At 40.8% G+C, this 1,027,939-nt stretch overlaps 13 protein-coding genes, 1 long non-coding RNA gene, 5 other non-coding genes and 2 pseudogenes across 51 annotated transcripts; 13 read left to right on the top strand and 8 right to left on the bottom strand.

Moving 5' to 3' along the window:
- Window positions 1-72,614: 72,614 nt before the first annotated feature.
- Window positions 72,615-129,116, top strand: LOC120363648 (uncharacterized). 7 transcript variants are annotated; one of them, XR_012516860.1, is made up of 5 exons: window positions 72,638-72,749; window positions 97,868-97,985; window positions 121,159-121,252; window positions 124,425-124,515; window positions 128,938-129,116. It is a non-coding gene; the product is annotated as an uncharacterized LOC120363648 (long non-coding RNA). The 7 variants fall into 7 exon arrangements; XR_012516858.1 differs by having other exon boundaries at window positions 72,640-72,749; window positions 121,123-121,252; XR_012516857.1 differs by lacking the exon at window positions 97,868-97,985 and having other exon boundaries at window positions 72,615-72,749; window positions 119,721-121,252.
- On the bottom strand, window positions 109,675-489,345 carry SHROOM3 (shroom family member 3). 7 transcript variants are annotated; one of them, XM_074396298.1, is made up of 14 exons: window positions 489,265-489,345; window positions 485,734-485,925; window positions 485,016-485,166; window positions 476,159-477,134; window positions 347,216-347,370; window positions 177,610-177,741; window positions 156,517-156,648; window positions 145,137-148,299; window positions 138,348-138,421; window positions 132,253-133,131; window positions 130,569-131,054; window positions 127,854-128,004; window positions 115,457-115,729; window positions 109,675-110,659 (listed from the first exon to the last, which is right to left on the bottom strand). In XM_074396298.1, exons 4-14 carry the CDS (start codon window positions 476,321-476,323, stop codon window positions 110,291-110,293), a joined length of 5,979 nt encoding a protein of 1,992 aa, XP_074252399.1. In that variant the 5' UTR covers window positions 476,324-477,134; window positions 485,016-485,166; window positions 485,734-485,925; window positions 489,265-489,345; the 3' UTR covers window positions 109,675-110,290. The 7 variants fall into 7 exon arrangements, with proteins under 7 accessions (XP_074252399.1, XP_074252401.1, XP_074252400.1 ...); XM_074396300.1 differs by lacking the exon at window positions 476,159-477,134; XM_074396299.1 differs by lacking the exons at window positions 485,016-485,166; window positions 485,734-485,925; window positions 489,265-489,345 and having other exon boundaries at window positions 476,159-477,785.
- On the top strand, window positions 206,975-207,741 carry LOC101047434 (peptidyl-prolyl cis-trans isomerase A). The gene has a single exon (XM_003923914.4). It carries the CDS (start codon window positions 207,026-207,028, stop codon window positions 207,518-207,520), a length of 495 nt encoding a protein of 164 aa, XP_003923963.1. The 5' UTR covers window positions 206,975-207,025; the 3' UTR covers window positions 207,521-207,741.
- On the bottom strand, window positions 207,531-226,215 carry LOC141584009 (small ubiquitin-related modifier 2 pseudogene; annotated as a pseudogene).
- On the bottom strand, window positions 274,942-305,856 carry LOC141584008 (heterogeneous nuclear ribonucleoproteins C1/C2 pseudogene; annotated as a pseudogene).
- CCDC158 (coiled-coil domain containing 158) lies at window positions 488,746-600,457 on the top strand. 10 transcript variants are annotated; one of them, XM_074396303.1, is made up of 25 exons: window positions 488,746-488,770; window positions 498,364-498,406; window positions 506,574-506,716; window positions 510,453-510,670; window positions 523,459-523,568; window positions 523,680-524,007; window positions 524,351-524,427; window positions 525,345-525,455; window positions 528,389-528,503; window positions 536,591-536,710; window positions 538,806-539,003; window positions 540,686-541,168; window positions 546,501-546,690; window positions 551,439-551,591; window positions 553,492-553,604; window positions 555,653-555,811; window positions 557,104-557,196; window positions 557,783-557,908; window positions 573,429-573,574; window positions 575,102-575,161; window positions 576,196-576,255; window positions 578,291-578,358; window positions 580,317-580,475; window positions 582,615-582,722; window positions 600,250-600,457. In XM_074396303.1, exons 3-25 carry the CDS (start codon window positions 506,647-506,649, stop codon window positions 600,324-600,326), a joined length of 3,342 nt encoding a protein of 1,113 aa, XP_074252404.1. In that variant the 5' UTR covers window positions 488,746-488,770; window positions 498,364-498,406; window positions 506,574-506,646; the 3' UTR covers window positions 600,327-600,457. The 10 variants fall into 10 exon arrangements, with proteins under 10 accessions (XP_074252404.1, XP_074252405.1, XP_074252406.1 ...); XM_074396304.1 differs by lacking the exon at window positions 488,746-488,770 and adding an exon at window positions 489,373-489,530 and having other exon boundaries at window positions 557,116-557,196; XM_074396305.1 differs by lacking the exon at window positions 488,746-488,770 and adding an exon at window positions 489,373-489,530 and having other exon boundaries at window positions 582,636-582,722.
- LOC120363807 (small nucleolar RNA SNORD50) lies at window positions 507,704-507,774 on the bottom strand. The gene has a single exon (XR_005579245.1). It is a non-coding gene; the product is annotated as a small nucleolar RNA SNORD50 (small nucleolar RNA).
- Window positions 552,252-552,357, top strand: LOC120363771 (U6 spliceosomal RNA). Its single transcript, XR_005579216.1, has one exon. It is a non-coding gene; the product is annotated as a U6 spliceosomal RNA (small nuclear RNA).
- Window positions 582,473-582,533, top strand: LOC120363798 (U7 small nuclear RNA). Its single transcript, XR_005579236.1, has one exon. It is a non-coding gene; the product is annotated as a U7 small nuclear RNA (small nuclear RNA).
- Window positions 600,458-602,611: 2,154 nt separating the features above from the next.
- On the bottom strand, window positions 602,612-606,749 carry STBD1 (starch binding domain 1). The gene is made up of 2 exons (XM_003923912.4): window positions 606,407-606,749; window positions 602,612-604,553 (listed from the first exon to the last, which is right to left on the bottom strand). The coding sequence occupies exons 1-2, from the start codon at window positions 606,624-606,626 to the stop codon at window positions 603,706-603,708; spliced, it is 1,068 nt and encodes a 355-aa protein (XP_003923961.1). The 5' UTR covers window positions 606,627-606,749; the 3' UTR covers window positions 602,612-603,705.
- Window positions 606,750-630,008: 23,259 nt separating this feature from the next.
- On the bottom strand, window positions 630,009-656,989 carry FAM47E (family with sequence similarity 47 member E). Its single transcript, XM_074396297.1, has 7 exons — window positions 656,749-656,989; window positions 653,820-654,192; window positions 645,900-646,039; window positions 640,968-641,115; window positions 638,354-638,554; window positions 632,558-632,635; window positions 630,009-630,884 (listed from the first exon to the last, which is right to left on the bottom strand). Exons 1-7 carry the CDS (start codon window positions 656,820-656,822, stop codon window positions 630,819-630,821), a joined length of 1,080 nt encoding a protein of 359 aa, XP_074252398.1. The 5' UTR covers window positions 656,823-656,989; the 3' UTR covers window positions 630,009-630,818.
- A 39,698-nt stretch (window positions 656,990-696,687) lies between these two features.
- On the bottom strand, window positions 696,688-696,794 carry LOC120363738 (U6 spliceosomal RNA). The gene has a single exon (XR_005579191.1). It is a non-coding gene; the product is annotated as a U6 spliceosomal RNA (small nuclear RNA).
- Window positions 696,795-707,580: 10,786 nt separating this feature from the next.
- On the top strand, window positions 707,581-764,105 carry SCARB2 (scavenger receptor class B member 2). Its single transcript, XM_003931998.4, has 12 exons — window positions 707,581-707,987; window positions 725,781-725,938; window positions 745,055-745,202; window positions 746,408-746,596; window positions 749,543-749,634; window positions 750,231-750,350; window positions 752,147-752,316; window positions 755,268-755,386; window positions 756,721-756,794; window positions 758,570-758,621; window positions 762,080-762,238; window positions 763,732-764,105. Exons 1-12 carry the CDS (start codon window positions 707,871-707,873, stop codon window positions 763,768-763,770), a joined length of 1,437 nt encoding a protein of 478 aa, XP_003932047.1. The 5' UTR covers window positions 707,581-707,870; the 3' UTR covers window positions 763,771-764,105.
- An 11,741-nt stretch (window positions 764,106-775,846) lies between these two features.
- NUP54 (nucleoporin 54) lies at window positions 775,847-807,709 on the top strand. Of its 2 annotated transcripts, XM_010342626.3 has the most exons (13): window positions 775,847-776,886; window positions 777,557-777,718; window positions 780,355-780,438; window positions 780,535-780,681; window positions 788,162-788,388; window positions 790,202-790,389; window positions 791,487-791,683; window positions 792,899-792,953; window positions 793,440-793,533; window positions 798,315-798,422; window positions 804,418-804,537; window positions 804,837-804,947; window positions 806,872-807,709. In XM_010342626.3, exons 1-13 carry the CDS (start codon window positions 776,820-776,822, stop codon window positions 806,998-807,000), a joined length of 1,689 nt encoding a protein of 562 aa, XP_010340928.1. In that variant the 5' UTR covers window positions 775,847-776,819; the 3' UTR covers window positions 807,001-807,709. The 2 variants fall into 2 exon arrangements, with proteins under 2 accessions (XP_010340928.1, XP_003932042.1); XM_003931993.4 differs by lacking the exon at window positions 777,557-777,718 and having other exon boundaries at window positions 776,682-776,886.
- LOC120363706 (U6 spliceosomal RNA) lies at window positions 782,769-782,875 on the top strand. Its single transcript, XR_005579160.1, has one exon. It is a non-coding gene; the product is annotated as a U6 spliceosomal RNA (small nuclear RNA).
- A 7,311-nt stretch (window positions 807,710-815,020) lies between the features above and the next one.
- Window positions 815,021-920,718, bottom strand: ART3 (ADP-ribosyltransferase 3 (inactive)). Of its 7 annotated transcripts, none has more exons than XM_074396291.1 (13): window positions 920,616-920,717; window positions 852,924-853,001; window positions 847,318-848,029; window positions 831,154-831,186; window positions 829,865-829,897; window positions 828,818-828,898; window positions 828,553-828,582; window positions 828,353-828,385; window positions 825,025-825,057; window positions 824,367-824,399; window positions 823,132-823,164; window positions 820,707-820,739; window positions 815,021-815,418 (listed from the first exon to the last, which is right to left on the bottom strand). In XM_074396291.1, exons 1-13 carry the CDS (start codon window positions 920,616-920,618, stop codon window positions 815,288-815,290), a joined length of 1,266 nt encoding a protein of 421 aa, XP_074252392.1. In that variant the 5' UTR covers window positions 920,619-920,717; the 3' UTR covers window positions 815,021-815,287. The 7 variants fall into 7 exon arrangements, with proteins under 7 accessions (XP_074252392.1, XP_074252393.1, XP_010340926.2 ...); XM_074396292.1 differs by lacking the exon at window positions 920,616-920,717 and adding an exon at window positions 861,857-862,685; XM_010342624.3 differs by lacking the exon at window positions 920,616-920,717 and adding an exon at window positions 854,199-854,330.
- On the top strand, window positions 895,301-897,474 carry CXCL11 (C-X-C motif chemokine ligand 11). Its single transcript, XM_003931997.4, has 4 exons — window positions 895,301-895,452; window positions 896,032-896,158; window positions 896,255-896,327; window positions 896,546-897,474. The coding sequence occupies exons 1-4, from the start codon at window positions 895,392-895,394 to the stop codon at window positions 896,573-896,575; spliced, it is 291 nt and encodes a 96-aa protein (XP_003932046.1). The 5' UTR covers window positions 895,301-895,391; the 3' UTR covers window positions 896,576-897,474.
- Window positions 908,508-910,964, top strand: CXCL10 (C-X-C motif chemokine ligand 10). Its single transcript, XM_003931996.3, has 4 exons — window positions 908,508-908,641; window positions 909,235-909,358; window positions 909,595-909,684; window positions 910,127-910,964. The coding sequence occupies exons 1-4, from the start codon at window positions 908,581-908,583 to the stop codon at window positions 910,143-910,145; spliced, it is 294 nt and encodes a 97-aa protein (XP_003932045.1). The 5' UTR covers window positions 908,508-908,580; the 3' UTR covers window positions 910,146-910,964.
- Window positions 920,719-925,240: 4,522 nt separating the features above from the next.
- CXCL9 (C-X-C motif chemokine ligand 9) lies at window positions 925,241-931,632 on the top strand. Its single transcript, XM_003931992.4, has 4 exons — window positions 925,241-925,358; window positions 926,458-926,584; window positions 928,154-928,238; window positions 929,310-931,632. The coding sequence occupies exons 1-4, from the start codon at window positions 925,295-925,297 to the stop codon at window positions 929,421-929,423; spliced, it is 390 nt and encodes a 129-aa protein (XP_003932041.1). The 5' UTR covers window positions 925,241-925,294; the 3' UTR covers window positions 929,424-931,632.
- Window positions 931,633-942,008: 10,376 nt separating this feature from the next.
- SDAD1 (SDA1 domain containing 1) lies at window positions 942,009-984,823 on the top strand. 2 transcript variants are annotated; one of them, XM_003931990.4, is made up of 22 exons: window positions 942,009-942,176; window positions 948,523-948,627; window positions 949,063-949,161; window positions 952,688-952,798; window positions 954,453-954,524; window positions 954,604-954,704; window positions 955,506-955,563; window positions 956,194-956,268; window positions 958,652-958,753; window positions 959,747-959,816; window positions 960,648-960,751; window positions 962,221-962,278; window positions 963,744-963,802; window positions 964,318-964,394; window positions 966,028-966,125; window positions 966,230-966,306; window positions 967,128-967,254; window positions 969,342-969,436; window positions 969,575-969,765; window positions 969,872-969,956; window positions 971,099-971,260; window positions 975,510-984,823. In XM_003931990.4, the coding sequence occupies exons 1-22, from the start codon at window positions 942,087-942,089 to the stop codon at window positions 975,555-975,557; spliced, it is 2,064 nt and encodes a 687-aa protein (XP_003932039.1). In that variant the 5' UTR covers window positions 942,009-942,086; the 3' UTR covers window positions 975,558-984,823. The 2 variants fall into 2 exon arrangements, with proteins under 2 accessions (XP_003932039.1, XP_010340921.1); XM_010342619.3 differs by lacking the exon at window positions 942,009-942,176 and having other exon boundaries at window positions 948,538-948,627; window positions 948,988-949,161.
- A 3,366-nt stretch (window positions 984,824-988,189) lies between these two features.
- Window positions 988,190-1,016,414, top strand: NAAA (N-acylethanolamine acid amidase). Of its 4 annotated transcripts, XR_012516852.1 has the most exons (13): window positions 988,190-988,475; window positions 989,028-989,192; window positions 992,767-992,893; window positions 997,096-997,186; window positions 1,003,014-1,003,090; window positions 1,006,942-1,007,114; window positions 1,007,261-1,007,323; window positions 1,008,400-1,008,466; window positions 1,010,053-1,010,081; window positions 1,012,768-1,012,885; window positions 1,013,417-1,013,663; window positions 1,014,618-1,014,847; window positions 1,014,999-1,016,414. XR_012516852.1 is itself a non-coding variant. In XM_074396290.1 (11 exons), the coding sequence occupies exons 1-10, from the start codon at window positions 988,270-988,272 to the stop codon at window positions 1,012,841-1,012,843; spliced, it is 1,074 nt and encodes a 357-aa protein (XP_074252391.1). In that variant the 5' UTR covers window positions 988,190-988,269; the 3' UTR covers window positions 1,012,844-1,012,845; window positions 1,013,417-1,014,097. The 4 variants fall into 4 exon arrangements, 2 of the variants coding, with proteins under 2 accessions (XP_074252391.1, XP_010340919.2); XR_012516851.1 differs by having other exon boundaries at window positions 1,014,618-1,016,414; XM_074396290.1 differs by lacking the exons at window positions 1,014,618-1,014,847; window positions 1,014,999-1,016,414 and having other exon boundaries at window positions 1,012,768-1,012,845; window positions 1,013,417-1,014,097.
- Window positions 1,016,415-1,027,939: the final 11,525 nt, after the last annotated feature.

The following is a 1,027,939-nucleotide window of genomic DNA, read 5'->3' as shown; positions in this document are numbered from 1 at the left end:
TCCCGCTCTTCACTCTTCCTTTCTATAGAACCAGAAAGCTTCATAAACCTATTTCTAACCCCAGAGAAAGGCCTATACTAGAGCACATGATGGAATACGTATGGATCAGCACTGGTCAGGAAAAGACACGAAGGCCATACTGGGAGCTGTTCTCTGATCACCAAGACTCCTGAAAGACGGAGCTCCCGGTGTCCATGGGATGAGGCAGACCACATCCAGTCCTTGTTAGAACAAAAATTTGATGATACCATGGCCTGGTACTGAATCCTGGGCTATACAGGAAACCTGAGGTGCAGGGCTCCCCCATCGCAGTGAAGCCTTTGCCTTCAGCAGATCCCACTCAACAGCTGCTGGCCTTCCCCATCACCTGAAAGAAACTCTTATGCTTTAACATACAAAACTTGTTAAGAACATTGGGAAAAGGTGTACAGTTCTTATGTTCTTCATTTGTTCACCCTTAAGTGTCCAAGTGTCTTGTCATTCAGGCTGGTCTAAATATTTAGGGTTGATATAAAATGTGAGGTATAAGAAGGCCAACAGGTCAGGAAACAAGTATTGTACAACTGAAAAGATAATTTGTTGCCCACAGTTCCCAAGAGGACAGGCACACAACACGCAGGGCCACACAGGGAAGCACCAGGGCAGGGCGGGGGGCAGGGGTCAGTAAGCAGAGGGAGGGGGAGAAAGCTGCGGGCAAGAACCCTTATTGTGCTTCCTTCTCACTTTTGCCCAGGAAGAACTCCTTGGCAACAGCTTAGATGGGTGGAGTGGTACACAGCAGGTGCCAGCACATGGTGAAGGCCACCAGAGGCTGGCGGCAATGTACCTCCCCGGGGTACTGTGGCTGGCTGCTGTGGCCCTGGCTGCTGTGGCCACTACTGCTACTTCCTGCTTAGCACCTCAGTCACATGCATCTGGTGTGTGCCGCCTGATGATGCCCCCCTTTTCTACTTTTAAGACTTGTTGTGTGCTTTGTAAAGGCCTTACTGTATGTAAATTACATCTCAATTTGAAAAGAAAAGGGCAAGACAAGAAGAAAGATTTTTCAAATGCCTGTTGGGACCAAAGCCTGGACTCTGTTGTGAAAGTGTCTACTTCTTCCATGTGCTCTCCTTTCTTTCCTTCCTTCCTGTTTTCCTTTCCTTGCCTCCTCTTCTCTTTAGAACAGTGAGCATTCCCAAATCTAGTAACTATTAACAGGTATTTCCGTACCACCACTTTTTCTAAAACCACAATTGTTAATCTTACAGGATGTAAAGGTTTTTGCTATTTATGTCCCAAAATGCAATTCGCTTCTAGTGAATTCTTATCCTTTGGTGTCAACTAGAGAAGAACTTCAGGGACACAAATACAGTGAACAAAGTGACGTGCCACCGTCCCACAGTGGATCTCAGTGCCTAAGAGAATGGGCCAGCCAAGGTAGGGGTAAAACAAGGATTGCATTATATGACCCTGCGAATGGTCCAGAAATAGTCCGATTTTCTTAGCTATTTGAGGACTGAGAACTTCTCAAGACTTGCTGAATTGCACGAGGGTATTCAGATTGAAGTACAGTATTCAGAGCTTCTGATCAAAACTGACTTTCAAAAGTGAGCAAAATGAGTATTTATTCTGCTCTGACAGCTTTGCCTGCACTAATGGTCCAGGAAAAGTCCCATGGATTTTTCTTCCTGGAAAGGGCCACAGGAATAGCCACGCCTTTACAGAGTTTGTATGTTGGGTGACTGTTCTTAGTATTCCACCTGGTTTGGCCCTAATAGGTTATATGCCAAATATAAAACCTCCATGAACCTTGATTTTTCTGGGGAAAAGAGAGAGGAGGAAAGAGAAAAACATATCAATAGCATCCAATTAGCCTCAGATCTTCAGGACAGACAGCGCTAAAATGCGCAATATTACTAATAAGCAAATGGAGAGTGGGAGAGAACAGAAGGCTGATTTTGCTTTATGTGTAGACCATATATTCTCACAATAATGACTAACTCTGGACTCTTAAGGGGCATATTAACTAAGTAATGTTTCATAGAAATATGTAATTAACCTACCTGTGGAGCCATCTTTCCATGCATTATAGAAAGATCACAAAATATTGCCCTAGATTTCTTGGGCAAGATTCCTGATACCTGTCATAAATTCTTGGGAAAGCTGAATCCTAGAACTACTCTTCAAATTTTGGGTGTACACATATCTTCCAGGAGCAGTGAATCTAACATGTATCATCTTACTCAAGCATTTTCTCTTCTGATCTTTGTTCTTATTACCTAATTGTAAAATTCAATCAGTAACTGACAAAGGGGTTGAAACTCAAGTTTACTTGCTACTTGTTATAATCTGAATTATTTGAGGTTTTAATCATCAGGGTTGTATTAGTCCATTCTCACACTGCTATAAAGAACCACTTGGGCCGGGCGCGGTGGCTCAAGCCTGTAATCCCAGCACTTTGGGAGGCCGAGGCGGGTGGATCAAGAGGTCGAGAGATCGAGACCATCCTGGTCAACATGGTGAAACCCCGTCTCTACTAAAAATACAAAAAATTAGCTGGGCATGGTGGCGCGTGCCTGTAATCCCAGCTACTCAGGAGGCTGAGGCAGGAGAATTGCCTGAACCCAGGAGGCGGAGGTTGCGGTGAGCCGAGATCGCGCCACTGCACTCCAGCCTGGGTAACAAGAGTGAAACTCCGTCTCAAAAAAAAAAAAAAAAAAAAAAAAGAACCACCTGAAGGCCGGGTGCGCTGGCTCAAGCCTGTAATCCCAGCACTTTGGGAGGCTGAGGCGGGCGGATCACGAGCTCAAGAGATCGAGACCATCCTGGTCAACTGGTGAAATCCCGTCTCTACTAAAAATACAAAAAATTAGCTGGGCATGGTGGCACGTGCCTGTAATCCCAGCTACTCAGAAGGCTGAGGTAGGAGAATTGCCTGAACCCAGGAGGCGGAGGTTGCGGTGAGCCGAGATCGCGCCATTGCACTCCAGCCTGGGTAACAAGATCAAAACTCCGTCTCAAAAAAAAAAAAAAAAAAAAAAAAAAGAACCACCTGAGACAGTAACTTATGAAGAAAAGAGGTTTAAGTGACTCACAGTTCTGCAGGCTATACAGGACGCATGGCTGGGAGGCCTCAGGAAACTTACAATCATGGTGGAAGGCAAAGGGGAAGCAAGCACATCTTAACCACGGCAGAGCAGGAGAGAGGGAGAGAGAGAGAAAGGAAATGCCACTTTTAAACCATCAAATCTGGTGAGAACTCATTATCAAGAAAACAGCAACCAGGACGTCCACCCCCATGAACTAGGCCCATCCTCCAACACATGGGGATTACAACTGGAGATGAAATTTGTGTGGGGACACAGAGCCAAACCATATCAAGTGTTATTGATATTTTACATCACTCCGTTCTAATTACACACACCCCACCTCCAAACACACACATATACTGAAGTATAGATAATAAAGAATTGTAGTTATATTCTTATACCATAAGATGTATTTATTTAAGATGTTTCTCAGATTTTTAGTAACGGAAAGCATCTGCATGTGGCTGCTAACTCTGAGATCACTAATATTCCTCATCCCACGAACAGCCTGTGATTCTTTGAGAAGGGAAACAGATTAATTCCCTGGACACGGGGCAAAGACAAACATTTGCATGCAGAAGTTGTATTGTCACCTGACCATTACCCTATATTCTTGTATGTGTCACCTTACACCCTCTTGTGGTCTCTTGGGTCTAGGCATTTTCCTGCTAAAAGCTTCCTCAAGGACACCTGGAGAAGCAGAGTGGCAGAGCAGGTGGAGTCATATCGCCTGGTGATCTCAGCATTCTGAACATGGGCAGGGCTCTTCAGGCTTCCCTGGTTAATGTTTTTCCTGTTATTGTGGTACATTTATGAGTCAAATTCAGTTTTGGAGTCTTTTGTGAGGTACTTTCTCAGTTTCAAAACTCCTTATGTCTTTATTCACTTGAATTGAGTAAAAGAAAATCCTTATTCCTTGTAAACAAAAGCCACAGCATTTAGATACTGGCTTATGATGGAAGCTATGGATTGTTGGTGTTCCTAAAAGGAAATAGAAAGTTAATACGGAGAGAAGCAGATAAATATTTTGTGTTGTAGGAAGGTACCACATAAATACTGCCATTATCTGGTAGGTTTAGGAAATGGATTATTTTGATTAACAAATTATTCAAGTTAAAATGAATTTCTCACGTGTTTTACATGATGAAGAGTTGTAAGAAAATTTAAAAACTACAACAAATATACTCAGCACTAAACACAAGTAATTTACGTGTCTCAAAAAACAATGAAAGATTCTTACATCTTTGTGCTTATTGCATTTTAGAGGCCCAAAACTAAAGTCAGTTGATAAAAGCTTGTGTTTTTATAAATTTTACATCTATTTTTGCATCTGAAAGGAATTTTATAGTTATACAAATAATACATGTTCATTGTAAAGAAAAATAAATAACACAGATAAAAAGAAGAAAAAAACTGTCCCTAATTTTGCTACCTCAAGCAATCACTGATAATATTTTGCTGTATATATACACTATCAAAACTTACAACAAAACCAAAACCATATTGCACATAATTGCTAACCTATTTTATTGTTTAATATATCACTATTTTTTTCCATTTGAACTGGATTTCTAGACTGTGTTCCGGATAAAGTTTAGATGACTGAAAGTGGAGCAGTTGAAAAATTATTTGTAGACCAGACTTTTGCTTCAATGCCATTTCCCTTCTTTGCAGTCTACGGCCCAGGTCCTACATAAGTTTTAAATTATCTAAAAAATCATTATTAGCATTCATTTGACTTGACGCAATAAATTTTGTTTTGTTTTTAACCAGCTTCTTTGCCCAATGTTCCTGGTGCATGACTTTTCAGGCAGGAGGCCCCTCCTCCAGGAAACTGGTTGCCTGTTCCCACCCATAGCAGGAAGACAAGAGGAAACTCCCAGCTGTGACCAACCATCTCTCACCTGTAGCTTTTCTGTTTGCTTGTGGGGCAAAGGCGACACAGACACAGGTGTGGGCCAGTTATGATTTAGGAAAGTTTGCTATGCTTGATTGCAACATAAAAGGGGCTAGATCTACCAGTGCTTTTATTCTTCTTAATAGCTAAGGAGAGACTATATTAGAATTACTTTATTTAACATAAGGCTAGGGAAGGAAACATAAAAGTCTAAAATATACAGTTTTTTTCCTGGTCATATAGATCTTTTAGTTAAAGCATTATCTGAAGATGAAGATTGGTGCTAGTTTTACTTTTTAATAAATTTTTATTTTATTTTATTTTATTTTTTTTGAGACAGAGTTTCACTCTTGTTACCCAGGCTGGAGTGCAATGGCACGGTCTCAGCTCACCGCAGCCTCCGCCTCCTGGGTTCAGGCAATTCTCTTGCCTCAGCCTCCTGAGTAGCTGGGATTACAGGCACGTGCCATCATGCCCAGCTAATTTTTTGTATTTTTAGTAGAGACGGGGTTTCACCATGTTGGCCAGGATGGTCTCGATCTCTTGACCTCGTGATCCACACGCCTCGGCCTCCCAAAGTGCTGGGATTACAGGCTTGAGCCACCGCGCCCGGCATAAATTTTCTTTCAGCAATTCAAACACATTCTCAGAAGATATAACCTAATCAGTAATAGATTTTAATCATTTCCAATCCCAGAAATTCCCTTTTAACTTTTGGGTGCATAAGTCTAATCAGCATGCCTATTTTATTTGACCTTCTATACTATTTTATTTAACAGCATATCCCATATATTAAAATAATTTTCCTTTTTTACATTGTTTATAGCCAGGTCTACCATGATTAATATATGGCGGTTTGTTTAGCTATTTCTTTCCTCTTTGACATTGAGTCATTTCTCACTATTACAAATATTGTAGTACTTACATATCTTTTTTTCCTCAAATTACAATAGCAGCAAGAAGATATAAATATCTTGTAAAAATAATTACAAAGTTCTTTTATTTCTTGGCTATTTTCCCAGCTGCTGTTTTATAGCTTTTGTTACATTTACCAACTTGTACTTCAGAAAAATTGAATCATGTTAAAAAGTGCCATCAGCAAGCATGTCTTCTGAAAGCCGTAGCAAGAGTGAGTTTTATGTTATTTGCTCATTTTAATGGATATGCAGGGTAGCCTTTACATTGAGTTGCATTGCTATTTGTTGCTAGTGAAACTGTCTTGTTAGCTTTTCTTTTAAGCCCTTACTGCCTCACACCATAAATGTAATATTGTAATTACTAGTTATCTAATGCCATGTAACAAATTACCTCAAAGCTTAGCAGTTAAATAAAAAGTGAAACACTTACCATATCACAGTTTCAACATCTTAGCTGAGCAGTTCTGGCTCAGGAACTCTCGTGAGGTTGTAGTCAAGACGCGAGTCATGGCTGCAGTCATCTGAAGGCTTGCCTGGGTCTGGAGGGTGGTTCTCAGATGGCTCACCCACATGGCTCTCGGTAAAGGCCTCAGTCCCTGTCTAGAGGGCTGACTTAATGTCCTCATAATTGAATGTCTTAGCAGATGGCTTCCCTAAGAAATGATCCCAGCAAAAGAGCAAGGAGGAAGCCATGGCATCTTTCTATAATGTAGTTGTGGAAATCACACACAATCACTTCTGTGATACTCTATTTGGAAGAAGAGTTATTAATCCAACCCACACTGAAGTGGAGGAGAAGAACCTCCAGCTCTTGAAAGAAAGAGTATCAAAGACTTGTGAACACATTGCAAAAACCATCTCATATACGAATTAATATAAACAACAGTGAAAAAAACCAGCCTCTCTTGACCTTTCTTTGTTTCTGGTCTGGCTGATGTTCTGTTACTAATGAAGTGTGGGAACACTTGTAGAAGAGCCACTTTTCCTGACAGTCTCACTTGGGTTTGTCTTCTTGGTCTAACGTTAATGATGTATGGAGTCATATTATTAAAAAGAAAGAAACAAATGATGAGTTGTTTGGCATATTTCTTCAAATAATCCTTCATCTGCCTGAAAACAAGATTTCCTTTCATTTGGCAGAGTGAAAAACAAGAGGACGGGTTGTGATTGGATACTTGGAGGTAGGTGATTGAAGGGGTAGGATACAGGTAGCATAGGCAAAGCAGGAGTTCATTAAGAAAAGGAGATCAGGGCCGGGCGCGGTGGCTCAAGCCTGTAATCCCAGCACTTTGGGAGGCCGAGGCGGGTGGATCACGAGGTCCAGAGATCGAGACCATCCTGGTCAACATGGTGAAACCCCGTCTCTACTAAAAATACAAAAAAATTAGCTGGGCATGGTGGCGTGTGCCTGTAATCCCAGCTACTCAGGAGGCTGAGGTAGGAGAATTGCCTGAACCCAGGAGGCGGAGGTTGCGGTGAGCCGAGATCGCGCCATTGCACTCCAGCCTGGGCAAAAAGAGCGAAACTCCGTCTCAAAAAAAAAAAAAAAGAAAAAGAAAAGAAAAGAAAAGAAAAGAAAAGGAGATCAGGAATAGAATGGAGGTGCCAAGGACAAAGCCTCAGAAATACTGGTACAGAAACCAGGTAGAATGGTAGAATCCTTGGGAGTATAATGTCAAGGGCATAGCAATGAATCCACTTTAATCATTCAGACTTATCCAACAGCACATCTCTCTTGCTGCTTTCTTAAGGAACATCTATATATACAAGCAGTCTCTGTTGGCTTTAGGTTACATATAGAAACCAGTCATAAGACATAATACTTCCTCATATCATGTAATGCAAGGTAATACACTGAGTGTTTTAGTCAGGGTTCCCTAGAGGGAAAGAACTAATGAGATAGATGTATATAAGAAGGGGAGTGTATTAAGGAGTACTGGCTCACACAATCACAATGTGAAGTTCCACAGCAGGCCATCTGCAAGCTGAGGGGCAAGGAAGCCAGTCCAAGTCCCAAAACTTGAAAACTAGGGAAGCCAACAGTGCAGTCTTATGTCTGTGACCAAAGGCCCAAGAGCCCCTGGCAAATCACTAGTGTGAGTCCAAGACTCCCAGCGTTGAAGAACTTGGAGTCTGATGTTTGAGGGCGTGAAGCATCCAGCATGGGAGAAAGAAAAAGTTTGGAAGACTCAGCAAGTCTGCTCATTCCACTTTCTTCTGACTGCTTTATTCTAGCCACAATGGCAGCTGATTTGATGATGCTCACCCAGATTGAGGGTGGGTCTGCCTCTTCCAGCCCACTGACTCAAATGTTAATCTCCTTTGGCAACACCCTCACAGACACACATAGGAACAATACTTTCCATTCTTCAGTCCAATCAAGTTGACACTCAATATAACCATCTCACTGAGTATTAAAAATTTTTTGGGGCCTTAATATTTAAAAATCAGAAAGCATTGCTTATTGGATGCTAGTTATATCCATACCAATAATTCAGTTTATAAAGATCCTGAAAAAGATTTTACTTGGTAATAACATCTTATGAATTCTTTATTTGACTAGGCCAAATATGCATCTGGCAATATTGAAATAAGTGAGTAGGCAAGGATTTCATGACCAAAAACCTGAAAGCAAATACAATTTAAAAAAAGATAAATAGCTGGGACCTAATTAAACTAAAGAGCTTTTGCACAGCAAAAGGAACAGTCAGCAGAGTAAACAGACAACCCACAGAATGAGAGAAAATCTTCACAATTTGTACATCTGACAAAGAACTTATATCCAGAATTGACAATAAACTCAAATAAACCAGTAAGAAAAAAAAAAACAAACAATCCCATCAAAAAGTGGACTAAGGACATGAATAGACAGTTCTCAAAACAAGATATACAAATGGCCAACAAACATGTGAAAAAATGCTCAACATCACTAATGATCAGGGAAATGCAAGTAAAAACCACAGTGTGATACCACCTCACTCCTGCAAGAATGGCCATAATCAAAAAATCAAACAGTAATGTTGGTGTGGATGTGGCAGTTAGGGAACACTTCTAAACTGCTGGTGGGAATGTAAACTAGTACAGCTGCTATGGAAAACAGTATGGAGATTCCTTAAAGCACTAAAGGTAGAAGAAATGCCATTTGATCCAGCAATCCCACTACTGAGTACCTACCCAGAGATAAAGAAGGTATTATTCAAATAAAACACTTGCACATGCATGTTTATAGCAGCACAATTCACAATTGCAAAATCATGGAACCAGCCCAAATGCCCATCAATCAGTGAGTGGATAAAGAAACTGTGGTATATATACATACAGTGGAATACTATGCAGCCATAAAAGAGGAATGAATTCACAGTATTTGCCATGACCCAGATGAGACTGGAGCTATTATTCTAAGTGAAGTGACTCAGGAATGGAAAACCAAACATTGTATGTTCTCGCTGATAAGTGGGAGCTAAGCTGTGAGAACGCAAAGGCATAAGAATGATACAATGGATTTTGGGGACTTGGAGGAAGAGTGAGAGCAGGGTGAGGGTTAGAAGACTACAAATATGGTTCAGTGTATACTGCTTGGGTGATGGTTGCACCAGGATTTCACAAATCACCACTAAAGAACTTATTCATGTAACCAAATACTACCTGTACCCCAATCACTTATGGAAAAATAAAATAATATTATTAATAAAAGAAGCCAATAAGGAAGAGAACAGATACCCATTAATTCATCATTTTCCAGTGTTAGAAATGTTAGGGACCATTCACTGAACTCTACCACCCTGCCTTATCCACCCTACTCCTTGATGGGGCTATCTGACCTTCCAAAATGCTATGCCTGGAGTTCCAACCTGCATCATCCTTGAAGCGTTCTGAGTACCCCCTCCTGGCCTAAATAGAGAAAGCCTAATTTCGAGCATCTCAAACTCTTCATTAGGTATACTTTATTTACTTACAAGTCAGGTTATCATAAAACCCTTTCACCAAGAAATTTCTCTTCGGAAAATTTATCCTACAGAGATATGCATAGGTACAAAATTGCATAAGTAGAAGCCTTTTCATTCCAGCGTTGTTTGTAATATTTAAAAAATTGGAAAGGGCATAAATGTTAATGAGAATCAGCAAGAGACCAATACAATAAAATACCTTCTGGCCACAAAGAAGAATGAAGAAGTTCCAAATATTGATATGGAACAATCTCTTAACATATGTTATGGTCAAACAAGCCAGGTTTGGCATGATATGTACACTATTTATATAAAAGTGAGGGGAAGAAAAAAGGGGAAGTATATGTATTTTCTTGTACATGAAAAAAAAATCTCTAAAAAGGAAATACAGTAACATTGCTAACATTGGTATTTCCCAGGGAGAATAACAAGTTGAGAGTGATCGGGATAGGGAGGCAACTTTTCACCATACACCCCTCTACCTCTTCAATTTTGGACCATAGGAATCTTCTACCTATTTTTAAAGATTTGATATAAATAAAATTTCACATAATTACAGATAGATTTTTAAAAACTTGTACACAAAAAGAGAAATGTTTCTATTAATAATTTTCATATCTCAGATTATATATATATTTTAAGACAGAGTGTCACTTTGTTGCCCAGGCTGGAGTGCAATGGCGTGATTATAGCTCACTGTAACTTCAAACTCCTGGGCTCAAGTGATTCTCCTGCCTCAGCCTCCCAAAGCACTAGGATTATAGGTGTGAGCCATGCAACCAGCTTAATACTAATTTTTTAATGGATTAAAAATTATGTTAAATCAATGGGCAAAACTGGAAGAATTTGAGCAACAAAATAAAATAACATTGGATTATAACTTAAAGCATAAAATAAATATCCAGGAGCCCATGTTACTATAAATAACTGATTGACTACATTAATAAATAAAGAGACCAAGCTTCTTTGCAGAATAATTCAAATTAATTATGTAGATGCTCCAACCTTAAGGTGGAGCATAATTCTTTGCTCCTTAATTGTGGGCTGTACAAGGTAACTTCCATTCAAAGAGTACAGTATGGAAAAGGAGGTAAAGAGTAACTTTACAGTAGAGAAACTTGACCAACACTACCTCAGCCAAATGACCACATCAGCAGTGAAAAGTCATCATACATTTATTAAAAATTTTTTCCAAAGGAGTGAAAAGTCATCTTGATAGTATGTATCCTTGATATGATATAATAAGAATGGTACTTTACTGCTGCGATCCAGTCTAATTATGAGAAAAACATCAAATTCCAATGCAGGGGTATTCTACTACATACCTGAATAGCACTCCTAAAAACTCAATAGCCAAGTGTGGTAGCTTGCACCTTTTGTCCCAGCTACTTAGGGAGCTGAGGTGGGAGGACTGTGTGAGCCCAGGAGTTCAAGGATGCAGTGAGTTATGGGCATGCCTGGGAAAATCCACTGTACTCCAGTCTGGGCAACATAGTAAAACCTCATCTCTAAAAAATATATTTAAAAAATTTTTTAAGACTGACAAGGTCATCAAAAGCAAGGAAAGTTTGAGAAACTTGCACAGCCAAAAGGAACCCAAAGAGACATGATAAATGTGATATCTTAAATGGGATTGGGGAAGAGAAAAAGGACATTAGGTAAAACCTAAGGAAACCTGAACAAGCTATGGACTTTAGTTAATAACAATGTATCAGTAATGATTCACCAGTTGTAACAAATGTACTATACTCATGTAAGATGTTACTAATAGGTGAAACTGGCGGGTGGGGGGAGGGCTGTATTTGAACCCTGTGTACTAGCTGCTAATTTTTTTCTGTAAATCTACAGCTGTTCTTAAAGTCTCTCAATAAAAAAAGAAATAGGAAGAGGAATACAGAGCAAAGGTTGTAAAATGTTAACACTTAAAGAACAGAAGCAAAGAGTAAAGAGGGGTTGTTTGTACAGTTCTTCCAACTTTTCTGTTTGAAATTATTTCAAACAATTTTTTTAAATGTAACTATCCCTTTCTTGAACCACGTCTAATCTAAATATCTCCGAATGGTTATTATTTTGTTTTGAGACAGGGTCTCGCTGTGTTGCCCAGGCTGGTGTGCAGCGGCACGATCATGGCTCATTGCAGCCTTGAACTCACAGGCTCCAGCCATCCTCCTACCTCAGACTCCAGAGTAGCTGGGGCCACAGGCATGCACCACCACACCCAGCTCTTTTTATTTTTTATTTTATAGTGACAGGATATCTCTATGTTGCCCAGGCTGGTATAGTTAAGTATTCAATGTAATAAGGAGATATTCTCTTTAATATTAAATATGGTTAGTGCCAGCCAATGGGAACCTCAAATGGCCCGTTACTAGGCAGAAGCTGGCTCCTGGCAACAGGGAAGGTTTCAGAACTGACTGAAGATGGCCATGGGCAGGATGTTTTCCAGTGCAGTAGATAAAGGCCTAAGTGCCATCTAAGAGGTATATCCTGGCAGCCACTGCAGTTTTAAAAGGGAAACTTGAGCCCGGTCCCCTCTGCTGGTGGTATTCCAAAGGCTCCTCCTTCCCGATTGTTGCCCATGGCCTCCTTACCACACTTCTCCCCTTCCCCACCAATTTTGTAGAGGTGCCTCTGGGGCAGGGAAAAGGGGGATACTTATCTTGACACCAAACCCTTAGCCAGTGGCAAAACAGAAAAAGAAAAAAGAATAGAAAGAAAGAAAGAGTAAAAATTTACAGTGTAACAACAGCAGCAACACACAGCAGTTAAAGACAAGTTTATTTAAGCTATTTTATTTTATTTGTGTTTGTACAAACATTTCTTTATGAGTGACTTGAATTCCTGAGGAACTTTTGTGCCTTAGTTAAATGTCTGATGGAGAGGTGGAACTCAGGACTTGCTACAAATGGAATAAAATTCTCTTTAGAATTAGGTAGAAGCTTCCAGCATAGATTTCCTTTGCCTTTCAACAGAGATTCCACAAGCATTTGGATATTTATTTGGCAAACCCTAGGATCGTGAACATATGGAACATGTGGGTATCCTACTTCCTTGTCTCTGGCGCACCTTTGGGAGAGAAATCCCTGCCAGACAGTGAGATTCTCAAAATTTTTAAATGATAAAATTATGTTGATGTGCTGAGGAGACGGTGGTATCATTCCTTATCCAAAATCTATATCCAAACAGTGACTGAATAGCAAAGGTCCTTGGGACTAGGAAAGAAAGTTAAAAATAGTTCTGTAGCTTGTGTTTTATATTGACAGACCTATCAAAGTGGTCGCTTTAGAAATGGTTAAGTGTGACTGCTCATTTTTGTTTTGTTTTTGTTTGTTTTTTTCTTTTTTTGAAACTGAGTCTCACTCTGATGCCCAGGCTGGAGTGCAGTGGCATGATCTCGACTCACTGCAACCTCTGCCTCCTGGGTTCAAGTGATTTGTGCCTCAGCCTCCTGAGTAGCTGGGACCAGAGGCGTGTACCACCATGCCTGGCTTTTTTTTTTTTTTTTTTTTTAATTTTTGTATTTTTGTAGAGATGGTGTTTCACGTTGGCCAAGTTGGTCTTGAACTCCTGGTCTCAAGTGATCCACCCACCTCAGCCTCCCAAAATGCTAAGGCATGAGCCACCATGCCCTGCCTATTTATTAGAATTTAAAGCATAGGCATTCTCTCTCTCTCTCTCTCTCTCTCTTTTTCTCTCCTTATCTCAAATTTTCCCTAAGGGGAATCAAGCTAATGTAAACTACTCTATAAAACTTCCAACTTCAGTTAGCTGTTCCATATGTAAATTGGTGCATTTTGCAGAATTTATCTTTCACAGCAGAGCTCATTATAATGGCCACGTCTGAGTTAGAGACAGGTTATGACCTTGGAAGATTAGGGAAAGCATGTTTTCTCATGTGCGGTCTGGCTCATCGCTATCATTGCTTTATTTGTAAGATAAAAACTTGAATTCCAGCCCAGATTGAGTGAATCTGATTTTCTGGAGCCAGGACTGAGGAATCTCATTTAATCCAGGCCTCTGGTAATTATTCTACTCACTGAAGCTTGAGGATGAACTTCTGCTCACATTCTCCAGGCATTGTATAATAGAGAAATGGAAAGTTTTGATAAGAGTGCCAGTCTGTCTTGAGTCTTAGAAAGAGTTATTTTTTTCTCGGTTTGGACTGAAGTATTTCTGACTTGGCAGTTGCCCTCCACCATCTCATAAGACATTATAATAAGACATTATAAATCTTTGTTCTTATACTCTCAAAATGAATGTCCCAGTCAAAAACTTCATCAGAGACATCCATTTTAGTCTTACTAGCTTTTTTTTTTTTTTTTTTTTTTTTGAGACGGAGTTTCGCTCTTGTTACCCAGGCTGGAGTGCAATGGCGCGATCTCGGCTCACCGCCGAAACCTCCACCTCCTGGGTTCAGGCAATTCTCCTGCCTCAGCCTCCCAAGTAGCTGGGACTACAGGTGTGTGCCACCATGTCCAGCTAATCAGCTTTTTAAAAGTTTTTATGTTGTTTGATTCAATGTTTATTATACCTTTTAAAATTATAAAGGTAATAAAAATCATATCTAAAATTTAGAAAATAGAAAAAGGAGGGAACTTACACATTGACCTGCTGCATACCGTGACGTGGTATCCTATAGGGATACTACAGGCTTATCGTGCTATATTTTTACTGTACTTTTTTCTTATTTACATATATAAATACCATCGTGTTACAACTGTTCACAGTATTCAGTGCAGTTCACATGCCATACAGGTTGCAGCCTAGGAGCAGTAGACTGTACCGTATACCCTAGGTGTGTGGTAGGCTACATTGTCTAGTTTTGTGTAAGTACATTTTATTATGTTTGCACAATGAGGAAATAGCCTAATGATGCATGTCTCTAAACACATTCTGGTCATCAAACAATGCATGACTATATTTCTTACCATGAGATTTCCCCCATAGATTCAGGATTCCCTCCTCCTTTTTAAATCATTGCACAGTCACAGTATATTACAGATTCTATTGCATTGTTCTAACTTATTCTTAAGCGTTTTTATTTATGTCTGTAGAGTTTAGGTAGCCATTCCTCTGTTTTCTGCTGATGGAAATTATTTCTAATTTTTTTATAATTTATAAATATTCAGTCAGTATCTTAATGCATAAAAACATTTTCTGGATTTATGGCTTTTCCTTAGGATTTTCAGAAGTGGAATTACTTGGTCAAATAGTAGCAACTGTTTCTTTTATTTTTATTCTTCAACTTTTATTTTAAGTTCAAAGGTACATGTGCAGGTTGTGCAGGTTCGTTACATAGGTAAGCATGTGCCATGGTAGTTTGCTGCACAGATCATCCTGTCGCCTAGGTATTAAGCTCAGCATCCATTAGCTATTCTTCCTGATGCTCTCTTTCCTGTAACATGCCCCCTCTGACATGCCCCAGTGTGTGTTATTTCTCCCTGTGTGTCCATGTGTTCTCATCATTGGCTTCCACTTATGTGAGAACATGTGCTGTTTGGTTTTTTGTTCCTGCATTAGTTTGCTAAGGATGATGGCTTCCAGCTCCATCCATGTCCCCACAAAGAACAGGATCTCATTCCTTTTTTATGGTTACATAATATTCCACAGTGTATATGTACCACATTTTCTTTATCTGGTCTATCGTTGATGGGAATTGAGGATGATTCCATGTCTTTGCTATTGTGAATAGTGTTGCAATGAGCATATGTATTCATATCTCTTTATAAGAGAATGATTTTTGTTTCTTTGGGTATATACCCAGTAATGGAATTGCTGGGTCAAATGGTATTTCTGCCTCTAGGCCTTTGAGGAATCACCACACTGTCCTCCACAATGGTTGAACTGATTCACACTCCTATCAACAGTGTGAAAACATTCCTTTCTCTCCATAACCTCATCAGCATCTGTTGTTTTTTGATTGTTTAATAATAGACATTCTCACTGGGGTGAGATGGTATCTCATTGCGGTTTTGATTTTCATTTCTCTAATGATCTGATCAGTGATATTGAACTTGTTTTCACATTTTGTTGGCCAAATATATGTCTTCTTTTGAGAAGCATCTGTTCATGTCCTTTTCCTGCTTCTTAATGAGGGTTTTTTCTAGTAAATTTGTTAAAGTTCCTTGTAGACTCTGAATATTAGGCCTTTGTTGGATGGATAGATTGCAAAAATTTTCTCCCATTCTATAGGTTGTCTGTTCTGATGAGAGTTTCTTTTGCTGTGCAGAAGCTTTTTAGTTTAATTTGATATAGCATTCATGGTGCTCTTTGTTGCATGTGTACTTTGTTTTTTTTGCTTTTTAACTTGTATTTTTTTAATAGGTCCTGTGTGATTTATACTTTAAAGAGGTTCTGTTTTAATGTGTTTCCAGGATTTGTTTCAAGATTTAGAGCTCCTTTTATCAGTTAGTGTAGTGGTGGCTTGGTAATGGCAAATTCTCTCAGCATTTGTCTGTCTGAAAAAGACTGTATCTTTTCTTCATATATGACACATAGTTTTGCTGGATACAAAATTTTTGGTGGGTAACTGTTTTGTTTGAGGAGGCTGAAGATAGGGCCCCAATCGCTTCTAGCTTGTAGGGTTTCTGCTGAGAAATCTGTTGTTAATCTGATAGGTTTTTCTTTATAGGTTACCTGGTGCTTCTGTCTCATAGCTCTTAAGATTCTTTCCTTTGTCTTAAGTTTGGATAACCTGATGACAATGTGCCTAGGCAAAAATCATTTTGCAATGAATTCCTGGGCGTTCTTTGTGTTTCTTGTATTTGGATGTCTAGGTCTCTAGCAAGGCCAGGGAAGTTTTCCTTGATTATTCCCCTAAATATATTTTTCAAGCTTTTAGAATTCTCTTCTTCCTCAGGAACACCAATTAGTCTTGGTTAATAACCAATTAGGTTTGGTTATTTAACATAATAATAACCCATTAGGTTTAGTTATTTAACATAATAATAACCAATTAGGTTTGGTTATTTAACATAATCCCAGACTTCTTGGAGGCTTTGTTCATATTTTCTTATTATTTCTTTGTCTTTGTTGGATTGGGTTAATTCAAAGACCTTGTCTTTGAGCTCTGAATTTCTTTCTTCTACTTGTTCAATTCTATTGCTGAGACTTTCTGGAGCATTTTGCATTTCTAAAAGTGTGTCCAAAGTTTCCTGGATTTTTTATTGTTTTTTTCTTTAAGCTATCTATTTTCTTGAATATTTCTCCCTTCACTTCTTGTATCATATTTTGGATTTCCTTGCAATGGCCTTTGCCTTTCTTGGGTCCCTCCATGATTAGCTTAATAACTAACCTCCTGAATTCTTTTTTTCTTTTTGAGAAGGAGTATTGCTCTGTCATCCAGGCTGGAGTGCAGTGGTGCAACTCACTGCAACCTCCGCCTTCTGAGTTCAAGCAATTCTCCTGCCTCAGCCTCCTGAGTAGGTGGGATTACCACAGCTGGCTAATTTTTGTATTTTTAGTAGAGACAGGGGTTTGCCGTATTGGCCAGGCTGGTAACATCTTGAATTTTTTTTTTCAGGTAAATCAGAGATTTCTTCTTGGTTTGGATTCATTGCTGGTGAACTAATGTGATTTTTGGGTGGGGGGAGGGGTTGAAGAGCCTTGTTTTGTCATATTACCAGGGTTGGTTTCTGGTTCCTTCTCATTTGGGTGGGCTCGGTCAGAGGGAAGGTCTAGGGCTGAAGGCTGTTGTTCAGATTCTTTTGTCTCATGGGGTGTTCCGTTGATGTAGTACTCTCTCCCTTTTCCTATGGATGTGGCTTCCTGTGAGCCAAACTGTAGTGATTGTTGTAGATCTAGATCTAGCCACCCAGTGAGTCTGCCCAGCTCCGGGCTGGTAGAAGGAGTTGTCTGCACAGAGTCCTGTGATGTGAACCATCTATAGGTCTCTCAGTCATGGAGACCTGTTCAGTGCCTGTTCTGGTGGAGGTGGTGGAGGTTGCAATGGACTCTGTGAGGGTTCTTGGCTTTGGTGGTTCAGTGCTTCATTTTTGTGCTGGTTGGCCTTCTGGCAGGAGGTGGCGCTTTCCAGAGCGCATCAGCTGCAGTATTATGAGGAGGAGCTGGCGGTGGGCCCTAGAACTCCTAAGATTATATGCCCTTTGTCTTCCCCTACCAGGGTGGGAAGGACCATCAGGTGGGGGAGGGGCCAGGTGTGTGAGCTGAGACTCTCCTTGGGTGGGTCTTTCTGTGGCTGCTATGGGGGATGGGGGGTGAGATTCCCAGATCACTGAAGTTGTGTACCTAGGAGGATTATGGTTGCCTCTTCTGACTCGTGCAGGTTGTCAGGGAAGTGGAGGAAAGCTGGCAGTCACTGGCCTCACCCAGCTCCCACACAAACCAAACTGAAGGGCTAGTATCACACCCACCGTGCCCCCCACCACCCCTCAACAGCCCCCAGACTGTTTCCAGGTGGAGAGCCATATGGGCTTGAAAGTCTGCCCCAAGCTATCCACCTCCAAGCTGTGAAAGAAAGGGCTTAATTCCTCCCCCACCTGTGGAGTCTGCGCACCAGATTTGCTCTCTCCTCAAGTTCTGGCCAGGAGGCTTCTCATCCCTTTTAAATCGTTATAAAGTTCAGCTGGAGATTTGCTTCTGCCCTTGTAGTTTTATCCTATGCTTCTATCCTGTAACCAGCGAGTTCCCAGGGCTTTCCTGCTGCTTCCTCTACTCCTGTATTTCACTTGGGTCTCCAGATTGACTTGGCTCCAGGTAAAGTCAGAAAGTTCTTCTGCAAACAGACCTTCAGCTTCTCCAGTGGAGGTATGTGTTTGGGGGAGGAGGGTCTCCCTTTCCTAATTCCGCAGTTGGGTCGCTCACAACTTACGTTGATTCCTTCTCGTCTTTGTGGGCTTTTCTACCTTTGGCCTTTGAGGCTTCTGACCTTTGAGTGGGGTTTTTGTGGGGTCCTTTTTGTTGATGTTGTTGTTGTCTTCTGTTTGTTTTTCTTTTAAAGGTCAGACCACGCTGCCATAGGGCTGCTGTGGTTTACTGGGGGTCTAAACCAGACACTAGTTGCTTTAGGTTTTCCATATCTGGAGGTATCACTAGTGAAGGCTGGAAAACATCAAAAATGACAGCCAGCTTCTTCCTCAGGAGGCTCCATTCTGGAGGGTTCTGACCTGCTGCCAGCCTGAATGCACCTGTAGGAGGTGGTTGGAGACCCCTGCTTGGAAGTCTCATCCAGTTAGGAGGAATGGGGTCAGAGACCTACTTAAAGAGATGGTCTGGATGCTTTTTGGAAGAGCAGGTGTGCTGCATTGCGGGGGACCCTTCCCTGTATGGACTGTTTGTGGTCTCCAAAGCTGGAAGGCTGGAATGGCTGAGTCTACTGAACCACAGAGATGGCAGCTGCCCCTCCCTTCGGAAACTCAGATCTGTCTCAGGCAGATTCTAACCTGTTGCTGTTGGCTGGCTAGAATTCCAAGCCGGTGAGTCTTACTTGTGAGATGCCATGGAAGTGAGGCCTGCAGAACAATACTGCTTGGCTCTTTGGATCAGCCCCCTTCCTAGGGATATGGATGGATGGATTTCCCAGCTTGCTAGTGATCCTGGGGCCAGAATATGTAAAACCCCTGTGTCTGTGTGTGTATCTAAGCGGCTGCTCTACCGAGGCTCCAGAGATTCTGAGCTCTATGTATCGAACCCAAGACCCTGGTGGCATGGGCTCATGAGGGGATCTCCTGATCCACAGGTTGCAAAGATCTGTGGGAGAAGTGTCATTTCCTGGGCAGAGTCGCACACTCACTCACTGCTTCCTTTGGCTAGGAGTGGGGTTCCTTTGGCTCTGTGCTGCTTCCATGTGGGCCATCACCCACCCTCCTGGTTGACTTCATTCTCTCTAGGTCTACTTGTTTGCCTTGTCAGTCCCAATGCAAGAACATGGATATTTCCTTTGAAGTTGCTGAATTCACTCACCGCTTTTGTTCCTCTTCATGAGTGCCATGGAAAGAAGCTGCTTTTAATTGCTAATTGTTTCAGCAATTGGTTCTTGAAACATTTGTACATGTGAATATAATTTCAATCTCGGCATAATAGGTGGTCCCTAAATTTTATTCTTAAACATGTAAAAAAATCCATCAATAAAATACTTAGTCATGAATATTAGTAATATATGTAAGTATAGATATATACATATTCTCCAATGTCATTCTCCAATAACTCCATAAATTAATTTATGTAGACTTTCATTCACGGAAGAATCATACAGCAGAGAGTTTTGTTGCTTTGAGTAGAATAATGCAGCGACTGTTCAATCTAACATTCCTCACTGCATGCCTCCCAGATGCCAGGATCTGTGCTAGGGAATGACACCCGCATTCCCTCCCAACAGAGCTCACAGACTAGGGAGAGCAAACCAAGCAAGACAAGATAATACGGTAAATGTTGGGATGGTATTCTCTACCTCAGATTTTAAGGACATCTAATTTAGAGATCAGTGGTCAGAGAAAGCTTCTTAGAAAAACTGATGTCTAAGCTGGAAGCTAAGGGGATGAATGCTCCAGACTAAGGAATGGCACATTCCTTAGTTCAGGGACCAATTAAAACATCTGAAAGGGGAAATACTTGAGAAGCTTCTCCAAAAATTAAATAGAAAGTTTCCACAGGACCCAGCAGCTCCACTGTTAGGTATATAGCCAAATAATGGGAAACATCTGTTCATGCAAAAATGTGTGTACAGATGTTCATGTCAGCATTATTCATGATATCCAAAAAAGTGGAAGTAACCCAAATGTCCACCAACTGATGAGTAGATAAACAAAATGTAGTATATCCATGCAGTGGAAAATTATTCAGCCATAAAAAGGAATGCAGTATTGATACATACCACAACATGGATGAACTTGAAAACCTTATGCTAAGTCAAAGTTAGACACAGAAGGCCACATACTGTATGATTCCATTTATATGAAATGTCCAGAACAAGTAAATGCAGAGAGACAGAGAGTAGATTAGTGGTTGCCTAAGGGAATAGGTAAAGGGAGGAATTGGGAGTGACTGCTAACGGGTATAGGGTTTCTTTTTCTTTCTCTTTCTTTTTTTGTTTGTTTTGAGATGGGGTCCAGCTCTGTCACCCAGATGGGAGTGCAGTGGTATAGTCACAGCTCACTGCAGCCTCGAGTGATCTTCCCTCCTCAGCCTCACAAGTAGCTGGGATCACAGGCATACACCGCTACACTTAGCTATTTTTTAAATTTTTCATAGAGATGTGATGTACCTATATTGCCCAGGCTAGTCTCAAACTCCTGAGCACAAGTGATTCCCCCGACTTCAGCCTTTCAAAGTGCTGGGATTATAGCTGCAAGCTGCCATGCCCTGCTGATATAGGGTTTCTTTTTAAGGTGATGGAAATGTTCTGGAATTAAATAGGGATGATGGTTGCACAACATTATAAATTATACATTTAAAATGGTTGAAATGGTGAATTGTATCTAATTTTTTTAATTACAAAAAAAGAAAAAACCTGAAGACTAGCAAAAGCTCGGCACTGAGAAACCGAAAGAAGCTCTGAATCACAGGAAAGCCTGAAACAAAAAATGAAAGGGGGAGTGGTCAGTGATGAACTGAAAAGGTAACTGGGCCAGTTCTCAAAGGGCCATAAACACTACATTAGGGACTTTGGTTTTATCCTGAGGGCAAAGGGAAGCCATTGGAGAAGATTCAGTCAGTCTTTTGAAAATTAATTAATTAATTTACTTTTTGATTCAGTCAGTCTTGACCTGCCTTGAAGATGTATGTTTTCCAGTGATCTTATGATTACTAAGGAAGGGGACAGAAACAGGGAGGTTATTTTATTCAGAGATTATCCATTGGTTCAGGACAATTGCAAACTGACCTGGTCATGCACAGAACTTTGGTTCTTTTTGGAAGATAACAATAACTGCTCAAGAAGGTTAATATAGGGAGACAGCTATGTACTTACTTTCCGCCCAACTCAATCACCATGCATGGATAACGTATTAATAAAGTGAGCCTCAGATCAAATTCGCAACATATTTTTTTTAATTATTTTTTTGAATACAGTTTATACTACTTGTTCTATAACAAATAATGCAGTTCCCAGTTCTCCATTTTTTTTTTGAGTATTCAACCATGCCTTTCAGCAACACCTTGCATAATATGTTCATATGAGTCCCACTCAGTCTCCTTCAGTCTCCTCCAATGGTGATATCTAAGTATGGTATGAAATATTTTAAAGTAACTAAAGAACACACACACACACACACACACACACACACACAAATATATATACATACACACATAAATACACACACACACACACACACACACACACACACACATGTGGTGTTCAGGAGACATACATAATGTCTTTCCTGCCATCATTTATTGCAATTTAAAATTTATTGCTGGTATGTTTTTACAGTTGATATTACAGTAAAATATTCTTCATAGTACCACTATAATTTTAGCTCTTTATGACATTATTATTACATTATAAATTCTAGCAAATAAAATTTACTCCTATATGATATTACAATTTTTATGTGTTTGAAACTTTTCATAAATGAAAAGTGCAAGAGAATATAGAAACATGTCAATGTTGTTCCTGGAATATAATGAACTTTTTGTGTCTGTCACAGAGGAACTCAGATTCTTTACAGGAGTAGTTGGTGATTTGATTTATAAGATGGAAAAAGTTGAGTATCCTTATAATGGAACTCTTTCACTTTGTAGATAAAGAAAAATGCCTTGTCAAAGACCACCCCACTTGAAATTTACCCATCTTCTGATTGCCAAGACATCTCTCTATTCAGTAGCCATGACTGAACTATCCAGCTCATTCTTTCCAATTCACCAATGAGATGCTTGTTTACGCATCTCTCCTTCAACAAAAATATATGCCAACCGCCATTCTAGAACACTAGAACATAGTGGTGAACAAGATATACAGATATGCCTGTCCCCATGTGGCTTATATTCTATTGGAGAAGAAAGATAATAAACTAAAAAGGTAAATAGGTAGAATATACAGTATGTTCTATTTTTCTAAGGAAAAAAAAGTATGGACAAGGTTAGAGAGTGTCAGGGCAGTGTCAAGGTTTAAATTTTTTAATGAGATGGTCAGGGAAGGTCTCGCTGAGAAGATCAAAATTCCTTGATGCTAGGATCTACCTACAGTGTCCTTATCATGTTTATGTTTGTCACACCAGGCTTAGCATAGTGCTTTCAACATAGAAAGCATTCAACATATATATTGAGATGAATCTTTTCATATACCGAAATTTGAAATAAAAACCAAAGCAACCCTTTTTCTTCCCAACAGAATGCAAAAAATCATAGAATTTCCATAAAGCTAGATAGATATTTAATTATGGAACAAACTTTGATCATGAGTTATTGCTTTCCTTATTTTAATTTTTTTCTTAGGTGTTTCATTTTAACAATGTGCTGTATTTGATAAACACATTTGCCAAAATTAACATTAAAAAAGAAAGAAGCATATTTTGATAACCGGCAGAGTAACTCCTCATATAAACATAGTATAGGTTAAGAATTTCTCTTTTGAAGCGGGCACGGTGGCTCAAACCTGTAATCCCAGCACTTTGGGAGGCTGAGGCGGGTGGATCACGAGGTCGAGAGATCGAGACCATCCTGGTCAACAAGGTGAAACCCCGTCTCTACTAAAAATACAAAAAATTAGCTGGGCATGGTGGCGCGTGCCTGTAATCCCAGCTACTCAGGAGGCTGAGGCAGGAGAATTGCTTGAACCCAGGAGGCAGAGGTTGCGGTGAGCCGAGATCACGCCATTGCACTCAAGCCTGGGTAACAAGAGCGAAACTCCGTCTCCAAAAAAAAAGAAAAAAAAAAAAAAGAAAGAAAAGAATTTCTCTTTTGAAACTCCAGAAAATCGGTTTATGTGTCATGCCTGAAAAAAGGGAATAACTTTTGTCAGAGATAAATTTAGAATAAACCAGATAAAACCAGGTGTGGTGGCTCACTTCTATAATCTCAACAGTTTTGGGAGGCCAAGGCAGGAGGATCACTTGAGCCCAGGAGTTCGAGAACAACCTGGGCAATATTGCAAGATGCCATCTCTACAAAAAATAAAAATCAACTGAGTGCAGTGGTACACACCTATAGTCCCAGCTACTTGGGAAGCTGAGGCAGAAGGGTGCCTTGAGCCCAGAAATTTGAGGTTGCAGTGAGTGATGATCGTGTCATACATAATCCATGTATGCACTCCAGCCTGGGTGACAGAGCAAGACCCTGTCTCAAAAGTAAATAAATACATAAATAAACCAGATGAGAAACGTGCATGGGAAGATTTCCAATTCTATAAGACCCACCAGCCTGCTCTGATTCCTATTCCCAAGCATCCCTAGGAAGGAAGGGATGACAATTACCCACAGAAGAGTTTGTTAAGCATATCTTGCCAGCAAGACTTTTCTGTTATAAAACCAAAGACCTTGTTTATTTATACAGCAGATATTTATTAAGAGTTTATTATGTGCAGATTCCAGTGAGGGTTATGACAATATAGGACTATCTGAGAATGATTAACTGTCTTGCAAACTTTCCCTGTCTCCTTTCTTTGCATGTCTACATTAAACAGTAGTTTGTGTTGGCTAACGTATTTCCTTTGGTGTAGTATGGTGGAGAGTCCCCTGATCTCACAGCTGGAATATCTGCTCCTTGGTTTCACCTCTATCTTTAATTTGTTAATGAAAATTTTTTCGAGATATAATCCACATATCGCACAAATTATCCTTTTAAAGTATATGTGTGGGTGGTTTTAGGGCAATCACAAACTTGTGCAACCTCAATTTCAGATGCTTCAATCACTCCAAAAAGAATCCCCTTATCTGTTATTAGTCACTCCCATTTCACTCCATACCCCCCTACACTAGGCAATCACTAATGTACTTTCAATCTCTATGATGATTTTCCTTGTTCTAAAAATTTTATACAAATGAAATAACATGTCTTCTGATCTTTTGCATCTGACTTCTTTGACTTAGAATAATGTTTTTAAGGTGCATTCGTACTGTAGCATGTATCAGCACCTGATTTGTTTTTATTTTCTTTGTTTTCTTAGAGACAGGGTCTTACTCTGTTGCCCATGCTGAGTGTAGTGGCACGATCATGGCTCACTGAAGGCTTAACCTCCCTGATTCAAGCACTCCTCCTACCTCAGCCTCCTGGGTAGCTGGGACTACAAGCATGCTTCATCATGCCAGATAATTTTTGTATTTTTTGTAGAGATGGGTTTCACCGTGTTACCCAGGCTGCTCTCAAACTCCTGAGCTCAAACTATCTACCTACTTGACCTCCCAAAGTGCTGGGATTACAGGTATAAGCCACTCTGCCTGGCCTACTTCATTCTTTTTATGGCTGAATAATTTTCTACTGTATGGATATATCACATATTGTTTAATCTACTTAGAAGTTGGTGGACAGTTGTGTTTTTTCCACTTTTTTGGCTATTATGAATAACATTATTATGAACATTTGTGTACAAGTTTTTGTGTGAACATGTTTTTAATTCTTTTGGGTATATACCTAGGAATAGAACTGTTAAGTCACACAGTAACTCTATTTTTAGCATTTTAGAACTCCAAACTGTTTTCCAAAATGACTGAACCGTCTTTCCATCAGCAGTGCCTAAGGGTTTCAGTTTCTGCATATCCTCTTTACCAACACTTGTTATTTTTCATCTTTTTAATGATAGCTATCTTAGTGGGTATGAAGTGGTATTTCATTGCAGTTTTAATTTTCATTTCCCTAATGATTAATAATGCTGAGCATCTTTTCATGTCCTATTGGCCATTTGTATATATTCGAAAAATATTCAAATACATTGCCTGTTTTAAAATTGTGTTATTGGTCTTTTTACCATGGGGTTGTATGAGTTCTTTATATATTTTGGATATTAGTTTCTTATCAGATATATTATTTGCAGATATTTTCTTTCATTCTTGAGTTGTCTTTCCACTTTCTTAATAATGTCATTTGAGGCTGGGCCTGGTGGCTCATGCTTGTAATCCTAGTACTTTGGGAGGCCAAGGCAGGTGGATCACCTGAGGTCAGGAGTTTGAGACCAGCTTGGCCAACCTGGTGAAACCCCATCTCTACTAAACATACAAAAAACTAGCCAGGCATGGTAGCAGGCACCTGTAATCCCAGTTACTTGGGAGGCTGAGGCAGGAGAATCTCTTGAACCTGGGAGGCAGAGGTTGCAGTGAGCCGAGATCACTCCATTCCACTCCATCCTGGGTGACAGAGTAAGAGTTCATCTCAAAAAAAAAAAAAAAAAAAAAGTCATTTGAAGCACAGAAGTTCTAAGTTTTGATATTTAATGAATTTCTTTCTTTTTTTTTTTTTGGTCACTATGTTTTTGATGTATTTATGAAACCACTGCTCATGAAGGGCTACACCTATGTTTTCTTCCAAGAGTTATATAGTTTTAGATCCCACATTTAGATCTTGGATTGTTTTCATGTTAATTTTTGCATACATTGTGAGGTAGGGTTTGTAGGGAGCTGGAGACCTCCTCCAACCCCTTTTAGCTCTTAGCAGGGTCTTCAGCTGGGAATAGAAACAAAATTGACACCGAGGAGATTAACAAGAGAAAAGTATATACATTTTTATTAGTTTTACATGTACATGGGGATCTTCACAAAAGAGTGAAGTCTGAAGAAGTGGCCAAAGTAAGATGATTGCAAGCTTTTTAGGCAAAAAATGTTAAATTTGAGAAGAAATGACAGTACAAATAAAATCCAGCTTGAGACAGTAAATTCTCTAAAGGAGTCACAAGGAGATACATGGGGTGGGGGCATAAGACTAGTGGAAGATAAGGGTTACTTCAATAAATATGTTTATTCAGGTCCATTGCAGGTCCAGTTCCAAGTCTCTGATGGAACGGCTATTTTCTCACCCTGATAAGGTGAAGGTACCCCTCCCAGAGGAATCTATGGTTGCTGCATGGATGAAGAGATGGTCCAGCTAGCCCTTTCTGAAACTGCAATTTCTCCAATGTTTTCAACTTGAAATAGTCAATATGCCTACCTAGCATATTTTGGGATGGCATGTTCTTCACCCCTTCAGGTTCTAACTTCATTTTTTTCATATAGATATTCAGTTGTCCCACCACCTCTTGTTGAAAAGATGATTTTTTCCCCATTGAATTGTGTCAACATCCTTGTCAAAATCAACTGACCATTAAGTGTAACAATTTATTTCTGGACTAACAATTCAATTCCATTGATCTATATATGTATCTCCACCCCCGCCTTTTTTTTTGAGACAGAGTCTCACTCTGTCACCCAGGCCGGAGTGCAGTGGCGTGATCTCAGCTCACTGCAATTTCCACTTCCCAGGTTCAAGTGATTCTCCTGTCTCAGCCTCCCAAGTAGCTGGGATTACAGGAATGTATCACCACAGTCATCTATTGTTTGTATTTTTAATAGAGACAGGGTTTCACCATATTGGCCAGGCTGGTCTTGAATTCCTGACCTCAAATGATCCAAATGATCCATCTACCTTCGCCTCCCAAAGTGCTAGGATTACAGGCGTGAGCCACTGCACCCAACCTATATATCTCTTGTATACTAGAGCCACATTGAATCGATTACTATACTGTGTAGTAACGTTTGAAATTGAGAAATGTGAATTGACTTTTCCTCTTCTTTTTCAAGAATGCTTTGGCTATTCTGGGTTCTTTGCATTTCCATGTAAGTTTGAAAATTTCTGCAAAAAGCGGGATTTTGATAGGGATTACATTAAATCTGTTGATCAGTTTGGGAGGTATTGCCATCTTGTCCGTATTAAACCTTTCAATCCATAAACACAGGGTGTCTTTCCATTTATTTAAGTCTTTCCTGGGCAATTGCATAGCCCTATCATTTGCATCCTTGTAGAGTTCCAGAAATATGTGGAAGCTTTGCAAAGCCCCTGAGAATATTTCATTCCCAAGTTTTTCCTTTTCAGTGTTTTGTGGTCCACTTCTTGTTTGTCTCAACTGTTATTGCTGCTTCAAGCAGCTGTAATGTTAAACAATGGCTATTGATTGCTTTTGACAAATGGCCCTGGAGAAGAGGCTGTTCTGAGTCAGGTCAAATAAAGACAAAGCTTTCGAACAGAATTTTCCAGGAAACTGACAGATTCATCATAAAATGACAGTTCTCTGAGAAGAGTGTTTTTGGGCGTTCCCAACCCATTCTGCCCCGGCCAGTGGCTGCTAGGCTGCTGGGTTTCACCATGACTGGGGCTGTTTGTCCTCCAGCCTCTGCTGAGCAAAGGAGGAGTAGGAATAGAACAAATTGAACAGCCACTAAGTTCACTGTGCTTATTGAGATCAGCTTTTTTTTTTTCTTTTTTATAAATAAGCATTTCTCTTTGGTTAATTTCCAGTGTTCTAAAAAAGTTGTTTTTGACCATTTTTTCCAGTGTTCCCACTACTGTTATGGAGAAGTTGTATTCAGAGGAGAGGTCTTTACCATTCCCGTTGTCACCTGTCACCCTCTCCATCCACCTCTGTCTTACCATTCGTTTTTGAGCAAATCACTTTGTTTCTCTGAGCTTCTGTTTCTTTTGTTTGTTTTGTTTTTTGAGATGGAGTCTCGCTCTGCCACGCAGGCTGGAGTACAGTGGGTGATCTTAGCTTACTACAACCTCCGCCCTGCTGGTTCAAGCAATTTTCCTGCCTCAGCCTCCTGAGTAGCTGGGACTACAGGCATGCACCACCACACCTAGCTAATTTTTGTATTTTTAGTAGACATGGGATTTTGCCATGTTGGTCAGGCTGGTCTCGAACTCCTGACCTCAAGCTATCTGCGTGCCTTGGCCTTCCAAAGTGCTGGGATTACAGGCATCAACCACTGCTCCTGGCCTTGTTTCTTTATTAGGGAAAAAATGGAGATAATAATCCATTCCTCAGAGAATTGTAAGGATCAGATTATACACACACACACACACACACACACACACACACACACACACGGTTACACTGAAGAAACTATGAAAAATAAAAATAGGATGCAACTGCTATGCCCACTGTTAGAAAGGCTGTAAGTCCCTCTGCATTCTCTCTGATGTGAATCCAGGTATGTGAACCCATCTCATCGTTTTTGAATATACAAGCCGTTTATCACTTTAGATGGTACTGATTATTGAAAATTCTCTTTTACCCTAGAGTCCAAACTATAGAGAATTGGAAAAGCTCCTTTGTCTCCCTTTGCTGTAGAAGGAAGGATAAATCAAAACTTTGAGGCAAAGAGCAGGGAAGTGATTTGTCTAAAGCTGCACAGCTGATAATTTACAGACTCAGTATTGCTTCCCTAGCCAGACTGACTTTCTGTTTCAGTTATTTCATTTGGTCTTCCAGAAGGCCAGAGAGTGGGAATAACAGAATGCTTTTGGTACAATTTGTTCTTCGTCATTTGTATTATTTTCAGAGACAGTGTATAAAGATGGGTACTCTGACCCAAAGCCATAAGATAAAAATAATATTTTGTTTAGAAGTAAAGCATTATTAGTCTCAGCTTAGTAAAAATAAGCTAGGAACTTAATTTATCTTTAAGAAAAGCATCCTATTAGTTTATTGTAGACTACAGTCTAGATTGATGCACATTTACAAAATGGATCAGGATCACATTACTTGCTTCCTTTCAATTTACTATTAAGTTTATTTTATTTCTCAGTTTGCTGAGTATGTCTTAGAGTAAGTTTTTCAGGGATAGAATGAAGGTGGTAGATTTTCTGGGCCCTTACATAGTTGGAATGTGTTTCTGTTGCCTTCACACAGGAAGCAAGTGGACTCACCTGGGCATACACACTTGGGTTACAAACATTTCCCCGTTTAAGATACAGGCATAGTTCCATTTGTTAACATGGAGTTGCGACATTTTACAGGTTACAGTAAAAGGATCTGTATAGATTATAAAAGGACCTCAGCTTCCAGTTTAGGTCTTTTAGATGCTTCTGAGGGCATCCACTGATGTCTTTTAAAAACCTACTGACTAGTGACTCTGCATTGGAGGGTATGGACAGAAAGTTGGAAAAAGGATCAATTTCCATGGCAACTTGATAAAGCCTCTTGAATACATTGCCCTCCTTTTGTCACAATTTCAGGTTCAAAAGTCCCTGAAGTACAAAGAGGTCTAGACTCCTGCCAACAATGGAAAGGCATGCAGGCTGGGGCCCGGTCAGATTCAGGGAAAGATGACAGCCCGAAGTGTATTAACCCTTGCAGTGGACGCTCCAAGGCCAATAAATACCAGAATAATTTAATAAGCCACATCTATTTCTGTGACATAACCAGTACATATTTCTCAGTAGACTGTACTGTAATAATATTAGCTAATGTAAACTGTGATATTGTTCCTATTTTATAGATGAAGGAACTAAGACAAAGAAAGGACAAATCATTTGCCCAGGGTTACACACTTAGCAAGTGGTGGAGCCAACAATAAAACTGATTGAAGCTGAAATCAAACAATTTGCTTTCCCCCCACCTTACACTCACATGACAACATGGTACAGCTTCATCAGTTAAATCCCTTTGTAATTTTGCTATTGTATTGCCTGTGAAAAAGAGAGTTTGCTAAGTCTGGCCATAAGGAATACCATAGAAAATGTTTAGTGGGCACATTCATGAATACACATGTTGATTATTGGGCTTGAAATAACTGGACTATTCTCTTACCTGGGTTCAACTGCGTCTGCACCTGCTCTTACATCACTTTCTTTTTTAACGACTACTTCACATACTGGTAAACACAGTTCTTAACATTGTATGTACTGTGAGACAGTTTAAATGAGATAGTGACTCGGGTTTCATCCAACTCTAAAATTCTATGATCCTGTGAAATTAGTTGTTAAAGAAAGGTGTTATGCCTATTAAAATCATCCAAATAAGCTGAAATGATAAAAAAACATATTGGCTGTCATGAGAGGAAACAGCTGCACTTATATATTATGTAATTCATTTGTTAAGTTTTTTCTTAAGAGCAGTTTGAGTGTGTGTATATGTGTGTGTGCGTGCCCGCATAGCTATAAAAATCTGGCATTTCTGTTTTTAGGGGTTTAGGTCAGTTAGAAATGCTTTTGACCACAAATAACAGAAAGCCTGACTTACTGTGGCTCAAACATATAGAGGTTTCTATTTCTGGCCTACCAGAAGGTCAGAGGCAGGCAGTTGCCAAGGAGGGTGCAGCAGTCTTGCTTAGCTCAGGATGGACCTCTGGATTCTCTTGGCCTTTCTTGTTTGGTCACAAGAAGGCCTACCATAGCAGCTGTATTAGGCCAGTCTTGCACTGCTGTAAAGAGATACCTGAGACTGGGTAATGTATAGAGAAAAGATGTTTAATTGGCTCACAGTTCTACAGGCCAAACAGAAAGCGTAACGCTGGCACCTGCTTCTTTGGAGGCCACAGGAACCATCCAATCACCGCAGAAGGCAAAGAGAGAGCAGATGTCTGACATGATGGGGGCAGGAGCAACAGAGAGAACAAGTGAGGTGCCACGTGCTTAAACAGCCAGATCTCACGAGAAGTTACTTACTATCGAGAGAGGACAGCACCAAGGGAATGGTGCTAAGCCATTCATGAGAAACCCATCCCCATGATCCAGTCACCTCCCACTAGGCCCCACCTCCTACGCTGGGGATTATATTTCAATGTGAGATTTGGGTGGAGCAAATATCCCAACTATTTCAGCAGCTATAGAAACTTGCCACCCAGATCTGTTGCTGTGGGAAGCAGAAATGACTGACAGTCTCAGCTGTTGGGATCCATCACTGCCTTCACTCGGGGTTGCTTACAGCCAGTGACTGAACACAGTAGGGGTTACAACAGAGGCCTGTTCTTGCAGGATTCTCTCAGGACATTAGTGAGACCATTGGCAACATGGAGTAAGGTCTTTAGATTAAGATATAGTAGTGAATCAATGTTAATTTCTTGAATTTGATAATTATTTTGTGGTTATGTAAAAGAATGTCCTTGTGTTTAGGAAATACACATAGGAATGTTTAGGGGTTAATAAGGTTACTCTTCTATGTCAGATTCTAAGAGTCGTATGCTTTTACTTTTCTCATACAGGTCTTTAAACAGTCTGGCTAAAGACTGATATGAATCTAATGTCATGTTTTCCCCAAAGTTAACTATTAGGTTGGTACAAAAGTAATTGCAGTCTTGCCATTAAAAATAATTAAAAGTGGCCGGGCATGGGGGCTCACACCTATAATCCCAACACTTTGGGAGGCCAAGGTGGGCGGATCACCTGAGGTCAGGAGTTCGAGACCAGCCTGGCCAACATGGAGAAACCCCATCTCTAGTAAAAAAAAAAAAAAAAAAAAAAGTTAAAAAATAATAATAATAATGAAAAGTAATGGCAAAAACCGCAGTTACTATCACACCAACCTAATGATTGCCCCAGTACCACACACTGAAAAAAAATCTATTCTTTTCACCTGGAACTAAAATGGCTTCTCTGAAAATCAAGTTTGTATATGTTTAGGTCTATTTCTGGGTTCCCATTGATTGGTTTGTTATACCTTTGTTAATATCACTCTCTCCTGATTACTATTATGTTTATGATAATTTTTGATACTTTGCAAGTCAAGTCCTATCTTTTTCTTCTTCAACAATGCATTTCTCTTTAATAAAGCCTACAAAACATTTTATGAAAAACTTGCCAAGTTCCTGGAAAAAAAATAGGAATTTTATTTTAATTGCATGAAATTTATTTCTCAATTTGAGATTTTGACATTTTTATGGTATTGAATCTTCCAAAAAAGAAATGTTTACAGGTGATGTGATACTATGGCTACACCTCACTCTCAAATGGTTCAGGAAAAAAGTATATAGGAAAGTACTAGTGAGACCCCATCTCTACCAAAACAATTTTAAAGAATAAAAAAAAAAAGAGAAATTAGCTGGCTGTGTTGGCATGTGCCCATAGTCACACTTACTTGGGAGGCTGAGGTGGGAGGATCGCTTGAGCCTGGGAGGTTGAGGCTTCAGTGAGCTGTGATCGTACCACTGCGCTCCAGCCCAGGTGACAGAGTGAGACACTGGCTCAAAAAAACAAACACAAAAAGTATATAGGGAGAGGGAGAACAGTAAGGTAAACATGGGAACTGTCAACATTTGGGGAATTTGATATATGAATATTTTCTTCGGTACATTTTCTGTAAATTTGGAATTGTTTCATAATAAATGAAGTGTATATTTTCAAAAAATACTCCGAGATTCAAATGAGGCCTCACAATGGCTATAAATTTGTCAGTTCCATGGCATAATAAAGAGAATAAATGGTATGTTGTTACTAGCTTATCATATTTTGCATTTTATTTTCTTACCACTTAGAATTTTTTATGCTAAGTCGTCTAATGTCAAGTGCTTGTTATTCTTCAATGTAAATCTAGAAATAGTAGCAGCTCTTATTTATTTTTTATTATTTTTTGAGATGGAGTGTCACTCTGTTGCCCAGGATGGAATGCAGTGGTGCCATCTTGGTTCACTGTAACCTCTGCTTCTGAACTCAAGTGATTCTTCTGTTTCAACCTCCAGAGTAGCTGGGACTATGGGTGTGGGTCACCATATCAGGCTGATTTTTGTGTTTTTAGTAGAGGTGGGGCTTTGCCATGTTGGCCAGACTGATCTCGAATTCCTGGCCTCAAGTGATCTGCCTGCCTCAGCCTCCCAAAGTGTTGGGATTACAGGCATGAGCCACTATGCCCAGTAAGTGATAGCTTTTAATGTCCTATTTTTATCAGGGAAAACCAGCAGGAAGCAGAATTTGGTGGTTGAAGTCTAACTCTGCTGAAATTGGAGCTCCTGCACTCACCTTTCACACACTTTCCTCTGCTGAGCCGCTGACCCTCTGGGTCTGAACTCCAGGCTCTGGGTACCCAACCTTAGTTTTTAATCCATTGGCCACTTTGCTCTAGTGCAGGCGTCCCCAAACTACAGCCCGCTGGCGGCATGCGGCCCCCTGAGGCCATTTATCCGGCCCCCCGCTGCACTTCAGGAAGGGGCACCTCTTTCATTGGTGGTCAGTGAGAGGAGCACAGTATGTGGCAGCCCTCCAACGATCTGAGGGACAGTGAACTGGCCCCCTGTGTAAAAAGTTTGGGGACGCCTGCTCTAGTGCTTTGTGTTAGAGCCAAGAAGCTCCTCTACATTAAACTTTGGTTAAGGTTGTCTCTGCCTGTGGTATCTCGTTTCCTTAAATAGCATTCCTTGCCTAACTCTGAACCTTAGAACCAACCACTCTCCCCTGTTCCTTGACTCAGCCAGCTACAAACCATACCTCCCTCTTCTCCCTCAACCAGTCAGAGAGAAAACCCACTTATTCATCCCTTTGACAAAATATTTATTAAGGGTCTACTAAGTACCAGATACCTTTTTTAGGCCCAGGGAATAAAATAAACAAAACTTTACCCTCATATGGAGCCTACATTCTGCCAGAGGGAGATAGAATATAAAATAAATTGGCCGATATGTAATATAAAACATGGCGATAGATTGTTATGGAAAATAAAGGTTGTCTTATGGCACCTGTGGGTCTAGCCCCAAAAGGCAGAGACTGGGAATAAGAGAATCTACTTAGCCATAATTTCTCTGTGATGGATCCAGGCAACCGGTATGTTCACAAAGTTCAAGAATCACTGCTCTTTTCCATACCTGGGATTTCCCAGTGCTTTTATAAAGAAGCCACCTGTTTACCAAACTTCCCTGATGATAAGAAGCTAGAAGTACATGTTCATTATGAATTCTGAGAGGTGATCAAAGAATGCTTTTCTTAATGGAGAAACAAATGCCTGAGGCACTAAATCAGGCTAGCGCAAATTAATTAAGTTCTTACTAGGAAGGAGAATAAGCAAAGTGTAATTGGATCTTCTTGGAAAACAGTGTGATCTGATAGTAAAGATAAGCTCCCACTGAGAAATAGCATCTTGATTTCAGGCTGATGTGTCACTAATGAGGAAATTTCAGAGACTGGAACCTCCGGGGTGTAATTTCTTGTCTTCACCAAGATTCAGTCCACGCCGCAGTTTACAAAGGCATTTCCAATGTCATGTGGTTGAGAGGGCTGTGGCTTTCACTGGTTCAGGTGTGCAGTCAGTGTTAGAGTTGGGCTGGTAGCACTCGGAAGAGTTTGGACCCACCCTGAAAGTTGACGAGCTGCCCTCATGAGGAGTTGAGGGGAAGCTCCCTTGTCTGTGCCCCTCCTGTCTGACTCTTACCCCAGCCACAGGTCCTAAATATCCCAGAGTTGCCCTTAAGCTTTCTGAAGGCCTGCATTGTGCTCTACCTTCCTCCATAGTAGAGGTAGCAGAGCCTACTTCAAAATTGTTCAAGCCCACTACTTATCTTTCATCTCTTTTTTTCAAAAAAATTATATTCATGGTAGGGAATCTCAGAATCAAAACACTCTGATAGAAAAAAAAGAGAGAGAGAGAAACTGTCTAATAAAACCATATCAGCCTAGTGTGGTGGCTCATGCTTATAACCCCAACACTTTGGAAGGCCAAGGTGGGCGGATCACGTGAGGTCAGGAGTTCAAGACCAGCCTGACCAACATGGTGAAACCCCATCTCTACTAAAAATACAAAAAATTAGCTGGGTGCTATGGCACCTGCCTGTAATCTCAGTTACTTGGGAGGCTGAGGCAGGAGAATTGCTTGAACCTGGGAGGCAGAGGTTGCAGTGAGCCAAGATGGTGCTGCTGCACTCCAGCCCGGGCAACAAGGGAGATCCTGTCTCAAAAAAAAGACCCACAAAACATCTCATCTTGGCTCTTCTCAAAGGTGAGTGTCCATATTAACTTCTGGGGAATAAAATGGTGATTCCTGGGCTTCAGGCCGGATCTACTTAGTCATAATCTCTCTGTGGTATATCCAAGTAACTGGTATGTTCACAAAGTTGGAGAATCACTGCCCCTTTTCGTACCTGGGATTTCCCAATGCCTTTATATAAAAACCACTTGTTTACCAAACTTCCCTGATGATAAGATGCATCTGGGGCCTTGTTAAGCAAACAGATTCAAAGGCTCTTTCAAATACTGAAATCAGTCTCTAAGACAGAAGCCTGGGTATCTGTTCTCTAATCAGCCCCTTGCATGTTTTATTTTTAATCAGAGAAATCTGATCATGCTACCCTGGAGCGCTCTCTATCAGGGTATATTTAACAATAGGAAACCACTGTTAGACTCATAGAAAACATCCCATAGATCAACATAGACTGTCTACCCCTGGATTAAGTATTCTGTTCTAGTTCAATCTTCTGTAGCCAGTTAGGATAGGGTTACACAATATAGAAGATGACCATTCATAGCATTTTTTTTTTTTTTAAAGATGGAGTCTTGGGCCGGGCGCGGTGGCTCACGCCTGTAATCCCAGCACTTTGGGAGGCCGAGGCGGGTGGATCACGAGGTCAAGAGATCGAGACCATCCCGGTCAACGTGGTGAAACCCTGTCTCTAATAAAAATACAAAAAATTAGTTGGGCATGGTGGCACGTGCCTGTAATCCCAGCTACTCAGCAGGCTGAGGCAGGAGAATTGCCTGAACCCTGGAGATAGAGGTTGCGGTGAGCCGAGATCGTGCCATTGCACTCCAGCCTGGGTAACAAGAGCGAAACTCTGTCTCAAAAAAAAAAAAAAAAAAAAAAAAAAAAAGATGGACTCTTGCTCTGTCGCCAGGCTGGAGTGCAATGGCACGATCTTGGCTCATTGCAACCTCTGCCTCCCAGGTTCAAGTGATTTTCCTGCCTCAGCCGCTTGAGTAGCTGGGATTACAGGCACACGCCACCACACCCAGCTAATTTTTGTATTTTTAGTAGAGATAGGGTTTCACTATGCTGACCAGGATGGTCTCCATCTCTTGACCTTGGGAACCACCTGCCTCGGCCTCCAAAAATGCTGGGATTACAGGCATAAGCCACCTCGCCCAGCTGCATGCCATTTTTTTTAATGGGGAGGAAAAAAGGCAGTTCTGGAATTATAACAACAAAAAGCAAAGATGTAACCTAATTTCTAAGTAAAGGCTTGAGTGGTTTTCAATTTATTACAAGGGAAATTGGCAATTCTAATATGAATAAAACAAGAAAGGATGTGAAAGAAGGGGAGAATGAGATGGAAACTTATAGCACAAGCACATGTTACATTCTGAGTTTTTAGTGATTGTGTTTGTGTTCACCTTTCCTTGAGCTATCTTGAGTGGACCTTCGATCTTTGCAAATCATGAAGCTCTGCCTGTCAAACAATTGCTGAGAATTAGTGTCTTAGACTGTTTTAGCTGCTATAACAAAATACCATAAACTAGGTGGCTTATAAACAGAAATATATGTCTTGCAGCTCTGGGGGCTTGGAAGTCTACAATCACATGGGGATCTGGACAATAAAGGGAACGGGAAGGCTGCAAGAACCTTTTCTAAAGCATGGAGCTGGGAGCATCTGAATTTCAATACGTCAGTTTACATTACTCACTAGGTAGTCAGCTTCACAAGCACAGAATTTTTGTCTTTATAGTGCATGGATTTATCCCACAGGTAAGAAAAAATGCCAGGTACATTGCACCAGCAGATTCGAGCCAGAGAGCCTGCTGGCTTTCTGGTTCATAGACGATGACTTCTAGCTTTGTCTTCACATGGAAGGAGTGAACAAGCTTCCTTGGGCCTATTTAGTAAGGGCATTAGTCCCATTCAGGAAAGTGGAGCCTTCATGACCTAAAGATAGCTCCAAAAGTTCCACCTCCTAATACCATCACCATGGGGGTTAGGATTTCAACACAGAAACTTCGAGGGAACATAAACATTCAAACCACAGCACAAAGGAAATGGATATATTCTAGACGCATTCATTTCACATTGCTGTTATGTTTCAGAGGTGTTGCTAGGCATGTCTTGTGCTTCTGTAGACCAGAGATTCTCTTGCTTTTTGGTTTTAGGACCTTTTTTCCTATTAAAAAATATCGAAAATTTCGAAGTGCTTTTGTTAAGTGAGTTATATTTATTGATATTCACTGTATTGGCAACTCAAATAGATAACACCTTTATTCATTCAAAAGTAACAATCGGTTAATATAAATATTTTCCAAAAAAGTTAGCAATAGGGTCATCATCTTACATTTTTGCAAATATCTTGAATGTCTGGCCTAATAAAAGATGGCTAGATTCTTATATCTGCTTCTGTGCTTGTTCATTTGCAACGTTACGTGTCATGTGGCATCTAGAAAACTCCACAGCACTCTCAAGAGAGAATGAGAGTGGAAAAGCCCTTGTTGACTACCTCAAAGGGTTTTGGGGATTCCCTGGTATCCCCAAATCACACTTTGAGAACTGCCACACTAGATACTGCAATTAAATAGGAATATAGCCCAGTCCTTGGAAAACATAAATTATTTTTCCTTCTTGAGTGTAAACATTTCCTCACAATATTCTATTAATGTCCTAACCTTCTCTATCCCCTCAACAAATTCACTGTCCACTTCTATCTGAAAATCAGGAGATAACATTTCTTGAGCAGTTTCTATATGCCAGGCTCTAGACTAAGCATTCTATTGCACTATTACTTTTAGTCTTTATACTGACTCTAGGAGCCAGGCTGCATTGTTATCTCTATTTTATTGATGAGGAAAATGAGATGTGGAGGAAGGAGTAATATGCCCAAATTATAAAGCAAGTAACTTAAGAAACTGGGAATCAAATCTAGGACCATCTGACTCTAGACTTCATGCTTGTAATTATTTGTGTGTTTCAAACTCAAATATAATTTTGAAACAAAATTTCTCCTTTTATACATTCTTTGTGTGTTTTAAATTGTTCTCAGTTTTAAAAATTCAGTCCAGAAGTGATATTGCAGTTTTCTCTTTTCTTTTTTTTTCTTTCTTTTCTTTTTCTTTTTCTTTTTTTCTTTTTTTCTTTTTTTTTTTTTTTTGAGACGGAGTTTCACTCGTTACCCAGGCTGGAGTGCAATGGTGCGATCTTGGCTCATCATGACCTCTGCCTCCCAGGTTCAAGTGATTCTCCTGCCTCAGCCTCCTGAGTAGCTGGGATTACAGGCATGCGCCACGATGCCCGGCTAATTTTGTATTTTTAGTAGAGAAGGGATTTCTCCATGTTGGTGAGGCTGGTCTCGAACTCCTGACCTCAGGTGATCCACCTGCCTTGGCCTCCCAGAGTGCTGGGATTACAGGCGTGAGCCACCACGCCCGGCCTCTTTTCTTTTGTGTTGTCCTGGAATGACTTGAGAAAGCTTTGAGACTTTGGCTGCATAGTGGTTTTGGGGAATCCTGGTCCCTTGAGTTTTTGTTTTTGTCATTGCTGTTCTACCCATTTGTGGTGGGTTGAAAATGTCATCCAAAAATTCATGTCATAGTCTCCTGTCATGGAACCTCAAGTATGACCTTGTTTGGAAACAGGGTCTTTGCAGATGTAATTTAAGATAAGGATCGAAATGGGATCACACCAGATTAGGGTGGGTCCTGAGCCCAGGAAGAGAGACACAGGGAAGAAGGTGGTAGGAAGACAGAGACAGGGACTGGAGTTAGGCTGTCACAAGCCAAGGAATGACAGCAGCCACCAAAATCTGGAAGAGGGAAGAAAGGATTCTCTTCTAAAGACATCGGAGGGAGTGTGGCTCTGTTTGACACTTCCGGCCTCCAGAACTGAGAGAGAAACAAACTACTGTTGTTTTAAGCCACCCAGTTTGTAGTAAATTGTTACTGCAGCACTAGGGAGCACCAGCATTCAAGACCTGGACCCAAATTCACCTTCTTTCCAATACTTTTCCTCATCAACTGAGACAGAGTTCCTGCTGTCTACATAAGCTTTTATTGTGCACCTGTAATCTTCTCCATCAGGAAAGGTTTTGTTTTGTTTTGTTTTGTAAATCATTCCTTGAGCCTGTGCTTAGCTCCTAGTCCAATGATACACAGCAGTGCCCTCTTAACCACAGTTTTCCTTTTTTGTGGTTTCAGTTACCTGTGGTCAACAGTGGTCTAGAAATATTAAATGGAAAAGAACAGAAATAAATAATCCCTATGTTTTAAATTGCTCAGTGTTCTGAGCAGTGTGATGAAAGCTTTGCCGTCCAGCTCCATCCTGTCTAGGATGTACATCAGCCCTTTGTCCAGTGTATTGAGGATGCGGATGCTGCCCACCTGTTAGTCACTAGCCATCTCGGTGATCAGATTGACTGCCAATGTATTACAGTGCTTGTGTTCAAATTACCGTTATTTTACTTAATCATGGCTCCAAAGCATAAGAGTAGTGATGTTGACATATTATTATAATTCTATTCTATTATTAATTATTGTTGGGGATCTTTCTATGCCTAATATATAACTGAAACTTTATTATACATATGTAAGTATAGGAATAAAATAGTATATATAGGGTTTACTACTATCCCTGGTTTTAGGTATCCATGGGGGTCTTGAACGTATCTCTGGTGGATAGGGGGACTACTGGACATATATTAAGTATCTAATACACAATGGCTGAGTATATGGTTTTCCTAATTCTTTCTTTGCATTTAATGAATACATTCCAAAGGTTAATATCCATCTCACACACACACACACACAAAAGAGTATCCAGAAAAAGGACTGCGTAAGTGTTCATAGGAGTCCTCTTGAGTCTTTAGCCAAATACTAGACTGTATATGTGTCAAGTGAGACTCCATAGGTTGGGCACATAAAACAATTATCAGGAAAAGAAAAACTACCAGGGAACTGCAAACTGAATAATAACTGGAGCTTGCAGAAGGTTGAGAGACACTCAGTAAGGCCCAGAAAATGCCACCCCTTATGAGTAAGGCCAGAGTGATCATAAAATAAAGTATACTTTAGGCCCTCCCAAACAAAGCTAAAAGCAAGCCTCAAAAAGACTAAGCTAGGCTGGACATGGTGGGTCATGCCTATAATCCCACCACTTTGGGAGGCTGAGACGGGATGATCACTTGAGCCCAGAAGTTTAAGACCAGTCTGAGCAACATGGTGAGACTCTCATCGCTATAAAAAAATTTAAAAATTAGCCAGGGGTGGTGGCATATGTCTATGGTCTAAGCTACTTGGGAGATTGCTAGAGACCAGGAGGTTGAAGCTGGAGTGAGCTATTACCACAACATTGCACCCTGGCCTGGGTGAGAGAGCTAGACACTGTCTCAAAAAAAGAAACCAAGCTGATTCCCAACCAAGTTAACTGCCTGCAAGATGCCTGCAAGAATCAAAGATCAAGTACGAGGCCAGGCACAGTGGCTTACACCTGTAATCTCAGCACTTTGGGAGGCCAAGGCAGGCAGATCATTTGAGGTCAGGAGTTCAAGACCAGCCTGGCCATGATGCTGAAGCCCCATCTCTACTAAAATACAAAAATCAGCTGTCTGTGATGGTGGGCACCTGTAATCCCAGCTACTTGGGAGGCTGAGGCAGGGAATTGCTTGAGCCTGGGAGGTAGAGTTTGCAGTAAGCCAAAGATGGTGCCATTGTACTCCAGCCTGGGTGACAGAGACTATGTCTCAAAAAACAAAACAAAACAAAACAAAAAAAAACGCATAAATAAAGTGAGCTGGGCGCGGTGGCTCAAGCCTGTAATCCCAGCACTTTGGGAGGCCGAGGTGAGTGGATCACGAGGTCAAGAGACCGAGACCAACCTGGTCAACATGGTGAAACCCCGTCTCTACTAAAAATACAAAAAATTAGCTGGGTATGGTGACGCGTGCCTATAATCCCAGCTACTCAGGAGGCTGAGGCAGGAGAATTGCCTGAACCCAGGAGGCGGAGGTTGCGGTGAGCCGAGATCATGCCATTGCACTCCAGCCTGGGTAACAAGAGCGAATCTCCATCCCCCCAAAATAAATATATAAATAAATAGAGACATTTTTATTTATTTATTTTTAATTTTTTTTAAATTACATTTTAGGTTTGGGGGTACATGTGAAGAACATGCAAGATTGTTGCATAGGTACACACATGGCAGTGTGGTTTGCTGCCTTCCTTCCCCTCACCTGTATCTGTCATTTCTCCCCATGCTATCTCTTCCCACCTCCCCACCCCCCCATCTCTCCCCCATTTCCCCCCAATGGACCCGAGTGTGTAGTGCTCCCCTCCCTGTGTCCATGTGTTCTCACTGTTCAACACCCGCCTATGAGTGAGAACATGCGGTGTTTGATTTTCTGCTCTTGTGTCAGTTTGCTGAGAATGATGGTTTCCAGGTTCATCCATGTCCCTACAAAGGATGCAAACTCATCGTTTTTGATGGCTGTGTAATATTCCATGGTGTATATGTACCACATTTTCCCTATCCAGTTTATCATCGATGGGCATTTGGGTTGGTTCCAGGTCTTTGTTATTGTAAACAGTGCTGCAATGAACATTCGTGTGCATGTGTCCTTATAGTAGAACGATTTATAATCCTTTGGATATATACCCAGTAATGGGATTGCTGGGTCAAATGGGATTTCTATTTTTAGGTCATTGAGGAATTGCCACACTGTCTTCCACAATGGTTGAACTAATTTACACTCCCACCAACAGTGTAAAAGTGTTCCTCTTTCTCCACACCCTCTCCAGCATCTGTTGTTTCTAGATTTTTTAATGAACACCATTCTAACTGGTGTGAGATGGTATCTCAGTGTGGTTTTGATTTGCCTTTCTCTAATGACCAGTGATGATGAGCATTTTTTCATATGTTTGTTGGCCTCCTGTATGTCTTCTTTTGTAAAGTGTCTGTTCATATCCTTCGCCCACTTTTGAATGGGCTTGTTTGTTTTTTTCTTGTAGATCTGTTTTAGTTCTTTGTAAATTCTGGGTATCAGCCCCTTGTCAGATGCAAAATTTTTTTCCCATTCTGTTGGTTGCCGATTCACTCTAATGACTGTTTCTTTTGCCATGCAGAAGCTGTGGAGTTTGATTAGGTCCCATTTGTCTATTTTGGCTTTTGTTGCCATTGCTTTTGGCGTTTTGGTCATGAAGTCCTTGCCTACACCTATGTCCTGAATGGTTTTGCCTAGATTTTCTTCTAGGGTTTTTATGGTGTTAGGTCTGACATTTAAGCCTTTAATCCATCCGGAGTTAATTTTAGTGTAAGGTGTCAGGAAGGGGTCCAGTTTCTGCTTTCTGCACATGGCTAGCCAGTTTTCCCAACACCATTTACTAAACAGGGAATCCTTTCCCCATTGCTTGTTTTTGTCAGATTTGTCAAAGATCGGATGGTTGCAGATATGTTGTGTTTTCTCTGAGGCCTCTATTCTGTTCCACTGGTCTATATCTCTGTTTTGGTACCAGTACCATGCTGTTTTGATTACTGTAGCCTTGTAGTATAGTTTGAAGTCCAGTAGTGTGATGCCTCCTGCTTTGTTCTTTTTGCTTAGAATTGACTTGACTATGCAGGCTCTCTTTTGGTTCCATATGAAGTTTAAGGTGGTTTTTTCCAGTTCTGTGAAGAAGGTCATTGGTAGCTTGATGGGAATAGTGTTGAATTTGTAAATTACTTTGGGCAGTATGGCCATTTTCATGATGTTGATTCTTCCTAACCATGAACATGGAATGTTTCTCCATCTGTTTGTGTCATCTCTTATTTCGTTGAGCAGTGGTTTGTAGTTCTCCTTGAAGAGATCCTTTACGTTCCTTGTTAGTTGTATTCCTAGGTATTTTATTCTCTTTGTAGCAATTGTGAATGGCAGTTCGTTCTTGATTTGGCTCTCTTTAAGTCTGTTACTGGTGTATAGGAATGCTTGTTATTTTTGCACGTTGATTTTGTATCCTGAGACTTTGCTGAAGTTGTTTATCAGTTTCAGGAGATTTTGGGCTGAGATGATGGGGTCTTCTATATAAACAATCATGTCATCTGCAAATAGAGACAATTTGATTTCCTCCTTTCCTATTTGAATACCTTTTATTTCTTTTTCTTGCCTGATTGCTCTGGCTAGAACTTCCACTACTATATTGAATAGGAGTGGTGAGAGAGGGCATCCTTGTCTAGTGCCAGATTTCAAAGGGAATGCTTCCAGTTTTTGCCCATTCAGTATGATATTGGCTGTTGGTTTGTCGTAAATAGCTTTTATTAAAACTCTCAATACCTAGTTTATTGAGAGTTTTTAGCATAAAGGGCTGTTGAATTTTGTCAAAGGCCTTCTTTGCATCAATTGAGGTAATCATGTGGTTTTTGTCTTTGGTTCTGTTTATGTGGTGAACTACGTTTATGGACTTGCGTATGTTGAACCAGCCTTGCATCCCTGGGATGAATCCTACTTGATCATGGTGGATAAGCTTTTTGATGTGCTGTTGCAATTGGCTTGCCAGTATTTTATTGAAGATGTTTGCATCTATGTTCATCATGGATATTGGCCTGAAGTTTTCTTTTCTTGTTGAGTCTTTGCCGGGTTTTGGTATCAGGATGGTGTTTGTCTCATAAAATGATTTGGGAAGGATTCCTTCTTTCTGGATTGTCTGGAATAGTTTCAGAAGAAATGGTACCAGCTCCTCTTTGTATGTCTGGTAGAATTCGGCTCTGAACCCATCTGGACCTGGGCTTTTTTTGGGTGGTAGGCTCTTAATTGCTGCCTCAACTTCAGACTTTGTTATTGGTCTATTCAGGTTTCGACTTCTTCCTGGTTTAGGCTTGGGAGGATGCAGGTGTCCAGGAATTTATCCATTTCTTCCAGGTTTACTAGTTTATGTACATAGAGTTGTTTGTAATAATCTCTGATGATGGTTTGGATTTCTGTGGAATCTGTGGTGATATCCGCTTTATCGTTTTTTATGGCATCAATTTGGTTATTCTCTCTTTTCTTTTTTATTGATCTGGCTAGTGGTCTGTCTATTTTGTTGATCTTTTCGAAAAACCAGCTCCTGGATTTATTGATTTTTTTGAAGATTTTTTGTGTCTCTATTTCCTTCAGTTCTGCTCTGATCTTAGTTATATCCTGTCTTCTGCTAGGTTTTGAGTTTTTTTGATCTTGCTCCTCTAGCTCTTTCAATTTTGATGATAGCATGTCAATTTTAGATCTCTCCTTTCTTCTCATGTGGGCACTCATTGCTATATATTTTCCTCTAGAGACTGCTTTAAATGTGTCCCAGAGATTCTGGTATGTTGTGTCTTCGTTTTCATTGGTTTCGAAGAACATCTTTATTTCTGCCTTCATTTCATTGTTTATCCAGTCAACATTCAAGAGCAAGTTGTTCAGTTTCCATGAAGCTGTGTGGTTTTGAGTTAGTTTCTGCATTCTGAGTTCTAACTCGATTGCACTGTGGTCTGAGAGACTGTTTGTTATGATTTCCGTTCTTTTGCATTTGCTGATGATTGATTTATTGCCAATTATGTGGTCAATTTTAGAGTAGGTGTGATGTGGTGCTGAGAAGAATGTATATTCTGTGGATTTGGGGTGGAGAGTTCTGTAAATGTCTATTAGGTTTGCTTGGTCCAGGTCTGAGTTTAGGTCCTGGATATCCTTTTTAATTTTCTGTCTGGTTGATCTGTCTAATATTGACAATTGGGTGTTAAAGTCTCCCACTATTATTGTGTGGGAGTCCAAGTCTCTTTGTAAGTCATTAAGAACTTGTCTTATGTGTCTGGATGCTCCTGTATTGGGTGCGTATATATTTAGGATCATTAGCTCTTCTTGTTGCAGTGATCCTTTTACCATTATGTAATGTCCTTCTTTGTCTCTTTTGACCTTTGTTGCTTTAAAGTCTACTTTATCAGAGATGAGAATTGCAACTCCTGCTTTTTTTTTGCTCTCCATTTGTTTGGTAGATCTTCCTCCATCCCTTTATATTGGGCCTTTGTGTATCCTTGATTGTGAGATGGGTTTCCTGGATACAGCACACTGATGGGTTTTGGCTTTTTATCCAATTTGCCAGTCTGTGTCTTTTGATTGGGGCATTTAGTCCATTGACATTTAGGGATAGTATTGTTATGTGTGAATTTGATACTGTCATTTTGATGCTACCTGGATGTTTTGTTGGTTAGTTCATGCAGATTCTTGATTGTGTTGATGCTCTTTTACCATTTGGTATGTTTTTGGAGTGCTGGTACTGGTTGTTCCTTTATATGTGTAGAGCCTCTTTCAGGAGTTCTTGTAGAGCAGGTTTGGTGGTGATGAAATCTCTGAGTACTTGCTTGTTCACAAATGATTTTATTTTTCCTTCACTTATGAAGCTTATTTTAGCTGGATAGGAGATCCTGGGTTGAAAGTTCTTTTCTTTAAGGATGTTGAATATTGGCCCCCATCTCTTCTGGCTTGCAGGGTTTCTGCTGAGAGATCTGCTGTGAGTCTAATGGGCATCCCTTTGTGGGTAACCCGACCTTTCTCTCTGGCTGCCCTTAACATTTTCTCTTTCATTTCAACCCTGGTGAATCTGACGATTATGTGCCTTTGGGTTGCTCTTCTTGAGGAATATCTTTGTGGTGTTCTCTGTATTTCCTGGACTTGAATATTGGCCTGCCTTGCTAGGCTGGGGAAGTTTTCCTGGATAATATCCTGAAGAGTATTTTCCAGCTTGGATTCATTCTCTTCATCACATTCAGGTACACCTATCAGATGTAGATTAGGTCTTTTCACATAGTCCCACATTCCTTGAAGATTTTGTTCATTCCTTTTTGCACTTTTTTCTTTGTTTTTGCCTTCTCTTTTTATTTCATTGAGTTGATCTTCGACCTCTGATATCCTTTCTTCTGCTTGGTCAATTTGGCTGTTGAAGCTTGTGCATGCTTCATGAAGTTCTCATGTTGTGTTTTTCAGCTCCATCAATTCACTTATATTCCTCTCTATGCTGTCCATTCTCGTTAGCATTTCGTCCAATCTTTTTTCAAGGTTCTTAGTTTCTTTGCACTGGGTTAGAACATGTTCTTTTAGTTCACTGTAGTTTCTTACTACTCACCTTCTGAAGTCTGATTCTGTCATTTCATCACCCTCCTTCTCCATCCGGTCTGGTTCCCTTGCTGGTGAGGAGTTGTGATCCCTTTTAGGAGGAGAGGTGTTCTGGTTTCAGGAGTTTTCATCCTTTTTGCGCTGGTTTCTTCCCATCTTTGTGGGTTTCTCCACCTGTTGTCTTTGTAGTTACTGTCTTTCCGATTGGGTCTCTGAGTGAGCTTCCAGTACATGGATGCTGAAGTTACTTTTTTTTTTTTTTTAATGCTTTCCTTCTAACAGTCTGGCCCCTCTGCTGTAGGACTGCTGAGGTCCACTCCAGGCCCTGCTTGCCTGGGGATCACCTGCAGTAGCTGCAGAACAGTAAGGGTTGCTACCAGTTTCCTCTTCTGCTATCTTTGTCCCAGAAGGATGCTCGCCAACTGTCAGTCCATTCTCTCCTTTATGAGGTGACTCTTTGGATCTATGGGGGTCAAGGAGCTGCTTGAGGAGACAGTCTGTCTTTTATTGGGGCTCAATTCCTGAGCTGTGAGCTCTGTTGTTCATTCAGAGCTGCTGGGCAGGTACGTTTAGGTCTGCTGCAGCTGAACTCATAAACTGCTTTTTGTTCCCAGGTGCTCTGTCCCGGGGAGTTAGGGCTTTATGAGTTTCCATTGTGCTGCTGCCCTTTTTGTTTTTTCTTTCTTTCAGGGCTGCCCTGTCCAGCTAACAGCCCACCTAGTCACTGTCTGCCTGCAGAGGCTTTGCTGAGTTGCCATGGGCTCCGCCCAGCTGCCCTGTGCTCTTCCCTGCAGTCCTGTTTATATGGGCATAGTTAGAACTGCCTCAGCAATGGTGGCCCCGCCTCTGTTGTGGCGGACTCTCTCTGTTGTGGCAGGTTGCCTCAGCAACGGCGGCCGTAGCGGTGGAGAGTCTCAGTGATGGCGGACGCCCCTCCCCCACAGAGTTGGACCATCCCGGGTTCAGCTGTGCTTGCTGTGAAATGCTCAACCCAGAGCGTTTTCAATTACTGTTTTTGTTGTGTTGTTGTTGTTGTTGTTGTGGGGGGTGGCGGTGGGACAAACCGAGCCTGTTTACCTGGCTCCCTGACTCAGAGTCTTTTATTTATTTACTTATTTATTTATTTTGAGACGGAGTTTCGCTCTTGTTACCCAGGCTGGAGTGCAATGGCGCAATCTCGGCTCACCGCAACCTCCGCCTCCTGGGCTCAGGCAATTCTCCTGCCTCAGCCTCCTAAGTAGCTGGGATTACAGGCACGCGCCACCACGCCCAGCTAGTTTTTTTTGTATTTTTAGTAGAGACAGGGTTTCACCATGTTGACCAGGATGGTCTCGATCTCTTGACCTCATGATCCACCCGCCTCAGCCTCCCAAAGTGCTGGGATTACAGGCTTGAGCCACCGCGCCTGGCTTTTTTTTTTTATTTTTTAAGTTGAACGACCCCGCGTTCCAGTCACTTGTTGAAAAGGCGCCGGGATCTCCCGTGCTGCAACTCACTGAGTCGGCTCAAACAGCGGTGCTGGCTCCTGGCGTTTTTTTTTTTGCCTAGGAATCTCCTGGACTGGCTCGCTATTTCAAATGAATGGGCAACTCTGCCATCTCAGGGCTCCGATCGCCAGCTAAGAGGGCTCCCAGACCAGTGGCTTTTGTACCGCTGCAACAGGGCATGGTCACAGCAGCCGCGTGGGCCAAATCAGCCCTGCGGGGGCCAAAACAGCCACACCGGCTGAATCAGCAGCACTGGCGACCCCTCTGCCTGGGAATTTCCTGGTCTGTGGGCAATAAAAATTCGTCTGGAAATGCGGCATCCACTCACCCTCTGCACTTTCACTGGGAGCTGAAGTCCTGAGCTGTTCTTAGGCGGCCATCTTCCCAGCAGTCTCCTAAAAACTTCTAAGGTTAAATCTCATTGGCCTGGCTTGGGTTATGTGCCCATCCCTAAGCTAAGAATGGAGTCCAGGGAGTTGAAATACATGGTTTGTCTAGACCTTGGTTAAATGGGCAGGTCTGAGATCTGGTTTTGTACATGGATTGAAAGCTAGTGTAAAATAATGATGCTGTTACCAGAAGAAGGTGCTGGAATCCAGGTAGGCAAAACCAGTGGAAATCTCCTGGGGAGACAACCTTATTTTTCTTATCTCCAAGTTCTGGGTGGGGGGATTGGGGCAGGGAGAGTACTTTTCTGTTGTGTCATGTATGTCCAAAACCAGGTAGTCTGGACGATGTAAAGCATGGCCTGTACCATCCAGGAACTCAGTCTAGCAGTTGAATAAATATGTACACAAATGATCACAACGAATGGACAAACGATGGGGGAAAAATGGGACTTATCTAAGTTCAGTGGAAAGAGAAATATGTTGTTGTTCAAAAAGGAAGACTTCATGGAAGAGGTGGCACTTGAAGCTTACAGGACAGGTAGGGTTTTGACAGGCACAGACAGAGGAGTTGACACAACAGGGGGAGGGAACTGCATGGGCACACCCGCTGCAATTGGAAAGAGGATAGTGGGCAAGTCTTTTGGTGTCTCCCAGAGTTGCTTCAGACTGTGTGTGGAGGGTGGTGTAAAGGTGATGTGATTCAGGTTGAATAGCAGGTAGTGGTAGGTTTAGGCAGCTTACCCAGGAGGAGGGCCTTCTGCAGATGATAAAGGTAGGTGAGTTCTAGGAGCTGTGATGGTGTCTCTTACATAGCTTCTGTTTCAACATTTCTGTTTGTTTATTTGTTTTTGAGACAGAGTCTCACTCTATCGCCCAGGCTGCAGTGCAGTGGCATGATGTCAGCTCACTGCAGCCTCCGCCTCCTAGATTTAAGAGCTTCTCGTGCCTCAGGCTCCTGAGTAGTTGGAACTACAGGCGCATGCAAGTAGGCCCAGCTAAGGTTTTTGTATTTTTCTGGAGATTGAGTTTCGCCATGTTCGGCAGGCTGGTCTCAAACTCCTGACTTCAGGTGATCCACCCGCCTTGGCCTCCCAAAGTGCTGGGATTACAGAAGTGAGCTACCATGCTGAGCCCTGATTCAACTTTCCTAAAAGTGTGATCCAAGATGCTTTTCAGTATGCAGTTTCCTGCACTGATCCCAGAACTTACAGAATCAGCATCTCCGAGCAAGGAAGTCCTTACGCTTTTCATCTAGGGCTGAGCCCAAATGATTTCCCAGACATTCCCCAAACCCACATTCAGCTCTGTCTTCCATTTTGACAGGAAATGCCTATTTTCAGTCACACTACTTAGAAAAAAAAAAAGGCGCATAGCCTTTCCAGACTAAGACTCCTCTTCCCCACTCTACCCTACTGGACCCAGTGCCCAGGTGCCACAGCCCTTGGGCTGAGAAAAGCAGAGCTGAGCACGGATCTAGAAAGAGGCAGGCTACAGCCCTCCTTTAACCCTAAGGAAGAAAACAAGAGTCTTATCAGATCTACAGGACAGACCAAGCAGTTCTTCCTGTAACTACTTTTTATGGGTAGACCCGGAGAAGAAGGTTTCAGAGTTTGTGTGGAAAAAGCCAGACTGTATGACGTCCCTCAGCACTTAATCTCCAAAGGCTGTGAGGATTAACAGGCACAAAGTGCAATTCAGTGGCCTCTAGCCCTTTGTGGGAGTGGGTGGGCTTACACTCCAGGTAAATAAACACTTCAATTCAATGTAGCACACATTGTCAATAGCTCACTTTGTTTATCTGGGGGCCTGCCACTGTGCTCTGTACTGAGTTGCCTGCACAGTATTATTCTAAATGAAAGGACACGTCCTCTGAAGCAAACTTGCACAGCTCACAGTATTCTGCACGTCTTGCGTCTTGGGAACTGTCGGCATTTTTGGAAAGGCTAACAGTGGACTATGATGTTTATATCATTTAAGTTGAGAGATCGTCTCACTTAAAATTTCTACAGCTCTGCTGGAAACGGAAGAGATTAAGTAAAGAACAGACAGACCCAGATGAGAGCCTGGCCATTTTCTTCTGTTTCTGATGGGGCGGTCTCCGCTGTCACCCGGTCTGCAGTCCTTCCACCGCTCCACACATCCACTGCCCACTTTGGAGCTGAATTCGCGGGGCTGCCTGGAATCCTCTTCCTAAGAACAGGGGACGAGCACACAGGGGCTGCCCTTGCCCCATGCCCAGCAGGCAAGCCCGGGCCCCCAGCTCAACTCCCTCCCTGAAGGACTGGGGAGAGTTGTCCAGGGAGCCTGCCTTTCTAATCCCCGGCCCTACCTCCTTTGTACCCTGCTGCCCTCCTTGGCCTTAGGCTGAGTTCAGGGTGGGCCAATTCAGGCTTCAGCTCCCAGTCCACAGCATTCTGGGCCCAAAAACTCCCTCTGGAATGAGGCCGGCCTCGCTGGGGCTGGCGTGGCTTGTTTTCCTTCCCTCACTCTGCACCCCTCCCCACCCCCGTTTCATTTTGCTCTCACTTTTCAGTTCCTGCGGAGTAGAAGGTGCGACTCCGATGCCTCCTGTGTGACTCCTAGCATGGTGATGACTTCTTTCTTTCTGCTTCCTGGCTCTGCTGACGTGACCTTTGGAATTTCTTGGCTCACTATCAGAAACTCTAGTTTTTCCCAGCGTCTGTTTAAACACCCTGCTTCCGGTGGCAATGCCCTTTGCCTTTCTAACCTTTTTGTCATCTGGCTCCAAGTTCCAAAGGGGATTTGACTGCCTGCTGGGTCAGTAACAGTGCCGTGCGGCTGGAAGGAGTCTTCATAGTACATTTCCTTTGTGTATGGAGTTGCCAAAGTTTTAAAGACTGGTACTTGGGGAAAACGTTAGGGTGTTTCTTGACCTGTTGAAAGCTGCCCTGTAGCCTACATCTGTGCGCTCCTCGGTGTGGGCGAGCCTGCCTCCCCAGCCTTCCCTTCCACCGCAGCTCCTTTCCTTCAGCTTCTACTTAGACATCATCCAGCACTTTGCTTCAGAAGCTACACCTCTGCCAGCTCCCCTTTCCCTGTCCGCTTTCCTGTGCCTGTATGGCACATATTCTGTGTCCGCGCCCATTCCAAAAAGCTTTCCAGATCCCTTCCTATCTGGCTTAATCTCTCTCCCAGCCCCTGCACTCCCATGATGCTGTTCATATATATATATATATATATATATATATGTTTTTTTTTTTTTTTTTTTTTTTGAGACGGAGTTTCACTCTTGTTGCCCAGGCTGGAGTGCAATGGCGCGATCTCGGCTCACCGCAACCTCCGCCTCCTGGGTTCAGGCAATTCTCCTGCCTCAGCCTCCTGAGTAGCTGGGATTACAGGCACGAGCCACCATGCCCAGCTAATTTTTTGTATTTTTAGTAGAGACGGGGTTTCACCATGTTGACCAGGATGGTCTCGATCTCTTGACCTCGTGATCCACCCGTCTCGGCCTCCCAAAGTGTTCTTATATATTTTTAATTTTGATTTATTTTTATGGGTACCTAGTAGGCGTATTCTCATATTTTCTCGATTCTAAGTGGCATAGTTCATTGATTACAGCTGTACTGTGGTCCCCTTTTATCTGCAGGGGATATGTTTCCACGAGCCCAGTGGATGCACTAAACCTCATATACATTATGTTTTTATCCTATGCATACATATGTATATACCTATGATACAGTTTCATTTATAAACTAGTAAGAGATTAGTAACAAAATAGAATAATTATAACAATGTACTATAATAATAGTTATGTGAATATGGTCTCTCTCAAAATATGTTACTGTACTGTGCTCACCTATTTTCAGACCACATTTGACCATGGGGTAACCGAAGCCTTGGAAAGTGAAATCTTGGAAAGTGAACCATGGTTAAGGGATGACTATTGTATTGAAACATTATTCACATATCATAAAATTCACCTATTTAATGTGCACAATGTACTGGTTTTAAGAAGTCGCAGAGTTGGGCAACCATTCTCACAAACAGTTCCAGAATATTTTCATTACGCTAAAAAGAAATCTGGTCCCCTTTAGCTGTCACCCACTAGTTCCTCCATCTTCCCTAGCCCTGACAACCAGCCACTCTTCTACCTTCTGTGTCTATAGATTTGCCTATGCGGGATACTTCATACAAACAGAATCAGACAACATGTGACCTGTTTTGTCTTGTTTCTTTCATTCAGTATAATGTTTTCAAGATTCATCCATATTGCAGCATGTATTAGTAGTACTTCATTCAAGAAGCATGTTTTTAAAACATTTTAACATCTCAACAATAAATATGCCTCTTCTAGTCCATAGTGAGCATAGTTTAATAAGCAGCAACTTTTATTTCTTAGTAATGCTTAGAATAATGATGTATCTTCTAGTCGATGGCATCTAATTCAATGAAATGGTACATTTAGGTCCCCGAGGTATTACCCCTTATCACAGTCAGCTTTGTGGCCATTTGTTTATGTGTCAGTCTTGTCTCCTAAATAGTAGGCTCCAAATAAACAGAGCTATGTCTTAATTGTCTTTGTGTCTTTTAAAAGACCTAGTACAGGCCAGGCGCGGTGGCTGACAACTAATCCCAGCACTTTGGGAGGCCAAGACGGTGGATCATTTGAGGTGAGGAGTTCGAGAGCAGCCTGACCAATATGGTGAAAATTTGTCTCTACTAAAAATAGAAAAATTATCTGGGTGTGGTGGTTGGCGCCTGTAATCCCAGCTACTCAGGAGGCAGAGACAGGAGAATTGCTTGAACCCAGGAGGCAGAGGCTGCAGTGAGCCGAGATCATACCACTGCACTCCAGGCTGGGCAACAGAGAGAGACTCCATCTCAAAAAAACAAAAACAAAAACCTAGTATTGCTCTTTTGAAATGCTCAGTAAATATGAAGCAGCAGCTACATTTGGGGAATGTTCCATTTGGGGATGTATTCTCCAATAATACGGCCGAGCAGAAGGATGAAAAATCTTCATGCTTCATTGCACACCGATGACTGTGCAGTATGTTTATGACTATGAAGTTTTTGGTGACTGATATGGTTAATTACCTAAACATTTGGGCACCTACGGTGTGCCAGGTCCTATGTTCTAAGCAAAGAATCTTATAAAGATCGTCAAAATATAGTTCTTCTTCCAAGGAACTCATGTTTTGGAAAGACGTTTATGTAAATATTATAGAATAACGAGCATGGGTAAGTGTGGCATGGGGCTAACGATGCTGTGTGAGAGAGAGGTGGAAGAAGCTTTTGAGAGGATAGCACATGAACTAAACACATAGGTGCCAAGAACACAGCTTTACATTCTGATAGATCTGGAGTCTGCCTATTCTTGGGAAACTTTCCGTGTCTTTTCTTGATCTGTAAAATGGACGTAATAAGAGTGTGTATCTCTCACTGTTGTTATAAGAATTAAATGAGACAATGAGTGCCAACTACCCAGCATATTAGTATGTGCTGAAATAAATGATAGTTATTTGTGAATTTCAGATCACTTTAAAAATTATTTAGTCAGCCCTCTCCAGCACACACCTAATTTTATGCAGTAAGACCTTAGTCCTAAGTGGCTTATGTTTCAGCTAGGGCAGGGGAAGGCAGGACTCCTGCAGCAGAGATGTTTGAGGGATAAAACATTAAAATGGCTGAAAATGTTCAGTAAGTGACATGAGCCATTACAGGTGAGTCTGCAGAGGTGTGTTCCTCCAGTTCAACCCACTGACTCTCCTTTTTGCCTCCCCATGGGCAGCTACTTTATTTATTTTAATGGTGCCTTCATATTTATATATATCTTATGTCCAGTGTTTGAACAGCCTTTAACAAGAAAAGTCCCAGTCCAGACAGGATTATAAGCTCTAGTTCCTTCCTGGATATTATTTTTCTGTTCTCAGCAAACTGTATATTTCCTGAACTGCTAGGGGCCGAGGTTTTGGCATTTTTATTCCCTGGCTATCTAGCATGATGGCCAGGGTTCTACTTAACGACTAGAACTTTTTTAAACTGGTGCTAAGTAGAACTCTGCCCATCATGCTACATAACATTTAACGTGCCTGCGTGTGTGTGTTTCAAACATTTTACTTCAAAATACTAATTATTTGTTGAATGTAAGGATAAATCACTGCTTTTTGGTTTTTGTTTATTGCTTTTCTTTGAGACAGGAGCTCGCTATGCTGCCCAGGCTGGAGTGCAGCAGTGTGATCCTGGCACACTGCAACCCATGCCTGTGCAGCTCAAGTGATCCTCCCACCTCAGCCTCCTGAGAAGGTGGGACTATAGGCATGTGCCACCACACTTGACCAATTTTTAAATTTTTTTTATAGATATGAGGTCTCACTATATTGCCGGTCCTGAACTCCTGGGCTCAAGTAATCCTCCTGCCTTGGGCTCCCAAACTGCTGGGATTATAGGCATGAGCCACTGCTGCCGGCCTGAATCACTGTATTTTGAATGAATAAATGAACAAACAAATGGTTATAGGGTTGGTTACAACAATTAACTACTGAAACAAATTATATTTATTTTCCAAGGAAAAAAATCAGGCATAGATTAAAGCTAAAAAATTGTACTCATGTATTAACATTTTTTCAGTTTTAGGAATAATATCTTATTCATATCACCATTTAACCAACAGAGCTACAGTGATTGGGTTTACATAGTTTTACATAGTTTGCTTTCTAAGTAGACAGACTTAGAAGCATTCCGTGGCTACCAGCCTTTTTCTAATAGAAGATGCTGAAAGATATGTAAAGCTAAGAAGCCCTCCTGAGAACTGAGACTGGACTCTTCTCTCCCTCTAGGTAGTAGAGCAAGGGATGGTGCTCTGTTTCAGGTCGCTGGTCTCTACCCTGGGTCACAGCATGGGCAGTGTGCACATATCAAAAGTGGGGTTGTATTAAATGGGGGCATGAGTGTTAATTCAGTTAACAGAAAAGGCAAGATAAAATTTTTTTTTTTGAGATGAAGTTTTGCTCTTGTCACCCAGGCTGGAGTACAATGGCATGATCTTGGCTCACTGCAATCTCTGTCTCCTGGTTGCAGGAATTCAAGGTCCTGGGTTCAAGTGATTCTCCTGCCTCAGCCCCCCAAGTAGCTGGGGTTACAGGCACCTGCCACCATGCCCAGCTAATTTTTGTATTTCTAGTAGAGGCAGGGTTTTGCCATGTTGGCCAGGCTGATCTTGAACTCCTGACCTCAGGTGATCCACCTGCCTCAGCCTCCCAAAGTGCTGGGATTACAGGTGTGAGCCACTGTGCTTGGCCTAAATCTAAATCAATAGTGGCTTAAGCAAGATAAAGTTCATTTCTCTCCCACATAAAAGAGCCCCAGATGTAGATGGCTCGGGGCAGGAAAAGCTCCACAGCGTCAGCTCCTCTCAGCTCTCTGCTCCAACATCCCTAGGCTGTGGTCCTCCAGTTTCCAGGATGGCAGCTGGATCCCCAGCCACACATCTGGAGGGGATAAAGAAATGATAAAGAAGGAGGCCAAAAATCTCACATCGTTTGCTTTTAAGGTTTCTCAGAAGGTGCCACCCAGCATGTTAATAACTCATTGACCAGAATATAATCGTGGAGACACCAGGCTCCAAAGGAGAATGTGGGAAAGGTGGTCTTTATCCTAGGAAGTCATATGCCCTGATGAAGACCAGTTTCATTACTGAGGAAAAAAAAGGGAAGAATGAAGATAGGGGTAGCAACTGTCTGTCTCTACCATGAAGGTGCATGGCCTCAATACCTGCCTCTGAGGTTACAGTACACATGGATGTGGGACATCCATGTCCTCGGGAAAGTTCTCTTGCATAACAGGCCCATGAATAATGTCCCAGGATGAGCAGCTCTCCTTTCCCTCCTTAGGAATGGTTAACAAGGCTTTGCCCCTTCATCTTGAAAGTCCTCAAACCCACACATTAGGGTCTCCTTTGGATGCAATTAGGACATTATGTCCCTCTACCCATTGCCCATTTTCCTTTGAAACTAGGCTTAACGCCTTGGTAAATTTATAATCTTGGGCAAGTAATTAAAAATTTCTGTCCTTATTTTCCGTACCTCTGAAATGTGAATCATCTGTAATAATGATCCTCAAGTCTGACACCAAGTTGGTGCTTTAAAAATGTCAGCTTACTTTCCAAACTAAAAGGACTGTGTGAGAGTGTGGACAGCCCGGTGTCCAACACACTAGTACTTTCTTGAGATGTTTCTCATTAATTCATACTCTAAATCTAATCTTTATCCAATTCTAATTTTGTTAATAGAGTTAGCAATTACTGAGTGCATGCTATGTGTCACGCACTATTCTAAGTGTTTCGCGTGTGTTAACTCTAAATGCTATGAGCTAGGTACTATTTTACAGAGAGAGGTTAAGTAACATGCTGGAGGTCTCACACCCAGGAAAAGAAGAGAACTAAGACATGAATCCTGTAGTCTGGCTGCAGAGCCTGTGAGTTTAACCACAAGCAATAAATCCTCCCTGTGGAGCCCTCTATCTGCACTCTCCTCTGTTTAAGATCTTCGTCAGAGCTTTGTACATTTAGCAGGATCTAAGCCTTTTGAGGGCCCCAAGTTCCTCCTATCTTCCCTATCCTTTATCTTCTTAACTTTCATTCTCTTACGGAATTCTTTTTACTGGGATAAATGATGAGTTATTCAACAAGTATTTGTGTTAAGACAGTCTTTGCGGGTAGGGAGGAGAATGAGCATTACTAGCGACTGGGAAGGGTTTGTGGGTGGGAGGGGAGAATGAAGAGAGGTTGGTTAATAGACACAAACAGGGCCAGGGGCAGTGGCTTGTGCCTGTAATCCCAGCACTTTGGGAGGTTGAGGTGAGAGAATGACTTGAGTCCAGGAGTTTGAGACCAGCTTGTGCAACGTAGTGAAACCCCTGTCTCTACCACCATCACCACCAACAACAAATTAGCTTGGTGTGGTGGCTGTGCACTTAGACTCCCAGCTACTTGGGAGGTGGAGGTGAGAGGATCACTTGGACCAGGAATTTGAGGCTGCAGTGAGCTGTGATTGTTCCAGCCTGGGCAACAGAATGAGATTCTGCCTCAACAAGAGGAAAAAGAAGAAAGAAGAGGAAGGAGGAGGAGGAGGAGGAGGAGGGGGAGGAGGGGGGGATAAGGGGGAGAGGGTAATGCATGTGGACATATACTACTACATTCATAGATGAACCTTGAAGACTTATGTGCAACAACCCAGACTCAAAAGGACAAATACTTTATAATTTCACCGATGTGAGGTACCTAGAGAGTGGTCAAGTTCATACAGACAGAAAGTAGAATGGTGGTAGCCAGTGGCTGAGGAGCGAGGAGAATGGGGAGTCATTATTTAATGGGTATGAACTTGCAGTTTAGGGAGATGAAAAAGTTCTGGAGATGGATGGTGGTGATGGTGGCACAACACTGTGAATGTACTTAATGCCACTGAACTATACACTTAAAAATAATTTAAATGAGAAATCTTACGTATATCTTATCACAATTTAAAGACACAATTACAATGCAGTGAGGCAGGTACTAAGAGGCTGCAGAGTCGAGGCCCATAACCAGGGTGACCTGCCTGCTCACCTCTTGGGTCACTGATATGACCTTTGCTTGACTTTTCCTCGGCTGGGCTCACAGCATTACGGAGGCCTGGGCTGGGGCCAAGTCTAGGCAATCTAGTAGCTGGGAGTTGAGGGCTTTATGGCTAATCCATAGCAATTCAGATCAGCAAAGATGGAATCCTGAACTAGATGGGAGCAGAAAGAGACGGAGAGAAGTGGAGGAATTTGAAAAAGGTTTTGGATACCGACTTGCTAGAACTTAGTGACCTCTGGGAAAAGAAGCATGAAAAAAAGAGCACCCAAGGACGCCCAGGCTTCTGGTTTAGGGGGTGGGTTGGCAGGGAGTGCTATCTCTGAGACGTGGAATAGAGGAGGATAAACATATTTGTCAGGGGCCTTGATGACTTCCATTTTTTTACTTTCGGACATGCTGAGTGTAAGGTGCTTGCAGTATATCCAAGCAAGCAGGCAGCTACCCTAAAGAAAATATCAGTTTTAATTTTCTTCAAAAAAGACTCAGAAGGATCCACTAGGAGAACAGATTGAGATTTAAAGAAAAAAAAAAAAAAAAAAGTGTTGCTCAGAAACCTTCCAAAGAGAATATAGGACCAGATGTGTAGCTTGCATAATCCTGGCATCTTCCTAAGTCTCATTTCTGATTTATGTTTATTTTCAGCAAGTAACCCACACTCAGTTTGCTTCTTTTGTCCTTATTAGCAAAGTCACTGATTGGGATCCAGAACTAGTTATGTGGTCTTCCTGGTTGGAATCCAAGCCATTATTACCGTGCTTGAAAGGAAGGAATAAAACTCTTTAGCTTTGGGGGATTATAAAACACAACCCCCTAATTTTATGTTATTAGGAAAGGTCTCTGTTTCTAAGCTTGACTAACTTCAAAAGGACTGTCATTGGCGAGATATTTCCATCATTTTATTTGCTTTGTTTTTAGATTATATTTACCTCTCATTTGAAATCTACTAAACCCTACAGCTACAATCTTCAGACATTACTTTGGGAAGCACTGAATTGGCCTTACTCTTTCCAGCCTGTTCCCTTCTTCTCATAGCCCTCTGAGGCTTGAGGATACATCCAGATAAACCATCAAGCTCAAACCTAAGGCTTTCTCCCATCTGCCTAAAGTTTGGGAGGGTCTCTCTTCACAGATTAGGCAAGTTTTCCTTCCTCTTTCCTCAGTGGGGAGAACACTGAAGAATTGAGATGCCTGGGGTTTTGGTACTGCCCCCCTTTGCTTATCAGCTTGTGTGGCCACAAACAACCGGAAACACTCTTGTGCACGTTCACATTCATTTTCTTACTATAATGACCCTTAAATTCTTCATCTGTAAAATGGAGAGAAATATCTACTCACCTTTTATACTTCACACCTAATACCAGAGCCCCTGGGAAACTATCATGTCTGATTTTAAACAAAATATTTAAGATGAAGATCACAACACCAAAGTATTCCCTTTGAATACGTTTTCAAATTTTTATTTTATTTTTTGAGACAAGGTCTTGCCCTGTTGCCTAGGCTGGAAGGCAGTGGCACAAACATAGCTCACTGCAGCCTCAAACTGTGGGCTCAAATGATCTTCCCACTTCAGCCTTCCTAGTAGCTGGAAACACAGCCATGTGCTACCATTCCTGGCTAATTAAAAATTTTTTTTTTTTTTTTTTTTTTTTTTACAGACAGGCTTTTGCCATGTTGCCCAGTTTGGTGTCAAACTCCTGAACTCAAGTAATCTTCCCTCCTCAACCTTCCAAAGTGCTAGAATTATAGGCCTGAGCTACCATGCCTGGCCCCTTTGAATATTTGAAAAGCGTTTGCAAGAAGGATGGATACAAACAAGCCCAGACTGTGAAGACTATAGTAAATACCTAACTCTTCAATGCCCAGACATCAACAAACATCCACAAGCATCAAGATTACCTAGGAAAACATGACCTCCCCAAACGAACTAAATAAGGCACCAGTGACCAATCTGGAAGAAACAGAAATATGTGAATTTTGAGACAGAGAATTCAAAATAGCTGCTCTGAGGAAGCTCAATGAAATTCAAGATAATACAAAGAAGAGTTCAGAATCCTATTAGATAAGTTTACAAAGAGGTTGAAATCATTTAAAAAAATTAAGTGGAAACAATGGAGCTGAAAAATTCAATTGACATATGAAAGAATGCATCAGTCTCTCAACAGTAGAATTGATCAAGTAGAAAAAAAATATCTTGAAGATAGGCTATTTGAAAATATAGTCAGAGAAGACAAAAAATAATTTAAAAAAGGAAACATACCTTCAAGATCTAGAAAACAGCCTCAGAAGGGCAAATCTAGGAGTTATTAGCCTTAAAGAGGAGGTAGAGACAGAGATTAGGGCAGAAAGTTTATTGAAAGGGATAATAACAGAGAACTTTTCATATGGAGAGAAAAATACCAATATACAAATAAGTACAAGAAGGTTATAGAACACCAAACATACTTAACCAAAATAAGACTACAACCAGACATTCAATAATCAGATTCCCAAAGGTCAAGACAAAGTAAGGATCCTAAAAGTAGCAAGAGAAAGAAACAAATAACATAAAAGAAGCTCTGACACATCTGGCAGTAGACTCTTCACTGGAAACCTTACAGGCTAGGAGAGAGTGACATGACATATTTAAAACACTGAAGAAAAAAAACTTTCACCCTAGAATAGTATATCCAGTGAAAAGATCCTTCAAATGTAGAGGAGAAATAGAATTTTCCAGACAAACAAAAGCCAAGGGATTTCATCAACATCAGACTTGTCCTACAAGAAATGATAAATGGAGATCTTCAATCTAAAAGAAAAGGACATTAGTGAGCAATATGAAATCATCTGAAGCTACAAAACTCACTGGTAATTGTAAGAATATAGAAAAGCAGAATTTTATAACACTACAACTGTGGTATATAAAGTTCTCATATCTCATATAGAAAGAATTAAAGATGAACCTATAAAAAATAACTACAACAACTTTCAAGACATACAAAGTATAGTAAGATATAAATAGAAACAAAATGCTTAAAAGCTGGAGGATGAAGTTAAAGTGTAGTGTTTTTATTGGTTTTCCCTTTGCTTGTTTGTCAGTTTTTGCAATCACTGTTATCATCAGTTTAAAATAATAAGTTATAAGATGTTACTGGCAAGCCTCATGGTAACCTGGAATCAAAAAATCCACAATAGATACACAAAAAATAAAAAGCAAAAAATTAAAACATACTACCAAAGAAAATCACCTTCACAAAAAAGAAGACAAGAAGGAAGGAAGATCACAAAACAACCAGAAAACAAATTTTAGAATAACAGTAGGTCCTTACTTAGCCACAGTAATATTGAATACAAATGGACTAAATTCTCTAATCAAAAGGCACAGAGTGTCTGAATTGGTAAAAGCAAAAAGCAAGAAAACAAAAACCAAGACTCAGCTGTCTTTTGCTTATAAGACACATGCTTGACCTATAAAGTCACATGTAGACTGAAAATCAAGGGATGGAAAAAGATACTTCATGTCAATGGAAACTAAAAAGGAGTAAGAGTAGCTATACATATGTAAAACAAAATAGGTTTCAAGACAAAAACTATAAAAAGAGACAAGGTCATTATATAATGATAAAGTGGTCAATTCAGCAAGATGATATAACAATTGTAAATCTATATGCACCAACACTGGAGTACCCAGATACATAAAGCAAATATTATTAGAGCTAAAATGAAAGATAGGCCTCAATATAATTATAGCTGAAGACTGCACCACCCCACTTTCACCACTAGACAGATTATCCAGACAGAAAATGAACAAAGAAACATTGGACTTAATCTGCACTACAGATCAAATAGACCTAATAGATGTTTACAGAATATTTCATTCAACAGCTGTGGAATACACATTTTTCTCCTTAGCACAGGAATCATTCTCAAGGATAGACCATATGTTAGGCCACAAAACAAGTCTTAAAAAAATTTTTTTTAACCTGAAATAATATTAAGCATCTTCTCTGACCACAATGGAATAAAACTAAAAATTAAGAACAAGAGGAATTTTGGAAACAGTACAAACACATGGAAATTAAACAATATTCTCCTGAATGACCAGTGGGTCAATGAAGAGAATAAGAAGGAAATTAGAAAACTTCTTGAAACAAATGATAATGGAAATACAACATATCAAAATCTTTGGGATATGGGAAAGTAGTACTAAGAAGTTTATAGCTATAAGTGCTTAAATAAAAAAAATGAAAAACTTCAAATAAATAACATAATGATACATTTTAATATACTAGAAAAGCAAGACCAAACTAAACCCAAAGTTAAAAGAAATGAAAGAATAAAGATCACAGCAGAAATAAATGAAATTGAAACAAATAATACAAAAGATTAATGCAACAAATAGTTATTTTTTTGAAAAGATAAACAAAATTGACAAACCTTTAGCCAGACTACAAGAAAAAAAAAAGAGAACAGTTTGGGAAACATGGTGAGACCCTATCTGTACAAAAAGTAGAAAAAAACTAGCTGGGGTGTGGTAGCATTTTTCTGTAGTCCTAGCTACTCAGGAGGCCAATGTGTGAGGATCACTTGAGCCTGAAAGATGGAGTCTGCAGTGAGCTGTGATCATGTCACTGCATTACAGCCTGGGAGACAGAGTGAGTCCCTGTCTCAAAAAATGTCGTGGACCGTCCGGACAGGTAGAGGGTTCGAGTCCCTTCGTGGTCGCCAAATGTCGTGGACCGTCCGGACGGGTAGGCACGTCTGTCCGGGGGTCTCTCGACCTGCAAGAGGGTCCCAATACCTGGAAGAGGGAGTGCGCCTGAGAAAATAATAAAGACAGAGAGAGAAAGCGAGGCGTCTGGAGGGCTGATAGGCTGTGCCTAAACAGCAAATTTTATTTTTCAAATGCTAGGAATAAATACACTTTCTTGGCTTTGATCTACGTCATAGTAAGAGGAATGTAAATGTATGCCTCCCATGGCCTATACAATAGAGAAGTCAGATATGCGATCAATGGTTGTAAAAAGTAACAAAATTTTCTATAATCACAAAGCTTGTTTATATCTAAAGAGACTTGTTTATATCAAAACATTGTCCAGGAGACTTGTTTATATCAAAACATTGTCCAGGAGACTCGTTTATATCAAAACATTATCCAGGAATCTCTAAGTCAGGAATCCAAGCCATCCCTTATGGTGGCATTTTTCTTTGCAGATATCAACAGTTAAACCATTATCTATGGTACAAGGCAGTTAGGTAAGTAAAGGTTAAAACTTAAAGTCATAGAAAGGTCATAGCAGGAACCGGTTGCTGGTAGGGGGTTACTTGGTCTAGCAGCAACGCATAATTTTAGGCCCAAACGATATTGTGGTTGATATTAGAAACTGATCATTCATCTTTCAGTTCCTATATTCCGGATAGCTCGACTGCCTCCAGTAGGAAACTGTGTTTGGGATCAAACTCACCGTATAGTGAGACTCACGCCTTTTAGGGGTCTCACACGGGAGTGTTCCCCACAAAAAAAGAAAACAAAACAAAAAAACAGAGAGATGATCCAAATAAATGAAATCAGAGATTTTAAAAGGAGAGATTACAACTAGTACTGCAGAAATTCAAAAGCTCATTAGAGGCTACTATGAGCAACTATATGCCAACAAACTGAAAAACATGGAAGAAATGAAAAAATTCCTAGATATATACAACCTACCAAGATTGAACCATGAAGAAACCCAAAACCTAAACAGACCAACAACAAGATCGAAGCTGTAGTAAAAAGTCTTCTAGCAAAAACCAGGACCCAGTGGCTTCACTGCTGAATTTTACCAAACATTTAGAGAAGAACTTATATCAAACCTACTGAAACTATTCCAAAAAATAGAAGAGGAGTACTTCCAAACGCATTCCATGAGGCCAGTAATATCCTGATACCAAAACTAGACAAAGATGCATCAAAAAAAGAAAACTACAGGCCAATATCCCTGATGAACATTGATGTAAAAATCCTCAACAAAATACTAGTGAACTGAATTCAACAACACATTAATAATATCTTCATCATGACCAAGAGGGATTTATCCCAGGGATGCAAGGGTGGTTCAACATATGCAAATCAATCAATGTGATTACATCATATCAACAGAATGAAGAATAAAAATCATATGATCATTTCAATTGATGCTGAAAAAGCATTTAATAAAATTCAATATCCCTTCATGATTAAAAAGAAAAAACCTAAAAAAACTGGATCTAGAAGGAACATACCTCAATCCAATAAAAGCCATATATGACAGACCCACAACTAGTATCACACTGAATAGGAAAAAAACTAAAAGACTTTCCTCTAAACTCTGGAACAAGACAAGGATGCCCACTTTCATTTTTTCTTTTTTTTCTTTTTTTAATTTTTATTTTACTTTAAGTTCCGGGATACACATGCAGAATGTGCAGGTTATATAGGTATACATGTGCCATGGTGGTTTGCTGCACCTATCAACCCATTATCTAGGTTTTAAGCCCTGCATGCATTGGCTATTTGTTCTGGTGCTCTCCCTCCCTACACCCCTCTCTGGACTGCCCCAATGTGTGTTGTTCCTCTCCCTGTGTCCACATGTCCTCATTGTTTGACTCCTACTTATAAGTGAGAATATGTAGTGTTTGGTTTTCTATTCCTGTTTTAGTCTGCAAAGGGCATTCCTTTTTATGGGTGATCTCATTCCTTTTTATGGCTGCATAGTATTCCATGGTGTACATGTACCACATTTTCTTTATCTAGTCTATCATTGCTGGAAGGATGTCCACTTTCACCACTATTATTCAGTATAGTGCTGGAAGTCCTAGCTAGAGCAATCACACAAGAGAAAGAAAGAAACAGCAGCCAAATTGGAAAGAAAGAAGTCAAATTATCTTTGTTTAAAGATGATATTGTATTTGGAAAACCTTAAAGACTCTACCAAAAAACTATTAGACCTGATCATCAAATTCAGTCTAGTTGCAGGATATGAAATATAAAAGTCAGTAGCATTTTTGTGTGCCAATAGTGAACAATTTGAAAAAGAAATAAAGAAAGGAATCTATCTCATTTATAATAGCTACAAATAAAATACCTAGAAATAAACTTAACCAAAGAAGTGAAAGATCTCTACAATGAAAACTTCAAAAGATTAACAGAAAAAAAAATTGAAGCGGACACAGAAAAATTGAAAGATATTCTATGTTAATGGATTGGAAGAATCAATATTGTTAAAATATTCATATCACCCAAAGCAATCTACAGATTCAATGTAATCCTTATCAAAATACCAATGACATTCTTCACAGAAATAGAAAAAATCATCTTAAAATTTATATGGAACCACAGAAGACCCAAAAGAGCCAAAACCATCCTGAGCAAAAAGAATGAAATGGAGAAATCTTATTACCTGATTTCAACTTATATTACAGAGCTATTGTAACCAAAACAGCAGGGTATTGGTGTAAAAACAGACACATATACCAATGGAACAGAACAGAGAACCCAGAAATAAAACCTTACATCCACAGTGAACTCAGTTTTGACAATGATACACTGGGAAGAAAACAGTCTCTTCAATAAATGGTGCTGAGGAAAGTAGATATTCATATGCAGAAGAATGAAACTAGACCCTTATATCTCACCATATATAAAAATCAAAATGGAATAAAGACTTAAATCTAATACCTAAATCTACAAAACTACTAAAGGAAAACATTGAGAAAACTCTGCAGGAAATTGGTCTGAGCGAAGATTTCTTGAGTAATAAAAAGCACAGGCCACCAAGGCAAAAATGAACAAATGGGATTATATCAAGTTAAAAATCTTATGCACAGCAAATGAAATAGTTAACAAAGTGAAGAGACAATCCACACAATGGGAGAAAATATTTGCAGACTATCCCTCTGACAAAGGCTTTTATATAAGAAGCTCAAACAGCTGTATAGGAAAAAAAATCTAATAATCTGATTTTTTAAATGGACAAAAGATATAAATAGATATCTCTTAAAAGAGACATACAAATGACAAACAGATATATAAAAAGTTGTTTAACATCATCAGTCATCAGTGAAATACAAATTGAAAGTACAATGAGACATCATCTCACCCCAGTCAGAATGGCTTATATCCAAAAGACAAGCAATAACAGACGCTGGCGAGGATGTGGAGAAAAGGGAGCCCTCATACGCTGTTGGTGGGAATGTAAATTAGTATAACTGCTGTGGAGAACAAGTCAAGGGTTCCTCAAAAAACTGAAATAGAGCTACCCTATGATCTAGCAATCCCACTGCTAGGTATATATCCAAAATAAAGGAAATCAGGATATCAAAGGGGCTCCCATGTTTACCACCAGCACCATTCACAGTGGCCAAGATGTGGAAGCCACCTAAGTGTCCATCAATGGACAAATGGATAAAGAAATGTGGTACATATTCATGATAGAGTACTATTTAGCCATTGAAAGAACGAGATTCTAACATTTGTAGCAACATGGATGGTCATTATATTAAGTGAAATAAACCAGGCACAAGAAAGACAAACTTTGTATGTTCTTACCTGTTTGTAGGAGCTCAAAATTAAAACAAGTGACCTCAAGGAGATAGAGATTAGAAGGATAGTTACCAGAGGCTGGGATGGGTGGTCAGATGAAAGCGGGAAAGAGGGGATGGTTAATGGTACACAAATACAGTTCAAATGCATAAATAAAATCTAGTATTTGAGAGTACAATAGGGTAATTACAGTAACAATAATTTATTGCATATTTTAAAATAACTATAAGAGTATAATTGGAATGTTTATAGCACAAATGAATGACATATGCTTGAGGTGATGGTTACCCCACTTACCCTGATATGATTATTACACATTGTATGCCTGAATCAAAACATCTCATGTATCCCATAAATATATATGCCAATGTACTCATTAAAAAAATACCTAAAAGACATAAATAGGGTGGCTCATGCTGTAATCCCATCACTTTGGAGAGTTACTTGAGGCCAGGAGGAGTTTGAGACTAGCCTGGGCAACATAGTGAGACCCAGTCAGTAAAAAAAAAAAAAAAAAAAAAAAAAAAAGACATGCAGCATCCAACTGAAAGCTTGTGTTTCCAAAGCTCCTCAACAGCTAGTTTCCTGGTTTTGTTTCTTTGAAAGTATCTACCAGCTATTCCAGTGGTCCCTTTACATGAATAATATTCATTATAAAGAGCTACCATTTATCAAGCACTTACTCGAGTAGATCATTATTGCATTAAGAGTCTTGTTTACACTTTGGGAGGCCAAGGCAGGTGGATTACTTAAGGCCAGGAGTTTGAGGCCAGCCTGGCCAACATGGTAAAACCACATCTCCTCTAAAAATACAAAAATTAACCAAGTGTAATGGTGCACACTTATAGTTCCAGCTACTCAGGAGGCTGGGGCCAGAGAATCACTTGAACTCAGAAGTAGAGGTTGCAGTGAGCCAAGATCACGCCACTGCACTCCAGCCTGGGCAGCAGAGGAAGACTGTCTGGGAAAAGAAAAGAAAGAGAAGACAAGAGAAGGGGAGGGGAGGGGAGGGGAGGAAAGAGGAGGGGAGGGGAGTCCCACTTCGTTTTTAACTTTGCAAGCAGATACAAATATGCCCATTTCACAGATAAGGAAACAGAGCCTCAGAGAGGTTAAAGCAGATAACTTTAATTCATAGGGTCAATAAGCAGCACTTACAGGATTATAAATGAGGTTTGAGTGAATCTGGAGTCCCTGCCCTTAACCATTACAATTTATTGGCTCACTAGCTTCTCCACTTTTCTTCTTCTTCTTCTTCTTTTTCCTTTTCTTCCTTCTTCTTCCTTCTTCTTCCTTCTTCCTCTTCTTCTTTTTTTTTTTTTTTTTTTTTTTTGAGACAGGGTCTAGCTCCGTCACCTAGGCTGAAGTGCAGTGGCACAATCACGGCTCTTGGCTCACTGCAGCCTCCTGGGCTCAAGTGATGTCCCACGGCAGCCTCCTGAGCGGCTGGGACTACAGGCCCGCCACTACGTCCAGCTAATTAAAAAAATTTTTTCCAGTTCTTATGGAACCAAAAGAGAGCCCGCATAGCCAAGTCAATTCTAAGCAAAAAGAACAAAGCGGGAGGCATCACACTACCGGACTTCAAACTATACTACAAGGCTACAGTAATCAAAACAGCATGGTACTGGTACCAAAACAGAGATATAGACCAATGGAACTGAACAGAGGCCTCACAGGAAATACAACATACCCACAACCATCTGATCTTCGACAAACCTGACAAAAACAAGCAATGGGGAAAGGACTCCCTGTTTAATAAATGGTGTTGGGAAAACTGGCTAGCCATGTGCAGAAAGCAGAAACAGGACCCCTTCCTGACACCTTACACCAAAATTAACTCCAGATGGATTAAAGACTTAAACATCAGACCTAACACCATAAAAACCTTAGAAGAAAATCTAGGCAAAACCATTCAGGACATAGGTGTAGGCAAGGACTTCATGACCAAAACGCCAAAAGCAATGGCAACAAAAGCCAAAATAGACAAATGGGACCTAATCAAACTCCACAGCTTCTGCACGGCAAAAGAAACAGTCAGTAGAGTGAATCAGCAACCAACAGAATGGGAAAAAATTTTTGCAGCCTACCCATCTGACAAGGGGCTGATATCCAGAATTTACAAAGAACTAAAGCAGATCTACAAGAAAAAAACAAACAAGCCCATTCAAAAATGGGCGAAGGATATGAACAGATACTTTACAAAAGAAGACATACAGGAGGCCAACAAACATATGAAAAAATGCTCATCATCACTGGTCATCAGAGAAATGCAAATCAAAACCACATTGAGATACCATCTCACACCAGTTAGAATGGCGATCATTAAAAAATCGGGAAACAACAGATGCTGGAGAGGATGTGGAGAAATAGGAACACTTTTACACTGTTGGTGGGAATGTAAATTAATTCAACCATTGTGGAAGACAGTGTGGCGATTCCTCAAGGACCTAAAAATAGAAATCCCATTTGACCCAGCAATCCCATTACTGGGTATATATCCAAAGGATTATAAATCATTCTACTACAAGGACACGTGCACACGAATGTTCATTGCAGCACTGTTTACAATAGCAAAGACCTGGAACCAACCCAAATGCCCAACGATGATAGACTGGATAGGGAAAATGTGGTACATATACACCATGGAATATTACGCAGCCATCAAAAACGATGAGTTCATGTCCTTTATAGGGACATGGATGAACCTGGAAACCATCATTCTCAGCAAACTGACACAAGAGCAGAAAATCAAACACCGTATATTCTCGCTCATAGGCGGGTGTTGAACGATAGGAACACATGGACACAGGGAGGGGAGCACTACACACTGGGGTCCGTTGGGGGGAAATGGGGGAGGGGCGGGGGGTGGGGAGGTGGGAAGAGATAGCATGGGGAGAAATGACAGATACAGGTGAGGGGACGGAAGGCAGCAAAGCACACTGCCATGTGTGTACCTATGCAACAATCTTGCATGTTCACCACATGTACCCCAAAACCTAAAATGCAATTAAAAAAAAAAAATTTTTTTTGTAGAGATGGGGCCTCATCTTGCCCAGGCTGGTCTCAAACTCCTGATCTCAAGGGATCCACCCACCTTGGCCTCCCACTGTGCAGGGATTACAGCTGCGAGCTGCTGTGCCTGGCCTGCTCTGCCTTTCAACACAACCTCTTTCTTTCGTCTTCTTTTCCCTCAATATCCCTTTTCCTACCAGTATCTTTACCCCTAAGCTTCTATTAGATAGCGCCTATTTTGGAAACCACAAAGTAAATAAATCTGTTTGGAAGCTCTCCACAGACTTGGGGCAAGTCATTAGTGTGGGAAGGGGGAAATGGAGAGAGACGGGGCAGAGGGAAGTGAGGGACTAACAGGTCTCAGGAACACACATTTGACTGTGTTTGCTGCATCCCATCATCTTTCCCAGATGAGAGGCGGCGGATCCGTGGAACAGGCTTCCAGACAGGGAGAGCTTCCCCCTCAGCTTTTTGGCTTCTCGTTCCTGGATTCTTCTTTTTTGACAGTGATGTTTTCCACCCGAAATCTTGTCTGGACTGCGAGTTGGCCGAAGGAGGGAGAGAAAGGGGGCCCCACCGGAAAGGGGGGTGGGGAGAGGAAGAAGCAGCAAAAAAGAAAAACAGCTGGAACTCATCTCCTGGGGGCCAGCCAAGGAGGCCCAGGCCCTGGGAAATCTGCTTGTCTCCTGCAAAGCAGTCTCCCTTCCAGCTTCTTTTTCAGTCTATGTGACCGCCGACTCAGACCATGTGTGGCAGCTCCCAGCAGCAGGCACTGCAGATGTCCCAGCAGAGATGGAGACCCCCACTGGGAGGGGAGACTTGCTTCCAAGCTGTGAGCAGCCAGTTGCCAAAACTTACAGATGTCCTTCCAAGTGTCAATGTTGCAAACCAGAAAAAAAAAAAAAAAAAAAAAAAAAAATCCGAGAAATCTAAGGGTATGCGTGACTCCAGCCAGGAAGGCACTATGGCCAGCAGATAAGTGGATTCTTAGTGCTAGAAGGATAATAAAAGTACTGGACTTGATAGAGGAATTTAAAAACTTCAGTACCTTTATTTCTGCAGGATTCTGGTTTCCAGAGAGCTCAGCAGAGGGTAGGAGCCCTTGCGGAGGGAAAGGAACCAGGAAATGAGTTTCATTGTATGAATGTGGGGGAGAGTGAAAGAATTCTCTACGGAGGGTCTTAAAAGTCATTCCAAGCTTGTTTTAAATTTAGAGAAAATTAGGTCATTCTGCAATCATTTTAGGGCTGTGCATGAGGTCAGGAGAAACTATTTTGGAAAATAGATTATATCATGTCACTTCCCTGTTTAAAACCACTGAGAGCTTCCATTAGAACAATGGAAACCAGGCATGGCAGCATACTCCTGATCGGAGCTCCTCAGGATGCTGAAGCAGGAGAACCCCTGCCTTGAGCCTAAGAGTTTAAGACCAGCCTGGGCAACACAGCAAGACTCTAAAAAAAAAAAAAAAAAAAAAAAAATAGAGTAAGTCCTGAATGCCCTGCCACAACCTACAGATCTTCCTGGAAGACCCTTGCCTACATTTCCTGCCTCTTCTCCCACTCGATAGGCTCCCCACATGCTGTTCTTTCGATCCTGCAAGCTCCAAACTCAGGCTCTTTACTGAACCCCTCAAAGAGAACCTGCTGTTCCCTTTGCCTAGAAAAGTGGTGTTCCTGGCCTCAGCTTATGAAAATGCTTTTCAAACTACACACTCTTTTTTTTTTTTTTTTTTTTTTTTTGAGATGGAGTACCACTGTGTTGCCCAGGCTGGAGTGCAGTGGCACGATCTCAGCTCACTGCAGCTTCTGTCTCCTGAGCTCAAGCCATTTGCCTGCCTCAGCCTCCTGAGTAGTGGGATTACAACTGTGCAACACCACGCCCAGCTAATTTTTGTATTTTTACTAGAGATGGGGTTTCATCATGTCAGGCTGGTCTTGAACTCTTGACCTCAAATGATCCGCTGCCTCAGCCTCCCGAAAGTGCTGAGATTACAGGTGTGAGCCACTGCACCTGGCCCATAACTTACTTTTCTAAAAAAAAAAAAAAAAAAAAAGTGTCCATGTATGTTCTGGATGCTATAAAATAAATTTCTTGCTAATGGATCTTAGTTCATAAATTTTGACAGCCACTGGCTTAGGAGTTGGTGGTGGATAATTCAGGCTTTTTTTTTTGTTTTTTAAGACAAGGTCTCATTCTGTTGTGGAGTTCAGTAGTATGCTCCTGGTTTACTGTAACCTTAACCTCCTGAGCTCAAGCAATCCTCCCACCTCAGCCTCCCAAGTAGCTGGGACTATAGGTGTATGCCACCACAGCTAGCTAATTTTTGTATTTTTTTTTTTTTTTGGGAGAAATGGGGTTTTGCCCCATTGCCCAGACTGGTCTTGAACTCCTGAGCTCAAGCAATCTGTCCACCTCAGCCTTCCAAAGTGCTGGGATTAAAGGTGTGAGCCACTACACCTGGCCTTTTATTATTTTTTCCCTAATAGTGCAGAGGCACTATTATGAATGTTTGATAGAGGTGAATTGCACCTGGCCTCAAAGATCATTAACCAGCTTAACAAATGTTTGGTGTCCTATGTAGCGGGAGAAAAGAAGTTTGGGAGTTAACAAAACGAGCACAAATTCTTCCCTTCTCTGCTCTCTTGCTCTTGCAGATTGATTGCAGCTCCACCTATCATGAAATGGACTTTATTTCTCCATCTCTGGAATCTGGGCCAACCTTGTAACTTACTTTGATCAATGGAACAGGTAGCAAATGTAACAAGTAGAAACTTGAAAAGTCCTAGAACATTAGGGCTTGCCCACTTTTCTTACTCTTGAGAATCCTGTAACCATCACCTTGTTTATAAGCCTCAGCAAGCCTGCTTGATAATGAGTGACACATGGCCCTTTTACCCCACTGCCCTAGCTGATAGCCAGCACCAACCACCAAGCATGTGAGTGAGGCCATCCTAGGCCAAGTGCCATCAGCTGACCTGCTGGTGAATTGCAAACACATGAGCAAGCCCAGCTGGGATCAGCCAGTCCTGGCCGGGATCAGGAGAAGCAGCCACTTGATCTGCAGACTTGTGAGTAACAATATATGTTGTTGTTTCAAGCTACAAAGTTTCAGGATGGTTAATTATTGCAGCAAAAGCTAACTGATACAAGGAAAATGGGAATGGAAATGGAAGTAAAAAGAGGAAATAAATGAAGGCCAGGCACAGTGGCTCACTCCTGTAATCCCAGCACTTTGGGAGGTGGGTGGATCACTTGAGTTCAGGAATTCAAGGCTACCCTGGCCAACATGGCAAAACCCCGTCTCTACTAAAAATACAAAAATTAGCTGGATGTGGTTCCACATGCCTATAATCCCAGCTACTTGGGAGGCTGAGGCATGAGAATCGCTTGAACCCAGGAGGCGGAGGTTGCAGTGAGTGGCGATTGTGCCACTGCACCCCAGCCTGGGCAACAGGGCAAGACTCTGTCTTTAAAAAAAAAAAAAAAGACAGAAAAGATGACAATGGAAGTTACAGTAAAATGAGAGGCTGTTGGCCATCTTTATCCCTTTTCTCCAGGCCTATACGGAGGCTGAACTCTTAGTCCTGCGGAACAGTAGGTCCATTCCTGAGTCTCAGAACGGTTGGTATTTCAAAGCCTAGCTCAATGCCTAACTTGTAGAATTAACCTCGATAAATATTTGTTGAATAAATCAATGGCTTGGAGATAATTTCTTTCCTTTGAATTATAAGATAAAGCTTGAAAATTGGCTAGTTGCTTCCAGTCTCTATGTTGTATACATTTGTGGTTGATACAGTTTGGATATTTGTCTCCCCAAATCTCGTGTTGAAATGCAATCCCCAGTGTTAGATGTGGGGCCTGACGGGAGGTGTTCGGGTTATGAAGGTAGATGCCGCATGGCTTGTCTTTGCAAGAGTGAGTTCTCAGGAGCTCTGGTTATTTAAGTGTGTGTGGCACCTCCCCGCCATCTCACTCCCACTCTCCTGCTTCACCTTCTCCCATAAGTAAATGCTCCCTGAGGCCTCCCCTGAAGCTGAGCAGATGCTGGTACCATGATTGTACAGCTACAGAAACTGAGCCAATTAAACTTCCTTTCTTTATAACTTACCCAGCCTCAGGTATTTCTTTCTAGTAATGTAAGAATGGCCTAACACAGTGGTATGAATAGGAGAATGGCTATGTATGGGACATGATTAAAAGTTGCACAGCAGCCGGGCGCAGTGGCTCAAGCCTGTAATCCCAGCACTTTGGGAGGCCGAGGCGGGTGGATCACGAGGTCGAGAGATCGAGACCATCCTGGTCAACGTGGTGAAACCCCGTCTCTACTAAAAATACAAAAAATCAGCTGGGCATGGTGGCGCGTGCCTGTAATCCCAGCTACTCAGGAGGCTGAGGCAGGAGAATTGCCTGAACCCAGGAGGCGGAGGTTGCGGTGAGCCGAGATCACGCCATTGCACTCCAGCCTGGGTAACAAGAGCGAAACTCTGTCTCAAAAAAAAAAAAGAAAAAAAAAAAAGTTGCACAGCAGGCACTGCCATTTAGTCAACCCAATATACTTTCCTAAACTCCTATTTCCTTGTCCTGTTTTACCTCAGAGGCTTAGGAAAGCTAAATATTCCATTTTCCAGACTCCCTTGCAATTAGCAATGGCCAAATGACAAAGATCAATGAAATATAAATGCAAGTCTGCTGGAATGTTGCTGGAAAAAATTTTGCTTTTCTAATAAAAGCAGCTCTGGGGCCAGGCATGGTAGCTCACACCTGTAATCCCAGTGCTTTGGGAGGCAGGAGGAGGACCACTTGAGGCCAGGAGTTTGAGACCAGCTTGGGCAACATAGTGAGATCCCCATCTTTATATATATATATATATATATATATATATATATATATATATATATATATAAATCCAGGTGCAGTGGCACAGACCTATACTTTCAGCTGCTTGGGAGGCTGAGACAGGAGGATCACTGGAGCCCAGGAGTTTGAAATTGCAGCAAGCTATGATTGCTTTGCTGCACTTCAGCCTGGGTGACAGAGTAAAACTCTGTCTCTAAAAAAATTAAAAAATAAAAAATAAAAAAAGATGCTCTAATTGGCATTGCCTACTCTGCTCCTTTTCTTCCTACTTTGAATGAAGATATAATGCCTATAGCTGTTTGGATCAGCAGTAGCCATCTTTTGATAAGGGAAAGTCTGTAAAAATCAGAGAACTTGGCTTTGATCATTGGGAATTTTGCAACGTCTGCCTGTGTCACATTTGCTGATTTCCCAATGGCTCAGAGTTAATATGGCAGAGGACCAAAGAAGGGTGTGGATACCAGGAAATGTGATTCATTGGAGCCATTAATACAACAATCTACCATTACCTTCCTGAAGACACTTTATTTCTATCTTTGAAAAATTGCTGTAGTATACTTTTTATTAGAATTAGACATTGGACTTATCTGCCAAAAATTGTAGCAAATGCACAAATCTATGTCTAAAATGTGAACAGTACCTTCTTAGACATGGCATTGTGGTGCAGTGTACAGCCTACACAACCATACCTAGTGGTTGTGGTAAATCTTATCAGCCTACTTTAATTATGTGTTGAGGACTGGGTTCAAGTTTTATGTTTCTTTGGTGCTTCATGCTTAATACCGTGCCTACCATTTTATAAAAATGTGTCTTCTGTCACTTTCTATAAATTTAATTTACTTATTGCAGAGCCTCTCTGAACAGTGCAGTGAGATCTCCAGAATACCTGCATCAAGATCACCCAAAGAACTTGGTAAATTCAGATTCCTGGGCCCCACCACAGACTTACAGGCCTAAAAGCTTCAACTTCTTAGCATGGTGTCTGATACGGTTTGGCTGTGTTCCCACCCAAATCGAAGCTTGAATCAAAGTGCTGGGGTTATAGGTGTGAGCCACCGCACCCAGCCCAGAACATTCTATTCTTAATGCTCGTTATTTAGAGTAAATATAGATTCAAGAGTATCTTACTTGTATTTTATTTTCGTTATGGAAATATCTAACATACATGAAAGTAGAAAGGCCACCACAATGATTCCTGAGTATCTATCACTCAGCTCCAACAATTGCATTTTCTGTTCTTTCAAATGATGCTATTTCTAAAATTCATTTAAAAACAGAGTTAAAAATCAATTAAGTTAATTTAAAAACACCCTTGTGTGTGGTGTTGGAAAATCAGCTATGGTTTTAAAAGAGTAATGTTAACAATCGCTGTCTGGTCCTCAGTGGACACCTGAAGTCAGAAAGCCGCAGTTTTCAACTCTGAGTGCCCTACTGGAAGAGGAGGTCTCAGACTGTCCAGGCGGGGGAGGGGACTGGCAATAGAGGAATCAATACTCTGCCCTGCTGCTCAAATTCCCCAGCAGCTAGTTGAGCCAAGATAAGAAGAGCAATATGTGGGCCCAAAGGTTCTTCATGGGGAAATGGACATCAGAGGTTTTGACTGAAGTCCCAGATTCACAAGGTGCTTTATATTTAGACTTTACCTAACATCTTTGGTTACATTGTTTTGTGAATGTATGTTAAGGAATAATTTGTTTAGTGTAAACATCTAAGATATTCTACAGTTTGTGTGACTTAAATGCCAAAACATTTATCAAATTTCTTTCTTAAAAAGAGTTTCTGGGAACCTCAGTAAAAGAAAGTGGCCTGGGGTGCTCTTGACCGCTGGAAGGTTCGGATAGAGGTTAGGTTAAAAAAGCAGCAGCACTTTGCAATGTTGTCCGAGATTTTCTTCACTACTAGCTCGTGGCTGAAGCTGACTGAAATCGTGTTAAGGATAGAATTGGGTTCAAGAGTGGCAAAAATGGGGGGGGAAAAGACCCAGAAGCCAGTTGAATAAGATGGTTGGAGAGGCAGGAAAAGAAGCAAAAAGAAAAAAATAAGAAAGGTGGGGTGGGGCACACTGAGAACAGACTTGGCGGAGAGGAGCAGTGTTCTCTTGGGGTCCACAAAAGGAGGTCTGGACTTAATTTTATTTAATTCAAATGCTTTTGCCCTTCTTAGAAAGCAGGAAGCCGAGGCACAAAAAGCCAGGATCTTGATAATTTTTTTTTTTTCAACTGGAAAGCAAATCCCAAGATTTTCCCTAGAGACACACTCACCACAGGACACATCGGCGAGGGAGAGCCTGAATTGCTGTTTCTTACATAAACATTAAAACTCAAGTCTTCCCATCTCTCACCCCCAACCCCCAACTGGCAGCTCTGGGAGCCCTCAGTGACTCCTAGGAGTGCTTCCCACCGTCTGGGGCCACTCTGCTGTTCTATAGGGGGGAAACAATGAGAGGAATGGGTTCCCTGCTAGGCTGGCACCGACCCACGACGGGGAAGCAGCCTTTTGGCGAAGAAAGGAGGAAGAAAGAATTGCTGACTTGATTCCCCTCCCTCCTGAGGAACCCGGGAGGAGGGCACTGAGGAGTTTGTGGCGTCCTGGAAAAAGGGTGGCCTTTGTGAAAGTGCAAGCTTGCTGGATGCTTGGAATGACTGCTCCTGCCACCCTTTCTAAGGTCTCCTCCAGGAGCGGGGAGGAGCGCAGTGAGAGCGGGGTAAGGACTTGCTTCACCACACAAGGAAGGCGGGTGAACCAATGACCGCTGGGTGAAGAAAGAGAACTAGGGTCTGGAGAAGAGCCAATCGAGAAAGCCTGTGGGGTGGTTCGTTAATGAGCTCATCCATCCAGGCGGGTTAAATGGCAGGCAGCTGGGCTGCCCAGGAAGCAGTTCGCGCAGCTGAAGTAGAGAGACTAAACAATGCGCAATCACGAGAATTTCCTCTGCCTGTGACTCTTCTCGGAGGGTGTCCAGGTGATGGTGCAAAGACAGACTGAGAAAGAAGGCCCTTCTTTTCTAGCAGCAAGTGTGGAGAGCAGGAGCAATGATATTAAGGCAGGAATGCATTTCTCAGAAATCTAAAAGAAGTGTCACTTATTTTTGTTTCCATTATCAGTGGTATTGCAAAAAAAGTGTCACTTTATTAATAACATTTCAAAACTATTTGTGACTTGCAATGCCTAATTACTTTGATTTTAGGTAGTGCAAAGCTCTTTGTAATGCATGATCTACACACGGCTCCTCCCGCACCCCACTTAGGGGAAAACAGAATGAGGGCTTTTGCAGCCTTACAAGTTTATGTAACAAGCGGCATACTTTTTGCTATTTATGCATGAAAGGAAGCCACGGGGAAAGTGGATGAAGTGTGGAATTCCAAAATTTTAATAAATATCAAACACAAGAAAAATTCTCTACTTGGTTGGAATGAATCATGTTCTTTGCCAACTGCCTGCTAAAGCATTTCGTTTCCATCTCAGGGAGGAGAGAAGGGAGGCAAGAAGAAGGAAAGAAACATCTTCAGGGTGCTCTAAGCAACGCATTCCCGCTTCCCGGCCCATGGCCTCCTTTCTCCTTGGAACTGGAGAACAAAGCCTCTTTCAACATTCCTCGCTTACGGATGGGTAATGAGGCAAGAAGAACGTGAAGTATCCTAACCGGAACCCAGTATGAATTCAGTTCTCAAGTCCACTTACTTTTTTAAACCCCACTATCTCTGCTGTAGGCTTAGTTCCCGTCCCCTCCCTGTGCACTGGCAGGCACAGAGCTCATCTCAGCCGGGGGAGAGAGGAGCAGAAGAGCCATTCGATCCATGTCCATCAAGGGCCTTGCATTTGGCCTTTGGGCCTTATCTCCAGATGAGCTTCTGCATGCAGGCGGTCATTACAGTTGCATGCGTGCAAAGAAACCGGTAATCAAGGCAGACCTTTCAAATACAGCACAACTACAACTTTTTGTAGCTGTTTGGCATGTCTTCATTTAGTACATTTACGGCTTCAAAAGGAAGTGGCCCAGGCCTCTTTCACCCGAGGACTTGCGGGCGCTGTTAGCAAACTCACACAAGCGAAGGGGGACCTTTCTTTGCTACACAGCGTCCTCCGTGGTGAGCTGGAGGGAAGCGTTCTCAGCGGGGAGGGTCGCCCTCACCAAGAAGCCAAAGGGAAGAGGACGGAATCTGTCTTGTAGGGACGCCCTTGGTCTTCAGAAGGAACACTTTTTATTTTCTGTTTCACAGCGATCGGTGGAATGTCGGGGTTCCCTGAAGAGGTGGGCAGACCCCCAGGGTCGTGCGTTTTCTCAGCCCTGGGCCCCTAGCGGAGATCGACCCTTCCAGCGCCCAGGGTCGGAAATGTTGCGATTCCGGACTCTTTCCCCCTCCTCAGAGTGGAGCCTCCCCGCAGACGCTGGTCATTAGGAGGCAACGTAATTAACAACGAATGTTTCCCCTTGGCGCCAATGCGAACACCCTGGGGAACTGCCAAGTCTGGCGCGGGAATCGCAGCGGGGGGTGTCTCGGGGAGGCCAGCGTGGGCGGATGCGGGGGGCCTGGGATTGCCTGTGGGCGCAGCCAGCAAGGAGGGCGAGGTCGAGAGGGGCAGAGGTCAGAGACCGTGCTGAGCTGCTGGCCTTTTCACGTTTCGGACCCAGAGAGTAAGTGGAGAGAATAGATGGGCTCGAGGCTGGGACAGGCGGTAGGCTGCTGAGGGTGGGAGGGGCTCGGGGGGGCGGGGAGACTGAGGCTGGGCGGAAAGGAGCGAGGCCGACGGTTCCCTCCAGGCGCGGAGGTCCGACACCCGCTGGATCTGTCGGAGCCGCCACCAGCCCTCTTCCTGTTGTCAGCAAGGACAGGCGGGAGGGCCTGCTGAGGACCGGGCAGAGTGCAGGGGCGAGCGCCTTAAGGTAGGGAGCTGCGGCTGGTCTCTGTGCCCAGGGGTTCAAGGCCTGGGAGCAGACGGGCTTTGAAGAGACTTATAAAACAGTGGTGGGTGCCAATTTAGACATATTCGAGACCTAGTCACAGGACGGTCCCGACCAGAGGAGTTTGTCAGTATTGTCACAGTGCTTTATCGAATGCTTGTTACTACTGTAATTTTTGGAAGGCTGTGTGCACCTGGAGGAGGGCACGGACCAACCGTGTCTGTTTGTTAACTGCTCTATCACTCCCACCTGGGTTAACTCTTGACGACTATGATGACGGCATCCATTGACCAGGTGCTTAAGATAGATAAGGTTGGTGCAAAAGTAATTGCCGTTTCTGCAATGAAAAAGTAACAAAAACCGCAATTAGTTTTGCACCATGTAAATACTTTACATTTGGCAGAAATCTGATCCTCAGCATAGCCTCGAGAGAGATTAGTCCCATTTTACAGATTAGCCAACTAAGGTATGGGATGATAGTGAATCTGGGTCTGAATGTACTCTGCCTGGCTACAAAACCTGTGTTTTAAAATCATAGTATGAGGCATAAATTGCCTCAGAAGTTGAAGAATGACTGGGTGCCCCAGGAGGGTTGGGTAGGGGGGAATTTTTGCTTTTATTTTCACAGTTTTGCTTCTCAGGTGTTGAGAGTAGTACATCCTAAAAGTCCCACTCATGTTTTGGTTGCCTATGTTTGAGGCCTGTTACTCAAGACATCTTGGCCAATCCAGTGTCCCGGAGTGTTTTTCCATTGTTTTCTTGTAACAGTTTCATAGTTCGAGGTCTCGGATTTAAGTCATTAATCCATTTTGATTTGATTTTTATATATAGTGAGATGGGAGTCTAGTTTCATTCTTCTGCATATGGATGTTCAGTTTCCCAGCACCATTTACTGGAGGCTGTCCTTTCCCCAATGTATGTTCTTGGCACCTTTGTTGAAAATGAGTTCACTGTAGATGTATGAATTTATTTCTGGGTTCTCCATTCTGTTCCATTAGCTCTATGGGTCGGTTTTCATGCCAGTACCGTACCATGCTGTTTTGGTTACAATAGCAATGTAGCATAATTTGAAGTCAGGTAATGTTCCTCCAGTTTCATTCTTTATGCTCAGGTTGGCGTTGGCTCTTTTGGATCTTTTTGTGGTTGCATATAAATTTTAGAAAATTTTTTTCTATTTCTATGAAGAATGTCGTTGATATTTTGATAGAGATTGCAGTGACTGTAGAGTGCTTTGGGTAGTGTGGACATTTTAACAATATTGATCTAGTCCGTGAACATGGAATGTCTTTCAATTTTTTTGTGTCCTCTTCAGTTTCTTGCGTCAATGTTCTATAGTTTTCATCACAGACATCTTTCAGTTTTTTGGTTAATGCCTAAGTATTTTATTTTAGGTGTACTTATTGTGAGATTACTTTCTTGATCTCTTTTTCAGATTGATCAGTGTTGACATGTTGAAATGCTACTGATTTTTGTAGATTTTTGTATCCTGCAGCTTGACTGAATTTATCAGCTCTAATAGTTTTTCTGTGGAGTCTTTTTTTGTTGTTGTTTTTTTTTTGTGTGTTTTTTTTTTTTTGAGACGGAGTTTCGCTTGTTACCCAGGCTGGAGTGCAATGGCGCGATCTCGGCTCACCGCAACCTCCACCTCCTTAGTTCAGGCAATTCTCCTGCCTCAGCCTCCTGAGTAGCTGGGATTACAGGCACACGCCACCATGCCCAGCTAATGTTTTGTATTTTTAGTAGAGATGAGGTTTCACCATGTTGACCAGGATGGTCTCGATCTCTTGACCTCGTGATCCACCCGCCTCGGCCTCCCAAAGTGCTGGGATTACAGGCTTGAGCCACCGCGCCCGGCTTCTGTGGAGTCTTTAGGTTTTTCCAAATATAAAATTAAATCATCAGCAAATGAGGATAATTGGAATTCTTTCTCTTCTCTCCCACTCATGTTTTATATTCACTGAGGTTCAACAGGTTTTGGCCCAACTGCGTGTCTCGATTCAGAAGCAAGTATCTCAGGTACTGTTGTTCGTGATGCAGAGAGGCAGTGAGTGAACAAAAAGCGGAAAACTTGGTTCTAATATCCCTGGACAAAATTATACACAGTGTGAAAGCAAAGAGGTGGGCAAATGTAAACCAAGTAAAGTTTATTTTTGCTGTCCTGCAGAGCTGTACATTCTCTCATCTAGGTCTTTTTAATTTCTTTGATACCTGGCTGCTTTCCTTTTGTCTAGACCTGTACAGTACTTAGAAAAGGAACTGTAACTCAAGCACAGTAAGGTGCAAAAAGCTGATATTTGTAACTTCAACAAGCATTTAATGAACTTACCCTTGTCAAATCAAACTGAAATCTGGCCTGAAAAAGCCTCTGTGCTCCCATACTTGAGTCCTTATGGACAAACCATAATCTAACTTAGGTAGACAAACTATGAACCTACTTTAGGAGTATGCTTCTGTAACAAGAGCTGAGTCTTGGCCAATCCTGAGGCAGGAGAACAGGGTCCACTCACAGGTGGCCAGCTGTTAAAACTGTGTTCAAATAAGGCAAAGGCTGAGCTGTAGCCAGTCGGGCTGTTTCTGTACCTCACTTCCCTTTTCTGTCCATAAATTTGCTCTGGCCACATCGCGTTGCTCGAGTGTCTCCAAATCTGTAATTCTGAGGGCTGCCCAGTAAGCGCTCAGATTAGAAATGTTTGTGTGCGGTTTAGGAGTGGTGGTCACATAATTTATTGACCAAACCAGAACATATTTGACAGTGAAAGGCAGCACTATTAATAATTATGCTGGGACAGTAAGCGTAAACCAGGACCGGCCCAGGCAAACTGAGATATACAGCAGAATGGAACACAGGCAGCCTCAGAAACGATTCGAATGCTCTAAGCAGGGTGCAGAAGTACCAAACCACTGGGCCTGAAGGGCCAGCACATAAGAGTGATGGGCAGATAGGCCAGTGTAACCTGGGCAATAATTAATTAATACCCCTGGAGCCCTCTCCTTTCTCTCAGGCAATAACGTGATTACTATTTATTCATTAAACATGGAAAGGAAAAAAGAGTGAAGGAGCAACTAGATTGTAATAAACTGTAAGCCTCAAAAAAGCAGGGATTATATCCATTTTGTTCATCTACTTCTAGCAGAGAGATTTCAAAGTAAAATGCAGTAACTATTGAATGAATGAATGAAGTAAATCTGTATCCTGGGAATAATAGTGGTAGTAATAACAGACAGAGAGTTTAGGAGGAAGGAGAGTTTTGGTTTTGAAAATATTGACTTTGACTGGAAGCCATTGATCACACCTGTAATCCCAGCACTTTGGGAGGCCAAGATGGGAGGATCATTTGAGGTCAGGAATTGGAGACCAGCCTGGGCATTACAGCAAGACCCCATCTCTACAAAAAATAAAATAATTAGCCAGGTGTAGTGGCACACACCTGCTGTCCTGGCTACTCAGGAGGCTGGACCAGGAGGATTGCTTGAGCCCAGGGGGTTTGAGGCTGCAGTAAGCTGGAGTGCACCACTGCACTCCAGCCTGGGCAACAGATCCAGACCCTGTCTCAAAAAGGAAAAAAAAAAAAGGAACATTGGCTTTGAGGTGGCAGTGATATAGTTCCAAGGAACTATCTGTGAATCATGTGGACATGTGCAACTGTAGCAAGGGAAGTCAGTGCTTGGGAGTCACATGCATGTTAATAGTGACTGCTGGTCACTTAGGGAGATAAAAGAATGAGACCAAGTTCTAGGGGATTGGAGGAAAATAATCCAAGGGAGGCAATACGAAACGATCAAACTACTGTGTTTGAATTTCAACAAGAGTCAAAGTTTCAGTTAAAGGAATGACTCTTTAAGGGTAGAATTTAACTCACAGAGAAGTTGGGATGGGTGAGAATGGGCCAGTCAGTAAGTAAACATTCACTGGGGCAGGCTCTTAGTCACAGTATCTAATTTTTCTTCCTTCATTTAGTAATAGAGGCCCTATACCCTCACTGAGTTTTTTTTTTCCTCAACAATTTATTTTGAAAATGTTCAACAAAAATACAAGAATTTTACAATAAAAACAAATATTCCCACCACCTAGATTCTACCATGAACATTTTGTGGTTCTTGATTGCATGCTAATCTATCCGTCTATCTATTTTAAATGTTGACATATTTCAAAAAAATTGCAGACACTTTAAAATTCTTCTGTGTGCCTGTCATTACCCAGACTTCAATATTTGTTTAGTTTTTCTTTTGTCATAAAATTTAAATTCAATAAAATGTATAAATCTTAAGAGTGTGTACATTGAATTTCCCCCAAATGATAATATAACATTTTATTATAAATATTATAATACATTGAAATATATCTATAATATATAATTAATATATATCTATTATAATTTATTGTAATTTTTTCAAATATACATCATAATTGACAAAATTTTATAATGAGCTCCTGTATACTCACCACCTAATTTTACCATTAACAGTTTATTATACTTTATCAGTCTATCCACTCATCTGCTTCCTTCTCAAGCAACCTAATTTTTGAGTCATTTCAAATACTTTATTTCTCTCAAATGCTTCAACATGGGTATCATTAATCAGAGATAATATATGTTGACAGTTTGCTTTCATTTGATGCAAAATTTACATGCAGGAAAATACACAAATTTTAAGTGTACATTCACTGAATTTTAACACACATGCACCCATGTAACTTCAGCGTCTATGAATTTCTAGAACATTAACATCACCCCAGAAAGTTCCCTTTTGCTCCTTCTCATTCAATCCCTGCCCCTCTTGCCCCAGAGTTTTAGTGTTTTCTACCACTTTATTTGCTAATGGAATCATACGGTATATGTACACTCTTTTGTGAAAGGCTTTTTTCTTACAGCATCATAATTTTGAGATTCGTTCATGTTGCTTTTATCAGTACTTCATGTCTTTTTATTACTGAGTAGTATTTAATTGTGTGACTATACCAAGTTGTCTGTTCTATTGGTGGATATACTTGGGCTGTTTCCAATTTATAATGAGTAAAGCCACCATGAATGTTCTTATACATGTCTTTTTGTGGATGTATGTTTTCATTTCTCATGAGTAAATATCTGGGAGTGGATTGCTGGGTTATAAGGGTGGGTATATAGGTTAAGGTTTATAAGGAACTGCCAGATATTTTCCCTAAAGTGTTTCTAACTCTTTCACTCCCTTCAACAGGATGTTAGAGTTCTGGTTGCTCTACATTTGCTAACATTTGGAATTGTCAAATTTTTTTTTTTTTTTTTTTTTTTTGAGATGTAGTCTTGCTTTGTCACCAGCTTGCAGTGCGGTGTGATCTTGGCTCACTGCAATCTCTACCTCCTGGGTTCAAGTGATTCTCCTGCCTCAGCCTCCCGAGTACCTGGGACTTCAGGAGCATGCCACCATGCCCAGCTAATTTTTGTATTTTTAGTAGAGATGGGAATTTACCACATTGGCCAGGATATTCTCAATCTCCTGACCTTGTGATACACCCACCTTGGCCTCCCAAAGTGCTGGCCATTACAGGTGTGAGCTACTGCACCCGGCCAGAATTGTCAATCTTTTAAATTTTGGCCACTGTAGTGGGTATGCCGTTATAACCCATTATGTTTTAAATTTGCATTTTCCTGATGATTAATCATGGTGAGCACTTGCCTGTTAATTGCCTATTCACGTGATGACTTGCCTATTATCTTAATAGCTTTTTGATGAATGATCTTAAATTTTGATGACATTTAATAGTTTATGGCGTTCTGTGACCAGTGTCGCAAAACTTTGCCTCACCCTAAGTCACAGAGATATTCTTATGTTTGCCTCTAAAAGCTTTATGATTGTAGCTTTTATGTTTAGATATATGATTTGATGGGGTTCAAGACACATTACCCTAACGACTTGATATTTGAGGAAAGAACAGAAGCAAGAAGGTTACTCTTTGACTTCTCCTGCCCTTCCCTGATCCAGGCCATAAAAGAGTTGACCTTCCCTTGAAGCAGACCATATGACCCTTATATGATCTTTATGCCCAGAAGAATCTGAACAAACAGGCCTTGCTAAATTCCTTCCAGTTTATTACCATTAAATCCTAACCCTTTTATCCAATTTTACTTCTCAACTCTCCACTTTATCAAACTTAGCATAGAAGAAGAGTTTTTCCTGTTTCTTTGGGTCTTCATTTCTGAAGGCTCCTGTGTCACATAAAACTTAAATACATTTGTATGCTTTTCTCTTGTTAGTCTGTCTTTTGTAATAGGTTCCTCAGCTGTGAATCTGGTGATAGGTGAGACAGGCTCATTTACAATTAACTTTTTTGTGTGGTGTGGTGTGAAGAGGTATCTGGTTTATTTTTTTCCAATATGATCATCAGATTATTACAGTTTTATTTGTTGAAAGGACTTTCTTCCCTATTTGTTTTGGTACCACTTTTGAAAAATCAAATGACCATGTAATGCCAGCCTATTTCTGGGCTCTATTCTCCATAAATCTGTATCTTGATCCTTAAGCCAGTTATATACTTTCTTGATTGATCTTTATGGTAAGTCTTGCAGTCAGGTAATATACATACTCCAAATTTGTTATTATTTTTCAGAATGCTTTAGCTATCCTACAGTCTTTGGATTTCCATATAAATTTTATAACAAGCTTGTCAGTTAAAGACTTTGGGATTATTATCACTGGATTACATTGAATCTATGGTAATTTTGGGTAGAATTGACACATTTCCATTTATTTAAAATGCCTTACTTTCTCTCAATAATATTTTGTAGTTATCAGTAGAGTAGTCTTGCATGTCTTTGACTAAATTCATTCCTGAATATTTTATTTTTGAGATGGAGTCTTACTCTGTCACCCAGGTGGGAGTGCAGTGGTGCAATCTTGGCTCACTGCAACCTCCGTCTCCCAGGTTCAAGCGATTCTCCTGCCCCAGCCTCCTGAGTAGCTGGGATAACAGGCATGTGTCACCATATCTGGCTAATTTTTGTATTTTTAGTAGAGATAGGGTTTTGCCGTGTTGGCCAGGCTGGTCTCTAATTCCTATCCTCATCTGATTTGTCTGCTTCAGGCTTCCAAACTGCTGGGATTACAGGCATGAACCACCGTGTCCAGCCTTGAATATTTTATTTTTTCATACAATTACAAATTAAAGTTCTGGTTAGTTTTCAGTTCTTTGCTGCCAGTATACAGGAATACAATTGGTTTTGTATATTCACCTCATATCTTGAAACCCTATTAAATTCACTTATTAGTTCTAACCGTTGTTTATAGATTTAAGACTTTTTTTTGTAAACAATTCTATCATATACAAATAGAGATAATTTTACTTCTTCCTTTGCAAGTTTTTGTCTTTTATTCTTTTTGCCTTATGGCAAAGGCTGGGACCTCCAGTACAACAGAAAAGAGAGGCAGTTGCAATGGATACCTTCCCTTGATCCCAGTTTCAGGGGAAACTTTCTTTTTTTTTTTTTTTTTTTTTTTTGAGACGGAGTTTCGCTCTTGTTACCCAGGCTGGAGTGCAATGGCGCGATCTCGGCTCACCGCAACCTCCGCCTCCTGGGTTCAGGCAATTCTCCTGCCTCAGCCTCCGGAGTAGCTGGGATTACAGGCACGCACCACCATGCCCAGCTATTTTTTTGTATTTTTAGTAGAGACAGGGTTTCACCATGTTGACCAGGATGGTCTCGATCTCTTGACCTTGTGATCCACCCGCCTCGGCCTCCCAAAGTGCTGGGATTACAGGCTTGAGCCACCGCGCCCGGCCTCAGGGGAAACTTTCAATATTTCATTATTAAGTATAACATTAGCTATAGATGTTGGTATAAATTATATTTTTCAAGGAAGTATCCATTTCCTCTACATTGCTGAACCTTTTTGCATAAAGTTTGTAGTATTCTCTTGTTAGATCCTTCCTGATGTAGGTAATTTATATTCTCACCTTTTTTTCCTGGATTAAATTGGGAAATTATCAGTTTTGTTGACCTTTGCTTTTGTTAATTTCCTCAGTTGTTTTTTTCTTTTGTTGAGTTTTGCTCTTGACTTGACTATTTTATTCTTCCTCCTTAGTTTTGGTTTGCATTGCTCTTTCTCTAGCTTTATTTTTTATTTTTATTTTTTTCGAGGCAGGGTTTTACTCTTGTTGCCCAGGCTGGAGTGCAATGGCATGATCTCGGCTCACAGCAACCTCTGCTTCCCGAGTTCACATGATTCTCCTGCCTTAGCCTTCCCAAGTAGCTGGGATTACAGGTGCAGGCCACTACATCTGGCTAATTTTGTATTTCTCCATGTTGGTCAGGCTGGTCTCAAACTCCCGACCTCAGGTGATCCACCCACCTCAGTCTCCCAAAGTGCGGGGATTACAGGTGTGAGCCCCTGCACCTGACTCTCTAGCTTTATTTTTTTTAAAAAAGAAGCAGAGTCAGACTCTTGCTTAGGCTCCCTGGTAGCTAGAACTACAGGTGCACACAACCATGCCTGGCTAATTTTTTAATTTAAACACTTTTTTTTTTTTAGAGATGAGGTCTTGCTGTATTACCCAGGCTGGTCTCAAATTCCTGGGCTCAAGCAATCTTTTCACCTTAGTCTCCCAAAGTGCTAGGATTAGAAGTGTGAGCCACCGTGCTTAGCTAGAGCTTTTAAAGTAGAACCTCAGCTATTGATTTTAGTCCATTTCTCTTTTCCAATACAAGCATTTTCTACCATAGATTTGATTTGCAAATAGAATCATACAGTGTATATAGTATTTCTCCATCTCCTTCTTTCAATGTATACCACAGTTTTTGATATACTTCATTATTACTCAGTTTAAAATATTTTCTAATTTTTCTTATGATCTCCTCTTTGGTTTTGGTATAGTATTAAAGCATTTTCATTTCCAAATATTAGAGATTTCCCTAAATATCTTATTGTTACTTCTAATTTAATTTCAATGTCGGAGATCATGATCTGTACAGTTTAATCCTTTTAATTTTATTGAGACTTGTTTTATGGCCATGTATATGGTCTGTCTAGCTGCATATATCATGTGTAATTGAAAAAAAATTTGTATTCTTCACTTACTCGGTTTAATGTTCTAAAGTATCAGTTAGGCCAAGATAATTGACCTCGTTCCAGTTGCCTATGTAACAAATCTGCACGTTCTGCACATGTATCTTGGAATTTAAAGTAAGATGTTAAAAAAAAAGTAAGACCTTTTGGCCTAGTTTTAATATTTTTTTTGACATCTTACTTTAAGTTCCAAGATTTGTTACATAGGTAAACATGTGCCATGGTGGTTTGCTGCACCTATCAACCTGTCATGTAGGTATTAAGCCCCACATGCTTTAGCTATTTATCCTATTAATTGGTTAGGAAGGGATATTAAGATCATAGATTTACTCCTATTCGATATAGTATTGGAAGTTCTAGCCAGAGCAATTGGGAAAGAAAAATAAATAAAGGGTACTCAGTTAGGAAAGGAGGAAGTCAAATTGCCTCTGTTTGCAGACGACATGATTGTATATTTAGAAGATCCCATTGTCTCAGCCCAAAATCTCCTGAAACTGATAAGCAACTTTAGCAAAGTCTCAGGTTACAAAATCAATGTGCAGAAATCACAAGCATTCCTATACACCAATAACAGACTTAAAGAGAGCCAAATCAAGAACGAACTGCCATTCACAATTGCTACAAACAGAATAAAATACCTGGAATGCAACGAACAAAAGATATAAAGGACCTCTTCAAAGAGAACTGCAAACCACTGCTCAAGGAAATAAGAGAGGACACAAACAGATGGAAAAACATTCCATGCTCTTGGTTAGGAAGAATCAATATTGTGAAAATGGACATACTGCCCAAGGTAATTTATAGATTCCATGCTATCCCCATCAAGCTACCTATGACCCTTTTCACAGAAATAGGAAAAACCACCTCAAACTTCATATGGAACCAAAAGAGAGCCTGCATAGTCAAGACAATTCTAAGCAAAAAGAACAAAGATGGAGGCATCACGCTACCCAACTTTAAACTATACTACAAGGCTACAGTAATCAGAACAGCATGGTACTGGTACCAAAACAGATACAGACCAATGGAACAGAACAAAGGCCTCAGAGGCAATGCCACATATGAACAACCATCTGATCTTTGACAAACCTGACAAAAACAAGCAATGGGGAAAGGATTCCCTGTTTAATAAACAGTGTTGGGAAAATTGGCTAGCCATGTGCAGAAAGCAGAAACTGGACCCCTTCCTGACACCTTACATTAAAATTAACTTGAGATGGATTAAAGACTTAAACATAAGACCTAACACCATAAAAACCCTAGAAGAAAATCTAGGCAAAACCATTCAAGACATAGGCATAGGCAAGGACTTCATGACTAAAACACCAAAAGCATTGGCAACAAAAGCCAAAATAGACAAATGGGATCTAATTAAATTCCAGAGCTTCTGTACAGCAAAAGAAACAATCCTTAGAGTGAACCGGCAACCAACAGAATGGGAAAAAATTTTTGCAATCTACCCATCTGACAAAGGGCTAATATCCAGAATCTACAAAGAACTAAAACAGATTTGCAAGAAAAAAACAAACCCATTGAAAAGTGGGCAAAAGACATGAACAGACACTTTTCAAAAGAAGACATATATGAGGCCAACAAACATGAAAAAATGCTCATCACTGGTCATTAGAGAAAGGCAAATCAAAACCACATTGAGATACTATCTCACGCCAGTTAGAATGGTGATCACTAAGAAATCTGGAGACAACAGATGCTGGAGAGGATGTGGAGAAAGAGGAACACTTTCACACTGTTGGTGGGAGTGTAAATTAGTTCAACCATTGTGGAAGACAGTGTGGCAATTCCTCAAGGATTTAGAAATAGAAATTCCATTTGACCCAGCAATCTCATTACTGGATATATATCCAAAGGATTATAAATCGTTCTATTATAAAGATGCACATACATGTTCATTGTAGCACAGTTAACAACAGCAAAGACCTGGAACCAACCCAAATGCCCATGAATGATAGACTGGACAAAGAAAATATGGCGCATATACACCATGGAATACTATGCAGCCATAAAAAAATGAGTTTGTGTCCTTTGTAAGGACATAGATGAACCTGGAAACCATCATTCTCAGCAAACTGACAGAAGAACAGAAAATCAAACAGTGCATGTTCTCACTCATAGGCGGGTGTTGAACAGTGAGAACACATGGACACAGGGAGGGGAGCATCACACACTGGGGTCTGTTGTGGGGGAACAGGGGAGGAACAGCTGAGGGTAGGGAGTTGGGGAGGGATAACATGGGGAGAAATGCCAGATATAGGTGAAGGGTGGATGGAGACAGCAAACCACATTGCCATGTATGTACCTATGCAACAATCCTGCATGTTCTGCATGTGTACCCCAGAACCTAAGTCCAATAAAATAGGTATATATATAAAATAATTTAAAAAATCATAATTTGTATTCTCTCTTTAATTTTGTCAGTTGTGTTATGTATTTTGAAGCTTTTTAAATAGATAGGTATGATATTTTTTGAGGAATTGACACTTTTATCACTATGAAATTGCCCTCTTTATCTGTGGTAAAACTTTTAGTCTGGTATCTATTTTATCTGATATAGCCACTTCAGTTTTATGGTTACTAATTGAATGGTACTGATTGCATATCATTTTTCATCTTATTACCTTTAATATATTTCTAAATAAGTTTATCTTGAAAACAAAGTAGAGTCTTGGCTTTATGACTTATTTGGACAATTACCATCTTTAAATTGGAATGTTTAGCTCACTAATATGTAGTGCAATTACTGATAATGTTGAGTTTGGGGTTACTGTGTTCATGTTTTCTGTTTGTCTCCTTTGTTCTTTGTCCTCTGTTCTTCCTTTCCTGCTCTCTTTTGGAGTTTTTTTTTTTTTTTTTTTTTTTTCTTTTTAAGATGGAGTCTTGCTCTGTCACCAGGCTGGAGTACAGTGCTACAATCTCAGCTCACTGCAACGTCTGCCTCCCAGGTTCAAGTGATTCTCCTGCCTCAGCCTCCAGAGTAGCTGACATTACAGGGTTGCAAGCATGCCTGGCTAATTTTTGTATTTTTATTTAGTAGAGATGGAGTTTCGCCACATTGGCTAGCCTGATCTCCAGAGTGATCTGCTTGGCCTCAAGTGATCTGCCTGCCTCGGCCTCCCAAATTGCTGGGATGACAGGCTGGAGCCACTACACTCGGCCAAAATTTTATTTTAACTTACTAACTGGCCTTTTAGTTCTAACTTCTTACATTTTAATATTCATAGTCTAGAGATTATAATTACAGACTCCTGGTTCTTTGTAATTTATTAAAATTCTTCATTTTTTTCTGATATTCAAACTGAATTCCTATTGATCTCTTTCAAGTTCACTGACCCTTTCGTCATATCTATTTTGTCTTAAGTATGTTCAGTGTCTTCTTCATTCTAGATACTATATTCTTCAGGTTTATAAATTTCCTTTTTATGATTTTTGTCTTCTTAAATTTACTCTCTTTAATTACAAGCCTTTATTATGAACATTTTCCTTTGCCTCATTAAGCATAGTTATAGTCGCTGCCTTAAGATCTTTTTGCACTAATTCCAGCCTCTGGGTCAACCCAGGGTTGGTCTTTGCTGATTGTCATTTCTTTTGAGATTGGATCACATATTCCTGCTTCCTCTTACATCAAGTAATTCTGGATCATGACCTAGACAATGTGACTATTGTATCCTAGAAACTCTGTGTTCTGTTTCATCTTTCTTCAAAGAGTGTTGAGTTTTTATTTTAATAGGCAATTAATGTGGTTAGAATAAAATTTCAAGCTCTATCTTTTGATGAACAGCTCAAATCTCAGTACGATTATTAAACTTTTAGATTGTCTTCTTGCAGTCTGCCCTGAAAATGCCTAGTTCAGGGTTCATCGAGAGATTTGGGCAGAGTTAAAAACAAGAGTTAGGCCTCCTTTCTTTGGCTTTCTTCTTTCTGTGTTGCCTTGATCCCTTTTTAGCAATTGTGGTTTGTCTGAACTGTCTTCTGCTGCTTTGAGCCAGAAAAATGGCATGTTTGCTATCAGATTTTTAGCTGTTCCACAAGATGCTGACTGTGGCCTGCCCTCAGGTTACCAGCCCTCAAAATGAAAAATATCCTGTTCCTTTTTCAAATTTTGATGAACTTTGAAGACTGTTGTTCATTTTCCAGAGTCTTCAGGTAGATGTGTTTGTATTTTGTCCTTTAAGATTGAGAAATGCAGGAGGATCAGCCTGTTAGGGTGGTCCTTCACCATATTCAGAGTGGAAGTCCTCAAAGAATTTTAACTAAACACAATGTCATCCGTGTAGAGTTGATACTTTCTAGGTCTGCCCGTATGCCTAAATTCTTATCAGTGGAATTTAAGACGAAGACATTTATATAATTTGGTGGGTGGTTATATCCGTAGTAATTTGCTTTCCTTTCCTTTCTTTTTTCTCTTAGTCTTTGACCACACAGATGAGAGTAAAACCTTAGGGGATGGCAAAGTAGTAAGAAGGGATGGTGGACCCCACGCCGTCTCCTGAAACAAAGCCACTGAATGCCCACCTACCTCTTGGCTTTCATGAGAGACAAATTCCTCTTTCGTTTCATTCACTGTATTTTTTTTTTTTTTTTTGAGACAGAGTTTCACTCTTGTTACTCAGGCTGGAGTGCAATGGCACGATCTTGGCTCACTGCAACCTCCGCCTCCCGGGTTCAGGCAATTCTCCTGCCTCAGCCTTCTGAGTAGCTGGGATTACAGGCAGGCGCCACCATGCCCAGCTAATTTTTTGTATTTTTAGTAGAGACGGGGTTTCACCATGTTGACTGGGATAGTCTCGATCTCTTGACCTTGTGATCCACCCGCCTCGGCCTCCCAAAGTGCTGGGATTACAGGCCTGAGCCACCGCGCCCGCAGCCACTGTATTTTTTAAAATCTATTTGTTACAGCAGCTTAGGCTATATCTGAATTATGATGAAAATTCCTGTTTATCTTCAGGATTCCCAGTAATTGGATGCAGGATAAAAACCAGTTACCGACTTGTTTTAGTCAATGTCAAATAACTAGTTTGCCCTAGTTTCTCACTTTCCTTTCCCACTATTTTTTAAATTGAGTATAATTGACAATATAATACACAGATCTTAAATGTTCGGCTTGATTAACGTTGACAATTGCATATACTCACGTGTAAGGGAGAAAAATAGACCTTTTCCTCTATCCATCTTAGGTTCGTGACTGAGGCCCTACAACAAAAGACATATTAACAAAAGGAAAGCATACAAATTTATGTAATATAAGTTTTATGTGACATGGAGCCTTCCTAGGGGAATAAAGACCCAAAGAAATAAATAAACATGAGCATTTTATGATAGGTTTGAAGAAGAGTGGACTGTCATAGAGAAATATAATAGAGCAAAAAGGGTATGATCCAATGGACATAAACTGGGGAGACCTTAGCAGGACCTGTGTGTTCAGATTCTGTTGGTGTGCTGGTGTCTTCCGAGATAAGGATGCTCCCTTCCTTTGGATACTTAGATGGTACTTCTCCTTGAGGATCTTACGACCTGCTTCAGGGGACAATCAGAAAATCCTTCCTAGGTTTTATGACTTGCTTCGGTGGACGGTGGGGAAAGTTCTGAGAGACCGTCCTATACATGCTGCTTCTCAAATTCCTTCAGCTTAAAATATTTAACATGCCAAGGTGCCACATTCTGGGGTAGCATGTTCTGAACCCCATCACACGTAACCATCACTCTAAGCAAGACACAGAATATTTCTAACATCCAGGAAATTCCCTTTTGCCATCCACAACCACTTTCTCATTTCTGTCATTACTTTTGTCTGTCTAGACTAGAACCTTATGTAAACAAAGTATGTACTGTCGTGTGTGTGAATTCTTTGGCTTAACACAATGGTTTTGTAATTTGTTCATGTTGTTACATTATCAATAGTTAATTCTTTTTTATTAATAGTATTCTGTGGCATTCACTTAGAGCAATCTGGTTTACCTGTTTACCTGTTGATGGACATTTGAGTTGTTTTGTGTTTTGACTATTGTGATTCAAGCTGCTATGAACATTTTTGTACAAGTCTTTGTATGGCGATATATTTTCTTTTCTCTGTAGTAATTATCTAAAGTGAAATTGCTAGCACTTTGGGAGGCTGACGTGGGTGGATCATGAGGTCGAGAGATCAAAGACCATCCTGGCCAACATGGTGAAACCCATCTCTACTAAAAATACAAAAATTAGCTAGGCATGGTGGCACGCACCTGTGGTCCCAGCTACTTGGGAGGCTGAAGTGGAAAAATCACTTGAACCCAGGAGGCAGAGGTTGCAGTGAGCCGAGATTGCACCACTGTGCTCCAGCCTGGTGCCAGAGAAAGACTCTGTCTCAAAAAAAAAAAAAAAAAAAAAAAAAAAAAAAAGAAAAAGAAAAAGAAAAAGAAATTGAGAGATGGTACTGTAAATATGTTTAATTTTGTGACTACCAAAGTTTGCTAAAGTGGCTTACATGCTCACCAGCAATGCATGAGGACTCAGTTTCCTGCATTTCCCACCAACACTTGATCTCAGTCATTCTAGTGAAGGTGTAATGAACTCTCACTCTAACTTTCCATTTCCCTGATAATTTAAAGACATTGGGTATTTGTACATCTTCTGTCGAATGGCTATCTAATTCTTTTTCCAGGCTTTCCATTTATATTTTCTGATTTGTATTTATATGTAGCATGTAATACAGGGTTCAGAGCACACTACCCCAAGATATAGCACCTTAGCATTTGAGAAAACAGTAGAAGCAGGAAATTATCTCCATCTTCTCCTGCCATTCTCCCCTAAAGCAGGCCATAAAATAACTCTGACTTTCCTCTAAAGTCGGTCATAAGACCTTCATTCCAAAGGGGTCCTCACTATATCCAGAGAAAGGAAATAAAGACACAGAGAAGAATCTGAACAAGCAGGCTTGCTAAGTTTCACTCCATTTATCACCATTAGATCAGAGTCCTTTGTCTAATCACTCTCCTACATGACTGTCCGCTCTCCATCAAACCTAAGCATAAAAAGATACACTTTTCCCTGTTTCTCTGGGCCTTCATTCTTGAAGGCTCCCATGTTGTATAAAACTTAAATAAATTTGTGGGATTTTTTTTTCTTGTTAATCTATATTTTGTCTCAGCCATGAACCTTGTGATGGGTTAAAAAAAATACTTTTGCTCCCCTACATATAAATAAATATATTTGTATTTATACATTATAGGTACATTTCCTTTTTAAAAAGCTGCGTTTGCAAGATTTATTTAAATTTTATGTGTATTTGGGATGGCTAAAGAGGGAATTGATATAGATCATGAAAGGGGCTAAATCCCCACCTAAGCTACCCCCTGGTGCTTTGAGCCTAGCAGGAGCTGGGGTACAGAGACTGGCTATTCGTAGAGCAAAATTGAAGCTCTTAAAGAAAAGCAGAGGTCAAGAATCAATGCCTCCATCACCTCTGGATTCAGTACTATCAAAGCAAGCATTGCTCCCCTTACACTACCCACCCCTTCCAACCCACTTCGGGGTGAAATTTTCTAGCTCCCCATCTACAGCGCATAGCCCCACCACAGGCATCTCTCCTTGCAACCTGCAGTTGAGATACTTGACTGTGTTCCTCTCTTGTGTCAAAATCTTCATAAGCATGAATTTTGGTGGTTGGATAAATTCTATTGAATGGATATTCTGTTACTTATTCTCCTACTCATTTCCATTTTCCATCAGCAATATATAAAGGTTTTGATTTCTGTAGATCCTTGCCAGTACTTGTTATTATTCATTTTTTAAATTTTATTATTTTTTACTATAGCCATCCTAGTGGGTATGGAGTTGTATGTCATGATTTTGATTTGCATTTCCCTAATGACTGATAATTTTCAGCACCTTTTCATGTGCATTTTGCCCATTTGTATATTTTCATTGAAGAAATGTTTATTCAAATCTTTTACCCTTTTAAAAAATTATTTATCTTTTTATTATTGAGTTGTAAGAGTTCTTACATGCATGTTCTGGACACAAGTCCCTTATTAGGTATACGATTTGCAAAAGATTTTTCCCATCATGTGGTTGTCTTTTTGCTGTTTTTTTTTCCCCTAAATTATTCCTTTTTTGTAGCTTTTGCTTCTTATTTTTAATTGACACATAATGTACATATTTATGGGGTACAGTGTGATATTTTAATACATGCCTATACAATGTGGAATGACAAATCAGGGTAATTACCGTATCTGCTACCTCAAACGCATATTATTTCTTTGTGTTTGGAATGTTCAAAATCTGCTTTTATAATAAATTGTTGTTGCTTATACTCACCCTATAGTGGTGTAGAGCAGTAGAATTGATTCCTGCCATCTAGCTAGCTGTACTTTTGTGTCCATTAACCAACCTTTGGCCATCCCACTCTCCCCTCCACCCTTCGCCACCTCTACTAATCACTGTTCTACTCTCCACTTCTATGAGATCAACTTTTTTAGCCTCCACTATGAGTGAGAGAATACTGTATTTGTCTTTGTATCTGGCTTATTTCACTTAACATAATGTCCTCCTAGCTCATCCAAGTTATCATGAATGAAAGAAATTCATTCTTTTTGTGGCTAAGTAGTACTCCATTGGGTATATATGCCACATTTTATTGATCCATTCATCTGTTAACTAACACTTAGTTTGAGTCCATATTAGCCTATTGTGAATAGTGCTGGAATGAACATGGGGGTGCAGATACCTCTTTGACATACTAACTTCCTTTCTTTTGAATATATACCCAGTAGTGAGATTGCTGGATTAGGTGATAGTTCTGTTTTTTGTTTTTTAAAGAACCTCTGTACAGTTTTCCATAATGGCTGTACTAATTAACATCCCCACCAAGAGTGTGTAAGAATTCCCCCTTTTTCACATCCTTGCTAGCATTTATTTATTGTCTTTTTGATAAGAGCTGTTTTAATTGGAGTGACACGATATCTCACTGTGGTTTTGATTTTCATTTATCCGATGTTGAAAATTTAGTGATGTTGATCATTTTTTCATATGCCTCTTGGCCATTTGTATATCTTCTTTTGAGAAATGTTTATTGAACTCATTAGCCCATTTAAAAATCAGATTATTAGTTTTTTTGGCATTGACTTGTTTGCGATTTTTATGCTGGATACTAGTCTCATGTTAGATAAATAGTTGGCAAGGATTTTTTCTTGTTTTGTAGATTGTCTTTTTACTCTTCATTTTTGCCTTTTGCTATGCAGAAACTTTCTAGTTTGACATTTGCCTATTTTTGCTTTTTAGTTTGTCTATTTTTGCTTTTGTTGACTGTACTTTTGAGATCCTCTTCATAAAATCTTCTCCCAGACCATTGTCCTAAAGTGCTTCCCCTATGATTTTTTTATTGTTTTGAGACAGAATCCAACTCTGTCACCCAGCCTGCAGTGCCGTGATGCAGCCATGACTCACTGCAGCCTTGACCTTCCAGGCTCAAGCAATCCTTCCACCTCGGCCTCCTGAGTAGCTGGGACCACAGGTCTGTACCGCCATACCTGGCTAATTTTTTGTGTTTATTTTTGTAGAGATGGGGTCTCTCTATGTTTCCCAGTCTAGTCTCAAACTCCTGGGATCAAGTGATCCTCTCACCTCAGCCTCCCAAAGTGCTGGGATTACAGGCACAAGCCACCACACCTGGTTTTCCTGTATGTTTTCTTCAGTAGTTTCATAGTTTCAGGTCTGGCATTCAAGCCTTTAATCTATATTTAATTAACAGAGTGAGAGGGGTCTACTTTTATTTTTCTACAACTGGATATCCAGTTTTCCATTACCACTTATTAAAAAGACTGACCCTTCCTCAAAGAATGTTCTTGATGTTGAAAATCTGTTGGGTATAAATATGTGGATTTATTTCTGGATTCTCTGTTCTGTTCCATTGGTCTATGGCTCTGGTTTTATGCCAGTATCATGCCGTTTTGATTACTATAGCTTTGTAGTATTTTTTGAAGCCTGGTAGTATAGTGCCTCCAGCTTTGATGTTTTTGGTTTTTAGTTTAGTTTAGTTTTGCTCTGCTCTGGATTGCTTTGGCTATTTATTTGGAGTCTTCTGTGGTTCAATATGAATTTTAGAATTTTTTTTTCTATTTTTGTGAAAAATATCATTGGTATTTTGATAGGGATTGTATTGAATCTATAGATAGCTTTTGGTAGTCTGGTCATCTTCACAATATTAATTTTTCCAAGCCAAGAACACAGAATATCGTTCCTTTTTTTTTTTTAATCCTCTTATGTTTCTTTTGTTGGTGTTTTATCATTTTTCTTCTAGAAATCTTTCACCTCCTTGGTTCTTTTTATGCTTAGGCTTTTTATTATTATTTTTTGGTAGCTATTGTAAGTGGGATTACTTTGACTTCTTTTTCTGCTACTTTATTGATGGTGTATAGATATGTTACTGATTTTCGTATGTTGATTTTACACACTGCAACTTTACTGAATTTATCAGTTCTAAGAGTTTTCCAGTACAGCTTTTTAGGGCTTTTATATATAACATTATGTTATCAGCACACACAGAAAATTTGACTTCTTCCTTTTCAGTTTGGATGCCTTTTATTTCTTTCTGTTGCCTTATTGTTCTGGCTAGGAATTCCTGTACTACGTTGAATAAAAGTGGGGAAAGTGGGCACTCTTGTGTTGTTGCAGATTTCAGAGGAAAAGATTTCAGCTTTTCCTCATTCAGTATGATGTTAATTGTGGGTCTGTCATATATGGCCTTTATTGTATTGAGCTATATTCTTTCTATACTTAGCTTGTTGAAAGTGAAGGTATGTTGAATTTTATCAAATGCTTCTTATGCGTCTGTTGAGATGATCATATGGTTTTTGCCCTTCATTCTATTAATGTGATATATCATGTTTATTGATTTGCATATGTTAAACTATCCTTATATCCCTGGGATAAATCTCACTTGATTATGTATAGTGGATGATCTTTAATGTGCTAATGGATTCAGTTTGCTATTATTTTGTTGAGCATTTTTGTATCTATGTTCATCAGAAATACTGGCCTATGTGTGTGTGTGTGCGTGTATGTGTGTGTGCGTGTGTGTATGTGTTTGTGTGTGTCTGTCTGTCTTTTGGTTTTGATATTAATACTGGCCTCACAGAATGAGTTTGGAATAATTTCTTCCTCTCCAATTGTCTGAAAGAGTTTGAGAAGAATTAGCATTAGCCCTTCTTTAAATGGTTGGTGGACTGCCACAAAAAAGCCATTGGTTTCTGGGCTTTTCCTTGATGGCAGACTTTTTAATTACAGATTCAATCTTGTTACTTGCGGGTCTGTTTAGACTTCCTATTTCTTCTTGGTTCAATCTTGGTAAGTTGTATGTGTCCAGGAATTTGTCCATTTTTGCCAGATTTTCTAACTTGTTGGCACATAGTTGTTCGTGATGGTTTCTAGTGATCCTTTGTATTTCTGTGATGTGAGTTGTAATGTCTCCTTTTTTGTTTCTGGTTTTTGTGGGGGTTCCTCTTTTTGGTTAGTCTAGCTAGCGGTTTGTCAATTTTTTATCTTTTCAAAAAACCAACTTTTTATTTCATTTTGAAAATTGTATTTGCTTTTAGTCCCAATTTTATTTCTTTCTGCTCTGATCTTTAGTGTTTCTTTCCTTCTGATTTTGGGTTTGGTTTGTTCTTGCTTTTCTAGTTCCTTGAGATACATTGTTACATTGTTTATTTGAAACATTTAAACTTTTTTGATGTATGTGTTTATTGCCATAAATATTCTTCTTACACTGCTTTTGTTGTATTCCATAGGTTTTAGTATGATGTTTCTATTTTCATTTGTTTCAAAAACATTTTAAATTGTTTCCTTTTTTCCTTTATTTTTTTTAGAGACAGGATCTTGCAGCTGTTCCTCAGGCTGGAATGCAGTGATGCAGTCATAGCTCATTGCAGCCTTGAACGCCTCAGCTCAAGGAATCCTCATGTCTTAGCCTCCTGAGTAGCAAGGACTATAGGAGACTGCCACTATGCCTAGCTAATTTTTAAAAAATATTTTGTAGATAGGAAGTCTTGTTATGTTGCTCAGGCTTGCCTTGAACTCCTGGGCTCAAGCAATCATCCTGCCTCAGCCTTCCAAACGGATGGGATTATAAACATGAGCCACCATGCCTAGCTAATTTCCTTCTTAACTTCTTCATTGACCCATTGGTCATTCAGGAACATGTTGTTTAATTTCCATGTTTGTAAAATTCATCTTATTGATTTCTATTTGTATTCCATTGTGATCAGAAAAGATGGTTGACATAATTTTAATTATTTTAAAATTTTAAAGGCTTGTTTTGTGGCTTGACATGGGATTTATCCTGGAGAGTATCCCATGTGCTGATAAAAAGAATATCTATTGTGTAGCTGTTGGATGAAATGTTCTCTAAATGTCTGTCGGATTCATTTGGTCTAAAGGGCAGTTTAAATCCAATGTTTCTTTGTTAATTTTCTGTCTGGATAATTTGTCCAGTGCTGACAGTGGGGTGTTGAAGTCTCCTTCAATTATTGTATGCAGGTCGATGGGGAGACTTAGTTAAAGAGATTCCTCTTGGTGTCAGGTGTGACATGGTCTCCAAGCAGCTACATCAGCACTGGGTTTGAGGTGCAGGTGCTCAGAGTCTCATAAACCCATTGTGACACTTCGGTCTTGGGGTATAGATTTGCTCTCTGTGGCAGGGTTGGATGTAGGTTGCCCACACAGCCAGAATCTGTAACTCTGAGGCACTCCCTTGTAGCTCAGGCAGGGTTGTGGTGGATTCTTCCACAGCGTGCAGGGCACGGCACTGACCCAACTCAGGAAGAACAAGGGTGCTCTGGAGATTTGGGCCTGGGGAGGAGGAGATGCCTGCAATTTGGGAACTTGAGCCAGTAGGGCTCAGTGGCAACTCGGTACCATAAAGTGACCATGTAGTAGTGACTCTACACTAAGCTTGTCCAACCTATGGTGTGTGGGCCACATGTGTCCAGATGACTTTGAATGTGGCCCAACACAAATTCGTAAACTTTCTTAAAACATTTAGTTTAGGTTTTTTTTTTGTTAAGCTTATCAGCTATTGTAATCTATCATTAGTGTTAGTGTATTTTATGTGTGGCCCAAGATAATCCTTCTTCCACTGTGGCCCAGGGAAGCCAAAGATTGGACACCCCTTCTCTAGACCTTGGCAGTGGGACCCAGCAGTCTCCCAGAGTGAGAGGCCAGGGGTGGTGGCAGCAAGTATCCCAGAATGGTGGAGCACATCTGTCATTTGGGCCCTGGGAGAGCAGGGAACAACAAGTGATAGCTTCACTTCCCAGGAAGGGGGTATCTCAGCAGTTCGGACTTGAGGGAGCTATTCCAGCCCCAAGGAAGCGCAGGGTACTGGAGTTGTTTGGCCTGTAGGGCGGGGTGTCTCAGCTCAACCACTGCTCTATTTCCCTGGGAAGTGGGGAACGACATCAGCTCAGCCCTGGGATCGCAGCTGCTCAGCTTGGCCAAGGCACCAATTCCCCAGGGCCTGTGCTGCTTCAGGACTGGGGAGGCATGACTGTTCTGGGTGGCCCAGGGACCATTTCCCTCAGCTGCAGGGCACTGCGTCAGCGTTAAGTCCTGGGGTACGTGGCCACTCTGAGTGGCAGCTAAGGTGTCATTTCTTGGGATTCAGGGTGCTGCTTCAACTTAGGCATAGGGGAAGAGTGACTGCTCTGAATGGCTTAGGTACTGTTGCCAGGAGGCAGGATGCTACTTCAGCGCCGGCCTGAGAGGGCAGGTGGAGTGACTCCACCCATGCTTCACCCCATGGTAAAGCTGTAACAGCTATTTGCAGCTCAGCTTGGGGAGGTCAGACCACTGGGATGGGGTGGTTTAGTGGCAGCTTAGTCTCAGGGATGAAAGGGAGTCATGGCTATGCACCCCTGGAGCAAGACACACTCCAGCTGTAGTTTCAGTTCCGAGATGGTATAGCACAGTAGCCACGTGGGCCGTGGGCACAGCATGGTGTTGGCTCCTTCTCTGGGGAAGCACAGCTATGTGGACTCCAGGAAGCTCTCCCAGCTGGGCTGAGTGCCTGTGGGGACTGCAGGGGACCCCAGTGATGTTTGTAGGTATCCAAGGTGCTGATGGGGATTTCTGGAATCTTCTTACCTCTTCACCAGAGGGAGAAGTTCTTCCTGGTTCCCAGCTAATCTTAGTTGGGGGACAGGGCAGTAGAGGTCCAGGATTTCCTTCCATTCTCTATTTGGCCATCCTGAGTTTTTCTGCTCACTGGGATTTCTGTTACTTGATGCACCGTGGCACTCCCCTCACTTATTTTTATTAAACTGTAGTTGTTTACTCATTGGTCTGGTTGTCATTGTGAGTGGGAGGAGCACCAGGGGCTTCCAGATGGCCATCTTGCTGAATGCCATAAATCTCCTATAGATAGAAGTCTTTATTTGGTACTTTCTTTTTTTTTTTTGGAGACGGAGTTTCGCTCTTGTTACCCAGGCTGGAGTGCAATGGCGCGATCTCAGCTCACCGCAACCTCCGCCTCCTGGGTTCAATGGGTTCAAGCAATTCTCCTGCCTCAGCCTCCTGAGTACCTGGGATTACAGGCACACACCACCATGCCCAGCTAATTTTTTGTATTTTTAGTAGAGACGGGGTTTCACCTTGTTGACCAGGATGGTCTCGATCTCTCGACCTTGTGATCCACTCGCCTTGGCCTCCCAAAGTGCTGGGATTACAGGCTTGAGCCACCGCGCCCGGCTATTTGGTACTTTCTACCGATTTCTGATGAATTTGATCTGAGGAGCTGTGGTTTTACTTTTGTTAGCAGACATATCATGTATCTTCTCAATTAGCTATGTGAACGCACATATTTAATCATCCAGAGTAATGAATGAACACGCAGATTCCCTGCCCTTCCTCCCTCCCTACACATGTGGCTCTCTGAACTACCTGTAGAGGCACATTACTTAACCACACCGTAAACTGATTTTCTTCGTTTCTTCTTCCTAAGCGCATTAAGTACATTACTCCTTAGTTAGCTTTTAACTGACATTTGCAAGAAGGACTTACAATTTGTTTTTCTCTTTTGAGACAGAGTCTCACTCTGTCACCCAGGCTGGAGTGTAGTGGCACATCTCATCTCACGGCAACCTCCGCCTGCTGGGTTCAAGTAATTCTCCTGCCTCAGCCTCTGGAGTAGCTGGGACCACAGGCGTGCACCACCACACCTGGCTAATTTTTGTATTTTTTTTAGTAGAGATGGGGTTTCACCGTGCTGCCAGGCTGGTCTCGATCTCCTGACCTCAAATAATCCACCTGCCTCAGCCTCCCAAAGGGCTGGGATTACAGGCTCAGTCTGTTTCAAAACAAACATTCAGCGATACGTTATCAAACTGAGGTTGACCTTCTGAGTCAACTTGGAAGATGTTGTTTGTTTTTCATGTCCTAAGCCTAAGTTCCTTCTCTGCCTATCTACTTTCACTGGAAGGGACATCAGACTACCTTCCTGCCTTTTAATAAATCTGCTCTAAACCACTGCATACAAGATTAGGTATTCTATTTCTTTTTTTTTTTTTTTCTTTTAATCTTTGAGGGAAGATGGCCTTTTAAAATTCTCATTCCAGTGCCCAGGAGCTGTCTTTTGGTGGTTTCTTTTTATAAAGTCAATGATCATTACTACAAAATAAAGCCATTTTCTATATTCTGTTCTATTAGAGATGAGGACTAGCTCTCATTCACTGTTAAACATATTTAAACAACATTGCACCATCTTCTTTAGATTTTTTTTTTTTAGCTTAAAATGAGGTGAGATTCTTAATTTTTTTTTCAAATGAAAAAAAAAAAAAATACCTGGGCATGGTGGCTCACACCTGTAATCCCAGCACTTTGGGAGGCTGAGGCAGGAGGATCGCTTCATTCCAGCAGTTTGAGACCAGCCTGGGCAACACAGGGAGACCCCCATCTTTACAAAACAAAAAATAAAAATAAATGAGCCAGGTGTGGTGGCTCATGTCTGTGGTCCCATCTACTTGGGAGGCTGAAGCAGGAGGATCGCCTGAGCCTGGGAATTCAAGGCTATGGCAGCTATGATTGTGCCACTGCACTTCATGTATAAATATGAATTATTTTAGGAATAAGAGAACAGGAAGGTATGACAGTTGCAGATGTTGAGACAGAGAAAAACATATTTGGAGACACACCAAGATAGCCATAGACATATACAGAGGTATACAGAGAGAGACCTTAACAGAAACAAACCTTACCCATGCTCTTAAATCAGCCTTAATCCAAATCCGTTGATGTGGATACTTTGAGTAATATAGGTGCATGGAGCACATTTGAGGAAAACATAAATGAGAAACTGCTTTCCTTGTGACACCTTCTCCTTCAGGAGATACGCTGTTCATTTTATAGGCACTATTTTTTTTTTTTTTTTTTTTTATCTGAGAAATGGTTCTTACAGAATCAGCAACTATAAAATTATATATGATATCCGAAGATAATGCCAGGGTATATATGTAGAACAATGTATCTGTGACAGCTATCAACTCATTGCCTCTCAGCTCCAGATTAACCCCTCAATCAAGTGTCTGTGGTCATGGGCAGGGTCCCTTTAAGCATCTCTCCTTTGCAGTCAGCACGATGTTAAGCTGTCTCCATAGGGGGCGCTGTTGGGGCCATTTGTGGCTGCTGCCTCGTGGGTCAGTGGTATGGGTGTCAGGACATCTGATGAGAGTTCTGCTCTAACCACTGCCTACAAGGTGGTGCCTTGGGACCCTGCAGCCTTATTCTGGCCATAACCACCTTCTGGGCCTGTGGATGACAAACTTGAGCCCTGAAAGATTCTTGCTGTATCAGTGCCGGGAAGGCCTACGGCCAACACCGGCGCCTCACTCTCCACAGATCCTGTGTGGATGACCTGCGACCTGGAGGGTTCCCACTGAGCAGCCATGCCTGCTGCAGGCCCCCACGCTCTACACAGCCAGGCCGTTGGTTGCTGGTGGACTGCCCCTGCCTGCATTCCAGAGGTTTGCTTGCTATGTGCTCAGGGACTGCAGACCAGTTCCAGCCTGGGCAAACCAGCTAAGTTCCCTGCTATGTGGATCGAGTTCAGTTCTCCAAGGAGGTCTGAACCTCAGGCTTGGGACTCTTTCCCAGTTTGTCTTTCCTTGAGTACTCTTCCTTAGCTCTAGGGTACCATAGAGAATTTCCTCATGTCCTACAGTCACTCATTAATTAGAATTTAATAACTTTATATCTATTAAATTTCCCCTGTTCAACCCACTGTAGAGCAATAGCAATACTGATGTTTTAGCAAGAAATACAGCTGCCTTTCCACTTAGAGAAGAATTTATAGAATGAAGGAGGAATAAATGAGCCAGCCTAATTTTGATTTTAGAGTTTTGAAATTGGGTGACAGCTGCTTTCATTTCTCAAAGGAAATGAATACAGTCTTGTTTCATTAGCTAGATTGTCAAATCCATGCCACGCTAGGAGAGGTTTTAATTCATGTAGCATAACATTTGTGTTGAAGCAACAAGAATCTGATTCCCACTGAATCAGTAAAGTTCCCACTGAAAAGGCCAGTTGATTAATTTCAGTCAGGGCAGAACTTTAAATTGCTGGCAATGTGTGATGAAACTGATTCCTTTTGAGGAAAAGTAATTAGTGCAATTAAATTAGAATAAGTGCATAATTTGTTTAAAACTGATCTAAGGAAGAATGAACAGGGGAAAAAAACATCTGTATCACAACCTTGGGGATTATATGAAAGTAGACAGTATAAACATAATATTATAGCTAATAGAATAAATATGACAGGACTTTCAACTTGAGGTTATTTTTATTTTTAAATTTAACTTCAATTTCTTTTTTAAATTTTAAAAATTATTCAATTATTAAATTCATGCTAGTCTTATTGTGATCATAAGAGTAGGAACTATACAGATGATTGGCAGTGGCTCTCAAATGTTTAAATACATCAGAATAACACAGGAAACTTGCTGAAATGCAGATTCCGGCAGACTTGGTTCTCTCATAGCAAGTAGTATTTTTAACAAGCATTCCAAGGATTCTGATGCAGATTGTTATCATGACCACACTTTGAGAAATCATGATTTAGTTTCCGAGTGAGCTCCCATTAAGAAATGTGAAATTTTATTTAGAAATAAGACAACTGTTTATATGTCCGTTTCTGATATTAAAATGGTCTTTATCATTTTATCCTATGCATCCCAAAGAGTTAGGGAGCAAGAAATAGCTTGTCCCCAGTAATCTATTCCTGTGTAGAAGAGCCCCTTCACATTCACCTGACTACTTGACACCACGTAGGAAATGCAGTTATTTTTGGCTATAGTTCTTCCTTTTTCTAATAGTAAGGTGAATAAAACTCATGTTGTTCTAAAAGGAAAATAACCATCGTTAACAATGAAGCCAGCACTATCATGGACAATTAAACTGAAGAGAAGTAAATTTGGAACCATATATAAATAAAGAGTCAACATTTCCCTAGGTATCCAGAGACCCAGTATCTTAGTAAGAGATGCCTGAGTAACATACAAGTTTAAAGGCAGAGGCTAAAGCATATATTTGCCATTTAAAGTCATGATTTTAGATGAGATATCAACAGAGGAATTGGAAAACTGGGTTGTCCCAGGCTGTTTCTCCTTATAAAAGCTCCCTCAAAGGACCTCAGTTAAGCCCACACTCCTCACCTCAAAAGACAACCACTGATTCTTAGGCGTGGACCAAAACTTGCTAATCGTCTAGTCTGGAAACCAGCTGTGCAAAACAAACTTAAAATGTTCCCCTAGAGCAAAGGAAAATAGGTTTGGTTTCGACTGTGGATCCTCCCTTCATTGTTTGGGGTTAAGTGGCCACCACAAGAAACAAAACTGCATGAGAAATGGCTGAGTCAACCAACACTTAGTGACATGCCCAGGAACTTCTCAAAGGGCCCAGGAAGTGGAGGCCTCCAGATTTTTTTGCAGGATGTTGTCCTTTCCTGGAATTTTGCAGGTGGCTGGCATATCTGCATTTGGAGTATTGCAAGATTATCTCACCTGACTTCTGACTGGAAGTTTATCTCCAAAATGATCATATCCACAGAGACAATTATTAACTGTGAGCAAACATTCTCAGCGACCTCACATGTATCCCCAAATCCTGACCAACAACATGCTCCTGACTGTATTCGTGGTCTTGACAGAAGATATTGTTGGGAGAAAGGGTGGTTTCTACTGTAAATGAGTTTTTTTAAATAGAGAAGAATACAAAATGGGAAAGGGATAAATACATAGATTTCTAGCTAAAAGCATTTAAAAGGAAACTTTGCAAATTTGGTTAGTGATTTCTTTAAAACACAGAGGTCAAGTCCTATTACAATAAATATCACATCCACCTAAAAATCAGGTTTCAGAGTCTCACTTGGCACCTTAATTCATTTCACATTAACAGAACGATGTTTCCATGTAGTGAAAGAATGGATATAATCCTAGGAGTGTCTCAAGCTTTCAGATGTTTGTGGCATGCCAAGCAGCATCGCTCGTTTCTCTGCTGTGGTAGTCGCTTACTTTTACATCTTTAACTTAGAAAAGTGGCTGAGTGCAGTGGCTTATGCCTGTAATCCCAGCACTTTTGGGGCTGAAGTGGGAGGATCTCTTGAGCCCAGGAGTTTGAAAACAGCCTGGGCAATGTAGCAAGACCCCTATCTCTATAAAAAAATCAAAAAATTAGCCAGGCAGAGTGCTGCACACCTGTGGTCCCAGCCACTCAGGAGGCTGAGATGGGAGGATGGCTTGAGCCTCAGAGGTTGAGACCGCAATGAGCTGTGATCGCACCACAGCGCTCCAGCCTGGGCAACACAGTAAGACCCTTTCTTCGGAAAATAAATAAAAGTTATTGAGAAAGACTGAATATATAAAATGTTCCCAGTCAAATCCTGGAAAATGGTCACCTTAAAGTGTGTTGGGAACTGGGAGCCCCCTGGATTCCTCTGAGGTATTCCATTAAGAGCTGTAGACGTTTGCTGGCTAGCTTCCACCAGGCCTGGTTTGTGAGGGCTCATTCAGTATCAGAGAGACACACAGGTAGTTACTGACGGAGTTAATTTTGGGCTCCCATGTTGGCCTAAGTCTGATGATCATGCAGTGTGGCTAATGAATGCTGTCATCCCTGGGAGATGCGACTTCTGAATGAAAATATGGGACCCTGGAAACCAAGGTCCTGTCTTATTTGTATCAGTGGAGTCATGTAGTATATAAACTCCAAACAATAAAGCAGTAGCTTTGGTTGACTGTGTACAGGAAATTTCTGGATGGCCATTTGGCTCTAAGTTAATCAAAAGACATCTCTATTAGCAACCCAAACTACAATTTTGATATTCTTACCTAGGAGATAAAACTTCATTAAGTAATTAACATGTACTAAGGGGGAGAAGGGATATTTGGTTCTCTTTTTTTTAACTTCAAAATTTTATTCCCCCAGTATTCTATGACCGGCTGCTATGAAACTCATCAGCCAAAATCAACAAAGGCGGCCACCAGCCACAGATCAAACATGTGAAATAACAAACCTACCTGAAGCACAGCCTGGGACGTACCACTTGCTTCAAGTATTAGGCTACTGCCATCTCCAGCAGCTGTAAACGTAGCCTGGCTGCCAGCCCATAACCTCCTTCCTCATCCTTCCAGTTTGTTTTTATAGGCTTACAACTGGGATTACAAAGTAACTTCTGAGATGTTATTACTGAAACACGATAAAGCAAAATCAGTCTTCAGAGGTTAAGGAGGGAGTTTTTAATCAAAGTGTGGTCGACAGGCTTGATATTTTAGGAAGACATTTTTTTTTTAAAAAAGCATCATGAAAAAGCCTCAATAAACAGGCCGTATTTAGTCCAAATTGTGTTCAGAACAGCATGGGTTCCGTTTTGAATTGGCTTGGATTCTGGACTTCCTCTTCCTATTACATAGGTCTGAGAGTTGTTGTCTTTGCTAGTAAAATTTAGCTTTGTTTCCCCACCAGTGATAATGACATGAAGCACTAGGAAACGATGCAGTAACCGCAGTGCACCAGGCCTTCCTCTGGGGAAGGTGTGACATAGGAGAAGAGCCCGGGAGGACTCCCCCATACTAAGTCCAGTGAAGTGCAGAATGCCTGCTCATGTTTGGAAAAATAAGACAAGTCAGGAATGCAAGAAAAAAAAAAGTCTTCACGCTCAATGTGACTGTCTTTGGAATTCATTTCATTAAGGTTTTCACAAAATACAAAGCTCAAACGTAATTATCTATGTCCACCACAAAACAGAATCAAATAAGTGGTTAGCACAACAATGATCGTTTCCATTTTAAAAAATATAAATAACAATGTTCAAGGTTTTACAATTTCTTCTTAGTGTGTGTCTTTTTAAGGCTTTATGTTGCAGACCCTTCATTAATGGTACTTGTACCCTGCCATCAGGATACACTGCCCACCAGCAAGGAAGGCCACTGTGGATACATTCCTGAGGGGGACACACACGGATCCATGTTGCCTCAGCCTGTTAAAAACTAAACAATCAAACACCCTCCAGTCGGTTCTGTTTCATTAACTTACTTTCTACTACAAAGTAATAATAGAAAGGGGGATGTGTCCAGCAGCTTTCGAGCTCTGAGAAGATCAATCAGGAAGGGCAAGAAGGAAAAAACAGGCTTCCTCTTGGAGAGAATTTTTTTCCTTTCGTCCAGAACAAACACCAATAACCCAGATAGTTCAAACAGTGGTTTGTACTGAAACATTTTTCAGATTAAATAGTGTTGATAGAAACAGTCATCTTTTGGTTGGGTATTTTAGAAGAGGTTAAAGTGGAGAGGTTAATGTTGGGAAAATACCACCGAAAGTACAGCCCCCGGTAGGAGTGGGCTCACTCGTGAGGTCTGGGGGCAGAGCCAGGCCCCCGGCCTTGGGAATGAAATCCGAGGGCAGGCTCTCCAGCAGACACTTGACCTGCTCCTGGCCCAGCTTGATCTTGTCGTCCAGCTTCCGCTGCTCGATAAGGAGTGTGGACTTCATTTTCACGAAGTGCTGGTAGTCCTGGAGCTGCTCCTCAGAAAGGTAACTGGCCAGGATGCCCAGCACCACCCGCTCCCTGCGATCCAGGTTCTCCTTCAGCTCCCGGGCGTCCTCGTGCTGCCCAGCCAGGATCTTCCTTTTCTCGTAGAGAGAGCTCTGCCAGGGCAAATTGGACAGGTCAGCAAAGGCCAGGGGAAAGGAGAAAAGAGCCAGACTCGCTGCAAGGATACCTCTGACAGGACTGGGAAGTATCTACGCTCTATTCCTATTGTCACTCTAAGGAGACTTTTTGAAAATCAGCTTATTATCTTTATACTGCATATTACAGCATTCTCGAATTTGTAATGTCATAGGGTAGCTGCGATTTGAGAGGTGTCACTTTAAATTGGCTAGGAATAAAATTGCTTTTGGATTCTAGACTTAAAAAACCAATCATCAGCTGAGCATGGTGACTTTGGGAGGCTAAGACGGGTGGATCACTTGAGGCCAGGAGTTCAAAGTCATCCTGACCAACATGAGGAAACCCCATCTCTACTAACAATACAAAAATTAGCTGAGTGTGGTCATGCATGCCTGTAATACCAGCTCCTCAAGAGACTGAGGCATGAAAATCACTTGAACCCGGGAGGCGGAGGTTGCAGTGAGTGGAGATTGTGCCACTGCACTCCAGCCTGGGTGACAGAGTGAGACTCTGTCTCAAAAATAATCATCAAGGTACCTTGAGTACTACACTAATACAGTGGTTCTCAAGGTGTGGTTGCTGGACCAGCAGCAGTGGCATCACCCAAAATCCAAGGGTTCGGGTCCTCTTCCACCTCCTGAATCAAAAACTCTGGAGCTGAGGCCCAGAAAGCTGTTTTAACAAGCCTTCCAGATGATTCTTTTGTGGCTAAAGTTTGAGAACGTCTCCCTAATCCATAATAACAAGGGGATCATCATATTTCCCATCTCCAGAGAAGTTAGTTTCCATTTTTTCCAGTTACCTTTTGCAAGCCTCTGAATCTAAAATGAAAGAAATTCTGTTCAACAATGATGGCAATGTTATGTTCTAAGAGTTTCTTACACTTTTCTATGATATTGTAGCATATATTTTCTTTAATGTGGTTTTCTATCCAACCTGGTAACACATATCATTTTTACATTAAAAAAAAAGTTTATACTTAACCATTCACACTTTTTAGGCAAAGTAAATTCCCCTAAACTAGCCTGTCACATCTTAGAGAATAATGCCTAGGGGGAAAGTGAAGAGTTACAGGCTTATTGAACTTAAGTTTCCTTTCCCTATACAGAGAAACAGACCTAAAAACAAACCCCTGAGTGACTGAATTTGAAGATGCCTTTCAAAGTACCATAGAGATATTAATTTAAAAATTGAGAATTTTTTCAGCACCTACCTTAAAAAATATATAAAATATTTCAGACATCAGAAATGTATAGAGAATGCCCATCACTCTGTGTACCTATCATTAATGGTGCCAAATCTTAATATGAACACTTTTTCATATTTGCTTCAGATCAGAAATTTTTTTAGAGATTCAGTTGAAGCCTTATAGACACTCCTCCCCAATCCTGGTCTTCACTACTCCTCACCGGGTAACTATTTTTCTTCCATTTTTCATTTCTACTTACAGTTTGTTTCTTAACGAAGACCAATCAGGGTAAAAATCAATACTGCTATAGTATTTTTCAGGTGAGCAAACTTACTTGTATTTAAGAATGCAGACGTGCATTTAAGTGTGGAATTTAATTCAGTTCTAGAACAATTCATCTTGCCCTAACTAGAAATTGCGTCACTCTTTCTTAGCTATCTAGAGCATTCATCCAGGTGGCCCAACAGGAAACCTGGAATTACTGTCTGCTCTGCTCTTCCCTCATCTAACGTGCTCCTTGCTAATAATCCAAATTCATTCTCTAATTTCTTCCCTCTTCTCTATCCCCCGGACAACTGCCTCCATCAGCAGGGTAAACCCTCCTTGTCTAGAGTATTATAACGAGCCTCCCAACTGTTATTTTAACATCAATCTTGCCCTTCCCCAGGCTGAGTAAGTCATGAAGTTAGTTCATGGCCCTTCTCTACCTACAGACTGAAGTCTAAAGTCTTGAGTATGACTTTGGTAAGGTCTTTGTAATGATTTTCTGTGCTGAATATTGTGTCTGGCTCTCCAGGGCCACTCTCCTCTGCCCTGTGCTGAGCAAAGCTGAACTCTAGGGGTTGCATCCACTGGGCTTCCTTGCCGTCTGTGTTTGACCAAGGGGAGTGATGGGAAAGAGATTGGAGAGTGCGAAAAGCAGCTGTGGCAGGTATCCCTGGCTGCCTCTGTGCCAGGCTTCGGGTTGGTGGCGGCTGCATTCCTTTAACCAGGGTCTCAGTGCTTAGACGGCAGCTATAGCTTTGGTTCTGATAAGGGCTCCAATCGCCTTGGCTACTTCAGGAGGCCCATAATGGCTTTCCTGCTGATGCTAGCTCTGGGTGAGGGGTAAGGGGAGAGTCCTCATTACCCCTTCCTGGTTTCCCATACCTTCCCATACCATCTTTGAACTTACTGTCCGTTTCTTATATTCCTATAGCTATTTTTAAAAACCAACCAAGCAATCAGTGTATGGTCTAGACATACCAAACATGCAAATCGACTCGTAAACATGGCGTCTCTTTCTTGACTTTGTCCATGGTATTTCCTCTAAATGGTGAGGCCCTTCCCCTCTCAGTCCTCTTAGAAATTAAGATGTCCTTCTAAACGTCTTCATGTGCCACTGTGTGAAGTCTTTCCTGCCTTACACTCCCCCACCTGAGAAGTGTTTCATGGCTGAGTTTCTCACTATATGTAGCACCTGCACACCAATGTTCCTGCCTACTGCTTTCCTGGAGGGCGGGGCCTGTGTTTTGGTCAGCATTTTTCCCTAGCACACAGTATTTGACAGGCTACTGTTAGCTGTTTGTCAAGTAGAAGAAAGGAGGAAAGGAAACCCTTCTGAGTTAGGCCGTATTAGGTAATTTCTAGATAAGGAAGCTGGCTCAGTACACAAGGTAGATGCTGAGGGTGGCACTGTCGACTTCCTAAACGCTGAGTGACTTTCCTAAATGTTTAGCATCCAGACTTTTTCTAATCCTTCCAAAACCTATCTGAAAAAGGACATCTTTCCTTTTAATGCAATATATACAGTAGGAGAAATTACTGGAAAGTCCATGAGAGCAATGAGAAAGAAAGATGGTAGGCCGCACGTGGTGACTCATGCTTGTCATCCTAGACACTTTGTGGGGCCGAGGTAGGTGGATCACCTAAGGTCAGGAGTTCGAGACCAGCCTGGTTAACATGGCAAAACCCTGTCTCTACTAAAAATACAAAAATTAGCCGGGCATGGTGGCATGTGCCTGTAATCTCAGCTACTCAGGAGGTTGAGGCAGGAGAATCACATGCACCGTTGCACTCAAGCCTGGGTGACAAAGAGACTCCGTCTCAAAAAAAAAAAAAAGAAAAAGAAAAAGAAGGATGGTAGCATAGACAAGAAAAGGAGCCCCTCTTCACGGCTGGAGTACCTTCCATCTTCTAGCATGTATATATACACAGACTGTGTGCACATACATATAAAATAATTGTGTCTACTGTTTGTTGTTCAGTATCAGAAGGGTAGGATCTGTCTGCTTTGCTCACAAATGTATCCCATGTGCCTACACCACCAAGTGACACATACTAGAACCCCAGTGACTATTTGCTGTACAGATGAGTAGATGAAGGATGCTCTGTAGCTCTGGAATTCTGTTCAATGTAGTGATACAAGTTGGGGTCTGCAGGAGGACTCCTCCTGTCCTAGCCTCCTCACTGGGCTGTTGCGAGGATTCCATGAGACGGCGCGTAAGCTCACAGTACCTGACAGGTGCAAGTTCTTGGTGAATTGTCTCCAGCGGTGTCAGCACTGTTACCTGTCCCCTCCCTTCGAGGAGGGGGTCCATCCTCACTATGTGCCTGTGGCCCCTCACGTGAGATGCCCTAGAGCCTTGAGCCTGTGCCCCTGCCCCCTCCCTGTTTTAATGTACTTATCATGCTTTTATCTTTTTGGGAAAGAAAGGAAGGAACACAGCTGGGAGGAAAGAAACTCTGGTGCTTGTGTTTTTTACTTTCCCAAGCATTCCCTGAGCCTTAAGTGTCTAATTACTTTTTTTTTTTTTTTTTTTTTTTTTTTTTTTGGAGATGGAGAGTCACTCTGTCACCCAGGCTGGAATGTAGCAGCACAGTCTCTGCTCACTGCAACCTCCACCTCCCGGGTTCAAGCGATTCTTCTGCTTCAGCCTACCGAGTAGCTGGGACTACAGTCACCTGCCACCACACCTGGCTAATTTTTCTATTTTCAGTAGAGACGGGGTTTCACCATATTGGCCAGGCTGGTCTCAAACTCCTGACCTCGTGATCTGCCCGCCTTGGCCTCCCAAAGTGCTGGGATTATAGGCGTGAGCCACTGTACCTGGCTTTTTTTTTTTTTTTTTTTTTGAGGTGGAGTCTTGCTCTGTCGCCCAGGCTGGACTGCAGTGACACAATCTTGGCTCACTGCAACCTCTTACCTCCTAGGTTCAGGTGATTCTCCTGCCTCAGCCTTCCAAGTACTTGGGATTACAAGCATGCACCATGGTGCCTGGCTAATTTTCTTATTTTTTAGTAGAGATGGGTTTCACCATGTTAGCCAGGCTGGTCTTGAACTCCTGACCTCAGGAGTTCAGGAGGCCTGCCTAAGCCTCCCAAAGTGCTGGAATTACAGGTGTGAGCCACTGCACCCAGCCAGTACTACATCTTGACACAGGAAGTGCCTTCTCTGTTTCTTGGTTATTTATACATGTATTCTCTCCCTGCTCCAAAGAGATTTGCCCCATATATTCCTAGAGAAAGGATGGCATCTAATGGCACCTCTCTGTATGTGGGCTCTAAGGGAGAACTTATTGAACTGTATTGCTAGGCCACCTACCCTTTCTTCATTACTGGCATCTTCACCAAGGCCACTAAGGACGTTCTCAACACGGGCCAGACGCCCCGAGAGGGAGAGTAGCAGGTTGACCACCTTGTCCAAGTCCCCTATGAACATCCTGTACTTGTCAAACTCATTGGGCTTGCAGAGCTCGCTGATCAGAGCCTCCACCTCTTCTCCCAGGGCATTGTTGAGCTTGATGTCCATGAGCAGGCTCCCCTTCGCCTCCTGGAGGGTCTCCAGCTTGTGGGTGAGGCTTCCAATGAGCTCAGCCTGAAATGGCAGATGAGACCGCAAAGATCAGCCAAAAGGAGCTGCCAGTGGAAGCAGGAGTCACTTTCCCCCAGCCACGTTCTGCCATCTTCAAGGCTCAGCTGAATACCCTTCCCCATCTCTAGATGGGACTATCCCTCAACATTATGCCATAATAGACTTCTTTCCCTAAGGGTTTACCATTGCCTTTCTCTGAACCTCACACACCAACACTTGATTACAAGCAGCCTTGTAATGTTTTCCATTGTGTCATGCTGTGTACAGCTTTGCCTTCCAACTGGTTTGTTAACTATTTTTTTTTTTTTTTTGAGACGGAGATTCACTCTTGTCTCCCAGGCTGGAGTGCAATGATGCCATCTTGACTCACTGCAACCTCTGCCTGCTGGGTTGAAGAGATTCTCCTGCCTCAGCCTCCCAAGTAGCTGGGGCTTACAGTCAACTGCCACCACCACACCTGGCTAATTTTATTTATTTATTTATTTTTGAGATGGAGTTTCGCTCTTGTTGTCCAGGCTAGAGTGCAGTGGCACGATCTAGGCTCACTGCAACCTCTGCCTTCTGGTTTCAAGTGCTTCTCCTGCTTTAGCCTCCCGAGTAGCTTACAGGTGCCTGCCACCATGCCTGGCTAATTTTTGTATTTTTAGTAGAGAAGGGGTTTCACCATGTTAGCCAGGCTGGTCTCGAACTCCTGACCTCAAGTGATCCACCTGCCTTGGCTTCTCAAACTGCTGGGATTACAGGCGTGAGCCACTGCGCCGGGCCAACTACTCGTTTTTAAAAGTCCTTTTAAGATATGTTCTCATGACAATACCATGGGTAAGTAGGCAAGTAAACAGTATTCTCATTTTACAGATAGAGAGGCCAAGAGTCAGAGGAATTATTGCTCAGAGCTGAGTTGAATATTAATTGTGGCTATCATTTGTAAAGCAATTGATATGTGCTGTACACTATGGAGAAAACTCTACATTGATTATGTTACTTAGTCTACCCAGCAATCTTATAGTAGATGCTGTTTTACCTACCTATAATAAGGGAGGAAATGAAGACACTGTGAGGTGTAGTGATGGCCTAGACACATGAACCGTGAACTCAAGTCGCCCTCACTTTAGGGGCTACCCTTGTACAATCAGTAGAAATAGTGACATCAAGCTGGGTGCAGTGGCTCACACCTGTAATCCCAGCACCTTGGGAGGCCGAGGCGAGAGGATCATCTGAGGTCAGGAGTTCAAGACCAGCCTGGCCAACATGGTAAAACACTGTCTCTACTAAAAATACAAAAATTAGCCAGGCGTGGTGGCAGGTGCCCGTAATCTCAGCTACTGGGGAGGTTGAAGAAGGGGAATCACTTGAACCCGGGAGGTAGAGGTTGCAGTGAGTCAAGATTGCACCATTGTACTCCAGCCTGCGTGACAAAAGCAAAACTCTGTCTCAAAAAAAAAAAAAAAAAAGGAGTGACACCAAGGCCTTTATCAGAAAGTCAGCCCTTGTTATTCTACCTCACCTATGTCCAGATACCAGAGCTGTGCAATTTGACACCTTAATCACAAATTTCCATACTTATAGTTATGCAAATATCCAATATATTTAACTGAAGGAAGGAAGTAAATGTCTTAGTGGTCTTAGTAGCTTCTAGTTTGAATTCATTTATATTAAGTGTCTACTGCTGCTGTTGCACAACAGAAATTCAGCTCCATGGTTTTTGTAATTATTTCATTTTTCTCTTAGCCTAAAATAGCTAGATGGAAAGAAGGCAATCTTTTTTAGTTAAAACTTTTTTTTTTTTTAACCACTAAAAAGGTCCCAACTCAAAAATTCTCCATATGTACATGCACACACACACTATGTATAAATAAATATATATATATATGTATATGCGCAAACACACACATATAAAATTGGTGTGTGTGTCATGGAATTACTGTGCAGCCATCAAAAACAATGAGTTCGTGTCCTTTGTAGGGACATGGATGAACCTGGAAACCATCATTCTCAGCAAACTGACACAAGAGCAGAAAATCAAACACTGCATGTTCTCACTCATAGACGGGTGTTGAACAATGAGAACACATGGACACAGGGAGAGGGGCACTATACACTGGGGTCTGTTGGGGGGAAACGGGGAGGGACAGTGGGGGGTGGGGAGTTGGGACGAGATAGCATGGGGAGAACTGCCAGATATGGGTGATGGGGAGGAAGGCAGCAAATCACACTGCCACGTGTGTACCTATGCGACAATCTTGCATGTTCTTCACATGTACCCCCAAACCTAAAATGCAATTAAAAAAAAAAAATTGGGGTGTGTGTATATACACACACATGCAAATATGTACACATGCACACCCCAAACTGGCTTCAACTGGAAATGTGATTATTAAACATAAAGGTTACAACTTCTATGTTGGAAGTGCATGTCCATTTTAAAGGGGGAAAAAAAAAAAGGAAACATTTCTGACCAAGAGAATTGAAGGGTACTGACAACTTTTTATACTATTCCTTCAACATCAGCACTAGAGAAGGTTCATTAGGAATGTAATCACAATAGTTAGGGAAATATTTACTTCTCCACAATCTTCCCATCTTGGAGTTGGACCATCAGAGGTACTTCACAAGTGAATGAAGTTCATAATGTCCTTGAAATGTCTAGGTTCTGGCTTTAACGGTGACATCTTATTTTCTCAATCTGCCTAATCCTAGAGGTTGCAGGTGGCGAAAACATTCACATCTGCTGCACCATCTCATCAAAGGTTATAATCTTTGCTTTCACCCAAGCTGTTAAAATTGCTTAATTATTAAGTTTTCTTATCCTCTCCTGGAAAAATTCCATTTTCCAAAAAAGCAATTCTGGTTTGAAGCTATGGAATTTACCTGCAAGATAACATGTTATGTACCTTTAGCAAAATACATAACATGTCCTGTAGCTCCAGCAAAATGGCTGGCAACCGATATCACTGTGATATCGGCTTATATGGAGAAAACAGCAAGGATACTGGAATGCAAAGCAGCAGGAAAAATAAACTGCCTGCTGTTGTATCTCCTAACATTCCTGCTGGACTGGGTTAAGATAAGTCAAATGTCATCATTCCTGTTTTTCAGATAGATAATGAGAGAGAATGTCATCTATGTGAGGTCAGCCCAGGAATTCTTAACTCTTAGGGTACATTTCCTAGGCTTGTCACTCCAGATGTTACTGGAAGATACTTAAAGACAACCAGGTTATACCAAATCCAAAGAGATAGTTACCAGGGCAAAACATTCTTATCACTCCACCCTCAGGAAAAGGCCTTTTGGTTCATTCAGATTTCAGGCATCCATTTCAACCTCATGTCCCGAGAAATAAGAATTTCTAGCATGTCTAGAAAATGCTTTTTTAAAACTAAATAGTGGAAAGAAACAAGGTATTTTTTTTTCAGCCTGTTTTTCATTATTTCTATTAATGACTTTTTTTGAAACTAGTATTGTGTGTTGTCATTTCTGGAAGGAACTAAAACACTTAAACTATTAAGTATTTTATGTGGCCTCATTGTGTTTAAAAATCCTCCTATGGCTCTCAGGTGGTTTTTAAATTTTATTTTGAGATGAAGTTTCACTCTTGTTGCCCAGGCTGGAGTGCAATGGCGTGATCTCGGCTCACTGCAACCGCTGCCTCTCGGGTTCAAGTGATTCTCTTGCCTCAGCCTCCCGAGTAGCTGGGATTACAGGCACCACCACACCCAGTTAATTTTGTATTTTTAGTAGAGACAGGGTTTTACCTGTTGGTCAGGCTGGTCTCAAACTCCTGACCTCAGGTTATCTGCCTGCCTTGGCTCCCAAAGTGCTGGGATTACAGGTGTGAGCCACCATGCCTGGCCAGAGGCTGTATTTTAAAGGACATGTGTTAGGCTTATCAATTTGCAAATGAGCAGAAACCAAGGGTAAGTAGTTTGCTCTCACATGTGTGAGTGAATGATGAGAGGAGAGAACTCACCCTTTCAAATTTTCTTTCTAAACTCAGCTCAACAGCTCTTCCCAGCACCTAAGCAGATCAGCAACACTGCAGGGGTGGCCCTGAGGTGAGCAAGGTTCAGTGGGCTGGAGGGGTCAAAAGAACTTAATCCACCTGAACTGCAATCAGGGTTTAGATACAACCATCCAATCTACCCTATCTTTCCTTCCCAGACCTTGTTTTGGTTTTCAGAGACATCAGTGCTGGGCAGAACCATAAATTAGTCTGTCATAGGCAGTGTGGTGATTCCTCAAGGATCTAGAACTAGAAATACCACTTGACCCAGCAATCCCATTACTGGGTATATACCCAAAGGATTATAAACCATTCTGTTATGAAGACACATGCACATATATGTTTATTGTGGCACTGTTCACAATAGCAAAGACTTCGAACCAACACAAATGCCCATCAATGATAGACTGGATCAAGAAAATGTGGAGAATGCTATGCAGCCATATACACCATAGAATGCTATGCAGCCATAAAGAAGGATGAGTTCATTGTCCTTTGCAGGGACATGGATGAAATTGGAAACCGTCATTCTCAGCAAACTGACACAGAACAGAAAACCAAACACCACATATTCTCACTCATGAGTGGCTATTGAACAATAAGAACACACGGACACAGGGTGGGGAACATCATGCACCAGGGACTGCGGGGTTGGGGGACTGGGGAGGGATAGCATTAGGAGAAATACCTAATGTAGATGGCGGGGCAATGGATGCAGCAAACCACCACCATGGCACGTGTGTGCCTACGTAACAAACCTACACATGTACCCCAGAACTTAAAGTATAATAAATAAATGTTTAAAAAGAATCTGTCATAGGAGCATGTGTGTACCCCAGGCTTCATGGTACAAGAAAGAACAAAATGAGATGAAAATGTGTAAGAGTGATACAGGGAGGCTTTGTGAAAAGAAGCATATACATTTCATGGCATTCTGATTTCAGAAAGCTATTAATATTTGCTGGGCTTTAATGTGCTATCTTGCAGCTTGGCCATAGATGCTAAGGCCAGAATTACTGAGTGGTCACATCAGTCACTCCTGGCTGAATGTTCCTCAGTTAGGTGGCATTTGAATTTTTTGAAAACCCTACCCAAATTGAAAATTTGAATTTAAAAATGCAGTTAAGAGAAATCTGAGAAACCGACAGCAACAAGGGAAAGCTGGCTGTACTAAACAGCCATTTCTTTGCCAGGCAGATCTCTTCCAAAAAACCTACCAATTTCTACCAGAATAACTCACCGGGGGAGGGAGAAGAGGTGTATTTTGTTTTAAATCACGTTAGTCTCTCAAGAGCTACTTAATTTGTAAAATCATGTATCTACTTATCATCTGGCATAAACTGCTGGCTCACCCTGTGTGAGATGTTATTTATAAGGGTTCTTCTTCCAAACATAGCTTTGCAGACCCTCCCTCCCACCTCATCCCCTGCAGAAATGTCCTGCTGGACCCTTCCCCACTTCCTGCCTGCTGCAGGACGAACACTGGACAAGGAGGCAGGAGGTTCTGACACAAAATTCAGCATCAGGTAAGTTACTTGACTTTCTGTGTCCTCAGTTATCCACAGCGAGAAGACAATAATGCCTGCCAAAAACTAGTAATAATGTCTAATTATTCAGCTCTTTCTCTGTGCCAGACACCATTTAAGTGTTTTACAATTGAATTACTACTTGCAACAACCTGATGAAAAAGGTGGTATTATCCCCATTTACTGATGAGTAAAGTGAGGAGGATAGAGGTTACTTAACTTGCCCAAGGCCATACAGCTGAGAAGTGACAGAGCCAGGCTTAAACACAGATGGTCTAGCTTCAGACCTTCATCACTACATTAAAATAGCTCATAAGAATGCTATGAGGTTCAAACGAGGCTGGTGGAAATCACAACACACGATATTAGTTTCAAAAGAAGTCATAACAGAAATAATGAAAACCATGAGGATGAAAAGGAAAACCTTGTTTCTTTCCACTACTGAGTTTTTCAAAAGCCTTTTCTAGAATTTGATTTCTTAAGACATGAATGTTAAGATGGATGCCAGAAGTCTGAAGAGCTGAAGGCTGGTGCAAGCACTCCAGAAACTATGAAAGTATTACACATATTCTAATTATTTTCTTGTGCAGTCGTAAGATTAGACAACAATTTGAAGATGACACACCACTCATTTTAGGCAGATGCCTCCAGGAGGAATACTCAACTCCTTCCCCTGATGACAAGACCATGCTGCCAGTAACATCACTCCACACACAGTTGGCCTCTGTGTGTCTCCATCTTAAGAGTAGTTCAGGGCTACTAGCCAAGCGGCATGGTTTGGGAATAGAGCGGAATTCAGCTTAGCTTGTAAAAACAAGGACTAGATAAAGCCATTTCTACCAAATAGGCTTTCCTGGTGTCTTTCTTTGGTCTTAAAAGGGAGGATGCAGGCTGCAGCAGCTGTGTCTGCTTTCTTTAGCTGAATGTCACCCCATCAGCAAGGCAGTGGCACTTTGTGTCCTACAGACAGCAACTGGATCAAAGCTCCATTCCATGTTATGTAACCTCATTATTAAAGCAGAAGGATCATGGGGACCTGGCTGCCATTTCAGATGTTCTCCAGAACATTCTCTGTCAACGGTTCTTTACCATTTCCTCTCTGGAAGGCTTATGGCCAGAAAGCCACCCTATCTGCTTAGTATGGTCTCTCAGTTGCAGTTAGCAAGGATCTTTGGTAACCTGCTAGAAACAATATTACATCTCTTCAAATTTAACTAAAGTCATCATCTCCGCTCCCCCAAATGACCTTCCCCTTTTCCCCGTTTGAGTTCTGACAGTCATCTAGGGCCGGGGGCTTGGGAGTCATCCTTGACTCTTCTCCCTTCCATCTAGTCTAATCTGTCACTAGGCTCTGCCCATCTTACTACTACTTTTTTTAAATGGCCCTGTTTCTCACTGCTCCTACTGCACTGGCCCTGAGATCCTTATCACTGCTTTCCCAGAAGGCTCTTGAGACCCCACATCCACCCTTGTCCTGTCCTGCTCCACACTCAGCAGCCAAACCACATTGCCATGTATGTACCTATGCAACAATCCTGCATGATCTGCACATGTACTCCAGAACCTAAAGTGCAATAAAACATATATAAAAATAATAATATGTCAGGATTTAGCCAAAAAATTGACAGCTCTGATTTACACTGTCTTATGTATGTTAGAAGTTCAGACAATGAAAGTTTCATATTTTAAGTGATACTTAAACATTTACTTGGAATATTATTCATCATAATCTAGGATATGTAAACAGAAATATCAAAGTAAAACTAAAGTGTTATTCTAATTTATAATAGTTATTAGTAAGCCAAGCTTCTAGTTTCTAGCCTAGATACATATCTTAGTTTATTAGTAACTTTATTAGTAGCAAATTATTACTTTGCAAAAGTGAGTCACAGGCTACATTGTAACTCAAAAGAATACTGGAGAATGGATATTGACCAAGTATCATTTTTTTAAAACCATCACTAGAAAAGCCTGTTGTATTTCAGGAAGAAAACTATATTTTGCTGACTATATTAACAGATGCTTTCAACAATATCATTTACTTAAAACTTTGTGTTTCCAAATCAGATATGTAAATGTGATAGTAATGAAAATTCTATTATACATTTATAAACTTGTAGTTCATTAAAACAAACTAAAATCTCAAAGAGTTCTCTCCACTGTCATATGACAAAATCCCAACTTCAGCATTAGAAAGCCCCATGTGTTATGACCTACTGGCTCTTGTGAACCCTTCTAGCCTCATCTCCCACCATTTGTGGCCTTCCTTTGTTATTTTCTAAATTTGGTAATTTTTTTTGTTTGTTTCTTTTGAGACAGGGTCTCACCCTGTCACCCAGGCTAGAGTGCAGTGGCAAGATCTTGGCTCGCTACAACCTCTGCCTCTTAGGTTCAAGCAATTCTCCTGCCTCAGCCTCCTGAGTAGCTGGAATTACAGGCATGTGCCACCACACTGGGCTAATTTTTTATGTTTTTGGTAGAGACAAGGTTTCACTATATTGCTCAGGCTTGTCTTGAACATCTAAGCTCAAGAGATCCTCCCAGAGTGCTGGGATTACAGGTGTGAATCACTGTGCCTGACCTAAATTAAATTTGGTGATTTTTATTTAATCATCAGCTTTCATTACACTCCAAAATATCCACCTACTTGAAGCACCCTTCTTTACCACACACCATATTCTATGCTTTTTCCTATCTCTAGGTTTTTCCCTATGCTTTCCCTTTTGTCTCAAGTGCCCCTTTTCTCCTGACTCCTGCCGATACATTCTTCAATACCCATCTCAGATTATACTTTGTGGAGGAGGTATAATCTGACTCTACTTTCTTGGGTTAGAAATTGCTTCTCTGGGCTCCCCCAGCACAGTCCATGTGTCTGTCAGAAGATCAGTAATGCAGTACTAAAATAATCCACCTCCCTCACCAGTCCAAAGTTACAGAACAGCAGACACTGTGTCTTACTCATGTTTGTATGACAGTGTCTGAAACAGAGAGGGCGTCTTCTCACTAAGTGTTTATGAGCCTAACATCTTGTACTTACAAAGTGATGTAACCCCCAGGCCACTTGCAGCCCTAGAAAAAAGGAATTAAAGAAGAAGGAACCAAAGGAAATTCTAACTGGACATGGAGGGCCTCATTAACTAAATAGCTTTTTCTCATCTTTTTCTCCCTGAAGAGCCAGATAAAACCCACAGGGCAAATGGGTACCCGCCTCTCCCCCACTGTGATGTGGGCAACGTTTTCCACAGTGAAGAGAGAAAACAAATGTGAGTTGCTTCTCCTCCTAAGAGTCTGACTTAGGAAAACAGAGTAGCCTAGCATTGTTGGTAATAAGGCACTTTCTCACTGAACGTCTTAACATGGAAGATACCAGATGCCACCAGCATTTGCATACTTACATGACATTGCCTTAAACACTTCTCTATTAAGATATGATATGCTCTTACACCCTGAAGCTTAAAAAGCACATTAATATACATCAGTTAATTTGACCCCACAGCTATTCTGTGAGAAATCATTACCACTTCCATTTTATAAAGAAAAAAGGGTCAAGAAAGGTCAAGCTAGTTGCTTAACTTCAATCAAACCCCAATTTTTAAAATTCTGAATTCTAATCCCATGTTATCCCATCCAAGTACTAACCAGGCCTGACCCTGCTCAGCTTCCGAGATAAAATGTGTTCAGGACAGCAAGGCCATAGATTCTAATCCCCACAGCGGCTTTCTTGATATTTTACTCCCAGTTAAACGGTAAAATCCAACTTGGGAGTTTTGTACTTGATAACTTCATGAAACAAATGTTTATTGAGCATGTGCTCAGTGCCAGGCCCTGGTTACATGGCCATGACATTTCCTTTCCCTAGATCCCTTTCACCCTGAGTGGCGTTTTGTCTTCTGAAGCCCATCAAGGCACTCCAAATGACTCGAGGCTCCTCAGTCCTCAAATCACAGACACTGCTGTTCTCATATTTTTGGTTTAAAATGGGTTCTTGGCTGGACACGGTGGTGCTTTCGGAGGCTAAGGCAGGCGGATCACGAGGTCAGGAGACCACGACCGTCCTAGCTAACACTGTGCAACCCCGTCTCTACTAAAAATACAAAAAATTAGTTGGGCGTAGTGGCACTTACAGTACCAACTACTAGGGAGGCTGAGGCGGAAGATTCACTTGAAACTGGGAGTTAGAGGTTGCAGTGAGCCGAGATCGTGCCACTACACTCCAGCCTGGTGACAGAGCAAGACTCCGTCTCTAAATAAATAAATAAAGTGAGTTTTAACTGTCTTTAATCTCAAACTCTAGCTCTGGTTAGTTAACACTGGTTAGTTATACCCAGTCTAGCTCAGTTCCCAGAGCAGCAAGGTTTAAAGGCAGCTGACTTGGCAGCAATTTTTAGCAGGCTTTGGGGTGAGAAAAACAGAAGGTTAAAATTCTGACTTCAGGCCGGGCGCGGTGGCTCAAGCCTGTAATCCCAGCACTTTGGGAGGCCGAGGCGGGTGGATCACGAGGTCGAAAGATAGAGACCATCCTGGTCAACATGGTGAAACCCCGTCTCTACTAAAAATACAAAAAACTAGCTGGGCGTGGTGGTGCGTGCCTGTAATCCCAGCTACTTAGGAGGCTGAGGCAGGAGAATTGCCTGAGCCCAGGAGGCGGAGGTTGCGGTGAGCCGAGAACGCGCCATTGCACTCCAGCCTGGGTAACAAGAGCGAAACTCCGTCTCAAAAAAAAAAAAAAAAAAAAAAAAAAATTCTGACTTCAGCATCTATTAACTGTGTGATCCCAGCCCTTAAGTTCTCTGATTCTGATTACGTTAGCATAAAATGTGGCAGTATAAGTGTCAGAGGAGTTCTGTGCAAATTAAGATGATAATACAGCATTGTGTTGAAAAGAAAACCAAACACATAGCCCACACTTGGAATGAAATACATGGTACCTAATGTTATTTCCCATGAGGATGAATTAATTCTCTATTCATATTCTCAGTCTAAAAATACATTTTGCCACATAATGCTTAGCGTGAGAGGGTGATAATTGAAAGTGAGGGGAAAACAGTTAATTGGGTACACATGGACATAAATATGGACACAATAGACACTGCGGAATAAAAGATGAGGGAGGAAGGGAAGGGGACAAGGGTTAAAAAGTACCTATTGAGTACTATGCTCACTACCTGGGTGACACATACAATCAGACACCAAGCCTGAGGATCATGCACTATACGTTTCACAAATCTGCCTGTGTACCTCCTGATTCTAAAATAAAAGTTAGGAAAAAAAAAACACTTAAAAATTAAGATAGGGAGGAAAAGCAATGAGTATTTGCCACACTGCAACTGTAAAGCAGGTATACTCACAGGCAGAAAACAAAATAACAAAAAATTGCGTAAAAGGTTCAGTTAAAGATGCCATGGCAACCTGGTACATGTAAGGGTGTATATATAGCTCTCTCTTTGGAATAAATATAGGCAAACCAAAAGCAAAGTGGTCTTATTTGTGATCAAAGGACACGTTAAATGAAGTGTTCAGCAGTGCTGGGGTAGGGATATACCGGGGTATACAATGACAGGTATGTAAATAGGAAAACCTTGGGCTAGCAGGGAGCTTGCTACAATGGTTATATCAGCATGTCAGCCATGAGTCAGAGGTGCTGCAAAGATCCCTCCTGTTCCATTACCCTCTGCTCCTAGGGTCTATATCCTGTGGTTTCATTCCAACAGACAAGACAGCTTGGGACACACTGTAGAACAAATGAAATAAAATCACCCGAGAAAGTTTCTCCTGGAATCAGAACCACTGAAAACCACTTACATTCCAGGCTCAGCAAGAAGCAAATAAGCTTTCCTTTGTGGCACGCATGCCTGAGCTGCACAGAGAGCTGGAAGCACGGCAGAAGGCAGCCCCGCTGGTGCTACAGAGGGAGTGGAATGGCGAGAACTTTCTCCCCTGCAGACACAGCCCAGTTTAGATCTCCATGGCATGTGGGAAGACAGCAGCAGCATCACGGTCATTTTTCAAGTGTCTAACATTTGAAATCTCTGTAGGAGTATCAAATGCTAACAACTGGATTCCTGCACTGCACTTTCAAACTATTCACTGATGTCCCACAAAGAGTGCTGGGGAAGATAGAAAGGTTAATATTACCTTTTCTAAGAAGTGTCATTTGACAGCTGGCCTCCTTCCTAAAAAAAAGTTTCTAGATTTTTAAATTTCCCTTTGGACAGTGAAACATGAAAATTACACACACCGCTGGCACTGGCCAACCAGCAGCTGAGAACAGTGTCAGGGTCCTGGTACTGGATTAGGAGTCTAGGGACTTGGGTTCAAGTCCTGGCTATAAGACGTCTAAGAAATAATCCCCTTAAGCTTCACTTTCGTTATTTGTAAAAATGAAAAGGACAGTAGCTTACCTGCCCTGCCTACTCACAGAAGAGCTGAGAGGATATTGGTTAAAGTACCATGTAAATCCTAAGTCTAATGGTTTGGGTGTAGTGTGGTCACACGACAGGTCCTTCCCCTGCCTGCCTCAAGAGGCCCAGTCACCACGCTGATTACATGGACCTTGTCGATTTTTCTGGGGAAAGCAGAACAAGGGCATCTCATTCTTTACCTTCTTTTCATTGACATCCACTTGTTCCTCTTCCTCATTTACTTCTGCTGGCATTTCTTTGATTTTGTTCAGCAGCTCAGCCTTGGGAGCAGACACACTGTAATAGGCAGGGCAGTTGACCAACATGCCCACTGCTTCCTTGTCTTCATTCCTAGACCATAAAGAACACAAAGTACAGTCACACGGAGCACGCCAGAGGCTTCGCTTCACCGCAGATGTCAGTCCATTCAGAAATGCCTAACAATTCTATTTAATTTCTTTCCCTGAAATTAGGATGAACTAGTAACTGTTAACTAATGAGTGATTACTATGTACAGGGCCGTTGAAGCCAGGCAAACCTGGGATGGAAAACCACCAAAGGCAGTATTAGGGATGACAGTGGGGGCCGAGACTGTGGTCTCGCCAGCTGGCTAAGGAGAAAATATTTAACCTCTCTGCTTTTGTGATTCATGTCAGAATGATACTGACTCCTTATTTCAGAGAAAGGCAGTGTGGAGCCATGACTCAGTCAGTGTGACAGTATTTTCAAGGTGCTGCACAAACCTCAGGTTTTAGGTCAATTACTTCCTATATGCCCTTGGTTATGTGTAATTTTCCAGTGCCTACTATGCATTATTGCTTGAATACACAAAAATTTTCCTTCTCAAGTACACCTGCTACCCCACATAAGCCTGGGAAATCTGCAGCTTGCTGGTCCACAGTGAACTAATACAAGCTATAAAATCTACTCATTGATAATATAATAGGCATGTTTCCAGGCTGAAGAAAAAACTCAAAACTGAGAAACCTGATGTCTACTGTTCTGTTTTACCACGTTTGAGTTGCCTTTCAGCCGACAGTTCATATCCTACCCACTGAATAAATGACTATGGAAGTAAGATTCGGAACTTTACTCAATCTTGTGATATCATTTAACATCTAGCCCACCATTTTACTATGGAAAAACGCACACACACACACAAAAACCATCTTTACTAGTTTCCTGCTTGATAACTGTCCCCAAAAGCAACAATGATCACATTTAATCCAGTTAATCAAAAGACAGGGAAGAGATTTTCTGATATATTTTTGTTTTTGTTTTCAGGTATGTATGCTGCATTACAAATGAGCTTCTCCGGCATCTGACCAACGCTCACAATGGCCACTGGCCGTCTCATGCCCAAAAGGACAGTGTTTATTTCCACCAGGAGATGGCGCATGACTTTTTTTTTTTTTTTTTTTTAAATCCCCAGGAAGGTCTCAGTGCTGCCAGAAACTACATGACCATTCCGCTGCTAAACTGACGGATCAAACAGGTATTTTCAGTGGTCATGCTAGGAAATACTTTTCTAAGGATTTTACCTGGGTCCTTCTACAGCCAGTGGTCAGAGAACAGAATGAGCATACTGCAACCACGCACAGTGAACTGACTGGCACACCCACAAAAATCTCATCTCTGGGGTGCCCCTAGTACCTAGTGGATTGCCTTGCACGCTGCAGGTGCTCAGTGTTTGGTAAAGACCCGACCCTGGATAAGTCACTTGACCTCAATTAGTCTGTTTCCCAAATCTGAAAAAAAGAGGAGGGAGATGGACAAGGTGATGGAAGGGCCTCTGACAACAAGACAAATAGCTTATAAGTATCACATCGCTCTTTCCTTTCTCTCTCCCCCCGCAAAATGAAATGTGGTGGTCCTGTTAGTAATTTAGTTAGAATCAGTGGGAAATTTTTTAAATGCAAGCCCAAATTTGGATAAAATGTTCTGTTTTTATTTAGTCTGGAGGCCACTAACTGCTGAGTCCCAGATTGTCCATCCACAAAGATTTCATCGAAAATTAAAGAGAAAATGAAAACCACTCAAACTGTCTCATCGTAGTCCTTTAAGGAAATAAAACATGCAAGAAAGTATTGCAGTAACCCAGGAAAAATGAAAAGCATCAAAAACACGGACTGCTCACTGGGACACAAGTTACATGCCTAGCCTCAAGGAGCTTCAGAAGCAGAGGCTCATGGACTGGGCAAAACCAGAGAGTGGGCCCCTATTCAGACCTTTCCTGATTTTCAGGATTTGCACCAACACCCACCTTAATGTCTCAAAGGTAAGGGTCAGTGTAGTAAATGAATCTATTTCTCTAGGCTCTCCTCCTTACTAAGCCCCTCAGTCTTGGCGAGGCGTTGGCCACGCTCACCACTCCTACTTGTTCCTTTCATGGCACCGAGCTCTGGGGGCCTCTCTGCCAGAGCAACTCTGATGCAGAATGGGCAACTGCATTTTTGCTGAGCTGGCGGCACTGTGTAATTGCTGGAAACAGGCACAGTCATGGGGTTGTGATCAAATCCAGGTACCATCACTCACATGTTCAAAGACCTTGGTCTTAATTCCTCTCTACTTCAGTTTCCTCATTTGTAAATGGAGATAAAATTGGTAGCTACCTCAGAAAGTTCTTGTGAAAATTAAATGAGACAACAGTGATATGAAAAATTTAATATGCTGCTTGACACACGGAACATACACAATGGGTATTAATGGCAATTATTATCAGTTACTATTACTTTGTTGTTGCCTATCTGTCCCACATCCTTACTCCCCAGAACCGTTCCCCAAGACTGAGATGCAATGACACTCTTGGGTCAGGAGCTGTGGAAGTAGGAAAACATGAGGCAACTAGCCCTAGACTTATCGTCATGGAAGGAGTTTGATTATAAGTCTCTCTGAGGATATCACCGGGGACTTACCTTTTGCCTTCACATCCTGAGCAGCTGACAGTTCTCTGTATGGCCTTCCTCTTTACACTGTTTTCCTTCAGCAAGTTCACATCTCGGGGAAATAAACCTTCCATCAGGTCCATCGTTGTCTTCAGCCTGGAGTCTGGATCCAGAATGTCTGCTAGAGATTTGTCTTGGTGGACAATTTCCTTGGCGAGAGCCTCTGTTCTAATGTCTTCTGAGCTCTTCTGAGGATCAGAACTGACTTTCTTTTCTAAACCCTGAGTTCCATTGACTGGATCATGGGTGAGGCTTTGAGTCTGGGTGGGTGCTGGCTGCCCACAAGACCCAGCAAGTTGGGGCTGCACACTCATGATGGAAGGTGGTTTGGATTCAGCCTCTGAACCCTTGATAGAAGTCTGGAGTCTGGAAGCCAGTGTCTGACTACCTACCACATGGGCTGCATCAGGCACATGCCTTTCCCTTGCAATTGTCACCTTAGAAAGTTTGTTGGAGCTGCCAGGGATATTTAAAAAAAAGAGAGAGAGAGAGAGAGATGAGAAGGGTGATGATAAGTGGGTGGAGGAAGACTGAGGGAGAAGCTTTTCTATGTCAGGGCTGCAGCTTTCCACATCTTCCTGACAGAGCTAACATTAAAGAATGTGGTTCCTGATTACAAGTGGGTCTCCCGATACTGAACCCCCACATTAAAAATGTTTACCTGCCTAGGCAGAGGTCATGCTAGACACACAAACACGCATAGATATATACATAGGAGTAGGATGAGATAGTCGCATTTCTGAGTTCAACCCCTTCTCTGGAAAACCATAGCACTCTAAAATAAAGGGCCTTCTCCTGAGCCCAGCAGATGGTCAGGAGGTTGTCATCTCCTGAGGAAGATGGATTCAACAGGAATTCAGTTCTGGTGAATGTTGCTGTTAGATTCCAGAGATTTCGGAAAGGTCTAGGTGAACAGGGGGTGGTAGTAGCAAGTCACTCTTGTGGCGTTTAAAGGAGGCCACTCCAAAGGTGCTATCAGGCAGTATGTTTCTTTGGTGTTTGGAGAGATCACTTGTCCTAGGGACTACGTGTTGGGGAATGCTTCTTATTCTCCTAGCTTCCAGGAAGAGGTTTCCCTAAACGTTACTGACTTTGAGCCCTACTCTTTATTCCTCCCTATGGACATTCACATCCCAGTCTCTTTCAAGAGTGAGGCTGCCTCAAGGCTGTATCTATTAATATCTGTGTGTGTTTGTGTGTCTAGCATGACCTTTGATGAGGCAGGTAAACCTGTTTAACTTGGGGGTTCAGTATTAGGAGACCTACTTACAATCTGAAGCCATACTTTTTAATGCTAGCTCTGTCACTAATAAAAGTCATGTTTTTGTCTTCTATATGCCCTCCTCTTTTGTCTGATTTCCTGATTCAGAATTCAGCCAGGGAGGAGGGATTTACTTGAACCCCCTTGAGACTATCCTGTCCCCAGAAGTGAAATGTACCCCTTGGGTCCCAACTTTCATTTCTGCCACCCTGGCTCCTCCATACCCAATGACACTGGTCAAACTACCTCCTGAGGCAAACAGATGAACAGTGTCCTGAGCTGAGCTGAATAGAAACATCTCCACGCCAGGGCTCTTCTGTCGCCAGCAGGACCAGGGCCACCTGGGGCATGACACTCTCCTATGAGGGAAACCAACCCAGACTGCTCACTCACCTGGGATGTGGCCCCTCGGGGTCCTCACTGTCCAGCTGTGCCTCACACACAGCGTGGGGAGGAGGTGGAGGGAAGTCATCCGTGCTATATATCGGGGTTTCCTGACTCAGTGGAGGAGGTGGGGGTGGGGGAAGAGTTTCAAATGTGGGGCTGGATATGGCCTTGGGGTGCAGATCCCTCATAAACACTTCGTCGTCACAATCCTCACGAGGTGATGGGGAGTCCCACAGGATGGACTCAGATATTCGGAGGGAGATCCTCCCTGGAGTGCTTGGGGCCCCAACAGGCGTGTCTGGGTCGGAAGTGCTGCATGAACTTGGAAGACTTTGCTGTTTTTGATAGTGCTTGAGGTCTGCAAACTCAGGAGCTGAGGATTCCTCAGGAAGGCTGTCTTCTCTGGCTGTGTGGGCCCACTTCACTCGAGAAGGAGCCGGCCGCTGAGGCAACGAGACCCTCTTCCTCATTCCCTCTTCTACCCCATGCTCTGGGCCGTCGCCCTCACAGCCTCTTGGACCTGGAGGCTGGGTCAGGGTATGACCATTGCTTCTGTGGGTCATGGCAGGGGTGAAGGGCAGAAGAAGCTGTCGCTCTGTCTGACCATCCTGTGAGCAGTAGCCAGAGGGAACGGCTGAAGGCACAGGGGTGCCAAGTGGGGTCAGAGGTGTAGCCCTGGTGTCTGTGAGCTGCCCTTGTGTTTCTGCCAGTGGTGACCTGGGGCAGGGTGTCCTGCTGGCTTGCCTCTGATGGTCCGGAGTTCCAGGACATTCACTAGGAACGGAGGAATCACCGATGGCTTTGCAGCCTGAACCACCCCAACGAGGGGTGGGATGGTGGGAGAGCAACGGCTTCTCTTCTTGGCCTCTTTCTGAACAGAGTGACCTGGAAAGGCACACAGACAAAAGGGTTACAGCTCTGAAGAAAGGGGCAAACACGCAGCCCAAGGCACCTTACACAGATGAGAAAAGCATTTAAGAGGAAGGAGGACCTCCTTCCTTCTCCCCAGAAGCTGCACACTGTCTTCCCTGGCTGCTCATAGGAAGACCCAAATTAAACGAGTACTAGACAGGCATAAATTCCTTCAGGAAAATGTCACATGGAATGCCTGGGTTCACAAGGCATTTTCTTTTATTAACCTTCTCACCGCCCCCACATCCTGTACACACCATGCAACATAAGGCAGCTTTTGAGGACATGAAAACAAACAAGTGCTACATTTCTTCAGCCCCATTTAGGACTACTTCAGGAAATAACTCCCAGCTCTGGGGAGAAATAACGCTGCCTTCTTCTCGCCCAGTGTGATCCCCATGGGGGAGGTTGTTTTAAAGCATTTGCATAGGCTGCTGAATTTGAAGGTTTTATTTACAACTTTTGCTTACTCTCCTGGTGTTTTCATTTCATGTGATGAAAAATAAAAAGGAGGGGACAGTCTCACCTAAGGAGCTAATAAGCAGTTACCTCTGGAGAAAGAGGCTGGCGATAATAAGCAAATATGGTGCATGGTGATTTAAACAACTGTACTCTAGGCTCCCAGGAAAAACCCAACAATTCGTAAAACTTTATTATACTGTGTTCTAAGGGAGAAAAACCCTCAAAACAAAACAAAAAAGAGTCTGTGGCACTGCCTGCTGTGCAAGAGTTAATGTGAGGATAAAAAGATCTCCAGCGAACCCACTGTGATTTGTAAATTCCCTGTCTGCAGCTCCCTGAGTATGTGAGTGAATCTGGAGCACAGATGGCACGTTTCATCTCACAGATCTGACTCCTCTGGAGCGGTGACTCAGTCCCACAGCAGAGCAATAATACAGGGCTTGCCACAAGATCATCCAAGTGCCAGGCAAGCAGAATGCAGCATGTGGGGGGAAAAGATGGCAAGGTACCAAATTAGCTCTTCTCATGCCTTGATTTTTTCTTTATTATACATAGATGCAGATGATAGAATAAAGGGCCCACCTCTCTCTCAGATGCAACCTCTCCCTTCCCGTGACCAGTCCTTTTCATTCAGACATGGTTTCTTTAGCAGAAACCTCTCCATAGCAAAGTGTGGCCACTCTGCAGTTCCTAGTGGCTTCCCCAGTGGGCATATCAGAAACCCTGAGGAAGAAGACTCACTGGGAATACTCTTCACTTGTGTCTCATCCATCCTGGCATCCCCAGTACCTGGCACCAAGTACCCCCTCAGCAAGTGTCTGTTGAATAGTGACATCTCCTCGGCCTGACTGCTCTCCAGACTGCAGCATACAAACTGTTTTTAAACTCAGCATCCTCTAAGAGGATGTGGAGTTTGCTGAAATCTGATGTTTTAGTAACTAATTCAGATGCCTTTATTTTATTACATCTTGAGGCTTTTTAAAGGGGGAGACATTACTAAAACATACAACAATATACACTTATCCTTTAAAGATCCAGCCCAATAAACTTTTATATGTTTTCAGTTTGTGTGACCTTAGTTTACACACGCTAACGTGACTTTTTTTTTTAAGACAGAGTCTCACTCTATCGCCCAGGCTGGAATGTAATGGTGTGGCCTTGGCTCAGCTCTCTGCAACTTCTGCCTCCCCAGTTCAAGCAATTCTCCTGCCTCAGCCTCCCAAGTACAGCTGGGATTACAGGAGCCCGCTACCAAGCCCAGTTGATTTTTGTATTTTTAGTAGAGATGGGGTTTCACCATGTTGACCAGGCTGGTCTTGAACTCCTGACCTTGTGATCCACCCACCTCAGCCTCCCAAAGTGCTGGGATTATAGTAGGGTGTAAGAGGCTCACCCAGAGTCTGCCGATACGTATTCAGGAATCCTACTATTCAAGTATGGATTTTGAGAGCAATTAGTCTTACCCTTTTTTGTTTTGTTTAAAAAAAACAGCACTTTTTAAAAATTGTGGTTAAAAAAACCCATAAAATTTCATCTTAACCATTTTTAAGTTCAGTAGTGTTAATATGTTCACGCTGTTGTGAAACAGATCTCCAGAACTTTCACAAGTTGCAAACCTAAAACTATGTACCCACTAAATAATAACTCCCCATTTCCCCTCCTACTAACCCCTGGAAATCACTGTTTTACTTTGTGTTTCTATGAATTTGACTACTTTTAAGTACTTCATACAAGGGAAATTATACAGTATGTCTTTTTGTGACTGGCTTATTTCACTTCGCATAATATGTGGTAGCATGCGGCAGAATTTCCTTTTTAAGGCTGAGTAATATTCCATTGTATGTCTACACCACATTTTGTTTATCCATTCATCTGTCATGAACAGACATTTGGGTTGTTTCCACCTCTTGGCTACTGTGAACAGTAAATACTGCTGCTATGAACATGGATGTACAATTATCTCTTGGAGACCCTGCTTTCAATTCTTTGGGACATATACTCAGAGGTGGCATTGCCAGATCATATGGTAGTTCTATTTTTAATGTTCTGAGACCTCCATGCTGTTTTTCACACGGCTGCACCATTTTACATTCCCACTAAGTGTGCAAGTTTTCCAGTTTCCCCATATCCTCACCGACATTTGTTGTTTTTAATAGTAGCCATCCTAATGTGTGTGAGGTGACATCTCATTGTGGTTTTGAGTTCTCTAATGATTACTGGTGTTGAGCATCTTTTCACATGCTTGTTGGTCATATGTCTACCATCTTTGGAGAAATGTCTATTCAAGTCCTTTGCCCCTTTTTATATAGACAAGTACATTTTTATTTTGGAAATTAACAAGTGAATGTCTCAATTCAGTTGGATTGGTGTCCTCTAGTGTTTGTTTCTTTCACACTGAAGATAAAAAGAATGAAAAATAGTTTGAAAACAGAAAAAAAGATATAATAATGATAACTATTGTCTTTTTGTGACCCATGAAGGCATCAAACTCTTATAAAACTTGAACAGTACAAAATCTCTACTTTTCTATAAATTAGAACATTTAATGTTTTTTAAAAAGCATTAATGTAAAGTCTGAATTTCATGTATTTAGGGAGAATTATGGCAGAGTGGAGGAAAACTGACTGAACCTAATAAGCATCCATGGAGAAGAGAGGGCACATTCCTCCAAATTCTACTTTCCAAATTGTTCTGACGCATTTCACTATTGTCCACAGTTGATGTGACTCTTATCTTCTTACTATGATTAACAGAGTGACTACGGTAAAAGACCATGCAAACCTTTAGGAAAAAAAAAAGAGTGTTATACTGTTTTGTGTCTTCTTGGTTGTAATGGTTAGAAAAACAAACTGCAAGCAGAATTTTTAGTATTCAAAATTCATAGCACGATCTGTGATCAAGTCCTACCCATGTTTTCCTGTTGGCTGCTTCTGTAGTGACACTTTCCATGCGTATGCTTTTCCCCAGGACAGCTAAGAATTACATGTCCTGAAATTATCAATATCCTTTTTAGCAAGCACTATGCATGTAGCTGCACCTATGCTAATGTCAACTGCCAAAGAACAGGACAAGCATTTCAGTTATTCAGTGGTAATGTGGTGCTTGTCATACTTATTCTTTTGGCATTTTTACAGCTCATAACGCTTTTTTTTCTTTGAACACAGAACTAATTTTGTTGAGGAAGGTTTTTTCCCCTGCTAAAATTGCTACCTGTGTTTCTCAGATTGTCAATATTGTCACTGAGCCAACCAGCCTCCTCCCCCTTCCCCTGTCACCTTCAATTATTTTTTTACTTTCCAACTTTTATTTTAGGTTCAAGGAGTACATGTGCAGGTTTGTTACACGAGTAAATTGCATGTTGCCAGGGTTTAGTGTACAGATAATTTTGTCACCCAAATAGGCATAGTACCTGATGGGTAGTTTTTCAATCCTCACCATCCTCCTACCCTCCGCCCTCAAAGAGGCGCAGTGTTTATTGTTCCCTTCTTTGTATCCATGTGTACTCCTCCCACTTGTAAATGAGAACATGCAGTATGTGGTTTTTTGATCCTGTGTTCATTTGCTTAGCATACTGGCCTTCAGCTCCATCCACGTTGCTGCAAAGGACAGATTTTGTTCTTCTTTACCTTTGCCCATTTTTAAATAGGGTTATTTGATTTTCTGTTTAGTCCCACCTTTGATTTCAGACCAATTTTCTTTAGCAGTGCTCTAGTTTATTGAGTTTTCCCTTGTTTCTAGCTTTTAATTAATACATCCAAACTAACCAAAGTCCTCAGCCTCACTTGAATACTTTCTTCCTTGTCAACACAGCTACAGGAGCAAGAGCATATAAACATGGAAGGCTGACGCTGGCTGGAAAGCGGGTCATTAATACCTACTTTCTGAACATGTTGGCTGCTTCTACTTGACAGTGTTAGGTTGAGTTATTAAGAAGATGAACGTAGAAGCAATGATTGAATAAAATATAAGAAATATTAAGGAAACGGCTTAAAAACATGGAAAGGAGTAGGTAGGGTGTAGGTTTATCATTAGTAATAATAGATTATAGTAGATAACTCTGTAATGCTGCATTAAAACTACATACAGGGTACATGGTTCAGAGAAAACCCTTTTTGGAAATTTCTACTTATTAAGTCCCACGTGAACAGTTCAAACTTTTTAAATTTTAAAAAAAGTTTTCATTGCATTTTCTACCTAGGATATGATTTTGATGGCATTAAAAAAAAAAAAAAAAAGACTTTCCTCTGCTTTCTAGCCCCACACGTATAAAATTATGATTTTGAGCTTTATATTTCACCTCCAATGCTTTCAGTTTGTCTTCCTCTGTGAAGCTGTTCATGAAATGCCCATTGTTCCCTAGCACTGTAGTCACCAGATGTGATGCTTTGCACACAGAGCTGGAAGAGATCAGCCCACACAGGAGGCCCTGTTTGTGAGCACCATGGGACATGCCTGAGAAAAGTGCCTCCATTAATTATTCTGTTGTCAAACTGGCTAGAAGTCAACCTTGTCCTCAACAGCACATGTTCAAAACCTATTTTGAACAAGTGTCATTCTTAAAGAAAATCATTTCTAAATGGAAAGTAAAAAGTTCCATGGCCTAGACAAATCAAAAAAGCAGGTGACACTGTAAGACATCATATTTCAATTTCTTGTAGAAAGGAACAAGAGTAGTTTTACACCAGCAGCATTCACACACAGAAGGCATCATAAGTACACATACATACCTAGATCCAGGGCCAGCCAAATAACATTGATCCTTGATAAGATCAAAGCCGTTTTCTTCCCCCAAAAGCACATCCTGGAAACACAAGAAAGGCACAGCATTACTACCAATAAACAGGTGTTTAAATTTGCTAAGGGTGTGGAGGTAAAAAGGAGAAAGAACACTTATTTCCTGGCAACCTACTTCTGTCAGGCCACATGGTGGTACTCTTACATAAGCCCACAGCATTGATGCAGGCGATAAGCCAAGGATTTAAAAAAAAAAAAAAAGTGGCCGAGTCAGAATTTGAGCTTCAGTCTGTCTCACCAGGTTCCTCCTCTAGCAAGGATGTTTCCTAAGTAAGATAAGTCAAACAATTATCTCCAGAGTTAAAAACAACTGCTAAACTTGAAATATGATAAGGAAGACAATGAATTCAATGGGCCAAACTTTCCAAATGGCAATAGGGAAATACGAGAGATGACAGGAAAAGGATAAGCCATTACACTGTGCAAAAATTTCAAATGTTCTTAGTTACAATTAGTGAAGATATGAATTTGGATTGTAATTGGGTTGCAATACATTCTGGGAAAAATTTGACTCACATGTGAGATCAATAACCCTGGAGACTTTTCAGGGGTAGTTTTTGTTTCTGTTTTAATGAGCATATATACTAGTGTCCTGAAAGGGTTGTCAGTTTTTGATAGTATACAATTTGGTCCCTGTAATCAGGTCCATGATGAAGATGATGATGTTGCCATTTATGATAATACATTCAACTCCGACTTATTTACGATGACAGCAAACAGACAAAAACCAGAAAATCCATATATAATCTCCAACTTAATTTCAGTAATTTATTTTGCCACTTAACCCTGCTCAAAGGGTTAACTGCTTTTCACCCCGTTCCTCACTGTTTTCGTCCAGTGGTTGAGAAACTATTAAGCAATAAAAAGGGTCAAAGGTGGCAGCAGGCAGAAGAAACAAACCCCTGAACATTATTCATAATTGCAGCTATCCCTACTGGGTATTTACTGCATGCCAGACACTCTGCTAAGTATTCTGCACCAACAAATTATATGCCTGGAATATTAGGCACTTTACTTTTTTGGGGGGGGAGGGTAACTTAATCTTTACAACAATTGGAAGTGGGGTCTCTAATTGCAGCTCATTGAGGTGACATATCATGCCCACAGTTACGTAAGTGGTGAAACTAGGACTCAAGCCATGATATCTTCAAAGCCCAAGGTCTTGCCATGGAATCTTTACAGGCTGAACAGCAGCTGGGCTGGATGCAATCAGACTTAAACGGCTTGAGAAAAATGAATGCCATGTGTTCTGATTCACTCAAATATCACTGTAGGGAATGAGAATTCCTGTTCTCCATGAAACTTTATGCTCCTTTAAAAGTCTTTTCCCACCACTTTTCCCTCTGTTGACATGAATGTGCCACCTCGTCAACAATTAACTGAAAAAGCCTAGGTCCCATGTGAGCTCCTAACCCAGTAAAGTATAAATATATATTCATATCCTATTATAGCCTTTACATTTCAGTTTGACAATGAATCTAACTTCTGTAGTCATATGATTTGGCCCCTAGAATATCAAGCTTAAAATGGTATTTATGTGGATGTGGATAAAATAAAGGAATTAGACCCAGCAATAAACTATTGAGTGAATTTTCTGAATCTGCTGTCAATCAAAATACCACTTGGACAAAGGAAAATATCTTCCCAACCTCATAGAAGCCCAAAGAAGATAAATTCCTGTTGCATTTTCTTGCTTTAATTTGAGCATATATTCACTGTCAAAGAGGACTATTTACTATAAACTGGTAGAAAATACAAAGTACTTATGGCAATTATGGGAAAAAACAGTGGCTATGGGAAAAACACTAGGCATAGAATTATACCAACTTGTTAAGTGTCTAATTTGTTTTTGCTAATTATCTCAAAATTGACTTAAAAATACACCAGTTCTTAGCATACTTAATAACATAAATCTGAAGTCTACTGAATCTCAATTCTCTTGTTTTGGGTTCCAAATTAGTTAACTCAATATGTCTGTTGCTGATGAAACATGAAGACAACAATATTCACCTGCTTTAGAATATTAGTTTCAAGTAACTACTAAAAATAATTAGAAATCCTTATGAAAAATCTTATGTGAAAGTACAGTTACGTGTCACTTAACAACAGGGATATGTTCTGAGAAATGCATCATTGTGCAAACATCATAGCGTGTGCTTACAGAAACAGACGACACAGACTATTACATCCGTAGGCTATATGGTATAGGCCTATTGCTCGTAGGCTACAAAACCGTACAGCATGTTACTGTACTGAATACTGTAGACAGTTGCAATGCAATAATATGTATTTTTGCATCTAAACATGGAGAAGGTACAATAAAAGTATGGTATTATAATTTTATGGGACCACTGTCGCATATGTGGTCCATCCTTGACTATTATAAGACACATGACTGAAATAGTTATCAATAAACGTTAAAATGAAATAAATTCATTGGCTGATATTTTCAGATATAGGACATTCAATTCTTGCCTCTCTTTCCCCATTCTCAGCCTCTTATTATTCAAGGACAGGTCACGGTATAGTCTTAAAATCAGCCAAGACTTAAAGACTCTGCAGTCAGACAATATGGGGTCAAAATCTCACTCCCTTCTACTTTGGGCAAATTTTGTACCCTCTCTGTGACTTGATTCATTCTTCTGTAACTAAGAGATAATAATAGTATTTACCTCACTGCACAGATGTGAAGACTAATTTTATTTTATTTTTTCAGACAGAGTCTTGCTCTGTTGCCCAGGCTGGAGGGCAGTGGTGTGATCTCAGTTCACTGCAACCTCTACCTCCTGAGTTCAAGCAATTCTCATGCCTCAGCCTCCCAAGTAGCTGCGACTACCGGTGCACACCACTATGCCTTGCTAATTTTTGTATTTTTAGTAGAGACAGAGTTTTGCCATGTTGGCCACGCTGGTCTCAAACTCCTGGCCTCAAGCAATCTACCCACCTTGGCCTCCCAAAGTGCTGGGATTACAGGTGTGAGCCACTGCACCCAGCCAAGACTAATTTTATACTTAAAAAAACACAGTACAATGACCGACACACAGCAAAAATTTGACTACTGTTAGCTATTTTTATCTTTACATTTTGTGGAAAGTTGATTCTATTTTGTATAGTCTTGAATGCGTGCTTGTGAAAGGGTGCTAAAAAAGACAAGTTACATCCCACAGAATCAAGCCTATATCCAATATTGTGGTTCCATGCATTGAGCAATTTCTTCAGCAATTAAATAATGTTTGTCACACATCTCACAGTGTGTATGTTACACATCACACATGAAGGTCCCTGAAAATACTGTGAGAACCAGAGAAATCTCTCACTTAGCATCTGGGGAGAAAAATCCCCACCAGTAATCTGATTTCTCCAAGGGTTTTGCTTTATAGCCTCTATTACATTTTATGTCTACGCATGAACAAGTATACATTTCTGTCTCTAAGGCAGAAATACTGGATATCTTTCTGTAGCTTTGCAGGTCCTACACACTTTCAACAGGTTGAGTTTTCCAAGGTCTCACAGAAAGAAGGTGGAAACAGGCAAGAGTCTGATGTGCACTTAAGCTCCATCGCTAATATCTATTTGTCCTGCAATGAAGAGGAATTAAAGGAGAGGAAAATGGAAGCCTGCATGTTTCAGGGAGGATCTCAAGCTGGCTGAGGAGAGGCCAGACCTGTCAAATACCTGAGAAGATCTCAGGCTACAAGTAGTTCAAAATGGAAGCCTCCTGCAGTCACTATTTCAGGCCAGAGATGGGTCAACTGTCATACGCAGAGGAACTGATTTCCATGATGACTTTGTTTGTGGAGGCAGAAAGTGTCCTCACTAATGAGAATTTTGAAAAAAAGCTAAATCCTTGTCAAAAACTTGTAAAATCCTGCCCTGTCAACATCTGACTGGTAAGAACAAGCAGCATTTGTTGGGGATAGCATCAACTAAGCCAGCAGCAGAAACACACTCCACGTTTTGGTTTTAACTCAGGCGGACAGTCTCTACAAGGTCACTTAACTTGTCAGAATTCTCTAAAGCAAGGATAAGAAAAATTACTGATTAAAGGCCGGGCGCGGTGGCTCAAGCCTGTAATCCCAGCACTTTGGGAGGCCAAGGTGGGTGGATCATGAGGTCAAGAGATCGAGACCATCCTGGTCAACAAGGTGAAACCTCATCTCTACTAAAAATACGAAAAAACATTAGCTGGGCATGGTGGTGCGCGCCTGTAATCCCAGCTACCCAGGAGGCTGAGGCAGGAGAATTGCCTGAACCCAGGGGGTGGAGGTTGCGGTGAGCCAAGATCGCGCCATTGCACTCCAGCCTGGGTAACAAGAGTGAAACTCCATCTCAAAAAAAAAGGAAAGAAAGAAAGAAAATTTACTGATTAAAAACCTTCCCAAAAGCTTACTGATAATGTTCTTGGAATTTATTCAAATAGGAAAAAATATATACAATAACCACAATAGTTACGTGGTGAGAGTAACTTTGTTTTATTTTTAACTAATCATAACTACAAATAAGGCAGATGATGAAAAGGATGCAAGGAGCAGACTGCCTTGCCATGCAATGCTTCTCCAGTCAGCTAGGGTCTGGCTGCTGTTCAGGAGATGGGGAGACGGAGGAAGCTCAAGAACGGGGTTCTGGCACAGTGACAATATAGGAGATGATGCATTGTTCAGAATTTTCAGAATTTGTTGAAGCAAAGCAGTATGAAAGAAGTATTTCATTTGGAAATATTTCCCCCCTGCCTTTATATTCCCCAAATTAATTAATATCTAAATATGGCATTCCCTTTATGAAAAGGGTGCCCCAAGTACTGTTCTGTATTCACTTGTCTTTCTAAAAAGTTTTCCAAATAATACAAAGTATTTAATTGGGATTTGAAGGAATCTCTTCACTTCTCGCAACAGCCATGTTTTAGCTTTATTTCTTTATCGACCAGGCTTAAGAAATATTTTGGGGAAAAGACAAGATAACATTCATAGCTATTCAACCAATTCTCTGAGACAAAATAACTATATCTAATGGGGAATAAATAATAATGATTTGGTTTTCAGCTAAGCGTTTCTATTTTCCTTAAAACACAGGGAGAGAAATGAAGGGAGAGAAGTGAAGAAGACCACTATATAGTTAAGTTGCTAAAGTCTATCAAGCTAGATGAAATTTAGTGTTACATATATGGATTTTAAATGTGTGTTAGTGGTAGGATAGGGAGTGGGAATTAGCTCTGTTCATTCTGAAGGCAGGAAAAGGCTACTGAAGGCTTACGGGAAGTTGCCTCTACATTTCTAGAGGGCTTATACTGGGAGAAAATATTTCTGTACAATTCTAAACAGGAAACACTTGGGAGGGGACTTTCTCTCAGAAGGGTGTGGGTCTGTGTGTGTGTGCATTAGAAAGAGTGCAGCAAACTTCTCAGCCAGTAACTGCTGAATCTTTCTTTGTCTGAACTGGTTTTCAATCAATGCATCTCCTCCCCCCTGATCTCTTGTCATCATGCCCATCTTTTACACCCTGGCCCCAAATCCCACTTCCCTTCAGGAGAAGCAGTTGCTACTCAGATCACCTCAGAATTAATTACTTTCCTCTTCATAGCATATTATTGATCACCATTCCCAAAGCATTCACTAGTCATATTAGAGTTATTTATATATACCGTCCTATTCCTTAATTGTGAACTCCAGAAAAGCAAGAGCCTTATTTTTTTTTCCTTTGTGTATCCTCCGCTGCTATAACACAGCATTTTTCATACGACACATGCTCTACAGATGCTTGCTGAATGGCTGACTTCAGCAAGGGAAAACAGCAGAATCTGACAGGGGCAGTAGAGCAGAGTTCTTCCTCCCCTGTGCTAACAGGTATGGGGTTCCTATTGTTTTCTTTGGTGGGAAGGAAAGCATGAGGCAGGCCACTGATCTCCAGTGGAAGTGAAGCCCGAGGATAGGCTAAGAATTAGGAAAATTAATAGGATCCTAAGAGTCAGAATGCTCAGCTTCTACTCCTAGCACTGCTTGAAATTTTCAGTGAAAAGTATTTTATAATCTTTGCAGCATTTAGTGCCTTTACTAGAAAATCCTTTTATGTGAGATTTTGAATTTCTGATTTTCCCTCCTCACCAGGATAATGCACACAAAGAGCTCAGATAGGAGTCCGAGAGACAGGGGTCTGACATATATAAAATACCCTACTGCACAGGATTATCGTGAGGATTAAACGAAGTAATAAATGTAGATTACACGTAGCTCAGGACCTGCCACACACTTAGCTGAGGGCCAGGAATTCAATAACCAATGACTATCAATGACAATAATTCTAGCTATTTTGTAGATGCAAAGTCCAATAGAAACAGAAAGGGTGCAAAGCTAAAATCTTTAAAATACTCAGACCCAAACTCTAATCCATAAAAAAACCAAAAACAAAAAAAGCAAAAAACAGAAAAGATAATCCCTAATTTTTCCTAGCCTTGTATTTTTGCATTGAGAGGTGTTGACTTCCTAAAACGAAGATATATAAAAACCTATATAACAATATAGTAATCTATATATCTGTATCTTTGTAAGGAAGCCAGGTAGGGACACTGAAAAACTCAACTCATGAAAACAAACGCTACTATTCTGTATTCTCAAGGAAAACTGAACTGGGAGAGGGGCTGAGAGGGTGAGGGGTTTGGGAGCCCCACTAAAGCTTCCAGGGAGGGAGGGAGGGACAGTCCGAGGCCAGGACTTGCTGGTTGCACGTACCTGGCGCTTGTCTGCGGTGGCGGGAGATGACCTGGACCTCACGTGGACAGGGACGGCGAGGACATCCGAGCGTTCCAGCAGGTCCTCTGCCGACATGGACTTCCCGGCCCTAGCCCCCCAGGAGGGTGGCTCCCTGGGGGTCTCATCCACCCTCTGGGTGTCCCTTGTTCCACCGTTTGCTCCACTGAGGAGGTCCCCGCGTCGCCGTTCCCCGAGGCGGCGGCCACCAGCGAAGGAGCTGCTGCGATCTCGGGGAGCCTGCGGGGTTTCTGCAACAGTGGCCGGCAGGAGCGTGGCCTCCCTACGGGGCTGCAGGCTGGGCTCCCGCAGCGAGCTCAGGCTGGAGGCCGAGGCGAGGCCGGGGCCTTCAGGCGCCGCAGGGCCGGGCTGGAGGTATGCGCTCTGGGCGCGCTCGCGCAGTGGCCCAGGCTCGTGGAGGCCACTGCCGGAGGCGGAGCCGGGCCACTTGCCTGTCTTGCGCTGGATGTAGTCGGCCAGGGCGCTCTGCTGGAACTGCTTCAGCTCGGGCCCGGACAGGCTGAGCGTGGAGCAGGCCTTGCCATCACGCTCAAAGAGGCGGCGCCGGTCGGCTACGCTGCTCTCCGGGAAACGCATCCCCTTCCTCTGGGCGCCCAGGGGTGCCGGTTCGGCCTCCTCCGCGACCCCCACCTCGTTCATCTTCTCCGGCTCCGAGTAGGAGCGCTTCTTCTGCTCGGGGGTCAGACGCCGGCGAGCCCCTCTCCGGGCGGCAGGGGGCGCGGGCCTGGCCAGGTCGCCCTCTGCCGGGGTCACGCTGTGCCGCTCCCGGGGCGTGTGCGGGGAGGCGGAGGCCGGCGCCTCGGGGCTCCGCAGCCCCACATGGGCCGAGGAGGGCCGTGGCCGCCAGGGCCTCGACGCCGCGGGCGCCCCTAGCTCCAGGTCCCGGCGTCGAAAGGAAGTGGCCCCCAAAACGCGGGACTGTGCGTCCTTGATGCTGTTCCGGTAGGCGTGGCTGAAGGGGGCATCCAGCAGGGGCGACTCGGGCGAGCCGGGCCTGTCCCGCCACTCGGCCTCCCTCTCGGGCTCGCTGGAGAGCTGGAAGGTGCTCTGGCTGCGGAGGAGGCGAGCGTCCGGCCTCTGGGGGCCGCGGCCGCTGTCCACGGCTCCTCCGCTCGGCTGCTGACCGCAGGGCTGCCGGGAGGCCTCCTCCAGCTTCGGCTCCCTGTTTTTGAAGTGCTGCTCCCCATTGCCTAGGGCTTCCACTGACTCAGAGAAACGCATGCGGGCTTTTGTCTCCTCGAAGTCATTCCCAGAAGTACTGGAAGTTGAGACGGCCCTGCGGGGCCTGTAGTTATGACCAAAACCGGGGCCGCCCACACTCGGTCTCTGGCTCCCTTGCTCTCGCTGCTCGAATTTGGAGACCTTCTCCAGCACCGAGCAGTGGGGCTTCCCGTACTGAAAGCCTTGCAGAGCCGAAGCGCTGCCCGGGCCGGGCCCCCTCCGGCCGAGACTGGATGTGCGCGGGTGCGACGGGGAGGGCGGCTCTTCGGGCCCTGGGTCTGCGCTGTGGAAAGAGGCCGAGGCACCAGCCCTCCCCTCGGGCCGTGGGTAGGAAACATGCCCGTCCACATGGCTCCCGAAGTCAGGAAGAGCTTTCCTCCCAGGGTCTTCCGCCTTGGTGTTGACTGCGCAGGTGGGCCTGCCCCCGGGGTAACTCTCCTGGGCTCCTCGGCCTAGCTCCAGGCTGCTGTGTCTTCTCAGACTCTCAGGAATGTTCTGGAGAGATGAGAAGGCTGACTTGGTCTTGCCGAAGTTGCCTGATAGACCCTGGCCTGGGCCTTCTCTCTCCAGCCGCCTCCAGAGGTTGGCATTGTGGTCTTCCTGGAAATCACCCTCCCAAGGCTCTGAGAGCCTGGAAGATCTGTCTTCACCCGCTTGCCAGGCCTGGGCCTGAGGGCATTTGAGGCTGTGGGGATGAGAAGATGGTCTGTTGCTGTGGGTGCCCTTTCTCTCATTGGGATGTGGGCTGCTGCCTTGGGGAGGTGTGAGATGTCTCTTCAGGGAGGCATCCTCCTCATTTTCAGGCACCGAAGAAAAACGGACTTTGGAGGGGACATACTTGGCTGTAGCTTCTGGCTTCTTCTCTACCGGAGACAGCAAGTCATGTTCTAAGGGCTGGCAGAAGGCAAACGCAGGCCTGCTAGATCCATTCTGGTTCCCATTCTCATCAATGGCAGCCATCTTGTTGCACGCTCCCTGAGCGGCTATGTAGCCACTCTCCTTGGCCAGTGCAGGGTAGAGAGTCCCGTTGCTACTCACAGAAGGCTGGGGCACCTGGGCAAAGTGTGGCTCCAGGGACGGTACCGGGTAGATGCTGGTCGGCAGCAGAGGTTGGCCAGGTTGGGCCTTCTGGGTATAATTATGCTTGGGCTTCACTGGGGGGCTGTTCTCTGGACTCTTCTCCAGCACAGGATGCAGCTGCTCCTCTATGAATGGAGACTTCAGGGAGCCTAAAGAGTTTGCCTGAAGCCGGCAGAGCCGTTTCTGATCAAGGCTAGACCAGGAGCTGGGCCGCTCTCGGTGCCGAAAGGCTGCGTAACTATCACTCCGAGCTGGAGGCAGGGGTGCACCCACTTTAGGAGGAAGGTTGTCAGTGGCAGTCTCCAAGGAACTGGGGCACTGCTGGCTCCAGGATGGGGGTGGCACTCCCTTGCCCCGAGGAATATTAGACCATTTATCATAGCCCTGACCATCTGCTGAGGCTCGGGCCTCCCTACCTTGAAGCAGCAGGGCTGAAGAGTTCACCTCATACTCTGCTGAGACTCCCCTCCGGGTGTCATAGACTGTCTTCACATAGCGAATATCTGCCTGCCTCATCCCTTCGAAGAGACCACCTCGAGCAGAAGTTGTGTCCATGGAGCCTGAACGCTCCCGGCCAGAGATGCCAGGGGGTGGATACTCTAGGATGCTAGAACTGGTGGAGAAAGAGCTGTAAGCCGAGTCTCTCTTGTTATGGAAGTGACTGAGCTGGTCAATGCTGCCGGTGGACTTGGCAGGGGAAAGATGGCAGGGTGGGTATGCCCCACTGGGCTCCAGGCTCTCCATGCTCCCCTGGGAGCTGTACTGGTCAGGGCTCCGCCTTAGATAGGCATGGTCATAGTTGGAGAGATCACTTGTAGAGGAGCTGGAAGAAAGGGAGACAAAGCAGTCAGCATCGCCAAGCTGTTTTCATTTAGTAGGTTTACAGGCACAGGACCCAGCTTATAAATGTTCTCTTGTGCAAGAGGCTTGGTCTTTGGAAGGGTAGGTAAAAAGGGCCATATTTGGGCCTTGCTCGGCCTCCTTGTATGTCGTCGCTAGGAGTAACTGCCCAACACTCTAACCTATGTGCCTCCAATTAATCACCCAGGCTAGCAAGGAGAGGAACAAGGAGCTCAGAGGAAGCCACGTGGCCTTTGGGCGCAGGCAGCATTTTTGATGTGATTTGCTGCATGCTGGAAATGACATTTTGCATGCGCCAAGAAATGACAGAGGTGGAAGAGTGATTGAGACTGACATTGTGTGTCCACTGCAGTTGTTTGTGTAAAGATGAGAAAAGCTTAGTAAGAGAACAGGCATGTGAAGGAGACTTCGTGTGCACATGTATGTTTTTAGTTAATATCTTTCCTTTTTATGGAATTGAAGGATACACCCTGGCAATCTTCCTGGAATCTCAACTGTACTAGAAACAATTTGTTTGTGGTGAGAAAACTAAATACAAAGCTGAATGACAGAAATTAGAGTCAGAAAAAGCTCATGAGAGGCAGAGAGAAGGGAAAGAGAGAAGGAGAGAAAAGCTTTACAAGAAGGCGTAATCACAGGGGCTCTTGGGTGCTGGGATTCCACCACCTGTGGATGACTTCCAAAAGCCTAAGCAAAGCCTCCTCATACATTTAGGAGTGCAAACCTTCTCATTTACAAGCTCCTCCAGATGGTTTTCAGATCCTGTCTGGAGAAGAGGGAAAAGACTATCAATCATGGCATTGTACAGCCCAGAAAGTTGTCTCAAAATAAAATTCCTTATAAACTCAAAATATAAATATTTTTTAAAACCACTTAAAACTCAACAATAAGAAAGCGACCTGATTTTAAAACTGGCCAAAGACATCCTAAGAAGATATACAGATGGCAAATAAGCAAATGAAAATCTGTCATCATAAGTCACGAGGAAATTACAAAGTAAAACAATAAGACAGGCGTCCCCAAACTATGGCCTGCGGCCCGCATGCAGCCCCCGGAGGCCATTTATTCGGCCCCCCGCCGCACTTCAGGAAGGGGCACCTCTTTCATTGGTGGTCCGTGAGAGCACAGTGAGCACAGTATGTGGCGGCCCTCCAACAGTCTGAGGGACAGTGAACTGGCCCTCTGTGTAAAAAGTTTGGGGACGTCTGCAATAAGATACTGAGGAACATGTTCTCAGGACCTCCTGAGGGCTGTGCCATAGGCAAAACCCAAAAGCAAACGGAAAAACAAACAAACAAACAGGATACCACTACACATCTATTAGAATGGCCAAAATCCAGAATACTGACAACACCAAATGCTGGTGAGGATGTGAAGCAAGAGAAACTCTCATTCATTGCAGGTGGTAATGCAAAACGGCATAGCCACTTTTTTAAAAGACAGTTTGGCAGTTTCTTACTAAATTAAACATACTCTTACCATATGAACCAGTGATCACATCCCTTGGCATTTATCCAAAGGAGCTGAAAACTCATGTCCACATAAAAACCCACACATGGATGTTTACAGCAGTTTTATTCATAATTGCCAAAACATGGAAGCAAGAAAGCTGTTCTGCAGTAGGTGAGTAAACTGTGGTATATCTACACAATGGAATATTATTCATTACTAAAAAAAAGAGTTGTCAAGCCATGTAAAAATATGAAGGAAACTAAAATGCATTTTACTAGGTGAAAGAAACCAGTCTGAAAAGGCTACAAACCACGATTACAATTACATGGCTGATGTTCTGGAAAAAGGAAAACAATGGAGACAATAAAAAGATCAATGGTGGCCGGGCGTGGTGGCTCATGCCTGTAATCCCAGCACTTTGGGAGGCCGCGACAAGCAGATCACCTGAAGTCAGGAGTTTGAGACCAGCCTGGCCAACATGGTGAAATCCTGTCTCTACTAAAAATGCAAAAATTAGCCAGGCGTGATGGTGGGCGCCTGTAATCCCAGTTACTCTGGAGGATGAGATAGGAGAATTGCTTGAACCGGCGAGGTGGAGGTTGCAGTCAGCGAAGATCACACCACTGCCTGGACAACAAAGTGCGAAACTCCATCTCAAAAAAAAAAAAAAAGATAGGGGTTGCCAGGCCTTAGGTCTTAGGATGATGCAAGGAGGAACAGGTGGAACACAGAGGATTTTTAGGGCAGTGAAACTATTCTGTACGATACTATAATGGTGAATACATGTCATTAGACATTTTTCCAAACCTACCAAATGCACAATACCAATGGTGAACCCTAATATAAGCTATGGACTTTGGGTGATTATGACGTGTCAACGTAGGTTTATCAGTTGTAGCAAATGTACTACTCTGAGGGGGTTGCTGGTAATGGAGGAGGCTATGCATGTATCGGGGTGGGGACTATATGAGAAATCTCTGGACTTCCTGTTCAATTTCACTGTGAAACTAAAACTCTAAAAAGTAAGTCAGTCTCTCACACACACACATACACACACACACACGATGTACAGGAAGGCATAAGTGGTTCAAATGTTTGTGACTCACTGTTTTCTAAAGGGTACATCACTAGGAGTTCTTGCTCAAGATTTTCCATTTTTAAATACCTAGGCATTTCAGCACTATTAAAATTCATGATGTATTCTTATATTTCTCGATCACATGTAAATAAATGTAGTGTCTTATTGGCCAAGTATGTGATAATACTTTATGGCTGGAATATTTCCAGAGAATATGCTAAGACCAGAAGAACCATATTCGGAGTCAAAACTTGTGCTGGAATTTAAGGAAAAGAAGACTACACCCTCAGCAACTCTCCTCAAGAATGTAATTTTTCTCTAGCAGAGAAAGTCAGCTTACTGAGTGGCGTATCCTACTCTAGGAAGGATAGGTATAAATTCAAGGGAGAAAGGAAGGAAATAGCTCCCATGCCAGCCAGATCAGGGAAACTAGACCCAGCACTCAATGGCATGCCATATGTCAAAGATTTTACCCCCACCCCGAATTTCTTCACTACCCTCTAAATGAAGAGTTCATACTAAAAAAAAAAAAAAAAAAAAAAAAAAAAAGAACACTAGACAGCCTCATTGTGGATAATCCTGTAGGACCCACTCTGCTTCCTTTTTAGAGCTAATACTTCCAGGGAAAATGGAACTCCATAAGGGCCATTTTGTTCACAATTTCTATGAAGGTAGTAAACATTAGGTCATCCTCCTTCCAACTGCTGAGAATTTTAGCAGTGTTTCATTGAAAGGATAATTCAAATCTAACTTAGGAACACACACACAAATCAAAGTAAATAAACTGATGGTTAACTGAAACACTGAGTGGAAAAAATGCCATCACTAACATATCTTAAAATATAGATGGTATCTAGAAATATGAAAGCTCTGTCACACATATCTCTAACCAGACCAGTGCAAGGGTATAGTGGGTTCCTTCCTGTAGCAAACCTAAGGTAGAAAGATCATGGGAGGCCTCTGTCAGGTGCTCTCCCAGAGAGGGTTCTGTCCCTTCGGAATTACCATTCCCAAGCTGCCTGGGGAATATAAGCATTGGTATCACTCTCTAGGACAAGTTCTTCCACTGCTTTCTGGAAGTATTCATTTTTATTACCTTTGCCATTGATGCTTCTAAAATGGCACTTTTAAGAATGGGTAAGAAAACTTGGAATGAAGGTTTTTCAATCCTGCAACAATTCCACCTCACATAAAGACAGCTTTACCATCAAGAGGGGTGCATCTTGAATGGACCAAAGTTCTTACCATAGTCTGGCTACTTCTCCAGCCTCATTTTCTATCGCTCTCCTTCCTGCTCCCTGTGCTTCTGCATACTAGTCTTCCTGCTGAAACTCAAACCCAGGAAATTTATTCCTATTTCAGGGTCTCAGAGTCTTTTTACTCACTGCTCCCTCCCATCGCCCAGAATGCTCTTCACCTGGCTTACTCCCTCCTTTCATTCAGAGGACCTCCTAGACTAACTAAAGAGCATCTCTTCCCTCCTTTGTGCCTGTTGCCCTGCTTTATTTTATTCACAGCATTTACCACTATTTGACATGATAATCATATCCCTTTGGTTATGTGAAAGAGACTTCAACTGTATCCATAATATTTAAAGAACTGAAATGCACATACATGTTTTTTAATTCTGTGGTGGATATGTGTATTCTTATAATACCATTCTATTTTGTGTGTTTATAAACACAGGTATCTACCAGGTATGGTGGCTCACACCTGTAATCCCAACACTTTCGGAGACTGAGGTGGGAGAATCACCTAAGCCCAGAAGGTAAAAAACTATAGTGAGCCTTGACTCCATCACTGCACCCCAGCCTGGGCAACACAGTGAGACCCCTCTCAAAAAAGTAAAAAGTGTTTTTAAAATATTTAAAACATAGAACACAAAATAAGTGTATGAAAATATTTCCTGAAGCGTGCTCACGGAACACCAATTCCTTAAACAATTAAATATGTTTGAAATAGATTGAGCTAAATAAGCTATACAGTTTTTTTTTAATTAATTTATTTATTTTATTGCATTTTAGGTTTGGGGGTACATGTGAAGAACATGCAAGATTGTTGCATAGGTACACACGTGGCAGTGTGATGTGCTGCCTTCCTCCCCTTCACCTATATCTGGCATTTCTCCCCATGCTATCTCTCCCCAACTCCCCACCCCACGCTGTTCCTCCCCTATTTCCCCCCAACGGACCCCAGTGTGTAGTGCTCCCCTCCCTGTGTCCATGTGTTCTCATTGTTCAACACCTGCCTATGAGTGAGAACATGCGGTGTTTGATTTTCTGCTCTTGTGTCAGTTTGCTCAGTTACTATAAGATTTCTGTGTCTTTTAAAAACTATTGTTCTCCCAAGTCATTTTTCGTGTGTTGTTCTAAAAGAGAAATATATAATACTAATAGATGTTTTCTAAACTTACTTGATCCCAGAAACTTTTTTTTCTAAGGAGTATGTAGTGGATTGTTATTCCACGGAACAACTTTGGGAAACAAATATTGTGGGGTAGGGGGCTTTTTAGGTCTTGTTCACCATGTACTCCCAATACATAGAAAGCATCTGAGACACAGCAGGTGCTCATACAGATTTGTTGAATGAATGAATCACTGATTTGATACTGCTATTCCAGCCCCTTGTCAGGGGGTAGACTACATAACTATTCAAGATCTCTTCTAAAGTACGTTAGTACTTCAGAACCATTGGGTGAGATTTCCATAGGGCAGCCAAAATAGAGTGTCAAGGGTCTGATGGAAAGCAGTTGATATACAATTTCAGTGAAATTCCAAATCCAACCTAGCTCACAGTTAAATTACACATCTTCAGTCTCTCCATACTTCTCTTTCTCTCTCTGTCTCCCCTCACTCCTGTCCTTCCCTCATCCTCTCACCCCGTCATACACCTGCTTCTTAACAAGAAACAGATCCATAAATTTAGGACTGAGACTGGTTTCTGGAACTTAAATACTAAGGCTGTTAGAGATACCAGACAACTGATGTGGCACACTGGACCACTAGATGCCACTGTGCTCCTCAGAAATATACCTGGAGCGCCTCTCCACCTGCAGCTGCCAAGATCAAACACCACAGGCGGAACTCAGCATGGGGGTCAAGCCCTCTGCCAGAGCTGCAAGCCTCAGGCATGGAATGAACAGGGCACAGGGTGGTTTGTGCTGCGGCAGAAACGTTTGTACATGTCTGTAACGTTTTGGGTTGTTTGAGCTTTCCTTTCTCCTTTTGTCCCCATGCAGTGCTTTTGTGCATACCTTGGGTCAGGAGGAACTATTTTGAGGCTTGAATCAGAAAGACAGAGTGGTAGATACAGCATAAAGGCAGATCCACCTTCCTAAGCCCCTCTGGAGCCTGGGAAGCAGAGGAGGAAGGAGGAGGTCCGGAAGCACAGCCTTGAAAATACTGTACTTCTGGTGCTGACGGTTCCATTCCCCCGAGGCCCGTTGGAGCTCATCATAGTTACTGTAAGCAGTCATTCTAGGCACTGACTGCAGTACTTACTTCTGCTGAAGGGCCAGCCCTTTTTTTAAGTCACAGTATGGTTATGGATTTAGGGCTTCGTAAGAAGGTTAGGAGTAAGGACGCTCAAAGGACCCCACTGTTAGAGGATAATCCATTAGTACATATACACCTACATTTACAAGTGTGTAATTGTAACATTCACCCTCCAGTTCAGTACCAGGTTTCATGGTGTCCTGAAGTCTTCAGCTTAATTATTATACTCAGTCATCATTCATTGAGTGCTTACTATATACTAAGAATTGCACATATGCTATTTTACATAATCCTCACAACAATCCAATGACATAGGTACTAGTTATTTCACAGAAAAGAAAGCCAAGATCAAAAGTTAAATGATTTGTTCAAGCTTACTCTGTAGGGGGAAGGGGAGATTTAAACATAGGCCTGACTTAAAGGCTCAGTCCCTTACCACTGTGCTATTCTTCCTTCATTGTTAGGCTCTGCATATCTTACCTTCTAAAGGCCCTCAACACCTCCACGCTTGTAAAGCAAAAGCAGTCTGCCTTTGTCAAGGGTCAGGGGACAGTGCTAGGAAACCAGCCCTCTGAGAACAGATGGCTCAGATGGTGAGAATAATTTCTCTCAGGGTGATTGGGAGGGACACAGGCAAGGGAGAGGAGCATCTGCAACCGGGAGGGAACCAGGACATTATCTCTTCCTGTGGCCCGAAGCCTACCCTAATATGCTGAAAGAGGTTTGTCCTGTTCAATTCCATGACTTAGTGTTCATCAGTGAGAGGTCTAGGATTTGGCCCTTCACTTGACCAGACATGAGCATTAAGGGCTGTGACTGAGTTCTGGCCTTGCCAAATGCATAGCCACCATCTGTTCCCCCAACAAACATGGCACACACACCAACTACTTGCATCTCCTTTATACGTAAGGACTAAGTGACCCTCATTTTCCTGACCTTGCTACTATTAGCTCTATCTAAGCATTTCCCAAAAGTGATAAGCTACGGAGTCTGACTCCCTGGGACCAGAAGATAGATTCCAGTTTGTATGGGTTCCAAGTCTGAAGTGGAGGGGAGTCCTGGCTTAATTCTCTGTCTAATGTGTGGTGGTAGTCAGGCTGCACCCCCTCCTTCTCTAATCTTGCTTCTAAACCACTTGTAGGGGATCTCCTTCCTGACCAAACCTTGACCCATACAACAGTGGCTAGAAAAGCAGAGCAAGTATAACCTACTGATCACATGCAGCAGCTTTGAAACCTGGCTTGGATTTGTCTTGACTTGGGTACTGATCAGTTGTTTGAGCTTGGACAAACTAATCTTTCCAAACTTAAATTTCCTTTTTTTTTTTTCGAGATGGAATCTTACTCTGTCACCCATGCTGAAGTGCAGTGGCACGATCTGAGTTCACTGCAATCTCCGCCTCCTGGGTTCAAGCAATTCTCCTGCCTCAGTCTCCCATGTAGCTGGGATTACAGGTGCATGCCACCATGCCAGCTAATTTTTGTATTTTTAGCAGAGATGGGATTTCACTATGTTGGCCAGGCTTGTCTTGAACTCCTGACCTCAGGTGATCCACCCTCCTTGCTGGGGTTACAGGCATGAGCCACTGTGCCCAGCCTCAGGCTTCAATTTCCTATTCTGCAAAATGGAGTTAATACTCCATTCTGTTTTAAAGAATTCTATGAGCCACTACATGAGATAATGTATACATTGAGCAGTCCTCAGTACATTAGTTGTGTCGTTGGAGCTAAGATGGACAAATTACCATAACTGAAAGAGCAAAATGAAGTGGGGAGTTCAAACACATGAGTAAAAATGGATACAGTCTGGACTAAAGCAGAAAGCACACTTAAGCACTGAAGGAAGACAAATATCCATTTTTCTAATATAGTGCTATCAGTGGAGAAGTGTCTGAGAGTTGACGGACCCCATAAATATCTCAAATGGCCATCCGGTGCTTCAAATAATTCTGGTCTTCAAGTTGCTCTAGCCCAGCATATAAAGATAACTCATATACACGTTAGGCACTGTAAGGAGATGAGGAAAGCAGTAAACAGAGATTTAATATTTGGTGTGAGTATAAGAAAAAATTTCTCAAAACAGAAGAAAACGTTCTTTTCTGGGAACATGATATTAGAAAGAAAGAAACCCTTCAGTCTCAGCTATGGCCACTTACCTGGAATGGTAGCTTTGGTGCCAAGGAGGGCCAATCATGCCCTGAGATATCTGCATCATGCTGGCATCAGGTTGGTTCTCCCCAAACTTAGTTGTGTGCCACGAGTGAGGTCGGCCTGCAGGCTCACTGCGCCTGGGGAGACACAGGAGGGACCCCCGCAACGTTAGCCAAATTCTCAGCTGAGTCTCCTCACCGATGTGACTTGTGGATTTGCAAGCAGAGACTGCTATATCTTCAGAGATTGAAAAGCAACCAAGTCAATACGGAGAAGAAGATTTTACTGCTTATTTCTCTGACTAATCATTGTTATTCTCTGCTTAACCTTTTCAAAATTTTACTTATTTTGACATAATTTCAGACTTGCATTAAAATGTTGCGAAATTAGTAAAAAGAATTCTCACATAACCTTCACCTAGACTTCCTACATGTTAACATTTTATTGTAAAACACATGGTCTTTTTTATACTTTATTAATGTAAAGCCTTGGTCTTTCTTGGTCTCTAGCCGTATATAAAAATGGGAGTCCTCAATTTCTTTCCATTTCCCAAGGGGCTTTGGATATATGGTAAAACATTTTCTGGAGATTTTGAGGTCCTCTGTCATATCCGGCTGCTGGATAAATGATACTATTAATATATTGGTAAGAATTGCATAAGCATTAGCAGCAACCTCAGTGTGAACACTGCTCTAAGCTATGGTCTAGAGAACAAAATGCTCTCTAAAATTTTCCATTTTGCAAGTCAATGACTTCAACTTTCAAGCATCCTGCCCTTACCACACAAGAACTGACAAAGACAAAGGGAAAATGTGGGTGTCCTTCAGACTGCAACACTGAGGAATGAATTTCATAAGGAGGCTTACACTACTATAGAAGGTCAGAGTCAGGAGAGAGTTGCTGTGCTTTATTTTTGGCAAAAAAAAATTCAGGTACTCTATCAGGCATTTCATGCTGAAAACTCTTGAACTATAAGACTGTAAGGGGATTTTTCTGCAGTTTAGAACCCCTTTTATGGGATCCAGGAATCCATTTGGATATGGTGAACATAATAGCTGCAAGTTATTCCAACTCATTGTACTTGGCCTTGTAGCTAAAAATGTACCTATACTTTTTCTGTGAAAAAATTAATTAGCTTTTGTAATATACATGAAAAATAATTCCCCTGAAACCAGTAAAATTTAATGCATTAGGGCATCAGAATAATACTAGACCAGGTGTCAGGAGACCTGGGCTCTTGCCTTGACTTTGTTATTAACTTGCTGTCTGACCTTATGTAAGTTACTTCCCCTTCCTAAGCCTTTGCTCATCTAGAAAGTGAGAAGATTAATCAGAGGCTGGATTAACCTCATCTTAATCTAAAATAACTTTCAAAATATAGCAGGCACTGAAGAGCTTCCCAAAACAGATGATTAACACACACACACACACACACACACACACACACACACACACACACACACAATTTTAACTCCCTAAAGAGAGATTAGGGTGATAGGAGAACGTTCTTGTGTGAAGCAAGGGAAACAGATACCCAATTTTTTTTTAACCCACATTCAGTCAAAGATGTATTGAATTGAAGGAGCCTACAGTCAGGTGCACTAAAGATTAAGTTGCCAAATAGGCCAGGAAAAGTGAGAAAAATTCAACTCTCAAGAGGGGGAGAGAGGCTGGAATGTACCTAAAGGTATCAGCTCTGAGATAGACAAACCTGGGTTCTAATCCAGTTTTAAACTGAATATCACTAGTTTTAGCTTTTAGATAGTAGGTAAATTTCTTAGTCACCCTGAGTTTCCTCATCTGTAAAAGGCAGATTTTAATAGAACTTATTTACAGGGGTTTTTTGAGACTAAAAATGAGATAACACACCTGGCCCACAGTAAGAGCTCAATAAATGTTAAGTCTTATTATCATCATTCATTATTAATAAATTGACGAAGAGTAGAGAGAGTAAGGAGACAGCCTTCAGAGATCTCTAAAAGGAAGGATGGTAAATGATGAGGGAGACGGGAATGGACAGGAACTACTTGCTAATGAGGCACCCAGCCCCGAGCTCCCCAGTGAAGTACTGAGTCGATAATTATGGCAGAGCCTGGCCTGAGATTTACCATGGTCACATCCTGTTGAACTCTGGCCAGGGTAGTGAGGAAGGGAGCCATCAGGGCAGTGGCTGTGACCTGAAATCACAGGGGTAAATACAGGCCAAAAAGAAATGGACCTTGCCCACGTGGAAACTATAAAGGAATGAAAGGGAGCAGTCACACAGCTACGACTAAGGAGATGAAGTAGGTGCAAAATCAAGACATCAACAGCAGAAGCCAGTATATGACAATTTGTTTGGGTCCTTGTCCCCATATGCATTGGTTTGTTCTCACACTGCTAATAAAGACATACCTGAGAGTGGGCAATTTATAAAAGAAAAAGGTTTAATGAACTTACAGTTCCACATGGCTGGGGAGGCCTCACAATCATGGCAGAAGGCAAGGAGCAGCAAGTCACTTCTTACATGGATGGCAACAGGTAAAGAGTGAGCTTGTGCAGGGGAACTCCTGCTTTTAAAACCTAGATCTCATGAGACTTATTCACTATCATGAGAACAGCACGGGAAAGACCTGCCCCCATGATTCAATTACCTCCCACCGGGTCCTTCCTACAACATGTGGGAATTCAAGATGAAATTTGGGTGGGGACACAGCCAAACCATATCACCATACCTCTCTAATTCTTATTAATAGGTCCCATGTAACCACTAAACCTTGAAGTTCAGCACTACTCTAAAGTGTTTTAATTTTATTTATTTATTTATTTTGAGATGGAGTCTTGCTCCGTTGCCCAGGCTAAAGTGCAGTGGCAAGATCTTGGCTCACTGCAACCTCCACCTCCCAGGTTCCAGTGATTCTCCTACCTCAACCTCTTGAGTAGGAGGCTGGGACTACGGGCACACACCACCATGACCAACTAATGTTTTTTGTATTTTTTTGGTAGAGACAGGGTTTCACCATGTCAGCCAGGCTGGTCTTGAACTCCTACCCTCAAGTGATCCACCTGCCTTGGCCTTCTAAAGTTGAATCAACCTTTTTCTCAGCACAGGTAAGCAGGGATCCTGACAGTTAATGGCTCAGCATCTTAGTAGTTGAGCATTCTTGCTGCTAGTCTTTCTCTAATTTTGGACACCAAAGTCCCCAGAAACTAGGCTCTTGCATCTTACAAGTTCCTTGAAGGTAGGCTGCCTCACTGACTTGGATTCCTCATTTATCATCTTGTTCCATCCAGTCATTAGAAATCCTTCCTAGTGCTCTAAACCCTTCAGGGGCTGGCCCAAATCACACAGTCACTAAGTCTGGGAGTAAGGGTTTAAACCCAGTTACATATGACTTCAGGTACTCAACAAATGCCACTGCTTAATCATATAGCAAAAGCCCAGTCTTGATTAAAAATAAAGTCTCTTTTGCATGAGATACCAAGAGGCATTTCATGCATGTATCATTTTAGACCCCAATGGGCCCAAAATACATTAGGAGAAAGAAGAGAAGAACAGACGGTCATCTTCCTACTGCTCATTCCCATTACCCAGTGAAGGGAGTTGGCAGAATCCCTCACAGTAGTAGAAATTAGCCTGGGACTAGGTGTTGGCCTTGAGAAGCCAATGGACACCAATGAACTGTGACCTCAGACCAGCACCATGTGACACTAAGAGTGGCTCTTCAGTGGCTTCATCACCCAACAGTATCTGTCCATGCCTCTAAAAACATTGATGCCGAGTGGGCCGGGCGCGGTGGCTCACACCTGTAATCCCAGCACTTTGGGAGGCCGAGGTGGGTGGATCACGAGGTCAAGAGATCGAGACCATCCTGGTCAACATGGTGAAACCCTGTCTCTACTAGAAATACAAAAAATTAGCTGGGCATGGTGGCGCGTGCCTGTAATCCCAGTTACTCAGGAGGCTGAAGCAGGAGAATTGCCTGAACCCAGGACGCGGAGGTTGCGGTGAGCCGAGATCGCGCCATTGCACTCCAGCTTGGATAACAAGACCGATACTCCGTCTCAAAAAAAAAAAAACATTGATGCCAAGAAGCTTTTCCCACTTAAGAGAAATAGAAAGTGATAAATTCCACAGGCTCCACAGAAAAAAGGATGCTTTTTCCTGTCAAGGAGATGAGGTGGTGAGACAATGTTCACTGATAACTTCAAGGGTTCCAGAGAAGCCCTCTAGTTTGCTTCTGCCTATTAGCCAAGCTACTTGGGAGGCTGAGGCAGGAGGCTCAATTTTTTTTTTATTTATTAGCTGGGTGTGGTGGCATCCACCTGTAATCCCTGTTACTCAGAGGCTGAAGCAGGAGACTGTGCAACACTGCACTCCAGCCTCCAGAGAGATGTCTCTTCATTATCATTATTATTATTATTATTTTAGATGGAGGGGATGGAAGAGGAGAGAGGGAAGAGGAAATGAGAAGGATGCTGATGGCTCACTCTGGGGCATGCATAAGTGCCTGTGGGCTTCCCGTGGAGAGGGACTAGAGGACTGAGGGCTGGGCTGCATATAGAAATTTACAAGTCACAAAACACAGGGCCTTGGAGTTACTTGAGGAGAATGAATAGGCAGACAAAGGAAATAATTTAAAGATGAGTTTCTGAGAACGATCAAAATTTAAGGGAGAGGGAGCCTGGGAAAAAAAGCCCAAGAGGAGCTTCCAGAGAAGAAGGAGGAAAGCTAGTTAAGTATGGGCGTCTCACAGATTTCTAGTGGGGAGAGTAAGGAGGAGGAGGAAACTGTAAACCACTGTGATGCTATAAACAGGTTAGTGTGAGGAGGCAGATGCATGGCCACTGGACTTGGCAACCAACCAGCATGTCCTTGCAATGGCATGACTTGGGGTTAAAGGTGAACGAGGGGTAAGGTAGAGGCGGTGCAGGCAGATGATTCCTTCAAAAACTTGTTTCTAAAGAAGAGAAGAAGGTGGTGGCTAGAAGACTGGAGGGAGTGAGGGAGTGAAAAGGTTAGTTCTTGCTGTTTTTGTTTTAAACAATGAGAAGTTTAAGCAAGTATCTATAAGGCAGAGAGTGTGCACATGCCCATCTGAAGATACAGGACACAGGAGGATGACTCTTTAAAGACTCAGGAGGAGGTAGAAAGGGATGGGATTCAAGCGCTCAGGCGAAGGGATGAGCTTATGGAAGAGGAAAGCCAGTGCCATTGAGATGGAAGAAAGGCGGATGCCGGCAAATGTGAAAGCAAGTAGGTAGCATGAAAGCTGAGGGGACCTCGCACCCAATTTCCTCATTTTCATGATGAAGCCTCACCTGGAAGAGGGAGAAGTGAGGGAGGTGATAACACGGGGTCGGGCTCCCAGGATACGGTACAAGAGGACTAGAAGAGTTGAAACTCATATTTAAAAATATTTAATTACCCTTATCTCATCACTATACATTATTTATATTGAAACATCATTATGTACCCCATAAATATGAACAATTCTGTGTCCATTTAAGAAAAGTTAGGCCGGGCGCGGTGGCTCAAGCCTGTAGTCCCAGCACTTTGGGAGGCCGAGGCGGGTGGATCACAAGGTCAAGAGATCGAGACCATCCTGGTCAACATGGTGAAACCCTGTCTCTACTAAAAATAAAAAAAATAGCTGGGCATGGTGGCGTGTGCCTGTAATCCCAGCTACTCAGGAGGCTGAGGCAGGAGAATCGCCTGAACCCTGGAGGCGGAGGTTGCGGTGAGCCGAGATCGCGCCATTGCACTCCAGCCTGGGTAACAAGAGTGAAACTCCGTCTCAAAAAAAAAAAAAAAAAAGAAAAGTTAAAAACTAAACGAATTTTAAAGAGATATTTGAAAGAAATAATGACTAAGATATTGTCTCTGCCTTTAAGGAGCTTACATTCTGCAGGAAAGACCAAATGAAATAATTCCTATAGTATAGATAAAATAAGTGCCTTAGAAAGTAGGCCCAATACTTGCAATACCAAGACAGCAAACTCAACTTGGGGAGCTTTTTCTTTGGAGGAGGTTGGAGAGGTAACTATTTATTTTCCCTGGGTAGAGTATCAGTTTTCATCACAGTTCTAATAGCTTAAGAACAAGATGATTGGGGCGGGGGAAGCAAATCGGACGGCCCTGAAAGAAACAAAAACACGAAACAAACAAACAAAAAAACACTTTCTCTTAGATGCAGAACATACGTTGGGAAGAGGGCGTCAGAGATAAATCTTTGCTTTGTAAGATTCTTCCGTACCATGCAGATAGGAGTTAAGTCATGAAATAAGGGAAGAACTGAAAAGGATGACCAAAAATAGCCCACCAGTGTGTATCAGTACAACCTGAATGAAGGCCAGTTTGGCAACATCTAGCACATGATTTTTAAAATAACATATCCATCAAAAGATTGGAAGACAACCTAAATGCTCATTAGCAGCAGACTAGGTAACTCAGTGTGGTACATCCATATAATGGCTCTTAAAAAGGATGAAGTAGCTCTATACATACTGATATGGAAATATCTCCAAATATATTGTTACACTAGTAAGACACAGAATTACATGTACCGTCTGCTACAGTATGTAGGGGAAAACATAATCACATATATGTATATTAATGTAAAGAGTATTTTGGAAGGACACTTAAGAAACCAGACACAATGACTGCCTCTGGGGAGGAAAATTTATTTTCACTGTGTTTCATTTTGTAACTTTCCAAATTTTATACTATGTGCATGTATTACCTATTGAAAAGCAAAGTATTTTTAAAATAATCTCTCATTCTCTCATTTTGAAAATATAATTCACTATAGCTTGAGATAACCAAAAAAAGTTTTTTTAAAAAACAAGTTTAACAGCTATTTACTGACTTTTTCAATGATGCAAAACATTTAATAAGCATTCCTAAAGAGCACAGCATGCTAATTTTACATTTTGGATCACTTTGATCTTTAAGTTCATAAAGAAATATTTTCCTAAAGTTACATCATATCAGTAAGTCGGAAGATGGTTTAATTTTAAAATTTAGCAAACTAAGTTTTGTGTGTGGGTGTAATTCAAACAAAGCCCTTTTGTTGCATTCCTAACCACAAACAAGGAAGTTGAACTGTGTGGGATGGGTAGGCTGATGAAACTGGAATTTGCAAGTGACTTGATGACCTTCTTAGATGATTTTGCCCCAACACAGAGAGATTCCGGAATGCAAAACAAGTTTCTGAGAAATCTGCAGTAAGTTCAGTATTTTAAAGCAGTATTCACTGATCACCTACTATGTGCCTTTGACCTTGCTAAATTATAGTTGGAGCTCTGCAAGGTCATGGGAGGCCTTCAAGAGTTTTTTATTGGGGAGGCTCAGATGCAAGAAAAACTATTAAACAAAGTCACAGTCACAGCATCATTCATTCGCTCAAAAAATATTTGAGTGCCTACTGAGTGCCAACTACCATTCCAGGCACTTGACAAGTATTTTCTCACTTAGCCTTTATATAATCTTTATGATACAGGACTATTAATGAGGAAAGTGAGGTAAATACAGAATAAACAATGTGTTTACTATCACAAAGGTAGTGAGCAGCACAGCTGATTCTGAACTATCAAACCCAGGCATCTGTCTCCAGAGCCCATGCTCTTAATTTGCAAGTAACGAGCACTATGCAATGAAGTGGAACAGGCAGAGTAGGGAGACAGGCAGTAAGCAAGTAAGCAAATAAAACAAGATATTCTCATATACTTATAGGGGTTCTGAAGGAAATAAAACTGGGTAATGTGAGAATGTGATGGAAAGTCCCTGTTTAAGTCAGAGACAGCCTCTATGAGCAAGTAGCATTCAAACCAAGACCTAAATAAGAAATAGTCAACCATGCAAAGAGCTGGGGGAAGAATATTTAGCTCCAAAGGAAAAAATGAATGCAAAATCCTTGAGGGGAGGAATGAGTTTGGGGTTTTCAAAGAATACAACAGAGCATAGCCAGAGCCTTGTGAGTGAAGAGCAGATGGTTTAAAATTCAGATCATATTGGGGCACCAAGGCTGCAAAGGCATTTTGCATATAAGCACCGAAAGCTCACATGAATGGGGTCCGAAGTCAGCCAGAAAGCTTAGTCGTACAGTGGGACTTCAGATGACCTTGAAGAAGGATTGGTATGCTTTGGACAGACGAAGAAAGTGACAACTATAGATTGGAAAATAAGAAATCTAAGAACCAGAGTTAACTTTTTTGTTGATGCTGTTCTCTGACAGTTACGACAGACGTTGCATGGGCTCTTCTGGGTGCACTGTTATGAAACTCTGCCAGTTACCAACTGGACATGAGTCAAATGTGTAAGAATACAAAATATACTCAGACTACCAGTACCATAAAATAAAAGTTACCATATTTCTTAAATCCCTTACAACCCATCAACCTGTCCACCCATTATTGTTTAGTGCACAATACTGTAAGACAAAGTCCATCATAACAAGGTTCTAATCGAACACCCCCGTGCTCCCCCCAAAAGAAACAAAATACACCAATATATTCTGAAAATTGGTCTATTAAATTAACATTTCAAAGATTTGAATGGTAGCTCCTTATCATATTGAACACTATGCTTAGCTGGGATAAAGCATTTTTTTTTTAACTTTTAGGTTTGGGGTACATGTGCAGGTTTGTTGTATACGTAAACTTGTGACATGGGGTGGGGGGTGTTATATAGATTTTTTTCATCACCCAGGTACTAAGCCTAGTATCCAACAGTTATTTTTTTCTGGTCCTCTCCCTCCTCCCACCCTTCACCCTCAAGGAGGCCCCGGTGTGAGTTGTTCCCTTCTATATGTCCATGTATTCTCACCATTTAGCTCCCACTTATAAGAACAAGCAGTATTTGGTTTTCTGTTACTGTGTTAGTTTGCTAAAAAATAACGTCCTCCAGCTCCATCCATGTTCCTGAAAAAGACATGATCTCATTTTTTTTCATGGCTGCATAGTATTCTGTGGTGTACAGCTGCCACATCCAATCTGTCATTGATGGCTTTTAGGATGATTCCATGCCTTTGCTATTGTGAATAGTAGTAAAGCATTGTTTTTAAAGCTTCTTTTTACATGCCACTGCTGTTTTTCCCTGGTTTTCGTCATCTATTTTTAAATTTATGAAATCTTTTTTTGAGACAGGGTCTCACTCTGTCACCCAAGCTGGAGTGCAGTGGCATGATCATCGCTTACTGCAGCCTTGAACTCCTGGGTTCAAACAGTCCTCCCACCTCAGCCTCCTGAGTAGCCAGGACTATAGCATGTACCCTCATGCCTAGCTTATGAAACATCTTAAACATATATAAATGTATCTGGGTTAATATAAATAACCATATATGCATCATCAAAATGTATAAAATTTATAAAGTCTTCATATTTTCCCCACATTTACATCTGATATTCCTCCTCCACTACCCCCATTTCTCTTGCCCCTACAAGCTAAACACTGTAGTTAATTTCTTAAGTATCCTTTCCAGTGTTCTGCTATGCGAATACAGGCAAACATGAACATATACTCTTATTTCATTCCTTGCCCAAAAGGAACTTCATGTCATGTTCTATCCCTTGCTTTTTGTACGCAACAATACATACTCAGCTGGGCATGGTGGCTCATGCCTGTAGCCCCAGCTACTTGAATGTCTGAGGTGGTAGGACTGCTTGAGCCCAGGAGTTTTGAGATCAGCCTAAGCAAAACTGAGACCCCCTTCTAAAAAAAAAAAACAAACCCAAACACATTGAAGATCATTCTATATCAGTATTTACAGAGCTTCCTCATACCTTTATTTCCTTTTAGCAACCTAGTATTCCACTGCATGCATATATCATATTTGTTTAACCAGACCCCTTTTGTAGACACTTTTGATGTTTAGTCTTTTGCTATTACAAATAATGCTACAACGAATAACCATGTCCATATGATGTTTTCTATGCATGTTGGAATGTCTGCAGAAATTCTTAGAAGTGGAATTGCTGGCTCAAAGGGCAAATGAACTTGCAATTTTGATTATTACTGCTAAATTACTCCCTTTCACATTTTAAAGAGGAAACAAACTCAATATGAACAATTAAATGTCACTGTAGAAATAATTTGGGGAGAAATTATATCTTCTTTAGTAAAGAATAATAGATGATGCATATTTGAAAAATATGCCTTTTTAGGCATTTCCTGTTTATAGAAAAATGATAGGCCCCAAATACTAATGACAAAAATATACAGCAATGGAAAACTGGGACCAAGTCAAACAACACTGAGCTGCACTCATAACATTGTTTCATTCATAGATCCAGATGGTGTTGAGATGTTTATAATATGTTCACAGGACACAAAAAAGCCCTCAAGAAGTTTTAAAAGAGTTGAAGCAAACAAAAGATTTTCAAAACATGAAAAAACGTGGCCATTGTCCTTCAACAACACTTCATTAGCAAAGACACTATTTTTGAGAAACTCCTTAACCCTCGACAGCATCCCTAACCCCTTGTTTCCTATAACTACTTCCAGGCTCCTCAAGGCTATATCCTGCGGACCTTTTGGGTTAAAAAAAAAACCTAAAAAACACTTTCCCAAGGCTTTTCATAATTGCCTCATTAATATCTGTGTCTTTAAAAAGTGGTTCAGTAGGCAGAAAGGTATGCATTAGGTAATAACATTTCAGCCACACACAGTCCCTTCTGGAAAGAAAAGTTCTTTTTAAATGCCACATCCTGATCTTTATGTCCTGGGGACTTTAGGCTTTGACAACTGAATCACAAGTAAATATGAAGTCTGCTGACATGCAGACATAAGACTGTAACACCAAAACTGGCATAAAAGATACAGCCTGTTTTCTTGTATCATACTTTACCCCATTCCTGTCCCAATATCTTCTTCACTACTAGTTATCTCCTCCCCATCCTCCATTCCAAAACAATTTTTGAAGATTAAATTTTATTGATTACTAAATAAAAACACTACTATAAAAGAGAGGGACTAGCAATGGGGGTGGGTGCTTGTCATATAATCGCCGGGGGTAATAAATTGAAATGTTCTTTTCCCCAGTATTCCCCTACATGTCAACATTTGCATAAAAATCAAGCAGAGTTTGATGCAAACATTGTAATATCTATCATGTGTAGCAGCATTAGTCTTTGCCTTTTATTAACTTACAAACTCAATTACAAAACAATAGCACAGCATAAATAATTTCTGTTTCTCAAGTCTCATTTGGAATCAGGCATTTTATTTGGTGGAGGAAGGAAGGATAGTTTCTACCAATTTCTTCAGATATCAGACATTATGATTTTAGAATTTTCTTCCATACGATTTCTCTTTGCCATATTGCTAAAATTTAGGAGAAATCACTTCCATGGTGGTATGTTATTTTGTACAGACGGGCACATGCAAACACCCTCAAGACTGTCATGGATCTCAGAGAGGCTCAGATAGCTGCAGAGAGCTAGAAATATTGTGTGTGCCCCTGAATTACTATTGCTTTTTACGGAGAGGATGTCTGGGGGCTTTCCAGAGGACTCCTGCTGGCAGACAAATGAGGAGCAGGTCAGCAGGGTGCAGTAAAAGGTATAGAGCTTCTCCCCTCTATCCAGCAGATGGTGAGGCTGAGCACTGGAAGAAGGCTATCCCTACAGCAGGAAATCTTCCTCCACAACGAGAACCCAAACAAGATTGCCCTTTGAGAGTTTAAAGGAGTCCAGATACCAACCAACATATTTCAAAATTAAGCTAATTAATTTTCATACAATGCCAGAGAACAAATTAAATTGCACTTGTCAAAACAAATGAAGAAAGGGTTTTGTTTTTTGCATTTGTGTGTGAGGAAGAGGTCTTGCTTTTTGGTGGGGATTTCTTCAAAACACCACTCCATCAAACAAAAACAAATCCCTCCCAAACCTCTAACACCAAACAAACGGAATTCTCTTTTGGAGTAAGTCTGGTGCCTTGTGTTATGTTTTTCATCTCTCTGTTTCACTATTTTCCTCTTCCTTTAAAGGAAAAGGCCACAAGTAATAAAGTCAGTAAGAAGACAAAGGAAAGGGCAGAAGGCATTAATGTTGGTTAAAAATGTTAAATGCTGGTCAAAAGAATCTATATTTTTTCAATCATACTGGAAAAGAAACTTCATTAAAATAAAGTTTCCAAATATTACTGGAACCTAAATAAAACAAATAGTGAAGGTTTTACGGCAGAGCAGCTGAAAATGTAAAAAGACTTTAACACTTGCTCCAGCTCAATTCCTACCTACCAGTATTTCCACAATAGATTTTACAACAGACAAGGGTTTAACTACCACTGCTCACACACTGCCACTTGGGGAGGGTACAAGTCACTTTCAGATGAAAGAATGCCAAATAAAACTAGAAAAACCAGCCCTGTAATCACTCTCTCTATATATGAGCAAATTTTATAATATAAGCAGCTCATACTGTCTTTTTTACCTTTTACATGGTGCAATAATAAAATGAATGCCTATAATAATAACATTAATACTCAAGTCAGCTAGGGAGCTAGAACATTACCATGACTGTTGAATCCACCTGTTTTTTTCCCATGTCCTATTTTAAGTAAAGGCATCTTTAGAAGCAAGTGCTGGCATTTAGTATAATTCTGGAGGAAAATTTCAAATCAAGATTACATATGAATAAAAGCTGAATTTGAATTATAAGAGAAAATATAAAGAAGTATTTAAATCTTCAGTTGTGATGGAGTTACATAACGGGCAACTGGCAATCTCAATCAATACTCTTTTCATATATGACTATAATCTCAAAGTTGAATGAGAACACTGTACCTGTTCTTTGCAATTCAGAATATATGCATAGGTTTCGTATGTCTTTTTTTAAAAAATAGACTTTTTTTTTTTTTTTAGCAGTTTTAGGTTCACATGAAAGCTGAAAGGAAGGTACAGAGATTTCCCATACCCCCGCCCCACACATGCATGCTGCACACGGCCGAGGAAAGACTCTCTGTGCTTGAGGAGATCTCAGTAAAAACCTCCAAAACTGAAAGGCAACGAGAAAAAAAGACCAAGAAAGTTCCAGAACAGAATATCCAGGAACTGAGAGACAACTACAAAAGGTGTAACATACATGTAATAGGAATACCAGAATGAAAACAGAGAAAGGAAGAAAAGAAATTCTTGAAACAATAATGACTGAGAATCTCCCCAAATTCATGTCAGACACCAAACTACAGATCCAGGAAGCTCCAGAACACCAAGCAAGATGAATAACAGAAAAACTACACCTAGATATGTCAGTTTCAAACTACAGAAAACCAAAGATAAAGCCAAAAAGCCTGAAAGAAGCCAGATGGGGAAAACACCTCACCTATAAGGGAGCAAAGATGAGAATTACATCTGACTTCTCAGAAAGCATATAAGCAAGAAGAGAGTGGAGCAAAAGACTGAAAAGTGTTGACAGGAAAAAAGAAAACCATCAACATAGATTCTGGATCCTGTGAAATTATTCTTCAAAAGTAAAAGAAATAAAGACTTTCTCAGGTAAACAAAAATTGAGGGAATTTGCTGCCAACAGACTTGCCTTGCAAGAAATATTAAAAGTTGTTTAGAGAAAAGGAAAACGATACAGATCAGAAACTCAGATCCACGTAAAAAAAGGAAGCGCATCAGAGAAGCAATAAGTGAAGGTCAAATAAGATAAAAACTTCCCTTTATACAAATGTTGGCAGTGAGAACAGAGAACTTGGCTGTTAGTACACAGGCACATAACCATTCCCATAAGAAACAGCAGTGGTTACTCCAAAATTCCCCAGGGAAATGAGGAAGCAAAGGCACGAAGCACACAGCACAAAGCATTTGTTAACCTGAATGGGATAAAAAGCCAGTCCAGATATACACATCATTAAACATAGGGTGACTGTATTTATACATAGGAGAGACAATGAGACTTACTGGTCAGAAATATTAATAGTACACCAAATCATGTGAGACACTCAGATAATGAGAATGTTCATAACAATTTAGAGAAACAGGCTTAAACTTAACAGGCGGTTGATTATTTTTCTTTATAAACAGATACAGCACAACATCAAAAAGACAGACTGTTAAAGGCTCATCAGTGGAGGATCCTGCAATGAACGATTCTGAATCGCATTCTAACATATTAGTGAACATACCTCGTGGCAAATAGAAACATCCCAGATAGCAACCCTCTGGCCAATTGGATGTCATATTCAGGCATGGAATAAAAAGCCATGCTGCCCTGCTACTGCTCTTTCCACTCCTCCCAGCATGGTAAAAGCCTCCCAATAACTACATGTACCTCCAGCTGGACGGCCTGAACCGCCTTGAACTTGCCCAGCTCAGTGCAAGTGGGAGGGACTCTCCATGCCAGTCCCCTCTGTAAACTGGCCAATTGAAATGCAATTCCTGCTCTATAAGAGGGAATAAGAGAAAGTGACCTATAATGACTCCCTGAGAAGAGCTGGCATCTTGGACAATAGCCTATAGCTTAAAAATGCCGGAATTCTCTTTTGTGGGCAAGAGGGGGAGGGAAGCAAGGAAAATTATCTGATGATAGAATGCATCAAACTGAAATCAGGAAGTCTCCTTAAATGATCTTCTCTGCTAAACACATGCCCTCCTCCGCAAGTAAAAATGCCACTCTCTTATAAAAGTACTAATTGCTTTAAGCCTCCCATAGTTAGGGAGTCGACTGAAACTATAACAACATCTTACTGCATCTTTCTAAGGTGTACTGTCCTGAGAACACTAAGTCAGCAGCACAGGGACAGAACTCACTGCCAAGGGACGGCGCCAGCAGAACTAACCTTGGTGTTCAATTGAGAATGAACTAGAGAAGTCAGAGTCTGAGCTTCTATTGTCCATTCATCGTGATTTACTTTACGAAGCACACAGTACGGTGATCTGAGATCCCCATATAAGGGTAAATGCTTAATAATTACATCAGACTACTTTTATAATGACTTGTGGGAGAAGGTAAGGAAGGAATGAGAAGTTCATGGAGAAAAGCATTGGTCTGGAAAATCTTCAATTTCAAGCTAGAACACAAAGTCTTGCTTACTTACCAACTCATTGAGCTACCCTAGCCCAAGGCTTGATTGATTTTACAGAGAAGTTTCTGCCAAGGTAAGTTAGAGCATAAGATTTCCTATCAACAGGTAAGAGAGAATCCAGGGATCTAAGTAGGAAAGGAAGGGTGGGATGGGAGCCATGAGAATATTAAGCCCTGGGCCACTAAAAGTGTCTCTCTCTGTTAACTTGGTTGTTTGGCTGGCTTCTGTATGTACCTTGGGAAAATGAGCTTCTGCCTTTTCTTCTTTCTTTTGTCTTAAAGGTAAGTGAGAAAATCCTTCCTGGCTATTTTCTCCACAATGAAGGAGCTATTAATATACATACACCTGTTACTCACTGGACTTGGAACTAGCTCATGAGATGACCCCAGCACTTTCCAATTCCAAAATCAGTACAGGTCCCTGTGACATGTCACAAATTAGAACTGCTCAATGCCCACCACCAACCTCCCACTTCAACATTCCTAAGACTCCTAAGAAGATGGTAGCACATCACAGTCTGTCGTCTTATGTGTAAGGACAACACATCACTACCTCATCCTTTCCCACATTTCCAAACAGGACTTAGACCACAGCCAGCTCAAAAGAGCTCTCAATGTCCAAAACTAGCTCCATTGGAGCAACAAAATAAATAACAGTAGTACTGAATTATAACCCACAGGATAAAATAAATATTAAAGAGTTCTTACTGACATGAATGAATAATTGAGTAAGTAGAGGAGAAGAACAGCCTTTATTTTTTTTTAAGAATTCTGATTAATAAGCATAGAAAAAATGAAAGAAATAGAATCAAATTTAGAACATTACAATAATAGTTGTCACAGGCAACACTGACAGATTCCGAGATCAGTGAAGAAAGTTTAGGAGAACGAGGACATTTGCATAGCCTGAAAATTATCTTTCCACGGTTACTTATCAATTACTAAGGGACAAATAGTAACTTTAAAGTGGAAAAACCTGGCCGACTTCACCATAACCAAGTAATCAAGGTTAACATCATGAGTAATGAAACATATTGACATCATGTAACCCTGATATGAGACAGTAAGAAGAAAAAAAGTCACTCCTGTGGTATTGTCAAAAGCCATAACCTCAATGTAACCATGAGAAAACATCAGATACACCCAAATAGTAAGAATTCTACAAAATAACTGGCCAGTGCCCTTCAAAAATGTTAAGGTTATAGAAGCCAAGGAAAGACTGAGGAGCTATCGCGATCAGAGAAGACTAAGGGAACACAGTATGGGATCCCAGAACAAAACACAACATTAGTGGGAAAAAATGGTGAGATCTGAGTAAAGTTTATAGTTTATATAAGGTTAAGTCTGTAGCTAATAGTATCACACCAGTGCTGATTTCTTAGTTTTGATATTTGTACTATGGTTATAAAGGGTGTTAACATTGAAGAATGCTGGGTGACAGGTACAGGAAATCTCTGTACTGTTTTTACAACTTTTCTGTGAGTCTACAATGATTTCAAAACAAAAAGTAAAAAGCAAAACAAACAGGATGTAGGATCTAAGTGTAACTGAATGAGAACGACTCCGCGATTTCCTAGGTTAGTCCCATATCAGTAACACGAGCTGCAGAGAGACTTCTGGGGAACAGGAAAATTAGGAGGTACAGTAACACAGGCCTTACAATTTACAGTCATGTGCCACATAATGACATTTCAGCCAACAATGGAGTGCACATTATAAAGGTAGTTCCATAAGATTGTAATGGAGCTGAAAAATTCCTCTGGCCTAGTCATAGCCATCACTCACGTGGTTTTGAAGGTGGTATAAACAAACCTACTGCACTGCCAGTCATCTAAAAGTACAGTACATACAATCATGTACATAATACTTTATCATAAAATGTGTATTACTGGCTTATGTCTTTACTATATTATACTTTTAATCATTATTTTAGTCTGTATTCCCACTTATTAAAAAAAGAAGTTAGCGGCCGGGTGCAGTGGCTCACACCTGTAATCAAAGCACTCTGGGAGGCCGAGGCGCACAGATCATGAGGTCAGGAGTTCAAGACCAGACAGGCCAATATGGTGTAACCCTGTCTCCACTAAAAATATAAAAATTGGCCAGGCATGATGGTGTGCACCTATAGTCGCAGCTACTTGGGAGGCTGGGGCAGGAGAATCCCTTGAACCTGGGAGGCAGAGGTTGCAGTGAGCCGAGATCACGTCACTGCACTCCAGCCTGGGCGACAGAGCAAGACCGTCTCAAAAAAAAAAGATTAACTGTGAAATAGCTTCAGGCAGGTTCTGCAGGAGGTGTTCCTAAAAAAGGTAGTGATATCCCAGGAGAGTTCAGCTCCATGCACTGCCCCTGAAGATCTTTCAGAGGGATAAGACACTGAGGCAAAAGACAGTGGCACTGGTGATCCTGCTCTGTTAGGCATAGGCTAGTGTGTGTTTTTGTGTCTCAGGTTTTAACACAAATGTTTAACAGTTAAAAAAAAACTCAATGAAAAAAAGCTTTTAGAGTAAGGACATAAAAAAAGAAAATATTTGCATAGCCATTTAATGTATTTGTGTTTTAAGCTAAGTGTCAATACAAAAGAGTCAAATATTTTTTAAAATTTAAAAGTTTATGAAGTAAAAATATGACAGTAAGCTAATGTTAGTTACTGAAGAAAAACATTTTAAATAAATTGAGAATAGCCTCGGCGTACAGTAAAGCAGCGCACTAGTAATGGCCTTCACGTTCACTCACCACTTACTCGCTGACTTGCCCAGAAAAACTGCCAGTCCTGCAGGCTCTCTTCATGGTGAGTGCCCTATGTAGGTGTATGTTATCTTTTATACGGTATTTTTGTCTATGTTTAGACACGCAAATCCTTACCATTGTGTTATAATTGCCCAGGGAATTCAGCATAGCAACATGCTGTTCAGGTTCACAGTCTAGGAGCTCCACTACAGTCTAGGCTATACCAAATGGGCCAGGTGTGTAGGTCACACCATCTAGGTTTCTGTAGGAACACTCCAGTACAGGCATCCCCAAACTATGGCCCGCGGGCCGCATGCGGCCCCCTGAGGCCATTTATCCGGCCCCCCGCCGCACTTCAGGAAGGGGCACCTCTTTCATTGGTGGTCAGTGAGAGGAGCACAGTATGTGGCGGCCCTCCAACGGTCTGAGGCACAGTGAACTGGCCCCCTGTGTAAAAAGTTTGGGGACGCCTGCTCTAGTATGTTCAGCAACAGTAAAAAAGCCGAATGACACATTTCGTAGAATATATCCCTGTCATTAGCAATACATGACTGTATTTGTGGAGATATGATACATACATGTAAAATTCTTAATGTATGAAGAGTAAAAATTCCAGCCAAGAGCAAGAGTGATGTCTGCACCATCTAGCTCATGACTTTTTATAAAGGAAATTGCTTCTCACTTATGTTCTCCATACAGACATAGTGCCATCGGTATGAAAACAACCCCAGCTTGTTATCAAGATGATTTATTTATGATTAGGATACCAAGTAGATGTGTATTTGTTTGTTTCATTCAACTTTCAAGGATTGCTTTTTTTTTTTTTTTTTTTTTTTTTTGAGACGGAGTTTTGCTCTTGTTACCCAGGCTGGAGTGCAATGGCGCGATATCAGCTCACCGCAACCTCCGCCTCCTGGGCTCAGGCAATTCTCCTGCCTCAGCCTCCTGAGTAGCTGGGATTACAGGCACACACCACCATGCCCAGCTAACTTTTTGTATTTTTCAGTAGAGACGGGGTTTCACCATGTTGACCAGGATGGTCTCGATCTCTTGACCTTGTGATCCACCCGCCTCGGCCTCCCAAAGTGCTGGGATTACAGGCTTGAGCCACCGTGCCCGGCAAGGATTGCTTTATAAAATATTTTAATTGTTTCTAGCTCGAACCCAGGTCTATGTGATTCTAGTGCTGACGTTCTTAACTCCCAGTCAGTTTCTGAGATTCCTGCCTTCCCTGTCCTGACTAATGGCCCTACAGATATCCTCGAGTGCCTCGTACCAGAAACTCGGCAGTCACTCTTTAGTTTTTCTCTCCCTTATCCCACCCTCATCTGCTATTTATTCTGCCTCCCTAAATTTATCCCAAATCTGTGTCATCTCTTTTCCCACCACCATTGATTTCGTTCTGGTCTTGCTCATTTTCCTTCCAGACTGGAGCAGAAACTCCCTAACTACTACTTTCTGGCCTTGAGGACTTTGGTATTGATATTAGATTAGCCTGCTGGCCTCCATGGACACCTCCTTGTTAAAGAGAAAATTTTGATTCTCTACATTTTAAAGATTCTAGGAGGCTAAAGGAAACAGTGATAGCCTTGGAACTTCTGCTTTTTAGATTTGTCCCTGGGAGCAACCTTGCTGGCTGGATCTCTTGAGCCAAAGGTATTGACAAATCTCACCCTATTCCTGGCCTGACTCTCAGACACTAGCCAGTTGGCCTCCCTATACCTTTAGAATTTCAAACTTCTTTTAAATCTTTTTTTTTTTTCCAAATGAAATCTAACAAAGAACCTTAATGTAAACATCCTAATATAAGTGTTTTTTTGTCATATAAAATTAAGAAATTATTTTATGTACATTTGTATATATCCATGAAGATGGATAATCCAAATATGCAAATCTGGATTTGCGTAAATCCAAATTATAATGTTTGTTTGTTTGAAGCTCTGTCTCCCAGGCTACAGCGCAGTGACTTAATCATGGCTCACTGTAGCCTCGACCTCCCGGGTTCAAGCGATCCTTCCACCTCAGCCTCCAGAGTAGTTGTGACCACATTTGTGTGCCACTATGCCCAGCTAATTTTTATTTTTGTAGGGACAGGATTTTGCCATGTTGTCCAGGCTGGTCTTGAATTTCTGAGCTTAGAGGCATGAGCCACTGAGCTCAGCCTACTTATTTTTAATGCAAGTTGACATGTCTATATAGTTGACATGTCTATATGAATGAACTTCCCAAACTAAAATTGGGATAATTGGTTACTATAACATTTGCTGCACTCATGACATAGTAGGCATAGCCCTAAGTGCTTAACGAGGATCAGCTCTTTCAGTCCTTTCAGCATCCCTAGAAGGCAGATCAGTGAACTTATTTTACAGTTGGAAGTAGAGAGGGCTTCTATAATATACCTGAGGGTCTATAGTAAGTGACAGAATGTAGGCTTGAATTTTAGGTAGTCTGACTGCACAAACCCCTGATACAGGGATACTTACTCCCTGATACAGGGATACTTACTCCCTGTATCATACTGTCTGTCATGAGATCACACAGACTTCTGTGATAATGATGAGAGTGATCAAGATAATGATATCCACAACAGCATTATACCACCACCTAACATCTAATTTTTTGTTCTGAGTGGGCTCTGTGCCGAGTGCTTTAAACACTGTATCTTGTTGAATCCTATAGCTGTCCTATGAAGCAGGCACTGTTGTGCTGATGCTGAGGTAATAAAGTGTAGTGGGTGAATTTGAATACACTGCCTCCTAGCTGAATGCTATTCTACAAGTGCAGACGTCACAGGGCACTGGTGTGAGAATTTAATGAGATAGCCCATGCAAAGCTAGGACACCTAGCACATGGGAAGCACTCAGGTTTATTCACTCTCAAAATCTGACCCACATGGGTAATCTTTGTTAGGCTTATATTGTACTCTTGGGACATTGCTCAGAGAAGTTTTAAATGCAGATCAGTTCATTTAAATTTGTCTTGCTGTACAAGCTGGCACACAGATTGTTTCCAAAGTGTAAAACATCAGCATATCACTTTTAATGTTTTAAACTGTACTTTAAAAAATAATTATAAACGTGTTTTTGAAATGATATCAAACTATTTGTGGGATCCTGGGATGACCTCCCAGGAACTTTACAGTTCTTTAGAACCTTGTGTGGAAACTGCCATTAATAAGATCAACATCCTTCTAAACTCTGAGCTTCTATCTCACCTCCTTGTTCTGTCTCCTGTCTTGTTCTCAACAACCTGTATTCTGACCACCCTTGCCCCCAACTCCTCTCCCAGCAGCTCAGTGGCTGTTCTGACCAAGTTCTTTTTCTGAACTGCTCAGCACCGACCTCCATGCCTCTTACCTGTGCTTCAGCCGAAGTTTAACCCCTCCTGACCACGCTGCTTTCCTGTGCTGGGGGCCAGAGGTGAGGTGTTCCGAGCTGAGGAAGTTAGAGTCACCAGTATCTGCATGGCCTGGGTCTGCACACACATCTCTGTCAAAAATAGAAAAATAAGAAGCTGAGCATGATGGTGTTCATGGACAGAAGCACAAATGAATCCTAACAAACAAACAAACAAAAACACATGAAAATGAACCCTGGAGCCGGAGCAAAGCAGCACAGCTAAGTGCAGAGTTCTAAGCCTGCACCTAACAAGTTCTCTGCCCTACGAAGGTGAATCCACTACCGAGCGTCATCTTCCTTTTTTATCTATGTTCCTGTGAGGCTATAAAGCATATTTCCCAATCTCAGAAAACCCAGATTTTCTAAGCAAAAATGAAGAAAGTTATATTAACTGTTATGAAGACAAACTCCCCTATAATTTGGTTTTGGTAACAAGGGAAAAACTAGATTGACGGAAACAAACTGTCAAACGAGATGGTTTGAAACCAAGCCTCTGCCACCTTGCTTATCAAGTTCACTTTAAGGAGCGTGATCTCCAAGTGTAACAGCCCTTGCTCTCTGTTCAGTGGGTGGCAGCTCAGAAGCACATGCCAAGTCTTGAGCTTGAGCTATTTCAGATTGTTTAGATTCCACTGCACTGGGAGGCAAGCCTTTTGTGTGTCCATTTAAATCCACCCTCCCACACCCAGTCCCTAACACCATTCCCATAACTCTCTTCCTCCATACTCCCAGGGAGTCAGAGAAATATTTTAAGCTCTACACGGCCAATGTGTTCTGCATGGGAACGGGCACATTTCTTCTCCTTAGGACAGTGCCAGGTCATGAATTTCTAAGCACTCTGACAGTACTCTCCATGTCTCATCAGTCTGTCTGTCCCCTGCATCCGGCTTTGAAGTCCTGTCATCATTTCAGTTTGTGGGGTACCAGTGGTTTATTTTCAATTTCTGTCTTCAAGGATTTTTCTAAGCCGCTGAGATCCAACTGGTGGGCCCACAAACAGGAATCTGGAGAAGGTAGAAACAAGGCCGTGCCTCCTCTGCACAGGCCCTGGCTGAGAGTGGATGGGATTACTGAACAGCTGTTAAGAATAAGCCCTGTCCATCTGGCCTTCTATTTCCTGGAACATAGAATGGAAGTGAAAAAGCTTTCTCTCCTAAATCCTATGGCAAATGAAAGGATTTCTTTCTATTCTACAGCATGGGTGAGATAGCCAGGAGGCCAACAGGGAGTTTCTATTTCGAAGTTCAAGTTTTCATGTTTACCTTAGTTATATCTAAGCACCACCACCTCCTTCTGTACATTACTCTTCTCACCGAATTTTGGACTCTAGGCTTTGGAAGTATTCAATACAATGCTGACTTGGAGTTTGAAAATTGGTTGAGGTTATGTCAAAAGTGAATTGAATACACTGGGCAGGTAAATTCTGAGTCTCAGGCTCCTCATCCATTGTAAAGTGAAACCAAGAGGCAGTGTACCATGGTTAGGAGCATGGCTCTGGAGTCTGAATCCTGGCTCTATGCGCTAAGCAGCTCTGTGACTTTGTCTTCTCTGTGCCTCAGTTATGCCATCTATAAAATGGGAGCATAGAAATAATCAGTGACTAGAGAATAGAATCGAAAATATCTCACCATCCAATACCTGACTCTGAAGATTATATGAGTGTAAACAGCACATTCCAAGATGAGCCATTAGTACAACCTGGGGAGAGACTTTTTCTTTCCAGGTCCCCTCTAAATCCTATCTTTGTTTGTTGGGGGAAAACAATCAAGACCAGGCCTGAACTTTCATTAAATCTTTGTAATATTTAATAATGTCCTCATTTTTTGGGTAAACCAAAATTTTTGCCTTTTTTTTTTTTTTTTTTTTTGCACAATGGCTTGGGCACCAGAGACTGAACTCTTCTCTCTTTTCTTTCCACTTCTCCTTTCTGGGAGATCCCTAGAGACAGAGGTATAGGAGTGGTGGTTGTCACAGTGAAGGGCTGGCAGGAAAAGCAGGCAGACCAGAAAGAGGAACAGAAAATCATTCCACTGATTTAAGCATTTTCAATGCATGATTCCTTTCTACCCTAGAAAAGCAGAGACCGGCACCCCAGGACTGCCCCCAAAACCATGTTGCCCTTCTACTTGTCACCCTCTAGAGGATCAGCTGAAGTTAGCAATTGGGTGTGAGAATCTTAAAACCCGTTTTGATTGTTGTTCATTGCAAGGGGCAAAGATTAGCTCCTCCTAACCTTTGCCCTCCTGCCCTGCATGGGTTAGCTCTGGACACCAGAAAGAGCCTGGGCACCTGAGTGGGCTGTCTGGATGCACCACACAAACTAGAAATCAGGCTGAAGAGAGTGCTAGAATCACCAGCACAGCAAACACACCTCTCCTCCCTTCAACTCTTTCTGAAATAACTTAAGACAGCAAACACACAATTTACAAACTCACATATTCAAAGCAAAAACCCATAGTGAACCTAGGAGGAAAATAGTCCTGGCATGAGTGTTGGGAAGCCTGTCATCCCAGAGGCCAGGGCCCTGGAATTGTTTTTTTTTTTTTTTTTTTTTGCCCTTCCCTCCTCCCTTACCTGTATATCGAACACCTTACATTGAATTCATGCTGTCTCCAGAATGCACATTTTCTTACCCACCTCAGGTTACTACATTAACTGCCTCAAAACAGACTGCAGTAGACAAAGTCTGCAATGTGCTTTGACCTCATCAGGAAATGGTGTCCCACTGGTGCTCCAATGGTCATACATGCCTCAGGTAGATTATTCCAAGTCTTTCTTACCAAAAAAAAAAAAAAAGGTGTGCTTTCGTATGTGCCAGATATTATTCCCATAACTTAAGGAGCAAATGATGAGGGTTAAGTTCCATTTTACAGATTTGACAACCTGAAATAAAGAGAAGTTATGTAAATTTGCTCAAACCACATATGGAATCATATTCCCTTGGGACTCTCAACCACTCATTCTCCTTCCTTTCAGTGTAGCAGGTTTCAAAAATGTTTGATTTATGCCACAGATTTTGTAGGCTTTAGAATTACTAACCCAGCTTTGGTAGGGAATGGTGATAGCAGACCCATTAACTAAACATACTACCAAATGAGCTCACTTTTACTTAAAAGACACTAAAAAATACAATGTTTCACTTAAGGATAACCGATGATACATTGCTAAAGCCTGGGAATTAATGAATCCAGTTCAAGTGAAAAATACTGGGATAAACTATACACTCTCCAGGCCTACTGGGCTACTTCCAGATCCCTAAAAGTACTATCCTCTCCTGCCTTATCTGTCCTCATCCTTCAGGTTTCAGTTTTGACATCATTTCTTCAGAGGAACTGTGGGAGTCGGGGTAAGGGAGCCCCTTGTGTGCTCGCAGTGCACATCAAAGTGCACTTCATACCGGCTGCTAGCTGCCTGCTTGCTGGTCCCTCTCTTCCCCGGGTCAACAAAGATAAACCAGCTCAGCTTAGTACCTGGCACAGAGAGTTGCTCAATAAATATTTGTTGAATGAATAAAGTACAGATGACCCTTGAACAACACGAGTTTGAACTACGCAGGTCCTCTTACACGCAGATTTTTTTTTTTTCAAACAAGTGTATCTACCTCACCTGTCTTCCCTTCCATGGAGACAGCAAGACCAAGACATCCTCTTACTCCTCCTCTGCCTACTTAACATGAAGACAATGAGAATGAAGACCTTTGTGATGATTCACTTTTGATTAATTAGTAAATGTATTTTATCTTCCTTATTATTTTCTTGGTATAATAACATTCTTTTCTTTAGCATATTTTGTTGAAAGAATGGAGTACCTAATGCATATAACATACAAAATATGTTAATCAAGTATTTATGTTCTTAGCAAGGCTTCCAGTCAACAAGAGACTATTGGTAGGTTTTAGGGGAGTCAAGAGTTGTAAACGGATTTTTGACTCTAGAGGTCAGCATCCCAACCCCCCTGTGTTGTTCAAGGGTGGACTGTACTGCTAAATGTTCAACAGACCTGCAGCCTTTCTTCCCTATCTCCTTTTAACGCACAACTTGTTGGCAAAACTAACAAGGCATTTCTTGGAGCTGTTTTATGTTTATGTTTCTTGCTGTTCTCCGGTATCCATATCTCATTATTACCACCATGAGTGATGAGCTAGGAATCAAAGGTGACCTGAGAAAGTTTAGCAGAGGCTAAAAACTATATAGTGTAGTATATTGACTTTCTTCTTCCAGACAGTTAACCAGGAAAGCCAGGCCAGCCACCCACGTATTTCTACTTCCCATGATGAGGACATTCATATTTGCTCTGTCTGCCACCCAATATTCATAACTCCAGAATATATACTAACTGCTTTATTATTTGCTTTTTGTTTGTTTCCTTTTGGTTTTGAGACAAGGTCATGCTCTGTCACCCAGGCTGGAGTGCAGTGGCACAATCTTGGCTTACTGCAGCCTTGACCTCCCAGGCTCAAGTGATCATCCCACCTCAGCCTCCCAAGTATCCGGGATCACAGGCATACACCACTATGTCAGGCTAATTTTTAATTTTTTTAATTTTTTTTTGATAGAGATGGAGTCTCTCTACATGAACTGGTCTTAATAACTCCTGAGTTCAAGCAATCCACGCACCTTGGCTACCTAAAGTGTTGAGATTACAGGCATGAGTCACCATGCCCGACCTATTTGGTATTTTAATAGTGTCCATTAACTGCTTGCTTAACTGAGTTTCAGCCAATGAAAGAAGAAAGGGTTCCAGATCATTCCATTCCTTGGGGCTCTCTTGAACAATGTACAAACTAGGGAAGGCTGGGGAAACTGGAGTAAAAGACATGAGGAGCTGAGCCAGCAGGCATGGTCTCTCCAGGTCCCTTTGCTTCCTGGTTTCTATTGAGTTTGCATTTTCCTATTTTAACCTTAAAGGGGAGGGTTGGAGGAATCACGTCTCCTTGGCATAGGCTGTTACAACCTTAGGGAAGTGCTCAGTTTTGTCTGTCAGAATCAGTCATTTCCTCCTTTTTTGTTATGTTTCATCCAGGAGGGAAAGCTTCCTTGCTGGCCTCTCCCTTCCACGTCTGTCCCCTTTAATCTAGTGTCTACCCAGCAGCCAGTACCACCTTTCAAAAAATGCAAATGGATGATGTCATTCCCTGGTGAAATCCTGTAGCTTCTCTATGCATTTTGGATAAAATCCAGGTTCCCCTACTTGGCCTGCGAGGCTTCAGGTGACACGGCTCCTGCCCCTCCTTCAACCTTTCCCCTCACTGCATCCTGTCCTCACTGGCCTTCCTTCGGTCCCCCAAACTTGCCAAGCTCTTTGCTTTTTGCACATGCTGTTCTCTAAGCCTGGAATATTCTTCCCAATTCATTACTTGGCTGACCACGCTTTAGCTTCTGCTCCCAACTGGAACATCACCTCCTCAGAGACGGCCTTATCTAATGCAAATACTCTTTCCTGGCACCAGATCTTTCCCTTTACTGCACTTATCACCACATGAAATTGTTCACTTGCGCACTATCTGCCTCATCGTTAAGGCATAAGCTCAGCCAGGTCAGAGTCCACATCTGGCTTTTCCTCAGCCTTGTGTTTTAAAACTTATACACCCAAGGCCTAGCACAGTGAGTGGCTCATGGTAGGCACACAATGCATATTTGCTGAATAAATCATAGGAAACTATAAAGGAAATAATTGTAATGCACCCAAAACAAAGTTCTATGTCCTTAAACCCTTAAGGATATTAAACTGTTCATAATATCCATTTTGGGAAATGTGGGATCTTCTCTTCTACTTACTTTCTAGATCAGGCTTTCAGTTGATTTCTTCCTGAAAATATAATCTGGCCCTAACTTTTGATCCACCTCGTTTGTGGCAGGCTGTCTCAGGACAGGACCAGTGTTGGGAGATTGTGGCCGAGCCCCTTCGACAAGCAGCTGGCACGGCTCAGCACAATGTTGTTGCCTTATGTTTGGAGGCAATCAGAATGCTTCTTGTGATTAAGTAGACAGGATGCATTTATACAGGGCTAAGTTTGTCCTCACAATTTTTTGGAGAAATTCCTTTTGATTTATGCTGGGTGTGCACACTCATTTGCGTGGTAATTTATCTTATTATAAGCCATGTTCCTGGTTTTCGTGTTTCTTTTTCTTCTACTCTGTGTCCTTCATGCATGAAGTTAGCCTTACTATAGCATCTCTATCCTGTCATCCTCCTTCTCCTGGGTTCTCAGGTGTCTAATGTCATAGTTGTAGGTTTCTCAGCACTTTTTCTCTTGAGTCTTCAGGAGGCTGAAAAGGCCATAGATTAGAGGCTTTTTCAGTGTCTAAAGATTTTAAGAAGTGATGCCGTCAGGTAAAAATTTCCGTTCTTAGCCAAACAGATGTGCTCTTCATTTTCTGAAGACTGACCATTGATCAGCCGTTTCACAGACATTTTCAATGAATTGTCCTTTCTTTTAAAGGTCCCCTTGTTCCTGTTACTGACCTTTTGTAACTTACACATTTAAGTCTTAACCTTTTGGGTCCTGTCCTTTCATTACTCACCTTTTTTGCATTTTAAGTTATTATTTACCATCTAGGAAGCTCCCTCTGCATGCCCTCAGGCCTGTATCCTATCTAGTGTTTCCTTCATCATAGTCAGGCCACTCATTTGTACTTAAAGCCTCCTCCTGTCTTTCTGCTCACCCACCCTGGTCGGCAGCTTGGTTTATTACAGGAGGGCCATTCATAAGCCTTCAGCCCTGAAGAGATGCACTTTTTATGTCTCAGATCTCTGTCCACTTGCACCTCCTGCTCTGGCGGCTGCTTTTTTCCACTTGATTTCCCCCTGAAACTTGCCAAACAAATCCAGGTGTGCAATATATCCCAATAACATTCAGCATATCTGACAGTGAAACTGTAAGCTTAACCATCTCTAGATCTTAGCCAATGACCTCCATGTCAACCCGGCAGAAAGATGAGGAAAAGGGTGATGGGGGAAAAGCCAAATGACCTACCAAATCTTTTAACCTACCTAATAAATACTAATCTGCTTCAGTTTACTGCTGACATCAGACCCTCTACCCACTAAGCCCTCTGACACAGCTAGTAGCCCAGAACAAGTGCATAAGAAAACCGAGGGGTCTCACAAGGGCTTTAGGGTTGAACAGATGATATCTTCATGGAACTGGTATGCCCCTAGCTACAAGCCCTCAGAGCCTAGATCTCAAGAAAACTGTGACAAGCAGCAGGCTGCATAATGTATGTGGACGATGTGGATTCTGGAGCCAGCTGCTTGCGATCCTATTCTGGCTCTGTCACCTAGGAAGGTGTCGGACTTTGAGCAGGTCACTCAACCTCTTGTGCCTGTTTCCTTCTTTATAAAATAAGAATACTAATAGCACCTTCATCAAAGGGTAGATGTGAGGCTTGAATGAATGAGTATGTGTAAAGCAATCAGAACAGTGCCTGGCAGTAAATATTAAATTTTTACCCATAGAACTAAAACTTACGTTTACTGGGCACATGGTATGTGCCAGATATTGTGCTTTAAAAACAGTATTTCAATTAATCTTCTTATCATTTGAGGCAATAATCATCCTTATTTTACAGAAAAAAAGAAAAATTAAATTAAAAAGTAGAAAGAGCTATGGCTAAAGGCCTTGCCCTTTCCACTACCTACCCCATTAGATTCCTTTTAGAATCACTGGGCTTTGTATACTTCGATAGGCATCAACCACATATCAAACCATGTATGCCTGTCATTTTTTCATATCACTCTTGTTATTCATATGAGATAAAATACATGCATAAAAACAAAACACCAGCAAGTATTCCAAAATGTTACTACTGGGTGACAGATTTATGAGTACTTTTTCCTCTCTTTTTTCCTACGTCTTGCAAATTTTTTACAATTAAAGTTTATTATTTTAATTATCAGAAAAAAACTAAAATTAGCCTCGTTTTTTAAATAGAATGAGTCTAAGAGTCTAAATTTTCTACATTTTTAAAGGAAAATCTTCTCTAGGAAATGGAAGTGCCTATCCTGAGAGTATATCTGGGCAGTAGAAAGACTTCACATGAGTGGGTGAAGGGGATTACTTTGTGAGCTCATAACTGCTGAAAATACTCAGTGGAGAAAAAAGCAGGATTTCTGTGAAACTAGTATCAGTAGAGAGAGATAAATATCTCCTGAAAAAATTCAGTCTAGGCCTTTCTTTCTCTATCTATCATCAGCCTATAGTAACAGACTAGTGTTCCCAGAGAACCATGCAAATCTCTGTGGCGAACCATTATTCCTTACTTTAATACCAGATTATAGCTTATAAAGCACTTTCTCAAACGTTATTTCATTTGGCTCGCAATAATACTAAAAGGTAAGTAAAGCAAGTATTATCTATCCCCATTTAACAGATGCAGAGGCAGCCTCATAGAGGGGCAGTTATTCACTCAAGGTCAGGACTTACAAGTTATACAACTGGCACAGGAGGATCCTATACTCTAATTCTTTTTTTTTTTTTTTTTTGAGACGGAGTTTCGCTCTCGTTACCCAGGCTGGAGTGCAATGGCACGATCTCGGCTCACCGCAACCTCCGCCTCCCGGGTTCAGGCAATTCTCCTGCCTCAGCCTCCTGAGTAGCTGGGATTACAGGCACGCGCCACCATGCCCAGCTAATTTTTTGTATTTTTAGTAGAGACAGGGTTTCACCATGTTGACCAGGATGGTCTCGATCTCTTGACCTCGTGATCCACCCGCCTCGGGCTCCCAAAGTGCTGGGATTACAGGCTTCAGCCACTGTGCCCGGCCTCTAATTCTTTATTTTTATTTTTATTTTTATTTTTATTTTAGACAAAGTCTTGCTCTGTCGCCAGGCGCCAGGCTGGAGTGCAGTGGCACGATCTCGGCTCACTGCAACCTCCGCCTCCCAGGTTCAAGCAATTCTCCTGCCTCAGCCTCCCGAGTAGCTGGGACTACAGGCGCATGCCACCATGCCCAGCTAATTTTTGTATTTTTAGTAGAGACGGGGTTTCATTATGTTGGCCGGGATGGTCTCGATTCTCTTGATGTATGCCCGCCTCGGCCTCCCAAAGTGTTGGGATTACAGGTGTGAGCCACCGTGCCCGGCCCCCATACTTTAATTCTTATGCTCTCTTGTTCCATACTGCCTTTGGATTCTGTAATGCTAAAAGCCCATTGACACAGCAGCAAACATTTAATATCAAAAGCTTCTTTAAAGGAAAGCGTCAGAAGAAGAAAGCAGAGTTACTGAAATTCAGTTGGGAACCCCTCTCTCTGAAATCCAACTGCCCCTAGATCTAGAGAAATGATTAAGTCCCCACCCCTGACACTCAGACAGCATTCCTGCCCCTACAAGAACTTCCTAGCACTGGTAACACTGCTGAAGTGAGGCAGGACATATTAAGATAGATATTTCAAGGCCAGGCACAGTAGCTCACGCCTATAATCCCAGCACTTTGGGAGACCAAGGCAGGCAGATCACCTGAGGTCAGGAGTTCGAGACCAGCCTGGCCAACATGGTGAAACACCATCTCTATTAAAAAATGCAAAAACTAGCTGGGTGTTGTGGCTCACACCTGTAATCCCAGCTATTCAGGAGGCTAAGGCATGAGAATTGCTTGAACCCAGGAGGTGGAGGGTAGTTGCAGTGAGTTGAGATCATCGTGCCACTGCACTCCAGACTAGGTGACAGTCAGACTCTTTCTCCACATCTCCCGCCCCCAAAAAAAGATATTTCATGCTGAGACCCAGACCCTGGCCACATCTATATCCAGCCCAATCATCCATTCATTCAATCAGCTATTATTAAAGGCTAACCACAGGCCACACATTGAATTAGGCACCGGACTTGTGGCAAAACAGACATAATCCCTCCCTCTGTGGAATTATAAATTAATGGGAATAAAGGCAAAATGAACTCAGTAAATATATACATACAAACGATAAGTGCTGTGGAAAGACACCACGAGAGAGCCCACACTCAGCATGCCTCCTTTTTCTTATCATTCACTCTTACGCAGTCTGTAGAGACTTGCTTTCCCCAGCTGCATGCCCCAGGGAGGGCAGGTATCCAAGCAGCAGTCCTCAAAGTTACAATTACGTTATGGAGTGTTCTGAGCCAGGCTGGGGGCCAAACTGTTACCTGCACAGCTTCTTACAATCCTTACAGTCAGTCTTGAGGGCAGGTGACTTTCTGCTATTAATCCCTACTCTATACATGAGGAAACAGAATCAAAGTGCAGGAAGTTTGTCCAAATGGTGGTGAAAAAAGAATTTGAATCCAGACCTGGCTGATGACACAGTCTATGCTCTTAACTACAATGTAACAGTCTAAATGTTATTTGGGATTCTCTTTTCTTCCTTGGCCCCATATGGTTCTCTTCCTTGGATGATGCCCAATAAGTATTTGTTTAATAAAAATACGCTGAGTAGACATTAGGCCAGCTTCCTGGTGGGTTCCCTGCAGTTGTCTATCCTGTCTCATTCGAACGAGAATCACTGTCCTCCCAGAGTACAGCTCTGTTGCTGATATTCTGCTTGGACCACATCAATGTGCTGATGGTCTGCATGGACAGGTGGGGACAGGTGCAGAGAATATAACTCAGTCAATCTTCAGACCCTCAGCTGAGGCCGCAAAGGGCAGCATTCTGCATCAGGGGAGTCTCATGAAAGGGTAAAGCTGGGGTTGCATAGAACACATCCCAGGTCAAACTCCTCTGACATGCCTCTCCTAGACTATGATGCATGCTGTAGTACCATTAATCATCTCCAGAAAAGCACTCTGGAAAGGAGCTACTTAGGGAGAGGAGCAAGAAAGAGAACATGCAACAAGCATGGTGGAAGTAAAGCAGGAAGTCGACTTGGTAATCCTTCTTCCCTATTCCCACAAAACATCAGAGAAAGGAGCATGGTCAAGTAGACACTCTAAAAGGTCATACATACATGCACGATTACAGCAGGAAACAGTACTGGACCTGCAGCCAGGACACCTGGCACCAGGCCCTCTCTGTATCACTATGAGCAAGTCATTTTCATGTTCTGGGCTCCTGTTTCCTCACATATAAATTGAGGAGTTCGTACAGATGAGCTTGAGGGTCCCTTTACCTTTAACAGTTGATGACCCAGAGGCAAAAACCAGGAGGAGGGCATACACAGCAAATCCCGAGTGAGAAGATATGATCTTCGTACCTACATCAACAAGGGATGAGGACGGACGTGCTACGGCAGGCTCCGAGGTGGAATCTGCGTAGAATAAAAGACGGCTTCTGACCTCCAGCCTTGTTGGGGACGCACACACAGGATTTACAGCTGGATCAACCTGGGTTCTAATCTAACCTCTGTCAGTTTCTGGCCACTATTCTCTCAGGACCTCAGGACCTCATCTGTAAAAAGGGGACAAAGTTTTATCTACCTTGTGGTGTAATAACCACTACAAGACAGAGCCTATCACCATTCAGTCCAAGTGGTCTACATGAGGGAGATGGATGTGGAGAGGCACCATGGGGAGGGTGGCAGGATGGTGGTTATCAGGATGGGTTTTTTAATTCCTTAAAAAAGGCAACTACAAATTGTCCAACGCATTTGGGGAGGAATATAAATATTTAAATCCATGGTGCGGGGGAGGTTTCAAATAAGAACAAGAGACATAGGACATTATCTGAGCTCCTTGGGAACAGACTAGCATAGAGGACCCAGGGATTGGTGTAAAAGAAAGGGTTCCTCAAGGTCAAGGATGACAGATTAACCTAGCGGAGCAGTCTAGAGGCTGCCTCTCACCGGCAGGAGTCACAGGCACTAGGCAGGGATGGCTGTCGGCAAATGCATCTTCATGGCTGTTTTTAAAACAGAATGAGTTTGGGCCTAATTTTTTTCAGCTCCTGAGTCCTTCCTATCACACGCTCTGCAGTAAGAGACCCCTCCCCTTCTCTAAGTGGGTGAGGTGAAGGAACTCTGGCTCTGGAAGGTATCTGGGGGTGCCAGTGCAGTCTGTAGGAGCCAGGGTCCTGTTTCCCATCTATATGCAAATAAGCTGCTCCAGCCCTAGACCTGCCTAAAGGAGTGGACATTAAAAATGTAAATGGGGATTGTCATTCATTGAGGAAAATGGGTCCCTTGCTAAATTTGGCATCCACTGAGGAATCTCAGCAAAAATGAACTCACCGCCTTGTTTGTGAGGGAGGCCTAATCCTTACTTTGCCCAAGAGGATTATTGGGTCTTAGAAAGAAGCACATGCACTTTTTTTAAGCTCGTGCCAACTGCATTTGTGTCCATAATATCCACGATTCGTTCTGCTTTTTAGAGTATATAATAGACATTCCATGCTGTTTAAATGCCTCCGAATATCAAACCCAAATGTTTCCAACCTTTGCTATCACCCAAAGGGGCACTCGGTGCCTAAGCTTTTCCCAGCTGTTGCTTTATATTCTCTGGGTGCACAATTTAGATGGACATCAAGGTACCAAACTACAGCCCATTTGTGGAAAAGTAATGGCTTACAGCTTACGGCAGACCTTTTCAGGGTGTTTGCGACCATAGTTCCATGGGCTGATTTTCTACATATCCCCTGCATTTTTCCTTTCTCTTCGTTACCACAGGGTAGTGTCGCAAAGGCTCGAATTCTTTTCTTCCTCTTCCTGTATGTTCCTACTCACCCCCAGCACTTTCCTGTGCTCGCCAGGGGAATGCGGGACCCACTGACATATACTGCAAAGCAGGACTGATAAAATTTATGTCCTCAGTTGAGCATGACATTCTCGAAACATTTCCAAACATTACAGTTGGCACCTGTGCTGGCTGTACAACATGCAAAGTATTTTTACATAACAAATTCAGTGTTCACAGCAACCCTATGAAGTGCTGTCCTCATTTCACAGAAAAAGAAACTGAGGCAAAAGTAACTTAAAGATCACAAAGGCAGTGGTAAAGCTTGGACCCAACCTATTACAAGGCTCCCGAGTGTGCCCTTAACTGCCTTCTCCCACAATCGCATCACTTAAGGGTTTAGGTAGATACCTATAGGGCTGCAAGATCTATGAAAACAGATTTGCCTTGTTCCAGGAAAAGCTTAACAATTCTTCCAGTATTGAATTCCTCAGGAGTGATGATTTTTGGTGCTTTCTACTAGGAACTACCTTCCCTCACCCTCACCACCAGGGCTGCTTAATTTCCACCCGTAATTCCAAGTCATGCCTCAACTCTGGGGCCCACCAGACTCTAAATGAGAAGAAATTTAAGAAGCCTCCAAATAGTATATATCAGGAAATAGCTTCAAGACAAATTCTCAGGGGAGGGTATGAAGCCTGTAATCCCAGTGATTTGGGAGGCCAAGGTGGGAGGATCACTTGAGGCCAGGAATTTGAGACCAGCCTGGGCAACACAAGGAGACCTCATCTCTTTAAAAAAAAATTTTTTTTTTTTTGGAGACAGAATCTGACTCTGTCACCCAGGCTGGGGTACAGTGGTGTGATCTCGCCTCATTGCAACCTCCGTCTCCCTGGTCAAGTGATTCTCCTGCCTCAGCCTCCTGAGTAGCTGGGATTACAGGTACCCACTGCCCCACCCAGCTAACTTTTTTATTTTTGGTAGAGACAGGGTTTCACCAGGTTGGTCAGGCTGGTCTCAAACTCCTGACCTTGTTATCCACCCGTCTCAGCCTCCCAAAGTGCTGGGATTACAGGCATGAGCCACCATGCCTGGCCCAAAAAACATTTTTTAAATGGCTGGGTGCGGTGGCATGTGCCTATAGTCCTAGCTACTCAGGAAGCTGAGGTTGGAGGATAGTTTGAGCCCAGCAGTTTTTTTTGGTTTTTTTTTTTGTTTTTTTTTGTTTTTTTGAGACAGAGTTTCACTCTTGTTACCCAGGCTGGAGTGCAATGGCGTGATCTCAGCTCACTGCAACCTCCGCCTCCTGGGTTCAGGCAATTCTCCTGCCTCAGCCTCCTGAGTAGCTGGGATTACAGGCACGTGCCACCATGCCCAGCTAATTTTTTGTATTTTTAGTAGAGACGGGGTTTCACCATGTTGACCAGGATGGTCTCGATCTCTCGACCTCGTGATCCACCCGCCTTGGCCTCCCAAAGTGCTGGGATTACAAGCTTGAGCCACCGTGCCCGGCCGAGCCCAGCAGTTTGAGGCTGCAGTGAGATATGACTGCACCACTACACCCGACTTGGGCAACAGAACCAGACCCTGTCTCTTATAAAAACAACAGTAACAACAACAACGAAAACCTCTCAGCTAGTTTTGTTCTCACCTTGAGCCTCAAATCCCTATGCTATCTCCCAGTTCCCAGAGCCTGCTTGGTCTTCTAGGCTGAATGCGAAAACACACCTTTGATGCCAATTCTTTCCAGACTGGAGCCTGCCCTTGTAATGGTGACTGACTCAAGAATAGATGGTAGTGGGAACAGAATCCGAGCAGAAAGCAGGTAGGGAAGTGAGTGATCATTTTTATCTGCCCAGGCAGAGCAGCCCCTTCCCCCTCACCGGGCATTCACACATGGAACGGTGACCTCAGGGAGGAGTTTGGCAGATCAGGGACAGCCAGTTCAGGGCGGCCTATAGCAGGACATGTCCTGTGAGCGGTCCACCATCCCTTATGTCCCCTCTCATGTCCCCTCCCACTGCAACCCTGATATGTCAAGCCTGGGAAAGGTACAGAATCCATGACAAATAGAAGTTACTGGACTGTGACCCCATTTCACGAATCCAGCTGCAGATCAATGGCCTCCGCCCCAGCCAGACCTGGCTCAGTAGGGGAGGCAGCCTCCTCTCACTATCACATTCCAGCTGCCAGTAGTGAGGAGGTAACCATGGGAACCGACACAAAGGGCTTAATGTTAGAAGGAAGGAGGCTGGAGGCGATGGTGAAGAGGCTGAGAGGGACTTCAAGTGACAGTCCTGCAATTCTCCTAACTTCAACCATGTGCATCTATTGTGAGTCAAACTAAAAGAATGAAGTGGAGCTTTTGCACAGCAAAGCAGCCTGGCACAAGGCCTCGAGAGTGTCAGGGACAACCAGAGAGCTAAGATCCTTTGTAGGTTCTTCTTCTAGATTTCTTTTCTCCCCATCAGAAAGCAGAGTCCTAATAATTTCATTTACCAGTCAATTTTGGCCCAAGATAATACCGCTCATTTGGATGGACAGGATTGATACACAGTGGTAATCCTTCATATACAGGGCTGCAAGCAACACTTTGCATAGGGGATTCTTTCTGTACTATCTAGTTTCAGTCCAGTGTCTCCAAAGGTCTCTACATGCTGAGTGGCTTCTTCAATGGGTCTGGAAATAGACCAGACCACTTGAGTGGCTGAGGAATGGTCCTGAGATTCTGCCTGTCTAGCTAATCCCACACTGCAGTGGAGAGGCTCTGATGCCAGGACCAATAATCCAGAGTATTTTGCATAACATTCAGGACTTTGGGAGGGAAATTAAGTGAAAAGTCTCATATAGGAATAGGTCATAGGATCCATATTTATTTAACTACATTTCCCCCTGGAAATTATTTTAATTTTAGTTTATTTTAATAAACTGGCCAAGGTGACTTCGTCTTCATTAAATCAGTAGGGTTTTCAACCTGCCGCTTGGAACTTATTTTTATTTAAAGTTTTAGCTCAAGGTTCTCCAGAATCCGGGAGCTGAGAAAATACCAATGGAAACATGAAATATCCAGGATCAATGGCAGACTTTTCATCTTACTGTAATAGTGCTCTGAGAGCACGTTTCTTATCTTGTTATTTTTTTTGGAGACCACAAAACTACTGCATCTATGTCAATCCCTACATAGATGGCACAAAGCATAGGTCGAATTCTACTAGGCAGCCATGATTCTCCATGTGTTTGTTCACTTCCTAATTGGAGTCGCTGGGGGTAAGAAGTGAAGGACAATGTCAGGAGTGGGCCACCTGATAGGTGGACTTTTGAGGGGCTGGTAAGAGACAATGACATGTTCATTAGGGCATCTCCAACAAGCATCCCACAAACCCCCAAAGGTGATAGACCCATTAACCATTTAAGAACATATTCAAAGAGTCAACCATCCCCCACCACCACTATTAATCTGCATGCAGCCATAAGCGGGGCACTAGTTCCACTTATCGGTATAAAACAATTTTCTCTAAAAGGGAAAGGTAGTTGACATCTATTATGGACCTCATCCATTAACTGACAGGATGGTACTGGGTACTAACCATGGCACCTCCATGCCCTCAACAAGGTATTTAATCTGTGTTTTTGGTTTCCTCACCTTTAAAAAGGGATAGTAACAGTGCTTGTCTCATAGGAGTGTGAGGAAGATAAAATCAGCCAACACAAAAAGTATTAGACAGTGCTTGACTCCTAGTAAGTATCCAACAAATGTTAGGAATTAACACCTACCAGATGCCAGCCTAGTTATGTTTACATGTATTCTGTCACTTAATCCTTATGACAGCCTTAGCCTAATAAATATTAATAACTCTCTTAGGTATCATTATCGCCATTTTGCAGATGAGGAAACAGCGGCTTAAAGGACTCTCCAAATTACTAGTATAGCAGAGCTCAGATTCAAATGTAGGTCATTCCACTTGCACAGTCTCTGACCTTTCTACTGTACTCAACTGCCTTTATATAGACCATTTTGTTTTTGCTGTTTTTAGTAAAGAATAACAAGGGAAGCTTTAGCAAGAAACGCCAATGTTTAAGAAAATAACATCAATTTACAGGATTTTAAACCTCCACTGTAAGCAGGAGGCTTTTAAAACAAACACGACCACCACCATCACACACACACACACACACACACACACACACACACACAGGAACAGACTAGCCCGACACAGACCTCTCTGCTCTGAGAAAAATTCCAAGAGAAATGTGTACACATTCACAACTTGCAGCTGGAGTGTCTATGAACCCTTGAGTGTACAATGTCTTATTATCCATCATTGAATTCCCAGAGGCTAATGCGTTCTCAGTAAATGTTTGACAAATGTTTACTGAATGAATTATATCAACCCAGCAAACAAAATGCCTCACTTGGAGTTGGCAATACATATAACATCTTTCCCAAATGTTGAACTTAAATCATTGAATCTTAATAAACTATTATCAATTTACCACTCTGTCCAAAGCATTTTGCTGAAAATTTAAGTTATATAATTTGTCCCTTTTTAAAAAAACCATGAATTAATTTTGATAAAGTGATCGAGTTTCTTTTCAACCTACTGTTTTTTTTTTGTTTGTTTTGTTTTGTTTTTTTTTTGAGACAGAGGTTTGCTCTTGCCCCCCAGGCTGAAGTGCAGTGGTTCGATCTTGGCTCACTGCAACCTCCACCTCCCAAGTTCAAGCAATTCTCCAGCCTCAGCCTCCTGTGTAGCTGGAATTACAGGCATGCACCACCATGCCCAGCTAATTCTTTGCACTTTTAGTAGAGAAGGGGTTTCATCATTGTTAGACTGATCTTGAACTCCAGAACTCAGGTGATCCACCCATCTTGGCCTCCCAAAGTGCAGGGATTACAGACGTGAGCCACCGCACCTGGCCTCAACCTACATCTTTGGGAAGATAATATACTATGTTAACCTTTCACCTGGATTCCCAGAAGACGTTGTGAGCTTCACCTGGGAGCTCAGCTTCAGCAATTATCATTAAATCAGTCCTCAGGAAAAAGAAAAAAAAAGTTTGCCTAGTGGGTATTTCCTCTCTTTGGAGTTTACTTCTGCTGGCAAAACCAAACCCCAATAGTATTCTGATCATGTACAGAAGAACTTCACATTTAAAATCCCCACAACCTTAAAAAAGGACTCATCAAAATGAAGATATGCATAGTAATAATGGTAAGGATTCCAGTTAATATGTTATAAGATCCTTGATAATCTTAAATGATACGGCTTTTACCAAAGTGTAAATACATTTTCATCAACTCCAAAATTACATATTATATTTATCACAGTGCATAGGAATAGTAGCTGACGTTTACTCTGTTCTTACTAAGCTAAGTAACTTTAGTCATTAACTCAATTTTTGCAACAATCCTATGAAGATGTTCTATTACTGTCCAATGTCCTGCAGCTCAGAGGCATTTATTTAATAACTTGTCCAAGGTAATATATGCCTAGAGGCAGATGTGGGATGTGTACTCTTGTCTAACTCTAGAACCTAAATTTTTCTTCTAATTCAGGGAATGCTTTGCATACAATAAAATGCACAGGTCTTCGGTGTTCAGTTAGATGGGGGTGGATAATTGTGTATACCTATGCAACCACCAAGAGAAACAAATTATAAAACATTTCCATCATTCCAGAAAATCCCTTATCTCTTTCTAGTCAATCCTTACCCTCTGGCAACCACTGACTTCTGTCATAGATTAGTTCTGCCTGTTCTAGCACTTCATGAATAAAATTGCTTATTCCTATTTTGTATCTGGCTTCTTTCAGTTAACATGATGCTGTTGAGACTCATCCAGGTTTTTGTATCAAGAGCTCATTCCTGTTGATTGCTGAGTAGTATTGCATTGTATGAAAAGTGCCACTGTTTCTTTACCCATTTTCCTGTTGATAGATGTAGGGTTGTTTCCAGGTATTGGTAATAAGGTTGCTATGAACATTCTGTACAAGTCATCTGTGGACATTTGTTTTCACCTATCTTGGGTAAATACCTAGGCGTGGAAATGCTGGGTCATAGGCTGGTGTATGTTTAACTTTACAACAAAATTAATTTCTTAATCCCTGCACCCTACACCTTCCGAATGGCACTAGCTTATTAACATGTTTTATTTTGCCTCTTAGGAGTTCCCTGAGGGCAGGGAACTCATCGCCAGTTCCTGGGATGCCTCCCACACAGTAAATGATTGCTGAGTAAATGAATGACCATTGTTGATGCCCCTATTCCTTGTTTAGGTGTTACAACAGCATAAGAAAACTAGTTTTTCACATGCATGAAGAAATTCCGCAAGCTGAAAGCTGTGAAATGGAGGCACTGCTCATTCAGGCAAGGTGAAGACTGCTCGGCCACGAGGCTCTATCTCCCAATCTTCTTTCTGACATGACCTTCCCTAGAAAGTGAACCCCTCTCAGTGATCCTGCAGGAGAAACAGCTCCTGTTCAAGTGATACTACGGAAGGGGAGGAAGGTGTCAAGGCAATTGAGGTCACACAGTGGTTAGAATTACAGGATACTTCTGTCAAACAGGAGGGCAGAGGAAGCAGCAACCCATGAAATCCTGACCTTCTTGAAGTCACCAGCAAAACCTCAGCACTGCTGGAGTCCAGAGAAACATCCTCGAACAGAACTTACAAGAATACTTGGTTTTGGCCAAAGGACTATATGGGTTCTACATGAAAAGAGAAAGCAAGAATAAACATTGAACAGACAGTAGAATGTTGATGTTTTAAAAATGTAACCAGATTTAACACATAAGACAGGATTCTAAAAATAACACTAGGTTAAAAGTGGAGAAAGCTCAGACACACTCCTCACACATACCCTGCTCACCTTTGAGGCAAAACTTTTAATTCCCATGAATCAGTTCACTTACTTTAAAATCATAGAATTTATACTGTGATTCACCTATACTTTCCTAGAAAACAACTAAATCATTGTTGATTTTTACCTATAATAGAAAAGGATTGGTAAGTCCTAAGAATAATTTAACATACCTGTTACCAAAGGACGACTTTTGTTTCACATAAATCAAAACAGGGCTTCACATCCTACTGGGCTCAGGTACTTTTGGCAATCTTAATTTGCTTTGGTCCCAGGTCAAAATTGAGGAATTCTAAACAAATTTTGGAATTCCTCAATTTTGAAGTTCAGACTGGTGACCTCGTCTTCCTTTATCCAGACAGTACTGCACTGAAGCCATCCTAGGCAGATGGATGTTTATCCTATTCTTAAAATCTCCAGGGAAGTGAATTCTCTACAACATCCCTTGGTAACCTTCTCCAGGGTTTTATCAAATGTATGGTGAAGAAGTTCTGATGTAGAAGCCAATAAACATATTAACCATATGAGCCAAGCTCCAAGCACTGCAAAGGGGAATGTGTTTGGGCACTTCGTCTTAATGGCAGAGAGATGTATTTACAAAATAGGTTGTACAAACAGAAACCATTTGCCAGGAGCAGATGTGGGAAGTTGATTCAAGAGAAACTGCCACAATAAATTCTGTTCCAACTCATGAGCAATGTGAATAAGTTATTGTTGGTTATAACTTTTTTTTAAAGTAAGTTTATTTCCTTGTCAACTCCCAGCTTTAGTTACTAAACCAGAATTGTGAGCAATGGAGAGAAAAAAAAAAAAAGTCCATAGCTGCAAAGTTTTCAAATGACTAGGATTCTGTGAAAACTAAGTCTTAGCAAACAAAACATATATGCTGTTATAACCGTTTATTTCTTTCTCTGTATATTACACCTTTCCTGCAACGATTGCATAATATTTTAAAAAACAGAAAAAAAAGATAACCATCACAATAAATTTAAAATGTAAACCAACTTCTGGTGGAAAGATCTAGCCATATATCTAACTAAGGTGCTTTTAACTGGAAATGGACATTTAACTAGGCTTTAAAACCACTAATTAAAAACAGAAAATGCACGGAACTCTCTCTAGAAGACTCTGTGCTAGGACCTCCTGTTGCACGCCCCCCCTCCCTACCCCCCCTTATCACAGCAATCTCTCCATGGAGACGATCCGCTTGCAGGCACCCATTTGCTCCCAGTACAGAAGCTCCCGTGCACACAGTGCGCCACAACAACGTTACGATTTAAAGGGAGAGGAGAGAAAGGTAATGCCAAAATATACCCGAGAGGAAAAGAAATATATCCCATCCCCACAACGTGCTCCAGGTGTTGAAATTTTGTAACCACTCCCCTGCCTCAGCAAGTTTTATCCCTCTGGAAATTCGGCATAATTTCATTTTCATGATTTAAGTGTTGCTGCACAACAGAGAACACACTATTTAACTGTCTTAAGAGCCGGAGCCAGTGGCGGTTGGGGATAGGCGTGCCCCTCAACGCACTTTAGGAGCCTTTCCTACAGAAACAAATCCAGTAAAATTAAGAAAGGCAAAGCGTTCTCAACTCAGCAGGGGCCCTGGTGTGAAGCAATTTATCAAAATTAAAATATTTCACAGATCATTTCTTCCGAAAAGTTTTCATGCTGTCAATAACCAACAATTCTTTTCCTCTTGGAGTGGCAGCTACTTACTCTCTAATAAAAAGCCGAGGCCTAGGAGCGTCAGGAGACCCGCGGAGCACGCCTCCTGCCCCCATGAGCCCGGGTGCCGGCCGCGAAAGCCAGCCCTGGGGGAGCTACCCTCGAGACAGGGCTTTCCAGAGTCGCCGCAAAGCCCGAAATAGACGCGCTCGGGAAAGCAGCCGGCCGGCCCCCGCCCCCTCTCCGTGCCCCGCCGCCCCCCGCACTCACCATCGCCGCTCGCCTCGCGGCCGCCGCCCCCGCACTGCACGGGGCTCCAGGCCGACGCCAAGTTCAAACTTCGCCGCCGCTCCGAGGAGGCGGCGCGGGGCATCGCCGGCGGGGCCCAACGCGCTCAACAATGGGCAGCCGGGCCGCGCCCCGCGCCACCGCGCCCCGGCTACGGCGGCACGGCGGGCCGGGGGCGCGCGGCTGGAGGACGCCGGTCCCGCGCCGGGCGCCGAAGGTGCGGGGCGTTCGCCCGCCTCGCCTGGCCTCCCGCCCGGGCCCGCGCAGTCCACCCAGCGCCCGCCGCACCCGAGGGGCCGCGCCGGCTCGGCGCTCGCTCGCCACCAGGTAATCCCACAGGAAGCCTCCGGGATTGGCCCGGGCGCTCAGGACCGGATTTGCATTTCAATGGCAAAGAAGGCTCCCTAAGGTTTGAAAGCGGATTCTGGGTGGAAGCGTCGCGCTGCACTCGCCCCTCCGCGGTCCTCGGGTCCTCGCGGTACTGAGGGGACCGAGCACACACTCTCAGTCCCTCTGCTCATTCAATCAGGAAGGTGTCTTAATTACCCTCCCCCATTGTGAAACGCAGAGGAATCCGAAAGCAACATATCAACTTTAAGAAGCCCGCGCTCGCTTTTCAGAGGCTATACAGTTAGTAATTGATCAAATGAAGCATGAATGAAGCAAGGTAAAAAGTTCACAGCTTAAAAAAAAAAAAAAAAAAAAAAAAAAAAGCTCGCATTACAAGGAAAATAACCATCCTTTTTCTCAGCTTCCCGTCTTAGTGTAAGTCACAGCAGAGATGCAGGTGGTGGCGAGTGCCGCTGAAGGCTCCCTTCCTGCCTGGGCTGTTTTTGTTTCCATGAGCGTCGTCTCTGATTAGACCAGAGACGTGATTATTTCGGTCGTCATGACTGTAATTTCGGGAGATTATTCAGCTTTGCAAACTTTGGGATTTTAGAAAATATATCCATTTGCATTTATTTTGCATTGATGATACGGGCATCCAATTAATATTCTAAAGGAAGGGATGGTGCTAGTTTAAGTTTCATGTTTCTTCAAAGGTTCTTCCAGCCTCTTTCAACGGAGGTAGGATTTTTTTTTCCCCCTCAGTCATCTCTTAATTGCTCTCATGGCTCATCTCCAGGGATGAAAGTAACAGTAAGGCTTGAAATTGGCTTTATTCTAATTCAAGCAGAAACCTTGTTGTTAAATGTCCAGGTTCTGTATTTAAGGTAATAAATATGCATATAGACACAGAGAAGACCTCGGTAGGTAGGCAATAGAAACCTCCCTTACCGAACAGCTGATACAACATTTGCCTTTACTTGGCTGTGCTCTTATATCCTAGCAGAATGCAGGAGCATTAGCAGCCACGGCAACCACTGAATAAACCTCTTTACTGAAATCTTCATGGACAGGCTCCTCCTTCCCCCATAAAGTATTATCCTCCCTAAAATTGTATTTTGTTTTACCTATGGGTATCACAAGCAGTTACCAACACATACACACCTGTCACTCAGTCATGGGGAAACCACAAACATTGTTACCAGGCATTGGAAGCAAAGAGGTTAATACGGTTTGTTCTATGTCCTGATGTCCTGTGGGAATCCTGTTTGGGGGAAAGGTAGGTGATGTTCAGAACTTAATCTTTGAAGACGTGGTCAGCGCTTGCAGTTTGTAACACACATTGCTTCTGCTACTGGTGTGGGGTGGAATAAGAAGTATTAGCTGGAGAACACAGCCGGGAGCTCTGTGGGCAGAATAGATAAGGCCTCCTCTCCTGCTGCTGCTTTATCTTGTTTTCTTTTCTTTTTCTTTTTTTTTTTTTTTTTTTTTTGAGACCGAGTTTCACTCTTGTTACCCAGGCTGGAGTGCAATGGCTCGATATCGGATCACCACAACCTCCACCTCCTGGTTCAGGCAATTCTCCTGCCTCAGCCTCCTGAGTAGCTGGGATTACAGGCACACACCACCATGCCCAGCTAATTTTTTGTATTTTTAGTAGAGATGGGGTTTCACTATGTTGACCAGGATGGTCTCGATCTCTTGACCTCGTGATCCACCCGCCTCGGCCTCCCAAAGTGCTGGGATTACAGGCTTATCTTGTTTCCTAAGTGCTCTGGGTCAGGTGAAATCTCTTAAGGGAAGAACAGATCCCTCAACTTCTGTGTGAAACATCACTTTAAATTGGTGATTAAAACCACGATTTGGGCCCAAATCTCACCTCCCACATAGCATGAATGTTATACCAGTGAAATTCATCACTATGACCAGAGGTCCCTGGGCTTCCTTTGTAACATAGATTCTGGAAAAACACGTTTAACTTGTATCTGCAATGTAAAGGCATCATCAGATATTTTTAGACGGAAGCAAGCAACTTGTCTCATGGGATCAAAAGTAAGACACGAAGAAATTTCAGCAACGATACAAAATTATGCTAATGTCTCTCTGTGTGAGCTAGGGGTTAGTTTCCTCACCTGCTGCCTCAGTTCTCCTTTGGCAAAGTGGTCTGTCCCTTCCTTCACAAGACAAAGGAATGACCTAAAATTGTTACACATATCAAGTGTGTGTGTGTGTGTGTGTGTGTGTGTGTATGTGTGTGTGTAAACTCCCAGCCACTGTTAAAGAGAGAGAACTCTGTAAAATCACACTGCCCTTTTGAGACTGCTTTCAGAAATGATGCATCACCTTAGAATCCGAAGCATTTTACTTTTGTTTACGTCAAATATATTAATGAAGAAATAAAGTTTAACAATGCTAAAATATTTTGTGAGAAAGTTACACATAAGAAAAAAGTGCACAGCTTGTCTTAGAAAGGGTTCCAGTCTAGAACTTATAATTTGTACATTTTTTTCTTTTGTTTAAAAGTGATTTTGTGTTAAACATTTTAATGGACAAATGATTCACCTGCCATTAACATTTACCCTTTTGACAAGGCGTGTTTAAATAGGCTATCGTTTTCTGCTCCCTTTCCTTCCCCAAAGCCACCTGTGGTGCTGGAGTGGGTTGTGGGAAGGAAAGACCAGAGAGACTGGAATAAACCCCCAACATGGTAGAGCAGCACAGCACCCACCTGTACAGAGATACACCAGGCCGAGGCATGCAAGCTTCCCCAGGTGATCGTGAGTCAAAAACGGAGTTGGTGACAGAACCCACAACACTGGCAGTCAGAACAGCACTGTGTGCATTTATGCCAAGTCAGTTTCCCCCCTTCTCTCTTAAACATTTCAACCTACAAATCCAAATGTCAGTGTGAGATAAATGTAATGACCTGTAAAATATATTTAAAACCACATCAAATTAGAGTATGCTAACTGAGCATCTATTATAATTCAGAAGGGTCTCAGTCATATTACATACGTACAGATACTTAGAAGTTTGTTTTTTCACCACAGTTGATTAGTTAGGTGAGAATGAGTATCTTTTTCAGATAAAAAGCTCTAGAAATTTACGATTATTGTCATACAGCTCTAAATTCAGATCAAAAGCTCTAGAAATTTAGGATTACTGTCATACAGCTTCTAGATTCAGTACTTATTCTTTGAATATTTCATCTTAAGTCTAATACATTTTCAATTTCAGTCTAATACATTGAATTAATTGCATATTTTTAAAGACTACATCTAGAAATCATTATTTGGGTTCTAAATTTATTTACAAGTTTAGCTTCTTTTATATATTATGACAATTTGGTTTTGTAACATATGTTATACTTTAAAATATTAAACTAAATTTCACTTAGAAATAGTTTATGAGGCTGGGCTCATGCCTATAATCCCAGCACTTTGGGAGGCTGAATTGGGAGGATCGCTAGAGACCAGCCTGGGCAACATAGGGAGACGCCATCTCTACAAAAATAAAAAATAAAAAAATTAGCCAGGCATGATGGCATGCACCTGTGGTCCTAGCTGTTAATAATAGGGAAGCTGAGGCAGGAGGATTATTTGCGCCTAGGAGTTCGAAGCTACAGTGAGCTAGGACCGTGTCACTGCACTCCAGTGTGAACTAATCCTGCCTCTAAAAAAGAAAACTCTGTAATTACTTTCTTCTATACTTTTATTTTATTTTGAGATGGAGTCTCGCTCTGTCTCCCAGGCTGGAGTGCGGTGGTGCAATCTTACCTCACTGCAACCTCTGCCTCCCTGGTTCAAGTGATTCTCCTGCCTTAGCCTCCTGGGTAGCTAGGATTACAGGCATGCACCACCACACCCAGCTAATTTTGTATTTTTAGTAGAGACAGGGTTTCTCCATGTTGGTCAGGCTGGTCTCGAAGTCCTAAGCTCAGGGCTCAGGTGATCCGCCTGCCTCAGCCTCTCAAAGTGCTGGGATTACAAGCATGAGCCACTGGACCCAGCCTATACTTTAAAATATTACTAAATTTTACTTAGAAATAGGCCAACATAATTTCTTACCAATTCAGTTTGTCATTCCTTCTATTATTCCAACTAAATCTTCGATGTGAAAAACAATTATTTGAAACATAAGAATCTTTGCTAAATATTAACTCTTTCTTGCCATAGACATACAGTAAATTCCCTGGTTCATCTATACCAAGCTCGTCCAACCCCCAACTTGCAGGCTGCATGCAGCCCAGAATGGCTTTGAATGTCGTCCAACACAAATTCAAAAACTTTCTTAAAATATTATGAGTTTTTTTTGTGTGATTTTTTTTGGTATGCTTTTTAGCTCATCACCTATCATTAGTGTTAGTGTAGTTTATGTGTGGCCCAAGACAAATCTTCTTCTTCCAGTGTGGCCCAGAGAAGCCAAAAGATTGGACACCCCTACTCTATGCTGCTCTTTTTAATGTTGACATCTTAGAGAAACAATGTCTATGTATATGTTGAAAGTCAGTTTTAAGAATGGTTTAATGACCAGTATAAACCACACCCTACCAAGAAAGAATACACTTGAAATATATGTGGTTTGCTTAAGAGAGAAAGTATTAGGAAGAACAAATGATGTGCTGCTTTCTCAAATGGGTGTTGGGGTTTAGTGTGAACAATATATAACTTCTAGCATAATATTCACTTTAATAAATATTTTGAGTTTTTGGAACCCCTCACAACAAAAAGAAAAACGAGTGAACAACCATCCTAGATGTCTTAGAACAAATAAGATGCTAAAATCAAAATGTTAAGGAAATGCATTCAAGACCACGCCGACCCCTTAGAAATGATTTATTTCATGTAGTGAACATGAAGGAGGAAAACTCTATAATTTCTCTCAGCATCTCAGAGTTACTTTGTCTTTTCAAATACCTTTTAACCTCTCTATCACAGTCTTTTCCTTTAAATAGGCCAGTGAGCCCCCAGATCCTGTGAGCTGACACCTGTCTCACCCTCCCTCTGGACTTTAGGCCTCTTCTGTTGGCAGCTGATTCACAGTGACCAAAGCACCTCCAGGTTTCCTGTTGTTCTTTATAGCCCCAGAACTAGGGGCCCAAGTAAAGGCCTTAATGCATCCTGGCTATTATCCTGAAAGCTATGTAGAATAGTGCACAGGTGAGAACCCCAAAAAAAGTGAGAGGAGGACTAGGTAGGTGTTCATTTAGGAATTCATTTACTATCTGCGCCACTACCAAAGTATGTTGGCACAGCAGTTAACTATAATGCATGTGGTTTGGTGATCAGATTCTGGAGCCTGTATCAAACCTGCATAGGTTTAAACAGAGGCAGAAAGGTTAGGAAAGAACAGAGCAACAATACTAGCAGAATGAGACTTTCAGAGATAGCCTCAGAAAGTGAAGGTAGCCAGCAAATTCTTGTCCTCATGGAGATATGGGACACAAAGGACCCTGTCAATGCTATGGGGGTCACTGGTTAAATAACAGTCACTCAGGTCAGCAGCCCCAAGTCATTAAAGGGACAAGAATTGACAACATTCTCTTTGGGAAGTCTTGGTCGAAAGACTAGAAAGGCATCCTGTAATGGAAGCAACCAAAATGTTCACTAGAAAATGGTTAAATTAATTGCAAAGCATATTATGCAGCATTTATAGTGAAAGAGGGGGGTCCTATATGTGTGACATGGAGAGAGGTCCACATTATCTAGTGAAAAAGCTTCCCATTTGCTGTCTACATCCACCAGTACATATAATACTTATGTGTTTTATAAATATCCATAAAAACTTCGTGGAGGAAATGCTAAATTATTCTTGCAGAGTGGTATTGCAGGGAAAAAATTCTGGGGGATAAATAAAAATGTATCATTTGTTTTAAGTACTTCTGTAGAGTTTGAGGATTTTTTTAAAAACAAGAACTATGATTTACTCTTTGAATTACGTTTGTATATAAACATTTTAATAACTTCAAAAAGCATCCTGGGTTCTGAAGTAGTTCCATCAAATAAGTTAATTTTGATTAACTGAATGTTTTACTTTCTGCCCACCCTTTTCTGTTTCTTATGCTGAGGCATAAGACAACCCAGTAAAAAAGTTGAGAGTCAAAACTTGAACTGAAATGTCGCACCTTGAGGATAAATGCAATTTTTCAAGAGCCTGGGTCCTCCAAGGCTAACTGAGAAAGTAAGAAGAAAAGGTCCAAAATGAAAAATGGAGAAGGGGGAAGAGAGACAGAGAAAAGAGATGGAGGAGGAATGGGGAAGAGAGAGAAAGAATGAGGGAAATACGCTGGAGTGTAAAAGCAGGGAGGGAGGTCAGGAAACACACTGTAAGGAGAAAAAGCAAACTTTATGACAATTTGTGTGAGAAGACAAATGTTACATAACCAAGGAAGAACACACACCAGGCTGTTAATTTAAGTTATCTGGGAAAGGTGGGGCAGGGAAATGATTCACTTTACAGTTTCACTTATGTTGTGTTCTAGTTATCTGTCACAACACCAAATAAAAAGATTTAAAATGCTGGGTGTGGTGGTTCACACCTGTAATCCCAGCACTTTGGGAGGCCGAGGCGGGCGAATCATGAGGTCAGGAGTTCGAGACCAGTCTGACCAACATGGTGAAACCCCATTGCTACTAAAAATACAAAAATTAGCCAGGCGTGGTGGTACATGCTTGTAATCCCAGCTACTCAGGAGGCTAAGGCAGGAGGCTTGAACCCAGGAATTGTGCCACTGCACTCCAGCCTGGTAGACAGAGCAAGACTCCTTGTCCGAAAAAAAAATTAAAAAAAAAATTGAAAATTAAAAAAAATAAAGCACATGCATATAGATGATTATGAATAAGAAAAAAAAAAAAAAAGACTAGTCAGCAAAACGACCTTAATTGTAACTTGGGCATGCAGCCTAAAACGTCTACCCTTCACCTACATTCATGGGCTAATATGATATTTGTTATCAGAAGCTTTTAGGTAATATGGTAAAGCAAGGGCTTTCAGACAAAATTTTAAAAGCTGTGAAGTTCCACAGGTTATCAGATTTATGTGCCACCAGCATCTTGGATGGTACTGTCTAGAAAAATAAATAAAAACTAACGAAGACTGCATTAACTGATAAAAACTGTCCATACTGGTCACTGCTCACATATGCACATTTTCCTCACTTGTCATTGCTGTGTCACCAACCACATTACACCCCTGTCTTTTCTGGAAACAAGGAATTAATTTCTATGCCTAGAATAATTTGATAGCATAATATAAGGAGAGCTCAGTGCTAAACATGATTTAGATAATAAAATCAAATTTTTCATTCCATGTATATTTAGCTGACAGAGTATCTATCATTCAGGAAGTTTCAAAATAGCTTAAGATAAGGGAACTTTTTCATTCTCCTTTTTTTTTTTTCTTCTTATCTTCCTTTCTCTTTCCTTGACCCATTTCAATTCAACTGCCACCTACTGATAACTTGTTATATATCATGGAGAGGGATATCAAGATGGATGAGGTCCAAACCTAACTTCAAGGATGTAGTAAAAACCCCAGGTATCTAAAGAAATGATTTCAGTCCCATGTGCTAAGGGTGGTAGAGTGTGGTGGTCAAAAATGTGGACTGGGCTTTGCAGACGCCGCTGCCGCCTGGAGCCTTCCAGTATCAGCCATGGTCAACCCCATCGTGTTCTTCGACATTGCCGTCGACGGCGAGCCCTTGGGCCGCGTCTCTTTTGAGCTGTTTGCAGACAAGTTTCCAAAGACAGCAGAAAACTTTCGTGCTCTGAGCACTGGAGAGAAAGGATTTGGTTATAAGGGTTCCTGCTTTCACAGAATTATTCCAGGGTTTATGTGTCAGGGCGGTGACTTCACACGCCATAATGGCATTGGTGGCAAGTCCATCTACGGGGAGAAATTTGATGATGAAAACTTCATCCTAAAGCATACAGGTCCCGGCATCTTGTCCATGGCAAATGCTGGACCCAACACAAACGGTTCCCAGTTTTTCATCTGCACTGTCAAGACTGAGTGGTTAGATGGCAAGCACGTGGTCTTTGGCAAAGTGAAAGAAGGCATGAATATTGTGGAGGCCATGGAGCGCTTTGGGTCCAGGAATGGCAAGACCAGCAAGAAGATCACCATTGCTGACTGTGGACAACTTTAATAAGTTTGACTTGTGTTTTATCTTAACCACCAGACCATTCCTTCTGTAGCTCAGGAGAGCACCCCTCCACCCCATTTGCTCGCAGTATCCTAAAATCTGTGCTCTCGCTGCAGTTCCCTTTGGGTTCCATGTTTTCCTTGTTCCCTTCCATGCCTAGCTGGATTGCAGAGTTAAGTTTATGACTATGAAATAAAGACTAAATAACAAAAAAAAAAAAAAAATGTGGACTGAATTCAAGATCTTGCCAGCTGGAGGTGAGGTCAGTTGATCTCATTAAGCCTCAGTTTTTCCCTTGTAAAAATGGTAATTACGTCTTCTACAGAAAGTTTTAATAAAAATTAATATGAGATAATCATTGAGTATGTATGTTTGGGGGCAAGGTAACTGAGATATTAACTGCTTACTCGTAACACTGAATTTCCCAGCAGGCTTCCTCTTTCCTCCCAGTAAGTGTCATTCATTGACCAAAGAAAAACAAGGCAACACAACAGAACTCAGAGAACCAAAGAATCCAGGTGCCGGATTTAAGATGTGGACGAATACTCAATTAGTCAGAGCCAGTTTTTCTTCCCAGCAGACGTTACTGCTTTCTAGGACTGATGAAGAAAGGCAAGGAGAGCCAGAGGGAAAGTGGAGGGGAGTTAGGAGTCTTATGTGGGGCAAGATGGAAGCAGACAGAGTCGAGAGCACAAAGGATGTGGGCCCTGATCCCAGGCAAGACTCCAGAGAGTTGGCTCAGTCCCAGAGTCCCTGCGAGCCCAGCAGGGAGGGGGAATCAAAGAAATGTCTGTGTGTTGCACCTGGGCTGAAGAGAGCGTGCTGCCTTCCACCAGCCTTTCCAGTCCAGAGTGGTTCAGGAGACGCAAACTGTTTCTGGTAAGCCAGCAGGGCATAGATTCCTAACCCATCTGAGAAGGCTGCAGATACCAACATCCTGACACCAGGCACCAACCATACATTAGCATGAGGAAATGGTGACAGGGATACCAAAGTTTTAATCTCAAATCTCACCCACACACACACACACACACACACACACACACACACACTGCCTAAGCCTCTTCCAACTTAGGTGCAACCCCAGGAGCTAGAAGAGATCCTGAATTGGCTGATACTAAGTTTCTGTCTCCCAGCTGAATGAGTCTCAAAATAGAAATTATGGTGTTTTTTATTTCAAGAAACAGTTACATTTCTCCCATAATTTTGTCTGTGGCTCAGTATTTGTACCTAGAAAACATGCTAAGTGTTCAATGCCATGCCTGGCACATGAGATCTGAAAATAGTGGGTCTGATTATTTTGATAAATAGTTCTATGTGCTGGTAGCAAACAGAGGAGAGGATATTTATGTCAGGGAAGGATGCACAGGACATGTTTGGGAGAGGTCCTGAAGGATGTGCATGAACTTGCTGACTAAGAGGAGGGAAGGAATAGTTCAGGGCAGAAAGTTTGAAGCTCTCAAAGCATCAAACAGCACAGGCCAATTGTGGAACTGCAAGTAGCATTAGGACCTGGGCAGGTGGCACTTGATATAGATGGAGAGGCAGATGATGAAAGATAATGGCCCTTTAGGCCATCTTCAGGATCTAGACTTTATATTGTAGGCACAGAGAAATCAGTAAAAGTTTACACCAGTGTCATGATGAGATCTGCGCTGTTCCAGAAGTCATGCTGACAGCATGTGAAAGATACTGAATGGGAGGTGCTGGGGTCACTGATTTTGATCATAATGACTTTGTCACCAAGGTGGAATCCCATTTCAGTGGGGACAGCTTTGCATCATGGTTAAGTGTGTAGTCTCTGAAGCAGAATAGGTAAAATTGAGTCCTGGGTGCAGCACTTACCATGTGACTTGTGCTACCACTTACCTACCCTATGAAGCAGCTTTCTCATCTGTAAAATGAGAGCTGAACATCGAATCTGAATCATAGAATTGCTGAACTTCTAGATGTATACTTTATATGAAGCACTTAGGACAGTGGCTGCCACAAAGGAAGTGCTTACTGAATCGTAGCTCTTATTAATGAAGCAGCACTTAACATGTATGGGGGTGAGTAATGATTACGTGGGAGAAATAGGGTAATGTCTTTCACCTATGGTATTTATTTAAATTTTGGTCTCCAAGCAAAATTTCAGAGAAGAAAATCCACTTTGCAAATTCACTCGTAAAAGGTATAGGTCAAGCTGCAATCCAAACAACAAAACCTCACCAGCTTAAAACGGAGTCTGGTTGTTTGTGCTGGAGAAAGTGTTTTTCCTTTTCAACCTTGAAGCTCTCAACAGGGTTGACGCGAATTACTAAGAGCTGCCACCTCCTATTAGAGGCAACAACCTTCTGGAAGAAGGTGAAGTGTGCTTGGTATGTGAAGGGCATTTGACACTTTGAAAAAGACGTGATCTAGACAATGAGTACTGATGGCCCAGAATCCTGAAAGGTAAAACTCCAGGAGTGACAGGTCCTTAACAGCATGGGTTCAACTGGAGTGCATTCAAATACTGGTATGTCCTTGTCACCGAGGAGAATGTGCCTGAGGAGCATGGGGAGGTGGTGTGTGCAAGGGTGGCCAGGCTGAGCTGGACGGCATTCAGAACCTCACTGTGCCTGAGCAGAGTGAGAATGTTATTTTCTGTTGTGACAAGTGAGTACTTTAATTGATGATGTCCAAAAAGCCCAAGGCTTGAGGACTGAAATCTTTTCTGGGGTATAATCCCATATGTTCAAATGGAAGCTTTTTTTGTTTTTTTTTAGAAAAATACTCATGTTTTTAAGACATGGATGAAGATAAGTAAAGGCTTGGGGGAGGTATGAGGAAGGGGAAGCATAGAAGATTGAGGCATAGAAGTTGATGCAGTTCCTATCCTTGGCTTGCAATTTATAATTGAACAAATACTGCCTCCCTGTCTGAGAAGCTGCCTGATGATCAGGTGGGGAAAAAGAGCCAGGGAAACAGTGTAGGAGATAAAGAGATGAAAAAAGAAGGACTAGGCCAAGAGTAGACCTGGGACGGAAGACAGTAGTGTGCCTGGAGGGCAGTGCGTATCTGAATCTAATCTTATGTGATAAGGAGGCAGCAGAACTAGAAATAGAGAAAGGTGACACTGTCATAAATTGGCATGCAGGTTGAACAAATGACTTACAGAAATGTGTTTTAATGACTGATAGCATCATGTTTTTCCATTGCTACAAACTTACCACTTACTTATTGTTAAGAGCTGCTTTGAAGACCCAGAGAATCATCTAAGACACCAACAACGATTTCTTCATAACAATACAAAACATCAAAAATAAAACTAAAATTACTTTTTTAGAAAATTGAGGTCAAGCATGGTGGCTCATGCCTGTAATCCAAGTACATTGGGAGGCCAAGGCAGGCGGATCACCTGAGGTCAGGAGTTTGAGACCAACATGACCAACATGGAGAAACCCCATCTCTACTAAAAACACAAAATTAGCCGGGCATGCTGGCGCCTGCCGGTAATCCCAGCTACTCGGGAGGCTTAGGCAGGAGAATCCCTTGAACCGGGGAGGCAGAGGTTGCGGTGAGCAGATATCACGCTGCTGCACTCCAGCCTGGGCAACAGAGCAAAAAAACTCTCTCAAAAAAAAAAAAAAAAATTGCTCATTGATTTGGCACTTCTTGTCTTTGCATTGTATCAGAATTTTGGGCCTTTCTTTCTTTTCTTTTTTTTATTTTTATTTATTTATTTTTTTTTTGAGACAGAGTTTTGCCCTTGTTACCCAGGCTGGAGTGCAATGGCGCGATCTCGGCTCACCGTCCGCCTCCTGGGTTCAGGCAATTCTCCTGCCTCAGCCTCCTGAGTAGCTGGGATTACAGGCACGTGCCACCATGCCCAGCTAATTTTTTGTATTTTTAGTAGAGATGGGGTTTCACCATGTTGACCAGGATGGTCTCCATCTCTCGACCTCGTGATCCACCCACCTCGGCCTCCCAAAGTGCTGGGATTACAAGCTTGAGCCACCGCGCCCGGCCTTGGGCCTTTCAAAAAGGACCTGTGATTACTTTCATTCATAGCATCAAAACACTCATCCCACTGACTTAGTTGTCTTCCTAAGACTTTGGTATATGAAGTCTTGACTACATACAAATATTCAAATGTCATCAACATTGCCATACACAGCTTTAAGAAAATCCAAAGTGCTACGAAAATGTAACTTCAAGAGATAAAAGCAAGAAAAGTTGCTAGGGTAAGACTAATTGGTGTTCCTGAAATGCAAATGACTTCCTTGATGATTTACTCCTACTGAGGTCCAGAAAATATGATATCGAATGTCTACAAATTTTCTAAAAGGGGTCAAGTCTTATTTGGTGCCCCAAATTTAAAATAAATAAATAAAAAAAACAACCTTGTATTGTAAACCAGGAGTCCCCAAACTTTTTACACAGGGGGCCAGTTCACTGTCCCTCAGACCGTTGGAGGGCCGCCACATACTGTGCTCCTCTCACTGACCACCAGTGAAAGAGGTGCCCCTTCCTGAAGTGCGGCGGGGGGCCGGATAAATGGCCTCAGGGGGCCACATGCGGCCCACGGGCCGTAGTTTGGGGACGCCTGTTGTAAACCTTAATATTTATGTTTGAATAGCAAAATTTTCCATCAGCTAGTTGGCAGTTTCATTGGACTTGAAGTGCTAGCCTCCTTGGCTCTCAAAAGAAAAACAGAAATTAAATGTAGCTCCTATTTACTTTTTTTGGCAGTCTCACTTTAATTATTGACTTAAAAAAGCTAATTCACCTCGCTTATCCTTTAAAAACCTACAAACAATGTGCTTCTAAAAAGGATTCTAGCCAATAACCACCATGATAACTCTTCAGAGTACTTAATTGTCTAGAATCTCTTTCATTTGCCTCAAATCACACGTTTTATTTTAGACTTTCACAAGTAGATTCAAGCAAGAGGAAAACTTTTCCTGACTTTCCAGTTTATTTGCTTTTAAGCACAACTTTCTCCCAGTAGATGTTCAGGAAACTGTTCTACTCCAAGCCGGATGTGAGTGTTATTCCACATACTTTAGCGCTCTTGCCTAGAAACCAGAAGATAAGATGGGGGAAAATACATATTTTTAAAGTTCTTCTAAGTCAGCACATTTGGGCAGTATCCAAAGTGTGCTTGTATTGGCCAAAGGCAAGAAGATAACAGAGTCCTGAGCAGATTCCAGCAGGCTTTTGGCTGCCATTTCTTGATGGCAGACCAAAAATCATGGCAATACAGACACACTTGTCCACAAACAGCTGTGCCATAGTCTATTGGTAAGAGAAGCAGCCATCACGTACTTTGTTTCTGGTCATTCACCATGCCTGGGCATTTACACACTTTTTTTCTAATTTTTAAATAATACCTCAAGGAAGCCATTATCAGTCCTTTTTTAGAGAAGAGAACATGAAGCTCAGCTTTTAAGTAACTTGCCAAGGTCTAACAGCAAAGAAGGGAGAGAATGAAGAATCAGAGAAGTCTGCCCAACCCAAAGCCCATGCTTTTCTCTCACACCACGCTGGACAACCAAGAGGTGCTGTAGGTGAAACTATTTTAACAAGAGGACAAAATTTGCTATCTCCTAGAGGGCAAAGAAAAGTGGACACACTCATTCCCTGGAGGTAAATACTTTATTCCTATTCAGGGCACTAAGAAAAACTAAACTACTTATAAACCCTTTTTATCTCCTAAGTCTAATGAGGGATGAACGAAGCCCCAGATGTCTCTAGAATGATATTTTTCCTCAGTAAATGGGAACTTACTCAATTTTTCCCTTCAAAATTGTACCTTTTCACATAACTTGCCTGATTTCATCCTAATTGGCTAAGCTATCAGGGTCAGAGTTTTTCTATCGACGTATAATGAGACGAATAATTACCATTTTTACAAACATGCCCTGGTTTCCCTCCTCCGTGCTTGGCTCACATTTTCTTTTGTCTGTATTTCAGTCTTTTCCTTAACCCCAATCTCTGCTATGGAAATTCTAGCCAACCTCCCAGGACCTGCAAAATATATTCCTTTCTCAATGAAATGCCTCTGATCTTCATCCAAGAGCAATTTCTCTCTCTTCTGAGTATTCCAAACTGCATCATTCAATCATCGACTATAGCCTTTATCACATTTTACCTTTAATAAAACTATCGATACCACTAAAATGAAAATCTTCCCTCCTAGATGAAAAGTGTTTTAGGAGCAGAGATTCTGCCTCATTCATCTCTGATGCCACATGGTGAATAGCGCACACAGGTATGGTTGAATTAATGTTCCTAGAACACTAGACACATGCCCATCTCATTTTTATGAGGCCAGGCTGTCCTCCTTGTCCCCCTTTGGTTATGTAAGTCCCATTCTTCCAAGATCTTTTTTCAATTGCTCCAGCCGTTTTTTTCCCTGTTTATGAACCAAATTTTTGGTACTTACCATAAAACTTCTGAGAAGCCTATGTGTTTGCCCTGTATTCCCAATGAGATCTACTCCTGGGGCTAATTTATCTGAATATTATGCTTGCTACTGACAACAACTTTCATTTACTGACCAGTGTCTCAGGCAGTCTGCTGAGTGCTTTATTTACCTTATCCTGTTTAATCCCTTGAGTAACTTTAGGGTCCCCTGACTTTGTTCCTCAGCCTGTATCAGCTCTCAGCCTTCTCTACTATCATCTATTTATCTATTTACTCACCTATCTATCCATCTATCCTCTAACTGCCAATCTAACGATTGATCGATGACTGGGCTCACTCTGTCACCCAGGCTGGAGTACAGTGGCATGATCCAGCTCACTGCAACCTCAATGGGATCTCTAGGCTTAAGGGTTTCTCCTGCCTCAGACTCCTGAGTAAGTGATACTACGGCACGTACCATCATGACCAGCTAATTTGTACATTTTTTATAAAAATGGGCTCTCGGCCAGGCGCAGTGGCTCACACCTGTAATACCAGCACTTTGGGAGGCCGAGGCGGGCAGGTCACAAGGTCAAGAGATGAGACCATTCTGGCCAACATGGTGAAACCCTGTCTCTACTAAAAAATACAAAAATTAGCTGGGCATGGTGGCATGCACCTGTAGTCCCAGCTACTTGGGAGGCTGAGGCAGGAGAATTGCTTAAACCCAAGAGGCGGAGATTGCAGTGAGCCGAGATTGCACCACTGCACTCCAGCCTGGCATCTGGTGACAGAGCAAGACTCTGTCTCAAAAAAAAAAAAAAAAAAAAAAAGAAAAGAAAAATACATAAAAATGGGGCCTCTACGTTGCCTAGGCTGGTCTTGAACTCCTGGCCTCAAGAGTTCCTCCCATCTTGGTCTTCCAAAGTGCTGGGATTATAGGAATCAGCCATCACACCCGGGCTCTACTTATAATATACTCCAGGATTTTGACAACTAGACAGTACGATTCTTGAGGGAGGGGGCCACATCCTTCTTACTTACCTGGGTGCCTACAGTGTCTATACAATGCATGGTAGATAATAGATGTCCAATAAATGTTCCATTGAAGTTTTGAAACTACTGAGATCACAAAACAAATAATGCTTTGAAAACTGTTTTTAGAAATACCAGGGGTACTTCCATATCACTAATCAACAAGTGAGAACCCTACTCCTGTCGGTATGGGAGCTGCCAGATTAAGAATTCTGCTTTTTGTCCTCTTATCCAGCATGAGATCCCTGCTCTTCATAAATGGATGTGTCTTCACCAGTGCTAATAAGCATCTGGACTTTGAGCTTTCCTCCCACTCCCTACCCACACCCCACCTTGTCTATCTCTGGTCTACGTTCATATCTGTGTCTGAAGGGAACATTGGTCTCTTCCTCATGTATAGAAATAAAAACCTGACAGAACCTAAAAGCATACCCAGAAGAAACTGTCTAGGCCCACGATTTACATCCCTGGCTTCCTTATTAACTAACTGCCAGACTTCAGAAAACTAGAGCCAACCCAAGAAGGACCCCTGGCAGCCGGTATGAACTCTAAGACCAGAGACTAATATGCCACAGTTGCTGAAGAGTGGGGGTAATGGGGAGGATGAGTGGGCAGAAGGGAAGAAATGGCTTCTAGAAACTCGACACAGCCAGGTGCGGTGGCTCATGCCTGTAATCCCAGCAGTTTGGGAGGCCAAGGCAGGGTGAATCACTAGAACCCAGAAGTTCAAGACCAGCCTGGACAACATGGGGAAACTCTGTCTCTACAAAAAATGCAAAAATTAGCTGGGTATGGTGGTGCATGCCTGTAATCCCAGCTACTTGAGAGGCTGAGGTGGGAGGATCACTTGAGCCCAGAAGGCAGAGGTTGCAATGAGCTGAGATTGTGCCAGATTGTGCCAGCCTGGGCAACAGAGCAAGATTCTGTGTCGAGAGAGAGGGAAGGAAAGAAGGAATGAAGGAAGGAAGGAAGGAAGGAAGGAAAGAAAGAAAAAAACTTGACATGTGATCTAGAAAAGGAGGATTATTCTGCTTCCTACAATTAGAGGACAACTCAGCCTCGATCCTCACGTTATGGGGAGAGTCAGAGAGGCAGCTAAAGGTTCAAGGATATGAATGATTTCCTCTCTCACCTACCTGAAAATGTGTAGCAGAGAAGAAAAAAAACAATAACCTATAGAAATATAAGATCACTGTTCATGGGAAACAGGTATCTCTTATATTAAACATACTTAAATATTTTGACTTCTTGACATATGAATTGATAAAAACATTATATAGCATCAGAAGAGTCCAACTTTTTAATTCTAATTTAAAAACAACAGTAAGGCTGGGCACAGTGGCTCACACCTGTAATCCTAGCACTTTGGGAAGCGGAGGTGGGCAGATCACTTGAAGCCAGGAGTTCCAGACCAGCCTGGTCAACAAAGCAAGCCCCCTGTCTCTACAAATGAAAAAAAAAAAAAAAAAATCAGGGCCGGGCGCGGTGGCTCAAGCCTGTAATCCCAGCACTTTGGGAGGCCGAGGCGGGTGGATCATGAGGTCAAGAGATCGAGACCATCATGGTCAACATGGTGAAACCCCGTCTCTACTAAAAATACAAAAAAAATTAGCTGGGCATGGTGGCGCGTGCCTGTAATCCCAGCTACTCAGGAGGCTGAGGCAGGAGAATTGCCTGAACCCGGGAGGCGGAGATTGCGGTGAGCCAAGATCGCGCCATTGCACTCCAGCCTGGGTAACAAGAGCGAAACTCCGTCTCAAAAAAAAAAAAAAAAAAAGAAAAAAAAAAAGAAAAGAAAAAAAAAAATCACTGGGTGTGGTGGCACATGCCTGTAGACCCAGCTACTTAGGAGTCTGGGGCAGGAGAATCACATGACCGCAGGAGTCCAACATTACGGTGAGCTATAATTGTGCAACTGCACTCTAGCTTAGGCAACAAAGTGAAACCTTGTCTCAAAGTAAACAAATAAATAAATTTTTTTTAAAAAAATAGTAAAGTGGGGACACAGGAGTTGTTTAGTAGTGGATATAGAGTTTCAGTTTTACAGGAAGAAAAGGTTCCGAAGAGCTATGGTACCACGATGTGAATATACTTAACACTACTGAATTGCATGCTTGGAAGTAATGAAGGTGATAAATTTTATGTATTTTTCATCACAATTAAAAAAATTTTAAACAAAAAACACAGTAAAGAACAAGTATGAAAAAGAAGAAAATAGCCAAATTCATTCCGAAGAGGAAAATACACTATTGCTCAACTTGGCTGCTATTTAAACCCCACTCCACTCCTCCACCCTGCCTTTTTTCTCTCAGCAAGCTGCCTAGCAGTTAACCTTAAATATCCTTTCTCTGTGTGTGGACAAAAAGGTCAAAAAATAGAAAAATATAAGACTTTACAGAAGCAGAGAGGAGAACTGTGGATCTTCTTCAGAAAAAAACACTTTCTTTCTAAACCATTAGCCAATAAGATTATTATTATTTTTTTTTTGGAGACAGAGTTTCGCTCGTTACCCAGGCTGGAGTGCAATGGCGCGATCTCAGCTCACGGCAACCTCCACAAGCAACCTCCTTCAAGCAATTCTCCTGCCTCAGCCTCCTGAGTAGCTGGGATTACAGGCACGCGCCACCATGTCCAGCTGATTTTTTGTATTTTTAGTAGAGACGGGGTTTCACCATGTTGACCAGGATGGTCTCGATCTCTCAACCTCGTGATCCACCCGCCTCGGCCTCCCAAAGTGCTGGGATTATAGGCTTGAGCCACCGCGCCGGGCCAAGATTATTTTTAAAATTACCTTGGTATAATAAATGACAAATATTATTCTGAATACCCAAATAAGACTATATTAAGTCCCTACTGTGTGATTCCAACTCAAGTCTGCTAGAGATTCATAAAGCTGATAGTTAAAGACAGTCATAGCAACAGGCAAAATGAGAAGCTTAAGGAACCCAACTAATTTCTTTTCCCATTACCTGGGCTACATACCCACCCTCACCCTATCACACTTTTTCTTATCCAGTGGGGAGTCTAAGCTGTTTATATTGACTGATTTAATTTGGGAAGGGACTTTAAAAAAATCTGGCCTAGTGTTGAGTTTGTTTTTCAAACGTGGTGTTTCTTGATCAAAGTGACAAACAGCAAATGTTTTGATTTATACTTCCTGAAGTTTGCAAATCTGGGAGGAAGAGAACTTTTTTAAGGGCAATGAGGCAGAATCTTCTTAATGCAAGAGGATTTTCTTAATGCAAGAATATTTTTAATCAAATTAAGACGCATGTATGCTTTATAAAACAGTGAAATAAAAGTAGCTTTTCTTTGGGGAGTAAATAAGTTTCAGGTCAACATGCTACACGGTTTGAGCTTACTGTCTCTTTCAAAAGAAGCTGGTGAGCAGAGTGAAACAGGGGATTCTTTTTTTGGTCCCTAATTTGAAGTAACAGAATAATTTCCAGTAAAAAGAATTTAATTAAAACATTTAAGATATATGCCTGCTGAAGCAATATACTCAATGCCAGCAATAGGGATAGAATTATTTTCTAGTTTTCTTTTTTCTCTGAAAATGTATATTACCTTAGTTTCTTTTAGCCAAGTGACCTTCGCACTTTGTATGCGTATCACTTCATTGTTAATCTCATTTATAGAATTAGACCAGAAAATCTTAATTTTTTTTTTGTTATGTTCATTTTTTTTTTAGAGGGATAAATCATCTTGACTTTCTTTCTCACTGTGTCCTTCATGGCAATTGTATATAAAGCTCCTGTTTCCTGACTCTGAAAAACACCCTTTCCCTTAAATATGGAGGCCGTAAGTAACAAAAGTCAATGCACGTTGAGCTTTTGTTACTTATCCCTATTCCAAAAATCTGAAATCCAAACTCTCCAAAATCTGAAACTTTGAGCACTGATATGATGCTCAAAGGAAATTTCACTGAAGCACTCTGGATTTTGGATTTCTAGGTTAAGGATGCTCAACTGGTAAATATATAATACAAACATATCAAAATTCGCCCCCCCCCAAAAAAAAACTGAAATTCAAAACACTTCCAGTCCCAGGCATGTAAGATATATTGGCTCTACCAGTCCCTCTCTGGATGTTTCTTTCTAGGTGTTCATTCACCTAACATGTTTTATTAATATGTTTTATTGTACATCTATTTTCCATGGACCCTGTGTGATAAAATCTGTCTGGCAGGCTGGGGAACCACAGGAAGGCCCCCTAAACTGGAACTAAGGGATTACAAAAGGATTCCAAACTGAGATACAGAGATTAAATGGGAGTTAGGTTAGCAAAGAGAATGAAGAAGGCTGGCAGACCCAGGAAGATGACGCCGGAATGGAGGGAGGAGAGCTCAAAAGAAAAGGCAGCTACAGTTGGCACACACAGCCTGGGCACAAAGGCCCAGCAGGCTCCAGATACTTAGCTACAGTCAGGTCCTGGTTAGGAGTTTGAAGTTTATCCAAAAGGCAACTGGAAGTCATTGGAAGTTCTTAAGCAGAGGGATGGGATCAGATTCGCCTTCTTGAAAGATCATTATGGTTGTAATGACCACTGATGGAATGGGGCAAAACCAAAGGTAGGGAGACTAGTTAGGGTACAGCCATGGGAGTACAGCCTGGAGGTGATGCCTGGTACATAGGAGGTGGTCAAATGTTTGTTGAACAAACAAACAAATAGGCTGAACTAGGGTAATAGCAGAGGGGATTAAAGGAGAGGTGAAGATAGGGAGAAAAATTAGAAAGTGGAGTGGATAGGTCTTGTTAATCTTTCTTGAAACTCTTTTATTTATTTATTTATTTAGATACAGGGTCTCACTCTGTCACCTAGCCTGGACTACAGTGACATGATCTCAGCAACCTCCCAGGCTCAAGTGATCCTCCGTTCTCAATCTCCCAAGTAGCTGAGACCACAGGCATACACCACCGTGCTCAGCTAATTTTTGTATTTTTAGTAGATAAAGGGTTTTGCACTGTTGCCCAGGCTAATCTCAAGTTCCTGGGCTCAAGATCCACCCACCTCGGTCTTCCAAAGTACTGGGATTACAGGTGTGTGCCACTGCACCTAGCCAAAATCTCTTCCTTGATTTATACAGTTATGCCCTTTGCTTTTCTTTCTATAATAAATCTGTTTAAGCCAGGCGCAGAGGCTCATGCCTGTAATCCCAGCACTTTGGGAGGCTGAGGCAGGCAGATCATCTGAGGTTGGCAGTTCAAGACCAACCTGACCAACACAGAGAAACTCCATCTCTACTAAAAATACAAAAATAGCTGGGCGTGGTGGTGCACACCTGTAATCCCAGCTACTTGGGAGGCTGAGGCAGGAGAATCACTTGAACCCGGGAGGCAGAGGTTGCGGTGAGCCAAGATCATGCCATAGCACTCCAGCCTGGGCAAAAAGAGAGAAACTCTGTCTCAAAAAAAAAAAAAAAAGAAAGAAAAATTCTGTTTGATTCAATATAAAATATCTAAGTTATTTTTCAAATAAAATGCCTTTTTTTAAGAAAAGTATACAATTCAATGATTTTTAGTAAATGTATAGAGTTTTGCAACCATCACCATAATCTAGGATATTTTCATCAGCCCCAAAATTCCCTCAGGCCCAATCCCTGCTCCCACCCCTAACCCAGGCATAACTGATCTCCTTTTGTCTCTGTAGATTTTCCTTTTCTAGATATTCAAATAACTTGAATCATATATGTAATCTTTTGTGTCTGGCTTCCTTTGCTTAGCATAATGTTTTTGAGGTCCGTCCATATTTTAGCATGTTTCAGTAGTTAATTCCTGTTTATTGTAGAATAGTATTCTATTATAAAGAAACACATTTCGCTTATCCATTTACAAGTTGATGAACATTTGGATTATTCCCACATTTGGTCTGTGATGAATAATTCTGCTTTGAACATTTGTGTAAAAGTCTTAGAGTGGACAGACAGAGGCCTTGTTAATTTTTATTAGATGTGGGAGGTTGTGAGAAAAACAAAAGGGGCAAAGAAGATGCCCAGATTTCAAGCTTGGCAACTGATGGGTGATGATACGTAATTCACAGAACTGGGAAAGACTGGAAGGAGAGCAGCTTTGATGAGAAAGGTGACCTTAGTTTGGTGGAAGTGCCTATGAGATACGGTGTGGGTGTGCCCACTTGACAGGTAGGCCCATGGATGTGGAACCTTAGTTTCCTTAAAACGTCTAACAAAGTTAGGCCCATTTTTGAGCAGCGTGTCCCATGTTTAAGATACATTCCTCAGGCATAATAAAAGCAATTCTCTGTGACCTAGGCTCTTCTGTGTATAAATCTGACCAAAGAGAAGTTCATGTAATATCCCACATACTCATTTTGGTTTGCACAGCGATCGTTTTTTTTTTTTTTTTTTTCATTTTAAGCAAAAAAATTATTTAAACAAGAAACTTGAAGGGAAAAGTAGGTAGGATTCTTTTCTCTTTCCCCTTTCCTTTCCCCCTTTCCCCTTTCCTTTCGAGACAGAGTCTTGCTTTGTCACCCAGGCTGGAGTGCAATGGCGTGATCTCGGCTTACTGCAACCTCCACCTCCCAGGTTTAAGCAGTTCTTCTGCTTCAGCCTCCTGAGTAGCTGAGATTACAGGCACGTGCCACCATGCCCAGCTAATTTTCATATTTCTAGTAGAGACGGTTTTACCATGTCAGCCAGGCTGGTCTCAAACTCCTGGCCTCAAGTGATCTGCCTGCCTCAGCCTCCCAATCTGCTAGGATTATAGGCATGCACCACTGAACCCAGACATACGATTCTTTTGTTTTGTTTTAGAGTAATTTATCCCTATTTAAAGACAGATTGCCCTATATGTAACAGCTACATACAAAAAAGTTATAAAATCGTCCTTGGTTTACAGTGATAAATGAAGAACATTAAAATTCTCCAATTGAACAAGGTGTGCAAGGCGCTTTATGTTGTTGTTTTTGTTAAAACAGTGAGAGCAAAATAACTTACTGGAAAATAAAGATAAGAGCTCAATGAGCATGCCACTAATGGAAAAAGGGGGTATTTTCACAGAATCAGTATTTTTCCCTGTCTCGTCTCTAGGTGATGTCAATCAAAACATACCATTGGCTGTTTAGATTTTTTTTTAAATGCAATATGCTTGTGCACATATACCAGTTACTTTATGTACAATAAAGGAATGGGGAAGGGGAAAATGAAATAATAGAGAAAACTATACTGTAGTAGTCAGGATGTAGTAGAACCAAATTGCAGTTTTCTAATCGAAAATGTCATTTTGGTCTGAAAAGAACAGAGTTCTAGAGTAATAAAGCAGATTCCCTTCTTAGTAGACACCTCCCATCTGCTGTTAGAACACATCAATTGTATCTTCAGCCTCCATTTCCAACTGTGCAGGTGTGTCTGTTTCATTGATTGGTTGCCTGTCAAACAGAATCTGATCTGCCTCATTGACAATCCCTGACAATCGCTGTCATTCACAATAGGCTTTCATTCCTTTACTAAGTGATGTATGCCTCTTAATGTTAAACTGCACCACAGAACCATCCTGCCCCATCACCTTCAAATTAATATGATCATTGTTCTCAGTCTTGACTCCTTCCTTGGGCTTTTCATTGGCCATGGTGAGCATCTGAGTCTCCTACCAGGTCCTCACCAGGAGCTGCAGAAGGAGGCAGCAGCGATGGATGAGGGAGAGGGAGCGCGATTGTTTGCTCCCTCCCCCAATCCTATGTGCACCTGCACAATAATTTTAATAACATCTTCTATTTGCTAAGCATTTCCCCTTTTAAAAAAAATTGTAAGGAATACAAAACAGGCTGGGCATGATGGCTCATGCCTGTAATCCTAGTACTTTGGGAGGCTGAGAAGGAAGGATCACTTGAGTCCATGAGTTGAAGATGAGCAACAGAATGAGACCTTGTTTCTCCAAAAAATAATTTAAAAATTAGCTGGGCATGATGGCGCATGCCTGCAGTCCCAGCTACTCAGGGGACTGAGGTGGGAGGATCGCTGGAGCCCTGGAGGTTGAGGCTGCAGTGAGCCATAATCACACCACTGCATCCAGCATGGGTGACAGAGCGAGATCCTGTCTCAAAAACAAACAGATAAACAAACAATCAAAAAAACCCAGCCCACATAACATAAAATGAACCAGCTTAATCACATGTAAGCGTACAGTCTAGGAGTATTAAGTACATTCATGTTGCACCAGCATTCATCCACAGAACTCTTTTTCTCTTGTAAAACTGAAACTTTGAACTCGCTGAACAGTAATTATCCAATCCTCCCACTCCCCATCCCCTGCCAATTACCATTCTACTTTCCGTTTCTATGAATTTGACTATTTTAGGTACCTTGTATAAGTAGAATTACGCTGTAATTGTCCTTTTGTGACTGGCTTATTTCACTTAGCATAATATCCCCAAAGTTCATCTATGCCATATTCTATAACATGATTTCATTCCTTTTTAAGCAGAATAATAGGCCACTGAATATTTCACCACAGTTTGTTTATTTATTCATCCCTCCGGGGACACTTGGGCTGCTTCTCCCTTTTGGCTATCGGGAATGATGCTGCTGTCAACATGGGTATGCAAATATCTCTTTGAGTCCCTGCTTGCTCCGCATTTTCTTCTAAGAAATTAAGATGTAAGAATTGAAAGATCTTTCTCATACTTCATATAATATCATCTCACATTCTCGTTTTGGTTTGCATGACAATTTTAATAACATCTTCTGGTTTGCTTAGCATTTCCTCTTTAAAAAATAATGCTGTAAAGAATACATAACAGGCTGGGCATGATGGCTTATGCCTTTAATCCCAGCACTTTGGGGGGCTGAGGAGGGAGAATTGTTTGAGCCCACGAGTTCAAGAGCAGCTGAGGCAACAGAGTGAGATCTTGTTTCTACAAAAAATAATTTAAAATTTAGTTGGGCATGATGGTGTATGCTTGTAGTCTCACCTACTCAGGGGGCTGGGATAGGAGGATCATTGGAGCACTGGAGGTTGAGGCTGCAGTGAGCTGTGATTACACGGGGAAAGCCATAATCCATTGATGCATCCGAATAACAGGTAATCACATGAACAAGTCCAAGATTAAAATTGCAAAGCTCCGGCTGCAATGAGTGAGGCCAGAACTTTCTGCAGCTTTGACACTGGGGTATCACTGGACTTTAACACTAGAACCTGCAACACAGAAAATTACTCTTTTATTTTTTTTAAAGGACTTTAGAGGTACCACCATAAGTCAACAAATACTTCAGCCCCAAATTTTCCTCATAAAAATTTCTTTTTTCCCAATAAACCATAGGGGTCCCAAAGGTGACCCAGTCTGGTTTGGTTTTGTGATAAAAGTGTTTAGCACTTAAAGATTTCGGTAGTATGCCAGGTCAGGTAGGTCAGTACTGATGCAGTGGAACTTACCAGGGCAGCGCTTATCAGGGAATGAAGGTATGGCATGGGGTCAGGATGTCACGCCTGATGGCAGAGAGAAAGATTAGATGCACTCCAGCAAGAGTAGAGAGAGGTTTTGAATTTCATGCTACAAAAAAAGGATGCAAGCCAGGTCCTAGCTCCATCAAGTTGGATCTGTTTCTCAAAACAACTGTTTTCCACAGATGAACAAAGCAGGCAGCTCATGGAAAATACCAGAACAGGGCAATGTTTCTATTCTATCGGGATCATGAGAGACAGATGAAAGTGCCAGGAATCAAGTTAATAAAATCAGTAAGCTTAAACGCCACAAACATCACAAAACACCATTTTAATTGTTGTAGATGTAGCAGAAAGCAGCCAAATCCACAGAACAGTCCAGCACTCCTGGCAAAGCCTTGAATTTCACCACTGCTGGGGCAGGAAATCCATATGGCTCTGGGCTCTCCTCCAGATGACTGGTTCTTCTGACAGTCCAAGTCTAAGTCCAAAGAACTCCTGGAATGCCACAGCTTCCTGGTACACCTTCCCAGGTGCCCCACCCTCAACTGGTATTGAGGGTGGGTCAAAAAGTTAAACACAGCTATCAGTGGCAGAGAGATAGGAGATCGAAAACCCATGGATCTCAGCCAGGCCACATGGCATGAGTGAGTAGTTCACAGGCAAAGCTGCAGCCAAGTTGTGAGTTGAGGTGGTACCACAATTGGAGGCCTAAGGCAAAGGCTAATTTTACTCAAGGTCATCAGAAGTCCTGGTAATATTGTGTACATAAAAAACCGATCTCACCTATTTGTGGATGGTATTGGCAGCTGTGGAGACCCCGGTAAGAACTGTAAAAGCCTTAGAACCCCTTTGAGGTAGAAATCCTTCCCTCCAAGTCAATGTTTCTCAAGGTCGAAGATACATCTGAAACACCTGGAAGCCTTTATTTTATACACACACACACACACACACACACGCACACACACACACACACGCACACTTGTTTTTGAGATGAGGTCTCACTGTGTTGCCCAGGCTGGTTTCAAACTCCTGGGCTCAAGTGATCCGCCCACCTTGGCCTCCCAAAGTGCTACGATTACAGGCAAAAGCCACCGTGCTGGGCCGCCTGGAAGCCTTTAAAACCAAGGCCCAGCCAGAGGTTATGGAAAAGGGAGATGGGGAGTTTTTAGTGTGTAGAGAGTTTCAGTGTTGCAGGATAAAAAAGTTGTAAGCTCCATTGCACAATAACTTTGATATACTTAACATTATTGAACTATACACTTAAAACTGGTTAAGATGACAAATTTAGTGTATGTGCGCATGTGTGTGTGTGTGTATTTGTGCGTGTTTACCACAATAAAACAATGCAACAGTAACAAGGCCAAAAGACCCAGAGGCCCAGGACCAACCTCAAATCAACTGAATCAAAAATTCTGAGGATGAATCGCAGGCATCATCATCATCATGATTTCTATTTTAATTGTAGCACAGACATCATAATTTTTAAAAGCTCCCAAGATCATCGTCATGTGCAGTTAAGATTGAGAATCACAACTATTAATCAATGAAAGATTCTGGCTGCATAAACTCAAGAATCATTATCAATTAACAACCGCCTGCATTCACTTCATATGACTACACAGATGTTTCTCCAAAGAAGTTAGGTTCAGTGAGTCCTTTAGATGAGAAAGTGGCTTTTCTAAGCAAACTCTTTGACTTCACAATTTTAGATGTTTTATTCACTGAAAGTCGGAACTTTCTGAGGAGTAAGCTAGCACATAAGGAATGGGATACTTTTTGAAATTATATGAATGCTGACAGCCAGGAAGATTCCATGTGCTAACTGACTATGGGCCTACAGAGAAAGTATTCTTTTTTTTTTTTTTTTTGAGACGGAGTTTCGCTCTTGTTACCCAGGCTGGAGTGCAATGGCGCGATCTCGGCTCACCGCAACCTCCGCCTCCTGGGTTCAGGCAATTCTCCTGCCTCAGCCTCCTGAGTAGCTGGGATTACAGGCACGCGCCACCATGCCCAGCTAATTTTTTGTATTTTTAGTAGAGACGGGGTTTCACCATGTTGACCAGGATGGTCTCGATCTCTTGACCTCGTGATCCGCCCGCCTCGGCCTCCCAAAGTGCTGGGATTACAGGCTTGAGCCACCGCGCTCGGCGAAAGTATTCTTTTAATGAAGCCAGACTTACAGCCAGCAAGTAGTTCACCCACTTTGAAAATCTAGTTTATTATTTTCAACTACCAGGAAGTGAGAGCCAAACATACTTGGTATGTATAGGCCAGATAAGAAATTGAACAGTCAGACAAGGTGTCTCAAAACTGCAGCTTGTGGTGAGGCGGGTGTCATGACTCAAGTTCCTACAGAGAGCAAGAGGGTAAGTGGGGAAAGTGAACCAGCTGGAAGTATAGCCACTGAAGGCCTCGTGTCCTGTTTAAAGGACCACTCTAACCCAACTCTTACACTGCAGAAAGTGTGTCTACTGTTACCCGAGCTCCCAACTTTTCAGAAAACTGCTGGACATCTGGATGTTTATGTAAAGTTTTCCAATTTTTAAATATTGGAAATCGATCCAATTAAAAACCAAAGCTTCACACAGCAGTGCACACTTATAATCCCAGCTACTTGGGAGGCTGAGAGAGGAGGAGGATCACTTAGCCCAGGAGTTCAGCCTGAGCATCATAGTGAGACCCCATCTCTAAATCAACAAGAGCAACAACAATCTGTGGGCCAAACGAAGCACCGTTTCAGGAGAGACTGGGCTGCTTTACTGCTGGTTATTACCTGTGGTGTACAACAACAAGGGGACCTGGATTCTAGTCTTGAATTAGCAAGTTGTGTGACTTCACAACCAACTTCTCTGGAATCCGTCTTGAAAAATAAGAGGCTTGGCCGGGCGCGGTGGCTCAAGCCTGTAATCGCAGCACTTTGGGAGGCCGAGGTGGGTGGATCACGAGGTCAAGAGATCGAGACCATCCTGGTCAACATGGTGAAACCCCGTCTCTACTAAAGGTGCAAAAAATTAGCTGGGCATGGTGGCGCGTGCCTGTAATCCCAGCTACTCGGGAGGCTGAGGCATGAGAATTGCCTGAACCCAGGAGGCGGAGGTTGCGGTGAGCCGAGATCGCGCCATTGCACTCCAGCCTGAGTAACAAGAGCGAAACTCCGTCTCAAAAAAAAAAAAAAAAAAAAAAAAGAAAGAAAAATAAGAGGCTTATGAGAGTATCTTGAACGTCAGGCTTATGATTACTTATTATCTATTAGGGAGAAATGCAGGGTGCCCAGGTTGAATGGGATTTCAAGCACACAACCAGGAACTCCTAAGATCTTAGCATCTAAGCATGAACGTGCCAGACCCACTGGCTCCTTCCCTACCCAGATGGTTTCAAGCTGACAAAACACTTTTTGTGGAAAGATTTAGCCACTTTAAAAATTTTAATTTGGAAATACCTATGCATGATTTTCAATAAATTTTTCTAGATTTTCAGAGACTTATATGGTGATTTAAATTACCAACATCAGAGTCCCTTATAGGATCAGACACTCTCTAGAAGCAACAACAGATTAGAGTATAGTGTACAGTTCTAGGCTAGGAGTCTAGAGACATGGCTCTCAGCTCATCGCTGACTTTAACCAACACTGTGAACTTCTTTCTTTTGTTTTCCTTCCTTCCTTCCTTCCTCCTTTCCTCCCTCCCTCCCTCTCTCTCTCCCTCCCTCCTTCCCTTCATCCTTCCCTCCCTTCCTTTCTCTCTCTCTTTCTCTCTTTTTTTAAGATAGGGTCTTGCTCTGTTGCCCAGGATGGAGCACAGTGTCGCAATTACAGCTTACTGCAGTCTCCAACTCCTAGTCTCAAGCAATCACCCTGCCTCAGCCTCCCAAGTAGCTAGAACCACAGGAGTATAATTATTAAACTACAGTTGGTATGGTTCTTTAGAAGAAAAATATATGGATTCTTAAGCAAGTGGATAATGAAAAGTGATGCTGATTTTAGGGCTTCATCATGGACTGCTAGGCAGTCCATTTAGAATTTTGGTAGGCAGAATTCTAAAGACGGCCCAAGATTCCTGTCCCCTAGTTATTCAAACATTGATTGTGAAGGGAAATTGCAGATGCAATTAAAGTCCCAAATCAATGAATCTTAAGATACACAGATTATCCAATTAGGTTTTGCCCGGCCAGGTGAGCCTTTTAAAAACCAGAGATTGAGGCCGGGCGCGGTGGCTCAAGCCTGTAATCCCAGCACTTTGGGAGGCCGAGGTGGGTGGATCATGAGGTCGAAAGATCGAGACCATCCTGGTCAACATGGTGAAACCCCGTCTCTACTAAAAATACAAAAAAACTAGCTGGGCGTGATGGCGCATGCCTGTAATCCCAGCTACTTAGGAGGCTGAGGCAGGAGAATTGCCTGAGCCCAGGAGGCGGAGGTTGCGGTGAGCCAAGATCGCGCCATTGCACTCCAGCCTGGGTAACAAGAGCAAAACTCTGTCTCAAAAAAAAAAAAAAAAAAAAAAAAAAAAAAAAAAAAAAACAAAAAAAACAGAGATTGCCGTGCACGGTGGCTCATGACTGTAATCCCAGCACTTTGGGATGCCAAGGCAGGTGGATCACAAGGTCAGGAGATTGAGACAGTCCTGGCTAACATGGTGAAACTCCATATCTATTAAAAATACAAAAAATTAGCAAGGTGTGGTGGCATACACCTGTAGTCTCAGCTACTGAGGAGGCTGAGGCAGGAGAATCGCTTGAATCCAGGAGGTGGACATTGCAGTGAGCTGAGATTGCGCCACTGCACTCCAGCCGGTACAACAGAGTGAGACTCTGTCTCAAAAAAAGAAAAAAAGAAAAGGCAAAAAAGCAGAGGTTTTACTCTCCTCCTGGCAGTAGAAGAGGAAGGCAGAGAGAGTCAAAGCACAAGGGGGATTAAATGTGTCCCAGGCCTTAAGATGGGTGCGTGGGGTTCCATGTGAGAAGAAATGCAGGGTGCCTCTAGGAGCAGAAAGCAGCTCTGGGTGAGAGCCAGTAAGGAAATGGGGAATTCATCCTACAACCACAAGAAACTGAATTCAACCAACAACCGGAATGAGCTTCAAAGCAGACTCTTCCCTAGAGCCTCCAGATAAGAGCCCAGTTCAGTCTATACCTTGATTTCAGCTTTGTGAGGCCTTAGGTAGAGAACTCAGTGGTGCCATGCACAACTGTGACCTAGAGTATTGTGAACTAATAAATCAATGCTGCTTCAAGACACTACATTTGTGATAATTTGTTATGCAGCAATAGAACACCAATACAATTGCCAGCACCAAATGTTGGGAAGATTATGGAACAAAATGGTGCCACTGTTTGGAAAAAGGTATGGAAAATCAAACACACAGCCACCCTATGATCTAGCATTTTACTCTTAGATATTTACCGAAGAAAAATGAAAATGTGTCTATAAAAAATACTTGTACACTAATATCTATAGCAGCTTTATTCATAGTAGTCCCAAACCAGACATAGTCCAAATGTCCATCAGTACGAGAATAAACAATGAACTTTTTTTCATTGAATTGACAATGAGCGGAGTTTCGCTCTTGTCACCCAGGCTGGAGTGCAATGGCCCGATCTCGGCTCACCACAACCTCCGCCCCCTGGGTTCAGGCAATTCTCCTGCCGCAGCCTCCGGAGTAGCTGGGATTACAGGCACGCGCCACCACGCCCAGCTAATTTTTTGCACCTTTAGTAGAGACGGGGTTTCATTCACCATGTTGACCAGGATGGTCTCGATCTCTTGACCTCATGATCTACCTGCCTCGGCCTCCCAAAGTGCTGGCATTACAGGCTTGAGCCACCGCGCCCGGCCTAACAATGAACTATTAATACAAGCAACAACACAGATAAAGTTCAGAAACTTTGCACAGTGAAAAATACCAACAAAAAAGAGTATCTACTGTGTTATTTCATTTAACAAATCTCTAGGATAGAAAAAACTAATCTATGGTGAAACAAATCAAAACAGTAGGTGACTAGGGGTGCAGAGTGGACTGGAAAGGGGAACGAAGAAACTTTACATAGTGAGGAAAATGGATTATAGTTTGACAGGAATGTGGATTACACAGGTGAATACATTTGTCAGGATTCATGGAACTGGAATACTAAAGATTCACACATTTTATATAAATTATCTCTGAAGAAAAATATCTTTAAAAACAAATTAAGCCAGTTGCTGTGGCTCAAATTTATAATCCCAGCACTTTGGGAGGCTGAGGCAGGAGGATCACTTGAGGCCAGGAATTCAAGACCAGTTTTGGTGACAGTGAGACCCTATCTTTACAAAAATAAAAAATTAAGCAGGCTATGGTGGTACATGCCAGTAGTCCCAGTTACCCAAGAAGCTGAGATGGGAGGATCACTTGACACCAGGAGTTCAGGGCTGTGGTGAGCTATGATCATGCTACTGCACTTCAGCCTGGGTGATGGAGTGAGACTCTGTCTCAAAAAAACAAAACAACCACCCACAAATAAAAAAATAATAATAATTCATCAGGCCAGGTACAGTGGCTCATACCTATAATCCCAGCATTGTAGGAGGCCAAGGTGGGTGAATCACCTGAGGTCAGGAGTTTGAGACCAGCCTGGTTAACATGGTGAAACCCGGTCTCTACTAAAAATACAAAAAGTAGCTGGGTATGGTGGCAGGCATCTGTAATCCCAGCTACTTGGGAGGCTGAGGCAGAAGAATCACTTGAACCTGAGAGGTGGAGTTTGCAGTGAGTTGAGATTCTGCCATTGCACTCCAGCCTGGGCAAGAGAGCAAGACTCCATCTCAAATAAATAATTAATTAAAATAAATTTTAAAATAATAATTCAATCAGTATGTGACAGACTAGTTATCACTGAGGTGTTGATGATTCTCTCCAAGGGGTAGCTATTTAAAAACAGACAAGGGAAGAGTTAACTCAAATGGATGAGCCCTTCATAGACTGATATGGGACCCTAAGCAGTTGGGTGAAAGATTTTTGGGCAGTGAGACCTCTACAGAGGACCTCAAATCCCTCTGTGCATTTAATCAGATAGTCCTGCAAAGGGCTCCTTTTGAGTTTATTCTATACCCAAGTACAAATTGCTAAAAGATGAATGGTGAAGATGCTGATGGTGCTGGAGCTTTGCAAGCAAGATGGGCTCTGGAGGGGACTGGGGTGCACAGAGGCGGGTGGCAGTGCCCTGACATATGTGAGAGGTATGTATGAAATGGGGAGGGGCAGTGAGCTTCACACTCTCGAGTCTGGTGGCCTCTGTGTGATACCCAGCATCTGAGCACAGTCTCTGAAGTACCCCCGCCCAGCTTCATTCTTGGTTTCTTTAGCATATGCATATTTTAGATGGGTTGCTTCAGTCAAAATGAACTAATCTTTTCTTATTTTGTAAAAAAGCCTTCTCAGGTGGGGCGCAGTGGCTCATGCCTGTAATCTCAGCACTTTGGGAGGCTGGGGAGGGTGGATCACCTGAGGTCAAGAGTTCCAGACCAGCCTGGCGAACATGACAAAACCGCATTTCTACTAAAAATACAAAAATTAGCCGGGCATGGTGGCACACACCTGTAGTCCCAGCTACTTTGGAGACGGAAGCAGGAGTATCATTTGAACCTGGGAGGCGGAGGTTGCAGTGAGCCGATATCATGCCATAGCACTTCAGTCTGGGTAACAGAGTGAGACTCCATCTCATAAATAAATAAATAAATAAATAAATAAATGCTTCTCAAAGCCCACAGCAACATCACTAGATTCCTGATTTATACTTTGGTGTTGTTACATATATGTAAGAATTTCAAAGAAAGCCAACAATTATAGGCTAAAATCTCAGTTTGTCTAACATGTGGCTCTAAACCCGAATGACCAATATGAGAAGTGATGTTTTAAACTGTGGGCTCTACTTTTTCCGGAGGGGTACAAATAGCTAGATGGTAGGGGAGTCGGGGAGTAAAGAACTCAGTCACGGGGCCTGCCCTCTTGGCAAGGTACCCGGGGTCTGCTGTTGGCTTCTGTCTTCAGAAAGTTCTGCCTGTAAATGGGGAGTGATCGATCCCCTTTCGCCTCTCCAGCGAGGAAGAGTTAGTTTACATCGGGAAGCTGCTTCGAGGGAGAGGAGAGGTGGCTGAAGGATGGGCCTTGGGTCTTCACAATGAGGGTTCCAGTGAGACCATTTAATCAGAGAGGACACCAGAACCAAGCTTTCCTGCTAGAGGGCCAACCGAGAAGGAAGAATGGGATCTGAACGAGATCCATTTTTAGATTAGCCTTTTTTTTTTTTGGCTTGTTTAATCATAACAGTGATTTGAAAGGCTTTACCAGTGAGTCAGTGGTGGATTTCGCTACATCCACCACAAATCAGTCACAAATTCCCTAATTGTTTCCAAAAAAAGATTTACTATGAAATGATACAAAGTGCAATTGAGTCTTTGGGTTTTCTTTTGTATGTGTTATGTATCTGATGTGTGTTTTGCAATCTACTTGGTTTTGATATTGAAAAATGTTCGCTATTTTGGCTTCCAGTTGAACTGACACTATTCACCTGTTTATCCATCCAAAGGTACCTATGGTAGTCACTACTTGGATCCTACCAAGCACACAAGTGGGCATGTGTGTGTGTGTGTGTGTGTGTGTGCACGCACACACACACACAAACACACACACACACACACACAGGAGGGGCTTTGGAAGGGTAGCATCCTGCAGGAATGCTTGATGTAATACTTAACCACAATATGACATCTGAGTCACTGTTCCTGCTCTGTATCCCTCACTTGACAGTGAGGCTCTGGATGGTATGAAACAGTTTGTCTACTTTATCCTCTGTTCTTAGTCCTTAACAGAGTATCTGACACACAGTAGGCGAAAATAATTATTTTTAGTCTTGCTATTTCCTGTTATGTTCTTTATGGAGATGGCAGCCAGCAATGCAAATCTTTTTCTACTTAAAGATGCTGACTCATTGCTCAATCTCTCACATCCAGCCACATAGACTTTCCTTTGATTTTCCATTTTTAGAACCTCTCCCGGGGGGGTTTCCAGAAAGGAAGCAGGAATTTCTGTAATTACTTAATTAATTCCAACTAGAGCAGCAAACATAAGTCACTAAGGCTTGACGTTTGAAACCCTGGGATTTGGTATACAGCTTCACATCCTCACAGTCAGTGGGATGCTGAGCAGGTCTGATCTGCACTTTCCTAATTTTCACAGTTGTTGTGGGAAGTTATAAGATGTATGGAAAAGCCCTTTGGTAACTACAAAGCTGGTATTGCTATCAACTTCACTTTGTCAGTCTGGAAAAGTCCAGAAGCAAAGTGATTTGCCGTGGCTTATGCATTCAATAGCACATCTAGAGCTCAATCCAATGGTTTCCCAACAGCCTGATGAATGTACTGAACTCCACAGAGAGGACCAGTTCCAGGATTGTCTCTAAATGACCAGAAGGGAACACCCAGCTGGCGCTGATCTTAGAACATGTATCCTTCGGAAGGGTCCTAAAACCAGCTCAGTCTGCAGGGGACCAGCTGTTGATCACTGGCTTGTCTTGCATGGGCCCAGAGACAGTTTGTTCTCTTTGTATCTTTATAGCAGAAAATCGAACAGTCGCAGAGCAAAGAAGCAGGTTTCTTCTATAAATAGCATTAACAGGCAGGCCAATGGATGTCACTGTTGCACCACAGAAACCAAATCTCAACTCCTACTACCACCTCCACGCCCCCCTGCCACCCCACCCCCGTGCCCCCCAACAGCAGCACCCTCACTATTTGGGAACTTTAGGAGAACAAAGCACACTTTGAACCAAAAGAAAACAATGATAAACGAGTGATTGATATTCCACTTAAAATTTTTAGAGCTAGTAATGAGCAGGCATATTCAGGGACGAGTTAAGGCAAATAGCTTTGAGTACAACTGATGGCTATAAATGAGTGTATATGTCACTTACCAGGAGGAAAGGAATGAATGAATGAATCAGACCAGGTCTTTTAACTTTAAATACTGTGTTTCTTTCACCCTGCCTCTCACAATGTTCAAAATTATTTTAGAAAATATGTTGATACTTAGATTAAGAATTCTCACCATCTATCAATGTCTGCGCATAACTGTTTTGGAAAGAACTTTTAATCCTCAAACTAGTATAATGATCAAATGAATATGTATATGTATTGAGCACCGACTTCGTCCCAGAAACTGGGTTTGACTTTTCACAACTCTTGAAGGTAGGATGATTATTTCCATTTTTCATATGGGTTCAGCAAGAGTAAGTGATGGTAAGAGATCAAACATTGGTGCAGATCCAGGTCTCCTGGCCTGCGAAACCCTGTTAGGATACGCTCCCATTCAGTTCAAGCCTTCTTTGACATCCCACTGCATGTGCCTCACTGGAGATACTACAATGAATGCAAACCATCTCCAGTCTCAAAGAAATTTTAAGGTCTTTAACAGACAATTATATTACAATTGAGTGAGAAAGGCTTTTGCCAGGTGCTGTGCAACTCAGTGAGGGTTAAAAAGGGCCTAAAGCAAGTAATCTTGACACTGAGATATGAAGAGTGAATAAAATATGGCAGGCAAAGAAAAATATAGTTCAAGGGCATTTAACCTGGAGGAATATCCAGTGTCTAGGTAAGAAGTGGAGAAACATTATAAATACTTGTAATTTAACTTCAGAGAAGACTTTTTTTAAAGAGCAATCTGATTTTTTTAATTGGGCTGGGTATGAACTATTATTATTAATAACCCTCTACCAAGCAGTAATTCCTATGAAGAACCATAGTACAAGACTCTGCTTATACTATGGGATAGAAAGTTAAAGCCTTGTCTTGGGAATGGTGAGAGGGCCCTGGTAACCCACAAAGGCACTAAAAATACTTTCATGAGCTTCCTAGTAGCCAGAACTGAAGCAGGAGCAAAAGGAACAAGAAATGAGGAACTCCCTGCCGGCTCTCCTGGTGCACTCACCAGGCCTGAGTCCCTGACTCTAGACCAAGCAATCTCCAATACAACAGGGTAAGAGCAGGTCACAGCAGAATGGTCCGCATGAGTCTCTAATTTCATGAAAACAAAATTGTGACTGACTGTCTACTCTCTCGTCTAATATAAAACCTCACATGCACAGATAACAGATGTAAGCAGCTATATAACTGGGGTACTGGGAATCCTATTCTATCCAAGACCAGAGCTCACTCTCCCAGCAGTGAGAAGGAAGGTGATCCTGAGAGATAGGTATCAGTGACATTCCCTGGCAATTCCTACAGTCTTTGGAGCCGTCGCAGGTCACAGGCTATAATCATTCTTGAAATTTCTGACGATGAGAACTGTCACTGCTGTCAGACAGGCTTAACTGGCCTTTTTGGACACTTACTTAAAATATTAGTAAATTGGGCAGCTAATCCTACACTGTTGTATCTTGTTTTTTTCTAGGAGCTTTGAAGTCTGGGCTTGGAGACAGAAAGGTTAAGGGAGCAACCCTAGAGAGAAGTAACACAGGAATTTCTTTGTGTTTATTTTAACAATATCCACAAGTTTTCACCTTTAGCTCAGTGACATTTCTCCCTTTTTTCCTGCCCAACAGTCTTTCTTGGTCTTGGTCACATTTAATATTTCTGGATAGAAATGACAATAGGACTGAAGGTCCTCTTATTGACCCAGAATGTAATGGTGAGGCTAAAAATATATAAATGACTGAATCATTTAACAAGTATTTGCTATATCTGTGTCCTTAGCTCTATGTCTGAAGAGAACATGGTGAGTGATTAAACAGAGGCAGAACAATGGACTGTGGGACCTCAAGACTTCACTTGTGGCTACAGGAAGCTGAGGAGAGACTAAAGCTGCGCTCAGGTAGGGGATATTTGCATGTAATATTGGATAAGCTGTTTATTCTTCCCCTCATGCATTCTAATTTGAAATACATGAAAATGATATGTGAATATATTAGTATAATTTTCATTAAAATAATTCCTTTCTTCAATAAATACTGAGCACCTGCCAAGCATAAAGGCCAACTTGTGAATGAATAAAGGCCTACTTTCTGAATGACTCATTTTCACCACTTTAACCCACACTTAGCCAAAACCACGTGGCTTGACAGACTGGAAGTCAGGTAGTCAAATAGATCTCAAATCCTGGCTTCTCTACTCAACAGCTGTGTGACTTTGGGCTAAGCACTTTCTCCTTTGAGCCTCAATTTTATCATTTGCACAATGGGAATGATAAGTTAACATGATAGGATAATACAGTCATTACCCTCACTCTGTATTTCTTATAGGATAGACAATGACGGTGGCACCCAGTGACAACTGTGAGAGGCAATCATCCTTGAACCTTCCACCTGTTCCTCATCTCCTAGATCAAAAGAGTCACTAAATCATGCTGTTTTATCTCTGAAATATTTCTCAAATCCTCTCCCCTAATTCCCATTGGCCTAGTTCAAGCCCTCATTACCTCTTGGCCTTCTAAATTGTCTCCCTGCTTTCACTCTTGTGCTCCTTGAATACATTCTCCACACAGAAGCCTGGGCAACATGGTGAAACCCCATCTCTACAGAAAATACAAAACTTAGCCAGATGTGGTGGCATGCACCTGCAGTCCCAGCTACTTGGGAGGCTGAGGTGGGAGGATCCCTTGAGTCCAGCAGGTGGAGGTTGCCAAAACAACTGGTTTAGATCACGAGGTCAAGAGATCGAGACCATCCTGGTCAACATGGTGAAACCCTGTCTCTACTAAAAATACAAAAAATTAGCTGGGCATGGTGGTGCATGCCTGTAATCCCAGCTACTCAGGAGGCTGAGGCAGGAGAATTGCCTGAGCCCAGGAGGTGGAGGTTGCGGTGAGCCGAGATCGTGCCATTGCACTCCAGCCTGGGTAACAAGAATGAAACTCTGTCTGCAAAAAAAAAAAAAAAAAAAAAACGGTTTAAACAAAAACATGTCACTTCACTTCCTTACCTGAAGCACCTCAGTGGCTCGCCACCTCTTAGAATAAAGTACAAACTCTCAGAACGCCACACAAGGTCATCTTTCTACCTCTGCAGACTTTCAATGTTTCCCTTCCCAACACTGGACACACACCAGGCCTGTTCACCTGTGTTTCAACAATAACTCTGCAACACTGAATTATGCCTCTGCTTCAGTGTCCTAACCTCTTCCACCCATATAAAGACTTAACTCAGGCCAGACAACTCGGAAAAGCCTCTCTCGACGCCTCCAGCTTCGACTGCCCAGGGTCAGGAGCTCTCTACTCAAGCCTGTTATCATGACTGTTTTGTTACATTTACCACTTGATTGGTAATTTATCTATGTATGAGTTTTCTCCATTACTAGAGTCTTCTACTTAAGGCAAAAACCATGCCTTACTCATCTTTGTATCCGCATCACCCAGCACAGTTCATGGCATGTTGCCAAGGCTCAATAAATCAAATGAATGAGCTGGGCATGGTGATCTAGCTGAGCCATAGGCCCAGCACTTTGGGAGGCTGAGGTGGGCAGATCGCTTGAGTCTGGGAGTCTGAGACCAGCCTGGGCAACATGGAGAAACCCCGTCCCTATTGAAAATACAAAAATTAGCCAGGTGTGGTAGCATGCCCCTGTAGTCCCAGGTAATCGGGAGGCTGAGGTGAGAGGACCCCGTGAGCCCAGGAGGCAGAGGTTGCAGTAAGCTGAGATCATGCCACTGCACTGCAGCCTGGGTGACAAAGTGAGACTCTGTTTCAAAAAAACCTAAGTAGTTAAATAAAATAAATGAAGAAGGGAAGATAAGAATGTGACATTGCAGTTCATGGTTTTTGCATATGCCACATGTCATAAATCTAGAATGCTGGCTCTCAACCAGAGGGAATTTTGCTCCCAGAGGACATTCTGCAGTGTCTGGAGACATCTGAGTTGCCACAATTGGGGGAGGGGGCTATGCTTCTACCTTTAGTAGGTAAAGGCCAGGGATGCTACTAGGCATCCTTCAATACTGAGGACAGCCCCCAACAACAAAGAACTATCCAACCTTGAACAGTAACAGTACCAAGGCTGAAAAATCCTGATCTAGAACAAGATCTGGCACATGGAAGAACTCAATACAGGATTCCTAACCCTGACAGCTTAGTGGTACTAGTGTCAGAAATGATTATCATACTCAGTATAAACCATATAATTGTATGGCATGCTTCTTTAAGTTTATTGAGCAATTCTGCATAAGATGAGCTCATTTCATAGCATCAGACATGAGAGAGCAGTTATAGCTTTGAAGTCAGACTGTAAGTATAGCAAAAGTCCTACTCCCAGAATCAATGGAATATGATGCATGGCCCTCTCCTCCCATCTCCTCTCTCAACATACCATGATACTTCTGCTCCAGGTCAATATCCCTCAACAACCAGCTAGAATGCCTAGATCATAAGGGAAAACATGTATTAGCTCACCAGCTAGTGTTTTCTGAGTCCATATGTATACACACAAACATATATATATATATATATATATATATATATGTTTTATATCTGTGTGTATATATATATATATATATATATACACACACACAAATATATATACACCACGCAAATACACACACACACAAAGAGAGAGAGAGAGACTCAAGTATATCTCTTACATCTCTTGCTTGCATGAACTCATAGTCTGGAATACCCTCTCCAGGAAGGCCTGGCCTCCCTGGGATCGTAAGGAAATATAAAAATTAAACTTTTATGCTGTTGCATGAGTTTTATTGGCCATTTGACATAGCACAGTTAAGTCAGAAGCCTGTGATATGGGACACAGGCTGAGTTACTTCTCAAGGACTTCATAGTCCCATCAACTATGCGTAACCTATAATACATGTTTATACTGGGAATTCTTTTCACACATGCATATTCAACCTGCCAATGTTTGGAGATGGAAGCATGATGAAGGAGGCTGTCTAGAGGCATCAGAATCAGGACACAAGTTCTAAAGCTGCTACCATGACCCCTGCCTATAATTCAACTGCATGACCTCCTGTCTGAACCTTGAGGCAAATTTATGATCAGTTTCTCTTGGTTATCTTTAGCTCCTCACTCAGTTGCCCTCTTATCAGTCCAGATGTCTTTTACTTTTGAGGAGAGCCATCTTTCTTGTCTCAACAACTCCCTTTTTCTTTATCTAGCTCAAATTATTAAACCCCCAAAACCAACTGCCAACATTGGATAAGTTTGCCTCGGCCTAATACATATGAGCCCGGAAATGGGTGTGTCCGTTTTTGGAATTGAATTTAACACTTAAATCATCCTAGAACACATAATTCATTCTAGAATTTCCAAGCTGAGATGAGGCATCCTGGGCCCCTTAAGGTGGCCTTGAGTCCTGGTATAAATAGGAATGACCAGTTTCCTAGAAAAGATTTTCAATGCTAACATAATGATTTTTTTTTTTTTTTTTTTGAGACGGAGTTTCGCTCTTGTTACCCAGGCTGGAGTGCAATGGCGCGATCTCGGCTCACCGCAACCTCCGCCTCCTGGGTTCAGGCAATTCTCCTGCCTCAGCCTCCTGAGTAGCTGGGATTACAGGCACGCACCACCATGCCCAGCTAATTTTTTGTATTTTTGGTAGAGACGGGGTTTCACCTTGTTGACCAGGATGGTCTGGATCTCTTGACCTCGTGATCCACCCACCTCGGCCTTCCAAAGTGCTGGGATTACAGGCTTGAGCCACCGCGCCCGGCTTAACATAATGATTTTTAGCCACCATTAAAACCACAGCACATAATGATTTTTAGCCACCATTAAAACCACAGCAGGTTGAAGGGCAGGGGCAATAAAGCTGGACGCCATGAAGCTTCCTTTGCCAATACTCCGACTTGCTGGATAGATGACTCATGTTCAAAACTGATGGTTTATGACAGAGAATTTCCCTTTGGTTACATTGCCATTAAACATATCTTGAGGGAGTTCAAGCAAATTTGTAAGGAGGAGGCTTCTACTGGTTGTGCTCTTTGGTTTGGACAATTAATTCATTTATAATTCAAACGAATAGAAAATACAGCACTAGTTGGCTTTTAGGTTTCCTGACTGCTTGCCAGCCACCCTCCCAACTATCCTCTAAGTGGCAAAGACATTAGCTCCTGATACGCAAGTGTGGCAGGAAACCCAGCCCCTTGACAAGCCCAGGAATTCCCTGACTTCTTTCTTGCTTATTGTTAGATGGTGGTATGGACTAGATAGTGTTGTTTTTTTGGTTTTGCTTTACTTGTTTGTTTTGAGACAGAGTCTCGCTCTGTCACCCAGGCTGGAGGGCAGTGGCATGATCTTGACCCATTGCAAACTCCACCTCCCAGGTTGAAGCGATTCTCCTGACTTAGCATCCCAAGTAGCTGGAACTACAGGTGTGTGCCACCACACCCGGCTAAATTTTATTTTTTATTTTTATTTTTATTTTTGTATTTTTAGTAGAGACGGGGTTTCACCCTCTTAGCCAGGATGGTCTCGATCTCCTGACCTCGTGATCCACCTGCCTCGGACTCCCAAAGTGCTGGGATTACAGGTTTGAGCCACCATGCCCAGCCTGGCATGGACTAAATGGTTTTTTAAAAATATGTATTTTTATTTTTTGTGAGTATATAGTAGATATATATGTTTATGGGGTACATGAGATGTGTTGATAGGCATGCAATGTGAAACAACCACATCATGGAGAATTGGGTATCCATCCTCTCAAGTATCTTTCCTTTGAGTTACAAATAATCCAATTACACTCTAGATTATTTAAAAATATACAATTAAGTTATTATTGACTATAGTCACCCTGTTGTACTTTCAAATAATAGGTCTTATTCATTCTTTCCATTTTGTTTTTACCCTTTAACCATTTGTTTTCCCCATTGACTATCCTCACCTCCCCACCCAGCCCAGCACGACCCTTCCCAGCCTGTGGCAGCTTCCTTCTGCTCTCTGTGTCCATGAGCTCAATTGTTTTGATTTTTAGATCCCACAAATAAGTGAGAACATACAATGTTTGTCTTTCTGTGCCTGGCTTATTTCACTCAACATAATGATCTCCAGTTCCATTCATGCTGCAAATGACTGGTTCTAATCTTTTTTATGGCTAAATCGTACTCCACTGTGTGTAAGTACATTTTTTTTTTTTTTTGAGACGGAGTTTTGCTCTTGTTACCCAGGCTGGAGTGCAATGGCGCGATCTCGGCTCACCGCAACCTCCGCCTCCTGGGTTCAGCCAATTCTCCTGCCTCAGCCTCCTGAGTAGCTGGGATTACAGGCTTGTGCCACCATGTCCAGCTAATTTTTTTTGTATGTTTAGTAGAGACGGGGTTTCACCATGTTGACCAGGATGGTCTCGATCTCTTGACCTCGTGATCCACCCGCCTCAGCCTCCCAAAGTGCTGGGATTATAGGCGTGAGCCACCGCGCCCGGCCTTAAGTACATTTTCTTTATCCATTCATTTGTTGATGGACACTTAAGTTGCTTCCAGATCTTAGCTATTGTAAAGAACGTTGCAACAAACAGGAGTGCAGATACCTCTTTGATTTACTGATTTCCTTTCTTTGGGGAATATACCCTGCAGTGGGATTGCTGGATCATATGGTAGATCTCTTGTTATTTTGTTGAGAAGGCTCCAAACTGTTCTCCATAGTGGTTGTACTACTTTACATTCCCACCAACAGTGTATGAGGATTCTCTTTTCTCTACATTCTTGCCAGCATTTGTCATTGCCTGTCTTTTGAATATAAGCCGTTTTAACTGGGGTGAGCTATCTCATTATAGTTTTGATTTGCTGGACTAAATGTTTATGTACCCTCCAAATGATCATGTTGAAGCCCTAGCTCTCACTGTGGCTGTATTTGAAGATGAGGTCTTAAAGACAGGGCCCTGTTCAGACAGGATTAGTATCCTTATAAGTCGAGACATTGGAGAGTTCATTTTCTAACTCTCTCCAAGCATATCCACCTAGGAAATGCTATGTGAGAACATAATGAGAAGGAAGCCACCTGCGAGCCAGGAAGAGTGCCCTCACCAGAAACCGAATCATGCAAGAACCTCGATCTTGGACTTTACAGCTGCCAGAACTGTCAAAAATGCATTTCTGTTCTTTAAGCCACGTGGTCTGTGGTATGTTGTTATGGCTGCCTGAGTAGACTAATACAGACTATGATAATAATGTGTAGTAAGGAATGTACAACTTACCAAGGTTGTGCTAATTACAATCACAGCAATCACCTAACAATTGTCCACCACAGGACAACTTTGACAGTGATTTCCTACACATCTATCATCAAAAGCTCGATTTTAACCCAGGAATTATTTTGTGTCAGACGGAATCAATTATAAAACACTCTTATATGTATGATTTTTCATAGTTACCCTTCTGATACTTTTCTTGACTAATTTGGGAGGAAAGCTAGTTTACCTTTTACAACACCATGTTAAATTTATGTAGCATAATTCTTCCAAAAGTTCAAAGAGCTTAAAACTTCTCAGTGGTTTTGATTGAAGCCCCAGGATCCAGGGAAAAGGCTGAGTCCATTGCCCCACTTTTCATTAAAAATCATTTCGCTGTCTTCTGGTATTTGATGAGAGAAGCAGTTCTTTGATTTGGGGGATCTTTTTAAGACTGACTTTGTTCTTTTTTAATCCCAACCGCTCTAGGCATCATTAGCTCCTTTTACTAGAAGTTTCAATTTCCTTTTATCCCTTTGAGTATGGGTTCCAGTATCCTCAAAGCAGCACCTTTTAATTGGCCAAGAAAAGGTCAGCCTTCTAAGAAGAAGCCATATCACACATTCTAACAAAGTCAAGGTGGGTCTCTGAGATCAGAAGGAGATGCTTGCTGGGGGTAGATTCATCCCCCAGCAAAATGGTTAACTAGCTAGCTGGTGGCATGTGCTTACATTTTCAACATAATTACTGTATAATTACATATACCTACTCTTATCCAACACATTCCCTGCTATAATTAGTGGACTTTATTTAACGTTTATTTGTCTTTTTTTGTTTTTGAGATGGTGTCTCGCTCTGTCATCCAGGCTGGAGTGCAATGGCATGATCCCGGCTCACTGCAACCTCCGCCTTCTGGGTTCAACCGATTCTCCTGCCTCAGCCTCCCAAGTAGCTGGGACTACAGGCATGTACCACCATGCCAGGCTAACTTTGTATTTTTAGTAGAGACAAGATTTCTTCATGTTGGTCAGGCTGGTCTCGAACTCCCGACTTCAGATGATCCACCCACCTTGGCCTCCCAAAGTGCTGGGATTACAGGTGTGAGCCACCACGCCCAGCCTTAAAGTTTATTTGTCTTAAAGAATTTTGTCCTCCTTTTTTTATTTAGTCAATGGCTGAGGAGCACTGTTAATTTTGGCAATAGTTTCCTATAGTTGATAATTTTCTGCGATACTCTCCTATACAGTACCCCCAATCATATGTTTTTAGAAAATGATGTAAGGACATCTCATGCATTTTTCCACTTCATATATCCACTGCCACATGTTGCCTTGTATATTCTAGCCGTAATTTCTCCATATAAGTCTAAAGTAATAATCAAGTCTTACATGTACATGGTCACAGTTTCTAATCAAAGAAAGCCTTTTGAGGTAGATCTACTCTATTACTTTTTTTTTTTTGCTAGTGATACAAAAACTAATATGGATCTGAGTAGGTACCTAAATCCTCAGTGGAGGAGGGAAGGAGTGAGCTCTTTCAAGGCAATCTGAACAAATTCATATAAACATGACACTATCAAGGTGGCAGTAAAGAGTGAGGTGAGGAGGTGGCTGCTAAAAAAAAAAAAAAATTCAGGTCTTTAACAGCCTAACCATCCATTTCAAAGAATGACTGGCATAAAGAAATACTCTACAATATTTCATCTCTTACTTTTAAGAGGCCACAATATTTGGTACCACAGGGATTATTACTCAGACACTCATGAAAAGTTAAGCACTGGTGTTTTTTTTTTCCTTTCTTTTTTTTAAAGATAGGGTCTTACTCTGTCAGCAAGGCTAGAGTGCAGTGGTACACTCATAGCTTACTGCAGCCTCAACTTCCTGGGCTCAAGCAATCCTCCCATCTCAGCCTCCTTAGTGGCTGGGACGACAGGCACACACTACAATGCCTGGCTAATTTTTAAATTTTTTGTAGAGACAGGGTCTCACTATGTTGCACAGGGTGGTCTTGAACTCCTGGTCTCAAGTGAGCCACTTGTCTCGGCCTCCCAAAGTGCTGGGACCACAGGTATGAGCCACTGTGCACGGCCTGCATTTTTTTACACAATTCTTATCTTACAAATGAGACCATGGATAAATACTATTACAAAAAATGGTATGTAAGAAAGATACTATCATACGCAAAATGAAATATCTAGGTCCATAGTTTTTTCTGTATTATTATTATTATTATTTGAGACAGAGCCCAGCTGTGTCACCCAGGTTGGAGTGCAGCTGTGCATGATCACAGCTCACCACAGCCTCAACCTCCAGGGCTCAAGCAATCCTTCCACCTCAGCCTCCCAAGTAGCTGGGACTGTAGGTATACATCACCATACTCAGATAATTTTTGTATTTTTCTGTAGAGATGGGATTTCACCATGTTGCCTAGGTTGGTCTTGAACTCCTAGGCTCAAGTGATCTACCTGCTTTGGCCTCTCAAAGTGCTGGGATTATAGGTATGATCCACTGTACCTGGCTTCCTGTATTATTATTTGAAGAAAAATGACAAGTTGATTTCTATTTATTCGTTTTTATTAATACGTAATATTTGTACATAGTTATGGGGTACATGTGATATTTTGTTACATGCATAGAATGTGTAATAATTAAGTTGGAGCCGGGCGCGGTGGCTCAAGCCTGTAATCCCAGCACTTTGGGAGGCCGAGGCGGGTGGATCACGAGGTCGAGAGATCGAGACCATCCTGGTCAACATGGTGAAACCCCGTCTCTACTAAAAGTGCAAAAAATTAGCTGGGCATGGTGGCACGTGCCTGTAATCCCAGCTACTCAGGAGGCTGAGGCAGGAGAATTGCCTGAGCCCAGGAGGCGGAGGTTGCGGTGAGCCGAGATCGCGCCATTGCACTCCAGCCTGGGTAACAAGGGCGAAACTCCGTCTCAAAAAAAAAAAAAAAAATAATAATAATAATTAAGTTGGAGTATTTATGGTATCTATTATCACCTGGAGTATTCATCATTTCTATGTGTTTTGGGAACTTTTCAAGTCTTCTTTTCTAGCTACTTTGAAATATACAATACATTGTTTTGAACTACAGTCACTCTACTCTGCTGTCAAACGTTAGAACTTATTTCTTTAACTGTATGTTTGTACCCATTAACCAACCTCTCTTCATCACCACCACCCACTCAGTTATCCTTCCCAGCCTTTAATATCTAACACTCTACTCTCTACCTCCATGGGATTGACTTTTTTAGCACCCACATATGAGTGAAAACATGTGATGATATTTGTCTTTCTGTACCTGGCTTATTTCACTTAATGTTAAGAACCTCCAGTTCCACCCATGTTGCTGCAAATGAAATGATTTCATTCTTTTTTATGGCCAAATAGTATTCCACTGTGTATAGATACCACATTTTCTTTATCCATTTGTCTACTGATGAACACTTAGGTTGATTCCATATCTTGCTATTGTGAATAGTGCTCAAAATGCAAGTGTAGGTATCCTTTTGATATGCTGATTTCTTTTCCTTTGGATAGATACTGAATAGTGGGATGGCTAGGTCCAAGGGTAGTTCTATTTTCAGTTTTTAGAGAAACTGCCAGACTATTTTCTATATGAGTTGCCTTTGCTCTGCATGCTGGCCAGTATGTGCTATTTTTTGTGTTTTTCACAATAGCCATTCCATGACAGGTTGATTTCTTTACAAACTTTCCAGGATAAAGTTCCTTAATTTCCCCTGCTTTTGAAGAATTGGATGAAATCTTAAGCTTAGCACACCTAATAGAAGAAGACCATGAAGAGCAAGGCAAGTGGTTGTCTTTATCTAGTCTTTCCTGAGGTAATGTTATGTGTTAAATGCCACAGTCTGAAGCAACATGGACAATTTAGGGCATATGAAAGAAGAGGAACCGTAACCATCCAAAATGCTAGATCATGACATGGTAATAATAGGTGAAGATTGAATCAAAGAACTTAACCTGGAAAAGAGACAATTTGGCAAGGAAATTTGGAGTATTTTTAAAGATTGGAAGGTGGTAAAGTGTAAAAACTATTTGATGTTTTCCATTTGGTCCCAGAAGGATGAAAGAATTGAAGTTTTGGGACTGCAGATATGGAGTTACCATAAAGAAGAGCACTGTTGAAATTTAACAAGTTCTGAAAATGAAATAGTCTCTTTCCTACTTAGTGAGTTCACTTTCCTTGACTGTGTTCAGACGGGAGCTAGTTGCCCACTTTGAGGGACTGCTGAAAAATGGTTCAGAGAAGAAATGGAACTTCTTAAATCTTAAATCCCTTCTCACCCTAAAGTTCTATGAAGATGCCTATCCTGGGGAGTGTGAGGCAGGCTAAGTAACTCTTATCTGAAATGCTTGGAAGCAAAGTATTTTGGGTTTGGGATTTTTCCAGATTTTGGAATACTGGCATATTTATAATAAGATATCTTAAGAATGGGATCGAATGTGAATGGTTTTAGGAATCTAGGACTGTGGGATTTTTCTTATGTCTTTGTGTTGGCTTTCCTAGCACACAGCTAAGGAGATAATTACTTTAGTTCATTAAAAGAGGCAGTATAGGCCGGGCACGGCGGCTCAAGCCTGTAATCCCAGCACTTTGGGAGGCCGAGCCGGGTGGACCACAAGGTCCAGAGATTGAGACCATCCTGTTCAACATGGTGAAACCCCGTCTCTACTAAAAATACAAAAAATTAGCTGGGCATGGTGGCATGTGTCTGTAATCCCAGTTACTTGGGAGGCTGAGGCAGGAGAATTGCCTGAACCCAGGAGGCGGAGGTTGCGGTGAGCCGAGATCGCGCCATTGCACTCCAGCCTGGGTAACAAGAGCGAAACTCCATCTCAAAAAAAAAAAAAAAAGAGGCAGTATGTTAAAGCAGTCTAGTTTATTTAGACAAAAATCAAAACAAAGCAAAACAAACAAACAAACACAACACTCCTTTTAAGGATGCTCCCCCAGGATTATTTTTCTATACTCATCTACTTATATAGGCTTTTTGGAAATTTCTGCGTTTGTTGTGCTGGGTGGATAGACATGGCCTTTCTGTGGCCATCGTGTTGCCCAGCTGGGACATGGGGACCACCACGTCACCCAAAGAACCTTCAACAACTCCACTCATGGCGTCCATCAGCAGGAGAGACACTAAATGAGGTTTGAGTCCTAGGAGGCATCCTCTGGGGATGTTGAGGGTCACACTCAAGGCTAATAGTGACCAGTGGAGAGAGGCTGGAGAGGCAGGAGAAAGGAAGCTGCTCCTTTAGACAACTCGAGTCCCCACTTTCTGCTGCTAGATGCACCACAGAGAGAAGTGGTAGGGCTTATCTTTATTGACTAACTTTTACACTATGGTTGACCACATAATGCTATGGAAGACACTTTGTATTAATTAATTTAGGTAAAAGACTTGTAAAAGAGATAAAAAGACAGTGTGGTGCTAAATACACAGGCTTTGGCGTCAAACAGCCAGGGTTCAAGTTTTGACTTTCTAACTGTATGACCCTGAGCAAGTAAATTACTTAATCTCTCTAGGCCTCAGTCTCCTCATCTGTACAATGGAGCTAGGAATAGTTGCTGGCTCATAATAAGTACTAGATAAGTGCTAGCTTCTATTGTTTTCACAGAAAGAGAAAACTGAGCACCATTTGAAACTTGCTTTTCCTTGAGTCCTGTCCGAGACACAAAAGGGACAAAAGGGGCATTGAGGTAAGAATCTAGGTCACATCAAACCTGTTGCTCTGGTGATTGGAAAAGAATGTGAATCCAGATGGAGTGATGCTGAAAGTGAAAGTGAGTTCTAGACAACTTTTAAAGGAAATAATACAAAACTGTATATCCTTGCTAATTACCCTGATTTCATTATTTATTACACAGTGTATACATATATCAAATCATCACATCGTACACCTTAAATATATGTAATTATTATGTTTCAATTAAAAATAAAACTTAAAAAGGAAAACCTATATGTCCTGACATGGACATGTATCCTATTTATTAAATGAAAAAGCATTGTTATAAAACAGTATAATCACCTTTTGAGAAAAAGGATTACTATTGACATAAATGATGGTAATACAGCAGCCTACATAAAAGAAAAAAGGTAACTCAGGCGCAGTGGCTCACACCTGTAATCCCACCACTTTGGGAGGCTGAGGCAGGCGGATCACGTGAGGTCAGGAGTTTGAGACCAGCCTGACCAAAATGGTGAAACCTGTCTCTACTGAAAATACAAAATTAGCCAGGTGTGGTAGTGCTTGCCTGTAATCCCAGCTACTTTGGAGGCTAAGGCAGGAGAATAGCTTGAACCCAGGAGGTGGAGGATGTACTGAGCTGAGACCGTGCCATTGCACTCCAGCCTAGGCAACAAGAGCAAAACTCCATCTCAGAAAATTAAAAAAAAAAAAGGAAAACAGCTGGAGGAATTTCTACCCAATAGTAAATAATGATTTGGGGGTAGGGGGATAATTAGGATTACATGGGATATTCACTCTCTGTATCTGTTATTTCTGTAAGATTTGAATTCTTATAATAAATATTAATTTTTAAATGAGAAAAATCAATGTATAAAAGGCAAAATAAAAAACATATTATCCTATTACAGATTTTTAAATTTACTGTATACTGATCACCTTAAACTAGAGTAGGCAATTAATCATAATGAGAGAAAAATGGATGCAGGAAATGCTTCTCTGGTCTCTTTCCAAAATGATAACACATCACTGTTTAGAACCTCTTTCATCATGTTTTAAATCTTCCCTTGAACCTGCCAAAGCAGGTGTTTGTGGTTAAGACTTGGGCCTGGGCAGCCTTACATCCTGGTCTGAATCCTGGCTCTCTGTTTTATAACTGTATGACGTTGGGCAAGTGCCTTAATCTCTCTGTGCCTCAGTTTATCTGTCAAGTGGGCCAATAATAATACCACAAAGGGGTGTTCTGTGGATGAATTGAGCTACCGTTTGGGAAATGCCTATAATAGTGACTGGCATACAGCAAACACCCAATAAGGAGTTTAGTCATCATTCTTTTAACCTCACAGAGAAAACTCTGGATACAAACGAGACATTAATCTCAGATCTCTCCTCCCCCATAAATACTCCAGAATCCTCACACGTCTTTCCCCAGCCCTTCTGCCCCAGCCAGATCAGCATTTTATTACACACTCATGGGCTATTGCCTTCCATGCCTTCATAGAGCCCTCCTGGCACCTCATGCTCCAACCTATTACCTGGACTCACTTCTTTTGAGTTTTCCTTTTATCTCTGTATAGCTTGGCTTAAATGGCTTCAGTGGTTACTCATTGCCAAAAGTTTAAATTTCAAACAACTTTGTCCTTTCACACAATGGCTTCATCCTGCCACGCTGATCCACTCACTGTTCCCCAAGAACCACGAGGGCATTCCTAATCCTGAGCCTTTGCCTCCAGCGACTAGCCTCCTCCCAACCTGCTTAAACCCATCATCTCAAAATCCCAGTGGCATCAAACTCGCATGTTTAAGAAAGATGTCAACCATTCAAATCCAGTCACCTCTATGTTAAATTTCTTGAACACCTCAAATCCTGGCCCCTGTTCTAATTTGAGACCCAATTGCACTCATCCTTACCCTGTTACATGGCTTTAGGGGTTGGGGTGTCATATGTGTATTCAACAAGCATTGATTGATCAGGCTTTAGACATTCAGAAATGAGGAAGACAAAGTCCTTGCCCTCACTGAGCTCATGATCCAATAGAAGAGATAGACAGTAGACCAACAATTGCTTTGTTACTTTGTAACAAAGTACATTGGCCATGTCCTACTCAGAAGCACAGGTAAGACACAATAGTGGCCCAAAGATAGAAACAATCAGGAAAGAATGAACCAACATTGAGGAAGTAAGTGTTGGGTTCATCTTTTCTCCTGCTCTCAACCAAATTGGCCCTCCTTCCGGCTGATCAAAAACATAGAGCTGGATCTGAAATATTTTGAGATCCTGTCCTACTTAAGCTCTGAAAATGACAGCCTCTGACGGGTTTCTCCTCCCCAGCACCGGCCTCTCCCTGGAGTATATTTCCACCTTCCTTTCTATTTAGTTCACCTCTACCTGCCTATTTATTTGTTTAAAATGTGAACCAACTGGTCAGGGACAGTAATCTAATTCTGCATTTGGTTTGAGGCCAATGCACTGAGGGCATTCAATAAATAATGGTGTTTGGTGTGCCTTTCCCAGATCCTGGCTGCTTATGTCTAACATGCTTATGTCTTTGGACGCCAGCTCGAGATGATGAAGGAAGGAAGGTGGAGCTCCAAAGATTATGGAGGCAAATTTGCTCTGGTTGCCTGGCCTAGAGATTATGCACCTGTGTGTTGACTTGCTGGGGTGAAGCCTGTGACATGCAAATGTTACTTCTGTAAGTCGGCTTCCTGACATGGTTTTCTCTGACTCAATCTGGGTAAAAGTGCATAAACGCTTCCTCCCGACCGGCATCCAGGCCTGTGTTTACTTGCCTTCATTAAGGAAATTCTCCTTCCTGTAGGTGGGTGGTTGTGGGAGGGGTGAAACAGGTGTCTCTGTGGGATTGAATGGGCTGTTCCAAGGGAGGAAGAGCAGGGATAAGATGGAGAGTCCTTAAAATCTCATGAACAGTGTGTTCATCCATTCATCAAGGCATCCTTCCTGTCCAGCCACTGAATGGTAGGCACTCAAGTTACAAAGCTGAATATGATAGGACTTGGCTCATGGGGGAGCCTCAAGAAATAGTTCCTGCATTAATGATTTAAAATAATGCATGGTCTTTAAATCTTTCCTACCAGTGGGACATTGAACTTTCTGTGCAACAGATACTATCCAGTATATTTCAGCCCACAGTTAAAAGAGGGATGGCCTGCATAAAAAGCATATTCCAGCATATTCCCTACATTCCTGGACTTCGATCCCCCATCTCCTCACTTTTAACCTTCTTCCCCTTTATGGACCCGTGCAGCCCTTTTCGTTTGATCCACTGCTTGGTTTCACCTGGCCTCTGAGAGGCAATTCAAATACAGATTGCTTGCAGGCAACTCTAGGTGGTTCCGACTTAGCCTCCAGCTCTCCTCTTTTAAGCTGCAGGTTCACAGGCAGCAAGGAGCTAGAGAGACACCAGGTTGCTGGCTCCCAGTTTCAGCGAGATCATCCGGCTTTCGGGCATTTTGGCTTGCACAGCTGTGTCTCCCATTCTCCATCTGTAGAACGGCAATGATGCCAACCAGCTCAGAGATAGAACAAGGGCTGATGAGCTCACAGCTGGAAAGGACGTAACCCAAGAACAAAACGGTATTATGAGGCAAAATTCTGATTTCTATGGTTCCTCAATACCAAGCCTCATACTGTTTCTGGCTTTTCTGCTTCTGTGATTTTGGCACATTACTTCCAAGGAGGAGGTCTGAATAATTAGTATGACTAGTCTTCTCAAGCACAGACTCCCATATTTAGAATGGATTTGGCACCCAGTTGTGGCTGGCTGCTCATCAAACATGCCAGCAGGTGAGCGTGAAGAGCACCTGGTTTAAAGAAGCACTTCTGACGCAGGAGAGTGTTTTTTAAAGTGTCACTCAAAGCTGGATTCAAATACATGACAAGTTTGAAAAGAAGTCATGTTACAAAGTGAGAAACCGATCTTTATGCTTAAAAATGCAATCTTCGCAGATTACAGCCAACAACACACATAGACACACACACAAAGACACCAATGAATTATTCCCCCCCCCCACCACAGGGTATACAAAACAAATTCTTTGAGCATGAACCATGGAGATCTCTCTAGAAGAAAACTCCCCCTTTATCTGCTTGTGATAATCTGGCAGCTGACAAAAATGTTAGCAACGTAACATAAGAGAGGAGCTACAATCTAAAACAAACACCATTCAGAAAGGAAAATAGCAAAACCAATGAATAAGCAAAATTATGGTTACAACAGTAACCATAATTACTCTTGTATTATAACTTTCTTTTTTTTTTTGAGACAGAGTTTCACTCTTGTTACCCAGGCTGGAGTGCAATGGCACGATCTCGGCTCACCGCAACCTCCGCCTCCTGGGTTCAGGCAATTCTCCTGCCTCAGCCTCCTGAGTAGCTTGGATTACAGGCATATGCCACCATGCCCAGCTACTTCTTTGTATTTTTAGTAGAGACAAGGTTTCACCATGTTGACCAGGATGGTCTCGATCTCTTGACCTTGTGATCCACCCGCCTCGGCCTCCCAAAGTGCTGGGATTAGAGGCTTGAGCCACCGCGCACGGCCTATATTATAACTTTCTAACGTAAGAGTGAACAAGCAGAAATTATTTCGAGTTTTAAAAGAGGTGTTTGCAGAAATAAGGTTCCTTTAGAGAAAAGGTCGTCTAATCTAAAATCAGCCCAGAGGTGACTGGAAGAGGCAGTTAACATCCATTTCACTTTTGTGTGCCAAGTGAGAACTTCCCATTTACTTAATGGGGGAAGTAAGAATAACACTGTAGTGGTGTCTTCACATTTGTCCCTTCTCCCCAGAAAACTTTACGCAGGAATGCCAGCTAATAGGAAACACAGGCCCACGAAGCCCTCACTTACATATTTTGTTGTCTTCTTGAGTTTGGGGTCCCAAGTCTGGGAAGCATCAGAGCCAGGCAGCCACCCTTGCTTACCACCATATCTGCAACAGGCCAGCAATGAGATTGGCATGGGAGAGGAGGGCAGCCCAGAGGGAAGAGGAAGAGGCTCTTACTCACCACACACTCAGAGCTGGCACTGGTTATAAAAACAACAGAACTCCCCCAGGTAGGCGCACCTCCCAGCCACCTTGCCTCATCGCCAGTTTGCAGTGATAGGCCTTGCTGTTGGCATGAAAGGGAAGGGAAGTGCGATGTGGGGATGTGGAAGAGACCCCAAGCACTTTTTGGAGAAATATTCATTTCAGGGTGGGTTTTGTGAATCCAGAGGCTCTTCAGAGGCTATCTATCCAAGAGTAGGTAGGAGGGAGTTATACATGGGTTTATTAGGTACTTAGTAAGTGACTGTGGATTGTTCCGTTGGGGTTATTTAGAACATCCCCTTATAACTAGAGCTAGTCGGCTGAGGGGCACCAGCCAAAGATGTGAGCAGTTGACTTGTGGCTGCCTCAAGGGGACTGCCTTACAATGTCTGGGGGGATGGCAATTCTTTCTCCCAAAAGCTCACTTCCATAGCTACATGGGTAAGGGCTTACAGGTCCATAGGAGTTCTTGGTTGGTCTATATTATTCAAGACTAAATGCCCCTCTGTCCCCAAGAGGTTAGGTCACTTTTAGGGTTAGCAAATGCTTCAGAGTCTTCAGAAGTAGTAAACAAATCATCTCTCTTGATGTGACCCACATAGCACTCATTCCCTAGGGTCAGACTGCAGAAGTATCAGGGGAAGATGCAGATAAGAAGGGATCATTTCATTTCTGTCTTGCTCTCGAATTTGCTTTAAAAATATTAGCTACTGCCAGGCGCAGTGGCTCAAGCCTGTAATCCCAGCACTTTGGGAGGCCGAGGCGGGTGGATCACAAGGTCGAGAGATCAAGACCAACCTGGTCAACATGGTGAAACCCCGTCTCTACTAAAAATACAAAAAATTAGCTGGGCATGGTGGCGCGTGCCTATAATCCCAGCTACTCAGGAGGCTGAGGCAGGAGAATTGCCTGAACCCAGGAGGCGGAGGTTGCGGTGAGCCGAGATTGCGCCATTGCACTCCAGCCTGGGTAACAAGAGCGAAACTCCGTCTCAAAAAAAAAAAAAAGAAAAGAAAAAGAAAAAAAATATTAGCTACCTTGCTTTATTTCTAAGGCCATTTTAGAGCTTTGCAGATAAAGGCACAGGAAAAAATAAAAAGGAATGGTCTTGCCAGATGAATCATGCTATTTAAAGTTTTAAACCCATTTGGTCTGCTCACTTTGTATGCCAGAAAATTAGCCTTTAACTAGCTCCTTTTGAAATAATATTTTAACTTAACAAAAAAGTTGTTTTTAAAGAGATGAGGTCTCACGCTGTCACTCAGGCTGTAGTGCAGTGGTGCAGTCATAGCTCACTGCAGCCTTGAACTTCTAGGCTTAAGCGATCCACCTGCCTCAGCCTCCTGAGTAGCTAGAACTACAGATGTGCACCACCACACCTGGCTAATTTTTTATTTTTTTGTAGAAACAGGGTCTTGCTATGCTGCTTACTAAAAATATTTTATTTTTTATTTTTACTTTTATTTTTAAATTTTTTGGGTACATTATATGTATATATAAAAGTATTTTTGATTTGTTTCATTCAACACTTACGCCAGAGGCAACCCATGCACTGGAAATAACTAACACGAATCAACCAACCATCTAACATCTGCTATAAATACACAACGTCAGATAATTCATTTCTGGACTTTCTATATATTTGGTGCTATTAAAAAATTAGAATGGATGAAAACAGAGATGGAAGTCTCTATCTGTTGACTCATCTAACAGGCTTGGCAAAAGCTTTCTTTAACCTCTCTGAGAATACAACCTCTTAGGTGTCCAGCTCATAGCCACTCCACCCAACAACCTCCAATCCCAGTTTGTGTTGAGTGGTGTTGCCTACTTCCCTTGAGCTACCAAGATGCCACTCACTGCATGAATTGAGTCATTAAACCCTGCCAGACCTGACCTCCAGGAGGGGAACGGTATTTTAGGAGCGGCCCTGAGCCCAGTTCCCTGCCTCCTCCCTTTCAAGGCACTCGCCCTGACTCAGAGGCTGGAATCCTGGTTTTGGTTCATAATCCCCAGGCCTAGTGATGAGGGTGGTTCCCCAGTGCAAGCAATTGAAAAATTTCGACTGAACACATTCCCACAACTTCCAAAACTTGATTCATTCTTACAGCACGCAGAGTGGCCATTCTGGGTAGAATGTTTTACCTTCATAGTCTGTTTCTCCTTTAGCAAGTATCTCATTGCCTAATGGAGCCAGTGAGTGTGAAGTTACCACTAGCTTCTGAAGATCCTAAACATAGCCTTCTTCTCAAAAAAATGATAAAGGAAACTCTGAATTTCACACGGGAAAAAGGAGAAAAGGAGCATGAATTATTCAGAGTAATCTCTCCTTTTTGAGGCCTGTCCTTCCCCGAATGTAAGGATTCTTCTGATGCTCTCATTTTTACTACCACAGTTCCATTTTTGATCATCTTACCAGGGTGAGGCCAAGCCCTCAATCTTTATGTTTTCATTAGACCTAGAAAAACAATGAGAAAACAGCGAGGTAGCACCTATTACATCTGCAAGAGTTTTGCTTCAGCCTCTGTGAGTCCATCTTTTCTTGATACAGTGTGATCATACAGAGAAGCACTGTGATATTTTCTTTCTTTGGAAAACCCGTGGTTTCTTAAATAAGAGTATATATTATAGAAATATCTTTTCTGTCATCCAGGAATGAATTCAAAGGCTACAATTCTTGGGCAATTACAGTAAGTCCTCGGTTGATGTTGTTGATAGGTTCTTAAAAATTATGACTTTAAGCAAAATGATTTCTAGTTAAGCCAATTCTACCACAGGCTAATTGATGGAAACAAGAGTTAAATTCCTATGGTGTATTCCTGGACACAAAAACATCACCAAACTTCTAAATAAAGACCAAAGCACTTCTAATACTAATCATTGAAATAAATGTGAACTATGTATGCATTTAAGAAAGATTAATAAAAGTAAGTAAGATAATTATTTACCCACTTCTTTCAGTTCAGGGCTGTGGGTGGCCACAGCCTACCCCAGCAGCTTCAGGGTGAAAGGTGGTTACCAACCCTAGCCAGGATGCCATTCCATCACAGCGTGCACTCACACATAAACCCATGCTCACTCAGACTGGGACTATGTAGACACTCCAATTCAGCTAGCATGCATGTCCCTGGGATGTGGAAGGAAAACAGAGTCCTGGGGAAAACCCACACAGACATGGGAGGAAAGTGCAGATCCTACACAGAAGTGGCCCCAGCGGGAAATCAATTTTTTTCCTCATCAGTTTACAGTGAAACAACGTTGAACAAGACAGTGTTATTTGAGGACATGTGGTATAGGCAAATGAGATTGCTAGGCACATTAGGAAAAGTAATTTTACGTTACTAATGGTAGTAATTTCAGGGCTGCAGTAAAAGGCTACTTCTGAGTCCCTAGCTATACTTTATGTGAAAGTGACTACCCAGAAAGTTTATTAAATAATTACCAACTTCGGCTGGGCGCGGTGGCTCAAGCCTGTAATCCCAGCACTTTGGGAGGCCGAGGCGGGTGGATCACGAGGTCAAGAGATCGAGACCATCCTGGTCAATATGGTGAAACCCCGTCTCTACTAAAAATACAAAAAATTAGCTGGGCATGGTTGCACGTGCCTGTAATCCCAGCTACTCAGGAGGCTGAGGCAGGAGAATTGCCTGAACCCAGGGGGCAGAGGTTGCGGTGAGCCGAGATCGCGCCATTGCACTCCAGCCTGGGTAACAAGAGCGAAACTCCGTCTCAAAAAAAAAAAAAAATAATAATAATAATAATAATTACCAACTTCTCTATCCTAGAGTTCCTAATGGTTGGAGTATTTATTAAACAAGCAGGATGTATATATGTCTTTCCTTCATGAAGTCTGTCTAAAGATTTTTAAATAGCTGGGTATTTCTTGAAATATTTGTCACATGGCAATTAAAGTAATGAAGAACATCTTGAAGTTTCAGAATTTCTATAGAAAAAAAAACAAGGTTTCAATAAAATAAAACAGCCATCAATCACGCATTCCACCCATTTATGAAACATGCTGAGGGCAAGGTGCTCAGACATGAAGAAGCATTCCCAGGAGCCATCTTGGAGAACTGGATTTGGTAGCATGAGAACTGGGAAGTGCCAATTCTTGGTTGTGAAGAGTCTACCATGAAGAGAATTGGTCTGGATACCAGAAGGCTAACTTTGCATGAAGCACCACGGTAATGCCCTGATTTCACACAGGGCAATAGTGGATATTTCTGATGTTGAAATCCTTGGATTGATCTGACAGCACAAACCAAATGCCAGCAGTTTTCCTGGAGTTCTGCTGTGTGCTTTTGCCAACCCTGATGATCCAGAGGGCCTCACATCTCAAGTTGCTCCTGTAGTGAAGGAGTCACAGAGTTTCTCTGAGCACCTAAGATTACTCTGCTTCAAGGAACTCATGAGTGTGTAGACAGAAAATATCTTTGAGGGATTCCCAGGAGCAACTTCGATGAAAGACCAAGGGTGAGTACACACAGACCGTTGTTCTATTTCTTCAGAGGCCTTTCAGACCTGATTTAGGCAGGACAGAAGTCTTTTGGAAGAATCCCTGAGTTCCACATTTCTAGAACCCCACAACCTGAATGGTAGGTCTGGATGTCTCTGCATCAAACCGTACTTATTTAATAAATACCCCAACCATTAGAAACTCACTGGGAAACAAGTTGGAATTAGAAGCCACTGTTTTTTAGTTCTGGGTTTTTCTCTTATGACCAACTCATGTCAGATCCCAAAATGAAGAAAGCAGATCTCAAACTAGAAGAGACTTGCACTTTCTCTCACAGAAAGGAGGATTGTAATCCCCCAAATATGGTTGATCACTGAGTGATCCCTGAGTTAGCAGAAGCTGGAGCTACTATGTAATGGCCATATGGATGAGAAGACAGAGGCAAGGTAGCCACACGGTTCAGTGAGGGTCCTCTTCTACCTTTAGCTTGGCCCCTTTGAACACATCTAATTGCAGTCTTCCAGGGTAATTTTGAAGACAGAAACTTTAAGATGATAATATCAACTTAATAGAGACAGGGGCTTTTGTTCTTGCCTCCCCACAACCCTCTTCTGACCCCTGCAGTATCCTCAGCATTTAGGATAATGCCTAAACACATAGTAGGTGCTCAATAAATATTTGTGGAGTAAATACAATGATGCTATTGCTGGAATTAATGGATAGTCAAGCCTGCCTCAGGAATGGGTATGGAATTGTCAGAGAAAGATTCTTTTTTTTTTTTTTTTTTTTTTTTGAGACGGAGTTTCGCTCTTGTTACCCAGGCTGGAGTGCAATGGCGCGATCTCGGCTCACCGCAACCTCCGCCTCCTGGGTTCAGGCAATTCTCCTGCCTCTGCCTCCTGAGTAGCTGGGATTACAGGCACGCGCCACCATGCCCAGCTAATTTTTTGTATTTTTAGTAGAGACGGGGTTTCACCACGTTGACCAGGATGGTCTCGATCTCTTGACCTCGTGATCCACCCACCTCGGCCTCCCAAAGTGCTGGGATTACAGGCTTGAGCCACCGCACCTGGCCTTCACAGAAAGATTCTTATAGGAAACACGGTCTATCAATTCTGCTTTTAGAGTGTGTGTGTATGTGCTAACACAGTTCAATATATCTGTTTCCTTCTCCAAGTCACACATTTTTTCCTGCTTATATAATTAAACACAGTTATTTTTAAAAGTTTAAAAAATAAAGTCAGCCTTCAAAGAACAAGTGAATACATATATGAAATATGGTTAGAGATTGTTTTGAATCATTTTGGAATTTGAAGATGCTTTTTCTTTTTGCAACACTTCTGATGAAAAGCTTACAGTTTGATAAATTATAAACCTAATGAAGCTTCTAACTCTTCTAGCTAGTCATTAGCTGCCGGGAAGTGATGATTATTATTTAATTATAAGATGAAACTAAACATTGAGAAATGTTGAAAGTGATCTGATTGGCCAATACACTAAGGACTAATTTCACAGGCATGCCTTCTACATACCAATTAAAGCTGCATCACCATAATAAAATGCTGTATGCTGCTGGCTGTGTTCTATGTTGTCATTTTCAGATTAGAGCAACAAAAATAATTCCAGTCTAGGGCACTTCCTGGCCACCAATGTCTGCTAGGCTTTTCTATACCTTAGAGGATAAGGTCTCCTCCTGGGGGCTTATCACTTCTCAGGAAATGTCCCTAATTCTACACACAAAATAAGAGGCAGTCTTAAAAATAATAAAGGCAACCAATCAATCAACCATCTGTTTTCCTAGCTGTCAGGTAGAAAAATACCAAAATGCTTTCCAAAAGGAAAGTGTATATGTGTGACCCTCTCATTTTGATTTTGAGGGACAGTTTATTAGCAGAGTGAGAATGGGTGTTGGGGAGAATATTGAGGACTAGCATTCCATTAGTGTGGGCTTTACTGGCACACAGATTTAAAAACACCATTAAGAAGGCGTCTCCAGAATAAAATTTTCCATTCTAGCTCAATGCATTATAACATCTATGCCATTCTGTACCAATACCAATTTGATAAAATATCATCTGTTTTTCCCTTCCGCAGTCTCCCTTCCATTTGTCTGGTATTAGAGGATAGCATATTGGTTAAGACTAAGAGCCTGGAGCTTCCAGACTGCCTGGGTTCCAATCCCAATGCTATTATTTAAACATACTATTCGGTATTTAGGTGAGAAGGAGAGAGAGAAAATGAAGATTTTTGCTGAAACAAAGGCACTACCCAACTCAAGTACAATGTGTGTTACAAGATTTCTTTGTGTGTGTGTGTGTGTGTGTGTGTGTGTGTGTGTGTGACAGAGTCTTACTCTGTCCGCCAGGCTGGAATGCAGTGGTGCTTCACTGCAACCTCCACCTCTTAGGTTCAAGTGATTCTCATGCCTCAGTCTCCTGAGTAGCTGGTACTACAGATATGTGCTACCACATAAAGACTCAACCCGGTGAGTCTTTATGTGGAAGCACATATTTGTATGCTGAGGCATGAGAATCATCAAGTTGACCAGGTTGGCCAAGCTGGTCTCAAACTCCTGGCTTCAAGTGATCCTCCTGCCTCAGCCTCCTAAAGTGCTAAGATTACAGACATGAGCCATTACACCTGGCTGCAAGATTGCAATGAACAATTGATCACCTGGAGTTTAGAAGAGTCTTGTGACCTTATCAAAAAAGGGATTGTAACAGCCCCTACCTCCTGAGAAATTATGAAGATAAAATGAGCCAAAACTCCTTTAAACTGCATACTATGTGCCCTATAAATGCTGAGTTTTTCTTATTATTGCTTTTTGTTCCATTTGAGGGGTACAGCTACAGGAAACAGATCCAAGAAATTAGTATTCAAGAATTGTAAGGGCCTCATGGATTCTCATCAAGGTGTCTCCAAGAAAACTTCATCCCCCTCAAGCAAACACAGCCGATCAAATTTTCTAGGAGTATGTATTAGTTTTAATTCACCTTTTTAAAGCCTAAGACTTGGGAGTTTTTTAGCAATACTGCTTATAGTCCTACCTCATTACCATATCACTAGCTAAAATGGTGATAGAAACCCCAAACATAAATTGTTTCTACCTGTTTCCATTTTGTCATTTCCCATTCTCCCTTCAACCCACCGCAGTTCAGCCTTCTTCCCCCTCCATCCTCAGTAACTGCTCTATCAAAGTCACCTCTTGCCAAGTCCGTGATTTGTGTTTCTGTCTCGGACCCCTCAGCAGCATTCATCACGGCTCACTGTTGCCTCCTTAAACACTTTTCTTTTCTTGACTTCCACACCACCACACCTTACTGAGTTTTTCTCTTTGTCCCCAGCTCACAGTTTCTTTTAAGTAGCCTTTGCTAGGTCCATCTCCTCATGAGGTTGATGTGTCCCAGAGCTTGGTCTTCATATCTCTATCTACATTCTTTCCTAGGATGAGAGATTTCAGTCCTATGACCTTAAATATTATTTATATAAAATTGGTAACATTCAACTTTATCTCTCTAGCTCTCTTTCCCTCAAATTCTAAACTCCTGTGTACAATTACTTGCCCAAATGTCAGATTGGTCTATCCAACATAATAAATCTAAAACAGAACCTCAATTCTGCTGTTCCCCACCCCCCAACCTCTACTCTACACATTTGCTGTTCTCCAGTTTTCCCCATCTTGACTCATGATCCCATTATCATTCCAATTATTCAGATAAAACCCAGTGTCTCCACCATTGTTTCTTCCCTTAAGCCTTTTATTCAACCATCCGCAGGTCAGTTGATCCTATTGGTCCCAAATTTCATCACTACTGCTACCACCCTGAGGCAAGCTACCACCATCTCCTTAGATTGGTGTAATAACTTCCTAACTGGTCTTTCTCTCTCTTTTCCCCTTTCCCTCATTGACTCTAGTCCTTGAAAAAGGAATCTCAGTGAGATATCAGGAAATAAAGTGGATAATATTGTTCTTTTGCTTAAAATGCTCCAATAGCCTTGTGCTACACTTAGAATACAATTCTTACTATGGCCTATGAGGCCCTACGTCAGGTGTCCCCAAACTATGGCCCGCGGGCTGCATGCGGCCCCTTGAGGCCATTTATCCGGCCCCCCGCCACACTTCAGGAAGGGGCACCTCTTTCATTGGTGGTCAGTGAGAGGAGCACAGTATGTGGCGGCCCTCCAACAGTCTGAGGGACAGTGAACTGGCCCCCTGTGTAAAAAGTTTGGGGACGCCTGCCCTATGTGATGTGGCCCTAACCCTGTTCACTGCGCTTCTGTCATACTGGCTTCCTTTCATCTCCTTCAACATGCTAAGATTGTTGCCATGTCAAGGCCCTCGCTCTTGGGATTTTTCTCCTTGCCTGGAATGGCCCACATCTCCATGTGACTGGTTCTTTCCTACAATTTAGGCTTCAGTTCAAATGTCACCAGTCATTGTGGCCAGGTGTGGTGGCTCATGCCTGTAATCCCAGCACGTTGGGAGGCTGAGGTGGGTGGATCAACTGAGGCCAGGAGTTTGAGACCAGCCTGGCCAATATGGCGAAACTCTGTCTCTACTAGAAAAACATAAAAAATTAGCCAGGCATGGGCAGGCACCCCTAATCCCAGCTACTTGGGAAACGGAGGTGGGATAATCACTTGAACCAGGAGGCGGAGGTTGCAGTGAACGAGATTGCACCACTGCACTTCAGCCTGAGTGCAACAGAACAAGACTGTCAAAAAAAAAAAAAAAGCCACTATATAAAAAAAAAGCTATCCTCCTTTGAGCCTCCTATTAGCGCAGCTCATCTCTCTATCCCAAGACCCTGTTCCATTTTCTTCATAGCACTTATTACTGTCAGAACTTAACTTCTTTGCTTATGTATTTATTGTCTGTATGCTCCCATGAGAATGTAAATTCTATGAAAACAAATACCTCACCTATCTTATTTACCCTACAATTCCCATGCCTGCACTCCTCGAATATCTGTTGAATGAGTTAATTCTCTCCATGTGTAATAGCAGTTTACAAATTATACATAATGGCCCATTGGAACTCAACAGCCCATTCAAATAATTCACAGTAGCTAAGGAAGTGCTGGAATTAGAGACAAATTCAAGTGGAATATTTGTCTGATTGTAATCACAGTCAAATAAAAAGTATGTTCAATTCTATGTTCCTTTAGCTTTTTCCAGCTTCTCCGATTCATCATCAAGAATCATCAAAAGTTGGTGGCAGAGTCACCCATATTCTCTTTCTTCTCCTTCTTCCTTTAGTTTCTCAGTCTAATAAGAAAAGAATCACTTTATTGCCGGGCACAGTGGCGCGTGCCTGTAGTCCCAGCTACTCAGGAGGCTGAAGTGGGAGGATCTCCTGAGCCCAGGAGTTCTGGGCTGTAGTGCGCTATGCCGATCGGGTGTCTGCACTAAGTTGGGCATCAATATGGTGACCTCCTGGGAGCGGTGACTACCAGGTTGCCTAAGAAGGGGTGAACCGGCCCAGGTTTGAAACGGAGCAGGGCAAAACTCTCATGCTGATCAGTAGTGGGATGATGTCTGTGAATAGCCACTGCACTCCAGCCTAGGCAACATAGCGAGACCCCCTCTCTTAAAAAAGGGAAAAAAAAAAAAAGAATCACTTTATTGTGACTGATTGAATGAAAAAAAAAAATGATTTCCCCATGTCCTAGTTTCCTGTAATCCAATGGACACTCCCTGATTTATCCCTGGCCTGAGCGACTCAGAAGGCTCTCCGACTCTCCCTTCAAGAGCAGGTCTGCTAAACTTTGCCTATGGCTCTTTTACTTTGCAGGATGCAGGTGCCACCAAAGTTCATGCATGAGAGAGTTCCATTACCTTGAGTCCTGCTTAGAAGGAAACGAAGGCCGGGCGCGGTGGCTCAAGCCTGTAATCCCAGCACTTTGGGAGGCCGAGGCAGGTGGATCACGAGGTCGAGAGATCGAGACCAACCTGGTCAACATGGTGAAACCCCGTCTCTACTAAAAATACAAAAAATTAGCTGGGCATGGTGGCGCGTGCCTATAATCCCAGCTACTCAGGAGGCTGAGGCAGGAGAATTGCCTGCACCCAGGAGGCGGAAGTTGCGGTGAGCCGAGATCGCGCCATTGCACTCCAGCCTGGGTAACAAGAGCGAAACTCCGTCTCAAAAAAAAAAAAAAAAAAAAAAAAAGAAGGAAACGAATGGCGGTAGACCTGCCCAAGTCCTTTAACTCTTCTTTATCTGTAAAATGAGAGGCTTTTAGTAGATGACCCCTAGTCCTAGCTGTGCACAGTGTGAAAATATGGTGAACCAGTAAATAGAAAACAATGAAACTAGCGATTGTAGCTGGTTATGACTAGTGCCGTGCTTTTGTAGTTAAAAGACAATAGCTGGCCGGGCGCGGTGGCTCAAGCCTGTAATCCCAGCACTTTGGGAGGCCGAGGCGGGTGGATCACGAGGTCGAGAGATCGAGACCATACTGGTCAACATAGTGAAACCCTGTCTCTACTAAAAATACAAAAAACTAGCTGGGCGTGGTGGCGCGTGCCTGTAATCCCAGCTACTTAGGAGGCTGAGGCAGGAGAATTGCCTGAGCCCAGGAGGCGGAGGTTGCGGTGAGCCGAGATCGCGCCATTGCACTCCAGCCTGGGTAACAAGAGCGAAACTCCGTCTCAAAAAAAAAAAAAAAAAAAAAAAAAGGCAATAGAAGGCACGGTCAACTTGACCAGAGGACGACTAAGTCCTGTGTCATTGGCTGCAACTTCTAGAGATGGGATATCCAGGGATTAGCAACTTTCCATGGAAATTTCATGGTTCATATATATGCTGAGGACTCCAAAATTCACACATCAAGACTAGTTTCCACTTCTAAACACCAGATTCATACACCAACCTGCCTCATTAACATCTTCACCCAATTTTAGTAGTTAACATGCAATTTACAGTGCTAAAAACCTTTCTCACCTGTTTCACTTGCCATCTTTTTCATCCCAGTTGATGGCAGTTCCATCCACCTGGTACTCAAGTCTAAAAAGCTTGACTCCTCTCTTTCTCACATCCCACATTTAATGTTCCAGTAGATACTGTTATTTTGACCTTCAAAATAAATCCAGATGCTGTTGGGAATCCAACAGCATCTCCCATCTCCCCTGCTATGATCCAGGTCCAAGTCACCAGCATCTCTGTCCTGGATCTGTCCCACGGCCTCCTCCCTGGAATCCCTGCCTTGCTCTCACCTCCTCACCTCCAGTCTTCAGAGCCAGAGTGATTATTCTAACATAGAAGCCAAATTATGTCAATTGTCTGCTCAAAACCCTGCAACCTTTTCTCACTTCAACCAGAATAAAAGTGAGTCCTTACAACGAGCTGCAAGTCCCCGTACGACACACTCCTCCCCACACAACACCCATTACCTCTTGGATCTGATCAGGTCCTATCCTCCCCCTCTCACTCTGCTGCTGCCTCAGTGGCCTTCTTGCTCTTTTTCAGACAGACTAGGCAGGGTCCTGGCCTTAGGGCCTTTGCATAGACAATTCCCTTTATTTGGTGTCCATATAGCTACCATCCTCATCTCCTTCAAATGTTGCTTTTGCATTGAGGCTTATCCTTACCTCCTTATTTAAAATTACAACCTGGCTGGGCATGGTGGCTCATTCCTGTAATCCCAGCACTTTGGGAGGCCAAGGTGGGTAGCTCCCTTGAGCTCAGGAGTTAGAGATCAGCCTGGGCAACATGGCAAAACCCCATCTTTACCAAAAATACAAAAAAAAAAAAAAAATTAGCCATGGTGGCACACACCTGTAGTCCCAGCTACACGGGAGGCTGAGATGGGAGAATCACTTGAGCTCACCACTAGAGTACAGTGGTGCAATTTTGGCTCACTTGAGCTGGAGGTCCAGCTGCAGTAACCCAAATCATACCACTGTACTCCAGCCTGGGTGACAAAGTGAGCCCTTGTATCAAAAAATAAATAAAATAAATTCAATTATGTCCTCCTTTTTCCTGTCCTAGAACTCCTGATCCCCTTCTCCATTTTTTCCCATGCACTAATCTTTGAATATTTTTATTTTAATATTTATAATTTTTAAATGCCCTTCAAATATTCTTCATAAAGTAGTTATATATTCATGTAAATTACTTCTTACAAAGTAGTTATGTTTAACACTTATTATCTATATCCAACCCTGAATATAATTTCAATAAAGGCAGAGCTTTTGGCATGTTTTATCCCTGGCACAGATACGGTAAGTATTTGTTGAGTAGAGGACAGGTATCACTGCAGGTTAGGAGTAATCCCAGCATCTGTGCCCTTACTGCATTCACTTCCTGGAGAACTATTCATTTGTTTAAGGTTTGCCAAGCATTGTTCACATTTCCTCTTGGTTGATCCCAGCCTCATATCAAGAATCACATGAGAGAGCCAACCTGCTCACTGAACCACAGTGACATATAATGATGAACCTTGCTCTCTTTGATTTTAAGGCTATTTCCCCGGTGAACCAAGGATTTCAGAAACAGGGAAAAATCTAGTGATCTACATAAATTAATTTGCTAATAGTGAAAGAAGTAGCCGAATATTGTGCTAACATAAGAGCTAAGATCCCTTTCTGGGCTACTTTCCTAATATCAATGTTAACTCTACAATTTTTTTGTATCTCACTTTCTTCTTTTTTTTTCTTTTTTTTTTTGAGATGGAGTTTCGCTCTTGTTACCCAGGCTGGAGTGCAATGGCGCGATCTCGGCTCACCGCAACCTCCGCCTCCTGGGTTCAGGCAATTCTCCTGCCTCAGCTTCCTGAGTAGCTGGGATTACAGGCACGTGCCACCATGCCCAGCTAATTTTTTGTATTTTTAGTAGAGATGGGGTTTCACCATGTTGGCCAGGATGGTCTTGATCTCTCGACCTTGTGATCCACCCGCCTCGGCCTCCCAAAGTGCTGGGATTACAGGCTTGAGCCACCATGCCCGGCTGTATCTCACTTTCTAAAAATTTTTTAAGCCATTCATTTCTAGGTTTCTTTTGGGGAAATCATGCCTATATTTTCATACAGACCTGCTAGTCTGCCCAAACTGTCATAAAGTAGGATTTCTATTTTCAAAAAGCCTACATGGTAATCCAGGATAGAGAAAAGAAGAGGAATCATCTGAAATGACATCTGCATCAAAGGGGAGGTTGCCAGTGTTGAATTATAGTAACTCACTTGGGGCTAATATTTATAGCTTCTATAAGTTGGAGTGAATGCCTCAGCTTTTTAATTACCTTTGTGAATAAAAGTCAAGGCCAGGCATGGTGGCTTACGCCTATAATCCCAGCACTTTGGGAGGCTAAGGTGGGTGGATCATGAGGTCAGGAGATCAAGACCATCCTGGCCAACATGGTGAAACCCCATCTCAACTAAAAATACAAAACTTAGCTGGGCATGGTGGCAGGTGCCTGTAGTCCCAGCTACTCAGGAGGCTGAGGCAGGAGAATCGTTTGAACCCAGGAGGCAGAAGATGCAGTAAGGCAAAGTCGTGCCACTGCACTCCAGCCTGATGACAGAGCAAGACTCTGCCTCAAAAAAAAAAAAAAAAAAAAAAAATCAATAGTAAGACTTTTGTGTTGGACATGGTGGCACACACCTGCAGTCCCAGCTACCTGGAGGGTGAGGCAGGAGGATCATTTGAGACCAGGAGTTCAAGGCTGCAGTGCATGATGATCATGCCTATGAATAGCCACTACCTTCCAGCCTGGGCAACATAGCAAGATCCCATTTCTTAAAAAAAAAAAACCTTTTGCAAAACAGAGGAATATGTATGCCTTTAAACCTATGATAATCATAGGCTTTGTGGATAATTTTGGGAAGGTAAGTTGCTGACTTTCTTCGCAGTTGACTTCCAGAGAGCTTAATATAGGCATTCACCCTAAATCCTTGTCACCTCCATCATGTACAGAATATAAACAATAGAGAACACAATATTGTGTAGAATCACCCAGTGGACATCTCACTAGCATGTCTACGAGACCTGAAACTTAGTTTTCTTACAACATTAGAACTAATTCAGCCACAAATCTCTAAAGACATGGCTGTTGGGTTGTAACTTATTCTAGAAATAAAACCACAGTTCTGAAGGGTCTGAGTCGGGACCCAAGAGATTTAGAGTATTTTGTAAGCTTTACATGAACCCTAGGATCTCCCTCTGCAGGCTGCTCTCCAGAAGTTCATAGGTTTACCTCCTGAGTCTGGAAATTGGGAGAAAATCTGAGAATGATGTTCAGGGGAAAAGCCCATACTAACATCCCCCAAAGTGATATGATCCCAACAGAAGCAAATAATATGACGTGGCCACATGCAATCTACATACTGTAATATGGCTGCAGAATCTGGAAAACACAATTGTAGACTCATCTGTTTGGCAATTCCTAATCAAGTGGGCTTTGTAGGGAGACTTCCAACAGCTTGATTGAAATCCTAAAGTTCTGTCAAGGCTGTCTGAGGGCATGAATTCAAGAAGGCAATGCTGCTGTTGATGGCCCATTAGCTATGATGTCATCATGGTATATACAAAGAAAAGTATTCTAAAATGACGTGTACAAACATTCAATGCCTGAGAAAACAATGATGCTTTCGTTGAGGAAGAGAAATATACTATAAAGAAAGGGGCTTTTGGACCAAGAGACCAAGTTTCAAATCCTAGATTTACCACTTACTAGGTGACCATGGCCAAGGCGTTTCACCTCTGTGAGCCTCAATTCATTCCTCTGTCAAGAGGGACCATACCACCCACCTGTCAGGGTTGATGAGATAATCAGAGATAATGCAAATAAAATGCCTGGCATTGACTCAATAATTGGCAGCTACTTTAGGTAATTCTACCTGTGCATGTTAAACTAAGATTACATTTCATAATCCCAGCAATTTCAGAACTGCAATCACGGTCATGTGAAATTTTTCTTAGTACAACTTGGGGATGAATGATAAGCAGTGTCTGAGACAGATGATGGGCATATATATTTAAGAAGGAATAGTTTAAGAAAGAACAGTTTTGCCGGGCGCGGTGGCTCGAGCCTGTAATCCCAGCACTTTGGGAGGCTGAGGCGGGTGGATCACGAGGTCAAGAGATCGAGACCATCCTGGTCAACATGGTGAAACCCCGTCTCTACTAAAAACACAAAAAAATTAGCTGGGCATGGTGGCGCGTGCCTGTAATCCCAGCTACTCAGGAGGCTGAGGCAGGAGAATTGCCTGAGCCCAGGAGGCGGAGGTTGTGGTGAGCCGAGATCGCGCCATTGCATTCCAGCCTGGGTAACAAGAGCGAAACTCCGTCTGAAAAAAAAAAAAAAAAAAAAGAAAGAACAGTTTTAAGCCACCTTTTTGGTGGAAATGTAGCAGCAAGCAGCATTTGTGAAACAGTTTGTCTGATTTAAATACTCACAATCAATATTCAGACAAATAGAATTAATGTAGCAGACTGGAGGCAGATTTTAAAACAATCTTCACCTAGAGATGAAAAAAAAAATCCTACTATCATTTCTGCCACTTGGAGAGTGATTTTCCTTTCTTTGGATTTCCCAGCATGGAATTTGACATGAATTAGGGTTAGCCTGATGACTCAGCCCTACCTATGTGCTTCCTCATCACACCTCTTTTGTGCTTCCCTTTGAAATCTGTATAATGCTATAAAGAGCTGCCTCCTGCAGAGTCGTAAAACACCACAGGGCTCATTCTGCTCTCTGCTCTATTCCCTCCAACAATAAACTAAAAGGTAAAAAGATTTCTCTATGTACAAAGCAAGCTGAGTGACAACCAGACTCAACTGAGCCTTCAACAAATATGCGCTGAATAGCTACTATATGCCAGGCACTGTGGTAGGCTCTAAGTACAATGGTGAGTGAGATGGAAACAGTCCTTGCTCACAAGTTGCTTAGAGTCTCAGGAGGAAGAGAGAAGTTTAAATACAATATGGTTAGTTATAGGGGTAAACAAAGATAGGATGTTGCGAGAATACTTGCCAGCCTTTAGGGAGGGGAGGATGAGCCTTCTAGTTAGAGAAGTAACACACAGGAAGAGGGAGAAAGTGTGGCATGCTCAGGCACTGAACGTGGTTCTGAGTGACTGGAGTGTGAAGTAGGAAAGGAAGGAGGCTGTGGTCAGGTATGAGGCTGGAGAGAAATGCCTCTATTATGCATCAATTATGCAGTATTATGCATAAATCTTGACTTGGCCAGGCACAGTGGCTCACACTTGTAATCCCAGCACGTTGGGAGGCTGAGGCGGGTGGATCGTGAAGTCAGGAGTTCGAGACCATCCTGACCAACATGGTGAAACTGCGTCTCTACTAAAACTACAAAAATTAGATGGGCCTGGTAGCACACACCTATAATCCCAGCTACTCAAGAGGCTGAGGCAGGAGAATCACTTGAACCTGGGAGGCAGAGGTTGCAGTGAGCCGAGATTGCACCACTGCACTCCAGCCTGGGCAACAAAACAGACTCCATCTCAAAACAAAACAAAACAAAACAAAACAAAAATCTTGACTTTATCTTGATGAGATGTGGAGCAATGAGGGCTTTAGGTAATGCAAGAAAGCACAGGGAGAGGGTGGACAGGAGGAGGGAGTAAAGAGGGGGAAGGAGATGGAGGGAAGCGAGGGGTTGAGGGAGCGGGAGGCAGACAGAGAGACTGGTTATCATTGTTGAAAATGAGAAGATTCGTTTTATATGCCCAGAAGAAGAATGTTCTCTTGTATTTTATTTTGGCATAGCTGTATAAAACCAAGTAGCAAGCTATTTGGGGTTAGGTAAAAAATTTGAAAACAAAAAAATTTAAAGCCTATAGTTTCTCAGCTGGAAATTTTAAACTATGTTTGATATCACCTATTAGAATTTACTTTGGAACTGACGAAGCTGAAACTGTAACTATACTGCCATTGTAGTTTGGAAATTATTTTGGTTCCTGGCAAAGCAAAGATTTGGCTGACCATCTCAATTAACACAGGAACTACAGCCCAAAGTACTGCATAAACAGGAGTCTGGCATTAAAATATCTGTGCTCTCCTTATACAATTCAAGGGTACTTGAATTACCAAGCAAGGCTCACATAGGGAACCTTTTCAATTCCAATAATAATATAATATCACTGTACTGAGGTTAATGAAGAAACAATAGGTCATAAAAGCAAACATTAGAAATCATATGCCATTATTCTTTTTAACGCAGAAAAATATTAAAATCCATTGTAGACCACATCACAAAATTTTGTAAATATGACAAGTCTTATCTGGCTTTCATTCAATCTTTCCAATGTTCAGTATCATTAAATCCTACAAGAATTTGAGGCCGCTCAGGAATATACAACATACACATTCCATATTAGTTCAGATGTTAACACATTGATTCATTTCAGACACCTCTTTATAATTTCTGTTTGGCTTCTGAGGCACAACCCCCACTTTAAAAACACCACGATAACCACTCTCTATAAAAAAGTGAGAGAGTCGCAGGATACCAGTTTTGATGCGTAGTGGTGACTGCCCCTGCTGGGAATTCTCATGCCCCTCACCCACCCTTGGAAACCCGAATAACAAAACAGGACTCAAGGCCTTCTGAAATTACTCAGGCTGGAGCAAATGTTGCTCATGCTTCATCTCCCAGGAAACCTAAAAACTTCCCAAGAATGAAGTCACCACAGGAGCAAAGCAGGCAGCTGAGTGAACTCTGGCGCTCTAATGTACTGTCTTTTGTAGACAACAGCGCTTCGGTGTCAAAGCCACAAGACCAAGAGCAGACAAAGCATCCAAAAGAAAACCTCTCTGAGCAAGCACAAGACAGCGATCACAGACAGGTGGCCCCAGATGACGGAAGGACAGGAGTGCAGCAGGCTGGAACGTCGGAAAACTGTATGCCCGCCATTGCCTTTCCCCACGGAATTTAATGAGAAATAAAGAGCACATGTGAAGGTTTTATGATCATTTTATTGATGTGTTTAAAACTATAGGTAACTGTTTTGGAACATCCTTTTCTCTCCAACGTAAGTGGATATTTGAAAAATATTTGGTTAGAAAAACTAAAATAACCTACATTTAAAATCCATGTTCAAGAATGACCAGTACTAACATGCTAGCGGTTAAAAGCAAACAAAAGTAAGTAAAAATTTCTCTCAGAAATAAACCATCTCCAATGCATGCTTTAGAAAGAAAACGTAGAATCCTCAGTTATGGCACATCTGAGTATGCAAGGAATATATTTGTCCCCTTCCCCGCCAAGACCAGATCTCTCATTTCAAATCCCAGGAATGTTCTTTCAATTCCACACTCTCAGCTCACATTGCTGAAAAATACTTGGGTGTTTTGTGCAAATCGAAAGCTAAATAGGGAAGAGACAGAAAAAGATTTCGAGGCATAATAATCTTGAAAGAAATTAGTTCTGTAACATATTTGTCAGTTAATGGGGAAAAAAGTGCTTTATTTAGGAAGTTTTAATTGAATAAGAACCTTTAAAATGTTATGTTTCTTCAAAGAAATACTTGTGCATATTGGATAAGGAAGATACAGAATGTTCTTGCTGACTGCGTGAAAAGAGCCAGATCACGATTTGGGCTGTGTAGTAAGTGAAGAAGTGGTAGCCCAGTGCTTTCCTTGGAACCTCTGGCAATTAACTTTCTAGTTGGAAGTCAAGTTTTATAAACTGCAAAGTGGCCAGGTAGACAGACTGGCTCTACGAGGTCATGTTTCCGATCTGACTCATGCTTACGGTCTTTCACCTTAAAAGTCATTTGTAGTCCAAGTGACAGCAGACATTCCTAAAGCTGGTGTACTCAGCTTAGACTTTTGGATTTGGGTTGACTTTCTGCATTGTTGTCCACAGACTTGGGGTAGCAGGAGATACTTGTTATAGGGAAGAGGGGAGAGAGGAAGAAGAAAGGAAAGGAAAAGACAAGACCAAAAGACATCTCCTGGAAGCAAAATATCCCAAACTTGAAAGAGGAGTCACAATGTAAGTCAAAAGCATAAAATGTGTTATAAGGAGGTCTTTTCCCTAAAATAAATATATTACTGAAAGGGTAAACAGCGGTGAGCTGTAAATCATAATCTTTTGCCTAATGCATTCCTAGAGTTTCATCCTGACAGCAAACACCAGTGAGAAATGGACACTCAGGAGCCCAGATCACTGAGAGGTTGGAAGGAAGCTGTTCTGCAGTCATTTTCATTAAAGAGATAAGATCACCTGGGCCCTCTTCAGTAGCTTTTACAGTTAGTGTCCCTCCCTCCTGACTCTCAAAACTATAAACTGAGAAGAAAAAAAAGCCAGCTTTGCCTTTAGCCACCACCGTAGCAATTTAAGCAAAGACAGGGTAGGGTATGATAAAAATATTCATGGACATCATGAAGATTTACCATGACATCCATTATGCTTTCTTGGTGGAATTAGCTCCCCATGGTCTCCTTTCTTCAACCAAGGAAAAAATATACCTCCCAAATTCCATCTTTTGTTCCTTCTTGAGCCAAAAATATAATCTGTATTTGCTGAGAGAGTTCTGGAAAGTGAAAGAGCCTTTATCAGTCTGTGAGAAATGGAATGAACTGAAGATCAAATGGAAACTTTGGTAGGAATACTATGGTGAATGGTTAAATATTTACAACATAAGAACCAGTTCGTTTGAAAACAGATTTACAAGTGCCTGGCTTCCTTCCCTGCCACAGGAGTCAAGAATGTTCCCTTGCTGAGAGGGACCATTTTATTTACATTCAAGTAAAAGATCTGGTTCCAGGAAAAGAAGATAAGAGTGAATACAAGAGCTACCGTTCTGCAAACTAGTATTGTACCAGATGAGTCCATTCTGATGAGGCTGTCCTTTAAAGACAAATTCACACACACACAAAAGTGCCTAGGGGAAAATGCATAATTCTGACATCAAGCACAGGAGTGGCCCTAGGATGACTAGGTTTAGTCGTCGAATCTCCCAAAACTAAATGGGATATAAAGAACGGAAGAACATTCAAACTGTCTCAGACTTAAGGAAAACACTGGAACTACGTCCTTTAGGCAACTGGGATCAGTATCACATGCTGAATATGCAGTTCTGAAACATACACTCCATATTAGTTCAGATACTAACACACTGATTCATTTCACACACTTCTTTGTAATTTCTGTTTTGTTTCTGAGGCACAGCCCAATTTTGAAAACACAAGGACAGCTACTCTTTATAAAAATGTGACAGAAAGTCTGTCTGTTCCCTAAGGTGGAAGGAAGAATGATGGTGAGAAAATCAAGCTTCACCCAAACCACAGTGCATGTAAATAAATAACCTCTGAGGCTCAATAGCCCAAGTTCACTTTGGTGCAAAGGTGGTGGTCTGGGAATCAGAAAAATGTGTAAAATAATTTCTATTTGCAATCCTTCTTTGTACTGTTTGTGTTTTCTCTTAATCAGCGTTAGTCCAACCTCTCTGAGGGACATGTTCAGCCTGCTGGTCTAACGTACCAGTTGACTCTTGCGCTCCCAACAGGGTTTCTGGAACAGTCTGATGATCACCTGAGCCTGTCGTTCAGTAACTTCCTGGGACAGGTGTTGGCCCAGTATGAGGCTTTCAGCAGTGCTGAGAATCGGCCCTTGACTGACAGGAGGATTTTTTTTTAATACTCTGCAATAAAAGGCTCTTGGAGATGGAAATTAAAAATCAATGGAGAAAAGCACAAAATCCCACTGAAACCAGTTTCACTTTTCTGGATTCTTTCTGTTCTAAGGGGCTGCCTCAGGTTTCCAGATTTCCCTGGAGGGCAGGATGCTCGAGGGTTTTAACCCTGGTCCCTTCAGAACACATCATGGTGGTGATAAGGTGCTGTTCTCTTGCTGCCCCAGGGAAAAGTGCCCTTCGCCCTTTCATCTGCTCTGGGCAGAAGTGACTGTTGAATGATTTAAAAGAGTCATTAAAGAGTGGAGAGATGCCTCCACAGTATGGTGAAAGACTGACAAGTACACAGGAAGGCAGTCATGGGGTCCCTCAGCCTGGTGACCATATGTCCCCATCTTCTCACTGCCTCTAGAGCTGGACATCGCCACAGAGACCCCTGTCCTTTCGGCCTCTGCCTCCCCATTCTCCACTCACATTTATTAATGTGAGTCAGGATTTTGAGTTTGTCCAAACGGCTCTGCCTCAATTACCAAATTCGCCTGCCTCTTCTCAGCGTCTCCACACTCCCTTGCTGTTGGCATTGCCTACCATTCCCTCTAAAACTTTCTTCCCTTGGCTTCTGAAACAGTGTGTTCTTATTACTCCTCCACCCATCACCTGTGCTAGATTGACTTCTTCCTCTTTTTTTTTTTTTGTTTTTTTGTTTTTTTGGACAGAGTTTCGCTCTTGTTACCCAGGCTGGAGTGCAATGGCGCGATCTCGGCTCACCGCAACCTCCGTCCCCTGGGTTCAAGCAATTCTCCTGCCTCAGCCTCCTGAGTAGCTGGGACTACAGGCGTGCGCCACCATGCCCAGCTATTTTTTTTTATTTTTAGTAGAGACGGGTTTCACCATGTTGACCAGGATGGTCTTGATCTCTTGAACTCGTGATCCACCCGTCTCGGCCTCCCAAAGTGCTGGGATTATAAGCGTGAGCCACGCACCCGGCCGACTTCTTCCTCTAAGTATCAAGGTACCAGCCCTCCTCTCTTGGGCACTTCTGTTCTCATCCCCATGGATCCCATTCCATTCATTCTCATCTTTAATGGTCACCCTCTATGTAGATAAGGCCTGTATCTCTAACATTACTTTGGATGCTCTCCCTGGCTTTGTTCTACGTTTCCAACTGCCTGTTGGACACTTCATCGGCAGAGCCCAAGACCTTTCCAAGACCAAAATCATCACCTTTACCCAGAACAAACAAAAAAATCCCAGACCATCTTCCCAGATTGCCCATTTCTACTAATAATCTCACAATTCCGCAAGTCGATGAGCTTCAAACATCCCTCACAAACAATTAGTGATCAAATTCTGTTGTTTCTTTTTCTTTTCTTTCTTCTGAGACGGAGTCCCACTCTGTCGCCCAGGCTGAAGCGCAGTGATCTTGGCTCACTGCAACTGCCCCTCACATCCCCAGGTTCAAGTGATTCTCCTGCCTCAGCCTCCTGAGTAGGTGGGATTACAGGTGTGTGCCACCACTCCCTAATTTTTGTATTTTTAGTAGAGATGGGTTTTCGCCATGTTGCCCAGGCTGGTCTCGAACTCCTGACCTCAGGTGATCTGCCTACCTCAGCCTCCCAAAGTGCTGAGATTACAGACATGAGCCAATGGCACCAAGCCACGTTTATGTTTATAATGTTCAACTTTTCATGCTTTCCAGCATCTTGTTTCTAAGCTCAGCTCAAATTACACTAATGTGGAGATATATGTACACATACTTTTCAAACCTAACATACAGTAAACAAACACCTATGAGTTTAAAATCTGTCATTCTAACAGTTAATATTTTAGTGTTAAAAATGTCAGCTTTTACAGGAGTAGCCAAGTACCTTAAATTTAGTTTTCGGCCGGGCGCGGTGGCTCAAGCCTGTAATCCCAGCACTTTGGGAGGCCGAGGTGGGTGGATCACAAGGTCAGGAGATCGAGACCATCCTGGTCAACGTGGTGAAACCCCGTCTCTACTAAAAATACAAAAAATTAGCTGGGCATGGTGGCGCATGCCTGTAGTCCCAGCTACTCAGGAAGCTGAGGCAGGAGAATTGCTTGAACCCAGGAGGCGGAGGTTGCGGTGAGCCGAGATCGTGCCATTGCACTCCAGCCTGGGTAACAAGAGTGACACTCTGTCTCAAAAAAAAAAAAAATTTAGTTTTTATATTTTAATTAATATGCTATGTGTTAATTGGTTAAAAAGTACAATAAATGTGGGCCAATTCCCAGAACTCAGAACACACTATTAGCCTCACACTATACCTTAGAGAATTAAGAGTTTAATAACAAACCAAAAACCCTTAAATGATTAAATTACATTTCTGTAATGCAATGAAGTAGTCATACATCTTAGCATAAGTCTACAAAGTTGAAGCCTGAACAATATCTGATTGTGATCAAAAGTAAATTTCTTTAGGTTACACAAACTTCTTTGTATTAATATATCATCGTTCTTAGAATTTTCATAATGTCATCCACTGGGACAGAAAAATATTCAGTTAAAGTATTATATATCATTCAAACACCAACATGGTTATTATTTGAATTAAATATATTATTTAGGGGAAAATGGGTACAATTTAGTACATCAGGTCAACTCTGTAAACATAGTCTCTCATTCTGCCTTATAACAACAACAGCCAGCATTATTAATCTACTACAATCTGCCGTGCTTGGTTTAGACGTTTTATACATACTCTTTACTTGTTCCACAAATAACTCTATTTTTGGAGATAATGAAACTGAGGCACACAGAGATTGAGTCATTTTCCCAACATCTAGTCTAAGACAGAGCCAGGACTTGAACCCAGGATTCTGGCTCTGGAGCCTGTGCTCTTAACCACTGCGGGTAACACTCATTCAGTTAAAACACAGTGCTACTTTACCTTTCAAATCCAAAGTAGGCTGATTTTAAATACACATTCATTTAATTTTGACTTCTCAGATTTTCTCACATTTTGTATCTCTTTTATGACCTGTTTATCTTCACTATCTATTCCATGTTAATTTCTGCAGGAGGGAGGCCCAGCTGGTAGGCCAATTATTTTTATTTCTTTAGGTATTTTTAAATTGTGGTAGAATACACATACAATGTACCATCTGAACCATTTTTTGGTGTACAGTTCATAGTAATTGCTGCACCCCCTCACCACTATCCCTCCACAGAATGCTTCTCATCTTGCAAAACTGAAACTGTCACCATCAAGCAACAGCTCTCTCTTTCCCCTTCCCTAGTCCCTGACAGCCACCATTCTACTTTTTGTCTCAGTGAGTTTGACTACTCTAGGTACCTCATATAATTGGAATCCTACACTATTTGTCTTTTTGTGACTGGCTTATTTCACTTAGCATAACATCCTCAAGTTTCACCCATGGGATAGCATGAGTCAGAATTTCATTTAAGGTTGAAGGATATTCCAGTGTGTGTGTGTGTGTGTGTGTGTGTGTGTGTACACATATGAATGATCCACTATATTTTGTTTATCCATTCATCTGTCAATGGACACTTGGTTGCTTCTATCTTTTGGCTATTGTGAATAATGCTGCTATAAACATGTGTGTGCAAATCAGACTATTATTTGTATACTTTTTTTCAGATGATTGTTTTAAAACATTATTTATAATCCCGGAAGCAGAAATGCCTGAGGGTGGGTCCATTCAAGATTCCAAACCAGATTCGAATCATAGACTCTCAAGGTTAAATAAGAACAGGACATCCTACCTAACCTCCGTATGATGCTATATTCTTTTTTAGAACATCTGCCACCAAGGTGTTGTTCAACCTCAGGCCTTTTGTATTTTCAAAGACTCTAATATCAAACCTAATGTCAAACTGACTTCCTTTTCCCTTTAGCTTTCACCCATTGGTCCTAATTCTGCCCTCTGGAGTCTAATCCTGCTTTCCCATAATGGTCTTTTCAAGTATCAGAAGGCAGACACAACTCCTCTGAGTCTTCTCTCCTCTAAGATAAACATCCTCAGATGTGATGATCAAGAAGCCTGGGAGATTAGCACGGAGTTTCATGAAGCGAAGGCGTTGTCTTCCTCGCTTGATGCACCACTCATGTATCTGAAACTGAGGGACCAGACCATTCTTTAATCCTTTGGTCTCCTGATCAAAACTCCAAATCCCAGTGAATGTGAATGTAAAACACCCCACATTTTATAAGCCATTCAACAGGAACAGGAATGTTCTGAAGAAGAGGTGCTTCCCACTTTCCAGAGCTGACCGTGAGCAACTTTCCTAGATCAAGTATTCTGCATGCCCTGGGCGCCTCCCCCACACGGCTTTCCCTCTGATCCTTCACACGAGTACAGTGATGGGTCCATGCTCGATCACCTCTAAAAGTCTTAGCTATAAAACAGCAGTTAGGCAGCAGGATGATAATTTACTTTCAACTTCTAACAGGATTTGTAAACAGCATGATAAATGGGGAGAGGCACAACGCTGCATTCCTCCAGCAGAACTCTGAACACACCACGTTTCGGCATCAGTTGGCTTAATCGTTCATTTCAAATCAGGACTGAAATTCTCCAGTGTTCCTGTCAGGCACCTTTCCCATCTGATCCCCTGGAGAGGATATGTCAGTCAAAATTGCAGGTAACACGGTGTATTAAGACTTGAGAGCATTCATTTCAAATCCATTAACTAGGCTTTTGGTTGAAGGCAGTACTGGCGATATGAAGTAAGCAAAGGGACGATTTTAGGAAAGGGGGAAATGTTAAAGGTTCTAATGGCAAGAGTTTAGGCGTGTCTTCAAATGTGCCAGAACTCTGTAGTCTCCTGTGTTCATGCTCTGTCCTTGCTGCTTGTGTAGCCACGCCCCACATTCCCATTCTCAGCTAGCTTCCTCCTCTGCACCCCGAGAAGCTCCTTGATCTCAGAGGGCAACAGGCATTTCTTCAGGGATGGCACAGAGCTTAGCTCAGTATTTTTTCTGGAGAAGGGGGAAGGGAATGGCGAAGGCCCATTGCGGAAAACCATCTGGACTCCTTCATAGTCCCATCTTAAATGCCCTTTCTCAGGACACAACTCCTCCATGAGCCTCTGACCCTAGGCCAGCATCTGCAAATGGCATTTGACTCCCAGACTTGTTTTGGTTGGCCTATACCATATTATTCCACATAATGCTTTCAAATTCCAAATTGAGTCATTTGGGATGGTTCACTTAAAAATCCAGATTTCTGGCAACACTGGATCTGCATTCCTTCATTATAAGAACCTATTGGGAAACATCACACACTGGGGCCTGTCAGAGGGTGGGGAGCAAAGGGAGGGAGAGCATTAGGACAAATACCTAATGCATGCGGGACTTAAAACCTAGATGACGGGTTGTTAGGTGCAGCAAACCACCATGGTACATGAATACCTATGTAACAAACCTGCATGTTCAGTACATGTATCCCAGAATTCGAAGTAAAATAAAAAATAAATAGAAATAGAAAGAAAACAAAAAGAACCTATTAGAGTTGAGAAGCAGCATCCTCCTTTAGATGGGGCATGAGTCCTCCGTTTGCCCCAGTCCTCACCACTCCCCATTGTGTTCTTGAACAAAGGGCCACTTAGATTTTGTACGTGGAACATTTCATTCATTTGTGTTTCTTTCCTGATCCTGCAGCCATTTACGTTTACAAAGCTTCTGCCACAGACTATTAAATCTGTTTTACAATGTGTAAAATACTGGGGTTGGCCTTCTAGTGGCTTGCTGAGCAAAAGTGATACTGTGTTGTTCTTGATCCCATTTCCTCAGGAGTGAAGCTGAGGATACAGCACCGCTGATAAAAGCTGTAGCTGAGTGACCAGCTATCCCCCAGCCTTCTTCTCAGATATGCCCTTCACTTGAACCTAGGCATGACCCTCTCTTCCTTCCTATCAACATCATAACAGGAGGAGCCGAGTGGAAGATTCAGGTTTGAATGGTTGACGTCCATCAAAGTCCTATCTGAGTTTTCCAATTTCCATGTCGACCTGTGCATCTGTACTATGTTCCCAAGACCACCTGAGGGCTTTTTATCAAAGGAAAGGAGGCATTAATGCGATGGATGAGACATTTCTCATGTACTGTTGGTACTTGACTCCTTGCAACTCTACTAAAATACAAACAATCCATGGGAAATGCTTTATGTGAGCTCTGCACATGTGTTCTAAAACTTGAAGTATACAATAGCAGCTTGTCTTGGCTGTGAGCATGGCCAGTGATCACTGAAGGCAGAGAATTGAGGTCTCACAGTTTTAACTCTCTAACAATTAGAGCCATGTAGATAAGAAATGAGCTGACTTGTCCAGTCGTGGGAAACCATGCAAGGAGAGGCTGGGTGAGCAGAAATACTGTAGAAGAGTTCTCTGCACCAGACACGGTGGTGAGGTGGGAGTTAGGGACGTCTGAGGAGGAGCACTGGACTACCTACCTATCCTACAGTGCTCCCAGCAGCTCCATATGCTGGGAATTCTCCCTTCTCCCTCAGTTTTGTTTTTGTTTTTGAAACATAGAAGCTGACTGACTTGGTGTTTACCCACCTCACAAGATGCTAGGATGACTGATATTACATGGATTTGACTCTATCTTAGTTGGTTATTCAATAGTGTTCACTTGTTTTTTTGTTTGTTTGTTTGTTTTTTAGAGTCAGGGTCTTGCTCTGTCACCTAGGCTACGTATAGCTCACTGCAAACTCAAACTCCTGGCTTCAAGTGATCCTTCTGCCTCACTGCCTCCCAAGTAGAGGAACTACAGGAGCATGCCACCACATCCAGCTTATTGATCAACTGATTGATTGAGATGGGGTCTTGCTATGTTGCCCAGGCTGTTCTCAAACTCCTGGGCTAAATGGATACTCCTACTTCAGTGTTCCAAAGTGCTGGGATTACAGGCACGAGCCACCCCACCCAGCTTACTTTATAAAGTATTTCTAACATGTAACTAAATCTTGCTTGAAATAATATCATTATTATACTAAATTATTTTTCAGTGTAGAAAGTTTAATAATAGCAACTGATATTTTATATGAAGACCACTAAAGCTCTGGTGAAAGAAAATGCTTTTCAGTCTGACAGTAATCCTTTTAGAAGCTACTTAGCATCTCCTAATGTTGGGCGCTGGGATTCATCAGCAATTTAAAGGGTGTTAAAACTTATTGACTAACACACCAGTTAGGTCTTCAGATTGTCTCTACAAAGTTTTAAATAGTTCTGCATCATGAGCGCTGCTTCTACTTATGTCTTTTTTGGTTAAACGAACTAGTTCTATACCTAATATCATCTTTCAACTAGCCGGAGATTTGACTAGAAAATCCTGCCTTAGGAGAGAAGCAGGATACACGTAGCTGTACCCAGATTAAAATTTGGCTCCTTCCTTCAGATGTATGATACTGCCATATCCGTATGTAGAAGGGAAAAATACCTCCAAATCAACAGGCAGAATTCCCTCTGAGCGGGTTTAGGGTACAGAAATAGAAACACTTGGGTTTTCCAACAATGAGAGGAGAGCAGGGTATCTGGATCAGAAAAAACTGTGTCTGAGCAAGTTTTTCCTTGGGGAAAATGCAAACATTGTTCTAAGAATATTTCAAGAAGGAAAATGTGTTTTATTCAACATGGTACTGATTCAGACTGTGTTGAACAAACAAACTTCTGTGGCCGATGATCCGGATACTGGGTGAAGGTGATAATCCCTTCAGGTATGATTCCCCAGAAACTCCAGAAGCTGGAGCCAGCATGGGGTGTGGCTGACGGGAAGTCTCCCCAAGTCAGGCTGAGCTAGAGGCTGAGCATGTTCCGTGTGTATCTTTTGCAGAGTTCCTGGTGTGCCGTGCACACTAGGTAAATATTAAAGAACATTCCTCTGCCTGGCTTCATTACCCAAGGACACTGTGACCTTAAGAAGTTCTTATCAATGGAGAGCAAATATAAAAACAGTAAGGAGTTTTCCCTAAAGTGCAGGCAGAAGGTTCACTACGTAAAAACTGGGGGTCTCAGTTTCTTCAGGGTGTCAGATGCCCCTTTAGCACGGAGAATATATGTCCAGGAATGATTTCCCATCACCCAACCATTTCCTCACTTTTGCTTAATTGACTCAAAAGGAGGTGGCTCCCTTTTGCCCCTTCACCTCTGCCGTGGCTCTTAGAAAAAAATCCAGCATTCCTGATAAGAAATAACCAAAACAACGTGATCGTTTGAATTCCACTGAGACCAATTCATCATGCGGTGTTAAAAAAAAAAAAATCCTTCTCACTCTCCAAGTTAAATAATCAAAATGAGAACATAGACTTTAAGAGAGAGAGAGAGAGAGAGAGAGAGAGAGAGAGAGAGCACAGTCAACTGGAATTTGGGAACTGAGGCAAGAAGTGACTTTAAACAAATCATCTTCAAGTCACTTACAGATCGGTAGTGGTGACGGTTGGACAAAAATGTGAATGCCCTTAATGCCACCAAATTATACACTTAAAAATGGTTTAAATGGTCAATTTAATGTTATGTATACTTTACTGCAATATTTTTAATGAGAAAAAAAATGACCTTAGAACTCTTTAAGCTAGTCCCTCCCCCTTCCCTATCCACAGTGGAGGACAAACGGGTTGAGATTGTTGTGAAATAGTTTCTCATGTGGGGGAAGGCTACTGAACTTGGATGGTAGCAGCCCCTCTCGTCACCAATTGCCCCAGTCTCAGCCCCCCAGCTGGGTCTGGAGAAAACATGTTTATCAGTGAGAGCCTGCACACCGAGGAATCCCTGACTCACCTGCTTGACTTCGGCTCTCTCATTCAACAGAATAGGGAGATAACCTTGAGATGGAGAGAGGGGTAACAGCAGGATTCCCCCAGGGACTCCAAAAGCATTTTAAAATAAAAGCCAAATTACAGAAGAAAGCATGGAAAAGCTGTGGGTGGATTCCCAAAAAAGTACATTACTGGAAAAAAACACAGATGCAAACAAAATAAGAACCACTACAAGAGTGTATCAAGATTTGTGAATATTTAGGAAATACATAAAAGTGGACAGCATCAAACAAGGAGATGCAGTTATTTCAGCAACAAAGAGGCTTCATCTCTAAATTTCACATTAATACATAAGGTAAAACACAAACCACTCTTTTTTTTTTTTTTTTTTTTTTGGTGTTTCAATATAATCTTCAAATCAGAAAAATTCTCAGTCTGCTAAAGATTACTAAAAATCAAATTCAGAAGCTATGGCCACTTTTTAGGAAATTCAGAATTACCAGAAATGAACAGCTGTGGTTTTGCTAAACAAAGAAAACCTTTCCACAAAATGCCAAGGTCTAACTCATACCTTGATGGCATATCACTCAATGAGAGTGAAAAAGTAAACATTTTCTGAAATGAGGGTGGTTTTCTTTGGCTACACAACGATGGTTATCTTCTGGTCTAGTTTTACAATAAGGAAAGACGGGCATTGGCTTATTTGTTTTAGTTTGACAGATGATGGTCAAGCGTAGCTTTGAGATTATATCCTCATTACCCTTTATGAAGGAAAACAAAGTACAATCCATTTTCCTTGCAGAAAAGGCTTCTTTCTTGCCTAGGAGATTTTTCAAAGCCATTCCCTCCTTGCCCTCCAAAAGATAAATAAAAATAAAATAAAATGGGTACCAGGTAGCAACAGCTGCCTGACACAAGTTTGAACATCTAAACTCAAGGCTGATAACATGTTAACAGTTCGGTAGCATCTAATGAAAAAAAGTAAATTAATGCTATCTTTTATATTATTACTTCCAGACAGAATACATAAGGGTGTAAGCATATGATATTCTAGACTATATATTTAGGTAAATGTTAGGAAGTGGTGGTTAGGCACAAAGAGTTAATTGCCTGCTAGCACTGCCTTTTTTTTTTTTTTTTTTTTTTTTTTTTAGATGGAGTCATGCACTGTCACCCGGATTGTGTGCAGTAGCACGATCTCAGCTTACTGCAACCTCTGCCTCCCAGGTTCCAGCAATTCTCCTACCTCAGCCTCCCAAGTAGCTAGGATTACAGGCGCCAGCCACCATGCCCGGCTAATTTTTTTTTTCCTTGTATTTTTAGGAGAGAGAGTGTTTCACCATGTTGGCCAGGCTGGTCTCAAACCCCTGACCTCGTGCTAACACTGCTCTTAATGTCTCACCTATTTTGATAGAATGGGGTCATTTGAAAGGAAACTAAGGGTCTACAACATAATTTGGTTGTTCACATTATTTTAAAAAAAGACTTATGATCCTGAAGAGAAACATGATCAGATACTGATTCTGATGGTCAGTTGCAGTGGCTCACGCCTGTGATCCCAACAGTTTGGGAGGCTGAGGCAGGAGAATCTTTTGAGCCCAGCCTAGGCAACATAGCAAGACCCCATCTCTGCAAAATAAAAATAAAAATTAGCTGGGCATGGTGTCACAAACCTATAGTCTTAGCCACTCAGAAGGCTGAAGCAAGAGGGTTGCTTGAGCCCAGGAGTTCGTGGTTACAGTGAGCTGTGATCACATCACTGTGTTCCAGCCTGGCTGACAGAGCAAGATCCTGTCTCTAAAAAAATAAACAAACAAAAAAGCCAAAACAGATTGTCTGTATTGACTATGATGTATTTAGAGGCCTGAACAAAGGATTATTTGACTTTGTAAGGCTCAATGTATATTCCAGAAATGAAGTTACTGTCCCTCTCCATTCAGTTACCAGGAAATTAAAAACATATACAAGTTTTCCTAAATGTTGAATGGTTAGAGAAGTGTTAATTGTATATCCCAATTCACTTAGTAAAATTTTCCAAATATGACTAATTTTCAAAATTAGAAAATCAAGAAATGTACTAGAAATTGAACTATATTGAGCACTATTTATATGTCACTGATGATACATAATAATAATAACTACTATTGTAATGGTATCAGCCACCATTTATATAGTTTTTTTATTTTAATTTTTTTTTTTTTTTTTTTTTTTGAGGCGGAGTTTCGCTCTTGTTACCCAGGCTGGAGTGCAATGGCGCGATCTCGGCTCACCGCAACCTCCGCCTCCTGGGCTCAGGCAATTCTCCTGCCTCAGCCTCCTGAGTAGCTGGGATTACAGGCACGCGCCACCACGCCCAGCTAATTTTCTGTATTTTTAGTAGAGACGGGGTTTCACCATGTTGACCAGGATGGTCTCGATCTCTTGACCTCATGATCCACCCGCCTTGGCCTCCCAAAGTGCTGGGATTACAGGCTTGAGCCACCGCGCCCGGCCTTATTTTAATTCTTAATTTTTTTTGAGATGGAGTTTCACTCTTGTCTCTTAGGCTGGTGTGCAATGGTGCAATCTCGGCTCACTGCAACCTCTGCCTCCCATGTTTAAGTGATTCTCCTGCCTCAGCCTCCTGAGTAGCTGGGATTACAGGTGCCTGCCACCACACCCAGCTAATTTTTGTATTTTTAGTAGAGACAGGTTTTAGCCATGTTGGCCCAGCTGGTCTTGAACTCCTGACCTCTAGTGATCTGCCCACCTCGGCCTCCCAAAGTGTTGGGATTACCTGTGTGAGCCACCACACCTGGCTGATATCAGCCACCATTTATTAAACACTTACGCTACATTAGTGTTTCTCAAATTTGAGAAAGTATTAGAACTACCTAGAGGGGTCCAGTCAGTGGCCCCATCTCTACTAAAAAAAATACAAAAAAGTTAGCCAGGCATGGTGGCAGACCCCTGTAATTCCAGCTACTCAGGAGGCTGAGGCAAGAGAATTGCTTGAACCTGGGAGCCAGAGGTTGCAATGAGCCTAGATGATGCCACTGCACTCCAGCCTGGGCAACAGCGTGAGACTTCATCTTAAAAAAAAAAAAAAAAAAAAAAAAGAAAGACCTAGAGGAAGTATTACAACTCAGATTGTCAGATTGCTAGGCCCCACCATTGAGTGTCTGTTTAAAACTGTGGTCAAATACACATAAGGATGATCATCCGAAATATTTTTAAGTGTATAGTTCAGTATTGTTAAGCACATTCACATTGTTATACAATCATTGCAACTATTCATCTGCAGAACTCTTTCCATCTTGCAAGATTGAAACTCTGTACCCACTAAACAATAACTCCCCATTTCTCTAAACCCCTTGACCCTGGCAACCAACATTCTACTTTCTGTCTCTATGAGTTTGATTACTCTAGGTACCTCATGTAAATGGAATCACATAGTTGTATGTGTGTGAGACTGGTTTATTTTGCCTAGTGTAATGTCCTCCAGGTTCGTTTATGAACCTTGTGTCATGTAGCATGTGTCAGAATTTCACTCCTTATTAAGGCTGAGTATATTCCATTGTATATGTGTGCCACATTTTGTTTATCCATTCATCCATTCATCCATTGATGGACACTGCGGCTACTTTCGTCATTTGGCTATTGTGAATAACGTTATGAACATGGGTGGACACATGTCTCTTTGAGACTCTGCTTTCAGTTTTCTTGGGTGTATACCTAGAAATAGAGTCCTGGATCATATGGTAAGCCTACCTTTAATTTTTTGAGTAATATCTATACTGTTTTTCATACCATCACACCATTTTATATTCCTACCAACAGCGTACAAGAGTTCCAATTCCTCCATAACCTTGCCAACACTTGTTATTTTCTGTGTGTTTGACAGTGATTTTGATTTACACTTCCCTGATGATCAGTGATGAGCATCTTTTCATGTGCTTATTGGCCATTTGCATATCTCCTTTGGAAAAATGTCTATTCAAGCCCTTTGCCCATTTTTTAATTGGGTTGCTTGTTTTGTTGTTGTTGAGTTTTGGAGTTCTTTATATATTCTGGATATTAACACCTTGTCAGACATAATATTTGCAAGTGTTTTCTCCTGTACCCCTAAGTTTTATTTGGGACCTAAGATCTGCATTTCTAACAAGTTCCCTGGTAATGCTGCTGGTCCAGTTTGAGAACCACTGCTTTCCACAGCGAGAGTGTTGAACACTTTACATGTACTAACTCACCCAAGCCTCATATTATCATTCTTGTTTTACCAAGGAGGAAATGGATTCTCAAAGAGATGAATTAACTTGCTCAAGGTTATTCCACTAAGCAGAAAAGCAGGAGTTTTCCCCCAGGCCTTCTGACCTGACACTGTGCTATGCTATGCTCTATGCTATGCTATGCTATGCTATGCTATGCTATGCTGCTATGCTATACCATCTCTGTCCAATCAATCAAATCAGTTTTCCAGAGAGTATAATCTAATGACCAGGCCAATGGACTGAGATAACAAAAGGTGATGCTTTGCAAGCTCTGCCTCTTTTTCTTTAAATCAGAACTCAGATACCAGCCCCCTTTCCTTGAATGTTATATTCTGGCTTCATTAAGATGAGTTGATTGATTAAAAGGAATCTGCTCTAAGGTAATGGGGAAAATGGTAGTGAAAGGAGAGAGACCGGAAATGGGGCACTTGCCAAAGGGAAGCTGGACCAGGCTCACTGATAAACGAACTCGCTCCCTTGAGAGTTAAAAACTGAGCTTTGGTAGATTAGGCAAATGTTGTGCCTTCTTCCCAAGGTAGTGTATGTTTGGACCAATAGCAGCAATATTCAGTCTGGTCCACGACCAGCCCATATGGGGCTTTTCTTTGTGTGCAGGAGAAGGATCCCTCAAGCCTATGCAGTCAGCCTCACAGATGCCTGGCCAGGCCACTGAAGTGGGGTGGGTTGCAAGCCAAGCCCCTGATGCTACCCAACTGGGCACTGTTTTGGAGTGAACAGCCTGCACAGCTAGAAGTTAAAGCATGATAAAGTGAAGTATATCATTAGCACTCTTGCTATATTTTAACAACCTTCATAACTATTATTGCCGGTTAAAAGGGCTTAGGAGGGCTGGATACGGAGGTTCACACCTGTAATCCCAGCAGTTTGGGAGGCTGAGGTGGGCTGATCATGAGGTCAGGAGTTCGAGACCAGCCTGGCCAACATGGTGAAACACCATCTCTACTAAAAAACTACAAAAATTAGCCGGGTGTGGTGGCACATGCCTGTAATCCCAGCTACTTGGGAGGCCGAGGCAGAAGAATTGCTTGAACCTGGGAGGCAGAGGTTGCAGTGAGCTGAGATCGCGCTGCTGCACTCCAGCCTGGGCAACAAAAGCAAAGCTCTGTTTCCAAAAAAAAAAAAAAAAAAAAAGGGCGGGAGTGGGGCTTAGGATTATATAAGGTCTCCCAATTACTCATTTCCATGGATTACCAAGGGCTGGTGGTAACTATGCCCTATGGGTAAAAACAATTCATAGTTTCATGATGCCCACGCAGTGACTTATTCTGATGTAAAGACAGCTATTTAAAGCCTGCCTTGAAACTCTGTCCTTTATTAACAAAGAGAAAAAAAAAAAATCCACCCCTCATAGAAACGAGGCCCAACAGCATTATTGCAAAACCTGTTGCTTTTGTGTTAGACTTTACAGCTGCAAACTGAAACCTGGTGGTTTGTGGCCAGTAATAAATAGAAAATGTGGAGGTCCCAGGATGAAGACATGAGTTTTTATTTGTCTTCAGATATTGACATTCCCCAGAGCCACCACAACAAAAACAGAATTAAGATGCAAAAGGAATTCAAGACTTTCCTTTGCTATCCAAAGTCTGGGAATCTTTTCAAATTTAAATGAGTATCTGTCAAACTAATTAAGAGAAGATGCAATGCTCTTGTTCTGTGCTCATTAGAGAGCAACTTACTGGTCATAAATTCCTCAGGGTGTGGGAGTGAATAGTTCTCAACATTCTAGCTTAAGATTCCTGGCTTTTGTTTATTTCCACTTTGGTCTGTTCATCTCCTAGACCCAGAAAGACCATAAGACATGCGTTAAATCAAGCTTTAATTCCATAAAACAGAAATAGATCAGATTTTGAGATGTTGCAACTGATGCTTTTAGTCAATAAAACTGGAGGAAATGACCAGTATTGCATTTGAGTAACATCTTTTTCCCAGAATGCTTTATATTCCTGAGCGCACTGCAAATCTCAAACGTTTCTCTCACACACATAAATATAAATATTACACACACACACACACAGAGTTTTCCTGCCATTTTTGAAGATTTTGAAATTGAGGCTTAGTAAGCTGATTTGGTAAATAATAGGCAAACTGTCAGAGTCAAGAGTTTAGCATACCAAGACCACTACCTGCAAGCTGCTATAGCATTTTCTGGACTCCTGCCAGCTACCCACTACAATACTATGTATGCAATTTAATGTATAATGCATGTAGTTTATACTCCCAGGAACTCTGGAGGTAAAGGTTTTTACTCCCATTTTATTTATTATATAATTTTTGAGAGGGAGTCTCACTCTGTTGCCCAGGCTGGAGTGCAGTGCCTCGATTTTGGCTCACTGCAACCTCCGCCTCCTGGGTTCAAGTGATTGTCCTGCCTCAGCCTCCCAAGTAGCTGAGATTACAGGCACCTGCCACCAGGCCTGGCTAATTTTTGCATTTTAGTAGAGATGGGGGTTTCACCATGTTGGTCAGGCTGGTCTCAAACTCCCGACCTCAAATGATCCGCCTGCCTCCCAAAATGTGATTACAGGTGTCAGCCACCACGTCTAGCCTTTACTCCCATTTTACAGATACGAAAGTTGACATTCAGAGTAGCTAATGTGCATCACACTGGTAAGCAGCAGTCAGTAGTAAGTATGACACTTAAAAATATTTGTTGGCCGGGCGCGGTGGCTCAAGCCTGTAATCCCAGCACTTTGAGAGGCCGAGGCGGGTGGATCACGAGGTCAAGAGATCAAGACCAACCTGGTCAACATGGTGAAACCCGTCTCTACTAAAAATACAAAAAATTAGCTGGGCATGGTGGCATGTATCTGTAATCCCAGCTACTCAGGAGGCTGAGGCAGGAGAATTGCCTGAACCCAGGAGGCGGAGGTTGCGGTGAGCCAAGATCGCGCCATTGCACTCCAGCCTGGGTAACAAGAGCAAAACTCCGTCTCCAAAAAAAAAAAAAAAAAAAAAATACTCTTGGTTTAAGCCGGGCGCAGTGGCTCAAGCCTGTAATCCCAGCACTTTGGGAGGCCGAGGCAGGTGGATCACGAGGTCAAGAGATCGAGACCATCCTGGTCAACATGGTGAAACCCCGTCTCTACTAAAAATACAAAAAAAATTAGCTGGGCATCGTGGCGCATGCCTGTAATCCCAGCTACTCAGGAGGCTGAGGCAGGAGAATTACCTGAACCCAGGAGGCAGAGGTTGCAGTGAGCCAAGATCATGCCATTGCACTCCAGCCTGGGTAAAAAGAGCGAAATTCCGTCTCAAAAAAAAAAAAAAAAAACTTAAAAATTAAAATAATAATAATAATAATAATAATATTTGTTGGTTTAAAATATATAATATTGTATCTTTAATACATTTTTGGAACTATGAAATGATAAAGAATGATTCTGTATCAAAAGTGTTATTATAGAAAGAGATTGAACTGTAACTATTAGAATTTCTACCAAGTATCTTTAAAGTCATGTTTTAGAAAACAAGAATTTTTTCCCGTCTATTTAAAAGCATACGTATTGTCATTTTGTTGTTGTTGTTTGGTTTTGAGATTTAGGCCACTAAAAAAATATTTCCCCCTCTTCAGCAACTTCATTAGGTTTTCTTCCTTTGTTGTCACTTAGCTGAGTTGCACAGTTCTCTCAACAACCAAGCAATTCTATTTGACCATTTCTTTATAGTTTCCTCTTTTTGCTATTTATTTTTTAAATAGGATTATTTTAATTTCTGCTTACCCAAGTTACAGGGATGAGTTATACCTGCTTGCTCTCCAACAGTTTAAGGGACACAGAATGGGATGTGTTGCAGCTACAAGGCATGCCAAATTCAAATCTAATTTATGGTGCTCACTATTTTTCCAACTTTTCTTAGAATTTTTATAAGGAGAACTATTTTCTCCCACTAGAATGCAATAAAATCGTGCCTTGAAATATTTCTTCTGAGCTGTATGTCATTTAGTTATTTCCTGGGTAAATCCTGGCTGTTGATTTCTCCGCTTGTTTTTAATTAAAATTCACTCTGATGATGCCGTCAAGGCCGTGGCTCCGCTGCTGTGCCCACACCACTGAAGTCATCAGGAAATAGGGCTGACTGATCTTCCTACAACAAATCTTTCCACACATACACTCATACTGACGCTTTTACCGCCATGGGGACATTACTTTTCAAGTCTGCATTTGAGCTGTATAAGAGGCATTTAAATCCAAATCAGTTTAATGGTTATTAGTAATGCTTCGTTCAGCACTCTATCAAAGGTGCATGTACCTTGACCCTTGAGGAATTCAATCCAGGGAAACATATTAGATGGATTTTTGACATTTTAGAGACAAAATGTACCCTAGAGATAAGCGAGTTCACATTTTTGGTTTTATAGATGAGAACATTCTTAGCCTTATATAGAGGTAATTGTTTATTTACTACAAATTCAATCTGAAATCAATATAATATAATTCCTAGACCTCTTATTTTGAATGCAAGGTTACTTTTGTCTTATAAAACTTACTGTTTTAGTGTTTCAACATCCTTACTCTTTCTCTTTCCTATACTGCCTTAGATGGTTATGATTTCAAAAGTTTTACATAAATATCTCATAATATTACATAATATCTCAACAACTTGGCATAAATATAGCCAGCCATATTTGATATCAACAGCTTTAAAGCACAATCAACCAGTACCCCCAGTATTACAACAGGCTAAACAAGTTGAAGGCGTCCTCTTCCAAGGCAGCCAGAGGCTCCGGTTCTAACATACGTCCTCCTCTGCTGCCTGAAGACTGAGATGCTCTAGAGGCTTAAGAATACAAGATGCGCCGGGCGCGGTGGCTCACGCCTGTAATCCCAGCACTTTGGGAGGCCGAGGCAGGTGGATCACAAGGTCAAGAGCTCGAGACCATCCTGGTCAACATGGTGAAACCCCGTCTCTAGTAAAATACAAAAAATTAGCTGGGCACAGTGGCGCATGCCTGTAATCCCAGCTACTCGGGAGGCTGAGGCAGGAGAATCGCCTGAACCCAGGAGGCGGAGGTTGCGGTGAGCCGAGATCGCACCATTGCACTCCAGCCTGGGTAACAAGAGCGAAACTCCGGCTCAAAAAAAAAAAAAAAAATACAAGATGCTAGGCCGGGCGCGGTGGCTCAAGCCTGTAATCCCAGCACTTTGGGAGGCCGAGGCGGGTGGATCACGAGGTCAAGAGATCGAGACCATCCTGGTCAACATGGTAAAACCCCGTCTCTACTAAAAATACAAAAAATTAGCTGGGCGTGGTGGCGCGTGCCTGTAATCCCAGCTACTCAGGAGGCTGAGGCAGGAGAATTGCTTGAACCCAGGAGGCGGAGGTTGCGGTGAGCCGAGATCGCGCCATTGTACTCCAGCCTGGGTAACAAGAGCGAAACTCCGTCTCAAAAAAAAAAAAAAAAAAAGAAAACAAAACAAAACAAAACAAAAAGAATACAAGATGCTGGTGTTATTCCATTACTTCAAATGGTCATACTGCACAGAAAGTCAGAGGCTTTGGTCATAAATCAGTCAATAAACGTCTTGTTCCAAAGTATGTTTTGTTTTGTTTTGTCTGGGGTTTTTTTGAGTCTTGCTCTATCACCCAGGCTGGAGTGCAGTGGCATGATCTTAGCTCACTGCAACCTCTGCCTCCTGGGTTCAAGCGATTCTCCTCCCTCAGCCTCCTGAGTAGCTGGGACTACAGGCACCTGCCACCATGCCCAGCTAATTTTTTATATTTTTAGTAGAGACGGGCTTTCACCACGTTAGCCAGAATGGTTTTGATCTCCTGACCTCATGATTCACCCATCTCGGCCTCCCAGAGTTCTGGGATTACAGGTATGTGCCACCGCACCTGGCCAAATAGGTGTTTTTAAAAGACAACTATTTCAAGGAACACGTGGAGTCAAAATAAGGAGCCTTTATACCACATTGGACTTGGGCAAGCTGCAACGGCTCCATCCATCAATGCATCTTTAGTACAAATACAGAAGAATAAAATACAACGCAACAATAATGATGACAATAAAAATAATGTATGCTGAGCATTTACTATGTGCTATTTACATGCATTAGCTCATTCAATTCTTATAATCACTTTCTAAGGAAAATACTATGACCGTTATCCTCAATTTGGAGATAAGGACACTGAGGCACCAGGAGGGAAGTGATCTAAGGTTGCACAGTCACAGAGTATCAGTGGCAGAGCCAGGATTTTAATCCAGGCAGTCTGGCTCCAGCGTCCACCTTCCTAACTCTTCTGTCGTATTTGTACAGTAAGTTCCACTGAAGCATCTGGAGATGGATTCACATGTGTCATAATGAAAAGTAATTTGTTTTCCTATAGGCTGGACCAAGAGAGGTCCAATTTAAAACATTTTTCATATGATGAAGTTTATGTATTGTAATTAAATTTAATTTTGCCTACTATATATCAATGTATCTCCATAGTAAGCCCCAGAAGTGGGTAATCTTTCAAAGATAAAGCAAAAACATTCTAAGGAAAAAAAAAATCAAGAAAATCAACATATGACTGAATCGTGTTACTATAAATTTGTATATTTTTACAGCTTTCAATAGACAATTACATGCATAGAATGTGGATTTAATTTTATACATTGTAAGATACAGATAACATAAAATCTAGGAGAGAAATCCTTTGTCCAACATTTCTTTTTTTCTGAGATAAGGGGATGACCTACAGGACTTTGTAATTTTTTCCCCCCTGGTTTAATAAGGACTTGTTTATTTTGAGGAAAAAAAGGTCACAAACATCAGGTTGTTCACAAAAATAACCCACAGTATCAACTTTAGAAAACAAATCTTAAGACTGTAACACTAGTTATTTTTCTAGAGGATGCATTTGACATGCCAGCTCTCATTCACAAAAATACGTCATTACATTTGTGTTGAACTGCCCCACACAGCACACTAAGGTGGGGTGCAACACACACACACGTCTAACTCAAAGCTGCTTTCAGGAGCTACTCAACTAAATGGGATTGCCTTTGCAGTTAGGGAAGCAACTACTGAACTCATGTATGAATGAAAAGAACTGTATTCCCTGCATAACAAGAGATTATTTTGGAGACAGTTGGTAAAAAGCATACATCATTTTTATTGTTAAGTCATAAAGAGGTATCAAAATTAAAAGCAAAAATTACAGGATAAGACTTAACAAAAAACTACCAGGAGCGTCAAAGGGAGTGAGAATGGGACTAGGCACAGGGAAATATGAATTAATGAACATGGGAAGGACAAGGATGGGGAGGACAGTGAGCAAGTGCTGAAGATACTAGGAGAGAGGATCTGGTGAAAAATTTGATCTTAGACAAGTGCCCAGGTAAAGAAATAATGAGCTAAGATTTCTAAACCCCACTATGTGCCTAAGAGTCATGCTCACCATTGGTGCTGTCTCTGTCAACCTCTCCTTTCTCAGCCTCCTTTTCATCATCCTTGATCAACGCCAGCTGGTCATCCCCCCATCTTCATTACCATCATCATCCCGTGGGTCCCCTCCTCAGCAGAGTCATCTGCACCCCTCTCAGACTCCATCTTCACATGAGTCTCATCTTTCTTCGAGGAGCTGCTGCTCTGCTCCTCTTCTGACTTACCATTCTTCATCTCTGCTTGTTTGCTCTGTTCCTTTTCAATTTTTTCCGGGTTTTCCAGGAGAGAATCCACTTTTTGCTTTATCTGGGACAGCTCCTTCTCAATGGCCTGAAGGTCATCTCCTTTCAACTTTCCAGACTTGGAAGATTCCTGCTGTCCACTCTTAGAATCAAAGCCACTTTTGCCCCTTCGCGAGGTGTTTCCTGATACACGCTGACATTTCGAGGGCACTACAGCCCAAGCAATAGGAGAAGGAGGAGGAGGTACACATCCTGGGTAACTGTACGTCCTATCATAATAATGCCGTTGAAAGTCATAGTCCAAGTCAAAAGAGGAGCCATATATCTCCGCTGCAGATTGCTTCACACCTGCTTTTCCTCAGTTCACTTTTGGCTCTGCAGCCAGGTTAGTATCTAAAACCTGGCCAGCACTCATTCTGCCATCCTCTCCTGCTGCAGCAGGCCGGGCATTTCTCTCATTGATATACTGAACAAAGACAAAGCGCTTATGAACAGAGCAGCCCACAATTTTGCCACACTTGGAAAAGATTGCCTCCACATCAGATTTCTTGACCACGAGAGTGTTGAGATTCCCAATGAACACACAGGAGTTCACGGAGCGAGGATCTGTCTTGTTGGTAACATTGCTGGCCATTGTGTTTGATCATAAGGTTTCCCGCAAAGCCGAAAATGTAGCTGAAGATCAAAAAACTCTCACAGGAGGGAGGAGGGAGCAGAGATTCGATTCTGAGTCTCCTACTCCCAGGTTCTACGCGGAGAAGCCGTCTGCTGCTGGAGGTCAGCAACATGGCCACAACCGCTCAGTCTTCATCCCTTCACAAAATGGCTGTAATTGTTTTTTAGTTAGTCGTAAAATCATTTGAGTTTTCTTTGTATCAGGAGCAGTACTTATCACAGGGATTGGGATGGTAGGTGCTCAATAAATAGTTCATGAACGAAGTCAAGGAAAACAGATTCTGTAATTGCTCCTGGGTGGCTTCACACTTGGCAAGTATTTGAAAAGCGAACTTTCTCTTTCCTTGAAGGGGAGTGTTGAAATGTCAAGGCATTTCCTCAGCCAACTTCTTTCTTCTGCTCTCTTTATCACCACAAAACAGCTGTGTGTCCACAGAGTCTGAACCAACCAGCTGAGAAGTGAACCCTTGAACCAACCTGCTTATTGTTTTGCGCCCACAATCTATCAAGTACCTGGCCTGAAGATTTTGGGGACTGAATTGTCTGATAATTTGAGAGCTATGTATAAAGAAGATATCTAGTCCAGACTAAACCTGTAAGAAGTAGAGGAGTAAAGCCAGGCATGGTGGCTCACGCCTATAATCCCAGCACTTTGGGAGGCCAAGGCGGGTGGATCATCTGAGGAGACCAGCGTGGCCAACACAGTGAAATCCCGTCTCTACTAAAATACGAAAAATTAGCTACTCGAGAGGCTGAGGCAGGAGAAGCAGCTTCCCCTTGAAGCTGGGAGGCGGAGGTTGCAGTGAGTAGAGATTGCACCATTGCACTCCAGCCTGGGTGACAGAGCAAGACTCTGTCTCAAAAATAAATAAATAAATAAATAGTAGAGAAGCACGGGACTCCACCTTAAAAATAAATAAATAAATAAATAAATAGAAAGAAAGTAGAGGAGTATATTTTCCCTACATAACCTGAGGAAAATAATTTCAATTAACAGGATGGCTAATTCCTTGCTAAAAGAGACAGTCCCATGCTGGAAGCTCCCAACAGCTGTTACTTAACTCAGTGTTTCTCAGCCTTGGCACTACTGACAATTAGGACCAGACCAGGTAATTCTCTACTGGTCGGGGGGGCCTTTCCTGTGCATTGCAGGATGTGGGCAGCATCCGTGACATCTACCTACTAGATGCCAATAGCACGACCCCTTTCCCACACCACACACACAGCTGTGACTACCGAAAATCTCTCCAGGTTTTGCTAAATGTCCCCTGGAGGGAGATCGTCTCTAGCTGAAAACCACTGATTTAAATTTTTAAGTGTCACCAAATTTTCTTTCCCTTTCACAACAAACTATGGATGGCTAATTTTAAACACGCTGAAAACTTCTCTTCCTTCTCAAAGGCATGGGTTGATGCAAAAGTAATCATGGTTTTTGCCATTAAAGTAATTGCAAAAATCATGATTACTTTTGCAGCAACCTAACAGATTTTAGGGTAGTATAAAAATACAGACTTTCCACTTTTCCTAGTCCCTGGTTCTGATTGATTCTCATGGATGCTTCATGAGGATTCACTGCCAATCAAAACCAGTAATACTTAAACACGTATTTCTTATCTCAGGTATTTTTACAACATTAACTCCCGAATTCTCACCACTCCCTTTTCTACAGGTGAGATAAGAAGAATACTTGTTCATTTTCAGTTACAATACCGTATTAAAATGTTGTAACTGTAAAAGCATTAAATGGGAGCATTTATAAAAATTTCCATATTGTACCTATGGGCAATGAAAACTGGCAGCACCAACAGAGACATTCCAGAGCAGTGACCAAAAGTTACAGTCACCTGGTGTCTTATCAAGACCGTTTTTTGATAAGAAAGTTGAAGTGCCGGGTGCGGTGGCTCAAGTCTGTAATCCCAGCACTTTGGGGGGCTGAGGCGGGTGGATCACAAGGTCAAGAGATCAAGACCATCCTTGGTCAACATGGTGAAACCCCGACTCTACTAAAAATACAAAAAATTAGCTGGGCATGATGGCGTGTGCCTGTAATCCCAGCTACTCAGGAGGCTGAGGCAGGAGAATCGCCTGAACCCAGGAGGCGGAGGTTGCGGTGAGTTGAGATCGCGCCATTGCACTCCAGCCTGGGTAACAAGAGCGAAACTCCGTCTCAAAAAAAAAAGAAAGTTGAAGTACATTTTCTTTAGGTGCTATTAGCTGCTGAAGTCACGGGCTGTTAGTTAATCGATGTGCTTTGTTGAGTTATTAATGTAATATCATGTAGCTTCAGTGGCCGACTGTATCCTAGGAAAACCACCTTGATCATGTGAAAGCCCAGTTTTCTGCTTTCTTTCCAGTGATTTATATAGTCTAACGGTATGCTTCTCTGTCCCAAGCATCATAAGCACAGCACCTCAAGACACATCAGGAAGGAGCAAGCTATGTATATAACCTGCTCTTTGACTCACGTGGCATGGAACTCTTTGTTCTTAGGTTAAACCATAAAGAAGGCAATATGATATATGGTCAGCATCTAATAGATGCAGGCCCATAAAATAATCAAAGGCTGCAAAAGCAAGTCTTTTTTTTTTTTTAGACCGAATACAGTGGCACGTTCATGGCTCACTGCAGCCTTGACCTCCTGGGCTCAAGCCAGCTTTCCGCTTCAGCCTCCTGAGTAGCTGGAACTACAGGTGTGTGCCACCACACCTGGCTAATTTTTAAAACAATGTTTTTGTAGAGGGTCCACTACGTTGTCCTGGGCTCAAGTGATCCTCCCGCCTCAGCCTCCCAGAGTGCTAGATTCCAGGTGTTATATCTTTTCTTGATATCTAAACACTGGCATTAACAAGTACAACAGCACCACCACTTGTGACCAGCATGTGCCTACAGGTCCTGTGCCAAGCACCCCGCTTCCTTGTCCCTTAACCCGCATAACTGCTCCATGAGGAAACCATATTTCCCTACATTTTACAGATGAGGTTCACAGAGATAAGTATTCTGCCCAAAGTGACAGACGGTGATGAACCAGGAATTCAAACCTAGGACCATTCAACTTCAAAGCCTGTGATAGGACACCATCCCGACAAGCACAGGGAGACGGAAAGAATGCTGCTGACATGTCCACCACCAGAAACAAAACAAAGCCTGCTTTCTCCAAAAGCAATGGGTAAGGGTTTGAGATACCCTAGATTTATATTATTTTCTTTTTTCTTTCTTTTTTTTTTTTTTTTGAGATGGAGTTTCACTCTTGTTACCCAGGCTGGAGTGCAATGGTGCGATCTCGGCTCACTGCAACCTCCGCCTCCTCGATTCAGGCAATTCTCCTGCCTCAGCCTCCTGAGTAGCTGGGATTACGGGCACACACCACCATGCCTAGCTAATTTTTTTTGTATTTTTAGTAGAGACAGGGTTTTACCATGTTGGCCCGGATGGTCTCGATCTCTTGACCTCGTGATCCACCAGCCTCGGCCTCCCAAAGTGCTGGGATTACAGGCGTGAGCCACCGCGCCCAGTCGATTTGTATTATTTTCATCTTGAAACAAAGAATAAAGGAGATGAACTGGTCATTACTCTTCGACCTATCTTGAACGGCCAGTTTATCCACTAAGGGGGATTTTGCTGTACTTGAATGGAATGGCAATGTGAGAGACCCTACAGTTTCCTTTCACATTAATTGCTCATTCTCTGAAGGGACACAACTCAGGATCAAGGTGTTTTTCCTCTGTCTCAAAAGCTACTACTAAAGCCTTCCTTTTAATCTTTAACCACCGTGCTAATATAAAGAACTCTTTTATTGTTATTATTCAACAGGTAACACCTCAGCACACACTGTGGCAAAGTTCTTGGGTTTATTGATCTTTGCTGGAATGTGATAATCTTTCACTGAGCCTGCTGAAGCTGAAGCCCTGGGAGTCATCCTCCTCACCTTGCTCCCCTGCACCCAAGCAGTCAGCCAGTTACCAGGTCTGTACCTTCTGGATATTCAATGCATCACTTCCTTTCCTTCCCCTCCCACAGCTGCCATTCAGGCCCCCATTATTTTTCACATGGACCAGCCTATCCTCACTGGTTTCTTTTGCTTCAGACTTAACATCTTTAAAACTAGCTCCCAAAATGCAGTAAGAATGGTCTTTTGCAACAACAGGTCTGATTTTGTCACTACTCTGCCTTTTAATTATTTTGTAATGCCTCATCACCTTTCTGGGTTCTGTTCAAACTCATGAGCATCCTCACACACACTCTTTAGTCAAAGAATACCAAATATGCTCAGACAGGGCTACCCCCAACGTGGCCCCTTGTCAAACTAGAAAACGCCACCTCTTTCTCCAGGTGGATACAGCTGCACCAGGGGGCAAAGCCCAGGCTGAATTTCAGCCCCTGCTTCGCACTTCCTGACCACCCCTACCACATCCCTACCTGTCTTTTAGCAGGTCACGAGTGTGCCATCAGCCCTGCATCCCTGGCTACGGTTCTCTGAGTACCTCTCTCCCTTTGCGTGAGCTACTTTGTCTAGCTAGAACGCCTTCACTCACTAAATCCATTTACCTAACGCCTGTTCATCCTTCCAAAGATCAGGACAATCATCTGCCTACAAGATGCTTCCATCTTTTCTATGCTACCAGAAAAACTTCATTACAGCATGCCTGCTATAAGCGTAGATTTTTTTTCATCTGTTTTCACCAGTAGGTGCTGCATTCTCTGAAAGCAAGAACCCAGTCCTTCAGATGTGCATGCCCACAAAGCCTAGAGCAGTGCCTGGGAGACTGTAGATAAGAAGTTGCTAAATGCCAAACAAACAAATGCTGCCTCTTGCTGTCTGAGCCTTGTCACCTTGTTAGATGGGGGCCTTTTGGTCCCCCTACAACCAGCAATTTGGAGATTATAGGATGACGGGATCTGCTTCCTGAAACTACACAATCCGTACTCAAATAACCAGAAGCCAGATCTCATTTATCAATTATTTCATTAACCTATGCTTTAGAAGAAGAAACATCTTGGATTTCAGCGTCCTGTTCCTTCTGGACCAGCTCACTCACAGATCTGTCATGGAACATTTTGTTCTTCACTGGGTCCTGCCCCTTTCTTTCATCTTCTCCTCCTTGTCTTGTTCTGCTTAACAAGAGCCATCCAGCTGGATGGTGCGTGCGTGGGAATTTGTGTGACTCTCTAGTTTCACAAATGTTTATACCATCTGCATAACAAAATAGGAAAAATAAACATGAAAAAACCTATCCATACTTCCTGAATGACAGTCTCCATCTCTTCTATTTCCACCTTCCATGGGATTTTTCTCATGAGTCCAGTTGGTCTTCCCCTCATGGCCACACCGATTTTGTTTATGACTTCACTCTGCTCTTCTCGTCACTTCCTCCTTGAATCCTTTCCTAATTTCCCACTGATAGGAATCCACAACTCTCTTTGCCTATTTAAGTCAGGCCAAAAGGAATACAGCCACCGGATTTAAACTCCCTGTCAAACAAAGGCACTTGTATATCTGAAATCGAGTCACTTTATTTATGAAAAATGTACTTGTCGATCGGGTGGTCTCTTTCGCTGAGTCGCTTTAGGAAGGACTGGGCAGATACTACACCTTTTATCAGAGACAGAGGTTACTGTCTCCCGTTCCCATCTATTCTAGGAGGACATGGTCCCCAACAAGGCCCTGTTGAAGTGGTAAGGCTGAACTTGCTCTTTCTCAGCTGTAGGCAGAGCTGTTCGCATTGCTGCTGGTGCAACCTGGTGCTGCGCAAGGCTGAGTTTATCAGGTGGTAAGGCTCTAGAGCTGCGGGGCACCTGGGGTAGAGCCCAGTGATGGCTCTGGGGTGAGCCAGTTCGACACACTAGCAGATGTGGGGGACAGATTCCCAGACGCTTAGAATGGTTCTGATGGGATTTTATTCCTGTTGTTGCAAATGATGAAGTGTGACCAACAGAGAAATTCAACCAAAAATGGGAATTTCTTGAGAAGGCCAGGGATGGAGATGGCCTCAGGGACTGGAAATTCTTGTCAGGTTATCCCTTGAGAGAGACAGCATCCACTGGAGTGTGTGTGTGTGTGTGTGTGTGTGTGTGTGTGTGTCTGTGCCTATCTACCTACCTATACATCTAGACACAGTCATGCATTGCTGAACAATGGGAATACGTGACAAGATTAGGCAATTTCATCGTACAAACATCATAGACAGTATGTACACAAACCTAGGTGTTATATACAATATATTTCGCTTTTCTTCTTAGAGACAGGGTCTTGCTCTGTTGCTCAGGCTGGAGTATAGTGGTGTGATCACAGCTCACTGCAGCCTCCACCTCCCAGGCTCAAGCAATCCTTTTGCCTCTTAACTCCCAAGTAGCTGGGATCATAGGCACAAGCCACCATACCTGGCTATTTTTTATATGACAAAACAAATGTCCCGGCACATTACTCAAGATTAAACGTTTCCCCTACTTGATCTGCAGGGCCAATAGCAGGTGCTGTGTATCACGTTTCTGAATATGCTCCATTATCAGTTTACGGAACCACTGTCATGCATGGGGTCTGTTGTTGACCCAAATGTTATTATGTGGTGCATGACAGTATATATAGAGAGAGAACAAGGTGAGAAAAAGACCTCACTTTCATCTACACCAGCAGGATTCAGTGTGTGTGCATGTGGGGGCAAAGTACATAGAAGACAAGCACAGAGCAGAGAACTTCAGGTTTACCTTATCCCAGCTGAACAACTGCAGAAGAGACTTCTGCTTCCTCTTAAACTCAATGTGCAAAAACATAAAACTCCAAAGAAATCTCTGATTTGCCTGGCTTAGACACTTGCTCATCTAAGACAGGCCCTCATAATTGTTTATTCAGTGGTCACCAACCCCTGTTTTACTCCAGAAGTATAATTTTGATTCTATTACACCATCAGATAATGATATGCTCAGAAAGCAGCTCCTTCATCACCCTAAGGGATTAACCCTGCCTGATTTATAACATTCATGGTAATCTGACTCTCTGCCAGTTACTAGTGTAGGTAAGGATATAGGCCATAAGCCTAGCTAATGAGATCTGACCCCCCAAAAAAGAGAGTTTGCAGGACGATTTTTGAAAAAGTATTTCTCATTCTTGATGAAATACGCAAAACTAGAACTCCTTTCCTTCTTTGGACAAAGATCTGTGAGGATGTGATGCCTGGAGCCACAGCAACCATCTTGCAACTATAAGGAACAAACTTAAGGAAGAAAGTCATCATGCTAAAGGTGGTAGAATGAAAATACAGACAAACTCGGAGCTTTGATGACATCACTATGACAAATTAACCCTGGTACCATGTCTTTCAGGAAGCCAGTCTGCAGATAGAGCAATGGAACTGATGTTTGAAGTCAGCTGAAATGAGCAACTATACAATCCAAAAAGAAAGTGAATAGCTGGCCGGGCATGGTGGCTCACGCCTGTAATCCCAGCACTTTGGGAGGCTGAGGCGGGTGGATCACGAGGTCAAGAGATCGAGACCATCCTGGTCAACATGGTGAAACCCCGTCTCTACTAAAAATACAAAAATTAGCTAGGCGTGGTGGCACCTGCCTGTAATCCCAGCTTGGGAGGCTGAGGCAGGAGAATTGCTTGAACCCAGGAGGCGGAGGTTGTGGTGAGCTGAGATAGCGCCACTGCACTCCAGCCTGGGTAACAAGAGCGAAACTCCATCTCAAAAAAAACAAAAAAAAAACAACAAAAAAGAAAGTGAATAGCTACCTACTTTCTAAATAATAATAAGACTTAATGGTTATTGAGTTCCTATTACATGTCAGGCAGTGTTCCAAGTGCTTTATGTATATTATCACACTTAATCTACACAACGACCCAATAAGGTAGAAACTGATTATTCCCTACTTTTTAGATGAGTAAAAGAGGTCCAGAAACATTAAGTAACTTATCCAAGGTCACAAATTCAGCAGTGCCAAGGTTGGAACTCCCACACAGGCCTTCTGCCTCCAAGATCTTTTAACCACTAGGTTAACGTTGATGTATTCCTGGCTTCCTATAGTTGGATTTCACAAGCTTCCTTCATATCTTTCAAAGAAGCCTCTTTTTATTTGAGTTGGTCTGGGTGGGTTTATGTTCACTATACCCAAATGTTCTCTCAGACACTGGCATTGGCAAGATTCGGGCTTGCTTTCTCTACTCCGTAACAAATCTGTGAATTTCAATGTCTATTTGTTAAATGCAACAAATCCAAATCACACAGTAAAGCCCTGATTAGTAGAATTCATGGCATTCCAAAGGTTCCCTGTTCCTTTCCCGATTGTCACATAGCGGATGTTAGTCTGACATCAGGTCCTGTGGCGTCACACTTCCAATATTATGTGATTTATTAATTAAACTATGAATGAGTACCTAATAAGGGATGAAATTGTTGGCACTGTAATTCAAACACTGTGATTGTCCCATGATGTCCTCACCTCTGATTTTATGTTTTTTAACTTTTCAAAGTTAAAGTTTTTATGTAAGCAGCATCCTGCGATTGCATGGATCGTTGTGACTCTAGAGACTAGGAAGGCATTTCTCTGGCCTTACTATTGTTTTTTCATGTCACACCCTCACTCCCTCATTCATTCAACAAATATTTGAGTATCTGCATGCACCAGGCACTACACTAGGCACTGGCATCAATAGGTTATGTTCTCTGCCCTCACATAGGGCAATAAAGTGTAATTGTATGCCATATCGGTTTTCCCTCTAAATCAACAGGACAGCTACAACAAATAAAAAGGGCACGTAGGATTAGATATTTGTGGATGAGAAATCCAATGTAGCAGCTAAGAGCACAGACTGTTGACAGATGACCTGGTTTCAAGTCCCTGTCACTGTGTGACTTTGGATCAGTTCTCCTGTATCTCAGTTGTTTAACCTTTTAAATGGGGACAAAAACTGTAGCTCTGTCATTGGATTAAGAGAGACAGGATTTTTGCAAATCACTGAAAATGTAGTAAGTACTATAGAAATGTTTTTCCCAAAGAAAAAAGAGCCTCAGTCCACTGTACCCACTGACCTTAACTGAGCAACCTGGCAGCCAGCAGTAGTGATGTGACAGCACCAGAAACTGCACACAGACACAGAGCATCATCAGTGTTGGGGACCAGGGTGACCCTGCAGGAAGATGACTGCCCTGGCTACCGCCTCCAAGTGAAATAGGGCTTCCACAATCGGTTGCTTCTGGCTCTCAGAATTCCCAAACTAAGGTGTCAGTTAAAAAGAACTTAAGGAGATGTTTCCTAAAGATTTGGTTTTTAATAAGCAGATCTTGGAAGGAAGCAGAAACACAAATTTGGAAGGGATTTTAGAAGTCAAGCTCTCCCCCATTTTTTTTTAAAGTTTACATTGTTTAATAATTAGAGGAATGCTGTAAAGATTACTGATTTGACAACTAAAAATACACAACATATGTCATAAAAAATAGTGGAAGTTGTGAAGCCAAAAGATTACAACTTGACCAACTGAATAATAACAGGGCCAGTCATTGTGGGTGGTTTTATCATTCCTTCAGATTTATATTAAATTATATCATCCATTGTGGAGAAATAGGAACACTTTTACACTGTTGGTGGGAGTGTAAATTGGTTCAACCATTGTGGAAGACAGTGCAGCACTTTCTCAAGGATGTAGAACTGAAAATACCATTTGACCCAGCAATCCCATTACTGGGTATATACTCAAAGAATTATAAACCATACTATTATAAAGACACATGCACACCCATGTTTATTGTGGCACTGTTCACAATAGCAAAGACTTGGAACCAACGAAATGTCCATAAATGATAGACTGGATAAAGACAATGTGGCACACATGCACCATGGAATACTATGCAGACATAAAAAAGGATGACTTCATGTCCTTTGCAGGGACATGGATGAAGCTGGAAACCATCATTCTCAGCAAACTAACACAAGAACAGACAATAAAACACCGCATGTTCTCACTCATAAGTGGGAGTTGAACAATGAGAACACATGGACACAGGGAGGGGAGCATCACACACTGGAGCCTGTCAGGGGGTTGGGGGCTAAGGGAGGGATAGCATTAGGAGAAATACTTCATGTAGATGATGGAGTGATGGATTCAGCAAACCACCATGGCACTTGTATACCGAAGTAACAAATCTGCATGTTCTGCACATGTACCCCAGAACTTAAAGTATATTAATAAAAAAATTATATCATCCATGTTCTTTACTGTATTTGGGTTGAAGAGGTAAAAACATAGTACCTTTCTGAGTCACTAAGTACATGATCTCTGCTAGGATCCCAAATCCACTAGGGGTTATTCTTGTTATTAAGAAAGAACCCCTAGTGGATTTGGGATCCTAGCAGAGATCATGTAGATAAAGTATATGTCATGTGGATAAACTCAAACCCCTCTGACTACTGATTGATTAATCAGCCTCTCCTGAAACATTTCTAATAATGAAAGTGTACATTTTTAGACAGATATTTTCATTCATTGAGCATCTCTAGTTATCATCAAGTAATTCCTTTTGTTGCTTCCAAATCACTCATTGTGGTTCTGGAGCAAGGATATCCCTGACTCTTTTTTTTTTTTTTTTTTTTTTTTTTTTTTTTTTTTTTTTTTGAGACGGAGTTTTGCTCTTGTTACCCAGGCTGGAGTGCAATGGCGCGATCTCGGCTCACCGCAACCTCCGCCTCCTGGGTTCAGGCAATTCTCCTGCCTCAGCCTCCTGAGTAGCTGGGATTACAGGCACACGCCACTATGCCCAGCTAATCTTTTGTATTGTTAGTAGAGACGGGGTTTCACCATGTTGACCATGGTTGGTCTCGATCTCTCGACCTCGTGATCCACCCGCCTCGGCCTCCCAAAGTGCTGGGATTACAGGCTTGAGCCACCGCGCCCGGCCATCCCTGACTCTTAATGATGGTCTTCATATGCTTGGAGAAAAGGATTGCTTGTCTTCTTCAAATTTCCTGAGCTAGTCATCACTCAACATGAGTAAAGACCTAAGTCCCTCAGATTCAAAGGAGGAGATCAACAGAATCTAGACATTCAAAGAAGTGTCTGGGATGATCATTTCGAGAAAGGGTCTCTGAAGTGCCCTGAAAGGTAATCTTGCTTCAGGACTCTGGGGAGAAGAAAAGCACATTGATTCCTTATTTTCATTATATCTGCAATATGCTCCTCCCCACCTCAAATCCTGCTGCCTAGCAGAGGAAATCGATATCAAAACTCAAACATGAGTATATTGTGATATCATGCGAATTCAGTGGACTTCAACAAGACTTTTGTAGCTGAAACTGGAACCAAATGTCTCAAAATACACCTGTCCCTAGAGAGCATGGACTTGGAACTTTCAAAATGGAAACAATGATTTGGCTTAATCAAGGTCAGTTTTTTAAAAGCAAGTTTTTTTCTGTGTATATGTGACGATATAGACTTGCAACTTTCTTAGCTGATAGAATTGAATATTTAAGAAGCCAAGTTTGGGAGTTTAATTCTCATAAGGAACTTTGATCAGAACAAAGTTCTGTGCTGTGTGTTCACAAAATCCTAGGTAGTGGTAATAATAAGTGAATGAATGACAGCTAACAAGCACAGAAGATGTTCTGTGTGCTAGGCACTCTATGGAAGGCTTCACACAAATTATTTCATTTAATGCTCATAACTGCTCTGTGAATCACGTTCTCCTAGGATTTATTCAGAGTAAAATCTAACTGTTTTCACTCCCAGTGACCCACTCTGTCTCTGCCCCTGCCACATTCTGCTCCACCCACTGGCCTCCCAGCTCTTTCCCAAACATGTCTGCCCCAGGGCCTTTGCACATGCTCTTCTCTCTGTCTACAGTGCTCCCCAGGTAACATTCAAGGCTCATTTTCTCCCTTCTTTCAAGTTTTCTTTTGAATATCATCTTCTTTTTTTATTTTGAGATGGAGTTTCGCTCTTGTTACCCAGGCTGGAGTGCAATGGCGTGATCTCAGCTCACTGCAACCTCCGCCTCCTGGGTTCAGGCAATTCTCCTGCCTCAGCCTCCTGAGTAGCTGGGATTACAGGCATGCACCATCATGCCCAGCTAATTTTTTGTATTTTTAGTAGAGACGGGGTTTCACCATGTTGACCAGGATGGTCTCGATCTCTCGACCTCATGATCCACCTGCCTCGGCCTCCCAAAGTGCTGGGATTACAGGCATGAGCCACCATGCCCAGCGTCTTCTTCTTCTTCTTTTTTTTTTAATTGCATTGTAGGTTTTGGGATACACGTGAAGAACATGTAAGATTGTTGCATAGGTACACACATGGCAGTGTGATTTGCTGCCTTCCTCCTCAGCACCTATATCTGGCATTTCTCCCCATGCTATCTCTCTCCAACTTCCCACCCCCCGCTGTCCCTCCCCTATTTAGCACATTTGGGATTTTTTTTTTTTAAATATAATCTTCTTAGCCGGTCCTTCCACCATGCCCTAGAAAACTGCAATACCGTCTCTGCCATTATATGATGTACTTCTCGGCTTTATGTGTTTTTCATAGCAGTCATAATTTTCTAGCCCATAATACAATTGATTTATCTTTGTGTTATCTGACTTGTTACCTGTGTCACTTGACTAGAATGTGTGCCAGAACTTTTGTCTACTTTTGTTCACAGCTCCAAACTTGGTACCTAGAAACCCAACTGACACATGGCAGGCACTTCATAAATAGTTGGTGGTTATATTTTATATGGGAGGCAATACGCACAAAAAGGGTAAGAGCCATGCCTTTTAGAGAAAGAAAAACTTCATTAGGAACCTGTGTTTCAGAAACCAGTCTTGAAGTACAGATCCCTTTCCGGGTAGGTTGGTGCCATTTGTAGGGGCAATGTATTAGATCTGAATAATATGTAAGTAGCAATACCTACAACCAATCAAGAATATAAGGAAGTGCCGGGCGCGGTGGCTCAAGCCTGTAATCCCAGCACTTTGGGAGGCTGAGGCGGGTGGATCACGAGGACCAATCAAGAATATAAGGAAGTGCCGGGCGCGGTGGCTCAAGCCTGTAATCCCAGCACTTTGGGAGGCTGAGGCGGGTGGATCACGAGGTCGAGAGATCGAGACCATCCTGGTCAACATGGTGAAACCCTGTCTCTACTAAAAATACAAAAAAAATTAGCTGGGCATGGTGGCATATGTCTGTAATCCCAGCTACTCAGGAGGCTGAGGCAGGAGAATTACTTGAACCCAGGAGGCGGAGGTTGCGGTGAGCCGAGATCGTGCCATTGCACTCCAGCCTGGGTAACAAGAGCGAAACTCCGTCTCAAAAAAAAAAAAAAAAAAAAAAAAAAAAGAATATAAGGAAGTATTCCAAGTGTGTTCCATATTCAGGAATTACGTAATGAGAGCCAAATATCACTTGGAATACTGTGCAACTCTACTGGGAAATTTTATTTCACAAAACTTGAGGGAAATATGCCAAACTAAAAAATGAAGAAGATCTAAAAGTTCTCATGAAAATGTTTTCCCAGGGTTGTGCCACAGCAAGAATGACAGCATATAATACTTCTTTATAGGTGCCATTCAGATTAAAAGATCTTTTCCCAAGCTCCTTTTAGGTGAATATATTTAACCTCCTTAACAATGCAAGAATCCAATTTGCAGATGAAGCACTGTGCTCTGAGAGGTGGTGTGCCTTCCTGAAACAGCCGGGTAAGGGGTGTAACGCGGAACAGAATAGAATTCTTTTGTCTCTGTGTGGCACACCTGCCCAAGCTTCCTGTATTTATCATTTTACAGTGTCTTCTATCCTGAGGAAAAGCCTCAGTTTTTGTAAATCACTAGCTTACTGTCTCATCAATGAAAAAATATAGAACTACAAATATTACTTTCCCTACCTCTTTTTCTGAGGTCTCCTGTTGCACAGATTCAAGAGATTCATACCGGAGGGCATACATCATCATAGTAAAATTAGTGTCTTTGTCTAAAGTTCATTTCACTAACCAAATAGCCAGGCATAGAAAGCTCACATTATTACAGAGGAGGAAAAGGCAGCTGCTGACAGGATCACTAACAGCAAAGGATACCAGGAAAATCGCAAAACTCTGACCATTTTTTTCTTAACCATGTTTTTGCCGATTATTTTCTCCACAGCTGTGGAAACTTGCTTCACTTCCATTCTTTTCCAAAAAAAAAAAAAAAGAATTCTACACTGGGGGAGAAAAAAAAAAATTAAGACCTCAACACCAAGTACAAATTGCTCATTTAAAAGAACAGGAATGAAGGATGCGGGGGCTTTTCTTCCTTAAAAGCTCATCACTCTGTAGAAAGAATCTGAATACTGTCCTGATTCTTCTTGAGCAGTGGAGCAGTTTTTTTGGTTTTGTGTGAGTTAATTTTAATTAAAAAAAAAAAAAAAAAAGCACCATTCTTGAGAAGCTGTTGCTATGAGACTTCCTGGGCCACAACAGATGGCCGCAAGAACAGTTCTCAGGCCTGAGCTCGGAGCTCTGAGGCCTCCACTCAGGCATACCATTAACATTCCTGAAATACCTTCGGAGGCAATGCAGGCCAGCCACCTTCAGATGGCTCACCCGCAGCTGGCCTCCCTGGTCAAGGGGCCAGGGTTGAAATTTGTTATAAATGAAATGATCAGGTCTTTCCAGGAAAAAGCCAGAGGAGAGAAGGTGCTGTCCTTAGTTTAGGCTTCAGGAAAACTTTACCAACAACCCACTGGGGTTTGAGTTGTTCAGGTGAGCACATGTCCAACTAATTTCATTGTTTTACCGCTCTGACTCTCTCCCAGTCACAGAGTGATCCAGTTAAGATAATCAGCATATTTTTGGCCTGAAGCATTTTAGTGCCGAGAGAGAACTGCTCAGGGAAAGGTTTAAGGATCCCTGATTGCCCTTTTGACAGAAAAACAAAAGGGGAAGGAGAACTGCATGGGATTTGAGGTTGTAACTTCTCACCAACTTCCTGGTAGTGTCGGACAAATTCTTCCTTTTAATTCTTTTTCTCTCTCTCTTCCAAACTAGGATAATGATATATGACCTACCTCAGATGGAAGAACTAGTGATCCAACTGAGAAACAATTGGCTAAATATCAGGTCACTAGGACTGGGCCTCCACTCCTGCGGGGGTGAAGATAAGGGAAGAACTTGCAGACTCACTTCAGAGGCTGATTGCTGGGACCCCCACCCCGGGTGGGCTGATGGGCAATGCTGACCACAGGTTTTAGTGGGTGGAGGCTACTGGTAGCCTTACTGCTTACTAGGGAGCTTTGGCACGTGAAAAAAACAAGTGTTTCTGAGCAGCCATAGCTTCTCAGGGTGGGGCTGATTTGCATTCCATCTCCAGAGTTTTCACTTTAAAGCCAGGTGTCCAGGGCAGAAGCAAAGTCCTCCTTAAGTGTCTGATGTCGGGGTCTCTTGACCACTTGTGGAACCTCAGTCATTCTATCAGTGTCGGTTCACACAAGTTTGTTGAGAGCTTTTATCGCAATGGAATCAGATGCTATGCCACCCATACCACTCTGCAGCTACCATTTGGGTTTCATTTTTTAAACCAGTCAGTCCAACTAAGAAGCAAAATGGTATGAGCCGACTTAGGTTCATGCCTTCCAAAATCATCCACTTGTCTGAAAGGTATACCTTCCTGCCTGTCTTAAGGTGATCATTAAGACTGCTGGGGATTTTTAAATTTTTCGTTTTCTTAAAAACATGCCTTTTAGGGGTTTGACCTAACAAGAAGTGCTACCTTTGCCCTATGAACCAGTGACATTTTAATGAAGTCATCTATGGAGGGGTGGAGGTGAGGAAGCTGTTTGTTTTTCCGTGTGTCTAGGGCTACCCAAACTCAACTTGCTTGTCTGCTCCCTCTGGCCAGAGCACATTGAGCTAAGGGAGGTCTTCCCCAAGCTGTTCAGTCTCTGAACTCACAGGCCTCCCAGATCGCAGGAAAAGTCAGAGGCCAAGGCTGGACTCTGTGGGAAGAAGGGGACAGAGAGACAGAAACAGAGAGATGAAGGTGTCTGATGTTTGCAACCTTCCTTTTGCAGAGCTGAACCTTCTAAGCAGAGCCAAGGGGGTGCACAGTGTACCCACTGTGGTGGGTACACACCCGGGGGGGCGTGGTGTGAGGCTTTCTTGTGCCCCATTGTGTGTTGTGCTGTCCACAGCACCAGAAGGGACCCTCACCAAACAGCAGTCAGGGAGCCTGGCAGGCATTCCACAGTTCCCGGATGGAGGCTTTTAAAAATGGTCACTCAGGAAACAATAACCTTAAGATACTTAATCCCCTTGCCCTCCAATCTAACTCTCTAGTGTTCTTGGAATAAAATATTTACCTTAGTTATTAATGATTGTGTTAAATTACATATTTAGGGTACAGACTAGGGCTTTCTACACTCTTTACATGACATGTGGGGTTTGTGACTTTATTTACTTTTGAAGTATTGTTAAGTTTTTCAGCAACCTCTCTCTTCCTTTCAGTGCCTTTTTAGGATACCGGGGTTTTTATGACTAGTAATTATGTTTAAAGACAGTGAGTAGGGCTAAGATTAGGGTATATGATTAGGGTATTGATCCCTCTCCATACAAAAAATGATTTATCTTTAACCCAGGAAATTATCTTTGATTTATATATTCTCTAGGTTGTAATTCATAAGTAAAGGTAGATTTTTGAAATGTAAATCAATGCTAAATATTCAATATCTACTTAGCTTTCCAATATTCATTTCTCTTTAACTCCTTCAACATTTATAAATTCACTTAGTATCTACCTACCTATGGATCTATATTTTAAAATCATTTACATATACATTATATTTTTAAGTGATTGCTTTATACACTTTAAGATTGTGTGACGATCATATTTCACCTGATGGGTAATGCCATTTCTAGTGCTTTTATTCATGAAAGCAGTAATATTAATATTTGTATTAAATGTTACTGTTATATTATTATAGGAAAATGTTTTTATAAAGACACGTTAGCTAACAGCTGAAAAGAATGGAAAACTCCAACTGGCTATAATCATTGGAATAAAAAACCCATTTGAGGATGATTAACACAAATTCTCAATGACCTGTTTGCCCTATTGCTGTTTATCACTTGAACAGAATCATTGAGAACTGGTAAACACCTTCTTTCATCTAAGTGCTTACATCCTTGAAATTAATGAGGTGGGAAAAGTAGTCTCAGAACCTCTTTGGATTTATAAAGGAAACTTTACCCATTTTCAGAATTTTTTCATGAAAAAAATTTAAATCCAAGGGAAAATTACTTTCCTTCCTATCATAACAAAACAGGCAGGGTGAAAACACTAGTCCCAAACCACCAGTCTTTTTTAAATCAATCATCAATTATGAAATCCTCAAGTTAACAAATATGCTGACAGCAGCCCCAGAGAAAAGACAGGACAGTCCCTGAAGCATGTGTCAATTGATTTACAAGTAAAATGAAATCAGGGCAGAGTTTAAGCTTAATCAGAATCACAGCTTAACCAGAATCACAGCTTAACATTCCTAAGCATCTCAACTGTTGCTTAAATCTAGGTGCTTGCATTTATAATCCAACCTTCTCTCTGAAACATAAGGATGAGAAGAGTGAGCCAACCAATCAATATAATCCAGTTTTGCTGTTGAAATGAAATTCATTGATTCACCCACGTTGCACAAACATAAAAAAGAAAAGCTGCCTTCTTATCCCAAATGAGAAGGTTAAATATAGCTTTAAAAATGAGTTATAATTAAAATTAGACTATAAATCCTGAGGTTGCATGATTGGAGGGAGCCAAGATATTCAGACTGACTTGGTATTATTCTACAAGTTAGCATAGATATTTGTTGGTCTTAGTTAAAAGTTACTTTACTCTGTTTCACTTGAGCTTCTCATCAAATAGGAAAAAGTGCCCGTTGCCTGAGAGGACTACAGTCATTTGTCAAGCTCTCTCCTCCCACTGCACATCTTTATTTATTCCTTTATATTATTTTGTCAGCGTATCTGACAGTCCAAAACCTTGGTGATTTCATCAGAAAGGCCTAACTAACTTGAACAACTTCCCTACCTCTCTTCAGTTCACCTTCCCAATACCGGCGTTTCTGCCAAGATCAACGGAGAAATAATGTCAGCGAGAAATAACTGGGTTAAAATGAACTTACCTTACGGAAGTCTATGCCCAGGCACGTCCATTGTCCTCAGCTATCTGTTGGACATTTCTGTCCTGCGTGACACGGGGCCAAGGCAGGTCCACCGAGGGGGCTTGGTGGCTTGGGGAAGGTAGCCCAGAGACGCGGTTCGGGCCCAGAAAGGGTCCACGGGAGCCAGCCCCAGGAAGGCCGAGCTGAGGCACAGGTGTCTGACACCACAGACGCACCTCCGCTGGGAACCTGGGCTGCCCTGATTATCCAAGCACAAAAGGCAGTTTGAATGACTGCCTCCTCCCGGCCAATCGCCGGCCGCCTGCCTGACAGGAGCAGACCCGCTGATGTAAGGGCAAGTCCACTCGGCCAGAACCTGAGAACCGGTTTCCACGGCGCTGGCACTCGGCTCTGGCGTGCACTCCCGCCGCCACTCGCAGGAGCTGCCGGGCGGGCTGTGGTGTCCTGCCCGTCCCCAACAAGTGTCGCTCTAGGGTCCTCTGACTCATAAACACGACCAGCTGCGAAGACCATTAAAGCGGAGGTAAAGAACAACACAGAGTCTGCAGCTTTCTCTGCCCTTCCTCCCAGCCCTGGCAAGTCTGGCTTCTTTGTAGCTAATTAAGTTCAATGTTTAATTAGCTATGGTTTTTGCAAGCAACAGTTTCTTCCAGACACTGGGAGAAGAGGCAGGAACAATAAAGATCTTTCTACAGTCATTGTTCTCAAGAATGAAATTCGGTATTATAAAAATCAACACAGACATAAAAATGGATCATTTATAATAAAAATGGTTCGCATTAAAAAAAAAAAAAAGACAAAACAATAACACAACACTGCATCTTAAAATTCAGCACAGTGGGGTGTGATGCAGCCCGCCTTTGTAGATGAAATCATAACAGGTTTCCTAAACTCCAGTTAGAAACTTCACTTGAATCTATCATCTGAGCCCCTGAAACCGCAATCCTTCACAGCTGTATGGATAAGTAGCGCTTGATTCAAGTTTGGTATTTGCCCCAGACTGTAGGGGTCAGCTTAACAGTAACCATAGACACACACACACACACAGAGGAAAGGAACAGCACACACAGAAGGAAAATGGGGCTCCAAGAGCGTCTGAGTTTCTGGGCATGTAAATGTATTTTCTTCCTTAGTTTAGAGCCGTCATGATGGTGAAAAAAGTGTAGGATGCACAGATAATTTATATATTTCCTTGGAAAAGAATTTGAACAAGATTTGCAGGTTACTTTTTAGGCGTAGAAAGAAAGAAGAGAGAAAGGGTGCATGCCCCACCCCCACCGCCCCCAGAATTCTAAAATCAGTGGGATTATTTTCTACAAGCAGTAGTAATCATTCCAGATGCCAAGAAAGGCTAAGCAGACATCCCCAAACTACGGCCTGCGGGCCGCATGCAGCCCCCTGAGGCCATTTATCCGGCCCCCCCCGCCGCACTTCAGGAAGGGGCACCTCTTTCATTGGTGGTCAGTGAGAGGAGCACAGTATGTGGCGGCCCTCCAATGGTTTGAGGGACAGTGAACTGGCCTCCTGTGTAAAAAGTTTGGGAACGCCTGGTCTAAAGCATCCTGGACAATATCATTGCATTTCAAATGTGATACTAGTTTTATTGAAAGATTGTTCCTGTATTAACTAGAAACTCTGTCTCTCCAGAATGTTCCACTTGAATTCGAGTTATTCATATCTCTATAATGTGAAATCTAAGGAAATGAAATTGAGGTAAATGTGGGATAGGAACAGGGTGGGGCACAGAATCATCTTTTAAAAGAAGAGAAGCTTCCCACTAGATCTTGTATCGTAGATGCATTCATTCAAAAGTAGCCTCCTGGCTGGGTGCGGTGGCTCACGCCTATAATCTTACCACTTTGGGAGGCTGAGGGGAGCAGATCGTGAGGTTAGGAGTTTGGGACCTGCCTGGCCAACATAAAGAAACCCCTGTCTCTACTAAAAATACAAAAATTAGCTGGGCCTGGTGGCATGCAACTGTAGTCCCAGCTACTCGGGAGGCTGAGGCAGGAGAATCATTTGAACCCAGGAGACAGGTTGCAGTGAGCTGAGACCACACCATTGCACTCCAGCCTAGGTGACAGAGCAAGACTCCATCTCAAAAGTAGCCTCTTTTTTCTTCAGAGAGCACAGTTCTTATCCCAGCTTTATGTTTTCCCCTCCCCATCAGGCAACTTCCCCAAAACACCCCAACAGAGTGGCATTTCCTTCCATCATAGACTACTCCCAGCGAGGCTACTCAATAGCAGCCAGGCCATGAAATTCATTTTGAGTATGTCAAATTTAACAACCTCGTGCTGCGGACCAAACCTCATCTCCACTGTGTGGAATGACGAATTGTCATGTTTGACGTTTGTTTATCACAACCACCCGGCTAGTACAGGAACGCCATTCCCCAAAACAGCAGAACATTCACAGTAGTTGAAAGGAGCCAGGAGTGGGCTGCTTCATTTACCGCTTTCTCATAGTCCAGCTCTGTTCAATTTTAAGCTCACTTCACATCCACTCTGCTCCGGATTCTCTGTGACAACATCCTCAGTAGGTTGTTGGTTCTGGGAACCACGTATATTGCATACACAGTCCTCATGGATGCTATGTTACAGTAAAAGAAATCTATGTGACTCTTTAGGAAAACTAAAACAAGTAAAAGTTAAAAAAAATATGTTTTGGGCTGGGCGCAGTGGCTCCCGCCTGTAATCTCAGCACTTTGGGAGGCTGAGGTGTGTGGATCACCTGAAGTCAGGAGTTCGAGAGCAACCTGACCAACATGGAGAAACCTCATCTCCATTAAAAATACAAAAAAATTAGCTGTGCATGGTGGCACATGCCTGTAATCCCAGCTACTTGGGAGGCTGAGGCAGGAGAATTGCTTGAACCTGGATGGTGGAGGTTGCAGTGAACTGAGATTTCACCATTGCACTCCAGCCTGGGCAACAAGAGCCAAACTTTGTCTCAAAAAGAAAAAATAAAGTTATATCGGAGCAATTAAATCACCTGTTGTTTCACAAACTAGGAGATGAATAAGGAAAGCATTAAGATATTTACAAAGAATGGATGCCTATTAGTAGTATTAGATTAAACCATATGAAATTGCCAATATTTGATAGTTTTTGGTTCACTGCAATAGAAATTTTAAGTGGTTCCAACATACAGTTGACCCATAGTTAGTAGTTACTATGTGTCAGTAGTTACTATGTTACATTCTCTAATCATCACCACAATTCTATAAGGTAAATATTATAATTATTACTACAGCTGTACAGATGTGGAAAGTGAGGCTTGGAGAAGTTAAATAACTTGTTGAACGTTTTACAGTCAGCAAGCAGCAGAGCTGGAATGCACACCTAAGCAATCTGATTGCAGAGACCACGCTTTGAACCACCACCCTCTGAGATAAAGGCTTTGCATCCACTAGCTTTCTGATTGCAGGCAAATTATCCCACTTTTCCCAGCTTCAGTTTTCTCTCCTCTGAAATGGGTATCTATCTGATGTGAGGACTGAGGTGATGCTATGAAACAGCACTTAGCATAGTGCTTGGTCTACAGGAAGGCTCCAAAGTTACCCAGTCGTGGTATGGGCTGGATGGTAGCTCTTCCTACCTTCATCATGAGCTGAGGTGAAAGCATGGAGCATGACCTTCAACACTTGGGTGGTTGGGTGGCCACTCACGGACAGAAGGATGGTGAGGTCCAGGGTCCTCAAGTCTGGAGATGATGAGGTCCTGAGTCAGTGCAGTCTACTCTGGAATGTGCACCAGCTCCCCTCATTTAGAAGGAAGACCATCCACACCACACTGCTCCCCCAGCCCAGGTAAGACCTGGCCACAGCCCCATCTTCTGTTTCCTTCTTTCTCTACATCTGAGTTCTAGAGAGCATTCAGACTCAGCCGTAATAAAAAAACAAACACCTCTGTTCCTCACGTGAATGCTTTCACAAACATCTTGACTTCTCACTTTCTATGTGCCCAGATTCTCTGGCAATCAGTTAGGCCATCCTTCTTGAAAGAAATAATGATGATCTAATCTGGAAGTAGTGCTGTGGACCCCGCTGTTCACTGGACCAGAAGGGAGGGGGCTTGGCTTTCCCTTCTGGTTCTGCCACTGATGAGCACGTGACCTTGAACATGTTAGTTATTGTCTAAGGCTGTGTTCCTCATCCTCGGAGGAGGCCCTGGTCCAGAGCATCACTCAGTTTCTTCCTAGTCCTAATTGTGTTGAAGAGAGGATAAAAAGGAATATACTAGATGAGTATATTCTAATGTGGGCTAGAAGAGTGCTTTTATTTTTACTTTTCTCTCAAAGCTAGTAGGTCATTTACTCAAGCACATGCTGTTTTCTCCTGATTGCCATTTTATAAATCCAAGGCAGGTGAGTTTTATGTTAGTCTTTGATGAACTGCAGACCAAGATGAATAGCCTTGATTTCAGAACACCAGATTTCTGCTGGTATTTTTCCTTAATGATTCACACATGTCCTTGTAAGGTGCTTGTTTGGGATTAGAGATGAAGCTCTATGGTGGGAAAGCTGCACAAAATAATGAAGACTGTGGCTTCTTTGCTCATTTTGATTTTTTTTTTCATTTCTGGGTCTGTCCATAATAGTTAAACTATTCTCTAGGTGTTGTAAGGTAGATTGATTTTCTGTGTAAGGTAGGTTTAAGTGCCTGTAGAGCACAGGAATTTAAAGTCCCAGGAGGAACTCAGAAATTGTATGAATGGAGGAGATAAAAAGAGCCTCTTGAACTCTTGGTCTGGTTTTCTTTTCCAAGAGCACTCACTAACTTCTAATATACTATTTTATTTACATATGTATTTTGTTGTTTATTGCTTCTGTTCGTAAGAATGTCAGCTCCATGAGACAGAGGTCTTTGATTTTTATCATGGCTGAGTCTTAAACACATAGAGCAATGGCTGGCATTTCTTAGATGCCTAATAAATTCACAAAATATGCAAAAGATTCAGGTAGAACAGGCATCCTGTGCATCTCACTTTTGGAAGTCACACTGCATCTTTAGAAGGAAGAGGGATTGTAGAATAGATCTCAATGGTGAGGGTAGGGACCAGGTCCAAGGTGACGAGGATGTGTTAGACAGTAAATAAGCTTTCATGGGGTTCTGGATTACCAATCTCATGGGGTTCTGGTTCTAAACTAGCCCAACTCTGCAAATTCCCACATACAGGTTTCAGGCCGAAAGAAAACAGGGCAGTGAGCCTAGATAGAAACTCAGTAAGCTCAGTTTCTCTCTTCCAGCCCATTTTCATTTAATTTCCTGGGAAATTGTGTTTGTTGAATTCCAGGTATGTCTGAAAGAGTCAGATCGTTGAAAACGTTCAGGGAAGCAGATGCACAGCAGCTGAGCCCAAGGCTCATTGTGCACCCAGGAGATCATTTTTTATCCCAGTCTGACGACACCATAACTTTAACAAATTTGATGAGATAATGGCTCTAGGCTTCTTAGTATCATAAAAGACGTCAGTTAAGTCCAAAGTATTATTATACAATACCTGCCCAGTATAATAACTGTAGGATATAAACCACTTATGATGCAGAAATTGAAAGGCACACTAATGAAAACTGGCTGGCATGACTGAAGAGAATCAACACATTTTTTCAATTTATTTCTGATTCTATTCTGCTGGCCTAACGTAATCATATCCCCCTGTTCTTTCTCTCTCTTTCCACATTCTTTAATTTTTTGAGGGAAACCAAGGTATTTCTTCACAAGAATGTTAGTGGCCAGAAGGTAGCAATTAAAGGCATTGAACTCAATCATCTCTTCAAAGTCCCATCATCCCAGACAAGGAAAACCAAGTTACCATTTAGTGCTAAGAATAGCAGGTAAAGGAGTTACATTTGGGTTCACAATTCATTCTCAGGGATGAAAAAAAAACCTTTGGAGAAAAAGAATTGTGTAGCATAAACTATAGCATTATTCATGACTCATTTCGATCTCTGGGAAAATTACATGGCTAATATAAAGAATAAATAAGGAGGAAAGCTAGAAGCACATATCAATTACGTTTATATACTTACATATGTACTTAGTAGAGTGTTTACTCTGCATCAGGCAGGATACATATTTACTTTACAAATACATATGTACTTTACAAATTTTGTTTTAACTCTCTCAACCTCCCTACTAGGGAGGTACTGTTATTACTGCCACTGCCCAGCTGGAGAACCTCCAGCACAGAGAGATTAAAAGCTTGCTCAAGGTCAGCCAGGTGCAGCGGCTCATGCCTGTAAGCCCAGCACTTTGGGAGGCCGAGGCAGGTGGATCACCTGAGGTCAAGAGTTCAAGACCAGCTGACCAACATGGAGAAACCCTGTCTCTACTAAGAATACAAAAAATTAGCTGGGCATGGTGGTGCGTGCCTGTAATCCCAGCTACTCAGTAGGCTGAGGCGGAAGAATTGCTTGAACCCAGGAGGCGGAGGTTGCGGTGAGCCGAGATCACGCCATTGCACTCCAGCCTGGGCAACAAGAGCGAAACTCCGTCTAAAAAAAAAAAAAAGAAGAAGAAAAAGAAAAGAAAACAAAAATGCTTGCCCAAGGTCACAAAACAAGTAATAGTAACAGGATTTGAGGCCAGGTAACCTGATTTCAAATCAGTGTGCTCTTAAACACTACTGCACATATTCGATTTACTGCAACTTCGGAATGGGCCATAGATGGCATGTATGATGCTTAGCAGCCTGCGTATTTTTCGGGGTACCAGAATTCTCCTTAGTGAGGATACACCACGCCTCCCCCAGCCAGATATCAGCAGAAGGGATCAGTTGAATGGCGCCAGCCAGCAGTAACGAGAGAGGTTGTCAAGCAATTAGCCTGATGATAATTTGGTATAATAAAACCTGCTTCAAATCATGATTTAAACTGATAGTGAGAAGAACATTTTTGCTTTCGCTTTCCTAACCCTGCATCTTGTGCTATTGTAGAAAAGGGCAGTTTGAATCACACTGGGGCTCACAAACCCATGTCCCATGAAAAGAAATGTGACAGGAGATACGTAACAAGCAGGCAGTCAGCACATGATGTGGGTTTTTCATTCACTCAACAAGCATCTCATGAGTGCTTGCCATGGACTGGAGAGATCAAAAAGAGTAAGACACAATGATTCCCTTCCCCAGCTTAGGCTTAAAAATCATTAACCAGTGCTCTACTGGAAAAGATAGCTTTGTCAGTTGGCTGGAGTTGAAGAAGATAACTGGTCAACAAGTGTTTGCTCTACCAGGCTGGCGAACTCAAATGCTGACTAGACTAGGCAGGTGGAGTCAATGAGCAAAGCAACAGGTGTAGGATCACAGGAATCAGTTGGGCCCCAAGACAAACTGGAGGGGGAGTGCCTCATTAGACATGGGTGCATGCAGCTCCAGCCCACTGCTGCCAGATCATCTGACTTCTCCACAAGCCAGAAATCCAGATTATGCAAAACTTCCAGATTTTTAATGTGAATTAAATAAACATCTGTAGACCAAGTACTTGTGTAAGCTTATTTACTTATTTATTGAGACAGGGTCTTCCTCTGTCGTCCGGGCTGGATTGCAGTGGCACGACCACGACTCATGCAGCCTTGACCTCCCGGGCTCAAGTGAACCTCCCACCTCAACTTCCTGAGTAGCTGGGACCATAGGCAAGCACCACCACACCCAGCTAATACATACATTTTTAATTTTTTGTAGAGACAGGGTCTCATTATATTTTCAGACTGGTCTCAAACTCCCAAATAGCTAGGATCACTGATGTGAGCCACCATGCCCAGCCAGATGTCATTTTTTAATTCACACAAAAAGTTTACTAAATTTACCGAGTTGGCTTATTAAAAATAAAATCAACTTGCTTTCATAGCAGATTTGGTATGGGTACGTCTTATGATCCTTATTTAATCATTTACAAATTTGTATTAAGTGTAACATACACAGAATGTATAAAGTATACTAATCTATGTAAAGAGTAAAAATGATACAGAACATTTCTAGCACCCACAAAAGGTTTTATCAAGACCTTTCTAGCTTATTCCAGACTTTCCAGCCTGCCTTGGACCTATATTATAAATAAGCTTTGCCTGTTGCTGTCTTGTTCAAATCTTAATCATGAGAAACTGGTAACAGATATAATTGCATCAGGTCTGAAAGAAAGAAAACTGTGTTCAAATAAGCAAGGTACAACCAAAAAGTGATGGTAAAACTAAACTGAGCAACGCGATGCAGTTCACAAAGTTAGCTAAGAGCGTCCTCAGGCTCTGCTGATTACTGCTTTCACACACCTGTTCTTTCTGATAACTACCAACTCCTGTGCAGTTACTATATGCCAAGTACTTGCTTGTCACTCTGCATAGAGGATCTCATTTAAGCATCACAAAAACCCTCTGAGATATAGATATAAATTTAGATAAAGTTTCTTCCAAATGTATAGCTAAAGAAAACTGAGTCTGTAATAGGTTATGCAGCTAGATTCACACAGCCAGTAAGTGAAAAGTCCAGATTCAAAGGCAGGGCTATTCCAAAGTTCAAGTACTTTTTCATTGCACTACATAGCCTCCCCATAAAATTAGGGGCGTGTTTTCTTAGCTCTTCCGCAACACTATGATAAACATCTTTTCTTAACCAGGAGCATAATAAACCTTATTTAATTTAGATCTAAATGGTGAATGATTTACATTATAAAGATTGGTGGTGGTGTGGGGGGTATTAAAAGATGACATTAAAAAAACAGAGAAAATATATCACTATCTTTTATTAACATAGGTATTTTCTACCTTTATTTACCTACACCAATTTCCTGGGGCTTTTAGAAACATTGCCTTATATGAATATAGTTTTGAGACAGATGGCAGAATTTGATGTTTAAAGATTTTTCTCCCTCTCAGAAAATTTATGCAGCATGGAAATGGAATTAGAATAGTGGTAACTGCAGAATTTCTTATGAGGGGGCTAACTGTTGGCAACCAAATTGTGAAGGAGTTACAGGGAACTTGTCTTGAAGCTGTGTTATACAAAATAAGTTCAGATTTTACCTAGACTGAAACATTTTTCTAAAGATTCTTTAATTCATCCTTTAACAATATTGAGAAACATGAATTGTTATATTAAACAATATTATTTTATGGGGTAGGCAAATAATACAGGAGGTGGAGGTATTGGTCTAAAGCCCCACCATCTGTCAATACCAGTCCCTGGCCTTTGTTGCTGCCTCTCAGGAGGCTGAAACCATTCACCTGATGCCAAATGATTGGAAGAACAGAGTGATGAAGGGACTTAGAAGAATTCCTAGTTAACCAATGTACTGTTTACAACAGTAAACAGGCTCTCTCCAGTGCCTGGTGGATGGGGAGAATCTGATTTGTTGATATTTTTAACGTAGAAAGGTATAGACCACGAGGAATTAATTTACACAGAGGGCTTTTTAGACTGCGATATGCAAAAATTTCAAGAATAGATTATCTTTTATCTCAACAAACACACTGACACCAATTACCCTACTGGAATGCTACAGTCAGATCTATTTGACCAGCTCCTTCTTACGGTAGATCAGAAATTCAACTAAGGTTTGGTGGACTACTCATGTTTATCAAGAGCATCTGTTTCAATATTCAGTTCTAAACCCTAACCTCGAGGATTACAGTCAGTGAATAATCAGCTGAGGTGGCCATGTCACCGTTCATCAAATCAATACCTATTGCTTAAGTTGTTGTTAACACAGTTTTAATTTTTGCTTTAATCATCAAATTCCTTTCTTTTTATTTTTAAAAATTTAATTGTGATAAAATATAACAAAATTTACCATCTTACCCATTTTTTTATTTTAACGTTTTTATTTTTAATTTTTGTGGTTATAGAGTAGGTGTATACATTTATGGGGTACATGAGATGTTTTGAAATAAGCATGCAATGTGTAATAATCACATCATAAACAATGGGGTATCCATCTCTTCAAGCATTTATTCTTTGTGTTACAAACTATCCAATTATACGATTTTAGTTATTTTTAAATGTATAATTACATTATGGACTATAGTCACATTGTTGTTCTATCAAACAGTAAGTCTTGGTCATTCTATCTTTTTCTGCGCATTAACCATCCCTACCTTCCCCCAACCTCCCGCTACCCTTCCTAGCCTCTGTAACCCTCCTTCTGCTCTCTGTGTCTATGAGCCCAATTGTTTTGATTTTTAGATCTCACAAACAAGTGAGAACATGCAATGTTTGTCTTTCTGTCCCAGGCTCATTTCACTCAGCATAATGATCTCCAGTTTGATCCATGTTGTTGCAAATAACAGGATCTCATTTTTTTAATGGCTGAATAATATTCCATTGTGTGTAAGTAGCTCATTTTCTTTATCCATTCATCTGTTGACAGACACTTAAGTTGCTTCCAGATCTTAACTACTGTAAAGAATGTTGCAACAAACACAGGAGTGCAGATACCTCTTTGATGTACTGATTTCCTTTCTTTGGGGTATATACCCTACAGTGGGATTGCTGGATCCAATGATAGCTTTCTTTTTAGTTTTCTGAGAAACCTTGAAACTGTTCTCCACAGTGGTTATACTAATTTGCATTCCCACCAACATTGTATGAGGGCATGAGGGCTCCCTTTTCTCCACATACTCACCAGCATTTGTTACTGTCTTTTGGACATAAGCTATTTTAATGGGGGTGAAATGATATAATATCTCATTGTAGTTTATATTTGCATTTCTCTAACGATCAGTGATGTTGGGCACCTTTTCACATATCTGTTTGGACATTAGCCATTTTAATGGGGATGAAATGATATGACATCTCATTGTAGTTTAGATTTGCATTTCTCTAATGATCAATGATGTTAAGCACCTTTGTATATATCCGTTTGCCAGTTATATGTCTTCTTTTGAGAAATGTCTATTCAGATCTTTCACCCATTTTAAAATCTGCTTATTATATTTTTTCCTGTAGAGTTGTTGGAGCTCCTTATATGTTCTGGTTATTAATCCCTTGTCAGATGGGTCATTTGCAAATATTTCCCCCCATTCTGTGGGTTGTTTCTTGATTTTGTTGAGTATTTCCTTTGCCATGCAGAAGCTTTTTTTTTTTTTTTTGAGACGGAGTTTCGCTCTTGTTACCCAGGCTGGAGTGCAATGGCGCGGTCTTGGCTCACCGCAACCTCCGCCTCCCGGGCTCAGGCAATTCTCCTGCCTCAGCCTCCTAAGTATCTGGGATTACAGGCATGTGCCACCACGCCCAGCTAGTTTTTGTATTTTTAGTAGAGACGGGGTTTCACCATGTTGACCAGGATGGTCTCGATCTCTCGACCTCGTGATCCACTTGCCTCGGCCTCCCAAAGTGCTGAGATTACAGGCTTGAGCCACCGCGCCCGGCCGCAGAAGCTTTTTAACTTGGTGAGATCCCGTTTGTCCACTTTTGCTTTGGTTGTCCATACTTGCGGGGTATTACTCAAGAAATCTTTTTCCACACCAGTGTACTGGAGAGTTTTCCTAGTATTTTCCTTTAGTAGTTTCATAGTCTGAAGTCTTAGATTTCAGTCTTTAATCCCTTTTATTTTTAAGATAAAGTCTTAGTCTGTCACCCAGGCTGGAGTGCAGTGGCACAATCTCAGCTCACTGCAACTTCTACCTTGTGGGTTCAATGAATTCTCTTGTCTCAGCCTCCCGAGTAGCTGGGATTACAGGCGTCTACTACTACACCTGGCTAATTTTCATATTTTTAGTAGAGATGGGGTTTCATCATGTTGGCCAGGCTGGTCTTGAACTCCTGATCTCAAGTGATCCCCCTGCATTGGCCTCCCAAAGTGCTGGCATTACAGGCTTGAGCCACTGTGTCCGACCTCTTTAATTAACTTAGATTTGATTTTTGTATACGGTAAGAGACAGCAATCTAGTTTCACTTTTCTGCCTATGGGTATCTAGTTTTCCCAACACCGTTTATTGAGAGACTATTTTTTCCCAGTGTATGTTCTTGGCACCTTGTCAAAAATGCGATCGCCGTAGGTATGTGGATTCGTTTTGGGTTCTCTATTCTGTTCCCTTGGTCTATGTGTTTGTTTTCATGCCAGTACCATGCTCTTTGGTAACTATAGCTCTGCAGAATAATTTGAAGTCAGGTAATGTGATTCCCCCAGTTTTGTTCTTTTTGCTGAGGATAGCTTTGGCTATTCTGGATCTTTTGTGATTACACATGAATTTTAGGATTGTTTTTTCTATTTCTGTGAAGAATATCTTTTTTTTTTTTTTTTTTTTTTTTTTGAGACGGAGTTTCACTCTTGTTACCCAGGCTGGAGTGCAATGGCGCGATCTCGGCTCACCGCAACCTCCGCCTCCTGGGTTCAGGCAATTCTCCTGCCTCAGCCTCCTGAGTAGCTGGGATTACAGGCACGCGCCACCATGCCCAGCTAATTTTTTGTATTTTTAGTAGAGACGGGGTTTCACCATGTTGACCAGGATGGTCTCGATCTCTTGACCTCGTGATCCACCCGCCTTGTCCTCCCAAAGTGCTGGGATTACAGGCTTGAGCCACTGCACCCGGCTGAAGAATATCATTGCTACTTTGATAGGGATTGCTTTGAATCTGTAGATTGCTTTGGGTAGTATGGACAGTTTAACAATATTGATTCTTGCAATCTGTGAAATTGGAATATCTTTCTATTTTTTGTGCCTTCTTCAATTTCTTTCATCAGTGTATTATATTAATAGTTTTTATTACAGAGATCTTTCACTCTATAATAGTTTTTATTATAGAGATCTTTGGTTAATTCCTGGATATTTAATATTATTCGTGGCTATTGTAAATGGGATTACTTTTTAAATTTCTTGTTCAGATTGTTCACTGTTGGCATATATTCGGTTGGTGCAAAAGTAATTGTGTTTTTCACCATTACTTTTATTGGCAAACACTGCCGTCACTTTTGCACCACCCTAATAGAAATGCTACTGATTTTGATATGCTGATTTTGTATCCTGTTACACGACTGAATTTGTTTATCATTTCTAATAGTTTTTTAGTGGAGTCTTCAGGTTTTTCCAAATATAAGATCATATTATCTGCAAATAAGAATAATTGGCCTTCTTCCTTTTCAATTTGAATGCCCCTTATTTCTTTTTCTTGTCTGACTGCTCTAGCTAGGACTTCCAGTACTATGTTGAATACCAGCAGTGAAAGTGGGTAGCCTTGTTATGTTCCGGATCTTAGAGGAAAGGCTTTAAGTTTTTTTCCCCCGTTCAATATGATGCTAGTTGTGGATCTGTCATCTATGGCTTTCATTATGTTGAAACATGTTCCTTCTATACTCAGTTTTTTGAAGGACTTTTATCATGAAGGGATGTTTATCATGAAGGGATCAAATGCTTTTTTCAGCTTCACCTGGAATGATCATATGGATTTTGTTCTTCATTCTATCGAGATGATGTATAGTATTGATTGATTTGCATCCCAGGGATAAATTTTACTTGATTGCCATGAATGATCTCGTTAAGGTATTGTTGAATTTGATTTGCTAGTATACTGGTTTTTTAAGGGTATACTTCAGTGGCATTAAGTACATTTCCCACTGTTGTATATCCAATGTCCAGAACTCTTTTCATCTTGCAAAACTGAAACTCTGTACCTACTAAACAAAACTCCCTAACCCCCACTCCCCTGACCTGTGGCAACTGCCATTTTACATTTTGTGTGTATGAATTTGACTACTCTGGGTACCTTACACAAGTGGAATCATATACAGTATTTGTCTTTTTTTTTTGGCTTATTTCGCTTAGCATAATATCCTCAGGGTTCATCCATGTTGCAGCATATATCAGAATTTCCTTTGCTTTTAAGGCTACATATATATTTTTTTGCGACGGAGTCTCGGTCTTGTCACCCAGGCTGGCGTGATCTCAGCTCATTGTAACTTCTGCCTCCCAGGTTCAAGTGATTCTCTTGCCTCAGCCTCCCGAGTAGCTGGGACTACAGGTGCCTGCCACCACGCCTGGCTAATTTCTGTATTTTTAGTAGAAATAGGGTTTCACCATGTTGCCAGCCTGGTCTCAAACTCTTAATCCCCAGTGATCTGCCCATCTTGGCCTCCCAAAGTGCTGGGATAACAAGCACGAGCCACCATGCTGGGCCACATTTCTTTCTTTTTTTTCTTTTTGAGGCAAAGTCTCGCTCTTGTCCCCCACGCTGGAGTGCAAGGGCATGATCTCGAAACACTGCAACCTCCACCTCCCGGTTTCAAGCAATTCTCCTGTCCCAGCCTCCCAAGTAGCTGGGATTACAAGCACTTGTCACCACACCCAGCTGAATTTTATATTTTTAGTAGAGATGGGGTTTCGCCATGTTGGCCAGGCTGGTCTCGAACTTCCGACCTCGTGATCTGCCTGCCTTGGCCTCCCAAAGTGCTGGGATTACAGGCCTGAGCCACTATGCCCAGCCCAAATTTCTTTTTTTAATCATAAATTGATTTGAGTTTACCTAGCTTTTTAATCAATCAATTAGATTAAGAGTGAGTAACTGGTCTGCCTAACAAGACTGTAGGCATGAAAAATGGTAAGAGAGGAGTTGGTAGAGAGGGAGAGAAAGAATTTGCAGAAATATTTAATGCTGTGGTTCTTTAGGGTGCATCAGAATCATGGGGAAGACTTGGTAAATCAGATTGCGAGGCTCAAACTGCAGAGTTCCTGATTCATAAGGTTTAGAGTAGGGTCTGGAATTTGTATCTTCCAGAAGATCCTGGGCATGATCACACTTTTGACAACCACTGTAACCTATCCAGGGTTAGGCCGAGAGGATGCTAATTGCCAAAATTTTCCCATAGTCCAAAGAAGATACCCTTCCCAACTAAGACGGGAAGCTTGCAGTTATAGAAGTAGGGAAGCACAAGAGGAATGAGAAACAGTGAGAAAGCTCGGCCCTCAAGATCCCAGCAACTTGTGGAAATGAGGGAAAAGATGGAGGCGAGTGAAGCTGTGAGGACCAGGTTCCGATTTCTCCTCCAGACTCAGGGAGGAGAGGACAAGTGTGCAAGGTAAGTGAGGGGAATGCCAAAGGGCTCAGGGAACCCTGGCTCCACTGCACTGGAGACCCTAGGAGAAGGTCACTGAAGCAGGTCTGGCCTGGCTTAATTTTGAGGTCTCTAGAGGTCCAGACAGAAGGAAGAATCTCAGACATCAGATGGCAACCTGCAGACTTGCAAGGAGGCAACTATGGTGGGGTGAGATGACCTAGGATGAGCCCTGGGTCAGGAGTTGCTGGGATGAGAGTTTGGCAGATGCTAAGTTGTCTGAAGCTAAGGGGAGCTGAGCAGAGGCTGAATCTATAAGTGAGGGGTTACCAGCCATCAGGGGCATTGCTCAGGCTTTACCAGCTGCAGGATTCAGTGTTGGAGGCCAGGAGTGACTGGGAAGGCTGTGGACAAAGCCAAAGGACCAGGAGAGATGGTGCTGAAGACCTGCGCTCACCACTGCTCCAAACCCCCAGACACTGTTTAGCAAGACAGCTGGGCAGTGGGGACAAAAGATGACATCTGAGCACGGGAGGATTTTATTTCAGAGACTGAGTCCCTTAAGGGACTATTCAAATGATTAGAACAAGCTAGCTTTTAACTTGGCTAGGAATAAAAATTATTATTATTATTATTGCCAACTAGCAGAAGTGGGTTTGTAAGAAAGACAAAATAATGAACCTACTTTTTTTTATACATCTAAATTGTCACGTGACTGAGTTTGGTAGATAAAATTGGGTACCTACTTTGACTAAAATAAATTCATTGATGATCAGAAATTCATATTTAACTGGACATCTGTATTTTTGTTTTTTGGCTGGAGTGCAATGGCGCGATCTCGGCTCACCGCAACCTCCGCCTCCTGGGTTCAGGCAATTCTCCTGCCTCAGCCTCCTGAGTAGCTGGAATTACAGGCACGCACCACCATGCCTAGCTAATTTTTTGTATTTTTAGTAGAGACGGGGTTTCACCATGTTGACCAGGATGGTCTCGATCTCTCGACCTCGTGATCCACCCGCCTTGACCTCCCAAAGTGCTGGGATTACAGGCTTGAGCCACCGCGCCCGGCAAAATTGCCTTTTAAAACACGAATAGTATGGCCGGGCGCGGTGGCTCAAGCCTGTAATCCCAGCACTTTGGGAGGCCGAGGCGGGTGGATCACGAAGTCAAAAGATCGAGACCGTCCTGGTCAACATGGTGAAACCCCGTCTCTACTAAAAATACAAAAAATTAGCTGGGCATGGTGGCGCGTGCCTGTAATCCCAGCTACTCAGGAGGCTGAGGCAGGAGAATTGCCTGAGCCCAGGAGGCGGAGGTTGCGGTGAGCCGAGATCGCGCCATTGCACTTCAGCCTGGGTAACAAGAGTGAAACTCCGTCTCAAAAAAAAAAAAAAAAAAAAAAAAAAAAACCACGAATAGTAGCTTTATTATTCCCATTGTATGTGAGTGTAAGATTGTATTGTTCTCAAAGGATATTTACTATTCTTAGCCGTATCAAAGATTAGCAAATCATCTCCTAGCAAGGCTCTGAGAGAGTAAGAAATGCAAAGGCGCCGGGCGCGGTGGCTCAAGCCTGTAATCCCAGCACTTTGGGAGGCCGAGGCGGGTGGATCACGAGGTCGAGAGATCGAGACCATACTGGTCAACATGGTGAAACCCCGTCTCTACTAAAGATACAAAAAAAATTAGCTGGGCATGGTGGCACGTGCCTGTAATCCCAGCTACTCAGGAGGCTGAGGCAGGAGAATCGCCTGAACCCAGGAGGCGGAGGTTGCGGTGAGCTGAGATTGCACCATTGCACTCCAGCCTGGGTAACAAGAGCGAAACTCCGTCTCAAAAAAAAAAAAAAAAAAAAAGAAATGCAAAGGCAAGTTTGGATGAGGAACCAGGAAAGAGGCAGATATGGAGGAACAATTCCCAGGGAGGAAAGATTTTAGGGAGATTGGGCTTGGCGGGCAGTATGGAGGAAGCAGAGAGAAGACGGGTGTAGCTTCAGCGCTTCATTAGGGTGCTGTTAATCACAGAGCACAAAGACAAATCTCAGCTTCTTTAGAAGCTACACTTGACCCACATAGAACCCATCCTGCAATGGATACAGAGACTTCTGGATCTGTGAATAAGTACTAGTAAGACTAGTACAGAAACTCAACATCATTTATCAAGCTTCCACTATTTGGGAGAGAAATGATAAAATCTTACTGGAAGTCTCAAGTATTCTCTTACAAAATAATAAATGTTTCAACATTTCAATATTAATCAGGCATTTCACCCACCTATAAAATCACAGAACGAACTGATTGGAATCAAGCTGTGGGGGTTTGCTTTGTTTTGTTTTGAAAGGTGTGTAGAAAATGATGAGGTTGTGTTGATATTTCAGTGCACTCTAAAGCCCTCTGTCACTTCTCTCTTCTTGCAGTATTGTTTCTCCCATTTCTATTTTTATTGGCATGTAAACTTGCTCCTGCCAAATGAGTGAGACAAGACAGGAAGGTTAATTTATTCAGGGAATGTGAATCAACACTGCTGGGGAAACAAAAGGCCCCAGTGTGTGCTTTCTTTAAAGCTAAACAAATAAAAGCATTGGCCAAGCCCAACTCTGTTCTCTAAGAGGCTGAAGAACCCATATTGGTTCAGGGATTTTGGCAATCACTGCAAACCAGCTCATCTGAACTGGTTTTTACTGACGTAAAAGCTTGGGCTATTGTATCAGATAGACTAGACTTTAAATCCACACTTAATACCTGTACCCCCTTGATAAGACTGCCCTCTTGCAAATCTATCTCCTCATCTGTAAAATAGAGTAGTAATAATCCCTATTATCAGGGTTGTGAGAATTAAAGAATGAAAATGCTTCGACACCCAAAGCTAACATTTTGAGAACTTACTAGAATTATTTATTTAAAGACAGCAGGCTAAGTTTGCAAATCAAAATTGATTCCTGTAAACAGGATCCTAAATTGATACCGATTGGTCCACTTCTTCAGAACTTACTAGGAATCCTATGAGCGTGAATGCCCAGTGATCCAGTGCAATCACCTCATATATATTTAATGTCAAGTGCCCCCTTTCTTTTACATCATTTTCTTAATTTTAGAATGTTAATCCCAAGAAATTGTAATTCTAATACCACCCACGTAGTCTGCCCATTTAGGGTTTGGGATGGGAATGTGCACAAATTATTATACAGAAGGAAAAGACCAGATGTGTTAGGTCTGTCCTGAAAATAGCAAAGATAAGTTAGCCTTTTCTGACCATTTTCTTGAAAGGTCCTAAAATTAGATTTGCAGCTAGATGATGTTTTATAAACTCACAAGTTTGCAGAGAAGAGAAATGCAAGATAGATTAAACAAAATGAAAGAAAACACGGTGAGTCTTAAATTCCTGAACATGAGCTCATGTCTCTTTTCATTACTATCTTGTGGAGTGACGTGGAGTTTTTGACCTCTGCCCCTGACTTTGAGACAATGATGGAAAGGTGACGAGGAATCGCGCAGCAAAGGTTAAAAGGGCCTTGAATCCAAACACGGTTGGATTTGGCAGGGATGCCATCAAATGCACACCAGCAGCAGCCCCAGTTTGCATTTTCTCAGGAATTCCCACAGACTGATGTTGGTCCTCATGCCTCATCAAGGCAGCACTGTTGTTATGAAGGTGTCAGATGTGAAACTGTAAACAGAGCAACATAGAGGCAATTCCTGCTTAGTGACCTGTAGCAGAAAGGTCTATTTTTAGAAACTGCTGCAGGTTGCTTTGACCTTGGAAAGATGGCAGGCTTCAAAGTACTAGTGGGTTTGGTTTTTCTAAAAAAACATTTTCGAGCATTTGGGTTGTGTTCTAAATGTTTCTGAAGGAGTTCACAGAAATAAAAACCATCCCCAGCTGTGCGCAGTGGCTCACACCTGAATCCCAATATTTTAGGAGGCCAAGGCAGGTGGATCACAAGGTCAGGAGATCAAGACCATCTTGGCTAACATGGTGAAACCCATCTCTACTAAAAATACAAAAATTAGCTGGGCATGGTGGCACACACCTGTAGTCCCAGCTACTGGGGAGGCCGAGACAGGAGAATTGCTTGAATCTGGGAGGCAGAGGTTGCAGTGAGCCGAGATCGTGTCATTGCACTTCCAGCCTGGTGACAGAGAGACTGTGTCAAAAAACAAAACAAAACAAACCAAAACCCATCCCCAAACTCTAATGAAATGGAAAATTTGAATTTTTAACTTTACCTATATATCAAGGCCAAGAAAAGGCATGATGCTAGAGACTTTCAAACATAACCATGGAGTTGCTCAAATGAACACTGATCTCATCCTTCTGTGTCTTACATGGGCCAATGAGACAGGAAAGATTCATGGGGTTGACCTCATTCAGTCAGAGAAGAGCCAGTCCACTCCCTTAGGGCTAGAGGCTACAAGTTTCAGTGGGTATTAGAATCACTTGGCATGTATGTTAAAAGGCAAGCCTCCCCCAGGAGAGTCTTATGTAGGAAGAGGTACAAAGGATTTCAAGTTAAATAGACACCACAGCCATTTTGATGCAAGTTGTCTGAAGTTCACGCTTTGAGGGAAAAAAAAAAAACGGTTATAGGAAGAAGCTAGGAAAACTGGAAAGATGTATCAGAGAGAGAAGGAGAATCATCCAATAAAACAAGAACATCCCAAATTATCCATTTGCTGCCATCAGTAAGAAAGAAAATGTCATAAGATTAAAGCAAAAAGGAACTCTGGCTTTTATGTATGCCCTGAGACAACCCGCTTGGCTGGTGCTAGAAAACCTGACTTCTCTTCCTCATTCTGTGGTTTATTAGGCCTGTGACCTAAGGCTAAGTCCTTTCATTTCTGGGTGCTTCGACCTTCATAAAGCAGGCAGCAGTTTCTCCAAAATGACCCCTCTGGAGGTCAGGAAAGAAGGCTTGCCAGTGACCTCTCACCCATTCACCCCCTGCTAAAGTTTTATATACATTGTTATGAGCAAGTCACCTTTTCCCATTGCTTTTTTTTCCCTCCCCCGACAAATCTGATTTCAATCTAATTTTAGTTTAACTTTCACTGATGAGAAATGTAAGCCCCAAACCCTCCTTGGTTGGATCTGCTCTTTTACTCATGTTTTGAGCTTTGATGCAGTGAAACAGCTAACAGTATGGAAAAGCCAGTTAGTAGAAAAATAGAAATGCCTCCATTCAGCACGTATTTGCTGAGAACTGGTGCCAGCACCTGCTTGATAACGATGGTTGAAACTATGGATGAAATGATTGATAACAGTGTGCCAAGCCCAGAGCTGAGTTTTTTTCTACACATGTTGTCTTTATAGCTACAACTTCCATACGAAGTATGCATGGTTGTCTTTACTGCCCATATTTTTTAAAAATATCAGGAGAGAGGTGAAGTCATTGCCCATCACAGAAAGGGCAGGGTTGTGAACCAAGTTCTGTCGAATTCAAAGCCAGTGCTCCTAATTACTACACAGCACTGCCTCCTGAGGGGTAAGAGGTGGGAATATTGGAAACAAATCCAAACCTCCAAATAACAAGGTGACTGCCAAGGGTACCTATTCCAGTGAGACTTGAGGAAGTCGAGGACACTGAGAAAGATGGGACCTGCTACCAGAAGCATCCCTGAAGCCCGGCTCCTGGGGACCTCACTCCTGAACAAGGGCTGGGGACAGGCTACCTTACTAAGAGTCACAGGGGATTAAGGCAGGAGGAGATTAGGTCGATCTCATTTCACAGAGAGGAAAATGAACTTCCAACATGATCCATCTTTGGTGGGGGATACAGGAGAAAAGTATGGTCAGTTGAGTGATGAGGTTATGGACCATATTCCATAGGGAACAGAAGGATAGTGAAGGTAAGTGCAGACTGCCTGTCCAGCTGCTCTTCATGTAGGAAAAATAACGACCCCTGTTTGATGATGTAATTAAAAACAGCCAAGATTGATACAGCAATTTATTACACCTTTGAAGGGAACACTGTTACTATCCCCCCTTCGAAAGTGAGGAAACAATAGCAGAGGGCAAGTAACTTGCCCAAGGGCCGTCAACAGTAAATGTTGTAAGGCTGAGAAGCCAAGTCAGGCAGCCTGGTTCAGAGCTGGCTCACAGATATCCAGTGAGCACATATTGTGTGCCAGGAACCCTTCCAAGCACTGGGGATACCACACCGAACAAAGTCCCTGCCATCGAAGAACTTACATTCTAGTGTGCGTGTAAGAGAGACAGGTGAAAAATGAAGATTAGGAGGGTGTGAGGATGCAGGAGGAAGGAGACTGAGATTGAACATGGGCTGTGCAGGGGAGGCTGACATTTGAGCAAATGCCTGAAGGAAGTGAGGAAGCAAGTCAAAGGGGATAATTGAGAAAAATTTTAATTTAGTTTTAAAAAACCCCTTCAGTATCATGTAACCACTAGTGAAAAACTATGGGTCTCTTCCACTGTTTGCTTCTTTAAGTTATGAGGGGGAAGAACATATAAAATGTCTCCTGAGAAAATTCCATAAAAGATTGTTTAAGGTATCCGGGGCTTGTGGGCCCCTACTTATTTACAATCAGTAAGTAACAGTAGCTGATCCCTAAGAGACACCTTTAAAGAAACATTCCAAAGAATTTATTTATTTATTTGTTTGTTTATTTATCTGTTTATCTAGAGATGGTGTCTCCCTCTGTTGCCCAGGCTGGAGTGCAATGGTATCATCTTGGCTCACTGTAGCCTCTGGGGTTCAAGCAATTCTTCTGCCTCAGCCTCCAAAGTAGCTGAGACTACAGGTGCCCACCATCATGCCTGGCTAATTTTTGTATTTTTAGCAGAGACAGGGTTTCACCACGTTGGCCAGGCTGGTCTTGAACTCCTGATCTCAAATGATCCATGCATCTCGGCCTCCCAAAGTGCTGGAATTACAGGCATGAGGTACCATGCCTAGCCCCCAAAGAATCTTTTTAAAATGCTCCTTAGAATCATAGTCTTCATGAAAACAACACAGAAACCTTCCTACATAAACAGTAAACACTCTAACCAGGCCACCATCTCCCCACGTATAATTTTACACATCCCACCCACTAAGCGAACACAGCATCAGACCAGAGTTTGGCAGCAGAATAAGCGGGAAATAGAAAAATTGGATTTTTCAGGCTGGGCGTGGTGGCTCGCTCCTGTAATGCCAGCACTTTGGGAGGCCAAGGCGGGTGGATCACCTGAGGTCAGGAGTTTGAAACCAGCCTGGGCTAACATGGAGAAACCTTGTCTCTACGAAAAACACAAAAAAATTAGCCAGGTGTTATGGTGGTTGCCTATAATCCCAGCTACTCAGGAGGCTGAGGCAAGAGAATTGCTTAAACCTGGAAGTCAGAGTTTGCAGTGAGCCAAGATTGTGCCATTGCACTCCAGCCTGGGTGACAGAGTGGGACTCTGTCTCAAAAAAGAAGAAAAGAAAAATTGCACTTTAAAAAATGCACTGACAAACCGTACTAAGCAATCTGACAGCTAGTCTACAGACAGCGGCACAAGCCTCTAAACTAGGTAATAAAACAAACATTTTAGCTACTGGCAAAGGCACAAAAACACTAGTCTTAGGGATATAATTTTGCTAGAGACTAACTAGGCTCTTCAGAGCTGCCACATGTTAAGAGGCCTGAAGCAACAGAACCATGGGGAGACAGGTGGTAACAAATACATATTTCAGTAGCCATCTTAATAAGCAATGATTAAAGGAAAAAGAACCCACAGTTCATCTCAAGTCAGATGGAACCAGGGGTTTCTCTTTGCCTGATGAAGGCTAAGAGCCTGCTTTCAGCTCTCAGTAACCCACAAACATATATTTTCAGATTCTTCTCCAAGACCTTCCTGGAAGTGGGACATTTGTGATCTTGCAGCAGTTAAATTAAATAAGACAGAAAAACAGAAGGTCCTTGCCAGGACCTTCACAGATCTGATTTTCCATTAAGGATATATGGAGGGGGTGGTATTTAACAATCCTTTATGGAAACCATTTCACTACCCCTCATTCTCAAGAAATGCTGGATTTATGCAAAGGTTATACAAACTGTGATTTTTGAAACATAAGGGGCTGATGATACCATTGTTTATCATACCTAAAACAATGTAAATGCTACATAAATCACTGTTGTATTGTTTAGAGAATAATGACAAGAAAAAAAGTCTATACATTTTCAGTACAGATGCAACCATCTGTTGTTTTTTCTTGATTTTTTTTTTTTTTTTTTTTTTTTTTGGACAGGGTTTTGCTCTGTCGCCCAGGCTGGAGTGCAGTGGCCGCATCATGGCTCACTGCAGCTTCAATCTCCTGGGCTCATGCAATCTCCCTGCCTTAGCTTCTCGAGTGTCTGGAGCTACAGGCACTTACCACAATGACTGGCTAATTTTTGTAGAGACCGGGTCTTGCCATGTTGCCCAGGCTGGTCTCGAACTCCTGAGCTCAAGGGATCCTCTTGCCTCAGCTTCCCAATGTGCTGGGATTACAGGGATGAACCATTGCACCCAGCCTTTTTCTTGAGGAGCTATTAAAGCTTCCAATACCAGGCTCCACCCCACATCAATTAAATTAGATTCTCTGAGGCTGGGCTCACGCTTATAATCCCAACACTTTGGGAGTTCCAACGCGGGAGAATCATTTGAGCCCAGGAATTTGAGACCAGTCTGGGCAACAAAGTAAGACTCTGTCTACAAAAAAATAAAAAAATTAGCTGGACATGGTGGTGTGTACCTGTAGTCCTAGCTACTTCGGAGGCTGAGGTGGGAGGATCACTTGATTACAGAAGTTCAAGGCCATGTTTATGCCACTGCACTCCAGCCTGGGAAACAGAGCAAGATCTTGTCTCAAAAAATAAAGTAAAATAAAATAAATTAGAATTTCTGGAGGTAGGAGCCAGGAATTAGTTTGTTGTTGTTGCTATTGCTGTTTTAAAACTCCTTTGGTAATTCCAATATATAGCCCAATTTAAAGAGTAGCTTTAAGCCATTTTGATTCAGGGATTCGGAGTTCCAAATATTTGGTTTGTCTTCTAAATTGGAATCATCCAAACTTAGTTGTTCTAGCTTATGCATCCAAATTTAAAATTGGGGGGAAATATTCCACTATAACTTTTGTGTGATCTCAGAACTCAGACCTCATATCCTAAAGGCTCAGACAGATATTTGAGTGCCATTCTTTCTTCTCCCTCTTCTTCTCCTCCTCCTCCTCTTCCTCCTCCTCCTCCTTCTGCTCCTCCTCCTCCTCCTCCTTCTTCTTTTTGAGATTGAGTCTTGCTCTGTCGCCCAGGATGCAGTGGAATGGCGTGATCTCGGCTCACCATAACCTCCGCCTCCTGGGTTCCAGTGATTCTCCTGCCTCAGCCTCCTAGGTAGCTGGGATGATAGGTGCGCGTCACCACACTCAGCTAATTTTGTGTATCTTTAGTAGCGACAAGGTTTCACCATGTTGGCCAGGCTCGTCTCAAATTCCTGACCCCATGATCTGCCCACCTTGGTGTCCCAAAGTGCTGGGATTACAGTCATGAGCCACTGTGCCCGGCCTTGAGTGCCATTCTTTAAATGTTGGGTATGGAGGGTTGACTCCTGTCTGGAATACATTTGTCTAAAGTAAAACTGTGTTATTCCAAGAATGAAATATGGTCTTTTATCATCAAACATTCTTCACTGGGAACAATAGAGCATTCCTTTGTATGAAGCTATTGTTTAGTGCATAGCCAGTGAGCATATGTAACCCACTGAATAAAAATAGTGGTTACTATTATGTGCTACTTGGAAAAAAAAGTCCCCTTTCTCATTACAGTAAGGGAGTCTTATTGCATACCTCTCAGGAAACCTAATAATGTGTTACATGAATTTTCCATGGGAAGAAACAACTGGTTAGGAAATAAAATACTATACTTCTATACAGTGACATTCAAGCCTAGAACTCCAAAGAAGCCAAAAACTGCTCTGAGAATGGTCCCAGCAGGATTGAAATACCTCCTCAAAGCATACTGAGCAAATTCCCATGATGCCAGGCCTCTTGGAAAAGGTTCTCGGGGTCAGAGGCCACTGCAGCTGCCTCCTTCCTCTCCTCTCAACCACTTGCTCAAGTGGAAAAAATGTTTAGAAGGGGAAGTTACCACAGTTCTCAGTTATACTGATCTCCTCTCTAGGAAAGTCTAATCCTGGGTGCAAACTGTGCTGCAGTTTGGGATTTGTGCTCATGTCCCAGGTATTTGCCAGCTCTTTGCCCAGACTAAGAATTTCAAAGAGCAGATGAGCAGGATGAGTGAAGTAATACTGTGAGAGCAGAGTGGGGCGTGGGAGGGTGGTCACAGCGCTTCGGAGACGTGGAGGTGACAGCTGTCATTTGAGACATGAGACTCTCCCAGCACAGAACCACAAAGCGCTACTTCCTCCTACTCTGGCTGCCACTTCAGCGCCCGTGCTTTCCTCCTGTGACGTGTGGCATGGACACGCTGCCTTCCTGTCCATTCGTACAGGACTTAACCACAAGCACAACACTGGGCCTCTTCTTAATGTCTTGTAAGTCAGTCCTTGGAACTTACCATGGCACAAAAATATTTCTCATTTGTCTTCTGTGTCCAGGAGAGGTAGAGGAGGCCACACTTTTATGCACAGAGGTGAGCTCCTTGAGCTTCAAGACCAGTTTTGCAATTGCCTATAAAAAGGTCATCGCGCCTTTTCTATTTGTCCTCACCTCCCACTGCCTGCCTGCTTGAGAGTTATCTTTAGATGTCATAACGTTCCCAGAGGCAGCATATTGTGCTGTCGAAAGAACATTATGTCTTCAAATTGCTCAGCCTGGGTCACATATGCCTATATAACCTGACGGGTCCTTGGGACAAAAATACACCAGAAGGTGCAAATACACTTGCCTAGAGATTCCCCTCCTACGATCCCAGCTTCTGCTTCTGGAGCTCAACCTTTCACCAATGGGCTTCAACATGGTTCAGAGTTAGAACTCTTTCAACTGAAGTTCCCCGGAGAATATGGCTTTTTTTCCAAAACCCCATTCTGAACTTGGGCCTAGTTGATACTGTCCTTTTAAAGTCACATTTCCTCTTAGCAAAAAAGATTATAATCAGAAGCTTTAAAACCTATATGTTCTCATTTACAAAAATGAGTCAAATCAGTGCCATTAAATAGAGCAATCATAGGAGAATGTGGTCAGGTAAATTTTCATGAGACTGTTCAATAGAAATTCCTCGTGGAATAAAGATTAATATTTTAATACAATGAAACATTTTTATATAGCCTATCTTATTTCATCCTTATGGAAACTCAGTATGGAATGGTTCTCCTCCATTTTAAGAAGAAATTTAGTCTTAGAGAGATGGAGCAGTGCCGTGGTACCATGGCCGGACCATAGCGGAACTGACACTGGAATCCAGATGATATAATGCCTTCCTCATGCTGTTTGCAATTTCATATCTGAGAATTGGCACCTTTGAGCTACACAATCTGGCTTGCAGATTGTCCTTTATAAGAAAAATATATGCTTTTTATATTCTAGAAAATCTTCAACCCTTTTTAATTTTATTGCTCTAAAAATAGGAAGTTCTGTTCAATTTGCTTTTAAAGCTTTTAATAAATTATTTCTTTAAACTGCTTTAAATAATCAGAAAGAGATATCAGGTGGTTAATCTCAAGCTGCCTTAAGAATGTAGATGATTTTTCAGGAAATAGAGTCAGGCAGGTGAGGGGGTGGAGAGGTGGCAAAACAGTGTGAAGGAAGTGAGGAGGTAGAAGTGAAAATATTCCAAGAAATTATTTTCTTTTATAAACTGTGACTATGAGCTGGAAAAAGAACTGATTTGCACAACGCTTTTTATTAATGGCTAATAAAGTTCAATAGTTAAATGGCTAATAAAGCTAATAAAGTTTATGTCCTTTAAAAGGCCTTAAAAAGTTCATTACAAAATACTTCTTTTAAATCCTGGGTGAGTTACAGTCTTGCAATTCAATCTAGAAATAGAAGGTCACAGAAATCTGACACGGAGGTAGCAAGTGTGTGAGCCAACAGTCCCATTCCATTCTAATAATGTCATCTCACTAGTTTATAAAAAGAAACTATTCTGTTAACCCTAAGAAATGTGGGAGGGTGAATTTGGGGGAGTGTGGGCCCAAGGGTCTTGGTGAATTTAATTTCTTCACCGTTTTTGTTAGGAGGGAGGAAGCAGCCACTGGTGCAACACACAGTTTTATTTACAGAGGCTGCTGCAGAGACTCAAGTCAGCTGGGTTTCAAAGCAGGGGAATGCATTTCCCTTGGACTCCCAAAGGAAGTTCAAGGTCAGTGGGGAATCACCTCTTCATTTAAAATGTTTTCTTAGATGAATCAAACATAAGCTTATTTGTTTTTATTGTTTTGAGGTGTTTTTTTTAGCCTTTTTTTAAAAAAGCATTTCTAAAAGGAGGAGGCCGTGGAATAGAAGGCACTAGTTCGTGATTTCACTGCTTGAGGGGCCAAGAGTCCCCAAGACTTACATCCTCAAAGACCTAGACTCTCATTTTCACCACCAGCATGTGGCCTTGGGCAAGTCCTTACCTATTTTTGGATGCAGTTCCCTTATTTCTACCTCCAGGCAGGGATCCAGGGGCTGAACGTCCTAAGACCTAGATTCTCACTCTAGCACCTCTACATGGACAAGCCATATAGCCTAACGTACACATATGATAGGCAGATGCTTATTGTTGTTTACTTTTTCAATGCTGCTTTCTCCTTAATCTTTCTTTTCCCAGTAAAATGTGATCCACCACTATGACTACTACTAAACAAATATATTCAAATAAAAATAATGTTTCCTTCCAACACATCAACTCATAGAATAAACTAATGAGAAGGGGAAAGGCTATATCAAACTTGCAGAGATGATGGAAAGGTTTGGGAATAAGATTCACTTTGAAAAGGGGCTCAATTTTTCCCTACCCTCTGCTCTCTTGATGCCCAGAAAGATAATTTTCCTACCACAGTCTTCCCGTTAACTAGGACTGCCCACTTCATATGCTATTTCTAGAGATTAAGGTGGAACTTCAAAGAGATAATTTACTTAACAAATATCCAATTTGTTTTCAGTAGATTCATGATTTAATAACTGCAAAATACCGTACCCACATAGTTCTCATTTAATATTCACAACAATTCAAACAAAAATCAGGCAGATTAAGTTACTTGCCCAAGGTCACAAAGCCAGGACCTATGCCACCAGACTTCAAATCCTGGCAGTCTGAAATCTGGTGGTGCTGGACTCCGACATCTCCTATATCCTCTCTGACTTTTGCCTGGCTTGCATAGCCTTATTAAAAAGTACAAAATATTTACAATGAAATATACTCAAGTTTTTCTTTGCCAACTGCAAGTGAAAACACAAAAAATCATTCATAACAAATTTAAGGCCGGGCGCGGTGGCTCAAGCCTGTAATCCCAGCACTTTGGGAGGCCAAGGCGGGTGGATCACGAGGTCAAGAGATCGAGACCATCCTGGTCAACACGGTGAAACCCAGTCGCTACTAAAAATACAAAAAATTAGCTGGGCATAGTGGCACGTGCCTGTAATCCCAGCTACTTAGGAGGCTGAGGCAGGAGAATTGCTTGAACCCAGGAGGCGGAGGTTGTGGTGAGCCGAGATCACGCCATTGCACTCCAGCCTGGGTAACAAGAGCGAAACTCCGTCTCAAAAAAAAAAAAGAAAAAGAAAAAAAGAAAAGAAAAACAAATTTAAGAGTAAGATAGTATTTGGCAAAAAAAAAGCACCTCTAGCTTTCTTTTGATTAATGAAAGATAAATAAATAAATAAATAAAATAAAATAGCACCTTAATGCAGAAGGTTGGAAGGTTAGATTTGCCAAGGAAAATGGAGAAAAGATCAGAATTGGGATTAAGGATTCATTGATTATAATGCTATTCTGATGATCCAATTCAGGATAGGAGTCTGAGTCTGCACTCAGGGGAAAAATATGTGTTTAGACAAATATACAGCAATTAACTCCAACAAGCTGTTCTGGGGGTCAAATGTAGTCTCCTATTTTTTAAATTCAAGTTTTAGATTATCTACAAAAAGCAGTGAGCATTCCTTATACTAACCATATCTTCCATTACCCTCAGGGATGATAAATTAAACATAAAGACCCTTCCTTTTGTCAGTTTCCATTTTAAAGGTTACTTGATCCCTGGACAACTATTTTACACATATCTGCCAGATAAAGTCTCTGTTGATTTCAGAAAGGATTTGGAGTATAGCTGTCATTGGGGCCCATGTCTGCTTTCCTAATTAACAGCCTTTGCACTGTCCTTGCATTCCAGGAGGGTTTTCCTGCAAATGGGAGCTGTTTATTTTCCTTTGGGAATGGTTTTTCTCTGACCCACTTCTTATTTTATCATTTCTTCTCCATTTATCTACTACTAGCTGTTAACCTTCACTCTTTGTGTACCAAGCAGCTCTGTTCTTACATGCTCTGTTCTTACAGCATCCACACCGCCCCCTCCACGCCCTCCTCCCAGAGAGGGCTAAACTCTGCCTTCTTTATGGGTCAGCAGATCTTTGAAAGTCTTTGACCCACAACTTACTTGAGGCCTTGCATTTCTCGTGTCACTGTAGCCTTTTAAGAAGGTGTTTCTACTTTTGATTGTTTTTGGTCACTGGGTAAGACAATCCCAAAACTTATACAAACACTACTACTCTACTCTGGGTTCTTGGCATTTTTATGATGGATGTGAAAGCCTGACATGAGATACTGCCCTCGCCCACCCAAAAAAACTTTTAGAGAAAAAGACACAGGTACAAGGCTGCCAAAATATACATTTTGACTACACAGATGATTTATCCATGAAACAGACCCTCCTTCCTATTAAGTTTCCAGGAAGTCACCCCAATCTATTTTAAAACTATAGAGATCACCTAGAAAAAAAGCTAATAAATGAAATGTCCTTAGTCACTTCGTCATGCATAAATCAAAGGAAATAGAATCTCACGTGTGCCAATGTATAAAGGTAAGACTTCTCATGAAAGTGACAGGCTACAAAATACAAAGCCAGATTCGTCCAGAGCAAAGAGCCTTCTACCTGGATCTCTGCAAGGTACGGGGGGAATGTCCATCTATATCTCCCGAGGGGTGTTGATAATCCCCATCTGTAAGCATGTGTGTGATGTAAAGACAGCCTCCTTTTCCTTTGAAAGTTCAACTATAAAAATCAATACATAATAGATGAGATAAGACATCTTCAAAAGGCATTTTAGGGACAAAATGTTTCCCACACCAGAAGCAGAAAGTGCAAGAACTGCTCGGTAACCTTATCGATTGCATTAGCATACCTAAAGAAAGAATGTGTCAATCAGGAAGGAGATTTGGTGTTGACGAGAATGAAAACTGAGAGAATGTTAGCAGCATGATTCCCTGTGGCCCCGAGGGTAAAGGGCCCTTGCTCGTGGATGTGAATCTCCACTACCTGGCAGCCAAGCCCCAAATGGGAAGATGGACCATCTGGCCATCAGAACGGATCCCAGCATGAACTGGTGCCTATAGAACCACTCTCTTCACTTGGAGTTGGAGATCACCATGCAAACTCCTGACCATCATTAGACTCCCCATTTAGTTTTCTTGTAGGGATAAAGTACTGTGTACGCATTTTTGGTCCATATGGCATACTTTTCCACTTAGAGTTGTCTTTTTCAAAATAGCATTCTGGTTTATATCCTTCAGTTTCTTGTGAGTTTGGATACTCTGGATTAACACTCCTAAATTCCACAAGCTGTGAGACAGTCATGACCAGTTTTAGACCTGTAAGGCTGGGGACTAGCCCTTAAATGGTCATAAACTCACCAAGAGAATGAAAGGGGAGCTTCTAGATAACCAGGCAGCCAGAATGTATGGTAATATGGCAATACTTCTCCATATTACCATATGTCTCTCTCTAGCCTAATCCAGAATAATAATAATCCAATATTGCATATCTACTATGTACTTACACTTACTTCACTAATGCCCTTTCAAGACAAGAATGATTACTTCCATTTCACGAAATTGAGGCTTAGACAGCCCAAAGTCACACAATTTGCAAATAACCAGATCAGATTTCAACCCCCATGACTGTGTTTCCAAAGGTCCTACTAGAAGAAGTAATTCAAATCTTATATTACCATCTTTTAGAAGGCCTACCAAAAGTCACCATGACTACTCTTCAGGGAAGAAACAGAGCAGCCCTTTCCGGAGGCCAATCTATCACCACAGTCACGTTGAAGCACATCAGGAATGTGGATTCTGCCATCAGTACCCAACAGGATGCCAGTATTCCCAAATTGGGCTCCTGGGTTCCAGTGCCAAGGTGAGTTCAAAACCTTCAGCACTCTCTGGACACAAGGAGTGGCCCCATGGTTCTGAGCCTGTCTACCCATCTGTTGGAAACATCAGCGCCATGTTTGAGATGACGGCTTACTTTACTCAAATCTGGAATGAGCCTATGCCTAGAGTTGGCCAATCATAATAGAAAAATAGCAGCAGCATCTCTTGTTGTCTCAGAGTGTTTTATCTAATCTTTCCTATCACTTTATAAGTGATTGGAAATAATATGTTAGATTGTTGAAGTATAATTGCCAAAAATTGCATATATTCAAAGTGTACAATGCGATGATTTTACATATATATATATGCACACACTGTGTCATGATTACCACAATCAAAATCAAATTAATCAACACACAGTTACCCGTGTGTGTGTGGCAGGGGGGTAGGGTGGGGAGGTGAGTATACTTCAGATCTATTCTCATAGTAAATTTTAAGTAAACAATACAGTATTATTAACTATATTCACCACGTTGTACCTTAGGTCCCCAGAACTTATTCATCTTGTAACTGAAAGTTTGTACCCTTTGCGCAATGTCTCCCCATTTCCCCTATGCCCCAGTCCCTGGCAACCACGTTCTACTCTCGGCTTCTATGAGTTTGCCTTTTTTATACACCATGTAAAAGTGAGATGATATAGTTTGTATGGATCTGTGCCTGGCTTATTTCACTTAACAAAATGTCCTCCAGCTTCATCTACATTGTGGCATATGGCAAGATTTCCTTCTTTTTTATGGCTGGATAATATTCGTCATGTGTGTGTGTGAGTGTGTGTGTGTGTGTACATAAATATAAACATATACGTACCACATTTTCTTGATACATTTGTCCCTCCGAGGATACTTAAATTGTTGCCATATTTTGGCATAAATACATATTTAAGTCCTTATTTAAAGATGAGGATATTGGATTTTCAGTGAGGTAAAGTGATTTGGCCAAGCTCACGTAGCTAGCAGGTGATAGCCCTGGAATTTGAACCTGGGTCTGTCTGAGTCCAGGGCCTATGCTTTGAGCCACTCTGCATCACTGACCACCAGAGAAGCAACTGCTGGTTGGTGGCCCTGAAGACGACCAGACATAGCTCAGCACACTGAAGAGAGGCACTAGAGCCTGGAGACAGTGGGCCCGCAGTCATGGCTGCATGTTTGTGGCTGGGAGGAGCTGCTGTTCCCCTAAGCATGGGCTTAGGAAACATTTGAGAAATGAATTAATGTGGGTCTTTAAGAGACCATCTGTGGCATGATGGAAGACCAGCTTACTTTCTACAACCTGAATACGGTGGGGCTTCATTGATGACTCCTAAAGTCTCAGCCAACTGTAACATTCTCAAATACTGTAACATTAGTTGCTATGTGAGGCAGTTGAAATCTAAGAAAGAAATATTCAAATATGCAAAATACTTAGCCCTAAGGCTTAGCAGGTCAAGGTAATAATACTCAAGTGGCAATCTAGATTCTATTCTGGCTTTTCAACTTATCAGCTGGGCTACCTCCAGTAACCTGTTTAACCTCTTTTCTATAAAATGGGGACAGTGATTACCTATCTCATTGGGTTCATATGCAGATTTAATCGGCTAAGATATGTAAAATATCTCAAGCAATGCTTACTAATAGAGATCAAAAACAATTCAATTCCCTTCCCCTTTCCATAAATAATTTCCTCCACCAAGAGTTGGTTCCTGGGAGTACAAAGCTTCTGACATTAAGGCATTAAAATCAAACATAACCCAACACTTTCCCAACTGAGGAACCACCAGTATTGAGCCCACAAAACAAAACAAAACAAAACAAAGCAAAACAAAACAAAACAAAACAACAAAGAGGGAATTTGCCTGTTTTGAAGAACCCTGTGGTGTAGGTGTGGCTCCCAGAATGCCACTGAAAACTCCAAGCCCATTGCTTTCTCTAGTCCCACCAGACCACATCTAGGATCAGTGTCATTTTTCATCAAGCCCAGACATTTAGAAAGTACAGTGAGGTCTATCCCTGACAAACCAATACCTACTGGGAAATAAGTGTTTCAAAAGACAGCAGTGTCTGAAATCCCTTCACCCCACTTCCTCCTTACATCCCACAAGATAGAAAAGGAAAAAAAAAAAAAAAGGCAACAGGATACACACACGAAGGTTTAAAGCCAAGCTACCAACCCCGAGCTCTTTTCCCAGAGATGGGGCAGGGGAGGGAGAAAGGTGGGGTGAGGTGGTAGGAGGGACAGGGAGGGTTCTGCTACCTACCTGCGCACTACGAGCCTGAGGGTCTTGTAGGATCCTTTCACCAGGGAAACGGCCTCCCTTCTGGAGCTGCTCAGAGTGACCTCATTGATGTGCACGACCTCATCCCCGACCTGCAGTTTGGAGCTCAGGGTGTCTGCTTTGCCCCCTTCTTCAACCTGCTCGGAGGGAGAGATGCGACAGCCACAAGTGAGCTTCTCCCTCGCCTGGGGTCCAGCTGGCTGTCCCGAGCCCAGCTCGGACTCCTGCAGAGCCCAGCAGACCGGCTAGGGCCACATCCCAGCGCATGCAGCCACAGGGAAAACTGTGAGAAGAAGGCAGACACTAGCTCTGGGTGTCCATCTCCTCAAGCACCAGCACCCTGCCTGCCCAGGGAGGGTTCTTATAAACATAAGCCGAATGAATGAAGGAACTCAGTTTCCATCGAAAGATATTATTCCATGGTGCTCAGGACATCTCCCCACACATCTTCAAAAAGTCCACTCAGGGAAACTGTTTTATTTCTTTAGAATAGCAGTCCTCAAACTTTTTGGCGCCAGGGATCAGTTTTGGGGAAGATAATTTTTCCACAGATGGGTATGGGGGGATGGTTTCAGTGTGGTTCAAGTGCATTACATTTATTGCGCACTTTATTTCCATTATTTTTGCATTATAATATAGAATGAAATAATTATACAATTCACCAAAATGTAGAATCAGTGGGAGCCCTGAGCTTGTTTCCTGTAACTAGATGGTCCACTGGGGGTGATGAGAGACAGTGACAGATCATCAGCCATTAGATTCTCATAAACAGTGTGCTACTTAGAACCCTTGCATGTGCAATTCACAATAGGGTTTGGGCTCCCATGAGAATCTAATGCTGCCTCTTATCTTACAGGAGGCAGAGCTCAGGTGGTTATGTGGGTGATGGGGAGCAGCTGTAAATACAGATGAAGCTTCACTTACTCGCCTGCCACTCACTTCCTGCTGTGTGGCCTGGATCCTAACAGACCACAGTAATGGTCCATGGCCTGGGGACTGGGGACCCCTGCATTAGAAGTTGAGTTCCTCTTACCTTACATTTTGTTCTAAAATTAAAATTCATTGGATACATAAAGTAGTACATTCAGACAATGGAATATTATTCAGCACTGAAGAGAAATGGGCTTTCAAACCATGAAACAACAAGAAGGACACTGAAATGCATATTACTAAGTGAAAGAAGCCAATCTGAAAAGGCTACATACTGCACGATTTCAAGGGTATGACATTCTAGGAAAGGCAAAACTAGAGAGAAAATAAAAAGATCAGCACTGGCTGAGGTTGGAGGGAAGGGTGGGATGAATACAGTGGCACAGAGGATTTTAGGGCAGTGAAACTATTCTATATGATATTGTAATGGTGGACACATTTCCTTGTACATTTGTCAAAACCCATAGAATGTACAGCACCAAGAGTGAACCTACTATAATGAGATGTCCGTGTAGGTTCATCAGCTGTAATAAATGTACCACTCTGGTGCAGGATTTTGATAGTCGGAAAGGCTGTGTGTATGTGTGGGCAGCAGATTTATGGGAAATATCTGTATCTTCCACTCATTTTTTTGGTGAGCCTAATGTTGCTCTAAAACAACAAGTACACTGGCTGGGCATGGTGGCTCACACCTGCAGTCCTAGCACTTTGGGAGGCCGAGGCAAGTGGATTGCCTGAGCTCAGGATTCCAAGACCACCCCTGGAAACATGGTAAAACTCTGTCTCTACTAAAAATACAAAAATTAGCCAGGTGTGGTGGTGTGCACCTGTAATCCCATCTACTTGGGAGGCTGAAGCAAGAGAATCGCTCCAAACCGGGAGGTGGGCCAGGCACAGTGACTCATGCCTGTAATCCTAACACTTTGGGAGGCCAAGGCTGGTGGATCACCTGAGGTCAGGCATTCGAGACAAGCCTGGCCAACATAGTCAAACCCTATCTCTACTGAAAATACAAAAATTAGTTGAGCATGATGGCACATGCCTATAATCCCAGCTACTCAGGAGGCTGAGGCAGGAGAATCATTTGAACCTGGGAGGCAGAGGTTGCAGTGAGCCAAGATCGTGCCACTGCCCTCCAGCCTGGGCAACAGAGCAAGACTCCATCTCACAAAACAAAACAAAACAAAACAAACAAAACAAAACAAAACAAAACAAAACAAAACAAAACAAAACAAAACCCCTATTATTCAGTCAACAAAGTTATTCAACACTTGCTTTACACCAAAATTTTTCCAAGTGCTTGGGCTATAAAAGTGGACAAAATAGGCCGGGCGCGGTGGCTCAAGCCTGTAATCCCAGCACTTTGGGAGGCCGAGGCGGGTGGATCACGAGGTCAAGAGGTCGAGACCATCCTGGTCAACATGGTGAAACCCCGTCTCTACTAAAAATACAAAAAATTAGCTGGGCATGGTGGCACGTGCCTGTAATCCCAGCTACTCAGGAGGCTGAGGCAGAATGGCCTGAACCCAGGAGGCGGAGGTTGCGGTGAGCCGAGATCGCGCCATTGCACTCCAGCCTGGGTAGCAAGAGCGAAAACTCCGTCTCAAAAAAAAAAAAAAAAAAAGTGGACAAAATAGACAAAAACCTTTTGCTCTTCTGATTCTAAGGTTAACGGGCAGAGGAGGGGAAGCAAACAAGAAACATAATAAACAAGCAAATAATGTAGCATGCTAGAAATTCATCATGTGCTTTGGAAACAGAGGAAAATAAAGCTTGATTTGGGTCACATGTCAAAAGATACTTATAGATGTCAATAACAATGAAAGGGAGGTAAAGGGGAAACAAAAACAAAACTGAGTAAACAAATCCTCACCCAGACTTTCTTTTTAATAATTACTCTCCAGAATTGCCCACATGTTCGAAAACCTTCAGTAGTTCTCAAAATACATAAAATAGACCAAACGATTATATATATACACATATACTATATATATAAATTATATATAGATATATCTACATACATATATAGATATATATGTATAGATATCTATGTACATATATGTATGTGTATATAGCAAACATAATGAGGAAGTATATAGATATACCCACGTGCATATATAATTCTTGGTATATATCTATATACATATATAATTTATATATATATAAATATACATATACATATACATACATATATATATATTTTGGAGACAAACTAACTGTTGCTCTGGCACAGAGGCTGGAGTGCAGTGGCACAATCTCGGCTCACTGCAACTTCAGCCTCCTAGGTTCAAGCAATTCTCCCATCTCAGCCTTTCGAGTAGCTGGGACTATAGGCGTGTCCCAACAGGCCCGGCTAATTTTCATATTTTTTGTAGAGATGGGCTTTTGGTCTTGAACTCCTGGACTCAAGTGATCTTCCCACCTCAACCTCCCAAAGTACTGGGATTACAGGCATGAACCACCATGTCCACCCAATATATTTTATTTTAATATATGTAAAATAGCTTTTATTTTATAAATAACAATTAAAAATTTAAAAGCCTAGATTTAAGTATTAAAAATATATACTAAATCAATATGCACTAATTATTTCTTAATATTTATTAATTTATAATTAAATTATCAATATTAATTCATTATAGAGGATGAAAATAATACAGAAAGTATATAAAGGGAAAAGGAAAAATCTTACCACTCTTCCTCCATGTTACTCTCTAAAGGTAACCACTGTATACTGTTTATGAATTTTATATATATATACATATTTTTCTTTTTGTAAAAATGATATCACACTGTACATATCTCCTCAAATATCTTAAGAGAGAGACTCAAAAGTGAAGTGGTTAAGAGTTTGAGGGTTCAAATAGTAAATTACAGAAGAAGAAGTTATTCTCTCTACACCTCAGACTCATCATCTTTAAAGTTGGATTAATAATATTACCCATCTCGGCCGGGCGCGGTGGCTCACGCTTATAATCCCAGCACTTTGGGAGGCCGAGACGGGTGGATCACGAGGTCGAGAGATCGAGACCATCCTCGTCAACATGGTGAAACCCCGTCTCTACTAAAAATACAAAAAATTAGCTGGGCATGGTGGTGCGTGCCTGTAATCCCAGCTACTCAGGAGGCTAAGGCAGGAGAATCGCCCGAACCCAGGAGGCGGAGGTTGCGGTGAGCCGAGATCGCACCATTGCACTCCAGCCTGGGTAACAAGAGCGAAACTCCGTCTCAAAAAAAAAAAAAAAAAAAATGCCGGACGCGGTGGCTCAAGCCTGTAATCCCAGCACTTTGGGAGGCCGAGGCGGGTGGATCACGAGGTCAAGAGATCGAGACCATCCTGGTCAACATGGTGAAACCCCGTCTCTACTAAAAATACAAAAAATTAGCTGGGCATGGTGGTGTGTGCCTGTAATCCCAGTTACTCAGGAGGCTGAGGCAGGAGAATTGTTTGAACCCAGGAGGCGGAGGTTGTGGTGAGCCAAGATCGTGCCATTGCACTCCAGCCTGGGTAACAAGAGTGAAACTCCGTCTCAAAAAAAAAAAAATAATAATAATAATAATAATATTACCCATCTCATAGAGCAGTAAGGATTAATGAGGTAAACCACAGAAACTGATAAACACATTTCCTGGCTTCTCCTAAGATTTCAAAAATGCTGGCTAGTATTTCCATAAATCATGATGATATTTCCATTCATAAAATACTGTACTATCACATCTTGGTTATTTGTTGTATAATATTCTACAGTGTAAATGTAATATGGTGTATGTAAGCATCTCATATTGATGGTCATTCCCTCCTGCCTTTCTTTTTTTTTTTTTTTTTTTTTTGAGGCGGAGTTTCGCTCCTTACCCAGGCTGGAGTGCAATGGCGCGATCTCGGCTCACCACAACCTCCGCCTCCTGGGTTCAGGCAATTCTCCTGCCTCAGCCTCCTGAGTAGCTGGAATTACAGGCACGCGCCACCGTGCCCAGCTAATTTTTTGTATTTTTAGTAGAGACGGGGTTTCACCATGTTGACCAGGATGGTCTCGATCTCTTGACCTCGTGATCCACCTGCCTCGGCCTCCCAAAGTGCTGGGATTACAGGCTTGAGCCACCGCGCCCGGCCTCCCTCCTGCCTTTTTAACCATTTCATCCTATTAAACTTCTCTGCCAACCTTCTGCAAATGTATCATTTTCCATACATACTGAGTACACTCTTAACCTCAAGGCCTTTACAACAGCTGCTCAGGTTTTCCTTCTACCTGGATTTCTCTCCCAAAAAGGTGACTGCACTCTTGAACCACCCACTGAAACTACAAAATACTATACTCGTCAAGAGTGGGTGCTCTGAAGCCAGATTATATGGCTCTATCCTTTACTAGATGTGTGACTTTGAACAAGTGCTGTGCCTCAGTTTCTTCTTCTGTAAAATGATAGTATTTATCACGTGGAATATTGTGAGGATTAAATGAGTTGATGCAAATAAAATGCTTAAACAGTGGTGGCTCATAATACTTATTCAATAAAGGTTAGCTATGATTACTACCCATCCTTTGAGGCCAAGTTCTTTACAGGATCCTCATCAATACCCACCAGACTCCTTCACCCCTGAAGTCTGCCCTTTAAGAAGTAACCCTTCTTTCCCCCATTTTCAGATAGTCAAATGGATAAAATAATACATAAATGTAAAGTGACATCAAATAGTTTTTTATTTTTATACTACTTGAACGTGCTGCTGTGTTTACACACCCTGACTTTCAGCAAAGCCAATTTATGTCTATGTCTGTTCCCCACTCACAATTCCACCCATCCCCACTTTGCTCTGTGAAGTCTTTGAAGACAGAAATCATGACTCCATCTTTACCTACCCCAGAGTGCCTCTCCAGAGTTTTGCCACAGGACTCACTCACAAAATATTGGTGCGTTTATTCAATAAATATTTATGAACAGCCTCTGCTGTGTTCAGATATGGTGCTAAAATCTGGGAGTACAGTGATGAGCACTGTAGATATGGTCCTACTTCCCTTGCAATTGGTGGAGTTGCATCCCCTCAGTATTATTTGCCAACAATTTCAATGAAATGAGATCTAGGAAGCAATCAATTTCTTATATTAAAAAAGGAAGTCAAGAAAGCTCATTTGTGTGGTTTGTATGATGTCCTCATAACTGATTTGATATGAAAGCAAACGTTATGAGGAAGACTGTCATAAAGAGTTTTATTTTTTTATTTTTATTTTTTGAGACGGAGTTTCGCTCTTGCTACCCAGGCTGGAGTGCAATGGCATGATCTCGGCTCACCACAACCTCCGCCTCCTGGGTTCAAACAATTCTCCTGCCTCAGCCTCCTGAGTAGCTGGGATTACAGGCATGTGCCACCATGCCCAGCTAATTTTTTGTATTTTTAGTAGAGACGGGGTTTCACCATGTTGACCAGGATGGTCTCGATCTCTTGACCTCGTGATCCACCCGCCTCAGCCTCCCAAAGTGCTGGGATTACAGGCTTGAGCCACCGCGCCCGGCCAAAGAGTTTTATTTTTGTTCACTGTTCTTATAAACTATTTCTATAACCTCTTTTATTTACAGAGTTCCTAATAATCTCTTCATTTTGCACTGTACTTTTAGAATTAGCTGGCTGTGGGGCACATGCCTGTGGTCTCAGTCATGCAGGAGCTGAGGTGGGAGGATTGCTTGAGCCTGGGAGGTTGAGGTTGCAGTGAGCCAAGATAGCACCACTGCACTCCAGCCTGGGCAACAGAGGGAGACCGTGTCTTGAAAAAAAATTTATCCCAGCCCCCAAGTGAGGGGTCTCTCTTTGCTGCCCAAGCTGGAGTGCAGTGGTGCAATCTTAGGTCACTAAAGCCTCAAACTCCTAGGCCCAAGCAACCCTCACACCTCACCCTCCTGAGTACCTGGGAGCACAGGCATGTGCCACCGCCTCTAGAGAATTTTTTTTTTTTTTTTTTTTTGTAGGGACAGGTCTCACTAAATTGCCAGGGTTGGTCTTGACCTCCTGAGCTCAAGCAAGACTCACACTTCAGCCTCCCAAAGTTCTGGGATTACAGATGGGAACAACTGCACCTGGCTATGGGAGGATTGTTTTGGAAATGGCACGTATCTATCAAACATTTGATGAGCCTCTACCACATGTTTTGATTCTCACACGTCTCCCTAGTGTCTCTCGGGGATTTATGCTGTTCTGGGGTTTTAATTATTACTAAAGATGATTTTAGAACTTTTCTCCAACAGTGATCTTTTGCAGAAGGCTCAGCCCATATTTCCAGTTTCTTGTTTCCTCTTCTTCCTCTTTTCCTCCCAATACTCCTCCATTATGAAATGTCTCCTTATCAACCCAGACAGAATCTATTTCACCCTCTCCTCTTGAGACAAGCCTCAGTCACAACCTTTGTCATAGGTATTTCTGACCATGCCCTATCTGCTCTTCTAGGCCCTAAACTCTGAGGTCTGAAACGCGGTGAACACATTAATTCTTTGATGCGTCTTACAAATATTTTCTAAACATCTATCATTGCGAGGCATAGTTCTAGGGCTGGGAAAATATCAACGAAGGAAACACTGTATTCTCTCCTTTCCTAGAGTTTATATTCTAGTATATTTTTAATATATTTCATATCATTGTTTTTAAAAAACATGCATATTCACTGGCACATGTCAGAGAGCCTGTATTGGTGGAAAAACAAACAAACAAAAAGGCTGGATTCTTTCTGTGCTTAAATTGATCCATTTAAACAACACTCCCTCGGAAGTCAGGCAATTTCCAGCAAGTCGAAGGAGCCCGGGGAAGTTTGCTTGGTGCTGGGGATCCTCCAGATGATCCACTCCAAAAGGTGGAGTCCCAGTAGGTCCAAGGAAGGCCTTGAACTGAGCCAGCTGGGGGCCAAGTGTAGACTCTTAGTCTAACTCATTTCAGTTAACTGGATTAAGGGATGCTGCATCAGTCTGTGGATTCCTTAGGACCCTCACGTTCCCCTCCTTCCTCTGTGTTGCTGCTGACTCTCTCCTGACCTTTCTATTTGGTAGCATCAGTGTCTGTTTATGCTATTTGTTGGCCACTCCCACAATAAACTTGGTTGCCAAGAAAGTTGAAGCTATTGGCCAGAACACGGTTGTGAATTACCTTAATCTGTAGTGTTGCATCCATTTATAATCACAAATGATAAATCAAGATATTGAGGTGGCTTTGTTGATGCGCTGGTAACAACACATTTGATTTCAATGTGCTCAGGCTAATTAAAGGCATACATCTTAAATGTTTATCAATTATCCACATGTTTTATCTTAAAACCATTATGACTTAAAAAAAAACTTGTTTACAAAAAGTTTAACAATAGTTTTTTTGAACTATTCATCAAAGAGATTTTTTGTTGTTGTTGTTGTTGTTGTTGTTGTTGTTGTTGTTGTTTTGAGATGGAGTCTTGCTCTGTCGCCCAGGCCGGAGTGCAGTGGTACGATCTTGGTTCACTGCAACCTCCACCTCCTGGGTTCAAGCACTTCTCCTGCCTCAGCCTCCCAAGTAGCTGGGATTACAGGCACACGTCACCATGTTCAGCTAATTTTTGTATTTTTTTTTAATTTTAGTAGAGACAGGGTTTCCCCATATTGAACAGGCTGGTCTAGAATTCCTGACCTTGTGATCCACCTGCCTTGGCCTCTCAAAGTGTTGGGATTACAAGCATAAGCCACTGTGCCCAGCCTATCAAAGAGATTTATACTCTTCTAACTCCAAGCCCTGCTGATACTGACTGTCAACAAGATTCAGTGGAAAATGAAGCTTATTGCTTTAAACTTTTGGACCAATTACTGCAGCAGCTAAAAAGATTACTGGCATTGTTTGTTTAATTTCACCTGCATGGAACTTACTTATTCCAGGAATGTGACTGTCAACAGGTTAAATGACTTCAGATAAGGCCGGGCGCGGTGGCTCAAGCCTGTAATCCCAGCACTTTGGGAGGCCGAGGAGGGTGGATCACGAGGTCAAGAGATCGAGACCATCCTGGTCAACATGGTGAAACCCCGTCTCTACTAAAAATACAAAAAAATTACCTGGGCATGGTGGTGCGTGCCTGTAATCCCAGCTACTCAGGAGGCTGAGGCAGGAGAATTGCCTGAACCCAGGAGGCAGAGGTTGCGGTGAGCCGAGATCATGCCATTGCACTCCAGCCTGGGTAACAAGAGCGAAACTCCGTCTCAAAAAAAAAAAAAAAAAAAAAAAAATGACTTCAGATAACACACTGTGTGCAACTGGGTGGGAAATCCCTAAGCTAACAAGCTAAGGAGAGGGTGTGTATCCACACAGTGGAGCCCGGAACCTAAGCACGCTTTTTCCTTTCTCCAATTCTAAATGTACCCACATCTATAAGAGAAGTTGATTTTGCTTTGATGACCCAGTGTTCCTTTTTTGACATGTGAGGGGTTGGTTTTTGAATTGTTTGCACCCTTTCATGTTGCTGTACTATTTAGCACCTAACTTAGTGCCGGCATGTAATGAGTGATCAGTAAACATTTATTGAATAAATACTGGGGAAACTGACTTTGAAAAACAGCACAGTTTTATACAGTGTGATGAGAGTACATTCAAAAATACAGGTGTAGGCACAAAGGGAGTGTGGTGGATGCCTATGTCACAGCTTGACAGGGTGCTTGGAGGCACAGAAAGCCAGGCCCATCTCTTCTCCTCAAGCATAACCGCTCTAGCCAGTCTACATGAGGAAGAGTGGGGCTGCCATTTTGGGGATTGGTCCTGTGTTGGGCTTCTCCAGGGTTTGTGCCCTCCCTGTGACCCACCTCATCACAGTGCAGAGGAGAAACCACAGTCCTCCCTCTGTACCAAAGGCCCTGCTGGATTTCACCTCCCTGCTGCTCACCTCTTGGTGCTCCCCTCTGGATCCCCCAGTACCAGCCCCTGGCCTTCCAGTGGCGCAGCCAGCATGGCAGCCGCTGTCCTCCTTCAGGGCCTTGGACTTGCTGTTTCCTCAGCCTGGAATGCTTTGTCCCCAGGGAATCATTTGACCTCCTCCAGCTCTTTACACAAATTTGGCTTCCAGAGGGGGCCTTTCCTAGCTACCCCTTTAAAATTTCAGTCTCTAGTAATACTACTTATCTTCCTCCCATTATGTATATATATGTTTATATATATATAATATTACTTATGTCTTTTTTTTTTTTTTTTTTTTTTTTTTTGAGACGGAGTTTCGCTCTTGTTACCCAGGCTGGAGTGCAATGGCGTGATCTCGGCTCACCGCAACCTCCGCCTCCTGGGCTCAGGCAATTCTCCTGCCTCAGCCTCCTGAGTAGCTGGGATTACAGGCACGCGCCACCACGCCCAGCTAGTTTTTTGTATTTTTAGTAGAGATGGGGTTTCACCATGTTGACCAGGATGGTCTCGATCTCTCGACCTCGTGATCCACCCCCCTCGGCCTCCCAAAGTGCTGGGATTACAGGCTTGAGCCACCGCGCCCGGCCACATATGTCTTATATATAATATTGTATATAAAATATTTGTATATAATATATAATACATATATATTTTTTGAGACGGGGCCTCGCACTGTCACCTAGGCTGGAGTACAGCGATGCCATCTTGGCTCACTGAGACCTCTGCCTCTGGGTTCAAGCGATTCTCCTGCCTCAGCCTCTTGAGTAGCTAGGATTACAGGCATGTGGCGCCACATCCAGCTAATTTTTGTATTTTTAGTAGAGATAGGGTTTTGCCAGGCTGGTCTTGAACTCCTGATCTCAAGTGATCCACCTGCCTCAGCCTCCCAAAGTGCAGGGATTACAGGCGTGAGCTACCGCACATGTAAGTAAGACTCTCTGTCTTCTACTGGAATGTCAGCCTCATGAGGGCAGGAATTTGTGTCTGTCTTGTTTACTGCTGTATCCCCAATGCCCAGAAAGCATGGGGCACAGAGCAGTGCCCACTATTTATTGCATGGATAAATTAATTCTCATCATAATTGCCACCAGTCGTTGAGGGCTTCTTGTGTTTCAGTGACTTTATTGCACCAAACTAATTGTCGCAACAACACAATAAGGTTATTATAATAGTCATTTTATAGAAACGAGAATACTAAGGCTCAGAAAAAGAAAATGACTTGCTCAAGGTTTCGCAGTCAGTAAAACAACAAAGCTGGGATTAGAATTAAAGACTCACCTCAAAGCCCACATTCTCCAGCCTGCTGCCTCTGAGAATCTCCCAGATATCTGTCCCTAAAGTAACGCTTCACTTGTCTGCCTAATCCTTCAAGTGCCGGAGAAACCTGACACCCAACACTGCAGTGTTCTGACCCTTCTCTTTCAGGGATCCTAAAATCTCTGAACCTATTATAGTGGCTTACAGGCTCAACAGCACTCACAGCTTACACATGAGAAAAAGAGTTGGCACGCACTGCCAGTGGGGCAGGGAGCTGACCTTGATACATAAAACTGAACATGGAATGATTCATTTATATGCACTTCTACTTCGAGTTTTAATTAAAATTAAACTCATCCAGTAGAAGTCTATCAGCTAAATTTCACCTGCATTTTATGCTTAAATTCTTGAATGCTTTCTTTGCCTTTGCCTTTCCTGGCTACTTTCATTCCTGGATGATGATAAGGGCAGGGGTATGGGAGGGAGGGGTACTTCAGTCTTTCACAGTTAATGCAACATAAAGTATAAATCATTTGCTGTTTTGTGAAGTTGGTGATTTGAGGAAAAATATGTTCTCTGTAAGTGTGATCATCGATGGAATCAATGAGCAAAATATAAAAAGCTATAAAGACAAGTGGATAACAAAGGACATCCAGAATCTCTCAAAGCAGGTTGGACATTATTTTTTTTTCTCTGGGAATTGTCATTACTCACAACCCAGTGGGCATTCTTGGTTTTGAATAGAACATAAGTGAGGGCAATGAAATAAAGTCCAATAAATAAAAGTTCCTCCCAGGATCCTTCTCTGGTTCTCAGATTCCATGAAATTAATCAGCATTGTGTTAGAACCTAGAATGAAATGCTGGACTTTAAAGCAGAGAAGCATTTCCATGGGTTACACTGAATGCCACAGGGTACAGATGTGATTCCTCCTGTTCTTCCCACGTACCTCCCATCTAATCCTTAACCATTACATTTATACTGTTGAACATTCCTTTTTGGGGTCAGAAATGGGGATATTGTAGTAGAAGAAAGTAAACTGGGTTAGGAGTCAGGAATCCTGTGCTCTAATCTGAACTCTGGCCCTTTTATCTGTAGGACCCTGGATGGGTCTCTCATCTATAAAATACAGATAATGTTGTTTGCTCTGCAGTACTGTAAGATGACCCTGACAAGTGACAATATGTGTTTCTCATACTTAAGATGACCATCAGGGAAAATTTCATAGTTTTATTTAAATTAAAATACAGATGGAATACTTAGTATTATTTAGAAATTACAGAATGACTTTCTTTTGTTGTTTTTTAGATAGGAGGCATGACATTCTTTTCCAAGTTTTATAACCTGGCTGGGAAGCATAAGGAAAGAAGTGAGGCAGTGGAATGCTATATAAAGATGGGCAGCTCTGGAGTCAGACCAACGTGGGTATAGAGTGGCTGAAGACGCTTCATTGAAGCTTGATGTTTATCTCACCTTTGTGGTCAGTTTCTTCCTCCCAGGGAGCTGTAAATCAAGAACTATGGGTGTTTCTTGGTTTTCTAGGGCTGCAGCTCATTTGCATGGTCCATAGGGTGTCACTGGGTAACTTCCTGTCCTGGGACCTCTCTCTGAAATAGAAACTTCTAATACTGGGTGATCTTGGGTGAAATCTGCATCTTCTTTGAGCATCCATCTCCTTCACCTAAATATGGGAACAGTAAGACTAACCACACAGGGTTAGTGTAAGGATTGCATGAACAAACACATGGAAAGTCCCTTACAAAGAGCAGAGACTCCATAGAGGTGTGTTTCATGAATTGCAGAGTTTTGTGGTTTTATTTTAAAGGTTTAATACTTTTCTACTGTTTCCACCACAAGAATACGTGTGTTAGCAACTGCACGCATGAGACCATGAGGAAGGCATTTGCTGAGAGAAGGAGAGAGGTTATTTTCTTAAAGTCAAAGAACCAGAGTTAACTTGATTTATAGATGAAATAGGAGACAGTCTCTCCTTTGGAGGGAAGTTTCTATTTCAGAGAGAGGTCCCAGGGCAGGAAGTTACCCAGTGACACCCTATGGACCATGCAAATGAGCTGCAGCCCTGGAAAACCAAGAAACACCCACAGTTCTTGATTTACGGCTCCCTGGGAGGAAGGAATCACAAAGGTGGGATAAACATCAAGCTTCACTGAAGCATCTTCAGCCACTCTACTTTGCTCAGTGCCTTGAGAAAAGTTCACAGACCCCATCTTCTCCAACATGGCTGATTTGGAAAAAACAAGTTTGGGGTTAATTAAAAAGATGAGTAGTCAATATTTATGTCCCTTGTTTGTCTATACCCTGTTTTATCTTATAAAAGATCTGAGGCAACTATCCTTAAAAATACAAAAGAATAAAGAAAATAGTTGAGGGAATCTGAGCAAAAAGGAAAAAAGTAATAAAATAAAGCCAAGAACAAGATTAATTCCAAGAAATGCATGCTACACATGAAGATTCTTGTTCTCTAACTAGGTACTTATTATCCAGGTCTGCACAGTTACAGGGTTTCACAGGGAGGCAAAGTCTTCGTAACTCAGAAATACTCGCTAGTGAAGAGACCAGCTACAAAAGTAGGCCCACTCTAACAGCTTCTGCAGTTCAGCTCTGATCTCCTGCTGTTCCATCAGTGTCTGTGCAGTCTAGATGGCTGTGAGATTGAAACAACCAATACAACAAGCAAATAGAATGCAAATCCATCACATAGTTAACTAGACTATCTCTCAAAAGAGGCAACATATAAAGAATAAGTTGGCTGGGTGCAGTGGCTCATGTCTGTAATCCCAGCACTTTGGGAGGCCAAGGTGGGTAAGTCACTTGAGGCCAGAAGTTCAAGACCACTCTGGCCAACATAGTGAAACCCCATCTTTGCTAAAAATACAAAAAAAATAAAAATATGGTGGTGCACTCCTGTAATCCCAGCTACTGAGGAGGCTGAAGGCAGGAGGATTGCTTGAACCTGGGAGGCAGAGGCTGCAGTGAGCTGAGATTGTGCCACTGCACTCCAGCCTAGGCCACAGAGTAAGACTCTGTGTCAAAAAAAAAAAAAAAAAAAGACTAGGACCCCAAAAGTCAACACAGTTAATTTTTCATGCTGAGAATTAGCATGTGGTTGCAATGTAATGTGTTTTAAAAGTAAGGTTAAGTAAACTTATTTTCATACTCATTTTTTTGTTTTTCAACTCTGCATAATCTAACATCATATTTTGCTCCCTGTTTTACAGTGGATTCCTTTAGACAGGCTTTTTCTGTTCCCAACTGTTTGCAGATAATAAGGGCTACCCGGAACGTACTGCAGTGCAAATTTGGCTTTAATTTTGATGGCAAAAGCAAACTGGAAACATGCTTTCTTAGAAACGTCATGGGTGCATAATATAAAACCAGGAAGTCATTGTGGAGCAGTGAGGATAATGGTATTGAAATCCACGATTAGAGAGGACTTAGGGCCCTAGTGGCTAGTAGGAAGTCTAAGAAGGTAGATGCTAGTCTTTCTAAATTGCTTGGTGTTTGGTTGAACAGTGTCACATGCTAAATGGCTAACAAATACAGTGGTGGTCATTAATTCTGTTCAACAAGTATTTCTGCTCTCCACCTTGGCTGCAGAGGAAATGCTCTTTTTCATTGAGTGCTAGGCTGGGCCCCTTGCAGTTGGGTAGAGCCATGAAACAATTTCTAGTCAGCATATTTTGAGCAGAAAAAACGTGCCATCTTGAGGCAGAGACCCTTCAGAGTTTCCCTTCCCTCTGGCGTGGTGACTGGTAATGTTTGAGATAATGACTGCTCTGTCAGCTAGGGTCACTGGGAAACTAAAATGAGCTGCTACCCTGCAGATACACCGTGGACATGTAGAACGAGCAAGACAATAAACCTGTGCTTTAAGCCACTGAGATGTGGGTTGCTTGTTACTGTGGCCTAACTTGGTCTTTTCCGACTAATACAAATTTTGTCTTGCCAGTGATAGGATTGAACAAACAAATAAAAAATAAATTAGTCCTGTCAAATCTATGTGCAGCTTTTGGGTGACCCACACTCTCGTATACCTCCAGGACTTACTGGGTGCAGCTTCCTTCTCTATCACCCTCAGCCTCACAATCCCCAAACTCACCTTTCAAGACTCAGTTCAGTGATCACCTTCCCTACGGAGCCATCCTGAAGCCCCGGAGACTGGTAGCATGCCTCTTGTATGCTTTTCCATTAACTCCATCATAGCACTATCCCATGGAAAGGTACTTAATCTGTTTGCCTTGATTGTGCTCACCACTTGTCTGTTACCTGCTTGCAGGACCAGACAGAATGAATGTGATCAGTGGGAAAGTGCCATGGTCCCAAGGATTCAGTGTTTTGATAAGAACTTGCTCACCCTATCCCACCATTCCCTGGCTGGATGGGGACAGAATGCCTGCCATTCCTGGAGTGTTCATGTTCTGTTGGGTGTCTCTTAGGCCCAGGGCCTCACTGATGAAGCTGTTTGGCAGAGTGGCCAAACAGCTTCTTCTACCAAGGCCTGTACTGTAAGGAGCAAGCACAGCTCTGCACCAGAAGGTCTAGGGCCAGACTTCAGGCCTCAGTTTTACCACTCTATTCGTTTCCTCTGGTTGCTGTAACAAATCACCGCAAACTTAGTGGCTTAAGGCAGCACAGATTTCTTGTTTTACAGTTCTGGAGGTTAGAAGCCCAAAGTGGGACTCACTAGGCTAAAACCAAGGAATCAGCTAGCTGTGTTCTTTTCTGGAGATTCTAGGGAAGAACTGGTTTCCTTTCTTTTTTCAGCTTCCAGAGCCTTCCACAGACCTGGCTCGTGGCTTCTTTCATCTTCAAAGCCAGCAATGGCCATGTCTCTCTCGCTCTGCACAATTTTGACACTGACTCTCCTGCTTCTTTCATTGATGAGGATCTTAGTGATTGTATTTGGCCCAATAAGGTAATCCAGGAGAATCTCCCCATTCTAAAGGTCAGCTGATGAACAGCCTTAATTCCAGCTGCAACCTTTATTTCCCATGGCATGTAACACAATGTAGCCACAGGGACTAGGATGTAGACATCTCTGGGGATTATTCTAGCTACCATAACCACTTACTAGCTGTGTGACCTTAAGCAAGTTAATTCTTTCCTCTAAGCCTCAGTTTATTTTCCTGAGAAACAGGGAAGGTGAGGATAATGGCACCTACTGCTGCGGATTGTTGAGGGAATGAAAGTAGATTATGGTGATGAATGTAAAGCTTAGCATAATGCCCGGCAGAGTCAGGGATCAATAAATGCTGGCCTTTATCATTATCCTCGTCCTCCTCCTCATCATGATTGTTTGTAGGAGGAGGTAGGAAACGAAGTAACACATTCTCAATCCTCCATCCCTTATGGTAGGAGAACGAGCACCATCACAGAGGCCTCCTGCCCTTGTTCCCCGTCCTTCCTCTGCCCCACCTCATTTTAAGACACTGAAGGAGGAGCAGGTTCAGCAAACAGGATCGACAGACAAGAGGTCGCTGTACTCCAAATTGATTCTTTTGTGTTCCTGGTGTTTGAACTGTCCTAAATTGGGCACTGGGCTCTCAGATCTTAGAAAGATGTATCGAGACAGTTCTAGCCCCAAACTAGTTTCTCAAAGTCTCTTGAAATGTGTGGAGAGGCCATGAGAATGACTGTTCTGTGACAAGGGCGAAACTCTACATTTCCTCTGTGTGTGTGTGTGTGTGTGTGTGTGTGTGTCCACATGTGCTTGAATCCTGGCCTTCTCAGAAAGTGCAGTGTGACTTTTTTCCCTCTCATGAATTCCCCGAGCCCCTGCGGTTATGGTGTGCGTCAGCCCAATGAACTCTGCTCAACTTTAAAGAGGGGATGTTCCAAGGCCATTCAGAGAGCAAGAGGCCAAGGCTAGTTAGCCCCCAGCTATGCCTCAATCTCCTTTTTCTGGTGCATTCAGATCAAAGACTAAGGCGTTCATTTATGTTATTTAATTTTTAAAATTTTTCTTTAAAGGGATTTATTTATATTTTATCTTATTCCTTAAGTAATTTCAGCCATCTTAGTTGGCATGTTTGTTTATTCCATGTTCTTAAGAAAGAACTTAAGAACCCTTAAGAACTTAAGAATTTGCTCCAGTTTGTTTATGTTTAAATCATAACCTTTTCAGTCCTTAGACTGAAATTCTGCTGTATTTGTTCGCGGAAACATATATATATACATGCAATATGCATACATGTTTTGAACATCTATTATAACCTAGGGAATGTATATGTAAAACGTTTTACAAATTAAAAAAAGAGAACTTCTGAGATGGGCATGGTGGCTCATGCCTGTAATACCAGTACTTTGGAAGGCTGAGGTGGGTGGATCACCTGAGGTCGGGAGTTTGAGACGAGCCTGACGAACATGGAGAAACCCCATCTCTACTAAAAATACAAAATTAGCCAAGTGTGGTGGCACATGCTTGTAATCCCAGCTACCTGGGAGGCTGAGGCAGGAGAATCGCTTGAATCCAGGAGGCGGAGGTTGTGGTGAGCTGAAATTGTGCCATTGCACTCCAGACTGAGCAACAAGAGCAAAACTCCGTTTCAGAAAAAAAAAAAAAAGAGAAAACTTCTTTTTGATAACTACATCAGTGGAGAGCTTGGGTCTTTAGAAAATAAATAAATCAACAAATTGCATATGTATTTCACAGATTTTCTTTTTTTTTTTTTTTTTTTTTTTTGAGACGGAGTTTCGCTCTTGTTACCCAGGCTGGAGTGCAATGGCGCGATCTCGGCTCACCGCAACCTCCGCCTCCTGGGCTCAGGCAATTCTCCTGCCTCAGCCTCCTAAGTAGCTGGGATTACAGGCACGCACCACCATGCCCAGCTAACTTTTTGTATTTTTAGTAGAGATGGGGTTTCACCATGTTGACCAGGATGGTCTCAAACTCTCGACCTCGTGATCCACCCGCCTCGGCCTCCCAAAGTGCTGGGATTACAGGCTTGAGCCACCGCGCCCGGCCAGATTTTCTAAGTATATAAGGTAAGTCCACTTTTTATTGTCAATTCAAATAGGAATAGGACTCATAGAACAATAGTTAAATAGATACATAGGCACACACATGCCCTATCTCATTTTAGCTAACCATTTTCAACTCTTTCTTCATCAGGTTCTTATCAAAGTTATTGACATATTAAAATAATTAGGCTTGAATTTTATCTTCTCTTTTTTCCCTTATTCCTGGTCTGGGAGAAATTCTAGTGGTTAGAAATTAGTGCCATCAAGAAAAAAAATAACAAATCTCTTGATATTTTAAATATTTGATCATCTACTCCTGATGAAATGCTTTAACTATGAGATTTCCAACACTTAGTAAATAATCCACAATGTGACTGACTAGATAGCTTCACTGTTCTAAGATAGTTTCATGAGTCCTCAATAGTCCGATCTTAGGCCAAATATTCTTCTGCTTCCAAAGAAAAAAATCGACTTGATCATTATGAGATTGCATTTGACCTCTGAATTATTTGTTTCCTAAAGTTTTCCAAAGCTTCCCCTATGTTTTTAGATTTATGATATTGAGAAAGTATGATTTTGTAGTACTGCTTTTAATATTAGAAGTTGGCTTGCAACAAGTAGGACTAAAATAGGACAAGGGTGTCAATGATTGCGACGATTTCAGAGGGACCGTCCTGTTTGTCTCAGCAAAAGAATTTTCATGGGTGGCTGAACTAAAAGGAAACAGGGTACTAAAATGCATGCAGGAGGAATGGAAGGCCTCCCTCCTGTTGAAGATAACAATAGTATTCTATTAGTCACCACAGTGAGCTATCAACAGTTTCCATCTCCATAAGATTCCAGAGGCCAGGCTGGGCGTGGTGGTTCATGCCTGTAATCCCAGCATTTTGGGAGGCCGAAGTGGGTGGATCATCTGAGGTCAGGAGTTTGAGACCAGCCTGGCCAACATGGTGAAACCCTGTCTCTACTAAAAATACAAAAATTAGCTGGGTGTGGTGGTGCATGACTGTAATCCCAGCTACTCGGGAAGCTGAGGCAGGAGAATCACTTGAACTTGGGGGATGAAGGTTGTAGTGACCTGAGATCGTGCCACTGCACTGCAGGCTAGGTGAAAGAGCAAAACTCTATCTCAAAAAAAAAAAAAAAAAAAGATTCCAGAGGCCAGAAAGATATCTGAGAAGTAACTGGTAAACAGATTTTTTCACTCCAGTTCCACACAGTTTGTTTACTTGTCTTATATTAGAGACCATATATTGGTTAAGTTTTGTAACAAAACTGCCTGGGTTCAAATCTGACCCCATGCTTAGAAGTTATGCGCTCTTCAACACATTATTTGACCTCTCTGTGCCTGTTTCCCTTCCTGTGAGATAAAGTTAATAATATCTGTTTCATAAGATTGTTGCGAGGATTAAGTTAAGCAATGTATGTAAAACATTTAGAAAAATGACATTTAATAATGCCCAATAAATATTAGTTACTTTCAGTATCTTATATTCTCTTCCATAAATTAGGAATACCAATACCTCAGAGTATTAAAGAGTGAGATTAGAAACATTTTATAAAACACCTTGAGAAGCATAACACGGCACACTAAAGTAAACAATCAGGGTGACTCTATGCCAATCTGGAAGTTGGCTTGATAATTTCAACCATCCCTAGAGGAAGGCTTCTGATCAGAAGCCAGACCCTGGACATGATAGAAGCTTGAAATAAAATAGCAGAAGCAACATTAACATAAAGGCAAAGGAAGGAAAACAAGGGGAAGGAAAGAGAACTAACATCCCTGGTTGTAGGTTGTGCCTACTCTCTATTAGGAGTTTGACACACAGGTTATTTAATTCTCACCAACGCTTACGAGGTAGGTATTTTGTAGATAAGAAACTAAGACTCAGCAAGATTAACTTTCCCAAACTTATAAAGTTATAAATAGCAGAGCTAAGATTTAAACCTAGATCTGTCCAAAGACAAAGCCATCTAATTCTAAAACAGGCAGCTCCCTACTGCTTAAAAACATAAAGCCATATATTATATTAGTGTAACTGAACAATAATGGCCAATATGATGACAGTGATCAAGGAAAGGTTGCATACTCATTAAAGCAACCCTCCACCGTACTAGCAGGCAATAGGTCCTAGGGTAATTCATTGAAAGGAGATTATTATAACAGAATCTGGGCCAGGCGCGGTGGCTCACACCTGTAATCCCAGCACTTTGGGAGGCTGAGGCGGGTGGATCACAAGGTCAGGAGTTCAAGACCAGTCTGGCTAAGATGGTGAAACCCTGTCTGTACTAAAAATAAAAATATTAGCCGGGTGTAGTGGAGGGCACCTATAATTCCAGCTACTTGGGAGATTGAGGCAGGAGAATTGCTTGAACCTGGGTGGCAGAGATTGCAGCTGAGATTGCATCACTGCACTCCAGCCTGGGCGACAGAGTGGGACTTTGTCTCAAAAAAAAAATAAAAATAAAAATAACAGAATCTGGGACTCTAGCCGTCAGAAGCCAGCTCCACCATGTTTGGATACGTCTGCAGATACGGCCAAATGAGTAGATAATGGTGCCCCCAAAAGAACAAATATATGTTGCATGAATAAATGAATTAATAAAGGAAAAGTATAGTAGGCCCTTAATACCTAAAGATTTTTTGAAGTTCTTCACAAATACTCAAATTCCAGAACATTGTTTCCAGCCACACCCAGTTGGAACACCCTGCTATCAGATTCCCACCTGCCATTCATCCTGCTTGTAGTCATCCACAAACCCTCAGATCACTCTTGACTTGGTGAAGATTTTACCCCCAGCTCACTGTCAGACCTTTTACCAGCATGACATTATTTATTGAACCCATCTTCATAAGCACCAAAAATCTTAAAGAGTTCTCTCTCACATTACTTTTTGAACCTATCAGCAAAGTCTAAATTGCCTTACCTTCTCTAATGACTTCTCATGACCTACACTGCTATTGACCTGCTCTGATCTCCTGCCTGGGTTATTTAGTGGGATCCTAAGTGGTGTCCCTGCTTCTGCCTGTGTACCCCTCTCCTCCTCATTCCACATCCTTGCCCTATAACATATTCTCAACACAGCAGCCAGAGGAATCCTTTTAAAACACGTCACTCCTCAGCTTAGTACCATCTAGCGGCTCTGCAACCCACATAGAGTAAAAGCTCAAGTCCTTTTATTGGCCTTTAAGTTCCTAGGCAATCATACACTCTGCCCTTCTGGAACTCCTAGACCTCTTTTCCTACCACACTTCCTTGGGATTGGTCTACTTCAGCCACCTTGGCTTCTTTGAGATTTTCTGAAATGTCCACATATACATCTACCATGTGGTCTTTGCACTTGATGAGCTCTTTCTTTGGAATACCTTCCTCTCGGTAGCTACATGGCTCACTCCCTTTTCTCCTTCATGTTGCCTAGATTATTATTTTTTCTTTTAAAGAGACAGGGTCTTGCTATATTGTCCAGGCTGGAGTGCAGTGGCCATTCACAGGCGCAATCCCACTACTGATCAGCACGGGAGTTTTGACCTGTTCTGTTTCTGACCTGGGCTGGTTCACCCCTCCTTAGGCAACCTGGTGGTCCCCCGCTCCCGGGTGGTCACCATATTGATGCCGAACTTAGTGCAGACACCCGATCTGCATAGTGCACGACAGCCCAGAACTCCTGGGCTCAAGAGATCCTCCAGCCTCAGCCTCACAAGTAGCTGGGACTATAGGCACGCGCCACTGCGCCCAGTGCCTACATTATTTATAAGTTTAGCAAAAGCATTTCCATCAGATACATAGAAAGTCAGAGAAAATTGCTGAGGCTGGATAGGAAGGAAGTTGAAAGAAGAGAGAGAAGGGGAAAGAAAAGGGACATTTAAACTTTGACGGTCTCCTAGGGCCAGGGCCTAGAACCTTTATAATTTGTTTTAATTCTTTATAACCTTTCAGATGATGACTATTATATTTATTTTACAGATGAGACAACAGGGACATGGAGGGATTAAAGTTATGATCTTGTATAAACCTCTAGTGTTAATTCTCTAATTTAAAAAATCCTACCCTTAAAGGCTAACTTTGGTCCACTGCATCAAAGATTTCCAGCCTCCTATTTAGTTAAGATTACACTGGGAATGAATGCCTATTACAAAATTCAAATATTTGCAAAGAAAAAAAAATCAATACAGCTTAGTTTTGTAAGTTCTTCACCTTGACACCACCTTAAAATGAAGCCTCTGTGTGCTCAACTGAGGGTTAATTAGATTCCGGAGATTCCTGGCAATCTCTCAACCCATCATCTAAGACACTTTTTGCATGACAAAAATTCCGTCAAGTGGCCCTGCACATGGACGCTTGTCAGCAAATTTACTCCTTCCAGTTTTGCATCTAAGGAGGCATAAACAGAAGGTCCTGCCAGTGAAGGAAGTGAAAGAAAAGCAATTTGTCAATGGCTTTGTTCAATAGTGGCATTTGCCCAAATTCCATACTAGGTGGGCCAAATATTTTGAAGTCCATGCTTCATAGACCTTATAAGATGAGTTGTAAGGCTGGGCCTCACTCACGTGCCCGAGGAAGCTCTGGGTGCCTGGATCCCCCTCCTACTGTGTTGCTGTAACCCACCCCACATCCATTATCTTCCAATTACCAGCTCCACATTTTTGCCTCCCCTCCTGGTTTATTCTTCTCTTTTGACCTCCTGATACGCTTATTTGTTTTTCCCTGTCTGGGAATTCTTGCCCAAATTAACTTCAATCAGTCAAAACTGTGCTGTAGGAGAGAGATGGGTGTGGGGATGTGGTGACAGCCAAGTTATTCCAATAAAATGGCTGTGGCATGCCTCCTGGCCAGCCTCCCTGCTTATAACGATGGGTCATTCAAATGATCACTAACCATCAGTGAGGGGCTGATTTCTATTGCTGGCTGGTTTTCTAGAAACATGAAATCACTTCAATAAAATAGCTATTTTAAAATGTTTTGGCACATCTGGCTTCTACTTCCTATAGTGGAAGTTTGGGATAAAATGTTGTCCAGGATATTATGCAGCAGTCCCCTAAGTATTATTGTTGTCATTGAGATCACCGTAACTTCCATTTGGCATTGGTTCCCAGGTGCTAATTAGTTAAAGTTAAAATATTTTATCCTAATAATCCTAAGACAGTATTGTTGCCATTTTCAAAGAAGGAATGGAAATAATTTGCCCAAAGTTAAATATCAAATATGGGGGAAGAATCAGAATTCAGGCTTAACTTCAAAGTCCATTAGGCAACATGCCTCCCAGTAACTGACAACATCCAGTGGGAATGATAATTTTTTCATCGGTACCATTATAAAGGATTGGTATTTTCAGTACCTACTGTGTGCTAGGCCTAGAGGATACAAAACTTCCAGTTAATGAAGTCTACTCTCTTATAGTCTAGTTGAAAATGAAAGGCCTACAAGAAAGGTAAATAGCAATACAACGTAGTAGCTCTCAAGTATCAAACATGACTTAGAAACTGAAAGTGCTATGTGTGTTCAGACCAGAGTAACCACTGAGGCAGGAGTAGAATGGTCTTTTGGAAGGAAGGGGTTATTGAGCTGAACCTGGGAAGCATTTAGTCCATTTGCTATAAGGGCTCTTTAATTATCATAAAAAAACGGATCCAGAGAGTAATTCTTTTCTATGGTCCTTAAGGAAGAAGTCAAAATGAGGACAGCAGAGCATGTGTCATGTTAAGCGTCCATTTCTCTTTTTAGAAGCCAGTTGACTAGGGAGACTGAGAGTGTAGCTGGCAGGGGTTAGCCTTCTGGGAAAGGCACAGGAATGGATTTATGGATAGGTAGGCCCAGAACAGTGGGCAGAGTACCCATCAGAGATTGCATTTCTCTTGTAACCATGATGAGAAACAGTGGACTAAGGATGCTGACCACCCTGAAGGGATGTTTGGCAATGACACGTGCTTGCCCTTATGTGTCCCATTTCAACCAGGACACAACTCTTCTGCTAACTTATTATTTCTTCACATAAGTCTACATAAATTTCAATCATGTTTCAATGGTCAATGTAAACAATAAATGTATATTGAGCAACTGCTTCATAGCAGATGTTGTGCTAGGTCCCGGGGATATAGAGCTCAAAAAGTAGGAGTCCCTGTATGTCAAGAAGTTCTTGGTCAAGGGACATAGACAACTAAATTGACAATTTATCTGCCACACAGTAGTGCTGTGATCATGGTAAACATGTATGTTTGGACTTAGGGGCTTCCGTGAAGGTACTTTTTACCCCCAGTAACTTAGAAATGCAGAAACTGAGGTTGTTGTTGTTTTTTTTTTTTTTTTTTTTTGAGATGGAGTTTTGCTCTTGTTGCCCAGGCTGGAGTGCAATGGCGTGATCTCGGCTCACCGCAACCTCCGCCTCCTGGGTTCAGGCAATTCTCCTGCCTCAGCCTCCTGAGTAGCTGGGATTACAGGCACACGCCACCATGCCCAGCTAATTTTTTGTATTTTTAGTAGAGACGGGGTTTCACCATGTTGACCAGGATGGTCTCGATCTCGACCTCGTGATCCACCCGCCTCGGCCTCCCAAAGTGCTGGGATTACAGGCTTGAGCCACCGCGCCCGGCCGAGGTTGTTTTATGAGAGTTTAATCTTTAAAATCAATGCACAGTGGGTCAGAATGGAAACATGCAAAGACAAATAGAAAATATGGAACAACCCATAAGGCTCCACTCAGCCCTGAAATCTTGGAGCTGTGTGCTTTATACACATACCAAGAGGCTACCTCATTGCATACCTACTGCATACCAGGCACCGGGTCAGGTCTTTTCTCCGTAATCTCTTTATTAGATCTTTGGGTCTTTGAATTTCATGCTACAGACGCTTGAACCTTATAAATAATAATTTTACAGGTGTGGAATGATGCATCCAGATTGTCTTTGTCCTATCCAGGGTCACAGAGCTAAATATTTGCAAAGCAGTTATTGGAAACCCAGTTTTCAGATTCCCATTTCTGTGCTCTCAGACACTATTCCAGACATAGGAGTGTGTTCTGCAGTTGTGAAAACAAAACTCAGTAAGACTTCCTTAATTTCTATGTTGTTAGCTTCCCAGCAAACTCCTTTTAAAAAATTAAGTGCGGCCAGGCATGGTGGCTCATGCCTGTAATCCCAGACCTTTGGGAGGCTGAGGTAGGCAGATCACAAGGTCAAGAGATCAAGACCATCCTGGCCAACATGGTGAAACCCCGTATCTACTAAAAATACAAAAATTAGCTGGATGTGGGGGCACTCGCCTGTGGTCCCAGCTACTCAGGAGGCTGAGGTGGAAGAATTGCTTGAACCCAGGAGGCAGAGGTTGCAGTGAGCCGAGATTGTACCACTGCACTCCAGCCTGGCAACAGAACAAGACTCCACCTAAAAAAAAAAAAAAATTAAGTGCATGTAATATTTGATGTTTATTATTATTGAGACAGAGTCTCACTCTGTCTCCCAGGCTGGCGTGCAATGGCACAATCTTGGCTTACTGCAACCTCTGCCTTCTGGGTTGGACCAATTCTCCTGCCTCAGCCTCCCAAGTAGCTGGGATTACTAGTGTGTGCCAACACTCCCAGCTAATTTTTGCATTTTTAGTAGAGATGGGATTCCGCCATGTTGGCCAGGTTGGTCTTGAACTTCTGACCTCATGTGATCCACCCACCTTGGCCTCCCAAAGTGCTGGGATTACAGGCACGAGCCACTGTTCCCAGCCTGGTTATTATTTTTTACATCCAATCAGCTGATTTGGTTTAGGAAAGAAGGTAGTGTTTTACATGCTTATTACTTTGTTTTTTAAATATGAAACATTTTCATAGTGTGTTGCTTTCAAACATCCTGCAACCATTGTGGGTTCATTCTCTGCTTTCCCACATCAGGGTTCTCTAAGGTGATGTCTAACGAGCCCAGAGATTCTTCACCTCTGTCCTCTTCCCACAGTTGCCAAGATACTGAGCTACTGGAGCAGCTGATCCCTTGGCAGCAAAAGGGAACATTTTGGAAACAGGTTTTCTAGACATGAGAGCAATGGTTCTTGATTCCAGTGACATCTGCCATTGAGTTTCTCTGGGAACTCACTAATCTTTTAGGTTTTTAAATGTCTTTTCAATTTAATTACATATCTGCCTTTTACAGATGGTCTTGCCACCTCTGATCCTCATATACAACTCCTCAAAGTAGGCACAGAATAGGGAACTGTGCCCAGGGTGCCCAGAGGTCAAACAAAATACAATGATAGCTCCTCAAGACCCAGATATATGAAGACAAATAATAATCTGGGCCCTGATTCTCCCTTATTAATGGTTTCACATTCTGTACTTTTAATTATCTCAGTCAGCCATGGTCCAAAAATATTCAATGGAAAATTCCAGAAATGAACAATTCATCACTTTGAAATTGTGCACTATTCTGAGTAGAATTATGAAATTTGGCAGTGTCCAACTCCACTGGGCTGAGGGAAGTGAATCCTCCCTTTGCCCAGCATATCCACACTATAGCTGCCACCTGTCCGCTGGTCAGTAGCTGCTAGTTTTCCAATTGACTGTTGCAGTATCACAGTGCTTATGTTCAAGTACTCCTCATTTACTCAATAATGGTTCTAAAGTGCAGGAGGAGTGATGCTGGCAATCCCCAGAGCACTGGTGATGCTCTCAGATACACCAGAGAGAAGCTGCCCATAAAGTGCTTCCTTTAAGTGAAAAAGTGGAAGTTCTTGACTTAATATGAAAAAAAAAAATGTATGTTGAGGTTGCTAAAATCTACAGTAAGAGCAAATCTATCCATGAAATTGGGAAGACGAGAAAAACAAATTTATGCTAGTTTTGCTATCATAGCTCAAACTGCGAAAGTTATGGCCACAGGGTATGGTAAGTGCTCCGTTAAGATGGAAAAGGCATTAAGTTTGTGGGTGGAAGACACGAACAGAAATGTGTTCCAATTGATGACAATTGGATTCGGTACTGTCCAGGGTTTCTGGCATCCACTAGGGGTCTTGGAATGTTTCTCCTGTGGATACGGGTACTATTGTATATTGGAAACAAACTGTGACAGCTCTCAAATTTGAGGAAATCATTTTATTTTCAGTGGAATAGGGAACTGAAGCATTCATACTTTTCTAGCTAGTTATTGCGAAAGAAGGATGCCTAAAAGAGCAAGTTGGCAGGCAAAGCTAGAATTTGTTCCAATGGCCATCATTATGTTAAATCTAGGATGGCCTGACTTTCCTGGAGAGGAATCACTTGTTTGATGGCCTTGCTCTTGGCTTTCAGGATTCTCTTTGTGCAATAGTTTGGAAGTAATTATCTTCAGACATTTTCCAAATGCTGGCCAAAGTGAATGGTTGGCCGAGGACTGTATAGACCAGACATGCTATGATTTGGTAATCACTTACTAAGTGCTGTACTGAACACCTTGTAGGGTTCCATATTTAATCCTTACAGCAACTCCATGAGAAAAATACAATTATGACTGAGAGATGAAGAAACTGAGAGGATGACGATGTTTCTAGTTTTTTTCACATCACAGCAAGTACCTCCTCAAGAACTGAGGGCTGAGCGTGGTGGTCCATGCCTGTAATCCCAGCACTTTGGGAGGCTGAGGCGGGAAGATCACTTGAGGTAAGGAGCTCAAGACCAGTCTGGACATCACGGAGAAAACCTGTCTCTACTAAAAATAGAAAAATTAGCTGGGCGAGGTGGCAGGCACCTGCAATCCTAGCTACTCGGGAGGCTCAGAGAGAAGAATTGCTTGAACCCGGGAGGCAGAGGCTGCAGTGAGCCAAGATTGCGCCACTGCACTCCAGCCTGGGCAACAAAGAGCAAAACTCTGTCTCAAAAAAAAAAAAAAAAGAAAGAAAGAAAGAAAAAGAACTGAGAGGATTGGTCTCTCAGCACATGTGTAAACCCTTCATGATGCACTGGATGGAAAGCTCGTTTGGATAGGGTTCATCACCTTGCCAGGGTTAGGAAAGTGGCTAACGTGAGGCTTAAACCCAAGGCTGTGCCTACAAAGACTGTGCTTTTTATACTGAGAACCATCAGTTTGTGTAATGTAATATTCTCACACAGCTCCCCAGAATGAATTATATTTGTTTCTATTTGAGGAGCGACTAAAGCTAAGTCTCTTTGTGATGCTAGTGTTGGGACATAGGACAAATGCTCACGTTACTGGGTTATCTTATTGGATTGTGTTTTCAATGTTCAGTGCTTTTAGGGTCACCATTTGACTACTGCATTAATAGAAATCCTATTGGTTATACTGTAAAAAGGTTCTGCTATATTTACACCAAGTGGGAGGGTTTTGAGGGTAGAAATCTCAGAGCCAAGTAAAGAGCACAGCTATTATTATTACACTAGGAGGATAGGGAGTCGCTGCTTTAGGCAAATTGAATGTACCCTACGCAATTTGGGAAAGCAAGTACATTCCTTGGCAATCTTTTCTTTTTATACATCTGAATCCAGTGAGAAGCTGGTTAGGAGGATACTCCTCCAACATCAGCTCCTCAGCACGCAGCCTCCCGTGTGTGATAGTCTCTAGTCACAGGATGGAGGCACAGGGTTATCTCCTTAGTGCTGCTTGTTGATCTGGTCCTCTCTGCTCCACGTTGCATTTGTGGAAGCTTGTACAGGCATAGGAATTAAAGATCTCATGTGATCTGTCTCATGTTTACCTGGAGACAAAACGACCTTTCCCTGGGGTTTCTTCCTCCAAGTTATACTTTTCTTTTCTTTCTTTTTTTTTTTTTTTTTTTTGAGACGGAGTTTCGCTCTTGTTATCCAGGCTGGAGTGCAATGGCGCGATCTCGGCTCACCGCAACCTCCGCCTCCTGGGTTCAGGCAATTCTCCTGCCTCAGCCTCCTGACTAGCTGGGATTACAGGCAAGCGCCACCATGCCCAGCTACTTTTTTGTGTTTTTAGTAGAGACGGGGTTTCACCATGTTGACCAGGATGGTCTCGATCTCTTGACCTCGTGATCCACCCGCCTCGGCCTCCCAAAGTGCTGGGATTACAGGCTTGAGCCACCGCGCCCGGCCCTCCAAGTTATACTTTTCATCTTATGAGTGTTTATTGCTTCTTCACCTAGAACCTTAGATCCAATGTCTGCTCGGAAAAGGGGAAAGGTAATGAAATATACTAAAGATAACAGACTGATACACATAGGAGTTTTAATCCTGAGGGAACTCCCACACATTTTAACAGAATTACTCTTGGTTAAGCACTGAAGGAGATTAACAAAACCCTGGAGGATGAAAAGTCAAGCTGTGGCTGTGACCTGGCCATCACAGCTGCTGATCAAGGCCTTGTTCTGCAAGCTCTGAATTTGTAGGTACCACTTCACGAAGCAGATGCCCCACAGAAAAAGAAAAAATGCCCTAAAAGTATACAGCTGGGCTTTACTAATGTTTATCCAACATGTTAATCTGCGTGTTATCACACTAACCCATTGCTGAAACAGCAGAAGCAGTAGTCATTTATTCCTAAAGCCTTTCCAGATGCTTGGCAAGCAAAAACTTTTCAGACAAGACCATTTTTTCTCCAGTGTTAAAAATGAGAATCTCTGCAGCTGGGCGCGGTGGCTCAAGCCTGTAATCCCAGCACTTTGGGAGGCCAAGGCGGGTGGATCACGAGGTCGAGAGATCGAGACCATCCTGGTCAACATGGTGAAACCCCGTCTCTACTAAAGATACAAAAAATTAGCTGGGCATGGTGGCACGTGCCTGTAATCCCAGCTACTCAGGAGGCTGAGGCAGGAGAATTGCCTGAACCCAGGAGGCGGAGGTTGCGGTGAGCCGAGATCGCGCCATTGCACTCCAGCCTGGGTAACAAGAGCGAAACTCCGTCTCAAAAAAAAAAAAAAAAAAAAAAAAAGAGAATCTCTGAAGAAAAGTGAACATTAGATCTCCACATTTGACTGATCACCTCAAGAGAACTAGACCAGGAGCCCCAGCACAAATTGTGCCCAGAGTATTTCTACAAACAAAATTAATAAGAGGCAAAGCTTGAGTGTACCATACTATTCAATGTCTGTATTGCTAAAGCTGAGAAAAATCACTCCAAATCACATGACCGGAGTCCAGCCCTAGAACAAAACTACTGAATAGTAGGATTTATGCCATAACTAAGAAATTCAAAAGAACACAAAATTATATAAGCTCCTCTCCCCAAACTAGACAAAGAAGATTTTTAAAAAGTCTTTGCTGGACTTGAAGCAAAGCAGGAGAACTGGGAAATACAGCAAGAGAGTAAGTCAGAGTAGCTCTTGGAATGTGTGGTCCTATGGGTAGGGTTAGTAATAAAACCTCAGATGGGTTTGGGGATCTCGGAGCAGGAGGCCCTACGCCTCCACTTTCCACCAGGAGTCCTACAAAGAGATATTCTCATGGAGAGCCCTAAGCCAACATAAGCAACTGCAAGTAGAATATCAATGGCCACAGGGCAGATCCAGCCAGAGAAACTATGTAAGAGAGACCCACCATCTCTACCTCCATGTTTCTGGAAACATTACAGTAGCACAGAAGAGCATCTGAATTTTTCACATGGTTTTCGCCACATGCTTCCCCATGAGCTCCAGCAAGTTTGCCTGAGAGAAATCCAATGGACTGGGAATGCCTTTATGGTTGCATGGACCTGGGAGTCAAAGGGCAACTTTAGACTGTGAAAACCAGCAGTGGATGGTGGTGAGAATAGCCAAAGCCATCTCAGAAGAGGCCTCTTCACAAGGAAGGCATCACAGTTTCTCACTCATTAATATCAAGATCATATGTAAGAACCACAGGAACCAAGATCATTCTTCAGGAGAAGATTTAAAGAATAGGGAGAGGAGGCCGGGCGCAGTGGCTCAAGCCTGTAATCCCAGCACTTTGGGAGGCCAAGGCGGGTGGATCACAAGGTCAAGAGATCGAGACCATCCTGGTCAACATGGTGAAACCCCGTCTCTACTAAAAATACCAAAAAAATTAGCTGGGCATGGTGGCGTGTGCCTGTAATCCCAGCTACTCAGGAGGCTGAGGCAGGAGAATTACCTGAACCCAGGAGGCGGAGGTTGCAGTGAGCCGAGATCGAGCCATTGCACTTCAGCCTGGGTAACAAGAGCGAAACTCCCGCCTCAAAGAAAAAAAAAAAAAAAAAAGAATAGGGAGAGGAGAAAAGTCTTGTATTGACTAAGAATTTACTCAAGAAATACTGAGTTTTGCTGGGCATGGTGGTGCAAGCCTATAGTCCCAAGCTACTTAGGAAGCTGAGGAATGATGATTTGCTTGAGCCTAGGAGTTCAAGTACAGCCTGGGCAACATAGTAAGACCCTGTCTCAAAAAAAAAAAAAAAGGAAAGAAAGACTGAGTTCTAAACAAGTAATTTTATTTATCTTGAATTAGAAAGATATAGTTTTTCTATTACCAAGAAATTGGAGCTTATGAGTTAATTTAATTTAATGATAGAGAAATAAAATTATTTCTTGGTTCACCTGACAAATGTGATTGCAAAAATTTATTCCTGCAACATGTTTTAGGGTAAATTAATTCACTGTTACTATTTTATCTCACGTTTTAGAATGAGAGGCTTGATGCTCTCTTAAAGGATTTTAATCATCAGTGAAGAAATTAGAATAACTTTTTAAAGAAGATGTAGTAGTAAACATTGCAGTTGTTGCCCCAATATCCATTCACCCTCCCTTGTGAAGAACCATGGTATTTAAATCAGCAGGGCCATTCCACCACCAGCTGTGGGGACTGGTTCAGGAGAGCCAAGCCTCAGCCAGTCCGCATGTGACATTTCCCAGGCCAGCAGGGCTGGTCAGAGGCAATCCATCTAGCATTAAGAACAAGTCTCTTCTTCAGGAGTTGTGAAAAGTACTTGCGGGGATTTTGGAAATGAATCCAGAAGCATGGAGCCAGCCTTTGTTTGAAAGCAACACCGTAAAAGGTAAAAAAAAAAAAAAAAAGACAAGTTACTAAATCAAACCAACACTGAAACCACTACTTCTAAACTTTCCAGTGCTGAGTTAATCAATCTCTTTTTCTGTTTTACCCAGTTGGAGTAAGTTTTCTGTTACATGCAACTAAAAGCACTCCTGAAATGTTACAGACTGGAGTGCGGTGACGCAATCTTGGCTCACTGCAACCTCTCCCTCCCAAGTTCAAGCGATTCTCCTGCCTCAGCCTCCCAAGAAGCTGGGATTACAGGCGTGTGCCACCATGCCCAGCTAATTTTTGTATTTTTAGTAGAGACGAGGTTTCACCATGTTGGCCAGGCTGGTCTCAAACTCCTGAACTCAGGTGATCTGGCTGCCTTGGCTTCCCAAAGTGCTGGAATTACAGGCATGAGCCACCACGTCCAGCCAGATGCTTTTTTCTAGACAGTTATTCACTGAGGAAAATCCCAATAAAGAAATAAAAGCAAATTCTATGAAGGGAAAACCAGAGTACCCCTTATTTTCCATATTTCATATTTATCTTCTCTCCAACATGTAATGTCACTCTTCTAGTGACCTCTACATAATGGATCTACCTTTCTTTTCCTTCCCTCCCTGTCTCTTTCATTCTTTCTTCAGAGAGAAGGAGAAGGAGAGAGGAAGAAGGAAGCCAAGTAGGGAAACATCAACAACAGCTCCCTGCCTCCAATCAGGTAGCTGGAACATTCCTTTTTAGCTCTTACATAAAACTAAGAATGTATGATCCCATTGTTCAGGGATACTGGGTGACTCCACGAGAACAATCCATTCCACAAATTCCACTGACAACTCATGACCAGGTGATGCAAGCAGTGGAACACAATGCAAGTGGATTGTTTGATCTGTCATAGACATCAGGGCTGGCAGCTAAACCATTACTATATTTCACTCACCCAGGCTCCTCTCTCTTGCATTCCACTCCTAGGCTCTTCTGGTAAGCTCCCAGACCAGAGTTTAGAACAAGCCAGTGGACAGGACACTTATCAAAGTACAAACATTTACTTGACAATGTGGCAGTTAAAAATAACCTGCCAGAGACTCTGAGTACATTAGGGAAGGCTATTGTCCCATGTGGTGTACAGTGTACCCAAGACTTCCTCCTGTAGACATTCTCTTCCACATTCTTTTATTTCTTTCCTGTGCCTGCAAATTAGTGATGTTCAATGGGGACCCACTGTCTTTAGGGGGTCACATTTTTAAGTTCCTACTCTTTCCCATTTACTCTTTGCCTTTTGGGATAGGAGACAAATTACAAACTGGCTGGTGCACAGGGGACCAAGTGCACAGGAACACACTGACATTTATTTTTTATTTACGTATTTTTTGAGACATAGTCTCACTGTGTTGCCCAGGCTGGAATGCAGTGGCACAATCTCAGCTCACTGCAACTTCTGCCTCCTGGTTCAAGCGACTCTCCTGCCTCAGCCTCCTCAGTAGCTGGGATTACAGGTACCCGCACCACGTCTCGCTTATTTTTGTATTTTTAATAGAGGCAGGGTTTCACCATCTTGGTCAGACTGGTCTCCTGACATCATGATCCACCTGCCTCGGCCTCCAAAAGTGCTGGGATTACAGGCATGAGCCACCAAGCCCGGCCGACATTTATTTTTTTATATCACAGAGCGTGTGGATTCAGGAAAAGATGTGTAATTCCCAAAGCTTGGTTTCAGCTTGGTGGTGTGATAGCAAATTATGAGGTCAGGAGCAACTCTAGAGGCTGAAGTTCAAGCTGCTCTGGAGATTCTAACTCAGAGGTAAGCTTCAGGTAATGGCTGGGAAAGAGAAGAGGGTGTAGCAGGGTATTTTTGAGTGTGACATGTGGGGAAAATGCCCACACTGAATAACAGAGGATTGAATCCTGCATCCATGCTGAGCCAATCATGGGTTTAGAGTTAACACCCTGCTAGTGAGAGCTGAATTGAAATATATTCTGTACTTGGAAGAATTATTTTAAAAGTCTTTAAGAATGCTACTAAAAGACTTTAAAAATCTCTGCATTGGTCGGGCGCGGTGGCTCACACCTGTAATCCCAGCACTTTGGGAGGCTAAGGCAGGCAGATCATGAGGTCAGGAGATAGATACCATGCTGGCCAATATGCTGAAACCCTGTCTCTACCAAAAATACAAAAATTAGCTAGGTGTGGTGGCATGTGCCTGTAATCCCAGCTACTTGGGAGGCTGAGGCACCAGAATTGCTTGAACACAGGGGGCAGAGGTTGCAGTGAGCCGAGATTGTGCCACTGCACTCCAGCCTGGCAAGAGAGCAAGACTCCATCTCAAAAAAAAAAAAAAAATCTAATCTGAAAATGGACAAAAGACGTGAGGCAATATCCAACTACAGAGGTTACATCATGGTAAATAAGTACATCAAAAGATGTTCAACATCACTAGCCATTAGGGAAATGCAAATTAACACCACATTGAGATATCATTACATATCTGTTAGAATAACTAAGATAAAAAAATAGTAATAACACTGATATGGTTTGGCTATGTCCCCACCCAAAATCTCATTTTGAATTGTAATCCCCATAATCCCCACGTGTCAAGGGCAGGACCAGGTAGAGATGACTGGATCGTGGGGGTGGTTCCCCCATGCTCTACTTGTGATAGTGAGTCTCATGAGATCTGATGGTTTTCTAAGTGTCTGGCATTTCCTCTGCTGGCACTCACTCTGTCCTGCCACCCTGTGAAGAAAGTGCCTGCTTCTTCTTTGCCTTCTACCATGATTGTAAGTTTCCTGAGGCCTCCCCAGCCATGTGGAACTGTGAGTCAATTAAACCTCTTTCCTTTATAAATTACCCAGTCTTGGGCAGTCCTTTACAGCAACGTAAGAATGGACTAATACAGATACCAAATGCTAGCAGGATATGGACAATCTTGATCTCTCATACATTGCTGATTGGAATGTAAAATGTTATAGATACTCTGGAAGACAGTTTGGTAGTTTCTTTAAAAACATATAATCTAGCAATTACACTCTTCTGGGCATTTACTCCGGAAAAATGAAAGCTGATGTCCACACAATAACCTGTGCACAACTGTTCACAGCAGCACTACTTGTAATAGCTAAAAACTGGAAACAACCAAAATGCCCCTCGAAAGGTGAGAGGTTAAACAAACTGTTGTACATCTATCCGTACCATGGAACATTACTCTGCAATTAAAAGGAATGCTATTTATGTAACATTCTCAAAAGGACAAAATTCGAAGTAGATAGCAGAATAGTGGTTGCCAGAGGTTAGGGATGGTCGGGTGGAGGAAACAGCATGACTAGACAGGGGTTGCATGAGGGAGATCTTTGTGGTGGTGCAATAGTCCCATATGTTGATTGCACTGCTGGCTACAGAGGCTACATAAGTGACAAAATGGCAATGGAACCCTACACATGCATTGTACCAATGTCAAATTCCTCTCCCTGTACTATTTTTTCCAACTTCCTGTGAATCTCTAATTTTACAAAAGCATTTAAAAGCCCTGCAGAGACTCTCTGGAACTAAGCCAAATGCTGCAAGCTTCTGTGATTCTGCTCATTTCCTGTTAACCATGCCCACACTTCCTTCAGTGGGGACCCCTTTTGCCAGCCCTAGCCCAGGTAGTTCCAATGAAAATATCTGACCTGGCCCAAGCAGTCAGCACATCACCTGCCCCTACACTCATCTAGGCTAGACTTGGCAGAAATGCTGGGACAGAGATGATTGCTCTTTTGTACTGGATTCAACTCTAGAATGAGGGAAGTCTGGGAACTACATGAAGGATTGCAAATGGCACTCTTACCAAGAAAGCAGAAGTGAGAAATGGAGAAAGAAATCCATGTTAGAGGAAATCATTTTAGCCCTAGGTCCTGGCATGCCTACCTTTGGCCTGCCCTGTTTTTGAGCCTACACATCTCATCAGTTCTGGAGCAGGTAGCCCTGTGTGTTACCATAATCCCTGGATAGCTAGCAGTTAAATGGAATAACACGAGGGATGCCCTTTCCTTTTCATAAACAAACTAACAAACAAAGCTCTTGGGGGTGGGGCAGGGGGCTACCCACTAACCCAACTCTGTATCAGCAGCATTCATGGAAACCTGTTTTCTGGGAATCCTGGACACAAATCTATTGAAGAAGCCCTTGTAAGGTTTGATAGTGAAACCTAACACCCCCACATCCAGGTGTGCCTGGAGGATCCTGCAGGGAGAAACCCTGTTTTTTTAATTAAGGCAGGATACTGATCCCCAGCTGATAACATTCCAACCAAGGCTAATCATTTTGCCTCACAATTCCCTCACAGGTAATCCTGTTTTTGCCTCCTTTGGGCTCACTCTCCTCTCTTCTCCTGTCCACCCGTCAGTCTTCCACGGTTCTGCCTCTGCCTGGTCTCTGTTGCCCTCTCCCTTGTTCTTCATGAGGTCCTGAGAAGATCTGAGGCCCACGCCTCTCCTCCCCGCCGCCCCCTGCCTCACCATCCCAGTAGAAATAGGGCTCTTTCTCCCTGTGCTCTGGATCCCATGTCCCAGGACTTGCTTCCTTCATCATCTCTGCTCTCCTAGACCTGCAGCTTGCCCTGTGCTGCTGGCTCTTCCTCCCTGGCATATATACATGCTTACATTTCTCTCCTTATAAAAACATTTGCCCCAACACTCCACCTCCTACTAACTATTGCACTCTCTCTCTACTCTTCTCAGTCGTGTTTCTCATCTGGCTTGTCCCCTTGTCCCACCCGTCTTCCAATTAGTTTGTCTTCAGGCTTCTTCATAGCTCCATAGCCTCAGACAAAATTTTGCTCAGGTTATACCTTGCTTAAAGTTCTGCCACGGCTCCCCTGGTCTTCACAGGACAGAATCCTGGATGACAGGTTTCCTGCCTCTCACCAGCCTCAGCACCATTTTCACACACACGCCCTTTGTTCCAATCATTCTGGCCAATTAGCAGCTCCCCAGTGCACCTTCATCCCTGCTGCTGACTCCAACACCGTCCTTCAAAACTCTGTTCAACCGGCTGCCACTTCTCATGGAAACACTTCCTAATGTTCCCAAGCACAGCTGGTAATGTCTGCTCTTTCCTGTTCCTGCAGGGCTCTGCAGTGCTATCAGCACGAGGCATTCGCGCCGTGTCCTCCATAATATCGACATAGCCTGAAGAACAAAGGCAATGTCTTTTTTTGATATAATGTATTTTCCCCAAATTTTATTTTTATTTTTATTACTTTTTTTAGGTAGAGTCTAGCTCTGTTGCCAGGCTGGAGTGCAGTGGTGTGATCTTGGCTCCCTACAACCTCTGCCTCCTGGGTTCAAGTAATTCTCCTGCCTCAGCCTCCAGAGTAGCTAGGATTATAGGCACAGGCTGCCAAGCCCAGCTAATTTTTGTATTTTTAGTAGACATGGAGTTTCAAAATGTTGGCCAGGATGGTCTCAACCTCCTTACCTTGTGATCTACCCACCTTGGCCTCCCAAACTCCTGGGATTACAGGCATGAGCCACGACACCTGGCCAAATGCTAATTTTATTTGGATGTTTCAAACCTTAGAAAAGTTGAAAGAATGGCAAAATGAATACTCACCTACCTTTCACCAAAATCCATCATCTATTAATATTTTGCTACATTGTACATGCTCCCATCCTATACCTCCTCTCTCTCCTTCTATAATATCTTTATATACTGTAGTGGGTTGAACAGTGTACCTCAAATTCAGGTCTGCCCAGTACCTGGAAATATGGCCTTATTTGGAAATAGGGTCTTTGCAGATACAATCAAGTTAAGATGAGGTCATACAGAACTAGGATGGGCCTTAACCCAATAAGTGATGTCCTTATGAAAAGAAAGAAGTTTAGACAGAGACACACGGAGAGAATTGCCCGTGAAGATGGAGGCAAAGCTTGGAGTGAGTCAAGGAACACCAGCGAGTGCTGGCAACTACCAGAAGCTGGAGGAGTCTGGGGAGGATCCTTCCCTACAGGCTTTGCAGGGAGCATGGCCCTGCCACCACCCTGATGTCAGACTTCAAGTCTACAGAACTGTGAGAGAATAACTTCTTTTGTTTTAAGCTACCCAGTTGGTGAGACTGTGTTCCAGTAGCCCTAGGAAATGAATAGAATAACCATATTTAGTGAGATATAGTAGACATATAATACAGATGTTCATATAGATGTTAATAGAAAATACATGTATAATGTGAAACATAAAATAGATATTAATATAGCTATTACTATAGCTATATATATATATATATATATATATATATAATCTCTTTTTTACTAAACCATTTATTTTTATTTTTGTTTATTTACTTTTTTGAGACAGAGTCTCACTTTGTTGCCCAGGCTGGAGTGCAGTGGCACAATCTTAGCTCACTGTAACCTCTGCCTCCCAGGTTAAAGCGATTCTCCTGTCTCAGCCTTCTGAGTAGCTGGGATTACAGGTGCCCACCACCACACCCGGCTAATTTTTTACATTTTTAGTAAAGACAGGGTTTTGCCATGTTGGCCACGCTGGTCTTGAACTCTTGACTTCAGGTGATTTGCTTGCCTTAGCCTCCCAAAGTACTGAGATTACAGGTGTGAGCCACTGCCCCAAACAAGAATTCTGAGAAGCAAACTGGTCATAGCTTAGACCAGTAGAGCAGAGAACAGTGTCCTGGGCACTGTTCCAGCCAACAGAACCATTTAAAAGTAAAGTAGTAAAGCATGTTTGGCAGGAACCACAGGGTGATACTGTGTCCTTCCTAGTGCATCACATCAGAAGGCACATTATGACACAGATTTGCTTACCAACCCCCATTATTGGTAATACTAAGTTGATCACATGGTGAAAGTAGAGGATTGTGTTTTATTGTATTCTCAGTACTTAGTGGGCCTGTGAACCCTTAAAACTTTATTGAGCCGGGCGCGGTGGCTCAAGCCTGTAATCCCAGCACTTTGGGAGGCCGAGACGGGTGGATCACGAGGTCAAGAGATCGAGACCATCCTGGTCAACATGGTGAAACCCCGTCTCTACTAAAAATACAAAAAATTAGTTGGGCATGGTGGCACGTGCCTGTAATCCCAGCTACTCAGGAGGTTGAGGCAGGAGAACTGCCTGAACCCAGGAGGTGGAGGTTGCGGTAAGCTGAGATCGCGCCATTGCACTCCAGCCTGGGTAACAAGAGAGAAACTCCGTCTCAAAAAAAAAAAAAACAAAAAAAACTTTATTGAATGAGATATTCATAAACTACAGTGACCTATACTGAACGTAGAAGTTGTAAATTTGGCAACATGTACAACTGCTGGTTAATCACCTACATCACCTTTTATTAATCATGGGCATCACTGGGGCACAGTGACTTTGTCACCCTCACTTGTTTTTATTATACTTTAAGTTCTGGGGTACATGTGCAGAACGTGCATGTTTGTCACATAGGTATACATGTACCATGGTGGTTTGCTGCACCTATCAACCCATCATTTGCATTAGGTACTTCTCCTAATGCTATCCCTGCCCCAGTCCGCCACCCCCCAACAGGCCCCGGTATGTGATGTTCCCCTCCCTGTGTCCATGTGTTTTCATTGTCCAACTCCCACTTATGAGTGAGAACATGTAGTGTTTGGTTTTCTGTTCTTGTGTTAGTTTGCTGAAAATGATGGTTTCCAGCTTCATTCATGTCCCTGCAAAGGATAGAAACTCATCCTTTTTTTTATGGCTGCATAGTATTCCATGATATATATATATATATATATATATATATATATATATATATATATATATGCCACATTTTCTTTACCCAGTCTGTCATTGATGGGCACTCGAGTTGGTTCCAAGTCTTTGCTATTGTGAACAGTACCTCAATCAGCATACAAGTGCATGTGTCCTTACAGTAGAATGATTTAAAATCCTTTGGGTTTATACCCAGTAATGGGATTGCTGGGTCAAATGGTATTTCTCATTCTAGATCCTTGAGGAATTGCCATGCTGTCTTCCACAAAGATTGAACTAATTTACACTCCCACCAACAGTGTTCCTATTTCTCTACACCTTCTCCAGCATCTGTTGTTTCCTGACTTTTAATGATTGCCGTTCTAACTGGCATGAGATACTATCTTGTGATTTTGATTTGCATTTCTCTAATGACAGTGATGATGAGCATTTTTTCCAATGTTCTTTGGCTGCGTAAATGTCTTCTTTTGAGAAGTACCTGTTCAAATCCTTCACCCACTTTTTGATAAGGTTTTTTTTTCTTGTAAATTTGTTAAAGTTCTTTGTAGATTCTGGATATTAGCCCTTTGTCAGATGGATAGACTGCAAAAATTTTCTCCCATTCTGTAGGTTGCCTGTTCACTCTCATGATAGTTTCTTTCGCTGTACAGAAGCTCTTTAGTTTAATTACATCCCATTTGTCAATTTTGGCTTTTGTTGCTATTGCTTTTGGTGTTTTAGACATGAAGTCCTTGCCCATGCCTGCGTCCTGAATGGTATTACCTAGGTTTTCTTCTAGGGTTTTTATGGTTTTAGGTCTTTAATCCATCTTAATCCAGATTAAAGTCTTCAATTCCTCTTGAGTTAATTTTTGTATAAGATATAAAAAAGGGATCCAGTTTCAGTTTTCTGCATTTGGCTAGCCAGTTTTCCCAACACAATTTATTAAATAAGGAATCCTTTTCCCATTGCTTGTTTTTGTCAGGTTTGTCAAAGATCAGATTATTGTAGATGTCTGGCACTATTTCTGAGGCCTCTGCTCTGTTCCATTGGTCTATATATCTGTTTTGGTACCAGTATTATGCTGATTTGGTTACAGTAGCCTTGTAGTATAGTTTGAGGTCAGGTATCATGATGCTTCCAGTTTTTGGCTTAGGATTGTCCTGGCTATGCAGGCTCATTTTTGGTTCCACACAAAATTTAAGGTAGTTTTTTCTAGTTCTGTGAAGAAAGTCAATGGTAATTTGATGGGAATAACATTGAATCTATAAATTACTTTGAGCAGTATGTAAGTATGTACATTTTTACAATATTGATTCTTCCTATCCATGAGCATGGAATGTTTTTCCTTTTGTGTCCTCTCTTATTTCCTTGAGCAGTGGTTTGTAGTTCTCCCTGAAGAGGCCCTTCACATCCCTTGTAAGCTGTATTCCTAGGTATTTTATTCTCTTTGCAGCAATTGTGAATGGGAGTTCACTCATGATTTGGCTCTGTTTTGTCTGTTATTGGTGTGTTGGAATGCTTGTGATTTTTGCACATTGATTTTGTATCCTGAAACTTTGCTGAAGTTGCTTACTGGCTTAAGGAGATTTTGAGCTGAGACGATGGGGTTTTAAAAATATACAATCATGCCGGGCGCAGTGGCTCAAGCCTGTAATCCCAGAACTTTGGGAGGCCGAGGCAGGTGGATCACGAGGTCGAGAGATCGAGACCATCCTGGTCAACATGGTGAAACCCCGTCTCTACTAAAAATACAAAACATTAGCTGGGCATGGTGGCACTTGCCTGTAATCCCAGCTACTCAGGAGGCTGAGGCAGGATAATTGCCTGAACCCAGTAGGCAGAGGTTGCTGTGAGCCGAGATCACGCCATTGCACTCCAGCCTGGGTAACAAGAGCGAAACTCCGTCTCAAAAAAATAAAATAAAAAATACAATCATGTCATCTGCAAACAGAGACAATTTGACTTCCTCTCTTTCTATCTAAATACGCTATTTCTTTCTCTTGCCTGATTGTCCTGGCTGGAACTTCCAACGCTATGTTGAATAGGAGTAGTGAGAGAGGGCATCCTTGTCTTGTGTTGGTTTTCAAAGGGAATGCTTCGAGTTTTTGCCCATTCAGTATGATAATGGCTGTAGATTTGTCATAAATAGCTCTTGTCATTTTGAGATACATTCCATCAATACTTAGTTTATTGAGAGTTTTTAGCCTGAAGGGCTGTTGAATATTGTCAAAGGTCTTTTCTGCATCTATTGAGATAATCTTGTGATTTTTGTCTTTGGTTCTGTTTATGCGATGGATTATGTTTATTGATTTGCATATGTTGAAGCAACCTTGCACTGACTTGATCGTGGTGGACAAGCTTTTTTTTTTTTTTTTTGATAAGCTGCTGGATTCGGTTTGCCAGTATTTTATTGAGGATTTTTGCATCAATGTTCATCAGGAATATTGGCCTAAAATTTTTTTTTGTTGTTATGTCTCTGCAAGGTTTTAGAATCAGGATGATGCTGGCTTCAGAAACTGAGTTGGGGAGAAGTTCCTCTTTTTCTATTGTTTCAGATAGTTTTAGAAGGAATGGTACCTGCTCCCCTTTGTATCTCTGGTAGAATTCTGCTGTGAATCTGTCTGGTCCTGGACTCTTTTTGATTGATCGCCTATTAATTGCTGCCTCGATTTCAGAACTTGTTATTGGTCTATTCAGGGATTCAACTTCCACCTGGATTAGTCTTGGGAGGGGGTATGTGTCCAGGAATTTATCCATTTTTTTGGAGACAAAGTCTCCCTCTGCAGCCGAGGATGGAGTGCAGTGGCATGATTTTGGCTCACTGCAACCTCTTCCTTCCAGATTCAAGTGATTCTCCTGCCTCAGCCCTCAGAGTAGTTGTGATTACAAGCATGTGCCACTGCACCTGGCTAATTTTTTTTGTATTTTTAGTAGAGATAGGGTTTTTCCATGTTGGTCGGGCTGGTCTCAAACTTCCAACCTCAGGTTATCTACCTGCCTTGGGCTCCCAATATGCTGGGATTATAGCTATGAGCTACTGTGCCTGGCCTAGATTTTCTAATTTATTTGCATAGAGGTGTTTATAGTATTCTCTGATGGTAGTTTTTATTTCTGTGAGATCGGTGGTGATATCCCCTTTATCATTTTTTATTGTGTCTATTTGATTCTTCTCTCTTTTCATCTTTATTAATCTGGCTAGTTGTCTATCTATTTTATTGATCTTTACAAAAAACCAACTGCTGGATTCACTGACTTTTGCAAAGGGTTTTTCCTGTCTCTATCTCCTTCAGTTCTGCTCTGATCCTAGTTATTTCTTTTCTTCTGCTAGCTTTTGAATTTTTTTGCTCTTGCTTCTCTAGTTCTTTTAATTGTGAGGATGTTAGGATGTCGATTTTAGATCTTTCCTGCTTTCTCTTGTGGGTATTTAGTGCTCTAAATTTCCCTCTACACACTGCTTTAAATGTGTTCCAGAGATTTTGGTACATTGTGTCTTTGTTCTCATTGGTTTCAAAGAACATCTTTATTTCTGCTTTCATTTCATTATTTACCCATTAGTCATTCAGAAGCAGGTTGTTCTGTTTCCATGTAGTTGTATGATTTTGAGTGAGTTTCTTAATCCTGAGTCAATTTGATTGCAGTGTGGTCTGAGAGACTGTTATAATTTCAGTTCTTTTTCATTTGCTGAGGAGTGTTTTACTTCCAATTATGTGGTCAATTTTAGAAAAGTGCAATGTGGTGCTGAGAAGAACGTATATTCTGTTGATTTGGGGTGGAGAGTTCTGCAGATGTCTATTAGGTCCACTTGGTCCAGAGCTGAGTTCAAGTCCTACCTTGTTAATTTTCTGGCTTGTTGATCTGGCTAATACTGACAGTGGGGTGTTAAAATCTCCCACTATTACTGTGTGGGAGTCTAAGTCCCTTTGTAAGTCTTCAGGAAGTTCCTTTATGAATCTAGGTGCTCCTGTATTGGGTGCGTATATATTTAGGATAGTTAGCTCCTCTTATTGCACTGATCCCTTTACCATTATGTAATGCCCTTCTTTGTCGCTTTTGATCTTTATTAAAGTCTGTTTTATCAGAGACTAGGATTGCAGTCTCTGCCTTTTTTTGCTTTCCATTTGCTTGGTAAATCTTCCTCTATCCCTTTATTTTGAGCCTATGTGTGTCTTTGCATGTGAAATGGGTATCCTGAATACAGGACACCAATGGGTCTTGACTCTAGCCTATTTGCCAGTCTGTGTTTTTTAACTGGGGCAGTTAGCCCATTTACATTTAAGGTTAATATAGTTATGTGTGAATTTGATCCTTTCAGTATGATGCTAGCTGGTTATTTTGCCCGTTAGTTGATACAGTTTCTTCATAGCATCAATGGTCTTTACAATTTGGTATGTTATTGCAGTGGCTGGTGCCAGTTGTTCTTTTCCATGTTTAGTGCTTTCTTCAGGAGCTCTTGTAAGGCAGGCCTGGTGATGACAAAATCTCTCAGCATTTGCTTGTCTGTAAAGGATTTTATTTCTCCTTCACTTATGAAGCTTAGTTTGGCTGGATATGCAATTCTGGGTTGAAAATTCTTTTCTTTAAAAATGCTGAATATTGGCCATCACTCTCTTTAGGCTTGTAGGGTTTCTGCAGAGAGATCTGCTGTTAGTCTGATGGGCTTCCTTTTATGGGTAACCTAACTTTTCTCTCTGGCTGCCCTTAACGTATTTTCCTTCATTTGAACCTTGGTGAATGTGAAGATTATGTGTCTTGGGTTGCTCTTCTTGAGGAATATCTTTGTGGTGTTGTCTGTATTTCTTGAATTTGAATGTCAGCCTACCTTGCAAGGTTGAGGAAGTTCTCCTGGATACTATCCTGAAGAGTGTTTTCCAACTTGGTTCCATTCTCCCCATCACTTTCAGGTACACCAATCGAACGTATATTTGGTCTCTTCACATAGTCCCATATTTCTTAGAGGCTTTGTTCGTTTTTTATTTTTTACTCTTTTTCCTTTAATCTTGTCTTCTCATTTTATTTCATTGAGTTGATCTTCAATCTCTGATATCCTTTCTTCCGCTTAATCAATTTGGCTATTGATACTTGTGTATGCTTCACACAATTCTTGTGCCGTGTTTTTCAGCCCCATCAGGTCATTTATGTTCTTTTCTAAGCTGGTTATTCTAGCTAGCAATTCATCTAACCTTTTTTCTAGGTTCTTAGTTTCCTTGTATTGGGTTAGAATATGCTCGTGTAGCTTGGAGGAGTTTGTTATTACCACCTTCTGAAGCCTGCTTTTGTTAATTCATCATAACCATTCTCCATCCAGTTTTGTTCCCTTGCTGGAAAGGAGTTGTGATCCTTTGGTGGAGAAGAGGCATTCTGGTTTTTGGAATTTTTAGCCTTTTTGTGCTGGTTTCTCCCCATTGTCATGGATTTATCTACCTTTGGTTTATGTTGGTGATGTTGTTACTATTCCTTTCTGTTTGTTAGTTTTCCTTCTAACAATCAGGTCCCTTTGCTGCATATCTGCTGGAGTTTGCTGGAGGTCCACTCCAGACCCTGTTTGCCTGGGTATCACCAGGAGAGGCTCAGTTAGAAATGCAGGAATCGCTCACCTTCTGCATTGGTCTTGCTGGAGCTGCACACCAGACTGGAGCTCTTCCTATTTGACTATCTTGCCAGCAAATCTACCTGCCACCTCCACTTCTACAATGTTATTGTTATGTGTGAAAATGTGAAACTATTTTGCAAAGCATGGTATTGGCTTGCATAGAATGCAATGTGAGCTTAACAGCTTTGGAATATAGTTATCAGGATAGCCGTATAGAACACTTAAAAACAAAGCAAATTATGTCTCACTGACTCGAATGCCATCATTGTCTTCTAAGACATTTTATTTAAGTCTTAGCAATTTAGACCAGTTTACAGAGTTAGCTAATATGTTTGTAATAGCGACATCATAAAATAATTCTGAAAATTGTCTTTTTTAAAAAAAATTTACTTTAAGTTCTGGGGTACATGTGCAGATCTTGGAGGATTGTTACATAGGTATACATATGCCATGGTGGTTTGCTGCCTCCATCCCCTCATCACCTACATTAGGTATTTCTCCTGATGTTATCCCTCCCGAATATCCCCACCCCCTTCTATCCCTCCCCTAGCCCTCCACCCCCAACAGACCCCACTGTGTGATGTTCCCCTCTCTGTGTCCATGTGTTCTCATTGTTCAACACTCACTTATGAGTGAGAACATATGTGTTTGCTCTTCTGTTCTTGCATCAGTTTGCTGAGAATGATGGATTCCAGATTCATACATGTCCCTGCAAAGGACATGAACTTATCCTTTTTTATGGCTGTATAGTATTCCATGGTGTATATGTACCACATTTTCTTTATCTAGCCTATCATTGATGGGCATCTGGGTTGGTTCCAGGTCTTCGCTATTGTAAACAGTGCCGCAGTAAATATGTGTGTGCATGTGTCTTTTTAATAGAATGATTTACAATCCTTTGGGTATATACCCAGTAATGGGATTGCTGGGTCAAATGGTACCTACATTTCTAGATCCCTGAGGAATTGCTATACTGTCTTCCACAATGGTTCGACTAATTTACACTCCCACCAGCAGTGTAAAAGCATTCCTATTTCTTCACATCCTCTCCAGCATCTGCTGTCTCTAGATTTTTTAATGATCGCCATTCTAACTGTTGTGAGATGGTATCTCAATGTGGTTTTGATTTGCATTTCTCTAATGACCAGTGATGATGAGCATTGTTTCATGTTTCTTGGCCACAGAAATGTCTTCTTTTGAAAAGTGTTCATATCCTTCGCCCACTTTTTGATGTGATTATTTTTTTTTCTTGTATATTTGTTTTAGTTCTTTGTAGATTCTGGATATTAGCCCTTTGTAAGATGGGTAGATTGCAAAAATTCTTTCCCCTTGTTGGTTGCCAATTCACTCTAATAATTGTTGCTTTTGCTGTGCAGAAGTTCTTTAGTTTAATTAGATCCCATTTGTCTATTTTGGCTTTTGTTGCCATTGCTTTTGGTGCTTTAGTCATGAAGTCCTCGCCTATGCTTATGTCCTGAATGGTACTGCCTAGGTTTTCTTCTATGATTTTTATGGCATTAGGTCTTATGTTTAAATCTTTAATCCATCTGGAGTTAATTTTTATAACACACATGTGCGTGCGCACACACACACACACACACACAAACATACACATACCAACAGGCTTCACAAAATGCCAGGCCTTATTGGCTTATTGACTGTAAATAGATTTTTCCATATTTTTAATCACATGTTTAATCATGTCACTGTTTTTTCAAAGGTATTCGACTTTAATCAAACCCTTAAAGGGAATGAATATTAGAAATTAGATGATGAATAGGCCGGGCACGGTGGCTCAAGCCTGTAATCCCAGCACTTTGGGAGGCCGAGGCGGGTGGATCACGAGGTCAAGAGATCGAGACCATCCTGGTCAACATGGTGAAACCCCGTCTCTACTAAAAATACAAAAAATTAGCTGGGCATGGTGGCGCATGCCTGTAATCCCAGCTACTCAGGAGGCTGAGGCAAGAGAATTGCCTGAACCCAGGAGGCGGAGGTTGCGGTGAGCCGAGATCGCGCCATTGCACTTCAACCTGGGTAACAAGAGCGAAACTCCGTGTTAAAAAAAAAAAAAAAAAGAAAGAAAAATTAGATGATGAATGATTTTTAAAAAGACTCTTGTTATAGATCCAAATAGTAATGAAGGCATATGATTTGCTAACTCATCTGAGCTTAGCAGCGACCACAGAAAACTACTCCATGGCCAAAGATGAAAATTGTAGCCCCTTGTAATCACAACAGAAGTCTATGATTCTCACACACAATGATAATTCTCTGTTGATAATGGTTCCTAGTTTTAGCTGCCCAAGTATTGGAGAAAAAGCTGTGGTGATTAATCTGACTGGCTTGATGGGAGTTAACTCCACACACTGAATACGGCATAGGTATAACCACATTTGTTAAAGAAGTGGATGAGCTCCTCTTTGCTTCAGAAGGAGATATAGTATATGGCTAATGAAAACGTGAATGGCATTAATAGTTCATGGCAGACAGTTCCTGTAGGATTGTATCTACTTCTGGACATTATTCTAAGAGAAATGGGGACCACCTGGATCACCAAAGGTGTTAAGAAGGGAGGCTCAGGAGCCTAATTGCCTGGGCTCGAAGTTAGCCTTTGTTACTCACTTGCTGTATAACTTTGGGCATATTATCTAACCTCTCTGGGCCTCTCTGAACCACATTATGTAACCTCTCTGGGCCTCAGTTTCCTCATCTGTAAAATGGAGATAATACCTTTTAGGATTGTTATGAGATTTGTATTGTATAAGTGTATGTATGTATAAAATGCTTCAAACACCTGACACACAATATGCACCCAATTAATGTTAATTGTTATTACTAGTTATCATCACCATCATCATCATCAACAGTTGATGAAAATGAAGCAAGGGAAGTTAACAGGGAGTCTTGTTGGGACATGACTGGTCTCTTCAAAGTCTTGAAATGCTGCCAAGAGACAGAGGGATTAGATGATTTCTGTTTGACCCCGGAAAGAGATATAATATCAAAGAGTATAAATTATAGGAATTCAAATGTGGGCTCAATATACAGGGGGCATCATTTTAATGGTGAGAGTTATCTGAAGATCAAAGGCTTGCTTTGAATGGGAGGTATCCCTGATTACTGGAGTATTCAGTTCCACTCTCGATAATTCTTTGGGATGTAAGGATTAGCTGAACAATGAAATTAGATGACCCAAAAGAAGCTAGTCTTACGTATCTATAATCAAATACATCCATTAAGGCATCAAGAAGAATTTTAAGAAATGATTAAAATACAAGGAGCTCAACACAAAATCTTCTGTTATAATATTGTCACACCCCATACCACACAAGTCTACTCATAAGTTGTCCTGCTTATTTCCACCCAACTCTCATAAATAGGAAAGACTCAGTCAAGAGATTTCATTTTGAATACTGTACCCAGATGCACATACAGAATGTCTAAGAGGCACCTCATTTTATGGACGTTTAAATTCTAAAATTCATCAGTGTATATGGTGAAAATCACATGTAGTCAAGACTGTCCTGAAAAATCTTCTAGGAAGGCACTATTTTGGCATCTATCTCTCTGTAAGCCCGGCACAGTTTTGCTCCAGCATTGGAACGGCCCTCAGCTTTTCTGGTTCATTGCTAGATAAAAGAAAATATGTTTGTTCTGCGGGGAATTCATAATGTCCCTGCGATTCATGGTGCCCCTGATTCTTGCTTTAGGACTTATACTCAGTGAGTAGAATATCAGACTGAATTGATTGCATCATTTATATTGCTATTTTTCTATTTTGTCTATTTCTTCTCTTTTTTTCTGTTTACCAAAATTTATAGAATTGATTGAAGTCACTGAAGTTAAATGCACCCTCCGAACACTTAGGAGCAAACTGGGGCCTCTTGGTCAGCAAATACTATCTTTCAGTCCGTAGTTTCTATGACTACTCCGTGGCCTCTATAGATGTACTTTGTTTATCCAGCATTCTCCTTTCTGGGAAAAGCATCCCTTCTTTAGGGAAGTAGCCCTCCCCTCTACAGTCAGTGATTCTAAGGTGTTCCCAACCACAGTGTTTCACTGGCCACTCAGGTGGGCTTGTGGCCTAATGCTGGCCAACCAGAAGCCTTCACTGAGATTTCTTCACTTACAACCAGAGAGTAGCTCTTAGTTCTCTTCCCAGGGCAAGGCTATGCTGCATCGTGAGCCTTCATCAGCTGTGCATATAGACTGTAGTGAGAAGGAAGAAAGCAAACAGAGAGAGGCAGTGTCTGGAGAAGGAAACTCCTGGCTCCATTCTTGTTCCACTTCCAGTGATCTCTAGGTTATGTAATCTCTATGCCCCTGCCCTTTTTGTACTGGTTCAATAAATATCTTATTTTTGCTTCATTGAGTTTACATCACTTGCAATAAAAAGAATTTTCATACAGGCCTCAAGAATTGGCTTCCCTGACCTGTATCAGTATTTATGTTTTCTAGGAAAATGAGAAAGTACATAGGAACAGGCTTGGGTGCCTGGCCCCAAATGCGTTACAGCACACATTTAGAAATATGTTCAATTTCAGATCAGCTCCATAGAGCCCTACCAAATGTGAAGAGCCATTTTTGATTCTTTCAAATCATTCAGGTTATTTAACGCAGAAAGGAAAGAAGGGAGGGAGGGAGGGAGGGGGGTGCAAAAAGGAAGGAGGGCAAACAGGAGAGAAAATGAAATAAAACCCTGTCTGTTAATGAGAACTCTTTCTGCTTTTTGCCTCTGTCTTTCAAAGGTATGGGGGAAATGCTCTCATTCAACCACAACAAACATTTATGGAGTGCATATTAGGTGCCAGATGCTGATGTGGAGTGGAGGATACTACAAATGAATAAATGTACTTCCTGCCCTCAGGGGGTTAAATGCCTAAAGAATTATAGAGGTTTGAACCTCCCCCAAACGTCTCTCTTTCCCCCTATTTATCAGAAGTTGAGATCATTTGATATTTTATATGATTCTTAAGAGTCTAGGTCCCACTCTTCACTAGGAATATGCACACACACACACACACACACACACACACAAAACTAAAATAATCATCTCAAAATTTCTGAGGGTTGATAGATATTTCCTTATAACTTAAGTAAATTTCTCATTTTAAAAGCTGTCCCTCTGGACTAAAAGAAAAATCTGAATTAGAAACTTCACTGCAGTCAATTCATATCATTTACTTTGTAAGAGAAAGGCCTTTATGTTCCATTTCTATATGTAGCCCTTGTCTTCGTAGTCACAATATCCCGGTGGGGCTGCAGGTAGGTCATTCAATTCACCCCCTTTCCATAGGGAATGGCTGGGAAGCTTAGGTTAAATGAGCATTCTAAGGTCACATGGTAACAAATTCTGGCCCAGGGTCCTAATCTGAAAACCCTAGTTTTTTCCTCAGTCTGATACTGCAAACCAAGTTTTTTCCTCAGTCTGATAGCATACACAGGCCCTCATTGGTCTGAGAATTAGCAGAAGAGATCCCATGTTGTTGAAGAAATTTTCAAATCAAGAGCCATTGACTACAGCTTTAATAAACAACAACAACAACAAAAACAAACAAACAGAAAAAACCCTAAGCAACGCAATCAGGAGAAATTCTTTAAGTTTTATTTGCATGGAAAGAATGCTAAATATTATCTGTCTAGCACATTACGTCAAAAAATTATAAGTTAGTCAAGCAAGAATTCTGTGAAGCTACCTGATCAGAGCTTAGACCAGCAGAGCTGAGAACAGTGCCCTGGGCATGCAGGGTTAGGAATGTTCCGTACTTGGGATGCAGTGCTACCGCCTGGGATGGGGAGGAAATGAACCTTTTTAGGCACTCTGTCTTTCACAGTCCAGGTGATTCGCCTACACTCATCCAACGCCAATTGTGCGTAAACTGGGGTGACTTGTTAGTTCCTGGATGACAAGAATATGATCCAGGATGGCAGACACATGCACTCTTTCTCACCAGGGCCCCTGGCAGACATTTTCCATTTATCAAAGCTCAGAGCAAAATTCTTTTACAACAGAGAAGACCAAGTAGTTGTCACTGAGAAGAAACTTGATTGCTTTCCTTGCATTGCTCCTTTCAGCACTAAATATCTAATCTCATTGTAAGACTGAGAAAGTCACCAAGTGTGTTGTATTGAAGCAGGAAACCTACTTGAAGACAGTTTTAATAACAAGATAAATAGAAGTTCCAAAGGGTAGGGGAGGATTTCCTTAAGTGAGAACATAAGTAACTCATCATTAAAATCTGGGTATGATGGAAGCTTGGCTGAAAGCAAGACTCTGGATTGGCTGGCTCAGAGGGAGTTCTGAAACCTCACTGTAAAACTTTTTCACAGATTTCCTGTTCATGAGAGTTGGGCTGAGACTGGAGGTAGCAGCTGTAGTTCATGAAACGATGCAGGGTCAGAAACTTAGAAAATCAGATCTGGAGACCCAACTCAAGTGTAGTTTTTGACTGGACTGTCCTCAGGGACTGGACATTTACTGGCAAATGTATACCAGGACTTAGTGTTTCTATAATATGCTTATTGCATAGTATCTATTAGCTGGTGATTTTGGTTCCCCCTTTTTAAAAAAAATCATATTCTGGGCTGGGCGCGGTGGCTCAAGCCTGTAATCCCAGCACTTTGGGAGGCCGAGGCGGGTGGATCACGAGGTCAAGAGATCGAGACCATCCTGGTCAGCATGGTAAAACCCTGTCTCTACTAAAAATACAAAAAATTAGCTGGGCATGGTGGCACGTGCCTGTAATCCCAGCTACTCAGGAGGCTGAGGCAGGAGAATTGCCTGAACCCAGGAGGTGGAGGTTGCAGTGAGCCAAGATCGCACCATTGCACTCCAGCCTGGGTAACAAGAGAGAAACTCCGTCTCAAAAAAAAAAAAAAATCCTATTCCTCATTAATGAGCAGAAGATATGAAATATTTCTTGGTTTGCAGTATCAGTGACCAGAGTTGGATTTTATGTCTGAAAACCATATAAACTCAAGCTGAGATTTGTCTGGGTGTAGACTTCTCATTGCCAACTTCATTTTTATTATTTAAAGTCATGTTGAGAAACCAAGCAGGTGGTCATGAAAATATTATGAAAAATCATAATATTTTCATATATTTTGAGCAAAGTGCTGTTACCTGAGAGTATCAGCTGATTCAGACCACTCAGTGCAGGGATTCCTCCAAGCTCCTGAGCAGGGGTTCAGATAAGGTAAATTCTGATGGCCTTATCTGAGCCTCTTATCTAGGAACCCCAGTCCTGCATGCCATAAGCATCTCTGCCTATAGCTTCATCTGATCTCTACATAGAGAACTAATAGGGTAGGGACATGGCATGATTTGGACTTCAGAAATATTACTTTCCTACTTGGAAGGATGGATAACAGGGGCAATATTACAGTCTAGAAAACATGTTACAAAGATATTGACCAGGCTAGAGTAGAAGAGGAACTGAATAGGAGAAATGATGAAGGGATTTACATTTGAGTAATAGTAGGAGGTGAAGTCAGTATCCTTGGTGACTGACTGACCATAGTGGGTGAAGGAGCGGAAAGACTCGTGGTGACTTCAGAGAAGGACCACAACCCACTTTTCCTCTAAGTCTACTGCTAGTTTCACACTAACCTGCCTCCCAATCTCTCTCATTATCTTTGTTTTATTACAAAGTGTTATTTCTGATTATTAGATGTGGCTTCCCATGTAATAATTTTCCATGCCAGGCCCTGTGTCAACAGTTGAGCTTTCTACCCACCTGGTGTTAAAGAAAAGATCAGGATCAGCTTATGCCTAATATCTCAAATTAATTATTTACCTCATAAAATTGTACCAGGCAAGTGAGATTGATAAGTCTATCCTAGCTTAGAAGAAAGACCACCTGCTTGGCTTCTCAACATGACTTTAAATAATAAAATTAAAGTTGGCAATGGGAAGTCTACACCCAGACAAATCTCAGCTTGAGTTTATATGGTTTTTAGACATAAAATCCAACTCTGGTCACTGACTGATACTGCAAACCCAGAAACATTAACCAAGAAATATTTCATATCTTCTGCTCATTAATCTGTTGGAATAAAACCCAAGACACCGAGGAGTTTAAGGGCAAAGGGCAATTAGAAAACCTGGAAACAACAATTTGTTCATTCAGTTCAAAAGGTGACAACAACAATAACAATAACATTCTGAAGGCCAGAGCTCGAGGGAACCTCAGAGAACAATGGACATTTCTATTATGTTGAAAATCATGGAATCAGCTTCCTTCTCTTGTTGGTTTTCATTTTCTTCCTTCCTTCCTTCTTTCTCTTTTTTTCAGACAAGATCTCATTATGTCATCCAGGCTGGAGTGTAGTGGCACCATATTGCCTCACTGTAGCCTCAATCTCCTGGACTCAACTGATCTTTCTGCCTCAGCCTCCTGAGTAGTTAGGACTACAGGCACATGCCACCACATCCAGCTGAATTTTTTTTGTGTGTGTGAGACAGAGTCTTGCTTTGTCACCCAGGCTGGAGTGCAGAGGCACAATCTTGGCTCACTACAACCTCTACCTCTTGGGTTCAAGTGATTCTCCTGCCTCAGCCTCATGAGTAGCTGGGATTACAGGTATCCATAGGCATCCAGCACCATGCCCAGCTAATTTGTAGTAAAGATTGGGTTTCTCCTTGTTGGCCAGGCTGATCTCAATCTCCTGACCTCAAGCAATCCACCCACCTCAGGCTCCCAAAGTGTTGGAATTATAGGCATGAACCACTGTGTCTGAACTTTTTTAACAAATGGGATCTTACTATGTTTCCCAGGCTGGTCTTGAACTCCTGGGCTTAGGCGATACTCCTGCCTTGGCCTCCCAATGTGCTGGGATTACAGATGTGAGCCACTGCACTCAGCTCATTTTCTTTCTTGAGCCAAATGTTTTCTCTTCCATCTTTCCTCATTGTCTTCTTCTCCTTTTCTATACTTCATTTTTAATTTTAATTAAATTATATTTTAAATGTTTAATATATTTATTGAATAAAGTTTCATGCTTCATATATTATTGTGATATAATTCACATATCATAAAATTACATCCACGTATCATAAAAAATCACCCTTTTTCATTGAACAATTCATTGGCTTGTAGTATATTTACAGAGTTGTGCAATTAGGACTGCTATCTAATTTCAAAACATTTTCTTCATCCCAAAAGAGACCTCATATCCACTAGGAGTCCTACTCCATTCTCCCCTGTACTAAGCAAGGCCTGGCAACCACAGATCTACTTTATATTTCTATGGATTTGCCTATTCTGGACACTTCATATATATGGAATCATGCAATATCTGGCCTTTGGTGTCTGGCTTCTTGCAGTGAGCATAATGTTTTTCAAGGTTTTTCCACATTGCAGCATGTATCAGTACATAGTTCTTTTTTATGGTCAAATAATATTCCATTATATTGATATACCACATTGAATTTATTCATCAACAGTTAACAAAAGTTTGAGTTTCTCCACTTTTTGGCTATCATGAATAATGCTACTATGAACATTTGTTTGGATGTACGTTTTCATTTTTCTTGGGTATTTACCTAGGAGTGGAATTCCTGGCCATATGGTAAGTCCATGTTTAAATTTTTGAGAAACTTCCCAACTGTTTTCCAAAGTGGCTGAAAATTGTTACTATTCTTTATATATATATATATATATTTTTTTTTTTTTTTTTGAGACGGAGTTTCACTCTTGTTACCCAAGCTGGAGTGCAATGGCGCGATCTTGGCTCACCGCAACCTCCACCTCCTGGGTTCAGGCAATTCTCCTGCCTCAGCCTCCTGAGTAGCTGGGATTACAGGCACACGCCACCATGCCCAGCTAATTTTTAGTATTTTTAGTAGAGACGGGGTTTCACCATGTTGACCAGGATGGTCTCTATCTCTTGACCTCGTGATCCACCCACCTCGGCCTCCCAAAGTACTGGGATTACAGGCATGAGCCACTGCGCCCGGCCATGCTTTATATTTTTTACTTAAACCAGTGAGTGACTTAAAGTTGTTTTTTTTTTTTTTTGAGACGGAGTTTCGCTCTTGTTACCCAGGCTGGAGTGCAATGGCGCAATCTCGGCTCACCGCAACCTCTGCCTCCTGGGTTCAGGCAATTCTCCTGCCTCAGCCTCCTGAGTAGCTGGGATTACAGGCACGTGCCACCATGCCCAGCTAATTTTTTGTATTTTTAGTAGAGACGGGGTTTCACCATCTTGACCAGGATGGTCTCGATCTCTCGACCTCATGATCCACCCGCCTCGGCCTCCCAAAGTGCTGGGATTACAGGCTTGAGCCACCGCGCCCGGCCGACTTAAAGTTTTTTTTAAGTCAATTAAGTTGTTTTTTGCTTCCCTCTAGGCCTTGATCGATTTTTAATGTAGGCCATTGGTCTCAATAAACTCAAGGGTTCTACCCCCTACTCCAGGTACTGTAGCAGCAGAACATTTTCAGTGATAAGTTAATGACTATACAACGTATGTCATTTTCTAAAGATCATTGTCTGACCCAGATAAGAAAAATCAAAGTTCCAAGTCCTCCAGACTCCTCCTTTATGCTCAGAATTTTCTCAGTGCCTACCAGCTAAGGTCAGAGCTATTATTTCTGTGAGTGTTTGCTAATGACAATGAAGTCATTTTTCTCTTAAATGCTTTTCTGTCGCAATTAACCAGTTCTTGTTTCCTGCTTAAAGCATACTACCGGCAAATGTGATCCCTGAGATAAAAGTATTATTTTCCTGCCAGGCATGGTGGCTAATGCCTCTAATCCTAGGACTTTGGGAGGCCAAGGCGGGTGGATCACCTGAGGTCAGGAGTTCGAGACCAGCCTGATCAATATGGTGAAACCCTGTCTCTACTAAACATACAATTAGCTGGGTGTGGTGGCAGGTGCCTGTAATCCCAGCTACTCAGGAGGCTGAGGCATGAGAATCACTTGAATCTGGGAGAGGGAGGTTGCAGTGAGCAATATCATGCCACTGCACTCCAGCCTGGGTGACAGAGCGAGACTCTGTCTCAAAAAAAAAAAGGGGGGGAAAAAAGTATTATTTCCCCCTAAACATTAGAATTAGAATCAGCAACCAGCTTCCCCTTCTCCCACAGTCAGCCTGAACAGCTTTCCTTGTGTTTAGCTGGCATTGTCTCACTTTCAGAGTCAAAAGCATAGATGCAAGGCCTCTGTTAGGGAATCATGAAAGTCCTGACAGTAGAACAGTTCCATGGAGGGACCTTTGAAGTCAAAGGAAAGGAAGGATGAATCTTTGACACAAAGTCAACCTGTTGCTCCCACTGCTGGATGGAAGCTGTAAGCCCTGCATCTGTGGAGGGTAACTTAGCACCATGGCAGGCCTGAGCTGGGCGGCCGCCGCAAGCATCAAAGCATTTCACCAAGACTTGTTCATGTAGATGTGGGTGCACTCCACGGTTTGGGTGCTTTTGTGATATTGTCAAGGAAGTTAGTTATGATCCAATCCACCTTGTTTCTTTCCTGTATTTCAGCAAAACATTAACTAACCATTTTCTACCCTAGCTCCTCCTGAAAGCTCACCATAGTTGGTCATGTCTCTGGCCTGTGATAGGGCTTTTACCAAATTTTCTGCTAACTTTCCCTTCGTGGGAGCGCCTCATCAAGTCGAAAGAGAAATGTGTGATTCCATGCTCACTGAAGTACCCGATCCCTACCCCAAGTCCCTTAGGTCCAGGTTAGGGTTTCCTTCTCCTTCCCACCCCAAAACATTTTGGAGGTTATCTAGATAGTAACTACCAAAAAGGCCACCAGTTGAAAGGTTATTTTCCCTTCTTGTCCCTTGATCCCCAAGCACCCTGCAGAGGGTGCAACCCCTAAAGCAGGTAGAATCCTGGGGAAGTGAAGAAGCCCACATTGCCGCGAGAAAATGGCCAACATTCCAGATCTGCCAGTTTCTTCTGCTGCTTTCCTTGATGATTTGCTGCTCTTACCACTTAGCAAGAAGAAAAGAAAGAAGGAAGAGGATCGTCTCTGAAACGAACAAGGCCCTGTTCATAACCTGCCCACCTCCCTCTCCTCTGGAGATCCCGTCTGCTTTGGAATCTTAGGATATGAGCCCAATGCCATTATGGGGGTTGCAAAAGCAATTTCCAGGTGCTCAAGTCACGTGGCATCTGTGAGAAAAATTAAACAACTTCCTGGCATTTGTGTCAATTTCCTTCTAGTCTACATGTCAATCCCTTAGCTTGACCTTTGGCCCTGTCTTTTCAGCCCTTCCATTCTACTCCCACTGCCTCACTTAGGTCAACTTCTGCCTGGAAATCCCCAAAGTCCCTGATGAAAGAGGATCTTTCTATTTAGGCATCATGTCCACTCCCTCTGGTCTCAGGTTGAAAATATGAGGGTCACCTCACCTGTATCTCAACTAGGCCCCTGGCCCCTTCCCTAGGGATCTTCAGAACTACCTTTATCTGAGGACAGGCCCCTCACTCCATTTCTGCAGTGGGGTTTCCCATTTCACTTCATGACTTGTCTCCCACCTTCTCACCACCCTTTTCCAGCCTTGCTGGCCAGGAGTCACCAGCTCCAACCAGGGATCACAGAGACCCAACCCACAGATCATCAAGATTTCCTACCATTGTTTATAACTGGAACATATTTGAATAGACTGGTAACACATGGGTGTTTTATTTGAAATTTATTTCCCTGAGAGAGCACTACCAAGCCCCCATACTGCAAATCCTCCCTGATCCTGGAAGGCAGAAGTTGTTTTTATCTTGTAAAGCTCATAGCTGCCATTTTGCCAGCAAGTCCCCTGCTTATCACAGGTGAAAACTTGAAGGGTATTTTCCCAAGAAGCAGAAGTGATGGAAAAAGTCTTGGAGAAATTTTAGGCAGAGGTGTCGTTGAGTGGTGGCTCAATACCTTCAGGGGACATATTGAAAGAGTAGGGGAATTCCCATTACAGTGATAGAAGCATAATTCTAAGGACATTAAACCTTGGCCTCATAGAAACCACTAAGAGTAGGTAGTGATCTTAAGCCATCTAGATGTTTTACTTTATAACATGGTATAAATTAGAGAATACCATTTTATCCTACTGGTTTTAGCAAATGACAGCCAAGAGCCTTGTCTTTTGCTGCCACCTTGTGTTTAGCAGAAGAAAGTCTAAATTCACAATTGCTGTGGCATTGAGAAATAAACTTTTTTTTTTTTTGAGACAGAGTTTCCCTCTTGTTGCCCTGGCTGGCGTGCAGTAGCGTGATCTCAGCTCACTGCAACCTCCACCTCCTGGGTTCAAGCAATTCTCCTGCCTCAGCCTCCTGAGTAGCTGGGATTACAGGCGACCACTACCACGCCTGGCTAATTTTTTGTATTTTTAGTAGAGACAGGGTTTGACTATGTTGGCCAGGCTGGGTTTGAACACCTGACCTCAGGTGATCTACTTGCCTCGGCCTCCCAAAGTGCTGGGATTATATGTGCGAGCCCCCGCGCCCGGTGAGAAATGAACTTTTTAGAGCCAGAAGAGACCTTAGAAATTCTGTAGTACAGCTCCCTTCACTATACAGATGAGGGAAACCAAGACCCAGATTGGGACCAAAGTCTCCTTGTTCTTTCCCCTGTGCCATCCTACCTCTCTGGTCAATCACACTCACATCACATGCACACATCAAGTCCTCAACAGCTAAGCCCATTGATGCACATGGCAGCAAAAGCCAGTATGTCCAAATCCATATGCAGCTCATTCAGTGGAAACAGTTCCACGGGATTGTGCAGTTGTGTATGACAAGGCCAGGTGACCAATGACAATGAGAGCTAACACTTAGCATTCACTGTGGATCAACTACTGTGCTAAGCACTTTGTGTATATCTCACTCAATTCTTTCAGTCACTCTATAAGGCAACAACTATTACTATTGCCATCTTATATTTAAGGAAATTGAGGCTTAGAGAGGTTAAGTAACTTGCCAGAAGTCATTCAGCTACATCTGGCAGAGAACTAAAACTCAAGTCTGTGTAACTAGTACAATCTGTGCTCTTGCTCCCTTTTCATTACTCATTATACTGACTTTGCCTCATCCCATTCTTCAGAGTTAACATTATTACAATTTGGTATATTCCCTTTCAGCCTTTTTAATGCAGAGATAAATATTTTTAAATTGATTTCAACATTTTTTTTCTTTTTTTCTTTTTTTTTTTTTTGAGACGGAGTTTCACTCTTGTTACCCAGGCTGGAGTGCAATGGCGCGATCTCGGCTCACCCCAACCTCCGCCTCCTGGGTTCAGGCAATTCTCCTGCCTCATTCTCCTGAGTAGCTGGGATTACAGGCACGCGCCACCATGCCCAGCTAATTTTTTGTATTTTTAGTAGAGACGGGGTTTCACCATGTTGACCAGGATGGTCTCGATCTCTTGACCTCGTGATCCACCCGCCTCGGCCTCCCAAAGTGCTGGGATTACAGGCTTGAGCCACCGCGCCCGGCGATTTCAACATTTTTGTACTATAAAACAATGCTGATGAGGTCTTATATACAAATCTTGGTCTGGATATCAGTATTTTCATAATATTTTTATAGAAGGAAAAGTATAGGGTTTAAAATTATAATCTTTACTGAGGATTTTGGTACTGGAACATTTATTTTCAGAGTGGCTGCACCATTTCACAGGCCCACCAATAGTTCATGGAAGTACCCATTTTAACACTTCCTCGCTGACATTGGAAGTGCTCATATTTGCTCAATTCTGCCAAAAATAATCTAAATTTTGGCAAATTTCAAGGATCTAGGAGATGAGAGCAATACACATCTAAGAATTTTAGACCTAAGTTAACCTAAATGATCCATTAAGAAAAGGACTCCTAGCTTACTTCTGAATATGTGTAATTCTATATGGAAAAAATTAGCTAAATGTCCCAAAATTCCAAATAAAGCATTTAAAGAGTCTGAGAGTGCTTGGTTTCTGGACATAGCTGAGCAGGAGCCTCCATCATGGGAGTCCCCACCTGTCACAAGAACCAAATGTTCAGTGCAAGGAGCCCAAGAGCCAAGAAATCGATCCAAAACTATTGGTCAAGCAGTACATGTTTCTGGCCAGAGAACTAACTCCACCTTCAATCAAGTTGTGCTGTAGAGGATGTTCATGAGTGGCACCAATAGGTCAGATGATCAAGAAAATGAAGTGTCCTGGCCAAGAACACAAAATGGCTATGGTTGTGGGGATCATAATCGGAAGGTAAGGTCCTGAGCTGGATGCCCCCAAGTTCTATGCATTGTCCTGCTCTCTAGTCCTCACAAGGACCAAGAAATATATAAGCGTTTCAGTAAGGCTCCAGGTACCTGCACAGCCACTCCAAACCCTACACCAGAAGCCAAGAGGCCATCTATACTACAAAAACTAACCAGATCCTGTCATTATGTAAAAGATTTTGGATGCTGGGTTGGGGGAGGGATCTGTAAACACTGGCAATGAAAAATCTGAAAATGAAATTTTAAGAAATTCAATTTACAATAGCTATAAGAAGAAGAACATACTTAGAAACAAATTTAACAAAAGAAATGCAAAACCTATTGCTATGGTTTGAATGTATGTGTCCCTCCAAAATTCATGTTAGAACCTAATACTCAGTATGAAAGTATTGAAAGTTGGTCTCTGGGGAAGTGATTAAGTCATGAACACTCCAACATCATGAACGGGATTAGTGCTCTCATAAAATAAGTTGAAGGAGGGGCTCTATTCCTTTGCCCTTCTGCCTTCCACCATGTACAGTCACAGCAACAAGGTTCCATTTTGGAAGCAGAAGGTAAGCCTTCACCAGATACTGAATCTGCTGGTGCTCTGATCCTTAACTTCCCAGACTCCATAACTGTGAGCAAACAAGTTTATGCTGTTTATAAATTACTTGGTCTAAGGTATATTGTTACAGCAGCAAAAATGTACTATGACACATATACACTGAAAACCATGAAACATTGATTTTTTTTTTTTTTTTGAGACGAAGTTTCGCTCTTATTACCCAGGCTGGAGTGCAATGGTGCGATCTCAGCTCACCACAACCTCCGTCTCCTGGGTTCAAGCAATTCTCCTGCCTCAGCCTCCTGAGTAGCTGGGACTACAGGTGTGCACCACCATGCCCAGCTAATTTATGTATTTTTAGTAGAGACGGGGTTTCACCATGTTGACCAGGATGGTCTCGATCTCTTGATCTCGTGATCTACCCGTCTCGGCCTCCCAAAGTGCTGGGATTATAGGCGTGAGCCAACATGCCTGGCCGAAACATTGATTGTTGAAAGACCATTTAAAGGACCTAAATAAATGAAGGACATCCCATGTTCATGGATTAGAAGACTTTAGATTGTTAAGATGGCAATATTCCCCAATTTGATCTACAGATTAAATATAATGTCTATTAAAATTTCACTTGGCTTCGTTGCAGCAACTGACAAACTGATTTTAAAATTCATAAGGAAACTCAAGGGACCCAGAATATCTAAACAACAAAGTTGGAAGACATGCTTTCCAATTCAAAACTTACTACAAAGCTACAACCATCAAGACAGCATAGTACTGGCAGAATAACAGACATAAATAGAATAGAATAGAATTGTGAGTGCAGAAATAAACCCTCACATTTATGGTCAACTGATTTTCAACAAGGGAATCAAGACAATTAAATGGGGAAAAGAAAAATCTTTTCAACAAATGATGTTAGAACAGCTGGATATCCACAGACCAAACAAACAAACAAACAAAAAAAAAAACAAAATGTGGACCCTTAACTCATATCATAGACAAAAAGTTAAAATATCAAAAAACCTGAATGTAAGAGCTACAGCTATAAACTTACAGAGGAAAACACTGGCATAAATCTTTATGACCTGGAATTAGACAATGGTTTCTGTGACATGATTACAAAGTACAAGTAATAAAAGAAAAAAATAATAAGTTGGACATCATCAAAATTTAAAACTGTTTCAAATAACAATATCAAGAGAATACAAAGACAACCCTGAGAATGGGAGAAAATTGTAAACCATGTGTCTGAGATGGACTTGCATCTAGAATGCAGGTCTTAGAATTCAATAATAATTCAACAATAAAAAGACAACCCAATTTTTAAAATGAGCAAAGGATTTATATAGACATTTCTGATAAGAAGATATACAAATTACCAAAAGTGCATGAAAAGATAGTATCATTAACTGTTAGGTAAGTGCAAGTCAAAATCACAATAAGATACCATTTTATAGCCACTACGGTAGCTAGATCCTATATATAAAAAAAAAAAAATCACAATATCTAATACAAGGTAAATGTTTTATAAATAGTTGTTATACTGTATTATTTTTAAATTACTTTTTATTATTTTTTCCCAAATATTCTAAATCTGTGGTTGGTTGAATCCACAGATGCAGAACCCACAGATACAGAGGGCCATCCTTTTATGTAAGGATGTATAAAGTTGGGGTACAGCCGTGCCTGGAGAAGGGTTGGAGTGTTGGGTCCCAGAGCTGAGTCAAAACAGAAGTCTATATCTTTAAAAATGCAGAAAAAACATATGATAAAATTCAATATCCTATTCATGGTTTCAAACAAAATCTTAGGAAAGTAGGAATGGAAGGGAATTTCCTTAAACCTTTAATCTTCTCAAGATCCTTAGTAAGGTGGGTACTATTGTTACTGCCATTTATCAGGTAAGGAATCTTAAGTTCATAGGGCTTATAATCGGCAACATTATGCCTGGCTGTGTGACTTGAGATTTTCTACCTACTGGGTTACCTTAGATTAATGTGACATGGGTACACAAAGTAATCCTTAAAATGAAAAGAACTCAGAAGTTATACTCTTTGTGCATTCTCTCCTGTCCACAAGAGGGCACAAGGACTCATCGAATTCAAGCCCAATAGTCAAATGATGAAGTAATTGTAGAGTACCAAACGGCTTAAATATTAGTAAATTTGAAAACCCACAAGTGTGTACTCTCCCAGGTACACCTGCAACTTGGGTCAGAATTGGCCAGCTCTGAGCTTTTCAATGATAAAATCCCATTGTCAGTTAGAGTCTTCATACAATTCTAGTGGCCCCAACCATCCTGGGACACCCAGAAGACAGTAATGATAGATTGCATAACCAGCTTACCTGCCCCTCCGCCATGCAGTGGTGTTGTATGCAGATATTATTTCAATGAGTTTCAATTAGGAGAAAGTGAGGGAGGAGAATACCCTTTCAGGGAGGATATATCGGACTTTAGGGGTGGAGGATTATAGTATGTGTAATTTACTTGTACACATACTATATTATTAATCTATATTAAGGTTAATTTATGTTAAAAAGTTCAAAAAGCTTAATCAATATTAAAATTTATATTTGGAAAATAGCTTATTGCTTCCATAATACATATATTAAACAAAAGTTTGATGTAAATTTTGTATGTTTATCAAAAGAAGGCAGGAGTTTAAAAAATTGAGAAGTTGGCAGGCACACACCTGTAATTCCAGCACTTTGGGAGGCCAAGGCAAGTGGATCACCTGAGGTCAGAAGTTTGCCATTAGCCTGACTAACATGTGTCTCTACTAAATACAAAGAATTAGCTGGGCATGGTGGCACATGCCTATAATCTGAGCTACTTGGGAGGCTGAGACAGGAGAATCGCTTGTACCTGGGAGGCAGAGGTTGCAGTGAGCCGAGATCGTGCCATTGTACTCCAGCCTGGGCAACAAGAGTGAAACTCTGTCTCAAAAAAAGAAAAAAAACTGAGAAGTCTGCTTCTCCCTCGACAAATCTGGGACTGTACAAAACATTTATATTGCAGAGCATCAAAATCTCTTACAGTTGTCTCTTCCTTTCCATGTTTACTGGCACTTTCGTTCAGGTCCTTGTTTGTCCCTTTTTGTTCATGGAGTTTTTGTGAATGTGGGGATAAAGCCAAGCCCAGGGAGAGGGCTGTGGTGTTGGATCTTAGAGCTGAGTCAAAACAGGAATGGACATCTTGACAGATGGAAAAGGCTTTAATAAAAGTCAGCGCACATTCGTGGTTTTAAACAAAAGTGTAGAAAAATAGAAATAGAAGAGAATTTTCCTAAACTAATCAAGGATATCTACAAAACACCTTCCACAGATATACTTTACTGAGTTTACAAGATCACTAGACAAAGGGTGAATACACAAAAATGAATTATACAGCCAGGCACCATGGCTCACGCCTGTAATCCCAGCACTTTGGGAGGCTGAGGTAGGCGAGTCACCTGAGGTCAGAGTTTGAGACCAGCTTGGCTAACATGGCAAAAGTCTGCGTCCACTAAAAATGCAAAAATCAGCTGGGCATGGTGGTGCACATCTGTAATCTCAGCTACTTGGGAAGCTGAGGCACGAGAATCGCTTGAACCTGAGAAGCAGAGGTTGCAGTGAGCCAAGATCACACCACTGCACTTCAGCCTGGGTGACAAAGTGAGACTCTGTCTCAAAAAAAAATCAAATTTATATTCATATAATAGCTACAAACAAAAGACAAAAATTTAAAAAGAATACATTTACTATACCAAATCAGACACATAGGAATAAATCTAATGAAATATATATAAGACCTTTAAACTGATAATCACAAAATATTACTGGGAAAAATTAAAGAAGACCAAAACAAAGGGAGAGATACATTATTCATGAATTGAAATGTTAAGATGTTAATTTTCTATGAATTTATCTATAGATTCATCACAATCTTCCCCAAAATCTAAGCTTTTTTTTTTTTTTTTTTTTTTTTTTTTTTTTTGTGGAAGTTGACAAACTATTTCTAAAATACATATGAAAATGCAAAGGACCAAGAATAGCTGAGGCAATCTTAAAGAACAAAGCTGGAAGACTTCCACTTCCAGTTATCAAGAGTCATTATAAAGCCATAATAATTGCCGGACGCGGTGGCTCATGCCTGTAATCCCAGCACTTTGGGAGGTTGAGGCAGGCAGATCACTAGGTAAAGAGATCGAGACCATCCTGGTCAACATGGTGAAACCTCATCTCTACTAAAAATACAAAAATTAGCTGGGTGTGGTGGTGCGCGCCTGTAGTCCTAGTTACTTGGGAGGTTGAGGCAGGAGAATCGCTTGAACCCGAGAGGCAGAGGTTACAGTGAGCTGAGATTGTGTCACTGCATTCCAGTCTGGTGACAGAATGAGACTCCATCTCAAAAAAAAAAAAAAAAAAAAAAAGCTATAATAATCATGATTGTATAAGGTGACTGGTGCGACAGAACATAGCATACAAAAAAAGAAACATATGTATATAGTCACTTGATTCATGAAAATGACGACACTGCAGATGGAAAAGAGAATCTTTTAAATAAAAGGTTCTAGGTACACTGGATAAGCCATGTGAGACAAAAATGTATCAGGACTCTAATCTCACATCACACACAAAAATCAATTCCGAATAAATGCAGATCCAAATATGAAAGATAAAACCAGAAAGCTTTTAGAATAAAGTACAGGAAAACATTCTTGTGATATTGGAGTAGCAAACATACCTTTAAAAAAAACCATACAGGCCGGGCGCGGTGGCTCAAGCCTGTAATCCCAGCACTTTGGGAGGCCGAGGCGGGTGGATCACGAGGTCAAGAGATCAAGACCATCCTGGTCAACAAGGTGAAACCCCGTCTCTACTAAAAACACAAAAAGTTAGCTGGGCATGGTGGTGCGTGCCTGTAATCCCAGCTACTCAGGAGGTTGAGACAGGAGAATTGCCTGAACCCAGGAGGCGGAGGTTGCGGTGAGCCGAGATAGTGCCATTGCACTCCAGCCTGGGTAACAAGAGCGAAACTCCGTCTCAAAACAAACAAACAAACAAAAAACAAAACAAAACAAAAAAAAACCATACAAAGTCATGTAAGGATATAGAAAAGAACCAATGGTTCTTCCTACTCTCTACTCTCTACTCTCACACAGTCGTTCAAACACTTCTGATGCCAGAGTGTGGGGTTTTTTCCCTACCCACCAAGCAATTCTCTGGCAGAGTCTACAGTGAATACAAACTAAGTGTCCTCCAGTTCAATTGAATTCTGTCACTACCCGGAGATAGTGTCAGGTCCCACAAGTTGAGGGTTCAGTCCCACAAAACTGTCCCCCACCTCAGATGCCAGTCACAAGCACAGGATGTGGTATCTGCTTCTGACTGACCAGCCCCGTAATCTCCATCTTGGGTTTGATTAAATTGCTAGAGTGTCTCACAGAACTCAGGTGTCTTAGTCCTTTTTCTGTTGCTTATAACAGAATATCTGAAACTGCATAATTTATAATGCAAAGGAAATTATTTCTTACAGTTATTGAAGCTAAGGAGCCCATGGTGTAGGGGCTACATCTGGTGAGGGCTTTCTTGCTGGGGTGGACTTTGCAGAGTCCTAAGACGGCACAGGGCATTACATGGCAAGAGTGCTGAGTCTTCCTCTTATAAAGCCACCAGTTCCACTCCCGCAATAACCCATTAATCCACTGACCTATTAATCCATCAATGGATGAATTCATTCATGAGGGTAGAGCCCTCGAGACCTCTTAAAGACCCTCTTCTCAATATTGCCACATTGGGGATTACGTTTTAACATGAGGTTTGGAGGGAATAAACATTCAAACCATAGCATCAGGGAGATACTTTACTTACATTTACTGGATATAATAAAGGATATGGATGACCAGCCAGATGAAAAGATACGTAGGGGGAGATCTGAACGGGCCCCATGTGCAGGAGCTTCTGTTCCCATGAAGTTGGGGTGTACCACCCTCCTGGCATGAAGATGTGTTTGCCAACCCAGAAGCTCTCTGAATCCCATAGTTTAGGAATTTTTATGGAGGCTTTATCATGTAGACATGATCAATGATTAACTTTACTTCTAGCCCCTTTCCCCTCTCTGGAGAACTGTAGTGAGTTGGGGGTTTAGGGCTGAAAGACCCCAGCTTATAATTATGGCTTAGCCTTTATGATGACCAGCTCCCATCCAGGAGTCCACCAAGAGCTACCTCATTACAAGATGCTCCTATTACCCAGAAAGTTCCTAAGGACTTTAAAAGCTCTGTGTCAGGAACCAGAGTCAAAGCTTGAATGTTAGAACAAAAGGTTCTCCTAGCATCCTTATTGCTTAGGAAATTACAAGGGTTTTAGGATCTCTGTATCAGGGACTGTGGGTCAGGAGCAATATGTATATTTCTTATTATTTTACAAATAGTAACATAAAGAAAGAAATTTTATAAACTAGAGGTCATTAAAATTAAGAACATTTCTACATCAAAAGATAGGTGATTAAGAGAATGAAAAGCCTCAGAGTGAAGATATTGATAATACATATCTCTGGCAGAGGACTTTACTCATAATATATAAATAGCTTCACAAACCAGTAAGAAAAGACAATCTAATTTAAAAATGGGCAGAAAGTCCAGGCACAGTAGCTCACACCTGTAATCCCAGTATGCTGGGAGGCTGAGGCAGGATGATTTCTTGGGGGCCAGGAGCTCGAGATTAGCTGAGGAGATAGCAATACTCACCACCCCCCATCTTGACAAAATAATTTAAAAATTGGCCAAGGTGTGGGCCTGTAGTCCCAGCTGCTATGGAGGCTGAGGTGGGAGGATCTCTTGAGCCAAGGAGTTTGAAGTTACTGTGAGCTATGATCATTCCACTGCACTCCAGCCTGGGCAATATAGAGAGACACTGTCTCAAAAAAAAAAAAAAAGAGAGAGAGAGAGAGAGGGAAGGGAAGGGGAGGGGAGGGGAGGGGAGAGGAGGGGAGGGAGAGGAAAAGAAGAAAGAAAAGAAAAGAAAAAAAAGAGGGCAAAAGACTTGGTTACTTTGCCAAAGATATTCAAATGGCCAATGAACACATGAAAAGGTGTCCAACTTCCTTAGTTCTCAGAGAAATGAAAACTTAAATCACAAATGAGATACAACTTTATACCAAGTAGAGTGGCTAAAATGAAAAGGACAGAAAATACCAAGAGTTGACAAAAGTGTAGAGCAACTGGAACTCTCATACACTGCTAGTAGGGGGAACAAATGGTATAACCCCTTTGGGAAACTAATTGGTGGTATCTGCTAAAGCCGAACACATGTTTATCCTATAACCCCCAAATTCTGCTCTTCACTGAGACAAGGACAGGTTTACAAAAACCAACAAAAGTTGGCGAAGTGTTCTGAGGCTAGCATTAGCTGCCCCAGGACAAGGAGACAGAAGAGTTTTGCAACATGGGAGACCTGTAGCTGTCCAAGTGGCTGGCCAGCAGGATCTGTGTCCTCTAACAGAGGGATGTAGCCCTGGCAAACCTGAGGTCCTGTCTCCCATTTCCCTCCATTACGATGACTGGAAACCAGGGCCAAGGGAACACACTGATAGAGCCCACACAGCTCAGTTCTCTGTGGCCCTGAGCAGCAGGGAGAAGAGGAGGGTATAGATCCGGAGGGGCTAGTAGAAAAAGTCAAGCTCACTGTTTGATGTCCAAACTGGAGCATGGACTCTGGAGTCAGATAACCTGAGCTCGAGTTTGGTACTGCTTACCAGCTGTGAGGCCTTTAGCCAACACATTTAACCTGCCCACGCCTGAGTCTCCTCTTCAGTAAATGGAGACAATAATAATTATCTACCTCATAGAGCTGTACGACAAGCAAACAAGTGAACACACGAGGCAAGCGTTCCGTAAGTGGCAGCCATCATTTTTATTTTAAGTTTTTCTTTTCACATAGTCCATGCTTATTTAAACAGAGGAGTCGATTAAGTCTAAATATACTTTGTATTTGTGATTAAGGGGCCCCTTTCAACAAGAATGTCTCCCAATCTATTTCTATAGACCCTTCTAAAAACCTCTTGAATGTTACTTTCTCCACAAAGACTTCCCTGAGCTCCTCGTCCAGGAAAAATCTCTTCTGTGCACCCAGAGACCCATGTCCCCTCCTCCCTAGTGGCACATCCCACAGCCCTCCCTGAAAAACAGTCTAGTTTGCATTTCTACTCTCATTTCCTTAAAAGCAGAACCCAGATCTTATTCTTAGCTATTTTTGAACTAACTGTAGTGTATAGCACAATATTTTATATAACAATGTTTGTTTCCCTGAATTATACTGGAATTTCAGTATATTGAAAGCTACTCCAAACAAGTTTTAAAATCTTATTATTATTCTAAGCATTTGCTGAGATAGTTTGTTTTTGTTTTTTTTGTTTTGTTTTGTTTTGTTTTGTTTTGAGACCAAGTTTCGCTCTTGTTACCCAGGCTGTAGTGCTATGGCGCGATCTCGGCTCACCGCAACCTCCGCCTCCTGGGTTCAGGCAATTCTCCTGCCTCAGCCTCCTGAGTAGCTGGGATTACAGGCATGCACCACCATGCCCAGCTAATTTTTAGTATTTTTAGTAGAGATGGGGTTTCACCATGTTGACCAGGATGGTCTCGATCTCTCGACCTCGTGATCCACCCGCCTCGGCCTCCCAAAGTGCTGGGATTACAAGCTTGAGCCACCGTGCCCGGCCTGAGTTGGTTTTTATTCTGTATTGTCACTGGCAACGAAGTGAGCTAATCATAACTACTATTTATTAACTCTCTATTCTGTGCCAGGGCTTTATATTTTATGTCACATGATTCTTATAACCAGTCCATGAAGTAGGGACAGATGAGAGAAGACTCAAAGAGATAATTTGCCCAAGGCCACAGCAGATAAGAAGTGGCAGAGCTATGATTCCCATACAGACTTCCACAAGGCCTGTGGTATTTCTGTGATGCCACATTGCTTCTCATAGTCAGTATATATTCAAGAGGTGTGAACAGGTACTCTGAACTTTAGTTACTTTCTTCATTTATGCAATGAGGGAGAATTGGATGCTCTCTTGGAAGGCTTTCAGTTCTAGATTGTGTAATTTTAAAGAAGCATCTCTGTCTGTTCCTATCATGTGCCTCTGCTGACTACTGCTGGTGACACTTCTTTTTTCATAAAATTGGTTAGAAAAATACAGCCGTTCTCAGTTTCCATCACACAAATCCAAGAAGCAGGACTGGTGAAACTGCCCTCTATAGGACTCAAATTTCCCCTTCTTCAATTTCATGGGTTACAGTGAAGTCAACAAGAGTGTAATTTGTGTTTGCATAAAACCAGAACACAAAGGAAAAGAGCCAAACATTATCGAACACTCAGGAAAGAAAGAGTCCCATGCCAAAAGGGCAAAGTTCAGTGCTGTTAGCTATTCTCGTTTATTCAGTAAATACGCCTCTCATCTGCCCGTAATAGCACAGTGCCAGCTCTCTCTAGTTTTCCCATTGCCTTTAGGAGATAAGCAGGAATCCAGTTTTTATTTTGTTAAACTAGAATATATTTGATGATTACGGAGGTGTTAATTAAGGTAGCATTAATGAAACCATACAACTTCTAAACTCTGATTCACCAAAAAAAAGAAAAAGTCAACCAGTCCTCCTTATACACTGCCTTAAGAGGACGATCTCTCTCTTCCATCATCATCCATCTATTTGTCTGTCTGTTAATCTAACCATTCATCCATCTATCCATCCATTTAATCTATCCACTCTCTCTCTTTTTCTTTCTTCCTCCCTCTCTTTGTTAATCTACTTCCTTGAGCTATCTATCCATCCGAGCCTCAGTCCACTTCTAGGAAAGTAGGCATGCAGCATGACAATTGCAGTTAGGACAAAGCAATCACCCCATCTGTGTGAACTTGCTGGGAGCTGAAAGTGCAAACTCTCAATCTATAAACATGAAATAAAGCCGGGTGTGGTGGTTCACGGCTGTAATCCCAGCACTTTGGGAGGCTGAGGTGGGCAGATCACGAGGTCAGGAGTTTGAGACCAGCCTGGCCAAAATAGTGAAACCCTGTCTCTACTAAAAATACAAAAACTTAGCCGGGCGTGGTGGTGGGCAGCTGTAATCCCAGCTGCTTGGGAGGCTAAAGCAGGAGAATTGCTTGAACCCAGGAGGCAGAGGTTGCAGTGAGCTGAGATTGCACCATTGCACTCCAGCCCAGCAAGAGTGTGAGACTCTGTCTCAAAAACAAAAATAAAAACAAAAAACATGAAATAAAAACCTGCCCAAAGCAACAGCCTATGTCATATAGAATTAGATTTTTCTGTCTCACAACCCAGGGAAATACAACTTTCCATGACTAGAGGAAAGAGAACAAACTAGAATTGACACAGAAAGTGAGGATCGATGACTTCAAATCGCATCGCTTCCCTGCTCAAAACCATCCTGGGGTTTCCCATCTACTCAGAGGAAAAGCCAAAGTCCTTGTAGTGGCCACAGGCTCAACACACTTTGGGTGCTCTGCTCCAGCCAAGCACGGCCTTTTTCCTGATTTTTATTTTATTATTTTATTTTATTTATTTTTGAGATGGAATCTTGCTCTGTTGCCCAGACTGAAGTGCAGTGGCATGATCTTGACTCATTGCAACTTCTATCTCCCGGGTTCAAGCCATTCTCTTGCCTCAGCCTCCCAAGTAGCTGGGATTACAGGTGTGTGCCACCACACCTGGCTAATTTTTGTATTTTTAGTAGAGACAGAATTTCACCATGTTGGCCAGGCTGGTCTTGAACTTCTGATCTCAGGTGATCTGCCAACCTTGGCCTCCCAAAATGCTGGGATTACAGGCGTGAGCCACCACGCCTGACCCTCTTTCCTGATTTTAGAAACCATGTCAGGCATACTGTGCTGTAGAACCTGTGGACTAGCAGGACCCTCTGCCTTGAATATTCTTTCCCCAAACATTGCACGGTCTCTAGGCCATGTTTCCCTGTTTTTATTTTTCTATTTTATTGATTTCCACTCTGATCTTTATCATTCCTTTTTTCTTGTTTATTTGAGAAAGCAAATTATTGTTTTAAGCCACTAAATGTGGGAATTATTTTTTACTTAGAAAGAGATTACCGAAACACAAGGAAAAATAGTTTCTCTAGGAACAAGCTACTTTAAGAAGTTCCAGACGAATGCTTTTAGTTAGCCCAGACATACTGTTGGGGTTGAGAGTTGTTAAGCTGTTAGGCTGACAGATTGTGAAATCAGAAATAATTTAATGTTAAAGTGAGTAAAAAGTTATTTTGCTCAGAGAGCTGAAGTGACTTGTCCAAGGTCACACAGCTAAGTAGGAACAGACCTTAGAACAGAAATGGATTCTCCGTTCCATATACATCTCTTATTTGTTTTACAAATATTTATTAAGCACATTCTTTATGTAAGGCACCATGCTAGCAGCTAGGGATAACACAGACAGCCCTTATCCTTATAGAGGTTATGTTCCATCAAGTCAGATAGAACTTAAGCAATGAATTTAATTGTTTTTATTTGTTAAATTACAATTGTGATAAAAGTCACGAAGTGGAATGAGGTGCTTTGAGAATATATAATACAGGAGTGGACTCTGAAACACTCTGGGGAGAACAGGCAGAGGCATTTAAGCCAAATGGAAAGAATGAGTAAGAATTGATGAATGACGAAGGGAATAGGGAACATTCCAGGCAGAAGGAAAAGCATGAACCCTGTGTACTACATCAAACTGCTTCTCTTACAATATCACGGTGCTCTTATTCTTCATTGCCTGGGTCACTGAGATAATTAAGGGATAAGGATAGCAAGTCGAAATACACAGGAAGATAATGGATTGAGATCCAATAAGGGTGAAGCTCTCCTGACTGGGAGATTTACCAGGAAAGCCAATGAGTCCAGGAATACCTATGGCAGCATGAAAACAGAAAGATGGGAAATATTTAGCCTGTTAACAAGTGGTTTGGTTTCTATAACACCAAAAAAGGGTCTCCTTAGGCAATTCCATACCTTCAATCGTGCCTTTGCCTGCTGACTTCTTTAGGGATGCCTGCTCCACAAAGGCCCCAACATAGGAAGTGATGGCATCTCTGGGACTTGGGGCAGGTAACAGGGCATGTTCAGTGGGAATTCCTTGGGTCATTACTGCAGCTCAGTGCTGGCAGTGTCCATGAGGATGGCCCATCCAGCTCCCCAACACTGCGGTGCCCTTCCCTCCTCACCCCAGAAGCACCCTCTCCAATTCACTCAGCCACCTGTCCCATGGCATATCCCAGACCTGTCATTAGACAGAAATGCTCAAACCCTCAAATCTTAAGTTTTCCTCTTCCAAACTCTGATCACACTAGCCTAACCTCCTAATTGTGACACGTGTTATCTATGTTGTGCTCATCACACATAGCCTTCAATTGTATGACAGCTTTGGTCCATTGACACCTCCATTTCCTCTCCAACTTGTCATTCTTTCCTACCTTCAAGTCCTTTCTTATCGTGCCTGGTTCCTTGACTTCCTGTGGCATCCACCTGCCGGAACTACAACCTCGTGTCATCTATGTCTCTGTTTTTATACCCGAGGCTGCTGAGTGCTGAAGAAAATACCACAGTACAGACTGTTGCCATACACATATCGTGGTCTCTCACCTAAGTTGATTCAAACACTGCTCCCATTCCCCACACTGCTCACATGCCTCACTTCAGACCTTCACCAGTGCTCTCAACCACTTCATCTACTCCCTCTCCCCACATCGGGAAAAATGTGCCCTCCACACCAGAACAACTCAACTTCTGCTCTTCTGCTCTCAGGGGTTTCCTAGGAGCAGAGTCAGAGACAGGGATTCATGTGAGCCATGTATTGAGGGATGTTCTTGGGAGAATCCTGTAAGGCAATGAGGGAAGCAGGATGGCACAGAAATGAGAATGTGGTTCCAGCTGAAGTCTGCTCTCAGCCTGATCTCATCGGATCTCTAGAGCAGGAAGGGTACACAGAGTTGTCTGCTTTGAGGCAAGAAGGCCAGATATTTTTACTTTCTAATTGATCAGTCATTGGCCCTAGGCCGTCCCTGAGGGGAAAGTACATAACCTCATTTTTTGTTCCTTTCAGCAGAACACAGTTTTCCACAAGAGAGTGCAGCTGTGAGCCTCAGCAGCCAATACAGCAGCTTAGAGCTGAGGACACCAATCCAGTCAAGGGGACCCGGGCATGGCACCAGCAGCAGCTCTTACAGCGTCTACACTTGTCATCTACCTGCATCTACAGGCTTCTCTCTTTGCTGAGGTCCTCAGCGTACTGCACCCCTCCGGCAGGCTCCTAACCCAGTGTGATCTCTCACCGCACCACTCGTTACGCCGCATTTTAACCTTCTGTTTAATTGTGTAAGTGCCCAGGTGGTGGGGACATCATTTTCTTTTTAGTAGCCTTGGTGCCTAAATAGAAAAAAGCTGTTCTGAATAAATATTCTGTACTCACTAGGGGTTCAAGTAGAAAGAATTTCAAGTCAGGTAAGTAAGGTGTTGTTTTTTTAACAGAACAGGCCTTTGAATTAGGTTGCATAGAAGACAAACTTAGGCAGCCCCTTTAGAACTGACCTTGACAAACAACCTCTATTTCCCAAATTCTGTATCTTGCACATTGGGCATCAAACGCTACAACAAAGGACCACTACAAGCACCACACAGAAGGCACCACGAGGGTCCCTCCACTACTCACCCTCAGGATAGATAACTACGAAGCCAGGTTTTGTGGCTGCTCTCAAGTTGCCAATATTTGGAGGGGACATCCCCTTACAATCAGGCACCTACCTCAGCGATTTCTTGTGCCAAGCATGTGTCAGGATCAGTATATTCTGTCTGATTCCTGTTCATTCTATTGCTACTTTTAATGTAATGACCTTGTGCCTTAAAACACTTACCATCTGGGAGAGGTCTCCTCCATTGCTCAAGCTCAGCAGTCCTCTTGCTTCATGGGAAAGCAGTTACCCAGTACAGAGGTGTTAGTGATCTTGTTTGACAAACAAGCAAATCTAGTCATGCACAATGTTGATTCTGCCTCTGAAGTGCTCCATGCAGCTACATACCAGGGTGAAACCCTAGTGCAACTTCTTTTTTTTTCAAGGCAGAGTCTTGCCCTTTCCTCAGGCTGAAGTGCAGTGGCACAATCTCGGCTCACTGCAACCTCTGCCTCCTGGGTTCAAGCAATTCTCCTGTCTCAGCCTCCTGAGTAGCTGGCACTACAGGCACATGCCACCACGCCCAGCTAAGTTTTGTATTTTTAGTAGACACAGGGTTTCACCGTGTTGACCAGGATGGTCTCGATCTCGACCTCCACCCGCCTCATCCTCCCAAAGTGCTGGAATTACAGGCATGAGTCACTGCGCCCAGACCCTAGTACAATTCTTTTACTTCCTAAAGATGTGCTATGTGAGTGAAGAATGTACAAACAACTGAATGATTAGCATAAATAAAACCTGAAAAGGTCCAGAAGTTTAGATAAGAATTTCAGAAATTTGGCAATCATTTTTCTGTTGAGAAATAATTAGTCCACAGAAGGCAAAAAATAAATAAATAAATAAAAATAAATCTGGGGCACACATCAGCAGATATTAATTGAATTAGAGAGGGGGCTGTGAGCAGGGAGAATGAGAAAAATAAATAAGGCCTACCCACTTATTTCAAAATTAGGAACAAGGACTATAAAAGGACGCCAAAACGACAGCCTATCATAGAAAGTTAATATTTTCACTTTACGTTAAAGCTAATTAAGGGCTATAAAAGGAAAGTGGGTAGAAAAGATACTTAAGAAGAGTGAGGAAGAAAAGAGGGAGGGTTCTCCTCCTAGCCAGGCTCCTAATACGTATCTTAGTCCCTTCACTCCCCTCACCTTTAGCTGAGCCTACTCAGCTCCTCCTGAGACACCAGCTCTATCAGACCTAAGAATCCTTTGCAGTTCCTCTTTTGCTTATTTTGAGCAATTTAGGCTCAGGCCATTACCATCAATTATTCCTCCCAGAATTAGGGTCGCCAGAGTTAGCCACTACAAATACAGGACTCCCAGCTAAATTTAAATTTCAGCTAGATAATGAATAATGTTTTAGTATAAATATGCCATATGGAATATTTGGAACATACTTACACTAAAAATAAAATTCTTGTTTAACTGAAATTCAAATATAACCAGGCATCCTGTCTTTTTTTTTTTTTTTTTTCCTTCTTTTGAGATGGAGTTTCACTCTTGTTGCCCAGACTGGAGTGCAGTGGCATGATCTTGACTCACCGCAAACTCCACCTCTTGGGTTCAAGTGAGTCTCCTGCCTCAGCCTCCCAAGTAGCTGGGATTACAGGTGCCTACCACCATGCCCAGCTAATTTTTGTATTTTTAGAGAGACTGGGTTTCACCATGTTGATCAGGCTGGTCTTGATTGAACTCCTGACCTCAGGTGATTCACCCACCTTGATCTCCCAAAGGGCTTGGATTATAGGCATGAACCACTGCGCCTGGCTGCATCCTGTCTTTTATCTAGTGTCTTCACCCAGAATCCCACGATCAAAACCAAATTTTGTTGAGATTATACCTCTAGCAAAAGACTTCTTTGCCTGCTGTCTGTCTGCAAGAGTATTCTCTCAGAGAGGAGCATAGGGAAGACCCCCAGCCCAACACCATGTAGAATATGAGAATCCTTGTCTTACCATAGAAAGTCTAAGTCCACATGTATAGGATCTCATGCATGATTTATTCAAACATTTGTATCAACAACTGTGGAAGCACAGAAAAGTTAAACAATTTTCCCTGAGTAGCAGTTATTAATACAGTCAGGACTAGAATTCATGCAGCATAGGGGTTTTTTTCTCTCTCACAGAAGTTATCATAAACTTTATATGTATATCATACACCAAGCTTCAGGAATCAGATGGTGAAGTTGGTACTAAATTCTAAAATTATTTTGTAAACTTAAAAAGGATAAAATGAGTGAAAAGAACAACATAGCAAAGAAAGTTGGCTTTTGTGGAATCTAGTTTGTAATGCACCTTTTGAATTTCATTTTGAAATTCTGCTATCAATTACTTTTCAATCGACCAGTCATTCAGACCTTCAGAGCAGCATACTTGCTCCAATTCAAAAGCTCCACAAAGCAGGCTAATTCTCGTTAGTGCACATCCATCACTGAGCTAAACAAGCCTTCCTGCCAGCAGACACCAGCAAATGCAAGGAAGGTGGGAGGAAGCAAGTGAAAAGAGCAGCAGTTCTGAAAGAGGAAAAAATACTTCTTTCACCCAGTTTGTATCTAGGGGCTATGGGAATGTTCCAGTTTACTAATGGGCCCCCTTGTCATTTAAGAAGCACATTGTGATACTGAAACCTAACAGAGATTCTCACCTAGCAGCAAACTGGGCCTAAGATCTGGGCCAGGCTTTTTGGCCTTCACAGACTTTTGTTAAAAAGCCCTCATTTTCTAGAAATAGTATCCAAAGTGCATTTTCTCTCTTCAACCTCTCTCTTTCTCTCTCTCTCTCTCTCTCTGTCTGTCTCTGTCTCTCTCTCGCTCTGAAACTCCTACTATTTTGGAGTCTTCAGTGGACAATTGTGATGATCATTTCCCACATGGTGTTTTTCCGCAAATTAGTATCCGCTATAGAAACATGGTAAAGCTTAGATCAAGGTAATCTGTGACCTGCACAAAGTCTGCATCAATGTGGATTCTATGGCTGCAAATCACAAAATACTCAAAATGGCATTAACAGGGTTGGGGGGTGCTTTTTCACATAAGGGGAGAGGCACACAACCCTGGTGTTATTTCAGGGGCTCCCCAATGTCAGGGCTCTGAGTCAGCTTCCCATCATTTTCTTGGTCTGTCCCTCAAGACTGCAAAATGGCTGCAGCAGCTCCCTGCATGACATCATGGTATCCTTGCATTTGATACCCAAAGCAAGAAGAGGTTTCTCTTGCTAGACTTTTTATTACCAGAGAGAAAAATCTTTCAAGTATCCACCTGTGCCTCACGACCAGAATTCAGTCACGTGCAAGTGAGTCTAGGAAAGCAAGTATCTAGGGTTTTCATGTCTAAGTAACAAAAGGACCAGAAGCTACTCCGTTTACAAACCCCCGACCTTTTCTGCATGGCAGATGGGAAACTGGCTGTCCGCAACAAATCAGACTGATCTAGGGTCCAGTCTTGATTTGTAACTTGGTAACTTCATTCCAGCCTCTGAATGGTTGCTGTCCACAACCAATTAGACTGACTGAGAGCTAAGTCTTCCTTTGCATAGAAGTATAACTTTGTAACTTCACCCTAGCTTCTGATTGGTTGCTTTTTGCACAGGAGTGTGACCTCTGTAACTTCACTTGAGCCTCTAGTTGGCTGCTTTCTCCAACCAATCAGACTGATTGCAGGCTACCATTTCATTTACATGAAATGAGCATGAAGTGGCCAATGGGAAACTTGAAAGGGGTATTTAGACCCAATAAGATTCTGTATCTGGGTCCTTGAGCCGCTGCACGGGCCTGCTCCCATGCTGTGGAGCATACTTTCATTTTCAATAAATTCCTGCTTTTGTTCTTTTGTTGCTTTATTCTTTCTTTGCTTTGCTGTGCATTTTGTTCAATTCTTTGTTCAAAACACCAAGAACCTGGACAACTTGCAGCCATGACTGTCTACTGGTGACGCAACTATGTACCACTAATCTGCTAGTTCATATCTATTTTATAAATGGTCTTGGTCTTTTCCTACTTGACAAAGGAGAGTCCCAAGTGTAGCACCGTTTTTGGGTGTGCTCGTTCTTCAAGAAAGCTTTCTCCAAAACCCCAAGGCCTCATTTTGTTATCAGGAAAACTTTGACTTGCTCTGAGGCCATAAACCCTGGCTCAAGTCTTGAATCACTCTTTCAAAGCACATTATGCTTCCAGAAGCTGTTAACAGTAGTTATTTATCTCCATCTGACATATGTGCAACTTCAAAAACCAGAAAGAAAGAAGACCTGGTGCTCTTTGTTCCATTATGCCATAGTTAAAATTGCATCTGTAATTTTTAAGTAGTGGAGATTAAAGGTCACGCCAGGGATTAAACAGACACACAAATTACCTTCTTCTCACTCTACTTTGGTTTTGTGACTTAACTTTTTCATCTTTAAGATTTGAATGTTCTTGGCTGGGCGTGGTGGCTCACGCCTGTAATCCCAGCACTTTGGGAGGCCGAGGCGGGTGGATCATGAGGTCAAGAGATTGAGACCATCCTGGTCAACACGGTGAAACCCCATCTCTATTAAAAATACAAAAAATTAGCTGGGCATGGTGGCGCATGCCTGTAATCCCAGCTACTCAGGAGGCTGAGGCAGGAGAATTGCCTGAACCCAGGAGGCAGAGGTTGCAGTGAGCCGAGATCGTGCCATTGCATTCCAGCCTGGGTAACAAGAGCAAAACTCCCGTCTCAAAGAAAAAAAAAAATAGGGAGAGGAAAAAAAAAGATTTGACTGTTCTTAATTTGACTTCTTTGTCAGTTTCTATGAACCAGCCATCATAAAGGGCAATATTGTATACAGGACCATTTATACTGTCAAGAAAAAAAAAAATCACACATCTTGAAAGATGAGATAGATTTGTGCCTGTTGATATCTTCTACCCACAAAGGATTTTCACATGACTGGGCTTCTTTTGCCCTCTGAAATTATCCAAACAGCAAAGGTCATGACAGTGCCTCAGTTCACCAGTTCATTTTGGCAAAGTGCTGGCAGGGACCTGAGCCCTGCCCTGCCTGCTTCCTGCAGAGCCCTAGCTAGGCACCATACATAGGAGTTGGAGTATCTCCAAGTTTCAAGTAGTCTGCACACTTAATGGTTAGTACTGACTTTGGAACTAGACCACCTGGGTTCACATTGTGGCTGTGTGACCTTGAGCAATTGCCTTAACCTATTTGTGCCTTAATTCTCTCATCTAAATTGGGGATAAAAACAAGCTGACCTCATAGGATTGTTGTGAGAATCACATGAGTTAGTACATGTAATGTGTTTAGTGCAATGCCTGACATATGATTAAGAGCTATGTAAGTATGAGCTCTTGTTATTACTAATACTTTTTTTCTGGGCTTGGCCACCTGTCAACAGTCTTTATGGCTTCCTGGAACACTTCTTAAACATTTTTCCCCAAAGCTCTCTTTTCAAACCCTCAGCTGTGAATCAATCAATTTCATTCTGTGGAAAAGAGTCCAAGAAGAATTAAATGGAAGATGCTGGAAATGGTGGGGCTAATGCTTTATCACATTCTTAAATCTGGCCAACAGAAATAAATGCAAACTGCCTTGCTTAAAGAGAAGCCCATATTTTATTCCTCTCCAATGAAACAATGTTCCCTTTAAGAGTCAAACAGCATCGTTCTCATTGTCTACTCTTTATAATCTCCTCCTCAAGTATACTTGCCACTGAGAAAATTGTTAATGCATGTACAGTTTAAATGGCTTTGGCTCATTAAAAATCAGACTTAAGTCCATTAATCCTAGTACCTCAAATCTAAGGTAATGTTTATTTTGCAAAGTCATAACCACAACAACTATGTGTAATGTTGCTAAAAATATGGTCTATTTTAAAAAATCTTTCTGATGGTCCTTATTCTCACTTAGTCTATTAAGTGACCCCTTTTTAAAGAAAAAGTTACAATTTACACACTTAAATAATTTGCCTCCAATACTATACACTCTTTTTATCATCCTTAATAATAACTCCAATAGTACAATACTAGAAACTAAGATTAGGTTGAGGGAAGCCAACTGCAGTTTCTTCACAGTTTCAGGGTAAACAGCATAATTTACAAGGGACATAGAAACCAAGATGACACAGATATTAAAAGTTCTTTTCACCTAAAGACTATAAAAATACTTTGGCTGAATTATCTGTGTCCTCTTAGCTCTGTAAGTGACACTAATGAAATGCAAAAAGGCCAAAAGAAAGAAGGATGGCAAGCAACTAAGAGAGCAAGAGCCCTGGAATAGTCTGAAACCGGCTCCACCCATCCTTTGAGAGTTGACTAATGAAAACAGGGAACCTCTGTTTCCAGTCTATAGTTCCAATTCTTAGTGAATACTGTCTGCGTTCCAAGTGCAGTAGCAAAATAATAAATCACAGTGAATTCAATGTACGTTATGACCTTGTTCAAAGAGACTAACCCTGTAGTACATTTCAATATTCTGTGGTTCACCTACCAGCTCACAACATGGATGGGGATTTCAGGGTTAAGGTTTGGTGCAGGACCCAGAATTACCAGCCAAGCCAAATATATACCATTAATAAGATGACTTTAAATATAAAAGCTAATAATGTAGAGATTTCTAAATTAAAAGTTGCCTTTCTCTCTAGCAATTTCACTCCTAGATGTATACCAAAGAGAATTAAAAGTTTATGTCCACACAAAATGTGCATGAGTGTTCACAACAGCACTATTCATAACAGCCAAAAAAGTAGAAGCAACTCAGATGTCCATCAGCTAACGAATGGATAAATAAAATGTGGTACAGCGGTACAATGGAATATAACCTGGCCATAAAAAGAAATGAAGTATTGATATATGCTACTTCAATATAGATAAATCTGCAAACATTATGCTAAGTGTAAGAAGCTGGTCACAAAAGGCCACACGGCATATGGTTATAGTTATATGAAATGTCCAGAATCAGCAAATTTGTAGAGACAGAAAGTAGATAAGTGGTTGCCGGGAGCTGGGGTAAGGAAGGAACAGAGAATGACTGTTAATGGGCATGAGGTTTATTTTTCTAGGGGTGGGGTGGTGATGACATGTTTTAAAATTGATCGTGGTGATAGCTGTACCACTCCATGAATATGCTAAAAATCACCGTATACTATAAACAGATGAATTTTATAGTATGTGAATTATGTCTCTATAAAGCTGTTTTTTAAAAGTTGCCTTTCTCTCATTTTATCACTAAATAGATACTTAAGCAGTTATTAAGCACAAGTTACAGGGTGAATAATGAAATATGCAAGATACACAGTAGACCTTTGTCTTTCACAAGGGATACTTCTGTAAACATTTCCAGGTTCCCAAATAAATGATTACCACTAGGGGTGAGATTGCACAACTAAAGAGAGCATCATTCCTTTAGGAATCTATGTAAATGATGCCCCAGGAGTCATGCAGAGTACAACCTACATGTCCACACAGGGTGGTCCTGGTGGCCACTAAGACACCAGCATGTAACTGTCTTTCCTGGGACACTTTCGTCCCCGGCTGCCAAACAAAGAGTTCCCTCTCCCTCTTTTTCTTTTTACTTTACAAAAATTATTGATGTGCCAGTGGATTGAGATATAGATATCAGTGGGTCAGCCAGGCTACAGCATTTATTCCCAACTGGTATCACTGATACTCCTGAGGATTGACAAGTTAAAGTTCCATGATTAACTTTACTGCCTTGACCCCATCTCATTCAAATATTTATGAAAGAGTTTCAATCCATCATGTGATTATAAATTATCAGTTTTGTTTATAGGCAAATAATCTTTTGTCTGCATTTTTTTTTTTTTTTGAGATGGAGTTTCGCTCTTGTTACCCAGGCTAGAGTGCAATGGATATATCTCAGCTCACTGCAACCTCCACCTCCCAGGTTCAAGCAATTCTGCCTCAGCCTCCCAAGTGGCTGGAATTACAGGCATGCGCCACCATGCCTGGCTAATTTTTGTATTTTTTAGTAGAGATGGGATTTCACCATATTGGCCAGGCTGTTCCTGAACTCTTGACCTCAGGTGATCCACCTGCTTTGGCCTCCCAAAGTGCTGGGATTACAGGCGTGAGCCACCTCGCTCAGCTTGTCTGCACATTTTAAACATAGTTTTCTCAAACGGTATTAGCTGTCATCTACTGTTTGGCCTTTCTGAACTTTCAATTAAACATTCAACTTTCTGTGTTTTTGAAATGGATACAGTTAGCGTTGCAAATATTTGTGCTTATTGATCAAACACATTGTATTCACATTCCTCCTGACCTGCAGAGATGAAAACTGCTGATCTTTAAGCAAGTGGCAGTACACACTTATTTTTTTTCTGTATCTCAGAGAAGGTGGGAAGCAACTAGTCCTATTCAAGATTGAAAAGGGCAACAACAACAACAAAAAGAATAAAATTCCACCGTGTTTAAGAAGTAGAAAAACAGAAAAAATGGAAATGACCAACCAATGACCGTACTAGGATCTATGCAAATGAGTCATGTGACTATGTAGGACTAATTCCCTAAAACCATTCTGTTTAGTTTTTTAAAATATCATTTAATTATTATGGCACATTTCAGATGTGGAAGACATAAAGAATAAAGAAACATTTCTGTATCTACTACAACCCATACAGAAGCAATAAATATAATTAGAGCCCCTGATCACATTATTCTCTCTTCTATTTATTTTCAAACGACTTGGGAAAGGACAAAGAGGCGATGAATAAAGCATTTTCAGGTACTGCAAAGAAAAGCATGAGTCACAGCCAAGCCAACATTCTGTAAAGGCACCGCCTTTAATAGTCTGATATGCAGAGATCACCTGGTCAAAGCTAACTCTACCCTCCCAAATCTATACTGCCAGGATATCTCAAATATTACTACTTCCTGTTTTATGCCAAAGGATCAAAGCCTCTACAAAGAGGTGAATGAATATATCACATGCATTCATTCATAAGGGGTAAGTTCATAAAAACACCATGCATGGCTGTATCCCCAAATATTTATTTCTAAAACAAAATGTTCTAAGCAACTAAACATATAAGTCTTCTCTGATAAATGTTCCATGAGTTTTTCTATTTAGAGACAGGGAGAGAACCTCAGTTAGGAACTGAGCTACTTTCCAATCCTTATTATCAACTTTAGCCAAAAAGAGCTCAAAATCTTTCCTTTCACATGGAAAAATTTAGAGTCCAGGTTATTTGTAGACAGCAAGTATCGATGAGAGACAGGAAGGTGAGGACACAAGGAAGGGGGAGCGAGGGACAGTTGACCCCTAATTTGACATCTCAGTTTCTGAATCCTGAGATAATCCGAATTGTTTAAACAGTTTGGAAAGGTGATAATAGTGTGTTCCCCATTAGATCTGAGAAGAGAACAAATTCTATTATCTGACATCTACTGTGAATGTATTATACATATCTCACTTGATTCCATCTCCGAACAGAGACTGTGGGTGGTTATATTTAGGTGGGCAGAGCAGAGCAGAAAGGGTCAGCAGCTTCAGGGCCTTCTTGAGATGACAGGCTTGGCTGGACAGCAAGAGAATTGGGTCCCAGAGAGGGAAGGAGGTGGGGGCAGAGGGAGACAAAAGGGCTGGCCCTATCCATTTTCTCAAATGTCAGGCCCACCCAGCCCTGAAGCTTAGATTGTAATTACAATCCTCTTACTTTTTTGCTAACAGATATTGAGTCTCCAAGTTGCCACATCACATCCAGTTTTGCAATCTGATATTGCAAAATCCCTGGTATTAGAAAGAAGTGAAAATCAAAAGGCTGCTTCTGCTAAACTGTAATCAGCCCTCACAAGACCTTTTGTTTCTTTGTTTGTTTTAGAGTTAGGGTCTCAGGCTGTTGCCCAGGCTAGAGTGCAGTGGTGAAACTATAGCTCACTGTAGTCTCCAACTCCTGGGCTCAAATGATCCTCCCAAGTAGCTGGGACTACAGGTAAGAAACATCATGCCTGGCAATCTTTTTTTTCTTGTAGAGGTGAGGTCTATGTTTCCCAGGTTGGTCTCAAACTCCTGGCCTCAAGCAATCCTCCTGCCTCAGTCTCCCAAAGTGCAGGGATGACAGGCATGAATCACCACACCTGGCCAACACCTATTTTTTAATTTGCTTTCTGTTTTGTGTCTTCTTTCTATATTACCTGTTCATAATGAGCTTTAGCATTGCCTTGATAGAAAATGCTAACTAAAGTTATAGACTGAAAAAAAACATTCTGCATACACCAACTGTTCTTTTATTATTATTATACTTTAAGTTCTGGGGTATATGTGCAGAATGTGCAGGTTTGTTACATAGGGATACATGTGCCATGGTAGTTTGATGCACCTATCAACCAGTCATCTACATTAGGTATTTCTCCTAATGCTATCCCTCCCCTAGCCCCCACCACCCAACAGGCTCAGTGTGTGATGTTCCCCTCCCTGTGTCCATGTGTTCTCATTGTTCAACTCCCACTTATGAGTGAGAACATTCAGTGTTTGGTTTTCCGTTCTTGTGTTAGTTTGCTGAGAATGATGGTTTGCAGCTTCATCTACGTCCCTGCAAAGGACATGAACTCATCCTTTTTATGGCTGCATGGTATTCCATGGTGTATATGTGCCACATTTTCTTTATTTTTTTTTTTTTAGATGGTGTCTTGCTCCATCACCAGGCTGGAGTACAAGGGTGTGATTGCAGCTCACTACAATCTGTCTCCCAGGTTCAAGCAATTCTTCAGCCTCAGCCTCCCAAGAGGCTGGAACTACAGGCGTGGGCCACCACACACAAGCTAATTTTTGTATACTTAGTAGAGACAGAGTTTCACCATGTTGGCCAAGATGGTCTCAGTTTCCTGACCTTGTAATCCGCCTGCCTTGACTTTCCCAAGTGCTGGGATTACAGGCTTGAACTACTGCACTTGGCCAACATTTTCTTTATCCAGTCTAACATTGATGGGCATTTGTGTTGGTTCCAAGTCTTTGCTATTGTGAATAGTGCTGTAACAAAGATAAATGTGCATGTGCCTTTGTAATATGACTTCATATATATATATATATACATATATATATATATATATATACATATATATATATATATATATATATATATATATATATGCCTTTATAGAATAATTTGTAATCCTTCGGGTATGTAACCAGTAATGGGATTGCTTGGTCAAATGGTATTTCTGGTTTTAGGTCCTTGAGGAATTGCCACACTGTCTTCCACTATGGCTGAACTAAGTTACACTCCCACTAACAGAGTAAAAGTCTTCCTATTTCTCCACATCCTCTAAAGTATCTGTTGTTTCCTTAGTTTTTAATGATCACTATTCTAACTGGCATGAGATGGTATCTCATTATGGTTTTGATTCGCATTTCTCTAATGACCAGTGATGATGAGCTTTTTTTCATATGTTTGTTGGCTGCATAAATGTCTTCTTTTGAGAAGTGTCTGTTCATATCCTTTACCCACTTTTTGATGGGGTTGTTTGATTTTTTTCTTTTTTCTTTTTCTTTTTTTTTTGAAACGGAGTTTCACTCTTGTTACCCAGGCTGGAGTGCAATGGCGCGATCTCGGCTCACCGCAACCTCCGCCTCCTGGGTTCAGGCAATTCTCCTGCCTCAGCCTCCTGAGTAGCTGGGATTACAGGCACACGCCACCATGCCCAGCTGATTTTTTGTATTTTTAGTAGAGACGGAGTTTCACCATGTCGACCAGGATGGTCTCAAACTCTCGACCTCGTGATCCACCCGCCTCGGCCTCCCAAAGTGCTGGGATTACAGGCTTGAGCCACCGCGCCCGGCTGATTTTTTTCTTATAAATTTGTTGAAGTTCCTTGTAGATTCTGGATATTAGCCTTTTGTCAGATGGATAGACTGAAAAAATTTCTCCCATTCTGTATAGGTTGCCTCTTCACTCTGACGATATCTTTTTTTTTTTTTAGACAGAGTTTCGCTCTTGTTACCCAGGCTGGAGTGCAATGGAGTGATCTCGGCTCACTGAAACCTCCGCCTCTTGGGTTCAGGTAATTCTCCTGCCTCAGCCTCCCGAGTAGCTGGGATTACAGGCACGCACCACCACACCCAGCTAATTTTTTGTATTTGTAGTAGAGATGGGGTTTCACCATGTTGACCAGGATGGTTTCGATCTCTTGACCTTGTGATCCGCAATATCTTACGCTGTGCAGAAGCCCTTTTGTTTAGATCTCATTTCTCAATTTTGGCTTTTGTTTCCATTGCTTTTGGTATTTTGGTCATGAAGTCCTTGCCATGCCTAGCTCTTGAATGGTACTGCCTAGGTTTTCTTCTAGAGTTTTTATAGTTTTAGGTTTTATGTTTAAGTATTTAATCCATTTTGAGTTAATTTTTGTATATGGTGTAAATTAAGTGTCCAGTTTCCGCTTTCTGCATATAGCTAGCCAGTTTTTCCAACACCATTTATTAAATAGGGAATCCTTTCCCCATTGCTTGTTTTTGTCAGGTTTGTCAAAGGTCGGATGGTTGCAGATGTCTGGCATTATTTCTGAGGCCTCTGTTCTGTTCCATTGGTCTACATCTTTGTTTTGGTACCAGTACCATGCTGTTTTGGTTACTGTAGTCTTGAAGTATAGTTTGAATTCAGGTAGTGTGATGCCTCCAGCTTTGTTCTTTTTGCTTAGGATTATCTTGGCTATATGAGCTCTTTTTTGATTCCATATGAAATTTAAAGTTTTTTTCCAATTCTGTGAAAAAAGTCAGTGGTAGTTAGATGGGAATAGCATTGAATCTATAAATTACTTTGGGCAATGTGGCCATTTTCACAATATTAATTCTCCCTATCCATGAGCATGGTATGTTTTTCCATTTGTTTGTGTCCTCTCTTATTTCCTTGAGCAGTGGTTTGTAGTTCTCCCTGAAGAGGTCCTTCACATCCCTTATAAGTTGTATTCCTATAAGTATTTTATTCTCTTTGTGCAATTGTGAATGGGAGTTCACTCATGATTTGGCTCTCTGTTTGTCTATTATTGGTGTATAGGAATGCTTGTGATTTTTGCACTTTGATTTTGTATCCTAAGACTTTACTGAAGTTGCTTATCAGCTTAAGGAGATTGTGGGTTGAGATGATAAGGTTTTCTAAATATACAATCATGTCATCTGCAAACAGAGACAATTTGACTTCCTCTCTTTCTATCTGAATACTCTTTATTTCTTTCTCTTGCCTGATTGCCCTGGCTGGAACTTCCAACACTATGTTGAATAGGAGTGGTGAGAGAGGGCATCCTTGTCTTATGCCAGTTTTCAAAGGGAATGCTTCCAGTTTTTGCCCATTCCGTATGATAATGGCTGTGGGTTTGTCATAAATAGCTCTTATTATTTTGAGATACATTCCATCAATACTTAGTTTATTGAGAGTTTTTAGCCTGAAGGGGTGTTGAATTTTATCAAAGGCATTTTCTGCATCTATTGAGATAATCATGTGGCTTTTGTCATTGGTTCTGTTTATGTGATGGATTACATTTATTGATTTGCATATGTTGAAGCAGCCTCACATCCCAGGGATGAAGCCTGGTAGATAAGTTTTTTGATGTGCTGCTGGATTTGGTTTGCCAGTATTTTACTGAGGATTTTTGAATTGATGTTCATCAGGAATATTGGCCTAAAACTTTCTTTTTTTGTTGTGTCCATGCCAGGTGTTGGAATCAGGACGATGCTGGCCTCACAAAATGAGTTGGGGAGGATTCCCTCTTTTTCTTTTGTTTTGAATAGTTTCAGAAGGAATGGTACCAGCTCTCCTTTTTACCTCTGGTAGAATTCTGCTGTGAATCTGTCTGGTCCTGGGCATTTTTTGGTTAGTAGACTATTAACGACTGACTCAATTTTAGAACCTATTATTGGTCTATTCAGGGATTCTACTTCTTCCTAGTTTAGTCTTGGGAGGGTATATGTATCCAGGAATTTATTCATTTCTTCTAGATTTTCTAGTTTATTTGCATAGAGGTGTTTATAGTTTTCTCTGATGATAGTTTGTATTTCTGTGGAATCACTGGTGATATTCCCTTTATCATTTTTTATTGTGTCTATTTGAGTCTTCTCTCTTTTCTTCCTTTTTTTTTTTTTTTTTTTTTTTTTTTTTTTTGAGACGGAGTTTTCACTCTTGTTACTCAGGCTAGGGTGCAATGGCATGATCTCGGCTCACCACAACCTCCGCCTCCTGGGTTCAAGCAATTCTCCTGCCTCAGCCTCCCGAGTAGCTGGGATTACAGGCACGTGCCACCATGCCCAGCTAATTTTTGTATTTTTAGTAGAGACAGGGTTTCACCATGTTGACCAGGATGGTCTTGATCTCTTGACCTCGTGATCCACCCGACTCAGCCTCCCAAAGTGCTGGGATTACAGGCTTGAGCCACTGCTCCTGGCCCTCTCTTTTCTTCTTTATTAGCCTGGCTAGCTGTCTATCTATTTTGTTAATCTTAAAAAAAAAACAAAACAAAAAAAACAAACAAAAAAAACCAGCTCCTGGATTCATGGATTTTATAAAATGTTTTTTTGTGTCTCTATCTCTTTGAGTTCTGCTCTGATCTTAGTTATTTCTTGTCTTCTGCTAGCTTTTGAATTTGTTTGCTCTTGCTTCTCTAGTTCTTTTAATTGTGATGTCTATTGGGTATCTATTTAGATCTTTCCCACTTTCTCCTGTGGACATTTAGTGCTATACATTTCCCTCTAAACACTGCTTTAGCTGTGTCCCAGAGATTCTGGTACATTGTGTCTTTGTTCTCATTGGTTTCAAAGAACTGATTTGTCTCTGCATTAATTTCGTTATTTACCCAGTAGTCATTCTGGAGCAGGTTGTTCAGTTTCTATGTAGTTGTGTGGTTTTGAGTGAGTTTCTTAATCCTGAATTTTTATTTGATTGCATTGTGATCTGAGAGACTGTTATGATTTCCATTCTTTTGCATTTGCTGAGGAGTGTTTTACTTCCAATTATGTGATCAATTTTAGAATAAGTGTGATGTCGTGCTGAGAAGAATGTATATTGTGTTGATTTGGGATAGAGAGTTCTATAGATGTCTATTAGGTCCACTTGGTCTGGAGTTGAGTTCAAGTCCTGAATATCCTTGTTAATTTTCTGTTTGTTGATCTGTCTAATATTGACAGTGGGGTGTTAAAGTCTCCCACTATTATTGTGTGGGAGTCTATTTTTCTAGGTCTCTAAGAACTTGCTTCATGAATCTGGTGCTCCTGTATTGGGAGCATATATATTTAGGAGAATTAGCTCTTCTTGTTGCATTGATTCTTTTACCATTATGTAATGCCCTTTTTTGTCTTTTTTGATCTTTGTTGATTTAAAGTCTGTTTTATCAAAGACTAGGATTGCAACCCCTGCTTTTTTTTTTTCTTTCCATTTGCTTGGTAATATTCCTTCATCCCTTTATTCTGAGCTTATGTGTGTCTTTGCATATGGGATGGGTCTCCTGAATACAGTTCACCAATTGGTCTTGACTCTAGCCAATTTGTCAGTCTGTGTCATTTAATTGGGGCATTTAGCCCATTTACATTTAAGATTAATATTGTTATGTGTCAGTTTGATCCTGTCATTATGATGCTAGCTGGCTATTTTGCCCATTAGTTGATGCAGTTTCTTCATAGTGTCAATGGCTTTTACAATTTGGTATGTTTTTGCAGTACTGGTTTCTCCTTTCTATGTTCAGTGTTTCCTTCAGGAGTCCTTGTAAGGCAGACCTATTCCTCACTACATAGTCCCTCATGGCTTCCCTTGGGTAGGGGAGGGCGTTCCCCAACCCCTTGCACTTCCCAGGTGAGGCAATGCCCCATTCTGCTTCAGCTCGCCCTCCGTGGGCTGCACCCACTGTCTAACCAGTCCCAATGAGATGAGCCAGGTACCTCAGTTGGAAATGCAGAAATCACCCTACTTCTGCGTTGATCTAGCTGGGAGCTGCAAACAAGAACTGTTCCTATTTGGCCATCTTACCAACCACAAAATCACATCATCTGTTCTTTATCATGTTATTTATATCTCACTTGTTTCCAAAAGCAATTATAGGTAAATGTATATATTTTCTATACATATGCAAATATATCACCTATACAAACAATATATAAAATCCTGACAATAATTCAGAAATTAAAAAATTAATATAGTCACTGTGAGCATTATAAATGGCTTTGAGCATCTGGGAAATTCAGACAAAAACAGACGATTATGTTATGCACAGTCTTGAGGCAAGAGGCAATGGTCTGAGTTTCCTAAGGGGGTCTGTTCTTCCCACTTACCACATACAAAGTTGAACCAAATTCTACTTAGTTTAAGAAATGTTGTTCCCAGTTTCTCTGTCTTATTTCAGCCACAAGAACTAGTTAAGATATATTTCATGAACATTCTCTTATATCTTATCTTTAATTCTTTAATATGTATTTCTCCACACTCATAGGAACTCCAGACTTAGAGAAATCAGAGCCGAACCTATCCCAGCTCATTAGCAGTCATACACATTGTGGAAACCCATAGCACATTCCCCAAAGCATTATCTTAATGCAACAGGTTATACATGGGGGATTAAGAGATGAAAGGAGAGACTGCATGTTCTAATTCTTAGTCATTTGTTATTTCTGCTTAAGAAAAAGGAAAATGTTTTAGTAGACAAAAATAAAATAAATTACATACAGCAAATATCTAAGAACAAAAGTTATACAGTCAGATCTTTGGACATTAAGTAAAACTGATAACCAAATAGCTCTGCAGACTTATTTGCAGCTCTTCTTTAACCAAGAAACAGAAAAATAGAAGAGCTCAGCTAACAAAACCCAATGTCTAGAGATGAATTGGATTTTGTTGCCACTAAGCTGATTTACAAGAAATGCAGCAATCTGATGCCCTGAAGCCAAGTCTCTTAATGAATGGATCAGCATTTGGAAGACTACAGAAAACATATCATAGGCCAGACGTTGAGCACTTTAGTGGAGGTCATATAATTGAAGCAAAAGGCTTTGAGAGCCTAGGAAAAGCATAGAGATCATCTCTCCAGTGTACAAAGCACACAAGCTTCTCTAACCTAATTAGGTAACCAAATCCTCCAAAACAAAGGGTTTTCAAATGATTCTTAAAAATTGCTGCTTCCAAATTCATTCCCTGTAGACCCCCAAGCCTCATTTTCCCCCACTTGCTAGTTCTCAGCATACTGCCTGATTGTAGACATATTCTGCTGGCTCAATCACCCTCAGATTGTGTTGTATGCTCATGCATCTCATCAGATTTAAATAAAATAAAATACAATTGCAGTTACAGGCAGGATTGTTTTATGTGATTTCTAGAACAGATTTTTTTCTAAAAAAACAGTATGTTTTGTGTTGATTAAGCTACACAGATCTCTTGGAATACTGTAGAAAACACTCACTGTAAAAAATTTTTCCCTGCTGTGGAATGTTACATTAACAAAAGCTATTGTAAAAAATGAATCTGCGGTTAACACTTTTACTAAAACTGTATTCTGAAGAACTGTGTTGAGAAAATTGAGTGCTTGGTATAAATTCAAGTGATTTACTTTGGATTTCCTTAACATTTTATTTCAGCTTGTAGTTTTCAATCCAAAAAGCTAACATTTGCTACAGACTCTCAAATGTCTCTTAAGTATATATTCAAAGAGCGATGTGAGAAACAGGTTTTATGCAACTTCTGCATGGAATATTTTATTTTACAACACATTTATTAGAGCTTTCAAGTATTAATTTGATTACATTTCTAAAAATTATGTAACCAGTTAACTCTTCCGTCAACTAAAGTAGAAATCAACTATGATAAAACGCAAAAGTCCTTTATCTCTGACCCAGAAGACTTGTGTCTTCTATGAGCAGTCATGAAACTATGGCAGATTAGTTTGCTAGGTCAATTTTCAGATCCTTTACAGTCCTTGACAACCCTCACTGAATTATCCTAATACAGCATCTCATTGAGACTTAGACTGATATGGTCATGTTTTCCCTTTCCAGTTCTCCAAATCAGGGATGTGTATTAGTAAACATAACCAAAATCTCACTTTCATTTTCTTATTTTACCTTTTTTCTGTGAAATGAGGTAATGCTTGTATATATTCATATGCTTTGTATTATTACAAAAGTATATATAATTCAATTTACTAAGCTAATACGATCCAGTTCTTTGGGGGAAAATTTCTAAAATGCTATGTATTCCCTAAGAGAAAACTAAGCTACAAAGTACATAATCACTGTCCTCTCTAGTACAAAGGCTAGGAAAGATACAGAGATTAATGAAAACGAGGCTAAATTTCCTGAACCATGCTCTAGTCACATTCCTCACTTTCTCAAAAATCTTTTTTTTTTTTTTTTTTTTTTTGAGCCAGAGTCTCACTCTGTCACCCAGGCAGGAGTGCAGTGCTGTGATCTCAGCTCACTGCAACCTCTGCCTCCTGAGTTCAAGCGATTCTCCTGCCTCAGTCTCTCTAGTAGCTGGGATTATAGGCATATACCACCATGTCCAGCTTTTTGTTGTTGTTGTTTGTATTTTCCCCATGTTGACTAGGCTGGTCTTGAACTCTCACCTCAGTTGATCCACCCACCTTGGCCTCCCAAAGTGCTGGGATTACAAGTATGAGCCACCATGCTTGGCCTCAGAAATCTTTAATGGTTCTCTACTGACAGCTAATGGTTCTCTACTGAAAGCCCTTTATAATTTGATTTCAATTTATATTTTCAAATTTATTTCCTATTACTCTCTTTGTACAATCTATAATTTAGTCAAACATTAACCTTACAGAGAATGAAACTATCCCATACTTTGTATTTTATTTATTTTATTGAGATAATATTCACCTACCAGAATATTCAGCTTTTTAGAGTATATTGGTCAGTGGTTTTTATGCTTTTTTTTTGTTTTTTGTCTTTTTGTTTTTTTTTTTTCCTTTTTGTGGAGAACAGGGTCTTGCTATATTGCCCAGGCAGGTCTCGAACTCCTGGGCTCAAGCTGTCCTCCTGCCTCTGCCTCCCTAAAATCTGAGATTACAGGCGTGAGCCACAGTGCCCAGCTGGTCAGTGGTTTTTAACATATTCAGTCCTACAACAATTACCACTATCTAATTTCATAACATTTTCTATTACACCAAAAATAAGTCCTGTACCCTATAGTAGGACCTCCTCCTTCATAGTCCCTGACAACCACTAACACACTCTTTCTGTTTATGGATTTGCCTATTCTGAACATTTCTTACAAATGGAATTATATGATGTGTGGCCTTTTATGGCTTCTTTCACATAGCATAATGTTTCTAATGTTCATCTGTGCTGTAGCATGAATCAGTACATTCTTTTATATGACTGAATAATATTTCATCGTATGAGTACACCGTATTTTATTTTTCTATCAGTGGATGACAGGTTTTTCTCTACTTTTTTTTTTTTGCTATTGCTATAAACATTAATCTACAAGTTTTTGTGTGAACTTATGTTTTTATCTTTCCTAGTTAGAAATAGAATTACTAGAATATAAGGTAATAGAAATGGAATTACTAGGACATATGGTAATTCTATGCTTAACTTTTTGAGGAAATATCCAATCCTTTTCCAAAGTGGCTGTACCATTTTACATTCACACCAGCAATGAGAGTTCTAATTTCTTCACATCCTGGCCAACACTTTTTATTGTCTGTCCTTTTAAGTACAGCCATCCTAGATGCTATAAAATGATACTTCATTATGGTTTTGATTTGCATTTCTCTGGTGATTAATGATATTGAGCATCTTTTCATGTGCTTATTGACCATTTGTATATCTTTTTTGGGAAAATGTCTATTCAAACCTCTTGCCCATTATAAAATAGGGTTGTCTTTTTTTTTGTTGTTTTTTCGGGGCAGGGTCTTGCTATGTTGCCCAGGTTGGAGTGCAATGACATAACCATAGCTCAACCTCAAACTGCTGGGCATAAGCAATCCTCTCACCTCAGTTTCCAGAGTAGCTAGGACTACAGGTGCATTCCATCATGGTCCAGCTGTTTTAAAGTTTTCATAGAGATGGGGTCTTACTATGTTGCTCAGGCTGGTCTCAAACTCTTGGCCTCAAGTAATCCTTCCACCTTAGCATCCTAAAGCACTGGAATTAAAGACATGAGCCACTACATCCAGCCTTTTCGTTTCATTGTTGAGTTATAATAACTTTATATAGTCTAGATACCAGGGTCTTATCAGATAGATAATTTGCAAATCTTTTCTTACATTCTGTGGGTTATATTTTTACTTTCTCAATGGTATCCTTTGAAGTATAAGTCTTTAATTTTAATAAAGTCCAATTTGTCTATTTTTTTTCCTTTGGTTGCTTGTACTTTTTTTTACTAATAAAAATTACATATATAGTACAACTTGTTGCTTTCAATATGTATACATTGCAGAATGGCTAAATCAAGCTAATTAACATGTACTGGTTGTTTGTGCTTTTGGTGGATTGTCTAAGAAACATTCCCCAAGGTTTATTCATGAATATCCCATGTAATTTTTTAAAATTGAGATACAAGTCACATACCACAATTAAAGACTTTTTTATTGTGAATATAACACATACACCAAAAAGTACATATAATGCAGATGCATAACTTAATTATTATAGAACTGCCACCCAGATCAATAAATGGAATTCTGTCAGATCTACAGAAGACCCCTTCCAGTGATCCACCATTGCTTCCCAATCATAACATCCTCTGTTCTCCATGACAAGATGGTAGTTCTTGAAGGCAAGTCACAAATCAGATTTATATTTGGGCTCAAACGTATTTATAATAATATTTGATAATAAATATAATTGAATTAATAAAGAATGAAAAGCGAGTACATTTTGCTAATAGCAACTTCTCTATATTTTTTAAAGAGATTTAAATTATTGCACAAAGCTGTGTTTCTCAGTCTGTTTTTGGTTTTTGTTTGTTTTGCCCCAATCCACATAAGATATATGACACATTTTGATCAATTAATGTCTCATTCTAGGTAGGAAAAGAAACATAATAATACTATTAATAATAAATGAGCTAATATTTATTTATTGCATGCTCACCATATGTCTGAAACTGCAAGCATTATATCTGTCCGTCTTTATAACACACTTAATAAGATAAGTCTATTTTTATCCATTCCCCTTTCATTTTTACAAACAGAAGCACTAGACTTACTGGGCTAAGTAACACCCTTGGTCATGCAACTAACAAACAGCAGAGACAGGATGCAAAACCAGGCAGTTTCACTCCAGAGCCTGCAAGATACAACCCCCAACTCTTCCTAGGTAACTCTGATGCCCAAAAGAACTGAGAACTGCCCTTACATCTAATTAGAAAAAAGATTCTTGCTGCATCTTTGGTGTCTCTCAGATGTTTCTTCAGCTGTTTAGAGCCTGGGAACAGTAAGTATTCAATAAATGGTGTTTATGGTAACACATTTTTCTTATTGTTAGACGTTGGGCCCATTCTTAATACATTCATATGTCACTTTCCAACTGGGATGTCAGGCTCCCTGGGTGGTAGGGATAAATTCCCTCCCACTTTGAGTGACATTCCAAATGTCCCTGCTTTTAGATTTGCTACATTAGAGAAAGCATGTGGCATTAAAGAAGGAACAAATTAGTCCTTATAAGCAATGGCTATCTTCAGAGCTATGCAATTCCATAAAAAGACATACATGGGAGATTAAGGGTAACTCAGAGTTACTTTCTTTCATTAAGAAATTTACCTACCCTCTTTTGGTATGAAAATTAGTGAGGTTTTATAACAAAAGTGGAGTTGAGTATTATAAAGTAATCAGACAATTTTATGCATACCTCTTCTCACAAAATCTCTCTCTCACACACACTCTCTCTCACCTCCCACCTTAATTTTTGGACCAGCTTTTAATGGGGGTATGATCAAGAGGAACTCACCACTAACATTAATACTATCTGTTTATGGCATTACTGACAGCTGTCACCTGATCACAGGGTATTTGTCTCATTTATAGCACACAGAGATGAATTAAATTCTGCTTGAAATGTGGCATGCTAAATTGCCCATGGTTGGCTTGGTGGCAATACTCTAACAAAATAATGAATTCAGCCTGATCCTAGAGAACACATCCTTGGCAAAAGGCTTCTTGGCATTTTCAGCCTCATTCGTTAAGTGGGGATACATTTTCCAAGGGCTTCATTAGCAGTTGAAGGTAGGGACAATCTATTAGGCCATGTAATTATCCTTTGATAGCCAGGTCAATCCTGTTCCAGAGATTGTTCTATGAAATGTGGCAATGCAATCACAGCTTTCAGTCCCATGAAAAACTCTCACCCCATCAAAAAAGACCATTTTAAAAATTACAATTAGTCTTGTATCTTGAGAGTATGTCATTTTTTCTTTTTATTGTTGTATTTTCTTAGTACTTATTTGTTATCTAAAAGTGCCCCTCTAATTTGAGGTTAATTTTATTTTAGTTTTGACAGTAGCTTGCTTTCCAAGTCTTGTTTTTAAAGGATTGTCTCACAGAGTACAGTGAATAACATTTTCTATCTCTTGAGAACTCGCTTTCAAGTATCAAATGCTTTGTGGTTTTTAAAGTACTTTCACACACAAAACTCACTTGATTCTCACAGAAACCCCATGAGGTAGACAGACAGACACAGTATAGTGAGTAGCTGTGGGTCTGGGGTCAAATCATTCAGTATTTAGACCTCTTTCCTCAACTTTATGTTAAATGGGGATTATAATAGGACCTACTTGATAGAGGTGTAAGAAATGAGTCAATGCATATAAAGCATTAAGCTTGGGCACATATTAAGTACTTATTAAGAAAGAGTTAGCTAGAATTTTTGTTTAACATCTTTTTAAAACCATCTATGTATGTCAATGAAGAGTGAAGCTTTAAAGAAGTAGATCTGATCTACCAGGTAGAACTTAATTGACCCATTCATGACACATTTCATCTTAAATTTCAATCTTCCTTCCCATAAAGCTCCATCTCTTAAACTGTCCATTATCTTGTCTCTTCAAATCAAACCCAGCTCTATTCTTTGACTTACCAGATTTTTTCCTGACCCCAATCCCCTCATCCAACTAGAATACTACATTAAGACATTGGGGGCTGGGCATGCTGGCTCATCCCTGTAATCCCAGCACTTTGGGAGGCTGAGGTGAGTGGATTGCCTGAGCTCAGGAGTTCATGACCAGCCTGGGTAACATGGTGAAACCCCACCTCTACTGAAATACAAAAAATTAGCTAGGCATGGTGACATGCACCTGTAGTCCCAACTACTTGGAAGGCTGAGGCAGGAGAATTGCTTGAACCTAGGAGGCAGAGAATTGCAGTGAGCTGTGATCATGCCACTCCACTCTAGCCTGGGTGACAGAATGAGACACCATCTCAAAAAACAAAACAAAAAAACATTGGGGACAAAAAAAAAGGGATCTAAATGACTGGGAATTTAAATGGGGGGCTTAGGTGGCCTTGCTCCTAACAGCTTATTACACACACTTTAACCAGCAGCCCCTCACTGGCTCCTCATTTTCTAACATCCACATTACTCAACAGAAGTGGGCATGTCAGTTCTGGAAAGAGTTGACTAGGACCTATAGTCACAACCAAAATTTCCTTAATTTCAAAAATTGAGGCCGGGTGCAGTGGCTCAAGCCTGTAATCCCAGCACTTTGGGAGGCCAAGGCGGGTGGATCACGAGGTCAAGAAATCGAGACCATCCTGGTCAACATGGTGAAACCCTGTCTCTACTAAAATACAAAAAATTAGCTGGGCATGGTGGCGCGTGCCTGTAATCCCAGCTACTCAGGAGGTTGAGGCAGGAGAATTGCCTGAACTCGGGAGGCGGAGGTTGCGGTGAGCCGAGATCACGCCATTGCACTCCAGCCTGGGTAACAAGAGCAAAACTCCGTCTCAAAAAAAAAAAAAAAAAAAAAAAAATTGAAATGCTTATGAAAAGCTTTTTCCGCCCCCCCCAAGATGGAGTCTCCCTCTGTGGCCCAGGCTGGGTTGCAGTGGTGCCATCTTGGTTTAATGCAATTCTGCCTCCCAGGTTCAAGGAATTCTCCTGACTCAGCCTCCTGAGTAGCTGGGGTTACAAGTGTGTGCCACCATGTCCAGCTAATTTTTATATTTTTAGCAGAGATGGGGTTTTGCCATGTAGGCCAGGCTGGTATTACTTCTGACCTCAGGTGATCCACCTGCCTCAGCCTCCCAAAGTGCTGAGATTACACGCATGAACTACCGTACCCAGCCATCAAATGCAATTAAGACATATGGCTATATGTCTTAATTGAATCACTACAACAAACAAAATACTGTACCATGTTAAATTGAAAATAGCTTTAACAACATAACCTTGCTTAAACTAATGTGCAAATATTTAGATATGTGTATACATATATATATAATACAATTTTTGGCTTTAATTATAATAATTATGAATTAACCTAATAATTTTTAAATGAACTCATTTTAATTTATTTTATTATAAAAATAAATGAGTTCTACTGAAATCCCTAAGAGGGAATTATAAAACTTGTACAAAAATCCTGGTCAAGAGACAAGAAACTCTATAATTTGTTTGCCCTTTTCAAGAATGCTATAGTAATGTCTTTGTATATACACGACTGTGTACATTGAGTGTTTCTACAAGTTCAAAACCTAAAAGTGGTCTTGTTGGGTTTAAGAAAATGTGAATTTGTAATTCCAACAGACGCTGCCAAAATCCTCTCTCTGTAGGTACTGTATTAATTTGCATTTCCACTAGCAATATGTAAGAATGTCCCCTATACGTAGAATGTTTCCCTCTCCCTCACTCTTGTCAAATCTTGGCCAAGAGGATAAGCAAAAATTAGTTCCAGCCCTTTTGAGGAAGTCCTATGACTCTACCTTGTAGTTGACAGCACACTTTCCCATCAGGCTGTATCTTATCTTTTAACTCTTAACTGGTCTGGCTCCCAACAGGCTGCTTGCCATTCTACACCCCCTAATGTTGATTCAAATGTCATCTGCTGTCAATATTTCCTTATGTCCCACCTCCTAGAATAATGGAGCCAGCTTAAATCAAGACTGAACTCTCCATTCCCATTTCTAGTATCAGATATTGGAAAGTTTTATGCACTCCTTGGAATCAGCCTTATAATCAAGTCCTTTCTCTAAGCTTTGTTGCTAACTTCCTTGAAGCCCAGGCAACTGAGGGCTCAGCATGTCTCAAAGGCAACAGAAATTATTTAAGTTATATCCAGGTTTATGAAAGTTGGGACTACTGATCTTCATCTTGAGTGTTTCCATGCTTCCTCCTTCTCCTCGCTTAGTTCCTGAAAGACCACCAATTGCAGTTCCAGTGACTTCATTTGTAAGGGGCTCTAAGACTCCGGTTAGGATTGGCAAAGTACATAGGGAGAGATTACCAATAGACTGGCTCTTTGCATGCTCTAGACTGTATGCACCTCATTATTTAGCTGTCTCATGTGTGAGTTAGTCCCTCTTACCAGTATTTACTTATCCTTCACAGTTCCAAAATTATTCTTTATCCAAAAGTTGAAGTCAGACAGGCCTGGGTTTGAATTCCAGATGGACCACGAACATATCATGTGATTTCAGGCAGCTTATTTAACTTATCCTAGCCTCAGTTTCCTCATTGATAAAATGAGGACATAGGAGCTGGGGATGGTAGCTCAAGCCCATAATCTTAGCACTTTAGGAGGCAGAGTCAGGCAGATTGTTTGAGCCCAGGAGTTCAAGATTAGCCTGGGCAACATGGTAAAACCTTATATTTACCAAAAATACAAAAAAAAAAAAAAAAAAAAAAAAACGACAAAACAAACTTATCTGGGTGTGATGGCATGTACCTTAAGTCCCAGCTACTTAGCAGGCTGAAGTGGGAGGATCACTTAAGCCCAGAGAGTTGAGGCTGCAGTGAGCTGTGATTGAGTCACTATACTCCAGCCTGGGTGACAGAGTAAGATTCTGTCTCAAAAAAAAAAAAAAAAAAAAAAAAAAGAAAAGAAAAGAAAAAAGGAAAAGAGAAAAGAAAGATGACATACCTTCCTGGGTTCTGAGTTCTGGGAGGGCCAAGATAATATGTATAAAAAGCAACTAGCACAAGGGTTGGTACGTAGTATAAATGCAGGAAATACTAGTTTCCTTCACTTACTCCCCTGGCAGGGAAGCAAAATACTGTTTTATCAGTATTTTACTTTCTCATAAGCCTATATTTTCATTGCATCTTCAGCCCAAATCTAAACTTATTTCTTCCTTGTTTATTTTTGCTAATATGTAAAACTCAACATACGCAAAAAAGGAATTTCTTTATGGCCCTTAGGATTTGGTTTCTGTAATTTTTCTTGGTATTTTTGTTTACTCTGAGTATTTTTTTTTTGGCCAGGTTTCTACTGATTTGGGGCTTAGTCTTATTGTTACTATTAGAAGGTAAATGTTTTTAATTCTTTCATTATTAAATACATTATTATTATTGAATGAAAGGCTAAAGAATCCAGAAAACAGCAGGGCCCCTACTTCTGCATTAGTGAAAAGTATTACAGAGTTGGCAGTGACTTGTTACTCAAGGCTCACAGACACTGCTCTGAGTTCCTGAGGAAGTCTATCTACAAGGCACAGGACATTTGATTCATACAACAGTTGCTGTAACCGTCTTTATCTCAGTAACAACAATACGATCTTATTATGTCTTGAAAATTCACAGGGCAAGATAGAAAGAAATATAAAAGATAAAGAAAATGGATGAGCAGATTCTGTGGGAGAGAGAAAAACTATTTTGCTTTCAGTTTATCTGATTAGTCTGTGATAACGCCTTCTACAGAACTGTCCATCACGGCTTCACTTAGGTCAGACAAGAGTCTGACCCCAATGCCTAGGCAACAAAGGGCAAACAATGCCAAATTCAATTTTAGCTGATTCTTGAAAGAAGAAAAAAATATTTTTCAAGAAGCCTGTTGAGAACACCACACCAACCCCATATTTTTCACTTTTGACACATTAATACTTTATAACATAAAGTAAGGAGCAAAGAGGGCAAGATAAAGAAAGCAGAGACCAACAAACATGTAAACGCTGTTCAGGTTCTTAGTTATTGCCCTCAATCCCAGGAAGTTACTGAGACAGAGAGGCTGGTTACAGAAACTGTTGTATGAATCAAATGTCTTGTGTCTTATAGACAGTATTCCTCAGGAACTAAGAGTGGTATCTGTAAGCCTTGGGTAACAAGTCACCGCCAACTCTGTAATACTTTTTACCTGCTCCAGAAGCAGGGGCCCTGCTGTTTTCTGGATTCTTTAGCCTTTTATGTCTTCCCTGGATTCAATTTAAAATTTCATATTTAAAAGTGATACTTAGAGCACAGATGTTTTTCCTGGGGAAAACCTCAATCTCAGGCCCTTTATGCATGGCATATTTAATTTCTCAAAAAAGCATTTTCAGTTATTAGGAAAAAGTGAAATTATGCTTCCCCAAGGCCCAGCAATATTAGTCAACAATCTAAGAGTCAGTGAGTTTCAGGCTTTTTTACATTACTACTTGATTTCTGTGTCTGTTCAGGTCCTCAAAGATATAGATGCCAAGGTGGAACCAGATGTGCAAGAAATATATTAGGAGAAACACCTATGGAGGATAAAAAAGTGAGATATCAGAAACAGGAGAGGAGAGCTCTCTAACCACAATGTGGATCTGACACCTGTAAAACGGAAGATTGAAAGACAGGAGAGAAGGCAGGAGGACTGAGGAAAAGGAGCTTCAGCCTGCAGTGCTGTTCTGAGACAGTCTTGGCCAAGGTTTGGGTCTTGCATTCTCTGAAATAATGGCCTGAGTATCACCCTGCCCCCATTTAACCTTGGCTGGAGCTGGAGCAGCTGTGATGCAAAGTGCCAGGTCCCAAGGCTTCACAGAGCAGTAAGGCTTTGGGCCTGGCTCATGAAACCATTTTCTCCTTGTAGGCCTCCAGGCCTGTGATAAGAGGGACTGATGCAAAGGTCTCTCAAATGTCTTGGAGACATTTTCCCCATTGTCTTGGCTATTAACATTGGGCTCCTCCTTATGTAAATTTCCACAGCTGACTTGAATTCTTTCCTAGAAAATGGGTTTTTCTTTTCTACTACATGATCAGGCTGCAAATTTTCCAAACTTTTACACTCTGCTTCCATTTTAAATATAAGTTCCAATTTCAGACCATCTCTTTTTGAATGCATATGAGCATAAACTGTTAGAAGCAGCCAGGTCACATCTTGAATGCTTTGCTACTTAGAAATTTCTTCTGCCAGATACCCTAAATCATCTCTTTCAAGGTCAGAGTTCCACAGATCTCTAGGGCAGGGGCACAATGCCACCAGCCTCTTTGCTAAAGCATAGCAAGAGTGACCTTTACTTCAGTTCCCAGTAAGTTTCTCATTTCCATCTGAGACCTCCTCAGCCTGGACTTCATTGTCCATATCACATACCACTATCAGCATTTTTGGTTAAAACTATTCACCAAGTCTCTAGGAAGTTCCAAACTTTCTTTCATCTTCCTATCTTCTGAGCCCTACAAACTGTTCCAACCTATGCCCATTACCCAGTTCCAAAGTTGATTCCACATTTTCAGGCATCTTTATAGCAATGCCTCCATTCTCTACCAATTTTCCATATTAGTCCACTCTCATACTTATATTAAGAACTACCTGAGACTGGGTAATTTTTGAAGACAAGAGGTTTAATTGTTTCACAGTTCTGTAGGCTATATGAGAAGCATGCCTGGGAGGCCTCAGAAAACTTACAATCATGGTGGAAGGCAAAAGGGAAGCAAGCATGTCTTACCATGGCAGAGCAGGACAGGGAGGGGGAGAGAGAAAGTTGAGGCAAGAGAGAGAGAGAGAGAGAGAGAGAGAGAGAGAGAGAGAGAGAGAGAGAGCGCAAAGAGGGAAGTGCTACACACTTTCAAACAGCCAGATCTCATGAGCACTTACTTACTATTATGAGAACATCAAGAGGGAAATCCATCACCATAATCCAATCACCTCTTACCAGTCCCTCCCCCCAGTACTGGGGATTACACTTCAACATGAGATTTGGTTGGGGACACAAATCCAAACCATATTAGGTAGTAAATGAAGTTTGGGCTCAAGTCTATCTTATGGATCTACCGTATAGTTATTTTGGTAGTTTTTCTTCTTTTTTTTGAGACAGAGTCTTGCTCTATTGCCAGGCTGGAGTGCAATGTCTCAATCTCAGCTCACTGCAACCTCCACCTCCCGAGTTCAAGTGATTCTTCTGCCTCAGTCTCCCAAGTAGCTGGGACTACAGGCACATGCCACCATGCCCGGCTAATTTTTGTATGTTTAGTAGAGATGATGTGTCACCATATTGGCCAGGCTGGTCTCGAACTACTGACCTCGTGATCCACCCACCTTGGCCTCCCAAAGTACTGGGATTACAGATGTGAACCTCTGCACCTGGCTATTTCTGTAGTTCTAATGTATCCTATATGTAGACTATGTGTAGACATGCTTTGCTTTCTTTTTTTTTTTTTTTTTTGAGCCGGAGTCTCACTGTCACCCAGGCTGGAGTGCAGTGGCATGATCCGAACTCACTGCAACCTCCACCTTCCAAGTTCAAGCAATTCTCCTACCTCAGCCTCCTGAGTAGCTAGGACTACAGGTGTGTGCCACTATGCCTGGCTAAATTTTTGTATTTTTAGTAGAGACAGGTTTCACCATGTTGGCCAGGCTGGTCTTGAACTCCTGACCTCAAGTGACTAGCAGCCTTGGCCACCCAAAGTGCTGAGATTACAGGTGTGAGCCACTGTGCCTGGCCAACATACTTTAAAAATGGTCTAATTCCTACACTGGGATGTAGAGAAAGAGATAATACTGTCGGAGGGCCAAATGGAAGCCCTTGGAACTCCTTTTGTCCTATCCTAATGGTAAACTAAAAGCAACATAACATCCTTGGAATAATTGTCAAGATTAATGCTATTACCAAAGACTTAAAAGATGCAGGTGTGATTCCTAACATTCCTATTTAATTTGGCCAGTGCGTATTTATTCATCTTGGATAATGAGTATGGATTTTTGTAAACTTAATCAGGCAATGCCAGTTGCAACTGTTGTTCCAGATGTGATAACTTGAGCAAATCAATACAAGTATCTGGCATGTACTACTTAGCTATTGATCTTAAAATTTTTTCCCCTTCAAAAAATTCTCAAGAATTACCATGAGCCTTTTGCTTTCACCTATTAGAGACAAAAGCACACCTTCAAGTTTTTGTCTCAGAACTATGTCAATTCCTGCACTGTCATATTCTTGATCATCTTGACATGCCACAAACTATTATGTGTCTACTTCATTTAGAATATCATGCGAAATTGCACTTGGTAAGCAGGTAGTAGTGAATATCTTTATACTTATTCTATGTATTAAATTTCCTCTGCTGAAGTAACCAGTGTGAATTCTGTTTTCATATTCTAACACAACCCCATAACCTAATTTCCAAATTCTTTATGGACTAAGCCAAAAATTATTGCTGAATGTCTATGATTTTTCCATGAAAGTCTGTTTTTCCGTAAGAGTCAGAGGTCTTTCATATAATTGATGTGAGTACCACACATGAGATATTCAAATGAATTTTACTACTGGACTCAAAATTGCCTTTGACTCTTGTATGATACTAGAGTCAATCCTGGTCCCTTGGCTAATTTTGCATTATCTGTGGAGTAGAGATAATTACGTTAGGGGCTGAATTGTGTTCTCCCAAAATTCATATGTTGAAGCCCTCAATCCCAGTACCTCAAATGTGACTTTTTGGAGATTGGGCCTTTAAAGAGGTGATTATGTTAAAATAAAGCCATTATGATGTGCCCTAATGCAAACTAATTGCTTTTCTCTCTCTCTCTCTTTTTTTTTTTTTTTTTTTTTTTTTGAGACGGAGTTTCGCTCTTGTTACCCAGGCTGGAGTGCAATGGTGCGATCTCGGCTCACCGCAACCTCCACCTCCTGGGTTCAAGCAATTCTCCTGCCTCAGCCTCCTGAGTAGCTGGGATTACAGGCACGTGCCACCATAAACAGCTAATTTTTTTTTTTGTACTTTTAGTAGAGACAGGGTTTCACCATGTTGACCAGGATGGTCTTGAACTCTTGACCTCGTGATCCACCCACCTTGGCCTCCCAAAGTGCTGGGATTACAGGCTTGAGCCACCGTGCCTGGCCCTCTTTTTTTTTCTTTTTGAAACAGGGTCTCACTCCAAAACCCAGGCTGGAGTGCAGTGGTGGTACAATTATGACTCACTGCTCCCTTGACTTCCCAGGGTCAGGTGATTCTCCTGCCTCAGTCTCCCAAGTAGCTGGGACTACAGGTACACACTACCAGGACCAGCTAAGTTTTGTAGTTTTGTATTTTTTTTTTTTTTTTTAGAGATGGGTTTTCAGTATGTTACCCAGGCCGCTCTTGACTCCTGGGCTTAAATTATCCACCAGCCTCAGCCTCCCAAAGTGCTGGAATTACAGGTATGAGCTACTACTTCTGGCCTCTTCTCCTCTTAAAAGATGAAATTTGGATATAGAGAGAGACACAAGAAATGCGTGAGCAAAGAGGAAAAACCTGCTAGGATACAGTGAGTAGGTAGCCATCTGCAAACTCAGGACAAAGTCCTCAGGAGAAACCAAACCTGCTTACACCTTATTTTGATCTTGGAATTCCAGCCTCCAGAACTGTGAAAAAAATATTCTGTTGTTTAAGCTACCTAGTCTGTGACATTTTGTTATGCCAGCTCTAATAATAAATAACCGATAGTGTAAAGATGTAATACGGGCTTAAAAACCTTAGGTAGTAAGATACATAAAGGTTGCAACGGTGGCAGTAACTTTGTCATCTATTTTGTTGTGTTTGTGCATCTGGCTCTACAGGTTGCGCTCTTAATCACTATGCTATGCCAGATTATACGTAAGAGGCAAGGATGCCTGTAGATGTAGCCAATCACAAATACGCTGTTTTTACTCAATTGAAGGCAAATGAGGAGAGCATTTTATATCTAATGCCTAAGTGAAAGTCACTTTTAAACTTACATAGCCCTCAACACTTTTCCTTGGGCAAACAATATTAAAAAGTAATCTCTTTTGATAATGAAGCCCATACACTCATAATCCAAAAGCAATCACATACATACAATTTCTAAATTCAAATATAAAAATTCTGATGATAATAAATAAGAATCAGGTCTGGATAATGCAACAAACATTTTCATATGCATTAACTCTATTTGATCCTCACAAGAACCTTGTAAATAAGCAGCAGCAGCAGCAGGTTACCCATACTTTGTAGACAAGGAAACTGAGGCTCAGAAAAACAGAAGTAGCAAGATCGTAAGGCCATTGGGAGGTATTTTGGTAACAACGTCAGGGCTCCAGTTCTTTTGCACCACTCTCGCCACTTCTCAGAGAAGTCAAGTAGGCTGCAATACTAATGCTAGTATTTTCTTGACTGTTGTAACATCACTTTTAGCAAAGGCACTGAGAATCCTGAGGGACAACAATACAGTTAGGACCAGAAATTTACAGTTTTCTGTGCCTTAGCCTAGACTGCATCATGACTCAGCATTAGTGAAAGGAAAAAGTGACCCATGGCGCCATATCTGGCTGTGTGAGATTTCCCTCTGTTGATTTTTTTTTTCCTCCACGTACTGCTCCAACTTGATCCTGTTTAGTGAATGAGGCCTGACGGCAAATCGAAGACTAAATAAAAAGCTCCCTGCCGAAGTGCTGTCACAGCGGCTCAACCTAGGCTCCCTGGAACTTTGGCAAGCGGAAGAATCCTTTGTCTTCAGACTATGACAAGAGGGGGAAAAAATCCCAACTATTCGGCTGTGTAGCATCATTCAAGCATGCCTTAATGGGGAAGGTCTAATGAGGAATGTAGTCTTTGAAAAACCTAGCGTTAAGAACTCCCAAAGCATTCTCACTGTACCGTTCTACACAATTATAATTTATAGGATTCAAACTACAAATCAGAGATGATGTTACCGTTTTTCCCAGTTTGGTGGCCATGGATGCTTCTTTCCTTTACTGGTTATGTTCAAAGAGATTTTGGCCTGTTATAACCAAATGTGTAGGAGAAAACATCCCTATTCTTCCTGGATTCTATGGAGGTAGCAGGAATAAGAGAATAAAAGAAAAGCCAATTTTAAACTCCCAAATGAACTGCAGCTGCTCCAGGCCCTTTCCAATCCCCGCCCCCTGCTGCTGTTGACCTATTAGTAGATTCCTGCTCTTTAGCTTAACTCGGCTTTCACAGGGAGCTGGACCTAAAACCAGTTTTGAACAGTTTTTGAAGGTACACAGAGCTCCTGTCCAAATACAGGATATAGGCTTATGGTAGATAAAATTCATGTATCATTATTCCTCTATAATTTGTCTCTAATAAATTCAATAACATTCACTTCCAACGTTGTACTTTCTGTCTGGCAAAAATGCTTCCATCAAACAAACTACAAAGACGGTCACAGAACTTCCAAACTGCATGTGTGATGGGATAATTGTATGGCATTTGATTTATATATCTATAAAACTGTTCTTTTCTTCAAAGCATATGCATAGTTGGAAAGAGGGAAAAGGATAAAGTTATTAAATGTAGAAGTTTCTTGATTTAAAACAATTATCACTAGAGGAGGGGGCAAAGGAGAATTACTGTTTAATGAGCACAGAGTTTCAGTATGGGAAGATGAAAAGGTTCTGGAAACGGATAGTGGTGATGGTTGCACAACAATGTGCTTAACGCTGCTGACAATGTAATATTATTGTTTAATTAACAATAATTATTACTCTAACAAGATTACATGTTCATTGTAGAGACTCCAGAAAAAGATACAAAAGAGGAAAATATAAATCACTTAAAATCCCACTATTAGGACACAATCAGTTTTAATACTTTTATATACATATTCTCCCAAATTTTGTCAAAAATAAATATTTAAACATGTAAGTAAATAAAACTGGGATTGTATAGGCATGTTACTTGACAACCTACTTCTCTTACTCAAAATATATGAATATGAATATATAATATCTTTTCATGTTGTAGTAATCCATTCTTGCACTGCTATAAAGAAACGCCAGAGACTGAGTAGCTAATAAAGAAAAGCTCGGTGCTGGGGCTCACGCCTGTAATCCCAGCACTTTGGAAGGCCGAGGCAGGCGGATCATGAGGTCAGAAGATGGAGACCATCCTGGCCAACATGGTGAAACTCTGTCTCTACTAAAAATACAAAAATTAGCTGGGTGTGGTGGCACATGCCTGTAATCCCAACTGCTCAGGAGGCTGAGGCATGAGAATTGCTTTAAACCAAGAGGCAGAGGTTGCAGTGAGTCAAGATCTCACCACTGCACTCCAGCCTGGCGACAGAGCAAGACTCCATCTCAAAAAAAAAAAAAAAAAAAAAAAAAAGAACTTACAAAGAAAAGGAGTTTAATTTACTCTAGATTCTGTTGCAGGGTATACAGGAAGCATAGCAGCTTCTGCTTCTGCGGAGGCCTCAGGAAGCTTCTAATCATGGTGGAAGGCAAAGGGGGAAAGAGGCATCTCAGATGGAAGGAGCAAGAGAAGGAGAGAGTGAGGGAGGAGGTAGTGCACACTTTTAAACGCCCAGATCTCACGAGAGCTCACTCACTATCATGAGAACAGCAGTAAGGGGATGGTGCTAAACCATTTATGAGAAATCCATTCCTGTGATCCAACCACCTCCCTCCACCTCCAACAGTGGAGAATACAATTTGACATGAAATTTGATGGGGACACAGATCCAAACCACATCACATGTATATATAAATTGATATAAATCAATCATCTACATCATCATTTTCAGTGGCCCCATAGTTGATAGATTTTTCAAAGTTTTTGCTCTTTTAGATGTATCCTAAACATCCTTGTACATATCTCTTGCACAATTATTTCCTTAGTATAAACCCAGAGGTATACACAGCATGTTCTTTATATCCACTAGTTTTGCGTCCATGGATATAACCAACCTCAAATCAAAAATATTCAGAAAAAAAATTCCACAAATCTCCAAAAAGCAAAACTTGAATTTGCTGTGTGTGCTACGTGTACAGGTACTATGTTGAATCCATGCAAATGAAGTGATGTGTGTGCATTGTATAAGTATCATGAGTAATCTAGAGATGATTTAAAGTATACCAAAGGATAACTGTAGATTACATGCAATACTATACTATTTTATATAAGAGACTTAAGCATTCATGGGTTTTGGTACCAAATTCCTCAATGATACTGAGGGGCAACTGTAATTAATGGGTATGCACATTTTCAAGAGTTAATTCTTGGTACCCTCCAAAAAAGACTGAACCAATTTTTATTCCTACTGAAAATATATGAAATTACTATATTGAGTGCATATTGTCACTCTTCCTCATCTTTGTCAGTCTTATAGGTTAAAAAAATTCTAATTTCAATTTTTTTTAATTACTAGAGAAGATAAACTCTTTTCCTAGATAGTCCTTGACTTTGTTATTTTTTGTGAATTTTCATGTTCATGTCCTTTGCCAATGTAGCTTTTGTGTATGAATTTTCGTTTATGTATATGTAAGAGTTCTTTTATACAGTATTAAGGATCTTATCCCTATTTATTATATCATTTTAGTTAATGGAGCTTTTGCTATCTAGATATTTTTTAATTTTGTACAGAGTCAAATCTATCATCCGTTTCTTTTCCTTATAATTTTTGATTCCCAAATGAGATAAATGTTTACTTATATTTATCAATAAATATATAAATATGTATCTATCTTTTGATACTTTATATCTTTTTTTAAAAGTGTGACATAAAAAGATAATATATAAAAAATTCAGACCTTTTATCAGGCTCAGTGGCTAAAGACTAAAAGCTTTTCCTCCAAAATGAGAAATAAGAAAAGGATATCCATTTTTACCACTTGTATTCAACATAGAATTGAAAGTTCTAGTCAGAGCAATTGACAAGAAAAAGAAATAAAAGTCATCCAAACTGGAAAGGAAGAAGTAAAATTGTCTCTGTTTACAGATGACATTATTTTATATGTAGAAACCTCCAAAGATTCCACCAAAAAAAAAAAAAGCTGTTAGAAATAATAAACAAATTCAGCAATGGTGCAAGATGCAAAATCAATACATAAAAATTAGCATTTCTATACACTAACAATGAACAATCATTAAAAAGAAATTAAAAAGAAAAACAATTCCATGTACAAAAGCATCAAAAAGAATAAAATGCTTAGAAATAAACTTAACCAAGGAGATAAAAGGCATGAATGAAAGCTGTAAAACATTGCTGAAAGAAAGTAGACACAAATTGAAAGACACCCTGCATTCATGGATTAGAAAACAATGTTGTTAAGATGTCAATAGTAGCCAAAACAATCTACAGATTAAATGTAACCTCCATCAAAATCTCAATGAAATTTTTAGCAGAAATTAAAAATCCATCCTAAAATTCATGTGGTATCTCAAAGGACCCAAAATAGTAAGAAAAAAATCTTTAAAAAGATAAATGTGTAGATTTCACACTTTCTTGTTTCAAAATTTACTTAGTACAAGGTTACAGTAATCAAAACAATGTTATAATGGCATACAGACAGACATTTAGATCAGTACAACAGAATAGAGTCCAGAAATCAACTCTGGCTATAAATGGCCAAATAATGTTCTACAAGAGTGCCAAGATCATTCAGTAGGAAACGTGTTGAAAAAACTGGATATCCACATACCAAATAATAAAGTTGGACCCTTATTTTATATCATATACAAAAATTAGGCTGGATGCGGTGGCTCACACCTATAATCCCAGGACTTCGGGAGGCTGAGGTGGGTGGATCATCTGAGGTCAGGAGTTTGAGACCAGCCTGGCCAATAGAGCGAAACCCTGTTTCTACTAAAAATATAAAAGTTAGCCAGGTGTGGTGGTAAAGCCTATAATCCCAGCTACCTGGGAGGCTGAGGCCGGAGAAACACTTGAACCCAGGAGGAGGAGGTTGCAGTGAGTAGAGATGGCACCACTGCACTCCAGCCAGAGCAACAAGAGCAAAACTCCATCTCACACACACACACACACACACACACACACACACACACACACACACACACACAAACACAAAAATTAAGACTAGACCAAAGTACTAAATGTAAAACCTAAAACCAGAAAACTCTTAGAAAAAAATAGGGGCAAGTTTCATGACACTGGACTTGGTAATGATTTCTTGAATCTAACACGAAAAGCACAGACAACAAAAGAAAAAATAGTGTGCCTTATCAAAATTTAAAACTTTCACGCATCAAAAGACACCATCAACAGAGTAAAAAGGCAACCTATAGAATGTGAGAAAATATTTGCAAATCATACATCTGATGGGGGTTAATATCAAGGATACAGAAAAACCTACAACTCAACATCAAAAAACAAATATTCCAATTTTAAAAATGAACAAAGGGCCGGAACAGACATTTCACCAAAGAAGCCACATAGGTGGCCAATAAGCACAAGAAAAGATACTCAACACCACTAATTATTAGAGAAATGCAAATCAAAATCACAAAATGAGATACCAGGTCATACCTATTAAGAATGCTATTATTGGCTGGGCACAGTGACTCATGCCTCTCATCCCAGCACTTTGGGAGAATTGCTTAAGGCCAGGAGTTTGAAACCAGCCTGGGCAACATAGTGAGACCCTGTCTCTATAAAAAAAAAAAAAAAAAAAAAAAAAAGTCAAGCATTGTAGCATGCATCTGCAGTCCTAGCTACTCTAGAGGCTGAGGCAGGAGGATCACTTGAGCCCAGGAGGTCAAGACTACAGTGAGCCATGATTATGTGACACCACTCAAGCCTGGGCAACACAGCAAGACCTTGTCTCTTAAAAAAAAAAATAGAGAAAAATTAAGATAGAAAATATCAAGTTTTTGCAAGGATGTGTATAAATTATAATGCTTGTGCATTGCTGGTAGGAGTGTAAAATGGTGCAGCCACCATGGAAAACAGTATGGAAGGTCTTTATAAAATTAAACTTAGAATTACCATGTGATTCAACAATATCACTTCTAGGTATAGACCCCATAGAATTGAAAGAAGGTGGCCAGGTGTGGTGGCTCACACCTGTAATCCCAGCACTTTGGGAGGACAAGGCAGGTGGAATTTCCTGAGGTCAGGAGTTCAAGACCAGCCTGGCCAACATGGTGAAACCCTGTCTCTATTAATAATACAAAAATTAGCTGTGCATGGTGGTGGACGCCTGTAATCTCAGCTACTCGGGAGGGTGAGGCAGGAGAACTGCTTGAATCCAGGAGGCCAAGGTTGCAGTGAGCCAAGATTGCTCTATGGTACTCCAGCCTAGATGACAAAAAACTCAAAAACATATATCTCTACAAAGACTTAAACTCAAATATACATAGCCTCACTATTCACAATAGCTAAAAGGCAGAAATAACATACATATCCATCAATGGATAAGTGAATAAACAACATCTAGTATATACATACAATGGAATATTATTGACCCTTAAAAACATGAAATTCCAACACATACTACAATATGAATGAATCTTGAAAACACTATGCTAAGTAAAACAGGCCAGTCTCAAAATGCCAAATGTTGTATGATTCTACTCATATGATGTACCTTGAGTAATCAAGTTTATGAAGACAGAAAGTGGCATGGCAGTTGCCAGGGGCTAAGGGTTAGGGGCTTGAAGGAATGAAGAATTGGTTTTTTTTTTTTTTTTTTGGAGACGGAGTTTCGCTCTTGTTACCCAGGCTGGAGTGCAATGGCGCAATCTCGGCTCACCGCAACCTCCGCCTCCTGGGTTCAGGCAATTCTCCTGCCTCAGCCTCCTGAGTAGCTGGGATTACAGGCACACGCCACCATGCCCAGCTAATTTTTTGTATTTTTAGTAGAGACGGGGTTTCACCATGTTGACCAGGATGGTCTCGATCTCTTGACCTCGTGATCCGCCCGCCTCGGCCTCCCAAAGTGCTGGGATTACAGGCTTGAGCCACCGCGCCCGGCCGAAGAATTGGTTTTTAATGGGTACAGAGTTTCGATTTGGGAAGATGAAAAAGTCCTGGAGGTGGATGGCAGTGATAAGTGCACATAATGTGACTGTATTTGATGTCACTGAACTGTATACTTTAAAATGGCTAAAATGGTCAATTTTATGTTACATATATTTTACCACAAAAAAATTTAAAGTGTATTTGCTATAAAAGTATCCAAACAATACAAAAATATACTAAGTAAACTTCTTTCGCTTTTTCTATCTAAATCTTTTATTTATCAGGTCTAATTTTGGTGTTAGGAATAAAGTGCCTCCAGCTTTAATCTTTCCTGGTCCCAGGATTACTATTTAAAAATCCCTTTTTGTCCCTACTGATTTAAAATTTCTGCTAGGTGTGGTAGTGCATGCCTGTAGGCCCAGCTTCTTGGAGGCTGAGGCAGGAGGATGGCTTGAGCCCAAGAGTTCAAGGCTGCAGTGCACTGTGATTGTGCCTGGGAATAACCACTACACTCCAGCCTGGGCAACATAGGGAGATGTTGTTTCTAAAAAAAACCTTAAAAAATTCTTCTTTCATCCTATACTAAATTATATATCTAATAGGTCCATTTCTAAACTTTCAATTTTGTTTTGTGCTTCCAATGGCCAATTTCTTCCTGCCTCTCACTTTATTTAAGGTATCAGATTTTACCTAAGGTATAACTTATATGCAGTAAAATGTGCAGATCTTAAGCAGTTCAATGAGTTGTTGACAAATGCATATATCCACTTAGCACATATCACCATTAAGATGTAGAACATTTCTATCATCCCAGAAAGATGCCTTGTGCCCTAGTCATTCTCCAACCACAAAAGCAAGGATTTTTCCGATTTCTTTCACCAATGATTAGTTTTAAAATTTCATATAAATGAAAAAAATAAGAATATACTCTGTTGTGCCTGCTTTCTTTGGTTCTGCACAAGTTTTTTTGCAGTTTATCTACTGAATGTTACAAATCACATCTTTATAATTCTTTGAATAATTAAGACTCTGTGACATTTTTTTGGAGCTTCATTTTGGTCATCTTCCTCTACTACATTAAATTTCAATTCATTAAATAAATACTGGCTGGCCGCAGTGGTTCCTGTCTGTAATCGTAGCACTTTGGGAGGGTGAGGCAGGTGGATCACCTGAGGTCAGGAGTTCAAGATCAGTCTGGCCAACATGGTGAAGCCCTGCCGTTACTGAAAATACAAAAATCAGCTGGGTGTGGTGACAGGTGCCTGTAATCCCAGCTGCTCAAGAGGCTGAGGCAGGAGAATCACTTGAATCCCAGGGGTGGAGGTTGCAGTGAGCCAAGATCATGCCACTTCACTCCAGCCTGGATGAAAGAGTGAAACTCTGTTTCAAAACAAAAAAACATCAATACTGAATGGTTAATATGGTGAGTAATAATGTACTTTGTGGTTTACTATAATTATCATCTTTTTTTCTAATTTTTGTTATCGGAATAAAAGTAGTGTTTTTCTTTATGATTCATTGGTTTTTACAGAGTTGGCAACCATCTACTTTCAGAATACCTAGTTTCAGAACATTTCCAGTATCTCAAAAAGAAACCTTGTACCCATTTATAGTCACTCTTTATTCCTGTCCATAGCCTTAGGTAATCTTTCATCTACTTTCTGTCCCTTTAGAATTGTCTTTTCTGGATATCTCATATATGTGGAGTTACATAATATGTGTTCCTTTGTGTCTGGTGTCTTTCACTGAGCATAATATTTTTGAAGTTCATATATGTTGTAACTCAGATCCTTTTTATTGCCAAATAGTATTCCTTTATATAGCTACAGCACATTTCATTTATCCAGTTGATGGGCATTTTGATTTTCTCTATTTATGGCTATTGTGAATAATGAGGTTATGAACATTCAAGTGTGAGTCTTGAATGTACAGATATATGTTTTTATTTCTTGTGAGTATATACTTAGGAGTAGAACTGTTGGGTGATACGGTAACTGTATGTTTAACATTTTAAGAAACTGCCATCTGTTTCTCCAAAGTGGCTGCACCATTTTACATTCCCACTTGCAAATGTATGAAAAGGTGTACTTTTAATCTCTCTGAAATGACAGCATAAATAGGACAAATCAAGGAATTTTCACCAAAAAGAAAGCATATTTTCCTTGGTTTGAGAGCTGGAAAGAGAGGGAGATGATTTTCTTCTCTGTTGCTTTTTGAATCTCTTATTTCCTGTTCCACAGCCTCCCTGGAGCTAGAGCAGGCATGAATGTGTTCAGCAATCAATGGAGTTAAAACGAACACTAACTTGCCAAGACCTCCCTCATTATGATGAAATACCCCTCCCTGTGCTCACACACACATACAAGCTCCATTTTAAAAACCACTTGTTAATTCTCATTAATACAAAGAGTCAAACACTTATCTTCCTCACCTTCTATTTTTTAATAGAGCATATATTTATTTCTCTATTACTGACAGTTAGTTCAGACTGCTACAAAAATGCTTTAACTAAAAAAAGGAACAATGCCTTCTACATTATTATATTCAAATATGAATTTAGAAAAGAAAGGACTGGAAGCATATTTAGTTTCTCTTGAACTGCCAGTTTCATATAACTGACAACATGAATTATGTGACACAAAATCTATTCATTATTCTATCCATTCAAGATCAAATTGAGGTTTAAAGCAGACTAATGGCTGTCACATGAAGCTACTGTTTGTCAGTCTTCAGTGAACTCAAGCAAAAAACAAGGAAATTGGAAATGGACAACATAGTGAGTCAAAGAATATTCACATTGTGGGGAAACAGCCCCTGAAGAAAAGAGGCTTCTTGTGTGGAATTTGGCAGTGGTACAAGTTATTCAAGGAAACGCATGGTAGTGTTAAAAAGTTATTCTGTTATTTCAAGGATGGGGTGGGTTGGAAACTATGTCATATTCTATTGCCTGTTTAGGTGTAAAACTTCACACCACTACCACATTATACTGTCAAATATTCTGGACTTAAAAAAAAGTATGTATCCACTTTTCTTTTTAGTCTATGTTGTAGTATGAATTGAGTAAGAAAAGAAGCAATATAAATAAAATTCTATAAAAGAATTTCTCTCCTCAGAGAGCCCCAAATGAATAATTTTCTCTATCTATTCTGTTCAGAGGGTCACATTTTCCTGTACAGAACAAAAGAGAAGCTATAGAACAAGAGAGTGGATCCTACTTTCAGAGGGGAGGGAGAAAATCTTGATTTTATTCAGAGATGCTTGATTCATTGAGAGAAATGAAGTGATAATAAAAGCAGAATGAGACTTTTCAGTTAATTCTGTGGAGGAAGGAGAATACACACCCATTCCATGAGAGGGTGAAGGATGAAAGAGAGATCTGCAAAATATCCTGTCTGGGGATGGATTTCCGCCTTTCTTAGCACCCAAGAAAAGACTAGGTCTAGGATTCTATGGATTCCTTCTGCTTGAATTCCATAGTACAGTGGAATGGTCCAAAGATCACAGACTTTGGAAACAGATAAATCTACATTAGCCTGCAGGGTCTTTCCCTTGGTAAGCATTCTCTAAATGGTGGTTGTCTTAGTTTGAATCTCCTCAGAAGTAGACCCTGAGACAAGACTTCAAATGCAAGTAGTTATCTGGGAGTAAAGAAAGCTGACAGAGAAGTGGGAACATGAGGTAGAAAAGGGAAGGCAGCTGACATAGATGTTTGATCAAGCCAGCTACAACTGTGGGCAACCTGAGTTGAATTCTGAAGAAACTCTAGGCACTACTGGAAAACATACACCTTAGAGTCATCTCATCCAAGAGATGAAAGAACTGAGTTGCTTATGTACCAAATCCAGTCGGTCATGAAGGGCTGCTCTTGGTGTCATTACTGTGGCAAAGGGCCTCAAGCAAAGAATTGCAGATGCCAACAGCTGGAAGTCCAGCCAATGTGCACAGAAGTAAAGGTGAGGAAATTTCGACAGGTTAGTTGCAGTGGTACAAAAAGAAAAATGTAGAAAATGCCCCTTTAGGGTACAGGGACCTCATCTTCTGTTGTTTCCCAGTGCTGTCAGATTTTAGGCACTCAGTAAATGATGTGTTGACTAAATATGATAACTAATGAATGAAATGAGTTAGCTTGGAATCTTGGCTCCATCTTTTATGAAAAACCTCTTTCCTCATATATAAAAACGAATCCCATTCTACAAAATAATACATTAAAAAAATCTAACATAGTACCGGACCCACAGCAGAGACTGAATACATATAAATAATGTTCTATAAATAACTTTATTTATTTAAATATAAAGATTTTTTTTCTTCTTTCTACCACGAAGTCCTCCTGTTTATTTTGCCCTCTCCATTAAAGAAGCAAGGTGGCAGTAGTATGTCACAGTGCCTGAGTTCAGAAATTTGCAATACGTGTTGGCCCACTGGAAGGGGTCTACATCTACATCCTTTTTAAAGGTCAAATTTATTGACATTTGATAGTAATGCTTTCAAGGGAGTGCCAACAACTTATTTAATTGTAGACTTTGAGCCAAGAGCACCACCATGCAACTGTGAATGCAGTCCTAAAGAATAGCATTCGTTCTCTTAACCTTCCTCCTGCTGTCTTACACTTAGGTCAATGGCTGCCTTGTTTTTGCCCTGCTACTCAACAGCTGATACTCAGAAGTAAAAATATAAAACACAAACAAAAGCAAAAGCAAGGCATGAGAAAAAAGACTCTGCTATTTTCTGGCTTCTCATTCTCAAAAGTTTACTCACTTGCCTATTCTTTTAATTATCTATCTCAACACCCAACATGTGTATTCATTTCTGGAATGCAGCCAGATCCTGTGTCTGAATTCCAGCAGCTCATTTCCCAGTTTCTATGAGACAAGGCCTAAAAAATGTGAACCTCTCAGAGGACACACGCAAGATGATAAAAGCTTAAATTGTACCTATACAACTTCTTTCCTTAAAAATTTTAACTTTTCAAAGAAAAAGGGAAAGGCAATTGGTTCTAGTCTAATTTTTCTTCTTACCTTCTAGCAAATGTGTGGCTCAGGATATACTTAAATATACAAAGTGCTAGGCACTTTGACTAATCTAAAGAATGGTTATTTCCACTTAAATTGCCTAGGGTTTGACTCCAAATTCAAGTCAATGATTTTAAAATTTTGAGATCTTTGGAATGCTAGGATCTGTCTGTACCAGGTTTCCAGGAACCAAGAATGGGTGAGAGATGAGGCCAATTGAGCCAAGACCCTAGCAGGTAGCAATGGCTTTGAGGGTAACAACTGTGTATGTAATTCCCAAGATCATGCCAAGAGAGTGTACTATTTGAAAGCCAGAAAGTAGACCTTGCAGGGAAAGTGAATGCTAGTGACTGTGATGGAACCAGAGCAGACAGATGGAGCATGGACACAGCCAACTCAGCAGTAGATGAAGCTGGATGAGCCGAGCAGACGTACTACATTGCTAACTAAACAAGGGCTAGAAAGGGAAAACAAAAGGAGATAAAGCAGGTGTAAGGCGCACTCCTTCATAAAAGACCATCCACTGTGGTGCCCAGCTCATTAACCGGGGCTCATCAGCATGTCGGGAGGCATGAACATAATGTGCTCCAGCAGATCATTGTTCTATTGGTTTGCAACTCATGTCTGATTTCTTCTTTTAGCTGGTTTCAGCCCCTGTTAGCTTTAAACTGTTTAATGTTCATCTAGTGTTTCTTCGTGGGTACCAGGCCTTGGGGGGTTGAGGTTTTGTCATGGCCTATCCATGTGACGGGATAAACCATGCCCAAACAATCAGAGGGGTCAGAGCCTGGCAGAAGTAACAAGCAGCAGGAAGCAACACCTGGGAAGATGTGGAGCGTCCAGTTGAACTCCCAGTGTTGATAGAACTAGATGTGCCCCCAATTCACCAAGCAGGGCACCTTACAGATGCCACCAAGTTGCCTGATGCTTGCACACAGTTCCTGCATTCCACTTTTTCTACCAGTTTATTGAGACATGGGGTAACATAAATGGAAGGGTTCTTTGGCATCACAAAGTGACAATGCAGTTTTTACTTTAAAAGAAATCTTTCAGGCTGAAAGTTTAAAAGGTCTTAGATGTGCTCCTTATTAGTTTTATGAACTCCAGCAAGCTTCCAGTCTCTCCACCTATAAAATGGAAATAATAGTAGGACTTCCCAGAGTTTTGTAATACTTACATGAGCTAGCATGCCTATTACAGAGCAGGACCTCAGTCAAGTTACTCATAGTACAGTGACAACAGCAACCCAGCAAGTCTTGTCAATTTAGAGTGAAAAATTAGAGATCAACAGTTATGGGGTAGAGGGGGAAAACTCTCCCAACAGCAAAGAGAGTATTAACTGTTTCTTTGTGCATTGTTCCATAAGTTACAATGATGTTGACAGTCGTCTTTTGGAAAACAGTTGTCTTTTGGAAGGCCCTGTCCTGTTGTAGACCCAGGGCGTGCCTTAGAAATGTACATAAGAGAGAGGAAGAAGGTGGCTTTAAGAGCCAGTACTAAAAACCTCCCAGAGTGTAAATACCTGCCATGGGTCTGTCCATTTCACCGCAAATAGAGAAAGTCTCTCAGTGTGATAGACCCTCACACCCTACATTTAAATCCAGTCCAAGGTCCCTTCCACAGCCTACAGGGCCTGATGTGATCTGACCTTGGTCTACCTTTCCATTTCTCATACCACTCTCTCTCTTGCTTACTGGACTCCAATAACACTGACTTTCTTTTTGTTTCTCGAACTTTCTAAGACTCTCCTGCCTCAGCCCAACGCACAAACTTCTTTGCATGTCTGGCTTCTTATTTCTTATCAGATCTTGGCTCAGATGTCATCTCCTCAGAAAACCCGTCTCTAATCGCCATGTGGAATGTTAAGCCCTCCTTCCCAGACCTCTACCTTACAGACACTATCACTCTGGAACATATTGTATTGGTTTTTTTTTCTTAATAGTACCTACCACAAGCCAGGTGTGGCTCACGTAATCCCAGCACTTTGGGAGGCCTAGGCAGGCGGATCATGAGGTCAGTAGTTCAAGACCAGCCTGGCCAAGATGGTGAAACCCCATCTCTACTAAAAATACAAAAATTAGCTGGGTGTGGTGGTGAGTGCCTGTAATCCCAGCTACTTGGGAGGCTGAGGCAGAGAATTGCTTGAACCTGGGAGGCAGAGGTTGGGAGGTTGCAGTGAGTTAAGATTGCACCACTGCACTCCAGCCTGGGTGACAGAGCAAGACTCCATCTCAAAAAAGAAAAAAAAAAAGAAAAAAAAAAAAAAACTTACCACACCCTGAAATTATTGTATACAAACATATCTATTGCCAGTCCCCTTCTGTTGGAATATAAGCTCTATGATGGCAAAGAATGACCTGTTCTGTGTTTCATTGTGAGGTAGCAACTTCTGGTGCCTTGGAAAGATGAGGAAACTGAGGTTCAGGAAGGCTGTTACTTGCCATGGTTACATAATCAGTAAAAGCTATGGTAGAAATAAAGTTTGTTTATTTCCACTCTGAGCCCTATATTGTCTGGGATGTGTACTTTTTTCTATGCTGGAAAACCTCACCTAAAATAAAAAAAAAAATACACACACACACATTCATACATATATATAACACATACATAACATAGAAATTACAAATATAAATTAATACACATGTACAAAAGAGCATTCAAAAATAAAGATTTAGACCAGGCATGGTGATCTAATCACTCCTGTAATATCAGCACTTAGAGAGGTTGAGGCAGGCAGATCACTTGAGCTCAGGAGTTTGAAACCAGCCTGGGCAACACAGTGAAACCCCACCTCTGCAAAAATTAGCCAACTGTGGTGGTGTGCACCTTCAGTCCCAGCTACTAGTGAGGCTGAGGTGAGAGGATCACCTGAGCTCAGGGAGGCCAAGGCTGTAATAAGCTGTGGCTTTTTTTTTTTTTTTTTTTTTTTTTAGACAAGGCCTCACTCTGTCACTCCAGCCTGGGTTACAGAGTGAGGCCTTGTCTCAAAAAAGAAAAAGAGAAAGATTTAAATAATATAATAAATCTCCAAGAAAAAAAATACAGCTCAAAATGGAGAAGAAGAAAACAAATAAGATATTGAGGAATTAAAAAATGTAGTTGACATAAGAGCAAATTCAGGCTCAGATGCCCAGGACAGAGTGTTCTGCCCATTGGTCTGCCAAGTTAGGAAAGCATCCTCTGAAGGCAGAAAAGAATCACTTCTATTCTACAAAGCAAGATCCACAGTGTACCAATGTAGCCTTTGTGGAGAAAGTCATTAGATGAGGAGGAGAAACAGTGCTTAGATTTAGTAGAGAATCTTCGCCTCATTTTGTTTCATTGAGAAGTGCCTGGTATGTCAGAGCACAAGAGATGGATGGACTCCTGGGATGAACCGAGTCGGAGAACAAGGACTCTGCACTGCAGCCCTTTGGATAAGATGCTCACTGTTTGGAACTACATCAAAGGCAGAGATGTGGAAGAGTCTGTCTATGGATTAGTTAAGATCCAGCATGTCCTTTGAGGTTTTGTTTTTTTAAAAATTGATAGAAAGTCTCTCATTATGCCTCTCCAATCACACTGTGGGCCCACTAAAATGAGACGAATATTTCTTAAATTAAATTGTGTCCCTGCATAGGAGGCAAAGCCTTGGGAATCTATTAGCTGTGAAAGAAAGCAGAGTTCTTGCTGATGCTAAGACCCATTTGGCACAGCATGTCAGCATGCTGCTTGAATAAAAGTTATTTCCAACAGCATTAATAGGAAATATCAAAATTAATTTGTGTCTAAAAATGTTTAAGACTTTAACTAAAATTAAGTTAATTTTTAAAGGATTAAAAGTTAAAGAGAAACATGAGTTTCCTTTTTTTCCCAATCTAATTAAATTCAACAGACATTTACCAAACATTATGTATGTGCATATGAAAGACATCATCAGACTGAGTCCAACTTAACCTGCTTGCCTTATGTTTTTAAACAAGTTTTTCTAATAACCTGTGTGGACACTGGTCTAGATAGCTTCTAACAAAGATTTTTAACAAGATCCTTTCTAATATTTATCTTCTTCTTTATTCATTTACATTTCCATTTTCATAATTGTTATGTATAGTTTAAGCACTATGAATAATAAAAAGAAAAGAAGTAAAGGAAAAAGGGAAGGAGAGAGAGGAGAAAAGGAATCAATAAAGGATCTTTAGGTTCTGGAAGGTAACAGTCTAACAGGGCAGCTAGGATTCACAGAAAAGTATTTGTAGTCCCAGCTACATAGGAGGCTGAGACAGGAGAATCACTTGAACCCAGGAGGCAAAGGTTGCAGTGACCCAAGATCGTGCCACTGCAATCCAGCCTGGTGACAAAGCGAGACTCTTGTCTCAAAAAAAAAAAAAAAAAAAAGAAAAAGAAAAAGAAAAGTATAAAGGGCACAATCACAGAAAGCAATTACTTCCTTACTGGCTGGGGCTTTACATACACACAGATACACACATACACTCAATTTTCTAAGATTGAAACCATCTTGGCAAATAAGTAAACTTTTCTGTATCTTAGTTTTCTCTCTGTGTGTGAAGAAAGTTATTACATGATTGCCAATATTTTCTTTTTTTTTTTTTTCTTTTTTTGTTTTTGAGACGGAGTTTCACTCTTGTTACCCAGGCTGGAGTGCAATGGCACTATCTCGGCTCACCGCAACCTCCGCCTCCTGGGTTCAGGCAATTCTCCTGCCTCAGCCTCCTGAGTAGCTGGGATTACAGGCACGTGCCACCATGCCCAGCTAATGTTTTGTATTTTTAGTAGAGACGGGGTTTCACCATGTTGACCAGGATGGTCTCGATCTCTTGACCTTGTGATCCACCCGCCTCGGCCTCCCAAAGTGCTGGGATTACAGGCTTGAGCCACCGCGCCCTGCCGCCAATATTTTCTATAGCTGTAAAATCCTGTAAGTCATTTAACATTTATTGAACACTTGCTTTGTGTAAATGAGAAGGATTTTGCTAAGAGAAGGATATACAGCATGAGCAAAACCCATCTGGCCTTAACATGGACAATTTATTAGCAGGATGCCAAATGCAAACAACTACCTTTATAGTACCTTTATATACCTGTATAATGAAACCACTGGGGAGATAACAGGCAAGAAGAATGAATGCAAATGCAGGGCAAAGATGGATTAAACAATGAGGGAAGAAACAAACTAGTTGAAGAGCAGCAGAGAGATGAGGCTACCCTGGTAGGAAGGGCAAAGGATGTTAAAGGAAAAAGCAAGAAAGGTAAAAAGTCAGAAAAGATAGGCTATTTTAAAAGGTCAGAATAACAAGCTGATCTAATGTAGTTGAAAGGAGACAAAAAAAATGACTTTGGGTTATCAACCAGATCCAGGTTTTGGGGAACTGTCCAAAAATCCATTTCAAATTGAACTCAGGACTGTGGCTGAAGAAGTGGTAAAATGAGCCTTAAGCCCCTCCCCCTCACCTCCATAGACAAAGAATAGAAAGCTGTTGATTGAATAGAGTTAGTGAGTCAAGTCTTGATGGACAAAGAGGCTAAGATTTGGATTAATAGGAAAAGGATGGTGGTATTGCAGGTGGAAGAAGCAGTTTTGGAGAAGGAGGGGTGACAGTGTGGATAATGGAACTACCAAGATTTATAATGAGATGGCACAGAGATAGTCCAGCTAGAACACAGATACCTCCCAGGGGAGTAGAAATCAGAAATACAAGCACTGATGGAGGAGCACTTTGACCAGCCCATTGCTGAGTGTTGATGATGTAAGAGACAGAAGAGACCAGGGCAGTGGCTTACCTTTAAATCTGAAGTCCACTTTGAAAAGCACAAAGAAATACCTGTACAGGTGAAGACAACACGAACGTACTTGCCAAGAACAGCAGGTGGCCCCTTATTTTAAGGGTCTTGGACTACTTAGAGGGGTTGACTGAACAGTAGTCAGACCTATTTTATAGGATCTTATTGGACTATGTATTTAAAAAAAACCATTTTCCCCAAATAGATTTGAAAACATTTAACAAAAGATCAATCCCATATTTCACCAGATAATAGCTCTAGAATTTAGTCAGAGCCAACTTTTCAGTAGGCAATGGAGACTGAATACTGTAGGGTGTGAAGGGCATGGACTCTGGAACCGAAATACGTGAGTTCAAATCCTGACCGCATCACCTAGTAGCTATGAGAGCTTCAGCAAGTTACTCTAATTAATTCTAGGTCCGTGTCCCACACATAGCATTGGGATAAGAGTATTAACCTCTCCGTGAAGTTGTGAAAATTAAATGGGTGAACACATGTAGCTTTCTTGGAATAGAGCCTGGAACATCATAAGCACTAAGTGCCAGCAGTTGCTGTTGTTGTTTATTGTTGTTACTGGGTTTACGAGCCCTGGGAGCAGGTGCATCTCCTCTGCAGGTGGAACTGCTTTTCTGAGCCACAGTACAGAGTAAGTGAATCATAATAAAATAATGCCGCCAACTTCCTGAACTATTGAATTTCCTGAGCATCCACTTACAATGACAAATTTTTTAAAGTTACCTTTCTTTTTGAAGTTCACAGATTACAGAGGCTCTTTCCACAACCCCACCTTTGCTTTTGAAGGATATTAAATCCCAAAGAAAGCAATTCAAAAGCGATTTCTCCTATTGTTACCCTTTGTAGATCCTTTATGCCCATTCATTCTCCTGCCTCATTGATATCTAAAGAAAAATGATACTTCATTTATTATATTGTCATCTATAACCTGGCAGTTTATAGCTGCTTCGTATAATGTGTATGTGCCTTTCACATGTGTGACTCAATGTGTACTATCCCTTCCCTTCTCCTACAATGGAAGGTCACCCTAACTTGGGAGAATAGCAGACATCTGGTTAGCAGTGTATGAGCTAATGTGCATTTTTTTTTCATTGTCTTAGAGAGAAGATCTAGTATAGGCATGGTCAGCCAACACATTTCACTTTAGTCCCATCCCTGGTACTGCCTTAATTACGTGGACTTCTACCAATGCTCAAATGCCTGGTGGTAGGCAAAATAATGGCCTGTCTCCCCTAAGATGTCCACATTCTAATCCCTGAAACCTGTGACTATGTTATGTTAGATAGCAAAGGTGAATTAAGGTTACAAATACAATTAAGGTTATTAACTAGCTGATTTGAAAATATGGAGATTATCCAGGATTATCCTGGTAGGACCAAGGTACTCACGAGGGTTCTTAAAAGTGAAAGAGAGAGGCAGAATCAGAGGCCAGAGGAAGGTTAGAAGGACTCAACCTGCTGTTGCAGATTTTGAAGATGGAAGAAGGGGACCATGAGCCAGGGAATGTGGGCAGCCTCTGGAAGCTGTACAGGGTAAGAAAACACATTCTCCCCTAAAGCCTCCAGAAAGGAACAGAGCCCTGCTGACGCACTGACTTTAGCTCAGTGACACCTGTGTGAGATGTGTGACCTACAGAACTGCAAGTTGTATTGGTTTTAAACCGTAAGTTTGAAGTAATTTGTTATAGCAGCAATAGGAAACTAATACCTGCCAAAAGTGGAGGTCTGCCCTGCATCCTCATCAGTGCTCTGTTTTATCTTTTGCTTATTAATTCAATAAAAGTTATTGAGTGCCTACTGTGTGCCAGGCACTGTGCTAGATCCTGAAAATGCAAAATGAGTAAGATACAGCCATGCCCTTTCATTTACTCAACAAATATTTGTGTACCTAGGCCCTGGTTTAGATGTGGTAGAGATGAAAGAAAAAAAAAAAAATCCCTGCCCTAAAAAGGCTCAGAGACTTCTGAGAAGGCCATCAACAGAAATAAAATTTTATGATTCAATGTCATATGTGCATAATATAAAAATATAGAAGGGAGACCACCAAACTCAACTCTGGTCACATCAGAAAACCTGAGAGAGAAGAAGAAATGGAGCTTAAATGAGTTTGCCAGACAGATAAAGTGGGGGAAGATGCTCAAGAGCTTTGGAACAATGTGACTCTTGGAACGCAGCAAGTGCAAATGAGGAACAGTTTAATTTTTTTACCTCATTTTAGTTACCTTAACTGAAATGGAAATAGTCACATGTGACTGTGGCTACCGTATTGAACAGAGTAGATTGGATCCTTGAAAGAAAGGAGATTGCCTTCTTTTTCCCTCTTTCCCACTTCTTACTGACTGGAAAGCAGATATGGTGGCAAGTCACTTGGACCATGCAGATGAGATATCACTCCAGGATGGAAGTAACAAATAGAAGGAACTTGGGTCCCTGATACCAGAGCCATCTTTAGGTTTGGCTTATGCTCAGATCATTATGTCAAAGATATAAATTCCTATATTAAGTTTTTGTTATTTTGGATCTTTTTATAGTAGCCAGACTCATCTCCTACTACAAATGTCTGCTAGAATAATGAAAAGCAATCATCATAATCTTTCCTAAGTTTTTGGAATTCCTTCTGCATATCGGGTACTAGGCTAAATGCATGGTTGCATTTAAACACACCCTGTTAAAGTAGATAGTAGGATAGCCCCATTCTGCAGGTCAAATGGAGGCTTAGAGAAGCTGGCTCATTAGTGGCAGGATGAGACCTTTCTGACATCAAACTGTCAGATACTGTAGTATATAAATACAGAATATTTTATCATTAAGGGCCAGGTAAATTGTGTACAACTAGACTTTTTAAATGCTGAGACAATATTCACTGTAGAATTCTCAGCTGTTATGCAGCAACTGTGCCCTCTTTCTTCCGGCAAAAAGAACCTCGAATGATTCAAACAGTGGGCAACGATTCCCTGACTTTAGGAAGAGTAGGTCCTGATTGCAGAACCCGTGAAAGAAATCCTAATCAATCTGTATTAATCACTGGCATTTTTTGCCAGTTATTGGCCTAAAGATAGGCAGAGGGTACGGTTTTGATTAATGAGATGTAAGCAAAGATCTAATGAGAAATAAAAAGTCAAAAACTTGTCTGGAATGAAGATGCAATGCTGGAGGTATGGCATCCATCACGCAACCATGAAGACAAAGCCAATATGTAAGAATGGCAGAGTGGAGAGATAAGTGGGATGCTTGATCACATTATTGAGCTGCCGCTCTCCTTGCCTGGAAAATCTACCCTCAAACTACTTGTAATACAAGAAAAACCCCAATTTAATATTTGTTTTGAATTATTTATAAATTCAAAATTTATAAATCTATTGAATTTTTTCACAGGGGGAAAACTTCCTAACGGACACACACATATGCACATCCTTTTGTTTTCCTTAAGAAAGTGAAGGAAAAGTCATACAACTTACAATGGTGTCCTGTGCATTCGTGGCTTACCTCCGTGAAACCCAGTTCTCACTGGCTCAACCACAATAAAAATTACTTCAGTAATTTGAAAAATAACCTTACGGAATTATTTCTTGGGATATGAAAAATAACCTGAACAGATAACAGAGCTCAAATGCAATCCATATTACTTTGTTCCCATCCTCAAACTAAAAACTTTTTCTCCCTTAATTACAAATGTTTCTTGATGAATGTACATGTGTGGAAAGCCATTACAATCTATTGTACCCGAACAGTAAATATTCTAAAATTTAAAGGAAATATTATAACAAGTAATGTTAAGCTATCGTTTAAGAGAAAAATAGAAATATTAACCCTAGTGCATAAAAATTTCATTGGTACGACTACCCACACCAAAAGATAAATGAAGAACTGAGGTATGCTGCAGGACGACAAAGGTTTAAAACGGATTTAAATATACTGATAAATAGAAGAAGCAGAAATGTTTTGATCTTGAGTTATACTAAAAGCTGATTTAATTCTCCTTTCTGAGTGTGTGTGGGGGGGGAAAGCAACACATGATACTTATGCAATCTATTATCCAGAATTACAAGCAAATTTAAAATATTTTTTATGCTATTTTCAGTTAAAGAGAGAAAAGCAGATATTTTTTCTATGCACAAATATATACTATGCTACCATCTTAACCATGTTATTAATCTTTAATCTGATTTATAACTGAAAAGCTCATGTGATAACTGATTGTATGCGATTTCATTCACAAAAAGAGAAGATTATCCATCAAATAGGCACATTTTTCTTGGGATTTCACAGAATAAATGAGCTAGACACATTCTTCTTTCAAATACCAGGCAATCCAAAATATTTGCAGATAATCAGAAAGGCATGAAACAGCAAATTAAGCTACATTAAGGCAGTTCTCAATATTTTGCATTTTTGACAAATCTGATAAGTTGGAAAAAACAATTTGAATAAAGGCAATTATTAGAAAAAATAACATACCTTAGAGATGATTAATGGTTCTCCGTGCTCCAGGCCACCTTTCAGAGTAAAACCCCAGGGAGCTCCTCCCTCCAGGAATGCCTCCAGATAAATGTACCTTCCCTTGGGGGCCGTGTTAGGGTTTAATGTGGCACTAGGCTTATGGAAGTTTTCAGTGGTCCTCATCACGCTAAACACATGATCCCTCAAGTTAAATGTAAAAGGCCTGAGGCAAATTCAGGCAAGCAGTGCTTCTATAGCACAAGCTGTCCCATCCTTCAGTATATTCAATGGCCAAAAGAGAGGTTTGCAGAAGCAAATTCTTCCATACGTAAAATGTTCTTCCAAGCTGAACTCCAAGATGCTGAACCAGAGGGAATTTTCACTTCAACATTTCTGAATGTAAATCCTCCTCCAGGAATTCTGAGTTCTCACTGAAGCCCCCAAGTGGTACACATCTCTACTTCGTTCGTAAAAACTTTCTTCAGTGGCACCCTGAAGATTGCTGTTTTGAGCTTTTATTTCATACATGCACACACTAAAACTACTTCTGCCTATTTTACAGAGAAAATTAAAAGCATCTTACAATACAGTAAGATAACTACAAATACTCAAAGGAATACCTCATTTTTGATTGATTATCAACCCTTTCTTCTCTCTGAGTGAAATTTACCATTACAATAGCCTCCTCCCTCCCCAGAAGTAGCTTAAAAAGAAAGCAAGCACTTACTATGCTTCGGCTCACTTCAGAATTTTCTAACTTGTCCCAAAGAGACAGAGAAGCTGTGCTAAAACTTTTTACTTCTTTTTTTCCAGCAATAAGTTAAAAGTTTGTTTCTTAGGAGAGAAAGAAAGTTTTTGTAGGATGCGGAGAAAATGAAAAAAGCATGGTAAATTAATCCTCAATGGAAAAAATATGAAGGAGGCAGCTCAGTTCTTTTCTTTGGTATTTTCAGTGATGATCAGCCATCGCTGCTGTCCCAGCCACTTGCCTCCTCTGAGAGAAAGAGTAAGGAAGTTGGAGGAACATGGATTAAGGCAAAGTGAGGCATTGCAACCTTTCTGCACAGTAAGCACTGCCATGCAGAATTCAGTTCACCACAAAGACCTGACAATTCAAACAGTCTCACAGCTGATAACACGTAGAAAGTTAAAAATACTACACAGATGGCTAATTACTAAGGGATAGAAAATAGTTCCTAGAATAACCCTGCCTCGTACCAATTAAAGGAGAATTTCAACGAGTGAGACACAGGCATGTGTGTTTTTAAAAACCCTCCAGGCAATTCTGCCATGCAGCCGAGTTTGAGAAGCAATGCCTAAGTGATTCGGGTAAACATTTAAGTACGCGTCAAGGTGAAAGTCCCATTTCATCCACAGATGAAATGGGACTTCCCAATCAAATTTCTGCTTGTTTGACTCAATAAAAACAGGAGGCAGGCTTTCTTCTTTCCAGGTTTTCATTGTTATCTAGTCCAAGACTGTTATCTACTCTTTACGTGAAAAGAAATCCATAATGCCTTGTGGGAAGAAATGTTGTTCTGATTTCAGTTGATCAATGTAACTTTGTAATAATCTTACATAAAATTTAACATTCATATTTGTTATTAAAAATTTGAACAGTAGAAGATAACTACATCTAACCCAGAAGCCTCAGCTATTTAGTTATTGGAACAGATTAGAATTATTTCCAAGGAATATATGTACTAAAACATTTTTCTGTTTAAAAGTATGGGATAATGAGAATTAAGTTGAAACTGAAGTTAAACACTACTGTGGTGCTTGATAACAATTTGATTCTGGTGTTTGTACTTATCATTAATGAAGGTTGATACAGAAAAGCAGGTATATGATATTAAACTATATGATATTTAATATACAACACTAGACAGGTGTTATTTGATTTTCAGTGGTAACTTCACTGAAGGGCTTGAAGACAAAAAAAAAGTAAAATCTCCTGTAATGGTAGTATGTGAGTGCAGACATAAGGAAACCTAAGGTATATCAAGTGAAAATATGTGGTAAAAGTTGGCTGACTCTTCAGGGTTATTCGTGCAATTTTTACTGTGGTTTTCTTTTATAGCTTAATTTGAATTTGTAAATTAGAATAAATGGAGAAATACTAGGTTTTCTTTCACCTCAAAGAACATAGGTATTTTAAATAAAATTATTGGTAAATAAGCAGCTTTTTCCCAAAAAATTATTTTTTGAGGCCCTTATGTTTCTCCTAATACATTTTGTAAAAACTGGCATTTTACAGAATCCACATTTATTATTAAAAGAAACAAAGCTATACAAAATTTCATTTAGACAGGAGGCATAAGTTCAAGAGATCTATCGTACAGCATGGTGGCTATAGCTATAACAATGTATTTAGATTTGGAAATTGCTAAGATTAGATTTTAAGTGCTCTCACCACACAAACAAAAAATTAATAGTGAGGCAATAGATATGTTAATTCCTTGATTTATCCATTTTACAATGTATACTTATATCAAAACATCATGTGGTATACCATAAGTATATATAATTTTTATTTATCAATTTAAAAAAGTAATGAAGCTAAAAGCAAAAGGCAAAGGAAATAAAATGAGGTGAAGAATATGAACCCAGTGCTTGTAAACTGATGAAACCTCTATTTTAGGTTATCACCAAAAATACTGAAGAAATAAATACATAACCAAAATTGATATGTAATCTGAAAAATGTGTAAAGCTTCATTTTGCGGACATTCAGTATAGCAGCTGATAGACCAGGGTTGGAAGAACTTTTTAGCTTCATCTTCCAGTGATCAGATTCAAAGAATGTTAAAGCTGCAAGAGACAATCCTCCCACACCCTTGATTTTAGAGGTATGGACATAGAGGCCACCAGAAGGTTAAATGATCTGATCAGAGTCATCCTGCAAGCAACATAGGCAGGCGTGACATTTAAATCTTCAGATGTGTAGGAATGGAATCTCAGCTTAAGTCAGGCGTTTTGCATAGTTTATTGTGAAAAGACAACTTTCTTTTGATACAGCATTACTTATTCATAAAGAGAACTTCTGTTAGGGTATGTGATTTGGGAGCAAACTCTTAATTACAGAATGCAATCAGCCTCTCCTCCCCAAGGAGAAAAAGGCAACCCTTTAATGTATCAAGATGATGACAGTGGAAAGGTTAGGATTCTTGTTGAGAACAGCATAGGATTTAGGCTTTCTGATAGAGGACTTCTTTTTCGCCCGTTCAGCATCTCTCTAGGAAACCACTTCTTCCTTGATAGTGTGGTGCTGGTGGGCTGCCCCATCCCTGGCTCCAGGGTAGAAGTCAACCACCCTCGGCTCAAATAATTGTGATGTGGATGGGCATGTGACTTAAGTGTGACCAATGTTATAACCAGAAATTTTGTTAGTCCTATCAAAAAAAGGGCATTTTCTCCTATGGGCTGCCAGGTTGGTAGATAAAATTTCGGAGTTGCTGGAAGTCATCTTTTTTTCTTTTTCTTTTTTTTTTTTTTTGAGACAATGGTTTTGCTTTGTTTTCCCAGGCTGGAGTGCAGTGTGTGATCATGGACCACTGTAGACTCAACCTCCTGGGCTCAAGCAGTCCTCCCATCTCAGCCCCACGAGTAGCTGGGACTACAGGTATATGCCATCATGTCTGGCTAATTAAAAAATTTTTTTGTAGAGACAGGGTCTCACTCTGTTGCCCAGGCTGGTCTCAAACTCCTGGGCTCAAGTGATCCTCCTGCCTTAGCCTCCCAATGTCCTGAGATTACAGGTGTGGGCTGCCATGCCCCAGCTGGAAGTCATCTTTGACATCACATGCCCTGAGAAGGAAATCAGCTCGAGAAAAGCAGGGGGAGACAGTTCTGGTGGTACCATTGAGCCTTGTGCCCAATTGTACCTTACTTAAGCTGGCAATTCTCAAGCTTTTTGGTTTCAGAACCCTTTACATTCTAAAAAGTTATTGAAGATGCCAAAGAAATTTTATGCATTTTATATCAATCAATATTTTCTATATTAGAAAATAGAAAAGAACCTGTTAAAATACTTATACATGCATTAAAAGCAATGATAAATCCTTTATGCATTAAAGTAACTAACATTATTAATATTTCTATGAAAAATAATTACATTGTCTCAAACAAAAAACTACTACCAAGAAGAGTGGCATTGTTTCACACATTTGCAACTCCATTTAATGGCTGGGTTAGTAGAAGATGGTTGGATTCTACTCTCTGCTTCTGCATTCAATTTGTTCGATGTCACATGGCATATAGCCACTGGAAAATTCCACTATACATTTTTGAGACAGCAAGTGGAAAAGGCAAACAATGTCTTAGTATTATTATGAAAGTAGTTTTGACCTTGAGGATCCTTCCCCTTCCAAGTTCTCATGGGGTCATAAAACTGGTAATTGTAGGAGTGGGCTGGCTTTTAGGCCACCATAAGCAGACATAGCCAGGCCTAAAACCACCCATTCCTACCATTACGTTTTATGACACCGTAGACACCTGTTTGTTTTTTCCTTAAACCAGCTGGTGTTGAGTTTCTGCTTCTTGCAACTGAAAGAACTTTAAGTAATACACAAGGAAACCCCTTCCTGGTTTTTTCTGGTTTGGGAGAAAGTTTAGAGAAGATTAGCACAGTACCACAAATGAAGCTTCACGTCGTGTTTTCTATTACTTCTCTCCTTCCTTCTCCCTCTAACTTACAATTACGCCTACTTCCTTGATCAGATTCTTCCCTTCATGATAAATAGATCCAATGTAGCTCACAACTTTATTTTCTGTCTCTATATGAAAAATTCCCACTGTGAGTTATTGAGCTCATATTGCTGTTATTGTGAATATGGCCCCAGAACAGAAGAAATATTTCAATCATACTGACTTTACCACTTGTTTAGCATCCCTACACCAAACAGTCTGTTAAATGTCATTTTGCTAATCACTGTTTTGACTTTTTAGCGATTACATTATCATTGCATTTGTTAACAGCACTGAAGGAAAATTAACTTGTTCTTTTGAAAATTCTTATTTTTTGATTTTTTCTTAGTATTCCCTAATGTTTCTCTCTTTATTTTTTGCCAAAACTTTTAATATGATTGTCAATTTACTGGATTTTAAAAATGCTCTGGATTGAATATTTGAAATTGAAGTCACTAGTCTGTCTGAAAATAAAATCAGAGCGACATCTGGTGGCTATTCTAGCTCATTAAACAATCAGTAAAGTAAATTAACTGTGGATATTAAATTGCTTTTCTTTTCTTTTTTTTTTTTTTTTTTTTTTGAGACAGAGTCTCACTCTGTCGCCCAGGCTGCAGTGCAATGGTGCAATCTCGGCTCACTGCAATCTCTGCCTCCTGGGATCAAGTGATTCTTCTGTCACAGCCTCCTGAGTAGCTGGGATTACAGGCACACACTGCCACTTTCTTTTTTTTTTTTTTGTATTTTAGGAGCAACGGAGTTGCCCAGGCTATCTTGAACTCCTGAGCTCAGGCAATCTACCCACCTCGGCCTCCCAAAGTGCTAGGATTACAGGTGTGAGCCACCTTGCCTGGCTTAATAAATTGTTAAATTATAGGTTTAGAAGTTTATTTAGTGTTTCTTAGACAGAAGGCCTCAGAACAATACCAAATAGACAAAAATCGATCTTATTTTAACGTTTGTGCAATCTCTTTAGGCAGCCTTTCACAGGCAAAAAGAATCATGTCTTCATGTGTCTCCTTAAGATTGAGGATCAAAGCATGATGTTGGCTGATTTAAAAAAAAAAAAAAAAGGCTGAGCACAGTGGTTCTCACCTGTAATCTCGGGACTCTGTCTCAAAAAAAAAAAAGAAGAAAGAAAGCTTAAGGAGAACTTTCTCAACTGATCTTCTCTCACCTCTCAATGCCAGGAAGTGGATTAAATGCTTCCTCTGAAAACAGTTACTTGGAAGAGAAATGAAAGCACAAAGATTAGATTTAAACTAATTGAGATCTACCTACCAGAACTTCTTCTGAAGCACAGGGCTCTGTAGAATGTTGTATTGAATATGGGGGTTCTTGAGAAAGGAGAAAGGGGGAATAGATGCCGAATATGCAATTTACAGCATTTGCGTCACCAAATATCAAAAGTTGGTTGCAAAACTATCAAAGCACAATGAATTCAAATTATTTGGGAATTTTAAATGCTCCATGTTTTAAAGGAAGCAGTAGTTTTACAGGTGCATATATATGTCAAAATTCATCACATGGTATACTTTAAATGTATACAGTTTATTGAATGGAAATGATAGCTTGATTAAGTTAGTTTTTAAACAACTGAAGGACTTCAGGGTCAAATGAATAGATAACCCAAATGTAGAATATACAGGCAATGAAATATTATCCAGCCTTAAAAATGAATGAAATCTGTTATCTATTGAAAGTCAGCCAACACCAGGATTTATAATACTTTTTTATTTAAAAAAAATGAATAAAATTCTTATGTATGCTACAACATAGACGAACCCTGAAGACACAGTTAAATAAGCCAGAAACAAAAAGACAAATATTGTATGATTCCATTTATATGAGATATCTACAGTAGTCAAACTGAGAGAAAGTGAAAGTAATATGGTGCTTTCCAGCGGATGAGGGATGAGGAAATAAGGAGTTAGTGTTTAATGGGTCAGCATTTTAGTCAGGAAAAATGAAAACGTTCTGGAGGTGGTGGTAATGGTTGCATAAAAATGTGCCTATGTGAATGCCACGAAATGAAAATAGCTATAAAGATAAACGTTATGTTATGTATATTTTGCCACAATTAAGTTTAAAAAGTGCTTGTAAGAGGTTAAAAAAAAAGTGTAAAACATATGGTTAATCAGATCATTATTCTTCATTTAATCATGGTAAGCATGGTTGTAGTGAAAGTCACAAAACTGCCAGATAAATAATGATCCAAATAATAATAATATTTGATGGCACATACTTGATATTAGATCCCTGACAGAAGTCATAACTGTTATAGAAGTCATTGTAGTAGGTTATTATTTAAAAACTGGTAGAAGTATATTTAAAAACTTACATCATTTACTTCTTAAATAGAAGTAAAAGATCTTAATAAGAATATAACTCAGCAACAGCAAAGGTATTGAGATGTTAAACAAAAGATGGTTTGTAATAAAGCATAAGTTGGCTTCAAAGATGATTATGACAATGATCTCAATGGCAGAAATGAGGCCTAGGGGAAAACAGGCAATCTCCCTTTATTAGCTATCTGACTTCTATTTGCTACTTCTATTCCTTTTTTCATCAGCCTGTAAAAGAGTTTGTTAATTTTAAAAAATGACTTGTATTTTTAAAAACCCCTATCAGTGTTGTGGGAGAAACTGACTTCCAAGGAACATAAAGAACTTTCTAGAGAGACAGAAATCTTGACTGGAGTGTTCGTTACTGGGTGTACACATTTTTCAAAACTCGTCACTTAAAAGAACACTTAAACTTTCTCTCCAGCTGGGATATCATCTTCTACTGCCCTGGGACATTGCCTCCCCTAACCCTTAGGCCTTTAAATTTAGACACCAGCTTTCCTGGGTCATCAGGATGTAAAGGGCATATCATGGAATTTAACCTCCATAATTATGTGAGCCAATTCCTATAATAAATCTCCCACCCCCATCTCTCTGTCTCTCTGTCTCTGTGTCTTTCTTTTTCTCTCCCCACTCTGTAATAAATACCCCACCTCTCTCTCTATCTCTCTCTCAATTTATATATACATAAAATTGAGGGTTTTTCAGAACTTTAGAAGAAACAAACCCACAGATTCAAAAAGCCCAATGAATTACAGACAGGACAGAAAAAAAAATTATACACTAATACAAAACAAAGAAAAGAACTTGCATATGCTTTCTTGCTTAATCCATCTGTTTATGTTTTGGTTGCTTACTCATTGATTTTCTTGTTATAAAAAATGTATTTTGTTTGCTATTGAAGGTTTCAATCATGTTTATACCTCTACTAATGTGATCTTTATTTAAGCATTCCAAAACAATTTGTGAATCAAAATGTATATGCTGTCAATTTGAATATTTTTCCTTCATAGAAAATAAATGGTTTATCTTATACTACTTCCATTTTCTAAACCCATATCTAAAAAGGCATTTGTTGGTTTTGTTTAGAATTGTAAACTATACCATTGTGATAATAATATAAATGATTTTATTAAAGAGTGTTATTCTTTTTTTTTTTTGAGACAGAATCTTACTCTATCACCCAGGCTGGAGTAGAGCGGTGTGACCTTGGCTCACTACAACCTCCACCTCCTAGGTTCAAGTGATTCTCCTGCCTTAGCCTTCCGAGTAGCTGGGATTACAGGCACATGCCACCATGCCTGGCTAATTTTTTGTATTTTTGGTAGAGATGGGGTTTTGCCATGTTGACCAGGCTGGTCTCGGACTCCTGACCTCAAGTGATCCACCTGCCTCTGCCTCCTAAAGTGCTGTGATTACAGGCATGAGCCACGGCACCCAGACTGTTATTCTGCTTTGAAATTTTTATTTTTAAAAGAAAATAGAGGCAGAGTCTCTCTATGTTGCCCCAGCTGGTCTCAAACTCCTGGCCTCAAGCAATCCTTCCACTTCAGCCTTCCAAAGTGTTGGGATTACTAGTGGCATAAGCCTGTAGGCCCGGCTAAGATTGTTGTTCTTTAGCATTCTATTAAATATTTTGTCATGACATTAAGAAGAAAAAAACTTTGATTTTTATTATTTCCACACACAAAATGTATACTAATTGTACTGGAAGTATAACTTAATAAAGTTGATTTTTAAAACCCCAATCGGCTCCAAAGAAACATTTCTACTCTTTAAGATGACATATGAAAAGTCTTCTTTTAAAACTAATTCAAAAGTAGTCTCAAATTAGAAATTACTCACCCTGCCAAGATACATTCCCAGAAATGTAATCACAATTCCTCCTGGAAGTACTGTTCCTCAGAGAGCCACATGGCTGCTCCCAGTCTCCTTCAAGGTTCTGCTCACACCTGGAGGGGCTCCTCTCTGCTCCGTTTGTTTGCATACTGCAACACTGAAACAGCAAAAGAGCTAACATGACTAACTCCAAACTTTTTTTTTTTTCTTTTTTGAGACTGAGTTTCGCTCTTGTCGTCCAAGCTGGAGTGCAATGTGATCTCCACCTCCCTGCAACCTCCACCTCCCAGGTTCAAGCAATTCTCCTGCCTCAGCCTCTTAAGTAGCTGGGATTACAGGCATGTATCCAGCTAATTTTGTATTTTTAGTAGAGATGGGGTTTCTCCACGTTGGTCAGGTTGGTCTTGAAATCCCAACCTTAGGTGATCAACCCGCCTCGGCCTCCCAAAGTGCTGGGATGACAGGTGTGAGCCACCACGCCTAGTTTCCAGTTTTTATTTAAGAAAACTCTACCCATTCCTGCACATGGGCTAGGATAATTTTAGAGCACTGAGATACAATGCAAAAACTGCAATCATGTAGTACTGGAAACTAACTCTAGGATTAAAGAAGAAGTGTATGAACAACTATGTTTTGTTAAAGATTTACAGGAACAACGAGGCTTGGAGGCTTGGCTATGTTTACATGAGAGACCATTACCCAAGAACAAAGAAGTTTCACAGACCTCCCCTGGACCCATGTTGGTGCTCAGATGTCTGTGGTTCCCTGTCACTTAAACATAAAAGACAAGGCAAAATCTTCGCATATCCTAAAACGGTTCTTTAGGACATTGGTCTGCATCTTCTTGGTTTCCTGGCTCTCCAAAGTAAAGTCGCTTTCCTTCCTCCGCCTCCTTGTCTCTTGACTTATTGATGTCCTGTGGCAAGAAGAACAAGTTTGGATTCAGTCACAATCCATCCCACATTTCCTCCTCTCCTTCCCTGCTTCCTTTGTCCCCATGGCATTTACCACCTTCTAGTACATTAATTCTGTCACAGTGATTATTTATGACCTGTCCCCCACCACTAAAGTATAAGTTCCATGAGGGCAGGGTTTTGGTTCATTTTGTTCACCCATGTTCTTGGTACACAGCTGGTGCTCAATAAATATTTGTTGATTGGACTCAAGCTTTGTACTTACTATTATTTCTCTCCTTGTGTGGCTGGTGAGGAGAAGAATGTCAGAACATAACTACATGGTCCTTAATATTTTATGCTCTATGTACTTGCAAAATGTATTAGAGATGATTTGCCCTCCACAATGTATAGTATCACCTCCACAATACATATTGATGACTTCTATATGTCCAGCTCTATACTGGGCACTGGGAAAAAGTAGCTGTCCAATAAAATGTACAATAGAAAGTTTTAAACCATAGTCAGGAAAGGAAAATATCTATCCCCCAAATCCAGGCTGCTCCGTAACTCTGCTTTAACGCTGTATTTAGTTTTGAAAATCTTTGGCAAAAGAAAAGTTTCAAAGTCTAAGTCATGAAGGAAACACAATAAAGTAATTTCATATAATCTATACCATACACTAAATTAAAATATGTGTTTCTTTCCGAAGTACTACCCATTTACAAAGCTGGTTGTGTTCGGTGAACCACGATTTTTTTAAACTTAGCAAATAGTGAACCAAATTTTAAGTGACCCTATATGTGCATCATGCATATGATGTCTGAATTACTCTTCTAAGAGAATTTTAACAAAAGTTTTTTGTCCTAAGATAAAGTTCTACTCTTTGATTTTACAGAATCATAAAGTTTTTTCCGTTTTTTTTTTTTTTTTTTTTTTTTTCCAGTTAGGAAAGCCTGTTCTGGTATTTCTACATCTAACATTTGGCAGAGGAAAATACTAATGCTTTGAAAGTTCAAATGGCTTGTCCAAGCTAGTGCCAAAGCTCAGACCAGGCCTGGGTTCCATGTTCCTGAGCCATCCTTAAATTGACTGAGTCTTAATTGCGTCCTCACAAAGGGCAGCCACCATTTGGATTGACATTAGAAGGGACACTGGTTCATTGAGGGCAGAAACTAGAGCTTCTTTGTATCTCCTCAGTGCCCAGCACAGGGTCTAGTGCAGAATAGGAACCAGCTGGGGAAGACACAACAACCTTGGACCTAGCTGTTGACTCTTCACTAAAGAGCTCTTGGTGACTTGGGCCCTAAATAACCGCAACACTCCAACCTCTGCTTTTTCAGCCACTCTGCTCAGTCCTTACTGGTCTCTGGGTTGATTTTCAAACACACCAAGCAAATGCCTGAAAGTCTCTGTCTCACAATATCCACACGGATCCCTCCCCCGAGCCCTACAAGTTTCTTTTGAATGTCAGTTCATCAATGAGGCCTTCAAAAGACCACACTATGAAATGTCAACCCCACACTCCCTAACCTCCTAGCTCTGTCTCCAGGGCACTTATCCCCATCTGGAGTATTTTTTTTTTTTTTTTTTGAGACGGAGTTTCGCTCTTGTTACCCAGGCTGGAGTGCAATGGCGCGATCTCGGCTCACCACAACCTCCGCCTCCTGGGTTCAGGCAATTCTCCTGCCTCAGCCTCCTGAGTAGCTGGGATTACAGGCACGCGCCACCATGCCCAGCTAATTTTTTGCATCCTTAGTAGAGACGGGGTTTCACCATGTTGACCAAGATGGTCTCGATCTCTTGACCTTGTGATCCACCCACCTTGGCCTCCCAAAGTGCTGGTATTACAGGCTTGCGCCATTGCGCCCAGTATCTGGCATATTTGAACTTGCTTGTTCATGTTTTGCTCATCTTCCTCTACAAGAATGTAAGCACTACATGGGTAGGGACTTACTGTTCCCTGCTTTATTTTCAAAACCTACGAGTAGCATGTGGCAGGTGCCCTGTAAATATGGGTGGAATTAGTGAATGGAAAAGAATTTTGGATCCCTTTCTTGATCTTTTAATTCTTTATTTAAAAAGCTAAGTAGTAATTTTTAATACAATATTTTAAAAATGTTGTAAAGTAAAACTGCAGGACACTTCAAAATGCAATGAATTTTATAGTAAAATCAGGGGCACATAACTTTTCGTACATATCTGCGGGTGCAGATAATTTCAAACACATCTTTTAATTAAAGACTTTAAACAGAAAAAATCCTTTTTGTGTGTATCCAGGGCACAAGCACAAAATGAGACACCAATGGAAACCATATATTAGGCATTGAAAATATTTTTATGTCATTGGAACGCTCATGTTTTGATAGAAAAAGAAAAAAACATCTAATTAGAAATTGCTTTTTCTCTAACCACAAAACGTAATTTACCTTTCTATGTAATATTTATGGTTTCATTTCCTGTTTAATTGCTCGAGTCTATAGGTAATAGATCTCTCTGAGCCAATCAATGGATTACAAAGACATGATAAACAATCTTTAATGGCATTTCATCTATTTTTATTAAAATTTGTGGTTACCTTATGTAACGTAGGACTAATATTTCTAGTCAATTTATACATAAGTTATTTGTTGTAGGTGTGCACAATGTGATTGCTAGTAGAATTAAATGCCTCAGCCTGCATCTAGCAGACCCTGGCCTTTCTGGACGCCTTCCATTTGATCGATACTTTGGGCAGCACTGAGAGGTTTGGGTGTGCTGGCAGAAATTCTGATAAATTCTATGTTAGAGATAACGACAGACAGTAACTGAAGCACAGCGGAGGGAACAAGTCTCCAGAGGCAGAAGGGTCAGCGGTGCCAATAACACGTATGAACTAAAAACATTCGGGGACAGAGAAAACAAGAGCTGCAAACTGTGAATTCTGTTAAGTGGAAATGGTCAAATGGGAATGCCAGGAGTGGGAATGGGAGTGTCAGAGGAGGAGGCCCGACGGGCAACGCCAGATTGGGCTTGACTCTTAGTTAAGAGTGCGGGACTGATGCGGGTCAGCGCGTTATCTGGGAAACCACGGTGGGGACAGCTGCGAGAGTGGCCCGGGGCCCTCGGGCGGGGGCAAGAGTCGGAGAGCAGTTGGGAGGCAGCAGGAGGAGCGGCAGAGGGCGCCGGCGCAGGCCTGGAGCAGGGCAGTTTCTGGGGCAGGGCTCCAGGATTTGACCCCGGGCTGGGGTCACCCTGCTCCCAGAGGGCGCCGGGGCGGTGGTGGGGACTTCGGAGCCCCGTTGCCCCGGCGGGCGGAGTCGCAGGCGCGTGGGAGTGGTCCCTGCCGGGCAGCGGCCGAGCACAACCCCCTTCTCTCTTACCCCCCACCACGAGGCCTTGCCGAGAATCCCAACGGTCCCAGAACGCCACGGCCGCGAGGCGCGACGGGCGAGGGGGAGGGGCGCGGGCAGCTTCCGGCGCCGCCGGCGAGGAGGAGGAGCCGCCGCCGCCGCTGCCGCGGGGCCGAGGGGCGGAGAGTGGGGAGCCGCCCCGTCCCCGCAGCCCGGTCGACGCAGGTGGGGCCGCCGCGCCCGCCGGCGCCCCGCGGAGATGCGGCGGGTGTCTTAGGATTAGGTGTTAGTAGCAGGTACAAGCGGGGCGCGGCCCGAGCCCGGGATGGTGGGGTGGGGCTGGGGTTCTGAGGACCGGGAGGGACTCGTGTTCATTTCTGGAATCTTCCAGTGCCTCGTGTTTGTTTTGCACATGGTAGATGCCCAATAAATTGTTTCTTTACTGGAATGAACTGCTGTTGTTTTCCGGGATCGCAAGACCCCTGGGGACGGTGGCGCAGGAACCTGGACCTCGAAGAACACAGAGGCCCGGGCAAAGTAATTTGATTTGTGGGGACGAGAATCACCGAGTAACCGGCCCCAATGTGACTTTTGACTCCGTGTCTACCGCGCTGTGCGAACAGGGGGAGCAGAGGGGGAAGACCTGGCGGTGAAGGGGACAGCCTCGCATCCAAGACGGAATGGTGTTAAACGCTGGCGCAAGGGCCCTTTCAGCTTGAGCCCTGTCTTTAAACCACATGGAGAGGGCAGAGCTTTCCCCCGTTAGCAGCCCAATTGAGTTCTGGAAAGTCCCCTTCTTCTTCCACAACACTCTGCCCCAGGCCCCACTCAGGCCGCTCCAGGTTTTGTTTGTGCCTCATGTTGAACTCCAAGGTCAGGGGAAAGTAGAAGTGAGGGTGGCCGTTGCTCAGATTTTTTGACTGTCGACCAGTTCTTACTGATTCTCTCAGCAGCAGGCTAAGGGAACCAGGGCTCCCACATATCCCAGAGACATGCTAGGTCGGACTGTTTCTCTGTGCGGAAGGTCATTGGGTAGGGGTGGAAGAGTGGCGAGAGAGGTGTGGTCCTCATCTCTGTACTGTGCTTATTGTTTTTAATCTTAGTACGGTTATCTTATTTGTGTTGTGGGTGAAATGGTTTCCATGCCATATAGATAATATATTTTCCAAAATAAATTGAGGACAGTAATTTATTTGTATGTATTCAAAGCCCTCACTGTTGTTGTGCATTTACAATGAGGGATCAGTGTTATCTAGAATGTCAGAGCCAGTTTAGACCTCCATCATTTATTAAACAGAGTCTCTTGTGAGCCACCTGTCCCCCAGCTAGACGACCCCAAATTATATGGTAGGCTGAATAATGGCCACTCAAATATATCAGGTCTAATCCCTGAAACCTGGGAATGTTGCCTTATAAGGGAAAAGTGCCTTTGCATATGTGATTCAGTAACTTGAAATGGAGGGATTATCGTGAATTATCTAGGTGGGCCTTAAATGCAAACGCAAAGGTCCTAAGAGAGAGAGAGAAGCAGATTTGACGCAGGCCGGAGAGAAGGCAGTATGACCACAGAGGCAGATACTGGAGTGATGTGGCCACAAGTCACCAAATGCTCTGCAGCTAAAAGAGCTAGAAGAGGCAAGGAACTGATTCTCTGGCAGAGCCTCCAGAGGGAGGAAGGGATCCCTGCCAACACCATGCTTTCTTCCCCATGTGACTGATTTTGGACTTCTGGCTTCTAGAATTATGAACGAATAAGTTGCTGTTGTTTTAAGCTACCGATAATTAAGTTTGTGATAATTTGTTATGGCAACCGTAGGGAACTAATACATACGACTGTGCTCATAAATCGCATAGCATGCCGTACTGAAGAATAGTTTACAGGTCGTCAGCTGGGGCGGTAGTGGGGTATAGTAGTGGAGATCACTGTGTATTTATCTGAATCCTGTGAATTCTAAAGAAGGGATTTGAAGCGGGAATTTGGTAAGAAAAGATATTTAAGTGGTGCATAGGAAGGGGAGGTAGTCTGTCATTTAAGGCAATTTTTTAAAAGAGTGTTCCTATTAATATGTAACTATTTGCTCTGGCCAAAGAGAATAAAGGTAATGGCTGGGCACAGTGGCTCACACATATAATCCCAGCACTTTGGAAAGCCCAGGTAGGCAGATCATGAGGTCAGGAGATCAAGACCATCCTGGCCAACATGGTGAAACCCCATCTTTACTAAAAAATACAAAATTAGCCAGGCATGGTGGCATGTGCCTGTAGTCCCAGCTACTCAGGAGGCTGAGGCAGGAGAATTGCTTGAACCCGGGAGGCGGGAGCCAAGATCATGCCACTGCACTCCAGCCTTGGCAACAGAGTGAGACTCCGTTTCAGAAAAAAAAAAAAAAAGTGGCAAAGGCTTTTTTTTTTTTTTTTAGCAGAATCATAATTGATTATCCATCATGTGTGTATCAAGTAAGAGTTGCAGACACTTGGGGATTGAGGTACAGGCCTGGGGAAAAGATGGAATGCAGAAGTGCTTCCATGTGTTAAAAGCTACCACTAGTCATCTGGAATAAAGATACTTTAGAGTTTTCAGGGTACAGGAAAATGCAGTGTTCAAATTTAATGATTGACTTCTGGGACCCAGGCAGCTAATTTACACTTCCCACTTTGCTTTATATGGTTTGGCTGTGTTCCCACCCAAATCTCATCTTGAATTGTAGTTCCCACCATTCCCACGTGTTGTGGGAGGGACCCAGTGAAAGATAATTAAATCACAGGGGCAGGTCTTTACTGTGCTGTTCTCCTTATAGTGAATAAGCCTCACAAGATCTGATGGTTTTATAAAGGGGAGTTCCCTGCAAAGCTCTCTCTTGCCTGCTATCATGTAAGACTTCCCTTGCTCTTCCTCCATGATTGTGAGGCCTACACAGCCATGTGGAACTGTGAGTTTATTAAACCTCTTTTTCTTTATAAATTACCCAGTCTCAGGTATGTCTTTATCAGCAGCATGAAAACAGACTAATACACTCCCCACATCTGCTTTCTTTTCAAACTGCTTTGTGAGGTGTAATTTACATACCATAAAATTCATCTGTTTTAAGTGGACAGTGATTTTTAAGAAACTTACGGAATTGTACCATCAGTACACAATTCCGTTTTAGAACATTTCCATCACCCAAATAAGATCCCTCGTAACCATCTGTAGTCAATCCCTATTCCCAACCGCACCATCATCTACTTTTAATGACTGCCCTACTTCAGAGTTGAGTTTTAGTCCCTTCATTAGACTACTGCAGTGGGTTTATAACTGGCCCAAGCTCCTTTTACTATATTCTCTACTCAGCTGCTAGAGGATCATACGCCCTTGATTAAAATCCTCCAGTGCTTTGTGTTGCATTTCGAATAAGCCCCCAAAATCTTCAGTATGTGGTCTTTTCAAGGCCCCATGAGCTCTACCTCTGCCAACTGACATCTTCTCAGGATAGTTTAGTAAAGGAAGTGATAAGCACAGTGTTCCTTTGGGTATGATACACAGTTGGCCTCCATTAGAAGCCCACTCATCCCCCAGTTAGCTACCCTGCAGCCTCATTAGCCTTATTCCTTGGCAGGCAGTGAACACTGAGCTCTTCTCATCTTTGAGCCTTTGTGATGGCATTTCCTTTTAAGAAACTACCCCTTGCCTCTGTGATGCTGACTCCTTTTTGTCATTCAGTTCAATGCCACCTCCTTAGAAAGGCCTGCCACCTCCTTAGAAAGGCCTTCCCTCATCTACCCTAACTAGAGCTGTGTTATTCTGTTTTCATGCTGCTAAGACATACCTCATAGTGGGGGGAAAAAAGTGGTTTAATTGGACTTACAGTTTCCCATGGCTGGGGAGGCCTCAGAATCATAGTGGGAGGCAAAAGGCACTTCTTACATGGCGGTGGCAAGAGAAAATGAGGAAGAAGCAAAAGTGGAAACCCCTGATAAACCCATCAGATCTTGTGAGACTTATTCACTATCACGAAAATAGCATGGGAAATATTGGCTTCCATGATTCCATTTCCTCCCCCTAGGTCCCTCCCACAACACATGGGAATTCTGGGTGATACAATTCAAGTTGAGATTTGGATGGGGACACAGGCAAACCATATCATTCTACTCTTGGCCCTCCAAATCTCATGTCCTCACATTTCAAAATCAATCGTGCCTTCCCAGCAGTCCTCCAAAGTCTTAACTCATTTCAGCATTAACACAAAAGTCCACCTGAGACAAGGCAAGTCCCTTCGACCTATGAGCCCGTGAAAGCAAAAGCAAGCTAGTTACTTCCTAGATACAATGCGGGGACAGGTATTGGGTAAATATAGCTGCTCCAAATGGGAGAAATTGGCCAAAACAAAGTGTTTACAGGGCCCAAGCAAGTCCAAAATTCAGCAGGGCCGTCAAATTTTAAAGCTTCAAAATGATCTCTTTTGACTCCAGGTCTCACATCCAAGTCACACTGATGCAAGAGCTGGGTTCCTATGGTCTTGGGCAGCTCCACCCCTGTGGCTTTGCAAGGTGCAGCCTCCCTCCCAGATGCTTTCATGGGGTGGCATTAAGGGTGGCTTTTCAGGCACATAGTGCAGGCTGCTGGTAGATCTCCCATTCTGGGGTCTGGAAGATGGTAACCCTATTCTCACAACTCCACTAACCAGTGCCTCAGTAGGGACTCCGTGTGGGGGCTCCAACCCCACGTTTCCTTTCGGCAGTGCCCTAACAGAGATTCTCCATAGGGCCCCACCCCTTCAGCAAACTTTTGCCTGGGGATCCAGACATTTCTATACATCTTCTGAAATCTAGGCAGAGGTTCCCAATCCTCAACTCTTGAGGTCTGTGCACACACAGGCTCAACACCACATGGAAGCTGCCAGGACCTGGGGCTTCTAGCCTCTGAAGCCACAGCCCGAGCTATACATTGGCCCCTTTTAGCCATGTCTGGAGCAGCTGAGACACAGGGCACCAAGTCCCTAGGTCTAGGTCTCTGACATGGCCTGGAGACATAGTCCCATGGTCTTGGGGATTAACACTAGGCTCCTTACTACTTATGCAAATTTCTGCAGCTGGCTTGAATTTCTCCCCAGAAAATGGATTTTTCTTTTCTATCACATTTTCCAAACTGTTATGCTCTGCTTTCCTTATAAGAGTGAATGCCTTAACAGTACCCAAGTCACCTCTTGAATAGTTTGCTGCTTAGAAATCTCTTCTGTCAGGTACTCTAAATCATCTCTCTCAAGATCAAAGTTCCACAGATCTTTAGAGCAGGAGCAAAATGCTGCCAGTCTCTTTGCTAAAGCATAACAAGAGTCACCTTTGCTCCAGTTCCCAACAAGTTCCTCATCTCCATCCGAGACCACCTCAGCCTGGATCTTATTGTCCATATCCCTATTGCCATTTTGGGAAAGCCATTCATCAAGTCTATGGAAGATTTAAACTTTCCCACATTTTCCTGTCTTCTTCTGAGCCCTCCAAACTGTTTCAACCTCTGCCTGTTACCCAGTTCCAAAGTTGCTTCCACATTTTCAGGTATCTTTTCAGCAACACCCCACTCTACTGGTACCAGTTTACTATATTAGTCTGTTTTCACGCTGCTGATAAAGACATATCCAAGACTGGGAAGAAAAAGAGGTTTAATTGGATTTACAATTCCACATGGAATCAAGGCAGGAGGTGAAAGGCACTTCTTACATGACAGCAGCAAGAGAAAACGAGGAAGAAGCAAAAGCGGAAACCCTGGATAAACCCATCAGATCTCGTGAAACTTATTCACTATCACGAGAATAGCACAGGAAAGACTGGCTCCTGTGATTCAACTACTTTCTCCTGGGTCCCTCCCACACACATGGGAATTCTGGGAGATACTGTTCAAGTTGAGATTTGGGTGGGGACATAGCCAAACCATATCAGGAGCTTCAACTCCATCTCTCTGTATACCACTATCCTTTGTTATTTTCTTTATTGTACTTAACAACTCTCCAGAATTATATTTGTGATTTTTTTTCCTTTGGTGCCTTTCTTTCCCCATTGGAATATAAATTCATGAGGGTAGAAACTTGATTGGTTTTGATTTTAGACAACTGTTATCTCTAGTAGTTATGGAAACACTATATTCATAGCAATAACATATTGTAAGTTATCAGAATGCAGTCGTAATTAATAGTTATCAAAGGCTTGCTATGTGTGCCAGGCTCTGTGCTAAGTGCTTTCTATGCATAAATTCTTCAGTTGAAACTTGCCACTTTTGATATGGGAAGAGTAAGAGGAGCATGTCCTCCAAATGTAGTCCTCTATGTTTTTTGTTTGTTTGTTTGTTTGTTTGTTTGTTTTTTCAGAGTTATTGGGTAGTTTTTTTTTCTTCTTCTTCTCATTAGAATGTTGACTTTCAAAACTGGATCAATATGCATTGCCACCAGCAATAAACCTAAAAGCCAATCTGGAAAGGTTTTTGCCAGGAGAGAAAGGAGGGATAAAAAGAATAGTACAAATAAAAGCAGAGTCCTGAAAGAGCATGACTCCCTGAGGCCACACCAAGTAAGACATCTCCTGGAGCACAGTATGTGTCAGGGGAGTGGCCAGAGAATGAACTGGGAAGTAGGTTAGGCCAGATCTAAAGTGCAAGCCTAAGAGTGCTCGTCTTGGTTCAAACCTTAGTCTTTGAGCAAGGCAGCAAGATGGCTCTGGTTTTATAGGAAACTTTTAATGATTTTAGGAAACTAAAGCCAGAAGGATCATTTTGAAATACTTTGTAGTAGGCCTGGCAAGAGCTGAAAAAAGCATAAAAGTACAATGGGAGTAAAAGGAACTAAATGGAACTAAATTGCATATTCAAAGATTCTGTCCTTATGACTTGTGACCCCCCACCTAAGTATTCTTTACTAAGTTAAAGATATTATAGAGTTAAACTTAACAGAATATGGTGATTAATTGGATATGGAATTTGAATTGATGAAGATATCTGAAACACCCAAGAAAGTAGGTTTAGTGAGGAGATGAAGAGAGCAGATTTGGGATAAGATAAATTTAATATGACTGTAAACATATATACAGAAATGTTAAAGGAAAAAAACTTCACCAGGAATGGTGGCTCATACATGTAATCCTAGCACTTTGGGAGTCTGGGACAGACAGATCCCATGAGTTCAGGAGTTCAAGACCGGCCTGGGCAACATGGCAAAACCCCATTTCTACTAAAAATACAAAAATTAGCCAGCCGTGGTGATGTGCGCCTATAGTCCTAGCCACCTGGGGGGCTGAGGTGGGAGGATCGATAGAGCTGCCACTGCACTGCAGCCTGGGTGACAAAGTGAGACCTGTCTCAAAAAAAAAAAAGTTAAAACTTTATTAAAATTTATCTAGAACAAAACATTTTAAACAAAGTAAATGAAACTTGCTAGAAGCAGTAGAATTGTTCCTATCTGGCTTTGCTTTTGACTGATGTCACCTGTGAGAAGTCATCATATTTTGGGACAGCTTTTTGCTGGATGTTTTCCATGAGAAATCATAGAATGTCCAAATTGGAGAAGATTTTATGAATTTTCTAGTCCAATACTCTACCCAAGAAAAAATACCAGTGGCAGTTGCCATTTCAGGTGCTCACCCATCCTTATCTTCAATGCCTCTCAAGGAAGCCCTCCATGTATATATATATTCAGGGTGTTATAATCTTTAGAAAATTTATCTCCACCTTGAACTAGACTCTGCTTCTCTTTACTCCCATTCATTAGTCTGAATTCTGCCCCTAGAATATATTCATTTTTTTCTTTCATTTTTTTTTTTTTTGAGATGGGGTCTCACTCTATTGCCCAAGCTGGAGTGTAGTGGTGGGATCATGGCTCACTGCAGCCTCAACCTCCTGAGCTCAGGTGATAACTCCCACCACGGCCTCCGGAGGAGCTGGGACTACAGGCATGCACCACTGTGCCCAGCTAATTAAAAATTTTTTTTTTTTTGTAGAGACAAGATCTCACTATGTTGCCCAGGCTGGTCTCAAATTCCTAAGCTCAAGCAATCCTCCCTCCTTGGCCTTTCAAAGTGTTGGAATTACAGCTCATTCATTTTTAAAATATTTTTAAAACTGCTTATATTCTACTGAGCTATTCCAAAAATCTTGGTTGTTTATCATTTCAGTATATCTGCTTAAAATTTATAGATGTGTTTTGACTCACCAGACAGAAGTTTATGTACCCAGTTACTTCTCTAACCAAGCAGAAGTGATGTTGCCTGGTCAAAAGCATTTCCAAACAGTGAAAAGCAGTTAAAATGGTCAGAAGGTATTTGGCTGATCTGTTTAAGTCAGTTTGGACTGTACCTGGAGAAAGATCAGGTCTGAGAGTATTGATATTAGGTCATATGTGCCTGTAGCTTTACTTGCTACATCATCTTGATGGTGCCAATAAGATCTGTGCCAGTAAAATTAGAATTGGGCCAATACGGAGCATATAATTAAACACATTTTGTTGTAAAAACATGATTTAGATAAGTGCTATAGGCTATTTTTTTTTCTTTGAGACAGAATCTCTTTCTGTCACCTAGGCTGGAGTGTAGTGGCATGATTTTGGCTCACTACAACCTCTGCATTCTGGGTTCAAGCAATTCTCCTGCCTCAGCCTCCCAGCAGCTGGGATTACGGACACACGCCACCATGCCCAGCTAATTTTTGTATTTTTAGTAGACAAGGTTTCCCCATGTTTATCTCAAACTCCTGACCTCAAGTGATCTGCCCATCTCAGCTTCTCAAAGTGCTGGGATAACAGGCGTGAGCCACTGCATCTGGCTGCTATAGGCTATTAAAAAATTATTTTTGTGGGGGCAAAGTCTTACTACATTGCCTAGGCTGATCTCGAACTTCTACCCTCAAGCAGCCTTCCTATCTCAGCCTCCCAAAGTGTTGGGATTACAGGTGTTAGCCACCATGCCTGGCCTGCTGTAGGCTATTAAAGTGTATTTTCACATAAAAGGAAAAAATAATTTGGCACTTCTTGTTGTCTTTTATATGTGTGTGTTTTAGATATTGTCAAGCTCTTAAGTGATGAACATGAATTTGTAAATTGAACTTTCGAAATAACAAATTTCAGTAAATGAAAGATATATAAATGAGCAGATTTTAAATATTTTGTTTTTCAGGTGTTAATAGAATAAGTGAAAATAAGAATATCCAAAAGTTAAGGTAACTTTTATTTTACTTCTAGTTATATTTGAGAATTGCAAACATATACAACTGATAGACTATTTTATCTGTATCTGCATCTAATTTATTTTATAAAACTTGAAGCCTTGAACCTGATGGATGCTTAGGACAGAATAACCTACAATATAAAAGCTGCAAGGGCTTTATCTTGGTGGTTTTCAGTCTATGTTCAGTGGAGCCCTCTGTATTCCATAGAGGTGTCTCTGGGGCAGAGAGGAGGGTGTGGTTGGGGCTCAGAAGATTTACAGAAACATTTCCACTGCTTAAAAAGGATTTGAAAAACACACACAACTGTAATTTCATTTAGTAAGGATGGAAATTGAGACTCAGAGATATGAAAAGATCTGCCCATGCTCTCACAGTTAACCGATGATAGAATTAAGTTTCCTGATTCTAAGTTCTGTGCGTCTTCCAAATTGCCTCTCTACTAGATGGTATTGTGTATGGGTGAAATGTGATCTTAAATAGCTTAATTCCATATTACCTTCTAACAGTCCCTGTGTTTAGTCAATGCAGATTAAACTCACCTTCTTTTCTGTTAGTGGGCCTGTATGAAACTTAATATAGCTCTTTAGTATGGGAAAGTGAATTAATATACATACACTGCTTAAATTATAAAGATAGTTTTGGGATTTGGGGGAGTTTTTTGATTTTTGTTTTTTTGAGATGGGGTCTTGCTCTGTCACTTAGGCTGGAGTACAGTGGTGATGACTCACTACAGCCTTGAACTCCTGGGCTCAAGAAATCCTCCCACCTCACCCTGCCATGTAGCTGGGACTAAAGGCAAGCACCACCATGCCCTGCTAATTTTTTTTTTTTTTCATTTTATGTTAAAGACAGAGTCTCACTCTGTTGACCGGGCTGGTCTCTAACTCCTGGTCTCTAACTCACATGATCCACTTGCCTTGGCTTCCCAAAGTGTTGGGATTACAGGTGTGAACCACAGCACCCTGCCAGATAGTATTATTATTATTCATATTATTACTATCCAATTATGTGGTACTTTGTGTATGTTGAGGCAGTTGCTATATAGGAAGACCTGCAGTTACTATCTAGGAAGGCCTGCATGTGAGTTATCAGTTAACTCCTATTTTGAGGTATATGCTCTTTACTTTTTATACTGTATACTCTTTATCTCCATCATATAGTCATACACAGGTTAAATATTGTTCTCAAAGTGACACAGCTAGTAATCGCAGAGCTAGGATGACAACATCCAGAGACTTGAAAGAGTGTGATTGAAAAAACAGACACTGAGAGCATGTGAAGTTAATAAGCAGTTAACAGCAATTTAGGCAGTACAATGCTGTTCAACATGAATGGTTCTCCTTATTGTGTTTCTGAGATTGTACCAGCCCAGATATGTTTATTTGAATCAGTTCTGAGGTACCTCAGAATTTCCCAAGGAAAGCATACCTGCAGACTGGTTCTAGAAGAATACAGATCAGTTCTATAATATCCCCAGTCTCTGGTTTCTGTGGAAGGTAGGGTGGTTCATCATCCTAGGACCTTGAGTCAGTTGAAGAATCCGGGAATCTAAATAGAATATACATCGTAAGTCATCTTCTATACCCAATCAAAATAGAGCTTGGGCCAGGCATGGTGACTTATGCCTGTAATCCCAGCACTTAGGGAGGCTGAGGCAGGCAGATCACTTGAGGCCAGGAGTTCGAGACCAGCCTGGCCAACATGGTGAAACCTTGTCTTTACTAAAAATACAAAAATTAGCCAGGCAGTGGTGCCACATGCCTGTAATCTCAGCTACTCAGGAGGCTGGGGTGGGAGAATTGCTTGAACCTGGGAGGTGGAGGTTGTAGTGAGCCAAGATCACACCACTGTACTCCAGCCTGGGCAATAGAGCAAGACTCCATCTCAAAACAAACAAACACACACACACACACACAATACCCATAGAGCTTGGATTCTAAATCAGTTATTCATTCTAGATAATCACAGGAGAGGTCCGCCTTAAGTAGCAGCCAGACAAAAAGAAATCAAGGTGAGGATTATTCATACTAGGAAAAGTTTAAGTTCATATCCACCATGGCCTTTAGAATCCAAGGAAGAGAAGTCAGAACCCAGGAGATACTTTTAAGTGCTTTATCTCAACTATATTACAAAACCTAAGGCTTTTGATTTTTCTCCAAAAGTCCCCTCTTCGTGGTCTGTGGTCTCTTAGGCCTTTTTTTTTTTTTTTTTTTTTTGCAACGTTCCAATCAAGTATCTAGAGTAGAATAGTTACATAGGTATTACTTGTAAGAAATTTAAGGCTCCTTTTAATGTGAACCTGTTCGTAATTTTAAATCAGGCAGAACTGTTCATAATAGACCTTGGGCATATCAGAAGAGGCCAAGATCTCACTTCTGTATTTTACTCAGAGATTTAAAATAAACACATGTAAGTTCATGTTATGATCCCCAAATCAACCAAGTACAGAGTGTTTTTTAAAACAATTTTATGATTTATCGAAACAAAAAACCTTTCTTGTTCTAGAAATCTTCAATCATTTCATAAGCTTTATGCCTGAAAATAGGAAAAATATTTCAATTCCAAAAGTGTCACAAAAGTAGAGAAACACTGATGACTTGACCAAATTGAAGATATACAGTCAGTCTAAAATAGTGAAAATGAATTACAAATATTATTTTTTTTTACTCTAAAATTTTTATTACTCTAAAATACACACATAAAATAACTACTAGCATTGGCAATAGAGGTACTAAGCATCCTCTTTACAAATAAATGGTTGGTTTAAAACTCTTGTTTAAGTGAATAAACCTGTGCTGTCTCCTGTAAACTCCTAATTTTCTAAGAAAAAAAATTTCCCTCTGAAGGACTGCTGCTTTCCGACAGCCTATTGTGAATCAGTGGTACTGAGTTCTGCTGAATGACACAAGCATTCCTCATCTTATGTCAAAGTAAACAAGTGTGGTTTCCACATCAGAATATTCTAAAACCAAACCTTCCTCTTGCATCTTTTCTCTATTCACTAACTTCTGGTTTCAATTCTGCTTACCTTGGTCTTAGATTCTGTTTCCTGCTTAATACTAAATCTTTGATGTTGAATTACTATATGATTTTCCAGTATTTGGTTGTAGTTCTATACCTGTCCTATTTGTTCCTTTATGCTTCTGATGGATCTCTAATTCATGATAACATCACTCACCAATTTGAACTTTCTTAGTGTCATTCATTATCCTGAAGAATCCCAAAATGTATCATTTTAGTGTATCAGAAAAATTATACAACAAACACTCACAATGAAACTTGCTTAAATGAGAAGGCATGCTTCTTGTACACAGCATAGAGTCATTATTTATAAGCCAGTTTGAAAATCCTTTTCTTTCAATAGTTAAGGTTCTTTTTTTCCTCAAGTGGCAGCCTCTTCTATTTAGAACATTTAAATTGCCTAGAAATTTTGACTAACATTCCATTTGTTATAATTCTTTATGGAATATCTCCCTACCTACTACTTACTTCCTAAAAAAGGATAGCATGAAACATGCTAAGGTAGCTATGTTCTGTCCTTAACTGTAGCTTTGACAGGTGGCAGCTCAGTAATCAAAAGGAAGAAAATGTGAGTAAAATAAAAAGGAATTCCATTTAATAAAAACTGTTTAGCTCAGGGTTTTAAAATTTTTAAACACTTTATGCTTACAATCCTGAATTAATGTAAAAATGATAAGTAGTGTGTTTTATATGTGATCTTCCTCTATCATTTTAGTGGTGCTCACTCCCATCTATTTTGTTTTTTAAAGAATCAAGATTTTGATTCATTAATTTAACCAATAGTTTTTCTGTTTTCTATCTTAATTTCTGCCTTTGCATTTATTATTTCCTACTTGTGCTTTTTTTTTAGTTTACCCATGTTTTTTTCTTTCTTTCTTTTTTTGAGACAGTTTTACTCTGTCACCCAGGCTGGAGTGCAATGGTGAGATCTCCACTCACTGCAACCTTCACCTCCTGGGTTCTAGTGATTCTCTAGCCTCAGCCTCCCGAGTAGCTAGGATTACAGCCACCTACCACCATACCCAGCTAATTTTTGTATTTTTAGTAGAAATGGGGTTTCACCATGTTGGCCAGGCTGCTCTCAAACACCTAACCTCAGGTGATCTGCCCGCCTCAGCCTCCCAAAGTGCTGGGATTACAGGTGTGAGCCACTGTGCTCAACCTAGTTTACCCATTTTTCTATGTTTTTGTGTTAAAGACTTAATTAACTTACTTTTATTATTTCATTTTTATTGATATAGGTGTCCTGGGCTAGAAATTTTCATCTTTTTACTACTTTTTTTTTTTTTTTTTTTTGAGGCGAAGTTTCGCTCTTGTTACCCAGGCTGGAGTGCAATGGCGCGATCTCGGCTCACTGCAACCTCCGCCTCCTGGGTTCAGGCAATTCTCCTGCCTCAGCCTCCTGAGTAGCTGGGATTACAGGCACGCGCCACCATGCCCAGCTAATTTTTTGTATTTTGAGTAGAGACGGGGTTTCACCATGTTGACCAGGATGGTCTCGATCTCTTGACCTTGTGATCCACCCACCTTGGCCTCCCAAAGTGCTGGGATTACAGGCTTGAGCCACCGCATCCGGCCTTTTTACTACTTTTAATGTATGTCACAGATACGTACTGTTTTCATTATTATTTTTTAGAAATTATTTAATTTCAGTTTATATTTCCTTTATCACACAAGAGTTGTTTAATAGAAGGCATTTTAATTTCCAGGTAGAAAGGCCTTTTTAATTTGGAGGTTTTGATTTTAATTTCTAGCTTGATTATACTGTGACCAGAGGTGTTATTTGTAACATTTCTACTTTATGGAACCTACTGACCTTTTATTTGTGCCCTGGAATATGATTGATTTTTGTGAATGTGCCATGTGCCCTTGAGAGGAAAGTATATTGTCTTTTATCAAAGTATGGTGTTCAATATATATCCAAAAGATCTACCTTAGTGATTAGTTCTTCTAAATCTTTTATATCTATCTTTACTTATTTTTTGTCCACTTGGCCTGTCTCATACTAATTGTCTGTTAAAGCCTTCCATTATTACTGTGTTTTCAGTTCTTACCATATCTTCTCTGGATTTATGCTTTATCCAAGTGCTTGCTGTGTTATATGGTACATATCTTTATTGTGGAATGTGGCTTTTAACTTCAAGTACACTGTACTTTGTTTTAGTTAATGCTCTCTGGCTTGAAGACTACTTAGTCTGGTATCAGGATTTTAACCTGTGCTTTCTTATTGTTTTCATTTGCCTGGCAAATTTTTGTTCATCTTTTTATTTTTAGCCTTTTTGAATCTGTGCGTTCTTAGGCATCCTTTTTTGTACATAGCAGTTTTTTTTTTTTTTTTTTAAAGCCCATTTGAAAGTCCTTTTCTTCTAATAGGCAAGTGAAGTCCCCTTATATTTATTAACATGACTGTTTGGTCTGAATTCTGTGGTATTATTTTCACATTATTATATTATCTTGTGTAATTACTGATTGTGTTATATTTGTTAGAGTTTATTTGGTGTTTCTTTTTTATGTTTTCTTTTTAAAATTCTTTGTCATTTAATAAGCTTATATTTTTTACTCTCGTAGTTACTTTTGTATTAATGCTTTTTATAGTGCACTTTTAAGCCCCCTTTTTCTTACTTGATCTTTTACTTTTGGTCAGTTTTAAGTGGTGTCCTTTGACAACCTATTCCATTTATAACAGTCTGTCTTCTACTTTCCGCCTTTTCCCCTCTTCCCCGTTTTTAGTTACATTTGTTCTCTGTTGTTATGCACATAATATTTATATCACTATTCAGTGCCATTACCTCATATTTGTTTTTCTCAACTCTATAATTGAATATTTAAATATTCACTATCAGTCCCTTTGCAGTTGTCTAAGTCTTTTTTTTTTAAATGTTTGTCTTTATCCTTTTTTTCAAATTTAGTTTAAAAAATTTAGAACCTACACAAAACTTTGACGATCTTCACCGGTTGTGGACACTGCCACATTTTACGGTGGTCTTTTGGGTGACTGAAGCTCATTTAATAGAATCCTCAGCAGAGGCACACAGCACACAGTTCTGGTACAGACAAAACTGCTTTTTTATGGCTTTAAAACCTTTTGAAGGAGATCTTGGCTGGCTGTAATAACCTTAGTTTGTACTTTCTCTCCTTTCTTGAAAGTGCTACTCCACTCTAGCCTTACTGTGTGTGTTGTTTTTAATAACCTAGTACCAGTCTAATCTTCTTGCCTTTGTAAATTATTTCATCTTTTTTGTCTGGAGGCACTGAGGATTTTTTCATTATCTTTAAAGTCTTAATATTGTTTTACTAGAATATATCTCAGAGATGATCATTCTTGGTCAATTTTCCCTGGTATGGAAAATGTATAGATTGAGGTCTTTATTTCTAGGAAATTTTCTTGGATTATAATTTTAAATAATAGTTCTGTTTCATTGTTCTATGTTTTTCCTTTAGGAACCCCAGTTATATTCAACCTCATTTACCTGTCTTCCATTTCAATATTCCTATATCACTCTTTTTTTTTTTTTGTCTTCTTTTCTTCTTTTTGTGGAGAATGGGGTCTTGCTCTGTTGCCCAGGCAGGTCATGAACTCCTGGGCTCAAGCTATCCTCCTGCTTCTGCCTCCGTAAGTGCTGGGATTACAGGTATAACCATGCCTGGCTCACACCCTTTTTACTTTTTTATCTTATTTTTTATTCTCATGTGGTTTTCCTGATTTTCTTCAGTGCTTTTATTAAATTTTTATTACAACCTGTCATTGCTTGTGTACTTTGTGATTCAGTCTTTATTTCTGATATAATTGTGTCTTTTTTTTTCTCTGTCTTTCCTAACTTTAATCAACTCTTGTTTCATCTCTTCCTGTTTGTTTGTTTGTTAGCTTATTTTGTTTATTGTCCATTTTTATTCTTTGGCTTTACATATCTAATTCAGGATGATTTTTCATACCCCTAAATGCTTGTTTGAGCATACTGGGTTCAGTTTGAAGCATAATGTTACAGTTTTCTTTGGCTTCATGTTTGTCGTTTGTGGGAGAGACTTTTCATCAGCAGAAAAGATTGTATTCATGTTTTCTGACATTTTGCAGGAGATGTAGTCTACTTTTATCTATTCCAATTCATTTTGTGGACAGGGTTCCTACTTTGAGACTGTCTTCTGCCATGTAGTTTCTTTGTGGGTAGTGGTGTTGGGTGGGAAGGGTGGAAGGAGGATGGTATATCCAGCTTGTGTTTTGTTTCTGCTGGTTCCTTAATGTTCCCCTCTCATTTCCTACTTTCCCTTGATTGCTATGGCTCCAGGGGAGACCACCTTTTCTCTCCATATCTCATTCTCCCCAAGAAACACTGCTTCTCTGAGGCTGCTACTTCTTCGAGCCCTTACCCCGTTGTCAGGGCTATGGACTATCAAGTTCCAACCTGTGCTTAATATTTTGGCCTTTACTTTTTTACATCTGGGGGTGAATTTATCTGTATTTTCTCTGTCTTCTGCTTACCTCTTCCCTCCCATTTTCTATACTCCTAGGCTTGTAGTGGTGGTAGGTGGGCTGTGGGAATTCTTTTGGAAAAAGCTTTTTCCTTTACTTGCAGATTATTTGTTGGTTGTAGTACTCTCTGTCTTCCAGTGATGCTAGGGGTGTGGAGTGCCTGGGTGATTTTATGGCTTTTTGGGAGGATGAGAGGGAGATTTGAAATCAGACCACCACCACTGTTCTCCACATTCAGAATTCTCCTCTTAGCTTAAATAAAAATGTGAGCACTATTTGATGTCAAAGAAGTTCTTCAACTTTTATTAATGACTTCTATTTTGATGATTTGTGGGTTTTGCTAAAGAGATATTTTCTTCCTTTATTTGATGGTATAACTTTATGAGAAACCTCTACCCCAAATCAGAGCACTACTTACCACAATAATTATTAGTTTTAGATTTTTGGGTTGTCTTTAATAATTCACTTGGCCATTAAAATTAACGATTTTCACCATAAGATTATATTCATTTATTAATTTTATGCAATATGTATTTCTGTATAAATAATTATTTTTCTGGAGAAGAAATTATTACTGAATTTCAAATGTTAATAAAGTCAGTTCCTGTTCTTCTCTGAACTTTTTCACATAGTACCTTATTAATAAGATTGAATCTCTGTCTTCCATAGACAGGAATTAAAAGAACCAAACAGAGAACTATTCATACTTCAAGATCTCTAAGAATAGGTAGCAGTATTTAATATGGAATCAAAATCTTGTGAATCAAATAATGAAGATCTTCTATCAAGTAGTGGCATCACATCTAATGGAGGTATGTGCCATTTATAAAACAAAATGGAAAAAAATTAGAATTAACCAATTTTCATGATATTCATTCAAGCTGCTATTTCTTGTATATTTTGTTTTTAACCATGTGGGTTATAGACCATGGTCATGAATGTCTATCATATTGTTTATAATTCTGTTTTTTTAGGGAGAAATTCCTAGTCTTTTAAGGAATTTTTTGGTTTAAAAAATGTTTCTGCATTGAGGTACTTTAGCCTCAACATGCACCATGCCTCCCTAATGCCTTGTCTTCCTCCTGTGTTTCTTGGTCTACCCTAAGTCAGAATTTTGTGTCATTTCACTTCTTTTTTTTCACCTGCTTCTACATCCAGTCAGGTACTGAGGCCCTACTGATTTTACCTTGAAACGTCTCTTGAATCCATTTTCCCCTCTCCATTCCTATTACCTGTACTGCTGTTCTGGCTCAGGCCCCCATCACCTCTGATCCAAATTATTTCAATCAAAAGGTGATTCCTATGTCAGGAAAACAGACACAATTTTAATAAATAGTTGGGATTTAATACAGGGAATGGGTACATAGGTGTTGAAAGAGCTCCAAAGCCTAAAGGGATGACACAACACAGAGATTACCAGCTGCAGGAAGCTGCTACCAACCACCCCTTGGGCTAGAAGGACAATGAGGAAAGCAGCTGTTGTAAAGGCATGAAAGATAGAGGTAGAACCACAGAGAGGGCTGCTTGGAAGGAGCGGAAACCACCACTAACTACCAGATGCCCATCTGAAGCAGTGAGAGGATCATGACCTTGGCTTCCCCCTTCTGCTGCCTTCAGCTCTTCCACTAGTTTTCCCATTGCAAACCTACACAGAAGAGAGCTAGAAAGGGAACCTGCAGTACTCAACAGAGAAAGGGAAGGACAGAGAATGCATTCAAGGGCAATCAGGCAAATGACCTGCACTTTCCCTTTCTTGCCCCTCTCTCCTCATTCTTTTTTTCTTTTCAATTTAATGGTCTGTCTCAGAAGCCAGATTCATATACGTTTTTTCCAGGAGAAATTCAGTTTCAAAATAGGATAATCACAGATATAACTCATTCTTTTCAGGCATGCAGAGTTTATTATCAGTTACAGATCAGCACCCTTACTGTATAAACGTTTCTGCTTTTCAATATGCTCCTAATTTTAGGATGCAATATGCGCCCTAAAATGCCATTGTCATCTCCACCCTACCGTACTCCTCTCCGCTGCCCACCTCCACTTGCTCACTTCCTGCATAGCCACATCCTCATACTCATCATTGGCACTGGCATGTAGTTCACGGGTTGTCCCTCCCTGCTCAGGTACATCATCATCCTGTAATACTGTCCTCCTGGGTGACCCATCGAAGATCTTAGACTTACAGCTTTTTGACCTCTTAAATTCTTATTATTTTAACCTTTACTCTAGTTACCTACTCCCTTATTTTGGATCTTATTACCAAGAACTGATAGACTTCTGAAATTCAGCCTCCTGTCTTTTTTTTTTTTTTAGCATAAACTCAAGTTTTATTTTATTTTATTTTTTTTTTGAGACAGAGTTTCGCTCTTGTTACCCAGGCTGGAGTGCAATGGCGTGATCTCAGCTCACTGCAACCTCTGCCTCCTGGGTTCAGGCAATTCTCCTGCCTCAGCCTCCTGAGTAGCTGGGATTACAGGCACGCGCCACCATGCCCAGCTAATTTTTTGTATTTTTAGTAGAGACGGGGTTTCACCATGTTGACCAGGATGGTCTCGATCTCTTGACCTCGTGATCCACCTGCCTCGGCCTCCCAAAGTGCTGGGATTACAGGCTTGAGCCACTGCTCCTGGCCTTGTTTTTACAATAAAATAAAAGATGACACTGAGAACTGGATCTCTTGGCCTTTTCTCTTCTTATCTCAACCCATATCAAAAGGCTTGCATCTCTTAGATCTGAAGTTGGGCTCAACGCACTCAAGGCCTCAGCACAATCTTGATAGTTTTAGTCTTTTTCCAGAAAATCAACTTAGTTTGCCCACCATAGCCATTCTGCTTCCTGTCATCATACTGCTTTTTCTGGGTATACAGCGAATCCTTGCCCTTCTTGTACTGTGTCACTTTGTGGAGGGTGCTTGCCACACATTTTACAGAAAGTCTGGTGGGTTTTAGGAATATTCGCCATGCTTATTTGTGGGAGTGCTGTCCATGTGAAAGAAAGTTGTTGTTGTTGTTGTTGTTTTAACCTCCTGTCTCAGCCGTCTCACTCCTGTATTCCTAGAGTACACCTATTTTCTGCTCATGAAGGTAGTAGCCCCATGTTAAAAATCACTTTTTATTTAAACAATAAATGGCTTAGATCCACACCTTGAGACTCTGATTCAGTAGGTCTGGAGTGGAGCTCAGGCACTGCTGTTTTTTAATTTTTTAAATGTTTACAGCTCCCCATGTGATTCCGATTTACAACAAAGGTTGAAGAGGTTGAGAACAACTACTGTCGGTTCTGCCATTTTCTCCAAAATTATCAGCCTCTTTCTATCTTCACTCTCTTTTGCATCATTCCTTGTTTCAGCCAGTCACTTGCCAGTATTCTCAACTTCCTGTCCCCTTTATTATTCTCTTGCACTCTCACAGTAAAACACAAATCCTTATCAGGCTAACTGCCTTCTCCATTATTTGAGCTGCTGCAAGATTTTGTATTTGCTGGGGAAAATATACAAATGTGGATTTTCCACTTTAAAGTCAGTCTCTTATCTCAATTGGATGCTGCCAAGAAATCTTTCTCATTACCTTAGCCAGGTATCTTTCCAGTTTTCCATAATACTAATTTCAAAATTACACCATTCTTAACTCCCCTCCCGTCTTCTTCTTTCTCACTCTCAGATAACATTATTTCCTAATTTCTAGAGGAAGTAGAAGCCCTTATGCTGGTCCTCTCTTTTCTCCCCATGTCCTGTGCTGAAGGCCCACTATTTTACACAGCCCATGCCTCCTTCTGCCATAGCTCTTTGGAAAAGTCAGCTTCTTAATTCACTACCCATGCTTTACTTCTCATCCCCCACTGTCACCTCCTCTGCCCCTTCAGTGATTGGGCTCAGCTATTACCCCTGCTCATTCACATCTTCAGCCTCTTTCTCTCCATTTGTACCTTTCCATCAATAAAAACATGCTAACACTATCCCAATCTAAAAACACTGGCAAATACATGTGACGTACAAACCAAAACAACAAAAACCCTTTTCTTCAACCTGTCCCTTCCTGATCTCTCCTTCATAGCCGTGCCTTCTGAAAGAAAAATCTGTATTCCCTAGCTTTCTTCACCATCCATTCACTCTACAAGCTACTTGCATATTTTCCCCACGAGACCTTAAGCTTCTTCAGGGTTTAATAAGGGAATCAGTTAGCATAAAGTGTACACAAAATTATGAGAAAGTTAATTAATGGGCCTGGTGCAGTGGCTCACGCCTGTAATCCCAACACTTTGAGAGGTTGAGGTGGAAGGATCACCTGAGGTCAGGAGTTCGAGTCCAGCCTGGGTAACACAGGGAAACCCTGTTTCTACTAAAAATACAAAAAATTAGCTGGGCATGGTGACGTGTACCTGTAATCCCAGCTACTTGGGAGGTTGAGGCAGGAGAATCGCTTGAACCTGGGAGGCGGAGGTTACAGCGAGCCAGCGTTGCACCATTGCACTCTAGCTTGGGCAACAAGAACGAAACTTCATCTCAAAAAAATTTTTTTAAAGTTAATTAATGAATTCCTTAATATTTAGGTTCTTCAAGTCCATTTTTTGTGTCATCTATTCGTGGTACAATAATTGAAAACACATCTTCAGCTGGGACTTTGACGCAGATTCCTTTTTTCCCTAAATATGAAGCGGAACTTGATTCTCATAGAAAAATCATCCCATATCCTGGAAAGGAACACGTTGAACATGTTTTGGAGGAGTATTCACATCAAGTCAAAGATTTGCAGAGAAGACTAGATGAAGTGAGTTGCCTTCTCTTCTAGCACCTGATGATTTGGGGGACAACTGTGAGGCCCAATATGCAGTTTTAAAGCCAGTTATACAACTTATTGGAAGAAAAAACAACAGTGGGTTTATTGGTTAAATTTGTTAACTTGACCTGTGCCTTCTATATTCAGTATTAAAATTGGGCTAATGAAAAGTCTACATATTTATTTATTTTTGTTAATAATTATTCAAAACACCTTGGTTTCTTGATGTAAAATTTAATGAAACTTGAATAACTCAAAATTATAGTAAGTAGCATTTATCTGCAGTTATAATAATAATTTGGGTAGACCTGCTATCCTATCATACCTGATTTCTCTTTACAAAGCAATGATAGAGGGAAGGCTTTTTGATGTATGTGTATACATTATGGCTAAATAGCATCTACAAGTATATTTGCCAAAATTTTCAAGTGGACATTATGTAGAATCAGTGCATTTTTACAATTACATACTGGGTCTCAGTAGTTCACAATCTGAAAGTCCAACTCCTTATGATCACATACAAAGCTTTTCATGCTGTAACCTCTCCCTGGTACATTTTAGCCTCATATGCTACCTATTCTCCATAGGTCTGTCCTATTCTGGCAATTTCAGGCCACTTGCTCTTCCCTGGACATACCAGGTTATTCCAGACCTGCATGCCTTTGCTCAGGCCATTCCTCTTCTCTACCTTGTCTGCCTGGTAAATTCTTATTATGCACCAAGACACAGCCCAGGCATTTTCTTCTGTGAAGCCTTTCCTCTAGATGGCATTAGGTATGCTCTCCTCTGTATGGTTACTGCCATCTGTGCACATTTATTGTAGTATTTAGTACATCTAATTTTACTCATTACCACATTGTTCTAACTTGTCAGACTGTGTATGCACTTTTAGGAAAAAAAATCCTACAATTTTATTAACTGCTGAAAATTATGTACCCTAGTATATTATGTACAGGGATACAAAAATGTCTCAGATAGGACTTACAAGGAATTCACAGTCTGAGAGGGGAGCTTGTCATATAAACAGTGGCATTACCTTATGATAAATACACTAATGAAGATATATATGTAGACAGAGGAAGCACAGAGTTACCAGTGAGGAGAAGGAACAGTATCTCAATTTGTTTTCTATGTCTATTCCTTTAAAGAATATGTGACATTTTATTGGCCTTTAATAAATATGTGTTAAATCAGTAAATTTCCTTTCTTGTGTACGTTTTTATTTTTCCTAGGGTTCCTAATTGCCTTTCTTTTTCTTTATACTATTTGCCTTTATCATATCCTTACTAGAAAAAAACCTGTCATATAGGTTTTCTATATCCTCCTTTGATGCAGGACACTCCAAGTGTCTTCTGACCTTTTTCCCAGTCTAGATTAGTTTCTCGATAGGTCTCTTGTATAACTCTTTTCCTAAGACTCATGCCTCTGCTTTCCAGGTTGGATCCATGGTTTCCAGGAATCACTGTTTTCTATTTTCTTTCTTTTTTTAAAATTAAACAAAAATTTTGTATGTACGTACTAGGTATATGTATTTATGAAGTACATGGGCTATTTTGGTATAGGTATGCAATGTGTAAAAATCACATGATAGAAAATTGGGTACCCATCCTCTCAAACATTTATACTTTGTGTTGCAAACAATCCAGTTATATTCTTTTAGTTATTTGAAAATTTAATTATTATTGACTGTAGTCACCCTGTTGTACCATCAAATACTAGGTCTTATTCATGGTATTTTTTGTAACCATTAATCATCTCTACCTCCCCCTTGTTCTCCTACTACCCTTCCCACCCCTGGTAACCATCCCTCTACTCTCTGTCTCCATGACTTCAATTGTTTTGATTTTTAGATCCCACAAATAAGCGAGAACATGTGATGTTTGTCTTTCTGTGCCTGGCTTATTTCACTTAACATAATGACCTCCAGTTCCATCCATGTTGTTGCAAATGACAGTATCTCATTGTTTTTTAACTGAATGATACTCCACCATTTGTAAGTACATTTCCTATATCCATTCGTCTGTGGATGGACACCTAGGTTGCTTCCAAATCTTGGCTATTGTGAACAGTCTGCAACAAACATGGGGGTGCAGATATCTCTTTGGTATATTGATTGCTTTTTTGGGGGGTATATACCTAAAAATGGGACTGCTGGATCATATGGTAGCCCTGTTTTTAGTTTTTTGAGGGACCTCCAAACTGTTCTTTATAGTGGTTGTATTAATTCACATTCCCACCCACAGTGTACAAGGGTTTCTTTTTCTCCGTATCCTTGCCAGCATTTGTTACTGCCAAACTTTTGGATAAAAACCATTTTAACGGGCGGAGTTGATACCTCATTTTAGTTCAGATTTGCATTTCTATAATGATCAGTGATGTTGAGCACTTTCTCATATGCATGTTTGCCATTTGTATTTCTTCTTTTGAGAAACGTCTATTCAGATTTTTTACCCATTTTTAAATCGGCTGACTAGATTTTTTCCTATAGAGTTGTTTGATCTCCTTATATATTCCGGTTATTAATCCCTTGTCAAATGAGTAATTTGCAAACCATTTCCTCCCATTCTGTGGGTTGTTTCTTTACTTTGTTGATTATTTCCTTTGCTGTATAGAAGCTTTTTAACTTGATGTTATCCCATTTGTCCATTTTTGCATTGGTTGCCTGTGCATGTGGGGTATTACTCAAGAAATTTTTGCCCAGACTAGTGTCCTGGAAAGTTTCCCCCAGTGTTTTCTCATAGTAGTTTTATAGTTTGAGGTATTAGATATCAGTCTTTAATCCATTTTGATTTAATTTTTAAATATGGTGAGAGATAGGGATCTAATTTTATTCTTCTGCATATGGATATCTGGTTTTCCCAGTACCGTTTATTGAAAAAACCGTCTTTTCCCTAGTGTATGTTCTTAGCACCTTTGTTGAAAGTGAGTTCACTGTGTATGAGTGGATTCATTTCTAGGTTCTTTATTCTATTCCATTGGTCTATGTGTTTGTTTTTATGCCAGTAACATGCTGTTCTGGTTACTGTAGCTCTGTTGTGTAATTTGAAGTCAAGTAATGTGATTCCTCCAGTTTTATTCATTTTGTTTAGGATAGCTTTGGCTATTCTGGTAATTTGTGATTCCATATGAATTTTAAGATTGTTTTTTCTATTTCTGTGAAGAATGTCATTAGTATTTTGATAGGGATTGCATTGACTCTGTAGATTGCTTTGGATTGTATGGATATTTTAACAGTATTGATTTTTCTAATATTTTCTAACTATTGATTTTTCTAATTCATGAACATGGAATATCTTTCCGATTTTTGGTGTCCTCTTCCATTTCTTTCATCAGTGTTATAAAACACTGATACATTCTTTTTGTTCTTTCAAAAACAAGAAAAGAAATTCTTTTGTTGTTTTCATTGTTGAGATCTTTAACTTCTTTGGTTAATTCCTAGTTATCTAATTTTACTTGTGGAACTTGTAAATGGGATTACCTTTTTGATTTCTTTTTTAGATTGTTCACTGTTGACAAATAGAAATGCTATTGATTTTTATATGTTGCCTTTGTATCCTGCAACTTGACTATATTTGCTTATTAGCTGTAATAGTTTTTTGGTAGCATCTTTAGGTTTTTCCAAATCTAAGATTATATCATCTGCAAACAAGGATAATTTGACTTCTTCCTTTCCAATTTGGATGTCTTTTATTTCTTTCTCTGTGTGATTGCTCAAGCTAGGACTTCCAGTACTATGTTGAATAACAATGGTGAAAGTGGGCATCCTTGTTGTGTTCCAGATCTTACAGGAAAGGCTTTTAGTTTCTCCCCATTCAGTATGATACTTGCTGTAGTTCTGTCATATATGGCTTTTATTATGTTGATCTTGTAGGTGTGCTTCATTGTTTTCTATTCTATACCCAGTTTTTTTGAGAGTTTAACTTTATCAAATGCTTTTTCAGCTTCAGTTCAAATGATCATATGGATTTGTCTTTCATTCTGTTGATATGATTTATCACATTGATTGATTTACTTATGTTTAACCATCCCTGCATCCCAGGGATAAATCCCACTTGGTCATGATGAATGATCTTTTTAATGTATTGCTGAATTCAGTTTGCTAATATTTTGTTCAGGATTTCTGCATCAGTATTCATAAGAGATATTGGCCTGTAGTTTTCCTTTATTGATGTGTCTTTGTCTGGTTTTGGTATCAGGTAATACTGCCCTCATAGAATCAGTTTGGAAGAAGTTTCTCTTCCTCTATTTTTGGAAGAGTTGGGTATAATTAGCGTTAGTTCTTCTTTAAATGTTTGGTATTCAGCAATGAAGCCATCAAGTCCTGGGCTTTTCTTTACTGGGACTGGTTCAGGTTTTAGATTTCTTCAGAAGAGCACCATCAGTGTGCAGACAGTTTTTAAAATTCAGTCTTCCTATTGAGGGAGGGGTTAGGGAATAAATGGTGTAGGCTTCTATTCTACCATCCTGCTCTGCCTCCAGCCTCTCCTGTCTTCCTTCTTAATCTATTTCTTCATTTGGTAGAAACACATCATTGTTAAATTCTTAAGAAAGTGTTAAATTATTAAGAAAAAGACATTTTATAAATCGTTGCATGTCTGAGAATGACTCTATTTTATACTCATACCTGATTGATTGGCTCAGTAAAGTTGAAAGTAATTTCTCTCCATCTTTTGACAATATTGTGCTTTTGCATTCAGTATTGCTACTGAGAAGATGTTTATCTGGTTATTGTTCCTTTGCAGATGATTTTTTATTTTTTAATTAATTGAATTTCATTTTTACCATCTTTTCTTTGTCTCTGAAATGCCACTCTAATGTGCTTAGGTATGAATTAATTTTTTATTTTTATATTTTATTGCATTTTAGGTTTTGAGGTACATGTGAAGAACATGCAAGATTGTTGCATAGGTGCACACATGGCAATGCAATTTGCTGCTTTCCTCCCTATCACCTATATCTGGCATTTCTCCCCATGCTATCTCTCCCTAACTCCCCACCCCATGCTGTCCCTCCCCTATTTCCCCCCAACAGACTCCAGTGTGTGATGCTCCTCCCCTCCCTGTGTCCATGTGTTCTCACTGTTCCAACACCCACCTGTGAGTGAGAACATGCAGAGTTTGATTTTCTGTTCTTGTGGCAGTTTGCTGAGAATGATGGTTTCCAGGTTCATCCATGATCCCTACAAAGGACACAAATTCATCGTTTTCTTATGGCTACATAGTATTCCATGGTGTATATGTGCCACATTTTCCCTGTCCAGTCTATCATCAGTGGGCATTTGGGTTGGTTCCAGGTCTTTGCTATTGTAAACAGTGCTACAGTGAACATTCATGTGCATGTGTCCTTATAGTAGAACAATTTATAATCCTTTGGATATATACCCAGTAATGGAATTGCTGGGTCAAATGGAATTTCTATTTCTAGGTCCTTGAGGAATCGCCACACTGTCTTCCATTCCATTCCATTGTAGGTTGAACTAATTTACACTCCCACCAACAGTGTAAAAGTGTTCCTATTTCTCCACATCCTCTCCACCATCTGTTGTCTCCAGATTTTTTAATGATCACCATTCTAATTGGCATGAGATGGTATCTCATTTGGTTTTGATTTGCATTTCTCTAATGACCAGTGATGATGAGCATTTTTTCATATGTTTGTTGGCCTCATATATGTCTTCTTTTGTAAAGTGTCTGTTCATGTCCTTTGTCCAATTTTGAATTGGCTTGTTTGTTTTTTCCTGTAAATCTGTTTTAGTTCTTTGTAGATTCTGGATATCAGCCCTTTGTCAGATGGGTAGATTGCAAAAAATTTTCCCATCCTGTTGGTTGCTGATTCACTCTAATAACTGTTTCTTTTGCTGTGCAGAAGCTGTGGAGTTTGATTAGGTCACATTTGTCTATTTTGGCTTTTGTTGCCAATGCTTTTGGTGTTTTGGTCATGAAGTCCTTGCCTATGCCTATGTCTTGAATGGTTTTGCCTAGGTTTTCTTCTAGGGTTTTTATGGTGTTAGGTCTTATGTTTAAGTCTTTAATACATATGGAGTTGATTTTAGTGTAAAGTGTCAGGAAGGGGTCCAGTTTTTGCTTTCTGCACATGGCTAGCCAGTTTTACCAACACCATTTATTAAACAGGGAATCTTTTCCCCATTGCTTGTTTTTGTCAGGTTTGTCAAAGATCAGATGGTTGTAGATGTGTGGTGTTGGCTCCAAAGCCTCTGTTCTGTTCCATTGGTCTATATCTCTGTTTTGGTATCAGTACCATGCTCTTTTGATTACTGTAGCCTTGTAGTATAGTTTAAAGCCCAGTAGTGTGATGCCTTCAGCTTTGTTCTTTTTGATTAGAATTAACTTAGCTTTGTGGGCTCTCTTTTGGTTCCATATGAAATTTAAGATGGTTTTTCCCAGTTCTGTGAAGGTCATTGGTAGCTTGATGGGGATAGCATTGAATCTGTAAATTACTTTGGGCAGTATGGCCATTTTCACAATATTGATTCTTCCTAACCATGAGCATGGAATGTTTCTCCATCTGTTTGTGTCCTCTCTTATTTCGTTGAGCAGTGGTTTGTAGTTCTCCTTGAAGAGGTCCTTTACGTTCCTTGTTAGTTGTATTCCTAGGTACTTTATTCTCTTTATAGCAATTGTGAATGGCAGTTCGTTCTTGATTTGGCTCTCTTTAAGTCTGTTATTGATGTATAGAAATGCTTGTGATTTTTGCACATTGATTTTGTATCCTGAGACTTTGCTGAAGTTGCTTATCAGTTTTAGGAGATTTTGGGCTGAGACAATGGGGTCTTCTAAATATGTAGTCATGTCATCTGCAAATGGAGACAATTTGACTTCCTCCTTTCCTAATTGAATACCCTTTATTTCTTTTTCTTGCCTAATTGCTCTGGCTAGAACTTCCAATACGATATTGAATAGGAGTGGTGAGAGAGGGCATCCTTGTCTAGTGCTAGATTTCAAAGGGAAGACTTCCAGTTTTCCCATTTAGTATGATATTGGCTGTTGGTTTTTCATAAACAGCTTTTATTATTTTGAGATACATTCCATCAATACCTGGTTTATTGAGGGTTTTTAGCATAAAGGGCTGTTGAATTTTGTCAAAAGCCTTCTCTGCATCAATTGAGATAATCATTTGTTTTTGTCTTTGGTTCTGTTTATGTGGTAAATTACATTTATAGACTTGCGTATGTTGAATCAGCCTTGCATCCCCGGGATGAAGCCTAGTTGATCATGGTGGATAAGCTTTTTAATGTGCTGTTGCAGTCGGTTTGCCAGTATTTTATTGAAGATTTTTGCATCTATATTCATTATGTATATTGGCCTGAAGTTTTCTTTTTTTGTTAAGTCTCTGCCGGGTTTTGATATCAGGTTGAAGTTGGTCTCATAAAATGATTTGGGAAAGATTCCCTCTTTTTGGATGTTTGGAATAGTTTCAGAAGGAATGATACCAGCTCCTCTTTGTATGTCTGGCAGAATTCAGCTGTGAACTCATTAGGACCCAGGCTTTTTTTGGGTAGTAGGCTTTTAATTGCTGCCTCAACCTCTGGCCTTGTTATTGGTCTATTCAGGGTTTTGACTTCTTCCTGGTTTAGGCTTGGAAGGATGCAAGTGTCCAGGAATTTATCCATTTCTTCCAGATTTACTAGTTTATGTGCATAGAGTTGTTTGTAATAATCTCTGATGATGATTTGTATTTCTGTGGAATCTGTGGTGATATCCCCTTTGTTGTTTTTTATTGCATCTATTTGATTCTTCTCTGTTTCCTTTTTTATTAATCTGGCTAGGTATCTGGCTATTTTGTTGACCTTTTTCAGAAAACCAGCTCCTGGATTTATTGATTTTTTGAAGGTTTTTTTGTGTCTCTATCTCCTTCAGTTCTGCTCTGATCTTAGTTATTTCTTGTCTTCTGCTAGGTTTTGAGTTTTTTTGATCTTGCTCATCTAGCTCTTTCAATTTTGATGATAGGGTGTCAGTTTTACATCTTTCCTTGTTTCTCATGTGGGCATTTATTGCTATATATTTTCCTCTAGACACTGCTTTAAATGTGTCCCAGAGATTTTGGTATGTTGTGTCTTCATTCTTGTTGTTTTTGAAGAACATCTTTTTTTTTTTTTTTTTTTTTTTGAGACGGAGTTTCGCTCTTGTTACCCAGGCTGGAGTGCAATGGCGCGATCTCAGCTCACCGCAACCTCCGCCTCCTGGGCTCAGGCAATTCTCGTGCCTCAGCCTCCTAAGTAGCTGGGATTACAGGCATGCGCCACCATGCCCAGCTAATTTTTTGTATTTTTAGTAGAGACGGGGTTTCACCATGTTGACCAGGATGGTCTCGATCTCTTGACCTTGTGATCCACCCGCCTTGGCCTCTCAAAGTGCTGGAATTACAGGCTTGAGCCACTGCGCCCAGCCACTGAAGAACATCTTTATTTCTTCCTTCATTTCATTGTTTATCCAGTCAACATTAAAGAGCCAGTTCAGTTTCCATGAAGCTGTGTGGTTCTGAGTTAGTTTCTGAATTCTGAGTGCTAACTTGATTGCACTGTGGTTGGAGAGACTGTTTGTTATGATTTCCATTCTTTTGCATTTGCTGAGGAGTGATTTACTTCCAATTATGTGGTCAGTTTTAGAGTAGGTATGATGTGGTGCTGAGAAGAATGTATATTTTGTGGATCTGGGATGGAGAGTTCTGTAAATGTCTATTAGGTTTGCTTGGTCCAGGTCTGAGTTCAAGTCTTGGATATCCTTGTTAATTTTCTGTGTCGTTGATCTTTCTAATATTGACAATGGGGTGCTAAAGTCTCCCACTATTATTGTAAGGTAGTCTAAGTCTCTTTGTACGTCATTAAAAACTTGCTTTATATATCTGGGTGCTCTTGTATTGGGTGCATATATATTTAGGATCATTAGCTCTTCTTGTTGCATTGATCCTTTTACCACATAATGTCCTTCTTTGTCTCTTTTGATCTCTGTTGGTTTAAAGTCTGTTTTATCAGGGAGGAGAATTTTGACTCTTGTTTTTTTTTGCTCTCCATTTGCTTGGTAAATTTTCCTCCATCCCTTTATTTTGAGCCTTTGTGTATCCTTGCATGTGAGATGGGTTTCCTAGATAAAGCACACCAATGAGTTTTGGCTTTTTATCCAATTTGCCAGTCTGTGTCTTTTGATTGGGGCAATTAGTCCATTTACATTTAGGGTTAATATTGTTATGTATGAATTTGATCCTTCCATTTTGATGCTAGCTGGCTGTTTTGCCCGTTAGTTGATGCAGTTTCTTCATTGTGTCGATGCTCTTTGCCATTTGGTATGTTTTTGGAGTGGCTGGTACTGGTTGTTCCTTTGTATGTTTACTGCTTCTTTCAGGAGCTCTTGTAAAGCAGGCCTGGTGGTGATGAAATCTCTGACTAATTGCCTGTTTGTAAAGAATTTTATTTCTCCTTCGCTTATGAAACTTGGTTTGGCTGGATATGAAATTCTAGGTTCAAAGTTCTTTTCTTTAAGGATGTTGAATATAGGTCTCCACTCTATTCTGGCTTGTAGGGTTTCTGCTGAGAGATCTGCTGTGAGCCTGATGGCCTTTCTTTTGTGGGTAACCCAACCTTTCTCTCTGGCTGCCGTTAGCATTTTCTCCTTCATTTCAACCCTGGTGAATCCAACGATTATGTACCTTGGGTTGCACTTCTTGAGGAATATCTTTGTGGTGTTCTCTGTATTTCTTGGACTTGAATATTGGCCTGCCTTGCTAGGTTGGGGAAGTTTTCCTGGATAATATCCTGGAGAGTGTTTTCCAGCTTGGATTCATTCTCTCCATTACATTCAGGTACACCTATCAAACATAGATTAGTTCTTTTCACATAGTCCCATAATTCTTGGAGACTTTGTTCATTCCTTTTTACCCTTTTTTCTCTAATCTTGCCTTCTCGTTTTATTTCATTGAGTTGATCTTTGACCTCTGATGTCCTTTCTTCTGCTTGGTCAATTCAGCTGTTGAAATTTATGTATGCTTCGTGAAGTTCTCATGTTGTGTTTTTCAGCTCTATCACTTCACTTATATTCCTCTCTAAGCTGTTTATTCTCATTAGCATTTCAACAAATCTTTTTTCAAGGTTCTTAGTTTCTTTGCATTGGGTTAGAACATGTTCTTTTAGCTCAGAGAAGTTTCTTATTACCCACCTTCTGAAGCCTGTTTCTGTCAATTCATCACACTCATTCTCCATCCAGCCTTGTTCCCTTGCTGGTGAGGAGTTGTGATCCCTTGTAGGAGGAGAAGCGTTCTGGTTTTGGGTGTTTTCATCCTTTTTGCTCTGGTTTCTTCCCGTCTTTGTGGATTTATCCACCTGTCATCTTTGTAGTTGTTGACTTTCAGACTGGGTCTCTGAGTGGACGTCCAGTTTGTTGATGATGAGGTTATTTCTTTCTGTTTCTTAGTTTTCCTTCTAACAGTCAGGCCCCTCTGCTGTAGGACTGCTGAGGTCCCCTCCAGGCCCGCTTGCCTGGGGATGACCTGCAGTGGCTGCAGAACAGTAAGGGTTGCTGCCAGCTGCTTCTGCTATCTTAGTCCCACAAGGATACCTGCCAGATGTCAGTCTGAGCTCTCCTTTATGAGGTGACTCTTTGGATATACAGGAGTCAGGGAACTGCATGAGGAGACAGTCTGTCCTTTATAAGAGCTCAAGTGCTGAGCTGTGAGCTCCGTTGTTCATTCAGAGCTGCTGGGCAGGTACATTTAAGTCTGCTGTGGCAGAACTCATAAATGCCCCCGCCCCCGCTTTTTTTTCCCCAGGTGTTCTGTCCTGGGAAGTTAGGGCTTTATTTATAAGTTTCTGTTGTGCTGCTGCATTTTTTCAGGGCTGCCCTGCCAGTGAGGAGGCAGCCTAGTCACAGTCTGCCTGCAGAGGCTTTGCTGAGCTGCTGTGGGCTCCGCCCAGCTGCTGTGTGAACTTCACTGCAGTCCTGTTGATATGGGTATAGTTAGAACTGCCTTGGCAATTGCGGCCAACCTCTGTACTGTGGACTCTCTCTGTAATGGCAGGCTGCCTCGGCAATGGCGGGCTGCCTCAGCAATGGCAGACTACCTTCGTAGTGGTGGACTGCCTTGATAATGGCAGCTGCCCCTCCCCCACAGAGCTGGACCATTGGGGTTCAGCTGTGCTTGCTGTGAAACTCTCAATCCAGAGTGTTGCTGATTGCAGTTTTTTTGTTGGGTTGGGACCAGTGAGACTGATCTGGCTCCCTGCCTCAGACTTTTTTTTTTTTTTTTTTTCAGTTGAATGGGTAACTCTGTCTCCCAGGCATTCCAGTTGCCTGTTGATAAGGCACTGGGATCTGTGTGATTTCCTGTGTGGTGCCCCACTGCACTGGCTGAAACAGCTGCATGGAGATTCCTGGCGCTTTCTTGCCCAGGAATCTCCTGGCCTGGCTCCCTGTTTCAGTTTCCTTTTTATCAGTTGAATGGGTGACTCTGTATCCCAGGAGCTCCAATCGCCAGCTAAAACGGTGCCTGGACCCATGTATTTTGTGTGGAGACCTGCTGTACCAGCTGAAACAGCCATGCTGGTGACCCATGGGGCTCCTCCACCTGGGAGTCTCCTGGTCTGTGGGCAATAAAAACCCATCTGGAAATGCGGCATCCACTCAGCCTTTGCGCCATCACTGGGAGCTGCAATCCTGAGCTGATCCTAATCGGCCATCTGGGATCCTCCCCCTGAATTTTTGTTTTTTAATTCACCGTGCTAGGGACTCAGTAGACCTGTTGGTCTGTAGATGTGTGTCTTTCAGTTTGGAGAAATTCAGTTGCATTTTTTTCTTTGGCAGTTTCCTTTCTTCTGTTTTTTCAGTTCTGTCTTTCCAAAGTGCCTGTTAGAAACATATTTTCACCTCGGTTAAATCTCTAAATCTCTTACATTTTCTTTCAAAAATTTGTCTACTTTTTCTACCTTTGGAGGACACTTCTTGACTTGCAACATTTTATTGAATTGAACTTTTTTGTTTGCAACCATATTTTTAATTTCCATGACCCCTTCTCCTCTGATCAGTTCTTTGCTGTAGCGTTTTATCCTTGCTTTATGCTGATAATGTCTCGAATTTCTCTGAAAATACACGTTTTTGAAGTGTTCTTCCACTCTTTGCATTATCTTTCTTTGTTTCCTCTGGTTCTTTTTTTTATTACTTCGGTATTTTTCCTCAAGTTTTCACTGGTTTTTGGTTTTCTGTTCATATTCAGGCTGATGGCAAACTTTCTATTCATGGGCAGAACTTGATGGCTTTGTTTTGGGAGGAGTAGGTACAACATCAACTATAATATCAGACCATCTTCTATTCTGGGAGATCCCTCGGTGCCTGATTTTAGAAATCTTTTTATATTTCTCTATAGTTGGACACCTGGAGTTTTGGGTGGTGGTATCTGCTGCCAGGTATTTTAAGTGGGTAGGACATAGGGATTAATTTTTCTATGTATAGAATGTCAACTAATTCCCGTGTTTTCATATAAATAACTTATTTCTATCTCCATGTTAAGCTGGAATTCGGATTTGTTTTAGAAGCAGTGTTTTGCTTGTAAAGTAGAGAATGGATTAAAAGAGGTCAAGCTTAAGACAGGGAGACTAAGGTATTCTAGTGATCTGAGTGAGAAATTATTAATTAGGCTTTGAACTACAGCAGTGAGGGAAGGAAGTAGACATAAAAATATCTTAAAAATATATATAGATTTTTGGAAGTTACTAGCTATAAGGAAATGTGTTCCTCTAATGAAGATTGATTTGGATGGCTTTTTTTTTTTTTCAGAGCAATGAATTGCATGAGAAACAAAAATTTTATTTGAGGCAGTCAGTCATTGATTTGCAAACAAAACTTCAGGAGATGCAAATGGAGAGAGATGCTATGGCTGACATCAGGTTGGGATTTGTTATATGAAATTATTTTAAAGTTTTACTCTTTGTAGTAGAAGTACTTGTGTGAATATGAGTTTTATCGATAATATTTATTTTCTTTCATTCATTTCATAGACGAAGGGAGAATCAGTCCCAGGAGGATTTAAGAAATCAGCTTCAAAATACAGTTCATGAACTTGAAGCTGCCAAATGCCTTAAGGAAGACATGCTGAAAGATAGCAACACACAGATAGAGCAACTACGAAAAATGATGCTTAGTCATGAGGGAGTGCTTCAAGAAATCCGGTCAATCCTAGTTGACTTTGAAGAAGCCTCAGGCAAAAAAATATATGAACATGACAGCATGTCTACTCTGCACTTCCGCAGCTTGGGTTCAGCTATTAGTAAAATCCTAAGAGAATTAGACACAGAGATTTCTTATCTTAAAGGGAGGATATTTCCAGTAAGTGGTGAGAACACTACTTTATTTTATATTAAAATGCATTAAGAGAATAACATTAGATGTATAATATTTTTAAATCTTAAAAGTAAGCCAAGTTCTCATTTTTCTGAAATAACAGAAGTTAATTTCACAGTAATCTCTCATGATAGGATCTAGCTTGATTTACCTGTATAGCTTCATGAGAGTATAGACAAAGTAAAATATCTAATAAAATATAGGGATAGAATGTATCTGATTTTATAATTCTATCTGTATTCAAAGCATTCCTTTAGTTGAAAATCTCTAGATTTTCCAAGTGTCATATTTACCAGTAACTAAATCAGTGTCTCTTTTTAAAAACCAGGTAGAGGATCAACTTGAAGCACTGAAATCTGAATCACAGAACAAAATAGAGCTACTACTACAACAACATCAAGATAGGTAGGTTTCTGACTGAGGTGTGGAAAAGCATAGTGAAACTAAACCACAGTTTTGTTGTGTTTCAGCCACTATTCCAAAATCTAAACAGCTCTGAAACACATAAGTTTTTTTTCATAAGTTTATGGGAAACTCATGTTAAAATTTCGTTTTCCCGACCCTTGTTAAAATGGTAAGGAAGACTTTATTTGAGATGATTCCAATAGGAGTATTGCTATAGGAGAGAGAGATTGAGGTCAGCTTCCAATACAAGGCCAAATGGGGATTTATAGCCAAGGGGCAGGTTGAGGGAATCTGTGGATGGAAAATTACTAAGAAAAGGCATTAAGAGTAGGGGGATTCTTGCTAAAGGCAGGCCAAGGGCTTAGATATCAAGGGCAGAGGATGAAGAATTTGATCAGATATAGAGGGTAGGAGGACTAAACTGACGGGAAGATTCTTGCTAAGTATGAGCTAGGCAGGCCAAAGGTTGAGGCCTAGTTGAAAAGAGGCCTCAAAAGACAGACTAAAGTTTGGTGAAAGAGAGTTTTTGTCACTCATTTGTTGGAATAACCTGACCAGAGCTAATGTAAACCATTTTATAGTCTATGATTTAGTGTAAATATTTACAAATTGTTGCATTCATAATATGTTTGATTAATGAGACACTTCCCTAGATCTCACTGGGGGTGTCATATAGTACTTGCAATTTATCACCATTGTAAAATCAAAAAAATTCTGAATTCCAAAACTGGCTGGCTCCCAAAAGGTTTGGATAAAGGATTTTGGACCTGTTGTAGACACTTGTTATTAAAAGAGTAACATATACAAAAGCAAAGCAAAATACTAAATTTGAGAGTATTGAAAATCATTATTTTAAAAATAATTCATAGTCTGGAATATCTTCTGTATCAAATAACAATCACCACATTCTTTTATAGGATTGAACAGTTAATAAGTGAACATGAAGTTGAAGTAACAGGACTTACTGAGAAAGCCAGCAGTGCTCGAAGCCAAGCCAATAGTATCCAGAGTCAAATGGAAATCATTCAGTATGTGGTTTGAAACTGTTGGTTATTCATCTTCATTTTAGAGATATTATTTTCATTAACTTTCTGTTCTATAATCTTTTATAATTTGCTTAGTAAGATTTCATAAGAAAGTAAAACTTTTTTTCTAACATTTAAATGAACAGGAAATATTATTTAACATAGATAATATTATCTGACCATATAAGAAGTATTTTTGCAAGTATCTGAGGCTCCTGGGATTGGCTGTTTTAAGTATTTGTATAAGTCCATTCTTACACTGCTATAAAGAACTACCTGACACTGGGTAATTTATGAAGTAAAGAAGTTTAATTGACTCACAGTTCCATCAGCCTAACAGGAGTCATGACTGGGAGGCCTCAGGAAACTTAGAATTATAACAGGCAAAAGGGAAATAAGCACATCTTACCATGGCAGAGCAAGAGAGAGAATGTGGGGATGTGTCACACTTTTAAACCATCAGATCTTGTGAGAACTCACTATCACAAGAAGAGCATGGAAGAAATCTGCCTCCATGATCCAGTTACCTCCCACCATGGCCCTCCCCTGACACATGGCAATTACAGTTCAACATGAAATTTGAGTGGGGACACAGAGCCAAGTTGTTATCATTTCCACCACGGGCCCCTCCCAAATATCGTGTTCTTCTCAAATTTTAAAATACAGTTATCCCTTCTCAACAGTCCCCAGCCTTAACTCATTTCAGCATTAACTCAAAAGTCCACAGTCCGAAGTCTCATCTGAGACAAGGTAAGTTCCTTCCACCGATGAGCTGTAAATTAAAAAACAATTTTGTTACTTCCAAGATACAATTGGGTTACAGGCATTGGGTAAATGCTTCTATTACAAATGGAAAAAATTGGCCAAAACAGAGGGGCTACAGGTCCCATGCAAGTCCAAAATCCACTGGGGCACTCCTTAAATCATTAAACTCTAAAATAATCTCCTTTGACTCCATGTCTCACATCCAGGGCACACTGATGCAAGGGGTGGGCTCCCAAGGCCTCGGCAGCTCTGTCCCTGTGGCTTTGCACAGTACAGCCTCCGTGGCTGCTTTCACAGGCTGACATTGAGTGCCTGCAGCTTTTCCACATATACAGTGCTAGCTGTCTGTGGATCTACCATTCTGGGGTCTGGAGGATAGTGGCCCTCTTCTCACAGCTCCACTAGGCAGTGCCCCAGTGGGGACTCTGTGTGGGATTTCCATCCCCACATTCCCCTCTGCACTACTGTAGTAGAGGCTTTCTATGAGGGCTGTACCCCTGTAGCAGACTTCTGCCTGGACACCCAGGCATTTCTATACATGCTCTGAAATCTAGGCAGAGGTTTCCAAACCTCAACTCTTGCTTTCTGTGCACCTTCAGGCCCAACACCATATGAAAGCTGCCAAGCCTTGGGGCTTGCACCCTCTGATGCAGTGGCCCAAGCTGTACCTTGGCCCCTTTTAGCCATGGCTGGAGCTGGAGGAGCTGGGACATAGGACGCTATGTACCGAGGATGCACAGAGCAGTTGGGAGGGCCCTGGCTCACAAAACCATTTTTTCCTCCTAGGCCACTGGGCCTGTGATAGGAGGGTCTGCCTGAAGATCTCTGACATGCCCTGGAGACATTTTCCCCATTGTCTTGCAGCTCCTCCTTACTTATGCAAATTTCTGCAGCCCACAGCTTGAATTTCTCCCCAGAAAATGGGTTTTTCTTTTCCACCACATGGTCAGGCTGCAAATTTTTCTAATTTTTACAATATGCTTTCCTTTTAAACATAAGTTCCAACTTCAGACCATCTCTTTATGAATACATGTGACTGTATGCTTTCAGAAACAGCTAGGTGACATCTTGATGCTGCTTAGAAATTTCTTCTTCCAGATACCCTGAATTATCTCTCTCAAGATCAAAGTTCCACAGATCTTTTGAATAGGGGCAAAATCTGTCAGTCTCTTTACTAAAGCATAGTGAGAGTGATCTTTACTCCAGTTCCCAAGAAGTTCCTCATCTCCATCTGAGACCACCTCAGCCTGGACTCATTGTCCATATCACGATCAGCATTTTGGTCACAACCTTTTAACAAGTCTCTAGGAAGTTTCAAACTTTCCCTCATCTTCCTGTCTTCTCCTGATCCCTCCAAACTGTTCCAACCTCTACTTGTTACCTATTTCCAAAGTCACTTCCACATTTTCAGGTATTTTTATAACAATGCCCCCACTCTCCTGGTACTAGTTTTCTGTATTAATCTGTTCTTATGTTACAATAAAGAACTACCTGAGACTGGGTAATTTATGAAGAAAAGAAGTTTAATTGACTCACAGGTCCACAGGCTTAACAGAGATCATGACCAGGAGGCCTCAGGAAGCTAACAATCAGAAGGCAAAGGGAAAGCAAGCACATATTACCATGGCGGAGCAGGAATGGGGAAAGTGCTCTACTTTTAAACCATCACGTTGTGAAAACTCACTATCATGAAAACAGCATGGAGGAAATCTGCCCCCACAATCCAATCACCTCCCACCAGGTCCCACCCCTGACATGTGGGGATTACAAGTCGACATGAGATTTGGGTGGGAACACAGAGCCAAACCATATCAGTGTGCATGTGTGTGTGTATAATATATATGAATGTATAGCAATAAAATATATGCATATGCATAGAAATAATTTTGAGTTGTATGTTAAAATTTTTTATATGGACATTTTCTATCATATACAAAAGTAGAGAGAAAATACTGTAATGCACTCCTATACAGGTGTCACCCAGCTTCGGTGGTTAACAATGTATTTGAGCTGATGCTTTTGAGAGTCAATTTTGGAAAATAAAAGACTATTGACTTAATAATGCCATATAAAATAACTAGTGGTAGTGTCAAAAGGCTAGAATACTCTTAGGTGTTACACTTATTTTTACTTTTCTATGTGCATTTATTCCCCTTATAAACTATTCTTAGAGAGCAAGCAAGAAACCAAAATTCCATGTATATGCGTCAGCTCAGCGATCTGGAATCTACTGTTTCTCAGCTACGTTCTGAATTAAGGGAAGCCAAAAGAACGTATGAAGATAAGGTGAGTTTGGGTTTTACTGCTTTGCTTCTAGGGACTGTAATATCCAGAGATGATATTATATTATTAATAGTTTATTTGAAAATAAGGAATCAAAGTAATTTAAAATTAAAAGCAGTTTATAAAGTGGAGTCAGAGGATGCCATATTATATTTTAAGCTATAAACAATTTTTATTTAAATTATATACTCTGATTCATTCTTAACAAAACATTTTTTGCATAGTTTAAGTTTCTAAAAAATAAATTAAAAAATAAGACCATCTTAATTATTTTTACTTAGTTTACCTTTAGCAAATACTTCCATACCAGCCAATCTTCCTCCTACTACTCAATATTTTGGGCACCTACTTCCTCTCTTACTTCAACTCCTAACTCTTAATCATTGTGAAGCTAGCAAACTGAATTAACTTTAATTAAATAAATTAATTACATAAAAATTAGGAAGATAAGTCTTCATCTCTCATCATCATATAATTCCTTTTAAAACCACATTAATAAATATTTGATATTCTGTTGTTTTGTTTCTTTCACATTCCATAGCTAAAGAGAAGCTATTCAATATCAGTGTCATCTATTTATCCAGAGCTTAAGTTTTTGTTCATTTTAACCATTTGTAAAACAGTAAGACCCTAAAAAACAAGGAGCTGCCATTAAGACGAGTGGTGTTCTTCATTCCCTATGAGAAGGGTGATCACCCAAGGCTGCTTGCCTGAGACAGTCTCAGTTTATACCTACTAGCCAGTGTCCTATTTTATGAATGCTACTGCTCATCTCCATAGTGTCCCATTTGGAAGATAAAGTCTACATTTAGTCTTCCTACCTATAAGAGACCCTTAGCCATGCAGAAACAATTTAGATACAGTTCTGTCACTTGTAGTCAGTTTATCACACCTTAGCGATTTGGAGCAGTAGGTTGGAAATAAGGAAGCTGCCAGATTCCCTTTATAAAATGAAACCAATTCTATAGGGTAACAGTACATGGGGGAAAGCTCCAAATGGGAAGAATTACATATCGCAGCACAAATTCTTCCAGACATTTGCCCTTCTTTGGGCAACCCCTCATTTTATTTACATCTATCAGTCCAGCTGTCCATGGGAGGGGGCTGTTTTCCTTGGTTCAAGCATGGAAATAAGCCCTCAGTCTTTAATCACAGCGAAGATAAGGATGAAATTTATACATGACTTTACTAAAGTGTAAGCCATAGAGAATAATATGAAAGCGTATAATCTTAGTTATAGATGTGGGTCCTTTACAGCAGTGTCTTCCAAGTATTTTCCGTTATGACAGTGAGAAATACAGTTCATCTTACGATCCAATACACACATGTAACTGAAGCAAGATTCACAAAACAATATTTACCCCTATTACATGTGATGCTGGCTGTTTTCTCTTCTCTTCAGATGCTGATTTGAAGCTTACTAAATTGATTTCATGATTCACTGGTGAGTTGCAGTTTGAATAACACTGCCTCCTTTTGTAAACCTCCTTGCACAGCCCTTAACCTAAATCCGTGTGGCAATGTTATTTCAAGCACTGCCACCTCTGGGCAACATTGAGGGACTTTAGACTGCTTAAAGGGTGCACTCAACAAACAAAAGGTCAGAGAGGAACATACGTGCGTCTCTCTGCCTTTCTGAAGCCTGCTTTTTGTGTTCTAGCTTCTTTTCTCAGGACAAGCTTTTCCCCTGATGATTGATAGCAGGAATGTCTACCCCAGTCTGGGCAGATGAAGCCTATACAAAGGGTCATGACCACACCCTGCAGACAACAGCAGGAGGGGCTGATTTGAGTACACCATGGGGTGGGAAGATACTTTATCACTTGGGTCTAGTGGAGTTAAGCACTCTGGCAGAAGTGAGAGCTGACAATCTGACAGTGAGAGAGGAGATAGGAGAGCTGTTATGTTATAGTCCAATATAATAATGCATATTCATGAATAATCACTCACATCATTTTGGAAAGATTAAGTACTCATTGTCTATTGACAAACTTTTTGAAAAGCTGCAGAGTACTAAATAAAGCTCAACTCACCTGTGGTTTCTTACATAATTGGTAACTGCTGTAGCTTTCCATTATACGGTTGTTTGGAAAAATTATCCTTTCAGAAGCCTCACCCATTATTTGCTAATTTGTATTTGGTCCAATATATAGTATCATGCTGATTTGGACATATTGGGAAAATTTTTCACAAACACTGAAATATCCATCTAAAGCATATAAAAAAATTTCTAAGTTTCTATACGCATTTAAATGTTAGGCATTGTAGAAGCATAAGATCCAGATGAATGACTGAAAGCTTTTTACATGATGTTTTGGGGTCATATAGATACAAACATGATATTAAGATCATTCTCTTATTTTGTGCTAATGTAGATAGTGGCTCAGCAAGAATTTTGACAGTCTTAAATAATAAACAGCTAATGGAAATAAGGAGGGCATATCAGTTTCATTAGTTTTAATAAATCACTGAGATTTATAATACACCATAGTGACCCTAAATAGAGTTGGCACCTAGCTGATGGTTAACTAGACTGTCTCAATGGTAACTCCCTTTGGTTTGGTCAGGGAGCACTGAGAGATGACTGCCATGTAAATATAGCTAAGTACACTCTGGCCTGGGGTGACATTTAATACATGGTGTAGCTGAGCAAGGAAAATCAAACAAGCTAACAACAAGGATTTCACCTGGGATCATAACAAATTGTATTGTTATAAAATGTTTTCGTTATAATGAATTGAATATAAAATCTAAAAAGACAAATTGTTCTTAATTTTTTATTTTCATATGCCTTGATACTGCTAAAGCCTATAACAACCTTAACATCTATTTTTCTCTGTTGTTTCAGTGCAAATTTCAGTATATACTATTCAAATAACAACAGGGAAAAATATCAAAGGAAATAATACATAAAAGCTGTGATAAAAGTGAGATTCATGGCTGGGCACAGTAGCTTACACCTGTAATCTCAGCACTTTGGAAGGCTGAGACAGGAGGATCACTTGAGCCCAGGAATTTGAAACAAGGCTGGGCAACATAGTGGGACTCCTGTCTCTGCAAAAATTAAAACAAAAGTAAAAAATTAGTTGGGCATGGTAGCGTGCACCTCTGGTCCTAGCTACTCAACAGGCTAAGACAGGAGGAGAGCTTGAGGCTGGGAGATTGAGGCTGCAGTGGACCATGATCACACCACCTGCTTTACCCTAGGCAACAGAGTGTGACCCTGCCTAAAAAAAAAAAAAAAAAAAAAAAAAAAAAAAAAAAAAAAAAGGCGACATTTGTGTGAAAGAAAACTCATAAAAATGTGTTGATATTAAACATCAGCATGTTTTTTGAGGGGCAGTATTAGTATTTTCTCCTGAGGTCAGATTTCGTCATTTTAAAAGGTGTTTTTATTTCACAAAATTGATGACATGACAGGTCTAAGCAAAACTTTTCCAACTAGAATGTATAAATTAAGAGAAAACTTGTTTAGGAGGTTAATATTTCTCTTCAGTTTAACACAATTATTTTATATTGATGAACATAGAAATTGTACTTCAAAGACAATTTGAGATGTAGCTTTTGTAGTTTACAAAAGTGTTTTACTGTAATGCTGTTTTCTACTCTTCTTTTTCCATTTTAGGAGAAACTCCAGAATCCCCCTTTACGAATTTGGACCAGTAGAAGCTGTCACTATTGGCTCTGTAGATTTGGTTTTAGTCTTAACTTTCGCTTTTTGACAACAAAAATATCTCACGATCTTGATTCTATGTTTATTTTTACTACTTTGAAAGCGGTTGGGGCTGAACTTTGTACTAAAAAAGTAATGATTTAGTAGCACTGCCTGGAGCTATATCTGTGCAGGAAGATTCTGTGCAAACCTCTTTGCATAGTTCTGCCAATGCACCGCCATGCCGGCCTGCAGCATCCCTTATTATCCCATAACTGTGTCTTTTTGAGCACAGGAAAACAGAAACCACCACCATCAACAGACAAACCAAACCTCATATGATTTGATATGATTGGTAATATCTCTAAAATTGGTGTGAGATTAGAAGGAAATGCGAATACCCATTTGTCCAGTGATCCAAACCAAAAAGTGGATTCATAGACGGTGAAAGGGAAAACCAGTGCTGCTACATAAAAAGAAAAGAAAAAGAAAAAATCTTTAATACCTCTCAGATGTCAGTATTTATTCTGGATATTTTAAAAGGCTTTTCTTTAGAGTGTTTTTTACAGCTGTTTATATCAGCTCACCTGCTACTTCAATGGTTTTCCCTTTCACTCCCCATTTATCTTTTTGATTGATTAATATACATGTTTTTACTCTAAAAAGTGAAAGGTAAAAGCAGAGCTATAGCAGCTGAGTCAGTACTGACAACTATAAAACGCTCCCGCAGGGGGCTGGGGGAACTTCTTATACCAAGTAAACAGATGGAAAGATAAGATTTGGTTCTTTTCTTTTTCTTTCTTTCCTTCTTTTTTTTTTTTTTTTTTTTTTTTTTTTTAAGTGAAAGCAGACAAAAGAGCAAATCTTAATTTAAGCTTTTACAGCACATACACAAATTCTTTTCTTTGCTCAAGCATAGAAATGGTTTATGCCAAGCTAGGAGTAGAAAACATTTGCTTTAGTCATATGATTAATTCAAATTGAAAATGTTCTTCTTAAATTTGGAGCTCAAAAGACAGATAGAAAATAAATTATTTCAGCTTTATTAATACTGTTCTCATGAAAAATATTGGAATTGAGAGGAACATGAGAGATCATCTAGAATACTCTTTCCAATTATAGATGAAAAAAATGGAATCACAGAGAAGTTATGTGACAGAAACTAGACCAGAACTTCAGGTGTTTGGCTCTTTGCCTGAACATATTGCCTCTTGGATCATGTTCATGTACCCATTCCTTGCCAGGCAATGTGTAACAGTAAAAGCTTGTGGTTCTTCCCCTTACTGTATATACTAAGTGTGTACTGATTTAGTCTTTCCTAATAATAAAAGTGAAGAGATTTTATCAATTGATATTCTTCATTCATTTTTCTTAGGAAGTTACCTTTGTTACAGAGGTTGAATTTTTATGGGGCCTTTTTATTTCTTTTCCTATATGTGCCCTAAAAGGAGAGCACAAGAAGTACTTTTTTTTTTTCTTTTAAGAGAAAGTGTTTCACTGTGTTGCCTAGCTTGGAATGCAATGGCATGATCATGACTCACTATAGCCTCAAACACCCGGGCTCAAGCAATCTTCCCACCTCAGCCTCCTTACTAGCCAAAACTACAGGCATGAACCACCATACCCGGCTAATTTTATTTTTATTTTTGTAGAGATATGGGGTCCTGCCCAGGCTGGTCTCAAACTCCTGGCCTCAAGTGACCCTCCCACCTCCCAGCCTCCTGTAAGGTGTTTCTTTATTGGATTATTAGAGTCTAGGAATATATTTCAAACAGTAACCTTATATTTTATGTGTACCTAATTCTTGTTACATACCTTTTATACATAGCATAGAGCCAAATACAAAATCACTTTAGGAATATAGCCAATATAAATATTAAATCTATATCCTGATTTCTATAGGTAAATGGGAAACTGATAGTCCTATGTTATTACTTTTCTATTCATATATATACAGATGTGTGTGTGTATATATATATATATATATATACATAAAACATCTATTATGATTATTATTAAAGAGAGACGTGTATATGTATGTATAGGTAATATAATTCAATATGTGTTGAATTAATAAGTAAAGATCTTTAAAAATAAATAATAGTAAAACTAGAAAGTTGTCAAGAAGTTAGTCATATGTTCTCTAGTTAGGAAAGTTTTTTTGTTTTGTTTTGTTTTTTGTTTTGAGACGGAATCTCACTCTGTCTCTAGGCTGGAGTGCAATGGCGTGATCTTGGATCACTGTAGCCTCCACTTCCCAGTTTCAAACCATTCTCCTGCCTCAGCCTCCTGAGTAGCTGGGACTACAGGCAGGTGCCACCACGCCGAGCTAATTTTTGTATTTTTAGTACAGACAGGGTTTCACTATATTGGGCCATATGGTCTTGACCTCTTGACCTCGTGATCTGCCCGCCTCAGCCTTCCAAAGTGCTGGGATTACAGGCGTGAACCAACTAGCCTGGCCGTTAGGAAACTTTTATCATAGTATATCATCCAAACCAGGTTTTATTATTGACAATAGATTGGAAACCTACTGAATAGACACCTTAGAGCTAAGAAGGAATATGTAGCATTTATGTAGACATGAAAAATTTCCTATTACTAGATAGGAAAGTAGATAATGAAATAGTACTGTAGATACATAGTTAAAGATTACCTATCACCATATAACTAAGTATCAACATGCCCTCATTGTTTTAATATCTTATTATGATATCATGATATTTTGTGATTCAGCTGAAATCTAAACCCTTAGTTTCCACAGTCAGAGATCCTAGCCTCTTGGCATACACTAAACTAGACATTAAGAACTATAGAAATGCTATTAACAGTGATGCACTTTATGGCATGTGTCCTAGAAATGCATTTTCAAACACATCAAACAGCTGCCTTGTCAGAGAAAAATGCACATTAACATTCTCTAAAATTGATACTCTTATTCCCATTTTATATTAATAGTTGAAGAAAATGGGGGTTAGAAAAATGGGGGTTAGAAAAATGGGGGTTATACAAGTTGTCTGACTATAAATATATATAAATTTGTTCTTTAAAAATGTAGTGACTATAAAATGACAATAGCTAATAACTTGTTACCATTCATTCTTTTTTTTTTTTTTTTTGAGATGGAGTTTCGCTCTTGTTACCCAGGCTGGAGTGCAGTGGCGCGATCTCGGCTCACCGCAACCTCCGCCTCCTGGGTTCAAGCAATTCTCCTGCCTCAGCCTCCTGAGCTGGGATTACAGGCAGGCGCCGCCACACCCAGCTAATTTTTGTATTTTTAGTAGAGACGGGGTTTCACCAAGTTGACCAGGATGGTCTCGATCTCTTGACCTCGTGATCCACCCGCCTCGGCCTCCCAAAGTGCTACAGGCCTGAGCCACCGCGCCCGGCCCTCATTCTTTTATATTCAATGCCTTTTATTACTGAAACTTTGATAATCATTCTGAAACAAAATAGTTCTTCTAAGTATAATAGAGTTTATTTGTGTAGGCTCTGCAGCATGTTATTTATGTCATATCAAGCTTCCTTTTTATGAAACAGGGTTTTGCTCTGTCACCCAGGCTGGAGTGCCATGACATAATCACGGCACACTGCAGCTTTAACCTCCCAGGCTCAAGCAGTCCTCCCACCGCAGCCTCCTGAGTAGCTGGGACCCCAGCTGTGCACCACCATGCCCAGCTAATCTTTAAAAAAAATTTTTTTTGTAGATATGGTATCTCCCTATGTTGCCAAGGCTGGTCTCGAACTCCTGAACTCAAGGGATCCTCCTGCCATGGCCTCCCAAAGGATTATAGGCATGGAGCACTGTGCCCAGCCCTCAAGTTTTCTTAAAAACCAAATTATAGAACATATCTTTACAGTATATAAATCTTGAATAGTATGAAAACAGGAGACAGATGTGTAACAGGCAATGCCCAAATCCAGCAGTACTAAATATTTCATTTTGTCTAATTTCCCTGGCTAAATTAAACATAGATTTTCTTTAATTAAAAAAAAAAAAAAGCTTTACAAAACATGTCACGATAAATTTTTTTGTGTGTGTGACAGAGTTTCACTCTTGTCACCCAGGCTGCAGTACAATGGCATGATCTTGGCTGACTGCAACTTCCACCTCCCGGGTTCAGTCGATTCTCCTGTTTCAGCCTCCCAAGTAGCTGGGATTACAGGTGCCCACCACCATGCATGGATAATTTTTATATTTTTGGTAGAGATGAGGTTTCACCATATTGTCCAGGCTGATTGCAAACTCCTGACCTCAGGTGATCCACCCACCTCGGCCTCCCAAAGTGCTGGGATTACAGTTGTGAGCAACTGTACCCAGCCTCACAATACACTTTTTTGTTCTCAAAATAATGCCATTTGCCTTCCAAAGTCTATATTTATTTTATATTTCCTACTGTCATAATCAGACTCTGTTCAATTTGTACTTGCCTTTCAGATAGAAGACCTGGAAAAGCAGTTAGTCCTTGCCAACTCAGAGCTAACTGAAGCCCGGACAGAGCGTGATCAATTCAGTCAGGAATCTGGAAATTTGGATGATCAGCTTCAAAAACTGTTGGTAAGGTCATGCTCTAAAATATGAATAAGACTAATTCTGGAAATTTTTTCACCAAAATATTTCACAAAATTGGTTTCCTTTATAAAATTACAAATGTACAAAATATTTGTGTATATATGCAATAGATTGTTTTAGGCACAATTCAAGTTTTGCATATAAAATATAATATTCTGTAAACTTTATTTTTTACTTAAGCAGAGCTGTTACAGTATTAGGTGAAGGTGATCATGAAACATCCATAGTCTTTCAAGTAGATGCCATATTTCATTAAATTAAAGTAGTGTTACACGTTCATTTTAAGGCCAAATTACATTCAAAACATATACAAATTGTTTATATAGAAATTTTGAATAGATGGTTAGGTGAAGTTGCTTTAAGAGAAAACAATAAGATTGTGGTCATAATGAAGCAACTCTGTTCTCTTTTAGAGGAATTATAGGATGAGAAATTTAGGAAAGGAAATGTTTGGAGCCCCCTTTTGTGGTATGAATGGTATAGTAGAATGAATTTCTCGGCTTACCAAACCCCATTCCAAGGGGTGCTCTTTGCTGGTAAAACCATCCTTTTCAGGCTGACAAGGGTTTGATGAGCTGAGGTAAGGATGGAACTGACAGCTATGTAGAGAAGCTCTTAACCTTGGTGTAATTCTTCAGTTCTTTACCTAACATTTGCATGTTTCTCAGTGTTCTCCTGTCTAATTTGAAAATCTTGGAGACTGAAAGTCTGAAAGATCCTGAAACCTGGTCTTCATTTTCATTCTGACTATCACCATTGCTTGGTCACCGCACCCCCATTATTCATCGCCAAGACCACGGCAGTCTCCTTACTGGTGTTCCCAACTCCACTTTGTCTGTTGAGAGAAACTGGAGGGCTGCCACATGCCATATCTAAAATATAGCTCTGATGATGTCACTCTTCAACTCAAATTTCTTTCTCTGTAGAGTCAGACACCCACCCTTTCAATACTGTTCATGATCCATGAGCCTGCTAACTTTTTCAATCCTTTTTCTCTACCTGGACCCAGTGCCCCAAGCAAACACACAGGCCCCTTTCCTGTCCCTTCTTCCTAATCTCTGCATCTTCAGGTCTAACTCAAATACCATCCTGAAGGATTTTGATCCCTTTAGTGTGATTCTCTCTACTATTCCTTATCTTTGTCCCTTTAATGAAAAACCACTTCCAGTTACTTATGTCTATGTCTTAACTTTCTCTTGGATCATAAATCATTTGAACATAGGTATATCTTTGTTTTTACTAATCTGACTATAGAGTTTTTGCTCCTATTCAACACTATGTATTTTTTAAGTAGCTGAAAAGGGAGATAATTCTATTCACAGCCCCGGTGCTACTCCAATTTCAGTACCAGCCACTATTCTGCCATTTCTCCATTACTTACCATTTTTCCTTTATGCTTTTGAGCATTTCTTTATTATAGGAGCATACTTGATGTGAGGCATAATGTCTTCCTTAGAAAATGCAAGACTTAAAAACTGGATGACTTTTTAAATCTACTGTATTTTCCTATTCTTATGTATTATTTGAGGTCTAGTCCCTTGAGATAGACTTGTAATGCTACAAATTTTAAGCAAAATGTTAACTTATTTTTCTTGGAAATAATTGCTCTTAAGCCATTAAAACCCATTAAAAAAGAATCAGATTCCAAAATCAAAGGTTTCTGAAATCACATAAAAGCTCTAAATATGATATAAAGACAATAAATTTTATCTTTTTTTTTTTTTTTTTTTTTTTTTTTTGAGGCAGAGTCTTGCAGTGTCGCCCAGGCTGTAGTGCAGTGGCGCAATCTTGGCTCACTGCAACCTCCGCCTCCTGGGTTCAAGCAATTCTCCTGCCTTAACCTCCCTAGTAGCTGGGACTACAGGTGTGCACCACCATGCTCAGCTAATTTTTTTGTATTTTTAATAGAGAGGGTTTCACCATGTTGGCCAGGATGGTCTCAATCTCCTGACCTCGTGATCTGCCCACCTTGGCCTCCCAAAGTGCTAGGATTACAGGTGTGAGCCACCACAACCAGCCATAGATTTTATCTTAATTACTTAATAGCAGGGAGGAAAAAAGCATTCCTGTCTTGTTTTAGGCTGATCTACACAAAAGGGAGAAGGAGCTGAGTCTGGAGAAGGAGCAGAATAAGCGTCTGTGGGACCGAGACACAGGCAATAGCATCACCATTGACCACCTGCGGCGGGAACTGGATGACCGGAACATGGAGGTGCAGCGCCTGGAAGCCCTACTCAAGGCCTTGAAAAGCGAGTGTCAGGGCCAGATGGAGCGGCAGGTCAGCACCTGCACAGGCTGTGCCATCGCCAGACGATCTTCTCTGGGGGAGAAACGTATTTTATGTCTAAATAGGGCTTTTAGTTTTTAACATATATGGACCTAAAATGGCTCCTAAAATAGAGCTATGGATTCTGTGAGCAGTTTATGAAAACCTGATTTATATATGTGTGTGTGTGTGTGTGCGCGCATATATATATATATATATATATATATATATATATATATATATATATATTCTTTTTTTTTTTTTTTGAGACAGAGTTTCACTTTATTGCCCAGGCTGGAGTGCAGTATCACAATCACAGCTCACTGCAACCTCTGCCTTTCAGGTTCAAGCAATTCTCCTGCCTCAGCCTCCCAAGTAGCTGGGATTACAGGCATGTGCCACCACGCCCAGCTAATTTTTGTATTTTTAGTAGAGATGGGGTTTCACCATGTTGGCCAGCCTGGTTGAAAACTCCTGACCTCAGGTGATCCACCTGCCTCAGCCTCCCAAAGTGTGGGATTACAGGCGTGAGCCATCATGCCTGGCCTTCTATACGTGTATATTTACCACTAATTAAACTAAATGTGTTAAGCTTTATCTCACTTGTACATTGTTGAAAAACTAAACTCCTCTCCAATTGCCTTTTCACTTTTACCTAAAAATTGGTCACTTAATAATTGCTTATTTCTGCTGCAGAGAAGCATCAAATTATTGGGCAATCTGAGGAGCAGCAGGGTTGAAGTTTTCTAACAGAATTTTTTGCTTTTTCTCCTGAAAGAGGCTTTCCTCTCTAGCCCCCAGCCCCTACACTGATTGAAACTGATAAATGCATTCCATTCTGGTGCACCCACTAATAGCAAAACGTGGACTGCCTTCTTCACAGCAGTGTACTTTCTGTGCTGGGAAGATATGGTTCTAATGCCAGTTACTGCCACAGGGACATAAAAAGCATCCTGCAAAAGTGTAAGCTTCTCAGAATGTGAAAGCAAACCAAGGGACCAGTCTTGGCTTAGACCCAGACAAAGCCATTAATCTACTCTCTGGCTTAACCTGGGCAAGAACAAGGATGAAAGGACCAACTGGAAGTTAGAGTCTTCAGCTTTTCCAAACAAGGATCAGAAAATTTGAATAAATAAAAGCCATTATTTATTTATTTTTTCCTCAGAGGCAAAATTAAGGGTAAGATTGGAGGGAAATTAAAAGTAAGGAGTTATTGTAAATCCTACCACCCTTTCCCCCATTGCCAGGATTATCTCAATTTAAATCAGTACAGAAAACATCCACAAAGGAAACTTCCCAAGACCCCACTCTAAAACACCATTGTGGAGGAGCATTATTATTTAATTAAGCCCTCTCCACCTTGGTCTAACTAGCATATATCAGTCTTACATATGTTATAAGAGCTAGAGTTCTGACAGCAAAATGATTGAGTTAATTTAACTAGACATGGCTAAGTACAGTGGCTCATGTGTGAAATCCCAGCACTTTGGGAGGCCAACGCAGGAGATCACTTGAGGCTGGAAATTTGAGAACACCAGCCAGGGGATCATAGTGAAACCCCCATCTCTAAAAAAAAAATATTATTAAACCTTGCCTAATTCATTACTTCATGCTTTTGGGTTAACTTGTATCACTTGAGGTTGCCTATACCTATCCTCCCAAATCTATGAAATTCTCTTTTCTTTAACAATCAGATGGCAGCAATTCAAGGAAAAAATGAAAGTCTAGAAAAAGTATCCTCCTTGACTGCTCAGCTTGAATCCACCAAAGAGATGCTGCGCAAAGTAGTAGAAGAGTTGACAGCCAAGAAAATGACCCTGGAGAGCTCAGAGAGGACAATATCAGACCTGACAACTTCTCTCCAGGAAAAAGAGAGAGCCATAGAGGCCACCAATGCAGAGATCACAAAGCTCCGCTCCCGGGTGGACTTGAAATTGCAGGAGCTGCAACACTTGAAAAATGAAGGGGATCACCTCAGAAATGTGCAGACAGAATGCGAGGCCCTCAAGCTGCAGATGACAGAGAAGGACAAGGTGATCGAGATTCTGCGACAGCAGATTGAGAACATGACGCAGCTGGTGGGCCAGCATGGACGAACTGCTGGAGCTATGCAAGTAGAAAAAGCTCAGCTGGAGAAAGAAATTAATGATAGGCGGCTGGAACTACAGGAACTTAAGGTCTGTAGAGGCTTTTTTTTGTGTGGTTTAACTTCTGAAATATCATTTCTCTTATGAGCAGGTGTGACCTATACTGAAAAGTGGTTTTTGGTATCTGTGGACACTCTGAAACTGAAAGTATTTGTTTTTATGTGCATATATGTGTTTTTGTGAGAAAGGATACATACTTTTATCAGATTACAGAAGGAATGGATGATTCAAAAATGCCTCAAAATCACGGGTATAAAAGATAAAAATCAGAAAATCTATGAAGTATTTCCTGATCCCACAGTTTGAAGTATTTTCTCCCTCTTCAGACAGATCTAAATTTGAACCCTGTCTCTCATCACTTAGTTATGGTGAAACATTGGACTGTTTGCTGACTCTTGGCTTCGATCTCTGATAAACAAAACCAAACCAAAAAGTAAACAAACAAACAAAAAAACACCCAACAACTGGTTGTGTTACTGTTAGGCTTAAATCAGAAAGTATGAATCAAGGACGGAGCCTATTAATAGTTTCTGGCTTGTATAAGAAATTTAATAAATATTAGTTTCTTTCCCTTACTTTGGTCTTCTTCTGAACTTTCTCATACTTTATTTGTACCTGTTAAAACCTGGATCACATTCTATATTGCCTTCTGTGTGTGTGTGTGTGTGTGTGTGTGCACGCACGCGCACATGTGTGTGTGTTTTTGTGTGTGTGTGCACATAGCAGTGTCTCTTTTTTACTAAATATTGTAGACTTCTTCAACCAAGGTACACATCTTATTAGTCTTTGTACCCCCTGCCCCATATTTTTGTGCCTTACATCCAGAAGGTGCTCGGTAAATATTTATCAAAATGTAATATGATCTAATGGGTTTTTAAAAAAATTGATTTCATAGGCTTTATGTCACCTTTATCTCTGACTTGGTGAGTAGTAGGAGACAAATAACATATACTGTAGATGCTCCAGTTTCTTCATTCTAAAAAATAGGGACAGCAATAGATAATTATCCATCTTATGGAAATAAATAAGTTCATTTCATTAAAAAATAGAATTTTCTATTGCTTAAGTTTTTACTTTGTTATATATATATTTTAAATGGTCAAACTCACCATGAAAAGGGACGTAGAAAGGATTCTCAATGGCCAGCCCTACACTGAAACCCTTAGAACAGATTTGTGATGCAGGGCAGAGTGTATCAGAGGAGAAAGGATGGTTGTTCTGCCTTGCTTAGGAAGATTGCTAGTGGATTGCTAGAGTGTTAAGGCTCCAAACAGGAGAATCCCACTCTTACACTCTAAAAATTAAATCAATTTAATCCTCACAAAACTTTATGATGGAGGCACTATTGTTATCCCATTTTATGTCTGAGGAAACTGAGACACAGAGAGATTAACTTGCTGGAGAGCAGCACTACCTTGGGATTTGAACCTAGGCAGCCTAAGTAGATGTTACTATGCAGTGGTTCTCAGTGAGAACCGGAATCCCTTGGAGGGCTTTTGAAAGCACAGACTGCTGGCCTGCTCCCAGAGTTTCTGATTCAGTAGGTCTAGAATGGGGTGTGAGATTTGGCATTTCTGAACAAGTTTCCAGATGATGTGGACACTGCTGGTCCTGAGAACATCCATCAGGATCTGTGTTGGTGCCTCAGAGGAATGTGAAGCTCATGACTAGAGGGCCAGTGAAAGCTTTGAAGAGATCTGGGAACCTGAAATAGGCAAATACCAGGCAAAGAGGAGGAAGGATGGCATTTCAAGCCAGGGAGAAGCCTAGTCTGTAGTTTAGCCTAAGAGATGGTATGGGGGATATTACAGGTTTGGGGGTAGGAAGGAGAGGGTTACATGAAAAAGGCAGTGTTGGAAGTGGATTAATCTGGCATCAGTATGCAGAAGTGGCTTGGAGAGAGTAAAACTAATTTTCAGTTCCTAAATATGGAGCTGGAGCAGCTTCAGGGAATAATTTCCTAGGTAAGTAGAGTTTCACACAGATACAAAGAACATAAATTTAAAACTCAAGTCTTAATGCCATATCCACTTCCCTCTGTGATCCAGTAAGGAAAACAGAGCAGGAATCGTAGCCCTAGAAGGTATGGTTTCTCTCCTGGCTTCTGTCACCTCTTCAGAGCGGATACTGCACATACTGACAGCAGAGAAGCAGAGTGACTTAATTCAATCACTGTGGGCCCTCAGAGCTGGAACTTTTTAAAAACAAATACGTAATAATACTAAGGAAGGACTGAATTCTATCCGCTGGCCTCAAGAGGTGGAATGGGAGCAGCACTCATCCTATGTATGTTGTGATGCCTCAGGTTGTCCCAGGGAAAGCCCTCCCCATCCCGTATTGCATGAGGCCTGCTGAATTTAGTGTGACAGTTGTCAGGAGTGGCTAGGCAGGGATCAGAGAGCCCAGATTAGGGCCCTTACTGTCCAAATCTATCACAGGTGGGCAGTGAGACAAGCCTGTAGCTCCCCACCAATCCTTTTTGAAGAGCCAAAAGCTTGTCACGTGGTTATATTTCAAATGTAGCATTGGTCTCCACATTTAAACTGCTGCTATAGCAGTCAAATTGCATTAGCCAGTGTAATAAGGCCAGTAGGGAGATAATTTGGGGAGATAATCTGATGACCAAAGAAAGTCAATATTTTTTTCAAATTGCACTTATTTGGAAGCATCTAGGTCAGTTCTGTCCACCAGAAATATAATGTAAATGACATATATAATTTTAAGTTTTCTGGTAGACACATGAGATGTGAAATTTTAATAATGTTTTATTTAGCTCATATTCAAAACATTATGTTTTTGTATTATAATCAATATAAATCCTAGTTCACCAAGATATTTTCTATTTTATTTTTATACAATGCCTTTCAAGTTTGGTGTATATTTTACACTTACAGCACATGGCTTAGATTGGCCACATTCCAGGAGCTCCAGAGTCATGTACAGGTATTGTGTTATACAACACAGACATACACCCTGGGCAAAGAGGGGTCCCTCCTAGGAAGCCTTACAAACACAGATAGATACCAGTTAGGAGGCACTGTGGCAGTCCATATGAGAAGTGATGGCAGTCCAGACCTGGAGGTTGGGCAGGATTTGGTGAACAGCTAGATGTGAGGGGTGAGGGAAAGGGAAAGACATGGCGGCTTTGTGAGTTCAAACTTAGACTGGCAACATGGTAGTTCCTCTAATAGAGAAGAGTCAGAAAGGACTGCAGAGGAAAGCTCTCTGTGAAGAAGGAATAGGAATGATTGGGTCAGAGTTTGCAGAAGCATGCCACTCTAGAGGTTTCTGACAGTTAGTCGGAAATGCCAAATTAGAGTTGCCATATTCACATTCCCTACTCTATTCAAAGGACCAGATACTTTCACCACTGCAACCCACCCCAGTCTAAGCTTCCGCTTCTCTCATTTGCTCTTCCAGTTGCCTTCTCACTGGTGTCCATGCTTCTCCTCCTACCCCCATGCCAACCACTGTTTTCCTTCATACTAGAGCCAGAGTTGCATGGTTTTTTTTTCTTTCTTTCTTTCTTTCTTTTCTTTTTTTTTTTTTTTTTTGAGACGTAGTCTCTCTCTGTCATCAGGCTGGAGTGCAGTGGCATGATCTTGGCTCACTGCAACCTTTGCCTCCAGGGTTCAAGCTATTCTCCTGCCTCAGCCTCCCAAGTAGTTGGGACTACAGCTGCACGCCATCACACCCAGCAAATTTTTGTATTTTTAGTAAAGATGGGGTTTCACCATATTGGCCAGGATGGTCTCAAATCTCCTGACTTTGTGATCTGCCTGCCTTGGCCTCCCAAAGTGCTGGGACTATAGATGTGAGCCACCGTGCCCGACCCAGAGTTGTATTTTTAAATCATTATACTACATCACTCCCATACTCAAAACTGTCTAAGGACTTCTTGACTCACTGAGAATGAATGCTCAAGTTCTTACATTGCCTCTTAGTAACTTGATCTTTCCCTTGGCCCCTCTCTGACTTCATCTCCTACTTACCCCAAGCTCACTCCACTCCAGCCCTACTGATGTTCCTGTTGTTCCGCAGACATGTTACCTGTACCCAGAGCTCTTCCCAGGCTGCCCATGTGGCTTGTCCTTATGCTCCTTGAGCATAGGGAGCATCTGGTCAGATGTTACCTCATCAGAGAGGCCTTTGCTTGCCAACTGTGGCAGGGTCCCCAAGACCGACCCCAGGCTTGATGATTCCCTAGGAGGACTTGCTAGACTCAGCATATAATCATACATGAGGCTAGGATTTATTACAGTGAAAGGATACAAAGCAAAATCAGCAAAAGGAAAAGGCACATGGGGCAAAATCCAGAGAAAGCCAAGCATAAGCTTCCAAGAACCCTCTCCTAGTAGAGTTATGCGGGACATGCTTACTTCCCACTCCCCACCTCATCCCCAGCAGAAACTGTGACAACACCTGTCAAGTGTTGCCAACTAGAGAAGCTCATTAAAGCTCACTACCTGGGTTTTATATTGGATATTAGTCCCATAGGCCTCTCTACCTGGCAGGTATCCAGATTCCAGGTTCCCCAGGAGGAAAGCAGGGGTTTAGCATAAACCACAGCGTTTGTACAGTTTAGGCACAGTGAGCCACTCTTATTAGTTAGGTTGGTGGGAACCCTCCCAAAATCCAAGTTCCTAGATGACGGATAATGGCAAAACTTGTAAGCAGGTCTTTCTAAGGAGGGCACCCAAACCTGCTATGTGAACTCATTCTGCATACCAGGTTACTTGAAGTAGCAGCCCCTCCCTCACATTCATTCTGTACCCCTCACCTGCTTTTATTATTACTGCCATTCCTCTTACCTGATTTATTAAATATTTGTTTTCTTCTCTTCTTACTAGAGGAGGACATGAAGACAAAGACATGTTTTGTTTATTGCTACCCAGGGCCAGGACTAGGGTAAGATAAGTGAGGTGCCCAGGTTGGAGGCCCTCATCTAGCTGCCTCACTCTCATTAACCTAGTCATAGCCCTGCTTCTATATCCCTTGCATATAAAATAGTGCCTGCCACAAAGAAGGTTCTCAATATGTATTTTTTGAATGAATGGAGATAGAAGAGGAATAGTGAAATGTTGTTGCAAGCAATAGTAGGAATTGACATCTAAGGTTAAAAGAAAGTGAAATATTTTTCCTACTTTCTATTGATGCTTTATAATAAAATATAAATTTAGTGTACTGAGAAGCATTGAAAAGATAATAAATATAGGTGGAACACAGATAGGAGCCAGAAAATGATATTAAGTAAGAGACTGTTGTCAGATTTTAGGACTGTGTTAGCAGATACCAATTGTAACTATACATGTGCCTATTTTTTATGTCTGTATCTATCCTTTGTATGTATCCATATATTTAGATTTTAAAAGATAAAAAAGATGCAAAGATCCGGGAGCTTGAGGCCAGAGTGAGTGATTTGGAGCTGGAAAAGGTGAAGCTGGTGAATGCAGGCTCTGAGCGGCTCCGTGCAGTGAAGGACATCAAACAAGAGAGAGATCAATTATTAAATGAGGTGAAAACGAGTAGGAATGAATTAAACAATCTTTCAGGTATGTTACTTCAGCTCAAATCCTACTTAAAAACAAGAGTCTTATCAGTGAAGCCCAATGTAGACCCTAGCACAATCACAAAAGAAGAGTATTTCACTCACATGGCAAACATGGATAGCTATCCTACCCCCATGGAGTTATTCATAGCATGAAATCTCATAGTTCTCATGAAGGGCTCCCATATCTTACACTTACTGACCTGAACTTTAGTCAGCTCTCAGTGTACTGGAAAATCTGCACTGAGTTTTCAAGAGAAGGATGAGGTATCCAGGTTCCAGGCTTCCAAAAGGAAAACCGGTGTTCAGTATAAATCGCATTGTTTGCACAGACAGTTTTGTTTTCATAGAAGCGGAAACCTTGAGTCTTTTGAGTCAAATAGCTTGATTAGAGGTTGAATAATGACGTGATGTGAAAATAGACATGTGAATTTATTGAAATGAAAAATTCACAGCCTTATATTAAACAGTGAAACACTCCAGTTTCTGATTGTTATGTGTATTAGTCCCTTCTTGCATTGCTGTAAAGAACTACCTGAGACTGGGTAATTTATAAAGGAAAAAGGTTTAATTGATTCACAGTTCTGCAGGCTGTACAGAGTGTGGCTGGAAGGCCTCAGGAAACTTACAATCATGGTAGAAGGTGAAGGGGAAGCAATTACATCTTCACATGGCAGCAGGAGAGACAGAGCAAGAAAGAGAGTGTGCAAAGGGGAAGGTGCTACACACTTTCAAACAATCAGATCTCATGAGAACTTGCTCACTGTCACAAGAACAGCAAAGAGGAAATCTGTCCCCATGATCCAGTCACCTTCCACAAGGCCCCTCCTCCAACACTGAGAATTACACTTGGATATGAGATTTGGGTTGGGATGCAGAGCCAAACCATATCATTCTGCCCCTTGACCCTCGCAAATCTCATGTTCTTCTTACATTTCAAAACATAATCATACCTTCCCAATAGTCCCCCAAAGTCTTAACTCATTCCAGCATTAACTCAAAAGTCCAAGTCCAAAGTCTCATCTGAGACAAAGCAAGTCCCTTCTACCTATGAGCTTGTAATATCAAAACAAGTTAGTTGCTGGTAGATGCTTCTATTCCAAAAGAGATATATTGGTCGAAACAAGGGGGCTACAGGATCCATGCAAGTCCAAAACCCAGCAGGGCAGTCATTACATTTCAAAGTGTTGAAATAATCTCCTTTGAATCCATGTCTCACATTCAGGGCATACTGATGTAAGGGGTGGGCTTCCAAGGCCTTGGGTAACTCTGCCTCTGTGACTGTACAGGGTATAGCCCCCACTGCTGCTTTCACAGCTGGCACTGAATGCCTGTGACTTTTCTAAGCACACACTGCAAGCTGTCAGTGGATCTACCATTCTGGGGTCTGGAGGACAGAGGCCTTCTCATAGCTACACAGGGCAGTGCTCCAATGGGGACTCTGTGTGGGGACTGCAACCCCACATTTCCCCTCTGCAGAGGTTCTCCATGAGGGCTCCACTCCTGCAGCAGACTTCTGCCTGGACATCCGGGTATTTCCATATATCCTGTGAAATCTAGGTAGAGGCTCCCAAGCCTCAACTCTTGCCCTCTGTGCATCTGCAGGCAGATCACCACATGGAAGCTGCCAAGGCTTGAGACTTACACTCTCTGAAGCAACAGCTTGAGTTGTACCTTGGCCCTCATTAGCCACAGTTGGAGCTGGAGCAGCTGGGATGCAGGGCACCATGTCTCAAAGCTGCACAGAGCAGCAGGGCTCTGGATCTGGCCCACAAAACCATTTTTCCCTTTTAGACCTCTGGGCTTGTGATGGGAGTGGCTTCTGAGAAGGTCTCTGAAATGACCTACAGGCATTTACCCCATTGTCTTGGCTATGAACCTGTGGATCCTCTTTACTTATGCAAATTTCTGCAGCCTTGAATTTTTCCCCAGAAAATGGATTTTTCTTTTCAACTGCTTGGTCAGGCTGCAAAATTTTCAAACTTTTATGCTCTACTTCACTTTGAAATATAAGTTCTAGCTTCAGGTCCTTTTTTTAAAAAATGCAAATGAGCATAAGCTTTTAGGAGCAGCCACACCACATCTTGAACACTTTGCTGCTTAAAAATTTCTTCTGCCAGATACCCTAAATCATCTCTCTCAAGTTGAAAGTTCCAGTGATTCTTAGAGCAGGGGCACAATGCCACCAGTCTCTTTGCTAAAGCATAGCAAAAGTGATCTTTAATTCAGTTCCCAATAAGTTCCTTATCTCCATCTGAGACTTCCTCAGCCTGAACTTCATTGTTCATATCATATCAACATTTTGGTCATAACAATTTAACAAGTTTCTAAGATGTTTCAAACTTTCCCACATCTTCCTGTCTTCTTCTGATCCCTCCAAACTGTTGCAATCTCTGTCTGTTACCCAGTTCCAAAGCTGCTTTTACATTTTCAGTTATCTGTAGAGCAATACTTCTCTGGGACCAATTTTCTGTATTCATTTTTGCATTGCTATAAAGAACTACCTAAGACTGAGTAATTTGTGAAGAAAAAAGGTTTAATTGACTCAGTTCTGCAGGCTGTACAGGAAGCATGGCTGGGAGGCGTCAGGAAACTTACAATAATGGTAGAAGGCGAAGGGGAAGCAAGCACATCTTCACATGGTAGTAGTAGGAAGAAGGGAGAGAGAGAGAGAGAGAGAGAAAGAAAGAGGGAGGTGCTACACACTTTCAAACAACCAGATCTCATGAGAATTCACACACTATCACAAGAACAGCAAAGGGGAAATCCTTCCTCTTGATCCAGTCACCTCCCCCTGAGGCCCCTCCTCCAACACTGGGAATTACAATAGGACATGAGATTTTGGGTCAGAATACAAAGCCAAACCTTATTAGTATGGTATGAAATATGATGTACTTCATAAAGCCAGGAGTTACTGAGCGTTTACTATGCAAGACACTGTGATAGAACCTGGAAAACCCACATGAAGCTCACAGTCAGTGGGAAGATAAGCCTAGATGGAAATGGGTGAATAACCAGTGGGTGAGGCACAGTGAAAGTGTATTGAGTACAAAGATAGCACAGAGGACAGAGAATTTACTTCCTATAGGAAGTGATGTCTGCACTACATTTGAAAGAGGAAAAGGAATTTGGCAGATGAAAAAGAGGTGCAAGGAACATGCCAGGCAGAGAGAACATTATGAGCAAATGCGTGAAGGCATGAAATATCAAAATGTGACCTCAAATGTATTAGCTGGTGCAAAAGTACAAACGAATGAGGGCTATGAAATAAGGCAGATTAGATAGGTAGAGCCGGGCAATGTGGAGCCTGCAAAGGATATTAAGTAGTAGGTTTTTGTCATCAGATTTTAGATGGACTGTGTTAGCAGTAAATTAGAAAAAAGAAAGGCAGACCAAGCAGTTAAGGAGGATTTTGCAGTAGTCCCAGATAAATAGAATGAGGACATGAACTAAGGCAGTGGCAGTCAGAATAGAAGGAAAGAATTAATATTTTTTGAGGTTTAATCAATAGGACTTAGTGATTGGAGGGATTAAATATAGGTTTCAGGATTTTAGTTTGTGGTATTGGGACAGCAATCACAGCAACTTAGAGAGGGAACCAGAAGGAAAGACAGCTTGAGGGCTGGAAATTGAGATGTAGTCACTGTGAGGCAGTTGGTTTCAGGTGGCATGAGGACATCTACATGAAGATGTCTGGCTAAATGGAGCTGGAGCTTTGCTCCTTTTATGTATAAATCTAATTATATAAATAGATACATAAAATTAGTGCGTGCATGCATGCGTGTGTGTGTGTGTGTGTGTGTGTGTATTCTAGTATATGGAATAATTAGTTTGTGCCAGGTATTTTTTTTATTTATTATACTTTAAGTTCTTGGGTACACGTGCAGATTGTACAGGTTTGTTACATAGATATACATGTGCCATGGTAGTGGTTTGTTGCTTCCATCACCCCATCATCTACATTAGGTATTTCTCTTAATGTTATCCCTCCCCAATCCCCCCACCCCCTGCTATTCTTCCCCTAGCCCCCCACCCCCCAGGCCCCAGTGTGTGATGTTCCCCTCCCTGTGTCCAAGTGTTCTCATTGTTCAACACTCACTTAAGAGTGAGAACATGAGGTGTTTAGTTTTCTGTTCTTGTGTCAGTTTGCTGAGAACGATGGTTTCTAGTTTCATCCATGTCCCTGCAAAGGACATGAACTCATCCTTTTTTTTTGGCTGCATAGTATTCCATGGTATATATGTGCCACATTTCTTTATCCAGTCTATCCTTGATGGGCATTTGGGTTGATTCCAAGTCTTTGCTATTGTGAACAATGCTGCAATAAGCATAGGTGTACATGCATCTACTGGAGATAAGTCAGATAAGATACACGGCAGCCTCAGGTTACTTTTAGTGTTGTGGAGATTCATCAACCAGCAGATGGTAGTTAAAGCTGCTGTAGTGGGCATGGTCATCCAAGAAGAAGGTTTAAGATGAAATAACAGCAAACTAATTACAATGTTTGGGAGAAAACAATGAGTAATAAGTAGGTAAAGGAGGAAGAGGATCCACCCAAGCAGATTAAAAAGAAAGGGTCATATCCCTGGAATTGTGTATGTACATCTCATTTCTGTAACAAATGAAGATGTAATTTAATGAGTTCTCTTCCAGTTCTAAAATTCCGTGAACATTAATTACAAATAAAATATACTTCATAACAATAGGATAGAAAAAAGTAATCATCTATCATTGATTATCACTTTTGTATAGAGGAGTATGAAGTCTTAAAAAAGAATTTCCGAAACAAAAGTGAAGAAATGGAAATGACTACAAATAAGCTGAAAGTGCAATTAAAATCTGCACAGTCTGAACTAGAACAAACAAGAAATACGTTAAAGTCAATGGAAGGATCTGATGGTCATGGTATGCTCTATTAAATTTTAAATTCTTCTGTTTTTAATGTAATGGTCTAAATTTGTTAAAACACAAGCCTAAGTACATTACCTACCACGTTTTCACAGTGGTAGATGATGTGAGAAATATACACTAGTAGGTATTAATGATGGATGTTATGTAGCAGTTGTTAATTGTTTTTAGGTAAATTGCCATGGGCTTAATTTAATTGCTAAACTGTCTGAATCTTTCCTTTCCTGTGGCTATTTCAGTAATTTCTAAGAGATCTCAATATCTATTAATGTCAGGTAATTATTTTTTAGTATATAAATATAGGTTAACACTAATTTCTATTCAATCCCTTATTTTTCAACATGTACATTATATAAACTGTAGATCTGTAGCTAGTTGGCAGTGCTTGATTCCTTCACTGTGATAAAAATGGGAAGGAATCCTGGAAATTGAATTGTTAGGTCAGGGGACCCTTCTCACCACCTAGACTTACTCTGTTTTTACCTTGCTGCCCATACTAATGCAGAGAGATAAAAAGGTTATCTTCCAGTTCATGTTATTCATATAATTGTTGACAAGACCATACATATTAGCTGACCATAAGAATTAATATTTATCTAATTAAAGTATACATTTTTCCATTTCTCAATATTTTTTAATGTCAGAAGATTTATTTTTGTGCTTGCTTTGACAGCACATATACTAAAATTAGAACAATGTAAAGAAGATTACCATAGTCTCTGTGCAAGGATGACCACAAATTCCTGTTGTGTTTCATATTTTGTGTGGTTTGGCCCTTTGCTGGTTAACACTGAGAAATTTGTTGGGTTTAGAGAAGTCACTTGAGAGGCCTTTTGAGGGTCTGCTGCCTCTGCTCCCCAGCCATCAACCCTGCCTCACTGTCAGGCATCTTCACAACCACACCAGGGACATTACATTTATTAAGTTACCTAGAGAGCCCATGTATTCTCATTCAAATTCTTGATTTTATTTATTAAATCATGTTAAAATGAAAAAAATTTTTGAGAAAATTACCTTTCAAGGCCAACAATGATCCACTTAATCAGATCATAATTCTTCAAAGTAGTGAGCAAATGATGTCAGCCTTTTAATCAATTAATAAAATCACTATAGTGTCAGTTGAACCCTGTTTTAGACAGTTTAGATAGAACTATATCTTGTTAATGAGAAGTCATACCTTTCATTCTGATAGCTTGTTTATAATAAATGGTACTTTTTTTTTCTTTTTAGTCTCCAAGTTATGGTCAGACTAGACTCAAAGCTGTGGCATTTTCAAACCTTTTTCCTCAGCTGACTATAAGAAAAAAGAGTCAGACATGCTTATGCTGGCAGTTTGGTTACTCCAGTGAGTTCCAAGCACATGACAAAAATTATGAGAATAAAAATTGAAGAGTCTATGATATCACTGGACCCTTTAAAAAGATATACTAGATGTCTTGTGCAGTATTTTAAATATGAGTTTGTAGAAAAATCATTTTAGTAATAATACAATATATATTATTCTTTATGTGACAGCCTCCATATCTATACGCATACATGCACATATATATTATATATTTCCCTACATGTGTAAGTATGAGTTTAATCAGTGTTAATGTTATTACTGGAAAGGTGGCACTGTATCACAGCCAATGAAATTAATCCCAGTAGCAAAAACCCTACAAAACATTATTATATATATGTTTTCCAGCTCAGAAATCTCTAGTAGTAGCTAAACATTATTATATTCCAATATTATGAAAACCGAAGACCTTTGTCCATGATCTTTCCCTTGAAACTGCTCAGGTACCTTGGAGGATCGATCTTGTCACCTTCTCATAAAGTTTAACCATCAAATTAACCATAGTCTCTCAAACTTGAGAACCTAAGGCATAGTTTGCCTCTTTTTTTTTTCCAGCTATGAAAGTGGCAATGGGGATGCAAAAGCAAATCACAGCCAAAAGAGGTCAGATAGATGCCCTTCAGAGCAAGATACAGTTTTTGGAAGAGGCAATGACAAATGCAAATAAGGTGGGTCACTGTCCTCAGAGTGGGGAAACCAACATGTTCACCCTTGGAGAGACCACAAGGCAGAATAAAAGGAAGCAGGGATGCAAAGTGCAAGGGAAAAGGAAAGCTTTTTTTTCTGAGTGAACAAGGGAAAAGTTCCTGGAAAAGCATTTTAGCAGGATGTTGAAAAACAGCCACTGTTTTAAACGTGGGAAATAGGAAAAAGAACATTCCTGGTAGAGGCAAGGAATGATTATAAACAAAATACAGAGAATTCCATTATAATGTGATGTACATGTTCCTAAAAATCACTGTGCTATGCAAAATTGTGTAATAAAAACCACAAGGCTTATGAGAACAATGAGATTAGGAGCACCACACTAACAAATTTCATTAGTGACACATAAAAAATAGAAACCTAGTAAAAACAATAGCAGTTTTACACATGTTAAATTGTTAAGAAATATATAAATACAATGATAAGTATAGTGGTTTGTCCTGAAAATGGCCTGAAGTTTTCTTAAGTATATATGCAGCTTGTATGTTATTGTGGAGAGGGGTAGGAGAGTTTCCTGTAACACCAGATGTAGATGGATGTGGTTTATAATACATGGTAAAGATGAGGTAGCCGGTAGGTGAGTGTTTGAGGAGTGTGCATGTAGGCTTCTTGTGTGTTCCTATGCAGCTGTGTCTAGCTAGGTTGAGTTTTCTGCATTGACCTGGTGTTTCTCATGAATGAGACTCATTCATGAATAAGCAACTATGAAATTTGCCTATGTTCAAATGTGCCCTGATTTATCCATCACTTTGGAACAAATGTATATTTCAAAAGAAGGTTTATAACAGAACTGACTGTAGCAGGTTAAAAAGCAAGTGACAAGTAGAAAATAAATGCAACCAAAGTAATTGCTAGTTTACTATCCATTGTAGGCTGCCAAAATACTTCTAAGTGCAGCTAAATATTAACAAGTATAAACCCATATTTGTGCATACCACTTATCACACAGACTTATTTCTTCCTTCTCTATTTATATTTATTCTTTCTCATTTTTTTCTTTCTTCCTTTTCTCTTACCCTGAATTCATTTTTTTCTCTTTCTCCTTTTTTTCTTGCCTTTGGGAACCCAAAGCAGTGCTTATCCTCCCTGATGGTATTTAGGGCTTTAAAAGGTTACTGCCTGCTCTCAACAAAGATACCTGCCCTGCCTAAAGGAAAATATTCATTATAGCTCTATGATATTCCCTCCAAACAAAAAGGGGAAAACCTATACAATTAATCCCTCTTTCATTCTGAAGCCTTTTCTGCCTAATCTAATCAGAAAAGGAAAACTTATTTGCATATTACAGTAGCAATACCTTCTACCTTATTTACAGTAAACATTTTTCACTATGAAGACATATTTAAAGAAGTATAGACTCAACAAACTCATGTCTGTATTTTAATTGACAACTATACATTTACTGTTTTTGTATATATATTCCATAGTGCTTTTTTGGAGGGATGAACTAATTTTAATGAAATGTTGTTTAATAGCAGAGACTATTGTATCAGTAAGCTCACTGTTATCATTGGGCTGTTAAGTGACTTGAGGGCAGGAACTATATGTCTTATACATTTTTCTGTCATAGGTTCTGCAGTAGGAATTTGTGAAATGAATATTCAACCTTGAAACAAAATAGAAATCCATAAAACTTTCAAGTAATGCATCTTTTAACAATCTCTTATGTTGTTGAAAATAAATTTTAGTAAAATTTGGTATATGATTATTTGATGCCAATTCACTAAAACACTGTCTATTTATGATAATATAGTTATTTCATATTTCATAGAGTTTATCAAAGGTTTATAAGCCTAGAAAGAGGTAATAAAACCAGTAGTGATTAAAATAAGAGAAGTATATAGTAACAATCTCCCAGCAGCTCCCAGCCCCAACTCAGAAACAATTAAATGGCATATGAATTAAACTTATCTAGTTCAGGGTCCTTTAAATAAAAATGTTATATTTCCATCACCTTTCAGCATCTACATGAGCAGATTATTTCTGATATTTTTCTCCCATATAATTGTAGGAGAAACATTTTCTGAAAGAAGAGAAGAGTAAACTCAGCCAGGAATTGAATACTGTTGCCACAGAAAAAAACAAAATGGCTGGGGAGCTGGAAGTTCTGAGATCTCAGGAACGCCGTTTGAAAGAAAAGGTTACTAATATGGAAGTTGCTCTGGATAAGGTAATTATTAACTAAACATATAAAGTAATTATCAACTAAATAATTATTTAGTTATTAACCAAACAGAATTGTTCTGAACAAAAGCTCTACGTAGATAGGAACTGAGTTTATCAATTTGTATTTTATCCCAATCACCTAGCACAAAGAAAACTCTATCCTATAGGGAAGGCTCTTCTGACTTTTAAAACGTAGTCATAATGCTTACTTTTTGCTAAGTTTTCTTTTTCAGGCTAACATAGTCACAGGAGCAGTAAGATTCACGATATAAGATGTTTCTGATATCCTTAGAGGCCTGAGTAAGCAAAAATGCCTCCATGAACACCTGACTTGCCACCAAAAAATGACTTGGACATTTGGTAGAATACAGTCTCTTACTAATGCCAACAAAAGGATAAAGTAATGTTAATGACTAGTGCTTTGTGGGGGTCCAGAAAGTGCAGGGAGGAAACACAGCTTAAAGAATGAGAAGGATCAGTGATACTGTTTGTCACTGCCATTTATTGTAGAGAAATAAATATCTCATCCTGTCACTTAGAAACTCTGGAAACTTAAAATTTTACCAAAACCATCCTTGATTGCTAAGAAAACAGAGCCTATGGTTAGATAAAAGAATTTGCAGTCTCACCTCTGTTACCGTTTTTTCTTAAAACATGCTATATTGACTCTATGAATTTTAGTTGTGGGTTTTTGTTTTTGTTTTTTTTGAAATGGAGTCTCGCTCTGTCACCAGGCTGGAGTGCAGTGGCGTGGTCTCGGCTCACTGCAACCTCCACCTCCCGAGTTCAAGCGATTCTCCTGCCTCAGCCTCCCGAGTAGCTGAGACTACAGGCACATGCCATCATGCCCAGCTAATTTCTATATTTTTAGTAGAGACGGGGTTTCGCCATGTTGGCCAAAATGGTCTTGATCTTTTGACCTCGTAAGCTGCCCACCTTGGCTTCCCAAAGTGTTGGGATTATAGGTATGAGCCACCACACTGGGACATTTGTGGTTATTTTAATATAAATTTTTATACTTTGGTAAAGCTGTTTCCTCACTCCGTCCATAGTTCATTCATTGTTTTGAGTGCCCTTCACATACTGAAAACTATGTATTTGCTGAGGGCACAGAGGATAAAAACATGGCCTCCAGTTGCACACAGTTCACTGAATAAAACAGATAAATAGATCATTGTAATATAGTTTGGTAGAAGGGCAGGAAGATTCCTTGACGAGATGGCAGCTCTGCATTTATAGGTTAATAAAAGTGGATAAAGAATGGAAGATAAACCATTTATGATTGCTTGATTGTAGGCATCTTTGCAGTTTGCAGAATGTCAAGATATAATACAGCGTCAGGAGCAAGAATCAGTCCGCTTAAAACTTCAACACACTTTGGATATAAAAGTAAGGTCATCATGAATAGTAGTTTAAGCAAAAATAATGCCTTTGTTTGATATGCTTTTATATTTTTGTGTACCCTAGATACACATTCAAGTATTTATCAACATAACCTGATACTATGATAATAGCATATAGCAATGAATAACAATGATAAGATCTGTACATTGTTGCATACTATACCTATTCTTTTCCTATATGGTAACAAATAGAAGCACCACTATCCTTAGCTTAAAATAAGTGAGTGAAATATACACAAGTTTCACTAGTACCTGCATGGGAATACCCAAAGCAAGAGTTTTCCATGCCCCAGAGTCAAGCAAGTACAAAACCCTAAGTGCAAATATATTTGCTTGTTTGGTGATTAGCAAAAGTGATGTAATCTACGTAACAAAACATGTTTTTTTTTAAATAGTACATTTTACACTGAAATATATGTCTGTTTTAAGAAGTATACTTTAAAGTGACAGATACATTTTAAAATCCCAGTAATGGATTTTGCCCGTGAAATCAAAAAAATGCATTTTGATTTCATAATTCTTTACAGTTGTAGGTTGGCAGTTATTTTCCTCACCTCTGTATTGTTTTCCAGGAACTTCAGGGCCCTGGTTACACTTCAAATTCTTCAGTGAAACCACGCCTTCTCCAGCCAGCATCTGTTACTCGTTCTCATTCTAATGTACCATCTTCCCAGTCCACAGCCAGCTTCCTGTCTCATGTAAGTAACCAATCTTATGATCCATTATGCAAGTAACATATATGTAAGTAATTTTAAATTGGAAAGAATTGCACTAAAAAGTGGTATCTCTATATTCTTGGCATTTTCAATTACTAGATTTTAGATTTACACATTTTCCTATAAATTCAGTGGAGTCCAGGTGAATAAAAATATATTCTTTACTATTTGGTGTTTTCTTATCTTCAATTCTTCGGTTATTTCCATCACAAGCATTTCCAGATTACAAAGCAAATAGTGAAATGGCTAAAATAAGCATCACTTCAAAAGCCAAAGGCAAGTTGGTAGTACATTTAAAATTCTACCAAAATAAAAATTATTTGCTGTATGTGGTTTTTTGTTAACTTATTTATAACATGAAAATTTTATTAATTGTAAGATACTTTTATTCTCTTTAATTAAAATATTAGAAACTTTGGAATTTTTTTAGTTTAACCTTTTATACTTTTAATTCTCAGAAAAAAAAATGTGCAATGTAAAATTCAAGCCTTCTCTTCTCTGAAGATATGTATTTCTGGAACCACAAATCCCTTGCAACCATTATTCAACTGTTAAGAAATAAGACATTCCATAAATCACACATGAAAACCAATTAAATTAGTTAAAAGTCCTATCTTACGTATGGCAACAGAATCACCAGTAATCTCTTATTTTACCTGTAATATTTAAATGATAGTTATGTACTATTTGAATGACTAAAATAGAGTCCTCTCACATACTTAACATGTCGGCATTGAAAAATAAGCTATCACACAACAATAGAATGATAATATTAGTGTTAGAAGTTAACATGTTTCTCTCCGGAGACTGGAATTGAGAGATGCGCAGGGGAAGGGCAGGAGACTGGTGCTTTTGGTTTTACGTGTTATGAAATCATTTTACTTTTAAAAATAGAAATGTTCCATTGATAAAAATTAGATTACCCTTCCCTTTCCAAATATAATTCTGCAAATCAAACAACAACAAAGAACATTTTACCAGGAGTCACTGGAATGATATTTTTAACTTTTTTGTGTGATCTTGGGCAAGTCAGTTAAATATATTGTGCCTTAGTCTTTTCATCTGTAATGAGTGGTCTGGACAAGATGACCTCTAGGGTCACCAGGAAAGATTAGCTCTGAAATTCCATGATTTTTAATTACCCAAAAGCTATTAGATTTTGCCCAGTTGCTTACTATATAGATTGTACTTGATTATAAAGAATCTTATCCATCACTGAAAAAGTACTAGTCATTAGTTTGTTTAACTTTAAATTTTAATTTCCTTTTTATTTATTTTTTCCTGAGACAGCATCTTGCTCTGTTACCCAGGCTGGAGTGCAGTGGTGCAGTCATGCTCACTGCAGCCTGAACCAGCCAGGCTCAAGCAATCCTCCTATCTTATCCTCCCTAGTAGCTGGGACTACAGGTGCGTGCCACCACGCCTGGCCAATTTTTTTATTTTTTATAGAGACAGAGTTTCACCATTGCCCAGGCTGGTCCCAAACTCCCGGGCTCAAGCAGTCCTCCCATCTTGCCCTCCCAGCATGCTAGGATTACAGGTATGAGCCATTGCTCTTGGCCTCAACTTAAGTTTTTAAATAATAATTCTAACAGAAAAAATGAATGACATTTAAAAAATATACTGTCAGACATGCTTTATACAATTAATTCCTGCTCATAAAAATGGTTATTATATAATTTTACACAATAAAAGTAACATTCATTCTTTATTTTGTTCACTGATGTTTGCCAAGTACTTAGAACAGTGTCTAGCATATATCAATGAATATTTATCTCATGGATGAATGAATTCACTGTAGAACATTGTCTTCAGGTTTCCATTATTTCCACTGATAAGTCAACAACTTGTAAATCTCGTTGTTGCTGTTTTGGAGGTAGTTTTTTCTTCTGTTTTTAAGATTCTCTCTTTGTTTTAGTATGTAACAGTTTGCCTATCATGTGCCTAGATGTGCTGGTCTTTCTATCTGTCTTTCTTAGAGTAGTGATCTTCCTGATGTGTGGATTGAAATCTTCATCAATTTGAGAAAATTTTCATCCCTTATCTACTCAGTTTTTCTTTCTCTATTTTCTTTTTCCCTCTGGGACTCTAATAACACAGATTAATTTTTTCATCATGCCTTATATATCTTTTTTTTTTTTTTTTTTTTTTTTTTTTTTTTTTTTGAGACGGAGTTTCGCTCTTGTTACCCAGGCTGGAGTGCAATGGCGCGATCTCGGCTCACCGCAACCTCCGCCTCCTGGGTTCAAGCAATTCTCCAGCCTCAGCCTCCTGAGTAGCTGGGATTACAGGCACGTGCCACCATGCCCAGCTAATTTTTTGCACTTTTAGTAGAAACGGGGTTTCACCATGTTGACCAGGATGGTCTCGATCTCTCGACCTCGTGATCCACCCGCCTCGGCCTCCCAAAGTGCTGGGATTACAGGCTTGAGCCACCGCGCCCGGCGCCTTATATATCTTTATATTCTTTTCACTTTTGCCCATCCTTTTGTCTCTCTGTGCTTCAGTCTTGTTGCTTTTTTCTGGCCTATTTTCCGGATAACTAATTCTACCTTCACCTGAGTCCAGTTTATTAAACCCATCAATTAAGTTTTTCATTTTAGAAACTGATATTTAGTACTGGAATTCCGTTTAATTCATGTTTTTTATTCCATTTTTTTACAGAAATTCTCAATGTTGTGTGTGTGTGTGTGTGTCTGTGTGTGTGTGTGTGTGGTGTTAAGTACATGTATGGCCCAAATGTTTGTGTTACCCCAAAGATTTATATGTTGAAACCTAAACCCCAGGGTGGACCACTGGGAGGTGATTGGGTCATAAGGGCTCTGCCCTCACAAATGGTATTAGTGTCCTTACAAAAGAGGCCTGAGAGAGCTTGTTTGCCCCTTCTCCCGTGTGAGGACACATAGAAGGTGCCGTCTGTGAGGAAGAGCTCCTCACCAAATGCTGAATCTGCTGGCAACTTGATCTTGCACTTCTCAGCCTGAACTGTAAACAGTAAATTTCTGTTGTTTATAAATTACCCAGTCTAAGATATTTTCCTATAACAACCCAGAGTAAGAAAATAACTGTTTTAAAAATCAGCTTATGATAATTCTATTATTTGAATCCCCTCTGAGCCTGTTACAATTTTTTCCCTTGGTTTCTAGTCACGTTGTTGTTGGGTCTCTCTCCTTCCTCTTTAAATAATTGAGTCTGGACATTGTATGTGAAAAAATTACAGAGATAATTTTTTGTTCTAGACAGTTTTCTTTGTTTATGGAGGATTTACATTTGCTCCTGGCTAGTAGCTAAACCAAGGGCACTAACAGTCCCTCATTACTGTAATTTATTCAGGGATTGAAGTGATTCGGATTAAGTCTCTTATCCTCACAGCCTGAGGTTTACTGCTTAGCGTCCACCTCTTTGGTATAGTTCCTATTTTTATCCCTCTAGCTTCTTGATTATGCTAAAAGCTCATCTTACCCCCTCACCGTCTCAGCTGCCTCTTTTAGGATTGACAAATGAAAATCGTATGCTTCTCTGGATTTTCTTTGTTCCAGATATTGGCCCCATAAATTTTCCCTGCCTTGGTAGCTCTCTAATGCTGTCAGACAGACTTAAAAAAATATTTTGTATACATTTGTATACTAAAAATATTTTGTATACTTTTCTTGTGAATTCTCAACAGAAGGGTTGATCTGTCATTCCTTGTAAGAGAATTCCTCTATTATTATCCCGTTTGTACAGTTTTAGATATTATCTATAAACTTCTATTGTAGAATATAAAAATGTTTTACACATATACACATTTCTTTTCCCTGAATAAGTCCCCACATATAACTATATCATAAATTTTGGTTAAATCATATTGACTGTTCAAATTACTATGACTGTATAGATGGTTTCCTAGTTGAACTGTGTAGTGAACTGTGATTGTATTTCCTTTTTGCCCTTAGATTTAATAATTGTTTTGCTTTTTTCTTTACTTAGTTTTCTAGATACCTAGACCTTATTATCCCTTAACATTCTCTGAAGAAAACTCTTAATACTGCTTTTAGTATGAGTCAACTAATCAGATATTTTAGCAGCTTTTGAATTTTCTTATGTATTCACATATTATGTATGTGTATATTTCAGAGCCCTCCCTACTCCTCTTCCAGTCTGGACTGGTTGTTCTCTAGGCTTGCTGCAGGATTGCCTTCTTGGATTTTCCTTTTACCCAAGTCTCAGAAATTCCCTTCATCTTTTTTTTTTCCTGTTTTTTAGGCTTAACTCCCTTTCTTGGTTTCTTTCTTTTGATGGAGCACATAATGCAGCGACTTTCTGTGAAAACGCACATTTCATTTTTATGAGTGTTTTAAAACCTTGCATGTCTGAAAATGCCTTTATTCTTCACCTACATTTGATCGATGCTCAGAATTGTGTTCCTTTTGTGCCATTTTGATTCCAGAGCATTTCTATATGACCCGTTTTTTTTCTTAAAGCATTTGGAATCTTTTCTTTATCTTTAGTATTCTTTCAGAATAATCCCCACTTGGGGATATTCTTTTTTTTTTTTATTCTTATTTTATTTTTCAGCCTTTATTTTACATTCAGTGGGTACATGGTGCAGGTTTGTTACCTGGGTATGTTGTGTGTGCTGAGGTTTAGGGGTACAAGTGATCTCATCACGTAGGTACTCAGCATAGTACCCAGCAGTTTTTCAACCCTTCCCTCCCTACCCCTTTTATTAGTCACCAGTGTCTGTTGTTGCCATCTTTATGTTCATGAGTACCCAATGTTCAGCTACTACTTGCAAGTGTGAATATAGAGTATTTGATTTTCTGTTCATGTGTTAATTGGCTTAGGATTACAGCCTCCAGCTATAATGGAGGCTTCAAAGTACATTATTTCACTCTTTTTTATGGCTACATAGTAGTTCATGGTATATGTACCACATTTTTTTTTTTATCCAGTCTGCTGTTGATGACTACCTAGGCTTATTCCATGTCTTTGCTCCTGTGAATAGTGCTGTAATGATAATGCGTGTGCATGTGTCATTTTGGTTAAATGATTTGTTTTCTTATAGGTATATACCCAGTAATGGGACTACTGGGTTGAATGGTAGTCTGTTTAAATTCTTTAAGAAATCTCCAAACTGCTTTCTACAGTGGCTGAACCAATTTACACTCCCACCAACAGTGTATGAGCGTTCACTTTTCTCTGTGCCCTTGCCAACATCTTGTTTTTTGTTTTTTTGACAAGGGGGTCTTATTTGATCATTTTCTTCCCTTTGTTTTCTCAGTTCTTTCCGGAATTTTCATCAGTTTTCTATTAGATCTCCTGGATTGATTCTCTGATTTTCTTTAATTTTGACTTTTTTTTTTTTTTTTTTGAGATGAGCCTTACTCTGTAAGGCCCAGGCTGGAGTGCAATGGTTCAATCTTGGCTCACCGCAAACTCCGCCTCCCAGGTTCAGCAATTCTATTGCCTCAGCCTCCAGAGTATCTGGGATTACAGGCGTACACCACCATGTCTGGCTAATTTTTTGTATTTTTAGTAGAGATGGAGTTTCACCATATTGGTCAGGCTGGTCTTGAACTCCTGACCTCGTGATCTGCCCGCCTCGGCCTCCCAAAGTGCTGGGATTACAGGTGTGAGCCACCATGCCCGGCCCCATCTTCTCATCTTTTATTCCCACCTTTTGAGAAATGTTTTTCAATTCTGTCTTCCAAACAATTATTGAATTTTGTATCATGTACTTTTTTAATTTCCAGGAACCATTTTTTTGTTGTTTTTTAAAAGGTCTTCTCTTTAAGTAGCTTTCTGATCTTTCATGGGTGCAACACTTTCCTGGTTTTGTTTGTTTGGTTGGTTGGTTGATTGATTTTTTGAGATGGAGTCTCACTTTGTCACCCAGGCTACAGTGCAGTGGTACAATCTCAGCTCACTGCAACCTTCCTCAAGCAGTTCTTATGCCTCAGCCTCCTCAGTAGCTGGGATTATAGGCACCCGCCACCATGCCCAGCTAATTTTTGCATTTTTAGTAGAGATCAGGTTTCACCATGTTGGCCAGGCTGGTCTCCAACTCCTGACCTCAAGTGTTCTACCTGCCTCAGCCTCCCAAATTATTAGGGTTACAAGTGTGAGCCACCATGCCCAGCCAATACTTTCTTGTTTCTCTTTAAGGATATTAACTTTGGTTTTTGAATAGTTTTTTCTGTTACCTGAATTATTAATGTTTCTTGGAATTCATTGTTTTGTTTTTGTAGAGGCTTTCTTTTAATGCTTGGTGACCCTTGGAATTCTATCCATATTTAAGACTGAGGCCCTAAAAACCTATCCAAAGCTTTACGTAAGGTTTCAGGGTTTGTCAAGTGGTAGATGGTTAGGTATTGCTTTTTTATTGAGGGATCCCAAAATTTTCTATAGTTCTTTATTCTTGGGCCAATCAGTTTCCCTGAAGTGGGATCTCTTATTCCTGACTTATAGGTGTCAGTCAGAATTCTGTGAAGTGAGTGGGAGAGGAAGTCTAGGGTGACTATTAATATCTATCTATCTATGCAGTCTCAATACTCATATTTAACATTTGCAACCTTACTCCTGCTATACCAGATAGATATCTCTATAGAGTCCAAAGTCCTTTGGTTCAGCCTTACTCAAAGATTAAGCCTCTAAATTCATTTAGGGGAAAAGAATGAGTAATCACCTGAGTATTTAGAGACAGCTTCTGGAATTCTAACAGATTTTCCTGTAGACTTAGGCAGTCCTCCAATTTTGCTGCCCTGTTTCTTACCCTGGGCTTTGAAATACATGATGCAAATCAAAACCGCATTGACATACCATCTCACACCATTTAGAATGGTGATCATTAAAAAATCTAGAGACAACAGATGCTAGAGAGGATGTGGAGAAATAGGAACACTTTTACACTGTTAGTTCAACCATTGTGGAAGACATTGTGGCAGTTCCTCAAGGATCTAGAAATAGAAATACCATTTAACCCCACAATCCTGTTACTGGGTGTATACCCAAAGGATTATAAATTGTTATAAAGACACATGCACACCTATGTTCATTGTGGCACTGTTTACAATAGCAAAGACTTGGAACCAACCCAAATGCCCATCAAGGATAGACTGGATAGAGAAAATGTGGCACATATACACCATGGAATACTATGCAGCCATAAAAAAGGATGAGCTAAGGTCCTTTGCAGGGACATGGATGAACCTGGAAACCATCATTCTCAGCAAACTGACACAAGAACAGAAAACCAAACACCGCATGTTTTTACTCATAAGTGGGAGTTGAATAATGCGAACACATGGACACAGGGAGGGTAACATCACACACTGGGGTCTGTTGGGGGTGGGGGGCTAGGGAAGCAATAGCAGGGAGTAGGTAGGTTGGGGAGTATAACATTAGGAGAAATATCTAATGTAGGTGATGGGGGGATGGAGGCAGCAAACCACCATGACGTGCATACCTATGTAAAAGTCCTGCAAGATCAGCACATGTACCCCAGAACTTAAAGTGTAATTAAAAAAAAAAAGAAGAAGAAAAGAAAACTCAGAGGCAGGGTAACTTGCTTCACACTGGCAATTTCTGTGCAGATACTTTAAGTTTTAACTTTGTTTTGCTAAATTAATTATGAATTATCTGTTTGCCTGCTGTCTCCCAAAATTTTGTCAGCATTACTAATCTAATGTTATCTGTCTTCTTTATCCTTCTTAATTCCTTTAGTGTCACTTTAATGTGACCTAGCATAGTACAGAAATTAATGCCAAGCTTAGAAGCAGAATATTACTATTTGCATTGTTCTACATTGCCCCTTCATTTATTATTTATTTTAGTCTCTTTATTTTATGATTCTAGTAATAGCTTACTGAAAACTCCTTTGCCAGGCACTGTGCAAAGTAGTTTTGTAGATTAGTTCATTTCCCACAACTACGCAACATGAGGTAAGAGCTATTGTTATACCTATTTTACAAACAGAGAAACTGAGGCTTGAAGAAGCTAAGTGACTTATACATGGTTTATACAGCAAGAATACAGTTGAGGCTGGGCACTGTGGTTCATGCTTGAAATTCCAACACTTTGAGGGGGCTGAGGCAGGAGGTTTGGTTGAGACCAGGAGTTTGAGACCAGCCTGGGCAAAGTAGCGAGACCTCATCTCTACAAAAAAAAAAAAAAATTATTCATGTATATTGGCATGTGCTTATAGTTCTAGTCTGGAGGCTGAAGCAGAAGGATTGCTTGAGCCCATGAGTACAAGGCTGCAGTTCCTGGGCAACAGAGTAGGACTTTTTGTCTCCAAAAAAAAAAAAAAAAAAAATGAAATTGAGACAAGACTTACCCAGACAGCCTAGTCCAGAACTTATGTCCTTAACTATTATGCTGTACTGTTTCTCTACATTATATAGCTGATTGATATTTATAAAAATATTTTTTAAGTTGATAATGTACATACCCTACAAGAACTGTTAGTGTATTTCATTAGTCTTTGTGAATGAGGATCACGCAGTTTTAGATATTCAAAGGCATTTGAAATTATCTGTGTGATTTTATTGTGTTATGAATAAGAAAATAGGAAAACCGGAAAAGTAATATTATGTGATTTGGTCCAAACTCAAATACCTGGAACATGTAGGTACTGTATGTTTGTACATGCAGGTACTGTATCTTTTTACATACATATATACATACATATATATAATTGATAGTTTAATATAGGAGCATTTTAGATTAATATTTTAAATAGTGGCTATTTTAACATAAGACATAAAATATATCTAAGATAATAGAATTGATTTTGGTTGTGTATCAGATTCCATTCCTATGCACTATAGTTTGTTATCGCTGTCCTTGATCTTTGCCAATGAAATATACATGATGCTGGCAAGATTTTTAGCAGCACTTCATAACTTTTTTCCTGTTTCCTGCCCATCTATTCCTAATATACTATGTAAACAGTATACTTATATTCCATTTGCATTACAGTGTTCTAAAAGGAATATAAATATAAATATAAGAGTTGGGTTTGGGGCAGACATTCTCAAAATAGAATGGTTGAATTCAAACTGAATGAGATCAAGCTATTATTTTTAGCTTTTTCATTTATCTTCTATCTTTGGAGAATGGAGACAGAACTGGGTGAGTAGTACACTCTCCCAGGCCTTACTTATCTTACATCGTGACTCATAAGTTTGCCTGTAATAGACTTAAGGCCATCAGAAAAAGCAGTATTGGAGAAGAGGGAAGTACATTAGAGATATAATTTTTGAAAAATTTTAGAAACAAGTCCAACATAAAATGATTTCAGAGTCAATGATATCAGAGTCAGAATGTAATAGGAAACTAACCAAACCACGAAATAAACCTTAACAACTTCATGTATAAGCTTATTTTCTTCCCATATCACAAAAAGCTTGTACAAGTTTTGCCCTGCAAATATATGTGCCCTAGAAATAGCCTTAATGTGTATCCTAAGGCAGCAGTCCCCAACCTTTTTGGCACCAGGGACCTGTTTCATGGAAGACAGTTTTCCCATAGAACAGGTTGAGGTGGTGGGTGGTTTGGGGATTATTCAAGTGTGTTACATTTATTACGCACTTTATTTCTATTATTATTACGTTGTAAGATATAATGAAATAATTATACAGCTCACCATAACATGGAATCAGTGCGGTTCCTGAGCTTGTTTTCCTGCAACTGGATGGTCTCATCTGGAGATGATGAGAGACAGTGACACCTGAAGTGTGCTTATGTCCAGTCTACTCCCTAATCTCTTTTTGGTTGCTGTCACTGCAGAAAACGCTGCTTTACAAAGGTGGGCTGTTGAAAATGGAAGCAGACGATTACATGCTTTTGTGTCAATCTCAGGATATTCTGCCTTTACTTTAATACAGAACAGAGGGAGATTTGAAGTCACCTCAAACATACTTTTAAGGCCACTGACATTTGCAGTCTCAAGCAGTTGATCCTCTTCTAGTATGGAGAAAGCCGATTCACCTGGTTTATTCACAAATGGGTGGTGGATCCATTGCTTCCCAGGTCAGAGGTCTTTTGTGGTTGGGAAGTAATCCTTGAACTCTTTAGAAGCTGAGATAGGTGATTATGCACCAGCTGGGAGATAGGAGACCCTGGTTCAGCCTCTTTCAAAACCTCTGATAATTTTGGCACATATCAAAAATCCTAATGTTCACTTGTTGCCCCCATAATTCCAGTTGGCTTTGAATGCAGCCCCTTTATCTGCCAACTTGAGCACAGTTGTTGTTCTCCCCTGAAGTGACAGATCGTATTTGTTGAGCAAGTTGAATATTTCACACAAGTAAGCAAGTTTTGTGACCGATTCTGTGTCACTGAAATGTGCTGCCAGTGGTGACTTTTTCAGAAACAAATCTCTGGAACGGCTCTCATAACCCAAAAACTCTGGTCAGTGATCTACCTTTAGAAAGCCATCTCACTTCTGTGTATAAGAGAAGAGTTGTGTGCTCTGCATCCATCTCCTCGCAGAGCTACGTGAACAGATGAGTTAAGGGCATGTACTTTAATGTGATTGATAGTTTTAATCACGTCCTCCAAAACATTGTGAAGTTCAGTGACATTTTTCCCCTAGCCAGCATCTCTCTATGGACGACACAGTGCATACACTCACATTCAGAAGCGACCTCTTTGACCCAAGTAGTGAAATCAGAAAGCTGTCCAGTCGTGGCATTCTCTCCATCCATGCATGTATCAACACAAAATGACCAGTTTTCTTGATATGTACTCATTCAAAGACTTGACTAGTTCTGCAGCTATGGTGTTGGTTGGCAGCAAAAGCACACGTAACATGTGCTCATGCCCATCCTCCTGAAAAATATATAGCACAAAAATAAGCGTTTGTTGCCTTGTCAACATCAGTAGACTTGTCAATCTGGATTGCATACCATGGTGACTCATTAACCCTCTCTAACAGTTGTGCCTCAGTATCCTCTGCTCTTTCATCAATCTGTCTAGTTATAGTGCTAGCCGAAAGTGGAGCACATGCCACTTTTTGAGCTGCAGCCTCTCCTAAAAGTTCACAACAAATGTCCTTAGCAGCAGGCAAGATCAGTTCTTCACCAATAGTAAGAGGCTCCTTAGCTTTTGCAGTGTGGTTAGCCACTAAGAATGACGCTTTCGGTGCAGACACATTTGATGAAGTGGTGACCTTCAATAATTGCTTCTGTTTTTCATGTTCACTTTTTTTTTTCTTTTGAAAAACTCCTAAGCCTTGTCTTTTAATGCAGGCTGCTTAGTCTCCATGTGATGAAGCAGTTTTGAAGGTTTCATGGCTTCATTGGATAGCCGATCGCCACATATTATAAAAAGAGGGCTTGGAGAATGTGAATTACCTATTGCAGTGAACCCATAATTTAAGCAGGACTCTTGACATTTTCTTTTAAATGCAGCTTTCTTTTCAATGCAGCTTTCTTTTCATTGGCAACTCTACAGCCTTCTGCTGTCTCATCATTGGGTCTTTCTCCCTTTTCCAAGAAGCTCTCCAGTGATGGTTGTTTTTATTCATTTTGGCTAGGGTTAGCTTATGGGCTTACTAAAACTGTGACTGAGAAAAGTATGCAGTGCAGAAAAGAGGCACAGGCAAAGTGGTAAATCAAATAATGGGCAGGACACATGAACTAAAATAGGTGTCGGATTCTGACTTAAAGCCTGCTACCAGATGCAGCTACACAGTTGAAGTACACAACTCACTTACCACTGTAAAGCCAGCCACCAGATGCAGCTTAATTGTTACTTGCCACACACTGTTAGGGTTTTAGTAAGTCTGCAAGCAATGGATTTATGCAGTAATCCCTCTCTGCTAATGTTTATCTTTATTTGCAGCCACTCCCCAACACTAGCATCACCGCCTCAGCTGCACCTCAGGTCATCAGGCATTAGATTCCCATAAGGAGTGTGCGACCTACATCTCTTACATGTGCAGTTCACAAGAGGGTTCACACTCCTATTAGAATCTAATGCCACTGCTGATCTGACAGGAGGTGGAGCTCAGGTGGTAATGTGAGTGTGGGGAGCAGCTGTAAATACAGATGAAGCTTCATTCACTCTCATCACTTACTTCCTGCTGTGTGGCCCTGTTCCTAACAGACCATGGACCAGTACTGGTTCTGGGTTTGGGGACCCATGTTCTAAGGGTCAAAGGATTGGGATGTTGGGGAGCATGATCCTTTGCTCCTTTGCTGGGCTCTGGTAACTTCAGGAAGAGCATGTGTTTATTTCTTTACAAGCCTGATAAAAGTTTTATGTAACAATATTTTAGAACTATTTTCTAGCTATTTTCTTTCTTTTTCTTTTTTTTCCCTTGAGACAGAGTTTCACTCCTGTTACCAAGGCTAGAGTACAATGGTACGATCTCGTTCACTGAGAGCTTCCAGGTTCAAGCGTTCTCCTGCCTCAGTCTCCTGAGTAGCTGGGATTACAGGTGTGCACCACCATGCCCCGCTAATTTTTTGTAGTTTTAATAGAGACAGGGTTTCACCATGTTGGCCAGGCTGGTCTCGAACACCTGACCACAGGTGATCTACCTGCCTTGGCCTCGCAGAGTGCTAGGATTACAGCCATGAGCCACCGTGCCTGGCCATGCTGTTTTCTAATTTTAAAAAGTGTATTTCGCTCATGTTATAAATCAAAACATATTTCCCATGAATTAACCAATGAAGTATTAAAATGAATTAATAAAACCATTATATGATATAGAAACATTAAAAAGAAAGATTGATAATTTCGACTAAATAAAACAAATTGGCCAGGCATGGTGATTCACCTGGGAGCACTTTGGAAGGCGGAGGCAGGCAGATTGCTTGAGCCCAGGAGTTGGAGACCAGGCTGGCCAACATGGCAAAACCCCATCCCTATTACAAAAAAAAAAAAAAAAATAGCCCAGTGTGGTGGTGTGCACCTATAGTCCCAGATACTCAGGAGACTGATCAGTTGAGCGTGGAAGGTCAAGGCAGCAGTGATCCGTGATCACATCATTGCACTCCAGTCTGGGTAAAAGAATGAGACCCTGACTCAGGAAAAAAAAAAGGCATTTCTGTTGTTACAGTGAATACCCAAAAATACAAGGTATAGGACACAGAAGAGGGAGCTTATTAAGAACACCTAGAAAAGACATAAGGATTCTCAGTTGACTGCCTGCTCAGCCTGAGTCAGCATTATTGTCTGGTAACCAAAAAAGAGATAGCATCCAAATCAAGCAAGGGGGACAGTTCTCTGCTCTGCTCAGAGTTTTCCTGAATAAATTTAGCCTGAGGTGTGTGTTGGGAAGTGAGGGGGGTTGTATGATAAAATAAATAATCAATTTTTAAAGACTTATATTACACTTGTTTCTTATGTTAGAACTGTGACCATACCATGGGTATGGAGGGAAGCTTTTCTTTCAAAGAATTGAAGCTATACAAAAATTAAACTGCCTTCCTTGGTCTTTGGTGATCAAGCAAATGCCAGATAAGCATGTTAGTGGAATGCCATAGAGAGAATTCTTCATCACTTCTGATATGGGAGTTGGACTAGAACCAGATAATTTTCAGGACCCCTCCAGCCTTGGTATTTTTGTGATTTTATACCCAAGCAAAGTATGGGTACGTAATGGAGTATATAAAGACAATAATGATCAAATCAAGTCTTTGCCTCTGTGGAGCTTACATTTTCATTGGAGGAGCAACACACATAGAAGTTTGAAAGATAAGTATTGGGATAAAGTCAATAAAAGAATATCATAGGACTAATTATAATTAATTGCTAAGTGAATACTAAATTGAATGCTTTTTAAAATCTCATGTCGGCCAGCACAGTGGCTCCTGCCTGTAATCTCAGCACTTTGGGAAACCAAAGTGGCTAGATCACCTGAGTCCAGTAGTTTGAGATCATCCTGGGCAACATGGTGAAACCCCATCTCTACAAAAAAAAAAAAAAAAAAAAAAGTTAGCTAGTCATGGTGGTGCATGCCTGTACTCCTCAGCTAGTCAGGGGCAGGGCTGAGGCAGGAGGTTTGCTTGAGTCTGGGAGATGGAGGTTGCAGTAAGCTGAGATCTTGTCACTGCACTCCGCCCTAGGTGACAGAGTGGGACTCTGTCTAAAAAAAAAAAAAAAAAAAAAAAAACTTTTGTAAAGCATCAGTCACTCTCAAATAACCTAGGTGCCACAATGACAAGGGGGAACAACATATTCATATGTGTTTATTGGTTTTACATTGCTCATTTATAATAAATGTCAATGGCTCAAAAATTTTAACGTTAATTGCCAAAGCTTATTTGATAAACTTTCTGGTGGGCAGAAGATGGGAAGATAAAAAGTTCAGGTTATAACTAAGGTGAGTGAATATTGCCATAGGATAAAACTTTATCAACTTTATGGGGTTTATTCCATATTGGGTATTATGAATATTAGGGTGAGGACAAGAATAAAACCAGTGTTTGGTAAAATTGGATCATCTTTTTAAGAGACAAATGTTTTTATTCATAATTGAGAAAGTGGTTCACATCCTTATATTTTAAGCAAATGAAGTCAAATTTAATAATTGAGTGGAGTCTAATTTGTGGAACTTTAGACTGACTCATCATGACAATTTCCAGGTAAGATAGCTATCGGTAAACTGGAAAGACATACTTAGCACACATTCAGTTAGTTAGAACCCTTGATACCTTCAGCTGGATATTATATTGGTTTATTAGTGGAGTTGGGAAGAGGAGGATATGAGGATTATATTATACCAGTAACATCAGCTCTTTGTTCGCATAAATCCTAGAAAATTAAAGCTCAACAAATTGAAAATCTGCAGTGTTCATCCCTCAGCAGCCAATCTGTGTAACAGTTGTAGCTTTTCAGTGGGATGGACTCCTCCAGCTAGAATAGCTCAAGGATAGCCTGAGTTCACCTGCTCAGCATTGCACTCTGATCATTTGGTTTCCCCTCTTGATGTGCCTATTGTGAATGTCTGTATTCCTTATTATATTGTAAATATTTATTGGGGAACACTGTCAATCTGAAAATCCCATATTATTTTCAAACGCCACCTAACACAGTTTGAAAATATTGAATGTTTCTTTCCTCATCAGTAAAATGTTGGGGGTAGATTAACTCATCTCTAAAGAGTTCCTTCTCAAGTTCCATTGCTTTATCAAATTAGTTTAAACTTTAAACAAAGTAGTGAAAATTGTTTTGCCCAGGTGTACTTGAAAATATTTAGTGACATAGTAAGGACATTCATACTGCATTGTTAAAATTTTAAAATAAAAGCAGTTTAAAAATAAATATCTGTAGTTTGGTCCCATATATGTATATGTGTCCATGTACATATAAATTATAGTACTCTATTGATTATTTCATGGTTATTATTGATTATCACTGTGTAATAAACTTATGGGTGATTTTTTTTGTTTTCCTCTTCTTGCTTTTCCATAATTTCTGTTGACCCGTTGCATTAATTTTGTGATAGGAAATAGCATAGAAATCTGAAAAAATTAAGTGTCTTTGTTTGTAAATTGTTTTAACTCAGCACTCTATGAAAGCTAACACACTGAAGGAAGATCCAACAAGGGACCTGAAACAGCTTCTCCAAGAGTTGAGAAGTGTGATCAATGAGGAGCCAGCTATGTCTCTGAGCAAGACAGAGGAGGATGGAAGGACATCTCTAGGAGCCATGTATGTGGCTGTGTAAGGTTGTGTACATACAGAATGGGAAAGCTCATCTCATGAATGGTTTGCCATTGAGTTATTCACATGTTACTCTCTGGGAGGATGAGGTTTAAATAACTTTAAAAATATTTGCAATCACCACAGAAAACAATATGAAAATGGAGGAGTTAAGCAAATGTAAAACGACTTGACATTAAGAGAAAACAATACAGTCATTCTATTCAGAAAATAGTCATTGCAGGTGTCACCCACAGTTACATTTGTAAATTTTAATTCTCAAAAGATTTTACATCCATAATCTTATTGATTGAGACAAGGCAGAGAAGGATTTATTTATTACATTTTGTAAATGAGTAAAACACATCTCAAAAGGTTGACGTGTCTGCAGCCACACAGTTCAGTAAGGGACATAAAACTAGAACCCTGAGAACCACATGTGCTTCAAGTAGAAGATAATAGGAGAAGACTTCATTTTCTCTGTATTCATGCCAATGACTTGATTTGATTATATTAATAAAAGATCAGATCCAAAAAGGATTCAGGCAGTTCACCAGCCCTTCCTTGCATATAGCTACGAACATCAATGTGGGTCTCATATTCTCTCAGACAGTGCTATTTACTTTTGTATGTTATCGTTTAGATTAGCTTATCTTAAAGCATTTTAATATGATATATATTTTTTAGTGTTATAATGGCCCATTGTTGTAATTCATTTTCTGGTTATATGACACCTAAAAATAATACTTCCTGAAATAATGCCTGTATATAAATAATCTCCAGTTTCTTATGATGTCCAATTCATATGTATTTACCTGAGGTAGCCAAATATTAGCTGGGTTTATCTAATTGTTAATTATTAGTAATAACAGTAAAACATTAGTAACAGCCCAGTTACATTAGCATAACATTGCATTATCTGAAGCAGATAATGTCAAAACTGTTCCACTAGTCACTAGTCCAATGAATGGTTTCATTTTCAGAGCACTTTCATTTTTGTTATAACTATAATATGCCCTCCAAATCAGGGCAGTATTATTACACTCATTTGACAGATTTGTAAACTTAGGCATAGATTGACATGCCTCCTCCTATGAAACAGAGGAAAAGCCAGAAGTAAAAGTTAGAGACCCTTGCTCCCCAGCACTGATCATTCTGAGGGATTACCAGGACTTCCCTGATCAGCTTCCACCACTCCAGCCACTAATGATGGGCTTGGATGCTATTGGACTGTATTGAACCTGAATATATTTGGTCCCTACCTTTAGAGAGTTAATGTTAATTTGCTATAATCCTATAAATGACCTTGTCACTAAAGCCTAAACTCAGCCTAAAGCTTTTAAGAATTTGTGGAAGGAAAACATTTCTCAGTTGATGAACTCCAGAGCCCTTTGCAAAATTTGCTTGGAGGCCTAAAATCTACAGCTGCTGCTAAAAAAAAAAAAATTGAATATATGTAAGCAATTGATTAGTCTAAAAAGACATGGATGAAATTGTGCTTTATATGATTAACTGAGAGTTATATTTTCTATACAGAGAGGATAGGGTAAGAGATTGCATTACCGAATCCAGCCTGAGATCAGACATGTGCCATAGGTAAGAAGAATCTGAGATTCTGAATCAAATTAATTGTCCAACAATTTTATGTGTGGCCTGATAATTTGAGAAGCCTGTTTGGACAGTTTATATAACTCTTAATGGGCATATTGGGCTCATTGTTTAGCTGACTTTAAAAAATATTTCAATGAAATGTACTGAAGTAATTTAGTTTCTGGAAGTCAACTCAGTAGACATTTTTTCTTTAAAATTTGCTGATGTTTATCCATATGAAGCTATTTATATGGTATGCCATAACAAAAATGGAAGACTTTTTCTACATTCACACATATTTACAATGGCTTACATAACTTTTGAGAAAAGGATGGTCCAGAAGGAAACTATAAAAACTTCAATTTAGGACTATAAGCACCTTGTTGAAAACAATCCTATTTTCATCAATAATTGAATAGGTGAATTCTTAAATGAAAAATTTTAAAAGCACAAAGAAATAAAATCCATAATTCCAAATATGACCATAATCAAAGACAGCTTTCAAAAATTGACTTTAGCCAAAAAAGAAAAAAGGTTAATGTTAATTCATTATTCATCATAGTGTAAGACACTGTGGCCATTGCTTGAAAATCTTCCGTAGCTCCTCAATGCCTGCTGCATTAAGTACATCTCCCTCAGTCTGACATTGAAGAATCAACCAGAGTGTTCACTGGCAAATCTCCCTTGTGACCGACCACTCTGCTTTCACTCCTGTGTTATACTCTAATCAAACCAGACTTCTCCTGATTCCCAAAAGTTCATTTATTTTTGTCTTCAAGCTTTTCTCCATTCTGTTTCCTCCACCTGGAAGAGCCAGTGCCCCAGTCTCACTCTTTCGAATCCATATCTATCTAAAAGTAATGTTGAGAGAAGCAATTTTGTTGTATCATTAAGTTAATGTTTATGATTTATTTATCCAGCTGTCAAATGATATCATTTCACCCTATATAAGAATACATTATTTTTCTCACAAACTTTTGTTATATTGGTAAGAAAATACTTTGTGTAAACTGTGATTTTGCCCATCCCTCTACCAACAGAAGCAACAACTCGATAAGGGACTCCACTGAAGGCAGCAAATCAAGTGAAACTCTTATTAGGTAGGACCCCCATTTTCAGAATGTCCTTTTTACCACTGTGCCTTCATTAATTCAAAAGATCTTTAACTGTCTGTCATGTGCCATGCACTGCGGTAGACTCTTAGAATATAGTGAGCATGACGGATATAGGCCGTGTTTTCAAGGTGCTTACAATCATAAGGTCTGTTTACTGACAGACTGCCTGGAAAAACTTATCTTTCCTGTTTTCACCATCTAAATAAACAGAGATATCTGTATATCTTAAGAATTATGAACGTGAATTCTACATTAAGATCTAGTTAGAATAGGGGCTTATTCATTGCTGTATCTTCAGCACCAATCATAATGCCTGCCACTTAGTAGCTATTCAGTAAATATTTGCTTAATGAATGAAGATAGTATTATAAATATTTTTCTTACTGTCTCTGCTATTTGATGAAAATACAGTGAATTTGAATCTTTCTTAACACAGTCATTCCTTGTTATCCATGGGGGATTTGTTCCAGGATCCCTGCGGATACCAAAATCTACAGATGCTTGAGTCCCTTATATAAAATGGCATAGTATTTGCATATGACCTATACACATCTTCCTATATTCTTTAAACCATCCCTAGGTTACTTATAATACCTAATACACTGTACATGCTATGTAAATAGTTGTTATATTGTATAGTTTAGGGAATAATAACAAGAAAAAAGCCTTTACATGTTCAATACAGATGCAGCCATCTTTTTTTCCCCCAAGTATTTTCAGTTCACATTTGGTTGAATCTGTGATTGCAGAACCCATGGATGCAGACTGGCCAAGTGTAAATCTATCTTGTAGCCTAAAAGAAATGATGTTTTTATTTCCTTCTCATTTGGATATATGATCTTATATCATACCTATTAATAACCACAACTATCAACTGCATATTTTTATTCTTATTATTTTCCAGTTGACTTAGACTTATTAGTCTAATCTCATGTATAAGGCAGGCATTCTTTTCCCATATATAGGTTAGAAATGAAGACTCAGATTGCTTAGCAACTTATCAAAGTCATACTGCTTGAAAACAGTAGAGCTCAGATTTTTACTCAGGGTTAGCTGACTCCTGAGCCCATGTTTATGACCACTTTGTACTGCTCCTGGGTATCCACACTGAGCTCCTGGGGTTGGAGCCCAGTCATAGGCATGGGACAAAGAGGAGCTATTTCCCTGAGTTAACTAAAGCTCTGCAGTAGAGTTTGTTCATGACTAGAAAAATCTGCTTCCATCAGCAATGAAAGTACTGTAATACTTCTTTATTCTGAAATTATAGAAAATAACTTTTTCTTTATTATGAAGAATAACTATATGTGCCAAAAAGTCATTGAGAAGGCATGTTTTACATTTCAGTGCCTATGTTAGGAAAATACAGCTAGATTCTCATATTTCCATATGCATTTAATCTGTTGTGATGTCAACTATCATGGAGTTTCTGGGGAACTCCACTGTACACTTGTGAGAGACTGAAAATTATAAAGCAAATAACAACTTCATATCATAATGAAAAAATTTGGACCTCACAAACCTCCTAAAAGGGAACCACCCTGAGAACTGCTGCCATAATATTCTCATATTGGTACCCAACTCACAGAGGACTATGTAGTTTACTTCAACTTATATGTATTATAGTTTTGTACACTGATACTACTAATGCTATGAGTTGTTATTGTCATTGTATTTGGTTTTTTTTATTTTTAAATGAGTCATTAAGACTGCATCTCTTAGAATCCATGAACAGATGATTTGGATTTTATAGCTGTTAGTACACAAAAATGGATTTTCTAATGAGGATTATGTATTTTCATTCCGTAAAATGTTCATGGATTCTGAATACAAAAAGGATAATGCAACTTTGAATTTACCTCTTAGAGTATTTTAGGAATTCTACAGTTTAGGGTTATGATTGCCATCTTGAGGTTATATTTTAAGTTATCACATTTTGCCTGTGTCTGCTTGATTCTGTCTATGAATCTTAGTACAATGTTTGTGAAATGGAATGCTTGCATTACAATTCTTATACTTCTAGAGAGCCAGTCACATTACACGCAGGAGACATGGAAGATCCCTCTGGTTGCTTCACATTTGCATCTGCAGGTGAGTTTCCAACAAAAGCACAGAAATAGAGCCTACAATGGCTCCCTATTCCATGAGGGTAAAAGCCAAAGTATTTGCAGTATACTTGCAAATATACTTGGAAGTACTTGTGGTATCTTCCAAGTCCTTGTTAGCTCTCTGACCTTGTTTCCTGCTACTCCCTTTCATGCATTCTGTTTTACCCACCCTCAAACTGTTCTTTGAACATGTCAGGCAGCTTCCATGTTAGAGCATTTATGCCCTGTTCCCTCATGTTGCTAACCCTCAGCTCCTTTAAAAACTTTGACCAGGTGTCACTTCCCCAGTGGGACTTATTTCTCATCACCTCATTTAAAAATCACAACCAGCCAGGCATGATGGCTCATGCCTGTAATTCCATCACTTTGGGAAGCCAAGGTGAGCAGATTGCTTGAGCCTAGGAGTTTGAGACCAGTCTAGGCAACATGGTGAAACCCTGTCTCTAAAAATAAAATAAATAAAATAAAAATAACAATTTTCCCACACTTCCAGTGCTCCTTATTCCTTTTATCAGTTACGCTTAGCGTCTTCTCACATATACTGTATCACCCTTGTGAGACAAGACCTGTGCAAGGGCAGATGTCTTTAGCCATTTGGTTCCTGGATATATCCCAGGTGCCTGGAAGCTTCCTGACACATAGAAGGTATTGAATAAATATTGACTAGATGAAAGGAAAAGGAGAAGAATCAAGATGGACAGGTCTCCATAAAATTTCCAAAGAATTATAGATAAGATGGTCTCCATTAAAAAAAAAAAAAGAAGAAAGAAAAGAAAAAGCTCCAGAAACAAGAGATTGAAAGAAATCAATTTGTTGACAAGCAAAGTGGCATAACTCAGACTACAAATGGAAGAGAAAGATAAAAACATCACAGGGAAAAGCCTTAGAAAATGAAAAATAAAATAGATGTGACAAATTATAGAGAAAATTACACAAAAGGAATTTTTTAAAATAAGGACCAAAAATAATTATACAGAATACATTAGATTTGGAAGGCAAAGGCAAACCAACAGACACATAATTGGTCTTCCTATGGAAGAGAACAAAATAAATGAGAAAGAATAAATCTGTGATGATTATTCAACAAAAATGTAGTTATAAATCTGGACAGTATTGTAGATAGAAAAGATTGAGGTAAGGTGAAAAGAGATGGGAGAAAGATAAGTTTTCTTTTTTTTTTTCTTAGTGTGCTGCATAATAATGTTTTGGTCAGTGACCATGACATACACAACAGAGGTCTCATAAGATTATAATGGAGCAGAAAAATTCCTGTTACTTAGTGATGTTGTAGCTGTCATAATGTCATACCACAGTACATTGGCTTTTCTATGTTTAGACATATTTAGATAAACATTTACCATTATATACTTACCATTTTATTCATTTGTGCAGATACGATTTTTTTATGCATATAAGAATTCATTTGGAGTTTGAAGTAATGCTGCTTGAATCTATGGAAGTCTATGCCTGATTACCCCACTTTCTGGACCCTATAGCTCTATGTCTGTTATTATTTTTTTTTCTTGGTTTTCTGCCATATCATCATCTTACATGCCTGGTTATTTTTGTTGTATGACATGTTATATATGAAAAGTTGTACAGGTGATTTGAGGCTATGAATGAGATAACCTTCCTCTAGAGAGCATTCATGCTTGCTTTTGGTAGACAACTAAGGCTTCCAGATCAATTTAATCACATTAGAAAGAGGATTTGAAGCTAGACCTCAGGATCCCAAGGGCAGGTCTAGTTCCTGTTCACCCTTATTCCTAAGACATAGCCCTTTTCAGCTCCAAACCCCCAAATCTTGGGTATTTAGAAGAACATTCTCCTGTCCCTCCACCATTGGAAACATTTTCTCATGAAAGTTTGACTTTTTGAGAGGTGCAGTGTACTATTTTTAATTAATTCTGCCCTTTTACTTTTATTCTTGCAAAATTTTAGCAAGTCCATCTGTGAAAAATTCAGCTTCTCGTTTATTTAATTCTTCTCCTAAGAAGTCTCCAGTGCATTCACTCCTAACCAGTTCAGTTGAAGGTTCAGTAGGTTCCACATCGCAATATAGATCCACCAAACCTATTCATTCATCCAGTTCTATTAAAGGTAAGAAAGATCTGATATCATTGTTGTGATTGATTTGTTTTTTACAATGCTGCACTGTAAGATCTTTTTACTCAGAATTAAGATTTTGCATGTTGCTCTTATGTGTAAGCTCTGATTCTGTGTAACTTAAACAGGTCTTATTTAATTATAACAGCTATTGTGTACCATTTGAGTCTTAGTAAGTGTACATAGATATTATATGTAAACATTATCTCTTTTTTTCTCTAATATAAATAATGAACATTTTGCCTCTATTTTATTAAAAGAATTTTGGGTCCTCTTTTAAATGCTGTGAGTTACTTTTCTTTCTTATTTACATTCTTTAAAATCATAGCTCTTCTTCAGTCTCTGCCTTAGTGAGTATAAGTATGTGCCATACAAACGTTTCAAAATTTTCTCATTTTTAATAGTTTAAGTTAGTTTGTTATTTGATTAGACAAATTAGAAAAAAAATTATTTGATGTAGAATAAATGCCTGGTAAATAAGTGAGAGTTAAATATTATGTGTTGAATGAACTTGAAATATTTCTCTTCATGTATGACAGTGACCAAATGACCCCAGTGTTCTATGACATCATTCCCTTTTATAAGAGATAAACTAGACAAAGTTGTATTATCATCAAATCATTTCTTAGTATTTTGAAATACTATGCCTTACACATTTCTATATCCTAAGAAATTTCTAATCACACATATTAGTACATTTTTTACATCTTTTTTTCTGTACTTTTGTCCTCTTTCATCTTTTATGTTTCTAAGCTATCCATTTACTATATTTTTAAATTTTAAGTATAAAATTACTTTCCTGTTCTGTGATAGCCAGTCTGTGAAAACCTATCCACAAAGACTGAGGAAGCTGAGAGGCTAAAGAAAGAGACTGACAAATCCAGTTTCTCAGAAACATTTAATAGGGACTTAAGAATGGAGCCATGTCTGTGTCTCTGCAGCAGTGAAACAAGGTGGTAGATCCTTGTACCACTATCCCCTCAGGCCCAGGACCTGTATACTGTAAGTAAAGGGTATACATGCCTCAGAAAGGATGTGCAAGACAATTGCTTAAGGATAGATTTATGGTAGGTACTTGCTACCTACCATACAAGGAAACTGGAAATCTTGGATGACTTCCTGGAACTGGGATGAATCAAGAGTCAACTTGGCAGATTAGCATCCAAGGTGGATTTGCTTTGGCCTCCACATTTCCTTTTAGAGCTGTGGTTATTGCAGGAATAGAACAATGCTTCTTGACACCTCATTGTTAGTTTTTGTTACATAACGGCATGGCATTTTCTTCCCACCCCCAACCCCCTGCTTATTGTCAGGTACCCATAAAACATATATTTTATATTGTTTATGTTTAAAATCTAAGAAACTGTTTCTCATTCTCTTAAAGTAATTCCTAGATAATTGCCTTGAATGCTAATATCTGTAATGAAAAGGAAGTTTTCTTGATAGGAAAATTAGCCATTAAAAATATTCTCAAAATTATACAGCTAGGCAGGGATTAAGATCAAAATTTAAATCTTCAGATTGCCAATTAAGTACGTTTAGAGGTTGACAAAACAGAATATTGGTAAAAGAATAACTTACATGCTCCTAGGCCCTCTTTAGTTTCTACTGCCACATTTGTTCTAGTTTCAGTGTGACCATGTTGACATCCATGTCACCCTCTGCTGTCATATAATACCATTCTCATTAGGTGACAGAACTAACATGGGTACTGGCCTCACGTACATTAAAAATGGTGCAGTTTCTGTATTAGATCATACTCCCTCAAACTCAAGTTAATGGAACTACTCAGGCTTGGTACGAAAAGCTGTCATATATGATGCAGAATGTATCATTAAACTTGAAGTATTGTTTTCACCCATCCCGTTTAATATTATGTAGTTAAGTAATGATACATCAGATTGGTTTGAACAAAATCAAATAGGCTAGCATTGCAATATTTAGATAAAACTCATTTTTCTCTGTTTTAAAATCGTGTTAATGTTTTCTTTAAGTGTTATAGCTCTTTTAGAATTTGTCATGAAAAAAGTTTCCTTTATTTTAAAGAAAAATTGTTTAGCCTTTAATTGTAAGATTTCCAAAAGGAGATGTCAAATAGACTTTTAATATCACATCTAAGCCATTTTCTGATAGATTCACAGTCTCCACCAATAGAAACAACAGGAAAAACATGTAGGAAGCTTCAGAACAGACTGGAAAGCTTGCAAACTCTGGTAGAAGATTTACAGCTGAAAAACCAAGGTACAGTGTACATTTTTGAAGAGATTTTCCTTGCTCATGAGAATGTTCACCTTTCTTTCAGATTAAGAATTTTATCTGTAGACCCACTGAAAGGGTATTGAATTAGCAACTGTAAACCGAAGTCTAAATATAACGGTCTTAACTGTTAATAGCCCCTGGATTAATTGTGTGACCATGGTCAGGTCACTCTAGCCCTGCTGTGCTCTCTTATCCAATGGGGATGACAATCCACAAACCCTCAGGAGTGTTTTTGAGGTTCTGAGTGGTTTTTCACCTGGGACTTTCCCACACACTGTCTTTCTTGTTCCTATTAGGTCTTTAGACAAGCATTTATATGACGATAGCCAAGACAGGAGTATAGTCAATAGCCAGAAAGCAAAATAGTGGTATTTATCCTTACACAGGATTTAAATTAGCAAAGCACTATAAGACACTGTGCCACTCAATGAATGACAAAATAAAAATAATCCACTTCTAAAAATGCTAAAACTATTTGAATAAGAAACTGTCATAATCTGCAGATGACTGGCAGCTTTTTGGGCATAAGCTCTAAGTACCATGGATATGGGGGAGTTCTCATGTTTCATGCTTTTCTAACTCACCTTTATAAATCCAGGAGACTTTATCAGAAAGAAATTAATTTTGAAGTACCTTTGTTATTCCATCCTTAGGAAATAATAAATTGCTTGGTGAAGGAAAATACTTAACGAATCTTTATAAAGTAAACTTAACCTTGTTAATAGTTGCTATTAACACTTAATCGAGCACTTCCCAACTGTGTGCCAGGCCTTGTACTCAGAGCTACACTTACATTTTCTTCATGTGATCTTCACAACAACATTGGGAAATGGGTACTGTTATTACAGCATTTGAAAATGAGGAAACTGAAGATAAGAGGACAGTCAATAAATTCCAAGTCACAGTGAGGAGTAGAACAGGGACTTGGCCTCTGAAATTTCTGACTCCAGAATCCACATGTTTTTAATATAGAAAGGTTTTAGCAAATTGTTGTTGAAGAAAATTCCAAGTCCTGTGGTAACCCAAGACCTCTATGTAGATAAACATCAGGAAAAACATCTGGTTTTAAGTTTATTGTGAATTTGTGGGGTTTGAGCATTATTTTTTAAAATTTCAGTACTTTAGGGGAACGTGTGGTGTTTAGTTGCAGGGAAAAGTTCTTTAGTGGTGATTTCTGAGATTTTGGTGCATCCAATACCCGAGTGGTATACACTACACCCAACGTGTCTTTTATCCCTCACCTGCCTACCGTGCTTCCCCACAAGTCCTCAAAGTCCGTAATACCATTCTTATGCCTTTGCATCCTCACAGCTTAGCTCCCACGTATAAGTGAGAACATACGACGTTTGTTTTTCTGTTCCTGAGTTACTTCACTTAGAATAACGGTCTCCAACTCCTTGCAGGTTGCTACAAATGCCATTATTTTATATTCCTTTTTATCGCTGAGTAGTATTACATTACATATATATATACACACACACACACATACATATATATACACATGTATACATATATATATGTATATATATAAACACACATATACATACATAATTTTCTTTATCCACTAGTTGGTTGATGAGCATTTAGGCCGGTTCCATATTTTTGCCATTGTGAATTATGCTGCTATAAACATGGGTGCACAAGTGTCTTTTACATGTAAGGACTTCTTTTCCCCCAGTAGTGGGATTGCTGCATCAAATGGCAGTCCTACTTTCAGTTTTTTAAGAAATCTTTGTACTGCTTTCCATTGTTGTACTAGTATACATTCCCACCAGCCGTGTAAATGTGTTCCCTTTTTACCACATCCACACCAACATCTGTTATTTTTTTATTTTTAAATTATGGCCATTCTTGTGGGAGTAAGGTGGTATCACATTGTTGTTTTGATTTGCATTTCCCTGATCATTAGTGATGTTGAGCATTTCTTCATATGTTTGTTGGCTGTTTGTATATCTTCTTTGATAATTGCCTATTCATATCCTTAGCCCACTTTTTAATGGGATTATTTGTTTTTTTCTTGCTGATTCGAGTTCCTTGTAGATGTCCTTTGTCAGATGCATAGTTTGCAAATATTTTCTTCTCCGACTCTGTGGGTTGTCTGTTTACTCTGCTGATTATTTCTTTTGTTGTTCAGAAGCCTTTAAATTTAATTAGGCCCCGTCTATTTCTCTTTGTGTTTGCTGCATTTGCTTTTGGGTTCTTGGTCATGAACTCTTTGTCTAAGCCAATGTCTAGAAGAGTTTTTCCAATGTTATTTTCTAGAATTTTAATGGTTTCAGGTCTTAGATTTAAGTCTTTGATCCATCTTGAGTTGAAGACAAGTTGAAGCTTCATTCTTCTACATGCGGCTTGCCAATTATTCCAGCACCATTTGTTGAATAGGGTGTCCTTTCCCCATGTTATGTTTTTGTTTGCTTTGTTGAAAAATCAGTTGGCTGTAAATATTTGGCTTTCTTTCTGGGTTCCCTATTCTGTTTCACTGGTCTATATTGAGGGAAGGTGTTCTTTTTCTGAGTCCATGAGGTGGTGTAGTTTTAAGAGCAAGAATTTCCCGGCACCATGCCCTCCTCCCATCTCTCTTCATATGGGAGATTTAATGATTTATGTTTAAATTTTGTGGGCCTGGGAAGAAACTAAGAGTCAATCACCCCAACAGAAATTTAAAGGAACTCCTTTCATTGGCCAGAGGAATTTGGAAAGGTGGGAATTTCTCCCAGGATAAATTCCCCAGCTCCTTCACCCACACCAGATTTCCAGCTCTCTGGAATCCCTTCCCACATGGTGGGAGCTCCCTTTTCCCCTCTGGATTTCCCCTCTGGAATCCCCTTCCACACTCTTCATGGAAGTCTTTCTCTTCTCCTTTTCTTCTCTTTCCTCTACCTAAATAAAATCACCTTTCTGCAACACTTCTTGGGTCCTGTATTTACTTTTATGAGCATACAGTGCACCTGCAGTGGTCCCATCGCTTATTCTTTAAGAGATTGGAGGCCAGTAACCCACAGCATTATCTCAAGGGAGCTGTGCCTCACCAGCACCCAAGAAAAAAACCCAGTTACAGAATTGGCACCCAACATGGGGCATGAAGAGTGCAGCATTGGAGGAGTAAGTGAAAAACATTGGACCCTTCTCACTTGCTTTCTATCCTGTCTCTTTAAGAACACCTGAAGCAGTCGCAGCCAGGCAGGGCTGCAGGGAGCTGGAGTGGCACCAAGCCATGGTAGCACAGGCCAGCTTTTCTTCCAAGCTTTTTCTCTCCCTCTTCCTCCCCCTCCTCTCTCTCTCTCTCTCTCTCTCTCTCTCTCTCACTTTCTCTCTCTCTCTCTCTCTCTCACTTTCTCTCTCTCTTTCTCTCTCTCTCTCTCTGCTGCTTCTCTGGGCAAAAAACCTGCGGGAGGTGGGACAAGCAAATGCTCTCTGTTTGTACTAGGGGTAGAACCAGGTGTGCGCAGGCATGGCCAGGTGTTGGGCTTGCGAACTGGTGGGCTGGGGCAGGCGCACTTCCCCACCCCCAGGCCTTTTGCTCCTTGCTGGCCAAAACAGAAACCAGATCTGCCCACAGCCCAGCCCTTCAGTCAGTCACAGCCAGGCGGGGTGGGGCGGGGGTGGGGTGAGGGGGAGCTTCAGGGTGGGGTGAGGTGCGTTCCAGTTGGGCTCAGAGGCTCTAAGCAAAGTGGCAGCACTTAAGGAAGCACCTCAGAGAAAATGCCTTTTGTGGGTTCGCTTGCTCACTGGCCAGCATTTTTGGATCCCTAGTTGAGGGCAGCATGAAACTGCAGAATATGGCTGTTAAAAAATGCAGTCAGGGGCAGAACAAGGAAACTTCCTTCCCTGGGGCTCTTGCCTGCTGGCTGTAGGTCCCTGTGTGGGCAGTGGCTGGGGTAGTGGCCTAGGGTGTACACATGGTCCCAGTAACATGGTGGCTGCAGGTCCCTGAGCAGGGGCATGGCAAACTTTCTCCTCTGGCAGGAGGTGGGGTACAAAAGGCACTCGAATGGGCAGGGCGGCTGCAGCGGCCCAGCCTGCTTCTTTGAATTGTGTGCTCTAATGGCCCCGCCCTAGAAGCTTACCCTTCCAGGGCAGTTTTATAAATTGGCCTGCAAAAGTTGGACCTTTGCTGGAAATATTAGTACCCATCTCCTGAGCCTGACTGGCGTTGTCAGAGTTCATTGGTATGATTACCACCCAACCCAGTAGCTCCTTTTGTTCCATGCCTCCGTGGTGGTCACTGGAGGTCATGCAAGTCCATGGGCATGAGTCCATGATGCTGGTAATTCATGATTGGAATCCAGTACATGGAGAGCCCTTTAATAAGGTGGATCGTGCATCTTGGGCACACAAAATTTCAGGGTACTGACTGAAAATGTTTCATTTCAGTACCTATTTTACCTGGAGGACGCCTCAGGTCAAAGCAGCTGTAATTTTTTTTAACCAGGGATGTGGGCATCCCTTGTGTTCAATTTCGGATGGGTTCTTCTATTCCCAAGCTCAAGTCCCCATTAAAATGTATACTGGAAAATTGGGACGAATTTAACACATGACTTTTTTAAAGAAGAAGCAGCTCTTCTTTCTCTGCCAGAGTGGCCAGAATCCCCCCTGCTGAGTGGAAAAACCTGGCTTCCAAAGGGAAGTATAAGTTATAACACTATTCTACAATTAGACCTGCATTGTAAAAGCGAGAGTAAATGGTTTAAGGTCCCCTATGTGCAACTATTATTTTCCCTGAGGAATAAGCCTCAGCTCTGTCAGGCCTGTGTCCCATACCCTGTTTAGCCCTCCTCAGGAGTACCTCCACATGTGGGATTCCCTGTGGCAACTACCTCCACCAGTGCCAACCAGGGCTCCTCAGCTCCTGTACCCCAACAGGAGCCAGGGAGGGCCGAGACACCCAGGGCATCTCAGGCTACCTGGATGCCCAAACTCTGTCCCCTGCAGGCAGTGGGAGGAGAATTTGGCCCAAGTAAGGTGTACACCCCTTCTCACTTTCTGACTTAAAGCAAATTAAGGTGAACTTAGGAAAGTTTTCAGATGACTCAGACAAGTACATAGATGTTCTTCAGGGCCTGGGTCAGTCTTTTGAATTAGACTGGAAGGATGTCATGCTTTTGCTTAATCAAACCCTAACCAGCAATTGAAAAAGAGGCTGCTCTAATGGCGGCTCTAGAGTTTAGGGACACTTGGTACCTTAGGTACATAACTGGTTAACGCCAGAGGAAAAGGATAAATATCCTACAGGTACACAGACAGTCCCTGACACAGACGCTTGCTGGGATCTGGATTCAGAACAGGGGGACTGGAGCCGTAAGCATTTCCTGACCTGTATACTTGAAGGATTATGGCGAAGTAGGAAGAAGGCAATGTTATCCACCATAACTCAAGGAAGGGAAGAAAACCCAACAGCTTTCCTTAAGCAATTGCAAGAGGCTTTAAGAAGGTACACAGACCTGTCATCAGACTCCATTAAGAATCCTTAGTTAGTACTAAAGGACAAGTCTATTAGTCAGGAGCAGATATCAGGAGGAAGCTTCAGAAGCTGGCCTTGGGACCAGAACAGAGTCTAAAATCATTGCTAACCCAGACAACCTCAGTGTTTTATAATAGAGACCAAGAGAAACAGGCTAAAAGGATCAGGAGAAATCAGAGAAAGGCTGCTGCCTTAGTTACGGCCTTCAGGCAAGCAGACCCCAGAGGCTCAAATGAGGGAAAGGCTCAGGTTAGCCACCAGGCTGGCAAAGCTTGTTACCATTGCGGTCTGAAGGGACATGTTATAAGAAACTGTCCTCATAGGAAAAGACCACCACCTCATCCATGATTGCTGTGCCAAGGGAATCACTGGAAAGCACACTGTCCCAGGGGACAAAGCTTCCCAGGGCCTGGGGTGTCTAACCAAATGACCCAATGGTAGGACTAAAGGTGCCCAGGGCAAGCGCCAGCTCAAATCACCACCCTCAATGAGCCCTGGGTAACGTTGACCATAGAGGGCCAGGAAGTTAATCTCCTCCTGGACACTGGCACAGCCTTCTCTGTTTTGCTCTCCTTCCCTGGACGGTTGTCCTCTAAGTCTGTAACTGTCTGAGGAGTCCTAGGACAAGCAGTCTCCTGATATTTCTCCCAGCCCCTAAGCTGTAACTGGGGAGATATGCTTTTCTCCCATGCCTTCCTCATTATGCCAGAAAGTCCCACTCCCTTACTAGGGCAGGACCTGCTAGCCAGAGCAGGAGCCATTATCTCTATGAACCTCATTAGGGAGAAAATCCCTCTCTGCTGTCCATTATTTCAAGAAGGGTTTAATCCTGAAGCCTGGGCAAAGGTCAGACAATTTGGATGGACAAAGAATGCATGCCCAATTCAAATAAGGCTGAAGGATTCTACCTCTTTTCCTTACCAGAGACAATACTCACTAAGACCAAAAGCCAAAAAAAAAAAGGACTGCAGGATATTGTAAGGGACTTAAAAGCTCAGGGTCTAGTGAAGCCCTGTAATAGCCCTTGTAATATTCCAATTTTAGGAGTACAAAAACGTAATGGACAATGGAGGCTGGTGCAGGATCTTAGACTTATTAATGAAGCTGTAATTCCTTTATATTTAGCTGTACCTACTCCTTACACCTTGCTGTCTCAAATACCAGAAGAGGCACAATGGTTTACAGTTCTGAACCTTAAAAATGACTTTTTCTCTGTACCACTACATCTTAACTCACAGTTTCTGTTTGCCTTTGAAGACCCTTTAAACGAGAGTTCCCAGCTCACTGGGACAGTATTACCTCAGGGGTTTAGAAACAGCCCCCACCTGTTCAGCCAGGCTGTAGCTCAGGATCTTAGTAGTTTCTCACATCCAGGTACTCAGGTTCTTCAATATCTGGATAACTTACTTTTAGCTACAAGCTCAGAAACCCAGTGTCAGCAGGCCACTCAGAAGCTCCTAAACTTCCTTGCCAACTGTGGATATAAAGTTTCCAAACCAAAGGCCCAACTTTGTAGGCAGGAGGTAAAATACCTAGGGCTGGTCTTGTCTGAGGGCACTTAGGCCCTAGATAAGGGATGTCTTCAACCCATACTGGGCTTCCCCGTCCCAAAACCCTAAAGCAATTATGGGAATTCTTGTAAATAACTGGTTTTTGCCTATTTTGGATTCCTAGATATGGTGAAATAGCAAAACCTTCGTACACTCTGATTAAGAAAACCCAAAAAGCTAATACCCATCTAGTACTCTGGGACCCAATAGCTAAGGCAGCCTTTCAAACCCTAAAGTAGGCACTACTGCAGGCTTCAGCTCTAAGCCTTCCTACAGGGAACAACTTCTCCCGATATGTTACAGAGAAGTTAGGAGTGGCACTGGGGGTTCTCATCTAGACTTAGGGAGCCACACCACAACTGGTGGCATACCTAAGTAAGGAAATTAATGCAGTAGTGAAAGCCTGGCCACACTGCTTATGAGTTGTAGCTGCAGTGGCTATACTGGTCTCAGAGGCAGTTAAAATAGTGCAAGGGAAAAATCTAACTGTATGAACTTCACATAATGTAGCTGGAATTCTGGCCTCTAAAGGAGGCTTATGGCTAACAATTGTTGCTTCAGATATCAGGCCTTAATGCTCGAAGTGCCTGCACTTCAACTGCATACATGTGCAGCCCTCAACTCAGCTACTTTCCTCCCTGAGATAGGAGCAGACATAAAACATAATTGTCAGCAGATTATAGCTCAGAACTATGCCACTCAAGAGAACCTCTTAAATACTCTTCTAGCCAACCCTGACCTTAACCTTTACACTAACAGAAGTTCCTTTGTGGAAAATGAAGTTCAAAAAGCAGGATATGCAGTAGTGAGTAAAACAGTGCTTGAAAGCAATTCCCTTCCTCCTGGTGCTAGTGCCCAGCTGGCAGCACTAATAGCCCTCACCCAAGCTCTGAAATTAGAAAAAGGGAAAAAAAGTAAATGTATATACAGATTCCAAATATGCTTACCTAGTTTTGCATGCTTATGCTGCTGTATGGAAGAAAAGGGAGTTTCTAACCTCGGCAGGAACTCCCATTAAATACCGCAAGGAAATTTTAGACTTACTACAAGCTGTCCAAGAACCAAAAGAGGTAGCAGTCTTACACTGTCAGGGTCACCAAAAAGGAGATGAGAAGGTAGCCAAGGGCAATCGCCAAGCTAACCTAGAAGCTAAAAGGGCAGCTAAACAAGCATTTATGGAAGGACCTTTAATATGGGAGAACCCACTCCAGGAACTAGACCTCAAACTCATCAGAAGAGGTAAAGTGGGCAATCTCCCAGGGACACAATCTTCTTCCTTCAGAATGGTTAGCCAATGAGGAGGGAAAAGTGCTTCTACCTGCTGCCAGCCACTGGAAAGTACTTAAAACCCTATAGCAAACCTTCTAGGTGGGTATAGAGAATACACATCAGATGGCCAAATCTATATTTATAGGCAAAGGCCTCTTCAAGGCTGTCCAACAAATAGTCAAAGGATGTAAAGTATGTCAAAAAAATAATCCTTTGGCACATCACAAAGCTCCCCCTGGGGAACAATGAGCTGGACATTACCCAGGTGAGGACTGGCAAATGGACTTCACCCGTATGCCTCAGTCTCGGGGACATCAGTATCTTCTAGTATGTGTGGATACTTATACAAACTGGGTTGAGGCTTTCCCCTGTAGAACAGAGAAAGCCCAAGAAATAATGGAAGTCCTAATTAATGAAATAATCCCTAGATTTGGACTCCCTCGGTGTCCTCAAAGTGATAATGGTCCTGCCTTCAAAGCTGCTGTAACCCAAGGAATTTCCAAGGCTCTAGGGATACAGTATCATCTCCACTGTGCTTGAAGGCCTCAGTCCTCAGGGAAAGTAGAAAAAATGAATAAAATTCTTAAGAGACACCTAAAGAAACTGGCACAGGAAACCTCTCTCTCCTGGCCTTCTCTGTTACCAATAGCACTCTTAAGAGCTCAAAACTCTCTTCAGAAAATAGAACTCAGTCCTTATAAGATGCTTTATGGACAGCCCTTTCTTACTAATGATCTTGTATTAAACAAAAAAAACCCAGCAAATCTAATAAAAGATATAACTTCTTGGCTAAGTACCAACAGGTTCCCAAGAGTTTGCCTGAAAGACGTCCTAGGGAAAAAGGGAAAGAGTTGTTCTGCCCTGGAGACTTGGTGCTTTTTAAATCTCTCCCCTCAGACTCTCCCTCTCTAGGCCCATCTTGGAAAGAACCATTTTTGGTTATTCTGTCTACCCCAACAGCAGTTAAGGTGGTGGGGATTAACTCATGGATTCATCACACTCAGCTGAAGCCTTAAATACCTCCTAAGGAAAGTCATAAACCCTCCACTCCACAGCCTGGAGTTCAAGGAGATAACTCTTTGTACATCTGCGAGCCATGAAAAGATCTACATCTACTTTTCCAACAAGATCCTCAGATGAGTAACTCCTCACAAGTCTAATTTATCCTGGTATCAATACGACTATAACCCTCAACTTTGCTATCCCTCAAATAATATAAAAACTTGGTGCTAGTATTGGGAAAGCTACTACCTCTATTCAGTTACTATAAGCTATCTCAGATGTTAAATATAACAACAAAGGTTACTAATTCTCTGTGTAAAAGGCAGCTCTCTCTGCAAACCAGCTTAACTCTTTAGCTGCCATAGCTTTAAAAATAAAAGGGCCCTAAATCTGCTAACAACAGAGAGGAGGGAAACCTGTTTCTTTCTAGGAAAGATGCTGCTATTTTGTAAATGATTTAAGTGTTATTTTAAACATAGAACTCAGGAATCAATCAAAAACAGGGCTAAAGACCTTCAAGAACCTGGCTTTGATCTCTCCTAGGCTCATTTATAACTCTGGGCCTCTCATCTTTAACCACCTTGTCATATTCATTTCTTATAAAACCATAAGGTCACACAATAATCCTGCTGCTGGAACCCTGGATGTCCTTGGCTCGTGAGCTCTATCATGGACCTCTAGATTAACCTGCACCCCTAAAAGCCTCCCCTCTGGAGGAAACCTCAACTGCAGAGCCCTTTCCATACCCCGTTTCAGCAGAAAGTAGTTAAAGAGGATCGACGCCCCTATTTCAACAGAAGTTAAATTTTCCTGTTCGGAGCGGGGAATGAGGGAAGGTGTTTCTTTCCAGGTCCATGAGGGGGCATAGTTTTAGGGCAAGAATTTCCCAGCGCCATGCCCCCCCTCTCATCTATCTCCATCCGGGAGATTTAAAGATTTATGATTAAATTTCACGGACATGGGAAGAAACTAAGAGTCAATCATCCCAGCAGAAGTTTGAAGGAACTCCTTTCATTGGCCAAAGGAACTTGGAAAGGTGGGAATTTCTCCCAGGATAAATTCCCCTGCTCCTTCACCCACACCAGATTTCCAGCTCTCTGGAATCCCTTCCCACAAGGTGGGAGCTCCCTTTTCCGCTCTGAATTTCCCCTCTGGAATCCCCTTCCACACTCTTCGTGGAAGTCTTTCTCTTCTTCCCCTTTTCTTCTCTTTTCTCTACCTAAATAAAATCACCTTTCTGCAATACTTCTTGGGTCCAATATTTACTTTTACAAGCCCATGCCACAACTTCAGTGGTCCCATCACTTATTCTTTAAAAAATTAAAGGCCAAAAACCCACAGCTTTCTCTCAAGGGAGCTGGTGCCTCACCAGCACCCAAGAAAAAACCCGGTTACAACATGCCTATTTTTATACCAGTACTTTGCTGTTTTGGTGATGATAGCCTTGAAGTTGGGTAATGTGATGCCTCCAGATTTGTTCTTTTTTATTGTCTTGCTTTGGCTATGTGGGATCTTTTCATGATTCCATATGAATTTTAGGATTTTTTTTCTAGTTCTGTTAAAAATGATGATGGTATTTTGATGGGAATCACATTGAATTTGTAAATTACTTTTGGTAGTATGGTTATTTCCACAATATTGGTTCTAGCTATCCATGAGCATGAAAGGTGTTTCCATTTGTGTGTGTTGTCTATGATTTCCTTCAGCAGTGTTTGTAGTTTTTCCTGTAGAGATTGTTCATCTCCTTGGTTAAATATATTCCTAAGTATTTTATTTTATTTTATTTTATTTTATTTTTTGAGGTGGAGTCTCACTCTTTCACCCAAGCTCGAGTGCAAAGGCACTATCTAGGCTCACTGTGACCTCCACCTCCTGGGTTCAAGCAATTCTCTGCCTCAGCCTCCCAAGTAGCTGGGATTCCAGGCACCCACCACCATGCCTGGCTAATTTTTTTTTTGTATTTTTAATAGACATGGGGTTTCACCATGTTGGCCAGGCTGGTCTTGAACTCCTAACTTCGTGATCCACCCACCTTGGCCTCCCAAAGTGCTGGGGTTACAGACATGAGCCACCACACCTAGCCAAGTATTTTATTTTTATTGCAGCTATAGTAAAAGGAGCTGGGTTCTTGCTTTGATTCTAAGCTTTGTCGTTGTTGATATATAGCAATGCTACTGATTCGTGTACATTGATTTTGTGTCTTGAAACTTTACTGAATTCATTTATCAAGTCTAGGAGCTTTGTGGATGAGTCTTTAACGTTTTCTGGGCATAGGATCATATCATCAGCAAACAGCAATAGTTTGACTTTCTCTTCACTGATCTGGATGCCCTTTATTTCTTTCTCCTGTCTGAGTGCTCTAGCTAGGACTTCCAGTACAATGTTGAATAGCAGTGGTGAAAGTGGGCATCTTTGTTTTTTATAAGTTCTCATGGAGAACGCTTTCAACTTTTCCTCTTTCTGTGTAATGTTGGCTGTGAATTTCTCATAGATGGCTTTTGTTTCCTTGAGGTATGTTCCATCTATGCTGATTTTGCTGAAGGTTTTCATTATAAAGGGATGCTGGATTTTTGTCAGATGCTTTTTCTGCATTTTTTGAGATGATCATATGATTATTGTTTTCAATTCTGTTTATGTGATATGTCACATTTATTGTCTTGAGTATGTTAAGCCATTCCTGCATCCCTGGTATGAAACCCACTTGATCACGGTATATTATCATTTGGATATGCTGTTGGATTCAGTTAGCTACTATTTTGTTGTGTATTTTTCAATCTATGTTCATCATGGATATTGGTCTATAGTTTTATTTTGTTATATCCTTTCCTGGTTTTAGTATTAGGGTGATTCTGACTTCATAGAATAATTTAGGAAGGATTCCCTATTTCTCTATGTTTGAAGCACTTTCTGTAAGATTGGTACCAATTCTTCTTCGAATGCCCAATAGAATTCAGCTCTGAATCCATCTGGTCTTGGACTTCTTTTTGTTGGCATTTTTTTTATTATTATTACTGTTTTAATCTCACTACTTGTTATTGGCTTCTTCAGAGTTTCTATTTTTTCCTGACTTAATCAGGTGGGTTTTATATCTCCAGGAATTTATCCATCACCTCTAAATTTTCTAATTTGTGCACATAAAGGTGTTCATTTTAGCTCTAAATGATCTTTTGTATTTCTGTGGTATCAGTTGTAAAATCTCCCGTTTCATTTGTAATTGAGCTTATTTAGATATTCTATCTTCTTTTCTTGGCTAATCTCACTTATGGTCTAATAATTTTATCTTTTTAAAGAATAAGCTTTTTTTTTAATTTGTCTTTTGTATTGTGTTTTATTCATTTGTTTCAATTTCATTTAATTCTGCTCTGATCTTTGTTATTTTTTTTTTTAATTATTCCTCTAAGTTTGGGTTTGGTTTGTTCTTGTTTCTCTAGTTCCTTGAGGTGTGACTTTAGAGTGTCTATTTGTGCTCTTTCTGGCTTTTTGATGTAGGCATTTAATGCTATGAACTTTCCTTTTAGAACCACTTTTGATGTATCCCAGAGGTTTTGATAAATTGTGTCACTAGTTTCGTTCAGTTCAAAGAATTTTTAAATTTTCATCTTGATTACATTATTGATCCAAAGATGATTCCAGAGTAGATTATTCAATTTCCATGTGTTTGTATAGTTTGAAGGGTTCCTTTTGGAGTTAATTTCCAGTTGTATTCCAGTGTAGTCTTGAGAGAGTACTTGATATCGTTTTGATTTTCTGAAATTTATTGAGATTTCTTTTATGTCCTATTATGTGATCTATCTTGGAGAATGTTCCATGTGCTGATGAAAAGAATGTATATTCTGTAGTTGTTGGGTAGAATGTTGTGTAAATATCTGTTAAGTTTGTTTGTTCTAGGGTATAGTTTAAGTTCATTGCATTGTTTAAATGCACTGTTTTTTGTTGACTTACCATCTTGATGACCTGTTTAGTGCTATCAGTGGAGTACTGAAGTCCCCCACCATTATTGTATTACCATTACCATCTGTCTCATTTCTTAGGTCTAGTAGTAATCGTTTTATAAATTTGGGAGCTCCAGTGTTAAGTGCATATATATTTAGGATTGTGATATTTTCCATATATAATGATCCTTTATCATTATATAATATCCCTCTTTGTTGTTCTGGACTGTTGTTGCTTTAAAGTCTGTTTTGTCTGATGTAAGAAGAGCTACTCCTGTTCATTTGTGGTATCCATGGAATATCTTTGTTCGTCCCTTAACCTTAAGTTTGTATGAGTCCTTGTGCATTAGGTGAGTCTGTTGAAAACAGCAGATACTTGGTTGGTGGATTTTTATCCTTTCTGTCATTCTGTATCTTTTAAGTGGCACATTTAGGCCATTTACATTCAGTGTTAGCATTGAGATGTGAGGTACTGTTTTATTCATTGTATTAGGTGGTGCCTGAATACCTTGGGTTTTTTTTTTAATTGTGTTATTGTTTTATAGGGCCTGTGAGATTTATGCTTTAAGATGGTCGTATTTTGGTGTGTTTTGAGGTTTTATTTCAAGATTTAGAATTCCTTTTAGCATTTCTTAGTGCTGGCTTGGTACTAGTGAATTCACTCAGCATTTTTTTTTGTCTGTAAAAGATTTTATCTGTCCTTCATTCATGAAACTTAGTTTTGCTGGATACAGAATGTTGGCTGGCAATTATTTTGTTTGAGGAGTCTAAAGATAGGACCCCAATTCCTTCTGATTTGTAGGGTTTCTGCTGAGAAATCTGCTGTTAATCTGGTAGGCTTTCCTTTATAGGTTACCTGACACTTTTGCCTTGCAGCTCTTAAGATTCTTTCCTTCATCTTGACATTAGATAACCTGATGACCACATGCCTAGGTGATGACCTTTTTGTGATGAATTTCATGGGTATTCTTTGAGCTTCTTGTATTTGGATGTCTAGATCTCTAGTGAGGCCAAGGAAATTTTCCTCAATTGTTCCCTGCAATAAGTTTTTGAGACTTTCAGATTTCTTTTCCTTATGAACACCAATTATTCTTCAGTTTGGCCATTTAACATAATCCCAGACTTCTTGAAGGCTTTGTTCAGTTTTATTAAATTCTTTTTTCTTTGTTTTTGTCTGATTGGGCTAATGTGAAAACCTTGTCTGCAAGCTCTGAAGGTCTCTCTTCCCCTTGTTCTAGTCTAACGTTGACACTTTCCAGGGCATTTTGTATTTCTATAAGTATGTTTTTCATTTCCAGAAATTATGATTGTTTTGTCTTTGTATTTCTCTGGAGAATTTTTCATCCACATTCTGTATTTTTAAAAAAAATTCTTTAAGTTGGGTTTCACCTTTCTCTGATATCTCCATGAGTAGCTTAATCAACCTTCTGGATTCTTTATCTGGCAATTCAGAGATTTCTTCTTGATTTGCATGCATTTCTGGGAAGCTAGTGTGGTCTTTTGGGGATATTGTAGAACCTTGTTTTGTCATATTTCCAGAATTGCTTTTCTGATTCCTTCTGATTTGTGTAGACTGTTTCAGTAGAAAAATCTGTATCTCAAGGTTCAGATTATTTTGTCCCACAGGTTGATCCCTTGATGAGGTGTCCTCCCCCTCCCCTAGGGATGAGGTTTCTTAAGAGTTGGACTACAATGATTGTTACTCTTCTTTTGCGTCTAGCCACTTAGTGGGGCTACCTGGCTGGGGCTGGGGCTGGGAAATGTCTGCAAAGAGACCTGTGATACAATTCATATTCAGGTCTCCCAGCCGTGGATACCAGCACCTCCTCTGGTAGGGGAGGTAGGGGAGTGAAGTACACTCTGTGAGAGTCCTTGGTTATAAATAGGTTTAGTGTCCTAGCTTTATCAAATACTGGTTATGCTAGCAGTGACATTTTCACATGGACAAACTTAGGACCTCTGGCTAGCTAGAATGTTACAGGTAATGGAATTAGCTGTTGTTTTCTCCTTCCTTGGTACAGCGTTATTCTGTTATTAGTTACTGTAACGTCCTGAGCTGGTTCGCCTCCAGTCAGGAGGTGGTGCTTTCAAGAGAGCACCAGCTGTGATAGAATACAAGGGAATATAAGCTTGCCCTAAGGTGGCCAGGATAAGTATTTGGGTTACTCAGGTGATGTGTTGAGGCCATCAAGCTCTCAAGAGTTTGTGTGTTTTGTGATCGGCTACCAGGGCAGGTAAAAAAAATACCATTAGGTTGGGGCAGAGTTAGGTGCATCTGAGCTCAGTTTCTCCTTGGGTGGGGCTTGCCATGGCCACGGTGGGGGATGCGGGGTAGTTCTTGGGCCAGTGGGGTTATGTTCCAGAGGTGATGATGGCTGCCTCTATTGCCAGGGAAGTGAGGAAAAGCCTGTAGCAATAGGCCTCACCTAGCTCCCACACAGCAAGGCTAGTCTTCCTCCCACCATGCCCCACTAACAGCGCCAGAATCTCCAGGCAGCCAGTGTGGGGTAGTGATTGGGGAATGGGGGGGCAGATCAGACCTTGCCCCAGGCTATAAGCTTCCCCACTGAGAAAGCAAGTATGGCTTTCAGGTCTTGCCTGCTCCTTCCTACCTGCCCACACTGTCAGCAAGTGGCTTCTGTGCTGCTTTCTGTAGCAGTTCCTGTTCACTACCCAGATCCTGCTCAAAAGAATTTGTGTACAGTTGAAATTATTACAGAGTTCAGCTGGGAGCTTCTTTCACCCTGTGACCACTCCCAAATTCTGCCAGCTGCCTTCCCCAAGGGCCCCTGTGAGATATAGTCAGGGATGGCTTCCCTGGGCTCGATCTAAGAATGAGAGTGCCTCCAAAGCTCTTCCCACTGCTACTTCTACACTAAATTCGTTTCAGCTCTAGGTAAGGTTAAATCCTTCTCCTATAATCTGGATTTTCAGGTTCCCCAGTGGGATGTATGTTGGGAGGCAGTATTTACGCCTCTCACACTCTGGGAACTCACAGTTTTTCACCTATCTAGTGGAATTTGCAGCGTCATGCTGCTTCATTCAAAGGATCTGTGAATTCCTTCAGTTTTTCTGGTACATTCCTGCAGTGGCTCTTGGAGCAAAGTCAACAGTGTAAGTCTCCACATGCTGCTCTGTCCGTCCAAGTTGGAGCTTGGAGCTGCACGTTAACCCTGTCTCTTACCTGCCATCTGCCTCTCCATATCGATTGTGAGATTTTTGAAGGAAGATGCATTATCTTATTGATCCTATTTTTATTCTCACCATGACATACATTTCTGAGTTTATCTAATGTATGGGACCAAATAATAATCTACGTGGAACACATGTATTTGTTTACAAAATAAAAAGACCTTTTTGCTGGATGCAGTGTCTCGATGGGATACCTCTTAAAAATTCAAAAACAAATATTTTTAGGGGGAATTTGGGGAGGATTGTCAAAACTTGAAGTGCATTTACCCTTTGACCCAGAAATTCCACTTCTAGCAATTTATTCTATAAGAAATGATTATATAAATACACAGAAGTATATATACAAAAGTATTTATATAGCATTGTTTAGAAAGAAAAATGTGTAACCTTTTTTAGTCAGTTTAGTAAGTCAGTTTGTGTACTGAAATATTAGTAAATACTGTGCAGTTAAAACATAAGCTGAACTGAGAAATTATTGACATTTTGTTATATGAATAAAGGAAGCTACAGAACAATCTATACCGTATATTTTCATTTGTGTAAAGAATAAAACGTGTGCAGATGCATGTATACGTGCAGATGTTCACCAAATTGCTTATGGTAATGACCTCTCAGGCAGAGGTAGATTCCAGCAGATTGAGGGAGCAGAGACAAAGACTGACCTTCATCTTTTTTGTGTCCTTATGAGGTGTTTGAATTGTTTACAATTAGTATTACTTTTACAATTATCATGTTCATTTAAAACAACTGATGCTGGGCACAATGGCTTATGCCTGTAATCCTGATACTTTGGGAAACTGAGGCAGAAGGCTTGCTTGAGACCAGGAGTCTGAGACCACTCTGGGCAACATAGAGAGGGACCCTGTGTCTATGACATAAATAAGTAAATAAAATAAAACACCTGAAGCACTAAAGATTTACCCTTAGCTCTCTTCCATAACACCAACCTTTTCAAAAATACGCTACATCACAATTTTTAAGAATGTCCTGGGCTCAGAACATATCTGTTCTATACTAACAAGCTAATCTTTGAGGTAGCACATAGTAGAATTAAAGTCTGAGTAGATTTTGTTATTCTAACTATGTTTTATCCACATTTTCAGCAATGTCTTCAATGATCAGAAATCAAGAAAAGAGGATACAGAAAGTAAAAGACCAGGAAAAAATGTTACTAAAATGACTCGTTGCTTGCCTGTTCATTACAGAGGAATGAGGCCCAATTAATTGTGGTGTTACTTGTAATTAGTGCTTTGTGTACTTTTTCTTTTTATGGGAAAATTTAATAAAAGATGCCCTGTCTTGTAAACTCTATTTTGAAATAAACTATTCTTGAATTCCTCACAGTAAAAGTTCAAACATCTACTAGCTAGTATTCATACATTATAACAATTAATACCTGTAAAGTATTCATACATGATAAGGTATTATAATTACCTCATAAGGTAATTAATTGTAAGATAATTTGTGCTTATTCTAATATATTGGAATAATTGTGGGTTTTTAATTATTGTTACTGGTCCCAAGACAATAGAATCTATTTTATTTTATTTTACTTAAATTTTAATTAAATCTTAATTAAATTTACATACTTTATTCAGTCAATTTTACCTTCAAAAAAATTCTAGGGGAAAAACTACTTTCACATGAAAGTGAAAGTTGTGGTGTAATACCAAGGACAGAAGGACAAACTTCAACATACTAACAGGGACTCATTTTGTGACTATGAACTCACTGTTCTGTCAATATCAGTGAGGGTAATCAGATAACCAAACATCAGGGCCCCCAGTCAAAACTTTTAGAAAAGTTTCTCTTTTTTGCATATTAATAATAGTAAAGAAAGAAATAAAATGATGTTATTCTTTTGCAAGTTTGAGATTACATCTATTCGAATGTCTGTTTTAATTAAATTTTAATAAATTAGGGGGTTTTATATGTGAACCAAATAAAATGAGACAAGAACAAATACAAAAACGTTTCCGGGCCGGGCGCGGTGGCTCAAGCCTGTAATCCCAGCACTTTGGGAGGCCGAGGCGGGTGGATCACAAGGTCGAGAGATCGAGACCAACCTGGTCAACATGGTGAAACCCCGTCTCTACTAAAAATACAAAAAATTAGCTGGGCATGGTGGCGCGTGCCTGTAATCCCAGCTACTCAGGAGGCTGAGGCAGGAGAATTGCCTGAACCCAGGAGGCAGAGGTTGTGGTGAGCCGAGATCGCGCCATTGCACTCCAGCCTGGGTAACAAGAGCGAAACTCCGTCTCAAAAAAAAAAAAAAAAAAAAAAATTTCCATAGTGTCAGAACATCAGGGACAATGTGGCCGGTGGCTACCTGTCCAAAACAAATTTGTGTTCTTGTTCTATAATCTGGAATTGTCTCTGAGAAACAGATGCCCAGCAAGAGTCTCTGTTTCCCAGTCCTGCCTCCCCTTGTATCTGGGTGTGGCCTGAGGGTTCTCATTAACAGAACATGGACAGAGTGTGGCATTTTCAGGTCAAAGTGTTAACATGCATTGGTGTTCTTCCTCACTTTATTTTCCCCTCCAGGGGCTGGATGCAGAGGACATCAGGGTTATAGGGGATGGTAGAGCCACAGGGCAGAAAGGAGTCTGCGTAACTGAATCCCTGCAAGGAGGGGAGCTGCCCTCCTGCCGGGAAGACTCACTGCTAACAGTTACAGGAGCAAGAAGTCTGCCTCTGGTGCTGCAGGCTTCTTAAATGGATGGTCTGTTACAGCAGCTAGCAGAAGCCCTGACCTATGCAGACAATAAATGGAGTAGGGCATACATCCTCTCACCAGAAGATCCTCACGTTTCTGCTCTCAAGGACAGTGTTAACACTGTAAGCATGTTCAATTTTAAGTAAATTTTTAAAATATAAAGTGTAATATTTATCTCTTAAATCAGTTGGCTTTACTGAAAGATTAATTTTAATTTACCAGATAATGATAAAATAGCCAGTAGTAGAATCCTAGAGAGACTTTTGCTTAAATTGTTTTACCTTTGATTTTTCCTCATGGTAATGTTTGGGCATTCTGTGCAGTAATGGTGAATGCCTTCTGAAGAGCTTATTAGTACAATATAAAATTCATTATGAAGTCTATAAACAGTACATATGAATTTAACATAAAAGTGCTGTGAGCCAAAAACTGTCAAATAGTTCTTTTAAGCATTTTCTAATGCTATTTTTGGTTGGGTTTATTCTTTTCAGCAAAGACCATCTGATTAACAGGATTAAACATTATTTCACCAATAGATGTTATACTTATTAAGAGCTAACATGTAAGAATTTATTTTCAAGGACAGGCATGCTGAATTTCCCTCCAGTCAAAGGTGAATTTTTAAAATAAATATTGTGATGTTTGCTTTTCGGTATGTGTCTGTTATTAGTGGAGGAAAATATCTGCATTTTATTTTACATCTAAGCTATTATGATACTAAACTTTAGACAAATAATTCAGACATTGAATGAAGATATTAAAATTCAGGTTTTATTATGTGTTCACTTATAATAACTTAGTTTAAATATTTGCTGTATTTTCTGAGCAAAGATGTACTTCTGTACCACTGTTGTGTATAAATTTGCTACCCAAGATAGTGACCAGTATGAAAGGAGAGGGAAGAGGGTGACTGAAATGATTGCTAAGGGACAGATCTGTCCAGATGCAGTGGGGGGTCGGGGGGGAAGCAGGAAAGACATGGTCCTACCTACAGAGGCTCCCATGGGTAAATGATGGGTGCATCCCTCCCTGCAGTTGGGCTGTGCCTGTACCTCACAGTCCTCTAAGAGGTGTCATTGAAACCACCTCACTCAGTACCCCCAACCCCACTCATGTTCCCTTTCCTCATGGGCTGCTCCTGCAGTTGACTTCCATGATGACTGGTTCTCATTAGGCCCCTTGTTTCTACACCGGCCTTAGATCATTAAGACAAAGACGTACTTGCTACCCTCATAGCACACAAGCACACCTGGCAGGTGAAAATCAAACAAAAACATTGGGCAGTTTTAGAGCATTATCTTGGATCCTTACTAATCACATCCAGACCAGATATTTTCTAATCGCAGTTTTGTATCATTAACTATTTTTAAGCATAAAATTTCTATGTAGTAAAAAGTATTTCTCAAGCTGTACCAATAAGGAAATCAGCTATGTTTAAGTGAGGCTTATTTTGCTACCATATTCTAAGGATCACCTGAAGGCTCAAGCTTGAACCCTGGGCAGCTGGTTAACTTCTTTGCTCCATGACCACAGTTCACAACTGAAGCTTAGCCAAGTCACTCCCCAAGAGGATCATGCCCTAAAGTAATAATGGATCAGCACAAGTCCCTCAATCAGTGCCACAGGGGAAAAAAGTCCACATCCACTGGAAGCATTTTCTGTGTATATATATGTATATATACACACACATATTTCTGCACATTAGACAAAAGCCACTAGCAAATTCGAAACAATTTGAATGGCTGAATTTGGAGTCACACTGTCTTTATCTTACTCAGTGTGCTCCGCAACCTCAGCCTCTTCCACATTCTTCTACAGCTTCTCCAGTACTTTGCAAACTGAATCAGTGAATCCCCCACCATGCGTGAACCACTTTATCCTCATGGCCAGTCTCTAGGAATCTATTGCTGCATTCTTCCCAGCGAGTAACTCCCCCATTCTCTACCAACACAAACTTCCACTCCACCACTGTATCTGCAGGCAGGAAAATGGAATGAGACCAGAACCCATCCTGGCTATAGTAGAGTGGGATGAATGTGTTCCATCTCCCAAGACACTCATGGTCTCCAGTTATTGCAATGAATTGCACATCAGTGCTTGTAATATAATGGACCTGGAACCTGACACTAACTTGCTGAGACCCTGCAGGCATCACTGCTACCTTTTCTGTTTTCCCATGCACTTGCCAACCTCTCGCTTCCACCAGAGTGCTGCTTCCATTGTCCATTCCCTGGTTTGGGCTTAACACTGGAGCCTCAAGACTGCCAACATCCCCCCAAGATGAGTGCCTAGACACCATTTCCCACTCCTCGTGGTCAACCTGGTCCTGACTGTTCAAATGAGAGAGGCTCATTTCTTCTTTAGCTCTGTTTGTGAGCAGGTTGCTAGAAGGCAACTTCTCTGCAAAACATGTAGCTGCTTTAGCGGATGTCTCTCGTCCTTTTTGGAATCCCCATTCTCTCATAGGAGATTCAAGGCTTTCATTTCTTGAAACTTCAGAGTGACTCCTCGAGTTACCAGTCTCAGAGGTAGCTGGAGCATGTGTGTCTGGAAACTGTGCAGAAGGAACATGTTCTCTTGAATTGCCACAGACTTCCCTGGCAGGATTCTGCAATCTGCATGCTGCTGCCTGCAGGCTACCAAGGTCTTTGGTCTTAGAAATCAAATGTCCATTGCTTTCTTGAAGATGCTCTAAGAAATAAAAGGAAAAATGTAATAGAGTCAGGTAGTTCATGTAAGAAAAAAGTTACGCTGAGAAAATAATTTGGTTACTGAAACGGTTTACTACTAGTGCAATTCACAAAGTCCCCCTCTGTTAAAATCAAGTACAACTTAATTAGCCAACACTGTGCTCTAAGAATACACATGTATATCTGACAAGAAAAGGCACATCCGGGAGAATCAGTGTGCCAGCACAAGTGTAAATAAAATGGTAAGCTCTAGAGGCAGACGTGTAACCCTGTCATGGTCCCTGGTCTCCACAGTCCAGCCCATACTGGCATGCAGCCAAGTTAAGTTGCTTGGCTCCTATCATCAAAGAATGTCCAGGCTGTGGGGCAAAGGGCTGCGTGGCTACCTTACAAACCAGAAGAGTACACTTATACACCCAGGGGAGGCGTGCAGGGCAGGGATTGGCTCTCAGATCTGCGGGCAGATCAGCAGGAGCTGTCACTGTGGGGAGTCACAAAGGACAGTAGTGCATCCCTGGGCAGGAGTGGTGGGAGAAGGGGCTGGTTTCTCCTGGCCAATCCCATATTCATTCAGAACCTCCTCAACAAAACAGAGTTTTGTACCCCCTCCCACTGTAAGCACTTTTAAAAAGTTCTTTAAAATTCCAAGTCCTCTAAAAATGTGGTTTCCTTCTTGACCACCCATTGGTAGTCCAAACAAGATTGAAATCTCCAAATCATACATACAATCAGCACAGCTGTGGTTTTATGGGGCGAGGGGCGGGGGCAGGGGGACAGCAGTTTTGTTTATCTCTTTTTAATGGTAGGGTTGGAAGTGAGAGTGAACAAATATTATTATGGATTCCCAACTTTTCAACCTAAAGCATGAGATTGGCCTTCAGGAAAAACAAAAAGGTAAGTGAACCATCTAGGCATCCCAGACCAATCACCGTAAGGGCACACGGGCAGATTTTCATATGGCTGCACATGAACACCACTGGGCTAAAAATAAAGTTCACAGATGTCATTTTCACCATTAAGCTTCTGTCCAGGCATGGGCCGCTTGCCAAGGGAGGGCACTGGAATGTAAGGTTTTTCTGTCAGTGTTCGCTCTCTGCTTAGTAAACGGTCCCTAAAATATAGAAATTTAAACCTAGATGTTGGTTCTACTCATCAGAGCTAGGACTCCTATTTAAGTACTCCCTTCCCAGGGATGACCACCTGGCCCTGTTCTGGGGCAGTGGGGGAAGTGGGGGGAACTGCCGACAGCGCTGAAACCGGTCACCAAGCACAGCCCCAGGGCCTCAGCCATGGCCTTCACGGCCAGAGCCCAACCTGAACTTTGCCTTCCTAAAGAAGCGCCCAGATAGCACGAGGCGCCCGCAGCTCGGGTGTTCCCAAACCCAGCTCTTCCCTGGGCTGTGCGATGGGAGGATGTGAGACTACCGGGATCAGGACTGAGAAAATGTCCCGGCTTGGGCAGAGATTGAAGAGGCTTGTAGGATCCCCCCAAATCTAAGCCCTCTTTTCCAAAGGCCGGAAAGGGGCGCTGCCACTGCAGCCGCCCGCACTGCACCAAGCGCCGCCAAGTGGCGGAGCTTATCCCCGCCGGAGGGGCAGAACCAAGTCCTCAGGCGCGGGCGCTGAGGGACTCGGCAGGGCGCGGCCCTTGTAGGACCAACCAAAAAACCTGCCTGCGCTACTAACCAGCCTGGGAAGCCGAGGGGCGTGGGGACGGCCCAGCCCCCTTAGGGGAGCCCTCCGCAGGAATGGGCCCCTAGCAAAGCTCTAGGTAGATTTGCCTCTTTCCTCCCTTCCTCGGTGAACCTCAAAGCTATGGCAGATGTGCCCTGGAGTCACAGGCGGGGAGAATACCTGATTTGGTGACCAGCTCCTGCCTGGAAGGTCCAGGGCTCAGTCCGCCGCTGCCACTCGGATCGCCTCCCGGAGCCTCAGCTTCCCCAAGAGGGGCGTCCTTCTCCTGCTCAGCGTCCCTGTCCTTCCCCGTGTCCCCAGAGCCGTCCCGCAGCAGCCAAACGAAAAGCGCTCCGGCCAGACCCCCTCCGACCAGCAGAGCGGACCAGACGGCGCCCATGGCTGAGAGGCCGCGGCCGCGGGAGACGACGGGGACTGGGGCCGGGGCTCAGGTCACGCAGGCAGAGCCACACCTACCCCGCCCGCTCCAGCCTTTTACGGTTCCTGCGGCGGGCGCTCCGGCGGAACCCGGCCCTGCGCGACCAATACTCAACTTTCCCGGCCCCGCCCCGCTCCCCGCCCCCAGGCTGCAGCCCCGGGCGGAGGCTCCCTCCGGGCGGAGACGCGAACGCTCTTCCATCTCTACATTTTCTGTTCCCGGCCCTGCCGGTTGCTAGCGGCCGGGGTCGAAGGGGGCGGCGTTCCACGTGCGTCCCGCGTGAAGAACCCAAGTGCGCACAACTGCCGCGTGCAGCCAGGACCTGCCACACCGCCCTTCCTTCTCCCGCCTGCTGCCCGCGAGGCCTCGCCCCGGGCTGGGCATCTCGGCACCTCCACCCCAGGGAAGCTCAGCAGCAGCGCGGCCAGCTAGAGGCCGAGAGCTTCTTGGAACTTAGAGGTGGGAGAGGCCGCGGGCGTCGGTGACGCGCGGGCTGAAGAGGTGGCGCTTTCGGGTGGGGTGGGTGGCCGGGAGGACCTGAGCAAGGTGCGGGGAAACTGGGAGCCCTGGTGGAAGCTCCACTCCGCCGCCAGCTCGCTGCGCTTGGCCTCCCCAAGCCTCTGCCTCCCCGCCTGCAAAATGAAGGGACTGGACTGAGGACCGTCCATCTAAAGATGCCAGTCAGCCCAACCACATCCAGTCTCATCCTCTCTGGGCGTGTATGGATGGTGCGAAATGCGCGCCCGACTGTCTGACCTGGATGTTGTCCATGAACGAGCGCCTAAGATCAGTTTGTTAATAAAAATAGCAGCTCTTTATTGAACACTGTCTGCATTCCATATGTTTTATGTATGTATTTAATCCTCACAAGACAACAACCCTGTCGCTGTTATATACATTTCTTTGTAAATCCATTCCTCTGCGGATCTGATGACTTTGCACAACAGTTTCAAGCTGGTGGTCCCCAAGTCTATGTCTGCAGCTCAAACCCTTCCCTTGAACTCCGCCATTCAACAGCTAAAGGCCAACCCGGCTTGGAGTAATTATCAGATTGCTGCCTCTGATAAGACAAATTATCAAATGTGCCCCTTGCTCCGAAAGGACAGTAGCCCTTACCCGGGTGCCATGCTATGCCAGTGAGGTTACTGGAGGGCCGAAGCTGCCTTGATGCAGGTCACAACTACAACTTTGGCAATCATATGGGAGGGGGTAGAGGAGAAATGAGGGCAAAGACTGCCAACTAGGCATCTCAAACCCAACTCATGCAGACCTGAACTCCCCACCTTCATCCCCAAACTTATTCCTCTCCCTACCTTCCCCATCTCAGGAAGTGGCGACCACATCCTTCCCATTGCTGCAAAGCAAAACACAGCCAGCTACTACTATCTACTACTTTCAAACCAGCGGTCAGCCTGAGCTTGTTAAAACACCCCAGGTCTCTGCTCAACCCACTCCAGTTGCTCCAGATCACAAGGAAAAACCCTTCAGGGTCTGTTCCCCATGCCCACTGTGTGCTCACCTCCATTTTGCCACATCCAGCCACACTGGCTTCCTTGCCTGGAGTCATCCTTCCTACAGACCTGTCTCTCTCATCCCCTTCAGGTCTTGGTACAAGTGTCATCTGCGCCGCCCCCCAGACCTTCCTTGACAATCCCAGTGTTCATTATAATCCTATTCCCCTGCTCCAGTGTTCTCATTAGCTCTTAGGTCATTGTTTCTAACACACTCTATAATCCGTGTATCTGTGGTTTAATTTCTCTTTCCTCCTTCCAGAGTGTAAATGACAGCAGGGATTATTGTCTTTTGTTCTCTGCTTGCTTCCCAGCGCCTGTAACCTTTCCAGAGTGAGTGATTAGAAGTACAGGTTGAATGAATGAATGAAGCCCCATGTAATCTCCCTCTAGAGCATTAATGGCATTTTCCTTACATAGATTCCAAATGCAGTTTTAGCCTATGTGGATACGGGCTTTCCTTGAAATTGATTTTATGTATAATAAAAAGTGACCATTAAACTATATTTTTAAGAGAATTAATGTCACTGTATAAAATAAGATTCCTCCAGTCTGGGCAGCATAGCAAAACCCTGTTTCTGTGGAAAAATACAAAAATTAGCTGAGCATGGCGGTGGCACCTGTAGTCCCAGCTACTCAGGAGGCTGAGAATCCCTTAAGCCTGGTAGATGGAAGTTGCAGTGAGCCATGATCATGCCACTGCACTCCAGCCTGGATGACAGATGGAGACCATCTCCAAAAATATGATAAAAATAAAAGATCCCGGCCGGGTGTGGTGGCTCACGCCTGTAATTCCAACACTTTGGGAGGCCGAGACAGGCAGATCATTAGGTCAGGAGACAGAGACCATCCTGGCTAACACAGGGAAACCCCGTCTCTACAAAAAAAATACAAAAAATTAGCTGGTGGAGCCTGTAGTCCCAGCTACTCAGGAGGCTGAGGCAGGAGAATCACCTGAACCCAGGAGGCGGAAGTTGCCGTGAGCCAAGGTCGTGCCACTGCACTTCAGCCTAGTGACAGAGACCCTGTCTCAAAAAAATAAATAAAATAAAATAAAAGATCCCTCACATATGCAGTTCACATAGCGTTTGTGCTCTTTGAGAATCCAGTGCCGCTGCTGATTTGATAGGAGGTGGAGCTCAGGCCGTATGATGCTGGCTTGCCCACCACTCACCTCCTGCTCTGCAGCTGGTTCCTAACAGGCCTCTGACTAGTTTGGGGACCCCTGTCTAAGGATATAATCCCAGAAAATCTGTAAAATCCTTTCGGTGTGAGCCCCACTATTCACTTACAATACCTAAAAGCTCTTAATATTTATTTATTCTTGTCAGAAATGTCTATTCATTTATTTAAAATAATACCAAAAATTATTTTCCCAACCTGTCAGGATTATTTTTACATTATATCATATTGATCATGTAACATTTTTATTTTTTATTTCTTTTTTCCTTTGGGAATCTCAAGAAGCTACTGCAACATTTTTAAAGAACATTATTTGGCCTTCCTTTTGGCTTTTCCAAACTTGTGTTGGCTCATTGATTTCTGCGTTGCTGCTTAAAAAACAAAACAAAACAAAACAAAACAAAAAAAAAACTCCAATTACAGTCATACGTTTATATTAAAGGTTCATAACCACACATCCTAAAAAATTCTTGCCAAACTGATGACACCCATGCCTATCACTATACGATTGCAAAATAGTCATGTTTGCCTCCACATGGAAAGCTGTGAGTGCCTGGGAAGACAGTGTTGTCAGGGAACAAAAAAGGCAAAAGCACATTTGTGGGGCAAAAGAGGGAGGTTATGAGTTCTGCCAGGATGTGCTAAATTGCAGGCATGAGCAGGAAGTTGGAACTGGGTTTCTTTAGTTTAAGAAGAGGATCAAGGTAGAGATATTGGAAATTCTGCATAAAGATGTGGCAATTAAATCCATAGTAAAGATTAATGTTATAAAGAGAAATGAAGGATAAATGAGCCCTTGGCACAATTGCAAGAAGAAAGATTGGGAAGTTGTCTCCATGTTACTACTTATATTGCAATTCTGTCTTGAGATAATATTTTATGGGCCGTAATGTAGAACCCATTTTCTAATTGATACTATTCTATTTAATAAAGTATGAATAGATACAGATGGATATTTTAAAGTTTAATATATATGGTATATCTATAATATATATTATAGATATTTATATATATTATATACATTATACATATATAATATATATGTGTATATATTAAAGGATATACATATACATATCCTTTAATCTTATGCAGGAAAAGATTGCTCAATGCTGGCTTAGAGGACAGAACAATGAAAAGCAACTCTGCAAAGTCAGAGAGACTAAAGACTGGGAAGGTAGAGCCAGAGAAGATGGAGAACCAAAATCAGATAAGGAAAGCAGTTCAAGAAGGTGGCAGGGGCTGAGCATGGTGGCTCACGCCTGTAATCCCAGCACTTTGGGAGGCTGAGGCAGGTGGATCACTTGAGGTCAGGAGTTCGAAACCAGGCTGTCCAACACGGCGACACCCCGTCTCTACTAAAAATACAAAATTAGCCGGGCATGGGGGCGCATGCCTGTAATCTCAGCTACTTGGGAGGCTGAGGCAGAAGAATCTCGTGAACCTGGGAAGCAGAGGTTGTAGTGAACCAAGATCATGCCCTGCACTCCAGCCTGGGCAATAAGAGCAAAACTCCATCTCCAAAAAAAAAAGAAGATGCGGGGAGCGGGAATGAAGGCATTGCTTAGCGGAACTTAAGTGGATGAGAGCTGAAGGGAAAATGGTTGCATCTGGCACATAAGAGGTCATCAGTAGCTCTGGAATGTTTGTGGGGGTGGGAGTTGAGTTTCAGAATGCTAAGGTATAAATGTTGCGAAAGGCTGAGAAGTCCAGCGTTGAGTTATCGCTCTCTCGAGAAATGTGGAGCCAAAACGTTAGAGGAAAATTGAAGGGTTGCTTAAGAATAGAACAGGATACCCAGTGCTTTGGGAGGCTGAAGTGGAGGGATCTCTGAAGGCCAGGAGTTCAAGACCAACCTGGGCAAGAGTGGGAGATCCCCACCCCCACCCCACCTACAGAAAACAAACAAACAAATAAACAAACAAAACGAATAGATCAGTACTCAGGGCAGTTCATGTAAACCAAGAGAAACTTGAGCACAGCTGGAGGGAGGAAAGAGCCAGTGGAGACTGAGCATAAACACATGAGAAGCAGAGGGAATGTTTTTTCATGGGACTTTCATAAGGCACAAGAGGGAGATGGGTCAGGAATATCAGTGGAAGAATTGGCCTTGGATGAAGGAAAGAGAGGAGAAGAGCATGGAAAAAGAAAAGAATGAAAATAAGAGACATTCTGTACAAAGGAAGTAGGGAGTGAGGTTATCAGCTGAGTGGGAGAAAGGAAATCCGGCTGGAGTTTTCAGCAAAGCAGAGAAAGCAGATAATGACCCCTGGGAGGAGACCTGGCCAGCAGGAGAGCTGTCCCCGCTGGAGTCGGCTTGCCTCTCCACGATGGGGTATAATAAGAAAGAGATTTGCTCTTTGTCCTTTAGTTGCTGGCGCAGATAGCCTAGAACCCTCGGGATCTGTTATTCCTAATGGGCCCCTTTCAATCACAAGTTTTCTCTTAATGGTATCAGTATTTTTGAGATTTGTCTCATCCCCACTTTTGATCATAAATCCCTTGCTGGTCACAGTTTGGTCATCTTTGTATTCCCTGGAATGGTAACGCTCTAATAGGCCTTCTTTCTCTTATTTTTGTTTATTGAATAACTAAAATATGCTAGCACTTGGCTAAGTGCTTTATAAAGTTATCTCATCCCTAAAAATGGAATGCTTGGAGGGAAGTAATCTGTCCAAGGTCACACAGTTAATGAGTGACCGAGCTGGGATTTGAACGTGGCATTCTGACCCCCAGGACCCATGCTCTGAAACCCTAGCTACACTGAAGTCTGATGATTCTTAAACTGTGTTCTAATTTCAAAGCATAGATTTTAGAAGTAAGTGTGCACATTTGGATATATGATACTAGAGAACCCTTATGGGAGTGTTTCAGTGTTTGTGGTGATGTTCAGGCTTGTTCTTGATCTGTAATAACTCTCTGCAAGCCCTCTCTCCATTAAGGGAATGCACCTGTCACCCTCGGCACCTGTCCATTGCTGTCAGACCTCTGGCTCCTGGGGAGCCACAAAACATTAACTGCAAGCACGACCTCTCTGCAAAGCAGTCACACTGGAGCTGCCCAGTCTCAGGTTTCACAGAGACATTTTCTAACTGAAACTGTTTGCAAACCTCTGACTCATCTTAGTTCCAGAATAGACTCAAGGCTGACATCGGTCATGCTAAGTCATAAAAGCTTTAGAAAAGGGTGATCTGTGTTAGACAACTAGCTCGCTAGCTACAGAAAAATAAAGCTGGATTACTACGTTATACCACATAAATCAGGGACTCCAGATGAAATAAAGTTCTAAATGGAAATGGTAAAACTACGAATGGAATAAAATTCAGGAAACTGACAAGCTGACATAGCCAAACATAGGCGACCACAAACATTTTTTTGACTTCATTAAAATAATGCTATCTGGTCAATGAAGGATGCCATAAGCAGTTACCAGATAGAGCCAAACTGGAGGAAGATATTTGTATTGTCTAAAACTGACAAGAGATTAATACCTAGCTCCACAATGAATTCTTACAAATTGACAAAATAAAAGATAGGAGATCCAGTGTAAAAATGGACGAGGGATGCTCTTTCCTCAGTGCCCAGAACAATGACTGGAACATAATAGACATAGTAATTTTTGGCTGAATAAGATTAGACACAAAAATGTTTAAACTCATTGGTAACCAGATAAATGCAAATTAAAACAATGATATTATACCATTTTACATCCATCAGAGAGGCAAAAATTAGAAAGAAGATGTGTGCTGCTGTTGTTGGGAGAGTCAACAGGTACAAACACTCTGGAAGAATGCTGTGGGCTGGGCTCAATGGCTCACACCTGTAATCCCAGCCCTTTGGGAGGCCAAGGCAGGTGGATCATGAGGTCAAGAGATCGAGACCATCCTGGCCAACATGGTGAAACCCCATCTCTACCAAACATACAAAAATTAGCTGGAGGTAGTGGCACATGCCTGTAGTCCCAACAATTGGGAGGCTGAGGCAGGAGAATTGCTTGAACCCAGGAGGCGGAGGTTGCAGTGAGCCGAGATCATGCCACTGTACTCCAGCTTGGTGACAGAGCAAGACTCTGTCTCAAAAAAAAAAGAATGTTGTGAAGCTAAGTATGCATGTACCTGGTGGCTATGCAATCTCACTCCTCAACATGTAGCCCAGTGAACTTGTTTGATACTTAAAATTAGTCTGGAGGGAGGACAAACTAAAAGAATGCATATTTTTTCTGAGACGGAGTCTTGCTCTGTTGCCCAGACTGGAGTGCAGTGGCATGATCTTGGCTCACTGCAGCCTCTGCCACTCAGGTTCAAGCGATTCTCCTGCCTTAGTCTCCTGAGCAGCTGGGACTACAGATGTGTGCCACCAGCCCAGCTAATTTTTTGTATTTTTAGTAGAGATGGGGTTTCACCGTGTTAGCCAGGATGATCTTGATCTCCTGATCTTGTGATCTGCCCACGCCAGCCTCCCAGTGATGGGATTATAGGCATAAGCCACCATTCCCAGCTAAGAATGTATTTTTTATTGATATGTCATATTTGTACATTTTTGTGGGGTACATGTGGTACTTGTTACATGCATAGAATGTGTAATGATCAAGTCAGAATATTTAGAGTATCCATCATTCTATATATTGGGAACATTTCAAGTCCTCTCTTCTAGGTATTTTGAAATATATAATACTTTGTTACACTGATGTCAAACATTATAATTAATTCCTTCTATCTAACTGTATTTCCTAACCAACCAATCTCTTGCTTTATTTCTCCCCCACCCCCTACATACCCTTCCCTGCCTCTAATAACTATCATTTTTCTCTCCACCTCCACGAGGTCAACATTTTTAGCTCCCAAATATGAGTGAGAACATGCAATATTTGTCTCTCTGTGGTTGGCTTATTTCACTTAATAATGTCCTCCAGTTTCATCTATGCTGCTGCAAATGACAGGATTTCATTCTTTTCTATGGCCAACTAAGATTTCATTATGTATTTGCAAACCATTCATCCAACAAAGGACTAATATTCAAAATATACAAGGAATTCAACTCACAGCAAAAGAACTAATAATCCCATTAAAAAGTGGGTAAATAACACATTTCTAATGGAAGAATTTCATCCCTGCAAACCTACCTTGGAGGGTAATGGGGAAAGCAGGGCTTCCCAACCTCTTCACACCAGAATGTGTAATACTGCCTGTTCTGCCCACACAGAAAGCAGGTCCTGTGAGCATGCCATTGCTCATGCCCCAGGAGAAAATTGGACTAAGTCACAAAGAAATACAATAGACCAAAGTCATTTTTAAATGTTCATTTTTTAAAATGTTCACCAATGAAGAAGAAATTCAAATATAAAGATATTTGAATAGGGAAAAAATTCAACCTTTTTGGAGGCAATTTAGCCCTCTGTCTCCAAAACTAACTTAAAGAACAAGACAGAATAAATAAACAACTATGTAAGGGCCTGTATATATGAGCTGCATGTACATATACCCTTTGACATAGCAATTCAACTCCTGGGGATTTTGGATGAAGAGAGGCCACAGATGATAATAAATGTTCTACAAAGCACAGAACAGCCCCTCACAACAAAGAATAATAAGAATAATCTTATCCAAAACGTCAATATTGCCTGGGCTGAGAAAATCTGTACCACAGCATGCGATCCCAGGGAAAACAAAGAAGGAACACAATGCCTCTTAGGGTCTAGTTTTGGAATCACACATTGCTAACTTCTGCCACATTCTGTTCATTAGAAACAAGCCACTAAGTACAGCCCACACTCAAGAAAAGCAGAATTAAGCTTCACCTTTTGAAGAAAAGCGTATCACAGAATTTGTGAACATATTTTAAGACACGACCAATCTGTCCTCTAGCCGCAAATTACTTACATTCTTTTCATATGCAAAATATACTTACCCCCACAGCCCCACCCTTACAAAATCCTCCTAAAACCCCCTTTCAGCACAAGCTTGGAATCCACAATGTTAGACTCTAAATCAGGCCCATGTACAGATGAGACCGCTTAGATGTACTTCCTTAGTACAATTATTCTAACACATATCCTTTCAATCTGAAGGCAGAAAGGTATCTTCCCATCCCTCCCACCCCCGCATAACACCACCCAACATATAATGGTAGAAAACACACAGTATAATCACTATGTGCAATCCTGTTCCAAAAATAGGAGAAAATAGAGGCATACGGGAGTCACTGCTCCATGGCAATTCTGAAAACCAGCCAAGGAAATTATAGAAGTTCCTCAATTAGAACATTGTTCAACTGGGAATAATTCTCCATGGCCTTTGTTTCCCCTTTCTTGGTTCTGTCCTCTGAGTCATCTGTTCTATAATGGAAACACATATATGTGGCTGAGTTCTCTCAGCCTGCTTTCTGCCAGTAGAACTATGGAGATCCAGAGACCTCTTTTCATTTTATACTGTCTCTGTCCTTTTTAATCCAAGCTGGTAGTTTTTATGCCAATCCAATTCCTTGAAAAACTCTACAGGTTTCCTGTGAATCTTATTGGGTTCATACCATTTTCAAAAGCCAAATCTACAAATCAGTTCAAGATAAGCCCTGCTCTACTACGGGCTTCTGCTGAAGAACAATATCTTCAGCTTCTTAGAAGCTTTATTTGATCAAGAGAAACTATAACACACTTAATCAAATTTGAGGGAGACTTTGTCTAGTTGAATAGTATGCTGAGTCACCACCTTTGATTTTTCTGAGGTCTTAACAAAAGATTTAACAATTAAATCCTTACATCCTCAGATTCTTCTTTAGACAATGTTTTCCTGGCAGTGTCCAGGATTTAATCTTTGCCCCAAACCGTTTCTTAATTTAAACATTATCTGCCATTCAAGAGGCTAGACATTTTCAAAATCATACAATCCTAGTTCCTCTTTATTAAACTGTCCTTCTTTAGATTATCTATTTCTTCTTGCTTTTTGCCATAAGCAGCAAATGGAAACCAGGCAGTTATCTTCAATATTCTGTATGAAAATCTCCTTCGTTAGATCATCCAGCTCATCAGATGCCTTTTCTACATTCCATGTGGTTAAGGTTTTGTTGTTTGCTTTTTTTCTGAGATGGAGTCTTGCTCTGTCACCAGGCTGAAATGAAGTGGCGTGATCTCGGCTCACTGCAACCTCCGACTCCCAGGTTCAAGCGATTCTCCTGCCTCAGCCTTGTGAATAGCTTGGACTACAGGTGTGCACCACCACACCCAGCTAATTTTTGTATTTTTAGTAGAGACAGGGTTTCACCATGTTGGCCAGGATGGTGTCAATCTGTCGACCTTGTCATCCACCCACCTTGGCCCCTCAAAGTGCTGGGGTTACAGGTTTGAGCCTCTGTGCCCAGCAGCGAGCCTCTTCCTTGCTATGTGAGCCTCTCCATAGACAATGTCAGTGTCCTCACAACATGGCAGCTAGACACTCCCAGAGCAGATGATCCAGGTGAGAACAAGGAAGAAGCCACAATATCACCTGATAATATATGACTGAGACTCAGAAATCATGCATCATCACCTTTCCCACATTGTCTTTATTAGAAGCAAGTCACTAACTACAGCCCACACTCAAGCGGAGGGGAATTAGACACCACATTTTGAAAGAGTGTCAAATAATTTGTGGACATAATTCAAAACAAACACGAGTCCCCAAATCAGAGGCTCTTTGGAATTTGCTAAAGAAATATCATGTCTTGAAACTGTTGAAATGGGAGAGAGAGAGATAATTGACTGTTTAGTTTGCCAAGTTAAGATATCATTTGAATTCACAGCTTCGTAGGATACCTTATGTGAAGACAGAACATTGGAAAAAGTGAGACCCTGAATCCTGAAATGGGAACATACGGGAAGATGTAGTCAGCTCCAAGTACCTTAAACTCTCAATCCTATGAAAATATGCTGCTCAGATCATCTGCTGCAGAGAGCATCACTGGCTAGTGGACCAAACTGCTCCCTCCCTGGATCCTCCACCCTCACACTGAGGCCATCTCATGGGCTGTCCCCAGCCAATGACTGAGCATGCCAGAAGCACCAAGATAGTCACATTCTGGCAAGATGTGAGACTCCTCCTCTTGGTAACTTCAACTTTAGGACTTTCCACTGGGCTGGCAAAACCTTTATTTGAATTGTGCTGCAGTCCAAGATTACTCTTATATCAATCCTCCCCTTCCTTCCCTTTTTCCTTCCACAGAGATCAGAAAGCCATCATAGTCTAAAGCAGGCATCCCTAGACTTTTTACACAGGGGGCCAGTTCACTGTCCCTCAGACCGTTGGAGGGCCGCCACCAACTGTGCTCCTCTCACTGACCACCAATGAAAGAGGTGCCCCTTCCTGAAGGGCGGCGGGGGAGGAGGGGGCAGATAAATGGCCTCAGGGGGCCACATGCGGCCCGCGGGCCGTAGTTTGAGGATGCCTGGTCTAAAGGCTCTCTGTCTTTTCCCATTTTTTCCCTCAGTAAAGCTGATGAACGTCTATTCCCATCTTGCCATCTGCTTCCTGGCACACCTGAATTAATGCAGCCTTCCTCATCAGATGGCTACTCTTCTTCATGATGAATCTTTTCCCATCTTTCATGAAGACTCTGTAATGTTATCTTTGCGGGAGTGACCTTACTGGAGGTAGGGGAAACCAATTCTCTTCGTTCTTTGACCCTAACATTCCTCATTGCCTTGAATTCTACAGTCAATAAGGTGGTACAGACAGGTTGTACCAACTCACAAAGGTCAAATGACAAATTTTCAAAAATTTGGTGAGCTGATTGCTAATCACAACCATTATTAAAACAAATTATATATATTTACAGTTAAATAAATGATGTGAAAGCAAAGATAATTACAAACTCATCACTTCCTAGTTATCTGATAACTTTTCACTATTCTCTATGCTGCCAAGATTATGAATACGTATTATATCTGGGTGTTGGAAATATTCTATAATCGTGTGCTGCTTGCACTTGTCTTTGAATTTCGGAGATCTGATTTAGACATGCTATTTCAGCTCATTTTTTAAAATAATCTGAGAGGTTGCCGATTTTGAGTGCAGCCTGAAGCAAGATAGGCTTTCTCGCTGATCCAGGAAGCTCTGTCTTCTGATCCAGCAGATCCAATGTTCTTGAAACGCCTGTGGCAGACAGGGCTGCTGAACGGAGCTTTGGAACAGCCAGAAAGAATAAAAGAACAGTTTCCCAGGGTTTTGCAGCCAAGCCATGGATTCTGTGGCATATAACTTTTCTCCTTTTGAGAAACAGATGTTGGCTTGTTGCTGGGCACTGGTAAATACAGCAGCGTGATCTCATGGCCAGTGCCCATCATCAGGGGGCTGTCTGGTCCACCACGCTTAGAGTGTGTGCACAACGTGCCAAGCTCTGCTCTAAGTGCTTTCCTTGTAACATTTCCTTTAATCCTCACCACATTTCTGGGAAATAGTACTACTGTTGTAATCATCCCTATTTTAAATGAGAAAATTGAAGAGGAGAGAGGGTAAAAGCAATCTGACCATAGCCATTTGGCTAATAAGTGACAGGACTTGGTTAGAACCCAGGATCTTTGGCTTCCAAGTACCCATTTTAAGTTACCAAATTGTATTGCATCTTATGATCAAATGGAAATTTCCTATATAAGAAAGGGCTTGAACAGAAATTGAAGACACAACAAATTGCATGGTGTTCTGACTCCTATGACAATATGACAGCACCAGCCACAAGTGGACAACAGCAACATTATAGCCCTATTTGAAGGTGACCCTGAAGATCAACAAAGGGGAATCTTTCAGAGGCAGAATTTTAAGCATTTCATCCTGCTGACCACTTTGTCTGAAAGGAGAAACGGTATGAGGTGCAGATATCACCAATTAATGCTCAGTAGCTGATGGTTTAGCTCAACAGCCAAGACATAAAAGGATAAAGAATGGAAGTCTGGTAACAAGGATGTTTGGAGGAGGAGGTATCTATGGGATCTCTGAGAATGAATTGAGAGTATGAGGATATTTGGTTCTTTGTGAATGCCACCCAAAGGCCTCCACTGGAGAGGAGGTAGGTGCTCAATAGTCAAGAGAAGAGGTTGACCTGGTCCCTGCATGCCAACACGCTCCTTTCTGCAGACAATCCAGTGTTGCCCAATGAGCGAAGTAGGCCTCGTGGCAGAAACAGAGGCTCCATGGGGGTTCAGCAACTTGGATTTCCCTCATCAAACCTGATCTGGCCACTGCTTCTGATGAATACTTATTTGTCCAGGAAATAAAACTAAACTTAAGTCCCTGATGTGAATTAGGTTTGAAAGGAACAAAGCCAGAAACAACGTGCCTGGGTAAAGAAGTGGCTTCTCTCCAGACCACCACCACTAGCCTCTGTTGCTCAGCACCTGAAAGCCAGACTGGCTTGCAGAGGGTCAGCTCTCCCCCGGTGCTCCCTGGGACTTCCAAACATATGGGCACTTTAATGAGTTGAAACTCTAAGGGAGTATGGGAAATGCAGCCATTAATTTTCCAGCCTCTACAGTAGGAAGGCAAGCTAAAGGGAGTCATGATGGTTGCTGAGTGAGTGGGTTCAAAGAATGTTCCAAACTTCTTTCATCATCTTAAAAGAGGCAGTAATTTATCTTTACTGGAATAGTAACTTATTCTGGATTGGGATTTGTTGACCCTGCCCAGCAAATTTCTGCCCACACCGACATTCATAGACTTACTGAACACTTACCATGGTATTTCACTCAACATTGGTTCTCAATAAGAAACTAATTTTACACCAAAAGTAGCAAGGCAATGGGCTGTCATATTGGGCTCACTGCTTCTGTGGTGTCCTCCATCACCCAGAAGTGTCTGGCCTCAGAGAGAGTATAGTAAAGGCTCATTTACAGCTTCAACTGGGAGACAATACCTTTCAAACAGCAGTATTTATTCTGCACCAGCAACCACATATGCTGTTTCTCCATATCCAGCATACATGGGTATAGCATCAGGAGGAGCACTTCCTTCAGAACCACTTGCAAAATCGTTACTTCTTAACTGGTGATTTAAAAGCTTGAGACAAGGTATCTATCAGTAGAAAAAAAAATAATAGTTTCATTGAGTTAGAATCTGAGAATGCCACCTGGTCATTGTATGGGCTCCTCAGAATCCCTAAAGAACAAGAAAAAGAGAGAACTATATGAACCATCAATAACAAGTGAAAATTGACCTACAATAGAGTCATGAAAATCAAGGATCCCTTGGAGTTCCACCTAGTGTTGTCATGTCTACTAATAAAAATGTCCTGGCTGGTCAGGACCACCAAGGCTCAGGATCTTGGCAAATAAAGGTTTAGGTCACTCTCTTGAGTCAATAATTCCTAGCGGCTAAGGGACTGGCCAAAGGTGAAAAGAACGAACGTGAAATGGGAAGTAGGGAAATTATATATAGCAACTATGGCCTCTTGATCAGTTGTAGAAATGAATACTGTTATATTTTTTTCTTGCCATGTCATGTATATGGCATTTTTTTAAAAGTTTCTTCTTCTTCCCTTGTCTCTTTCTCCACTAAGGGTGTGTTATCAGTGATCAAATTTACAATGTAGTCAGTTCAGCATACAGGTTACTGAGATGAGATCATGGCAGGCCCAGAGGATGACAGGCCAGCCCCCAGGGATTTTGCATTTGAAGGAAGATGCAATAATGGATAAAACTTTGAACTCATCCTTTTTGAGAAGATGATTGTGTCCTCGTCTGTAGGAGGGATGGTTGTATTAATTAGAAGAAAGGGGTTTTTTTGTTTGCTTTTTATTTTGTTGTTTGAGATGGAGTCTTGCACTGTCACCTAGGCTGTAGTGTAGTGGCACAATCTCGGCTTGCTACCATCTCTGCCTCCTGGGTTCAAGCAATTCTCCTGCCTCAGCCTCTCGAGTAGCTGGGACTACAGGCGTGTGCCACCAGACCCAGCCAATTTTTTTTTGTATTTTTAGTAGAGACGGGGTTTCACCACGTTGGCCAGGATGGTCTCAATCCCCTGACCTTGTGATCCTCCTGCCTTGGCCTCCCAAAGTGCTGGGATTACAGGCGTGAGTCACCACATCTGGCCAGAAGAAAGGGCTTTTTTGTTTCTTATGCTTTATTCTTTATGATAAAAAGTAGATATTGATATTGGGCTTTCAAGAGGCTAGTCATCTGAATTCTGTATTCTAAAAGACACCTGAACTCCCTGACCTATGGCAGAGTCCTCTCACACTGTTGGAGCTGGAAAGCTATACACTACTTTTCCCTCCGTACTTCACTCATAGGCATGGATCTGGCTCCACCATTTAAGTCCTTCAATGGAGACCCTGAGATGAGTAGGCAGAACCCACACTGGGCACGGATGTTGCTGCTGGGTAAGGTGCTGACACTAGAGTTGCATCTATTTTCAAAGACAGCAGTGATGGCGGCCCTGGGGGTGATTCCAGCATCTGATGATGGTGACTTCGTGCTGGTTGCCATGTCTATGCCAAGGTCATCAGTAAAAATGTGTTCACCAGCTCAGTTTTGAAATGTGAATTCAGGTATTGTTCCTGGGAGGGCAGATTCCAAATCTGAGCCTCTGTCCATAAAGATATTCTGTGGATCAAGATGAAAAGCAGAGGATCTAACAAGATGGCCAAATAGGAACAGCTCCAGTCTGCAGCTCCTAGCAAGACTAATGCTGAAGGTGAGTGATTTCTGCATTTCCAACTGAGGTACCCTGTTCATCTCATTGGGACTGGTTAGGCAGTGAGTGCAAACCACAGAGGGTGAGCAGAAGCAGGTGGGGTGTCACCTCACCTGGGAAGTGCAAGGGGCTGGGAACCTTCCCCCACTACCCAAGGGAAGCCGTGAGGGACTGTGCTATCTGGCCCAGACACTACGCTTCTCTCACGGTTTTGCAATCCTCAGACCAGGAGATTCCCTCATGTGCCTACGCCACTGGGACCTTGGGTTTCAAGCACAAAACTAGGCAGCTGTTCAAGTGTGGAGGGGAAACTCTGCAAGAACTGAGGCAAGTGTCTGAAGCCCCGTCATGTTCTCATATAAACCTAGAATTAGAAAAGAATTAGAGATATAGTTACATAGTTATTCCTATGTATATAATCATAAATAATCACATAGCTATTCATATGTAATCATAAATATATACACATATATAATCATATAATCTTTAATCTTACTACTAAGTCTCAGGTTAAGAAGTATGGGACTGAAGTGGCATTGGAAAAGAGGTGGCCCTAAGGTGAGATGCTCTAAGTCCTCTGTCACGCCCGCAGAAGGGCTGCTGGAGGATGCCTTGGCTGTGTGACAGTGTCAGCGCTGTGAGAACACCCACTGTTTAGCCAGCTAGGGAAGCACACGTCCAAGATGGCCGAGATGTCTCCTTCCCTGGAGGAGTAAGGAGAAAACTCCACTTTCCCAAGCTCTTGTGGTAAGCCTGACGGCTGTCAGGGACACCCACAGACATCCAGGGGCTTAATTGTCTCTGTGTGGTGCTGAGCTTCAGCGGTCACGCTCCATGTCTACCTTCCAGTTCTGCTTCTGCACCCGGTTCCTCTTTTCCTTAGAAGCTAAGAATTAGTAATGGTAACCTAAATCATAGTGACCTTGTTATTTCTTGACAAGTATGAAAAAGTGCTGATGCCTTAGGTTTTCTCCTCGCCTGGGCTTCTTCAAAGTCTTGGGCCCCCATCTCCAAGACACGTGATTTACCTGATCCTACCACTGACAACCATTACCTCATCCTACCTGCCTTTCCCCCTGCGTTTTGTACTCAATAAAAGTCAGAGTGTCCAGGCACTTGGGGCCACTGCCAGTCTCTGTGATAGCAGTGGACCCCTGGGTCTAACCTGTCTTTTCTCGTTCTTGGTGTCTTGTGTCTTTTATTTCTACAGTTTCTTGTCTCCACACCAGCAAAGAGAGACTCATGGGACCCCGTAGGGCTGGACCCTACATTCAGGCAGCCACCGGGCTAGCCGCATGAGTTTTTTTCATACCCCAGTGGTGCCTGGAACCCAGGTGAGACAGAACTGTTCCCTCCCCTGGAAAGGGGGCTGAAACCAGGGAGTCGAGTGGTCTTGATCAGTGGATACCACCCCCATGGAGCCCAGCAAGCTAAAATCCACTGGCTGGAAATTCTCACTGCTAGGACAGCAGTCTGAAGTCGATCTGGGACACTCGAGTTTCATGGGGGAAGGGCATCCACCATTACTGAAGCTGGGGTAGGTGGCTTTCCCCTGACCGTGCTAAGGACTGGGCAGAACGAAACAGAGTGAGGCAAAGCGACTGTGGCCAGACATCCTCTCTAGATTCCTCTTCACTGGACAGGGCATCTCTGAAAGAAAGGCAGCAGCCCCAGTCAAGGGCTTATAAATAAAATTCCCATCTCCCTGGGATAGAGCATCTGGGAGAAGGGGCGGTTGTGGGGGTGGCTTCAGTGGACTTAAACATCCCTGCCTGCATGCTCTGAAGAGGATAGTGAATCCTCACAAGGAGGTTCTCCCAGCACAGCACTTGAGCTCTGCTAAGGGACAGACTGCCTCCTCACACTTCAGACTATTGTGCTTGCAGTGAGAATTTCCAGCCATGTCTCCTGACTGGGAAAAACCTCCCAACAGGGGTTGGCAGACACCTCATGCAAGGTAGCTCTGACTGGCATCAGGCTGGTGCCCCTCTGGGATGAAGCTTCCAGAGGAAGGAGCAGGCAGCAATCTTTGCCATTCTGCAGCCTCCACTGGCAATACCCAGGCAAATAGGGTTTGGAGTGGACCTCCAGCAAACTGCAGCAGACCTTCAGAAGAGGAGACTGACTGTTAGAAGAAAAACTAACAAACAGAAAGCAATAACATCAACATCAACAAAATGGACCCCCACACATGGAAACCCCATCCAAAGGTCATCAGCCTCAAAGATCAAAGGTAGATAAATCCATGAAGATGAGAAAAAAAAAAGCACAAAAATGCTGAAAATTCCAAACACCAGAATGCCTCTTCTCCTCCAAATGATTGCAACTCCTCTCCAACAAGGGTACAAAACTAGATGGAGAATGAAATTGATGAATTGACAGAAGCAGGCTTCAGAAGGTGGATAGTAACAAACTCCTCCAAGCTAAAGGAGCATGCTCTAACCCAATGCAAGGAAGCTAAGAACCTTGACAAAAGGTTACAGGAACTGCTAACTGAATAATCAGTTTAGAGAAGAACATAAATGACCTGATGGAGTTGAAAAACACAGCACGAGAACTTTGTAAAACATACACAAGTATCAATAGCCAAATTGATCAAGCAGAAGAAAGGATATCACAGATTGAAGATCAACTTAATGAAATAAAGTCTGAAGACAAGATTTGAGGATAAGTAATGCAAAGGAATGAACAAAGTCTCCAAGAAACGTGGAACTATGTGAAACGACCAAAGCTATGACTGATGGGGTCCCTGAAAGTGACAGGGAGAATGGAACCAAGTTGGAAAACACATTTCAGGATATTATCCAGGAGAACTTCCCAACCTAGCAAGACAGGCCAACATTCAAATTTAGGAAATACAGAGAACATGACTAACACTCCATGAGAAGAGCAACCCCAAGACACATAATCATCAGGTTCTCCAAGGCTGAAACAAGGGAAAAATGTTAAGGGCAGCCAAAGAGAAAGGTCAGGTTATCTACAAAGGGAAGCCCATCAGACTTAACAGCAGACTCTGCAAAAACCTAACCAAGCAAGAAGAGAGTGGGGGCCAATATTTAACATGCTTAAAGAAAAGAATTTTCAACCTAGAATTTCATATCCAGCCACACTAAGTTTCATAAGTGAAGGAGAAATAAAATCCTTTAAAGACAGACAAACACTGAGGGACTTTGTCACTACCAGGCTTGCTTTATGAGAGCTCCTGAAGGAAGCATGAAACACGGAAAGGAACAACCAGTACCAGCCACTGCATAAACATGCCAAATTGTAAAGACCATTGATGCTATGAAGAAATGGCATCAACTAATGGGCAAAATAACCAGCATCAGAATGACCAAATCAAATTCACACATAACAATATTAACCTTAAATGTAAATGGGCTAAATAGTTCTAATTAGAAGACATAGACTGGCAAGTTGGATGAAGAGTCAAGACTCATCAGGGTGCTGTATTCAGGAGACACATCTCACATGCAAAGACCCACATAGGCTCAAAATAAAGGGATGGGGGAATATTTACCTAGCAAATAGAAAGCAATAAATAACAACAACAATAACAACAACAACAAAAAAAACAAAAACAGGGGTTGCAATCCTAGTCTCTGATAAAACAAACTTTAAACCAACAAAGGGCATTACACTGGTAAAGGGATCAATGCAACAAGAAGAGCTAATTATTCTAAATATGTGTGTACCCAATGCAGGAGCACCCAGATTCATAAAATAAGTTTAGAGACCTACAATGAGACTTAGACTCCCATGCAATAATAGTGGGAGACTTTAACACCCCACTGTTATTGTGTGGAGTGTTAAAGTCTAATATTGACTATTACCTGTCAATATTAGATCAACGAGACAGAAAATTAAGAAGGATATTCAGGATGTGAACTCAGTTCTGGACCAAGCAGACCTAATAACTATCTACAGAACTCCCCACTCCAAATCAACAGAATATACATTCTTCTCAGTACCACATTGCACTGATTCTAAAATTGACCAAACAATTGGAAGTAAAACACTCCTAAGCAAATGCAAAAGAACAGAAATCATAACAAACAGCCTCTCAGACCACAGGGCAATCAAATTAGAACTGAGTATTAAGAAACTCACTCAAAACCACACAACTACATGGAAACTGAACAACCTGCTCCTGAATGACTACTACTGGGTGAAGAGTAAAATTAAGGCAGAAACAATGAAATTCTTTGAAAACAATGAGAACAAAGATACAATGTACTAGAATCTCTGGGACACATTTAAAGCAGTGTTCAGAGGGAAACTTATAGCACTAAATGCCCATATCAGAAAGTGGAAAAGTTCTAAAATTAATGCCCTAATGTCACAATGAAAAGAACTAGAGAAGCAAGAGGAAACAAATTCAAAAGGTAGTAGAAGACAAGAAATAACTAAGATCAGAGCAGAACTGAAGGAGATAGAGACATGAAAAATCCTTCAAAAAAAAAAAAATCAATGAATCCAGGAGCCAGTTTTTTGAAAAGATTAACAAATAGACCACTAGCCAGACTAGTAAAGAAGAAAAGAGAGAAAAATCAAATAGACACAATAAAAAATGATAAAGGGGATATCACCAGTGATTCCACAGAAATACAATCTAACATGAGAGAATACTACAAACACCTCTACACAAATAACTAGAAAATCTAGAAGAAATGGATAAATTCCTGGACACATACATCCTCCAAAGACTAAACCAGAAAGAAAAAATCAAATCCCTGAGTAGACCAATAACAAGTTCTAAAATTGAGGCAGTAATTAACAGTCTACCAACCAAGAAAAGCCCAGGATCTGATGGATTCACAGCTAAATTCTGCCAGAAACTGATACGATTCCTTCTGAAACTATTCCAAGCAATAGAAAAAGAGTGACTCCTCCCTAACTCATTTTATGGGGCCAGCATCATCCTGATTCCAAAACCTGGCAGAGACACAAGAAAAGAAAATTTCAGGCAAATCTCTCTAATGAACATCAATGTGAAAATCCTCAATAAAATACTGGCAAACCAAATCCAGGAGCACATCAAAAAACTTATCTACCAGGCTTCATCCCTGGGATGTGAGGCTGCTTCAACATATGCAAATCAATAAATGTAATCCATCATATAAACAGAACCAATGACAAAAGCCACATAATTATCCCAATAGATGCAGAAAAAGCTTTTGATAAAATTCAACACTTTTTCATGCTAAAAGCTCTCAACAAACCAGGTACTAATGGAACATATCTCAAAATAATAAGAGCTATTTATGACAAACCCATAGCAAATATCATACTGAATGGGCAAAAGCTGGAAACATTCCCTTTGAAAACTGGCACAAGGTAAGGATGCCCTCTCTCACCACTCCTATTCAACATTGTATTGAAAGTTCTGGCCAGGGCAATCAGGCAAGAGAAAAAAATAAAGGTATTCAAATGGGAAGAGGAAGGCAAATTGTCTCTGTTTGCAGATGACATGATTGTACATTTAGAAAACCCCATCATCTCGGCCTCAAATCTCCTTAAGCTGATAAGCAACTTCAGCAAAGTCTCAGGATACAAAATCAATGTGCAAAATTTACAAGCATTCCTATACACCAATAATAGACAAGCAGAGAGCCAACTTATGAATGAATTCCCATTCACAATTGCTACAAAGAGAATAAATACCTAGGAATCAACTTATAGAGGATGTGAAGGAGAACTCTTCAAGGAGAACTACAAACCACTGCTCAAGGAAATAAGAGAGGACACAAACAAATGGCAAAACATTCTATGCTCATCGTTAGGAAGAATCAATATCATGAAAATGGCCATACTGCCCAAACTAATTAATAGATTCAATGCTATTCCCATCAAGCTACCATTGAATTTCTTCACAGGACTGAAACATCTCCTTTAAATTTTATGTGGAACCAAAAAAGAGCCCATATATCCAAGACAATCCTAAGCAAAAAGAACAAAGCTGGAGGTATCAAGCAACCTGACTTCAAACTATACTACAAGGCCACAGTAACCAAAACAGCATGGTACTGCTGCTAAAACAAATGGAATAGACCAATGGAATAGAACAGAGGCCTCAGAAATAGCACCACACATCTACAACCATCTGATCTACAACAAACCTGACAAAAACAAGCAATGGGAAAGGATTCTCTATTTAATAAACGGTTCTGGGGAAATGGGCTAGCCATATGCAGAAAACAGAAACTGGACTTCTTCCTTATACCTTATATAAAAATTAACTCAAGATGGATTAATAAAGGTAAAATCTAAACCATAAAAACTCTAGAAGAAAATCTAGGCAATAGCATTCAGGACATAGGCGTGGGCAAAGACCTCATAACTGAAACACCAAAAGCAATGGCAACAGAAGCCAAAATTGATAAATGGAATCTAATTAAACTAAAGAGCTTTTGCTCAGGAAAGGAAACTCTCATCAGAGTGAACAGGCAACCTACAGAATGGGAGAAAATTTTTGCAATCTATCCATCTGACAAAGGGCTAACATCCTGAATCTACAAAGAACTTACAACAAATTTACAACAAAAATAAGCAAACAAACAACTCCATCAAAAAGTGTACAAAAGATATAAACAGAGACTTCTCAAAAGAAGACATTTATGCAGCCAACAAACACATGAAAAAAAGTTCATCATCACTGGTCATTAGAGAAACGCAAATCAAAACCACAGTGAGATACCATCTCACACCAGTTAGAATGGCAATTATTAAAAAGTCTGGAAACACTGGATCCTGGGGAGGATGCAGAGAAGTAGGAACACTTTTACACTTTTGGTGGGAGCGCAAATTAGTTCAACCATTGTGGAAGACAGTGTGGCAATTCCTTAAGGATCTAGAATCAGAAATATCATTTGACCCAGCAATCCCATTACTGGGCACACCCAAAGGATTATAAATCATTCTACTACAAACACGCATGCACATATATGTTTATTGAAGCACTATTCACAATAGCAAAGACTTGGAACCAACCCAAATGCCCATCAATGATAGACTGGATAAAGAAAATGTGGCACATATACACCATGGAATACTACGCAACCACAAAAAGGAATGAGTTCACATCCTTTGCAGGGACATGGATGAAGCTGGAAACCACCATCTTCAGCAAACTAACACAAGAACAGAAAGCCAAACACCACATGTTCTCACTCATAAGTAGGAGTTGAACAATAAGAACACATGGACACAGGGAGGGGAACATCACACACCAGGGCCTTCCAGTGGGGTGGGGGACAAGGATAGGGAGGGCATTAGGACAAATACCTAATGCATGCAGGGCTTAAAACCTAGATGACAGGTTCATAGGTGCAGTGAACCACCATGGCGTATGTATACCTATGTAACAATCCTGCACATTCTGCACATGTATCCCAGAACTTAAAGTAAAATAATTTTAAAATAGATATTATGTGAAGAGTATCTTTTTAATAAATACTTTTCCTTTTAATAAATCATTTTTTGATTAAATTATTCCCAGAGTGTTTCATAGAAAAAAATCTAGGATACATTCCAATGAGTGAAGAGCAGTTATTGCTGACCCTAAAGGAAGAATTAGTGTTTTCTATGTTCTTTTCACTAGTCTGTTTTCTGATTTTTCTAATATGAGCATTAACTTTTTTTCAGACACAAGATCTCACTGTCTTCTAGGCTGAAGGGCAACTGGTCTGATTCTAGCTCACTGCAGCCTTGAACTCCTGGATTCAAGCCATCCTCCTGCCTCAGCCTCCCAAAGCACTGGCATTATAGGAGTGAGTGGTCATAAACAGACAGCATTAACATTTTAAAATAAAATATAATTTTTAAAAGGTAATTAAAACACATGTCAACTTGAGTTTTCATTAAACTTTCTGACCTATGACCTTATATTATAGATACACATTTATTATCAACACTAACATGCCTGTCTTAGTCCATTTGTGTCACCACAGAGGAATACCTGAGGCTGGGTAATTTGTAAAGAAAAGAAATTTATTTGGCTCACAGCTCTAGAGGGTGTACAAGAAGCATGGTGCCAGCATCTGCTCCTGGTGAGGGGTGCGGGCTTCAGGATTCTTCCACTCGTGGCAAAAGTCGAAGGGGAGCTAGCATGTGCAAACATCACATGATGAGAGAACAAGCAAGAAAGAGAAGGAGCCAGGCGCTTTACAATAACCCGTTCTCACTGGAACTAGGAGTGAGAACTCACTCACTCCTGTGAGAATGGCACCAATGCATTCAGGAGGGATCCACCCCCATGACTCAAACACCTCAGGCCACTCTCCACCTCCAACACTGGGGATCGAACTGCAACATAAGATTTAGAGGGGCCAAACAAACCATATCCACTCATGGCAATGCCAACAAAAGGAAAAAACATCTCAGTAAGTTTAATTCAAAATGAAAGAAAATCATATTGTAAAGGAAAGGAGGTACTCAAAAGCAAAGGGAAAATCTGGGAAAAGGTAATAGAGTAATTCTGTTTTTATTTATGGTTTTATTTATTTTTACAAATAGTTGATATGACTATATAATATTGACAGCGCTACAAAAATGTGAGATTACATGTGACTATTGATCTCACGGATGATAAAGCATACAAAATGTTGATTAACTGAAGCAGAAATCCACTGAGAAACATTTATAAGCATCAGTTATTCCATTAATAGATGTTGCCAAGTCAAAGTTGAACATCCACAGTGGGACACTCTTGATAAATTTTGTTTAATCTTCAAGAGGAGACAGAGAAATAGCCAAATATGTAGTAATAAAATCTGCTTAATCATTCTCCTATGATTCTTCTACGCCTGAGTTCATTTTATAGGAGACTTATCACATGCATGCTTACAGTCCTTCCCAATATACATATTCTCAAGGAACTAAAAAAAAAAAAAAATGAGAGAACCTTTATTAGATTGACAAACAAAAGTGGTACATACAGTCCTCCCCCATGGCCATCACCATACCCAACTCAAAATCTCACACTCTGATATATATCCTTTCACCACACAAAATCACATGTTAATAATCTGACCATGATAGACGTTGGTCTTTGGAAGGTAGTCACACAGTATCAGAAACATTCAGATGGAATACACACTTGTTCTGCACCTAAGCCTGGCCCAGCCCAGCTCAACATAGGCTTATGCTGCCCATCCCGGCTGCTAAGGCTTGGGGACCATCTGTGCAGCAGAGGGAATGAGGTTGTGGGTGATGCATCATAGAGCTATTCCAGCAGCAGATCCTGGAATGTAGGTAAGTGCATATGCTCACATAATATATGTGAATGTATATATACACAGGAGGTTAAAAAAAGAATCAATGTTCACATATATATTTAAGTAATGACTGTGTATACATACACACAAACATATTTATACACTCTGTGTGTAATGCATATATATCTTATTCCCCGAGATAGAGTCCCTTCTCTCATTCAGTTGAAATCTTATTGATAAAATAAGAAGCAGGACGTAAGAATAAAGGGACAAAATATTGTAGGGTGTTGAATGACAGTTGTTTTCAGAGGACTCTGTCATGATCAGAGGCATCGTCTCTTTAGTCAATGTGACTGAAAAGAGCATAGCCAGTGTGTCAGGCATGCTTCCTTTTGCCCAGAACTGAACTAACTGTTCATCAATAGCGTGGATTACAATAAGGGACACATCAAAATGGAAAAAAAAAGTGTGTTTGCTACTAAAAATGTTAAGATACAAAAATGAGTCACAATAATATCAAGAGCAAACAAGGATTTATATATACACATACATATACCACAGAGGTACATCTTTGCATATCTAATATGGACATGTAAACACACAACCATGTAATATTAAAGCTATATATGCATATTTTATATTATATATATAAATATACTTATGTAAACCTTATATACAGATTATGCCATTATTCGTATAAGTATATTAAATAGATCTAGCAGGACTATTATTGATATTCAAAGCTAAAAGAGCTCCTCCAAACCAGTTATATAATGGAGTTTCCTAATCTCAAATCTCCATTTCATGTTCTAGACTTGCCTGATTTAACTCTGAAACCAGCTGATTCTGAACTTGGTCCTACATTTATTTAACAGAAGTATTAGCTATTGTTAGTTCTATCACTCTTGGAAAAACAGAAATGAAATCTCCCATTTCCAGGAACTTCTGACCATCTCAGTTGTACTGTCCCCTGAAGACCCCAAGGTACGTGCACACAGAGGACAGTGGAGCAATGCATGACATTATCAGCTATCGCTTCAGCCCCAGATGCCTATTTTGTCTCCTGCTGCAGTGACAGGGTTGATCTGGGCCCACTGCTCCAGGCAGCAGGCCCTCCTGCTCCATGTTCCCTTCTGCCCATCCCACCCCTGTTACAAGTGACCATCCAAAGGGAGCTGCATCTTGTGGAGGTGCTGGGGCCATCTTTACAAGTTAGTGAGGGGAAACCAGGAGGCAGAAAAGAAGAAAGGAAAAAAGACAGAAGACACTGGCTAGGCCTCCCAGGAAGCGAATGAGCCCCTCAGCACAGCCTTCTGAAATGACGCTTTACTCACACGTGGCATCTGGTAGCCCCTGCTTAGAATGAAATCCTTAAAGGCAACTGTTCCATGAAGGTCTGCGAGTGACTCCTCCTAAGAGTGCCCACATTGAAAGAAAGGTCAGCCATTAGAAGTTGATTTCATATTTGTTCTCATCAAAAGTATGTAGCTCTTTATAAAGTATCTCATTTTAAACCATGTGCTTATTGTTTTTGAATATGTGTGCAATGTTCATGAGTTGATGAATAGGAAGGCTTTTAAAGATGTCCAACTTTCTCTCCTTCCCCTACCCTTTTCCTTATCTGTGTATTACGGATGGGCAACACATTTTAGCAATTAGACAATTACTGACCCATGATCTAACCTATTTAATATTAACAGTATGTCCACAATTCATAGATCTTAACTCCAAAGGACATGACAATAAAAAAGGATTTGATCAGTTGCAACATCTGCAATATTTATGCATACTTTTAGTTTTCTTTTACATTTATTTTAATTAAAAATTGGATGCGTAAGTTTACATAATTGCAATTCAGTACTTTAAGACCATTTTTACCTTCCAAACAAAATCTGTCAAGAACAGTCAAAACTCATGAGTTCCCAGAAAGACAGTCATGTTGTCATAATTACTGTCTCTTACCAGTACCCTAAAGTGCCTGTGTCATGTAAACTGGGGTGCCACAGCCTAGTGGTACCACCCATAGTAGATAAGGTACACCATTCCTCGGGTATTAAAGAGAGGTAATTTATAAAAATTATTGTAGAACAATTCTATTGTTATGAATCTTTCCTGTGTCTAAGCTTCCTGATAAACAATTTTTTACTATAAGAGTTATATCAATTATATTTCCAAAATTTAAATAATGCTACTTTATTAGCTCACTGTAACCATTTTGACAAATATCTTTACTAGCATTTGTCATCAAAATGAAATATGTTTTGTAAAACTTTTGAAGTCTTTAAGGATTAGTCATTAAGAATATGGTGTTTTGTTTTTTGAGATGGAGTCTTGCTCTGTCACCAACGTAGTGGCACGATCTTGGCTCACTGCAACCTCCACCTCCCAGGTTCAAGTGATTCTCCTGCCTCAGCCTCCCAAGTAGCTGAAACTACAGGTCCATGCCACCATGCCTGGCTAATTTTTGTATTTTTAGTAGAGATGGGGTTTCACCGTGTTGGCCAGGATGGTCTTGATCCCCTGACCTCGTAATCCGCCTGCCTCGGCCTCCCAAAGTGCTGGATTACACATATGAACCACCTTACCTGGCCAAGGATATGTTTTTAAAAAGAGAGCTCTAGACACAGTTTATAGCCATTTTTCATTTTAAATATTAAATTTGAGAAAATGGTGTTCTTTTTTATAATAAAGTGCAACTGGAATAGCTTTATGTTATATATTAAATTCACATAAACTTAGGCTCTCCAAAAACCATACTAAGAAATTTTGAGACTTATATAAACATTATAAACATGTGGTGCTCATTAATTTGTGTCATATCTCACACCGGAAAATAAGAATTTATATCCAGTACTGGAAAAGATTAAAATGACCATCCTTCCTGTCTTAGCTTTCCAATTTGAAGAAGACAATTGATGAGTGATTACTGATGAATAATAAGTCTAATTGATATTTTATTTGACTTTCTCAAAGTGTTTTCACATGTTATCTGGGAGAAGTTTGGGGTCTGTCAAAAAAGAGGTTCGCAAATATCCTCATTAGGATACTATGCAAGTGTTGCATCAACACTTCCAAATGTCCAGGGCTATAATGAGTATCTTCTTTCCATTAGATAATTTTACACGAGCAATGGGCAGGCACAGAGTTTGTCTGTAGTAAAATTAGAGCACATCCTTGTTGCGAGTGTTTGTTGCTTTGCAATATCAAACAGTGTTGAACGTTTGTCCCTTTCTTCTCAGACAGCTCCTGCAACTTGGATGAATTGCCTAAAAGAAATTTCCTGGTTGAAATTTTGAATATTTTTTTTTTTTTTTTTTTTTTTTGAGATGGAGTTTCGCTCTTGTTACCCAGGCTGGAGTGCAATGGCGCGATCTCGGCTCACCGCAACCTCCGCCTCCTGGGCTCAGGCAATTCTCCTGCCTCAGCCTCCTAAGTAGCTGGGATTACAGGCATGCACCACCACGCCCAGCTAGTTTTTTGTATTTTTAGTAGAGACGGGGTTTCACCATGTTGACCAGGATGGTCTCGATCTTTCGACCTCGTGATCCACCCGCCTCGGCCTCCCAAAGTGCTGGGATTACAGGCTTGAGCCACCGCGCCCGGCCGAAATTTTGAATATTTTTTGACATTCACCCACAGCTGATAGGAAATAAATTTCACATTTTGTTACCCAAAGAGAACTCATGATATCATATCTATTCTGAGCACTAAGGTGGTCCTACCAAGTCACACCACCCTTTGAACAATTATCCTTGGGATAAATTCTTCCAAGATGGTGGAATACCATGAGTAGCTGTCCAATCTTTAAAGATGTTGCGTCTACCATGAAGCCAGGAGATTCTAAGTTTTGCTTATTACACATTATGCATAATATGACTTGGCTTACTTCTTGCTGAATTCAATATGCAAGTTGTAGAGCTTTCAGGAGCCTTTGTATTATGCCACAGAGTCTGGTTCAGTATGAGGGTGGTGGACACACTGTGATCATCTTAAGCTCAGATGATCAAATCTTAGTGTAAATACATACCTGTTCCTGCAGCTCCTTTTTAAAATTTTCCTCTTGAGCTTTATGTGGGACCTCAGGGTCAACCAGAGGCTCGTTGGCTCTTTGCTTTTTCCACAACTTGGGGTTCAAATACCACGCTCTATACCTCATCTTCACCCACTTTGGCTTACAACATAATTCCCAGTGCCATTGATTTTTTGTTTGTTTGTCATTTCAATACATCTAAAGCTTAACTTAGGAAAACAAGATCATTACTTTGAATTTAGGTTGGTTCTTGCCAGAGTATTTTGTGAAGTTTCATCATGCTTTGATTTTACAAAGTAAACATTAAAGTTCATGATTTAAAAAATAATGCAGTGGTTAATAACATTGCCTTTGCATTTTGACAGACCAGGGTTCACATCCAGTTTTCCCCCAATTAGTAGGTGTGAGTCCATTATCAAATTACATAAACTCTTTATCTGTAAAATGTAGATAACAACAGTATATATCCCCACAGGGCTGCTGTGAAGATTAAAGGAGAGAATGTATGTACCGCAGCTAGAAATCACATATAAATCACATACTTCCCTCTAGAGTAAAGACCTTGAACAATACTCAGTCAACCAAAACAATCAGCTGTTAGACTTACCATGAGCCCAGCACAGTGCTCAGCCTTGCACATGCTACACTATTTTTTATCAAACTGCTAACAACAAGCTCTTGACTTAATTGGAAGAGAGAAAGAGGAGGATGAACCTATCTCATTCCCTTCTTTCCCCATTGTGTGCTTTATTGTAGCACACAGAGATGCAGGAAAGTATGACCCATAATCAGGAGATAAATCACCTAATGGAAACTGACACGGGACAGATGCAGATGTTAGAAACAGGAAACAACGACATCACAGCAATTGTTATAACTATGTTTCATATGTGCAAAAGGTGAAGTTGAGACATGGAAGATATAAATTAAAAAGACCTAAGTTAAACTTTTAGAGATGAAAATTATAGCATAAGAGATTTTTTAAAATACTAGATGGTATTTAACAGATTAGACATTGCAAGATAAAATTAGAGAATTTAAAGACATAGCCATAAAAACACAAAAAGAAAAGAGAATTTCAAAAGCTGACCAGAGAAGCAGTGAGCTGGAAAACAACTTCAAGCAGCCGAATTACAGGTAATTAGAGTTCTGGGAAGGGATTGAAAGACCAAAAAAAAAAAAAGTTTAAGGAAATATGGTCAACAATTTTCCAAATTTAATGAAAACTATAAACCCATGAATCCAAGAGGCTCAACAAGCCACACATACATGAAACATGAAGATATACCAAGGTTTATGATATTTGAAATATTCAAAACCAGTGACAAAGAGAACATATTAAAATCATCCAAAGAAAAAGCACATCCTGAAAAACAAAGATGAGGATGATGTAAGATTTCTCATCAAAACGGTACAACCAAGAAGACAGTAACACAATATCTTTAAAGTACCGAAATGTTTAAAACTGTGAATTAACTTTAAACTAGAATTCTTTTCCCACAAAATACAAACTTCCTCCTTATCCACGTTCTTGCTTTCTGCTTTTTCAGTTATCTGTGGTCAACCATGGTCTGAAGTATTAAATGGAAAATTCCAGAAATAATTCATAAGTTTTAAATTGTGTGCCATTCTCAGTAGCATGATGAAATCTCAAGCCATCCTTGTTCCATTCCTCTAGAGATATGATCATCTCTTTGTCCAGATCATCCACACCGTACACTCTACCCTCCCTAGTCACTGAGTAACTGCCTGTTACCAAATCAGAAAAACATAGCATATTTAGGAGATAGTACTATCCAAAGTTTCAGCATCCACTGAGGATCTTGGAACGTAACCACTACAGATAACAGGTAACAGGCAACTACTGAATCTTTTTAAATGAGGCAGAACAAGGTGTCTTCAGACACACAAAAGCTGAAAGAATCTATCACCAGCAGATCCACACTGGAAAAAATGTTAAAAGAGGTCTTCTAGTCAGAAGAAAAAAGACACTATGTGGAAATATATTTTCAACTTTTGTATAGTGACCGTCCATTTCCCAGTCAAAAGCTCAATTTTGGCAATATCTGCCATGGTTTGTAAAGCAGTGTTTACATAACTATTTCTAAATACTGGGAATTGAGCAATTTAATTCAGCCCAGATTCAGGACAAGCAGTGGTTCAGGCCTCGGGTGTGATGGATGTAATTTGCCTGTCTAATATCATTTTGCATTCTACCTTTTAGAAAGATGAAAGGAAAATGGGAAAATAAAAGTGCTGATATTCATGATGAAATGTGTAATTTTCATAAACCTTATGCAGCGGAGTCAAGGATAGAAACATCATGCATGTCAAAATAGATTGGCAAATGCGTTCAACTGTAAAGGACAAATTAATATGTCCCCAGTATTGGAAGTATAATATCAAAGATTATGTGTAAAAGGCAGAAGATAATTAGAAATGAAATATTGTTTTTCACTTTCAGGGAAGGGCTTTCCCCTCCAATTTAGGCACTTAAATCTGTTGCTGACTTGCACAATTTGACTTGTGTATGTATGTTTGCAGTGACATACTGTGTAGAAAAGTAAAAAAAGTACTTTAGGGGCCTGTAGTCCTTCCCTTTGGAACATGGCATGTTATTTCTCCTTTCTATCACCTTGTTCTTCCATCTTTATAGCAACTTTCTGCTGAGGAAACTTGTTAATCATTAGGCAAGCATGTGGTCAAGAATGATGGTTTGTGGTCAGTAAGACTCCAGCAAAAATTCAAGTATGCTTTAGGCATATATTAACAGTAATCGCAATAATTAATTGCAGAATTTTACTCTTGCATTCATGTATATTTCTACTGACTTTAGAATTTCAACATATAAAACACCTAACAAATTATCTCTGAAAATGACTAGTCAGATATTAAAAATAATCCCAAATGGCATGCCTTGTTTGTAGAACCAACTTTGTTATAGATATTAAACATGCATTTGTTTAACAAACATCAATCACGAAAAAAATCAAGAATTATACTTTACAAAGCCAGTACCCTTGACATACCAGAATTCAAGGACTTTAAGACTTCAAAACAATTTTCTTTGATTTTCAGTCTGGTTCCCTTCTGCAATTACCTGTGGTTTCTGGAGTTTCCTCTCGTATCCTGGTTTCTGGAAGGACTCTGGCTCCTGCAGTTTACTGAGCCCCACACTATGCTTTAGCTCCAGAGGAACCTGATTTAGCCTCACCATGTGGAGCTCATCATGGCTTGGTTTGGTCTGATAGTCAACGTCAAACTGCTTCAAGATGAACTCTTCATTAACGGCCGAACTTCCCTGGAAGAGTTTCACACTGCATGAATTGAGGGCCATCAGTGAAATGCTCCTTGCTTTCTTCTTTAATCTAAGGGAGGTAGTTGGCCATTACTGGGGAAAGAGGTAGTTTGAGGAGAGGTGGGAAATGCTTAGTCAGCATTCATTGAAGACAAGAAGTGTTTGGGGTCTGGAGGGCTTTGTCATTAAGAGACAGCTTAGGACTTTGCAGGAGTCCTAAGTGAGGGAAATCATGAGCCTGAGGGAAATTCAGTTTGATCAACAGCAAACTTCTCCAGCACTTTATAGCGGTGGCATCCCTAGAAAGATTTTCCAGACTTGTGTAGATACAGCAGTATTTTCTCTGCTGATAACTCTGAACAAGGGAAGCTGCCGGGTTCACAGCTCCTACTGAAGGAGTGGTTTAAGCCAGCCGCATTCTGTACACAGAAAAACTTTCACCATTTCCTTCCCTCAGCCACAGCCGATGGGAGTAGAGATGGTCACATCAAGAGCAGCTAATCTGTATGCTGAGCGTTTACCAATGATATGGCTCAAGGCTGATAGAGCTTAGACTCAGTAGAATCTCACACTGAAAAATAGAAACTGGGAAACACAGAGAGAGTGGTCATCAGCAGCTGGCGTGTTTGGAGTAAAATTTAGAGAGAAGTCATGAAACAGAGACAGAGACATAAAGGGACAAGTACAGTCAAAGTGAGGCTAAAGTAATAATGGAGCAGAAATAAAGCACGCAGAATCAGTGAGGTGAAAAATAAACAAACAGCATGGAAGGAAAAGCGCAAGCTAGTGCTGTGAAGAAAAGACCACCGAGTGAGGGGGCAGGGGCCTAGCTTGTGGAATGACAGTGAAGAGTCAGGGAGCTTTGTCACGGGGTCTAAAACCAAAGGCAGTTACCAGAGAATCTACGCTCTTACTCCAAGGTCCCTTAAGTTTCCTGCCATGGAAAAGGAATCATCTCCAGCAGCAGGAATGGGAGAAGTGGACGCTGGAAATCAGGCAATCCAGTCTGAACAGATGATGGACAAGCAGTGGTTTGGATACCAGGCATAGTGGGTGCCATCTGCCTCATCCAGCATCCCTGCTCCAATCACCCTCTGAGGAGTCTCTGTTCCTCACTCTCACTCTGTTGCAGTGGGCTGGACAGCGCCTCTCTTGGCTTCAGGGTTAGGTGTATGTCCTGGCCTAGCCAATAAGCATATTCCATCATCTTAATCATAATGGTTAATTCAAGCACAAGCATGTGCCCCAAGTTAGTCCAGTGAGAGTAATCCTTGGATGGAAAAGCATTGCTCTCTTCATTCTTAGGTTGCTTGCTAGTAGGATATAAGCTCGGAAATTTTAGTGGCTACTTTTGTCATTTCTTGGGGAAATACTGATTGAGAATGAAATCCAAGTTGCACAGCCAAGAGATAGGAATACCTTAAAATATTTCAGCACTTGGATCCAGCTGTGCCTGAAGTTCCTACTATATCTGGATGCTTCCCTTTTCTCTTTCAAACCAATCTGAATCGTATTTCAGTCACTTGCTAATGAGGTAAGTGTCTTGATATTTAAAAGTACTAAAAAATACACTGACTAAAACTAACACTCAAAAGATGGGGTGGGGGCGTGGAATGCAAATCCTAGAGACCTTAAATCCAAGAAAAGCATCAGGTATTTAGATATCCACAGAGACTCTGGAACAGGAATAAGGAACTATATAGGTTCTTGGAAGGAGCACAAGGGAAGACTTTGCTATGAGTCAAAAGTCTCTTCATGTCAGATTTTTTTTTTTTTTTGAGACAGGGTCTTGCTTTGCTGCCCATGCTGGAGTGCAGTGGCATGATGACAGCTCATTGCAGCCTCGATTTCCCAGGCTCAAGCAATCGTCCCACCTCAGCCTCATGTGTGGGAGGGGCATGCCACCACACCTAGCTAATTTTTATGTTTTATACAAAAATACAAGGTTTTGCCGTATTGTCCAGTCTGGTCTTGAACTCCTGAACTCAAGCAATCCATCCTCCTCAGCCTCCCAAAGGGCTGGGATTACAGGTGTGAGCCCCTGCACCTGGCATGTTAGAACATTTTAAGATTATAGTCAAGGATCCCTGCCCAAGTACTCTTAGACAAATATAAGTAGAATAATGAGTTGAAGGAGTAAAAGAAAAGAAAGCCCTGACATTAAAATGGAAAAATGAAAATATGAAGCAATTGCAATGATGTGAGATATAAACATAAATGGTCAAATTAGACACAAGCTTGCAAACTTTCCAGAAATTTCATCTACCAGAAATATTTCTATTTATAAATGACAGAAGACAATGGTTCCTTTATGACTTTGGCAATTTGATTTTGATTTTATCCAATACTGTTTTTTAATAAAAGCAACTTTGAGCTTGTAATTTAAAAGTAGGTTTAAGTATTACTATTAACTTACAAAAGCAGTAACCCAGCTGCAGAAGTCACTAACTGCTTTGCGTACATTTTCATGAAGACGAAGACTATTTTCATGGGGCAAATCCATTTTATGTGGATTTTCTTCATAAAGCCATTGCCCTGAATTTGACACAGAAGTCTTCTTGGAACTAAAGATAGTAAGATCATTAAATAATTACAATATGAGACACAATGAATTCAAATGGATTTCAAACGGTTTTGGAGGCAAAAGAAGATCATAAAGCATTTCTAACAGTCTCTTGCAAGCTCACATACAAATTATATTTTAATTTTTCAAAGATCACATTCTCATTACCAATATCATAATGACTAGTATATCATGATTAGTTATAATAATTAAAACTTACATATCATTTTACCATTATACATTGATTTTTAAAATTTTGAGTACCACTTACTAAAACACATACTGGGTAGAAGTCCAAATTACTGTGCTTGAAGTCTACCAAAACCTCAGGCAACCTTGACAAGTAGGAGTCATCCTTGATTTATCTATCATTTCCAAAATCCAGCCCGGTTACAGTCTGGCAGATTTTTAACTCTGTCTCCTTCTCTGGACTGCTCAAAACGCTCTTTGCTAGTGTCTCTGCATCATCAACTCCCATGCCGCCCCTCAACCTCCAAACCCAAATCCATTCCCTATACTGCAGCCCCAGCAGTCATTTCAAAATGCAGCTCTGGACATGTCAAATGCATTCACCCTTCATCGCCACCAACAGCTTCTTCATAAAAATTGAGATATAATTCATCCACCATGAAGTTCATAAAATTTAGCACTTCAAAAGTGTATGAAAGAGTATCCTTTATTTATTCACAAAGTTGTGCAACCATCACCACTATCTTATTCCAGAACATTTTTATTTCCCCAAAAGAAACCCAGTAGCCATTGGTAATCACTCACCATTTCCCCATTTCCCTCACTCCTGGCAACAACTAACTTACTTATCTGTCTCTATAGATTTGTCTATTCTGGGCATTTCATCTGAATGAAATCGTGCAATATGTAGTCTTTTGTGTCTGGCTTTTCTCACCTAGCATAATGTTTTCAAGGCTCATCCATGTTGTAGCATGCATTAGTCATTTATTCCTTTTTATGGCCAATATTCTGTTGTCCAAATAGACTATTTTTTGTTTATCCATTCTCACAAACATAGTCAGTTGATGGACATTTGGGTTGTTGCCACTTCATGCTTGTTAGGGACAATCCTGCTATGGACACAAGCTTTTGTGTTCAACAGCCTCTTGCTTATTCTCCAATAAGGACTTAAATCTTGACACAACCTCCAAGGCTCTGCATGGCCTGGCTCTCCAGGTTCTTTGGGATTTACCACCCTTTCTCACTCTCTGAGCTCCAGCCAATGTGGTCTCCTCTCCGTTCTGTGAACTCATGCTACTCCCAGCCATTGGGCCCTTGCTTGAGCTGTTCCACCTGACTGTAATCCTGTCACCATTTCCTCATCCCTTTCATGTCTCAACATACATGTGTCTTCCTCAGTGAGGCATCCCCACTGGCTGTCCCCTGGGCCTACTTTTTATTCATAGCCCCTGTACCTTTTATTCATAGCACTCATATATTAACTTGTCCATCCATTCATTCAACAAATATTCAGTAAGCACTGACTATGTGCCAGTCATTAGAATTGAACTATAAATAAAGTTAAGCCCCTGTCCTCATAGAGTATACAACTGTATAGGAGAGACAGTTAGCAAACAAACATATTCCAGGTGATTATAAGTGATATAGAGAAAATAAAATAGGACAGGAGGGATGGAGAGTGATGGTAGGGAGTATTTTATTTGTACAGATAAGGTGTCTCTAGTAAAGTAATATTTGATCAAAGACCTCAAAGAAGAAAGGAATCAAACCATGCACATTTCAAGTTATGCAGACAACAGACAGAAAAGAATGGCATGTGCAAAGAACCTGAGCTGGGAGTGTGCCGAGCATGTTCAGAGAACAACGAAGTCCCACGGAGAGGAGTAACTAAAGAGTAGGATAGCAGAAGCTGAGGCTTGAGCAGTGACAGGGACCTAATCATATAGTACTTTAAAGGCAGTTGTAAGGACTTTGGATTTTGCTATTTTATTCAGAAAAATAAGCAATTGGAGAATCTCAAGCACAGGAGTAACATTATACTTAAGTTTTTTAAAGGATCATATCAGCTACTGTGGGACAAATAGACTTAAGAGAGGGGGTCTTGGGTGGAGGCCATGAGACCAGTTAGTAAGCTATTGCAATAATCCAGGCAAGAGATGATGGAATCTTGGAAAAGACTGGTGTGGAAAAGGTGAGATTCTGGATACATTTCGAAAGTAAAGCCACTACCATTTGCTGGCAGACTGCAGCTATTGTTCCAGAAAAAAACTGGAAAGATGGGGTTGCTATTCACTGAACTGGGGGAGACAAAAGGAGGAATAAGTCTGGGGGAGAAACCAGGAGATCTGTTTTGGGTTTGTGTGGTCTGAGACGCCAGTTAAACATCCAAGGACAAATACTGAATTATCCATATACAGATGAACCAGAGGAGGTCACTTGCTTGTGGGTAAATGTGCTGAAAAGACGTCCAAGACCAAAGTACTTCAACACTGAAAGGTGAAGGTGAAGAGGGACCAGTAAAAGATGGCTACGGAGAGGTCCGTCAAAGAGGACGTTCCAGAAGCCAAGTAAAGAAAGTGTTATGAGAAAGAGGACATGATCAATTATGTCAATTGCTACTATGTATACATCAAGTAGGGTGATCCCTGAGAGCTGATTTAGTAACATAGAAGTCAACGGTGACCTTGACCAAGGTCAGGTTCAATGGAGTGCTGGAGATAAGAGCCCTGATTGCTGTTCAGAGAGAAAAACCAAAAACTTTGCTATAAAGGAAAGGAGAGATTATATGGTGAGGGGGAGTTGGCATCGCTTGCATCCTGCCAGCACTTGGATGTGATCATCAACCTGGAGGTTCATCAAATTATCTGCTCAAGAATTTTTAATCTCCAGCCATGCCTCCCGCCGTCCCCTCTGAGCAGTCACGGAGTGGGACTGAGCATTCTAACCCTCTAATCACTTGGTCTTTCTGGTAACCAGTCACATTCTAAGACAATCTGGGGGCCCCAACCTGAATGCATCATTAGCATAAATTCTGCAGTGACTAAAAGGGGCTCATTATGAATAACAAAAAGCTTCCCTGTCACTCCGGAAATCCCAAGGTTTTTAGGAGCCCTGTGTCAGCAACAGGGGACAAAGACCAAATATATTTATTATATCAGATTCCTACAAATAACACTCCTCTCGCTCCCCCACCCAAGTTCTAAGCAACTTGAAAAATGGTACAGAGAGCAAAGACAAAAGCCAAACTATCCCCTTCTCTGCTAACAGCAGCCCTGATAGACGACATGGCTTAGGTCCAAGAGGACCCAGAAATTGGCAGACCCTTCCACCCAGTCCCCTGCAGGGCTGGACCAGGGCAGTCTAGAAGGGGGAAGCAAGAAGCAATGGTGCTTCCCACGGGCCATCTTGCTACTCATGAAAGAAAGGCAGAACTGAGACCAGCATGCCCAGTTACCCTTCCTACATTTACTAGGAGATGGACTGAAATATCATAAGAGTAGAGTTCCTCTCAACTTGTGTGTTACCCTAACAAACATGCATAATGTAATGCAGTGAATTCTCTCTAGATCCACCTCCATGCAGGTAATATGTGTGAACAATCAGGCTCTACATGGCCCCCACCAAACACCCTGACCATGGTCCATACCCCTCAAAGTGTCTGGGTGCTGTGGACAGGCTGCTCTCTAGTTCACCACACTCTTCAGCACCCATCAGTGAGGTCTTTAATTTCAAAAGTCAAATGTAGTCCGGGCATGGTGGCTCATGCCTATAATCTCCACACTTTGGGAGGCAGAGGTAGACGGATCACTTGAGGCCAGGAATTCAAGACTAGCCTGGCCAACATGGCAAAACTCTGTCTCTACCAAAAATACAAAGATTAGCCAGGCGTGGTGGTGGGTGCCTATAGTCCCAGTTACTTGGGAGGCTGAGGCACGAGAATCGCTGGAACCCAAGAGGCAGAGGTTGCAGAGGTCACAGTAAGCCAAGATTGTGCCACTGCTCTTCCAGACTGGGTGACAGAGAGAGACTGTCTCAAAAACAAACAAACAAGAAAGCATATGTATCCCAAATCTATTTGTGTCCAGAATACTTATCACTGCATTTATGTTATTTAATTAAATATTATATTGAGCAGGGAATCAAAAAAGTGTTCTGAAAGGGAGGTGCTTTCATTAAGCGCAATGCTTTGAAAAGGGTCAATGAAAGTAGTATTACAGGTATGAGTTATGCAAAAAAGATGGGTGGAAACTCCAAGCAGTGGACCTATACTCAGAAAAAAGGCTTAGGTCAGGCATGGTGGTGCACAGCTGAAGTCCCAGCTCCTCAGGAGGCTGAGGCAGAAGGATCATTTGAGTCCAGGAACTCAAGGCTGCAGTGAGTTGTAATCTCTTCACTGCCCTCCAGCCTTAACATTTCTTGGGGCACAAAGGATGACACCCCAAAAAGTATGGTGCTTTGGCATGTGGAGCACTTTTGAATTAAAGGAAATTGGAAAGCCTTAGAAGCTGCCCCCAAACCAAGAATTTTCTAACCTTTACTGTTAGAAAATCATAACATAGGGAGCATAGGGAGGGACTCTCCCTCTGGAATTTCCTTATAGACACCTGTGTCTGCATCGTTGCTGGATAAATCGTGTCTATTGAAGAAATAAGCACTATTCACAGCAGTACCTAGGACTCCTTTCCCTCTTCCTTGGGAACTTAGTTACATTTGCTTTCTTAGAATTATTCTAAAGATGAGAAGCTTTAAGAAGTTAATTCCTAGAATGTTTCATCGGGTGACTGCAATGATCGAGGGCTTAATAACAATACTCACGGTCCCAGGTAGACTTGGGTAGAACATTGTTTTAAAAGCTTTGTGGGTTCCTTTATTCCCTTCCTGGCATCCTGACAATAAGCCCATGTGTCCTCCAGCTTCTGGTCAGGATCAAGCACTTCCAGCACCCTTAGTAAGAGCTGCAAACAGAAAATAGTCTTATAGGCAAAGAAAAACATGCTGAAGAAGGGAGTACCCATTCTACAACAAAACAGACCAACTTGCCCTTCATTTTCCTTTTCAAATCCATCAGTGCTGTTCACCAACTTCTGTGCCAAGCATCATGCTGAGTGCTATGGATAGATTTGGACCATAGTCCCAAAAGACACAATCCCAAATGTTAAAATCCTGAAAGATCATAATCCCTAAATTCTAAAATCCTCAAAATCACAATCCCAAAGATTAAAATCCAAAAACTATAATTCTGGAAAAAAATATTACAAAAATTATTTTAAAGACACTTAAATTTTTAAGTGGAGATTTATTTGAGAAACATAAAAATGAGAGAATACTTCACAGCCACTATACACAATGAACTAGGCAACAATAATATGCATTTTTTTTTTTGAGACGGAGTTTCGCTCTTGTTACCCAGGCTAGAGTGCAATGGCGCGATCTTGGCTCACCGCAACCTCCGCCTCCTGGGCTCAGGCAATTCTCCTGCCTCAGCCTCCTGAGTAGCTGGGATTACAGGCACGTGCCACCATGCCCAGCTAATTTTTTTTGTATTTTTAGTAGAGATGGGGTTTCACCATGTTGACCAGGATGGTCTCTGACCTTGTGATCCACCCGCCTCGGCCTCCCAAAGTGCTGGGATTACAGGCTTGAGCCACCGCACCCAACAATATACATATTTTTATAAGCATAAACACTCAGGTATACTAGCAAAAGTCACACGGGTATAATATGAGCAGGCAAACCATATTCATAAAGAAATAGCTCAAAAAGTGAAATGTATAAACGCATATCATTATGGTTGGCAATTGTGTGCACTCTGCTTCATAATTTTAGTCATCTGAAATACAGTGATGGACAACCTAAGCCTTTTGACAAAATCAATCAAAAAGCATTACGGGGCCGGGTGCAGTGGCTAAGGTATGTAATCTCAGTGGTTTGGGAATCTGACGCAGGAAGATGGCATGAGGCCAGGAGTTTGAGACCAGCCTGGGCAACATAACAAGACTCCTATCTCTATAAAAAATTAAATTAAAAAAAAAAAAAAAAAAAAAAGCCAGGCACGGTGGTGCACTCCTGTAGTTCTAGATGCTTAAGAGGCTGAAGAGAAGTTGAGCCCAGGAGTTTGAGGTAACGGTGAACTATAATTGCACCACTGCACTCCAGCTTAGGTGACAGAATGAGAGATAGATTATGGAAAATTACACAGAGGTAGTCCATAAGAACTGGCAGGCATTCACAATCACTAGCTATATTTTGAAGTCTTGCATCACAATAAAGAGTTGCTTTTTTTCTTTTAGGGCTCTCCTTGGAGAATACGTTCATATTCATTTTTTACATGGCACTGCTCTTTTTAAAATTCTTCTGTGATTCAATATACACTCACATGTACTCATATACAAACCCCAAAGTTGGCAGAAACAATACTGCTGATCCAACAGCAACACCATCTTCTTATCTTACTTATCCTATAGTTGTTTTTTTTTTTTTTTTTGGTTTTTTTTTTTTTTTTTTTTGGTTTTTCTTTTTTTTTGGTTTTTTTTTGAGACGGAGTTTCACTCTTGTTACCCAGGCTGGAGTGCAATGGCACGATCTCGGCTCACTGCAACCTCCGCCTCCTGGGTTCAGGCAATTCTCCTGCCTCAGCCTCCTGAGTAGCTGGGATTACAGGCATGTGCCACCATGCCCAGCTGATTTTTTGTATTTTTAGTAGAGACGGGGTTTCACCATGTTGACCAGGACGGTCTCGATCTCTCGACCTCGTGATCCACCCGCCTTGGCCTCCCAAAGTGCTGGGATTACAGGCTTGAGCCACCACGCCCGGCCACCCTATAGTTATTTTTTAACCAATTAGTAACATCACTGATCTCTTCAGGCAAATACAGCTTTAATTTATTAACACCTCCTGGAATTTCAGCAGCTGTAAGGAATGCCAATGCAAACAAATGACGCTTTTTTTCATGTTTATTTTCTTCCTTCAAAAAAAAACTTTTTATCTTTTAAATTTTTATTATAGATTTGGGGGTACATGTATAGGTATATTATATGGATATGTTGTGTAATACTTGGGATTTGGATTTCTAGTGAACCCAGCACCCAAATAGTGAACGTAGTACCCCGTAGGTAGTTTTTCAATCCTCAACACCCTCCCAGCGCCCCCTTTTGGAAGCCCCAGTGTCTATTATCTCCATTTATGACCATGTATACCCACTGTTAAGCTCCCACTTATAAGTGAGAACACATGGTATTTGATTTCCTGATTCTGAGTTATTTCACTTAGGATAATGGCCATCCATCCATCTTGTTACAATAGGTATGATTTCATTCTTTTTATGGCTGCATAATATTTTGTGGTATATACATACCAAATTTTCTGTATCCATTCCATCATTGATGGACACTTAGGTTGATTTCATGACTTAGCTATTGTGATAAAGTTGTGATAAACATGAGTGAAGGTGTCTTTTTGATAAAACTATTTTCCTTTGGGTAGATGCAGAACTGTTAGGTTGAATGGTAGTTCTAGTTTTAGTTCTTTAAGAAATCTCCATCCTGTTTTCCATAGAGTTTGAGCTAACCTACATTCCCAACAACAGTGTATAAGCATGTTCTTTTCTCTGCATCCTTGTCAATATCTGTGATTTTTTTTATTTCAATAATAGCCATTCTGACTGATATGAGATGATATCTCATTGTGGTTTTAATCTGCTTTTCCCTGATGATTAGTGATGTTGAGCATTTTTTCATAAGTTTGTTGGCTGCTTGTGTGTCTTCTTTTGAGAAGTGGCTGTTCATGTCCTTTGTACATGCTTTATTTTTTTTTCTTTTTCTTTCTTTCTTTTTTTTTTTTTTTTTTTTTGAGACAAGGTTTCACACTCTGTCACCCAGTGTGAAGAGCTGTGGTGCAATCATGGCTCACTGAGGCCTCAACCTCCCAGGGAGACCTCCTGGCTTTGCCTACTTTTTAATGGAGGTGGTTTTTTTTTTTTCTTGTTAAATTGTTTAAGTTCCTTATAGATTCTAGACATTAGTCCTTTGTCACATGTATAGTTTGCAAATATTTTCTCCCATTCTGTAGGGTGTCTGTTTACTCTGTTGATAGTTTCTTTTGCAGTTTAGAGTTCTTTAGCTTAATTTTCATTTATCTGTTTTTGTTTTTGTTGCATTTGCTTTTGAGGTTGTAGTCATAAATTATTTGCCTCAGCCAATATCCAGAAGAGTTTTTTGTAGGTTTTCTGCTAGAATTTGTATAGTGTCAGGTCTTACATTTAAGTCTTTAGTCCATCATGAGTTAATTTTTTTATATGGTGAAAGGTTGGGACATAGTTTCACTCTTCTGCATATGGCTAGCCAGTTTTCCCAGAACCATTTGTTGAATAGGGTGTCCTTTTTCCATTGTTTATTTTTGTCAATTTTGTCAGAGATCAGCTAGCTGTAGGTGTGTGGCTTTATTTTTGGGTTTTCTATTCTGCTCCATTAATCTATGGGCATATTTTTGTACCCATACCATGCTGTTTTGGTTACTGTAGTCTTGCAGTATAGTTTGAAGTTGGATAACATAATGGCCCCCAACTTTGTTCTTTTTGCTTAGGATTACTTGGGCTAATCAGGCGCTTTTTTGATTCTGTATAAATTTTAGAATTGTTTTTTCTAATTATTTGAAAAATGATGTTGGTAATTTGATAGGAATAGCACTGAATCTGTAGATTACTTCGGATAGTATGGTCATTTTAACAATATCGATTTTTCCTGTACATGAACATGGAATATTTTTCTATTTGTTAGCATCATTTATGATTTCTTTCATCAGTGTTTTGTAGTTCCCTTGCGGAGGTCTTTCTCTTCCTTCGTTAAATGTATTTCTAGGTATTTTAGTTTTTTGTGGCAATTGTAAACACTATTGAGTTCTTGATTTGGTGATCAGCTTCAGCGTTGATAATGTATAGAGACACAGCTGATTTTTTAACACAATTTTGTATCCTCAATCTTTACTGAAGTCATCTAGGAGTCTTTTGGATGAATCTTTAGTTTTCTGGGTGTAGGATCATGAAATGATTCATTTTTAAACTGAAGTTTCTCTCATTGCCATATCACACAGTCAATCCATTCATCTGAATTTCTGCCATGTGTGTTGGACTACATGAAAAAAAAAAACCTCATTGGTAACTCAAGTTCACTTTTAGAAGCTTTAATTACACTTAATTCCAAACCTGTCATTTTGGTTTGGGGATTCAAAGAAATCTATTTTCTTCTGCGCAGTCCACCAAATCCTCAAACAAGTGATTATAAAGTACTTCACTTGTTTCTAGTCATTAATATATAAAGAAGCAGATCAGGTTTAGAATTTCCAGATCCAACAGGGGCATGAATTATATATCAATGATTTTAAGAAGTGGGGACAGTCTTGAAAGTGCCATCCAATAGCCAAAGTGAAACTAGTTTTTCTATGTTAGATTTAGTGGTAAATATAAGAAGTCTGTCTTTCTTAATGGTCAAATCTTTAACCAAGAAGAGTTCACCATTTTATGTGGCTATAACACTGGAGGAATCTCGGTATCAGCAAATGACAAGGTCGCTGAGCTTGCCAAATTCTTGTAATTCTCTCACAAAGGGTGTCACATGCTTGAAGGCAAGCATTGTGTTATATGTGAAGGGGCAGAACTTGTACACAATTGAATAATTTGGCAGAGGAGATCTCATGGTTTTCATCTGCATTTTCAGTTATTCTATGATCTCTGAAGTACTGAAACACTGACGGCAGATCTTCCTGACCCGCTTCACTCAGACTCACACACTAATCTCCTCTGGAGACCTCCTCACAGACACATCCAAAATAATGCTTTACCACATTTCTATGAATTCTTTAATGCAGTCAAACTGACACCTAAAATCAAGACCAGAAGTCCACCCCTTGTCAGGTTGGCGCTCATACTCATCGCCTTAAATCATATTTAATTTCCAAATAATGACAATAGCAAAGTAGTAGATCCAGCCACCATGGTGCAACTATCCTGCATATAACCAAAACCACACTAATCCCGTCCCCAAAATTTGGCTTTCAGGATTTCAATATTCAGGAATTTAATCTTTCAGGATTGTGATTTGTGGGATTTTAGACTTTGCAGAGCTCAACATTCACAATTACGGTGTTTGGGACTATGTCTTTTGGGATTATAATCAGTACCACTTGGACAAACCTCTCATCACCTGGACACTGGCTATACTGCCTTTTACTAAAATTCTACTTCCTCTGGAATGGAATATGTCCATTCTAGAGGAGGCCTAGTCCCCAAACACCCACTGAGCGAAGCGCCTCTAAAGGATTTCTGTGGTTTTTGACTGCCCAGTATCTACTTTCCCTCTCATTAATATCTGGATTTTGCCTTGGAGAACCCTTTCTCTCCACTCTCAACATGTATGGTCTAAATTAGCCTGACCCCATCCTCACTCCTCAGGCAGACCAGATCATCAGAACCACAGGGACTGACTTTGGAATAGGTACATGATCAACGTTGGACCCATGAAAATTAGGCTACGGAATTTTTCTGGGATCATGCAAAAAAAACGTGTTCTCTTTCTGTTGGAGTTGCTAAGTGGGTAGAGCTTAAACCTGGATCTTCTCGTGGCCACCTTAGCACCATAAAAGAACCTGCCTCAGCAGGAAGCCAACACACCTATTTGGGGAGGTCACACATAAAAATAAGCGCCACAATCCCAAGCCAAGCCCATGTGCCATCTGAGGTGTATGAAAACAATCTCTCTGTCATGGACTCAGAAGCTCTGGCCTACAGGAGGCAGTGAAGGAAAGACCCAGAGCGTAATTAACTGCTAGCGATCCCAGCTGTCCTTTCTGTAGACTTCTCTGCCACTGATCATTTATTTATTCTTTCATTCAAAATTATTTATTGTGTGTCCACCATAGGACAGGGATTGGTGGTACATAGTGAAAAACACCAAGGCCCTGCTCTTGTAAGCTTTTACTGTAGGAGGAGCACAGTGGCGGTAAGTGCTACAGTGAAAAATAGGGCATAGTGAGGAGTAGCGTGTGAGGGTGGAAGGGAAGTGCTATTATATACAGGCCTCTCCAATCAGAAGCCATTTGAGCATTGATCTGAAGGAAGTGAAGGAGTCAGCCAAGCAGCCATCTAGAGCAAGTGTTCCAGGCACCAGAACGGAGAGCTGAACTGGACATGCTGATAATGTCCATGGAGCAGCCAGGAGGCCAGAGTGGTCGGAGTGGCAGGAGTGAGGGCAGAGGAGCAGGAGTGTAGTTGCAGAAGGAGCAGAACAGGGGTACTGCGGAGAGCAGAACGCCAGGGCTGTTCAGACCCCGGCAACAACTCCGGCTTTCTCTGAGTGAGAAGGGGCACTGGAAGGCCCTGAGTAGAGATTCGCCTTTCTGAATCACCGTCTTTCTCTCTGTGTAGAATACAGGCTGCAGGGATGGGGATGGGGTTGCAGTCACTGCTAGCTCCCTGCCCAAAATCCACTCTGCCTTTCTTCCTTAAACCTGATAGAGCCTGGGTTTTGCTCAGGTTCAGTGCCCAACTCTGAAACTCAATTTGCTAGATTCCCTAACAACTAGGAATAGTCAGATGAAAGAGATGTTTACCAGGAAAGTGTAGGGAGCCAGAGTAGCCCACCCGCTCTGGGGCGGATCAGCAGCAAGGCTGCTGTGAAATTTGGTTGAACTTCAGGGAAGTGAAACTACAGTAGGAGAACGTGTGTGCCTCGGAGAAGAACAAATGGGCTTAGAGAGAGATAACCAGCTTTCTCTGACCTTGCTGTGAGGTAGTTTCTAGCTGAAGTATGTTAACTGAAGTACGAGAATAATATCCACAGGCTGTTCCAAGTAACTGCACCCTCCTTCTGCTACGTGCTTTGTAAACATATAAAGTACACTGAGGCAGGTCAGGGCTGAAGAGACTGACATCCTCACCTCTCTGACCCCCTGGCCCAGCTTTCTCTCTGTCTGTGTCTGTGTCTTTCCTTATCCCTCACCGTTCCCTCTTAGGTCTTTGAATCCTTGTGCAGCTCGGGACGCAGAACACGCCAGAGGAAAGCTATTGTTTGCCTAATTAAAAGACAGTCAGCTGGCCTGCACCTTTTAGCCTTTGTCCCTTCCCTCTTCTTGTCTGAAATACAGACTCAGTGCCTGGAAGCATGGAAGCCACTTTGAGATACAAGGATAAGAGATGCATACTAAGGATATGGAGCTAAAACTCGGGAGAGGCCTGGGACATTGGTGACATCACAGAGCTGCTGCTGTCCAGCCCTGGCCTGGACCATTAGGTGGATTTCCCCCACGTCCTTTCTGGTCTCATTCTTTCCACCTGTAAATAAGCATTGAAGGGCACCTCCTAATACCAGGCTAAGGAGACAAAAATAAGACTAGTCAATTCCCTCTCATTGTTTCCACCCCCCGAAAAGTCACAACACAAAGTACAGTAGACGGGTAGAAACGATGGCGAACAGAAGTCATATGTTTCTGGTTTGTGGCACCTTTGTATGTTGAAGGGCTCCACAGGAAGCAAAGAGAGCAGAGTGCACGTTGCTGCGGGTTGTGCTTTCTGGGAGCAGAGGACAGAAAGCTGCTCTGAGGCCCACAAGAACTCACACTCTGGGGGAGACTTTCATTGTTCCTCTTATAAATGTCACCCTCTCATGGGGACTCCCTAGACATTTAGATAGAATTATTTGCAAGGCCCCAGTGAAGCCCCTCCCACAAACCTCAGGACAGATCACCTCTGTGGGCATAGCTTCTTCCAGATTTGGGTGGAGCGCCAAGGGATGTGGGGTCAGGCGGGCCTCCACATCCTCCAGGAATGCCGTCCGAGCCGGCTGGGCTGGCGAGAGCTTGGAAAGCAGGTCTGCTTCCTTGGGCAGCTTGATCTGCCTCTTCTTTGGGTCCAGCTGGGGAGCTCTGTGATAAATCCAGGGCAGAAAGCCCTCCTCAGAGACCTGAGTGGCCAGACCGGTGCAAGGGGGGCAGCCCTTCTTGAAGTCCTCCGGCCCCTTTCTTAGAAATACCCACTGCCGGCTGTTCAGGGAGGTGGGGAACTTCAGCCCATTCTTGTGCTGCTTTGTGAAACTCCTGCAAGGTAGATTCTCTTTGTGCCTAGAAGACAACATGCGTGTTCGTATTGACCACAGGACTTGGGTGGGAGAAGGAGGTTGCACAAAGGCTGGTCTCCAGCTTTTGGGGTGAGGGATAGGGGAAGAAAGAGTTAATCATATTCCTAGTTCACAGCTAACAAGCTTACCACTCTGCATTTTGTTAGGTTCAGGAAAAATCTTGCTTGGCCCACAAAATAAAACTGAAAACAACTTTTTCTAAATATTTACTGTTTTCCCAGACACTAGTACATGGTATGTGGATATTTCCCTCTTCAAGATTTGCAAAAGAATATTGGACATGTAGCCTAAAGAAATGAAAAAATATGTTCTTATAAAGTTCTGTACATAAATGTTGATAACAGCTCTCTACATAATAGCCCCAAAACTGGAATGTCCAAAACATGAATGTCCTTCAACAACAAACAAACTGTGGTACATCCACAGCAAGGAACACTACCCAGCAACGAAAATGAGCTACTGATACAGACAACTTGGATGGATCTCAGGGGTTTGACGATGAGTGAAAAAGAGCCAGTCTCAAACAGTTATAAACTGCGTTATTCTATTTATCTAACAATCTCAAAACAAACTTAGAAAAATGGGGAGCATCTTAGTGGTTGCCAAGGGCTAGGGTGGGAAAGAAGTGACAGTAAAGGAGTAGCACTAAGTGGTACCTTTGTGGGGATGAAACAGTTTTGTCTTGATGGGTACATATGACCAAATGTTACAGAACTACGTACAGACACAACAGAGTGCAAGAAGAGCTGATAAAATCCAAGTAAGGTCTATAGTTCAACTAGCATATTCTGCCAATGACGCTTCCTGGTTTGGCAACGTACCATCATTATGTAAAATGGTACCACTCTAAGCAGCTAGGGGAAGGGTACATGGGACCTCTGTACTATTTCTGCAACTTCTGTGAGTCTAGTTATTTCAAAACAAAGTACTTTGTTTTTTTTTTTTTTTTTTTGCATGTGTGTGTTTTTTAGACAGTCTCGCTTCAACACTAAGCTGGAATGCAGTGGTGCCATCTCAGCTCACTGCAACCTGCGCCTCCTGGGTTCAGGCAATTCTGCCTCACCCTCCCGAGTAGCTGGGACTACTGGCAGGCGCCGCATGCCACCATGCCTGACTAATTCTTTTTTTTTTTTTTTTTTTTTTTTTTTTTTTTGAGATGGAGTTTCGCTCTTGTTACCCAGGCTGGAGTGCAATGGCGCGATCTTGGCTCACCGCAACCTCCGCCTCCTGGGTTCAAGCAATTCTCCTGCCTCAGCCTCCTGAGTAGCTGGGATTACAGGCACGTGCCACCATGCCCAGCTAATTTTTTTGTATCTTTAGTAGAGACGGGGTTTCACCATGTTGACCAGGATGGTCTCGATCTCTTGACCTCGTGATCCACCCACCTCAGCCTCCCAAAGTGCTGGGATTACAGGCTTGAGCCACCGCGCCCGGCTCCCGACTAATTCTTTGTATTTTTTATTAGAGACGGAATTTCATCCAGGATGGTCTCTATCTCCTGACCTGGTGATCCACCCGCCTCGGCCTCCCAAAGTGCTAGGATTACAGGCGCGGTGGCTCCCAAAAGTGCTGGGATTACAGCCCTGGCCAAAACAAAGTTTTTAAACGGGGAGAGAAGCTTCCCAAAGAAGCTCTTATGAATAACTGCTAGGAAAAACGATGAATAATTGCTAACATGTACACAATACTATTCTATGTGCCAGGACAAGTTTACATGTGTTACCTTCATTAGTCCTCACAACAATTTTAGCTGATTCCTAAGTTATTGTGCCCATTTTATAGTTAGGAAAGTGAGCCCAGAGGGAGCAACCAACTTGCCTAAAGTCACCAGCCAAACAAGAGGAGATCAGCCTTTCTGATTCTAGACTTTGGAATCTTCACCACCACATCGTGCTGTCTCCAAGATAAACGAATTCCATTCTCAAAGGATGCTCAACGAGTCAGCAAAGGCAAAAACCTTGTTCCTGCTCTGAGGCTATGACAACCGTACAAAATGTCAGCAGACCTCCTTAGTACCCCAGGGGCTCCCAGACCTGGGCTCCACTTGGCCACAGCCCTCATCTGGATGCCAAAGGCTCCATGGGCAGCAGATGCCTAACATCGGACACAGGGTTCCGGGCGCCCCGGGGCATTGGAGAACAGTTGATTGGCTAGGCCGGAGAAGGGTGGGTGGCTAGCAAGAGGGCTCAGAGTCCTGGGCTAAACCAGCCTCCGCAGAGGACTCGCGACCGTCACTTTCCCATCAGAAATGGGTATATTCGTCTACCTCCCTGGGGACGTGGGAGGCGGGGTTCGTGAGGAGGACAGAAGGAAAAGTCCTCTGCGAAGAGCAGCGCCGAGCGCCGGTTGTCTTACAGCGTTATGGTGTACGCACGGGGGCACTGGGCAGGGCAGACAGGCGGGACCTCCCCCAGACCCTCTGCGTCTGTGGGCCCAAGCCCCGCCCTCGCCCCCGCCCCCGCCCCAGCAAGTGCGGGTTCCAGACGCCCCCGCGCGGCCCACGTGGGATACGCCCTCGGCCCGTGCGCCCGGCGCTTACCCGGACCTGCAGTTCACGCCCTCAGGCACCGGGGCCAACGTCCCCGGCCCGAGCCGCTGCCCGCTGTCCGCCATGGTGGCCCTAGCTCCGCGGCCACCGCCCCGGCTTGGGCAGTGTGTGTGCCCTGCCGCCGCCCTGTCGCTAGGAGACCGCGTAGCCACTGGCCGCCCGCATTTGCCTGGGGCTCTCGGCAACTTCAGAGGCCCCGCTGCGCGGCCCAACCCTTTCTCTGACGTCTGGGGACGGGGACCTGGCGGTGGAAAGGGTGAGGGAACTGGTCCTTGGTGTAATCACGCTTTACTCTGCTGGGAAGGCGTGTTCATCTTCCCATAGAAACGCGTCATAGACTGGATCAGGTCTTTTTTGCGCATCATCGTTTCAAAAACGTTTACTGAAGGAAAGGACGAAGGCAAGAAGAGCGATAAAGAGATAGCAAAAAAAAAAAAAAAAAAAAAAAAAGATGGAAAGAGGGGAAAAGGAATCGTTTTTTGTTTGTTTGTTTTTTGGAATAGATTTCTAAAGGTTGGGAAAGGTTTTTAGCAGGGAGATGTTTTCCTGGAGGTCCTGTAATTCTCTCGGTCTCACAGCCTCTTGTTTCTGGTCCCCAGCTGATTCCCAGAGACCCTTCCAGCTCCTGTGTTGATTCTTCTGCTTCGACTCACTTCTGGCAGACAAGTACCATCCAGTCGGCCCTGGTAGGCACGTGACCGCATGATGTGGATTGCATGAGGGTGTGTTCGGTTTTACTAAAGTCATTTGCTACTTCTGAGTGTTTCTGATTTAAATATAAGCATTGGTTCTGCTACTTAATAATTATGCACTCCTGGGGGCAGGGTACTTACATTTTTAAGCTTTATTAATTAATTACCTAGCCTGAAAATGGGGGAAATAATAGTATCTACCTATAGGCTTATTGGGGGCTTTCGATGAATATAAAGAAATTAACACAGCGCCAGCATTTAAGAGTCCCTCAAGAGCCGGGCGCGGTGGCTCAAGCCTGTAATCCCAGCACTTTGGGAGGCCGAGGCGGGTGGATCGCGAGGTCAAGAGATCGAGACCATCCTGGTCAACACGGTGAAACCCCGTCTCTACTAAAAATACAAAAAATTAGCTGGGCATAGTGGCGCGTGCCTGTAATCCCAGCTACTCAGGAGGCTGAGGCAGGAGAATTGCCTGAACCCAGGAGGCGGAGGTTGCGGTGAGCCGAGATCGCGCCATTGCACTCTAGCCTGGGTAACAAGAGTGAAACTCCGTCTCAAAAAAAAAAAAAAAAAAGAATCCCTCAAGAATTATTATGCAGAGTAGTAGAATTCCAGCTGTGAATTGGGGATAGTAATATTTGTCCTGACTACCTCACAGAGCTGTTTTAACAGTTAGTTAATGGAGAAAACTGTGTAGGTAATCATTATAAGTAGCCCAATTAGTTATTTTTATTATCTTTGATATTTGCCTGATTGTTAATGCAAACTTATTGCTTTGAGGAGGTAGGATTTCTGGAGAACTTCTGTGAGAACTGTGTCAAAGGTGTGGTTGTCTAGGCTGAATGGAGTCCTGCAGGAATGATTTGTAACAATTTGTCCAGATGCTTGATTAAACTAAAAAGCTTCTGCACAGCAAAAGAAATAGCAGAGTAAACAGACAACCACAGAGTGGGAGAAAATCTTCACAATCTATATATCCAACAAAGGACTAATATCCAGAATCTTCAAGGAACTCAAGCCAGCAAGAAAAGAACAAGCAGTCCTGTCAACAAGTGGACTAAGGACATGAACGGAAAATTCTCAAAAGAAGATATGAAAATGGCCAACAAACATATGAAAAAAAGGCTAGACATCACTAATTATAAGAGAAATGCAAATCAAAACCACAGTGTAATACCATCTTACTCCAGCAAAAATGGCCATATTAAAAAAATCAAAAAGTAATAGATGTCAGTGTGGATGTGGTGAAAAGAGAACACTTTTACACTGCTGATGGGAATGTATCTAGTACAACCACTATGGAAAACAGTGTGGAGATTCCTTAATGATCTAAAAGTAGATCTGCCATTTCATCTAGCAATTCTACTACTGGGTATCTACCCAGAGGAAGAGAAGTCATTATATAAAAAAAGATACTTACACACACATGTTTGTAGCAACACAATTTGCAATTGCAAAAATATGGAACCAGCCCAAATGCCCATCGATCAATGAGTGGATAAAGAAATTTTGGTATATACATGATGGAATACCACTCAGCCATAAAAAGGAATGAAATAGTGGCATTGGTAGCAACCTGGATGGAACTGGAGACCATTCTAATTGAAGTAGCTAAGGAATGGAAAACCAAACATTGTGCATTCTCACTCTTAAGTAGAAGCTAAGCTATGAGGATACAAAGGCATGAGAATGATACTTTGGGAACTTGAGGGGAAGGATGGGAGGGGATGAGAAATAAAAGACTACACCAGGCGTCCCCAAACTTTTTACACAGGGGGCCAGTTCACTGTCCCTCAGACCATTGGAGGGCCGCCACATACTGTGCTCCTCTCACTGACCACCAATGAAAGAGGTGGCCCTTCCTGAAGTGCGGCGGGGACCAGATAAATGGCCTCAGGGAACCGCATGCGGCCTGTGGGCCATAGTTTGGGGACTCCTGGACTACACATTGGGTACAGCCTACACTGGTCTGGTGATGGCTTTACCAAAATTCAGAAATTGCCACTGAGGAACTTATTCATATAACCGAAAAAATAAACAAATAAAGGATGCCCAGAAACCTTCTGAAGGAAGCATTTTACCTGAATCTCCAAAGGTTGTGACAAAAAGAAGAAAAAGCTAGCTACAATGTGTATATGAGCAAGCAAGAGATAGAGTTTCCTAAGGTGGCTTTCTATATATTTTCTACAGTTTCAATAATTTCTTTTAAAAATATTTAGCAAAATAATATTTTGGTAAGTTATCACTCTTAAATAAATAAATAAACAGTTCTTCCAGATGCCTAGTGTTTCTACCAATTCAGGACTGCTTTCTAATTTCTCAGCTTAAAGTTTTATTGGTTTTTTGTTTTGGTTTGTTTTTTGAGATGGAGTCTCTGTTGCCCAGGCCGTGTGTGCAGTGGTGCAATTTCAGCTCACTGCAGCCTCCTGGGTTCAAGCAATCCTCCTGCCTCAGCCTCCTGAGTTGCTAGGATTACAGGCACGCACCACCACGCCTAGCTAATTTTTGTATTTTTAGTAAAGACACGGTTTCGCCATGTTGGCTAAGTTCTATTGTTTTTGTTATTCAAATGCTTGTTTTTCTGGAAAGCACCGTGAACTAAGTATTGCTGACCATATAGTAAAATGCTACAGAGTTAGTAATTAGTCCTTGAGTGGAAAAGATGCAGTAATAGTGTTTGAAAACATTTGATATATAATACTTCTGGAAATGAAATAGCCACCTTACCTTGCAAAAAGTCTAGAAATAAACACCTGGAACACCACCAACTTCATTCTTAAATAACATATACTCACTTGATACTCACTTGATACATTTCACCTTTGAGTTGAGAAAGAGAGAGAGAGAGAAAGAGAGAGAGACTAGGAGATTCTCTAATGACTACAATTATGATATGGAACGTATGGAGACAAAATTACCATATGAAGCAATTACCAACTTTTGATGATGCAGATGTTATGAAAATAGATGGTTTCTTATTTATTTATTCAACAAACACCAGAAACGAAGTACCAAGGTGATGAGGATCAAGTCTCTTTTATTCTCCTTTATATCTCCAGTGCCTAGCATGGTATATAACAAATCAATAGTTATTGAAGGAGTACATAATGTGTGCCAGACACAGTACTAGGAACAAGATGGACAAGATCCCTACCCTTAGTCTCAGAGAAATCCTACCTACATGCAAAGTATGAAATTGGGCCTTTACTTTATACTATGTACAAAAATCAACTCAAAACAGATTAAAGATGTAAATTTAAGAGCTAAAACTACAAAATTCTTAGAAGAAAACATGGGGGCAAATCTGTACAATTTTGAATTTGGCAATGGTTTCTCAAAATGATACCAAAAGCTGAAGCGACAACAACAAAAATAGATGAATTGGACTTCATTAGTATAAAAATCTTCTGTATATTAAAGAACATAATCAAAAGGGTGAAAAGATAACCCACAGAAGGAGAGAAAATGTTTGCACATTATATACCTGATAAGAGTTTAATATCCATAATATATTTAAAATCTCCCACCACTCAATGACCAAAAAAAAAAACCCAGTTAAAAAATAGACAAAATAGGGCCGGGCGCGGTGGCTCACGCCTGTAATCCCAGCACTTTGGGAGGCCGAGGCGGGTGGATCATGAGGTCAAGAGATCGAGACCATCCTGGTCAACATGGTGAAACCCCGTCTCTACTAAAAATACAAAAAATTAGCTGGGCATGGTGGCGCGTGCCTGTAATCCCAGCTACTCAGGAGGCTGAGGCAGGAGAATTGCCTGAGCCCAGGAGGCGGAGGTTGCGGTGAGCCGAGATCGCGCCATTGCACTCCAGCCTGGGTAACAAGAGCGAAACTCCATCTCAAAAAAAAAAAAAAATAGACAAAATATTTAAAGAAGATATACAAATGGCCAAAAAGCACGTTAGAAGATGTTCAACATCATTAGTCATTAAGGAAATTCAAATCGAAACCACAGTGAGATACTACTTCACACCAATTAGGATGGTTATAATAATAAGAAACAACAAACAAATAGAAAATAACAAGTGTTGGTGAGTATGTAGAGAAATTAGAACCCTCACGCATTGCTGGTGGGAATATGAAATGGTACAATCACTGTGGAAAACAGTTTGGCAGTCTTCAAAAAGCTACCCATAGGTTTACCATATGACCCATCAACTCTGCTCTTGTATATACCTAAAAGACTCAAAAACAGGAACTCAGATACTTGTACATCAATGTTTATGACAGCATTATTCACAATAACAAAAAAGTGAAAAGAACCTAAGTGTCCATCAACAGATGAATGAATAAACAAAAATGTGGTGCATATATACATGGAAAATTATTCATAAAATGAATGAAATTTTGATACATTTTAATATGGATGAATCCTGAAAACATGCTCAGTGAAAGAAGTCAAATGCAAAAGGACAAATACTGTATGACTCCATTATATGAAATATCTGGAATAGGCCAACTCATTGAAACAGAAAGTAAATTAGAGATTATTAGGGACTGGGAGAAGGAAGAAATGAGGAATTCGTGCTTTATGGATACAGAGGTTTTTGGGGGGATGATGAAAAATTTTGAAATAGTAATAACGATTGCATAACATTGTAAATATAATTAATGTCATCAAATTATAAACTTTAAAAAATGGTTAAAGTTACAAATTTCATGTTACACATATTTTGACACAATTTCTTAAGTTGTAAAAAATACCCAAAAAAGAAGGAAGTTTGAAAATTAATGAGCTAAGAATCCAACTTAACAAATTGGAAAACTAGTCAAATATATTCCAAAAGAGGTATGTTTTTAATGTTGAGCAAAAGACGCAGATGTCAAGAGTATACACGGTGCTCCTACTAATATGAAGTTTTAAAACAGGCAGAATTCATTTATAATGATAAATGTCAGAATTATGGTTACTTGGTGGGTAACTGACAAAGAGAAGGCATGAGGGAGTCTGCTAGGAAGATGGAAATGCTTTGTATCTTGATCTGGTTACTGGGTATGTAAGTACATATGTAAAATTTTAATGAACTGTACACATCAGATCTGTGCATTTTGCTATATAAATTATTGATTAAAAGCAAAAAAGTATTTCCCATTAGGAAAATAATCCTAGAGAATTATCTTCCCCATTATTACATAAAGAAACAAGTGTCCTGGGAGCCCTAGGGCACCCTAAAGTCTGCGACTTTCCCCTAACAGTTCTTATTTTGTGATACTCAAACAGGGGAAGGATATTTAAAATATTTAACGACCAGTAAAGCATATACACTAACTAATCAGGAAGATGGCCAGCCAGATTGCAACAGCAGAATCCTAGAGCCCCCTAATCATAATGGCAATACTTTCCTTTAGTTGCTGATCTTGGAGAGAGTGACTGGAACCATCAAAGCACAGCAGTCACTCAGAATTGCTCAGAGCAGTGGCTATTTACCAACCAACACAATGTTTTTACAATCATTATGGTCTTAAACCTTGCTTACCAGCTTACTATCAATCTTCTCTCTCACCACAGAATCCCCCTAGAGATTTTCCTCCACAATGCTGTAAGTGGCTTCTTGAAAACTGCCCTCAGTGTAACTACACCTGTGAACCAAATAACAATGAAGGCAAAGGGATGACACCAGTAGTCAAGAAGAGCATTTCTCACTTGGTCAGTAGCATTGAGCATGATGCCAGATAGGGGATTGCCAATAAAATTGACAAGATTCCTGCCCTCAGGAGGTTATGGTTCAGTGGATGGATGGATCCCTTAGTTCAGTCAGGCTGCAATAGGCTAGACACATTCAAATAAAGATAGTGGAGATTTATATACCTCCACTGTTTGTTGAACAGCAAGCCATGAAGAGTGGATGGGATGTAGGGATACATTGCCAGTGGGAGTGTAGCTAGGACAGTTATTAGGAGAGCAATCTGGCAGGACTTAGTCAAACCAACTATCTGGTATTTGCCGGCTGATTTGTTCTCCACCACCTCTGCTCTTCCCTGGCATCAGCAAGCTGCATCCAGGGCTGGGTTTGGCTTGTGAAAGCACTAATAGGAGATTGAGGATGGAGGAAGGGAACAATCAGGCTATTTTGCTGTCTCTCCTGTTTATAGAAGCATCTATGTTTCTTCCTTCTCTTTTAGCTCCCACCAGGTGCTATCATTCCAGCTTTTGTCAGATGACCCAAACTCTTGGTTCCAAGCAATTCTTGCAGTTTAGGTGTGTTAGGGGCTTCCTATTATTGTCAATCTCTAGGTCATTTATGTTGCCTGTTTAGTTCTCAGCTCTTTCATCACCTCTGTAACTATTCCCTGCATTAAAATCTTAGTTTTACACACTTAGAGTTACTTCTGTTTTCCTTGTTGTACTCTTAACCAATACATATGTTACTTATGACTCAGTATTTCCACTGCTAGATATAGGAATCCAGAGGAATTCTCACACGCAAGGTAAGATATATGAGGATGTTGCCATAGCATCGGTATTAGCATTGGTAAGTTGGGGGCAATGTGCATGTCCATTTCTGTGAAATGAGTGGATAAAATGGATGGATAATTAGGCATCATTAGAAGCAATAGTCTAGACATATACTCAGCAACATGGTTAGGCTTTTTAAAATATATTGCTGAATGAAGAAAAACAGGATGAAATTTTTACTACAACATGGTTTATATTAAAATGTATGTATAAAAAACAAATATATACCTCTTAGAAGAACTCGTACAGAGAGAAGACATACGTCAACACTTAAGAATGACTGCCTAAGGAGAGGACAGGGGACCAGAAGTGGAGAATAGGGATGAAAAGGAATGAATGAATAAGAGAGGGTCTTGCATGCAATTGATAGTGGAGTGCCATGAATTTAAGATTAGCCAATGTTCTGTACCTGAAGTAGGAAAAAAAAGTTGCCAGAAAAATAATTAACTTGGTGGCATTGAGCTACAATTCCAAGAATGCTTTGTGGGTTATGAAATGCTAAAATAATACCTGCCCCAAATCTAAGTTAGTTGGCAGTAATAGAAACAAAATCATGGGACATGGTGAAACAAGAAGCCAGAGCTAGTATCAGATACTAGATAAAGCAGGAGGTGTTGTCAAAATTCCATGGCAATTTTATGTGAACTTTGCTGGTTTACCTGCCAGCTTCATCAACATGAGCAGAGATTATGATGTGGAATCTTGTGGCTTAATATGTGTTTTAGTCAGTCCGGCCGCTATAACAAAATACCATAGACTGGGTAATATATAAGCAACAGAAACAGTTCTGAAGGCTGGAAGTCTGAGACCAGGATGCCAGCATGGTCAGGTTCTGGTGATGACCCTCTTACCAGATGCAGATTGACTATTTGCTGTGTTCTTACATGGCAGAAAATAGGGCAAGAGAGCCTTCTGGGGTATATTAATAATGCTGGGCAAGTCTCTCACAGTCTACACCTCAGCTGTTTCTCCTTCAGTAAAATAGACCTAATAACAATCTGTTATAAGATCGTTATGGGATGCAATAAGGGAATAATGTAAAGCTACACTCTCCAATAGAAATATAATGCAATTCACAAGTGCGAGCCATGAAGTACACATTTTCTAGCAGTCATTTTTAAAAGTAAAGAGAAACAGATAAAATTAATTATAATAATATATCTTATTTAGCCCCACATAACAAAAATATGATTTTTAACATGTAATCAACATAAAATATTACATATTTTATATTCTTTTCCATACTAAATCTTTAGAGTTTGGTGTGCACTTTACTTTCAGTACATCTTAATTTTGACAAGGTACACTTCAAGTATTCATTTGCCACACGTGGCTGGTAGCAACCATATTAGACAATAGAAATAATGAATATTTAGCCAAGGGTCTAGCACAAAGAGGCACTCAGTGAATATTGGCTCAAACACATTCCTTGGGTGTGTTAGGCTGTTTTTACATCGCTCTAAAGAAATACTGAGGCTGGGTAATTTATAAAGCGGCTTGTTTAGCTCACAGTTCTGCAGACCATAGAAGCAGCATGGTTCTGGCAACTGCTTCTGGTAAGAGCCTCAGGAAGCTTACAGGCATGGCAGAAGATAAAAGGGGCACATGGTGAGAGTGGGAGCAAAAGAAAGAGGGAGGAGGTGCCACACATTTTCAAACAACCAGAACTTGTGAGAACTCACTCACTATTGCAAGGACTGCACCAAGCTATTTGTGAGAGATCCACCCCCATGACAAAATACCTCCCACAAAGCCCCACCTCCAACACTGAGGATTACATTTTAGCATGAGATTTGGAAGGGACAAATATCCAAACTGTATCCCTAAATTTATCCATAAGTTTCCTGTATTTCTTACCCTATTATAAGCATAGAAGAGATTTGTTAGCAACACAAGCTTGAAATCACGTATAGGTCACATACTTCTTCCACTTAAGCTATTCTTGTCCTGTTTTCTCCAGGAAATAAGATGTTCCCTGTTTTTCCTTCTGATATGAGAAGAGAGTTGTTAGCCCTCAAGCTGCTTAGATGAGGGACTCTCTGAGAACCAAGATGAAGAGTGTAGCTTCTGTAAAAGATTTCACTGGATTTTTGTACTAATGAACAAATTTTTTTGGACAAGTAGATATTTAATGTGCTCTTATTACCACTGGAGTTAAACATATATTATAAATTCTTATGTCTTTAAAACTGGAGAGAGGATTCTGGGAAGATGGCAGAATAGAAACCACCAGGAATCTGACTTCCCACATAAATAATTGTTCTAGCAGAATATGTCTGACATAACTGTTTTAAAACTTTGGGGTCTGTTGAAAGCTTGCAAATTCTAGGGGAAAAGTTGGACAACAAGCTGCAGTTAATTTCAGTGAATTTCAGCACAGTAATAGCCAATAGTAGCCAAACCCTACTCGTTAGCCTTGTGTCAGGCAGCTGTGTATGTGTTCCTGGAACAGTTTGCACACAACTTTCTGGAACCAAGGTGGAGGAAAAAATCTGTCCTCCAAATATTAAGGCTCTGATTGCTGATTGTTGCTTCTGATTACAAAGGTGCAGAAGAAATGACGGCCATTGCTGTTGCACCTTCCCCCATTGTGGCAAACCCCACCTCCTCTGGCTGAAGCAACTTCCAGGGGAGCTAAATAATTAAAGTCTTTTTCTGCTTTTCATTTTTTCCTTTTTCTCCTTTTTAGGAAGCCAGACAATGACATTCAAAAACAACTGTATATACAGAAGATATTAGAAAGTCATTGTGCATGCCCAGGTACAGGCTTAGAAAAGACCCAAGGAGACTGTAAGCTTACACTTCAGGCTAATCCTCACCACCGAGACAGCCTATAACAAAAAAATAAAAAATAAAAGGTAAATAAATAAATAAAAAGTCAGTAAACCTGGGGAAGGAAAAATCTGATTTTCAGGATTACCAGATTATTAGATTCAAATGTCTAGTTTTCAACAACAATAAAACCACAAGAGATACAAAGAAACAGGCAAATATGGCCCATTCAAAGGAAAAAATAAACCAAGAAACTGTCCCTGAGAAAGACCTGATGGAAAATCTATCAGACAAAGACTTTAAAACAGCTGTCTTTTTTTTTTTTTTTTTTTTTTTTTTTTTTGAGACGGAGTCTCGCTCTTGTTACCCAGGCTGGAGTGCAATGGCGCGATCTCGGCTCACCGCAACTTCCGCCTCCTGGGTTCAGGCAATTCTCCTGCCTCGGCCTCCTGAGTAGTTGGGATCGCAGGCACGCACCACCATGCCCAGCTAATTTTTTGTATTTTTAGTAGAGACGGGGTTTCACCATGTTGACCAGGTTGGTCTCGATCTCTCGACCTCGTGATCCACCCGCCTCAGCCTCCCAAAGTGCTGGGATTACAGGCTTGAGCCACCGCGCCCGGCCTAAAACAGCTGTCTTAAAGTTACCCAAATAACTAAAGGAAGATGTGGGAAATGTCAAGAAAATTATGTATGAACAAAATGGACATATCAGTAAACAGACAGAAAACCTAAAAGGAAATCAAAAAGAATTTGGTTTCTAGAAAATTTCTGGAACTGAAAAGTACAATAGCTAAAATTTTTTTAAAAACCAGCTAGAGAGATTCAATGGCAGATTTCAGCAAGCAGGAGAATCAACAAACTTGAAGAAAGAACAAGGAAAATTATTGAGTCTGAGGAACATTAAAAAAAAAAAAATGGAAGAAAACAGAGCCTAAAAGACCCGTAGGACATCATCAAATAGCCCCACACATGCTTTATGGGGATTCCTGGAGAAGACGTAAAAGAGAGAAAGGGTCAAAGAGATGTATCAAATAAATTATGACCAAAAACTTCCCAAATTTAATGAAAGACATGAATATAAATATCCAAGAGACTCAGTGAACTCCAAGTAGAATGAATTCAAAGACACACCAAAAGTATTTCCATAAAACTGTTAAAACCCAACTAGAAAATGTTGAAAGCCACAGAGAGAAGTGATAATCACATATAAGGAATCCTCAGTAAGATTATCTGCAGATTTCTCATTAGAAACTTTGGAGGCCAGAAGGCAGTGGGCTAACTAAGAATCCTATATCCAGCAAATTTGCACTTCAAAAGTGGGAGAGAGATTAAGACATTCCCAGATATACAAAATCTGAGGAACTTTATTACTGCTAGAACAGCTGCCCCAAAAGAAATGCTAAAAGAAGTCCTGCAGGTTGAAATGAAAGGATACTAGGCAGCAAGTGGAAGCCATATAAATAAACAAAGACCTCAGTAAAAGTAAATATATAAGTAATTATATAAGCTAGTATTATTATAACAATGATATATTGCTCACTTTTATTATCAAATTATTTAAGAAACTAATACTTTTTTTAAATTCCTAGTCTAAAAGCTAGTATTATAACTTTGGTTTATAGCTCCACATTTTGTTTTCTGCATAACTTAAGAGACTAGTATATTTAATAATCATCATGTTTTTGGACACACACTGTATGAAGGCAGAATTTTGTGGCATCAGCAACTGAAAAGGATGGAAATGAAGCTGTTAAAGGAGCAGAGTTTTCGTATGTTATCAAAGTCAAGCTGGTATAAATTCAAATGAGAATGTTATAACTTTAGAATGTTAAATATAATCTCCATAGTAACCACAAAGAATATAGGTAAAGAATATACTATTTCCAGGAAATGAAAAAGGAACTTAAATGTTTCACCACAAAAAAAAATCAAGTAAGCACAAAAGAAGACAGTGATGCAGAAAACTAAGGACAGAAAGTTACAAGGCTTATAGAAAACAAGTTGGATGGGTATGATGATTCACATTTGTAATCCCAGCACTTTGAGAGACTGAGGCAAGTGGATTGCTTGAATCCAGGAGTTTGAGATCAGCCTGGCCAACCTAGGGAGACTTCATCTCTATCAAAAATAAAACATTAGTCAGGTGTTGTGGCAAGCACATATAGTCCCAGCTACTTAGGAGGCTGAGGTGTGGGGATAGTTTGAGTCTGGGAGGTTGATGCTGCAGTAAGCTGTGATTGCACTACTGCACTCCACCCTGGGCAATAGAGTGAGATCTTTTCTCCAAAAAACAGAAAGCAAGAAAGAAAACAAATAGCAAAATGACAGAAGTAACTTTCTCTTTATTGGTAATTACTTTAAATCTAAAAGGATTAAACTTTTCAATCAAAAGACAGAGATTGACTGGGTGTGGTGGCTCACACCTGTAATCCCAGCAGTTTGGGAGGACTGAGGCTGGTAGATCACAAGGTCAGGAGTTCAAGACCAGCCTGGCCAACATGGTGAAATCCCATCTCTACTAAAATTAAAAAAAATTAAAAAAAATTTTTTAAAAAGTTAGCCAGGTGTGTGGTGCACACTGTAGTCCCAGCTACTCAGGAGGCTGAAGGACAGGAATCTCTTGAACCCGGAAAGCAAATCCAACTACATGGTGTCTGCAAGAGACTCACTTTAGATTCAATTTATTAGAAAATAAATTGAAAATGAAAGGATGAAAAAAGAATATTCCATGCAAATGATAACAAAGGGAGAACAAGGGTGGAAATGCTAATATCAGATGAAATAGACTTCAAGTCACAAAAGTTTAGAAAAGATAATAGATATTATATATTTATAAAAAGTCCAGTGCAGTAAGAAGATATAATAATTGTGCACCTAATAACAGATCATCAAAATATACAAAGCAAAAATTGACAGAATTAAAAGTAGAAAAATACAGTTTGACAATAATAGCTAGAGACTTCAATAACCCTCCTCAGTAGTGTAAAGAACAACCAGTCAGAAAATACATTAAAAAATAGAAAACTTGAACAAAACAATAAACCAACTATATCTAACAAACATATAAAGAAGATTCTACTCAACAACAATAGAAAACACATTCTTCTCAAGTGTATGTAGAAACTTTTCCAGGAGAGACCATATGTTAGGCCACATAATTTGTCTTAATATATTTAAAAATATACAATATCTTCTCTGACCACATAGAATCAAGTGAGAAATAAATAATGGAAATAAAACTGAAAAAGATACATATTTGTAGAAATTAAACAACACACTCTTAAACAACCAGTGAATCAAGGAAGAAATAACAATGAAAAATTAGATAATACTTAGAAATGAATGAGAACAAAAACAACATACAAACACTTGGGGACAAAGTGAAAGTAATATGAAATGGAAAATGCAGGCCAGGCGTGATGGCTCACACCTGCAATTCCAGCACTTTGGGAGGCCAAGGTGGGAGGATCACAAGGTCAGGCGTTTGAGACCAGCCTGGCTAATACTGTTAAACCCTGTCTCTACTAAAAATACAAAAAAATTAGCCGGGCATGGTGGCATGTGCCTGTAATCCCAGCTTCTTGGGAGGCTGATGAAAGAGAATTGCTTGAACCTGGGAGGTGGAGGTTGCAGTGAGCTCAGATCATGCCACAGCATTCCAGCCTGGGTGAAAGAGTGAAACTTTGTTTCAGGATTAAAAAAAAAAAAAGAAGAAGAAGAAGAAGAAGAAGAAAGAAATGGAAAATGTGTAGCTATAAATATTTACATTTAAAAACAAAAAAGATCTCAAAGCAATGCCAAATCCCAAAATTTAAGTAATTTTAAAAAAAAAGAAAGAAAGAAAAGAAATCCAAACCAAACCCAAAGCTAACAGAAGGAAAGAAATAATAAAGATTAAAGCAGAGATAAATGACATAGAGAATATAAAAATACTAGAGAACATAAATTAAATCAAATGTTAGTTCTTTGAAAAGATTAACAAAATTGACAAACTTGTAGCTGGATAGACTATAAAAAAGGAAAGAAGAATCAACTTACTAAAATCAGATATTAAAGTGGAGACATGACTACCAATTCTACAGAAAGAAAAAGGATTTATAAGAAAGAACTGTGAACAATTACATGCCAATAATTTGGATAATCTAAATAAAATGGTCAAATTTCTAGAAATTCAAAACCTTCTAAGACTAAACCAGGAAGAAACGGCAAATCTAAATAGACTTATAATTGATAAGGAAATTAGAGATCTGACAAAGAAAATCTCTGAACCTGATAGCTTTTTTGGTGAATTCTACTAAATATTCTAGGAGAACTAATAGCAATTCTTCTTAAACTTTTCCAAAAAATTGAAGAGGAAGGAATACTTCCTAACTGATTCTACGAGGCCATTACTCTGATACCAAAGCCAGAAATAGACACTATAAGACAAGAAAACTACAGGACAATATTCCTTATGATATTGATGTAAAAATCCTCAACAAAATACTAGCAAACCATATTCAGTAGCACGTTAAAAGGATAATACACCAGGACCAGCATCTGTGGTATTATATATATATATATATATATATATATATATATATATATATATACATATATACACATATATACATATATATATACACATATATATGTGTGTATATATGTGTGTGTGTATATATATGTATATATATAAAATATACACGCACACACACGTGTTGTGTAAGTGTGTAGTTTTGTTTTGTTTCACTTTTGAGACAAGGTCTCACTCTGTTGTCCAGGCTGGAGTGCAGTGGCACAGCAGCCTCAGCTCACGGCAAGCTTTGCCTCCCAGGCTCAAGTGATTCTTTTACCTCAGTCTCCCAAGTAGCTGGGACAACAGACATATGCCAACATGCCTAGCTAATTTCTGTGTTTTTTGTAGAGATAGGCCTTAACCATGTTGCCCAGGCTGACCTTGAACTTCTGGACTCAAGGAACTCACCCAACTCAGCCTCCCAAAGTGCTAGGATTACAGGTATGAGTCACTATACCTGGACTTATATAGTGTTTTTGTTCACTATATAAGGTATGAGTTTCTGACTCATAATCCCACATTCCTTATTACAGTCTTTTGTTGTAATTTTGGATGTGTTAGGCTTCAGGGGCAGGCCTCGGGAAAAGGAATCTCTCTCACCTTTTCCTGCCTTCCTTTTGCCTGCCCCAAGGTAGGGTTCTAAGCTTGTTCCACCTTTCTGGTTGTGGGTCTTAACACCCTTCCCAGAGAAGGTCCTGCCCCATACCCTAGAGGAAGAAATGCCGACATCATAAAGCTTCTGTAAAAACCCAAGAGGACTGCAAATGGGGAGCATCCGGATAGCTGAAGTGTGGAGGTTCCTCAAGGGTGTCACATCCAGGGAGGCCATGGTAGCTCTGCTTCCCTTTCCATACCTTTCCCTATGCATTTCCAACTGTATCCTTTATCATAAACCGGTAAATGTAAATAAGTGTTTCCTTGTGTTCTGTGAGCCACTCCAGCAAATTAATCAAACCCAAAGAGGGAGTCATGGGAACCCCAACTTACAGCTGATTAGTCACAAGTTCTAGAGGCTTAGAACTGTGACCAGTGTCTGAAAGGGCAGGGCAGGGCATTCTTGGAGACTGAACCTCCAACATGTGGAACCTGATGCTATCAGAACTGAATTGGAGAACACCCAGCTGGTGTGTGCTGCTTGGTGTATTGGAGAAAATCCCACCTCTTTGGTCACAGAAGTCTTGTTTTATGTTGATGACTGTTGTGGTAGTGTGAGAGCAGAGGAAAAACATGGCTTGAGGGTTTTTCCAAAGCAACATCAATGAAGCAGAAAAAACTCCACATAATTATTTCAATTGACAAAGAAAAATAATTTGATGAAATTCAACATTTTATAATAAAAATACTCAACAAACTAGAAGGTACCTACCTCAACAAAATAAGTATCATATTTGAAAAAACCCTAGATAACATCATACAAAATGGTGAAACATTGAAAGCTTTTCCTTTAAGATTAGGAACAAAGCAAGGATGCTCATTTTTGTTGTTCTAGTCAACATAGTACTGGAAGTCCTAGCCAGAGAAATTAGGCAAGAAAATCAAATAAAAGTTACACAAATTGGAAAGGAAGAAGTAAAATTATCTCTGATTGCAGTAACATGATCTTATATGCCTAAACCCCCATGGATTACACACATCCACATGCATAAAAATGATTACAAACTAACAAATGAATTAATTCAGTAAAATTGTAGGATATAAAATCAACATTTAGGCTGGATGCAGTGGCTCATGCTTGTAATCTCAGCACTTTAGGAGGCTATGGCATGCATATTGCTTGCACTCAGGAGTTTGAGACCAGCCTGGGGAACGTGGTGAAATCCTGTCTCTACGAAAGATACAAAAATCAGCCAGGTGTGGTGGCACATGCCTGTTGTCCCAGCTACTCAGGAGGCTGAAGTGGAAGGATCGCTTGAGCCCAAGAGGTCAAGGCTGCAGTGAGCCATGATTATGCCACTCCACTTTAGCTTGGGTGGCAGAGTGAGACACTGTCTCAAAAAAAAAGAAAAGAAAATTAACATTTTTAAATCAGTGTGTTTTTATATTCTAGGAATGAATAATCTGAAAAGGAAATTGAGAAACAATTTCCTTTATGATAGCATTAAAAAGAATAAAATACTAGGAATTAACCAAGGAGATAAAAGACATGTAAAATGAGAACTTATAAAACATTGCTGAAAGTAATGAAAGAAGAGATCAATAAAAGATATCCTATATTCATCAGTTGAAAGATTCAATATTGTTGTAATGTCAATACCAACCAAAATCATATCCAAATTTAATGCAATATGTATTAAAGCTTCAATGACTTTTTTTGCAGAAATATTTTTAAAAATCCTAAAATTAATATGTAATCTTAAGGAATCCTGATAGCCACAACGATCCTTAAAATAAAGGAAAAAGTTGAAGGATTCACACTTCTTTGTTTCAAAACTTAACACAAAGTTACAATAATCAAAACAGTGTGTTACTGGCACAAAGAGAGATTCAGACCAATGGAATAGGACAGTCTAGAAATAAACCTTCACATTATCTTTAACAAGGGTGCTAAGATTATCCAGTGGGGAAAGGATGATCTTTTTGACAAATGGTGCTAGGAAAATTGAATATCCACATTGGACCCTCACCTAATATCATTTACAAAAATTAATGCAGAATAGATCCATAACCTACATGTAAGAACTAAAACTATAAAACTCATAGAAGAAAGCATAGGGCAAAGCTTCACAACATTAGAATGGTCAATGATTTCTTGTATATTAAACCACAAGCACAGGCAACAACAAAAAACACAAACTGGATTGTATTAGAATTTAAAAATGTTGTGCACCCAAAGATAGTATTAACAGAGTAAAAAAGACAACCCACAGAATGGGAGAAAATACGTAAAAATCATATATCTAATAAGAGATTCTTTATATCCAAAATATAGAGAAAACTCCTAAAACTCAGTAACAACGAAAAACAACATGATTCAAAAATGGGCAAAGGACTTGAATAGACATTTGTATATTCCAAGATATACAAATTGCCAGTAAGCATATGAAATGTTGCTCAACATAATGAATAATCAGGGAAATATAGATCAAAACAACAATTGAGATACCACCCCACCCTTATTAGGATGGCTACTATTTTTTTTTTTTTTTTTGAGACGGAGTTTCGCTCTTGTTACCCAGGCTGGAGTGCAATGGTGCAATCTCGGCTCACTGCAACCTCCACCTCCTGGGTTCAGGCTGTTCTTCTGCCTTGGCCTCCCCAGTAGCTGGGATTACAGGCATGCGCCACCATGCCCAGCTAATTTTTTGTATTTTTAGTAGAGATGGGATTTTACCATGTTGACCAGGATGGTCTTGATCTCTTGACCTCGTGATCCACCCGCCTCAGCCTCCCCAAGTGCTGGGATTACAGGCATGAGCAACTGCGCCCGGCCAGGATGGCTACTATTTTTAAAACAAAACAAACAAAATAATAAATGTTGGCAAGGATGTGGAAAAATTGGAACCCTTTTGCACTGCCGGTGGGCATGTAAAAGGGCACCACCAGTGTAAAATGGTAGTTCCTTAAAAATTAAAAGTAGAATTACCATATGATCCAGCATTTCCATTTCTCAATATATATCCAAAAGAAGAGATAGCAGTATCAAAGAGATGTCTGTACACCTGTGTTTATAGCAGCATTATTCACAGTAGTTAAAATGTGGAAGCACCCCAAGTGACTATTGGTGGATGACTGAATAAGCAAAATGTGGTATACACATACAACGGCATATTATTCAGCCTTAAATAGGAAGGAAATTCTCATGTATGGTATAGCATGGATGAACCTTGTAGATATTATGTTAAGTGAAATAAGCCAGGCACAAAAAGACAAATAATGTATTATTCCACTGTAGGAGGTACTTAGAGTAATCAAATGGTGGTTGCCAAGGGCTGGGCAGAGGAGAGAATGGGAGTTATTGTTTAATGAATACAGTTTTGCAAGATGGAAAGACTTCTGGAGATGGATAGTGGTGTTGGTAGTACAACAATATGAATGTACTTAATGCCACTGAACTGTACACTTAAAAATTATTAAGATAGTAAATTTTGTTATGTTTTACCACAATTGAAAATTGGAAAAAATAATAAACAATAAAGTTTTTTAAAACATTGTCTCTCTACCTAGTATGATTAAATGTTGTAACCGATCAAGTGTTAAATCACCAGAGACAAAGACTAGGCCAAATTACAGGGTATTTATTGCCAGCGGAAATGGAGGACTTGCGTCTCTCTAACCCATGGCCCTGAAACGAGGGTATTAAGACTTTTTATGCCCATAAACCACCTTCTGGGCGGGGTGAGGGTGAGGGGCTTTGGACACTCTGAGGGCCAGGGGACTTTGGACACTCCGATTGTTACTTAAGTGGTTTACAGAAGTCAAGATAAGCATTAGTTTACACATTGTCTGGGTAGGGTGGAAATTACAGACCTTAGTTACTTATTACAAGTCACAGGGGCCAAGATGGCGTGGGTTTGGACTGCTTGCCTCTCACATTAGGGTTACAGAGAGCAGTTTCAACGGAAAGCTGAGATACGGTCGAGGTATGCAGTTTCTGGGACAATTACCATGTTACATATGCACCCTCCTTATCTCTTTCCCATCTCTCCTAGATTATCTTGGGCATCTGAACCTAAACAGGTGCAATAGATTCATTTGATTGCCCCCTTTAAATCCGCTCCTTGTTGGCCTCATAGTTGCCTTTACCTGCCTACTTCTTGGTGATCACTGGGCTGAGCTGGGAATTCTGACTACTACTACTGGCTGTGCTAAAGATAAATGTAGGATGAGGAAACCAGCTCCCCAGGGCACTGGCAGGATCCCTCAGCCAGCCCACACAGCAGTTTTTGCCCATTCATCTTGGAAACTGCACACTCATATTTTTAGAAAGGGACAAACAGGTTCTTTGAGCAAGATCAAAATTCAACAGGGAAGTGGAGGTAGAGAAAACCCTGTTGTTAGTTCCTAAAGACTGAACCAGACTTGGAAACACCAGCCTAACCCAAGGTAACCTGGGAACATTCCGTCTGACCTGGGTCAACCCTGATACAGAGGAATATTTAGAGTCTTGGCAGGAAAAGACCTAATAATTCCGTAGCCTTCCTTATGGATCATGGCTCCCCATTAGATACAGAATAAATTCAGACTCTTCAAGCAGACTATTCAAAGCCTCCCAGGTTTGGTCTGGTCACCTATCTTTCCTTATTTTCCAATCCTTCTTCTCTCTAATTATATTATTATACTTTCTATTCTTCCCTTCCATATACTTTCCATCTTCATTTTGTTCATGTTGCCTAAAAATTATTTAGTAGCAGGTCTTGACTACTATCTTTGCAGTTCCAATTCTAATCTCACATCTTCCCAGAGGTATTAGTTCCTAACTCCTAATTAGAAGAATATTTTCCTCCCTGCTTTTATCTACAATAGAGCTCTCTTCATAGGCTTCTTTCAATTCAATATCAAACATTCAGAATTTTTAGTGAACAGTATAGATGCCTCTTCAGTAAATATTCAACCTTTCGCCCTTTGTGTAGTAGTCATTGATTTTAGCAGAATGACTGCACATAGCTCTGATTGACTTTGATTAGTAGAAACCAATCACTTTAATTACATTCCACCAAGAACTGGTTAGGATATGGACAGTAACACAGTTCAAGTCAATGAGTGCATAGCATTTCCTAGGTATCTGGTTCAGATTGATCCAGTGTTCAGCAAGCACAAAAGTGCAAATTCAGTGGTTGGAGAAAGAGGAAACCTTTTTCATGTTTTCAATGCTATTTACCATTACAATTTATCATTAATCTTTTTAATCACCAAAAGCATTTGAGGTAGTTGGCTCTACCATTGAATTTAAGCTATTAGAAGGCAAGAAATTATTTACCATTTTTCCTAGCTTCTATCAGGGTGGCTTAGTTTATTTGGGTAGCTATAATAAAATATCATGAATTGGGTGTCTGTTTCTCACTATTCTGGAGGTTGAAAGGCCCAAGATCAAGGTATATTGGTGTCTGGTGAGGGCCTAGTTTTTGGCTCATCAGGTATGCCTTCTTGCTGTGTCCTCACATGGTAGAAAGGGAAGGGGTTACTCTCAGGCCTCTTTTATAAGGTTGCTAATCTCATTCATGAGGGCTTCCACCTCCGTGATCTAATCACCTCAAAGCCACCACCTCATAATACTGTCCTTACATGGTAGAAAGGAAAGGGGTTACTCTCAGCTGCTTTTATAAGGGTACTAATCTCATTCATGAGGGCTCCACCTCCATGATCTAATCACCTCAAAGCCACCAACTCCTAATACTGTGAAAATCCTGTGAACTCAGAAAATCTAAAACAAGTCTGAGTTAATTCAGAAAGTTTATTTTACCAAGGTTGAGGATGTGCCCATGACACAGCCTCAGGAAGCCCTGACAATGTGTGCCCAAGGTGGTTGGGCACAGCTTGGTTTTATGCATTAAGAAAGACAGGAGACATCAATCAATATATGTAAGAAGTACATCAATTCCATCCAGAAAGGCTGGGACAACTCAAAATAAGGACCCACCGCCCCCAAGAGGCTTCCAGGTAATACCTAGATGAGAGACAAAGGGCTGTATTCTTTTGAGTTTCTAATTAGTCTGTTCACATGAGGCAACCAGAAAGAATATGCATCTATCTTTGTGAGGCAGAGGGATGATTTTGAATAGAATGAGAGGCAGATTTGCCCTGAGCAGTTCCCAGCTTGAAGGGGCCCAAGATATTTTTCTTTCACAATACCATCATCTTGGGGGTTAGGATCTCAACCTAAGAATTTGAGGGGGGAGGTACACATTCAGACCTTAACACGTAGTAACTTGAAAGGAGCTAAACAAATGTTCATTGAATTTATGTTCAGTTTCTGTGGGGTTTGAAGTCTACATTCCAACTATGAGTCTGACATAGTTTGGTGTTATATGTGAATTTTTGGTGCCACAAAAGAAGTAGCACTCAAATATAAATTCAATTTTTTCAGCAAGGCAACTTTACTTTCTGCAGAAAGGGTGTGCCCATTAGCCATCTTGCCACAAGAGGACCCTGAACAAAGGAGGCAGGGCCATTTATATCTAATGAATCCACCCGACTGCTGTGTCCTGATTCTATTGGCTGGAACTGGACTTCACATTCTAGGCTGCAACTGGTTGACTAACAACTTAAAACTTTCTAAAGATGTAAAGGCAGAGGAGAACAAAGGAAAAGAAGAAGTAACTTGAGAATGCTAAAAGAAGCAATAACATTTCCAAATAAGGAAGGGGAATCAGCTATGATCTAAGACTTGCCTGAGCTTCTCTAGGTATGTCAGGGCAAATATCTAGGCTAAAGTGATGAACTAAGGACACTGGATACACTTATTTCTTCATTATGACTATCGGCTACTTTAAGATTATTAGCAAAAGATTTAAAATAAATTAACCTTTGGGCTGGGTGCGGTGGCTCACGCCTGTAATCCCAGCACTTTGGGAGGCCGAGGCAGGTGGATCACGAGGTCAAGAGATCAAGACCATCCTGGTCAACATGGTGAAATCCCATCTCTACTAAAAAAATACAAAACATTAGCTGAGCATGGTGGCATGTGCCTGTAATCCCAGCTACTCAGGAGGCTGAGGCAGGAGAATTGCCTGAACCCAGGAGGCGGAGGTTGCGGTGAGCTGAGATTGCGCCATTGCACTCCAGCCTGGGTAACAAGAGTGAAACTCCGTCTCAAAAAAAATAAAAAATAAATAAATAAACCTTTTAAGAAACTATTATTTATTCATAATGAACTAAGAGGAAAGCTTTGAAGAGGAACCTTTTATTTATTCTTATTTCCTACATTTGAATAAATGTGCCCTCCCAAATCTCATGTTGAATTGACTACAGGCACGTGCCACCACACCCAGCTAATCCCCAATGCTGGAGGTTGGGCCTGATGGGAGGTGACTGGATTATGGGGATGGGTTTCTCAGGAATGGTTTAGCACTAGCCCCTTGGTGCTGTTCTTGTGATATTGAGTGAGTTCTCATGAGATCTGGTCATCTAAAAGTGTGTAGCACCTCTTTCCTTCCTCTCTCTCTCTCCTGCTCTGGCCATGTGGTGTGCCTGCTCCCCCTTCAACTTCTGCCATGATTATGAGTTTCCTGAGGCCCCTCAAGAAGCCAAGTAGAGGCCTCCTGTGCAGCCTGTGGAACCACGAGCCATTACACCTCTTTTCTTTTCTCTCTCTCTCTCTTTTTTTTTTTCGAGATGTAGTCTTGCTCTGTGACCAGGCTAAAGTGCAGTGACACAATCTCAGCTCACTGCAACCTCCACCTCCTGGTTTTGAGCGATTCTCCTGCCTCAGCCTCCTGAGTAGCTAGGACTACAGGTGCGTGCCACCACACCCAGCTAATTTCTGTATTTTTAGTAGAGATGGGGTTTCACCATGTTGGCCAGGATTGTCTCAATCTCTTGACCTCATGATCCACCCACTTCAGCCTCCCAAAGTTCTGGGATCACGGGCATGAGCCACTGTGCCCGGCTAAACCTCTTTTCTTTAGAAATTACCCTGTCTCAGGTATTCCTTTATAGCAATGTGAGAATGGACTAGCACAGAGAATGTCCAAATTTCTGGGTTTGTCCTCAGAATAACTGTACTTTACTCTCTATTATACTAATGATACATGGAGCATGACTGGGACAGACAGTAATCAAAAGGACTAAAATTAACCCTGAGTCATATATTTACCTTCACTGTTTTTCATGCTATCTCAAGCCAATGTTTACCTTGTCAAACAAAAACCTTAGAGCTTTGCCTTGTAAAACTCTAAGCTCCCCAAACATCTGAATAGACTTTCTCAGCCAGGGCACTTTTAAAATTAAACCTGAGAGACTGGTTCAGGCCATGATGGGAAGTGGGGCTGGATATACCTCATTATACCATTCCAGTATTAACATCAACACAGACTTTCAATCTGATAAGAAACATTTTACAACCTAGTCTCTCTGAAGCCTACTTCCTGAAGGCTTCTTCTGCAAAGAAGAACTTTAGTCTCCACAATACTTTGTCTTAATCCAGACATTTCCTTTCTACTAATCCCAGGTCTTTAGATAAACTCAACCAATTGTCAATCAGAAATTATTAAAACCCATGTATACCCTAGAAGCCCCTGACCCCTGCCCCACCCCTCCACCCCTCTACCCCACCACTGTCAGTTGTCTCACCTTTCTGGACCAAACCAATGTATTTCTTAAATGTATTTGATTGAAGTCTCATGATGTTCTAAAATGTAAATGTCTCCCTAAAATGTTCTAAGCTGCACCCCAACCACTTCAGTGAGGGCTGGGTTATAGACCACAGTCACTCATATCTGCCTCAGAATAAATCTCTTTAAATATTTTACAGAGTTTGACTCTTTTTATCAATAACCTGGATGTGGGTTCTACCAGACTGCTGCCGTTTCTATCCTGTGCTTTTCACAGATCACCTTTGATTATCTCATTATATGAAATAAACATAATATGAAAAGTTTCAGACTTGGTCAAAGACCACAAGATATCTTGATCGCTACAAAAGCAAAGGAATTTAGATGATTCAGCTTATACTGGAGTGAATCATTTAACATCTGTTTGTTTTCATTATTTTCCTTTAACATTCTTGTGAGAACTATAAAGTGACAACCTGAATGACTAGCTTGACAGGTTTCTGTTGGGTGGGGACTACTAAAAAAAAAAACAACAAAAAAATGTTCTTTAATCGCTCCAAGTCACTTATGACAAGTAAAAATTTTAAACCTATTGTTCCACTTTTGGTTTGAATTTTTTACACGTCATAAAAAATTGCTCTGGTGCCAGAGGTTAGAAATGACAGCTAAGAGCATCATATTGGCACCAGTCTGCCAGAAATGAGTCTTGACTCTACTGTTTACTGACTGTGCAACCTTGGGAAAGTTATCTAACTTCTCTGTAACTTAGTGTCCTCATCTGCTAAAATGAGGATAATAATAGCACTTACCTCATCAGATTGTGTGAGGATTAAGTTGTCACTATAAAGTGCCTAGCATGTAGTTAAGCTCCCAGTAAATACTAGTGTTATAATGCAGAGGATTTCTGAAATGGGAACTTGATCTAGAACTAGTCAATGAATTTCAGTGATTTGTGAGTCTGCTTTGTGAAACACCAGCAAATGGTCTTAACGTAGTCATTTGAAAATGAAAATCACTTTCTTTTCTCTTAATGGGTTGATCTTTCTGGAGGCCCTAACTGGGTATCCCTGTCTGTGCTTAGTTTCTAGCTTCATGATCTTGGACAAGTTAATTCATTTCTTTGAGACTTTTCCAGTTTTTTCTTTTTTTTTTCAAATGTAAAATGGGGATAATAATTCCTACCTCCCACAGTTCTAAAAGAGGTAAAATATGGAGTGTGCCTACTGTGATCCCTGCCATGAAAGGCTTCTCCTCCTAACTCCTTCTAATTCGCACCTTAATTTTAGCAAGGACAGATAGCTTAGAATATATTTTTAGATTTATTTCCCTAAAATGAAATTTATCTTAATTTATTTTTATTTTTCAGTAGGGAGGATGGCTGCTGGTCCCCACCCTGCCCCTCCTATCTTAATTTAATTTTACTCTTTAAAGCAGGCAAATAACAATTTTTCTTTTAAAGAGACAGGTTTTTGCTCTATTGCCCAGGCTGAAATGCAGTGGCACAATCCTAGCTCACTGCAGCTTCAAACTCCTGGGCTCAATTTGTCTTCCCACCTCAGTGTCTCAAGTAGTTAGAACTACAGGCACATACACCACGCCCGATGTTATATGTAAATTTTTGGTGCCGCAAAAGAAGTAGCACTTGAATTTAAATTTTCTCTCAGCAAGGCGACTTTACTTTCTGCAGAAAGGGTAGACTTGCCAGCAGTTTGCCATGAGAGTACAAAGAATAAGAGAAAGGCAGACATACTTATCCCTTATGGACTGGCCCCTACTGCTGTGCCCCGCCTCCATTGGCTGGAGCAGGGCCTCACAATCTAACTATACCAACTGGCTAATAAGTCTAAACTTTTCCTAAAACGGTAAAGGCAAGAGAGAACAAAGGAAAAGAGGAACTCATTTACGAAAGACTTAAAGAAGCAATAACATTTCCAGATAAGGAAGGGGAATTAACTATGGGCTGAGGCCTGCCTGGGCTTGTCCAGACACCTCAGCGCAAATATCTGGGCTACAGTATAATAAATAAATAAATCTATTTCTGTATTATAACTAACAGCTACTTAGGATTATTAACAAAAGGCTTTAGAGTAAATCAGCCTTTGAAGAATTCATCCTTAATAAGCTAAGAAGAAAGCTTTGAAGAGGAACTTCTATTTGCTTTTATTTTCTGTAAGTGGCTAACTTTTTTTTTTTCCTTCTGTGGAGATAAAGGTGTTACTATGTAGCCCAGTGAGGTCTCGAACTCCTGGTTTTAAGTGATCCTCTCACCTTGGCCTCCTTAAGTGCTGGTGAGACAGCCAGGTGGGAGGGCAGCCCTGGAAAAACTCTAATCTGCGCACTGGGGTGGAGCCTCGGGAAGTTCACGCCGCAGGGAGGAGCCTGGCCCCTCTCTTGCGATGTGGCTCCTGGGATTCTAACGGCCAGGTGGGAAGCATTCTGGCAGGCACTCTGGCCTAGCAAGAGTCCCCGTTTCCTCCTTTTCTTCCTTTTCACCCAGTAAACCTCCATCTTACTTACCATTCAAATGATCTGATCTCTGAGACGATATTTTTGGCGGTGGGAAAAAGAACGCCATCTTTAGCTTAACTAAGGAAACATCCTGAAACGCTTTTGGCTTCCAACACCGGGCGCGAGAAGCCCTGGGTGAAATGGGGACTTAAAACCTCTCATTAAGGCTCCTAAGCCTTTCATCCTCAGACTTCTGAGAGTAGGGGAAATCATGCCCCCACCTCCCATCGCTCGCCAGCCTTTTCATGACCTTTTCTTTCCTTTTTTCGAGAGGGACCAGTGGGCAGCAGCTCCCCTCCACCCTCCCCTCCGTGCCAGGCTGGGACACATGGCCCAAAGTGCCACAGGCAGCTGGTTGGCATTTTCTGCCACATGCCCTTGGAGTCTCCTCACTGGGCCAGAAAGACCAGCTCTGACCCACAGCAATTAAACTTCCGTGGTGAAGGAACCACTTGCGTAAGAATAAAAGGTTCTTCCTCAGGCATTTTAAAAACTTTTTTTCTTTTCTTTTCCCCAGCCCATCAGCAGTAACTTTTAAAGTTTTTTTTCCCCCTTTTTAGAAGACACTTTACTAAACCAGCCCTCGCCTCCCAACCGTCACTGTATTCTCTGCAAAGTTTTGGTTCTGAAATCAAGCCTTCATCTTGTTTTACATCCTGGGGACATTGGCTCTAACTGCTTGGTAAGGCTTTGTTTAGGAATCCTGCCTTAGGAGGAGCTCTCTCTGGTTCCATATCTGCATGTTTGTCTAGCCCTGTCTCTTAAAGAACCCCATCCAGGGACTGGGTTTTCTCCAGCCTGTCTGTGCAGGGGTGTGTGTGTGTGTGTGTGTGTGTGTGTGTGTGTACCCCACCCAGGGACTGGGTTTTCTCCAGCCTGTCTGTGCAGGTGTGTGTGTGTGTGTGTGTGTGTGTGTGTGTGTGTGTGTGTTGTCTGTATAAAGAGCCGTAATTGGCCTAAAGAAAGACAAGCACTCTGATCTAATATTTTTTAAAGGAAGATAAAAGCTGTGGTGCCTTTCAGTTCACGTGACTTTAATTTTTGAGAAATAAAAGCATCCTTAAAGTTTATTGGTAAAAAGCAGGTGTCAGTAAAATGTAAATAGAGAACTAACCAGCCCTTAATTAAGAAGGCCAAACTTGACTGCAGTTAGCACATGATTAGAGCAATTTACCAGGTGTTAAAAATTCTAGGAATTACCATTATAACATGTTGAGACTACTGGAAACAGATTTACATGCAAGATAAGAACAGTAAAAGGTGTTTTTGCAGTAAAAGGTTATAAGGAGGCATGGAAATGTAAATTTTTGCCTAGGGTTAAAGGATTGAGTTAGATAGGAAAAGCTGACGGTTCAAACAAGTAGTGGAAGAATTATGGAAATTAATCTTGCAGAAGAGGTTCTCTATGCGACCACATTAACTAAATTCAAAAGGGTTATAAAAGGTTTTTGCTGCCAGGCGCGGTGGCTCACGCCTGTAATCCCAGCACTTTGGGAGGCCAAGGCGGGTAGATAATGAGGTCAAGAGATCGAGACCATCCTGGTCAACGTGGTGAAACCCTGTCTCTACTAAAAATACAAAAAAATTAGCTGGGCATGGTGGCACGTGCCTGTAATCCCAGCTACTCAGGAGGCTGAGGCAGGAGAATTGCCTGAACCCAGGAGGTGGAGGTTGCGGTGAGCCGAGATTGCGCCATTGCACTCCAGCCTGGGTAACAAGAGCGAAACTCCGTCTCAAAAAAAAAAAAAGAAAGAAAAGTTTTTGCTCTTTAAAATTTCTGAGTCATAATTTTGGCAAAATAGTTTATGTAATATGGGACTCTCATAATATCAAGTGCTTTAAACATATTTCATGGACTTACAAAAATCAAACTTAAGTTTCAAAATTGTCTTTCCTGACACCTGGCTTTTCAGATAGTCCAGAGGACCCCTGAGACATCCAGAAAAGAGAGGTAAATAGGATTATTTGTCATGTTTAGGTACATGAAATTGCCAAAATGATGTTCAATCTTCTCTATGTTATATTTTTGTCAATATTAATACATGTTCCAAAAGTGTATGGGGTTTCTAAAATTCTAATGTCTAAGCCTATGCTACCAATCATAATTAAGTTTTATGTAAACCACAGAGAAACTTACTGTAAACCACAGAGAAAAATAAATTTCTTTGTTAATTGTGTTTCTAAGTGTAACTACACTAGACATTTTGCTATTCACAGATAATTGTTGTCTTATTTTAATCCGTTTCAAGAGAATTTATAATAAGCTGTAGAACTTTAACAGGTGCTCTCAAATACAGGCTTCGATAACTTCGGAGATTGTGATATTGGAATAAAGGAAAATGTGCAGGACTCATAAAGAGCTGAATTGTTCACAAACATCAAGCAAAGCAAAAATTAACTAAATGGACTGAACTCAGAAGACTGAAGCAAATCTTTTTAACTTTTGCTTGGAATATTGCTCACCCTTTTGTTTTTCAGAGTCAAGGAAACTTATTTTGAACTGTCTATGGCCTTTAATAATTAAGCAAGGTATACTCCTATAACCAAAATTTAGAGCATGCTTGTTTCTCTCTACCTGATTCCTCTAGAATTTGAAAACTCTCTGTAAGTATTCATAATTTATGGCAATATAGTGGTTTACATCAGTGCAATAAGAATCCATTTCTCTTTTGCAACAGGACGAAATTGGAAAAATTGGTTACTTTACCAAGGCTTTGACTAGAAGACTATGCTTTCCTTTAAGGAGTGAATCTTGACTTGCAAAGCCGATAAAAGCCCAGTGAGGAAACTGCCCTCATACCCTTGTTTACACAGTCCCTGCACAGGGTTCCTGACTTGTGGTTAGTAAAGAATACCACTTTGGGAGGCCGAGGCGGGTGGATCACGAGGTCAGGAGATCGAGACCATCCTGGTCAACATGGTGAAACCCCGTCTCTACTCAAAATACAAAAATTAGCTGGGCATGGTGGCACATGCCTGTAATCCCAGCTACTCAGGAGGCTGAGGCAGGAGAATTGCCTGAACCCAGGAGGCGGAGGTTGCGGTGAGCTGAGATCGTGCCATTGCACTCCAGCCTGGGTAACGAGCGAAACTCTGTCTCAAAAAAAAAAAAAAAAAAAAGAATGCCACTTTCTAACAGGTCCAGGAACTCCAAGTTTATCTTGGGACCTTAAGAGGAGGAGATTACCCAACTCACAGGTATTTGAGGATAAACCCATGGCTGGGCTGAGCTTTAAAAGGTCTTATCTGAGATTCCTTGTAGAACAAACTTTCATCAACACCAATCCAAAAGGCCTATGTAGAAATAATTTTTCTTGCTATACTTTCTGCAAATAATCAGACCAAGTACAAAAACTATAAAATCTATTTTGCAAACAAGTCAGTCCTATCATGATTTTTTGTTTTAACAAAAATGAGGACTGGTGAGTGAGAAATCATGTTTCAAAACCTATCGTATATTTGTCATTAAATTCTAAACTCACTAGTTGTTTTTAAGTTTTCGCCTACATTTTCAGACTAATTCTGCTTGTTTCTGTGAACCAACCAGCAATCTCCATCTGCAGCTCAGAAAGAACAAGACGAATGGGTAATGTAAAAATCTGGATCAATATTCTAGTTCTGAGCAATTATCCTGCAAACCCTGCCAGGTGACTGGAATAAATAGGATGCCCATCACTTGGATGTTTCCTTTTGGGAAAGTAAGACCAAGGGAGCCAACAAAAGCTAAGCACGAGGCACCCAAATCTTAGCAAACATGAATATAGCTGTTAGTTATCTGTGTGTGTCATAAGGCATTCTTTCCTCTCTCCTATTGGAAGAGGATTCAGTTCCACAGTTTCACCTTAGCATTCAGCTTATGATAAGGAGTCCATGCGACTCCCCCGAGACACATTTTTGTCCCAAACTTAAATTCCAAGATTTGGGCCAAAGCCCTGGGAAAGAAAACTGGATCTTAGGGATCCAGAGGCAGATGAAAACAGAGGTTAAAAAGCACAGAGCAGGTGAGTGTGGCTGATTCCTACTGATTAAGCCAAGCCCAAGCTTCCTATTTCATGGACAAAGGCCTCATTGTATCCATGGCATAAATGAGGTCTAGGGAATTCAAGGCTACTGACAGCAAGGGAGATAGGGCTTATGTGGGCAAGAGTGGATGATTTTCACATCCTGCTTCATGAGTACAAGTCATTTTAACACCCATGGCGGTGACTGCCAAGGTTGCCAGGACTTGGGGATGCAAGGACAGAAGAGGGAAAGAGGATGCTCTTCCCTCTGTCCCTCACATACCCCAAGTATCTACTAGGAAGAGACAGGAAGTTTCCAAGTGAAACTTTTTGACTGGGCACAAACTCTCTTGAGCAGAATACAAGTGCTGAATGGCAACTGCTGCAGAAAGGAGCACAGGAACCAAGGCCCATTGTGTGGGCAGACAGGGAGGGGCAGGTGGGGCCCGAAAGTCATGCTTGCTGTCTCATCAGGGAAGCTTATAGCCTGGGGCAAGGTCTGAGTTCTCACACAGGCTTCCTGGAGGTTAACTTGGCACTATTAGTGGGCCATACAGGGAGCAAGATCAGCCTCATCAATTGTGTAGGACTTGGGTTAGGCCTATTGTTACTGGCTTTCCCCCACTTTCTTAGTGACACAGGTGGCCATAATCCCCTCTGGAACATAACCTCATTGGCCCAAGAACTACGCTGCATTCCCTACTATGGACATGGCAAGCCCTGCCCAAGGAGAGTCTGAGCTCAGATTCGTCTAACCTTGCCCCTACTTAATGGTTTTTCCTCTACCAATCCCAACAGCAATCACAAAAGACATAAATTTTTGGGAGCTCCATGTCCCTGACCATCACCTGAGAAACCCAAATACTTGTCCTGACAAATTTAGGGCAAGCTTATATTGCCATTTTACTATGATAGCTGGTGTTGTCTTGAAAGTGCCGCCTCCGGGCTGGAGGCCATTCAACTCAGGACATTATAGCAACTCATGAAATAACCTTGCTCCAAGAAAGGAGAAAACAACACCTAGTTCCACTGCCTGCAACATCCTGGCTAACCAGAGGGCCTGGGTCTGTCCACATAAAAACTTCACCACTAACATAACCAGCATGCAAGAAAGCCAACACACTAAACATATCTACAACCAAGGACTCTCAGAGAGTCTACTTCAATCCTCTGACACCTCAACCAGAGCAGGTGCTGGTATGCACAGCTGGGAAACCCAAAGACAGATCACATCTCAGGAATCAGGCATTTCTCAGCACCAGCCTAGAGCCTGTTAGCCCCATTGGGTGGCTGAACACAGAAGAGTAATAATCATTCAGTTCGGCTCCCAGAAAGCCACATCCCTAGGGGAAGGGAGAGCATACTACATCGAGGGATCACCCTGTAGAACAAAAGAATCTGGGCAGAGGCCTTGAGTTCCAGCTTTTTCCACTTGAACAGTCTACCCAAATGAGAAGGAATCAGAAAAGTAATTCTGGTTACATGGATCTATAACACTCCACAGAAGACCACACTAGCTCCCTAGTAATGGATCCAAACCAAGAAAAAAACCTCCGAATTGCCAAGTGAAGAATTCAGAAGGTTAATTATTAAGGCTACTCAAGGAGATACCAGAGAAAGGTGAAAACCAACATAAAGAAATTTTTTAAAATATACAGGATATGGATGAACAATTTTCCAGAGAAATAGACATCATAGAGAAAAAATATATCACAACTTCTGGAGATGAAAGACACACTAAGAAAGATATAAAGTGCACTGGAAAGTGTCAACAATGGATTAGAACAAGTAGGAGAAAGAACTTCAGAGCTTAAAGACAGGCTTTTGAATTAACCCAATCAAACAAAGACAAAGAAAAAAGAATTTTAAAAATGAATAAAGCTTCCATGAAATTAGGGATTATGTTAAACAGCAAAACCTAAGAATAATTGGTGTTTCTGTGGAAGAAGACAAACCTAAAAGTTTGGAAAATTTATCTGATGGACTTTCTGGCCTTGCTGGAGATCTAGACATCCAAATACAAGAAGCTCAAAGAACACCCAGGAAATACATTGCAAAAAGATCATTACCTGGCCACAGAGTAATCAGTTTATCTAAAATGAAGATGATAGAAAGAAGCTTAAGAGCTATGAGGCAAAAGCATCACATAACATATATGTATATATGTATATATATACATATATGTATATATATGTATATATATACATATATGTATATATATATGTATATGTTATGTATATATATATGTATATGTATATATATGTATACATATATATGTATATGTATATATATGTATATATATGTATATGTATATATATGTATACATATATATGTATATATATACGTATATGTTATGTATATATATATATACGTGTGTATAATCATATATATATGTATATATATATATACATATATATATAATCAGATTAACAGCAGATTTCTCAACAGAAACCCTACAAGCCAGAAGCATTGGGGTCCTATCTTTAACCTCCTCAAGCAAAATAATTGGCAGCCAAGAATTTCTTATCTAGCAAAACTAAGCTTCATAAATAAATAAGAGATAAAATATTTTTCAGACAAACAAATGTTGAGAGAATTAGTCACAAGCCAGCACTATAAGAAATGCTAAAAGGAATTCTAAATCTTTCTTTTTTTAAATTGAATTGAGTCTTACACTGTTGCCCAGGCTGGAGTGCAGTGGCACAATTTCAGCTCACTGCAACCTCCATCTTCCAGATTTAAGCAATTCTCCTGCCTCACCCTCCCAAGTAGCTGGGATTACAGGCATGTACCACCACACCCAGTTAATTTTTGTATTTTGATATAGATGGGGTTTCACCATGTTGGCCAGGCTGGTCTCAAACTATTGACCTCAAGTGATCTACCCACCTTGGCTTCCCCAATTGCTGGAATTATAGCCATGAGCCACAGTACCCAGCTGGGATTCTAAATCTTGAAGTAAAACCTCAAAATAGACCAAAATAGAACCTCCTTAAAACATAAATACCTCAGGGCCTATAAAACAACAACACAATGAAAAAAAAAAAAAAGGTATTCAGGCACCAACTAACACAGTGAATAAGAAAGTACCTCATATGTCAATACCAAAGTTGAACGTAAGTGGCCTAAATGCTCCACTTAAAAGATACAGAATGGCAGAATGGATAAAAATCAAGCAATTAAGTACGGCTGTCTTCAAGAGACTCACCTAATGCATAAGAATTCACATAAACTTAATGTAACAGGCTGAAAAAAGATATTCCAGGCAAATGAACACAGAAGAAAGCAGGAATAGCTATTTTTATATCAGACAAAATAGACTTTAAAGTAAGAACAACTGAAAAAGACAAAAAGGCACATTATATAATAAGAGGATCAGTCCAACAGGAAAATATTACTATTCTAAATACATATTCACCTAACACTGGAGCTCCCAAATTTATAAAACATTTATTACTAGATCTAAGAAATGAGGTAGATGGTAGCACAATAATCATGAGGGACTCAATACTCCACTGATGGCACTAGACAGATCATCAAGACAGAAAGTCAACAAAGAAACAATGGACTGAAACTATACCTCAGAACAGATACAGAACATTCTACCCAACAACTGCAGAATATACATTCTTATCATCAGTCCATGGAACATTCTCCAAGAAATACCATATAACAGACCACAAAACAGGTCTCAAAAATTTTTAAAAATCGAAATTACATCAAGTACCATCTCAAACCACAGTGAAATAAAACTGAAAGCTCCAAAAGGAACCCTCAAAACTATACAAACATGTAAACATTAAATAATCTTAATGATTTTTGGATATTAAATAATCCACTCCTAAATGATCTTTGGGACAATGATGAAATCAAAATGGAAATTAAAAAATTATTTGAACTGAATGATAATAGTGACACTCAGCCAAGATGGCCAGGGGCAGACCTGTTTTATTTCTAGTTAAATGATTACAAGCTGGCTTTGCTTTTTATGCACTGAGATTTGTGCCATGGATCAAATACTGAATTAGGAAAACTCAAAACAATGGTGGAGTAAAATAAAAATTGTTTAAGGCCTGTAAAAACAGAAGTCAAGTGGTAACAGGATGCCTGTGGTATCTATCATCTGAGAGTACTTTCAAACTGTGGAACGCTGCAGTGTGGTTGCAAGGCAGGAAAGACTGCTTTGGTCCCACGATCTCTTCCCAACATAGAATCTGCATGAGGGTCTCATGAAGAGGGCTTATGCAAGAACTCTAGGAAGGAATGCAACCTCTGCTCACAAAACTCAGGAGGATCTTTGCAGATGGGAGCTTGCAAGACAGGAAAGCCTTGCAGGGCAGAGATAACTGGAATGCCACAGACTCTGTCTAGGTTCTCAAAATATGGAGTAACTCTGATTGCTTTGTGTCCGCAATGCTTGGGAGGTAAAAACCCCTTGATGCATTGTGTGTGGTCATATTTGGTGGTGCCTTACCCACTGTGCTCTATGCACATGCACCTTGATAACCATGGGTGGTAAAATTCAGTGTCCTAAGTTAGCATTTCTTAGAAGAACTACATTTGCTATTGAATGCTGCAGATGCATGCTCTCCCCCCCATCAGTCTACCCCACAGTAGCCTTTAGTTTACCCTTCCCACCTCCCCTCACCACAGCCTACAAGATTAACAAGATAATGCACCTAATAAAAGTGTGTGGAGCCCATAACTCAGGACCAATGCTGTCCCTGTGCTTGTGTGCATTGGTCCCCTGGACCCATATGGTGGAACTCTACTCTTGTCTTTGTTTTTATTTCTTTTCTCACTCCCTCATTACCACCAGGACTAAGGGCACCCACGTACAGGGTTGGGGCTGGCACCCAATAGACACAACTTATCAAACCCTCTGAAATACAGCGAAAGTAGTGCTAAGAGGAAAGTTCAGTCTGAAACTGCACAAAATAAACACTCTAAGGCCACACCTCAAGGAATTAGAGAAACAAGAATCCAAACCCAAATCCAGCAGAAGAAAGGAAATAACAAAGATCAGGGCAGAATTAAATGAATTGAAACAAACAAAAACATTCAAAAGACAAATGAAACAAAAATTGGCTCTTTGAAATGGTAAAGAAAATCAATTGACCATTAATGAGGTTAACCAAGAAGAGAAGAGAGAAGATTCAGATAAGTTCAATTAGAAATGAAATGGGAGCTATTGCAACCAATATCACAGAAATACAAAAGATCATTTAAGGCTACTATGAACACCTTTTATTCACACAAACTAGAAAATCTAGAGAAGAGGAATAAATTCCTGGAAATATACAACTCTCCTGATTAAATCAGGAAGAAATAGAAACTCTGAACAGATCAATATAACAAGCAGCAAGATTGAAACAGTAATTTAAAAATTGCCAACAAAAAGAAGTCCAGGACCAGATGAATTCACAGCTGAATTATATCAGACATTCAAAGGCAAATTGGTACCAATCTTATTGAAACTATTCCAATGGTAGAGAAAGAGGAAATCCTCCCTAAATCATTCCGTGAAGCCAGTATCATCCTAATACCACAACCAGGAAAACACAACAAAAAACATTAGAGACCAATATCCCTGATGAACATAGATAGAAAAATCTGCAACAAAATACTAGCTAACTGAATCCAACAGCACATCAAAAAGGTAATATGCCATGATCAAGTGAGTTTCATACTAGGGATACAGGGGTGGTTTAACTTAAGCAAGTCGATAAATGTGATACATCACATAAACAGAATTAAAAACAAAAATCATTTGATTATCTCAATAGATGCAGGAAAAGCATTTGAGAAAATCCAGCAATGCTTTGTGATTAAAGTTCTGGGCAAACTTGGCATAGAAGGGGCACACCTCAAGGTAATGAAAACCATCGATGGCAAACCCACAGCCAACATTATACTGAATGGAGAAAAGTTGAAAGCATTCCCCCTCAGAACTGAAACAAGACAAGGATGCCCACTTTCATCACTGCTACTCAACATTGTACTAGAAGTCCTAGCCAGAGCAGTCAGACGAGGGAAGAATGGCATCCAAAACGGTAAAGAGTAAGTCAAACTGTCACTGTTTGCTGATGATATATGATCATATACCTAGAAAACGCTAAAGATTCTTATCTACCAGAGGAAAAGAAGTCATTATATGAAAAAGACACTTGCACAAGTCTTTATAACAGCACAATACACAATTCAAAAAATACGGAACTAGCTCAAATGCCTATCGGCCAATGAATGAATAAAGAAAATGTGGTGTGGCCTGTAATCCCAGTACTTTGGGAGGCTGAGGCAGGTGGATCACCTGAGGTCAGGAGTTCAAGACTAGCCTGACCAACATGGAGAAATCCCATCTCTACTAAAATAAAAAATAAAAAATAATACAAAATTAGCTGGGTGTGGTGGTGTATGCCTATAATCCCAGCTACTCAGGAAGCTGAGGCAGGAGAATTGCTTGAACCCAGGAGGCAGAGGTTGCAGTGAGCCGAGATCGCACCATGACACTCCAGCCTGGGCAACAAGAGTGAAACTCCATCGGACAAAAAAAAATGTAAGACACACACACACACACACACACACACACACACACACGCACACACCATGGAATACTACTCAACCATAAAAAGGAACAAAACAATAGCATTTGTGTATGGTCTTTTAAGCCAACTGACTGCACCATGGATGGCATGGTAACCTCTGCGACCTGCACATACACTCCAGATGAGTTCCTGGAACTAGAAAGTCTGAAGTTACTGGAAGACCACAGAAAGGGGAAGAATGATTAACCCCTTTGGTACCTAATTAACTTTGAGACATTCTTCTATTGTTCCTTATTCCTGCCTCAACTGATAAGGCAACTGGACTTTGTAACCAACCTTGGTCAACCTTGTGACTCCAAACTCTGGGACCCCCTCCCAGCTTGCAAAAAACCACCCTGAACTGTAACCTCTGTAACTTTCCACTGCCAACCCCAAAACTATAAAACAAACTTCTATCTCTTTGCCCTCTGCTGACTCTCTTTTTGGACTCAGCCTGCCTGCATCTGGGTGAATAAACAGCCATGTTGCTCACACAAAGCCTGTTTGCAGGAGTCTCTTCAGTCAGAGCACATTTTAATATTTTGCAACAACCTGGGTGGAGTTGGAGACCATTATTCTAAATGAAGTAACTCAGGAATGGAAAATCAAACATTGTATGTTCTCACAAGTGGGAGCTAAGCTATGAGGATGCAAAGGAATAATAATGATATAACGGACTTTGGGGACTTGGGGGGAAGGGTGGGAGGTGGTTGAGGGATATAAGACTACACATTGGGTATGGTGTACACTGCTTGGGTGATGTGTGCATCAAAATCTCAGAAATCTCCACTAAAGAACTTCTCCATGCAACCAAACACCCCCTGTTCCCCAAAAACTATGGAAATAAAAAATAAATAAAATAAAATACAAAAATTATCTGGGCATAGTAGTATGCATCTGTAGTCCCAGTTACTTGGAAGGCTGACCTGGGAGAATTGCCTGAGTCTGGGAGGCAGCGGTTGCAGTGAACCGAGATCATGCCACTGTATTCTGCTTGAGTGACAGAGATCCTGACTCAATAAAATAAAAAATAATTTTTTTTAAAGTTATAATTGTAAATTCTTTCTCTGCCCTTTTAAGATGTATATAAATCTTCTTAAAAGCTTTAAAAAGTCTCTTGCCACCTTTACAAAACAGGAATGTTTTTCTTAAGGACGTGGGAATAAACTCTTTGAAGTGTAATCATCAAGAAAGACAGCCCCTCCTCTCCCCATTTCTGTGGGAGGGCAGGAACCTAACATGGCAGCTGCCTCGCTGTAAGCTGCAAAACTACCTCCTGTCATAAAGATATGAGAAGTTTTATTTTTCTTTCAGATAAAGGAAATTAACACAGATGGCCAGCCCAATTACCCAGTGAATTGAGGATGAACTATGTGTGACAATGGTGTTGTCAAGTCCTCATACATGAAAACATGTATGTAATGGACTGTGTCTGCCTAGATATAGAAAAGGGTAAGATTTATTTTTCTTTTTCTTTTTTTTTTTACTTTAAGTTCTGGGGTATATGTGCAGATCTTGCCGGATTGTTACATAGGTACACACATGCCATGGTGGTTTGCTGCCTCCATCCCCCCGTCACCCACATTAGGTATTTCTCCTAATGTTATCCCTTCTCAATCTCCCCACCCCCTGCTATCCCTCCCCTAGCCCCCCACTCTCCAACAGACCCCAGTGTGTGATGTTCCCCTCCCTGTGTCCAAGTGTTCTCATTGTTCAACACCCACTTATGAGTGAGAACATGCAGTGTTTGGTTTTCTATTCTTGTGTCAGTTTGCTGAGAATGATGGTTTCCAGGTTCATCCATGTCCCTGCAAAGGACATGAATTCATCCTTTTTTATGGCTGCATAGTATTTTAAAAAGTATCATGTATATAAGCCACATTTTCTTTATCCAGTCTATCTTTGATGGGCATTTGAGTTGGTTCCATGTCTTTGCTATTGTAAACAGTGCTGCAGTGAACATATGTGTACATGTGGCTTTATAATAGATTGATTTATAATCCTTTGAGTATATACCCAGTAATGGGATTGCTGGGTCAAATGGTATTTCTAGTTCTAGATCCTTGAGGAATCACCACACTGTCTTCCAAAATGATTGAACTAATTTACACTCCCACCAACAGTGTAAAAGTGTTCCTACTTCTCCACATCCTCTCCAGCATGTGTTGTCTCCAGATATTTTAATGATCGCCATTCTAACTGGTGTGAGATGGTATCTTGATGTGGTTTTGATTTGCATGTCTCTAATGACCTGTGATGATGAGCATTTTTTCAAGTGTTTTTTGGCCATATAAACGTCTTCTTTTGAAAAGCGTCTGTTCATATCTTTCACCCACTTTTTGATGGGGTTGTTAAATTTGTTTTAGTTCTTGGTGGATTCTAGATATTAGCCCTTTGTCAGATGGGTAGTTTGCAAAAATTTTTTCCCATTCTGTTGGTTGCCAGTTCACTCTGATGATTGTTTCTTTTGCTGTGCAGAAGCTCTTAAGTTTAATTAGATCCCATTTGTCTATTTTGGCTTTTGTTGCCATTGCTTTTGGTGTTTTAGTCATGAAGTCCTTGCCTATGCCTATGTCCTGACTGGTATTGCCAAGGCTTTATTATAGGGTTTTTGTGGTGTTAGGTCTTATGTTTAAATCTTTAATCCATCTAGAGTTAATTTTTGTATAAGGTGTAAGGAAGGGTTGCTGTTTTAGCTTTCTGCACATGGCTAGCCAGTTTTCCTCACACCATTTATTAAACAGGGAATCCTTTCCCCATTGCTTGTTTTTGTCAGGTTTGTCAAATTATCAGATGGTTGTAGCTGTGTGGTTTTAATTCTGAGGCCTCTGTTCTGTTCCATTGGTCTATATCTCTGTTTTGGTAACAGTATCATACTGTTTTGATTACTGTAGCCATGTAGTATAGTTTTAAGTCAGGTAGCATGATGCCTCCAACTTTGTTCTTTTTGCTTAGGGTTGTCTTGGCTATGCAGGCTCTTTTTTGGTTCCATATGATGTTTAGGGTGGTTTTTCCCAGTTCTGTGAAGAAGGCCAATGGTAGTTTGATGGGGATAGCACTGAATCTATAAATTACTTTGGGCAGTATGGCCATTTTCATAATATTGATTCTTCCTAACCATGAGCATGGAATGAAAAACATGGAACGCTTGACGAATTTGCATGTCATGCTTGCGCAGGGGCCATGCTAATCTTCTCTTTATCGTTCCAACTTTAGTATATCTGCTGCCGAGGCAAGCACAGAAAAGGGTAAGATTTCTTCCTGACTTTGCAATCTGCAGTCTCTGTAATGGATTGCCTGTGATGCACGTCAATTTAGTTTAATATCTATTCAAAAATAGTCTTTCCCCTCTGTGTTCGTGAGAAGGTCTCCTGGGTTGGCAGGATATTTTATTATTTTATTTTATTTTATTTTTTGAGATGGAGTTTTGCTCTCGTTACCCAGGCTGGAGTGCAATGGCGTGATCTCGGCTCACCGCAACCTCTGCCTCCTGGGTTCAGGCAATTCTCCTGCCTCAGCCTCCTGAGTAGCTGGAATTACAGGCACGTGCCACCATGCCCAGCTAATTTTTTGTATTTTTAGTAGAGACGGGGTTTCACCATGTTGACCAGGATGGTCTCGATCTCTTGACCTCATGATCCACCCACCTCAGCCTCCCAAAGTGCTGGGATTACAGGCGTGAGCCACTACACCCGGCCAGGATATTTTATTTTTAATTACATTCCCCCAACATCAGAACCTTGGAAGACAGGGCATAATTGTGTCACTTATCCTTCAGGGGGAGGGCCAGCAGTCCAAAGATGAAGCCTGAATGTCCCAAGACGTACTGATCATCAGTAGTCCAGGGAAACCCTGAGAGTGGAAAGCAGTCCAGTGACACTCTCCTTTTAGTGGGGCAGGGTGGGTGAGAGTGGAGAATGCAAATACGAGTTCTGAGGTCCCCTGAAGGAGGGCTATGGAAAAACACGGTTGTGACTGGGCCTTGAGGGACTGTGGGTTAACCTGCTATGCATCTCACACTTGATTCATGGATCATAGGTTGTTCTTGTTCAAATGCAAATTTTGTTCATTTGGCCCAGACCACGGCCTGAGAGTTTCCAACAGGCTTCTAGGTGGTTCCAACTCAGTGTCTTAGGATCACATTTTGAGTAGCAAGGGATTAGAGGAAGAGAGTGGTGATAATAAAGAGAACTGTGATAATGTTGTGATGCACATCAGATTCTGATTCTGATTCTGGATTGTACAGGATTCTGCTATCTTCTAATGGTATCCAGCCAATTTTTGATGAATTCTCAAGGTTAGACTTCTGGCTAAGTAGGATTCAACAAGGGGCAGGCTACCGTGCCATTCCCCAGGATGCAGATTACCCAAAACTCACTGAAAATCTACCAATAAGGAGACAATTCTATCTCCCAAAGCCTTTCACAGGCCAAGCACTTTATGTGTTTGGAGGGAGCGCTTGGTAAAGCCACCTGCAGAAATGAACTGGGGTTAAAATAAAGTACTTCCAAGGAGTTTAGTTTTAATTAACATTTGGAGGACTGTTTCACTAAACAGGTATACAAACATGCCCCCAGAGCTGGATTGGCAAGAGGCTGACATCTGTCATCAGCCCCCCCAAAATCCTTACCTTTGATATTTAACAAAAATATGGCCTTGAAGGGGTGTGAAATTATCATTAGTCTTATGTATGCACCTGTCAAAATCTGATCCTGCTGGAGAATTCTTACACCTACATGGTCCTTTCCCATGCACGAGGCTTTACTGGGCCTCTTCCCACCTGCCTTTCTTCTGAGCTTCAGCTTAGAACCCTTTCCTGACCAACACTTAAATTAGGTGCTCAGCTGGGGCTTACGAGTCCTCCATGGTAGAAATATACACGACCAGGGTCTTCTCCCCCAACCCAGACCTTTGAAAAATTGCTAAATATGAAGTCCTTATAACAGAGCTTGGCATATAGCAAGTAATATTTACCTTTTGCTAAGACAGAGCAAACAGAGTTTGAGAGAACTTCAGCAGTGACAAGAAAAGGATGGGTTTTGCTGTTGACTCTGAAACAATGTGAAGGACCTAAAGTCTCCTCTCATAATTACCCAGAACTTGAGAGGCTCCTCTAGGACAGGGCTGGTGGAGGCAGCAGAGAGAAAAAGACTAAAGAGAAGATAGGAACAAGGCCAGGCACAGTGGCTCACGCCTATAATCTCAGCACTTTAGGAGGCCAAAGCAGACCGATCACCTGAGGTCAGGAGTTCAAGACCAGCCTGGCCAACATGATGAAACCCTGTCTCTACTAAAAATACAACAAATTAGCCAGACGTGTGGCAGGCGCCTGAAATCCCAGCTACTCAGGAGGCTGAAGCAGGAGAACCACCTGAACCCAGGATGCAGAGGTTTCAGTTAGCTGAGATCACACCACAGCACTCCCGCCTGGGCGACAAGAGCAAACTTAATCTCAAATAATAATAATAATAATAATAATAATAATAATAGGGAATAGGCTTTACTGGGGAAAAGAAAAACTCCCCAGGCAGTGGTTGCCCAAGCTTACCATCAGTGAGGCAGGTGAGGGCTGCTGGGCTGTATGGTTCTGTTCCAGAGGAGAAAGCCTATCCCTTTCCCCTGCCACAATGGGTCCTTCTTCCTATAGGCAGGTATGGGAAAGTGGTCTTGTTCTTAAGGGAATATACAGATTGCATAGTCTTGATTTAGGGAGTTGACTTTTTATAGGAGTTGATTAGGAATCAACTAGGGACCCTGGGGCCTGTGAGTTGTGCAGTTTCCCATGGGGAAATAAGAGAGGACCAGGAGGAAGCTGCCAGCCCCAGGGGAAGCTGAGTGTGTATACTGTCTCCGCCAAGAGAAAGAGGAAGCTCCTGGGGTTCCAGCTGACCCTAGGTGAGCACCTGGAGCCATTCTTGCACAATCTTTCTTCTTATGCAACAGAAAATGCATATATGACTGGTTATCCCTTTTATTTCTCCCTGGGTAAAAAAAAATGCCAGAACTGGCCGGGCGCAGTGGCTCATGCCTGTAATCCCAGCACTTTGGGAAGCTGAGGCAGGAGGATCAAAAGGTCAAGAGATCGAGAACATCCTGGTCAATATGGTGAAACCCTGTCTCTACAAAAAAATACAAAAATTAGCTGGGCGTCATGGTGCACGCCTTAGTACCAAGCTACTCGGGAGGCTGAGGCAGGAGAATTGCTTGAACTCAGGAGGCAGAGGTTGCGGTGAGTGGAGATCGCACCATTGCACTCCAGGCCTGAGCAACAAGAGTGAAACTACATCTCAAAAAAAAAAATAAATAAATAAAAATTGCCAGAACTTTCCAGAATTCTTTTCCCATCACTTATTTTTTAAAATATCATATTCCAAGAGGGACCTTTACTCACATCAGAAATGGCAGATGAGAAAGAAAAAAAAAGAAGTCTGCATGGTAGTAGCATGTATCAGGACTTCATTCTTTTTTTAAGACACAGGATCTTGCTCTGTCGTAGGCTGGAGTACAGTGTTGCAATCATAGCGCACTGCAGCCTTGCACTCCTGGACTTGAGGAATCCTCCTATCTCAACTCATAAGTAAGTTGGGACAATAGGTGCATGCCAGCATATCCAGCTAATTTTCATTTTATTTTGTAGAGATAGGGTCTTGCTATGATGCCCAGGCTAGTCTTGAACTCCTGGCCTCAAGCAATCTTCCTGCCTTGGCCTTCCAAAATACTGGGATTACAGATATAAGCCACCACACCCAGCCTATTTCTTTTCTTTTTATAGCTGAATAGAATTTCTCACTGTATGTATGTAACATATTTTGTGTATCTATTATTCCCTGATGGCATTTGGGTCAGTTCTACCTTGACTATTGTGACTAATGAGGCCATAAACACTGGTTTAGAAGTATTTGTTTGAATACCTGTATTCAATTTTGGGGGTTATATGCCTAGGAAGAGCTATATTGCTAGCTCGTATGATAATTCTGTTTAACTTTTTGAAAAACTGTGATTTGCATCTCTCTCTCTTCTGGTTTAATCCAAAATGGAGAAGACAGTGCTGCTTAAGATAGCTGGCAATTCAGCTGAGGCAATCACTACTCATTAATGTTATGAAACATTTTTCATTGACACTAATTATAAACAGTATTTGTTATTTATGAAAGAACTGGAAATGCTTAAACCGTTGTAAAATGAACTGACTAGCAGTCTTCTCTGAGGTTAGATGAGTATAGGAGGCTTCTGGGTAATCATTTCAGAGGCTCAGGATGTGTGGTGAGTGCAGTGGTTAGGAATCATAAGGAGACAGGTTGGTGGTGAGGGGCAGGGCTGATTTTTACCCTTTCCATGTGTAATATCTAAGCCCGCCATCCCCCAATCCACCACCGCACCCCATCTCTGGCCAAATATCTTCTGCCCACCACTGCAGGCTGATAAGGTCTGCCTCTACCCTCAGGCGGTCCCCTCTTCACCCTCCACCCGCCTTTCTTCCCCTCAGAAAGAGATGCTGAGTAAACCTGGTTTTCTGATTTATACGGCTTTTCCGTATAAATGAGAATCATTATAAATGAGAATTGTATTATAAATGAGAATCATCATTAAAGAATAACTGTGACCTCGCATGTTGTTTATTTAGCCCTGATTTCACAATGGGCAGAAAATCAGACAGCCTTGATATTTCATAATACGCTGGCTTTGCCACACTGAGTTGAAACACAACCCAAGCTTCATTTGCTTCTAGAAAGTACCATCAAAGTACCTCAAATGAGAACAGATTAGAATACATTTCATGTCGGAATATACCATTGGATACATTGGAAAGTATATTTTTGGTCGCTGGACTGGCAGCTCCTTCCTGGCTCTCCATTCTAGTTCAACATCAGGTTCTGGCAGAGGCATTCTCTCTCGTACCCACCAATTCCAACCTCTACCCCTCCTGGATGCCTAGGTCACCATGAATGTTCCAATGCCTTAGCTTTTTTTTTTTTTTTTTTTTTTTTTTCAATTTTCACTGCTTTCCTTTTATTGTCAGTAAACATGAGGCCAGAAGTCCCAAGCAGTGGCTAAGGGGTTAAGAACCTGACTAAAGCATCTGACCAACTTGGGTTTAGTATTACCCTTGCTTCCTACTGACCATGTAACATTGGACTACTTCGTCAACCTCTCTGTGCCTCAGTTTCCTTATCCTTAAAACAGAGCTAGAATGTCTACATCATAGGACACTGCGAGGAGTAAATGAAGTAAGGCAAACCCACTTCTAGCATAGTGCTCGGCAAAGGTGCAAGTAGCAGATAATATTGCTGACATATTCACCCTTTTTGCTCACTACTTTTTCCTCCTCTTTGCTCTCCTGACTCCTTGCCCTTCACCCACACATTCTATTAGTCAGACAACACTAGGCTTGTGTTTTCAGGAAAGGGAAGAGAAAAAGGCGAATAGGGTGTCTCCCCTAGTTCTGTTTCAAAAAATCTGCATTCTTAGGGGAATAGAAAGAAAAATAAGAATTTGAAGAGGGGAATTCTCATTTTCTTAGAACCCAAATCAAAATAAAAGCCACACCAAACCAAAACAAACTAGAAAAGATTCCCCTAATTGGGGGTGCAAAAATGGTAATGAGGAAGCCATGAGGGTTTCTTGATTGGAGGAGACAGCAGACAGGGCCATGGATAACTTCACAGAGATTCCCTGTGCCCTGACACCGGCGCATGTGATATCATATAAATGGTATATGAGCTCTCCTCTGGGGATCTGTAAGCCTATCTGCATAAAGCAGTTCTGTAATGTAAGAACTTTGGAATGATAGGTAGGGGAGGAGGGAGGAGAGAGTAACTTTTTTCTTATGGATCCTGTATGGCTCAGGATTCAGGATGCTCCACAAACATTTAGGAATAACCTACATCAAATCAGTAGGGTATGACCGTACATTTTATAGATCACCTTCAAGTAATAAGAAGAAAGCCAAGACTTTTAGAAACATCTTGGAGTCTGACCTATCCCAAAGTAGGCAAGGGTGAGGGCCATTTTCATTCATATTTAGGCTCCTGGAATATTAAAATGATTAATAAATGATTTTTTAAAATAGTGTTTCTGTTATTTATCATGGCATAACAAACCACCCCAAAACTTAGTAGCTTAATATACAGCTATTCATTTGCTCACAGTTCTGCCATTTGGACAGGACTCAACAGGGACAGCTCATTAACTGTGTTCTGTGGGGCATAGGTTGTATTCATCTGGAAACTTGGTTGGAGCTGTGACATCCATGTGGCCTCTCATTCTCCAGTGTCCCTCTCCACACGGTCTCTTACCTTTCAGTAGTCTAATCGGAGCTTCTGACCTGACAGTTGGGTCCCAAGAAGGCAAACGAAGAAGCTGCCAGATCTAAACCTGGCACTGGCACAGATGGGTTCAGCCGTATTCCACTGCAAAGCAGGTCACAAGCCCAGCCCAGATTAAAGGGAGGAAACAGACTCCACCTTTGACGTGAGGAGCAGCATGAACCTACAAAAACAGCCAGATTCTACCCCACAGGGTTATAAAATTTTATTTTATTTTATTTATGAGATAGGGTCTCGCTCTGTCGCCCAGGTTGGATTGCAGTGGCACAATCACTGCTCACTGTAGCCTTGACTTTCTGGACTCAAGTGATTTTCCCACCCCAGCCTCTCAAGTAGCTGGGATCATAAGCAGGTGCAACCATGTCCTGCTCATTTTTTTTTTTTATTTTTGTAGAGACGAAGTCTTGCTACATTGCCCAGGCTGATCTCAAACTGGGCTCAAGTGATTCCCCTGCCTTGGCTTCCCAAAATGCTGGGATTACAGGTATGAGCCACCGTGCCTTGCCTGTGGTGTATTTTAAATGTTTATATTTAACACATTAACACTTTTAACACAAAAGTATACAATGACTACATCATTAAACTCATTTGAGCATAATGTCCACGTTCCAAATTTAAGGTAGTGCCCAAAGAGCCCTCCTGCTTCCCCCTGATAGCCCTTAGAGTCTGTGAAGAAAGTTCTTTTTCTTTCTAAGTCCCAAATGATTGCATAATTTCAACAGGCACCAGCAATCATTCATTAAATGTACTTGCTTTTCTCAGATAAAGTCTTCTGATTTTAGGTACAGAGAAGTCACCGTGTCTCCTTGCCATAGCATCAGCCTCCTTATTTTCCACCCTAGTCTGTTTGTGTTGCTTAACAATACCTGAGATTGGGTAGTGAAAAGAGACTTATTTGGCTCCTGGTTCTGCAGGCTGGACAGGAAGCATGGCACAGTTATCTGCATTGGGTGAGGGCCTGAGGCTACTTCCACGTATGGCGAAGGCAGAAAGGGGGCAGAGTGTGAGGCGCATGGGCAGGAGGAAGCTAGAGAGAAAGAAGGAGGAGGTGTTGGCTCTTTTCTACCACCAGCTCTCTGACTACTCTCTCATGCCTGAGGGAGGGCATTAATCTATTCACGAACAATCTCTCCCCAGGACCCAAGCACTCCCATCAGGCCCCACTTCCAACACTGGGGATCAAATTTCAACATGAGATTTGGAGGGAACAGACATCTGAACCACAGCAGAGAAGTCACGGGGAAGATCCCTGATTATATCGCTGCCCTGGCATCAGCCTCCTCATCTAAATGCTGGGAGCAGTAACCCCTCCCCAAGCCATCTGCCCCTCCAGAGTGTGTTCAGGGTTATTAGTGCCTGGCAAGCAGGGGCTTCTCCCTGGATGAGAGGCTGGAGTCTCACCTGTAGGGTAAGATGATACTATGGCAATAAATTAACAATGCCAATTAGCGGTGCAGACATGTCTTATAGATCAGAAATGAGGAGGAAGCCCCAAAGGGCACTGAGAAACTTACATCTGGATTTTGGGGCTTCATGTCAAAAGCCTCTGAACGTAGCTGTGGGTAGAGAAGATGGAACTGAACGGAAAGACAGCCAGGCCAGCTGCTAAAAAGTTGTGCCAGTCTTTGTGATAAGACAGAGATTACTGTGGGATCACAGACTGCTATTTTGGGAACATACATTATTTTCTTAAAAGTTGCTTGTATTTTTTATAATTAGGTTCTGTCTTATGTTAACACATTTAAAAAATGCTAGTCTGGTCAGCTGTGCTAAGAGGAACCAAGAAAGAGGTTTTCGTTCAGCTTGCCCAGAGTTTTAAAGGGGAAGCGGCTTCCTAATTGCCTGACACAGTGGAGACAACACAGTGAGATCCTCAGAGAGAAGGTAAACTGAGGGCAACTTGAGCTGGAAGCCCTTGTTTAGAAACTCTCCCACACTGAGATATGTTTATCAAATTGCCTCCATCTCTCCACCCCCACAGTCTGTTAGTGTCCTGGTGGCCCAGACAAGAGGCAAGGAGGGACCTCGATGAACAGTGAGAAGGAAAAGAACCCTGGAATTGGTGGTCCAGGAGTGGAAGGGGTTTGCCCTCCAGAATGGAGCCAGCAAACAGAAAATCTGATTTTAGCAGTCAGAGAGTAGGGGGTGGAAGTCCAAGACAAGCATGAACTTCTGAGTGCCAGTGTGCCCAGGCAGGCAAGTTACCAACTAGTTTTTTCTAGTTAGGGAAGGAAAAGACATATAGATTGCAGGAGGACTTCAACCGATGCCTAGGTAGGGGACATGTGAGGGTTAGTGGGCTGACGTGGCTGCTTAAGCAAACTGGGGCACAGGGCAGAGTTCATATAGCTAACTGGAACTTACAGCAGGGAAGAGGCAGGATTAGGGGTAGAGAAAGGTTGTCGATTGTGGACGCCTGAGGACTGGAAGACCACCCAGCCACCAGGCTGGGGACAGCTGAATCATTCAGGACTCCACCAGGTTCTATTTGCACACAGGACTGGTCCTCTGGGGCTGCTGCTTGAAGAGCTTTGGTAGCTGCAAAATGTCCCAGCCGCAGTCCTGCCCTCACCATCTGCTCCAGTTGTCTACTGAGTAACACACCGCACCAACACTGACTGGCTTAACAACAATCCTTTATTTTGCATTTTGAGCAGTGTTTGGCAGGGACCACTCATATCTGCTCTACAATGTCTAGGGCCTGGGACTCAAAGGCTAGGAACAGCTGGGGACTGCTGGGACATTTCTCTTCCTACAGACTCTGGGCATCTCCCCACGGTCTTTCCCATATTCTCTGCAGTAGTCTCTGGGTAGCTGAATTTAGGGGTGACTTGAGGCTCCAAGAGCAAGGATTTCCAGAGGCCCAGGCAGAAGTTGCAAGGCATTTATGATCTAGCTTCAGAAGTTCTAGGATATGGTCATTTCCACTGTATTCTATTAGTTTAACAAATTGCTAAAACCAGCCCAAATTCTAGGTAAGAAAGTGTAGACCCTACCTCTCAACAAAAGGAGTGACAAATAATTTGCTACCATTTAAAAACCATCACACTGTCTTACCAAGTCCTCAACAAAACCTTCTAACTGATTTGCTGTCCCCAGATTCTCATCAGTGACAGATTGGGAGGCAGCAATGCACAGAGTAGAAAAAGTGAGGGTTTTGGAGGCCACCAGCCAGCCCTGCATCCTGGTTCAGGCAGGATCCACCACTCAGCAACAGGTTGAGCTTGTTAGGTTACTTAACTCAGAGCCCCGGTGTTCTTGAGTGTAAAATGAGGATGATACAATACAGTTTCCAAGAAAATGTACTTCTTGGATCTTCCAGTGTAGATAGCATAACTAACCAATGGCTCTGCCTCAACTGCTGAGCTCTGCTGAAATCCATCCTCTGATATTTATCTCCAGGTTGCTGCAGAGGCCAGCTTCCTAAGGCTGCTCCCAGACCAGGACTGAGCACAGCAGGGATAGCAGGGATACTAAGGCAGGCCTCTTTTAGGGAGATGACAGACCTCTGGGACAAGCCCATTTGGCTGAAGGATTCCGCGCCCCTGTGGCCTTGCTAAACTTTTAGACATGAACTGTATATAACATCAAGTGCTTCCTTCCACCCAGCCTTCCTTCCTTGCTTGCCTCTTTCCTTCACAAGGATCACACCTCAATCCCAGGTCCAGCTCTTTGCCTGTTTCCCTCAAAACTCTCATGCATAGTACTCCCATTTGCCACTGTTTCTGGATGACTGGGACAAACACAACCTCCTATTCATAGGACTGCCAAGATATTAAATTAGTAGAACAGTGCAAAACACCTAGTTAAGCGCTGGCACAGAAGAAAACACTCATTTAACTAACACTTCTTGAGTCTTTGCTGTGTGCAGGCCTTGGTCCTGGGTGTCTGGGACACGATAGTGAGCAAAGCAGACAAGAACACCAGCGCTGCCTGCTTTAAGCTTCTTGCCAACTTCCACCTTTCAACAGGATACCAAGAGCCCTTCAAAGTCTGACCCCTTGGGGCCTCAACACCTCCGACTCCACACCCTGAACACCTGAGCCTACCGTCAGAAGGAACTTCCTTCTTGCTTCCCACAGGTTTGGCTCTTCCACCCCCAATGATTTTGCTCAGCACTTCCTTCTCCGTGAAATGCCTCCTCCTCCCTTTTTCGCTCATCTTCCTTTCTTGCTCATGCCCCTTACGTGACAAACTCTTATGCATGCCGCAGACCCCAGTTCAATGTGAGGTCCTAGGTCACCCAGGCAGAACGTGCTTGCTGGCGTGATCTCGGCGGGCACCTGGTAGAAGCACTTATTACGTTGTGTTATAATTGCGGCAACAGTGTCCCCGCTAACTTGGGAGCAGGGGAATGGCCCAACCACTCTGAATCCCCAGCGCTTGGCCCACGGCAGGCCCTCAGACCTATCTGCGGATGAGTGAATGAGTGTGTGAACCAAGGTCGGTGATTCCCGTGGGGTGAGCGCGGGGCCTGCGGTGCAGGCGCTGGGAGCGGCCCGGCCTGGCTCAGGCGCCGCAGCCACTCAGGGCCAACGGGGACCAGCCGGGGAGGGCGCGGGCCGAATCGCTGCCGCCGCCGCAGGGCGCATGACTGCGGCCTCCGCCCCCGCCCGCCTCCCCGCGCAGTCGCCGGCCGTCGCCTCCCGGGGTTGCGGCGAGCCGGGCCAGCGAACGTCACGGCCCTGCGCGCTCCCTGCACTCTCCCGAGCTGCGCTAGGCGGGCGCCGCGGGCTGCCGGGCGGTGGAAACCGAAACCGAGGCCGGGCCCGTCCCTCCGCGGCCCCGCCCGCCCAGTGCACCGGGGGCCGCGCTCGCCGGGCCGCAGAGCCCAGAGCTGCGCGCACGAACCCGGCGCCGCGAGGGCGCGGGCGCCGAAGGGTCCCGGGTCTTCGGACGCCTCTGCGGTGGCTTTGGTGGCGGCTCCTCCCTCCTTGCAGTTGGATCCCGGGCGGGCGAGGCCCGGTCCGGCCGGTGAGCGGCGCGCAGAATGGGCCGATGCTGCTTCTACACGGCGGGGACATTGTCCCTGCTCCTGCTGGTGACCAGCGTTACGCTGCTGGTGGCCCGGGTCTTCCAGAAGGCCGTGGACCAGAGTATCGAGAAGGTGAGGCGGGGCGGGCTGTGTGTGTGTTGTGGGGTCCTCCAGCGCACCCTCCCACCGCTGCTGCTGCGCCTTGTACGGGGCAGACCGTCTGCCCTAGAGCCCTTCGCGCTTCCCTGTCTTCCAGGGCTTGGTAGGCGAGGGTTAAAGAAGGATGGGGAAGGATGGAGCCGACTGTGTTCTCTCTACAGTAATAAGTAAGGCTATGGATCCTGACTTTTAAAAAGGCTTTCGGTTGTGTTCTGACGTTTGCAACTCTCCCCACTCCTTCCGTCTACACCCCAATCTCAGGTGGGTCCAAACTTGTTTCCCTCCCACTTCATGAAGAAACAGAACTAAATGAAAGACACCGCAGAAGAAGCAGGTTGTGCTGTCTGCTTGCTGTGGCCTTTGAAGTGGTGTGCGCTTCGGGGATGAGAAGTGGGTGTGCGGTCTATTGTGTTCTTGCCTCTGGGCTGGCCAGGGCAATCGGTAGCTGAGCCAGTCCTTAAGGCTGGGTGACATTTCATCCATCAGCCTGTGCTGAACGCCGACTTAGTGGCTTTGTATCTTGTACCAACAGTCTGTGTTGCTTTGTCTCACCATGGATTCTTGTTCTTCTCAAACGGCCATAATTTTCAGGCACAGATACATTTAGATCCCTGCAAGAATCTGAACTTGCCTCTTCCCCGAGATGATTGGGCTGGAGAGCCAGTGCTTTAAGAAGACTTCTCCATCTGCCGATTTCACTGCTCATTTCATCTGCCCTTTCCCCCACATCCACCAAGCTGTATCAAAAGAGGAACAAGAGAGAGTTCCTGGGATCATTTTTTCCTTAAAAAAGAAAAAAAAAAAAAGGTCACTGGAGCAGCAGCCTTTCTTGTTAGCATTCATAACTGCACGCTGAATTTCTACTGCTGTTCCGCACTTGCTGTGGCCAGATAAAGAAGCCCAGGCCTAGTCCAGTTTGAATCACGACACTCTCCAGTTAGTAAAGCTATTTTATTTCAGGCGGCAATGGATATATTCCTTTAACTGAGTTACCAAAAGTAATTAACTGAGCACCTGAAATTTGGCAGTTAAAGGCAATTTTTCAAAAAGCACCATGGCAAAGCATAATGTAATGTTTAAAATTCACATTGCCAAGGACCCACTGACTGAGCATCTTGAAGGTCAGTTTCCTCTGAGCACTCGTGTTCAAGGAAAAAAGAAACGAAATCCTTTCTCCACTCCTGTCCATGTCCAAATCCATGGTGAGATGTGTTTGAGAATGTCAACTCGTGCTTTGGGTGACTAGAGTTAAGAAATCCAATTACAGTCAATATGTGAGTTTTCTTGTATGGCTTTGAAAGGCTTTTTCAAGGGAGGCCTATAGGATGAGTGATCTTCTAGTGGTTCCCATATAGCCAGCCCTTAGATTCTGTGGGTCTCCATTTCTCTGGGTGAGGGGGTGGCTGTAAGACTTGGCTGGGGCCTGAGTTTGTGTTGATACATCCAAGTGTTTTTTTCCATGAGGAATGGACTCATTCTGATAAGTAATGACAGTTTAGGGAAATGGACTTTCAGAGCTGCTCAATTCCAGCTAAGGAGTACTGCACAGTGTATTGTATGAAACAAGGACAGGGCTAGTTTCAGTGGGCAGATGTGGAAGTACTGTTGTCATTAGAGGTAAGTCACACATTGCTATTTTGCTTTTTCCTGAATTACGTGTAGGGTGGTAGGTAGCATAGGTTAGTGGGAAAGAGTAAGGACCTTACACTCCTGGGCATGAAGCCTAGCTTCTACCTTATACCAGCTGGATGACCATGGGCTGTTTAATCTTACTTGATTCATGTTTTTCCCATCTGCAAATGGGAATAATAAGGACAATGGTCACGTCTACTTTCTCAAATAATTCTTATAACCTTAAGGAGTGATCTTTCTGGAATATAGTTAGTGCTTTATAAATGATAGCAATTTTATGTTTATTAGAAGCCACACAAAGAAAATACATGGGATTTGGAGTCAGATTCCATATGTTCAAATCCTGTCATTACTATTATAAGCTTTATGACTTAGCTCAAGTTACTTATCTGGTTCTCAATTTCATTGCTTGTAAAAGTGGAGAGATAACGAGATGTTAGCTAACTTGGGCACAGCAGTACATTTACAGTGAAACTCACAAAGTGAAACTCTGGGTCCCTCACTTGCACAGACCCTTCCAAAGCCCTGTACCTAATTCTGTATCCCAATTTTTCCTTTTTCTCAAGAAGGGCCCTTCAAATTGTATAAGTTTCAGGACCCACAAAAACGGGATTTGTCTCTGCATGTGTATTATTGTAGGACTAAGTATAAAACACTTAGAGTGTTGGGCACAGAATAGGTGATCAATATATGGCAGTCATCTTTATTGCCACTATGGGAGAATTCATTCATAACTTGATTCTAATCTAGTTGTAATACAATCTACTCTGATATTTCTAGTTCTTTGCTTTTTCATGTGAAGATTGTCCGTGCCCTGACTTGTCTACATCAAAAAGGGGAGAGGGAAAAGGGATGAAATTCAAATGAGTAGGTGTGGGAAGCTCAGTAAGATAATTCCTGTCAAAAAAGTTGTCTCAAATGATCATTGTCCTTGAACCCTGCAGTGACAACAGGTAACTGAAGACAGACTTTTTATTTTGGCCAGTGAATATAGTAGAAAGAACCAAGACAATTTTGTTTCATTATTGGCCTCAACGGTGACTGCCTTATATCAGGCAAGGCCTGTAATTGTTTCTGCTTCAATTTTCTCATTTTCAAGAGAGGCATTATAGTACCTCTCTTCTCTTTTTCCCACACTCTCTTCCTAGGGGTATTATGAGCATTAATAAGGTATTTCCTTGCAGGCATCTGGGGCTTCATGAAGAGAGAGCTTCACAGAGACCCAACACTTCCTTTTCCTCCCTTAGGCCTGGAAGGGCAGGAGTTTATGTTACATTTCATCTGGTAGCCCAGTGAACTTCCTTGACACCCAGTGCAGTGCCTGAGATACATGTTAAATGCCTCTTGACTCACCTGTGATCATTTTAATAGAAAGGTGTCCTCAGAATCAGCAGAACTGAGTCAAACTTTTTTTTTCTGTCCCTAAGGATTTCTAGGGCTAAGCTGAACAAGCAGAATAGCAAGTTATTTAATCTCTCAAAGCCTCAGTATCCTCATTTTGAAAATATGAATAATAAGGATAAGAATACCTATGTCATAAAGTTGTCATAAGAATGAAATAATATGATTGCTATAAAGCACCCAGCACAATGCCTCACAAATGCCTGAACGTTAACATTTGTTAGGTCTTTTTTTTGTTTGTTTTTTGAGATGCTAGGCTGGAGTGGAGTGGCATGATCTTGGCTCACTGTAACCTCTGCCTCCTGGGTTCAAACAATTCTTTTGCCTCAGCCTCCCGAGTAGCTGGGACTACGGGTATGCAACACCATGCTCAGCTAATTTTTGTATTTTTAGTAGAGGCAGGGTTTCATCATGTTGGCCAGGATGGTCTTGATCTCTTGACCTCGAGATCCACCCACCTCGGCCTCCTAAACTGCTGGGATTACACGCATAAGCCACCGCGCCCAGCATTTGTTATGTCTTTAGCTATTATTTGTCATCTATGAATTGGAATTGGACTTACACAAGCTATGGTTCCTTCTAGCTCCAAACTTCTGAGATCCCAGGCACAGTGACCTTTAAGAGCAGCTATGACACAGGCACAGTGACCTTTAAGAGCATCTATGCAGTTCAGAATATTAAATTTGCACTCTTGATCTCTACAGACGTGATGGCAATTTGACTATCTCCCAGTAATAGGGATGCAGAACTGGCCACAGTCAGAACTGGCCAACAAGGGATGGGCTGGCAAGGGAACCAGTGGGATACTGGAGACTGTCTATACCTTTTACTTCCTCCTCACACGTCAAGGCAGGACTGTAGCATTAGGCCTCAGAGATGCAATGAACAAGACAAATACACTTCCCCTTCGTCTGGACCTGAGGCTTAGGCAAGTCAGTACCAGCTGGTTTCTTTCGGGAGCCATAGCAACTTTGGAGCTGTTCTACTGATGCCTCGAGAAGTAAAATATAATCACTGATAACCAGACTGCTTTGATCGGTGACTATATGGGATCTTCTTTTTAAAAGTCAAATCAGTAAAACATCTTTATCAATGTATACATAAAGGCATTCAGCTATACATAATTAGAAAGGGCTCCTTCTTGCATATCTACTTCATTTCCCGAGTTGCCTCTATTCAAAGAAGACTTAACTTAGTCTAAAATTTTTCTTGATCAGAAAAAAGCAATAAAGATATCTTAAATCTCTTATCTTACTGTCAAGGAAATTGAGGCTCAGGGAATGGAAGTAACTTATCAAAAGACAAATGGAGGGGGAGGGGTAGAGCTAGGCGCGCCAGCTGATCTGATCCTGAACCCACTTTTCCCATCTCAAGGATGACCATACATCCCATTTGCCTGGCATAGTCCTACCTGGTTTCTGTGTACCTGTTGTTCTGGTGTAATCATGAACACCCCCTTTCCTCCAGAAAATTTCCACTTTGGACAATAAATTCTATGGTCACCCCCACTACCCCATGCCACATTGTTCTTACAGACAACAATGTATCCCAATTCTTGGCTCCCTAAGGAGTTGAGGCCTACTCAAGCTAGCTCAAGCAAGATGGGATTCTTATTTTTTTCTTTTCGTAAATCTGGAAAGCTCATAGAAATCAAAGGGCAAGAACCACGGCACAGTAAGGCCTCCTGAGAGGACAATTGGAAGTGGAAGGTCAGCAGGAGCCAGGCACACTCTGTCTCTCCTCTGCTTTCTCCACCAACAGGCTTCCTCTGTTTACTCGGCCTGGCTCTGTCCGCATCGGGGCTTGCTCAGCCCCGCCTCGGTGTGACTTTCCAGCTGCTGATCTCTCATGGACATGCTTCGTCGCTTCGTTTCTCTTTTCCAAGTTTGTAATGGAGCAATGTGATTGGCTCAGCACAAGAAGAAACCACAGCGCTGTAAACAGAGGCAGTGTCATTAATCTCCTTGCAAGATTCTCTAACTCCTAAAATTATCCAGATTATTTCCTGGCTTTTAGAAACACGATCTTGTGATATCAAAATCATGTTAAGTTTCTTTCAGTGTCTTACTAATTCATGTTGACTATGAGTGCATTCCTTATTAATGATTGAGACAATACAGTAGACCCCCAGTTGTCAGCTTAATCCCTAGACTCTAGGAGATGCACTTAGGAAGATTTAGAAAATGCCAGACCCCACCCCAGACCTGCTGAATCAGACTCATTAGGAACAGAACCCACGTTAAAGTGCTTATCATAAAACCCGTTACTGGAGACAGGTTGCTGTGGGATCATAATCTGCAATTTTAGGAACAGGCATATTTTAAAAAGTTGTTTATACTTGTATAGTGATTATTTTAGCCCATGTCTTCATTCCTTAAGATGATGATTCTAATTGAGGATATTACTACTAATAATTACTGTTAATCTGCAAGTTTACTTTAAAGGAAATATTCTTTGGTGAGGAGGGGAAGGTTCCTGCATGTGGAAACGTCTTTGCTTTATTGTTTAATAAAATACAAGATTTGATTCTGTCAGGCCACAGTAGAGGGGCCATCTGTTCTGCCAGACATTTGCTTGTTTCCCAGGAAGAATCGGGAGGTGGAATTATAAGCTCATTAATGAAAACACAGGATGTTGGCCAAGTGACTAGACATTCCTGGCCATATCACCAAGATATGTACTATCTATACATGATCCACTAAGGAAGGGACCATTTCTAATCCAAATTGATGACTGGAAAAAACAACCAAGGGAAACTGAAGACCACTTTAGGTGTTTGCTTTCTATATCTAAAAGCACCTTTAGGTACGTGCTTTGGCAGTCATTCTTTTATTTGGCAAGTATTTACTGAGTGTGTATCATTTGCAAGGCAGTGTGCTGAGAGCTATGGATATAACACAACAAGAGGCAGTCTCTACACTTACAGATGTTCTAATCCAATTCAAACTCCTGGGCCCCTTCATACTCTTAAAAAATTACGGAGGACCCCAAATATGTTTCTGTGGGTTATACCTATTGATATTTACAATATTAGAAAATGAAACTGATATGTATTTTTGAGAAATTTTTAAAACGGAAGAATACATAAGCACATATTCCAATATGACATCATTAAACATCATGTGGCCTCTGGAAAACTCCACTCTATACTCAGAAAGAATAGAATAAAAAAGGCAAATGATACCTTAGTATTAATATAAAAATAGTTTTGACCTTATGGGCCTTCCTGAGAAGGTCTTAGGGCCCCCCGAGGGATCCTGAGATCATCCTTTGAGAACTGTTGATCTAGTTTTCATTTAATTAATTATTCTGATTTTTAGACTATTTTAAAAAATAGATTATATCAGTTTTATATTCCTGTAAGGCCAGTTTGGAAGCTGTATTGTTAATGTTTTCAAACAACCAGGATTTTGCTTAGTGTGTCTTTCATTTACTGTGTCCTTTTAGCTTTCCCATGAGTCCAGTGTTAAAAACAGTATTTTAGGCCATCAATAATTCCGATTCCACAATCTCCTGTCTTTTCCTGAGTGCTGATCATAGTAGACAAGAGCATTCATATCTCTATAATTGAATTACTCAATAATTCCCTTCTAGCCTCAGCCCTGCGGGGATTGTCAACCCCTATGATGTAGTTTGGTATTTTAATCTAGTATGAAAGCTCTCCTTGAAGGTAGAGGTCCTATCATATTTAGTTTTATGTCTTTTCTTACTGCCAAATGCAATGTCTTATATCAAACAGAGGGTCAGTAGGTATTATTTGGATGAGCAGAGAAAACTCTGTCTTTGGAAATGATTTGGTTTGCATTTTGTTGTTTAGTCTCACATTTTGTCGCACTCTGTAGGCCAGTATCACATTTGTCTCATGAATGATGCATACCTTTAAAATCTGGAAACTTCACCCATTGGTCCAGATTTCCAGCTTCTCTTGAAACATGGGGATGTTCTTTGGTGCTGGCCATACCAAGCTCTGTGTGACAGCTGTCAGGCCAGAAAAGAGGCTGACCCTTAGGAGAGACCTACCTTCCCTGTTTCCTGCTGTCTTAGTCCATTCAGGCTGCTGTCACAAAATAGCATAGACTCGGTGGCTTATATACAATAGAAATGTATTTCTCACAGTTCTGGAGGCTGGGAAATCCAAGATCAAGGCCCCGGCAGATTTGGTGTCTGGTGAGGGCTCACTGCCTCATAGATTATGGTCTTCTCACTCTAACTTCACGTGGTGAATGAGCTCTTTGGGGTCCCTTTTATAAGAGAACTAATCCCAATTGAGAGGGCTCTACGCTCATGACCTAATCACCTCCAAAGGCCCTACCTCCTAATCTCACCACCTTAGGGGAAAGGATAGCAACATAGAGGTTTTGAGGGGATATAAACATTCAGACCACAGCACCCACTGTTCTTTGCACCCTTATTGGCTCCCAAGGCCCAGTGAAGGTGTCTGTTGCTGTGCATGTGCTGTTATCTTTGTTAGAGTAGAGGAATATCTCTCTGTATCTGACACTCCTTAACAAAAGAAGGAAGATGAAGGCTAGCTTGAGAGGATCATGTGTTTAACAGAAATGGGAGAGGGTGTGTTTCTTTGTAGAAATAAATATTGTTGTTGGGGTTTGACATGTAAACAAATGTACCAACCCACGACCTGTATCACTCATTTGTCCTAGCCTTCTGGTCCCTTCAGCTTCTGAATTTTACACACTTTCCGGAGAGAGTGTGAGGCAGAATGCCTTTGTTAAACTAATGTAATCACTCGCTGCAAGCTCCATTTTTTTATATTCATGTTTTTGATTGACAATTCAGAATTGAACCTATTTAGGGTATGCAACATGATGTTTTGAGAGAGATATAGATATAGACAGATATACATAGTGAAATGGCTAAATCAAGGAATTTAACATACATACATGTTACCTCAATCGCTTATCTTTATTTTGAACACTTAAAATCTAATCTCAGCATTTTTCAAATATACAGTGTTTTGGGTTTTTTGTTTTGTTTTGGTTTGGTTTTATTTATTTATTTTTTTGAGATAGGGCCTCTCTCTGTCACCCAGGCTGGAAAACAGTGGCGCAACCATGGCTTACTGCAGCCTTGACCTCCTGGGTTCAAGCCATCCTTCTGCTTCAACCTCTAAAGTAGCTGGGACTACAGGTGTGCACCACCATGCCAGGCTAATTTTTGAATATTTTTTTGTAGAGATGGAGCCTCGTTATGTTGCCCAGGTTGGTCTCAAATTCCTGAGCTTAAGCAATCTTCCCACCTTTGCCTCCTAAAGTGCTGGGATTATAGGCATGAGCCACTGTGCCTGACCCAATGTATTATTCACTGTAATCACCATGACTTACCATAGAGCTCTTGAATTTATTCATATCAAACTGAAATTTTGTGTCCTTTGACTAACATCTCACCAGTCCTTCCAGCCCCCACAATTCCCATGTTAAGGATATTTTCTTTTAACACTGTACTTCCGATAATCAACAGTAATGGAAGAGGAGACATAGAAATAGGTAGGTGATGAAAATATTATGTATTTCAATTTTGAGAGAGAAAATCACAACCAAACAGGTTGCAAAATAGTGAGATTGGCTGTACAAGTTACACACAGAATGTGGGCCTTGTTTCCATGGCCTTATTTCTTATTTATTCACACCTTAAAATCCTCTTTCTCGCCACCCACATATATGTTTCTCCCCTCTCCCAATTTTCACTTGGTTCTATGTTTAAGTTTCTATCCGGTAGCTGCTTTTTTTCCCGTTTAAGTAATCCGTTCTCAAACTTGGCTGCACGGTTTATAATCACCTAGAAACTTTCAAAAATCAATTAGTATTTTGTAAAAGGCGAAAGATTTATGCGATCTGAAGAGAAAGAAACCAAAACATTAGTGGGTATTTTGTAGCAGGAGGTTTTTTTGGGATTGCCATTCTACCATACGTAATTAATAAACAAAGTAACAGCTCAGCTCACCCATGAGCTGGCATTTGAATCTGAACTATCAGAACTCATTAGTTAAAATTACGAGAGTTACAATTAAATCAAAATGAGTTAAGCAACAGTGACATAAATAAATGAATGCCAATACATTTTTACTGAGTTAAAATAAGGTCAGGGAATAAGAGTAGAATGTTAATGGCAGTTTATTTCATTTAGCTTAATGGAGAATAAGTATAAACAGTGGAAATAAATTACTGCAGGAGTCTGGGTTGGGTTTGCTTCACTTCATGGAGCAATTTTAAAAAGCAAAGCAAATCAATTGGTGTTTTGCCATTTGATGAGTTTTATTAATCCGGAGTCCAGTACACAATTAGGCCAATACACCATCCATACACAATTAGGCCAAGCTCTCCAAGTTGGTCTGCATTATCTCTGGGTGAATTTAGACTGTGCAGATGGTAACATGGATGCTTAAGTTGTGTTTAATTATTAAATAGCACTTTACTGACCTTAAGGAACAACCAGTAGTGCTCTTGAGTTTCGAAACTTTCCTTAAAAGTATTACGGTTTCCCGTGAAAGCCTAATGCATTCCCTGAGTGCTTATTTTTATCACTTGGAAGTGGCTTACATCAGGACAGCTGGTTTAATGATTCTCATGGTGTTGCCTTCCTGAAAGACTGCTGTCAGGCTGACTTGGATTGTGGCTGTATTAAATCATGTCAGTGTTCAGCTTTCAAGCTAATCCAGGCTGCATCTGATCCTTCATCTACAGGTCAGGTGTCAGCCTGGCCAGCGACTCTATGTCCACTATACACAGCTCAGAGAGGCTGTTCTCAGTTCTGCCTCTGCCCAGCCTTCTGTGAACCCAAATGGAAGCTTATGCTGGTTGAAAATTCTTTTACTTTTGTTTTAAAACAGTCTCCCTTCATACATGGTAAAAACTATTATGCTTCTCCAGTAATTCAAGAAATGCAAGTTCAAACAAGAAGAGCTATTTTGCCACTACTAAAGAAGCAAAAATTTCTGAAAACCTTGAACACCAGTATTGGGCTGGATATCCTGAAATGATTGCTCGGACACTGCTTTTGGAGCAACGCATTGATATTCAGAGGCTCATGAGTTCATGAAAACTTTTTGTCCCTAGACCCAATAATCCCACTCTAGAAGTCTATTTGAATAAATTAGTCACTGATTTTTTTTCTGGGTGTGTGGTGCCTCACCCCTGTAATCCCAGCACTTTGAGAGGCCAAGGCAGGTGGATCACTCAAGGCCAGGAGTCAGAGACCAGCCTGGCCAACATGGTGAAACCCCATCTCTTTAAAAATACAAAAGGTAGCCGGGTACAGTGGTATGCACCTGTAATCCCAACTACTCTAGGGCTGTGGCATGATAGTCACTTGAACCCAGGAGGCAGAAGTTGCAGTGAGCCAAGATTGCACCACTGCACTCCAGCCTGGGCGACAAGAGCAAGACTCTGTCTCAAAAAATATATATATTATTCACTGATTTGGACAAATATATTCAAGAACATTTACTTCAGCATGAAAACACCACAAAGTCCTATAGTAAAAGAATGATTAGGCTGGGTGCAGTGGCTCACACCTGTAATCCCAACACTTTGGGAGGCTGAGGGGGGTGGATCACCTGAGGTCAGGAGTTCGAGACCAGCTTGATCAACATGGTGACCTGCCTGCAGCTGCCCCCCACCACTAAAAATAAAAAATTAGCCAGGTGTGGTATCCAGCACCTGTAATCCTAGCTATTTAGGAGGCTGAAGCAGGAGAATTGCTGGAACCTGGGAGGCAGAGGTTGCAGTAAGCCGAGATTGTGCCACTGCTCTCCAGCCAGGACAACAGAGTGAGACTCCATCTCAAAAAAAAAAAAAAAGAATGTTTAAATAAACTGATTTGGCATATTTTATAAAATAAACTAATACAGTGGATTAGTATACAGACGTTAAAACAACAGTTTCAAAAACTATTTAATAACATGATGTGGATTATAGGGAAATTAAATTTTCTTCCTTTTACTGTCTTCATTGTCCAAATTTTCTGTAACAAATACGATGGAATTGGTAGGGAGTGGATGAAGTAACATTTACCTTATTTAAAGTAACAATAGGGCTGGCTCAGTGGCTCACACCTGTAATCCCAGCACTTTGGGAGGCTGAGGCGGGTAGATCACCTGAGATCAGGAGTTTGAGATCAGCCTGACCTACGTGGTGAAGTCCTATCTCTACTAAAAATACAAAGTTAGCCAAGTGTGATCGTGCGTACCTATAATCCCAGTTACTCGAGAGGCTGAGGCAGGAGAATCACTTGAACCTGGGAGGTGGAGGTTGCAGTGAGCCCAGATCATGCTATTGTACTTCAGCCTGGGCAACACAGTGAGACTCTGTCTCAAAAAAATTAATTAATTAAAAAAATAACAACAATCGATAGCCTCATTTCTGAACAGAAATTGGAGGCAACATGTGACCTTTTCTGCACATTTGTAGTAATATTATCTGCGACTTTAAACATCTCTTTTAATATGAATATAGAAATTTCTATAGATTGATAATTTATCATGATTTCTAGATATTTTCCCCTTAGATAAATATGATATTTTATTGCTTACAAGTCTATTTTGTTTTTTGTTACCTCAAGGAGTTTTCAGAATTCACCAATAAAATGGAAGGTGAAATTCTTTTTCTACCATTATATCTTCAATACCTAGAACTGTGGCTGGCACAAAGCAATTGCTAAGTTAATATTTATGAAAGAATGAAAGAGTTTCATCAATTTTAAGGTTGCGAAAATCCTATGCTATGCTTGCTATGAAAAAGGATGTTATAAAAAAATTCATTAAAACTAAAATTGCTAAAGACAGATCTAACAGACTTAGAACTAATACTTATGTGCCTTTGGCATATTACTTATGCATAAAAATGAACCCTGCTAATTCCAAACTAGTCTTAACCATTTGTGAAAGGAGGCCAGAATATCTCCTTGAAAAATAATATTTGCATCTAAGAAAGTTACTGTCTCTTCTTGATTCTGCAGTACTGAAATTCAGATCACCTTTCTGTCACATATTATTTAGAATATGTAGCATTTTGCCACATTGAAGACTTTACCAAGAAGAACGAGGTAAACAGCAGATGATGAATGCCTGGCACAGCATTGTGCTATATGCTACGGTATCATCTGTTTCTTCATTAATTGTTTATTGTGTCCCTTCTGTGCCAGAAACCATATTGTGTGCTGGGGATCCATGAAAAAGATACAGTCCTTAGTATCAGACCCAATCTGATACTAAAGACCAGTAAACACATTTTCTTTATAAAACTTGTGAAGTTTCATGAAAGTAATGAGAACACACAGCCCAGAGGGGCCTTCTGAGAGATGGCGCTTCTGAATTGAGCCCTGAAGCCCAAGTAGAAGTGAACCAGGTGCTGCCGGCCCTGCAGAGACTTCTGGGTGAAGGGCAGTGAGTGACTCAGGCCAAGGCACTGCCTGAGAACTTGTGTGGTGGCTGCTAGGAAACAGTAGATGGCTGCGTGTTGCTGGTGCATAAAGTGCCTACCAGGAAATGACAGATAGTAACAGGTGATGCGGTTGCATCAGATCACAACAGGTCAAGGACTGAGGACTTTATCCTGTGAGCAGCAGTAGAGTGTCTTTTCCATTAGGCACTTGTGACAGGCTTCTCTGAAGGCTGAGGTGAATGAAGCAATTGAAAGGAAGAAGGCTGGAGAGAGGGAGACCGTTCAGGAGCAAACATACAGTATTGTCACAGTCCAAGCCATGATCAAATGAGCCTTGGGGTAGAAATGGGGAAGAGGAGAGGTGAAATCAGCAGGACTTAGTGATCAGCTAGGGGAGAAAATCATGGGTCCATTTTAGTCATGTTGTCTTGGAGCAGCCTGTGAGATGTTCAGATGGGGAGATTTTAGCACGGATTTATGCCACTGGAAGGATCCAAATAATTTCAGGCGTCAGCTGTTTGTTAGACTGAATTACTGGGTCTTGCACATAATTTTTCACTCCCTGTTACATGCGTGTTGGTTTTGTGCCCTTAGCTAAATTTCTTCCCACAAACAGGGCCTATGCCTGTTTGCAGGGCATAATCCGGGCACATAGAAAGCTCTTAATAGGTACATATTGGCTGATTAACTGAAAAGTATGTCTTTCAGTCCAAATTATTAATTTAGCTGTTGACACTGTGAAATTCACTCTATAACTTGATAATGTTCCAGTATTTCGTTTTAGTGGTAGTGCCACAGTATTGTGCATGGAAAAACCCATCGTGCCTGTCTTGGTTAAAATCAATAAGCAACAGTTATACTGTGACTCCACAATGCCAGTCTTAGTATCTAGAGTCACACTGTAAAACTGATTTAAGACCTTATGCTGATTTTTCATTTAGTGTAACTAAGAAGACTCAGCTGATTACAAGGTTTGTCTGGTGGCTGTCACCATCACAGCAGAACCCTCAGTGAGGAGGATCAGTTGTTCCCAAGCCATGGCTTTCTGTTCAGACTGGCAAAGGGCGCTTTTGAGCCGGACACTAGCTCCTTGTATCTGGTGGAATAAATGATTTTCTGTGCCAGACAGTCCGCAGTCTTGAGGCTGAGATTATTATTTGTTGGTTTCTCAGGCCTGCCTTTGCTGAGCAGTCTCCTGGGAGTATACACTTGAATGCTCTGAAGATAATGAGAAGGGGCAGAAATTAGAAATTTAAGTCAAAACGGAGCCCTCTCTGGACCATCTTGTGGCAGGAGGTTCAGGTGCTTTCTTTGGACACATTAGCGTAACAGGGGCTGCGCTGCCACCTAGAAACTCTGGAGTTGAACTTTCCCTTTCTCGGTTCCTCATCTGTGGGCTCCTGACTGGGAGCTGACTATGATCTCACACAGCTGCCTGGTTTCCTTTCCTCCACCTGACAGGGGTGACACTCCAGGAAACCCTGAGAGTTCAGAGTCCAGAGAGTTCAGAAGTTATGGCTTCTCCATAGTTTCACTGTCCCTCTGGGCTAGAGTTGCCAAATAAAATACAGGACACCCAATTACATTTGAATTTCAGATAAACAACAAATAATATTTTAGCATAAGTCTGTCTCGTGATATTTCAGTTTAGTCTGATGTATCAATTGTTAACATCCTGTCATATTCACTTTATCTCTCTGATGCACTTTTTCTTGAATTATTTGAATGTAAGTTGTAGATAACACATACTTTGTTCCTAAATCCTGCAGCATGTATCTCCTATGAATAAAAGCATTTTTGACATAGCCCATTCAATATTTGGGACATAATTACATCATAAAATTATTTGTTGTTTATCTGAAATTCAAATTTAACTGGGTATCTCAGGTTTCATTTGCTAAATCTGGCAACTGTACCCTCAGGGTGTCATGGGGTGGCAGCTGCTAGATAGTGGAGCATGGGCTTTGCAAACCTGCAGACTTGGACTTGGTCAGATTTGATTTCAGTTACTGGCTTTGTGACTTGAGACAGCCAGTGCCACCATTTCTTTGTCTGCAAAATGGGGATTTTTATTTTGTAGTATCAATGTGAAACTCAGAGATAATACACATTATAAAGCCCCTAGCACAGCTCCTGACTTTAGCAGACTCACAGTAAATTGCAGCTGGTGTAGTAGTAATGGTAACTAAATGGTAACTGTCTTTCTCTGAGCTGAAAGTGAGAAAACAAAAATAAAGACAACTGTTTTAGAAATGTTGACAGCTGTATTTACAGCTTCCCTCTGTTCTCTCATTCCCTCTCTCCCTACTTAGTGCACTTGCACGCGAGTGCACATACACACACGTGCACACATACACACACACACACACACACACACACACACACTCTCCAACACGTGATCTACTCTGGGATTGACAGAGGTTTCTTGACAAACATCCAGCTTGTAAGGTGGAAGGAGAAGGAAAAGCCACCATTCTCGAGGGCAAGATTTGAATGGAGTAAAAGAGGCTGTGAGGATTTGTCTGGGTGCCATTAACTCAGCTAAGAGGTGGCCAGAGAAGGGGCATGGGAGTGGAGGCAGACAGAGGAGAAGCCCCGCCTGTAAAACAGTCGGATTGGTTGTGACTCTGGCATGCTGTCGTCAAGGACTGTTTTTACTGTTCTTGTTAGTTTTTCATTTGCTTTGTTTCATTAAGAAGTCAAACGTACTAAATGTTTATTTCTGTCCTGAAAGTTGGAGGAACAAGATCGGGTCAGACTCTTTACACATGTCAGAACAGCCAGGTTTACCCTTCCTGCTGGAAACCTCCTCTTTCTGGAAACTCTTCCACTTGTCATTGGATTTACGGTTGCTTAAGAGCTGGATGCAAGCCGAGCAAGATAAACCCGGGAGGTTAGCCATCTGTTCATTTAAGTTTGCTGACTCTCTCAGGGTTCCTAATTCTAATGTGATTTTCTTCACGTGAACAAATAAATGAGATCTCAAGTCCTTTCTCAACTGCAAACTGCACACATTATGATGCTTGTCAGGAAAAATTAGGCAGGAATACAGAGTGCTCACTCAAGTGTCCTGACAGTAATAGGAAGTGAAGTGTGGTAGAGCCGAGAGTGGGGGCGGCTGCTCCTGGGCCTCTGCCGCAGAGCTGACCGCAGCTGAGGCAGCATCAGGCTCGCCTTTGTTTTGCAAGAACGGAGGAAAGCCAAGATGAAGTGGGTTCTGTTTGCCTCCACTCCTTCTCCCCGCCTTAGGGTCTATCCATAACATCTTATAGAATCTGAGTTTCTTAGATTCACTTAAAAAAAAAAAAAGATAAGGGAACAATTTTTTTTTCTGCTTATATAATTTATTTCTGTTGTAAAAATCCAAACAAAAGCAACAATGAATGTAAGACTTCTCCTAATCCAGACCTGAATTATAACTGGTACAAATTCTCAACACTGAAAACTTACATTTTGGTTTATTTATTTGCAGTCTGTGCTTTTACTTTATTCTTCTACTTCAGTCATTTTGACTGTAAAAATACAAGGCTTTACTCCATTAACAGATGGAGGACTATTGGGAATACCAGGTGTTAGGTTTCTGCCTGTTAACCTCAGGCATTGTATTTATCAGACCTCTGCTGCCATGGTGAGTAACAAATAACTCCCCAGTGTCATTGCTTATAACAGTAATATGTGGTTGTGCAGGTTGGCTGCAGTTTGAGCTCAGCTGGCTCAGTGGAATGAGGCTAGACTCCAGGCTTCTGGTCAGCTTTAGGACTAGTCTACACATCTCTATTTTAGAATCTAGGCTGAAGGATCAGCAGGTACCTGTGGCTTGCTATTCTCTTGGCCGAGGGTGGCAACTTCAAGATGGCAGATGGAAGCTTGCCATGCATCTTAAGGCATCCCAATTGATGCACTGCCATTTCACCCACATCCTCTTGGCCAAATCTAGTCACCTGGCCTAGCCGGAAGTCAGTGAGGCAGGGAGAATACATCACCGCTAGGGGAGACATGGTGTATTAATTTACTAGGGCTTCCCAAATAAATATAACAGACTGGGTGGCTTAGGCAACAGAAATATGTCTCATAGTTCTGGATGTCAGAAGTCTGAGATCGAGGTGTTGGCAGAGTTGGTTTCTTCTGAGACCTGTCTCCTTGGCTTGTGGAGGGCTGTCTGCCCTGTGTGTTTTCACGTGGCCTTCCTTCTGTGCTTGTCTGTGTCTCAGTTTCCTCCTCCAGTAAGGACACCAGTCCTATTAGATCATGACCTCATTTACCCTCATCAGCTCTGTAAAGACCCTGACTCCAAAGACAGGCACATTGTGAGGTATTTGGGGTTAGGACTTCAGCATAGAAATTTAGAGCCTGGGGACATTATTCATCCTATAACACCGAACAGGGGAGGGAAGTGAAGGAAGGATTGTACACAGAGTGTGGTCTCCATTGGCAGCTAACCTCAGTGAGGCTCAGCCTCCTGGTTTTTGAAACAGGGATAGGCAATTACATTTTAGGGTTTTGGGGGGTCTGATAAGAAAATGCATTTAAAGCCCCTGGTGGTGGAAGCAGTAGGGATGGATGTGGTTCTACTTGAAGGGGAAGGGCCAAAACTGGCCTTCCTGGGCCCTTCCCCTTGTTCTTCTCTCATCTGGGCAAACCGGGAGTGTATGGTGCTTTTCAGAAGAGCTTAACGTCTACAGAAGATTCTACCATCCATGGAAGCTTCAAAAATAGCAAAACCAGCAGGCCCTTTAGGCACTCAATCTGTGGTCTAGGTTTTGGTAGCACTATGCTTCATGCTTCTATCCATCAATTGTCGTTAGTACCTTTCCTTTACAAATATTTATTTATTTATTTATTTTGAGACAGAGTCTTGCTCTGTCACCCAGGCTGGAGTGCAGTGGCACGATCTCGGTTCACTGCAACCTCCACCTCCTTGGTTCAAGCAAGTCTCCTGCCTCAGCCTCCCGAGTAGCCAGGATTACACGCGCGGACCACCACACCCAGCTGATTTCTTTTAATAGAGACAGGGTTTCACCATGTTGGCTAAGCTGGTCTCGAACTCCTGACCTCAAGTGATCCACCCACCTCTGCCTCCCAAAGTGCTGGGATTACAGGCATGAGCTACCAGGCCTGGCCCCTTTACAAATATTTATCAAAGGCCTTCTCTGACTTAGAACTGTGGGCTCTATTGGTGTAGGATATGGCCCTATTCTCAGGAGACTGCAATTGAATGCCTGTGAAATGATTAAAATAATGATCTCAGAGGTCAAGTCCCTTCCTCTGCCTCTTGGGTTCAAAGCCAACTACTGCCTTACAGTTTTGAAAATCTCCTTTTGGTTTTCTTCCTTAGAATATTGTGTTAAGGAATGGTACCGAGGCCTTTGACTCCTGGGAGAAGCCCCCTCTGCCTGTGTATACTCAGTTCTATTTCTTCAACGTCACCAATCCAGAGGAGATCCTCAGAGGAGAGACCCCTCGGGTGGAAGAAGTGGGGCCATATACCTACAGGTGAGTCTTGACTCCCTCATGTCATGCGAGAAATGCAGAGTGACCCCAGTGTGGCCTGAGTCCTTGGCTCTTCCCAAGAGCAGGGCTCCAGGGCTGTGTGGAGAGCACAGGTTCTAGTTTCATTGCCTGAAATGCTGCTGATGTTTTTTATGTGTGTGTGACACCTCAGCAGAGAACGGCCTTGTGGACTGGGCCCAGTCTCAGCGTGTTGTATTTTAAGTGCAGTGGCTTCCTCCTGAGTTGGCAGACTGTGGTTATGAAACCATAAAGAGTTACTCCTCACCCTGACCCTTTTAAGGTTGCCCCTTGATACTCTTTTTTAATTTTATTTCTTTTAAGAGACAAGTTCTGGCTTTGTTGCCCAGGCTAGAGTGCAGTAGAGCAATCATAGCTCACTGCCACCTCCAACTCCGGGGCTCAAGTGATCCTACTGCCTCAGCCTCCCTAGTAGCTAGGATTTACAAGTGTTTACCACCATACCTGGATAATTTTTTTTGTAGAGATTAGGTCTTAATATATTGCCCAGGCTGGTCTCAAACTCCTGGGCTGAAGTGATCCCGCCCACTCAGCCTTTCAAAGTGTTGTGATTACAGGCATGCGTACCACCACACCTGGCTACCCCTTGATACTCTTAAGTGACTTTTAGGGCCTCCCTCCATTTCCATTCATCACATAACTAATTTTAAATCAGTTCTAGAATTCACTGTTGTCTGGGACAGACCTTTCTACTTCTTACCCACTCCTTTTCTCCACCCATCCTGGGTATAAGCAATAAGCAAGTGGCTGTGGCTATTAGAGTCTTTGCTGGTGACCACCAATTCCAAACACTTGGGAATTGCTTTAATCATTTTAAATGATTATTAGTTGAGGGAGATGCTTGAATCAGAGCATTTTCTCTGTTACAATCTTCCCCTTTCCCCATTACAATACCTCCTCCCTCCCCCGCACAATAATCATTCCAATAAAGTCTCTCCTTACCATGCTAGAAACAAATTAATAGAGGAAGCAGACAACAAGATCTTTCTTCTTCAGAACTGCTGAAAGATAAAAATGCCTTGCAATTCTGTTGTAATCGATTGCTTAATAAATCATTGCTCACTGATTCATGTGTTATGAATCAGTACTATTCTCAGTGGTAGGAATTCAGAGATAAAAATCATAGTTCCTGCGTTGGGTGCTCATGCTCTGACTCTGGAGTCAGATGCCTCATTTTGAGTCCTGTCTCTGCAATTTACTAGTTCTCTGTGCTTTTGTTTTCTTATCTATAAAATGGGGATAAAATTGGACCTCCTCCACACATGGTTGTTACGAAGATTGAGTCAATGCATCAGTATTTATATAGTGCTTAGACTAGTGCCTAACACATAATTAGTGATAATTAACTGTTTGCTCTTACTATTAGTTGGATTAGGCTATTTTTGCATTGCTTTAAAGCCCAGTTGCTCCCGCCTATAATCCCAGCACTTTGGGAGGCTGAGATGGGCAGATCACGAGGTCAGGAGATCGAAACCATCCTGGCTAACACGGTGAAACCCCCGTCTCTACTAAAAATACAAAAAATTAGCTGGGCGTGGTGGCATGCACCTGTAGTCCTAGATACTCGGAAGACTGAGGCAGGGGAATCATTTGAACCTGGGAGGCAGAGGTTGTAGTGAGCTGAGATCTCACCACTGTACTCCAGCCTGAAAGACAGAGCGAGACTCTGTCTCAAAAAAAAAAAAAAAAAAAAAGAAAGAAAGAAAAAATACCTGAGATTGGGTAATTTATAAAGAAAAGACGTTTAATTGGCTTGCAGTTCTGTAGGCTGTGCACACATGGCACACTGGCTCTGCTCTGCTTCTGGGGAAGCCTAGGGAGCTTTTGCTCATGGCAGAAGGCAAAGCAGGAGCAGGCACATTACATGGCAAAAGCAGGAGCAGGAGCAAGGGGTGAGGAGATGCCACACTTTACAACAACCAGATCTTGTGAGAACTCACCCACTATTGTGAGGACAGCAACAAATCATGAGGGATCCTCCTCTGTGACCCAAACACCTCCCTCCTGGCCCCACCTCCAGCACTGATGATTACATGAGATTTGGAGGGGACATCCCAACTATATCATTCCACCCCTGGCCTCCAAATTACATGTCCTTCTCACATGTCAAAATATAGTCATCCCTTCTCAATAGTCCCCCAAAGTCTTGACTCATTCCAGCATTAAAAGTCCTAAGTCCCAAATCTCATCTGAAGATGAATTCCTTCCACCTATAAGCCTATAGAATCAAAACAAGTTATTTCCTTCCAAGATACAGTGGAGGTGTCAGCATTGGGCAAACATTCCCATTTGAAAAGGGAGAAATTGGCCATAAGAAAGGGGCTACAGGCTTCAAGGAAGTCTGAAACCCAACAGGGCAGTTATTAAATCATAAAACTCCAAAATAATCTCCTTTCACTCTGTGTCTCACATCCAGAGCATGCTGGTGCAAAAAGTGCACTCCCAAGGCCTTAGGCAGCTCCGCCCCGGTAGTTTTTTTATACTGAGACTGCAAGCTGTTGGTGGCTCTACCATTTTTGGGTCTGGAAGATGGTGGCCTTCTTCCCACAACTCCACTAGGCAGTGCCTCAGTGGGGACTCTGTGTGAAGCCTTCAGCTCCACATTTCCCCTCCTCACTGCTCTAGTAGAGGCTCTCTTGAGGGCTCTGCCCTTGAAGCAGGCTTCTGCCTGGACACCCAGGTTTTTCTCATACATCCTCTGAAATGTAGGCAGAGGCTGCCAAGCCTCCTTCACTCTTGCACTTTGTGTTCCTGGAGGCTTAACACCAGATGGAAGCTGCCAAAGCTTATGGCTTGCACCTTCCAGAGGAGTTGCCCAAGCTGTATCTGAGCCCCTTTGAGCCACAGCTGGAGCTGGAGCAGCTGGGATGTGGGAAACAGCACAGGGCAGTGGAGCCCCTGGCCTGGTCCCTGAAACCACTTAGTCCTCCTAGACCTCAGTGCCTGTGATGGGAGGGGCTGCCTCAGAGATCTCTGGAAAGCTTTCAAGGCCTTTTCCTGATTGTCTTGACTATCAGCACTTGACTCCTTTTTAGTTATGCAACTCCTTCTAGAAATGGTTGCTCGACAGTCTACTTGAATTTATCTTCCCATAACAATCTTTTGTTTGTTTTGTGTTTGAGACAGGGTCTCACTCTGTTGCCAGGCTAGAGTGCAGTGGTATGATCATGGCTCACTGCAGCCTTGACTTCCTGCGCTCAAGGGATTCTCCTGCCTCAGCCTCCCAAGTAGCTAGGACTATTCAGGCAAGTGCCACCATGCCTGGCTAATTTTTAACTTTTTTTGTAGAGACAGAGTCTCTCTATATTGCCCAGGCTGTGGAAATACTTTTTCTTTCTCTGTCACATGGTCAGGTTACAAATTTCCAAACCTTTATATTCTGCTTCCCCTTTAAATGTAAAGTTCAATTTTAAGTCATTTATTTACTCCCACATCAGAGTGTAGGCTGTTAGAAGCAGCCAGGCTACATCTTGAATGCTTTGCTGCCTAGAAATTTCTTCTGCCAGATATATCCTAAATTGTCACTCTCAAGTTCAAACTTCCACAGATCCCTGGGGCTTGAACACAATGCAGCCAAGATCTTTGTTAAGGCATGATACATGTGCCCTTTGCTCCAGTCCCAATAAGTTCCTCTTTTCTATCTGAGACCTTTTCAGCCTGAACTTCACTGTCCATGTCATTGTCAGCAATTTCTTCACAATCATTTAATCAGTCTCTAAGGCATTCCAAACTTTCCCTCATCTTCTTATCTTCTTCTGAGCCTTCCAAACTCTTCTATTCTCTGCCTATTACCTAGTTCCAAAGCTGCTTCCACATTTTCAGCTATAGCAATGCTTGACTCTCAGTACCAGTTTTCTAAATTAGGCTGTTATTACATTGCTATAAAGAAATCCCTGACTGGGCACGGTGGCTCATGCCTATAATTCCAGCATTTTGGGAGGCCGAGGGGGGTGGAACTCTTGAAACACTTGAGGTCTTGAGTTCAAGACCAGCCTGGCTAATGTGGCAAAACCCCACCTCTACTAAAAATACTAAGATTAACCTGGCATGGTGGTGCCTGCCTATAATCCCAGCTGGTCAGGAGGCTAAAGACAGGAGAATTGCTTAAACCTATGAGGCAGAAGTTGCAGTGAGCTGATATCACACCATTGCACTCCAGCCTGGGTGACAGAGTGAGGCCCTGTCAAGAAAGAAAGAAAGGGGAGGGGAGGGAAGGTGGGGAAAGGGGGGACAGGGCAGGGCAGGGCAGGCCCTACCTCCAACACAGGGGGTCATTTTTCCACATGAGATTTGGAGGGGACACCAAAACTATATCATTGGTCTTAGTGGATTGTTTTAGTCCGTACAAATCAATATTTAGAATTATAAAGATGAACCCTGTTGCCATCTGAAGAAATCTAAGAAAATACTTGGGTCCTCATTTTAAAATGCCATTTTGTATGTGTTTTATGCCTAAGGAAACAATGTAGAAGGTTGTATTTCAAGCTCTCCTGCTGAGGACAATTAGAAGTTCAACCAGGATCAGGATCTAAGGGTCCTATTGTTTGTTGTTGTTGTTGTTGTTGTTGTTATTGTTTTTAAATGAAATTCCTTAAGATGTGATGGAGACTCTGCCTCCTGCAGGAATGAACCTCACCTGAGAATTCAAAATCCTAACAAACGAATTTCTTTCTGGGTTGCTTGGCTGCTTTATTGTGGTCATTATCTTCATTTCCTGAGAGAAAGACATGGATTCTAATCATAACCTGCAGAAAACTTGATACTCTTCCACCAAAATGTCTGTTGGGTCATTGTGTCTGTTGCTTTAGGTGTGTTCTTTTAGATATGGTCATGGGAATAAATTCTAGCAGTGAAACAGTATCTGACTGTTACCTTTCATGTTCCTTTCATAAATAACTTATTCTTGAGGAATGTCTAGGAACATTTTACAAGGGTTCTGACCTGGGAACCATGGATCCCTTAGGGGGTTACTGGATAAATTTCAGGGTGGTCTATGACTTGGGTGGGAAAAAGTTATATTTTCTTTTCTTTAGCCTCTCACTAACATTTAGCATTTCCTTCGAGAGTAGATGTATACAACAAACTACAGTAGTGTTAGCAGTACCTGTATTATTACAATAATTATCAGAACTGCTGCTATATCTGATTTAAAGTATCAGTAAAACGCACATGGCTAGGCATGGTGGCTCACACCTGTAATCCCAGCACTTTGGGAGGCAGAGGCAGGTGGATCATGAGGTCAGGAGATCAAGACCATCCTGGCCAACACAGTGAAACTCTGTCTACTAAAATAGAAAAAAATTAGCCAGGCATGGTGGCATGCGCCTGTAGTCCCAGCTACTTGGGAGGCTGAGACAGGGAATCACTTGAATCCGGGAGGCAGAGGTGGCAGTGAGCCGAGATTGTCCACTGCACTCCAGACTGGCAACAGCAAGACTTGGTCTCAAAAAAAAAAAAAATACAAAAAATTAGTCAGGCATGGTAGCACACACTTGTAGTCCTAGCTATTCAGAAGGCTGGAAGGAATGCTTGAGATTGGGAGATTGAGGCTGCAATGAGCTCTGATCACACCACTGCGCTCCAGCCTGGGTGATAGTGACACCCTGTTTCAAAAAAGGAAAAAATAAAACACATATATTGCCGTATAACAGATTTTAAAAATGATAACTGTGTTTCAATACAATTGGCTTCTCTGTAATCCTGGGTATTTTGTTTTCTGTATTTAAAACTGTTGATCTGGCCTATTGCGGTGGCTCACACCTATAATTCCAGCATTTTGGGAGGCCAAGGCAGGCTGATCACTTGAGATCAGGAGTTCGAGACCAGCCTGGCCAATATGGTGAAACCCCATTTCTACAAAAAATACAAAAATTATCCAGGTGTGGTTGTACACACCTGTAATCCCAGCTACGCAGGAGACTGAGGCAGGAGAATCACTTGAACCCAGGAGGCGGAGTGAGCCAAGTTCACGCCACTGCACTCTAGCCTGGGCAACAGAGTGAGACTCTATCTCAAAAAATAAAATAAAATAAAATAAAATTCTGTTGATCTGAAAAGGAGTCTAGAGGTTTTGCCATAGGGGTAAAACTGCCAAAGGGGCCTGTGACACATAGAAGGTTAAGAAACCCTGAGCGGATTCAGGAGGTTGAAAGGTGAGAGGGTCACTGAGTCTCATCTTTGCCTCCATGAGCTTTGCTGCCTCTGGTTTTAATCCCAGTTCTCATCTCTTCTACTCTATTGCCAGTTATTTTCAAAGAATACATCTGGTAGTTTCTTCTTTCCTGCTCAGTATCCTAGTGACTCTCCCTGTGTGATGTTCAGGGCCTCAGAGATCTGGCTCCTTCTGTATGTCTAACCTCTTTAGATTTTTGGCATTTTCAACCTAGAATTTTATACTCTAGCCAGGGCTTTCCAGTAGGAATTTAACATGAGCCACATAGTAATTTAACACTCTCTAATACTAACATTTTAAAAAGTAAAATGGAACAGGCAAAATTAATTTTAATAATGTATTTAGCCCAATAATTTCTAAAATAGTGGCATTCCAACATGTTACCAATATTTAGAATTATTAATGAGATACTTTACAATCTTTTTTTTATACAGTCTTTGAAATCCTGTGTGCATTTTACACTTGTAGCACATGTGGCTAGTGGCTACCGTATTAGACAGCATAATTCCAACCATACTCCCATGGATTCTTTTTTTTTTTTTTTTTTTTTTTTTTTGAGATAGGGCCTCATTCTGTCTCCCAGGTTGGAGTTTAGTGGCGTCATCTTGGCTCACTGTAACCTCTGCCTCCCAGGTTCAACTGATTCTCCTGCCTCAGCCTCCCCAGTAGCTGGGGGATTACAGGTGTGTGCCACCATGCCCAGATAATGTTTTGTATTTTTAGTAGAGACAAGGTTTCACCATGTTGACCAGGCTGATCTCAAACTCCTGACCTCAAGTGATCCACCCTCCCCAGCCTCCCAAAGTGCTGGGATTACAGGGATGAGCCACCACGCCCAGCCACTCCCATGATTTATAAGCTCCACAGACACATTACCTTGCCAGTTTTCATGTTGTTGCTTCAGTCAAGAATGAATTTGTCACTACTACCTCTCTTGACCTTCACATCTTACTTAGTGCAAATGTTACCTCCTTCTGAGACTTGCCTGACTTGGGATGCTCTCTCCCTGTTACATCTTATTTAAAATGTCAAGTAGACTGGGCATGGTGGCCCATGCCTGTAATCCCAGCACTTTGGGGAATTATGGCGGCAGATCACCTGAGCTCAGGAGTTCAAGACCAGCCTGGGCAACATGGCAAAACCCTGTCTTTAACAAAAATACAAAAAATTAGTCAGACCTGGTGGCATGTGCCTGTTGCCCCAGCTACTTGGGAGGCTAAGGTGGGAGGATCACTTGAGCCTGGAAGGTTGCAGTGAGCCGAGATTACACCACTGCACTCCAGCTTGGGTGACAGAGTAAGTATCAAGTATACCACTTTATACCAGTTATAAAGTGGTATGTTGACATGGTTTGGCTGTGTCCCCATCAGCCAAGTCTCATCTTGAATTGTAGTTCCCATAATCCCCACATGTCCTGGGAGGGACCCAGTGGGGGTAATTTAATCATGGGAGTAATTACCCTCATGCTGTTCTCTTGATAGTGAGTGAGTTCTCACGAGATCTGATGGTTTTATAAGGGACTTTTAAAAAACCCCTTATGGCTAGGCACTGTGGCTCACGCCTATAATCCCAGCACTTTGGGAGGTCAAGGCGGGCAGGTCACTTGAGGTCAGGAGCTCAAGGCCAGCTTGGCCAACATGGTGAAACCCCATCTCTACTAAAAATACAAAAAAAAAAAACTAGCTGGGTATGATGGCACACACCTGTAATGCCAGCTACTCAGGAGGCTGAGGCAGGAGAATCACTTGAACCCCGGAGGCGGAGGTTGCAGTGAGCCAAGATTGCACCACTGAATGCCAGCCTGGGAGACAGAGCAAGACTCTGTCTAAAATAAAACAACAACAACAACCAAACAAAAACCCCTCTGCTGGGCACTTCTCCTTGCTGCTGCCATGTGAAAAAAAGACATGTTTTCGTCCCCTTCTGCCATGATTGTAAGGTTCCTGAGGCCTCCTCAGCCATGCTGAATGGTGAATCAATTAAACCTTTTTCCTTTATAAATGACCCAGTCTCAAGTATGTCCTTGGTTCTCACAATGGATGCACATATTTATTAGTCGGTTCACAGCATCGTGAGAACTGACTAATAAATATGTGTACCCATTATGACAGTGATTAAGTGCATTTTAATAATTGGCTTAGGTATCTTTCTTCCCAATGTACAGGAAGCTCTATAGGGTGTAGTGACCAAGTCCTTTTATCTCTGTCTACTGTTTAATGAATGTTTGTGGAATATGTGAATGAAACATCTTCAACCATGGTTTAAATTCATAGGACACATGTGGAAAAACTGTTTAACACTATAGGACACAATTATTAAAAAGTATTTAAAAGTAATGACAAAAACCACAGTTACTTTTACACCCACCTAATAGCTCAGCCAGAACCTTAGGATTTCATTCAGGAAACCCAAGTATAGGTTCAAGACAGGGGAATTAGGCCCTGAGAATGAATGGCTTTGTTAGGAATATGCACATGTGCCGTGCAGGCTGCTAAGAGCTCCTAACAGGGCTGAGTCGGACATGGGAACTGGGATTTGTAGAAAAACATGGCTTTTTAGGGAACTGTCCAAACCCCTATGGGGTCTGCTCGTCTCTACATTTGTCTTTTGCAGTCATTCACTGGGTCTGACTTCTGTCACCTGTGGCTTTATGATGCTATTGTTGAGGCTGGATAAGACAGAACATTCCAGCAGCTCGTGCTCCAGTGTTTTCACCCAACTGAGTCAGCTGACTCCATCAGTTGTATGCCAGGGGGCCTGGGGCAAAGGAAGGCGAGGACATGGAGCCCTCTCACCAGTTAGTATGGACTGGTTTGGTGGCGGGAAACCTCTGAAATGGGGAAGGTCCAAGCAAGGCTGTGGAGGGCCTAACGCCTCTGACGCAGGATTTACAGTTTTTCCCAAACCTTTCACATACTGGGGAGTTCAGAATAGTAATGTTTTTGGAGAAAGATGATGGCCATTCCAAATGTTGATAACAACCAATCAGTCTGGTTGAAGGAATGGAGTGTATGATTTACATTTTTGTAAAGCTGTGGATTGAGCAGCCCTTAACGGGCCAGTGAATTCAAGGCTCCCTGGCCTTACAATCCTTTTGCTTAGGGACATATTTGTATAAAATTTGTATCAAAGTCATGGTATCCCATGGCTTCTGCAGCTTTTTGGAGGTTTATTTTTTTGTCTTGTCAGATATCTTTTTCTATTTTGCCTACCATCTAACATTTCAAGAATTAAAAAAAAAAAACAATTTGTCTAAGGGTACTTCCAATTAATTTTCATATCTCTAAGAAGTATCTGCTAAATTTATAATATCCCATGAAAGATCTTATTTTTGGGTTTCTTAGTTTTGCTGTTTGGATTATTCATTTCTTTTTTTAGGCTTGTATTATTTAAAAAGATGTGGGGGCTATATCTTAAGTTCTTTTATTATTCATTGGCATCAAGTAATACAGTATTTTCAAATATCATCAATATATACGATATTATATACAGCATTATCTTTAAGAGTGTAAACTATATTTTATATTATAAAAATTACACATACGTATGTGTCTCATATATTAATGACTAAAGATATACTTGAAAATGCAGTGAAGCTACAAGTTTTGAACATATTGGCTTTACTATCCCAAAAATAACCAATGCTAACTAACATTTTAGTGGCTTTCTTCTTGGCCATTTTTCCGTGGATGAGTTTTAGATGGTTATCATACTGCGTACATATGATATGATGTACATAAACAAAATATACTGCTTTTTATTCACCTGTTATAGCATAGGATTTTTCAATGTTATATTTTGGTCTTTATACAAATGAATGTTAATGATGATAATATTTATTAGAGTGAATGTATTACTACACTTAACTGTTCCTTTCCTGAACGTGGAGATCGGTTTTCATTTTCTCCTCTGATTACCACATGGGTTGAATGTTCTCCTCATATTTTTTAGTTCTTGTCCTTTGCCTGTTTGCTTGTCTGGGTTCTGGAGTGTTCATGCCACTCTGTGAACTATTTATGTTTCATTTGGGGCAACTGTTTCTTCCATTGGTTGCCTTGTTAATTTTTAAAATGTATATGTAGTCAAGTGTACTCTTTTTAAATTTTTCTATCATTTCTGAGCTTTAAAAGTCCTACTCCTGGACAGGGCATGGTGCCTCATGCCTGTAATCCCGGCACTTTGGGAGGTAAGGCGGGTGGATCACAAGATCAGGAGTCTGAGACCAGCCTGGCTAACATGGTGAAACCCAATTTCTACTAAAAATACAAAAATTAGCCAGGCATGGTGGCAGGCACCTGTAAGCTACTCGGGAGGCTGAGGTAGGGAATCGCTTGAACCTGGGAGGCGGAGCCGTTGCACTGCAGCCTGAGTAATAGAGTAAGAGTCTGTCTCAAAAAAAAAAAAAAAAAAAAAAAAAGCATGGTTTGATATTCAAGTCTATTTTCTTATAGTTCTATTTTTCCACATTCAATTTCTTCAGGATCTAAGTATCTTCCCTAAAATTTAGCAAAGGCAGGAATTTTGTTTAAACTGTCTAATTCTGTCCTGTCAACTCTTTAGTTCCTTAACTGTCTCAGAGCCAAGTTGTATAAATATTTTCTTAACATAAAGAGACAATAAAAAATTTAAGAACAACATGATTATTGTTTCCATTATTATAGGAGAATGCTTTATCCTTTTTTCTAAACTTGACTCACTTTTCTCTAATAGTGTTTTTACATTGGTAGCTAAAACTGTATTTGTTTTGCCAAAATAGAAACAGATTTTGGAAAAAAAAAATACCTAAACTGCTCAGAAGTAAGAAAAATAGAAAAAGATCTCTCACACCATCTTATGCACAAAAGGTTGTGATCACGTATGTGTGAGTTTTAAATGCATGTGCTACATTCAGTGAATTGCCTTCACGAGCCTATGTGTCACTGCCTGGGGACAGGGAGACCGGGGAGATGTTTCCATCTTAAGGAGTGAAACTTCCTTGCACACTGTCAACAAGTGGGTGAGTCTTCTCCCAACTCTGTTCTCGACACTTCTTCTCAGTATCCTGCTTTGTATCTAGAGGTTGCCTCCTTCAGTCAGCTGAGCGGGAAGCATACTCAAAGTCAAGGTTGGGGGTTCTCAGCCTGTGCCTTTGGCCAGTTCCCCTTGCTCTTCCTCTTCTCCGTGGTCACCCTGGGACTTCAGTACTCCTTCCACTTTGATGTGTTCATCACCCCAGTCTCGCCTGAATCTGTGATGGTCTTTTTAGTGTGTCCTCCTCCTCCTCCAGAACCACAGCTTTCTCACCGTGTGGAAAGTGCTTTCATGCTGTGCTGCTTGCCCTCACCCTCCCTCTGCCTCTGTTGGAACGCCCCTCTTTCCAGAATCAAGCAAAAGCGCCTCCTGCAGGAGTCCCCTTCCAGCTGCCATCCCTTCCTCCTCTGTATGCCCACATCACATTTATTGGCCTCTGAGTCTCCCATGCTCTACTGTGGATTCTTGGAGGACAAGAACCAAGACTTAACGTCATATTATCTCAGGATAATATTATTATTATCATATTATCCCTTCTTAATAATAATTCTCAACAGAGGATTCGGTGAATAAAGGAACCAATATAACTGAAAGATAACTATTCTATGATAGTATTATGTGCATCCGATCTATCAAGCACCTCTGAGGAATTAGATGTACAGATGTTAATTTTCCACCTAAATAAAATGATTCCTTTTGATTTCCATTCCTTATCGCACTCTTATTGTTTCTAAAACTGTTTCTGAAACCAACCGTGCATTTTTCTACCTGATTAAATAGTTCATGGAGCATAACTGAACCTTTCTTTCTTTCTTTCTTTCTTTTTTTTGAGACGGTCTCACTCTGTTGCCAGGCACCAGGCTGGAGTGCAGTGGCATGATCTTGGCTCACTGCAACCTCTGCCTCCTGGGTTCAAGCAATTCTCCGGTGTCAGCCTCCCAAGTAGCTCGGACTACAGGCACACACCACCATGCCCAGCTAATTTTTGTGTTTTAGTAGAGATAGGGTTTCACCATGTTGACCAGGATAGTCTGGATCTCTAGACCTTGTGATCCACCCACCTCGGCCTCCCAAAGTGCTGGGATAACAGGCGTAAGCCACCATGTTCAGCCACTGAACTTTTCTTAATGATAAGGACCATCATAGTGATTCACAAATGTTATACTATAGTCTAAGATTCATTAGCATCTACTAAATACCAGGGACCATGCCGGGCACTTTTAAGTATGGTTCCTTGATTAATTGCCTAGGCTGGAAATTTGCTTTGTTTTTTATTGTTGTTTTGTTTTTTCAAACTCTTGTTTGTATTTCTGAAAGTTCCTTTGGTCTTCTTTGATCTTGTAGAACAGTAACTGATCAACATGCCCCTCTCCGCAGGCACTAGACTTGGCTTCCACAAAAGTTTGGCTTTGAAATTTCCTGTTTTCCTCCATATTCTAGTAAATTTCTGTGAATTAGCCTCTGTGTAAAATCAAGGAATACCCTGGATGAGAGGTGAGGTCACTAGGATTCTAAACCTGGCTCTGACACTTCCAATTGGTCCTGAATCTACATATTCTTAACTATAAAAAGACTGAGTTTTGATTTCTAAGTGAAGGGTCTTTGGTTATAAGCAAAAGAAACTACCGCTGGCTAATTTAAGTACAAGGGGAATCTGTTTGAAGGATATAAGGTAGGTTAACAGAATCAAGGAAAGCAGCTTGGAAGACAAGAGCAGGATGCAGGGCAGCTGCTTTAAAGATCCAAGTCACGAGAGCGTATCGGCTCACATCATGTGTCTGCCACTGGGAGGAATCCTGTCTTTTACTGAGTTTTCTTGTTTCTATATTTAATTATTATTATTTTTCGGGGGGTATAGACAAGGTCTTGCTCTGTTTCCCAGGCTGGACTGCAGTGGCACCATCATAGCTCACGGTAACGTCAGACTCCTGGGCTCAAGCCATCCTCCCACCTTAGCCTTCCAAGTAGCTGACACAACAGGTGCACGTCACCACGCCTGGCTCTTTTACTGTGTTTTCTGTCTTGAGGCACTGTGCTCAGGATTCAGAAGCCAGAGGAAAGGAACTGGTTGAGCTCAAGACCCATAGCACCTTTTACTGATGGTCTTGCATAGCTGTACAGTATAAGAGAGGAAAGGAAATCAGGGCTATTACCAGAATAAAGGGGAATGGTTGTCTAGCAATGGAAAAGTCCACTGCAAACACCAAACTTCAAGCTGTTTATTTTAACACTGAAGTGTCTTATCAGATTTTAAAGTATATTCTTTGTAAACTGGAAGGGTGTGTAATTTATCATTTAGGTTTGGCTTTGGTTAGAGGCATTTGTTAGAGGCCTTAGCTGGTTTCATCCTACAGGCGTTTCTTAGGTACCTGTTAGGAGAGGTTGTCTCATACAGAGGGAGGAGCACCCTGTGCTAATGAGAAGACTTGGGATCAAGTTCTGACTCTTCTGCCTATCTGTGCTGTGTCCCCATCTGTGAAGTGGGACAGTACTACATGCTCCTTCTGTACTACGGACTTGTAAGGATTAAATAAAATAAAATGAAATAATGTGGGTTAAACTCTTTGAAGAGCTATGCAAGTGTTAGTTATTCATAGGATTAGTGGGCATAGGTTGGTGCTTAGTGCTATAGAAGTGTGACATGATGGCATATATATTTAGTCTTCCTTTATGTCCTGGCCTACAGCTCCTAAAATGCTTGGAATCTCCTAAGTGATAAGTGTCTTTTTGCATGCTAGTGAGTTGACTGATGACTGGCAGCGTCTATAGGTTCTGGATAGGAGCTGGTCCTGAAAGACAAGGACAGGATTAGAGGGTTGGGACTTTAAGCCCTACCCTTGAACCTCCCAGGAGGGGAGAAGGGCTGAAAGTTGGGTTGATCGCAAATGGCCAGAGATTTAATCAGTCATGCCTATGTAATGTAGCTTCCATTAAAAAAAAAAAAAAAAAAAAAGACTAAATTTGGCAAGTTTCCAGAGCGCTGAGCACAGGGAGGTTCCTGGAGAGTAATGAGCCTGTGGAGGGCGTGGATGTTCTGAGCTCCTTCCCCCATAACGCGCCCAATGTACCTCTTCATCTGTGTACTTTGTAATATCCTTTGCAATAAAATGTGTTTCCCTTAGTGCTCTAAGCTGCTCTAGCAAATTAATTGAGCCCAAGCCGGGAGTGGAGGTGGGGGAGTGGGGTGTGGGAACCCTAATGTATAGCCATTAGCCCAGGTTAAACAGCCTGGGGCTTTTGATTGGCATAGGAAGTGGAAGGCAGTCTCAACCTGTAGAATCTGATGCTGTCTCCAAGTAAAGTAGAAAGTATCAGAATTGAATTGAGTTGGAGGACAAGGCAGAACTATTATCGCTGGAGAGAAAACGCCACATACTTCTTGGTGAGCAGAAGTCAGTAAATTGTTACAGTATGAGAGCAGAGAAAAAAATGGTTTTTCCACTGGAAAATATACAAAGACTCATCTACTTTTATGCATCTATATGAATGCATTTGTTTATTTTCTCATCTATTTTTATTTTAAAATCTAGAAGGGATTTAAGAAGTATAAGGAGATATAATAATATAGAGACAGTCCTTGATTTACGATGGTTCAACTTAAATGATTTTTTGACTTCATGATGGTGTGAAAATGATACGTATTTGGTATTCCCCTCCAATGACAATAGAGTTACATCCAGATAATATCCCATTGTCAACTGGAAAGATACTAAGCTGTGGAATCAAAAACAAACTTTCAACTTACAATCTTTTCAACTAATGATGGGTTTATTGGGACATAACTCCATCATCACCGAGGAGCATTTTTATGTACAAGTTTCAGCCTTCAGCTTGCTTACAGTCTACCTGAGGCTACCTAATAATTCTTTCACAATCTAAATGATGTCACTCAGAAGTTTATAATTGAATGCTTAAGACATGTACAGACATCCGCAGGTGGGTGAGAAAAATACCCCTGTGCTGCTTAGGTTGGGAAAAAGGCCTCAGGGGAAGTGCGGGTAGCCCAGCTGGCCAGTGCCTTCCTAACCTGTGCTCTTAAATTAGCTCTGTCCAATAGGAATACTACATGAACCACATATGTAATTTCAGATTTTCTAGTAGCCACATTTTTTTTTTTTTTTTTTTTTTGGTGGACACATTTCTCTTTCTCTTTCTTTCTTTCTTTCTTTTTTTTTTTTTTAAGAGATAGGAAGAGAATGGGGAGGAAAGGTGGGGCAGAAGGAAAGATTAGTTTTTTTGTTTTTTTTTTTTTTTTAATAAGAAGAAAAAGAGTACAGAAGAGGAAGAAAGAGAAAGAGGAAGAGGGAGAGAGGATGGGGGTATTGCTTTATTGCCTGGGCTAGAATGCAGTCTAAATATGGGTATGCCTATAATTGTCCTAATAATGGAGACATAAAAGAAAATGAGGGAAGAGAATAACAAACAAGGAGCCAACCAACATTTTGTTTAAACTTCTAAGTTGATATGATGTGGTACTGATAAGAGTGTATATTTTGTTTATTTAAAGTGGAGAGTTCTATAAATGTTAATTACGTTTACTTGTTCCAGATCTGAGTTCAAGTCCTGGATATCGTTGTTAATTTTCTGTCTCACTGATCTGTCTAATATTAATGTTGAAGTCTCCCGCTATTATTATGTGGGAGTCTAAGTCTCTTTATTAGTCTTGTATGTCTGGGTATTCCTGTATTGGGTGCATATATATTTAGGATCTTTAGCTCTTCTTGTTGTTACATTGATCCTTTTATCATTATATAATGTCCTTCTTTGCTTCTTTTGATCTTTGTTGCTTTAACGATTATTTTATCAGAGGCAAAAATTGTAACTTCTGCTTTTTATTTATTTATTTTAGCTCTCTGTTTGGTTGGTAAATCTTTCTCCATCCCTTGTTTTGAGTCTTTGTGTATCCTTGAACGTGAGATGGGTCTGGACGCAGCATGCTGATGGGTTTTAATTTTTTATTCAAATTGCCTGTCTGTCTTTGGATTGGAGGATTTAGTCAATTTAAATTTAGAATTAATAATGATATATGTGAGTTTAATACTGCCATTTAATATTAACTGGCTATTTTGCCCATTAGTTGATGTAAATTCTTCATCATATTGATGCTCTTTTTGGTATTTTTTAGAAAGGCTGATACTGTTTGTTCCTTTCTATGTATAGTGGTTCTTTCAGAAGCTCTTGTAAAGCAGGCCTGGTGGTGATGAAATCTCTGAGTGCTTGCTTGTTCACAAAAAACTTTATTTTTCCTTCACTTCTGAAGCTTAGTTTGGCTGGATGTGAAATTCTTGGTTGAAAGTTCTTTTCTTTAAGGATGTTGAATATTGGCCCCCACTCTCTTCTGGCTTGTAGGGTTTCTGCTGAGAGATCTGCTGTAAGTCTAATAGGCTTCCCTTTGTGGGTAACCTGACCTTTCTCTCTGGCTGCCCTTAGTGTTTTCTCCTTCATTTCAACCCTGGTGAATCTGATGATTATGTGCCTTGGGGTTGCTCTTCTTGAGGAGTATCTTTGTGGTGTTCTTTGTATTACCTGAAGTTGAATATTATCCTGCCTTACTAGATTGGGAAAATTTTCCTGAATAATATCCTGAAGCATATTTTCCAGCTTGGATTCATTCTCTTCGTCACATTCAGGTACACCTATCAAGCGTAGATTAGGTCTTTTCACATAGTCCCATATTTCTTGGAGACTTTGCTCGTTCCTTTTTATCCTTTTTTCTCTAATCTTGTCTTCTTGTTTTATTTCATTGAGTTGGTCTTCGACCTCTGATATCCTTTCTTCTGCTTGATCAATTCAGCTGTTAAAACTTGTGCATACTTCACGTAGTTCTCGTATTGTGTTTTTTAGCTCCATCAATTCATTTATTTTCCTCTCTAAACTGTGTATTCTTGTTAACATTTCGTAAAATCTTTTTTCAAAGTTCTTAGTTTCTTTGGATTGTGTTAGAACAAGTTCTTTTAATTCACAGAAGTTTCTTATTATCCACATTTTGAAGCCTGCTTCTGTAATTGGAACACACTCGTTCTCCATCAAGCCTTGTTTCGTTACTGATGAGGAACTGGGATCCCCTGCTAAGGGAGAGGCATTCTGATCTTGGGTATTCTCAGCCTTTTTTGGCTGTTTTCTTCCCTTCGTTGTAGATTTATCCGTCTGTGATCTTTATAATTACCGTCTTTGTAATTGGGTTTCTGAGTGGACGTCCAACTTATTGATTCTCAGCGCTGAAATCTGAGCAACCCACTGCGCCGACTAAATCAGCGGCATTAAGATTGATGCTGCTTTTCTGACTGTGCACCAAGAACCAAAGCTCCGAGGCACCGGCAAAACTGCCTCGCCGGTCACAAGAGTCGCGCTGGCGACCCGTGGGGCTCCTCCGCTGGGAATCTCCTGGTGCGTGAGCAACAAAAATTCTTGTGTGGCGTCCTCTGGTTCTTTGCGCTTTCACTGGGAGCTACAATCCCAAGCTGCTAGTGATCAGCCATCTTGGATCTCTCTCCCAGACTTTCTAATCTAGTAGCCACATTTTTTAAAAAGTAGAAGGAAACAGGTAAAATTAATGTTAATAATATATTTTAATTTTGCCCATTATATCTAAAATAGCATCATTTCAAAATGTAGTCAATATTTTAAAAGGTTAAAAGATATTTGCCATTCTTTTTGTTTTCTTGGCACTGTTTTTGAAATTCTGTATGTATTTGACATTTACAACAAACCTCAATTCCAGTTAGCCACAGTTCAAGTGCTCACTAGTCACATGGTGACATGGTGGCTACCATGTCAGACATCTTAACCCTAGCTGGTTTAGGAATAAGCACAGGTAAGCAAAGGGAAGATCAAAACAGACACTGGAATTTATTGAACATCTACTGTGTACCAGGCAGGGCTAGGGCAAGTGTGAAGCATTTGATGAACAAAAGATCAGATCTTGTTTTTATTTAAAATTTTGTTCATCATAAACTTTTGGCATAAATCTTGGTTTTAAGAAATGGTGCATTAAAAAATCTTGATTACTACTTGTTTCAGCACATCTTAATCACTCACACTGACTCTAGGCCCAGCCCTGGCACCAGGCACTTCCTAAGAACTTTCTAATGCCTCATTTGGGGGTACTAACATGAACCTAACTATGCTGTATGTCAGAAACAGAGACCAGGCATGGTGGCTGATGCCTGTAATCCTAGCATTTGGGAAGGCCAAAGCAGGAGGATCACTTGAGTCTAGGAATTCAAGACCAGCCTGGGCAACATAGTGAGACCTCATCTCTACAAAAAAATGAAATAGCTGGGTGTGATGGCATGCTCCTGTAGTTGTACTTGGGAGGCTGAGTTGGGAGGATTGTTTGAGCCCAGGAGGTTGAGGCTGCAGCGAGCTGTAATCATGCCACTGCACTCCACCCTGGGCAGCAGTACGAGACCCTGTCTCAAAAAAAGAAACTGGAGTGAACTCCTGTAATTTACTAATAAGCCTTGGCCATCATTTGTGAAAACGAAATTTCAGTGTAATTCAATTTAGAAACAAAAAGATTGGTAAACAAATTGAAATTCAAGCCAAATCTATGAATGAACCTTTTGAAAACACTTCAGGACCAAACCATAACCCAGGAGAGAGTTCGTTGGCTTTGATTCCCTGGTCAAGGTGACCCTCGACTGTTGTACCTCCCTAATCATGGAGGAAAAGAATGAAAACCAAGTTTTTTTGAGAAGACTCTATCCTAGGCCCCGTTCCCTTCTAACATTATAGCTTCAATCTCCAGCTTTTTAAAGCTTAGTAGCTGCAGTCTGTATATAATGTTATGTTGGGAATGTTACATTGAAAATACAACATTGATGGTGAAAGAAAGGAAAAGTCTTGCTTATTAAAGTGGTGCCTGTTTTTAAATAAAACTCTTTTCTTTCTTTTAGGGAACTCAGAAACAAAGCAAATATTCAGTTTGGAGATAATGGAACAACAATATCTGCTGTTAGCAACAAGGCCTATGTTTTTGAACGAGACCAATCTGTTGGAGACCCTAAAGTTGACCTAATTAGAACGTTAAATATTCCTGTATTGGTAAGTCGGCATTTTAATATCATTAATTTGGATCTTGGAAGAAAGGAAAAAGCTAAGTTAATGCTCTTTATGATTTTACATTTAGGAGCCATTAAGTTATGTTGAAATATACACATAAAAAAAGAAAAATAAATTTTTTTCTTCTTTAAAATACATCTTAGCCTTTATTCTAAGATCTATCAAGTAAGATCTTTTCAAATGATGACAGAATTCAGATTTTAGGATTTGTTTTCACAATTTCTTCCTGTGTGCTCAGGATTAGCAATTGTGCAAATAAATATGCCCCTAGGATTTTTTGGTAGCTAATAATTAAAAAAAAATTTTTTTTGAATGTTTTCAGAAATTTGAGCAATGCAACTTGTATACCGTTTCTTACTTCAGATTTTTATGTTGGATTTTATATTCTCAAAATACATAAACTGACACCAGAAATCAATAGCCTGGGCTATTGATTACAGCCTACTGTGATTTCAATGGGCTCTGTTTATAATGGTAATTCCACCTAATAATACACCTATTCTACATCTATTCTATACTGATACCCATGAGACTATTTTTTAAAATTCAATTCTTTTGTTATTAATTTGAGACAGGGTCTTGCTCTGTCGCCCAGGCTGGAGTGCAGTGGCTCAATCGCAGCTTACTGCAGCTTCTGCCTCCTGAGCTCAAGTGATCCTCCCGTGTCCAGTCACTCCAGGCGTGAACCACTGTGCGTGGCCCAGTAAACATTTTAATTCACCTACACCAACCCCTTCCGACTCTCCCACCCTAACTCCCAGGTGACCGCTCCATATGTAGATGGACGCTGATGATGGACCCAGGACCTAGAGAGTTGAGGTCCCTGCCGCCTAGTTGCAGGGGTATAGGTAGGGTTTATAATGAGCCTCTGGCACTGCTCAGGAGGAAGGTAGCACCACCTCGTGGCCAAAGATGCCAACATTTTGACAAGAGCTCTTCCCCTTTTGTGGTGTCTGGATGGTCTCCGTAAATACTACACTTAACAAAATGTGGTACCGAGAAAGGACAAAGAACAGGCTTTGTCTTGCATATGCAGCCAGAAAGGAGCTCACTGGCTTGAGTTTTCAGCTATTTAATCTCAACCTTTACATGCACATTTCTAACCCCCTTTGCTGAGGGGTAGTAGGAGAGAGTGGGTGGGGCGCTTTGGAGGGGATGCTCCTGTCTAATTTGTTTCTGTTCCACAGACCGTCATAGAGTGGTCCCGGGTCCACTTCCTCAGGGAGATCATCGAGGCCATGTTGAAAGCCTATCAGCAGAAGCTGTTTGTGACTCACACGGTTGACGAATTGCTCTGGGGCTACAAAGATGAGATCTTGTCCCTTATCCATGTTTTCAGGCCTGACATCTCTCCCTACTTTGGTCTATTCTATGAGGTAAGCCAATTTTTCTTTTCAGAACCTCTTTTTTCAGCTGACAGTGGGTTGGGACACCCCAAGCCAGATTAAGTTTAAGTTTCTTTTAGAAATTGCCTAGAGTTAAGATATCTTGTAGAGTATTTAAAAAAAAAAATGGAGTGTTTTTGGAAATAAAAACAAAACTTGAGGCCGGGTGCAGTGGCTCACACCTGTAATCCCAGCACTTTGGGAGGCTGAGGTGGGTGGATCACTTGAGGTCAGGACTTTGAGACCAGCCTCGCCAACATGGCAAAACCCTGTCTCTACTAAAAATATAAAAATTAGCCAGGTGTGGTGGTACCCACCTGTAATCTCAGCTACTCAGGAAACTGAGGCAGAAGAGTTGCTTCAAACTGGGAGGCAGAGGTTGCAGAGATCACACCACCGCACTGCAGAGCTAGACTCCGTGTAAAAAACAAACAAACAAACAACAACAACAACAAAACAAAAACCCTTGAGTGCAATGGATAGTTGGGAAATTGGTAAAAGACAAAATAACCCCAGGAAGAGTATTAGATTAGGGGTGTGCTCTGGAGTTGTAATGAGTCTCCTCAGCTTTACATTTGTAGCTGTTTTCTGGCTCTGCTTGTTCAGGAGTCTTACCCTCTTCATGTGGTCCTGTAGCATTCTGTTTTTTATGGCAAACAGCAATAATTGTGTCCCTGGGCCTTCAAGGTTATACAAAACTTAGAAATTGTTAAAACAAAATTGTAAGCAAGTTTTAAAAAATTATCTGCGTGAGAGACAGGAGTCCTAAAAGTAGGGTCTCACCAACTCTGAATGCATCACTCTCGAGAAGTGGTCCACATAGAGTTCTGTAGAGGGTCCCTGTCTCAGGGAAACACAGCTTCACAGGACCAGAGGAAGCACAGATTTCCTGTCAAGCCCTGAATAAACCTCGCTTCTAGAAATGATTTCAGGAGAGCCTCCTACTGAAAGATATTATGCAAAGGTTCCCTCAGGGCCCAGGGGCTTCAGTCCATCAGCCAAGTAGATCTTGTTGCTAATATTTCACTATTTCTCAGAAAATTTGTATTATGTAACTTTCTTTTTTGTTTTTACATCATCAAATTCACTAGTCTGATGGCCACACTATCTGATGTGGTTGTGAGGATTTCACGAGATGATTCATGCAAAAATTTTAGACCAGACCCAGGAATATTATACTCAACAGTTGTTCACTCTTATTGTTACAGAGGAACTACTACCTGTGCTGTTTCTGAGAAATCATAGCTACATGCCCAAATAAAGAATTTTAGGAATGTACAGTGTCTGTATGTGCCCTTTTGAAGTCTAACTTGGAGAGAATACACAACTGAAGAAAACTTAATTGAAAATGGGACTATATTACTACCACCTTCTTCCAGTGTAGCAATTCTGGTATAATTGGTCCTGGTCCTGGACTTTGGGCTTTTACATTTATTTAGAAGTAATTCACTTACTATAAAGTTTACCATTTTAAAATGTACAATTCAGTAGTCTTTCATATAGTCACAAGGTTGTGCAACCATTACTACTAATCCCAGAACATTTTCATTACCCCGAAAAAGAAACCGCATACTCTCTTAGCAGTCACTTCTCTCCCTGTCTTACTCTCCCAGGCCCTGGGAACCATTAATCTACTTTCTGGCTCTGTGAATTTGCATATTTTGGACATCTCATATAAATGGAATCATATGATATGTGCCCTTCTGTATCTGGCTTTTAAATTTAGTATAATGTTGGAGTTCTTCCATGTTGTAGCATGTATCAGTGTTCCATTCCTTTTTATAACAGAGGAATTTCGCATTGTATAGATACACCACATTTTGCTTATCTGTTTATCAGTTGATGAACATTTGGGTTGTGTTCCCTCTTGGCTATTATTAGAAGTGCTGCTATGAATATTTATTCATACAGGCTTTGTATGAACATTGGGATATACCTTGAAGTGGAATTGTCTTGAGAATATACATAGGTATGAAATTTTGGAGTCCTGTGAATTCTGTGTGACGTTTTTAGGAACTGACAAACTGTTTTCCGCAGTGACTGCAACATTTTTATATTCTTACTGGCAATGTATAAAGGTTCTAATTTCACCACATCCTCACCGACACTATTTTTCTTTTTCTTACATTGCTAAGCTAGTGGGTATGAAGTGGTATCTCATCGTGGTTTTGATTTGCATTTCCCTAATAACTAATGAAGTTGAACATGTTTTTATGTGATTTCTGGCCATTAGTGTATTTTCTTTTGGGAAATGTCTCTTCAAATCCTTTGCCCATTTAAAAATTGAGCTCCTACTATTAAAAACCAGAAAATAATAATATAGTTAATATAGTATTTAGCAGAGTAGTCCCTATTTTCTAGTCCTGGTTCAGTCTTGTGTAGCAGTTTGGCCCTAGTAGGACAGTTTGATGAGGATTAAATTTGTTAGATACTGTATCAGTTAGGGTTGCCAGAGAAACAGAATCAACAGGATGTGTATCAATAGAGATCAGAAAGAGGGAGAGAAAGAAATATATATTATGGAATTGGCTTATGTGGTTGTGAAAGCTGCTAAGTCTGAAAGCCGTAGGGCAGGCCAGCAGCTAGAAACTCAGGTACCGTTGATGATGTGGTCTTGAGTTTGAAATCTGGAGGATGGGCTGTAACCTGGAAGTTTAGGCAGAATTTCGACATTGCAGTCTTGAGGAGAATTCCTTCTCTAGGAAACCTTTGTTTCTGCCTGTAAGGCTTTGAACAGATTGAATGGGGCCCAGCCACTCATTATTGAGGGTAATCTCCCTGAAAGTTAACTGACTGTAAATATTAATCACATCTGCAAAATACCTTCACCGCAACATCTGGGCTAGTGTTTCACCAAGCAGCTGGGTACCATAGCCTAGCCAAGTTGTCATAAAATTATCACAGTTACTTTAAATGATTATATTAAATTATTTTCAGAAAAATGGTACTAATGACGGAGACTATGTTTTTCTAACTGGAGAAGACAATTACCTTAACTTTACAAAGATTGTGGAATGGAATGGGAAAACGTAAGTCTAATGATTTATCAGTGGAATTATTTTTTCAGTTTTTATTTAAACTATATATCTACTGCTACATTGTTTAAAAAATGTGTTTAGCCTTTCTTGGATGAAAAATATAAAAATATGTAAATAGTCTTGTAATTATTATTGTATAAATAATGTGGTAATTCTATAAATAATGTAGTAATTATAATTCTATAAATAATTTATAGAATATATATATTCTATAAATAATGTGGTAAAATATTTTACAAATTAAATATTTAGTGATTTGTAGGTTTATCATGGCCAGGCATGAATTACAGGCCAGTGAAAAGTCCTACTCTTGCTTCGTAGTCATTGAGTGATGTGTAATAGCTACAGCACAAATACTTTTCAAACCACCACGTTTTGGGATATTTGGCCATTGCCTCTGTGAAAATTGATTTGGGGCCAGGGACGTACTTTTTCTTCCCCTTGATCTAATTAACACTGTTGTGTCTGTATAAATAAGATACTGTGAGTAGACAGCTCCAGTTACATCTTGCAAAGTCCTGACCATTTAAGAAAATCTAAACTCAAATGTGATCATCATTACCCTTTCTTTTGCTTATCAATTATAGGTCGCTTGACTGGTGGGTAACAGACAAGTGCAATATGATTAACGGAACAGATGGAGATTCTTTTCACCCACTAATAACCAAAGATGAGGTCCTTTATGTCTTCCCATCTGATTTTTGCAGGTAAAAGCTTTAAAGATAAGTACTTTTTAAGAAATGAGGTCTTTCACTGCAAGACCACCAAAAGCATGAGGAAATGTGTGCAGACAAACTTATTTTGCATGGATGTTTATGCTTAATCAGTGATAAATGCTGATGGCACGTCGAGGCAGTATAGTGTACTGGTTCACAGTACAGACTCCTGACTGTTGGTTTGAATCTTGACTCTATCACTTATAGCTGTGTGACCTTGGGAAAATTATTTAACCACTCTGTACCTCACTTTCCTCACTTGTAAGACAAAATTAGAAATTGTTAACTATGTTAGACATTGTTTTGAAGACAAATGAGTTACTATTAGTAAAATACTTTGCCCCAGGACCTGTCACACAGTAACCAGTATTAAGTGTTGGCTCTTAGTTACTATGATATGCTCTGTCAAGCATGAATTAACCTGGGCTTCTTCCAGTCAATAGGTAGTCTCTACATAGAAGCCAAATGAAAGATACAAATGTCCGTATTTCAGGAGAGTGGTTTCCTCAGGGGAGGCAGAGAAGGAATGGAATCAAGAGTGTTATGTAGACAGGTTCAGTTATATCCATAATATATTTTTTATTTGTCTAAGTGGCAGATACAAAGGTATTTGTTATAGTATTTTTTCTCTTTCTGGTGCCTAAAGTATTTCATTACAAAATGCTGTAGGGGTGGTTCATACAGTGAAACCACCTATGTTATTCACAAGCCTGCAAGAAATGTATCAACACCTCTGGTTTAGAGATGAAAAAGGGAGGTCCAAAAAACTAATTCCTGCCAGCCTTGAAAGGAAGAGCTGAAGGATCACTGTTGACTGTGTACATCACAGTGCTCTGTTAGTCAGGCACTATGCAGTGTAAGCGGTGGTCAGGTTACATGGGACCATGTTTGAAGCAAATAAGCATGAAAGGCATAATTGGCCGGGCGCGGTGGCTCATGCCTGTAATCCCAGCACTTTGGGAGGCCGAGGCGGGTGGATCACGAGGTCAAGAGATCGAGACCATCCTGGTCAACATGGTGAAACCCCGTCTCTACTAAAAATACAAAAACTTAGCTGGGCGTGGTGGCGCGTGCCTGTAATCCCAGCTACTCAGGAGGTGGAGGCAGGAGAACTGCCTGAACCCAGGAGGCGGTGGTTGTGGTGAGCTGAGATTGCGCCATTGCACTCCAGCCTGGGTAACAAGAGCGAAACTCCGTCTCGGAAAAAAAAAAAAAAAAAAAAAAAGAAAGGCAGAATTATGTTGAATTCCATTGAAATAAATGACTGGGCAAAATATGGAAACTAATTTTGGGGGGGTGGGAAATGAGTATCAAAGTATATATTCTAATAAAATAACTGTCCAATGTGACACTTTTCAAGTGCCTAAGACCCTACCAGGCCATGGCCGTCGCTGCCTGTTCTGCCTTAGCTTTGGCCCTGCCGTGCCCTGGCTTCCCTGACTTTGCCAGTGGCCTGTCCACACTGGCATGTGTCCATGCCAATCTAGAGGCCTCTTCTTTCTTGTTTATGTGAGTCTCCATTCTAAATGTTATCATCTTAGTTTTCTACTACATATTGTCTTTTCTTGTTTGGATATCACCACCATGGCCACCTCTTAAACACCTTTCACCACAGTTCATCTTCTGCTCTATTACATGTTGAGTTGACAGACTGCCTTCCATTCTTTTCTACTTGATGTATGAGCTTCTGGCCATGTTGTACCTGAGAACTGTTGCTAACTTGCAGAAGATCTGCAAGTTACAGTGACTGGAGTCCACATTCACTTTTTATTCTTATATCTGAACAGGTCAGTGTACATTACTTTCAGTGACTATGAGAGTGTACAGGGACTGCCTGCCTTTCGGTATAAAGTTCCTGCAGAAATATTAGCCAATACCTCAGACAATGCCGGCTTCTGTATACCTGAAGGAAACTGCCTGGGTTCAGGAGTTCTGAATGTCAGCATCTGCAAGAATGGTAAGAACTCAGAGGGGACTGATACAGGTGTCAAGAATGCAGAAAGATTGGAGTCCAACAAAGACTATGTAGCTGGACACAGTGGTGCACACCTATAGTCCCAGCTACTAAGGATGCTGAGGTGGGATGATCATTTGAACCCACGAGTTCTCACGTCCAGCCTGAGCAACATAGTGAGACCCCTGTCTCTAAAAAACAAAACAAACAAAAAAGAATATGTTGTCAGCCCCACAGATGTTTCATAACGTGGCTATTGAATGGTAAAAAAAAAATGATTGGCTTTTCTGTGATGCTTTTTATTTCCAGAATGCCGTGTTGTGCTTTTTTCAGGGCAATGGTTTAGAAGTATTTATGGTAATCATAGCTCATGTTTACTAAGCACCTGATGTATGCCAGTCGCTGTCCTAAGTGCTTTACATATTTACATATAGTGAATGCATGCAAAACATCAACTGATTTCATGTTCAAAACAATGCTAAGGCTGGGTATGGTGGCTCATGCCTGTATTCCTAGCACTTTGAGAGGCTGAGGTGGGAAGATTAGTTGAGGCCAGGGGTTCAAGATCAGCCTGGGCAACATAGCAAGACCCTGTCTCTACAAGAAAATGTAGATATATTTTTTCGTTTTTGAGATGGAGTTTCGCTCTTGTTGCCCAGGCTGGAGTGCAATGGCTCAATCTTGGCTTGGTGCAATTTCGGCTCACCGCAACCTCTGCCTCCTGGGTTCAAGTGATTCTCCTGCCTCAGCCTCCTGAGTAGCTGGGATTACAGGCATGTGCCACCACGCCTGGCTAATTTTTGTATTTTTCTCCATGTTGGTCAGGCTGGTCTCAAACTCCCTTCCTCAGGTGATCTGCCTGCCTCGGCCTCCCAAAGTGCTGGGATTACAGGCATGAGCCACTGCACCTGACCTTTTCTTGCAGTTTTTATTAAATTCTGTTTCCCTAAGAAGCTGATGCCAGAATCAATAGAAATATTCTACTTTGCACATTTAAACTTCTTGCTACAATCCTTTTCTGCTTCCCTCTTATGTATTGCCAAATTTGGACTGAAGTGAAACCCTCCAGGATTAACCTCCAGTGTTTTGAATTCTCCAGGAAAACATTTTGGATAGTGGGATGAGTGAGTGTTCTGGAGTGAGGCAGATCTGGGTTTGAGTCCTATTCTATTTGTTGGCAAATTGGCCAAAATTTATTAAGGAGTGTTCCAGACTTCTTAATAAAATAGAGGTGGTTATAACTTCTTGAGGTTGTGTGAGAGTTAGAGATAATGTATGTAAAACACTCAGGACAGCAGCCCTTATTAAGCCCTCAAGAGATTTAAAAAATACATTTTCATGGTCATCATAGGTCACAAAGAAGGAAGTCATGGCTTTGTGGAACTATTCAGCAGTAAATAGCAAAATGCATGTGCATGTCAGAGATGTGTGATGTGTTCCTTGAGCCATGGACTGGTGGATATATAAGCAAATTTAAATAACTTGCCAATAAGCTCCTTTCTCCAAAAATATAAATCTGGCAGCAATTATTGAGTCCCTCTCTTCTTTTCAATAGGCAGTTCTAGAATAGGTTTCCTTTAGTGCCTTGTTTCCCTATTTGGTTCTATATATATATATATATATAAACATTAAATTTACACGAGCACTTATTTGGTTCTTAAAATGAACAAGAAAGGAAAAGAACCCAGAATCTTTGTGATCTAGTTAGAGGCAGAGTGTATAGCACAACCAGGCTGACTTTTAAAAAATTCATATATGGACTGCCCCTCTTACCTGGCCGGCCAGTGGGCCGGCCTCCCTTCCCTTTTAAAAAAAATTAAAAAAAAAAAATTACATATGGCCAGGCGTGGCGGCTCAAGCCTGTAATCTCAGCACTTTGGGAGGTGAAGGCAGGCAGATCACTTGAGGTCAGCAGTTCAAGACCAGCCTGGCCAAAATGGTGAAACCCTGTCTCTACCAAAGATACAAAAAAATTACCAGGGTATGGTGGCTTGTGCCAGTAGTTCCAGCTACTTGAGAGGTTGAGGCAGGAGAATCACTTGAACCTGGGAGGCAGAGGTTGCAGTGAACCGAGATCGTGCCTATCTTTGGTAAAAAAACAAAATAAAACCATGACAATTTGTTTTTTAATTAAAAAAAAAAGAAAGACAAAAAACCAGTTCACTTACTGATACAGAATTGTAGTTGAAACTAATGCTTTGAGCTGCTGGGCGCGGTGGCTCACACATGTAATCCCAGCACTTTGGGAGGCTGAGGCGGGTGGATCACAAGATCAAGAGATCGAGACCATCCTGGTCAACATGGTGAAACCCTATCTCTACTAAAAATACAAAAAATTAGCTGGGCATGGTGGCTTGTGCCGTAATCCCAGCTACTCAGGAGGCTGAGGCAGGAGAATTGCCTGAACCCAGGAGGCGGAGGTTGCAGTGAGCCGAGATCACGCCATTGCACTCCAGCCTGGGTAACAAGAGTGAAACTCTGTCTCAAAAAAAAAAAAAGAAAGAAACTAATGCTTTGAGGTGCAATACTTCTCAGTCACTTAGTATTCTACCTTCATAACCTGATGGCTAGCTGTCCCTGGGTAAATTTTGTAACTTCTGTGAACCTCATTTTCTTCAAATGCAAAGAGAGGCTAATATTCTAACTTCATTGGGCTGTTGGGAGCATTAATTAAAGTAATGTATATGGAGCGTTTATTCTTTAAGTTCAGTAAATGTTTGTTGAAGAATAAATAATTTAGCTTTATATAATGTGGAATAAAAAATATGGGGGTAAATGAGATGTCAGTATAAATCCTGAAGCAGGAGGTACAGAATGATGTTCTGGCCTTCCCAAGTTAACTTCTATGTAGCTTTTTTGTTTTTCTTTAGGATCCAGGCTGTGGCCAAGAGCTTTTATTTGCATCTTTGATTTTAAGAACAGCATCATTCATTTCTGTTTTCCTTCAAATGCAGGTGCACCCATCATTATGTCTTTCCCACACTTTTACCAAGCAGATGAGCGGTTTGTTTCTGCCATTGAAGGCATGCACCCAAATAAGGAAGACCATGAGACATTTGTGGATATCAATCCTGTGAGTTCATACTTCCTCCTCGTGAAAGAGCGTATGTTTTATTCTGTCTACACCGTGTTCGCCAGTGTAGTCCTGAGCATTCTTTAAAAACATCCTTACTTTCATATGCTTTCATAGCCCTGTAATTAGAAGGCTGCATTCTGTGGATGAAATAGCAGAAATATGAGCAAAGCTGCCTTTAACAAAAAGCAACAGTGAAAACTCAGTTATTGGAAACTACTGAGATTGGACCCATGTAACCCGGTCAATCTTCTGTTGCTAGCCTTGGACCTCAACATATACTTATTTCTCCCACTGGGACACAGATCAGTAAGGTTAAAGAGGTCCCTTGGCTTCCTCACTGCCAGGAATATTTTGATTGAAATATGAATATGTATATTAACCTCAGTCACTTTTGGCAAAATTCTTTCTACAGGTTATTTGAGAGTTTATTATATTACTAATTGTGAAGGTATCAAGATAGACATAGAGGAGAAATACATACATATATGTATGTATATGTATAACACATTTAATCCTATATTCATAAAGGAGAAAAACAAAAACCATGCTAACCATATCTGCATTTTTGGAATTTGAACATTATGGAGCAGTAAGAAAAAGCAAGAACATTCTTTTAGCACAGTATTTTACTTCACACTCTTAGCTACATACATTGCATTTGTATCTGAGGAACCAGTGATCGTATGCTCTGGTGAGTAAGATCGTGTGTGGTTTTCTCCCTTTTCTCTCTTAGCCATCAACTGATCAGTCCCCTTGGATCAGCCAGACTGTTAGCAGAGCTTGTCACCAAGGGATGAGTGCAGTCTTACAACCTTAGTGCAGAGATGCTGCTGCCGTAAGGAAGACAAGTGCTGCAGCTGTGCCCCACAGCTGTGCTAGGTGGGCCCTATACTCGGATGCCACTCTCTGGCAGTGACCACCACCCTCTTCTTAGCGCATCTGGACAACTGCCTGGAAACCCAAACCTGACAGGCTGTCTTTTGGGTCTCCTTCCTGTTGGAGTCCTTCTAGGGCTGTGCTGTTGAGAGTGGCAGTATCCTTGGAGCTTGTTAGACATAACCAGTCTACTGAATCAGAGCCTGCATTTTAACAGGATGCCCAAGGACCCACATCCATATTCATGTCTGAGACACATTGCTCTACCAGCCACCTAATACAACCAGTGGTTCTCATACTGTCCTGGGGATCACTTTTACTTGGTTCTGCTCTGCTTGTCACATGTGATAATGGTCGCCTTGTTATCAGGCCTACACAGAAATGGTGCTCTATTGAAAAACTTGTTTGCAGTTTAAGAAATCCTTATGTTTTCTTTTCACTTCTCTGCTTTGCAGTTGACTGGAATCATCCTAAAAGCAGCCAAGAGGTTCCAAATCAACGTTTATGTCAAAAAATCAGATGACTTTGTGTAAGTTCTGCTTCTTTCTGTGAAGGAGCAGCAGTTTTTCTCCATTGCCCTTCTGATGGGGTTGATGTCAGGAGTAGTACAGCCTAATTCATCTGAGTCTGCTCGCCCCTGCCCTTCAGGGATGGGGCATGATCAGCATTTTCATGGGTGCCTTGGTCTTGGAATTTACTTGTTTTATTTAATCACACACTTAGAGAGTACTTCCCATAGATCAGCTATTGTTCTCAGCACCTTATATAAATTCACGTATAACCTTGTATTATCCCCATTTTACAGATGAGGAAACAGAAGCAGAGCATTTAGGTAACTTGCTAGAGACCACACAGCCTTACTATCTAGTCAACTTTTATTCACTCCACTAAGCATTTCCCTCACCCACCTTGACTCTCTTGGTGTATTAGGCTATTCTTGTATTGCTATAAAGAAGTATCTGAGACTGGTTAATTTATAAAGAGATTTAACTGTCTCACCGTTCTGTAGGCTGTACAGCAAGCATGGTGCTGGCATCTGCTCAGTTTCTAGGGATGCCTCAGGGAGCTTTTACTCTTGACAAAAGGTGAAGCAGGAGCAGGCACATCACATGGGGTGAGCAGGAGCAAGAGAGAGAAGAGAGAAGGTTCCACATACTTTAAAATACTAGATCTGATGAGGACGCACTACCACAAGGACAGCATCAAGGGAATGGTGCTAAACCATTCATGAGAAATCGACCCCCATGATCAAATCACTGCCCACCAAGCCCCACCTCCAACACTGGGGATTTACATTTTACCCTGAGATTTGCGGGAATGAGTATCCAAACTATATCACTCAGAGACTTGAGAAAGTCTCTTCCTCTTTCTCTCTCTCTCTTCCCACTGCTCCCACTTGGGGCCAGCCATAGCTCTCATTTGTGTAGTTAAAATCTCTTGAGTCTAGCCACACTTCCCCATGCAACTTAATTTGGATTCCAAAGTATAATCTTCTGCTCAGACTTTTCAATGCAAATTTTTTAGATATGAGAAAATTATGATATGTTGAATGAATAAAACAGGATGCAAAACTTTGCATAACATATTTATCTATTTCTCTATCAAACTTGTCTTCCCCATTGAATTTGCCAGATTTAATACCAGGTGTCATGGCACTTTTTAAGAAGTAGATGCGGTTTACCAAAATGCATTTTGTCATCTGTATATGTATTTCTTAGGCAGTATAATTTAGTAGTTAAGAGCTGGAACCTTAGAATCAAAGTGGAATTACATTTCTGGCTCCACCACTTAGCTGTGGTGATCCTAGGCAAATTATGTAGCCTTTCTGAGCCGTAATTTTCTTGTCTGTAAATCTGGGACAGTAATACCTACTGCATTTGACTACTGTAGGAATTGAGTGAGATAATATCCTGCAAACACCCAGCACAGAGCTCACACATGGTACGTGCTCAGTTGGCTCTTGTTGCAAAGACAGTACTTCAGTGGCCTAGTTACAGAACACTCTGAGGTATGTCAGCTTTCTTCTGCCGGGTGGAGCCTTCCCGAATGACTCTAATGAGAATAGTAATCATTTTAAGGAATCTGCCTTCAGTATCTTGTGTTTTGATAAATGTACAGCACTTGGAATTGCTAGACAGACTGGAATCTAACTTTTGGTGTATATGTTTGCAAAGATAAGAAATCAGTAAATTCTGGGTAATTTAAGAAATAAATATACTGGAATCTTCATATTGACACATCTGTCCAGGAAAGTGTACCATCGTGATGAGGATGTCTCTGAAATCTCATCCTTTGTCTTTGTAGTGAAACGGGAGACATTAGAACCATGGTTTTCCCAGTGATGTACCTCAATGAGGTAAGTCCTGAGATGGAGGGAGTCATGGGTGTTTTCAGACTCAGAAAACATCCATTATGATGTCTACTGTTGTAGTTATGAATGAGTTAAGATATTACAGAAGGGAAAAAGATTTTTAAAACCTGTTATTCCTCAGAAAATTTCACTTAAATGTTCACATGAATCTGCCTGTGTCTGAGTTGATTTGGAGAAATGATGAAAAGAAATTCTCCTTCTCAAGAATGCTATTTGGGCAAAACTCCCTTCTGGGTAGCTGCTCATGTAAGAAACAAAAACAGAGGTAAATGAGCCATTGGCAGACATTGTTGAAGCAGGATAATAGTTCACACTCAGATAAATGCCAGCTAGACCTTTGTCTCCTCCTTCTTTGTAGCCATGCTGGCTTAACACACCTGCGATGAATTCTTTTCTGAATCACATATCACGTTTACTGTAGTTATATCTCCTCGGTTTCTCCTGCTTCCACCCAGTTGAGGAAAAAAAAAATGCAGGTTTGTTTCTTCAATAAATTCTTGATTGGCAAACTTCTAGTTTTTAATATTTTTCTGTTTCCTAAAAATACTTGCTGTTTGTAGAATATTGAATAACAGAGACTAACAAGAAAAACTAAAATGACTATTCACAGAATCTGTGTCAGCCTGATAATACTGTTTTTAATTTATTTTATTTTACTCAATGTGTTGTACAGTCTTTTCCAATAACAAGTTTAAAAGGTAATCTAATGTTTTACATGTTATAAAACATGTGCTCTTTATAGAACTCTTAGAAATTTTTTTTTTAAATTGATTTATAAAGTAAATTATTGATGAGTCCCTCTTTCTCAGAGGCAGGTGCAATTGACATCTTCAGATGTGATCTTCAGATGTCAACTCTTGATATTTTTCTGGTCTTGATATCACATAGTTGAAATCATACTATAGATAAAATTTTATTTAGCATTATATTGTTATTCACATTTACAAACTTTTTTTTTTTTTTTTTTTTTTGAGACGGAGTTTCACTCTTGTTACCCAGGCTGAAGTGCAATGGTGCGATCTCGGCTCACCGCAACCTCCGCCTCCTGGGTTCAGGCAATTCTCCTGCCTCAGCCTCCTGAGTAGCTGGGATTACAGGCACGTGCCACCATGCCCAGCTAATTTTTTGTATTTTTAGTAAAGACGGGGTTTCACCGTGTTGACCAGGATGGTCTCGATCTCCTGACCTCGTGATCCACCCGCCTTGGCCTCCCAAAGTGCTGGGATTACAGGCTTGAGCCACCGCGCCCAGCCACATTTACAAACTTTTAAAGGTTCGTGATTACAGTTCTAAGATGAGATTTTTATTGTTTTATAGGAAAAATTCAGGCAGTGTTTACCAATTTATAGGACCTCTTTGCAATTGCTCCTGGATCATCCCTGTTCCTGTTTGCGGGCAGGGGCACGAAAGGTCTTTTTGAAAATGCAGAAGGGTCCTTTCCTGCCAACTTCTGTTCAGTAGTGGCATATTTGAAGTCCCTCCACTCCCAACTTTTGCCTTGCTTTTTCATGAAAGACTAAAAGTCCAGGTGTGTGGAGTGGAACCTTGTATTTTTGCTGCCTCCTACGAAGAGCTTGATTATTCTCTTCTCTAGAAAAATAAAATATTAGACCTGAAAGTGACCTTGGAGACTATTGCTGCACCACCTTTTTACTGAGGTGGGAATGCTGGGAGCCTCAGCCAATTACCAGAAATAACCAGTCTACTGAATCAGAGCCTGCATTTTAACAGGATGCCCAAGGACCCACATCCACATCCATATTCATGTCTGAGACACATTGGTCTACCAGCCACCTAATACAACCAGTGGTTCTCATACTGTTCTGGGGATCACTTTTACTTGGTTCTGCTCTGCTTGTCACATGCGATAATGGTCGCCTTGTTATCAGGCCTACACAGAAATGGTGCTCTATTGAAAAAAAACTGTCTTAGAACCCAGCCCATTGACTCAGTCCAGTGGGGAAAAAAAATCCTCTCTTTCTGTTTTTTTTTTTTTTTTTTTTTTTTTTGAGACAGGGTCTCACTCTGTCACACTGTATAGCGGTGCAATTTCGGCTCACTGCAGCCTCAACTTCCTGGGCTCAGGTGGTCCTCCCACTTCTGCCTTACAAGTAGCTGGAATGATAGCTGTGTGCCACCATGCTTGGCTAATTTTTTTTTTCTGAGATGGAGTCTTGCTCTGTGGTCCAGGCTTGAGTGCAGTGGCCCAGTCTTGGTGCATGGCAACATCTGCCTCCTGGGTTCAAGTGATTCTCATGCCTCAGCCTCCCAAGTAGCTGGGACTTTAGGCGCCTGTCACCATACCTGGCTGATTATTGTATTTTTAGCGAGATGGGGTTTCACCATGTTGACCAAGCTGGTCTCAAACTCCTGACCTCAGGTGATCTGCCCTCCTTGGCCTCCCAAAGTGCTGGGATTACGGGCATGAGCCTCCATGTCCAGCCCGTTAATTTTTGTATTTTTTGTAGAGAGGTGTTTTCACCACATTGCTCAGGCTGGTCTCAAACTCTTGAGCTCAAGCAATCCACCTGCCTTGTCCTCCCAAAGTGCCGGGATTCCAGGAGTGTGCAACTGTGCCAGGCCTCCAATGCAAAGTAAGCCTAAACTAGGCCAGAATTGTTGCTCATCATTTCTATGGAATTAAGCTCTTCAGATACCACACTCATTACACTAGGTGGTAATTCCTCTGCTCTGCATACACTAAGTGTTATTCTAGTACATTTTCTACTTATCAACAGTCTCTGGAATTCTGGTTAGCCCACAACTTCACTGAGCACTTTCTATAGAGGGCTGTGGTCCTTATTACTATATATGTAACCAAGAAAGAAATTATACTTTCCATATACCATTTTTGCAGTGTTTCATTTATTTATTCATTTAATCAGCCAGGATTAATCAAACACCTACTGTGTGCTGGGTTCTATACCCAGTGTGGAGGCGACTGAGGTTAGGTCTTGCCTTTAGGGACCTCACAGTCATTGTGAAACAAACAGAGTTACAATGCAGAGTTCAAGGACAATGAGCAAGGACAATGATGAAGGTAGACTGACATGGAAACTTAGGGAAGAGGCCTTTGACTAGGTGTGAGGTGGCCAGTGAAAACTTTTGGAAGGAAGTGATGCTGAGCTGGATTTTTAAGGATGAATTGGCATTACCTGACATAAAACAAAAGATGATACTGTCTCAGTATTTCTGAACACATTTTACCTCCTTTTTCCAATCTATTTTAAGAGTAAAAAAATGTCTTCAGAGACAAGGTATTAATGAACAAATGCCCCTTCTGATTAATCTGACTTATAAATGGATTTTCAGTATATTTGGCTTGCTAACAGGAGGACGTTCCCAATTTGTATTAAATGATTTGAAGGAAAGATACAGCAAAAAAGGTTAGACACTGGATGTTTAAATAGTATCAAGGGAATACTATTTTCTTGCCTCTCCAGAGCGTTCTCATTGATAAAGAGACTGCGAGTCGACTGAAGTCTGTGATCAACACTACTTTGATTATCACCAACATCCCCTACATCATCATGGCGCTGGGTGTGTTCTTTGGTTTGGTCTTTACCTGGCTTGCGTGCAAAGGACAGGGATCCATGGATGAGGTGAGAACTGGCTGAAGGAACTTCTTCCTTATTGGATAACTTTACTTCAGGAATTCAAGTGTACTTCATTGAAGGGCTGTCAGCTGGCTTATTAGGATGAATTCTGGAATTTTATGCTGGGCATAGTGATTTCATGGTTATTTTACTGTTGGACCAAATGGGAAGCAAAGGAAGTGTGTCAAAGAAGGTGGAGGGATAGAATATACCATCTAGTATTTGGGGAATAGAATATTTTTGGATGTATACCCTGGGAGTTAACTTTACGTCTTTGAAAACAATAACCTGAAAGAAAACGAAGAATATGTAAGTTACGCATCTGATCTTTGGTGTCAGACTGCCTGAGTCCAAATCCCAATTCTGCCACTTAACAGCTGTATGACCCTAGAAACTGTGCTTGCATTTTTTTCATCTGTAAAATGGGATAATAAAAGCCTCCCTTAGGAGTTTTTCTTAAGGATTAGATGATATAGTAGGCATAAAGGACTTGGCCCAGTGTTAGCATATAGTAAGAGCTCAGTACAGGTTTAATTATTATTACATATGATAAAACAGTCCCAAGATTATAGAGCAAGGCAGCCAAGACCCTGCTTGGAAAGAACCCCTGATGTATCCGAAGATACCTATGATTTAGGTTCCACTGTATTAATAAATGATTGGAATGTGGGCGTAGTTACTTTCCTGGAAGGCTAGGATAAAGAGTTGGGTTGGCCTCTCCAAGTGACCAGCAGCCTGAAAACCTCCCATAAGCCTTTTCTGTAGAATCTGAAAACCTCTCATAAGCCTTTTCTGTAAAAGCCCTGCCTAAATTTTCCGCAGCTTCCTTTTTTTGCAACAGAGCCTTTTTTTCCTTCATTTTCCTCAACTGAGTGTCCAAGGCAAATGTGAAGTAGAAAATAAATAGGTGAAACCATCTGAGTAAAATTAGCTGGATTTCCCTGACTTCCATATTCTTCCATTATTTCTCTTACCCCATGCCAGTCACTTTAGCCTGAATTAGCTGTGAAGCAAACTATTTTGCCGTTTCTATGTGTGGATCTTCCAGTCTGACTTTGTGCAGTCACTGAAATTGTTTTAGGCACAAATGAAACCTCATGGAAATGTTAATTACTGCTCCTCCAATTAACCTTCCTCATATATTCAACAAGCAAGCAATTATTGAGCACTACTGACTCTGAGACACTATTCCCTATTAGGTTTCAAACCAGTAAGGAAGCAAATTCAATAGAGTCTGATAAGTTTTATAATCTAGATCAACACAGAGAAGCATACTATTATGGTATTGAGAGTGGGAGTGGTCAGAGAAGGCCTCCTGAAAAGGTTGGGGCTGAATCTTAACAAGAGGCAGCCCAAGAAGGGAGGTGAGGGGGATGAGCCACCTTCTTATAGTTCTCTCCTCCTTCCATGTCTCCACTCCCCACCCAAACTTCTCACACTGGGAAGAAGCTTCTGACATGAAACACCTAACTTCCTTTCTTCTCTATTCTGTGTCTCAGGGAACAGCTGATGAAAGAGCACCCCTCATTCGAACCTAAACATCGCCTGTGCTTAGTGAAGGAACCGTGTGAGCTGTCCTGACCTGGACCACGGCAAGGGGAAACCCTCCACCTCCTTGCAGGCTTGTTGCCTGTTGAAAGGAGGGAAAAGACACAGCGCTGGCAAGTGATAGGAACATTCTGGCCAGAGGTTAAAGAGCAGGCTGACATGGCTCGACATTAAGCTTTATAAAATCATGTGGGCTCTGAAATTGTTTTTTTATGTGTCTAGCAAGTATTTAATAAGCCCTTGTATAGTAATTCTTCTGTTGTTGGTTGCTGTTAGCTCCAGAATTTTGTGACCACTGTTGTGGATAAAATGTCTCTGCATCACATGTTAATGCTACTTGGTCTAACTTTATTCAGTGTGCTTCATTCACCAAACTTTGTGCTCAAAATGCATATATACCATTTTATGTTGTATTCCTCCATTTCACTTGCAAAACAGAAGTCAATTAAGAGTTCGGGACCCAGGGTAAAATGGTAGCCAATATATCATTCAAATGCATCTGATTTCTAAAACATTACATATTACATTTTATGCTAATCTTCATTTCATAATTCCTCCAGGAAAACTCAGTCTTCCAACTACAATAAAATACTGGGTAGAATCAAATGGGAAAGGGGTTGGGTGGGGTGATAAGTGGGGTGATACCCATAAGTTGATAGTGATAAGCTCCTAAGGATTTTTAACATGTACTTTTGTGAATGAAGAGAATGCATAAATAATGTCGGTGAGGATAAGTACAGATATTTCATGTATAGTAGAACTAAATGCTAGTTATAATGCTTGTGGATAGTTGTTATTTTTTTAGTCAAAATGATTGTGATGTGAAAAGATGTTTCTGAGAGAATGAAATGAGTAACTGATTTTTCTTCCTGAGTCACCCTTGCCAAATATGATACTGTATTAATTAATCTACTTTTGAGTTATTATTTGTAAAATTATGAATATGGGAAATCCATCTATCTGCAGCCTAAGTTACACATAAGTTTCAGAAAGTCCGATTAGACTCAAGAGACATTTATTCTGGAAAAGCCTCCTTCTTGGTACTTTTGAAATTCTTTTTACAAGTTATTTCCGCAGATTCAGTTCCTTCCAGTGTTTTGTAGCTCACTGTCACTCACTGAATACAGAAACATGTGCCCTACACTTCCTGTGACAATCATTTTGCTGATAGAATGATGGATGTTTAAAATACTGCACAAAGTACTTTAAAGAAAGGTCTGTTGGGACCAGAAGCAGAGCTACCACTTTTCAAAGGACTTCTCGGTTTCAGCATAACCTAAGTCAGGGGATCAAGAGCCATGATATGTCACAGTGTTCAGAATTCAAGCATATTTGAGGGCATTTTCTCTGATTCTCTAAGTTCACTATTCATTTTCAGTTGAGAAGCCTTCATTTAGCTGACAGAGTGCTTATCAAATTTCTTAACAACTGAACCATTCAAAGGGATTTTTTTTGTTTAAAACTGGAGTTCAATGTAAGCAAATGAAAAATATAGATTTTATTTCCATAGCTTTTTAATCCCTGTATTGAGGTAATAAATCACTTTACTGACAATGTTTCCTTTGTCTACACTAAAGCAACATGTGATATATTTCCCCTCTTGAAGAGGTAATTCATCAAACTCACCTTTTCTAAAGAATCAAGATAGAACTTTTAGATACTCCAACTCACCAAAATGTAAAAAACTAACAAAAATATTTGGTCTTCAATAATGCTAAATATCTAGATGTTTAGAATTTATCAATATTTAACTAGATAATTGGGCATGTCTTATTTATGCATGTACTTATCCATACTAATAAAATTGACAAGCTAGTGCATACTTATTGGTTCAGTCCTATTATCAGGATATAATCATCTATGAGGAGGATATTTTAAATACTGTAAATGATAACAGTTAATGATAAACACATTTAGACTGAGTCGCACACTGGCAGGGAGACCAAAAACATATTACTTCCATACTTGTGTCATGATTCTTTTTTTTTGAGACAGAGTCTCGCTGTGTCGCCAGGCTGGAGTGCAGTGGCACAATCTCAGCTCACTAAAACCTCCACTCCCAGGTTCAAGCGATTCTCCTGCCTTAGCCTCCCAAGTAGCTGGGACAATAGGCACGTGCCACCACGCTCAGCTAATTTTTGTATTTTTAGTAGAGACGGGGTTTCATCATGTTGGCCAGGATTGTCTCAATATCCTGACCTCGTGATCCAACCACCTTAGCCTCCCAAAGTGCTGGGATTATAGGCGTGAGCCACCGTGCTTGGCCTGTGTCATGATTCTTAGGAGTTACTTGGTCTAAATCACATTTGATACTATCCTTCTGAAAAGTCTGAGTCAGACCTACAAACTACAGTCAAAATTACAGATTAAGAGGAATGAACGCACCTATTTGGTTTTAAAGTTGAAAAATTATTTCTCATGCTCATTCTCTTGTGGCCGTTATCCTAGAAGGACCCCCAAAAGCTTTGGGATTGTAAGCACTGTCATGATCACAGAATGCAAGCTTCTGGTACCATGATCCTCAACTTGGAGAGGAAAAAACCAAGACAGAGAGCTTAACTCACTTCTCTCAGGGAAAATTAGGAGTTGAGCACAGGACAGGAAATGGGCTTTGCCACTTTTAGCTCCAGGCTTTTCCAACTAGACTTTGTTTCCTCATGTTCTAGAAAGATCACTAATGGTCAAGTGGAACAAGCACTACACGAGTAACCCCTATTGGGGTTTTTACTTGAGGGAGGCTAATTTTTCATTTAAATTGCTCAAGATAGGAGTTCTGCAAAAGGTAGTCCTCATCATTGGCCCCTCTGGGCATTATCACTAGAGTAAATTGCTTGTGCCTGTTAACAAGAATACTGACCAGAATGCTCTTCATGTAGTTATACAGTTGGTGCATTTCATGCAGTTCTTGACATGTTTATTTCTACCTTAATGCAATGAAATGTTTCATTAATAAAAAAACCACTTTGTATAAAATTGCACTAGAAGTCATATGTCATTGGATGTCCTGTTGTTACAAAGTTTCACTGGAAAGATGTTCCTTGACAGATGCAGCCCTGAGTCACACAGTTGGGCCACCTCTGATTTCAGCTTTGTTGTAGTGGACAGTTACAAGCGGCCTGACAAGTCCCACTCCAAGCAGTCCTGCACTCTGCTTTTCTGTCTCAAGCCTTTCCCCAGAGCCCTGGAACCACCATAGGAGTATCAGTGGGTTAACAACCCAAGGCAACCCTCAACTAAATGGGGCAGGAGTTAGTCAGCTGATAGACATTTCAGTCTTCAGAGAAGCAATCCTCAGGCTTATTCCACGAGTCCTCAGTTAGAGTTGCCCACAGTGGTAAATACTATTAGTGTTTCTATATTCCCTGTCTTAATCACCCACCCCCTCAACGCTGCTTCCCAAATCATCCACCTGTCTTAACATCTTTACCTTAGGTCTGCTTCCAGGTAAACCCAACTAAAAGGCAGTAAGTCCACCTAGAAGGGCTCAGTAGGATCCAAGAGCTATTGGAGAGGCACTGGGGCTTTTGTTTTTTCTTCTTTTTATTTTTTTTGGAGACAGAGTCTTGCTCTGTTGCCCAGGCTGCAGTGCAGTCGTGCAATCATGCTTCACTGTAGCCTTGACCTCTTGAGCTCAAGTGATGGTCCCACCTCAGCCTCAGTAGCTGGGACTACAGGTGTGCGCCACCACATCTGGCTAATTTTTGTATATTTTCTTGAGACAGGGTTTCACCATATTGCCCAGTGGTCTTGAACTCCTGGGCTCAATCAATCTGCCTGCTTTGGCCTCCCAAAGTGCCGAGGCTTTTGTTTCTAGGGAGATTTGTTCTAAAGTTATTAGTCCCAAAATTCAGATTACCTTTAAAACCTTTCCCATCCCAATATTGCAACTAAGTTTTGAAATCAGCAAGTCCAGATCAGTCTTTTGTAATTGGATTTTTTTTTTTTTTTTTTTTTTTTTTTTTTTTTTGAGACGGAGTTTCGCTCGTTACCCAGGCTAGAGTGCAATGGTGCAATCTCGGCTCACTGCAACCTCCTCCTCCTGGGTTCAGGCAATTTTCCTTCCTCAGCCTCCTGAGTAGCTGGGATTACAGGCACGTGCCACCACGTCCAGCTAATTTTTATATTTTTAGTAGAGACAGGGTTTCACCATGTTGACCAGGATGGTCTCGATCTCTTGACCTCGTGATCCACCTGCCTCAGCCTCCAAAAGTGCTGGGATTACAGGCGTGAGCCACTGCGCCCGGCCTTTAATGGGATTTTTAAAATGGATTTTCAGTATATTTGGCTTGCTAACAGGAGGACATTCCCAATTTGTATTAAATGATTTGAAGGAAAGATACAGCAAAAAATACACCGGATGTTTAAATAGTATAAAGGGAATAGGTTTTGGGTACATGTGAAGAACATGCAAGATTGTTGCATAGGTACACACATGGCAGTGTGATGTGCTGCCTTCCTCCCCATCACCTATATCTGGCATTTCTCCCCATGCTATCTCTCCCCAACTCCCCACTCCCCACTGTCCCTCCCCTATTTCCCCCCTACAGACCCCAGTGTGTGATGCTTCCCTCCCTGTGTCCATGTGTTCTCATTGTTCAACACCCGCCTATGACTGAGAACGTGTGGTGTTTGATTTTCTGTTCTTATGTCAGAGTTTGCTGAGAATGATGGTTTCCAGGTTCATCCATGTCCCTACAAAGGACATGAACTAATCATTTTTGATGGCTGCATAGTATTCCATGGTGTATATGTGCCACATTTTCCCTGTCCAGTCTATCATTGATGGGCATTTGGGTTGGTTCCAGGTCTTTGCTATTGTAAACAGTGCTGCAATGAACACTTGTGTGCATGTGTCCTTATAGTAGAACAATTTATAATCCTTTGGATATATACCCAGTAATGGGATTGCTGGGTCAAATGGAATTTCTATGTCTAGGTCCTTGAGGAATTGTCATACTGTCTTCCACAATGGTTGAACTAATTTACACTCCCACCAACAGTGTAAAAGTGTTCCTCTTTCTCCACATCCTCTCCAGCTTCTGTTGTCTCCAGATTTTTTAATGATCGCCATTCTAACTGGCATGAGGTGGTATCTCAATGTACTTTTGATTTGCATTTCTCTAATGACCAGTGATGATGAGCATTTTTTCATGTTTGTTGGCCTCATGTATGTCTTCTTTTGTAAAGTGTCTGTTCATGTCCTTTGCCCATTTTTGAATGGGCTTGTTTCTTTCTTGTAAATCTGTTTTAGTTCTTTGTAGATTCTGGATTATCAGCCCTTTGTCAGATGGGTAGATTGCAAAAATTTTTTCCCATTCTGTTGGTTGCTGATTCACTCTAATGACTGTTTCTTTTGCTGTGCAGAAGCTGTGGAGTTTGATTAGGTCCCATTTGTCTATTTTGGCTTTTGTTGCCAATGTTTTTGGTGTTTTGGTCATTAAGTCCTTGCCTATGCCTGTGTCCTGAATGGTTTTGCCTAGGTTTTCTTCTAGGGTTTTTATGGTGTTAGGTCTTATGTTTAAGTCTTTAATCCATCTGGAGTTAATTTTAGTGTAAGGTGTCAGGAAGGGGTCCAGTTTCTGCTTTCTGCACGTGGCTAGCCAGTTTCCCCAACACCATTTATTAAACAGGGACTCCTTTCCCCATTGCTTGCTTTCATCAGGTTTGTCAAAGATCGGATGGTTGTAGATGTGTGGTGTTGCCTCCAAGGCCTCTGTTCTGTTCCATTGGTGTATATCTGTTTTGGTATCAGTACCATGCTGTTTTGATTACTGTAGCCTTGTAGTATAGTTTGAAGTCTGGTAGTGTGATGCCTCCTGCTTTTTTTTTTCTTTTTTCTTTTTTTTTTTTTTTTTTTTTTGCTTAGAATTGACTTGGCTATGCGGGCTCTCTTTTGGTTCCATATGAAGTTTAAGGTGTTTTTTTCCAGTTCTGTGAAGAAGGTCATTGGTGGCTTGATGAGGACAGTGTTGAATCTGTAAATTACTTTGGGCAGTATGGCCATTTTCATGATATTGATTCTTCCTAACCATGGGCATGGAATGTTTCTCCATCTGTTTGTGTCGTCTCTTATTTCGTTGAGCAGTGGTTTGCAGTTCTCCTTGAAGAGGTCCTTTACATCCTTTGTTAGTTGTATTCCCAGGCATTTTATTCTCTTTGTGGAAATTGTGAATGGCAGTTTGTTCTTGATTTGGCTCTCTTTAAGTCTGTTATTGGTGTATAGGAATGCTTGTGATTTTTACACATTGATTTTGTATCCTGAGACTTGGCTGAAGTTGCTTATCAGTTTCAGGAGACTTGGGGCTGAGATGATGGGGTCTTCTAAATATACAATCATGTTGTTTGCAAATAGAGACAATTTGACTTCCTCCTTTCCTATTTGAATACGCTCTATTTCTTTTTTTTCTTGCCTGATTAGATCAATCTTAAAATATCCAGCTCAGTGTTACAAATGTCATATATTAAGGACATTTGATCCCTAATGCCAAGTCTAATTATTTCAAATCAGAGAGTAAGAAAAATCTAGAAAAAAATTAAAACAATAAGGTATATTAAAACATATATTCATTAACAATAAGAAAACAGTATTGGATGAGAGGTATAGAATATAAAGTACAAAAACATGTACACACTATTCAGCACAAGATAAGGATACCATTTCCAATAACAACTATTTTTTCATTTAGTCAAGTTTTTAAACACTTTTATTGAGGTATAATTTATATACCATAAAAGTAACCCATTTAAAAAGTACAATACAATGATTTTTAGTAAGTTTACTGAGTTGTGCAGTTTTAGAACATTTCTATCACCTCAGTAAAATTCCTCATGCCGGTTTATAGCCACTGAGTCTTGCCAAACCTAGCCCCTGGCAACCACTAATCTTTCTGTCTTTATAGATTTGCCTTCTCCAGACATTTCATATAATCATGCAGTACGTGGTATTTGGATCCTGGCTTCTTTCTACATTATACCTAAAAATGTGTTCAACTAATTTCATTAAACATCCACTTTATGCTAGGCACTATGAATATAAACTAGGCTACTGGTTTAAAAGAGATCTATGGATCTTATGGTCTAGTGTGGAAAACAGTAACCAAATAATCATACAGATAAATGTAAAATTTCAACTGAGTTTCATGACTGGGAGCTGGAGTTTATTAAGCAAAGCAAAGCATTTCAGACAAAGGGAGCAAGACAAAGACTACACTTGAAGAGAATCAACATGGATGCAGGGAGATCAATTAGGAGCTGTTGTGCTAGGTCTAAAAGGGCATGCAAAATGAGTGCTTAGCTACAACCTCTTCTCACTTGATATTCTCTCCCTGTCAATCCCATTTACTTCCCAGACTGCAATTACAACTCAAGCACGGGCCTCTCTGTTCAGCTTCAGCCTCACGTATCTGGATACCTGCTGGATATCCTTAGCCAGGTTGTCCTCAAATGCAGTAAGTAAAAGAACTCATTTTTCTTTTCTTCCCAAATTCCAATTATAAGAAAATGGCATTACGGTTATATCTCACTGTACAGCCAGAAATCAGGGACTCATGCTAGGCTGCTCCCTTCCCTCCCCTCCACATACAATCAATTAAGCAATCATCCATCCATCTTTATTCCTGCTGTTCTCACCTGCATATCTGCACTTCCACTAGGACTCCTACAATAATTGCTATTAGCATTACTTAGTTTTTAAAATAAGTAACCCTTTTACATTTTCAGAAAACTTAAAATGGGTTTAGGTTAAAAGTGTTCCTCCATCCATTTCCTAGCCACCCAATACATCTTCCTAGATGCAACCAATATTATTTGGTTTTGTACGTGTATTTTTCCAGGAATATTTTGTATAAATCATGTGTATTTATATATTCTAGCCCTCTTTAAAAAAAAAAAAAACCCAGATTGTAGCACAAATACACAGTGTTCTGAATTGTGCATTTTTCATGTAATTTTTTTTTCAACTCCAAGGATGAACATTCCACATGTAATTTATCTTTGAGGTCTTTCTTTTCAGTACTAAAAGCCTTCTTGTTCCCAGCTCATAGTGGAATAGTATTCCTTTGTATAAAGGCAAAAATTTATTTAACCAAATCCTGATTTATTTCCAATCATTATTATAGACAGTGCTATAATGAATTACCTTGTATTCCATTATTTTGCCAAATCATTTATAAGATAAATTCCTAGAAGTAGCATTGCTGAGTCAAACGACATCGGTAATTTTGATAGGTACAAAGGTTTTTAGATATTGTTGTTTGTTTTCATTTTTTTAAAGTTACACATACAAGCACAAAGATTTAACAATCAAACAGTTCTACAATTGTTATTTTTAAAAAAGATAAGAAAAGCAGACACTACTCTCAGAGTGCTTGCAGGCACCTCTTTTAGCCTTTTTTTTTTTTTTTTTTTTTTTTTTTTTTTTAACTTACTCCCTTGTCTCTAGATAATATGCTGCTTGGTGAATTTTGTTTCAGCGTTACCCACTGACTCCCTGCCATGGAGGATGAGGGTTTAGCTCTATTCTATACACACACATATTCTTTTCATTCCCCCATCTTTCCAACATACTTATGTCATAATTTTGTCTATTCAATTCACATTATTGGGATTACGTGAAAACTGCACAATTGAGCCATGTAGAAACCTTTCAACACTTTTCCTTTCTCATCTAATACTGTTTAATTGTCTCATTGGCTTAGTTTTCTCGTGTTTATCACCAATTCAACCACAACCTCGTTGCTAATTGTCTAAATCTCTCTCAAATTGCTCATCCTTATGAAGTAGCCTTCCCCCGAACCTGACTTAATACATTGGACTGGTTGCTCTCCAAGTCATCCTGGGAATTCCTGCCATCTGTGTTGGAGCTCCTGATGGCTTCCTCTTTCAGTGTTGGCTCCATCTTCGTGGCAAACATCCTCTAGTAACTAACTAGTAATTAACTGCCTGAGAAATAGGAGGTTTTTTTTTTTTTTTTTTTTTTTTTTTTGGTCTAAAAATGCTATTATTCTCCTTTCACAGTTGATCTATAACTTGGCTGGGAATAGAATTGTAGCTGGAAATAATTTTTATTCAGAAATTAAAAAGCATTTCTCAGCTACCTTCTAGCTCGCATTGCTACTGAGAAGTCTGATGCCATTTTAATGCTCGTTTTTTTGTGTGACCTCTTTTACTCTCTAGAAACTTCTATGCTATCATGGTTCTGTTATTTTGGAAAGTGCCTTAGTGTGCGTCTATTTTCATTAATTGTAATAAGCATTTGGTGAACCATTTTCAACCCAGCAGTGTCTTTCAATTATGATAAATTTTCTTGAATTATTTAACAATTTCCTTACCTAAACTGCCTTTTTGAACAGTCATAAGTGTAATATTTTTTTTTTCTTTTTGAGGCAAGGTCTTACTCTGTCACCCAGGCTGGAGTGCATGATCTCTGATCACTGCAGCCTCAACCTCTGGGACTAGAGGCGTGTGCCACACCTGGCTAATTTTGTCTATTTCTCTGTAGAGATGGAGTCTCCCTATATTATCCAGGCTGGTCTGTCTTCACAGCTCAGTAACCGTCCTGCCTTGGCACCCCTGCACCCCCCGCCGCCCTGGCAAAGTGCTGGGATTACAAGTGTGAGGCACTGCACTTGGTCTACAACTGTCCTATTAATATCTGGTTTTCCCTCACTTAACTAAGTTCCCAAAGGCACAAACCATGTCTTTCTTGTTCAGTGCTCAGAATACTGCCAAGTATATAGTAGAGTTCAATAAACCCTAAATGAACGAAAAATGGGAACACAGTAAATCTTGAAGGACTTTCAAGAACAGATTTTTCTCTATACTTTTTCAGGAATTATTCTATCAGTGTGCATGATATAACAATTTGTGTGACAGAGGACTTTTTGAACTAGTCCTCTAGTTTTACTTTCTTTTAAATTTTCCATCCTTGGTCTTTTTGTTTTACTTTCTGAGAGATTTCTTCTTCGTTATCTTCCAACACTTCTACTGGGTTTTTCATTTCTGGTCATATCTTTAAAATAGTTCTCTTTTGTTCTGCTAAGAACACCTTCTTTGAAAATAACAGTATCTTGATATTATTTCATGGTTACAATATCTCTTGCTATCTCTTTGTGGATATGTTCACTTTTTAAAAGTTTTATTCTCCTTGCAGTTAGTTTCCTCCAAGCTGCTTTTGCTGCTCTATTTGTTTTGATCTCTATACTTCATGTTAAAGGCTCTCCTCAGCTTGGTAATCCTTGCTGGTCTATTAATATTTAAGAGCGGGAGGCGGTGGGGGGAAGAGGGACTTAAAAGCTGAATGTAAATTCTGAGTGTCTTAGTGAGGCCTGCAAAGTGTGAGCTTTATGATAAAGCAGGATTTCTCAAAATCTGCAATAGTGATATTTGGGGCCAGATAATTTTTTGTTTGGAGAGGAAGGGAGTCTGTCCTAGAATATTTTGCAGCATCTTCAACTTTTTTTAGTGTCTATAGACACTGCCAAGTGCACCAGGGGTGGGAGGAGTAGAAGTCAAAACTGGCTCCAGTTGAGAACTACTGCTATAAAGTGATGTGGGCTGAATCATTTATTTAGGGATTTCTGATATCAGATGATTGTCTTTCTCTGATACTGGCCGTTTCAGTATAGGAACCACAGAAGATTCTCCTATAACTTCCTGGAGGGTAAAGGCCAGGCTGCCAATGCTCTGGAAGCAGTAGGGGAAGGTGCATAGGCATGCATTTCCACTCTGTCTTCCAGCATTCAGTAGGGTACTACCCACTCTCAATAATGTCTGGTGCCCTCAAGTCCAGAGACACTACTATTTTATTTTTTTGACATTGGGGTGAGGGTCTTACTGTGTTGCCCAGGCTGGCTGAAGTCCTGGGCTCAAACAATCCTCCCACATCAGCTTTCCAAGTAGATGGGACTATAGGCTGGTGCCACTGTGCCTGGCAGACAATATTATTTTAATCACTGTGGAGAAGAATCCTCCATTATTTTTCTGGAGTAAGAAAGCATTCACTTGGCTGCACTAGGTCAGAAGAGGATTTGGGGAGCTCTAACTGCTTCTTAAAGACTTTCAACCAGTTCCTCTCATTTTATCTTCCCCTTACCCTACCTTATGAAAATACATGACACCTTCAATTCCTCAGCCTTTTGGCAGAGTCCATAATTAATCTTTGGTTTTTCTTTCTGCTAGATTAGGGGTTTGTTTGTTTGTTTTATTGTTAAGGTAAGCTAAGTACTTAACCATTAGACTACGTGCTAAATCAGGGGTGTCTAATCTTTTAGCGTCCTTGGGCCACACTGGAAGAATTGTCTTAGACCACACATAAAAAACACTAACACTAATGATAGCTGATAAGCTTACAAAAAAAAAAAATCACAAAAAAACCTCACAATGTTTCGATAAAGTTTACAAATTTGTGTTGGGCTGCATTCAAGGCCATCCTGAGCCATGAGCCACACGTGGCCTGTGGGCTGCAGGCTGGACAAGCTGGTGGTAAATCAAAGCTCCTTAACATGCTAAGGAAGGTCTTTCAAGATCTGGCTTCCACCTATCTGTCATTTCCCCCTATTATATGCCAGGTGCTTGTGCTGGGCATGGAACAAAAGGGACATGGTTCTTGCACTTATGGAATACATATTATTGTGAGGAAAGATTAGACTGATAATCTGTGGCAAACAGTGAAAGAAGGCAGTGCAGTGGGTATGAGAGCATATTTAGTTTGCAGGTATCAGACTCTGATCCACCATTCACCAACTTGCTCAAGACACAAGGCAAGGGGTTGTCCTTGAATCCAAGTCTTATATATGCTATTTCTTAAGTATCTCTCAAATTTATTCTAATTTCCACTGCCAGATATAATCCAAGTCATTATCATCTCTTAACTGTACAACTACAACAGGCTCCTAAAAGCTCTACCTTCCCGAGGCACACTGGCTCCTTCCAAGCCATTCTCCTCATGGCAGCCAGAAGGATCTTCTAAGAATAAAATTCTAATCATACTAGTCCTCTGCCTAAAACCCCTTAAAGGTTTTCCATTACCCACCAGAAATAGTCTGAAATGCTTACCATAAATTACAAGGCAATATAATATAATGGTAATTTTTACAAATTGAGACTCTGGAGTGGAGAAACATCAGTTCAAAATGACTCCAGAAACTACCTGTAAGGTGACTTTGAACAAGCTGCTTTAACAACTCCAAACCTCCATCCTCTCATGTCACCTTCAAAATATAGTTACAGAAGCTCCTTTATTGAGTTATTCTGAAGATTAAATGATATTAAGCACAGTGGAGAAGGGCCACTCTTCCCCTCTTTTTCAGTGCTTCCCTTAACAGCTGTGGTTAAGAGTACAGATTCTGGACATAGCCTGACACTCTAGTACCTGCTTCCGCTTCCATAAACTGGGGATAGCAGTAACCCACCTCACAAGACAGCTGAGGATTAAATTACGTAAAATGGCTAGAGGAGTGCCTCGCATAGAGTAAACGAAACGTGTCTGCTACAACTCCATTCTCTCATTTCTTCCAGCTTGCCTCCTCTTTACTGCTTCCGCTTCGCCTACTCATCCTTCAGCACAGGGTTCAAATACCACCTCCTCGTGGGTGGTGGGGGGTTCTCAACCCCAGTCCAGCTGCCCGACCTCCCAGGCCGGCTCTTTGTTGGGGCTGCAACTTCAACCCTATCATATGCAAATTCTAGCTGTCTACCGCGTATCCCTACAGTAACAACATCAGCCCCTGCACACCTTTCCCAAAGAACCTTCCTACGGCCGTTTTCAAAGGACTCTCAGGAGGCACAACCTCGCGAACATCCCAGTCTTGTACCTTAATTGTGAAACCCAACACCTTGTGAAAGTCCCCGGAAGTGAGCCGGCGGGGGGCGTTCCCTCACAACCACCCACCTCCTACGCCCTTGGCGCTTTCCGGCCTTTTCGGCTTGGCCGGAAAAGAGGCAGAACTCGGTGATCTGACTGGCGGTTTCCCCGCCGGACTGAGAAGAGGAGCGTACCGCGGGTCGCGGGAGTACCTCCTTGGTCTCCTGCTCTCGCGACATGGCCTTCAATTTTGGGGCTCCCTCGGGCACCTCCGGCACCGCTGCAGCCACCGCGGCCCCCGCGGGTGAGTGATCCCCTCTAGACCTTCACCCGGGAAGGAGGGGAAGGGTCTGGTCCGCCCCCTGTCCGAGACTCTCCGGCTCGGGGATCCTGCGATCTCCCGCCGGCACCGAGACTTCAGAAGCATTGGAAAAGGGCGGGCTGCGGCAGAATGGGCCAAGGCGGCTGCGGAGGAGGCCGCGGGGGTACTCGTGGTGTCAGCAGAAGCTCGCGTGCTGCGCGTGAGTTCCCGCAGGGCCCTGGCTTCAGCGGTGCTCTTCGCGCCGCCAGGGATTCCTACTCAGAGAAATGGGAGGTTGCTCCCCTCTACCCTTGCCCGAGAGCCTCCCTCCCTTCTGCACCTCAGCCTCCCGGAGGGGCGGGAACGCTCTCGTGATTCCCGCTGCCGCACTCGGCGAGGATAGGGCTGACGATCCACCGGCACTGCCCTTTGCCTCCCTTAGTTCCAGCCCCGGCCCCTTGTGGTCCTCGCTTTGGGGCTTATATAGGTCGTGCTTCTTCCATTCCCTCCCCCCACCCACCCGCCTCTGCTTTCTTAACCTTTTTGGAGCAAAACCAGGTTTGTTCATTTCTGTGAAACCTTCTGCTGATTCTTCTAATCCTTATCTTGCTTTCTTTTCTTTTTCCCTCTCCCTCCTTTTAAAATTTTGTTTCTTTGCCTACATGCCTATCAGGATTTGGTGGGCTTGAGACTGCCAACTCCACCGCCAGTGGGTTTAATTTTGGGGGTTTCGGATTAACTGCTAATCCTGCAGTGAACTTTAATATTGGGAATTTCGGTGTTTCTACTACCTCGGCGACTCCGTTCAATTTTGGTAACAGTCTGGCAAGTGCAGGTAGATACTGCGGGTTGTATGTGTAACGAGTATTGGGAGCTGGAGTCCAAGAATATTGTGGTTTCTGGAGTTTGGGAAAAAACAGTAACTTGTCTAATAAGGAAAGGAAATTTATTTCCTTATGTCAAATCAAAAACATTCGTATCGAGTTTTTACTGCCTTAAAAGATGTGGTTTGGAAAATTCTGCAAGTTATAATGTTCCTTTATTAAATGTGCACTTATTTTGCAAATGTTAAGCATTTGGATTATAATTTTGAATACACTATATCTTTAAATTAATAGATTTAACTTCCAAAGTATAAATTCAGCACCATCCAAGCCCATCCTGGGATTCTTGGACTCCTGCAGTCATATTTCATTTTCTCTGCATCTTTCATTGGGATTTCATTTTATTGTCCTTGTGTTTCCAAAGAGAAACAAATCTTATACGAACAGCAGTAACCTGTTTTGTTTTTTAACTTAATAATGTATTCCTTTGGTCAACTCAGCAGATTAAGATAGTATAAGATATGTAATTTCTATAAGATATGTAATTATAGAAAGAATCCAGAATTCTTTGCTAGAATTTTGGGAAATGCTCAAACAGAGCAGTTTAATTTTATGTCAAATAGCATCGAATTTTAAAAGGTAGGGTAGCTGTCTTTGCATTCAAAAATTATGAAGATTTTTGTATGCATGTGGGTTGTTTGAAGTTCATTAAAAATTTTGCAGAACACAATAATGGATATTATATATACATTTAAAATAGGTTTGTGTATACTTTACATAGTGACCCTATAGAAAAAATCCTGTTCTTCAGCTGCTCGTATATGAATTTATTGTCCATAGTCTCTTACATCATGCCTCTTATGCCCATGCCAATTATATGCATTTGATAAATGTTATTTACTCCCTAAAACTTACCTGGGAAGTCTGTTGTTTTGGTCATTCACTTGTTACTGCAATGTGATTATTACCCTAGCATCTGAGTTGAAAATTGTTAGAAGAATATTTGAAAACTCCAAAGACAAGATGATCCATTTTAGTTAAGATGTATTTGAAGTGATCACATATCATTGTCCTTTAACCTGTTTACTTTTCCCTGTTTGCTTAAAATTGGCACTGGGTAAAACAGAAATCTTATTTTGAAATTTGTGTTTCCGAATAAAGCCACCCAGCTCATAATTCAGCAACAATAAACTCGTTGGTATTTGCTTGATTTCATGTTCATTTGGAGTCATCACTGATAAGTTTTGAGTTATGATACTGTAACATGTTTTAACTCCTTTTATATGTGTTAACCTTCAGCAAAGGGCTGATAGAAGTTCATCTTTACTTTTTATTTTGTATTCTTGCAAATCCACTATTACTAAAACATTTTTTAGTGTGGAGCATGATGAGAAACTGACTAGTGTTTCTATTGTGTAGCCAATTCAGATTATATAATAGTTATTCAATGGAAGTAAAGAGTAGTGAAAAGAGATTAGAACAGTGCTTAGTACTTTAGGTGATTTTTATGAACATGTTCACAGTTTGCAGTACTGCAATAGAAACTACAAGTAAATAGAATATTTAGTTGTGCCTGCATGCCATATGCAGTTTACTTTTGAGTAGGTTTCCGAATCAGAATGTAAAATGGTTGCATTTTTTTTTTCTTGTATCTTCTATATTACAGTATTGATGAATCTGTGTTGTATACCAGAAATAGAGGAGATCAAAGGTAGATTCTAAAAAACCTGCAATATTATTAGACACTAATGGTTCAGACATTTGTCTTGAAAGGCTTTTTGGTATCACATTGGTAATCAGCTGAAGACTGACAATAAGTTACAAAAATAACAAAACTATTTTAAATTGGCTAGCATTCCATTTATCTGTCATATCTCTTCCTTCAAGAAACAAATTGTTGTGTGGGGTAAGTATATTGGTATGTTACCTTTGAAAAGTTACTTAGTCTTGACAGAGACTAAGTAGAAATATAAGCTAATCTAGACATAAATTAATTAACCAAATCCAAGGTTGCCACAAGTCTGCCAATGTGATATGTTAGGCACATTATTTTTAATTCCTTGCCCCCAAAAAAGTAGTTGAATTAGGGTTTAAAAACCAATAAATTTTACATAGAAAATCCAAATTTCCTGTTTTTCTTAGGGGAAAAAATGGGAATATGTGACACTACTAAAACTACCAGTCTTATATCTGCTGGAATTTAAGAACTGCTGGTCTAAAAAATGGTTCATGTTAAACAGTTCCACTGTCAGTAAACACACAGTCTACTCATTACTGTTATCAATCTAAATCTTCTAGGTATGAATTTGGAACACCTCCTCTAAAAGTACATACAAAGTCATTTTAGAATTATGGCAATAGGCTTAATGTGTTTTCTCAGCTGTAACCGTTAACCACCCCTTTAATTGAAGGGTATATATCACATTGTGGTATTTCTATTTTAAATGCTTACTTGTTCATTTCTTGTAACATTTTGACTTCTTGATTAGTAATACAGTTTTCTAAAAAATTGATCTTGAAAGTAGCGAAAGGAAAAATTAGATCAATGTATTTTGATTTTACATGTAGCAATTATAAAATAATATTTAAAAGAAGTTGCCTTTATATATACAAAAGATTCTTCCTTTCTATTTTTGTTTTTAATTAGGTGGGTTTGGAGGATTTGGGACAACATCTACAACTGCAGGTTCTGCATTCAGCTTTTCTGCCCCCACTAACACAGGCACTACTGGTAAGAGACCATCTTAAGTCATCTGTAGAAGTAAATGAAGTAGAGATCAGATTTTTTTTTTTTTAAACTTACCGAGTTCCAATTTTTCATTCAAAGGACTCTTCGGTGGTACTCAAAACAAAGGTTTTGGATTTGGTACTGGTTTTGGCACAACAACGGGAACTAGTACTGGTTTAGGTACTGGTTTGGGAACTGGACTGGGATTTGGAGGATTTAATACACAACATCAGCAGCAGCAAACTAGTAAGTATGAAGTTTTCAGTTTCAAATAAAAAACCGTAATGATACTGGCTGACAGTATTGAGTGTATTCAAAATACTTTAGTGGAATTAAAAATATATATATAAATATATTCCATAGGATTTGGAGTGTTACTTTTCATGTAAGACTTTTTTGATTGCATTTCCATGGTATAGTTTAACACATTCCTTTGTTCTCTGTATTTCTTGATGACTGAGTTAGACCTAGGGCTTACATTTATTGTTTGCAAGACTATTTATAGGTATTATATTTTTTATCAGAAGACATAAAATATCTGGTTATCTCTTTTTCTGAGTGATCAGCCATTGGTGATCATTACCTAGATCCATTAATTCATTATTACAAATAGTGCTATTCCACCTGGATTCATTTATTTGTTGGACTACTTCTGTGAGGAGAAACTTCACCTCATCTGTGTGGTTGATTCTTTCTCTTTATTCCTGGTTTTCAGAATAAAGATTTGGTTGTCTAGTATTCTCCGGTTTTTTTTTTAATGTCAGAAACTGCAGTCTTTAAACTATTTGCTATTTTTTAATCCAGCAGTTATCATTCTTATTGATGCTTAAATTGTTACATCTTTAGCTAGTGTGAGCCTTTTCAAGTTGGCTCCCAAGTCCCTTTGACACACTCTGGTTATTAGTCTTTGATGGCTTCCTTACCAGTTGGTATGGCAATAGGTTCCGCATTGTCCTGTATGGATTAACTTATTCTCACAAGTACCCTGTGAAATAATACTTTTGTTATCCCCATTTTGTGGATGAAGAGAGAAAACAGAGATTGTAACTTACCCGTATACCTCTCAAGAAGTAGAGCAACATAAATTCAACTATTCCCTCTAGTGCTCTTTTTACTTTTCTTATCTGACACTTCTTTAAATTACTTTTGTTTCATTTTTCTTAAATAACTTGATTGACAAGCTAAAATTCATTCTACTTAATCATTGAAGATTAGTTATTAACTTATTAAACATGAATTTCAAGGATTACCTAACAGTAGGATGAAGATAATAGTATTCTCAGAATTATTCTTTCAGCTATTCCAGTCATTCATCTTTTCTACAATCCTGGAAAAATGCAAAATTTGATGAAATATTTAAGTAGTTAAGGACAGGACAGCAAAAACAAAGTGTTTTCTTTGTTTCTTGAAATAAAGTCTCTCAAACTATGACTAACTAGTTCCATTTAGTTTTGTTAGGAAAATGGGAATTTGAATCTGGTGCTATTTTAAAAATGAAATGGCTCATTTTGTTATGTAGTAGCCATTTATTGTATATATCGTATGTCAGGCATTGGGTATACAAGGTTGAAAACCACAATCCCTGCTCATAGTCAAGGAGATCCTAGGGCATCCAGGCAGAGGAAATAACATAGCATGGTTTATGGCAGAGTATAATACATTTGGGACCAGTAACTAGATCAGGGTAGTTTTACTGCATAAATGACCTGAGTCAGTGGTGACAATGGGAGAGACAATATGAATTGGATTACTGGTGTGCCTTGTATGCTTTATTAAGGAGCTGTCCTTTAAGCAATTCTAAACCCTTGTAGGATTTAAGCTAGACAGGAAAATAAAGAGATTTTTAGAAGTATCTCTTAGAGAAATACGAAGATAGATTATTGGTGGGTTGGAATGGAGGCAGAGATATGGGTTCTGAAGCTGTTGCCAAAATCTAAGCAAGAAAGACCTGAATTAAGGCAGTGACAGTTCCGAGTGGAGAGAAAAAACAGGATGTGGATTTGAGAGAGATTTAAGTTGTAGAATCAATAAAAGCGAATGACTGGACAAAGGTATCCTGGGCTCCTGGATGGCATAACCGAAGGATCCCTTACTCTTCACTAAGATTCAGAATACTAAAGCAAGAGCAGGTGTTTGTGGGTAGAATAATGAGTTTGAGGTGTCCCCTGGGTAGTCACATATATGGATGTGAACTCAGGAGGAACATAAGAAAGCCATCAGAACCTAAGTAGTATTTAAAGTGGTAGATACGGATGATGTCATTTAGGAGGCTTAATTCCAGAGTAAGATAGAGGAGAGTACTAGAACAAAACTCTTAGAAACACTAATGCTTAGTGCTCGCTTTGGCAGCACATATACTAAAATTGGAACGATACAGAGAAGATTAGCATGGCCCCTGCGCAAGGATGACACGCAAATTCGTGAAGTGTTCCATATTTTTTTCTGCCATAAATAAGAAAAGAAAAAACAACAACAACAAAAAAAGAAACACTAATGTTTAAATGCTGCCGTCTCCTACTTGCAAGCCAAGTAGAATATTGACCGTGAAATACTGAGCAGCATGGTTAGGACCACTGCTTGTCCTGTCTCAGTATAGAGATGCCCATCCGTGTATTCCTTATACTCATTAGCTCCCTTTTACTAATCACAGCTATACCTATGTCAGTTGGCAATACCTGTGAATCAAGGGGAAAAGTCACATTTGGCTTTTCTGACAAACGACAGAAGTCCTTTTCAAGCCAAAGCATTCATTATCCAGGATCCTTCAAGACTGTTGGATCTTTAGGCAACTGATACTTTCTGCTCTGTTAGCTCTTTTTGTCTTCACTACTCTAGTTTGGATTCCATGGCCTTACGTTTCAGTGTCTCTTGCCGATATGCTAAACTTCCTTATTTTTGTATTACCTCTGCCTGAAAAAAAAAACCAAGCCGTTATAAGCCCAACTGTCTGTCTAGATACTGCTTGAGAAAAATCACACATTATGGAAGTGTGAATAATACCTCTATAAATTCTTGATCACCAACCTCAGGTCTCAATATTGCCTGGTAATCCTGTGAAGTTCCTACTTTCAACTTAATTCTCCCACTTTCTATAGCAGTAATTTTAAACCTTTATTCTCTTCAGATCTCAAATTTCTCTGTTGTTACTTTTAGCAGATGGCCTTGACCGCTGCTTCAAAGACGAAATAGGGCTGGGCGCAGTGGCTCACATCTGTAATCCCAGCACTTTGGGTTGCCAAGGCAGACAGATCGCCTGAGGTCAGGAGTTTGAGACCAGCCTGGCCAACGTGGAGAAACCGATTTCTAATAAAAATACAAAAATTAACCAGGCATGGTAGTGTGCACCTGTAGTCCCAGTTACTCAGGAGGCTGAGACATGAGAATTGCTTGAACCTAGGAGGTGGAGGTTGCAGTGAGCTAAGATCGCACCACGGCACTCCAGCCAGCCTAGGTGACAGAGCAAGATTCTGTCTCAAAAACAACAACAACAACAACAAAAAAAAAAAACGAAAAGAAAATAAATAGAATTCCTTATTGTAATTCCTTCAACTTCCCTCCACCAAATCTATTTCTTTTCCTCCCTCTGTTCACCTTTTCCTCTTTTTACCTGTCTCAGGATCTGTTAACCTATCTTCTGAGGACCTGTGTGCTGTTGATTATTCTAACTGCACTCCCTCCCTGAAAATCTTCACCTTCTTCTCATCCACATTTAAGTAACTCAAAGTTTATTTTTTCTTGAAACAGTAATAACAACAACAGAAAAACTACTTTAATCTCACATTTCACTTGAGCTACCACTCTTTTCCTCTTCATAAACTATTTGCTAAGCTGGTTTCTGTTTTCTTTATTTTATTAAATAGTTAAGGTCATTAATCATCTCAGTAAATCCAGGGAACACTTATTCTTTATGAAAAATGCTAACAAAGAAAAAAAGAATAGTGATGTGAATCCTACCAGCTGAAGTCATCAAATACCAGAATTTGCCACATTTGTTACTATCTTCTTTTTCCTTTTATTAAAATTGCTGAAGTATTTGAGAACAAATCCCAGGCATGTCATTTCATGCTTACTTTACTATACTTCTCTCTGTGTTTTATTTTTTTATTGCATTTTAGGTTTTGGGGTACATATGAAGAATATGCTATACTTCTCCTTTTAAGAAGGTGTACATCATTCCAACCCACAGTAATTCCTTGGTACTATCTAATACCCCATCTACAATCAGAGTTCCCTATATGTCTCAAAAGTGTTTTCTTATTTGGTTTGTTTGAATCATGATCCAAACAAGGACCACATACTCATTTTCTTGTCATGTCCCTTAAGTTGTTTTTAATGTAGAGAATTCCCAACTCTGTTTTTTCCCTCATGAATTTCCCAGTTGTCTTGTTAATTATCCCCCATTCTGTATTTTTCTTTTGCTTCCTTGCAATATTATTTAACTTTTCCCCTCATAATTGTGGTAAATAAAGTTTGCTTTAGGGACATGATGCTTGCTTTTTTTGGTAAGAATATTTTGCAAGTGGTGCTGTGTGCTTCATATCACATCACATTAAGAGGCTATCTCACTTGGTGATGCTAAGATTGATCAGTAGGTTCAGATGGTGACAGCATAACCTTATCTTACTACTTTAACCTAATGGTTTCACTCCTTGATGATCATTGCCACAATCAGTTATCTTATTAGGAGCTGCAAGATGGTGATTTTCTAATTTCCTACCTATCACACTGAAATTTCTTTTGTAAAAGGAACTTTTTCCTCATCCTCCAAGACTGCTTGATCACCCTGATGTGTATAATTTGTATAGGAAAGGCAGGATAATTTTTTTTCTTTTTAATGGACAGTATTTGTAAAAAGGAGTTGGTGGCTTCATTATTTCTAGTGGCATCTTAGGAGTTAGAATCTTTTTAAAATTTGATCTTTACTTTATAAAATTACCATTTTGAAAGCATAGGCTTTGATAAATATGTTTCAGTTAGTTGTATTTGGCCAATGGGAGACCTTAACTTTTGTGACACTCTACTTTTTTTCTACCTCATCGTTAGTCTTCTTACTGCTTTTGCCCACTCATCTTCCTCTCTCTGTCTCTACAGAGATCTTACACATACTCTTTGCCTTTAACCTCTACCCCCTGGCTTAGCTGACTCCTTCCTTGGCTGATGATCTTCTCTTGATCCCTCTCTCAGGCTTGCTCAGCTCCCTTATTTAGTATTCCCAGAACCTCTGTACTTCTCTGAAGGACTTATAACAATTGTTAACATTATTGTTTGATGTGTTCGCTTTCTTTAATGAATCTTGTCCACCTTATTTACCACTGTATCTTTAATATTTAGCTCTGAGCACTTAGTGGGTACCCAGTAAATATTTGTTGTATGAATTAATGGTGAGTGAATGAATGAATGTGTTTATATGTTTGAAAAAGAGAGACTGTATTACCAGGAAATGTAAGGGAGAAGGGCTTTCAAGAACGAAATATATTCAACAGAAGTTGAAGATTTTCTTTTGGGGGCTTAAGGAATAAGCAGCAGCAGGAGGGCTCTGAAAAGATAGGAAAGTACAAGAAGTCGAATATTATTCTGTCTTGAAAAGAGTCTGTTGGATTTCATAATTTGAGTTCAATGACCTCCAGCTAGTGAACTTTAAGTAAACTGGTTCAGTCATAATTCAGTGTGACGTGTAACAGGGGAGGCCAACTATGTATGTCTCAGTATAGAGATCACAGTTGATTAATCTCATTTAGAAGTTGAAGATAAAGCCCAGGAATTTCTTGGTCAAGGGTAGAAAGTGAGCTTATAATAAAGCAGCATTCAAGTGTTTTGAGTTTTAGTCCAGTGCTTTCCAATGTTTATATATACTCATTTGGGAATTAATACTTTTCTGGAGAGTAAAAGAGCCTCTCTCTAACCCTATAGAAGCCCCATGACCTTGTGGTACTTTCAATGTTTAGAGCTGAAAGAGAACTTAAATAATATCTAATACAGTGTTTTAAAACTCAGGACATTTTGGTATTCATATTTTCTTTTTATCTGCATACCATTTGTATTACTATTTAAGAATTTTCTTTAAATCAGTTTACATAGAAACACTAAATACAGTTAATTTAAAGTAAAATTTACCTTGCTGCTGTAAGTAGAAAACTAGTATTTGCTGTAAGGAAAGGTAATTGAAATTAATTACAAAGAAAATATAGTGTTAATAAATTGTAGGTAGATACCTTTGCCTTAAGTTCTGAGCCTTGGACTTTCTCCTCCCTTTGTTAAAAAATGACATACTTATCTCACACTTTGGGAAATATTGATCTACCCTAAGAACTTGGCCCTTCTTTACATTATAGAAATTGGTAGTGTGTACCTATGCAACAATCTTGCATGTTCTTCACATGTAACCCAAAACCTAAAATGCAATTAAAAAAAAAAGAAGAAGAAATTGGTATCCCAGAGAGGTTAACTGATTTGCCCAAAGTTACACAGCCATCTAAAGTTTCAGGCTAGAATACTGATGGTCAATCCATTTGTTACTACTGTATATGTTTTTTAACAATAAGAGAAAGGAAAATGTTTAGTAAGCTGGTATTGATATAACAATGATTTTTAAGCTTACTTCGTATCCCCCAATTTATATTTATTATACAAATAGCAATAAAGGTTGTTTAATTCTACATCTTTACAAACTTTCTTTATCCACATAGACTTTTTCCCTTCCTCTCTCTCTCTCTCCTCCTCCCCTCTCTCGCCTCCCCCATCTCGTCTCTTCACTCTCCTCTCTCTTTCTTTTGTGTGGTGGGTTTAATAATGTGGATTCAATTTGTGTTCTGGTAATGGACTTAATTTGGATTAGGGCTGGGCACAGTTGCTCATGTCTGAGATTACTGAACACAGTAATCTCAGCACTTTGGGAGGCTGAGGCAGGAGGGTCACTTGAGCTCTGAAGTTTTGAGAGCAGCATGGGAAACATAGTAAGACCCTGTCTTTACAAAAAATAATTTAAAAAAATTAACCAGGTGCATGTTGGTGCACTCCTGTAGTCCCAGCGACTCAGGATGATGAAGCAGGAGGTATGCTTGAGCCCAAAAGGTTGAGGCTGCAGTTAGCTGTGATCTTACCAGTGCACTCCAGCGTAGGCAACAAAGCGAGACCTTGTCTCAAGAAAAAATATTTTAGAAAAGCGAGTTTAATGTTATAAGCTTTGTCCTAGTGTATTAGTTTCCTATTGCTGCCATAACAAATTCCCACCAACTTAGTAGCTTAAGACAATGAAAGTTTATTGTTTTATAGTTTCTGGAGATTAAAAGTCCAGAAATGGGTTTCATGGGCTAAAATGAAGGTCTTTGCAGTACTGTGTTACTTCTAGAGGCTCTAGGGGAGAATCCATTCTTTTGTGTTTTCCAGTTTTTAGAGTCTTCATGCATTTCTCAGCTTGCAGCTCCTTTTATCTTGCCATATCCTAACAGCATAGCATCTTCAGATCTGTTTGACTCTGAACTCACTCTTCCACTTTTGAGAATCTTCTGGTTGAGTTCATCCTGATAACCCAGAATAACCCTCTTTCTCAACATGCTTAATTTAATCACATCTACTAAGGCCCTTTTACTATGTAAGACAACACATTTATAGATTCTGTAGATTAGGATGTGGGCATCTTGGGGGGGGTGGCATTATTTTGCCTACTATGCCTAGGATCTGGATTGTTTTGTTTTTTTTAAAATACTAATTTTGGGTACCTTTTCAGCATTAGGTGGTCTCTTCAGTCAGCCTACACAAGCTCCTACCCAATCTAACCAACTGATAAATACTGCAAGTGCTCTTTCTGCTCCAACGCTATTGGGAGATGAGAGAGATGCTATTTTGGCAAAATGGAATCAACTGCAGGCCTTTTGGGGAACAGGAAAAGGGTATTTCAACAATAATATTCCGCCAGTGGAATTCACACAAGAAAATCCCTTTTGCCGATTTAAGGTATTATTAATACTGTTTTTGTCTTCAATTAAAGAATATGTATAACAGAAGATATATTTAGATTAAATTAATATCAAGATAACAATTGCTGGGGTCTTTTCTCCTTGAACATGGTATGTTTATGCTTTTGTTTTGAAAATATAGAAATTATAAAATTGAAGTAATTTCTTACATATGTGTGATTAAAGGTGACCAGAGTATGACTAAAGGAAGGTGTGACTAGAATGTGATTTATAACTGAAGAAAAAAAATGTAAACAGGAGAATGGTTTGCTTGGCACCTATAAAGGGAAGCCACCAAACTAGAATTTAGTGGTATTCATTTAACACTGGCCAGGAAAGTATACCCTAACTAGCAGACAGGAATTCCCCTTGGCATGTATAATCCCACAGCTATTAAAACAATATTGCCCATTTTCTTTGTTCTTATTCCTTGCCTACCAAACAGTCTCATTTGTCTCTTCAGAACATCTGTTTATCAGCCTGTGAGAGTATTTAGGTTCATTTGGTAATGCATTTTACATAACAAATTATGTATTGCAATCCAGTTTATACCTCAGCCTTATGAGTTACATCTGCCTAGTTGGTCTCTTAAACCTAATCAGTGTGTACGTAACCCTGTGTTGGGAGCTGTAAGGCTGAGGATCACACCCTTAAAGTGGTCAGCCTGTCTCGTTACAGAATATCTCTTTGTCTTCACTAACAAAAAGTATATTGAGTGCATGTAGTTGAAATTGTGATAGATTTATTTAGTCTAAGAGATATTCAATAATAGACATAAGCTGAATGTAACAATTTAAACTTTTTTCTTTTTTTAAAGTTCCTGTATAATGTAAAATGCATAATGTACACTTGAGTTAATTTAAATTCTGTTTTAAAAGTTGCATATAAGTATGCAAAGGGATAAAAGGCTTCTAGCTAAAAGAGTAATTCTTTAGAAAAGTATAATTGGTCATATTACTAGGTAAAAAAATGCCTGTTTCATAAAGTTTTGTATTATATAAACAAAGTGATAGACATTCTTTATGGTATTTGTAAGTTGGCAGTGTCATTACTGTGATTCAAAGTATTTATTTGTAAATTAGTTCATTATATATTTAAAACTTAGTTTAAAATTCCATGAATCAGATATATAGATACTCCTCAACTTATGATGGGTTACATCCCAGTAAACCCATCATAATTGAAAGTACTGTAATTCAGAAATGCATTTACTACACCTAAACGTACCAAGCATCATAGCTTAGCCTAGCCTACTTTAAACATGCTCAGAACACTTAAACATTAGTGTACAATTGGCCAGAATAATGTAACGCCAAGTCTATCTTATAATAATATTAATAACAGTTTTATAATAAAAACTAAAAGAATTTTATGTTTGGTTTCTACTAAATGCATATTGCTTTTACACCATATAAAATGGAAAAATCATAAGTTGGGAACCATCTGTATAGTGAAATAAATTAGAATTACTCGTTGATTTTTGCAGTCACTTTTATAATGGCATGCATATGGTTCAGAAACAACCAACAGTAATGAATATCAAAATTTTTAGGGAGAAAGCTCTTTAGTTACTCTTTCAAAGAGGAAATCTTAATTTAACTCTATAAATTTATGTTATTCCTGGATAAAAGAGTTTCTCTTTATAATTTTATGACCTCCTAGGGCACAAAATGGTGGAAAGAATCATTATTCCCCTCATTACCAGACATTAAGTTGTTTTTGCATTTTAGCAGATATTAAGCTATTGATATTAAGCACCAGATTTAAGATCTGTACATATGTTTTATATTGTTTATTTTGTCATTCCACAGGCAGTAGGTTATAGTTGCATGCCCAGTAATAAGGATGAAGATGGGCTAGTGGTTTTAGTTTTCAACAAAAAAGAAACAGAGATTCGAAGTCAACAACAACAGTTGGTAGAATCATTGCATAAAGTTTTGGGAGGAAACCAGACCCTTACTGTAAATGTAGAGGGCACTAAAACATTGCCAGATGATCAGTAAGTATACATAAATATACTCTATTTCGGTGTATTTATTTATGGTCCAAAGAGAGTGATCAATAATGTTTTTGTTGCTAACGCACAAATTAAATCTCAGAGCAGAATGCCTTTTCTCAGCTAGTGATTATTCAATATTTATAAAAACATTTACTTGAAAGCTTTTTTAAAATTTTCGATTTTTAAACTTATTAGATGATAATAATTTTCTAGATTTTCATTCAGGCCAGGAAGGGACCATTTGTCATAGCTGTGTGCAAATTGAGGGCCACAAAGACATTATTGGAAAATGTCAACTGATTACTGTTCATGTTCATTCATGGATAAATATTATTGCGTTATTTCCCTTGACCTAAGTATAATTCTCAATCTTAGTGGCAAGACATTTGTTTTAGGATATTTGGAAGAATGATTATTAATGAGATGCAGTAATTGAATCAGATTTTACTTGTGGTCTTAATTGCAGGGAAGCAACTCATAAATTTCAGAATCTCCTATAATAAATAACATTTACATAGAATTTTGCAGCTAAGCAAAACCCTTTACAAATATTTTCATATTTACCTGGCTCATTTTAATTTTATCATTTAAGTTGCTTTGTAAATGAACATTACATTAAGTAAAACTTTCTTATTTTCCAAGATTTAAGAAGAAAACAGCTGGGTACAGCAGCTTATCATGCCTGTGATCCCAGAACTTTGGGAGGTCGAAGTGGGAGGATTACTGGAGACCAGGAGTTTGAGACTAACCTAGGCAACATAGCGAGTCTCCATCTCTCAAAAATAAAAAAATATATAGATAAATAGATATTAGCTTAATGTAGCAGTGTGCAACTGTATTCTCAGTTACTTGGAGGCTGAGGTGGGAGGACTGCTTGAGCCTGGGAAATTGAGGTTGCAGTGATCACGCCACTGCACTCCAGCCTGGGCAACAGAGCAAACCTTGCTCAAAAAAAAAAAAAACCAACATTTTAATTGCCTCCTAAAACAACCATCTCTGAATTCAACTTATACCCTTCTGAAATCACATGCTATGCTGAAGTTTGTGGCTGTGAGTTTTGTGCTCCATATTTTATAAATTGGTTATTCTTTCTTCAGGACAGAAGTTGTCATTTATGTTGTTGAGCGTTCACCAAATGGTACTTCAAGAAGAGTTCCAGCTACAACACTATATGCCCATTTTGAACAAGCCAATATAAAAACACAGTTGCAGCAACTTGGTGTAACCCTTTCTATGACTAGAACAGAACTTTCTCCTGCACAGATCAAACAGCTTTTACAGAATCCTCCTGCTGGTATGTTTCTAGAATCACAGAGTTAAAAAAAATTTAGAAATAAGTACTCCCCCTGTTTCAGAGATGTTAGTTGGTTATTAAGGTTAATAAAACTAGTCATCACATATCCACTTATTTGGGAATAGTTTTGAATATTTGTATGTATTCATTCATTTAGTTTTTTATTATATAGCTAATATGTATATGTTAAAATAGAAATTTTGAGAAATAATGAACTGAAGAAAAATAGTCCATAATCCATCTACCTAAAGGTAATTTACTAGTAAAATTTTGGTTTTTTTTTTTCTAATTTATCTCATTTTAACTGAATATTCAAGTAAAACCTGAACATGTTGTTACTGTAAAATATTCTGGATGGCATAACTGGATTGACTGTGTGATAGATTACCTTTACCTCCCTTCCCCAGAAGTAACTACTATCAGTTTATGGTACTCTGTTTAATACTTTATCTGTGATTTGAAATGTAAGCATATTTACATGTAGGTCCTTTAAAAAAGGATTCTGCATATACATCTGCAGCTTGCCTTTTCACTTACAGTATTTCTTAGTACTTTTCATGTCAACATGTGAAGATAAATCTTACTCTATTTTAACACTGCATAGTATTCCACAGATACACCGTTACTTAGCACCTCTAAGTTGTTTTCTATCTTTTCACTATTAAAAACTATGCAGTAATTAACAGCATCCTTGTAAACATGTCTTAGAACACATTGGTATGTATTTCTTTAGAATAGATCTCTGGTAATGAAATTTTTGAGTCCATATGGTGTATGTTAGATATTAATTGCCTTCCAGGGAAGTTCTACCATTACATTCATAACAGGAATGTTATTTTTCTGGTCACTGGTGGCAAAATAATTAATTTCAAAATTAATTATCTTATGTTTATTAGCTACATTTGTATTTTTTGTGAGTTATCTATTTGTGTCCTTTGCCCGTTTTCTAGATTTTTTGTCTTTCTTTTTGACTTATAGGAACTCTTTCTGTATTTTGGAGGTTAATCTATTATCCTATAAGTTATAGATTCTTCCTTTCGGTTTGTACTTTTTTTGAGCTTTATTTATTCTGCAAAAATGTGTATTCTTACCATTATCATATTTGACTTTTCATTATAGCTTCTGGGTTTAGGGTCTTATTATAGGAAAGCCTTTGTCATACACATTATAAAAACAGAAAATTGTTTTAGAAAAAATATTTTTTATTTGTGGTAGGTGTTGATCCTATTATCTGGGAACAGGCCAAGGTAGATAACCCTGATTCTGAAAAGTAAGTATGTCTTCATCTTCTTTCATATAAGAACTAATATTTGCTACTAGGGGAGCAAATAAATAAGAGCTATTAATTATAATTCTTACATATGAGGCAAGTTTATTTTCATTGCTTTAAAAAAAAATTATTGTCCAGCTAAAGCTTCAGCCAAAACAAAAAGAAAAAAATTAAGAAGAAAAAAAAAAAAAGATTATGGTAAGGCAGCATAGCATAGTGAGAACTAACTAGGAATGGAAAAATCTAATTGCATTTGCATTTAATAATGTAATGTTTTGACTGAACTATATTTCCTCATTTGTAAAATACAAAGGTTGAATAAAATCTCTTTGGTGTAACATGGTTATCTCATAGGCATAGTAGATCTGCCTTAGAGCTCTAGAAAGCTAATGTAAAATTACATGAACGTTATTATTAAAACCTTAACTTCTGGAATTTTGTAGTAATAGGCTTAAGATCTGAAAATTGTTCACTGCGTTTCTTCAGGTTAATTCCTGTACCAATGGTGGGTTTTAAGGAACTCCTCCGAAGACTGAAGGTTCAAGATCAGATGACTAAGCAGCATCAAACCAGATTAGATGTAAGCATTTAGCTTTTCATTCTCTGGCCCTGGAAGTAGGGAAAAGGATTAAAGACATTTAATTCTTTTTACTATGTGTGCTACTATTTTATAGGAAACAATGTAGCATACGCTATAGATTAATAATTAGACAGTTTTATACAACTACCTTCTTTATGATAGAAGTCCCCAAATCATATGAATCTGATTTGATAGAATAATGAATTTAGAATTCTTGGCTTAGTGGATTAATTAAACTGTGTTTCTAGTTTTAGTCAAGGATTACATATTATTATTTATGGGGCCTTGTGAAAATGAAGGTTATAATTATGATTTTTTATGTTGACATAACATATAATTGTCTTGCTATATTGTTGTATGTTGATGAAGCAAATTTAAAATTACTTAATACTTAAATATACTTAATATTTTATTTCATAAAGTAGACTTTTTTCGGAAACCAAGGCAGGTGGATCACTTGAGATCAGGAGTTCAAGACCAGCCTGGCCAACGTGATGAAACCTAGTCTCTACTAAAAAATACCAAAATTTGCTGGGTGTGGTGGCACATGCCTGTAATGCTAGCAACTTGGGAGGCTGAGGCATGAGAATCACTGGAACCTGGGAGGTAGAGGTTACAGTCAGCAGAAATCATGCCACTGCAATCCAGCCTGAGTGACACAGTAAGACTTTGTCCAAAAAAAAGTAGACCTTCATAATTAAATATTCTTAAAGGTCAGAGAAATTTATATGATTTCAATTCTTTTAACTTTGCTAAGGTCTTATAACCCAGGAGCCTATGAAAGTAATGTGTATTCTGCAGTTCCTGGGTGAAGTTTTCTATTAATGTCAGTGAGATCCAGTTGGTTGATAGTATTTAGTTCTGTATTGTTAATTTTTCTGTTTGTTAGTTGGGAAAGAGAGTTGAAATCTACAGCTACACTTAATGGATTTGTGTTTTTCTCCTTTCATTTCTCAGTTTTTGTTTCATGTATTAATAGTCTGAAGGACTTATATAGGATTTTTTTTTGGCTAATTTACCTTTTATTATTATATCATATCCCTCTTAATTCCTCTAATGGCTTTTTTCTTTTATTTTTAATTGACATATAACTACATAGTTATGGGGCATAGTGTGATAATTCAATACATGCATATAGCGTGTAATGATCAAATACGGGTAATTAGAATATCCATTACCCCAAATATTTATGATTTGTTGGTATCATTGAAAATTCACTCCTATACTTATTTGAAATACAATAAATGGTTGTGAATTATAGTTACCTATAGTATTATGGAACACTAGAACTTAATCCTGCTATCCAGCTGTACTTTTGTATCTGTTAAGCAACCTTTGGCAGTGCCTATTCCTACTCTTTCTCTACCTCTCGTAGCCACTATTCTACTCTTCACTTCTATGAAATCAACTTTTTTAGCTTCCACATATGAGTGAGAATGTGCAGGCTTTATCTTTCTATGTGTGGCTTATTTCACTTAAAATGTCTTCCAAGTTCATCTGTGTTGCTGCAAATGGCAGCACTTCATTCTTTTCCATGATTAAATAGTATTCTATTGTATGTGTATATATGTATACACATACACACCATGTTTTCTTTATCCATCTGTTGATGGACACTTAGACACTCTAAAGTCTTTGTCTGAAATTAACATAGCTACGCTACTTTTTTTAATAAAAAGTGTTGGTATGGCATACCTTTGTCCATCTTTTTGCTTTTAACCTACCTATACCACTATATTTGAAGATTCTTGCAGACAGCATGATGTTTGGATTTAGTCCTATCATTTTATTATTTGTTTTGTGTTTGCAATCTCTGTTTTTCATTCCTGTTTCCTCTTTTCTGCCTTCTTTTGGGTTATTTGCACTTTTCTTTAGCATTTCATTTTATTATCATCTCAAGTCTTAGAGCAGTACTTCTTAGTAGTGGCTTGTGGTGGTGGTGGTGATTTTGTCTCCCAGAGCACATTTTGCAATGTCTGGAGACTCTTGGTTGGGGAGTGCTGCAGTCATCTAATGTGTAGAGGCCCAGATGCTGCCCACATTCTACAGTGTACAGAACAGTACTCCCACAATAAGGAATTATTCAACATTAACAGTGCTGAAGTTGAGAAACCTTTCACTAGATAATATGATGTTTCTCTTCCCACTAGAACTACCAGGCTTTTCTTGGAGCTCCTTTTCAGCATTTATGCTCATTTCCAGGGTTGAGGCTGGTTGAAACCAGACTAGGGATGCCTGAGGGGAAAAAAAATGGGTAAACTCACCACCAGTTACATGGTACTTTATATCTTTCCTGTTCTTCCTGCCAGAGTACTCAAATAGCTGCCCCATGTATTCCATCCAAGTTTTATAGCTATATTAAATGGGAGAGATTAGGGTTGCATATGCTTAGTCCATCTTGTCTGGAACTGAAATCATTCATATCTTTGGCCAGTGTTTCCATTGGGCTTCCTATGTTTTCTTTACTGAACTTCAGTAATTGTCCTAGATTTTAGTCCCTATTTGTTTATAACATTGTAAGTATCTTCTAGTTTCTCATCTCTCTGTTAACTCTGCCCTAATTTTTCATCCCAAAGTCTGAGAGTCTCCTGCATTAAAAAAATTTTTAGAATTTAACCTTTCACATTTGAGTCTTTTGTTGTCATCATGGAGTTTACTTTATATGAAGTATGTGGTATGAACCCAGATATATTTTTCTCTAAATAGTGGGTCCCTATTTTTAATATTGCTCATATAAAATTTGATATTCCTCAATGATTTATCAAAGAATTTTAATTATGCTAAGTTTTCGTACATATATGTGATCTATTTCTAGACCCTCTCTTATGTTTTAGTGGCCAGCTGGTCTGTTCTTATACTCATTCCACTTTTTTTTTTTTCTTTACTCTTATGGCTTTGTAGTGTATCTTAATATCTAGTACAATGAATCTCTAATCTTTGTTCTTCTTTTCAAAGTTTTCTGTCTTTATGGATCTTTATTCTTCCATAAAAACTTTAGAATCAATTTGTCCAGAGTGCTAGAATTATGGTTGGAATTGCATTAAATGCAAAGACTAATTTGTGGGAATTGAATCTTAATATTAAATCATTTCATCCATGAATATGGTGTGTCTCTTTAATCATTCTGGTTTTTTATGTCCTTTGAGATAACTTTTAAATATCCCCTTTTAAAATCTTGTGCATTCTTTCTTGGATCAATTTCTAGATGGTTTTAGTATTTGTTAATAAATACTGTGGCTGGTAACATGACTGATTTTTTTGGTTATTACTTGTAGAAAATAATGTCATAATTATTCTTACATCTAAAAACCCTGCTGATTTTTCAAACTTGGGATGGGCAGATTGCCGAGGTTATGTAATATGTAATATGATGACCTAATTTTGTCCTTTCGGCATGGCCTGGCATTGGAAAGTTTATTTAAGAGGTGATGTGCACAGGTAGATGTTCTAGAATATGTCTTACACATCTTCTTATCCTCTCTCTTATGACATGTTGAATAAACCAGTGGCATAGAATGATTAATTATGGTAGAGACAATTATGGGATTAATTCTGATTGGGATGCTTTAATGAAATAGCGAGATTTTAACCTAGCCTGTAAGATTAAGACTTCCTAAGGCAGAATAGTGGGATTTCAGCCAGGTAAAACAGCAAGTCAAAGATCTAGAGGCATAAAAATGTATCCTGTTGTATCATCAGTATCATTCCTTTTCCTCTCCACTCTGATTACTCCCTCCAGGTATTCTGTAATGTTGAAATGTACTGTACTTTGTATCAGTAGTTATATACACAGCTAATTGTCTGTTAAGACACCCTCTAGATGTCATCTTATTTTTTCCATTCAGGCCTGGTTGTTGGCTGTTTTCCATATTACTTCAAATTCCTTAATTATTTCTGAAGTATGTGTTTTTTTTTTTTCCTTCTGAAATAGTTCGATTGGTCTTGCACTCTCTCTTTCTTTCTGTTGACCAGGCTGGAGTGCAGTGGCATGATCATGGCTCACTGCAACCGCAAACTCCTGGGCTCAAGCGATCCTCACGTCTTAGCCTCCTAAGGAGATGGGACTACAGGCATGCAGCACTGTATCTGGCTAATTTTTTATTTTGTATAGAGACAGGGTCTTGCTATGTTGCCCACGCTGGTCTCAAAACCTTGGTCTCAAGCATTCTTCTCACCTTAGCCCCTCAAAGTGCTAGGATTACAGGAGTGAGCCACTGTGCCCAGCCTAGTTTTTTCCTTTTTTTTTTTTTTTTTGAGATGGAGTCTCACTCTGTCGCCCAGGCTGAAGGGCAGTGGCACAATCTCAGCTCATTTCAAGTTCCGTCCCCTGGGTTCAAGCGAGTCTCCTGCATCAGCCTCCCAAGTAGCTGAGATTACAGGCTCATGCCACCATGCCCACCTAATTCTTTGTATTTTTAGTAGAGATGGGATTTCATTATGTTGGCCAGGCTGGTTTCAAACTCCTGATCTCAAGTAATCTGCCTGCCTTGGCCTCCCAAAGTGCTGGATTACAGGAGTAAGCCACCATGCCTGGCTTATGTTTTCTATATATTGCTTCATTGCTAAATTTCCTAGAGCTCTAAAGATATCTTGCATGATTCTTTTAAAAACATTTTAGGTATGTAAAAAGGGAAGAAATATAAGCACAGATTTACAGGAAAAGAGTTTATTTTGAGGGATGAATCTCGGGCCTATTCCAAGACTAGAATTTCCAAACAGGTGTAACTCATAAATAGTTGTGATATTTGATTTACACCCCTCCCCAATTTTTTTTTAAACAGATCATATCTGAAGATATTAGTGAGCTACAAAAGAATCAAACTACATCTGTAGCCAAAATTGCACAATACAAGAGGAAACTCATGGATCTTTCCCATAGAACTTTACAGGTAGTAATTTGCATTTTTTTCACCAGTGTTTATAAGGCTATGTGTGTGAAATAATGTGGTGAACATGGATTTTTGTAACAGAAAACAACAGACTAAAATGAAATAATAACATTGTGAAACTAGGAGTACCAAACTTTTTCAGTAAAACTTTGAAATTGGAAAACAGATCTCATAGGGTTGAGTGAGGAGAATAAAGACATCCTAAAATTCATATTTTAGTGAGAGTTTGAGGGAAAGCACTGACGAAATGCAGCATCTTAGTCCAAGAGAAGCTTCTGTGAGAGCACTGATGTCTCATAAATTTCATAAAATAGTTAAGAAACATTTTTGATTTTGAGTGCTAGAAAAGGGAGTGTAACTGTAATGGTTGAAAAACAATAATAGAATTTCCAAATTAACAGGAGGAATTAAAAGAATAATAACAAAAACTGAAATTATAAACTATCATGAAAACAGAAATATTGCATACCAGAATCAATGGGAAACAGCAAACGTTGTACTCAGAGGAAAACTTACAGCCGTAAACAAGTCTGATTTTAAAAAATCAAATGTGAAAAATAAAGGAACTTGGTATTCATGTTAAATTAGAAAAGGATTATCAAGATAAGCCAAAAGAAACTAAAAAATAACGATAAATGTGAAATCAGTGAAAGACCAAAAAAAGTAATAATGGAAAGAATAAATTGAAAAACTGTTTTTTGAAAAGACCATTAAAATCGCTAAGCATCTCATCAGCCAGAAGAAGGGAAAAACAGAGCAAAATATATAAAATTAGTAGTCAGAAAAGAGACATCATGATAAAGATACAAAACAGAATAAGAAGATACTGTATGGGCTGGGCTCTGTGGCTCACGCCTGTAATTCCAGTACTTTGGGAGGCCGAGGTGGGTAGATTGCCTGAGCTCAGGAGTTTGAGACCAGCTTGACAACATATGAAACACCATCTCCACTAAAATAGAAAAAATTAGCCAGGCGTGGTGGTGTGCACCTGTAGTCCCAGCTACTTGGGAGGCTGAGGCATGAGAATTGCTTGAACCTGAGAGGTGGAGGTTGCAGTGAGCCAAGATCACACCATGGCTCTCCAGCCTGAGCAAGAGAGCTAGACTCCATCTCACAAAAAAGAAAAAAAATGATGATACTGCATGTACTTTAGGGTAACAAATTTTGGAACTCAGAGGAAGTTTTATTTTGATTTTTCTATGAAAATAAAAATTATCCAAATTAATCTACAGAGAACTAAACAAATACCATAGAAGCAGCTGGAAAAATGAAAGGTGAAACCTGAAAAAGGCCTCAAGGACAGATAGTTTTGTTGCCGAATTTTGTCTAACCACTAAAGAGCTAATTCCAGTGTTATTTTAATTATTCCAGACAATTAAGGAATAATGTATATAGCTTCCTCATTTGTTCTTTTTTCAGTTTGAAATATAATTTGCATTACCATACAATTCACTCATGAAAAGGGTACAATTCAGTGGTTTTTAGTGTATTCAGAGACTTATATAACCATTATTACCACAATCAATTTTAGAACATTTTCATCACCCTACAAAGAAATCCCATACCTGGTGGCTCACAAGGGGAATTCCGGCACTTTGGGAGGCTGAGGCAGGCGGATCATGGGGTCAGTAGATCAAGACCAGCCTGGCTAACACGGTGAAATACCGTCACTACTCAAAATACTAAAAATTAGCCAGGCATGGTGGCATGCACCTGCAGGCCCAGGTACTCGGGAGGCTGAGGCAGGAGAATTGTTTGAACCCAGGAGGCGGAGGTTGCAGTGAACTGAGATTGCACCACTGCACCCCAGCCTGGGTCACAGAGCAACACTCCATCTCAAAAAAAAAAAATCCTATACCCATTGTCAGTCACTTCCCGGTTTCACTGCACATCTGTCGGGCTCACACAACCAGTTTTGCCTCCATAGATTTGCCTGTTCTGGAAACCTCATATAAATGGAATCATATGATAGATGGTCTTTTGTGACTGGCTTCTTATACTTAGCATAGTGTTTTCAAAGTTTATCTGTTTTGTGGTATGTAATAGTACTTCAGGTACCAGTAAATGTATTATTCATTTATTGCTGAATAATATTCCATCATGTGATTATGCCACATTTTACTCATCAATTGATGGACATTTTGGTGGTTCTACTTTTTGGCTATTATAAATAATATTGCTATTAAAATTTATTTTCAAGTATTTTTGTGGACATCTGTTTCTCTTGGGTGTAAACCTAGGAGTGAAATTGCTGTGTCATATGGTGACACTATGTTTAACTTTTTGAGGAACTACCAAACTGTTTTCCAAAGCAGCTGTATCATTTTACATTTCTGTTTGTTTGCAGCACCTCAAAAAAAAAAAGAAATTGCAAACAGCTATTTATTTTAAAGACATGCAAATTATGCTAAGTGAAAAAAGCCAGACTTAAAGGCTATATAAGGCATGATTCTATTTATATAACATTATACAAAAGAAAATTAAGGACAGATAACAGATTAGTAGTTACCAGGAGCTATAGATGAAGAGAGAAATGTGACTACAAGGAGGTTGGGGTGATGGAAGTATCCTGTAACCATCATGGTGGTGGTTACACGACTGTATTTACCAAATTCATACACCTAAGACAGGTGAATTGTATGTGGAGTATATCTCAAATCAGAAAAAATCAAATTCTAAATAAAGTATAAGCAAAGAGAATCCAGCTATTTATCAAATTCTTAAAAAACATACTTTGACCAAGTAAAGTTTGTTTCAGGATTGCAGGGTTGGTCTTATTAACAGGACATCTATCAACATGACTTATTATATAGCAACACATTAATGGAAAATATAGACTGAAACCAAAAATGAATAGCAAATACTCAAAAAGGCAAAACACTAAAATCATATTTAGAAAGTAGACACTGATACCCAATATTATCATCATTATTCATTGCTATCTTGGAGGTTTTCATAAATATAACGAGCAAAGAAATAATACAAACATTGGGAAAATTGTTAAGTGATCTCTTTTTGCTGATATGATTGTATATCTGGAAAACCCAAGGGAATACCATAGAATTAGTGTAGTAAGCTGGCTAGATATAAAAGTACAAAAATCAGCTTTTCTTTATACTATTTGGAAATACGAAAATCTTCCATTCAGTATGGTGACAAAATTGTAAAATACTCAGGAATATATTTATGAGGAAAATACAGGTATTTACAAATAAAACTATATTCTTAGATGAGAATACTTAATATCCACTTTACAAAATTAAAAATGAATTACAGCTTTTTGAAAATTGATTAAGCTGGGTGTGATGACATGGTGCCTATAATCACAGCTACTCAGAATGCTGAGGCAGAAGAATCACTTGAGCTCAGTAATTCGAGGCTGTAGTGAGTTACGATTGTGCCTGTGAATAGCCACTGCACCTGTTACCTGGGTGACATGGTGAGACTCTGTCTCTTAAAAATTTTTGACTAAAATTTCTTTAAGTTTGTAAAGAAGAGTAAGTGTTCGAGACTAGCTTGTTTAGGAACAAAAAAGAAATAGTGAAGGGGACTTCTTTACCAGATTTCAGAACCTATTTTAAACCTCTCGTAATGGAATCCATGTAACATTTGCATGGGATTGGACAGAAAGACACATGGAACAGAATAGAGAATTTACAAATAGATGCAAGTGTGCTGCAAATTTAATAGTGGATTTATTTAATAAATAATGCTGGAGTATAACTATCCATAAGGAAGAAAATAAAATTAGACCATTGCATCATATACAAATAAAGTGGACTAAAGACTTTAAGAAACCTTCTAATCTGTATGTATAGTCTGGGATTGAAAGACACTTGATCAGAAAGCCAGAAACTATAAACCAAAATTGGCCACATAAAAAATTGTGTATAGCAAAAGATACCAGAAGCCATTTTTCAACAATCAGGTGATAAAGTTTAGGAAAAGGAAATTTTGCAAACAGCATTGATTTTACCCGTGGCATTAATATTCATACAAAGAGATCCTATAATTTGACAATAAAACCCAATTGAAATGGGGGCAAAAGATGTATAAAGGTGGTTCACAGAAAAAGCAAATGCAAAATAGTTCTTAATCATTAAAGGATGCTCCCTTTAATTTACTAGGAATCTGGGAATTGCAGAATAAAGAAAAAAAAAGACATCCCTTTCCACTCATCAGGTGGGGAAAAATTTAAAGAAACACCACCACCTGTTGTTGATAGGAATGTGGGGAAAGGATATACTGATGTGTGGCTTATGAATCTAAATCATTAGGATCTCTTAGGAAAGCAATCTAGCAGCTTTAGAACTGAAAATGTACATACTTTAAAACAGCCTTAAAGATCTATACCAGCTAAATAGATATATGTACAAAAATGTTTATAGCATTGTAGTGTCAAAGCTACAAAATGTTTATAGCATTGTTTATAGAGTCAAACCTACAAAAATATTTATTATGGCATTGTTTGTAGTGAAAACAAAATGTATATCCATCAAGACAATAATGATTGATTATTGGTTAATACATTAAAAAAGCATGCAGCCATTAAAAAAAACAAATTAGAGCTATACTTAAGGAATTTCATGAGATTTTGATAATAAAATTATAATTTTAATTTATAATAAAATTAAATTTTGTTAATTATACATATAATCATTTTTTTTTTTAAATTTAGATGAGCAAAATGGAGTCAGTGTGTGTGTGTTTATGAAAAAGATACAGTTGTAGGAACATGGATGAGAGTATGGAGGGACTTGCACTGTTTTTAACAGAGTAAGCTGGGCTTGGAGAACAGCAGCAAACCATAAGTCTGCCTTTAGAGGCCACTGCATTAGACCCTTTCTCCCGATGTATTGTTAAGTTGAAAAGAAATAGAAGCAGCCCGGCATGGTAGCGCACACCTGTAATTCCAGCACTTTGAGAGGCTGAGGAAGAAGGATCATTTGAGTTTAGGAGTTTGAGACCAGCCTAGGCAACACTGGGAGACCTCATCTCTACTAAAAAGAAAGAAAAATTAGCCAGGAATGGTGGTGAGCACCTGTAATTCCACCTACTTGTGAGGCTGAGGTGGGAGGATTGCTTGAGCCCAGGAGATCAATGCTGCATTGAGCTATGATCGTGCCTCTGCACTCCAGCCTGGGCAACAGAGTGGGGCCCTATCTCAAAACAATAACAACAACAAAGGAAGCATGTCACAGAGTGATATATAAAGTATGGTTTTATTTCGGGTCTGTGTATGTGTGCTTTCTGTAGGAACAAGGAGAAAGGTAAAGGAGAATGAACATCAGTTAGTACTATTTGTCTTGGGGATATGAGAGGAAATTTGTCTTTTATATTCTTACATTGTATTGTTTCTTAAAGAATACATTTTGCTTTTGTAATCTCAAAATCCAAGAAATAATTTTTAGACTTAAATATTATAGACTTAACTTTAAAGAACACTTTATTTAGAAAGGCTGTGAGTAAATGTCTGAAACTAGTATTATGTTGCCTATTTTTTTGTACTGCTTTTAAGCTGTACCATAGTTTGAAAATTGTTGGCTGGGCACAGTGGCTCACACCTGTAATCCCAGTACTCTGGGAGGCCAAGGGTAGAGGGTCACTTAAACCTGGGCAACATAGCGAGACCCTTACAAAAAATTAAAAAATTTAACCAGGTGCAGTTGTGGACACCTGTGGTTTCAGCTACTTAGAAGGCTGAGGTGGTAGGACCTCTTGAGCCCCAGAAGTCAAGGATCCAGTGAGGTGCGTTTAAGCCACTGCACTTCAGCCTGGGAGACAGAGCAAGACCCTGTCTCAAACAATTAAGTGTACATCAGTGTACTTACCTGATAACTTTTGCCTAGTTAAAATGGACAGAAACGTGATTCAAATCTTGAACTGTTGAACCCTCCTAGTTAATTTTCCGCTGATTCCTTTCAGCAACAAATTGTAGTATTACTTGCATAACTAAAAAGAGATAATTAATTCTATTTGGTTTTTATTTGTATAGGTCCTAATCAAACAGGAAATTCAAAGGAAGAGTGGTTATGCCATTCAGGCTGATGAAGAGCAGTTGCGAGTTCAGCTAGATACAATACAGGGTGAACTAAATGCACCTACTCAGTTCAAGGTAACCACTTCTAAGACTGTAATGCTAAAATTTGTTTCAGGTGGATCTGTGGACAAAATGTTATGTAATCTTCAAGCAGGAAGTTTTTAAATTTGTGTTGGTTATCACCAATTAGAACTTCCTTTCTAAAGTAAACTCAGTCATGGTACTTTTGGCTAGCATTGGTGTTTTAAATATAATGTACAGAGAGAGAAATAGAAATTTTTAATAGATGGTTTTGAAACCATCCTTTCAAAAGAAAACATTCTCTTTTACAAGTCTTTGTCGGCAGTTGTAATTTGACTTAGTCTTACTTTTAGGGCCGACTAAATGAACTGATGTCTCAAATCAGGATGCAGAATCATTTTGGAGCAGTCAGATCTGAAGAAAGGTATTACATAGATGCAGATCTTTTAAGAGAAATCAAGCAGGTAAGTGTTGCATGAGGGAATTACGATATGATCTAGCAGGTCTACTTCTGGATATATACCCAAGTACCTTGGAAACAGGGACTCAAAACAGATATTTGTACAACTGTGTTCATAGCAGCATTATTCTTAATAGCCGAAATGTGGAGATAACCCAAGAGTCAATCAAATAATAAACAAAATACAGTACATATACACAAAATGGAATATTATTCAGCCTTGAAAAAAAGAAGGAAATTCTGACACATGCTACAATGCAATTTGACTTTGAAGTTATGCTTCATTAAGCCACTCGTAAAAGGGCAAATATTTATTCACTTATGAAAAGTACCTAGTAGTCCAATTAATAGAGAGTAGAAAGGTGTTTGTCAGGGTGTGAGGGGAGGAGGGGACGGAAGGAACTCACTGTTAATTGGTACAGAATTTCAACTTGAGAAGATGAAAAGTTCTAAACAAAATAGTGTTGATTATTGCACAACAGCATAAATGTACTTAATGCCACTAAACTGTATACTTAAAAATAGTCACAGGCAAAATTTATGGTATGCCTGTTTTGCCACAATTTTTAAAAAGTGAATTGTCCCTCTCCTTGCCAAAAACACGAATTTAGAGGTAGTAGAGACACTAAAGTTCCCTAGACCTTGCTCCTTAAAGTGTAGGCAGTAGCTGCACCTGGGAGGTCATTAGAAATGGAAAATTTCAGTTATTCCAGATGTACTCAATCTGCATTTTATCAAGATCATAGAATGATTTGTATGCACTTTAAAGTTTGAGAAGCAACTGCTGTAGATAATACCTTCCCTGCCTATCTGCTGCATGTAAGTTGTGAACATGTTACTGATCTAGCCCTTAAGTCCTCAGGCGACCTGAATGGAGGTAGGTTGAGGTGGCCAGAATCTCCAGCCACTTTTCTAGGGTTTTCACCTTGTGTGAAACAGTTGAGAAACACTGCTTTGGCTTATTTTCATTAGTATAAATGCATATTGGCTTAATGAACAGTTGTGTCTAAAGAAAATATATTAATATGATGAACTTTGTGGAATATACTAGCTAGCTAATGACTGTTGGCATAACCCTGAGGATTTTAGATTAAGGTTATGTCATCAACAAATCCAATTTTATTATGTGCTTTAGAATTAATATGCTGGTATTGTGCAACCCAAAACTAGTTTGGCTTCTAGGTTCTTGGACATTATACACACAACCAATTACATTCCATTGTTTTAAGTATTTTCAATAAATTAACAGATTCCAGTATATTGTAATAAATAGTTGTATTAAATGGAGTTGATATGTGCGATAAAACTGGGAATAAAGGATGAGCAGTGTATTGTTTTGGGATTGAATCATGGCTTACCATCTACTTTATGTCCCTGGACAGGTTATTTGCCTGTGTCTCAGTTTCTTTAACTGTGGAGATAATAATAGTACCCCAAAGGGTGCTCAGAAGGATTTTAAATGAGTTAAGCGAGTAAATACCAGTAAAGCTATTAAAACAGCACTTTAACCGATAAGGAAGAGTCTTAAGAATGTTAGCATCCATAGTCATCATCACCATTATCATCACTATGTACTTCGTAGTTCGAAACATGAATATTCTGTTTTCAGAATATTATTTTGCTAGTCATCTATATTTGAATACCTTCTTTGAGTTCTATCATCATGCCTTTATCAAAAGTTGATAAAATAGCTATCTAAAAAACATTTTTGTTGGAAGATACTGTTCATTATGTATTTGTTTGATTTCATTCTTTAAAGTTTGTCTTTCACTGTTAGCAAAAGGTATTACAAATGTTTAAATATGCATGCCTTCTATATTTAGATCACTTACTGTGTTCCTAGTAAAACAAAGTGGAATCCTTTTTCATGTGACTAGCTTGCAGTTTTAATACATTAATGCATTATGTTGTTTCTTAATTTGTTCTAGCATTTGAAACAACAACAGGAAGGCCTTAGCCATTTGATTAGCATCATTAAAGATGATCTAGAAGATATAAAGTTGGTCGAACATGGATTGAATGAACCCATCCACATCAGAGGTGGTGTCTTTAGTTGACAGATCACAACTTGTGTAGTAGAGGTTTGTGAAAATGCATCTTCTTACTGCATCAGCCCTTCCTTAAGAAACTGACCATGTGGAGGGAAAAAGAAAACAATTCTCTCTTGGTTGGTTTTTTGAGAAGATAACTGACAAATTACTATTCATCAAATCTGAAATTACATAGTCACCTCACAGCTCTTCAAAGAAAACCTCTGAAAGATTTACATCTAAAAGCTGTATTTACTTTAAAAGGAGAAGTGCATCATTACCAAAATTATATGTACTATTGTACATTTTTACAACAGCATTTTCTTAAACATAAACTGTGTTTAATGATTATTGTTCACTGAGCCTGTACTCTGCTTTCCATACCAAGTAAATACAAAATAATCTACTTTGCACATAACAGAAGAAACTTAAATTACTTGACTGTTGGAGATTTGTACTTCAGAGTATAATTGTACACCAGTTTTTATATTTGTGAACTCATCTGTGGGAGGAGTAAAGAAAATCCAAAAGTATTTAATGATTAATGTTTCCTTTTTGTTCTATAAAGATTTGAATATGTATTTTTATATTATTTTACTTATTTTGAATTTACAGAACACACCTAAGCAATTAAGATATAACAAAATTAACCATTTTTTCAACCATTTTGTTTTTTAAAACTTTTTATTTCTAAAAAGATGAAAACTTACAAATAAATTCTTAATTTTTAATTTTATATATTCTGTCTTGTGCTTTATTTGGCTTTTGAGGAATGACCATTTATGTCCACATAAAAGTACTAAATTCATAATCACAATTCAGGAATTTTAGTCTTAAGTAAGTCTGATTTTTCCCTCTTAGGGATTTTTGTCAGTGCTGATACATTTTGATTAGGGTATGACAAATAAAACTTCAGATATCGATTCTCCTGCCTGCTACAAGGGACCTTTGGCAGGCAGGTGGCTGGCTTGGCAAGGCACCACCCTGGGAAAGCACGCTGGGCCAGGAATGGTGGTGTGAGGCCCCAAGTCCTTCGGCCACCTCCTCTGTGCTGCCCCAGCAGAAGCTGCAGGTGCGAGTACCCACCCTGTGTACTCCGAGAATATGTAATCTTTCAGCATCATTCCAAGGTTCACTGCATGGCTTCAAATGAAAATTCCATCATTTTGTGATGGATGAAGAGTACTGAGTGCAGTTTCTTCTTCCCTTCATCTGTGGATGGACAAAAGCCGGCCTAATTTTCCTGAGTAAATAAAAGACAGAGCAGCTCCACAGAATTTGTGGCAGTCCAGCAGTGCCTCTGCAGGCAGGCAAAAGAAAGGCCACCGCCCAAGCAGCTACCTGAGATCAAAACTATATAAATCCAAGAGATGGGAAGAAACCAGCACAAGAATGAAACCATCAAAACCAAGAACATCTCTTCCCCCACCACGAGATCACAACTTCCAACCAGCAAGGGACCAAAGCAGGACCAATGCAAAGAAAAAAAAATCTTGAAAAAAGGTTAGATGAAATGCTAACTAGAATAACCAGCTTAGAGAAGAACATAAAACGACTTCATGGAGCTGAAAAACACAGAACAAGAACTTCATGAAGCATACACAAGTTTCAGTAGCTGAATAGATCAAGCAGAAGAAAGGATATCAGAGATTGAAGATTAACTCAATGAAATAAAATGAGAAGGCAATAAATGAACAAAGCCTTTAGGAAATACAGGATTGCATGAAAAGACCTATCTGTGCCTGATTGGTGTACTGGAAGATGACAGGGAGAATGTATCCAAGCTGGAAGACACTCTTCAGGATATTATCCAGGAGAACTTCCCAAACCTAAGAAAGCAGGCCAACATTCAAATACAGGAAATACGGAGAACACCACGATACTCCTCTAGAAGAGCAACCCCAAGGCACATAATCGTCAGGTTCACCAGGGTTGAAAGGAAGGAAAAAGTATTGGGGCAGACAGAGAGAAAGGTCAGGTCACCCACAAACAGAAGCACATCAGACTCACAGAAGATCTCTCAACAGAAACCCTACAAGCCAGAAGAGAGTGGAAGCCAATATTCAACATCCTTAAAGAAAAGAACTTTCAACCCAGAATTTCATATCCAGCCAAACTAAGCTTCATAAGTGATGGAGAAATGAAATCCTTTATGGACAAGCATTTCCTGAGAGATTTTGTCACTAACAAATCTATCCTACAAGAGCTCCTGAAGGAAGCACTAAACACAAATGAAAAACCAGTACCAGCCACTGCAAAAAATAACCAAATGGTAAAGACCAACGACACAATGAAGAGATTATGCTAACCAAAGGGCAAAACAACCAGTAATAAAATGGCAGGATCAGATCACACACAACAATATTAACATTAAATGTAAACGGACTAAATGCCCCAATCAAAAGACAAAGACTGGCAAATTGGATAAAAAGCCAAGAACCATTGATGTTCTGTATTCAGGAGACCCATTTCATGTGCAAAGACACACATAAGACTCAAAGGGAGGGAAAAATATTTACCAAGCAAATGGAGAGCAAAAAAAAGTAGAGGTGGCAATCCTAGTCTCTGATAAAATGGACATTTAACCAACAAAAATCAAAAGAGACAAAAAAGGGCATTACATAGTGGTAAAAGGATCAATACAACAACAAGAGCTAACTGTTCTACATATATATGCATCCAATACAGAAGCACCCAGATACATAAAGCAAGTCCTTAACGACCTACAAAGAGACTCAGACCCCCGCACAATAGTAGTGGGAGACTTTAACATTCCACTGTCAATATTAGATCAACAAGACAGAAAATCAATAAGGATATCCAGGACTTGAATGCAGATCTGGACCAAGCGAACTTAATAGACATTTACAGAGCTCTTAACCCCAAATCCACAGAATATATACATTCTTAGCACCACGTCGTACTTACTCTAAAATCAACCACATAATTGGAAGTAAATCACTCCTCAGCAAATGCAAAAGAACAGAAATCATAACAGTCTCTCAGACCACAGTGCAAACAAATTAGAACTCAGGATTAAGAAACTAATTCAGAACCGTACGACTTCATGGAAAATAAACAACTGGCTCCTGAATGTAGACTGGACAAACAATGAAGGCAGAAATAAAGTTGTTCTTCAAAAGCAATGAGAATGATGTCACAACATACTGGAATCTCTGGGACACATTTAAAACTGTGTAGAGGGAAATTCATGGCAATAAATGCCCAAATGAGGAGCAAGGAAAGGTCTAAAATCAACACCCTATCGTCAAAATTTAAAGAGTTAGAGGAGCAAGTTTAAAAAAAAAACTCAAAAGCTAGCAGAAGACAAGAAATAACTAAGATCAGAGCAGAACTGAAGGAGAGACAGACACAAAAAAACCCTTCAAAAAATCAATAAATCCAGGAGCTGTTTTTTTGAAAAGATCAACAAAATAGATAGACTGCTAGCCAGACTAGTAAAAAAGAAAAGAGAAAAAAATCAAATAGATGCAATAAAAAATGTTAAAAGGGACATCACCATCGATTCCACAGAAATACAAACTTCCATCAGAGATTACTACAAACAACTCTATACACACAAACCAGTAAATCTGGAAGAAATGGATAAATTCCTGGACATTTGCACTATCCCAAGACTAAATCAGGAAGAAGTTGAATCCCTGAATAAACCAATAACAAGGGCTGAAGTTGAGGCAGCACTTAATAGCCTACCAGCTAAAAAAAGCCTAGGTCCAGACGAGTTTACAGCTGAATTCTCTCAGACGTATGAAGAGGAGCTGGTACCATTCCTTTTGAATTTATTCCAAACAATACAAAAAGAGGGAATCCTTCCCAAATCATTTTATGAGACTAACATCATCCTACTATCAAAAGTGGGCAGAGACGCAACTAACCAAGAAAACTTCAGGCCAATATCCATGATGAACATCGACACAAAAATCTTCAATAAAATACTGGTAAATCAAAAAGCTTATTCATCATGATCAAGTGGGCTTCATCCTGGAGACGCAAGATTGGTTCAACATACTCAAGTCTATAAATGTAACCCATCATATAAACAGAACCAAAACCACATGATTATCTCAATAGATGAAAAGAAGGCCTTTTGACAAAATTAAACAGCCCTTTATACTAACAACCCTCAGTAAACTAGGTATCGATGGTATGTATCACAAAGTAATAAAAACTATTTACAACATACCCACAGCCAATAACATACTGAATGGGCAAAAGCTGGAAGCATTCCCTTTGAAATCTGGCACAAGACAAGGATGCCCTCTCTCACCACTCCTTAGTTAACATGTATTCAGAGCAATCAGGCAAGAAAAAGAAATAAAAGGTATTCAATTAGGAAAAGAGGAAGTCAAATTGTCTCTATTTGCAGATGAAATGACTGTATATTTAGAAGACCCCATTGTCTCAGCCCAAACTCTCCTGAAACTGATAAGCAACTTCACCAAAGTCTCAGGATACAAAATCAATGTGCAGAAATAAGCATTTCTATACACCAATAATAGCCAAATCAAAAGTGGACTCCCATTCACAATTGCTACAAAGAGAATAAAATACCTAGGAATACAACTAACAAAGAATGTAAAGGACCTCTTCAAGGACAACGAAAAACCACTGCTCAACGAAATGAGAGAGGACACAGATGGAGAAACATTCCATGCTCATGGTTAGGAAGAATCAATATCATGAAAATGCCATAGTGCCCAAAGTAATTTATAGATTCAATGCTATCCCCATCAAGCTACCAATGACCTTCACAGAACTGGAAAAAACTCACCTTAAGCTTCATATGGAGCCAAAAGAGAGCCCACATAGCCAAGTCAATTCTAAGCAAAAAGAACAAAGCTGGAAGCATCACTCTGCCTGACTTCAAACTATACTATAAGGCCACAGTAATCAAAACAGCATGGTACTGGTACCAAAACAGAGACATAGACCAATGGAACAGAACAGAGGCCTCAGAAGCAACACCACACATCCACAATCATCTGATCTTTGACAAACCTGACAAAAGCAATGGAGAAAGGATTCCCTGTTTAATAAATGGTGTTGGGAAAATTGGCTAGCCATGTGCAGGAAGCAGAAATTGGACCCCTTCCTGACACCTTACACCAAAATTAATTCCAGATGGATTAAAGATCTAAATATAAGACCTAACACCATAAAAACCCTAGAAGAAAACCTAGGCAAAACCATTCAGGACATAGGCATAGGCAAGGACTTCATGGCTAAAACACCAAAAGCAATGGCAACAAAAGCCAAAATAGACAAATGGGACCTAATCAAACTCCACAGCTTCTGCACAGCAAAAGAAACAGTCATTAGAGTGAATCAGCAACCAACAGAATGGGAAAAAATTTTTGCAATCTACCCATCTGACAAAGGGCTAATATCCAGAATGTACAAAGAACTAAAACAGATTTCTAAGGAAAAAACAACCCATTCAAAAGTGGGCAAAGCATATGAACAGACACTACAAAAGAAGACATCCATGAGGCCAACAAACATGAAAAAATACTCACCATCACTGGTCATTAGAGAAATGCAAATCAAAACCACATTGAGAAATACCATCTCAGACCAGTTAGAATGGCAATCATTAAAAAATCTGGAGATAACAGATGCTGGAGAGGATGTGGAGAAATGGGAACCCTGTTACACTGCTGGTGGGAGTGCAAATTAGTGCAACCATTGTGTAAGTGTGGCAATTCCTCAAGGACCTAGAAATAGAAATACCATTTGACCCAGCAATCCCATTACTGGGTATATACCCAAAGAATTATATTGTTCTATTATAAAGACACATGTACATATACGTTCACTGCAGCACTGTTTACAATAGCAAAGACCTGGAACCAACCCAAATGTCCATCAACGATAGACTGGATAAAGAAAATGTGGCACATATACACCATGGAATACTACGCAGCCATAAAAAATGATGAGTTTGTGCCCTTCATAGGGACATGGATGAATCTGGAAACCATCATTCTCAGCAAACTGACACAAGAACAGAAAACCAAACACCGCATGTTCTCACTCATAGGCGGGTGTTGAACAATGAGAACACATGGACACAGGGCGGGGAGCATCACACATTGTGGTCAGCTGGTGGGGACAAGGGGAGGGACAGTGGGGGGTGAGGAAGGATAAAGAGGGGAGAAATACCAGATATAAGTGATGGGAGGATGATGGCAGCAAACCACTTTGCCATGGTGTGTACCCATGCAACAATCCTGCATGATCTGCACATGTACCCCAGAACCTAAAGTACAATTAAAAAGAAACACACACACACACACACACACACACACGGCTATCATTTTTTTATAAAATAAATAGCATGTTAATTGAACAACAAAAAACTTCAGATATCATGTAGTATTAAGAATTCCCTAGTACGTCAATAGTATTTAAAATAGTAGAAACCTTGAGTTACACATCATATGTTAAATAGTAGGTCTTTAACCACTGGATCATTTTAAACAGTATTTCTGACTATACACTATATATTTGGGCTGTATCAAGTTGACTGCTCTTGAGATGCTCTAACTTTGCACTTCTCTATGGTGCTTTGGCTTATATTGACAGGTGTCATAAGAAACAGCCCCATGAATCTTGCTATTGTATTTCACCATGGGGATGGTGAAAAGTGTGATGCACTACGTATCTGGAGTCCATTCTCTGAGAACCCACTGAAGAGATTTCTCCTCAGTTGTATAGATTACAGTTGTGTAGAGTAGGAATTTTTGTGGGGTTTTCTGAGACAAGTCTCTCTGTCACCCAGGCTGGGATGCAGTGGCATAGTCACGTCTCACTGCAGCCTTGACCTGGGCTTAAGCAATCTTCCCACCTCGGACTCTTGAGTAACTGGGACTATAGGCATGTGCCACCACAACTGGCTAATATTTCTTGTTTTTTGTAGAGATGGAGTCTTGGCTATGTTGCCCAGGCTGGTCTTGAACTCCCAGACTCCAGCAGTCCTGCCTTGGCCTGCCAAAGTGCTAGGATTACAGGCCTGAGCCACCATGCCTAGCCAAGACTAGGGACTTTAAAACTGATTATGTTTCTTTCCAGATTGACTGCCAGAAGTATGCAGCTACTATTGCCAAGTTAATGGCATGCAAAATTGTTACACTACTACCCTCTCATCATTCTTTCCTACCCATTATATTGCAATACCAACAGTGTTGGGACAAGAATTTCTCTCATTGTCCACATTTTCTCCTTGGCCCAGAAGATGGGGATGTCCATCATTCTTACCCATGTAACCAAGTATAGGAGTTTCTGTCCCTCTGCATACCTCCTTACAGTAGGAAGAGTTGGTCTAATTGATGAGACTTGTTACTAAGCAATATCATCTAGTGGATGCATCACTCATCATGCATACTATGCTCACTTCTCTAACCTTTCATTTTTCATGTTTTAATATTGCTGCTAGTTCAACCAGATAAATATACCAGACAGGGCCTAAGGTCAGCCTTTTAAAGATAGGCCCAGTCATCCTGCTAGCTTTCTTTCCCACTAGTGACTGCATATATAAGGCATGCGTGTCTGTGGTCCTTGATCATATAGCCGGTTAGATAACTGGACGCAGTTACCCAAGCAAGTAATAACCAAGTGCTACAAACGAGCAGTTGTGTCCTCAAAAAATTCATGTCGAAATCCTAACACTCAATATGGTGATTTTAGGAGGCAGAGCTTTTGGGGATCATGATGAGGATGCAGCCTTCATGAATGGGATTAGTGCTCTATCTGTTTTACCCCTTCTGCCATGTGAGATGGTGAGAAGACAGTCCTCACCAGGACCTAAGTCTGCTGGCACCTTATCTTGGACTTTCCAGCCTCCAGAACTGGTGGGAAATAAATTTCTGTTTCTTATAAGTTACTCAGTCTATGATAGTCTGTTACAGCAATACAAACAGACTAAGACATGACTATTAGAACTTTAGACTATCCTTAAAGTTCTAACTCAGATATTAAATTCATGTTAAACAGTAACAGTATTGAGCATACTGGCAATTCTGAAATATCTAATCAAAATCTTTTATTGAATTCAATCAAATATACAGTTTTCAGGATTTTTTCAAATATAAGGTTAGTATAGAAGTGAAAAGTTAATTCTGTGACGTATATCTGGACCAACTTCTGAATTTGCAAAATGAGTAACAAATATACAATTCTCATTTTATCAAGGGACTTTGGCCAACAAGTGAAAATAAATCATTCCTTTTGATCTCCTATGGAATCTCTATAGTTATTTCAAGTAAAGAATAAGAAAGATAAACAGTGTATTATACTACAGAGCAACAAAGAGATTTATAGCAGAAACACTGATTAAAATGACCGTCCCAAACTGTGGAAGCAGCATTTTGCCCGAGGATGCGGAAGGATGGCTTTTGGGACTTGGAACAGGAACTGGGCCTGGAGCTGTTAACAAGAATACACAGTCACTGACACATCATTTTTTGTATCAAGTATCATTCACCTATACAATATATCCTGAATATCTAAACAATGACATTAAAGTTGAATTAGAAACTTACCTGAAATACTTCCAGCCAAGAACAATTTTCAAATAAATGTAATTCATTACAGATTTCAGGCTATATTTCCAAATACAGTCGACCCTTGAAACAATATGGGTGTTGGGGTGCCAATCCCCACAAGAAGAAAACTTACATGTAACCTGATTCCCAAAAACGTAACTACTAATAGCCTACCATTGACTGGGAAGCCTTACTGATAAAATAAATTGTTAGTTAGAATTTTTACTCACTGAGCTATATAATCTAGTAGATGGATCACTCATCATGCATACCATGCTTGCTTTTTAGGTTATATTTTGCAGACTATATGTATTATATACTGTATTCTGGTTGGGGCAGGGTGGCTCACACCTGTAATCCCAGCATTTTAGGAGGCCAAGGCAGGAGGATCGCTTGAGACCAGGAGTTTGAGCCTGGGCAACACAGCGAGACCCCATCTCTATTTTTAAAAATATAAAAATAATTGATTAGCACATATTTTGAAAGTTATATGTATTATATACTGCATTCTTACAGTAAGTAGAGAAAATATTAAGAAAATCATAGGGAAGAGAAAATACATTTATAGTACTGTACTGTATATCTTAATACCCTAAGTTTATATCATGTTTACAAGATGAATTGTCTGTCTGAAATGGCTGGCAACTGCAGTTGCAGACCTCAATCTACAGATCAAGCAATTCTACTTTTTCTTGTAACATCATGACTTTTCTCTGCTTGTGAGCACTTCCAGCATCACTAGTGGCACTTCCTGTGAATCCCATGCTGTTATTCAAGGTTTATGGTATTGCACCGAACATGACAAAAAATACACGAGAACTGTGAGATCACTTTTTACTGTGATGTGCAATTTACTGGCAGTGAACTCCTCAGAGACGTTGAGCAACACATAGTATTTTAAAAGGATACCTGAAACACTTGAACTCACTGCAATAGCAACAGGAGGTGGCCATGAAATTATTACAGTGATACAGTATGTACTATAGTTAAGTTTATGCAGTTAAGATACCGTATCTTTACATTTCTTTTGACTTTGAATGGTGCCACATACGGTCTGTGTGCACAAGTTTGGATAAATACTAACTTTTTACAATAGATTTGTGTATGTTTTGATAAAAAGTTGATAAAAAATAAATGTTTTTCCCTTCATATGTTTTATAGTAGTAAATGATAAACTAGACTAGTATCTACGTATATTTTATACATTCATGACATATTTTTTCTTATTTTTTTAAATATTTCTAGGCCATGCAGTTTGTAAGTTTCTTCAAATTGATGCAAATCTCAAAAAAAATTTCCAGTATATTTACTGAAAAAAAATCCGTGTATAAGTAGACTCATGCAGTCCAAACCTGTGTTGTTCAAGGGTGGACTATGTGTGAAGGTCTGCAACTCTCAAGTTTTTTGTTGTTGTTTTTGAGATGGAGTCTCCCTCTGTCACCTAGGCTGGAATGCAGTGGTGCAATCTCAGCTCATGGCAACCTCCGCCTCCCGGGTTCAAGGGATTCTCCTGCCTCAGCCTCCTGAGTAGCTGGGATTACAGGCGTGTGTCACCATGCCCAGTTAATTATTTATTTATTTATTTATTTTGTATTTTTAGTAGAGACAGGGTTTCACCATGTTTGTCAGGCTGGTCTTGAACTCCTGACCTTGTGATCCACCCACCTCAGCCTCCCAAAGTGCTGGGATTACAGGCATGACTGTAGGTTTTATCTAGGATTTCACATGCTTTTACATTTCTATGTAGGCAAGATAATGATTTTATCTTGTTCAAGTTAAAATAAATAAAAAATCATGATAATGATTTTATTTATGTTGTTCAAGTTCTCTAGCATTTTTTAGCAATTTTTCTATTTCCATTTTCTGTATACATGCAAGGTAAAATTTAACTCTGTGTCTCTTCTATTTCAAACAAGATAACCACCAACATACAACTGGATATACAGTCATCCCTCAGTATCCTTTGGGGATGGGTTCTAGAACTCCTGAGGATACCAAAATCCACAGATGCTCAAGTCCCTTATATAAAATAGCATATACAGCCGGGCACAGTGGCTCTCGCCTGGAATCCCAACACTTTGGGAGACTGAAGCAGGCAGATCTCTCGAAGCTAGGGCTTTGAGACAACTAGGCAACATGGCAAAACACCACCTTTACTAAAAATACAAAAATTAGCCTGGAATGGTGGGGCATGCTGTAATCCCAGCTACTTGGGTGACTGAGGAAGGAGAACCACTTGAACCCAGGAGGCGGAGGTTGCAGTAAGCCGAGATTGCACCATTGCACTCCAGCCTGGGTGAAAGAGCAGCCTGTTTCAAAAATAAACTAATTAAATAAAATAGCATACACAGTATTTCCATATACCTACACACATGCTCCTGTATACCTTATACCATCTCTAGATTTTTTATAATATCTAATAAAATGTAAATGATATGTAAGTAGTTACACTGAATGGGTTTTTTAATTTGTATTATTTTTCCCCTAAGTATTTTTGATCCACAGTTGGTTGAATCCCAGAGGATACAGAGGGCTAACTATAGCTGCATTGTTTTTTAAACACTAATCTCTGCAAGTCGATAAAAAATAAATAAATGTTTTTCCCTTCATATATATATTGCTGGAGAAACTCCTTCCCTTTCATTTGAACTAGTGGAGAGGGGCAGTGGAGTCCATCCGTAGGATAAACTGTTTCATGCTGCTCTAAACTCAGGTAACTGTTTTTGTTTAAACTATAGGGAAGTGTTGATTGAAAGTATCCAAATGGGATCACCACTCAGATTTCATAAATAAAACCAAGAAAAATAGCCAGTAAGATCTGTGAAAGCCTTTCATCAATTTACTTGCCATAGTTATAAACATGCAGTTAGATGTATAAACATGGAGAAATGGATAGGCAGATGCATGCATGCATTAGTACAGTCATGCAATGCATAACGATGTTTCCATCAATGATAGACCACATATATGACAGAGATTATAATAGAGCTGAAAACTTACTATTGCCTAGCAACATCATAGCCGTTGTCACACATTACGTTTTTGGGGTGATGCTTGTGTAAATAAAATACTGCACTGCCAGCTGTATAAGAGTATACCACTTACCGTTATGTACAATACATAACACTTGACAATAAACAACTATGTTACTGTTTTATGTATTTACTATACTTTTAATCATTATTTTAGACTGCACTTCCACTTATTAAAAAAAGTTAACTATACAACAGCCTGAGGCAGGTCCTTCAGGAGATACTCCAGAAGCCATTATCATAGGCGATGACAGTTCCATGCATGCTGCCTGTTACTGACCCTGAAGGCCTTCCAGTGGAACAAGACATGGAGGTGGAAGACAGTGATACTGATGATCCTACCCCTCTATAGGCCTCAACTAATCTATATGTTTGTGTCTCAGTTGTTAATAAAAGTTAAAAGGTTAAAGAAAAAGGTGATAAAAAAGCTTTATAGAATAAGGATATAAAGAAAAAATTTCTGTACTACTCTACAATGTGTTTTAAGCTAAGTGTTACTACAAAAAAGAATCAAGAAGTTAAAGAAAATTAAGTTTATAAAGTAAAAAAGTTACATTAAACTATGGTTTACTGTTGAGGAAATTTTTTAGTGAATTTAGTGTAGCCTCTGTACAGTATGTATAAAGTCTACAAGAGTATACAGTAGTGTCTCAGGCCTTCACATTCACTCAACACTCATCGCCCAGAGCAACTTTTGGGCCTACAAGCTTCATTCATGTTATGTGCCCTGTACATCTGTACCACTTTTTATCTTTTATTTTTTTACCATACCTTTTCTATGTTTAGATACACTAATACTTACCATTGTGTTACTGCTCCCTACAGTACTCAATACAGTAACATACTATAAAGGTTTATAGCCTGGGAGCAGTAGGCTGTACCATGTAACCTACATGTGTAGCAGGCTCTACCATCTAGGGTTGGGTAAGTACACACTGTGATGTTTGCACAACGACAGAATCACCTAACAACACGTTAATCAGAACATATCCCTATCATTAAGCAATGCATGATGATGGTATGTTACCATAGACCAGTGGTTCTCAGGAGGCAGTATTGCTCCAAGAGGCAGTTTGGACAATTGTCGAGAGTATTTTTTGTTTTTTATCATTGCCAACAGTGGGGTGGAGGTAGAGGACTAAATATCCTGCAGTGCTCCAGTCCTGGACCCTGAAAAATTGGCTGACTTCCTGCACAACTTTCAATTGTACTGCTAGACATACATGTAAGTTAAAACCTATTTAAAATAAACTCAAAACCTAAAGCAGTTTTATGTATTAAAAAATATTTTTAATAGTTTTAATAAACATTAAACTCAGTTTTTATTTAGTATCTACTCTATTTCTTCACTTTCATTTTCTTATACTTCCTGTATAGAATAGCTTCCAATACTCTCTTCAACCCAAATTTATTTGCATAAATAAATGTAAACATCTGTCTACTTTATTAAACCTCTTAGTATAAACTAAGCATTTACATATTGGAATATATGTAATTTAACATAAATTACATATGACATTATGGTTTTTATTATTACAAGTGCATCTTATTCTGTCAGGGTAATATAAAGACTTTATAAAATACTAGTTATAAAAAGGGAGAATCGGGTTGAGAGGATTGAGAATCACTGTTCTTTTTCAATCTATTTTTTCTTTTTTTCTTTTTATATTTTGCTCCCAGTCTCCAGACTGGTGAGAACCACTGTTATAAAGAGTAGAGACTCTAGATCAGGCGTCCCCAAACTACGGCCCGCGGGCCGCATGCGGCCTCCTGAGGCCATTTATCTGGCCCCCCGCCGCACTTCAGGAAGGGGCACCTCTTTCATTGGTGGTCAATGAGAGGAGCACAGTATGTGGCGGCTCTCCAACGGTCTGAGGGACAGTGAACTGGCCCCCTGTGTAAAAAGTCTGGGGACGCCTGCTCTAGATACAATAGAAAATGATTATTTAAGAAACAAAGTTATATTGTCCCCAACACACACATGCACACACAAGCTTTTGGATATGACATTATACTGTTATTAAGATGCCTTAAACATTTGCAACTTTGTTCCCTTTATAAGGAAAAATAAATTTCTCACTTTTTCTACATTACAGAAGCAAGCATTTATCAACTGAGGAAATGAGATATTTCTTACTAGGATTGTTGATATTTCCTTGACTTTTATCTTCTAAAATACAAAGAGATTTTGAGTTAATTACACTGTACATCTGTTCATCCAGAAGACAAAGATCTGATTAAAAATTAAGCAAACTTGGTTATCTCGGGGAGTGGGTCTGAGGAGCAGGGTAATAAGTTTACGGGTATGCGTGGGGTTGGGGAACGGGTTTAATTTGTACTCATCTGCGCTCTTTGAATTTTTTTTATTGCATTTTAGGTTTTGGGGTACATGTGAAGAACATGCAAGATTGTTGCATAGGTACACACATGGCCGTGTGGTTTGCTGCCTTCCTTCCCCTCACGTGTATCTGTCATTTCTCATCAAAAATGATGAGTTTGTGTCCTTTGAATTTTTTTTACCATCAATATGTGTTTACATTAAAATAAAAGTTAAAATTTTGTTTACAAAATGGTACTTTCTACATATTGAACTCAGATTCTCAAGTACAACATGAATAACTACAATTCATTGAGAGTTTACTGTGTGCCATGCATTGTGCAAATGCTTTAAGTACATTGTCACCTTTACTTCTTAACAGTCTTATTAGGCAGGTATAATTATCCATATTTCATAGATATTCCTTAAAACATTTATGAAATGTTTTGAGAGATGCCATGCATAAAATCACAGAGTTAACTGGTGCTAGAAATATCTAATTTCAAATTTGCTCCGAATAACTATGCTATACACATGCTCCTCGACTTATGGTGGGGTTGTGTCTCAATAAATCCAATGTAAGCTGAAAATACCGTAAGTCAAAAATGCATTTAACACACCCAATCTACAAGAACATCATGGCTTAACCTAGCCTACCTTAAACGGGCTCAGAACACTTACATGAGCCTGCAGTTGGGCAAAATCACCTAACATAAAGCTTATTTTATAACAAAATGTTGAATATCTCATGTAATCTATTGAATAATGTACAGAACATGAAAAAGAGAACGGTATAGGTATTTAAAGTATGGTTTTTACTGAATGTGTATGGCTTTCAGACCACTGCAAAGTCAACAGATCCTAAGCCGAACCTGACAGAGGAGAAACACTGTCATCTCAGACAAACACCACCACTTTTTTAAGTTCTAGCTCCCTTTCTAGACTCCTGCATTTCAGGGAAATCAATTCTCTTCTAACTACAGGTGGACAGAAAGAGCAAACAGTAAAACACAAATAAAACAGCTTGGGCACAGAAGGTGGTGGCGGGAAAGTCTCTTGGGTAACTGCCAAACTTCACCCTCATACAATGGGCCCCAGTAAAACAGTGGGCCTTAATAAGCACATTCCTTTCCCTTCAGGTGCACTAAGATAGGGAAGCTAAGAGCAGTCTTGGGGATATGCCTGCAGCTGTAGAAAGTTGTATGGGACAGACACACAACTCTTCCTCCCAGATAAGCACAACAAAGAGACACAGAAGCAGTTCAAGCCTCTGACAGACTCTCTCACCATGAATCCTTGAAAACTCTTAGTCTGTAAGAGAGTGTGCCTCTGACCTAACTTGGCCAGAAGGTGCCTCTCAGGTTTGTTTTCTCTGAAATAAATCTGTCCTAACTGGCAAGCCACCTTTTCATGTTTCTTTCCTCTTTAATTCTTACAGAACCATTGTAAGTTGGAGACCATCTGTACTACCAAGTGTGTGTCCAGCACTGAAATATTATGATATCACCATATTTTAACAGCTCTGAAGCCAAATATCAGTTTTAGGAGCCCAGGATAGGGGTTAATAACTAAAACTGGCTGGAATACAAGTGTACCACAAAGTGAACAGAGCTTGAAAAGTTTGAGTCCTGGGTGTCTCTTTCTAGCCTATTATAAATTCCTTAACCTTCTTATGTTCTATGTTCTCATCTCTGAAGTGTCAATAACATGTACCTTATTGGACTAAATCAGATCCTGTGTACTGTTTTCATGTCACCTTTTAAAAAGCTACACGCAGTTTTCCAGGAGACAGCACAATACACTAGTCCCAGCAAAATCTAGTGACCTATTGGAGGATACAGAGTGCAGTGAGGAGTACAGAATGGCTGGTTCCAATATTGGCACGGTGCACAGTCCTCATTCATAGTTCTTGGATGATGCTATTTCTATGTCTACAGATTCCCTCACCCTGGGAAGCCTCCTGCCTCATTCTGGACTAGACAGGTCCAGCTGGAAGCCAAATGTTCCAGTTTAAGATCAAGTGCCTTTTTTGATGTCTGGCCCAGAGAATAACAACATTGGCCTGCTGCTCACCCTGAAGGAAGAAGTTCTCAACATTTTCCTGGTCTGGCTTGCAAACTGGGGTATTGGAACGTGTACAGCCCAGATATCTTCCCCAGACCCCGTAAGACTGAGCTAACTGAATGACTATGGTAAAGAACTCAAGACTCTGTGGTGCCTCCACCCCCAGTAAAGAATGTATTACCAGGTTTTTCGTTCAGTTGTATCACTTCTATTCCTAAATGAGAAAAAGGTTGTCAGATAACAACAAAGACAGCTACCATTTATTACTATGTTACTACCATTCATTTTGCTAGGTACTTTATCTCATTGTCTTTCATCAGTCCTTCAAGACAGAAGCTTTCCTCATTTTACAGATGTGAAAGCAGAGGCATAGAAAGTGAAATAACTTATACAAAGTTACCCAGAGGAAAGTGGCAGAGGAGAGACCTTCCTGAAGCCAGGTCTGTCTGTCTAAACAGCTCACATTCATCTTCCACTATACTCAGTGGCTGCCTTTCAGATAACCACAGTGTGATGAGCAAGATCCTAATGAGGGCACTGCGTAAACTCAGGACCAGCCAGCTGAAGAGATGTAGACGCACAAGGTGTGTCATCAGTGTCACTAGAGGTTCACTTCAAAGTTGTGGCCAAATCAACAGCACAAATTTGGGTCAATATAAAGGAGATGGACTCTCTTCTCTGAGCCTATGCTTGAGCTTTAAGTAATAAAACATACTGTTTCTGTACACAGCATGCAGTTTCTACTGAAAGCAGTGTTAGATAAAGTTCAGCAATGTGTGGATGGATAGTTTGTTTGTTTTTTTTTTTTTTGAGACAGAGTCTTGTTCTGTCACCAGGTGCCAGGCTGGACTGCAGTGGTGATATCTTGGCTCACTGCAACCTCTGCCTCCCGGGTTCAAGCAATTCTCCTGCTTCAGCCTCCCGAGTAGCTGGGACTACAGGCGCACACCACTACGACCAGCTAATTTTTGTTATTTTTTTTTTAGTAGAGATGGAGTTTCACCATGTTGGCCAGGATGGTTTCTATCTCGTGACCTCGTGATCCGCCCGCCTTGGCCTCCCAAAGTGCTGGGATTACAGGCGTGAGCCACCGTGCCCGGCTGGATATAGTTTTTAAGATGCCAACTATCTAATTTATTTAACAGATCATCATTCTTGTAATAACAAAACCTGCAAAAAAAATATTTTTAAAGTACTATGTGAACTGAGAAGAAAGGGTTTTAAGCATTGGACAGCGGCTTGCACCCTGAGATTTTGTGGTTTTATAGTCCTTATAAATATTCCTGTCTTGTACATATGACTACTGATGGCTACATTTGATAGATGACAATTATGAGGCATAGGAAGTCCCGTGCATGTCTAATGGCGACCACCAAACTGGCATCTTCCCCTCTGGCATGCCTATCAGTCGCTTACCAGGTAATGGAAAAGGTTCTGGAATTTTCGTTCCTAAATGAGAAAAGTTTTCAATGACTTACAGTTTGTTCCACTGAGTATAATTTTCAAACTCTTGTCTGATAAGCTAAAGAGATACAAGCACCAAAGGCCCTACTGCACTACAGTTTCTGGCTTTTTATTTAAAAGTTCTGCCTATATAAACCCTCATTTTACAAATCCACACCAAGATTAGAGGAGTCTTCTGCCATAGCACTTCACTGAGTGTGTCTATGCCAGGAGAATACCGTGTTTTGTTACCTGGAGATACAGACAATGAAATGTTAGCCAAGACTAATAGTCAACTTGTGCATAAAGTTAGGTTTCTATTGAAACCTTTAGTTGTAGAACCTGGAAGGTGCTGAATTGATGCATCCAGATCCTAGGAGCCTTTCCCTCAGCCATGTCCCGAGCAGAACTAACTTTCCCGCCCCAGAGACAATGTTCCAGGAGCACATGAATGTGCAGGAGGAAAGGCACTTTCTCTCTTCTTCCCAGCTAAATACTGTAGATTACTGGCAGGCAGCTATAAGGGAAATATTCATGAATAACAGTCTCGTGACAGTATTCTCTTTCATGCCTGGGGAATCCTGCTCACCTCATTCTTGGGCTCAAGGAGTAAATAGAAAAGTTGTCTTACCAGGTACTTGGGTGGGTTCAAGGATTTTCATACCTAAAGGCAGAAGTGAATATTGGTTTGTATTAATCAGTTCTCTTACACTGGTAATGCTCTCTTTTGTCTATACTTCCTCCATTTCCAACTCTCTCAAAAAAACAAAAAAGGTCGGGGGAAAGAAAAAAGAAACAGCAACAACAAAAACACTTTTCAATGGCTCTTCGTTCTCCAATGTGACGCAGTCCAACCTCCTCAGCCTGGACTTCAAGAACTTCCATGATCTAACTCATCTCTCCAACCTTATCTTCATAAGGCAGTCCTAATGCATCAGTTTTTTGAATGAAACAGTACTGGTTTTACACTTCTACTTGGTTTAGCTCTATTGTAATTACAGTTATTCGCTCTATGACTTTGGGCAGGCTACTTAATCCCTCCTAAGTTCAATTTCTCATTTTACAAAAGAAATATTTACCTTGTAGGTTTGAAGTTAGTGAGGATTAAAGGAAAGTCTGCATAAAAGTGCTTGGTACATTGCATAGAACAAAAAAAAGTAGTCAATAAATCAAGTCCCTTCATTCTAATCTAACTCATTCCTCAAACTCTCCAGGCTCAGTAATTTTTTTTTCTTTTTTGAGAGACAGCGTCTCGCTGTGTCGCCCAGGCTGGGAGGATGGGGTGGGGTACAGTGACACGATCATAACTCACTTTAATTCTCCTGCCTACGCCTCCCAAAGATCTGGGATTACAGGTGTTAGGCACTGTGCTGGCCTTCCACAGTGTTCTTCATCCTAGGAATCCTCACTGTCTCCTAACCATGTAGCTAGTCTCTGTAAATAGATTATTTACCAGGTGAAAGAGTGAGCCCCTGGCTTTTTATTCCTAAGGATGAGAATAAGAGCTATTTAGTGAAAAAAACACAATCAGCTTGAAAACTAATTTAACCTTATACTTGACTTCTGTAGTAGAAAACTCAGAACCTTTTGAGAAATGGCGGGGGACAAGGTAACAAAAAGAAGAGATTGAACCCACTGGAGCCTAATTGATGGTAGAAACTATGGCTAGTGACCCAGAATCTCTCCTAGTTAAGCAGCTCGTGTTCATTTTTTAAAAATTCAACCCCAAAACCCTGACCCAAATAGTCATTATATGTAATATATAAAGTATGCTTCCTGATTATATAATACAGTATAGATAATTTGGAAAAATACAGAAAATCATTAAAAAATTAAAATTCTCTTAAAATTGCAGATCTCAGAACTTCTCTACTCATTCTTAACATTTTTGGTGTATTTCAATCATTTTGCTATGCATACATGTATGTGCATATATATCTTTAAAAGTTAATACTATACTTTATATGCTGTTTTATATCTTATCATTTACCACTGTATTAAGAGCACTTTCTTATATCTTTACATGTTTTCAAAAACATGAGTTTTGTTTTTGTTTTTGTTTTGTTTTTTTGAGATGGAGTCCTGCTTTGTTGCCCAGGCTGGAGCGCAATGGCACGATCTGGGCTCACTGCAACCTCCATCTCCCACGTTCAAGTGATTCTCCTGCCTCAGCCTCCCGAGTAGCTGGGACTACAGGCATATGCCACCACGCCTAGCTAATTTTTTTTGCATTTTTAGTAGAGATGAGGTTTCACTGTGTTAGCCAGGATGGTCTCAATCTCCTGACCTTGTGATCTGGCCGCCCTGGCCCCCCAGTGTGCTGGGATTACACGTGTGACCCACTGCGCCCTGCCTCAAATACATGATTTTTAAGTTGTTTAGTGTTTCATAATATAGATAGTATTTTATTTAACAATACTCAATGGTTGGAAACCAAGGCTGTTTCTAAATTTTTGCTGTCAAATAAAAATTACAGGAGGCCATTGCTTTGGACTAAGTGTCTGCAGTAGGCCCCAACAGACCAGACTAAAAACTGAAATGGAATCACCCATGCTAAAGTTCCACATGACCTAGACTAAGTTGTCTGACATTCCAAGAAATTAGGAGAAAGAAGTAACAGAATTTCCCAAACAGGCCAGTTTAAAATCTTCAATCCGCTTGATAAATGAAGTTTATCTGCTTCAATCCTTATACACAAAAAAGGTAGCCTGAAATAAACTGATGTTAACTAATCAATTATTTTTCTACTGTTCTGTTTAAAAGTAACTAATACACTCAGTTCTTTGCTTCTCCTTTCTTTGGCTCTTCTGTCTTTAAAGCCTGTAATCCCAGCTACTTTGCAGGCTGAGGCAGGAGAATCGCTGCTGAGCTCAGCTCAATGGAACACTTAATTCTATGGAATAAAGTGTTGCCCAATTGTAGAATCTCAAATAAAGCCAATTGATATATTTAAATTTGTTGTAGTTTTGTCTTCTAACACCACCATAACACTGTGATAAACATCTTTTGTACAAAAGTCTTTGTGTTCATCTCTACTTTCCTTGGGACAAATATCCAAGTGTTATAAACAAGTCAAAAGGTATAAACGTTTTTAAGACTAGTAATACATACTACTAAATTGCTCTCCAAAAAAGTTCTAATTTATAATCTCACCAGTAATTTATGAGAATGTTCTTGTCTCAGTGCCCTTGAGGACATTTGAGCACTTCCCCCACCCCAAGACAGAGCCTCACTCTGTCACCAGGCTAGAGTGCGGTGGTGCAGTCTTGGCTCACTGCAACCTCTACCTCCCAGGTTCAAGTGATTCTCCCGCCTCAGCCTCCCAAGTAGCTGGGACTACAGGTGTGTGCCACTATGCCTGGCTAATTTTTGTATTTTTAGTAGAGACAGGGGTTTCACTATGTTGGCCAGGGTGGTCTTGAACTCCTGACCTCGTGATCCACCCACTTCAGCCTCACAAAGTGCTGGAATTATAGGTGTGAGTCACCGCACCTGGCCATTTGAGTAACATTAAAAATAAAACAAAAACAAATACTTGAGGATGAGTAAACTTTGGAATGTCCTAAATAATCAAATGGATATAATGACATCTATTAATCAGATTGCCAGAGACAGAAATAAACACAAAGAATTGTCATTTTAATTTAGAAAAACAACACTATTTGTTATGCCCTGCCCAATCCCCTAGAGGTCACAAGAATGTGGGGAATAATTAGTCACGGCTTCCTCTATTTGCCGGGAGACCTAAAGATTGTTCAGCAGGAGATACAGACCTGCTGTCATTTTTCTAAAGAATTCTATCTGAAACCCAGGAGGGTCTCTGATATACCAAACCAGTAAGCTAAGGCGGGCTCTGCCTTCTTCTCACTTTTCTTACCATGACATTCTAACCTGTTCCCACATGTAAAAGGAGATACATTACAAAATGTAAGCCCCCAGAATTTATATAAATGCCTTACCATCATGGTCTTCAAGCTTCTGGTTTTTTTCACCTGAGTTACAAAAAGAAGCTTATAAGTTTTAACAATGGAACAAAAGAATTGGCAGTTACTAGAGCTATACAGCAAAAGTGTTTTCAGAAAATATGAAAATATTCCCATCTGTAAAGGGAGATATCTTGCAAAATTTAAGCCCCCAGAATTTATAAAAAATGTCTTACCATGGTCTTCAAGCTTCTGTTTCTTCTTACCTGAGTCACAAAAAGAAACTCATCAGTTTAACGATGGAACAAAAGAACTGGCAGTTACCATAGCTACAGTAAAATTATTTTTAGGAAATATGACTATAGAGAACTATTTGATATGTCCAGGAAACTACCCTACTAGACTTAAGTGCTGGCCAAAGTCTAAATGTACCTTGGCTAATGAGCTGAAATATTCTCTGCCCCAACTATTAAGAAAAGTCATTACAAACAGCTAGTCTACCAGGGATCTCAAGGTGCCGAGAAAATGTCTGTTTTGAAGAGTCAGCTGAAGTCCCCATGAAGTGATCAGTAGAATCTGTGACTGCAACAGAACAATAAAAAGAAGGGCGGCTAAGCAAGTCCTCAAGGCATAAAGTGCTTCACTTCTATCAGGATGGGAGGTATCTTCCCAAACATGAAGCAATTTGCATATTTTCAAAAGCCTGGAACCTTTTCTCTTTTCAACAAAGAAAAATTTATTGTGGCCACATGAGCCAAACACATGATAAGGAGCTTACATGCAAAGAAATGATATGGGCCATATATCCTTAAGTGGAAACTTTAAGAACATCTAATCACCCACATATTTTAGTTAAATCATGTTAAACATCAAGCATCAGTATATTTGAGAGATGCAACTCTGCTGAATTTTGTATTTTCGTCTGAATATTTGGAGTCACACAGGTTCATTTCAATGACTGAATACAGAGCTATACCTACGAAGCCCCCAGAACTGGTCAAGAATGACTAGCTTTTCATTCTCACCACCCTTATTCCCCAGAAAGTTTCCATATTGTTCACATCTCCACAAACCTACTTCTCTCATTTCAGGAAGGTACATTTCCCTAGAATAGGTTCTTTGTTTTTTTCCTCTCATACAGGCCAAGTCACTGCTTTATACCTGCAAATTTTCTTCAACTAAGAATTACATTTGCTAAACAACAAAGAGCTACTAAACATCCAGCTAAAGATTATTATCAACTTTGGAGACAGGTTTTGCCCAGCTACCCAGGCTGGAGTGCAGTGGGCATGATCTTGGCTCACTGTAACCTCTACCTTCCAGGCTCAAGTGATCCTCCTGCCTCAGCCTCCCAAGTAGTTGGGACTACAGATGCATAGCACCACGCCTGGTTAAGTTTTAGAGACAGGGTTTCGCCATGTTGCCCAGGCTGGTCTCGAACTCTTGGGCTCAAATGACCCACCACCTTGACCTCCCAAAGTTCTGGGATTACAGGCATGAGCCACAGTAACCAACCAAGATTATTTTTAAAAATTAGAGCATACTTACCAGGGTTGTAGACATAGATGTGTTGAAAATATTCTGAAATACAGACATGTTTTTATTACATGGTACTATGCTCAGATACGAATGTTAGGTTGTCTGTTTTTTAATAACAGAGATTTGAGTTGGCTTATATTTAAGAAACATAATACAGTTATTATAAGAAAATAAAATTTCAAGTCAAAGAGAAATGTGGATTTTTTTTTTTTTTTTTTTTTTTTTTTTTTTTTTTTTTTTGAGACAGAGTCTTGCTTTGTCACCTAGGCTGGAGTGCAGTGGCATGATCTGGGCTCATTGCACCCTCCACCTCCCGGGTTCAAGCAATTCTCCTGCCTCAGCCTCCCAAGTAGTTGGGATTACAGGTACCTGCCACCACACCTGGCTAATTTCTGTATTTTTCGTAGAGACGCTTTCACCACGTTGCTCAGGCTGGTCTCAAACTCCTGACCTCAAGCCATCTACCTGCCTCTGCCTCTGAATGTAGATTCATTTTATATCATGAAAAAAATTCACAGGAAAGCTAACCAGGAAGACAGCTAGAAACAGACCCTTGTTTTTGAACTTTTCTTCTCTTTCTTCTGATACCTTTGGTATGTTTTTAAACATTTTAATAAGGAAATTTCAAAATGATCCACCCAAAGCATGTCTTAATCTAAAGGCATTTTCAGCACCTTTAATTCAAATTTATTAGGCCCATTTGATAATGCTGTTCCTGAATACTCTTAGAATTTTCTGTCTACCCTACCAAATCTTTCCCACAGTTCTCTCGGAAAGATTATTTTTGTTACATCCTCTTATTTTTCCCCGAGGAAGTTAAAACAGACCACATTACCCTTCTGTCATCCCATTCTCCTCTTTCCTTGAGCTGTATTCATCCCATTCCTTCACTGGTCTCCCAAATGTTATTTCCTAAGATAACAAAATACAGGAACAGGAGCTAGCTCTCTGCATAGGAGTCCAGTGGGAAACGGCTGAAGGTAGGCAGGAATTAAGGAGTCCTTAAACTCCTGCAAGGTCAGGCTCAGCATGTTCCCTTCATGCCCAGGCCAATGCAGTGTATGAGAGAAGAGCCACTGGTGAGTCTGGGGGTGGGAATGAGGGCAGCAGTGGAGAGCTGGCAGCAAAGGCTCCTAGGCTCTCTGCCTGAAAGGGTACTAGCAGCAGCGCAATGTAGCCATGAGAAAATGATGTTTGACAGTATGGCAGTACAGTGGTGGGGTGGCTCTGACCCATACCTATGAGAAGTAACTGATAAAATTCCTATTATAGGGACAAGACTTTAAAGCATATCTTACCTAGGTTCTCAACACAGTTTTCAGTTTTTAGTCCTGAAACACAAAGATAAAGCTTTATTAGTTAGACATAATCTACCCTAGTAAATATTTCAATTAATTTATGGCAATTGGTAACCTAATCTGTCAGCTCCTGGTCTGTCATAATTAGCGAGATATAAATTGCAGGCTGGGCATGGTGGCTCATGCCTGCAACCCCAGCACTTTGAAAGGCTGATGCAGGAGGATAGCTTCAGCCCAGGAGTTCGAGACCAGCCTGGGCCACATAGGGAGACCCCATTTCTACAAAAAGTGTTTTAAAAAATTAGCCAGGCATGGTGGCACATATCTATTGTCCCAGCTACTCAGGAGGCTGAAGTGGGAGGATGGCTTGAGCCCAGGAGGTTGAAGCTGCAATGAGCTCTGTGCTATTATACTCCAGCCTGGGTAACAGAGTGAGATCCTATCTCAATTATTTTTAAAAACTTCTGAACAATTATATTTTAATATTTATAGTACAGCCACCAAATAGCCATATGACCTTTGACGAAACACCTAAGCTTTCTGGAATTCAGTTTTCTTATCCATATCTTTTACTAGGAGACTGCTTTAAATGACTTTCAAGGGCCCATCCAGGGCTAAGACTTTATCATTCTATTCTATAATTAGTTTGTAAAATTTTGGAGAAAATTTACCTATCAAATTAATCTTCTCTTCAGCTACTAAACGTCCTCAACAGCAAACCTATTCCTCTACTACTACAATTCCTATCCTTTGAAGGAAAAGAATCTCAATCAGACCTTCAACATCCTTGAATATTTGAACAAGGATCCCTCTCACATTCATACAGAGAAAATGAGTTGGTATGCCCCAGAATATTCATTTGTATATGAAGAAATCCATAATATTTGGAGAACAAAACGTGGCATCTGACAGTACTTTTTGTAAGGCCCTAGGTGCTCTCACTGGTGATGCCCTAGAAAAAGTTGTCAGTGCTGCAGTGATTCCCCTGAGACCTGACAGAAAGGGGAATCTATCAGCCAACAGCAGTAGGGCAAGAAGGTTAGGGAGTCAGCATAGAGGTTTGGTGCAGTATGAGCCACATGGAAGGCCTACCGGAATGCACAGCGAAGGTCCAGCTGCCTCGTGGTCCCTACTCACACCTGGCTAACTCACTAATCTAATCTGGAAGTTCAGCTACCTTAGGAGGAGCCTCTTTACTTACAATAAGAGAATCCCTAGAGAGGACTGGCTCCTAAAAGAGATACACACTTCTATAATCTGCTCTGAAGTCCTGCTCCATTTGTAGTGAGTGTCTGAACCAAAAATCCAGGAGACTTGGTCCAGTTTCTACCGGTCCAGAAAATGACAGATCTGTTATAATCTGGACAGTGCCCTGAGGCTAAACTCAGGCATTTGACTAGGTTAGAAATTTAAAAAATCAGTTCTAGAGATTATAAAATGTTGTCTAAGGGTGTGGTAGCTCATGCCTATAATCTCAGTACTTTGGGAGGCCAAGGCAGGTGGATCACCTGAGGTGAGGAGTTCGAGACCAGCCTGGCCAACATGGTGAAACCCTGTCTCTACTAAAAATACACAAATTAGCCAAGCATGGTGGTGTGTGTCTGTAATCCCAGCTATTCAGGAGGCTGAGGCAGGAGAATCGCTTGAACCTGTGAGGCAGAGGTTACAGTAAGCTGAGATCACACCACTGCACTCCAGCCTGGGGGACAAGAGCGAAACTTTGTCTCAAAAAAAAAAAAAATGTTGTCTCAGCAGGAGATGAGTGAGTACAAGCCTCATTCAGAGAGCTTATTTGAGGGTGAGGTGAAGGTGAGGGGAATTGTGGATGAGACGGCTATAGATGTAAGTTGAAAGATGCAGCCTGGGGACCAGGCACCAGGAGGATTTTAAAGGCCTTTGTCTTCTGTCTGCAGCACAAGTTAGAGCATGTTTCTCAAAGTGTAGTTTTCCAGCCACACCCTTCAGAATCACCTGAGTGCTAATTAAAATGGCAAATTCCAGGACCAGAGCCAAGAATACTATTGCTACATACTTTCTACAGGGGGATGCCTTGTAATCTGCATTTTAAACAAGCACTCCAAGTGATTTTTATGCACACAATTTTTGAAAGCCTCCTGAATAGAAAAGAATGGATATCTTTAATTTTTTTTTTTTCTTTTTGAGATGGAGTCTCACTCTGTCACCCAGGCTGGAGTGCAGTGTTGTGATCTCGGCTCACTGCAACTTCTGCCTACCAGGTTCAAGTGATTCTCCTGCCTCAGCCTCCCAAGTAACTGAGATTACAGGCACCCATCATCATGCCCAGCTAATTGTTGTATTTTTCATAGAGGCAGCGTTTCACCATGTTGGTGGGGCTGGTCTTGAACTCCTAAGCTCAGGTGATCCGCCTACCTTAGCCTCCCAAAGTGCTGTGATTACAAGCATGAGCCACTGTGCCAGCCTCTTTAATGTTTAACACAGAGCCATTCATTTTGTTAAGACTGCATTTCTTCTGCCTATTTAAACTCTGGATTTAATTTTCTGTTTCGCATTTTCAATAGCAGTAATCAAACTATTTTGAGTTTCTAAAGAAGTAGCAGGGTTAAAAATGGATAAAACAATTGGTCCAGAAATAATAGAGAGAGGCATAAATATATAAGGAATGAAAAAGGAAACATAACAACAGAGTCAGCAGATGTAAAAAGAGATGAGAATACTATGACCAGCTTTATGCCTACTAATTTGAAATACAAAGGCAAATGGACAAATTCCTAGAAAAATGTAACTTACCATTAAAGAGTTCAAAATTTTTCCAGAAAGAACATACCAAGATAATTCAGTTTTTACAGACAGAGAACCAGAGAGAAGGGAATGGCACAGACAGGGAACTCCAGAGATCTACAAAGCGTTTCCCTCAAGTATTCAGTGGAGTACTGATCAGATTCTACATGTGAGAAAACTACCCAAGGTTAGAGAAAGAACCCAGAAGGTCAAGAACCAGCCAGGCTGGAAAACCTTGTAATTCACAGGACTTAGGTGGAGTATTCAGAAGGGTACAGCCTCACCAGTGAGAAATAATTAGCCCTAGATTAAAGTGACTCTGGTTCTGCCTAGAAAATCTGAAGAACAAGTCCTAAAATAATTAAACTGTTTTAAAGTAAATTAACTATGTACCAGAACAAAGCTCAAGAATCTTTTTAGAAATATAAAATTACCAGGCACACAACAAGGTAAAATTCACAACGTCTGGCACCCAAACAAATACCACCAGCAAAGAAGCAGGAAAATAACAATTCCTAATGACAAGAGAACTCAATCTAATGAAACTAACCCAGATCTGACACAAACGTTAGAATTATCAGAAAAGTAAATTAGTCATTACAACTGTATTTCATGTGTCCAAAAAACAGTCTAAAGGTGTTTTCTTACTCCAGCTGCCACAGAAAATACCACAGACTGGGTGGCTTAAATAACAGGTTTTATTTCTCATAATTCTAGAGCTGGGAAGTCCAAGATCAAGGTACTGGCAGATTCAATTTCTGGTAAAGGCTTTCTTCTTGGCTTGCAGATAGCCGCCTTCTTACTATATCCTCATATGTCACAAAAAGAACACGCTGTGGTCTCCTTTCCTCTTTTTATAAGGATCCCATCATGGGTGCTCCCACCCTCATGACCTAATCTAAACCTAATTAATTCTCAAAGGCCCTACCTCCAAATACCATCATAGTGAAGATTAGGGCTTCAACACATGAATTTTGGGGGGAATACATTCAGTAGTGAATGTCAGTACTACTAATGGATGTTAAGTAGAGACATGGAAGATATAAAAAGACCCAAACTGAACGTCTAGAGATAAAAATTCTGAGATGAAATATACACTAGATAGGATTACTAACAAACTAGACACTGCAGAAAAATGATTAGCAAACTTGACACATTGTGGTATGCAAAATAACACCCTTCTTAAAGAGGCCTACATCCTATCCCCAGAACCTGTGAATATGTTATTTTATATGGCAATGGAGAACTACGGTTGCAGATGCAAATAATGTTGCTAATTAGCTGGCCTTCAGGCGGGGCAATAATCTTGGATTATCCAGGTGAGCTCAATCTAATAAGATAAATCCTTAAAAGTGGAAAAAACAAGAGGTAGAAGAGAGAATCAGAGAGATGTGATATGCAGAGGACTCAACATGCTGTTTCTTTTTTGAGACAGGGTCTCAGAATGTCCCTCTGTCACTTAGGCTGGAGTACACAGTAGCATGGTCATGGCGTGGTCATGGCTCACTGCAGCAGCAAATTCTTGGGCTCAAGCAATCCTCCCATCTCAGCCCACCACAGGTAGCTGGAACCACAGATGCATGCCACAATGCCCATATATATATATATATATATATATTTTTTTTTTTTTTTTGTAGAGACAGAGTCTCATTATGTTTCCTAGGCTGGTCTCAAACTCCTGAGCTCAAGTGATCCTTTTGCCTCATCCTCCCAAAGTGCTGAGTTTACAGGCATGAGACATCATACCTGCCCATCAATATGCTGTTTCTGACTGAAGATGGATGAAGGAGGCCACAAACCAAGGAATGCAGGTAACCTCTGGAAGCTGGAAAAAGCAAGAAAACAGATTCTTGCCTAAGCCCTCCAGAAGGAATGCAGCCCTACCAACACCTTAATTTCAGCTCAGCAAGACTGTGTTAGGCTTCTGAAATACAGAATTGTAAGGTAATAAATCTGTGTTGTTTAAAACCATTAAATGTGTGGTAATTTGTTATGGCAGCAATGAAATACTAAGATATACAATAGAAAACATCTAAAAATGAGAGAAAAACACTAATGACAAAAAACGTTAGCGTTTCATTGAGCTGTGGGACAACCTCAAGCACTTTAATATACATGTGAACAGAATCCCTAAAGGAAGAAGAGGTGAAAAAATATTTGCACAAACAGTAGTCACAACTTTCCAAATATGATGAAGACTATGAACCTAAAAATCCATAAAGTTCAATGAACTCCAAGCGCAAGATATATGAAAAAAAGACACTAATGTACATCAGAATCATGTTGGCCCAAATAAGGATGATAAACAGAAAGTCTTAAAAGCAGCCAGGGGGAAGAAGGGAGGCTAAATAAAGAGGAAAAGAAATAAGAAGCGCAGCATTTTTTGTCAAAAGCAATTTAAGTAAAACAACAGGGGAGCCGTAAATTTGTAAACTACTGAAAGAAAAAAAAAAAAAAAATGATCAATCTAGAGTTCTATACCCATTGAAAATAGCTTTCAAAACTGAAGGTGAAATAAAGACTTTTCATACATACAACACTTAAAGGTAAATCTGACAAAAGATGGGAAAGACCTACACACTGAACACTAATTCGGATACAGCTGACCGAAATTAAGACCTAAATAAATGGAGATTTTATGCTCCATTTAGAAATTAAGGCCTAAATAAATGGAGAGTTTATGCTATGTTCATGAGTTGGAAAAGTAGACTTTTTAAAAACTCTTCTCATAATGATCTATAAATGCAAGGCAAGCTTAATCAAGATCCAAGCAGAAATTATAGAAATTGACAAGGTGATTCTAATATTCACATGGAAGCATAAAGAACATATAATCACCAAAACAACTTTGCAAGAAAAGAGTATGATGAACACTACCTGGTTTTGAGGTTTATTACATAGCCATAGTTCTCAATATATGATACTGGGATAAAGATAAACAAATCCAGGCACAGTGGCTCACGCCTATAATCCCAGCACTTTGGGAGGCTGAAGCAGGTGGATCACTTCAACACCAGCCTGGCCAACATGGTGAAACCCCGTCTCCACTAAAAATACAAAAAAAATTAGTTGGGCATAGTGCTGCATGCCTGTAGTCCCAGCTACCTGGGAGACTGAGGCAGGAGAATTGCCTGAACCCGGGAAGTGGAGGTTGCAGTGAGTCGAGATCGCACCATTGTACTCCAGTCTGGGCAACAGAGTGAGACTTTGTCTCAAAAAAAAAAAAAAAAAAAAAAAAAAGATAAGCTACAAATTGGGAGAAAGTATTTGCAAATCACATACCATACACCTATTATCTACAAAAATAATTCTCAAAAGATAAAAAAAAAAAACCTCATTAAAAATGGGCAAAATCTTTGAACAGATGTTTTGGTAAATATATACAAATGGCAAATAAGTACATGAAAAGACACTCAACATTGTTACTCATTAGGAACAGGCAAATTAAAACCACAATAAACCACAATAAAATACCATCGCATATCTATGAGAACTGTTAAAAAGACCTATATCAAGTGTCAGCAAGAATGTTACCACATTATAGCTAAAACTCTTACACACTCCTGGTGAGAATGTAAAATGGTACAGGTATTCTGGAAAACTATTTGGAAGTTTCTTTTAAAGCTACACATATACCTATCATATAATCTAGCCAATGCATTCCTAGGTATTTACTCAAGTGTAATGAAAGCACATGTCCATATAAAGACTTGCACATAAATGTTCATAGAAGTTTTATTTGTAATAGCAAAGACTGGAAACAACCCAAGTACTCATCAACAGGTGAACAGACAAGTAAATTGTGTCACATCCACTATTCTACAACATGAATAAACTACTGATACATGGCACAACACAGACGAATCTCAAAACAATTATGCCAAGTGAAAGAAGCCAGGCAAAAAAGAGAACATACCGCATGACAGCATTTGAATGAAACTCTGGACAGTGCCAACTAATCTACAGCGACAGAAAGTATATTAGTAGATGCCTGGGGACAGGATTGGGAAACAGGGAAAGGGAGGAGAAAGGAATTGCAAAGAGGCATGACGCTTTTGTAAGCAACAAATATAAAACGCTTATCATCTTGATTGTAGTGATAATTTCACTGACATATACATATATCAAAACTTACTAAATTTTACTTTATGTGCAGTTTATTGCATATAACTCAGTAAGCAGTTAGATTTTTTTTTTTCAATTATGAGGATGAGATGAACAAGATAGGACTAGGTTTTGGATCTGGTCTCTAGTTCCCTACCAAAGGAAACCCTACACATCCCTGGCTCGCTAAATACTGGAGATTACATGGCTGTCATTTCAGCAGAGAAGTCTACAGTTAGAAACCTTAGAAGCAGTCTGGACAAGGGTAGATAAAGCCCTCCCACAAGTTCCCTATCTCTTTTAGATCCAAAGAAATTACAAACGTCAATGACTATACTCACAGCTGATTAGAATCTCTGGAAACAAGACTACACCAGAATTTGTAGGTCACAGGGACTTCCTCTTTCTGCAGGGCTGCTACTGCTAGCCTGTTAACTGGGCCTAATTGAGAAAAACTGTCTTATTGAAAGAAAAGTCATGATTCACTAAACCAATATCTTATAATTGCGCAATAGTTTCTCTCTGAACTAAATTCCCAGAAAGTCGGACAAACTCTCAAAAGCTCCACTGTCATATGGAAACCTTACCTCCAATAAAGGGTCAAACCTAGCTCCTAAGACCTAATCCACTTTCACAAACAGTTGGCTGCCCTGCCATTAGATTTGTGGCTTTTCTAAACAGTGGCTGAGGTGTTCACAGGGCGACCAAAGAATACATATATATATTTATTTTATTTTATTTTATTTTTTCGAAATGCAGTTTCCTCTTGTTGCCCAGGGTGGAGTGCAACGGTGCGATCTCGGCTCAGTGCAACCTCTGCCTCCCAAGTTCAAGTGATTCTCCTGCCTCAGTCTCCTGAGGAGCTGGGATTATAGGTGCCCACCACCACACCCAGCTAGTTTTGTATTTTTTAGTAGAGATGGGGTTTCACCATGTTGGCCAGGCTGGCCTTGAACTCCTGACCTCAGGTGATCCACCCGCCTTGGCCTCCCAAAGTGCTGAGATTAAAGACATGAGCCACCATGGCCAGCCACCAAAGAATATTTTTAAATTTCAATAAAAACACAGCCACACTTGGTATCTGTCAGACACTTTGTGAACTACTAGCTTGAGGCAGAACTCAGTTGCAAAGTTGCACGTTACATCATGTTACACACTGATGACATATATTTGCTGTATTAGTCTGTTTTCCCTCTGCTATAAAGACATATCTGAGACTGGGTAATTTATAAAGAAAAGAGGTGGGCTGGGTGCGGTGGCTCAAGCCTGTAATCCCAGCACTTTGGGAGGCCAAGGCGGGTGCATCACAAGGTCAAGAGATCGAGACCATCCTGGTCAACATGGTGAAACCCCATCTCTACTAAAAGTACAAAAAATTAGCTGGGCATGGTGGCACGTGCCTGTTAATCCCAGCTACTCAGGAGGCTGAGGCAGGAGAATTGCCTGAACCCAGGAGGCGGAGGTTGCGGTGAGCCGAGATCGCGCCATTGCACTCCAGCCTGGGTAACAAGAGCGAAACTCCGTCTCAAAAAAAAAAAAAAAAAAAGAAAAAAAAGAAAAGAAAAGAGGTTTGATTGGCTCATGGTTCTGCAAGCTGTATGGCAAGCATTGTGGGAGAGGCCTCAGGAAACTTATAATCATGGCAGAAGGCAAAGGGGAAGCAGGCTCATCTTACACGGCCAGAGTAGAAGGAAGAGGAAGAGGTGGAAAGTGCTACACACTTTTAAACAAACTCTATCATGAGAACAGCACGAAGGGGATGGTGCTAAATAATTAGAAACTGCCCCCATGATCCAATCATCTCCTTCCAGGCACCACCTCCGACACTGGGGATTACAATTGACATGAGATTTGGGAGGGGACACAGATCCAAACCATATCATTTACAAAGCTAGGTCTTTTTAGCCATTGTTGTGACAAAAAGCAAGCATATGTGAAAATCAATGTGGAACAGGAAATGAGATAGTGCCTAATCTGATTCCAAGGTCTGAGAAGCTGTGAATGTCCAAAAAGCACACACATCCCATTAGCAAGTAATTGTGGTTAAGAACAAAATAATAGTGCTTTTTAAAAGTATGTGCTATTTTTTCAAATGTTTACTAAGGTGTTACGATATAAATACTTATTGATCTGTCGTATTGATAAATATCACATTGATTTTCACATATACTTGGTTTCATGACAACTGCTAAAGATTCAGCTTTGCAAATTTATGATGCCATCAAACAGCATGTACTATGATATAATGTGTAACTTTAAACTGAGTTCCACCACAAGCCAGCAGTTCACACAGTATCTGACAAATAGCAAGTACAGCAGTGTCTGCTGGGAAATTTAAAAATATTCTTTGGCAGCCCAGTGAATTTGCTATAGCATTCAGGGACACTTCAGCCACTGTTCAGAAGAACTAATTTCTCATGGTGTTGGGTATGTCACTTCCTATTGGGCCTAGCAACGTGGATCTTATTGATGTCTCAATCCTAGACAATCCCAGACATCGGTACAGAAACTATGCTACTCCCAGAAAATGCTAAAGAAAGGTGTCAATCAGAACCAATGGAGATACTTAACATTTAAGGAGTGCACAAGGGCTGGGGTAGATTTACAACAAATAAATCCAGATAGTCCTGTAGGCTCACCTTCTTTTCTCCTTTTGATGGCTCAGCAGAGAGCTGGCTCAACAGGTCTCAGTAAACTGTACAAAATACTACTACTAGCCACTAGAGTCTCGAGGCTCCTCCTTTCTAACAGGCTACTTTCCAACCAAGGAACAATATCCCCTGGCCCTCTTACTCTATAAATACATAGAGCATTATACAGGCTGGCCTCTCTCTATGGAAACACTGACCAAAATGCCAGATAATCTCTGCCTACTCTGTTTAGTTAAAAAAAAAAAAAAAAAAGAGAGAGAGAGAGAGTTCAGGGGATGATACATGTTCTATCTCTTTGCTTATAAGTTTTCTTTCTATAAACCTGATATATTTGCACTGTAGGGTGCAAGAAGTCCCAAAACCATGGCTTCCCTCCAGGTATTTATAATTCATTCACTGTCCTCCCAATCGAGGTATAACTTTCTAAAGGAGTAATTTTTTTAAGAGATGCGTATCTCACTACGTTGTCCAGGCTGCACTTGAATTTCTGAGATCAAGGGATCCTCCTGCCTGCCTCAGTCTTTCAAGTAGTTGGGTCTACAGGCACACACCACTGACCCCAGTCCCAATGGAGTAATTTTTCCTAATAATGGATATAGCTTGATTATACAACTAACATTTAAACTTTATCATACTATCTATAAAAATAGCATAAAAGATAGTTAACCTAGGCTAATTTTCTATCAAGGAAGGAGAAGGGTTTCTGTTACTCTTTTTCTCAGAGTTCACTCACATCAGCTTGGATTAATACCAAGATTAATGCCTATGACCACCTGGAACTATATTAGCTAAAGAGATACTGATATTCTCTCCACTTCCTAATGAACAAAGTTTTCTTTCAGCTAACTAGTTTTTTAAAAACTCATGATATGTTTTTATCTTGGATATCATAGCCAAGTTTAAAACATTATTGTGGGACTATGCTTAGCACACTAAACTTAATGCAATAAATTTCGTTTCACCCCTTTTAGAAATACTGACTTTTTAAAATCCAGAGGCTCAGTTATATCAAGTCACAATGGAACAAGATTTTGACTACATCCTCCTCAGCTAGGGCTCTTAAAACACTTGGTCATTGCCGGGCGCGGTGGCTCAAGCCTGTAATCCCAGCACTTTGGGAGGCCGAGGCGGGTGGATCACAAGGTCAAGAGATCGAGACCATCCTGGTCAACATTGTGAAACCCCGTCTCTACGAAAAATACAAAAAATTAGCTGGGCATGGTGGCATGTGCCTGTAATCCCAGCTACTCAGGAAGCTGAGACAGGAGAATTGCCTGAACCCAGGAGGCGGAGGTTGCGGTGAGCCGAGATCGCGCCATTGCACTCCAGCCTGGGTAACAAAAGTGAAACTCCATCTCAAAAACAAAACAAAACAAAACAAAACAAAACAAAACAAAACAAAAAAACACTTGGCCATTGTTCTTCATACTGTTTCAAACTGCCTGTCTTTAAAGGTCACTTCAGGAGTTTTTGGTCCTGCCTTCCCATTAATTACCTCTAGATGGCAGCAGAGGACTCCAGCCCAGGGTTAAATCAACACACTCAAGCACAATGGCTGACTTTGCCAGAACTCCCTAAACATATGATACAAGTGCACCTCCACAATGACCTGCACTTCTTTGTGCAGGTCTGAACTCGAGCGCTTTCAGAATCAATCCAATAGAATCTCTTTGGTTCTAGCATAATCCCACTCACAAAGATGGGGTCTGTGGGCTCCATTGTGCACCTCAGCCCATCAACCAGATCCCTGTGCTAAATTTAGCTTGTAGCCACTGCAGCCAGGGCTTTGATATAACCAATGGTTCCACAAATGGCATCTGCCCAAAGGCATCGAAAGCACCAAAAGCGGTATCATTTCTGTCAGCCCAGCTGCAACCAGGTTTTGGCTGTGCTATGCTGATAAAGTTTCGCGAGATTAGTGTAGGGAGGGAGGGAGATACTGGTTTGTAGTGTTTTCTAATTTCCTTGGTAAAACTCTAACAATTTCAAGCTACTGTCATGTAAAAGGAACAGGGAAGAAGACATACATACCCACCATCAGTTCCCACAAGCTCGTATGAACTGGCCCCAGCTGGCTTGGTTTTGGGTCAGGTCCAATGTATGGCTGGTGAGAATGAGCACCTTTCCTTTTTAAAAAGGAATTTTATTGTATATATTGAAGGTTTACATGATTATCATGAAATACATACGGATAGTAAAATGGTTACTGTAGTAAAGGGAATTAACATAGCTATCATCTGAGTTATTTTTGTATGTGTAACAAGAGCTGCTAAAATCCAGTTATTTAAGTATAATTTTATTGACTTTAGTCCTCATGTTACACATTAGATCTCTACACTTGTTCATCCTCCGTGTCTGTAATTTCGTATCCTTTGATCTACATCTCTTCGTTTCCTCTCCCGACACCTGTGGTAACTACTGTTTCATTCTCTCTTTTGTTTTTGATCTCATGTCAGTGAAATCATGCAGTAGCTTTCTGTGTCTGGCTTACTTCACTTAGAATAATGTCCTCCAGGTCCATCCATGTTGTGGCAAATGGCAGAATCTCTCTCTTTTTTTAAGGCTGAGTAATATCTTATTTTATGTTTACCACATATACCCTTTGTCTGTTAGTGGACATTTAGGTTGTTTCCGTATCTTGGTTACCATAAATAATGCTACAGTGAACACAGTAGTGCAGTATCTTTATGAGGTGGGGATTTCAACTGTTTGGGGTGTATACCCAAGAGAGGGATTACTGGGTCATATGGTAGTTCTATTTTTTTGTTTTTTTTTTTTTTTTTTCTTTTTGAGACAGAGTTTGGCTCTTTTTGCCCAGGCTGGAGTGCAGTCGCGTGGTCTTGGCTCACTACAACCTCCACCTCCTGGGTTCAAGTGATTCTCCTGCCTCAGTCTCCTGAGTAGCTGGAATACAGGCGTGTGCCACTGCACCCAGCTAATTTGTATATTTTTATTAGAGATGGAGTTTTACCATGTTGGCCAGTCTGGTCTCGAACTCCTGATTTCAGGTGATTTGCCTGCCTTGGCCTCCCAAAATCCTGGGATTATAGGCATGAGCCACCACACTGGGCCGGTAGTTCTATTTTTAATTTCTATGTACAAATTTCTGTTTTCCATAATGCGTGCACCAATCTACTTTCCTATCCAACAGTATTCTAGGGTTCCCTTTTCTCCAAACCTGAACTAGCATTTCTTATCTCGTCTTTTTTCCCGCCTTTTTAATAAGCACTTTTCCTTTCAACACAAATTTTCTCATTCCAACTTTGATCTGCTCCTTCTAGAATCGCCCTTCTCAGGTGTAACTCAGATCCAAGACTAGGATGAGGCAAATAAGGTGTCCAGAGAAAATTTAAGGAGGTACTCTCAGGAATACACAAGTCCAAGTATAGCCCTAAGAGTGAGGACTTCCTTAAAATTTTTACCCTAGGCACCTCAATCCACACAGCTTCTTGTCATCCAATCATAAGTGGATCTGCCCCCACCCAGGCATCAATGTCTCATTAACACTTTCCTACCACCCAGCCTTTTTATCTCATAGTACCTTGGCTACATTGAATCAAGGTCTAAAAGTCTATCCCACTTTGAGGCCTACGGCATGCATTACTCTACTTGACCCAGCAGTGATGGTTTTGGGTTCAGTTAGGCAATCATATTTGCAAGAGCCAAAAAGGCCAACCACTCACCAGTTTACTCAGTTTGCAGAAGAATCTATGGCAGTGAATAAAGCATACTGTCTAGAAGCAGAGCAGCATCAGATGTGTTCCTTCAATGCAAGTCTTCACAAGAGTCCAGGTCTGTTATTTTGCCTCCAAATTACAGCTCAGGTTTAAGGAAACAAGATTACACAGGTGGGTGTAGGGGCCTCTCTAGCTTTCCCTTGGATAATTCCCTCATCATACTGTGGCATGTAGCCTCATGGATAATTCCCTCATCATACTGTGGTATATAGCCTCATGCCACATATAAAATACAATCTTTTGAACCTATGTAGGACTGGTACGAGAGTACTGCTCTCCTTCCAGGACCCAACAAGGAGAACACCTGGGTATGTCACACCACATTCAGGAAAACCCAAAGCTATGGCCTCTCCTCAAGTATTCACAATCCTCCCAGCTCAGATGCACTTTACCAATCAAGGGTTATGTTTACCACAGGCAATGCTGTAAGGTCACACAGCTGTCATTCCACCTTTAGTAGATGACAGAGAAAGAGTGCTGGAAGATCACCAGGAGGCCATTTTCATAGGAGACAGGAAAAAGGGTTTACTAACCCTTTACTCACACACAGTAAGGCACAACACCATAAAATTTCAGAATGGTAGGAATAAAGAAAACAACCTAAAGCCTTCTAGATTTCTTTTTTTTTTTTTAAGTCTCATTCAAAGTTTTAGTAATCAGAATGGCTTCACACCTTTCAACAACATCTACAGAACCTAGAAGTCATTGGAGGAATATCTTCAAAATTCCAAGAAAAAATAGTTTCTAAAATAGAAATGCATATCTATAAAAACTATTAATTGAGCTTAAAAGCAGATCTCTCAGACATGCAGAGACTTAGAAAATTTTCCTTAATAGACCATTTCTCAGAAACTTCTGCAGAACCCCCATCCCCAACCACACCAAACAAAGGAGTAATCCAAGAAAGAGTTGCAAATCCAAGAAATAGAAGATCTCCCATGGGGAAGAAGCAACATCTCAGAATGGTAGTGAGGAGAGGTTTCAGGACATTCAGCAGGCCTAAAGAGCATATCATAGAGCAGTATGATGAGGGCATTATCCAGGGGAAAGAGGAAGTTTGTATTTCTGTCAAAGGATTTTGAGGTGAATTACTGATTGAACATAAAAAAACTAACCAAACGAAAAAATCGTTCAGTAACCCTGGGGTAAAAGAGGGATTTAAGCACAGAAAAAGAACTCTAACTCAGCTATGCCCTGTCTTTACTATGCTGGGAGAATGGGAAGGGGGAAATGGACATACAGTGGGAAGGAGGGTGGTGGTTTTCAGAAACTCCTGGTTTACTGAGCTAACAGCCATTTCTAATGCCCTTTTCCTTTGTCTCTACCCCTCCCTCCCCACCACACACACACACACACACACACACACACACACACACAAACACACACACACACACTGTATTCCCTTGACTGCAGAAAGGCTAATTACCCCCTTTCCAAACTTCTCTGGTAGCTATGGGTGACTAAAAATCTGTTCAAGTCAATGATCTGTAATCAGAAGTCCAGCCTTGGCGACAGAGCAAGACCCTGTCTCAAAAAAGAAGAAAAAGAAAAATAGCAGTTGCCAGCCCTACCTTTCCCCAATTTCTACTCCTCAGTGGCATCCAGTTTTAATTCTTTTAGCTATTTTTTTTTCAGGTGCTTATTGTCATGTTTCCAAGTAAATAGCATGCTTCAACTTGTTATTTCTTGGTTTTTAAATCTTTAGACATCCCTTGTCTAAATCTTTAGACATGGGTTTCTGGAAAAGCTTTTACTTTCCTTATTGAACAAGTAGATCTGGCTGTCATCCCTTCCCTTTCTTTTTGTCTGAGACATGGATTGATGCCTAGAGCTGCAACAGTCACAAGTGCAAACATGAATCAACAAACAAAACATGCTAAGGATGGTGGAATAGAAAGAAAGAGCATGAGTGACTGATGACGCAGATAAGCCACTGCGCTGACTCTCAACAGCCTACCTCTAAGACTTATTAAATGAAAGCTCTCAGTTAAGATTTCTGTTACTTACAGCTGAACACAAAAATTCATAACACATGGTAGACGACGGTTAAATACTCATTCACTATAGTGGGAAGGCAATACATGATGTCTAAAGAAATAACAAGTTGAAGCATGCTATTTACTTGGAGACATGACAGTAAGCACCTGAAAAAAATAGCTAAAAGAATTAAAACTGGATGCCACTGAGGAGTAGAAATTCGGGAAAGGTAGGGCTGGCGACTGCTATTTTTCTTTTTCTTCTTTTTTGAGACAGGGTCTTGTTCTGTTGCCAAGGCTGGAGTGCAGTGGTGTGTCATAGTTCACCACAGCCTCAACCTCCTGGGCTCAAGCAATCCTCCCATTTCAGCTTCCCATGTAGCTGACCACAGGCATGTGCCACCACGTCTGGCTAGTTTTTAATTTATTTTTATTTTTGTAGAGATGGGGGTCTCCCTATGTTGCCCAGGCTGCATTATTTTTTATTGTAAGCCTTATGGTAGGGTCTCTCAACATCAGCACTCCCAACATTTTGGGCCATATAATTCTTTGTTGTGTAGAGCTGTCTGTGCATTGTTTATCAGTGTTTCTGGCCTCCATCCATTAGATGTGTCAGTAGCAATCTCACTTTTCTCCAACTGTGACAACCAAAAATACTTTGACCATTGCCAAATGACTCTGCAGGGCAAAACTGCCTTTGGTTAAGAATCACAGCCTTATAGTACTTTTTTTTTAACTTTTAGTAATTCCACAAAGGTATGATTTTCATAAAATTAAATTATGGGTAAAGAGACAGTATGAAAGGAGCTAGATCAGAAACTGACAAATGTCATTTCACCTTTCGAACACTTCTCACTCTCCTTCACTGACCTTTCCCTAAGCCCAAGAATCCCATTCCTTCCCTCCCAGACAAGCACAGACAGAGCAGAAACTTACCACCTAGAAATGCACACTCATAATGGCTGCAGGTCTTGTTTGTGCTTTGAAGGATGAGGTTATTGCCAGCCCCTTCCTGTGACACTTGAAAAACCTCATTTAGAGGTATTAAAGTAATTCTTTCACTTTCTTTATCAAGAAAAATTTCAATGTCAACTCCAAGGCATGTGTAGATGGACAACACAGTTTGCTGGTCATTGGCAGCTTGAGGTTTGGCTGAATATGCCAAGGTGAAATGCCCAAACCTGGCTTGGTTTAGCCCTCCAAATGTAAATGAAGTGCCCTGGCTTGTTCTATATACCACATTTTTGTAACTGGCCTTACAAGGTCTTCTCAGCAACTGCAGGGCTCTTGTCAGGTAAAAGTGAAAAGCTTTGAACTGGAAGCCATAGATATAATCTTCTCGAGACTGGCCAGCCATCTTCACAGCATCGTTGAACAGATGGTAAAAGGGAGTTTGCTCTTGAGCTTCGGAAATATATGCCAGCAGGGCTATTCCATGGTTATCCTTAAAATTCATAGGGAGAAGGATTTGAGTCTTTCGGGCTTCCCATTTGGCTTTTGCGTTTTCCCACACAGTATCTAATTGCTGGTGGCTTGCTTTTTCCTCATTTAGCAGTTGAGGAACGTATTTAATTTCCATCCTGTCAGTACATTTCAGGTATTCATCATCAAATGCATTATCTGCCATGTCTAGCACTTCAGCCTTCACCTTCAAAGGAAAAAGAAATTAATACTTTTGAAATAAGATATTTAATGACTATCATTTTCTCTTACATTATTACCCCTACCTTCTCATCCCTTGCCAAATTCTCTCCTTACTTATAACCAACTTTGAGTATTTTTTTTAATGTAGGAAGTATATTCCATTGCTACTGATAACTTTTTAGCTGTAACATATTTGTGTGAAAGAGTAAATGTCATGGTGAGAGGTCTGGGTGGGATTGTGCCTGCAGCTCATTTATCTGGACATTATAGCACAGAGCAAAGAACAGTGAATGTGAAGCTAAACAACTGGGTGGCAGTCCTGGCTCTGAACAATATTCTTAGCTAGATTTCCTCAACCCTTCAAGGCTGTTGGGAATTTGAAGCATCACATGGAAAGTATTATTCATGATCTATAACACATAATGACAAATACTACTCCTTTTCCTTTAGGGTTGCCACCTCTCTTGTCCATATGGCTTGGGTAGAACTGATTTTGCACCTCCTGGATAAACAGATCTAAGCCTAGCAATCAGAGCTCCCAGAGGAAAAAAATGTATCTTTCTTTCTCTAAAGCTGTAAGCTCTAAGGATAATATTGACCTAGAGTTTCCAACAGTTACTTTCAGGGTCATGGAGAATTCTGTCTGAAAATAAAGCAACAAACAAGGCTTGCTGAGCTGAGAGGTAGAGATGAGGCACTGAAAACATACTGGGGACACTGGGCCTAACTGTACCTGAAGACCGTGTTCTTTGCCAGTTGTAAGAATCAATAAATTCCCTGTTTGCTTATGCTAGTTTGAATTGTATTTCAATCACATACAACTAAAGAGGCATAATGCCACATACAACTAAATTATACATATACATATGTTCACATACCATAAGAAGTAGGGTGGTGTAATGTAATTAACACTACTTTGCAGCCAGGCAGATCTGAGTTCAAATCCCATTTGTTACTAACTAGGTATAGAAGTTACTTGACATTTTTAATCCTCAAGTTTTCCATTTTAAAAAATGAGGATAAAGTGGAGGGAATAATATTTTAACTGCAGGATGGCTGTGAGAATTAAATAACATAATGAATATATGCAAAGATCTTTGCCCCATGCCTGGCAAATATCAAGTGTCTTTAACATATGGTGATTATTATCATTTTTTCATAAGGCCTTTCTCCAATGTGATGTGACTATTTTATATTACTTCATGCTAGGAATATATGTATTATACTGTTAGTTCCTTAAGGGTAGGATCTGTATTGTAACCTTTGAATCCCAAAGCACCTAGCATAGAACCTGGCAAAATATTCAAGTGAACTAAATTAGAATCCTGTACTCTGGCTTATAGATTAAAAACTAAGATGATCAAATCTCCCCAGGAATACTATTTATGGATATCTACAAATAAAAGGATAATGCCTCTTTTTCCATTATTCTATACTTGCATGTTGCATAGTTGCACAAGTCTGCTTAGGGACCTCAGTTGGAGACTTTATAGACACATTTAGCCAGAAGCCGTTAAAGTTAAAGATTAAAAAAAAAGTTACAGATTCTGAGTGAATGATTCTTAAAAACTCTCTCTCTCACTCTGTGTGTGTGTGTGTGTGTGTGTGTGTGTGTGTGTGAGACAGAGAGAGCAAGAGAGAGATAGAGACAGAGACAGAGATACTAACTTGTAAAAGCAGAAACAAAACTTGCTTCCATATCCTGCTCTAGCTGTCTACTTTCCCGTCTCTCTTCTCTCCCTCACAGACAAACATCTTGAAAGAGATGTCTATCTCTGCCATCTCCACTTAATTTCTCACTTATATCTCAACCCTCACCATTATGGCTTCCCACCAATTTCTCCACCCAAACAGCTCTCACTTAAGGGGGAATTTCTTCTTAGACTCTTTCGTAGACACATCATATTCCAGCTAGCCACTAAATGTTGGAGTTTCTCAAAGCTACGTATTTTCTAACTCTCAACTCTATGCTCCCCAGGCAATTATATGCAGGCTTACAGTTTCAATTATTTTCTAAATATATCTGACCTATCCTGTAAGTGCCAGTCCTATATATAAAATTTATTTGCCTATTTAACACCTCCACTTGAATGTTCAAAGACCCTTCAAAGGCAACATGGCTAAGATGAAACTTATAATCTTACAACCACAACGAACTGGTTCTTATTTAAAACCATCTATTCATTTGTGAACTTTTCCTACATATCTCCTTCTCAGGCACACTGTGGCCACTCACTAAGCTTAACAAACATCTCCAGAGTTCTCTCTATATGCCAGGCACTAAGTGTTCAGCAACCTTGTGAGGTAGGTACTATTATTGGCCCCCCTTTTCTTTTTTCAAAGATGAGGAAACTAAGAGATTGAGACTTACATGGAACTGGAATTTGAACTCAGGCAGTCTAATTCCAGAGTCTTGTCCTCTTAACCAAACTGTTCTGTTGCCTCTAAAGAATGAGAATTTTCCAATGATGAAGACCACGAATATTTATGTAGCACTTGAAGAAGAATGTAATTCTGTCTTCATAACAACCATTATAAAAGGTTGAAAAGACAACTGTTAACACCATTTTACAAATGCAGGAACTGTGCCAGCTTCAGAAACTGTCTTGATTACTAGCCACACAGAATTCTGCCATGGAAGTCACTGAGACTCCTGTACTCCTGGGTTTGTAGGTCAGTTTCTTGCCATGGGAATTTGAGCTTCAGGAGATCAAATCACTGCCACCTCATGGCCAAGAAATGCACTTTCCTCTACAGCACAGAATGTACCAGAGTGCAGCTTGGGCACCAATGGCTGATTTCGCTTCAAGACATCAACACAGTATAAGACATCAGACCCTGAAAACACCTCCCACATTCCCTACATTATATGAGAGTTGATCTACTCTATGTTCCTGTCTTTTCCCTATACCTCTAATAAGTCTCCAAATATCTAATTTTAGACATCAAGTCTTTCTGGCCAGACACCTCAGCTGATTGTGTATGTTGTATGGTGTGTGCTTTGAGCAGTAACAGAGTTCATAAATGCCACCACTATTCAGGGACAACTGAGCAGATACTTAAAAACAAGTACAAGTTGATTATATTCCTCTGATACATCCATTGAGAAAAAAAAATCCAATACTGATGAAACTCAATTACCAAAAATTTCTTACAAAAATATGGAAATGACCTAAATGTCAAGGAGAGAAATTGGCTAAACAAATCATGAAACAATTATAGAACAAAAAGATTTAAAGTATGTTCTAAGAGTATATTGAAAATCATATCAAAACCACAATGAAATACCACTTCATATCCTCTAGGATGGCTATAAATGATGAAAAACCAAGTAGCATGTAACAGAGGTATTAGAAACCTAATATATTGCTAGTGGGATTGTAATACCATGCAGCTAGTGTGAAAAAGTTTGTCAGTTCCTCAAAAAGTTAACATAAAATTACCATATGACCCAGCAATTTCATTCCTAGGTATATACACCAGAGAAGTGAAACATATGTTCACAATAGGTAATTCTGTTATCATGTATCATAAATCATAACCTCCCAAATTCATTTTTACATACATATTTCCTATATAAGTAAACTTTACTCTGTTAACGCTACCAAATAACCAAATAGTGTTTGTATTATCTCAATATGTACAGATTATATGATTAGAAAATTTTTAAAAAAGAAAAATAAGACATATGTTCACACAAAAACTTGTACATAAATGTTGACAGCAACACTATTCAGAATAGCCATAAAGTGGAAATGACCCAAATGTCCATCAGCTGATAAATAAACAAAATGCAGTACAGCCATAAAACAGAATATTACTCAGTTATAAGAAAGAATGAAGTATTGATAGAAACCTTGAAAACATTATGCTAAGTGAAAGAAGCCAGACACAAAAGGTCACATATTATATGATGCCATTCAGGTGAAATATCCAGAAGAGGCAAATCCATAGACACAGAAAGTAAATAGTGGTGGCCAGGGAATGGAGGAAGGACAAAATTGGGTCTGGCTGCTAGGAGGTAAGGGATTTTTTTTGGGTTGATAGAAATGTTCTCCGATCAGATAGTGGTGTTGGTCACAGAACATAATGAATACACTAAAACGTCTGAAATATACAGCTTAAAGTGGTGAATTTTTATGGCATGTAAATTATATCTCAATTAAAAATGCGATACAGGTAACAGAATACACGATGATTCTATAGACAATGGATTAGAATATTAAATTTAAAAACTGGTAACATCTTAAGAATTTAAGCTATTTTTTAAAAGGCATTTAAAATGGTGCACAAATACCCAGAAGTAATGTGGCAGCTAACAATGTGGGGGGAAAAATCAAGTGAAATATTATATTTTACATAAAAATATGTTATAGGATGTTTAAAGAGTCAATTGCAAATACAATCATAAAAGTTCTTGCAGAAAAAAAAAATGTAAGAAAGTGGTCATTAATTTAAAAACATGTAATCAAACAATGCAGCATTATTTTATTTGGAGAAAAACATTTTCAGAATATCTGATGACATGGAGAGACATGTAGCATAATATTAACTTAAAAAGCAAAGAAAAAAATACTATGTACAGTGCAAACTCATTTTTGTAAATTAAAAACAGTATACACATAGAAAAAAGCCAAGAAGGCTGTATACACCAACAGGTTGGGAATCATTCCCTCTGAGTGGAGGGATTAGGAATAATCTTTACTTTCCTCTTTTTGCTTAAGTTTTTCAACTTTTTATAGTTAACATGTACCACATATGTAAAACGAAAAGAGCTACTTATAATAAATTCATTTACCTATCCTAACTACTTTCATTTCCAGCATCAGATGTCTCAGGTCATGTTATATCAAGAATCCCCATTCCAATGACCACATGCTTCCCATTCCCAACATTACCTGGAAAATGTCCACTAGAATCATGGCTGCCAGCAGCACGGTGACTATTTCAAAATGTCTTGTCTTCATTTTTCTCTTCTAAATTAAAATAAAGAAATTTCAATTCAGTAGACTCAAAAAAGAGGTTTAGGGAAGTAGAATAGGATGATACTGTGTATTTTTTTCATTCAGAATGCAAGTGGATAGCATGATGGTCAGGAAGTGATTATCAATAAATTCCAAATGGGCTTCCAGAGCCATTAGACTTTATCTACTGTTCTAAAGCCCTCATTCTACAGACGAGGAAACAAAAACTCCTGAGAATTTCAGTGATTTGCTCAAGATTAAATCCGTCTATTTCCATATGCCTTCAGACATGTCATCTCTCCCACCATAGTCATATATTCTTCCCATCTCTAAATCTTCCCTCAGCATGCACAGGAATAACACAATCAGACTAAAACATAGCAGTCTCAAATTGGTCCCCAGCTCCTAAGAATTTAGGAGTTTCTAAGAATTACCCAGGATTATGCCCATACACATTATCCATTCTTCTATCCTCTTTGCACATTAAGTCATGCCCTTTTCAGTGGGATGAAGGAGATGATGAGGCCAGGAGTGGTACAAAGCAGTGGATTATCAGAGATGGCCCCCTTCCCACAAATATTCACAATCAAGAGAAGCCCCAGGGTAAAATAAATGTCTTGCATAACTTTCTGAAGGCAGGAACAAGAAGAAGAAGGAACTGGGTAGGCAGCAATTCTAAGATTATACAACTATTGGCTGAATGCCTAATATTCAGCCTAGTATTTACGATACCAAAAGGGGTAAACAGGGGGTCAAGAAGCCCTCAAAGGCTGGAGCTACCCCAGAGCCATTAACTAACTCAATTAAAAGCTACAGCAGGTCAACCTACAGTTCCTTCCACATACCTCCAACCAAGTGACATGACTGTAACTCATATAAAGCTCCTATTCTATCCTACCAATCACCATATTCTGGATTCTAAAAGTAAGAATGAACAGCAGAGGGGAAGGGAGATAGTTTTCCCTTTTATAGATCATTTGGGCCTCAATTTCTCATATTTCCTCTGAAGCAGTTTTGCTTTTACTAAAAATACTAAAATATAGTACCAACATGTTCCTTTGTGTTAAGCCTCTCTTTCCAAAAAAGATTTGGAATATAAGATAACAGGTATCTGTCACAAGGCAATATTACCAAGCAAGCTTTGGATCAGGATTTTCCTAAAAATTGTTCATTTCTTTAGTCTGAGTGTAAAGAAGTCAAAAGGTTTACCTGGCTTTTATGCCTTTGGAGGAAGTTTAAATGATGCTAGGCCTCAAACTGACTCCCCACTCTCAGTTGTGGTAAGCAAGTCCTCAGGATGGGATGTTGTTGACAGTGAGAACTGAGAAGGGAATGCTTTTCTTTTTATAAACACCCCCAGCAGTAACTTGGCAGTGGCACATTACCCTACTTGTGTTCTGCTATTTATATCTGGCCCCCACACTATGCCTTGGAATCACTGCTGTTAACACTTTAAATCTCCAAGAGGCTTGTAAAGCCATAGCAATTCCCTTTAACCACACAGCTCTTTCATTTCTGAGCCCACAGTTCTGGGCTTCACTCAGAGAAATCACTTCCCATTCCTAAGCCTTTGACACTGAGACATCAAACTAAAGCATGGATTTTACTCTAGGCTAAATGATTCACATAACTAAAAGGTTTTGCTTTGTTAATCACTGGCAATGGTGACAGCTATCACCATTCAGTCAACTAGCTTACTGTATTTCAGGTACTATGTCAGGTGTCAGGGTACACAAGCAAGTAAAATATGTACTAAAAAGCACTCACAATCTAATAAAAGACATGAATATGCATACTTAACCAAAATACAACATGTTAAGAGTCCCAAGTATAGACAAAATCCAATGACATCCCTAAGGAGGGAAGGATTTGGTAATGCCTGCAACTGTAGCTCTCATTTGAGTAATGTATACATGGTAAATATACTAACCCCAATGCTGAAGAACACTTATGGTTTTACTGACTGTGGATTTTTAAAAACTGCAAAAATGGCTGGGTGAGGTGGCTCAAACCTGTAATCCCAGCACTTTGGGAGGCTAAGGCAGACGGATCACAAGGTCAGGAGATCGAGACCATCCTGGCCAACATGATGAAACCCCGTCTCTACTAAAAATACAAAAATTAGCTGGTGTGGTGGTGCGTGCCTGTAATCCCAGCTACTCGGGAGGCTGAGGCAGGAGAATTGCTTGACCAGGGACTCAGAGATTGCAGTAAGCTGAGATTGTGCCACTGCACTCCAGCCTGGTGACAGAGCAAGACTCCGTCTCAACAAACAAACAAAAAACCCACAAAAATATCCTAAGAAATTCATGCATACACCAAAATACATTAATAGAATGTTGATAGTAGCACTACTCATTAATAATTTCAAACCTGAAACCATCTAAATGCTCATCAACAGAATGGATAAACTAGTAGATCCATATAATAGAATTTTATATAACATTGAAAATGAACAAATTCTGATCATATATAACAATATAGATAAATCTTACAAACAAAATTTTGAGCAAAAAAAGAGATACAATCATATTTATACTGTATGATTTAATTTATATCGAGAACAAAATTAGGGAAAACACATCCAAGGCTTGAGATGTTAGAACAGTGGTCACCATGGGTAGTAGCTAGAAACTGGAAAGGGCACAGAGAAGCATCTGAGATGTTAGTTCGGTTCTGCTTTTTGCTATGGGTGTCAATTACATTGACACATTCAGTTCATGAAAATTCAGCAAGCTATATACTGATGATATGTGTATTTTTTTGTACACACACATATTACCTCAAGAAAACATTTTAAATTATCATGAAATATACCCATATTTACAAAATCCAACTTTACTCATTAGAATTTGGACAAGTTTCAACTTTTTCCCACCTCGCTGGCAAGGCAATCTAAAATTAAATCCAAAGCCTAGATCACACCCAGAAATATCATTTTTTTTTTTAAAGCAGGAGTTTGGTTAGACAGGAAAAAGAATTTGCATGTTTTCAGGCCTTAGGCTCACACTGACCTACATGCTTAGGCATGTAGGCCTACAGAATTTCTCATCACTGCTTCCCAAAACCTGCCAGACTCATCTATATATCACACAAAAGACAATGTTTGGCCGGCACAGTGGCTCACATCTGTAATCCCAGCACTTTGGGAAGCCGAGGTAGGCAGATCACCTGAGGTCATGAGTTTGAGACTAGCTTGGCCAATATCATGAAACCCCATCTCTACTAAAAATACAAAAATTAGCCAGTCACGTGGCACGTGCCTGTAACCTCAGCTACCCTGGAGGCTGGGCAGGAGAACTGTTGGAACCTCGGAGGTGGAGGCTGCAGTGAGCCAAGATCATGCCACTGCACTCCAGCCTGGGAGACAGAGCAAGATCCTGTCTCAAAAAAACAAAAACAAAAACAAAAAACCTGTAACTCGATCAAGACAGTTGCAGGTGGCAAAAAAACAAAAAAACAAACCAACATTCACCCAAAAGAGAATATAACAAACGCCAGATGACATTCATGGCAAGTTTGGCCTTGTTTATCCCCAGTATGATTTTGCTCCATTCTGTTTTGTTCCAGTTTTTAACTCAATTTCTTTCATTCACTCACTGAACAAATATTTGAGTCCTTAAAATGCGCTAGGAACTCTTTTAGGTACTAGAGGTATACCAGTGAACAAAATGGATAAATATCTTGCCTTTGTAAAGTTTATATTCTCGTGAGAGGGGGTAGTAAAATAACTAAAATAAATATGTAAATTACTTAAGTATGTTAGAATGTAGTGAGTGCTTGGTTTTGGCTTTCGTTTATAAGTAGCACAAAGGAGACTAGGAGCGCATGGAGTGTTTGCAATTTAAATTGGATGGCTAGGGAAGACTCACTGAAAGGTGATATTTGAGCAGAGACTGGAAGGAGATCAGCCATGAAGACTGTGGTTGTCAAACACAGTGAATAACACATACTAAAGACCTGAGACAAGAGAATGCCTACTTTTGTCTGAGGAATAGTAAGCAGGCCAATATGATTGGAACAGAAGAGTAGTACAAGATAAGGTCAGAGAGGTAAGGGGGGTGGTGGGAAGATCATGTCAATCTTTGTAGGCCACTGTAAGAACACCAGCTTTCACTCTTTATGAGACAAAGAGCAAATCACAGGTTTTGAAAAGAGGTATAACATGATCTGATTTATTTTAAATCAGATTTATGATCTGATTTATTTTATTTTATTTTATTTTATTTTATTTTGAGACAGAGTTTCGCTCTTGTTACCCAGGCTGGAGTGCAATGGCGCGATCTCGGCTCACCGCAACCTCCGCCTCCTGGGTTCAGGCAATTCTCCTGCCTCAGCCTCCTGAGTAGCTGGGATTACAGGCACGTGCCACCATGCTCAGCTAATTTTTTGTATTTTTAGTAGAGACGGGGTTTCACCATGTTGACCAGGATGGTCTCGATCTCTTGACCTCGTGATCCACGTACCTCGGCCTCCCAAAGTGCTGGGATTACAGGCTTGAGCCACCGCGCCTGGCCCTGATTTATTTTTTAACATGATCTAATTTATTTTTTATTTTTAAACTCTGGCTGTTATGCTGAGAATGGTCTGTAGGGTGAATGTAAGAAGACTAGTTTACAGTTTATTATAATAATGCAAGCAGAGATTATGACGGCTTGAACCAGGATGGCAGCATTAAACATAATGAGAAGTAGATGTGTGTGTATGTGTGTTGTTGCTGCTGCTGAGGTGGTGTGACATAGATGTCTGAGTGGATAGTGGTATGATGTGGACATCTGAGTGGATGTGGTGTAATGTGATTCTTTGAGTGAAAAGCATTTGCGGGTTCTAAAAGCCTATTGTATTTTCAAAAATGTAGTAACTCACAAAAAAGTAAATGGGAATGATCTATAAAGATACCAATGTATTACACAATTAAAGTGCTTGTAATCTCAAGAGATTTTGGAAGCAAGGGAAGGAGGATCTCTTGAAGGCAACAGTCCTGGCCTGGGCAACACTTTGTCTCTACAAAAAATTTTAAAATTAGCCAGGTGTGGCTGCCCATGCCTGTAGTCCTCGCTACTTGGGAGGCTGAGGTGGGAAGATCTCTTGAGCCCAGGAGTTCCAGATTACAGGGAGCTATGATGATGCCACTGCACTCCAGCCTGGGCAACAGAGTTAAGACCTTGTCTCAAAAACAAAAAGAAAAAAATGTTTAGACTTAAACACAGGATATATTTTGAACACTGAGGCAATAGGATGCACTGATAAACTAGACATGGGCTGCAAGAAAAAGAGAATAAAGAATAGCTCCAAGATTTGTAGCTTGAATAACTGGAAGGATGGAAGGATGCAGTTGTCATTGATTGCCATGGAGAAGACCGTGTGTGGAAAAAGTATCCTGGAACTCAAGTGAAGAAAATATTTTCAAAAGAAAGGAAAAATCAAATGTGTTAAAAGCTTCTGATAAGTCAAGTACAATGAGGACGGAGAACTGACCATTGGATTTAGCAATGTGGAAGACAATGAAGGTTTTAACAAGACCAAGTCTGATAGAGCAGTGGGGATGAAACTCTGGTTAGAATGGCCTAAGAAAGAATGAAAAGAGGAATTGGAGATGGTTGGTATGTTCAACTCCTTCAAGGAGTTTTTCTATAAAGGACATAAAAGGAATTAGGCAGTACCTTGACAGTGGGATTGGGGAAAACGTAAAGAAGAGAGTCCAAAAAAAAATTTTTTTTTTCCCTGTTACTCAGGCTGGAGTGCAGTGGCATGATCCTGGCTCACTGCAGCCTCTGCCTCCCCAGTTCAAGTGATTCTCCTGCCTCAGACTCCTGAGTAGTTGGGATTACAGGCACCTGTCACCAAGCCCAGGTAATTTTTGTGTTTTTAGTAAAGATGGGGTTTTACCATGTTGGCAAGGCTGGTCTCGAACTCCTGGCCTCAAGTGACCCACCTGCCTTGGCCTCCCAAAGTGCTGGGATTAGAGATGTGAGCCACCACATGAGGCCAGAAATTTTTTTTTTTTTTTTTTTTTTTTTTGAGATTGAATTAGAGTTTATTTTAATTGGCTATTTTGTTCTAGAAAACCTGAGTTGTTCTTTACAGGAACAGACAGGTAAGACACACACACATACACACAAGTCGGATACAAAAATCTAGTCATAATCAAGTTCTACAGTTTTTGTTGTGGAACCCACTTACAGAAAAAAAAAATGGCCCTTCTTATCCATGAAGTCACATTCTGAAAAGACTATATTTACTTTATTATTATTATTTTTTAAATATAGGATCCCTCTCTGTCACTCAGGCCAGAGTGCAGTAGTGTGATTATAGCTTACTGCAGCTAGGAACCCCTAGTTTCAAATGATCCTCTCACCTTAGCCTTCCAAAGTATCTAGGACTACAGTATACACCATGATGCCTAGACAGTTTTTAATTTTTTTTCTTAATATTACATTGATTTCAATAGTTTTTGGAGTACAAGTGGATTTTGGTTACATGGATTAATTATATAGTGGTAAAGTCTGAGATATTAGTGTTATAACCCAAGTAGTGTACATTGTAACAAATATGTAGTTTTTTAACCCTTATCTTCCTCACTCCCTCTCCCTTCTGAGTTTCCAAAGCCCATTAAATCATCCTGTATGCCTTTGCTTACCAATGGCTTAGTTCCTACTTGTAAATGAGAACATACAGTATTTGTTTCCATTCCTGAGTAACTTCACTTAGAATAACGGCCTGCAGCTTCATCCAAGTTACTACAAAACACATTATTTCAATCTTTTTAATAGCTGAGTAGTATTCCATAATGTGTGTGTGTGTGTATGTATATATATACATGTGTAATATGTATATATAAAATAGCTGATTAATATTCCATAGTATGTGTGTGTATATGTATATATATATATACACACATATATACATATACACACATATATATATACATATACACACATATACACACATATATATACATATATATATACATATACACACACATCACATTTTCTTTAGCCACTTATTGTTTGATAAGCACTTAGGTTAGTTCCACGTCTTTGCAGTTGTAAATTGTGCTGCTATAAACATAGTTGTACAGTTGTCTCTTTGATATAACGACTTTTTTCCTTTGAGTAGTCAGTAGTGAGATTGCTGAATTGAATGGTAGGTCAACTTTTAGTGCTTTAGGAAATCATGCTCTTTTCTATACAGGTTGTACAAATTGACATTCCCACCAGCAGTGTATAGGTATTCCCTTTTCACCACATCCATGACAACATCTATTGTTTTTTTCATATTGTTGTCCTTTTAATAATGACCATTCTTGCAGGGGTAAGGTGGTAGGTATCTCATTGTGGTTTTAATTTGCATGTCCCTGATGATTAATTATCTTGAATATCATTTTTCACAAGTTTGTTGGTCATTTGTGTATCTTCCTTTGAAAAATGTATATTCATGTCATTTGCCACATTTTGATGGGATTATTATTTTTACTGATTTGGGTTCCTTGTAGATTCTGGATATATGTCCTTTGTTGAATGCATAGTTTGCAAATATTTTCTTCCACTCTGTGAGCTGTTTACTCTGCTGATTATTTCTTTTGCTGTACAGAAGCTTTCTAGTTTAATTAGGTCCCATTTATTTATATTTATTTTTGTTTCATTTGATTTTGAGGTCCCAGTCATGAATACTTTTCCTAGGCAATGTCCAGAAGAGTATTTCCTGGGTTTTCTTCCAGAATTTTTCAAGTTTCACATCTTTGGTTTGAGTCTTTGATCTATCTTGAGTTGATTTTTGTATAAGGTTTATTCCAGTCTTATTCTTCTTTATGTGGCTTAACAGTTTTCTCAGCACCAAAAAAAAAATAGTGTGCCCTTTCCCCAGTTTATGTTTTGTATGTTTTCTCGAGGATTGTTTTGCTGTATTTGGGATTTATTTATTGGCTCTCTATTCTGTTCCATTGGTCTATGTGTCTGTTTTTGTACCAGTACCATGCTGTTTTGATTTATGTAGCCTTGTAGTACAGTTTGAAGTCAGGTAATATGATGCCTCCAGATTTGTTCTTTTTGCTTAGTTTTGCTTTGGCTATGTCAGCTCTTTTTTGTTTCACATGAATTTTAGGATTGTATTTTCTAATTCTGTGAAAAATGATGTTGGAATTTGGATGGGAATTGCACTGAATCTGTAGATTGATTTGGGTAGTATGGTCATTTTCATGATATTAATTTTTCCAATATGTGAACGTGAGTTGTGTTTTCATTTGTTTGTGCTATGATTTTTTTCAAACCATACGATAATCTCAATAGATGTAGAAAAAGCATTCAATAAAATCCAGCATCCTTTATAATGAAAACCCTCAACAGACTAAGCATAGAGGAGAAATATCTCAAAATAATAAAAGCAGTATACGATGAACCCATAACATCATGCTGAATGAGAAAATGCTGGAAACATTCCCCCGAGAAATGAAACAAGACAAGGATGTTCACTTTCACCACTTCTATTCAACCTAGCACTGGAAGTTCTATCAAAATGAATCAGGCAAGAGAAAGAAATAAAGGGCATCCAAATTGGAAAAGAGAAATTCAAACAACCACTGTGTGCCAATGATATAATCCTATACCTAGAAAATCCTGAATACCCCTCCAAAATACTCCTAGATTCGATAAATGAATTCAGTAAAGTCTTAGACTACAAAGTCAATCTACACAAATCAATAGCACTGCTATACACCAATAACAACCAAGCTATAAATCAAATTAAGGACTCAATTCCTTTTACAATAGCTCCAAAAAAATAAAATACCCAGCAATTTACCTAACCTAGAAAGTGAAATATCTCTAAAAGAAGAATTTTTAAATGTGTTTTATAGAGACTGGTCTTACTATGTTGTTGCCCAGCTGGTCTAGAACTTCTGGTCTCAAGTGATCTGGATCCTCCGTCCTTGGTCTCCCAAAGTCCTGGGTTTACAGATGCAGAACTCCATATGGTCTGCCAACTCTGAAATAGGTGATGATCCAAGTGCATTGGTTCTGTTTGTCTCTTGAAAATGTGTAAGTGAGCTAGAAGAGTCCTAGGAATAGGATTCCATTCATTGTCATTGATTGAGTACTTTAGCCAGAAACTTCACAGAGATCACCACGAAGTGAAGCAAAATATCCAGTTTTCAAACACTCCTTGTTGAAGGTGTTGCTCTCAGACTTCCAATCTCATCTGGGGGCCCTTATGTTCACTGCTTTGTCTCCAGCACCTCTTTTGACTCCATTTTTAAGTAAACCAAGGAATACGATTTTGAAGTCTTTTTCTCCGGCTATACCGCTTTCCTCCTGCACCCCTCTTTCTGGTGTACCCCTCTCATGGCCGGCTCACCAAAAGGTAATATTGGGGTTCAGGGTGCCCTCAGCTCCCCTGAGAGGACGTTTCTCCAGGTTCTTGGTCTCCTGCCCTCTCAAGAATGAGACGGGGCCACAGCGCAGGGCACAGTAAATGCCGGACTCGAAAGTGTTTGTAGAAAGTGATTTATTTAGAGAGAGAGAAACAGGAGAAGGAGATAGAAAGGAACAGCTGACTCTCACACTGAGTGAGAGAATCCAGAAAGATGAATCCAGGAGAGGAAAGCAGCTTCCACACTGAGTGGAAGGGAACAGAGAGAGATGGAGTTTAGGAGGGGAAGACAGGCTTCCAGGAGAGAGTGTGGAAGGGGACTCCAGAGGGAAAATCCAGGAGAGAGAAAGATGGCTTCCACGAAGGGCGTGTTCGTGGAAGGGGACCCAAACACGGAGTCCAAAGGGGTGTGGAAGAAGGGGGCTTTTAACCTGGGAGGAACCCCCACCTTCTCCAAGACCCCTGGGCCATAAAAGGAGTTCCTTAGAACTTCCGCTGGAGTGATTGACTCTTAGTTTCTTCCCTCCCGCGAAATTCAAACATAAACCTTTAAATCTCCCGGATGGAGAGCCAGAAATTTTTTTTTTAAAGACAGAAAAAGCCAGTATGTTGGATATGATCTAGTAGATAGAGGAAAAAAATAATAGGAGAGAGAGGGTCGAATGACTGGGTCAATCTTCTTGAGTAGGCAAAAGGGAATGAGACATAGTATACAAGCAGATGAGGTGGCCTTAGAGAAGAGCAGGAACAGTTCATCTAACATGAAGAGGAAGGAAGGCACAATTTATTGGCAGGTGCTGGAAAGCAGTGGTTGCAATAGCAATAAGAATTTTTTCCTACTTACTTCAGTTTTCTCAAAAAAGTATTAACAAAAGATGGAGGCTGAAATGACAGATTTGAAGAAACTGGAGAAAAAATCAACTAGTCATCTAGAAAAGGAGAAGAGTGAATGCATTATGATTGCTGGGCTGCATTAAAGGCCTACTTGAATTTAAAATGAAACCACTTAAGATGGTTGTGTTTTTCTCCAGCTACATTCCGTTCCATGATAGACGCAGACTAATCGAAATTGTATTGAACAAAAACTGAGTTTTTCCAAGCAAGAAAAAAAATGATTATTTTATTTTAATGATTATGGGCAAAAATTGACACTTCACAAAGGAAGATATATAAATGACAAACAGGTAGAAAATGATATTCAATATTATTAGCATCAGGTGATACACTATACATTTGGGAGGCTGAGGCAGGTGGATCACAAGGTCAAGAAATGGAGACCATTCTGGCCAACATGGTGAAACCCTGTCTCCACTCAAAATACAAAAATTAGCTGGGTGTGGTGGCGCATGCTTGTAGTCCCAGCTACTTGGGAGGTTGAGGCAGGAGAATTGCTTGAACCAGGAAGGCGGAGGTTGCAGTGAGCCAAGATCGTGCCACTGCACTCTAGCCTGGGTGACAAAGACTCCGTTTCAAAATAAATTAAAAAACAACAACAACAACAACAACAACAAAAAATACTATACATCCACTAGAATGGCTAAAATTAAAGACTAACAACATAAGATGTTGATGAGAGTATGGAGCAACTCAAACTTTCATACATTGCTGATGGGAATGCAAGATGATACAGCTATTTTTGTTAAAACAATTTGGCAGTTGTCATAAAGTTAAACATATGTATTTACCATATGACCCAGTAATTCTACTTACAGGAATTTATTATACTTAAAATAAATTAAAGTGTATGTTCACGTATGTCAAATGTTAATAGCAGGCTGATTTATCATAGTTAAAAGCTAGAAACAACCCAAATGTCCATCAACTGGTAAATGGATAAACAAATGAATTACCACTCACTAATAAAAATGAAAAAACATCCTTGAAATATTAAACATAGAGTTACCACATGATCCAGAAATTCCACTCCTAGGCACATATCTTGGGTATATGCCCAAGATTCAGAAATTCCACTCTGAGGCCTGTATCTTGAGTATGTTCACGTAGTATCTTCTGTACATAGCCTATATACAATGTATGTATCTAAATTTATAGATAATACTGCTATGAACAGTATAATCTATAAATTTATAGGCAAAATGTAGTCTATATTTCAATCCAAATGTCCACCAACTAGTAAATGGATATACAAACTGTGATAGAGCCACACACTGGAATATTATTCTACCATAAAAAGGAATTAAGGCCAGACATGGTGGCTCATGCCTGTAATTCCAGCACTTTGGGAGGCCGAGGCAGGCAGATCACTTGAGGTCAGGAGTTCAAGACTAGCCTGGCTAACATGGCAAAACCCCTTCTCTACTAAAAATGCAAAAATTAGCCAGGTGTGGTGGCACGTGCCTATACTCCCAGCTACTTGGGAGGCTAAGGGAAATCGCTTGAACTTGGGAGGCAGAGATGCAGTGAGTTGAGATCACACCACCACCCTCTAGCCTGGGTGACAGAGATAGACTCTGTCTCAAAAAAAAAAAAAAAAAAAAAAAGGAATTAAGTACTGATACATTACATGAAATATCCAGAATAGACAGAGCTATACAGACAGAAAGTAGATTAATGTTTTTCTAGTGCAGGACATATAATGAGGAAATGGGGAAGACTGTTAATGCATACCAGGCTTCCTTTCAGAGTAACAAAAACATTTCATCGCCCCAAAAAAGTCACTACATGTCCTTTGCAGTCAATCTCCTCCCTTCACCCAAGACACTGGAAGTCACCGATCTTCTTCCTGTCACCAGTTTAGCCTTTCCTAGTATGACATGTAACTAATCATACAGTTAGTGTGTAGTTTTTTTTTTATGACTGACTTCTTATTATAACACTATGAAATCTATCCATGTTGCTGCATATATCAGTAGTTCTAAAAACGATTGCAGTGATGGTTGCACAAATCTGTAAAGACACTAAAAACTATTTAAGCCATGCACAGTGGTTGGGGTAGCTGAAGGAGGATCACTTGAGCCCAGAAGTTCCAGGCCACTGGGACAATACAGTGAGACCTCATTTCTTAAAAACTAAAACTAAAACAAACCTATACAAGTGAATACTTTACATGAATAATTTTTTTTTTTCTTTCAAACTTTTAGGCTCAAGGGTACACATGTAGGTTTGTTATGTAGGTAAACTCGTGTCACAGGCATTTGTTGTATAGATTATTTCAACACCCAGGTACTAAGCCGAGTACCCAACAGGTATTTTTTTCTGATCTTCTTCCTCTTCCCACCCTCCATCCTCAAGTAGGCCCCAGTACCTGTTGATCCCCTCTTTGTGTCCATGTGTTCTCGTGATTTGGCTTCCACTTACAAGTGAGAACATGTGGTATTTGGTTTTCGGTTCCTGCATTGGTTTGCTAAGGATAATGGCCTCTAGCTTCATCCATGTTCTTGCATAGGACATAATCTAATTCTTCTTATGGCTGCATAGTATTCCATGGTGGATATGTACCACATTTTCTTTTTCCAGTCTTCCTAAATGAATTGTATGGTATGTGAATTATATCTCAATAAACCTACTTTGAAAAAGAATAAACTATTAATACATGCTCCAACATAATGGAAAAAGGAAATGTTTTTTCAGTAATGAAATGTTTTACATCATGATTGTAGTAGATGTTACATGATGATATACATTCGTCAAAAGTCACAGAACTGTACACTTCAAATTTGTGAATTTTATTTACATAAATTATAAGTAAATAAGCTGAATTTAACAAACAACAACAAAAACTATCTTGCCTACATACTCCCTGAAATTTGTGTACCCCCAGAGATATATATATCCTAATTTGAAGACTACCACAGTAAAGCATCTGTAATGCAATGGCCCATGAAAGGTGAGGAAAGAGAACTAGGTGAGCCAAAGGAACCTAGGGTTGTGGTAAGGTAAATACAAGGTACATGTAGCTTAGAGACTGGATACCAAGGCAAGACATTACAGTAGTGAATGCCAATTTCTGTCATCCAAAGACCAAGCAGGATCAGACACCTCAGGGAAGGCCAATGACACTAGAGGTCAGCACCAGAACAAGATACTTCTCCAATGGCAGGCCACTGCTTTTAGGAAGAAAAAGAACTCTGAATTTAAATATTTACTCAAGAAAACTCTTTCAACTTAGAAGTGACTAAATTTTAATTGACAAGTTTAAGTGTTTTTACCATTAGTTTTTACTGTTACCAAGTTTTAACTGACAAGATTAATGTTTTACATGGGGGTTTGTGAACTAAGTTGATTTCCAATAAAGAGAAATACACATTCCTTTTTGCACATGATTCCCCACACTATGACAATCTGACACTGGGAAAAATTGTAGTTTGTTCTCTGTTCTCTGTTAGTTCTAGCTATGTTCTAGCTCACACAGGGTGGTAAGACCCTCTCACCCTGTTCGGTGGCCCTCTTACAAACTCCAGATGTGCTTCCCTGCCCTTGGTGGTCATCTTCTTACATAAGATTGTAAACTAGTTTGTATCCCAGTTACTTTCCCTAAACCCAAAGGGAAACGTAGGAATTCTATCGTGACAACTTTTATTTTAGAAAACTGGAGAGGATCTTTTGTCCTTTCTCAACTCATCTGCTACTTCGTTATGTTCAACTTGTTAAACACGGTGCTTTTGCTAAGAGACCTTAAAAATTCTCCACTTTGCCCAAGTGATGGTGGCAGCCCCTCTAGTAATCCTGCCTTCATCCCAGCTGTGGCAGGAAGGTGTGGCCAGGGCTGCCTGGGCAGGGGTGCAACTGCCCAAACCATGGCAGCAGACTCAGGCCCCCCACCGCCCTTATAAGCTTGGAAGTGCCGCTCCCACTGCTTGGCTTCTCTCTGCTGTTGGCTCCCCCTCCGATCTTGGAGCAAAGTCAGGCTGAGCCCAGGGTTCATGAACAGTGGGAGGCAGAGTCCCAGGTGGAAGGTGGGGGTCCCCGGTAAGGTCTGTCAGGTAAGGGAGGGCCTGAAGGCTGTGGGCCAGGCTCATTCAAAGATAAGCCAGTCCCACTGACTACAGTGGGAACTGGTGCCTTTTCCAGTTCTGCCCATGACAACCCATGGGTCAACCAGCATGCACTTCCTCTCCTCTGAGGCTGGTAAACAGCCGGACTCAGCCAGAGCTGAACAGACGACAGGATGACTAGCAGCAGAGAGGAGCTATTCTCTCTGCTAATACCTTCAGAGACCTGCAGAGACTGCTGAACAACCTGCCTGCAGAGAGGAGCAGACCTCAGGACAACCAGCGAGCAGAGAGGAGTTGCCCTCTCCAGGGCCTCCTCTCCACTGAGAACTGAACACTTGATGGATGACCTGCGGGCCTACAGAAGGGAGCTACCCACTGTGGGTCTCCTTCTGAGTGGTTCTAGCACTAAATAAAGCTCCTCTTTTCCTCACCCTTCATTTGTCTGCATACGACATTCTTCCTGGATGCAGGACAGGAACTCAGGCAAAGGCCCCACTGGCAACAGAGGTTTACGGGGGGAAAAAATCAGTATCACAAAGATCCTATAACACAAGAAGAAGTATGAAAAGAAAAAAATCTTTGCTGCTAAAGGATTCCCTGAAAATTACTAGGGCATTTCTAAACCCCGACATCAACGCTTTCCAGTGTTTCAATCCAGAGGAGCCACAGGAGTCTGAATTCTCTTTTCTCCTTTTCTCTGTTCTACAATCAGGTCTTCTACTCTCAATTCCTGTTAGGGGTACTTTCTATGTGCTATGTCTTTCACCTTTACCCTAGGTACTTCTTGTTCTGGCATTTTCAACCTTTTCCTTCCTTTTGACTGTAATAACCGAGCAAGTTAGAAGGAAATGCGCCATGTTCTGAGTTCCAAATTAAGAGTCCTTTATTAATTAGCCAGCAACCCAGAGTCAGCTCATGCTCAAAATCTCTCGGCCCTGAGAAAGGGGCTTGATTTCCCTTTATACCTTGATTTAGGTGGGGAAGGGGGTACCTACCTGAAGTGGAATTTTACAGAAGCAGAACAAGCAAGTTAGATAAGGAAGCTGGTAACCATGGGGCAGGAGGGTCCCAGGATTGTTGGTTGCTAAGGGTATTTCCATACAATCACTAAGGGGGAGCAGCAGGGGGAACTTTCCATACAATCAATCACCAAGGAAGGTATTCACAATAGCAGATAGACTTCCCAAGCAGGATGCAGTTACAGTGGTTACAGGTACTGTGAACAGTGTGAACCACTCTTAACTGTTCAAAGCTTTGAGTGCAGCCTGACCCAATAATGCCCCAGTGAGGGCTGTGGCAGGGAGAGAGAAGCTAAGCTGGAGTTTACTGCTAAGATGGAGTCAGTTAGGCTAACACAAGTTAGGTTATTACTAGACCACTCATCATAATCTAAAGGTGACTGGAATACAGACAGACTTTATAAAGGGAATGAAATACATATTTAGTATTTCAAAATAATGCAGATTATCCTTATAACATTCAATATATGATTATATTGCTTTATTATATTTGATATATTGATGTTATATAATGCAACATATTCATGTATGTATATATTAAAATGTAATATATTATTATATTTGTGGAAACATCTTATTGGTAGATTTTTAGGCCTCAAGGCTTTAATTCTCAACTTTCTTTCCCCCTGTTGCAGTGAGAGACACATATTCTTATCAAGGACAAGGAGTCTCTATGGCAATGATTTCAAAGAGAGAGAGGAAGATTGTGCGTGCGTGTGTGTGTGTGTGTGTGTGTGTCCCCTGCAGGATTGTATCAGAGTGTGGGAGGTAAACCAGGTCCTTGAATAAGACCATTTCACTGTAATATTAATGAGAAAAAAAACTGATTCTCAGCCAGGGTCACTGTTTGTGTGGATTTTGCACATTCTCCCCATGTTTGTGTGGGTTTTCTCTAGGGACTATGGTTTCCACCCACATTTCAAAGATGAGCATGTTAGGTGAACAGGTTTGGAAATGAATGGATGAATATCAATTATTGTATAATAAAAATTCCTAAAGCAAACAATAATCATACAAATGCACAAGATTAAATGATTCAGTACAGAAGCACTCAGTGAGCCTGCCGTACTTGTGATTGTTTTTTAATTTTGTGGTGCTAAGAGGTGCTCCTCACAATTTTTGCTTTGCAAACACTACCTCCTTGATGGAACTCACCACCACTATGGCTACCATCACTCACAGCTAGAATCCCAGCATTTTGGAAGGCTGGAGTGGGCAGATCATTTGAGCTCAGGAGTTCTAGACCAGCTTGGTCAACACGATGAGACCTTGTCTGTACTAAAAATACAAAAATTTTCCAGGCATGGTGGCAGGTGCCTGTAATCCCAGCTTCTCAGGAGGCTGAGGCAGGAGAACTGCTTGAACCTGGGAGGTGGAGGTTGCTGTGACCCATGATCCCGCCACTGCACTCCTGCCTGGGTGACACAATAAGACCCTGTCTCAAAAAAATTTTTTTTTACTCAGTATTCCAATTCCCATCTTTCTACCAGTGCTGATAATTAAAATAACATTTTTACTACATTTTTAAGCATCCACTTTCAATATTCTCTTTTTGGTACCCATTTTGTAATAAGAGGACATCAGCACTGCTACCTTTCATCTCCTTTCTGCCTTTCACCTCCCAGCTTCCATCAGTAGTTCTTTTATCTTTACATTGTCAAAACGTACTAACATTTGCTTTCTGTTCTGTAGCCATGCTTTAAGTACAGGTCTATTCTAAAATTAAAAATCATCAAAAATATAGTTTACTGCAAGTTTATTGCAACTAGGTATATACTCTTTAGTATAAACACAAGATTTTATTTCCATCTCTGTTGTTCCAATGTCATGATCACTATTTACACTCAACAGAAAACATGTTTATGTCAAGATCAAATGTAAACTTCTTTCCCATACTCCACTAATCCCTTAAAATCATGTCCCACTTTTGTCTCTTTCATATTTAGATGCTTAAAATGTTTTATTTTTCCTTTAGTTTCTGATGGTAGCGGTGATAGTGGTGGTTGTTGGGAAAAGTAATATTGTTTCCATCATACATCTACTGTGCTTCTATTTCCAATTCCATTGCTTGGAATCCATTTTGTTCTTATTCTTAAAGACCAGTTCTAATCTGGACCAACTGCTTTCCAGGCCAACAACTAGGAGACTAGAAAATCTTTGAATTGAACCCCTGGGTACTTTTTCCATTTCTTGTATTTGACAGTGCTTTTTTGTTGTATTTTTAAATTCATTTTTTTGTCTCATGTTACTGCATCTACAGCTTTTTGATTTATACTTGTCTTTGTTTTGTAGGAATATATTCTGAAATTATTTCCTTAGGAAGAATGCATGGAAGATAAACATTTTCAGTGTTTTGAAATGTGAATCTGATGAACAGTTTGGCTATTATATAATTCTAGGTTCAAAATAATTTATCCTCAGAACTTTGTTTAATACATGAATCTCTAAAAGATTTGTATAAATTCAATGTTTAATGCCAAAATTATTCCATCTTTCACTATCATTGCTTTAAAGTAATTTTCAAGTGCAGGCTTTATAATACTTTTAGTTTTCTTGTTTTTATGTTTTCTAAGTCTCTGTCAAATAGTTAATGATACATAAATATATAACTACTTAAAATACCTATTGGGGAGGGTAGATCCAAGATGGCCAAATAGGAACAGCTCTGGAGTGCACTTCCCAGCAAGAACAACACAGAGGGTAAGTGATCACTGCATTTCCAAACAAGTTACTACTGCCCACAGACAAGGAGATTCCTGGTCTGAAAAGCACCACGAGTTTTCAGCACCCGTTTCAGCTGGCTCAGCGGGTCTCCGCACAAAAACTCACACAAATCTAGGCAGCCATTTCAACTGGCACCTGAACACCTGGAAGACAGAGCTGCCCATTCAACTGATAAAAAGGGGGCTGAAACAGGGAGTCAGATGATCTGGCTTGGAGGGTCCCACCCCGACAAAGACCAGCAATCTGAAACGCTCTGGACTGAGAGTTTCACAGCAAGTACAGCTGGATCTGGGATGGTCCAGCTCAGTGGGGGGAAGGGCGTCAGCCATTACTGAGGCAGTCTGCCATTACCAAGGCAGTCCGCCATTATGGAAGCAGTCTGCCATTACTGAGGCAGACTGTCATTACCAAGGCAGTTCTAACTATACCTCTATAAACAAAACCGCAAGGAAGTTCACATGGCAACTGGGCAGAGCCCACCACAGCTCAGCAACACCTTTACTGGCAGACCTTGACTAGGCTACTTCCTAGCTGTACAAGGCATCTATGAAAAAAGGCAGCAGCACGTCAGGAACTTATAAATAAAGCCCCACCTTTCCAGGACAGAGCACCTGGGAAAAAAGGGGGTTATGAGTTCCACTGCAGCAGACTTAAATATACCTGCCCAGCAGCTCTGAATGGAACAATGGAGCTCAAAGCTCAGCACTTGAGCTCCTATAAGGCTTAGACTGTCTCCTCATACAGCTTCCTGACCCCCATATATCCAAAGATACACCTCATAAAGGAGAGCTTAGGCTGACATCTGGAAGGTTTCCTTCCAAAACTAAGATAACAGAAGAAGAAACTGGCAGAAACCCTTACTGTTCTGCAGCCTCTGCAGGTGATTCCCAGGCAAGCAGGGTCTGGAGTGGACCTCCAGCAGTCCTAGAGCAGAGGGGCCAGACTATTAGAAGGAAAACTAAAAAACAGAAATAAATAACTTCATCATGAACAAAAAGAACACCCATCAGAGACCCCATCCGAAAGTCACCAACTACAAAGACTACAGGTAGATAAATGCACAAAGATGGGAAGAAACCAGTGCGAAAAGGATGAACACACCCAAAACCAGAACACCTCTCCTCTTCCAAGGGATCATAACTTTTCACCAGCAAAGGAACAAGGCTTGATGGAAAATGAGTCTGATGAATTGACAGAAACACGCTTCAAAAGGTGGGTTATAACAAAATTCTCTGAGCTAAAAGAACATGTTCTAAACAAATGCAAAGAAACTAAGAACCTTGAAAAAAAGGTTGACGAAATGCTAATGAGAATAAACAGCTTAGAAAATATAAATGACCTGATGGAGCTGAAAAACACAAGAACTTTGAGAAGCATACACAAGTTTCAATAACAAAATCAACCAAGCAGAAGAAAGGACATCAGAGATTGAAGATAAACTCAATGAAATAAAATGAGAAGGTATGATTAGAGAAAAAAGAGTGAAAAAAAATGAACAAGGCCACCAAGAAATAAGGGATTATGTGAAAAGACCTAATCTACGTTTGATAGGTGTTCCTGAATGTGATGGAGAGAATGAATGGAGAGAGTGTTTTCCAGCCCAAGCTGGAATTTCCAGGATATTAATCCAGGAAAACTTTCCCAACCTAAAAAGGCAGGTCAATATTCAAGTCCAAGAAATACAGAGAACACCACAAAGATATTCCTCAAGAAGAGCAATCCCAAGGCACATAATCATCAGATTCACCAGGGTTGAAATGAAGAAAAAAATGCTAAGGGCAGCCAGAGAGAAAGGTTGGGTTACCCACAAAGGGAAGCCCATCAGACTCACAGCAGATCTCTCAGCAGAAACCCTACAAGCCAGAAGAGAGTGAGGGCCAATATTCAACATCCTTAAAGAAAAGAACTTTCAACACAGGATTTCATATCCAGCCAAACTAAGCTTCATAAGTGAAGGAGAATTAAAATCCTTATGAACAAGCAATTGCTCAGAGATTTCATCACCACCAGGCCTGCTTTACAGGAACTCCTGAAAGAAGCACTAAACACAGAAAGGAACAACCAGTACTAGCCACTCCAAAAACATACCAAATGATAAAGAGCATCAACACAACGAAGAACTTGCATCGCCTAATGGGCAAAACAACTAGCTAGCATCAAAATGGCAGGATCAAATTCATACATAACAATATTAACCCTAAATGTAAATGGGCTAAATGCACCAATCAAAAGACAAAGACTGGCAAATTGGATAAAAAGTCAAAAACCATCAGTGGGCTGTATCCAGGAAACCCATCTCACGTGCAAGGACACACATAGGCTCAAAATAAAGGGATGGAGGAAGATTTACCAAGCAAATGAAGAGAAAAAAAAAAAAAAGGCAGGAGTTGCAATCCTAGTCTCTGATAAAATAGACTTTGAACCAACAAAGATTAAAAGAGATAGAGAAGGGCATTACATAATTATAAAAGGATCAAAGCAACAAAAAGAGCTAACGATCCTGAATACATACACACCTAATAGAGGAGCACCCAGATACATAAAGCAAGTTCTTAATGACCTACAAAGAGACCTAGACTCCCACACAATAATAGTGGGAGACTTTAACACTCCACTGTCAATATTGAGACAGATCAATGAGACAGAAAATTAACAAGGATATCCAGCACTTGAACTCTGACCTGGACCAAGCAAACCTAATAGACATTTACAGAACTCTCCACCCCCAAATCCACAGAATATACATTCTTCTCAGCACAACATTATACCTATTCTAAAACTGACCACATAATTGGAAGCAAATCATTTGTCAGCAAATGAAAAAGAATGGAAATCATAACAAATAGTCTCTCAGACCACAGTGCAATCAAATTAGGACTCAGGATTAAGAAACTAACTCAGAAACGCACAACTTTATGGAAACTGAACAAATGGCTCTCGAATGTTGATGGGATAAATGATGAAACAAAGGCAGAAATAAAGATGTTCTTCAAAACTGATGAGAATGAAGACGCAACATACCAGAATCTCTGGGACACATTTAAAGCAGTGTCTAGAGGAAAATACATAGCAATAAATGACCAGACGAGAAGAAAGGAAAGATCTAAAATCGACACCCTGTCATCAAAATTGAAAGAGCTAGAGGAGCAAGATCAAAAAAACTCAAAACCTAGCAGAAGACAAGAAATAACTAAGATCAGAGCATAACTTAAGGAGATAGATACACAAAAAACCCTTCAAAAAAAATCACTAAATCCAGAGCTGGTTTTTTGAAAAGATCAACAAAATAGACCACTAGCCAGATTAATAAAAAAGAAAAGAGAGAATCAAATAGACATAACAAAAAATTATAAAGGGGATTTCGCCACCAATTCCACAGAAATAGAAACCACCATCAGAGATTACTACAAACAACTGTATGCACTTAAAACAGTAAACCTGAAAGAAATGGATAAATTCCTGGACACTTGCAACCTCCCAAGCCTAAACCAGGAAGCAGTCAAAACCCTGAATAGACCAATAACAAGGGCTGAAGTTGAGGCAGCAGTTAATAGCCTACCAACCAAAAAAAGCCCAGATCCAGATGGGTTCACAGCCAAATTCTACCAGACATACAAAGAGGAGCTGGTAGCACTCCTTCTGAAACTATTCCGAACAATACAAAAAGAGGGAATCCTTCCCAAATCATTTTATGAGACCAACATCATCCTGATACCAAAACCCGGCAGAGACTCAACAAGAAAAGAAAACTCCAGGCCAATATACATGGTGAACATAGATGCAAAAATCTTCAATGAAATACCGGCAAACCGACTGCAACAGCACATCAAAAAGCTTATCCATCACGATCAAGTAGGCTTCATCCCGGGGATGCAAGGTTGGTTCAACATACACATGTCTATAAACATAATTTACCACATAAACAGAACCAAAGACAAAAACAAGTGATTATCTCAATTGATGCAGAGAAGGCCTTTGACAAAATTCAACAGCTCTTTATGCTAAAAACTCTCAAGAAACTAGGTATTGATGGAATGTATCTCAAAATAATAAAAGCTACTTATGACAAACCAACAGCCAATATCATACTGAATGGGCAAAAACTGGAAGCATTCCCTTCTAAATCTGGCACTAGACAAGGATGCCCTCTCTTACCGCTCCTATTCAATATAGTATTGGAAGTACTAGCTACAGCAATGAGGCAAGAAAAAGAAATAAAGGGTATTCAAATAGGAAAGGAGGAGGTCAAACTGTCTCTATTTGCAGATGACATGATTGTATATTTAGAAGACCCCAGCGTCTCAGCCCCAAATCTCCTGAAACTGATAAGCAACTTCAGCAAAGTCTCAGGATACAAAATCAATGTGCAAAAATCACAAGCATTCCTATACACCAATAACAGACTTAAAAAGAGCCACATCAAGAACGAACTGCCATTCACAATTGCTACAAAGAGAATAAAATACCTAGGAATACAACTAACAAAGAATGTAAAGGACTTCTTCAAGGACAACTACAAACCACTGCTCAACGAAATGAGGGGACACAAACAGAGGGAGAAACATTCCATGCTCATGGTTAGGAAGAACCTGTATCGTGAAAATAGTCACACTGCCCAAAGTAATTTATACATTCAGCGCTAGCCCCATCAAGCTACCAATGACCTTCTTCACAGAACTGGAAAAAACCACCTTAAACTTCTTGTGGAACCAAAAGAGAGCCCACATAACCAAGTCAAATCTAAGCAAAAAGAACAAAGCTGGAGGCATCACAGTACCTGACTTCAAACTATACTACAAGGCTAGGCTACAGTAATCAAAACAGCATGGCACTGGTACCAAAACAGAGATATAGACCAATGGAACAGATTTACAAGAAAAAAACAAACAAACACATTCAAAAGTGGGTGAAGGATATGAACAGACACTTTACAAAAGAAGACATATATGAGGCCAACCAACGTATGAGAAAATGCTCATCACTGGTCACTAGACAAATGCAAATCAAAACCATACTGAGATACTATCTCATGCCAGATAGAATAGCAATCATTAAAAAATCTGGAGACAACAGATGCTGGAGAGGATGTGGAGAAAGAGGAACACTTTCACACTGTTGATGGGAGCGTAAATTAGTTCAACCATTGCAAAAGACGATGTGGCAATTCCTCAAGGACCTAGAAATAGAAATTCCATTTGACCCAGCAATCCCATTACTGGGTATATATCCAAAGGATTATAAATCCTTCTATTATAAGCACACATGCCCATGAATGTTCACTGCAGCACTGTTTACAATAGCAAAAACCTGGGACCAACCCAAATGCCCATCGATGATAGACTGGACAGGGAAAAGGTGGCACATATACACCATGGAATACTATGCAGCCATAAAAAGTGATGAGTTCATGTCCTTTGTAGGGACATGGATGAACCTGGAAACCATCATTCTCAGCAAACTGACACAAGAACAGAAAATCAAACACTGCATGTTCTCACTCATAGATGGGTGTTGAACAATGAGAACACATGGACACAGAGAGGGGGGCATCACACACTGGGGTCTGTTGGGGGGAAATACGGGAGGGACAGCTGGCGGTGGGGAGTTGGGGATGGCTAACATGGGATGGATAACAGCTGGCGGTGGGGAGTTGGGGGTGGATAACATGCGGAGGTGATGGGGAGGTAGGCAGCAAACCATATTGCCATGTATGTACCTATGCAACAATCTTGCATGTTCTTCACATGTACCCCAAAACCTAAAACGCAATAAAATATATATTTTTTAAAAAAGAAAAAAAAAGAAAGAGAGCTGCCTAACCAGGAACTGCTCTACTAGACTGGGACATAAGCAGAAAATACTTTTGTGTTAAGCCACTGATATTTCAGCATTTTTATGTTATAGTAGCTAGCACTGTCATAACTAATACAGTTTTAACGGCATTCTTGTGATAGCTCACAATTATTTATTATTTTTATTTATTTATTTATTTTTTGAGACAGAGTCTTGCTCTGTCTTCTAGGCTGGAGTGCACTGGTGTGATCTCAGCTCACTGCAACCTCTGCCTACCAGGTTCAAGCGATTCTTGTGCCTCAGCTTCCCAAGCAGCCCAGCTACTTTTTGTATTTTTAGTAGAAACAGGGTTTTGCCATGTTGGCCAGTTGGTCTTGAACTCCTGACAAGTGATCCACCTGCCTCAGCCTCTCAAAGTACGAGGATTATAGGCATGAGCCACCATGCTGGCCTATTTTTTTTTTTTTTGTCTCCACTATCCACCTTTCTTTTCCTCAAAAGTAAACCTCTTACCTTTCATTTCCTTCATTATTCACCTCCTCATCTTTGTGAATTTGTCTTTCTACTTTGTCTCCACAAAGGCTACCAATTTATATATCTTCTGTCCTTAAGAAGTGCAAAGATTCTCCCCTAATAAGCTTCCTCCAACTAAATGGAAATAGAAACTTGTTCTTTGCCTCCTCCTTAATTGCCATTTCCATTCATTTTCAAACATGTGGCCTAACATGCAGGGACTCTGCATATAGGTAATGTTTAAGTCTCTGCAAAATGGTGGATCATTTTTAAATGTGTAGCGATAATTATAATTTATAACTATTAATAGCTAGCCTTCATTGACTACTTAATTACATACAAGGCACTGTAAAATTTTATATTGATTAAACTGTGCAGTCCTCATAATAAGCCTAAAAAAAAGTTAGTTATCAACTTTTTTCCCAAGGCTGGAAACTCCCATGAAGTAACTATCATTAGAACATCAGTCAAATTTAAAAGAAAACTAAAGATACTTAACACTTTTTAATGTAAGCTTACTCCCTCCAGAACAGGAAATCTTAGCTTTTAAAAAATGGGAAGCAAAATTAAAAGGGGTAATCCCTCTTGCAAATAAGAACAGTGGATGATTACATGAGGTCTGGTAGCTTTCTTACATGAGACCATCATCCATAGTGACTTCCTCTTCTGAAGTACTTCTCCAGTAAGTTCCCGTCTACTTCTCCTCCAAATATCAAACTCAAATGCTTTCTTCTTAGCATTTACATAAAACTGACAAAAGGCTACCTTCGAACTATTCCAGAAACGTTGCCATCTAAAATTGTCCTTTAGGGAAACAGACTCTAGAAATTCATGTAGAAATGCACTTCAGTGGTTCACAATCTTTATTCTTTGGCATTCTTCTTATTCACTCTTTAACCAACATTTACTGAGCCCCTAACTAAAGTGACAATTCCAGTTGAAGACTGAAGAAGTGCAGTTAGGAAACAAAGAAAGGAGAGCCGTCCAGGCAGATAAAAAAGTTATGTGCAAGGCACTAATGGCATACATAATACACTGCATTTTTTTAAACTTGAACTCTTTGTGTTCGGTAAAGCGTATCATCTAGACATCATGATCCGTTTTACGGAACACAGAGTTAAAGCTGGGGAGAAAAGTGGAACCACATTATAAAGAGCCTTGGGTATAATGTTTACAAGCTGGCACTTAACTGAAATGGCAATGGGAAACCATGAAGCAGGGGAGAAACACAATCTGATTGAAAAGATCACTTTCAGAGAACAGAAGAATGAATTATCGAGACATTTTAACCAGAGGCAGGAAGATGTGTTGGGAGATTACCTGATAAATCCAAGTGAAAAATGGTGGGAGCCTGACCTAAATCAGTGGTAATAAACCCCAAAGCAAAATGATTTGATATCAGTTATATAGGGTACGAATGTGTAAAGAAATAGCGTATGAGAAAAGAAGGAATTTAAACTGAGCCCGAGATTTTTGGCTAAGGAGTCTGAATGATTAGGAGCCACATAACCAAGATAAAAAATATGAGCAGGTTTTAGGGAAGAGAGTTTTATCTCACCATAACAAGTTTGAGGTCCCAGCCAGATGCCAACAGGCAACTGACTTTATAGTTCAGAGAAAGATATGAGACAGTAAATTAAATTTGAGAGTCATTAGCTGCATTCATTTGTTACTGTTGCTGTGGCAAATTATCACAACTTACACATCTCTCATCTTAAAGTTCCTAGATCAGAAGCCTAACATCGGCCTTGCTAGGCTAAAATCAAGGTGTTGGCAGGGCTAAGCTATTTTCTGAGGGTCTAAAGGAGAATCAATTTCTTTGCTCATTCAGGTTGTTAGCAGAATCCAGTTCCTTGAAGACTTAAGATTGAGACCTGTGTTTCCCTGCTGATTGTCAGCTGAGGGCTATTCACAGACTCCAGAGGCCACCCACATTCCTTGGTTTGTGGTCCTCTTTCTCCATCTTCAAAGCCAACAACAGCAAATGGAATCTCTCTCATATTCAAATACCTCCTGGCTCTTCCACAGCATCTCGCTAACTTACTGTCTTACTCTTCCACTTTTAAGTGCCATGTGATTACATGGAGCCCACCCAATGCGTGTGTGTGTGCGCGTTTTTGTGTGTGTGTGTGTACACACACATATTTTGAGGCCCATAACTAACTTCAGTGTTCCTTTTGCCATGTAATATAACATAGTCACAGATTCCAGGGATTAGGGCAAGGACATCTTTGGGAAACAATTATTCTGCCTACCATGTTAGCTGATAGGTGTATAGGCTTGCATAACATCCTAGAGAACACTGGCATTTAGGTGCAGAGAGAGACAAGATTTCAAGGAGATTAAGAAGGAGAATAAGAAGCTTCAAGAAGAGAGATTTTCATAAGAGAGAAACAGTTGCTTGTCAAAGGCCAAAAGAAATCAAACTACATATAAAATAAAAAGGATAATTTGGGTTTGGTTATATACTACCATTGTACTTACGAGTATCAGTAACTTAATCAATAACTTAGGATTCCACAATATTCCACAACAGTATTATGTTCCAAAATAGAAAAATATCTGACATCAGCAGGTTAAGAAGAATACCGGATAAAGGCTTGAATCTGGAATATTTTATATGTTAATTAGACTTTATAAGCCAGGAACTACAGAAATGAGTTTATTAAGACCTTACTTCATGCAAGGCAATAGGATGAGATGGAAGATGACTCAGCCAAAGTTCTTTGCTCTGGAGGGACCTCTTAGGTTGAACAATCACCCTCACCATTTAACATGTATAGAAAAGTAGGTTCTGATTTCCTAACCAGTAACTCACAAACAAATTTCTTCCATGTAAATCCACCAACATCCTCTTTGCCAATTTTATGTGTCAGTGTTACGTATCTAACTTATGTTTGGCCAGTGGTTTATTCTGTATTCTTCATTTCTGTCAGACATGTACAAACTTGATAGCTCTCCAACTCATATTTTTATAAGTTTGGCTGCTTTATCTCTTAATTCTCCTGTGCTTAATGCTACTAAACTTTACTAACTTCATTTCTCTAAATTGTCAGAGTCACTTGTTACTTTAATTTAGTTGTCCATACAAATTGAGACTGCCTGAATATGTAATAAGAGTACTGGAAGGACATTTCTTTTTCCTTTGAGGTACTTACAAGGGGAAAAAATCAGTTGGGAACATACTTAATCAAAAAGCCATTTAATTACAGTTGTTGTTTTTTTGTTTTTTTGTTTTTTTGAGACGGAGTTTCGCTCTCGTTACCCACGTTGGAGTGCAATGGGGCGATCTCGACTCACCGCAACCTCCGCCTCCTGGGTTCAGGCAATTCTGCCTCAGCCTCCTGGGTAGCTGGGATTACAGGCACGCACCACCATGCCCAGCTAATTCTTTTTGTATTTTTAGTAGAGACGGGGTTTCACCATGTTGACCAGGATGGTCTCAATCTCTTGACCTCGTGATTCACCCGCCTCGGCCTCCCAAAGTGCTGGGATTACAGGTGTGAGCCACCGCGCCTGGCCTTTTTTTTTTTTTTTTTTTTTAGTTAAAGAAAGAAGAAAGGTTCAACTCACAGCCTTTTAAATGCCAAACCAAAAAATAAACTTTTGAAAATAAATTTTACAGATTTTTTTTTTTTTTTTTTTTTGAGACAAAGTTGCCCTCTGCATCACCCAGGCTGGAAGGCAGTGGCTCAATGTCAGCTCACTGTAACCTCCACCTCCTGGGTTCAAGCAATTCTCCTGCCTCAGCCTCCTGAGTAGCTGGGACTACAGGTGCCCACCACCATGCCCAGCTAGTTTTCGTAATTTTTTTTAGTAGAGACAGGGTTTCACTATATTGGCCAGGCTAGTCTTGAACTCCTGACTTTGTGATCTACCAGCCTCAGCCTCCCAAAGTGCTGGGATTACAGGTGTGAGCCACTGTATCCAGCCTCCAGTTATTTTTTTTAGTTCAATTTCATATTATAGTCAATTAAAAAGTAAGGATGGCGAAAAGGACTAAAGATGCAAATAAAGATTATTTTTTAAAAAAGATAAAATAAGGACAGCAAGAAAACAAAAGTAATACTGATCTTTGGACCTTCCAAAGCAAATATCTGCTATTAGATTCTTCCCCTGTACCACCAATCCAAAAGCAACAGAAAAGTCTGCTAAATTAAGTTTAGCCTAAAGCTGTCACTTTACATATTTTAACTTTAGTCTAAAGGTTTCTCCCCCGCAAAATAAATAAATAAATAAATAAAGGTTTCTCCCTACATTGTGAACTATAACCTAACTGGAAACATAAACAGAATGTGACCTACTCTTGTGCCAATCACCAAGTTTCGGCCAATCAAGGGCAGCCAACTGTTCAAACTATGCTCAGATAAGGCAAACTTCAAGCTGTAATCCATCCAGCTGCTTCTGTACCTCACTTCCATTTACTCTAGTAGATCACTTGCCTTTTTCTGTCCATAATCTTCTTCACCATGCAGCTGCTCTGGAGCCTCTCTATTCTGGTTCAGAGGTTGCCTAATTCACAAATCATTCTTTGTTCAATTAAGCTCTGCTAAATTTAATTTGTCAAAGGTTTTTCTTTTAACAAGTCACAATTCCTGCTGTTTACAAATTTTAATTCAACACACAGAAAAAAAATGCCCTAACTTTGAAAAGAAAGACAAACTGCTTCTGCAGTAAAGGCTAAAGGCTTGTTGTGTTTCCAGGCATGTGTAAAAATAGGAAATTTCTGTTACTTCTCAACTCTTAAATATTGGTTTTCTTTTTATTTTTTGGCTCAAGAAACAGAAAGACAGAAATGAATATATCTAAACATATGAATCAGCACTGATTAATTCCTAGAATTATAAAGCTTACTGAGTCAGTAACTGTCAATATATGCATTTTATCAACTTTCTATTTAACTCAAAGTCAGTCTTCCTCTAGAGTAACCAGTACCTTGTGAAACTTTCTACCTCTGGCAAATTAAGGAAGTTCAGTCTCTACATGAGGTGTACTAATCAGACCAAAATCAACCAATTCATTCAGACTTCCAGAGGTCCAATGTATAGTAATTCACATTGTACTCTTTCTTCAATTTTAAAGACTACAAACAAAGCCATTGTTACAACAGCTGGCAGTTGCTGATTTTTAAAATATATAATTTCCATAGTAAAAAGAAAAAGCCACTCATACTAATAAAAATACTCATGAGAGCAACTGCAGAATTTGGTTAAATTCCGAATGAAGTTTAAGTCTTCTTAATCATACTGTACAGACTGAACACAGTAGTTATGAGCAATCAATCACAGACATTGACCAACTTAGATGAAATTCCCTAGTTTCCAACACAGCTGCTATCTATAGTTGTTAGCATGCCATGAAAAGATTGTGAAAGCGAACAAAACATGGCCATAACATGGCTTTGAATATTACAAATAAAAAACAAAATGAGTTGCTTTGCTATCAATGTTTATGAGTAAATTCTTCTTTGAAGGATTAAAAGAAAAGCCAAAAAACTTGTAAACGAGATTGCTTCAGAGAAGAGTATATCTGATTTTTTTTTTAAACTATGTGCATATATAGCAAATTGAAAGCCAGTATGCTGTAATCGATTTCTGGATCCAAAATGCCTCAGTTTAAATCCCAATTCAGCCACTTTCTAACTATGTGACCAATTGACAACCACGTGACATTGGACATGCTTCTTACTTCTCTGTATCTAGGTCTCCCCATATATCAAACGGGGATAATAGCAGTTCCCCTCACAGGGTTGTTGAAAGGAACCAGAGTTAACAGATGCAGAGTACATGCAGCAAACAGGAGGCACTATGTGTTAGATAGTATTATTTTTTTTAACTTATTTTGAGTTAATATTAGATTTACAGAAAATAGTACAGAGAGTACCCTTGAGAGTACCCTTATTTCCTTCACTCTTCCTCCCCAATGTTAACATCTTTAATAACCACAGTACAATTATCCAGAACAGGAAATGAATGTTGGTACACCAGAACCAATTGGAACACTGGAATATTGATAACTAAACTTCAGACCTTCTTTTAATGTCACCAATTTTGCCACTAATGTCCTTTTTCTAGGATCCTATCAGAACTCACGTTGCATTTAGTTATTTCTCCTTACTCTCTTCCAACCTGTAAGGTATTTCCTGGTAGATGGCAAGTGTAATAAAATAATCAAAGTAAACATCACTAATAATAACACATATCAATATTACAAACCCTGATACAACATACTGAAAACATAATTTTGTAGTTTTTGTGCCAAAAATGCAAAACCTCATTCTGAGAAAATATCGGATAAGACAAATTGAGGGATATTTGATAAAATAACTAACCAATACTCTTCAAAAGTGTTATTATTTTTTAAACTTTTTTAGAATAGTAAATAATCTTAATGAATATGTGTAAGCCATGATAAAATATCAAAGTATGGCTAACTCTTCTTTAATTCTAATATTCAGGTGGGTTCTCTCTTATTAGTGGACCTAATTTGAAAGTTCATTTGATAACCCACTGTCTTCTACCAAGATTTTTCTCATGATACTTAGAATCTGTATTTCAAGTTCATTATGAGGAAACTATTTTAGCTGGCTAGCCTAGAAATCTAATCTAGTATACATTGTTCTTCTAGGGAGAAATGTATTCTAAATCTCAATGTGAGATGTCAGAAATACATTTCTTCCTCCTCACTACCCTAATAGGCAGCAGGAACTTGTCCCTTTCCCAGTCTCTTCACACACATCCTCCACCCTCCCTGCCTCCCGCACCACTCTCCCATTACTCTGCTTCTATTAAACTGTAATGCTGGTTCTTGGCAATTTTCAGGCCTGCTGCCCCCTTGCTCTAAACCTGCAACTCTTTTTCTCTTCCCCTAGCCCTTGATTCCTGGCTTTGGAAACCTATCTTTGGAGGCCCTGGTTTTAGAATATGTTCACAGACCTTTCTGGCTTTCCAGACTCAGCTTTGGGCTCTGCATATTTGTCAGATTTTGGGAAGACCCCACAGGTACAGGTAAAATGTCTCCTTCTACTTGTTTAACCCTTACAAACTCGATCGACGAATTGAGCTAATCCCTGGCATCCTTCCAAAAATGTAAACTCAAACTTCAAGGGTTCTGGAAGGAAAGGGTCGTGGAATGAGGAGAGAGAGAACATCTAGGGTTACTAGGACTCTAAGAAACGATTTAGAACAAAAGCTGAAGAAAGAGAAAGGTAGTGGGATAGAGGGACGGCACTGAGGGATCAGCACTGTCACACCAAAGTCTTAACGTAGTTTCTTTGCCTCCTTCTCTATCCTCTCCTGTTTCTTCTGAAAGGTCACAAGACCTTCATCTTCTATAAATCCTTTGGGACAGGCGTTGACCTGCTGGCTACCTATTGCACTAACATCAGTTACTGCCTCAGATCAGAGATTCTGTTCATCACAGCTAAATGCAGAAAAGAACACAGCCTTGTCCCTTCTTACCCAGTCCCTGGAATAAACACTGGCTGTTCTAAGATTTTCTAAGGGTTGCTAATCACGATGGGGAGATAGAGGATAAACTTTACCAACAAAGTGCAAGTTTTAGCAAGTCTCACAATAATCATTCTCCTGTTACTCAATGAAATGTAAATTAAATGGGGCTGTAAACCTTCTCTAGCTTTCTTAATTGCTTTCTCACCAGGACTCTCAGATTTTATTTATCCCAAATTGTTCCACACTTAGTCTTCTGCTCTAATCTTCTTTTGCATTTTCTATTTTCCAGGGAGGCTTGGGTCTGGAAGTTACATTGTCAGACCTTTGATACTGCCTTTCATTCCCCTGTTTCAGCCCAGAAAAAAATTCTTGTGTTTTTCATTGCTGCTATCCCCTGATCCCACTTCTTAACTAAATGTGTTAAGTGATTTGGGGGAGAGTTATATAATCTATTAAAGGCCCATTTTCTTCTTCTCTAAAAGAGGATAATAGTGCCCTTTCTTATAGAATTATTGTGAGGACTAATGAGGCACTATGTACATTGCCTGCCATGTGGTAGACATTAAACAAATGATGGCAATTATTCTGGTCTCCATCCCTAACACCCCATACCCAGCCATCAACTGCACAAATACAAGGTGAGAGGTAGGCACCCAGAGCTGAAGAGTGAGCAACATTTCTCTGACCACACTGACCACACCTTTTACTACTCATACTGAAAGAACAGGGAAGTAAGAAATACAGAAAGTAAGCTAGGTTATAGGTTCAAAGGTGAAACCAGGATGTTAGGAAGGTCTTAGAAACAGAAAAATGATAGGAGGCCGGGCATTGTGTCTCACACCTGTAATCTCAGAACTTTAGGAGGCCAAGGTGGGAGATTTGCTTGAGGCCAGGAGTTTGAGACCAGCCTGAGCAACACAGCAAGACTCTTGTCTCTAAAAAAAGAAAGCAAGCAGGAAAATTGACAGAAATGCTTTATTGGCTTTTTATTTAAAAGGAAAACAGCATTCAGCATACTGTACAAAATTTTAGAAAACATAGCCTATAAAAAATAAAAATATTTAATTTTTATTTATTTATTTTTTGAGACAGTGTTTTGCTCTATAGCCTAGGCTGGAGTGCAGTGACGTGATCATAGCTCATTTCAGCCTTGATCTCCTGGGCTCAAGTGATCCTCCAGCCTCAGCCTCCCACACAGCTGAGATCACAGATGCACACCAGCACAACCAGCTAATTTTTCAAATTTTTGGTAGAAATGGGGTCTCACTATGGTTGCTCAGGCTGGTCTTGAACTCCTAAGCTCAAGTGATGCTCCTGTTTTAGCCTCCCAAAGTGCTGAGATTGCAGGCATGAGCCACGAAGCCCAGCCTATTAAAGTGTTTTTGTTTTGAATCCAAAAGAATGTAATTTGTTTAAAGTATCATTATTACATAAAAAATAAAATAGCTGGAACAAAAAATATCTTTCCCGTCCTGTTTTTTTGTTTTTTGTTTCTTTAACATTTGCACTCTCAACTATATCTACTTAAAACATTAAGTTTAGTAACACTTAGTTCAAACTGGCAAACCACGGGTCCTGAACTACTCCTTTTAAATGGCCATTTTACTATATTCTATTTTTAAAAAATACAAATAAATCCCATGCAGCTTCATACCTTGCAGACATAGCACTTCTAACATTCACATGCAGGGGTCATCTCTCCAAGTAATATCCTTTTGTGCATTATTCTCTTTCCAACTAGCCCTGAAATAATATCAGCCGGATCTATTTTCTCCTCCCCTCCAGCTTCTCTGAATAGCAGAGGCAATAAGTGAAGCTACTGTACAGTTTTCTCCTTTCTTACTGAATCAAGCTTCCTTCAGCTAGTTGTTTGTAAAGTTGCTCATTGCTAATCTCTCACATGTTTCTATCCCCTAACAATAGACATGTTGTTCCCCAACTTGGAAAATTAACATGAACGTCTATATTGACCTGGCAGTTGTCGAGTGCGGTCATTTTCCAGGCAGCCAACTGAAGGCCATGCACAGAGCTGCCTTTGTTGTGAGAAAAACGATTTCTCTGAAGTTTATGGTGATGCTGAAGTTGTTCTGTACAACCCATTGCTCCTGGCTCAAATACATGCAAATGACAGCAAACATTCTGACAGAGGTATAGAAGACATAGAAAAGAGGGTTAGTCTATTAGTCTATTCAATGAGTTAAAGCTTGATCATTTCTACTTCTGTGTTCTAAATTTTAACATATGCAACTTTGAATTTTACCTACAATTTTAAAGGTAAGCAAAATTGGTTTTAAATCCATGTTGTTGTTTTTTTCTTTCTTAATTTCTGTGGAAACAAATCAAGCGGGATTTTTTTTTTTTTGACAACTGTTAATTATACCCTAATAAAATTAGCTTCGCAGTAGACTTGGCAAAAAGTAGTATTCCAAGACAATTAAATTTGGTTATAGATAAAATAAACAATATTTACACACTGTGCTTTACCAGGTTGTAAAAAGAGACAAGTAACAGTTGTTTTTTAAATAACTCTTCTACCAAAATGGTAGAGAAACACTGTTTTCTTTTCAGAAGAGGAATGGTAGATCAAATTCTTAATTGATTTATAAGAAATGAAAGAGCTGTAGTTTAATAAATCAGGTATAACTTAAATGTTTCAGGAAGCCTCCTCCTGTGCAATAAATTTAATTAAGCCAGTGAGAAATCTGGATTCCAGTAACAAGATAGAGGTAACCTGTATGTGATCAGCATGAACAGGCATAGTTATGAGCAAAGTAAGGGGCAGGTGAGGAGGCTCACGCCTGTAATCCCAGCACTTTGGGAGACCGAGGCAGGTGGATCACCTGAGGTCAGGAGTTCAAGACCAGCCTGGAAAATATGGTGAAACCCTCTCACTAAAAATACAAAAATTAGCTGGGCTACTCAGGAGGCTGAGGCAGGAGAATCGCTAGGATCTGGGAGGCAAAAATTGCATTGAGCCAAGATCTCACCATCGCACTCCAGCCCAGGGGACAGGGCAAGACTCCATCTCAAAAAAAAAAAAGCAAAGGAAATTGAACTATCCAGTAACTATTTTTCAAATCCTTAATCATTGGAAACTAAAACTGCCTTTCCTTTAACATCAGAAATTCGGTACATACCAGCTGTGCACAGTGGCTCATGCCTATAATCCCAGCATTTTGGGAGGCTGAGGCAGGTGGATGGCTTAAGACCAGAAGTTTGAGACCAATCTGGCCAACATGATGAAACCCTGTCTGTACCAAAAATACAAAAATTAGCCTGGGGTGGTGGCACAGGCCTATAATCCTAGCAACTTGGGAGGCTGAGACATAAGAGTTGCTTGAACCTGGAAGGCAGGGGTTGCAGCAAGCTGTGATCATGTCAGCCTGGGTGACAGGGCAAGACTGTCCTTAAAAAAAAAAAGAAAAAAAGAAAAAGAAAAAAGAAATTGGGTACACACATGCTCTCACTCATAAATCGTGTGTATACGTAGACATAGAGTGTGGATAGACAATGGTGACTTGGCAGGGTTGGGGCAGTGGATGATGAGAAACTACTTAATGGGTATGATGTACATTATTCTGGTGATGGATACACTAAAACCCCTAATTTCACCACTATGCAATATATCCATGTAACAAAATTGTATTTGTATCCCCCAAATTTATACTGACAAGGAAGGAAAGGCAGATAGCTACCAGTGGTTCTCTCAAACATGGGAAGGTCCATATGTTGATGGGGTAGACACTGAAAACTGGCCCTTCTTTTGTGCATGCACTTGAGACTGCAATGTTTGGGGTAGCACATACCAAGGATGAAGTCATCCTTATAAAATGTGAGTTCTGGTATATCTCATTCTCAAACACCAGACTACATTAGCAGAATACAACCTTTGGAAATGTCTTCTTAGGTCAAAGTCTCAGAAAAAGATAAAGCATATTGGCCAGGCTGGCCTCAAACTCCTGACCTCAGGCGATCCATCCACCTCAGACTCCCAAAGTGCTGGGATTATAGGCGTGAGCATGGCAAAACCCCATCTCTAATAAAAATAAAAAAAAAATTAGCCAGGCGTGGTGGCGGGCGCCCCTTATCCCAGCTACTTGGGAGGCTGAAGTTGGAGAATCGCTTGAACCCAGGAGGCGGAGGTTGCAGTGAGCCAAGATCATGCCATTGCCCTCCAGCCTGGGCAACAAGAGCAAAATTGTGTCTCAAAAAGAGAGAGAGCGAGAGAATGAAAGAGAAGAGAGAGAGAGAGAGAGAGAGAGAGAATGAAAGAGGAGAGAGAGAGAGAGAGAGACCCTGCACAAAAACTCAGAAACATGCTTATTTAAAATTTTCAGCCAAGCACAGGCTTATGCCAGTAATCGCAGCACTTTGGGAGACTGAGGTGGGAAGATCACTTGAGCCCAGGAATTCGAAATCAGCCTGGGCAACATGGCGAAACCCTGTCTCCACCAAAATTATAAAAACATTAGCTGGCTGTGGCGGGGCATGCCCATAGTCCCAGCTACTCTGGAGGCTGACGTGGGAAGATGATTTGAGCCTGAGAGGCAGATGCTGTAGTCAGTTAAGATCGTGCCACTGCACTCCAGCTTGGGCAATAGAGCAATACTCTGTCTCAAAAAGAAAAATTCATCATCACTTTGGAACTCTTGTCACTGGCAATAAAACATGCACTATTCCTCAATGTCTTAATGACTTTAATGTTGTTTATACAATTTACTCCAAGTTTTTGGTAAAAAAAAAAAAAAAAAATAGAGCCTTACCCAGTGCCTAATGTCTGCCTTGAATATAGCCTGCAGAATTTGTCTCATTTCTGGGACGGGTATTTTAATAATATATTATAAGAAATTCACAGTAGTATTCTATTAAGAGCTCGCAAAAATTCCACTGGCATCTCCCTAAATTCACTGGCATACCTAAATCCCTGCATAAAAGACCATCTGGTACTATACTACTGTACTTATAAGAGTTTAGGATTTTACATCAATCTATTTGATCTATTTACATTATTTTAGGTGTCAATTACATGCCCGGCAGCCTCTTCCCTAGGAGTGAGTCATCTGCCTTCTAATACATAAAACAGGATTCTTTTAAGTCATACTGATTTATAATAAATGGAAACATTAGTTTCCATTTCCTACCCACTTTTCACTAACTTGACTGAACAAAATATCCTTGATATTACCTTTTTTTCTTTTGGCAGGCAATATATTATTCAGAGACCTGGCGAATGGTGAGTTGGAAATGATTTTTAAATAGCTTAATCTCTTCTAACTTGGAAACGTTTTAAAATTCTACATTAATTGGCTAATTTGGGAGCGTTTATAAAATTCCAGATGAATTACAGATTACAGATTCTTTAAGCTGAAAGGGACTCTGGTGATTACTTATGAATACCAGATTCCATCATTTCCTGGGATGCTCCTATGTCTTTAAATTCAAAGGAAAACTTATCTGAATTGGTGAACCTGGGAAAATAAAATACCTGTAGTCCAATTCTGGAAACAACAAAAAAGGCCAGCAGCACTAAGAATACAGAGAATGTATCTGATCTTTTTTGCATTTAATCAAAGGAAAAGAGCAATGAGATATAATGACTTAGAGAAAGAAAGAAGAAACTTACAGAAGTTTGTTTAAAAAAAAAATCAGTTATCTCTCTGTCTCTCCAACCTCAGCTTTAGTTGAAAATATGTATGGAGTCCGTGTATAATACATGCCAAATAAATAACTAGACCTTCACTGTCCAATATGGTAGCCACTAAACACACGTTATTATCAAGCACTTGAAATGTGACTAGTTCAATTTGAAGACTTAGTAATAAAAAGGTAAAATATTTCATTTAATGTTTTCATATCCACATTGATCACACATTGTAATAATATATTTTCATGCTTAAAGAAAATAAAATTAATTTCATCTGTTTCTTTTTACTTTCTAAATGTGGCTATCATAATATTTAAAATTATGTACACGCCTTTCATTATATTTCTACTGGATAAAGTTGGAAAAGACAGTAAGTTCTACAAAGTATAAAGGATAAGAAGATACCAAAATATAATGAAAAAGGCTTCATGAAGATATCAAGACTTAAAGGAAGAAAAGGATTCAAAAGAGGAGAGGAAAGGGCATTTCCATGCTAGAAAAACCATGTTGTATACAAATATGAAAGACAGGGATCTCTCAGGCTCACCAGATGAGGAGATGCTATGAAAGAAGGTAATCTTCCTCATGTGATGTCAGAGAGTATACAGCCAGAACAAGTCATACTCCTGAAGACATATCTGACCCACACATCTACGGAGCCAGCAGAAATCAGGCAGACTAACTTCTGTAATAAGGCAGAAAGTTGTGAAATTTGCAACACATGGAAAGAACTTGGTGAGTTTTGTTCACTGTTGTATCTCCAATACCCAAAAGAGTGCCAGACATGTGACAGACAGCTAAAATAAACATTTGCTGAATGAATGAGTAAACGAACAAACGAACTACTACAAAAAAGGGTAGTGCTTTCCAGGAAACTCTAAGGCAGGAACACTGGGAGGAAGAGCAGTAAAGAGGGGAGAGAGTGTTATCAAAGGAAAGAACAGCCGTATTAGCACCTGCTAAAGCCTAATTAGGCTTATTTTGTGGTTCAAGGAGATGAAGTAAAAAGTTTACAGCATAAAACCAATCCCCCTCCTTATTTTGCATAATTTTGGATCTATCACCCAAAGAAGTGAACTATGCTATTGCCTTCATGCACTTTCTGTAACTGATTTTTACTAGTGTGCTATTTTTATATTCATGGTTATTATGATTTAAAATATTTTTATATGCCATAACAATATCAACTCATCTTTTATTAAGTGGTTGTGTTTGTGTTAGTGCTGAAAAACAGCTGAAAACAAGTTAGATGTATGCCTGTTTAGGAAAGAGCACTGATAATAACCACAGTTAATACTTTTTGAGAGCCACATATTTTTCTAAGTGATTAATATGCATTACCTTTTAATACCTAGCTTACAATAGCCCTATGAAAAAGGGATTCAAGACCAGCCTGGCCAACACAGTGAAACCTCATCTCTACTAAAAATACAAAAATTAGCCAGGCATGGTGACACATGCCTGTAATCCCAGCTGCTTGGGAGGCTGAGACAGGAGAATTGCTTGAATCCAGGAGGCAGAGGTTGCAGTGAGCCAAGATCACACCACTGCACTCCAGCCTGGGTGACAAGAGTGAGACTTCGTTTCAAAAAAAAAAAAAAAAAAAAAAAAAAAAAGTACTATTATTATCCCCAGTCTAAAGATGAGAAAACAGCCTCAAAAAGTTGAGGTAACTTGCTCATAAATAATTGAATGAGGGCCTGGTACAGTGGCTCACTCCTAAAATCCCAGCACTTTGGGAGGCCAAGGCAGCAGGATCACCTGAGATCAGGAGTTCAAGGCCAGCCTGGCCAACATGACAAAACACTGTCTCTAGTACAGATATAAAAATTAGCCAGGCATGGTGGCAAGCACCTGTAATCCCAGCTACTTGGGAGACTGAGGCAGGAGAATCGCTTGAATCCAGGAGTCGGAGGTTGTGGTGAGCCGAGATTGCATTACTGCACTCCAGCCTGGGCTATACAGGGCAGGATTCCATCTCTAAATAAATAAATAAATAAATAATCAAGTGTGGATTTGAACACAGGCTGACTCCAGAGCCTTCCCTATTAACAACTATGTTCTAATGTGTTTCTAATGCTGAGAAAATAAAAAGCAACATTTTAAAAAATGGATAAGGATTTATGAATTCCAAGAACATATTCCTTTTACTTTACCTATATTCCTATAGGAAAATTAGTCTCTACTTACATACATTAAATGAATGAATGGAAAAGAGGGAAGGAATATTCTAGCTATTTGGAAACTAATTAAAATACAGTAGCACCTCCCCATCCTTGGGGAATATGCTCCAAGACCCCCAGTGAATGCCTAAAACTGCAGGTAGTACTGAGCCCTGTATATATTGTGCTTTTTCCTATACATACATACCTATAATAAAGTTTAATTTATAAATTAGGTACAGTAAGGGCATCAACAGTAATAGATAGATTATATGTTACAACAATATTCTGTAATAAAAGTTAATTGATTGTGTAGTCTCTCTCTGGAAATATCTAATTGTACTCTACTCACTATTCTAGTGATGCTATGAGATGATAAAATGTCTATGTGATGGGATAAAGTGATGGAGCAAGGTGATGTGAGATTTCATCACGCTACTTAGAAAAGTGCACAATTTAAAACTAATGAATTATTTCTACAATTTCTCATTTAATGGGACACTACTGTAAAGACTTTCAAAGGTTTTAAAGACTAGCAATGGTTGTTAAAGAATTTAAATGTAGGATTATATCTAAATAAATATATGATTTCAAGATAAAATGCAAATTATAATTATCAAAAAAAGAAGCTGAATAACATAAAATGATAATCTAAAAGTAATAAACCAGCTATAAATTCCCAGATTACACCAACTTTTGCTGGTAAAACTAGGAAATAAGAGAAAATGCTTGAAAGAAATTTAGTGATTTTCTCATGTTACAAAGACAGGAGCCAAAAAATATTGACAGCTGATGTAAATAATTAGAAAAATTCAAGTAGAAACTTTTTAAAAATTTTAAGAATATCAAAGTAAAACAATGAATTCCTTTCAAATTACTTAAGGAAGGCCAAGCAGCCTGGCTGATGCCAGTAATTCTAGAATTTGGGAGACCAACGCAGGAGGATTGCTTGAAAACAGGAGTTCAGGCTGCAATGAGCTATGATTGTGCCACTGGACTCCAGAATGGCAACAGAGTGAGACCCATCTCATTTAAAAAAAAAAAAAAAACAAATGCTTCAAAAAGTTAAAGAAAATATATTTAAATTTGGAAAGAAATCAAAGAAAACATAAATCAGCAAGGAATCATTAAAAAATTACAGATTACCAGTTATACGATAAATATATTTTATTTTTATTAAGCTTACTCATTAGAAAGCTCCTTAGATATGATTTTCTTAAGTGTTTACAAGTGATACACTTAAGACAAAGATTTAGGAAGCTTAAGAGGAAAAGATAAAGATAAAAAAATAGAAATTACATCAAAGTAGAATCTCAGAGGTAAAATCACCACATAAGGAAAGAGGATCACTTTTTTTTTATGATCCCTAACACAACTCCTACAAATTCATGTACTAAGTAACTGTGCTAAAATATATATATAATAGTTTTCCACCACCGCCATTAGAGGGCAGCAGCCATGATTCTGTGCTACCCTATAGCTGTGGGCCTCAACAAGGTAACCAAGAACGTGAGGAAGCCCAGGCACAGCCACGGTGGGCACTTGACCAAACACACTTAAGTTCGTGCAGGACATGATCCCAGAGGTATGTGGCATGAAGTTACTGATGGTCTCCAAGGGCAGACGTGCGTGCCCTCAAGTTAATAAAGAAAAGGGTGGGAACAAACATCTGTGCAAAAAGGCAGGAGAAGCCGGGCAACGTTTTGGCCACCATGAGGAAAGCAGCTGTCAAGAAGGACGGAGCCCCCGCCATCTGCCCATAATAAAAACTTTGCAGAATAAAATAAATATAAAATAATAAAATTTAACTTAAAAATAAAGCAAAACAATAAAATATATAAAGTAAAAATTGTTGGTTGGGCGCAGTGACTCATGCCTGTAATCCCAGCACTTTGGGAAGCCAAGGCAGGTGGATCACAAGGTCAGGAGTTCAAGACCAGCCTGGCCAAGATGGTGAAACCCCATCTCTACTAAAAATATAAAAATTATGTGGGGGCCTGTAATCCCAGCTACTTGGCAGGCTGAGGCAGGGAATTGCTTGAACCCCGGAGGCAGAGGTTGCAGTGAGCCGTGATCGTGCCACTGCACTCCAGCCTGAGTGGCAGAGAGAGACTCCATCTCAAAAAAAAAAAAAAAAAATTGATGAAAATGCAAAACAATACGGACATAAATACAGAAATGCAGGAAAACTTCTTTAGGCACTCATTAATAGGCAAAAATATGAAATTAAATAAAGGTCATCTAGGTCATCTCGTGTCAAATAATATAGGACTTATCTATAATAAGAGTTTGGACTTAAAAGCAAAAGTGAGAAAAAAAACCTTTTCAGAATATTCTTTTGTGTAGTTATGTGAAGGATGAAGGGTGGATGAAGGGACCAAAAACAGAAACACAGTCTTCCTGAATGAATGGCAATCAGAATTCCGCTGCCCAAAGTAGTCCAACAATTAAATGATTTCTAGGAAAAACTGTCTTAAGAAGGCTGGCTACCGTCTGGGTTTACAAAGTGCTTTCACATTCTTATCACTTTCAACACAACTACAAATAGGAAGGGACAGTAGCCTTTAGAAAAGAACAAAACAGAAACTCATGGAAGCAAGAAAGGTGCATGACTCAAAGAGGGAAATTCCTGTGCCATAAAAAAGTTACTCGTGTATAAAATGCTCTCTCTATATATACACCAATTTTGAATTTCCTTTCATGTTCAGCATTTCTACTCCAAGTAGAGTAGCAAACCTGAAGTAGCAGCAACAGCAGCAGCAGCAAAAAACAAACATGAGTGTGAAGGGCATGGCTATAGCCTTGGCTGTGATATTCTGTGCCACAGTTGTTCAAGGTATGTAGTACTTTTTATTTCTCAACCTAAAAGTTCCTTTTCTAGTTTCAAATGTCTTTTCTTCCACTTTTATCCTGAAAGACATGATAAAGTTTTATTTAATCTCACAGATTAGAAGTTACTACAGCATTGGCAAAGAAATGGTGGACATGTTTAAGGTACTAGAGATGATTCTTCAAACTAGAAATGAAGAACTTCATGGAATTTTTTATTTGGCTACAATATCTGGCAAAAAGCCTTTAGGAACAGTTTTACATGTCTGTTAAGATTTTATACAGCAATACTGTTAACAAGCTTCCTTGGAAAATACTTGAGGATAAAATCAAGGGGCAAAAGAAGCTTCGTCTCCAATAAACTTCTTTCATGCTTCTAGCGTTTTAGTGATTCACTTACAGATTTAGAGAGAAAATCATCATCTTACTTAACCCTTTTCCCAGTAACAGTTGTGTCAAGTGCTATTTGACAAATTACTATCTTTATCCTTAATGAAAACTCTGCTCACATTCACCACCAGGATTATAAACCACACCATCTGTTGCAATCAGATGCATTACTAACTAATGCTGTGATCTATTCTAGGCTTCCCCATGTTCAAAAGAGGACGCTGTCTGTGCATAGGCTCTGGAGTAAAAGCAGTGAAAGTGGCAGATATTGAGAAAGCCTCCATAATTTACCCAAGTAACAACTGTGACAAAATAGAAGTGATGTAAGTGATGAACTTGCTGAAGATGACTGGTGCAGGCTGTTTTGTTCATGTATTTGCATCTAAACTTTAAGACTCTTTTATATGTTCTTTTAACAGTATTACCCTGAAAGAAAATAAAGGACAACGATGCCTAAATCCCAAATCGAAGCAAGGAAAGCTTATAATCAAAGTAAGTTACCAGATTATTCCCATGCTATAATCTGTTTTATCCAAGGCAGTCTTTTGAAAAAGAAAATAAAGTGGACAACTACAGAAAGATTCTGCTATTATCCTGTGTGAAATATTGTTAAGGGGTCCTTGGTTGTTAACAGCCTCTTTCTTACTACATGTGTTTAGATGTCATGAGGGAAAGCCCAAGAAAGTAAAATTCTTGTTTTCTTATTCCAGAAAGTTGAAAGAAAGAATTTTGAAAAATAACAAAACATATGAAGTATATCAAAACATACGAAATCCTGGAAAAGAGGATTTGAAAACCTAGAGCAAGTTTAATTGTGATTACTGAAATGACAAGAATTCCGCAGAAGGAAACTGAGATTTTTCCATAGTTTTGTGACTATAAACTTTTATACTGTTATGTGAAGGATGGAAGGTGGGTGAAAGAACCAAAAACAGAAACACAGTCTTCCTAAATGAATGGCAATCAGAATTCTGCTGCCCAAAGTAGTCCAACAACTAAATCGATTTCTAGGAAAAGCTACCTTAAGAAGACTGGATACCATCTGGGTTTACAAAGTGCTTTCACATTCTTACTTGCTGTATTATACATTCATGCATTTCTAGGTTACAGAATCTTCTAGATTTGATGCTTATAACTATTCTGTTGTGATTATGAGAACATTTCTATCTCTAGAAGTCATCTGTCTGTATTGATCTTTATACGATATTACTATCTGTGGTTACAGTGGAGATACTGACATTATTACTGGAGTCAAGCCCTTATGAGTTAAATGCATCTATGTGTAGCAAAATATTCCTCAAATATTTTTTCATGCAAATTCACATTTCTTTCCCCAAATATCATGTAGCACATGAATATGTAGGGAAAAAGTTCTTATGCATCATTTGCTTTGTTTTATAACCAATTCATGAAATGTAATTCATAAAATGTACTATGAAAAAAGTATACGCAATAGTGGACATATTTTATAACCAAATTAGTAGCATTGGTCCTAATTTAATGTTTTTCAACTTATTTTCATTGAGATGTTTTGAAGTGATAGGTATATTTACTGTACATTTTGGTTTTATCTATCTGTATAAATGTTAGCAATATCTTGGACATATTTGAAATATAAAATTTTTTTCTACAAAAGAAAGATGTTGAAAAATAAACATACATATATATACATATATATGTATATATATATATATATATATACATATATATATACACACACACACACACATATATGGCAATCACCTTTACTTTTTGTGATTCTGTTTCTTAGAAAAATAATCTAATCAGTTTCTTCGGCCATGCCTATATAAATTTAGGTATACCTAAGACTAGCTTAAAGAATCAAAGTCATTTTTCTCTAATAAACTGCCACAACCTTTCTTGAAAAAAAACCCCAACTATATACTTTCCAGGACATTTGAGATTCCTTGAACAATTTTGCCTTATATTTTAAAAAACATACAGCTATCTGTCATTATGCAAAACTGTTTAGAAATATATTTTAATGGGTGGGTGGGAAAGATAGTTGTATGTTTTGTTGGCTGGGTGGGCAGTCTTGATAGTCCAAACCCCCTTCTAACTTGGGGAAAATCCCTTATGTGAGGGTTGATGGGAGGCCAAAAGAGAGAAGATCCTCTCCTGTAGCCATAACAAGGACTCAGCCAAGCTGTTTGTACCCTAGATTTTGAACTCCAGCTGGCATCACAAAGATACTATTAGTTAAGAACATTATTTAAAGCCTGGCAGCAGCAGCAGCAACAATGAAAGGCTTACAGTAGTGGCTTCCCAACGTGCGTTCCTGTAGCATGACTCTGGCTAGTCCTTTCTATCACCTAGCTCCCTTAGGTCTTTGTCCATTTTCCAAGCCTTATTCTCCATTGTCCTGTGCATCCTTCAACCTCCAACTACATTCCTTTTCTCCTTAAAATAGCCAGAGCTGGTTTCTCTGCGTAACCAAAAGCTTTGACTGACAGCAGTACTCTTTATATAGGCACCCATATGTTTGAAAAATAAAAATATTTATTATAGGATTATAATCAGGTATATCTATATTGTATTATTATACAGGTTATAGACATAATATAGACTTATAATAAATGTGTTATATAAATCTATATAAATCTGTATGTAGAGATTGGGACTTCCATATAAATTCCCTGGATAATTTTTTTGTTTTGTTCTGTTTGTTTTTTGAGACGGAGTTTCGCTTGTTGCCCAGGCTGGAGTGCAATGGCGCGATCTCGGCTCACCGCAACCTCTGCCTCCTGGGTTCAGGCAATTCTCCTGCCTCAGCCTCCTGAGTAGCTGGGATTACAGGCACGCGCCACCATGCCCAGCTAATTTTTTGTATTTTTAGTAGAGGCGGGGTTTCACCATGTTGACCAGGATGGTCTCGATCTCTTGACCTCGTGATCCACCCGCCTCGGCCTCCCAAAGTGCTGGGATTACAGGCTTGAGCCACTGCACCTGGCACCCTGGATAGTTTTAAGATCTGAATCTAATCTTTGACTACTTACAGTGATTTTTTTTTTTTTTAAATTCACATAGTTGGCTGGGTGTGGTGACTCACACCTTCTAATCCAAACACTTTGGGAAGCTGACACAGGTGAATGGCTTGAGCCTAGGAGTTTAAGACCAGCAATGGCAAAAACTAATCTCCACAAAAAATACAAAAATTAGCTGGGAAGGATCACTTGAGCTGGGGAGGTTGAGGCTTCAGTAAACCATGATCATACCATTGCACTCCAGCCTGGGCAAAAGCCAGTCTCAAAAAAAAAAAAAAAAAAAAAAAAAAAAAAAAAAAAAAAAAATTCAGAATTAAGCCTGCGTGATAAATTGGTATTTGTAAGAAGTTTATTAAATATTATAGGCCAGTACATTATTATTATTAAGAAGAAAACATACACCTAAAGTTCTTCATAGCAAAATAAATATATGAAATATTAACAATATATTTGAGCCAAGATCCTCCCTACCTTGGTACCTTTGTACATACTATTCTCTCTGCCCATTTCTTCACTAAGCTAATGCCTCCTAATTACTTAGGTCTCAGCTTAAATGATATTTTCTCCAAGAAGCCTTTGAAACCACCCCTTCAGCTTCAACTAGATTAGGTGCACTGTTTATTTCCATAACACACTCTACTTTTCCATCATACTACTTACTGCAATTGTAATTAATGGATTATTCCTGTGCCTAATATCTACTCGCTCATAAGTGTAAAAGAAAGTCATTGTAGTCCAGGCCAACAGGACAGTGTCTGGTACATATCAGACTCTACTGAATGGCAATATAAACTAAGGGAAAAGGAATTTACAGCAGAGGAATGACATGAGGGAATGTACAGCAGTAGGAAGTATAAAGTGATTTTTCGGAATCATAATTAGATTTGTTTGGTTGGAAGGATGAAAGACATGAAACATGTAGATAAACAACCTTGAATTTTGCTCTGTACAAAATGGGGATTCATTAAATGTCGGTGAAGAAGAGAGTGACCCTATCCAAGTCATTGTATATTCCGGGAATTGCATGAATGGTTGATTGAAAGTGGGAAAGATTGGGGAAGGAAAATCAGCTGGGATTTGCTGCAACAGTTGCAATAGTTCAGGTCTGTATTTCCAAAGCTTCAAGGCATTCTCATAACATCTTTACCAATTTTTTTTTAACATTTCTTTGTTTGATCTTCACTGTATTTTTACAAACTCTGTGTACCACTTTATTTTACATACATTTACATGAAAAGTAAACTTTCACTACTGTACATGTGAAATTGGTAATGCACGTCATGGAAATAAACTGTAATGATAAAACAAAATACAATGAAAAAATACTAATATTCTCCCTGATTGAATTAATCAGAGGGACTGAAGTTAAAGAGAGAATAATTCACCAATAATAAATGTCAATATCAATGCACATGGTAGTATCCCACGTTTTGGGAAATACTGGTGTGAAAAGCAATAGGGCTAGCTCTGCAATAAGTTAAACAGAATTATAGTAATTACATATTACTATGTAATCCAGCAATTCCATTTCTAGGTGCATACCCAAAAGAACTGAAACAACTCTTTAAACAAAAACTGTTACACCAATGCTCATAGCAGCATTATTCACAACAACCAGAAAGCAAAAACAACCCAAATATCCATCCACAAGTGAATGAATAAAACGTGGTATAAACACAATAGATTATTCAGCCATAAAAAGGAATGAGGTAGTGATACATGCTACATACAACATGGATGAACCTTAAAAATATGCTAAGTAGAAGAAGACAGACACAAGAGACCACATATTGTATGATTTCATTTTACATGAAATATCTAGAGTAGGCAAATCCATAAAAACAGAAAGCAAATTAGTTGACTGGGGTTTGGGCAAGGTGTTAATGAAGAGTAACTGCTTAATGAGTATGGGGTTTCTTGGTGATGAAAATGTTCTGAAACTAAATTATGGTGACGGCTTCACAGCACTGTGAATGTACTTAATTCTACTGAATTGTACTCTTTTAAATGGTTAAAATGCTAAATTTTTATGTTATTTGTATTTTACTATCATATAAACAAGAAATACTGGCCAGGCAGGGTGGCTCATGCCTGTAATCCCAGCACTTTGGGAGGCCGAGGCAGGCAGATCACCTGAGGTTGGGAGTACGAGACCAGCCTGACCAACATGGAGAAACCCCATCTCTACTAAAACTACAAAATCAGCTGGGCATGGTGGCGCTGCCTGTAATCCCAGCTGCTCGGGAGGCTGAGGCAGGAGAATCCTTAAACCCAGGGGGCGAAGGTTGCGGTGAGCCGAGATTGCACCATTGCACTACAGCCTGGGAAACAAGAACAAGACTGTGTCAAAAAATAAAAGAAGGGCTAACCTAAGTGGTACTGGGGCACTGGTGAGAGTAGAAATATAATGACAAGTACACTGTAAAAAGAGAATCAAGGCAGTGACAGATTGGATGTGAAAGCTGAAGCTGAGAAAAAGAAACAAGGAACATGTAAAGGATTTGAATCTAAATTTAAGGCAGAGAAGGAAAAAAAGCTGAACTTTTGAGGTTTGACAGAATAGTACTGTCACTAACAGAAACAGGGATATCAGGGGGAAGATGTGGTTTAGCAGAAGAAACTGCAGATTTGATTTTAAATACATGGAACTGAAGACTCAAAATTTCAGGACTGTTTACTCTAATTAGCCAACAAGAGCTTTCAAACAAATGGAGTAGTTCTGGATAATACTATTAGAAAAAGAAAGATTTTACTTGATTATTTTTGGCTACTGAGTACAGGACCTAATATGCCCACATGGAATTAATATGCCTCCACCTGCCTCAGCCTAACGAAGTGCTGGGATTACAGGTATGAGCCACACCCCACCTCTGAAAAGATTTTTATAGCCAACAATTATAAATCTTTATGATATGGTCAGCACATTCTATGCATTTTAAGTAGTACACACACACACAAATTCGTTGTTTTTTTTTTTTTTTGAGAAGGGATGAATGAGGCAATATTAGTTGCTTCGTCGTTTCTTGTCTACAAATTGTATTTACCAGACACAGGTAATGAAACTGAGCAAGTCTGAGATTATCACATAACACTGCAACCATAGTTTCACTTAAGTCCCTAAGAAGAACATGTTCTAAAATCCTGGCACCATAAATACAAAGTATTAATAGTTCCTTGGTGCTGCTCAATAAACTGCTACTAAATTGGAAATGCCCTAAAGTGAATTATAGACTTTATATAATAAATCCTGACTTAGTATTCTTCAAATTGTCAACAAAAAGAACTGTCAATAAGAGCCTGAAGAAAACTGAATAATCTAAAATATGGAATAACATGCTTTACTGAACTACATCATATCTCAAGAGTCCTCTCAAAAAACAACCAATGAATCAATTAAAATGAAAACTAGATATTTTCTGAAGATTTTTATTGAAAACACAACAAAATATCACAAAATTCTAATTTATTTTGTTTAAATATCTTATTTATGGGAAGGAGAAAGAAATGCACCATACTTCCCCTAAACACATTTACTTTATTGTAATGTCCTCCAATTTTGTCTCTTCCTGCAAATGATTAAGTCTGCCATATTTGTAAATGTCCTCTCAAGTGCATGAGTTCAGAAACACTGCATAGCCTAAAATGTATCCAAACAGAAGCTGCTCTGAGCCCCTGCCTCCTCCAACACCATGATGATTGTTAGGGACTATCCCCCACTTTGCCAGCACGCACTTGGCCCTCTGCTTAGGCTGGCTATGTAGGATGAGATACATGGGTAACTGAAAAGTATGTAACCAGTATGACTGAACACTGTCAGCTCAGGGAATCTTCTGAGAGCTCAGAGTGAAAACTATAAAGGGGAAGCTTTGCCCTCCTCTACCATACTTTCCAAGGCATATTCTGCACCAGCTGAGGGGATTCCCAGTCTGCAGAAATCACTGATGTCCTCCTGCTCACTTTTTAGAAAATTTCTTCTAAGCACCATAGTTTCCAGGAAAGCATCTTTTCCTTGGTCTGCACTCACAAGTCTGTCAGGGAAGACTGCTCCTTTTGTTTTCTTTTTTTGACCTGATGCCACAATCAGAGGCTTAAAGATAAATCAACAGCAACTGAAACGGAAACTAAAACAGGATACTTCCTTAACTTTCATTTTCTTTCAAAACTACCCTCGGATCAGTGAATTCTAGGAAAGCAAATATACCATAAGCCTTGCAAAAATTGGGAGAAATATAAATTTAAAAAGAGTTATCATTTAGATTTTTATTCAAATGACACATGCAGTCTTGGCTTTGGGTGAAATAAGTGATAGTGGGCTTGCTACTGTCTCTCAAAAGTTTGATTTTTTTTTTCTAAATGATTTTCCATGTTGATTACATTTATCAGTTTCTCCCCTGAGTTGACCCCCATTTAAAACAAGAAGAGAAGCGTCCTTCATTTGATTCTATGCTCACTAGGCATTGTTCTGATACTAATTCCATTTCCCAGGTAATCTGATCCTGGGAAAGGGGTGACTTGGATACCAGAACCAATCATCCTAGTCACTGAAAAAGTTCTCATTGTAAATGGATACACTGTCTTTTAATTTTCATCTTAGTCTCTTTCAGATTTGGTTAGCAGAGTAAAGTCTCTGAGAACATGCTTACTCTGGATTATTAGGAAAAATGAGTTTCTGTACTGGAAAAACTGAGGACCAGATTTTACAGAATCCTAACAAGGCATTATCACTCCTATGAGACTACCAACCTTCCTGACTGCACTTCCCCCTTTACCTTTTTTTTTTTTTTTTTTTTTTTTTTTTTTTTTTTTACATGGAGTCTTGTACTGTCACCCAGGCTAGAGTGCAATAGTGCGATCTCGGCTCACTGCAACCTCTGCCTCCTGGGTTGAATCAACTCTCCTGCCTCAGCCTCCCAAGTAGCTGGAACTACAGGCATGCACCACTACACCCAGCTAATTTTTTTGTATTTTTAGTAAAGACAGGGTTTCATCATGTTGGCCAGGATGGTCTTGATCTCCTGACCTCATGATCTGCCCACCTCAGCCTCCCAAAGTGCTGGGATTACAGGCGTGAGCCACTGTGCCTGGCCCCCCTTTACTATTTTTGATGACATTTATCTGTACTTGCACAGGCTTTCCTTTCCTGGCCACTTATTTAAGTAAAATTCACACTTTATGGCTCATCTGAGGTCTTTCCTTCTGAGGGATCTTCTAAAAACTTCTGACCTTAATGAGTACAGGCTCCTAAGAACCTCCATATTATTTATTTTGTATAACACCACTCTTTTGGTACTAATCATAGTTTCTTTTTTTTTTTTTTTTTTTGAGATGGACTTCTGCTCTTGTTGCCCAGGCTGGAGTGCAATGGCATGATCTCGACTCTCTGCCTCCAAAGTTCAAGCGATTCTCCTGACTCAGCCTCCTGAGTAGCTGGGATTGCAGGTGCCTACCAACATATCCAGCCAATTTTTTGTATTTTTATTAGAGACAGAGTTTCACCATCCTGGCCAGGCTGGTCTTGAACTACTCACCTCAGGTTATCTACCTGCCTCGGCCTCCCAAAGTGCTGGGATTATGGGCGTGAGCTGCCATGCTGAGCCCATAAAGTTTCTTTTATTGATATTTATCATTTCATAGTTTTTGGTCTTTTCAATTAGAATGTAAACCCATCAAGGATAAATATTGGATGTTATCCCTTTCAGTATTCCCTGAGATTAGCTTAGTTCCCTACAGAAAGTACACAGAAAACAATGAGAACAAGTCTACTTCTCCTCCTCCTTCTAACACCATCCATGGTTGTATACAAAATATGCACTGAGGAGATTTGTATTTCTGCATTCATTTATTCAGTGCTTAATTACAGAAAACAAATAGGGAATAATGAAGAAGTTTTGTTGGGGCACCACTCTATATTCACCACAGAGTTCTTGGAATGAAGAGTCTGTCCTATAGCTAGCTGAGACTATCTGTATTAATTTTACCAACCTAAATCTAAACTAACTTCTGGGGAAATTGTAGTCTTCTCAAATTAAATTTGGTTCTTAAAGCTAGGGAAAACAGTAATACTCATGTCAAATTCAGAAATCTTATGAACCAATGGAAATGCTTTTTGAAATACAATCCTTGTATGCTGTTAAAGTCTGTGAAGATTCATTCATCCATCCTTCTATCCAACATTTACCAAATGCTTCTCATATCCATTTTAGTTCCCTGCTCTCCTGGGGCATACATTCTAGTGTGGAGAAACAGACATTACACCAGTTTAAAAAAAAAAAAAAGAACTGAATATCAGATAGTGAGAAATACCAATGTAGAGAATGAAAATAAAGTCATGCCTGCTTCAGACTGGGTGATGAGAAAGTGCAAGCAAGCTAAAGTCTAAATGTCCAGAAGGATCTCTCTATGTGACGAACAGGAGGAACGGCATTTCAGATGGATAAAACTGCCAGTGTAAAGGCCACTGACTGGAATATAGTGCTTGAGAGGGAATGATGTAAGGTTGGACAAATAGGTAGCAGCCAGATCATAAAGCACTTACTAAAACAGCTCAATTAAAAATTGGAATTTTAGGCTGGGTGCGGTGGCTCACGCCTGTAATCCCAGCACTTTCCTAGGCCAAGGAGGGCAGATCATGAGGTCAGGAGATTAAGACCATCCTGGCCAACATGCTGAAATCCCGTCTCTACTAAAATACAAAAACTTAGCTGGGTATGGTGGTGCGTGCCTGTAGTCACAGCTACTTGGTAGGCTGAGGCAGGGGAATTGTTTGAACCTGGGAGGCAGAGGTTGCAGTGAGCCAAAATCACGCCACTGCACTCAAGACTGGTGACAGACCAAGATTCCTTCTCAAAAAAAAAAAAAAAAAATTTGGATTTTATTCTAAGTGGAAGTAAGGTTTTAAGCAGAAGAGTGACATGATCAGTTACATTTTTAAAATTTAAAAAGTGATCATGTTTCACTGTTGTATATGTACCTCACAAAATGAAAGCATATGCCCAGAAATAAATTATACAAAAATCTTCATAGCAGCTTTATATATAACCAAAATCTGAACACAGTTAAGGTGTCCATCAACAAGAAACAAACTGACATGTTTATGCAATGGATTCAATGAAGAGAAACAAATTACTAATTCTTGCAACTACATCAATGAACCTAAGAAACACTATACTGAGCAAAAGATGGCTTGAGCAAAAGAGTATATACTTAAGTGGTTCCATTTACATGAAGTTCTAGAACAGGCAAAAATAATCTATGGTGAAAAAAATACAAAGTGGCTAGGTCAGGGATAGAGGTTATTACAAGGATAAAATGAGTCATTATGGTCAATACTCATAAAGCAGTTCAAACAATGCCTCCATACAGTTAATGTAATACAATATTTAGTAAAAGTCAAATATTTTATCCCTAACAACAGATTTTTAGTCAATTTATCAAGTATCTCCTTTTTACACTGTTTTCTATACAGAGAGATCTTAGCTAACAACTTAGATACTAACTAAAATAAAACTGTTACCATCTCTCATTTTCATTGTTTAACGTTGAACTTTTCAAGGCCTCTTCCATTCATGATGTCAGACATTTCTCTGAAATTTGTTGGGATTCTTATTCACAGTCAAATGTTTATTCTGCACAAATAGATATGGGAGGATCCCCTATGTGACTGTTTCTCATAAGCCTTTCCGTTATCAGAAGGATTGTCTCTTTGGTAGGTCAAAGTCTTTGGAGTTCTGTCAGTCTCTACCTCACCTCCCTCCCTTTTGTCTTTCCAGTTTTCCCACAGCTAATTCTACTTACTCACTCACTTGAAAGCTTAGCTCTATTCCAGTCCCTAGAACAGATTAATATGAGATTCAGCTCTCTAGCAAATTCCATTTCCTCCAAGCAACTCACTCTTTGTTCTAATGATGGAGTTCCTGCATTTGAGGATCCAAGTCTTACATGGGCCCAGCTTGCAGATACAGGCTTTATTCTTGGCCTCTGATACCAGGTTCTGAGACAGCATCTGCCAGATACAGTAGCCTGATCCTAGGATGGAAGCTTTGCCATTCCCTGACCAATCCCTGAATTGCTGCTGCCTAGCTGACTATGAAAAGAATTCCCATATGTTTTCCTAGGTTCTAAATATCACCTGCCTCACATCTCTCATTGCAGGGTGATGCCCGCTTTTGAAACAGTATTTCATCTTGGATTCCCTGTTGCCAATCATTTGCAAAGAACACAACCAAGGACCACTATATCCAAGGATACCTCTAAATTTCCACTGTCAGGTTCAACATGTGTTCCATTGTATGTGTATTATGTGCTTTCTACTGCCAGTTACTGTGAATAATCAGGAAGTACTATTGAATGCGAAGAAATTAAGTTTTGCCGCTATTCATCAGCCAAAATTGCGCTACTTGGCCAGGTGAGGTGACTCACACCTGTAATCCTAGCACTTTGGGAGGTCGAGGCAGGCAGATCACAAGGTCAAGAGATTGAGACCATCCTGGCCAACATAGTGAAACCCTGTCTCTATTAAAAATAAAAAAATTAGCTGGGCACGGTGGCAGGTGCCTTTAGTCCCAGTTACTTGGGAAGCTGAGGCAGGAGAATCACTTGAACCTGAGAGGTGGAGGTTGCAGTGAGACGAGATCATGCCACTATACTCCCTGTACTCTAGCCTGGGGACAGAGTGAGAGTCCGTCTTAAAAAAAAAAAAAAAAAAAAAAAAATTGTGCTAATTTCAGTTATTATTGTTACTAGTTCAATGGCTGACACTTTTTTTTTTGCTTTTGCTTTGCATTTAACAGTCCCTTGGAACTGAACCCCATCTTAAATCAACTTGTTTCCCTCCTGTCTCAAGCTGCTTTCCCAATGTCTATATGCATATCCCTCCTTTTAAATTTATTTCCTCAAAAAGCATTCTTTGTTTTTTACAATAACCCTAGGATAGCTATGAATCATTTTCTCACACCATTCTAGATACCATCTTATGATGTTTTCATTCAGGGACTGCTATAAGGCATGAAACTTGTTTTAACACACCAGAAATCAGATACCCAAATGAGCAGTGTTTTCCCTCAAAACAGTTAAGTTGGAGGCTATTTACTTAATCTAATGGTGTTATGAATGATCAAAGCATTTACTGAATTATTTAAAACTTGCCAGTTCCATATCTTTGACCCTGTCTGGGCAGGTCAATCCTATTACTTTGTAGTATTTAATCAATGAGCACTGTCCAGTAAATCACTGTTCCAATAATCAGGTACAACGTGCTGTTGCCAAAAATTAGGTTTGCCTATAAAGGATGAAAAATTTCTATTACTTGGGTTATTTAAAAAATACCCTCTGAAAGTAACTATGAAAGTTTAAGGTAAGTGTTGAGAAAAAGCATTATAGTTTGAATGGCAACCTTTGTTTTTTTTTTCTATATGCAATAAAGTTGTTTTTCAAGAAACAGTTCATGTTCTGGAAAGTGAAACCTAATTCACTATTACTGAAAAAAGAGAAGCAGAGGGAAATTCCTTATCTTGTAGTCCACAATAAACAAAAATAAAACCTTCGATTTTCCAATTTGGGACTTCCCCAGGAACAGCCAGCCGGTTTTGCTGAGTCAACTGTAATGTTATCCAATCAGAGTTAGGGAGGGAAAATGCCTTTGCAGATAAATACTGCACAGTAGCCTCACGTTTTCTGAGACAATCCTCAACTGCTTAGACATATTCTGAGCCTACAGCAGAGGAACCTCCAGTCTCAGCACCATGAATCAAACTGCCATTCTGATTTTCTGCCTTATCTGTCTGACTTTAAGTGGCACTCAAGGTAAGGAACTTCCAAGGATACTTAATTTGTAAAATGAGAAATAGGAGTGGGTATAAATTCTAAAAATATAGAAATAATGTATCTGTCAACATTTCACTGCATGCTGATAAATAAGAGGGAAATAGAGATTCCCTCAGATCACGGAACTTACATGAATTGAAGAGAACAAAAAGAATAAGAGAAAGAGAAGAAAAAAGGGATGGAGGACAGAAGACATGGAGAAGAGGGAAGACAGAGAGAAAATGTGAGGGAATGCAGAGAGGATGAGATATAGATATTTCCTTACCTAAGCTTAATGAACCACACGAACTGGTTCAGTATGAACTGGTTATCTACGAACTCAGAATGTTCCAAGAAGAACCCACTCTGAAGGGTTTGACTTTATAATCAACAAGCTGCAACTCTTTTCTTCTAGATAATCAACTATTTAATCATTTATAGTTGTGTTATGATGTGATCCATTCCTTCTCAGATTAAGTGACTATTTGATGATATGGGGATATACGTTCTGCTAAATACCACCAGTCTACATTAAATGCCTAAAATGAACACTGTGCTAACCTTCCCTGCTGTTCCTTTCTCTTTTCCTACAGGAATGCCTCACTCTAGAACTGTACGCTGTAACTGCATCAGCATTAGTAAACATGTTAATCCAAAGTTCATAGAAACACTTGAGATTATTCCTGCGAGTCAATCTTGTTCACGTGTTGAGATCATGTGAGTGAAATCCCACTTGATTGTCACCTCCCTGGTTGTAATTATATACTGTATTAAATATGTAATGATAATAACAAAAGATCAGTAAAGGGTTTGTGATGATTCTAAAACTAATGTACAGCAAACAAAAACATGCAAGAGTGAAACTTAAATGTCTGACTTCAGAACTGTGTATGCCATCTATCTTATTGACCCAACATTGTTTTAAATATTTTCATCCCTATGTATTTCTGCAGTGCTACAATGAAAAACAATGGTGAGAAGAGATGCCTGAATCTGGAATCTAAGGCCATCAAGAATTTACTGACAGCAGTTAGAAAGCTAAGGTAGGTTTGCTGTTGCTTGCAGAAGAATTGCTCTTTAGGAAATGGCAATCTTGGGAGTCAGAAATACTTGCATTGCAGTTTGCTGTGAAATCACTGGTTTAAAAGTATGTTACCACCATGCCCTCCCTCTCCTACCTCCATTCATTTACATGCTGAGGTACCACCTTGTGTGATAAGTATCTAAAGTTACCCTGATTACCTGTTAACCTTGAAGTACAGCTATAACTAAGCAAAACTGCTACCTTTTCCCCCCAAGTCTTTCACAGCTTGAAAAAAAGCAACCCCTGTAATCCATAATGAATATGTAGCAGCAGGAAAGCTCATCACATCCTTTACCTGAGGATCTTTGGGTTATCTATGAACTCAGTATGTTCCAAGAAGAACCCACTCTGAAGCCCAAGTCTGAATATCACACTTTTATATCCTCTTTCTCTTCTTACAGGTCCAAAAGATCTGTCTGAAACCAGAAGGAAGCAAAATCAATGCAGTGCTGCCAAGGATGGACCACAGAGGCTACCTCTCCCATCACTTCTCTACGTGGAGTATATGTCAAGCCCTAATTATTCTTAGTTTGCAGTTCTACTAAAAGGTGACTGATCATGGTCACCAAATCAGCTGCTACTACCCTTGTAGGAAGGTCAATGGTTCATCATCCTAAGCTGCTCAGTAATAACTCTACCCTGGCACTACGTAAGCTATACTGAGGTGCTATGTTCCTAGTGGATGTGCCAAGTCCTAAGCCTGCTTCTGGTATTTCCCTTACCTTTATTATCTTCAGGGGTACTAAGGAATCTTTCTGCTTTGAGGTTTATCAGAAGTCTCAGAATCTCAAATAACGAAAAGGTATGCAATCAAAGTGATAATACAATCTGTTTTTTAAAGAATTCTCTTTACTTCATGGACTTCTGCCATCCTTCCAAGGGGCCCATATTTGTTCAGTGGCTGCCTACATACAATTCCAAATACAGGAAGATAGAAATGTCTGAAAATGTATGTGTAAATATTCTTATGTAATGAAAGACTCTACAAAGTAGAAGTCTTAGATGTATATATTTCCTATATTGTTTTCAGTGTACATGGAATAACTTGCATAATTAAGTACTATGTATCAATAAGAACAACATTTTTTTTAAATACAGAGAGATATACACTCTGCACGTTATGTAAGATAAATGTGCTGAATGGTTTTCAAAATAAACATGATGTACTCCCATGGAAATATTGAGAAAGATTACCTAAACGTTGAAAGACCAAAAAGTTAATAAAGTAATTATAACTAAGATGAAGTGTCTTGTGGATCATTTGGTTGGGATATTTATTTTGTAAGAAATTTAGATTGGAGAAACCATGGCCTGGAGAAGGTGGGCTGGGTAGAAGACAAATGAGTTAGGGAATTACCACTCTAACTCCTTGCAACTGTAATCTCCTGAAAGCCCATCATACAAGATCCTACAGAACTAGTGCAGCACAGTAGAGCTTGTCCTAATCTCCAAACACCTGTAGCCAAATTTCTTTTTTTTTTAATTTTTTATTTTTTAGACATAGAGTCTTCCTCTGTCACCCAAGTGGGTGTGCAGTGGTGCAATCATAGCTCACTGCAGCCTCGAACTCCTGGGGTCAAGTAATCCTCTGACCTCAGCCTCCAGAGAAGCTGAGATTACAGGTCCAAGCCACCACATCCAGCCCTGTAGCCAAATTTCTCTAAGACATCTCTACTTGAATATCTCGTAGGAACTTTAAACTCCCAAATAAACTAATTCACCTCTCCCCTAGATCTGTTTCTCCTCCTCTATTCGATGTCCTAGTTTAACTACACCATCATCCAATCAGTTCCCCCAAACCGGAAACCGGGGAGTAATTCTATACTACTTCTCCCTCCCCTCCTACATCCAATTACTTACTAAGAAGATCTTCACAATACATTTACTTGGCAAATTATTAGCATCTGGAATATGTAAAGAACTCCCATAGATCAAAAAAGAAAAGGCAAGTCTGGTTGCAGTGTGTCATGCCTGTAATCCTAGCACTTTGGGAGGCCAAGACAGGAGGATTGCTTGAACTCATGAGTTTGAGACCAGCCTAGCAACACAGCGAGACCCTGTCTCTACCAAATTTTTTTTTTTTTTAGCCACTCAGGAGGCTGAGGCAGCAGATCACTTGAGCCCAGGGGTCTGAGCTTACAGTGAGCTATGACTGCACCACTGCTCTCTGGCTTAGGCAGAGAGACCCATCTCTAAAAGAAAAAAGGAAACAGAAGTGAATAAGAATTTCACAGAAGAAGCATAAGCCCCTAACATACAAAGATGTTCAACTTCATTTGTAATCAAGGAAGTGTACATTCAAATCAACATGAAATAACATTTCACAGCACTAAACTGGCAAAACTTTTATAGTAAGATAACATCAACCATTACCAAGGATGCAAGGTAATGAGGAATGCTCTTCTACTGCTGATGAAAGAAAAAATGGCTGTGACTACTACTCTGGAAAACAGTTTGGTGTTATCTTATAAAGCTAAACACTGGCATACCCCATGTTCCAGCAATTCTACTACTATGTATATGCCACAGATAATCTTGTGTAGGACACATATTAGAATGTGATAGCAGCATTGCTTTTTTTCTTTTTAACAGATTGAATCTTCTTTTATTTAATGAGCTTCAATGTACAGTACACTGATCTTCTTCCCAAAAAGCAGCAATAAAATGTTTTAGTATAATTTTAACATAATTCATTCAATTGCAAGTACATAGTTTAATTTTTAATAATGACTGTATTTAAAAAGTCACTCACATAATTCACAAAATCTAACCATTAGCTCTCCCTAGCCAATACAAGCCATCACCAGAATAGCAACAGAACAGTAGTGCTTTTATTTTCTATGATTATTCTATTTTTCTTTTTTACTCTTTTCCTGAGTATTGCAAAATCACACTTAGTTCTAATCTTTTTGATATTTTTCATCTTTTGGTGGAGTCAATTTTTCCCAAAGAATTTTATTATGTTCACATTCCCATGACTTCACTGGATTACTTCCTTTCTGGCATTTTTTTTTTTTTTTTCTTGAAATGAGGTCTCACTCTGTCACCCAGGCTAGAGTGCAAATGGTGTGATCTCAGCTTACTGCAACCTCCACCTCCAGGGCTTAAGGAATCCTCCCACCTCAGCCTCCCAAGTAGTTTGGACCACAGGTATAGGTAGCACCACGCCAGCTAAACTTCTTGTTGTTGTTGTTATCTTTGGTAGATAATACAAATATGAGGCTTCACCATGTATCCAGGTTGGTCTCAAATTTCTGAGCTCAGGTGATCCACCCACCTCAGCCTCCCAAAATGCTAGGATTATAGGCATGAGCCACCATGCTTGGCTCTGGCATATGTTCTTAATTTGGTTTGTTTAGATTCACTTTTATGTGGCAATGTAAAATATAGTAAACTCAGCATTCCATTTATAGCAACAGGGAGAGTTTTCATGGCATATTACTTTGTATTTACTACTTCTTGAATTTTTTTTTTTATTTTAGGTTCAAGGAGTACACATGCAGGTTACACGGGTAAATTGTGTGTTGTGGGGGTATGGTATACAGATTATTTCATCATAATACCAAATAGGTAGTTTTTGCAACTTCATCTTCCTCCCATCCACATTGTCAAGTAGGCCCCAGTATCTATTGTTCCCTTGTGTCCATGGTTACTCAATATTTAGCTTATAAGTTAAAACATGCAGTATTTGTTTTTCTGTCCCTGTGTCAATTTGTTTAGGATAATGGCCTCCAGGTCCATCTGTGTTGCTGCAAAGGACATGATTTTGTTCTTTTTTAGTATTACGTGGTATATATGCACCACATTTTCTTTATCAAGTCTACCATTGATGGGCATCTAGGTTGGTTCCATGTCTTTGCTATTGTGAATAGTGCTTTGATGAACATACATGTGCAGGTGTCTTTACGGTAAAATGATTTTCATTTCTTTAGGTATATACCCACTTACGGGATTGCTGGGCTAAACAGTAGTTCTATTTGAAGTTCTCTGAGAAATCTCCAAACTGCTTCTCACAGTGGCTGAACTAATCAGTACCTCTTTCAACAATATTAAGTTAAAACCAGGTAGGAAAGATGGTCTTGAATTGCCAGTGCCACCCTTCTCCCTTCCCCTGGCAGTAGTCATGTGGCACAGAAATAATAATCTGTGTGCTTGGGGGAACCCAGTGCTGCTATGTCACAGTGGAAAGCAAAACTAGGCTGAATTCAGTTGATGCCCATGGAGGGAGCATTTAGACTAGCCCTAGCCAGAGGGGAATCACCCATCCTAGTGGTTAGAACTTGAGTTCTGGGAAGTCTTACCTCTGCTGGCTAAAGTGCTCTGGGGTCCTAAATAAATTTGAAAGGCAGTCTAGGCCACAAAGACTGCAACTCCTAGGCAGTCCTAGTGCTATGCTGGAAAGTAAGTGGACTTGGTGGACAAAGGACCTAGTAGAGGGAACATGACCTAGTGAGACACTGGCCAGGGCAGCAAAGAGAATGCTTGTGTCACCCTTCCCAATCTCAGGCAACACAGCTCACACCAACAAAAGTGACTCCTTCCTTCTGCATGAGGAGAGGGAAGAGTAAAAAGGACTTTGTCTTGCAACTTGGATGCCAGTTCAGGCACAGTAGGATAGGGCACTCTGGGCAGAGCCGTGAGGCCCCTATTCCAGGCCCTAGATCCTGGATGACATTTCTAGACATGCCCTGGGCCAAAAGGGAACCTGCTGCCTTGAAGGGAAGGACCCAGTGCTGGTAAGATTCATCACCTGCTGACTGAAGAGCCCTTGGGCCCTGAATAACCAGCAGCAATACCCAGATAGTACACAGGAGGCCTTGAGTGAGACTCAGACATGCTGGCTTTAGGTGAGACCTAGCACATTCCCAGCTGTGACGGCTATGGAGAGAGATTCCTTCTGTTTGAGAAGAACAGAAGGAAAGTAAAGACAACTTTTTCTCACACCACAGGTACCAGCTGAGCCACAGTGGTGTAGAGCACCAAGTGGGCTCTTGGGTCCCCAGTTCTGGTCTTGACTCTTAGATGGCATTTCTGGAGCTACCCTGGGCCAGAGGGGAGCCCACTGCCCTGAAAGGTGAGTCTGAGGCCTGGCAGCATTCACCATAAGCAGACTGAAGAGCTCCTGGGCCTTAGGTGAACATTGATGACAGCCCAGCAGCACATTCCATGGGCTTGTGGTGACTGGTATGAGCAAAAGGCTCCTCTGCCTCTGGAAAGTGGGTGGGGAGGAATGGGAAAGACTTTGTCTCATAGTTTGAGTGCCAGCTTAGCCACAACAGAATAGAGCACTGGGTAGATTTCTAAGGATTTTGACTCTAGTCCCTGGCTCCCAGACAGCATCTCTGGGCCCATCTGGTACCTGGGAGAACTTGCTGCTTGCAGGGGAGGATATAAGCCTGTGACTTTTCCACATGCTGATGGCAGAACCAAAGAACCTTGAGCAAACAGATGGGAGCCAGGTCGTGGTTACAGTGACATGTCTTGGGTGAGACCCAGTGCTGTGGTGGCTTCAGGTCTGACCCAGCACAATGCCAGTGGTGGTAGCCACAGGGGTGCTTGTGTCACCCCACCCCCCAGCCCCAAGCAGCTCAGCACACAAGAGAGAGACTTCATTTGTTTAGGAGAAACTAAGGGAAGAGAACAAGAATCTGCCTGGTAATCCTGAGAATTCTTCCAAATCTTATCTAAGACCACCAAGGTTGTACCTCTTTGAGTCTGCAAGAATTATAGTATTACTGGGCTTGGGGTATTCCTAATGCAAATATGGATTAGATAGCAACACTCAAGTATCTTCAAATATCTGGAAAGTCTTCCCAGAAAAGACAGGTACAAAAAAGCTCAGACTGTGAAGACTATAGTAAACACCTAATTCTTCAATGCCCAGACATTAACAAACATTCACAAGCATCAAGACCATCCAGGAAAACATGACCTCACCAAAGGAACTAAATAAGGTACCAGGGACCTATCCTGGAAAAACAGAAATATGTGATCATTCACAAGGAAGCCAAAGTAGCTGTTTTGAAGCAATTCAAAGAAATTCAAGATAACACACAAAATAATTCAGAAGTTGTATTAGTTTGTTTTCACACTGCTGAAAGAGGCATACCCAAGACTGGGCAATTTACAAAAGAAAGAAATCTATTGGAATTACAGTCCCATGTGGCCAGAGTGGCCTCACAATCATGGCGGAAGGTGAAAGGCACATCTCACATGGTGGCAGACAAGAGAAAAGAGTTTGTGCAGGGAAACATCCTTTTTTAAAACCACTGGATTTTGTGAGACTCATTCATTATCATGAGAACAACGCAGGAAAGACCCATCCCCATAATTTAATCACCTCCCACCAGGTTCCTCTCATAACAAGTGAGAATTGTGGGGGTTACAATTCAAGATGAGATTTGGGGGGGACACAGCCAAACCATATCAGAAGACTATCAGATAAACTTAACAAAGAGACTGAAATAGTTTAAAAGAACCTAACAGAAATTCTGGAGTTGAAAAATGCCATTGACATACTGTAGAATGCATGAGAGTGTCTTAATAGGAGAACCGATCAAGCAGAAGACAGAATTAGTGAGCCTGAAGACAGGCTATCTGAAAATACAATCAGAGGAAACCAAAAAACAAATAAGAATTTAAAAAGAAGGATGCATGTCTGCGAGATCTGAAAATTAGCCTACAAGCGCAAATCTAAGAGTTATTGACCTTAAAGAAGAGGTATAGAAAAGACAGGGTTAGAAAGTTTATTCAAAGGAATAATAACAGAGAACTTCCCAAACCTAGAGAAAGATATCAATATTCAAGTACAAGAAGGTTACAAAATACCAAGCACATTTAACCCAAAGAAGACTACCTCAAGGCATTTAATAATCAAACTCCTAAAGGTCACAGATAAAGAAATAATCATAAAAGCAGCAAGAGAAAAGAAACAAATAACATAAAACAGAGCTCCAATATGTCTGGCAGCAAACTTTTCAGTGGAAAGTGCGGAAGGAAAAATGTGTTTACCCTAGAACAGCCAGTGAAACAGTCCTTCAAACATGAAGGAGAAATAAAGACCTTCCAAACTCAGTCTGTAAGGTCAGTACTATCCTGATACCAAAATCAAACACACATCAAAAAAAGAAAACAACATCCCTCATGAATACTGATGCAAACATCCTCAATGCAAAATACTAGCAAACTGAGACCAGGCATGGTAGCTTGTGCCTATAATCCCAGCACTCTAGGAGGCCAAGGCCAGAGGATCACTTGCACCCAGACATTCAAGACTAGACTGACCAAAATGGCAAAAACCCATGGTGGTGCATGCCTATGGTCCCAGCTACTCAAGAGGCTGAGGTGGAAGGATTGCTTGAGGCAGACTGAGGCTGTAGTAAGCTATAATCATGCCACGGCAGTCAAGCCTAGGCAACAGAATGAGGCCCTGTATCAAAAAAATCAAACCAAACCTTTCATACATATAAAAGCTCATTAGGCTAGAGTTTAATATATTTACATTTAAAGTAATTACTGACAAAGAAGAATTCACTTTGCCATATAGCTACTGAATATTTTTAAGTGTCTTATTTTGTTGTTCCTCCATTTCTCCATTACCACCTTTTTATTCTCTTAGTGGTTGCCTTGGGGATTACAATTAACATCCTAAACTTCTAACATCCTAGTTTGAATACCACCGTAGTTTCAAAAGTAAACAAACACACTCTACTCCTATACATCTGCATCCCTCCCTTGTGACAATTATTATTGTCACAGATTTCAGCATTGTGTGCTCATTAATAGAGTTATAATCATTGTTTTATGCATTTTTTAATTCACATAGGAAAAATGAGGAGCTACAAACCAAAAGCGCAACAATACTGGTTTTTATATTTACCTACATGGCTACCTTTGCCAGTGTTACTCCTTCATATGGCTTTGAGTTAGTATCCTTTCATTTCAGCTTGCAGGACTGCCTTTAATATGTTGTGTAGCGCAAGTCTACTGGTAATAAACTCCCCTAGCTTCTGTCTACTTACAAATGTCTTCATTTCTTTTTCATTCTTGAAGGATAGTTTTGCCAGATACAGAATTCTTCATTGACAGATTATTTTTTTTTTCTTTCAGCACTTTATAAATGTGGTTCCATTGCCCTCTTGCCTCCTTGGTTTCTGATAAGAAATCAGTGGCTAATCTCATCAAGGAGCCCTTGGATGTATACAATGAATCATTTCATTCTTGCTGCTTTTAAAATTCTCTTTGTCTCCAAGTTTTGACAACTTGACTATTATGTATCTCAGTGTGGATCATTTTTAGTTGAACTTGCTTGGAGTTCACTGAGCTTCCTGGATTCATGCAGATTCATACCTTTCACTGGATTTCAGAAGTTTTCAGTCATTATTTCTGTGAATGGTCTTCTGCCCCTTTCTCTCTTCTCCTTCTGAAACTCACATTATGCACATGTTACTCCACTTGATGGTATCTCATAGGTCTCCTAGGCTCTGTTCACTACGTGATTTCCTTTAGCTTTTTGAGCATATTTAAGACAGCTGATTTAACATCTTGGCCTAGTAAATCGAAAGACTGTGCTTCCTCAGGGACCTCAGCTTAACTTAATTAACTCTGTAAAAACTCTATTGCTCAACCCAGTCACCTTCTGAGGTGCTGGCAGTTAGGTTTTCAACATAAGCATTTGGTGGGGGAACACAATTCAGCCCCTACCCTGTGTTTTCTTTTCTTTTAATTATGAGAGAAATGAAGTTAACAAAATTGAAAAAGCAAATGTTTTCACTCAAAATGCATTAGAGCTTCCTAATGAAAATACATAAAGAATTGATAGATAGTTACAAGGTCAATACTCTGACTCTACTTGAAAAGTGGTCTTGCCAGGCGCGGTGGCTCAAGCCTGTAATCCCAGCACTTTGGGAGGCCGAGGCGGGTGGATCACAAGGTCAAGAGATCGAGACCATCTTGGTCAACAAGGTGAAACCCCGTCTCTACTAAAAATACAAAAAATTAGCTGGGCATGGTGGTGCGTGCCTGTAATCCCAGCTACTCAGGAGGCTGAGACAGGAGAATTGCCTGAACCCAGGAGGCGGAGGTTGCGGTGAGCTGAGATCGTGCCATTGCACTCCAGCCTGGGTAACAAGAGCAAAACTCCATCTCAAAAAAAAAAAAACAGAAAAGTGGTCTTGAAAAGGTAGGAAATGCAGATGTTAAACCAATACAAAGTAAAATATCAATATGTAAAGAAAAGGGAATTAACACCAGTCTCCAGTGCCAATACTCACATGCTCAATGAACAAAAGTAAATAAAATGACAAGAGGATTGTGAAACAGATACATCTACATACTGACAGCCCAATCTTTCTGGCAATCAATCTGTCAAAATGTTACACAAGATACGGAAACGTTTTTAACCTTTGTCCCTATGGTTCCAAAGAAGGAAAATATCCCAAGACAGTAAAATCTTTTTAAAAATAGTAAGAGCACTGTTGTATTACTGAGATATTATTGCAAACAACTCAAATACCCAGAACTGAAAATGAAGAGGATAGAAATATAAGAGCATTTTACAAATATATAAACTATATAGACACAAGGAAATGTTCATGTAAAATAAGATTAAAGACCGGTGACAAGAAGCAGATGTATATACAGGTGTGTGTCTGCCTGTGTATAAATCTCATGTCATTCCCTTAGTTAAAATTCTGCAGTGTCTCCTCCCCACACAGATTCACAAGGCACTTCATCATTTTGTTTCTACCACATTTCTAGACTAATTAATTTCTCACCACTCCATTATCCACTCTACCCTCTACCTTTGCTGTAGTACTTGCAGTTTCTCAACTTTGGCATACCTTCTCCTGTCTCTTGCTTAAAACATTCCCCCAACTTCTTATAGTAACAAATTCCAGCCAATTCTCCCTCTCAGACTTAACTCAGACAGCTGTGTTTGAACCCATTAGCCAGAGTTGTTCACTTCTCTGTACCTCCAATTATTCCATACAATCCTTTAACATACCACTTCTATAAGAAGTGTTAATGTACATGCCCACTAAACTGTGAGCTCTTTGAGGAAATCATTGTTCATATTTGTGTCCTTAGAGTCTAGAACCATAAAAGTTTGGTGGCGGAAATGAATGATAAACACTAAATGAAGGTTTTTAAGAATGTGGATTTTTTTCTTATAAAATTACTTACACCTGCAATTTTACAGTGACATTTTAAATAAATATGGATATTTTAAGTATAAAAATCTTTTCAGGATAATTTTTCTTCAGGTGAGTCAGCAGCTTCTTAATGGTTATTGTTACATGTCACCAGACTACAAGCTGACTTGCCTAAAGACACCAAACAAAAATGTTGTTACCGTCAACATTTTGCAAAAGAGTTGTCTTTTTTTTTTGAGATGGAGTTTCACTCTTGTTGCACAGGCTGGAGTGCAATGGCGTGATCTTAGCTCACTGTAACCTCCACCTCCCGGATTCAACTGATTCTCCTGCCTCAGCCTCCCAAGTAGCTGGGATTACAGGTATGCACCACCACGCCTGGCTAATTTTGCATTTTTAGTAGAGATGGGTTTTCTCTATGTTGGTCAGGCTGGTCTCAAACTTCCAATCTCAGGTGATCCACCCGCCTCGGCCTCCCAAGGTGCTGGAATTACAGGCGTGAGCCACCGTGCCCAGCCTGCAAAAAGTGTCCTTTACGTGATATCCTTACATTCTCTCTCAAAACAGTTTATTCACAAACCTAACCCAGTCCTCAGGTTTTACATGAGAAATATAAACCAAGAAGCCAGATAGTAAGATTAAGATTAGCAGAGAGAGAACTTGATCCTTTCTCTGACTTGAATACAGACAGGATATGAAACTTCCCACAGCTAAGATTTGCCTACATACAACTTACCATGCTGTATTTTGGAAAGAAGGAATGACTCCTTGCGTGGAGAGAGGAGAGAGAAAAAGAAAAATCAGAATGTTCTCTTGGGCTTCTAAGAATTTCGAGAAATAAGCCCCTTTCTAGTCAGTTTAATACTAACAACAGCTGCCGAGAAGAGGGGAAGTCCACACTATGAGAAATTCAAACCGGCCTGGAGGTTTCTTTATGAGAGGAACTTCCCTTCTCACAAGTAAAAAAGGAAAGCTCTTATCTTCCCTATGACAAGTGTCAGTCACACTGCATAATTAAACAGAACACTTCGATTCCATAACCAAAAAGACGCAAGGGACACATCTGTGAAAACTAAGAATTCCGCTCTGTAAGGCTCTTGGGGGTTACATCAGCATTTGGATCCCCCAAGGACACAGAACTGGAATTTTTCAAGGCACAGGAAGTTAAAATCTTGTCCAAAAAGGAACTGCGAACTCTTGTTGATTTCAACCCTGTATCATCCTTGGCTCCATTCCCAGGGCCGTGAGAAACAGCCTGCAATATCCGCTCACCAGGTTTCTGTTTCTCCTAAAAGCCTGGTCTAGCCATAAATGCAACGATCGAAGGGATTTTCTCCTCCTTGCTGCCTAGTCAAACGTGCTTGCTCTCGGACAAGTTCCTAAACGAAGCCCGGGAAACTAGTGTCTGCACAAGCCTGAGCTGAGCGCAGCGGCCCCAGCCTGCCCCGAGGGGCCCTACCCTCCCATGGCAGAACAGTTTCACCACGAAGCTGGGTCAGGCCGGAGAAGCCCTCCCATTCCGCTTAGTACCTCAGAAAATTCGCCCCTTTTTGGGTCATAAGATCTGGCTTCAATGACTCCTAACTCACCCCAACACCTCCTTTCTCTTAGCCGAAGGGCCCCAGTCCCAGTCACCGAAGCCCATGGCCCAAGGTTACCCCTAGGCCCAGTGCCCCGGCCCTTCTGGGGTCCTCATTCCCTGCTGGCCTCACCCAAACCTCGACTGAAACCTGCAAAACGGGCCTCTTGGTCACAGCCACCGCCCGTGAGAATCTTCCCACCCACCCCCAAAAGTGCGGCCATCTTGGCTGGGGAGGCTGAGGGCGGCTCAGGGGACACAGTAGCGATCCCAAAGGCACAACCACTACCTTTCGCCCTCAAAGTGCTTTTCTTCGCCTCCAGCAGGATCAGCAACTGGCAGCAGAGGCACCCAGGGGCAACACGAGCAGCACGAGAGAGCTTGGAGAGCTCCGGGTGTAACCTCCTCACGGAGGAAGGTTCTGGAAGAGCCGTTGGCTGGGCATGCGCAGTGCACCAGTGCACGCACCTCCACCCGGAGAGCTCGCTGGAGCGAGGCCTATGGAGCCAGGAGCCCTTCGCAGACCTTGTCCAACCTCCAGACCTGCGGAGCCAGCTCCCAGCTCCTTCCTTCACGCGGGTACTCCTATTTACTGAGTACTGTGTTCAGCACCGTGCTCAGACGGGGACCCTTGCCGGCCTTCCTTTCCTAGTGGTGGAGGGAGACGGCATTGCCGCAGACACGGGCTCAGCGAGGCCTCTGCAAGTCGTGCTTGAGAGCCTCTCTGGGGTTCAGGGAAGGCTTCCCAGGGAAATTATGCTGGCCTGGGTAACTACTATGCAGTAGGGCAGGACTGAGGAGCATGCACAGTCGCTACTAAAAATACAAAAATTAGCCCGGCGTGGTGTCAGGTGTCTGTAATTCCAGCTACTTGAGAAGCTGAGGCAAGAGAATTGCTTGAACCTGGGAGATGAAGGTTGCAGTGAGCGGAGCTCGGGCCATTGCCTCCTAGCCTGGGCAACAAGAGTGAAACTCAGTCCCAAAAAAAAAAAAACAAAAAAAGAAAGAAAGAAAACTGAGAGACTCTGAAGTGTTGGGAGCAGAGAACTGTGCAAGAAGAGGCTGGAAAGGTGGATAGTGCGGACCGTGCTGGGCCTTAGTTTTTATCCTAAGAAATTTCAATCCTCCTCTCTTTGCTAGAAAGTACCACCACTAGCTCTGTGATGCTTTGCAGCTGACCACCCATCCTTGGCATTAATCTTGACAGCCTGTGAGGTCTAATAATTTTCTCAAATGAGGGAGATGAGGCTCACAAAAAAACGTATTTTGCACACAGTTATTAAGTAGTAAAGCAGGAGTGTGAGCCTATCTCCACCCTGTGCATGGTCACAGAGAGCACCAAAATTAAGCATAAGCACAGGGATAAGCTGTGTCAATGGTCACCACATGTTTTCTTCAAAAAGAATTCTGTAATTCTATTTAAGTGTTAATAATCTGTGTAGAAACTAGTCAAAAAATATGCACCATGTGACACAGAATGCTACTATCTGCTCTCCCCTAATTCTACAGCATGCATTGTCAATGGGAGGAGGGGCACGTTGCTACCAAGGGGGACAAAAATCGGTTCTTGGAGAGCTAAAAAATCTTAGATATTACAATGACTAGTGGCCTACCAAAGTTCAACCCTACCCAATGAAATCTTATTTCGTAGCACTTGATTTCTCTCTTTAGGGAGAAATTAAATTTAGTTTTCAGTTAACTTTATTTTTTTCTCAGGGCAAGGTGGAGTGTGTGTGTGTGTGTGTGTGTGTGTGTGTACACACGTGCATGCAGCAGAGTCTGTAATGAAAAAAATTGAGAAACATTATTTTACACAAATGAAATCTCCAATCTTTAGCTAGTCAACCAAAATAAAGATTACATTTCTTAACTTTCCCTACAGCTAGGTGTAGTCATGTGAATAAGGCCTGCCCCCATGGGAGGTGGTAGAAAATGATAAAAAATGATAGTGACTTCTAGGATGTGTCTGAAAAGAAGGGACATGCCCTTTTGCTGCCTTCTGACCATCCTGTACTTGGAAATTGGACATGGTGGCAAGCCACCTTTGGCCATGTGTGTGAGGGCAGCAATCTAGAGATGGTGACAAAACAAAGGAAGAGCCTGGAAGACCGCATGGGAAAGAGCCACCACCCAAGTGCTGCTGATCCACCTACCTCTGTCAGAGAGAGAGAAACTTCTATCTTAGCCACTGTTTTTTATTGTCGCTGTTATTTATTTTTTTATTTTATTTTTCTGTAAGTTTTTGGGGTTCTTTAGTGGTGATTTGTGACATTTTGATGCATCCGTCACTGAACAGTACACACTGCACCCTATTTGTAGTCTTTATCACTCATCCCCCTCTCACTCTTCCCCACAAGTCCCCAAAATCCATTGTATCATTCTTAGGCTTTTGTGTCCTCACAGCTTAGCTCCCCATATCAGTGAGAACATATGATGTTTGGTTTTCCATTCCTGAGTTACTTCACCCAGAATAATAGTCTCCAGTCTCTTCCAGATCACTACTAATGCTGTTTATTCATTCATTTTTATGACTGAGTAGTATTCCGTCATGTATATATACCACAGTTTCTTTATCCACTTATTGATTGATGGACTTTTGGGTTGGTTCCATGATTTTGCTGTTGTGAATTGTGCTACTGTAAACATGCATGTACAAACACATTTTTCAGATAATGACTTCTTTTCCTCTGGATAGGAGGAAATCCAGTAGTGGGATTGCTGGATCAAATGGTAGTACTACTTTAGTTCTTTAAGGAATCTGTTTTCTATAGTGGCGGTACTGGTTTACATTCCCACCAGGTGTGCAGAAGTGTTCCCTGATCCACAGCAACACATCTGCTGTTTGTTGATTTTTTTTATTATAGCCATTCTTGTGGTTTTGATTTGCATTTCCCTGATCATTAGTGATGTTGAACATTTTTCCATGTTTGTGGTCATTTGTGTATATTCTTTTAAGAATTATCTATTCATGTCTTTAGCCTACTTTTTTATAGGATTTTTTGTTTTTTTCTTATTTATTTGTTTGAGTTCATTATAGATTCTGGATATTAGTCCTTTGTTAGATGTATAGATTATGAAGGTTTTCTCCCACTCTGTCAGTTTTCTGTTTACTTTGGCCATGCAAAGCTCTTTAGTTTAGTTAGGTCCCAGCTGTTTATCTTTGGTTTTTATTGCATTTCTTAGCCACTGTTAATTTGGGTCTCTTACATGCAACTGACCCCTTATTCTAACCAATCTAACAATTTAAGAACATTAAAATGGTAGCAGGAATGATACAAAATGAGCTTACCACTGGTAGATAATGAACTGGTCCCAGAGGAAATTAAGGTGCTTTAACTTGTCGGGTGGGCAATATAAGAAAATATCAATGTAGCCATCTATTATACAGAAGGATATGCCATAAATAGTAATAGAATTTGAAAAGTGTATTGCTTACCTGGACTTTAATATTTACTATCTGGAAACCACATCTCCAACCCTTGTTGTGTAACATTAGGATATTAATTATATAACCTATTCTTCAAACAGGTGAGTAGCTGTGAATGTGCTAAAAGGCTATCAGTGTTGCTAGTTTCACAGCCCTTATTGTAAACCACCCATTTATGTGAAATGGAAATAAAAACATGCAGAAATTCCCTTGGATCTGAGAGTAGGGTTTCCCCTAGCACAATCAATTTTGTGGTTAATTTAGTTAGCTCAGCTAAGATGCTAGCCAATCAGAGGTTAGGAGAGAAATGAATTTCCTAAATAAATATGATGCCCAAAATGTGTTATCTAAAGAATTTATCAGGCTCAAAGTCTGGTACAAGAGTGACTTAGAACTCCATTCTATCACTATGAAGAAAAGTGGTATTCTTTTCGTCTTAGGCTTCATCTTGCTGGTTCTGATTGGAGTTCAAGGTAAGAGGTTCTGAGTTAGGTTGTAAAGAGAAGTGATTTACTGTAAAAGAATCTTGGTTAGCCAGATAAAGTCGAATGTTCTGCCTGCATTGAAAAGTAATATTTGGTCACTTATAAAAGCTTCTCAGTGACATGATCAGTTATCCAAAGTTCACAACTTAGATCACCAGGTCAAACACAACTCTCTGTAGTTTTGGTGTATGAATTCCTAGTAAGTGTTCAGTAAATGTTCATTGAACTGGGTGATAATGGAATGAAACTCTGTCTCCTAAATTATTTTCTTCTCCCTGATACTGTTTTTTATAAGTATGTCTGTGGCTAACAAGTTAAGGATCCAACTAGCAATCAGAGAGGTTGTCCCTAATCTATTTACTATCTTTGTTACCTTGGGCAAATTACTTAATCTTTCTAGACCTCAGTTCCTCATCATCTGTAAAATAGAACTTTGTAGTTATACCTTTTCTGACTACTATATAATGTATGGCATGTAGTATAATAAGTACCAAGTAAATATATGAATTTTAAAATTAAGATAATGTATTTTAAGGAATTTTTAAAAATTTAAAACACTATTGAAAAGCAAGGCAGTGGGGAGGAGAAAAGATGAGGGAAGTGGGATTGGTTACAAAGGAGTGCTTTCTGTTCAACACTAACACCAGTTTCATTCCCTAAGGTCAGAAAATAAACAATAAATGGCTTGAGGAGTTGCTTAAGAAACTGTGAATCAGCATAGCATACATGAATTATGTATCTGTTTGTCTTGTGATAGGCATTTATTAAATATTGTGGAAGTCTCTTTTGCTCCCAAGAACATAAGATGTGGTAGTTAAGAGCAACACCTTTGGACTCAGACCTCAGCTAAAACCCTGACCCTACTCCCTAAAAGCTGTATGATTTGGTTCTGTAACCTTTCTGAACCTTAGTTTCCTTATGTCTAAAATAGAGATGATAGCTCCTTCAGAGGTTTGTGGTGATGATTTTTAGGCACTCAGTAAATTGTAGTACTAATCATGACTCAGTCAGATGTATCATTTTGATAAATCACCTAAACTGAAACATTGGGCTAAACTGATGTGTTCTACCTTTTTCTTTCCCGTAGGAACCCTAGTAATGAGGAAGGGTCGCTGTTCCTGTATCAGCACCAACCAAGGGACTATCCACTTACAATCCTTGAAAGACCTTAAACAATTTGCCCCAAGCCGTTCCTGTGAGAAAACTGAAATCATGTAAGTAACAACCCAGCTAACATGCATGCACCATATTGGCAAGAACATTAAATTTAGGATGAGTTTTACCCTTGGAGTGCTTGTCCATAGAAACACTTAAAAATCAGATGGTTAGCCCCTCCATAAATTTGGGCAGCCCCTTTCTTTTCTCTCCTTAAAAATACAAGGAATTTCCAGTAGATTAGGACCCAAGAATGATGTATTACCAAAGTAACACATGTTTATTGTAGAAAATGTTTAATGCAGATGATACAATAGAAGAAAATAAAAATCACTCATAATTCTATCCTCAAGTGACAAATACTGTTAACCCCTTAGTATACAATCTTCTAAATCTCCCTTATTTGCTTCATGTGCATGTAACATAGATATGTATTTATAGACACAGTATACAAACACAAAAATTAAATCATATGCTGTTTTGTAATCTGCTTTTTCATTAAAAATATATCATGAACTTTTTTTATGTCAGTAAAGCTCTAATAATGTCGTTTTTACCTAATGTCACTTTTTTTTTTTTTGATGGAGTCTTGCTCTGTCACCCAAGTTAGAGTACAGTGACAGGATCTTAGCCCGCTGCAACCTCTGCCTCCTGGGTTCAAGCAGTTCTCCTGCCTCAGCTTTCTGAGTAGCTGGGATTACAGGCGCCCACCACCATGCCCAGCTAATTTTTCTTGTATTTTTAGTAGAGACAGGGCTTCACCATCTTGGCCAGGCTGGTCTCGAACTCCTGACCTTGTGATCCACCTGCCTTGGCCTCCCAAAGTGCTGGGATTACAGGGTATAGGTGTGAACCACCGTGCCCAGCCACCTAATATCATTTTTAATGGCCTAATTTTATTTCATCATATGGATAAGCCATAATTTAGATGACCAATTATTGTTGTTGGAAATATAGATTATTTCCAAATTTTTGCTGATGAAATAAAACTTATTATGGCAGTAGTATGTCTGTAATTCTTTCCTATTGGTACCTTTCTCAAGATTAGAATTGCTAGCTTAAAGGATGTGTGCGTATTTTAAGTCTTTATATATCATCCTTGACTTCTCTTTTTCTCACACTATACAGAAAAATTAGATAAATATTTAAATTATTTCCAGACAGTCTACTGTAAGTAATTTTTAAAATTCAACCAGGGGTGGGCACAGTAGCTCACACCTGTAATCCCAGCACTTTGGGAGGTCGAGGCGTGTGGATCACGAAGTCAAGAGATTGAGACCATCCTGGCCGACATAGTGAAACTCTGTCTCTACAAAAATTAGCTGGCATGGTGGCATGCACCTGTAACCCAGCTACTCGGGAGGCTGAGGCAAGAGAATCACTTGAACCTGGGAGGCAGAGGTTGCAGTGAGCTGAGATGGTGACACTGTACTCCAGCCTGGCAACAGAGCTTCGTCTCAAAAAAAAAAAAAAAAAATTCAACCAGTGGCTCATTTTGTCCTAGGAAATAATTTTAAGTAGTTTCACTAGAAAATTCAGCAAAATTTATACTTATTTTCATTATTTCTGAAAAAAAGCATTTAAGTTATTAATGAGAAAAAACGGTCTCATTGCTATTTCCTTGGCAGTGCTACACTGAAGAATGGAGATCAAACATGTCTAAACCCAGATTCAGCAGATGTGAAGGAACTGATAAAAAAGTGGGAGAAACAGGTTGGTGAAAAGAAGGAACAACATTTTCTTTCTTTTAGAAATTAACTCTGGAAAACAAAGAATCTGCATTTTCATGAACACTATAAGAATACATAACTTTTAAGAATACGTTTTTCATTCATATTATGGTGCTTCTATTTTGCCTAGGACAAAATTATGTTCCTACATATAGTATCCCCTCTCTGTCTCCCACCAGAAGAATGTGTGTTCCTTGGAGGGTACAGAGCTTGTCCTTATTTAATACAATAAATATGTAATTAATTGAATGGTAGACACAGAGGATACAAACATAGTAAGGTATAGTCTTTTCCTGTTGTAGCAAATATGCTAATAATTACAGTACAATGTGAGAAATATAAAAGTATGCACAAGAATCTTGAAGATACAGAGGAGGGAGTACTTAACTTTGCTGGGGGACCAGGGCACGAGAAAGTGTTAAGGAAGATTTCTCATGTCAGGTGATATTTGATTTGGGTCTTGAAGGATAAATAATTCACCAGGAAGGTAAGAACAGTGTGAGCAGAACAGTAGAATCACAAGAGAATTTGCTGTGTTCAGGGAGCCTCCATTAATGTGCCTGGAGTTTGTGTGAAGAGACTGAGGTAGAAAAGTCGGTCAGGACAAAGCGGGAGGAATCCTGCATGGGATGCTGAGGAGTTGGTATGTGAGTGGGAGATTGGGTTCTGGAGTGTGACAGACTGCTGGTTCTGCCACATTAGCTGTCCAGATTTGGGCAAGTCACCCTCCTCCAGGCCTCAGCCTCCTCATACGTAAAACACGGAAGATAACAGTGCCAACCTCAGAGGGTTGTAGCTGGGGCAGGTGAGTGGTAAGCAAGGTTGCGGGGAGATGTAATAAGCCAGAAGAACAGACAAAAGACAGCCAGTTAGAAGGCTGTTGCCTCCTCCTCAAAGTGAGCAAAGTAGGGAGAATCTAAAGGAGCCCCTCTGAGAGGGAAGTGACTTTAATGTGGTTTTGAGGATGAAGAAAGACCATAATCAGGAGAGTGAGTCCAAATATAAATGAAAATTGTAAGATTTCAGAAACATTGCCCTTTTTCCCTTCTCACAGGTCAACCAAAAGAAAAAGCTAAAGAATGGGAAAAAATGTCAAAAAAACAAGAAAGTTAAGAAAGTTTGCAAAGTTCGAAAATCTCAACGTCCTCATCAAAAGAAGACTGCATAAGAAACCACTTCGGCAATAAGTATTCTGTGTGAAAAATGTTCTATTTTAATTATACCGAGATCATTCCAAAGGAGGATGGCATGTAATACAAATGCGTGTTAATTTGACTAGAAAATTTAAAACATTGCTCTGAAGTTATAACTAAAGCTAGAAAGTTGATTTTGAGAATCCAAATGTTAAGAATTGTTAGAGGCCATGATTGTCTGTCTTTTTCTACCACCCACCAACTGAATTGCATCATGCTTAAGGCCGTGATTTTAGTAATATCCGTGTCCAGACAGATGCTCAAACAACTACATCCCACACACAACAGCTGCCTGGAAGAGCAGCCCTAGGCTTCCACACACTGCAGCCTCCAGAGAGTATCTGAGGCACATGCCAGCAAGTGTTAAGCCTGTTAGCATAGGACGCTGGTGAGCCAAGCAGTTTGAAATTGAGCTGGACCTCACCAACCTGCTGTGGCCATCAACCTCTGGATTTGAATCAGCCTACAGGCCTCACATATAATGTGTCTGAGAGATTCATGCTGGTTGCTGCTGGGTATCACCACTGGAGATCACCAGTGTGTGGCTTTCAGAGGCTCCTTTCTGCTGTTGGAAGCCATGTGATTCTATCTTGTCTGTGCAACACTTTCTTATTGTTCCCCTTTGCTTCATTCAAGCCAGCTCTTCTCCATCCTACCACAATTCAGTGCCTGCCTCCTCTCCAGGGCATATGTTACATGCTCTGATTTATCTGTGTCGACTCCTTTCTCACCTTGTCCCCAATACCCCACAGAAATGCTTTCTTCTCCCTATTCATCCTCACTCAAGCCAGTCTTCAAGGCTTAGTTCAAGTCCTGCCTCTTAAATAAACCTTTCTGGACACATATATTATCTTAAAATTCCTATTTCACTTGGGTTCAGTACCACATGGGTGAACAATGAATGGTTAACTAATTCCTGTGTGTTTATCCTAGCTCTCCAGATTGTCAGCTTCTTGAGGGCAAGAACCACGGTTTATTTCCGTGATTCTTCCACGGTGCCTAATAATACTGTGGAATTAGGTTTTAGTAACTTTTTAATTGCTATCATTACAGGCAAGAGGGCAATCAGACATTGTCTCAGAGCAGGTGCTGGCTCTTTCTGGCACCTCCATGTTGGCTAGCCCCTGGTTAACCTCTTACTTATTATCTTGGCCATTCACTGCAGGGACCAGGGATGATGCAACATCCTTGTCTTATTATGACAGGATATTTACTCAACTTCTCCAACAATAAGAAGCACGTGGTAATAATAATAAGCTTGCAGATATTCTGGACTGTTTTTAGAAAATATAGTTTCCCGAAAATCACAGAATCTTACAATGAAAAGGGCTTTAGAGATCTGTCAGACCAACCTTTTCCCAACCATACAAAAATTCTTCAGTGCCATTCCCAGCAAGCTTCAGCTTTCTGCGATCCAACAAGATAGCTACCAAGATCATTTTCAAAACTTATTTTAAGCAAATATGAATTTTTGCTTAAAATATTCCCAGCAAGCTTCAGCTTTCTACGATCCAACAAGATAGCTACCAAGATCATTTTCCAAACTCATTTTAAGCAAATATGAATTTTATTGTCCATTTACCTGTTTTGCAGTTTGTATTGTGATTATCAATTACCACACCATCTTTCACGAAGGAAGGGAACAGGGAGGTATCAAGCACTAGAGGAGGCAGCTGGGTCAGTTAGTGGAGCTATGATTGGTGCCCAGTTAGCCTCTGCAGCACATGGAAACCTCTTCCCAGAGAACGTTCTGTGAATTGTGTAGGAGAGGTTGTCTTTGGCCAGAATTTAAATGTATACTCACTTTACCAAATTGTATCACGCCTCACACTGCTGATGATTTAGAGTGTCGCAGTGGACATCCCACCTCAATGTCTTACCTAATCATGAAACTCCCTAGTCCCTTCCATGTGACTTCCCTGAAAAATCTAAGTGTTTCATAAATTGGAGAGTCTGTGACCCACTTACCTTGCATCTCACAAGTAGACAGTATAAAGCTAATAACCAAAGACCACATATTTTCACTCACACACACATTGTAATCATTTATTATACATATATACACACACATACTCTCAAAGCAAATAATTTTTAAGTTCAAAACAGTATTGACTTGTATACCTTATAATTTGAAATATCTTCTTTGTTAGAATGGTATCAATAAATAGACCATTAATCAGAAAACAGATCTTGATTTTTTTTGTCTTGAACATACCCTTCAACTATTGAGTGTTTAATAACAAATCTCATATGTCCTTCTTATTTTACATTTCAGCTTTCTCTCAAATAAAGTGTAACAATAATTGAGATAACACATGAAAGCTCTTTAAAGGGCCTATTGGGGACAGGAAAAAAGTAATGACAACACTATGGAAAATATGACAAGACTGCCTTACAACAGCATTGACTTAAAAGAGTTAATGTGGGGCCGGGCAGCTCACGCCTGTAATCCCAGCAGTTTGGGAGGCTGAAGCTGACTTGAGGTCAGGAGTTCGAGACAAGCCTGGCCAATATGGTGAGACCCCCATCTCTACTAAAATTACAAAAATTAGCTGGGTATGGTGGCATGCACCTGTAGTCTCAGTTATTTGGGAGGCTGAGGTAGGAGAATCACTTGAACCCGGGAGGCAGAGGTTGCAGTGAGGTGAGATCCCACCACTGTACTCCAGCCTGGGTGATAGAGCGAGACTCTTGCTTTAAAAAAAAAAAAAAAAAAAAGTTATTTAGAATTCAATCAATCAATTTCCTAATCCTCAAGAGTAACACTATTCTAATGAAGTACGTACCCAGGAAGCCAACATGTCTTCTTTTCTATCTCCTAAAATTGTATGTGTTTGAATATTATAAAGCCTCAAGTAGTTACGATGGAGACCTAAACACTGTACAATTTAAGGGTCCAGGAAACTGAGCTGGGGGCATTACACAGTGTGGAGTCTCTGAGAAGGTTGAGAGTGGAACGAAGCACATCATCCTGTATGCTTGACGGACGCTTTAGAGGCCAGACAGGTGTGATATTTGGGCAAATTAACAGCTGCTAATGGTAGACATGAATTCTCACAAACGCCCTCACCTGAGAGGCAGTAGGCGGACCCTGGAAGGAGCTAAGATCCTAGATTCTGAGATATCCTGCTTAGAATCAGTGCCCACTACTTATTAGCTGTGTGACCCTGGTTACAGGATAATATTTCACCTCAAAATGCATCAGTTTCCTCATTCAGGATTGTTGTGAGGAGCAGGCTCAGCATAGGTCTTGGTGAAGAGAAAGTCCTCAATGTTTGTCCCAGACCCTCCTTACCCACTTTGCTACATCTTCATAGCAGCAGATGGATCCCACATCTCATATAGAGAGAAATGTTCCCAGCACTGAAAAAAATCTGTGGGAGAAATGAGAGTAAAAGCCTTCCTGACCAGTTTTCAGTAACTATATTTTTATAATCCTACTCTAGGCTATCGTTGTCTGTTTTCTGGGCTACTTCAGTAGCCTCGTGTTTTTCCTGTTGGCTCTTATTCTCACCTTTTTCTCTTGCTTCCCTAAGTTCCATGACAAACAATAATCTTTGTAAAAAATAACTTAACAGAATGCTACCACGTTGTTTAAAATCCTGCAGCTTACAATTAAGTGAAAACATACCATGAGCTGGCCTCACATGAGCTGGTCTCTGCCTGCTTCTCTGATCATGCTCCCTCTACCCTCCTTTGCTGAGCCTTGGCGTCATCTATTTTCTGTATGTCTCTTGAGCATACCAAGTTCATTGCCTTCTCGGGTTTTTGCATATGCTGTTCCCTGTGGTTCTGGTTTGTACTATATCAACTTGGTTAGGCTTAGAACTACATTTCCCAGAATCTCCTTCCCTGTGTGGTTCTAGGTTAGAGTTAGCCAAAGAAGAATTCATGTGAGACTTGGAAATCAAAAGTGAAGGAGTGACCCTTAATCTTGATTAGACATATTGACAAACACGCTGGTAGCCAGTGGATCCCAGCTTGCCCTTGCTCTTTTCCTCCACGTTCAGCTTATGCTCAGGACTGCTGGCCTCATGATCAGTGATGGTCCCAGGCCCCCACCAGATATTTGGCAGTGGACCCACAGAGGCAGTAGTTACACAGAAGCAAAAGAGCCCATAGACCCTAGCAGCCCCAATTTGGCACTGAACAGGCTTAACTTCTTGGATTTTCTTACAAGCTCTGATTTGTCCAACTGTCCCAGTGCTTCTGATGGACCAGTCTCTGATTCTTCCTCTGATCCCCTGACTCTCCCTTCCAGACATTCATTTCCTGAGATCCTCCCTCATCTGTGAGATCTGAATCCTGTAGCAAATCTTTCTTCTCATAATACTCATAGCGGCTCTGCTTCCCTGAAACACCTGGGCCTACACACACTTCTCTGCATGGCAGTTCTTGCCTCATCACTTAAGTTTCAGTTTAAATGTCACTTCACAGAGTCCCCTTCCCTTATCACCCTTAGCAAAATAGCCACCCTTTCACCAGACTCTCTCTCTGTGGTAGTGGTTTCCACAGTGGGGTGTGTGTACCTTATGGGGTTGATGAAATGAAAATAGTTAGAAATTACATTTTTGTCTAAAAAATAAGAAAGAATGGAAAATTGACTGTAAATCATTTGTCATGTGCTAATTTCCTGAGGACAAAGTGAGACCTCCACAACTGAGGGGCAAGCATATGTCCTCACTCAGTTACTCACCTTCCGCAGATTGTAACATGGGTTTCCATTTACGTGTATGTAGTTAAGGGGATTTAAGGATTACAAGACAGAGTGCTCACTCAGCCAACTTTCACAAAACGGGCAAATGGCTCTAAAAGGCTCTTCCTATGAAATTCTTGTGGGAGATCGTATTAACGATGTGAACATAAACTAACAAGAGAATACAATACACATAGATGGGATGGGTGTTTTAATTTTAACTATAAGGATACATAACTTTAAAAATCTGATGGCTATAGCCTGTTTCATTTTCTTTTATCATGATCATATACAATGATCAAACCATCACGATCTGAAATTACCTTTTTAAAAAACGTGTGTGCTTATTTCTTCCCCTGTACTCTACCACATGTACAAATTTAGATTCCTTGCCCATGGAAACTTTGTCTTCCCCACTACTGCATGCTTAGAGCCGTGCCTGACACTTAGGAAGCTCCTAATATGTAATTTTTTAGTTGATTGACATATGCTTCACCCTACATTTTCTAGGTTTTTTTCAAATCAATTTCAACTACTCTTGTCATGCTCATCTGATGCTCATTTCTGTCCTCAGCTTTGCTTGTTCTTTTATTTGCCCTGTCCTACTTTCCACTCCTCATCTATCTGGCTCCCACCCACACAAGATTCAAGTCCCACTTTTCCCATGACTCCATCCCAGAATGCTCCTGGCCACACTGATATCCACCTCCATGCCCTGTCATAAAATGACTTTAACTAGTAAGGATTGTTCTATGATTAAAATCTCCCATTATTTTGCTATACTAGAAAGCAGTCTGTACCTGAACAAAGTTTATACATTAGAGCAATGGATAAAATATTTAATCTGTAAACTGTACTTATGAATTTAGATGCTAGTGGCCAGGTACCATGGCTCACGCCTGTAATCCTAGCACTTTGGGAGGCTGAGGTGTGTGGATCACTTGGGGTCAGAAATTTGAGACCCACCTGACCAACATGGTAAAACCCTGTCTCTATTCAAAAATACAAAAAATTAGCTGAGTGTGGTGGCACACACAAGTAATCTCCACTACTCAAGAGGCTGAGGCATAAGAATCACTTGAACCCAGGAGGCTGAGGGTGCAGTGAGCTGAGATCATGCCACTGTTCTCCAGCCTGAGCAACAAAGTGAGACTCTGTCTCTAAATAAATAAATAAAGCAAGCTAGTGAGCTCTGGGTCAGTTAATTGGGAGAAAACTGTTTGCTTTTTTTTTTTTTTTTTTTTGGAGACAGAGTCTTGCTCTGTCACCCAGGCTGGAGTGCAGTGACACGATCTTGGCTCACTGCAACCTTCGCCTCCCAGGTTCAAGCGACTCTCCTGCCTTAGCCTCCCGAGTAGCTGGGACTACAGGTGTGTGCCACCACACCAGACTAATTTTTTGTATTTTTAGTAGAGACAGGGTTTTACCATGTTAGCCAGGATGGTCTCGATGTCTTGACCTTGTGATCCACCCATCTCGGCCTCCCAAACTGCTGGGATTACAGGTGTGAGCCACCACGCCCAGCCCTTATTTGCAGTTTCTTTATCCTTACGGGGAAACTGGGAAATTGTCTTCTTGTTGGAAAGGAAGTTAAAGGGAGCCTACAATCACAGATACTTTAGGTACTGTCCCTTTTTTGGTCTGTATAGAGAGAGGTTGAGATTAACTGAGAACGAAAAACAGGCAACACTTCTTAATAGGGAGTGGAATTAGCTCCCAAGTCATCACAAGCCAAGATGTCACTTGAGGCATTTGATATCCCCATTGGTTTAAAGTTCTCAGGAGGGAACTTCAAACTTTCGACCCTACATTTTAAGGAGATAAATAAATCACAAAGGATCAGTCTAATCTAAGTCCATTAATAAGATTATGAACTAGGGCAAACTGACAAAAGATTAGAGGGAAAGGTGTCAAGTTATACCTAACTATTTGCTTTCTCCAAAAGTCTGCTATATAGATTTTTTCTTTTTTTCTTTGTATTCTAAATTTTTTTTTCTTTCTATTCATGGGATGTTGATGAATATGCAGATTTAAAAAAATTCTTCCTTTAAATATAATATACTGTTTCAAGTCAACAGTTTTAATAAAGAATTTGTTTTGCTCAAAGCAAAAAAGAAGGAATGACTTGCTGGTATCTCCATTTTCAGAGAACTAAGTCTCGGCCTCTGCTTTCTGTGTAGAGTGTAGGACCAAGTAGGTACAGCCATCTGCCACCAGCTTTCTTTAACCATTGGAGTAGATAACCTGAACTTTCTCTGGAATGAGGAACTAAAAATCACAGTCTATTAGGTAAACGTCAATGTCAAAGCATAAAACAGAGAGGAAAAATATTGTGTTGCTTAGAAAAAGAAATGCCAGCATTCACTTTTGCAATAGCCAAATCCTCAGAATTTGCCTCAGGGCAGATGTCTCTTTTGTATGGAGGCTTTGACTAGGGAGAGACAGCCTAGGAGTTTTGATGGTACGGAAGTTAAAGCAAAACTAAGCTAAATTTCTCTGAATTATGAGAGAAACAGGAATGATCTCTGGCGACTAGGGGATCTTGGATCAGCAAAAAGAGACGCAGTAGAGGGCGGCAAGAGGCGAGGGCCTGGGCCAATGGCACCAAATCTATCAGGGGTGATAGATTTGTCTGGAAGCAAGGCCAAAAGTTTTCACTGTCCACAGGAGCAAAGAAATACATGGGCTTGTGGGGGAAACGCATAATAAAGCTGTAAAAAAGAGAGGGGAGAAAAAAAGTACAATAAAAAATTAAATTAGCTTTAAGAAGGACTAGAATTCTTCTGTATGAGACTTCTGTTGAGTTTGTAGGCCTGTCAAATCACGTGACTTTCCTGTTAAGAAGAAAAGCATGGGCGCCCTCTAGTGGCTAATATAACAATTTTTTAAAAAAACAACAGGCCAAACACCGCAGCTCACACCTATAATCCCAACATTTTAAGAGGCTGAGGCAGGAGGATCACTTGAGCCCAGGAGTTTGAGACCAGCCTGAGCAATGTAGTGAGACCCCCTACTCCCCATTTCTACAATTTAAAAATTAGCCAGGCATGGTGATGCATACCTATACTCTTGGGAGACAGAAGCAGGAGGACAGCTTGAACCCAGGAGGTTGAGATTACAGTGAGCCATGATTGTGCCACTGAACTCCAGCCTGAGTGGCAGAGCAAGACCCTATCTCAAAATAATAACAATAATAAAACAATATATTTTAATCAGAAAAGGATGAAAACATGACTGGCGTTTCTGAACTCAGTCAGTATTATTGGTTTCCAATGAGAGAGAGAAAGATTCACATGTTAGTCACTTACTGATTTTCAGGTAAATTTTATCTCTATATGTCCAAGATATTTTAAGTTCCTGCTTTAATAAATCACACAGTTGAAGAATTGGAAGAGTCATTAGAGATTATCCATGCATTCATTCATTCATTCATTCAACAAATATTAACTGATTACCTATTATATGCAGGCATTGCTCCAAGTGTACAAGATAGAGAATGAACAAAACAGTCTCATTAAGCTCATATTCTAGTGCAGAAAGACAGGCAATAAAAAGTAAGCTAGTAAATATATATCAGAGGCTGATAAGGGCTATGGAGAAAATGAAGCAGGGGAAGGGCGTGTTGGGTGAGCAGAGGGCTGGGAGGTCAGGGAAGACATCTCTTTTTTTTTTTTTTTCCTTTCTTTTTTCTTTCTTTCTTTTTTTTTTTAAGGTGGGGTTTCACCATGTTGGCTAGGCTGGTTTTGAACTCCTGAGCTCAGGTGATCCACCCACCTCAGCCTCCCAAAGTGCTAGGATTACAGGCATGAGCCGCCGTGCCCAGCTCAGGGAAGACATCTCTAATAAGTTGTCATTTGAGCAGATAATTGAAGACAGTGAAAGAGCAAGGCTTGTGGCACTTCAGTGAGAGGAAACAGCAAGTGTGAAGGCCTGAAGCTTGACACATTTAAGGCAAATAGGGGATCATTAGGGGACTGAAGGGATATAGAGTAAGCAAAGGAGAGAGTGATGGGAGAGGAGCCCAGCGAGATAGTGTGGGGACAGATCATAGAGGGCTTTGGGCTGCTTAACGAAGTACTATAGACTGGATGATTTCAACAACAAACATTTACTTCTCACAGTTCTGGAGGCTGGCAAGTCCAAAATCTATGTGTCAGCAGATCTAGTATCTGGTAAGGCACTCTTCTTGACTTGTAAACAGATGTTTTCTCGTATCATCACATGGCGGAGATCAGAGAGAAAGGAGGCAAGCCTTCTTGTGTCTCTTCTTATAAGGATGCTAATCTCATCATGAGTGCGCCACCTTCATGAACTAATTACCTCCTAATACCATCCCGTTGGGGGTTAGCATTTCAACACATGAATTTGGGGGGACACAATCACAGTTCATAACACTGAAGAACTTTAGCTTTTACTCTGAGTGAGAAGGGAAGCTGGAAGAATAACCTGATCCATTTAAGGATCTCTCTGGCCACTACACGAAAATAAAATGTAAGAGGGTAAGGGAAAATGCAGAGAATCCAATGAAAGGTCAATTACCAAGTATGTTTCCAGGAGGAGGGAGAGAACGGCTGTGTCCACTGTTGCAGGTAGGATAAATAATGAAAATTGATGTGATTGGTGATCTTGATAAAAACATTTTCAGTGGAATGGTAGAAGCAAAAGATTGATTGGCAGTTTCTTTCTTTTTTTTTCTCCTCTTCTTTTCTTTTTTCCATTTCACCCAAAGTAGAATGATTGGCAGCTTCTTAAAAGTTACACATAAACCTATCATGTTGATCCAGCCATTCTTCTCCTAGACATTTACCAAGAGAAATGAACATTTATATCCACATAGAGACTTGATGGCTCAGCATCGTGGCTCAAGCCTGTAATCCCATCACTTTGGGAGGATCACTTGAGGCCAGGAATTCAAGACCAGCCTAGACAACATAGTGAGACCCTGTCCCTACAAAAAAAAAAAAAAAAAGTTTTTTAAATGAATTGGGCATGGTGGCACATCACCCGTAGTCCCAACTACTAGGGAGGCTGAGTTCAGGAGTTCAAAGTTGCAATGAGCTGTGATCATGCCACTGTACTTAAAGCTTGGTGACAGAGCAACACCCTATTTCGAAAAAAAAGACTTGAACATGAATGTTCACAGCCAAAATTGGGAACAACCCAAATATCCAGCAACAAGTGAATGGATAAACAAATTGTGATATGTCTATATGATGGAGTACTACTCAGGAATAAAAGGAGTGCACTATTGTACATACAACAACATGGGTACATTTCAAAATAATTACGCTAAGTGAAAGAAGCTTGACCCCAAATAATAGGTACTGTATGATTCCATTTGTATACAATTCCAGCAAATACAGACATGTCTCTGGTGACAGAAAGCAGATATATGTTTGTCTGGGAATGGTGAAGCACAAGGAACCTTTGGGGATGAGGGATACATTCATTATCTTTATTGTGATGATGGTTTTATGGATACACACATATGTCAAAACTTACCAAATTGTTTACTGGGTAGTTTCTTGTATATCAATTACATCTTAATAAAGCTGTAAAATAAATAAATACATTATAATTTTAAAAATAAAGGATGGGATCTCACATGGAAGCAGAGATGTTGGCCTTAAATAGCCAAATTATTTAACATCTTAAATACATATCTATTCAGTTAGCCACTCTTGATCTTGGTGTTCTCATTTATCAAAAACAAACCCTGCCTTCATTGTTGCTGGAGGTAAAATGAACTGATCCGTGTGCCCTTCTTAGAATAGCAATTAAAGCTTTTCATCATCAGGACTGTATAACCTCTCTCATCTCATTTTTCTCAGCTCCTTGCCTGCTGCACCCTGCCCTCCCGACCTTTAGTCACACCAAACTTGTGGCTATTATTTCAATATACCAGACATTTTCAAGTACCTTTATATAGACTTTTTCTTTTTCTTTTTGTTTGAGACAGGGTCTCACTCTATTGCCCAGGCTGGCATGCGGTGCTTCACTGCGCACTCAACCTCCTGGGTTCAAGCAAACCTTTTGCTTCAGCAACTGAGTAGCTTGGACCACAAGCATGTGCCACCATGCCTGGCTAAGTTTTTAGTTTTTTGGTAGAGATGGGTCTCACTATGTTGTCCAGGCTGATCTTGAACTACCTGGCTCACGTGGTCCTCCCACCTTGGCTTACCAAAGTTCTGGTATTACAGGCTTGAGCTACCACACTCAGACAGATTTTGTTTTGAGAATGCCTTTTTTTTTTTTTTTTTTTTTTTTTTTTTTTTTTTTGAGATGTAGTTTTGCTCTTTGTTGCCCAGGCTGGAGTGCAGTGGCTCAATCTTGCTCATTGCAACCTCTGCCTTCTGGGTTCAAGTGATTTTCCTGCCTCAGCCTCCCAAGTAGCTGGAATTACAGGCACCCGCCACCATGCCCAGCAAATATTTTTATTTTTAGTACAGACAGGGTTTCACCATGTTTGCCAGGCTGGTCTTGAACTCATGACCTCAGGTGATCTGCCTGCCTCGGCCTCCCAAATTGCTGGGATTACAGGCGTGAGCCACCGTGTCTGGCTGAGCATGCTTTTTATGCTCTCACTGAAACAACATAACCAAAAAAATTTTAACTTAAATCTATGCTTTTTAAAAAAGATTTATTGCTTACATTGATTTCTTAACTTCACAGGTAACTGATTTGATCATTAATAAATGATTCTTCAAATGCAGCTGAAGAACATGGTTTGTGGAGCGTTCTTTATTTTGTGTACAGGTGTGATTACAGAGTCGTTTTGTTTGGGGCTCATTTTATCATTGTCACAGATGAGGTTGGTGTTCTGCAAAATGGCTTTGGTTAAGCAGAACACTACTGTCCAGCTATCATGCCAGAGCAGCAACCAGCTACCAACTGTTAGGCTATGTTTTTCTCATGTAGTTACAATCAAGACTGCTTAGATTGAAATCTCATATTCCTCACAAGCTATGAATTGAGGCAGTCAACCTCCCTAAGCTTGTTTCCTCTTCTGTAAAATGGAGATAACAATAGCACCTATTACAGAGGGCTGTTCTGAGGATTAAGTAAGTTAATACAAGTGCTTGGAATAGTGCCTGGCACAAGGTGGGTAATTAGGGGTTTTTTATCTAATTTTTGTATTAACAATACCCTACCTCATTCATTCAACCCTTATTGAGTTGTGTACACCTTGAGATTGCAGATTCCCTGCTACTCAGGGCAAAAAAAAGAAAAATAAAAAAATTTAAAAAGAGAGAGAAAAAAAGAGATTGTAGAAATGTATTCTCCCTTTCGAATTACCAGGATCTAAATTAAAAACTCTGTCTGTGGACTGCTTACAAAGCTTATAACAATGGTTGAATTTTAACTATGGATTAATCGCCTTTTGTAATGGTCAACATGATCACATTTTATCTAGCACTCTTGTTGGGTCACGATAAATTGAAACAACCAAAACCAAAATAAAAACATATTTAAAAACCATACAGATTAACGTATACGACTTTCATTGCTCTTTTTCTCCTCTCTAAAAGGGAAGAGTGCTATGGTTCTTTTCAGTTTCTAATTTTAGACTGTGGGATTAAAAATAAACGATTAACCCTCATTTTGTGTTTCATATGGGTGTCGGGATGATGAAATATGATAATTCAAGTGAAAAAATTTACATTTTAGACCGTTTCAGAAACGCTAGGCAGCAGTAGCAGCATATGCCCAAGGGCGAGGGGCGGGACTAGGGTAGCTAGTTCTCCCGATTTACCACAGAGCATTTCGGCAACGAGACATTTTGACACTCTGAGGCTTCCGTAGCACAGCTCGCTTTAGGAACCACTGTGGTGTGGTCCGTATAGTGTCCCCTGTTCTGTTTCCGTTCGTAGCCGGAAGCACGAGTCCAAGCTCCCGCTGGCAGGGATTGGCGGCTGCCGGCAGTCTCGGGTCTGCAGCCAAAATGTCAAGCAGAAACAACAACAAGCTGCCCAGCAACCTGCCGCAGTTACAGAATCTGATTAAGCGAGACCCGCCGGCCTACACCGAGGAGGTGGGAGTGCGGAGGGGCGGACGCTAGAGGCCGGATGGTGGATGGTGGAGAGGCCGGTGGGGGAAAGCATGGAGTGGGGCTGGGGTCCAGGCTCGCCGCGTGTTCTTCTGTTCGGTTCAGGGGTCCTTCCAGAGAAGAAGTTGGGGAAGGGACATGCTTTAGGGTTCTCTGGAAAATCTTTTGCCTGTTTGGATTTTCTACCTGCCCTGTAGACTCTGCTACCGCGAAACACCTTTAAAACCATTTTGTTTTAAGATTTTTCTCCGACCGCAGGGAGGTGGAGAGAGAGACAAATGGGCCGCACTAACCTCCAACTTCCACGCAGGTTTCTCAGCCTCTTTTCAGAAATCCCGAACTTGAATCAGTGGGTAACACCTGATGAATCGTATGCTAGTTAGAACGCTTTCTATTGACATCCGATTCTGAGAGCCGGCTGTGTTCCCTGGACTGTGCCAGGAAAGAATGGGGGGTTCTCAAGCACAAGGAACAGACTCAGGAGCTTAGTATATGTAGTTAAGCCGGGATTCAAAGTTATCGGAAACTGGCATGACCCGGAGGTCAGAATTAGCTTCGGGAAAACATTAGGTTGAAAAATTAAGCCCTCATTGTGATGGGCTTTGTATACTAACCTCATGTAAGTTGTGAACATTAGGGGTGTTTGAACCGAGTACCGACAAAATGAAAGTGATTTTGATGTGTTAATCGGGCAGGTGCTTCCTTCAGACACCCATTTATCAGACAGGCATTAAACAGGTATCTCTGCTAGGCATTTGCTGCAATTATGTGTTTGTGCTGCTTCCTACCAGATTGTGATTTGTTCAGTGGCTAACACAATTACTCATTTTTTCATTGCCATTTTCTCTCCTCCCCCAAATTTTCACATACAGATATTTTATGAGTGCTTTTTAACACATGACAGTCTCGGTGGCTTAGGTCACCAGTAGAGAGAGCCTCTCCAAGGATCAAGGTAGTGGAAATAAAGGGTAGGAAACAATACAAGAAGTTAAGTAACAAAGTGTGTGTGTTTTAGGATGGCAGAAAGAACAGCGTATCTATATACTGATGGGGCAGAACCTGTTGAGGCAGGAAATGGGAGGTGGGGACTAGTGGAGCCAAGACCTTGATTGAGTGCCATTACAAGGTTTAGAATCTACTGCATACCTGGAAGGGCTAGCCTTAGATGGTGGCCTGATAGCTTTTGTAGGAGAGAAGGTAAAGTAAATGGGCACAGGAGAAGTAAGTGGTTAAATGGAAATTATCCTCAGATTGTTTATATTCCTAGTGAAATTGGAGATAAGATCATCTGCTGAGAATGAGGACAGGGAAAAAGTGAGATTTGAGGACAGAATGCAAAGTATGAAATGGTTGTCCAGGAAAGTGGGAAAGTGAGGGGACTGGAGAAATGTAATGAGGTTGCTAGAATACACTCAGGGCTTATTTGAGGTTTGTAGTTGTGAGTATGATTGGAAGCTAATTGGGAGGCTAGGGCAGCTGGATTGATTAAACCCAGGAGTTTGATGCTGCAGTGAGTCATGATGGCACCACTGCACAGAAACCTGGGTGACAGAAGGACCTTGTCTCTAAAAAAAAAAAAAAAAAAAAAAAAAAAAAATTAAAAAAAAATGATACCAATTAGCCGATTTTCTCCAACCATATTCAGCTCTGGGAGTATAGCTGTAGAGAAGGAAAGCACAGGGTGGGCATTTTACCAAATGGGTGTAATGATAAGAGAAACGGGCAATTGAGTTGAGGTATATGCATGAAGGTGATTATAATGATTGATCATGAAATTGATGCTGGGTAAAAAGGGAAGTTGGGGTGGGGGTTTGTTAGGTGCAGTGAAAAGGTAGTAGGCTCAGTGGACTGTGGATTCTGATGAGACTGAAGGATCATTGGAGTTTGGAAAATCGGAGATGTGATTAGAGAGGAATATACCTCTAGTTGAGATTACGGAGTTGTAATATAGGTATTGGTAATGACAACGTTTAAGGTGTGACCATGGGAGTGAGTGCTGAGATACAGTAAGTTCAAGATGATTAGAGCAGAAGAGGTCAGGGTAATGAGGGGCCAGGGTATTGTAAAGACCCTCCACGTGGATACGAAATTACTAAGTATTGTAACAGGAATTGTGTTAGAGGGTGAGAAAGCAAAGAGCTGAAATGTTCAAGGAATGTGGGGATAACCCTAGTCCTTACATGACTACAAGGAGGAATAGTGGGTCTTGTGGTGTAAGGTTCAAAGCTGGGGGTGAGGACACTTAAGGAGAAGAAAGGATGTTAATCTGGAGGGATATGAGTCTCTGAAGTAGCACTGAGGAACAAGGGGGACACCTACTGACTCATTCATGCTGGGAGAAAGAAAACAACGTAGGAGTGTGTCAAGAGAAAACTGCTGTTCCCATAGAGCATCTGAATGACTGGGCTGTTTAAAAGAGATTTAGATGACTTGGCCCCATGCTAAGAGTTTCAGGATTCTAGTGGTATGAGGATTACAGTGAAGGAGATGAGGGATAGCTGGGGAATACTGGAATCTTGTGGTGACTGATGCACATAAAGAGTGTAATAAGATTAGTTCTGATCATCTCAAGGCAGGTAAATTGTGTTAGCTGGGCCATGGGTGGGGTGGGGGAAGAAATGGGGTGAGGATTTTGTCAGGAACATGAAGAGTTCTGTGGCCCTCTCCTCATTCCTATTCGGTGGAGGTGTCACGTCAAGAGAGAAGTGGTTCTATCTGAAGCATGTAGGGACTTGACTCCTGCTCTTGGAAAAAGCTAGAGGCCTGGCAGATTTGTTGAGGAAATCAAGTTATGTTTTTTGACCATGCTAAGTTAATGACATCTGTTTAGACACCTAAACAGAAATGTCAGATAGGTGTCTGGATATATGAATTGAGAGTTCACTGGACCAGGTAGGGATGATGAGAAAGAGTGTGTGTGTGTGTGTGTGTGTGTGTGTGTGTGTGTATGTCTCACACACAATCTAAAGACGTGGACTATGGGTGGAGAGTAGTTAGCCGTAAGGCTTGGAACTGAGGCCTGGTGAATTCCAATGTTTGATTATTGGGTTCCTGTTACAACTAAACATAAGTAAATGAGATGATGTGCCTAAGGAGCTTAGTACATAAACAAGTGCTGAATAAGGGGAAGCTATTATTATTTCCATGTGTCTCTAGCTATTGGCTGTTAACACATCCTGTCTAGAGCTCTAGCATAAAGTTTTAATTGATATTTCAAAGAAGAAGGGAGCCGAGTGCTATGGCTCACACCTGTAATCCGAGCATTTTGGGAGGCTGAGATAAGAGGATCACTTGAGGCCAGGTGTTTGAGTCCGACCTGGGCAGCATAAAGAGACCCTGTCTCTACAAAAAAATAAAAATGAAAAATCAGCCAGGCATGGTAGTAAACGTCTGTGGTCCCAGCTAAGTAGGAGGCTGAGGGAGGAGGACCACTTGAACCCAGGAGTTTGAGGTGGCAGTGAGCTATTATTGAGCCACTGCAATCCTGCTTGGGTGACAGAGGGAGACCTAGTCTCTTTAAAAAAAAAAAAAAAAAAAAAAAAGGTACCAAAACATATATAGACCAATGGAACAGAACAGAGTCTTCAGAAATAACATCACACATCTACAACCGTCTGATATTTGACAGACCTGACAAAAGCAATGGCTTAAGAATTTCCTGTTTAATCGATGGTGTTGGGAAAACTGGCTAGCCATATGCAGAAAAGTGAAACTGGACCCCTTGCTTACACCTTATACAAAAATTAGCTCAAGATAGATTAAAGCCTTAAACATAAGACCTAACACCATAAAAACCCTAGAAGAAAACCTAGGCAATACCATTCAGGACATAGGCATGGACAAAGACTTCATGACTGAAACACCAAAAGCAATGGCAACGAAAGCCAAAATTGACAAACAGGATCTAATTAAACCAAAGAGCTTCTGCACAGCAAAAGAAACGGTCATCAGAGTGAACAGGCAACCTACAGAATGGGAGAAACTATTTGCAATCTATCTATCTGACAAAGGGCTAATATCCAGAATCTACAAGGAACTTAAACAAATTTACAAGAAAAAACAACTCCATCAAAAAGTGAGTGAAGGATATGAATGGACACTTCACAAAAGAAGACATTTATGCAGCCAATAAACATGAAAAAAAGCTCATTATGACGGGTCATTAGAGAAATGCAAATCAAAACCACAATGGGATACCATTCTCATGCCAGTTAGAATAGTGATCATTAAAAAGTCAGGAAACAACAGATGCTGGAGAGGATGTGGGGAAATAGGAACATTTTCTCACTGTTGGTGAGAGTGTAAATTAGTTCAACCATTGTGGAAGACAGTGTGATGATTCCTCAAGGATCTAGAACCAGAAATACCATTTGACCGAGCAATCCCACTACTAGGTATATTGCCAAAGGATTAGAAATCATTCTGCTATAAAGACACATGCACACGTATGTTTATTGCAGCACTGTTCACAATAGCAAAAACTTGGAACCAACCCAAATGCCCATCAAATATAGACTGGATAAAGAAAATGTGGCACATATATATCATGGAATACTATGCAGCCATGGAAAAGGATGAGTCCATGTTCTTTGCAGGATCGTGGATGAAGGTGGAAAACATTCTCAGCAAACTAACACAGGAACAGAAAACCAAACACCACATGTTCTCACTCATAAGTGGGAATCGAACAATCAGAACACATGGACACAGGGAGGGGAACGTCACATGCCAGGGCCGTCGGGGCCTAGGGGAGGGATAGCATTAGGAGAAATACCTAATGTAGATGATGGGTTGATGGGTGTAGCAAACCACCATGGCACATGTATACCTATGTAAAAAACCTGCATGTTCCACAATAATATTCGGAGACTTCAACATTAATATTAGACAGATCAATGAGACAGAAAATTAACGATATCCAGGACTTGAACTCAGATCTGGAACAAGTAAACGTAATTAACATTTATATAACTCTCCACTTTAAATATACAAAATATACACTCTTATCAGTGCCACATCATATCAACTTAGAAGTTTAAACGAAATGTTGGTTGGCTCCTTGTTTGTTATTCTCTTCTCTCATTTTATTTTATGTCTCCATTATTAAGGACAATTATAGGCATACCCATATTTAGACTGCATTCTAGCCCGGGCAATAAAGCAATACCCCCATTCTCTCTCCCTCTTCCTCTTTCTCTTTCTTCCTCTTCTTTATTCTTTTTATTATTCTTTTTTTCTTTCTCAAAAAAAAAAAAAAAAAACCCTGCATGTTCTACGCATGTATCCCGGAACTTAAAAGTATAATTTAAAAAGGTTGGTGGGTGGGATTTTGACTGGAGAGCTTCATATGCTTGAGATATAATTTACATTTCTGACCTGTTATCTATCTATCTATCTTTCTTTTTTATTTTGATACAGAGTCTTGCTCTGTCACCAAGGCTAGAGTGCAGTGGTGTGATCTTTGCTTACTTTAAACTCCACCTCCCGGGTTCAAGTGATTCTCCTGCCTCAGCCTCCCAGGTAGCTGGGATTACAGACGCCTGCCACCACGCTCGGCTAATTTTTGTGTTTTTAGTAGAGACAGGGTTTCACCATCTTGGCCAGACTGGTCTCAAACTCCTGACCTCGTAATCCACCCGCCTCTACCTCCTGAAGTGCTGGGATTACAGGCGTCAGCCACCGCGCCCAGCCTGACCTATTATTTTTCTACTGATCTGAGTGCTCTACGTACATGGATATGGTAGTAGGGGTCATTTATTTTTATTTTTATTTTTCGAGACAGGGTCTCTCTCTGTTGCATGATCGTAGCTCACTGCAGTCTCAACCTCCCCAGGCTCAAATGATCATCCCATTTCAGCCTCTGGAGTAGCTGGGATTACAGATGCACACCACCACACCCTGCTACTAATTTTTATATTTGTTATAGAGAGATGGTCTCCCTGTGTTACCCAGTTTCGTCTTGAACTCCTGGGCTCAAGTGATCCACCCACTTTGGCTTCCCAAAGTACTGGGATTACAGCCGTGTGCCACTACACGCAGCAACACAGGGCCACAATCTGAGCTTTGGGATTCATGCTTCACTGTTCTTACACCATGCTGCCTAAACTCGTCATGATAATTCTAAGGAAAGGGTGTTTAGATTATCTGTGATATGCTCAGATCTTTAAAAAAACTCACTTTGAAGAATGCAGATAAAGCAAAAGGAGTGTTTTTATATACTTTTGCAATATCTTTTTCTCCATGTGATTGTCAAAAATTTTCTACTAAGAATTTCTGTACTGAGAAAGTCATGTAGTAGAATGTGACAAACTTAAATTTTATTTTTCTACAGTTTCTACAGCAATATAATCACTATAAATCCAATGTGGAGATTTTCAAATTGCAACCAAATAAACCCAGCAAAGAACTAGCAGAGCTGGTGATGTTTATGGCACAGGTAAGAAGATAACTTCTTAAATAAAGACCAGTGTTACACACAGTTTGCTGAATATTTTTTCCACTAGTACTCAGCCTTATTCCACTGTGGAATGGGAACTTAATTAAAATATATTTCTAACTTTTTTTGCAAATTTTATTTTCCCCCTATTGTGAGTTAGAGGATGCCACTAGATCTTTTTGCATAACTAACCAGGACAAAACTTTAAGACTATTTTTCTTCTTCAAATTCATCATAAAAGCAGATACTAAATCATGTCATAAATATTACAATTATGGTAAGCGTTGGAGAAATTACATGTAGAAGGTTGTTGGAACCATCTACTTCTATGAAACATAGCCTTTTACTCTCCTTTTGCAGAACATCCTAAATGTGTGCATCTGAATTATAGGAGAGAAAGAGAGAAACTTCAGAAGAGCCTTTGCTTTGTTACAGATTAGTCACTGCTACCCAGAATACCTAAGTAATTTTCCTCAAGAGGTGAAAGATCTTCTCTCCTGCAACCATACCGTATTGGATCCAGATCTTCGAATGGTAGGACCAGTAGTTGGATGCATAAATTGTGCTGTGTTCATGTGTGGTGTGTTCATATATATTTAAATGAGAACAGCCTCTCAGCTAAATATCTTTAGAAATGTAAATTATTACCTTTTCCTAAAAATTCTTCTATGGCTTCTCATTTATACTTAGAGTAAAACTGAAACTTGATAACCTGGCTTAAAAGTGCCTGCATGATCTGCTTCCTGCCTGTGTTTCTGATCTCATATCCTTTTCAGCTACACTGTGATCTTTCTGTTCTTCCAGCACACTGACCCTACAGGGTGCTCTTTAACCTTTTGAGCTAGTCCTTCAAATCTCATATGCATGAAGAATCCTAATTACAACTTGTCATTTGTATAATGCTTAAATTAGTAAACTTATCCATTAGACAATCAGTTTGCTCATCTCATCATTGTCTGTTTAGTGGTTGAGGTTGGGTCCTGGCTGAGATTCCCTTTACCAGGCCCCGTATACCCATTTCCCCCACTTGTGAATGTCAGCTGCCAGTGGCCCTCAGCTGCCCTTTCTCTGGAACATTGTCCTTAGCTAAATCCGAGTCCTACTGCCTGGGAGGTGTCCTCCTACCAGTAGCCCACAGCCCATTATCATGTGGTACAAAATCCCAGCCTATTACCTCAGGGTGGCTCTGACTCCATTGCAGGATGTGCTCCAGTGCTTTCCTGGGATGGGGCTAAAGCTAGTCTCCAATCTAGGACACATCCTTGCTTTGCTTTGCTTTTTTCCACACTATCCTCCTTCCTTCACTTCCCTTCTGAGAGCATACCCCCAACAAGTCACTTGTAATAAGTCAGAATCTCCGTTTCTAAGGAATCCAACCTAAGACACTTCCGAATTTAAAACATCTGCTTTTCAAACCTGTTTACAGCAGATAAGTACACAAACATGATCACAAAACTTACTAATATCCTATACCAAAACTTGTAGAAATGCTATCTTTGTTTTCTACTATATTTTCTCAGGCTTTTTATATGTCTATCCTTTTGATACTACTTTAGGATTTTAATAATTCGATTAGACCAAAAAGAAAAAGAATACCATCTCAGACAAGCCAAGGTTACAGGTTCTGGGTTGACAAATGATTGACACTCAGCTGGTATGTGGGACCTGGCAGCACAGCCCAGGGGACTCCAAACTTGAACCCCTAGTCTGAAGGCTTTTACCTATGTCATGTTACTCTTGAAGTCCTTGTAGGTTGATATTTTGAGTATAGAGACTTCATGGCTTTCCAAGTAATTAGGATTTCTTTAAGTTTTATTTTCCTGGCGGCACCCCACCAAACTGGTCTGTGGACTTTCTTTCTTTCTTTTTTTTTTTTTTTTTGAGATGGAATCTCACTCTGTAACCAGGCTGGAGTACAGTGGCACCACCTTGGCTTACTGCAGTCTCCACCTCCTGGGTTCAGGCTATTCTCCTGCCTCAGCCTCCTGAGTAACCGGGATTACAGGCAGGTGCCACCACACCTAGCTGCTTTTTTTTTTTTTTTTTTTTTTTTTTTTTTAAGTAGAGATGGGGTTTCACCATGTTGGCCAGGATAATCTTGATCTCTTGACCTTATGATCCACCCACCTTGGCCTCCCAAAGTGCTGGGATTATTAAATCAATAAATGTGTCAGGTGCACCTATAGTTCTGACTTCTCAGGAGGCTGAGGCAGGAGGATTGCTTGAGGTCAGGAGTTTGAGGTCAGGAGTTTGAGGCTGAGGTGTGATATGAGCATGTCTGTGAATAGCCATGGCACTGTAACCTAGAAACATAGCAAGACCCTGCCTCTAAATTTTTTTAAAAATTGAAAGAAAATCTATGCATATTTCTTTATAGTGCTTTATGATGATTAGTAGGTTTTAAAATAGAGATTTCCTTTGCTAGGAGTTAAAGTATTGAGTTTGTATAGTTAGTATTGCTCTTTAGAGGAAGCTTAGAACACACTGGAAGAAGCTCTTTTTAATTGGTTATTGTGATAACCACCAATTCTTACCACCCACTGGGCTTTCTTTCTACCTGGTGTATTTGCTATTTTTCCAAGACTTTTTGAATCATTCCGAAGTTTTTGTTTACTCTGCTGCTGTGCTTACACAGATTGAAACAGATTGCATTTCTTTTTGGAAAAAAACAAAATATCTATATATACTAATTCTTACCTACTTAATAAAATCAATAAAAATCAAATTATATGTGTTTCTTTGACATTATAACTACCTTTTTATATACTTTAAAACTTTTTTTGAGCATTATTATTTTAATTATGTTCAGATTGTCGCTACCTGGCCGGGGGGAGCTTCTTAGTCCTTCTAGCAATTTGTCTGATTTTGTTTTTTTAGACAGGGTCTCACTTAGCTTCCCCGGGCTGGAGTACAGTGGTACGATCTTAGCTTGCTGCAGTCTCAAGCTTCTGGGCTCAAGCAGTCCTCCCACCTCAGCATTCCAAGTAGCTAGGACCACAAGATGTGTGCCACTGTACCCAGCCAATTTTTCTTTTTTCTTTCTTTTTAATTTTTTGTAGAGACAAGGTCTCACTACATTGCCCAGTCTGGTCTTAAAACTCCTAGCCTCAAGTGATTCTCCCACCTCTCAGCCTCCCAAAGTGCTGAGATTATTGGTGTGGGCCACCATGCCTAGCCTTGCCCCTGTTTTTGAAAGCTTCCTTGAATTCTGGCAGAAATAGTTTCAAATTCATTCTTATTGGTCTCCTTCCCCAAGACTTGGAATCAACTATTCTTCAAGGACTATATTTCATCTAATGAAGGATAACATTAGAGGCCAAAATTTGGGTGATAGGACTACATGTAAGAGTTGGTGGTAACCAAGAATGCTACAGCTGCTGGATGCACCAGCTACTTAGGAGGCTGAAGTAGGAGCATCGTTTAAGGAGTTTCCATGAGTTTGAAACCTCGGCAACATAGTGAAAATCCATCCCTTAAAAATAGAAAAAAAAAAAAGCTGGGTTCCTACAGTCTACAGTCCTCGCTAATCAGGAAACTGAAGTAGGATTGCTTGAGCTCAAGAGTTCAAGACTAGCCTGGGCGATATAGCAAGACCCTGTCTCAAAAAAAAGGGAGGAGTGCAACAGCTGCTGTTGGGCCATTCTTAGTGCTGGCAATACTTCCAAAGAATGCCTTGTAAGGTCACAGACTTATTGATGATTTCAATTTAGTGTATTATGTTTATGGATTCAGGGTTTTGTTGTATGTTGACACTACAAAGAGATCTTACTGGACCTCCCTGTGGTCCTCCCTCAGTCCCTATTTATAATATAAGCCTGTTTTACTTCCTCTATGACACTTACTTTCTTAGATCCCCTTTTTATGTGCTTACTTAGCTTGTCTGTCATCCGTTCTGCTCTATCTCCAGTGTAGGCCCCATGAGGGCAGAGACTGACTGTTCTGAATCCTGCAATAGTGTCTAGTTAGTAAAAGACATTAAGGTCTTTGGGACATACATGCTCTGTTTTCTCACCTTGTTAACTTTATCATCATCTTATGGCATGTTTTCTTCCTTCCTGAGACGTTTTGCAAAGCTTTGATCTTGCTGAGAAATAAGAATCTCATCAATCCATCAAGCCTGCTAGAGCTCTTCTTTGAACTTCTACGTTGCCGTGATAAGCTTCTGCGAAAGGTAAAGAGCAAAAAAAAAAAACATTTTCCTACATCTTCCTTGAGGCGACATAAAACTTTGTTGTCCCTTGAATTGTCTATACTTTACATTGTTGGATACAGTTAAGAATAATAGGAAAAAAGCAACCATTGTGTGCATGCAAAATGGTGCCAGGCACCATTCTCAGAGCTTTGTGTATTTACTCATTTACACATAAAGCCCTGTGAGAGAGGGATCCTCTTTATTACTGTTCTTACTTTGCAGATGAAAAGGTTGAGGAAAAGAGAGAATAACTTGCCCATTGTCACGCTGCTTCTTAGTGGTGGGATTGGATATAAGCCCAAACCGTGGTTCCAGAACCCAAGCCTTTTACTACTGTACCATGCTGGCTGGCTAAGTCAGGACATTGGTACTCACAGCTATAACTGACCCACTCCCCCACAGAAAACTTTTTGTTGTTATTAACATTTTCCCACAACTTTGCATTTGCTTATGTAAGTCTAGAAGCTGAAGATTTATGAAAGAAACTCAAGATGGAAAGACTTGGCTGGACACTGGCTCACACCTGTAATACCAGCATTTTGGGAGACTGAGGTGGGAGGATCACTTGAGGCCAGGAGTTTGAGACCAGCTTGGGCAACATAGCAAGACCCCCTTCTTTATTTAAAGAACAAAAGGAAAGGAAAACTTATGTTTACATTCATTGATTTTAAAAATATTTTCAAAGTATTAAGAGACTACCACTGTTTGATTTTAGCAATTGTGCTTCTTGGTCTAACTTGTGGAATAAAAGTGGTCCATGGGAGCATGATGTAGGCACCAGTGATATTTGCATTCCCAGTATTTTCCTACATGCAGTTAGGTGCTTGGTAAATGGAGTAACTTTTTTTATATATAACACTTTTATTGAGATATAATTTATGTACAATTCATCCACTTAAAACATGTAAGTGGATGTAAATTCATCCACTTAAAGTGTACAGTTCAGTGGTTTTTAGTATATTCACAGAGTGGTACAACCATCACTGTAATCAATTTTTGAACATTCTGTCACCCCCAAAAGAAACTCTATTCCTATTAGTAGTTAATCCTCTTTCTCATCCCATTTAGCTCTAGGTAATCACCAGTCTACTTTGGGTCACAATAGATTTGCGTGTTTTGGAAATTTTATATAAGTGGAGCCATACAGTATGTGGTCTTTAGTGACTAGATTCTTTTACTTAGCATAATGTTTTCAAGATTCATTCATGTTGTAGCATGTATCAGTACTTATTCCTTTTTGTTGCCAAATAATATTCCGTTGTATGGATATACCACATTTTGTTTATCTGTTCATCACTTAATGGAAATTTAAGTTGTTTCCACTTTTTGGCCACCACGAATAAAGGTGCTGTGAATGTTTGAATGAACACTGATCTTTTCATTTTCTTAGATGTATACCTAGGAGAATTGCACTGTATTATGTTAAACTCCATGTTTAACCTCTTGAGGACAACTTTGCTTTGCTTTGTAGTTGCTTTTTTGTTTATTTGCTTGATTTGGGTTTCTTTTGTGATAGCATAAAAAATGGGTAAAATTAAGTTATCCTGTACATTTGTACTGTTCTTCAAATTTAGCAAGGTTATAGAAATGTTGGTTAGGTTTAATGTATGTATTTTTTGTTTCTTTTCCTCAGACTTTATACACACATATTGTGACTGATATCAAGAATATAAATGCAAAACACAAGAACAATAAAGTGAATGTAGTAAGTATTCTTCTGTTTTCCATGTTTGCAGCATTGTACCGTCAGTGTATTAAGTCTTCTTTTTCCTCCTTTTCTTCAGGTACTGCAAAATTTCATGTATACCATGTTAAGAGATAGCAATGCAACTGCAGCCAAGATGTCTTTAGATGTGATGATTGAACTCTACAGAAGGAACATCTGGTAGTGTATATATATTTGTCCCTTGAGAAGTAGGGACAAATATATTCATTTGCAATTAATGGACACTGGCTCACACCAGTGTCCATTTTTTTTCATTTGTAATTAATACAGAGCACATACACAAATTCTTTTCTTGATCTTGAGCTCTTTAATACACCTCTGTCGTAGATTTAAGTTGGAAGTAAAAATAGAGGCAATCCAGATGTCTAATAACATTGGTTATCATTTCTTGAACATCTGAGGTAGGGCACTTTGACATGACCTTGCTCCGAACAACTTGAGAACAGAAGATGTAGCTTATCTAGAATTACCTATTTTATAGGTGATGACATGGAAGTTCTTTTTTTGGGGGGAGGGGGTCAGAGTTTCACTCTTGTTGCCCAGGTTGGAGTGCAATGGGGTGATCTCAGCTCACCACGACCTCCACCTCTGGGTTCAAGCAGTTCTCCTGCCCCAGCCTCCTGAGTAGCTGGGATTACAGTCATGTGCCACCATGCCCAGCTAATTTTTTGTATTTTTAGTAGAGACAGGGTTTCACTATGTTGATCAGGCTGGACTTGAACTCCTGGCCTCCAGTGATCCGCCTGCCTTGGCCCTCCAAAGTGCTGGGATTACAGGCATGAACCACTGTGCCTGACCTTCTCAGTTTTTTTTTTTTTTCTCACTTCACTACCTTCCTACATCAAAATATTACAATTGAGAATTTTAGTATGTCACAAACATTTTTTATATCCCATTGTCTGTGCTATGAAATACAGTAGAATGAAAATTTACTTCAAAGCACTCATTGTCTTCCCCCAGGAATGATGCCAAAACTGTCAATGTTATCACAACTGCATGTTTCTCTAAGGTCACCAAGGTGAGTGCCCATAGGGCTGTGTGAAAACTCTGTGGCTCTCTCTGTGGGTGGTCTGCTTCTGCATGCAGTTAGAAGAAAGCATCACTCAGTATAAACTGCATGTCTGCACACCAGGCATGTGGTGATGTGCAAGAGTGCAGTTATGTTAAGTGATGCTTTTTTTGTTCCTATACTGCTTTCCTGGGCCATCTGAACTTTAAAGGAATCAACAGAATTATGAGTTTTTAAATTGCTGTGTAATAAACGATAGTCTCAGTGTTTTTTTTAATGTTTTCCCCTGTGATTCTTGACTTCTGTTGGGCTTAGGCACCGCTAAAAGAAATTTAAGGACAGTGTTTGACTTTTGTCTGTTGGAAGGGCTTTAATGTCACTTTTCTTGTAGGGGATGTAGAAATGCTTGACAGTCTTGAAGGATATAGAGCCTAGCAGTTTTTATCTAGTTTTAAAAATTATTTATTAGAGAAATAACATAAAAACAATTTGTAATTAAGAAAAATGAGCAAAAATCCTATTACTCTTTGAATTTGTTCTTCAGGTCTTAGTTCATGCACATGTATAAAGTAGTCAAAAGGATTTATTCTTTGTTGTAAGCTGAGTCAAGTAGCTGACTTTTTTCTCATTGGTCTTTAGATATTAGTTGCTGCTTTGACATTCTTTCTTGGGAAAGATGAAGATGAAAAACAGAACAGTGACTCCGAATCTGAGGTTAGTTTAAACATAGCTGCTTCTGAATCTTGCCTTTCATTATTGCTCTGAGTGCACATTGTAAGGTCCATGACTCCTCAAGTTAGAAAGAAACTTAGATGACACCTTTGCCCTCTTACTGAATTCTGCCATGCTATTTTACTCTACTTGGAATTTATCACTTGTATTTGGTAAGATTGGTTAAATAATTAATAAAACCGATTCATTCAATTTTGATCTTAGTTCTAAAGTTATACCTATATCTCACTATGTAAATTTAGGATGAAAATTGTCACTAACATATTTTTGAGGTAATGTCAACATAATAGAAATTTAGAATGGAGAAGATAGGGGAGTAATATCATGGTGTCTTTAAAAGAAAAAAAAATAAAGATTTATGATGGCATAAAATATTAAAATAAGAATTTCTAAAAGAAAACAAAATTCTCCTTCCCCATTTTAGTTTTTTGGTAACCAGAGTACTAGAATATGTGATAACATCTTTTAAACAGTGTATGACCAATACATTTTTATTGTAAATGGCAACCTAAATAACAAAAAGAGAGATACTTTCTGAAAGTAAATGATACTTCAGAATAGGACAGTGGGAATACATATGCCATAGTATACTATGTGCATATTTGTAAAGGAAGACAACGGTTTTTAAAGGAAAAATGATGGTCAGCCATAGGGGCTCACACCTGTAACTCCAGCACTTTGTGAGGCCGAGGTGGGCAGATCACTTGAGATCAGGAGTTCAAGACCAGCCTGGCCAACATAGCGAAACCCGTCTTTACTAAAAATACAAAAATTAGCCAGACATGATGGCGTGCACCTGTAATCCCAGGTACTTGGGAAGCTGGGGCAGGAGAATCACTTAAAACTGGGAGGTGGAGGTTGCAGTGAGCTGAGATTGCGCCATTACACTCCATCCCACTCTGCCTGGGTGACAGAGTGAGACTCCGTCTCAAAAAAAAAAAAAAAGAAAAGAAAAATAGTCCATATTTTTTACTGAATTTTCTTTTTTCTTTTTTTTTTTTTTGAGACAGGCTAGAGTGCAGTGGTGTGATCTCAGCTCACTCTAACTTCCCCCTTCCAGCCCCAAGTGATTCTTCTGCCTCTGCCTCCTGAGTTGCTGGGATTACAGGTGTGTGCCACCAAGCCCAGCTAATTTTTTCTGTTTTTAGTAGAGACGTGATTTTGTTGTGTTGGTCAGGTTGATCTCAAACTCCTGGCCTCAAGTGACCCATCTTTTCCTCCCAAAGTGCTGGGATTACAGGCATGAGCCACCATGCCCAGCCTTTTTTACTTAATTTTTAAAATAGTATTCTTTTTTCTTTCCCCTTTTTTCTTTTTCAGACAGAGTCTCACTCTGTTGCATAGGCTGGAGTGCAATGGCGCCATCTTGGCTAACTACAACCTCCACCTCCCAGGTTCAAGCAGTTCTCCTGCCTCAGCTTCAAAAGCAGCTGGGATTACAGGCCCGTGTCACCACACCCAGCTGATTTTTACATTTTAGTACAGACAGGGTTTCCCCGTGTTGACCAGGCTGATCTTGAACTCCTGACCTCAGGTGATCCACACACTTCGGTCTACCACAGTGCTGGGATTACAAGCATGAGCCATTGCGCCCAGCCTAAAAGTAGTGTGTGTGTATATATATATACACATATTTTTTTTTTTTTTTTGAGATGGAGTTTTGCTCTTACTGCCCAGGCTGCAGTGCAATGACGAGATCTTGGCTCACTGCAACCTCTGCCTCCTGGGTTCAAGCGATTCTCCTGCCTCAGCCTCCTAAGTAGCTAGGATTACAGGCATTTGCCACCACACTGGGCTAATTTGTATTTTTAATAGAGATGGAGTTTCTCCATGTTGGTCAGGCTGGTCTCAAACTCCTGACCTCTCAGGTGATCCGCCCTATTCAGCCTTCTAAAGTGCTGGGATTTACAGGTGTGAATCACTGCACCCAGCCAGTAGTATTTTTTTTTTTTTTCTTTGAGACAGAGTTTTGCTCTTGTTACCCAGGCTGGAATGCAATGGCATGATCTCAGCTCATCGCAACCTCCGCCTCCTGGGTTCAGGCAATTCTCCTGCCTCAGCCTCCTGAGTAGCTGGGATTACAGGCACGCACTACCATGCCTAGCTAATTTTTTTGTATTTTTAGTAGAGATGGGGTTTCACCATGTTGACCAGGATGGTCTTGATCTCTTGACCTCGTGATCCACCTGCCTCGGCCTCCCAAAGTGCTGGGATTACAGGCTTGAGCCACCGCGCCCGGCCTAGTATTCATTTTTAATAGCTGTGCACAAAGAGTTTAAGAACCAAGAAGTGGGTGAAAGGTTTACTCTTTCCTTCTATGCAGATTTTCCTTGTTTACAATTTTACAAAGTAATTTCTTCTTTAGGATGATGGACCAACAGCAAGAGACCTGCTAGTACAATATGCTACAGGGAAGAAAAGTTCCAAAAACAAGAAAAAGTTGGAAAAGGCAATGAAAGTGCTCAAGGTGAGACTTGGATCTGGAAAATGAGATAGGAATGATTGGAGTGAATATGTCATTTTTAGCCAAACCTTTTAAGAATTTAAAACCAGAGTAGCATTTTCAGAAGACTTAGAAATGTGTGATGAATTTTTAAGCACTAATATTTTAGATGAAAAAATATATTCAGCTCTAGCAAAATCAGTGACTTGGGCAAAGTAGTTTAATTAAATTCACTTTTTACCTGTTCTGGTCAATGTGGCTTATATAATGCAGCTAGACATGTTTTGTCAGAAGAATGCAGTACATTTGATATTTTTGTAATGATTATTTTGAAAGTCATTAATTTGGCCTTTGCATGTTTATTAAATGTGTTAGTTCATTTTCACACAGCTGTGAAGAACAACCTAAGGCTGGGTAATTTATAAAGGATAGAGGTTTAATTGACTCACAGTTCTGCATGGTGGGAGATGCCTCAGGAAACTTAGAATCATGGTGAAAGGCAAAGGGGAAGCAAGGCATGTCTTAACATGGTAGCAGGAGAGAGAGAGATGCTACAGGGGATCTGCCAAACACTTTTAAACGATCTGATCTTGTGAGAACTGACTATCATGAGAACAGCAAACCACCCCCATGATCCAGTAACCTCCCACCAGGTCCCCCCCTTGACATGCAGCAGTTGGAGATGAAATTTGGGCGGGGACACAGCCAAACCATATCACTAATGTTTGCATTTCCAGATTCCTGTAAGTTTCATAGATGCTAACGGTTAGAACATTCCCCACATTTAATCTTAAAAGGCAAAAACAAACTTTTAATTCTTCCAGTTGAAAAGGTTTTTAGAACAAAGTTTTCTTTTTAAAGGGTCTAATGGACTTTATAATGGTTTTTAGAACAAAGTTTTCTTTTTAAAGAGTCTAATGGACTTTATAACAGCCTTATTGTATTATCGCATTAAGTTCTAAGGGCATCATCACTGTAACTCAGACTGAATATGTTTTTCCTCTCCCTTTCTTGCAGAAACAAAAGAAGAAGAAAAAACCAGAGGTGTTTAACTTTTCAGCCATTCACTTGATTCATGATCCCCAAGGTACTGTAATTATGACTTCTGAGTTGCTTGTTGGCCTTATCTCTGCCTGTTTGGTTTCCTGCCTTTGGGGTTTTCAGGGAATATAAGATCCCTGGCACTTAATGGACAGTCAATAAATGCTTAGTTGTTATTAGTTGGTTGAAACCTATAGAATTGTCTTCTAAAGCAATGATTCCCAGTCTATAGCAGAACAAGAAAAATATGGAAGAACAGGTCTTTCTGAGGTTCATGTTTTTGACCACACAGTTGTAATAGGGCATTGTTCTTGATTAGATAAACTGGCAGTCTATTGTTGGTCCTTTTTAAAAATAATCATAATAATAAAACTAGTCTGTGGAAACCAAAGAATACTAGTTCTCAAACTAGGCCACACGTTGATCTCACCTGAGGAATTTATATATAAAAATTATACCAATGCTTGGATCCTGTTACCCCAGAGAAAGATTTGCTGACCCCTGCTGTAGATCAGTGTTTCTCAAACTTACATGTACATACAGATCTCCTGGGGAGGTGGGGCCTGAGCTTCTGCATTTCCAGCAAGCTCTTAGGAGGACCAGCAGGTGCTGGTCTGTGGACTGCCTCTTTAAGAAGCAAGGCTCTAAAGAACTAGTAAGTGGAGTGAGCGCCTGTCAAACAGTCACTCTAGATGTTAATGCTAAAAAACTTGGGAATCATTAAGACTTAACTTTGGGCACCATTATATATATTGATATATTCACCTGTTTGTCAGTCTGTTCACTGATCTGACTGTTGCATTTTCCTACACCTGTTACATCAATGTCGTATAGATAATGGATGCACAGTGTACTTCTTTCATCCTCTTTTTCCCAGATTTTGCAGAAAAACTACTAAAGCAGCTTGAGTGCTGTAAAGAGAGGTTTGAAGTGAAGATGATGCTCATGAACCTCATCTCCAGATTGGTGGGAATTCATGAGGTTTGGATTATATTATATTTCTCTTGGTGAATATTTGAAGTAGAATTTACCATGGTAAAAGAAAAGCCATTAGGTAGGGCAGTGGCTTAACTTTATCCCTCATATATTTAAACACATAAAATTTGTAGAAGAATAACATCTCTGAAAATAACGATATCACTTCATTTTCTTTGCAATAATGTGGATATTAATTCGTATATACCATTTATGGACAGACTGTGTTCTGCTTTTTTACATTCTTTTTGTTCACTTTGTTTCACATACACATTTTCCTGAGCCAATATAATGCACATATTTTGACTGACTACATCTCACTGTTTGATTAACCCTTCTTCACTTTCCTGACTTCCACATCCCTCTAGTAGGAAATTGTCTTGTTTGCAAAGCTGAATTCTCTAGTTATTTATGTTAAATTAGATTGCAAGAGCTCATCGGTGGTATATATATATGGAACTTCACATATGCTGTTAGACTAGATGCCATTGTAGAAAAAGAGATACACTGAAATTTAAGCCATGAAGAAATGACCATTAAGGTTTTTCCCGTTCATTTTGATCTCATGACTGGTGCTGCTCTGAACATGAAATAAAAAAGCAAAGCAAAGCAAAACACTTTTCAAACAATGTAGACATATATCAATTTGAAAATGAAAGTACACATGAGTGAAAATACTTGTTCCCTTTCTCTGAGAAAACCCTGTTAACATTTTACTGACTACATTGCTTTTTCTCCATGGCTGTAGTCCCAGTTAGGATCAATTCTTGTTACATTTGTGTAGCAATTTCATTCAGACTGAATTTGAGCTCTGTAGGAAAGCAAAAGTGGTGTGTGATTTAAGTATGGTTTAAGGGAAATGATACTGGAATTTCACAACTGACTACAATTGAACATTTATCATTATGTTCAACCAAAGGCTTCCCTGCAACTTCTCAGTGACCCATCCTACTTTTGCTCTGTGGCTAAAATAGAAAAAATTAGTTTATTCCTACCTAGCTGATGAACTTTGAAAAAGACCAGTTTATTTCCAGTTTCTCTTCTTGAAGTTAAACATTACCATTTCCTTAATAACCCTGGTCACCTTTATCTAGGTGGACTCTGGAGTGTTAATGTTTTCCCTCTTAATTATGGTGTACAGAGTAACACCTTCCATGTGGTTGGACTAGTATACAAGAATATAACCAGGAGTAAGTTTTGCTGATTAAATTATACTAGGTGCTGTGTTTACCTCTCCTTCCCCTAGTTCATTCTGCATATACTTGCCTCCTCCTTTACATAATGAGGATAGCAGCACAGCCTCATTTGAGAGAGTTCCTATCCTTGGTTAATACGGCACGTTGAATCATCCTAGTGCATGATTGCTTACTGAGAAAAAAAGAAAGTGTTGAGCTTCGTGATATATTTACATTGAGAAGAAAGGGAACACCACAGTGTCAGTTGCATCAATATTAAAGTCGGTTTTCTCTCCACAGCTCTTCCTCTTCAATTTCTATCCCTTTTTGCAAAGGTTTCTGCAGCCCCACCAAAGAGGTAAGCTGCCACTTGCCATGTTCCTTTGGTGACCTTGGTGATAGAATAAATATGCAAAGTCTTTTGTTCTGGAATCTCTGAAGACAGGAGTGCAGTGTGCTCTACGTTAGAGAAGTGGAGAGAAGCCCTTGTTTTCTCTAGAGTTTGCTGTGGTTTTGTTGTTATGCTTGACTTTAAGAGACCGTTGTTTCTTAAAACAACAGCAACTGCTGGGTGTGGTGGCTCACGCCTGTAATTCTAAAACTTTGGGAGGCTGAAGTGGGTGGATTCCTGAGGTCAGGAGTTCAAGACCAGTCTGGACAACATGGTGAAACCTTGTCTCTACCAAAAATACAGAAATTAGCCGGGTGTGGTGGTAGGCACCTGTAATCCCAACTACTTGGGAGGCTGAGACAGGAGAATCGCTTGAATCCAGGAGGCAGAGGTTGCAGTGAGCTAAGATTGTGCCACTGCACTCCAGCCTGGGTGACAGAGTAAAACTCCATCTCACAAAACAACAAAAAAGAAAACAACAACAAATTGGTTTCTTAAAACAAGTCTTCTTGTAATACTGTAATACTGTAAATACTCATGGAAAATTCTTTAAAAAAAAGAAATTTGACTTTTTACTGCATCTTTGTAATAAATATTAGGATTTGATCTTACAGCTCTCATTGACCTTGTATGTATTCTCAATGAAAAACAACACAAAAGCAGGAAAGAAGAGATGCTTGTTCTTGTCTTTGATCCTGAACCAAAGTAGGAAGGAAACTAACGTTTATTGGGCATCTAACATATGCCAAGCACTGTGCTAAGTGCTTTGCATACATCACTTTGTCAAATCCTCACATCAATCCTATGGGGTATACAAAGATAGGGGTAAAAAAGACTAGAGTCACTCATCAAATAAGTGACAAATCAGGATTCACCTCACTTCTTTTGCTAGTGGCCTTGTTCGTTACCATGTTATGCTGCCTTTTTGAAGAGAGAGAGAAAGAGAGAGAGAGAGAGAGAGAGAGAGAGAGAGTGTGCGCGCGTGCATTCATTCAGCAAGTCTTTATTTAATGATTTTTATGCAAGGCACTGCATGAAGACACCAAGAATTCCACAGTAAACATAAAACAAGGTCCTCGTCCTCATAGAGCTTACATGTGGGGGGAGATGTAGACAGTGCTACCTATAATACGTCCAGGTAAAGAAAAATGTTTTGAAGAAGAAAAAGGTATTAGGGTAAGGACAATAGGGAGTGTCGAGACAGGTTCTGTTTTAGATTGTGTGGTCAGGAGAGACTTTTTGATAAGGCAGCTATTGAGCAGGGACCTGAAGAAAGTGAGGGGTTGAGCCAAACAGATATCCAGGGATTGAATGTTCCACGTGGAATAAGCAGCAATACCATTTAGACCAGAATGTGCTTGCCATGTTTGCTGTTGTCATCAGAGGCAGGGCAATACACTGACTGTGACTTTCTGTACTCTTTTGTTTTCAGAAGTAACAAAGATCCTTCTGTTTGCTGCACAAGCCTCTCATCACCTAGTACCCCCAGAGGTGAGAACTTTTAACCTGATTTTGGATCTAGGGCATGGATCACAGTGTTACTGTTAGGTACTTCAGGTCACTTTTCCCACAATGGTTACTGTCCCCTCTCCCCCATTTTCTTAATAGGTAGAAGAGACACTAACTCTTAAGGAGATCTATAAGTTGTACAGCTCAGAGAAAGTGAAGTTTCTTTTGGACAAGTTGTTTGGAATTCTGATTTTGTTTAATAAGCAAATTGCATATAACTAGGGGAGGTCAAGAATATTAGTAAATTTATAGAGATTATTTTTCTAAGCTTGTAATTTCTTTCTTTGATTTAGTCTGAGGATAGCCAAGAAGCACACTTAATTCCTAAATGGAGTGTTTTCATCTGTCGTTCTCAATTTTGATTACTTCCAACTCCCAAACTGAAGGTGGAGGGCTGGGTTTTCTCTCGTGAATAATCTATTGTCCTTTCATCCTCAAGTATTTGCGTAGCTGCGGACGTTTAACCAGCACCCATCTCTTTTTTGTTTCCTATTCAGATTATTCAGTCATTGCTTATGACTGTGGCCAACAATTTTGTTACTGACAAGAACTCTGGAGAAGTCATGACAGTAGGGTATGTAGAATCTGGTTGGAGGCAGAAGATATGTTTTTAGTGGACTAGATTTGCTATAAGTTACCAAGATGTAAGACTGTAGCTGGTAGTGTCGCCTCTAGAAAATTGGTTTAAAATATATTTCAATCTTTTTGGGAGGCTTGGTAATTTTTTTATTGGTCAGAATTCTGAGAAGGGGGCCAGAGAAAAGATACTTGTCCTTCTGATTAGCATTTTTGTTTTTTACCAGTTTTACTTTTTCAGAAGAATGATTGGTTAGCAGTCTGAGTGCTTTTCCTCTGATCCAGGCGTCCCCAGATTTTTTACACAGGGGGCCAGTTCACTGTCCCTCAGACCATTGGAGGGCTGCCACATACTGTGCTCCTCCCACTGACCACTAATGAAAGAGGTGCCCCTTCCTGAAGTGCGGCGGGGGGCTGGATAAATGGCCTCAGGGGACCACATGCAGCCCGCGGGCCGTAGTTTGGGGACGCCTGCTCTGATCTCTCACCCTGAACTCAGTCAGTTTTATACTGCTAATAAAAGAAATTTATTTGGCTCCTGGTTCTGGAGTTGGGAAGTCCAAAGGTAGGACACTGGTGTCTGTTTGGCATCTGGTGGGGACTTCCTTGCTTCGTCATTGGCAGGAGGCACAAGGGCAAGAGAGCACAAGAGGCAACAGAAGGCCAAACTCACTTTTTTTTTCCTTTTTGAGACAGAGTCTCACTCTGTCGCCCAGGCTGGAGTGCAGTGGCATAATATTGGCTCACTGCAACCTCTGAGCCAATTTAAGCAGTTCCCTGCTTTAGCCTCCCAAGTAACTGGGATTACAGATTACAGGTGCCCACCACCACACCCAGCTAATTTTTGGATTTTTATTAGAGATGGGGTTTCACCGTCTTGGCCAGGCTGGTCTTAAACTCTTGACCTTGTGATCCACCCACCTCAGCCTCCCACAGTGCTGGGATTACAGGCATGAGCTACGAGGCCCAGCCCAAACTCACTTTTATAACTCAGTGGCAATAACAGACCCTCTCCTGACATAACAACATGAGGTCTGATCACCTTTTAAGAGTCTCTCCTTTTAATACCATTCATTACAATGGCAATTAAATTTCCACGAGTTTTGGAGGGAACATTCAAACCGTAGAACTCTGGAACAAGGGATTAATTATTGAGACACTCTTTTTTCCTACGGCAATTTAGTAGCCCTTTTGGTTTACTAAAAAACATTTAATGAGCATAATCACTTGTTTAAGGATTGTCTAATCTGTCCTGATAAGTAAGTGATCATCTGAACACAGCTTTTATTTTCCTTGGAAATTATTGCTGGGATCATAGTCCTGAAGACTCTAACCTTTCTTATTTGAGCTAGTCCCATCTCTTCTTAGAGTTGGCAAGTAAATGCTGCTCTGATTTAGTGTGCTGGACACTGTTCCTTATTCCACTAATAAAGGAAATGGCAGTAACTGGAATGAAAGCCCACTAAGGCTGCCTACCTCAGATTCCCTACCATGCTGCAGTTTTAAAGACCTAAGCTATATAAAACCCAATATGTATTCCTTTTGAGTTAATCTTTTTAGGAAGTTGTCCTGTGTGGAATCATGAAAATTTACTGTTTAGGTTTTTTAAAATTTTGCTTTTCCTTTTCTAGAATTAATGCTATAAAAGAAATAACAGCTCGATGTCCTCTGGCCATGACTGAAGAACTTCTCCAAGACCTGGCTCAGTATAAAACACACAAGGATAAGAGTAAGCTGCATGTCACTCTACACACCAGAGAGTGCAGTGTAACTCCTTTTTGCCTCACTGTACTCTTTGGGCCAGAATTTCTAATTAAAAATATTATTTTACAGATGTCATGATGTCTGCTAGAACTTTGATTCAGCTCTTCAGAACACTGAATCCCCAGATGCTGCAGAAGAAATTCCGGGTAGGTAAAGCATGCTCTGGTCTCACAAAGTGAGAATAATTTCCTACAATTAGAATTTAAGTATTTATGATGCTTCTGTTGTGATTACATGGTTATGATACATACGATTGTATTCTTTAAGCTTGGAATCAAATACCATGGCCCTGAATATTTTGTAGTTAGCACGTGTTCATTGACAATGACTGAGTCTTGGAGACCTATCATGTTGTTTCAACTTGGAAGCTTTTAATGTTATTAACAGATTGGAATCTCAAGGATCAGTCAGTAGCAGATGCCAGTATTGTGAACAGGGTATTCCCAGCCAGATATTACCTCTTTCAAGTTGGAAGGGAGGAGGGATGCATGTATGTAACAGAAGGACAGATGATGTTTTTCAAGACTTGAAAAATTGGAGCAATTACTCTAATAACTACCAGTTTCTTGATCTGGATCAAAAAACAGTAAGAAAATAGTGGACAGATTGCTGGCTGGGAATTATCTTTATCTGAGACATAAGCAGACAGTTTCTGTCATTTGGTTACCACCATTTTTTATGCTGTTCCCTTTTAAATTCATAATTCTATTAGCCGGGTGTGGTAGTGCACGCCTGCAGTCCCAGCTACTAGGGAGGCTGAGGTCGGAAGATCCCTTGAGCTCAGGAGGTGGAGGTTATAGTGAGCTGAGATTGTACCACTTCACTCCAGTCTGGGCAACAGGGCAAGACCCTGTCTCCAAAAAAATAAATGAATAAATAAAGTAAATTCATAATTTTAGAGAATACCGTTCATAATTAAGGTTTTATGATCTAAGCAACTTATTATAAACAATTTATTTTCCTTTAGGGTAAGCCTACAGAGGCCTCCATAGAAGCAAGAGTACAAGAATATGGAGAATTAGATGCTAAAGATTACATTCCAGGAGCAGAAGTTCTGGAAGTTGAGAAAGAAGAGAATGCTGAAAATGATGAAGGTTGACTTTTATTTCACCCTTATTTTGGACAAAATCACTCCTCTGCAGTATTTGTGCAGACCTTTAAATTTTATACTATTTGAACATTCATTCAGCAGATACTTATTGAGCAATGGCTATGTGCCACACATTGTTACAAGTATTGGGGATCAATTGAGCCTGGTTTTTCCTCTTGTGGAACTTACGTTCTACCATAGGAGATACCTTTTCATGACCTTCGGGATGGCTGCCTGTCATCCAAGGGCATGCTGTTTAGTGCTTGAGAAAGACAATGATCTTGTGTTTGTTGCCTGGAAAAAAATTATGAGGGTTAGTTAGCCCTGAGAGGAATCCTCCGAAACTCTCCTTGTTGAAGGAGAATGCATGTTGAATTTGTTGGAAAATGCTTGAGGAACTCTGTTCTAATTTCCAGAGTCCTGTATTCTTCCTGTTCATTCATTCATTATTCAGCAAATCTTATTTTTTTTTCCCCATGATGGAGTCTCCCTCTTGTCCAGGCTGGAGTGCAGTTGGTACTGTCTCAGCTCACTGCAACCTCCATCTCCCAAGTTCAAGTCATCTTTCTACCCCAGCATCTGGAGTAGCTGGTATTACAGGTTTGTGCAGCCACGCCCAGCTGATTTTTTTATTTTTAGTAGAGATGGAGTTTCACCATGTTGGCCAGGCTGGTCTTGAACCCCTGACCTCAAATGATCCTCCCGTCTTGCCATCCCAAAGTCCTGGGATTATAGGCGTGAGCCAACACATTTTTCAGCAAAGCCTTCATAACCATTTGCTGTGAGCCAGCCACTGCCAGTGCAAAGATGAATGATATTATTTCTGCTCTGGAGGGCCTCCAAAGAGCTGAGGAATGAAGTATTAACAGGATTTATGATTAGAGTGGGCACAAGAGCGGGAGAGCAGTCAGATCCACCTTAGGATTTTTTTTTTTTTTAAGACGGAGTTTTGCTCTTGTTACCCAGGCTGGAGTGCAGTGGCCTGATCTCAGCTCATCACAACCTCTGTCTCCCGGGTTCAAGCAGTTCTCCTGCCTTAGCCTCCCACGTAGCTGGGATTATAGGCATATGCCACCACACCTGGCTAATTTGTATTTTTAGTAGAGATGGGCTTTCTCCACGTCGGTCAGGCTGGTCTCAAACTCCCGACCTCTGGTAATCTGTGCGCCTCGGCCTCCCAAAGTGCTGGGATTACAGGTATGACCCACCATGCCTGGCCCACCTCAGGAGTTTTTTTTTTTAAAGGCTTTGGAGAGATGGTGACTGATGAGCCAAGTACTTGGCAAGGAATGCTAGAAAAGTAGAGACTTTCCAGGCAAAGTGTGAGCAGAAGTTCTGAAGGATTTAGGGAACTATTAGAATGTAGGATTCAAGGTGGGACATAGCAAGACTTGACATAGAGTTTGGAGACCTTATCATGCTTAGTTATGTATATGCCAGACAAAAGAGCTGTCATGCTGTCTTAAAGATCATATGGAATCACTGAAAGATTGCAATGTCTATGATTTAGAAAGCTTAAACTGTGGTGGCTCCATTAAGAAGCCAGATACCTTTTTATTGAGGTATCTTTAGGATTCTTTCACATCTCAAATCTACCTCAGTTCTCTGAATGACTGTAACTAGATTCTCATACATGGGTAACACACTTAGGATAAGTTAGATGCTTGCTGTGTGGCCAAGATAAATGTACAAATGCAGTTTTGATGGACACAGTTGGTTTAGTTGAAAGAACGTGACTCCAAAGGCAGACATGATTTTCATTATTTCAGTGGAGGATGCCTTTTTAGCAGTGTGGCTTAGGGCACATTACTTGACTCTGAGAGTCTGTTCCTTTTCTGTGGAGTCATGAGGGTTAGAGAGTGATTGTAAGGTTTTGACTCATGGTAGATACTTGGTCAGTGCATATTTCCTGTTCCTTAGATTAACTAAATCCAGGTTGGCTTATTTAACAATAAATATTGCATAGTTCTTGGCTAATAGAGTATCTGTTCAAGGTTCATTACGTTACGTTTCTGTTGGCTTGCTTTATCTCAACTGTATGTTGAATATGCAACATGAAGTGGCAGTAGTGAGTTTGCTTTTTTCACGTAGATGGATGGGAAAGTACCAGTCTCAGTGAGGAGGAGGATGCTGACGGTGAATGGGTTGATGTGCAACACTCTTCCGATGAAGAACAGCAAGAAATTGTAAGTCTGAAAATTTCATCTTACACCCTGATGTTTATTAAGACGTAATTTATTCTGGGCCTTCTTGGGAGGCTAAAATTTAAATGGCTGAGCTCTCACTTGAGCTGGTAGCCATTTAAGCCCTTGTGTGGTTTCAAGTCCAAGAAGCTGAACAGCATGCCCATGGAGGAGCGGAAAGCCAAAGCTGCAGCCATCAGCACCAGTCGAGTTTTAACTCAGGAAGACTTCCAGAAAATCCGCATGGCCCAAATGAGAAAAGAACTTGATGCTGCCCCCGGGAAATCCCAGAAGAGGAAATATATTGAAATAGACAGTGATGAAGAGCCCAGGTAAAATGGCACATCCACTTTAGTACTTAAGTCAGCTCATGTGGTAATGGAAGCATCAGGAAACAATTCCATTCTTGTTTCATGTGATATTTTTCCCTCACCCCAGGGGCGAATTACTTTCTCTTCGGGACATTGAACGCCTTCATAAAAAGCCAAAGTCTGACAAAGAGACAAGACTAGCAACTGCAATGGTGAGTGAGCATATCATTCCTAGTTCTTTAAACGGAAAGCAAATAAAATGAAATGTAAGCCAGAACTTATATAGCCACAGAATGGCAATTTTTAAAAATGTTTTAAGTAAAAGTATAATTAACACAGAAATTGAAATGCACAAATATTGGGTGTTCAGTTACATGAAGATTTTGGTTTGTTTGTTTGTTTTTTGAGACAGAGTATCTCTCTGTCACCCAGGCTAGAGTACAGTGGCAGAATCTTGGCTCACTGCAGTGTCTGTCTCCTGGATTCAAGCGATTCTCCTGCTTCAGCCTCCAAATAGCTGGTTTAACAGGCACTCACTACCACACCCAGCTAATAGTAGAGTCAGAGTTTCACTATGTTGGCCAGGCTGGTCTCAAACTCCCGTCCCCATGTGATCCACCCACCTCAGCCTTCCAAAGTGCTGGGATTATAGGCATGAGCCACCGTGCCTGACCAGTTAGATGAATTTTGACAACTGTATATAGCCACATAAACACCTCTCAAAACAGGGTAGAGAGCACAGGAAGGCAGTATTACATGTCTGTAGTGTTGAGAAGCCACTATATTTATCAAAGCTAAGAAAAGCCGGAGAGTGTTTACAATCATCAGTGAAAAGCCAGAGCCAGTTGGAGTCTGCCTGTGGCTAGTGCTTTGTCTGTTCATGATTGCATCCCGTCTACATTTTCAACATCAATTTCTTGTAGCTCCACTTGTTCAAGATACTATCCCATCCTGGTTGCACCTCATCTTCTGTCTTCCACGTGTCCTTTCTCCTCCATACCTTTGTGGGCACTGTCCCTTCTTCTGGAAATGCTTTGTCTTTCCCCCTCCTTTCCCCAACCATGGATGCCTTCATCCTGCCAAAAAAAAAAAAAAAAAAAAGACAGTATACCTTTCTCCCTTTCTAGAAAGCTCCCCTGACCTCACGAGGCTAAATTCTGACTTATCTTCCACCGAGCTCCCCTTGCTCTGTTATAATACCGTATGGCCATTTCTTGGTCCCAAGGAGCAAAGACTATGTCCCGTCCATCTTGTGCCCTTGGTTCCTGACACAGAGGAGACATTAATGTTGATTATTAGATGACTCCTAAAGTATGTCGTTGAAGAAGAAATATCAAACATTTTGTTCTGATAGGCTGGAAAGACAGATCGAAAAGAATTTGTGAGGAAGAAAACCAAAGTGAATCCATTTTCCAGTTCGACAAATAAAGAAAAGAAAAAACAGAAGAACTTTATGATGATGCGGTATAGCCAGAACGTCCGGTCAAAAAATAAGCGTTCCTTCCGAGACAAACAGGTGGGCTCCACTTGAAGCTTGGGTTGCAAGAACAGTACTGTAATTCCAAGAATGCTTTACATTTGAGATGGAGTTGTGCCTTCTGATGACTGGGTATTACTGTGTGTGTCTTGTGCTTAACGAGAGCATTGCTGGAGAACATGGAGAGGTGAGAAGGAGTCAGGGCATGTAAGTCCCAGACCTCACTTGGTTGAGACTCTGCTGTGGGGCCAGAAGGGAATCCATTTTCCTCCAGTATAAGTAAAGGAATACAAGTTAGATCATCCCTGAGGCTCCTTCCCATGCTAAAATTCTCTGACATTTGATCTGTGAAATAGGATATCAAAATTAATTGAATAACTTTTTAGTGCCAGTTTTATGCCTGGTTTTTGTTTTGTCTTGTTTTTTGTTTGTTTGTTTGTTTTTGTGTTGTTTTTTTTTTTTTGAGACAGGATCTCACTGTGTTACACAGGCTGGGTACAATGGCCCAGTCACAGCTCACTGCAGTTAGTTTCCACTTTTCAGGCTCCAGCAATTCTTCCACCTCAGCCGTCCAACTAGCTGGGACTTCAGGCATCTTTGCCACCACACCTGGCTAATTTTTGTATTTTTGTAGAAATGGGGTTTTGCTGTGTTGCCCAGTCTGGTGTGGAACCGCTGGACTCAAGCAGTCTGCCCACCTCAGCCTCCCATAGTGCTAGGATTTATAGGCGTCGGTACTTTTCAGAAACCAATAATTTTGTGTGGTAATATCTCAGAAACAGTTTCAGAAAAACAATGTGAAATAAACAGTTCTGTGTTGGCATGATCCTTCCTGTATGTGCCCTTTTGCAAAGCCTTGATATTTACAGGCTTTTGCGATTACATTTTATCCATTCATGGCCTTTGAATGGTAATCCCATGCTACATAGCAGCTTGTTTATTTCAGTTATTCATTGTGATAAAACAAGTTTATGCTTTTGTATCTTTCTCTCCTGGCAGTGTAGCAGTGTATCTAAATGTCATTCTGAAAGAATCGCCAGGATATCAGCTCTGGGTTAAACGGTCTCGTATTCTGAACCAGTGTTCCTAAATAGCTAACCAAGGATCAGCCTGCCAGCACTCAAAGTAACAGCCAGCCCTCTCAGGCAGTGCTGTATGTGAGTTCCAAGTCAGTATTAAGGTACCATTTAGCTCTCCTTGTTTACTCTTTCTAGTTCTAAATGGTGTTCAACAACATCATGTAAGTAGTAACAGCATTTTAATAGAAGCTGTTGAAATTGGGGTAAAAGGAAAGGTACCACTTAGGATTTTAAGTACTCGAAAATTTGCCATATTCTAAAATTATAATTGGATTGACTTAAATCCATTAGTCTGTCCTTCGGCCCTTACAGACATGTCAGGGTTGAGGAAATAGTAATCACCCTATTGTAGGCCTTGTTTCATTATGAGGTTCTGTGAGCTTGTTACATTTTAGTTAAGGCTCTCCTCACCCCTACTTCCTTTGTTTTTTGGCATTCCTTTTCTGGCATGATGGGGAAGCCCAGCTTTATTCCTTGCCAGTACCTCAAGTCATACAGTAACTCTCAAAGATTAAAGAATCTTTTTGAGAGTAAATTAAAACTTCTTTGGACATAGGTACTTGTTGGTTCAAGAATGTTTTTTCTTGTTCTGCAGTTTTCTTGCCATTTGGAAGCTGATATTAATCAGAATTTGTATGTGTGTTTCCTTGCCCTGTATTTTCCTCATGATAGCTTCATTATAAACATTAACTCTACGTCCCTGATGTTCTCCATTTCCTTTAGAGCAATACTGTTCAACAGAAATATAATATGGACCACATATAGACTTAAAAATAAAGAGATGAAATAATTGTAATAATATATCTTACTTAATCCAGCACATCTAAAATAGTATTGTTTCAACATGTAGCCAATATTAAAGTTTTGAGTGAAATATTTTACATTTTTGTTTTTGAACTAGTTGAAATCAGCAGGTCTTTTACACTGTAGCCCATCTCAGCTTGGACTAGCCACATTTCAAATGCTCAGTAGTCACATGTAGTTAGTGGCTACTCTATTGGACAGAACAGTTACAGAGCATCCCCAAAACTGTCCCGTGACCCCAAGGGCCCTGTGGGAAAGGAGCATCACACTTCCTGTGCCACTCTACCCCTTGGTGATATTTGAGTGTCTTAAATAAAGGGATCTTAAGTGGCTTGAAAGTGTACATGAGGTCTTACTGTAAATTGTTAGAATATGAAGAGGTGAATGGGATGAGACTAGAAGAGGGACATAAAGCGTAAGATAGGGAAGGAGAGGAGGATCTTGCAGTAAAGCCTGTAGAAAGATAAAGGAAGAAGAGGGTGATATTCCTGTTCCTTATCTTCAGTTGGTGGCATTTGAAGGGCAAGGAACTGAAACATGTGACAGTAGCCTGTGCTTTTCCACAAAACTTAATGAGCAGAATTAAATTCCCCTAACCAACATTAGCTAACACATTTAGTTCTTAGCATGAGACTTCACATTCCAGGCTTTCCATATATTAACTTGTTTAATCAGTATACAACAGTATGAGCAGTTATTGTTATTAAACCAATTTTTCAGCTGAGAAAATGAGACACACTTAGATGAATCCGGACAGTACCTCCTTAGCCAAATTTGAACTTGTAGATTTTTGTTCTGCCTTAAGTATCCCAGCTATTCTGCTTTTCTTTTTTTTTTTTTTTTTTTTTTTTGAGACGGAGTTTCGCTCCTGTTACCCAGGCTGGAGTGCAATGGCGTGATCTTGGCTCACCGCAACCTCCGCCTCCTGGGCTCAGGCAATTCTCCTGCCTCAGCCTCCTAAGTAGCTGGGATTACAGGCATGCACCACCACGCCCAGCTAGTTTTTTTGTATTTTTAGTAGAGACGGGGTTTCACCATGTTGACCAGGATGGTCTCGATCTTTCGACCTCGTGATCCACCCGCCTCGGCCTCCCAAAGTGCTGGGATTACAGGCTTGAGTCTGCTTTTCTACAAAGACATACCAAGACCCAGGTGTGAGCTAAAGGCAAGGAGTCAACTGAAAATCATAAAATCCAGAAAGTTTGAACATTTGTATGTAGAGCCAGCTAACTTCTACTCTGAAACTGTTTTACATGTATCTTGTTAAAATTTAAGCTAGAGATTTTTTTTAAGTTTCTAGGACAAAGAATAGTGTTTGGGTATTAATGGAATAATATCCATCACAAACTTAAGATGTATACATTGCCTTTGGTTACCTTTTTTTCCTTCAATTTTGGTTTATTTTTGATCATATTTAATACTATCTTTGTTTTCTTTGGGAAATGTAAAACTTTTTCAGGGCTTTTCTAGGTTCGCTTCAGACACTGATTGTTTAGTCTTCTCTTTCTCTAGATACTAAATTCTTCACCTTCCATTTCCACCCTGGGGATCTTAAAGAACCCAACCTCTGGTTAGAGAAGAACTCCAGGGGATGAAAGCCTAGACTGAGTCTAATTACGATATGCAATTCACTGCTTTCGTTCTTCATGTTCACTTTACATACTTCCAACACAAAATAATTACACAAGCTAAAAATTAGAACCTGTATTAACTTGAATAAATATTTTGCCGTAAGCTACGATTGTCAGGGCTTCAATTTCCGAGTTATCTTCATGTTTGAGCCAGTATAAAGTGTTAGTGTTAGCATTTACTTAGAACATTTGCTTAATTTGTTTATTGCATAAAACAAATCCATTTGAAAATCAGCAAATAAGGTAACATTTTTCTGTGTATCAGATTGTATATTGATAGAGTCATCATAAATCTACACAAGTTCGGAATGCCATTTTAAAGTCTTTGAATAATCCATACAAGCTGTGTTTAGTGGAATATATGTGATATTGGAAAAGGTGATTGTGAAGAAAAGTCTGTTTTCCTGTTATTTTTAATTTAGACAATGTATCCCATCCACAACTCGAAAATATTAAGAGCCATATAGACCAAATAAGTACTATTTATTATCCGTGGAGACAGGGATGCTGTAGTTTGTGCATTCTGTAGCTGCTCTTTTTGAGTTTATGCCTTCATGATTTGGGAACAGCAGTCAAGAGCTTTGCATATTTCCTAGCAGTAATATGCCCCATCCTCAATACAGATTTGATCTGTTTTGGAATATTTTATCATTTATAGTTTTTCAGGATGGTTTATTGACTTGGTGATTAATTTTTAGTAAACTTTCATATAACCAATTTTGTATAATGGGATACCCAAGAGTTATCATGTTTAAATACTTTTTTATCTTACAGTTAGCGCTGCGAGATGCACTTTTGAAAAAGAGAAAAAGAATGAAGTAAATTCCCAGCAAGTTTTCCATTCCAAGAAGAATTCTAAGTTTGTGACATTACTCTGAAAATTAGTAAATCAACATGTTTGTTTACATTAAAACTCCAGAAGCACTGTATTGTGAAAACTGCTGAAAATATGGCAGCAGTTTGGTGTTTTTAGTTTGGAGACGGCTAATGGTGGGAATCGATGTAAATAGTGGTGGTAGTATAAAATCATTCACTTATCATTCTTGCAAAAAAAAAGTATTGAGTGCCTATTAATTGTCACTGTAAATACAAAATGATGAGCCATCACCCCTTCACTTCAGGCATTGACAGCTTAGTTGTGGGTGTGGACACGTGTGTATTTACAGTGCAGTGTAAATAGTTCTCTGGGAGAGGTAGGTCCATATTCTGCTAGGTCACTGAGGCCTTATGAACTAACTCTGTGGGGAGTTACATATTCTTGTAAAACAAAACAAAACAGGACAGTGTTACAAGAGTAAGAGATTCTTACTTGTACATAGGCTTACCTGCTGAAAACAGGCCCCTGCTGTACAGATTTTGGGTACATAATTTACCTCTTAAATTATGATTGACTAAAGTCAATCCAAAAGATTTAAATGACCCCCCCTTTTTTTTTAATGCCATGTAAAGCCTTTTTGGTTAAGAGCTCACTTTTAAAATTGCCCTAAATATAAATAGTACCTTTGGAATGTATTTAGTTCATTATTTAAGCTGCCTTCATACTGGTTTCCTCAGCCTTCCTTCACCCTGTAATATTTTCAGCCCACTGTTTACTTTGCCTCAATAAAAAGTTTCTAATGCCAAATAGGTACCGTTGTGTGTGGAGTGGTGTGTGATGTTCTGCCTTCCACAGGCATGCTGCATCCGTTTCGGGGGACAGCCTCTTTGCATGCAAGTTGTTGCGTTTGGAAATAGTTTGCTGCCTTTTGCTTCTTAGATAATGTTGTGGTAGATGTTACCTCAAGTTAGAGTAAAGGGCAGTTGTCTGTACTCTGACTCAAAATTAGAAAGCAATTTCTAAAACCAGTGTTCTTATTCCCTTTCTAGTTTCTTCCGTTCACTTTCTGCATTCAACTTCAGTTTTATTTGAATGGGACTTAGAGACGTCCCCTAAAATGCCACAGATTGTCTGTTGGGGGATTAGTGAAGCCGCCAGAGTCAACCCCCAGCAACTTTAGTGCTTTTCAGGAAGTGTTCGATGCAAATTTGTATATTTTAGACCTGAAACTGCTACGTTTTCTTTTCGCATTTTTGAACTGGGTGTCTCTTCGCGTGTCTGTTCAGAATAGCAGCTAGTGTTCACAGCTTTATTGTGTGAATTGTGATGGTGCCTGGAAGTTTCATCCTTCCTCTAGATTTTCCTGCTCAGTTACCAAGAGGCCAAAGTCCATTCTGTGTTCTGACTTCTGTGCTTCTACTGTAGCCTCACCCTCTTCTTAACTAGCCTTTCTTACATGCAAGACAGAAAGATACAATATGTGGTTTATATATGTGTATTCTGAACTTTTATTTATTCAATCCCATATATCTTATTTCTATCTGATTTCTTTTATTATTTTCTAAGTCTTCTCTTGAGAATGTTTTGTTTGCTATCCATTTGAAGATGAGATTTTCAGAAGGGTGAATGCTTCAGCAGAGGGTAGGTGAGCTTGCAGAGTGATTTCTACCTTGAAGAAGTCATCAGTGTCTGAACTTGAGCTATTTAGTCTTAAATTTCGTTAACACAGAGAATGAAGCCATTCAGGGATGAACTTAAACTTTGCCCAGGCTCATAATGTATAAAAGTGCTACGTAAATCCAGAATGCTGATTTATTATCTATGTGATCTCACCAAATGGCCATGGTTAATATAAACGTTATTTATTCATGGTCTAATCCTTTGAAAATGTAGTCTAAATAGACTTGCACTGCAACTCCATTTTTTTTTTTTTTTTTTTTTTTGAGACCGAGTTTTGCTCTTGTCACCCAGGCTGGAGTGCAATGGCGCGATCTCGGCTCACCGCAACCTCCGCCTCCTGGGTTCAGGCAATTCTCCTGCCACAGCCTCCTGAGTAGCTGAGATTACAGGCACGCGCCACCATGCCCAGCTAATTTTTTGTGTTTTTAGTAGAGACGGGGTTTCACCATGTTGACCAGGATGGTCTCGATCTCTTGACCTCGTGATCCACCCGCCTCGGCCTCCCAAAGTGCTGGGATTACAGGCTTGAGCCACCGCGCCCGGCCTTGCAACTCCATTTTAACTAGAATGTTTACTCAGAATATTCTGTTCTTTAAGCTATTTTAGATAACATATTTTAAAACTACATATAGATAATATAGTTCTGTCAAGTGACATTCTTCATTAATTGCTTATGTTCTTTTGAAAGATTTTTAAAAATATGAGATTTTTTGAAAGATCTTGAACATGAATAAAATCGTAGGACAATGACTTGGAGCCTTTTCTCTTACAGGGCCAAGGTTCTAGAAATAACCTTTTCAATCCTAGCGTAGTCTTTGGTCTGCACATGTTTACAAATGCAAGTAAAAGCAGAGGGCACAGCCAATTCTCTACTCCTTAAATAACATAAGCTTATATTTGTATAGACCATTTCTTATGTAGTAAACTTACTTCCTTCTGCAGATTCTACTTTCACGTTTTGTCAGTCCAATCCCGGTGTGAAGACGGTTGAATAAAATTATCATTTGTCCACATAATAGGGTATTATGCAGCCATTATTATAATAAGCAGTTCCCATTGTAAACACTGGAAATTTTTTTTGTTCTTTTCAAAAAAGAGCAAAGCACAATTATGTTTAATCTGATTATTACTTATAAGGAAATGGGGAATAATAAAAGCCCAAGAAGAAATATGGGACTTGACAATTTTCTTTGATGTTGGAATCATGTGTAGAGTTTTCTGTAAGAAACAAAATAACTTTGAGATGGGGAATAAAAGTCCATTGAGACTCACGCTTGGGAATTCGCCTTAAGCCAAGACAAGGATTGATTTGAAAATACTTCAGAGAGGCTGGGCATGGTGGCTTATGCCTGTAATCCCTGCACTTTGGGAGGCTGAGGTAGGCAGATGACCTAAGGTCAGGAGTTCTAGACCATTGTGACCAACGTGGCAAAACCCTGTCTCTACTAAAAAAAAAAAGAAAGAAAATACTTCAGAGGAGTTGTTTGTTTTCCTTCTTAATTACTCTCCCTCATGTTTACTGACTGGATGGTAGAGTCATCTTTAGTTTGGGACCCTCTCTGTCTCTTGCGAACAATACCTGATGTTAGCTAAAGTGTTGTTAATATAGTTATTTGGAAAAGCTGTTTGTAGTATGTACCAAGAGTCTAAAAAACAGCTGGAACCATTGACTCAAATCTACTTCTGAGACTCAAAGAAAATGACCCAAAATATGGGAAGAGTTGTATTTGTGGCTGTGTTTTGCGACAAGTGACAGAATATGCATGTAAAAAGATTCTAACCAGCTGGGCATGGTGGCTCACACCTGCACTTTGGGAGGCCAAGGTGGGTGGATCACAAGGTCAAGAATTTGAGACCAGCCTGGCCAACATGGTGAAACTCCAGCTCTACTAAAAATATAAAATTTAGCTGGTGTGGTGGCACATGACTGTAGTCCCAGCTACTCAGGAGGCTGAGGCAGGAGAATCGCTTGAACCTGGGAGGCAAAGGTTGCAGTGAGCCGGGATTGCACCACTGCATTTCAGCCTGGGTGACAGAGCAAGACTCTGTCTCAAAAAAAAAAAAAGAAAAAAAGTTATAGATTCTAACCAGCGGGACACGGTGGCTCACGTCTGTAATCCCAGCACTTTAGAAGGCTGAGGCAGGCAGATCACCTGAGGTCAGGAGTTCAAGACCAGCCTGGCCAAGATGGTGAACCTTGTCTCTATGAAAAATATAAAAATTAACCAGATGTGGTGTCACACACCTGTAATTCCAGCTACTTGAGAGGCTGAGGCACAAAAATCACTTGAACCTGGGAGACAGAGGTTGCAGTGAGCCAAGATCATGCCACTGCACTCCAGCCTGGGCAACAGAGTGAGACTGTCTCAAAAATAATAATAATAAAATAATGAAGATAAAAATATTCTAACCAAATTGGAATTCACCTCACATAAGCCTGGACAGTTGATGGCCAGGGTTCAGCTGCTCAATGGTACCATCAGGGCCCTGGCCTTTTCTGCTTTGTCATTCTTAGTGTGCGTTGAAGCCAGGCTGGATTAGAATGCTGACTGACACAGCTCTATGACCCATACGCAAGGTATTCAGCATTTCTGTGCCTTAATTTCTTCGTCTGTAAAAAGGAGATAATGATGCTACCTTGCTTTCATAGACCTCTCTTCAGTGTTTAATCTAAAGCAACAAGAAGGCACAAAAGTGACATTTCCACATCTATCCCTTTTACTAGGAAAACAAAAGTTTCACAGATAGCCTTCCCTTAGTTTTCATTAGCCAGAACTATGTTATTCAGCCACCCTACCAACCAAGGAAGCCAAGAAACCAGGAAATGGGACTGCTGACCTCTTAGCTTAGATGACCATAACCATCCCAACAAAACTGAGCTTCTCTAAGCAAGGAAGAGGAAGAGAAACTGATTGTGGACAGACAGCTAGCAATGCCTAACACAAACTATAGGGAAATATTGATTGCAACATAATTTGCAATGACAAGAATGGGTGCAAGAAAATTTCTAAAATATTAGAATACTTAAGCAACTTGAGGTATGTTACTAGGTGGTATATTCGTCCATTTTCATGCTGCTGATAAAGACATATCTGAGACTGGGAAGAAAATGAGCTTTCATTGGACTTACAGTTCCACATGGCTGGGAGGCCTCAGAATCATGGTGGAAGGTGAAAGGCACTTCTTACATGGTGGTGGCAAGAGAATAGGAGGAAGAAGCAAAAATGAAGACCCCTAATAAACCCATAAAATCTCATGAGACTTAGTCACTATCGTAAGAACAGCACTGGAAAGACCGGCCCCCATGATTCAATTACATCCAACTAAGTCCCTCCTACAACACGTGGGAATTGTGGGAGACAGAATTCATGTTGAGATTTGAATGAGGACACAGCTAAACCATATCAAGTGAAATAGTCAACCATTAATTACTTTGATTAAAGTTATTTTAAAGGTAAGATATAAATACTACAGTGATGTGAAAAATGTTACGCTATTATTTTCTTTCTTTTGAGACAGAGTTTTGCTCTTGTTGCCCAGGCTGCAATGCACTGGCGCAGTCTTGGCTTACTGCAACCTCCACCTGCTGGGTTCAAGCGATTCTCCTGCCTCGGTCTCCCAAGTAGCTTGGATAACAGGCGTCCATCACCACACCCAGCTAATTTTTGTGTCTTTTAATAGAGACAGGGTTCCATCATGTTGGCCAGGCTGGTCTCAAACTCCTGACCTCAAGTGATCCGCCTGCCTCAGCTTCCCAAAGTGCTGGGATTATAAGTGTAAGCCACTGTTCCCTGCTGCTATTATTTTCAAAAGCAGAATATAAAATGATAAAGAAGCTTGGGCAACATGGTGAGACCTTGTAAAAATTAGCCAAGTGTGATGGTGTGTGCCTGCCATACCAGCTACTCAGGAGGTCGAAGCAGGAGGATCGCTGAGCCCCAGAGGTCAAGGCTGCAGTGAGTGGTGTTCAGGCCATTGTAGTTTAGCCTGGGTGACAGAGCGAGACCCTGTCTCTAAATAAATAAAATGATCAAGTGGTTTTAAGACAATTTTTTTGTACTTTTAATCTCTGAAATTGAGATATGTTTTAAAGTGTTCGCAGCCAGACAACATTCTAGATGCAGTTGTCATTGCCTGCACATTCACAAACCTAGTCTGATATTTTCAGTTGACATCTGCTAACATCAAGTGAGGACCAACATCAAAACTTGCAGAATGAGAATTAGTAGTCTCTATGGAATTTCCAGAAAAAAAAAAAAAAAAAAAAAAAAAAAAAAAACCTGGACTTAAAAAAAAAAAAAATCCAAACTCTTTATCAACGTATAAAGAAGAGAACAAGTACCATTAAGTATACTTAAACTCAATAAATTCACAAGCTGAATACATTACTGTAGCCAGCACTCAGGTTAAGAAACATTACAAACACCTTGAAATCTCCTTTGTGACTAGAGAACTCTTAAGAAATGCAGCATCAGTAAGATTTTTATTTTTTTCTTTTAGAGACAGGGTCTTGCTCTGTCACCTAGGCAAGAGTGCAGTGGTGCAGTCAGAGCCCAGTGCAGCCTTGAACTTCTGGGCTCAAGAGATCCTCCACAGGCCCAGGCCAGTATGCCCCACTATTAATAAATTTTTAAAAATTTATTTTTAACAGAGACAGGGTCTCACTGTGTTGCCCAGGCTGGTCTCAAACTTCCGACCTCAACTGATCTTCCCACCTTGGCCTCCAAAAGTTCAGGGTTTACAGGTGGGAGCCACTGTGCCTGGCCATCACTAAGATTCCTTTTTTTTTTTTTTCTGAGGTAGAGTCTTTGTCACCCAGGCTGGAGGGGAGTGACATGATCTCAGGTCACTGAAACCTCTGCCTCCCAGGTTCAAGTGATTCTTGTGCCTCAGTCTCCCAAGTAGCTGGGATTACAGGCATCTGCCGCCATGCCCAACTAATTTTTGTATTTTTAGTAGAGACAGAGTTTCACCATATTGCCCAGGCTGGTCTTGAACTTCTGACCTCTAGTGATCTACCCACCTCGGCCTTCCAAAGTCCTGGGATTACAGGTGTGAGTCACCACATCCAGCCAAGATTCTTTATGGCACAGAAAAGTGGTATGGTGTAGAAAAACACGGGCACCTATAATCAAATGGTGATTCAGGAGAATGTAATTCTGAATGCAAAGAAGCTTAAGCAATACCTTAATTTATTCCACTTTTTAAAAATGTACAAGAGTAGATATCTTATTTTCAAATAACTTTGACAAAAGACTTAAGAAAACTTTCAATATATACACATTTTAGAATTCGAGTAAAAAAGCATCATATCATAGCTTAAATAGAAGCGATTTTTTTCTTCAGGGTATGTAAAATAATGGTGCTTCATATAACTACAATTTTGTAAATAAAATATGCATATGAAGATAATTGCTGGGTTTGGGTTTTGGGAATATAACTGATTGGATTTTTCCCTCTACATTAAAAAAAAAGTTTTTTACAGCTCCTCATGGCCATGAATTCCTTTACATTTTAAATATTTTGTAATGTTGCTTAGCAAACATTTCTACTAAAATTTTTAAAATCTAGAATACTTCTAGTTCCATCTTAGTAAGATCCAATTTTGGTGTACTTGCTATTCCTAATATCTAAGTTAACATCAGAGATGTTTCTAAAAGAAATTTGGCCAAGGAGGAAGAGAAAATTAAGAACAAAATGAGAACCCTAATTCTAGGAAAAGTACAAAAGGGGAAGTTTAAAAGAATTACATAGAAACTAAAAATAAATGATGTTTGACAGAACATCTTGTTTTAAGGATATTTAAATCTCTTAAACATTTTATTATAATTGTAATTTTTTAAAAACATATAGAAAATAATGAAACATGTTCATCTCCCAGTTTTATACAATGTTAATATTTTGCTTTTTTTTTTTTTTTAAAGAACTAGAACATTAAAAGTATAACTATGTCTCACCCAGCCATTTCCCCCGCTTCTCAGGAATAACCCTTATCTAGAAGATAATACCTATCATTCCTGTAGTTATTTTTTCTTTCCCGTGTATATTTGTGTGTATATATAAATTTTTATGCCAGCAGTATCATTGTATAAATTCTTTTGCCATGTAACTCAACATTAGATTCTTGAAAAATGAAGATTCATTGTAATTGTTGTATAGTTTTTATTGTTTATTCACACATCCACTATTTACCATTTCTCTACCAAAGAGCAGTTAGGTTGTTTTCCACCTTTTTGCTATTTAAAAACCTGCAGGCCGGGCACTGTGGCTCATACCTGTAATCCCAACACTTTGGGAGGCTGAGGCAGGTGGATCACTTGAAGTCAGGAATTGAGACCAGCTTGGCCAACATGGTGAAACTATTTCTGCTAAAAAATACAAAAATTAACCAGGCATGGTGGTGCAGGCCTGTAGTCCCAGCTACCCGGGAGGCTGAGGCAACAGAATCGCTTGAACCCGGGAGGGGGAGGTTGCAGTGAGCCAAGATCGTGCCACTGCACTCCAGCCTGGGCAACAGAGTGAGACTTCCTCTCAAAAAAATTAATTAATTTAATTTAATTAAAACCTTGCTGCAATAATCACCTTTGAACATGTCTTCTAGGGTTCATGGTCTTAGAGTTTTTTCTTTAAACAAAATTTAGATAGAAAACTGAAAATGGGCCGGGCACAGTGGCTCACACCTATAATCCCAGCACTTTGGGAGGCTGAGGCAGGCAGAGCACTTGAGGTCAGGAGTTCGATACCAGCCTGGCCAACATGGTGAAACCCTGTCTTTAATAAAAATACAAAAATATTAGCCAGGTGTGGTAGTGTGCACCTGTAATCCCAGCAATTTGGGAGGCTGAGGCAGAATTGCTTGAACTTGGGAGGCAGAGGTTGCAGTAAGCTGAGATTGCACCACTACATTTCAGCCTGGGTGACAGAGCAAGACTTTGTCTCAAAAAAACAAAGGAAGAAAAAAGATCCAGAAAACTAAAAATGAAATCACTGCGTTTGTAGGGTCTGCAATTCTTCTACTTTACTAGGCAATACTGAATTGCACTATATTCTCATTAACAACTCATATAAGTTTGTATTTTACTACATCCATGTCAACAAGATGTTATTAGACTTTGAAACTAGACAATCTTTTGTTTATGAAATGGTATCCCCAGGTGCCATGGCTCACGCCTGTAATTCCAACACTTTAGGAGGTGGAGGAAGGCGGATCACTTGAGGTCGGGAGTTTTGAGCCTGACCAAAATGGAGAAACCCTGTCTCTACTAAAAATACAAAAAAAATTGGTTGGGCATTGTGGCGCATGCCTGTAATCCTAGCTACTTGGGCGGCTGAGGCAGGAGAATCGCTTGAACCTGGGAGGCGGAGGTTGCGATGAGCCAAGGTTGCATCGTCGCATCCCAGCCTGGGCAACAAAAGCTAAACTTTGTCTGAAAAAAAAAAAAAAAAGAAATGGTATCACGATTTAATTTGCATTTCACTGATTACCAGAGAGATTGAAATAACTTCACATTTTTATGTTCATTTGTATTTTCCTCTTTGTAGCCTTTTGTTTTTATTTTTTCTAGTAATAAAGGCATGATATGTCTTTATATATTCTGGATACTAATTCTTTATCAACCACCTATGTTGCAGATATCCCTACAGATAAACAGTGCCGTATCCATGATAAACTAAGTTCCCATGTGTACTTTGGGTCTAGGATTTTCAAAACCATTTCTGGATCCCTTTTAACAGTCCTTGCTCCAACTTCTCTCTTTCCTTCATATTTTACTATAAGCAGCAAGAAGCCAGGTAGCAACTTTGACATTTTGCTTGGAGATCTAACTAGAGTATCTAGCCTTTTAGGTACATTTTTCTGTGTTCCACATTACTCTAGGTGATCATGTAAAACATTCTGACACTACATAACTAAGGAATCTCTTACTTCCAGTTTCCAGTAACATTCTCACTTCTGAAGTGGCTACTGCAGGCAGTCTCCTTCAAGACCACCAGACTATATTTTTCTAGGATGGTTTGTTTCTCAAGGGACCATCGATTTCTACTAATAGTCTGTTTTGTTTGTTTGTTTGTTTGTTTGTTTGTTTGTTTTGAGATGGAGTGTCACTCTGTCATCCAGGCTAGAGTACAGTGGTACGATCTTGGCTTACTGCAACCTCCATCTCCTGGGTTCAAGCAGTTCTGCCTCAGCCTCCTGAGTAGCTGGGATTACAGGCACCTGGCACCAGGCCTGGCTAATTTTTATATTTTTAGTAGAGACAGGGTTTCACCATGTTGGCCAGGCTGGTCTTGAACTGACCTTCAGCTATCCACCCACCTCAGCCTCCCAAAGTGTTGGGATTACAGATGTGAGCCACCATGCCCGGCCTACTTCCACAGTTTCTATGGGTTAGGAATTTTGAGGGGGTAGCTTAACTGGGGCAGGAAGATCTATTTCCACCATTGCTCACTCAGATGACTATTGACAAGAAGCCTCAGTTCCTCTCTGGCTCTTGGTAGAAAGTCTCAGTTCCTCAAGAAAGGCTTTCTTTTTTTCAATTTTATTTACTCCTTTTTTGGAGACAGGGTCTCACTTTGTCACTCAGGGTGGAGTGCAATGGCATAATCGTAGCTCACTGCAGCCTCAAACTCCTGGGCTCAAGTATTCGTCCCACTTCAGCCTCCCAAGTAGCTGGGACTACAGACATGTGCCACCATGCCCAACTAATTTTAATTTTTTTGTAGAAATGGGGTCTCACTGTTGCCCAGGCTGGTCTCCAACTCCTGGGCTCAAGCACTCCTCCTGCTTCAGACTCTCCAAGTGCGGAGATTTGTACCAGCCACAAAGGGACGTTTTCATAGGGCTTCTTACGTGTCCCCAGGACATGACAATGGGCTTCCTATAGAGTGAGCAATCCAAGAGAGCAAGGAGGAACCCGCAATGTCTTTGTGACCTAGTCTTGAAAGTCAAACACCAATTCTGATTCTATTCATTAGAACCAAGTGAACTCAGGTGATCCACTGGCCAAAGTGCTGGGATGACAGGCACGAACCACCATGCCTGGCAAGAAATTTTTAAATTTCATTAAGTGTTAGTTACCCTTAAAAGCATCTTAAGTGGTTAATTATAAAAGTTGGATTTCTTCGTCCTAAAATTGGTTAAAAAAATTAAAAATGTGTTTAATTTCTATTCAGTTTGTTTTTGTTTGTTTTGAGACAAAGTTTCACTCCTGTTGCCCAGGCTGGAGTGCAATGGCACGATGGCTCACTGCAAACTCCTCCTCCCAGGGTAAGCTATTCTCCTGTCTCAGCCTCCTGAGTAGCTGGGATTACAGGCGCCCGCCACTATGCTCGGCTAATATTTGTATTTTCAATAGAGTCAGGGTTTCACCATGTTGGCCAGGCTGGTCTCAAACTTCTGACCTCAGGTGATCCACCCACCTCGGCCTCCCAAAGTGCTGAGATTACAATCGTAAGCCAGCACATCTGGTCCTTTTATTTAGTTTCTAGTATTCATGTACACATGTACCCTTTTTTAGAATTGTTAAAAATGGCCCAGCCTTACTAAGATTTTCCTAAGTTTGTCTCCCAGACATTGGGAACTCAAAGAGGAGGTGAGGGAACTTAGGTGTGAAGGTGGATTGTGGATTCAGACCACCTGACCTGGAGGCTGACTCACAGGCTAACCAGTAGAGTGACCTCCGGCACATGGCTTCACCTCGCCAAGCCTGACACTCCTCATCGGTAAAGCCAGGGTTAGGGGAACCTACCTTTTGGCTTGTTTTGATAATTAAATGAGATAATGTCCACAAAAAATACTTGGTAGATAAATGTTAACTAAATTTTGAGCTTTTAAAAATGTTTAACTGGCTGGGCACAGTGGCTCATGCCTGTAATCCCAGCACTTTGGGAGGCTGAGGCGAGTGGATCACCTGAAGTCAGGAGTTCGAGACCAGCCCAGCCAACAAGGTGAAACCCGGTCACTACTAAAAATACAAAAATTAGCTGGGCATGGTGGTGGACGCCTATATCCTAGCTACTCAGGAGGCTGAAGAATTGCTTGAACCCAGGAGGCGGAGGCTGCAGTGAGCCGAGATTGAGCCACTGCACTCCAGCCTGGGCTATAGAGTGAGACTCCGTCTCAAAAATAATAAATAAATAAATAAATAAGGAGAATCATTTGAACCCAGGAGCGGAGCCTGCAGTGAGCCGAGATCCAGCCATTGCACTCCAGCCTGGGCGATAGAGTGAGACTCCGTCTCAAAAATAATAAATAAATAAATAAAGGCTGGGCGCGTTGGCTCACGCCTGTAATCCCAGCACTTTGGGAGGCCGAGGCAGAAGGATGACGAGGTCAGGAGATCAAGACCATCGTGGCCAAGGTGGTGAAACCCTGCCTCTACTAAAAATACAAAAATTAGCTGGGTGTGGTGGCAGGCGCCTGTAATTCCAGCTACTCAGGAGGCTGAGGCAGAAGAATCGCTTGAACCCGGGACGCAGAGGCTGCAGTGAGCCGAGATTGCACCACTGCACTCCAGCCTGGCGACAGAGTGAGACTCCGTCTCAAAACAAACAAACAAACAAAAACCCAAAAACGTCTAACTGAAAAGAGGTGGGGCTGTTGAACAGAAAAAGCTCTCTTGCCCTTTATAAAAACCCAAGTGAACCTCTGAAGAATTTTTAAATGAGCAAATGAGGCGGGGAGCGGGGTGGATTAATATAATAGGTCCCTTTCTACACTGTAAGGCTTTTCTCACACCTTTTTGCTACTGAAAATCTGAAAGCCCCTCTCGGCCGCAGCCTACAGTCCTTCGGCCCGGCAGGTGCGCTGGAACCCGGAGTTGGTAGGAGGCCGGCTGTCCGCAGCCCCAGCCCTTAGCGGCCCCGCGGTCAGCGACCTCCAGGCGCGGCGGGGACGGGAGGTGTGGCCCCTCCGGCTTGCGGGTGAAGGGCCCCGCCTCCAGCGATCGCGGCCCCGCCCCGGCTCCTCCTCCTCCGCGGCTTACCCGGGCTCCGACGGTGGCTGCCCAGGTCCGAGTTGCGGCCGCAGGAACCCGAGCCATGCGGGCCGCAGACTGGAAAGCGCGCCCGGGGCTTCTGCCCCTGCTGCTGCTGCTGCTGGCCGGGGCCGGGCTGTCCGCCGCCTCTCCCGCAGCAGCGCCGCGCTTCAACGTGAGCCTAGACGCGGCCCCCGAGCTGCGCTGGCTGCCGGTGCTGCAGCACTACGACTTGGACTTGATGCGCGCCGCGGTGGCGCAAGTCATCCGGTGAGCTGGGCCCCTGGACGGGGTCTGCGGGGACGCAGGCGGCGCGGGTCGGAGTCAGACGCGCGCTGCCCAAAGTGTTTTAAACCCTGACGCTTTACTCCCCGCCACACTGGGCGAACTGGCTTTGGCCGCCGCCCTGGGCAGGGTCGGCGTTGGGGAGAATCTAGTGCGGCAGGTTCAGCTTCCAAGTTCGGTGTCACCCGTGGCACGCCAGTCCTTGAGCCATTCCGGGTCAGGATGGCTCGCGGGTTGTCGCCCGGGCTGCGTAGCTACCGAGGAGGGACAACCCGCGACTTCCTTGAGGGCTTCGCGGGCCCTCCAAGCCTGCCCTGGGACCAGCCTCATTCGCCCTCCCTATCCCCGAGTTTTCTTCCTCGCCCGCCCCCGGGGGGCTGCGGACCGAGGGACGCGGCGCCAGAGCTGTCCGCTGTCTGGGGCGCGGTGGCCCTGAGCGCTCACCCCCTCAGGATGTAGTCCCGCTCCCAGTACACAGGCAGTCGCATGCCGCCGAACTCTGAGCGGGTCAGACGCCCTCCTGCTTTTCGTTTCCAGGGATAGAGTCCCCACGTGGGTGCACGTGTTGATGGGAAAGGTGGTCCTGGAGCTGGAGCGCTTCCTGCCCCAGCCCTTCACCGGCGAGATCCGCGGCATGTGCGACTTCCTGAACCTCAGCCTGGCCGACTGCCTCCTGGTCAACCTGGCCTACGAGTCCTCCGCGTGAGTGCCCCAAGCCGGTGCCGAGTAACGCGGGGCTTGCGGCGGGGGGCCTCCTGACACAGACTAGCAGGAGGAGACATGCTTTCCGTGTGATAAAAACAGGGTGGTGCCTGCTTGCCCAGAAACCTCCAGCGCTTCCTCTGCTTCTCTGGGTAAATCTGAGCTGCAGATCGTAGGCTTCGAGAGGGAAAGCAGCTTCTCTGACTCAACACTGAAATTTCCTCTCCCAGTAGCCCCTGGTTTTCTCTCCCCCAATTCAGGTAGCATCCTACTTTTTAAATTCTGCTCAAACGTACTTTTCCAGGAAGTTTTTGAAATGAAGCTTCCTCTCATCTGGACCCTTTAGTGAACTCAGTGGCCTTCCAGATCTATACTGACAGTGGCGCATCTCTGCCCTTATTTGTCGCCCTGCATTTATCTCTCATGTGTGTCATGGCTGAAGTGTCTGTGTCCACCAGGGATGGGACCACAGGGAAAACTTCTCTAATAGCGCCAGCCAGTGTTTGGACCGGGAAGCGGGCATGATAAAATGTGCACCCAGGCCGGGCGCGGTGGCTCACACCTGTAATCCCTAGGCGGGCAGAACACCTGAGGTCCGGAGTTCAAGACCAGCCTGGCCAACATGGAGAAACCCCCATCTCTACTAATAATACAAAAAAATTAGCTGAGTGTGGTGGTGGTGGTGGTGGTGAGGGGGGGTGCCTGTAATCCCAGCTACTTGGGAGGCTGAGGCAGGAGAATGGTTTGAACCCGGGAGGCAGAGGTTGCAGTGAGCCGTGATGGCCCTATTGCACTCCAGCCTGAGCGACAAAGGGAGACTCCATACATATATGGGCCTGGCGAGGTGGCTCACGCCTGTAATCTCAGCCCTTTGGGAGACCATTCTGGCTAACATGGTGAAACCCTGTCTCTACTAAAAATACGAAAAATTAGCCGGGCATCATAGTGACACATGCCTGTAGTCCCAGCTACCCGGGAAGCTGAGGCAGGAGAATTGCTTGAACCCGGGAGGCGGAGGTTGCAGTGAGCCGAGATCGCACCATTGCACTCCAGCCTGGGCAACAAAGCAAGACTCCGTCTCAAAATAAATACATGAATAAATAAATAAATAAATAAAATTGTTAAAGTGCACCCAGAAGTGAAAGTAACATGGAGTGTGCAGTTGATCCCAGGCAAAGTGCTGGGGTTTATGGGCTTAGTAACTGGTCTTGGAATAAAGAGGTTTGACTTGGTTTCTCCCTTTAATACTTAACTGTTTTGCCACCAGACTGGCCTCATCTCTTAACATCTTGTACATACTTAGAGCTTCTTGCTGCCTAAAGATGATGAGAGTAGAAAAGATCTTGGAATAATGAAACTTTACCGGCCCAGGCATCTTCCTAGAACACCTAGGCAGAGTAAGCAAAGCAGCACTGTGACTGCCTTCCTCTTCAGGAAACGCTTTCAGGCACAGAAAAGACACAGGTTTGGTAAATAAAGTGCTTTTCAGTTGAACTAAGTTATTATAATTTTACCACCTCCCTCTCCTACCTCCAGCTTTTTCCTATTTTTAAGTTACAGCTTTCTCAGTGAAAAATCATAAATCATTTTTACCTTCATCTGTTGGAGTCACCATATTCAAACAGATAAAAGCAAACGTTCTAGTAAAAACATTCTAACTTTTGGATTTGATACTAAGGTATGTATTGAATTGCCTAATAAAATGCACTCTTCAATTCACTAGTATTGACAAAGGAAATGCTTTCTTCTCATTTTGGAAGTAAGCCTTCTTGAATTAGAATAATACTAGCTACCCTTTAGTGAGCCTATTGGGTGCCAGGCACTTCATGAACACAGCCCCGTGGGGAAGATGGTATCATCTGTTTTGTGATGTGGAAACCAAGCCTCAGAAGGGCCCCCTTGCTGGAAGTCAGGTTGCTGGTGAGCGCTGAAAGCATGTGACCCTCCAGTGGCTGCAGTGCCTCTCAGAGCAGAACCCGTTTCCTCATTTGTCTCCGGTGCTTGTGCACTGCCGCATCACACTGCAACATGTGGGCGTCATGTGAAAGTATTGCTGTCTTGCCAATTTTGAAAAATCACCTTTGAGACAGAAGATTCTACAAACTCTGCTTTGGTACTTCCCATGTCTTACCAGTCCCCTCCCTGACCTGAACTCTTTGAAGTTAAGTTCAGAACCTTGGAGGGAGGCCGGGCGGGCACAGTGGTTCATGCCTGTAATCCCAGCAGTTTGAGAGGCTCAGGTGGGTGGATCTCTTGAGCCCAGGAGTTCGAGACCAGCCTGGGCAACATGGTAAAACCTCGTCTCTACATAAAATACCAAAAAAAATTAGCCAGATGTGGTGGCTTGCACCTGGGTCCCAGCTGCTTGAGAGGCTGAGGTGGGAGGATGGCTTGAGCCTGGGAAGTCAAGGCTGCAGTGAGCCGAGATGGCGCCACTGCACTCCCGCCTGGGTGACAGAGACTCAAATAAACAAACAAATGAAAAACAGAAACCTTAGAGGGAATTAAAACCTGGCAAGTTTCCATCTTTAAACAAACAACAAAAAAGTAACGCTTTATTCCCCTTAATTATAAAAGTAACATGTAATCATTGTAGAAAATCAGTAAATGTAGAAAAGTAAAAAGAACAAAGCTAACCACCATTCTGTTATTCAAAAATGAACAGAAAAAACCTTCAGGTTATTTTCTCTCAGTTTTGTTCATGTGGATATATATCTTTTTCCCCTGGTATTGAACATACTGTATATAAATATTTTTTCATATACCATTAAATATTCTCAGAGAATATGGATATTTGGATATTTAAATATTTAACAAGTTTCCTCCTGTTTTTCTCAGAATACTTACTTTCATAGAGATTTCCCTTTTTTTAAATTATCTCTGTGCAAGGAGCTGGGAAAGAGACCCTAAAGTGCCAAGCCCCTAAAGCGCCAGCCATTTTCCCAAGGGGACAAAGTAAAACATTTGTGAAACAATGGTTTAGTGCTACTCTACTCGCTCTGAGGAATTCATAATATGGAGAGGTGAGCTTGAGCTGGCTTTGAACAATGTGTTAAATAGAATACATACTACCAAGCTGAGGAAAAAGCAGAGTTCAAAGGTATCCTGAGCCCAAGATAGGTTAGTTTCACTTAGGAATTAGACTGAGGGTCGGGCGCGGTGGCTCACACCTGTAATCCCAGCACTTTGGGAGGCCGAGGCGGGTGGATCACTTGAGGTCAGGAGTTCGAGACCAGCCTGGCCAACATAGTGAAACCCCGTCTCTAAAAAAAAAAAAAAAAAAGGAATTAGACTGAGGGTGAAATTCTTAACTAACTATGCTTATGATGCCACCCCTGTGTACTAAGCGCAAAGAACCTAGAAACACTGAATGAACACAGGTGAGTTGTATCCAGTTGTATGTTTCATCTTGAATTGTGAATCTATATTCTCATATAAGCATTATACCACTTATGTCAGTTATAAGGAAGAGAAACTATTTTACTTTGAGGACTCGTTTTACAAATGAAAAACTCCTTTTCCTTTTGTTCTTATTTGTCTTATTCATTCATGTTGGACTTTTCCCTTTTCTCAGATTCTGCACCAGTATTGTGGCTCAAGACTCCAGAGGCCACATTTACCACGGTCGGAATCTGGATTATCCTTTTGGGAATATCTTACGCAAGTTTACCGTGGATGTGCAATTCTTAAAGAATGGGCAGGTATAGTCCGTACCGTAAAGATAAGAAATCAGAAAGATTTGCTAACTCAAGTTAGCTGTCATTTGAATGGCCTGCTAACTTAAATGTGTTATCAGCGTAAGACACAAAAAACATCATGCACCTGGAAAAACAAAGCCCAAAGAGAGGTTTACATCAATTATGCTCATAGGAAGGACAGTCATTTATTATTATTGAGCATCTACTTAAAGAGGTCACCCAGTTTTCTTTAGGGACATCTCTTTTAGAGAGTGATGAATTATCTGCTTATCCAGAGTCAGCTCTTTTCTCTGCTTTCCCATGCCCAATCTGCTTTTGGAATAGGGAGGGGCTGGGTAGTGCCATAACTAGGAACACCCAACTTCGGGATCTGACAGTCCCAGGTTTGAATCCTGATTCTATCAATTACTGTACTTCCTTTGTGAACCTGAGAAATTAGTCATATAATAATTTGGCAGACTGCAGCCGGTGGAGGCTCGTAATTACTTTACTGAGATAGTTACAAATGTTAAATGAAGTAGTCTATGTAAAACCATGTAGTAGGTGCCTGATAAGTTATAGCCAAATAATAAATGGTCCTTCATTCTGCAAGTATGATTGATCACATCACTCTCTTAGGTATGATCTTTAAAAAATTATACTTAGATTTTTTGTTTATAGCATAGTCCGTTTAAAAGTATAATCTAGCATGTGCTGTTGTCACTGTGTAGAATTCTAGAGAGACAGAATTAATCAATGTTCACTGAGTACACACAGCATGTTTTGCTGTAAACCAGAATGCAGCATGCCAAAGCCGGATTTTGACTGTAAGGACAAGGACTATATTCCCTGTGTCCTTTGCATTTAGGGGTTGATTCACAAATACTGAAAACTCATTTACTAACTAGTCAGTTAGCCATCTGCTTTTACAAACACTCTTTTTCATAAAAAGTTCAAATAGTACAGAAATGTTAGTAAAAGTTTATCCTTTTCAGTCCTGTTTCTTCACTTCGCCACTATTAACAATTTGATTTCTAGCTGAATTACTTTAAAAATGATTTTAAATGGTAACGATATACAAATGCATAATTAATTCTCAAAGGAAATATGCTAAATATTAAGGTATTACTGACTGATGGGATAATATTTTTTATTCATGTTTTTTCTTCATTATTCTATAATGAGCTAATACTCTTACAAATAGACAAAGGAATAAATGCAATGAAAATTATTTCAACTGTTCTAAAACTCATTTTAATAGTTGTTCCTTCATTTGTTTTTGTTTTTCCTGGAGTTTCCATGAAATAGTCTATAGAGAAATAGTTGACAGAGACAGCTTTACTCTCAGAACTCAGGTTCCGTTACTAAATCTAGACAGTTTACACTGGGTATTGCTTTTCTATGGAGGACTCATGGCCAAGAAATTGTTTTACTAAATTAAGAACAGGTTATCCACAAAATAATTCATCTCTCATTCTTGTCTCGTGTATATAATCTTAAAAGTATTTTTATACACAGGACCTCATTTGACCCTCCCAGCAGCCCTGCAAAGCAGGCATAAGTCAGCATTTTTATCTTCACTTTCTAGATGAGGGCGTCTAGCTTCACAGAGCTTGACCTGCCCCAAATCTCAAGGCAGAGAGATGGCAGAGGGAGGGCCAGAACCCAGGCACTGGGCCTATTGATTGTTTTTGTTTTTGAACTCAGCCTTAATTAGGCTGTAAATTGTCCTTAATATAACTGATGTTTTTATTTTTGAGACAGTCTCGCTCTGTCACCCAGGCTGGAGTGCAGTGGTGTAATCTCGGCTCACTGCAACATCTGCCTTCCAGGTTCAAGCAATTCTCCTGCCTCAGCCTCCTAAGTAGGTGGGACTGCAGGAGGGCGCCCCCACACCCAGCCAACTTTTGTATTTTTAGTAGAGATGGGGTTTCACTATGTTGCCAAGGCTAGTCTTGAACTCCTGAGCTCAGATAATCCACCTGCCTTGGCCTCCCAAAGCGCTGGGATTACAGGTGTGAGACACTGCACCAGGCAGTTAGGCTAAAACTTAAAATTCCCTGCTAAGGGTTTATTTATGTTAACTGACTAGGCAGAAACAATTGGGAAGTACAAACAGAAGTAGAGACAGATTTTCAGAGCTGCAAGATAAAATATCTTTTAAGTTATATCTCAATATTACTTATAATTATGTATCATAATTGAAAACTACGATGTGATTTTGATCTCAAAACTTCAGTTTTTCTCAGCCCTTCAAGAGTGACCCTAACATGAGGGTGAGGGTCACCCTCATGTTACAGTCACTGTGTCATGCAAATGTAGTGGCCATGTAATTACTTTTTATTATCCTATAATTACATTTGTAAGGGCTTTAGTCAAAAGGTAGACTTATTTCTGCTTTACTGACATTCGTGGAAATGGGGGCACTCATGGAGGTCCTTAGTAAGTCTGAGGGCTGAGGTCATTTTATAAAACTAAGGCCACTGCATTCTCCCTTGTAATTCAGCACCTTAAATTATTTCTACAACCAGATAAGGTAAAAATAAATAATTAAGTGAAAAACATTACTGATTTAATTTTTCTGAGGAAAATATCAATCTAGGACTATGTATTTCTTAAAACATCACAGTATTAGTTAACTTTTATTGAACAATATGAATCAGATACTGTTTTAAGTACTTTTTAATTTTTTTTTAGACAGAGTCTTGCTGTGTCACAAGGTGGAGTGCAGTGGTACGATCTCAGCTCACCATAATCTTTACCTGCTGGGTTCAAGCGATTCTTCTGCCTTAGCTTCCCGAGTAGCTTGGACCACAGGTGCATGCCACCACACCCAGCTAAGTTTTGTACTTTTGGTAGAGATGGGGTTTCGCCATGTTGGCCAGGCTGGTCTCAAACTCCTGGCCTCAAGTGATCCTCCCGCCTTGGCCTCCCAAAGTGCTGGATTACAGGCATGAGCCACCACACCTGGCCAAAGAACTTATTTGAAAAATAAAATTTTTGCCATGGAACAGCTTACAGAAAAAATAAAAATAAATAAATAAAATGAAAAATAAAATTTGCTATCGGAAATAACTGGTAAAGGCTAGTTGTGGTGGCACACACCTGTAATCTAGCACTTTGAGAAGCCAAGACAGAAGGACTGCTTGAGCCCAGGAGTTTAGACCAGCCTGGGCCACATAGGCAGACCCTATCTATAGGAAAACCATAGTAATAATAATAATTAGATTTGGTGGCACGGGCCTGTGGTCCCAGCTGCTTAGGAAACTGAGGTGGGAGGATCACTCGAGCCCAGGAGGTTAAGGCTGCGGTGAGTCATGATTGCGCTCCAGCCTCAGTGACATATAGAGTTTGAATTTTCTCCTGCAGATTACATAGTAGTATCTTGCAATCACTGGAGCTCATGACCTTAATTTAAAGTGGAGGTGATCCCTATAATTCATGGGATAGTTATGAGTATTAAATGAAAGAGCTGTGTACAAGGATTTTTACATATTTAAAATTTAAATGTGATTATTGTTGGTGAACAGTTCCACTTGTTTCTCCTAACTTCACAGAGCTTATAAAATGTGTGATATTTATCTCTTATCATCAAATCAAAACAAGTTTTTCAATAAGACTCCATTTGCCACTTCTAGGATGGGACCTCTTAATCTACTTTGTGCACCCCTTTGATGAATAATGTTTTATAAATACATAAAATAAAATACGTGGGATAACAAAGGAAATCAGTTGTGTTGAAATCAGCCATTTCAATGTTATACTTTTTCTTAACACATTAAATAGTAAGGTTTAGCAGTGGGTCTAATAACTGCCATGTTTTCAAAGTAGTAAATTATGGACAGTGTTTCAAAATATCTGCAGCCAACATTGTGTATGTGAAAATACCTGTGATTTCTACCAGTGACAAAATTATAGGCACCACTATGATTGCGTGATTTGTTGCATGCATTCATTATAGAAGGAATTAAATTTCAGTTAAGGTTAGTGAAAATGCATCTTTTTTTCCCCCATCCAAAGTCATGAATCCACTAAAATCTATGTATGGACCACGCCCCCCACCCCAACTTAAGGTTAAGAACCTCTGTCTTAGAAGGCTATTTCAGAGCTTTATTCTATTATGTTGGAACTTAGAAGGAAAAAAATCCAAAAATTGTAGGGCAAAACAGGTGATTTCAATGTATTTGATTGGACCGTTGAAATAATCCATTACATCTTGATTTCAGATTGCATTCACAGGAACTACTTTTATTGGCTATGTAGGATTATGGACCGGTCAGAGCCCACACAAGTTTACAATTTCTGGTGATGAACGAGGTAATCAAAACAAACTCCTGTGTAATTTAAGCTACGTTATTGTTCAGTTCTATCCAAGTACTTCCTTCACTCACCCAACATACAGAACATACAGAACACCCACTATGTGGCAGGGACTTCCATCCTAGGGAGAGGAAAGGGACAGCATGCACGGAAGCAATGACGACGAGTTCAGGTAGCAATAAGTGCTACAAAGAAAGCAAAATAGGTTTGCCGGGCATTGTGGTACGTGCCTATAGTCCCAGCTACTCCAGAGGCTGAGGCAGGAGAATCAATTGAACTCTGAAGGTGGAGGTTGTGGTGAGCCAAGATTGTGCCATTGCACTTTAGCCTGGGCAATATGAGTGAAAGTCTGAAGAAAGAAAGACAGAAAGAGAGAGAGAGAAAGAGGGAGGGAGGGAAAAAAGGAAGAAAGGAAGGAAGGGAGGGAGGAAGGAAGGAAGGAAAAGAAGAGAGAAGAAAGGAGTGAAGGAAGGAAGAAGGGAAAGAAGGAAGGAAGGAAGAAAAGAAAGCAAAATAGGAAGCTGTGATAGAGAGTGAAAGAGGAGGTGGAGTGGTTAGTACAGATCAGAGGGTCAGAGAAGGCCTGACCCATGTGATCCAGGAGCTAGCTCTGCAGAAGCCAGGGGAAGACCATTTCTGGTAGACTTACCGCAAGGATGAAGGCCACAGGTAGGAATAATAAGCTTGGTGGATTTCAGAAACAAAAGAAAGTCAGTGTGGTTAGAGTATGGTGTAAATGGATAGTGACATTAGAAGTGAAGAAGAGGCTGAGGCCATGGTGCAGGGTCACAATGAAGAGTTTGGATTTTAAGTATAATGGAAGCTGTAGGGGGGTTGTAGGCCAGGGAGTGAACAGATGTGATTTATATTTTTAGCTATTACTTTTGCTGCTCTGTAGAGACTGGATTGTGTTAGGTTAAGATGGAAGCAGAAGACCATTTGGAAACTACTGTGATAATCTAGGGGATCTATGGTGCTGTTAATCAAGTAACATTTGTAATTCACTTTCTGGCTTAACATGCACATCCTCACATGTCTTCTTCTTAGACACAACAGTCCTTTTAGGCAGGGCTGTTATTATTAACTCCATTCATTTGGCAGAGAAGGAAATAGGCTGTGAGAGGAAATGACAGCTAGCAGTGGGAGAGGAAATTCTCAGATTGCTCTCCTGGGTCCTGGCCCAATTGCTCTGTTCATTGACATCCCCACTGCCATTCCCCAGATCTCAGGGGAACACCATTTAGTTCCACAGTATGTGGGAAACCCAGAGATAAGAAAGCTCTGTGTGTATTCTCAGCGTGCAGCTGAATCAAGGAAAAGGATATATATAAGGAGTGTCTTGAAGTTTAGTGTTGCTCATCTGATGAATCCTGATTGACTTTTTTTTTTGTTTTTTGGGGTTCGTTTGTTTGAGACACAATCTCGCTCTGTTGTCCAGGCTGGAATGCAGTGGTGCAATCTGGGCTCACTGCAACCTCTGCCTCCCGGGCTCAAGCGATTCTCATGCCTCAGCTTTCTGAGTAGCTGGGATAACAGGCACGCACCACCACACCTGGCTAATTTTTGTGTTTTTGGTAGAGATGGGGTTTCGCCATGTTGGCAAGGCTGGTCTCGATCTGTCAACCTCAGGTGATCCACCACCTTGGCCTCCCAAAGTTCTGGGGGTTACAGGTGTGAGCCAATGCACCTGGCCAGTGTTGTTGTTTATTCTTATCTTTTTACATAAGGCTTTACCGGGAAGATGGTGGTTGAGTATATATCAGTGTCCACGGTAAACATTTCTTTATCCTAATGTATTTCTTCCACATTTTCTCAAATGTCAGCTATGTACAGGACTGGTTCTCAACCAGTGGCACCCAAACCACAGCATGACAATTACTGAGGTTTTTAATAGAATGCCTATAATCACATGTATATTTATGAAAAATGACTGGCTTTCATTTTGCAACTCAAGTTGTTTGCCAAACTTGATTAGTAGAGTCTAAGATATGAGCAGTTAAAAATAACCAAGTTTATCTACCACATATGCATTTAATGAAACACTGCTAACTGCTTTTAGCCAGGCATGGTGGCATGTGCCTGTAGTCCCAGCTACTTGGGAGGCAGAAGAGGGAGGATGGCTTGGGCCCAGGAGTTCGAGGCTGAGATGAGCTGTGATATTAAGTCTCTGGACATTATGGAGGGTTCCAGCAGTGCCTCAAAGACCCCCAAGGAAAGGATAAGGATATGAGGAGGACTGGCAAATGCCGCGGAACATGGGGAGGCTTAACAAAACACCTGGTGGGTAAGATCTCGACTCCAGAGCCAGCCTGCCTGGGTTTAAATCTTAGTGCTGTCACTTGGTGGCTGGGTGACCATGATCAAGGAGCTTAACCTGTCTGTGCTTCAGTTTCCTCATCTCAAAAGCAGAGATGATAATAGCTGCTGTGAGGACGAAATGAATTAGTGAATATGAAATACAGCAGTCCCTGGCACACAGCAAAGGCCGTGGAAGTGTTTTTGCTATTGTCGCATCTCCGGGCCTGGCCTCTTCTGAGTCTTAGACTGGAGCATCCAGCCATCTTCTCAGCATCTCCATTCTGACGTCCACTAGGCGTCTTACACTTAGCGTGCCTAAGCTGATCTCTTGCATTTTTCTTTTCCCCATTTTCTACCCAACTCTGCCTCTACTCAAATCTGTCCCTCTCCTTGTTTCCCATGTCTCAGCAAATGGCACCTCTACGCACACAACTGCTACCAGAAGTCATCACTGACCCTTCACTCCCTAAGTCTTATCAGCTGTGACACCAGAACTAGACTGTACCTCTCCATTCTCTCTACCTCTACTGCTGAGCTAGCCCCCATCACACCTGTACTGCCTGCTCAGCCCACCTGATCTCCTTGCTACTATTTTTACCTTCCTGTACTTCTTTTCCTACCCAGCAACTAGAATGGTCAGGTTATTCCACCTATTGTGACAAATATTGCATGATTTCACTTATATGTGGAATCTCCAAGTTTGAACTCATAGGCCCAGAGAGTCGAATGGCCATTGCTAAGGGCTAGGGAAAATGGGGGATAGTCAAAAGGTACAAAGTTTGAATTCGACAGGAGGAATAAGTTCTGGTAATCCACACAGCAAGCTGACTACCATTAACAATCATGTATTATCTATTTCAAAATTGCTAGAGCGGATCTTTAAAAATTAATTTTGTTATTGAGACACATTACTTGTGCATATTTTGGGAGCACATATGATAAGGTGTTACATTCATATAATCACATCAGGGTAATTGTGATATGTGTCACCTTAAATATTTGTCTTTTCTTTACACTAAAAACATTCAAATTCTAGCTATTTGTGGGGGGTGGTGGTGGTTTTAAAATTAGAAAAAAAAAATTGTGTTTTTGTTTTTGAGACAAGAGTCTTGCTCTTCTCACCCAGGCTGGAGTCCACTGGCGTGATCTCAGCTCACTGTAGCCTCCGTCTCCCGGGTTCAAGCAAGTCTCCTGTCTCAGCCTTCTGAGTAGCTAAGACTACAGGCGTCCATCACCATGCCTGGTTAATTTTTACATTTTTAGTAGAAATGGGGTTTCACCATATTGGTCAGGCTGGTCTCGAACTTCTGATCTCAGGTGATCTGCCCATCTCAGCCTTCCAAAGTGCTGGAATTACAGATGTGAGCCACCATGCCCTGCATTTTTAAACATTTTTTTTACTAGAAACAAGACCTCATTATGTTACCCAGGCTGGTCTCAAACACCTGAGCTCATGCAATCCTCCTGCCTCAGCTTCCCAAAGTTGTGGGATTACAGGAGTGAGCCACTGTGCATGGCCTGGTTCGTTCTTTCCTTTGTTCTTAAGACAGAGTCTCACTCTGCTGCCCAGGTTAGAGCACAGTGGCGGGATCTTGGCTCACTGCAGCATCAATCTCCTAGGCTCAAGTGATCCTCCAACCTCAGCCTTCCAAGTAGCTGGGACCACAGGCATGTACCATCATGCCTGGCTAATTTTCGTAATTTTTGTAGAGGTAGGGTTTTGCCATGTTGCCCAGGCTGGACTAAAACTCTGAGCACAAGTGAACCACCTGCCTTTGTCTCCCAAAGTGCTGGAATTACAGGCATAAGCTACTACACCTGGCCGATAGCAGCCATCTTAATGGATGTGAGGTGGCATCTCACTGTAGTTTTGATGTGCATTTCTCTAATGATTAATGATATGGAATATCTTTTCATGTGCTTACTGGGCATTTATATATCTTCTTTGGAGAAATGTCTATTCAAGTCCTTTGCCTATGTTTTTTTTGTTTGTTTGTTTTGAGACAGAGTCTCACTCTGTCACTCAGGCTGGAGTGCAGTGACTTAATCAGAACTCACTGCAGTCTTGACCTCCAGTGCTCAAGCAATCCTCCTGCCTCAGCCTCCCCAGAATCTGGGACTACAGGCATGTGCCACCATACCTGATAATGTTAAAAGTTTTTGTAGAGATGGGGTTTCACTATTTTCCTCAGGCTGGTCTAAAACTCCTGGGCTCAAGCAGTCCTCCCACCTGGGCCTCCCAAAGTGTTGGGATTACAGGTGTGAGCCAACACATCTGGTCCTTTGCCCATTTTTTGTTTTGTTTTGTTTTGTTTTGTTTTGTTTTGTTTTGTTTTGAGACGGAGTTTCGCTCTTGTTACCCAGGCTGGAGTGCAATGGCGCGATCTCGGCTCACTGCAACCTCCGCCTCCCGGGTTCAGGCAATTCTCCTGCCTCAGCCTCCTGAGTAGCTAGGATTACAGGCACGTGCCACCATGCCCAGCTAATTTTTTGTATTTTTAGTAGAGACGGGATTTCACCATGTTGACCAGGATGGTCTCGATCTCTTGACCTCGTGATCCACCCGCCTCGGCCTCCCAAAGTGCTGGGATTACAGGCTTGAGCCACCACACCCGGCTTCCTTTGCCCATTTTTAAATTGGGCTGTTCGTTTTGTTGAGTTTTAGGCGTTCTCTAAATACTTGTATATTAATTTATTATTGCAAATATTTTCTCTCAATCTGTGAATTACCTTTTACTCTGTTGATACTGTCTTTTTTTTTTTTTTTTTTTTTCTGAAATGGAGTCTTGCTCTGTCACGCTGGCTGGAGTGCAATGGTGCGATCTCAGCTCACTGCAACCTCCACCTCCCAGGTTCAAGTAATTCTCCTGCCTCAGCCTCCTGAGTAGCTGGGATTACAGGCATGCACCAACATACCTGGCTAATTTTTGTATTTTTAGTAGAGACAGGGTTTCACCATGTTGGCCAGGCTGGTCTCAAACTCCTGACCTCAGGTGATCTGCCAGCCTCAACCTCCCAAAGTGCTGGGATTACAGGCATGAATCACTGTGCCAGGCCGATACTGTCTTTTAATGCACAGAATTTAAAAATTTTTGTGAAATTCTATTTGTCCATTTTTTTTCTCATATTGCTGTTACTTATCCTTGAATGAAAATCTTTGTTTGGCAATAGATCCCCTACAGAGACTTCTAAAAGTTGTCCAAAAGTAATTTTGGGAAATGATTGTAAATTCGTATTTTTTTAAAAATCTGAGCACAAATCACAGGTGTGGAAGATTCAAGTTCTCTATGTTCTCTCTAGTATTTATTCAGACATTTCCCTTGACAGCTACATAATTATATTTTGCCTGGTATAATTAATAGAATTATTTCCTTTAACATGATTATCATTGTGTCCTGGTACAAAAGATTCTGCTTTCAAAACTTGAGTGAATTTCTATCTATCTATATTTCCTTGCTAAAATGACATATCTGTTGTATGTATGCATATACACACACATATATAACATATATACTCAACTTGGCAGATAAAGGCTGGTGGTGGGAGAATGCTATTGCTGCCCTTTTTCGGAGACACATCCCGGTCAGCTGGCTGATCCGTGCTGTGAGTATATTTAATGTGGAGCCCTCCTTAACTCCACCTTCACCTTCTAAACCACCTTCTACACTGTTCTGTGTCATTTAACAATGTTGCTTTTCATGTAAGGAGCTCCTTAAAAGAATAAGCATCTAAATGTTTGCAAAGTGCATATAAACCTTTTTGATAAATGTCAAAGATAAAGGCAGACACTAGTTAAAGTGGTAAGGACAGATTTTAATCAGTATGTGCTATTGCAGTAAGAAAGAGTCCAGTGTGAACTGAGCTCAACTTTGGTTTGTGCAGAGGTGATGAATGCTTTAAAAGAAGGGGAGGGAACAGGAGCTTAGCAGAATCAGGGAAGTGAAAAATGGAGAGGAGGGGTTGGTCCATGTGAAACCAATTTGAATTTGCCAACCAGAGCTTAGAGATTATGCTCCTACCGTCCCACAGAGACTGGGAGACAGGGGCCCTACCTTCACTTTAAGGAGGACTAGTCATCTGAGAGATGTGGCCTTGAGCTGTTAGAAACTGTGTTAGTATTTGTTTGAGTCTTTATAAGCCAAGGTCAAGGGCTAATAGAGAAGAGGACTCAGAGGAGCCTGGCTACAGTTTGGTCAAAGAGAGAATCTTTGTCACAGGCTAGAGTTTTCCACAATAGCTGATTGAGATAGGAGATAATAATATGCTCTTCTATGGATACAGATGTACCCTCCTTTTAAAACCTCCGTTTACAAATATCCAAACTAGCAAAGCAAATGCATTAGAAGGCAGCTCTGCACACAACAAATGAAACATCTGCTCTACAAAAAACCTATTAAAACGTGCCGGGTTCCAGGCCACAGCTAAAGTAGTGAGATTGCACCACTGCACTCCAGCCTGGGCAACACAGTGAGACCCTGTCCCAAAAAAAAAAAAAAAAAAGAAAAGAAAAGAAAGAAAAGCCAGGCATGGTGGCTCATGCCTGTAATCCCAGCACTTTGGGAGGCTGAGGCAGGCAGATCATGAGGTCAGAAGTTCGAGACCAGCCTGACCAACATGGTGAAACCCTGTCTCTACTAAAAATAAAAAAATTAGCTGGGTGTGGTGGTGGTGCACCTGTAATCCTAGCTACTCAGAGGCTGAGGCGGGAGAATCCCTTAAACCTGAGAGTCGGAGGTTGCAGTGAGCTGAGATCATGCCACTGCACTCCAGCCTGAGCAACAGAGCGAGACTCCATCTCAAACAACAACAACAACAACAACAACAACGAAAAAAGAAAAGGGAAGGTGGAGCCTCCGTGTTGAACTTTTCTGCTAGCATTCACCCATGCAAGCTTCCAGCTTGCTTATCTATGTTTGCAGCTCAATTTTTCAGGCTGCTCTTCGTTAGAAAAGAATAATATCTTGGCCTGCTTTTTGTTAGAAAGGAAGCCTTGCCAAGGAATCTTTTACCCCCACTATCTGCCTAAATAATTTATTTCTATCTCCTGTATCAAAAAGGTGAAAGTTCTTGACTTGATAAGGAAAGAAAAACGTCCATATGCTGAGGTTGTTAGGCTCTCCGGAAGGACGAATCTGCTGGGTGCGATGGTGCCTACAGTCACAGACACTCAGGAGTGAGAGGCGGGAGGATCCCTCCAGCCTGGGAGTTCAGGTCCAGCAGACAACATAGTGGGAACCCATGAAAAAAAAGTAAATAAATAAAATTTAAAAAGGAAAAAAAAAATTAAGAAAGAAATCCCATGTCCATTAGCAGTCACTGTCCATTTCTTCCATTTCCTGAGACAAATGAGGCATTTGCACTCCGTGACTTTGTCACCTGGGTAAAATAAGTCACCACGGCCTTCAGTATTTTTTATTGATGTCCTTTTGCTTTGTTGTCACAGGTTAGAAGCAATGAATTTGATAGTGGTTGGGGGACGGTACAGGCAACATAAGCAAACAAATATTCCATCCCTCCTATTACCTCTGCAAAGGGCAAGGGAAAATTTCCTCTTTGCCCTCTGAAGTTTCGCTGAAAAGTCAACTCGCAAAAGGCAGATTAATTGGAGAAAAGGCATACAAATTTATTTAACATGTACATGACATAGGAGTCTTTGGATGAAGACCCAAAGATACAGGCAACATTGTGGATTTTTATGCTTACGTTTAACAAAGTGGGAATGCCATGTCGAAATACGATCGGACAAAAAAGTAGACCCAGTGCTAACAGAAGGAGGGGAAAACTCAGCTAGGCCTGTGTGTCTAGGTTCTTTTTGGCCTCTCTGAGCATACATTCCCTTCTTCTGGGTACAGGGCAGGATCCTCTCTGGAAAGGGGATCATATGACCTATAGTCAAACAAGTTAGGACAGATCATTCCTTTTTTTAAAAAAGAAAAACAGGGTTTCACTTTGACCCCAGGATGGAGTGCAGTGGCGTGATCTCGGCTCACTGCAACCTTCATTCACCTCCTGGGTTCAAGTGGTTCTCTCACCTATGCCTCCCTGAGTAGCTGGAACTACAGGCACATGCCACCACACCTGGCTAATTTTGTATTTTTAGTGAGACAAGGTTTCACCATGTTGCTCAGGCCAGTCTCGAACTCCTGACCTCAAGTGATCTGCTTGCCTCAGCCTCCAAAAGTACTGGCCTCACAAGCATGAGCCACCATTCCTGGCCAGGACAGATCATTTTTTTTTATGGCCAGTTTTTACACAGAAAGATGAAGGGAACGTTAGAGTAATAATTTTTGGTTTTATGGCTGGAATACCTCACCCCTAACACGGTAAGTATAAGACAGGAAAACTCTACAGAGCCCTGCCATGGGTTTTGTAGAGTTTTCCTGCCTTACATGTTTTGCTGTTAGGGTTTATGATGCTGAATAATGGAGCCTTTGCAGACACAGATATTTCGAATTATTCTTTTGTTTGACCCTGACACTACCTCCACCCTTGACAACGTGCCTTGGCAATATCCAGGATGGGTGAGCATACAGTGTACTTCCTTTAGAACATGGCAGAAGAGTGGTTGTGAAGGTGGAAACAGGAAGTGCAGTCCCTTCACTGAAGGATATTCTTGAGCAGATCAGCTCTTGGAAAGTGCCCAGGTGGAAGCTGAAGATTTGGGGAGTGATCCCCTTAAGTATCCTTGCCACGGGCCTTTGGAAGTCTTCATGGGCCCTCGGGGTGTCTGAGCACCAGTTAAGCTCAGAGCCCTAATGTAGCACACACTCTTTCATCACCAAGCCTTTGCTAGTCTAGTCCATTGGACAAAACACTTCCTTCCCCTCCTCACCCTGCAACCACCACTTTCACCACTCATTTCTGTTTGTCTCTTTGGCTTCAACTCATGTGATGCTTCCCTGCGGTACCTCCTTTACTGCCCTTGGTGAGGATGGGTCCCCTGCTGTGACATCCTTAGAATCCTCTTCTCCTGTGTGAACATTCATTACATTGTGTCACTATTGCCCGTTGACTTTTCTGTCCTCCTGAGAGGTTTGGGGAAACAAGACCAGGCGACTCATTCACTGCTTTATCCCCAAACCAGCACAGTGCCTGGCACACAGTAGATATTCAAGAAAAACCTGTTAAAATAATAAATCAATGAAGAAGCACAAGGAGTCCTTTGTGAGGGCAACCTGCCTGGAGAGCACACAGCCTGTGTGTGCTGAGCCAGGCCTGGGGCTTGTCAGCAACTCTCTCCTCCTGTCAGAAATTCCTGCTGCTACAGGCTCCCCTTTGAAGCTGAGACTTCTTCCATCTTAGGAGCCCTGATGACAGGAGGATAAGATCAGAGCAGTTCAAGTAGTAGTCATGGCGTGATATATTAGGAGAATGTGCTTTGGATCCTTTCTGCATCACCTGGTGTGGACCCACCACTGGTGAGGTTGCTCATGCAAGTGCGTCTTTTTGCTCAGACCCTGAATGAGTCAGAAAACTTCGAAGCAGCTGTTGCCAGGTTGGCCAAGACTCCCCTTATTGCTGATGTTTATTACATTGTTGGTGGCACGTCCCCCCAGGAGGGAGTGGTCATCACAAGAAACAGAGATGGCCCAGCAGATATTTGGCCTCTAGATCCTTTGAATGGACGGTAAGTAGAATTGAAAGCTCTGGTCATTTTGTATCAAAAATTTTTTTTAATTGGTGAAATGAGGGGTATTTTAAATTTGTTAATGTATCTCCTTTGCTGTGTTGTAAATTGCCTTGGGTAAGACAAGATGATGTGCTCTGTTTTAGGTGGTTTCAAGTTGAGACAAATTACGACCACTGGAAGCCAGCACCCAAACAAGATGACCGGAGGTGAGCTGCTATGTGCATTCTGGTCAGCAGTCTCTTCTTGCAGTCAGGAGACTGCACCCATTCTGTCCTAGGAACTGGCAAGAGCTACAGGTGCTGTACTGTCCCAGAAAACGTACCTGGACCCCTTCGCCAGTGCCTTGGCCAGCAAGGGAGTGTTGTGTGGAGGAAAGCAGTAGGCAGAGCCTCTCAGCAGCTGGGCGGGTGTTGGGAGGGTCTCAGGGTCAGGAGCCCTACAGCCCACCACCAGCTCTGCTAATGACTTACTGGGTGGCTCTCAGGCCTCTGCCTACCAATCTGTAAAATGAAAGCAAAGGGCCAGGTTCATGGTATTCTAGGCAAGATATTTTTAGAAGGAAATTATTTTTCTTATTTAAATATAAATAAACCAGTCGGCCAGGTGCGGTGGCTCATGTCTCTAATTCCAGCACTTTGGGAGGCCAAGGCGGGCAGATCATGAGGTCAGGAGTTCGAGAAGAGCCTGGCCAACATGGTGAAACCCCATCTCTACTAAAAATACAAAAATTAGCAGGGGGTGGTGGCGCCTGCCTGTAATCCCAGCTACTTGGGAGGCTGAGGCAGGAGAATCACTTGAACCTGGGAGGCAGAGGTTGCAGTGAGCCGAGATCACGTCACCGCACCCCAGCCTGGTGACAGAGCGAGACTCCACCCTCTAAATAAATAAATAAATAAATAAATAAACAAACAAGTCACGGGCTTTAATTGTCCCTTCAAGTTGTAAACATTCTATAATTATAAGTCAGCACAGTTCCAAAGTGCAGGTAGCTGTACACATTGCCTTGGCTTTGTGCCCCACAAGTTTGGGCACTGCTCAGTTCTGCAGCCACACATTTTCATTATCCCAGCTTTCTTGAGCAGATGGGGCCAACCAGCCCAGCTGCTGGATGAATTCCCACATGGTGGGCTGGGCCTTAGGGGAAACAGGCTTGGGGCCGGAATCTGTTTTGGAGAAAGGGAGATAATGAGACCAGAGCTTGCATTGTGCCTCCCAAAAATGACAGCTGATGGCTTCAGGGCTTGCTGAAGTGCCAAGTGACCTTTGACCATTGTTCTTACAGAACACCTGCCATCAAGGCCCTTAATGCCACGGGACAAGCAAACCTCAGCCTGGAGTCACTTTTCCAGGTAACTTGTGTATGTCCGGCTTACCCAGGATGTTTGCTGTTTTGTTAATAGAGAATATGAAAAACTCCTCTGAAATCAAACAAATCTGGTAGATGAAATGTTTTATTTGACAAAAGTTTTATTTGGTTTAAGTCATTTATGAAAAGTCATATAACATTTTCTGAACTTGGTTCCCTATTAGTTAAAACGTCCACTTCACCTAAGTTTGTCTTCATATTAAAAAGAAAAAGGCATAGTTGTAATATTGTTCATTGTTTAAGGAAAAAAAGAGAAAGAATTAAAGAATCTTTTTTAAAGATTGTATTACTTGATTTTATTTTACACTAAGTGTTGGACACAAAGCAATCCTCCCTAATAAAGTTGACAATTAGCTTCACTCAACATTTTTAATAACACATTTTTTTTTTTTTTTTTTTTGAGACGGAGTTTCGCTCTTGTTACCCAGGCTGGAGTGCAATGGCGTGACCTCGGCTCACCGCAACCTCCGCCTCCTGGGTTCAGGCAATTCTCCTGCCTCAGCCTCCTGAGTAGCTGGGATTATAGGCACGCACCACCATGCCCAGCTAATTTTTTGTATTTTTAGTAGAGACGGGGTTTCACCATGTTGACCAGGGTGGTCTCGATCTCTCGACCTCGTGATCCACCCGCCTTGGCCTCCCAAAGTGCTGGGATTACAAGCTTGAGCCACCGCGCCCGGCCTAATAACACACATTTTTAAAAAAGTATTCGTTTTACAAATTCTTCTGCAATTCAAACATACAATAGCTTGGAAAACAATGTTTAGAAAACAAAAGCCGATGTAAAAAGACAGATTAAAACAACTAGAACAGTACAGGTTTTATATGAATCGGATTTTACAGTTTTCTTACTGCCTCATCAATGTCGGAGATCTGTTCCTTCAGCTGGCTCCATTGTTCTGGATTTAAAGAAATACCTTTTCTTCCTGGTTTCATTTCACCTTCTGGATCCATCCAATATTCTCTAATATCAATTAGCACTTTCCCTTTAAAATCTCTTTAAAGTGAGGCTGAGTGTGGTGGCTCATGCCTATAATCTCAGCACTTTGGGAGGCTGAGGCAGGAGGATCACTTGAGGTCAGGAGTTTGAGACCAGCCTGGCCAACATGGTAAAACCCCCTCTCTACTAAAAATGTAAAAATTAGCCAGGCATGGTGGTGTGTGCCTGTAATCCCAGCTACTTGGGAAGCTGAGGCAGGAGAATCACTTGAACCTGGGAGGCAGAGGTGGCAATGAGCCAAGATCACACCACTGCACTCCAGCCTAGATGATAGAGCAAGACTCTGTCTCAAAAAAGAAAGTCTGCAACTATCACCTCAAGTTACACTAAAGAGTGGTTGTGTTCTTTCTATAGACTTTCTTTTTTCTCCTTTTTTAGTAGAGACAGGGTCTCTCTATGTTGTCCAGTCTGGTCTTGAACTCCTGGGCTTGAGCAGTCCTCCCACCTCTGCTTTCCAAAGGGCTGGGATTACAGGCCTGAGCTACTGCACCCGGGCCCCCCCATACATATTCTATGTGTATTTCTTCTACCATTTAATCTTCTCTATAATATGACTTTTTCCTATGCAGGTTTTGTCAGTGGTTCCAGTTTATAACAAGTAAGTGACTTGTTAAACATGTCTGTTCACACAGCACCCCAAAACAGTGAACTCACTCACACACTCTTGGGCTCAGCAAGGATGTAAGGCCTCCTGTACCCAGGCTGTGGGGGCACTCCTGTGGGTATAGCAGGGAGCAAAAGAAAGTCTTTGCTCTCATGGGACTAATATGGGGTGGAGTGGAAGCAGGGTGATAAACAACTATAAATCAGGTGAAAAGTCCCTCCCTTCCCCTCCCCTCCCCCCTTTTGCATCCCTTTTTTTCTTTTCTTTTGTGAAAGCAGGCTGGGAGTGGTAACTCACACCTGTAATCCCAGCACTTTGGGATGCTGAGGCAGGCGGATCACTTGAGGTCAGGAGTTTGAAACCAGCCTGGCCAACATGATGAACCCCCATCTCTACTAAAAATACAAAAATTAGCCAGGCGTGACAGTGCATGCCTGTAATCCCAGCTACTTGGGAGGCAGCGGCCAGAGAATCCCTTGAACTTGGGAGGTCGAAAGCCGAGATCATGCCACAGTCTGGGTAGCAGAGCGAGACTCTGTCTCAAAAAAAAAAAAAAAGGGAAAACTAATTAGTCAATATTTCTACTACTCAAACAAATGAGCTATTTGGGTAACAAAGCATACTCAGTGGTCTGCTAGTAAACCAGCTCTTTGTGTGGGAAGGTACAAAAATAATTCTTAGATTTGTAGCATTTGTTGACTTCCATGGTGTGACTGCTCCCACCAAGGCTGATTTGAGGCTTATAGTTGGCTCATACACTTCCTGCATATTTCCTAATTGGCCATCACCAGGCTGTAGGAGACAGCTCCAATGCACCATTGACTGTACCCTTCATAGCAGGGCACAATTTTGCCCTTTTAATAGTCATTTATTAAATGAGGGTTAAAAAACTATATTTGTGTTCTTACAGTTTTTTTAGGCAATTATAGACGTGATGAATATATCTTTTAAAAACTAGTATTATAATAAAATAGTGATTATATTTATTTAAATAAAACGGAGCATTTTCTATGCTTTGAGCAGCCTTTATAATTTCACATGGTGGCATAGTGGCCAGTTGGCTGCATTATAATTGAGTTCAGCATTCTCCAGTTGTTAGATTTTCCTCTATTGAAACTCTGAAATAAACACATTCCTTCTCCTCTCCCCTGCTTACTTTCAGATTGTTTCCCTTGGCTGAATTCCCAGAAGTAGAATTACTGAGTTAACGGCTATGAATGTTTAAATGATTTCTGAAATGGTTTTGTCAAAATAAAATGGTTAGAAATTATAAACAGTTTGCCAAGTAGTATTTTTCTCTGTTGTATACTTGAAAACTCAAGAGAAACTACATTTAAATAACAATCACCTTGGAGCCAAAATTAACAGACTTCTGACTCTCAGGCCCTTTACATTGGTTAATCATTACAATGATTAACCTCAACTGAAGCTGTTCAGTTGTGTGAGGTTAATAGAAATTAGTGTAGCTGTATCTGAAAAGAAAAAAAAGAAAAACAACAAAGAAGTCTGTACAAAGGCAGTTAGCTCTATGCTGCCCCTTTGTGTTGTGCTGCAAAATAACACCCACCGGCAATACAACTTCATCCTCTTCTGTGGCTATCAGCAGAGAAAATATTAAAACAGTGATGGAAAATAGAACTGTCACTAAAGTAAACAAGCAACTAAAGTCATATTTAGGGAGCCTCCATTACCCTTGGATAAGCTCTGCACTTGCTCATAGTGCTGTCTTTAACTGGGTGTATGATTTAGCTGTGGGCCCAGTGCTACTAATTCTGCCTGTTTCTGAACAACCCACTCTGATATTTTGTACATGCATCTCAGCTGGATTCCAAGACAAGTGTGTGTGCATGTGGACACATGTGCTGAAGTTGTTTTGTTGTTTAGACACATGTGCTCGGCTCACTTGCAGCCTCAACCTCCCAAGTTCAAGTGATTCTTGCTATACGAAATGTGGAATCAATGACACTATAGTTTTATCCTTAGATCTGGGCAAGGTGGAGGGGTAGGGTGGGTGTTTTGATCCTGGAGCTTTAGAGGCCCCACTCTGGAATTCCTCTAGTTGAGATACTGTGCCCTCAAACCATGGTATAAGGAATCTGCTAGGCCAAGGGCATTTGCCCACCTGGAGTCTTCCCAAGTACCCAGGACCCTATAGTTCTCAGCCTGAACAGCCCCACCTTCACTTCGAGGGTTTCCGTGGTCCTCCTCCCTGGGTGGTATTCTCCTGATGGTGGTGCACAGCCACTGAAGGAGAGCCCGGGGGGTAGCTGCTTGGTGGGGAATGCAAAGGTGGTGATGTCACATGTATGCATGTAAGGCCCTTGCGGGTAGGACAGAGCCAGGGCGACACGAGGGCCAAGGCTGTGTCTCCCCCACTGCCTTGGGGTAGAGCTCTGAGGAGTCTGACTTTTTTTTTTTTTTTTTTGAGACCGAGTCTCACTCTGTTGCCCAGGCTGGAGTGCAGTGGCGCAATCACAGCTCACTGCAACCTCTGCCTCCCGGGTTCAAGCGATTCTCCTGCCTCAGCCTCCCTAGTGGCATACCACCACGCTGAGACAGGAGAATCGAATCGCTTGAACCCAGGCAGAGGTTGCAGTGAGCCAAGAGCGTGCCATTGCACTCCAGCCTGGCATATTAGAGAAAATGATGTGTACATAAAAATTTCTCTTGTTATTTTCAGCCTCACAGTTTATACAACGGTAATGACTGCTTCTAGCCCAGACAAGTACACCACAAGGATCAGAAACCCGACTTGAAAGTAAGTCAGCAGAAGAGCAAGTTCACCCGTGCTGTGAAAGGTTTGTGTCACTGTTGTTTTGGGGAGAGGGGGCCGGGTGGGTTTGCGCTGGTATTTCTCACAGAGGATGGTAACATCCCTAAAATTATACATATATATTTTCTGACAAGCATCTGGCATATGATTGTGATTTGTGTCAGATTGTCATCATTAGATATTTTATTTGGAATTGTTTATATGAAAACCAATCTTCAACTGGGTGCTGTAATCCAAGCACTTTGGTGACTCATGCCTGTAATCCCATCACTTTGAGGGGTGGATCACTTGAGGTCAGGAGTTCGAGACCAGCCTGGCCAACATGGCAATACCCTCTCTCTACTAAAAATACAAAAAAACTAGCTAGATGTGATGGCAGGCACCCGTAATCCCAGCTACTTAGGAGCTGAGGTAGGAGAATCTCTTGAACCCAGGAGGTGGAGGTTGCAGTGAGCTGAGATTCACTGGACTCCAGCCTGGGCAACAGAGTGAGACTCCATCTCAAAAAAACAAAATCAATGTTTGAATTAAGTGCATTTTTTTTCTTCCTTTACAGATTACTTTTTAAAATGAAATTCTTGAAGAGCTGCACCTTAAAAAAGAAAACAACATGAAAGTATTGTATTATGTTATAAACAATGTAGGCTCCTTCCTCATTTAACTTTCAACCTTGGAAAGTGGGGCTGGAAGATCACTTTGGAGCTTGTGATAAAGCCAGTAATGGGGATTGTCCTGCGTTCCCTTTCCCTCATGGTTTGCTTCGATCCTCTCTAAGCTTCTATCCTGGCTTGAATAACTCAAAGGTAATTGGTCTCTCAAGCCATATCCTCAGGCTTTATTTCCATCTTCTCATGACTCTGTCAGCATACCTTTGCTTCTCCAGTAGTGAAATGAGTTGGCAAGACCTCTGTTCATTGTGAATTGCTTCTGAAAGAGCCTAGGAAAAAAGGCTTCTCAGAAAGAAATGGACAACTCTATTTTGAACAGTGCCTGTGTGAATGTGCGTTAGCCCGATCTTTGATCATGTATTTCCATGTAATGGGAGTCTCATTTTTTATAATGTTTCTAATGTTTTATTAAAAAAAAAAAAACTTATAGACCTTCTTTCTCAATAGCTACTTTCTTACTGCCTTTTAAAAGTAATGTGAAGCCAAATTATTTCTTAGTGTCACAAAATTAAGTAATAAAATGGCAAAAGAAATGTTTGGCAAGGAGAATAAAAAAAAATTCCAAGAAATTTCGTGTGTGTTTTCCCTGCTTTTTACCTCTGAAATCTTGTGGTTCTGAACGGCTGTGCTGAGAAAGCAGCTCTCTTAGTTGTGATGTTATTTAAGTGTCAGGATTCAAGAGAATGAACAGCTGCTTTGTAGAGTTTGATTTTTCACATGTGTATAAAAGAACTGTCCTTGAGGATGACATCAGAAAAGGTTAGAAGTGTAAATGAAAAGGCGACTGAAGCAGCACTCAATCCATGAGAGGTTTATTTTGCCACAGCTGAGGACGTGCCCAGGAAAAAAGAACCACCAGTCACAGGAGGACCTGTCCTGTGCTTTTCCCAAAGGGGGTTTGGGGAGCGTCAGTATTTAAAGGGGAAAGAGCAAGCAGGATTAGGGGTAGACAGTGAGGCAATTGGTTACATTCTTGTGAGCTCTCATTATTGGTAATCAGTGAGTCTGCATTTAGCACATGAAAAGAAGGGAATGGAGGGAAAGTCAATGATGCATTTGTCTCATGCTCAGTAAATCTACATTTTACAGAAGATGAAGCAACCACTTGAAATTACAGCTCTGTTTGGAAACAAAAGGAAGGCAGTTTGTAAGTGCCTCGATTCCCAAGTTTAACTTTCCCTTTGGCAAAGTGAGTAGAATGTCTAGAAGGAAGTGAAGGAAGTGTTACCAGGTACAGAACATCCCTTCCCTGCCATCCTGCCATACTGCAAACCTCTCTAGTGGCCAGAATATTCATGTTTCTTCTTGGACAGTGTCGGGTAAGTACTGTTTAATTTTCATCATCCAGTGCCCTTTTAAAAATCAAATTTAAGAAGTAGTTTACTCATACCAGCTGCATCACACCTTACACAGCCATTGAAACTAGAAATTTCTACTCATTAGTCCTTTTTTTTTTTTTTTTTTTCACAGATGAAGAGACGGAGGTTCCAAGAGGAACTGACTCAGGGCCCCGTTGCTATCAAGTGGCAGAGCTGGGGTTGGATCCCACATCTGCCTGAATGCAAATCTAGGGGTTCTCGCCAGGGTCTGGCCCACCAAGAAGGCAGCTGGATGAGTAGGGGCACTGGGCAGTCACAAAGAGCCAGGCATCGTCCCTGACTCTGGAAGCCAGGTCCCAGGGCCAGTGCCTTCCCTGTGCAGAAACGAGCTTTTCTTTCTTTTACCCTTGACATTTTTCTTTATGTTGAGATTAGTTTAATTGCAAGTGACAGCGTCACAGCCTGAGCCCATAGCACAGACAAAGGCACAGGGGTGGGAACGGCACAATGAATTTAGGAAACTAGAAATAATTCAGGGAGGGGTTTGCTGTGCAGTGGGCAGGGAGTGGCATAGTGGGCATGAGGCTGGAAAGATGGGCTGGGAGGGTTCTGAGGGCTTCAGGCCTTACTCTACAGGCAGTGGGGAGCCACAGCGGGTTCTTGAGGCAGAGAGAGGCTCACCCCCAGTGGCCTTCAGAAAGGGTCTCTGGTAACTGCTTGCCTGGGACATTGGGGGGTGATTCTGTGCCTTCACAGGCTCCATCACCAGCTCATTCCTCTTCAAGAAGCGTCCCCTCCTAGGCCCATGCCAGGAGTCACTGCCTGCAATCCACCCCAACCTGGCCACATCCTGGAAGCCAGACCCGGACTCACACTTTTCCCCTGGGTTTCTAGGCTTTTTATCCTCACGTAGCTTTTGCCCCAACCCTACTCATGTAACGTTGATGATACAGCAAAGCACAGGTACAGAAACTCAGGCCAGGGCATGAAGGCATTTGCTCTCATTACGGAAAACAAACAAGACCCCAGAAAGCCAGGGAGCTCATGCCAGCTGCAATTCCAAGATTCCCCAGAGGAACGATCTATGAATAATCACATGCCTTTGCACTTTTTTTTTTTTAAGAAAAAGAATAAAGAAGAGGAAGAAAGAGAAAGAGGAAGAGGGAGAGAGGATGGGGGTACTGCTCCATTGCCCGGGCTAGAATGCAATCCAAATATGGGTATGCCACTGATGAAGGCACAAAAGAAAATGAGGGAAGAGAACAACAAACAAGGAGCCAACCAAAATTTCATCCAAACTTCCAAGTTGATATGATGTGGCACTGACAAGAGTATACATCCTGTATATTTAAAGTGGAGAGTTCTATAAATGCCAATTACATTGACTTGTTCCAGATCTGAGTTCAAGTCCTGGATATCGTTGTTAATTTTCTGTCTCACTGATTTGTCTAATATTAATGTTGAAGTCTCCCACTATTATTATGTGGGAGTCTAAGTCTCTTTATAAGTCTTGTATGTCTGGGTATTCCTGTATTGGGTGCGTATATATTTAGGATTTTTAGCTCTTCTTGTTGCGTTGATCCTTTTATCATTGTATAATGTCCTTCTTTGCTTCTTTTAATCTTTGTTGCTTAATTGTAACTTCTGCTTTTTATTTATTTATTTTAGCTCTCTGTTTGGTTGGTAAATCCTTCTCCATCCCTTGTTTTAAGTCTTTGTGTATCCTTGAATGTGAGATGGGTCTGGATGCAGCATACTGATGGGTTTTAGTTATTTATTCAAATTGCCTGTCTGTCTTTGGATTGGGGGATTTAGTCAACTTAAATTTAGAATGAATAATAATATATGTGAGTTTAATACTGCCATTTAATATTAGCTGGCTATTTTGCCCATTAGTTGATGTAAATTCTTCGTTATATTGATGCTCTTTTTGATAATATTTTTAGAAAGGCTGATACTGTTTGTTCCTTTCTATGTGTAGTGGTTCTTTCAGAAGCTCTTGTAAAGCAGGCCTGGTGGTGATGAAATCTCTGAGTGCTTGCTTATTCACAAAAAACTTTATTTTTCCTTCACTTGTGAAGCTTAGTTTGGCAGGATGTGAAATTCTGGGTTGAAAGTTCTTTTCTTTAAGGATATTGAATATTGGTCCCCACTCTCTTCTGACTTGTAGGGTTTCTGCTGAGAGATCTGCTGTAAGTCTGATAGGCTTCCCTTTGTGGGTAACCTGACCTTTCTCTCTGGCTGCCCTTAGTATTTTCTCCTTCATTTCAACCCTGGTGAATCTGACAATTATGTGCCTTGGAGTTGCTCTTCTTGAGGAATATCTCTGTGGTGTTCTCTGTATTACCTGGAGTTGAATATTATCCTGCCTTACTAGGTTGGGAAAATTTTCCTGAATAATGTCCTGAAGCATATTTTCCAGCTTGGATTCATTCTCTTCGTCACATTCAGGTACACCTATCAAGTGTAGATTAGGTCTTTTCACATAGTCCCATATTTCTTGGAGACTTTGCTCGTTCCTTTTTATCCTTTTTTCTCTAATCTTGTCTTCTTGTTTTATTTCACTGAGTTGGTCTTCGACCTCTGATATCCTTTCTTCTGCTTGATCAATTCAGCTGTTAAAACTTGTGCATACTTCACGAAGTTCTCCTATTGTGTTTTTCAGCTCCATCAATTCACTTATTTTCCTCTCTAAATTGTGTGTTCTTGTTAACATTTCGTCAAATCTTTTTTCAAAGTTCTTAGTTACTTTAGATTGGTTTAGAACAAGTTCTTTTAATTCACAGAAGTTTCTCATTATCCACATTTTGAAGCCTGCTTCCGTAATTGGAACACACTCGTTCTCCATCAGGCCTTGTTCCGTTGCTGATGAGGAACTGGGATCCCCCGCTGAAGGAGAGGCGTTCTGATCTTGGGTATTCTCAGCCTTTTTTGGCTGTTTTCTTCCCTTCGTTATAAATTTATCCATCTGTGGTCTTTGTATTTACCGTCTTTGTAATTGGGTTTCTGAGTGGACGTCCAACTTACTGATTCTCAGCGCCGAAATCTGAGCAACCCACTGCGCCGACTAAATCAGCGGCGTTAAGATTGATGGTGCTTTTCTGACTCTGCACCAAGAGCCGACGCTCCGAGGTGCCGGCAAAACCGCCTCGCCGGTCACAAGAGTCCCGCTGGCGACCCGTGGGGCTCCTCCGCTGGGAATCTCCTGGTTCGTGAGCAACAAGAATTCATGTGAAGGTGTGGCGTCCTCTCGTTCTTTGCGCTTTTACTGGGAGCTACAATCCCGAGCTGCTAGTGATCAGCCATCTTGGATCTCTCCCGAGTCCTTTTTTTAAAGACAGGATCTTGCTCTATCATCCAAGCTGGAGTGCAGTGGTGCAATCCCGGCTCACTGCAACCTTTGCCTGTTGCGTTTAAGCGATTCTCGTGCCTCAGCCTCCCAAGTAGCTGGGACTACAGGCGTGCACCAACCCACCTAGATAATTTTTGTATTTTTAGTAGAGATGGGGTTCACCACGTTGGCCAGGCTAAATTTCTACTTATTAGTCTTATTCCATTCTTGTTTTCTTGAAAATATGCCATGATCTCTGAATGGAAATTTGGAGAATATCCTAATTTTAACCAGGCGAAGCCAAGGCATTGAGGGCTGTTCACTAGGAAAATGATTGAAGTAATCCAACACTCTGGTTGCTTTTCAGATATTTGTCCTTTTTTGTTGAAACCACCTTTGCGAAGATGGTGACAGTGAGAGGCATCTAGCATGGCTGACTCCATCTTGCTTCTAGCGTCACCGGCTAGCTGTCCTTGCTCATTCCTGGGCACAGACTAAGCTAACTGTGAGAGGAATTTAGTTTATAGTTTAAAGCAAGGATGATAATAACCACTCTCTAAGACCAATCTCTGCCCTGCTAGGGAGCAAAGCCACCTTTGTAAAACTAATGGAAGTCTATGAGATTAGGGTTATGGGAGGAACTCAAATTCTGCTAAATGTAGGCGTAGTTTCTACAATCCCTTACTGTTCAGGAGTCATGTGGCTAGAGGTCATAGATTTGTGACTTCCCCAATTGTTCCTATACAGAACATCGCTACTGTAGAAGCTGAGATTGGTCTTTTGGGATGTTCTTCCAGACTTTTGCATTCTGACAACCAATTGAGCCCACCAGGACCTGTGACTCATGAGTCAACTAGTCCTGTGGCCCTCACCCAAAGGCCATACTCAGTGCATAAAGACCATTTTCCATAACCCTATAATTTCATCCCCAATCAGCAACCCCCTTCCTTAGCCCCCAGCGCACCCAATCATCCGTTAAAACCCTAGCTTCTGAGTTCTTGGAGAGACCGATTTGAGTAATAACATCAATGCTCCTGCTAGGACTGTTAATTGAACTCTTTCTCTACTGCAATACTGTGATCTCAGTGAATTGGTTTTGGCTGTGCAGTGGGCAAGAAGAACCCATTGAGTGATAACAGTGTCACGTGGTTTGACTACAATGTGTCCAGATACTGAATTTTGTTTAAGCCTGCTTGAGATTTGTGCTCCCCAAGTTTCAAATTTGTGTCTTTTATTCAATTTTAGAAAATGTTCGGCTATCTCAGAGTTGCTCTCCTACATTCTCTGTGTCTTTTCTCCTGAACTTCAAGTATGGTGAAGGAGGTCAGAACATACCACCCCAAATATGCCACTTTGGGATGAGGACTACTTTGAGCTAAAGGCACTTTAAAAAACCAGCAGGGACAAGAAAGTCACTCTGATCCTCCCCATTTTCTTCTTGAAAACAAGAGATAAAATCTCCATTTGGAAGATGTCTTTCCATTACCAGGAGGAAAGTAACATTCTTTTCAACAATCTAAATGCCCATCTAGGCATGAAAGGATAAAGAAAATGTGGTATGTACACACAATGGAGTATTATTCATCCTTTAAAAAGAAGGCAGACAGGCGCAGTGGCTCACATCTGTAATCCCAATTATTCGGGAGGCTGAGGAGTGCCTAAGCCCAGGAGTTTGAGACTAACCTGGCCAGTATAGCAAGACCTTGTCGCTAAAAAATTTTTATTTAAACCTTTCTAGGCATGGTGGTGTGCACCTGTAGTCCCAGTTACTTGGGAGGCTGAGAGGGAGGATCACTTGAACCCAGGAGTTTGAGGCTGCAGTGAGCTATGATCATGCCATGGCGCTCCAGCCTGAACAACAGAGCGAGAACTTGCTGTGGGGGAGGAATAATCAATTCCTCTACCCATCTTATGTTCTCCGCTGGGGCCTTGTAAATTAGACTGACAAAAGACAAATTAACAGAACAACAACAAAATAACAGATTAACAACAACAACAACAAAACAGAAGTTTATTAGCATGTGTACTGAATATGCAGTATGGAGTGCCCAGAAATGAGTCACTCGAAGGTTTGTTTTGGGCTTGTTTTATATAGCATCTTAGCAAAGGAACTATAAATTTTTAGAGAAGTGACAAGACAAAGGAAAAGGGCGTGAGTCTCTAGAGGCAGCAAATTGTGGGAAGGCAAATATATAGTAAACAGGCAGCATGAAAGTTAATTGGCCAGGCACAGTGGCTCACACCTGTAACCCCAGCACTTTGGGGATCGAGGCAGCTGATCCCCCGAGGTTAGGAGTTTGAGACCAGCCTGGCCAACATGGTGAAAACCCCATCTCTTCCTTTCTTTTTATTTTGAGACAGAGTCTTGCTCTGTTGTCAGGGTGGAGTGCAGTGGCACTATCTCGGCTCACTGCAACCTCTGCCTCCTGGTTCAAGCGATTCCCCTGCCTCAGCCTCCCGAGTAAATAGGACTACAAGTGTTCACCACTACCCCTGGCTAGTTTTTGGTATTTTTTAGTGGAGACGGGGTTTCACCATGTTGGCCAGGATGGTCTCGATCTTTGGACCTTGTAATCTGCCTGCCTTGGCCTCCCAAAATGCTGTGATTACAGGCGTAAGCCACTTCACCCCGTCGAAACCCTATCTCTTCTAAAGATACAACAACAACAAAATTAGCCAGGTATGGTAGCAGGTGCTGCTTGCAATCTCAGCTACTTGGGAGGGTGAGGCAGGAGAAGCACTTGAACCCGGGAGGTAGAGGTTGCAGTGAGCCGAGGTTGCACCATTGCACTTCAGCCTGGGCAACAAGAGTTGGACTCTGTCTGGACTCTGTCTCATACCAAAAAAAGAAAGTTAATTATATGAATTGGGTCATTCTTGTCATGCCCAACTAAAAGAGTCGAGGCCAGATACGGTAGGTCTCGCCTGTAACCTCAGCACTTTGGGAGGCTGAGGCAGGAGGATTGCTTGAGACTAGGAGGTTAAGATCAGCTTGGGTAGTGTAAGGAGACTCCTGTCTCTACAAAAAACAGAAACAAAATTAGCTGATGTAGTGGCTTACTTATACTAGTTCCAGCTACTCGAGACAATTGAAGGAGCCCAGGAAGTCAAGGCTGAAGTAAGCTGTGACTGTACCACTGCACTCCAGCCCGGGCGACAGGAGATCTTGTCTCTAAAAAAAAGTTTTTAAATATAAAAGGGCATTTAGAGGAAAGTGACAAAAAGCACACAGGGCACATAACATTGCTTTGAGAATGTAATTTTTGGCAAGCCTGACTACTGAAACCACCTGTTAAAACCTGAAACTAACCGGGCACGGTGGCTCAAGCCTGTAATCCCAGCACTTTGGGAGGCCGAGGCGGGTGGATCACGAGGTCAAGAGATCGAGACCATCCCGGTCAACATAGCGAAACCCCATCTCTACTAAAAATACAAAAAATTAGCTGGGCATGGTGGCACGTGCCTGTAATCCCAGCTACTCAGGAGGCTGAGGCAGGAGAATTGCCGGAACCCAGGAGGCGGAGGTTGCGGTGAGCCGAGATCGCGCCATTGCACTCCAGCCTGGGTAACAAGAGTGAAACTCCGTCTCAAAAAAAACCAAACCAAAACAAAACAAAAAACCTGAAGCTAGTTTTACCTAGTAGCTACTGAAACAGCTGCTGAGACTGTAAGACTGATTTTACCTACCACAGTCACTCACCAATCAGAGTTTGCCCCTCCTCTAATCTTTCCTAGTGCCAGTGAACTTCTTTCAAAGCAACATGTACCATTTCTCCTTTTTATAAAGGCTCCAACCTTCTCTTTGTTATTTGAACATACCAAAGATGACCCTGTTTCTGTGTATGCCCGGAATTGCAATTCTTCCGCAGAAAGTGTTAAATTTGTCTGTACATTTTATTTGACTTGAACAGTAGATAAAGGTTAGTTTGTACAGTTTGTTAGGTAGATTTCTCTGGTGCCGAGTCCAGGCTGATAAGGATCTAGAGTTGTCTCTGGGGATTAGCTTTTGTCTTTCCTGATAGAGGAAGAAGAGGAGCAAGACTACCTTTTTTTTTTCTTTTAATTTTTAAATTTTATTTATTTTTGAGATGGAGTCTGGCTCTGCTGCCCAGGCTGGAGTGCAGTGGCATGATCTCGGCTCACTGCAGCCTCTCCCTCCCGAATAGCTGGGACTACAGGTGGGTACCACCATGCCTGGCTAATTTTTTGTATTTTTGCCGTAGAGATGGGGGTCTCATCATGTTCACCAGGATAGTCTCGATCTCCTGACCTCGTAATCTGCCTGCCTTGGCCTCCCAAGGTGTTGGGATTACAAGCATGAGCCACTGTGCCTGGCCCCTTCTTTTTTATTTTTTAAAGTCAAGGTCTCTGTTGCTCAGGCTAGTGTGCAGTGGCATGATCATAGCTCACTGCATCTTCAAACTCCTGGGCTCAAGTAATCCTCCCACCTCAGCCTCCCAAGTAGCTGGGACTACAGGGTCTCACTCTGTCACCCAGGCTGGAGTGCAGTGGCATGATCTCCACTCACTGCAGCCTACACCTCCCGGGTTCAAGCAAGTCTTGTGCCTCAGCCTCCTGAGTAGCTGGGATTACAGACATGCACCACCATGCCTGGCTAATTCTTTTTTTTTTTTTTTTTTTTTTTGTATTTTTGTATTTTTAGTAGTACTGCACCTGGCTTGTTTGCTGCTTTTTTCAAAGAGGCATATTTTGGGGTGACATACTTTGGTTTTCTTCACTGCAATGTGACAACCTGGAAGACATTACCTGAAATAAATTAAGCCAATCACAGTGCTTACTGGAATAATTCCATTTATATGAGGTATCTAAAATAGTCAAACTCATAGAAGCAGGAGCAGAAGAGTGGTTGTCAAAGGCTAAGGGGCTGGGGAAATAGGATGTTGCTATTCAATTGGTGTAAAATTTCATTTATACCAGATGAATAACTTCTAGAGATCTGTACATTATGCCTATCGTACACTTAAAAATCTGTTAAGAGGCCGGGCTTGGTGGCTCATGCTTGTAATCACAGCACTTTAGGAGGCTGAGGTGGGAGTGAAACAGGAGAGTTCCTTGGCTCCCCTTGCAGGACTTGCAATAGGGATATGGCTCTCTGTTCAGCTGCCACAAGCTCAAACCCTTAACAAGCTGGGCGCACACAGACAGGCAGGTGCAGAAACCAGAGCAAGCACTTTTGGGGTCCAGCCCCATAGGCAGCATCTAGGGGTGGGTGCTTCAACTCCTGAAGCACTAGTGGGTGTGCTGCAGTGCTCTTTTAGCTCTGCCGTTCACAGAGGGCTTAAGTGTTAACAGCTCAGCGCCCCCTTGGTACCTGGGCCCTTGTCTGGTACCCTGGAAGAATCAGGTTACACACAGACTTGAAAAGTGGTGAATGTGGGGGTGTTACTGAGTGCTGGCTCTCAGTGGGATGGATGGGGAGCTGGAAAGGGGATGGAGTGGGGAGATGATCTTCCCTTGGACTTCACCAGTCCTGTGGACAAACTCCTCTCCAACTGTCCCCAGCCAGACTCCTTTAGATGTTCAGATGCCCCTTCTCTTCTCGCCTTCTCAGCTGTGCTGTTCTGCTCTTTGGCTCTTCTGTGCATCTCCTCATTGACCCAGGGGTTTGGGGTTTATATAGGTACAGAAGTGGGGTGTGGTGGACCAAGATGCAACATTTGGACATGAAAACAGGAATGCCTGTTCCCATTTAGTGCCTTGGGTTTCCAGGCCTGAGGGTGGGGCTTTTGCCAGGGAACTGCACAGTATTTCCCTGTCTCCTGTTCATATCAGGAAGATTGCTTGGGTCTATGAGTTTGAGACCAGCTTGGGCAACATAGTGAGACCTCTGCTTCTACAAAAAATAAAAATATTAGCTGAGAGTGGTGATGTGTGCCTGTAGGCCCAACTGCTTAAGAGGCAGAGGTGAAAGGATCACTTGAGCCTGGGAGATTGAGGCTGCAGTGAGCTGTGGTCATGCCACTGCACTCCACCCTGGGTGACAGCATGAGATCCTGTCTCAAAAAAAGAAGAAAAATATCTGTCAGGGGGTAGATTTCATGTTGCGTTCTTAACACAATAAAATAAATTTTAAAACAAGAATCAATGATTTTTTTTAATTAAAAAGTTAAAATTTATTCATTATTACTATTTTTTGAGTCAGAGTCTCACTCAGATGCCCAAGCTGGAGTGCAGTGGCATGTTCTCAGCTCACTGCAAACTCCGTCTCCCCAGTAGCTAGGACTACAGGCACACACCACCATGCCCTGCTAACTTTTTGTAGAGATGGGGTTGTTGACCTGGCTGGTCTTGAACTCCCCACCTCAGGTGATCTGCCCACCTTGGCCTTTCGAAGTGCTGAGATTACAGGCATGAGCCACCTAGCCTGGCCAAAAAAAAAAATTAATTAATTAATTAATTAAAAAAATTTTTGGCTGGGCACAGCAGCTCACACCTGTAATCCCAGTACTTTGGGAGGCAGAGACAGGTAGCTTGCAAGAGCTCAAGAGTTCAAGACCAGCCTAGGCAACATAGCAAAACCGCATCTCTACAAAAAATACAAAAATTAGCTGGGTGTGGTGGCACATGCGAATGGTCCCAGCTACTTGGAAGGCTGAGGCAAGAGGATTGCCTGAGTCCGGGAAGGTTGAGGCGGCAGTGAGCTGTGATTGTGCCACTGCACACCAGCCTGGGCAACAGAGTGAGCCCCTTTCTCAAAAGAAAAAAAAAATTTAATCAAAATGGCTTGGCCTACAGAGCTTGCATAGGAGATGGAGAGGTGATTTTCAGAATACTCTGTTTTTAAAAAGTACAGAAGTGGGCTGGGTGCAGTGGCTCATGCCTGTAATCCCAGCACTTTGGGAGGCAGGCAGATCACCTGAGGTCAGGAGTTTGAGACCAGCGTGGACAACATGGTGAAACCCTGTCTTTAATAAAAATATAAAAATTGGCTGGGAGTGGTGGTGGGTGTTACTCGGGAGGCTGAGGCAGGAGAATTGCTTGAGCCTGGAAGGCAAAGTTTGCAGTGTGCCGAGACCATTACGCAGCACTCCAGCCTGGGCAACAGAGCAAGACTCCATATACAAAAAAAAAAAGTACACAAGTGGCAGGGTGCAGTGGGGTCACACCTGTAATCCCAGCACTTTGGGAGGCCAAAGTAGGTAGATCACCTGAGGTTAGGAGTTCAAGACCAGCCTGACCAATAGGGATAAACCATGTCTCTACTAAAAATACAAAATTAGCCAGTCGTGGTGCCACATGCCTGTAATCCCAGCTACTTGGGATGCTGAGGCAGGAGAATGGCTTGAACCCGGGAGGCAGAGGTTGCAGTGAGCCGAGATCATGCCATTGCACTCCAGCCTGGGCAACAAGAGCAAAACTCCATCTTGAAGAAAAAAAAAAGTACACAAGTAACAGATTTTTACTATAAAAATAAGCAGTGCATAGTGTGATCTGCCTCTCTTCTCTCCTTGTAGATGACACTCTCCCCATGAGTACCCCTAGCAATAACTGCTGTCTGTACTCATTATGACTTTTAAAAATGCATAAATGTTTTAAAGCGTAGATTCTATTTTTATTCAGGTATGATGAAGCCAACAGATCAGGGGACAATAGCCATTTAAAAGATCGTTTGTTACTCCTCGTTCCCATGAGGAAGAATCACACTGCACAGCCTTGGGAGAGAACTCGAGGTTGGTCACAGGCAGAAGACAGGGAAGTGAGGTTTTCGAGGAAGGAATGGGTGAGGCAGGATAAGATGGCTCAGCAGGTGAAGGACTAGCTAGCTGGAATAATGTCAGCTGACTGTCCTGAGTGTAGACTGCCCCGAGTTGTCTGATACATGACCTCAGGGTGATTAGGGTAGGGAGATAGTGGTCTTGAGTAAAAAAGTTCAAAAAAGGAGGGATTCAGTGCTACGGCTTTAGACTGGTTAGTTGGCATCTCCGGGAATCAGCTAGTCCTGGGACGGGTAGTCCCTCCCTGGTCAGCAAGGCCCTAAAATGTCGAAGCAGCAATATGGAAACTAAAAATGCAGGTAACGCCACATAAAAAAAAAATTCTCTTAGGTTTTTTTCTCAATTTTTCCTGATCACAAATTATATGATAATGAAAATCCTTATATAGGTTTTTTTGCATGGGTGTATAATTCTGTATGATTCTTAAAAGTATAATTTCTGGATGAAAGAGTTTACATATTTTAAATACGTAATTTAATAAGTTACAATTAAAATTTAATTTAATTCCAAAAAAGTGAGACACTTTAATGATCCCACCAATAGTGTATGGACAGGGTCCCTTTTCTTATACTCTCAGTAATAGTAATACAGGATTTTATCAGTTTTTTTAGTCAATTTGGAGAAAGAATGTTAGCAGTCAACCGCTAACAAAAAGTAAGCTAATGTGAAAATGTTAATATCAGATAAAAGAGAATCCAGTGCAAAAAGAATTTTAAAAGGCAGAGTGATGTTTAATTTTTTTTTTTTTTTTTTTTTTTTTGAGACAGTCTTGCTCTGTCGCCCAGGCTGGAATGCAATGGTGAAGTCAAAACTCACTGCAACCTCTGTCTCCCAAGTTCAAGTGATTCTCCTGCCTCAGCCTCTCGAGTAGCTGGGATTACAGGGGCCTGCCACCATGCAGGGCTAATTTTTTATTTTTAGTAGAGACGGGGTTTCACCACGTTGGCCAGGCTGGTCTCAAACACCTGACCTCATGATCTATCCGCCTCAGCCTCCCAAAGTGCTGGGATTACAGGTGTGAGCCACCATGCCTGGCCTGATATTTAATTTTTATGTCACCCTCTACCAAGACAGTTAAATGACAAAAAGTCTTCATGTGTAATTACATAGTTGCCAATGGCAATTTCACATGGTTTAAATTTAATATCTAATTATATAGCTTCAAAATGTATAATGCAAAGACTGAAATACAAAGAGAAATTGCTAAATTTGTACGTGTCATAGAAATCTTCAAAATACCTCTTTCAAAGATGGGCACATTAGGAAGAACAAATAAAGATAAAGAGGATTTGAGTTAACATAATTAAGACATTTAGGCCGGGTGTGGAGGCTCACACCTGTAATCCCAGCACTTTGGGAGGCTGAGGGGGGCAGATCATGAGGCCAGGAGTTTGAGACAAGCCTGGCCGACATGGAGAAACCATGTCTCTACTAAAAATATAAAAATTAGCCTGGCGTGTTGGTGGGGTGCCTGTAACGCCAGCTACTTGGGAGGCTGAGGTCTGAGAATTGCTTGAACCGGGGTGGCAGAGGTTACAGTGAGCTGAGATTGTGCCACTGCACTCTCTAGTCTGGGCGATAGAGTGAGACTGTCCCAAAATAATGATAATAATAATAATTAACAAACTTGACCTACTAGATAAAGATAAGTAAACAGAGTATCACTTTCTTTGTGAATTTCCATGGTGTATTTAGTACCTACGAGAACACCCACACGAGCATCTTACAGTAACTGAAAAAGTAAGTTGTCCAACAACAGTGACTAACTGCAGTTCAGAGTTCAGGTTATATCCTAAGGAAAGTGTCCATAGAAAGGGCAGGATATTTCTTTTATTTTTATTTTTATTGTACTTTAGGTTCTGGGGTACACATGCAGATCATGCAGGATTGTTACATAGGTACACACATGGCAATGTGCTTTGCTGCCTCCATCCCCCCATCACCTATATCTGGCATTTCTCCCCATGTTATCCCTCCCCGACCTCCCCACCCACCCCCGCTGTTCCTCCTTTGGCCCCCACCAAC

The sequence above is a fragment of the Saimiri boliviensis genome, chromosome 3 (assembly GCF_048565385.1).
Source record: "Saimiri boliviensis isolate mSaiBol1 chromosome 3, mSaiBol1.pri, whole genome shotgun sequence".
NCBI classification, from domain to species: domain Eukaryota; kingdom Metazoa; phylum Chordata; class Mammalia; order Primates; family Cebidae; genus Saimiri; species Saimiri boliviensis.
Note: the sequence above shows the minus strand (reverse complement) of the source record. Positions and strands in the feature narration are given on the sequence as shown.

What these genes read in the sequence shown, in the direction of transcription:
- LOC101047434 (XM_003923914.4), top strand. Translation starts at nt 207,026, where the DNA reads ATGGTCAACCCCATCGTGTTCTTCGACATTGCCGTCGACGGCGAGCCC.
- SHROOM3 (XM_074396298.1), bottom strand. Translation starts at nt 476,323, where the DNA reads ATGAGGACCACTGAAAACTTCCATAAGCCTAGTGCCACATTAAACCCT. An exon ending in CTCAGGCTCGTAGTGCGCAG is followed by an intron (nt 177,742 to 347,215) that starts GTAGGTAGCAGA and finishes TATTTTTGACAG; the next exon opens with AGATGTGTGTGCAGACCCAG. An exon ending in AAACTTCGGCTGAAGCACAG is followed by an intron (nt 156,649 to 177,609) that starts GTAAGAGGCATG and finishes GTGTCTCCCCAG; the next exon opens with GCGCAGTGAGCCTGCAGGCC.
- CCDC158 (XM_074396303.1), top strand. Translation starts at nt 506,647, where the DNA reads ATGGAATCAAAATCTTGTGAATCAAATAATGAAGATCTTCTATCAAGT. An exon ending in TTAAAGGGAGGATATTTCCA is followed by an intron (nt 524,008 to 524,350) that starts GTAAGTGGTGAG and finishes TTTAAAAACCAG; the next exon opens with GTAGAGGATCAACTTGAAGC. An exon ending in TTTACAGCTGAAAAACCAAG is followed by an intron (nt 582,723 to 600,249) that starts GTACAGTGTACA and finishes CCACATTTTCAG; the next exon opens with CAATGTCTTCAATGATCAGA.
- STBD1 (XM_003923912.4), bottom strand. Translation starts at nt 606,626, where the DNA reads ATGGGCGCCGTCTGGTCCGCTCTGCTGGTCGGAGGGGGTCTGGCCGGA. An exon ending in GGAGCTGGTCACCAAATCAG is followed by an intron (nt 604,554 to 606,406) that starts GTATTCTCCCCG and finishes TTTATTTCTTAG; the next exon opens with AGCATCTTCAAGAAAGCAAT.
- FAM47E (XM_074396297.1), bottom strand. Translation starts at nt 656,822, where the DNA reads ATGGCGGACAGCGGGCAGCGGCTCGGGCCGGGGACGTTGGCCCCGGTG. An exon ending in AAGAAGCTATGCCCACAGAG is followed by an intron (nt 646,040 to 653,819) that starts GTGATCTGTCCT and finishes TTCTGTTTGCAG; the next exon opens with CTCTTACTAAGGGTGCTGGA. An exon ending in GCAGCTGGGTTACTGCTTTT is followed by an intron (nt 638,555 to 640,967) that starts GTAAGTTAATAG and finishes AAACTCTTCCAG; the next exon opens with GGAAGTTCGGCCGTTAATGA.
- SCARB2 (XM_003931998.4), top strand. Translation starts at nt 707,871, where the DNA reads ATGGGCCGATGCTGCTTCTACACGGCGGGGACATTGTCCCTGCTCCTG. An exon ending in TTCCCATCTGATTTTTGCAG is followed by an intron (nt 750,351 to 752,146) that starts GTAAAAGCTTTA and finishes ATATCTGAACAG; the next exon opens with GTCAGTGTACATTACTTTCA. An exon ending in CAGTGATGTACCTCAATGAG is followed by an intron (nt 758,622 to 762,079) that starts GTAAGTCCTGAG and finishes TTGCCTCTCCAG; the next exon opens with AGCGTTCTCATTGATAAAGA.
- NUP54 (XM_010342626.3), top strand. Translation starts at nt 776,820, where the DNA reads ATGGCCTTCAATTTTGGGGCTCCCTCGGGCACCTCCGGCACCGCTGCA. An exon ending in ACATCAGCAGCAGCAAACTA is followed by an intron (nt 780,682 to 788,161) that starts GTAAGTATGAAG and finishes GTACCTTTTCAG; the next exon opens with CATTAGGTGGTCTCTTCAGT. An exon ending in TTTCCCATAGAACTTTACAG is followed by an intron (nt 798,423 to 804,417) that starts GTAGTAATTTGC and finishes TTATTTGTATAG; the next exon opens with GTCCTAATCAAACAGGAAAT.
- CXCL11 (XM_003931997.4), top strand. Translation starts at nt 895,392, where the DNA reads ATGAGTGTGAAGGGCATGGCTATAGCCTTGGCTGTGATATTCTGTGCC. An exon ending in TGTGACAAAATAGAAGTGAT is followed by an intron (nt 896,159 to 896,254) that starts GTAAGTGATGAA and finishes TTCTTTTAACAG; the next exon opens with TATTACCCTGAAAGAAAATA. An exon ending in AAGGAAAGCTTATAATCAAA is followed by an intron (nt 896,328 to 896,545) that starts GTAAGTTACCAG and finishes TTCTTATTCCAG; the next exon opens with AAAGTTGAAAGAAAGAATTT.
- CXCL10 (XM_003931996.3), top strand. Translation starts at nt 908,581, where the DNA reads ATGAATCAAACTGCCATTCTGATTTTCTGCCTTATCTGTCTGACTTTA. An exon ending in GACTTTAAGTGGCACTCAAG is followed by an intron (nt 908,642 to 909,234) that starts GTAAGGAACTTC and finishes CTTTTCCTACAG; the next exon opens with GAATGCCTCACTCTAGAACT. An exon ending in TGTTCACGTGTTGAGATCAT is followed by an intron (nt 909,359 to 909,594) that starts GTGAGTGAAATC and finishes GTATTTCTGCAG; the next exon opens with TGCTACAATGAAAAACAATG.
- ART3 (XM_074396291.1), bottom strand. An exon ending in TGAGTGTGCATTTCTAGGTG is followed by an intron (nt 831,187 to 847,317) that starts GTAAGTTTCTGC and finishes TTTGTGTTTCAG; the next exon opens with GACTAAAAACTGAAAACTGT. An exon ending in ACAGAAGCTTGAAGACCATG is followed by an intron (nt 828,386 to 828,552) that starts GTAAGACATTTT and finishes TTTGTAACTCAG; the next exon opens with GTGAAAAAAACCAGAAGCTT.
- CXCL9 (XM_003931992.4), top strand. Translation starts at nt 925,295, where the DNA reads ATGAAGAAAAGTGGTATTCTTTTCGTCTTAGGCTTCATCTTGCTGGTT. An exon ending in GGTTCTGATTGGAGTTCAAG is followed by an intron (nt 925,359 to 926,457) that starts GTAAGAGGTTCT and finishes TCTTTCCCGTAG; the next exon opens with GAACCCTAGTAATGAGGAAG. An exon ending in TGTGAGAAAACTGAAATCAT is followed by an intron (nt 926,585 to 928,153) that starts GTAAGTAACAAC and finishes TTTCCTTGGCAG; the next exon opens with TGCTACACTGAAGAATGGAG.
- SDAD1 (XM_003931990.4), top strand. Translation starts at nt 942,087, where the DNA reads ATGTCAAGCAGAAACAACAACAAGCTGCCCAGCAACCTGCCGCAGTTA. An exon ending in CGCCGGCCTACACCGAGGAG is followed by an intron (nt 942,177 to 948,522) that starts GTGGGAGTGCGG and finishes ATTTTTCTACAG; the next exon opens with TTTCTACAGCAATATAATCA. An exon ending in TGGATCCAGATCTTCGAATG is followed by an intron (nt 949,162 to 952,687) that starts GTAGGACCAGTA and finishes TTCCTTCCTGAG; the next exon opens with ACGTTTTGCAAAGCTTTGAT.
- NAAA (XM_074396290.1), top strand. Translation starts at nt 988,270, where the DNA reads ATGCGGGCCGCAGACTGGAAAGCGCGCCCGGGGCTTCTGCCCCTGCTG. An exon ending in GCGGTGGCGCAAGTCATCCG is followed by an intron (nt 988,476 to 989,027) that starts GTGAGCTGGGCC and finishes TTTCGTTTCCAG; the next exon opens with GGATAGAGTCCCCACGTGGG. An exon ending in CCCAAACAAGATGACCGGAG is followed by an intron (nt 1,007,324 to 1,008,399) that starts GTGAGCTGCTAT and finishes TTGTTCTTACAG; the next exon opens with AACACCTGCCATCAAGGCCC.